Source organism: Perca fluviatilis, chromosome 2 (genome assembly GCF_010015445.1).
Source record: "Perca fluviatilis chromosome 2, GENO_Pfluv_1.0, whole genome shotgun sequence".
Taxonomy (NCBI): Eukaryota; Metazoa; Chordata; class Actinopteri; order Perciformes; family Percidae; genus Perca; species Perca fluviatilis.
This window is the reverse complement of record NC_053113.1, coordinates 27,739,436-28,805,278: the sequence shown is the minus strand read 5'-3', so window position 1 is coordinate 28,805,278 and position 1,065,843 is coordinate 27,739,436. Positions and strand designations below refer to the sequence as shown.

The window sequence follows — 1,065,843 nt, the reverse complement described above, 5'->3', positions numbered from 1 at the left end:
GGGTTCTAGAGCTTGTGTTATGAAAGAATCTTAAGATGGTTTAAAACAACCCATGATAGTGTTATAGCTTTGTATATTAAGTTGTTTTTAATTTGCCAAATATGTATCTAAAAACATATAGGCCTTGCTATTCAGTAGTGTTCCTAAGAAATGTTTGACCCCCAGCAACACCATTTTCATGTATTTCTCTGATCACGGTATCTACTATTAAAAACTTTCAGCATAACTGTTTTAGGTTTTGTGTAAGATCAGCTCTTTTCTAGGTAAATGTTGCAGCTCTGGTTTAATTGTGACTAGTTGACACCTTGCGACGGTGACTTTGTTTTTAATCCCAGTGGAATGATTTTTTCATCCTTGTGTCAAATATGAATGACTAACAAACACCTTACCAATATTCTTGAACTGTATTTTAAACCTCATGTACCACATCAACTTTTACCCATATGGAAAGATACCTTCAGCAACATTCAATTGAATACCTGAATACAAACGTGAAAAAGTAACATTTTATTAACAATTGGAAACTTCATACTAAACATTGTATTGGTATTACAATAATAAGATGGTTAAATCTCATAACCACATAGCCTGGTCTGTAAAGGTGTCATATGACCAGAATGACTTGACTTTTTAAACTAACATTTGACTGTTAAAGAGCATTTAACATGTTTACAGTAAGAGGCTTTAAAAGAAATCTCAACTAATGAGATGGTCACAAGCTAAAGCGTGTATGAACACCACATGACCAATTCTACATAATACATGCAGTATATGAAGCATGCAATTTTATATTGATGCTTTAAAAATAAAATATATAATCCTTAACATTGTCCCATTATAGCCTCTATCAATGCATCTTCTACAACAGTAACCTAATGTAAAAGATCATTAACACCCCAAGGTCAACATTGGCTATTCAACAAGGGTCTGTTCCTACCTCAAAAGTTATATCATAAAATCAAAATCATACATGTAGTGTAGAATTAAGGCAAGTAGTTAATACTTATGACAACCTGCAAAGCTATATGCCAGACTTGCTTTTAGTAACAAAGAAATAACTAAATAAATACATAGAAATTATAATTAAAATGACAACCTGAGGATTTGGAACATGGATTCCTAAACAACTACAGCCATTTGGCATTGCTAGTATCAAATGTGTTGATCCACAAGGTAATGTAAGAACGCACAATTATCATGCACTGTATAGTGCATGTGCAATATCAAACAGTAAATGTATTCAAATTAAAAGCCATCAGTTTTTGCTGCTCACAATTCTTGCATTGCCGGATTTGGATGACTTAATCAAACTTTGTTTCAGTAACAAAGTCATATTTGCAATTTTAGCACATAATAATCAGATAGTAATAAGTAAACTTTAAAGACAATGTATGTATCAGACATTGTCTGTTCAGAAGGAATAAAAATTCCAACATGACATCACAAGATACCATTAAATAGGTTTTAGGTATTTAGGTAATACGTAATAGGTATTTTAACAATAATCAGCATTATTTAAACTTTAAAGACCTGAAAGACATATAATGCAACATTTTGCAAACATGGCTAATGCAAAATAGTATAGACTGGGAAAATAATAGTGTTGAAAAACTGCCAGCCTTACTTTTAGATTATGTATGGTTGTAATTAGTTCAGACTTTAAAAAATTGGTCTAGATTAACTAGTCTGACTAGAACAATACGCTTGTTGGTCCAACATGACATTCCAGCCAATAGTCAGTTGTGGCTTGGGAACACTTGGCTGAAATGAAATGGTTGTTTACACACAACTTTCACATGGGTCATTATTTTGCAACTTACAAAAAAATCCTATAGCTGATATAGCTGACTGCATAAAGCAGTGATGAAGCACGCCACAGTTGTTGCTGCTGTTGGAATGGAATTCTTAACCTTAATTAAACAAACAAAACATGTACATGTACCCTTCTGTACAGCAAGGTTTGTGTTGTACAGCTGGATAACTTGATCTGGTGGAGATGAATATGGCTTTGGTAATGATCAGTATGACAGTTTGTTGTGGTATGTGAATGCGCGACCAAAACACACACTGTAAAACGAGAACTTGAAATTGCTCATCTTACTTTGATTTTCAATTAAACAGAACAAAAACACATAATTGCATTATAAACTTTGTTAAAGTAGTTACTTCAACTCACTGTATTAAGTTTATTGTGATAAGTTGGTCTCACTTCAAAATGTATGGTGGCGCCACTTTGAAATTGTAGTTAGACTCAAATTGAGGCCAGGTCAATTACTCTTTTCATGCTCCACGCTAAAACAGGGTTTCCTGGGCAGTTCTGCAGGGGTTTTCAGTTGCCTACCTTTTCGGCCTGCTCTATGCCTTGAACTCCGATTTCTGCGCCTGCAGTCAGGTGGTTCATTGGCTGGTCAATTCCCATGATGCAAGGCAGTAAATGGTTGTGTCAAACTTTGCTGAAAAGTTTGCAGTTTGTTCGAAATACAAATGTAACTTTATGAATTCCGTTTATTAAACGCGTGTCTGCTTAGAATGTAATGTTTTGTTGCCTGGTAATTGTCATTGTGCTGGTTTACATTTGTAACCATGAGGTAAGTGACTGTTACGTTTGATAAGAAGAGCTGGAGTTTTGCAGTGTTAGACTTAGAGCAGTAATAGGCTTCCTTCAGCCAGTATTCTGCGGTGCGTCACTTCACTAGTGGCCCTTTTATGTCAAGTGATGCAAGATCAGCAGCTTTAGATGGGCCCCTATTTTGCACGGGGGCTTTTTTAGAAGTCGAAACTTAGTTTTTACACACAAAAGTTAATTATCTGAACAAAAGATAATTAGTTGACATGACTGTTTTTTGAATTATTTAGTATGTGAAACTTAAGATTTTAAGTTTTTATATCTATGAAAGATAAATTATTTAAACAAAAAATATTAGTTGGCACAGCATATGAAAGTTAATTATTTAAACAAAACATTATTAGTTGGCACAGCATATGAAAGTTAATTATTTGAGACAAAACATTATTAGTTGACTGAACTATTTTTCAAACGTAGGAGTTTGAGTTGGCCTCAAAACTCAAAAATCTAGTGCAGTAAGTTGCCTTGAAATTTTGAGTTTTCACAACATTTTCGTTTTTACAGTGCATGAAACGATAATATAGTTTTTGTAGCAAAGCTGGGCTTCCTTCTGCACAGCTGGAGCAACTTGTCTCTGACTATTAAGGGTCATGCTGAAGTGCTTATTATACAGTATGTCCTAAGTATCTATTCCTCACACTTCCTTGCATTTCTATCCTTGAAATCCTGCATTAGTTCAAATGTGAAAGTCTTAACAGTGGCTTGTTGTTGGATAGGTTTTGTCAATCTAAACAATGTCCATTACCCAGACATTGCTTTCAAGAACTGCATTAAATTCTGAGCGAAAGTCTGGGAAGTTCTCATAGCTGTCAGCTATATGCAGAATCTTCCCACATGTGTGCCCAACTGGTCTTCTTGTGAACTCTGTCATTTCTTCAAATTCCACATAGATGCTGTCTGTAACTATGAGATCAGATCCAGTGCAGAAGCGCGGAATTTCTGAAATTTACTTTCTTCTGCTCCCTCCCGGAATCTTTTCAGATGATTTATGACTTCCTTCTGTTTTGTAGTCAAATCAACGTCAAATTTCAGCAGCTTGCAGACCTTTTTTGTGGTTGGTTGCAGGTCAGAGAACAACTTGGTCAGTGCTTCTGGACTGAGAGAGAGAGTGTTGATGGGTGATCTCCCTCCAGCAGTCAATGACAAACATGGGTTTTTGGACAAGTTCTTTGTGCGATATTTCATCAACTATTGTAGGAAGAGTCTCCCGCGTGATTCTCCTTCTACAGTCATAGCTGTCTAGAACTTCCACAAGATCATCAGAGTCAACTGCGGACAAATTACTCATCGCTTGCATCAAAACCTCCACGTTCTTGGCTGCTCACAAACTGCAGAAAATATGCTTTAAGGTCACTATACACATTGTTGAAAAGCACCTGTTCAAGAAAGGGGAGTGCAAGTTTGTTTGGCAAATATTGACAATCTTGGTAACCTTTCACAAGGATTCTGCCAATTGCCTTCCATGTTTCAGCAGGGAAGTCGTGGCGAATGAAGGGCACTTTAACTGTTGTACCAAGTGTACATCGATCATAGAATTCCTGCCAGAAGCAGCTGAGAACATCTCTTAATACCCCAGATCCACTGCCTGCTTCTTCTTTGTTGTCTGGAAGTATGCGTTTCACATTCAGTGCTTTCTTCAAAATCTCTTCATCCGAGAAAGCTGTAATCATGTCATTTAAAGTGTTAGCATGATGTATGGTGATCGTTATCACATCCTCTGGATGAGCTGGACTGGTGGGCATAGGAAAACCCTCATAGATCAATGTGTCCTCTGTGTCTTCTTCAGTGCCGTAAATGGGACCAAAGGTAATTTCAGAGTCCACAGACACATTTAAAGAAGACTGGACTCCATCAAAACCAAGCATGACCTCTCCCACTTGTAGTTCTGCTGTACTGATTTCATTGCCACTGTGTGCAGAGACAAGAATGACTTCAGATGTCGCTGGCATCATCTTCAAGATCTTTGGCTTTGTTGCAATGTAAAGCGCCAACATTGTGAGCCTTGCAGTCTCATACATAGTGCCAATGGACAGGCACGTGTCAACAGTAAGGTGGTTCTGTTTGAAGTCCCACACCTCAAACTCAAAATCTGATTCTGGTCCTTTAGGAGATATTCCATCGGGGAAAAAAGTTTCTTTCCTTCTTGAAGGATATCTTTTAATCCAGCATTAACTGCCAATTGAATTTTTCTGGTGCCACCTCCCTGCTTTGCCCTCACCTGTTTGGCTATGTGACCGCGACCATCCTATCTTTTTTCCTCTACATTTTCCGTGTTGTTTTTAGCTTCTTTGTCTGTGTTGTTCTTGTGTCAGCATGTGATATGTTTTCCTTGGTGCCTTCCTTTCTGACTTTCATTTTCTCACGAAGTTTTTCTAAAAGCCCTTGTTTTCGCTTTGAGATGGGCTTTTTACTTTTGCAGTAATTGAAGAGGGCGATTCGGTCTCCATAGGAGGGGATGTAATTTGCCAGTGTTGCATCATCCATGAGCACGATGACGTCGCTGTCAATCTGCACAGAATAACAAAGAAAAAAGACAATTATCTCCAAAGTGCACATTCCATAAATAATAAGGTTAAGCCTCATAAATCGACCCTTTTCAAATTAGGCTCTGTGTCAATCCAACTGAAACCTTTGACAACTAGACAAGATTTACCAGATCTCTCAACCATTTTAAATACAATGGTTCAAAAGCAAATTGATAGGTTCATTTATTCTAAGGAATAAAATACCTGTGCATATATTTATATAAACTTGAAATCATACAATGTCTGCCAGTAACTTTGTACACTCCTTGTCATACTCCTTTATTTGCTTAATTTAACTTCTATTTGTCCACAGCCCAGTTTAATTGGTGGATGAATTAACTTGTGATAATCCAGATGTGTGCCATACTCGTTTCTAAAGTGTTTATACCTAACGTTACAAACGAGAAATAGTTTGAGGTGTTTGTTGACTTTGCAACTCGATCGCAGTGCGGAGACCGCTTTGTTAGCTTTGGCCATTGTTTTATACAGTGTATGGATGAAGCATCATAACATCGAAAACCCTGTTAGCTGGGGACGAGTCGGCGTAGAGACCGTCGCCGAAATCTCGGCCTTATCACCAGGAACAAATCGGCACTGGCCCTCATCATGTTAACATGTTAACACGCATTTACTTGTGAAGCATAACAAATATAATGACAAACTGAAGTGAGCGTTGAATAGAACAAGCGCTAAGGCTCACAATGTTATCACTGGCTTGCTAGTGGCTATTCAGCTAGTTAGTTTTAGTCAGGCGCTAACGTTACTTTGTATGTGCATATATTAATTTAAATATATATATATATATACATATATTAACTGAAATAATCTAGCTAACGTTAGCAGCCGGTATGCAGCCTATATGTGCTCGACTGTTACAGCTGACAGCTGTTGCTCATATTAACGTTAGGTGATCGGTTTGTTTTTAGTATTCCTTCGGTGTAGCTAGACCGTTCAGGAAGCCAAATTATCACCAGGCCGTCCTACTTTACAAAACTCAGTCGTTAAAACATTAAAAACACTAAAGAACAGAGTTTCATACTAAAACAAAGTGTCTCATCAGCCGGACACTGCACGTCGAAACATGCAATTAGCTTAAAAATACTGCTAACGTTGCTAGCTAACTTCGTGTGTGCATTTCATATCCGCAGCATTTCTGTAGTCTTTACAAACACCAGGCACCAAATCAACGTATAATTCTCTTTTACTCACCTTTTGTTCTTCCAGTAATGTAATTGCTTCCATCTGGGACCCCTCGACCTACGCAAAAACTCACTTATATCCAAGTTCGACATGTTCAGTGTGTGGTTCTCCATCATGTAAAGTTACTCCCTCTCATTGGTCCCTTACAGGTACTTATACTTCTGACTTTAAAGTCAGAATTCTGACTTTAATCTCAGAATTCTGAGAACTAAAGTCAGAATTCTGAAGTTAAAGTCAGAATTCTGAGATTAAAATCAGAATTCTGAGAATAAAGTCAGAATTCTGAGAATAAAGTCAGAATTCTGAGAATAAAGTCAGAATTCTGACTTTAATCTCAGAATTCTGAGAATAAAATCAAATTCTGAGAATAAAGTCAGAATTCTGAGATTAAAGTCAGAATTCTGAGAATAAAGTCAAATTCTGACTTTAATCTCAGAATTCTGAGATTAAAGTCAGAATTCTGAGATTAAAGTCAGAATTCTGAGAATAAAGTCAGAATTCTGAGAATAAAGTCAGAACTCAAATATTTTTTTCACCAGTGGCCCTAATCCTCTTCCGTACGTCCCCACGCGTTAAACGTGATGAGATTTTTCGTCAAGGTAAAAAAGTGTCTTGTGATCAGTACACAAGTGCAGAGCAGCAGCCTTGAAATTAGCTTAGAAGATCCTCCGCCCGTTCTCCAAAGTTGACTCCGGGTTAGGGGTGGGCGATATATATCGTTTACAATAATATCGTCATTGTTGTGTTAACGATGTGCAAATTGACATTTTCGAGTATTTAAATTACTTAGAAAAAATCACTTCAAAACACGCATTGGAACGCTACACATTCACTAATGTCAACAAAGATGGCGGCGCGCTATTGTGCAGCTACTAGCTCTCCTGTCTGTGTATATTTATACAAGTACAGCCACACTGCACTAATCAGTATAGGACTACGATACAACACAAACGTTACGAGAGCCTTCCAGGCGGCTCATAACATCCCGGAGGACATAGCCAGACCGGGCGCTGCGTGGGTTGTTGTCCGCATCTAGCGCGCTGGGCTAGCTACCGGCAGCATGACAACATAACTCCGGCAAGACCAGAGGCAGAGGACTGCATTTTTGTGCAGAATGAATGGAGTACCAACCGCAGGATTGCTGTCCAGCACGGCTCACCTGACCTGGAGCCCTGTCAGTAATATACAGGCCATTTTATTTACCACGAAAACAGCACACTGCCATCTACATAGCCCCCAATGCTAACGTTAGCACAAGTTTGGCTCACTGCTTACCATAGTGAACTAACTCCAGCACGATCATCTGGAGAGGATACATATTATAGCAGGGGACTTTTACAAGGCATCCTTAAAGTCTGTACTCCCCAGCTTTTTCCAGCATGTAGATTGTGGCTACTAGAGGGAAGAACACACTAGACCATGTATACTCTAACAGCATAAAGAACTGCGCCTCTACCTCACCTGGGCCAGTCAGGTCACATCCAACTATTTCTGATCCCAGCATAAATCCCAGTCAGAAGGACTATACAGCCAAGTAGAAGGACTATCAAAACGTGGCCTGACACTACCCTATCTCATCTCCAGGACTGCTTCCAATAAGGACATGGTTGTGTGCAATATGTTACAGAACAGAGCCCTTTATTATTATGATTTAATCTTGCTTGTATGCTGCACAATTTACATTACAACAGAGGTGTAGAACTGAATGTTTACTTAGAGTTCAATGTTCCTACACTAGTTCAATTAGTATTAGTATAGTATTTGTATTTTGTCTTTAAATTGTTTTTACTTGAATACTTACATTTTAAAGAAAATAAATAAGAATTGTTTTCATTCAACATTGTGCCCATTATTATAATCAGTGATTAAGTAAGTCAGACATTTAAAAACACAATTTTAAAGGATATTGTCTAATTATAGTTATCATCAAAATCTGCAAAAATATCGAGATATTATTTTTTGTCCATATCGCCCACCCCTACTCCGGGTTTACTTTTGCAGAGCGATAGCGGAAGAAAAAAGCTGTCTGTAAAACCCAGCGTTAGAACGTTAGAGAGTACTGCTGCTATCCCTTTCTTTCTCTCTCTCTCTCTCTCTCTCTCTCTCTCTCTCTACTTCTCCCTCTCTTTCTCTCTTAGCCGAGACACACACTCGTCCCCAGCGTGCAGTTCACTGTGGCGCTGTCTCGCACAGACCACTCTCTTTCTCTGTTAAAATGAGTCGGGAAACGGACAGCAAAACCTAATTTTACTTTTAATGATAATAAACAAAGAGACATGTTCTCTGTTCATCCTATAATGGTCATAAATCGATACTAGCGTAGCCTATTTCCTTGTTTAGTGCTGCAATTAATAAAATGCAGAGGAGAAAAGAGCATCTGTCTCATGTTTGGTGGTAATTTATTTGTGCTTTAGAACGTAATTAAAGTGAAACAATAGTAAGATAAGCTTTATTTCTCTCTGTCTACTGTACAATGACAAATTCAAGTACAAAACATTTGGTCTCAACTACTGCCAGAAAACACTTAGTTATGTTGTAACCTTGGTTCTCTGAGTGAAGAGACTGTCTCTCCACCATACATATGAATAAGTAAATTTAGTGCCTGAATGATGTTGTTTGTAATGAAAGTAAGCATCACATCAGAGTCATCCTGAATCACTGATTTGCTTGCTAATTATCTGGCTGGCCAACTGATTAATTAATTGGCTCTAACTATTTTACTGACAATTGCAAAGTTAAAAAAATTTACTGTACATCAACAACTAACCTATTGGTTGACTGACTGATTGCAAAACTAATTGTTTGATTTAATAACTGACCATGGATGATTAATAAACTGACTTATGGGGTAACGTGACTGACTGATGAAGTAACTACATGACTAAATCAATGATTTATATTATACAATTACCTCTCTGTTGCTAGGAGACATTTTCTATTGGGTTGTTGTGGTCCTCAAGGTCTCCAGTGGGCAGACAGATCTCTCCTGCATGTGTGTGTATGTGTGTGATTATTGTACTGCGTGCAGTGGCGGTCGTGACTGTGTCGTGCCAGACAAAAGCCAAATTCAACATGAACTGATCGTTGACTGATCTTGACATCTTTCTTTTTCAATTTCTGTATCTCTTCCTTCAGCAGCCCATTCCTCTCTCCCTACCTCTGTTCTCATCCATTCTCCAGAATCATTTTCTCCCCTCTATGTTACATACTTGTCACTTTGCACCACACCCATCCTCCAACTCCTCATCTTCCTTTCATCATAGGACACATATTTTCAATCAGTTAGTACCAAAGAGATCTCCATGGTTCTGAGTTGTGTTGCACATTTTTTCCACATCAGCCTAAATTGCTGTGATTAAACATAAGTAATCCTGTCCACCTCTTAACTGTTTAACTGCTTGCGATGTTGTACCCCGGGGCATTTAAATTTTTAAAGCACTATGAATTTAAGAAACTGAATGTGTGAGCACGCACAGCCAGATTTTAAAAGGTCTTTACAGTAGGAATAACGCTCCTTGAAAGCTTGAAAGGGCAGAAGCTTTGTGCTCCATTATATATGTTAGTCTGCAATTCTGTTCCTCATTTTTGATTTCTTCACCTGATGTACTCTCAACTGTCTAACCCTCAATTCCCTTAATCATTTTGTCTCCATTACTACACCACTTCTCTCTTTTATCTATTCCTTCCTCTCAATTCCATTTTCAACTTTCCACCCCTCTGTTCCCTCTCTCTCCTCCTCCAGTGTACCCTCGTCATTATATTGAGAGTACTTGTTAATTATGATAATTACAGGCTGTAATGTGTTTAGTTGATAAATATATGCTCATTATTTCTGCTTGTAATTGAGATGTTTTATAAGTGGTGTCAGCAAATATGAATAAAATGGCAAAGTGCAGGGTTTTCAAAAGTAATCTGGCATCATACCACTGTTTTACATTATCTGCTATCATGTTCCATTCTACAATTTTGCAATGTAATGTTTGCCAATGGATGTTGCAGGTTGGATGTCATAAGTGTAGCCACTGCTGGGAGGCTTGATAGACGTGTCATGAAATACACATTAAGGATTATACACTTTACGAAACAGAAATGATGATAAAAAGACATTGCCAAGATGGTCTTTTTCATCATCCATCTGTGTCGGTGTCAGCCTTTCTTTGTACATGACATATAATTGAATAATGTGTCCCAAGTCAACGGGCTAAATTTTCCATTTAGATCTTGGATCAAAAAAGTTGAAGAAGTCCTCAATCTTTATGTTGTCAGCACCATTGATCAAAGCATTTGGATGACATTTTACAGCAAATGCCTGGGGTTGAAGGGGTGGAGTGGGGGTTTCAAAGAGATTTCAAATCAAGAGAATAATCTCTGCATCTGTATGCATCAATCTGCTGTCCGACCAAATTTACTTATAGCTACATCGTTTCCATCCCATGCCAGTTAATGGCATGGGATGTAGAACGATGTAGCTATAAGTAAATTTGGTCGTGGTTGCTGCACAATGGATTGCAGCACATTTTTTTTAAACAATGCTTTGATAACAAAAAAACTGAATAAATAAGCGAAAAAGCAAAAAAGGGATAGTATATTTTGGTTCTTTTGAAAAGCAGCCCATGATCAATAATCCCACAAATATCATTAAGACTTCCGACAGGGTTTCTCTGCCAGATTCAGTTTCTCTTTCTGCCTCCGTATTTCTCCGCGCTCTCATTTTGTTTGTCTTTGTCTCTTCTTCTCTCTCTATCCTGTCTTTTTCTTTCTCTTTCTGTCTGTCCCTCCTGTGGAGACCTATCGTCTCTGCTTGATTGCTCTCTTCTGATTTCCTCTCCTTGGGTGGTGTTTGCCAGGGATGGGGGGTTGCATAGGTGTTTGTGAGTCGGAGTCAAAACAAGCAAATTCCAATGATTTTGACACCTCACAAGTCTGCTGATTGTGTTTTCTACAAGTTTTTGAAATGGAAATGTGCTACTTGTTGATGCACTTAAAGGCAAGGTTGGTAACTATTTCCAATACACAGTTTGTTTACTTTATATTGTTTAGAAACGTCTTTACACCTCGACAGCAATAAATAACTTATGGGCTCTAAAAAAAGGAGCAAAAAAAGATCCATCATCGCTGCTGTAATCCTATAAAAGTGTCCACTAATCACTGCCTCGCGGTCTGCTTGGAAAGAATCAATGTGTCCTAACATTGGGGTCCTTTCTCAGCTCTGTTCTGAAGCAGCGACGCAGCGCTGCTCGTGCACATCTGTAACCCGAGGGCAGGGGGAGGTGTCAAACGGAACCCCGAGGAGATGCTATTTTCAAATCGTCCTAGCTTTTTAAACATTACTAACCCTGCCTTTTACCATCAACTGTGAGCCTGCACACAACAAGCTGCCACTCCCCGCTAAGTCAACAGACCTGGTCAGATGCTGTTGTGGTCCACAGCAACATGCTGTCTGCACGTGACATGTAGGCTGCAGCGCAAGTTTGTCTCTTGTTCTTTTGTCTGGCGTTGCCAGAGCTAACTCCACATTGCTTTGAAACAGCAGCTTGAAACAGTTGGACTTTAATTGATCATTCACTACACCCCTCTCACGAACGCCGACAGAAATTGTGCATTTAAAGAGTATGAAGTCTTTTTTTTTGTTTTTCCAAAACCAAAAACAAAGGAGCAACAGTGTTAGGAAAGGATTAAATGGTGTATTTATCTGTGTAACATAAGCAGCAATTCTCAGCATGCCTGGCTAACTAGCCCTACAACTTACAGTATTAAACGGAAATTACTTACCAAGGAGCACATCAGCATCCACATTAGTTTGTGGGATTACAGGTTACATCAAAAAACACCTCCCTAGCATATTGTTTGTCCACTGTGTGGAAGTTGGATGCTATCAGAGGTTGGGCTAACGGGTGACATTAGCAGCTGTCCTGTTATTGTATTTGGGGGAGTTACTCTCTAGCAACCACAGCCAATGTTACATGAGATAATGTTGTGTTTTCTAAACACATTGGTTAGTCCTCATCCTAAAAGCCTTGGTTAAAAACACAACAAAGTTGGCCACATATCCACCCAACAGTCCACAGTTGTTGCATTCCGCTAGGACAGTTCCTGTCATTTCAGCTGTTGATCACACATTTACTGCACTTGGCGCTCTGCTGCTCCGTCTTCTCAAACAGAGTGCCCAGAGTAGGCTCTGCTGCTCCAACAGTTTGGTGCTCTGAGTAACCGGACGGCATTTTCCAACAACGCTTCAACTTTACAAACGTCCAGTTTGTGCCAGAGTGCGCTCTGGCTCTCGAAGTGACTATTTATAAATGCATCCTCAACATCCACTTTCCATATTAAACAAACATGTTATGTATAATACATGATGAATACATGAACCTAAGCCAGGTTTATTAAAGGGTTAGATTGGATGATTTCCTTTTTAAATTAGGTTAGATTTTATTTCAGTGATTTACACATAATTATTTGACACTGGAGGGATGTTGATGTGACTAATGTTTTCTCTTTCATGAGAGCAACACAGAAATAATGAAAAGCTCCATTGGTGGGTCAACTGAAAAACATCGACCTGAGTAAGACTTAAAAAAAATGTGGGTCACCATATAGAGTACATTAAAATCTTGCTTTCCTACTCTCCCTCCTATCCTCTATGCCATGCCTCTCTCTACTGTGCTCTCTCTTACAACAGAAGTTATGAAAGTAATCTTGAAAAGAGAAATGACACATGTACAGTGATGAGTGGGGACGGGAAAGGTGCTGGGCAGGAAGGAGAGAGAGATGAAGGGAGTTGTGATCTCATTATAAAGTAATCACCAAGAAGAAAGGTCAGGTGGCTGTTACAACAGCTATAAAATACTGAAGAGACCAAGAAAGACAAGAAGGGAGAGAGACAAAAAGAGAAATACAGTGAGCGAGAGAGAGAGAGAGAGAGAGAGAGAGAGAGAGAGAGAGAGAGAGAGAGAGAGAGAGAGAGAGAAAGAGACATCAGCTATAAAACACTGACGGTAAAGGAGACCAAGAGAGACGGACAGTAAGCCAGAAGGAGAGAGTTGTAGGTGATATCAACTTTCTAATATAGCCATAAAATACTGCCAGAAGGTTACTGTCAGAAAGGAGTGATTCTGTGGCAGAGAGGAAGAAGATGGGTGGGAATGGAATGGCCTTGATGCAGTGGCATTATATCATGGCTCATTGGCTTTCAAGGGGTGATAGAATGATTATATAGGGTATTTCACACTGTTCCTTATGGTCTCCTAATGGGGTATGTAACATTGGTTGGGCTGAAAATGGCCTGGTTGATATTTTATTGGCCCTTATGCATCCCTGTGTTTTGGCCCTATTTGTAACAAGAGCTTTTCTTCCAAATATGGTATGCTCATGAATATTTAGATGAGCTGCGCGCTGATTGGTTGAGCAAATTGCCATACGCACACATCAGAGACGCAAGCTGATTGGTTGAGCGTATCGCCATACACACACATTAGAGACACACGCTGATTGGTTGAGCAAATCCCCAATACACACACATTAGAGACGCGATAGAATCTCATATTCCAGACACTGCAATGTTTCCTTACCAATTTCACTTCTGAGACTTTTTTATGCGAGAAATCAACTATATAAATCTCAAATATGTGCCGTTTTATGAATATTGATGGCTAATTGCAAATTTGGTAAGACGTATCGGACTTTAGGAGCTCCACACAGTCTGACGAGAAAGCGGCAGCCTGCTGAGCTCCATAACCCAGCACAAAGTCACCCTTTGTGGATACTGCACTACCGGGGCTCCGCGGCCGGCTGCCGGCATAACTATAGTATATTTACGGTTTGAATTTCGTCACGCCACTTACATAACATCATTCCCCAATATCTTATAAAGCTAACCGTTGTGTCCGATTTGATTTTAAGGCATTTTTATGAACGCGAGGCGTCTTTGTAGGATGAGCAGCTGCTAGCTATATGTCCCATTCAATACAATGGGGAAATATCACAGCTAGCTAGCTACACTTTCGGCATAACTAGCTATAGCTATATTTACAGTTTGAATTTCGTCATGGCATGAATATTACAGGTTCTCCAAGGTTTTACAAAGCTTAGCTAACACTTGTCCGATTTCGGATTTCAATTGAATGCATTTTTGTGAATGTCACAGTTAGGAGGAGGCTAGCTAGCTCTCATTGATGGACTCCAGTTCACCGCGGGCTCTATCAATGAGACTCGCGGACAAGAGGCGTTTATTTCCCCAATTGTTTGTTTAAATAACTCAACACACATATCCATTAGAAGATTAACGCGCCTGCGGGCTGCGGTAAGAGATTGCGAGCGTAACAAGCTCGCAGGAAGAGGGGAGGGAGAATAGCGAGCTGCAGGCCCTGGAGCTCTGTCAGGACAGCGGCGTGTAGTAGTCCAGTCACCCATAAAAGGGTAAGTTTCCGCGGGTATTGAGTACCGCGGGCCGCCGGCCGAGCTCAATCTAGCTCACAGCAGGCCGGGGTCTGTGACGGGGGACAGGCAGGGCGGCGATGTAGCAACCCAGGCAGCACCGGCTGCTTAACTCCGACACACAGTCGGACAAAATTTGCAATTAGCCATCCATTTTCGTAAAACGGCCCATATTTGAGCTTTACCTAGTGGATTTCTCGCATAAAAAAGTTTCAGAAGTGAATTTTGTAATGGAATAGAGATCTGTGTGACCTAGATTCAGAAGACTACCTGATCTCAGGTCAGTTGTGTAGATGTAAATGTTGGGGCGTGACTGTTCTCTTAATACACCCATGGGCGTGACAAAGTTACAGGTCTTGGGAGGTTGACGTCAACTTCCAGCTTTGTTGAGATAGTTTTTTTTTTTTCATAGTAAAGGGGTGTCAATAGGATTTTGAGCTTCTATGTATGTTCTATTTACCCACCGAACTGTCGTTATTCAACTATGACAGGGTAAAATCGGTTTTGCATTCTATCACCCCTTTCAGGTAAATCACCCATTTCTGGCATTTAATGCTGATATAATCCCTTATCAGATAAATGCATTGGCATTCCAACACAACAAAGGGGGAGATGATTTCTTTGATCAGTCAGGAACATTTACATTAATGTCAGATAGATGTAAAGTAACAAAAACACAACAAACTAATGGATCCATGTGAGTTCCATTTAACCCAAGTAAAACTTAAAGTGATGGTTTAGAGTAATTCACCCTAGGGTCCTTTGCACCATGACCTCGAGCCAAACACCCCCCCAGAAGCCTTTTTCACCTGGGTCGAACATTGGGAGAGTTAGCTAGAGTAGCGTTATCAGCTGAATAGCTTAGCGCAGGGGCTAACGGACCCACGTTTGTATCTCGTAAATTACCCCACTAATAATGCCCGAAATGATACCAAACGTCTACAAGTAGTACAAATAGGTTATGCTCTCATAAAACGATGGATTGGAAAGTTTGTAAGTACACCAGAAGTTTATGAACACTTGCCTGCTCTCTTCAGCTCTCTGTTGCTGCTGTTGCTACCTGCAGTTAGACGAGTGCTTAGGGCCCGTCTACAAATTACTACACCGAAAGAGTTACAACAAACATATTTATTAATTCAATGATTAAATAAGGTAATGTCTCCAAACTTACCTCAATTATTACGTGTCTCCTGCTAGTTATACTACAGCACTTACTTTAAAAAAAATATATTTTTGTTGCATCTCTTTTCGGTGTTTGTAGACGGCCCTAAGCACTCGTCTTATAGCAGCAACAACAGCAGAGAGCAGAAGCCAGCAGGCAAGTGTTATTTACGTGAACTTCTGGTGTACTTACAAACTTTCCAATCCATCGTTTTATGAGAGCATAACCTATTTGTACTACTTGTAGCGACGCTACGTCATTCCGGCATATGGGGTAATTTACGAGATACAAACGTGGGTCCGTTAGCCCCTGCGCTAAGCTATTCAGCTGATAACGCTACTCTACGCTAACGCTCCCAATGTTAGACCCTGGTGAAAAAATCTTCTGGGGGGGTGTTTGGCTCGAGGTCATGGTGCAAAGGACCCTAGGGTGAATTACTCCGAACCATCACTTTAAGATCATCTCTATTTTGATTACAGATTAGTGCGCTGCTTGACGTCATTGTGCTCAGTGGCGTAAGCCTTGGCTGGATGCTGTGTTGCAACAATCTCCTGCATCAGTATGCATCAGTCTGCAGCCTCTAATTTGAGGGATGTGCTGTACATCTCCAAAGCGCTGTGCAATTTTGCATGCTTCAGTGTGGGTGCCTTAATTAAATCTTCCAGCATCGCACAAGGCTCCAGCGAAATAAGTATGCAACCCTCCATCTTTTCTGCACACCAGACTGGTAAACTGATTCTAGTACAAATGAATAGAGAAGAGGTGTCCTCAGTTTGTTTCCTGAGCTCCATGTTTTTGCTCTGGTGCTGCAACCTACTTGGCTTTTTCATTCTTGCACACAATGCTAAAAAATGACAATGGTAATTTTGTGCGTCATCCTGTTTTCTACATTTAGTTTTAAAATGTATTATGTGTTTATGTGCTTTGGGTACTTAAACCTGAACACGACTTCAAAGACTGAGGAACCCACCAAATTACATTCATGTTTCTTCACTGTTTTTCAGGATTTATTTTTGTTGACAAAATAATGTGATTTTACTGTTAAGCAGCCAGATCGATCTGAAGTATGAACTACTCCACACTAGTCACACAGACACAGAGCAGCCTGGGAATCTGAACAAGATGAAGAGTATAAGAGCTTGGCATCAGGATAGAATCACACTCATAAACTCACCTCAAGCCTGGGAGGTGTGTGACAAAATAAAAAATCTGTGTAAGTCTAAGAAACTTGAACAGTTGAAAGCTATCCATGAAGAATTAATAAAGTTTGGGTTTATGTTGTCAGATGATATTCATGCTCCCATAATGTTAAAGGAGACTTTAATTATTTAAATTAGTTATTTAATGCACAATTAAAATGTATTGAAGGCAGAAAACACTGGAAAGAAAATGCACCACTAGCTTGACAGTCGCAGAACAAGAGCTGATTTATGAAAATTAGAATCATATAACAACTGACAAAAGTAATGATGCTGCAGCTTAATCAACAAGGTCAGGTCTGCAGCGTGGCAGTCGATTGCCGACATCAGTGCAGAAGTAAGGCTTGCAATCATCTAATCGATTTGAATTCACAGCGAGTGATTGTTGTGATGAAGGCCACAAGACACTTTATATGAGACTGTCCTCAGCAGAAAAAATACTGCATCGGTGAAATGCATAAAACAACCCCAATCTACCACAGTGTTTTCTATGCCAAGCCATAGTCAAATTTTTGGATCCGTCATGCCTTTTTACCACTGGGCAGGCTGGTGGTGGTGGGGGTGTAATGGTGTGGGGGCTGGAAGCATTCTTTAGAAATGTTGGCCCATATTTATAGGATAGGGTCAAACACAGTATTAGTATGGTGTTCCTAATAATCCTTTAGGTGAGTGTAGAGAGTCCAAAATGAAGCTCTCATAGCTTATTAGCTGTGTTGCGCCATCCACTTTTATTTAGCCCTTCTTTGTCAGATTATTAACTGCTCTGCAAAAGAGAAATGGCTTGACAGTTGTCAATGGTACAATACATATTTTGGAATAAACTGCGTAAAAATTTCGTTCTATTAATGACCAAGCTAACTAGCTTGCTACCTAACAGTTTTAGAACAACATGCTTTTCAAAGACGTGCAAATGAAATACCACAATATGACTTAATACACTTTTTGTAGCTTGCAATGCTAGCTGTTTATGTGTGGTTCTTATTAGCTTATAAGCTACTATATGAGCTTAATTTGTCACTAAGGCTTATGTTTGCTTGCATTGGTGAGCCACACATGCAGTAAGAAACTCCACACAGCCACCAGCTTTCAAGGCTACAGAGATGAGTATTTGATGCTAAAACAATAAAGATGGTGAAAATACTGTTTTACCAACGCAGGTGGAAACACTGAGCCAATCCCACAAATCACCACAGTTGCAAACTGCACAGAAGGGGGCTAACTAAACAAGAGAGGATAGGGAAAACTAAAATAAAACAAAAACACACCGTTGCTTCACTAACATTTAAACATTTAAATGTCATTGCTTTAAGGCATAAAGGATATTCAGTTTTTTTAATTGCCCACTGATTAACGGAAAATGCAGTGTCTTTCCTTCAACATGCACCCACACAATAAATACCCTCTATGTGGGTGCCCTCATTGGAACGATTTTTTGTGGGTATTTCGAAAATCAACCACAATCATATTTAAGCAACAGTTATTATTTCTATCATTTTCCATGTAGTGCTCTAAAGTCATCTCTTGCATGCACCTTCCCGTAGATTTCAAAAAGACAAAGAAAAAACCCCAAACTTGGACTTCCAAGACCTGCAGGAATCTTGCACTCACACAGTCTGATCTCCTATTCAAGCTCATATTTTCTCTGTGGCTATTTGTTGTGTAAATGTGTAAGACACAGAAATAACCAACTGTGTGCACACTGATTAATGTGTCTGTGGAAAAGACAAGCAGAATACAGACCACAGTGGACTGGTGTCGTCATTCATGTGGATACGATGGTGTTGGTCTGTATGTTTTCTGTTCTTAGATCCCCCCACAATCTCTTAAATTGTTTACATCAATTAGCTTTTATATGATGATTTACTGTAAAGGTCTACATTGCCAACAAGTAAACAGCTGGAGCACAACTGTGAATTCTTCAGGTATAAAGCTGGACAAGTGCCATGATAACTAAAGTAAATATGATGTACTACATGAATGTTTCACCAATTGTCTGCAATGATTATTTTCTAATTCTGAAAAAATAAAAAAATAATGATGTTAAATTCCATTTAGCTGCTTCTTGGCAAATGCTTGTCCAAAGCGACTCACAATACGTATTGTCAATCTCGATGGGAACAAAAGCTAGATATCATAACATTTTTTCATCAACTTTCAGCAGCCCTAAACACTTTTTTTCTCTTTATGTCTTTGTTTTTCTCTTTTGTCTCTATCCCTTTCTTTGTCTGTCCTTTTGATCTGGCCACCTCCTCTGTCGCTCTCCCTATTTTATTTTCTGTCTCTACCTCCCTCTCACGCTCTTTCTCCAGCCTTCTCTCTCTAAGGGTAATGAGATATAAATGTTTCAGGACTGTGATTGCCACTAGACCTGTCTGTCTCTTATACACAAAAACACATGCAGACACACACACACACAACACGCACACACACGCACGCACGCACGCCACGCACGCACGCACACACACACATGCTGAGAATGCAGAGAAAGAGACATGCCAAATAGAATAACACAGCCGCTGATGTATTTGTACATGCAGTATATTTCAGCAGTAGTGTTCTTCCTAAATCTAGTGGAACTAATTAACAATTAAAGGACAGTAGGGTCTGTGGGCAGAATAACAGAAGAGCCTGTGTTTGTGTGGGCTATAGTTAGAAACACGTCAAGTAAAATGTTTCACTTTACATTTGAAATTTCATACGATTGCATTTTGCATGTGCATTTTTGATGAAGGGTAACTAACATGTTAACATTAAAAGCAAACTAAAATCCTACTGTACCTGATTGAAGCTTTGAAAAACCATCACAAGAACAACTGCACTGCAGGGAATCAATAATTCATAGAATTATACATTTTAATTTGTAGATCAGTGGAATTATCAGTGACTGCAAATTATATTTTTCATGGGAATTAACGGTTTAACTGAAGTTATTAAAATATGGTAATATGTCAAGGAATATTTTTAACAGATTCTATCTCTGGCTTCATCGCTGTATTTGTTCAGAACAGAACATGCCTTCAGTTCTGCTGCCAGGGTTGAAATCATACTGGGTGCAACTTGTTTAACAATGTGTTCAAGACAAATTCATTGAGATGGAATATGAATCATGTTAAGAACAAATTATAAACATCTTGACTTCTAGCGAAGAGAGAGGCGGTTAGTGCTGACAATGGAACAGAGGCATGCCACATTAAATCATGATGTCTTTAGTTAGTGGCTCTCAAACAACATAAAAAAAAAACATTAAAAATTCACATTCATTTAAATTAAAACACAAACAATTCCATCCATCCATCCATCTTCTTCCGCTTAAACAATTCCATAAACCATTAAAGCTTTAATGCGTAACTTTTTGATATTACAGTAATGAACATCCCTTACATTCAAGCCATTGCCAAATGAGTTGCTACAAAGCTAATAAAGACTATCAGCTCCACACAACTCTCTCTATATTTCTCAGTATGGCTATGTTCAGAAGATTGTGTCGTCCAGCGACTTTCGTGCGTAGAAACTTGAGTGAAGATAATTACCTCATCATGTTTTTTTTAATCCTCCGTGTCCTCCTTGGCTACTAGCAACTGTGTGGAGAAGGGGTAAGGCGGTGCAAGATCACGGAAGTGATTGTGTAATGTTGACGTGCCGACAGTGTTGTTGTCATTACTTAGAATTCCTCATGGGGGCAACAGAAACTATGCACTATAGCTTTAAGAGCAGGTGTGCAAAGTTGCAATAAAAAAAGTGGTGTCTATTTGGTGGTAATGAAAGAGTTTTTGTAAGTTCTCTTTTTGGCCAGAGGTGATGTGAAGCAGGACAGTTGGTGGTCGATTTCAGTGTCCAGGGACAAAAAAAATCTTGACCTGTTCCACCACCTGCTCCTCCAGCTTGAGTGGTCTAGAGAGAAGGCCTGGGGGTCAGGTGCCCTGCTACACAATCATATTAATTGACATGCATATGCGCCATCCCTGATTTAGTTTGTATGCTCTTTTTTCCCCTCAAATGTTTTCCACTGATTTCCTCTTAAAGAAACTGATTATAGCTGGAAGTCAAGTCCATTCTAACTCAATTCGCCATTGTGTGCAGGCCAATAGCAACTAACAATAGTCCGATAACATTTCTAGTAGGTGTAATCAAATAATTACATCATGGATTAAAATGTTAAGCAGACAAACAATAACTTGGGAACCAATTAAACCACTCCAGCCCCACTTTGTTTTACTCACTCCACATTTTATCAACTCACTCCTTTTATTGTCTTTCCCCACAGGCTGCTCCCCTTTTCCATCTTCCTCTCCCTTTATCTGCTCTGCCTGCACCTCCACAATTAATTTACACTTCCCACCTCTCCCTCCTCTACTCTCCTTTTTTCTCCTCCTCTCTGTCTTCTGTTTCTCTCCCGTCAGCTGAAGGCAACAGCAATAGAATAGGGACGAAGAGTCTAGAAGTCTCTTCACTGTGGCTGAGCTCTGAGTACATCCATTTAGATTTTATGTAACTCCATCTCATATAGGGCCCCTTTCATACAAGCCATTTAACTCTTCCATGTCACTTTTCATCCACTTTGTCTTAATGACGTTCAGCGTTGTATATGGGATCACATTAGCAAAGTTTTTGAGTGTGGAACATTCTCATTAAAAGGGGCTGCACTGTCTTGTTACCCAAACACATTTGACAAGAATGCTTTCTAGTTATTCTGATATCCTGACATTAGTGTCTGATGTTTCAACTTGGCTTCTTTCACTGTCCAATTTTCTGTTCTCTGAGAAATGAGTCAACATGCCGCAGCTATAGCTGCAAGGGTGAGCAAATTGTCTCCATACAATGATGCATTTTATATCAGCTGTAACTTAGCATAATGTCTGACATCCATTTAGCATTAGGCTATTCTGTTTTGTATGTGCAATGTCCTGTTATAATGTGTGATGAAGAGGAGCATGAAGAAAGTTTTGTTTTTTGCCCTTACCCATCCATAAATGCATTATTTGTTGGCTTTATAATGTGCTGTAACTTGTTTGTTACCCTAAGGCTCTGTTATGCTGTGTATTAATAGTAAGCATTCTTCCATAGAAGAATAGACACTATTGATGTTAATATTTAATTTGTTATGTAAGTTTCAAAGTTATGTATTAGACTTTTCACGTGTTTTTCATGTGTGATGTATTAGCATTAGTCCAACTTTTCCCTTTGAATTGGCTATTCATGATGTGCTCTTATAGCATTCGGCCCATTGTGTCTAATATGTGATCCCCTGCTCCCATTAGCTCTATTCAATTCAGTGATGTCGCATTAGCTTGCAGCTCTATTTTGTATGCATAATTCTCCTGTTCTCACTGTTTGTCCTTTTCTTTCTAATCTCTTATGCACTGCTCATATCAGCCCTGTTCACTCAGTGTGATGTTTTGTTTGTTCTTGGCACTATTCTTCATGAGTAATATGACATTTGTATTTGGCCTATACTTCCTAACGTGTGATGTTTTGTTAGTGTTTGTCAGATTCTGTATGTGTAATATTTTCTCGAAATTTGGCTTAGTACTTTTATAATAACTGACAGTCCATTAGCAGTTGCCCATATTCCTCCTAATGGGTAGTGGTGTGCTGTGAGACATGGAACCAAAGGCTGTTTACTATGTACTGCTTGTGTGGGCTTATGTGTGACGTGTCCCGTTGGCTTGGTAATCTGATAATGGCAGCCATAATATTCTGAACTCCAGCACTGAACGACTGACATCGAGGCTACGCACATCTTCATAATTCCTTTAATGGACTCTGTGGGCTGGACAAAATCATTTCACACACACAAACACATCTGAGAAGAGACACCCACACACAGAGAGAGAAGCGATGCGCTTACACTGGATAATAGATGGTCTGCACAAAATCCTTTAAAATTTTCTTTTGCCTTCTTGTCTTGTGTCCTTGCCTATAGGTGCAAAATAACCATCACCATTCAACGTTTGATAGTAGAAAAGACTACTGACTGACTGAACAAACATCAAAAAGTTGGAACACATCCCAAACACATCAGTGTTTAAAAAAAAAAACCTTCTCTTTTTTTTTTTCCCCTTTTTTTCTTTATATTACAACGACATTGTCGGGTAGACAATTGGTGCTTTTACTAAATAATAATCATTACAGTTTTTTCTGAACGCTTAAACCCTAACCATGATTGTCACAGCACAATTTCTAAAACTATTAATACTTATAGAAAAACCACTCACTGAGTTTGCAAAACTAAAAGCACAAACACTGCTTTGCACTCAGTTTGCAATTTTGTAACCCACACTTTGCAAAACTGTAGGTACAATCCACTGCACAACACTCTTTTTGTGGAACTGTAAACACAACTCACTGCTTTACACTAATTTTCCAAATGATCAACACACTCCTAGCAAAACCATACACATGTATGGCTATTATTTACACTATTGTGCTACTGTCTGGCACACTGTCACATGTGAAAACTGTTATAGATAATTAGTTCACTTTGCAATCAGTCTAAGCACTATAAATAAGCCACAGGTGAGCTGTCCGTGTGGAGTACAATGGAGAGAGCAGGAAGAGTGAGAATTAGAGGAGGCCGAGGAAGAGGACGTGGAGGTGAAGAAGTAGGAGGAAGAGGAGGAGGAAGAGGACACGGAGGTGAAGAAGTAGGAGGAAGAGGAGGAGGAAGAGGACGCAGAGGAAGAGGAGGAGGAAGAGGATGCGGAAGTGAAGAAGTGAGAGGGAGAGGACGACAAGGACAAGGAGGTGAAGTCAGAGGAAGAGGACAAGGAGGAGCAAGAGGAGGACGAGGAGGGAGAAGAGGAAGGGTAAGAAATAGAATTACTGTTGACATCAGAGCTACAATAGTGGACCATGTAATCAACCATGGAATGACCCTGAGAGAAGCTGGCCAAAGGGTTCAGCCTAACTTGAGCCGCTACACTGTAGCAAGCATCATAAGGACATTTTGAAATGAGAATCGGTTAGTACAGTCACTTTGCACTGCCATACTCTAATGAGAAACACAACAATACCATACATGTAAAAATACTGAAATTGTTACTTTACAGAATTGCTAGACGTCCAGATGCTGGGGGCAGAGGAAGAATGTTCACTGCAGAACAAGAGACCCATATAGTCAATATGGTGATTGCTAATAATTCCATAAGACTACAACAAATACAGCAGCGCATAATTGAGGATGACACCACCTTCCAAAACATACACAATGTGAGCATTTCTGTATTATGTCATGTACTTGCCCACAACAGAGTCCGAATGAAACAAATCTACAGAGTCCCTTTTGAAAGAAACCGGGAACATGTGAAACAACTGCAATATAACTATGTGCAGGTAAGCTATAGTATCATTGGTACTGAATCTGGAAGTGCATACTGTAGTGCTGTGCATGGGCCTGATGTGCTGCATTTGTTCATCCAGAGAGTGATGGAGCTGGAGGCAGATGCCATGGGTCATGAGCTGCTTTTTGTGGATGAGGCAGGTTTTAACCTCACTAAAACAAGGAGACGTGGCAGGAACATTATTGGACACCGTGCCATCATCAATGTCCCAGGACAACATGGTGGTAACATAACTATGTGTGCAGCTATAAGTCAAAATGGTGTTGTTCACCATCATGCAACCCTAGGCCCATATAACACTGCACACATCATTATATTCCTGGACACCTTACATGACATGCTCACTAATGTTCAGAGACCAGAGCAGACCAACTAACAGTTAGTTTCTATAGGGCTGCTTTGGTCCGCAACTGGTTTACAGATCACCCACTCTTCACTGTACTCAACCTCCCCGCATACTCTCCATTCTTGAATCCAATTGAAGAGTTCTTCTCTGCCTGGCGCTGGAAGGTCTATGACTGTCATCCCCATCAACGCATAGCCCTTTTACAGGCAGTGGAGGAGGCATGTGGGGATATTGACCAGGCATCATGTCAGGGCTGGATACGGCATTCCAGAAGATATTTTACCCGGTGCCTTAGACTAGAGAACATTGCATGTGATGTAGACGAAATTTTGTGGCCAGAACCCAAAGAGACAACACAATGTAGACTTATTTCTTTTTTCTTCTCAGTGAAATTACTATTTTGTGTTTTGACTTGGAAAAAAACACTTGTGTTTGTTTTGATGTGTAAATAAACACCAATACTTGAAATTTTGATCCCTGTATGTTTACAGAACTATGACAAAAGTATGACCTCAAACTGACATAGCCTACCTTGTGCACAGAGAAAGCAAAAGCCAGATGTGTTCTTTATTCATGTCATCAGTGTGTAGTTGGCGCATTGTGTGCTTATTAATGTGATGGCTTGTGTTAACTGTTTGATACGAAAATACAATTTTTACGAAACTTTGAAGAGTTAAGCAAGGTTTATTGGCTTTTGCAAGAGAACTACAATGTTTTGCTGATTTGGTGAAAGGTTTTCTTATTTGTGTGTAGAGTTCTGCAAAAATAGCCAATAGTTACAAAAAATGTGCCTAAGCCATCAGAAAAAACTGTAATAATGTGTATATAATATAACTAAGTGGTTAAAGGCAAATAATAGAACAGTCTGGTAAGTTCAGAAAAGTACATCACTTTACTGTCTTTAAAACCGATATCAATATACTATTGATATATTGCCCAGCCCTATGTTAATGTCAGGTATAAGTGGACATAGAACGCATTGGGATCAGAAAGGTCAGGTGTAAATGCAATCTGTATAGCACGACCACATTAAGAAAAAAATCCTGCAGTGAGGATTTTCAAGTTCCGTTTCTCCAACATCTCCAACTCTGGCAGCGGCCATGGTGTCTGAAAAGTAAAACTACAGGCTACCGGTAAGCTACAGTACGCTGTATATTTAGCTAAAGACTGTTGCACGTCCTGGACCGGAACTCTTGGTGATGGAATCCTGTCGAGTGAAATACTACCACACTTCAGACTATTTAGCTTTAAGCTTTTTAACCATGTTTAAGATAGCTAATAGCTAACGGTAGGTTTACATTAGCTGCTGCCAAGTGTAGTTCTAACTAGCGTTTCAGCAGTCATGCATGAAGTGATAGTAGGTGTGCTTGTATCGGAGTAGTTTTATGAGTATGGGTACGAGCAACATTCAAAAATAGAGCATTAAGACCTGACAAACAGAACCTTGACTGGTTGGCAACACCCACTCATCTAATTCAAATGAAGTTAATCTGATGATGATTCATATACTGCAAACTTGCTCATATAATACTACTACTACTAATAATAATAATAATCATTCATAAATCATGATTTAAGCTTCTTTTGGCATTACTGATGCTCATTAATTTGTGCTCTATGATGTCTAGTGAATACATTGAAAAGAAATGTGAAACAGGGTCAGCATGATACAAAATAGGTCTATTATCTTTGTGCAAATTGGTCCAATTCAGCCGGAGTTTATCAATGAAAATTAATTGTCAATAACTTTCTTCTACTAATATCAGAACATAAATATGAAACACAAATTCGAAACTTGTTTGATGTAAATATTACAATTTCTTCTGTATAATAATTTCATCCAATTTCACAATGAATACAATAAACACACTCATTCAATAGATAAACTCGACCTTTACCTTACAACCCAGCCAACATGTACATGTGGGCCCCATATGGGTTACAAAGGGGCTGCATAGGTACCAAGTGGGCATGGGCTTGAACTGGGCAAATTGTCTGGGCCCCATATGGGATATGAGCGGACAAAGTGGGCATGGGATGGAAGTAGGCAATTTATGTGGGCCCCATGTGGGTTACCTAACATGAGCCCCACATGGAAAGCCCATGTGGGCCAACTCTAAGGGCCCCATAGGGGATATAAGTGGGCAGAGTGGGCATGGGATGGAAGTAGGCGGGGGTGTGTGGGCCCCATATGGGTTACCTAACATGAGCCCCACATGGAAAGCCCATGTGGGCCAACTCCTAAGGGCCCCATAGAGGGATATAAGTGGGCAGGGTGGGCATGGGGTGGAACTGGGTATCATTTCTTGGGCCCCATATGGTTCCTTCAACATGGGCCCACATGGGAAGCCCATGTGGGCTGACCATGTGGGCCCTGTAAGGGATAAGATTGGGCTAAGTGGGCAGTGGCTGGAAGTAGGCAAGTTATGTGGACCCCATGTGGGTTCTGTAAATGTGTCCCACATGGGAAGCCATGTGGGGTCTACTATATCCCCACAAAGGGACCTAATTGGGCAAAATCGGCATGGGGTGGAACTTAGTAATACTATTTGGGGCCCATGTTGTTCCAGTAACATGGGGCCCCACATGGTAAGCCCTATGGGGCCAACTTAGGGCCCTATAGGGGATATAAGTGGGCAGGGTGGGCATGGGGTGGAACTGGGTATCCTTTCTTAGGCCCCATATGGTTCCTTCAACATGGGCCCACATGGGAAGCCATATGGATTGACCAGTGGGCCCTGTAAGGGATAAGGATTGGGCTAAGTGGGCAGTGTCTGGAAGTAGGCAAGTTATGTTGGACCCCATGTGGGTTCTATAACATGTGCCCCACATGGGAAGCCCATGTGGGTCTACTATATGGGCCCCCACAACGGGACCTAATTGGGCAAAATCGGCATGGGGTGGAACTTGGTTTAATATTTGGGGCCCATGTTGTTCCAGTAACATGGGCCCCACATGGTAAGCCCTATGTGGGCCTACTCTATGGGCCCCACAAGGGACCCTAATTGGGAAAAGTCGGCATTGGGGTGGACCTTGGTATAATAATTTTGGGACCCATGTTGCTTTAGTAATTTTATTTTTGTATTTTCTACAGTTATGCTCACCCCCCAAATTTGCACACATTTTGTAAACATTTAAAGGGGGGGCGCGGTTCGGACCCCAAATTTTGGGTTACACACTTGGCCCCAAGATTTGACAAACCAAATTTGATGCATGTACATATTGGGGAAACATTTTCCTCTTTTTTAGAGCACAAAGGGTGTTCAAGCAGTACTGGCCAAAGGTTAGACAGCTTTCTAATGCTGTGTTTTTTTGTTTTTTTTTTTTTCTGCTGAACTCTGTTGCATTTATTGTTTGCATCTTAAAAACATCAAAATCCCAGTTAAACATTGGTGGACTATCATTTATAATCATAATTATACGTAAATACAGAAATGATGATACATGGACATGTGAAGCATTCTCAGTTCAGAATAAAACAGGGTATAAACCCTGATTAAAATCTACAGGCTATATTTTCCTTCTTAATAACTCTGTGACTGTAGACATGAAAGCAGCAGAAGTCAGGTGTGCTGTAACAAGGGGAAATGCGCCTGAATCTTTGTTGGACCGACTGAGACTGGATTGCTCTGTATTCATACAGTCAATATTACAGTCGAACTTGCAAAACAACATGACAGCATTGTCATCAGTATTATCTTGTATGCTGTGGTTGGACAGGCTTGTAAGGAGAGCTGGCTCTGTGGCTGGCACAGACCTGATCAAACTGTAGACAGATTGCTGGTGAATGGTTTGAGAATTTTAGTGCTCTCTTACCTTTAACACATCTATCACACATTGCGGGGAAAAAAAACACAAAATAAGTAAGCAGCTGCAGTTCTGTGGGCGGAATGGAATGGCCAGGCAGGTCTACAACAGCATATCCCTAAGCCACTGGATAGCCTATAGATTTTCACAGTAATAATTGTATTACCTTACTAAGAGAAGAATAAAAAAAACATATATATATATATATATATATATATATATATATATATATATATATATATATATATATATATTATATGGGAAAAAATAATATTAATAAAGTCTATTTTTTAATAAAAATGAGTTATTATTTTTCAGGGGACAATGTTTTTGTTTTAATTTTACTATGTTTCTTAAAAAAATTTATTTTTAAATCATTTTTTGTGAATTATTAATCTGTTGTTGTTTTTGTTGTTGTTGACGACATGTGCTGGCATATTCATTGCTCCACAGTTTATGAGCAGAAACATTGTTTTTGACAAAGGCAGACGCTGGCCAGGCTTTTTTTTTAAATGGAGAGTTTAGTTTATACGCATGCGTATTGCAACATAATGTAACGGTCACACTGCGCGCTTTTATTTTGAATTTCTACGGATCAGCGCCGAGAGCAGCAGAGTAGAGCAGCAGTCCGACTCCGCAGCAGCAGCAGCGTTCTTTCAACACTGGTGAGTAGCATACCTGTCTCTCTATTATGTAAAATTCTTGTTTTAGACCATCATTACTATCGAAGTATTGTGAACTAAGACACTGGGGAATTTGCAAAAATGCTTGTTTGAACTCGGCTAACGCTAATGTTGAGTGTTTTAGCTAACTTTAGCTAATGTTAGTAGTTAGGCCTAATCAACCTAATTAGTCAACATAACGTTACTGGTTTTATACAGCCCCTCTCGAAATCAAAGGCAGAATAAACAATTTCGAGGCAGTACAATTTCGAGGCAGTATTTTAAACAATTTCGAATACAAAAATGCAAGCTGAATTAGGTCAGCAGCCACATCTGGCGGCTCTTTTGTTGCCTCTGCTGCTTTTTTCCTTTTAGTTTTGTGTGAATTAGTTAAAAGACATTTGGTAATATTGTATAAAACAAGCTGTGTAAGCTAGTATTACATTACATTAATTGTTTAAACGTTTCAGCTGCATTTGTATGATTCTAGGCTGAAAATGCTGTCTTTCTCAGTGCAAACACAAGAAGGCTCCATTTTATTAATGGGATTTTGTTTGTGTACTTGCGTTGCGGGTCCGCTGTGGAGCAATGACAGTGTCTCCACAAAAGTTATGCAATCAACAGCGCTGCTGCAAATAATCCTCAAATGCAATACATTCACTTTTGTGTGTGTGTTTGATGTGCATGAAACAAAGTTGTGATTTATCAAACATATTTCTTCAAAATCGCTCATTTACTTATTCAAGTTAATATAAGATGGTGTGGTAATGGCAGTAAAATGGTCAGGAATGTTAAATTTCTCCACAAAATCGCAAAAATGTGCAAAAACATGAATTATAAAAAGTTCCTCCTGTTGACTTCTCTCAACCATTGTCTTCCTGTCACATTTAGATTTGTCCAGATCACAGTTGTTTCAAACACTGTTGGAAAGTGTGCTTCTTTGCCACGTAAGTAATTTTAATGTAATAGTTTGCCATATATGCATGATGTATCTGTTGGCAGTTCGATACCACGATTCATGTAGGTCACCTATTTTGGTTTCAAACGCGCAAATTTGCGCGAAGGAGTGATTTTCATGTCTGCATTTTACAGTTCGCACACATCTATTTTTAGTCTCAAATACATGTGAAACACCTGCACAACAAAAGCGCACATATTTTCCTCTCATTGACATCTTAATCCCTGCAGATGGAATCTCTTTAACAAATAATTTTCATTAGTTGAAGAACTTCTCCAATTTACTTACCATACACAACGTTGAAAAGACACAAGTCCTTAAACTTCTTTTTCCCGTGACGGCCAAACAGTCCAATGCCAGCTTGTTTGACATGTATTCAGAATGTATTCAGTTTTTTTTTTTTGTTATTGATTTGCATTAGCCTACAAAATAAAAAAAATTAAAATACAGTAAATTACACAAAGGCTACAACTTCAAATGTTTAGTTGACTTTTTTCGCTGAATTTTTAAATCTTTGAAGCTTATTGTCTTGGCAGTTAATGTAAGCCTTTTTTTCTCCTTTTGGCTCTCATCCATAGGTTGGCATGGTGGCAGATATAGGGGGCACAAATGTAGATGATGCAACGAGGCGAATGATGAAATACATTCTGTCAAACGAGCTGGCATTGGACTATAACATGTTTGGCCGTCACGGGAAAAATAAGTTTAAGGACTTGTGTCTTTTCAACGTTGTGTATGGTAAGTCAATTGGAGAAGTTCTTCAACTAATGAAAATCATTTGTTAAAGAGCATTCCATCTGCAGGGATTAAAGTACTCTGTCACCCCGAAAATGAGAGGAAAAAAATTACAATGTGCTTTGTTGTGCAGGTGTTTCACATGTATTTGAGACTAAAAATAGATGTGTGCGAACTGTAAAATGCAGACATGAAAATCACTCCTCGCGTTAAATTTGCCGTTTTGAAACCAAAATAGGTGACCTACATGAATCCTGTAGATTTGATGAGAAATGTTTAAGTGGTGGGGGTGGGGTGTATAAGTACTCGGCCTGGTGCCCGATTTCTGGCGATGACTATTTGAGAAAAATAAATAAATTAAAAAATTCCACATGGGATTTGTTTTGATGCGCTTGGATTTAACCATACTGTCTATGTATTTAACCAATCATCGAACTTCCACCAACCAATGAAACGAAGTTCTAGCCAATCAGATGCAAAGTAGGGCGGGTCTTTGCCGAAATGTTAACGCGGCTAAAATAAATGGAGGCCAATTTTATCATACTTGGAGCATGTAGATACCATAGAGGTAGATAGAGGCAGCTTTAGTTGAGAAAGGAGTTAAAACAAATGGCGCTGGGCATGAATAGAGGACAAGAGGAAAAGGATGTAGACGGGAAGCTGTTTAGCACTTGGTGTCTCAAACTGAGGGAGCCGGGTGCTTCTGCAGCGCATGTTTTGGACGGCAGCAGCGGTAAGACGGTGCTTGCTAGTCATTAGATGCTAGTCACAAAGCTTCGGCCCGTGCACTCTGTCATATGAGTATGTTACCGGCAACGACCGCTACCTTTTAAGACTGCGACTGCACCTTTACTGACCGACCGTGATACAAACAATACGTGTGTGCACGTTCATAGCGGAACATGATTTGTAAAAGCTATCTGAAGCCCAAACTGCCTTGACAAAGCTGTCTGTTTGGAATCAGCATGGCAGGTATTTAAACATAACGGCCTTGTCCCGACGTTTCAGTTCGCTATTGCTTGAAAAGATAAACAATGCCACGTTTTTAATAAATGTAAATAAAGCAGCTATATATCAACATGGACAAAATCTTGAATGTACTAATTCACTCTTTTGATGATGATCTGGCCGAAGTAGTAAAGTTTAGTTTTCACAATGATTCATTGTAGGATTATGATATTATTGTAATATGTAAATCTACATTGACTCTTAATTTAACATATGGTTGGAAGAAGTAAAAATGTATCCAAAACGTTTTAGTCTTTAAACATTATGACTTTTATTATTGTTTTGCCAGTCAAATTAACTTAAATGAGTGCATATTGAAATATTACACTGTTGGTTGGCAAAAAATGCATCTCAAAATGCATCAGATTGATGCTTTAAAATATGGAATATTTAAAATTTTCTTCCAGGGGAGCATGCCCCCGGAACCCCCTAGAGGGGTAATATCCTTCTCACCTTTTTCACCCCTCACCCGTTTTCATGCCTGCATAAGACTTCCAACTTTCACCTGTCTCCACTTTTGCTATGCCCACCGGCCTGTTTTCAGAAAAGTGCAGGAATACGATGTGATGTGAGTTGCGACACAGTACATGTGAGTCTCACAAGAAACGTGACACAAAAAGAGATCTATGGATGCATTCCTACTAAACCCCGAGATGACCGTTGACCACACTGCAGTGATTTCAGTCACAGAGTGGTGAAAGTAACAGTTTCTCAGATCCTTTTTAGGCTACTTAAGCAGGGTTCAAAATTAACTTTTTCTCCCACCAGCCAAATGGCGAATGAATGTTCAAATTTGACGAGCCACTCAATAGATTACCATTGTTTTTTTCGACATATGAGTGAAGCAAATCTACCAGCCACTTACATATTTTACCAGCATTTGGCTAGTAGATGGTGCTAATTTTGAACCATGTTCTTAAGTAAAAGCAGAAAAATACTGCTGTCTGAAAATACTCAATTAAGTAAACGTCCTGAATTCAAAATGTTACAAGAGTAAAAATACATTAGTATAGCAGCAAAATGTACATAAAGTAACAAAAGTAAAAGTACTCATTGTGCAGCAGTGTTATATTATTAAAGTATATTTTATTTTTTGCTTGTGTCACTAACAAACATGAGAGATTTGAATGTTCTTCATTAGTGTTGGGCCCTTTATATATACTTTGGGTAAGTTATTAACTACTGCATCATACCATTGTATCAAATGTTTTTTTAAATAATAATACACTATTTATAACGCACATTTCAAGTGCATAGAAAATCTTAAAAAAGAAAAGGAAAGAGCAGAGAATTTAAACAAAAGAATAGAATATTAAAATATATTCTTTTATGTCAAATCTTCATCTGAAAAGTAACTAAAGCTGTCAAATAAATGTAGTGGAGTAGAAAGTACAATATTTCCGTCTGAGATTTAGTGGAGTGGAAAAATAAAGTAGCATCACATAGGAATACTCAAGTAAAGTACAAGTATCTCATAATTGTCGTTAAGTAAAGTAAGTTTAAGTAAACTTAAATTTAACCTGTAGCCTAACCTGCACAGTCTATTGTGTGCTACTGAATCAACCGGAGGACAAAGCACAAATGCTACCTGCTGAGGGGCAGAATAGAAATGTTATTTTTTTAAGTTGGATAGACATTGGATAGACTATATCATAATGTTAGATTCCCTCTCAGCAGTTAGTAGATGGTTTATCTTTTATAAGTCTTAAGCTTAATAGATTGAAAACTTTACATAAAAGCAAACTGACAATAGAAAAGCTGTTCAAAATCACTCTTTTCCTTTAAAAATGCTCTTTGTCTCAAGTATTTAGATTGTGTAGGTTAAAGCCTTCTTACAACTTGAATGCTGTGTTAGAGAACAGAAGAGCTGTTGGGCTGAGCAGCCCATGAAAACCTATGGGAAGCGACCTTTACGGCAGAAAAAAAGTGTGATATGGCCTGACATTTTTTTTCTGTGAAATTATTTTTTCTTGCTTTAATCCCTGTATCTGTGTATCTTTTTTTTTGACTACGCACCAGTAAGGTATTGAGCACCTTGGCATTTTCAAATTAAAGTAAATTAGAGGAAAAATGCAAGGAATCTCTTTGTCCTGGACTGCACTATTTTGAAAACTGCTCATCTAATTTTTTTAATACTAAATAAGCTTAAATCAACATATAAATAACAACTTTTTTTACCCAAATAATGCTGGTTCTATTTGCATTTCAAATCTGAAGCCTGCATTGTACCATTGAAGCCTCGTTCATCAGTTATTGCTTTTAGTGCATTTTGGCATTTTAATGTGAAAAAATGTGCATCATTTTATTTTATGATAACGTGTACACACCTCACAAAGCTATTATATATTAATTAGTAGGGTTGGGCATCGTTTGGATTTTAACGATTCTGATTCCAATTCTTCCTTTCGATTCCGGTTCTTATCGATTCTTGATTCTGATTCTTTGAGGGGTGGAGTTGAAACGGGTCACATGCTTATTTCACAAATAAGAGGAAAGATTTATTTAGATTCAATGGTGGGTTGCAGTTTGACGGGGCTTTTTCAATGCAAAATAAAGCCACGCTAGAGCACTGCTTACTGTGCTCCATGGCTGCAACATAACAAGCGCCTGGCCGCTACGGAAACCTAAACTTGCGCATGTTAAATTTGGAACCCATGATCAGATTTGAAATTCTCAATGCCCAACCGTATTAATTATGATTATGAGGGAGTAATAAAATGTATTAAGTTCAAGTACTTCATAAATATTTTCTTGTTCTAAAAATCCATAACGATGATCCATCATATCCTTTATACTTTTGCCAATATGGCCCTGAAGTTGGCCCTTGTTTAATTGTAAATGGTGTTTAAAGAGAATATGTTTTTAATGCTAGCTCATACTGTCAACCAATTCTTTTTTACAGAGGCTCTTAAGAAGAATTCGTTGGTGAACCAGCAGGAGGCAGAGAGGGCACTGTCGAAATGGCTCATTGGGGCAAGAGACAGAGGAGGACGAAGGGCATCCAGACAGCCAGTGCCAAATTAAAAAGTACTGAGCAGTGGTGGAATATGAGTGAGTGCAGAAAATTTGTATTCAGGTACAAATACAGTTAAACTGTTAAAATATTTTCAGTTACAGACAAAACGTTGACACACTGTTACATTGTTTTTCTGGAACAATTATTTTCATTACCAATGAATCTGTTGATCATTTTGTCTGTTATCAGAAAAAATACGTAAATAAAAAGTTGAAATCAGAGAATGTGGCCATTTTTTAAATTAGAGAGAGCCTGACTCAAACTGGTTGGTGATTAATAATTTATTTCTGTGATTAACTGTTGCAGCTCTAGGTTGGATGTTTATTCAAACTGTACTCAGTACTCAATTAGAATTGTTTTAAAGCATATCCTTTTTACCCGCTGGGGCCTACCTAAAACCTGGTGTAATCCTGCCTTAAACCCATGCGGGCAATTGGCTTGGGGCCAACATGGAACCCACGGGCAATCCCACTTGCAACCCATATTTCAACCCATGCTGTACCCATGTAGGCCCCACATAGGACTTAAAGCTAGGACCAAGATGGGTCTTGTCTGTTTTGTCCAGCTGGGGCCCATCTAAAACCTGGTGTAATCCTGCCTTAAACCCACATGGGCAATTGGCTTGGGGCCAACATGGAACCCACTGACAATCCCACTTGCAACCCATATTTCAGCCCATACTGTCCCCATGTAGGCCCCCCATAGGACTTAAAGCTGGGATCAAGATGGGTCTTGTCTGTTTTGCCCAGCTGGGGCCCATCTAAAACCTGGTGTAATCCTGCCTTAAACCCACATGGGCAATTGGCTTGGGGCCAACATGGAACCCGTGGACAATCCCACTTGCAACCCATATTTCAGCCTATACTGTCCCCATGTAGGCCCCACGTAGGACTTAAAGCTAGGACCAAGATGGGTCTTGTCTGTTTTGCCCAGCTGGGGCCTATCTAAAACCTGGTGTAATCCTGCCTTAAACCCACATGGGCAATTGGCTTGGGGCCAACATGGAACCCGCGGACAATCCCACTTGCAACCCATATTTCAGCCCATACTGTCCCCATGTAGGCCCCACGTAGGACTTAAAGCTGGGACCAAGATGGGTCTTGTCTGTTTTTCTTAAACCCACATGGGCAATTGGCTTGGGGCCAACATGGAACCCGCGGACAATCCCATATGGGTGTGATCTGACAATCCCACCTGGGGCCCATGATTCTGCCCACTTTTTACCCACATGTGCCCCACATAAAAATGTTGGCTGGGAATGAGTAGAATTTAAACATTTCTGACTGTGGAACCCCTAATGGTTGTAAAAAACCAAAACGCTGGGGCAGACAGCAATACATGCTGCTACATTGTGGATTTCCCACTTGTTCTCCCAGCTATACAGAGGAGGGATATTTATAAACTTGTTATCAGATATGTCATTCTTCCAAAAACTTGTAGTCTTTGTTCTAATTACTTTCTGAATGGATGAACTGGCAAAAATACCAGGTCAGGTAGAATGCCCGATCTGCTCAAACCTGATCTTCAATGAGTTGGTTCTCTCTCTCAAAGAAGCTAAAAAAAAAAAGTCCAAAGGCCATTTTATAGTCATACGTCAAATCGACGGCGTAGCCCCGCAGACCCCCTCAGGGAGGGGAAGGGAAGGCTTAAAAAAAAAAAAACGGCTGAAAGAATCGCCACACACAGGACGCGGGTCTTCCAGGTGAAAGTCCTGTGTTTCACCCATCCGCCACCCCAACCTACCTCCTTACACAGTCCCCCATTCCTTTATACTACTCGCTATGGCGGAAATTCACTCGCAATGTAGGCAAATGGCGGCCGATTTGCGTTGATAAACACGCAAAAAAGCAATTATGCGTCTTGATAACACACCAAAAGGTACTCAAACAAATTAGCTAGCTGTGAACACAGCCATAGCACAGTTATGTATGAACTATCTATATTATTTATTATTATATTTAACACCTTTTATACATCTTTGCTCATTCCTTTACGAAACATTCTGCTTTGTTCTGTTTTGTTTTTTCGAATTTTGCTCCGTCCATTCTTACTTGTCTGTTCAGTCATTCAGTCAGTCCTACAGATCAAGGGGCTTTTACGTAATGGAGCAGAATAACAGACAAAAATGCATCCTTGCCATCAGGATGTCTTCTGTCAGTGGGTCGGAAATGGTGGGACAGAGATGGATGGCAAGAGGCATTCAGCTCAGCTGCATGCAAGCATAAAACTCTCATCACCCTCTTTTCCCCTCTTTCCCTCCTCCCTTCTTTTCTCTCACACACTTCTTCTATTTTGGCTGCATTATAGCCATGTCTGACTTAGTGCCTGCTGGGATTTGCTCAGTAAATGATTGCTGGTTGACTGATGGGAAAGTTGAAGGTTGCGATCCTGATAACTCTAGATAGACGGCAGAATTTTGCTTTCTTTAGACTGGACGGATAAAGGATACTAATAATGGGTCCACACATCCCAGTGTTTCAACTTGTCAATCCAGCCAAGGAAAGTTTTTATCTCAAACGTATCTCTTGCCACAGTCAAGTCGTTTAATGTTCAAGGTAATAAATATTAAACATTTCATCTCTTTTAGCAGATGTATCACAAAATCGCTCCAAAATAAGGTAATTTAATCAGTAAATGAAGTTATTTAATAAGCATCAATTACAGAATCCTTTCCAGAGGAGGCAGCCTAATAGACCTGTTGGCCAAAATATATCCCTCGTTTGTAATTTGCTGAGCATATATTGGTTGGCCTTCACGGTTGTTTTGCTTCATTACAGGAAAGAGCATTTATGGTGGACTTGTAAGACTTTTGGTTTCAGCCTATGTTTCCTCACAAAGATTCAGGATCTAAAGCGGGAACGTTGAAAAAGGTCATTTATAGGCTAAATGCAATCAGGCAGCGGTGATTTCTCTTTTCATGAAGTCAGACATGTTTACCTAATAAGCAAAAACCTTGATCAATTGCAACTTGCAATTTGCAAGCATTGCTTACCAAATGTTTACATGATTACTGTCAATGTTTGTGACAGTATATGTGCCACCATTTTACAATAGTCTGTTTTGTGTCTGGAATTTGATGGACACTCCATCCAGCACCTCTCCATAGGCCGCTGGGAGAACTACTGCCTTCAGGGCTGCAGCTGGATGTTACTGTCCGGGCCAGCATCTTCACTTTAATACAGATGGTAGAAATGGTGGGCTGAGATTACAGGATATGAATCAGCTTACAAAGAGTAAGATATTTGGGACGGTTTCAGGAGACACACTTTGACTTGCCAACAGAGGATTATTGGTTGTTAATCCTGGAATCTAAATGGCCACCCCTGGTGCCAAGAGACGCAAAAGGACCACACAATGAAGCAGAAGTTACACCAAGACCAAAAACGACCATAAAGTGATGCAAAATCTAATTCTAATCATAGAGAAACGTAATATTGCAATACATTTGTAGCAAATCTTGAAACTTGACCTTCCTCTCTGCTATTGTAACTACCTTCAGTATGGTTTATTAACTCGAGAGACAGATGGTGGTGTGCGGTTACCCGTAGTTATTTTCATGGTATATCTGCTTTTATCTTCCCTTTCTCTCCTCTCCTACTTCCCACACATCTCAAATTGTAAGTTATATCTCAGCATCACCTCCCTTTTTTAAGTTATCATGATGAACACACACACACACACACACACACACACACACACACACACACACACACACACACACAACACACTCTAGGCCCATTAGTCGTCTTTCTGCTAGGCATGATCCCAGCATGAAATAGGAGACAGGAACAAATAGTTTGATTGGCACCAAATGAGAACCTGATTGGTTTAGTAGCACGTTGATCAGAGCTGAAGAGCCTCTCCTACTGGGGAGCAGAGCTCCTGATAAGCATTTTGGTTTGGCTTCATCACCATATAATATATAAACGTGGTAAATCTTTTCATCTTGGTTTAATGAAAACAGAGTTCTCACACTGATTAATCACAGATTGCCAAGATATTTCTATGAAACCGCTACTCAGTAGCAAACAAGAGAAATAAACGAGGGAACTTTAAACATAACTGTGAGAGTATCATTGACCTTGACAAATCTGATGCTAGGTTGAACAGATCATCATTTTGGTCTAATACAGAATATATAGAATAGAACAGAACAGAATAGAAGTAATGGACTAAAAATTATCTGGCTACCAGTTTAGCAAAACAGCAAACATCCTTGCTCCTCAACTACCTTTTTTTAAGCTCTGAGATATTAAGTCAATGCAACACTGACACTGGGACCACAGACCCGCTGTAATGTGCAGCCTGCCAGGCTTTGTTGAGACAGCTGCAGTGATGTTAGTGCCTCCTGTGCCTTCCAGAGACAGAGCAGTGATGTGCAACTCTCTTGTGCCTGCCCTCTCTGTCCTGATCCTTGACGGTCCTATCTCTGAGAAAGTTCTTCCAATGTTCCTGTTTGATAGGAAACCTTGGTCCACTGCCTACCAAACACAAAAAGACACACCTTATTGGTGTCTCACAGATTTACAAACTGCAACCTCGCAAATAACCAAAGAGCTGAGCCAACATCTCTCCTGGACAGTGTCAACAACAATTTCCCATAATAAGCTTCAAGTCATTGTTTCAGGGCCATTGTATCGGATTGCATTACATTACATTAGACAGGTGTTCATGGCATTGTTTCCCCCACCTGTACAAACATGTTGTACTTCTTAATGGTTGTTTAAACTAGAGTAATGAAATGAGAGGGTCACAAGTATGAATTAATTAATGATTGATATTTCACCAACAGAAAATATAGGAGAACCATATAACTCAATAGAGTAAAGAGAGCAAGGTCAAACCGACTGACTTTGCATGTGTTTGTGTACTGTACATGTGAGTTTGCACATATGTATTACAGGCCTATCCATATTTTACATTGCACATGCAGCCTTGGCTCCTAATAAAAATTGTCTTGTGCTGAACTGAAAAAATGAATCAATACGATGACAAAATAGAAAGATTTTTACATCACAGCTTCAACGGGAAGAAAAAAAAAGATTTAACTGAAAAAAAGCACATACTTCATTCAACATTTTAGGGGAAGCATATTTTTGTCCATGAGCAGAAAAGAAAAAGAAAAAGTTAATAAGTCTTAACATGATTCCACATATTATTAGCAAGTATAAATCCCAAATGATGGTAGGCTTACTGGCCAATAGGTAATGTAGTCACTAAGGTAGCCATCCACAGATACAGTTCATCCCAAAGGATTGACTGTTTCACATTTGTGTTTAACATAAAACATAATTTATAAAATCAATTATTAGGCTATTTGAAGAGATTAGTATTCTATGCAAAAAGGGTATCTATAAATACTTTATGCTTCCCTAAAAGTTATTGTAGGACCAGATTAATATGCAACTTCATTTTATACAATATATGTAGTAGGGGGTACCTGATCCATCTCTCTTTCAGTTAAGGGGTCCTTGGCTTAAAAAACGTTGAAGACCCCTGATCTAATCTACCCTTTTAGAATTAACTGCACCCACGTTTCCAACATAAGTATCGCTTCCTGCATCACTGAACATATAGTCCTTTTGAATAGCTTTTAACACACCCAGCTGTGGTTTGGGCTATTGTAGCTCCTTGCAGATGTCCTTCTTTTAAAGCAGATGAAAAATATAAAAGGGGAAACTGTACACTACGTACATGGGAATGGTTCTATCATTCACATTCTGCTACACTTAGAGGGTATGGCAAATGCCAAAAAAACAATGCTGCTCTAAAAACCTTCAGAGTATTTTAGAAAAGCATGTATTTCTTGAAAAGAGCAGTGTGTTGTCAACCTTATGACAACCTCATCCACAGGCCACTTTGTTCTGACAGCATCAGTCTTTCTCACTTCCATTTACTCTGCTCCACAAAGGGCTTATGTCTGACTCTCCTAATGTCCTATTTTTATTTTACATTAAGAGGCCTGGGACTCAACTCTGTTGAGCTCTATTCAGTGAATAGAAAAAAACTGAGACCTATTGCTACTTCTATCATCCGAAGATTGATCAGCCCACAGTCATTCTTGGATTCAAAGCCACACTTCTCCTCTGCCCAAGGCATAACAGTCTATTTCAAACTGTATCACATATCCCACTGACAGCTATCCTTGCACATAATGAATCATAATCCATCATTAGTAATTGAGGCTGTTCATTTGAAATATATTTTTTCATATTAATTCTTTTCAGGTAATAGCTCTGGTAACTGGCAGCAGGTTTTGTGAAAAGTATCACTTCAGTGAAAGTACCTGGGAGGTGTGTAAAGCTGCAGTTGATAGCTTTGATGTTTAATATCAGGCACTACATACTGTTCAGCAAGTTGGCACTTTTGCTGTTTTTCTAATCTGTAAAACTGAATATTAATATATCAAGGCCCTTCATTATGATTAATTTAAGACCCCAGTCATTGTGTGCATTTTTACAGGGTCTGTAAAAGTTTTGGCATCCCTTTGGACTTTTTTATGTTATATTTTGAACTGAACACAAAATACAACTGAGGTTCATAGGAATGTAATTTGTTTTGCAGGCATTTGGTCCTGAACAAAAGTATTGGACAAGTAAAAAATCTGACCTTAAAAGCTCACCAATGCTGTTACAGTTCATCCCAAGGGGGACATGAAAGTGAGTACTAAATTTGTCTGCAATGCATCCAATAGTGGTTGTCACATTTCACCCAAAACTACTAATGTCAGCCTCATGGTGGGTTGACAAACAGTACTTGGAGACACACAGGGCCCAGGTGTGTCTAATAGCACAAAGGATGCTATACAAAGCAGTAACCCTATTTCATCCATGAAGCTCATGGATTTCTGCAAAAACACTAAAACATTTTGGTGGCAGCTTTTTTTAGTTTACCTGCCAAAGGACCATTCAAGCAAGAGGATTTTAATGGGAATGCCCCTTCAACCCATCCACAGTCTTTGCCTATAACTATGTAGTTATGGCTGATGTGCAGCAGGGTGGTGAAGATGGAGATAGATGGGTCTTAAACAAAGATAGAGAGCTTGCACATAGTGCTGCTGAGCATTCTTATGTTTATGAGGGTAATATCTATCAGGTGGAGGAAGATTGATTAGCTGTGCCTAATGAGAATAAACATGTCTACCAACTTCTCGTTTAATTGCTATTGGTTTTTGCTTCGCTGTATTCCCTTTCTTTCTTCCTCTAATTTCCTGTCAGCTTTCCCTGTCATGTTAATTTTATATTGAGGCCATGAAAGCCCTGCACTTAGGATCATACTCTTAATGTCTTTTATAAAAGGACAGACAGCTGTGTATCACAAGCTTAAATTATGCCTCTTTTTTAACAGGAAGAATGCATATATGTTTGCTTGTATTGCATACACATTGCTTTATAAGTTCTTTATTGAATGGACACAAGCATTGAGGCTTTTCTATACATGAATGTGGGCCCAATTCTGGGTTTAGATAAGAATACCACTGCATTTATTATTAGCACTTGCCAATGTGGATGCAAATAAGTAATATTTTTACATTATTCACCCTGCAGCGAGTCTCAGTGGGAGACTGAGAGTGAGTGTCGGACCGCCCACATTGCACCCAGGCTGCCAACAGCGGAGCATAAAGGTACATGCAATGATTCCCTTCCTAATCGTATAACCATTGGTTGTTAATTCTCGATATTTCCCAATACTGAACACTTTTCCTGACATTGATCATGTGCTCCAACTAATACATTTGAATGTGTGTATACATGCCATTTGTCTATCCTGTTGCATCAAGACCTGTTTCTCTAATTAAATGGCATGCCCCAACCAATTTGTTTCTGTATCTTAGGTTTGGATCTGTGTACCAAATTGCTGTTCACCCAGTTGATTCCAAATTTTGAGTTATGGGTACAGACCTCAATTATTTTGCACTATTATATCTTCAGTGTGTAATAACTCACAAATACAGAACTGCCTTTTGAAAAGGGATAGTGTTGAGGAACTGTAACCACATTATGATTTACTGTGACAATGAAGTATGGCACTGGTGCCCTGCATTACAATTATACAGTGTTACAATACAATATACATGTTATTACCTATATATTACCTATTTATGATCACACTGTTACCCCACTATTACCATCTTATTACCGGGCCGTAATTTGAAGTGCTACCAAGGGGGGATTCATTCAGGATCACTGCAATGCACATGTATCTTGCATATATGTGTGCGCGCGCAAACAATTGATCTGCTGCTTGAGTCAATTAGGTGTATTCATAGAGAATTTCTGAGTGGTTAAAGACTCACTCCAGTGTCCCATGAAATTGTTCTCCCATGAGAAAACAAAAGCTGTGAGCTCTAACTGTAGCCTGGTCCTAATCAGTTATTACCTCACCATGCAGCTTTGGTGTGCTGTGCAGTACACTGATGATGCAGAGTCATAGCAGGGCTTCTGTTGTTGGAGTTAGTGAACTGTAATCTTGGGAGAATTGGAACTATGAGACACGATTTCCTTCTTTGCCGTGTCACCTTCAATGGGACACTTACCTCAATTCTAGCTATAATGGAAGGACAGCAAAAGTGACGTGGGCCATTTTATTGCTACTGTGGAATCAGGGCCAAACCAACAATGATAATGTGAATTCTTGATTTGAATGGCATTCCCTTTTTCTTAGACCAGAAGTCTCAGTCTAATTTACAGAAAGTTATTAATAATAGGGTACTAAGTTGTGGCCAATCAATTTGAATCCCTTTCTACATTTTATTTATCATGCCTCTATGTGTGTCAAGTACAACATAAAACATTTTTTTGCCTATTTTTGGTTACATTAAATGTGCATGCTCGCTCTTTTCCCACCAGGAGCCCAATTTTTGATTGAAAGATTTTGTCCACTGTGCAGATCAAACTCAGTGACTTTGGGCTGGTAAAGAGCTAGTTTTCTGGGAAAAGCACATGTTGTACTGCCTGTGCCTGTTCTGTAATTTCCGTTCTCTCCGTGACATTGCTTGCACTGAAAACAGGATTGCACTAGAGGGTAGAGTCAACACAAATTGGATTGCACAGTTCATCTTTGGTCTACAAAAAATGGTTCTGCCTCTACATACTCAGATTATATTTTAATGCATGCAGAGATGTTGTTTTCCTCTGGCCATAGTTTTGGAAGTCGTTGTCAACAGCTGATCCATTTTGTCACTGACAGAGGCCAGCATTTCTGTCCACAGGTAAGCTACAATCACACAGCTGCTCTGATAACGGCAGTATTAGTACATCACTGCTCATGAAGCAGTTGTCTTTGTAATGCAATCAGTTGTGTATTACAAAAGTCTACTCTGCTGCTTATTTATATACTGCAGGTTTACTCTTTGTCAGCTTGTTTTTTAGTTTTAGTGTAACACATGCAGTACTTAGCTTTTTATCCATGCTCTCTGTTATTGATTTGTGTATTCTCTAAAGCTCTGGCTTGGTTGTACAGTAATTCCTACTTAAAAAGACACATTCCTGCTTAGCGGACATCCGTTTCGACTAATTTGTCTTGGCACTTTTATAGACTCCTATTAACCAGTGATTAACAGTTGGCTAGGGACTATTACTTTCTACTAATGCATCTTTTTATTGATTAATACCTTCTATATACCACGACTACTGTCGCCTGCTTTGATTGCTGTCTTCTCCTGCCACTCTACTTTATTTCTCTAGTGTGTCTTTTGTGTGTGTGTGTGTGTGTGTGTGTGTGTGTGCGTGTGTGCGTGTGTGCTTGTGCAGTGAGTCAGAATTTTTTCTTCAAACGCCCTGGGGGTCTGAACTTTCTGCCCTGTCTGTCTGAGGAGCCCACACAGAGCCCCCCCAGCCTCAGTGGAGCAGAGGGGTGGTGGTGGCGAGGGGGGGAATTCCTGTAGAGTTTTGGCACCTGCTCCACTTTATTATGTCTCTTCAAAGTTTTCATTGTTTTACAGCAATAAACAAACTCTCTCCTCTCCTCTCCTCTCGATATATGTGCATTCATTACTCGTGCTCCAGTGCAACCAGGTTAGAGCTGCTGTAGTCTATTTCTACGACGTTCCACTTCCGGGATTGCTCCAGTGCTGCCGGAAATTCCGCGATTGTGATTGGTTTAAAGAAATGCCAATAAACCAGAGCATGTTTTTCTCCCATCCAGGAATGCTGTGTGGACTAGCCAGACCCTCTTTCGCAGCGCTGTGGACGAAGGTCTGGCAAAACGAGTCTAGAGCTGCTGTACCTGAAACATCACTTTCCCTCCTCCTGTTTGACGGACCGCTTGTCTTCCCAATAGCATCTCAAATACCTCCTTCTGCACCAAGGAGTGGGTGGAGGAGCTCTCTCAGGGATGACTTTGTTGTAGACAGAGCTGCTTTAAAGAGTAATTTAACCCTACCTTTTAGCGTGTCCCCACCTCCTTTAGACATTTATCCAAAAATTAACCAAAGTGCGGTGTCTGCAATTTTGCAAGGCTCTTTGCTAGGTTAGCTTAGTAGCACAAAAGGATTCCATCCAAAGTCAGACAAAAAAATGAAGCTAACGGAGTATTCTCCAGAATTATAAATACGTTAGTTTGCACAGCTAAACATTTCAGAAGTCAGGAGGCAGCATGTTCTATCACTAACACAGTTAAAATAAGCAAGCCATTCTTCCAAAATAAGGTTGGGGGTAGATAAGAAATCTGATTACTGACCACACATCACATTGTGATGTCAACCCCGTAGTGATGCAAAATGTTAACTATGGTCCTTTCATCTTGGTGACAATTCAAAATGAAACAGCCCAAAACAAACAAGAAGGAAGCATAAAAAAATGAAATGCCCAGCAGAACTCAAGGAAAGCGCTGTCTGTAAAGTCCCAAAGAATAAATCATAGCATTGTTGTTGTTTAGTTGGAGATCTCAGTGCATTCTTCCTCTGTTCTGGGAACGTGCTGTTTATTTGGACTTCAGTATCACACTGCTGAGTCTCTCTTTAGCATGAAAAATGAGCTGTATGAAAAGCCAGTGCGTGATTAGTCACTGTGTTTTTGAAGCTGGGACAGGGAAGTCTGTGTACACCACAGCTATATGCCATGATGATTCATTTGCTGTGGGGCCATTTGGGTGTGTTACAGTACTGTAAGTTTACCTGTTGAGATGAGTTTACGTACAAAAGGCTTTTAACATTATTATTCTCTGTACATGATATTTACTAGAATGCACATATGTAAATCATACAGTATATATATATATATATATATACTTTCTGCCATGGCATGTTGGAAGTGATTAATCAATTTTCTATGGTAATGAGAAAAGAGGAAGACAGCAAACCTGATGGTAATATAGCACCGGTTCCCCTGGGACAGAAAATTGTAATAGATGAAATGGATGTGGAAGTATCTATCTCATCTTGCTCTCCTTCTCTTTTTGAGGCCCACACGGTTTAACGCTTAAGGCAGAACTCTGTATGTGTCATTCAGTGTCAAATCTGTTTATGTATGAAACAACACTACACATTTATATCTTGTCTTGAATACTCTCCTCGACAAAAAATCCCACATGTAACTGATTTAGACCCTGGAGCTTTCAGAACACTTTTGACCATTCATTAATCTTGCTATTTGCGTAAATATTAATATTTTCACATGCAAATATTAACACATACTGTGTACATGCAAGATTGTTGTTTTTGAGATTTCTCCATCATTTGATCCAACTGCTATATTGAGTCTGGCGCCTGCATTTTAACAAATGTGTCTGTATGATGTGTTTATACACAGTGGGGAATCAAGCTTCCTTAGGTTCTTAATTTAATAATACAACATTTATAACTTCACCAAACACTACAAAGTGTGCCTCAGGCAAATAATAGCAGAACACCCCCAGAGCTGGCAAGAACATGGTTTGAAAGACACATGCAGGCATAACCGGCATGCTATATTTAAATTAAAGAATGTTAAAAGAAATTAGAAGAAGAGAGACAGAGATAATATTGTAACATGACAAAATGGCAAAATAGTGATGTTCAACTACATAATCTTTAATAACCATTAAAATAGTCGAATTTGCTTTACTTTCATGTAGTTTATATGCTGTAGAGTGTATCAAGCAAATTGAATGGAATGAGGTCCTAAGTGTTTTCCTCAAACTGAAAGCAATTTAGAATGAACCCTGCAGCACAAAGTGTTTGCTTCCCTTATGCATAATATCACTTCATGTGACATTTCCAAGCAATCAATATGTGTGCTTGGCAGTTTTATGTTTTTTCCAAAAAGTGGTGTGGAATTAAGCATGGTGTTTGCAGGCTATCTAACAGCTTTCAGCTTACACTTAGACAGGAGAAACAAGGCCAAAACAAACTGACTCAAAACTATGAATACTCTGTCTGTTGGTCTGCCTCTCTGCCTGTCCTTCCATCCGTCTGTTTAAGCAGCTGGCCAGATGTTCACTATTAACAGCTCGTCCAAAGTTCGTGACGCCAGATTTCTGTGGTATCTTTAGCAGCGATGGTGTGATGATGTGTTGGAGAGGAATCCGCTTGACACTTGATTATAAAAGTTTATTACATCAAAGAATTCAGCATCAATTTACAAGCTCTGCAGAAGCTCGGAGAGCGACAGCTCAATCTCAAAATGGTCGCTCTGAAATTCTGCTGTTGAAACATAGTATATATCTCCTATGTTTTGTGTAACATAAGGTGGGGGTGTATGGTATGGACAAAGGATAACCAATGGGCTGTCTCCACATGGAATAGGGGAAACAGAGTCACCTCTGTTTTAGGGGCTCCTCTGGTTTGTTAACAATTTCCAGATGTTTCAGCAAAATGGAGTAAAGTCCATCTGAACTCTTAACAGAAACTTAAGCCAAAGGTATAAATCTTTAGATACTACCAGACCTACTGTATCAGTATGCCAAATTATGCATCCACTTATTGGTAGAACAGACAGAATTGGACAGAAACTCTATCTATCTATAATTTGGATGTGAGAGGTGTGGCTCATAACAATAATCACCCAACTCTGCAGTTCCTTTCAGCTCTACAGAGGTTTATAGCAAATTTTAGCTCATTGTTCGTGTAGCTTTACTGTTTTAGTTCACTCTCACTGCTCTCATCAGTGTAACAAAAAGCTAAAAAAAATAATAAACACTGTATGCTACCTGCCCTGCACCAAACAGAAGACAGACAGAGTTACTGTAGCAACTAGCTGGTGAATTTTTTTTGGGATAATTTAGCAGCTAAAGAGCCAGATACTGTATCTCCCTCAGGAGTTGGTGGAGACCAAAAACAGAGCTGAAAGGAGAGTTAATATTGGACTTGGATTCATAAAGGAGCCAGAAACAAGACACCACATGACTGCTAATGATTTTCAGTGTCTGCTGGATCTGTAAATGGCCAACTGTTTGCTAATGAGCTCACCATATCGACATTAAAAGATGATTTTATGTAAGCACTGTGCTTACAGCTTGTTTTTACTGCCCCCAAGGCGTCAAATGTCAGTTATGGCAGGTTAAATGTTCAAAGTTCATTCTTGCTGTTGGAAACAGCAGTTGACAAAACAATCTCCCTTTAAAGGTGCATTTTATAGCTGTTCAGCTGGAGCTTTCAACACGTTCCTAACCTAATCTTTAGCTTACTTTGATATGCTGAAATATAAGTCTGCGTTTAAGTTATTTAATACAAGATATTTTGTGGGAAATCCACTGGTAATTCATTCATTAAAGGTGCAATATGTAATATTGTATGTAATACTGGCAGCTAGCGGTTAAAATAGTTACTGCACTACCAATTCAAAATACTGGACAGTCGTTTCCCCCGCCCCCTCCTGCCCAGACTCGAAGTTCACGGGGGTTGCCAGGCTGAGACCGCAGCATTCACAACAACGTTGCTAGACGCTTTTCTCACATAGCCAGACATTACTCCACAGCCCAGCAGAGTAGCTAACGTTAGATGCTAGTCTCACATAGCCAGACATTACTCCACAGCACAGCGGAGTAGCTAACGTTATGCTGGCTATATCGACAGTCATAAAAGCCCGTGCTCACGCGGCGCCATAGATATATACACGACGCGGAGCTCTGTAACCAACTGACAGACACACTTTTTCGGCTTAAAATTACAGTATGAACCGCTAAAAACACAACAACCTCACCGTCTTCTCCACACGCCAGTCAGGCACACTTCCTCGGCTTAGAATTACAATACGAAACGCTAAAAATACCACTGCCTTGCCGACGGAACACACTTCATTGGCTTAGAATTACGGCAACAATCGCTAAACACACTGCAAACTCATAGTCCTTCTTTTTCCGCATTTACAGCCCCTTCTCTGGCCGTTAAAATAACTCACCGTTGTCGGCTCCAGCTGCTGAACTACACGTTGTAAACAGCCATGGCCCGCTTGCCTGGTCCTCCCGGTAACGTTAGTAGTTAACAGGGTTAGCATGGCGGCGTTAGCCAGGACCAGTCGGGATCACTTTACTGGCTGTTTCTCAATTGTTTTTGCGAGTAACCAACTCGGGTACTCTAGCTATATAATTCAATGCGAGTACACAAATGTTGAAATGACATAAAATGCCCGTCCCTAGTGGCTGTGATAAATTAGCCTGAAGCTATGCTTACCTGTTCAGGAGGAAATAAGCCAATTCTGCATCCTTTTGGCATCTAAGCTGTCTCCATCTTTCAAATACATCTCCAATATTTACCAGGGGGTTGTTACGTCTCTGGTCACGCAACTGTTAGAAACATGCCGTTTACTTTTTTTTTTAGGTCCGGTAGAATCTCCGTTGATCCTGTTCGTTTGTTAGCTGCTTTCATGGCTGTACTACCGTTACAGCTGTAGCGCGCTGGGTTTACGTTTTTACAGGTATATCTGGCAACCCGGCCTGGCTGTCAAACTGGGCCGTTGATAACAACCACAGACCAAAACATAAACATAAATTCCGTCACGGAATGTAAATTTCAAAAAGAAAAAATACTGACATTAGCATTGTTGTCAGAAAAGATAGTATTTCAGATTAACATGTTTCCTTAATATCTGATGAGGCATTGGTGTCATTTTTGGATTTATTACAGTACAAATATTACATATTGGACCTTTAACAAGCTTGATAACATGGCTAGCTTTTCTCTGGTTGTTGTTGCTATCGGAAAGATAACAACCATCTAATACCACATTCAGATGTGAGAAATGGACACATTGTTTTTCCAAGTGTTATAAACTCAGATGCAAAGAAATGCTTCTTTTCCCTTTTTTTCTCATTCTAACTAGTCCTTTGAACTCCCTTTATCTCTGCAGTTTTTGAGGATTATTCTACTCTGGATGAAAAAGAAAGTCATTTGTGTCCGCTCTTCCCTCCCTTATGACTCTCTCTTCCCTCCTGTCTTTCCAACCCTCCTCTAATCCCATCGCCTCTCCCTCTCCTCTGAATTGTACTGTTCTCCCTTTCTTCTCTTCTCCATTACTGTTCCATCTCATCCTCTATTTTCTCCAATCCTCACCTCCCTTCTTATCCTCTCCTTGACTCCCCTCCCTTCTCCCAATGTCCTCCTCCCTCATCTCCTCCTCTCCACTTCTCTCTCCCATCTTTACTTTGATCCTCTTGCAGTCTCTCCTATATTTCGTCTCCAGTCTTCACTCTTCCTTCACTTATCTCCCTAACTCATCCTTCACTCTCCTTATATCTCCTCTCCTGCTCCATCCTCTACTCGTGTATGCCTCCATGGCTGCTAATATGTTCAATTTTTCTATCTTGCCTCTCCTCTCATTGCACATCTTCTGCCCTCTCAACCTTTTTCTTTTCAACTTCTGTCATCTGACTCCGTCTCCAATCCCAAAGCGACATGTCTCTAAACAGAGAAGTGGAGAAACAAAATTCTGACCAAACCCGGGAATCTACCCTGCCAGTCCCTTCGGTCTGCTCATCTATTCATTTGTTTGTGTTCCCCCATACCTCCCTGTGTGTGTGGAGGGAGGTCTCACACACCCACACACGCATCCCCCCCACACACACACACACACACAGAGGCTCTGATTGTGACCTGACGGAGCGTTAAATTACAGCCTCACCAACACTGTTGCGAGGGAATTGCTGTGTGCTCTGCTTGCTGTCTCTTATCCTCTCCTCCTTTCACCGTCCCTCCTCTTTCTCCCTTCTTCTCTTCTATCTTCACAGATCTTCCTCACCACTCTGAGTCCCGTTCCTCTCTCACTTGTTGTTTTCCACTTGCTACTTTTCTGTTTGTGTTTATATCATTGCATGTCTTGTCTCTTCCGCTTTCTCCATTCACCTCTTGTCCCTCATCTGATCTGCACACCTGTCCTCTTGGGTCACTTGGCCCAGCGCCACCTTTTTTTTTCTGGTCTCCTTGTATCAATATTTTTTTTTCCTTCTTCTGGTCTCCTCTGCTGACATTGCCATTTGTTAATCTTATAGACAGTGCTGCCGTAGGGACTCCCTGCAGTTCACACCAGGTCCTCACGTTACCCCTCCCCCAAAGCTATAGCTGCTTTCTTCCTTTCCTTCCCTAATTTCCCTATGATTGCCTCTCTGCTGCATTTCAAATCACCATTCTCCTCTCTAACTCCCTCCTTTCGTCCCTCCCATCTCCTTCCTTTCTCCCTCGCAGCACTCATTACCATGTGTGTGTGTCTGTGTCAGGTTTAATCCTGTCAGTGAAAGGTCAGCAGCAGGGATTTCCCTGGGCATCACAGCTAGCAGCTTTAGCACTCTGCATCACCAGCCTTATGCTCTATATTATTAATAGCGCCAGCAGCCGTACCCCTTAATGCCACCAGCCTGCATGTTAAACAGCTAACACCTAACCCCAAGCTCAAGTCACAAAAGCCTACAGTGTAGGTTATTTAAAAGACCAGCGGCTTTAGCACTTATTGTCAACAGCCATCGGCTATAGCGTACCCTAATAGCAGCAGTCTTTTGCTGCATGGTTAAAAGGCTACCAGCTGTGGCAAGGGGGTTAAGCACTGTGCCACCATCATTTTGCTTGGAAGGCTCAGGGAGGTCAGACCGCATTTGAGTTAGCAACCGTTATGCAATGGATTATAAAAAATACAGTATGAGATCTAATATATCAACAACTGTTCAATATATAATATTTGCAATGTGAAATATCTCACATTTCTGCAATATACAGCAGAATATACTTAATACTACTTTTCACATGATGCAAAAAGTATCATCAGACATTACATGTTTCAATATAGTCTTATTATGTAATTTAAAGAAAAATGGTAATATTGTGGCATGAATTAAATTTTTTTTAAATAATGCACTGAACTCATATTATGTTTTTTTTATTATAGATGATGATATATGTTTATGCATAGTAGTGTATATGAATATTTAATAAAGAAGTTTATGTTATTAAAATAAAACAAAGACTTGTTAGTTTAATATTTGCCTTGACACTTTTTCGTGCATGCAGGGCGAGTAACAGAGCAGCTTGGTAAAACGAGCATGGAAAAAAATTCACATAGACATTCCACATGTCATTTCACATGATCTAGGCAATGTGTGTGTCTTTAACTCAACTACAACCTGCCTGTCTTATATGTCCATCTGCTCCTCTGTCTGCTGTCCCTTCTCTTTGTAGAGTTAAACTATACAAAAGCCAAAGGCAAAACAGAAACAAAATGCAGGTTTGAGAGATGAAAACAGACCCAGTCTGTCAGAAGTCTGTCAAGGCGAGTGCACCACAGGAAAAGTTTAAGTGTTTGTGTTCTGTAAATGTCAGTGTGCAATGATGGCTGTATCCTAATAGTAAGAGTAGCAAACTTGCAAATGGTACAACACAAAATGAAGCGAAACTTCATAATGATTTCCGATTTCTCTTGCACTGTTGAAGTTAATCCAATTTTAGACCTTCAGTACATTTCATTTGGTTTAGGTTAATATTTCATTTAGCCTAAACATTGGTTCAGCGACCCTAGTAACACATCTCTGGAGACACAATAAGTTTCCTGAAAGAGCATACAAGTTAAGGGTTAGATGGAAGGGCTCCGGCCACCAAGGGAACATTCGTTACTTTGATCTTCTCTTTACTACATTAGTATGGGATAAGAACTTGATGTGTCCCCGAATGGCCTCTGTCTTGTTAGCAGAGATTTGATTTAACGCTCCCTATCCAGGGAGCCTCATACAGGCCAGGCGCAGCAGTAATACATTACTGAGCAAATCAAAACAGGATTATACCATGCAAAGCAAAAGTTATCTTTGGAGATGGGGAAATTACTATTTGTAACAGCAGTGTTATTACATTATGTAATGTAAGACTAGTGTGGATACAGCTGGTAGAAAAAAAGATTCAACTTGAGATCTAGCCAAAGCAGTAGCCTTTATGCTATCGTCATTTTATGATATTGTCAGATACGTGCTATGTATAACTATTTCACCTTGTTGGACTAACTTTGACTATATTTGACATCTGCATGACTTGTTCAAGCTAAGGTAAATCCTTTCATCCCCTGAAGGCAGAATTATATTAAAACCGTGGGATGAGGTCTTATGTGTCTTTTATTTTAAGATTTACTGAGAGCTACTGCACATTTCTATTGAAACGGTCTGTTTATTCTCATACCTAAATATATGTAATTTATGTATCAGGTCAGGAAAAGTTCTAAAATCCCTCATTCAAACTAGGTGGATTGAGAGGGTGTTGCATATTACTCTGCTACAAGGGGTTGTCAGCCTCAACTAACTCTCCACTTGTCATCAGACTATTCATACATTGTTGGGTCTATGAGGCTCCACATTTGCATGTTACACCCCAGCGACACGCTCAATGTAATAAAAGGCGATGTGCTGTGTGCATACATTATTGTTGCTAAGAGAGAAGAGACACATACAGCTATCCCTGCAAGACAAACATGAACACACATCAGCATCACTCAAAAGATACTCAAATGCCCATTAGAAATTCAAAAATGGACACATATACCTTGATTATTTTTACTCTCTCATATTAAGTCTGAAGAATAAAGACAATAAGCAACTAAAAAGCACTGGAAAGAGGCTGCATGCTGGCAAAATGCCTTTTCTAACCTTTATTATTACTTTGGGAATTATGAATCTGACTTGAGATGAGCCTCCTGGCATGTTCGCCTCATTCGGCCTAACAGGGAATCAAATTCAAAGACAGAACTATTAATTATAGACTTTAAAGCTATGTAAAAGATAACAGGTAAAGGTGGCAGAGCTAAAAACAGAAAAGGGGAAGTGTGTGAAGACAAATGACATCATTTTTATGAGGTTAGTTACGTAATGGCTGTGCCATCCCCTTAAGAAACTATTTGTGCCCCATTATTGAATCTGAACAAATCAACCCAGTGGCATAAGAAGAAACACTGTGCTTGTGCTTGAATTTTACTTAATTTCTTATTTTAACTTTTGCTGTAGTTTCTTTGTTTAAATTACGAGCTTTTGGGGACATCTTAAACAACCTACCTTTGTGAAAAGTTACATACTGACCATAAGCAAGTAATAAAGTAATCTATCCTACTTGTTATAGTTAGATTTGTTTATGCATGCTGCCGTGTTTTGATGATAAAAAGCTTTTTGCCCAACAGCTATGAATTGAAATATGTATCCATATCTATGAGAAATAACCCTGATTTATGTTTGAGTGTGCATGGACAAAATCTAATTTAAATGTGATACCTAATGACATCAGGCTAATATTTTAGTTTTGGGAAGTGTTTACACACACATTTACATTAAAGTGAAGTAAAGCTGAGGAATTGCATTCATAAGAGCCTTTAGCGTGTATTTTCCCCTTAATATGAGATGAAATTGTCCACTTACTTGTGATACTTTGATTAACCCAGATAACATGTTTGTTTTTGCTAGAAGCTAGTTTGCTGCAGCTACTGGGTGTTACTGCAGATTAGCATACTGCCTGTTTGTTTTAACCTCTTTCATTTTGTTGTTCTAACACGGATAACAGCTTCCTATTATAGGAGTCCACACATAAACAAACACACAAACGCATTGGAAGGCCCACACATACTGTGTGTATGGTAAGCAGTACGCACACAGACACAAGAGTGCATGTATGCACACACGTGGCACAGAAACAATCAAAACACACACCTCTGCAGAACTCCCTTATCTTTTTCATTATTTCTCATTCGATTTGGAAAACAGCTAGGCTTGTCGGCGAATCGCTAATTATTAATGTGATTAACATGATAAACCCATCTATTTATCATGTTTGTGCTCTAGTGGGGATGTTGTGTTAAGAGGGTTTGGGCTGTGTGGATGTGTGTGGATGTCTGAGGATGAAAAAGAGGTCTTTGAATGCCTTTGCGCACCTGTGTGTACAGTATGTGCTTAAGCTTTGGCATAGTTAAGCTCACTGTCCTTCATAGTACTGCTTCATAGCTGGGGAGCTGCTATTCACTGTTTACAAGGAAGACATTAAAAGCAACTATTTATTGATGGAGGACTGAGGATTCTTTTCTCCAAGAGAAAACAATCCAAACCTAAAAAAATAATAGAGAACCATGTGTGTTTAAAATTTGAAAGTAAACCAAATAGAAACTCACATATTTGATTTCAGACTTTCTCTGTTGCTTGTGTGTGTTTAGGGCAGAGTGTGTGTCACGGTTCACCTTTCTAGCTCCTCCCTGTGGAAAGCTGTTCCAGGTGGGGAGAGGCCAGCTCTATCTGTTATGGATGGGTGAGGGTGCATAAGGTATTTATGTAAATATGACACTCTACCTGCAAAGTACCTGAAATTTAAATGCTCGGTTTAAAGGTGAACAGTTTCATGAATTGATACAGAAATTTGTGCCACTTCTTGAGGCTGGGAGTTGAGTTGAGGGCACGCAGGAACTTTCATTTTCAATAGATGTGGTATTACAGTCATTGTATACCCAGGTGTGTTTTATTCATTTCAGCATGGGACAAGAACATAATAAATTACTTTGAATGGTCTAAAACACCAGCTTTTTATTTTCTGTTGAACTAGATGACATCTTTTTTCACTAAGTACTATGCACTTGGACAAAAGAACAAAATGCCACTGTGCGTGCTAGAGGATTTAATAAAAAGTGCATGGTAACTTAGGGACTATGGGCCCTATCTTGCACTCAGCGCAATTGCCTTTATACACCGACGCATGTATCATTCCTATTTTGCACCCGACGCACAGCGGACTTTTCCCTCCACAGACGCACGTCGGTAAATTAGGGAATGTATTTGCGCTCCTGGGGGCGGTTCAGCGAAAAGAGGAGGCGTGTTCCGGCGCAAACGTTACTTTGTGCTATTCTGCAGTTTCAGAAAACAATTCCGCCACTGACCAGGAAAAACCTGGTCTAAAGTCAGTGGCGCTAGTCTAAAGTCAGTAGCGCCTTATTCAGATGCTATTTTAGGGGCGCATGCTTGGCCATAATGTAGCGTGTGCACAACGCGCATACACTTCTCTCATCTAAATGGATGCAGCAGTTCCCATTTTTGCAAACCATACATAATTACAAAGGGAAATATACTGAAAATGCGCTTCAGGTGTTTGGATAGGTCAGGAGGCACTTTAGAGTACAGTCCTCAAAAAGTCGCAGCATTCTTTGTGGCTTGTTGTGTTTTACACAACATTTCCATGAATCATGGATGTGTTGATGACATAAATGAGGAAATATTAGAGGACTTAAGGAGACGTGATGTTGAACTACGGCGGGATCTTGTCCGGGAGTAATGCGCGATGCGCTCCTGGTGGAGCGGGTGGACGGAGATGGAGTGGGGGGAAGAGGAAGGGGCACAACAGGTGCAGGTGGTGCGTTTGGAGGCCCACGCTCCATGGTTGCAGCAATCCTCTCCAGACTTGAGGAGATGCGCCCGAGTGGCCGCAGCAACATCGCCACCCGGACAAGACGGGCATTTATTACTTTGCCGCATCTCGCATCGGCAGCTCCCGCTGGCGTGCGCCAGGCAAATCCGCCGTCATAATAGCAATCCGCCATGGAACAAGCACCCTGCTCTTAAAGGGAATGTGAGATGACGCTCTGATTGGTTTATTGCACGTTACGCCCAAACCACACCTAGCTACTTCAGACCAACCCATTTTAGATTTGCGTCGGGCGCAAGAGTCATTTATCCCGCCGGTAAAATAGCAACAGTGGCCGAGATCCGCCCACAAAGCTACTTGCGTTTTGCGTTTCATACTTGCGTTTCAGATCGTTAAAATAGGGCCCTTAATGGGACAGCAATTAGAAATGTGGGAATTTAATTGAATTATTACAAATGTCACTTTATATGATTCAAAATTGCTTCCTTCACTTGACATAGTTGTCAATTATATGGCTTTACTGAAACTGAAGGACAAAGTATCAAAGATGGAACATTTTGGTTGTTAAATGGATCAAACTTATGATTTTCGAATAACTAAACAGACTTTCTTTTACCATATATGGGAATCAAGATGACAGTAAATCTCTCAAGGATAAGCGTTGAAACTGTACATGCAGCTGTACCCTGTTATTTAAGTCACATTTAAATCTGACGGGGGATGGTTTTTGCATATCATCCTTTTCTCTATCTCCTATCATTTTTTACTACTAACTAGACAACTAACTAACACAGTGTTTATGGACAGGAAAAAACAAAGAAGTGAGTTCATGAGTTACAGCACTGTTACTGCCTGGGGGGAGAGCTAAATTGAGAGAGTTAATGCCTGTTGATGTGCCTATGTTAGAAAGACATTAGATGTTTGCTTTTTTATTTTAACATCCCACTTATGGAACGTGTAGAACAGAAACTAATAATAACAGCGCCAGAAAGATTACACTGGCAATGCATCTGCAAAACAAAGTTGTTCTAACTCAGACTATAGTAGAACAGCTATTAGTTCCACGACTTATGTGCAATTAATGTTATTAACTGCTCAATTACTTACAGTTTCTTCACGATTCAACTCATACATTAATCAGGGGACCATCAAATATAAATGATATAAATAAATAGACATAAAACAGAGGGTCTTAAGACTAGACACCCAAGACTTGAAACCCTCTATTTTTTGCATACAAAAAAGTACATTTCTATTTGGCTGTAAAATGAGAATGTTTGCTCTGGCTGGTGGGCAGTGCTTGGTTTTTAGCTCGACTTGGTCACAAAATTCTTCACTTTATAGCTAAACAGTACACTAAAATATGTTTCTGAAAACAACTGAATCAAAAATAGGAAATGTAGTAACATAATTCTGATTCATATTTGATCAGTGCTGCCTAGTTTTACAGCTTGATTGTAGTTCACGTGTCATTGACACGGCGTTAGAGACTCCCTCAGCTCTGATTGGTTGTTTACCTTCAGGCGCAGAGGAAACTAGCAAATGGCATTAGGAGAATTAGGGGGAGGCAGAGGAACATGATTTTATTTACAGATTATCTGTGCAATGTGCTACTGTCAGGATATAGTGACAGTTTCAGCAAATATGACAAAAAGCTTTTTATAAAAGTTACCTGAGTTGTTTTTGAGGTCATAATTTTGTATGTTTGCCTATATGTTGTCCTGTCTCTCCTACCTATCTTTTTATACCTCTGTCTTTCTCTCTGCATCCCTCTTTGTCTCTTAGTTGCTGTATTGTTCTAAAATATATTTCCGAAAGAAACCTGTACAGGTCTCCATAAATATTCCGTCAGGAGGGTTTAGATAGCTATTTGGAAAGCCCATAAAAACAGACCCAGGGGCAGGAGTCAACAGACCCTCGTATGGTGGTGACTGCACTGCTGCTCGACCTACTCGGGAAGAACATCAATTAAACAAGATGCCCAACACTGATGTTTTTTTTATCTACACTTTGATTTATTTTATTTTTTTATTATTCTACTATTGTACCGTCATTTGTTTCTATCAATGTCTTTCTTTCAAAAGTGATAATGTTTTAAGTGTAAGACAAAAGTAATTGTGATTGTCAGCAGGGGATTCATTTTGTCTCCAATACACTGCTATGAGATTTCAAAAATGACCTCTTACGCTCTCTTTCTTTCTCTTCTTGGATAGCTGTTGTGTGCTGGTCTAAAGAAGGAGCAAAAGCCCTCAAGAACAACACTGCAGCCTGTCATGGAGCTCATGCGAGAGGCATGAGAGACACGAGAGCATCAGTGGATCAGAAGACAGCGTGTGAGAGTAAAAGGAGCCAGAGGGAAAGAGAGGAACTAAAGTTGCTCTCATTTTGAAGATTTCACAACAAAAAAGGCAACAAAAATACTCAGTTAGGGTTAGTAAAACATCAGGGATTGGCTTAAAGCTGTAGCACGTAGTTTCTGTCTCACCAATGAGGAATTCTAAGTAATGACAACAACACTGTCGTTGCATCCACATGACGCAAGCCTTCGGTGATCGTGCACCACCCCCACCCCTCCTCCACGCAGTTGCTAGAAGCCAATGTGGACACGGAGGATTAAAAAAAACATGATGAACTCTTCAGAAGAGGTAATTATCTTCACTTAAAGCAATACGCCACCGTTTGTTGAAATAGGGCTTATCACGGTCTACCCTGATTGTAGATAGGTGGGCCAACACATTTTTTGTCTCTGCAAGTAATTAGGTTGTTTTTTTGTCTTTTGTTGGCTCACTTTTACTCACAACATGCTAACCGGCAACATAGGATTCCATTCACTACGCTAAGCTAACTAGCGGCGGCGCTGCCGGTGTTGCACCAGACTAAAACGATGCATGCACAAAAAATGCGTTGGCCCTCCTATCTACAGCTAGGGGAGACTGTGATAAGCCCTATTTCAACAAACGGTGGTGTATCCCTTTAAGCTTCAGACTTAAGTCGCTGGACTTCACCATTTAGTAAACATAGCCATACTGACAAATACAGAGAGAGTTTTATTGTGCTGACAGGCTTAATTAGCTTTTGTATTAGCCATGCATTGCCAGACCTTCCTCCACGGCGCTTCAGAGGAGGGTCCGGCTAGTCCACACAGCATTCTGGGATGGGAGAAAAACGTCCTCTGGTTTATTGGCATTTCTTTAAACCAAGCACAATAGTCATGGCGGCGCTAAGCCCATGACACAATGACGGTGCCTTTGCAATATAGCCTCGGGAAGGAACTTGTTTCGGTGGAACGTGTACATTCAAAAATTGTTTTAGTCGTGCAACAGAAAACTCTGATTCTACAGATAGTCTAGCTAGCTGTCTGGACTTACCCTGCAGAGATCTGAGGAGCAGTCAACCATAGTCCTCATAAATCGACCAGAGTTTAAAATGCGTACACAAAGAAAGCGGAAGGTGTGGGACATCTGGCCTAAAATGAGGGACATTCGGCAGAAATTCTGGCCGTACCTGAACACTTCCGGAAGTGGAGCGTTGTCAAAATAGACTAACTTTGTATTAACTCATTTGGCAATGGCTTAAATATAACGGACGTCCATCAATATACATAGTTGCGCACTATAGTTTTAAAATGAGTCATGTAAAACTATTCAAATGAGGTCGTAATGTGACATCATGGAGGTCATTGCGTCCTGGACTTTTGGTTTCACACGTGACACGAACATAGTCTCCTGAGTGAAAGTCCTGTGCTCCTATACTTTGCACCTCACTTCCTCGTTTGCTCTCAAGATAATTACTACAGCCACGAGTGGTCACTGCCTAACAACAAACGTGAATGTCGGTGGTGCTTGCATAATTGACCCATATGGTCATTTTGTTGGTGAGGACGAGCTGCAACATATGGTTGACAATAAGATGACAGAGATGTGAAATGTGGAAATTCTCCCCAGTCTCATCTCAAAATACATAGTTACAGTTTTATCAAGCAAAACACCATTGGAGTGGATTCTCTGAGCAGTCAACTGTTTTCCTACTTCTCTCTCCATTTGCTTTTTATATTTCTCATTGCTTACTGTTCTGGGTAATTTTGGTATTTTTCAACCTGGACCCTATTTTCCCATGCATTGGTGTCTTAGTGACAAAAATCTTTGAAATTGGTCCAGTACTGAGCGAGAACACTGTAACCGGCATATCATATATAATGTAAATGTGCATCGTCAATTTCCGTCCACAAAAAGTTTTTGTCACTGACTGGCTTACATTGTTAATTAGTGTCTCTGTCTCAACGTTGTCCTTCTTACACAGCTGAACCGCTCCTCTTTGGGGAACCATGGTTTTCTGTATCGGCCTGTCTTAATGGCAAGGTTGTGTTCACTGAGTAGTGTTAATTTTGTCACCTATTTTTAATTTAGTCTTAGTCTTAGTCTTGTGCCAAACATTTTTGTTAGTCAAGTTGTCTCGTCATTTTAGTCTAGTTTTAGTCAAAAGAGAACTCAAGGTATCTTAGTCAAGTTTTAGTCGACTAAAAGTCTCGCCATTTTAGTCAAGTTTTAGTCAAAACATTTTAGTCTTTTTTTAAATAAATTATTTCTGATAACCATTTCAGTCAAATAGTTATAAAAATAAATAAATGATATAAAGTTATATAAATATTAAGCCTCTTCCTTATTTCACCAGTAAACGACAAAAACAACCAATGCATGGGAAAAGTATATTTTACAATAAAATAAATGCAGCACGAAACTGGCGAGGCGTATTTCAAGTGAACGCAACATATGTGTTGTTTTTCAGACAACGGCAGCTGCAGACTGTCGTACGTCTCGTGTTGGAATCCTACACAGTGAAATAGAGACAAACCTTTACACTGTTTAGCTGTCAGCATTGTAACCCTTTTATATATGTCAATGATTTTAACCGTGCTTACTCCAACTGCTAGCTAACGGTATGCTAACGTTACCTGCTGCCAGGTATAGTGTTAACTAGCGCCCCGTGCAGCGATGTTTCGGTTGCCTCTAACGTCCGTTTAGGAGCATCAGAGAGAAGCGCAGGCATTTAAGTGGCACCAAAATCTGCGTTGCTATTCAGTCTGGTAGATAGCGGTCGTTAGGGCACCTGTCGGTGCCGTAGCACCGGGTCTCGGTAACAGCTGAATATTCTATCTCATGATGAAAAAGTAGAGACGATTGTAGACGAAAATGAAGAGAGATCTTAGTTTTTATTTTATGCAAAACATTTTAGTCTCGTCTTTTTTCGTCAACAATAATGCATGTTAATTTAGTCTTAGTCAGCGTTTTTGGACATTGGCGCAGTCTCGTCATCGTCTCGTCTTAGTCATGGAAAAAAAGGTCGTTGACGAACATATTTAGTCTCGTCTCGTCTGACGAAATTAACACTATCACTGAGTCTGTAATTTGTCAAGGTAGCAACACTGTACTGTCTCTTTAGGGCCAGATTTGCATTTTGCTTTGTGCTTTTGTTTGTGTATTAGGGCTGCTGTTTTGTTTTTGTTATAATTTGGTAACTCTAATTGATTTGTTCTCAGACTGGCAGAACAGGGTTAGAAAGTAAACTAAGTGTCAGGACCAGCTGGGTGAGGGGACTCTTTTCTTTTCTCTCTCTCTCACACACACACACACACACACACACACACACACACACACACACACACACACACACACACACACACACACACACACAGGCAGCGAAGCAGATGTGGATGACGTTCTGCACCAGCGAAGCATAACAGTGTAGTTAGCCTGCTTGGCATGAAACAGAACGCTTCAGCACGGAACAGAACAGAGCACAGAAGGGCTGAGGGCTCTGTGGAGCAGCAGGGGCATCTCACATACTTGTCACGTTGTGAGTTCAAATCCAGAGTAGCACCTGTTGCTGAACATTGTTACCACTCTCTCTCTCTGTCTCTCTCGCTCACTCTCTCACGCACACCCAGTCAAATATTTACCTGACAAAACTTTGGCAGACATTCATGGTTCGCAGACGATGAATCTTATTAACTTTGGCCTTCCAGTGCAACCATTAGGCTGATATTTTTACTGTCAGTAAAGTGTCTCACCAAATGTTGGATGGGTTGTCATGAATTTGGTATGCATATGTATTAATCAAGATCATTTGGAATAATTGTGTTAATTCCTTAACTTTCCATGTAGCGCTGTACTGTGTGCCGATTGCTTGCCCTCCGGTATTGTAGTTCACAGTGAACTCCATGTTTACTTTCATACGTTGACAAGCATGCTGCGTGTGACGCATGCAGGTCACCACATTCAAAGACAGACAGACAGCCGGACAAACTCCACTCACTCGCTCACTCACTCACTCACTCACTCACTCACTCACTGATACTCGTGCCTTTGTTAGTTGAATGCTGAGCAAGTATTAGGCTCAAAGCAGTGTAACCTAACAGAGCAGTTAGAGTGGCTGTATACTCTTACTTTTTGTACTGCACATTGGCCTTGAATATGACTTATACTGTAAAATGGGTGTTAAAAATTCAAACATTTTCTGCACATTTTGTTCAGGGTAGTGGCTATTCCAGCATGAACTGGGCGAGAGGCAGGGTGTATCCTAAACAGTCTGGATGTGCCAGTCCATCTAACGCACATACACCACCACACTCACATTTGCACCTTCAGCCAAGTGGGAATTTCTGTATTCCGTTTTGTCTAACCTTGATATCTGCCTTCCTGTGCTTTACTGCGCTATGGTCTTTCATGCTGTGCTGTAGTGTATCATATCATGCTGAGCTGAAATGTGATTTTACACGTAGTGCTGCACCATACCTTTGCTGTGCTGTGCTGTCCAATGCTGTTCTCTATTTGAGAATTGAGGACGGTGGCATTGCCGCAGTGCTCAGTTTCGCATGCTTCAGTGATCGCAACTATACAATTCTTTGATGAGCAGTTTGGAGCCATGCTATAACCATTTGAGTGTCCTGGAAACTGTATAACAGCAACTCTGACTCAGTGAGCCACCCACAGCGTTGGGAATATACATTCAGTGGCAAAGTGTTGAGAAAGTTGAATAATAGCAGTTTTTAGGGAAAAGTAAGAGCTATGTCCGACTGAGCTATATTCCAGCTCTCTATAAGGATTGAAGGATAGTATATTTATACTAACGCTGTTTGACTGTTTGGTTCACATCTTCGCTTTGAGTCCCACACGGTAAGTAGTTCTAAATACATGTAGTGCAATTCATTTGAGCACTTGAGTGATAGCTGCTGCCTGAACTCCATTACTGAAAAACCCAATATGGCTAAAATACTACAACAGATTTAATTTACAATAGATTTCATAATAACTCTATTACTCTTTGATAATTTGTCCACCTCTGCATTGTCAACAAACAATACAAAAACATCTACAACAATCTATCTGTCTATATATTTGTGTATTTACTTAAATAAAACTTAAATAAAAAAGTAACTTAAATAATGTAGAAAAGTGCATGTGAGCACTTTTTCTACATTATTTAGTCCAGGCATGTTTCAATAAATGAAAGGATTTCTTTTACCTTTTTTGTCCTCCTAATGGATTTGAGGAGAACAGCAGAGTGCTGGCTCGCTTTCACTGAATCATCCCTTTCTAATTTGGGAAGCAACACATCTGCTACTAATTAACGAGACTGATTGAATCAAGGCTTTATGGGCACACACATGGGTGTGCAGACAGACGCACAAACACATACACACCCTCACTCACACGGGATAATTTCAGAAAGGAAGTACAGACTGTTTGGGAACACACACATTTTCTTTTTTAAGTTTCTGTGTCTTTGGCGGTGAATATATATGTATAGTATATTTACTCTCTTAGGGGGTCCTATACTGTATTACTTAAAGGTCCCATGACATGGTGCTCTTCGGATGCTTTTATTTAGACCTTAGTGGTCCCCTAATACTGTATCTGAAGTCTCTTTCCCAAAATTCAGCCACTAGAGCCAGTCCCACAATGAGCTTTCCTTAGTATGTGCCATTTCTGTTTCTGTAGCTACTGAGGAGGAGAGAGGGGGGGCAAGGTGGAGAGTGGGGGTGTGGCCTTGACCAACTGCCACTTTTCTCGTTTGAAAGCCATGATGTCTCTCTTTCATGGGTGGGCCAAATTCTCTGGGCGGGCAAAGCAGAGAAAGGGGAGGTAACCTTGATCCTTATGACCTCATAAGGAGCAAGATTCCAGATCGGCCCATCTGAGCTTTCATTTTCTCAAAGGCAGAGCAGGATACCCAGGGCTCGGTTTACACCTATCGCCATTTCTAGCCACTGGGGGATCATAGGCAGGCTGGGGGAACTCATAGTAATGTTAAAAAACCTCATAAAGTGAAATGTTCATGCCATGGGACCTTTAACATGACAGTATATGGTCAACCAACCCGTTCTCACTCTCAACTCGTAAAATACTGACGCTTTGTCAGTGGCTCTAAGCGTCCGATACCGATGCAAAAATCACCCAGCGTCTAAACGGTAGCGAGTAGTATGAAAGACCGAAAATCCCCGTTACGAGGTTGATTGGGGTGGTGGATGGGTCAAACAACACAGGATAATCACCCAAGAGACAGGATTCGTGTCCCGCGTGTCCCTAAAACGTACATATTGTAACTCCAACCACGATCTTTTCCTAAACATAACTGTATCGTTTTTGTGGATGCGCTGGGAGTGAGAATGTGTTGGGTCAACATGAAAAGACAATAATATAAGCTGAAATAATGACCAGAGTTGGGAATGAGAAGTTTAAAAAAAATATATGTCCTGTCAGACCTGTGATAGTCCAGTGTGTACCGCGCAACCCTGAATAGGATAAGCGGTTACAGATAATGGATGGATGGATGGATGGATGGATGGATGGATGGATGGATGGATGGATGTCTGATCCTAATTATAAATATATATATATATATACACACACACACACACACTTACCTAAAGGAATATTAGGAACACCTGTTAAATTTCACATTAATGAAATTATCTAATCAACCAATCACATGGCAACTGCTTCAATGCATTTAGGGGTGTCGTCCTGGTCTAGACCATTGCCTGAACTTCAAACTGAATGTCAGAATGGGAAAGAAAAGTGATCTAAGCAACTTTGAGCGTGGCATGGTTGTTGGTGCCAGACGGGCTGGTCTGAGTATTACGCAATCTGCTCAGTTACTGTGATTTTCACGCACAACCATTTCTAGGGTTTACTAGGAATGGTCTGAAAAAGGAAAAAATCCAGGATGCTGCAGTCCTGGGGGGCGAAAATGCCTTGTTGATGCTAGAGGTCAGACGAGAATGGGCCGAGTTATTCAAGCTGATAGAAGATCAACTTTGACTCAAATAACCACTCGTTACAACCGAGGTATGCAGCAAAGCATTTGTGAAGCCACAACACGCACAACCTTGAGGCGGATGGGCTACACCAGCAGAAGACCCCAACGGGTACCACTCATCTCCACTAAAAATAGGAACATGAGGCTACAATTTGCATGAGCACACCAAAATTGGAAAGTTGAAGACTGGAAAAATTTTGCCTGGTCTGATGAGTCTCGATATCTGTTGAGACATTCAGATGGTAGAGTCAGAATTTGGCGTAAACAGAATGAGAACATGGATCCGTCATGCCTTGTTACCACTGGGCAGGCTGGTGGTGGTGGTGGTGGTGAAATTGTGTGGGGGATCCCTTTTGCCTTCAGAACTGCCTTAATTGTTTGTGCGATTGATTCAACAAGGGGTTGGAAGTATTCTTTAGAAATGTTGGCCCATATTGATAGGATAGGGTCAAACACGGTATTAGTATGGTGTTCCTAATAATCCTTTAGGTGAGTGTATGTGTATATATATATATATATATACACATACACATACACATGTGTATATATATATATATATATATATATATATGCAGTATTGCTCATTTGCATCACTTCAAAATCTTCTAAAAAACAATATTTCATTAAGCCAAATGGCTTTGCAGGGACTTGGAAGTCTATGTGGCATAATAGAGAGAGGTTTTCGGATTAATCATCAATTACAGTTGACCTTCACATTCTACTCTGGCAGCATCATTTTATTGCTACATCTTGACTAGAATAACTTGTTTCAATTGAAAATGATGCCACTACTACTATTCCGTTACGCTGTATTTGCTCTCTCACTTCCTTAAACTCACTAGTAGTGTTTAATGAACACAAACATTTCATGCATATGGACTTAGTTTTGTTGCTGTCTTTCCGTCTGGTGTTTGCACATGTCTATGTATAATATTTCCTTATCTGTCACACACTCATACCTTCTTTCATGTTTTATATATATTTATATATATATATATATATATATATATATATATATATATATATATATATATATATATATATATATACTTATTACTTACACACAAACATAGACACAGGTTATCTGGCTGAGCACTTTACACCAATACACAAGGTCAAATCTCGAGAAACCTATGATTTTTTTTCTGAGCACTCTTTTTCTGTCTATCTATAGCGGCTGTACATGTGTTTTGCATATCTAATTCCCTAACACAGCGAACAAGTGATAAGGATGATTAGGAAGTTAATCAAAGTAAACAGAGGGCAATCTGTTGTAATGTACTATTCAAACACCATTACCTGAACTTTGAACAGAAGTTGGGGGTAAAATGTCAAACTTGAATTAAAAGTAAACCAAATGTGATAATATGCATCAGCAAAGCAAGACATGCCTTTAGAAGACTCCGACATGTATGGCTCTCTTCCCAGCTCTCTAGAAACACCAAAATCAGAATCTTCAATACAAACGTAAAATCGGTCCTTCTATATGGCTGTGAAACCTGGAAAACCACCAAATCAATCATCGATAAATGCAGATACATACTGTGGATTTGGTGGCCCAACAAGGTTTCAAATGTAGACCAGGAGCAAATCCACATTGAAATCAAATCCAGAAAGTGGGGATGGATCGGTCATACATTTAGAAAGGATCCGAGGAACATAGCAAGACAAACTCTGGACTATAATCCCCAAGGCAAGAGGAAGCCAGGGAGACCTAAAGCCAACTGGAGGCAGTCGGCACGCTTGATGAACTGACCAAGACGGGGACCTCCTGGCAAGAAGTAAAGACCTTAGCGCAGAGGAGAGTGAGGTGGAGATCCATGGTGGACGCCCTATTCTCCCAATTAACATTAACCCTTGGTCCAGTCTAGTTATCTTTCCACATTCTTTGGTATCATATGTTTTATTCCATTTTCATGAAATGTATCGACTGTGTGAACATCATGCAGGGTGAGAGTATGCTCCTGGTCATGTTTACTCAACGCCAGCCTCAAATGATCTATGCAAGATTTTTTCTTGGCAAAATACTTATGAATATGCAGTATATCTTTAAAGTGATGGTTCGGAGTAATTCACCCTAGGGTCCTTTGCACCATGACCTCGAGCCAAACACCCCCCCCCAGAAGCTTTTTTCACCTGGGTCTTACATTGGAAGAGTTAGCTAGAGTAGCGTTATCAGCTGAATAGCTTAGCGCAGGGGCTAACGGACCCACGTTTGTATCTCGTAAGTTACCCCACTAATAATGCCCGAAATGATACCAAACGTCTACAAGTAGTACAAATAGGTTATGCTCTCATAAAACGATGGATTGGAAAGTTTGTAAGTACACCAGAAGTTTATGTAAATAACACTTGCCTGCTGGCTTCTGCTCTCTGCTGTTGTTGTTGCTGCTGTAAGACGAGTGCTTAGGGCCGTCTACAAATTACAACACCGAAAAGAGATGCAACAAAAATATTTATTAATTTAACTTTTTTTTTTAAGTAAGTGCTGTAGTATAACTAGCAGGAGACAAGTAATAATTGAGGTAAGTTTGGAGACATTACCTTATTTAAAGGAATATTTCACCGCTGGAAAGCTGAATATATCTTTAAATTGGGTCACTTATGTAGTAGAAATGTGAAAACAAAATTGAAATTGGTGCCTTCTAGGCCGAGAAAAGCCAGAAAATGTGTTTTGGTCTTATATGGATAAAAAACACCAAATCCCCGTTGCTTTGAGTCCACTCCCAAGCCACGCCTACCGCTTGACAGACCGACAGAGGCATTCAACTCAACTCAAGCGTGTTTTATTGTCATTTCAACCATATACACGAAACAACGTTTCATCGTGACTCAAGTGGTGTTACACATTTAACATATATAAAAACGACATTATATAAAAACGACATACGAAACAGGCTACATTTACTACACACACTTTATAGGCTCCGTAAAGTTCAGCTAACTCATACTAGCATTAGCGCTTGGTGGGCTGTAAACACCGAGCGTAAACACAGCCGTGAATTAGTGTGTAATGTAGAATGGTCGGCATTTAACAGTCACAAACTCCACCAGCAGTTAGCAGTTAAATGGATACAAATCACCACATTTCTGCGCCACTCGGTGTTAACACAGCCCACCTCTTTTACCTGGCGACAGAGCATCTCTAGCTCGGAGGGCTAGCAGGCCTGGTAGCTGGACAGTCGGTACACTATTCAGGCAGGTTTCCACAACAACAAAACACGGCAGTCTCTGAACTCACGTTGGGAGTGTCGTTGAAGTTGGATGTAGTCCAGTTTGTGGTCTAAATGAGCGGACACTTGCAAGCAGGATCCGTAAAGTTCAGCTGACGCATACTAGCATTGGTGTAGCTAAACACAGAGTATAAACACAGCGTGGAATGTCGAATGGTCGGCATTTAACAGTCACAAGCTCCACCAGCAGTTAGCAGTAGCTAGTTGGATTTTATTTCTACACCAGTCCGTTTAACACAGCCCACCTCCACGGGCCGGCGAGAGCAGCCTGGTAGCTGGATAGTCCCGGTTCCGGTACACTGTTGTTCAGGCATGTTTCCACAACCACAAAAACACAGCAGTCACTGAACTCACATTGGGATTTTCGTTGAAGGAGGATGTAGTCCAGCTTGTTGTTTAATGAGCAGACACTTGCAAGCAGGATGGCTGGGACAGGTGGACAGCTAGTGTTAGCTTTCCACCTAGCCGATCCCCTAGCCGTAGCGGCATTAGCAACACCGCTGGTCTCCGTGCAAGCCGAAGCTCACGTAGTGTGCCGAGTATTGCGTCTGTAATAACGTTTCCTCCATATTCTCCGATCTGTACCGATGTATCCCGGTGGTAACGTCCGGTAGTTTGAATGCAGATAATTGTTGTAAATGTTTTCTGCTGAAAACCGAAAGCCTGTTTAGCGAAGATTCAAGATGGCTGACAGTCGTTTTCGTCGAATACCTCGGCCAGACTCGGCAGTCCAACCCCTGTGGGCGTGTTGAAAACATACGGAAGTAGATCCTACTACTGGCTGTAGTCCTTTGCCTCTGGCCCAAAAATCTTCCAATGACGCAAAAATCGTCATTTTACGTCATCGGAAGATTTTTTCCAGGCCCCAAATGCAGAAATCTCTCGTCTCAGGGGGACATGAGGGAGGGAGGCACGGTCATTCAGAAATACTATCGGGTTTCTACTGATACAAAGCTGAATGCTAAATCGGTGAAGTATCCCTTTAATCATTGAATTAATAAATATTTTTGTTGTAACTCTTTTCGGTGTAGTAATTTGTAGACGGCCCTAAGCACTCGTCTAACTGCAGGTAGCAGCAGCACCAGCAGCAACAGAGAGCTGAAGAGAGCAGGCAAGTGTTCATAAACTTCTGGTGTACTTACAAACTTTCCAATCCATCGTTTTATGAGAGCATAACCTATTTGTACTACTTGTAGACGTTTGGTATCATTTCGGGCATTATTAGTGGGGTAACTTACAATATACAAACGTGGGTCCATTAGCCCCTGCGCTAAGCTATTCAGCTGATAACGCTACTCTAGCTAACTCTTCCAATGTAAGACCCAGGTGAAAAAAGCTTCTTGGGGGGTGTTTGGCTCAAGGTCATGGTGCAAAGGACCCTAGGGTGAATTACTCCGAACCATCACTTTAATATATATATATAATATATATATATTATTATATATATATAATATATATATTATATATATATATATATATATATATATATATATATATATATATATATATATATATATATATATATATATATTTTATATCATACACATCCTGTTATAAGCTTAAGACACTGTTCACTTTCAAATTCTACACTGCTATTTGTAGAAGCGTGTAAAGACAATTTGTTAAGTGATATAAAAGATAACTAAAAACACTGTAGTTAGCCATTTCCCAAATCTCTATTCACAAAAATGTCTTTCAATTGTGAATTTCAATTTTGGATGATTCAGGCATGCAGTATAGGCATACATGATTACTTTACTTAGCTCTCAGAAAAATAACTTGAGGTGAGAATAGATGACTCACTCACTGGCACTGGATACAGAGACGAATAACCTGAGCTTAATGGCATTTTCTTTCTTCCAAATATAATAACACCTGCACTGGGTTGATAGCACAATGACCTACTGTATGCTGAACCTCCAGAGTCCAGGATACAGAATGAAAAAACAAAAACTTGTTTGTCTCCCTCACCTCTTCTCTTGAATGGTCTTTCTCCACCTGTCAGTCATGCTCTCTCTATTGACTTTTCCTCTCCTCCTTATCTTCTTCCCATCACTCTTCCCCAGCCTGAGCCCCCGGGAGATAGACATTCGCCAACTTTCCTGTCCTTCATTTACTGATCTCCTTCAGTCTATCTCTACATCAAAATTCCACCCCTACCCCAACACATCTCTCCCCCCCTCCTTTTTCTCAAAATCACATTCAGTATTGCCTAAGAACAGTATTGCCAAAGTGTTTTCTTCAAGATATTAAATGTAAGTATAGTCATTCTGAATATTCCACATTATACATACACTTTAATACTGTACACTTTACTATGTTATATGAACAATACTCTCATCTTTCTCTGTCAGTCTCTGCTCCATCCCTCTCTCTACTCATCAGGAGTAATGGGTGACCATGTTGTGGTGGTGTCAGGGTCCCTACCACTCTCTCCATCGCTCCATCTCCCTCTCTGCATCAGTGTGGTGATAGACAACCATGATTTGACTTTACACACATTGTCAGTCTATGTTGCTCTTTCTCCTTCTCTCTCTCTCTCTCTCTCTGTCCATCCCCTCACTAATAGATGGCCATGGTGTGGTGGATGTGTCAGGAGAGATATTCCTGTTGGCTCCATTAAACTGTAACCTTGCTACTCTGAAGCACAATGCTATAACATCTCTGTCTCTCTTTCCCTCACCCTGATTCTCTCATGGAAATAAATAGGTACTCTGGGGGCTTGTTTCACTTCGTTGTTATATCATAGATTTCTTAAAAATGTCCTTTGCTGGAAAAATATAATAACCAACCTATTTATGAGCAGTTACATCACTTTACCAATTACTAAACAGCAGAAGTAATTAGTTACAGTACTTTTACGTTACATGCCTTTTCGCCTTAAGGTGCCATCCAAACAACTCCATCCAAGATGCCATGTCTACATGCCACATTCTCTGTATTCAACATGTAATAAAAAGGAAAATGAGACATTATGATTCAATAAGCAGCAAAGCTTTGGAGGTATGGTTTGGAGGTATTTAAATAGCTAGCACGTAACTTAGCATTCCAGACTTCTGGTCTTCACATCGAAGCACCGACTCGGAACAAAACTTTAGGTTACTTAACGTAACCCCAGTTCTTTGATAACAGAGTGAGGTGTTTCACTATGGGAATCGCCTCGGCGTGACCAACTCAGGAAGCTCCAATGACACCACGTCTGTCCATGACAGACAGGTCAAACTGTGCTAGGGCCACGCCCCCTCATATAATCACAGTCGACCGGCTCCTTGCAAATCATTCCAGATAGGTTTCTTTCCGTGTCTATGCAAGGAGGGACGTGTTGGTGAAATACCTCACTCTGTTATCAAAGAACCGGGGTTACGTTAAGTAACCTAAAGTTCTTTTTCTAACTTCGTTCGGTGTTTCACTATGGGAGATATAGACCACTCCCGGATTGCCTGAGATCTCCCAAAGCCAAATAATATTGAACCGAGAGTCACACTAACCCTGGCGCCATAACCCCCAGCACAGCCTGTGCCAAGGACGGTCCGGAAACATCGAGCCTGTAAAACCTCACAAAAGTGTGAGGTGTAGCCCAGCTCGCTGCTGCACAACTTTCCTTCACTGACACACCCCTAAAAAGGGCCCATGAAGCGGCCATGCCCCTTGTGGAATGAGCTCTCAGACCCTGTGGGGCCTGTAAACCTTTACACTCGTAGGCCAACGATATGGCCTCCACAATCCAGTGGGACAGCCTCTGGCGGGACAATGGCTTACCCTTGTGGGGAGTAGCCCAGGACACGAACAGCTGATCCGCCTTTCTGAACCCAGCCGTCTGACTCACATATATGTGCAGAGCCCGGACAGGGCACAGCATGTGAAGTCTTTGCTCCACTTCTGAGGAGAAAGGAGGCGGGTGGAAGGCCAAGAGCTCCACTGAGGGACACCTGTAGGCTGACTCCACCACCTTAGGCACAAATGCTGGGTTGGGCCGCAAACAGACTTTGGAGAGCCCTGGGGCAAATTGTAGACAGGTAGGCTGAACCGACCAAGCCTGCAAGTCACTTACTCGCTTTGCAGTGGTTAAAGCCAAGAGCAAAACTGTTTTAAGAGACACAAACTTCATCCCCACTGCCTCCATAGGCTCGAACGGGTGATGAGAGAGGGCATCCAACACGACCGACAAATCCCACAGAGGAACCAGGGGCCTGGAAACTGGGAGCTTGCGGCGTGCCCCTTTCATGAAGCGACAAACCAAGGGATGTTGCCCTGCCGGCTTATCCCCAAAACCTACGTGGCAAGCTGAAACAGCAGCCAAGTACACCTTAATTGTGGAGAAAGCTTTCCCTTTATCCATCAGGTACTGCAGGAAACATAGCAGGTCCACCACAGAACACTGGTAAGGGATGGTACCCCTATGTTCGCACCACTCCTCAAAAACCCGCCACTTTCCGCTGTAAAGAGAGCGGGTGGACGCGGCTCTTGCGCTTTGAATTGTATCAATGACCCGTTCTGGCAGGCCTGATGCATTCAGGTTCCACCTCTCACGGGCCAAGCCCAGAGCACCACGCGGTCTGGGTGAGGGTGGTAGATCTCCCCGCCCGCTTGGGAGAGAAGGTCTCTGCGAATGGGGAGAGGCCATGGTTCTCCCGCCAGGAGCTGCATTATCTCTGCCACCCAATGCTTGGACGACCACCGTGGCGCTATCAGTATTAGCGACAGGCCCTGAACTCTCACCCTCGCCAGGGTGGGGGAGATCAGACTGAGGGGGGGAAATGCATAGAGCAGCACGTTTGGCCATGGGTGGGCTAGAGCATCCACACCTAGCGGTGCATTTTTGTCTGCCAGAGAGAAGAACATTGGACACTGCGTGTTTTCCTGCGAGGCGAAGAGATCTACGGCTGCCTGACCGTATCTCTGCCAGATCTGTCCCACCACCTGTGGGTGGAGAGTCCATTCCCCATACAGAGGGTTTCCCCGTGACAGGAGATCTGCACCCCTGTTTAGAACGCCTGGCACGTGTGTTGCTCGAAGAGACAGCAGTCTCCCGCTGCTCCACAAAAGCACTGTGCGGGCCAACTTGTGCAGCTGCAGAGAGCGAGTGCCGCCCTGGCGGTTGATGTACGCAACCACTGTGGAGTTGTCTGTTTTCACTAACACATGACAACCTTGGAGAAAGTGCAGAAAATGTTTCAGAGCCAGAAACACCGCCATAAGCTCCAAGACATTTATGTGAGCCTGGGCCAATCTCCGGCTCCATGTGCCATTCACTGTTCTCCCCAACAGTGTCGCTCCCCATCCTGACAGGGAAGCGTCCGTTGTCATGGTTACTCTGGATGACACCGCCCCTAGCGGGACGCCCGATGCGAGCGCCGCCGTGTCTCTCCATGAGCGGAGGGCTGCTACGCACGCTGGAGTTATTTTCACCCTCCGGTTGAGATGACGGCGTGGGCACAGATGTAAAGCTGCAACCCAACGCTGAAAATCCCTCATCATTAACAGCCCTAAATGTACCACAGACACTACTGACGCCATCAGGCCGAGCAGGCGTAGGCACAGTCTGAACGGCACGGCTTTGCTCAGCCGGAAAAGAGAAAGACACTGCCCCAGAGACGCTAATCTCCCCTCCGATAGCGTGATGCGGTAGGAGAGGGAGTTTATTTTTAGACCCAAATACTCCGTACATTGCGTGGGTTCCACTCGGCTCTTTGCCCAGTTTATGTTGAACCCCAAATCCGTGAGATGAGTTATCACCGTAGTGGAATCTCTGACTGCCTGCTCCCGGGAGTGGGAGCAGATCAGATAGTCGTCTATGTACGAAAATATTCTGATACCGCTGTTCCTTAACGGTGACAGCGCTGCCTCCACACACCTGGTGAACACCCTCGGTGCTAACGACAGCCCGAATGGGATGGCTTGGTATTCGTAGGCTCTGCCCCGATACGCAAACCTCATAAATTTTCTGTGTGCGGGATATATGGCTATGTGGAAATATGCATCTGAAAGATCTATCGTCACAAACCAATCCCCTGGGTGGATTGAACGACAGAGCACTTTGTGTGTTAACATCCTGAACGTGTATTTTCGTAGGTGTCTGTTTAACACACGGAGATCTAAAATCGGGCGAAGTGATGCGCCCCCTTTTTTTGGAATGAGGAAGTAGCGGGAGTAAAACCCCTGATGCGATTCCTCGCTCGGCACCGCCCTGATGGCCCGTTTGTTCAATAGGGATGTTATTTCGTCCTCTAGGACTTGTGCTGCATCCCCTTTCGTCACTGAAACTAACACACCGTTGAATCTGGGTGGTTTCATAGCAAACTGTAGCCTGTAACCCTGACAAACAGTGGATAAAACCCACGGGTGAACTGCGCATGCGCGCCACCGGTCTGCTTGAGCAGAGAGGGGCCCCTGGAGCCGCACTGCAGTGACGTCACCTCCCTGGGCCGGAGGGAGCGGTCTGCCCTGGGAGGAGCGTGAGCTCCCCCTGCAGGGACCTGGCAGGTGAGATCTGTTTTGTGTTTTATTTTTATTTTGTTTTGAGGGTAGCATTTCGCATTTGCCTCTTTGAACATGGTGCTTGGTGACACTGTGAACATGGTGAAAGTGCTTGGTGACACTGGAACACCTTCTGCCCCTGACTCTTCTCCTCTTGGATGAGGAGGGAGAGAAACTGAGAGGGGCCTCCTGGAGAACTGTGAAACACCAGGGGCCCTGAACCATAAACCTCGGGGCTCTGCTCTACCTCTCCAACCTTTCTCCTCTTTGTAGAAGGGGTGGAGGGAGAAGCTGGGGGGGTTAGGACGGCCGCTTTTTCTTCCCCTCACCGGGGTGGGAGTTGCGGCTCTTTGCCGCCACAGCCGCGAAGGAGTGTTTCCCCCACGGCTTGGGATTGTCCGACCGAGACTGCTGGCTAGTCTGTTGACCAGCGGCTTGTCTATGTGGCTTTGCAGCCCCTTGCTTTGCCTTCGCTGCCGCTGCGGCAAAGCCACCCCTCTGACCCTGCTGGGGCCGGGGTGTGTTTTCGGGGTAGGCAGAGGTCAAAGGCTTCACCCTCCTGTTTCCTGAGGGTGCTGGCCTCTCTCATCTTCTCCAAAGCTGGGCCAAACAGACCTTTGGTGGGGTCGTATGTTGCGTCCATAACCTCTGCTTTCTGTGTGTCACTCAGGCCCGACAGGTTCAGCCACAAGGCCCTCTCACCTGCGACTGCGAGCCCCATTACACGGCCGCAGCCCTGCACCGCACCCCGTGTGGAGCGCAGCACCAGGTCGTTGACCACACAGATTTCGTCCCAGAAGACCGGATTAGGAGCCCCTGAGTCCAGCTGACGGCCCATCTCCTCAAGGATTTCAGCCTGGTACGCAGCCAGCAGAGTCATTGCGTTTAGAGAGCACACAGACTGCGCTGCATACCTGTACATCCTCTGAAACATGGAGGCGGTGAGGCGCTCCATTTTGTTAGGCAGAGGAATGCTGTGGGAAGCTGAGAGAGAGCGGCGGTTTGGGTGGAGGTGATGAGCCACTGAAGGCTCCACCACTGGGGGTTCGGTCAGCCCCAGTGCCTCCATCCCGTGGATCTCCAGCTTAGAGCAGCCCTTAGTCGGGAGCCTATTCTTAAATGGGCTGGACCAGTACCGGCTCATTTCCTTCATGCAGGCAGGCACCGCCGGCAGAAGCTGTTTCGCAGGCGGCTGGGCAGGTGGGAGCCTCTTGCCGTCGTATAGGTCTCTCTCCGCCCCTCGGGGTCCTGAGCTGCCGGCCATTGTATTCCCAATTTGGCCGCGGCCCGCTTACAGACCTCGTACAAGCTGCTGTCCACTGGGGGAGCAGTGTCGGTTGCACTAGGAGGCCTTGACTGTGGAATGGGGAATGTGGAGTCCTCCTCCTCGTCCTCCATCCCATCCATGTCGAGGATATCAGAGATGGCATCACCCTCTGCGTCCTCGCCGCCCGGTTCCACTTCGAGGAGGTCCTCGAAAAGTGGAGGCATGGCAGAGGACTCCTCGTCCATCATGTCCGCCCAGCTAGGTGTAGCTCGCGGCTGATGGGTACTGCTTGTGGCTTTTGGGGTGGTTCCCGACAGACATGGGTCATGACTGTTGGCCACGGCCACTCTCAGCCGCCTTTCCAGTATCTTCTCCGTCATTGACGCGCAGTGGGCGCACGACTGGGGGTCAGCCAGCGCTGCCTGAGCGTGTTTAATGCTCATGCAGGCTATGCACATCGGGTGAGGGTCCCTGCCCGAGATGGATGCCCCGCATGATGCGGGGCACAGGCGGGATACAGCCTCAATAGCCTTCGGCTCCGGCCCTTTGGCGGAGGCCGCTGCTGAAGACATGGTACTGGAAAGGAAGAAGATCGGCGTAAATAAACAACCTTAGCAGGCGCGTCGTAACACCTTAGCCTGTCGACAAGATTAGCACACGGGGTTTAGCCCGAGCCAACGTTATCAGTGTACCGTTAGAGTTAGCTCATCGTAATACGTTAGCTCACTCCAGGTACCGGGTTCGGCAAACAAAGAAATGCTAACAAAAGAACCCAGGGAGGCTCGCCGTAACGCGTTAGCCAGAGGGTAAATGAGTTACACAGCCAGCTAGCGATAAACAAATACCGACTAGCCAAAGAAGAAGCAGTTCGCCTTGACGCGGACACTGCTTCAAGTGTGTAACCACAAGGTAAAACTTCTTGCGAAGTACTTACTCAGCGAATCCAGACTGGGTCGGGAACTGCGTTCGGCGACGTAGTCCTTAACGGTCCGTCTGTGAACTGTTAGCAGATAACCAACCAAGCTAGCCCAGAAGCGCTGAGGGAGCTTATAGTTTTCTTCACGGGAAGAAAGCGAGAATGATTTGCAAGGAGCTGGTCGACTGTGATTATATGAGGGGGTGTGGCCCTAGCACAGTTCGACCTGTCTGTCATGGACAGACGTGGTGTCATTGGAGCTTCCTTAGTTGGTCACGCCGAGGCGATTCCCATAGTGAAACACCGAACGAAGTTAGAAAAAGAACCCAGCTAATTCCTGAATGTAGTCTTTTCAGGGAATTGCTAGCCAACGAAGAACACACAACACAGGCGCTGGATAGGGGGGACCAAGATGTTGATTTGGTGATGAGCTAGCGAAAAAACAACCAGACTGTACCATCCATCAGCACTGTTTCTAAATAAAAAGGTGCCAATAAAAACATTCTTTGAATCACATTGAAGTGAAAAGAACATGAACATTGTGTTGGTTTAAATCTTATTCTGCCATTAAAAAAAAGATAGAAAACCTGAATTATTGTAAGACTATCTCCCCCAGACTAGGTTGAGGTGGTTCCAAGGGCTGACTGATTTATAGCGGTAATCTATGTAAAGATTTATTTTCAGAAAATAAACTGTTTTATGTTCACTTCGGTTTGAGATTTTGACCTTTTGCGCTGAGAAATGCATTGGACTAAAGGCCTCGTCTGTTCTCCTATTCAACACCTACTGGGTGATTTGTCTGTATTAACAAGAGTCACCTCTGTTTTAACTCCATTCTGCATTTAGAAATGGGAGTGTGTTGTGACATGAATAGGCTTAATATATCTCAATAAAAGATAATGAAGACACGTGTGTACTTCACCAGTAAAGTCGATGAACTAACTTCTGATCTCAATATTCACTCCTAATTCTCTCTGTGAAACAGGCTTGTAGGCTTCTTAATGAAACACTTACCTGGGGTGTTAATCAATGCCAATGAATTACTGGATTGGGCGATGGCTCATCAATCAGCTTGTGGCACTGATCTCATGATCAGCTGAATTATTGATTGACTGGTTCATTGACTGGTTGGCCAATGTTGAACTGACAAGGGCAAAGACGCTGAGGGGAGAGGACATGGTGTTGATGTGTGATTGTCACACATCAACACCCCTAGCAGACATACACACAGGCACTAAGATTATTTATTATATGATTATTAAGTGACAGGCAAAAAAGAGCTGTCAGTCCTCACATCAACTGTTTCCAAAAGCCGGATATGACAATAACAGGGACATGACACCCCTGTGAGACACCAATAACAACTGTGAAACCAAAAGGGCCAAATGCCCAGCTGTGATTTTTGGAACTAGAGTACACTAAGTGACGTAAGAGTTGACACCTCCAGAGACCAGGCAGTACACATCTTATCATATGCAACTTTTGGTCATCATAAATAATGTACAGTAAGAGTCACAGCATTATATTCTCTCCAAATGAACGTATGGTTTGGAGTAAAGCTTTGACCTTTAAAACTATGCCTTTAAGAGTTCAGTTACGCAATATGTCTGACAAAAAAAACAGTTTCATTAATAACAGGATAATTAGCCCAGTCAGGAGTTAGTCCCATTAGAACAGCATGGATCGACTGTAAATGTGTCACTAAAGACATGCTTTTACTTCATGATTTCACAGCAGTGTGCAGCCAACAATTTGTACAGAATGCCTGTGTGACTAACATTAATCATAGATTTGCTGGTGTGTTGAATGTACTGATGTGTTGACTGATTATATTTCTGTCAACTTGTAAAAAAAGATAATAAAAAAATGGCTTACCAGGCTGCCACACACACACACACACACACAAACACATATGCTCAACTTATTGTCAACTATATTGTGATGTTGATCCACAAAGAGAGCAGTCACGCAGAGAAATGATAAGAAACAAATTGTTGAGGGTTCGGGAGGGTGGCAGGCAGGGAAGAGACAGTTATTAGGGTGGCGATAACGTGTGTGTGTGTGTGTGTGTGTGTGTGTGTGTGTGTGTGTGTGTGTGTGTGTGTGTGTGTGTGTTTGTGTGTGTGGTGTGAGTGAGTGTGTTGGAGAAAGAGAGAGAGAGTGAGAGAGAATGAGAGGAGGGAGCAACATGGATGTGAGATAAGTGTGTGTGTGTGTGTGTGTGTGTGTGTGTGTGTGTGTGTGTGTGTGTGTGTGTGTGTGTGTGTGTGTGTGTGTGTGTGTGTGTGTGTGTGTGTGTGTGTGTAAGGGAACAAGAGAGATAAAGTGAGAGAGATCAGAGCATGTTGAGAAGAGCTTTTGGCTTTTCTCTCTGAGGATAAAGCTTGTTCCGGCCTTGTGCTGCTGAGTCCCTCTGCAGCACTGTCCATGGTGCTGAAGCGGCTGGAAGATCTTCCGCCTCTCTTTAGCTCCCTCCCTCTCTTACTGTTTATCTCCTCCTCAATGTCTTTATCTCTTGTGCCCTCTTATTGTCCTATTGCCTCTCTATCTCTCCCTCTCAACTTCACAGACACTTTATTGTTATGAAACACAGCATGTTGCCACGGCAATGTCAACACATTCAATATTGAAATGACAGTAGTCAAACACCACAAAGCAGCAACAAATACACAATGAATATAAAAAGGAGGTATGAAAATGAGGAAATCAAAAAACATTGGGTATAAATAGCTAATTATTTCCAACAAAATTGTCGTAATGTGGGTTTTTTTAATTGAAATTGTTTTTCTCTATGACACATAGGGCTGCAACTAAAGAAGACTGCCCTCAGCAGAAAATGTACAGCACTGATAATTTATTCAAATGCCTAAACCCATTACATGTTTACATTTCCCTCACAAGGACCTCTTCTGGCCTCTTGTAATCTCTTCTATCTGTTGTTTCCAGGAGGCAAAGGCAGAAGTACTTGTTATACCACCACACTGCCTCTTAGGGAGGAGACCAGGGTGGATGGTTGGGCTACACATGTGACTATGACATGGGAGACCAGTGTTTGTATCTTTTCCCATCAAAGTCAGTGTTGTTTTCCTTTGAACATGATGTTTCCGAACCTCAACCAAGCGGTTGTGTTAACCATGACCACGATTGATGCCTAATTGTAAGTGTCTGGCATAACTTAATCTAACCAAATATAGCAGTGCCACATTACAAATGGTCCACATGGGTTGTTTTGACAGGCAGTAACAAAGGACCTATTACCTTGTTTAGTTTGAAAGACATGATAAACTATATTTCATTATTTTCATTCATCTGTCTGTTATTTTTCAGATTAATCCAATAGTTTTTTTCATCTATGAAATATCAGATTGTCATGAAAAATGTCCATTGCCATTTCCCAGAAGCCCCAGCTGACACAAAAAACTGGAAACAAAAAATGTTGAAAATTGATGTCTTTAGATTCCTTGGTTATCAAAATTGTTGGTGATTCATTGTCTGTTGATCTACTAAGCACTTAATCAACAAATTATGTGTGCGCTAAAGGCATATTTCACTGCAGTGGCTCTCTTTTTTTACTCCCAGAATCTACTGTTATGGGGATTTAGGAATAAAAAGTACATGAGAATTGAATTAGGGGATGTAAACATCTTGCCTAACAAGTGCCTTGCAAAAGGAAGTGCCCCCTCACCTTTCCTTTGGAGCAGTGTGATCACAGCCTGTCCTCAAGTTCTGTGTTCACTGAGTCTGTAGTACATTTTCCTCCAGGGTCTATTACTCACACTGGTCTGGTAGTCTGCCAACATGTAGGCCTACTGTCTATTTAGGGATGAATGTGTTTCCAGTTAATAACTGTGTTATTTTCTTCATATTTGTCTTTTTCTTTGTTAAAATTAGTTTTTTGACAGATGCCATTAAGGGTTAGCTTGACTGAATAAAGCTGTAGGACCAGCTAGCTGATTAAACCTATGCTTTGGCTCTGTAGAGTGGTGAGAATAACAGGTGCTGTTTGCTAAAGGATTGTGAAATTTGATAGATCATGTTTGATTGTTTTTAGAAAATATTGAACATTTCTGAGGGCAGTAAAGACTTGCCGAATTTTACAATCAACACTCATCTGTCTCTTCTTATCTCTATCACCCTCTTTCCAATTATTTTGTTTTCACTTGCTCATGAACTCAGTGGCATGATTTGATTTGTATACAACTGTATTTGTATATACACCGATATCTACACAGTTCTGATAACTCAGCGGGATCCTTCAAGTCAGTGATTATTCTTCATGTGAGGATCTCAAAATGAGCAAATTTGGTTTCTCCCTGGGGACACCCACTCTAATTAAAACATTGCTACTTTGCATAGGAACCATCAGAAACAAGGCTCTGACCCATTTTCTTGTTCTGACCAATAGTAAAGGAAATGCTGCTGCAGGGTTATTACAATATATTCACACTTCACCTTCAAATGCCACCAGAAGTAACTTTTATGCATGTTGTTTCCCAAAATAAACTTCCAAAACCTCCACACCTTACATTTGTCTCTCACTCGGTCCATCTTTCTCTCTCTCTCTCTCTCTCACACACACACACACACACACATTTATATATATTTAATTAGACTGACCTTTAGCATATATAGCCCAGAGCTGTTTCTACTTAGATTCAGGTTATAGAACATGAAGCAAAACTACTTATAAGATAATTGTAGAACACTTACTTTATAATCCAGGAAATCCTGTAGAATCTGTACAGTGAGCATATTAATCTGCTTCCTGCGCCGGCTGTTTCAATCATTTCTGATGCTAGCCTTCATTACTGCAGATTAACCGTGACATCAAATGCTTCGGTTATCTGTGTCAAAGAGGACGTCAGATATTTCTGCATCTACTGTAAAGCAGCGGCCACTAAACAAAAAGGTCTATGTCAAATGGCATTTTGTCATTTTGAATGGCATAGCATCCTAACTATGAAAGTGTGTCAAAACAGGTAACATGGTTGCAAATTGGTGACATGCTGCCAGTCCATAATAATAAAGTGAAAATAATCAGCCACATATGACTCAAATAAAAACACCTTGGCTGTTATTGAGCAAACAATCTAGTGCCAGCAGCTGGTTAGCGTAGCATAAAGACAGGAAACAGGGGGAAAAACTAGCCTGGCTCTGTCCGAATGTGATGAAATCCACAACCAGCAATTGTACAGCTCCCTGTCTCATTTGTTTAATATGTTCAAAAATTGTAAAAACAACATGTTGTAGTTTGGCGGGTATGTGCCATATGAGTGGTTGGCCAAAGTAAATTCTTGGATTCTGATCTTCAGTCAACGATATAGGTTGCCGGCTGCTAGCGGTAGCTTTATATATACCTTGGTATCATTCTTCTCACCTGATTCTCACCAAGAGAGCAAATAACCGTATTTCACAAAAAAGTCAAACTATTGCTTTAAAGTGGCCATATTATGCTAATTTTCAGGTTCATAATTGTATTTTGGATCGGTTCGCAGCCGAGTGTGAAGCGGCTGGGATGAGGATCAGCACCTCTAAATCTGAGGCCATGGTTCTCAGCAGGAAACCGATGGAGTGCCTACTCCAGGTAGGGAATGAGTCCTTACCCCAAGTGAAGGAGTTTAAGTACCTTGGGGTTTTGTTTGCAAGTGAGGGGACAATGGAGCAGGAGATTGGTTGGAGAATCGGCTCAGCGGGTGCGGTATTATATTTAATTTATCGCACCGTTGTGACAAAAAGAGAGCTGAGCCAGAAGGCAAAGCTCTCGATCTACCGGTCAGTTTTCGTTCCTACCCTCACCTATGGTCATGAAGGCTGGGTCATGACCGAAAGAACGAGATCCAGGGTACAAGCGGCCAAAATGGGTTTCCTCAGGAGGGTGGCTGGCGTCTCCCTTAGAGATAGGGTGAGAAGCTCAGTCATCCGTGAGGAGCTCGGAGTAGAGCCACTGCTCCTTCGCGTCAAAAGGAGCCAGTTGCGGTGGTTCGGGCATCAGGATGCCCCCTGGGTGCCTCCCTAGGGAGGTGTTCCAGGCGCGTCCAGCTGGAAGGAGGCCTCAGGGAAGACCCAGGACTAGGTGGAGGGATTATATCTCCAACCTGGCCTGGGAACGCCTCGGGATCCCCCAGTCGGAGCTGGTTAATGTGGCTCGGGAAAGGGAAGTTTGGGGTCCCCTGCTGGAGCTGCTCCCCCCGCGACCCGACACCGGATAAGCGGACGAAGATGGATGGATAATTGTATTTTGAGGTTGTACCAGAATAGGCTTACATGGTTTAATTTTCAAAAAACATCATATTTTTGTTGTACTGCACATTGCTGCAGCTCCTCTTTTGACCCTGTGTGTTGAGCTCTCTGTTTTAGCTACAGAGTGAGGCATCACACTTCTATCCCATCTTTGTTAGGAGTCACACATGCGCAGTAGCTAGGTAAGGACTACTAGCTAGAAGCTAGCACTGCTAGCAGTTAGCCACCTCGTTCTCAATGGCAAAACACTGCTACAACATTATAAAACTACTTACATGTCCCTCGTCTGCAGAAGTCTCCTGGCTAATCTGCCTTGTACTGACCGAAGTTGGAGAAACAGCTAGCTGATGTGGTATTAGCTAAAGTGGTTAACACACACCAAATGTTTTGGCCGATGACGTAGATTTTGACCAGCTCACCCAGAGACTGAAGGCAGGATACGTTCAGAAACCCGTATCTCACTTACAACAGCATGGATGGGTTTGTATGCATGTGGAAACAGAGACACAAAATAACATCCCAAATCCCAGAAAATTTTATTTTTTTCATAATATGGGCACTTTAAAAGTAGGATGTAGCTTTCATTTCCCCCTCCAAGTTACAGCTTAACATACATTTTCAAACGAAATAGGAACAATATGTTTCGGAAATTGTGAGCATATTTACACAAAATTAATGAACTCGATATTTTTATAAGTAAAACCTGTTGGATCCCAGAACATGAAAAGCAGTGTGTGAAAAACTAATTTTCACTTTTGTGTTTTCTGTAAAACTTAAAGTCACAATAGGCTAAATAATACTCATACAAAGGAACTAGTGTAGAGGAAGCTTGCATTCCCACGGCCCTTTTGCATTCCCTGCCCCTCACTTTGAGAACCTCTGGCCGTGTCGGGGTTTGTTGTGTCTCCTGACAGACTCAAACTATATCGGCTACTCTCCCAGGCAAGCGCCCCGGCGATGGCATCACGCACAGTCGTCGCAACGTATCCATCCGTTACTACCAGCTTGTAATCCCGGAGCAGCAAATTGTCAATAGAAAGAGCAGTACACGGATACAGCGGGAAGGAGGCAGACAGGAGAGGAGCGGGTAGGCGTATCGCCTCCCGGGACAATAAAGCGCCGCACAGTGTGAAAGTAACTGCAGGAGGGGACGGAGAGGCTCACCGTGGCGGATCAGAGCGCTTTTTGAGAAGAACGTACATCAGAGATTTCAGGCTGGTTTCCTAGCGGAATTTGTCATGTTTTATTCTGACCTATAACGCCTCTATCTATAGGCAGCCATCCACCGGGCAGCACGCACTGTTGTTTGGCGCCTCTCCTTGGAGAGACCGACGCGGAGAGGAGAGGAGAGGAGAGAGAGAGAGAGGTCAAGACAAAGTCACTTCTGTGGCTGAAAAGGGGGGACGAACGTTTACCAAGCTTCTCTGATTCTGCAGTTTATGTTCTACTATTCATATAGCCTACTCTTATTGCTTAATATATTACCTTGAGGTGGATAATAACCTATCGACCAATTCAACCAGAACGGAATATTATCCTGCAGATAGGAGTGCAGATCAAATGCAAAGAGCTGTTAATGAGTGAGATATGATGTTGGTGCAGGAATGACTGCTGAATGGGGGAGCAAAGAGCATCTACAGGGGAGCTTACGGAGACCGGCTGAGTAGCCCAAGACGACGACCGCGTGCCCGGTTTCACCAAGTAGCCTACGGAGACGTTTCCTCACTCTCCCTGTTCATTGCTTTTCCTCTACTCAGAGGGACACAGGACCCTGGCGATATTAAGCCCAGCGGTTGAGTGTTTTACTTTAAATGACCGAATAACGGAATCTTAACGGAAACGCGGGGAGCTCATGTGGAGACCGAATGAATGCGCAAAGCGACGGGGAGCCGGTTTAACGGCGTTTTTTCCACACTCATAGTTCCGTCCCAGTGGATCAGCGGCGGACACCGGATTGCTGTAGGTTATCGGCTCCACCGGTCGTGTACCCGTACCGGGCTTTAAATGCAAAGTCAGCGGGAACTGAATTGAAACGCCTCGCTTGCCCCACCACCACTCCGGGAACCACGCAGCGCGACCAGCGTCGTGCGGTGCAAGACTCCAAACAAAGTGGATATTATTTCTTATTTGGTTTGAGAGATTATCTGACCAGGAGGATGTTTTTTTAAACATATGAATTGCTGAGTGGAGTTCTTCACCTGGCTTGACAAGATAACCGGAGGAGAAACCGCCACCTAACCGGAGAGGAGAGGGAGACGCGCAGGTATGGCAGTTTCTTTATACTTTTCTAATCTGTCCGATTATCGCACAATTTCTCTCTCCCTTCTCTCATCCCTCCATCACCTTCGGCTTTCTGTGTCTTTAGACGTTTTTGAGAGGTGGATTTGTAATTTTAGAAGAGCCCATTGAGTACAGAGAGAGAGAGAGAGAGAGAGAGAGAGAGAGAGAGAGAGAGAGAGAGAGAGAGAGAGAGAGAGAGAGAGAGAGAGAGAGAAAGCAGATGGGGAGATAATGGCGCTGGTGTTTCCTCATACGATTTAGAGATGGTGATATCCTTTCTCTATATTAGAGACAGGACCGGAGGGGAAAGATGCTGAGGGGGTTAGAAAGCATGGGAAGTGTGAAGAAATAGGTCTGAAACAGAGGAGGAGGTGTGATAAGGTTCGATATGAGCAGATATAACAGCATGAGTGGAGAAGGGGCAAAGAGGATTCTGCGAGTTAAGAGGAGAAGGGGTATTGAGGCAAGGGTGGATGGATACAAGAAACCCTGAAGGGGAGGAGGTGCAAGGTTGTTGACAAAAGGGAGCAGAGAGCGGCGGGGACCACAGACAGTGGGAGGGAAAAGGATGTAGGAAAGAGGGATGTGGGGAAGAGGGTGGAGGGATGGAATACAGAGAAGGAGCAGAGACAAGATGGGCCTGGTGATAGGAGAGAGGTGTTCAGGGGAAAGGGAGAGGAGAGGACATAATGGCAGGTGAGAGGGAGGACTGCTGGAAAGGTGAGTAGAGAAAATAGGAGCGGACGGGAGAAAGTAATTGAATGAAATGGATAGTGGAGCAGTGGAAAACAACCAAGAAGATATAGGAGAGGAATGAGAAAAGATAGAGAGAGCAGGTGTTGCAGCTGGCATTAAACTGATCCCTTAAGAAAGCTCTAACAGCAGCATTATGGAGGCCAAGTGTAGAACAGTGCTATGCTGTAGCCACTTTATGGTATTATCCAACGGATTGCTGCGTAATGGTCGTTGCTGCACCATGGAGACAGAGAGAGAGAAGAGGAGAAGCCACAGGAAGCAATTTAGTTTGCTGTGTCAGCTCATCAGCTCCTCTTTACCTGGTAAATTTTCCCGTCCCTAACTGCCCCATTTGCATTTTTATGGGGTTTTGAAATGTCTCTAAGCCACCGTAAAACACATGTAAACACACATGCAAGATTAAATGAGGTTTGGGGTAAGTCATTCACTGTTTTTCCTGTTTCTGTCACCAAATGTGTATACCTGTGGCTTAGCTGAAGCCTTCTTTCGATATTTCAATCTTTCCTGCCTGCAGTACATTTTGTCATATTTTCTTGCTTGTATTGACAAATCATGTTTGAATGTGGCTTGGAACACTACGCAGAGTAGAAGATTGCAGGCTGACTTTCCCTCCAACCATCATGCTCGTGTGTAATTAGTAGTTGATGTAGTCCTAGAGTAGGCTGTAATGAGCCTGGGCCTTGATTCTTTAAATCATCTCGGTTACTCACATTTCTGTCACAGTGAGCGTGCCAACATGCACACACTATTCTGGGCTATAGCTCATATTCATGTCAAGCTCTTATTTAAGATGCACTTCTCATGAATACCACTATACATGAATAAACACATTATTTTCACACCGCCATGTAAACGGAGTTTACACTGTCATTCAAAAAATAAAAATAAAATGTATAAAGTGCCTCAGGGAGACATTGCTACTGTAGGTCCAGCAATTTAATTTTTTTCCATGGCATAACATACAATTGTTTTGCTTTTTTCACATACATATGTGAAATTCACATGAAGCAACTCCAAAACAGAACACTTCAGAATCCTAAAAATAATTGGATATATCTGTGCAAAGTAATGTCTCTGAGCATTTTTGGTGATTTTGCAGCAAGATGAGACATAAAATTGGACATTTAACTGTTTAATGATCTCAAATAGCCCAATTTGCAAAGTCACAGAATCCACGACACTACTTTGAATCTTATATTTATTCATTCAGGTTGCTTTCTAGCATGAAAGCATTTTTTGGATGGTTTGGACTTTCGGACCAATTACAGGAAGTTCTGCAGAAGAGACAGGTGTTGGTGATACAACCCGTAGCTACGGATGCCTCAATGAATTGGTTTTAAGGTAAAAAGTGCATGCCAGACACCTTAAAGGAATAGTCTGCATTTTGGAAAAACACCTAATAGCATTCTTGCGGAGAAATGCTAAGAGTAACAACACTTACTTCTTGTCTGTCTTATAAATATGAAGCGACTGCTAGCGGCAGGTAAGCTAATCCCCTGCAAAACCCCAATGTGTTGTTTTTACATTTCAGTTTTTGTATGAATTAAACAAATATGACTCATTGTTAATTTGTTAAGTTTAGAGGTGGTAGGTGGATTTTGTTATATTTGGAGCTTGTCTAGTTTCCCTGTTTCCAGTCTTTACGCTAAGCAAAGCAAAGCTCACCAGCTGCTGGCCCCATTTACAGTGGGGATCCAGGATACTATGCATCCTGATAAAGTCCCCTTGGCCCAACATGGCATCATGACTTTGCGTAAATATATACGCCACTTTCATAAAGCCAAATGGCGTGTTAATTTATGCCATTTTCAGCTATCCACGTGTATGATACACGCTGGAAACAGCTGATGTAAACAGACCCACCACGTGGCCTCGCCACGTTGCGCGTTATCGCGAGAATGCGACGTACTATCGCGAGAACAACGTCACACGCCTGGCAAGAAAAAAAAAATGGTTGAGTTTAGGAAAAGAACACAGGGAAAGGCTTTAGTAACAAAACAGTGACAAAAACACGGAAAATAACGACTAAAACACACTTACGACAACAACAAATGGTTGGGTTTAGGAAAGAAACATTGGGTAAGGCTTATTAAAAACAAAAAATTAAAAACAAAAAACGGCCGAAAAATCACCACACGCAAGGCGTGAACCCGGCTCTCCCAGGTGAAAATCCTGTGTTTTACCCATCCGCCTCCTTCCTTTATACCACTTGCTATGGCGGAAATGGATTCGCAATATAGGCCAATGGCGGCCGATTTGCATTGATATACACGCAAAAATGCGATACGCCAATTCATGAGATCAGTCTGCCTTGGCCTTTGGAATTAAAATAGCCCCACATCATCACATACCCTTCACCATACCTAGAGATTGGCATGGTTTTATTTCAGTTAGCCTAACAGCTAGTTTGATTTGCATTGAGAGATGATCTTATGAAAAGTACCCCATGCCAATATCTAGGTATGGTGAAGGGTATGTGATGATGTGGGGCTATTTTAATTCCAAAGGGCAAGGGGACTTTATCAGGATGCATTGTATCCTGGATCCATGAAATAACTGGCCTTTAAAAATAAAAATCTGCCTGCCTCTATGGGAATTTAACATAGGGGTGTACTCACTTTTGTTGACAGCAGTTTAGACATTAATGGCTGTGTGTTGAGTTATTTTGAGGGGACTGCACATTTACACTGTTATACAAGCTGTAAACTTAATACTTTACATTGTAGCAAAGTGTAATTTCTTCAGTGTTGTCCCATTAAAATATATAATGAAATATTTACTAAAATGTGAGGGGTGTACTCACTTTTGTGAGATACTGTACATATTTAACGATGAGAGAGTGGTATCTCTCGTTTCATCTTACTTTCGGCAAGAAAGCCAATAAGCATGTTTCTCAAAATGTTGAACTATTCCTTTACACATCAGATGTCAGAATGGATTAAGAAAGGACAGACCTAATAGGCAGACTCATGTATACTGCACAGCCAGTTCTAAGGTGAGCGCAGGAAAGGCAGAAATTTCTTGCAAAGTCGAAGCCCAGAGACTCATTTGACCCTGATTTCGGGTATGAAAACAAGCCGGGAAAGTGGCGCTTCATGATCCCTCTGACTTATTAGGGTTTAGGCTGAAGGTTACAGAAAATGTACCAGAGGGATAACTGGGGCCAGAAAGTGTGAGAAAACTGCTGTCAAACCTTCCAATCCTTTTGAATACTGCAGTCATGTGTACTGCTGTCCTGTCACTCAGGTGCAGATTAGTAAATGGCTGGGTTCTTTTCTCCCTCCTAATCGAGTGCAGCAGTGGTGGGAGATTGACGGGAAATGGCATGTGTCAATTGAAAAGTGAGAGTTCCTTAATACTTCCCCTTCTTCTGCAAGAGCTGACAATGCATGGTACTTCATGTTTACAGGTAACTGGTTTGTGTTGAGTCAAAGAAGTGAACAGGAAGGCTTGGTTCTGAAAGGAAGGAGGCTATTTAGATAAATAAGAAGCATGGAATAAAATCAGTTTACATAATCTGGGACTGACTCTATTATTAAAATCGTATAATGGATTACACAATTATAAACCCTGAGTGGCGTAGGTCTGTGCTAATAGTGTGGTTCTTACTCATCAAAGGCCATGATTCCCCATAATGTCTGATTGGCTTGATATCCAAGCACCTTTTTAAATTAACTTTTTTTGGAGCCATGTAAATTACCTTTCGTTCTGTCATCATCAGATTGAATAATGAAGCTCGAGAGAAGTGTAAATTCTGGAGGAGTGTAAGTCTAATTGATTGATGTGTCTGTATGAGCGAGAGAGACAGAGCAGAAAAGAAGTGGAACTCACACAGAGAAGCTCAATGAGTTTTAGAGAGAGAAGGAAAATACAGTTTCATCTCTGTGGGGAAATGATTAACAGTATAGAGGTCTACAGGTACAAGTGAGGCTCACGCAGGGGTGGTTCTGACTCATGGATATTTGTACGTTTTATATTACAAAAACGTTAGGATGCACGGAGATAGGAGGATGTGGCTGCAGCAAGGGCCTAACGTTTGCAAGAAAACAAAAGATGGAGTGATGTTGAAGTAATAAAAGATGTGCAAGTAAGGACAGGCTGAAGAAAAGGAGTGAGGCTGGAGGTAGTAAGAAGAAAAAAAAACTGGACATTTCAAAGGGTGAGGGAAGAGGTAAAGTGGAAGAAGGAATCAGAAAAAAAGAACATAAGGTGAGAATATTTCGCCATGAAGCAACACGCTGTTTTATAGTTTTAATGTCCAACATGTCTTCATGATGTTCTTAACACAGCGACATGCTGTCCACTACAGTAGGGGTTTAAATGTCTACACAATTTGTGTGTGTGTGTGTGTGTGTGTGTGTGTGAGTGAGTGTGTGTCTGTGTGTGTGTGTGTGTGTGTGTGTGTGTGTGTGCATGGTAACAGATGCTGGTTCAGTGGCTCAATCCCACCTCACCAGGAAAGAGCGGGTGAGAGATACTGCTGAAAGAGAGAGAGAAAGAGAGAAAGAGAAAGAGAGAGAGAGAGAGAGAGAGAGAAAGAGAGGTGAAGAGAAGGAGGGAGGGAAGGTGCCAGGAGAAAGAGAGGAGCGAGCGGCGTGCTGAATGCCAAGCAGCATGGAATTAGAATGGCGCTGTGTTGAGCAGGCAGCCAGAGGTTTCCAAACTTCATCTCTGGGGATGACAATTTTATTTTCTTCTTCTTCCCTTTTTTTCTTCTTCAATCAGTAACAGGTTTTGCTGATTTAAGAGCCCTTTCACAACTACCTTGTTTGGTCCAGACATTTCAGTTTGATCAGAACAAAAATTGCAGGTGATCTCTGTTGGGATCAAATTGAAACATGGCCCGGTTGGTTTCTAGCATGAAAGCATTTTTTGGATGGTTTGGACTTTCGGACCAATTACAGGAAGTTTTGCAGAAGAGACAGGTGTTGGTGATACAACCCGTAGCTACGGATGCCTCAAATTTGTCAACAGTAATATGAGTATCTATTTTTATCATCCTTTGACCAATCTTTGGGTCCATACTGGTGCACAGCAGCAATTCTCTGCTTTTGTTTCTTACTACTCAAAAACCAAGAGGAATGATTAGTCTTGGTTTTATCTGATGGAGGTGCATGTGTATCGCCCTCAAAATCTGTCATTTGCATATTTACATTTTTGTAATGGGAATTGTAGGCTGAAATATGTTTAATTTGGGGGGAACATAAGGGATTCCAGTATTTTGTGTTCCCTACCGACTATTTGAAGGCTGTGGAACGGATAGCCTATATATGCCTTATCCAGTATGGGTACCTCAATCTTGGACAGCCTCAAAAGTCTGCCAATAATTATTAGCCATGACTGGTAAAAACATAAGTCCTAATCCTGCCCCTCTAAAAACTCTTCTGAAGCCACTTCAACACGTCCGGTCACATTGAATATGTGAACACTGGTACTTTCCATTAATAATGTGTGTTATGGGGCATAAAATGCTACCTTACCATCACTGCGTATATGGGATATATGGAGATTTATGGTTCTGCAGTAAGCACCTACAGCTCTTTCAATTAGTTCACAGTGTAAAACTAATCCACCAAAAAAATAGAAAAAAAATTCTAAATGTAGGAATGAGTGGCTAACCCCAGTTTAACACTATTACTATTACTGAAGACTTGCAGTTGCTTTATAATAAAAGCCTTAATTGGTACTTTTTAACTGAGAGGCTTTTACAGTGAGTGCAGCTTTTACAGTGTTTACTGGCATTAACAGCCTGCAAATGACATTGCAGTAGATTGATTTTAACATTGCATAATAAATAGATTGAAACATTCCCTTGAAAAAAATGTGTCTCTGTTATGTAAGTAAAAAAAGCATAGACACTGTAATAAATTACAATTGTCTAGATTTTACTGTTGATAACTTGGGGTTTTATATTGCTTTTAAATAAATAAATTAAGAATTTCTTTAAAACATTGGCTTTTTTTGTCATACTTTTTAATCTTGTCACATCTTTTATCAGCAACACTATAAAATACGGTACACACAAATGGGAGTAATTGCTGAGGAACGACCTGATGATTAATGAATCATTAATGAGTTGCTCCTGAACAGCTCAGATTAAAGGACTATATAGTAGATAATTAAGAGTAACTGGAGAATAAACCTTATGAATAAAATAATAAAATAACAACCTTTTTATTAATGAATCATTAGGTAATGATACGTATCTGTGCAGTTCAGGGGCTGGTTCAGGAACAGGTCATAAGAAAAGTGGTCATCATTATTCCAATTCACAAACTAGTAACCGCTCATTCATTACTAATTACTTAATCATAAGTTATTCTTTTTGTGCACTTAAAGTAAAGTGATACACCAGTATGCAGTTTAAATTTTACTTCTCGTTTTCCTCTTTTCTCTTTAGTTAAACAGCTGTTCTTTGTTTGAGCGTCTCAGTCTTTCTGTTTGTATCCATGTGTTTGTATCTAATTGTACCTCTCTCATCTGTGATTGTCTTGGTCTGGGTGACAGAGCAGACCTGACAAACGAACCTAGATAGTGAGCGGAGATAGATTGAAGAGGAGTGTCTGCTCTCTCCTCTATCTCTCCTCATCTATTACTTGTGTCTGACAGAAGCAGCGTGGCATGATGGATAGATGCCTTTCTCTATCTCTATCTACATCTCACTCTGTTCACTCAGTTTTGCTCTCACTCACTCATTTTTCTTCACTTGGTTTCTCTTAATCTTCCCGTTACTTGCTCCCTCCATATTTTTGTAATTTGTCTCTGTTCTCTTTGTGACTATCTTTTATTCTTTCTTTGTCTTTCTTTCTTCTTCCATGAGCTTTACTTTCTTTGATAGCATGTGCATGGTTAAGGTAGTTTCTGTTTTAATGGTAGTGCATAGAGATGCACAAACTCAGTTTCAAATTACTGGGGCAAAGTGATCTATCATTCTTTGTTTGTTGCCATTTATTATCTGCTGTATCTTATAGGCAAAAGTGTCTGCTATCTGTGCTCACATTCAATTCTCCACACTTAATGTTGCAGGTATAGTAGTTTGACTTTGCAATGTTAAATGAACACAAACAAGTGCAGGGCACACTTGGCCCAAAAGAAACCTAAATAAAAAATAGTAAAGCTGATGCAATTTGAAAGATATGTCAGATTAGTACCGAACTAAGAAATTACAGCCAGCACAGCAATATAGCTTTCCATAATGCTGTCTTATAATGTTTTTTTTTTGTCTTATAATGTGTTGTATTGTGTCCCAGTTAGTGATTTACATAGACAACATACATTGATCAACAGAAACAACATGTACTATAGGCCAGTGTTAACCAATGGGATCATTTTCATATGGTGTCATTGGTCAGATGTTAACATGTATAATATTCGAGGAGAGTGGTGTGCCAGTCTATCATTTTTATGAGAGCTTGGATGAGATTTGGACAGCCTCTCTTCATTTCCAGCTTTAGTAAAATACTGAAATTCATATGTTGTCTCCAGCAAATAGTATTTTATACATGTGAAATGTTATCCCAATGCAATGTGGTCGCTTCACTCACTCGATGCTTTGGAATAGATTCCAGTGTCAAGTGCAATATGTGTTTGCCACATTTTTTACACCTGCCATCCTGGAGAGCAATGGGTAATAAAAAATAAATGACTGGAAATGGATCGGGATCTAAAACCTGTTTATACTGATACACAAACAAATCCCTTCATCTGCCTCTGTATCTACATGCATATGCTCAGGACATCCCTAGTTGTTGCACACTTTACAATAGTGCTGCAGCTATCGAATATTTTAGTAATCGAGTATTCTACCGATTATTTCATCGATTAATCGGATAAGAAATACTTTTGCCTTACAGTAAACAGCAATAGCAAATATACAAAAGAGGTTTCCTTTTTTTCGAAAAAAGCAACCATTTTTACTGCATAAATTGCATACAATAACAGGGATAGATGCATCCAACCCATCCCCTTATTCATCCAACCCATCCCCTTATTCTGTTGGCAAAAGTACATTTTTGGTGGCCCAAATGTAAATCTTTTTCGCCCATTCCCCTTCTTGCCTCTGGCTCTTTGCACTGTATATGCAAAAGAGCTGTTCGCTAAGCCCAGGTAAATGGGAATGTACAAAGCTTACAGCAGGGCTATTCAACTACACTGTTCAGGGGGACACATTTTAAGAAGGCTAATACTGAGTGAGGAGAAAGAATAAAGAAAGCAGACATCACCGGCACGGCCCGGTGACGTCATTCATGTGCATATTAAGTAGCCATGAGGATTTACCGCTCCAGGGGGGAGGGGCTGGTTTGTCTCCGGCAGCAGCTAAGTTTACAGACATTTGTCAAAATTTCAAGATTAGTAGCAAACTAATAAACAGTTAGATTACAAACCGGAAGCTTTCATTTTAGCTTGTTTATAAAACATCGCTACTAGCATGCTGTAGGCTAGTTGTGTAAAACAGCGTGGTAGACGAGAGCAGCAGACGTTAGTTAGCCTACCTTGTGTCGGGTTCGTTCCGTGGAATGGATGAGTACACTGGATGTTTTCTACAGAGATGATGTAACAGTATGTTTGCAGCTTAAAATTATCCCAAACTTTCTGTCGTTTTCTCTTGCCACAGTGAGCCGTACAACGTTAGTTACATTGATTAAACGAAGCTTTGAGGCAAAGAATTTTGCATCGAGGATTTTTAGCAATCAAATTATTCGAGTTACTCGAAGAATCGTTTCAGCCCTACTTTACAACACTAACACAGTCACGTTACCTGGCAACCTTGCGGATTGTTGATGTTTGCAAGGTGAGTACAAGACAAAGCCCCACAGAAATACTGGCATTCCCGTGTTAGGTGGAACAAATTCTGTATTGCAGAATGAACAAAAAAGAAAAGGTGGCCATGGTCTAAATTGGAATTGGACTGAAATGAATGGAGTTTGCTGAAGGTTTCTTAATTTGCTGATGAAACAAAAATACTCTGTAGAAAATGCATTAGATATTGAACAAAAGCCAGAGACTATGTCGTATTAAGTTGCTGTGAGCTGTAACTTCACCACTTCTAAGCAGAAGGCAGAAGATAACGCTATCTCGGAGCTTGACCGGGCAAAGCCTCTCTGCCTCCGGGCAGCTACCTCCGTCTCACTCAGACTCACCCCTGGGTACGATTCCGCACCTGCCCGTACCCGTCTCTGACATCTTTACTGAGCGGACAGGACAACTTGACGTATGGAATGATTTAACCCCGGAGAGCAAGTTGAACCCAAGGAGCAAAAAACAACTGCTAGACTTAAAGAATCTCAACTGACTGAGGGTTTTTTCCAGCGCTTTCAGCAGTATCTCACAGTGTTCATCAGCCCCAGGCTCTTGGGGATCTGAGTTGCTTTAACAGTGTAGACTTGATTCCCCTAATCAGTGCACACTACAAACAGTATTACAAGTGAACACACAGAGCCCAGATCTTATAGAAGAAATCCTAAGCATTTAAAAACCTTCCTTTGTCTCGTGAGCTTAACGTCACAGAACATTTACTATTACGTAGGATGTGATGTACGCTCCTTAGAGCTGAGGCCAATAGCTGAGAGAATGTCTCCCTAAACTAATTTGTAGCTACACCTACTTCACAGAATTACAAGTAATAAATTGCAACCTTGTCATCGGTTTTGAAAACAGCTGCTAAAGGGACAGTCAACCCTTGGACTCGATGCAGCCCGCTCAGCAGTTCACAAAATGAGTGTTTATTAACACAGGCTAAAAGGACAGACCCCGCTGGGTTGAAATGGACCATTTGACGCACCATGAGCCTGATAGTCTGCAAAATAGTCGGGAGAAATAATTAGACTTGAGAGGGCAATCTACTGTAGATAATTACGTTCTTCAGGAAATAGCTGGTAGGTTCTTAAAGCTCAGCAATAGTTGTAGTTTCCTGCAGTGGACGGTGGGGAACCAATAATAGATTCTAATCTGGACTACCATATTACATGGCTATTTATCAATTGTTTTAGCTTTATATTCTGAATTGTCTAAACAACACTGGAGCTCTACCACTGGATATTGTTGTATTGACAGTTCTGTCATTGTATCATGTTCTTACAATTCCCTTTGAGACACTGGGGGAATTATTATGGGAGAAGTTGCACTTCTAGCTCGCTCTCAAAGGCACAGCACTCTGGTAGTGCACGGTGTACTTGTAATATGTGAACATTTTCTACACAGTGGAAAACTCCACTGCGAAAATTCTTTTAGCCAATTAAGCTTTAATCAACAGTCTCAAGCATTTTTAGGATAATGCCACAGTAAGTAAAAGAGAAAACAAAATGTTTAATTACTGATTCCCTGTGTGGATAAGATAGTGTTACTCGGTTCAATTACAGTTCAAAATCAATATTTGGACCATATTTAGTTAAAATATTAGAACACAACTGCTGGCAACCTGGGTGGAAAACTGAATAAAAAGTCCACCTCTATATCATTTTAACAACATTTTAGTTTTTTCCACAAGCAACTTTCTAGTTTTACTTCAGTTTTTGAAAAAACACTGGGGTACAGAAATACATTAGTCAGTATGGGGGGCTGGGAGCTTTTACAAAAGCAGAATATGGGTTAGATTTCTTTTGAATATGGATGTGAGGCTTGCACAGTGGAGGCTCACTCTGCAGATGCTGTTTAGCACACAGATCATAGGACATGTGCATGCAGGCGAACACACACACACACACACACACACACACACACACACACACACACACACACACACAAACACAAGTATATATTATGTTATATTCTCTCACGAACAGTTCATGCCCACATGCAAGTTTGCACTGATAGTCAAATATGCAAGGTCTACTTCACACACAAACACTTTTTTTTCTCCTACTTTACAGGCGCCTGTGAGGTTGCTGATGCATATTTGATGATGGCTTGATTGACAGTGGAGATGGCTGTGTCTGTATATTAGAGAGACCAAGCAGCAGCTCATATGGAGAAGAGCGCCTTTTGGTGTACCACAACCTACAGTATGGGTCCATTAGAAACCCATTCAAAAAGTTTCAATCTCTCTCAAAATAAAATGTTTTACAGTTGTCATTATGGTCTCAAACACATTTCATGTGTAATTAGAAGGTTAGTAGTTGCTAAGCCACCTGCTCACGGCCACAGAGGGGGCTCAGTCCCATTCCTGCTGCAATATTGTATAGTAAAATGTGAACACCACACAACAATGATTTTTTATTTGCTAGCATTCAACAGCTACTGCGGCTTTGAAAGCATGCAAATAGCCGACACTTATGGGCCACTTAGAGAGCAGAAGCAAAGTGTCAAAATTGAAAAGGGATAATTTACAGCATCAGTTTAAAGTGTTGTGTACTTTTAATCTCAATGGGCTTCTCCTGGTTAAATAAAGGAAAGGAACATAAAATAAAGCATTATTCATTATAAATGATACTACTACATATTTTATATATATATATATATATATATATATATATATATATAGTAAATTGAAGCTTCCTTTTGCGCCCCTTTGCTTTACGGAGATTTACAGTAAGTTTCAGCTTATTGTTTAGTTTTTCAGCCCTTAACTTCACTGTTTTGGTTCAATCTCATTGCTCTTACAGCATCACTTTCCACTGCAGCAGACAGCTGTTTTCAGAGAAAAAGCTCTAAAATACCACTCTACCTGCTAAGCACCAAACAGCAGACAGATACAGTTAGCGACTAGCTAGTGAACATAGCAGAGCATTTAGCAGCCAAATATTTCCCTCAGGAGTTGGTAGAGACCAAAAATAGAGCTAAAAGAGAGTGAATATTGGACTTACATTCGCCAGGTGGACACATACACTACTAGTGATGCTACTGTTGCTCCGTAACTGCTACTATACTTAAAGGTATAATATGCAGTATTTTACTAAAAAACAATGTATAGACTAATACAAAATAATTCTCTCTCAATCATCACTTATGACCCACTAGAAGTGTGTGACAGTGCCTGTATCTACAGACCCGGCCCTTTGCCTGTATTTTGTCTTTTCTTCTTATTTCTCTGTGTGCAGGACGTTTATGGGCATCAACAAAAAAAAAAAACAGCAAATAACAGCGTGCAAGGTGTGCAGCCTGTTCTCATTCCCAATACCGCCGCTTGGTCATGCCCATCAGCGTATGATACCAATGCACATTCAGAGCACAGCTCCTTGCAGTAGACGATAGAGACTAGGTGCAGGGGAAACACCCACATAAAACACAAAGTGATGTGTTGTGTGAAAGTGTAGGTATGTTTATTTGTGATTTAGAACGTAATAGCTGTGAAACAGTCAGAAAATGACATTTTATTCCTCCGATTCACGGCGTTGTTCTCGCTAACTGCGCTCCCTGTCTTTATTTACTCTCTAGATTGCTCGACCACTGCTGCTCTCTCTGGCTCATTGAGCCAGGGCCAACTTTGAACGCTGTGTTTACAAACCCCAACACACCGACAAAAGTAACAGATTATACCTTTAACGCATATAATTCACAGCCAGGAATGATGCTCATTCTTGCCAAACTGTGTATCATGCAGGTGTATTTTTCTTGGCCATATAGGCAAAACCAGCGCATCTGGGTGCTGCTTTTTTCTTCAAATCCATTGAAAACTATGAAAACTAACACTCACTGCCAAATGTGCCTTTTGTGTGACTTGCCACTTTATCTTCCAAGCTAGTAGAAAATATGTAGTGATACACATTAAAATTAATTTATATCCTTCACTACACTATACTGTTAACTTTTAACTCTAATGTATTTAAATGGAAAAAGCCGAAAGCAGATCTTGAATACAGGGACAAATTTGGTTTAGTTTCAGAAGGTACAAAAAACACATGTGAAAAGTGAAACAAAACCTGCATTTTATCATAGCATCTAATGTTATATACCCCTTGAATCTTGTTAATTGGAGATTGGACTATAAAGTACAGCCCAAACTGACCATCAGAGTAACAAAGTCAGTGTTGTCACTGCAGTCACTGTGTGCATGAAATAGAGCCTGGCTCTGAAAAAAATGATACCCAGGATCATCAACTTGTTCACTGGACCAGTAGAGGCTAGATGAGGTCAGGCATCTGGCTGGGGCCTACCACTCAGCCTGCTCTCTTTACTGATAGAACCATGAAGATGCCCCCTCTCTAGAACTGGGAGCTATTTGCCACTGATGTGCCAAGCACTCCATAAATCAGGTTATAGTGAAGCACAAATTACTCAGCAACAGCCATAGGGAAGGATTGTGAAAGCCAAGATGGCTGCCATTAAAAGCTGCAGTGTCCAAACAAACCCTGATTGGTCTGATTTGTGTGGATCTCCTTACTTTAATGTTCAGGTTTGGTGTGTGTTTAAAAGTATACTCAGTATTATTGGTGCCCACAGGACATTTATAGCTCTAGTTTAATGGCGTCCAGCATTTACTGGCTTGACACTTTGAGCGTGGAACCCACATGTGTGTGTGTGTGTGTGTGTGTGTGTGTGTGTGTGTGTGTGTGTGTGTGTGTGTGTGAGGCAGCTGTGGTCCAGCTGTTGTGCTTTGCTGCCAACTAATTGAGCTGGCAGCTGTTGCGATTAAGTTGTAGTGTGTAGTCTCCATGCCATCCTATAATCATCCTCTGAAAATACTCCAGTTTCATCGCTGACATTTATCATTGCTGTTGCATGTACTCCTTGGCAGTGCGTTTTTGTGGTTGTCATGAAGACTGCGGCGATGATGAGTCTTTGTAATGATAATTGTTGTCTCACAAATTTTGATTTAATTGGCTTTTTCCCCCAAGGAGAATGAGTAATGAACTGTGCACATTATATAACAAACAAATAGGTCACAATGTTAGAAAACAAAGTGCTGTTTAGAGAAGTCCTATCAGGCTTTGCAATGAGGCGCATGTTGCTCACGGAGTTTCATTTGCTAATATTGGACAAACAGAAAACAGTGCTGCATGCACACGAGCATAGAGACCTAGAGACAGGCACAACAGCAAAAGTGTGAGAAATGAAGATGAGCTTCTACCTGCAAAATCATGTTCCTTTTTCTATTACTTTTTCTAGTAATCCTTCTTGAAATGCAATTTTGTAGAACACACAAACTTGCAGGCTCATTCAGAAAACAGTCCTGACGTGGTTTTATGGCATGATGTTTTCAATAATATATTTTTTTCGTACCACTTGTTGTTAATATCTACCTTTCTGCCACATACATTCTAATGAATCAGTCCATGAATAGATAACATATGGCCCTCATATCACAATGAGACCTTATCAAATAGCTAATACAAAGATATATGAGGAATTATGAGGTGTGACATTATTCTCTGTGGAATTTTACATCCAGTTACATCAGTCAGTAGAGCTAAAACTTTAAGTGACCTATTGTAACATTCCCCGCATAGATTTAGGCAGTGTGATCTGAATCAATAAGTAATGACCAGCTGGACTAGAGGATGCAAATTCTGACAAATTTATGTATTTATGGCTTTCCAAAATAATTGGCTCAACAATAGTAACTGTGCTGGTATTGGCACAGCAATAGTTAGTTTGTAGTGTGTTAAGCAAAAAAAACCTGCATCACTCATCTATTCAACATCCAGTGTACATTTCATGCAAAACATGAAAATGACTTTTTGAATTTAAGAGCTGTTCCTATGACAGCATAATGTGGAAATCACACAACACAGCTTTTGGCACATTCTATCAGGTGTCTGAACTTAACTTTAACTGTCAAAGAGCTGCTCTCTGTTAGCAGCCTATTAGGACTGCATCTCACAGAAATCCAGATAATGATTTTAGTATGTGTTCACCTTGTGTAAACACCTTGCTTTTCTGCTTGCCTTTGTTGCTGAGGCCTCATCAAGACATCAAAGAATGAAGTAATGGAAAACACTGTCAGCCTTAATGAAACTGTATTTACCTCAGTGATAAAGAATTTAATGTCTGGTCCAGTGCAGTGCAACAGTACATTTTTTCTCTAGGTTTTGTTTAGTTAATGGCACTTAGAGAAGCTACACTAATAAAAAGACACACCTGTTAGTGTCATGTAGAATATGGAGAGACTGTGAGCTTTAGATTTAGAATTACATTACAGCTTTGTCAGATTCACATAGGATTAAGACTTCTGCCATGAATACAAATCACATGATATTCCCTAATAATACTTGTGTGTTTTTTTTATTTGAATACACTCTCCTTTGGCTTCAAGTTATAATCCTTAAGATTTTAGTCCTGGTCGATTTGGTTAACCAAGTTTTAATAATACACGTCCCTGATTTCAGAAATTACACACATATTAGCCACTGGAGCCGCTTTGATTGGCTAGTACATCAGAAATGCAATAAAAACTGTATACTTGTCAAAAGGAGTGAACAGGAGTACTACCGTACATAGAGCAGTGAGCAGAAGGTTTGCAGTTGAGACAGCTTTTCTAGATGTGTGTTACTAAAAAGGAGAAAATGATTGAGCCTTTCTATATTTCCTTAATGCTGGCATCAGAAATGTGTAGGAGGAAACACAAGCAGCCCAGGCTGGTATCGCTGTTGCAGCCCTGACATTACATTTTTTTAGCTATAGCTACAGTGTCTGCCCCATGACAAAGGTCAGCTAAACAAACCATGGGCAGAGGGGATTATTCATATTGGATTACTTTACTGGAAGACTAAAGAAGACCATCACCAATTTTATCGCACACAGTAATACTGAAGTCATGAAATGCACGCATGCACTGGCATTTGTTTTCCACATCACGTCCAATTTGTGCATTTGTGGTTTGCTTCAAATCCCTTGTATGTACGCTATTTAAAAGAAAACAGTGCCTCTTAGAATGCACATCTATTGAATGGCTTAAGCTGACAATGCCAGCCATGAATGGTATCATAAATAGGGTTTGAGGTGATGAAAATCAAGTATTATAACTTTTAACTGGCTTCATCTTGATTGATCTATAGGGAATAATGAAATAATTACAACAGTTTGATGAGGGGACCAGTGGTAAGCAGCACACAGAGTCAGATGTCATACTAAGACTTTAATAGTGGGAATTTTGAATCCAGAGTGAATTCTGATGAGCTCCGGACAGTTGTAAAGACTTCAGTGACTTTCTTTTTCCTAAATACTGTCATGTTTTAGTTAGTAATATGCTTTATAGTGGCTTTTCTCTGATGCCGGTCCCCAGGGTTTGAATGATCACAGGGACTCAATGTTACTTTCAAACCAAAGTTTGCATATTTTATTCTCTTCCTCTTTTATTCCGTTTCATATACACAGAAATTGGGTAATTCCAATGAGGCATTGATACACATCAGACTCCCCTTTTCTCCTCATTTCATGTCCCTTTTAGTTAATTCAACTGGGGATACATAATGGATTGAGTAAAATATATTAAAAAAAATGTTCTCCCAGCTGAAAGTTTGAGATTTTCTTTCTTTTCTTTTCTCACTGGAGTATGATTTTCTTTTTAAGGAAGGAAGATACATTTTGTATTTCCCATCTGTTCTCTAAAGTAGGACGTTCTGACGCATTTTTGCTTTCACAGGAATTCAAATTGTATTTGAACTAGTAGCAGCTCGCAGCAATGCAAAGATTCCCAATATAATAAATATCAAACTATTCAGAATTTTGATTATTTATCAGTATCAAGGGACTACCTGGTTCTTTAGGCAATAATTGTACATAGCTTTTTTAACCATATTTTACCTTCTAATTGTCTCATATTCTAATTGGAAATGCCAGTACAAGCATTTGGGATAGAGTTTTGAATCTCTCTATTTCTCTGTTTTTTGTTTTGTTTTCAAATCAAAGTGAGCTCCAAAACTTTGCTTCAGGTCCGACACAGGCAGGATCAACAGACCCGATGTGGAGTTGAGGCAAGAGGTTTATCTTCAGCACCGGGTGATGATTATTTCATTGCGGTAGAAAGATCAAGTGACATTCAGTAGACTGTCAATGGCAAGGGTATGTGTGTGTTTTGTGCACAGGCAAATGCAAGTGCAAGTGATGGTGTGCTGCTGTAAATGCTGGCACAGAGCAAATTATTTCTAATCCCTACTGTTATCATCACATATATTGTTAATTAGACTACTGTAATCTTCCAGGTATGTTGACAGTTGTTTATAATGATAATTTAGTTAATGACATAGAGTCTAGACTTTTAAGATAATGCTTTGTTTAATTGTTAATTATTTATGAAAGGAGTAATAATCTTTCATGCATTAGCTAATCGTTTATCAGCAGAGGATAATTAAATGTTAAACCTTCTAAATTGTAAATAGACAACACTAGCTAGAAGAAAAATACAAATAATTTTATTGTGTACTGTTTAGCCTTCCGGTGTTAGTCTTGCTCTGAAAGATAACAATGATCAATACTGTGATTAATACTCACTTCTATTTCCTCCCTCATGCTATCCATCTATTTGGGTGCTTATCCATGTTAATAAAAGAGATATTCTCTTCTTCCTTTAAACAAGCTGGTGCTATCCATGTACACTGTACTGCAACTTAGTGCTTTCAAGAAAATGCATGTCACATTATCAAGGCTCAGGTTTATATTAGTGTTAATTTTGTCACCTATTTTTAATTTAGTCTTAGTCTTGTGCCAAACATTTTTGTTAGTCAAGTTTTAGTCGACTAAAAGGCTCGTCATTTTAGTCTAGTTTTAGTCAAAAGAGAACTCAAGGTATCTTAGTCAAGTTTTAATCGACTAAAAGTCTCGCCATTTTAGTCAAGTTTTAGTCAAAACATTTTAGTCTTTTTTTAAATAAATTATTTCTGATAACCATTTCAGTCAAATAGTTATAAAAATAAATAAATGATATAAAGTTATATAAATATTGAGCCTCTTCTTTATTTCACCAGTAAACGACAAAAACAACCAATGCATGGGAAAAGTATATTTTACAATAAAATATATGTCCATGATTTTAACCGTGCTTACTCCAACTGCTAGCTAACGGTATGCTAACGTTACCTGCTGCCAGGTATAGCGTTAACTAGCGCCCCGTGCAGCGATGTTTCGGTTGCCTCTAACGTCCGTTTAGGAGCATCAGAGAGAAGCGCAGGCATTTAAGTGGCACCAAAATCTGCGTTGCTATTCGGTCTGGTAGATAACGGTCGTTAGGGCACCTGTCGGTGCCGTAGCACCGGGTCTCGGTAACAGCTGAATATTCTATCTCATGATGAAAAAGTAGATACGATTGTAGACGAAAATGAAGAGAGATTTTATCTTAGTTTTTATTTTATGCAAAACATTTTAGTCTCGTCTTTTTTGTCAACAATAATGCATGTTAATTTAGTCTTAGTCAGCGTTTTTGGACATTGGCGCAGTCTCGTCATCGTCTCGTCTTAGTCATGGAAAAAAAGGTCGTTGACGAACATATTTAGTCTCGTCTCGTCTGACGAAATTAACACTAGTTTATATCAGATTGTGTGTTTTTATTATCTGAGGGCATTTAGTTAGGTGGACATCTTAATAAAAAAGCCTTAACGCTTTGGAGCGGTTTGAAAAAGAAATCACTTTATAAATAAGTTGTTGTCATGAAATGTGCCAAATTTAGAAAAAAAAAGCACTAAACGTTTACCACTAAACACCAGCGCCAAAATGGATGAGATATGACTCAGGAACCTTTCCATAAATTAAATCAAGTCCTGACTAAATGAGCAGGTGAAATGTAGAAAATCTATTTCCAATTCAGGTATTGCATTTCAGCGTGAAAAGGTCTGGTTGTCTACTAATTTAGTGTTGCTGACAGTGCATTACACAGAGAATAATTTGTCATGGCACTTTGTGTTTGTGTGTGTGTGTGTGTGTGTGTGTGTGTGTGTGTGTGTGTGTGTGTGTGTGTGTGTGTGTGTGTGTGTGTGTGTGTGTGTGTGTGTGTGCGCTGATGCAAGTTACTGTAAAGGATTACTCACCCAGACTTACATACACAAGTATGTGTGTGTGTGGACTACATCAGATGTCCTGGGCGACTACAAATTTTTTCTTTTTATATTCGTCTGCTTCTCTATATGTGTTTACATTGTCAGTCTCCCTCTTTCACTTACAGACACTCATCTTCACTCACTGTCTAAGTCTCTCTGTCTGTATTTGTCTCTTGAACACATGCACATTCACAAACTTGCTCTTCTTCTTAGATGAGAGGTTACATCAATACTGGGGTTTGAAACCTTTTTTACACCTTAAAAGAAAATCAATTGTAGCAAGTGACTGGCATGTCAATGTCTGCAGCTGTGAGACGATTTTCAGGTTTCCAGAGCTGTGTAAATGTGACCGTCCCCTTGTCTTATCTGGTGTCTTGAATGGGTGTCACATATGAGGAGAAAAAAAAAAAATCATCTTTCAAGATTAGGTCAGCGGCTACTTTTGAACAGCCACAAATGTGTTATCACAGCAGTATTAATGACTGAACTCTTTGATATGAGTTCAGTTTTTTTTTACCATTTCTTAGAAAAAAATTAACCTGCACAACTTTTGTTGCTACGTAACCAATTAAATAAGAGCCTATAGCCATGCTAACCACTGTGAGATGTGCTTAGGCACAGCAATTCAGTTTTTTTTTACCATTTCTTAGAAAAAAAATTTACCTGCACAACTTTTGTTGCTACGTAACCAATTAAATAAGAGCCTATAGCCATGCTAACCACTGTGAGATGTGCTTAGGCAAAGCAATCCTTTGAGCTAAATAAAAATATCATACCGTGACAATTCTAACAAGATGATTTTTAGCTGGTATAATGTGGACCATGTTCATATTAGTTTAGTGTTTTAGCTAGCCAACGTTTGCTTATTAGCACTTAAGACAAAGTACAGCACAGGCTGACAGAATGTCATTAGTTATGCAGGTATTTGACTATAAACCAACCGACAAATAAAAATTTTGACCTGAAGATGGCACTAGATGAAAGGTCAGGGGATCACCAAAAGCATTACAATTCCTCAGGGGGGCACAAGTTTTGTACAACAATTTCATTAGAGGAGTCAGGTTTTACTAAAGTCAGTAGGCTTCATTATCTGGGGACCATGAATGTATGTACAAACTTCCATGGCAAGCCATCCAGTAGTTGTAATATTTCAGTCTGCACCAAAGTGATGGACCGACTGACAGAGCATCCCACTTGGCTAAAAAATGTAATTAAACAAGCAATGCTAGCTGGTGGCATGCAATGTAAATGTGAGCAATACAATGCCACAACATTATTCTATTTTTGTGCTGCTGGTATCGGAGTGGAATTTGCACCACTGAGAGGCTGACTTCCTATTTAATTTTAGGGATTCCATTGGGATGGCAGTGTTACTGCACTCTGTGTTGGTGGATACCGGAGGAATTTGGATATTTTAGCTATACAGTACCATCACATGAACGCTTTTATACTGTAAATGCTCCGGCCATTTCTGCTCAGGCCCAAGATGTATAATTATTTGCTCAAAGAAAATTCACTTTTTGCTGCATTTGTGTTCTGCTCTGAAACGATAATGGCTATTGTTCTTAATTTTGGCTCTCTTGGCTCTCTGACTGTTGCCAATAAGACTCAAATCCTGCATTATTTTTAGTGTTGCTCAAATTGTTTTTTGAATGTCCTTACTCAACATCAGCTTTTGTGTTGGCCCCAAACCCCCAAGCTAATTTGCTTAAATAGAACAACTTAATCAGACCTTTTCTACACAAAGTTTTATATATTTTAAATTGCCGCAGGTAAACAACAAACATGTCTCAAATTACAACTATTAGTTAGAGGAGTAGAAAGACCTGTGCAATATAAATGCAAGCAGCGTTTATGAAGCTTCACTTTTTATGACACATGGACTGCATTATAGTGAAAGGTGTTAATTAAAGCATTATTAAAGGTAGCATCTAACATGAAACCAAATCAAAAAATACTTATTTAGTTAATTATTTGTTTAATTTGTTATTAAATAATTGATTACGATGAAGTGTCTGGAACACTTTGACCAACAAGCTTGTAACTGTGGGGGGAGGGGGGGGGGTGTAGTGAAACTACACTTTTGCATGCAGTCAGGAAATTAAATTACTTGCAAATAAACTAAAACTAGAACTAATTTTGCTGGTGATAAATGTGTTGAATGTCCATAACACAAACTTCACTGCAAGCATTTATATCATATCTGTGGTGTCTCTCTGACTTAAGTTACAGCTGAAAAATGAGTCATTTCAGCTATATACATCAAGTCTGACAGGACATAATGAAAAGTGCAGGTTAAACACAGCTCACGATACTCAGAAATAATGGAACATTTTATACAAATTCAGGACAAATGCAAAGTAGGTTTATGATGTTGAAAAAATTTTCCATAAACGTGAAAAGCTTAGGTTAAGAAATTATGCTGCCACTGTTAGGTCGACAGATTGAAAAGAACAAAGAAATCTTTCTTGTCAACGTGGCCATTTAACCTTCTTGTTTAAAGTAAGGGTGACAGGAGAAAGGACAGAAAAGTTAATGGGACAGAGATGACAGAACACATTTTATGTCATTGTCTGAGAGACAAGGGATGTGTGAAGGTGAAAAAGATGCAGAGACAGCCAAATAGAGGGCGGAAAAAGATAGTTGTTCTCATTATGAGGCGTCCTTTCTTTCTTAAGAAGACACTCTGCCTTTTGTATAACTTGCTCACAGAACGCAACTGCCTAAACACCAAGGGAGTTACTATCTCATTACTCTGCACGCTTCTCTCCTGCCTCTGCACTCCTCTTTTCTCCCTCTCCCCTCTTCTCATCCCACCATCTCTTCGTCTTCCTAAGCTCCTCTCCTCCTTGGTTCCAGGTCGCCATGGTGACTCAGCTTTTCCCCGGCCAGCGACCAGAATCCCAATCAGACTCGCTGCCCTCACAAACACACATGCACGCAGAGCACCAGTGTGGCGGTGCCAGGGGCCTGATGAGAGTAATGACAGATTAACGAGTGTCTATCGGCCACAACTGACCTCTCCTTGGGCAGCTCATAAACAACTCATCTCTCTCCTCCTTCTGTCTTCTTTTTTTTTTTTTTTGCCTCGTTCCCTTGTCTTCATTTCTTTTGTCTCCTCTAGTCAATAGTAATTGTGTCTGAACAATAGGTTTGAGTGCAGCTGCTCGAAGTGATACTTTATTGGTCTAGTTCACCTTAGGCTAACCATCTACACTCTTACGACGCTATGAGGCACTTAAAATAAAAAAAATGGCTAGCAGATGCTTTACCCTGGCTGCTGGATAGTGACATATTATGCTACATTACAAATATGTGAGGTCTTTGTACGCCGCTGTGGCTCTAAAATCTTGCACCACAGTTGAGCTGTCACTGCTGATACATTGGTACTTTTTTTACTGGACACCAACACAAGGAAGGTAGGCACTATTTGTTTGAAGGTGCTCTAATTACTATCAAGTGCTCCAACCCACCAAGTGCAGCTATCACAAGTTTCACATTTTATTAATTTAGTCCACTGCTATATGCGGTAACGTTACAAAAAATGTAAGTATGAAGCTGAGAGGGAAAAATTACAGTATACTCACTACAAAAAACTGGACTACCAATTTGTACCAATTGTTTTTTTTATTTAGAAAAACCTCAGCAACCTCATATGGTGAAGCAGTGCTAACAACGCAACAGATTGGACAGCAGCTTGTGATCTCCCGCTGCAGCTGAGTGAGAGGCCAAGTGATGAAGGGCTGGCATAATATTGGCAGGCTGAGTATGTGTGTCACCTCCTGGTCTAAGGTTGATTTAGACCAAGAAAACTTTACAATTATTAATAATACATATCAATTAAAGCTGCAAGCAGCGTTGGATCGGCCTCTTCCTTGCGCGCGACGGGTTACTGGCAGACGGGCGCTCCCTTGCGAATCCGTGAGTTAATTGACATTTATTGAAATTGAGTGATTAATTTTGGCCATTTCCACGTCGTACTTTAACGAACTCCTCCTTCAAATTTGGTCTCTGCCATCTTAAGACGTTAAAGATGAATGATTGGTCTCTGCCATCTTTAACGTCTTAAGATGGCAGAGACCAAATTTGAAGGAGGAGTTCGTTAAAGTACGACGTGGAAATGGCCAAAATTGCACTAATTTCGAGCTTTCCATTCAAAATGTCGGACTTCCTGTTGGGTTTAGGGTATGCTCCATATGTGTACCACTTTTCGTTAGTCTACGTTAAACATACTGCAGGGGTTACATTTTTTAAGTTTTCTAGGGTGCGCTAGCGAGCCATTTTTGGGCACCTATTCCTGAAACCCTTAAAATACGTACATTTTCACCAGGCTTGATGCAACCACCAATTTTGATGAGTTTTTGAGTATGTTAAGCCCCTCAAAAAGGCGATTCATTTGCCAGAAGAATAATAATTCCTTCAGTTTCAATAGGGCCTTCACCGCTGTCGGTGCTCAGGCCCTAATTAGCATTTTAACGTTTATCTTAATTGATTCGACTGACATTTAAATGCCCTTTCATTTAATTCTTATTACAAGAGTCACCGCCTGGTGTGTCTGTGAATAAATAAAACCACATCACCAAACCAGCATGAACACAATAGCCAGCAAGTCAGCAATGAACCAAAGACTTCAGCAAAAGCATTTTCTTAGTGCTTTGCAATCTTTGTGATTTTTTTTGGGAAGTACCATTGGCAATTAGAGCAATTCACTACAAGAGAATCACAGGTGAGAAACACCACAACATAACAAAAGTGACACACCACAGTGACAAATCTTGTATCATCACACAAGCTATAAATTACAACACATACGTAGGCTATCTGGGCTGCTCTTGCTTGTTGAAGTTTGTTTGGTTGACTTATGTTCGGAAAAGTAGAGATTCTCAACAAAGTAAAGGGAATTGGTGGCTTCGGTACTGGGAGCGGTTAAGTAAAGACATAAGCTCTCTGCAATGACAAGGTGGTTAAATACAACCAGTAACCGCTACACTTTGTGGTAAGCCAGTGTATTAATACACATTGGACCCCAGTGTTGTAGCTTGTCACCACTTTATGTCTTTTTTTTATTTTGTGGGCATTCATCAGACAGGTGAGCTGTAGATAGGAAATGGGGAGAGAGAGGGAGAATGACATGCAGCAAAAGGCCACAGGTTGGAATTGAACCTTTGGCCGCTGCAACAAGGACTGAGCCTTTGTATATGGGGTGCACACTCTTCCAGGTGAGCTACCCAGGCACCCCAGCTTATCGCCACTGGCTGGATCAGTTATGAGTTCCGATATGGACATGGGATCAGCATGAGTCAGTTTTTTTAGCACTTATCATGCACCTTGTTAATGATTACATAATCAAACAACACAGCATGCGCAGAGTTTGCGCATGCTTTGTTGCATGCTGCTGTTGCATGCTGCTGTTCAAAAATGAGTGGAATAATTACTTCTGGCATAACCAGATATTTTATAAATACTTTAAAAACACAAAACAACTAAATGGTGATAGGTAATACATCTGATTTCATATACTGCTTTAGTAAAAATAATATTTTTTCAGGGCTCTGGCTCTCACCTGAGGCCATTGTCGACGCATATGCAGGACGCAAAAAATGATAATTACTGCTGCACTAGTATGGACATCTTGCCGTGCCAACGTTGCAATAAAGGTTGCCTAAATGCCATGTATATAAATTTGCTGTCAGCTTACTAATTGATTGCGCGTTTTGTGTAAATTTTGACTTTTATACGTTTTATTCCACTTTGTTTAAACGGCAAAGTTCACCTCGTTCACCTGTTTGGAGCTGACTGGTGAATGTGACGCTTGTATACACCGTGACTCTGTTTGTGGATCTACTGATCGCTGTGGATTACTTTTTTTCATGTCATTGGATTACAGTAAAATACTGATCTTTTTTCTTAACGTGTAACATTTTATGATGTGATTGCGCTTGGTTTCTTCGTTTGGAGAGGCATCTCAACAGACTGTAGGTCCAACACTGATTGTTCATTGTTACATGTTAGTTGAATTTAAACGTAGGGGCATTCCGCCACCGTCTGTCTATTGTGCTCCAACACAGCCGTGCCTCGATTGGATTTCATAAGGGTGAATTGTTAAATTGTTACAATGTAATTTCAAATCTGCTTTAAAAAATAAACATGTTTATTTAGCATGTTTGTTTTGTCCATATGTGCTCGTGCTGTGTTCCCCAGGTCTCAGCTGCTACAATGAGTTTTTTTTTCTGTTGCCCCCCCCTGGCTCGAATGTCAAACTCCGCCTATGCAACACAGTAAAAGAACCTCCAGAAGTAGTGTAGCAAAAAGCTTCCACTAAAAAGCTGAATATACAGTATGTGCTCTGAAATCCAAGTGATAGACTTTTTTTAAAGCATGGTCATTCATGGATTCTAAAGCCACTATTAAAAAACTCAATAATCCCGCTCTCAAAGCTAAAGAATATATTGTATATTTATTTTAAAGCTTTTAGTCAGAGAAAGGATGCATTTGGTGTCTTGCCAATGGACTTTAGTAAAAGCTTAATCTATCGACTGGTTCCTTTGATGCTTGAAGTAGGCGTGGGCATGGTTTCTTAGCAGCACAGCAGGTGTACAGCAATTTATGTAGATGAGTTTCAAATAAATAATGACTACATTTTAAATGTACAGTCACACCGTGACACAAACAAATGCGGATGAATTGGCAGTACCTCAACTGTTTTAGTTAGACGATATACACTGACGGCCTGTTTTCAAGAAATCTGAGCTACACATCTAGACGCTTGGCTTGTTATCTTTAAGTTTCTGATTTTGTTTCTGTTTGTTTTCCACACGTCTTTGGAACATGCTTTATCTTTGTGTTTGCAAGCAGTATTTCCTTAGAGGTACATATGCATATTTCTATATGTAGCAAATAGATAGGTATGCATCACATTCAAACACATTAACATACATGTACTTTTGCCAGCGAGAAAAGTGTTGGGTATTGTATTAAAAATAAAGCTTCAAGACTGTGTCGTGGAAGTTTCCTTTGCAGCAGGGGGAAGAGTTTGAGAGTTTAGTAAATTGAAACAAATAAGACAGACTGAGACTAAAACCAAGTTGGGTTTTTGTATTTTATTAAAAAAGATATATTTGCAAATAGGATCAACATGATTTCACAAAAGGCCGCAGCCCAGTGTGGAGTCAGTTTTCTCAAATGAGTGAACAGGAACACCAGGTTTATATGCATCTTCAGAGTGACAGCACATACGCACTTGGATAATTATGACGCTACAATTTTGACAGGCAATCTGATACACATGAAGACAATCAGAGGAATACAAGAGACATCTTGGAGACATCTCACCTCCTCCTCCCTGTATGACTTTCACCCCCCAAGTACATCTTAACTGGCATGGGAAAACATAGAGATAGTTTTAGGGTGACCTCGTACCTTTATCGGTTCAGGCTAACAGTGCTCACATAATGTTCCAGACTGCATGTCTCACAAAGTTAGAATATAAAGCTGCATGTGGGAAATGAGATAGACTCTTTAAGCATTTGTGAGAGAATTAAAGTACGAATTAAACATAAAAATATAAGGAATTGTGCTTAAATGTAATTTTCCCATTACAACTGTAGTATGACTCTCTTGCTGTTTGGGGTTAGCGATAAAGTTACTGCACACACATCTGCCTCAATATTTACATGAACAAAAGTCATTACATTAATGCATTTCTCCAGATGTTGAAGACACCAAAAATCTCCCAGATATTTGGCTTTTTGAGGACACAAGAATGAATCCTAATGAAATGAATGCTGGTGATTGGGGTGGCTGGGATCAGGCTAGGCTAACTTGTTGAGCATTCGGCAAGTATTGCCGTGTCATCTGGGATTTCAATGACAAAAACCCTTCACACAGGTTGAGCTGCAATTTCACTAATATAATTACAGTGGTGTTCATTCCATAACCACACCCATTGCTGGGGATAGGGAACAAACAGTAAATCATTTTAATTTGTATTGACGTATATTTGGATCATGAGAATAAAAGAGTAAGTTCTCTCCATAGCAACGCCATTCCATTTTTCATCATAAAAGCCTATTAAAAGTTATGTAATGAGTTACAAATGAGGACTTCTGCTTGTCATGTGTGATTAGAATCAGTATGTTGACTTTAAACCAGATGATGTGTTTTAATAAAGTTCTTCATGCTAACTGCAGTTTGAAAATCACCAAGGTAAATCGTGTTAAATTGATGTGCAGTGCAGTAGCCTTGAATTAGTTTACGCTTTTTACCAGACTAGAATAATAACAGTGCTTGGCTCACACAATGGAAACAATGGAATTAACTATGAAGTGCATTTAAAGGACTTTTATGCATTTAGTGCAGTTGAATACAGTATAAGCCATGGTTAAATGAAATTGCCTGGGGCAACATTAAGACACAGGGTACATTATCTGCAAGAGACGGTTAAAACCAATTAAGGGCACAGCTGCATTCAAGTTATCATCTTGGAGCGGGATGTTTATGTTTATTCTTAGCTTTAAGTTCATGCCCTAACACTGTAACACTCAACTTATAACGTACCTACTGTATGCTTTCTACATAAATACAAAATGTACATGGAGTAAATACTCCAGTGTAGGCAGTCCACAAAAGAAAAGGTGCTGGTGATGTTGAGGTGTTTCTGAGCAGGGCCTGCCAGTCACACATTACGCCTCGCTGTTCTTCCACTTGACACCGCTTTCCACCATTGTTTTTCGTCCCTGTGAGTCATGTCTCAACACTGGCTCTAGGCTACCCACAGCAACATGTGTATTCCCTAAATATCCTGAACAACCCTGAGAACCCATTTTCTGGTACAAATGGGAACTTAGGCATGCACTCACAGGGTCACAGACCGTCTGATGATGTGGCTGTGTCATTTATTCATTGTTGAATATTGCGGCTTTTAATTTTTAAATAATAAAACATTGCTTTGAGAAAGTGGAGGCTGGCACCCATGAGCAAAGTCTGACCACTGCCTCTAGCCAAGTTAAATATGTAGTGGACTACTGTTTCTAAGGGGTGTGATTGGAAAATAGATATATTTTTCACAGAGTATCCTTACCATCTGCCTATCTCTGTGAAAGGGAATATTTTCCCTGATAAACTTTGTTCCCAAGTCTGGCAATATCTTGTGTTAAAATTCTTTAATTATTTGTAATACATAGAAATGCAAATAGGTGGGATTAAAAGGAGGGCATAAAAAACACACAATGGGCCTACATGTGTTCTCTTAATGGATTTCACATGGCCAGAATCTCTAGCCACAAAATAAAAAAGATTTTTGGCACCCTGAAATGGGGGACTATGAACAAAATAGCCCATTGAATTAAAAGTAATTATCTGACACTGCATGGTTCAAACTCTAAGTAACATTTGAATAAACACAAAATAAATGTTGGGCTTATTTAGGGAACATTCATTTTGACATATTAGGTTTGCAGAAATTTGGTTTTGTCACAGTACAGGTGATAAATGTTTGATTGCAGCAAACTGATCTGAATGTGACAGAAATCCATGAGCTGTAAAGGCATTGTCAGTCCTTCAAGAGGGTTTCATACTGAGCATTTCAAACCAACGGGTCAATATTGCAGATGGACACACGTCATAGACACGGACATCAGTGCCACTGGCTGTGAGACATTGCTCTTATTGCTTCTTTCTTTCACTTTTTTCTCTCTCAGAGAAGCCATAAATAGCTGCTCTGTGTCACCATCTGACTCCACGAAGGCTGCTCACCTCTGTGTGTTAGTCAGTGTGACTGCTGTGAACTATGTCAGCCTGTTGGCTCAGACACCACATTACTGTGGCCTTTGTAAAGTAGCAATAGTGTTAAGCCAGTTCGCTGGTGGCACCAATCGTAGATGCAAGATAACCTGCTTCCACTGCTAGCAGTACAAAATCTAAACAAAACACCACAGTCCAAGCATTGTCTTGGTGCCCTGCATGAACAATGAATTGTTCATTGTACATTTATTAACCAGCTGAGAATTGCTGCTGTAGAATAAAGCTGTTTTTGCTCCATTTGCAGAAAAGGTCAGCCTGGAGCTAGATAATTTTGAGACTTACAATGTCTACAATGACGCATATAGTGACCAGAAAGCACCTTTTGAAATATTTAAATATTACCAATTAACAGCAAGGGATGGAGACTGGAAAATGCATAGCAACGCCATTCCATTTTTCATCAATAAAGCCTAGACTGGAAAATGAGCTGTAATATTAAAACGTATGATGTACAGCAACAGCTTCAATAACCCCCTATATATTCTCCTCAATCAAATCAGCACTTGTAACAGTGAGCTGTAACAAATTCTGGGATTCCATGTGTTAAAAACTAACGTAAGAAAAATAAAAATGATCAAATCTGTATCTATGCAGTATACTTTATGTGCAAAAGTGATATAATCCGTGGTATAATCACAGAGAGGCTTCATCTGGATTAGTTCTCGCTACAGAAGGACTCAGGTTAGTGTGTCAGAAAATGTGATGAACACAGGATTATTGCACGCACGCGCACACACACACACACACACACACACACACACACACAAAACAGCCATGACAGGTGGAACCGATGGAGGGATGAACTGGGCGGGGAAGGGTGGTGGGAGAAGGAGAGATTGTGCGTTAGGATTAACGCAGGCAGTCGGTACCTTTCGATTTCATTGATCCATCTATTCAACCATCCGTCCATTTATTCAGCAGCTCATCCATCCGACTATGCGGCCCATTCCCTTAACCATTTTTTTTTAAATGCAAAATTTGTCAGGTGTGCCGAGCAATTTCCATGACACTAGAGTCAATGAAACAGAATTCATGAATAGTCATATTTCATGGTCAAATCTTATTCCTTTTCCTTTTGATTGCAGTGGTGCAGAAATGATCTGCATTATAAGTATATGTTTAAAATGGCAAATACAAGATGAAAAGCACAAAGGAGGGTTATGAATTTGTCTCGCTGGCCCTCCTTCACACCACCAACTGTGTTAAAGAAAGTGAAGAGACAGAGAGGCTGTGGGCAGGAGGATGTAAAGTGAGGCAGACAGTAAGACAGCCTGAGAGAAAGAAAAGGAAGGCAGGGAGATGGAGAGAGAGGGCGGCAGGGAGAGAGACGAGACAAGAAAAGAAAAGAAGGTGGTTGGTTGCCAGCTGTTACTCCATGATGATCTCCTGTCTCGCCATGCTGTCACAGATACTCACAAACATTGACTGCTGCTGGATTACATGTCCAGTTATAATACAAGGACTGTTAGGTGACCAGAAAATGCCAGTCAAGAATAATGCACACAAACCCCTGTGTATGGGATACAACTGTCTGTGAGTCTTCACGGCTTCTCACTCTCTCCCTGCATGTGTTGTTTTGTCTCTTCTTACTTGTCTGTCTGTCTGCTTTTCTGTCTGTCACCTTTTCATTTGCTTTGTATTACTCTCTGTACTCCCCTAGATGTGTGCTCCCAAGGAAGGAGCCAGTTATGGTGAAGCTTGGAGAAAGATCTAATTTTGCCGGTTCTGCTCTATTTCTCAGTGTCTCTGTGGGGCTTTATGTTGTCCTGAGAGCCATGCAGGAAAGAAGGAACAGCCTGTATTACCCCTACAAACACAGGAGAGTGTTAGCACTTTAGGTCAAGACCCAAAATGGTTCCCAACATGAAAAGAAAAGCAATATGCTTTAATTAACCTTGTTTTCAAGGCAAGAGACTAAACTTTCTAATTGGATTCTTTGCTGAAAAACTTCTTGGCTGCCTGAGTGAGAAAGATTTTTGTCCCAAATACAATAAATGAAAAAAAAAGGAAATGTGAGAAAAACATGAGCAGTTCAGTTCCCTCTATGTGGTCAGCAGAGTTCTCACAAAAAATTAAAAAGCATCCATAGCAGCAGGGTGAAAGTTGTTTAGAAAGTATTGTGTCTGTGTGTGTGTGTGTTTGTGTGTGTGTATGTGTGTGTGTTGCACAGGGTGTGTGTGAGAGAGTACTGGAGAGTGTAGTTTAGCACTTAGTAGTTACTGCATGTTGCATGCTGCTTCTGCTTGCTACTTCTGCTTACAGCTACTGCCACCGACTAGCCCTTGTGCAAGGGGCAAAAGAGGAGCGAGGCGTAAGCTCCCTGTGGTACATAGCCTCTCCACAAGACTCTACAGTGCCTCCTCGCCACGCGGACTTGGGTCGCGCGTGGCCCCAGAGGTGTCAGGCCCCAAGTGTAACAGCCCCCACCAACCCCCAGGGTAAAGCGAACAGAAACGGGAGCACACCCTGAAAAAAAGGCACAAGTCCTCAACGGGGAACAGGAGGATGATGGCTGACCTAAGTGGAGCATCAAACGGCTGGAAGGGGATGCAGGCTAGCAGTGCTGGGTCACCGTTGTCTCCATGCTACTGATCTCACTCAGACCTGCCAGACATGGTGAGTGTGTAACCCAAATCATATGCGAAGTTATACACACAGGATTTTACAATTACAAAGATCTACATTTGATCATAAAATAACACACTCAGTAAGACTGGTAGTAAAATAGCATGGTGTGGGAAAATAACCCTACGGCAAAAACATCACTCACAAACACAACAAATATTTAAATTAAACAAAATATAGCGAAAAATACTCAACTTAATGATATACACCAAAAACTGCGTCAACAAAACAAAACACCATTTCTCTATTACAGTCACTAGACCCAACAAAGATAAGGGATAACCACTGAATACATTACTCCAAAACAGCATGCACAAATGATTATTAATATCTGAAAACTGTAATCCAGTCCTCCGACTATGGAACACCTGGTGGGTGCAAAGGCGAGAAACAGACTTGGCAGACTGACACACACTCACACTGTTGTGTGTGTGTGTGTGTAAGTGTGTGTGTGTGTTGTATCTACAGTACTCAGTACCCATTCCTGTAGCTTCAAGTAGGTAGTACCAAGTGTGTCCCCTTTGTACCTACTGAACAACCTGAGCTATGGATTCAACAAGGTGCCAGAAATGTTTTAAAATTATCCTTTTTACGCTCAGACTCCACAGTGTCAGGCTGTTCTTTAAGACTTTTTGACAGCACAATGATACTGTGGACATGCCACTTCACTTCATCGGAATGGTGTGCTATTGCCCTGCAATCAGGTGAATAGGGATGTCACAATACATCCCAGCAAATCATATCCTCACACAATGCTCTACACAAGGCTCTAAATTCATATATGTGGTGACTTGAACAACAAACCAAATGTTAGGCCATTGAGCAATGTAATGCTGTGGTTATTCATATGTGCATTGTTTGTCACCAAGGTTTGTGTTATATGGTCAAATTAAAGGGAATAAAAACTGAATAAATGAGTGGAGGACATAATGTAATGAATATAGGTGCTTCCACACAGGGCATCTGGGCTTACTGAATGTTTGATGATGTTATTCATCCGCTATGGCCTTCACAGTAAGTCGATTTCAACCCATTTGAACAACTATTGAAGATTTTGAAGGAACAGCACCATCATCAAAACAGTGAGGAATCAGTGTTCAAGGCTGACCTAACACCTTAATAAGACACGTTATTAATTAATTTCCTCACTTTTACAAATGGAAAAATGGAAACAGTAGACACATTTTCAAACATTCTGCTTTTTGTGGTATTGGAAATTTAAATCAAACAGTGAATATTGTTAATAAACATCTAGTTTTTGTAGGTCATTCCCTGCAACCACCCTAAGACATGCTAGGGATATGTCAGAACGATGCCAGGTCATACTGCTGCGTTCAAAGAACTCTCGTGGGAAAACATTTCCCTCATACAGGAAATGAGAATCAGACAGGATGGATCCATAAATCAATAGTGTCAATCAAACATTGAAGTCAGATGTTGCAATAGAAACTGGGATTCCTCAAACGGTTGTTTCTGTTGCTCTATGTCGTTTGCTTCGAAGCTTGGCAGGTTGCGCTTTTCAAGATGGCCATTATGCTTTGAGCTTTTATTCTCTCGCTGCTGGTGAGAGTGCTTTCTTAAACTGCAGTTGAACTTCCTTACGTAAACATGAATATACCATTTTAATAGAACTTTATGCACTACAGTGCATGCAAATCCCAGAGGGGTCTATTGTTGCTCTGGCACCGACAACCACACATACCTACTGTACTATTCAGTTGAACAGCGACTGAACCTTGGCCTTGTCCGCATGCTTTAAACTTATGTTTTATTTATGTATATGAGAGTCATTGTCTGGAGAAGCTAGGCACTTGTATAAATGGAAAGTTGTACTTGAAAAAGTACATACAGAGCTGAGTATGTGTGTGAGTGTGTGTTTAAGTAGGTGCAGATGGAAAAGCCTTTGGACAGAAAACCATCACCTTACACCTCGCCTAAAAAACCACGGGGACAATATGAACTGTAAGAATAAACTCCTTAAGGGGAGAATTTATTTAAACACTGTGGAGACACCTCTGAGTAGGGGGCAGAAACTTAACCACTGGTGCTGCATAATTTAGGTTTATTTTATTCAATGTTTGGTAGTGAATAAACTACTGGAGACAGCCAGACGTAAATCTCTAGGGGCCCTATTTTCATGAAACTGTGTGTATAGACAAACACAAGCTTAACATTGGCACACATTGTGATAGATAGATAGAAAGGCTGAATACATTATTAATACTACAACAGTTACAAACACACACACACACACACACACACACACACACACACACACACACACACACACACACAAGGCTGTCACAAGGCCAATTACAGGCTTGTGTCTAGCTCATCATATTGGTTTGGCCATGCATTTGAATCGAGGGGAAGTGTGAAATTTGGCAAAGACAAAAAAAATGTCATATTGCCATAGACCTACAGGCTACCACGTGGTTGCTAGGCAGCAATGATATTTCCTGCTCCTCTGAGCAGAGAGAGAGAGAGAGAGAGAGAGAGAGAGAGAGAGAGATGTTACATGTGTCTTTACTCAATGTGACGGCTGGCAGTGGATATTCAAATATCAAACCACATATCCACACACAAACCAAAATTCCCTGGTGTGTGGTGAATGGCTGCAACTGTCAGTACGTCCCACCTCAACTCACTACCCCCTCACTCCTCACACTGTCTATCTTCTCTACTTTTTCCTTCCACTTCTTCCCCTCCTGTAGGTATCTTTCCTCCTGCAGAAGTGTGTGGATGACTAATCTCATCCCCTCCATCCTTTCTCTCTGAAAGCCTCTCCAGTAGCATTATCATGGTTTTAAAAGGTTCTGGAACGACAGTTGTTACAATGAGACTGTTACAGTATGAATATGTCTTTGTGTCTGCAGAGAAACAGGTCATTTTTACCAGCCCTGGCTGTGTTAACAGCTGTACCATAGAAGCCCTCGTCTGATCTTCTTATATCTATTACAGACCTAAGGAGGCAGATAAAGACCGAGACAGTAAGACTGCCTAGACTTCTTGTCATTATGAATGAGCCTGAAGCTGCTTGTCTGCATGTTGTTTTTAGAATCAAGAGATGTTCCGCACCAGAGAAATGTGTGGTTTGGCATTCACTGTCACCGTTCAGTGTTAAGTTAAAACACACACTACAGTCCCTGACAAAAGTCTTGTCGCTTGTGTACAGATTGACCTGAAGTGCCGCTGAAATATATTTCTAATCAAGATGTTTTTACAAGAAATGGCTCATTTTAATCCCAACAGCTTTAGTAATAATGTTTCAGTGCAAAACGAAACTGTCAAAAAGTATTCTAATATTCACAGCTTGGTAAAGCCCATTGAGTAAATTTTTGCAAAGACATAAGTGTTGTCGCCTTGTCATATGAGCTTCACCTGTGACTAATAATGGATCAATTAGGTCTCAGGTGTGTATAAAAACAACCCCAGTACACTAGACCTTCACATCAACTGCAACTAGACCTCTGCAAACATGCCTAAGATTCATCCTGAGACTAAAGTTTTGATTATCAAGAGGCTGAAGACCAGATCCACTGCTGATGTGGCAGACACCTTCAATGTGTCTCAGCGTCAAGTACAGAGGATAAAAAAAACATTTGAAGACACTGGAGACGTTTTTGACAAGCCCAGGTCAGGCAGACCCTGCAAGACAACTGCTCGAGAGGACCGTTTGTTGTCTCGAAAATCCAAGGTCAGCCCATTTTCCACTGCAGCAGAGCTCCACGAGACCTGGTCACCTGAAGTCCCTGTGTCAACCAGAACAGTTTGTCGGATTCTGTCTCGAAATGGCCTCCATGGTCGAATCAGTGCCCAGAAGCCAGCACTAAACAAAAGACAATTAAAAAACCGTGTGGCATTTGCCAAGGCCCACAGCCTGCTAAAAGAATGGACGCTGGAAAAGTGGAAGAAGGTGGATTTTTCAGATGAATCTTCTGTTGAATTACACCACAGTCGCCGCAAATATTGCAGGAGACCTACTGGAGCCCGCATGGATCCGAGATTCACCCAGAAAACAGTGAAGTTTGGTGGCGGAAAAATCATGGTCTGGGGTTACATCCAGTATGGGGGTGTGCGAGAGATCTGCAGGGTGGAAGGCAACATCAATAGTCTAAAATACCAAGAAATCTTAGCTACCTCTTATATTCCCAACCATAAAAGAGGCCAAATCCTGCAGCAGGACGGTGCTCCATTGCATACTTCCATCTTCACATCAAAGTTCCTCAAGGCGAAGAAGATCAAGATGCTCCAGGACTGGCCAGCCCAGTCACCAGACATGAACATCATTGAGCATATGTGGGGTAGGATGAAAGAGGAAGCATGGAAGACGAAACCAAAGAATATTGATGAACTCTGGGAGGCATGCAAGACTGCTTTCTTTGCTATTCCTGATGACTTCATCAATAAATTATATGAATCCTTGCCAAACCGCATGGATTCAGTCCTTCAAGCTCATGGAAGTCATACAAGATATTAAATTTGGATCTCACAGCACCACTACTTAATTTGCTGACATATTTTTGTATTTGCTGTAAATTTGTTCAATTTCGGTATAGGCGACAAAACTTTTGTCTTGCCAAAATTTGACCTTTCTGTCTTGATTAAATGATAAATCTTTTTTCAGTGAAACTAATTTATTTCAGTGCATTAAACATCATTTGGGAGGGTTTTAGCTTTTTCTAACACCAATTGATTAATTAAAAGTCAGGTTAATAGCAGGTGTTTCTACAAAATAGATAAGCGACAAGACTTTTGTCAGGGACTGTATATTTAAGTAAAATTAGCTGCACGGTTTTTCTCAGTGTACTGCAAGCACACACACACACACACACACACACAAAATGCTACGTTTCACACAGTGTACTGCGCACACACACGCACGCATGCAGGCACACACACACACACACACACACACACACACAAAATGCTACGTTGCTAAGCCTACTAATGCCTTTGTTGTTGACCTTCTTCTTTGCAGACAGATTTCCATCCATCAGTGAGTTTGTTGTTGAACTCATCTGTCTGAATGGCATTCTGAGCCGTGTGCTCTATAAAGTCCTTTAGTGATGAGAAGACCGGTTCTGTTAAGTAACCAAGTTTGTCAATGACTGCCAAGCAATAGTGAATAAGTCTCAACAGACGGACCACATTACAAGTTAAATAACAAATAGTTCTCATTTTTATTTTTAAATATTAGGATCAAGATGAAAATTGATTATAAACACTAACAGGCACTTAAGGTGAGTCGAGTCTGGTCGCGGTTGAGTACAAGGGATTTTAGGACTGAACAGTCTTAGCAGCGAGCACATACAGCTACGGTTAGCCCCAAGGGAAAAACATGATTCAATCAGTCACCACCTGCACTGCTTAAAGCAAGATAAACTTTGTCACACAGTACTCTAGTGAGTGTTTAACACTGTTTAAGACTGTAATACTTTCATTTTGATTGCTGGCAGTTCATTTGGTACCATATAAAAGCAGAGTAGACGGAGGAAGGCAAGAGCCTTTGTCAGTGTCTGACTATAGAGTGCGAGTGTATGGCTATTTCCTGGAGATAGTATGTACCAGTGTAGACCCGGTACAAATCTTACTCGATGAGGAACACAAAAGATTTGTTGGTTCATTTTTTGCCAGCACTAGAGTGGTCATCTCTCAGGTTCATTACTTGCTGGATTTTTTATATTGGGCTATTTTATGAGGGGACATGCTGGCTTGAGGGCTTGAAAGGTTTTGCCACCATGGCTATGTACTTATTTCTTTGCTACGTAATAAAACTGAAGACTTATAAGCTCAGTTTTCCTATGACTACTAAAAATTATGGAGTCATGATTCTTTCAAAGGCTTTACTGCAGCAGGCTGTAAGCTCTGCTCATCTCACTGTAATTTAATGTATGGTAATGATGGCCTAAACACTGGGAGATTTCATCCAGTATGTGCTCTCCCATTCTCTCTGCCCGCCAATTCTTTCTCTCTAAGCATTTATATTGTGACATAGAGTGATTTATCTAAAAGTGTCAGCTCTCAGTACTCTCAGGCTTAGCAAGACTTAGTGGAGAGCCTATCACAAGCACACGCACACTCACACACACATACACACACAGAGACAGAGACAAAGACAGACAGATACACACACACACACACACAGGACATTTTCCAGTTTCGATAAATGAATAATACAGCTGCTATAACTGTTACACTGCAATGAACTTTCACTCCTGCCTTTTTGTGCCTCTATCCATTTAAATAGCTGAATGATGCGGCATCATCCTGATATTTTTATCTTCCTTCTGCTGGAGAACATGTTGCCTACTTTGTGTAGAGTTAGGTTTAAGTTTTTAGGTTTATGTACTTACTGTAACAGATTTTAGACAGATGAATGTGTGTTTTTGAGTGTGTGTGTGTGTGTGTGTGTGTGTGTGTGTGTGCGTGTGTGTGTGTGTGTGTGTGTGTGTGTCTTGTCTGCCTGTGCATATGTTTGTGTGTGTGTGACAGTAAAACATGGTGAGTTGTTTAACTGGCTTTAACTGTGTAGGTTTGTGTGAGCAAATTTGTGTGTGTAGGAAAAAGAGACAAGAAAGGTATGTGTGTTTGTGTGGTTCATTAATAACTTTGCCAGAGATACATGTGTCTCAAAGATGCCCGCAGACATCAAGAGATGGAAGCTGATGTTACGGAACAGAGGGGGAGAGAAAGAGACAGAAGGAGGGTGACAGTGGGTGGAGAGAGATCAGACATCCAATGTGATGCATTTGCGGTTATTAAATCTGTTTCATATACCATTGCTTTTTTATCTTTTTGTCCCTACTGAGTTTGGGGTCTAGAATGGCTTTTGGCTGCAGCTGAGTAATGTCAGCAGAGCTTCCACTGTTACATAGCCATTTGGTGTGTGTTTGTGTGCTTTGTGTGTGTGTGTGTGTGTGTGTGTGTGTGTTATTTGGTGTGCAGGGTTTTTCCTGCACAGAGGTTTTGGCCAGCACCAAATGAAAATCACCAGTGCCAAAATAATAAGAATTGAGAGAAAAAATAGTAATTCAAATCCTCTCCGAATGTGTTTAATAGCAATTTACCAAACAACTGTTAAAACAAGCAGAACATAAACTTACTTGGGAGCGCTAATTTCAGTTTCACTGTCCAGATTCAGGCTGACTTTTTTGGGTATTTTAGACCTTTGTTTTATAGGACAGCTGAAGACATGAAAAGGGAGAGAGAGGGGGAACGACAAGCAGCACAGGGCCGCAGGTCGGAGTCAAACCCATGACCTCTGCGTCAAGGAGTGAACCTCTATATATGGGCAGCAGTCTAACAGGTGAGCTACCCAGGCGCCCACTCTCCTGATGATTTTAAAAGTAGTATCTAAATATTAATATTATTTTTAACAGTTTTGTTAATTGGGGTTTAATTTACTCTAGCATATTAAGAATTTTTGTTTATCAAATTGTCAGAAATAACAGGCACATGATTGTGTAATACTTCACATTCTGTGCAATATTCTCTGTTTTAATATTCAGTGTGCAATATAGTTTGCTGCAGTTCTGCTTCTATTTATTTACTAGTACTGTTCATCACAATTCTGTTAATACAGTAATGTAAATCTTGTAGGCTGCATATCCATAGTCCTTTATAATTCTTCTTCATATTTTATAGCCTATATTTATACTTTTTACATTTATATATGTCACAAAGTGAAGCCAGGCAGCCAGAGTTTTCTTATGTTGTATAGAGTGTGGTGTTTTGGGTGTTTTATTTTGTATATAGTGTGGTGTTTTGGTTTGCCTGGCACAGAACTGAAGACTCCTCCCAGCGCACCTGAGGCAGATCTCATCAGGAGAGATGCTGGAGGAACACGGAACGCACTCCACATTTTGATAATGAATGGCTGAGACACAAGGAGGAAAGAGGAACGGATAGAGAGCGAAAAGAAACGTTGGGGACGGAGCACAGATAGATGGGCAGGACAGCGCGCCAGAGCCGGAGGACAGCTGTGGATGTTTGGAGGATCGGCGCGTTGGCGTTGTGCGAGCGCGATTTGGGCAAAAATAGAAAATCTGATTTCAACCAGTCTATAGAGAAAGGTACTACAGTCTTTACCCTTTCTGTTTGATGAACTGCTTTTCCTGTTTGGGCCAACCCGCCGATCCGCCAAACATCCACAGCTGTCCTCCGGCTCTGGCTCCGCTGTCCTGCCCGTCTATCTGTGCTCCGTCCAGCACTCCTGTAGCGTCCGCTCCTCTTTCCTCCTTATGTCTTAGCCATTCATTATCAAAATGCGCTCCCGGTGTGTTGGAGCGCGTTCCGTGTTCCTCCAGCATCTCTCCTGATGAGATCTGCCTCAGGTGCGCGCTGGGAGGAGTCTTCAGTGCCAGGCAAACCAAAACACCACAGATGAGCGGCGGGCAGGACAGCGGAGCTGGAGCCGGAGGACAGCTGTGGATGTTTGGCGGATCGGCGCGTTGGCGTTGTGGCCCCGAACGGGAAAAGCAGAGTGGACGTTGCGTGCTGCTGGCCCTCTTCCCCCCTCCCTCAAACAGAAAAGGGTAAAGACTGTAGTCCCTTTCTCTATAGACTGGTTGAAATCAGATTTTCTATTTTTGCCCAAATCGCTTTCGCCGCACACCGCCGCCGATCCTCCAAACATCCACAGCTGTCCTCCGGCTCCGGCTCCCGCTGTCCTGCCCGTCTATCTGTGCCCCGTCCCCCAACGTTTCTTTGCCCTTCTCTCGCTCGTCTTTCCTCCTTGTGTCTCAGCCATTCATAATACAAAATAAAACACCCGAAACACCACACTATATACAACATAAAAAAACTCTGGCTGCCTGGCTCCACTTTGTGACATATATACAAGTAAAAAGTATAAATATAGGCTATAAAACATGAAGAAGAATTGAATCGTGGCCACGAGATAGTTATAATTAATTTTTTTTGAGAAAGTGGGACCAGGGGGGCTCCGTATATTAGCAATAATAGAGAAGGAAAAAAAGGATATGTACCCTTATTATCCTAATCTGTTTAGCCATTCTTATTTATACGAAAAAGGTATTCCAATGTTAAGGACACAAGACCTGCGGCAATAGAAAAAAATCGGAGACCAAAATACACATAATAACAGATACAGATAAAAAAGAAAAGACAGGAGTTACTGTGTTTACAATGTACTGTATTTAAAGGCATGATGCAGCAAAATGCAGAAAACTATTTAAATGACTATATCTGCTGTGAACTCCCTAGGCCATTGTGTAGACAGGCACAGTCAGAAGACTTAATATGCGCTGAATTCCACCGTTGGCTGCTGTATTAGTGCTTACCTACTGCATACATTTGTGACAAGCACACTCTGCAATTGTGCATGTCTGTGGTACAAAGTGTGTGCGTCTGTGTTTGTGTTATTTTGATCTGTGCCTCTATCTAAGTGACCTAGAAATGCATCTGTTGCTGCACAGTGTTTTATTTAACACATTTAGCAGCGATGCCAAGGGTTTCCATGAGGAAGAAATATGTTGGGGGTGGGTATGTAGGAGAGCTTCTGGTGAAGTCTTAATCATTATTTCCCAAATTCCCCAAAGAAAATGTTTTTATAGTGCGTTCAGCTATTCATTATTTTTATGTGAATTACAGGATAATAGATTTTTGTAATTAGATAGGAGCACATTACGTTTTTTTCCCTTAAAAAAATCTGGTTCTTAATTAAATTACAGCTCTTTCGTCCTGACAACTTGATTTTGTTTTTTTGCTGGGATCTCATTGAAATTATCTGCAAGATTTTAACTGATGTAATTCACTACTGCAGAAGACATCCTCAATTTATCTTGGCAACGTTGTAGCCATCATTTATTTAAAAAAAGAATGCATTAATTTGAACTCCCATGCTACCTCAACTGCAGAATTTCTACTTTCTGTCTTAGCTCGGTCTTTCACAAACATAGACGTAGTGAATTACATTATAATGGTTTAATGGATTGTATAATGAAAAGCTGTTTATATCTTCAACGATATCTCCAAATGTGTTTAAAATGCATGTGGCATAGACTGTTATTTCCAATTACCTCTCTTCAGCTGACTGTGTGTTACACACACACACATTTAGTTTATTCTCTAAGTGAGCATGAGATGGACTGTGCGATGGGAGGTGGACCAGTGCATCAACTGCTTTTATGTGGGAGCTGTACCATATTGCTGTGATGAAAAGGGAGCTGAGGTTGGGCTGAAGCTCTTACTTTCCCAATCAATTGTATGGTGATGAGCTTTGAGTGGTGACTGATAGGATGAAATGACAAGTAAAGTGGCTGGAATAACCTGCTTTGTCAGGTGCCTGGTATCTTAGATACAAAGTAAGGACCTTGGATCTGGGATGGACTCAGAGTAGAGCTACTGTATCATACTTTTATGTTGACATGAGCCATCTGAGGTGGTCTAGTCTGATTCTGAACGACAAGAGGTCTCCTTCCTTCAGCTGTATAGGCCAATACAATGAAAAAAAAAATAAAAAAGAATGGGACATAGGACATTCTGATGTGGAATTTCAAAATGAAAGCCCTCTAAAATGTCATACATATATGACCTGTGTTCCCTTTTAAATTCTGATTAGTTTACAAAATGTTCTTGTGGTATGTTCATACGCATCAAAGGGTTAAATGAAACAGTTAGAGAAAATATGAAATTATCAAGATATATATCATATCTATTGGCATAGCCTAAACATATCAAGACATTATTTGTACGCCATATCGCCCAGCCCTAGAAAGTAGGCAGTTAGACTTATTGATAGATCAATGTCCATCCCCTCGGCTGAATTTCCAACATGTTATGCATCACAGAAACACCTTCAAGTGCGAGATAGAACGTAGTCATTGGCACTAACAGACAAACCTATCTCCAGGGTAACCAATGATAGGGTTTTTTGTTTTTCTGTGTGACTTTTTTTTTCGTAGAGCAAGCAAAGCAAGTCAGGTATGTGTTTCCTAGCTGATCATTGTAGTCTGTAGAGCAATTCATAGAGCTCTGTTATTGGTAGCAACAGGTCTGATCTTGGATCAGTGTCTAGAGCGCTTAGTCTAGCTGATCTCATCATTCAGAGTACAAACTGATTATTTTTCAGCAGCCTGTGGGGCTTAGTGGCAGCTTCAGGCATAGCTAGGCAGCAGTGGACGCAGGTGCAAGGATGTTTTGTGTGCCCATCGCCAAAACCTCCCCCACCCCACTATTCTGCCCGCCTTAGGGGTTCCCTGTGGGGTCCCACAGGATCATGTAAACAGGAACAGCTGAACTGCCCTTCCACATTTCCATGCTCTCTCAATCGTTGGTGGAAGCCGAGTGGAAAATAAGGTGCAAATCACATACTGATAGTAAGGCACGGGCAATCAGAGATTAGAGAGACAGACTTGTGAACTGCAAGGTGACCACTTCATATTCCCCGGCTTGTGGGGAAAATCATGTTGAGGAAGTTGCACCAATCAGCCTGCTGTGTGACTGCATTGAGTAGCTTGTTCCTGTAGGGTCTTAATGTAAAATGCCTTACACTGTAATGATTGTACAATTGTACCTGTCCTGTACTGCTGTCTTGTGCTCTGCACTCTTGTGTTTGCAGTTAACAGACCTCAGAAACGACTTACACTCATGTCCTGTACTCTCCAATCTCTTTTTGCTTTCTCATGCTGCTCCTTCATGCTCGTTTTTGATCGACATCTCCTCCTCCTTCACTTACACACTTGGATAAGCTTGAAAACACATCCCTCCTACCATTTCCCTTCCCACACACAATGGTGCTTCCTTTTCTTGCAGTATGTAGAGAGATACTCTGCATACACATATAAACAAAAGTTTGCAAAGTTATTGCTTGACCATGCTTTATGATAGTGCATTTGTATCAGGTATCATTATAAAGGGGCTTGTGTTCTGTGAGTGTGGAAGTTGCTGAAGCAGATCAAAAAGCTGTGTGTGTGTGTGTGTGTGTGTGTGTGTGTGTGTGTTCGCGTACAGACAGTTGATGCTGACAGGCGTTCATCCTCAAATCCATGCAAACACACACTTGGGAAAACATGAGTTTCATCAGCCTGACAGCGACTGAACCTGCTTGACCAGCAGGGGTCCTTGAAGACTTTACCCCCCCTCCGTATTTCACTCCCTCCTCTTGACGTCTTCTGTCCTGTTTTTTCATCTTCATCTTTTTCATTTCCATCAACTCTATCCTCCTAACTCTCTTCTCTTCATCTTTCTCTCCCACCAACTGATTTTTTTCTGCTCACCTGTTCTTCCTACACCTTCCTTCTCTATTCATCCCTAAATCTGCCAAAAATGACTTTTTCAACCATGGCATGTTATGTTTCCAGTTCCGCCAATGCAATACACTGCAAGTGCAACGTTGAAGTAGTCTATGCATACTGTCATATGTTAATAGCATCGCACCATGTAAACATATACGTTTGAGAATGTTAGTCACTGTTCATGGCTGTAAATTGAGATTTACTAGTGTGCATGCATTCTTGTGAATATCTATAACAGTTTATAACATTGAAACAAAGTTAAGTCGAGTTGAGAAATATTGTCAGAACTCTGAAGACAGACATGTGAAGGCGAAAAGAGAGACGGAAGCAGCAAGAGTAAACATAGATGGGACAGAGATAAAAGCAGCACTCTGGGGATGAAGCTCTCTGCTATGGTCGGTAAAGTCAACCCGCTCAACTGAGAAATGGGAAAAATAGAACGACACGGGTAGAAACGGAAATCAGACCAACAAAAGGGTGGACCCCTTTGAGAGAGAGGAACGGGAAACTCGGCCCAAGAAGAGAAATACAGAATGAGAAACAAAAAATGCATAGGCCTATATGAGAATTTGGAGTGAATGAAGCTACAAATTAAAAGCTCTTTCTGTGAACACCTAACATTGCAGTAGCACTGTGTGCTGCAGCGTACAGCACACCGGTCTCCAGTTGCTCTGTATTATCCTTACACTTGGCTCCTGAACTTTGCGTAGCCTTAACACTGCCCACCATTAATCCCTTAAAGTGCCCATATTATGAAAAAAATCACTTTTTCTTAGGCTTTTTGTGTCTCTGGTGCTTCCACACGCATAGAAACTTGGAAAAAAAACATCCATGCTGTTTTGAGTGCAATACGGGTTTCTGAATGTTTCCTCCCTTCAGTCTCCGTGTAAGCTGTTCAAAATCTGCAGGGTTTTCTATGTCACTAGCCGAAACGAGGGGGCTAAACCATGCTAGCGGTTAGTCCCCTTGTTCTCAATGGCAAAACACTGCTACAACACACACAAGTTCACCATAATCTACAAAAGAACTACTTACATGTCCCTCTTCTGTAGGTATTCCACACAAAAATGGAATTGCGCCCTCCCGGCTAATCCTGCCTTGTACTGACTGCAGTTAGAGAAACAGCTAGTTGCTAATTGTGAGCCTTACCTAACTACTGCGCATGTGCGACTGCCAACAAAGATGTTACAGCAGTGAGAGGTCTCACTCTGTAGCTAAAACAGAGACCTGAACACAGGGTGAAAAGAGGAGCTGCAGCAATGTGCAGTACAACAAAAATATGGTGTTTTTTTGAAAATTAAACCATGTTTACCTATTCTGGTACAACCTCAAAATACAATTATGAACCTGAAAAACCACTTAATACGCTGCAAAAGGCATTAAACATGAGTGCACAAAAAAATGTGTAAACATAGATTGGCTCTTAGTGCTCGTCTTGAGCACCTCATATAGATAATACTGATTAGTAGGTAATAAAAGATATACAGCACAAGGCCATTACTGGATTTATGTCCCCAAGGACCGCACAGGGGGAAGACATCTGACATCACTTCCTGTCTAGCACAGACTATAGAGGGATTATAGTCCCTGGTTATGTTTTCATGAGATAAATAAAGAGGCCTGCTCAAAAATAAACCAGCTGAGAGGGAAATTAACAGAGAAAGTGGAGAGCAGTGAGAGAAGGTAGAAACAGAGAGAGAGAGTGATTCCAGAGGGCATGTGATGAGTATTGTGCAGTTATAGCAGTAATCGATATCCAGCGGAAACTGATCAGCAAGACCAAGAGATGAGGAATTTAAATGAGGAGGTGGAAGGACAGAGGGCTGGAGGAGGGAGTGATGCTGAGGTGGATGCATCAGAGCGGATTTCTCTTCTCTCTTTGTCAGTGTTCCATTTAACTATTTCTAGTGCACTTCATATACCATTCCTCCTTTTCCTACCCTCCATTTTGACGGATACATACAGCCTGTGATTTCTTCTATCCTTCCATTCACTGAGTGGTGTAATAGCATTCATTTTGCTAACAGTGAGAAACTATATTGCATTGGTGGGTTAATGTATGCCCTCTAGCTCTGAGTTGTACAACAGAATGGTTGCGAATGGTAGACACTGAAGCTCAGTTTGTTTTTGTCCCGAGGCTGCACTCACACACTGCTCTAACTACTGTCACTAAAACTGAGAGCCATATAGATACAGCAGTGTAACACATCCTAACACATACAGCAGATACAAAACTGTGTACAAACATGTAACGCATAATAAACCCTTGCATACATACTGGGCAGATATTGTAGAAATACATATGTTTAAATAAATAAAGTAAATGTGTGTGAATATTTATCTGATGAGCAGGTGGCACCTTGTACGGCAGCCTCGGCCACAGTGTATGAATGTGTGTGAATGGTGAATGGTTCCTGTACCATGTAAAAGCGCTTTGAGTATTCGTTAAGACTAGAAAAGCGCTGTATAAATACAGTCTATTTACATTTAGTATATATCCTTGAAATTCCACTTCCGGGATTGCTCCAGTGCCGCAGGAAATTCCGCCTGATGCATGTATTGTCGCCGTTGACCGTTACCTTCTGCTTTCTTTGTGTTGAAATTTTAAACTGCAGTGAATTTATGAGGACTATGGTTAACTGCTCCTTAGATCTCTGTAGGTTAAATTGAGACAGCTAGCTAGACTATCTGTCAAATCTTTTCTCTGAGTTTTCTGGTTTAAAGAAATAAACCAAAGCACGTTTTTCTCCCTTCCCAAAATGCTGTGTGGACTAGCCAGATCCTCCTCCGCTCTGCAGCGTATGGATGGTCTGGCAAGGCAAGACTAAGCTTTGAGAGACATTTTGCAAAGTGTTTCCCATATAAAAGTATACGTGTCCTCAATGAATGCTTTTTTCACAGCTTGTGTCTCATTGTATGTGCAGTGGTCGCCATTAAGTTCCCAGTCCACCTCTTTCAGCTATCTTCCATTAGTACTGCACCGGCAAAGCACTATCCTCTTTTTCAAATATTGTAGACTAACTTCAACAGAGAAAATTGGAGCACAAACTTCTATCTTTCAAAGGCTATATCATTATATTGAGGCATTGAATGCATACTGTCTGAATGATAGAGCAGGGCTGTGAATACAGCTTTAAATATTGGACAGTCTGTTAAAACACTCACTCTGAAACTATAGTCTCTCACTCTGATGCTCAAGCATTAACCCTGAAATGGCCCATTTGCACATGATGTGTGAAAAACCTTTGCAATGTTATGAATTATACATCATATTCAAGTGCAAACAAGACTGGTTGGAGAAAACCAGCTATATCAAGCTAGGATGGCTATTAACATATATTATGTTATGTTGTACATAAAGCAGCAAAGATAGACAAACCCTCACATCATGATAAATAAACAGACACACACACCCAGGGTTTCCTTTAACCAAGGAAGTCACTCATGTTGCATGCTGAGTAGGGTCATAGAAGGGTGTGAGAGAGCAAGTGTGAGAAATGTGTGAGAGGTGCTGGTTATGTGCTCGGGAAACATGTGTGTGTGTGTGTGTGTGTGTGTGTGTGTGTGTGTGTGTGTGTGTGTGTGTGTGTGTGTGTGTGTGTGTGTGTGTGTCTGTGTGTGTGTGTGTGTGTGTGTTGAACAGCATGAGACATTCACTGCCAATGGTGCAATGCCATGAGTTTGATTACTTTGGTTCTTGCACAGCTCCTAGATGAAACAAGTGTCTGAACATCTGACATAAAAAACCCTCAGATGATCATTTTGAAGCCTTTTTTATTCATGTCATGCCCTCTTTTCTCTTTGTTCCTTTGGCTTGGAGGAATCCAAGATTAAAACAGTGTTTCTAATAACCTATTAAACTTCCATTCATTACAATTACACAACTTCTGCTTCAGAGCACATCGCTAATTAGCAGCCAAAAGAAATCCTTAACTTTAAATGTATTGATTTCTGTTTTTTTGTTTGTTTGTTTTTGCACATTGCAATTTGGTATCTTTAATAAATATGTCTACAAAGTAGGCAGGAGTGGACTTGATACATTTTAGAGACTTAAATTAGCTTCAAATTAGAGTCAACAAAATAGGTGATAGGTCATTGGAAACAAGGCATTTGTTTGTTTCGGCAGATCCATCATTGAAATGTGGCGCCGGCCATCTGAGTTAATCAAATGAAGTTGGTATCTTACAAAGTTAAAACTATTTTGGTGACAAAATTCCTTCGTTTTGTTACTGGGCAAAAGTGAAACACTGTCTGTGGAAACACAAAAAGGGGATTTAATACCTAAAAGACTAAATTGATTTAATGAACTCAACAGCTAGACAGCTGATGCCTAAACTTTTGAACATTTGATTGCATAAAATGAGGACTCTGAATTTTGTCCCCCATTACATCCATTGCAATTACATTAGAAATGGAGGAATTATTAAAGCAAGCAAAAACTGTTTCTATGTTTATATGGGCATCTGAGTTTTAAGACAGACCTGAAACATTGTAAACCTATCCTTTAATACTTAGTTTATTAGACCATTGTGAGCAAAGTTACAAATCAAAGAACAGGACTGCTTTATCGAAATATTTGATTTTGATATGGTTTTTGCTTCATTGTAATGATACTGTACTACTACTGGCTAGCTATGTTATCCAGAACGAATTCCTCATTTGATTTTCCAATGCAAATTCCTTGTGAGTTTCACTCACTGCCTTTTTATTTTGGCCATCATTCTTTGCATACTTTATCATTATTGTCACTTTTTCCAATAATTCCTTGCATTGGCTTATTAGCATCTGTCAGCACATCAGCACGCTCACCTTTTGTTGTTTGTCTCTGCAATGCAACATTTGGTACACTGAACTTTGTTGAGCTTGGGGGCAGTTGTAATATTGCTTGCAAAAAATCTTCCAGCAGCAGATTCTTTGATGAGAAATGGTGTCAAAAAGTGTTTACTTCCCTCCCTTTTTCTGTGTGTGTCTTCAGCGCTCAGATAGCTTTACTTGCATATTTTTACTTCTCTCACAGTAGGTGTAGTGGCACGGAAAAGGAGCTTAGACTCAGGTGGCAGATTGGCAATATTGCAGTAGAAGTCATGAGGGAGACTTCACTACAGCCTGACAGAGTGGTAGGGGTGGCCATAACTCAAGATTGAAATAATCTTATTGTAAAAGTAGAATAAATGTTTGTCAATAAGTAATTTTCCTTTCAATCTTTAAATATTAAACTCATATTACTTGCTGTTCTTCACTCTGAATAGCTGGGATGACCTGAGTATAAGTGATGGAGAGAAAGGAAGGCAGAGGACAGATGAGATAGAACAAGCAGGATGAGAGGGCAAAGAAAAGGAGGAGAGCCATCTTAGTATTCACACGTTCACTTCGCGACTCACTCTAAACCAGACATATGTTAGCATAATCCCACAGGATATGTCAAAGGACGATGGCAACCCTTTTGCCAGATTCTTTTTTTTGGCAGCAGATCAATTACTTGGTGAATAATATTTAAATGCACAAATTCCTGGAAGGGGAAGCTTATAGCTTGTGACCAGTGGAGCCCATTTAACGGAGGCAGAGATGGAGCCAATGATGAAACTATGTGTACGTTAGTAATCAGATAGGTACAATTAGAAGCCATTGAGACTTTTGTCTCTCCTGAAAAGCAGTTGGGTACACATAGAGCATATTACATGAATAAATTCTCCAAACATTTACAAGAGGCTGAGACATATTACATGTATGGCAGGCTGCGTGCATTACTGGGTCAGAGTGTGTGTGTGTGTGTGTGTGTGTGTGTGTGTGTGTGTGTGGGCAGTATTGTGAATATATCATGCAAAGCCCATCAATTATATAAGTAGCGATGGTGTGTGTTTTCTGAGCAGAGTGGAAGATGAAGCTACTCCAGCAAGTCTGCTTCATCTCACACATGCAGTGTGTTCACTCTCTAAACACACACACACACACACACACACACACACACACACACACACTCACACACACACAGACATAGCTGTGGAGGCTCAGCAGGAGTGCTGTCAGCCTGACTGTCTGATTAATGATTTTTCTCCCACTTCCTATCCCATCCTCCTCTCTGTCTCTCTCAGCCAGGTGTGGCCTGCGCCGACAATGTTGCTCAGAGTAAATCAGATGTTTGCCATACTCAGGTTAAAGCTGATCCTGTTAAGCTGTTTACATGCACCTTTAAAACCCGACAAATGAGTACTGCGGTGACTAAACCTGTGAACATCTGTGAATATCTGTGCACCTGTGGTGAGCCATCCACAGTCCACTAGAATGAAACCCTGTTTAACTGACTTTACCTTTTATATAAGGAAAATAAATGACATTCTCTATAATCTATAGTAAGTACTTAAGGAAAATAGGCCCCTGATACAACATCAAGAAAACAGCCCTTAAGTTTTAAATTCCTGCTTTATGTATTTACAATGTGATTTGCAAGTTACAAAACACTTTGTATATTAAATTATGAGCTGCAATAGGGTTGCTTATAATTACGAGAAGGGAGAGGGACTACGAAACCTTTTTGTTTAGAAAATATTATGCTAAATATGCATACATGATGTATGCCAATGCTAAATGTCGTCAAGTAATCACATGTTTAGTTATGTGTAATGTACTAACAGGAATGCTCACAAGAAGGGTCCTAAGCCTCTTGACATTAGCCTTCCTAATCACAGGTTTCTTGTGATTATGGTGATCTTCTTGAAATTTAAGCTGATATTGCCATAACAGTCACATTGTTGCTCTGGAAAAGAGCTACTCTAAGCTAAATTCTTCATATGTGCCTGTCATGTTTTAAACATACTCTGCACTGTACAGTGGAACCTGATGTGACAATTTAATAGTACACTGTGCCAAAGCTAAGAGATGAAGACATTTAATTTGTCCATCATAAAAATATGTACTCTCCAATTGGCAGATCTCACAAGCCTTATGTCAAATAACCTAACTCGTACTATTTAAAAGAGATTCATTTTGTATGTATGGATGTTTAACTTACCAGCCTCTAAGAGTGACAAGGAAGCCACCTATGAGCCAGAGCATAGTTGACTCAATTTCCTGTGCTAACCCTTGCAAAGCAGGCTGCTGTAGTCTCCACTGAAGGCAAGCTGCTCTAGAGATAAGTCTTAAGAAGAGCATCTACAGCCATGCTAGAAGCTCTGAGGCTGTTCGTAGGCCCAGCCGTGCTTTGAGCTAAGTGCTGACGCTTGCATGGCAATATGCTGACAATGATGTTCAGCAGGTATTAATGTAACCATGTTAACTATCTAAACTATACTCAACTCCATTTTAGCTAATGGAGGCACAAGAGGAAAGGATCACCAAAGTGATAACAATTGATCCAGACAGGGATATGAATGCCTGAACCAAATTTCTTGGCATTCTATTTAAACATTCTTGAGACATTCCACACAAAACTAAGGCATAGTTTTTTTTCTTTTTTTAAATACAAATGCTAACATTCTGCCGGCGCCGGAAGGGTAGTTAATGGGTCGCCAAAGTCATTAGAATTCATAAGCTTGGCACCATGGATATATGTACCAACGTGCATGGCAATCTATCCAATAGTTGTGAGATATGGTATTTTAGTCTGGAAGTGGTGGAACAACCGGCTGACAATGCCAGAGCCATGCCACTAGCATGGCTAAAAACTGGTAGCAAAGACATATTTAATCATAAGGCAGTTGGCACATTTGGCATCTGTTTCCAATAATGCAATTCAGTATTGATCTTGGGATTGGTTGGCCTGAGGTCAGGTGATTAGACTAAGGATCAGATTAACTTTTATCTGATCTGATTAGCCTATTGATGCTGCAGGGATCTTGTTGCTAATTGTATTACTCCTGATATGAGTGTAAGATAATGCTTTGTCTCTAAAATAAATCCTTTAGTTTAAGTTGTCGATGGGGGGCATGATTCACTGTGTTGTGACATTTGCTCAACAAACAGATGACCACCTGGTGATAAGACTTGAAGTAAAATCAAGTAAGAATAAATATAAACATTGCAGATGAAGTGTTAATCAAGAGTTAAATTATTGGCACACCTCCAAAAACATGAACAGTCATTACACTGAAATGTGCTTTTCCTGTTTTTTAATGGGTCAAGTTTCAAAGTTCTAAATGAGGAGATCAAATGTTCCCCAAAATACCCTGGGGTACTTGGCGGCTTTGACTGCAACCTACTGTTTTCAAAGCCTTTCCAATTTCTCACCATGTATCGACTTTAGTCTGGTCTCCTACAAGTCTAAATAAACAAGGTAGTCTTAACCTCTAAATAAGTCAGTTGCATTAGTTTGAGCTCTTTTTTTGTTGTTAGCACCTTAGGAAACTGACTATTTATCATTCTCATGATATTTCCTATTATGGGTTAAAATAATTATTGTGGGTCCCTGTGTGCTTGCTGATTTTAAAACAAATTCAGATTGGTTGGAGGGGCGAATAGGATCACTTCATTAGAACAGCTTGTTGCACCACAGGCCAACTGGCATCCAGTCAACACAGACACACACACACACACACACACACACACACACACACACACACACACACACACACACACACACACACACACACACACACACACACACACACACACACACACAGAGCTCTCTCTGTGTTTCTGTCTCTCATACACCTTGGCAACACTGTGTAACCACTGGTTGCAGGATGAAATTGCCACAATGATAGAGTAGAAAGGGGATGAAATAAATGAAGAGAGAGAAAATGAGTGCTTAAAAAAAAAAAATGAAGAGAGAGAAAATGAGTGCCTAAAAAAACAAGATAAATACCAAAAAGGAAACAGGAAGTGGAAGCAGTGAGAGAAAATAAGGTAAATGAGGAACAAGCTAGCAAGTTGACAGCAAAGATGTGTAAAAGGGGACGATGATGAAATACAGAAAGGGCATAGTGGTTCTGTGTGTTTGTGTGTTTCCCCTCAGGGAGCCTTGAGGATGCCACTAGAGTGCATCATGTGGGGCAACCCTCTATCTCTTTCTTCTATTTTCTGTGTCCTTATTTGTATGTATATCTTTCTCTCCCTCGACTTTAACTATACCTTAAAACAGACTCTGTTTGGTCATTACTCCCTCACCTTCTTCACTATTAACCTGTAGTTTTAGTGTTTCTTATTTTACTTGAGAAACCAGTCAGATAATGCTGCTTTGTGTTTTTACCTTGCTGAGTTGGCTCTGGCTTCACTTAACCTTGAAGTTAAAAGGTGACCGGTGGTGCTATAGTTAGCCTGTTTCCTGGTGCTGCAGCTTAACAGACCGCCATCCACCAACCACTCCACTTGCAATCACTCATACTTGAACTATTACTGCTGAAAGTGGTCACTCGACTGTCTGTGGCTGGTTGCTTGTAGAGTTGACTCAATGCACACTCATATTTCCAATGTACGATGGGTCCCTAGCATAGAATTACAGCTTGCTGTAATGTTGGCTTTGCAATTATAGTTATGAGAAGTAAAATCTGTGTGTGATTGTCATTATTATATATATATATATAGTGCCTTGTAAAGTATTCCTTGAACGTTGACCTTTGCCCAGCTCAACAAATATAAACTGAATTTTGTGAAGAATCAACACGTGGGTCCCAATTATGAAGTGAACGAAATTCATTGGCTATTTCAAACTTTTTAACAAATAAAAACTGAAAAGTGGGGCAAAATTATCAGCCCCTTTACTTTAGTGCAGCACTCTCCAGGTTCAGTGAATCTCTGAAATCCAATGTGACTAAATACTAATGATATAATAGAATCAGCTGTGTGTAATCAAGTCTCCGTATAAATGCACTGCTCTGTGATAGTCTCAGAGGTCCGTAGCCAGAGAGCATCAGAAGAACAAGGCACACAGGCAGGGCGAGATACGTTGTAGAAGTTTAAAGCGTTGATACAAAAATTTCCCAAGCTTTAAACTCCCAGGAGCACTGTGCAGCGATTATTGAAATGAAGGAGTATCAGACCACTACAAATCTATGACCGCCTCTAAACTTTCAGCTCATACATGAGAAGACTGATCAGAGATGCAGCAAGGGCCCATGATCACTTGGATACTGCAGAGATCTACAGCTGAGGTGGGAGACTCTGTCCATGGACAACATCAGTGATACTGCACAAATCTGTTTATGGAAGAGTGGCAGAAGAAGCATTTCTTAAAATATCCTAAAAGTGTAAAGTTTCCAAAGCCACCTGGGAGACACACCAAACATGTGGAGAAGTGGTGTGGTCAGATGAAACCAAATCGAACTTTTGGCAACAATGCAAACGTTATGTTTGGGTAAGCAACACAGCTCATCACCCTGAACACACCATCCCCACTGTCAAACATGGTGGTGGAGCATCATGGTTTGGGCCTGCTTTTCTTCAGCAGGGACAGGGAGATGGTTAAATTGATGGGAAGATGGATGGAGCCAAATCAGGACCATTCTGAAAACCTGATGGAGTCTGCAAAAGACCTGAGGATGGAATTTGTCTTCAACAAGACAATATCAAAACATAAAGCAAAATCTACAATGGAATGGTTCACAAATAAACATATCCAGGTGTTAGAATGCCAAGTCAAAGTCCAGACCTGAATCCAATCGAGAATCTGTGGAAAGAACTGAAAACTGCTGTTCACAAACGCTTTCCATCCAACCTCACTGAGCTCGATTTGCAAGAGATGGGCAAAATGTCAGTCTCGATGTGCAAAACTGATAGAGACATACCCAGACTTACAGTGTAATCGCAGCAAAAGGTGGCTTACAAAGTATTAACTAAGGGGGCTGAATAATTTTGCACTTCAATATTTCAGTTTTTATTTGTTTAAAAGGTTTGAAATATCCATAAATTTCTTTCCACTTCATGATTGTGTCCCACTTGTTGTTGATTCTTCACAAAAATTACAGTTTTATATCTTTATGTTTGAGGCCTGAAATGTGGCAAAGGTCGAAAAGTTCAAGGGGCCAATACTTTCAAGGCACTGTATATATATATATATATATATATATATATATATTGTGAAACAGGAGGCAGAGCCCAGTTGAATTAAAAGGCAGTGGTTGAACATTGCAGTAATACAGTAGGGAGGTATAGTGCTACAAGTGATGGGTGCTTTATGCGTTTCTTTTAAATTAAGTGAATTTTATTTTATCAATCCTTACACCAAATTTAGTCACATACCTGAACTAACCTCAAATCTCAACCAATGAGATCTTACTTGAGGAAAAAAGCTGTATAACCAAAACAGCCAACATAGTCAGATCTTTGGCAGACCTTGGTCTAATTTGAGGTAATGATAAGTAAATCAGCCGGACATATACTAATTTACTTTAATGTGTGACGGCTCTCGTTCAAACAGACTTTATTCGCACTGTCAGGCAGAAAGGAAGTGAGCTGCAACAACCATGCAGATGACAAAAAAGACAGAGATTACAACAAAAATAAGTTTGGAATCTACAGCTGTGCTTCACAAAAATGTATGCTGGTAGCTCATACACATACACAGAAACACACACATAATCATAGGTGTTTCTTGTGGGAGTGAAGCCAAATCTGGAGCGAGTCGCTGTTCTCAGTGATTTTTTCAAATGCAATTATGTCTCCATCATCCTTGTGATCAACCTTTTCTTTGAGACACAGGAGCTCAGAAAGCAGCGGCTAAAAATCAGAAAAAAAAACAGAGCCACATACCAAGAAACAGAGTGAAACAGTGTGCTGCTGTAAGGTAGAAATCAGAGGAGGAATGTATAAATACATTATGGATCATGTTACTGTGAGGTAAACTGCTGGATTCTTTGCACACCAAAGACATTATGGCTGAAGTGAATTACATCCATTATAAGTTGGCCCAAGGTCAGAAAAAGTTCAACACCCCTGGAGCTGTTGGGCTTGAGACAAAATACAAATAATGCAAAACTGCTTCATCAGATGCACTGCCTTTGTGTATGAAAATGCTAATCCCCAAACCGTATTGAGAAAAACAAAAATATTAAACTTTTCTGGGAAAAAGTGGAATCATAGCAACAAAACTAAAATTGAAATCAATATGTGGAAATGAAACTGCAGTTCTAAATGAAAATGAATTGACCTATGGTATTAATGAAAATAGGATAAGAGCAAGAAAAACTGCCATTCATTTGTGAAGGGCACAAATCAACCACTTGATATTATAAAAGAACAAAGAACACCCATTCAAAAGAACACCCTCACAATGTTGACAGAGCAGTCACTCACAAAACCACAAGACACCTGTGGTCTAAATCTGGACATTGAAACAAATCTCCACGTGCAGCATGTGTGAAGAAAATTCAGTTCATTTTTCCAAATAGGATGCTGGGCTGCAAACTCATATCAGGGAGAAGGATACACAAATATATAGATATGATAATAGCTTCAGACTGTTGAGACACTTCTCATACTGCTTTCACCCTTGTCTCCATGAATCAGTTCTCAGTTATGCTCGCTACAGGAGGATTTCTGTCTGCGCAGTCAGTGTCTCAAAGGCGGACTGTGGAAAGATTTTAAAGCAATTCATCTCTTCCTGGATTCTCGGCTGAGCCTCGAGGGGCCGTGAACAGAGCGCAGTAGGTGGCAGTCCACCATCGACCATGAAAAGCTGTTCACTTCAGACTCTCTTATTCGCTGTAACTTGTGGAACATTTTAAAGGTAACATAAGGGATGAAGCTGAAATGCTGTGAACAATTTATGGGTATGTATGAGCCGTGGTGAACTCAAGAAAACGTACAGGCAATTAAGCAGCCCAGCGCACTCGTAACAACTTTTATTATTTTATGAGAGCGGTTCACTTCCAGGAGAAGAATCTAGTGCTAAATATACTTTTTAACAGGCTTTGTTTCACTCAAGTTTCTACAGCTCTCCAGGGAACATAAGAGCTGCTTGTTATGGAAGGTTAGCGAGAGGTTTGTGCAACTGACCAACTCTTGTGCATTGATCCACTATAGTGTACAGTAAGTACATACCATAGGCTGACATATTGTACACATTATATTAAGGTGACACTAATGCCATATAAACACTAGAATTAGGCTACCTAAATCTATTTTCCCCTTTCTTTCTACCTTAAAGTGCCCATATTATGCTCATTTTCAGGTTCATAATTGTATTTTGAGGTTGTACCAGAATAGGGTACATGGTTTAATTTTCAAAAAACACCATATTTTTGTTTTACTGCACAGTGCTGCAGCTCCTCTTTTGACCCTGTGTGTTGAGCTCTCTGTTTTAGCTACAGAGTGAGGCATCACACTTCTATCCCATCTTTGTTGGGAGTCACACATGCGCAGTAGCTAGGTAAGGACTACTAGCTAGAAGCTAGCGCTGCTAGCAGTTAGCCACCTCATTCTCAATGGCAAAACTACTTACATGTCCCTCGTCTGCAGGTATTCCACGCAAAGTTGGAAGTGCGCCCTCGTTTAGAAGAAGTCTCCCGGCTAATCTGCCTTGTACTGACCGAAGTTGGAGGAACAGCTAGCTGATGTGGTATTAGCTAAAGTGGTTAGCACACACCAAATGTTTTGGCCAATGATGTAGACGGCCCTGCAGATTTTGACCAGCTCACCCAGAGACTGAAGGCAGGATACGTTCAGAAACCCGTATCTCACTCAAAACAGCATGGATGTTTTTTTTTTCCAAGTTTGTATACGTGTGGAAGCACCAGAGACACAAAATAACACCCCAAATCCCAGAAAAAGTGATTTAAAAAAAAAAAAGAAACTGAGGTTTGAAGAGATGCATCAGATAGGCCTAAGAAGCAGGGCTTTAAGTCTACTGTATGTTTAGAATAGCTTCATCATTACTGTTCTTCATTAGCTCTATAATACACTTTTTTCTTTTTTTTAAGTGGATGACATTATCCACTGCTCTAATTTGAAAATGGCTTGAGGCTTAAGAGCTTGCCTGTGCTGAATGTAATATCAGCTGGGACAAATTAAATCAAATTGTTGTCTTTATAGCGTGTATTGAATTGGAGTCTAATCAAAAACGCACAGTGGCCGCTGTCCTAAGGCCATTTCTGTCTCCAAAGCAGACATCATGTAGTAAATACTGGAGATTTTGCGGTAAATTACACTCTTTTGAGAAACTCCACCCAGCACATGTAGCAGCTTCCGAGGTGTCTCACAAGCGCTTATGTCTAAATGCTAACGCCCACAATTTTGCAGATAAATCCTCATTATGTGTGCTTATCGCAACCCTGAATGTGAGCCTTAGTGAATGCACTTCATTTTTCTACTTTGGCAAAAAAACGAGGATCTGTGTGTCATGCCAGAAAGCATTCAGTAAATTAATTAAAAGTTGAAAGGGCTATAGAAAAAGAGAGTGACAGAGAAATAGTGACAGAGACAGGATGCTATAAAAGTAGAGACATTGAAGATGGTTTGACAGAGGATTACATTTGTCTGAGAAAAAATGACAGCAATCAGGTAGCATTTGCATGAATCGTTGAAAGATCATATTATATTTCTAATGACTAGTCAACAAAACCTGATTTTATTGTCACCTAATGCAGTATTTTTGGCTATTCTGACAACCTTTGATGACAGTTCTAGTCCATGTCTTTAAATGTAAAAAATACAGAGGGTTGAGACAGAAAAAGGAGAGAGACAAACAAGCCGAGTTGACAAGGACAAAAAAGAAAGGGTGTGAAGAGAGGGAGGCTGAAAAATAAACCGGAGACGTTAGATGAGACACTGAAAGACCAAATTTGCCAGTTAAATTGCACAGTAATGAGGTGCGGGGGAAACCAAGTGTTGAGGAATGGACCACAGGATATATGGTGTGTCACAGTGACCGTGGCTCACTGCAGCAATATGTGTGTATGGAAGTTCTTTTATTAGTGAGGGTTGATTGGTTCATTTTGCAAAGTTTAGATCAGCCAGCCCCCTCATTATCACTGCACACACACACACTCACACACACACACACACACACAGCCATGGGCTGGATAAACAGATAAATGAATGACCAGTGCACAGTGGAGGAAGAGGAAGGCAATGAGGAGCAGGTGGGAGGGGGAGAGTAAGGAAACTCAGGGGAGGCAAGCAGATAGAGGGGTAGGAGAGGCAAAATTACAGGTGTGATATTGAGGGTGGAAGGGAGGACAGAAATAACAAGAAAAAAATACAAGAGAAGGCAATGAAAAAATTGAGACATGGGGAAAGGGCGAATAAAGCTTATTAAAATGAAGTTTAAATTTAGACAGTAATTGTTGGATGAATTTAGATAGATATGAACATGTGGAATGCAGAAATGAGGAGATAATGCATGGAGAAGAGAGCAGAGGAATGGAGGGCAGGCAATTTGAGGAGGCAGCGATCAAATGAGGGAAATAGAGTGAGAGGGTGACAAATGTAGAGGAGGGGAAACAGATGGAGGGAGAGTTGACCAAGTGGGGAGTGTTATATTGAGTAGAGGCGTTGACAGGATGGAGGGAGGGAGGATGGTGCAGGACTCAACATCTCAAGGTTACACTGCTGTTTATTGAAACCGAGGAGTAAAGGCACTCTACAATGTGCAATTATGGGTTGTCGTAGACAAAAGTAGAGAATTCTCAGAAACGTGGTGACCTTTTTGGTTGTCAGTCAAATAAAATCCTGGATCATACTGGGAGACGTGTCCACCAACGGCCGATTTTGAGCTTTGGTGACCAAAGATAGCCTGCATCAAAATTTGGACAGTTTTAAAGTTTGTAGCCAAATTCTTACAATGAGACTGTGGTTCTATAACCAGCCAAATAAAAAACAAAATGAAACAATATAGAATACACACTGGCCTCAACAGACAAGTTATATTTACATCAAAGTGCTTTGATTCACCACGTATTCATGGCACAATCTGACTTGCCTCAAAATTGATACCGCACAGTCACAGAGACACAGATCGTGACCAAGATTTTATTAAATTCATATTGCAGTGTGACAGGCAATGAACCTGCAAGATCGCTGTTATTGGATAGTGTGTAGGGGCCTTAAGGTGAAAGAAAGAAGGTGGAGTGAGGGAAGAAAGGGACAAACGAGCAAAAGAGGGTAGAGAGTGCAGAGATTGGGATATACTGTAATATAAAACTTGCTTATCTGGGGAAAAATTGGGAAAAATAAAAGGACCGGGGATGATGGTAAAAATAAAGATAGGGTAGAGAGTGTGAAGGAGAGAGAGGGAATTTAGAGGGGAAGAAGCAGTAGACGAAAAAGGGGTATGATATACTATATTGTCAGACGAAGAGAGGTTAGAGACACAGTGAGAGAGAGACAGGTGGTGGTGGTGTTGTGTGGGAGGTGGGGAAAATGCGATGGAGAGGTCAGCGTTAACTGCTGTGGTCTGGCTCTCTCCCTGAGACCTATCACAACCTATCAACTCACTCTGGTGGAACACACACTCACACAATGCAGTGCCTCCCCGGTGATGTGGACAGGCTAAATAGAGAGAAATAGTGGTGCTGTAAGTGGTTGGGAGATGGAGAGAGGGGGATGAAGAAATTGTTTTAGATGAGAGAAGCTGGTGCAAGATCATACCCGTGTGTGTGTGTGTGTGTGTGTGTGTATGTGTGTAATTTTGCACATGAGTACTTTGTGTACCTGTTAGAGGGGAGATGGAATCCATTTGAGAGAAAGGGTAGCGTACCATTTTGTGTATAGTCTACAACAGTTCCTCAACCGGGGTGCCCCGACATGGATGCAGCAAAGAGTGAGATATCCTGACTTTTAGTTTATACCTTGGGTCAAGCTTCAAAAACGCTGGATCGCAGTTCCCATAACACAACTCTACTCTATGAAGCTCCTCCCCAGCCACAGTAGATAATGTACAACTGTCACAGACTGAGTAGTAATCACCATGACTATCAGGCGATTTATGAAGGTAAAATTTGGGAAGTTCCCTTTTTAGTATTTTCTCTTTTGCTATGCCAAAGTATACTAGTAAACCATATTTTTCCAGATTTATTCGGACATACAAACTGACTTTAAAGGCTCTAAGAAGGGAAATGGGAGGCAGACACAAGCAAAAGAAAAAGGACATAAGGATAGAGAAGTGAGGACACCAAAGGCAGCTGTCAGTCAGCATCAGCCATGTGGCAAAGTTGGCCTGGAGGCGGGACAGAACGATTATACTCCAGACATCACCAGTCACCAGCGCACACACACACACACACACACACACACACACACACACACACACACACACACACACACACACACACACACACACACACACACACACACACACACACACACACACAGAGTCAGTGCGTTTACATACAGAACACCACCGGGTAATTTACCCAAAGCTTTGTTTGACAATTGCTTGCCGATTGAGGGTAAGTGGTGTTTAAGATTTATCTTAGAACTTAATGTTGACTGTCTTGTCTTGTGTATGTGCTGTTTAGCTGCCTGGTGTTTGCTTGTGATAGGCTCATGTCAAACAGGTGATTTAGGGATCATTTCCTTTGGATCAAGAGTAAGTTTGGCTTCTTTCCATCAGAGTGACTCACAGGCAGTCATATTGATTGATACTGAACCCCAGCAGAGAGACAGCAAATGGCGAGATACAGTTTCTATGCAGTAAAGTCTTTTTATCAGCTCTCTCCTTCCTCCTCTCTACCCTCCATTTCTTACTTCCCCTCTATTTCCTTTTCTGTATTCCTCTCTACTAGTCATTTCTTAGAACTAAATTAAAATGTCTGTTCTTTTTATTGCACAATTCAACCTGTGTTTGCAGTAGAAGCCGCATGATGGCTGACGGCCAGGTTTCATTTCATGAATTAGTCATTCCCTTTTATTATTTTTCTTTTAAATAAAATTAGAACAACTATCTCACCCTAATGCAAAATGATAATCCTGAAACCATATTATAGTTACCAATAGTATTATCTTGATTTGTAAACAAATATGTTCCCCAGAACATGCTGCCCATCAGAAATAATTAATGTGTTCTTCTGTTGTCATTTCAATTTCTTTTTTCCTTCAATGGATTTAAATCTACAGAATATACATGCTGCTGTCTCAGATTTAGAAATGCTAGAGTAAATTAAAACATCAAACAGATCAACCTAATCCTACTGCTTTGCAGAGAGGCTCTATTCAAACAATAGCACAAAAAGGAAAGCAGGATAATAAATGAAACACCCGATAAATAATAGAAGAAGGCAACAAAGAGATCTGATTGGAGGTACTGTATCAGCAAAACAGGGGTGACATTATCAGCAGGCTCATATACTGTTTGGATTTGCAATTGTTTATCAAAGATGTTATGATCTTTTTTGCCAGTTGTACAGTGTGAGGCAGATTCATAATGTAAGCATGGATGTGAACAACCCTACATGTGCAGTGCCATATTTATATCTCTTGATATGTAGGACAATTGTGTGGAGATGTATCTGTGTGGTGAGGTTATGGAATGTTGTGTTTAGACAGATTCGTCGTTTTCCTCTCTCTTAAGCTCTAATCCCTCGCACAGCTGGGGCACTATGTGTGTCTGTGTGTGTCTGTCTGTGTTTGAGAGTTGCATTTGCACGTGGATATGTGTCTTTTTCTTTGACCCTCTGTATTTCTGTGTGTGCAACCGAGAAGGTGTATTCAAACTGGTTAATATGGTCAAATGTGACTTTTCAACAGTATTTTGTCAAATGTAGTGGGCTATTTAGTGTAGAGATGATATTATTTCCAACCCTTAACACAATAAAGAAGTTATATTTTATTAAGTGATACTATAGTACATCATTGTCCCATCAACCCAATGTTTGTTAATGTATTGTACTTTGGCTTAATCTTATTCAGAGCAATAAACAAGGCTGCCAAGGCAGCATCATTGTATGAGGTTTGGGAAAACACCCAAAAATATTTTGTGTAAGTAGTTCAGACAGAGCTTGAGAGAGTCAGGGCCTAATTTACTAACACTAGCGCAGTTTGCGCTGCGTCTGTTTATGCGAGTTCGGTAATAGCGCACGCTATGCTTCCACATTTTGCGTAGTATTTATCAACCCTGACACCCATCAGGCAATCAGCATCTTTCTCCGCCCACTATACGTAAATTACGCTGTAGCAAAGGGGTACTTGTGCTATGATATGGCTGAGTGCAGACTGCGATATTCCCACTGCTGATGCTATGACTGTTTGAAATGATCCTGATGCCAATATTTGTAATGTAGCGAGGAGTTTAACAACTGCTGGAATGGGATGTGAACGCTGAGTGGGAGATTCAATTTCATCTTTGATTTCTTCCAGTAACTCTAATATTGCATGGCTGCTTGATCTGTAACGCTAAATGATGTTGTGTTCACTGACAAAGTGTGCATTGGTTACGTCCATCTTTGCGACCAATTAGCGCCTGGAAACAGGCGCAAACCGCTTGATAAATCTAGCCCTCAGTTCTTACCGGTATTTATGATACAGTCGCCAATGCATTTCTTGTATGAGAAAATAGATGAAGAAGAACACAACGTCTTCTCTTTTGAAGCCAACCATTCTGCATGTGTTGTAAAGATGGATCAATAATTGGATGGACATGTTGATGTGGGGCCACAAAACAAAATCCTGCACTTTCAAACGGGGGAGTGGTTTGTGTCCCCAAAGAAGTTAAGTGGAAAACACAAGACCTTCATCCAGGAAACAGGTGTTTGTGTCCTGGGAGTACTGCTTAAGGGGAATGGTGTTTTAACCCAAACTACAAACTTTTTTCTAATCTTAAGTAGTTGTTTCGTCGCAGCATGACAATGTCAACATTTTGTTGTCACGGACGCTGTCACGACGGTGACTGGTACCCGTCTCACAGTCGTCTTTTGTCGGCTAAACATAACTGTAACAGCTGCTGTCACATTCTAAATAAAGGTTAGTTGTTTACATTTTTCATAAAAAAAATGTAAACAATTCTGTATGCTGATAATGTTTTTGCCTCTTGTGCGCTTGTAGGTCAAGCGTTAGTGTTCTGAAGTGCACTGGGCACATAGCCTGGTCCTACCAGACTCTCGTACATTTCATCTGTCCACTCTCCATTGACAAGCGTTAACTTCCTTGAAGGCAGATACTCTGTTGAAGTTTAAAACTATTGGACATGCCCATAGCCACTCTGGTAGCCTGGCTCCGCCCTCCTACATGCTGTCTTGTAGCACCAGGCTAACAAGAGTGGAGACGACAACAACTATCGGCTTAGCATCGTTAGCGTTAGCCTTAGCTAACTCCTTCACCACTAACAGAGTGAGCTAGAAAATCTAACTCTTCCCGAACCCCGTGGGGAGGAGGGCCACAACACCATGGCCACCAACAAAACTCAGCAAAGATTGTTCTTTCTCTGGCTTTAACTTCTGTATATTCGGCAGCCTTGCCACAACGGACCGCATCTTTCTCCACCGCCATTACGGAACTCACCGAAGGTTACCGGACCTCAACGTCATTGTTCTCAGCCACTGCCTCTGTTTGCTGATTGGACCTGTTAAAATTTGATCAGAGAAAACCCAAGAATATACCGCACACCCAGACCTAGTACTGAAGGAAAATGAAAATTGAACGGAAGTACGTAGGAGGGCGGAGCCAGGCTACTGGGCACAGACAGTATATGTGAGCATGACCAAAGACACAACATCAGAGCTGGATATCAAATTTTACACTGTGTCCGGATCACTGCGTGTACACACTTCTACACAAATACATATGCTACCACAAGGTACTTACTCTCTGCCACTGCAAGGCTGTGTGTGTAGTGCTAAAAGGCTTGGCTGTCAGCCGGGAGCTTTTAGAGGTCATCACATCAACATTTAACCATACAAAGTGCTTTTTGATTGACATTTTTGCACTTCACTAATATACCTGGTAATTTCCAGTTTATTAGATTCATTAATTTTTTTGCATTTAGCAGATGCCTTGTTCACACTCTGTTTTTGACAAATGGACTCCACTGAAATCATTTTTTCAGAGGCCCGTGCATTATTTCTGCTGCTGTCATTCCTCTGTATATTGCACTTTGCTTTTATATTTATACACTGTTGCATGTATCTAATTCCTATGGTGCTGTCCTATATCCTATGTTTACCTTGCTCTACCTGCTCTCTTACTTTTTGCTTTATTCAAAAAACAAAATAAATCTAATAGGGCTATGTACCCTACTAAAACTTAAATGATCTCATCAAGGAGATTACAATTTCTAATCAAATCTAGTCTTGAAAACACTACGGTAGGTGTAATGAGGTAATTTGTTATGTTGACATTCATTCCTTGATAGAAACGCAGCTTTGATGATTTGTTTATTAAATGGACTCTATGATTAGCAAACTAGTGGTAGCCATGGTGACAGGTTTTCTTCAGAGGATGAATAACTTTCCTAGGTACAATATATTGACAATAAGGGGGTTTCGGAGCGGTTTCCAGAACAGAAGTGCTCGCCATCCAATCACAGAAAAATTTAATTCTGCAATTTTATTTGAGACTCGACGTACTCCAGTGGTAACTCAATTCACATAGACAGTATATGCAAATAACTGTAGTACTGTTGAACTTTGAAACTGAACTTGCAATTCAAAAGACACTTTTCTTTATCCATTTCTGCTCAAGGAGCTTTGTTTCTGCTAGCAATCCACAACGTTACTGCTGCATTGCTTCCTGATTTTTCAAACTACGTAGCAGCCCTGTGACCAAATCGCGCTTCAAAATTTTTTTCTAAATTCTGCACCAAATCTGTGTAACAAATGGTACCAACCCAAAAATTGCTGCAACAACTTCTGAGACATTTTTGTGGTCTTGGTTTCTTTTGATGGTTGTAGTTGTCAGAGTTTACTCATCCTGATTGTCCTTAAGTGTCCAAGGATTCAAATCAACAAGCATTGTCCCACTAAACACGTCGCCATCCCACCTTGGTTCTCTGATGCATTAATAAAATAGTTTAAATAAGTATTTTTATCTCTGTAACATCAAGACCACAGAAAAAGGAGGGTGTTCAACAGTTTGTCATTCCGCAAAGGATCTCAGGAGATTAGTCCAACATCTTTTACCTCACTCTCAATATAATTACCTCACATCAGTTACACTGATGTGTTCAGTCCCTCAAGTGGCTCCAGTAAGCAGACAGTAAGAGGGCAGAGAGTGAGTGAGAGAGAGAGAGAAAGTGATAACTGTGTGTGTGCTTCAGTATCCGTTTGTCTGTGTGTTTATGTCATGTTGGTTGGATTGCAAAGCAGAGCAGAGCAGAGCAGAGCAGATGGGGTTATAATGAGGAAACAGAATGATTCTGATAATGATGACCAAATAATTATGCTGCATCTGAAGAAGTGAGGAAGGCACGGGGAGGGCGGCAGTAGTGTGGTGGATTAAAGAGAGAGTGAAATGGATGACCGAAAGAGGAGTGCATGTACACAAAGAAAGGTTAAGAAGAGCTAGATTCAGTGTGTCATGAGGGATTGTAAGAGGAGAGGAACAGAGAAGATGGGATGAGATGAAGGTAGAACAGTGTGCTCGAAGGCCATTAAAAAAATCTTTAAATATCTTTTACTGAAATACACTATAGGTTGAAGGCCTGTAAAGGTCTTACTAAAAGTTATGTAACCACAAAAAGTGCTTCTCATTTTCATGCTGACCTATTCATTTTTAAGTAATACTTAAAGAGTATCTACACTGGAAATATTTTGGGCATGTATTGGACTTAGATGTATCCTTTATTAATGCTGGTGACTCATGACTGAGCTACTTCATTTCCTGACCGGCTGTCCGAACGCCCCGCGGCTCGCGTGAAAATAGACCTGGTGCATATCTTTAGCGGAGCGGAGAGCCACTTCACGCACGCTTGTGGGACGTGCCACAGCGCGGCTGGTGGAATATCAATCATTGACTGGCTTTGATTGGCTGTGATTGTTCGCAGGGCTTGCGACGCACCCGGAAGGCTACGTAGACACGCCTGGTGGAAAATAGGGGTAAAAGAATCATTAAAGATCCAAACCACCTAAAAGCCTTTTTCCCTGTTGAGGTTGAGAAGAAGGTACCAGATACCCACCCACCCACACCCGTTACATACAGTATGTACATACATCACAAAACCTGAAAGTGCTTTTAAAGACAAAGAAAGAGACTACATAGAAAAGAGACGAGACAGACAATAGGAGGCAGATAATATAAACATGCAATTATATTGTAAAATGGTACATCTTATGCAATAGGAACAGCATTTATGTACAGTATGTATAGAGTTTTTAATCACCAGACCCGTGTAGAAAATGCAGTACTGTCAGAAACACCTTTCCCTCTCTGAATTATTACTGGGGAGTCAAGGAAAGCACGTAGTCACACCTCTGCAGTTCAACTACTGGGCAGCTGATAGGAACTTGTGCTATTGCATCACAAATAAAGAGAAAAAAGAAGGTTAAAAGGAAAACTATAAGAGAAACAGAGAGAGTATTCCAAAAGGGGGTTCATAGGAGAGCGTAAAAGAATTCAGTAAGAATGGGAAAAGATGTAAATTGAGAAAAAAAAGTGAGGAGTTCCCTGCTCTCTTCTTCTGCAAAGAAAAAAAAAAAAGAGAAAAAGAGAACAGCAGGTCGAAAATGCAAACTCAATATCAGGTGTGTGCGTGTTTTGGGTGGGGTACGGTGTGTGTTTAACTGTGTTTGTTTCTGCCTTGTTTATTTTAATCATTCAGACCTCTGACTGCTTTTTTCACATTACTCTCTGTTTCGTCTTTTACTTCAATGTTCAAAGCTCGAGTATCGGGGAGATTGTCAGTAAAAAGCCATCACAAGCGCGCACACACAAACACACACCTCACAGATCCCCTTCTTTCTGCTATATACTCACACACACAGACAAATAAAGACACACACACACACACACACACACACACACACACACACACACACACACACATACAAAACACACACACACACACACACACACACACACACACACACACACACACACACACACACACACACACACTTTCTCCCCCCTCTATTTTGTATTCATGCACACACACACATACGCACACCCCAAGCTCACTGACAGGTCTTTTCACCACAATCTAAAATAGCTGAGTGGAGAGAACAGATGCTAAATATAGAGGCAAATTGAGCAGAATACCAACGACTTTCAAGATCATACAATACAGACGAGGAGTGTGATGGCTTACACAAGGCAATAAGGCAGTATTTAAAAAAGATAAGTTCAAGACCTTAGGTGGTAATGGGAGGCTTGAAATAAATTTAAAAGAATATTTTTTCATGCTTCATGTAATTGGGCTTTTGTTTCAGCAAAGTCTTGGAAAGGTTTAGCAATTTAATGGAAGTGAAATTATGTTAATGTCTGCTAAAACTGAATTAAATCCATAACTTAACACAATTTGAGAAACTTTTCATGTTAACTAAGATGAACAAAAAAAAACATTATTTTCTGAGCATTCAACAAATCCACAACCAGGCACCTCATGATGTCAATTATCAATGTTGCTACTTTTTGTTGTATTGTTTTTTGGGAGGCATCAGCATTTACAAGTATAACCATCTTACATAACACTGAGTTCGATAGCTTGACGTTTTTAAAATTACAAGATTCACTGGTAATTATCTTAACTTTTGGGAGAAAATGTCAACTTTAGAAAGTAATCAGTCAGTGGTCAGATTCTGTCAAGTTTTCAAGTTCTATTCTAATCCACACTTTATTTCTGTTACAGTTTTGATGCTACATTGGGTCTTGTTTCATCATTCTTTGTTTACTGTTAGTTGGTGAGCTTAAGCTGCTTTTGCACACATGTTGCTAAGTAATACTGTGCAAAATGAACCCTGTAATTTGATAGGTCATAGAATCTAAATGGACTATGTGGATTTCATCCAAAGTTCTGATCTAGTGCTGTAATATGTCTGTTTATGTTGGACTTTGGCTAATAAACACAACATTATGTGAGCAATGCTTATACATACTGTAGAGGGGCGACAGGTTGTTTCACAGTTAAAACATAAAAAATAAATGAGATACTACAGATGTCAACCAGTAATTAAAGTTTGATCTTAAAGATTTTGGAGTGGTTGGATAGCAGCTGAAATGAACATGGGCTGTGTGTGAGGAGAAAATATGTGCTCCTGATCAAAAGAGGATGGAGGAGGCAAATAACTGAAGAGCATAATTTAACAATTCAATGGGCACAAAATGTTCCCGCCATTAATTAAGTTGAGGAGATAATTAAGTAATTCAGTGTTAAAAAGTCTAAATATAAGGTAACACATTTGCATCATTACAAATTATTTTTTTCCTCCCCTAAGATTTCCCAGGTTTATGTAATAGATTACTAAAATATAGATGGGATTTTTTCTTTTTTGCCTAATAAAAATCAGCACATGCCATTTTTAGATGGAACATTAGTGGTTCATAAAATCCATTCTACAGAGATTTGCTATAATTTTATTTGCTATAATTTGAAGTATCTCATTGAAGCTAGCAGCACCTGCCACAAGGGACTTAAACATAGCTTCAGCATCAGTATATCATACCACAGAGTATCCTCTTGTGCATTACTGTTTTGATAGTAGGCTTCAAGCCCTCATAAATTGAAGGGAAACAATTGTCACTGCTGGAAATTATGTGTGTGTGTGTGTGTGTGTGTGTGTGTGTGTGTGTGTGTGTGTGTGTGTGTGTGTGTGTGTGTGTGTGTGTGTGTGTGTGTGTGTGTGTGTTTTAAGGGGAAGTGGGGATGCCTCTTGTGAAGATAATTGACATTTTTTATGTCAAAATCAGCCTGTGTGTCAGCAAAACTACAGCACTGACAGCCGGAAACCTGAACAAGCCATGCAAAAAAGAATCTGTCATTGGTGCTGCTGTCACTCACTTACGGTGGCCGAGACGGTTCAACACAAATACAATAGCCACAACACAAACACAAAAGCTTAAACACAAATACAAAAGCTACCACAAAAATACAAAAGCTACAACACAAACACAAAAGCTACAACACAAACGCAAAAGCCACAATACAAACACAAACGCTACAACACAAATACATAAGCGACAATGGAAGTGAGTGACAACGGAAGTGAGCGTGTTGTTGACAAACGGAGCTGGCGGATGAGCAGGGGTCCGTTCCAGAAAGCAGGTTTACTGAAAACTCTGAGTTTGTTAACCCTGAGATGAGGGAAACTTAGGTAACTTAACCTCAGAGTCAGTTACTATGGTAACTGAGTCTGTGAATCTAACCTGGGGCCTGTTTCACAAAAGCAGAATATATAAATCCAGGATAACTGATAAAGTGAGGCTTGACCTAGTCTAATCTGTGCATCCTGGCTTGGTGCGTTTCACGAAGGCCAAGCCAGGCTGAGGAGGAGCGACTAGGTCGAGCCAGGCTGAAGTAATTCAGATAGATGCACGTCCACGGCTTTCCTCAAAAGACCGCAAGGTCGATCACAGATTTACTGATGCCAAAATGGAGAATTGTACGCATTGTACATACTTTATACAGAGTGAGCAGCAGCTTCTTGTGGAAGTATGATGACGTGAAACACATTATTTGTATAAAAAGAAAAGAAACACGGCCGCTGTAATGAAACAGCGAGAGAAAGCGAGGCAGACGATCACGGATCCACTGAATGCGTAATTGTAGCCTAAACATATACATGAACTGACCACTGCTCTGAACTAAAACCATCATAATCATTCCATTCAAGGATTAGGCTACTAATCATTTTCACAAATTAACAGTTGTACTCTTTGCCTTAAAAGTAAGCAGAAGATAATGTTACTCAGGAAATTTACAATGAAGATCAATTTTCTACAACGCCAGAATATGATGCGTAAATATCTCTTTCACTCTGTTCCTCCCTCTCTCTCATGGGCTAAAATATAAGTTTCCTAAGTCATATTAACTTACACTGCTCGCTTTTAATGCAAAGTGTACAACTGTTCGTTTTTGCAAATGACAGTGAGTCATTCAATGGTTTCAGTTAAGAGCAGTATTTCATAAATGTATATTTTTAGACTATCATTCAGTCGGTCCGCTATTATCTGCCACGCTTTTTCTCGCGTTTCATTTTTTCATTTTTTATAGAGGCCGAGTTTCCTTCTCTACATATTATATGCCTTGCTCCCTCGTATATATGGACATAGAAAATAAAGACACTGAAGAAATTGGACTCTAAAATTTAGAAACTATGAAGATAATTAAGTGATAAATTCCATGCACACTGTAAACATGAATGGAACAGAGTATATTCATCAGTTATTTCCCCCCAAATATAAGGTCAAAAACCACTGAGGTGTCCTCTCCCTGTTGTTACATGAATGTACAGTAGCCTACATCATTAGATAGTTACTGGTCCAGTGAACTAAGACTATAATTTGGGAGGATTGTACAATTATGTTCTTAAATTGTACAATCCTCCCAAATTATATTCCCAGTTTACTGGACAACATAAATTGTGTGCTAAGAATGCCAAATACAATGCACATGGAAGTGGAACAAACATGATCCTTATTGTTAAAGAATTAAAACAAAAATTAATCAACTAAAATAATTCAAGGTGCATTGGTCAACTATAGAAATGTACAGCATTGTATGTATTGCCCTTAGTAACAGACTTCATTTAAAACACATCTGAAATTTTATCAGCCTTTTCTAATTATCTCAACAACTGCCATAATATATTCATCAAACTTCTAACAACAATATGAACAGCAGTCTTCATACAGCAATATAACAGTAACAATGACTGTCACATGAATAATTATAAATAAAAAAATAATGGTCACAACTTTAAATAATAACAGTACTTAAATAAACAATATGCACCTGTTGTATTTTAATCCAGGCTGATAATAACAATAGGGTAAAACCTCTTAAATAAATCCTGGCTGTTAGCCTGGTCAGGAGCAGGCTAGCTGTACAGAATAAATCTCCATGGTGATTTATGTGCCTTCGCTTTCGTGAAACCGAATCAAGGCTTAATTCATCCAGGATAACTGGGAAATCCCAGCTTAATCCCTTATCTTGGTTTTGTGAAACAGGCCCCAGGTCTATGGTCGGGAGCAGGTTTTCTTCAAGAAACTTGAGGTTTCTTTTCTCTCATTTCCTCATTCATTCGTTCAGTCTCTACCAGGCGCATTTTAATGCAGTTTGTTATCTGCATGAATAAAAAAAAACTTATTGTTAGGCAGATTATAAAACGTTTTTTTCTCAAACATGTCATGTCCTTTTGTCGACGATCCCGTTGATGAAAAAGCTGTATTACTTCACAGAGAGTTTACGTCAGGAGATGATATTGAGTCTCGACTATAGATGTATTTTCATTTCCACATAACCGATTTGAGAGGTATTTTTTTCACAGTCCATCAGATATGTAACTACCTTATCTGTCCTCATATCACTAACATCAGCCATCGTGGAAAGGCTTTAAAATCCCAGCAGATTCTTTGTATCGCATTACGTATTTTGCAAACGGCAGTTTTCTTTATTGGTGTGTATACGGATCATACTGTAATAGTAAAGCCAATGTATGCAGAGCTGTCAGAAAAGTGTGACTCGCTCTGAAATTTTTTTTAAATGTTTTTTGTAAATGTTTTTGTAGTGTTCCCTGGACACAAACCAGTGAGAGCCATTAAAAAGAAATAAATGATTATAAATTATAGTTCTGTTAATGATCATCGTGCTGCAGCCTCAGAATGTATATATAGTAGCTTACTTTTTCGCCCGCAGGATTGCACCCAAATGAAATTATAGGTGTAATTCAATTCCAGTTTTCACCAGTAATATTATAAGTTAACTGTGATTAAATATGAAATTAATACACTGTTAATGCATACGCATTGACTCGAGCAGCATTTTTCTCTCTCTGTTGCAGCAGCAACCGCTGTCTTGCTTTTTTAACGACATGCATGTTCAAACTCGTTTGTGCCCATGAGTATTTCTGCCGACCCGTTTGTTTGTGGTTGTTACCATGGTGAATCGTAGTATCATGGCTCCATTCATACTGCCTTTTTTTTGTGGTGGTGCACGCGCGTGAACATACTCTGAGTTGATTGAACCAACTCAAATCAGCTGTTCTGGAACCGAAAACTCAGAGTTTCCCATCTCGGGGTAAATCAACTCAGACATCAGGGTTGGACTCAGAGTTTGTTAAACCTCCTACCTGGAACGGACCCCAGGAGGAAAGTTCTTGTATGTTTGAGAAGAAAGTGAAACATGGTTCCTGGCTAATTATGATTACTGTCGCTATGTGATTGTCACAAATAAGCAATGTTGTTCAATATCTTTATATTTTCATATATATACATGTATGTATACTCTGCCATTTAGGCTACGAAGGAAAGTGTGTGTGTGTGTGTGTGTGTGTGTGTGTGTGTGTAGGGTAAGACTGAGGACATGCAACAAAACCATAGACTGTATAAATGGTAATATACAGTCTATGAACAACACCTTTTACATGGCTTTACAGTTTTTTTTCCAATTGCTAAAACACAATTGTGCAAACTAAGCTGGTTTTATCAAAAATACTTAACACAATTCACAAAACCACACACCCAAACTGCAAAATACCTCATATATCCTGCAACATGAAGCACTGCAACCAAAACTACATATAGCATTATGAAAATCAAACTGTTGCACCAAATGGCACACACTTCATTCATATTACCAGATTTTTGTCTAACCAACTACACACTGTTGGGCATAATGAAAAGCACTCTCATCTTTAGTATGCTTTGCCATAATACTAAAATAGTTCAAATTGTAGAAAATTCACATGCACAGAAATATTTGCAGATACACACACATGCTGTTAAAACATTTTACTTGTTTTATTTTTCACCAAACAAGTCAGTGCAACATATGCACAGCAGATATATTTACATTGGACTGAACAAAAATATGCACAAAAAATATGCAAAAAACAAAAAGAGGCAAGAAAAATAATTAGGCAGCATCTTCCATCTTCCACCAAAAAAAGGTGCTCAACTGTGGTCTTTTCATAGTGCTAACTTCCTGATTGAAGTGGTAACAATTAACTATTGAGGTATTTGGCCAGGTGGCACATGTATTGGCCAATTAGCTCATGTAGTGTCATTTTGAAATGGCAAACATGTGACTTTATGTCAGATTGTTGTGTCTTACGCAGAGAACCGTATTCAGTGCATTTAAAAAGTGCCATTTTGAATTGCAAAATGTGTGTAAAGCAGAACATGTGTTGAGACTTTTGGAGACTTGAGAAGAGGTTTTGCTCTGTGTGTCAGTTGAAATAATTGTGCTATGCATGTCATTTTAGTGTGTTAGCAATTGAAAAAAAAAACTGTAAATACAGTGTAAATATTCAGTCCACAGTCTGAATTCTATTTATTTACTTATTTTATTTTCCAGTAGTAAGCACGAAGCAAGGTCATTGTTAAAATTCTGGGTTTATTTCATTCAGACCAACCGTGTATGACCGTGAACATAGAACGTGTATGTGTGTATATATGACATATTACGCCCCTAACACTATAATAGGCCATATATTGAAGGTAACACAATTAGCATTCACTTTAAACATCTGTTTAACGTAACCATAACCCCCCCCACACAACACACACACATACATACACACACACACACACTTTCCAAACCAACCGTATCGAGGGAAACCAGATAGATACGGTTAAGAAGTTACAAGCACGTAACAGTGGGATATAATATTTGTGTGATTTAAACAGCTTCACAAATATAGACTTTAAACGTAGCACTCGCGTGTTAAAAGATGCTGGGCACCATTTAGATAACGTTCTAGCTGTAGCTTCGTAGCCTAAATGGCAAGGTATACATACTAGAGTGCGGATCTGGCCTCATTTTTCTGTCCGAGCCCGGCCCGCGTCCCACATAGCAGTAACCGAACCAGGCCTGAGCCCAACAGGCATTAAGATATTCATGTGTTACATTTCTCATACTAATGACAAATGTACGTTTGTTTATTAAGCAACTTTAGGAAGGCATTCGGAAATGTCAACAGATGAGTGCATCAGCACACACGGGGCAACAAGTGCACGTTAACACAGGCGCGCACCTACATAATAAGATTTTTAAATTTAAAATGTTCAATGCCTTATTGCTCTGATGTGACCGAGCCCGACCCGGGTATCCATCCTCTTATATACATATGAAAATAAAAAAGATATTGAACATTGCTTAGGGACCGTTCGGTATTTATGGAATGGGCCACCGGAGGAAAATAGGGGAGGGTCATGTCTTTTTATCCTTTGTTGGGGGGAGGGTCACCCAAAACATTTTAGTCCGTGGGGGGTCACCCAACTTTTGTATTCATAAAACTGCAAAATTTCAAAATTGGCTTGTTTGGTGCATATTTTTCCATGTAGCTCTTTGTCTCGACCCTCCTTCCCTACCAGATGGGTCTGACCCATGAGTTTGCTGTGGGGCAGGGGGAACACTGCTCCGCCTGGTGGCTGAAACGGGTAATTGCATTGTTTAAAAAATGAGTGGAATAATTACGTCTGGCATGACCAGATATTTTATAAATATCTTAAATAACACAAAACTAAATGGTGGTAGGTAATACATCTGATTTCATATACTGCTTTAGTAAAAAACATATTTCCTAGCTGACGATGGGAGCAGCAGGACGCAAAAAACGAAAATTACTGTTGCACTATGTCTGGACACCTTGCTGTTCCAAGGTTGCAATAAAGGTTGCCTAAATGCCATGTATATACATTTGATGTCAGCTTACTAATTGATTGCGGGTTTTGTGTAAATTTGGACTTTTATACGTTTATTCCACTTTGTTTAAACGGCGAAGTGGAGAGGCCTCGTTCACCTGTTTGGAGCTGGCTGGTGAATGTGATGCTTGTATAGGATTTGCTGGATACACCGTGACCCTTTTTGTGGATCTACTGATCACTGTGGATTACTTTTTTTCATGTCATTGGATTACTGCAAAATACGGATCTTTTTTCTTAACGTGTCTTAAGGTTTTATTGGTGTGATTGCGCTTGGTTTCTGCGTTTGGAGAGGCATCTCAACAGACTGTAGGTCGAAAACCAAGTGTTCACTGTTACATTTTAGTTGAATTTAAGTGTCGGGGCATTCCGCCACCGTCTGTCTATTGCACTCCAAGACAGCCGTGCCTCGATTGGATTTCATAAGGGCGAATTGTTAAATTGTTACACTGTAAATTAAAATCTGCTTTAAAAATAAACATATAGGTTTTGAATATAATGTTAAGCTTCGGCAGCTTTACCTATGTGCTAAAACATACAATGACTGAGGAAGCCTAGTGACGAGTCCATAGCAACCAGTGTTGAATTTGTTATTTCCCAGTGTCCTTTGCTGGATGGTCTCAATGTTTTATTGTTTTATTTCATGTGAATACTAGTTTACTAGAGGAGGAGTAACTTAGTATTTGAAATAATGCAGTAATGCAGGAAGTGTGCATTTAGTTTCCATGCTTATTGTGTTTCCACAACAATTTTAATGAGTAAATCTACTGAAATGGCCACCACACCATAACAGAGGAGTGTGATGTATAAGATGAGAAAGCAGAGGTTAACTCATGTATGTCATAGCTGTAAAAAGAGTGTCTGTACATCTTTGCCAAACGCAAACTAGAACGTAAGGCATCAATAAATTGTTGGGGAGGGTCATGCCTTTTTTTCAAATCATTTTGGAGGGTCATAGAAAACTCCTCCAGTGGCCCCTTAAATAAATAACGAAAAGTCCCTTATTTGTGACAATCACGTAGCAACAGTCATTATAATTAGCAAGGAACCATGTTTCACTTACTTCTCAAACATACAAGAACTTTCCTCCTCCGGCTCTGTTTGTCAACAACGCACTCACTTCCATTGTTGCTTATGTATTTGTGTTGGTATGTGTTGTGGCTTTTGCTTTTGCATTTGTGTTTGTGTTGTGGCTTTTGCGTTTGTGTTGTAGCTTTTGTGTGTGTGTTTTAGCTTTCGTGTGCGTGTTTTAGCTTTCAGTTTGTGTTGTAGCTTTTGTGTTTGTGTTGTAGCTTTTGTATTTGTGTTGAACCGTCTCGGCCACCGTACTCACTGCTCATTGAGACGAGTTGTCATGATGTGTGTGAGGAAAAATATGTAGTATCATCTTTGTTATTGTCATTAATATATTTTGGTTATCTGTGTACATTGACTAATGTGACATGCTGAGCATCTACGAAACGATCAGCTGTCCCAATATTGTGTCACATCGCTGTTTCATGTCTTAGTGATGACACAACTTTGGGCCTGTGCTGTGAGTAATGATTTACTAATAACCTGCAGCTTCTTAGCTCAGATGGCAAAAAAACACACAAAACTGAAAAGAAAACTGTGTCTGCATCCTGTTTGGTGTGTGTGCTCTTTACTAAAAAACAAAAGAACAGACTTTCAGTTTCAATTTGATAAGCACTTTGATCCACGGTGGGATGAACTGTTAATAAACTGACATAACTTTTGCAACAGCGCCCACATTTTGAGGTGCCAATGGTATTTTCAGGCTCGGCATCGAAAATTATTTCCTGACTTCTAGGTTTCTGCTTGGCATGAACATAACTTGGGTCCTGAGGTCTTACTTTAGGAAGCTTTTAGTTTAGATTTCATTAAGCTAACTAAAAAGAGATATCATATTGGGTTTAGATGCAGCGTGGAGGATTGTGGGAGGGTTGAAAGTGGGCTGTCCCCACATTAGAAGAGAGAAGGTTTAGACATTGAGCATCACGCAAGGGTTTTTCTCATTTTTGCAGTTAAGTGACAGGCTAAATCTACTGTTTGTATTTGGTATACCTGGACAGAGGAGTGTCAGCCTTTAACTATGGTGGCTGGAAGGCTTGGACATAAGTTGGACAACCTTTCTTTATAGCATACACAAAATGCTGACATTCAAGTGCAGTTTGAGGTGTGGTGCACCTAAAAAATGTCCTGAAAAAGAAACCAATCCTCTACATTTCACCCACTCTCAGACTGAAATATCTCTTCAACTATTGGATGGATTGCCATGGCATGTTTTACTCACATTCATGTTCCTGTCGGGATGTAATCACTTAGTAATATCCTGAATTTTTATCTAACACCATCATCAGGTCAAAATATAGCAAATGCTAACACGCTAAACTAAGATGGTTAACAAGGTAAACATACCTGCTAAATACTAGCATATTAAGATTCATTGTGAGCAAGTCAGCATGCTGACTGCTGTTAGCATTTAGTTCAAAACACTGATGCACCAAAGTAGCCTAACAGAGCCACCGGCATGGATGTAGACTGTTAGTAATACCACTACTGAAACTGTTGGCAGCTTTCTATTAATTCACACTCCTGTGTAACTTGCTTAGCCACAGTGCTATGTGAAGGGAAAAGTTTAATATGTTTTAATAAATCACAATGGGCTGTCTTTGACGACAGAGATGGATTGCAGCGGGTTACAATGATTAGATGTCCAGGCTTTATATAGTCAATATAGTCAGGGCTATCCATATACAATCTTGCATTAACCCTTGTCTGTTTCTCTGTTCTCTTTTTTTCAGGTCTTTAGATCCATCTCCCTGGGCCATCTTTTCTCTTTTCAGTCCATCTACCAGTCGCCACAATGCATCTTCATGCTGAGTCGTAATAAGTCACAACACACCACATAGAGGTAGGCAAGGACTCAGAAACCGCTTTTACTCTGCTTTTGTTTGCCTATATGGATTTAAAACTGTGAAAATTTAGGAATGCAAAATTGACTCTGCTGGGAACTTTTAAATTGCATCCGATATATTTATTGCCAATTCAGTTGAAGAAAATTTTAATTAACCCATTTGGGAAGTTAGGTGAGTATAGAATATTACAAAATGTTTTGAATTATAGCACTAAAATATACAGTACATTTAATATATCTCCTCACACTAACTACAAATAATATACTGTATATACAATTTCCTTCCCTTATTTGTGGAATTTAGTAGTGCATGTGTGTTAAATACATGGTATTACTTTTAAGTAATTTAACTTGTGTGAGTAAATAATTCCACATATGCATGCATCTGTGTATGTGTGAGAGTGAATGGATAAAAATGTATGCATGTGCCCACCTACCTAATGTGCCATAATATTATGAGGTTGAGTGTACTTATTCACATGCTTGAATGCAAATGTGAATGCAAATGTGTTCCCCGTGTGTGTGTGTGTGTGTGTGTATGCTGTCTCTCTGTGGCTGTGTGTGTATGTCTGAAGAGAGCAGTGCTGTGGTCCAACATGCTCTGCCTCTGTTACAGACATATTAGCAGGGCTGTGAGAGCCCAGAGGCCAGACAGGTTTGCAGGCAGGAGGGGAGCTACGCAGATCGGAGATTCTGCTATTGATAGTGGATATACGGATAGATGTAAATCAGAGAGGGATAGGCTGCTATTGTACAGCTCTCACAAATCATCAATTGTCACACTTGCCTGTTGTCTGAAATGTTATATAGTCTCATAGAAGGGCATTCAGACTTGCTGTAGAAGTGAGACCTCAGTACTACCTAATAGCACTATTACTCTATTAAGTGTTTCTTCTGTTTGCTAGATATAAGGAGGCAAACATGTACTTTGAAATGTTAGCTTACTAGTCATTCAGTTTGATCCATAGGATTTGTCATTTGAAATTGTAACTTTGAGGACATTCTGCTGTCGTATCTAGAAAGGCTGAGATTTGGTTCCTCAGCTGTCGTCTGTTATCAGCTGTTTATGAGTAAAGTACAGCAATTTGATGTCAGAAGTGTTTGACCAGGTCAGTCCAAATTTAAACCTTTATAAACCAGCTGGGTTTGACAGATTGTAGACAGTGGAGATTTTGTCAGTGAGCCTGTCAGAGCACAGCACAGCTTAACCCCGTAGACCAGTGAGAACAAAGGTCCAAAACAACAAAATATTCCATCTACTGAGACCAACATGAGCTATCAATCAATGGGAAGAGTTATAAAGCGAAAGTACAGACCTGCAATGATCCACTGTACATTTATTCATCGAGATATAAATTGAGTGGACATTGTCTCCTCCACAACTGTCCTTTGTCAGGTTGCGCACACTGCCTTTTCATTCAGATAAGCGCTGTAGGGTATATTGATATTACAAAACATAGAAAACTTCAACCCCAGATGATCTGTTACCTCTTCAGCTTCTACTGCTTTTGATTTATTTCAGGAGCACAGAAAGTTAGGAGCTTTTTTATTGGGATTTCTTTCTATTGGAAGTGTCATCAATTTGGGACTACTGGCAGCTACCCAAAAAGCGGTCATAAAGACAAGTCAGGCAATCAGTTAAAGCCGTAACACTTTTCCACACATTTTCTGGCATTGTAGGTGAGCAATTTTTCCCAATAGTATTTCCTGTTATTGTTTTATTGTTTTATATCCACCTTTTTTAATGGCTGTAGGCATTGCATTTGCACCTTTTGAAGTCCTTATTTCTTAGCGACTTGGTCACCAAAAAACATCTGCTGTATGTGGTTATTAAGGTGTTTCCGATTATAGTTATGCATATAAAGTTAACACAACTGCTGCCACAAGTTCAAACGTACTCTTAAAGAAAGATAAAGCTATTCCAAGACCATTCCTTATTTGACCTTATACTTTAAAAAAAGTGTACATGCTCCTTTACATTTTCTCAGTTTTACACAGTCACAGTCAACTAACAAATTTTGTACCATGAATAAGAGCCGTTTATTCACTAGAAGAGTCAACAATTTTCTTGTTAATATACTTTAATTGAATGCAGCACTCTAAGAGTGGTCCTTTGGGTCATAAGTTCATAACTGTAATAATTGTTTAACATGAAAGCCAGTAAGGGCCCACAGTATATAGATTAAAGTCTGTTTCTTCCAATGCTAATGTAAATCTGTCACACTGTACAAAAAAAAGACACAAACTATCTGTCCCAATGTCGTGTGTGTGGCTGTTTGTAGCTGCGCTGAGGTCAAACTGTATGTTTGCTGAACAACAGTAGTCAGAGGAGGTCCAATGATGTGTAATTCCACCACAGATGCTTTCTCCAGCCAACCTTACGTATTATCTGGCTTAAACACCATTTTAGAAGTGGCTTGAAAAATGGTTTCATTTCAGAGGTTTCAGAACAATTTGTACCGCTATCCCGTTTTCCTCTGGCTTGCAGCCTTCCCTTCCCTGTTTTATTTTCTGCCAGCACCCAGGAGAAACATATGACATGAGCAATTTATTAGAGTGAACTAAATGGCAAAAGAAAATCCAACATAGCATAACATAGCAGGGGAACAACAATAGCAACTCATCTAACACTGCTGAATTCAACTTCAGAAAAGGCCTTTCTGAAATTCAAGTTAACTTTGTCAAGAGTTTACAACGAGACATTGAGTCAGACAACGGACTTCTTATCTGCCTAATAATTTCTAAGATTATCCAAGATTTCTCCATTGAACTATCTGGTATCTGTCACAATAACAAGTTCATTTATATATCGTTATCCTCTTGTAAAATCTTCATGAATTACACATCTGAATCAAATAAAGTATGCAGCGTGCTATCTGAGAAGTTTTAGCTTATCTAAGATGAGTTATCTCGGAAATTGAAGGGGATTGATATGAGAGAATCGTATATTTGAAGTCTACATATCTAAATCTAAAGATGCACAAGTTTGCAAAGCCTAGAAAGACTGGAATAGGTCACACTGATTTGTGTGTGTGTGTGTGTGTGTGTGTGTGTGTGTGTGTGTGTGTGTGTGTGTGTGTGTGTTTTCTGCAATTGCAATGTCATTTTAAGTGCAGTATATATGTGGTCATTGTGTGTTGCCAAGTTGCAATGGTTGGAAATATGTTAGACAGAAACATCCTTCCTACATACATAGATACATGCATACACATGCAGTACATAAACACAGAGGGATGTTTATCGAAAAGTAAAGTACTTAATGTATTATTGCAAGTGTTGCTTAATTAATGTACTAAGTTGACATCTTGCCTGTGAGAAACAATGCCTATCCACTTGTCATTGCTATCTAATTTGGGATCATGCACACATGCCTCTCATTGACAAGGTGGGCTAAGTGTAGGGGCTGCAGTCAGTTGAATTTTGGACCTTTTGATCACAATGAATAGACACTGTATTTGTGTGAAAATTCTGTCTGCTAACCTGTCCATACACCCAAACATAAGAGGAGTGATTTAGTATGCATAGTCCTGTACATCAAAATTGCAACTGAACACATTTGCAGCTTAGGTCTGTTCATTCACTGTAATATCCTCTAAAACTGGAAGAGCCTGGCAATTGTGAGAGGAGAATGTAACTTCACAGTCTTCAAAAACAATAAGTAAACTTAGAGTTTGGGGCTTTTTGACTAGTTGTAGGCGGCTGTGTATTGAGAAGCAGTGAAAAAGGCATTTGATAATTTTCTGCAAGTCTGCCTAGTCAGCCTGTGCACTTTGGTAAAATGCCAAATGTGATACATTTTTCCATTCACAAAACTGTAATTTTGTTTATGAAAACATGCCAGATTCAATTTTGTTTGGAGTATGCAGCTGGTCTTACACTGCTGTCCATTCATGTGACTCTTACACCATCACTGTGTGACGTCAATTAGTCACACAGGTCAAATCTTACGAACACTGCACCAATCAGGAGAACTGATGAAGTTGTATCCGTGTACATCCTAAAAACTGCAAGATAGACTGCAAGAAGTTTAATATGTGCCTTGTTTTAGATGTGCCATGTTTGTGTGGACATGGTTTAATATGTTTTCATCAAAGTGGGGAATATAAAACATCCAATAGCATTAAGTTGCAATTGGCGTTATCATGTTTTCTACAGACATAACAGTACCAGTCTGGGTTTCAAAATGTCAACATAGAGTTGCTGTTGAATTCCCTCCCTTTCCAGTGTTAGCCATAACCCATAATGATGAGAAACTTCCAGCTCTGAACACACTGCAATGCATCAATAGATGATATTGCTCATTTATCATTGTTACTCTGTTACTTTAGGGACAAAATATACAAAAGTCATGTCTTTCAGCATTGCTAAATTCATATTATTATGCATTTAGGGGTGCCGTATATTATTATTATTATTGATCTAAAAGCAATTTTGAACTAATGCAAATATCAGAATAAGTCAAGATTAATGAGCACTCCACGAAAATCCTTGTAAAACTGATTTTACACAGCATAATCAGGATTTAATTATGGTGTTTTCCCCACCATAATTAAAAACCATGTTTGCCAGTGAATCATTTATTTATGCAGGAAGATGTGCATCTCTAGTTATTGTTTTTGCCATTTCAAGGACGTTGCTTATCTCACCTTGTTATTCACAAAGCTCCAAACCCATCTTAGTATGTTATCCAAACTCTTGATCTAGGACTAGGCAACTGGAGTTATTTTAATTTGCAAATCATAAAGCACAGTAAACACAGCAAACTAATTGTTGTGTCTCAATGCATCTTCTCTGTGCTGTCTCACCCCATTTTCAATGGTTGAATCTCAATGATCTGTTGGGAAACTTACACAAACATATTCACGAGTAAGTTTGTGGGAATGCATGAAGAAATGCATTTGTAACTGTGGGTATGTATATCTGTGCTATCTGTACACACACAAATGAAAAATGTTTGGCTATTATATTAATAAAGGCTTTGGCTATGATGTTAATCAATTTCTATCAACACTATGCTGTCGGTCTGATAATCAAAAGCACAAACTTTTAATTTTGGCAGCCTAAGAAAAATAGCTCAGAACAGAGCTGTCAAACCATTTTAATCTTCTGTCAAGAGTATTTGTGTATACCGTAAATATGTGTTTATCACTTCTTATAATAATATTGGGCTGCAGTGTCATTAGGGTATCAGGCATAAGACATGCTGGTTGCATTATATCCAGTGTTGGGGAGTAACGGAATACATGTAACGGCGTTACGTATTCAGAATACAAATTATGAGTAACTGTATTCCGTTACAGTTACAATTTAAATCGTTGGTATTTAGAATACAGTTACATTGTTGAAATCAATGGATTACATGACGATACGTCTCTGTTTCACGAGTTTATTCACTCTGACTAAATTAAGGCAACTCTATGCATTTTCCAGAAGCCCCGATATGAAATCGAAAAAATAGCATTTTCGTGATCAGTCACAATGGAGTCGGAACCGTACGACAGAGCCAGGGCAGGAATAAGTTTCTATCTTGGAAATTCAAACAGCATTTCACATTAAAGAACGAACAGGAGAATGAAATATAACTGTGCAGTGCAGCCTCTGCTTGCCAGCAACCAACCTCCTTTCAGCGTCCAAATTACTCCACCTCCAACCTGAAGAAGCATCTTAAAGTAAGCTATTTTTTAATTAGCCAAGGGTAGTCGTCTGCTGTAGTTTTACTGGTCACCTTGCTATTTTAACATTGACGTGCGACTTTACATTCTCCTACGTGCTGATTTACTAGCTCCAGAGCCGTTTAAAGACTGACTAGCCCCGTTTGACATGCTAGCTAACGTTAGCTAAAATTAGCTCGTGGTAGCAAGACTGCGGTTAGATTTTTGTAGTATGCAGTTCGGGACTACCAATACAATAATCTATCTGCTTGTTCAGGTACACATTCAGCTAGTTGGAATAAAAAGAACACACCATTATAGGCCTGTTTAGTAAGCTGGATGTGATAGCTGCATTCCTACACTTATAAAACGCAATTCAATGTGGAAGTAATCCTGAAGTAATCCAAGTATTCAGAATACGTTACTCAGATTGAGTAACGTAACGGAATACGTTACAAATTACATTTGTGGGCATGTATTCTGTATTCTGTAACGAAATACGTTTTGAAAGTATCCTTCCCAACACTGATTATATCCTCTACACATGAAAAGTGACACGTCATCATTAGCAATGTAACAATATAAAGTGCTTTGTCATCAGGAGTTTATAAAATTACAATTATAAACCCAACTGTCAAAAATCATGTCTATGTATTTTTTTTCTTTGTTGCCATAACCATGATCTTTCCCTAGCCTTGACCATAGTGTAGTTGCCACATTCAAATGTCAGATATCGTAGAAAGTGGGATTAAAAAACAACAAAAAACTTGTCATTCAACAAGGGTTTGCAGAATTGTCAAATCCTAAATTTACAGGGTTGGAAGAGGCTCGTAATCGAGAAAAAAAAATAATACAAAAATGTAAGGAAGGATTCACGGAAAAGGCAGACGTGACAGTTCCAATATGACAACTAAAAAGAGGGACATAGTTAGGTAACAGTAAAGAAACCTGGGCTTGTCCAGTGAAAAGAAATGTCTAACATATACTATTTCAAATTTACATCTTGAAGAATAGAAATGCGCAATTTCGAGACTTTTCCCCCCCGAAAAACAACCTCATCAGTCGTCTATATGATGAGCAATTATGACTAATTGCTAGGCAGCGTTGCCCTCTTGTGGCCATAGTAATTATTGGGTTGGGTACTGAAACCCGGTGCTAATATGGTTTTAAATGTATCGCTTTAGCCCCGGTATCGAAAAAAACAAAAAAAAATACCCAACCCTAATAAGGAAGTAGGTTGGGGTAGTGAATGGGTCGAACAAACTTTTATTTGAAAATAAAAGTCAAAGGCAATTTTTTATTTATTTTTTACTTCATGGAACAAACGGAACAAACAAAACTACATCATGTACTACGTCACATGTGTAACCAGAAGTTAAAATACCAAAATGTAACCCAAACCACAATCTTTCTTTAAAGTGCCCATATTATGAAAAAAACCCTTTTTCTGGGATTTGGGGTTTTCTTTTGTGTCTCTGGTGCTTCCACACACATACAAACTTTGAAAAAAATCCATCCATGCTGTTTTGAGTGAGATACGGTTTCTGAATGTGTCCTGCTTTCAGTCTCCTAGTGAGCTGTTCAAAATCGGCCTCGGACTGTGACGTCACAGTCCGAAATGAGCTGGCTAACCACAACCGTTAGCTCGTAGCGTTAGCCTGCTAATGCTAGCGTTAGCCGGCTAACGCTAACGCTAGCATGCTACGTCGTTCTCAATAGCAAAGCACTGCTACAACACACACAAGTTCACCATAATCTACAAAAGAACTACTTACATGTGCGCCCTCATTTAGAATTCTCCCAGCTAATCCTGCCTTGTAACTGACCAAAGTTGAAGAAACAGGCTTTCTTTTACTGTCTCTAGAGTTAGCTAGCTGACATGCTCTACATCTGAGCTACTGCGCATGTGCGAGTGCAATCAAAGATAGTACAGAAGAAGAAGATGAAAAGAGGTCTCACTCTGTAGCTAAAACAGAAACCAGGTGAAAAGAGGATCTGCAGCAGTGAGAGAGAGCTGTGCAGTACAACAACAATATGGTGTTTTTTGAAAATTAAACCATGTAAACCTATTCTGGTACAACCTTAAAATACAGTTATGAACCTGAAAATGAGCATAATATGGGTGCTTTAAACTTACCTACGTAGTTTTGTTGCCTGAACGTAACCAAACTGCGACCGCAACCGTTACGTTTATATATGAGGACAAAAAACTCTCTCCTCTGGGTCATATTTCCTGCCACTGCTGGGGGCGCTAATTTATGAAACAAGAGGGTAGTAATAAACGGCCTACGCCGTCGTATGGTTTGGAAGAAATTATATGGTTTTGACTTAAAGGTCCTATTACATGCTGGTTTTTGGATGCCTTTAAATAGTGGTCCCTCAGTGGTCCCCTAATAATGTATCTGAAGTCTGTTTCCCAAAATTCAGACTTGCTGCAGAATTACAGCCACTACGAGCTATTCCCACAATGAGCTTTGCCAAATCCGATTATTACAGCCCCATGCCGTCTGGCTATCCTCGTTGTTGCCCTCCCGTTTTTTAGACATGTGACCTATCTAATTCAATACATGACAATTGTCACCTGAAGTAGCCTAGCCTACTAGTGCTAAACTTTTTGTTAGGCCTACCTGTTGCTTTCGCAGACAAAAAATGGCCAAACGAAAGGTGGTCTTTGAGAACAGAGGTTTTCAAGAGAGGTGGGAAGCTGAATATATGTTCACCGATATAAAGGGCAAACCTGTCTGTCTTGTGTGCGGTGCCGATGTGGCTGTCATAAAAGAGTACAATTTAAGACGGCACTATGAAACAAGACATCAAGAGAATTACAAGGATATGAACATTTAACAGAAGCTACAGAAGGTAGTGGAGTTGAAACGAAGTCTGGTGTCACAGCAGACTATGTTTGTTAAAACACAGAGTAATGTGCTGTTAAGGCTAGTTTCACGTGGCGGAGGAGATTGCTAAAGCCGCCCAGCCCTTTACTGAGGGAGAATTTCTAAAAAACTGCATGTTAAAAGTTTGCGATGTTGTGTGCTCAGATAAAAGGTAAGCATTTTTAAATGTGAGTCTGAGCAGAAACACCGTTGCTCATTGTGTATGTGAGCTAGCCATCAGTTTACAAGAACAGCTGATGGGAAAGGGAAAAACATTCAAAGCATATTCCCTCGCTGTGGATGAGAGCAGCGACGCATCAGATACTGCCCAGCTGTCAATCTTCATCCGCGGAGCGGACTCGAGCCTATCCGTTACATAGGAACTTTTAGGATTGAAATCAATGCATGGCACCACTACTGGGAAGGATCTCTTTGAAGAGGTGTGCAAATGTGTAAATGATATGGGTCTGCCTTGGGATGAACTTGTGGGACTGATGACGGATGGGGCGCCTGCGATGTGCGGGCAAAAGAATGGATTGGTGAGCAGGATTCAGGAGAAGATGCGTGAGGTGAACAGCGCAGGTGAGCTGACAGTGTATCACTGCATCATACACCAGGAATCGTTGTGTGGAAAAGCCTTGAAAATGGATCACGTAATGAGCACTGTAACACAAGCAGTTAATTTCATCAGAGCCAAAGGGTTAAATCACCGCCAATTCAAGTCCTTTCTGGAGGAGATGGGTTCGGAATATGGTGATGTGGTCTATCACACAGAGGTGCGGTGGCTAAGCCTGGGGAGTGTGCTGAACAGTTGCTTGAGGAAATCTGTCAGTTCATGGAAAGCAAAGGGAAAGACACAGCGTTTCTGTGTGGCATTACGAGCCATCTCAATGCGCTCCACCTGCAGCTTCAGGGGCAGGATCATGTGATCACTGAAGGCATTTAAAACCAAGCTGCGCCTGTGGGAGACGCAAATGCTGCGAGAAAACTTGGGCCATTTCCCGTGCTGCCAAACTATGAAAGAGCAGGTGTCCGTGTTCCCAAGTGCACAGTTTCCTGAAAAGCTCTGCATACTTAGCGCCGACTTCACACGGCGATTTGCCGACTTTGATGCCCAAAAGAGTAGGTTTGGATGAGTTTGCAGTTGACGTGAAAAGCGCACCAACCGACCTCCAAATGGAGCTGAAAAATATGACTCTTTGGGCCCTGCGCAGTTTCCACGTTTCATCCCTGACACAATGCCCCAGCTGCGTGCTCAAGTTGCTCAAATGCTCTCTATGTTTGGTAGCACATACATATGTGAACAATTTTTCTCTGTAATGAAGTTGAACAAAACATCACACAGGAGTTGTCTCACTGATGAACACCTTCACTCAATTCTGAGGATTTCCTCAGCTCAGAGCCTGACCCCAAACATTGTGTCGGAGATTAGATGTCAAGTATCTGCTTCAGGCACCAGGGCACCAGGGGCATCGGACTGGGGGGGGAAAGGGGACTTAGTACCCAGGGCCCTCATGTGACGATAAAGATGCTAGAATGAATAGCTGTGGATGCGGGAAGGGGCCCATAGAAAATGCTTTTCTACAGGGCCCAGGATTTAGTGCTAGAGCACATCACAGTGCAGTAAACTGAGCTTTAATGTAGCATAGGTTTCCTTTTTGCACTTTTCTCTTGGTAATGCTTGGACTGTTAAATGTTTGGATTTTCATTGAAGGAAATTTGTGTTTTGTTGTTGGCCTGTGGAATTTACTCTGGAAAAGCTGCAGAAAGAAAGAGAGGCATAAGAAATTAATGGCACTGATGTTTCTTTTATTTTGACATTTGACCTGAGTTAGACTTCTTGTTTCAGATTATATATGTGTAAAACTAAGGCTAAGTTTAGGGCTATTCATGGCCTTGACCAACTGCCATGCTTCGCTCGTTTGCAAGCCATGATGTCTTCTCTGGGCGGGCAAAGCAGAGAAAGGGGAGGTAACCTTTCCCCTTATGATGTCATATAGGGAAGATTCCAGATCGGCCCATCTGAGCTTTCATTTTCTCAAAGGCAGAGCAGGATACCCAGGCTTGGTTTACACCTATCGCCATTTCTAGCCACTGGGAGACCATAGGCAGGCTAGGGGAACTCATATTAATGTTAAAAAACCTCATAAAGTGAAGTTTTCATGCCATGGGAAAAACATTATATTTCCTCTGTGTTCGGGTCAATATATATAAAAAACAAACAAACATTCCAACTCCCAGAGTGGGCAGATAAACACTAACTGAAATAGCTACAGACAAATGCACTGATCTAACTAAATAACTAGATAATTCTCTTAATGAGGCTGTACGGACTTGAGTCAAGGAAGCTTGCAGTTGGATTGGCAGATGAGCCAAATCTTTAGGTAGATCAATCAAAGTAAATTAATGTCCATCAGTCCCCACCAGCATGATTCCTGTCCATTGGCACAAATGTTGGGGAATACCCACTGCAGCCCCATATTCAGCACCCTGGACAGCGGACTGTCTGGAGTTAATAATGGATGGATGGAGGATAATGGAGGATAATGGACAAAACACCATTGTAATAAAAAGGGGGATAAGTGACTTAGGAAACAGCAGAGGTGGAAAGTAACAAAATACATTTATTCACGTTACTGTATTGAGTAGTTTTGTTGTGTATTTTATATTTTTCAAGTAGTTTTTAAAATCGGTAATTTAAAATGTACTTGATTACGTTTTGAGTGAAGCATTGTATTTCGCTACATTAAAAATCCCATCTCTTACTGAGTAAAAAAAAACAAAAAAACTTTGACTAACGAAAACTGAAAGGAAGAAAAACAAATTCGCCCGGAACCACTACAGTGATTAATGATCAGCATCTAGGCTGCCTACTAGGCACCAAGTCTTTCTGTAGGAGATTGAGAACGAGATGGAGGTGGATCAGGCGAGCGACGACGGTTCAGAGACTGTTTCAGTAGAAATGCTAGCTGAAACATCGAATTCTTTCGTGCCCAAAATGACGAAAATCCTTGGCCACATTTGAAAGATGCCAGATGTGCCTGCCGAAGGTGAATGAACTGGCAGCATTCAATAACTCAACATCTAATCTGCGGAAGCATGTTTTGGTAAGTATTTGTGCATTGGTACTTCAAACCAAGTTTTCATGACTAATAGTAAATTTCCAATTAGCAAAACAACATGTTTCGTGGCATTGCAAATTTTTGTCTAGCACTAGCAACTCGTAGGACAATGTATGTAGGACACTGGCTAAATTTATTTACATACATCTAATGTCATGTGTGACATGTGTTATGTTATTACATGTGTATACATTTGTATATATTTTTAATTAAAAACAAAATAGTTTTGTCCTATTTTCACTACATGGGAGAGATCCCCCCGCCCCGTTTTACAGTTTTATTTTAATGCAACTAAGTAACTTTTACTTAAAGTACATTTTAAATGAAGTACTTATTACTTTTACTGGAGTCATTTTTGAGATAGGTAATTTCACTTGTACTTGAGTAATATTTCATCAAAGTATTGGTACTCTTACTTGAGTACAATATTTTTGTACTTTTTCCACCTCTGCGAAACAGGAGTTGAAGGGGTTAGACTCATCTATATAGGTTGGGGCAGGAGACTGAATGAACATGACGTTTAGTTACAAAATGAATAAATACAGCTTTATTTTCAGAAACCAGGGCCTGCATTGCTATTGTATAATACACACACTAAACTGTCCTGCATGATAGCAAGAGAGTTTACCTGCTCTTTTCTCTTCCTGCTGTGTGTTTATTTTGCTGTATCACCCAGAGCCTGTCTCACACAATTCTCTCTAGGGCTGTTGGAACGAATTCTGAAAGTTGAATATAATTTGAATAGTAAAAAAATCATTACTATTCGAATGTGATTTTTTTTATAATTTTTTTTAGAAATAGGTTGTCTAACATTAGCTAAGCTCCCTCTTCTCTTGTCACGTCTGATGAACAAGGCATTCTGAGCTAACGTTACGTACAGAGTAACATTAGTACAGGGGGGAGTGAAGGGCTGCGGCTGGAAATTGGAAGATGGACAGGAAATATTTTTAACATGACTTTAAAATCGACATCCACCTAGCCAAAATGCTTATCTTATCAATAGTTAGCTCGTTCTTGTTTCCTAACTGGGTCGCGAGTTATAGGAGCTTAGCTGGGAGCTTCATGGAGACAGCTAAAGATTATGTTAGCTGCCCTACAGCTGTCAGAGTTAGCTTTGACTTCATATATTACCTTCGAACAGCTGTATTCTCAGTAACGTGACAATACGCAAGAAAGAAGTTGCTTTTTAATCACTAAAATAGTAGTGACAGCACCGTTTGGCTTAGTTATTAATGCCGTTAGCATCGTGGCTAACACTACTTAGTTTACGACAAATCGTTTCGGCTGTGCTTTCTAACATGATGTCATTGTGCTAACCGAGCAACGTTAGCCTTTACAACAGAACAGCTTCAATACACTTGTTAGATAATGTTTCATTACAGTTCTCTTTTGATTTGTGGTTGCCGCTGTGTGCATGGTGGAAAATAATGTAAAGAGCGGCGTGCCAGAAATGCAATGCGCCATGACATAGATCCCCTTCAAGGCCAGGCTGATGTTGGAAGTCCCTCTAGTGGACAGAATGTGTAACAACAACCATATGCTTATAGTGGCATTGACAACGCATAAGCCTGAGTAGTGTAGTACATATGTATAGCAGGCTGCATATGAGCATTAAATATTAAAATATTATTTGAATATTTAAAAAAATAACAAATGGAATTTGATTGGTATTATAGAGGAAGAGTGAGATCATGCTTGCCAGTCTATCCCACTAAGCTGTGACCTTCACTCAATGGCATCTCAAGGCGTGTCATGCCTTTTGCTTTTGTACATTCTCTAGGTGTGGATATACAACATGCCAGCAAATATCATGGCAAAGGTAAATAACTTAATAGATTTCCCGCCCAGAGACCCAAGATAAATAGAGAATCTAAATATTCTATTGAAGCTGAGAACCATGACAGCCATGTAATTCCCTAAGCTGCCTCTGAAAGCCATCATATTCATATTTCTTCATAGCAATAAAACCATATTACCATATGAAGGCCATAGGATAATATTATTATCAACCAGCTCACTGTGTGTGCCTTTCCAGTGGCAGGGATAAAGCACACCCCAAAGCATGAGTGCATGTGTATGTGTTTGAGAGAAAGAAAGATAGTGTGTGCATGTGTGTGTTGTATCTGTGACGGAGTGTGTGTGTGATCAGTTCCCTAAAGCGACAGCTGCACGCCGAGGTCCTGAATAGAGAAAGCTTCTCTGTGATGACTACCAAGTGGCACACACGTCTCTCCAACCTCTAATTTCTCCTCTCAGTTCTCTTACTTTCTCGTTCCTTTACCTTATCTTTTCCTTTATTCCCCTCTAGTGATCAGCTTCTTATTTCCCCATGTTCCTGTTAGCCTGTACTCTCCTACCCCTTCTCTCCTTTACTTATTTTCATCCTTAGTTCTACCTCTCTCATCCCCTTTTTTCTATATTTTTACTCCCCAATCACCATAATCACAGAATCAGAACTGATTGATTCTGCTCTCTCCAAAATGAGACATCTGTCACAGCTAAAACCTGTATAAAACTTTTGAGTAAGAGCAGGGGGCAAAAATAGTAAGGATGCCTATATTTAGTAGTGTTTCAGATTGGGAAGCGTTTGATGTCAGAACCCCATTAGCTACAGTCGTGAGTATTTGGAGAGATCTTGCTGTATAGGCAAAGTGTGTGTGTGTGTGTGTGTGTGTGAGAGAGAGAGAGAGAGAGAGAGACAGAGATAGATGTAGGGAAGCAAGAGAGAAACAATGTATTGTGTGTGTCATGGTCCCTTGGCTTGTGAGCCTCAAGGCTACAGTATCAGAAACCTGCTAATGGAGGTTCAAACTTAAAAAAGCACACATATAAAGGTGAAAACACCACATCGGACCACTGGGTTGTATTAATTGTCTTTCCCATTTCTGTGCCTTTATTATAATCTACATGCTAACATCAGCTCTTTAGAGTTCATAATTTTTCAAGGTTGCCTTGGCTGTGCTTGCTCCAGCATATCAAACAGCAGATGATCAAACAGCTTCTTGGTCTTATTCCCTTGACTGCCTTGGTTGCTATCAGAGTGCAGTCAGGTTGATACTGTTACTGTCTTTGTCACTAGTTTGCAGTTTCTCAATTCTATGATTACCTCTTTGCTACTTGTCCTTAGAAAAAGTCACTGGAATAAGAGGAAAAGTGATTGCAACCTATTTTTGGAAAATAGTAAATGAGAAAGTTTCACATTTTCGACTTGTATAAATGCCAGAAATTTGAGAAACAAAAAGTGAAAATATATTAAAAAAAGCTTGTTACACTTGGCTGAGATGGTAAAAGACTGGTGAAGATTTTTGCCTGAACTCTGAGCTTGTGGTCCCTGCTTCCGCTTCTCCTACTGCAAGCAAAGCAAGTATGTCTTGCTGCCACTCACAAAAAATGAGGAAAAGAAAATAGAGAAGGATGTCACAGGTGTACGTAACAACAGCGTTCCCAGTTTGAGTCTACAAATAGGGCCTGGTTGCATGTCATCCCCACCTCTTTCTCTCTCACCATGGTGGCTAATGAAAACAACTTTGGGTACAGGTGGATTAAAAGAGTAGCATTAAATTATTACTTAAAGAACATACAATCCATTTAGGTGGGAAGCAGCAAAGAAATGCCATGATGTAGGAGAAACACTGAACTGATTCACATTTTAATTGCCAACATTGCAGCACTTTGAAACAGCCTTTTTTACCACTTGGTTAAATTACTGTAATGCACTGTATGCGAGGGTCATTGGGTCCTCTGTCGTTCGTCTCCAGATGGTACAAAATATTGCCGCGGGTGTTTTAACTGGAACATGTGAACACATCCACATTTCCCCCATTTTCAGCCTGTTCTCATGACCCATACGTTTGACAAGCTACGAAAGGTTAAGCACTGTAATTCGTATATGATTTCGATGTTTTTGTTGTTGTTGCTGTGTGCACCACATTGGCTGCTGCTGTATAACAATGCAGCTGGCCACATTGGAAGGTGGTCAGAGTGGATGGGTGGGTGTTAAAGCACAGGACTTTCACCCAGGGAATGCATGTTCCATGGGAGTGTTATAATCCAAACCACGATCAAACTTAACTAGTCATTTCGTTGCCTAAACTTAACTTTCGTTGCCGCATAACGCTCACCGTATCTCAACCGTAATCCCCGCCAAAACGACCGGCAGCTCGCGGTGCTCTGTACCCAGCTCACAGTCACCTATTCTCAGGTAACTGAAACAACAACTACCGCTGACCTGACGGAGCACCATGCGGAGCACCACGCGGAGCACCATGCGGAGCACCGTAGCCCGCGTTCCAGAGCTCTGTAGTGGCTAAACACATCTACTAACTGCCGCTGATACAACCGAGCTGTGACGGAGGACTGTAGCCGGCGGCAGAAAGCTGTTTAGTGGCTTAAACAGCTAGCAACTGCCGTTTGGCGTAACAGAGCTCTGTAGCCGATGTCACGTGACCAGCCGGCGGTCTCCTAGCTTTCGTATGATATCATACATTGTAGTGTGCATAACTTTTCGTATGATATCATACGTTCATGAGAATGCATTGCCATTTTAGCCTCACTCCACTGGCTGCCTGTACATTTTAGAATCCACTTTAAAGTTATTTTGTCTGCTTTTAAATCCCTCAATGGTCTTGCCCCACCCTACATCTCTGATCTGCTACACCCTTATAAACCTACCCGTTCCCTCAGGTCAGCTGATCAACTGCTCCTGAGTGTGCCCAAAACTAAGCGTGAGCTCAAAGGGGACTGTGCCTTTGCTGTGGCAGCTCCTAAACTGTGGAATGATTTGCCTCTGCCCATTAGATAGGCCTATTCACTCTCTGTTTATGAATATATTCTTAAAACCCACCTCTTCTCCTTGGCCTTTGACACCTGACATTGACATTTTGATTTGATTGTTTTTGTTGTATGGCTGTTATTTTTTCTCATGTGTTATGTCTCTTAATTTGTTTTATTTGTATTTTATGCCTTGTGTGAGTTATGTATTTTATGTCTTTCATGTATTATTCTGTACAGCACTTTGGTCCACTTTGGTTGTTTTAAAGTGCTCTATAAATAAGGTTTGATTGATTGATTGATTGAACATTTAGTCACCTAAAATGTACACATTTTAATGGAAACATATCTAGCAATAAAAATTATAATAATTTACAGATTTGGTAGACCCAAAGAGACAGACAGACAGAGGGTTCGAACTAGACACAACAACGAACAAAGCTTAATATACACAGGTATAAAAATAGAATTATTGATGTGCGGAGCTGACAATTATATCATAAAGCACTGGTGAGAGTGAGATGGAGGCATGGGTTCTGTTCGAGGGACAGAAGACAGTGACGTGAAGTTACTGAATCCCTCTACTGGAGCAGAAAAATGAGAGTGATGTAACAGAGATGGCCCCAATTAGACATGGGAATGATGAGAGAAATGGGCAGAAAGAGGGACTGATAGATGTATGTGATAAATATCATGTTGGACTAAAAGGATGAGAGAAAGCAAATAAATGATCGGTATCAGACAGAAGAGACAGCAGGGACGTGTGTGTGTGTATGTGTGGGTGTGTGTGTGTGTGTGTGTGTGTGTGTGTGCGCTGTTAGCATTACATTAAAAAGGAGGCTGTGGTTGATGCACTGTGCTAGCAGCCACAATCACCAAATGATCTACTGTACTGACAGGGAGGATACAGAGAGGGACAGGGAGACAAAACACACACAAAAGGATGGCAAGTTTAAAGATTAAAAGAAACAGAATTGGAGAGAGAGTGAAACAGCAAGAAAGAGAAGTAAATAGAGAACGAAGGAGTCATGTAACAAAAGAGCCATTAGCAAATGTCTGTTTCTTTCCCGTTTAGAACTCTGTGTGTGTGTGTGTGTGTGTGTGTGTGTGTGTGTGTGTGTGTGTGTGTGTGTGTGTGTGTGTGTGTGTGTGTGTGTGTGTGTGTGTGTGTGTGTGTCTCGGATTCCAGCGGTGTATCAGTTCAACATTGGAGATTAGGGTTTGTCTGGGCAACTGAATGTATCAGCAACTGTGACTGTCTAATCAACAACATAATAACATTGACTTTGATATGACTGTGTACCACTATGAGCCACTAAACATTGCCAACACCGCCACCACCAGCATCACATGAAATCACAAATACAAATGTAACTAGAAGGGCACTCAGAGAGTGCAGACCTCAACCAAGGCATGCCCTATCTCACAATGTTAATGCAGTGTGAATTTTCCCAGTCAGGAACTCATTTTTCATATTATTCCGACACCACATGAATGCTGCACAAACGCCCTATGTCGCAATGCTAACAAAAGTAAAAAATGATTTGTGTATCTGTCCCGGGATTCGGACCGGCTACAAAAATTAATGGATTCTTTCTTGGCCCATGCGACACCCTTCCAACAAGTTTCAGGAAAATCGGGCCAGTAGTTTTTCCTAATCCTACAGACAGACAAACAAACCAACACACAAACAAACGGACAAACCAAACCGAAAATATAACCTCCTTGGTGGAGGTTTTTAACAGGAGGAATGTACCAACAGACCTGACAGCTGTCTTGAGAGTCCTTCTAATGAAAAATTAGATGATCTATGCTGTTTATTCAGATCGCTTGCCAAAGTCCTTGTGTTTCTGGCTGACAGCATAACACACTAGTGCATGTCTCCCCTCAAATTTGACTGGAAAAGACTGCCAACAAGGGGTGCATATGGCTGTGAAATTATCAACTTTTCAAAGCCAATTTTCTTTGTTTGCATTGCTTTCTGGTACGTGCGTAGTGTTTTTTCTTTGGGGGCTCCTCTTTCTTCACGTTGTCCTTCAGGCTTGCTTTGTATGTGCGCCATCATGTGCCCATAAATCTTTAACTTTATAGCATTTCTTCATTTGGGCGCCTTATGAAAAGCATTGTGCAGTCATGCTCAAGTATCTCTGCAATTTATTAAAGCAGAAGGTACGATTTAATGGGCTACCGCTCACTGCCAATTAAAAATCTGCCAAACAAATTATGTAGTAACTATTAAACCATTGTGTTATACTGTAGATATATATATTCAATCTTTTCATACCAACGCACAGCAGTGACAGAACTGTTTTAAACCCATGCGTTAGGTTGGATAAAAAGAGACTGAGTCTGTGAAAAGCGCTATATAAATTCTGTTTATTATTATTATTATTAGTATAATGCCTGCTGACCCATTCCCACCAATCTGAAAGATGGATTTACTAATGGGTCTCTGTGTTGGCCATCATGGGGCATATGTCTATACACTGGTGTATACAATGAAACAAAGTCAATGTGGTTGTTGCAAAGTCTGGAGGTTAAAAGCAGAAGGCCAGGTAAGGTTGAGTGAAAATATTTGAGAGGGCGTGATTACTTTTCTATTCTCACTTTCAAATGAAAACTGTTGAAGGTTCTATAAAACTGCAAACTCCTTATATAAATCAACTTGTGTAACACATGTGAGATCATTTCTGAATTATCAAATCCTTTTCAGAGAATAAGAAAGTATTACATTTGAATAAGGAGGTGAAGAGAGATTATACAACACTGTTTCAGAGGTTATAGCTGAGGGAGCCGCTGCCCTGGCAAGAAGAACTAGCACACACTTTTCCCATTTATTTCAAAAGGTGAACAGCACACCACATAGGCTATAAAAATACTGATCCCCACAGAGAAAGTGTCTGCTCTACCGTCCTCCTCCAAGGGAAGGTCAGGGCCAGCTACAGAACAGCACCACTGGAGCCGAGGAGGATTTGGTTTCTTGTTTGAGGACATGTTGGCAGGGCAGATCCTTGCTGGCTTAGAGGTTTGTACGCCTGTATGCCAGCTGTAGACTGGTCTAAGTGTGTGGTGTCTGAACGTGGAACAGATTGTCTATTAGAAAGATCAAAAGAGGCTTATCAAAGATTTATGGTGGGTTTCTTCAGGAGCACAGAGAATTTTAGTTTGACCTGCCTCAATGTCTGGCTGTTGACAATACAGAATGACAAAAAAAGGCCACTCATAGTACTATAAAGGCAAACAGAAGTGTCTTTATTTAATGGGTGAAAAGTATCCAAATATCTCATATAACTAGTTTGATCAAGCGTTGTCCCAACTGTCTGCACTTATGTCCAAATAGAAGTAAGAAAGAGCGCTAACTCATTTCAAACGTACTTGGAGTGGTCAATAACATGCATCTTTCAAAGATTTTTAATCATTTTAATCCGCATTTAAATTAAAATCTTTTAATTGGAGAACCAATTCTCAGCAGGAAACCGATGGAATGCCTTCTCCAGGTAGGGAATGAGTCCTTACCCCAAGTGAAGGAGTTCAAGTACCTTGGGGTTTTGTTCGTGAGTGAGGGGACAATGGAGCGGGAGATTGGTCGGAGAATTGGCGCAGCGGGTGCGGTATTACATTCCATCTATCGCACCGTTGTGACGAAAAGAGAGCTGAGCCAGAAGGCAAAGCTCTCGATCTACCGGTCAGTTTTCGTTCCTACCCTCACCTATGGTCATGAAGGCTGGGTCATGACCGAAGAAACGAGATCCAGGGTACAAGCGGCCGAAATGGGTTTCCTCAGGAGGGTGGCTGGCGTCTCCCTTAGAGATAGGGTGAGAAGCTCAGTCATCCGTGAGGAGCTTCGAGTAGAGCCGCTGCTCCTTTGCGTCGAAAGGAGCCAGTTGAGGTGGTTCGGGCATCTGGTAAGGATGCCCCCTGGGCGCCTCCCTAGGGAGGTGTTCCAGGCACGTCCAGCTGGGAGGAGGCCTCGGGGAAGACCCAGGACTAGGTGGAGGGATTATATCTCCAACCTGGCCTGGGAACGCTTCGGGATCCCCCAGTCGGAGCTGGTTAATGTTGCTCGGATAAGGGAAGTTTGGGGTCCCCTGCTGGAGCTGCTCCCCCCGCGACCCGACACCGGATATGCGGACGAAGATGGATGGATGGATGGATAATTGGAGAACCAAGTGGACAAAATACTAATTCTAACAGAGCCAGCGGTGCAGAATCTATAAAAGTACAAAACAACTGTCAAACCATGTTTGGCTAACACAACCAAACCTATTTTTGTCAAACTATTGCTCCTACTGTATTTTCAAGGTTGAGAACAAATTTCATGCTAAATAATTAGCTTGTGTTGTAAGATAAATGTGTTTGTCGGCTTTGCTTTTTTATATTTATTATTTGCCTACGGTGCAATACTAGTGAACAGGCTATTTTACTATGAACAGATTATGCAGAATAAAAGTAAGGCTTGGTTAGTGCTATACTATCATCTATTGCACTAATTCACTGCAGACAGTCACTGCTGTGGTCCTGATTTTGCTGAACTCCCCCCACATTTAACTTTAATTCCAATAATTGTTTACGATTGCTTTAAATGGCCTGCTTCTCAATTCCCACAGGTATGGTTTTTGGCATGATGAGAAAACACAAAATGCTTTCACCCATGTTGCAAGGGACTCTGGAGATAGTCTAGATGCACGTTGGGGGTTTCCCTAAATTATGTTAGTTAAAAATAGATGAATTGTTATTATGTTATTATGTTTAATCGGCCCACAAAACTTCTCCCTCTCACACTTTGGAAAAGCTGTGCAATATGTTTGTTTTTATGATAATACAAGGACACTTTAATGCAATGTGTATCTTGGACAAAAATAAACCGTGGACCACAACACTGTTACTGCACTCTTTATGCAAACCAAGCACAGTCTCTCTCTCTTTCTCTAAATCTCCCTCTCCCCCACACTCACCCTCTCTGACGGCAACACTCCAGATTCATTACTTGCGAGATCTCCAGACCAATCTTGCACTTTCGCACAGCCCCCATACACACACTATCACGACACCCCCACAACCATAACACACACACTCTCTTCTCACCTCCTCACTGTTACCATCCATGTGTCATTGGCTGTTGCTAAGTTACAGGCCCCCACCAATTTTTTTTGCGGCCAATACAAGCTATGCCTTCACCACTGGTTTTGACAGATACCCCATTCTGAAGGAGCACTTTGTTTTTGCTTTAGCTTCATATCTTTTTATTGCTGTGCCTTGCCATGGTCACCACCTGTCCATTCACTTTCTTTCACGCCTTTTAATGCTTTGACTTTTTTGATTTTTTGCTCCCAATCTCACTCCCCTTTACCTTTTTTTATCCTCCCTCAATTGAAGGACTATAACATAATGAGGTATAATTATTCAGGAAGTGAGAAACAACAGATTCGATCAGGTGTAGTCTTGCTTCAGTGACAGTTGACATACTGGTATGTGAAAACCAAAACTCTACAGAGTTGTTTCACCATTAATCACTACAGTATTATAAAGAGATTAAGCTGCAGAACGGGTTGGTACATGTATAGGTACTTATGCAAACACACACAAGCACACATGCACTCACTTAAACTAACACATAGCCAGTCTAATTCAAGCTAACTTTGAGTGTGTGTATGAGTGTGTATGCATTGTATGTTTGTGTGTGTGTGCGTGCGTGTGTGCGCGCGCACGCAGCAGATGGATGATGTTGCTTTTGAGCTCGTTAATAACCCAGTGTTCTCGCTAGGGTAGACTCACCAGAAAGGGATGGAGCTCACACAGACATATAAATGCAGCTATTCTCATGTGCATTCAAAAATGTAGACACTTAATGTACAGCAAGAAGCAAGTCCTTAAAGACACACACTTCTACGGTACATGGTAAAAACAGGAGCACATGTTCACACATCTGTACATGTATGCAATGTAAACATATGCATTTCAGCATGAACACAGCTGCAGGTGCATATTTAAAGAAGCAAATATGATGAACGTTCTGTAAGAACATGTGCACAAAACATTCATACTCTTGCACAGATACAGTAAATTATACACAGAAGACACTCTGCAGTGGTTCTGCAAGAAAGCTGACAGGGTGATCCATCTCCATTGTGAGGTGCAGTGTACTCTGGCAAAGGAGGGTGGACACAGCATAAGAAAGGGGCCAGAGACACACACCGACACACACACACGTGCAGTCATGGATGAATTCCTGGTACTGAGTGAAAAGATCACATCAGAGGGTTTTTATTTCCAATTCGAAGTTAAGGAATGATAGTGGATACAGGTAATATATCAACTAAAATCATTCACATTCCTGTACCATCCCAGTAGTGTTTGCAAGGAAAAACAACACTGCTAGGTCTAAAAATTACAGCATAATATTACAGTTTACAGGTTGTTTTGTATTCTCTGGGATCTTACACACAGTATACCATTTTTATGTAAGTACAGGTCTACTTCAGTAGACGTAAGCCTTGCTGATTGTGAGATCAAAGGTTGCCAGTTGGAGTAAAATGTATTACCAGAGGCCATTGCAGTAAATTAGATTCTTTTGAAATTCATGAAGATGTAACATCACATAGCCAGGATTTGGGTGGAGGCAATATGGGCTGCCATTGTAAAGGTAACATTCAATGGACAATTAAGGAAGAAAATGAAATGACATTTGCTTGCTCAGAGGTTACACTCATGCCTTACCTTGTTAAGCCAGAGATAGCAAACCTAGGAGGCAGGTTATCATTTAAAAAAAATGATCCCTATAATCCCATCCCTCTGGGGTATTAGCAGAGCATGTGGGTGACTTGAGACTGTTTTTCACAGGAGTAAGTTGTTTCTGGAAATGTTTAGACTTATTGAGGTAAACTCTATGAAGCAATTTAAATAAGTTCAAGCTAAGCCTATTACTGGAGTATTTCTTCATGTCTTTAAACAATCCCAAACTCATCAACTGTCCTCCATCATCTTTTCACTCCACCGAATCATTCTTCCTCACTTACTGCTTCTTTCTTCACTATTTCTTTTCTCCTTTCTACTGACTCACGTCTTCTGTCTTGTACCGTTATCTGTGATTGGTTGCTAATTGCTTCAGATGGGACTGTAATAAACCCACTTTTTTAAATGATCTTAATTTTAATTTATTAATCTGTGTCTGACCACTGCTACATTCTGCTTGCTTTAATGTGAACACTGTAAACATTGTTGCTGTCTTTTGTCTTTTCTTGTTCCATTATCCTGTAAATGCATTATGTATGCAATAAAATAAAGGAGCTTTAGCTGGATTTAGGGTATCTAATCATGTGTTGTTCTTTCTGACTTAAGAGCACAGACTTAATCAGAAGAAAGTTAACTGTATTCAATTCAATCTCTCTGCTTTTTCAAACATGGTAAACACAGTTGCTTTGCAGTCTGCTATATTTACAATGAACACATTAGTAAAGACATCCCTTTGTTTCCATTGATTGGCTATGAAATAGTGAAAAGAAATACAGTGTGAGAAAGGAGCACACGGGGCAGTCTTTAATCTTCACAGGGTTGAAATGACCTGTGAAGGAGATTTTTTTTTTCTTAGAAAATGGACGTGTTGGGTGTTTTTGCAGTATGTGTTGCTCACTACTGCTTTCTTCAGAACCTTTTAGTATTACTGAAGCAAAAATACTTGAAACTACGCCACTGTTTTCATTCCCTTCAAAGCAATGGTACCTATAACTGTGTTTGAAGTGCTTTGTGTATCTCTTGCATTTTCTTCCCATAACTAATTACGATTCTCTTGAAAAGAGTACATTCAAATCGAAGCATTTTCAAAATGCATAGCAATGTAGCATTCCAGACTGCTATAATATCTGCCCTAAACACATTGAAAAATACTCTGCCTGAGAGAAGCTGATTGATTCACAAATGCAAAGCGGAGATCATACTGTCAAGCAAAACAAAGAGACTGTCAGTGTGTGTTTGTGCCTTATTTTGTGAAAACATAAAAACATAAACATTTGTCACTGCTGTAGACATCCCCAATGTTCTGGCAGCTTTTACAGTCACTTGTAGAAAATGAATATCAATGCAGAGCTCTTCAGTGTAAATACTGAAAAATGATGTTTTACCGGTTAGTTCCTACTTAAAGAAACATTATTCCAAATTTATTGACCTCACATTTAGCACAATTATGGTGGGTGTCTGGCATTTGGTCGGCAAATGCAACATGTGGTCTGATTTACCAGCTATGTTTGACGGTGCTGTTCTGTTTTCCTCTATCCCGCAAACATAAGAGCTTTGTCAAGACTGACTCGCTCGTCATTCTTTGTGATTGTCTTCTTAATTGAAATCAAAAAGATGCATGGTTTAATATAGTTTAATGATCTCCAATTCTACGCTGATGAAGCTAAAGGGGCTGAAGTGGCACAGCCTTTCCCCAATAGTAAGTTTCCTACTGTATTTCTCAGTCAGAAGATCATGTGGGTACCAACTTGATTAAAAGTATTGCTGATTTACGGGCTATAACAAAGTTTGTCAGTACGTTTCACGTGTTTTGCTGAAATGAGTCCAAGACAAGTCAAGTTAGGGCTGGGCAGTCGACTTATCGACTTTTTAAGGTATATCAATATATTTGAATTAATGGGATATGGAATAGGACAATACCATTCATATTGAAATAGATTGATGTTGCGTTACGTACCCCCGCAAAGCCGTCCCAGTGTTTGCATCTCTCCTCTCTCACACTCTCCGCGTAACCCTCTTCCAAGACCTAGCTTAAACTGTGATTTTGTAATATTTTTCTGCAGTACACAATTCAGAATATCATGCAGTATTAGGGTGAAGACAGTCAGTCTTTAGAGATTTAGTTGGGACAGAACTATCAAGCTCTACCCTGCACTAAAGATGTCTCACAGTTAGCATTTGCGAAGCATTAGATTGCCATTCAAATCATTGCCAACAACTCTAATGGCTCAACCTAACTGGTAACAAGAGCAGACAGCTTGGATCTGTTTTCTCCTGTGTTATTAACTCTCCATAGCTGAATGAGCACGACAGTAAGTAATGGTGGGTGACTGATTGCTATCATCCTCACTGAATTACACAGAAAAACCCATACATCCATAATTGAATTGCCTCAAAAACACACATAGTCTGGATGTGTAGGAATCAAGTAAGGTTTGTGTAAATGTTTGAAATAGAACACTTAGTATACTGTAGATTTATGCTCTACACATGCAAGCAGGATGAGTGGATAAACCAAGTGAGGGATGTGTACAATTAAAATCACCATTGGTACCAATTTCTAACATAACCACATTAAAGATACAATAATCCCTGTAAAAGTGAGTGAGAAAGGGTCAGGGATGAATGATGGGGGGGGAAGCAGAAAGTGAGCATGGAGCCTGAGAAAGGACAAAGATTGAGAGTGGAAGCCTGAGAGATAGGTGAACATGAGAAATGAAATGGAGAGAAAATAAAAGCACGAGTTGTGAATGGCATGATTAGGAATGAGATTTTGGACGAGAGATGGACAGTGGTTTATAAATAAGAGTTGGCATGGACGATGCGAAGGGATTGTAGAAATGGATACTAAGAATGATGGACAGCTTGGGCATATCACATAAGGTGAAGGAGGATCAAGTGACAAATAATAACAAGGGAAATTGCTTGCAAATTACTTAAATTTTTTTGTATAACATGATGATTAAAATTAACATGATGTATTCACATGGGTATAAAAATAGGTATGATGAAGTAAATAAATAGTGAAGAGAAAACACATGCAATATGAGGAAACAACAGGTTAATAATGTGGTGTATGAAGGGGATGGGGATGGGGAAGTATGGTGGGGGGGACAATCAAGAGTAATGGGGATACATATATTGAATGACAAAGAGAAAGGTTGAGAGGCAGTAAAACAGAAAGGCTGATAAAAGAACATAAGTGTCTGTGTGTATGTAAGGCACAGCTAATAATTGTTTCTGCTCTATGTTTCACATTGTGGGAGGATGGAGAACATGAAGTATCAAATTACAGCACATCTATTTTTAGCAGTCTCATAAGATTGCATGCGTTATTGTTTTTTTTTTTTTTTTTTTTGGAAGATTTTTTTTTTTTTTTTTTTATTATAAACAGGGAAATCTAAATAAAGAGAGAAAAGTGTGGCATATTTAGAGTATTAAGGGAAGAGCAGAATGGAGGAGGAGTACTTTGCACAGGCCTCAATACAAGTTCAATGTTATTGATTAGCCTGGTAGTCAGACTGGGCAGGATAATACACTGCTGCCCACTGGTACACACACATATCACACCATGAGGTTTGAGTTGTGTCTGTAGTGTTGAAAAGTGGAAATCGTTCCATATTTAGCTGCTTGGTTAAACCAAGAAAGGTAGTATTTGATCCTCAATGACTTAGCTGACAATCTAAGCACTGCCACAGTAAATGCTTGCTTTAGGGGGAATTAGTGGAATTGTTGGGTCTTTGTAAATTATAGAGTGCGGTCTAGACCTACTCTATCTGTAAATTGTCTTGAGATAACTCTTGTTATGATTTGATGCTATAAATAAAATTGAATTGAATTTGAGTCCCTCACTGTTTTATAGCAGATGGCATAAACTGCAAAGAGTTGGCCCTTTTTATCTGTGTAATGAAATTGAAACAAAATGTATGCAAGTGAAATTCATTTGTGTTTATAAATGTGTTTATCAGAAGCCATGTTCAATTAGTGTACATTTTTGAGTCGCAGCTTCATTTCGTAGACAGTAAAGAAAATCCTGTTTAATAAAGACACACATGACAATCGATACATACATACGGTGATAGACTATTATCAAGTCTGTACTTTTGGTGTATGTAGATTGTTCTATGCAACAGGTGTTGACTGGAATGCGAGGTGATGAACTTCCACAATTGAATGGGTTCAACAAGGAAAGCAAGTGAAAGAATTCACAACGCATTATCCCTGTGATTACCTGTTCTTGCTCATTTGCATAGGATGTGTATTACAAGAAATAGAAAAGATTTTGTGATCTTAGGATGTTGAAAAAAATCTTTCATCAAAAGACTTCATCACACGACGGAACAGATTAGCAAACGTTAGCGGGCAGTTAGTTAGCTAGCTAGCTAACTAACTAGTAACACTCACCTTTGCTTTGATTATGAAGATATCCTGTTTTTCACCTCTCATACGACAGCGTTGTTAACCCATCCACTCTTGAAAAAAAGATAGCTATCTGTAGTTTTGTAGGCTTTCATTTTTTTGTGCGGTGTAAAGTGACGGATTCTCTATAAGATAGATGTAAATATCTGGTAGAGACTTTGCCAGCTTCAAAGCAATGAAAACATCAGCGGGTGCTGTGTATGGATCACAAGTTCCATATGAGTGACATATGGTCTGAATAGTTGATTGATTGTAGTATTGGAAATCTGCAAGGCTGCAATTCCCGTGACTGGCCACTGTTCAGCGCCATTATCTATCGGCGTTTCTTGCCCGCCAGGTATTCATGGTAATGACGTCACTGCAAAGTATGAATAGGGTGACCAGACGTCCCGGTTTGACCGGGACAGTCCCGATTTTTTAAATTGTTTGTCCCGAGTCCCGACAAAAGCCTGTCGGGACGCTAAAATGTCCCGGTTTACACCAGGAGCGGCTTCAGCCGATTTTGCCGGGTCTTCAGCCCCGAATATTTTGAGTTTAGCCCCGAATGTAACTTTGTCCAGTTTATTTTTCCGAGGCGAATAGAACGGGCAGCTACGTGCGGGGTCCGACCATGCTGTATTTGTTGCTATCACCTAGCAACCGTCTCTCCGTGAGGAAAGCCGGGTGAAGTTTTGGGAGGAATCCTAGCCAAATCAGTGTAATACATTGATGCCATCAACACAAAGTTTAGGAGCGCAATTCTAATGATTTAGTTTGAAGTTCCTGTGACGTGACTTTTCCAGTCTACGGTTCAGACTCAGACACACAGAGCTCTGAAGCAGACCTGTGCGTCGCTTAGTGTCCACTCTTTCTGTAAAATGCAGCGCAGCTTCAGGTTTATGGACGCGCTCAGCTGTGGGCATGCTGCGGTAGATGTGTTGCGTTTGTGCTCCGTGTATTTCTGTAGTTTCCGTTTTCCACCTCCAATGTAGAGCAGCGTTCAGTTACTTATGTAGCTAAACTATTTGTCTCATTCAGAGACCAGAGACCCAAACGGGGCTCTGTGTTTGTCAGAAGGTCTGAGCTCTGCCGTATCAACAGAGCAATCACGTAATGCACAGCTGACTATGGTGCAGGTATAGATTAGTTTCTGAAATATAGTGACTTTATTCTTGTAATAGCCTACTAACCTAACTTTATTTTTCTCAAAATGTCATGACTCATCGTCTCCTCCAAATCACAGAGAACACAGATATGCTGTATTTTGAAGGTGCACAAAGTTTTGGACATGAGCAGAAATCTTGCTCAAAACCATCTGAAATATTACAGTCCAGGGGTCTATTATAAATTAAAATGAATTAATGTATCATTGAGGTGAATAATTGGTATATGCACATTTAAGGATCAAGGTTACTTCCTCACCAAAAGACGCCAAACAGGAGGGAGGAGTAAATAATGCCTAGGCTACAGATATTTGCAGGTTGCAGTATACATTGATTCAGAAAAAGGTAGAAATATGTGCATAAAAATTCACCAGAATGCAGGAAATGATTTTTTTTTTTAATTTTCAATAAATCATTTTAATTCTTTTGGTGTTATTGGAATAAATAACACTTCAAACATAACATAAATCAACATAAATCTCACACTAAACTGAAAGAAAAAAGGCTGTTGCTGCAATTTTGTTAATTTTACAGGAAAAAACACTGTTATTATTAGATGAGGAGCCTGCGATCAAAATAATGAAGTTACTGTTCACGTTAAAAAGCGTGTGCGTGCACGAGCACTACGGTCACGTGCAAAGTTTCCCGGTTTTAGCTCCGGGAAATCTGGTCACCCTATAGAACAATCAACAAAGTACATATAAGAATGTATCCTAGTATTCAAGAATGTGGTGTAGGAATGTGTGTCTTAACATATTTTTAAATTGACTAATTGAATTATTGTTAAGGTTACATTCAATTAGATGTAGGCCTAGCTGTGTCACTATTGCCAAACTGGGAGCAAAAGAACTGTCTATTTAAGCCTTAAAGCTTTAGGGGCCGTCCACACGGAAAAGTTTTTTTGTGCAAACGCACATGTTTTGCATCGTTTGGGCCGACCGTCCAGACGAATCCTGTAAACGCACTGCTTGAAAACGCACTTTTTTGAAACCTGGTCAATTCGAAAACGGCTCTCGTTTGGCTTCGTATGGATGGTGAATACGGATACGACCCCGTATCGATGATGCCATCGCCACACTCCTCGACCTCTTACCGCACTTGTGCTAGTGCACACCGGTCACACACGAAGCTAAGCGAGCATATCCCATCTCCATGGTCAAACCAGCTCACTTCATCTAAATTATTTGTCTTTGCTCCCTGACACTTCTCTCTGCCCTGCCGGTCCTGGATTCTACACAAGATATATTGCTAACGTTATGTAGCCAACGTTAAACATTGCTAAAGTAGCTGACCGCTACAGCTGCGACGTAGCTAACGTTAGCTACTATGGTTGTTTATAAAGTGGAAGTAGACAACAACAAATCTGTCTGCTTATCAACTCCTTGAACGGATTATAGTAACTTTTACCACGGCTTATTGTAGAAAGGCTACCGCCAGAAAACCGTAGATTATCAAAAAGACATCATTCATGGATCATTGATGTTTGTTTGACTGCCGATGTTAGCTAGCAGAACTAACGTTAGCGCGCTAACGTTAGCTAGCTGCTATCTAGCGCGCTGCAATCATGTCCGATGGCAGAGAATTGATAAAATAAAAAGCAATACAACAGCACATTATACAATGTAAACAAATACACGTTTTCTTGCGGCGGCCTTTATAAAATGAGCAGTGGTGAAAGTTCTTATAGTCCATGGATGTATTAAGAGAACGTTATAATCTGGTCATGTTATGATGGGAAGTGGAAGTGACTATGCTCTTCTTCTCCGTTTTTTGGTGAATTTCTGTAGCAGAAACAGCGCTGCCTATAGGCCTGGCATATGAAGTAGCGTATTGAGTCATTTACAAATGGATTCGTTTGGACGCAACTATTCTTGAAACGAATCCAGGGAAGACGGGTAAAAAAGAGATCGTTTTGGTACGTGTGGATGTGGCCTTAGTGCGTAGATTCTGTTGCCCCCATGAGGAATTCAAAGTAATGACAACAAAACTGTTGGCGCGTCCACATGACACAAGACTTCCGTGATCGCGCACAGTCCCCAACCCTCCTCCACGCAGTAGCTAGTAGCCAAGGAGTACACGGACTCTTCAGAAGAGTTCATTATCTTCACTTGAGTTTCCGCGCGCGAAAGTCGCTGGACGCCACAATCTTCTGAACATAGCCATACTGAGAAATACAGAGTGTTTTGGGGCGCTCATAGTCTTAATTAGCTTTGTAGCAACTCATTTGGCAATGGCTTGAATGTAATGGACGTTCATCAATATCATAAAGTTACGCACTAAAGCTTTAATAGGGAGGCTTAAATTATATATTATTAACCATATTTTTTATCATTTATGAGCCACTAATAGTGTCTTGAGATAACTCTTATTATGATTTGATACTATGAATAAAACTGAATTGAATTAATAGTTGTGGATTTACTCACTTTGCTATTCATTATAAGAGTTGTGAGCCGATTCTGTTCTAACACACCATGTGATCAGAAGTCAGCATCTATGAATTGTAAATGTGACGCATCAGGTGCAACTTTTGCCACACCTGTTGGAAAGACTTAGACAGGTGTTGTTGGAAACAGATACTGAGTGAGGAAATGATGGCCCTGAGGGGGTTACAGTGGTGTAAACTAGAAAGAGAAAAATCGGTCTGACAATTTGTTATGGAACTGTGTTAAATTGTGTGTGTGTTTCCCCCGAGCCCTGAGAGTGTCATCATGCCCAGCACTGTTCATTTGCACTCCATATACTAAAAAATAGTCCAGAATACTGATATATAACAAATCAGTTTGAAGTGGATGTGTGCTTTATCATTCAGCATACAAGCTGTTGTGGATGAGAGATGCAAATGAGACTGTTACAGATAATAACCTCTACTTTTTATACTATATTACATCTTGCCAAAGTATCAAACAGGTACAGGTGAGGAAAAATCCCTCAGTCTGCCTCAGGAAAATACCAGCTCGCCATGCAGCCAAACAATGATAGAGCCCATTATGAAATGACAGTATTGTGTATTTTAGTACATCTCCTTAGCAGTGAGCAGTGCTATGAACAGCTTCTCACTCTCATCTCTCTATCCTGACTGTATTGTAATGTTTAAAAAAGGAGGATGTAAAAGATAGTATTGTGCTCAAAAGCAGTTTGGATGTGTAATCACATGTTTACGTCCATTGTGTAAGCAGAAATCACACAATTATACAGTATATACCTACACATTTATTCTGCTAGTGGTTTTGGTCTATTTTGTTGTTTTAAAGGTCCAATGTGTAGGAATCTCTCCCATCTAGCGTTGAGATCATATATCGCAATCAACTCTCTCGCACCACACAGGTCAAAATACATATTACAGCCACGGTAGCCTTCATGCTTCAAAAGGCCAGTCTCTTGCTCTTCTCAATATCCTTTTTCTTTTTCTGGGCGAAGAAGAAGACTCCTGTTCCTGAAATTTGGATTTTGAATACGTGTGGTCCTCCTTGTTTCCTTCTTCAAACTTGCCAGGGCCGGGAAGCTACAATACCCATTAGCAGCATTAGCAGCACCTGTGAGTTTATCATTTGACAGTGAAAACGCAAAAGGCGGAGCAGTATGTCCTGTATGTCCCTTACCGGCTAACGTATTTCAAGATGGCGCATGATTATGGAGTGTCTACCCCACTTCATGTGAATGCAAATGTAAAATTCCAAGCTAAAAGGAATACTTGGAATTGATGGTGGTGGTAAATATTCATGAAAAAGGACACGTTTGTGAACAGGCAACACAGATTTTGATAATAAACCACTAAACATGTTACACACTGGAACTATAAGTATGGAAAAAGTAACACTGAAATACATGCATGAGGCATAGACAGAAACTATTTCATATGTGGCTGAGTATGAAAAGACAAACTATATGCAAAGAACTACAGGACCAGACAGATTCTTTCATTACTCATCAGTTTTCTTTGCAGTAAACGTGTGGTGCATTATAGCGCATTTAAAACTTGATGTATATGACAGTTTTAGATCAACTCAGATTACCTTTTTAATGCCCCTGTATTGAGGCTGAAGTCAATATGTTTAAGAGCACTGCAAGCTGTGGGTCACCTCAGCTACAAAACTATGTTTAACAAATTATGTGTGCTGCGGTTAGCAGGCAAGCCAATCTACCAAGCTACCAACAATTGCATTTACTTTTTTTTTATTATAATAAAAAGGAAACAGAGGGCTTTACATATTTGTTTGTGCTTATATATTTGTTTTATATGTTTGTGACCAAGTTTCTCTGCAGGCAAGCGACTTTGTGCATGTTGCTTTGTCCTAAGGGAGGCTATCCACTTCAACTCATTGCGCATTTTCTTCTGCCTCCAGTTGCCCTGTTCCCAGTGGAGGATAATGGAAAGGCTGTGGTTCTCTTTGCTGTTGCTGGCAGCAGCATGCAGGGGACAGCCGTGTCCAAAACGCTGTATGTGCCAGAGTCTTTCTCCATCGCTGGCTATCCTCTGCTCCAAGACAGGCTTGCTGTTTGTTCCTGCTGCCATTGACCGGCGTACCGTGGAGCTACGGCTCCAAGAGAACTTCATTACAGGTAACATACATGCCAGTCTGTCCTGTATTCCATTTTACCATCAACGAAGGCAGGGCATTAAGACATTTTGCATGGTTCAGTCTGTTTATCCTCATCAACTATCATCTTACATGATTTGCTATAATATTGAGTAGCAGAAGCTGTAGAAGAGTGAGCAATGTCTTGACAGGAAAAACATTGTATAGCAAAGTCAGAGATCATATTTGTTGGAAATCACAATAAGCAATATTTCTCATAGGTCTTGGTATTTCTTTTTAACTTTGAAACTTTTTTGTTTTGCTGTTCACTCTAGCAAATCTCATTCATGATTCATATCCTCCTTATATCAAAGCGCTCTCTTGGATACTTTGAAACATACTTATTTTTAAGAACTGAAGTGTTGGTTTATCCTTCTTTTTTAATCTGGATTCCCATTAGCTCCCACCAAGGCAACTACCCAATCTTCCCAGGCTCAACTTAAAATAAATTCTGTTCCATAGTTCGCCAAAACAAAAGACACACAAGCTAAAAAAAAAAAAAAAGACTGCTATAACAGGGTCCAGGAAGATAATTTGATACACCATTAACAATATCACACAGCCGTAGTTATTTAAGTCACATTATTCACGTCCAAATCAATTTCAGTTTAGCACTAGCCCTTGCAAAACTAAAGATTCTGTGTCTCATTTTGGGGTATAAGAGATTCTCTATGCAGTCAACTGAGGTTCTTAATGTAATGTATTTTGCCAAAAAGTTAACAGGAATTAATTACAAACGTTTTGGTATCATGGGTTACAGGCTCTGAACTCTAGAGGCTGATTAGGTCTCTGCTTGTCAATCAAAATATAAAAGACGATGGTTTTCATATGACCAAATGTGATCATAGGAGCATGTTCATCAGAAAAGCAGACATCCTTTCATTAACCACCAATTTCTTTTTAAATGCTTATCTTGTATGTATTCTTCCTATCCATCTCAGATTTTTTTTTTTAATAAAAATATGCAGAACAAACCAGAGTCATCTTTCTGTGGTAATACAAACATTTGTCCTCAAAAATCTATGTAGTGCATATGGATTTACTGACTACCAGTTTTAATACTATATCTATTTAATATATTGGGCCACTTAAGACTCTGTTGATGGAGCGTCTCTTTGTGTTTATTCTGCTCATTCTCAGCTGTCCGAAGAAAGGACTTTGCCAACATGACCAGCCTGCTACATCTGACCCTGTCCAGAAACACCATCAGTCAAATTCTCCCTTCAGCCTTCAATGACCTGCGGCGATTGAGAGCACTCCACCTAGACTCTAATAGATTAACTATGATCAAGGTGAGACTGATGGATGGATGGCTGTATGGATAAATGATGGTAAATGGTAAATGAGTAGGCAGATGGATCATTGGACTGATAAACAGACTTGGAGGCCTTTAAGTTTGGATGGGTAGTTAATAGATACACATAATTGAACGACAGAGCTACAATGACAGAAACATATATATAATACAGTAGAGTACAGTAGATGATACAGTGTCTTTATTATGACACTACGGTGATGCTTCTTACAGAATTTTTGCTTTTTCACTGACCAGGATGACCATTTCAAAGGACTAACCAACCTTCGTCACCTGATCCTTGCCAACAACCAACTCCACTCCATATCTCCCCATGCCTTTGATGACTTCCTGTCCACGCTGGAAGATCTTGACCTCAGCTACAACAACCTTGCTCAGGCACCCTGGGACACAATTGGGCGCCTAACCAACGTCAATACCCTAAATATGGATCATAACCTCATTGAAAATGTTCCCCAAGGGGTATTCACCAACCTACACAAGCTGGCTAGGTAAATGGATGGATGAGCGGTAGGGATGCCACAGTGAGGACATTTCCTACCGGCTAATAAACTGGTGACAACACTGGTGTTACAGATTACACTGGACATTTAACAGGAAAAGATATTGTTTGATGACGCTCAATATCTGTAGAGCTCTTACTTTGATCTCTGGCCTTTATGGTCGAGATTTTGTTGCGGAGCCGACTGCAGCTGCATCACTTTCTGACTGAAAGTCAACTGTTGGAGTTAACAGTTTCCTCGTTAATGTTATCAGGTCCCCTATTAGGATTGTTTTAAAATGGAAATATTGCGAAATAGGAGGTTTTGCTTTCTGGCGTGGTCTTGTCAGGATTTTTTATTTTATTTTATTAATGTATAAAACAGGAACAGTGCACATCAATCAACACTTCAGTTTCCACATTAATCCTAATGAGCGGATAATGTGTGTACATATACATACACACATATATATATATATATATATATATATATATATATATATATATATATATATATATATATATATATATATATATGCACAGGCTGGTTTACTAGTCAACTGAATAAAATACTGTTGATCTAATGAAAAAATATGGATTTCTCTCTCTTTCCCCCTTCTCTCATCTTCTTCCTAACCCCTCTTTTCACAGACTAGACATGACATCCAACAAACTGAAGAAAATTCCCCCAGACCCGTTGTTCCTGAGAATCCCAGTTTATGCCAAGTCCAAAGGCTCCCCACTCACCTCCCTGGTGTTGAGTTTTGGTGGCAACCCCCTTCACTGTAACTGTGAACTTCTGTGGTTGAGAAGACTGACCAGAGAAGATGATCTCGAGACATGCGCCTCTCCCCCTGACCTCAGTGCCAAGTACTTCTGGACAATACCTGAAGAGGTAACATTTTGAGCTTTTCAAAAAAAGTTGCAAAAGTTGCACAACATTGAAACAAAGACAGAACTCAAATAATTTAAATAATAATAACATAATATAATGTAATGACCTTATTCTTTTTTGCCCTTTAGGAGTTTATTTGTGACCCACCAGTTCTGACCCGTAAGTCTCCTCATACAGTTTCTATGGAAGGCCAACCTGCCAGCCTGAAGTGCAAGGCGAATGGCGACCCAGAGCCTGAAGTCCACTGGATCAGCCCTGAAGGGCGACTTATATCTAATGGCTCCAGGTACTGGCATTCTTTCTTGCTTAATCTACAATGAATTACTTTTCTCCATAGGCCTATAGCTTGTTCAGTTTCTCAAAATTAAAGTCAAGGTGCTCATTTAGGTGACTTGTCCTCTGAGAGCACCGCTCCAAATTAAATTAAACCTGGCAACCCAGTTGGCAGGTGCAAGAGAGGAGCTGTTTAAATATATATATATATATATTGTACTGTTCCAACTCAGTGCTATTTGCCAATGTGCAACAGAGTCAGAACGTGTGTCTTGCATAATTTTTTGTTTTGGCTGTAGTAGTAGGGCGTATGACTAGAGTGGGGCCACCAATTAGAAGGTAGTTGTTGAGGTCACACCTTTCTCCCATTTCAATCTGGTAACATAGTTGCCATATCTGTCAAATATGTGGGTTTCTAGCTATGAGTTTGCATAAACATGTTATAAAATGATTGATAATATTTTGAAAAAATAATGCCACCTCCCTTTAATTCCTTTCTTACACACTTTTTGATTTGACACTTCTGTTTGCATCTTTAGATACTTAGATCAGAAAAGGCACATTTATGGATATGAAGCATTGTTGGATTGTTGGCAAATACCATTTGGCTAAACGCTTATACTTATGGGGATAAAGCCCACAATCAGTCAGCAACACATCCCCTCAGTCTGGCAGTCATTGCATTGATTCTGGATAGAGTCAGAGACCGGATGCTGGTCATCGAAGTTGGCAGCAGCATCAGCAAAGTACAGGTGCAACTAAATGGGTTGATAAGGAGAAGAGTGATTAGCAATGGGCTCTTGTGTGGGTCACAGAGAAGAGGGCTTACGTAATTGGGAGGTGTGGACCAGAAGGGAGTTGCCTTTTAAATTGATAGTAATGGAATAGTCGTGGGTCATTTTGCAACCAGAAGTGAATGTGCCCTGATCTTTTTTTTTCTCTTTGAAACCGATGTGAAGCTAAATGTCCAGGCCCATTTTAATATAAAGTTCTGACTATGCCAACTGTCTGAACATTTTACAGTATACGTACATTTTACATGTCAGTTAATGTACTGAAAGATTTACTGAATTCACTTCATGATATATCTCAATTTCTTTCAGAACTTTGGTTTTCCCCAACGGAAGCCTGGAGATCAATGTAACGTCCCTGAAAGATTCCGGTAACTTTACCTGCATTGCCTCTAACGCAGCAGGTGAATCCACAGGAAGGGTGGAGCTAGTCATCACGGCGATGCCCCATCTGGCCAACAGTACAAGCCGTAGCCGAGACCCATCCTCTGACCCTGCCCCATCTGACATCCTAACCTCCTCTAAGGTTGCACTGCCTAACAACGAGACCAGAGGGGCCGACCGGAGGGTCTCATTGATGGAACTGACAGGAAACTCTGCCCTCATTAGATGGAGCAGTCAGACTCCTACAACTGGAGTCAGGATGTTCCAAGTCCAATACAACAGCTCTGGGGATGACACACTGGTTTACAGGTCTGTCTATCTACACTGTCAATTTATGATCTGTCTGCCTGTGTGTTTTCATTTTCTGTCTATAGTACAGTATCAATGGTGAGTTCTATGGTTTATTTAAGGAGTATTAGTAAAAAGGATTTCTGTGCCTGTATGTGTTTGCTAGTGTGAGCGTCTGTGTGTGTGTGTGTGTGTGTGTGTGTGTGTGTGTGTGTGTGTGTGTGTGTGTGTGTGTGTGTGTGTGTGTGTGTGTGTGTGTGTGTGTGTGTGTGTAAGTTAATCAGGAGGCATCAGTCGCTGCTATGAGGATGAGAGCAGATGATAGATGATATAAGTGGAGATTAGCCAGTCATCCAGTCGTAAAAGACTAATGAACTGAAATGATAAAGACGTCTGTCGTGGAACAGAGCCATTGTCGGGTTCGCTGGGCCTGGGCCAAATGTGAAGAGTGTGGCTGTTTTAATGCTTGTTTTTCAGTTTGCTTCACTGCGGCTTTGATGTGCCTATTTTGTTGCAGCATCGTTTCATTGCTGTTAATACATGCAACACTTTTCTATATTTTGTTGGGTTTATCTTGGCAAGGACATTTTGTTGAATGTCTCTCATATTAACTGACTGGCTTGTAGTTGGTGCCTATCAAACCGCTACAACATTTTATAAAATGTTAAGGTTTCAGTGTAGAAGGAATTAATCATTTAATAGATCTTTAAAACAAATAATCATCCCAAGTCTAAATATAATGGAAATGTACACCCATAGAATTTCAATAAAGTGAAAGAGCAGTTTAAGGTATTATGGTAATTATTGTTGATAGTGGTGTGGTTGCAGCCATAGAATAATATTAATGTTATCATAGAAATTAGCCTCATTTAATGCACAACTTTCAAATGATTGCAAATTATGTTAATCATAGAACTACAGTAAGGGAATGTTAGACCTTTGTGGACCTGTGCATGAGACTCAAAGAACTTGAATGAATGGCTGGAATTGGTGTTTTTCTCACACAATGACAAATCAGCTTCCTTATGTCGTGATGTTCATTCCCATCCCAATGAAACATATTTAATGTCAGACTGTTGCAGCCCTTTAGCTGGAGAAAAAAAGAAAGAAAAAAAAATGTGTTCCAGTTAAGATTTCTTTTAAATCTTGTTGGTCATGTGGAATCTTATGCTCTCTCTGTGCGAAATCCCAAAGCACTGGCAACATTTTTGCCCAAATCTCTCGGAAAGCTTTATTAAGACGTTTATTTTCAGTTCAGGGGACTTTTCATATGTTGTGGTGTTGTCATGGCAACATGTTGGGAAAATCTTCCAGATCTTGTTATGCGTGACAGGTGGCTTTAATACTATCACAGACGAGTGCTGCTGATTATTATTAATTTATAAAAATGTTTCCACAGGTGCAAATGAAATGGCCAAATATATCACTCTGTCTTATGTGAAGCAAATACAAAATGTCCTCCCTGCCCTGCAGAATAATCTGATAACCAATTTAGCTCTGCTTGGCCATTTTTACTCTTAATCAACAGCTGAAATTGTCTGTCAGGGAAAATAATTCTTGAAAGAAGAACCTGTGATAGAATATGTCAAATCCATCCCAGTTGACAGGAAATGCAGACAGCGCCTCTTAATCTGCGAATGTCGCTATGATGTTACATGTAAGCTAAAGAGGAAACTTGTTTATTCAGACAGTTCAGCTAACTGTGGGAGACAAGCAGCTTCTTACAATTCTAAGCATGACAACCGATTTGCATAGCAACCTCCCATCTGCACCTGCCTGGTCAAGGTAGGATGCAGTTAGTAGGCACAGCAGTACGAAATGCACTCCTTACTGGTCAGGTGTAGGTGTGAGGGTAGCTGTCAATCTTACAAACCTGAACTCATCAAGCAGATTGTCTGGATACTTGAAAGCATACATTTTGTCTCTACCTATACCCAAGTAATAGTTGTTAATATATTGAATAATTATTGCTATGTTGGCAGTGGCGGAGTCCACCATTCCTGTGCTCGATTAGGATTGTCTTCCAAAAAAAAAAGAGATTTGCAGGAAAACGATGCATGCGTGTAATCCAACCCAATGTTATCTCATTTATTTCGGCATCACTGTTCACTGTTTGCTCTCTTTACAACATGGTAGAGCTGTATGAAGTTAATTTTAATGCAAATGTTAATTCCTACTGCTGCTTCACCTTAAACATGTTCAACTGGTGAAACATAGGATGGTTTTTATTGTGAAGCAGCCACACTGTGTTTGTCACAGCCGTTGGCTCTGACTTAACTGTTTATCAAAAAATGCTTCTACATGAAATGACAACGACAATGTAATTTCTTATTTTTGCAAGGGAATAATGGAACAAGAAAAAGCAACCACTTTGAGTTTTTAGATAAAGAACTGCAGAAGACAGACACCTCTGCGAGGTAAACAAATTTACTGTTCTGCTGCTGTGTAAAACGTATTGCACCACGTGGAGCATGAAATCAGATAGGGGCTGTAATCATTTTTGACTGTGTTCTTTATTAAAACAATGCAAGTTTGTTTGGTTGCGCTATAAACAGATACACCAGTTGCTCTGCTGTTGTATTTCTGACAATGGAGCTGCTTAAGGAGTGTTTGATGTAGTATTAAACCACACTTGCTGCTGTCACAGTAACCACAAGTGACACCAAATCAACTAGGACTGAAATTTTAAGCATTATAAAAAAATAAGATCTTAAAGGTGCACTATGAGTTCCTGCATGGTTTCAGCGTGATTTCATTTTTGTCTCAAATTGTAGGCATCTCTCCTTGATCCGCTAGCTGTCTGCCCCCTGAATACACTATGAAAAAGCCCGGTCTCCGGAGACAACACAGGGGTCGTAAATGTCAAACAAACTCTAGGGACACAGGCTGTGCACCAAAATACAACAAACCACTCCAGCCAATCACCGACAAGATAGTTGGGGGAGGGGGTGGGGGTTAGTGACAGTTAGTCAGTTAGTCATGACAGTTACGGAAACATGGGGGGAGGGGCGAGCTTGCTCTGTTTTGTTTGGAATTTACTAAGCGGCAGTTGGTGGTTCAGTTAACCGAAAATAGGTCACTGTGAGCTGGGTACAGAGCACCACGAGCTGTCGGTCGTTTCGGCGGAGATTACAGTTAAATTTAGGTAAGAAAAAGTGAGCATCACGCGGCGACGAAAGTTAAGTTTAGGCACTGAAACGACTAGTTAAGTTTAGGAAAAAGATCGTGGTTTGGATTAAAACACTTTCAATGAACACCCATATCCTGGGTGAAAGTCTTTTGTTTTCTCTGGGAAGCAAACTCCCTGGCTCCCTGGCTTGTAAGTCCTGCATTTAAAGGAATATTTCACCGCTGAAAAGCTGAATATATCTTTAAATTGGGTCACTTATGTAGTAGAAATGTGAAAAAAAAATTGAAATTGGTGCCTTCTAGGCCGAGAAAAGCCAGAAAATGTGTTTTGGTCTTATATGGATGAAAAACACCAAATCCCAGAATGCACCTGCTTCGTTGCTTTGAGTCCACTCACAAGCCACGCCTACCGCTTGACAGACCCGGACAGACCGACAGAGGCATTCAACTCAACTCAAGCGTGTTTTATTGTCATTTCAACCATATACACGAAACAACGTTTCATCGTGACTCAAGTGGTGTTACACATTTAACATATATAAAAACGACATACGAAACAGGCTACATTTAGTACACACACTTTATAGGCTCCGTAAAGTTCAGCTAACGCATACTAGCATTAGCGCTTGGTGGGCTGTAAACACTGAGCATAAACACAGCCGTGAATTAGTGTGTAATGTAGAATGGTCGGCATTTAACAGTCACAAACTTCACCAGCAGTTAGCAGTTAAATGGATACAAATCACCACATTTCTGCACCACTCGGTGTTAACACAGCCCACCTCTTTTACCCGGCGACAGAGCATCTCTAGCTCGGAGGGCTAGCAGGCCTGGTAGCTGGACAGTCCGGTACACTATTCAGGCATGTTTCCACAACAAAAACACAACAGTCTCTGAACTCACGTTGGGAGTGTCGTTGAAGTTGGATGTAGTCCAGTTTGTGGTCTAAATGAGCGGACACTTGCAAGCAGGATCCGTAAAGTTCAGCTAACGCATACTAGCATTGGTGTAGCTAAACACAGAGTATAAACACAGCCGTGAATTAGCGTGGAATGTCGAATGGTCGGCATTTAACAGTCACAAGCTCCACCAGCAGTTAGCAGTAGCTAGTTGGATTTTATTTCTACACCAGTCCACCTCCACGGGCCGGCGAGAGCAGCCTGGTAGCTGGATAGTCCCGGTTCCGGTACACTGTTGTTCAGGCATGTTTCCACAACAACAAAACAACAGCAGTCACTGAACGCAGTTGGGAGTTTGGTTGAAGGAGGATGTAGTCCAGCTTGTTGTTTAATGAGCAGACACTTGCAAGCAGGATGGATGGGACAGGTGGACAGCTAGCATTAGCTTTCCACCTAGCCGATGAGGATGTCCCCTAGCCGGCTAGCGGCATTGAGCGACACCGCTGGTCTCCGTGCAGGCGAAGCTCACGTAGTGTGCCGAGTATTGCGTCTGTAATAACGTTTCCTCCATATTCTCCGCTCTGTACCGATGTATCCCGGTGGTACACACGTCCGGTAGTTTGAATGCAGATAATTGTTGTAAATGTTTTCTGCTGAAAACCGTGAGGGCTGTTTTGCGGCAGATTCAAGATGGCTGACAGTCGTTTTCATTCGGAATACCTCGGCCAGACTCGGCAGTCCAACCCTGTGGGGCGTGTTGAAAACATACGGAAGTAGATCCTACTACTGGCTGTAGTCCTTTGCCTCTGAAAAATCTTCCAATGACGCAAAAATCGTCATTTTACGTCATCGGAAGATTTTTTCCAGGCCCCAAATGCAGAAATCTCTCGTCTCAGGGGGACATGAGGGAGGGAGGCACGGTCATTCAGAAATACTATCGGGTTTCTACTGATACAAAGCTGAATGCTAAATTGGTGAAGTATCCCTTTAAACGTCCACCCATCCACTCCGGCCTTGTTCTTATACAGCAGCAGTCAATGTGGTGCATACGGCAAAAACAAATAAACAACAACATGGAAATCATACTACAGTGCTTAACTTTTCGTTGCTTTTTGAACGTATGGTTCATGAGAACAGGCTGAAACACATGGATGTGTGAGCTACAATGTAGCTTATTCTAAAATACATTGCGACTGTCTGATCCATCATGCTACCCAATCCACATGTGCTTGCTTATGTTGCAGTCTAAAAATATGTCAATCTTACTGCATCACATAAGATCATGACTGAATCGTGCCTCTGATACTATGCAGGGAGTCACATGGCATCGTGAGATTAACATCCATAAGAAGGCATCTTCATTGCACCGGCTCTGTTTTGAGCAAAAGCAAAAAAAAAAAAAAGCTCTGAGTGTGTCGGTGTGCATGTGTGTACATTTCTTCTCTTCGGACTTTCTTTGGTCAATATCCATTAGGAGGGTTGAGGCACAATGCTATGAAGAGAGGAGAAATGGAGGGGTGAAGGGAGGGTGGGGGGTTGCACAAAGTGCTGAGCATCAGAGATAGCAGGAAACAGGGAAAGAGAAAACAACATGGTGCCACAGGAAGAGGCCATTTGAGCTTAACAAATTTATTTATATTGCTTTTTATTTTGGTTTTCTCGGTTACACACAAACAGGATGTCATTACTGATCTATGTCACACTAGTTGAAGCTCTATCAATGTTACCGATTGTTACTGATTAGATGGAAAGAAAAATCAAAGTGTGTATTACTTCTTCGTAATCAGAGAAAGTGGAAAGATTGTTTTGTGACACAAGCATTGATGATAGCTTCCCTTTGTCCGTTAGATAATAACATTAAAGAGGGTTTTTGTTATTATTTATCTGTATGAATTTGTCACACAGCATTTTAATCAGATCAGAATGTATTTATTTATTTATTAATTATCTGGTGTTTCAGGCACATTCTAAATTTACTGCAAAATAATTGCTACAATTCTTGATTTTCTTTCCTCTCTGGAAACATTACTCCAGCAAGGGCATCCAGATTCCAGCACCTGTGATCTACACACTGCCCTTGGTGTCCTTTTTATTTAACTTTTATTTAAGCAGGCTGCTCAATTTAGATCCATTTCCACTTGAGAAAGAGCACCAATAGTCCAGAGATTTTCAGAGGAGCTCAGAACATAGAGAAGGCTTTCTGACGCACTCTCAAACCCCCCTAACTACTTACGATCAATGCATTATAGCACAGAGCGTATGTGAGTGTGTGTTTGTGTGCATATGTGTGTATCTACTTGGTCGGCAGAGTATTAGTTAACCCTGCGTCCGAGACATGCTCCTGACTAATATAATCAATGCCTATTCAAGTGTGCATTAACGTCTAGGTCGAACCATCAGACAGTGGAACTGATAAGTGGTAAAAATTCTACAACATTGCACTGGATAATTTAATTTTGACTCAACATTTTACTACCTAGATGACTGAGATAAATCTATAACTAGTTTCTTCTCAACATGAGGCCTTTTGGTTAAGCTGCCTTTTTATCTGTTTTTATTTATTGATTATTTCTTTTATTTCACCCTTTCCCCTTTGTCCCTCTTTATCATCGTTTATCTTTCTCTGGCTAATCTCCCATTGCATTTCCCATTGCATAGTGAATGGGCCTTTTGAGAATGCGCAGTGCATGTGCTTTTTAGTCTGACTGTGTTGGCAGCTTTACATTAGGAACATAATAATTACCTGATTACAATGGATTTTTTTCCTTTTTTTCATTTTCCCTTGAAGCTTCACAACATAATGGTGATTATGTAAAGGAGAGCTGTCAAAATGTGAGCAAAGACTTAAACAAATACAAAGTCCAGTATTATATTACCAAGTAGTATTTTATTCATGTTTTGCCTGTGTGTGTGTGTGTTTTGTGTGTGTGTGTGTGTGTGTGTGTGTGTGTGTGTGTGTGTGTGTGTGTGTGTGTGTGTGTGTGTGTGTGTGTGTGTGTGCGCTTGTTCTGGCAATTTTGGATTAAACATACTGAGCTGTCATCAGTCAGAGGTCAAGAAGGATCAATAGGCATCACCAGGGATAGCCCATAGCCCAACAAGTCTGGCATTAGCTCGGCTTGCACTTTGTGGCTGAACAGCCCAATCCAGAGCTATATTTGCCTAAAACTACACTTCTCATTTCAAGGTTCTGAGGTGGTGTATAGCTTAGTGTTCACATTTAGCCATTATGTGGTCTGCATTACATTTCCCTCTCTGCCTACAGCTTTGACAACACTCCTTTTGTCAGTGAGTGAATCTCTATGTGTTGTACATATTACAAGAGACAGAATGAAATGAGCCAGTCTTCGTCACCAGTCTTGCCATTGCCATGAATGACACCTGTAACCATGGCGTTGCTTGTTACTCACAGAACCAATCAACCAAACGGGTTTATTTAATTAATTTAAGCCAAATTCTATAGCCGCACGCAGCACATCTCTTTTCCCAGTCTTTATTGACACCCCTACTGGGGGTAAAAACATTGATACTTGTATGACATTGCTATCTTATAGTTGTCAAATGCAAATATGCATGTTTTACACTGATAAACCAAACCTATAGGTCTTTCAATTTCTCGCTATATTATCAAAACTTGTGTGAGCTTCAACATTCCATTTAAGCGTGGCAACTACCTTTAGCTGCAGTGCAAATACAAAGGGCCTAAAGGCTACTGTATGCACTAGTAACTCAGGGGCAAATCAAAGGTTTGCAGAATCACAATTATAATGCAGGCTTGACCGGCTAATGCATGTGGTCTGGCTAAATATATTGCAATGTGAGCGGAATCTGACTTGGCAGTGTTGATATCTGCCAATCAGAGCATACTGTTTGATGATTAAAATTGAAGTTGAAACTTGTAACTAGGGTTGGGTATCGTTTGGATTTTTTCTGATACCATTGCTAAAACGATACTTTTAAAACAGTGCCAGTGCCTAAACGGTGCCTGAAAGGATACTTTTAAGAAAGTAACTTATTTCACCAGTAAATTCCTGTTAACAACAGAAAAACACTAGATTGGAAAAGGGTATTTTACAATAAATTTGAATGCACCACGAGGCTGGTGAGGCTAGTTTCTGCCATCAACACAAAGCACCAACACACATGCATCAGCACACGCACGCATGCACACACACACACACACACACACACACACACACACACACACACACACACACACACACACACACACACACACAAACATCCTCTGTAAATAGATATCATTTCAAAACCTACTTTTAAGCCCACGCTTTCGATTCTTCTCTAAAACACCACTTTGTCTGTCTGGATCACGCATGAGTGAGTACATTGTCAAGTGTATGTGGGATAAGATTTTTGAGTGTGTGTGCATGTTTGTGTCTGTGTTTCTGTGTGTCCAGGTTGATTCGCCTCACATTTTCCTCACCACGCAAGGGCAGACGGAGGTCAATGTAAACCTTTTTTTTTCCACACTGCAGACCACTGCCTGTGATCTCACCTCTTTTGTCTCTACAGTCTCTATGTTGTCTGTGGTATGTGGTTATTTGGATAATGGACTTACAGACACAAAACATCTGCTCAGACCAGCACACTCAGGATATAGTGACTGGAAACATGCATTAATAACAGTTAGATCACGAGGAGTAGATAGCTGCTCTCGTGACTGTTAAGCAGTTATTTACTTAAGGTCCTCTCAGAGATGCTGTGCACATTATGGAACATGAGTGCATGCAGATGCACTTTTCGTACCTTGTCATTGCATGGATGATAACAAGCTTTGACACTGATGTATTATTATTTGTCAGACTCAATCAACTGTTGTATTTGTGATTGACTATTCCTCTACCACAGCTAGGGAAAATGGGTTAAAGGATAAGTATTGTCTAGTTTTTTTTATCCTCTAGAATCAGTTCTGTTCTGAATCATTATAGCAGAAATTATAAGTGTAGAATAATGTCTGGTATACTCCCCAAAACATGCTTAGGCAGAATGGTCAATATGCTAATTATCTTGATCTCTTCTTTGTTATGTATATTTCACAACTTCACATGCTAATAGTACTAATAATACTAAACTTGCTTTAAATAAGCAGTAATTGCAATCATCTGCATCAAGCAACAGTTCTAAGGAAATCAGCTTTGTTAGAGAGGAGTTAATGTTTCTTAATATTTATTAAATGTTAGATTTTCCTTCAATGCCCAACACTCTGGGCAAAGTTTTAGCTGATCAACAAGGCTGCTGTATAAATGTTTTCTGGTTGGACGTGCACTAATATGCAAAAGAAAAGAGACACCAAAGATCAGATGAAGCTACTGTAGCTCTATTGCATGTGTAAACTGTTGTAAAACCACGCTTACAATAAAAGCTACAGTGTATGTGTGTTTTCAAGGAGTTCCCTTTGTATTACGAATGATTCAATTTACCTTATTTTTAGTTTTAATGAAGCAAACTGGTTACCTGGTAACATCTTTGACTCCTTTGTTCAGTTAAAAACAAAGTTAAAAAAAAGAATATTTTATTATTATAACAATACAAAAATAAGTGAGACTGTAATTGATCATAGTTGATCCACCATTGTATCACATTGTTAGTACAATTTGATTGCTTCACTACTTTCAGGTAAATAAGTTTTTACAACACAGGAAACAATAAAGATAAATAAAACAGCTACTGATATATAACAGTAGCTAGATTACAACCCTATTGACTGAATGTGTATTACCTACATATTTGTATTAGTGTGTAAGGATGAATCTGCATGTATGCAAATGACAAAAAAAGACAGAAAAGACAGAAGCTTGACAGGACAGAATTGCATTCTGCTGATGGTTGTACAGTTCAGTAAGAACCCACTCTACTGATATCGACAGGGACACTTTATCAATATGTATTATTCAATGTATATATATTTTTAGACAACTAGGCCTTATGGCCAAACATATTTACAGCTCAAGTAAAGGAAGTAATATCTGTCAATTTCCAACAGTTTAACTGGTAAATCAGCTCTGATTAAAAAAGCAATCACAGAAACATTGTGGTAAATCGGATATGGATGATGCGTTAATGTAGGTTAGCGCTGTTATGCACTAAATAAAACAATTTAATGAGTGAGCCCTAGACATGTGGTTTGACCTTGGAATGGGAAATAATATATTCCATGGCTCATAAAGACACGGGGGCTGATAAACCAATGTTTTTTTTCATTAGTGTGGGGCTGCTATGATGGCTGCTTACTGTACATGTTCAGACTGTATACACATGAAGAAGAATGTTTGATATATGGCATTTTAAAAGCCACTGCTGATACCAGGATCATTGCACTGAAGCTGATGATAGAGGTTATTTTGTGCTGATAATTTCACTCTTTTCAAGTCAGACATTTACACGTATCTAGTTTCTGCAATACAAAAAAAACAAAACATTTTAATCCTAGGGTTCTCCTGCTGTTACAACTGCCTTTCTAACTACTACACTTTCAGATATTATTTTTATTACAATTATTAATTGTGGACTTGCAGTGGAAAGTCTTGTAATGAACAACCAGTCCAACATTCTTTTAATTCATTAAATATTTAATTTCATCAACCAAGCTCTGTATGATATGCGTTATAGTTGATGTGTACAACACCAAAGAGAAGATATTCAGGCTCATACCAACATTACATACAACATCAGCAAACTGATAGATCTTCCCAATCACATTCTTGCATGCTTGTGTGCACATTTTCCACACCCACTGGTGGCGATGAGCAGTCCATCTGTAGGTCATTGTCATTTAATTTAATGATTCACTGCGTACGTACTAATACGCTTAAGGCTTAATGACGAATGACTGTACACACGAACATGTGCGCGCGCGCACACACACATGCACACACACGCACACACACACACACACACACACACACACACAGAGGCATTGCTGGTACCTTCTGTATTTGTGCCAATTAAATGCAGAACTAATGAGTCAGATCAGAGAGGTTAAGTTCAAAGACACTGAAGACATGGTCTCTTTAGTCACCTCTTCTTCCTTCTCTCTTGCATGGCTGCAGTCTTGTTCTCTTTCTTCTTTCTTCATGTAAGCTTCTCCTAAGTCTATTTACCGTCCCCTATTTTATATATATATATATATATATTACTCCTGAAGTCCCTATTTTTTTTTTTGCTGCCTCATTCCAACTCTCTCTCTCTCTCTGTATTCTGCTCTCTTTTTAGGGTCTTTTGCTTCCTCCTTTGTCTATTTTTTAACTTGCTGTCTTACCCTCCCAGTTTCTCCCTCCCTCCATATCTTCCTTGCTCTGCCTCCCTTTCCTCTCCTCTCCCGGATATTTGCGGAGCTCAGCAGAACGCTGTTGGCTTCCCGACCATAATCTCTGTTTCGTGTTTTGTTGCCGTTCTCATCATCATCCCAAATCAATGTTTAATTATCCTCGTCAACTATACCCCACCAAGCCAAACCAACCCAAAAAACCAAATTGGCAGTTTCCCTTCAACCCTAATAAACAGTCCAACTTTATCCCCTTCCCCCCCCCCCCCCACCCCCCCCAACTCTTCATGGATGCAGGGAAGAGTAAAAAAGACACACTGCGAGAGGACAGTGATGGGGAAAAGTAATGAATAAGAGGCAAAAATGGAGCAAAGAAAGAGGCAGTTGGTTAGAGGAGGAGACTGGGGCAGGAGGAGGAGGAGGGGGGGGCACGAGAGGATGAGGCGAAAGGAGAAGAAGGGATTTGGATGGTAAGTAGGGATAGGAGATGAGAGATGGTGGATAGATTGCATCCCACAACACTCAATGAAATATGAGTAAATAAATGTTTCATTAATGATCGAGTTTCCATCATGTGCTTGCACAAGCTTAATATTCAATCGCGGTTTATCCTTGTTTTAAGCTGCCTAGTACTGTTGAGCTCAGACATCCTGATGTGACAGCAGCTGTGCGAGGCTGTAAGATCACATCATAGTTTGTTATGTCAAATTGCAATATTCAGAAAATTGTTTCATTTATTTAGTCATTTAGTCCACACTGAAGGATTGAAGTGAGGACAACTAAGTGAGAATAACTCCAGCTGTTAACCTACAAAGTGCACGTTGTTTTTGGGACTACAAAAACACCTCAATAAAATGTTTGCACAGTACGTCTGTGTGGAGCGCCCCACTTTTTCACTTGAGTTTCCTCCCACAGTCTGAACATGCACATGCAGGTCAGCTAAATAAAAAATTATATATATATGTCTCATATGGGATTTTGTTTTGGTCAGAACCATCAGATCTACTATAGGAATATACAGGAAACACTGTCACTCAAGCTAGCTACATTAGCTTGGAAGCTCATGGTCTCATAATGGGCAAAGTGTTGATAATACACCCTTCTTCTTGTAGCAAGAACTTAAAAGAAGTAGAAGTAGTTATTATTTTAACTGGTTAATCCATCTACCTATTTTTCAGGTCGCATTCATTTGATTAATTATGAAAATAATCAAATGATTCACTTTTTATGATATAATTATATAATACATAATAATTATATCATTTGGTGATTTTTCATCATACTGTCATACATTTTGTGAAACAGATTTGCATTCTATGTGGTTAAAAGGTTTTAAAAGTCTTAAGCCCGGTCTCCGGTCTGCAGCGTTCTAAAAACTGCCAGTTCACATTAATGTGACGAAATAAGAGTGTATTATCTCCATAGCAACGACATTTTGTATTTTCGTTCTAACTTCAGACTTTTAGGCTTTTTGTAGCAGAGTATATCATTTGTTGCGTCTACATATGAATGTGGCAACAGTTATATTTCTAGTGATGAATCGGCAAAAACACGTTTAATTTCTCTGATTCACGGCTTTGCCCTAGGTGCTCCCTCTCTTCAGTCACTCTCTAGCTCGCTCGCTCAAACATACGTGCGCGCAAATTTTTTTTTTTGCCATTTCGAACAGTTAACAGTTTGTAATATAGACGTAAAATGGATTATGGATAATTTTATTGCTATATTTTGTAGCTGACTTTTCAAGCTGACTGTGCTAGTGGCTTTTGAAACAGGTGACGTCCCTTACGTTCTAAAACCAGCCTCTGCGACTTGACCAGCTGGGTCACAGGCATATATATATATACACATATATATATATATATATTTTTTATATATATATATATATATATATATATATATATATATATATATATATATATATGGGTCACAGGCACCACCGTCTGCAACGTTCTAAAACGGTTTTGTCTCGTCGCGAATCTTTGGTCTGCTTTAGGCCCTTACATTGAGTTTGCCACTTTGATATAAAAAAACAAACAGCCAAAGAACATCAAGGTAAGAATCAATAGTAAACAAGAAAAGTCTAACCAATCCCCAATCAGTAAAAGCCAATCCAATATATTGAGTGAATTGCAGTCCAATTTAGTTTAGCAGTAAGCCAGGATGAGATTAACTGAGCATTAAGCATTTCTGTCTTATTTGCAACTGCTTTGCAATTGACTCAGGGTAATGCCTGTGCATATGAAATGTACATACAGCAAGTTTTTATTATTATTATTTGGTTACTTTTTTCTCTCTTGGGGTGTTAGGTTATTGACATTGATTACTATTCACTCCCTATCGTGATTGAATTCTTATCTTGTTATCCTCCATCCACTCGGGTGCGGTAAGGGTTATAAGTGGTTATGTTTAGGATTAGGGACAGGATCCAGGGAGTTAGTGGTAAATCAATTCAGTGTCATCAATCTAAAGAGATGTTCCTAAGGAAAGATGTACGTTACTGAAGGATGAAACAATGACGCTGTAGCTGTGAAAAGTGCAGCTCTATTCACTTATACTATATTACTATATTTGCAGATTGAGAAGGACCAAGTGTTTTTAGGGGCGAATATCGTATATTTGTCTGCCGTGCAATAAATAAATATCTTTAAATATTAAAGAAAATGGAAAAAGGCAAATATCAGAAGTCACTACAACATGAAAACCCCTTTTAACCTTGCATGCCTTAATAGCTTTTTATGAATACAATCTGCAACGAAAATCATATATTTTTTTTATTTTCTATATCAAGATTCCATTATATTTTAATTTCTTAAAGTGTGATTTTTTTTGTCACTTCCACATCATGTGCAGTACATAATCAGTCAAACCTTGAAAAGTTCCCTCTCTGTACCTCCTCTGTCTGATAAAACTGCCTGTCTCCTGCTAAATAATGTTTTTTCAAATACATCAACTGTTAAGAGTAGAAACAACCCTACTATAAATAATATATGTTTTAAATATGTTTCTGTGCAAGTGAGTGTGTATGTTTGATATAAATCAAGAACAAGACAGATGAACCCTTTACGAATGTGAAACATGATAACAACAGACACAGTGATGTTGTGGATGTGTTGGATTTCATGGTAAGATCCATTATTTTCCTCCTAGTATAGACTTGAAACATAACACTCTGATTGCATGCCTTTCTCTCTCTTTTCTTCCCCCCTCCTTGTCATTCTCTTGCTTGATCCCTCCATTATTCATACCCTCGTCCTCTTAGCCCTGTCTCCAGTGTCTTCTTTTATTTCCTTCTATCTTCTAATCCAAGATTCCCTCTATAAATAAACAGACATGCCTCCACACATAAGAATACAGCAATCTGGTATTATCCTGTATTGGGTCATACTTTTTTTTAATGGTGCATGTGGTTACATAGATCTGCAGTATTGGCTGTTACGGTAGTAGGTACTGTCTGCATCAAGCCCATTTCCTCTGTTCATCTTGCAGTCTCTATCCAACTATGTCTCTTGCTTATTTAATCTGCTGACAGCATTAATATTCCATTGTTGTAAAGCTGAACCCCTTATAGATTAAGCTACATAACATATGTATACTAAAGAGTTTGATTTGTATATTTGCTGTGTATTTTACCTCACAGTATCAGAGTACAATATAATTAGCTGCAGACGTTTAATAGTCTGATCCCGAGATCCTAGGGGCTTATTTGGGATCTCACTCGGAACAAATCCGTTTTTTTCAAGACTTAATAATACTGTTTGATTTGACGGATGTGAATCTATGAATTTGAAAAATTTCTGTCCAATTAAAAATCTCTGTAAAACATTTATATAATATTGTATTGGCCATGGGTGTTAAAGCTCATATGGAGTTGCATTATTTATAATGACTCCTTTATTATACTGCCTTTTCCAGGCATTTACAAACCCAGAGAGCATGTGCCTGAATGTCCATTGCATTGGTGTAGTGATAAGTAGCAATAGTGAGAATACAAGCAAAACAAGCTATATATACTGTATATATATATATATAGCTTGGGGGGTTCTATCCAAATGTAGATCAAATTTAAACCGAGAAGGAGATCTGTATTTCAATGATTTCTCTCAAAATATAAAAAATACAAGTTCTCTTTCAAGTTGACAACACCAGGCAGTTATTTTTCATTTTCTCAACAATCAAATGTCATTCTCTCTGATCAAACTCCTTTAAAGCTGCACTAAAAATGCAGTATCGTAGGTCAGTGTAACTACATTTACATGTAATCATTTGGAAGATGATTTAGATTTTTCCAAAGCGAAGTACAGATAAGATACAATCCAAGCCACAGGAGATCAAGGAGAAGCCTATGAAAATATGTGCTCCAACACATTCACGAGTACCACAAGGTTGCAGGTGCAGGAAGTAACACATAACGCAAATTCTTTTTAGAGAAAAAGAGTCTTTAAAAAAAGTGTTAGTAAATCCTCTGAACAAGTAAAATATCGTAGTGCTGCAGGGTGTAAAACATGGGTTATTTCATCAGTGTGTGTAGCCTGTTCTCATGAACCATTTGTTCAAAAGGCCACGAATAGTAAAGCACTGTAATTCGTAAGCATTCCACGTTGTTTTTGCTGTATTCACTGCACTGACGGCCGCTGTATAAAAACATGGCTGGCCGCGTAGGGAGGAGGTCAGGGTGGATGGGTAGGCAATAACATAAAGGACTTACAAGCTGAAAACTAAAGCCTTTCACCCAGGAAATGCGTGTTCCTTCGGAGTAGCCTACTTCCTTGCTGCAATTAATACAATGCAGAGGAGGAGAAAAAAGCATCTGTCTTCAAAAAAATCATCTGTTGAGTTTGATGGTAATCTGTCTACTGTAAAATAACAAATTCAAGTACAAAACATTTGGTGTCAAGAGTCTCAATTACTGCCAGAAAACGCTTGGTTATGTTGTAACCTTGGTTCTCTGAGTGAAGAGACTCTCTCCACCATACATATGGAAAATAACTAACAGTGTAACTGTTAACTTAAATAGTGTTAAAATCTCGTTTCGTCTCGATCTCGTGAGCTGGGTGTCTCGTCCCACGCCGAAGTATCACTGAATAATTACTGTACAGTATTACAGATAACTAATCAGTTATTCATAACATCTGCACATGGAGATTAAGGTTGCCATAGGCAGTGAATTGTTTCCACCAACAGGAGCGTTTTGAGCCATTAAAGCCTACAAAACCTACCGTCTTGCTTGTGCGGAAAGGGTCTCAAATGATCCATGGCAGTGTGCAAGTCATTGTGTTGGTGATGTTGGCAAAATCATAGCCTATACATGTTATGAATTCGAATTTAGCATAATCACTGTGTATGAAAGCTAACACTAAAGACGGTGCTACATTGGAATTAGTTAAAAGCCCCCTGCATCTGACTGAGACGGCAAAGGAGACATTTTGTGTCAGTAACTTACTCCAAAGGCACCTGACCAAGCGTTGGTTTTTGACATGCTGGGAGTGAGACTGTGTTGCAGTCAGCGAACAGGGTCACAGTGAAGCGAACATGACAACTAACGTTATAGCCTAAAAGTGCAATAAAACCTTTGTGAGTAACAAGCCAATACTTAAATCAATACAACTGCTTAACAGGTATACTTGTAGAAAACACATTTTTCAACCTGCTCTTTCTCCGCTGCTGCTGTTTGCTGTTGCAGGCTTGTTGCTCGGCGGTAGAGTGATTGCCCCATAACCACAAGGGTGGGGGTTCAATCCCAGGCTCCTCAAAGTGTCCCTGAGCAAGACACTGAATTCCAATTGTTCCCCGGACGCTGCATATACTGTATATGTATAGCTGTCTACTGCTCCTAATACACTTACGATGGGTTAAATTGCAATCACATTGAATAAAATGTCACTACATTGTACTGTGTGTAGGTATGTGACAATTAAGAATAATGTTTGTTTTGTTTTGTAGACTAACTAACTAGTAAGCAAATTATTGTTAACTCAGCTGCTTAGGCTGAGACAACTAGCCTCTTTTTTGCTCTCTACCAGCGGTCCACATGGTTAAATAGAGATTATAGTGATAACTACCAAAACTGGTTGGAACTTGCAGTCTCCTCACAATATGATTTCATCAGACGTTATAACAGAATTAAAAGTTTATCTTACGAGATACTATCTCCTACGTAGGAGATAAACCTTTGGCCACAATGCCCAACATACATTTTTTTTTCACCTTTCCTTTCAGGGCTTCTGTACATTCCTGCAATTCTGATAATGAACAATTTTAATAGTCTTGCTTCTAATGTCAATGCATGACTGCCTGACATTTAGATGTCATTTTTTAGCTGTGTCCCCAAGAACATTTTCTTCTAACCAAATGACAGACAAATATAGCTTTCAGTGTAGTGTTCTTTGATCCTCGTTTAAATAAACATCTTTTAAGGATTCGCCTGATGCTCTTATTTGGACTGCCTTACAATTACTTCAAAGAGGTGCATACATTCATTTTCATTCATTATCTTTTATATCATTAAGATGCAAGGCAGAGAGGTGGAAAATAGGGCAGAGGGAAGCATGAGAAGCAAGGAGGAAAGTATGATGAGCGAAATGCAAGAAACATGGGGATGAGTTACAGGTTAGAGTTGAGGACAGATGAAAGAGGAGAGAAAAAGGTTGGTCGTTAGAAGAAGAGTGACTCAGAGAAAACAAAAGGAAAACAGTGAAGTAGTGTGGAAGGGCAAGGGGCAAGATGAAAAGAGGGAGAGAGGATGGGGAGAACGGTAAGGATGGGACAGGTTGAAAGGAGAGTGGAAGATAAAAGAAAGATGAAATAAAGGAGCAAAGGAGAGTAAGGTGGGAGGATGGAATAAGGGGAGGCTGCCTCATTGGGAGGGAGGACCCTGCCTCACTTACACACAGAAGACCTGCTGTCAGGGGTCCTGCTGAAGGGGCTTTAAGACACAACTGAATCACCGACCTACTGAACACACAGCCACCATATCTTATTCATTCAGACTGACCGAGGCAGGTGGAACAAACTCACACGCACACAAACACATACACACGCACCAAGAGTTATATTGAACCTTAGAGGACACACACCTGGACAGAGTGCAGGGAAATAATGGGAAATAATCAAAAGTGAAACAGCTGCTAAGTGTTCACTTTTTCCTCAGCACTTGAATCTCAGTGGTATCTGTATATCCTTGTCTTGTGTTTGGGTCCTATGTTTATGAGGTGATATGTGGCTTTGACCAGGATTACTGTCAGTAAAATTTAAAAAAATAAAATAGATATGGGTTTTCTCTGGGTGAAAATGAATGAAGAAGTCTGGATGTTTGTAAACAAAGGAGCTATGATGCACTTCTGGGTGACCAGTGCTATCCCAGAACTGGCTTGCTGAGCAAATGATGGGCTGTCTGGGGATCCAACAACTCTTTTGTTTTCTGTTCCTTTGGAAAAAAGTACAGTGACTTTTTGTTTTGTTTCATGGATTAGAATAAATAACTTAAGAGAGTGTAATGCCAAGTCAGGGTCTGAGCTAGCTGTCCCGATTATGGAAAAGAGACTGTCAGTCAGCTGAGTGTGATGTAGATGGAAGTAAAGTAAGTGCAGCTTTTATTTCCAAATTATCAGTCGGAGAGTGACAACATAAAAGTGCATGTAACCCTAATTAGCCGACAAATTAAAACATGATGCAGTCCTACTAGGTTACAAAGGTAAATATTTTTTGTTGTTGTAAAAATTAAATTAAAAGCAGTTGTGATTCATTATTAATTAGGAAGTGACTACTATATATATTGAAATCCGCACCATTGGGTTGGTTATGTGTGACTGTGGCATGGCAACGTCGCTCAGTCAGTCAGCAACTTTGGTCCAGACTAAAATATCTCAACAGCTTCTGGATAGATTGACATGAAATGTTGTACAGACATTCTCAAGAGGATGCATCCTACTGACTTTGGTGAACCCCCGACCTTTCATTTAGCACCACCAGAAGGTTCGCTTTTTTAGTGAAATATCTCAACACATACAGTAAGGGTAGCACGGTAACACTTTAAACTAAGATACACTGGATAAACATCACACCTGCTAAACATCAGCATATTAGCATCGTCACTGCAAGCATGTTAGCAATGTACCTCAGTGTGGAAAAAATAAATAAATTCTGTTTCAACCACACTGCACATTACCCTCTATTTTGGAAATGAACATTGAAAATGAGTGCTGTACCACATACAGTATGTTACCTCATATGTTACAAGTCATCAGTTTTGGTGTTTAGGAAAATCCTCAGCACCTCTAACAATACTCAAGCAGATGAGAACTAATGCACGACCATTAATTACAAGCTACAGATTTAGCATGATGACTCCATAAATGTTTTAGCTTCTCTTTATTTAAAGGCAGACTGTATTTTACCACATCAGCATCAGCAAAGGATTAACAGGGCGGGCGATCTTTATGTCAGAGGCTGCCCGATTTTGATTGTGTTGCTTCAAAGCTAAGCATTTTATGTGTCTCTCATGTCCTGAGCTAATGGCCTCACATGGGCACTGAGCAATCACTGTTAATTGTATTGTAATTGAGTTGGTTATACTCCACTGGGGTGTGTACACATATGACGCCATGCATGTTCATGTGTGGGATCTGTCAATTACTGAGGCTAGTAATAAGTATTCCTCTGTCACTGTCCTTCATGTCTGTCTGCTACCTTCTTCCTATGTCACACACTGTCACTTCTACTTTGTCTATAAATCTCTCTACCTCATCTCTGTTTTATGTCTGCCTCTTCGCTTTTACAAAGCAGGAAGCTACAGTAATGACCAGCTCTTAAATAATCACCACACACACAGCACACACCTCAACTCACTGTTATTGAGGAACACATGGAAAAGGTGTGAGGGCATATTATGAGGTTCATAAAAAAGGAGATGGAGCGAGCAAGGGCAGATAGGGGTGAGGATAGAGGCATTAGTCTGAGGAGAATAATCACAACCTTACTGCACCGCTTGTGCTCATAATTTACCATAGACTGTAGTCTATGTAATTTACATATGTGAATGTGTGTGTTGTATATTTCTATGTCAGCGTGTGCTGCGCACAAAGACCAGCATGCAACCAAATAACGGCCAATCTTGCTCATTGTCTGTGTACATGCATAAGTGCCTGTGCCTTGCATTTTATGTATGAGTGTGCATATAATGACAGGCGCCATATTTATTAATTATGTAAAGGCTAGTGTGTGTGTGTTTGTGTGTGTGTGTGTGTGTGTGTGTGTGTGTGTGTGTGTGTGTGTGTGTGTGTGTGTGTGTGTGTGTGTGTGTGTGTGTGTGTGTGTGCATGTGTCTTTGGTGTTGTCTGTGTGGATACATTTTGGTTTATTAGTGTTATTGCGTTTGCTGACACTGCGTTCGCATAAGCCAAGTAGATCATTTGCAAGTACTGTATGTGTGAGCGTGTAAACATGTAACTGAGCCAGCTCCCTTCAGTGCAAAACATCAGTATTAATTTAATGTTTTTTCCTGCTTGAAATATTCAGCCAGACGGACAATTGAGTCTCCCTTTCTCCTTCATGTTATTACTTCATACTCTATGTTTCTCCTCTTTAACTACTTGTCTATTCTTTCTCTGCACATCTTTGCAGTGTATCTCCGTCTTCTCTGTACTACTTTATTCATGTTTTTTTCCCTCTCATGCATAGTAACAGGAAGTTAATGCTTGTGAATTCATTCTGTTTTAATGCAAGCATTACAAATCCGGGCAGGGATGGATAATCCAAATAAGAACTTCGTATTTTCCCAGTATCAGGTTCTATGGAAAGCTTTGAAACATTACATTTTCTGTACACAGTAACAGCTAAGCAGCTAATTCAAGCCACTGTCCTAAAAACATCCAGAAATATAACATTTTTGTTCCACAGTTTATCACACCTTACAGTTTGAGGGTATCTAAATAGATTATGTATTGTATTTTAAGTGGGCCTCAGCTCAGGGACCTTACTCAGCACATTCACATTCGATTAAAACTTAATATTTTCCTGGCCAAGGACCGCAGATGTACTGTAAATTGGCTATATAGCAAACTCTGGCTCAACGGCTGTGTTGGCCCCTGTTAAACTAATTGAGAAAGCAAAATAGGAAGTTATGTTTTTCATTTAGCACCAGCAATACATTAAAACTGAAGGGTTTAGCAGGCCTGGTCTTACAGTCTTCTGCTTGAATGGATTGAACTGAAAACATGTTTTTCTTGAGCCCCTAAAACCTCCAGTGTGTATAACTTGTCATTGAACTCAAAGTCTATCCCAGCCCTTACAAGACTCTTAAGCCATTAACAAGCATCAGCCTCAGCCCCACTCTCTCCCCCTATGGCCCACTTAGATGGATGTAAAATTAGGCTTTAATCCTCCAGCTGAACTAAATACATGCTCCCCAGTGTCAACACCGCTCATTCCATAATGTTTCATTTCTCTCTCTCTCTCTCTCTCTCTCTCTCTCTCTTCTACATTTATGTTCCCGCTATTCCCCTTCTACACTTCTTCTCCTCTATGATAGATGTACTAAATTACATGGCGTCCACTGTCAACACTGGACTTTAAATGAATATAATATCCTCTCTTTTTGATTTGCCGCCCTTTGTCTCTTTCTCTCTCTCTCTCTCTCTCTGGTTGTAAGGCGATGGACAGTTTGTGGATCGATAGTTTTGATAAATGGGAGGAAATCTGGCTGTGGCTTTTGAAAATCTAAACTATTACAGCTGGTTTAGGAGCTAACTGGTATCTGTGTGTGTATGTGCAGGCATGTGCCAGACTGACTTACAGACAAGCAGAGACAAACAGGCAGTATTACTTGGTTGTTCAGCTGTGAGCTGGTTGAGATATATAAAACATATTCGCAGTGGATGTCCTGTGGTCACTGTCCAACAGTACAAAGAAGCTATTTGATTATGCTTTATTCAGATTACTGTTATCACTCTTCACATTATTTAGCATTATTGTGTCAGTGTTGCACATTTCTATCATGCATTCTATCATGCCAGCAGGCAAAATTGCCAAATTATAAAAGATGAGGGACGCAGTTGCAATTGCTTCACAAAAAATACCAGCACCTTGCCGAGTGCTAGCTTATTTGCATGCAACTCCCATTTTGTTCTTCAATCTTGTGCGTTTCAAGGTCACAAAAATAGCAACATGTCGTACCGCTGATTGTGACAGTGTGAAAAAAGGGCCTGCAAAGTGAATTGGACATGCAGAGGGAGACAGACACAGGTGGAGATGGCTAGACAGAAAAAAACACAGAGCAGTGCTTCAATGTTAGTTACAATTGTGGCATTCAATGTGTTATCTGTTATCTCACATACACAGTATCGTTTCTATATATTAAGGATATACAATTTCACTGTGGTGTTTTTTTAAACTATTGTTTTCCATCCACTGTAACACTGCAGATTGCATGGAACAAGACAGCCAACATCATGTCGTGATACGAATGGGAGAGTTTGCGCTCTCACACCGAGCCGATAATCGGCGGCGAGGTCAGTTACTCGAGTCAGTTTGGTGTCTTCTGTGCCGTCGTCTGTCCGAGGGGCCGTCATTTTGACCGACTTCACATGTATAATTGGCGGGGTGGGCACTGCCATCAGTCGGACTAAAATGACCTATCTGATTGGTAGAGTGCTAACCCGGAAATGGGAAGCAGAACGAGCGTGACTAGAGTCTCTCAAAATCTGACAAAACCTTTGTCAATCTGAAATGAAGACAGATTCAGCGACTGCATGGCCTATTTCTCGCTTAACATGTTTTCAAAAACACGTCTTGGTGAACTATTTTAGTACAATATGAGATCGTATTCTGAACAAGCCGCCATGACAGTCTGTCTTTGAATTTCCAGAGAAAACAGACCCACTTGACGTGTTCGTCCAATCATCTGCCGGTTTTCATTTCTGGGCGACAATACAGATTATGGAGATGTATTACGTCTCATCACTTTGGTGTGTTCCAAGGCACTTTTTTGACCAACTTGGGGAGACTGATCAGCCCAACTGCCTTTTCTGCCAAGGGTCGGCCGTCTGGTCGGTGTGTCTGGGCCTTAAGATCTGAGATGGAATTAGAGACGACGATTTAAAATAATGAGCTTCCAGCCTAGGAGTTTTATTACTTAGAATCAAAATAAACAAATAAAATGGCGAGAGTTAAAGCTGTAGGCTTTTGGCCAAATAGACAACCATGTTGACTTGAGCTTGGCGTAAGCTGCGCGGAAATTGTGTCAGAACATTTATTCCCATACTGAGGCAGCACTTGTTGACAAGTATTTTTATACATCCCTGGACATCAACGCTCTGCATTTAGCAGTATTTCTCTCTCTTTCAAAAACAATTTCCATACAAAGTTTATGATTTATTGTTGTTTATTTAATATAACTATGTGATTGAGTTCTTCCTGCCAGCCCAGTACTGATGGCCTTATTCATGAACGTTTCTAAAACAGCATGCAAAGTAGAAATGTTCATAATCAGTGCACATAAAAGTAATGTGACTATAACCACTTTCTGATCTAAAAAAACACAAGAGTCCAGCATTGGATTACAAAGCCTTTGAATTGAAAGTGGTTAGTCACTAAAGGTCCAAAGGGGAGTGCAGCAGGACAGCTTTTAAAGTCTGTCTCTAAATCAATCTGTAATATTGAACAGAATGTAGCATATACTGTATAATTTGTACAGCATACCCAAATGTTAGATTTTTGGAAAGTTTAATGTTTTATGTTACAGAAGTAAGGGCTCAAAAAACAAACGTAAACACTAACTTGCAGCTAGATTAAAGAAATCACAGAAGCCAATACTGTTGTGTAGACAATTGGCTTGTTATGGCGGACAGATAACAGTGATTGTGATTAATTAGTTTTAAGACGCATTATGCATATTTATGCATTAAGTGAATATTTATTGTATCAGTTTTTTATATTCTACTGTATGTGTATTGCTTTCGAAATGTTAAATAAGACCGTTAACTAAAAATAATTCATCATCCTCTTCAGCACTATGGACAGCGCTGTTGAGAAGCTCTAGTGACTGAACTTGTACTGTTTTGGGAATCATTAGTAGAACTTTAACAGCATTTGTACAAATGCTCAGAGATAACACTGGAAATGGAGCCCCGATTGTTTAAGATATTTATCTCAGTGACATTTTGCCTTTGATAATATTTTGATAATTTTTTGGCTCTAATCAGGGATGGAACTTTTGGAATGAATGCCTATGTTCCCGGAAATAGCCTGGTCTCAAATAGCTAGCTGTTAGCAAATGATGTGTATGCTCCAGTGATGCTATGGGGCGCAACTATGTCATGGCAGGTGGATTGCATAGGACCCAAGGAAGTGCAGTGTCGAGTGTGAAGGTGTTTGGATGAGCGCTTCTAGAGAAAGCTGCAATACCAGAGGGCAAACAACCGTTCCGTTCTGAACAGGCCTGTTTTGGACAGGCACTGCACTAGTTATAAACAAAATGCCTCTTGTGACTCCAGTCACCCGCTAATAGTTACCCAAAAAAATATCTTGTCAGGTTCATTGTCCCATTCAGCTCTAATTGTTTGGCCTGCTGAACATTTTGTTTGATAAATTATTTCTCTCTGCTTGTCTGTGGAATGACATATGAGACTGGGACAAAGATGAATAGAGATAAGAGAAGAGGTTCTGTTCATAATTCAGTGCAGGCAGAACGACAGATAAGCCAGAGTGCACATTATAATCCACTGCAGGTCTGTACAGACTGCTGGTAGTTTACTTTTGTGTCTCTTCAGAAATTGACTCAGTGCTTATGGAAATCGACTGACTAAAACACACATTGACAGCCGTTACATTACAGATAAATTACTGTAAATAACCAGCAACAATGCTCGCCAAGGCACCCCACATTACAGATAGATTGAACAAAGTGCTCAGAGTACAATAATAACACCAACAATCATGTGCAACCTCCACACACCCACCCAGGCTCAGCTGCTGTGCTGTTTGCTTTATACATACATTATGTATATTCACAGCTGCATTCACCTTATTGATTTTGAAATGTTACATTGTTTCTCCCAGGGTGAATGCCCCTGGACTCCCTTACTATGGTTCTGTAGCAGTCTCTGCTGCTGCTCTGAAACCCAAACAGCATCCCTGCCAGTGACTGTACATGTGGCTATAATCAAGGTTCAAGGCTGATAGAAAAATCTCCCCTTGCTGGAGCTCTCTTCAAGGGCAGTGTCGGAAAGCCATTTTCCTACTCATGCTAATGTGGCCTCTGAATCTACTGTATTGATACCAAAGCTGCTCTTTGAACTATGGACTGTGTGTGTGTGTGTGTGTGTGTGTGTGTGTGTGTGTGTGTGTGTGTGTGTGTGTTTTCGCTGGAGACAGCTGAAGGAGGGATTAGGTTTTGACTGTGCTGTGTGTGTTTAAATCCCTAACAGAGCAAGCTGACCTCAGGGCGGATGGAGAGAAATGAGTTCATCCTCAAGATACACACTCTCCTTAAAACACACACACACACACACACACACACACACACACACACACACACACACACACGCACGCACACACACACACTTCTCAGTCTCTCTCTCTCTCTCTCTCATACACACAAAAACACAGTTTGGTTGAATAATGGCCCAGTGAGTGGTGTGCCTATGGGGAAAGCTGTCAGTTTAATTGAATCCTGTATTCTCCATTCTCCCTGCCTGCTAATTGATTCTGTCAGGGTCTTCTGCTTGACAAAGAGACTGACATTTCCCCCTGCTTGGTTATGACTGCCACAGTGTGAGTGACTGTGTGTATGTTTTTTTGTCCATGCACATTATTTACTTAGAGCTACAGGGACCTGTTTGAGTGTCTAACGATGTGTTTTAAACACATAACTAATTTAGGAGGACATGACAGTCCAGATGGTTGTGTGTCTGTGTGTGTGTGTGTGTGTGTGTGTTTGTGTGTGTGTGCACGCACACGTGTGTGTTTGTATGGGCCTATGCTATGTACTCATGTTTAGATAGGCACATATCACTTTTACACATTTTGTTTATGACTGAATGGGGCTTGGAAATCATTCATTCCTCACAGATATATGAATGTAGGGTTTTATAGTGTGTCAGTATGTTAATGTTATGCAAACAAATGATTGAACACTCAACATATGATCACATCACATGGAACAATCAAACAATCTCCTAAAAGATATGAGTTGGCTCAAGCTTACTAACTGATCCAATTACTATACCACCTTCATCATACTTATTGTTGCTATGTTGGACCACTTGCAGGCGACAATATGATAACGTCTATATAGTTTAACACCACCAATCTACAAGATGAGAATACAAAAGTTAAATTCCATGCTTAGCCATGATTGGTGCATTTAAGCACCAATCACAGCTAAGCATGGACCTTCACTAAGCAGTGCTTAGGACAGGTCAGTTGCTCATTCATAATAAAGTGTTAATCTAAATGTCTTGATGAAAATGTTTAAAGCACGATAGCTCGGAGTTTTGCTTTGTAGTTCCCACCACAAGTTTTTAAAACATAGGAAAAGGACAAAAGGCCAAAGCTATCAATGAAAAAGTATTGTGACACAGTTATTTCAAAATCGTATTTTGACACAGTTACTTCAAAATCTGTTCTTGTTCTAAAAATATGTTGTTTTTTTGCTCTTTGTCTGGCTGTCTATCATTATGGCCAGGGGAGCATTTTACCAAGGTGTCAACAACACCTATATCGTTTTTATTTCATTATACGTCAGCAGTTGATGTATTGCATTCACTTCAGTCCAGACACTCCAGGCCCTCTTTGTTGCCCTTTCAAACGATGTGAGATTGGCAGTGGAGAAAACACACACACACACACACACACACACACACAAACACACACACACACACACACACACACACACACACACACAGGTTAAAGAATTGCTGCAATTTTTGTTGAGATATGTCTTCAGAAATCGATCAGTATTATTTCATTTAAGAGTTTTTTATAGGATTGAAGTAAAGACAAGGACTTCATCAACTTTGAACTTATCTTCAACCAAGGACCAGGATTATTTCTTGGCATATCAAAGCAGAGAGAGAAGGGATAATTCACTTAATTTGTGAACTGGGCATGCATGGATCCAACTTTTTCTTTCCCTCTACTGATTATGACACTAAAACTCACCGCGTACTGTTTTAAAACCAGTGCCCAGATATAAAGTCTGTAAACATCACTACGTGGAACTTCTTGTAATCATTTTTATGTAAGATAACATGAGACCATAGATTGCTGCAGTCCTAAAAAAAAAAACTGAGTTGGCTACTTGCCGTGACTGAATTAATGTAACCGATAGCAGCGAACTTGTATAATGACATTGACAAAGAAACTGTCCTATTATGGCCGATACCCGTTCCACTTCATAAGGTCAATATTGGCTCCGATAGCATTTTGAAGCACCTTTACTATTTCAGCTGTTCGAGCTTCAATATTTAAGAAGGTGCTTTTCACAGAGATTCTTGTGTGGATGGTGCTAATTCAGAACACTACTGTAGCATTTTATAGTGATGTTTGGTACAGTAAAATATAATGCTTTATAAAATTATATATATTATTACATATAATAACATATTTACTCCATGGTTTGTGCTTTCTATAGAGATATGAACACATACGGGAAATAGCAGGATGTAGGGTCAGTGAGCATCATGCATTGCAAGTTGAAGGTTAGTAAGTGACTGTTTAACAAGTAAAAAGGCACAGGTCATAGCACACATATTAAAAATAACCAACCACTTATGTTTAATTGGTAGTCAGCCAATTTGACTATCTCTCAGCCTTATTCCTGCATAGCAACTTGTCACTGTCTATTGTGTGCCTTCCTGTCTATTTGTTTTTTCAGTTTCAGTCAGGCAGACTAGCTTTCTCTGTTTGACTGTGAAACTGCGCACCTGTCTCTTTGTTCTCCTTCAGTCCATCTCCTGCATCTGTACTAGCCAGAATCCAGCCACCCCAACAGAGTACATACACACATCGAACGATAGACACAACTAATCTCACAATAATCTCTGCCCAGATTATCTCTTCCTGTTGGAATTCAAGGCAGCACAGAGGGAGAGAGGAAAAGAGAGAGAGATTAGAGTAACGGGTTCAATAACTTATCCAGTTCAGAAAGACATGTCTTATGAAACAATGGCAGCTTCAACAGTTTGACAGGTCCTCAGATTGGCTCATTGTGCTGCCTCAGAAAGAGTGTTACAGCTTGTTATAAGAAAAAGCATTATCATTTGAACAGCTGCATTTACGGAGTCATTGTATCAAACATCAGTGTGAGTGTATGGTTTAATTAGAGCTCTTGCTTCTACAACTATTTTATCAAAGCTAAGTCCCTGCTGTCACAAAAGTGTTTGAAATCATAATATTTTAAGGTATATTAAATGTACTCTGTGATTTTAATTCTGATCTTTGACAATACCAGGACAAATCAAGAGCCAAAGCTGACTGGTTATGAATAAAATCAAAAAGAGACAAAATAAGTTTAATGTTCAAATAAATTGATAAAGAAATGGGTAAAATATGAATACAATACAGGAAACTGTGGAATGCATTAATGAAGTCTAAATTAATTCTAAGGTAATTACATGTACTGTTCCCATGTCAGGATTTTCCTCGGGGCTGTGGCCTCATTTATTTTACCCTCACTATGTAAAACCATGGATATCCAATTAAAACACTTACGGATATTTCCAGATTTGTGATTGGCTGAGCTAGTTCTTCTACCAATATCCAATCAATCTGAATGTGCATATTGAGAGTGAAATAATCTAGGTCTCATCTGAGGAAGGTCTCACTTGAAGAACATGACCTGAGGTTGTAAACTTTAAATATCAACGTGTTTGTGCTAATATGTAATTTAAACACATACTACCACTGTTGTGCTACACTGTTCTCAGGTCAGGATTAAACACGCTCGGGGTCAACAGTTATAGTGTGATGTTACAAAACAGGTACACACTAAAGTACAGTATTAATATAAAAGATGACATGATGTCATGTATTTATCCCGCAAAGGCAATCCATTGTCCCCAAATGTGGGGGTAAGGTCACAATGTTAAGTCAGCGAGCATTAATGGAGTAGTTTAAAAGAGCAGTACAATATAATGTATGGGAAACTGCATTATTACAAGTATTATACAGAATGTGTGGGATAGTAAAAGTCAGAAGTTTGACACACACAAGCACAGATAGAGAAAGTCTGAATAAACTGAAAGCAGAGGTGAAGTGAAAAATGAAATAGATCTAAAATAAAAGCCTGCATGTAACTGTTTATGAGACAAGAGCAAAGTTTCTGCCATCAATTGCAAATGTATATTTAGATGGATGAAGCAAAGCGGTATTTCATCACATTCAACCCTTATGTTTATTTATCTCAATGTAATCTGTCATAATATTATTCCAAAGGTCCTTCCTGAGTATTAACTAAGTAAATTACTTTTGTGTTTTCTCATAAAGGACTGTATTTATTTTCAAACAGGGTTAAGCCATAGGTACATCCTATATAGTTGTATTATGACAACAGCTTAATTCTATATTTATCTCATCTAGTACGTCTGCTAACAAAGGGCTACGGTTTGCGCACTGCAATATACAAAATGTTTAAGCTAAATGTTAAATCTTGGCTTGTGGTTATAGACAATAGTAACACTGGGGATTACCGCTGACTTCATCTCATATAGGTTATCCTCTGCCCTCTGACTCAATAAGAGTGAAGGTCATGCATCTCTCAGTATTTAATCATGTCTCTACCAGAGATTAGTATTCATTTATTTTATCTTTAAAGGCAAAGTGTTAATAGCGAAGATTAGCTTTGTTCTAGCAGAAAACATAGTGACAGCACCTGTGCTTATTGCAGTGGTTTTAGAGCACATCGCAGACAGCTTTTGGAGATTCAATGTAACTTCAGTTGTAGAGCACTATTAAATCAACTGACCTACTTAAAAGCAGTGCTTACAAGTGTCATTTGTAGCCTGTCCCTGTCCCTCCATTGGGCTTATAAAAATGTATGTCAGCCAGCTCCAACTGCCACAAGAAAGACAGTTTCAGTCCACAATTACGCAACCACTTGTCTTCCATTCCTTATTCGCTTTGCATTGTGCATCCCACTAACAACCTGCCCTCTAAGGTCTGTTCCATCTTGAGCAGCAAGATTTCATGTTCAACCTCTGTCCACCACAGAGGGATATAATTCCCCCTAGACTTACTGCACTTGTCAGTCATATTGACTTTCCTAGTGAAGAGGGAATGATAGAGCTGTATGGGTGCTCTTAACTGTGTATTATGTGACTTATTGTAATTATCAACCACTCACTCTATGTATATCATTCTGGAAGTAAAGGGCTCACAGTGGTATTATTTGGGCAATGTGCTCATCAGTAAAATAAAGCCACTTGACCTTTCATGTGCAAAAACTGAAGACAGAAGGGGCATTTATACTCAAATTTAAAGTTTTGAATGGAATTCAGGCATAGTAGTATGATTGATATTGTATTTACCATCAGAAAGAATACATTCACCAAAGCAAAGGCCTTTTTTTGGCAGACCTGTACATGTTCAATGAACAAAGAACTCTGCTTATTGCTGTGACACTGTTAAAATGCACTGCAGCCATCTTAGTTGTGACAAGAAGGGTACTTGGAAGCATCAACCACAATCTATTACAATCTATTACTTATTCTACCATGAAACACAATGGTAGGTTGGCATCCCTACCAGGAGCCAAACAACCTCAGCTGGCAGAATTTTAACTCCGAGCCCCTCTGGACTGGCTGGCTCCTCACTGTGTCACGCATACCAAGCCCAGTCAGTGTGTGGATGAACCTTATTTTGGTTGCTTGAATCCATAATCATATTCCTTTGGTCACTACCCGAAGCTCACGGCCATGGGTGGTGGTCAAAATGAAAACTGATCGGTAAATAAACTGCCATCACAGTCCACCTGAATATATGCAGCCGCTTCATCTAACTGGCAGACCTTTTTTTGAAAGGGAACCAGAGCTCGACTCTGATACCGTCTAAAATTCAGTAGCAAAATGCTCCACTGCACACAGGAAATCTTTCTGTTAAGCAAAGGGAGGACATCATTTGCGAACAGAAATGCCATCATAATGTCACAGAACTGGACACTCTCAGACTTGATTTTCTATCCATGTCCCTTTGGTCACTGTGAAAAAAGACATAATGTCTCACCACAAAGTCAGCAATACCACATGCTCCCGGCCGACACATCTCGGAAGCCAGCAAGATAAAAAATAATCCCATTATAGTCTACACAAAAGATAATGTGAATTTGTATTCCGCGTGTTTGTAGTAAGTCACAAAAGAAAAGTGACCACACTGCACTAATCAAATTGTAATATGCTTTAAAAATGAAGAGTGAACAAATTATCATCATTCATTATCAGCCATGTATTTTGTGGTCATAGTATGCAGTTTAAATAGTATGCAATTAGTATTTGACATTTTCTGTTGCTTCTCATGAGACCACAAGTAATTATATGATAAAATGTCACTTTGGCTTGTGTTTAGTGGACAAAACATCTAAGCCTCTTAATCAGAAACAGTGAACATAGAGAATTTGATCAAGAGTCTAATGGGGATTACTCTGTGACATTTCACATAAAGAGCACAACTACAATCTGCACTAGTACAGTATCCCAGATATGATGAGGCTGTTGGAATGTCCTGTTTCCATCTTAGCAATCATAAAAATAATTTGATAGAATATAGATATATTAGGACTGTTGAAAGACAGACATTTCTGCACATTTAGCATTTGCCACCTCAACAAATTTAGGACATGCTTGAGGTTCTAGATTCCCCTATGATTATACACAATACAACAGAGCTGGGCAATATATTGATATTATATCTATATCGTGATATGAGACTAGATATCGACTTTGATTTTGGATAACATAAAATTCTAATATGCCATAAGTGTTGTCTTTTCCTGGTTTTAAAGGCTGCATTACAGGAATGTCATTTTCTGAACTTACCAGACTGTTGTAACTGTTCTATTATTTGCCTTTACCCACTTAGTCATTATATCCACATTACTTTTGATTATTTATCTAAAATCTCATTGTGTAAATATTTTGTGAAAGCACTATTAGTCAACACTACAATATCGTTGCGGTATCGATATTGAGGTATTTGGTCAAAAATATCATGATATTTGATTTTCTCCATATCAACAATAATACACAATAGTTATGGGGATAGTGTTTAAAATGTGTGTGTGATTACTGGTAAATACCTTAAAAAATCCAAGTCTAATTTAAGAAATAAATAAAGTTTGATTTAATACCCTACTTGGACATCACAGTTCTCATAATATCTGGAGATGGTGATTGCATGTACTAATGATTTAAGGATAAAAAACATTATCCAAGTTTGAGATGACAAATTAGGAAGGTTGGTTCAGGGATTCCCTTTAGACTCAGATTGAATGGATTACACGTGTGTTTCGGGAGGAGGAAGTCTGATAAGTACTGGGGGTCGGATGCATGAAGTGACTTGTATGTGAGAATGAGGATTTTGAATGTGTTGTGGATCTTGACCGGGAGCCGGTGAACGTGGATGAGAGTGGGGGTTTGAGTTGCCAGGGCTTGGTGCAGGTGAGAACCCTGGCAGCTGAGTTGTGTACACACTGGAGCCGGTCCAGGGCTTTGCTGGATACCCACGAACAGGACTCCATTGCTGTAATCCAGACCGGAGGAGATGAAGGCATGGATGAGGGTCTCTGCAACAGAGTCTGTGAGTGATGACGGGAGTCTTGAGATGTTTTTGAGATGGTAGAAAGCATATCTGGTTATGAAATTCAGTCAAAACTAGATATTATTCTCCAGTGAGTGTCCCAAGCCTGCCTCTAGTTAACTAGATTTTATGTTTAGGTTCTTCCACCATTATCTTGTTACTGCTATTTCTCTTAACGTCCTTGTTAGTGAGTGTGTGTCAGCGTTTCGCAATTATAGTGCTGAAGTCAGCAGAGGACTTCGATTGGCACTTGGCACTTGCTCCTAAGACTTGTGATCAGCTGTCTGGTTTTCGCCTGTCTTTCAAATGGGAAATCACAGAGATGTTGGCTTGTTGTTAACAACTCTGGGGAAGCGAGTGAGTGACTTATATTCTCTGTTGTGTGTCATACACTATACGTACAGATTTGTCCTTTATCCATTCAGAAAAACAAGACATTTCCCAGCAAAATTCAAATTGAGCTACACAAAAGATATTGGCACTAAAGATTTAAATATTGAAACCATCTTTAAAACTCAGTTTCCATATTGAAATCATAAGCTGGAACACACTCTAATCCACACTGGACACAAAGTCATTTGCAAAAGAAGGATTCTGTGAATAATGTTGCATTGTTTTTCATCAACCCCGACTTAATCGATAATACTCCTCTTCTGAAAAACATAAAGAAAATACTAAATTGATTTAAAAAGGGCATGTGGAGTGCAAAACAAATAAGCAGGCATCCTCCACTGTATGGATCTATAATTTGGTTTTGTTTTCATCATTCTCTGCTCTTCATAATTGATCTACCTTGATATTGGCTCACACTCTATAGGTTCAGTCCAGGGGACAGCTGGAGTTCACGCTCATCAATGCAGCTTCTTGAATTATGGCTGCAATGTACAGTAATGAATATTTGTTCTTTTGTTTCAAGGTTGCCCTGTTTCTCTGTAAAACACGTGTGATTTGTGTTTCTTCCAACTTAAAATTATATCATAATAATTGTATAAAAATTGTGCCAGAATCACATTAGCTCCTGTTATGATTTTTACTCCAGATATTCCAACTCACTCACTGAAAAAAAAAAAAAATACGAAAGCAAGGTAACATTTATCCTTGACGGCATCTCTCTCTATGTATGTATGTATGTATGTATGTATGTATGTAAACGTTATTTTACTTCAATAGAAATCCAGGGCAGAACATTCGAGATTGATGGCCTTGTAAAAACATGTTGAAGAACTAACTTGCTGTTTTGTCCATGTAGGACAGAGGACAGAAGACAGAGGGAGACAAAGCAGAAGTAGTAGGAGGTAAAGGAGAATAGTTAAAGGGTGCAAAATGGAAGAAAGTGTTTGAGTAAGCAGGATACAAACCCATATGATATATATCTTAATTATCCACAATGTAGGATACAGTATTAAAAAATAGTTATATCATATAATCATGCACAAACTGAATTTGACTCGACTTTAAGCACATTATTGGGACCATCTCTGAGGCCCTGTTTACACGATGACGCTCTCGGGTGAAAACGAAAAAATATTTTATCGGATGTGCCTTTCGTTTATACGGCGACGGCGTTTTTGGGGCTTAAAAACGCAAAAAAGTGAAACCACCCTCCAGAGTGGAAATCTTAAAAACGCTCCACCGTCGCATTACCGTCTAAAGGGTAAAAACGCAAAAGTCTGAAGACAGAGGCGTGGAGAGAGACGAGAAAAAGGCGTCTGTTGTTACGGAGTAGGCCACAGAAATTATAGGCTCCTGTTAGAATTTCAATGTAATGGCTCAATATTTAAATGATTTCAACAATGTGGATAAGGTTGTTATAGTTCGATGACCATATGTAGGCTATTCATTTGAGCCAGAGCAGGCGACAACGTTACGGATGAAGAGAGAGAGAGAGAGCGAGCGAGTGGCAGAGGTCAGCGGTCAGCAGGCAGAGGAGGGTCTGCTTCAGCCTCCTCTGCCCGCTGCCTCTCGCTCTCAAGCAGCGGCTGAAGGGCCCCGAGGCTCAGGGTATTGGTAGTGCTCCCGTGGGTGCTATGCTGTGGCTTATCACGGTCGACTGTGCCGGTCATCATCAGACAAACATGCAACTCCACCTCCTCGTCTTTCAAGACTAGCTTTTGTTGTTCGCTTCGGCATGTTTTGGTTTCGCGCTACTAAGGAGAGAAGTAGAATGAATGTTCTACGCAGGTGGGTGCCTTGGTGGTGTTGTGTGGCAGTGCCACCTAGTCACCTGGAGTGCATACTACATCGAATTTCACACACTTCTGCGTCACCATATGCACGCAGATTTCCCCTCCATAACGCTCGTCTAAACGCAGAATAAAAAGTGATAACGCAAAGCCACTTTTGCGTTTTCTCTTCAAATTGTTTCCGTGTAAACATAGCCTGAGGAAAGCTAGGTGAAATTTTGATAGAGCAAGAGGGAAGACATTGATGATTTCAACATGCTTTTCATTTATTTGGCAAAAAAGGAGAATGTGTATTGCCATCTACAGGAACTTATGTGCCTTTTTAGCACACGAAGATTGAAAATATTGCGGAATATCAATTGAAATAACTTGCATTTATCAAACTGCCAACTTCAGTGTAGCTCTTACAAAAATTGTATCCTTTAAAAGAAAAGAGAGGAACTCTTAAAGCTCCGTTTTTGAATAAGTCAGAATACGTTAAACATTAAAAGAAGTTATTTCTTTTTTGTATAGTTCTTTAAAAATAAAAAGGAAACTTGTTTTGGGGAGAATACAATTACTCCAGGCTGAGTTTTCCTAGTAACCTTACCAAAAAGGCTCAGGATGCTGCAAATGTTGGTATAATATGAAAATGGCTGGTTGATTTAAGACTAACAAATTATAATTTATTGAATGAATCAAATTTGAATGTGTCAGTGGCTTGTTGATCTTTGCATTGTTAGTTAATTTCCTATCCTGGCCTGGGACACACATTCATACGGTTTCATAAAGTACTTATTGGACTTTAACTTATCATTGCACTTAAAATAACAAGCGTAGCTGTCCTAAATTTAGGTCATCGTGTCATCTCATCTCCGGTTTTTCCTGCATCCACCGTGTGTTTGGGTGTGTGCACGCGTAAGTCACGGGGGGAACTGAGCAGCCCCGCCCGCTGCAGAGAGCTGACAGGAAACAGCAGCAGCTTTCAGCGACTGTAGACTGAAAAAACCTTTACAGCGTACATTGAGGTTAAAATGTATACAGGTTGGCAGGACGGTCTGAAATGTTTTGCATGGACTTTCGCTGTATGTTTTGTTGGTAACTGTCTATGTCCAAATCTCTTCTTTCGCGCAAAAGGGAAACACACTGTCTGAGGTCACATACGGGCATGAGGCTACATTGCGCATGCGTCGAACCGTGCGACGCACACACGCTCCGAACCAAGACAAGCAAACAGAACGGTTTGGATGTTTTTTCATGAACTGTGCCACCCCTATTGGCAATCAATCATTCTTTTTAAATGTATAGGTGTTAGACTTGAATTAGCTTTAAATCTTGTGTGATGTCAAGGAATAAGATTTTTGTTTTATAGGCAGGTGACAGTTTCTGGCTTAATAAAAGAAAGTGGACTCACACACTTCTTTATATAAATCAAATTACACCCATCTAAAATGGATGAATATAAATTATAAAGACAGAGAGGGAGAAAAATGGGAGATGTTGGGAGAAATTAAGCAGGAGAGGACTGGGAAAGATGGAAAGAGAACAGGACAGGGAGGCTTCCAAATGGAAAAAAAAAACAGAGTTAAGGGGAATAAAGGAGGGAGGAAAATTATAATATGCAGATTGTACGGAGAGAGAGAGAGAGAGAGGGACTGTGGCAAAACACAGCTAGAGTTGAAATGGAACAGATCCAGCTGCTCCGAGAAACCCTAAAAATACTGACTCAGTTCCCCAGGGGAAGATGAAGGGTGACGGCACATCTTTTAAGAGGGGGCAACAGTACCGGGCCCTCAGCTCACAAGGTCCTAAAGGGGAAGTCAACACAGAATGGTTATTTATTTGGCACTTATTATTATTATTTTCATAATTAGAGCTTGGAACATCAGATTTGAAGCTCTGAAAGTGATTTTATTAAATGTTCATGTTTTCAATAATGGATTATTTCAATAAATAATGTAAATTGGTGCTTTCACAAAATATGCACACAATGAGATTTTTGATAAATAATCATCAGTTATGTTGATATAATAACTATGTGGGTAAAGGCAAATAATGGAACAGCTAGAACAGTCTGTGTTCAGAAAATGACATCACTCTACTGTAATGCAGCCTTTAAAACCGGGAAAAGACAACACTTGTGTCATATCAGGATATTACGATATCCAAAATTGAACAAGATATCTAGCATCATATATTAATATAATATCAATATATTGCACTGCCCTATTTGAGAAATCCCGTTTTGTGATTTGAAGTTTAATGTAGGTTCACGCATCCATCCATCCATCCATCTCCACATTTTGTGTCATATTTTGCAGTTTGTCTAGCAGGATGGACAGGGTGTGTGTGCTGCAGGGACTTTGCTGTCAACCCTTTGCCCTCCTCTACTCTGTTCTGCCTGCACTGGAGGAATAATTGGCACATTAAATTATTTATAACAGCCGGGGCACATTATCATAAAAATTCATTCGACGTTTTGCTTAGATCAACAGTCAGAACTCAGGGATCCGGATGTGACTTCATGATATCTTTGTGTGTGTGTGTGTGTGTGTGTGTGTGTGTGTGTGTGTGTGTGTATGCATTTTGAGTGCCCAAGGGCTGATTGATGGACAGTATTTACAAACAAAGCGTCCTCCCGTCAGTCAACATAACTGAATGCAGACAGCGTGAAAATGTCAGGGTCATGCACAGACACAGATGTGCACGTGAGTATACATAAGCGCAGTGGGCTTGCAAATGTCAGCCGCACTGAGACTGGGCGCACACACACACACACACACACACACACAGGACTCAGCAGTGCAATGCCCCTCGTCACTCTGCTATTGTTACAAGTGCCTCCAACAAACCTGTCACTGTTTTCGCCTGAGACAAGACAATGACATGCAAATAAAGTAGAGCTGCTGGTAACAGGTATCTTAGCATCTATTAATGCCATTGGCAACAGACCGCAAGGCCTTCTTCAGCCTCGGACTGACTACACCTCTGCTGTAAAGACACTACGGCAGCTCCAAATCCAGTGTTTATGTATGTGAGTTACATCAACAACTATACCCTCAATAGTTCAGAGACAGTATCTACCTACCTACATAGTATATCCTATTATTTGGTTTGGTAGGTGTAGTTGTGAAAGAAAGTATGCAAATGCTGTTCTATTGCATTGCAGTTAGATGGTGAAAAGCGCACTTAAGTTGTGCTTTGGGGCAAATAGGAGGAATAACCTGGGGAAATGACAGCAATCTAGACAGTAATTACTAGTCTTCGATTGCAGTGATGTTGAAATCAGAAATGAAAAGCAAGAAAAAGAGAGATGATGAAAGGGGGGGTGGGGGGAGAGACATCGACAGGAACAAAAAAAATTTCTGAACCAGATCAAACCCGAAAAATATGCAGAGACGGCAACATTAACATAGCTATTCAGTATTCAGGATGATGCATGTGCTGTGACAGATTGATCTCTGTCACAGCACAGGGGGAGAATGCCTTGCTCCCCACTTCCAACTGGTCACTGTGAAATGTCATTGGGCTCTCAGTGGAGGTTAAAAATAGTCACAGTTGAATTTTGGGTGCAATTTGTATTAATGGGTATTAACACCAGAGACAACTTAGTAAATGTCATTAATATTTCAGTAATTGTAAGTCTGTTGAAGTCATTGGGTTGAAGTTGGGTTTAAATGAAATCGAGAAATACATTAAGAAAGGGAGCTGAAGAATAATGTAAACATGTATCGACCAGCATTTCAAATGGTAAACTGTGGAAACATGCACAGCGAAAAGTGTGCAAGTGATGTGATTAGTAAGGTAGAGTCACTGTAAACACCATAATCGCACATTTGGAAGTAGAAATGTATCAACGCACCAGCTAAAGGTGGGGAAGAAGCTGGCTAGGGTAAAAAATGTATATCAACAATATGAAAATTGTTAAAAACATTATAAACAAGTACGCAAGCTCAAGAGCAACCACAGAGTGTCAACATACATGAGTAACCCACTTTTCTCTTAATCACATTATTTGAAACAACTTTTATGGCATTTATATACTACTTTAGTGGATGTATTGAATTATGCGTATGTTTTGTCTAGCTCATCATATTTGTATGAAGGTATCAAACAGTGTGCTCTGTGCTATTTTAAGGGGTTACTCTTACCGATATCCAGGAGCTTTCATTGTATTGAATTCCTATAGCTGTCCTAAGAACAGTTGCATTTTCCATCTGCAGCCTGCAGTCACATAATAGAAGCGTTTACAGTTCACTTCTGTGCAATGCGTATTTCAAAGAGTATATGACTTATGTTTTTAAAAAAAACTATGCATTTTAGGAGTATTTTCTGTCAATTGTTTAGGTCATCTGTTTTGGCATCATGTGAGATGTTCTTCTGATGTTCTGAGAGATCCTTGTTAAAAAAACGAAAAATAAATGGGGGAAAAGGGGATTATTTTGAGTTATCAGCTTATGCCATCATTTTAACACATTGACCAGGCAATTGTCATGCTTGCAGTATTTTTCTGCATGTGTACATAGAGCCAGATCACATGGCGTGTGCTAATCTGTGCAATCCAAACAGTGAGATAGTTTATCTGTTTGTGTATTTGAGTCTTGCAGTTTTTTAGCTGTGTGCACGTCCATGTGTACGTGTGTGCCTGTGGGTGTGAGGATAAACCGAGGAGTGACTGTTGCTCTGTTTGTGTGGTGTGTGTGTGTGTGTGTGTGTGTGTGTGTGTGTGTGTGTGTGTGTGTGTGTGTGTGTGTGTGTGTGTGTGTGTGTGTGTGTGTGTGTGTGTTTTTTTTTTTTTTTTTGTGTCCCCCACCCCCAACCCCAACAACTCTTTTTCTTTGTTCCTTTTCCTTTCTTTTTTTTTTTTTTTATTAAAAATAATTCTATTTTTCTTTTTCTTTTTTTTTTTTTTTTTTTTTTTTTTTTTTTTTTTTTTTTTTTTTCCAAACTTAAACCATCATCCAGTATGATTGTGGTGTCAATTGGGCTTGCTGAACCATTTCTGCTTTGCCCAGCAGTCCTTGTCCTTAAAAAAAATAAAACATAAAATAAAATCATGACACACTTGCACAAGACCCAAAACTGGTTTTTATTAAATCTAATTGAAGTTGCTGCGATCATTTTGCATCTTGCCACAGTGGAAGGGGGTGAATAAGAATACTGTCCCTCGAGTGGAAGGCCCAGGTTTATTCGCCTTTGTTAGCAAACACTCCTTCATTCCACAAAGGTTGTTCTGTAACTTACACTTTTTGAATATATGCTGGGTTAAATAAAAAATAGGAAATATGCATGTAGTTATATGCATTAAATCGTTCCATTTTGTTCAGAACATGTAATCCTTTAAGTTTGACAAGGCAGATGGTGGTGGTATCACATGCCCCCCCAAGAATCCCTTCCACCTCATCCCACCCACCAACTCACTTCTCAGTTCATGTGCAGCTGCCTTTTAGCAAAGCCTTGGGGCAATAGCAGTTTCCTGGTTTGATTCCTATTAAGAACAGAGCACTTAAAGGATGTTAATGATTAACTGTTTAACCATGAACATTTTAATGGGTTCTTCCTTGGCCCATGCCACATCCTTCCACCACGTTTCATGATAATTGGGCCAGTAGTTTTTCCGTAACCCTGCTGCTGACAACACACAAAAAAAACCAACCCCAAAACATAACCTTCTTGGTGGAGGTAATCATGCATCCTTAGACATGACAAGGGATTATTCCACAGCAGTTCCCTTAAATAAAGTCACAGACTTCCCGACTCCCTTCGCATATGTTTCTGTGCCCACAGAAGGATGTAACTGTCATATTTTCTCCAATGTAGCTTAGGCATTATGAAATACAATAAAACAAATAAACTGGACAAAGAGCTCTTTAAAACAAAGTCAATATAAAGCAAATCACAACAGTGGAAAATGTCAAAAAATATAGTAAATTATTATGGAGCTCCTTCATTAGGACAAAACAACACCTTACACTACCCCGTCTGGCAAATTCACACTTTTTTAGGGGTTGGCAGTGGGATCTCATCATTTGTGATTTTTTTCATAATAAGGAATTGCACCAAAGCATGAAAGTTGTACCATTATATGCTGATTCCAACATTCAAATATACTTTCAAAAAAAGAATGGTTTTCACCTTAAACTCCTTAATTACTAACAACTGTACGGATATTCTGAAAATTGATGCACAGTTAGCATTAGAGGTTATACAGTCACGTGTTGAAAGTTGCTCCCTCTGTCTCCATGACAATGTAATGAGAATCAGTCACGACTTTCACACGTGTTTTGAGTCAGATGATTTAGTTCTAAAGGACACTGTTACACACCTCACTTTGCATTGTGACAATAACAGCTCATGTTTTCAGAAACGACAACAATTCAAGCAATAAGATACTTGTTAAAATGGAAAACAGCGTGTCAGACTGCAGATATCGGATTAGAGGCCCACGTGTGCTTTGTGGGTTTCACTGAAGGACAGATTTCCCTGAAGTTTCTACCCTAATAAACTATGATTTAGTTTGTCTCACTGCAAAGATGAGAAGAGAGACAAACAGCCACGGTATCATTTTGTTCAAACACAGTTAGACCTCCCAGTCTGTAGTATTTTGAAGTTTAATAAGGTGAACTGAGGCACTGTTTTCTATGACTACATTGGTTTTCCCTTTCAAAACCCCTTTTGAAATTGCTTAGGGAAAAGTTAGTCCAGCTCTGATCTCAAATCATGCTGTTGCCCTTCGGCAAGACATCAGGGCATTTAAGGTGTCTTGGTTCGATTCCTATTAAGAACCCAGTCCTGGGGATCCTTTCACACTAGACTTCACAGCAACACAAGGTCACACACAGAAACCTACAGAGCTATCTGCCAAGATATACTTCCTGCTGATGGTTCAATGCCATTGATGAGCTTGGCACTGAGACTAGGCCAGCCAATACCGTGCTACCCACTGGCTTCCATAAACACACACACAAACACACACCAGCCTCCCAGCGGTTCTATTTGACTCTGACTATATTGCATAGCCTGTCTGTCTCTGTGCAGAGGTAGAAATGAGGAGAGATGGGCACAGGCCAAAAGACTTACAGCACATAGGGGAAATGTGAATGAAGCAGAAGGGAAATATGATTTAGATAAAATGTAGAAATGACATATGGGTGTTTGACAATTCCACTAAGACCCCTAGAGAAAGCAAAACGACAAAGTAGGGAGAAAAAGAGAGAAAAGAGCAAAACTAAGATAAGCATAGAAAAAGCATTGCTCCTGTTTACCTGGGTGGTGGATTTCCCCCAGGAAAGCATACTGCCAAGGAAAAACTACAGTTACGGTATTTACCTCTGGAAAGACCGAGATAGAAGTTGACAATGGTAAGAATCAGGAATGCGTTTAATCAGAGAATGAAGATTTCTGAAGCTGTAGGGGATGGACCTGTGTGAGTGTTTGTCAGATCGCAGGCTTATGAATTCTAACTCTGTGGGGAAATAAGAAAGATGAGGTGGCTGTTGTGCCACAGGCGGCACCGCATGGAAATATATGATGATGGTGCATGTGTCACCGCTGCAGCTTTCATATAATAGCACACAACAGAATACAGGGAAGCAATACAAGCAGATGTAATCATTAGTCATTCTGGGAAAGAATTTTTTTGTTATGTGATCGTGTGTTGCTTGTTTGATTGGTACAGTGTGGTGGTGAATGGGCAGACATAGTTGGACGGCGCAGGTTTGTGTTGGCAGGTATTTTGGCTGTTCTAGGAGAGCAGCCCCACAGTGCAATGTCATTGAGAGCGTTGTTGCAAGATACTGTGACAGAGAAGCAGTATGGCCATTATGTTGCCAGCCAAATTATTTAACAGTCACACAATTACATCTTTAAAGAGTAACTTTAAAGATGGTAATATTGTGTTACAATCCTTTTTCCTTTTCTATGGCTGATTAAAAACTAATACATTGTCCATCTTTGCTGGTAATGATTTATTTTATGGAAGGGTAATTTCCTTAAGAACTGTGTAATTTTGGATTAAAGCCATCATAATTTTAAAAAAAAAATTTTTTTTAAAAAAAATTTTTTTTTTTAATTTTTTTTTTTTTTTTTTTTTTTTTTTTTTTTTTTTTTTTTTTTTTTTTTTTTTTTTTTTTTTTTTCAAGACTGTAGGTCATGGAAGCAATTAATGTGAATTAATTAGTATTTATCGAGTGTATCAGTTAAATGGTGTCTTTAATACAAAATTATATTTCCCAAAAACTTCTTGAAGACAATTACGAACTTTTTTCATAACTTACAGACCGATGACAAAAGTTAATAAATTGCCTGGCACTAATATTGTTTATTATGTCTTTGCTTTGGCAGGATGATTCCATCCAGCAGCAATGACTTCCTGGTTCGGGACCTCGCAGCTGGGCGCAACTACGATCTTTGTGTGCTGGCCGTGTTTGATGATGTCATCACATCACTGACTGCAACACGTCCTTTGGGCTGTCTGTCATTCACCACAGACACGGAGTTCAGCCAGTGCCAAGCATTGCACAGCCACTTCCTGGGTGGCACTATGATCATCATCATTGGAGGGATTATTGTTGCTTCTGTGCTGGTTTTTATTATCATCTTAATGATACGATACAAGGTTTACAGCCACCAAGGGGCAGGCAATGGAAAAGCAGCCATTGCGGCGACTGCGCCAAGACCGCAGAGCAACGGACAAGGAGGAGGCGGACAGGTCCAAGTCCTCCCTCACTCTGCCTCAAAAATGCCTGACAGTCAGGACGACCAAGTGCTAGCGCCGTCCAAGGCCATGTCGCCTAGCAACACTCTGAAAGACACTGTGGCATTGGTCGAGGAGGCGAGCAGTGGACGCAGCATAATGACAAGGACTGACTCCTTGGCCAATGAGGAGTTGATCTCGCCCACCAAAGCCCGCTTCTCCTCCAGGGTGGCTATTGAGATGAAAAGCAGGCCGCCATCTGTCGCCAAAGAGCCCACCTCCCCCAAGGAACTGGCAGGTAGTTAAGAGACAGATTGGGAAATAGACATAGAGGAGGCAAGCAACAGAGCAAGGAGGAATCATTTCAGAGAGGTGGAACGAAGTTGATAGAGAAAGAGCAGGGAATCACCAAGAAGGGAGGGCAAACAAAAAAACACAGTCTAACAGAAAGAGATGGAGAATGAGAAATAGATGTGCAATCAAGAGTGTAAAATTGAGTGAGATAATAACGAAGAGTGGAACAGTGAGAAACTGAGTGAGTGTGAATGAGAGAATGAATAACTGAGATGCCCTCCTCATGCACTGGGAAGATATTAAGAGAGACAGAGGGGGAAACACGAGTTCTGTCTGTAGAGCTGAAGTAGCATCTGAAGTCAAAAGTTAACTCCCTTCGGCTACGGCTGTTGACAAATCAGATCAAAATGCCATTCGCTCTGTATATTAAGGTTTTATTATTATTTATTTTTTTGGGGACAAGAAATCTTGAATTAACCTCCCTATAGTGTAGGAGAATTAACCTATTACCTCAAATCTTCCAAAATGATTTTTTTTCTGCTCTTGCCAATTGCCAAGCTTCAATTATGAGCAATGGGATATACACGGTAGGAAGGTAAATCAAAGTCTTCAAAACCATTTGTTTAAGAAACTACTGAGTTTATTTTGTTTGCTAAAGTGAGTTGTACACAAGCAGCAACTTCAAGGGCTGAAAAGAGAAGCTAATGCGGAAGTGCCTTAAACATGCATTCTATCTAGTTTTTGGCAGGGGGCGAATCCACTGGCTCGAAAAATAATTCCGATTGCATAGAAGTCTATTTGGAATGACTAATTCTCACTTGATTTATTACCTAAATAAACATTTTCATAATGAGGTTATGGTCTCAATCGCTAGTTTCAAGTCTTCTTCAATACAGTATGATGTTCATTTTGTAAATTACGGTCCCATTTATTTTAAAATAGAGATAAGAGCAGGGGATGCTTTAGAGCGTGGCTACACGCTGACCTGTCAGTCACAATAGAGGCTTAGCAATACGTATCCATGGCACTCATTAAAATAGCTGTGAACTTGTTTTTGGGTGTTGTCCATGTTTTTGTCTTAAACTTTGACCCTCTCACTTTGTTTTCACTACATCAAAGTTAACTGGAATATTTTGGCTGAATAAAAGCGAAACTCCACTGAATGACTCGCATCAGCTGGTTGAAAATCGGTGAATTTACCGCTTTACCGTTTAGTTTAGCGCAGCACCAATCAAACCATACACAACACTGGCTTAGCTGTGTCATCCTCCCCAGCTCCACCCTCTTCTGGCTACAACATACCAAGATGGTGACAGCCAAAATGCAAACTCCTGGCTTTGAAACAGCAGTCCACAACCCAAATAATGGGTGACATCACCATGATGCCAGGTCCATTATTTTTTACAGTCTATGGTTGTACGTGATGACCTTGTTGCAAGAAATGGTACTTTTTGGTCCCTTTTCTTGTGCGAAGTTAGTGAGACTGTGTCAACAGCCAAATAAATCTTAGAGGGTTGCAGTCAGAGAAGAGAGGGATTTGGTAATGGTGGTGGAGATAACCCATCGCACCCCAGCTAACATTATTGCGCTTGTATGTATGTCCTCCACTTGTGCACTACAAACCATTAGACTGTAAGCACCCTGAGAAGGCTTGTTTGCCATTAAGAATGACACAACCAGAGTGCTTAAGAGTGAAAAAGAAAAGTTACTTCAGTACAAAAGAAAGACTATTGAAGGTTGGCTGAAGTTCAATAACAGATTGGAAGAAATCCAAAACCCAAATTTCACCTTTATAAAAATGTCATCATGAGGAAGATGAACATTAGCATTCTTTTGGAAAACTGGATCAGTCTTTTGATTTATCACATCTGTGAGCCTTCCTTGGTTAAACAAAATATCGTTACATGTGAAAGACACTGTAAAGTCTCTGGAGGGGCTTATAGAAGCAACACACAACACATTAGCTTAAAAGCTCTGTAAAATATTTCATTTTTATATTTGTCTTTCTCTATAAATTACAACTGAAAAACAAAAGTTCAATTTGACACCACTGTAAGCTATTTAGGCGCTGTCTTCATAAGTTAAACTATTACTATAGTATATGTATGTTCAGACAGGTGAATGTACTCACTGTACAGATTCTGCCCCAGAGGCTGTTCTTTATATAAATCCAAGCAACTTGCTTTAGATTCAGCCGGGGCATTATCAAATCCCTCCAGGCTTAACAAAACAGAATCCGGCAGACACATATAATTTAGAAGGACTATAGTATTCATAATACACAAGGCAACTGATGCAATCACAACTATTATTAATGTATATACTGCGGTATAAGAAGCTGCAAGAAGAGAGGGCTGTGGTAGTGGAGGGAGTAATCAGCATGACCAGTAAAAGCAGAGGTATACCATAATGGCAGTAAATGGTACAACCACTCAGCAAGTACAATCAAGTTCATTCTTACAGCGTACTTACAAAAGTTATTCACAATGATTGGAAATTCTAAAATGTGGAGGAAAAAAGCCAAGAGAATATCAATAAAATGTTTTTATGATTCATTATAAAAGGAAGTCCACATCAAAAAAAGGCTGGATGACTTTGGACAGCATAGCCAAGATTAGTGATAAAACCTCTGTGACACCTAGATATACAAAACCCCAAAACTACTTTCTGAAGATGTGAGTGTAAATGACAGGCTAAAGTTGAGTGCAGTCACAACCCAATTTGCTGCACTGAATTTGGTTAATTTCCAGCTTCAGTACTAGTTGAGCTTTCAGTTTATTCACTGTCTCTCTCGTCTGCCCCTGGATCAACCTCTTATGCCAGCTTGAAAAAAGTATCAGAAAGCTGTTGGACAGTTGGTAAGAAAACAAGAGAAATGCATTAGATCATTTTTATTTCATAAGGCCCCCTTTCTCTTGATGCAAACTTTTTAAGTGACTTGCACATGCTTAAGATTGCTTGAAATGCTCAATACTGCTATGATAATAGGAATCCAGAAGAGCATGCAACTTTTCAGGTAGATTTTCCCTGTACTAAGCCCACTCCTGTGCATTTCCCCTTTACAGACAATTATCCACTCAGGAAATGGGGGTTATATTAGAATGAAAAAGAGACACCATTTCACATGAGTGGCTTAAACCGGCGAGTCGAAATACTTCATCAGCGACTGATATGTCATTCTATTGGCCTCTCTGAATGGGTTGAAATGAGGTGTCATTGAGCCTTAAATTGATAGCGGGGAGGAGACAAGAGATCTGTGCATCTTAGTTAGCAAGTTCAGAGTAAATTTTGACCTTTGTGAAATCTGCTGGATCGGTAGTCAGTCGGACATATAGCAAATTAAATTACTCACATCAAAGTCTAGAATAATTTTATGAAAGAATGGTGTTGAGTGTCATTCTAACTAATAGGCTACTGGATATGAACTGGATTAAGACTAGGTTGCGGAACAAAATCGATACAGTAGGTAGTATGCAATATTTCCCGTGGCAATACTGTATCGATGCCCAGACGCCAAGTATCAATCTTGTGTCAATGTGTTGGTCAGTTTGTCTACTTGACAATCCCATTTTGTTCAATGAACAAACAGATACATTTATTGCAATATACCGCAGAATATTACAACATGTTAAAAATTATAATATCGTATCATGACATATGTATCGTGATAACATCTTATCGTGGGGCCTCTGTTGATTTCCACACCTACTTAAGACATAGTAAAACAAGTTGTTTTCCTCACCTCTGAAGCTTTAAGGGGGCAAGTTGTTCTGAGAGGTTGATCGCCAAATTGAAGTTTCAAAGCAGAGCAGTTGAGGAGTGCTCATTAGGGCTATAACAGGCTAGAATTTTGCAAACTGGGATCAAGAATTTGCTTGAATCTTACTTGTAGCACTGAAGTGCAACCATATGCACAAACTCAAACATTTGCCCTATAGGCCTAATTAACAGCTTTAACCTCATCTCAACCTTCACTGACTGAAGTGTGTCACTCATAGGAGCTTCCGAAGAGCATCCCAGATGGCAACAAGACAGACAAACAAAGCAATTACTAGAGTTTTTATTTTGACACTTCACCCAGGAGGAAAAAGTTGCAGCTGCCCTTTGTGTTCTTTGTTTCCTCTCTTTGATTGCAGGATCATTGGCACTTTGAGGGCAACTTTCAATGAGGGATAATACTCATGTGTATGTACCAAGGCTGTTGGGGCTTCTCAGGGTGTAGCTGTGTCTGTGATGTGTTTCACTGGTTGCTGCATTGCAGAGAAAGGCAGCATTGATCTGATCAGAGCGAGAGAGAGCCGCAGTGAGTCAGAGTGCCTGAGGAACAGAACAACTGACAAATACACAGAGAGGCCTCATTAAAGGCCCACGGTTGTCAAATATGTAACCCAACATGAAAAATAGGCACATTGTGGGTGAGAGTTCTCCTTGTTTGTTTGCTTTTCATAGACTGTTTTGTTCACATTCATATGTACGAACTGAAGTAAGTAAATTTGGAATTTCGCCTCAGATAGGTTCATATATGTTTAAGCATCTTAATACGGGAGGCTCATATTGACAGGACAAAAATGATGTCTCCACAAGATAAACTATTCATTTTAAGGGGGTAAGACTTACATTTAGGCTCATTTTAGGCCTTCAATGTAAGTCAATACAATGTCCTCACAGTGACAAAGTGTGTGTGTGTGTGTGTGTGTGTGTGTGTGTGTGTGTGTGTGTGTGTGTGTGTGTGTGTATAAACTCAACTACCAAATCCCTGCAGGTCTGTACATGCATTTGTGTGTACAAGGTTTTACAGCCCTGAGCTAGTGCAAATGCCCTCACAAGGTTAGGCCAGAAAGAAAATAGTCGAGGATAACACAAAGATGTGTGTGACTCTGTGTGAAGAGTGTGTTCTCCCAATGGCCCATCCATGACCCTGTAGCCTGTCTGTCCTCCATGTATTTTAATCTATCATCACTCCTTAGAGTGTCATCCCGTATGCCCGGCCTCATTCTTCACTGCCGTCTGTCTCTCAGAATGCATCTCTCTTCTCTCTCTCTCTCTCTCTCTCTCTCTCTCTGTCCTGACATTTTTGCTTCCTCTCTTTTCCCCATTTTTATGTGCTGTTTTGCTGCATCTGTGTCAGTTTTTTTCTCTGATACTCACTGTTTCTCCCCATTTCTGTCTCTCACTCTTTTGCCTTTTCTCTTTCTCCATGTATACTCTCTCTCTCTCTCTCTCTCTCTTTGTGTCTGTCTGTTTCTTGGACGCATCCAGCAGCAGATGACAGGCGACCTCATAGTGTCGAATGGAGAGACTTTAAGATCTGAAGGTCTCTTGGCATCATAAAGAGAGCGTGCCAACACTACAAACAAAGAGTAATGACTGTCCCATAAAACTTTAGCACTCCCTGTATTTTCTCCTTATCGTCTTCATATAGTCTCTCCCTTTCTCTTACCCTGTGTCTCTACTCCACACCGGCCTGTCCCTTTTGCAGACTAACTCCTGTGTAGCATGCTGCCATCTGGGGCCTGTTTCAGGAAGGAGGTTTAACAAACTCTGAGTCTAACCCTGAACTCTGATTTGATTTACCCTGAGATGGGAAACTGAGTTTTCGGTTCCAGAACAGCTGATTATAGTTGGTTCAATCAACTCAGAGTAGGCTGACTCAGAGTTAAGCGCATGCACCACCACTATAAAAAGGTAGCATGAATGGAGCCATGATACTACGATTCACCATGGTAACTAGGGCTGGGACGGTATTGAGTTTTTCCTACTGCTGTTGAAAAGAAAGATATTCCCACGGTATAGCAGTATACCGCAAACCCACTTACGAGAAAATGTCAGGGTGCCTTAAGTGAGTGACGTCAGTGGCTGTGTGGTCGCACAACGAGAGTGAGCAGTAACCGAGAGTAGCACGAGTGCCGCTGTGAGGAAAAGAGAGAGGAAAAAGAGTTAGCAAAGTTGATGTAAAGTGAGTTAAAAGTGAACAATAAAAAAACAAGCTAGAGCTTCTCAAGACACAGAGGCTTATCTATTGTCAATACTGCCGGTAAAGTGAATGGCGTCACCACCGAAAAAACATCAGCTTAAATCTTACAACATATGTTGAAGCCATAGACTGTATAAAAAGATTGCAGCAGAGTGTTTCCATTTCAGCTCAATGTGAGAGTCTTAACTGAGTTTTGCTGTCATTTAGGGCCACAATGGTTTCTCTCATCTCCGTTGATCCATTCCACAGACAGTTCAGAAAGCCCATTAGAGCAGTTATTCTATGAGAAAGGTATGTTGAGTTTTGAAGACTTGAGAGCTAGTTTTGAGGTCCCCAGGACATATTTCTACCTTTATCTTTGCTTAAGATCAGTCCTAAAATTTTATGGAGTGCCATGGGGATACAGTCTTGAAGCACACCCAGTTATTAAATGGTTTGTTAATTTTCCTGTAAGAGGATTAGTGTCCAAAATGTATGCTAAACTGATGCAAGTATCCGTAGGAGAACTCGCAATAGTAAAGAAATGGGAGTGAAAGCTGAGCCCTGAGGGCAATGCAAGTAATTGGGAGACAGTTTGGGACATTTTCCACTGTTCCAAGAACCCAAGCCACCAGTATATCCACTTCAACATATGTCATAGGACATATTGGACTCCCCAGAAGAGATACGTCTCTAAAGTCATTGCAACTCCCCATTGCACATTCTGTCAACCTGAACAAACTTTTCTTTTTCTTTTATGCATATGGTCTTGGAGTATGAACAGGTGCATGAGTTCTGGAATAAAACATCAATAAAAATCTGATGTGATAGGATGTTGAATTCCCACTGACCTGATTGTTTTGTTACTTAATGACAACTCTAAATTATACCTTTAACATTATACCTGCTTGGGAGACTGCTCAACTGCAAACAAGAAAATTATAGCTCGACGCTGGCACCCCTCAGCCCCACACTCACTTTGTATAAAACAGTGGTTGGCGTATTTTCTAGACATAGTTATGCTTGAGCTCTCTACAGCAAGGATTAACAAAGCTAAATCATCAACTATTAACCTATGGAAAAGCGCAGCAGCACAAAAATCAGACCTAATGACCTCAGCGCCACAAGAACTAGAGGAGAGTGACTAGGCAAGGTGTGATTTCTGTTTGTTTATTTGTTTTATTTTCCTCGAGACCACAGAAGGTGAGGGGTGAGTGAGGGTTTTTGTTCTTGTTCAGTTTGTGTTTCTCTGTTCTGTATGTCAGCATATAAAAAAACAATAAAAAAGTTGATAAAAAAAAGCTCTTTTGTCAATAAAGTAAAATATAAATAAAATAGTTTGCAGACAATGCCGAGTGCAGCCCGTCTAGCAGCTGAGCAGACAGAGAGCAGAGAGGGTGACTCAGCAGTTTGCCAACTTGTTGCTCTCTCTACCAATATAAGCAGCTGTTTTAGGCTACGAACGTGCATGCAGGCTGAAATTCAACCTTGCCGTTTTATCGGGATAAAGCTATAAACAGAAGGAAACTCCGCTAGCTGCTAAGCTAATGTGCAATGGTAAACACTGCAGCTTATGGTAAACAATCAAGTTAATGTGTCTACCTCAGCTGAGAACGGTAATACATGGTAGGAAAGGCAAAGACATTTCTCCGATAAAAGATATTACACAGGTACTCTCGCATATAGGCCTAATAGTCGACACGAATGGAATGTTATTATGTGTCATGGAACCTTGTCGATCCCCAACTCGCGAAAGGTCGGATTTGCTCCATCTTTTGATGATAAGTTTTGTTTAGAATCAATGAATCGATGTCATTAGACACAACGTGCACACATGTGCAGGCCAATGTTTTTTGCAGTGATGACGGTGACGAGCTCAGACCCGCGGTAGGCGCCACGTGAATGCGGTATTGCGGTAATGCGGTAACCGTCCCAGCCCTAATGTTAACAACCACATACAGACTGGTCGGCGGAAATACTCATTTGCACATACAGCGAGTTTGAACATGTATTTCGTTAAAAAAGCTACACAGGGGTGACATTAGTGATATGAGGACGGATAAAGTTATGTAGGCTACATAACTGATAGACTGGGAAGTAGAGATGCACCAATTAAAACTTTCTAGGCAGATTCCGATTTTCATTGATTTAGGCCAGCCGATACCAATTTTAGCCGATTCCGATTTCACTTTTTCTAACCACTTTACAGCACACACAAATATTTATTCTCTATCTTTTCTTTAATAGAACATTTTGCACAGAACATAGAAATTTTAACAGATAATGGATCACTATAAAATAGAACTATATAAATTACTACTGGTGTAGGAAATTCACACACATCTAAAGTGCAATGTTAGAACCATTTCTTTCTTTTCACATCCAATATCCAACTAAAAAATTTGATTTTGGTTTTTGGTGTCGTCCCTCCACGCCCTACTTTTTCCTTGCAGGTGTTGCATATTGCAAACTTGTTATCTTCTGCACACATGTTTAAGAATTTCCAAACAGCTGACATGTTGCAAGTTTATTCACAAGGTTCCCTACATGTGGGAGAATAGAGCGGACACGTGCTTCACACCGTGAGCGGGTACGCGCGACACACGGCAGAAAAGTTGAGAGAAAGGAAAAAGAGACTGTGCTTTTGCGTCCGTGTGTGTGTGCGTGCTTCCTTGAGAACTGCAACTTTTATAACTTATGTTAGTTTTTTAGTTAAGATTTTATTTTATTAGGACAATGCACATTAATGAACATTTCTGTAAATGCGCCAGTGTTAGCCAGTCAGCTAATTTTCAAATGTAGTCCTAGTTGCATGCAAATGTTGTCAGTTAATTGTAGCATTGACCGGCATGAAATCGGTCAGACTGACCTGCCGGTTGCCGGTCATAGCCGAGCACGTGAAAACCGGCCAATTCCGGTCACCGGCCGGTCTATTGGTGCATCTCTACTGGGAAGAAAAATGATACCGCTCAAATAGGTAGGCTAGTATCTGGAAATGAAAATGCATCTATAGTCTGGGCCTCAATATCATCTCCCGGCGTATGTTTAACTCCCTGCGAAGTAATACAGATTCTTGATCAACGGGATCGTCGACAAAAGGAATGTTTTGAGAAAAAAAAAACATTTTATAGTCTGCCTAACATGGTTATTAAACCAGCCTTGTTTTTTTATTCATGCAGATAACTGTGCTAAAATGTGCCTGATACAGACTAAATGAATGAATGAGGAAATGAAAAAGAGCTGTGTCAGAGGGAGGAGACTGAGAGAAACTCAAGGATTATTGAAGAAAAACTGCTGCCGACCAGGTTAGGTTCACTGACTCCGTTACCATAGTAACAGACTCTGAGGTTAAGTTACCTCTCTTTCTGAAACGGGCTGGAGTCACCCCTCTCTCTCAGGTTTGATTAACCTCTCTGAAACAAAAAAAACAGAGTTTCCCACATCTCAGGGTTAAAGCTACATTGTTTAACAATTTTTCCCATCTAGCGGTGAAATTGTATATGACAACCAACTGAATATAACTTTCTAGCCCCCCCCATTCCAAGCGCATCCAAATTCCTACAGTGGCCGTATTATTCCAAGAAGTACGACTTCGTGAGTGAGTGTACCTTCCAGTGTAATAAGTTTTACGTTATTTTGGTACCATTTCATTGCCAACATTAGCTATCAGGTTCCCAAACATATGCAAGCTAATGTTAGTAAAGTATCAGTGCTATCGTTAGTCTGTATATTGGACGAGATTAATAGAGTAAGGCAATGTTTACAGCTTAGGAGAGAAGCAACGGAGGTTTGTGTTTTTAATATATTTCTCTGAGCAGTATGAACAATGTCAATGAAACTGAAATTAGCTCTTAGTATCTCAATCGTTTACACGCAGCTGTTTTAGCTGTAGCTAGTCTGTGTTAGAACTGCACATGACGTGAGCTGCCAGGGAAATCACGACACATATGATTACGTTTATGTTACAAGGTAGACAATCCTTTTTCATCATTGATGCGAGGAAAAGTAGCAGAGACTTCGTTCTAGCGTTATGCACAACCATGCTATAGTTAGCCAAGCAAGTAACAACTTTAAACTTTGAATTTACACAAATAGGCAGAATTACCTCTCGAGAAGAAAGCAGGTAACTTTGGTGTCACTTTTAAAATCCTTGCTCCTAATGAGCTCTTTCCATCTTCATCATCAAAAGCCACTCTAATATTAACTTTGGTCTTGTAGCTTCGCGTTGTGATTTTAATTCTCTTTGTAACTTCCTTGGTGACTCCGTTACATGTCCTAGAGAATAGGCGCAATCCTCCATTTTCAACAGACTTTCAAATCTGCCGGCAGTCGCAAGTAATCTTCTCCCCCTCCCTCCCTGGCATTCGTCACGATGCCACTGAGTGAAAAGTGCGAAAGGCAGAGGTATGTCACTCTTTGGCTAATGTATTTTAAAGATGGAGGCGCAACATGGCGGCCGTCATTCGAGCGACTCGCTCGTATGTATTCTGAATGATTCTGAATGGCAGATTCTACGCGTACGAGAATACTTTGATTAGTTGGTGGAAGTAATTACACATGAATGAGCACATATTTGTGAAAGAACTAAGGGGGTCTTGCTCAGAATCAACTCAAAAAATTACACAATGGAGCTTTAACAAACTCAGAGTTTTCACTAAACCTGCTTTCTGAAACGGGCCTTTGACCCTTCCATTTGGGGTTTCTTGTTTTCTTGTCAGGTCAGCTCACACAAATAACAAAAAAACATATTTTGTGATTTTCCTATTGTGTTTTGTGTGCTGAGGTTTTGGGATGTCTATCCTTGAGATTCCTGCCTCCATCCAAATACAATGAAGCAACATGAAATTTTATCTGTGGGGCTCACAGCATAGAAACATGATTTGAAATATTTGCTTTCTAATTAGTCGATTAATCCATAAATCAATTGACAGGAATTTAGTCTGCAGCTATTTTGATAATTAGTTAATGATGTCAGTCATTTCTTAAGCATAAATGGCAAACAATGCCTGATTCCAGCATCTCAAATGTGAATATTTGATACTTTGTCTTATAGGACAGTAAACTGCATATCTTTCGGTTGTAGACTGTTATTCAAATAAATGAATGTGCCACCTTGGGCTCTGAGAAGTGATATATGTGTAGTTATAATCAATCAGCTGATAAGAAGAAAATAATTGTTGTTCAAATAAATGAATGTGCCACCTTGGGCTCTGAGAAGTGATATATGTGTAGTTATAATCAATCAGCTGAATGAAGAATATAATTGTTGCAGTGCTGACAATGTCCCTCCCAGTTGAAATGAGTGTCTACTGAAGAAATAGTTCTTTTGAAAACTGCTGAGAGGTTCAAATGATTATCCATCCTTAAATGCAATTGCTCTATGCTATGAGCAACACAAACAATAGTTTCTGTTGACCTTTGTTTCACTGGGGAAGAGGCAGGCATCTCAAGGACAAGCATCTCAAAACCGGCATAACAAACCAATACAATGGCTATAGATACCACGAGAGAAAGTGACGTTTTTGCCAAGTGGGTGAAATGATCCTTGATTTCCTTTCTTCTTTGTTTCATTTGACCTTGACACTTTCTCCGTTTTTATCTTTCCTGGTCACTATCTTTCTATCTCTATTGATTATCTCTGGATTTCTGATTCTTGTATTTAATTTTAATTAAGTGCCTCTTATTACTATTCTTCACTTGTTTTATTTTTAATTATATATCTCCTTTTGTTTTTCTTCTCATCTAACCTAACACTTGTTTCCTCCCCCACCCCCCCTTTCCATCTTGATTCTCTTAATTGTATTCATTTCCAATAATTATTCTTTCTCACTCTCTGTCTCCCTTCTGCTGGCACATCCCTTTTCTCTAAAGCTGTTTGCACATACTGTTTCTTTTTAATCCCGTATTACGTCTCCTTTCCATGTCTGTTTTCAATTGATAACACCTTTGTCTTTGTAATTATTTTCTATTCCTTATGTTTTTCTATTTCCTCACCACTCACACTGCGTTATGGTCTCTGCGTACTACCTCCTCCTCGCTCCTCTCTCCTCTCTGTATTGCCCCATCTCCTTCATCCATCTTTGATACAAAAGGGTGATGGAGGAGAAGAGGGGAGAGGACTGGAGGATGATGGAGGAGAAGACAGTGGTGATGTGCTGTGGTTGTGATGGATGAATACAGACTGAGGCATTAAGAAGACTCTGCTTCATTTTTAAACTGCCACAATAAGCACTGGCTGTACATAAATGCAGTGAGGAAACATTTCTCCTGACAAATACAGTTAAGAAATGCTCTCTTGACAACATACACATTACAAATAACAGCTGCGGCAATATACTGCCACAGTAAGTACAGCTTCATCAATCTCCAAGCTATCGCACTTCTTTGCTTTCACTTGTCAGCAGACCTCATTTTTGCAGGCATTTGTTGTATCTCCCGACTACACAGCAGTTACACTTTTACACAGCTCTCACAAAATAAAACAAATTATAAAGGTGTTTAAATAGAGTTTTGATAAAATTTCTTAGGGGACATATGAAAGCCTTTTTGCCATGTAAGAGGTCAATCGATATTATGTCAGACACAGCATTTAAACCCAACAAAAACTTGATTAAAGAAATTGAAACATAATGAATTGTTAGCTGCGTCATTTTCATATGTTTGGCCCCATGACAAGTTTGAAGTCAGGGGGGAAACAACATGACACATTTGAACCTTTACTTCCTACACTTTCATATTGTTTCATTTTCTTTTGTCTTCCCTAAGGATGTAATATACTCACAAAGAATACAAAAGTTTTCCCTGTGAATATTAGCTTTTCTTAAACTTTTAAGTCATAGCAGAAGTTCCGAAAACAAATCAAACCGTGCCCTCAGAGAGTGTTATAAATCAGGCTTATGGGTAGGATTAAGTGTAGTTCAACTCAGGACACTGAACAACAGAAGTGAAAGACACTTAAAATTAAATTGTGCTTTACCAACACATGCTGAAGTCAGTTGTATTCTTAATTGTCTGTGCTATTAGCATTTTAATTGGTGTATTCCACATATCACAGGTGCTAAATTGTGTCTTCTAGACCTCTGCTGTTTTAAATATTTTGTTCCAAGAACCTTGGTGTCCTATCCTTTTGTCAAGACCTGTCCAACTCTGCATCCCTGTTTTAATTGTCCTTTTAGCCCCCTTGTTCTAAATATTCCCCTTTAGAACAGTACAGTCCTTACAATTATGTTATTTTCCTTCTAGCCTAATACAGTCCTTTTAATGTTCTACTTTTAAACCTTTGTCTTCTTGCTCTCCTGTTTTCTAGACCCCTGATGTTGTTGTTCTGAGTGGCAGATGTGGAGAACGTCACCACCAGGGAGAAGCTGGTGAAAACTGAAGAAAAAAGGCCCTATAGCTCCTCTCCTGTATCTCCTGTTTACTATACCCATTACTTTGTTTCCATGAGTATCACGAGGTAATAGACCTATACTGTCTGGTTTACTTTTGACTGCTAAACTTGGTTCACTGTCTGGATGTCAAGGCCCGCTGTTTGTTCGGCCGTTGACTGGCCATTTGCTGCAGGATCCAGCTGTCAGTGTGATCATCTTAAATCCCTTTTTTCATGGAAAGGCACACAGTGAATGCTGATTTTTCCACTTTGAAACATCTGTATCAGTGTGGAAGTGGATACAATGGGCGTAGATAAGTTAAAAAAGAAACTTAAAAGAGACGTGGATGTGTCACAACGTAAAAATTGACAGAAAATATGAATCACCTTGAACTCAACATTTGGAGCCGCATTAACATGCACCGACAGGTACCGAGCGTGCGGTAAAAACAGACAGAAAATCAATGGCTAAACAGTAAAGGTTGTATGCATAGATAATCACACTCAACCTGGATATACAATATGTTAGACTGCACAAACAGAGAGGGAACTAAATCACACAAAAAATGTCTGGATGGGTCTGCTTTTATGTTAACATCTCAAACAATAATGGCTCACTGTTTGTACAACTGAACAGATAGGAATCTGAACGTGACTGGCTCTCAGTGGCTCCACTCTATTAATCCATGTGGAATAATGCAATTATGTTAAACCGAACTGAACTGAGCTGATCCTGGAGCTGGTGCTGGATCTTAACCTTGACTGGACCCTGTTATTTCTCAATCAGAGATTTGTTTCTGGAAAGCACATACTATATAACAAAAACCTGAATGAAACTGGACCCAAACCTGTACCCAGTGGAGCCTGAACTGGAATTGTACATTGTAAAGGATTCAAAATGTGCACGTGACCTGTGCAGACTAAACTGGACTAGATTAGACAGGCCTGTTATCTATTGGTCTAGTCTGTGGATTCTACTGCTGGGTCCGATATCTACTGCTTTCCGCTGGATGAGACTGGTGAGGACCTTGTGGACCCCCAACAGCCTCTTTAACATCTCCCCAGGCCCACTTATACCGGTGAGTAATCTGCTGATTAGCCTTTTAACCTAACCACACAAGCAGCCAAATGTGGAGTTTTCCCACCCAAAGACCCGGTCTCCTTCATTAGTGTGACATATGGTGACCCACCAGCATTCACCTTGGCCGTTTACCAATTGTGGGTCCTGTCCCATAGTTTAAGACACACTTACATTTGCAGTGTCTCCTCCTGCAGCGAGTGCTCTGTAACCTAATGAAGGCAACGTTTTAAAGAGTGCCTTCTAATTGCTGTCAGCGAGACAATTGGAGTGCCATCTTGGTTAAACTATCTGCTTCATTACTACTCTCTACTGACAATACAGGCGGCAGGAAATGCATCCCCCCCACCCTCTCCTGTTCGCTTTTTTAGTGTCAGAGTTCCTCCTTATCTCATGCAGGTCTTTTCCCCTCTCAATCAGATGTCTCTTGTTTTTTTCCTGCCTGCTGGAGGCAGTGATCGAATACTGGTGGAGAATGTCATATGTTGGGAGGATATGGTTATAAGCTAACACCACAGCCTCAGGGATGGACTCATCCTCTACAAGGGAGGTCAACAATATCTCTTTAGTCACGGACAGAGGAACTGAATTAAACTCATACAGTCCCCAGGCTGGAGAGATTTGCTCTGTCAAAATAAAGTTACATCTTTATTAGAGGTAATCAATAGCATATTTGTTATGTAGACAAATTTCACACAACTAGCTCCCCACTGAATGGAGAATTGCCAGAGTTATAAACCTATTTAAACCTATTTAATCTCCAGGGGGAAAAAAGTAGGATATATTCCATTATACCTGAATGTGTGTGTAAACCAGAAGAGCACACCACTAGTTGAATAGTGCGCTTTACACTTTTGAATCATTCCTTGCCATGTTATGTTCCTGGTGTACAATTGCTTTTTAAAATGCTCTCTCGAAATGCCATTGAAACATTGGTCCAATCACATGCTAAACAAAGATTCATTATTCTACAAACTGCAGTGTATCTATTCAGACGTATTTACAAAAGTATATGTATTAAGCTTTTCAGACTACACATATAGTAATTACCCTTGCATATAATTACCATGAATTCTTCTCACTGTGTATCTACTGTATATTACTATATATTACTATTATAACAGCAGTTCTCTTTATCTGATTCATTGTTTGTGCACTGGTGTTAAATAACAAGGTAGATTTAATTGACTTTCTATGCCAATTATTACTTCAATTGGCAATTTAAAGTAAATTTTGGTTTGGCCAAAGATTATATATTCAGCCTGACACCAATACCACACCACCAACATGAACAAAGAGAATGTTGTTTGAATGAGAAAAAGTACTTTTAGGGTGAAAATGCCTTCCCATTTAATCTTTTCCCAAGAAAAAATAACCTATACGCCAAATAACAAAGAAGAGTCCATAGGTTGTTGTTTTATCTTTTGTGTTTGTTTGGTAATTTCATTTTGATATCTGCCATCAGTGGACTTGTACACACTATCCTATTATGCTAATAGAAAATATGAAACATTCAAAGGACAGGTAAAATAGTGAGATAACAGTGATTTATGCTGCATCTGTGTTTTGACTAGACAGCGAACCAAAGACATGTTTTATCCTGTAAGTGATGGTTAAAAGAGGTTGCAGGGACCACCAGTCATGACAGGTGTCTTCAGTTTTAATTTACATTTCAATAACAAAGAGACACACTTTCGTTGTTTGTTTAGTAACAATAGCAATGAATCACTCAATCAGTCTTTCTGGTCCTGATACACAGACACAAGTACCAGAGTGGCGTTCACTGACACATAGTTATAATCTCTTTATGTATGCGTGTATGTGTGAATATGTGTGTGTGTGTGTGTGTGTGTGTGTGCGTTTGTGTGTGTGTGTGTGTGTGTCCGACAGCATGAACAGTATGATTATTCCAGATGTCAGACACCAGAAGCTGTTTGCACAAAACATTTCCTCTCTCTTGTCCATTTCTTACATGCATGAGTGCACACACACACACACACACGCACGCACGCACGCACGCACGCACGCACGCAATTTTTCGTCTCCAAACGATAACAAAAAAAGAAAATCGAGAAAAACTATTTTTAAAAACTATAATTTTTGTAAGTAAACTTATTTTGTCTTATGTTCTGACACTCACACTTTTGCTCCTCCCCCCCGTTTGTGGTATCATGAGCGCGATCATAGACTGTAGTGCGCGAGTGAAAAATGGGGGTATCAAACTCCGTTGTCTGGGAAAAGTTGTGATTTAAAGGTCCCATGACATGGTGCTCTTTGGATGCTTTTATACAGACCTTAGTGGTCCCCTAATACTGTATCTGAAGTCTCTTTCCCGAAATTCAGCCTTGGTGCAGAATTACAGCCACTAGAGCCAGTCCCACAACGAGCTTTCCCTAGTATGTGCCATTTCTGTGTCTGTTGCAACTTTCAAAAAGTCAATGAGTAATCATTTTAAATAATCACGATTTCAATATTGGCCAAAATAATCTGGACTATTATTTTCTTCCATAATCGAGCAGCCCTAACAAACAGACAGACACAGACACACAGACACACACAGGGCTGAACGATTAATCGCATTTGCAATAATATGTAAAAATTTGATTTCCTAATCACAAAGGCTGCAATTTGGTCACGTGACTCGAGAGAGCAAAGCAGTCTGCACTCCGCAGAGAAAGCGTCAACTTGGCACACTAACGCTACGCCGTACCTTGACCTGTTGTACAATGGCCTCAGGCTCGACAGTTGTGATGAAATGTTGTGATGATGCAAACAGAAACCGCGACCTGCACGTGTGCCAGTACCCGATCCGTTCCACCTGCAAAGCGTCTCCTAAGCAAAGAGGTTGAGACGGACCACGGAGTGAAAACAATGAAAAGTACGCTCTTAGAGTCTGTCAGCACACGTTTCAGTGAGATCTATTCGGATCCTCTGCACTTCATCGCGACTGTACTTGATCCGCGTTATAAAGACCATTACTTGGATGCGGAAATAAAGCAGGGCGCACGAGAAATGATCCAGGCCGCGATGGATGCGGAGAACCCGCGTGGAGACGGAGCGCGCATGGAGCAGCGCCCAGCGCAGGAGATCAGAGCGCAGAAAAAAAGACTCGTCTCACTGCACCAGATGAGGGGCATGCACACTCGTTGTCTGATATGTTCAGTGAAATCCTGCAAGAAAGTGCCTCAAATAATAATAATAATAACAACAACAACAATAAGTAAGCTATTCTGTTCTTAGGCTACTATATACTGTATGTGACTATCAGATTGTAGCCATATTTCTGCTAGATATTTTTTTAATTAAACTTTAATATTAATTTATACAATTGCAATGCCTTGATTTTAGTAAAGTTAGTACACAGTCATAGCCATAAATGCAATGGTACTAATAATTGGCATAACTTCTTTTGGTGTTTCGGTTTTCGGTCTTGGTTTCCTCTTTTTCGGTTTTGGCCAAGAATTTTCATTTCGGTGCATCCCTAAAGAAGATGATGCGCAGCTTCAGGTATTGAGCAAAACCTGTCTTGCTAACGTTGCTACCTCACGGGGTAACACTACGAACCTGTATCGGCACTTAAAAAAAAAACAACACAAAGCCATCTACGACAGTTGCATGGCTAAAATGCCGAGCACCAGTTTGTCAAGTAAGCAAAATACCACCCGACAGGCATCACTCACCGAAATGTTTGAAAGTGTAATGTTAACTCCATATGAACTTACTTTAAAACGGAACGAGGAAATTACTCAAGCAGTAACAGAGTTTATCACCAAAGACATGATGCCCCTTAGTATGGTCACTAAGCCTGGGTTTACGGCTACACAGAGTGTCTGTTTAGCACCGGAGGAAATATAGGGACTTGCACTCGTCATCTAAACCAGCAAAAGTGGATCTGCAGGTTTTCCTAGCAAAAAAAACCTGTGAGCTACTGAGAACCATACAGTAAGTATAATAATAATAATAATAATAATAATAATAATAATAATAAAATAATAATAACTTATTTATATAGCGCTTTTAATGTGGAGATGTTTTTAAGATGAGAAAAGGTGGATTTGGTGATAGATTTGATGCAATAATGAAGTACCCTGACCGGAGCGAGAAATTGCTTACTGTGTGATCAGGATCACTATGGCTGGTAGTGCCATACTCACTGCACTTTAGTCTGCGTTGTGTGTTGCTGTTACTGACTAGAGAGAATTACGATTCATATTTAGATATTAATGTTCAGACAGTGATTACATTCAACTTTGAGTTACCTAAATATTTTCAAAGGAACAGGCAGATATTTTGTTTTGTTACTGACTGGAGATCAGTAATATATATATATATATATATATATATATATATATATATATATATATATATATATATATATATATATATATATATATACACATACACACACACACTATATTTTTATTTAACTGTCTAGTAAAGTTCAAAGAAAAAAGTGCAATCCACATGTTTACATATGTTTATTACAGTAAATAATAATGTAAATACTAGTGCTTTCAGTTAAACGCGTTAACGCAAACCCATTTTAACGGCGTCAATTTTTTTCACATGCTGTTGCAACAACTAGTAACGTTAGAAAAATTACAACACCACACCGGATCTAGCTAGACCGGAAACAAAACAACAGGCACGCCGCACATACTTGTTTGGGCTTGCGAACCGGCCAAAGAGTAGCAGGCTAACGTTACATTTTGAGTGGATGGCGAGTGCAAGACGCCAAAATGGATGCCAATTAGGGATGGGCGATATGGCCTAAAATCCATATTGCGATATACATTGCAGCCTCTTGCGATAACGATATATATTGCGATATATAAATTATAATAGAACCATTTCAGACCAGGTTACATAGACCCTAAGGAAAACCAAACTGCTAAATGTATTTTTTTTTAAAGAGAAAGAAACATAGTATGTAGTTTTGAGAACATTTATTGTTCAAAACTGTAATTATACAACATAATGTTGCAGATAAATAAAATACAAGTAAACTAGTTGCAGAGACTTTGACAAAGAAAAAGCTTAAAGTATTGGGTGTCTTCTCTTTAGTGCAAACCATTCTAAAAGGCACTACACTTAGTTAGTTTAAGTCCTTGGTTCTTAAATGCCACCCAAGATGGAGAGAACAGGACAAACTGGTGTCTGCTTAGTTAAGGAACAGACACTGTACTGGAAATACTTTCAGTATTAGGCAAAGATGCACAGATATTTTAAATAAAAACATATTTCAAACAAAGTTTCTTACCTGCAGCCTAATGTAACTCATTTGCACACACACACACACACACACACACACACAGTGTGGGCCGGTCTGATAATAGTTATACATTGCAAGTTGTTAGCGACACCATCCGGCGGCCTGGCGCCGCTGCCTGCTGGTCAAACTGTGCAGCCTCTGCTCAACCCGTACGGCAGGGGTCGTAAACGTCCCGGTACATTTTTTTGTCCCACTCCGCCGCTGCACACACGGCTGTATGTTCAGCGGGGAAGTACAACGTCTGCAAACACAGGCTGCCAAGATCCCAGTCGTCCGTTATATAGTGAATGGTCAGGCTGGTGAAAGGCTCCATGGTACAGCTCGACCACAGGTCCGTTGTAGCGGCTTAAATCCAAACCAAGTCCAAATAATGGATGTTGCACCGGTCTTTTTCACCAGCTCCTTGTTTCGCTTTTAGTCATGTTTACTCAAGATGACAATGACGCGTTGCAGCCGGTTGCAGCTTGTGGCTCTAAACTTCGCGGGTAGATTGCGTCATCAACATGATTTATCGCGATAGTGCAATATAATTAAAATCTCTATCGTAGGCCAATTTTGTATCGTTTATATTGCATATCGTCTATATCGCCCATCCCTAATGCCAATAAGATTCTGAATGGTAAGTTTACTTTTAAAAAGTTGCCAAATGGTTCCATTGACAAGACAAAAGTGATCTGTGTGTTTTGTCGTTGTGAACTGAGCTATCATCAGACCCGTCGCCAGACCTCAGTCTTAAGGGGGGCATATGAAATACATGGGAGGGCACAATTATTATTAGCGTACAGTACGTATATTTATAATAATCATATACTCTTGTTATACTATTCGCACGTAATCATCACGTTAAACATAACCAACAGCAATATGACCAGGTAGCCTATATAGCCTACAACACATTACATAGAAGCGATGTTATGACTATCCATAAAACACTTGACTATACAACATATTAGATGTAACACCAGAAGCATCTCTCAAACATTGCATTTTAAAGCAGTCAACAGAAGGATATGCATTGCTATGCATGTGCCATGAGACACACACGCACGCACGCACGCGCACGCACACACACACACACACACACACACACACACACACACACACACACACACACACACACACACACACACACACACACACGCACAGAGACTTTGAACCTACCGGTACTTTGAGTGGAGGCAGCATGTCCTCTCTTCAGTCCCTCCTGTCATTTCAAGCTGCATGCTTATTTAAGCCCTTGTCTGTAAATCTTAAACCCCTTAATGAAGAAGGTCGCGTCCGATTATACAGATGTGAATTTCCTGCAGGCCTAACAAAATGCGGAGTCCTTTTCCACCGAGTAGCTTACGCAAGCCAGTCCCTGTTCAAATACCAGCTAGAGGAAAATTATCGGGGTTTTTTTAACCAAACATTTTGACTGGATATTTCCTCAACACAACCTGTTTGGGTTTCTCCGTCACACCCCCTGATTCAACAGTTAGTTGTGGCCCAAATGCTGCCCCAGTCGCAGTTGCACTTGACCTGCAGGTCCTGCCAGGCCCAGGGTCGGGCTCCACGGAGCTACTAGCATCAGGCTCAGACTGTCGTCCAGGGGCTCCTTCTCCAACGACAACATCAGGAGGCGTCGGTGCCGTATCCAATTTGGCAGAGGAGAATGTTGGTGGGCTTTTCAACCACTTACGATATCCATGACGAACTGAAGCGAGTAAGCCGGCGAAAACTCATCCAGCTTTCAAAAATGTGCGGTAACTGTTGAGCGGCTACACTGACAAAGGCTACGTCACGTCGTAGACTAACTTTCTTTTTAGTAAGGCCGTGATAGGCTGTTGCAGTGTAGATTCCCATCAATCAAACAAAAATCACACCATTGTTTATTTATATTTTTAATGTTTTAATGATAAAGAATGCAACATTAATGCAACACAAAATTAGCAACTATGATAATATAAAATTAAAGTAATTTTTTTAAGAGGTCTGTGCCTCAAGTGGGGGGGCACAAGCATTTTTGGGGGCGGGCCCGGCCCCCTATGGCCCGCCCATAGCGACGGGTGTGGCTATCATCGCAGCACGTTCAGTCTGAAATACCACATGATGATGGCCAAGCACAAAGCTAAACCAAAGCCGGTCTACGGAAAGCCGTTCCACTCCCTATCCAGCCCCATTGTACCGGATTTGGTTGCAGTTCCATCAGAGTTCCACTGGGGGTGATCGCGGTCCAGTGCAAAATGAATGGGACTCTATGGAGCTAGACGGCTAAATTTGTCTCTTTCGCCTGATTGTCGTTGAGAAACCTCAGATTTGATTGTAGTTTTTGCAAGTTCAACATGGGTTATAGGTCGAAAGTTGAATGAACGAGTACTTATGTCCTTTTGATTTCTTACAGGGTGAGTCGTTGTTGCCCATTACACGCTAGCATTCTGCTAATGAATGCTGATTAGTCAGTGAAGGTCTGATTACAATCGGAGATCCCGCTTGACGGCATCTGAAGCAGAGCCTGAATGTCAGAGTGAATATTTCGGCGTGGTCTTTAAAACATTAGCAAACCTCTTTCTAGCATGTGTATTAACAGGGAGAGCCTTACCTGTTAGCTGTGTTGTCGATGCCTCGAGAGAAAAAAGGAAGCGACTCAGAGCTTGCCGGTAAAGCAGTATCTCTGGCCGTATATGTGTATGACGTCATTGACATTTTAAAAGGCTTTTTAGAACAAAAAAGCGACTTTAAAAAAATCTAACACCCAGCAGTGTGTATTTTCTTTGCCTCCCCTTTCGAATGCCACATTCAAATTACTAGACAAAAAATTATATCCTGAGAAAAGTGGATTTTGAGGGGTATAGCTCCATAGAGCCCCATTCATTCTGCACTGGCCTGTGAGCCATACGGAACTCTGGTGGTACTGCAACCAGTTCAGAAGCCGGAAGTAACGAGGGAGTGGAACTTCTTTCTATATTAGAAATTCTTTGGCTAAACCGAATTCTCCGCCCCCTCGTCAAAGCCAGGCGACAAAAGCACAAAGCAAGCCGATGCATAATGATAAGAGCATTAAAATGAGAAAAAAATAATGGGACAAAAAGAAATCAAGGGACATTTAGAATAGATAAAAATGTGCGATTAATTGCGAGTTAACTATGACAATGTGATTAATCGCGATTAAATATTTTAATCATTTGACAGCACTACTAAATACTACTAAGTGTGATAAAGCCACATGTTTTTATATTTCTGCAATCTGCACTGTAGTTTGTGTGATTTGTTTCTGACTTTCATATAAATGTTTACACCAGGCTTGGTCAGTGCTCAATATACTACTGTGATTGAAGTAGTTAAATAAAAGATGTCATTCATAAGTTCATGCATCACATAATTTCATTATCACATACAGTACAGGCCTGGCTTCCAGGAAAGAACAGTTTGTTTAATCTATCTAATCTTGTGTTGTTCATACTATACAATGATTTATTGCTCGTCTTTGTTGAATAATACAGAAGAAAAAGAGCTTAACAAATAATCGCATATTAACAATCACAATATCGGTGAAAAGAATCGCAATTAGATTATTTTCCAAAATCGTTCCAAAAAAAAAAAAAAAAAAACCCACACACACGCGCGAGAGAGAGAGACTACATTTGATAAATACACAAACTAAAAGCATAGTATAAAAATAGATCCCATATCAAAATAAAAATAGCTCTGTAAAGTATCATCTATCGCCCACCTTTATCCTGAGATTCTCTGGTTGCAGTTGTTGTTTTATTCATATAAAACGTTTGGATGGATCATATGCTGCATTTTTTATTTTTCGCCTGACTGACAAGCTTATCGACTGCTGGGTACGTAAATGATGGAATTAAAGGATTTTAGCCTGTAGTAATTTACAGTATCTGACAAAATAATTATGCATTTTGTTACATCAGAGGGATGAGATGGAGTGGTGGAACAGGTAGAAAGGACATGTGATTTTTGTGATCTCTATAGTTACAATCAATATGGTTGTCATGCCAGGAAAATGTATTAATTTCATACCAACTTTTTGGAAGTTTTAAATGTTAAACCCACTTGGGACTGTAAAACCTCTTCCTTGGCATCCTATTATCTATGTGTCTTGTGTGCAAAAACAATGATTATTTGTAATCATTATAAAAGACACAATGGCAGATTTTGTAATGGCCTTTCCAGACTTCACGTTATTAGCTCCATATTGGCCAGATTATATTAATTTATGTCTTTGTTCCTCTCTTGTTACAGATATGAGAGAGGCTTAACTGTGACTTCGACAAGTTCTGTGATGCCGATTTACAAGAGTGCATCACTCCAAATCAGCATTGTTTTAATATGTTGTCCTCCTGTTTGAGTGATGAGTGGAACATAAGAAAATGTATCATCATCTGTACCGTTATCTCCGGCAAAAAAATGTAGGATTTATTTCCCTTCTTTCTCTTAGTCATAAAAGTGAATAAAGCTTGCTCGATGCTCCGCAGACACCTTGATGATGATGATGATGAGTGACTGATCCATGTTGTTCCCTCCTCTTCGACACTGTTCACTGATCTTTCCCCCGACGGAACAATTCCCTCCTCCCCATATGTGGAGGAAGTGTAGTGGTCACCGAGGCACATTAAAAGCTCATTATCTTGACTGAAATATGTCCATCTTGTATGATTATGAATATGGAGATTCTTCTTCATTTGAGGGGAAACACTTGGAGAAATAGTTTGACATTTTGGGAAATGTGCTTATTCGTTTTCCTGCCGAAAGTTTGATTAGACAAATGATGCCACTTTCATATTTGTAAACTATAAGGCTACAACTAGCAGCTGGTTAGCTTAGCATACATTAACATTAGACTTGAAACAGGGGGAAACAGCTAGCCTCCACAAAAATGTAAAATCAGTAAGTTGTGGTTCTACAGCGGTTATGTGCAGAAACATTTCTTGCCAAGGCACTTAGGAAATCATTGCGAAACTAACTGTTTCCCCATGTTTAGTCTTAATGCTAAGCTAAGATAACCAGCTGCTGACTGCATTATTATTTATTTAACGGACAAATCTGAGATTGGTAGGTTTCTTCACATTTAAGAGAGATAGAGAGAGAATAACCGCATTTCACAAAATGTTGAACTATTCCTTTAAATATGTTCACTGACTGTGTGTTATATTGCTCTGCAACAGAACAGTGACATGTTGATTATTTTAAACTCTCAAACCCACATAGAATGATCTGGTAATCCCTTAACTGATTATGTGAACGAGACATACGTGTTATGTTGCACATAGGTCTCATCACTATTTTCACTTCATGTGACAGGTTCTTATCTGTGGCCATTTTTGCAGCAGCAACCATTTAGTTTATTTTCTTTAATTTGCAGAGGCTTGAACGAGACTGTAGTTGTTATTACAAACTTACTGTGGAAGAGATGCAATGTATGTGGGCTGATGGGGCCATGCTACGACTTCCATTTCAAGCAGCATGTCACATCTGGTGCCTGATGTAGCGGTGATGCAGCTAGGCATGACCATGCATAGATTGATGCATTTGTACTCAGCTGTCTGACATCTCTTTCACAGACACACACAGTTTCCAGATCTAAAAATGACCCTGGGTTGTCCGACATATCACTGCTGGATCCTGCACTTATTACACATGACTTTCCTGCTGTGAGTGAGAAGCATTCAGAGGAAGAAAAGGGGAGAGCACATGTAAGTGTGTGTGTGTGTGTGTGTGTGTGTGTGTGTGTGTGTGTGTGTGTGTGTGTGTGTGTGTGTGTGTGTGTGTGTGTGTGTACCCCAGTGTTGTCCGACCTGTGCTGATGTAAGTGTCCTACAAGAGTACGGCAAGGTGCCTGCGGTTAAGAGAAGAGAAAGAGAGCAAAGGGAGTGGAGAAAAGATAAAAGTGAGAAGGAAGCGCAAAGGGAGGACAGGAAGCGGGGAGAAAACAGAGAATGAGAGATAGATGGAAGAGGGACAGGTTCAGATGCACTGGGACCGAGGAAAAAAGGGATACAGTGAGAATATGGGGGGAAAAAGGTCAAAAATAGATTAAACAAGAGAAAGAGGAGCAGGTCTCTGTGAGATAATTCAAAATTCACGCTTGTTCAGTGTATGTTGACATGGTCTTCTGGTATGTACAGATGCTCTATCAGTGATCTTATCATGCCAGTATGGCTTCTTAAATTGCACTGTTGGGGGAAGAGCGAAATAGGGGAGAGAGGCTGAGCAAGATAAGCAGCTTTCTGAATAAGAGGAGGCAAAGGAGGATGGGAAAAGACAAGGATTAAAAAAGGAGACAACGGAGGATAGGAGATGCGAAGACGACGGCAAGAGTTAAGGAGGAGGAAGAGGAGGAGAAGAAAAGGAAAAGAGGGGAGAACAGTGCGTGGGATGTGCGGAGGATTACTCAAGTGTATATTGAGCTCTAGCTGTATTGTGCAGTGAGGTGTCTTTGGTCCCTCAGAAAGAAAACATCATAGTATGAATAATAGATGAAACATGCATACTGTACACACAATGCATGTTTATTTTTGTGAGTGTTTATTGTGTGACTCCTTTTCCCCTTTTAAACGGTTTTTGCCATGTATTATGCTAAAAAATGTGTCCCAGAGTTATTCAGTGGATGGATTCATGTGTCAGTCACACTAAAAAGATGACATTTCTGTCTGCCACCCACCCAGGAAAAACATCTGGTTAGTTGCGAATACTAAACTACTCTGAAGTGGGGTGCCCGGATAGCTCAGTTGGTAGAGCGGGCGCCCATATGTAGAGGTTTACTCCTCGACACGGCGGGCCCGGGTTCAACCCCAACCTGCGGCCCTTTGCTGCATGTCATACCCCCTCTCTCTCCCCTTTCATGTCTTCAGCTGTCCTGTAAAAATAAAGGCTGAAAATGCCCCAAAAAATAATCTTTAAACTACCCTGAAGTGGCCTAAAAAAAAAATGCTTTCTGGGCAGTGTTCAGCTCTAAAATGTGAGCACCACTGGGATTTGTTTGGCAAAAGATCCTCAGTGTTCCAGCGTCAGCTTGTGAAGGTCAGCTGCATATTCAGCGGTTTAAAATCACTGCTGTTGATTTGTGTATTCAATGAAAGTCTACAGCCTGCCACCTTTATCCCATTAAATCGATTTCAGAATGTGAATTTTAAAATAGGAACAGTGATGATTTTCACAACTCCGTGCGTGTAATATTACTTCAGTGTACCAATGCTTTTACACACATTTCAGTGTATTTGCACCATGTCTTAACAATGAAAACCATGCTAAATTATGAAACAGTACTGAATAGAGTACAACAGTCAGACACATGCATACTGCAGCGCTGAAAGTGATTTAAACTTTTGGCTCTGGAAAGCAGAATAATCGTTAAATGGCACTGAGAGCCTGTGATGCCAATGAGGGAGCAGCGATTATATTTGAAGTCATTTTAAAAATTAAACACGATAGCAACCGAAACTCGCTGACATTTAGTGATACACGGACTTGTAAAAGTGTGTGTGTGTGTGTGTGTGTGTGTGTGTGTGAGAGAAAATGAGAGAGAGAGTCAGTATAGCAGCAGACGCTGCAGAGAGCAAAGCTATAATTGGATGCTGCAGATTTACCACTCAGCAATAGTTGATGTATATGGCGTACACCAGCTTTAGCTGAATCTCATCAGCGGCACAGAACTGGAACTGTTTGATGCATGGTGCACCTTCAAGATGCAGATGCAAACAAATGAAAAAAGAAATGCAGTAGCACCATTCAGCAGGTTTCAAAATGAAACTGCAAAACAGAAAATACCTTTATCCATTTACATATAAATGGCGGCAGCTGTGTTTTCTGAATGCTAACTGCATATTTCAATGATGAAAATGTTGAAGATTGTTACCGCACTCTGTTATGTACTTCACAGCAAGAGCCCAATATACAGTGTGGCGTAGTAATAGAAAGTTTGGTACAGCAGCTGGTATTACTGCAGTGCATTATGTAGGTTTACATTAATTTAAAGGCATTTAAATGCAGTATGACATAGGCTGCACGATATGACCCAACATCAAAATCACAATTAATTGCAGATTTTACCTCGATAACAATAAATGAACGATCATTTAATTTTTTTGTGAATCGTTTTTTTGTCCTCATAGTTCATTGGCAAGGTTTATACTGTAAATAGGCTCAAATATTGAAGGTGAGTTATGTTTTCTCACCAAAGTGCTTACGTTTGTGATTTTAAAATAATTGAAGGAAACACAAAGCGGAAAATATTATGGTTATTTATTAAAAATGTATAAAATTGAAATGAAAGCACACATTGCTTGAAATGAAAATGTCTTGTGAAAAAAAAAAAGTCACATTTTCGTTTTATAAAAATTATCAAAATTATCGTCATGGGAAAAATACGTCCATAAAAGCTTCAGAATTTCGATGTCGATACAGTTTCGATTAATCGTCCAGCCCTAGTATGACATGAATTAACCTAGTTTAACTTTAATTTCAAGCATCGCCCCTCACACCAAAATGCATGCAGTGTGACACTTTTTAAATTACATCCTCGTCTTGATGTGCTTAGTTACATCTTATATTGCCTTACAAGTGACAGATGATGTAAAGTGTTAATGAAATACCCACTAAATCAACGGCAGAGCAAGCACTCACACATCTTTTGAATACAGGGACTTTGAGTAAGTACCCTTCCATTTATCTCTCTCTGCAGAAAGCCATTTCCTTCTACAGGTAGGAGAGAAAATGGGACTTGTTGTTCGATTAAAATCTTGCAGGTTTAAGGTTTTACCTTCAGAGCGGCTCTATGGCTGTTATATCGGCAGATTTACACCAAAAAAGCTGATGCAGTTTATTTGTGTTGGGGGGAGAGTGAGACGATGGTGAATTTAGAGAGAATTTGGAGATTGGAGTCATTTAGGTGTTAGAAACATAGTGCTCTGTGCGGCCTATTGGTTTATTGGCAGATTCAATGCTTTAAGAAAATAATGGCGTCAGTAGTGGCAGGCTGAATTTTAGAATTGAGGGACAATTTTTAGTTTTAATGTCAGGCTGAAAAAAACTCTGGAGTTAGTGTTTTTGTAGTTGCCAAAAGCTCAGTTTAATACATTACAGTCTTGTTTAGATAAGTTTACAGGTAAAGGTGTTGAATGTTTATTTTGCATTAGATGCTAGAATTAATATTTTTGTTAACAGGGTTCGGGGATTATTCTGTTTCTCACACAACCCAGGATTGTTTTGTCCACGTATTGTGCAGTTTGGACCAAAGACTATAAATGCATTACTATTTTATATGTTAAATAATGCATCAGTGGCTTGAAATAAAAATCATGCAGCAGAGACCTCCATATAATGCTAAATATTGCTTTAATTTTGCAATATACCCTAGGGAATGCTGTCTGAGATAAAGACATTCGCTTAGAAACCAAAGCAGTGTTATTTTATCCTCACCATGATAAGATTAGATGTCTTTTTAAATAATCATCATTGGAAGTTCAAGTAAAATTAAAGTATATGTCAGATGAAGTGGTGGTTCACATTAATCAGAGAGTACTTTCATGTCTCTTTGTCAGTACAATTCATGCACATGTTGCAGTTTATCAAGATGGGCTGGCAGTGGTTGAATCACTTGAACCAACATTAAGTGGAATTTGTAGCCTCGAGTGAGAGTGCATAACGAGTCAGTTCAAATGTCTTGCATCTCATTTTGGGTGTAAGGAGCAGGGCTGACGTGCTGCAACGTCCCGTCCTGTTACCGAAAGGTTGAAGAAGAGGGTGGGCAGTAATAAGGAACAATGGCTAATTCATTGCTTTGTCATGAATCTGTTATGAAATGGGAACAGTTTCCACTGTTGATGACCTCTCATGTAACACAAAAAATCATGTTCACCGCTGGGCCAGCTGTGACAGGCAGTGATGTCGACTGCAGAACCTCAGTAGGGGCCCATGCCAGGTCATTTAGACTCACTACACATTTAGTCCAAAAATAGCACTTTGTACTTTATTTATGAAATACACCAGTATAATTACACTGCACACTTCACGTTATCTAAAAGGAAAGGGTGCTTGTTGATTTTTGTAACATGCAAGTCGACTTTTTATAACGGTGCAAATGAGGCTGTATTTACAATGCAATGTTTACACTCATTTTAGAGTAAAATTATGCTTGCGCTTCTAGCTGCAGGGACCATGTTTTATTGCAAACCTTATTTATTGGAATATAGTATCTGTCAATCCTTTCTGAAGAGAAAATATATATGCAAAAAAGAAGTAGCAACAGTCAAATATCATTTCCTCTGCATAATCAGTGTGTTGTGTGAACAATGGGATTATTGGAATCCATTTTTTATGTGTAGTTGTGGCATTTTATGTGTTCATGTGAAGGTACTCAAATATAGACAGACTACAACCATTTTAATCGCAGTAAAGAAAAATGTCCCTTAACTGCACAGATATACAGTGGGGCAAAAAAGTATTTAGTCAGCCACCAATTGTGCAAGTTCTCCCACTTAAAAAGATGAGAGAGGCCTGTAATTTTCATCATAGGTACACTTCAACTATGAGAGACAAAATGAGAAAAAACAATCCAGAAAATCACATTGTAGGATTTTAAATTAATTTATTTGCAAATTATGGTGGAAAATAAGTATTTGGTCAATAACAAAAGTTAATCTCAATACTTTGTTATATACCCTTTGTTGGCAATGACAGAGGTCAAATGTTTTCTGTAAGTCTTCACAAGGTTTTCACACACTGTTGCTGGTATTTTGGCCCATTCCTCCATGCAGATCTCCTCTAGAGCAGTGATGTTTTGGGGCTGTCGCTGGGCAACACGGACTTTCAACTCCCTCCAAAGATTTTCTATGGGGTTGAGATCTGGAGACTACTACTCCAGGACTCCAGAGGGGGGGGCTTGACATGCTGATAACCCCCCCCTTTTCTTCCCCGGCGGTTTTTTTTTCTTTTTTCAAAACCCCCCAGCCGTTTCATCTTCAATGCCCTTGCTGATGGAAGGAGGTTTTCACTCAAAATCTCACGATACATGGCCCCATTCATTCTTTCCTTTACAAGGATCAGTCGTCCTGGTCCCTTTGCAGAAAAACAGCCCCAAAGCATGATGTTTCCACCCCCATGCTTCACAGTAGGTATGGTGTTCAGCATTCTTTCTCCTCCAAACACGACGAGTTGAGTTTTTACCAAAAAGTTCTATTTTGGTTTCATCTGACCATATGACATTCTCCCAATCCTCTTCTGGATCATCCAAATGCTCTCTAGCAAACTTCAGACAGGCCTGGACATGTCTGGCACTGCAAGATTTGAGTCCCTGGCGGCGTAGTGCGTTACTGATGGTAGCCTTTGTTACTTTGGTCCCAGCTCTCTGCAGGTCATTCACTAGGTGGGGACCGTGTGGTTCTGGGATTTTTGCTCACCGTTCTTGTGATCATTTTGACCCCACGGGGTGAGATCTTGCGTGGAGCCCCAGATCGAGGGAGATTATCAGTGGTCTTGTATGTCTTCCATTTTCTAATAATTGCTCCCACAGTTGATTTCTTCATACCAAGCTGCTTACCTATTGCAGAGTCTTCCCAGCCGTGTGGAGGTCTACAATTTTGTCCTGGTGTCCTTTGACAGCTCTTTGGTCTTGGCCATAGTGGAATTTGGAGTGTGACTGTTTGAGGTTGTGGACAGGTGTCTTTTATACTGATAACAAGTTCAAACAGGTGCCATTAATACAGGTAATGAGGGGAGGACAGAGGATCCTCTTAAAGAAGAAGATACAGGTCTGTGAGAGCCAGAAATCTTGCTTGTTTGTAGGTGACCATATACTTATTTTACCGAGGAATTTACCAATTAATTCATTAAAAATCCTACAATGTGATTTTCTGGATTTTTTTTTCTCATTTTGTCTCTCATAGTTGAAGTGTACCTATGATGAAAAGGCCTCTCTCATCTTTTTAAGTGGGAGAACTTGCACAATTGGTGGCTGACTAAATACTTTTTTGCCCCACTGTAATTTCCTTCACTTCAATATTCACAGAGGAAACTCAGTGTCTCTTAAAATGTAAATGCAACTTAAAAAAAGGGGACATCATCTTCCCTTGGAGGTAAACTTGGGAGTGTTGTATATTTGTGCTTTGGGATTCTCTGCGTATTCTCTTGGGAGGCCCAGCCTGGACTCCAGGCTCATTGGGAAACTGCCTTATGATTAAAAGCTCTATGTAATGACTCCCGCATTGTATAATATTAAGTTGTAATTTTACCGATGTTTCAGTTTACTGCAGGAAGCCAAACTTATGAGCCTTCAAAATTCTGAAATCTGAAATATGGTGTACTGGTGATAGTGCAGTGCAGTGCTAATATTGGACAGGAAGTGTTGATTTACCACCGTCAAGTACCAGGCAGCACACACTTGTTTAGTATGTAACATCATCAAAAGTGCAACAGACTGCAGACCCAAATTTGCACCTTGTGTCCAGAGAGTTGCTGTTGTGCTAAGTCATCGCGTAGAGCTTTATTGGGTCGGAGAGGAGCTGATTTGATTGAGGATTAATACTGCTTCTTGCAAATAACATTGGCATTTTGAAATGAGGCCAGCAGTGGGAGATTTTTTTCAAGTTTAACAAGGAGTTTGGTGGGTGGGCCAATCGCTTTCCATCACATTTTCCCCATTAATCTATAGTCACTTAGCAGAATGCAAATAATAATTTGTTTCTGTTTGTTTTTGGAAATCCTGTTATTTTACAGTTTTACGTGACAAGCAGAATGCAGAGATGATATAAATCAGTCAAAAGTTGAACTGAAATGTGAGATTTTCTTTTTGTCAAACACTTGATTTCACTGGATTTCAACCAAACAGGTCCAGTATCTACAGCAAAGCTCTACGAATAAGAAAGCCAGCAATTTGGTTGACTGTCCATCACTGTGTTAATCTTCCTTTTTTCAAATAGAAAACAAAATTAATGTGAGTAACTAATATGGGTTGTAGAGGTTTTCTCATCTGAGCTTCCCAGAAAGTACCGGCCTGTCATAGCCACCCCTATACATGTTCAGATGGATGAAGTGCATTTTGTGAAGTGTAATCAGCTGCTGATTTGGCCTGGTCTGATCCACAGAGATGCAACTGACAGAGAAAAGCTGTGTGGACATGTTTAGAAAAATAAATCTCACACACACACACACACACACACACAACACACACACACACACACACAGGTTTTCCCATGACACACAAAGCACAAATGTTCTCCAGACAAACATCTTTTTGCTCAAGGCTGAAAATAAAGGCGTGTTGATAAACTCTGCTTTACAATTGAAAATCTTCAGATATTTATTCTTTGCATCAAAAGATTACATCAATGTTACCTTTGTTCATGTTTGGAACTACTGTACATATCGCAGAATTCAAATCAAATTGGTCTATACCCCAACCACCTTTAGCCATGACTTACACAAGTTTTGATCAATATTTTATTTTGCAACCAACACAAACACAGTATTTGAAACATATTTAACTGTAAACAAAGTCAAATGCAAGCTAATTGCTTTCTTTCTCTTTTTGTCTTTCTTTAGCTCAGATCCAGTGATCAGGAGAAAAGCCACGTCTCAAGTCAAGAAGAAAACATGAACAGATAAGAGAAAAAAAATGAAGTAGCGGGGAATCACAGCCAAATTGTGTCAATTTCAGCCTTCATCCTCGTCAAAATCCTCATCACCGACATCACTGAATAAGCTTATAGGCCCAGAGTTCTACACTGGAAATCTAAATACTTTAATATGACGAAAAATGCTGTGTGCCCATTGATGACTGCACCACCTGCATTGTTAACATCACAGTTATAGTCATACAGGCCCTCTGCACATCTTCATTACCACATCCTCATTCTCATTCTAACCGTGGAGTGCGTTTGCGTGCACACAGCATGATGGATAACAGGTCACATCTCACCTAATGTTCTGTTACATCTTAATGTGTGACTGACCAATATCCCTTTATATCAATCATCAGAATGACCAAGGTTCTCTATACTAGCATCTCTCTCATTATTCCTATGCTTTGACATCATGCTGGTTATAGTAAATGTGACATGTGGTACATACTGTAGGTGCCATCTCGGATATGTACTGTCCATATGAGTGTGTGATTGCGCTCGCCGCCATTCCCATTCATCATTATTATCATGATGATTGTAACCTGCAGAGATGTAAGTTGGCAAAAGAGCAAATAGACAGAGAACCTCAAACCCTTCGACCCATCTCAGAAGATACGCACCCAAAAAAAAACAAAAGAAAAATGCAAGCTTTGTTTTCACTTTCTCCCCCTCTGTCCTCCCCTCACTTTTTCTTTGGGCTTTATCTTTTGTATTTGTACATAAAGCAATTTCAAATCTTATAGTTTTGTACATGTAATTTTTATGGTGTGTGGAATTTTTTCAATAAAATAAAACAAAAAATGGGCGATTGTCTCCTACACTGGCTGCATTGTTTCCATCTTCTTTCTGAAACTAGCTCCATCTTTAGTTGTGTTGTAGTTGCCAAAAAATATAAAGTTTTCAATTTTCAGTGACGATCAACATTAATCACAGTCATTTCAATAGACAGTGTAATGTCATGTTCTACCACACCGCTTGAATCAGGACTGAATTTCAACTTTAAAATGTGTTAATGTTGTTGAGGTGTAGGCTGTGGGTGAACATAAATACATGAACAAATGGATTAATGAAGAAATAATGACTGTCCAATTCAATCACCAACAACATATGTTTTAAGAATAGCACAGATAATTTTGTGACTCCTCTCTATTCCCTTCTATACTATCATATGATTGATGTGTTTTTTCACCAAATGAAAAGGTCTTATGTGCATCCTACTTTTTACTTGAGAGTGATACATATAATTAAATCTAAATATTCTAATAATAACAGGGTGCATGCCAGACTTCCACAATGTGCAATGCTAGACATTGTGGTGAGCTAATCACTGCCATATTTGAAATTCTAGTTAAAGCTGCTGTAATCAGTATGGGCCCCTTTAGGGACACCCTATGCCGCCTTACATTGAATAAAAAACAGTAACCATACAGGTAAAACATACAGGTAAAACAGTAGAAGATGAAAAGACACTAGTACAGCACACTAACTAAATTGTGGTGCTAGAGGGAATCGGACAGAGAGGATGGCTATCAGAGTGAGTAGGCCATTTTACATTAGGTATGGATCAAATGAAACCACCTGACTGCTGTTCCCCTTAGCACTACAGAGCTTCATACGGCCAGCAGTTTTATCGTTCTGGCTCACTCTCACAGCTCTCATCAGGGCCGTTTTTGGCCACAGCAGGCAGCTGTTTTCAGCGAAAAGCTCTGATAAGCCCACGGTACACTACCTGCAGAGCAAACTGCACACACAGTTAGCAACTATCTGGTGAACACAGTGGAACACATTTAGCAGCTAAGAACCAGATATTTCCCTCTGGAGTTAATGAGATCAGACGAGAGATGAAAAAAAAAAGTGAATATTGGACTTACAGGTGGACAGACACACAGCTCCATATAAATGTTGATGCTTAGTTTGGTTACTGCAGATTAAATGTTACATGTTACGTTAACGTCAAAAAAATATTAAGCAATGTACAAAAGCAAGAAAGGATGATGTGTAGCACAGATCCCCATATGAGTCTCAGTGTGTTGAGTGTGGCATTCTTTAGACATGTATACAGCGCATTCGGAATATGCATCTCAATCAGGGTTTTTACTGCAGTTTACGGCCTCTTGCCTGTTTACGGCTTATGGTCAGGTCTGTGCATTGCTATGTTTGCTGTACACAAACCAACCAGCCAACAGTTTGCAAGGCTGCGGACCCCGATAAGGAGAAACACAGCTGCTTTTAAATGTTATCACTAGCTATGTTTCCATCGACCCGTTTTTATCCGAATTAAGTGATATCGAATGAAAAATGCCTTATGGAAACAGTAAAATCCGACTGAATTTCATGAATATCGACTCAAATGAAATACGTTCGGTCTCATCGGATTTTCTCTTGATCGATACGGCTTATGCGATAAACGCTGATGGAAACGTTATTTGCCGAATAAATAATGAATTGCGATTAAGTTTTAGGTCAATTTATGGTTGCAACCCGCAATAAAACGAAGAAGAAGAAGTTTCATTTCATTTCCGCCCAGTATTTCCGCTCTGTTTGCAAAACAAAAACAGATGTAAGTGGACAAACGAGGAGACAAGATACTTTTTTAATTTAATTTACCAGAAAAATATAACAACTATTTTAGATAGCAAAAATCTAAGAAACGCCATCATTTATCAGGAGCTCGCGAAGGAAATGACCAACAGTTACGACAGGGACATTAAACGCTAAACTTGAAAAAGCTTAACGTGGTTTAATTTATCTAAACAACGATGATCATCACCAGATTTATCATGGTTATATCTTGTCATGAACACTTAAGCCTGTCAAAAAAACTAAATCGAAATCCAAACGATTATAGAAGTTATCTCACGTTAATATTTTCTTCATCAGTGGCCGTATTAATATTATTAATATGGCGAGGAAAAAGCTTAATGTGGTTTAATGTACCTAAACAATGATCAGTGATTCACCGCAATTTTTTTTCTCATATTGCTCCTCATAACCACTGAAAACTGTAAAAAACTCGAACCCAAAGTCCAATTATTATGGACATTATCTGACATTAAGCGTTTATGCCTATGGAAAAAGCTTACGTGGTTGAATGTACCTAAACAATGATCAATCATCACCAAATTTCTCTCTCATATTACCCATCATAACCACGGAAAACTGTCAAATAATCTAACCCAAAGTCCAATTATTATGGACGTTATCTGACATAAAGCGTTTCTGCTTCAGGGCAGCGGAGCAGCTGGGGGTTGACTCTCCACGGTTCTCATTGGCTTTATAAGTCCTAATGTGAAAAAGCTTAACGTGGTTTAATATACCTAAACAATGATCAATCATCACCAAATTTCTCTCTCATATTACCCATCATAACCACGGAAAACTGTCAAATAACCTAACCCAAAGTCCAATTATTATGGACGTTATCTGACACATTAACGTGAGATAACTTATAATCGTTGGATTTCGATTTAGTTTTTTTGATAGGCTTAAGTGTTCATGACAAGATATGACCACGATACATCTGGTGATGACTAATCGTTGTTTAGATACATTAAACCACGTTAAGCTTTTTCACGTTAAGCGTTTTAGAATGTCCCTTACGACAAGCCGTGGGACGTCCAAGAAGCTGGTCGAAGGAATGAAAGCAGGACGCTGTGTTCACATGGTCTAACATGTCCGCCACTGCTGGAAAACTTTGAAAAAATCTTATTTTGCACGGCTACATGTAAACGGAATTAGTGGAATATTCACTTTCATTGGCCATTCACAGCTTAGTTGGAATATCATCTTTTTCGGAATGAGGGCAAAAAACTGGATGTTATGTGCATGTAAACACAGTCAGTGATCATCACGACTTTAACCAGTTCTTACTAATGACAGATGTTTTAGCTTAATTATGAGTAAAATGAAGGCTTCCTCCACGACTGGATCTATGCATCGCATTGGTTTGGGTTTTGTGCGTTTTAAGACACTCCCATCATATACTGTGCATGGATGCATTAATGCTACACTAGCTGACAACATTACAGATATGAACTTCACGCTGAGCCCTGTTTACATTGAGCAGTAGTACCCTTTAAAGGAAGGTATTAGCTTGCAAAATGTGCATTCCTCTTGTTTCCTCCTCCCAGTCGTTAACGCTTCCTGTGAACATAACCTAAATATGTCTGCTTCCTCCCCTCCCTCCTCTCCTATTAAATCGTCATATCATTTCACTCCTCCCCTCGTCTATTCCCCTCAGCTCTTCACCTTCATTCTCTCTTCTACTAACCTCCAATCCCCTCATATCTCCATCTCTCTCTCCTCTGTTCTGCTTTTCCTCTCAACTTTAATACCCAATCTGTTCTACACAACTCCATTCTGCTCCCCCGATCTACTTCTTCCCTCAGTTCTCTACTCCTCAGTTCTTGGCAGGTGGCCAGCGCCAGATCAGCTCCCCACCATTTCTGTCTCCTCTCTCTCTTTTACTCCCATCACCACCTGTTACCTCTATTTCCTCTCCCTTCCTATGTAAGTTTTCTTTATACGCACACATGAAGCAGTAAGAATTAGAGTGGATGGGGTGTAATGAAAGGAGAAGTAAAATATATATTTCCTAACAGAAGTAGAACAAGGGAATGACTGCTCTAATACTACAGCAGCACCATCAAAGACAGAAAAAGAAATGGAAAAAAGACTAACATCAGTCATCCAATGAGCTATCAGCAGGTGCAGAAAATGTGGCACATGAGGTCTCATTTTGAGAAAGATCCTAATATTAAAATTTGGATCATGTTTCACTCTTTGAGCTCTATACCAGGCGGTAAATGTGATTATGACAGGAAATGAACGCAGCAGAGTAGAAAACAAAGTTGAACACATCCTGATGAGACATTGTTATCTTTATGAATTATTAAACGGTCACCTTGGCTTAAAAGTTTTCTTCCAAGGGGATGAATAAAACAAGAGGCATTAAGCTAACAACATCCCATCATAATCACTGTGATACTGTATTCAAAATAATCAGTTACGCGACTGAATTCCTTAATAAAGCCAACTATTTATGTCAACATACTTTGCATGGTATCAATATGAACTTACAGCATGGAGAAGTTATAGTAGTTCCAGGAAATATATTTTCATCTCATTAATATGCAAATCTAAGCAGCAAGGTGCTCCAAATTCAATCAGACCATCTTCTCTACAGGAGCAACTCTTTGTGTACGTATCACATTACCGTCATGTCCTGTCAGGTACTGTTCTCAAGTTAGTGTCGAGTAAGTAATAAAAAAAAAAAAAAAGAGTCTACACACAGACACAGATGTCAGCACGATGGTATTAAAAAGAACTACAAAGAGCAAAAAAACTTGTATCACAGCGTCCTTGTCTGTTCTTGGTGTGAATTATCGAATTATGGAATGAATATTTCGTTCTACAGCTTGTTAACTCAAAGCCTTGAAAGGCAGAAAAAAAAACCTTTTCATTTTAATTGGGTAGGAGATTAACCACAAGGCCGTAGAACTTACGCCTGATTGGACAGATAACGGAGGCTAACTTTATTAAAGAAACGTGTAGCCTTGAGTGAGAAGCCATGAAAACTCACACATGCTGCAGATACCCTCCCTAATACACTCAGATGCATATAAACACAGGTAAAGCACGTACGCACATTTACACAGAAAAGACGTCTAGGTAAACGCATAGGTTTGTGACAGAAATTCTGTTGTGAGCCTCAATTTCTCATCCTCAGAGGCTGAGCTAAGTAACTGACTTCCTCCTGGCTTGAGTGCTCTGTGTGCCATTATGACTTGTCTGACTGCTTATTGGGCGAATGAATGATTAATTTCTAAACCGTGACTAAGTGAAATCTCTTTTTCCCCAGACTTCAATTTCCTGTCTGTGAAGTTGTTTTCTGTTTCTTTTTGAAGATTGTGAAGTTTCTCCCCTCTTGGTATAGTCTCAGTGGAAAAGCTGGAAAGGAGAGAGCTGGAAGACATGCGGCCAACATCCTAAGATAGGTTTAAGCCCAGGATGTGTAGCTGAATCTCATTTGCAAGTGTTTAACGTTCCCTCCTCATACACACTCCGAGTCCACTGCTACACCCGAATGTGTTATGCCTTTGAGGACTGCCGGTGGAGACTGGCCAACTAGATTCGGGTTTCTTGCAGTTTCTTGCAATTTTAAGGTGTGAAGTGGTTTTGACTAATGGAAAATGTGAGCTATTTTAGCCAGATTTTGCCTAAATTACAAGGCGAGCAGCAAACACCATGGCTGCATGCTGAGTCTAATAATTTATATGTGTATTATATGAATCAAACACACTTTTGTTTATTATTTGCCACACACACACATATACACACATACAAATATATATACATACACATATATATACATATATACATATATACATATATATATATACATATATACATATATATATATACATATATACATATATATATATACATATATATATATACATATACATATATACATATATATATATATATACATATATATATACATATATACATATATATATATACATATACACATATATATATACATATACACATATAGTATATACATAAACATATATATACATATATATATATATACATATATACATATATATATATATATATATATATATATATATATACATATATATATATATATATATATATATATACATATATATATATATATACACATATATATACATATATAATATATTTATCTTATTTTTTATTTTATTATTATTTTTTATATATAAATTTTTATTAAATATATATTTAATTATTATATATTTATATTATAATATATATATATATATATATATATATATATATATATTTTGTTAACAAGATCACAAATGTGATTGCAATCTGTCTTGGTTTTTTCGGGGTTAGGGTTAGGCCCTGTGTGGTGGAAATACACCTGAAATGTAGCCTGGGTAAACCCTGACGAACTTCCGGCAAATTTGAGATTTGCTCTGCAAGTCAGTCTGGCGAAGAGCCCATTAAAGCCCATTTCCAATGTCCCCAAAATCGAGGCACCAATCACAACCGCTGAGGTGGGCTTTACGCGACGACGATAGCGCAGCGATGGCGAGCAGCTTTTTGTTTGGCTACCGAAGCGCAGCGTCACCCGGAACGTTGGTCTGATTGGTTGAAGGACTATCCAATGCACCCAGAGGCATGTGAGCGGCGTCCGTTGGTGACGCCCCTTTGGAAATGAACTGTCAATGAACCTTTCCCAGACCCACTCTCAGTTACAACTGAGAAGGGTCTGGTGTCAATCAGGCTACCTGAAATGCCAAGCACACCAGTGAAAGAAGAATTTGTTCTTTAGCAAGAATTAACAAGTATCAGCTAGCTATATCTTGTAACAGCTAGCAAGATAACACAAACTTATGGATGAATTGCATTTATGAAGTACATCTCTGTCTCTTCTTACTCATGCTGCTTTTTCACCAACACAGATAATTCAATGGTCCAACTGATTAAGATAAACACAACAGCTCGTGTGCCTTCTGTATGACCGTATGTGTAGACATTGCTGGAGCTGTTATTCTCAAACGGATACACTAATTTCAGTTACAAAAACAGCTACTCTAATTTCAGTGTAATTTCTGTGTAGCTTAGCTGCTCGTTATGGCAGGGGACAGACTGGACACGGCCTCACGAGGCTACTTCCACACACTACTTCACACTGTCAGTGACGTAATTACACTTGTGAAAATAATAATTTTCGCATATGCATCTTGAAGAGAAGGAGAGATTTACATCTGTTAAACATCTGGAATCTAAAATCAAATTTCAATCCATTTCAAATTTTCACTTCTAAACTGAGATGAACAAAGTTGGCTATACATTTCACTTTTCACTGATGGTTTAGCCTATTCCACTGAATGAATTACAGTAACACATTAAATTATGCTTAATAGTTTAATAGTTAATAGCTTAATCCTACTAAACTGTACAATAGCTACAGTTGAAGCATCAAAATAAAAAAAATAAAAAAGTAAATGCTTGCTGCACTGCTGCTACTTCAATTCTCCATCCACAACAGGCAATGTTTATAATATCAATCACCACTTGAGCAAGGCAACTGAATGGAATTTTAAGAGACTACCTACTTGCTAAGTAAAGGGAGTGGGGGTGATGAAAGCAATTGTTTGTAATCAGCAGAGCTCAGTATTTATAATAACGGCATCTCATGGTGTTTTTCGTTTAATCTTCTGCAGACAACCATCAGATGTGTTTTAATGAGGACAGCTCACAGTGAGAGATAACTGGAAAACTCTGCTCTCCCCTGGTTTTATATAGGTTGGATGCACACCACAAGATCTCATCAAGTTTACTTCAACTAATTAAACCCAAAGTTGCAGTCCTCTCCCAGCCCAACTTTTCCAGATGAGGAAACTGCTGTGAGAAAGCCACAAAGGACAAAACATGATGTTTGGATTGGAAAAAAAATATTTTCTGAATTTGTATGCGCAGAACTGCTTAATTGGTACTAAATCTTGTCAAAAGCATGTAGCTTTGGTCCACATTTGGCAGGAAGTAGCATGGGGGCATCTAAAGGAACAGCATGGAATCCTGTCCAACCAGTGCAACGTGCTGATCGGTGTCTGATCGGTGTAAGCCTCCCTCATTGTGCATGGACTTTACATATTACATCTGATATCCCACCTGCATGGCACAGAAGAACCTACATTATTGCTATGGAATGTGCACCATATCTGGATTGTCAGCAGCTGTTTGTAATTTATTTTGGTACATAATGATATGGTTTATGGGTGGGTATAAAGGTTTCCTCTGGGTGCTACAGTTTATCCTCACTGTCCAACACAGATTAAGTAAACAGAAGATCAAAATTGCACATATCTGAAAATGTATCAGTCTGCCTATTCTGCATGACAGCCAGGTTTGATCTTACCGATTATTATTATACCTGCAAACTCAGAAGGGCTGAAAAAGGTGACACTTATTATAAACACATCACAATAACTTATTTCACCAGTAAATTCCTGTTAAACAACAAAAACAACCACTCGATGGGAAAAGGGTATTTTACAATGACTTCGAATGCAGCACGAGGCACGTTCCTCTACCGTGAAATACAGACAAACTTTTACACTGTTTAGCTGTCAGCATTTTAACCGTGTTTACTCCAGCTGCTAGCTAACGGGAGGCTAACGTTACCCGCTGCCAAGTGTAGTGTTAACTAGCATCCCGTGCGGCGATGTTTCAGTTCCCTCTAACGTCCGTTTTCGGAGCATCAGAGAGAAGCGCAGGCATTTCAGTGGCACCTAAATAAGGCACCGAAATCTGCGTTGCAGTTCGGTCCGGTAGATAACGGCCGTTAAGGCAACAGGGCTGTATTAGCACTGGGTCTCTTAATGTCTGTATGTTTTAACACTGTCCATTTGTCCAATGTCTTCTTGTAAGGTTTTATTGCACCAATAATAATTAAAAAAGTAAAAAACACATTCAAGCCTTCCCTCCCACATCGGAGTGAGGTGTCTGCGTACGACCGAAAGGAATGGCATTGAGTGGTGTGTTGCTGTAATTTAATGGATGCAGAAAGTAGAGAAACACCCCTGACTCAGAGGCTGCCATTGGTTCTGCGGTTCCTAATGTATACAATGATTGTTCTTTGAACTCTGTTAAGAATACGTCAAGTATTTTAACTGGTTTAGAGGAGATGGACAAGAAGTTAGACATGAAGAGATGCTGATGTTTGGTTTTGGCCATAAAGGTTGTTGACAGCTTCCATGTATTGTTAATGGAGAGCAGCATACATGGGCAGAAAGAGGCCAGAACTTTGAAACTGATTTGCTGTCTAAAGCACTCCTCTGCAAGTTTTCCAGGAGAGAATCAAAACGCAGGAACAAATGACAGCTCTTTCATACATTTGGGGAATTTGGAATTTCAGTGTTATGTCAATAGCTATTGAAAATGCATTAGGATGAAAGATGAATTGATTAATTCATTTGTTTCTCACATTGCTACGTGCTACAGCTTCAACCTGGCTGCGAGCGGTGCCGGTATGAAAGACATGAAAGTATGAAAAAACATGAAAAAAAAAGGACAACGGAGAAGAGACATTGAAAGTTTCACAGCTCATTATAGCCTAGTTAGGGGACAACTTTATCAAAATGATCCCATCAATGATATAAACAATCCAGTCAGCCAATCAGAGCAGAGATTAGACTCGGTGGAGGGACTTGATTGAGATGTTACCGCCAGTGGCTGAAGTCATCTCAGATCTCAGGCCAGAGTATGTGTGTGTGTGTGTGTGTGTGTGTGTGTGTGTGTGTGTGTGTGTGTGTGTGTGTGTGTCCAATGCAGGCCATCATTTCTTATCTGCCATCACCACTCTTCCTGATCTTTCTATCTATAAATAAAGGGACTATATCTGCGGCCTGCCATCCGTATATCAATCTCAACGCTTCACTGAATGTCCCAAGATCTTTGAGGAGGAGTTCCTCATTTAAGGAATAAAATGCATTCTATTTAATATAATTTCTTTCAATAAGTTGTTAAAACGGTGTTTGAACTGAGGGTGCGGTTCATGTTTTTCAGCACACGCCTATTAACAAGAAGCATGGGCTTCAACTCAAGTGCAAAATGAGCTGAACCTTTGCTGGAGGGGAAGATTAAAAAGTTTACAAAGAGCAAAACTTGAACTTAGAATGTTGATATTGAGATATGCTGAGATTGTGCTCTTTGTATTTCTTTCTCCATTTGTTTTGACCAACTATTTATATTACAAATCTGAAGAAAGGATAAAGTTAAAATCAGTTCCCATACAGTTTTGTTGACACTGTCAGAGAGGTAATTCAACTTCAACTCTGAGTCTGTAGTGAGTGGTGCGGTAATAGACAAAACTGTAAATGAAAAGCCAAACATTGAAACTGAAGGCTAAAGTGTTGATATTGAACCCCCCAAAAAGTTATGCCTAAAAAAAAAAACTTTACTATTTTAAAGTTTTGGATGGCTTTATATAGACCTTAGTGGTCCCCTAATACTATATCTGAAGTCTCTTTCCCGAAATTCAGCCTTGGTGCAGAATTACAGCCACTAGAGCCAGCCCCACAATGACAATCCCAAGCTTTCCTTGGGATGTGCCATTTCTGTGTCTGTAGCTATTGAGGAAGAGAGAGAGGGGGGGCAAGGTGGAGGGTGAGCGTGTGGCCTTGACCAACTGCCACTTTTCTTGTTTGCAAGCCATGATGTCTCTCTCTCATGGGTGGGCCAAATTCTCTGGGTGGGCAAAGCAGAGAAAGGGGAGGTAACCTTCCAGATCGGCCCATCTGAGATTTCATTTTCTCAAAGGCAGAGCAGGATACCCAGGGCTCGGTTTACACCTATCGCCATTTCTAGCCACTGGGGGACCATAGGCAGGCTGGGGGAACATGTTACAAAACCTCATAAAAGTGAAATTTCCATGCCATGGGACCTTTAAAGCTATTGTGCGCAACTATTCTATATTAATAAATGTCCGTTACATTCAAGCCATTGCCAAATGAGTTGATACAAAGCTAATTGAGCATATTAGCTCCACAAAACTCTCTCTGTATTTCTCAGTACGGCTATGTTTACTAAATGGTTTAGTCCTGCAACATTCGGGCGCAGAAGCTCGAGTGATGTGTTTTGCGTCAACGCTGAGAAAGCACATCAGCAGTGTTTAGCTTTGGAGATGAAGAGGACATACAAATTACAAGATAATTACCTCTTCTGAAGAGTCCATGTTTTTTTTTTCCTCCGTGGCCTCCTTGATTTGATGGGATAAACGCTACTAGCAACTGCGTGCAGGAGGGGTGGGGGTGGTGAGCGATCACTGAAAGGCTTGCGTCATGTGGTTGCACCGACAGTTTTGTCATTACTTAGAATTTCTCATGGGGGCGACAGAGACTACGCACTATAGCTTTGGTTTTTAATTTACAGTTTGTATTGTTTTGTATTGTAAGGTTTTCCAAATGTTTTGCCAACAGCAAACAAACTTCTTCCCTTCAATGAGCATTCAAATGAAGTAGCATTCATGTTCAAGTATTTTAAAAATAGTTTTATTTTGTTGTTTAACATTGTCTACATGATGTTTATAACTGGGGTATTCTACTGTAAATAAGAACGAATGAGCTTCACTACAAGGATGCATCTTTTCCATTAAAAAATCTCTGAAAGTTGCATTTGGTGAAGTGTGTACTGAACAGACGCTCAGTAAACAAGGGTTATTCTCTACTCCCACGCAAATAAGCCGTTATGTGTCAGCACAGCAGAGGAGCCGACCCCACCGGGAACAGTTTTAGATAAGAACTAAACTAACTCATGCTGAATTAGTAATCAAAATAATTTCACTATTCCCAAAGCAAACTAAAAGTCCCTGAATGTTGATCTCTCACTGTGTATTATGGTAAATACAAACTGAAAGATGAGCATAAACACACTGCTGCCCTTCTTCTCTGCATTTGACTGAAAAAAACCTTAAAAGGTATTTTTTCCCCATGTGTGTGTTTCTGAAAACAGGATTCAGAGTTGAAAGCAACCCCAATTACTCCAGATCCATTTTAGTCATTTGTTTTACTTGTTCATATACTGACTTAGTGTAGCATCTTACTAAGTACACTGCAGTTATATTTACTGTGCAAATGCAAAGCTAAACATCAGCCCCATCAGGTTTAGTGATTATTTTGCAAGGCCAGAAGAGCCCACCCAAAATGAGAACTCTTTCACCATTTCGGTCCTAAACTTACTGGCTTACAGCTGTTAAAAAATTGAAAATTGCACGGCCCTCCGTATAGTGTGCACTGTACAGTGATGTGAACTGTGTGTCACGGACAACTGCATTTACTAAGCTGCATGAATAATTCCTTTGACAAGCAGCACCTTCCCCCATTATTTCCATCAGCAATGTAACTTCCCAATCGTGGACTTTCACCCATTTGTCTCGGCCTTGATTTTCTGGGCCGTTTCCCTTCTCTCTCTTTCAAGCTGACACTCAACACACAGAAGCTCCCTTGCAGCTGATTGGGGTAAAGGCAGGAAACTAGTTTTCAGTATGCAAGTTTGTTGTACGGTATTCAGGCAGACATTGTGAGGAAGCACCTACTCATACTGGTACCAAATTGAATAACATGATATAGACTTTAAAGGACTTGCCTTAAAGGATGCAAAGCTGTAGCAGAGATATGAATGGGCCTTTTCATCTATTTATAGTGGCATTTCTTTGCCTATTACAGAATTTACCCGTGATGTTGAAGCAACCTTTACTCCAGAGACATTTTAAAATTCCATCTATGATCCTTCAGTGTGCTGGGAGTTTGACTTATTTAAAGTTCAGGTTAAATCCTACTAACTGACTCACATAGATCTATTTGACAAATCTGTTGAATTATTTTATTGCCCCAAGAATGAGGGAATTTTCTGCATTGTTTACTATTCTTGTTGCAAGTCATTTTCATCTCATCTTTCATGTTTTTGGAAATACAATTTGTTGTCCTGTAAAACTCCGGAGACATTTGTACTCACTCAACCAATCCAGCTGACAACTGATCATATCACCAGTGAGTCTATTGTATTTAAAGAGAATTTGTATTTTGGCTACAGACTGTCACTTTCTTTTCATCATTTTCATGCAGCCTTTGCCTGCAGCTACCTTTGAATTCTAGAGAGACATCAGCCATATCAGTGACATTTTCCACCTGCTCCAGTCTGAGCTGTCTGGATCAGCAGCTTGAACTCATCATGTTTGTTGTGTGTGTGTGTGTGTGTGTGTGTGTGTGTGTGTGTGTGTGTGTGTGTGTGTGTGTGTGTGTGTGTGAGTGTGTGTGATCATTCAATCTCCTTTTCATTTCCTCAAAGTTCATTTAAAGTGGAACGGTCACAAATCAGCATACATTTCATCCTACAGCACATTTCTAAAGGTGCGTTCAGATTGAATACAGTGGAACGTGTTAGCCCTAACATTAAACAGGTGTCTAAAACCTTTACCAGCATTCAGTGCTTATACTGACTAGAGCCCCTGTTCCACTGGCCAAGAAACACACTAACACCCATTGTTATCTTTTTGTCTTTAGTGGGAAAGGTTACAATCGGCAATAATTCCTGGGACAAATGACTCTGCTCCATTGAAATACTTTACTAAAGTGAAAAATAAGTAGGGCTGTCAAACGATTAATTATTTTTAATCGCGATTAATCGCTGAATTTCTATAGTTAATCGTGCATAATCGCATGTTTTATCACATGATTAAAATTCTATTATTTTGCATTTCAGAACTGTCTTTAAGTACATATTAACAATGGAAAGCAATTCTTACCAGTTAATTGGGAATAAAATGAATGCAAAGAAAGTGACTTTATGAACTTGATTTTATTATTTTTATTTGTTTATTATTTATTTATTTACTGTAAACAAAAGAAAAATGTGTGAATCTAGTCACACATTTGAATCTAGAGTCAATATTAGTGTTGGGTATTGTTTGGTTTGGATACCAGTGCTAAAGTGATACTTTTAAAACGGTACTGGTGCCTTAATGGTGCCTGAACCGATCCTTTTAAGAAAGTAAAAAAAAAGAAGGGTACTAAACAACAGTTGGCAACATTAAAGAATGTCTGTTTATTGCCATATGGTCAAAATTAAATGATTTAATAATAACGTAATAACTATAACAATAACTTATTTCACTAGTAAATAGCTGTTGAACTACAAAAACAACCACCAGATGGGAAAAGGGCATTTAACAATAACTTTGAATGCACCACAAGGCTGTAGGTTACCAGTTTCATTGAACGCAGCATCTGTGTTTTTCCAACAACGGCAGCTGCAGATTGTTACATCTTGGTGTCGGAATCCTCTACAGTGAAATTCAGACGAACTTTACACCGTTTAGCTTTAGCTGTCAGCATTGTAACAGTGTTTAATCCAGCTACTAGCTAGCGGTAGGCTAACGTTAGCTGCTGTTGAGTGTAGTGTTAACTAGCGTCACGTGCAGCGATGTTTCTGTTGCCTGTAATGTCTGTTTCAGAGCAAGAAGCGCAGGCATATCAGTGGCACCGGAATGAGGCACCGAAATCCGCGTTGCTATTCCTGCAGCAGCAGGATGTGTTACGAGGAAGTATGGCAAAGGTCAAAATAGTAGCCTGTTATGCACGACGCAAAGCCAAGTGAAGTGAAAATAAATTAATAAATGGCGGCATGCGATTAATACAATTAAAAAATAACGCGTTGTGTAGGGCCTTAATTGCATCGTGATTAACGCATTAATGCTGACAGCCCTAAAAATAACATTTGGTCAATTTCTTTTCTATAGGCTATGTAGCAATATCATTCTGAGTTATTATACCTCAAACATCATTTAATTCATTATATGAACAGAATTATTGGCAAACATCATCCTACTCATCCTAAGGCTACACCCTGACACAACTGAGCTACGACTGAATGAGATGCATGAAATTATTTGGAAGAAGGGGCTTTTTAGTGATATTTTAGACCACTTTCAGACCAACTTTGGCTCTGCATTAAAAAGCGGACAGTAACAGTATAATAATCATCACCCTTGCTAAAACAGCACGCCCCCACCAAAGCAGCCTCTTGCATTGTTTTAACACAGGGCACACATGTATTCCGTCTAAACAACCGCTTAGTGAAATACATAGCCAACATCTTAGAATACTTATCATACAGTTATTGCTTGCTATTGCTGTGTTGTTAAAGGTGCAATATGTAATATTGTGTGTAATACTGGCAGCTAGCGGTTAAAATAGTTACTGCACTACCAATTCAAAATACTGGAGAGTCGTTTCCCCCGCCCCCTCCTGCCCAGACTCGAAGTTCACGGGGGTTGCCAGGCTGAGACCGCAGCATTCACAACAACGTTGCTAGACACTTTTCTCACATAGCCAGACATTACTCCACAGCACAGCGGAGTAGCTAACGGTAGATGCTGGCTATATTGACAGTCATAAAAGCCCGTGCACACGCGGAGCTCTGTAACCAACTGACAGACACACTTTTTCGGCTTAAAATTACAGTATGAACCGCTAAAAACACAACAACCTCACTGTCCTCTCCACACGCCAGTCAGGCACACTTCCTCGGCTTAGAATTACAATACGAAACGCTAAAAATACCACTACCTTACCGACGGAACACACTTCATTGGCTTAGAATTATGGCAAAAATTGCTAAACACACTGCAAACTCACAGTCCTCTCTTTCCGATTTACAGCCCCCCTCTCGTGGCTTAAAATAACTCACCGTTGTCGGCTCCAGCCGCTGCGCGAGCTACACGCTGTAAACAGCCGTGGGCTGCTTGCCTGGTTCTCCGGTAACGTTAACAGGTAGCAAGGTTAGCATGGCGGTTAGCCAGGACCAGTCGGGATCACTTTACTGGCTGTGTCTCAATTGTTTTTCGCGAGTAACCAACTCGAGTACTCTAGCTATATAATTCAATGTGAGAACACAAATGTTGAAATGACAAAAATGCCCGTCCCTAGTGGCTGTGATAAATTAGCCTGAAGCTAATGCTTACCGGTTCAGGAGAAAATAAGCCAACTCTGCGTCCTTTTGGGCTCTAAGCTGTCTCCATCTTTCAAATACATCTCCATTATTTACCAGGGGTTGTTATGTCTCTGGTCAGCACGCCTGTTAGAAACATGCTGTTTTCTTTTTTAAGGTCGGGTAGAATCTATCTCCATTGATCCTGTTTGTTTGTTTGCTGCTTTCATGGCTGTACTAACGTTACAGCTGTAGCGCGCTGGGTTTACGTTTTTACAGGTATATCTGGCAACCCGGCCTGGCTGTCAAACTGGGCCGTTGATAACAACACACAGATCAAAACATAAACATAAATTCCGTCACGGAATGTAAATTTCAAAAAAAAAAAATACTGAAATTAGCATTGTTGTCAGAAAAGATAGTATTTCAGTTTAACATGTTTCCTTAATATCTGATGAGGCATTGGTGTCATTTTTGGATTTATTACAGTACAAATATTACATATTGGACCTTTAAGTTTGGTCTTTGATCAACTTCATTGTATCAAAGATGGCTACAGGTTTCATTTTTCTTAGATCAAGCAATACCTTTATGTCAAGAGCAAAATGTGTAAAAAAAAAATAAAATAAATAATAAAAAATTTTGCTTGCCTTCATAAATCTCTCTGCAGCAGATAATCTCATGAACAAAAGACTAGCATTTACATGTTTTGTGAACAAATGCTGATCGTTTGGTATTTACAGGAAGAGTAAAAGAGAAGCGAACCTGCCGAACAAGACCTGCATGTCTGACTGAAAAACATACATGAATCATAATAATATAACTATGATATGCATATGATGAATTCACAACACGCCAAGTGGTAATGCTTGTTTCGATTCCGCAATTAGATACAGTCGATTTGTGTGTGCCATTCGTTTTATGTCAGATAAACTAGATAGTCTGATAATGCCTCAGAAAAGTAGGAAGACACAGAAAGGTAAAAAGAGAAATAGGGAGAAGGGTAGCGAGAAACAATTTCTTTTATTTGAGAAAGTTGGGGTCACAGAGTCAGTGGAGGGTTAAGTCGTTATCAGAGAGACAGAAGTGGAGAGTTGGAAAACGGAACACAAGAGGAGAAGAATATAGGGTCCACGTAATTACAGAGAGAAACATAAGTCATTGACTCTAGCTAGACTTCCAGGATACTTACCCTGATTGAATAGAAGAAAATAGAACATGAAGTTCTCGCTGATGAAGTAAACATTGCCTTGGTGATTAAAAAACTCTTCTCATACAGAGAACCAAGGCTTTACAAACAAGTGAGAGATGCGTGAAAGTATGTTAGGCAATAAACTGAGTGACTAAGTGAACAATGTAACTAAAATTCCAATACCACAAACCTTAAAGAGTCTGCAAGGACGAGATAACTATTGCTGTTAAAAACGTGTTATGCCTGTGATTACAGAGGCCTGTGAAAAATGTGAAGGTAAATTAAAAAAAAACTTGATATTGATAGAAGAGAAATACTTTGCATTCAGGAGAAGTTTTGGCGGGGTGTAGGCCTGCACGATTCGGGGAAAAATATGAATTTATTTGTAGTTTATTGCACACATGAACCATGACAAAACAAAACAAATTGGCAGTACCAAACCGATTTTTTTGTTGGCACCTATAGCACATCACCACAAGCCTGTGTGGCAATGCGAGTGGCCTATGACACTCGAGTAAACTAAAAATGTCCGACAACGCCACTTGGGATAGGCCCAAGACCTTTAAAGCACACAGATCCGTTCACCAAAATCAGGGGTCAGAGACAATAAAGTAACTTTCAAAGTATACAGTTTTATTTAGTTAAATTTTTTTTTCTTTTAAAATGGCAATATGTTCTGTTAAAAGTGAATAGATAAGTAATATTAGAAAATAATAAACAATACACAATTCAAATCAATAAACCATCATGCATAATGAGGAAACAGCAAACAAAATCGAACAAAATACGAACAAAAACCCACATGCAAGATGTACAACAGTTAATATAATATATCCAGACCACTTTTTGCACTAGTGTTCAGACCAGGGTTACTGGAATCCAGAACAGTTTTACCGGAATCCAGAACAGTTTTGCCGGAATCCACATTAGTGCCACATGCACGGCGACACGGAACAATAAAAGGCACAAAAGATGGAAAAAGTGCCCTTACCACACCGCAGCAGACTGACGACCTAGGGCAGCGGCAAAAACGTAAAGCACGCCAACCCGGACATGTCTCCACAGACACCCAGCAGGAGAAGACAAACAGAACGAGCCTCTCCCAATCAATCGGAATGAGCCCCAGGTATGCTGATCCACACTCCTGTGTGCAGGTAAGAGGGAGGGGAAAACCTCATCCGGTCACACCTGTAAACATCTTCAATGAATAAAGAAAATAAAGTACATACTGGTCATTTAAGTACAGTAGGCTACCAAAAATAGTGACATAACACATTGAACTAAATATGGTCCTTATACAGGCTCTATCTGAACTCCTTGAAAATGTCTTTACATAATTAAAACATGTCAATCAACATGCTGCAGCTACAGCTTCAGTCTCTAGAGAAATGGAGTTAGTCAATTGCCAATTTAAGTACCGTATCAAAAACAGAATGATTTCTTAGCACACTCTTTAACTGCTTGCCTTTTATAGAATTAACATTAAACTGGCCATTCAAGTAGGTTACCAAAAATAGAAGTTTAATGCACTGGGCTGAATATGGCCCTGAACATGGCTGTAAATAAGCTAATTGAAACGTCTTTCGGACCTCTTGCCTTGTACGGCTTCATCATATTGCACTTTGTGGTGTACTGGTAAAGATTTGTGGTGTTACCTTGCGGTGTTGCAACGAGGGCAAAGCATGCCTTGCAAATCACATCAGACTGGCCCTCGTCGTCTTGCTTGAGTCCAAAATACTTCCACACCACCGAATGCAAGCCTTTTATCGGAACGATACGGGTTTGAGACTGAGTGGTTGGCTGATTCTCGTCACTAGTACCTGGGTTTTCATCAATATCCATTTGGTTTATTTCCGTACTACAGTGCTCGCTCGACGAGTGAAACACGTGACTAAAAGGCGGATTGTCATTGACTGATGGTGAAGCCCTGAACTTTGTGAGAGCTGTCCTACCAAAATAAATGCAGAAAATGCCCCATTTTTAAATCAAAGTCATTTAAAAATTAAATCGTTAACAGTAGGGCTGCACAATTAATCGAATTTTAATCACGATCATGATTTTGGCTTCCCACGATCGAATTTGCGTGATCGAGCGATATTTAAAATGCGCCATTCCGTTCATAAAACAGTTTTTGCAAAGCCAATCTAGCGCTCCATAAACCACTGTTTGATCACATGTCTCCATGAGCCAATCAGAGCTGTTCCCTGCCTGCACCGCGCAGCTTAGTTTTTAGATGTAGACAGTCACAGAGGACAGAGTAACGTGAGGAATATTCCACAACAGGTAGCAGTCGGTCATCATAAACCGGTCACGATGTTTACCAGTTTACCAGTAAACGCAACGTTTTGTCCCGTCTGTGTTGTTTTTCAGACAACAGCAGTGACCAGTGCTAGTTTGTGTCTTTTAGCTCATAGCTTTAGCAGCAGACTGTTGGACGTCCCGCTGTTGGAAACCTACAGTGAAATACAGACACACTACACTGTTTAGCAGTCAGCATTTTAGCCGTGTTTAATCCAGTTACTACTGTGGCTAACGGTAGGCTAACGTCACTAGCGTGACATTCAGCGATGTTTATGTTGCCTCTAACGTGGGTTTCGGAGCAACAGAGCGCAACGCAGACATGTAAGTGGCAGTGTAATGAGCCACAGAAATCCGTGTAGCTATTTCGTCTGGTAGATACCGGGCACCATATGCGCCGTTAACGTGAACAGAAAATTGCCGTTGGCGCGTATCTTTCACGGCAAACATGCATGTGTGGAAAGCGGTCGCACAACAGCTGAAATGGCATACTCCTTCACAGTATCCTTCAATAAAGGAGGAATGTAGCACAATATGGATGTATTAGTAGGAATGTAGCACAATATGGATGTAAAAGCAGTTATAATTATATAATTATGTGACAATAAAATTTTGTTTTGGCTAAAATCAACAAATAATCGTGATAATTAATCGTGATCTCAATATTGATCAAAATAATCGTGATTATCATTTTGGCCATAATCGTGCAGCCCTAGTTAACAGGGTGAATCGAGATCGCGATTTTATAATGATTTATCGTGCAGGCCTAGGGGGGTGGGTGGTAAATTAAAATAGAAACATATAATCATTGCTTTATAATCCATTAAGCTGCTACCATGCTCTTGAATACAACCAAATGGCTGAGATTTATGAATTTATTTAACAACTTGATACAAGGAGTGCTGAATAAGAAGATATTGGCATTGCTCAGATGCCGTCAGACCAGCACAGCAACGTGGATTCCATGTGTCTCATAACTTCTGGTATATAAGCAGAAACAAAGCCTTCAGAAGGTGTTAAACATGGGAGACTGATATTTAACTTCAACTGAGAAGCTCATTTTAGAGTGAAGGAAATTCTTCAATCATAACAAGACGCGGTCTCTCTTTAACAAGTACAGTAGATTGCAATTTTCAAAATTTTTCTTTCAAACTGGTTACCAAATGGTAAAATGTGGCTTCAGGCTCTGTTGAAAATGTATGTGAAAGGACATTTATCGTCACTTTGCAAAAGGAAAATTAAATAAAGGACGTGAATAGAGTAGATAGCAGAAAGAGTAGAGATATTGTTGTTCAAGGATTGGTCAAGATACACCTATTCATCCTACTTACTGGTTGGCATAGCAACACTTTGTGGGTATGATTTGCAAAACGACAAAAATAACATGAATCACTCCCATCAGTTGACTAAGCTAAATCACAAATGGGTTTGACACCCTTTTGTACAATAAATATTACTCATTTACGTGGTTTTAATTACAGTGCAATTTACATTAAATTGTCTATAAAATGTACTTAATTAACGTTAATTATAGGAATTTGTGAAATCATCTCCTGGCTGTCACAAAGTCCTCAATTAAAAGGAGAACTCCAGGCAATTTTTACGTTAATCTTGATCGCTATACGTATGTGAAGAGGCACAAAAGTTTCAGCTAAGTGGGAGCTCTAGGCATTAGCTGTAGAGGTCGACAGATAGTGGATTTTACCGACACCGATAGCTAGGTTGGGCCGTATTTGCCGATAACCGATTAATCGATCGATAGCATTTAGAATTGATACTGGATAAAACAGTTGACAAAATACATACATTTTTTCAAAAAAAGTCCAGACCCTTTTGCCAATAATCAAAATAATAATGATAATAATAAAATTTACACCCACAGCAATGCTTCACAAGCATGTGTGATGTCTAAAACAGTTCTCCTACATATTTGGAGTCATCCAGTGCAAAAATAAACAATGAGCATTATAATTCATATAAAGGACAAACTATTTACAGTTCTTCAAAAAAGGCCCAAATGTATGCCAAATCTCAAAACAGTGACGCCATTCTTCTCTGTAGAACGGTTTAGAACTAGTCTGACGTGGTCCTACTCAGATTCTAGTCAGAATGTGAGTCTGAAACCGCTCCACTGGGCTGTGATTATGGGGCGCGTTCCAACCGAACCAGGAAAAAAATGCCTCTGCATTCATTGGATAGACCTACAACCAATCAGAGCAACGGAACTCAACGCAACTGTCAACAGAACTCAACACTGTGTATCGTTTCCATAGCAACAACTCTTTGCACAATGCATTCATTCGTTCCAACTTCCGACTTTTAGACTTTTTTGAAGCTGGATATATCATTTTTTGCGTGTAAATATAAATCTGGATAACGTTAGTGATAGTGACATGCTTGCTACAGACACATTTCTAGAGATGAATCGGCGAAAACACGTTTTATTTCAATGAGTCACGGCTTTGTTCTAACGCCGCTGGGCGCTCCCTCTCTTCACTCACTCTCTATCTCGCTCCACCATATAACGCTACCATGCTTTCGGGCAGTTGTTGATGCTCCTCCGCTGAGGATTTTAAAATGAATGCGCTGTCAATTCTACACATCTCAATTCTCCAGCGGCAGCCACTAGACGGATCGTGGACGATTTGGGTCGGACTTGCGTTTATTTTTGTCAATGTTTAACCGCTTGAGGTAAGTTAGCCTACTACTAATGTTTTGCGTCATCTCAGCCTCGAAAGCAAACAAACATACTATTGTGCTGTTCTTTCTCTACTAATGCAGAATCTATTCAACAAATTAAAAACTTTATAATGATATGACAAAATGTACTGTATACATACCTTTTTGGTGTCGATGCTTTAAACGTGCATCTGATGTCAGCCTTCTCCGCACAGCATGTGCTCTCCGTGCAGCGCGCAGTAACACGTGTCGAAAATAAACAACACGAGGCATCAGTGATTTTTTTTTTTTTATTTCGCCTCTAGAGGCCACTATTGTAATGCATGATGCCAGCAGACCCTTCTCAGCTCTCGTGTACTGTGTAATGAATGACAGCGCGCGCTTCTCAGCCGCTCCAACAACGGACGCAACCAGGAAAAACTATCGGTATGGATTAAAGTATATTATCATCCTATTGTATCTGACCTCTATATAACTTGTATTTAAGCTTTATATGACTGGTACCTAAGATTCGGCATGAGGACCTCAAATGAACTCTACTCTACTTTCAGAGGACACTTCTATAGGAAAAGGGCCACAGGAGACATCTGGAAAGCGTTATCAGTGGGGCCCCAAGTTAGAAATGTCTTTGTTGAAAAGAAGGCCAGTTGGCTTGTAGCCATTGGTCAATTATTGATCCCACCCTAAGTTATGAAGAATAGATATACCATGTGTTAACAGCAGAACCTCAGAGTGACTATTGGAGAATTGGAAAACTGTCGCTCTCCGGCTCTGCAGAGCTTGTAAATTGATGCTGAATTCTTTGATGTAAATAAACCTTTATAATCAAGAAACAGTGTCGGCGGATTCCTCACCACACAGCATTACACCATTACTATAGAATACACCACAGGATTTTTGCCGATAACGATAGTTCCACCAATCAACTATCGGTGCCTCTAATTAGTTGCAGCAGCTCCGTGTTGCTAGCACCGATTTGGCTCATTTTTTTTGCTATCGACAGTACTCCCATACGTATTGCGATCAAGATTAACGTAAAAATTGCCCGGAGTTCTCCTTTAATGTGCATGATTTAACTTGAAGTGCAAAAGGAGGGGCTCTACAAGACAAGAGCATTTAGGAATGTATTACATATTAGATTATTTAGTACCATATTCACATCTTAAAGCATATTAGTTCATTTTTACTACAAGGTAGTGAAGCTGTGTTAATCAAGGGGCATGAAGCTGACTGGCCAATACTCAAGACGTCACATCAAAGCTATTTTTATTGTGAAGTCCACGACATTAAACCTTTTCTCTCACTCCATTCTGAGAAATGCTGGCTGGCTGGCTGGAATCCCCCTAAAATAAAAACTCTACGGATCTGCACGATTCATATGGATGACATATTATGATTAAAAACGGCGAATTTCGCAGAAAGGCGACAAGTTTGCAGGTATGCCACCTACAGTACTCGATCTTTGCACCATCATACTTGGAGCAAGATAGTTTTCAAATCTGGAGGTAAAGATTTATTTTCCTGATTGTTCTCAATCCCAGGAATAGAGAATAGTGCTGCATCCTTCTTAATAAAACCGTTGTTCTTGCGGAGCTAACTTAAGGTTCAACCCAGGATTTTCTGTATCACGACGGTGGATTAGTTGTTACCGGGTTCAATCGCCGTGGTAACGTATGCTGAACACCTAACCTGGTCGGGGGCAGGTTAAGTTGGAGATCAGAGATCAACCGGTGTAAAAGCACCGCCTACTGACCAATCAATACTCGATTGATAACGGCGTCACCGTTCTTATAGATGATCAGGCGGAGCTCGGTGCGCAGAGAGAGAGAGAGAGAGGGAGAGAGGGGGAGAGGGGGAGAGATGCGATCATAAAAGTTAAAACATTTAGAGACAGACAACCCCGTTAACATTCCTCGATGGGTATTTTTATGAATTATATATATTTTAATGGGAGGGAATTACATATTGGCTATTTGTCGGTTTCTTGAGCCGTGTGTCGCCAATACGCACATCTGTTTGAATTATGTTTTTATATATTTTATTTGCTCTCACGATCGCTTACCACTGCCAGGGTTGCAACTGAAATAATAGGCTAAAGCAACAACAGTTTATGGAAAGCACAAGTGTAATTATGGTCAGATCTTGGTCCTGACAGATGAGGAAGTGATATTGATAAGCGTTGTGATTTACGCATCTACAGCGTCGCCTTTTTTTTGTTGCCAGCTTTCCTTCCTGTTTTAGGAAGCAGCGAATGTATTGCGTTTTCCCTGTAAAACCGTGTCCGTGTTCTTCATATTTATGTAGAATTATAATTTGCTCTTCTTATATAAAACATGCGGCTCTGGTAGATGTTTGCGATTGGTCGTGCTGTGCAAACACTGCCTCTTTTATGTGAACGCGCGCGCCGCTGGATTGGGAAACCCTGAGTTGATTGAACTAGTTGTTAACCACCGTCGTGACACAGCTTATGTGGGACCACGGTTGTTAGGGTTAGTGAAGCCGGGTAACTGAAAGGCCATGTTGATCTTGCTTCGTAGTACAGGCCTCTGCTCTCCTTATCTACAGTTTAATATTAGCACATTCGTTTAGAACTGCAAACAAACGTGCGTCACGGGTGTCTGGTGATATGGACCGGTTACTAAAAGTTAACAAACACACTCCGACCAATCAGAATGGATCAGTAGCTACGATATGAAATCTTTTAAAAACTCTTTGCACCATCTTCATACACATATAAACAATGTGCAGAGGAGGAACCTTGATGCTGATATAATGGTGTTAATGCCAACATCAATGATGTCCACCCACATCCCGACAGGTGGCATCCAGAGCTCAGCAGTAGCAGTGTTTTCCACATGAAGATTTCAGCTTTGGTTTTAGTAGTGAGCTGTTCATTTACTCAGAATTTAACTCAACATACCCAAGCTTAAATGGGTGTGGTTTTTACAGCATGACAGGCACTGTAAATGTGTACTCAGTTCGTAGACAAGCACTTGGTTTACGACTAGTCCTGTGCTGTGAACTCTCTGATCACTTTGCTCCTCTGCCTACACTAAAAACCCGACAGATTGGGCTGTGAGTTCATGATCGACCCATGCTGTGCAAATATTGCCCCTCAGTTCATTATGCAGCTGCTGTTGTTTCAAAGAGCAACACAACCTTTTTTTTTTTTACATAACAGACGAAACGCACTGGAGATGAAAGAGGGAATGAAATTATGGAGGAGGGGTGGAGAGGAGTTAAGGCGAAGGAGGAGGGCAGGGAGGATGGTAATCAGATGTCACCGCTGCCTTATCTGCCTGTTCAGTTCTGTGCATAGACACACACATACAGCTGGTATGTAGTGATGGAGCACATGGCTCAGGATCTGTGCCCCTTTGTTCTTCTTTTCTCTCTCCCATATATCTCTTACTTGTGTCCATGTTTCTATGTACACCCCCTTCCCTCCACCCGGATACTCTCTCTCTCCCTCTCTCCTCTTGGTCTGGCTCTCTCTCTTACCTCTTGGTCTGTCCCAAAGGGTGTGTCCTATTAACTGTAAGTAAAGAACAAGCTGTAGTGGGAGGAAATGAATGTTCTCCTATTTTTCCTCCGTTCATATAAGCGTCACTTCCCCCCTTATCTACTCCACTCCTTCTCCCCTTATTCCTTTCTTCAATCCCTCTGCCTCAACACCAGTTTCATCATCCTCTCCTCTCTCACTCCCTAGCCCTCTCAATACTCACTTGCCTCATCTTTTTTCCTTTTACCAACAAACTAGTTGTGTGTGTGTCTTTCGTGTTTTCTTGATAGACTTGGCCTAGACTTGACTTGGCCTGCATCCCTGTTTTTCCCTCACATGGCTGAACTCACTCACACACACACACACACACACACACACACACACACACACACACACACACACACACACACACACACACACACACACACACACACACACACACACACACACACACACACGGAAAAAACAAACATCCTTTTCCTCTGCTCTGGCGCTCACTACCTATCGAGTTTGTCTTTGCTTTTTATTTTCCTCTTCTCTGCCACGTGCAGATGACGGAGAAGAGAGAAAAAAACAGAGAGGAAAAACAAAAAGCGATAATTTTCAAATTGGGGTCCAGGGGTCTGTTTCAGAAAGCAGGTTTAGTGAAAACTGAGTTTGTTAACCCTGAGATGAGAGAAACCTCATCTCGGTTCCCTCTGACACAGCGCTCTTTCATTTCCTCATTCATTCATTCAGTTTATCTGCATGAATACAAAAACAGGGTTGGTTTATTAACCTTGTTAGGCAAACTATAAAAAGTTTTTTTTTTTTTTTTCTCAAAACATGGCATTTCCTTTTTATTTGTCGACGATCCCGTGATGAAGAAGCTGTATTACTTTGCAGGGAGTTAAACATATGTCGGGAGAGGATATATTGACTATAGATGCATTTTAATTTCCAGATACCAGCCTACCTATTTCAGCGGTATCGTTTTTCTTGTAGCCTACATAACCTTATCCGTCCTCATATCACTAACGTCAACCATCATGGACATGCTCTACATCCCAGCAGATTCTTTGTGTCGCATTACGTTTTTTTGCAAACGTCAACATTGGTGATGCGGAGCATATTAGTAAAGCCACTGTATAGCAAAGCGCTGTCAGAAGAATGTGACTCGCTCTGAAACGTTTTTTAAATGTTTTTGTAGTGTTCCCTGGACACAAACCAGTAAGAGCCATTAAAAAGGAGTTCCACAGTATTGCAGGTGAATGATGTAAACCCTTTGAAAAAAAGATTATGAATGGGCGGTATACTGGTTTATACCGTATACCGGTAGTAATTTCCCGTATGATATGAATTTGTCATATACCGTAATACCGGTGAATTGCCGCAGAGAGCGCTACGGCTGAGGTAATCTGCGAGTGAATTGAGAACGGGACCCCTGTTAACTGCGTACCCCTCTCACTCATGGTAGTACTTTATAACACAACAATTAATAACCAACAACTAACAGGATAAAACACCATAGCACAGAACAATTTGTGACTTAAACAATTTCTAACAATAATAACTTTACGTTTACAAATTTACACCGCCGGACAGCATGCTGGGTAACATTATAGCTGCTAGCTAGCCAGGTAGCATAACAGTTTGTTAAACTGGGAGAGGCTCCGGTCGCTACTGCACATTCAAGAACAGAGAAGAAAGTTAGAGGATGAAGAAAGACCGGAGATACACCAGAACAACGTGTGCTCAAGAGAGGAGAAGTCGGTTCTTCCGAATTTTTTTGTTTCTTAAAAATCGGACCTAATTTAGCCACTGTTGTTGCCCGTCGCTCGAACATAACTTGGTTGCGCTAACGTTACTCGGCCGTGCTAACGTTACTCGGCCGTGCTAACTTTACTCGGCGGTGCTAACATTAAATACATGTCACGTCAAGCATGCAGCAGAGCAACATTATGAAAGCAATAACAATCCACCTCCGGTCAGACCGTTGAGAAAGACTTGTTCAGAGCAAGGATTAAAACACTGGATTTAAGATGTCTTGCCTTGCTGAAATACGTCCGCCAACCTACTAACATTATTCAAACACCAAAGGAGGCTACAGCGGAGCTACGTTTAGTCGCCCACTTTTCTACAACAACCTAACCTGTGGCCAAGGTAGTGTTTACAACTATCTTACAACTATTTTGTTTTGAAAGGGAAACGATGTTAAAGTTGTTTGTATGTGTATTCATTCGATTTAAGTTTATTTTACTACTTTGCAGTTTGCACAATAAAAATACTTAAGATTCTGTAACCGTTTCATGCATTCTCCTTTATATTAACGTTATTGTAAAATGTTGTGGAGCCAAGCAAACCCTTTAGTAATCAAAGCTTTTAGCAAACATTAGAATAAGCCATTATAAACCTATATAAAGGCCCAGTCAAGCAAAAGAAAGAAAATACCATGATATACCATGAAACCGACAGAATCTTAAAAATTACTGCGATACAAATTATTGGTCATACCGCCCAGCACTAATTATGAATTATAACTCTTCTTAATGATGGTGCTGCAGCCTCAGAATGGGATTAGTAGGCCTTGTAGGCCTAGGACTTTTTCGCCTGCAGGATTGCACCTAAATTAAATACATTATAGGTTCAATACCATTTCACCAGTAATATTATATGATTAAATATGATGTTAATACACTATATTGGAACTTACACATTTACTCTAGAAGGAATTTTATCCAGTTTGTTTGTGGTTGTTACCATGGTGAATGGTAGTATCATGGCTCCATTCATGCTGCCTTTTTATAATGGTGGTGCACGCACTTAACTCTGAGTCAACCTACTCCGAGTTGATTGAACCAACTCAAATCAGCTCAGTTTCCCATCTCAGGGTAAATCAAGTTCAGGGTTCATTGCCCTGTTGCTGAAATGTGCTATACAAATAAAGCTGCGCCTTGCCTTGCCTAAGAGATCCTGCGAATGCGGATGAAGTTCAGCTGCCCGATAGATAGATACCAACCAAAGCATGGCAAATCACACACACGCATGCATTCACGCATATGTAGCCATGTATGAGTAGGAATCATGCTACGATTGTTTAAAATAGCAAAATGCTCATATCATTCCACATATATTTGCAGTGACAAATTCAATGAAAGAAATCACACAAAATGTTCCACAATTTCCTGATAAGATCATATAACTACATATTCCATTAATAAAGAAATAGAAAGAATTGTATGGAAATTGTTGATTTTGACTTTAAATATCTCTTGTTAAAATGTGTTTATTAAAAAGCTTTGTTTTTAATATGTTGTCTAAATAAAGATTTTAATATTATAATCATGGTTGTTTTGGAAGTGTATTTAAAGCAGACAGACAAATGGTAAAATTAACATAATCAGGTGGCTTGTGATTTTTTTTTTTTGTATCATGCCATTCCTGAGGCTAAACCAGTCATGCTTTAGGAAACACTTGTAGTTTTCGGTCAAACTGTTTCAAAGACTTTTCGAAAGAGTTTTGAGACCAGAAAGAGAGGTGGAGGGAGAGATCGGGACTGAATACAAATGAAGAGCAACAGATTCAGCTATTCTGTCTCTCCAGCTCTCCAGCTGGGTAGTTTGCTGGCATCCTGCCTTCACTGAATGCTCGCGACACAGATAGGATCATCCTATCATCGCACTCATTAGGAATTCAGAGACAGCAAATATTACATAAACTGCAGATTAGCTAAGCCTTAATTTCTTAATACAGCTGGGCAGTTAGCTGGCAGTTTGCCACTTCAATAAGACTAAGATTTTCCATATTATCATCACATCATTGAACTCACTTAGAATATAACAAAGGCTTACATTAGTGAAGCATCTTAATTTCAGATGCAGTGTAATAGTTTGCTGGCAGCCAGCCACTTTGAATAGGCTCTGAAATCGTGATTTAAACAGGAACAAAAGATTTTTTTTCCCCTTCATCATCAGGGCACATCTGATGTGTGGCTATCTACTAAATAGGGAGCAAGCACGATCTCATTTTTAAATGCCAAGACAAGGGTAGGAAGAGATCACACCTGTAGCGAGAAAGGTAAAACAGACACAACAGAAGCCGTAGATGACCACATAGAGGATAGAAGCATGTGGATGAGTCATAGTAACCATCTTGTTTTTGTGTGTCATGTCCTCCATCACACCTCTTCAAAGGTGCATGAGGTTAGGTCAAAAACATGTTTTATGTAGAAAATGCAAGGATTATTATGCACCATCTTGACATACGGGTACGGTTACGGTTATCCTGTCAACGATTCGATACGATTCAATATCACAATGCATCACGACACACCACCTCCTCAACTTAATTATATATTGCTACTCATAGTTTTCATCAACAACTTCAAGCAGTCAGATATATGAACTCCCATTTTTATTGTATCTGCTGTTAAAAAAAGACACTTCCTGAATGTAGTGGAGTCTTAACACAGCAGAAAACACACAAAAGGCAAAAACAAAAGCAACGACAATGGAAAATGAAATGGCAACATCAGTAGGCAAAAATCAATTATGGTCTGTCATTGTATCGATGCAGTATCATCATTATTTTAACACCCCTAATATACATACTAACCTGTGTTGGATCTCTTTGAAGAAATAACCTAATTTTCATTGATATACTGCATTTCTATTATTATATTTTTCCTCCTGAATGCATTGATTTGAAAACAGGCATAATTACATTGGCTATGGAAAATAGAGCTTAAATTTGAAACATTTATCTTATGAGGTAACAAATGAGTGTTGAAAGTTAATGACTAAAATTTGCATTTCACAACAAACTATATTTATCAACTTAATACATGGTGGCATGTTGTATTAGTCGGAATTGCACGTGTTGGCAAAGCCTATTTCATTCCACTCTGGCAGCATGGCCTGGAGTCTGTTTCCAAAACAAAGGAAATCCATGGACTGAAGATAAACTGTATTCTCCCAACCAGAAAAATCCAGGAAACATGGATAAATACTAAATTAAAGGCAGGGTTGGTTCCAATATACACTTTCTTATATATTGTTTGAAATGGTTTTAACACCCCGACAGCAATAAATAACTCATGGGCTCTGATAAGGAGCAAAAAAGATCGGTCATCGGTAGCTGCTGTAATCCTGTAAAAATGCCCACCAATCACTGCCAAAGCAACAACATTGCCTGCAAGGGTACTGACTTACTGCAAAACTAATTTTTCTTTCTTTTAACAAATACATGTGAAAATGTGACTGCATGATAAGTGCAGGTTTCAAGAGCATGTGTCTATTGACTTCCTGCCTATAGTAAAACTGCACTGAGTCCAGTCTCATGTCAGGTATTAGAGTGGGTAATCAGCTTTTTAAGTACATGCCTCCCGTCAAGCCAACTGACCCCTGGACACTGGCCTGCTGCGTTCTTCTGTTGTGCATTCAGTTCAACCTCCATTTAGTCAAAATGGTCCTTCCTTTCTTATAATAATTTGGGAAATGTTTGGGGAAATGATGTGCCATTGATGATAAGGAGTCAGGCAGCTACTTAAGTGCTGCTAAAATGCATCCCTACTGCTTCTGGGTGATTTATAATTCATGCCATGACCTTGCAAAATCAATTGAGCAAATCCAAACCCCTAACTCCAATGCTTACTGCCACTCTTTACTGTAAAACATGCATTAAGATAAATATACCAAAGATGATGCAGGAAGGAATTTCTACTCCCAGTTGTGGCTGACTAAAGTGTAGCAGAATTGAAATAAACAGATTACCGAAGTGAACTGAGAAGGGTCTTGATTGACAGGCAGCTTGTTACCAATCCAGTGGTTTCATACAGCAGCTGCTTCAGAATGCCACTGGACTCTCTCTCCCCTTTGAGGGTGAGCAATTGGAACAGTGACAGGATGTCATCACTCGCAAATCTATGACAACCAAACAAACAACAGCGCAAGTACAGCATTTTCTCCTCAGGTAGAGTGACAAACAGGAACGAAAGCCTCAATGGCTGACTTCCCATGGAAACCGCGCTCACGTGAGTCCTGCTAGATATGACAGCTAGTAGCATGGAAAATAGCATTATGGGCACTAATTTGGATCAATTTACCGTTTATCAGACCCCAGGTGAGACAAGAAGCTATCGTTAGCACATACTTGCCAAAATTTGGTTTTCAAAATCTGGGAGATTTGTGCGCGGGCATAGCGGCGTGACCGCGGGGGGGGGGGGTTTACTGTTAGTACTGTAAGTCTATGCTACCAACATTGCCATCTTGAGTTCAGCTTGCTTCACGTTTTCTGCCTCTGTCTGTTCTTTCATGAAGGATGAAATCACTGTGTGCCCTTGTGTGCCTCTTCTGCGCGATGGTGCCGCTGTGTTTTAATATGCTGGGTAATGTCATTTTCCCCACTGTGCGCTGCATTAAAATCAACATCGACACACCTTACAAAAAGTGTGGAGGTTGTCAATATGACTAGGTAAGATGCATGTAAATTGTTGCGCCCAACACTGTTGAAATTTACAACTATATTTCGATTTCTTTGCGGGAACACCACCTTCACCTACCATTTTTATCTGCTTGCTTTTGGGTCTGAACTTTCCGCAAAGCTTGCACAGAGATCAACTGCGCAACTCGGTTATAGGTTGCCAGGTTGAGGTGACAAATGGATTGAAAATTGTATATGGTGTGTGGATTGTGTGAATAGAGATCTGGCAACTGGTCAACATTAGACAAACATATTGGTCTGATTATTTATAAAGGAGTTTGGGCCATGCAAATTACAGGAGTTTCCCGGGAGAAATAAGAAACCGGGAGGGGTCCGGGAGATAGGGCTAAAAAACGGGAGAAACCCGGGAAAAACGGGAGTGTTGGCAGCTATGCGTTAGCGCACCCTGCGGTCCATCTGCCTCGTACTCTCGGCTGCAGTAGACGTATTCCTGCAACACGCTGTATTCACTTACTGTTTTCTAGGTTAGTGGGGATGCATAGCACTCAAACCAACATTAAATAAACGTAATGTTCTGTTAGCATTTTGTTTTGTTGCTAAACTGTATGTAAAACGAGCGGTGATGTTAAATCGCCTGTTTCACGTATCCTAACATGCCGTATACGTGCTGGATTTTTCCATAACGGGGTAAGCTAGCTACAGTGCCTTGCGAAAGTATTCGGCCCCCTTGAACGTTTCGACCTTTTGCCACATTTCAGGCCTCAAACATAAAGATATAAAACTGTAATTTTTTGTGAAGAATCAACAACAAGTGGGTCCCAATTATGAAGTGGAACGAAATTCATTGGTTATTTCAAACTTTTTTAACAAATAAAAAACTGAAAAAGTGGGCGTGCAAAATTATTCAGCCCCTTTACTTTCAGTGCAGCAAACTCTCTCCAGAAGTTCAGTGAGGATCTCTGAATGATCCAATGTTGACCTAAATGACTAATGATGATAAATAGAATCCAGCTGTGTGTAATCAAGTCTCCGTATAAATGCACCTGCTCTGTGATAGTCTCAGAGGTCCCTGTATAGCGCCAGAAAGCATCATGAAGAACAAGGAACACACCAGGCAGGTCCGAGATTCTGTTGTGGAGAAGTTTAAAGCCGGATTTGGATACAAAAAGATTTCCCAAGCTTTAAACATCCCAAGGAGCACTGTGCAAGCGATAATATTGAAATGGAAGGAGTGTCAGACCACTGCAAATCTACGAAGACCCGGCCATCCCTCTAAACTTTCAGCTCATACAAGGAGAAGACTGATCAGAGATGCAGCCAAGAGGCCCATGATCACTCTGGATGAACTGCAGAAATCTACAGCTGAGGTGGGAGACTCTGTCCATAGGACAACAATCAGTCGTATACTGCACAAATCTGGCCTTTATGGAAGAGTGGCAAGAAGAAAGCCATTTCTTAAAGATATCCATAAAAAGTGTCGTTTAAAGTTTGCCAAAAGCCACCTGGGAGACACACCAAACATGTGGAAGAAGGTGCTGTGGTCAGATGAAACCAAAATCGAACGTTTTGGCAACAATGCAAAACGTTATGTTTGGCGTAAAAGCAACACAGCTCATCACCTGAACACACCATCCCCACTGTCAAACATGGTGGTGGCAGCATCATGGTTTGGGCCTGCTTTTCTTCAGCAGGGACAGGGAAGATGGTTAAAATTGATGGGAAGATGGATGGAGCCAAATACAGGACCATTCTGGAAGAAAACCTGATGGAGTCTGCAAAAGACCTGAGACTGGGACGGACATTTGTCTTCCAACAAGACAATGATCCAAAACATAAAGCAAAATCTACAATGGAATGGTTCACAAATAAACATATCCAGGTGTTAGAATGGCCAAGTACAAATTCAGACCTGAATCCAATCGAGAATCTGTGGAAAGAACGAAAACTGCTGTTCAAACGCTCTCCATCCAACCTCACTGAGCTCGAGCTGTTTTGCAAGGAGGAATGGGCAAAAATGTCAGTCTCTCGATGTGCAAAACTGATAGAGACATACCCCAAGCGACTTACAGCTGTAATCGCGCAGCAAAGGTGGCGCTACAAAGTATTAACTTAAGGGGGCTGAATAATTTTGCACGCCCAATATTTCAGTTTTTTATTTGTTTAAAAGGTTTGAAATATCCAATAAATTTCGTTCCACTTCATGATTGTGTCCCACTTGTTGTTGATTCTTCACAAAAAATTACAGTTTTATATCTTTATGTTTGAGGCCTGAAATGTGGCAAAAGGTCGAAAAGTTCAAGGGGGCCAAATACTTTCGCAAGGCACTGTATTAAGCCCACTGACGGCAACGTTGTTGTTCATATTTTGCCACAGTGTTTAGTATATGTGAATCAACCTAGCCACATTTTATTTGTAATTAACACAGTGAGTGATACAGTTCAGTTGCTTCATTTTTGGCTTGTGAAGCTAAGGTTTTAATGTTTTCCTAACCTAACTTTGGCCAAGAGAAAGCAAAGGCTGAGTTTACTTCACATTAGGGCTGTCCCAAAGATTATTTTTTCTAGCGATACATTTTTCAATTAGCGATTATTTTCCCATTGCTCAATTATCAACAAATTTCAATAAGGTTCTAATCTCTATTTATTAAAATTGTTTAACACTGCACTGTTCAAGTAAAATTAATTTGTAGATTAGGTGTCCCTAGAACCCGTGTATCTAACAGTGGTTAGTTTTATTTATTTTATTTAGTGACGCGTCGACGCAAATTATTTGTGTTGACGCATTTACGTAATCAATGACGTCGACGAATCTTCCCAGCCGGTTCGTTATGTTGCTTGTAAGTTTCATACTGTGTTAAATGTGTTAAATATGGACTCACAAGGTCATGTCAAATATAAAGCCAGAAGGGATGTATAATGTGTTGTAATGACAGAGTAGGGGTCAGAGATGCACATTGCAAAATGTGTTATGTATCTGGAATTGTTTATTAGCTTTGTGTGATATCTGTCAAGCTGAATATACTCACAGTTGTAAAAAACAAATTATATTCTGGTTATATTCAAAGACTGAAATAGAACATAGCACAATATTCTGGAACACTGCACTCCAATTAGAGTGTTTACCACCTCTTGTGTGTGTGTGTGTGTGTGTGTGTGTGTGTGTGTGTATGTGTGTAAAACGGTGTATATACTTATATCAGTATAGGTGTGAAAGACAGTCTGTCCGTCTCCGATTGTATGAGTGTGTTTACAATTCCCTCAGCAGTTCTGGTCCTCTAGCCTTTAATTGATGTACAGTATGCTGTATTGGCAGCATGGTGCAGCAATCAGAATGGCACATTGACAGACGGACAGAGCAGGTCTCCAGAGGGAAGTGGGTTATTGGTTCAGCTTTTTGTCAGTCAAACTGACAAAAACAAGACAAGAACAATCCTCTTCCTCTCTTAAAGCGTAATCTATTGTATTTTCTGTGTTTTTATGATACATCGGAGAAGAAAAAGTGATGGTCATGTTTAAAATTAAAAGTTAATATTTACTGCATAGTTTAAAAAAGCAGTGAACAGGTCTATTCTGTTGTATTTCAAACATTAGAAAATACAACTGTTAACTGTTTGTTCTTACCAGTGTATCTTGATTGGGAATCAAATGAATGCAAAGAAAGTTACTTTATGAACTTGACTTTAGGATTTGTAATTGTTTATTATTTACTGTAAACAAAAGAAAAATGTGTGAATCTGTCATTATTGCACAATTCCTCCAAGAACCTACCGTATTTTCCGCACAATAAGGCACACTTAAAAGCCTTTAATTTTCTCAAAAAACGACAGTGCGCCTTATAATCCGGAGCGCCTTATATATGGATCAACCTCTCGGATCACTGCCCCGTTGACGGGACACTGCGTCGCTGTAACCTCGATAAAACTTCCACTCATTCGCGTTTTTATAACTTTAAAGCATTAAATATTCAAAATATACAGCCATGCGACACACCAATTGAAAGCTTAGCCTCTAATGATTAATTTAAGCCCACATACAAAGCATACAATGATTTATAGCAGTTACACAACTGTTACAAAGTAAACAATTTACAATAAAACAATTCAGCCATAATCTGCGCAGGTGTCGAGAGTGCATCCATATCTGATTTCGTTGTCCTTTCAGCAACAAAGTGGTATTTTGGCCAAAATTTGATTTTCATAAATCCACAAGAGTCCAAGGAAATGTAATATCCAAGCTTTATATTCCAAAACGATCTGTTCGCCTCACAATGTTGAAGTTTCTGGCCGAATCACAACGGAAAAACGCGTTTTCCATTTCCGCACTTGTCATCGCCGCTAGCTTCTCTGCCCAGTTTGCTACATGATCGATGTGGGTGTCGTCGTATTCCCTAGCTTCTAAGCTTTCGATTGGTAGCTCATATTAGCCAATCCGTTCAGGTTTGCCTCTGATATGGCCAATGGAAGCGGACAAGCCGATGATAACGTGTCAGGGACCACGTTGAGACGATCGCCATTTTCTCGGACCACTTAGATTTAAATGCTATAAGGAGGGAGTGAACAGAGTTGTCAGAACGCTTAATAAAGGTTGACTTTATCTGACGGTTTTGTTGACGTTCCCTTTAGCACAGCTCCATCTAGTGGATGCATAACGCAACCCCAGTCAAACGTTTGACTGCAGTATCTTCTATTCTATGCGCCTTATAATCCGGTGCGCCCTATATATGAAAAAAGTTCTAAAATAGGCCATTCATTGAAGGTGCGCCTTATAATCCGGTGCGCCTTATAGTGCGGAAAATACGGTAACCTGAGATGTAACACTAACAGTTTGCTTATACAGTACAAACGAAATGGTCCAAAACCAGATGCCACAACAGGACATTTGTAACCTTTACATTTTTCCAATAAGGAATGTAACAATTCTCCTGGACAGAAAAGGGGGTTGGACAATGTCCCAAATGAAAAAAACAGTCAAAAAAAACGATACAAACAACACAGTCCTAAAACCGTATGCTGATATACATAGTCGATATAGTGTGCAGTAACTCCTAAATAATTTTGATTACTCACTGACGTCCAGTGATCACCGGTTAATGAGACAGTGTTTGCACTTTGCAGCAGTTCCAGTTGGGCTGCTTTCTCCGTGGAGCACAGGCTGTGTATGCGTGAAACTACTGTCCCCCATTGACAACTTTTTAAAAGTAAACTTTCCATTCAGAATCTTATTGGCATCCATTTCGGCGTCTCGTGCTCGCCATCCACTCAAAACGTAACGTTAGCCGCAAGCCCAAATATGTGTGTGCGGCGTTTCTGTTGTTTTTAAAAGCTGAAGAGGCAGTGGATTTTAGCAACACAAATACAAAACTTTGACGGAACAAACTCACATAGGAGATTTGGAACTTACTACTAATTCTACAAAAAAGGATGGTAAGCAGTTCCTTGTATTATGATAATATGGATATCTTAGAAATGCAGGTATGACTGACAGACAACGTGAACTAGTTTTTACTGACAGCTAGTGTACCCACCTGAATCCGACCATTTCAGTAAAGCTTAGAGTAAAGCATCAACTGTATTATTTTATCTTCAAGTCCATTCTCGTTTTAGACCTGATTTTGATCGGTGCAATTAGCTCCATTCATTTTGTGGCTATTTTTCAATGCTTCCTTTAGCAATGATGGTAATAACCGTAACCTGACAGCCCAGCGAGGCAACACAATATACTGACTACGTTTACATGCACATAATATTCCAGTTTTTGCCCTTATTCTGAAAAAGACGCCAACTAAGCTGTTTACATGGCTAATGAAAGTGAATATTCCACAAATATTCCCGTTTACATGTAGCCGCGCAAAATACGATTTTTTCAAAGTTTACCATGACCTCTATCAAATTCTGAACATTGTCATATTCGGAATAATAGTGGAATATTGGTTATGGTGTGCATGTAAACGTACTCGCTGTAGTAAAACCAAAGCCCCACATCACACCATATGGTCAGTGGAGCATCACTCTCTCTGCTCTCTCATGACCAAAGTGCTGTGTGATTTGACCTGTCAGTAATGTTCAATGTTCCTTTAGAGAGAATCACTGAGGTGAATGACAGACTGTCCTCCTTTCTTCTCTGTGTCGGAAGCTATGAACTTACACAAGAGTTATAAAGTGGGCTGTGTGCTTCTGTACGTTGTGCAAGAATGTGAGTAATGTATATAGGTCAACTGTAGTTTGTGAAGCGTGGTGTGTGTGTGTGTGTGTGTGTGTGTGTGTGTGTCTGTGTGTGTGTATTTGCTTGTGAGCGTACGAGTAAATACTTACTGTATAATATACAGGCTCGTTCATACAAAATTCATCAATGTATGTTAAACATGTTTCTCTCATTCTGGTGTGTTGGTTTTGTGTGTAATGATGAGGGTCAAGTTTATGGTAAGGAGTGAAAGTCTCCTGTCCTCAAACGTGTCTGTCTGTCTGTTTGTCTGTGTGTGTGTGTGTGTGTGTGTGTGTGTGTGTGTGTGTGTGTGTGTGTGTGTAAGCAAGAGAGTTTCACGTTGTGTGTTGTGTGCCTCAGGTCTCTGCTCCTCTTTGAAGTGTGAGAGCTGTGTGCTTTTGATATGAAGGCATTTAATAAGCCCTCACTCATCCCTTCTGCATATATGTTTGTGTGTGTGTGTGTTTTGTTTTTTTTTGTGTGTGTGTGTGTGTGTGTGTGTGTGTGTGTGTGTGTGTGTGTGTGTGTGTGTGTGTGTGTGTGTGAAATCCAATCTGCCTTGCCCTCTCAATGTGAAATTGCCTATGTATGTGTGTATGTTAATTTCAAGACATTCAATCAACCCTGAGTCTTAGCACTACATACTTCAAGCATTCTCAATGGGTTTGTATGATATTGTACAAAAACCCATGCACAACAAAAATTATGGTGACCGCTAACCAGTCACATGATAGTTACGTTTAGCCAACCGGTCATGTGACAGTTAACTTCAGCACTCTTTACAGTTAAGTTTAGCCACAAAAGGAGACTGTCATGCGACGGCGTTGACAGTTAAGTTTCGTTAAGATTAGTTTGTGGTTTGTGTTAAAACACTGGTCCCCTTAGCACTTCCGGGAAACAAACTCTCCGTTTCCTGGGTGAAAGTCTTGTTTTCTCCTTAACTTCTTCTGGGAACTCCGCTCCCCCGCTTAAAAGTCCTGTGTTTTGGGACCCAACCACCAACCGGCCTCCTCCCTACGTGGGTTTGTCTTATACAGCAGCAGTGAATGTGGGGCTTACTGTAATAAATACATACAAATTACAGTTACTTTTTGTAGGTATATATAGAGATCATTTATGAGAAGAGCCTGCATACTGTCATGGTTTGTGTCTTCACATCATAACATAATTGCATGTGCTCAATCAGAAAACACAGTTACATCAAGCTAACCTCATGCTGCATATGTTGTTTTAAAGGAAACACATTTACACCAACAGTGAGGGAGAAAGAAACCTCAAATGGCTAAAAACCAGAAAGAGATAGACAGGCAGAGAGACTTCAGTACTTACAGACAGTAGAATAGTAGTATAGTGTTTAAGCAGAGACCAGCAGACAACTTGGGAGACACACTGACTGACAAACAGGCAGGCTGGCAGATAGTGAGGCGGATATGGACAGATGGATGGTAAGAAAGCAAGCAAACCTAATCCAAACAAATTGACCAATTAGACTTTTTTGGAAAACAATTAAAATTGAAATGCAAATAATGTAGCTCGTATTAAAAAGTATATATGCACACAGTTTTCCCCAGCTGATGTTTAAAACAAACATCTCAATCTTGTGCAAGAAAAAGGAAGTGTTTCATTGTTTTTTTCTTTTATTTATAATAACATAATAATAAAAATACTTTCATTTATAACTTTAGCCAGGATAGCGGCATGGATTTAAGGAAATATTTCTACAACTACTGGAAGATTGTACAGACATTCATTGTCCCCAGAGGAAGAACCCTACTGACTTTGCTGATCCCTTGACTTTTCCTCCAGCAGCAGGTTTGTGGTATAAAGTGAAATGTCTGTCTGTCTGTCTGTCTGTCTGTCTGTCTGTCTGTCTGTCTGTCTGTCTGTCTGTCTGTCTGTCTGTCTGTGTTTGGCACAATTTTGCCAATTATGTTCATGCCTAGAGATGCAAAGATTAATCAATGATTTGATTAGTTGTCAACTATTAAATTAATCGCCAACAATCGATAATTAGCATGTCATTGTTATGGAAAGAAGTTAGGATTCTATGATTCCAGCTTCTTAAATATAAATATTTTTCAAGGATCTTCACTCCTCTATGGCAGCAAACTGAATATATATGAATTGTGAACAAAAAAATGACATTTGAGGACGTCATCTTGTGCTTTGGAAAACACTGGCCACTGACATTATCGGACATTTTATAGACCAAACAACTAGTCGATTAATCGAGAAAATAATCAACAGGTTAATTAATATTATAATAATCGTTTGTTGCAACCCCAACCATGCCATTTGTTTCTATACTCATACATTGCCAATTATATCTATGATTCATAGCTATCTGCATAAAGCACTGTTAACGTTCTTGTGTACAAAACTTTCTGTATAAAAAAAAAACGTGTGCCTTGCATTGTACCACTTGTCATACATGCGTGCCAACCTGAGTTCTGGATTCTTAACTATGTTTTCCATACACACTATACTGTGCAGAGAGTGGGTTGTCTTGCATTATAATATACCACATTTCAGTGCTTTCCTTTATCTTTGCGGTTTGTGTACACCACCTAGCTAAGGCTAGTTTGGCTGTCAAATCTGTTCAGCTGCAATGCCTTTTGTCTTCTAGCCCCCTATTTCTGTCTCTGAAACCCTTCTCCATTTATCTCCCAATTAGTGTTTCTTTCATTAGAGCACTTTAGCTTACACCTTCCAAATGACTCTCCCTCTCTCTCTTCAAGCCTCTGGTTTTATCTCCATCTGGCAGTACCACTTCCAGCTTTCCTCCACCTTGTCTTTCATCTCTTCCCTGTTAGCATCCCCACTCATCTCCCACTAGATCAGCCCGAAAGCTCTCTCGCTTTTCGCTCTTACGCTTTTTTTTCCTCTTATCTCCCTTTTCTTCTCCTTCTTCTCCCCCTTTTCTCCCCTTTTTTTTCCCATTTTTTTTTTACATTTTTAAAAAAATTTAAATAAAAATAAAAAAAAAAAAAAAAAAAACAACAAAAAAAACAAAAAAAAAACAAAAAAAACAAAAAAACACCACAAAAAAAAAAAAAAAAAAACAAAAAAAAAAAAAAAACATTGATACATGATCATGACCAACACACTGGTTAAATAAATGAGTAGAACACACACACACACACACACACACACACACACACACACACACACACACACACACACACACACACACACACACACACACACACACACACACACACACACACACACACACACACACACACACACACACACACACACACACAAGCAAGCAGAACATTCTTGTATTTCTAGAGCGCGTGATATTTCCAATCGATGTTGGAAGAGCTGACTATGGAGGAATTCAGTGTTTTGCTGAAGGACATTTGAGCAGGATGGATGGTCGCTGTCACACAGGATTGAACACCGAGGTCCTGCAGCTAAAAGGACTGTTTCCCAGCTCACTACCACTCGTCTCTGCGCTGTCTGTGTGCTTCCAAGTGTGTGTCAGTGGAGTGTGGCAATGAGTGACAGCAGAGATAGTCAGAGGAAGAGGGTGTGGGACATGTAGTTCCTATGGTAATGCAACACCCTGCTATGGATACAATTACAAGCCTACCACCATGTGCTATACACAATAAATGCATGATTATTTCTGTAAAACCAGGAATTTTTTGTTCAGATTATTTTTCAAGCATTGGGAAATTTGTATGTGTGTACGTAATATAATTTTTTGCCTGTAGTCTACACTATTATAATTTCTTTGTGTTTTACTTTAGACAACTTACTAATGTGCCCGTATTTGTGTGACGAATGCGCCCACTAATTATGCCGCAACAACAAAAACACAATAAAAGTTACTTATTTTGGGCTACCTGCTAAGAAACAGGGTCTACTGTGTCTGTATTTCCAGGTGTGTGTCCCGTTGCTCACACTGTCTTCTGTTCATTAATCTCATTATTCTCTCCATCATCTTGGCTTTGTTGGCAGTTTAACAAAGGAATGGGATCAGGCTGGATTTGATTTCCTTTTAAGGATACGGAGAACAGGTTCCTCACTCAATTCGTAATTTTGCGTCACTTACCTCACTTTACCCTACTTTTCTCTCTCCCCTATACCTGTCTCCATTTATCTCTGATCATCAGTGTCTGTCTCTCCATCTTTCTCAATATTCACCCCACTCGCTTCTCTTTGTTATCAATCACTCCTTGTCCCTCTCTCCTCCTCCAAAACCGGTTTCTGCTCTTACTGATTAAAATGTGCTTTGTAAATGAAACAGAGTGTACTCATTTACTGCATTTGTATTAATCTAGTCTGGAGAATCGGAAGTGCATTTCCAGGATAATTGCCTGACATTGTGAGCCACACGTCCCTCCGGCCTCCGCTCTCTGCTCTGTGTGTTTTGCCGTTCTCAACTCTGTTCGCTTCAGGAAACAACATCAAACTTGGAGCTAGCAAACTACACACTGAAAATGGCAATTTTTTGAAGAAAAATTTGGATCGTGCAACAAGGTAGTTCTTTCAGGGAACGACTGTAAAGATTTACAAAGAATATGTTTACGGCTTTTACTCTCTAACTCTGACATTTTGGGACCGATTGGTAGGGATTGCTATGGACAAAGTACACATTGATTACAAAAATTACATTTAACCATGTATCCAGCTAATTAAAACTGTGAATGGTTTAAAGAAATGCAAACAACCCAGAGCATTAGTATTGATCTATCAAATTCATTTCATAACACCTAACCCTAACCATACTGTAAGTACATAAAACTTCATGTTCACACACATAGTAATCTCATTATACTTACCATTTGAGGGCAAACAGTGATTTATGTATGGCTTCAAAATGCACCATAAGGTAACAAGAAGTATACCACGTCAGCCTTCTCCGAGTTCCATAACAGGGACAAAAATGTTCCCTAATAACCATTTGCATTTGCTTTAATTGGTGAAACGCTGACTGTTCAAGCACATCTTACCCAAATTAATATTTCAGTTGAAAGTGGCATCTGCTTACTCTGTAGCAACTCAAGTAAACTGCAAAAGACAATAGCATACATGCTGGATATGTGTTTAATTTCAGAACTTTAGGATTCTGTTGCCATAAGCAGTTTGATTAATTTTATGTTTATTTTGTACTGTTTTTTTTGGATCCTCCAAGTGATTCTATTCGCTTTTATGTTTTAAAAGAAGCGGAAATGAAGCTGCATTATCTGACTTGTGTTACATGGATGAGATAAATGGGTAATACAAGTGTGTAGTTTATGTTTTTAATTTTCATTTGAACCTTTAAGCAACACTTGTGAGTGCAGTGCCCGTAAGCTTTCACATTTATTTATTTTTTTTATATTTGAGGCAACTTGATTCTTACCCAATGATGAGCAAGACACTAAACCCCAAGTTGGCTATAATAAATATTATAGGCTATAAGGGCCAAGAGGTGATGGGGAGTGAATTGGTTGATTCCCTCCACCACCTGAGCTACATTCATCCACTAGTGACAGCTGTCACAAAGGTTTCTTCCTCGCTTTTTTCCTATTAGTCTGTATTTTGCTCTACAACTCTCACCATCTCTTATTTTGTGTGTGTGTGTGTGTGTGTGTGTGTGTGTGTGTGTGTAGTTCCTGATGAGGTTAAGCACATGATTAATGGGTCCATCTAACAGCGTTTACACTGCACTCATCTCTACTTACCTACACACAGGAGCACACACGTACACACTCATAACAACACACACATACACACACGCGTTTGCCTCTCCTGCACCTCGTCGCCTAGGGTAACCGTATGTAAATGCTATGAAGATGACACCGAGTCAATTAGGAGACCAGAGAGCTATGACTCTGCAGAACTCTATTAGTGGAGCACTGATCAGCTCTCTGACTGTCTCTATGACTCCCTCCCTCTCTTTCCATCCTGTTATCTATCTAGGTGTGTGTGTGTGTGTGTGTGTGTGTGTGTGTGTGTGTGTGTGTGTGTGTGTGTGTGTGTGTGTGTGTGTGTGTGTGTGTGTGTGTGCAGAAATCCATTAGTAGTACACTGATCATCTTGCAGACATAGCTGTGCTTCACGGCTGACAGTCTGTCTTTTTGCATTAGCTTTATCACAACATTTCTTGAAGTTTACATAATGTTGTAAAATTTGTACAAAAACAGACAAAAACTAAATGAGTATATGAATACTAGCTTGGCACCGACAAACTGCAGTGTAGGTGTTGGTTCTCAACTCTTAACCGGGTCAATTCCTTGATTATCTGTCAAACCCCCAATGGGAAAATACATTTACTTCAAAACAGGTCTAATGAAGTGAAAGCTATAGTTAATTAGGGCTGTCAAGCGATTAAAACAATACAATTAATTACATGCTTTGTGATTAATGAATCTCAATCCAATATTTGCCTTGAGAAGCATTTCAAAATATCCAAATGGATTTTGGTAGATGAGTGAATCAATGAATAGACATTAGGCTGGACCTAGTCTCACATTGCCAGACCTTACTCCACAGCGCTGTGGAGTACACCACAGATACATCCTAAGATAGGAGAAATAAGCGCTCTGGGTTGTTTGCATTTCTTGTAAACAAATCAGTATTGTCTTGGGCGGCGCTAAGCTCCGGACAGTGTCATTGGCTCTGCAAAATGCTTTGTGGCATTCTGAGAGGCAGCACGATGCAGAGTCAATGCAGAGACGCGAAAAGACGCAAATTGAAGACGCAATTCCTAGGGGTGGGAATCACCAGAGGCCTCACGATACGATATCATCACGATACCTACGTCACGATACGATATTATTGCGATTTTAAACATATTGCAATATTCTGCGATATATTGCAATGTACTACCTTTTTTCCAACTTCAAATTTTTCCCAATTTCAAATTATGTCCCCAAAGGACAATTTTGTCAACATCTGTTTTATCTAAAAAGATACATTTCTCTGTTTGTTCATCTCACTTCAATTTTATTGCTGCAAAATGGGATTGTCAAGCAGACAAACTGACCAACACATATATCATAAAAGATCGATACTTGGCATCTGTGTATCGATACAGTATTGCCACAAAAAATATTGCGATACTATGCTGTATAGATTTTTTCCCCCACCCCTAGCAATTCCCATGAGTTGTAATATTTGAACTTGAGCGAGAAATTTGAAACACTGATTGCAGTGTTTAGATTCTCCTGATGTCATAAAGTTGTTGAAGCAGAAAGGAAGGAACACATTACTGTAGCTGTCTGTGGCACCCAGAGCTCTATAGAACCTTACTATTTGGACAGAGACCGGACGAAAAAGAAGCTATCTTTGGGGAAAGTAAGCAGGTAAGTTGGACTATCTGGTAAGTTCTGAAATTAAATGTATGTCGTCTTGCTGATGGAGCAGCTCCAATGTTAGCACAGCTCTGATCAATCCGAACTCCATTCAGAAAACAAGCATTTTAAAAGTTGTTTGCTCTTCGTCTTACGGACAGACCTGATAAAGCATGAACACCGACATGTAATGCAGTAAAGCATTTCTTGCAGTTTTATTTCTAATAAATGCATTCAGCAGTCCGTAGAACTGAAATCAGATAAGCAGAATTCAGATAAGCAGAATATTTCTACACAATTTCTTATTTTTACCCTGCTAACTCAAATTCAATGAATACAGCCAGCTGTTGATGTCGTGCTATTCCTCAGAGATCCAAAATTATCCACAAAATTCAAAAGCAAAATGCAGTTTTGCTTACGGATCAAACGTGCATTCAGAGACTTCTCTTTGACAGGAAAACCATCCTTGCTGAATTCTTTGGGGGGGGCACACACAATGGACAACTATATACTGAAATTCAAATTAAATTGTAATTTCTTTGGCACAAAAGAATTCATTTTGTTTAATGGCAAAGAAAAAAACCAAAATTATCAGTTATGAAAAAGAAAGGTGCAATGCAAAAATAATGTCCCAACCTAAGGACACATTTTATAGAAATACTGTAATAGAAATATTAGTGAAGTCTCTCACTGGTGAGGTAAATAATGAATGTACACATAAAGTAAAATGGTAATATATTGCTTTTTGTGTACATTAATCACTTAAGACTTACTACATAACACCAGATGATCAAGGCGTGGGCCAGAAAACACAAGCAGAAACAAACTCTCACAGGGTACCTTAGAGCATCCGCAGCTTCAAACTAACCACAGACAACTTTCTGCATGTCTTTGACTTCACTTTTAAACTTGGGCAGCCGACTGTAGTCTCCAACTCTAAATAGCCCTTTATCTGTCTGACCTCTTTTTCCACATTCAACTCTCACTGCAACAAATGTGTACTATCCATTTTATGAGGTGCAAGGAGCATAAATGCACAATTCCCAGTCACTGCCCAGTGTCCTTTCCCTTTCAAACTTCTAAAATTTTTCTAAAAAAATCTGATCATAAATCATGCATGACTGTACCTTCGCCAGTCACAGTCGATGAAAATGGGGAACTGAAGCACACCTGTGTCTGCTCTATTTTTCTTTCCCCTCTTTCATCGTTCCATCCTGTACTCTCTTTCAGTGTGTATTAATGAAGTTAACCAAAGTGCTTTCTTCCTTCCCAGTCTATTCTTCTATCTCGGTTCCATATGATGAGCTCTTCCTCTTTTCCTCCTCTTTCTCTCTCTCTCTCTCTCTCTGTCTGTTTTGCATCTGTGTCTAGTCATGCGGCCGACAACAAACCTGTCCTTATCGCAGATCCTTTTTGTCCCTCCTTCTCTTTTGCTCCCCCTCTTTACTTCTTTCCATCGATCCGCTCCTTTATTTTTACCCTCTATCTTCTCTTTCCCTGACTGTCGCCCCTCTGCTCATTTTCTTCCCTCTGCCTTTGTTGTGCGGTTAACAGCGAAGGCAAGCAGGTAATTGCTGCCCACCAGGTGATTCACATGGTTCACTGAGTCTCTGACTTGCCCCGGCCGAGCTCAGATACACAGACACGGCCAAGACTCACAGGCTTTCACCTGCCATCCATGGAGTGCATTCATACCAGTTAGTATATCAACAAAACAACAAAAAAAACAGGGAGCAAGGAGCATGGATCCCTCACATCAGGACATAAGTTCCTTTTACTTTTTAAGCATTGTTATGTGGGCTTGTGTAAGCGGAGTTGTCGCATTATTGTTGTTGTATGCCCATTACCTCAAGTATGAGCCAAGGATTTCTGTTCTTCCTTCACAGATAACAGAGTGTACCTTGTGTAGAAAACACCCGGTGTGTATAACATGAGAAGCCCATATCCCCCAACACACACACACACAAAATTATATTTCCCTTCAAGGTACAATCAAAATCCATAGGACGTATGCAAAATAAACGGCAAAAAAACATGTTAATTCTCTACACAAACATGGACAAACAACGTTCCAACACACAGACACATGAAGAAAAAATAAATAAATCTTGGAGCTTGCCATAACACACATCACACATGTAGCGTAAACACACACCTCAAGGAAAGTATGTTGAAAGCGAAGCCTGTGCAGCCGTGTAGGCTGCAGAACGTGTTATCGGCGTCAGACAGTTTGAGTTCCAGATAATTGAAAGGAGTTGAGGAATCTGTCTCATTCTGTCAAACCACACACAGACACACACACACACACACACACACACAAACACAGACACACATACACACACACATAGACACACACACACACTTCGAAAAACCAGCTTCAATTACTTGTCTTTGCTCTCTCATATTATACAGCTCTTTAACCATCAAAAAAGAATCCGCTGCACTAAATGCTAAACAATTGTTTAATACTTTATGAAGCGGTTATGTTATCGCCAAGAATACACAGTGATGTGATGCTGCTAGTTTAGCTTTTTTTGTCACATAGCAATAACAGTGATTAAAATAAATTGATTTCAAATGTCAAGGTGAAAACTGTATCCAGCTTTTTTCATTGTCATTTTCCGTGCTTGTTTACATCTGCTGAGATTTGTTGCCTCCGCCGTTCCCTCTGTTTCTGTCTCTTTCCTTTGCTTGCATCTCTTTCAGGAAATAAACTAAGTGTTGTCACTCAAACACTGTTCTCAAGTAACTTGCTCTTGCGTTTTCCTCTGCTGCACTTGTCTAAATTGTTGTTAGAAAAATGTGGCTGAAAAACGATTTGGGCTCAAAGTTCGAACCCTCCCTGCCTCTTGAACTACTTGAGTGCCTCTGCCAGAACATCCTCTCCTGGGTTTCACTTTCTACTTTTTGACTACCGACAACAGTTGGATCTTTGTCCCTGTACCCACTGTTTTGAGAGGAAGCAGTTGTGCTGTGAATAAATAGAGCAGCAAAAGATTTACTTAAATTACTGAGTATAATAATTAGCCAACAGTATACTTCTTCACACATCACACCTACATTTGCAAATTGGCCTTCCCAGAATCAGAGGCACAAAATTGGAGTGATGGTATTTCAGAGTGTATGTATTTTTTTTAAAGTTATTTTACAACTGCTAAGAGCTGTTCGTATAGGCTCTGCAGTGAGAAACCCTCAGTTATTCTAAAAATCACTTTAGTAAAGCCTGAAGTGGAATATTGCTTTTTATGTAACAAAGGTTACAAATTATAATGCATAAAAAGGGTCATGTTCAATTAATGTTTAATGCTTTTAATCCACTACTGCCTACCAGTTTCCTTACCATCAATCATTTCAAAACACAACCACTCAGGCAGACATCCTTTCTTGTTGTTGTTAAGCCTGGGCCGATGCGGTCAACTCTGGTGGGATACTGCCTGGACTCAAAGTGAAGGGCCAATGTCAAAGCCTTTCACTTTCAGAGCTTCAGATTTGCCCAACAAACTCAGACTTCCCCTGATGGTTTGAAATGGTCCTGTCAGTTTTCCAGTTGGCACCCATTTAGTATAACAAAGCCTATACTTCCCCCCCCCCCCCCCCCATCTGTCTTTCTCTCCATCTTCTCCTCCAGCCTTCTGAATAACTGCTCACTTTCCTTCTGTTTCTATTTCCTCATACAGTATATCTCCTTTAATATTTTCTTTCTTTCTTCCTTTAGTGTACCTGTTTCTGTCTTGATTTAGTTCATCTTAAGGCTATCCATACTGTAATTGAGATGTGACTTCTATCCTCAGTGGAGCTCAACCAAAATACAACTCGCTCCACTGCTGCTACTGCCTTAACTAAAATAAACCCATGGGAGGAGGATAAGAGACAGACTTGACTCTGGGTATATTCATATGAGTGTGTGTGTGTGTGTGTGTGTGTGTATGTGTGTATGTGTATGTGTATATATGTGTGTGTGTGTGTGTGTGTGTGTGCACGCGTACATGTCTGACAGAAGACAGCAGCTGGGCAAAGGGATGAAAATAAAAAAAATATGGAAGACATCTTCTAGACTCCCCATGGAGAGAGTAAAGCAGAGGTGGATTTGGAGAGGAATAAAAGGCAGAATAGACAGCTGGAGTTGTGTCCATCCATCTCGCATCTTAAGATGCAAACAGACAGGGGACTGAAAAAACAGGACGGTGGGATGTTAAAAATGATTCAGGGGCGTGAGAAGTTGACTGATGAAAATGGAGGCGGGTACAGAAGACTGAGAGATGGGAAGATGTCATAAATAACAGATGATAAGAAAGACAGCAGTGAGGATGCAGACAAGGTGAGAGAAGGTCAAACAACAGGCAAAATCTGCCTCGAGGCAGACTTACTAAAGTAAAATGGTCTTGGCCCTTAGGGCTTATATTTTATTAGCTTATTTTATTAGCTTATATACTTTTACAATTAAAAACTTAAATGTATTCTGTCTTCTACTGAGTCTTATGCATGCACATATCCACTTTAAAAGTTAAGAGCAGTGGTTTCCAACCAAGGATACTTGTACCTCGAGGGTATTTGAGCAGTTGCCAAAGGGTACGTGGACATATTGGGGAGCAGCTCAACTAATTAAAGAAAAAAATTAGCATTTCTGATTTGATTAAAAACAACTATCCACATATTAAGTCAGCAAATACACCTGAATAATGTACCTGAACAAAGTGATGGACAAATGGCTGAAACAATTAAGACCTCTTAATGAAAAGTTCAAATGGGTCCACTTTTCTTGAGGTCAAAGAAAATATCCACAACCCAATTATAACGGTCTTATGACAGCCAATGTCAAAACCACTATAATGTAATGTTAACACATAAAGCTAAACTGTTTCTTTAAGCTTCATAATTAGGCCTGCCATGACATATTAATAACAGATTATGTTGTTTAGGTTAATGTCAAGTTGTCATAACAAAGACATTGACAGGTTCTATTTAGCGGAGCTTAGTTTCTTTGGCATGTTAAAGCATTTTCTGTTCAGGCTGACCTTTGTCAGATGTCCCTTCATTTATACAAAAATGTCTATGAAAATAACTATTGGAGGAACATTTTTAGTTTCCACTGTCTGCTGTGTTTAATAAATTATTACAGGTCCCTAGATGTTTTCTATAGCTACGTATTTTGCACAGGAAGAGTGTCTTATTTTTAGACTTGACAAAGAACTCCACTGGTAGTCGAAAACAGTTTGGCTCACTTGCTGTTTTTACGTGCTGGAACTAATGTTGCAATGGCTGCATCTAAACCTCCCTGCTAAAGCTGTATGATACGATTGGCCTTGGGGACCAGCTTGATATTTTTCTCTGGCAGCCCCACCCAGCATTTTCAACCACTCTGACTCCACTTGTGTCATCTATGACAGCACAGGATAAATAATGCAGTGCCTCTTATAGTGCACATGCTATTGTTGCTTCTTGCAACACTTAAGGCTCTACAGGAGTGCTTAAAACACAAAAACTGAAATGATGGCCGAGATGAGAGGAGGGAGATTAGCTAACGTTAGCCAACATATTTATAAAAAAAAAAAGTCCCAATCGAATAGTAATTTCAGCATTCGAATAGTATTGATTTTTTTACTATTCAAATTATATTAGACTTTTGGTATTCGTTCCAAGAGCCCTAGTGTAAAGAGTTGAGAAGAGACTTATTTTTAGATCCGAGGAGGACTGTAGGTCAATGCAGAAGCAGATACAAAAATATTTGGCTTTTGGGCAATCGATGCTGATCCGACCCAGGCTTTTCAACTATAAAAGTCTGAAAAGCTGCTTTGATGTAGTCTATGACTTCAAGTCAGAAAAATGTTTTTTTGGATCAGAGTGCCCAATGTTACTGTTCAAAAACCAAAACTCACGGAACTCTCTCTCACCAACCTATAGTTGCAGCACAAACTGGCACAAGTGAGTGAATCTTTTACAATTGTCGATTTATTGAGTCATGTCCCTCACGTCTAAATGGGAATTGAAACATACCGCAAAAATGCAGCAATGTGTTACCACGGGTCAGCTAATGGAATAATCTGGGATCCCAGCATGACATAAATAACTGTTCTGTGAAGCAGGATAGACTGAATGTGATAACATTCCCCTTAGGGTTTCCAGCTCCTACAGATTATCTGTGGGATCTGCAAAGAATATCTGCAGTAGCTACCACTGCATGCCAGCAGCGCCTTTTGAATTTTCAGGATCTGGAAACAGCTACAGTTTGTTTTGACAAAGACAAGGTTTTGATATTACCAGGTATTACCACCAGTATTCCCAATCAATCAATTATTTTAAAGCTGTGGTAGGCACTTTAGTTTTGGCATTGTTGGGCAAAACTTCCAAAATAATCTTTCAGCATATTGTATTTCAATAGTCTGAGGAAAAAAACCTAGGCTTCTGCACCTCCTCGACTCCTCCTGTTTCCAGGCTTTAGATAATCTAGCTGTGACGGGAGAATCTCTGGTCATTTCAGAGAGAAAGAGAGTTCCTATTGGCTGCTCTGCGCATGCATTGCCCGTGCGACAGAGGGCACGATGGAGAGCTGTAGGAAGAGGTCTCACTCCACTTCAAATTCTGGCTTCATTTTTTTTATTATTATTCTACACACTGCAGCTTTATGCTATAGCAGTGTGAAACCGTAATTCTCTGCTCAGCATATGTAAGCATCTTGATACTTTGTTTTCTTGGGTTGGCTTCAAAAAGGTGGGTATAAATAGAGGATATTTGAAATGAAAATGCAAAAATCATGGAGTCTCCAATTGCTCCACAGAGTGTGCATTAATATGAATAATCTTATCCTGGCACATACAATAAATCTCTACATGTACAGTATGTTCTGAAAATATTAAATATTATTATATAAAATCATGTGGTATAGGTTACATTGGGCATTCGTTTTTTTTTCATGATCTTTTGATTTCTTGCATGAAACTATATACAATAATGATACTGCTTAAAAGGTAGGTGCTGTGAGCCAGGTAAATAATTTTTAAACATGATTGTGCATTTGTTGGTCCTTATGTGAAAGTCTTTGCAGCTTGAAGTGAAAGAAGCTATTGCTGATGAGACTAATAAATACAGCCTTTAAAGACTTTACAAATGATTGTAGTTATTGCTAAATCTAAAAATATTGGCGTAAATTGCACGGTGCAAAATCCTGCTGCTATGGACACCTATCTATGTCCCCATGCAGAGATAAGCACATGTTGAAACCAGAAATACCAAAATTAGTTTTGTCTGATTAACCTCTGTATGAATGTATGTATGTAAATACCTACAATAACAGAAAAGAGAAAAACAGTCATCCAAAAAAAAAAAAAAAGTCTAATCCTCAAAGCTTCACCATGGATTCTTGCCAGGTTTATTCATTAGGTTGTCACATTGTGATAATTTTTGGTAAATGTACAGGGAACATGCTGGCTTTAATTTGGAGGTTCTTAAAATGCTTCAACCCACGACCCACATGAACCTTTTTTGCTCTCATCCAAAGACTAAAAAGTGAGGTTAAATATAATAAGCACATTGGTACTCTTGCCATGTGTAAAAGCACCACAGGTAGGAGGCCCAAGACTGAATCATATTCAGTAATCATTTATAGGGAGCTTGCTTGAAGCAAGTATATGCTGGCAGAAGCAGGTGAAATGGCTTCCAACAGGTTACAACAAATGTGAACAACCAGGGATTGACATTAACTATTTTGCTCACCAGCCACTGTTGCAATTATTTCAATAAAGTTGACTATGGTGTGGTACAATTGAAGAGCCAGATTAACAACCCTTTTAAATGTAAATGAGTAATGAAAATCACTCTGCAGCCGGCACGCGTCTTCGGTGACGGGAAGCGCAGCGCACAGACCAACTGTCCTGCTAAATTGTCCTGCTACGCGCTCTCTCTGTACTTTACTATACAGACGCAACTGTGGCCTCGGCTTGCCATGTCACGTGCGTGCGCTGAACGGAGCTCTGGGGGATATTTTAAAGTGCCCATATTATGAAAAAAACACTTTTTCTGGGATTTGGGGTGTTCTTTTGTGTCTCTGGTGCTTCCACACACATACAAACTTTGAAAGAAATCCATCCATGCTGTTTTGAGTGAGATACGGTTTCTGAATGTGTCCTGCTTTCAGTCTCCTAGTGAGCTGTTCAAAATCGGCCTCAGACTGTGACATCACAGTCCGAAATGAGTTGGCTAACCACAACCGTTAGCTCGTAGCGTTAGCGTTAGCCGGCTAACGCTAGCATGCTACGTCGTTCTCAATAGCAAAGCACTGCTACAACACACACAAGTTCACCAATCTACAAAAGAACTACTTACATGTGCGCCCTCATTTTGAAGTCTCCCAGCTAATCCTGCCTTGTAACTGACCAAAGTTGAAGAAACAGCTTTCTTTTACTGTCTCTAGAGTTAGCTAGCTGACATGCTCTACATCTGAGCTACTGCTCATGTGCGAGTGCAATCAAAGATAGTACAGAAGAAGAACATGAAAAGAGGTCTCACTCTGTAGCTAAAACAGAAACCAGGTGAAAAGAGGCTCTGCAGCAGTGAGAGAGAGCTGTGCAGTACAACAACAATATGGTGTTTTTTGAAAATTAAACCATGTAAACCTGTTCTGGTACAACCTTAAAATACAGTTATGAACCTGAAAATGAGCATAATATGGGCGCTTTAAGGAATCGACGCGGCTTGCTGGTCTGATGCGCCCTGTGGGCCACAGCTGTATTCCCGTGTCGGGCGTCGGCACAGTACTTCAACCACCAGTGTTACAATTAGGGTTGGGTACCGAACCCGGTACTTTTACCGGTACCGACTGAATCACGTCGGAACTACCGAGTACTGGTTCACGTAAAATCAAACGGTGCCAAATTTTGGTCGCTGAGAGCGCGTAAGCGCAAGCTTATCTGTCCTCTCTGCATGTTGACAGAGAGTAGAGGTCCGACACACACACACACACACACACACACACACACACACACACACACACGAGCGCAGAGGTGCGGACGGAGTAAACTACGTCGGCTCTGCAGTTTTGTTGAAGTCACAGTGAGTCACGGCAATGCCGAAGTGTGTTTACAGTTTTTTAAAACTTCACGCAGACAGCGTTTGCTGCGATATGATATTAATGGCGAGGCGAAAGCGGTCGCGGTGCTGTTGACGTTACACTTCCTGTGAGACAAGCAAGTATAATGGTGGTTACCGTGCCCCTGGGACTGACTGACAGGCTGAGGTTTGAAGGCAAGACAACTTTATTTCTACAGCACCTTTCAGCAACAAGGCAATTCAAAGTGCATACCATGAAACATTAAAGAGCAATTAAAAACGGTCATGATGAATTCAAGAATCCAAGTTTAATAATTATTCAGTTTAATAGGTTGTAGGGACGGGTTTGGGAGGAGAGAGGGAGGGGTCGTTATTTTTATTGAATTTCTGTCCGTGTAAAATATTCTAAATAAATAACAGAATTTTCTAAGTCAATAGGATAAATACGTTTGGAATTATTTTTACAACTGAAATATTTTTTTTTGTAACAGTCAGAGGGAAAGTACCGAAAAAAGGTACCCAACCCTAGTTACAATATAAAGATATGCCACAAGTCAAAGTGGCTAGTGAGAGTCAGAGTGTTACCCGCTACTGCCAAAATCTACCCGCATTTGGGCGGGTTGGCAGGTGCTGATGTCAAGCCCTGTGAACTGATGGCAAAAAAGCATGTGGCACATTTGTCCGTGTGCTGTAACTAATGTATTTTTATGTTAATCTAAGTTATCCCTCCAATAGCTTTCATGATTATAAAAAAGCTGATGTAGTGCTATTACAACAACAGGCCTGCAGACCTGCAGTAGTTGTCTACTTGTCTCCTGTAGAGTAATAAAATGTGCATATTGCATTCACACTTTCATGAATTTCATGCACTGTCACGGTGATGCCAACACTGAAATAACATGATACTCCACAGACAACAAATCAGAGAGAGGCTAGTCTTTGATAAAATGTAGTTCACTTACTTTGAAATGAGGATGAACAGCCAATGCAGCTTTACTTGCAAATGCCTTTGGGGATTTTCACTGTCTCCAACTCTCAAACACAGACCCAGTGATGACTTGATGGCAAGATCTCTTGCCTCTGCTTTCCGGAACACATGTTTTCTTTTCTCGTCAGAAGCTGATGATGTTTTTGGCATTACTTTTGATAAAGAATAAAGAAATGATCTGTATATGTATTTGTACTTACTCTATTAGGAAGGCAATAGGCAAGAAATAAACATGAATGTTTGACCTGATGTGACGCAAGACATGAGATATAATAGTTTATTGTATCAAGATAAGTTTACTTATGTTCATATAAATGTAGTCAATGTGCCTCCAGTACCTAGCACTGCCCTCATATTTTGCAGATTTTAAAATAGACCGTTAATTTCAGCTTTAGTAAAGCATTTCATATTTTCGGTATATAATGATATACATTTGATATGGTGCTTTGAGTATATAATGCACTCTTACTTAATTAACACGGTAATGTTATCATTAGCCTGGATTAAAATGTAATTTCTATTTTACTTAATTCTGGGCTGGGAGAGTTTAACAATTCCTACCATATATATAATACATAATAATTACAGTATAACAGTTTCGGTATCAGTTATTGAGTCGCTACACTCTGCTAGGTCAGCACCATATAGTACACAAGGAAAAGACCACCATACCACCACAATAATGCATGGAATAGTGTTAAAGAGATTATGAGTAATGTAGTAATGCTGCTGGCAGCACGATCAGGCTAGGATGCTGCATTACTGTGGGGGCAGCCAGATAGTCTGAAGAGGATTACATAATATCACCAAAGGAGAAGCGACTTATGCAGGGATATGACTAATGCACTTCCCAAAAGGCAACAAGCCACTGGCTGGGAAATAAACCCTATGGACCTGTGTCCACAAATCACCTTTATTTATTTTTTTTTAGCAAGAAGTGCCCAACAGCTGCTTTGGGAGGCCACTATCGTCTCCATCTTTAACTGGAAAGTTTTTATCTTTCAGCAGCTGGCACTGAGGTGCTAGAACACATGCAGACTTGACAATGTAAGAGGACGTCATCAGTGGGAAGTATTCTTTAGCCTAAGGAGGAGAATGACACATACCCATGTAGGAGATCTTTCATCAGGCCTTCAGGGATTTGGAGATTATGAGTAACATACAAGCATAAAAACAGTGTACCAATGGCTGCTTTTTATTCACCGTAGGCCTGAAGAGCTTTGCTCTCATTTTCTCTGTGGCCTAAAGATGGATTTATCTGAAGCTTCAGGAATGGATTCACTCACAAATAATTGTGAATAAAGGCATCCGGCAGGAGATAAAAAGATTCAGAAAACTAAATTCATGCTTTGTTTTTCGTTAGGTATCTCCAATTAACACGTCTTTCATTTCAAAAATATTCTTTGTTCTCGCTCTCTCATTGAACTGCTAAATCTGATTAGGATAATACATAAAGGAAAAAGGCTCCACCCTTGCATACACTCATACTGTCATCATCAGTCTATGATATTCACTCATATTCACTGTAGTTTTATCACAAGGTGCTGTATGAAATACTGTACTGCCACTGCCTCTCTACCTAAGTTCTTTCCCTCTACTTCAGTAAACATAGAGATCTCCTGTCAGGAAAAAGGGTTTAGGGTTCATTATATTATGACCTATTGAGGCTACTTTTTTTGAAGAAATTGGTTTCTATGCTTCATCCCAAATATAAATGCTCCTTGTATAATAGTTCTGTGCATTGCGGTGGGGTACTGCTCTTTGCTTTGTAAAGGGGCTGACACAAAAACCTAACATTCAGCAGTGATGCTTTATTTACTCAAAAATGTATCCGTATCAATTCTCTCATCAGTCTACTGTAGCTGCTGGAATAATAAATATTGCATTACAAAACATTGGAGGCCTGAAAATGCAAGATACATCTTTTTCTGTCTTTACAATGACTCACAATAACACAGGAGAATTTGGGGATAGCGTGCCACTTAGGGGCAGTAGAAAATGTTACACATGACTGACAAGAGAATATATTTGTGAAACTGAGAAATGTTTGGGACTGTAAAATGTAGAACCACGCTGCAGTGTAAAATCCTGTTCTGTCATGTCATTTTGTTAGTGAATCTTTTTGTTAATCTTCATTGGACAAAGCCTCTCCTTTCTCAAATTCAAGAAAACGCAACATGACATATCACCTTTCTAAGCTGATAGAGCGAACAGTTGCTTTTTACCCAGTCCCGACGGCAGGGACGAGCATTTTGGGTCTGGGTCTGGGCCCGCCCATTGAGTCAACTGTGCCCGTCCTGGACAAGCCTTCGTCCCCGAACTCTGACTAGCTGAATGTAATGGATATAACACACACAGACACAAACACACACACAGTGTTGTTAACTTGGTGACTTTCTCGCTACACCCTTTTAGCGACTTGCTGCTCAGAGTAAACTCAGTCAGCAGCTGCGGCTCCTCTGGCAGCAGCACTGCTCTCTCCCTCTCTCTCCTCTCTGTGTAGCCAGGTCATTTTGTCAGGAGTTAACCCTGAACACTTTGAGTGGATAAAAAGCATCAAAATAGAGCTTGTCTATTATGTTTGCATTGGACTCACTCACGGAAATCAAATGCCTGCCCACGGATTTATGTCTGCCGCCGGGTTTGTTTTACCCATCCAGCATGTACAGAGCAACATTATCATTCATTTGGAGTTCTGTTCCTAGACACACAGTAATCCGTTTAGTATAGAAATATGAATTAGTGGGTCTTCAAATCAGCAGTGTGGCCTTTTTCCACTTGAATTTGCATACTGATAGGAAAGTGACACATACACTCACACACATGTGCCACACCATATCTGAATAATTTGAATCAATAACACAGTAGTCTCTCGACCAGCTGGTATTGAATCATCCAATCACTAGGGGTGGGCGATATATATCGTCTACGATAATATCGTCATTGTTGTGTTAACGATGTGCAAATTGACATTACTGAGTATTTAAATTACTTAGAAAAAAACACTTGAAAACATGCATTGGAACGCTACACATTCACTAATGTCATCAAAGATGGCGGCGCACGATTGTGCAGCGGCTACTAGCAACTCCGGCAACATCAGAGGCCGAGGACTGTGCATTTTTGTGCATAATAAATGGGGTATCAACCACAGGATCATTGCCCAGCACTGCTCACCTGACTTGGTGCCCTGTCGGTAATACACAGGCCATTTTATTTACCACGAAAACAGCACACTGCCGTCTACATAGCCCCCGATGCTAACGTTAGCACAAGTTTGGCTCACTGCCAACCAGAATGAACAAACTGCAGCGCGATCACCTGGAGGGATACTTATTATAGCAGGGGACTTAAACAAGGCGTCCTTAAAGTCTGTACTCCCTAGCATTTTCCAGCATGTAATTTGTGCTACTAGAGGGAAGAACACACTAGACCATGTATACTCTAACATCAAGAAAGCATACAGAACTGCGCCTCTCCCTCACCTGGGCCAGTCAGATCACATCCAACTACTCCTGATCCCATCATAAATCCCAGTCAGAAGGACTATCAGTACCTGGCCTGACACTGCCCTATCCCAGCTCCAGGACTGGACACGGTTGTGTGCAATATGTTACAGAACAGAGCCTGTTTATTGTTATGATTTCATCTTGCTTGTATGCTGCACAATTTACATTACAGCAGAGGTGTACAACTGAATGTGTACTCAGAGTTCAATGTTCCTACACTAGTTCAATTAGTATTAGTATTAGTATTTTGTCTTTGAATTGTTTTTACTTGAATACTTACATTTTAAAGAAAATAAATGAGAACTGTTTTCATTCAACATTGTGCCCATTATTATCATCAGTGATTAAGTAACTGACTTTTAAAAACATATTTTTAAAGGATATCGTCTAATTATCGTTATCGTCAAAAATATCGAGATATTATTTTTTGTCCATATCGCCCACCCCTACTATGGACCAGCATGCTAACCAGTGGCTCCTGACTCGAAGTCTGTCAGGAGGAAGGAGAGCACTTTGGAAAACATGCAGGCAGCCACATGTACAGATGTGCATTTGCTTGCAATTACAGAATGTACCCGTTCATAAATACACACGCTGACAAATATGGTGCCTGTAGAGTTGTGCATCACTCCCTTATAAGACGATCCGATACGTATCTAGGTACATGGGCAACGTTATGTTTCCGGGACAATATATTTTGATATGGAACGATTCAGTGTGACGCAATGTTGAATTGATTTGGTGAGATATGAATCAATATGATAGTTATTTGTTTAATGTAAACATTAATTTTCCTTAATGAAGGGGGCTGAACATATTATCTCTAATAAAGGCAGAAATCTCTATGTGTCTGTTTGTTTGCATTTTGATTATTTTGAGAACCTTTCATCCAAACGACTTCACAAGGGAGTGCAGTGTCGTATTTGGTGCAATATAGATAGACAGGCCAGACGCGTTCAGAATTAATAAACTTTTAACCTCTCAAGGATCACCGTCCCGTCAACGGGACACTTTGTGACTGGGGCGTCGCTGTAACCTCGATAAAACTTCCACTCATGAGCGTTTTTATTACTTTAAAGCATTAAATCTTTAAAATATACAGCCATGTACACAACTGTTACAAAGTAACAGAAAATAAAACAATTCAGCCGTAATCTGCGCAGCCGAGAGTGCATGCATACCTGTTTTCGTTGTCCTTTCAGCAACAAAGTGGTATATTGACCAAAACTTGATTTTCCTAAATCCCCAAGAGTCCAAGGAAATGTAATATCCTAGCTTTATATTCCAAAACGATCTCTTCGCCTCACAATGTTGAAGTTTCTGGCCAAATCACAACGGAAAAACGCGAAACAGTTTTCCATTTCCGCACTTGTTATCACCGCTAGCTTCTCTGCCCAGCTTGCTAAATGCTCGAAGTGGGCATCATCGTGTACCAACAGTATCTTCTTCTTCTTCTTCTTTGTAGTTTATTGGCGGTTGGCAAACCAACTTAAATGTGCATTACCACCACCAACTGGACTGGAGTGTGAACAAGAGATAAATGCAGAAAATAAATAAACCAAAATAAAATTTAATTAAAAAAATTTAAAAAATTTAAAAAACGAATATTCGAATTTCAAATTTTCAAATCGAATACCAACCCACCGAACGAATATTCGAATATTCGGGTCCAGCCCTAGGATTGGAAAAATTAACAGATCCACGGCCGATCCAGTTTTATTTTTTATTTTTCCTCCGTTGCAGCACCGGGACCCCTGTTAACTGCGTACCCTTATGTGTCATGGTAGTAACTTGTCTTTAGTCTCTTTCACATGGTTGAAGGAAGGTATAAGGTGGAAGGTATACAGTTTATTATTAATTCAGCAACGGTATCGGATCAGTATCGGGTATCGACAGATAGACAAAGGCCTGGCATCAGTATCGGGACTGAAAAAGTCGGATCGGTGCATCCTTACTTCAAATACATATCTATTTCGTAAAAGGGACCAGGGAATAGCAAAGCTGGGACATGCTAATAAGATAAGATGAGATAGACTTTATTAATCCCACAATGGGGAAATTTCTGTGCTTCAGCAGCTCAATTTATAATAGTATAACTTAATAAGCTAGCCACTTATATAAAGTAATAACCTCCCTGCTGCTGTAATCTTAGACACAGTCACTCAAACATAGGTCCACATTTCACAGCCATTGTGAGCACAATAATTATCATACAGTTTTGCATGAGTACACATATGAGCACAATATACTACTGCAAGCATTAGTGTAACATGGATGACAGGATCTCTATGTCGTTGGTTCAATCCCCCAAACTGACAGGATAAGGTATGAATATGTAAAGGCCGTTTTATGCTTCTGCGGAGGCTGCACACAGAGTTTTCGCCGTAGCCTTAACTTGAACTTTGTGCTGGACTAGGAAAGGAATTTCACTTTACAACGTATTTAACACATAATGCCCGGAGATCTGCTACATGCATTTACATTTCAGAGGAGTAAAAGACATTTCAGAGGACAGAACCAGAGATTCTAGAACATTTCAAGTGAAATGGATACGTTAGTTTTCCAAATGCCTGATCAAGAAACAGGAAGAGCTTTGTCTCACAGAACTCCTGCTGTGAGAAAAGGGGTGCTTCAAACGTAGGACATTCTGAAGCTACCCACTCTCTCCTCTGGAAGAGGGAGGTAGAGAGTTTACCACCCAAGCAAAGCATGTGATTTCAAAGTGTAATCATTTATTTTTCTGTTTAAATTCTGTATACACAGATGTTCATACTCCCATACATAAGATATATGTACAAAGATAGGAATGCCTTGATATTTTGTTATGTAACCTCATCCTTTTAATGTGATAATGCTGTTTATCGATTCTGCGATATAAATCGATATTTTTTTTCCCAAGAAAGTATCGATTTTTAAGCCGCGAGTATCGATACATAAGTCCCATTCAAATCCCCCATGTTTACCTTCTTATATACTGTCTATGGTATGGTGTTTACCTCCGTTCGCTTTGCAGGAAGAGTGATTTGGTCAGCCAGCCGCTAGTGTCGCTGTAGAGCAAGTTACCGTACTAACCATAGAGAGTATATACCTCTTCCTGTTTACGGAGTCAGAGCAAGAAGATTCAACAAAATGGCGGCGAATATAAATCTAGCACCTTCATGCTTAAAAGCAGATGTGTGGGAGCACTTTGGGTTTAAAAAGAAGAAGGAAAGTGACGACTTAGACAAAAGCATCGCGGTTTGCAAGCTGTGTGACACAAACGCGAAATACTCTGGAAATACCACCAACCTACGAGCCCACCTAAAACATCACCACCCGGACAAGGTAATGCTAACGGAGGACCCCAAGAAGCTGCGGCCGCATGACCCAAAACAAACCATGCTGGACATCGATGGTGGTTGTTCACACAAGTTTCCATCTGCTTCACCAAGGTCGCAGAAAATTACAGAGTCCATTGCCTACTTTATTTTGTCAGGATTTGAGACCGTGCTTTCGGCACATGGTGAACGCGATGGAGCCCCGCTATCCTATTCCAACCCGCAAACACCTCACCAAGGTTTGCATTCCCAGGCTGTACGCTCAGACAAGGGCACACATCAAAGCCTCCCTGGCCAGCGCGGAGAGAGTTGCCCTGACTTGCGACGGCTGGACCTAGCACACAACTGAAGCATATGTCAACATCACGGCCCACTTTATCAACGAAGAATGGGAGCTCGTTACGTATGTTTTACAAACCAGGGACATGCCCGAGAGCCACACCGGACACAACCTGGCAGAACATCTGAGAAAGGCCATCGCTGAGTGGGGAATCACAGAAAAGGATCCAGTAATCGTCACTGACAATGCGTCAAATATGACAATCGCAGCTGAGAAGGCAGCATTCACACTTCATGTCAAATGCTATGCTCACACACTAAATCTGGCTGCACAACGTGCCCTCAAAGTCACAGCAGTCGCACGCCTGCTGTGAAGGGTGAGACGCATTGTGAATTTCTTCAGACGGAGCACCACAGCCAACCACATGCTGAAAGAGAAACAGAGGCTTCTACGACTACCAGAGCACAAGCTGATGACGGATGTGGTTACCAGGTTAGTGTGTGGTTACTATCTGAGTAGTTTATTTTGTTTTTTATTACTAATTTGTTTTGTCATTTATGTAAAGCAGCATTCTGTGCATCCATGCTGTGAAGTTTGAAGGGTGCTATAGGTCTATAAATAAAGTATATTTCTTTTATTTAACTACAGGTGGAATAGTGCGCATGACATGACATGGAAAGATTCTTGGAGCAACAAGCGGCCATCTGCGCATCCCTGCTCTCTAGTGAAGTCAGGAAGACCGAGAAGGATCTGTGCACACTGACTGAGTCAGACGTGACAACAGCTGAAGAAGTAGTCAGCGCGCTGAAGCCCATGAAGGAGGCTACACAGTACATGTCCAAGGAGAAGACCCCCTCACTTTCAGTCGTCGCACCCCTCCAGGACACACTGATCAACAGCCTGAAACCGATTAAAGGTGAATCTGCAGTCATAAAAGAGATGAAGGCTGCCATGGCTGGGGATCTTCAGAAGAGGTACATTGACCTCAAGGCAACTCTCCATGCATGTTCAGCGATGGATCCAAGATTCAAAAGTCTTCCTTCCTGACTGAAAATGAAAGACAGGAAGTTTATGAGGGACTGATTGTACAGGCTGCAAGACTGAGCATGCAGCCATCAGAGGTAAGGCAGTGATGGTACTGCTAGGTTTAACCTATGGCCTAAGCTCATGAATTTCATTTCATGTTGACTTATTTAATTTAGTCACTTTGGAGTGTGGATGAAGAGGGGACAGCAAATGCTCGTGCTGATGATGAGGGGATGGCATCTAAAGAAGACGAAGATGCTGTAGATGAAGGAGAGCAATTCATGGAAGGAGAGAGCAGTCAAGGTCAGTATCACCCATTGTTATCCAGTGAAGCGCACTGTGTTGTCTGAACCTCTGTGTAGGAATTATGGAATGTGCTTAACTGTAAGTAATGCATTTTTATTTTATTATTGTTTATTTGAAGGTCAGCGTCCTCCACCCAGGAATCCAAGGCCGTCTTGTCCACTGGCTGCCCTTCTTGGTGAACGATACGGTGGTGGTGCAGCACGACCCAAGACAAATACCCAAGAGGACGAGGCCAAGGAGCAGATGACCCGCTACAAGGAGGCAGATCTCCTGGAAGTGGAAGAAGATCCACTGGTCTGGTGGAAGGAGCACCAGTATCAGTATCCACTCTTGTCACAACTTGCTAAAAGGTACATCTGTGTCCCTGGCACTAGTGTTTCCTCAGAGAGGGTCTTTTCCACCGCCGGAGATATCATCACTGCTCAGAGAAGTGCACTTCTCCCAGAGCACGTTGATCAGATTCTATTCCTGAACAAAAATCTGAAGACAATGTAGATCACTTGGTCTGCAGTTATGTGTAGAGGAGCCTTCAGCTGTCTGCAGACACGGAGTGCGGAAAGTGTGTGAGAACCTCCCGGACGGGTGAACTGAGACTCCGTTTCCTGCTTGTTGGTCAATGGTTAATGATCGGTTAACATTTAATTTCATTGTGCTTTCTTTTGGAAGGCTGGCTGCCAAAAATCGCCACTTAGAAGCTAATTAATTAGCCTAAGTTAAACGCTAGCTATTAGTAAACAGAAGGTAGTGGTTGGTGTCCGGTGTGTGCGCCAGTATTTGTGTGCGTGCGTGTCGGCCTCCCCCGCATTTGGCGACAGGTGAGTGTTAATTTCAGACCCTGCACACGCGGTAAAATGATTTTAAGGAGAAAGTAGGCCTATCAACAAAAATAAGTTATCTGAAATATCGGCGTGGGAAAAACAGCTTCAGAATTTCTAGAATCAGGCCATCAGTTTTCTTGTACCATTCTTGTACCATTTAGATTGATCAAGGGGTTCATGTATCAGTGTAGTCATATCTGTGATAATACAAATGGATACCGATTCCTATCGGTGAATCTTTACACACCTAGATGCTTGTGTGTTATTATTTTTGTATCCTGCCTTTTCTTCTCTCATTTACTTCTCATTTCAACATATCCTGCTGTGGTGCAGTCAGCACTATCCATCCACACAAACACACAACTGTTGCAGAATGAGTCTCCTCTCTCACTGTGTGACAGATAATAGATCAACGAGCTCTATGTCCCCCTATACACAATTCTTCTCTTAACGCAGAGCGTACACACACAAGTTAGACTCCTCCCTGCCAGTGTAGCAGTTAAAAGAGAAGCAAGACCAGACCCCCTTGTTTCTACCTGCAGCAATAGGTCATTAAGTTAACTGCAGATGGTGTGAAACATGAAAATGGAAGACAAGGTGAGACAAAAAGAGAGACTAAAGGAGAAGGAAAACAGCATGAGAAGGAAATAGGGAAAGTGGAATGAGTGAGAGATGGCGAGAAGATGGGGGAGCATCAGAACGGAAGAGAGACAAGAAACAGAGTAGACACACAGACAAGTTTGGTGGGTGGGATGTGATGAAAAATTCCCCCCATCATTAGTGAAGTCATGCCAGTCTCTGAAAACTCCCCTAAGGCCTTGAAATGGAGGGTCGAGCTAGGGTCGCGTCTTTTAACTCCACCTGGCTGCTGCTTCAATTAGTCAGCAGTACACCGAGTTTCACTTTCTCTGGCACCGATGCTGGGAACTTAAAATCCCAGAATATCTAGGAAGCCATTTATGACTGTGTAACCTTCAGTTTTCATTGCCTGGAAACATTGGTTGAACTTAACACTTTCATTCCAAAATGGTGTACAGTACAGGCCAAAAGTTTGGACACACCTTCTCATTCAATGAGTTTCCTTTATTTTCATGACTATTTACATTGTAGATTCTCACTGAAGGCATCACAACTATGAATAAACACATGGAATTATGTACTTAACAAAAAAGTGTGAAATAACTGAAAACATGTCTTATATTTTAGATTCTTCAAAGTAGCCACCCTTTGCTTTTTTTGAAAACTCTGCAAACCCTTGGTGTTCTCTCAATGAGCTTCATGAGGTAGTCACCTGAAATGGTTTTCACTTCACAGGTGTGCTTTGTCAGGGTTAATTAGTGGAATTGTTTCCCTTATTAATAAAAAAGCAAAGGGTAGCTACTTTGAAGAATCTAAAATATAAGACATGTTTTCAGTTATTTCACACTTTTTTGTTAAATACATAATTCCATATGTGTTCATCCATAGTTTTGATGCCTTCAGTGAGAATCTACAATGTAAATAGTCATGAAAATAAAAAGGAAACGCATTGAATGAGAAGGTGTGTCCAAACTTTTGGCCTGTACTGTATAATCATTTTGAAGAAATAGTTGCTGCCTGAGGCCACGTCCACACGTACCAAAATTATCTTTCACCCCGTCTTCCCTGGCATCGTTCCAAGAAAATTAGCGTCCGAACGGATCCATTTGTAAATGACTCAACACGCTACTTCATATTCCAGGCCTATAGGTGGCGCTGTTTCTGCTACAGAAATTCACCAAAAACGGAGAAGAAGAGGCGCATAAAGCTTGCGCGCTGTATACAGACAGACAATAGAAGAAGAAACCAAACACAAGCTAGCTAGCTATATGCTACCTTCGATGCTACAGTGCCGTGTCGTTGTAGGCATTAGGACGGATGCATGTTTATGTAGGTGTTGTTGTTATGAGACGTCGTCGCGAGGTAAGTGGTCGAAGGCTAGAGGTCGAAGGGTGTGGTGATGACATCATCAATACGCAAATATGCGGCTCTGCCATCCAAACAAAGCCGCGAGGGCGGCGTTTTCGAATTTTTTCACCCTGGGAAAAAAGTGTGTCTTCAGGCAGTGTGTTTACAGGATTCGTTTGGACGATCGGCCAAAACGATGCAAAACATATGTGTTTGCACCAAAAAGCTTTGGGCCGTGTGGATGGCCCTTGAGATGCACCAGCAAATATTTGTAAAAACACAAGTGTTGGCCAGTGGTAGTCTAAACAAATCTGTTCTGAGCTTCTCCAAGCTGCTGGCTGCTTAAGGTGCCCTTAAACAAGGCACTTAACCCATGTTTGCTTCAGTGGGGCTGCTCGTGGCTAACAGATCAGCCTGTGGTTGTACCCAGCCGGTCTCATGGCAGTTTGTGATATGGTCACGTTATTGAATCTATTGAGTCGTGGACAGGACACAATAATGTCGTTTTTTTCATGTGGCGATTACAAATTTTAAAGCAGTGTATTTCAATGGGAAGCATATTTCGTGATCACAGAACGATGACGGTAGCAAGTAGTATTGATAAGGCGAAAGTCCGCGCAGGGAGGTTGGTCAAACAACACAGGATTTTCACCCCGGAGACCGGGGATCACGTCCCGCGTGTGACGGTTCCTTTCACCGTTTTTCTTTTCCTAACCACAACCGTCCCGTTTCATTTCCCCGTTGTTATGTGCCCCTGCGCCCGGGGATCACGTCCTGAGAGTAGCGGCCTGTCCCGTTGTTGTGGCCGGCATGTGGCGTTTTGTTTCCCCGTTGTTGTGTGCCCCTGCGCCCGGGAATCGTGTCCCACATGTGGCGGTCCGTCCTGTTGTTGTGGCCGGCGTGTGGCGCCTCATTTCCCCGTTGTTGCGTCCCCCAGAGCAGGTTTGAAGATCGTGACCTGTACACGTTCAAAATTACCTTTGGAACCTGCCACAAAGGTTTATGATCAAGGCATAGCATTAATAAACAGATTACTATAGACCGAATGAATGAGAAAAGACTATATATCTTGTTCATCATCGCTGTTTGCTCAGCGCCGGTAAATTGTATGTACGGGGCGCAGAATTTTTATACCCCAAAGTTACTGTAAATAAACATTGTGACTGGGTCAATACAAAGAGTGTAATGTTTGATGGCCTACTGGAGTGTCATATTATCAAAAGGTCTAACAAATATTTTCTTCCCTGACAGCCATTACTTTTCATGTGTCTAAGGTTTCTGAACATAGTGTTGCATTATCACTTGTTCGTATGGTGATACCGGGGTTTACTGTTGTTTAGTTACATGCAGGTAACACCACTAGGCTACTGAAGGAACTAATTGTTCCCTCTATTTATACTGTGTTTCCAGTTGTCTTGAACTCACATAATGGACTGATGGAGGACTTACTATGGGTGAATACACAATTCTGATTGGCTGCATGTAAGACGTTTTAGAAGGGGGAAAAACTGATCAGAAAATGTAACAGAACGTTGTAGAAATGTAGTGGAGTAGAAAGTATAGATAATTGCTGCAAAATGTAACGAAGTAAAAGTCAAAAGTATGCACTATTGATTCTACATAAGTAGAGTACAGATACGTGAAAAATTTCCTTAAGTACAGTAACAAAGTATTTGTACTTCATTACATTCCACCACTGCATTTTGGCCCTATAAATAGCGCAATCAATCACCAAATAACGCAGGATTTAATCAGTTTAATTGCTGATGTAAATTGCAGTGTTCGTGTTTCTTTGCATACTATGATTTTTTTTTCAACAAATGATCAGAAATACATTACAGTACAATACTATCATTGTAAACGACTGTAGAATTAAATAAAATGCAGTAACCAATTATTTGGAGCAAACTGTCATCACTCAAATGTGCGTAAGAGTGCTCTTCAGTGTTTGTAGATTTTGTTCAGTGAATGTCAGAATCTTCGTAAAATGTGCATAAGTGGGGTTTAAGAACACATTTCTTCGTAAGAACGGTTGGTGAATGAGGCCCAATGTTTGCATTAGAACCTTATGGGATGGGAATGATTGTTCCAGATATTAGTCCTTATAAGGTAATTAATGGACTTCGGCTGAGGCAAGCGTCATCCGCACTCTGGCCTTACCGTGATGCATTCATTCCTGATAATGGACACCTCGTCTAGAATTAACCCTTACTTTATTCTAATTTTGTTTTGTACTAGAAAAAAGAAGTTCCAACAAAATTCAAAGCAAGCCCGAGTAACTTTTGAAAGAATAAATAACACAATCTTCAAAGCAAAGGAGAAGTTGAATTCATAAGTAATATATCTGTTGCTCAGTTTAATACACTCAGGGGTTTTGCTGCTCTCTTTTCTTGGTCTTGCAGGACTTTTGTAAAAAAAGAAAAGAAAAGCTTATTACAATTGGCCCTACGTTTAAACAAATAAAAGTGTTATTTTTTCCTCCATATCAGCCAGGCCTTGTACTCAGTCGGTTAGCTGATTTTCGATCCTTCTCTACATGTGATACCTTCCCACTACATTTGAGCATTCATTTAGCCATCATTATCCCGTAATTGTGGCCACAGTGGACGCTATCAGAAAAAGTTATGGTCTGGCTTTAGTTGTGAATAAATTACTTTCCTTTATCCTCTACCTTGTAAAAAACTAGAATAAACCACTGTCAAGCATGCACACACATTCACACACATACATGCACATAATACTTGTCACAATCACATACATTCATATGCATAGTACCTACACACACACACACACACACACACACACACACACACACACACCACACACACACACACACACACACTCAACAACAAAGAGTGAGAATCAAGACTAGAATGTAATTGCGACCTAAATCCTGTGATTAGGGGGACTGAAGCAGAGAGAAGCTGATCAGCTGATTTGGTTGATTAGCATGACACTGACGACTTTAATTTACTGCACAGAGTCAGACAGAGGACACAGCAGCATAAAGTTGTGTACAACAGTCTACTTTTTTTTGCAGAATAGCCTCTCCCTTACGTAGCAGTACCTTGGCAAAGCTTGAAAGAGTATGTGTTTTGTACAGTACTGTGTGTGTGTGTGTGTGTGTGTGTGTGTGTGTGTGTGTGTGTGTGTGTGTGTGTGTGTGTGTGTTTCATCATGATTCTGCCTTCTTCTAGAAATCAACTAATTACAGTATTAGGAGTGCTTTGTTCACAGACATGTATCATAAGCACATTTGGCATTTCCTCCCACACTCTGAACATTATCAAAAACTAAGCATGCCATGTATTTTTTGCAGCTTTCTAAAATAGATAACTAAACCAAAATGTATTTAGAAGCTTAAGTCAAGAACTGTCAAACGTTTCCCTCGCATGAACCCCAATTTCTGGTTGCTATGATCTTATTTTGTCCATGTTTCATCATATCCAACTGCTCAATCCAACAGCAGTTTGACAGAAGGTCAAACTATAAGGTCTAATTCTCAGAGGAGGTGCTAAACTCTCTTCGTCTCCCTGATAAGTCTCTAGGCTCTGAGTGCTGGTGCTGATGAGCCGATTTGGCTGACAATTTCATGGAGAATTGCCAGAAGCGAAGTTACCCTAATATGTGGTGTGGTAGACAAGAGAGGATGTAGTGCTGAATATGTAAGCTCTGCCTGACTGCCACTGCCTCTCCCCACAGTGCTGGTGCTGAAGGGCAGTCTTGTTCAGACCAGCACAGATCAAGCAGAGTGACTGTTTCTCCGGCAAAGTGACAGTTTCATCAGGAACTAGTGATTTTTACTCCCACCTACGCCAGTTACGTAATTTTGTGGCCTGCTTTGACATCAATTGCACCAAAATGGGTGGTCCACTAGAGAGCATCATTACAAGTCATGAACATGCCAACCCAAAGCACTATCTGCGCAAAACATGTTGGCATTGCAGGTGTAACCTGTACAGCTTCAGCCGGCAATGGTGAATATAAAGGTTTAAGGTTCTAGGTTCTTTATTGGTCATGTTCACAACAATACAGAAGTAGTCACTGGCAATGAAATTTTAGGCATCACCTCCAACAATGCTCATTAAATAACTTTAAAGGCAGGGTTGGTAATGTTGAAAAGCTAGCAAGATTTTTGAAAGTAGCATCTCCTCGGGGCTCCGTCTGACCCCTCCCCCTGCCCTCGGGGATCCGACCCACACACAGACGTACACGAGCACTGCTGCGTCGCTGCATCAGAGCGGAGGGGATATCAGGGTTTCCAGGTCTCTGCAAGTATTTTGATGAGTACAACATCATCATAGACAACAGGAATGACCCAAGTTGTAGTAAGTTGAAATGATCCTTTGGGGTAATAGACAGGCAGTTCCAGTCTAACCTGTGGTATTTACAGGCAACCTGTGTCAATCACCGCATGAGCACCAACTGCAAACAATAAGGTGACGCAACTGCAGTTTTTTTTCTTTTTTGTAGCAGTTGATTTGGTGTGTATTGTTGTGGTTTTAGATTGCAAGTCTGCAAAATGTTTTAAGAGTTTTGTTAACCATAATTTCAAATGACTACCAAAACCCAATGTGACTTCAAATTAAACACAAATGTCAAGAAAGTTTAAAAAGAAAATGTGTTTAATACAACCTAGTTTAATCAGCGTGTAATGACGGTCAGATTGCATTCTTAGTTGGAAAAGTCACTCTTTTTATAATACATGATAAGGTAGTGAGAGTGGTTCTATGCTGTACTGCCTGGAATATACGTGTGAATGTGCACTGACTGCATAATTACAAGCACCACTGTTCTACTAGGATATGCATGATAAAAGAGAGTAAGAGTCGGTAAATATTGTGGTTTATGGGAAAAGTCTGTGAATAAAGGGATTTTCCAAACTGGGGTTGAAAAAAAGGGTTAACGGTTTCATTTAAAACAGCTAATGAAGACAGAATGAGATATGGACAGGAAATCTTGGCACTTACACAAAAGTCCATAGACTACTGAAAACGACTGGTGATCAAGAAATCTAAAATTAGTACAGCTATGTAATATATGCAGCTTGTCTGTCACGAAACAAGAATATGGAAACATGTAGCAAGGCGACATTTAAGTTGCATGCATAAGTCCATCAATTATATAAACTAGACCTAAACTCAAACCACATTTTTTTTTTGCATGGCTGGTTTCCCCCACAGACATTTTACTTAATTTATGTATTTTGACTCTGACACACAACCACAAAACACTTGAGACAGACTGTTGTGCTTCAGTGAGGAGAGCGGAGTTCACAACATGCACCAGCATCTTGAGAAAAAAAGATTTGTGGGATCCACCATACTCTCCCCTTAACCCTTGATGTCATTTGGGGAAATATCTGTCAGACTATACCAGTTGTCTAGACCAGAGTTTATGCACAAATGGTTGACAACTTTTTTTCAAACATTCTCTGTACTCGACTTTTTGAAAATCAATGATTCAAGTTTAGATTTAGAAATGGATATAGATGCATACACTTACAATTACTTGACATAAACGAATCAATGTTGTGCAATAAACATGTAGAAGTGTTATGGCTGCTGGACTTTTCCTATTATACGAAATGTGTGGGTTTGATAGGGACATTAACTGATCAGTAACTCAGTGTCTGTGCTGAGATTAAATTACTAGATGACATAGGCCTACATTATGTCATTACTCTGACACACTTGGCGTACCATTTTAAATTGCTCACAAATCAAGAGCACTTTTATGGTCAGGTGACTAATAATTAAAGACATCTTTTTAAACAAGCCAAACCCATTTCATTATTACAGCATGTTGTGCATATAGCTGTTGTTTTTTGCCACCTCAACAACACCTGAAATTGTCCGGTCACCAAATGAGGTTAGGAAGTGAATCTATTCTTTGCTTGAAATATTATCCTTTACATGCCAAAAAGCAGTTTGAAACTTCAAAGAAGCTGTTATTAGTTAAATTATTTCTCTGGCAAGAAATTAATCATTTAGATTCCCAATATGTGATCAGTTTATCCAAACAACGTTTTAAATTTGGGCCAATGTTTTCAGGGCTGTTGGCTGTGTGAGACCGGCCGGTTGGCATACAAAAGCACATGCCGACAGTGTTTTTGTAATGACTCTTACTGTCAGAAGGGGGTTAAAAGCTCTAAACTTGAAAACCAGAAGAACAATACAATTGCATTCCAAACAGAAAATTAAAAATGGGTGGGGTAAGGTGAATATGAAGTATGGCAAATATGATTTTAAGGTAAAAGATGGGGTTACGAAAGCCAGTTCCATTTTGTATCACGCATTGCAAACTGAAAAAAATGACATAAAAAGATTCAATTAGGGATTCGAAAGGATTTGGATTTGATAAGCAGATTTGGAACTGGATTCAGATTTGATAAAATGCCACTGAAGCCCACCATTTTGTCTAGAATCATTATAGATACTCATAATTTCCCTCTAAATGCTTTACTCCCTATTCAGTGTTTTCCCTGCAATTATACAGCTTTTGCGCACTGCCTAAGCGTTTTTGCGCACTGCTTAAGTGTATGAATGTAAAAACAATGTGGAGAGCATCTGTATTTTATAGAGTCCATGATCTGGACGAGCCGACGCATGGGACGGGCATCCGTCCTGCCCTGTTTGTGTTCATCGGAATACAAACTCTTAATATTCTCGAGGGAATACAGCAGACAGTCTACATATTAGAAGGCCATTAGGCAGATAATGTGTAGTTTAAACATTTACCTAAAAATATGATTTTAACAGGCCTTTTTTTATTATACTATTACTATTACAACGAAATCCATGTGTACACTGCTACTGCTATGTCCTGGTTTTTCTGCTGCAGTGCTTTCAGCTGAACTGGCAGTGATCAAAGAGCACAGGGACATCGATGATACAGGGCCATAGATTACCAAGACCCTGCTTTAACGAAGTGGCTTTTGGTGAGATTTGTAGCTGATAGTAAACGAGCATAACAACACTGTTGAAGTGCAGCCTCATCATTTTGTGCGTGTAAACAAAGACTGCGTCTATGAAACCAGTGTTGTTAGTGTGGTGGTAGCATCTTATAAGAGATACATGTGCCATTATTACACAGGAGGACATTATCCGCCCCACTGGCTTCATTTTCACTGTGGTGTTATGGTGCAATTTTATGTAGCCGGTAAAAAATTTACATATGTGATCTCCTCTAGCATCAGGAAAGAAATATATAAAACACTTTTTTCCATGCCCTGGTGGTTATGAAACAGCAGAGCAGTTGTAAAACGGTGGAAAGATAGCTATAAAAACAAAAACCACAATCAGCTACAGGAAGTAATCTGCCAGGGCTCCGAAAACTGACGTCAAGGCAAGGAGAAGCGCCGTTTTTAGAGAGAGCAACCTGAGAGGGGCTTGTGCCAAGGGCTCGAAAGGAGGCTTCCCCAGAGCTCGAAGCACCAGGGCCAGATCCCATTGGGGTGTGAGATAGCGCATGGCGGGTTTCTGTCGTCTGACCCCTTTCAAAAAACACTTTATTAGGGGGTGCGCAAAAACTGTTCTCTCTCCATAGCCTTCGTGGCAGGATGAAATGGCCGCTGCGTAGGCTTCGACTGTGGACGGAGCCAAGTCGTTATCTACCAACGTTTGGAGATAAGTCAACACGAGAGGCAGGGGACACGATATAGGGTCTGTTTCCCTCTTGTGCGCTCCGGTGCAACCAGAATGACCGACAGATTCTCCTCCTGGATGCGTTCCAGGAGACGAGGGATCAGAGGGACCAGGGGAAAAGTGTATAGGAGGGTTCTGGGCCAGGGATAGTGGGAGAAAGCGTCCACGCCAAGGGGTGGATTGTCCCGTGTATTCAAGGAAAACCACAGAGCGCACTGTGTGTTTTCTCGTGAGGCGAACAGATCCACCTCCGCTTCCCCGAACCTGCTCCACAGCTTCTGAACGATAGTGGGATTCAATTTCCACTCGTTGTGAGAAGGCCCTCCCCTCGACGTTAGGTCTGCCACCCGGTTTAGTATCCCGGGGATGTAAACAGCCTTGAGGGACAGCAGATGACTGTGTGACCACAGCAGAAGGCTCCTGGCTATTTCCAATAGCCGGGCCAAGCGTACGCCGCCCTGGCGATTTATGAACGCTGCTGCTCTAACATTGTCTGTCTGTACGACAACATGCCTCCCCGCTACCACTGGGGTGAAGTGCTTTAAGACCTTCAGCACCGTGGACAGCTCCAGGCAGTTTATGTGTGGGAGGGGGGGAGGTGGCCATTCCCCTCCCACCACCTGTGATTCGCACATTCCTCCCCAGCCAGTGAGGGTTAGGATCACATAATTGTTCAGTGAAGAGTAGTAATGCCGACATGTTGATCTCTTAACACGAAAACCATGTTGACAGTCACTGAGCCAGTTGTTAGTTTCAAGGTAAGAACTTAGCTGGTTATGCAAGACTTTTTCAAGCAACTTAGACATTGCTGGAAGTATTGCTATAGGTCTATACTTACTACTTATCCACTTTGACAGTAGTATCTACCTACATTAACGATCTGTGACCACTCCCATACAGTGTTGTATAAAGTACTAGAAAGCAATACTTGAGTAAAAGTGCAAGTATCGTACTAGAAAAAGACTTTGGTAGAAGTGAAAGTTACCTTTTAGAATATTACTTAAGTAAAAGTCTTAAAGTATCTGATATATACTGTACTTAAGTATCAAAAGTAATTTTCTGATATTTAATGTACTTAAGTATCAAAAGTAAAAGTAAAAGTTTTTTTTTTTAAAAGCAAGCGGTTAGAACTTTTATTGTGGCTTTCTTATAGTAAAGCATAAAGCATATTCAGGGACTTTTCAGACACAATTCTCTTAAGTTCAAAGAACAAACAGCATATGTTTAGAGCTGACATCAATGTACAGAAACATTTCTTGCAACACGGGTGTAAGACGTTATCTTCACCACTACCCTGTTCACCGAGTTCACCACTATTGTCGGGGTGGTCGCAGGGCTCAACATTAAAAAAAATCCCCACTGGCCCCCGGGGCCAGTAGATCAGAGTTTTGCTGGCCCCTTCTAAATTTTTACTGGCCCTGAAAGAAATATCATAGGTGTGATTGGAAAAGGACAAAAAAGCAGGAAAAAAGCTAGCCATTGCCACTGGATGTTGTGCCATTAGCAGCAAAGCTAGACCAGGGGTCATCAACTACATTCAAATAAAGAAAATAAAATTATACCTAATACGTATCATCTTGTCATCTTGATATTTTCACTTTCTTACTAAATTAATGCTATATTTTTTACATTAGTAAGCAAACCCCTAAAAACATGGAAAATCCATAGCCTAATGATAACTAGATAGGCTACTTAACTAGAAAATGATCTCAGATTAGTCCTGTATGCCTAATTTGAAATAAGACGATTCTGTTGCTAAATAATACAACTGGCAACATCGTCAACAATGAAGAACGCGTCATTCACGTGCATATTAAGTAGCCACGTGTATTTGTTTTGGTCTTAAAATAGCCTACATCCATAGGTTTACCGCTCCAGCGAGAGGATGGCTCGTTTAGAAATCAGCTACGTTTACAATAGTTTCTCCAAAGTTCAAGATTGGTTGCAAATTAAGACAAACAGTTAGACTACAAACTGACATCTTTCATTTTAGCTCGTTTGTAAAGTCGCTATTTGCAGAGTAGAGCTGTGTTTGCACAGCGCGGTGGACGAGAGTGGACAGCGCAGACTGAGATATGGGTTTCTACGTGTTTCTGCCTGTAGAACAGGTACGTGGGTTATTGATAAGTATTGACTCTTTAATCATGGAGGTTTTATTGTAGGCTACCTACCTACAGTAACGAGTGTAGCGTTAGTTCATCTGCGCCATCGGCGGTAAATAATCCTCGGTAACGTTTCCAGTCAGTAGGCTACATGTGCTGCGTGAAGTAACGCACACACCAGTGACTGTGGCTGCAACCAGCCCGACATACGTTTTTACTGGCCCCGGGCCATCGGGCCATTGCTTATGCCGAGCCTGGTGGTCTACGATAACTGGAGGTCCTCCAGTAGGGGCTCATGCTTCCATGGCGGTTTGCAACAAACAAGCGCTGAAATAGAGCGCGCGGTGTGCGGAGCGTGCGTAATGCAATCTAGGAGCAGTGATTCGCCAAACGTCCCTTATTGCATTTCTTCTAGTTTTATTTTTTAGTAACGAGTAACGAAGATGCTTAGTGGAGTAAAAGTATACATTTTATCTAGGAAATGTAGTGGAGTAAAAGTGAAAGTTGACATAAATTTAAATGGCGAAGTAAAGTACAGATACGTGAAATTTCTACTTAAGTACAGTAACGAAGTATTTGTACTCCGTTACATTACAACACTGCTCCCATACCACGTTCAAGATTGTGGGGCTGCAACTAACTATTATTTCAAATATTGAGTAATCTACCGATTATTTTCTCAATTGATCAATTAATTGTTGCAGCTCTAAAACACTGAGTGTCTAATATAAAAGAAAAAATAGTCATTTTTGGCCCAAGCAATTCCATTAAATGGATCCACTGTGAATAAGCGATTTCATGAGCCAACCACAGGCTGCACCCAGCAGCTACTTTCAATTCTTCTTTGAGCTTTGATTAGCAAGTTTAAAAAGTAGTGCAGTCTCTTTTCTGTTAACCAAGGAATTTCTCCTTAATTGAGCAGTATATGTCCTGAAGGAATCTGAACAGAGTCGTCTGCGTTTCTAAAACCTCTCACTTACAATACTTGTATCCGTCTGTATCACTGCCTCAGTCAAAATTCTCTGCTCCAACTTCCACTTGTCGTAAGAAATGATAACAGCAGTTTGAATTCAGCATTTTAACATTTACTACTTCTTTGTTTCTGAATTGATTACATTTTGGATGTTTACTCATCATTGTATGGTATGGATTGGCCAGGAACCAAGCACCATAATGGATCTTTTAACCTTTGCCATTAAGTGGTATGTGAAGAAAAAGGAAGGCATTTTTTTTAATAATTCTTCAGGTACTTTAACTTCAACCTGTTGGATTGGTTGAAACAAACTATGGTGTGTTTTCTGGTTTGATTCAATTAGTTTGAGTTGGTGTGAAAGCTGCAAGTCAAACTCTAGTGCAAACTAAACAACCAAAACCTTATCATCCTGCTGTCACCATGCTTTTAAACAGTGTTGGGTGTAACAGTAATGTAACTACTTTTTCGGGTAAAAAGTAGTGAAACACACTACTACTGAAAATTCGTTAACAAAGCGTAGTAGTTGGTAGTTGACACTGCTTTCTCAGCTGCGCACTTGCGCAATAGTCACAAGCTCCACACGGTACATGACAGAGGCTGGTAGGAGAGCAGCAACCATGGCAATGGCAAGCGAGAAGCCACCGCCAACGATAACTTTTGAGGGATGGAGGTATTCCCACTACTTCAAACTCATTGAAACTAAGGGGAGGAATGTGAGTGTAAGGTCTACACTGTGTCCTGGCGAGAAACTTTTATCCACTGCCGTTAACTCAACTGCAAACCTAGGATAGGTTTGCACATAGGATCACCGCCACCGTTACAAACAACAGGTTGAATTTTGTTAAAGCTTTTAAGATGTATGCACCCCCTGAGCCTGACGAGGAGGAGGAGGATGAAGAGCAAGGTGTAGTTTTAGTTGCTTGGGACCACAGAAAGACCGTTTTCTCTTCCCCCGCATTTTAGGTGTGCTTTGCATACGCTCAATTTGATCTTGTGCAATGACATCGACAAATGGCTGTCATCCAACAGTGACTCAAAATGTGCATACAGGAGTACAACGGCGAAGTGCACTGCTCTTTGGACAAAGACAAGCCGTTCTACAGTGGCCTCTGAGATTGTCGATGAAATCTGTGGGAAAAAATGATCTTGCCTACATCAACAAGGTGGAATTTCAACCACGATGCCTTGTCCCGTATCAGTGACATCCCGGCCCAAGATTTGAATACGTTTTGTACTAGACTGGACATCAGAGCCAAGACCGAGCGTGAACATCTATTCCTAAAGGAATAGTGCAGTGTTTTGAAACCGCTGACAGTAGCACTGGATATCTTGCAAGGTGAAGATAACTGGTACTATGGTAGTCTTCTACCAACCCCGGAGACCCTGATGTCCAGGACGCTGGCACTCCAAAATGGATAGAGTGTCACACTCTACCCATGATGCAGAGTCTGCTGAGAATAAAAACCGAGAAGTTGCCGCACACAGCAGCGCCAATGAGAAGGACTTTTTTTTCTTTTGATGAGGAGGAGGAAGACGCAATGTCCTTTAGCGCAGATTCAGAGGTACATGAGGTCAGGCTCAGAGTTAGAAGTTCTCAACCGTTTCCCCCGAGTGAAAGCTGTGTTCATGAAATACAACACTGCCACACCATCCAGTGCACCGGTGGAAAGACTTTTCAGCCTGGGAGGTCTTGTGCTTACCCCCAGAAGAAACAGACTTTCAGATAAAACGTTTTGAAAGACTGCTCCTGATGAGGTATAATCACCCATTTTGTGCTGATGTGGAATAGGTTGCCTGCCACCCATGCTACAGACATAGCTCAAGCCTATGCCTAATATCCTCTTTTCTATCTGCCATCATACTGTGAAGAATGGCCAGCATATTCACTTAACATAGCCTTTTTAATAGTCATGCTTTAAGTTGTGCTTGATTTTATTTTGGCTAACATGTATTTGCCTCTAAGCTGTATTATGCCATTTTATTTAATTTACACAAGCCATCGACATCAAGCCATTTTTAAGATATTCTTTTTTCTGTTGGATTTAGATGAGGCATGTTTTATTTTGAGATATGACCCATTTTGATGTCACCATGTTGTTCCTTAGGAGCCTATTGATACTATTTTTTATAATAAAGAGCACAAAAGAAATACCGGTTATGTCCCCTGTAGTAGAACTTTATGTAGGTCTACACATTTAGGAACAGATATTGGGTCAAGCAACATAAAAGTAACGTAAAAGTAACGAGGAATGTAAAAACTTACTTTCCATAGGGGGTAACTAAGTAAAGTAACAGATTACTTGTTTAGGAAGTAACGAGTAACGAGCAAACACTACTTTTTAAAAGTAACTTCCCCAACACTGCTTTTAAATTACCTTAATCTGCAGCATAGCCAATCTGGCGTGTATTTGACTTGTACTTTAATAGAAAAACGGTGTGAAACAGACATATTACGTGTACGTTGACCACAGCAATCCCAGATCACTGCAACAATGTGCAGTGGTAAATTTGGTTAGATCAGCCCACATAGTATTCAAAGGATTCTGTCTGGGTCCTGAGGAAAAAAAAGGGATCTTTTGACAATTGTTTTCCCCCCCAAGATAACAAGCAACAGCGATTTTGTGTCCGACTCGTTTGAAGATTTAGGATCTGTGATACCATGGCAGATTGAAATTTGCCGCAGACAGATTTTTTGTGAGTTTTCTCAGTTTGCCCTGAATGCAGAAGTCCCTGGTCATAGTTTGTTTTGGCTGGAAGACAAAATTAAGAACAACACCGTCATCTCCCCTTAATCATTTTTGCTTGGAACACGAACACACACACACACACACACACACACACACACACACACACACACACACACACAACTTGTTTTTAATCCCCTTTGTAAAAATAATGAATTTTAATTCAAACAACTGTGTATGTGTGTACGTTTATGTGCAACCTATTCAGCTACAAGAACTCCTGCGGGATGTTGCTTTAGACTAAGCGGCTATTTGTTAGTCATCTTTTTAAATAAAAAGTCTAAAAACCACAAGAAGCCTCCTATATGGCATTAGGATACATGCTGCATCATGTTGCAAATTCAGTACTTGAGGTAAATGATTGAGTGTGTGTGTGTGTGTGTGTGTGTGTGTGTGTGTGTGTGTGTGTGTGTGTGTGTGTGTGTGTGTGTGTGTATTTAGTTTAGTTTAATTTTCCAATTCAGGCAAAACCAGCGATGGCTAATTTTCAAATGATTAATTGCTACAAGACTTTGCATACCGCTACTGTATGGTCAAACTGTAAAAGTTCATTATTTGGTCTCCATGGCGTCATGACAAAGCATTTGTATATTGTGAAAAGTGCAGAAATAGCAACAGGAACATCAGCCAGTATCTTTCTCAATCGTCTCAACACAGACTTCCTTGATAAGAAAACAAATCGTGTCACACAGTTAATCAATACGGGTTGCTTCGGTTCACATCAACCTCCTGGACTTTGTACATCCTAAGATCAGTGTGAATAAGTGATGAAAATATACAGCAAATGTCAAGGAATCCAGCAAAACATTTATATAACCTAGAATCATCTGTGGGAAGATGTTTTGTTTTCTCTTCTGCTCTGTTGCACTCTGAGTGTGTGTGTGTGTGTGTGTGTGTGTGTGTGTGTGTGTGTGTGTGTGTGTGTGTATGTGTGTAAATGGTTGAGTGATATTTGAAATCTGAAGATAAATAAGCTTAGTTGGACGGTCGAAAAAAATATGGAGGAAGAGAGGGGAGTCGCATAAAGGAAGAATAAAAGGAGTGAGATAGTGACGGAGGTGATGGACGGTTTGTACCGGGAGGGCAGGGTGAGTGATGGAGGGATGATGATAGGTGGGAGTATAGAGAGAAGGAAGAGGGAGGGGGGAACAACAGTGGGAAGGATGGAGGAGGAACAGTATGTCATGCATTGTTTTATTCTCATCCAGAGGCCAGTGAGAGGAGGCAGATATACCTGCTGATTATTCTGTTGTATTATCTAACACTAAAGAGAGAAATGTGTTAGATAAGAGCTGATGTTGATATACAGCAAACATTAACACTCTTCCCCTTCCTTTTCTTTCTCTTCACCTCTCAACTCATCTATCCTGATTCTTCTTCCCGTCTAGGGTTAGGAACCGAAACCCAGTTCCAAATTAGAACTGATTTCAAAATGCCAAGGTACCCGGGTACCCTTAAAAAAATCCCATGGAAAGTTTAGCTGGGGAATTTTGGAAACATTCCAATTTGGAAACTTTCATGGGAATTAATGGCAATAAACTGGATATTTTTAATATTGCTTTCCATGGAAAGTGTAGCTGAGGAATTTTGGAAACATTCCAATTTTGATTTACTATGGTTAGTTGGCTAATAAAAACTAAATGTTGGCAAGTATGTAGTAGCTTATGCTGATTACTGCGTGCGTGCATGTCATTGACAAATATAGGGAAGACATTCAACTGAAGTTGCATTAAATCAGGTTGTTTTAACCAAGATTATGCTGCAAGATGGTTTTTTTTCCCCAACTACATTTAAGTTCCCTGTTATAGACTAACAGTATTATAACAAGCAATATTAAAAATATCCAGTTTATTCCCATTAATTCCCATTTATTCCCATCGAAAGTTTCCAACTTTGAAAATTCCCGGAATTTTCCAACTACACATGGTGCTCTTTCTGGACTGGATGACTGTTGATTGTTTAGGCAGTATAGGCAAGAGTTGTGAACACGTGTCAGCTGTGCGCCATTGACCGCAGGTTTTCTACTCTGCTCCCATCGCCCCCGGCTGTTTGCTGTCAGCGCAGCCGCTGTCTTTCTCTCACTCGCACACGCTCCCTACACACACAGTCACACACATCATTCTCAACCCAGTGGTATGTTTTTTCCAAGTCGCAATGAATATTCTTTTACGTTTTAACTCATATGTTATTTATATTGACTGCCACTTCAAGCCTGCCTGTGTCCGTCTACGTGCACCGTGCTGACAGACAAAGGCAGAGTGGAGCGACGTCTAGGAGAGAAGAGCCAATGTAGTAACAATGCTTGTGAAATAATGTCCAGAAAATTATTTTAATGAAATGTTTTTCGGGCAACTGGCTGATTTTATATGGCCCGATGTATGTTGGACCCTGTGTTATTTCGGGTGTTTACAGTGCAGTAAAATTACGTACAGTAAGAATGAAAACAGATTATTATTGAGTTTAATAACAGCAACCAAATTAAACTGTATGGAATCCATTTACAGGTTCCATAAAGTGCAGCAAATATGAATTGTGTTGTGTAAAATTAATTTCTTTCCGTGAATTAAGCACGGGATCTGTTTTCACCCCGCCCCTCAAAGAATCTGAATCAGGAAAAGTTAAGAACAGGAACCGATGAGCAGAGTTGAAATCCGGTATCATTCAAATCCAAATGATACCCAACGCTATATCTCCTTCTCCTTTCTTCCTCTCCTGCTTGTCCTCTCATGACCTACCCTGTTCTCTTCTCTCCTTTACTGTTTTGCTTCCTCTCTTATCCCTTCCTCTCCTTTCTTTGCTTCCCCTTTCCTTTCATCTCCCTTCTTGCACAGTATTCTAATAGGAATATCCTGATGCTTTGCATCCAAACTGGAACAAAGAAAAAAAAACATTCTTAAAAGATGTCTGAACTGTAGCCGCCATATGTTACAAAACCAAGCTCTAACAATGCGAAGAACTGCACATGCACACGCACGCACGCACGCACGTAGCAACACACACACACACACACACACACACACGCATTGGACGGGAGAGCGGATGTAGAGATAAATAAAACTACACATGAAAAGCATCTCGCTACTACTGCATGTACGGTTCTGTCCGTGCAGGTGGATGTTCCCTTGAGACAGACAGTCTCAGACACAGCCCCAACATTTACATTCACTGAATATGTGGTGTGTATGTGTGTGGAGAAAACAAGGGGGTTATAGATTTCCATTTAAACTCTTGTTTAAATATTGATGTTGTCACACTGTACATCCCACACGTGAAGAAAGGCCGGCATTATCCCAGTACTCCCTTCCTTTCCCTCTCGCACAGAGGCAGCTCGGCTTTGGGGAAGCGGTAGCACTTCTAATTTGGTATGGTGAATATGAGGAAATGGCTGTGTTGTTGCGTGAGTGAAGGCAGGAACAGAGTGGCTTACCTGCCATGTAAGAATGAATGTTTGATGAGGCTGATTTTGTCCCTTGACACATTGATGAAATGTTTATGGGCCAAAAAGGAGGGGAGCGTGAGTGTGTATGTGCAAACGTGTTTGCATGTGTGCGACTGAATATGTGCCTACAGTAGACATAAACATGTTTGAATTCAGACATGTGGGTGCATAAGTGTGTATAAAGTAGGGTCGTGCAATGAATCGGATTTTGAGCACAATTTTGATTTCAGCTCCGAACGGTCACAAAAACAATGTAATCGAGAAAAAAACAATCATTTTGCACATTACGATTTGCAAGTAAACTCTTATTTTGTCTTGTGTTCTGAAGGGGAATTAAAAAAGTTAAAATGGGAAAAGAATTAAGGGAAATGTCACAGCACAATGTATTTAACTGTTTCATTGTTTTTTTAAGTTCAATAAATGCAACATCTGTCCAAAAGTCAACGAGTAATCATGTTAAAGTGCTCAAATTATGCTCATTTTCAGGTTCATAATTGTATTTAGAGGTTGTACCAGAATAGGTTTATGTGGTTTAATTTTCAGAAAACACCATATATTTGTTGTACTGCACATTGCTGCAGCTCCTCTTTTCACCCTGCGTGTTGAGCTCTCTGTTTTAGCTACAGAGTGAGGCATCTCTAGCTTGTCAGTTGCAGAGCATGAGGGAGTGCAATGCTAGCAGCTAGGCGAGCATTATAACGTGTGTTACAAAGTGACGCACGTTCGTCACGGAAGTAAAGGCTGGACTACAATAGAGCTGTTTGGAGCAGTTGGTGAACAGTGTTTTCTCTGGAAGATGGTAGGTCCCTTTGGGGTGGACTTTGGGCCTTTTCACTTTGTAAACCTATAACATGCACAAAAAAGATGTAACACAATAAATGAAAGGGAAAAAGCCCATAATCGAGCAGACCTAATATAAAGTGTCCACGGGTGATTTTGTGAGTCCATATATTCGTTAAGAGTCTGTACAGTATTACAGAAATAAATTATCAATCCGACATAGAAAATTGTTAATTTATTTGCTAACCCAGCCAGGAGGAAGCCAGTAGGCTATATGCAGCAAAAACAACTGAAGCAAGTGACATTTACTTATACACCCCTGATGCAGATTAAATGACAGGAAGAGTGTGTACAAGATTTGTGTGTTTCACCGAGCACACACTCACAATAGAGAACACATGACCAAGTTAGTGGCAGTGAATGCAAAACAGCACCTTCCCACTACTGTGTGTGGGTTTGAAAACCTAAAGAGCCAACAGACAAACACAATGAGTCTCCTGTTATTTCTGTGTGTGTTCTGTTGCTAAGGAAAAATATGTAAGCAGGAACTCCTGCATATATTACACAATCTGAAAAAGAGGGTACCCAGTGAAGAAAGTTAACACTGTTGGCTGCTTATGTGTTCTTTTTACTCACTATGCAATGACTTGTAAAGACCTGAGATAAACCAAAGATCATCCTATCCATAGTCTCGCTTTGCCAGACCGTCCACACGCTGCGGAGCGGAGGAGGGTCTGGCTAGTCCACACAGCATTCCGGGATGGGAGAAAAACGTGCTCTGGTTTATTGGCATTTCTTCAAAACAATCACAAATATATAATATAATAATAATAATAATAATGTAAAAATAATTGTGTGTGAGAAAATTTGACAGATAGTCTAGCTAGCTGTCTGGATTTACCCTGCAGAGATCTGAGGAGCAGTCAATCATAGTCCTCATAAATCAACCCTTGCCCTTGAGCAAGGCTTAACCCAACCCCTTAACCCAACCGCTCCAGTGGAGCTGCTCAGTGGCCAGCAGATCAGACTGTGGTTGTACTGGGCAGCTTCCAGGTACGAATGTGTAACTGTGTGATTGTGACAGGTCGTTGTTGCAAATGAGAATTTGTTCTCAATCGACTTACCTGGATAAATAAAGGTGAAAAAATGAAAAAGTGGTGGAATTTTGTGAGAATATTTGGCCGGAATTTAATAACCTAACCTGTTCATGTATGAATCTATGTGTGATGGTTGGGGTTCGGCTGGCTGTGAGTTTCTGTTTTGTTGTCTACTTGTTATTTCTGTTTTCCATTATGCTCCCCTGTCAGTCTCTCTGTTGGCCCTGCCTCTCTGTGTCTCTTTATTTCCCCCCCTCCCCTCCTGCCTGCGCCAGCCAGCTGATTACGCAGACCTGCCCGTCATCCCACCATCACTTCTCCCGCCGTACACACCTGCCAGTCATCAACGAAAATCAAGCCCAGTACTTCAACCCCGGATCTAATCACCATCTTCGCTTGATCGTTCTTTCAGCCTTACTGTCACTATCTCCATCCCTCTGTCTCCAGTCAGCTGGCCTCGTCCTCCGGTCCCGTCCTCACGGCTCCCTGCTCCACACTACCTCCGCTCCTCGCCTCCCCTCACTCCTCGGCCCCCAGCTTCCAGCATGTGCCCACATTCTGCTCCTTGGCGTCCACCTCCTCACAGCCCCTCTCCCTTACCTTTTCCCTTTACTCCCAATAAACCTTTTTGTTTAAACTGAGTTTTGCGTTTGGGTCCGTTCTGTCACTCCCCGTAACAATAGGTTTGTGTCTTTACCGATTTCAAGAATGTAGGCAGCTGCATGATGAGGGAATGTTTTATGCCAGGACTGTTTCCTTTTGGCCTAAAGGGGCCTGACACACTTTGACATACTGTACATCCCAGAGAGATAGACCCAACTAGGTTTTAGGGGAGCAGCTTTTGTTTTGGCAGCATCAATATCTTGGCATAACAATCTTGACAGCTTGAGTGAGAGACATGCATCTGGGGGAGACACAGGAACCTCAGAGTTGGGGAGGGCACTGCACTTTAACATGTGGTGTTTTAACCGTACGGTCTGCTTTAATTTCTCCTTGATCAAGATTCCATTAAATGCTTCTGTTTAAGTCATCGAAGTCTCCGGAACTTTCATGAATCCAGAAATCAAGCTGCTCCTGAGTTTTTCTATAACACAGTAAACTGTTACACATGAGACATCATCAGAAAGAATTTTAAATCAGTCAATCCATTTTTATCGTCAAAGTTTTTTTCACTTGGAAATATTTCCTTTCCCTTTTGGCTGACAAGTAGATACAGCAAAAAAAAAAAAAAAAAAAAAAAAAAAAATGAAAATGCCTGACTGTCAGTGAATCACTGCTGATATGGAACACATTTCCAGTGTGTGTGTGTGTGTGTGTGTGTGTGTGTATATATGGCTATATCTAATATACAGTATTTCTTATGTAATATATATTTTAATAGCTCGTTTGTTTCTAAGCTGCTCTGAGTGATCACAATGTCTTAAACCCAGCATCATCCCCACATGAAAGCCATCCTACCGGCAACGTTTCCATTTCTAAGCATCTACACATTTCTAAAAAGGTTTTTGAGGAGGCAGTGAACCGCGTTAAGGGTGAGCTTTAAGAGATAATATAATAGGATAGACATGCCTGTTCTGTTTGATAACCTTTTAAGCTCTTTTGATTTTTCTATTCCTATGATTCACAAATTCATTGTTCTTGTGTGTGTGTGTGTGTGTGTGTGTGTGTGTGTGTGTGTGTGTGTGTGTGTGTGTATATATATCTTGCTAGTTTCTTTGCCACGTGTCAGTTCACCTTCGAAACCGGTAACTGTTCCAGATGGAGGTATGAGACAAAAACAGAAGACTCACTGAAGCTGATGGTCAAAAACAAGACACTTTTTTTAACATAAGTGCCTTGAGTTTAATACAAACTTCATAAGACTTTATGGTTTGTATGTTGGTTGACAAGACGAGATTTTAAACAAAACTTCAATGAAATTTATTCAACTGAAAGTCACAAAATGAACAACACATTCTCACACGCAACTCGTAAAATAAGGACGTTCGGTCAGGAGCCTTTCTCGTTCTTATTTGACGTTAAAAGTCTCCTTTAGCGTCTCATGTAAACGTGCTTGGTCGCCACTATTGCCGTCCCTTTTTCGTCCCTTTTGACACGCTTGGTCGGGACGGGTGAAGCGCAACAATAACGGAATCGCGGATGTTGGGTTTAGGAGAAAAACAACGGGGAAAGGACGCCTCAAAAGCCGGGAAACTCACGCCGTAGACGGGGGAAACAAAAGAAAAACAACGGGGAAAGGACGCCTCAAAAGCCAGGAAACACACGCCGGAGACAGGGAAACAAAACGCCACATGCGGGGCGCGAACCCGAGTCTCCTGAGTGAAAGTCCGGTGTTTTACCCATCCGCCACCCCAACCACTGTCCTTACGCAGAAATTTCCCCTTACATACCACTCGCTAAATCTCATCCAACTGCGGCTCTCCCCAGTACGTTACACAAATACGCCGAAGGGTGCCTTTTTCGTCGCATCAGACGCTGAAGGACACTGCCCAAACGTACTTATTTTACGAGTTCGGAATGAGAACGGGTTGAAATGAAAAATGAGCACTGAAAGATTTAGCCACAAACTCAAATGACTGGCTTTTCTCCTGTATAACTTCAGACCTAATACTAACTGCAGTGTGAGCTTCTCATTTCTAATTGAAGCTGTGTGTGACCTTCTAACTGAACTCCTTTAGTTTCCTGAAATAAAAAATAAAAACTGTAAAAATTATTCTTTTGCAAACCATAATCAAAGTAATACTCTCTCAATAATCAAAGTGCAATCAAAGTTTTTTACACTGCTCAGCCTACGATATGATCATGTTCTTTTTCAGGAATATGAGCATGTCCATGTTCTCTATTGCAGGGGTTTTCAAACTGTTTGTGTGTGGACCACTATTTGTAATCAAGAATTTCTGTGGACCACCTCATAATGCACATAACAAAATATGTCTACACACAGTCCTACCTGAATTAATCCGCACCTCTTAATAGGCCTACTAGCACTAAAACTATAACTGGTCATTGCATCATTACCACAGGCTTGTTACAAGAAAGTTTACTGCACACAATGGCTGCCACATATTTAATGTATTTATGTACTGAAGCGCCCGAGGGCGTAATCAGGTTAATTTGAACAACAGGCTTGTTTCCATAGCAATGGAGTATTAAATATATACAGTAATAAGAACACATGGATAAACAAACCCCATAAACATTTCAGAAACGCAAGATCAAGAAACTAACTGGAAATTAAAATAATAATAGGCCTTATTCATTCCATTTATAATTTAAAACATATAAACTGCCTATAAAGGCTATGCGTGTGATGTGATCATGAAAATATTATTTGCCTCTGGCCCTATACACATTTAATAAAAACACAGTAGGCCTACTCCTGGTTAAAAAAAAAAAAAAAGGAAAAGCCATTGGAGTGTATTTGCCAGCCCTATATGAAAGTAATATCCCCCTCTGTCCCCCTCCACATCTTTCCCTTCCTCTTTTTGTCGTCTGTCTAATATAGGCCTATACTAAAAACAAACAAATAAATAAATGTTCACCTAATGAGATGGATGATGTTGCTTTGCAGACGTTAATTTCAGGTCGTCAGGTTCCAGTGATTACAGCCTCAATCTGAGATCTGGTTCAATATTAAGTCTGTTCCGGTATTTTGTCTTCAACATGACCAGGGATGAAAATCCTGATTCACAGAGGTAAGTGGTTGGAAAAGGCACAAGCCACTTCAGGGCTTTGTCGGACAGCTCGGGGTATTCTGTGGCAACTTTCAGCCAAAACGCAGGCAGTCGTCTCTCAGAAAAGTCAATTTTTAAAGCAATGTCACAGGACAGTTCAACCAGGCTGTCTTGCTCTCTGGAGGTGAGGTTTGTCAGGGTGTAGTCATCCAGAGTGGCAAACGGATTTCTTATCCAGTTCGCTGTTGTGTCGGGGGTTGGGAAATAAATCTGTAGCTGAGTTTTCAGCAGGTGCAGGTGCTGTCTGATATCATCTTGCATGGCACTTGAAAGGTACATGTCTGAGCTGTCTAAAACATCCGAAAGATTTGGAAATGAGTCATAGTTTGCCTCCTCCACGCGTCTGGCCCACATCCCCATCTTCTTGATTGCTGCTTCAACTTTGTCTTGCGTCTGAAAAAGAGTAACCGACTTCCCCTGGAGGCTCCTATTTAGTCCATTCAAGTGCTCAAAAATGTCAGACAGATATGCCAACTTGGCAAGCCAGTCTGCATCATTGAATCGGCCAGAAAGGTTGAACTTGGTGTCAAGTAGAAACGGTCTCACTCCTGATTTCCACCAACTGCAGAACGTCTGCTGATCGGCTACGCTGCGTGTCGGCTCCGTGCTCCGCCGTCCTTCAATACCCACCAGCTCTGGATTTGTTGCGCAACGGCTGCGGCCATGACTGACAGCTGAAGTCACGAGGACCCACGAGATCTCGCGAATTCACATATGATCGCGCGATATAACAGGATGTAGTTTCTATAAACAGAAACACAAAACCAACAGTTTGTTTCCATACATTATGACGTTTTCAAGGCGTGGTGCAGGGAAATAAGATCCGCCGTGAGCACGGTGTATTTTATTTTGAAAATTAACCCGATGTTTTATTTTGTTTCTGTGCACGGCTTCCTGTCCCGCACTGTCTGCCCTATGCTGAATTGTTCCTATTATCATTCCTAATTTATATGCGAATTTCCTGGTAAAATGAAGGTTAAAAAACTTTTATTTTATATTTTATTTTGCTTTTCTGCGGACCACATGCAGTATCCTCACGGACCACTAGTTTGGGAATGACTGCTCTATTGTATCGATAACTATCTCTCCACCGTTACTTATTCCATGTGTACGGTGGAGAGACAGTCTCTTCACTCCGAGAACCAAGGCTACAACCTAACCAAGCGTTTTCTGGCAGTAGTTGAGACCAGCTGTTTTGTACTTGAATATGTCATTGTACAGTAGAGATAGAGAAATAAAGTAGTGATGCACCGAAATGAAAATTCTTGGCCGAAACCGAAAACCGAAAAAAGAGGAAACCAAGACCGAAAACCGAAACCGAAACACCGAAAGAAATTAAGCCAATTATTAGTACCATTGCATTTATGGCTATGACTGTGTACTAACTTTACAAAAAAAAAAAAAAAAAAAAAAAAAAAGCCTAAGAACAGAATAGCTTACCTATTGTTATTGTTATTATTATTATTATTATTATTATTATTATTATTATTATTATTATTATTATTATTAATTGAGGCACTTTCTTACAGGATTTCACTGAACATATCAGACAACGAGGGTGCATGCCCCTCATCTGGTGCAGAGAGACAAGTCTTTTTTCGCCGCTCTGATCTCCTGCGCTGGCGCTGCTCGTCTCCGTCTCCACGCGGGTTCTCCGCGTCATCGCATCGCGCCTGGATCATTTCGCGGCGCCCTGCTTTATTTCCGCATCCAAGGTAATGGTCTTTATAACGCGGATCAAGTACAGTCGCGATGAAGTGCAGAGGATCCGAACAGATCCCACTGAAATGTGTGCTGACAGACTCTAAGAGCGTACTTTTCATTGTTTTCAATCCGCGGGTCCGTCTCAACCTCTTTGCTTAGGAGACGCTTTGCAGGTGGATCGGATACACACGTGCAGGTCGCGTTTTCTGTTTACGTCATCACAACATTTTCGGCCGTATTGTTTCGGTGATAAAAGTATTTCGGCCGAAAACCGAAAATGCCCTTTTGGGCCATTTTCGGCCGAAAATTTTCGGTGGCCGAATATTCGGTGCATCCCTAAAATAAAGCTTATTTTATGATTGATACACTACGCATGCACTGCATGTGTGTGGGTGGGTGCCCCAAAATGATCAGAAATGACATCCTGAAAGCTTTGGAAATAGAGAAGTAGAGAATGAACAAACGAGTCCAGGTGTGAAGCAGTGCAGGTATCTCTTTAAATGCAGAATCAATGCAGTGTACATTGAAAACAGCGCAGTGCTGGCACCCAGCCCCTGCAGCACCCTCCTACCTGGCTGATCCTGGCACCATTTGGACGGTTGCTCGAATGAAAACACGTCAAAATCCATCACAACAAAATTAATTAATTAATAAATAATAAAAAATACATACAATTAAAAATGTTGGCCTGAAGACAAAAAGTAGAGTAGGTCAATAAAGTGCTATGAAACAGTAAAGGTCAATGACTGGAGCAGATACCTGTGGTGTACAATGACACCTATTGTACTCTGGGAGACACACAGTGTACATGCTGCCACAAACACACAAATACTACAGACAGTCTACAGAGACCAACACAAGCAGAAATACACACTTGCAAACTTGCTGTAATACTCAGTGAGTAACACGGCACTGCCAAAAACCCACACACTTAGAATGTTTAATGCCTGTGAACAACTTCTAAACTTTTTTTATTCATAAATGGAATTTAAAATCAGTGCCCTAATTTCTCTTCCTTTTTCTTGTCCTTTTCTGGCTCACTCGCTCGCATCTCTTCTCACACTTGTAGTTGAAATGGAGATGGTGTTTTCGCAGCAATGCAGAGCAAACCTCCTTAAAATTGGCTCCCTTAATAATTCAGCATTTGAATAAAGCTGGAATTTCGAATGTCACTGTGCGTAATTGTGAGTATAAGTGAGAGTGAAAGACAGCTTGTAAAAAGAGAGAGGAAGAAAGGGGGGAAAGGCAGGTCAAGGGAAAGGAGCGGGAGAGAGTGATGTTTGAGAATAAAAGAAGAGCAGCAGAAAGAATTTGGAGAGGGGTGTAATAGGGTTTGAAAAGCTTTTTAACATTAGCACTTACAGGCTACTAAGACTGTGTGTGTGTGTGTGTGTGTGTGTGTGTGTGTGTGTGTGTGTGTGTGTGTGTGTGTGTGTGTGTGTGTGTTATACTAAATAGACCGTGTTAAATCTCTCGTTCCCCATTTTATTCTTTTGGATGGGTATATTTTAAATTTTTTAAAAGGAACACTTTGACATTTTTGGGAAATTTTCTTGCAGAATTAGATAAGATTGATACCACTTTCACGTCTGTATAATAAATATGAAGTTACAACTGCCAGACAGTTAGCATATCTTAGCCCAGGGGTTGGGTATCGTTTGGATTTTAACAATTCTGATTTCAATTCTGCTTTTTGATTCAGGTTCTTTAGGATTCTTGATTGATGATTTTTTTGATGGGCAGGGTGAAAACAGATCAGAGAAAAAAAAAAACGTTGCTCAAGGTTCCAGTCCAGAAAAAGTGCCATGTGTGGTGCTGTAACTGACAAGCAGAACCAAAATTAAATTAGTTTTACGGGTACCCGTTCTTGGAATTTTGGAATCGGTTCTAATCTGGAACCAGGTTTTCGACTCCCAATTATACTTAGCACAAAGACTAGAAACAGAAGGAAACAGCTAGCCTGGCTCTGTTTGAAGGTAACAAAATCTGCGGACCAGCATCTCTAAAGTTTGCTACAGTTAACACGTTATATTTCATTAGAGGCGTTGGTGTTTTTTTGTTTACTTTGAACATAGCCAGGCTAGCTCTTTCCAAATTGTGCCAAGTGGCCGCTGGCTTTAGCTTGATATTTATAGTACAGACATGAGAGCGGAAAATCTTGGCAAAAACTGCATGTTTTTTTTTCTAAATGTCCTCTATGTCTATTCCTTTAAAAGTCATGACTATGGAATAATGGTGTTTACCTGTTCTAACTAGTATAATTCAGGCGAACAAAGTTCCTTTTGGAGATTCAGCATGCTTGTCTTTTACTGTGCATGTGTCAATGCGTGCTTGCATTCCCACTCACACACAAACATGGGAGTTTGTGTGGAAATTATGAGACATTGCTTCATATTCAAGCTCACAGAGTGTAACAGCATACAAGCTGCCAACCCAGTGCAGCATAAGGAACTAGACAGAAAATCAGAAACACATCATTCTCCACTCCAAAAGAGCCTGCGTTTTAACGCTCACACGGACGGCACTCTGAGCTCAAGAGGCGGGTGCAGACTGTGGGTGGGCTGACTTCCACTGAATTTCAAATTGGTTTGACAAACAACAAAATAGTTGATGTGGCATTTTCAAATCTAGGGCAGTCATTTCATCACACAGAAGAAAACAAGGCAGCGAATATTAAGGCTGTAAGGAGTATATTGTGATGGGTTATGGGATGGTGGTTTCTGTGTGAGGAAGTGTCAAAAAACTGTGGGGGGGCGGGAGGAAGAAATAGCAATTTAAAGTGTCAGAAACGCTGCATATATTCGTGGCATATTTTCTACATCTCATATCCAAGTGTGGAACCATAGCTCAACCCAGTCTGCTCAGGATTTAGCTTTGTACTGGTTGATTCTGCAGCACATGGTTTCCGTAACCTTACCCTAGTTCTTCTCTGTGCCTAACCATGCCTGTACCGTAGCCATATGTGGATCTGGTAAGAATAACAATAAATAAGACTCAATGTCACAAAAGTCTGCTCTCAGGGCATCTTAAAGCAGACCACAGCTATTAATATTATTTAATAAAAATTTAGCTAATCCATCCCACTGAGCAATAGGTTGCCCTTTTCTTGGGTGGTCCTTTTTAGGTGCTCGTAGAAAGGTAGAAATTGAGGAATTGATTAATCAATACAGCAACACTTTAGACAATTTCAAAACTTGATTTTCTCCGTCAAGACATTTTGTAATTTTAACATCACGATGGTAAAACAGGGACTTTGTGTGAATGTAAAAAAAGATTGATATAAGAAAGACAATATTCTTTGTATTCACAATGAACCAGACCTCCTGTCAATCATGACTCCTTCAAGCCAGCACACCAATCACATGCTCTCTGTAGCCATAGATCATGAAATGAAACGGAAACAAAGCTGTATGGCTTAACATTGGTTTCCATTCCCTGCTTTGCATACCTCACAGTATTAACGTTTTTTATTTGAAAAACAACTTTCAGAAGTGGAAAAGCAATTATAGTGTTTGAGTTTGTGGGAAAAAAAACTATCCCAAAAAAACATCTACAGTAAAGAGAAAAGAAAGTGGCAAAGTCCAATAAATGTGTTTTCAGTTTTACAATCATGGCTTAAGCAATTTGGGTTTAGTTAATTACATTTAAAGTATGTTTTAAGTTAGATTTTGTCTGTAGTAGCAGACACTGTAAGCCAGGGTGACTGTGGAAGTGTAAGAGCATGGCTGCACTGTAAAAGGCTGTGCACAGGACACAGCACACTGCCCATCTTTAATATTGATGGACTCTTGACTCCTGGAAGTGTGAAGTGAATCAGCCACGAGGTAATATGATTACCACACTTAACCCTGAGACCTGTGACCTGTCTCACCTGGCATCTGATGATTTATTCATTCAGATGGGAAAGTGGAAGACAGAAAGGCAGATTAAATGGGGAAAGGGACAGATGGCTTAGAGAGACAAGCTGATGAACAAAAGACTGCTGTAAGCTAAATGAGATAGAGGAATTAGATAAACGGATAAACAATTACAGTTTTGACAAGTTTTGAATTCACAGGAACCATACAAAAAGACAGACCGACGGAAATCGCTAAAAAGTGTTAACTTGTGAGGCTGGATAACTGAGTCAAAATAAAATCACCTCAAATAGTCAAGGTCACAACTGAAAAGTGAATTCAAATCCATCCCTGGATGTTACTGTATGTGTAAAAGAGGACAAAAATAGGTGGAGCTTCAGTTTGTTGAAAGAATAACTTGAACTTTACTGTACATGATTGGCTAGATAATAAGATTCCTGTCTAAAAGGCCATGGCCATTATATGAGACACTCTTGCGTACTTTATACTAAACAAAGCCAGTGACAAATGATCCCCAACTGCAACTTGTTTAGGCTGCTTGTTTTCTCTGTGCAAAAAGCATGAAAACAAAATGTGTTTTGAACCATTGTTTCTTGCACATCAAAAGATCTACAGATGTATTTTACAAAAATATTATATACAGTATACTGAATTGAATAATGGATGAGGAGTCTAATAAGCAGATTAGTGAGTCAGTTACAGCTGCAGTGTTACTCGTTTCCCCTCAGAAAAGATAAAGCAGGAGAGTGCAGAGAAGAGGCAATATGATGTTAGAATATTCTTTTTCGTTGAGTGACCGTTTTTTTTTTTTGACAACTTGCATTGCTAGGCCTCGGACAATAATATCAAACAGCTTGATAACAATCTGGACGTCCCAGACGAGGTCATGAGCACAGGATGCAATTAAACAGGGGTGCCAACCCTGTCTTAGGATAGTGTGCGCCGAGGCTCCACACTGACTCTGCTGACTTCCTGATTCCAAAAAAAACCTTGCCTGGACCGAGGTTATATATATATATATATATATTAATTAGGTATGTCACGAGAACAGATACTTGAGATACACTCCAGTTCTAAAATAACAAAACACAGACGAGGCCCATTTTTTTGAAGCACCGTATGCACCGTTAGTGATGATGCCAGTGTAAGCAGCATCGGTGCTGCACCTCTTCCGGAACTGATGGGGGCAGTATACGCTTCAGAGTGTTCCAGTCAATACATTCAGAAGTAGGAGGTCACGACCAAGTGGCCAAAGTCACGCCCTTCTACTTCCGGTCCATGGGACATATCTTTCGAAAAGATATGAACGAGAGTCAACGGAGATAGATTCTAGCCAACCTAAAAAACGACATGTTCACTGCAAACTCACGGTCCTCTCTTCCTGATTTACAGCCCCCTCTTGGCTTCAAATAACTCACCATTGTCGGCTACGGCCGCTGAACAGGCTACACGTTGGAAACAGCTGTGGCCGCTTGCCTGGTCCTCCGCTAACGTTAGCAGTTAGCAGGGTTAGCATGGCGGTGTTAGTCAGGACCAGTTGGGATCACTTTACTGGCTGTGTCTCAATTGTTTTTGCTAGTAACCAAGTTGGGTACTCTAGCTATATATATTCAGTGGGAGTACACGAATGTTGAAATGACATAAAATGCCGTCCCTTGTAGCCGTGATGATAAGCCTGAAGCTAATGCTTGGCTACCTGTTCAGGAGGAAATTAGCCAACTCAGCATCCTTTTAGCCTCTAAGCGGTCTCCATCTTTCAAATACATCTCCAATATTTACCCATGGTTTGTAACGTCTCTGGTCACGCAACGGTTAGAAACATGGTTTTGTTTTTGCACAGTACCTTTTGAAAAGATGCCTGGAAGTAGGGCTGGGCGATCTGGAGAAAATCAAATATCACAATATTTTTGACCAAATACCTCGATATCGATACCGCAATGATATTGTTGTGTTGACTATTGGTGCTTTCACAAAATATTTACACAATGAGATTTTTGATAAATAATCATCAGTAATGTGGATATAATGACTAAGTGGGTAAAGGCAAATAATAGAACAGTTACAGTTACCAGAACAGTCTGGTAAGTTCAGACAATGACATAACGTTACTGTAATGCAACCTTTAAAACCATGAAAAGACAACCCTTATGCCATATTATGATATTATGATATCCAAAATCAAAGACGATATCTAGCCTATGAAGATATCGATATAATATCGATATATTGCCCAGCTCTACCTGGAAGTCTGGAATGTGTCTGGGGACACTAGTTGTTGCACTAGGACCATTAATTGCACTTTATTATGTTGTTCTATGCTCTATTGCACATGTAGTGTATGTCTTGTTATGACATTTTGATATTTTAATAAACTAGTTCATGTTTCAAGTTAAAGTACATGGAATCTTAGAAAATCCTTTTTTTTTTTTTTACCGTGGTATCAAAATGGGCCTGTTCACTAATACATAAGCTTGACAACTGCAGAGGGTGGCAGTGTAACTTTCCCTCCGTCTCTCTGTGTCCATTTGTGAATGAGTAGTCATGCTTTACTCCGTCCCTGATACAATTAACATGACCTGAAACATGTGCTGGCACAGCACTGAGTTTGCATTCTCAGCCAGAACACACCCACCTACACTACAAGAGAAGGTATGCACATGATCCTGTATGTGTAGTCGCCATGGACACCACCTGTCCTCCTCAAGTGAATAAAGAATGAGCTTTCATTTCATTTCAGTGAACCTGTAATCATTTGCTTATCACTCTCGCAACAGGGGAATTATACAAATTTAATCACACCGGTGGGTACAACTTCACCCTCTGCACACATGTGCACACAGTCACCTGGTTTCTACGGAATGGAAAAACAAAACTCAGCTTCACCACTGAGATAGATAGATATATATAGATATATAGTACAGGCCAAAAGTTTGGACACACCTTCTCATTCAATGTGTTTCTTTATTTTCATGACTATTTACATTGTAGATTCTCACTGAAGGCATCAAAACTATGAATGAACACATATGGAATTATGTACTTAACAAAAAAGTGTGAAATAACTAAAAAAATGTCTTATATTTTAGATTACTCAAAGTAGCCACCCTTTGCTTTTTTTGATAACTCTGCAAACCCTTGGTGTTCTCTCAATGAGCTTCATGAGGTAGTCACCTGAAATGGTTTTCACTTCACAGGTGTGCTTTGTCAGGGTTAATTAGTGGAATTTTTTCCCTTATTAATAAAAAAGCAAAGGGTGGCTACTTTGAAGAATCTAAAATATAAGACATGTTTTCAGTTATTTCACACTTTTTTGTTAAGTACATAATTCCATATGTGTTCATTCATAGTTTTGATGCCTTCAGTGAGAATCTACAATGTAAATAGTCATGAAAATAAAAAGGAAACGCATTGAATGTGAAGGTGTGTCTATATAGATAGATAGATAGATAGATAGATAGATAGATAGATAGATAGATAGATAGATAGATAGATAGATAGATAGATAGATAGATAGATAGATCTATCTCAGCGGTGAAGCTGAGTTTTGTTTATATAGTATGATGCATCAGAAGCTGGTATACCGTTATAGTGTATCTTAATGATTTTTCTCTACAGTGGTTTAGTCAACCTATCATTTATATATTTTGTTCTGTGATTCGAAAAACAACAGTGTACTATTACAACACTTTCTACTGTAAAGTACAAATGTTAAAGTCGTGGTATTTTCACTCTAATCTTTCATACTATACAAGCACCTAAACATTGTAAAACCACTTGTGCCTGACAAGCTCATGGCATTACAGAAAAAAAGGGCACAAACTGAAGCTTTTATTGACATGTACTTTTTATATCCATGTGGACTTCTGATCTCTTAGCTATCCTCAATCTAGTGGTAAATACCTCGGCTACAAGAAGGCTGTCCTTGTGCGGTAGAGAAATGAGCTTGCAACAGAGTCTCTCTTAGCCTCACGGCCACTTCCCTTTCAACAGTGAGACAGACCTCTTAGCTATAGGGGTAATAATGTTTGTACCAAGTGAGTATGAAACAGTGGCTTGCAAAGTACTGCAAAGAAAATTGACTTAATTTCCCACTGGTTACTCTGTAGTAGGGCTGGGAAAAAATCGATTTGATTTAAAAATCGAGTTGGTAGGTCAAATCGATTCATATTTTCAAAAAAATCGATTTTTTTGATTTTTTTTCTCCCCCTCTTCAGTATAGCGTACATACATTTTGCATTCGCCAAATCTTCCTTCAGGGTTTCCGTAGCACGCTCCCTGCGGCGCAGCCCTCTGCCCCTCCCCCGAGGGCAGCGCATGCATACACAAACAAAATGGCAGAAACAGCCGGCGAAAGAGAGCATCTCCTTCCAATGCTCTTCGACTTCAGTCGTGTGGAGTTGGTTTGGATTAACAGAAAACACCTCGATGCAAACTATGTCTTAAAGGAACACGCCGACTTATTGGGAATTTAGCTTATTCACCGTAACCCCCAGAGTAAGACAAGTCGATACATACCCTTCTCATCTCCGTGCGTGCTGTAAATCTGTCTGATGGCTCCAGCAGCATCAGCCCATAACAGAATGTGCAGGTGAATGGTTCCAGTAATCCTACTGCTCCGAATAAGTGACAAAATAAGGCCAACATGTTCCTATTTACATGTTGTGATTTGTAGATTCACAGCGTGTACAAAAAACAACGTAACATGAGACACAGCCATCTTCTAACCGTAAACAAACCGGGAACTATATTCTCAGGTGGAAGAATATAGTACTTGGGCGGAGTGATATGCTCGCAGCAAGCCTGTCTGAGAATATAGTTCCCGGTTTGTTTACTGTTAGAAGATGGCGTGTGTCATTCTTACGTTGTTTTTGCCGTAACGTCACTACAAATCACAACATGTAAATAGGAACATGTTGGCGTTCTTTGTCACTTTTGTCACAAGTCGGAGCAGTAGGCTAGTTGGAACCAGTTACCTGCAGATCTGTGCTGGGCTAAGCTAATGCTGGAGGCATCTGACAGCGTTACAGCGCACGAGATGAGAAGGGGACTTATCGACGTTGTCTTACTCTGAAATTAATAAATAATCGGCGTCGTTCTAAGGCTGTTGTTGCTGGTAGCAGTACGACAAATTTCAGCATTTAAAGCGAAGACATGCGACTGAGTGGGAGAAGTGTTGCCTTCTTCGAAAAGAAAACCACTCTAGTGGCGTTAGCGCTAGCACCCCATTTGCAAAGCAAACAACTCTTCAACAAAGCTTTTCAAACAGAGTACCGTATGAGAAGACCGGGGCGAGGTGGAAAGCCATAACGGAGGCAATTGCCCTCTACCTAGCTACGGATATGCTGCCAGTTTACTCTGTTGAGAAGAGAGGGTTTAACAACATGCTGAAAGTTTTGGACGCTCGATATACAGTACCTAGCCGCAAGTATTTCTCTGACGTTGCTCTTCCTCAGCTGTCAACAACACTCTGGCAAGAAAATACCTGGCCATTCCAGCAACTAGCGCCCCATCGGAGAGGGTCTTTAGTGTGGGTGGGGGTATTGTCACCTGTCACCCAGCTTGCCTCAAGCCTGCTGTTGTTGATAGGCTCATTTTCCTTGCAAAGTTTGTTTACAATGCAATTACATTTTTTATGGCGAATGGTGTTACTGTTTACATGTTCAATTCAACTAAGAGTTACCTCAGGATTTTTTGTTGTTTTATTAGCTCAATCCAAATAGAGTATAAATAATTTGGATGTTTAACAATCTTTGTTGCACACTGCACAGTGACATTTCAGTTAGAGAAAGGGTTTTCACTTTGCAATTTTGTTTATGTTGATGCACTTTAATTAAATACAATAAATATATATTTTTAAAATATATTTACAGTTCGCAGTTATTTTGTTTTAAATGGAAGGGGGGAAAAAATCGAATCGAAAATCTATTTTTTATAAAAAAAAAAAAAATCAGATTTTTTTAGGGAAGAAAATCGCCCAGCTCTACTCTGTAGGGTCAGATGCCATTATGATGTCTTAAATGTAGATATGTGTTTCCCACACATAGACTATTGTGTGGCGGTGCGCCTCACTATCAACACCGGCCGCTATTTAAAATACGTTCTTCTGCATTTCCTTTCCCTGCTCTCCTCTGTCTCTCTGTCACTTGTGTCTCGCTCACATACACACACACAGCTCCTCCCACCGTGCGGTGTTGGGTTATTTTAAGCCCCGAACATCACCTTCCAGGCAGCGCAGCAATGGTTATGTTTAAGGTTACGGTGAGCTGCCTGTAAGGAGACGTCGGAGGCTTAAAACAACATCGATCCCACTGTGCACACAGCGTCTGTCTCCAACTCTCCATCAAGGAGAGGAGACGGCTGGCGAAATTCACAAGTTCACAAAAGGTTGGTATCTTGTGAACACCTTTACACAATCACACATTAAAAATTGCTATAAAAATATTTTATATTATGAATACAATGTTGTCAGTGTGTTAAAGTAGGAGTCCCGACCCGACTCTTAGCAAACAAGCGATTGCGCCTGCTTTAGAAAGTTAACTAGTCGCAAGTTTGCGGTAAAATGCAGTTGGGTTGTCGAGGTCAAAACACTATATGGAGCAGCTGTGAATCAAATAAACGTATTATAAATAATGTTATGTCATTTTTTACTCTTATACTGAATGTTTGCTGCTTCAAACCAGATGAGTATTGAAAAGTATTTTCTGCGACTGAAAAAGGCACGTGTTGAGGATGAGGACCAGCCTGAACCGGAGGTATCAGTCTGAAACAGAGCTGAACAGTCCGACCAGAGTAATTAGTTATGTTATTAATTTGTTTACAATATTTTCAGGCTTCAACCAGTGAAAGGCATGTATTTGTTAGGCATTGAAGTAGGAGAGGAGGACAGCATCCAACTGCGTGTCCTCCTCACTTTTTGATGAGTTGATGATTGAGTTTTTATTCATTGTTTAACAGTAGAGGTGTCTTAAAGTCCTCTGGGACCAATTCAGGGTTTCACAACTAAACTTGACATGTCTAATGAAGTTGTTGTTCAAGAGTAGGGAATACAGACTATACTCATATACACAAACTAAATCAGGGAACCACTGGTTCAATCAAATCACTGGGATAAAGTGAAGTTTTGTCACATAGCTGAACAGAGCAATTCACAGAAAGACGCACACATAAAGTAGGCTATGTATACTACAGCTGTGACGGAATGGATTTTTTCTTGAAAGAAGCATTGTATCACCGCAGTATGGCGTTAGAGGAGGGCAAGTTATAGCGAGAATGGCAGGTGCGTTGAGTGAGTGACGTCAATGCCTATGTGGTCAAGCAAGGACACCATTTTTTTTAATCTTTAACAATAGAGCTTTCTGAACTGTCAGTGACATAAATCAAAGGCCAGGAGAGAAAGCAGCCTGACCTTAAATGACAGAAAAATGCAGTAAAGACATTGAGCTGAAATGGAAACACTGCTGCAACATATGCTGTAAGGTTTAATTAAATGTTGTTTATCCTGTTACTCTACAGTATTTAAAGAAAAAGCATAAAGTATAAAAGTATGAAGTGGTCTTTTGTCGGGATTAAGCAGAGCTGTATAGTAACAAAGTAAAACTATTCTCACTACTCTACTTAAGTACTAAAAGGCTGTATCTGTACTCTACTGGAGAATAATTTTTTTTGTCCTACTTCCACTTTTACTTGAGTACATATTTTCGATGAGTTTAATACTTTTACTCAGATTTTTTATGTGCTGCATCGTTACTCGTTACTGTTGGGAATTCCTCATGCTGCGGAGACTGTGTAGGTTACAGTGTGTGTGTCTGTGTGTGTGTGTACGTTAGTTACGTATGCTAGTTACGTAATTTACGTAAGAAATCCCCGAGATCACGTCTTGTTTCTTTTGATTACGGTTGCCCGTTCAGAAGTCAGAGACGATGTAAGTTTGTACTCTTTCTATTTAGCTATTGTTGCAGCAGAGTAATCTATTCCTGAGTTGTTTCAGTCTGCAGTGAGTACTGAATGTTAACCGTTTGACCCTGTGATGTGAAGCTGCTAGCTAGTTTATCTGTATTTTGCTAGCTTGCTAACTTTCCGCTACATTACACGTTACTAGCTAGTGTGTGATACATTTTTGGGGACTTTAATCGTTACTGTGCTGGAGAGGATGTTCCTTTTACTTGCACAGTGTGATAATTGTACATTTTATTTCAGTATTTGTTAATATTTGTTATTTTAATATATTAATATTAGTTCATTCCTTTGGCTACAGCCTTGGCTAAACATTTGACATAATATAAACAATATGATATTCAAACTTTTGCCTTGTTTTTTTTGATAACACAATACTTGTACTTTTACTTTCAGTACTTGAGTAGTACATTTTAAAATAAACTACTTGCAATACTTAAGTACAAAAATGTTGAATACTTTAGTACTTCTTCTTAAGTGTGGTGCTTAAAGAGCACTTCTACTTCTACTCAAGTCACTTTTTTGATAGAGCACTTGTACTACACAAATTGCATGTAATTACAGAAACGTGAGGATTTGTGGATTAAAACATGAAATGGACTTGCACACCTGTTTGTACAGACGTTCATGGTTCCCCAACAATATATCTTAAAGACTTTGAACCCCTGACATTTCCTAAAGCAGCTCCATGTGGTACATGTGTGTTTTTTGGTTTTAAAGATAGTTTTTTGGTCATTTTAGGCCTATATTTTCATAGTACAGCTGAAGACATGAAAGGGGAGAGGGGGGCAATAACATGCAGCAAAGTAAATATATGGGCGCACACTCTACCACGTGAACTACCCAGGCACCCTACATGTGTGGTTTTGAGTGCAATAATCCAACAACTATTGGATAGATTGCCATAAAATTTGGTTAAGAAACCTTAAACATCCCATGGCATAAAATTTCACTTTATGAGGTTTTTTTAACATTAATATGCATTCCCCCAGCCTGCCTATGGTCCCCCAGTGGCTAGAAATGGTGATAGGTGTAAACCGAGCCCTGGGTATCCTGCTGTGCCTTTGAGAAAATGAAAGCTCAGATGGGCCGATCTGGAATCTTGCTCCTTATGAGGTCATAAGGAGCAAGGTTACCTCCCCTTTCTCTGCTTTGCCCGCCCAGAGAATGTGGCCCACCCATGAGAGAGAGACATATGGCTTTCAAACGAGAAAAGTGGCAGTTGGTCAAGGCCACACCCCCACCCTCCACCTTGCCCTCCCCTCTCTCTCCTCCTCAATAGTTACAGACACAGAAATGGCACATCCTAAGGAAAGCTCATTGTGGGACTGGCTCTAGTGGCTGTAATTCTGCACGAAGGCTGAATTTCGGGAAAGAGACTTCAGATACAGTATTAGGGGACCACGAAGGTCTATATAAAAGCATCCAAAGAGCACCATGTCATAGGACCTTTAAGGCCGATTTGTATTATCTTAGGTGAATCTCTTTCATCGCGATAATCTGCAATATCACATTCCCATAACCCTGTACATTGTGTTTAGTGAATATTGGTTTAACTTGTTTGCAAGCTCATGTTTGCTAAGATAGTGAACATGGCAAACAACAGCATTTTAGCATTGTTAAATATTAGAATTAGCTCAAAGGACGTCTGTGCCCAAGCCTCACAAAAGCTGCTGGCATGGCTGTAAACTCTTAGTCTCATTACAAATCATGTGATCATGCACCGCAAGCCTTCAGCACCACCTGTATCTGCCCACACAGGTAAAGGGGTGGGAAAAATAGCAAACCTGGACACAGACCAGCTAGTGCATCACATCACAGACTTTGAGCCAACAGCTTTAAGCTTGCAGCTCACTCAAACAGATACTCGTTTCACATTGCACCAGCAGCCTTCATGACAGACAGAGTCAAAGAATGGACACACGCAGCTGGAGTATGAAGTAGCCAGAAAACCAGTCAGTCAGAATTCTCTCAGACTAGCAGCTCGTTTGATTGGACACCAGCTGCCAGATTCCTCTGCTGCTCCTGCCTTGAGGCAGACACTTTTTTTCCATGTTCCTTTTTTGCCTCTGTCCTCCACCTGGTCTTCAGAGGAAGACAGTATTTTCGCTCTGTATCCATCCGTCTGGTATGACGTAGAAACTGAGATATTTGACTCTTAATCACATGTGACCCAGAAGTGATTCCTTTTGTAGCTGCCTTAACATGTAATGTAGAGAGTTAATGGAACTTTTAAGGAGAGATGCACCGATTACAACTTTCTAGGCCGATTCCGATTTCCATTGAGTTAGGCCAGCCAATACCAATTTTAGCCGATTCCGATTTCATTAATTCTAACCACTTTACAGCACACGCAAATATTTATTCTCTATTAGTGATGCACCGAAATGAAAATTCTTGGCCGAAACCGAAAACCGAAAAAAGAGGAAACCAAGACCGAAAACCGAAACCCCGAAAGAAATTCAGCCAATTATTAGTACCATTGTTTATACACATAATATAAACAATATGATATTCAAACTTTTGACTGCTTTCTTTAATAACACAATACTTGTACTTTTACTTTCAGTACTTGAGTAGTACATTTTAAAATAAACTACTTGCAATACTTAAGTACAAAAATGTTGAATACTTTAGTACTTCTTCTTAAGTGTGGTGCTTAAAGAGCACTTCTACTTCTACTCAAGTCACTTTTTTGATAGAGCACTTGTACTACACAAATTGCATGTAATTACAGAAACGTGAGGATTTGTGGATTAAAACATGAAATGGACTGGCACACCTGTTTGTACAGACGTTCATGGTTCCCCAACAATATATCTTAAAGACTTTGAACCCCTGACATTTCCTAAAGCAGCTCCATGTGGTACATGTGTGTTTTTTGGTTTTAAAGATTATTTTTTAATCACACGCAAATATTTATTCTCTATTAGTGATGCACCGAAATGAAAATTCTTGGCCGAAACCGAAAACCGAAAAAAGAGGAAACCAAGACCGAAAACCGAAACCCCGAAAGAAATTCAGCCAATTATTAGTACCATTGCATTTATGGCTATGACTGTGTACTAACTTTACTAAAATCAAGGCATTGCAAGGCATTAATATTAAAGTTTAATTAAAAAAATATCTAGCAGAAATATGGCTACAATCTGATAGTCACATACAGTATATAGTAGCCTAAGAACAGAATAGCTTACCTATTGTTATTATTATTATTATTATTATTTGAGGCACTTTCTTGCAGGATTTCACTAAACATATCAGACAACGAGGGTGCATGCCCCTCGTCTGGTGCGGAGAGACAAGTCTTTTTTTCTGCGCTCTGATCTCCTCCTGCGCTGGGCTGCTGCTCGTGTGCGCTCCGTCTCCGTCTTCCACGCGGGTTCTCCGCATCCATCGCGGCCTGGATCATTTCTCGTGCGCCCTGCTTTATTTCCCATCCAAGTAATGGTCTTTATAATGCGGATCAAGTACAGTGCGATGAAGTGCAGAGGATCCGAATAGATCTCAGTGAAACGTGTGCTGACAGACTCTAAGAGCGTACTTTTCATTGTTTTCACTCCGTGGTCCGTCTCAACCTCTTTGCTTAGGAGACGCTTTGCAGGTGGAACGGATCGGGTACTGACACACGTGCAGGTCGCGGTTTCTGTTTGCGTCATCACAACATTTTCGGCCGTATTGTTTCGGTGATAAAAGTATTTCGGCCGAAAACCGAAAATTTCCGGCTGCCCGAATATTCGGTGCATCCCTATTCTCTATCTTTTCTTTAATAGAACATTTTGCACAGAACATAGAACATTTTTTCAACAGATAATGGATCACTATAAAATAGAACTATATAAACACTCCTGGTGTGGGAAATTCACACACATCTAAAGTGCAATGTTAGAACCATTTCCTTCTTTTCACATCCAATATCCAACAAAAAAAAAATAGATTTTGGTTTTTGGTGTCGTCTAGGGACGGGCATTCGATTACATTTTCTTAGTCGATTGTCGGGAGAATTAACGATCAACTATTGATTAATCATTCATATTTTTATATTAAAATTCATTATTTATTTATCTTTTTATAAATTCAAAATGCAATGAAAATACAAAAATACAGCGTGTTTTTCCTCGATGATATCTTAATTACAAGAAGAACAACTTGTGGCAGTTAAACTGGAGGTTATAGATATAGATTATAGATATATGCGCTGCGGTGCGGTGCTCTGATGCAGCAGAACCTGCAGATGCGAGCCGGCGTTCTTAAACAGAGACCCTTGTTTGTTCCAAAATAATAAATAAAAAGAATCATCATCAAAAACATAATAATACTTAGATCTGGCACGGACAAAGCCTAATAACAAAATAAACAGTAGGCTAACTCAGATACAACTTCTGCACCAGTCTGATTTTTGTTGAGAAAGATAAGCATGTTGACATGATCTGGGGTGAGACGCGACCGCTACCTGGTGACCGTCAGTCCAGCCGCCGAAAACACCTGCGTTGCCTGGATGCACAGGTACCTCTGCGCTAACCTGGCCAGCCCAGGGAACCTTATTCCGTTCTTCGTAGTGAGTTTCTACCAGTCTGATGATGGTACATCGTGACGGAATATGATATGCTGAATCCAATATCCATCTCAATGAACTTGCAGGTCCCTTGGGTAATTTTCTCTGCTCGTTGTGCATCTTAGCTCCTCCGTGCCAACGCCGAGGTTTATGCTAGGTTGAGACTGAGAGCAGGATGCACCGCGGCCACCACCGACATTAACCAGGGTCGGATGCACTTGGTTTAGTGGTCGGCTACATCATCTGAATCGTGGCCATATTGTACTTATACACGGCATCTCAGCGTTTGCAATGAACTAAGTCCTTTTTTTCTTTTTTCCATGATTACTTTTGAAATCAAAATGGAAACTCGCAGCCAGGTAACCCAGTATGGAGTCAAATATTGCCCCCGGGTGGTAAAATGTTTAATTGCTGCCACATTGTGAAATTCATTCCATTGCTTGAGGACTCACACTACGCAACGCAAATCAGCATTAGTTTAATCGATAACAAATTAACGTGATCAATGAAATTCTTAATAATCAATTATTGATCGTCGAGTAATCATGCCCATCCCTAGTGTCGTCCCTCCACGCCCTACTTTTTCCTTGCAGGTGTTGCATATTGCAAACTTGTTATCTTCCGCACACACGCTGAAGAATTTCAGCTGACATGTTTAGGGTTGGGTACCTTTCACATCTGAACCAATACCACTACTGATACCGGTACCTGGAATTCGGTTCCGGTACCCAACGGTTCTTTTTTTCGGTACTTTCCCTCTTATTTTACAAACAAAATATTTCAGTTGTAAAAAATTATTCCAAACCTATTTACTTAAAACATTGTTATTCATTTAGAATATTTTACACGGACAGAAATTAAACACCAACAAAAATAAAACCCCTCCCTCTCTCCTCCCAAACCCGTCCCTACAACCTATTAAATTGAATTATTATTCTACTTTTATTCTTGTATTTGTATATTAATCTATTTTCTATTGAATTCTATGTTTTATTTTCATCATGACCGTTTTTAATTGCTCTTTAATGTTTCATGTAAAGCACTTTGAATTGCCTTGTTGCTGAAAGGTGCTGTAGAAGTAAAGTTGCCTTGCCTTGCAACCTCAGCCTGTCAGTCAGTCCCCAGGGCACCATTGTGCCTGCTCGTGTCACATGTGTAGTGTCAACAGCACTGCGACCGCTTTCGGCTCGCCATTAATATTATATCGCAGCAAACGCTGTCTGTGTGAAGTTTTAAAAAACTGTAACCACACTTGAAACCACTTTATCGGCACCGCCGTGACTCACTGTGACTTCAACAAAACTGCAGAGCCGACGTAGTTTGCTCCGTCTGCACCTCTGCGCTCGTGTGTGTGTGTGTGTGTGTGTGTGTCGGACCTCTGCTCTCTGTCAACATGCAGAGAGGACAGATAAGCTTGCGCTTACTCTCAGGTACAGAAATTTGGCATGTTTTGACTTTACGTGAACCAATACTCGGTAGTACCGACGTGATTCGGTCGGTACCGGTAAATGTACCGGGTTCAGTACCCAACCCTAGACATGTTGCAGGTTAATTCACGAGGTTCCCTACATGTGCGAGAATAGCGCGGACATGTGCTTCACACCCCGAGCGGGTACGCGTGACACACAGCGGGTAAGTTGAAAGAAAGGAAAAAGAGACTGTGCTGTCGCGTCCGTGTGCACGTGCATCCTTGAGAACTGTAACTCATATAACTTATGCTGTCAGTTAATTGTAGCATTGTACGGCATGAAATCGGCATATGTCAGACTGACCTGCCGGTCGCCGGTCATGGCCGAGAACGTGACAACCGTGCTCGGTCCCCGGCCGGTCTATCAGTGCATCTGTACTTTTAAGTTTAAGGTTTGTATTCCAGTGGGAATCCAGCCTCTGATAATAGATTGCAGGAAACCTTTTCTGAACAGCCTACCTACATCGAATACTACAGCCTTAGCACAGGCCAAACAAGGCCATGATACAAGTGGTCAAGGCTAGAGGAAAACTGGGGTTTTTTTTATCTCTTTTTAACTGTTCCCAATTCATTTTTTTTTAATGAATTTCATGTTGCAAAGAGCCAGGAGTATCAGACTTGCCTATACACGTTTTATCCACAGTGATTTTGTCACAAGGTTCATCAAGAGTTTCATTTTGGAAAACCTACTTGACGTCTCTTTTAATGATCATAAGAGACAAGCATAAAGCATCTCAAGGGAGCTTTTTCACACCAAAGTGTAATATATATAAAAATGAGTGACACGTCTTGAAACTTTTTTAAGATAAATGCACCACAGACTTAGTTGTGTCCCAGAAAAGTTAGGGAGTAACAAGGCATGTGACAAGTTGAGAAGATGACAGCTTGGAGCCTACAGCGAGAACTTTCTCTGTATCGACAGCACTTTTTAAAAATCTTTCCTAAAACTCTTCTTGAACTTGTCATATCTTTCATGTTTTTCTTTTCATTGCTTTGAGGAAATCTAATTGAGGGAACTTATTAAAATTAGCAGTGAAAAGAATCCGGTATCCTTTGAATTTACAGCCAGACTTGCCAATTACAGGAGGAGCAAAAGTCTCTGAGAGGACTTTGTGAACACCAGCCCTGAAGCCTTGACCAAACAGATCAGAAGTGACTGTCCCATTGACATGACAGTGTCTGTAGTTGTACTACTTATCTTTCTTTTTTTTCTTGCTCAGCTATTAGCTAAATTAAGCCTCTTCTCAGCTCCGTGCAGCGCTCATTTGATCTGCAATCCCTCCATCTTCTCCTGTCTAGACATCCAGATGTGAAATGACTATGGTAAGTGTTTTTCCCCCTAATGTAGCCTAATGATAGAAAAGCAGAGAATAAGTATGTTATGCTTCGAACCAGTGACTAGCCCTGTCGCAATTATTACATAATCGCTAGGGGTGGGAAAAAAAAAGAAATCGATACAGCAGTATAGCTATATATTTTCTGTGGCAATACTGTATCAATACACAGACGCCAAGTATCAAGCTTTTATTATATAAATTGCACATGATGATTTAACTTTTTCATACTAGAATATATAATTTTGCAGCAATAAAATTGAATTGAGTTGAACAAACACAGAAATGTTAGCCTGACAAGCCAGACCCACATCAAGATGTTGGGTCTGGGAACTCACCATTGACAGGGCTCAATCTGAGGGGCGGGATAAATTGTTGTCTTTCAAATTCCCTCTGCACGCAATAGGATAGCGCTACAACCAGGCAGATCAACGAAGAAGGTAACGAAGCTAGTTGATAGATTAAACTTTTGCCGTATCCGGTCGGCAAAACTCCGAACACATCTTCCTTTTTTAGGAATGATTTCAGTGCCGTTCTTTGTTCTTTTCTCAAAGAAAAGCTTAACTCCAAGTATTGTGACATAAGTATGGTGATAATATCGAAACGCAGAGGTGCCAAGAACGGGTCTCTTGATTTATAGCGCAGAGTCTCCCCTACGGGTACAGCAGTGTTTGACAGCTAGGGGAAAGTTATGATGGAGTGGTTGCTTCGATGCAAAATTAACAGAAAAAGACAACTAAATTGTTAACCTCAATTATTTGTATGACACCTACCAGTGACAAAGAAGGACTATTTTAAGGCACCAGCTTTTAATGCTGAGGCATGCACAATGCTTCTTCTTGGTGAACAGTAATGGTCTCATTAAAGACCATCAATTATTGACTAGGGTTAACTACAGCATTGAAAGATATTACTAACTGACATCTTGTGCTCTCCGATCTCTCCTACCTTGTCTTTTAGCTTCCCATACTTCTCAAGCTTTTTAAAAACAGTTTGGGGAACAAATCTTCCTTTCCTTTTCCAATCTCCCGATTATCACTGCATAAAATGCACTACTAGACGTTGTGATGTGGAAATTTACTGATGATGACAAAAAGAATTTGGTCTACCAATTATATACATTAAAGTATACAAACTTCTTGTTGCATTTTCTCTTTGCCCAGAATATTACATTATTACCTGGAGAAGATAGTCATCCTTTACACATGCTGCTGTTATATTGTTATACGATAAGAAACGAGAGCTCAGCCCAGCTCAGCTAAGCTAGGGAAATTACAGGCCAATGTCAGCCTGACCTGGCATTCAGATTTGTGTGTCGGAGCTGACAAGCAGCATTTGTATCCAGTGCTGAGGTGTCCACACAGGCTTCCTGAGGCAGCTGATCATGATGCCAGTGCTTCCTTTCTCAAGCCTGTGGTCTTTTTCTTTTTTTTTGCCAGACAAACTACCATCTGTGAGCTGTAAAATACAGTTTTCCTATTTGTAAAGGATATTAATGATGTGTTCCACAGTATGTGGTTACAGAGCAGCTGGCAGAAATGTATGTGACCACAGCCCTGTTGTGCACTGAAATAAAAAGGGCCGTAACAGTCTATGTTTCACGATGCAATTAACATACCTTCTTCATTTTTGGTTTTGTTTTGCGATGACGGTAAAAAAAGAAAAAATATTATTATATTTAATATATATATTATATTTATTATATATATTATATAAACAATATATTGTGCAGCCCTATCCAGGAGGAGTGTGCTTTTGGTACATGAATATGGTCACTCACTTTCCACTATCTTTGTCCGTATCGTCATCTCAACCCCCTCCGACATCTTATTCTATTATCAACTGATGTGCAATGTGACCTTTAAAGAGAGCAGAGCTGACAGGCTATGCACTTTGATCTCAAGATATTTTATCTTGGCATCCATGTTGGCTCCGTGGAGATGTGTTCTACAGATGCAGCCCAGATGTCATAGGTCTTACAGTGGGCCACAGCTGCAGTGTCCATCTCTTTACGTAACTTGGATTCTCTTTATTGTTGCTTTTACTGCAGAGCTTTTCACAAGTTCAAAGAGTATAACAGAAAGCTAGAAAAACCAAGATCCAAGAGAAATGTCAGCTCAAAATCATACTGAAAGCAATATTTCAAAAACAAAAGATCTGCTGTAAGCAAAAGTGTTTTTTAATCACTCAGGTGGTGAAAATATTTCAGCCAGTGCAGCTCAACGTCTACTGGCTTGATCACTTTCAGTGGACAATAAAAAGTGTTTTATATATCTGCAGATTGGGGATGGATATGGAGTACCCTTAAAACTTTACAATGTGTAGTATGGGTCATCGTAAACCAGAGATCATGGAACTTGGCAACAGTTTTATTCCATCAGGTAGTGAGAGATGAAAGAGTGTCAGGTTTGAGAAGTATGGAAATTGATTTCTGAGCCCAGAGCCTCACACTGTAATGGAATCCCACAAAGTGGTAAAATATGAGTTCCTGACTAAAGAAACTTATTATTATTATTATTATTATTATTATTATTAGACGATGAGAATATGGGATTCTAAGCTTGTTATTTCCCTATTAACTGGTTATCTGTGCATTGCCGTGATGGTGCACCAGGTATCTAGTATTACTAGTTTTTGAAACCCCTTATGTGCAACATACAGTAGAAAGCAGCATTTTGCCACATTGAAACACTGAGGGCATTTTAAACCATTGCCATGTTTAAAATAAAAAACAATAAAAAAATTTTAAAAAACTGCAGAGCTGACGTAGTTTGCGCCATCTGCACCTCTGCGCGCGCGCGTGTGTGTATGTCGGACCTCTGCTCTGTGTCAACATGCAGAGAGGACAGATAAGCTTGCGCTTACTCACTCTCAGGTACCGAAATTTTGCACCGTTTGATTTTACGTGAACCAATACTCCGTAGTACCGATGTGATTCGGTCGATACCGGTAAAAGTACCGGGTTCAGTACCCAACCCTAACTGCCATTTAAATCACTCTGCTTTAAGTTCATCCTGCATCTGAAAATCATTCTCGAGAAGTTGGAAGTTGAAGCCCTGCAGTGTGGCGCTGACCGCTGACCGTCCAGTGTGCCCTGCATTCACTACTTTCATGCCCCTTAAAACAAAGAGCTATCCCCATCTAGGATTGGGCATCGAGAACCGATTCCTACTTGGAATCATTACAAAAATTACGATTCCAGTGGAATTGTTTCTTTATTGGAATCGTTTGGAGGATTTGGTTTCAAATCTGATCATGGGTTCCAAATTTAACTTGCGCAAGTTTTGGTTTCCGTAGCGGCCAGACGCTTGTTGTGTTGCAGCCATGGAGCACAGTAAGCGGCGCTCTAGTGTGGCTTTATTTTACGTTGAAAAAGCCCAGTAAAACTGCAACCCACCACTGAATCAAAATAAAACTTTCCTCTTATTTGTGAAATAAGCATGTGACCCCTTTCAGAATTGCAATTGGAATCAGAATTGTTAAAATCCAAACGATGCCCAACCCTATCCCCATCAGGACAAAGGAAATCTATCGTTGTCTGGGACGTGCTGAGTTTTAAATATGAATACAGCCATAGTTCCTTGAATAAAAATAAAGTAGAATTAAAATGCGGTTTTGTTTTTTCATGTTGTATTTCTGAAATTATATTTAAAGTTGAATTCAGTTAGATATGACTTGTTTTACATGGCATATTGCTGGCTATCTGTAAACAAAACAGTTGCCTCTTTATTCTTCTGCTGTTATGAATGCGTTCGGAACAGTTTTTATTGCATCCATCTCCAACACACCTGTTGGTTCATAGTAGAAACGGTAGAATAATTCATGAAAACGACAAGCTTTATGTCCACGTGAGGATTTTGTGGTTATGTCGCAACAGTCTGGTGCTGGGTGCACAAACATGAAAAGATGAAAATATAGAGTGACCAAAATATTATAGACTACAAGTGCACTGAGCTGTGGCAGGCAGCAGGCCTTCCGAAACAAAGAAGATTGCATTGCGCCTCTGGATGTGTATCGCCACACCCCCTACCAAGCCTCGCCTCCCACTGGGGCGCACAGCGACACCAAAATACCAAACCGGCACAGCCAAGGACCTCAATGCACCACAGGAAAATACCAGTTTGCCGATGCGACACTGCTTTCGAAAATAGATACTTCGTACTGTACAGACAGTTTTTTTAGAGGGGGATAAGTCCTCCTATCATAATGAACGATTTCCTGGTTTTATAACAGTCTGAACCACAAACTGAATAATGGCATTTTGTGCCACATTTTGTTTCTCCTAGAAGTTACACTGTGGATTAGAAACATTTACAGGCTGATCTAGTTTATAAGTACAGAAAAAAAAAAATAAGATGAAGTAAATGAAATTGCTTTTTGTATGGGTATTACTTTACTGAACTTGAAGCAGCTGTCATAAGGTGTTTTGCCATGGTATTACCACACTCCCAAGCCAAAGATGGTCACTGACAGCCCCATGATGTTCAAAGGATTTGGTAACCTTTCAAGCAGAATGGGCAAAATGATCAAAAGCAGTTTGGATACTTGACCTTTTTAACATAATATCATGCTTGTAATGTCTAATGAGGCAGTACAGGGATCAAACAAAGGGACGCAGATGAGAGCATTGCAGCTATAATTGGAGAGGTTACACTGATGGTTGTGAACTGCAGTACGCCATTCCACAGGACTTACTAGGGAGGTTAATGATTAACCGTTCACCCATTAACCGACAATGTACCGGACATCGTGGCTGCGTGACCAGTACAAGTCCACAGCTGTCTGAAATTCACAACTTATCTCTACAAAAGCTGGCTGATCTGTCCATGTTTCACACATTCACATAGATGCATAAACAGCTGCATGAACAAACAAAGACATAGACTAAATATGCACACAGTCAAAAACATAACATAGCCTTAAGATGCCAAATTACAACTTTAAATAAAAAGTGATCTGCACAATGGGATTACCAGTGAAGTGGCGTGTACACACAGACACAACTACGCTGATAAACACATGTAGGCATGCACAGTAAAATGCAAAATATGCACACACACAAAAATCCAAATGCAAAAAAACACAACTACATTAACTAACTTTCTGTGAATAAAGTAGAATTTCTGGCCCCGTTAAAACCACAGAGGCCACACTGGATTATTAAATTAAAATTAACGCAATTAAATTAGTAAACTTTAGGGTGACATTTAGACAACAGATAGATACATGACTTGCACATGCATCTTCTTAGTTTACATAACACATCAAAGCTCTGATCCAGGTAGAGATCAGTTTTGAATACTGAAAAACATAGAATAACATTCACAGATCTAAAAATGTATTTTCACATCAACACTTATCAATGCATGTATCAAATACGTGACTTACAAATGTGCATCTATGTTTGCCATACAAAACATAGCCTAAACAGCCAACAGCATTTTCGATAGATATTAAAGCTAATGATTTACTATTAAAGCACAGCTTAAAAACAAAACAAGGATGAAGAAATGATCACAAGCAACTCGCAGACCACTGCACAGGCCCATTCACAAATCACACACCATCAAACGGTGACGTATTGGCAAATATAACCCCTATGCCAGTGTTCAAAGTCCTGCCACTGTGTGTAGGCTATGCGTGCTTGCTATACACAACAGTTTGACTATCCAGACAAACAACAGAAGATAATAGAATATTCATTAAATCAGCAAACACAATGCATATAGTTAAATCCACACAGAAAGCCACCACGGGACATTTAGGAAAGAAACCAGCGAGCAAAGACACATCAGACAGTTACAGAGACAGAGGCAGTTTAACTTAAATACCTTATTTGACGTCCAAGTCCGTCCTCCTTTCTTTCATAGAGATGAATTCCATAATATCCGACTGCACTTGTTACTGTATTGGTCCTCTTGTTTGTTTGTAGACAGAAGTTGTCATATCCTTTCTCCATCCTGCTAGCTAACTTATCTTCACAATAGCACATTAGCTAACGTTAGCTAGCTACATCATCACGTTAGCAGCACTTCTCCCGGTTGCTTAATTTAAACAACTCCTATCGTTAACTTATTGTTTGTTATGAGTTCAGACAATTACTGGCTTTACAATTCACTTCAGTTTCTGTTTAACCCTGGTAGCGTGGCAGTGTGACAGCATGCAATAATTGTTTGATACTTTTTGATGAGATATGTCAACTTCACCTGCAGCCATGGATGCCGCAGGGCGCAACGCCATCGTTGACCACACAGACTGGGGTGCTGTTTCACTCATATGAAGAAAAAAAATAAAAATAAAAAAAAACTTGGCAGCAGCAACAACAAAAAGAAGTGTCTAGTAAAGAGACAATTGTTAAATATTTTCTAAATATTTTGGATAGTGAGGAAGGAGGAAGTCCTAGCTTTAAGGCAGTATCCATAACTGCAATTCGTCATGAAGTGAAGAAAATTTACCTGCAATGTTTTCTTTCAAAACTGAATGGCTGACTCCATATTCAGTAGTGATTATGAATGTGACTTAACTTTATTGTCATATAATTAACACTAATGCAGCTAAATGGATCTGTGAATTACCTAAACTGTTGTTGCTTTTGATTTATCATTTTTTCCCCACGTAGGCCTATATAATTTTACTTTATATCAAGATTGGCATTAGGTTACAAAAAAAAAAGATATGATTGAAGATCAGGGCCGGGTCTCATTTATAAACGTGGCGTACGCACAAAACGGGGCTGAAAATGAGCATACGCCACTTCCCACGCAAAGGTTTGCGTGGGAGAATGTGCGGTCCTCCACGCAAACTCTAGCCTATGCGTACGCACATTTTGGAGACAAAATAGGAATTGGCGACGCAGATGAGGTGGTGAACTGAAGTCAGACTGCAGAGAGTAATTGGGAAAGATTCCTTTTAATATTTTCTAGTAGCCTATTGATGCCTCACGCATATTTTTTCACTCCATATCCACATTACCATGAAGATGAAATCCAGCAGTGTTATTTGCGTTTGTACTGAGTGATAACTGTTCCATAAACACCTTCAACTTGAATCTTAAATAAAAAATTGTTTTTAATATTTAATCTGCGCTGTCTCACTATCTTGTCCGCTACGGAGCGCAGGAGGAGAGAATGGCCCGACTCCATGGAATACAGGATAGCATCAAATACCCTAGCATTAGATAACAGCAGAGCACAGTGTAACTAAACTGTGCATATATCATCAAATGTCAAAGACTGAAAATACAGCCGTTAAGCTCTCGCGCAATCGTTACGCTTAATTTCCTTGTATCAGTCCAAACTTTAATACTGTTTGTGACAAAACCTGCATGAAGAAAAGTGTGTTATCCTATTACACTTTAGGGACTAGAGGGATAGGCCTACCACTAGTTGATGCTGTGTTGGCAAGGTGTTAACAATCACAATAGGTTGTAAACATATAAATACTGCAGTGAACCCGTGCGTAATGCTGCATGATGGCACTGCTGGCCCTGCAGGAGGACTACGCTAATGGAAGAATCAGGAGAAAAAGAGACTTCAGGGACCATGACGATGACATATGCCGATTTAGATTTTCTAAAGCTGAGCTCTTGGATCTATGTACTGAATTGGGTCCAGTACAGAGGGCAACGCGCCGGAACCGTGCCATATCCCGGTCCAAATACAGGTCCTCGCCACTCTGGGGGCAACCGGCTGTTTCCAGAGGGAAATGGCAGACAGCTAAGTGTTTTAAAAAAATAAATATTATATATAATCTTCAACTTTCTCACTAAGGCTTGTTTGGATATAATATATAGTTCTGTTAATACGTCTGGTATATTTGCTGATTTATTTATTTGATTAGGACAATGTACATTAATCATCATTTCTGTAAATCCGCCAGTGTTAGCCAGTCGGCTAATTTTCAACTGTAGTCCTAGTTACATCGAAGTTGTCCCCAAGTGCGCGAAATGTAGTTATAGATCATGTTTCCACAACAATAGAACAGGCCGAAATTATAATCAAATTTGCAGCAATTCCTGAACGTCTGAGAAGTTTTTCCTTTTCTCTGCCAGCATGATACGGTGTAACAACTGCCAGTGTCATTAACATACTGATCAGCATTCACGAGGTGCTTTGCATTGACTATTTAGGGTTAAAAATGGGCGTGTACAGGGCGGGATAAGAGGCTGATCCACGTACGCACACTTGTAGGTAATCTCTGATTTATTAAGGGAACATTGCTTACAGGTGTGCGTACACACGGTTTTATGAATCTGACCTTTTTTTGGCGTACGCCATTTTGGGCTTTTGGGCGCACGTACACTTATAGTAAGGATCCTACGCACAGTTTTATAAATGAGACCCCAGGTCAATTTGATGTGTGTGTGTGTGTGTGTTGTGTGTGTGTGTGTGTGTGTGTGTGTGTGTGTGTGTGTGTGTGTGTGTGTGTGTGTGTGTGTGTGTGTGTGTGTGTGTGTGCGGGCGTGAGGGTCTCTGTGTTTATGGGATTCGTTTGTTGTCTTTAATCAACCTTATCGCAGCGCAGCATGTTTAATAAAACATGTAGTGGCGTGTGTTCCTGTGTGTGAATGTGTGTCAGGAGAGAGGGACTGCAGCAGAACATGGTGGCTGCTGCAAGAGAGAGGAAGAGAGAGGTACATTATAAAGACAACAAGAGAGGAAAAAGTAGGCTACAATATCAAAGACAGAGGTAATCAGACAACACTGAAATAGAGGCAAGGTTTAGTGAACATGTTATTTTAGACACATTTGTTGTGTGACAAAATACAGATCACTCACTTGCTCTGGGCACTTGTGGAGACTATAATTACAACTTGTGTAACACTATGAATTGTCCTCCTGTCTTTTTGTCCGGATAATACGTGGGAAATCCCAATCAAAGTTACGTACTGCATAACGCTAGGTAATATGTTGCTTCTGATACAATAATCAATTTTCTGTGAGAGCAGCAATCTCTGGTTCTTCATTCATCTGAATCAGCTGCTTTAGTGATGCAAAATTAGATATATTGTCAATACTGTGTAGACTCTATATGAAGTAGACAGCTGTAAATAGGCTTTGGATAGTTTAGCTTGTCATAAAAGGAAAAGCACAGGTGTTACTAATAGCATTAATGTTCTACTCAAACATCCACAATACAACAATACCAGACATCTGAAACCAAAGCAGACGGACGAAATTCAGCCATTGTTAAATTTATGATTTACACCTGTGCTTTTCCAAAACTGTTACATGTCAAAATGTCTCCTGTGAAAATGGCCTATCTTTTTTTAGGACATCCATTTCAGCCAGTACAGCCCTGTACAGAATGCAACTGTATCTTAGGATAATTCTTTTCAGTTCTTCTAGCAAAAATATTATAGTTTTGAACATTTTTTACTTTTTACTGCCAAACATTTACAAACAAGAAGTTTTATTGACAGGTGTGTAGGATCAAAAACACTCAACCTCCCACCCCCCACCAAAAAACCAATCAAAGGTACACTATTTACAACAGTTTCCAGACCTTCACCAGGTAAAATTTATTATATCTACAGGTTTTTAGGCTTCTTCTCAGTCAATACTTTTTCTAAACTTTTAAATAAATAATTATAAAAAACATCAATTCAAGTATTAATGTTTATTATATATATATATATATATATATATATATATACACATATATACATGTCACATGTATGTGCTGTCTTTCTAACATGCTTATAAAACATATTCAAAACTCATTGTACTTTAAAATATGAAGATAAAAGGTAGAAACTGCTATTCTTGGACATTGTCAGTGCAAGTCAGTGCCACCATTACTGTACAATACCTCACTCTCAGTTGTTCTCAGTCAGTGCTGTTCCACTGAGAGCATTATTCTAACTACTCTGTTATAAAATATTGTTCTCTTCTCATGATTTATTTTTATCCTTTTTACTACTTTTTATTCATTTATTCTCACACAAGGCTGTTTTGCAAAGGAGACTCAGGCCTTAGCGGAATTGTCTTGTTAAAACAAGCATACTTATAAAAAGAGAGAGAGAGAAAAAAAACATGTATTGTATGTATTCTATGCGGTTTCTGCTGCAGATTGTTTTAATTGGCTGTCCAGATCTCTTTTAAATATCACAGCCAAACACACACACAAGCACAAACACACACATCACCCTGACCCTGAAATCTGCGAATCAGCAAAGGAGCTTCATTAGAGCTGTAATGAAGAGTAATCCCACCTTGCATTGGTGTTGTGTGTGAGGCCCAAGGGGTCCATTTAGCCAGTGATATTGTTGCCTTGTGTATAGAAGAAGGCGTCATAAGCTTGTTAAGTCAGAACACACACTATAGAGCTGTAAGACGCGCAAAAACACACACAACTTCATCAGCACTTTGGACTAAAGTTGCTTAGAATAATAACGTGATCATACAAATGCACACACACGTACAAATAGGATCCTGTGACAAAATGTGCAAATTCAATAATGTGACACCAGCATCACAACACATCTCTATTATAGCTCAGGGGCTGTGTTTATGCATACAAGGAATCATTTTCTTCACTCAGTAACCTGGCTTTTAGTCAATGTGTTTACATGTTTGTTAGCATATATTCAGTAAGCTAAGCGTTGGTCTGACTTTCCTGCTGTTTTTGCCATCTATGCAAAGATTCACACAGCCCCATGGGTACATTTTGATCGTTTTGTTGAGAAAAACACACACAGCTGTGAGCAGTAGTTAATGTTACTATTGGGATCATCATTACTTCCTATATTAGAAGCAACCCGTTAATGCTCATTTAAACAGAAACAAGGAAGCTGGCAGCTGCACCTTTTCATACTTCTGTGCTGGTGGACCTTTATGTGTGGGTGTGTGACACCACAGGTGTGCTGAAATTATTTGTTCTTTCACAACAACAGTAACATTGCAGGGTCTGTTTGTGTGCTTTGGCTAATGGTGGACTGTCATGAAGTTAGCTGTGTAGATTATTCTGTTTGCATTAACTGTTATCTAAATTACATCAACCATGCATAAAAAAGACTGATAGCTAGTTAGCGTGGCTGAACTCTAACCAGTATAGAGTGATCCAAAATAGTCAGAATATGTATGCAATGCTGATGTCCCAGACTTCTAATAGCTTTAATCCCTGAGTATGCTACTCTAACTAATTGTGTTCATATTCTCGAAATTAGACCAGTGTGATCTCTTAATGACCCATGATGCTCACTCTAGCACTAGCCCTATAAGTAATTACTGTAAGATATTCACTCTGTTTCAGAGAGGTATTGCCATAAAATGTATGGTCATTTTGGATGCTGTAGTTTGAATTATAATGTGTTGTACAGAGTTATAAAGTTCCAGAAGTTTCTTATATTAAACCCATCCCATTTATATCAATAAGCAACAGAGTGTTTTATGGAAAATAGTCTTGCATTGCCAGACTTTCATCCACAGCGCTCAGGAGGAGGGTCTGGCTAGTCCACACTGCATTCCGGGATGGGAGAAAAACCTACTCTGGTTTATTGGCATTTTTTCAAAATCGTCATGGGCGGCGCTATGTGCAGGACAGAGCCACTGTGCCACTGCAAAATAGCCTCGGAAAGGAACTTGTTTTGTACGTTCAAAAGTTGTTTTAGTCGTGCAACAGAAAAATCTGCCTGAATCATTTCAGATATGTTTGTAAATAAGGGGGAACTGTCAGATATCATGTCTAGCTTTATTTTTTCCATGATGTTTCTCCCTTACAGCCCATTAAAGTAAGTCCAATGTGATGTTTTCTCTGTCTCTCTGTTGACAATTCCATTACCTGAGACAGTTGGCAACTGTCTTCGACTTGCTGCATTGGTAACATTCCCTAAAATGAATTTTACAACATATTGCCACAAATTTCCATTTCCAAAAATATACACACAGATGACGGAGACACACAGGCTGCAGTGAATCAACTCAAAAAATGAGTACATATTCAACCCAGCAAGTGTAGGTGTATTAACACTCACCTCAAGTGTGAAGACAATGGCATAAAAATAACACAAAAGTCAAATACACCTATCAACGCTGATGTTTAAAGACTCTGCAGGGGTTCTGTGAAACAACGGATGTAATAAGATCAGAGGGCTTGTTAGAAGGCTGTTAATTTGTTACTTTGAAATTTTTTTATTTTTATTTATTTCCCTATCCCATTTGTATGCATTTTCAGGACACCTGTTGGTGCAAGAAAAGGTTTTTCTACAGAAATGTGAAAGAGTGATTTATTCCTCTATGTAAGTCATGGAACTGAAACAGTTTCAACTCAGGAAATAATGTTTTACAAATAATACAACATAATAATAGTGTACAGGCAGTGCACCCCTGGGCTAAATGTTTTTTTTTTTTCATTATGGCATTAGAGTCTGATTCAAACATGACACATTTGCAAAAAGACTCATGTCCATGTGATGAAAGACATAAATTGATTTAAAAGCAACAATGCAAATGGTCGCACAAAATAATGATCACAGAGTGGAGTGTTTAATGGATTGTTCAACAACAACAACAACAGAGAGAAACAACAGAGAGCCAGGAGCACCGGGGGGGGGGAGGAAGGAAGATGTGTAACCAAGTCACAGGCCATTCAGGAAGATACAATGCTGACTTCTCAAATCACTTTCAGGCAAGAAGCGAAGAAAAAGTAAAGACACAAAAGAATCGTAATTGGCTTGATGTTTGGTTTAAGAACATGTACCAGAACACACAGATACATGATATTGATTCATATAGGATTTTAGCTGTTAAGAAATGATTATTCAGACTGGACACACAAGAGCAACAGACTGTAGTAATGTATACTGTAAACACAGATGTCATTAAAACATGTTCACCATATATAATGATCTGCAAAAAAAAATACAATTGACACACCATATTAAAAAAAAAATTACATAGCCAAATACACCAAAATGTTGGGTCACTTCTATTTGTATGATGTACACTGATGAGATTAATCAAGGTAAGTGCTATTACACTTCATGGTTTTATGCGTATCAATCAAAAAAGGAGTGTGTTTAATGTGTCAACACTGACAGATTGTGCAGGAGCAACTCAAGACTCACTCTGTTTTTACATTCAGTAAATGACAGTTCTCTGCAGCTTCACAGAACCAAATACATTTCATTTTCTCTTTGATTGTCTACTTCAACTTTTCAGTCCCCATTTTCGCGCTCCACACCCCAAGGGCTATAAGCTGATGGTGTTTGAGCTTTGAGAGAACAGAGTAAAGGAAAGGCAAAACTACAAAGAAGGAGATAGAAGACATAAACTGTGTATACTGTATGTGAGAAAATTAAAACAACGAGGGGATGAGATAAAAGTAGATGAATCAATCCATCCTCTAGTTTGTCTCATACATTTACATCCCAGTTCTGCATTGAAATTATTTATTGTTCTGAGATTTTTTTTAAATCTTCAAGAGAGATGACTAGAAAGAAAAATCAGAACCTGTTTACATGCACACAATCACAATTTTTTTTTTTTCCTGCACCCATAGTAGTATTTACAATGATACATCTGCTGCCTCCCGTATCTAGTATAGTAACCAGGTTATTTCAGAGCTTGTACTACACATTCTCTGCGATACATTAAAGAGCTTGACCTGAAACTTTGTGACAAAAAAAATGTAGAAGATACATGTCTTCCTCTGGCACAAGCAGCACAGTACTATCTTTGAAAAGTGTCTTCCTGCAAGGCTTTTCAGCGGCACACCTCTTGGGTTCTGCTGGTTTTCTGCATGAGCGAGCAAAAGTGGAAGAGAGTGCAGCAGAGAAAGGCAAGGTGAAGCTGGTCATTAACTGTGCTTTGTGTGTGTGTGTGTGTGCGTGTGTGTGTGTGTGTGTGTGTGCTTCTCTGAAAAAGATGGAAGGGAGGAGAGAAATAATTGTTGAATAGTTTTTTATAGAGCTTTCCCTGGGAGATTTGGATGCAGATTCATTAATCTAAAAGCAAGATGTATGGCCTCTCTCAGGATTTTCTGGGGGAAACAATACAGCACGGGTAAGAGAGCAGCAACACTTGACTTTCTCATCTCCATCTTTTCTCTAATTTTCTATCAATTTCTTTGTTTCTTTGATTCTTGCTCTCCATCACTCTCCCTCTCTGGTTCTCTCTCAGCCTTTTTTTCCCTGCAATAAAACACTGGATGTGAACACTTGACATGAAATAGGGTGCATAAACAATACAGTGAGCTGAATCGCTTCGACAAGTTCAGTTTTAGGTTTTTGGAGCTACTCCTTACAAAGCAATGTAATCTTTAAAATATTAATAATTAATTACATATAGTTGTAAATTATGTTATAGCATCAGTTGGTGACTTTGGGTACAATCACACTGTCTCTTTGGTCTGCACCAGACTCTCACATTTTCATATTTGATTTTTGTTGCACAAGGGTAGACAAGGGTAGGCAAACTTTGATGTCAGTTTGTGGGTTCAAAGATTATAGAATGTTTTATTCTGTGGTGTGTATACTAAGTAAAACCAAGAGAAAAAACTCAAACACACCAAATACTCCTCATGAATAAAGCTTTTATCATGTTCACTTTATAGAGGAATGAGACTCAAATTTCCATGTGGCCTCTACAGTGGGTGTACAATGTTCTTATGTTTTTTTTCCCACCCTCCAATTGAAACAAACTAAAATAGAAAATGCTCAAGAGACTAACTAAACTGTTCCAAACATAAACACTTTTTGTGTTGATTTCCAGGTGAATGCCTACACACACACACACACACACACACACACACACACACACACACACACACACACACACACACACACACACACACACACACACACACACACACACACACACACACACACACAACTTCCTCAGATTACATCAGCTTCTGGTATGCTAAATGCACACACTTCAATCAAGCATATATTGCTCAGCTTTTGCTTTTAGCTTTACTTGACCAGAAGGGTCATTTAAATTCTTTATTCACAAGAATGGCCTTGCAGACAGCTTCACATTTCTCTCCCATCAAATGTAATAGCAAATCAAAACAAACACATGGATTCCACAGCTTTATCAGCTGATGTGATATTTACCATTCCAATTGATCTCCAAAGGGAAATACTCTTTTCAGTGACTAACTACTGCAACTGGAAGGGATTCAGAGTCTTGCTGATGGATACTTCAGGAGCACTGACATTTGAATGTTGTTGCAAGGGCAGTCCTGTAAAAGAGATTTTTTTTTTGTTGTTATTTCAGTGAAGCCGTTTCCTGGGTAAAGAGAAACTCCACTGATTTTACACATGCACTTCAGTGAACTTTCATGAGTACTTCTCAGCCTGTAGAAACAGCTGTATAATGTCTTCTCGGGCTCTGGAGGGAGCCTCCTCTGGGTTTATCTGTGTTTTAAGCCTCCAAAGTGTCCTTCCAGGCAGCGCTGCACTAGGATTAGGCAATAGTTATGGTTATGGTTATGGTTAGGGTTAGGGTTAGGGTTAGGTGCCTTGAAGTCAACGGTCGCAGTGCTGCCTTGAATTCGATTAGGCAATGGTTATGGTTATGGTTATGGTTATGGTTAGTGTTAAGGTTAGGGTTAGGTGCCTTGAAGTCGGCGGTCACAGCGCTGCCTGGAAGGAAAATTCACCATCGGCTTAAAACACCATCGAGCTTTCTCTGGTGAAAAAAAATCTCCATTTGGATGTAAGATTATTACAAGAAGCCTGCATTTTATTACAAACCAGGGGATGTGGTATTTTAAAGAAGTTAGCCTTTATAAAGCAGAGGGTATAAAGAAATATGCTATTGAGATGCATTATTAGATCAAAAGACCCAAAAGCTTGACCAAATGAGAGACAAAAAAATCTGGATATCTCACTGCTTTGATGTTGATCATTCTTGTGAGTCACCAAACTTAATGGGAGTGCAAATTACTACTCCTACCCCGTTACATATACATGAAATAACAAAAGTTACAATGGTTTCTGGTAACAATCAAAACATACAAAGTCAGGTGTATTAGGACAAAATTATCCGATCATAGATGATGTTTTTATGATTTTTGAGGGTGTATTTTCAAACCTGGATTTTCAGCATTTACTGGAGGCATTAAAGCCTGAGTGCCCAAAAAAGGATGAGCAAGTGCAACCAGCTTGTTTGTTTTGTCAATGTCACTATTATGTGTACCTTTTAATGTATAGTGAATGAGTGCTGTATGAGGGCTGGTTGTCTCTGTTAAACTCATGTCACCTGCCTAGGGACTGCAGATGGAAAGTAGTAATTTTAACTCTTTCTGGCATACTTACATGGTGTTTTTATACAACAATGTTCATAAATATGCATGGTCCCTATCAAATAAACCAATCAAATAAAATGACTGTATGAAAGTCTGACACTCCTGTCAAACAAACACCTACTTCCAAACATACCTGTAAGCCCTAATATTTTCAATGAAACCTACAAAGACACACAGTGGATGCACTGTGGAACTAGCTATTGTGACCCTAATCCTACTGACTTTGATTCTCAGGAGAAAAGTTGTTTAGTTTCTTTGGAGCCAACCTCTAGTGGCCATGGCAACAATGTCAGATTAAGACACTTCACACAAATGCCCTTTTCACACTAGACGCTATTTTGACTTGTCATACAAGGAAACAAACAGGTGCTACTAATAACATTTGCAATGAATCCATTCTATTCAAGTGTCCCAGTGTGAGTAACAGTGAGCCAGCATGTACAATACTAGGACAATCATTCATTTTTTTTATTTCCGCCCATGCTTTTCCTACTCTGACATGTCAAAATGTCTTTTGTGAAAAAGGCCTATTGGGGCAAACAGTGACTTTCCCTCAGTGTATGCAAGTACATTCCAACATGAAGAGTGAAGCCACTGAAAGAAATGGCACATTACTATCTCTCATTTTCATATAGTTGGATGTAAATGTTCTCCAGTTACTGTTTGCATTGTGGCATTTAATGTGTGTCTGTTTGAGTGTGGTGTGTGTTGACTAAACACTGACTGACTGGTGACCTGCTCTTCTCAAAAACCTGCTCAATTGAAAAGACTGCACCTGCAGGTGCACCGTTGGCTTAAGCACACACACACACACACACACACACACACACACACACACACACACACACACACACACACACACACACACACACACACACACACACACACACACACACACACACAAAAGTGCAAGAGTACATGCACGATGACATGCAGACGTACACATATGCACACACCTGTGAAAAATGCTGATATGCGTGAATGCACAAGGACAAAGGACACACAGACATGTTTATACACACACACACACACACACACACACACACACACACACACACGCTCATACAGTATACACCTGTTGGAAAATAAAGAGAAGCTCTGATGTGGTGGGTTGCTCAAGGTCAAACCACGCATGTGAGTATACAAACCACACACGTTCACACTCAAATACACAGATACACACAAATTAGGCCATACAAATTTAAACTGGCACTTGGATTTAGCCGCAGGGGGTGAAGAGAGAGAGAGGAAACAATATATGAGTGAACAATAATGAGAGAAGAAGGAAAATAAATGGAGGGAGATAAAAAAAAAACAAAGGGATGAGAGAAAGACTAAGGTAATTGGATAAACGATTGAAAAGGAAAGACAAAAAAGGATAAGGGTGTGCTACAGAAAGAGTAATGAGGTTGAAATAAAGGATAGATAAAGAGTATAAGCCTTAATTTACACATTCATTAACTGTATTGATTAATTGTTGGACTTTTTCCCAGTTACTGTGGTTGATCCACAGTTTATCTTTATTATTATGACATATTGTTACAAAGATGTCAATCAGTATCCAGAATATGTTTGCAATCAGAGCCAGTATAATTTTAAAATAATCTAGATGTTTAAAAAAGGTAAAGGTTGGGACATACACACAAAAAACCCGACAGCAATGTAATTAGGAAATTATTTCTATATTCCAACACACTGTAAAATTAAAGAGTTAAAGTATTCTAGATTGTTTATTTTATTGCTTAGAATGAGTGGTTATAAAGGTTGTTGTTAAAAAATGTTGTCATCACGATTTTGTTGTTAGTTTGCTAAAAAAGGTTTTCTCTACTCTTCATATGGCTCATGCATAATGTTCAGACTTTTATTTTGGTAGTGCGGGAAAAAGCAAGGGGAAGAAAGAAAGAGACACCGTGATAGAGCAGCTGGAGTTTAGGAAACATTGGTTTTATTGTTAGTTTTTTATGCCTAACTCTTCATTTAGCAGAGAGCCAAATTACAGCAGGAGATGCCAACAGTAACAACATGCACACATGACGCACATGTGGTACGTAAATACACATATGCATTTGGCTCAGTGGAGTTTTTTATCTCCACACACACTTTCTCCCTGCTCTCTTCATTCTCACTGTATGTGCTTTCAGATATTTGTATTTCCCAGTGTGGTTCATTCAAACACAGAATCTGGGTGAGCCACTTTCCTCTGTCAGCGTCTACAGTATGTGTTTGAAGGCTGCAGTGGTTTGGTTAGTTAGGTTTCTCAGCAGAGAATAATGGTTGGCAAGAACAAGTGGCAGAGTGGGGAAAGTGGAAACATGATGAGAGACCTTAATAATTCAGCTTCTGGCATAAATTGCCGAAACTGAAAGTATTGCTAATTACTGTTGATCTAAACTTCTAGTGAACCTTCAAGTGTTATCAAATGTTTGCTGCAATAGAAGTGTCAAACATGTCAAATGCAAATATTTGCAAACTTCATTAATTCGTGGGAAGATCTTGATGATAGAGATAAATAAATGGATATAAACATAAAATTCATTTATACAAGCCAAACATTGTGTTGGTATCAGAATGAGTTATTTTCTTTTTAGCGGTATTACAGTTGTGAGTTTGAATTTTAATAAAGCACAACATAATTCTTAATTGTCCTTGGAGCTGATACTCATTTAAAATCTTATTGTTACACTGTAAAATGAACTCCACCAAGATCAGGGTTAAATAGCCTGAATCTGTTCAGTTTTGCTTGGTTTAAAAGTTCTCTAACACTGAGCAATATTAAGTGTCACAACCCTGTTTAAAATGTTTCAAATGAAATTATAAGGCCAATCATGACATGTGTTGGATTTGCAACATATGTCATGATTGGCCTAATAAAAGATCACAATTTCAACTGGTTACACTCTTGTCTTCATTGCATTCTGCTTGCAACTGAAAACAAATAGGTTTATTGGTTTTTAAAAGGTTTTTAAATTGTTGACGGAATATAATAAAGATGCTTTAAGTTGTTGAGTAAAGTGTAGTTCTTCATTCATGATGCTTCAGAGTAAATGCTTTTTGTTTAGCAAACCTAACCCTTTTACCAATAAGGTTTAACTGAAAGCAAGTGTTTAATTGGCAACTTAGGTGTTCATTCAGACTTGCTTTATGAAATTGACATAAGAAGAACTTATCAAGATAAATCTATATATGTGACATATCCCCTTGACTGGAGTAACCAATATCACCCAGTAATGATGTAACAAAGGTACAAAATATTAAAGACTGCTTCGTTTTTGTCTTATTTAAATGGAGGCAGAAATTCGGTCTTTGCATACAGTACTTACATTAACATTCCTGCAGGTGTGTGGAAAGGTAATTTCATGTTGACCCTAGATCGACTGTATGAGTCCCTACACTCACCGAGAACTGACATCAGGCTCAGCACTGCTGTAACACTTGAATTTTCTTCCCTTAGGGATCAATACCCTGTTATTGCAAGTGACAAAGGATTTCAATTCAAGTACAGTAGGCCCTACAGCTAAAATGGGGCCTTAACAGTGCAGTAGGGAGCAGCGGAGTGCAGGTGAAACAAAACAGTCGGTGCAAACAGTAGAGAGCGCCACAGAGAGGCAGGAAACCTAAATCGGTGGAGGTTGTCGCCTAAAATTAGTTATTTTAGAATTTAGGGTTCATGTCAGCTCACTGAATCTAGATTTCCCACAGAATTGACTCAGACTTTCACAACTAATTTAAGACTATGAAGGAAGCAATGAGGGGATTATTGACTAACAGGCGGAGTATACAAGTGTGATGATAGCAATACTGTGCAAAGAATGGAGCAACATTTGTGTTGAGGTTCTATAAGACAACCATTTGTCAATTTTGTTAATTTTTTCTATGTTGTAAAATTGTTGTTCCGAATATTGTTACGACAGGTCTTTCAGTGAATGTAGTTACTGCCAATAGAGTTAATACTGACATGTAACACATGAGGGGTGTGTGTTCATGATCGCTAATTTAACAGTACTGTAGACTTGTGGAGGAGTATGATAATCCTGAAAGGAGGAAGACGGAAGCGAGCACGCTACAGGCTGATGCTGGAAAGCAACACTACCGCACGGAAAATATTTTTGGATAGAAAGACCATTGATTGAAGAGACATTTTCTTGTTTCCCACAACACAACTTTTGTAAATAGACCTTTTAAAACCGGAATGACAACACCGAGAGTGGGCTGGTGCAGACCCGGGGGCAGAGAGACTGGAGCAGCGGGTGCTTGCCGTCTCGACGACGGAGACACCGAAAGCTAGCAGGCCCAGCTCCAGAACGCAAACTGAAACAGCGGCTGGGTGAGTCAGTTTAACACAACACCAACCCCTCTAGAAGTAGGAAAGATATGGACTCATCCAGGCCAGCTTTAGTCTCATTCTCTCGTTAAATGCAACATGCAGGGAGAGGAGACACTATAATAAATGTTACGAGCTAGGTTAGCCTTTGGTAGCTGTGTTCCTTTGTTCCACGAGCCCAGGTTAGTTTATCATTCTAACAATCTATTAATTTCACAGGGATCAATGAAATACAGATACTGTAGATATTCTTTTGTGTGTCCACCAAACCGATTGTGTCGTGTTTAAAACTAGAAGCCCAAATGTGCCAATTATATCTGAAATATTTTAATGGTTATGGTGCATATCACTTAATTGATAAGCATGAAAATGTGCATCAACATTTCTGAATTTTTCCACGTACATTGTCCTTTCCTCACTGCCAAAACAACCTATAAAGCTTGACAACCAATTTTTTAAAAGGAGCCATATTTAAGACCGAGATAGATGTGTGGATAGACACAAAATGTTAAGGTATGCATTAGTGATGTCAGGTGCAAAGGTCTTATAGGCTGAGGCAATGAGGAGCGATCTGATTTTATTAAGTGGGAGAAACACCTACATTATTCCACGGTAATGATCAAAAAGTGCTTGTCAGTGCTACTGGGACATAGCAGCGATACAATTGATTATAAAAACTTTATTTTATGCCTCCGTAAATGTCTATTCATGTCTCATTAAATGTCACTCTCGGCATGATGGGCTGTTATCTTCTCGAGTTATACATTTTATTTTTTTGGTCCTGTGAGGCAGATAAAGGAAAAGAAAGCAGACAGGAATAACTGAAGGACAGAACAGTGCTAGAAAAAGCCAAGTACAGTGGAGGACACGAGATGAGCAGGAGTGAGGAAGACAGAAAGGACCAAAAGACAATGAGAAAGACAACAAGAGTAAGGGGGACACTGGGGGTGGACAGGGGGAATAGATAGCCAAGGGCCTGGGGAGAGGGGAGACAGTTGGCAATGCTTTGACACAACAAAAGCCAGAAGCACACCACAGCTGGACAAAAGCCGTGCTGCCACCAGAGGGGTGAGAGGGGAAGAGAGACAACAGAGAGAGAAGGAGGAGATAGAGACATATTGATGTGTGCGTGTGAGACACCAGAGAGACTGTGTTGGGAATGTGTTGGCAGGGTGGCACACTTTCCAGAGGACAGGCAGAACATAACTGTAAGCAAGATCCAAGTTCACCAGAAGGGCAAGAAAAGAAGAGGAACCAGAGAAGAGCAACAAGGACACATTGGACAATATTTTCAGTGCACAAGATATATAGTATTTGGTAAAGTTGTAACACTGCAGTGTTCAACATGCCAATATGATACTATTTAAGGAATATTTCAACCAAAAGTGGAAAACCTTTTTTGTGGTAACACTGGTGAAATCCAAATTAAACCAGCTTCATACGATTTAAAGTGGCCAGAGCAACATGCTGTAAACACAACATTAAGATAATGTCACTTTATAAGGTTGATTTGGTAAATGTATTAGTAACAAATGCTGTGAGACATCCAGGAGAAAAAGAGCAACATTTGCATTTATTTGGAGCCATATTTTTGTCCATATGACAAATATAAGTGATATATTTTACTCTTATTTTAACTCTGTCTGGTCTCCACCAACTCCTATTTTTTACCTATATTTACCATGTGTTGCCATTAACATCTGGATAACAGCCTTAACACTTGCAAATCAGAGGGGAATGGTTTTAAGCATACATACACTGCTTCTCATTTCATCATCCAATAGCAATATTAAGACACAGAAAAGATGGGTATTTCAGTCACCCTACTCGAGCTAGACAGCATTTGAAGGAACTCAGTATCACTGTCAAAAATGTGTGAGATTTAGAGTAATTGATTGGTATCTTAATAGGCGAGGCACTCCTCTCATGTCAATATAACAAGGTCATTTTTGAATTATATTTGCTCCTGGTCTCAACCATCTTGCCTGATCCTGTAAAGTAATGTTTATTTACTGTAGCCCTCCCCGTCCCTCCTTCCACTGGTTTGTTGTGTCTTTGCAATAGCCATGTCAATAGAAATTATATAATAAAATCTAAATGAAAACATTTAAATTGCACAGGGAACTTTAGTTTAGTTAATGTGAGAAACACAAACAGGGGAGTTGTTGTGGATGGAGCTGCAAATTTGATCTTATCTCATACAAAAAGTCCAGCATTTCATCAAGAGCAAAACACTTTGGGGAATACATTTATCGTTTTTACCATTGGCTCAGGGTGAAGAGTGATGTTATTATTTGGTTTGATAAAGATAATGTCTTAGCAGAAAAGGAGAGAATGTTGCCTTAGAAGACTGACAGTGCTGTGACTGTGACTAAGACATAGAGACAGCCACTAATCAATTCACTAACTGATAAATGGTTGTGCTGCATAAATTAAATCATCATGACTATCAAGTGTGTTACGTGTGGATATATGGACTGGTATGTGTTTAGGGTTAATCTGGCGGAGGGAGAGCTCACAGGGATTTTTCCCAGGCACAGTAATTACACACGGTGACCCTGCAGGCTAATATGAATTAATGATCTCACTATTCCACCATATATCAAGATCCATTTCTTATCCAGCTTGTTGCACAGACGCAAAACTAACTGCACAAACTGCTCATTTGAAAACTGTATATGAAGTAGTCCCCTGTCGGAAGAGTGAGAATACACAGTGTGTGCGCATACCTTCAATTGCATCACTTGTTTCAGTGAAGCCACGGCTTTGTGGAAAAATATAAAAGTCTCTTTTAGTGAGTGTGGCTAAGGATGGGCCTGGCAGCAAACCGTGCATCAAAGCTGCGTGGCTGTCCATTTTGTTTTAGGCCTATATGGCTGTCTTCTTTTGTCTGTTTGTCTGCTTAGCTGGCTGACTGTGTTGGAAAAAGAGTTAAAATATTGATGCATGAGATTTAAAATTTAATGTAAAATCCATGCCGGGGCCTCCAGTTTAATAGCAGCACACCTATCTTTCTTACATTATGTTTAAATAAAGCTTCCCTTGCCCAAGCAATCATACAATGTTTATTTGAAGCACTGACATGCTTTGCTCATAATTTATGGATTATGGCGTGACACAGGGAATGCAGGGAACGCAACAATTTCAGGATTTATTGCAGTTTTTTCTTCAGGATTATTTCATGTCCTAACTGCAGAAATCACTATCACTGACATTTTATTGAAAGTACAACATTTCTTCCGGCTTTACTTCCTTTAAATATAAAAAATGACTTAAAAAAATAATAATAGTCATATCACATGGACAAAAAATCTATCTAATATTGTACTTCTCAGTTTCTCCTCTCTTTCCATATACCTTCTCTCCTCTCCATTTTGTCTACAATCTTTGTTGATAATCATCAGATGAAATGAGGTGGAGAGACAACAACTCCATTAATATCCTGTGCTCTCCTGAACATCTGCAGCGACACGTCGAAACAATAGCAGTGTCAGATGATCGTGCTGATCTGCAGGAAGACTGACGTACAGCTTACTTCCTTCTCAGTATTCTCCACTACACACCAACCACTTTGCCGACAAACAGAAGAACAAACACACACCCAAACAAGGAAATATATACAGATTGTATATATTGTGGAGGATATGTGTGTGTCACCAATTACACTGCAACAATAGCGACAAAAACATATAGAGACAGAAATATACAGATTCAATAGAGTGGAAGAACACATTCTAAGTAAAGAAGTGTTGTCAGCTACATCAAATTAAACATTTGATAGTTTGTCACGAGGGAAAAGCCTTGTTATCTTCGAAGCTGACTGAAAACAAGTGTTCAATGTGATAAATCCCAAAGCAGACACAGCTAATTATGTGTCCAGTGACTTCATCAGCACATCAAAACAAATGTTTGAGCAGAGGTTGATTCTGATGGAGCATCCTTGTTGTCATCATCAGTGATGAGGAATAAAGAACTGCTGTCTCTGGTGAATCCCACAGAAGAAATACGGAGACTCAAATCCAAGCAGAAACGGAGGCTTTAAAAAAAAAAATACATATATATATATTTATATATATTTTCTGTAATTACATCTAAAAATGAAAATCCTTCTTAATTAGAATGTGGTGTCTCCTTAAGGTGAAAAGAAAAATGAGATGATGGATGGGATGATAAAAGATGGTAGATAGGAACACAAGTGGAGACTTTAAATGTCATATTAATGTAAATGCAAGTCTTTTAGCCAAGCTAGCAGCGTAGATCGAGCGAAAACAATGTGGGCCTGTGGGTCGATAGGACTGTCTGGCCACAACTATTGATTAGATTGCCATGAAATTTGGCACAGGCATTCGTGTTATCCAGAGGTTGAATGCCAATTGACCGTGACGATCCTCTGACTGTTCCTTTAAGCTAAATTTGTGGTAAATGATAGGTAAACTCCCAACTGTTACACTAGCTCCATCAGTAGGTGAAAATGTTCAGTTATTCAATGAAATAGCTTGACATCTAGCCTACCGGACGAATTGGCGCAAGTTTTGCAAATAACACAGCGGTCTTAGAAGTTAATGCACACCTTAAACATGTAGCTGTTGATGTCTATGTAACTAGATTACTGTAAAATACTAAATATTTTATAAATATAGACTTTTTTGATTTGAGTTTTCATTTTGACCAGATGTTGATTTTTACAAATCGTGCTAAAAAGATATGTAAGTTCTTATCCACTGGCTCTGTGTGGTTAGTTTCTACCATAGCATGACACACTTGACAACAGCAGAGCACAGTGGGCTGGAATCTTTAGTAATTTGTCTAGTTTTCCATTTTCTTTATTTACAGTAGGACCTCAGAGGAAAGATCTAAAAAAAAAAAATATCATAACAATCATCAGAAGTCTTGGCGAGGAGAATTATTGAGTTAGATAGCTAAATTTGATCTTAACCCCAGTGTCGACAGCCTCCTCCTGCTAGTTCTTTTTTAAGCAAGGACAATCGCAATGGAAACCGCACTGATTATAATCACCTTAAAGTGATGGTTCGGAGTAATTTCACCCTAGGGTCCTTTGCACCATGACCTCGAGCCAACACCCCCAGAAGCTTTTTTCACCTGGGTCGAACATTGGGAGAGTTAGCGTAGAGTAGCGTTAGCCGCTGAATAGCTTAGCGCAGAGGCTAATGGATCCGAAGTGTCTCTAACATCACCCACTAATAATGCCCGAAATGATACCAAAGGTCTACACTAGTATATATAGGTTATGCACTCATAAAACGATGGATTGTAAAGTTTGTAAGTACACCAGAAGGTTATGTAAATAACACTTGCCTGCTGGCTTCTGCTCTCTGCTGTTGTTGTTGCTGCGTTAAGACAGTGCGTAGAGAAATATACAAATTACAACACCGAAAAAGAGATGCAACAAAAATATTTTTTTATTTAACTTATTTTTTAAAGTAAGTGCTGTAGTATAACTAGCAGGAGACAAGTAATAATTGAGGTAAGTTTGGAGACATTACCTTATTTAATCATTAAATTAATAAATATTTTTGTTGCATCTCTTTCGGTGTTGTAATTTGTGTATGTCCTCTAAGCACTTTTACTGCCGGTTATAACAGCAGCAGCAGCAGCAGCAGAGAGCAGAAGCCAGCAGGCAAGTGTTATTTACATAAACTTCTGGTGTACTTACAAATTTTACAATCCATCGTTTTATGAGTGGATAACCTATTTGTACTACTGTAGACGTTTGGTATCATTTCGGGCATTATTAGTGGGGTAATGTTAAGAGACACTTCGGATCCATTAGCCTCTGCGCTAAGCTATTCAGCTGATAACACTACGCTACGCTAACTCTCCCAATGTTCGACCCAGGTGAAAAAAGCTTCTGGGGGGGTGTTTGGCTCGAGATCATGGTGCAAAGGACCCTAGGGTGAAATTACTCCGAACCATCACTTTAAATACATAAAAAGCACTCCTTAATCTCAGCAGTCAACTCTGGAAAAATGGCATCGCCCACCACTCCCAAAAGATGCTGTTGATTAGGGTGCATAAATAGTAAGAAGGGGGTTGAGTTTTTTAATCCTCTGATGAAATATACTTTTTTTCTATGAAAAGTATTCCACTGTGTCCTAATGCTAGGACAGTAATGTTTATGCACCACCTTCATTTTCCTTCCAGGAATCCTCTGAGCCTTTGCAACAAAGTCATTAAATTTTGTTTGTGCTGTGCAACACATCGATCGTCAAAGATGTTTTCAGATTTTCCAGCAGCATTTGTTTACATAAACTCACAAGTGTTTATGGCCTAATTTATTTAAATTGTTTTGTATTAGTTGCATATTCCAATGCATACTTTGTAATATATATTATTTTAAGTTTAAGTTTTTCGATTGCAGTGACATTTTTTTGGTGTTTTGCATGTGACCTTGTTAAATCAGAAAACCTGCTCTTGTTTGTTTCTTGTGTCGAAATATGAGATGATGTCCTCCAAATGACCACATGTATATTGTCATTGTGCTAGCGAAATTTGTGACCTTCATATTAATCACATCAGTAATAAATACTCATAGAACATACGGTATGTACTATGAATTCAATCAAGCTTTTACTGTAGGTGGTCTTATTTTTACTTGGAGTGATCCAATATTCACCACAGTACAATACATTGTATTGTTGAATATTTGATTTTTACTGGTCAATTACAGTATACTTCTTTTACTGTTATTTACGCATCGAGAAATGTGCGCTTTTCAATAACCCTCAGAACTATTTTCAGGGGCGGAAGGAGACATCCGAAATGGCTGACAGGAATTAAAAGGCTTTATTATCATAAGGCCATTTTCAAATCAATACAGTCATTTTTAAATCAGTATTTTGTGTTAGCTGTGTAATAAGCGGCAAAGGAGCGGGTAGCAGTATTGTGAATTGAGGGTAATTCAAGACCAAGACATTTTCCCATGATGAAAACTAAGACCAAGACCAAGACCAAGACCAAGACCAAGACCAAGACCAAGACCGAGACCAAGACCAAGACCATGACGATTCCACTGATGGAAGGACTGAAAATTAAGTAAAAAGTGATGGCTTTACCAGAGCGCTCTACCGATTCATCATTGAACTCATACAACATTGTCAGACTCACAATGGACAGTTCAAACTAAAGTATGAAAATCGATGCAGCAGAACCAGAGATATCGTCTTTTTTATTCCACACATTCTTCTTCCTTGTTGTTATTACCCACAATGCAACTTGGCCACCAACAGTTTGGTCGAAGATATAGGGTTTTTACGGTGGTAGCAGCACTGGTGGTGGTGGTGGTGAAGGAGTGTGATGAATGTGAAGTGGGTTTGCATCCATCTGACACTAGAATGACAGCGGGCAGCAACGAGATAAGTGGCTCACAAAGGTCCTTGCAAAGTTTGATTGGTTTGACTGAAAGAGTGAATCCCCTCAGTCAGCTGATAGAGGTGGGAACAAGCTGACGGTATTTAGTGACAATTTGCAATAATAAGTACACTACTCTTACTTTCCAGTAATGTAATGTCAGCACTAATTTGAATACATTTACCAATGGGGCTGAGTCAGTATCACAACATCATGCTACCCTATTTCTCAAACCTCAAAACCACTGTACACTTGCATAGTTCATAGCCCCCAGTGTATGTTAGCATGCCATTCTGTGGTTGCTCTGTCAACATGTATTTAAATATACTAGTGGGGAGGTGAGAGACAGAATCACAGAAACAAGTTGCATTCCGCAACTGCACATTTATTTCTAGTGCTAGTCACAAATAAATTACCTCCTTCACCTGATTAAATTAAAACAAACATACCATTGTTTGGCCAGAGCATCACACACAAAATAATGGCCTAGTGAACACCTAATTTGCACCCAACCCAAACAAAACGTATCCAACATTTAAAAAAAATAAATCTTTTCTTGCCAGAAGGAAACCTTTCAAGTGGATTCAAAGCATCTTTTTCTAAACAGTTTTTACTGTGCTTTTGGTCCCAGGCTACTGAAACAAAATAATCATGTGAAAACCCAGGGTTGTCAACATTTGCGTTATATTTCATTTTTATAAATGGTTTGTGGTTATTTTATGCCAGTGTATAGCTTGTGGAAAATTAAAGTGTACCTTTACATTACATTTAGGATTTCATGGTATAAAAGCATTCTGCAATGTCTTTCTTTCTTGCCAAGAACACATTTTCCACCATTTCTGACTGAAGAATTCAATTGTTCACACTCTCTCTACTTAAGACAACAGCTCTCCATCTTTAGTTGGAGGTCTAAAACTCATCTCAGAACTACAGCACGTCCCGTCTCCACTGAATCGCATTCCTACTTTGACAATGATTTTAGCTTAACAAAAAAATTTTGTGTGTATTTTATAGTGCTTCTCTTCCCACATGATCATTATAGGGTCACAGGAGCATTGTCTGGGCACTGTGACTCATGTAATCTCTCTGATTTTTTCATTTTTTCCAATTTCAGCCACTTTGCCCTAACTGTAAGTTGCTGTATACAGCAGCATCAGAGCACTTTCAAAAAGTCCAATATAAGGTTATTGTCCGCCATAGCCTGCAGTCTATTTATTTTCCATTTTTAGGCCTTTATTTGATAGGACAGCTGAAGACATGAAAGGGGAGAGAGAGGGGGGGAATGACATGCAGTAAAGTGCCACATGTTGGTGTCGAACCCCAGCCCGCTGCGTCAAGGAGTAAACCTCTGTAAATGGGCAATCGCTCTACCAACTGAGCTATCCGGGCGCCCCCTGCAGGCCATTTCTATCGGCTGTTCCTAGCCTAAAACCTATAGACAATGTATCTTTGCCATCAGGGCTAAAACTCCCTGGATGCTGGCAAAGTCAGTGTTATACTGTGAATTATTCTTTATTATTATTATTATTAGTATTTTTTTTACATTTTTGCTGTGATCTTTGTCTCGTTGGTGACCTTCATGGAGGTACAGTACCTTGTTTTCGTTTTCTTACATAGTTTTCATTGCTTTTCAGTTCACTGTCATCCCAAAATAAGGGGTAAGGCTAACAAAATTTAAAACTGCCCTGATCACCCACATCAGTTTAATCTGCTCCCTTCAGGTCACCGTTTTAGGCTGCCTATGTTAAGAACTAAACGTGCCAGGGATTCTTTTATTCCTGTGGCTATTAGGAACCTGAATTCACTTGAGTGACATCTTTTGAATTTTTTATACAGTAAATGTTTATTTATTAATTTATTCCAATCATTGTTCATTATGACATATTGACCTGTGTACTGTCCAACTGGATTCTGTCTTGGTTTTGGGGAAAGGAGTGTCTCTATTGAAGGTGTTGATGTGTGTCCTGTGTTGTGTTTATAATGTTACTGATATGTGTATGTGTAGATATCCTGCTGCTCACCAAATTTCATTTTCTATGGATAAATAAAGTGGACTTGAAATAGACTTTACAGGCTGCCATTAACAAGAACATAAACAACAGGACATCGCTCTCAAAAGAGCATAGAAATCGCTCAAAAAAACTTTAATTAGTAAAAAATGGAACAAAGAATGGGAAGGGACACAATCATCAATGAGACAATCAGAAAGTACAGAGTGACTCTGATGCCAGTACAAGAGATGATGCTACAGTACAGCAGTGTCAATATCCAGGACAGCAACGCAGCACAAGTATAAAAAAGATTAAGACTTCGGTCAGCACCTAGTGTGCTTTGTGTCGTAAGGTCAGCAGTCTCATCGACTGTCAGGTGTAGGTGTCTGTAATGGTACAATTCTTTCAGTAGCTTGTGCAAATGTAGCAAATGCGTTCACTGTCCAGAATTAGCCCTGCACTGCACATTGGTAAAGTAAAAGTTTTAAGTTAAGTGAGTCTTAAAACATTGATTATTGAAATGTGCTGCAAACTGAATTCATTTCCACAGCCCTGCCACCTGTGCTTTGTTGTGTTTGTGCCGCTGCATTAAAGATTTACATCATCCAAGCTCTGTGTCAAAGGTAATTTATACATATAAGTTTTCTGTGTGAGAATCTATGGACCAAACTGGACTCCCCATCTGACCATAAATTTAACGCTGCAGCAGAACTAATTTAGCACCACAACAGCTTGGTTTGGAGGACATTTTGAAGATATGTCCTTGCCTGTGGGCAGCAGACCAGTAAAACACACAAAAAAAAACAAATTAGTTTCACTACATTACTTTATTTTTTGGGTGGCTTGTCACCATATTTGTGCTGGCTTATCATATTCAATATTTGACAGGGCAGTGAATTGTGTGAAAACAGCTGCTCAATTAAGCACACAGATACTTTAATCAGTGGTTGCTATGGTTTCCCTGGAGGTCTATGGCCCGTGTTCCATATGTTCTGTATCAGCAGCATGTGCTATCTGGATTATATGCCAATGTGTGTTTGGGAGTTTGGGTGTATGGACTTTCATGCATCCCTCTCTCTGCACACGCTCATATGTGCCAGACTGCATGTGTGGCTGGCTGTGTAATTAATCCAGAGGTTGTTAGTTTGTCCCCAGAGGGAGGAACTTGAAATGCATGATGCATCCTCTTGCCCCCATGTCTATTTAAATAAGAATGATGTGTGGATGAGTGTTTGTCAAATGCCAGTTGTACGGTCCAACGTTGCGTTATATGGCTTCTGCACAGCTCTCTAAAGGACAGCCACATTGAAAAGCTGTATACGGCAAAAATATTTACACCCACATAGACATAGTGGAATAGACATTTTGTTCTTTATGTATGCAGTAGTCTAGACCTTGAAGCCTGGGAAACAACAGTAACATACCTATGATGTAACACACCAGTATAGTGTCCTTGGTGTCCTGAGCTGTACATTGACAATGTTAAAAGTGCTGTAGGTAGGATTGCGAAGATCCAGGACTTAGCCAAAACATTTACATCGACAACTTCTCAGTCTCTCCCCCCTTTCTGCTAAAGCCCAAAACGTTCTCCTAAGCCCCGCCCCCCACAAGGGAGAATGAATGCGTGTGCATGAGCAGTGATTGATACACAGTTAGACACCCCCCCTGGCCCTGATTGATGCATCTGAACAGGGAGCTGTGAATTTTTGCAAATCGCACTTCAGGCTGTAGGTGGTAGTGATGGCCAAATGAAGCTTTGTGAACCATTTTCTCTTTTTTCTGAGCCCACTTGATGGGCAACCCGGTCTCACGCCAGGTTGTGAAATAGTCACGTTATTTAGATTTATTAATTTGTGTACAGGTCATGATTTTGACGTTTATTTCGTGTACATGCCACCCAACCAACCTTCCTGCGCGGACTTTCACCTTATCAATACTAATCGCTACTGTCATCGTCCCATTGAAATACATTGCTTTATAATTCGTAATCACCATACGATAAAAACGACATTCACGTGTCCTGTCCACGACTTAATAGATTCAATAACGTGACCATATCACTGTAGGATTCCCTTAGGGTACAGATTTGATCATTGGCAAATTATCAAAGATGTTTTATCAATATTAATAAAGTTATGAATATGGTTATTAATAACTTTATCAAATCGACAAACAATCAAAACGGGGCACCACCCTGCTAGTCAGGGACTAATAATCAAACTGTGGAACAGTCTCATTTCTGTGTAAATCCTTTCAAAAGGAAATAAAGGAAGGGGTGAATCCAAGCACGGACCTGATTGACCAGCAATTATTACAACAAGTACACAAATAATCACAAGCAACTGCTAATTAAGTATAATAAGGTTTATTAACTTCACAATTATCAGTAGCTAAACAATAATTTTTCAACAATAAACTCATATACCTTTTTATAATATCACAACCAAAAACAAAGCAAAAACAAAGCAGCATGTGTCATGGCACGCCTCTGTGTCTGTGTGTGTGTGAGTGTGTGTGAGAGAGAGGAGTGACAAAGGAGGGGGCGGTTGGAGGTAGTTCTAAACACCAAAACAACTCCAAAGATGGCTACTCCTGTGAGCTGCACAAAACTATTTAGCCTCAAGAGGGCGGTAGTGGTGCTGCGTGCGCGGAGAGGGCTGAAGAAGCCGGGGGGGGTTGCTAGGCAACGAGAACGCTTAGCCGATCTGGTAGCTAGTTCCTGTTTTAGCTCTGTACGAACGTAGGGAGATCCCGCGTGTGAAGCTACAGCGTTAGCTTGGTAATTGCGCGGCTAGCCTGTGTCGTGTGTGTGTGTGTGTGTGTGTGTGTGTTAGTAAAGGAAGAAAGAGAAGGAGAGTAAAGAAAAGAGGCACTATGATCTCAGTTATCGATAATGACCCAGTTCCCCTCAGCTACTCAGGTCTGGGCTAACGTTTAGTTAGGACAGACTGAGACTTCTGGTTTTGCTGAGGAAAACGTCACTATACCCACTCCAGTAGCTCACAGCTGATTTTCGCGATTCTATCGCAGACAGTAATTAAAACTCCTGAAAGGAGTTAGCAGATAGCAATTACGGTTTTAACCCAGCTACTTAACACGACATAAATCAACGAGTATAATGATCAATTTATACATTCACAGAACAGATTAATAATCACATATGGATCAGTACATGATTAAATCAGATCACATTAATGGCAACAAGTGGTAGCCAACCCTTTTGCTCATTAATAAACACACTACTTATCTCTGCCCAAACGTCAGCCTTTTTACGGGTGTGTTCAGTCCATTTATTTCTGTCCATAGATTCCACAGAAATGAAACAGCGCGGTCTCGGGCTCTCGTCAGAGCCACTGAGAAACTTCCTCCAAGAAAGAGGCAGCGGGGGAAAGTTTGGTCGACTTTGAGAAGAAAACGTTGTTTCCTTCTCACTGCAGTTATGAAAAACACTGGTGCGTTTTTCAAGGATCCACCGAAATAAAATCCACTTTCTCCAGAAAATGAAAGTTGAGCACAAGCGCCATGCGGTCTCCTGTTAGCAACCGGAAGGTGCAGTGAAGAACGAGGGATTTTGGATGATCAGGCTTATTTATAGATCAGGACCCCCTGCTGTGTTTATGGTCCCGCTGAACCAATCGGAAGATTCGAAAACTCTTGAAAGGGTGAAAAACTACACCGTTGTAGTCCTTTGACTTCCTGCCAGTTGTGAGGAGTTTCCCTTCTGGCTGGCACTTCCGATAGAGGTGTGAATTACCCCCGCTTTGGAGTTTACATGCAGGCCAAGATTCCTTTGTCTTGGTGACATGTTCCTTTGTCTCTGAGCATATGTGTGTCCTGTATCCAGAGGTCAGTTTAATATGAGGCCTTTTGGTTAAAATCAGATTTAACCAAGCTCTTGGTCCCCAACAGTCCCCCTTTTGCTCTGAAGAGCGGTTGGTCCCGGTCTTTGGAGCAAACCAAAGGACCATACAGTTCATGGGAGGAAAGGTTAAACTGATATCAACATAGTCCATGCCTTCCTGGAAATGAGAGGCAGTTCCCAAGTTCATAATGTTCATATGTTGGCTGAGGCTAGAGTGTTCGGGCAGACAGTAGGCTAAGGTAGCATCTGGGCAGATGACTTCTAACTGTAGCTACACAAAAATGTTCATACAAAACAAAATAGGTATAGCAATGAATTATCCCTTGTACAATCATTGTAGTTATTTCAATATGACATTATCCCAAAATATAGTGAAACAAAAACAAATGAAGGAAGATAGGAAAGGAAAGTGAAGTAGTTAGGGGTTAACAGGTTCACTCCAGAAAAGAATTGGGGTTCACCAGTGTATGTACATGTGACTGTGTGCATGTACATTTGGACTGGTGTATGTATGTTTTAATGTCAAAACAAAAACTCAATGCAGACTCTAGTCTGTATACATTCTGTCTTCTGATGCGTAGGTAAATAAAATTGAGTCCTATCTCTCATTCTTATGAGCTACATAAATTTGGAATTGCATTGCCAAGACTATACGTCAGATGTACCTGTGAAGATCGCACAATACAGTTAGTAGCAGATTTATGGGTCTACAACAAGGCTCGAGTTTGTTGACCGAAGAGATTCCTTCTCTACCGATGCTTCGCATTAAATCTCTCGCTACTAGTACCTGGTTGTGTTTCTGTGACACCTGACAGTCTAAAGCATGCACTGGGTTCTTGAGGAGCAGAATGGAACTAACAGTAAATGGTATCCTGAAAGGAATTTTACTACCGAAGCTCTGAGGTAGTTTGATTACTGTTTGAAAAGTTTAGGATGGAAGCGCATGTCAACAGAGTGAGGTGAGGCATGCAGCTATCCCTATGACTCAACTGGTTTGAGTCTTATCCTCTTGGGGGGAAAAGCTCCCTCCCCCTTTCCAGGTGCAGAAGCTGCTCTTCTCCTGGGAGTGAGGACCACATGGGGAGTTGGTCTGACTGAACGTGTGGTTCAGGAGCGGGACAGTGGTTGTCACGGCTGTGCAGTGGGGTGTTGAAAGGCATTCAAACCACATGGTGAGGCTGCACGTGACGATGAGGAGGTACTGGGTACCTCGCCCAGTTCTGGTAACTGGGCCGATAAAGTTTACCTGGAGGTGGGGCCATAAATGTATGACCCCCTTTCCCTGGAGTACAGAGAAGGCGCCTGCTCCAGCCACCTAGAGGAGAGTTTGCGGGGACTCTGAAAAAAGGCAGTGGTTTTGCTTTGCAAAAGCTGGAGGCGGGTCAGGTGGGCGCAAGTAATGGTGCAAGTCTGGCATGACTGCAAGATTCTTTGGCCAAAGTGATATGGGCACGTCTGTTGGCGTGGCGCCATAAAAGGGTGCACCTTTAACCATACAGGTGTGGCACGGTGCATCGCTGTTGTTCAGCGAGCAAAGGAAAGACCTGTGAGGGTTGGAAAAGTCAAGGCTGCCAGACTGCGGCGTGCTGTGTTTTTGTGGTGCGCAAGTAAAGTCAGAGCCAGGGTCAGGCTCTGGAAGAATCATGGCCATTTGCTCATGAATGATGGTGACTTGTCCGTCTGGGGCTGGCAGGCTGCCTGCAGGATCAAGTGGCCTCAGGGTGTCGACCTGGGCATGACTGTGTCCCCGGTGGCTGTCAGCGAGTGGGCCTGGCCTCAGGTGATTGTGACCGCTGCCCAAGTCTTCTGTGTCACTTACACAGATGAGACGAGGATGCACCAGAGTCATCCTCTGGGGTGTGATATCGACCAAAACTGGTTTTGTGATGGGTGGTTTATCAGGCAGGTGGCTGGGAATGCTATCACAAAATGCTACGCCTAATACTGGTGCACTGAGGGGAAGCATTGTTTTAACGACTTCTGCCGAAGTGTTAGAATGTGTCTGACTTACTCTGGAGACACAGTCCAGCAGGGCTAGGGTGCTCACACCCCCTTTTCCCCCTGCTGCGGTATCTGTACCGTGGGCGTTGCCCTTGTGGGCAGGGTCTCCCCAGGATGTCAAGGGAGGAGCACTCTGGGCTCCTTTAAGTTACCTCAGTGGTCTAGTTCTGCTGATGACGAATCAGTGTCAGGCCCCTTTGAGGAGTCTGACAGTTCTGCTGGATACAGACCTTGTTTTGGGGAGGGACGCGTGTTGACCGAGTCATCGGGAGCTCCCTCCCCCTTTCGTGGGGGTGGAGTCCAGGCAGAGTGTGGCTTTGAGCTACACAAAGTATCCATTGCAGTGGGTGAAGGTTTTGATCCACTTTTATCGCACAAGGTTTGGAGGTTTTCTTCCTCTTTAACGAGTGGAGAAGTTATGTTTTCTTCAGGAAGCAGAATGTTGCAATCAGAAATTAGCTGGGGTGTCTCCTTGCGGAGTGGAGCACCTGTTTCCAGCAAACGTCCCGATAGAGGCTCTTGATAACTCTCACCTATGACCAGCTCTGACGCCTCCCTACTGGAGTTCACTAGGCTGCTAGCCGTGGTCTCTGAGTAGACCGAAGTGACTGGAGGCTCCGAGGGGAGCCAAGTAGGTTCATCCAGGTCGGCTGGACCGTTGGATGGGGTACGAGGGTCAGGCTCAGGGTCAAAGGCAGCATCACGTGCTTCTTGGACGTGTGACGGTGTCAGCATACTTACCCGTTCCGTTGGGTCACACCGGTCACTCTGTCGTAGTTGGAGAGTATCATGCAGCAGAGGCTCGATCAGATAATGTCTCTGGAGCCGGGGGGGGTCGTTCAGAACATCAGGATAATCATAGTCACTCAGTTGAGGACGGCTCCTCCCCTTTGGCAGTGGGGATGGAGTCTGATCAAAGCGGGATGGCGAGCTTTGTGGCTTGCACCGTTAGTCAGTGGACGGAACTCTGATTCTACCTGTGTTCCTCTGATGTTGCAAGACCTTCCTCCCCCTTTTGGCAGGGGAGGGGTGATCTCTCCTCCGAGGTAGCGGAGATGAACAAGATCGGTCTCTCCGAGTAGGAGGGCGAGAAGAAGATGAAGAACGGTCTCTTCTCTGGGAAGAAGACAAGTGGGTTTTCGCCGAGGTGGCGGAGAGAAACTGTGTCTCTGACTGTGAGGAAACCCAGGGGGAGAAGAATAGAACGCTGTTCTTTGCTTGGCACGCCGGAGCTGTGCCGAGAGGTCCTCACGGCTCTCCTCTAACCGGGAGACCTCATCACGCCTGGCTTGGACTCTTTGTCTAAGCCAGGCTGTTTTGCGCTGCTCAGCTTCATAGCTGCCTTTCAGCAGTGCGAGCTGTGCTTGGAGGACAGCGCGTTGCCGATGGGTTCGGCTCTGATAGATAAGCACCAATTGGCCAAGCAAGCCTTGTATGCAAGCTTTTAGCATCCAGGACGGCTGTGCTATGTAAGCTACAAGTTCCTGGAGTATTTCATCGCAGGTAGTTTCATAACCATCACGGTTATTCTCTTCAGAGTCTAGGATGAGACAAGCGACCACATTCTGCAGGACTGTGTCGGTCGGCTTGTCGGAAGCTTTCGCCTCCAGCCTCTGGTACTCAAAGCGACTCATTTTACCTCTAGTAAAGAGATTGTACCAGGGCTCAATTCCTTTGTGGTGACAAAGGAAAATTAACTGTGAACAAGTTGATTCAAGGAGCAGGTGAAAGGCTTAACCTATAGTTCCTTTAGTTTTAAGTGTTGACTGCTAATTAAGCTTATTACTACCATTTACCACCAACCCAATTCTATTGAGTAGTCGCAGAGGTCCACCAGTTCAGGTGCGTAATAGCTGTTACTGTCAAAAATCTGAGTGTTAGTATCAATAACTTTAAGATCGAGTAGAGCGTGAAAATCTTGACTGCTAACGAAGCTAATTACTACCATTTACCACCAACCCGATGGTCCGTGTACTTTTTCGTTCATTCGATTTTCATTTCATAAACAGGTATTAAAAAAAAAAAACGAATGGTTATTTGATTTTCGTTTTAAAATACGACATTTGAAATTGAAATACAATGCGTTTTTTCTTTTTCATGGTCGAAATGGGATGGGAGAAATTTAAAATATGCTGTGATTTTCATTTTCTATTTTATATAACAAAAATAAAATCACTCGAAAACAGAAATGAAAAAAGGCTTGTTTTTTTATATTCAGAGACCGGATGTTGTTATTTCCAAGGCAACAGCGCCAGCCTAGCCTACCAGTGTTCAGCCCAGGCCAAAATTACTTTGGAAACCTAGCTATACTCTTGATAATGCTTGGGGGGAATTTTATTTCATAATGTCACATGTATTTATTCCCCTCTCTCCCTGCCTCCCTCTGACTCTCTGTCTCTACCCGCCGCAGACAACTTTGCCCGAAGAGAGTCGAACCAGCTGAGGAAACAGACTTTCGGTTCACGGCTGTAACGTTACCGTTACGCCACCGTTAACAATCCCAGCAAACGTTCTGTTGCTGCCGTTAAGCTTGCTGATATGGCAGAGAGTCACCAGGGGTTCGGGATCAGATCATGGGGATCAGACCTCCGGTGCTGGGTCTAATATTGTAATATTAGCTGCTGCTGCAGCTAGCAGGTAGCCACCAGCCCTGTGACCTCGGTCCTCGCGGTTCGCTCCCCGGGACTGACTCTGCAGAGCTGGCGTTACCCGCTCTATGATCAATGAGCAATGATCAAGGATTACCAAATTTCTCTCTCATATTGCTCCTCATAACCACTGAAAACTGTCAAAAATCTAACCCAGAGTACAATTATTATGGACGTTAGCTGACATTAAGGGTTTCTGCTTCATTAAGGGAATTGTAAGGAAAAAGCTTAACGTGGTTAACCATTAAGCTTTTTCCGTTAAGCGTTTTTTGATCACTGTTTATAAACAGTGATCAAAAAATCTAACCCAAAGTCGTTATGGACGTTATCTGACTGATAACTGACTGATATTTGATTGATCATTGTTTAGGTACATTAAAGTTAAGCTTTTTCACGTTAAGCGTTTTAGAATGTCCCGGCTGCAGCTGAGGGAATCTGTAGCCTATAACTTCCGTTTTTTGCCCCCCTTTACATAAATATACATATGGCTATGAAATAGATCATGAAATACAGGCTTTAGTCATAATAGTTCAATAGCCTAAATACATGTATGTTTTACTATGTATTTCGAGGGACTTTTATTTATTCCATCTATTTATATGCACGTTATATTTAAAGGAAGTTTGGTTATCTCACAGACTCAGACTAAAAGCAGCAGCAAGCCTGCCTGACATCAGTGCATCATAGCATATCACTATCTGCAAATAAAATAAAATATGAATAAATCCACGAAGCGGCAGATTCCCAGCTCAGCTAGAGCGGGTAACGCAGCTCTGCAGACGGACCAGAGTCAGTCAGCACTGGGGGGCGAACCACGGGGACCGAGGTCACAGGGCTGGTGGCTATCTGCTAGCTAGCTGCAACAGCAGCTAATATTAGAATAGACCCAGCACCGGAGGTCTGATCCCCATGATCTGATCCCAAACCGCCGGTGACTCTGCCAGATCAGCAACAGAAAGTTTGCTGGGATTGTTAACGGTGGCGTAACGGTAACGTTACAGCCGTGAACCGAAAGTCTGTTTCCTCAGCTGGTTCGATTGGGGCGAAGTTGTCTGCGGCGGGTAGAGACAGAGAGTCAGAGGGAGGCAGGGAGAGAGGGGAATAAATACATGTGGCATTATGAAATAAAATTCCCCCCAAGCATTATCAAGAGTATAGGTTTCCAAAGTAATTTTAGCCTGGGCTAAAAGCAACACTGGTAAGCTATGCTGGCACTGTTGCCTTGGAAATGACAACATCCGGTCTCTGAATATGAAAAAACAAACCTTTTTTCATTTCTATTTCCGAGTGATTTTATTTTTGTTATATGAAATAGAAAATGAAAATCACAGCATATTTTTAATTTCTCCCATCCCCTTTTGACCATGAAAAGGAAAAAAATGCCTTGTATTTCAATTTCAATTGTTGTATTTTAAAACGAAAATCAAATAACCATTCGTTTTTTTTTTTTAAGTCTGTTTATGAAATGAAAATCGAATGAACGAAAAAGTACACGGACCCCCGATTCTATCAGGTAGCCGTAGAGGCCCGGACACCTCAGTTGAGTAATAGCCGTTACTGTCAAGGAGCGTGAAAAATGTTGTTGTCTACTAACCAATGTACACACTGAAAAATTCACAGACCACAACTGAATGTATGCTTGGCAGGTTGCAGAAAAATTAATTTTCAAAAATAAAAATTTCAGAAAAATTGATTTTCAAAAAAAATATTTAAAACTGAAAAGGCATGGAAAATTATGAATAAATGTTGCACTAAAGCAGGTATTCTACGCTCGCACGGGCGTATGTGTAAATATGTTGCAGGAAAATTATAATTTTCAAAAATAAAATGTTTTTTTTCAAAAACAAATTAATATTCAAAAATTATGGATTATTATGTATAATTATTGTAACAAAGCTGGTTCTAAAAGGCTCACACGGGGCGTCAAAATGTAGGATTCCCTTAGGGTACAGATTTGATCATTGGCAAATTATCAAAGATGTTTTATCAATATTAATAAAGTTATGAATATGGTTATTAATAACTTTATCAAATCGACAAACAATCAAAACGGGGCACCACCCTGCTAGTCAGGGACCAATAATCAAACTGTGGATCAGTCTCATTTCTGTGTAAATCCTTTCAAAAGGAAATAAAGGAAGGGGTGAATCCAAGCACGGACCTGATTGACCAGCAATTATTACAACAAGTACACAAATAATCACAAGCAACTGCTAATTAAGTATAATAAGGTTTATTAACTTCACAATTATCAGTAGCTAAACAATAATTTTTCAACAATAAACTCATATACCTTTTTATAATATCACAACCAAAAACAAAGCAAAAACAAAGCAGCATGTGTCATGGACACGCGTCTGTCTGTGTGTGTGAGTGTGTGTGTGAGAGAGAGAGTGAGTGACAAAGGAGGGGGGCGGTGTCGGAGTGTAGTTCTAAACACCAAAACAACTCCAAAGATGGCTACTCCTGTGAGCTGCACAAAACTATTTAGCCTCAAGAGGGCGGTAGTGGTGCTGCGTGCGCGGAGAGGGCTGAAGAAGCCGGGGGGGTTGCTAGGCAACGAGAACGCTTAGCCGATCTGGTAGCTAGTTCCTGTTTTAGCTCTGTACGAACGTAGGGAGATCCCGCGTGTGAAGCTACAGCGTTAGCTTGGTAATTGCGCGGCTAGCCTGTGTCGTGTGTGTGTGTGTGTTAGTAAAGGAAGAAAGAGAAGGAGAGTAAAGAAAAGAGGCACTATGATCTCAGTTATCGATAATGACCCAGTTCCCCTCAGCTACTCAGGTCTGGGCTAACGTTTAGTTAGGACAGACTGAGACTTCTGGTTTTGCTGAGGAAAACGTCACTATACCCACTCCAGTAGCTCACAGCTGATTTTCGCGATTCTATCGCAGACAGTAATTAAAACTCCTGAAAGGAGTTAGCAGATAGCAATTACGGTTTTAACCCAGCTACTTAACACGACATAAATCAACGAGTATAATGATCAATTTATACATTCACAGAACAGATTAATAATCACATATGGATCAGTACATGATTAAATCAGATCACATTAATGGCAACAAGTGGTAGCCAACCCTTTTGCTCATTAATAAACACACTACTTATCTCTGCCCAGACGTCAGCCTTTTTACGGGTGTGTTCAGTCCATTTATTTCTGTCCATAGATTCCACAGAAATGAAACAGCGTGGGTCTCGGGCTCTCGTCAGAGCCACTGAGAAACTTCCCTCCAAGAAAGGCAGCGAGGGGGGGGAAAGTTTGGTCGACTTTGAGAAGAAAACGTTGTTTCCTTCTCACTGCAGTTATGAAAAACACTGGTGCGTTTTTCAAGGATCCACCGAAATAAAATCCACTTTCTCCAGAAAATGAAAGTTGAGCACAAGCGCTTGCGCGTCTCCTGTTAGCAACCGAGTTGCAAGTGAAGAACGAGGGATTTTGGATGATCAGGCTTATTTATAGATCAGGACCCCCTGCTGTGTTTATGGTCCCGCTGAACCAATCGGAAGATTCGAAACTCTTGAAAGGGTGAAAAACTACACCGTTGTAGTCCTTTGACTTCCTGCCAGTTGTGAGGAGTTTCCCTTCTGGCTGGCACTTCGCATAGAGGTGTGAATTACCCCCGCTTTGGAGTTTACATGCAGGCCAAGATTCCTTTGTCTTGGTGACATGTTCCTTTGTCTCTGAGCATATGTGTGTCCTGTATCCAGAGGTCAGTTTAATATGAGGCCTTTTGGTTAAAATCAGATTTAACCAAGCTCTTGGTCCCCAACATCACGAACTGCTGAGACCGGGCTGTGATGGGGGTCTCTCTTCAACAAAGGGTTGAAAACACACTTGAATTGCCATTTCCTTTTTCTTTGAACAGAAAGCGCCATCTAGTGAGCTCAGAAAATGAAGACAATGGTTCATGAAGCTTCATTTGACCATCACTAGGTGGTGCCACAGGAGCCAGATCCATCCATCCATCCATCGTCAACCACTTATCCCGCGCACAGGGTCGTGGGGGGGCTGGAGCCAATCCCAGCATACGTCGGGCGAAAGGCGGGGTACACCCTGGACAGGTCGCCAGTCCATCGCAGGGCCACACATAGACGAACAACCACTCACTCACACATGCACACCTACGGACAATTTAGGGACACCAATAAACCTAGCCCGCATGTCTTTGGTCGGCGGGAGGAAGCCGGAGTACCCGGAGAGAACCCACACAGACACGGGGAGAACATGCAAACTCCACACAGAAAGGCCGGGCCAACCGGGGTACGAACCCACAACCTTCTTGCTGTGAGGCGACAGTGCTAACCACCGCACCACCGTGTCCCCCAGAGGAGCCAGATTTTTTTTTTTATTACCTACTTCATGTAGTTCTACTCGAACATAGGGTCAGTTTCAGCAAATATGACAGAACGTTAGTTTTATAAGTCTTACCTACTGCACCTTTAAGCTACATCCCAATACAGGAAATGCATTCTTCCAGGGATGCAGCCCGAATATATTTCTTAGTTTCCCTCAAACTGCAAGATAAAATAAATAAATATAAAATATTAGTGTAAAACATGAGAGAGTACATGATTATTGTAGTGTACACATGAAAGACAACTGGCCAAATTAATAGAAAACACTACCATGTCAGTTACTTTTATCTGTTGTGTCACATGATTATTGGTGTGTTCAGATGGCTGGGCAAAACAACAATGGAATGTATGTCATTGATCCAGTTCAAGTGATGCAATTACCACTTAAAGCTGCAGTAGGTAAGATTGTGAAGAGCCAGGACAAATTTGAACATCGACAACTTCTCAGTCCCTCCCCCCTTTCTGCTGCAGCCCAAACCGTCTCCTAAGCCCCTCCCACACAACGGAGTTTGACAGAACTGCCTAGGCATGTCAGACAACATGTACAATAACTAAACACTAACACAACGTTAACTTTACTCACCAACAGTAAAACGATGCTAACTAGCAGGCTACCGTTAGCCATTTCAGCATCATAGCAGACCGACCACTGTGCAAACGTTACTATTATCCTCACCAACGTAGCTTTGTGGACTTTTGCCTACTAATAACCAAGTGAAAGATAAATCATTCATCGTAATTATGTTACCTGTCGAGAAGAAATGTGGCTACATCTGCATCGTTCTTCAGATCTTTAAAATCCCGCAGCTCACGCCACCTCTGAAAAGCCTCTCCAATATTCACCAGAGTTTTGGGAAACCTTTCTGCAGCTCGTGCACGGGGAGGGGGGAGGGGAGAACGCTATATATGCGTGTACGTGCCTGAGCAGTGATTGACAGGCAGATAGACACCCCTTGTGGCCCTGATTGGAGAAAATCAACCGGGAGCGGTGGAATTTTGCCAATGGCACTACAGGCTGTAGGAGGTGCCAGAGGAGCTGTTTTATTTTTATTTTACATAATTCATGTAGTTCTACTGGAGCATAGGGTCAGTTTCAGCAAATATGACAGAAAGTTAGTTTTATAAGACTTACCTACTGCATCTTTAAAGGTAAATACCTGGTAAATACTGTATGCCACTGTCACTGATATTTCCCAACAAAAAACAAGGATTGGCTGACTACACCATTTGTTGGATACTGTTTCATCTGTTTCATCCTCTAAATTCGGGCAAAAGCTTATATTTTTCTGCTACAACGGAAGAAGCATTTGGAGCGGGACAGCCTTGTTAAGCCTTTATGAGGCATTCATTCTTTTAATGTGGACTACAAAGGATGAAGCCCCTCAAATTAGGATGCAGTAATGGACGCTGGAGTTGACTGGCACAGTAAAAGAATAAACTTGTGTGAACAATCATCCTGTTGTAATAATGCAGGTCGTAGTGCACATAGCTAGGACTGGCATTACCATTAATATCAATAGTTTAAAATGGCTATTAAGTTGTGGCTTGGGGCAGATAGCAAAAGGCCTTTATAAGAGACAAAGAAAAAGCGAACAAAAGAAACATAAAGGTATGTATTTGGGCTGCAGACTGGGGTTTCCTCCAGCCGGTGGGCAAGCCAAGGGGAAGACAAGAGAGAGAAAGAGAGGCACTGTCAGAGAATTTCTTTGCGTTCTCTTAAAAATTACACTGGTTCTGATGAATCAGAATTCTTAAATTCATGCTGCATGGAGAGGTGCAGGGTGTTCTCTCCTCACTTCCAGAGTGTCTTGCCTTAAATATCATCAAGGAATATATGCTGACCTCATGACATAACGTTGATTCAGTCCGGCATTTACAACAAGCGTTTCCTGATTTCCCACAGCACACACCATGTCATGCTTGGTATCTGTGAGGAAATGAGAAAATAAGGTTGATTGAAGCATCAAGGATGTGACTCTCTCACCTCGCCTATGTTTCTTTATACTGGGCTGTGCTGATGACTGGATTACTAGTCATTGAGAAGTAGCAGGTTAAAGCTGTCTGTGGTCCTGATATATCCACTGAGAATAGAAGCAGCCCTGCGCTCACATACAATGCAGTAATGTGTAACTGGAGAATTACATACATGGCACAATGACATGAAAATGTGTGGTATGACACATTGAATAGAAAATTAACATAATGTAAAACTTAATTGAGGTACTTATTGAAATTATTTTTATACTCACTTCAGCGGAAAAGGTGAGAGTGTTGGGTGACCTAAACCACAGTGCCTCTGGAGCTGACCCAGTTCTAACTAAGTGTATTAAAAATGTGGACTGTGGAAGGTGCGGTACATGTTATATCACTAAATTTACAGAATTAAAAGCCACCACTTTCCACCACTGGCTTTCAGTCAAATTTAAACAAAGATTGTGTTCCTTCCAATACCTTCAGAGCATCTGAGATAATAGAATACTGTAGTTAAAGGACAACATTAGATCATAGTAAAGGGAGATTTTTAGATTGAAGAATCTCTTATCTGTCTATTTTAGCTCAATCAAACCACCAAGGAAGAGTTGTCAAAACAGTTCTTGCTCTCAGTTGGATTACAATGCAACACAAATGTAACTTAAAAAAACACATACAAAACAGATATCACTGGCTGTCTGGAGGGAAAATTACTTCAGTTTAAAAAATTATTGTCAGCATTAGGTGATGCTCAAAATGTGTTTAAACCATACACTTTTGAGATTTTGCTCTGACTAAAAGTGTTTGTACTTTGCATAATGTTTAATTAATATAATGTGGAAAGAAGAATGATTTAACAGGGAGGCAGATGTATTATTTGTGGAACAGGAAGAGGTGGAGCTTTGCCAGATATGGCAGATTTCATGCCGGGAGCCCTCAATCTATTTGAAGTTTATAAATATTAATGACTAATGGTTTTGTCATAAAGTTGATGTGGCCTGTGATGGATTTAATCATAAAAACATAACCACAAACTGCCAAAGTTTATAATTCACTAGGACTTTTTCTCGCTCTTTTGATTCAGTCAGATTACTACATTCACTGATAGAAAGTATAAATATGTATGTATATTGTATTATGTGTTATATGGACCTGTGTCTGCAATAAAGTTTATATATATGAAGATGTGGGCATGGAAACTGGATATATTAAATGAACATCCCTTGCGTATTTCAGTTAATATCAGTTGATTTTACGTCTATATTAGCTTTAGAAACAGTGTATATACATGAGCAAACAATCTTTGGCAAGGGCAATGTTCAACTAAAATGATCTATTAATGCCTCTATTTTAGCTTTTTGATGATAGACCTGGATATGTATTTCTGCATTCAGTTACAGGGACATTTGGCTAGATTCAGTGGGGATTGTTTTGTAGATTTTGCTGCTGTGCAGAAGTTGTTTAAACAGTCTGGAGTGTCAGAACTTAATGGGAAAAGTAGAATTGCCTTTATTAATATATGAAAGCTGTTGCTATTTTACGGCCACATTATGGTTCCATCACACAGTGTTTTTGAGGAAGCTGATATGGATTCTAGAAAGGCTGCAGTCTGCTTGTTTCACTCCGCCGTTTGCTTCGGGGGGGCCATTCGCGATAATTTTATAACATCACAATTTACTTAGCACGACAGCAACTGGCAGTGCCCCCGATAAATAGCAAACTGAAGCTTAAGTAGGTTCACTAAAAGGCAAATACCACAGAATACTGTTAAAAATTAATTAATCTGGCCTGGGGCAAAACTGTTTGTCATAATGAACAATATCTCCTATAGCAAGAAATAAGAAAGAAGATTATTCTGTTAGGCCACACCAATGTACTGTACAGCTCTACTGAGAAGTAATTTGGAAAAGTATCATCTGAGTGTGAAATCTTTTTTCTATTTCTCAGTCTTGTAATACGTTTGGTAAAAGAGGAGACCCAGATTGTACATTTTAATAATGATGATTTTAATAAGGAAAACTAACATGACCAGTAAGTTGCGACTTACACTCAACCACAAAGATGTACTGATGACCAAATGTAATACTGGTCAAGAACCAACCAAAATAGAATTGCATTGTTTTTGCACCTGACAGACCCCCTGGATCTATTACTCAAACTGGACTTCCTGGATCATATCGAGGGAAATATTCCTTGATCATCTTTGGTCATATTTTATTGTCTCACCTGTATCTTAAACAACACGCCAAATTAGTTTCCATGGGTGTGGCAGTGCTGTTCACAATCACTCAAGCAGGCAGACGAGCTTTGGCAAGGGGGGGGGGGCATCACAGATGTTGCAGTGTGTCTTTGTCCATGCATGGCAGTGTGACATGTGGTGCAGCAAAAGATGCTTTTCTCTAGCAATTTGGGTTGACAGGTGAAAACCTAACAATGAGTGGTAATGAATTATAGAGTTGATGCAGTTTAATTGTGTCTTTTTATTTATTGATGTAGACATACATAATTCAAAGATGTGTGATGTAGATTTGTGTTGTACGGTGGAAATGTGGACAAGGATGAGGATAATGTGAGGACTGGCTTGATTTAGATGTGTTAACTGGAAAAGGGATTCTGGAGAGCACAATCGATGCAGAATATGAGAGAAAAACAGGGAGGGAGAGACAGACGATAAAAGAGAGAAAAGGCTTGTAATCGCAGTGTCAGTGTCCAGTTGGACAACTTAGGTACAGTTATAAAGAATTCATAGTTGTTGGCGATGCGCGTAATTTTGAAATAATGACCTAAATGACACATTCAAGAAGAGCAATAGGGAGAGAAGAGATTGTACGCTGAAAGGGAGAGGCCTTGTAAAGAGAGAGACAAGGGGGAGCGTAATGTGTCAGCGTGTCCAAGGTCAGGCGGAGAATGAACTGCCTGAAGGGAGCTGGCAGAGCAAAGAGCACAGAGCAGGCCAAAGAGAGAGACAAGAACCGGAACAAGAAGGAGAAAGGGTGGCAGGAGGTCCTCTGAGGGGGCATACAGGAAGTGTAACGTAGGATAGAAATGAGAAGGAGATGATGAAGGAAAAGAGGAGACAAAGGGAGAAAGAGGAGAGGGATAAATAGGAAGGAAGAAGAACGGACTGCAGGGAATTGTAAGGAGAATCGACGAGGGCAAAGACAGAGAGGGTGGTGAGGAATGAAGGAAGGAAGAACGAGTAAGGACAAAAATAACAGAAGACATTAGCAAGAAACTGGAGTGGAAAGGATGAGAAAGGTTGAGAAAAGTGGAAGAAATACATGATGGAGCATAATGGAGTGGAGTAGGAGAATCGCTTGGTAAAATCTTAAATTGCTTCACCCTCCCTAGAGTATATTCTTTTCCTGCAATTGGATGACAGGGTGGAGAACGTGAGAGTGAAAGAAAAGAAATGCAGTGAAAGTATTAGAGGAGGTTCTTACAGCATATCCTGTATTACATAAACAAAGTGACACGTGTTGCTGGAGATGCTCCCACATAAACACATGCACTCTCTTTCAGTTATTGTGATTGTTTTTTTTTATCTTTTCCCCGTGCTTTCAACTCAACCTTCTCTGTTTCTCTCCCAGATTGCCTTATTCTCCCCACTACTTTATCTGCTCTTTCATTTTCATTTGGATGTTCTCCCGAAACGAGCCCTTTCTCTTCTAAATGAGGCTTTTCTTTGGCTCTCTCTGTCCCTCGATCTCTCAACGTGGCTTTTATCCTGCTGCAGAGATCCATTCATTTTATTTCTATGAAAAAACCCACACCAGGACAGTCGTCAAAGCAGATTACTCATGTACAGCACATTCTGTGAATAGCTATTTTATTTGCTTCGATTTTCTGTGTCTTATAGTGCCAACCACCCACAGGGTGAGGAACAAGCTACCACCAATTAAATGCACACACACATTTATAAAGAGGGGGATACAATGCAAACACAGAGATGTGTTATTTATTTATTTCAGCTTTATTTAACCATTTATTTAAGCAAGTTTCTTCTTCTTTCTACTTTCAAAGAAACCACGGCATAAACGATTTTACTATTTACTATTTTAGCTGTTTCTGAGCAATGACACCAGTGTGACTGGCTTAGAGCAAATGTATTAACCACCACACCCTATGATCTATATTGCACTTTAACCCGCCCTTTTGCACTTTGCACCGCTTCATCTATATTTTATTTATTTATTTTTTTAAAGATAACTTTTTGGGCATTTATTTATATAGGACAGCTGAAGACATGAAAGGGGAGAGAGAGGGGGAATGACATGCAGCAAAGGACTGGTTGAGGATTAAACCTCTATATATGGGTGCCTGCTCTACCAGGCGAGCCACCCAGGTGCCCGCAGTGCTTCATCTATGTGAACCAAAATAGCAGGTGTACCCATGATGTATTACTTTGCATTTGTAATTGCACTTGTGCGTTTAAAACAGGGCCCATAAACTCTAAACATTGTGCCAACAACGTTGGGCTGAGGTTGTCTTCCCCACTTGGGCTTCATGGAAGAGGGGCAGCAGCACACCGGGACCCCGAAACACATTGGTCAGTCGTAGACCTGGTTAAATGCCATCCCCACACATATTGCTCCAATCTCCTGACAGCTTTATATATATATATATGTCAACAGTGAGTTGGTCAACAGTGAGTTGTATTGTAAATTAAAGTTGGAAAAAAAGAAATGGTAAAACCAGCAGCCACAGTTCACTGGTTAGATACGAGCTGAAGGTAGCAGGCACCTGGGTGAGCTCAAACCCCCAACATGCCATCAAGGTAAGCAACAGTTTCAACCATCAACATTCCTGAGGGATATTCAGGATGTTGCAGCTGAAAGTGGTGGGAAACATTTACTACAACTTCCATGTAACAGCATACAGTACATCTTCATTTCAGCCAGAAATGTGCATCTAAAATAGAAGTTGGTGTGTGTGTGTGTGTGTGTGTGTGTGTGTGTGTGTGTGTGTGTGTGTGTGTGTAAGCTATTACTAGATGACTTGATAGGCGTAATGGCTCTGCCAGTGCATCAGAATGATTGAAATGGAAATAGATGGAAGCTGTCAGAGAGGTTGAAAGTCACAGAGTTGGATAAATAACTGCGGTTGTGGGAAAAACCGTGTAACTTCGTTATTCAACCTTTACTTTACCTTTCATATTTCTATTTATACATAAAATGTTTTCACATTTATATTAAAACATTTTTTAAGAAATACTTTTACAGCTGTAATTTAAAGTGTATGTGGAGTCATGACTGTGCGACATGCCTAACTTAGGGAGACAGAGTATTAATGCACACACACACACACACACACACACACACACACACACACACACACACACACACACACACACACACACACACACACACACACACACACACACACATACACGCAGCTCCATGTCCTTGACTGACTTTTGGTAATTTTGCAGCCAGCAGCACATCGCACAGCTGTATGTAACAGGGTAGATTTAGGAGGAATACATTATCAGAAGTGATGAAAACTGGTTGCAGTCAATTATTTTTAAAGCAGCACACTTTCCTGTTGTAAATAGGAGCGCAGAGTGGATCTGCCATAAAGGTTTCTGCCGGGAGGAAACTGATGTTGTTGTGTGGGAAGTGCAAACTTACCCTGACTGAGCATACAGCACCCTAACTGATATTACAGTATAGTGTCGGAGGAGTAGTCACATTTGGTGGACGTGTTGCTCTGGTCTGACACTCCACATGTCCATGACACACACTCACATGTGAATGTTAGTCATTCACACCATTGCCACAAGTCTGTATGGTCAAGGCCATATGCTTCGAACAAAGTGTGTGTCTATCAGAGTCTAAAACTCTAACTAAAAGTCTAACTTTGCGAAACATGCTATCCAACATGCCCGTTTCACGTGGTGTTTGGCCAGTAAATTGTATTCTCAATCCAGTACCCAGTAATCGGGGTAGTATTTAGATATCATTACCCATACTGATACTGATAATAGTCATACATTTCTGATACTGACAGGAAGTTTAATGTGCGTCAAGTCTTTATATCATATTAAAAGACGAAACTTAACTACTTTTGGCAAAACTAAGGTTGTGAGTAAGCTTCAAGGGACAGTTTAATGGTGTATTTTCCTGCCATTAAAAATGGTCTGTATCTAAATACATTATACATTGTACCAATTAAAGCTAACCAAGGCCACTTTTTTGTGACTTTTTAAGTCCACATAGTGTTAACAGTAAAATCATAAAGATTTTGGATCAATGTTTTACACATTTGCGAAGAAGTGGTTTGATGAGGCAGAGGTTAAAGGAAGAGTATTTCATTCAGGTAAGAGCAGCAGCATTGTTGAATGATTGGACCATTTTTTGTGGAAATATTGTAAATCACTGCAAGAATTCAGGGCTTGGTTAACTTTTGGAAGCAAGATTTAAAGCAGGTATGAGGAGCGGCAGAAAGGGCCAGAGCATGCGAGTGGAGTGGGAGGATTTTGGATGGAACGCAGAGGAAATTTTTTTTAAAAGTTGGAGCGTCAGCTTATCTCCTGCTCCCGCTCCAATTTTGCACTGGTAGCGCTCACACCAGGAGTTCAAAGCATGCCCGAGCCTGACCCAGAATGCAACTGTGTATTGTGCACCCACACTATTTTCTGTCAAAAACGGCTGTTGCAGCAAGCTCAGTTCACAAAGTAGGAAAAGGAAGCTGAGAAGTCATACAGGTGTACTTTTTATTTATTTGGAGCGAGCGGTGAGCTGTTTAAGTGAAGCTGTGTGAAATCTGAGTTGAGCACGGAGTGGAAATAGTGGAAATTCTCACCGTTCCACTCCGCTCAAATGCTCTGGAAGGGGCACAGTAAATCAGTCTCATATCTCTATATGAAGATTGGTTCTCCAATCAAAATGTCAGAAATTAAAGTATCAACACTACTATTGATGACCCAAGTTTGTGTTTGTTTTTGTCAGTATACCTAATTATCTGGAAAATGAGCTCATATGCTCATTTTCAGGTTCATAATTGTATTTCGAGGTTGTACCAGAATAGGTTTACATGGTTTAATTTTCAAAAAACACCATATTTCTGTTGTATTGCACATTGATGCAGTTCCTCTTTTCACCCTGTGTGTTGAGCTCTCTGTTTTAGCTACAGAGTGAGGCATCTCACTTCTCTTCCATCTTTGTTGGAGTCTCACATGCGCAGTAGCTAGGTAAGGACAACTAGCCAGTCAGAAACAGAGCATGAGGGCATGCCATGCTAGCAGCTAGGCGAGCATTATAATGTGTGTTACAAAGTGACACACGTTCGTCACGGAAGTAAAGGCTGGACTACAATAGAGCTGTTTGGAGCAGTTGAGAACAGAGTTTTCTGTTGGAGATGGTAACTCCCTTTGGGGTGGACTTTGGGCTTTTTCACTTTGTAAACCTACTGTATAACGTGCACACAAAAAAAGATATATAACACAATAAAGGAAAGGGAAAAACCCAAAAAGCATAATATGAGCACTTTAACATTGTATGTATGTGTGCGTAATGTATTCAACCTTGTGTGCTTTAGCATCAGAAATCATCTAAACCAGGGTCAACTTAACACACTCATGCACATTTTCTCACACTCTTTGATGAAGAGCCAGACCGCAGACAACTATAAACATTGTCCCATCAGTACTTTGCTGTTGAGATGAACGATCAGCAGGATTTAAAATGACCTGTTTTGATGCTGGAGGTTAAACAGAGCAGCAGTGTTGCATTAGTTCAGCCAGGTCTGATGAGCGGTGAAAGCAGATGTGAGGGCCAGTAGGCTTCACAATACTGGAATTTCATTTGAAGCTGCCTGCAGAAGCATATCAAGATTATTTTACAAAATAGATGTGATGGGCGAGTCCACCTTTGTGACCCTGATAATGTACCTCCAGAAAACCCCTTTTCCCCAACACTCACTCACACACACACACACACACACACACACACACACACACACACACACACACACACACACACACACACACACACACACACACACACACACACACACACACACACACACACACACACACACACACCACACACACACACACACACACACACACACACACACACACACACACACACACACACGCACACACACACACTTATGATGCTATTACCTCTTTTCAATTAGTCTCGCATTGCCAGGCCTATGTCCACAGCTGTGTGGAGATAGGCACTAAACACAGGACACAGCAACGGTGACTCTGCAAAATAGACTCAGGAAGGAACTTGTTTAGGTGGAACATTTGCACCCTGCAAAAGAAACACCACATTTTAAATTAAGTTAACTGTTCACACAGTAACATGATCTATTTAAATTAGCTGGGTACATGGTTCAACGTAATTTGCTCTTACCAGTGTATCGGGGTGTGAACTTCGTCCATAGCAATCCCCACCAATCGGTCCCAAAACGTCTAAGTTAGATAGTGAATGCAGTAAACATATTCTATGTAAATCTTTACAATTATTCCCTGAAAGAACCAAGCAGGCCTGCCCTGTTGCACGATCCAAATTTTCTTCAAATCTTGCCATTTTCAGCATGTACTTGAAGCTAGCTCGAAGTTTGTTGTTGTTTCCCTGAAACAAACAGAGTTTGACAAGGGCAACACACACAGGGCAGAAGGTGAGGGATGGATGTCAGGCGATTCTCCTGGAAATGTACTTCTATAGATCCAGACTACTTTTCAATCAATCAATCAATCAATCAATTTTTATTTGTCACATGAAATCGTTCGAGGTACAATTCCAATGAAATGTTATCCTATCAGCTCCTTAAACTTGTGCACATTCTGCTTTATGATGACATAAAGCAGAATGTGGCCGTCAGATAATCACACAGAAAAAGAGTCACCCGGTTGAATGGCACCGCCACTCCAGTAGCCTGCCAAGTCTCAGCGAAAGGACACCTCCCGACATTCCCCTGGAAACCGACACAGGCACGAAGGCACGGAGCCACCAGCTCACCGTCCAACGCCTGCACACTGGCCAGCAGGGTGCCCAGCAGAGAAGTCAGAGTCGCTGTTCAATTCCTCCATGCTTGCCTCGGTGCACCCTCTGATGAAGAGATGGAGATGGACGCAGAGATGGTCTTGCTTGTCCACATAGTCAGGATCGTAGCCTTAGGTCGTGGCTGATAGCTGAAAACCATGTTTACATTTGAAAACCTTGACCGGCCAGGCTAGCAGAGTCGGCAGGAGACTGGTGAGTTTATTTCCCTGTCCTGATGAGTGACCCGTAGTCATGAGATGGCTGTAGAGATGGTCTTGCTAGCTTGAGCTTATCTTCTCCAACTTCACCTCTGTGTTTACTCTGATGATTGGAAAAATTGACTGGCCTAGCAGAGTCAAATTGGTTAGCAGAGACGGAAGGAGATTTTCCAATGCTGATGAGGGACTCACCAGCCAATGTAAACCACATAAAGCTAATAAAGCTAAAACTAATATTATAAAATAGACAATTCAGAATACATTATGCGAAGCTGACAGGAATGTGACTGTAGACGTTCGCACCTTCTAGCTTTAACACTTTTCTAGCTGTCTTTTTCTACAGCTGTATAGTGGACGCTCTTAAGGGCTTTGACCCTAAATTGCTACATTTTGAGAAAAAACAACTCTTTAACAGGCTATTTATCAATTTCCGACCTGTAATAATACATTAGGTGGATGCTTGAATATCACCACATTAAGCAGCTCAGCTCCTCTGTGAGTTCCACACCAGAACTGACAATTTGTTCTGATTTCATTGGAGATTTCCAGTGGAGCATTTTTATTCTGTCATTTAACAGACTGTTTCATACTGATCCATGAGAGACTCAAAGTCATGTGGCATTGAATCCTCCATGTAGTGAGGCTTCCTGAAAACATCTGAAGCTAATCGCAAGAGAGAGAGTTGCTTTTTGATTTGTCGTCGTGCACAGCACAATGGTGGAAACCATTCTACCCTCCATTATGACGCATAGGAGCGTTTCATAAATTAGCGCCCCTAGCGAGGGCAGGAAATGAAACCCACAGGGGCGTTTTCCGTCCTCACATCTAAACCAGAGAACCTCACTGTTGCGCTTTTAAAGACGTTGTCAACATTGTGAAGTTTGGTTAGGTTTAGGCACCAAAGCTGCTAAGTTAAAGATATAGTGCGTAGTTTCTGTCTTCCCCATGAGGAATTTCTAAGTAATAACAACAAAACTGTTTGCGCGTCCACACGATACAAGCCTTCCGTGACCGCGCACATAATGGACTCTTCAGAAGAGGTAATTATCTTCACTCGAGTTTCTGTGCAGGAAAGTCACTGGACGTCACAATCTTCTGAACATACTGAGAACCATACTGGGAAATACAGAGAGAGTTGTGCAGAGCTGATAGTCTTAATCAGCTTTGTAGCAACTCATTTGGCAATGGCTTGAATGTAATGGACGTTCATTAATATCAAAAAGGTATGCACTAAAGCTTTAAGTTTAGAAAAAGATCCAGTTTTGGGTTAAAATCATGGATATTTGTAACGTTACTTAATTTGTTTAATTTGAAAAAAAGATTTTCTCATCTAAAACACAGCAAGAGAGCAAATTTCCCTTTAATGGCTTCAGTGCATAACCATTTCTGCCTCTATAAAATGTGATCAGCAGAGAGGAAAGTAATTGTTTGTCAGATTTGTTTAGCAGCTCCATTCACCTTAATAAAGTTTAACAGAGTGCATATTGCCAGTAGACTCTTAGAACAATACAAATTTGATTCATGTCATTGCATCCTGCACATCTTCTAGCCGTTGTCCAGTTTAATTGCATCAAGGCTCAACCAGCTGCAACTGGACACAACCCCCGGCAATGCATTACATGCCACACTGTGTTAAAGAATGGCAAAGTGTCCAAGTGTCAGCTTCACTTGTTGCCACTTTAGAGCTTTGGTGTTACAGTGTGGCATTATAGGCTAGCTGGTAATGTCCTGTGGATGCTGTATACTTAACAACATGCTGTAAAGTCTTGTAGCTAGCCTGTAAATGTAACTTACATTTCTGAGCAGCTTTTTAAAGATTGGGGATGACAGAGGGGGGAAGAAATAGAGAGAGAAAGAGAATTGGACTGGCAGAGAATCGGGAAGAAACAGACAAGGCGTAAGAGATCAGATAAAGCAGACAGTGGAGAATTGAAGTTAATTTGTTTCTTTGATGACAGTAGGACACCCAGAACCTGACTTAAAATATTAGCGAATCTGATATCTCTGCCTTTACAAAAGAGATCCACTCGTCTCTGTCGGCATCCATTTATCTCCCAATCTGTCTCCTTCAAGCCTTTTTTCCCCCAAACTCTTCATCTCAGAGATAGTTGTCTCCTAGCCACCTCTTTTTGTATCAACATACTTTTTCCTATTTCCATGTCTTTGCTTTAATCACACTTCCTCGCCTTTCTCCTTGTCTTTGTATCCATCTCTTTTATGTCCCCTTTTATTTTCAGTTTCTCCCGTACTTCCTCTGTCCTTTCCCCCTTCCCTCCTTCCTCCATTGCTCCCAATTTCATTTCCATCCCTTCTTTCCTGCTTGCCGCATCTCACTCCCTTTTTTCCCTTCTCTGAAATGTATTACTGTCATCTAGTGTTTAAAAAATGAACCACAGCAACACTTTCTTTGATAAATGGCAAGCCTGTTCCTCCTCTCTTCTCCTCTAGTTAACAAAAACAATCAACATCAGCAACAACTTCCTTCATTATAACATTAAAAGGATTTTTCAAAGCTTTTTTCTTTCTTTGCTGGGCTCTGTGAAAGTCTTGTACAAAAAGAACACACTGCGTAGGACAACCTGAATAGGAATTAATTAACATTCTGCAGGGCGTATCCAAAAAGCTTAATGACTCATTTACGTAACCTTTAAATATTACTTAACCCCCATAATATGCAGGTCTCGCTCGTTATCTCCAGTTTAAATGTTGATGAAGCATGTAAGATACCACTAAGCACTGGCCGTGATATTAACACTGTATGTGCTTCACGCCTTACATATATGCACCTGTACCAAATGATTATATTAATGAACAATGTGCAAACACTACTGAATATCAAATCATGCACAACAATTATCCATAACAAGTCCTTGATTACAACATACGTCTCACGTTTTAGCACCTCCCAGGATGTACTCTGCCATCTGCAGCTATTAACACCAAACTGTAGATGTCTACAAAGCATTACTTTATCATCTCTTTGTAGACTTATTTTGACAACCAGCCCAAACATCTCTGCTATAAAAGCTACTTAGTACAGTTGAACATGACTCAGTGTGAAAAAGGATCTCCACTGGTCAAAGACTGTAATATGAAATTCCGGGATCAAATTTAGGAAAAGCAGGAATGACGTATTGTTGTTATAACCTTAGTTCTTCAACCATGTCGCTCTCACAAGTCTCACTGTCTCATCTTGACATGAGTTTCCTACATTATTGGTGGAACGGTGGCTCAGTGGTTAGCACTGCTGCCTCATAGGCACTGCAGAGTTTGATCCCCCGTTGAGGCAGGGCCTTTCTGTGTGGAATTTGCATGTTCTTCCTGTGTTTGCGTGGGTTTCCTCCAGCAGCTCCGGTTTCCTCCCACCATAAAGGCATGCATGCTAGGTAACTAGGAGTACAGTTGAAAAGATGCCGGCTGGCTAACAAATGTTTACAGAAATGTTGATTAATGTGCATTGTCCTTATAAATAAATATATCTTAATATTAAATGATAGTAAACAGAAAGCATCCAGTAAGTGTAACGTTTGATTACTTCCTGATAGAAAAGGACTTTGTCATGTAGCAGGGTTTATTTAATTTATTTAATTGTTTATGTAGATAGGGACAGTGCATATTAATGGATGAATAGAGTTAGCACCATAGCTAATTTTCATCTATTGTCCCTAGACAGATACATAAAACAAAAACATAAAAACAGTAACAAGCATGCAACATCCTATAGTTTGAGAGGCAAGACAAAATACAACAGAACATGTAATTGGCACACATAGTGAAATGTGTGAGATGAACAAACAATACAGAATACAATACAGGATACAAAGTTTGATCTCCGGGGCAGAAAACACATCAATACCACATTAGCCTATATACAGACAGACATTGCTTGTATTTTGAAATAAAACAACATGATGGAAACCTTTAAAATTACTTCTTTTAGGGTATTTATGTGTGATTGTCATTTCCAAAACATCATTACGTCACAACACATTTTGATAGAAATCTGTTGGAAAATCCTAACTCAGACTACACAATATTAACTCTTTGTAGTGAGACATGACCAACAGGCATCAGATTATACCTAGGAAGTATATATATGATGCAATATGCAAATTCTAGTAATATCTTCTCTGAATATTGGATGGACTTACAAATACTATCTACACACCTGTTTTCTTTGTCTGAAATGGGAGAGATGGGCGTAACAGCGCAAAGCATTCTCCAGCAACAGCTCACAATCATTCTAGTTTGTTATCTGCCTCGGGCATCTCATGATGATGATGATGATGATAAGGAATGTATGAGTACTGTAACAGTACATTGAGTGCTAGCCAATTCATACTGAATGCAACTGTACATTTTGTGACACACCCAAGCGGCAACTTCCAGGCCTGAAGTGCCTTAAAACCTGCATTCTATCTAATTTCCAAGTCTGCCAATTTTCAACCAGCTCCGTGCACTGCCGTACTGTACATGCTGATGAACGGCACCAGTACCAGGAAGTCCGCATTTGCCTGCCAGTAAAACTCAGCTGGATGACAAGCTTTAGCTTTAGCTTAGCGCAGCGCCATTAAACCATTACACAGCACTGGCTTAGACACGTCATTCTCCCCAGCTCTGCCCTTTTGTCCAAATATTGTCACTTCTGGCTCCAAAAAACCAAGATGGCGATGGCCAAAAGGCAAACTCCTGGCTTCAAAATGTCAGTCTACCACCACCAATGCTATTCCATTCTTTTTATACAGTCCCTCTGTTTTGGGTGGAGAGTCATTGCCCAACATCCTGAAAACGTTTCCCAATATCTAACTGACAGGAAGCAATAACTCATGGAAACAACATGGACATAAAGCTCTGGGTGAAAGGTTTCAGATTTTGACAAACCGTTCCTCACAGGCTGCATTCGTTTGAATGATACAGCAAATAACCACTGAGATTTTCTTCAATTTAAACAATTTGACTGGCATCTCTCGTTGAAAAAAGATCATTAAAAAGTAAAGATTATTGTAAAATGTTTGTACTTTAATAGTCTTAACAACATCGACGATAGTGATAACAGTAACTATTTTAATGAACAAGCCGTTGTGTCTCGATATGCCTACTCCACGGGCTGCCTTAGCAACAGTCTGCTGAAATGGCTTTCAGTGAGTTATAAAACAGATCTTATTGTATGAACAGCAGGCCCAGATGTCTGACTGTCAGATATGTGAAGGTTAATGCTACTTTTGTTGGGTGAACCATTCATTTAGGAAGGTGATTATTGCATGCATTGACGCATGTTCTCTGAGTGACTTGGATGACAACATTTACCAATAAACTAAAATGAGGAATGCCATTTTTAAGGGCTTCATACATGTGCTTACAGAAACATCTGGATTATCTATGAGAGAAGTGTTAAGAACAGGGATATAGTTAATGAAGAAGAAGGAATTTGTCCTTGAGAAATCAGTGGAGTGAATATTCAGTGGAGGATGACAGACTATATGGAGTGACTCTGTTAATCTGACTCCAGCAGGAAGATTACTCCACCAAAGGATTTGGGACCTGGTGTGGTGATGACCAGCCCGGTGCAGCGAAATTGGAGCCAAGCAGCCTATGGTGACAGAAAACAGAGCATTGACTTGTGTGTCTAACCATTGCCCGGAGGTATGGAGCTTCAGATTCCTTCACAGCCATACAGTATGTGCCAACACAAGGGATTTTAAAGAGGTATGAGCAGCCACAGGGAGCACGGAGAGGGAGTGTAGGACAGAGCTAACATGAAGGAATTTGGGGAGATTTGAGACAAGACAAGCTGTAGTGTTTGAAATGAGTTGTGGGGGCTCAAGGAAGTGTTTCACGAGGCAGACTACAAGGACTACAAGGAAATTGACAGTGACTTGGAGCCCTTCAAAATGCCTGCAGAGGATTCATCTGTACGGTGGCCGGGAAGTGCAATGCAACATTACAAAGAATGAAACACTTTTACAAAGCTCGAGACAAATTTACATTTTGGAAAACAAATTTACATTTTGGAAAACAAATTTACATTTTGGAAAACAAAATAACATTTTGGAAAACAAATTTACATTTTGGAAAACAAATTTACATTTTGGAAAACAAATTTACATTTTGGAAAAAAAAATAACATTTTAGAAAACAAATTTACATTTTGGAAAAAAAATAACATTTTAGAAAACAAATTTACATTTTGGAAAACAAAATAACATTTTCGAAAACAAATTTACATTTTCGAAAACAAATTTACATTTTGGAAAACAAAATAACATTTTAGAAAAACAAATTTACATTTTCGAAAACAAATTTACATTTCGAAAACAAATTTACATTTTAGAAAACAAATTAACAAGATGCAAAACACTTTTACCAGTCCCGAAACAAATTTACAAATGACAGATTCTTCACGAAAGGGAATGTACCACATACCGGAAGTGATGAGGTGTTGTTGGTGAGCGCAGTCAATTTGTGTTGTTGTGAGTGGATATGGCGTGAATGAAGTTTATGGTGACTTTACGTGTGGTCGGTGTTTGGAGTTTTTATATGACGCGGGACCTGACGGGAAACATTGGAAAAACAGGGAACGTATCGACAGCCGGCGCCGGATCGGCTACAGCAGGGGGCAGCTGAGTCCGTCTGCAGCTGCAGGACCTGGAGCTCACTGCCCATTCCTGGGAGCCAAAACCGACACCACGCAGCTGGAGACCCAGGGGTCTATTGCGGCCCGCTGGAGGGAAGGGAAGCCCGGGAGAATCAGATCCAGGACTGAACGGAGCGGACTGTCACAGCCTGCTGAAGTTTAAATCACAGGTTTCCTAAAGGGAGTCTGGCGGGACTCGGACTGTGGATCTACGAAACACGAACTTAAAGTCTCGTTAAATAAATAAATACATGCAGAAATAAATGAATCATTAGTGTTTAAACTTCACTTTGAAGCAGAACCTCTTAGTTCAGAAGGGTGAAGTTTCCGTTTGTACTCATCTGTGAACTGATTATAATAAATATTCTTTGTATTAACACATTAATTAGTCTCTTTGTCTTTTGTTTAAAAAAACTAGAACATCGCATGAGATTTTGACGATTTATAGTGATTTTATTTCCGTTAGACCTTTGCCTACATTGACGCTGATGCATTAAGGACGCCCCATAGACAGTATATAAGGGAGTGCCTCCTCTGTTCCAAGAGGCGGCTCTATTGACGATTCGATCCATAACTGCCGTAGTCAAGGCGACATGTATACAACACCTCATCACTTCCGGTATGTGGTAAACCCTTCCGTGAAGAATCTGTCATTTGTAAATTTGTTTCGGGACTGGTAAAAGTGTTTTGCATCTTGTTAATTTGTTTTCTAAAATGTAAATTTGTTTTCGAAAATGTAAATTTGTTTTCTAAAATGTTATTTTGTTTTCCAAAATGTAAATTTGTTTTCTAAAATGTAAATTTGTTTTCTAAAATGTTATTTTGTTTTCCAAAATGTAAATTTGTTTTCTAAAATGTAAATTTGTTTTCGAAAATGTTATTTTGTTTTCCAAAATGTAAATTTGTTTTCTAAAATGTTATTTTGTTTTCCAAAATGTAAATTTGTTTTCTAAAATGTTATTTTGTTTTCCAAAATGTAAATTTGTTTTCGAAAATGTCATTTTGTTTTCCAAAATGTAAATTTGTTTTCTAAAATGTTATTTTGTTTTCCAAAATGTAAATTTGTTTTCTAAAATGTTATTTTGTTTTCCAAAATGTAAATTTGTTTTCTAAAATGTTATTTTGTTTTCCAAAATGTAAATTTGTTTTCCAAAATGTAAAAGTGTTTCATTCTTTGTAATGTTGCATTGCACTTCCCGGCCACCGTACATCTGGCTTGATAGATGTTGTAGAGTGTAAACCTGCAGGATGATAGGTGTAATAGCTCGACCTTTAGGAATCACACTAAAATTTTAGGCAGGCAGAGCAAAAATGTTGTTTGATCCATAACCATGATAATATATCTACTATATTGTTTCCATTGTCTGAGGAGAAGGAGAAGAAAAATATGCATATCAACATAAAATGAGCCTTCAGGACAGAAACAGCTGTTATCTACCAAACTCAAGCCTGGTTCACACGATTTTAAAATTGTCGGCCGATTTTCCAATCCTGAGAGACCCCACACACGGCGATAAAAAATCACGGGTCTAACAGTTTTGGTCGTACAGTGTGTGGTGCGCAGCACACGGCAAAATCAACACATCACACGTTATCAAAAGAAAAGGCGATGGTCAAAGAAGTGGAGACAACGCGAGCATGGACTATACTCCGCTACATCATGATATGGAGGTGATTTGTTGTTTTTTCTAATAGAAATGTCGTTACGTACTACACAGATTAATTACCGTTGAAATACACGTTCATATATTCGTTTCCATGTACTCTGGTGGACTGCAGCTGTGGATGTAGTTATGCCCATCGACTTTATTGTATGTCACAGTCCACAGGCTGCGTGCTCGTTTGTCCCCGGGGGACACCACACACAAGGAGAAATCGGGCCAAAAAAATCCAACATGTTGGATATCCCCCATTTGAGATCGGAGCGGTCCTGACGTCCTACCGAGCAGACGAGAGCAGTCTTAACACACCTCACACGGCAGGAATATCTGATCAGATTATTTTACGATAATCGGAGCATCCTTAAGATTGTCGGGAGGGGTGAATCGGGGCTAAAATCGGCCTAATTATCCTGCCGTCTGAACCAGGCTTCAGTAATGACTTCAATACAGTGTGGTGGTTACACTAGCCAACAAACTATCTGAATCATTCACTTTTCCAACAGATCCACACATTCTCAAACCTCTTTGTTTGTTCTGTCTTGATTGCATGACAACAAATCATAACCACAGTGCTGCACAGGTTCTTTATAGGTTCACAGTTTAATGTAATTTGCTTCACCAACTTTATGTCTTGGGGCTAAAGTTGTTTGTTGATTGTACAGCCGTTAATAGTGGATAACCATTGCCAGTTTTTGGTTAAGAGACAGAGCATAAATTATTACTAAATTCAGTGTATTCGGTGCTTCATTTGCAAGTGCGCTGGCTCAGCTGTTAAATTGACCTCTTTCATTAGCATGTAATAGGGTTGAACCATGCAGTTGCAGCATTGTGCCAGAGAGAGAAGCACTGTTGGCTCTAGAATTATAATTTTTCCAACAGTGAATCAACAGGGGGCCTGCATAATTTTAGAGAAGTAATCTTTTTTGAACATTACCTCTGGATGTCTCGATCAAGCCATTTCAGAGAGTGATGCTTTGCCAATTTGTGTAAGCTGACTGCATGCTAATTAAGGCTTCTGTGAGGTGTGAAATACTACAGCCGTTCTACACATTGCATTATTAATTATCTCATCCATCATATCATAATGTCCATTCTGAGTGTTGTTCTAACTTGTGAAGGACAGGTAGCAGCTGTAAACGAAGACTGGCAATATTTTGTATTTTTGTTATTATCAATAAATTCCAGGAAAAGCCCAAAACCAATAATGGGTTAGTCCGTCTCTCGATACTTTCCCACCTTCCCAAGCCTATTTGTTTCTACTGAAATCAATGTATGTCATTTTAAATGTCTTTGAAAATGAATACACACTTTCCTTTAAAAAAGGCTTCATCATTTTGTAAAACAGCTGGGCACTACAGTTTCTAGCAAATGTTACTCAAACATGAGTAAATAGTGTATGTGTTAGGGACTAATTTTAGCTGCAGATTCGGTGCTCTAGTGAGTATTTACAGCAGCAGGATGGTGTATATGGTATGACTCTAAATAAACAACAGTGCCCATGTTTATTTTAATAAAGGAACATGTCAGCCAGTGGATTGGTATGGCTCACTGATGTGTTTCAAGTGTTTCTGAACAACAATGGAGCAGCTATAAGGCACAGAGTAATAAACTATACCAGGCTTTGGCTACACAGGCCATACTTGGGTCAATTCATTGTTTTTAGTTTTTTTTACGAGATTTGTTGTCAATAAGAAAGATAGATTTATCCTTTAATATTGAATCACACTTCACCTTTCTCAAAAGAGTAGTTTTAAAGGTGTCGTTACAGTCTGCAAAACCTTGCAACAACAGAGAGCTAACAAGCCTCTGAAGTTCCTTCCTCATATCTCCAAAGTCCTGCAATAATACAAATCTCGATCTCACAGTTGAGGTATGAGGTGCACTGCTGGGACAACCAGGAGCAATGATTGCCTTCTTGTCTGTAGATTGTTTCGGTAGATTGATAGAACAAGTGAGCATTTTACACCATAGTGTGCTATTCTCTACACTTGAACACATTTTATTTCCCTACATTAGCATCTGATATTTGATCTAATGTCGATTTTTATTCTATTTAATTCAATGCAATTTGCTCCGTTTTTATTTCCCTTATTGCCTTTGAATTTAAAACGCACGCAATTTTTCACTCCCACACACATCCGCAACCATGCACTTCCCAGCTCAAGGGAGCTGGTAGCATACTATTTCAGCAGCCTACTGTTTTGTCAACGTGAGAACCTAAAATAGAGATACCCTGCTTTCCATGGAGATACACCGATGGACACATTAGCCCACACACGCACCGTCACCAACATGAGGATACTCGCACAAACACACAGACCAAAACAAACTTGAAACACAGACCTCTTAGATGTGAGTGGACACCTACCCACACACATTTGTGCACACAAAGGTGAAGTGCGTGCAGTCGGATTTACTCACATCTAGGAGCAGAATTACAAACACACAACAGAAAGCTTAGAGCTTGGATGAGATAAACATGCATTGAGATTCTGGCTGATAAAGCTGAAGATAACAGTGGAAAATGGACCAGCTCTCTAGACACACACACACACACACACACACACACACACACACACACACACACACACACACACACACACACACACACAAATAAATGCGTAAGTAGAGTGGATAATGGCATGTGGAGCGCAGATTTCAGTAAAGCATCTTAAGTAAAAAATTCCATTCCACTGACAGCCTTTTGATCATTTGAACCACTTTCACTCATAATCCAGAATAATGGTAAATTAAAATCTTCTCCCAGGCTTTCTCAAGATAACTGGCTAATTTATATGTTTCACATGTGAACAGCCATCTCAATCCAATAGCATCATCCATATTTACCAAATCAATATCTGCTTTTATCTTACTAAACAAAGAGTCATGCTGTTCACAATTAAAAGGACAGTAGAAAATAAAATGGAACTCATTTTCTATATCATTCAAACAACACACGTTTTTCCTCTTCTACATCAACATATCGTCCTGTTTCAATAGTCAACGGTAAAACACCAGATCTCAACTGAGCACATACAGATCTTTGCCTTTCAGACAAATTATATACAACATAATTCTCTGTGCCATATTCAGGTTTTATCATCATAAAAATACGCAATTTTGGCTTAGCCCATTTATCATTGGCCTATCTATACGATCTAGTATTCCTTTAACTGTATAATAATCCCACAGTTTTATACGACACATGTTTATACTAAAATCAAGCAGTGTAAGCCCTGGGAAAGGGTCGCAAAACAAATTCAGGTAATGTGTGTTGAGCGGTTCAAATTGAGCGCAAAAAATAGATTGAATTTATCAGTCACACATCAAAGGGGGTGCCAAGGGGGATCAGTATCCCATTTATGGAAACTTTCCCAATCTGTGACAGCAAAAAGTAAGCCACTATTCAGAATCAAGTGTCGGAGCCAGAACGTAAACATGAAAAAAAATTTAAGCAAAATGACATGTAGGAGTTAACAGCCACCTATGTAGTCACAACTTCTTTCTATAGGGCAATCTTGGTAAATATGTGATGAAGGTGTTCCTCTGTGCTGATGCTGGTGTATTGTAAGCCACCAATTGCACTTTTTCAATGAGCAAGGGAAGTACATTTATGGCCCATTCTTTCTTGGGCCTCCCACACACCCAGCATAGATCAGTAAAAGCCCTGAAGGAATAATTTCAAGCGGTGATGCTGGCATCATTTCAGTAGGGAGAGAGGATGGAGATGTGAGGCTTGTACAAAGTCTTGAGGTTGAGGGAGGATGGTGGTAAACAAAGCCCTAGACAGTTTCCTGAAGCACCAGTTGGGATTGTTGCTGCACTGACAGTGACTGGGAAGGACATGCCCTCATAAAACAAAATCCATGCATAATGTCTCTGTGTTGTGGATTCTATTTCGGAGGTGCCATAGGAGGCTTTTCCTGTAAAAGCAAAGAGGAGTTGACTTGGAAAACCTCTACCGTACTTTAAGTGTAATGACCTCAGACAGGAGACTGCTGGACTCAAATGCACGATTCTCAAACAATAATACGTATAACAAAAGTAGTTTAGTGGGTAGAGTTCAAATAAAACAAAACAACACTCACAAAGACCTGATATCATGAGACTGTGACACAGACTGAACAAGACGAACTGGCACAAGACAAAGGGAGACAAGGACTTTTTATACATGAGGTAGGGGAAAACAGGTGAAACCAATCAGGGGCGGGCTAGACAGTCACAATGGCGGGGGGATTCCATAGACAGGAAATGGAAAAATTGATCCCAGAGATTTCAACAGACAGAAGTGAATTAGAAGCACTTTTCCGGTGAGGGCTGAGCGTTACTGAGCCTCCAACTGAGCTTGAAGACCTAGATGTGACGTGAGCAACCTGTCTGAAAGTTGTAAGTCTTCTGGTAGCTGAGCCAAGAGAAATCTCAATCATTCCAATTCTTGCAGAGACGGAGAGAATAGGTATAAGTAAGGAGATAACATAGGCACAGGCTAATTACTGCTAACTAAAACGCTAGTTAAAGGTGCTCTAAGTGATGTGACGTGTTTTTTAGGCTACAACATTTTTTGTCACATACAGCAAACATCTCCTCACTGTCCGCTAGCTGCCTGTCCCCTGAACACACTGTAAAAAAACGCGGTCTCTGTAGACAGCCCAGGCTCCACAAACGGCAACAAAAACAAACTGCGCCAACCTGCACAACGAACCATAACAAACAGTGTTCCAGCTAATAACTGACAAGAAGGAGCTGGTTGAGTCATGAATACGCATTGTGGAAGTAGCCTACGTGCTAAAGCTGATGCAGTGAAGTAAGGTTATGACACAATCGTTAGCCTATTTTTACAAAAACGTCTACTACGGAGCCATAACGTGAGGTACAAGGTAATGGAGCCTTTTATACATTGTCATGTTTCTTTATAAATAAACAATGGACAAATAGAGTCTTTAAACGCTTCAGATATAAAGTTATTCGCTGTCAAAGTGACGTCAAAATGAATGGCAGTCAATGGAATGCTAACGGTGGGTGAGTGCTTGTTAGCATCAAAATGGCGCCATAGGAGGTACGCGTTGTGGAGAGAGGCTTACAGAGGAAGTGCACAACGAGACTAGACATGAGTGACGTAACATACTTGACGAAACATAACATGTATCAAAGTCAACTTGGGAAGCCCTACTTCCCTCTGAGATTAGAAACCCAACACTCCTTAGCAGATTGACTGCTAAATATCTAATCACCTCTCAGTGACTTGTGTAGCTCAGTAGCGATTATGAAAAAGGGTTTTTGCCCAGAAGAATAATATATTTTTTGTCTAATTAGCTAGTTGTGTTAGCTCAATTCTACCCTTTGCTCTTCATTAAAATATTTCAGATTGTCTAGCTCCATCAATTGCCAATGTGGCAGCCAGCAGCAAACCTCTTTATGAAAACATACTTTTTTTGTGTGTGTGCATATAAAATGAAATAAAAAAGAAGAAATATACAATAACATAATAAAATGACAGCTGCACATGCTTGCCACAAATTTGCAAATGAACAAATACATATTTTTTAAATATTTTAAGGAAAGAAAAAAATGTTTAAAGGCTATAAATGGAATAAAAATTCCAAGCGGTACTACAGAAAACAAGGAAGAAGATGCATAAGTATGAACATAAGTTTAACCTTGACATCACTGACAGTACTTCTTACTTTTTTTATAAAATATCTGCTTTTTGTACCATGTTCTGAAAAGTAAGTAAGTAAGTAAGTAAAGTTTCATTCTATAGCACATTTAAAAACAGCTCACGCTGACCAAAGTGCTGTACATAGCCACAGGGTGATAAAATAAAATAAAACACACTTACAGATCAGTGATTTAGGCTAAAACGACATCGAAAGACAAGCACTTAATTAAAAACATAGCAGGATAAGACAATTAAAAAAGGAAAAGGAAGAAACTGTAAGTGGCGTGGCAAGAGACAGAGAAAACAGTTCAGCAATCTTTTAATAAGATACAAGCTTATACTTAAATAACAATTGTCAGTATGAATTAATGGCTAGCTCACACTCCTTTTGTTGTACAGTACACTGCCTCTTTAGTCAGTATGTACTGTAACAGACGTAGACGCTGGGGCTAATTGGGTACAAGTGTGTCTCGTTGATCAGCTGTAATACTCAAAGCTCTCAACACTCAATCCCTGCCATCTATTTTAAAGTTTCCTGCTGTGCATCCGAACCAGTAAAGCATCTGGCTTCTCCTGATGATTTCTTTTTATTTATTTATGATTGGTTGGATTTCTAGATAAGTCTAAATTCTCCTGGGATCTCTTTTGTTAAGTGAAGTCACTCATTTAGCCGTAGATGCTTCTGGAACAAAGAGTCTGCTGCGATAGATATGCTCAAAAAGCAAAGTGATTGCTGGCAGAGCAAATGTGTTTATTTATTGCCAAGGGTATGATGATTTGTTAAGATCAGAGAGCTGAGATACAGTACTTGCACTTTGATCACATCGCGTGGATGAGAGCTGTGATTATTTCTAAGTATTTTCTTTAGAACCTAATGGTAAATTTGATGAAGGGGAACTTGTTGATTCTATTTATGCATTTGTGTTACTTCAAAGATCTGGGTTTGGACTTTCATAGCACAGTCAGAACTCAATAGAATCATTGCAGGAAGTCTAAAATGATCACAAGCTCTGGAATATTATATGCTGCCAAAGCCTCTAACCTAGCCTAAATAATACATCATGGGCTTCAGGCCTTAAACATGAGTATACAGATCAATTCTACTTTCTATTCTACTCATGTTTAATACATTTCACTGCTCTCTTTTATAGTAATTTTTAGTAAGTTGCTCCCTATTTTAATGTACAGAAAGTCATTATGTTAAATGTGAATTTTAGAATCCACCAACGACTGAGTCCCATTTCTGGTGCATGTTGGTAATTCATCAGGTTGACACCTATGCCGTGTGTGTGTGTCTGTGTGTGTGTGTGTGTGTGTGTGTGAGAGAGATCAAACCAGTTCATAACCTTTGACACCAGTCATTCCTTCTCACTTTCCCACCTACATGTTTGTGTACTCGCCCTCTGCTGCCAGCTGTCTGATAAAAAAATGGCTCTAGGATTTTTCCAGTAGGCTTCTGGATGTTCACAGAGGACACTTGTGAAATTGTGTAATGGTTCGTATGCGAATGTGTGGTGAGGTTGTTATGTAAGTGCATCTCTCACATCTGATTCATGCGTTTTCAGATCTGCATGAGTGTGTTTGTGTGTTTGTTTCGGGAAGGGCTGGTAATCTGAAAGCGGTGGAGTTGAGACACCTTTCTCTGCCCCTTAGTGTATAAACACATACCACCAACATTCAAAGTCTTGGAGAGACACTAGCAAGGCCAAGCGAGTGGGTAGAATATAAGATTGAGAAGTGCATCCACAGAGACACATGCACATAAACACCTGCAGACCCGCCTGAACAATTTCAGTTTCTCTAAGAAGGTCAGAACTCAGACGTGCATGTTGTGGCAATGATTCAGTTCCCCAATGTGGGGAAACACATTTGCCTTTTCAAACCTTTATGTGAGGGAGCTAATTGCAAATCCAAACATGAACTTTCATGCTGCCTTTGTGTCCAGTGGTGTTTGTTCAGGCACTCAGTAGCTTTTCTTCATTTTCCCCCTTCTAAATACACATTTAAATTGTTACCTATCTCAATGAGAAAGTAATAAAGAGGAGTCAGAATCACTACCCACACTCAAAACAAAATTGAGTACTGAACTGAATACTAAGGTAAAGCGATGAGATCTCTGGGTGTTGAATAGCTTGAGGATCACGATTCCTGTGATCAGTTTGTCCTGCTGGCTAAAAGGACTATTTCAAAAGTTTTTTGGAGTTTCAGAGCTTTTGGAATTTCTTGCATTCTCTGACAACACTAGGACACTGGAGATCATTTACCAGTGCTTATCATACAGTATGATACAGTATGTATGGAGTCATGACAGCATTTTTGGGATTTATAAATGAGACAAATGTATTTTTTAATCTAATCTAATCTATTTTATTAAAACCCACAGTGTATAAGGGTAGGCTCCTTTTCTACATTGCCTGGTAAAATGTCAAATGACAAAATATTGTGAGTGATATTTGTAGCCATGTTAGCGTTTTGCGTGGTGGAAGCCAGCCAGCCAGCCAGCCAGCCAGCCAGCCAGCCAGCCAGTGGACAACTTGTTAGTTGGATAACGTTAGCTTGCAAACTCCCCCCTCGCCACATTGTTCACAGAAAATGAGCCAAAGATAGTTGTCACTCATCTGTAGTGTTAATTTTGTCACCTATTTTTAATTTAGTCTTAGTCTTAGTCTTGTGCCAAACATTTTTGTTAGTCAAGTTTTAGTCGACTAAAAGTCTCGTCATTTTAGTCTAGTTTTAGTCAAAAGAGAGCTCAAGGTATCTTAGTCGAGTTTTAGTCGACTAAAAGTCTCGCCATTTTAGTCAAGTTTTAGTCAAAACATTTTAGTCTTTTTTTAAATAAATTATTTCTGATAACCATTTCAGTCAAATAGTTATAAAAATAAATAAATTATATAAAGTTATATAAATATTGAGCCTCTTCCTTATTTCACTAGTAAACAACAAAAACAACCACTGCATTGGAAAAGGATATTTTACAATAAAATAAATGCAGCACGAAACTGGCGAGGCGTATTTCAAGTGAACGCAACATATGTGTTGTTTTTCAGACAACGGCAGCTACAGACTGTCGTACGTCTCGTGTTGGAATCCTACACAGTGAAATAGAGACTAACCTTTACACCGTTTAGCTGTCAGCATTGTAGCCTAACCCTTTTATATATGTCAATGATTGTAACCGTGTTTAGCTACTCCAACTGCTAGCTAACGGTATGCTAACGTTACCTGCTGCCAAGTGTAGTGTTAACTAGCGCCCCATGCAGCGATGTTTCGGTTGACTCTAACGTCCGTTTAGGAGCATCAGAGAGAAGCGCAGGCATTTAAGTGGCACCAGAATCTGCGTTGCTATTCGGTCCGGTAGATAACGGTCGTTAGGGCACCTGTCGGTGCCGTAGCACCGGGTCTCGGTAACAGCTGAATATTCTATCTCATGATGAAAAAGTAGAGACGATTGTAGACGAAAATGAAGAGAGATTTTATCTTAGTTTTTATTTTATGCAAAACATTTTAGTCTCGTCTTTTTTCGTCAACAATAATGCATGTTAATTTAGTCTTAGTCAGCGTTTTTGGACATTGGCGCAGTCTCGTCATTGTCTCGTCTTAGTCATGGAAAAAAAGGTCGTTGACAAACATATTTAGTCTCGTCTCGTCTGACGAAATTAACACTACTCATCTGGCGATAGCAATGCGCTTTGTGTGGATGAAGCATTAAGTTAATTTGACAATTAAGCGGCTGGCTCTCTGCCTTCTAACGTTACTACTCCACTGCTCGTTTGTCCGTTACTGTAAAACTTCAGCTCCGCTAATGTTAGCATGCTAACACGCTAAACTAAGATGGTGAACATGGTAAAAATGATACCTGCTAAACATCAGCACGTTAGTATTGTACTTGTGGGCATGTTAACGTTAACATTTAGCTCAAAACACTGCTGTGCCTGAGCTTCACAACATGGCTATAAACTGTCTTGACTGACTGTCTCAGTCTTGATTAACTGTTGCACAGAACAGTGCCAAGAGATCTTCATCTCTTCAACGCTGTTAGCTACTTCAGCTTAGCCATTAGCAATGGCTACTTCCTCTCCCTCTCCTGCTCTCTCTTGCTCTGTGTGTCAAATGTTTAGCTATTCCTCTGCCTCCTTTAGTGATAACGATACATGTAATAAATGTAGTATATTCGCTACTCTGGAGGCAAGGCTTAGTGAGTTTGAGGCACGCCTCCGCACCATGGAATCAGAATCATATGCTTCCGTAGCTAGCCAGCGCCATGTAGCTCATGCGGGCCAACATACTGTAGCTTCTGCTAGCTGTACCCCGTCAGACCCCGAGCAGCCGGGCGAGTGGGTGACTGTCCGAGGGAAGCGTAGCGTTAGATCTAAACCAGGGAGGGCACATGATGACGGTCGCTCTAAACCGGAGTGTCTTCGCCTCTCCAACAGTTTCTCCCTACTCAGTGATACACCCGCTGAGAAGCCAATTCTGGTTATTGGGAGCTCTATACTGCGATATGTGAAGCCGGCGGCCCCGGCAGCTACAGCACCTACGGTCATATGTGTCCCCGGGGCTAGAGCGGGCGATATAGAAACCCATCTAATAGGGCTGCACAATTAATCGAATTTTAATCACGATCATGATTTTGGCTTCCCACGATCAAATTTGCGTGATCGAGTGATATTTAAAATGCGCCATTCCGTTCATAGAACAGTTTTTGCAAAGCCAATCTAGCGCTCCATAAACCACTGTTTGATCACATGTCTCCATGAGCCAATCAGAGCTGTTCCCTGCCTGCACCACGCAGCTTAGTTTCTAGATGTAGACAGTCACAGAGGACAGAGTAACGTGAGGAATATTCCACAACAGGTAGCAGTCGGTCATCATAAGCCGGTCACGATGTTTACCAGTTTACCAGTAAACGCAACGTTTTGTCCCGTTTGTGTTGTTTTTCAGACAACAGCAGTGACCAGTGCTAGTTTGTGTCTTTTAGCTCATAGCTTTAGCAGCAGACTGTTGGACGTCCCGCTGTTGGAAACCTACAGTGAAATACAGACACACTACACTGTTTAGCAGTCAGCATTTTAGCCGTGTTTAATCCAGTTACTACTGTGGCTAACGGTAGGCTAACGTCACTAGCGTGACATTCAGCGATGTTTATGTTGCCTCTAACGTGGGTTTCGGAGCATCAGAGCGCAACGCAGACATGTAAGTGGCAGTGTAGTGAGCCACAGAAATCCGTGTAGCTATTTCGTCTGGTAGATACCGGGCACCATATGCGGCGTTAACGTGAACAGAAAATTGCGTTGCCTGTATCTTTCACGGCAAACATGCATGTGTGGAAAGCGGTCGCACAACAGCTGAAATGGCATACTCCTTCACAGTATCCTTCAATAAAGGAGGAATGTAGCACAATATGGATGTATTAGTAGGAATGTAGCACAATATGGATGTAAAAGCAGTTATAATTATATAATTATGTGACAATAAAATTTTGTTTTGGCTAAAATCAACAAATAATCGTGATAATTAATCGTGATCTCAATATTGATCAAAATAATCGTGATTATCATTTTGGCCATAATCGTGCAGCCCTACCATCTAAAGCTCCTGGCTAAAAAGAACCGTAAATACAGTAAGATCATACTTCACGTAGGTGGTAATGGTCGTAAATTGGAGATCACTAAAATTAATGTTGAGTCACTTTGTGCATACGCAAAGACAATATCGGACTCTGTAGTTTTCTCTGGAGCCCTGCCAAACCTGACCAGCGATGAAATGTACAGCCGTACGTCATCCTTCCACCGCTGGTTGTCGGGGTGGTGCCCAGCTAACGATGTGGGCTATGTGAATAACTGGGGGGCGTTCTGGGGAAAGCCTGGTCTGATTGAGAGAGACGGCATTCATCCCACCTGGGACGGAGCCGCTCTCATATCAAAAAATCTGACCGAGTTTATCAGACATAAACCATGACAACCCAAGTTTGATATTAGTAATCAGAGGTGCAGTGCAATGCGCCCCTCTGTGCTTCCGTTGGAGCAGTCGCCCACTCATAGTCTAATAAGCACGGTGTCTGTCCCCCGGCTCAGATCGGTTAAATCAAAGGTAAACAAAAGATGCGCTATACTTAACAACCTAATTGGAATTAAAACGACTGCAACGATAGAACAAAATAGGAAAATTAGATGTGGACTATTAAATATTAGATCTCTGTCTTCTAAAGCAGTATTGGTAAACGATTTGATATCAGATAATAAAATTGATTTATTTTGTCTTACTGAAACCTGGCTGGGCCATGAAGAATATGTTAGTCTAAATGAAGCCACTCCTCCCAGTCATATTAATACTCAAATTCCTAGAGGCTCAGGCCGAGGAGGGGGAGTTGCAGCCATCTTTGACTCAAGCCTGTTAATTAATCCTAAACCTAAACTAAATTATAACTCGTTTGAGAGTCTTGTTCTTCATCTTCAACTTCCAAAATGGAAAACATTACAGCCAATTATATTTGTTGTTATTTACAGGGCTCCAGGTCCATATTCTGAATTTTTATCTGAATTCTCTGAGTTTTTATCATGTTTAGTCCTTAAATCAGACAAAGTACTTATTGTAGGTGATTTTAATATCCATGTGGACGTTGACAATGACAGCCTTAGTACTGCTTTCAACTCATTACTGGATTCAATCGGTTTCAGTCAGAGTGTGCACAAGGCGACGCACTGTTTTAACCACACCCTCGACCTTGTGCTGGCATATGGTATTGAAATTGAGGATTTAATAATATTTCCGCAGAATTCGGTATTATCCGATCATTTTTTAATTACTTTCGAATTCTTAATACCTGACCATACTAAATTAGATAAAAGCTTCTACACTAGATGCCTATCTGATAGTGCTATAGCTAAATTTAAGGAAGATATTCCAACAGCATTCGACTCTATGTCATGCCTTAACATAACAGAGGACCTTATTGTAAAGATATAGTGTTTTTCACTTTTTTTTTTATAGCTGTGTACATAACCTCAGACATCTTACCTGGACATATTGGTATCTTTGCTCTTTTACCCGTTTCTCTCAAACAGTACAGTGTAGAATTGTTTCATTCTTATTTGATGTTTGTATACAAAAAAGACTTTCTGAGCTTTCTCTGTATAAATACCATATATGAATTGCAGAGAATCGCAGAGCATAGCTCTGCGATTCTCTGCAATTCCCGGCCGCATCCTGCTGCGTCCTGCTGCATCCGCCGCATCCACCCATGCTCTGCAGCGCCACGTCACATCCTGCAACGCCCTGCTGTGATGTTCCTATGCACAGAGTAGTCAGGATCCGGTATAGGAGACTGCACTACTCAGTATGACACGATGTGCCCTGCTGTGACATGAACTTCCAAGATGACCTTCGAAGTCACTGTTCCATTATCTTTAATGTGACTATTATTTGCCACTGTTCATCACACCCCCAACCGGCCCCGTCAGACACCGCCTACCAAGAGTCTGGGTCTGCCGAGGTTTCTTCCTAAAAGGGAGTTTTTCCTTGTCACTGTCGCAATAGCCACTGCTAATGCTTGCTCTTGAGGGAATTACTGTAATTGTTGGGGTTTTGGAATTTATAGAGTGTGGTCTAGACCTACTCTATCTGTAAAGTGTCTCGAGATAACTCTTGTTATGATTTGATACTATAAATAAAATGTAATTGAATTGAATTTGTGTGAAACTTTTTTTGTAAATCAAAAATGGCAGCTGTTTGATTACAGTTATAGATTACATTTGCCAACTGAATTATGTTTCCTAATGCTCTTTAAAATCATATGAGTGAATGAGCTTATGACATACAGCCAAACTCATTAAAAAATATCTTACATTTAAATAATATCTAAATTGGGCCTCTCTGCTTGAATTGCACTGGTGCTCTAAAGGACCTGGAACTCGGGTAAGAATTGAACCATTCGTGTCCCAGTGTTTTTCCCTGGTTGCTGACTGTGTTTTTTTCATGCATTCTTGATTGTTGTGGGCTGTGTGTGTGTGTGTGTGTGTGTGTGTGTGTGTGTGTGTGTTTGGTTTCACTGACCTAACAATTACTTTACAGTAAACTGTTGTGTTGACACAAAGTGTGTATTCCTGGATATTGGCGGACATCAGGGGGTGTGAGCATACTGTAATGTCTTTTAAAAGTCTTTGATTGTGTGTGTGTGTGTGTGTGTGTGTGTGTGTGTGTGTGTGTGTGTGTGTGTGTGATCAGATACCCTGCTGCTGAACAAGGCTCCGCCACAGAGGAAATAACAGGGTTTTATTTCCCAAAATGGCCCTCAGTAATAATGATACCTTAGTCCACTGACTTACCAACTCAAGCAGAGAATAGAGCAGGACATAATGACAAACAGTATGTGAGTTGTGTAATGAGGTCACAGTTTCAGAACTGAAGCTCATTAACATGTATCACATATCTTAAAGAAATAGTTTATTCAGCTTTGTACCTACTCATGTGTAGACTAGAAGGAGTGTTGTAAATGAGGTGTAATCTTTCCAGTCTTCTTGTCATGTCATTGGCTCAGATGGCGTCAAGATGTCACTACAACTCATGTGTATTTACTGACATCATATAAGTCTGAGCTGTGAAAAATCAAAAGGAGAAAATCTTGGCCATATAATACATCTGTTTAATTTACATTTATAATCTCAGGATGTATGCAAATTAATCTCATGACACGCAGGCTAATATCACACACATAAAATTAAATAGATTACATAAAAAAACACATGGGAATGGTCAGCGAGTATTTTATTTCTATAATATAGTTTATTTTTTTACATCCAACAGCAGGGAACATGCATTTCACAGCCTAGATGTACATGTTTTTCTTGACAGTTCTGGGAATTCAAAGCCTAAACAAACACGAGATCAGACAGTGACCTTCAGCTGCAACTCAAACACATTACTACAATCCAAAGTGCACTTCAATGGAAAAATAAAAAGTTTACTCCCACTAGTTTGCAGTATAATCTTAGCTGACTGAATTTCCATCTCCTGTGCACCTTTTCTTTGTCTTGTGGTTTTTAAAACATTTAGACCTGTTTATTTCTGCGTTTTGATTTGATCTTTTTTCAATGTTATCAAGTTATCAAGTCGGTGTCTGAAATTTCCACTTATTGCAAATTTAAATACTGTTTTCGTTTTAGTGTGGTGTGTGCAATGTGACCTACATGAGCAATCCAGCAAGTGTGACTCACTCTACAGACTGTACAATCTACCAGTAAATTTGACTCAGCGTCTGTTCTTCTGACTTTAAGCAGCAGGTGGCAGCACCACATTAGAATAACAGACATTAATAGGAAAGGAAATGAAGTTTCCTGTGAGAGCAGACTCTGTTTTACAGTATACAGGATTTCTTTAAGATATGAAGGACAAACAAAGTTGACCTAAATATGCCCTGGACAGGTGATACAGTATGAAATGTAAATAAAAACTAAATAATATGATTAAACAGTTCAACGAATGCAGCTATGACAGCAGTTAACTGTTCGGAACTGTATTCCAGACCTTGTGGAAAGCAGAAAAACATTCTTGTATGGCAAAAATGTCAGTAGTTTCTGTATTTCTGCTTTAGGAGCCACCCCTACAGCAATGTGTTGTTTTTCCATGCCATTTTCTCCACATTTAGTGAGCTTGTTGTTCTGTATTTCTGCTTTGGTTCACATGACCAGGGCCTCCTCTCAAACAGGATTTGTCACAGAACGCCAACTTGGCACAGCCATGTCTGTTATGGGTGAGGGATCACCATAGTTCCAGTAGTGACATGGAGTGAACCCCACTCAGTCCAAACCATTTAAATTTTGTTTTATTAAATGAATGCACACCATCTTTAATTCAGTTTGTGTTAACTCTGACAGCTTATTGTGTGTTGGCCTTCTTGAAAGTTTACTGTCCCAGTGACATTTTCAGTCTATTAATAACAAGGCGGGCCTGCCTCAAAAAGGTCAATAACCACTTTTGTTGGCAGCTTTTAGGCACAGGTGGCGTGTTTTTAGAAATTTTGTTAAAATGGTGCTGTGGCAGTGAGAAGAATTCTGGCTGAAACAAGGGCAAAAACATTTCCTCATAGGGTACTGTATGTTATCAGCCACTGATATACTGTAAGAAGAAGCCAGAAACGTCAGTTGTAACGGTAACCTGCCTGCTGGCTTCAAAAGAGAAATCAGTTTTCACTGCATGAACAATGTTCTGGGTTGAATAGAGTCTCTAGTTTTGCTTTTAATGCTGAGCTGCGCCTCAGACAGAGAGGAAATGGAAAGGCTTTTAGAAGAGGAAGTGAGGCCCCTCTGTACGTAGGAGAGGAAGGTTCCAGTGTGGGGGGGGAGGGGGGTGGAAGAATGCTATTCAAATCAAATCAAAAGCCTGCTTGGTACATAATGTACTGTACAAGATCACACTTCGGCTGACACGCCCTCTTTTCTTGTTTTCCCTGTACCAACAAGCAAAGAAATAGTTACTCCTGTTGAGCACCTTATTGCTTAATCTTTGGCCCTGATAGTGCTGCATGTTGTTGCATTGACTCAACAAGGGATCGCTAACACCCAGGTGCTAAAGCTGACCATGCAGACATTTGTGCTTCATAAAGTTGATGGATGGACGCTGTTTTCTAGCGTTTCCTAGACTGATATCAGAGGATTGTGGTGGACAGGTCATTAACTTTATTTCACCTTCCTTGAACCATTCCTGGATACTATTTGCACTATGAAAGGAGGCTTCTTTGCTTTGGGGTTACATATTGGTCATGGATGGATGAAACAGTCCACAGGAGAGGGCAAATGACATGCAGCAAAGGGCCACAGGTCAGAATTGAACCCACGGCCGCTGCAGCAAGGACTGAGCCTCTGTACATGGGATGCACGCTCAACCATGTGACCTACTCAGCCTGGCTTAATTTTTAAGAAAAAAATTATTTTATTGGGAAATATGCTTATTTTCTTTCTTGCCGCGAGATAAGAAGACGGTTACCACTGTCTGTCTGTTGGCTAATATGAAGCTACAGGTGGCTAACTTAGCCTAGCACAAAGACTGGAAACGGGGAAACAACAGCTTACAGGTAAACAATTCTCCTACATCTCACTTATTAACAGATTGAATCTTATTCTTTTTAATTCATACAAAAACACAAGTGTAAAAATGACAAATCACGACTATTTCATGGTCACGACCTAGAAATACTCCAGCACATGACAACTGTAAAACAGCAATTTCTTGTTTGTTTGTTGTTTCCCTTCTTTCCACTCTTGTGCTGGTGCTATCTTCATATGTAGCGTACAAACATGAGAGTAGTATCGATCTTGTCATCTAACTCTGGCAAAGAAAGCCTATAGGCATATTTCCCAAAATGCCAAACCTTTCCTTCGAGGTTTGCTCTGACAATAATGCATCAGACTGCAAACCAATCCATTATTCTCCCACCACGGACCTCTACATCTGTAAGCATGGCGGAGGGGTCCACCACCATATGTGGTTTACATCACATTATGACACAACCAGGATTCTTAAAACTAGACAAACCATTTTACCTTTCCAGTCATCAACAGTCCAATGTTGCTTTCTCACTACAATCTCCCTCATTTATTTAACATGGACAGGCGAGGAGAAAACTGTGTTGTAGTTTCCTGCTATGGTTCAAGAGCAAATGTTTTGATGCTTTGCCTTGTGGTCCAACAGCTCTTCACTTTTTAACGTGCCCTCCCACGACAACCACTCGCACACATTGTTCCTGTCTGTCAGATCACTCTTTGAGCTTGGTATACAGTTTACATGCAGAGTGGAAATGGTTAATGGAAAGGAAGGGCCCACTATTTCCGCAGGGTCAGGGTCTTCATTTTATTTTGGTCCAGTGTGAATCAACCGTGGAAAACCACCTACAAGTCCCTGACACAACTCTAGAGTCACACGTGGCTGCTCCTGTCAAACCACAGGGTTTGTTAGCATTGGCAGTGTTGGGGAGTATGGGCGTATGATTAACTGTATTTCGTTACAGTTACATTTTAAATAGTTCGTATGTAGAATACAGTTACATTGTTGAAATCAATGGATTACATGACGATACTTCTCTGTTTCACGAGTTTATTCACTCTCTAAATAAATTAAGGCAACTCCACGCATTTCCCAGAAGCCCCAATATGAAAGCTATTTGCGTGATCAGTCACAATTCAGTCGGAACTGGCACAACAGAGCCAGGGCAGAATGTGTTTCTATCTTGGAAATTCAAACAGCATTTCACATTAAAGAAAGAGAAGGGAGAACGAAATATAGGCCTAACCTCTGCTTGCCACAGCAACCATCCTCCTTTCTGCGTCCAAATTACTCCACCTCCAACCTGAAGAAGCATCTTAAAGTCAGGGGTAGTTGTCTGCTGTAGTTTTATTGGTCACCTTGCTATTTTATAGTTGTATCAGGTAGCTACCTGCTTAGTTGATGTGCAACTTTACATTCTCCTATGTGCGGATTTCACTAGCCCCAGAGCCGTTGAAAGACTGACTAGCCTCGTTTGACATGCTAGCTAATGTTAGCTAAAATTAGCTCGTGGTAGCTTAGACTGCGGTTAGATTTTTATAGTATGCAGTTCGGGACTACAACTACAACAATCTATCTGCTTGTTTAGGTACATATTCAGCCAGTTGGAACAAAAGAACACAACAGAATAGACCTGTTTAGTAAGCAGGATTTGATGGCTGCATTCCTACACTTATAAAATGCAATTCAATGTGGAAGTAATCCAAGTATTCAGAATACGTTACTCAGATTGAGTAATACGTAATACGTTATTATATTTTTGGGCATGTATTCTGTATTCTGTAATGGAATACGTTTTGAAAGTATCCTTCCCAACACTAAGCATTGGTAACATAATGTCTAACTGAGGGTTATTTGGGGGATTACCTCAGGTAAATGAGCATACATGTATGTAGACGCATTCACATGTGTCTCTATGTGAATCAGTATATGTTGGAGTCTACTCTTAAACCCTATAGACTCAGTCATTTTAAATGCATCTGCTTCACTGTACAGCTGTAATCACAACACTGTGTTTGTGTGCATGTGAGAGATAACGACTGTAGTAGAGCATGGTACAGATAGATGAGTTGTGCACTCTGGTTATGTTTAGTGTCAAGCAGCTTATAATGGTATTTTCCTTTCTTTTTTATTTTCCTTCACTTTATATAAAGCATTTTTCCCTCACCTATCATGTGTTTGCTAAACAGATTGAGAACCTTGTCTTCACCTAATGCTTTCTCTCTGGAACAGTTTATTGCAAAGATGTAATATATCATCCACTCTATTGCCATGGTGAAAATAATATTTGGTAGAAAAAATGAAAAAAAAAACATCAGTTATTTATTATCACTGAAATATCCAAGCTTTCTCAAAATTACATTCCTCTTTACACAGCAGGAGATTGTTGGCGTTACAGCACAAGGATGAAGCTCCACTGAACAAATGAAAAACAGATTTCTGTGGTGTGTTTGCTTTAGGTAAAAGAACAAACGTCTTTTAACTGTTAAGGACAGAATATGTAACAAGTGCTGTCATTCACACAATGACTTCCTGTGCTTGCACTGCTTCAGTCAGTCATCACACGTGCAATGAAACGTGCAGCCAACAGATGACTGTGAATATGAGACAGATTATTCAGAGCGAAACAATGGAGGCACGCTGTGCCTGCACTCTGTTATAATTCTCACTACGCATATGACTCTATGCTTTCAGTGTGACATCTTATACCACACATAAGAAGAGCTAACAGATATCTAGAAAGTCTTGGCAACACTCAAACTTTACACTTGATTATTACATGTGTCTTTCAGTCATTCTGTCCAATAGCCAACTAACTAAATGGTCATCCAGACTGAGGGCTGCTTAAATGTTGTCAAACTGGAATTCATCAAACAGTGCAGGCCTTTTAGTGTTTAATATGCAAATGTGACTATTCTCACTTTTAACATGTCTTTGCATGTTTTTGTAGGGCTTAAAGCTTTATTATATTTGTGAAAATGCAATAAAGGTAGATTTTGTCTATGTATTGTGGTTTTGGATCTGGACCTGGTCTAATATGGTCTACATATGCAAAAAAACAGTAAAATATCCCTTTATTGCATTTTCACAAATATAATAAAGCTTTCACAAATCTGAAACTGTGTTTTTAACACTATTTAGCCTCTCTGGGATAATTTAATCCAGATTTGACAAGTCTAGGTATTGTGGTTTTGGATCTGGACCTGGTCCATGTGGTCTACATATGCAAAGAACAGTAAAAAGTCCCTTTATTGCATTCTCATAAAGACAATAAAGCTTTCACAAATCTAAAAGTGTGTTTTAGACATAATTAATAAATTATCAGTCAGAGGATCAGTCACTTAGCAATGTAATTTATCTTTCCCTGCTGAATCGGACAGTTTTAAGTTCCCCTTAAATTTCCTCCTAAATGCCGAATCGGAAGCTGCGAATCGGATGCCAACTTCAGCGTCGTCCCACACGCTGCATCTAAAGTAGTCTGCCGAAGCCTCGCGCCACTGTTTGTTTCGTTGAATGTTTGCTGGTATCAACCGTGTGTATTGCATTTAGGTGATATTTCAGACTGGAAGTACTCCGGTGATAAGAAAATTCAACTTTGCAGTGGTTACAAATAACTTTGGTTCTGTCAACTGCGCCGTTTGGAAGAACTTTAAAATGAAAATGGCCATGTAAAAGTTCTGTACCCTCTTCCATGTTTGTTGGTTTGTTTATCCGCTTTTCCTTTCCATTTCCTGTAAGCGCGGCAGCAGTCAGCACAAACTTTTACAAAATAAAAGCCTGTGAGCAAAATACTTTTAACTGCATTAATGCACGATGAAATATTTGTCGGCGTTAATTAATTAATGCGTTAACGCAATAATAACGCGTTAACTTGCCCAGCCCTAATTTAAAATGAGCTGATATTAAGTTTATATTTACACGTTTTTTGTTTTTTTTTTACAATTAAAATAGTCCAGTATAAATTGAAATAAATGAATTAAACTACTGTACTTTGTATCTCTTAATGGGTGCCTTCCTATGCAGTGCAACCTCCTCCTTACACACCAGCATATGTTTACAGGGATGTGCCCCAAAATGAATAGGGAAAAAGTTGTGGTTAGCTGAGTTGCACTTTGGCTACTTGCTAAAGACCAAGTCAGAAGGAACAACATATCATCTGTGTGTGAGCATTTTTGTTAGATTTCTGTTGACACAATAGCATATAATAATACATGTGGGTTAAAAAGACTTTGAAGACCATCTTGGCAGAGACTCCAGACTAATTGTCATGAATTGAGTTGATTCAGACATTGTCAGACATCTGTGTGACTTTTGGGATCATAAAGCACTTCGACATAGATGGATTACAACAATAACCCAGTGAACTTCACCCAATCATGAGCCTCACGCACAGATACACATTGAGCCAGTGGAGACATTCTGACGTCAGCTAAAATGTACAGCACAAACTCATTGTGTAATAAAACGCATACATACACACAAGAACAGACTGTATGTACAACAAATTCCTTGAGAGATAAAAATGCACATATACAAAATCAGCCAGGGAAATAAAACACATTTACACGATCATTTGGTTAAGGGACTAAATAAATCATACATACATAAACCCAAACACACTAACTTATGGACACTCAGACCAACACGGTGAGTCAGCTGAATTATAAAACACACAACTATGTGTGACCACATAAGCAGCAAGACTTAAAAAGAAAGTGTGACTGCATGCGTCAGTAGGGTCATGGAGAGGAAACACGTTAAAAGTCCTAATTTGTTGTTCTATATTTAGTACCCAGGGCCACGCACCACCATCTAACCTTCATTACTACATTTTCATTAAATTATAATAATGCTTAAAATAACAGCATCCAGTAAAGGCCTGACCTTTACTGAAAAAGGGAAAGAAAAGGTGGGATGAATAACAAGTGTACTAAAAGAGGTAGTTGTAACCATTTAACAATAAAAACTATGAAAATCACACACATACACTTCCCCCTATATACTATTGACAAGCTCATCAGCTTGCTCATCCAGTCCAGTGAGTCCCTTACCCTCTGTAACTGATTACCGTAACTGTAATTAGTTAAAGTTTTTGTGGAGTCATTTTTAGTCCAAAAATTGGTCCCACTTCTCCAAAAAATAAAGAAATCCCTTATCATTAATCTTATTTCTTGGTGCTTCTCACATGTTGACAGGCCATGATTGATGTCACTTATCTCCCATAACTTTTCAGGCCATTGGTTATCTCTCATTGGGATGTAGCCAGAAGTGCTACGTGCTTGATAGCTTCCCCCCCGTAGATAAGTGCAGCAACAGTTTCCGGTCCTATGTAATTCAGTTTCTTTGAAAACAAATCATTAACCTCAATGTGTCAGACTGCTAACAGGAATGTGACATAGTTTGTTTGTCCTCTGGGAGATATTTTCCTTGGACCCTTGACAAAATGCAGTTCCACAAGTAAGAATGTTTAAACACATAAAGATATAAAACAATTGCAACATAAACATTCCAAACACTACATGTAAGTGTAACCCAATCCTAAAAGTAATGGAACCATGAAAATCCATAGCTGATACATGATAACCTTTGTTTGCTATTACATTTTCAGTGTCATAGTCAATGGTTACTCGGGTTCTGACTGACCAGGATTAAAATACTATTTCCAAGATCAGTTTCTCCCTGTGACGGAGCAGGCTCACATAATGATTTATCGTTGTTAAATCAACACACACACACACATACATACACACACACACACACACACACACACACACACACACACACACACACACACACACACACACACACACACACACACACACACACACACGATTAAAGACTTTTAAAAGACATTACAGTATGCTCACACCCTATTGTCCCTTTCTCCCAATTAGCTCGATGTAATCCAATGCGCGTCTTTGTGTGTGTTTTCCTCACAGTTTCCCCCCACACAAACACACACACAAAGCGTGACCCTGACCAGCAGCTAAAAATGAACATAACCAAGAGGAAGTTAACCTTTAAACAATGCTTCTAATACAACAGTTCTGCAATTTGATTATAAGACTTTGCAGAAAAAGCACAAACACGCATACAAACACTTAAGATGAACAGAGTTATTTATATATATATATATATATATATATATATATATATATATATATATATATATATAAACAAATGACATGAGGAAGCTCTTGCTTGACAACATTTCCATAAGCAGTTGTTTCCTGAACACAGCTCTGACAGGCCAAAATGTGCTTGATGTCTGTGATGGCTGAGAGGCACAAGGCTGAACTTTTTAAGCAGTGCAATAACTAATACACAGCAGTTTTGTATTATTGGCGTACACTCACTGATACTAATGAAATACAGTCCATGTTGTTATAAGCATTCAGTGTATCACATGAAATAGAAATGTAATATGCAGTATGCATTGGCATGACTGGGCAGTTTGTGAATAAAACATCATCAAGCTTTATAAAGTACTACACATAATTAGAGCTTACATTATCACTGTACCTTCATAAATATGTCATAACAATACTGATACTAGCAATAACCAAAGTAATAACAACAGTGTTATTTAGTCAGAGTACTATGTGATTAGATAAGTTAACAAAAGTATCTATATATATATATATATATATATATATATATATATATATATATATATATATGAATATATGAGAGGTGTTCAGCTGTTTGCTCCAACAAGTCCTCCAAACCATGCGATGATGTAGGTTGTTTATTCCTACCCTCTAATATGACCCACAGGAGCGTTTTTTCACGTCCTCATATCTAAACCACAAAATGTAACGGACGTCGTTGATGTTGTGAAACAGTCGCAGTTTGGTTAAGTTTAGGCACCAATTCTATTTCACATGCACGTGACACTAGCGTGACATTTGTAAAGTTACGTTTAATATGTGACCGTATTCATGTGACAGATCTAGTCAACACAACGGGCGCAGTTTTAAACACGTAGTAAATATTGTGAAAAGGAAGTACTTAAGTTTGCAGCAACAAAAATACTTTTGGGTTTCGGGAGCGATCATGGTCATCCACCCAGAGCCTCCTCTCTACGTGGACTCTGTCGCACTTTAATGGTAGATGCTATGTAGTAACAGAACATAACTGGCATACTGTGCAAACGTCGACATACAGAGGGATTTTTTAACCCTGCTACAACGCAACATTGTAGTAAATAAATATAAGGCCAAACGCAGCAATAATGTACTTTATAATTCATTATACATTCTGTAAAGGCATTACTTCCTCGTTAAAAACTAAAGAAAAGAGCGTAAATACCACAGAAGCAATAATAATATGATAACTGGCACAAATAGTTGGTATGAAAACAGGGAACAAACTGCATGATAAATGACTAAGAATCTTCAAACCGAGCTGAACAAAATTATTTGAATCAGCAAAGTGAATTGGTGCGTAAGATTAGCCCATTTACTGTTTCCATCATGGAAAAACAGTTCTATCGCCCAGTTTACACAATATCACACTGGATCATTATGACTTAATATTACTACTAATCTGTAGTGCTCCATGTAATAAAAGCTGTCCTGTCAGCTTTTCCATCTCTGTCATGTGTCATGTGGGACTGAGTAAGGTGATGTCATCAGTGTAGAAAAGTGATTCACCATAAAGGCATGTGCACAAACAACACACTGACTACTTTATTTCCGCTTGTGACCCATTAAGGTGTTTTGATTTAAAAAAATGTGAGTGTGCTTCGTCTCTGCTCTTCTACCAGGTGTGCCAATCAGGTGAGAGTTAGCTCTGATGTGGTGACTGTTGGACACGTGTATGACGTACGCAGCAACTTTAGATCTTATCTTCTTCTCTTCTCTTTCAGGAGGAGGTGGCTTGGCTTTGCCGCTAAGAAACTAAAAGGCTCAGTAGATTTATTTCTGATCTATAACAATTTTCTCTAACGGCACTTTCATTTTGTCTAAGCCAGAGGAGCCTGCAACATTGAGTATATTTAAGTTATTAAGCGTTATGGCTTCAGCTTTGCTGCAGGCCAGGCTGAATAACAGCCTGGGACATTCCTTGTAAAAGGTTGCTAAACATGTTTACAAAAACAAGTTTGAGGTGAAAAGCTTTCACTTGAATCTGGTAGGTTGAGGGTTACATGCATAAAAGAGAATAAGTGTAGTCCAGTTGAAGTTTGGAGTTGAGTGTTTTGCTCAAGAGCTGAATATTTCCTGTTTTGTGTACTTCTCAACAAGGTTTGAGACCATCTGTATGTATATCTATTTTTTTACATATTTAATTTGCTTTGTTACTAAAGGTATTTATATTCATATTTTACTGCTGAAGTGTAACAATGCCACATATTTGACATATTTGGCCACTTTAAGGACATATTGCCTTGGTGTTTTTTAATGACGTAATCACCCACACTTCTATTGGACATATTATACATTATACATATAATATACATATGGTATTTCTATACATACAGTATTGCCAGTTAACAGCCACCTATCTAGATGGTGCTCCCTTTAAACACTGTAACTTAACTTTCGATTCACATAGATGAGAGGTTGGGTAGAGGGCAAACACCTATACGCATTGCACTCTCTCTTTAATTGTATTAAAGTGGTGTAAAATGTGTTTTTGTCTCAGAACTGACTTGTCTCTTAAAGAGTTTGGCGCAGAAGGAACGGTAAATGTAGATATATGACATTGAGCAGTAATGACAAACATACTGTATATTCATAAAAGACAAATACAGTAACTAGTACACTACGTGAGAAGATGAACACTCTTGCGTAGCAGACTCAAATCAAGAGATTGTGGTCATGAGTCACTGTTGTTAATTCTTTGATCGTACCTATCCTCATCATGTGAGCGTGTGTCACTGTGGTTTGACATACCAGAATATGCACACTCTGTCTTTGTAGCGCCACACAACAAGAAAAAGGGGGGGGGGGGTTAGAGAAATGTACCATGACAACAAACAAAGTGTGGGAAACAAAGTGTATTATCAGGGCTGGAAACTTCTCTGTAATTTCCTGGTTTCTTGTACAGACTTCAAACTGAAATTAAGTGGCTAACAACACATCTGTTCTAAGATGGCACACCACTGTTCTGATACGAAAAAGCAGAGCCCAGCACGAAATCTCAGCTCATGATGTCATAAAAGCAGCGTCTTCTATCCTGCATGACATGTACAAGCCGTCACACATCAAGCAGACTACACACACATTTACAAACAGGTAACAGTCACATGCGCTCAGTTTTACATTTTGATTGCTTTAAGCACATTTGCTTTGTAAGTACATTCTTTAATAAACTTAACACTTCCGAGTTTGGTGTCTGCACTTTTTGCTCTAACAGTATATTGCTCTGACTTTGAATGGGATAATCCACAAATTTTGCAATTTATATGGCTTTGTGCTGCAATACCATTTATTACATTATTATACACAAAACCTGTTATTTATTTATTAAAAAATACTATAAAATTAAACATCTAAAAAGCAAGAAGAGAATATAGTATATACGAATATAGTATACTGCAGTGCAGTACAGCATAGTATAATATACTATAGAACAGTATAGTATAGTTTTGTTTAGTGAAGTATAGCTTAGAATCGTATAGTATACTTTAGTATAGTACAGTATAATATAGTATAGTACAGTATAGTATATTAGTTTAGTTCAGTGAAGTATAGTTTAGTATATTGTGGTTTAATAATATAATATAGTATACTACGGTATAGCACAGTACAGTCTAGTATGGAACAGTATAGCAGCATAGTAGTTTAGTTAAGTATAGTATGGTATGGTAGCCTATTGTTATTTACAGTACAGTATAATTTAGGCAGTACGTACTCACAGTACTTTCCCCACTACTTCAAATTTTAAACACAGGATTATTTTGGTTAATCTAATGGCCATGTTTATTTACTAAAACTGTTTCAGCTGAGTGCTTCTATGCATGACCCTCAATGGGCGACACCATAATCCCTTCTGGAATATTTGTAACAATGTAAGGTAAAATAAGCTGTATTGTCATTCAAGATCACACACATGATGGGTGCAAAGCAGTTTATCAACTAAATATACAATGTGACTCAGGCATGGCCATTTAAGCTCACAGGAGAGTCATATGTTATATAAAACACTCTTGTGTGTTTATACTTTAAACACATTTAGGAGTGATTTTAGTCACGTACTGTAACAGTCTCTGCTTAACAAGAAAACGGGGTTGTATGTTTGGTAAGCAGGGCAGCTCAGTTACACAGTCTCACTCGCCCACATCACTACTTTATTCCTGTGAATCATGCAGTTCTAGGATTTGTGTGCTTATAACATCATGAGAAAGCCTTAATTCCTATCATTGCAGTTTTGGGAGTGACCTTGTGGTCACAATACTTTGTTTTCACATCATAGATTAGTGTAATGATATAGTATAGTGGTAAGTGTCCTGCCTAATCCTCATATTATTAACACTTTTCTATTTGACAATAGAATATTTCCATTTGACTCATGTATTTTTAAATATTGACATTATCAAATACATTGGCCTCCATCCATAATGATGAGCAATATATTTTTAGTGAGTGGAAACAATGAAAATAAAAATACATACATTTGCTTGGTAACACAGTTGGCAGCCTGATGGACCAAAACAACACTGTTGTAATGTATTCAAGTCGTATGTTGTTGTATGTTTTGGAGGCACACATAATGCACACTCTGTGGAAACAAATTTCGCCCTTGGAGACAATAAAATCTATCTGTTGACTGTTGAATGTCATAAAGTTTTTTTCCCTCTGTAAGAGCTGACCAGCTGAAAAAGGAGAATAGTGGAAACAAACACTGAAACAAACTCTCAAAGACAATAATTGGTGGTGATGATAAAAACTGGAGTAATGAACTGGAGTAACTTGCCCCACAGATTCCCAGTCACTTTTTGTTCAATTTCATTATGTTATACTTCCATGTTATATTGCTTTATACTACATTTAAAAAGAGAGGTACTGAACATTTTACTTGACAGCTATAGTTACTAGTTATTTACAGATTTAGATTTTACAACATAAAACCGGTGGTCAGCTCATAAATATATACTGTAAATATATATATATATATATATATATATATATATATATATATATATATAAAGATATAAAGATATATACATATATATTATGGCATGCCGTCTAGGAAATTATATATATATAAATATATTTGAAGTTTGAATACATGGAATGAACCTTGAATATATTGAATGAAAGTCTGAATATATTGACTGAAAGTCTGAATATATGGAATGAAAGTATGAATATATTGAATGAAAGTCTGAATATATGGAATGAATGTCTGAATATACGGTCAGTCTGCCTTATTCCCAGCTGCTAACAGACTTTGTCTGGATGAGAGCAGACAACAGCCCGGGGACACTGCCACAGTTAATTTTAGCCCCTAGCCAACGACTACAGCAACCCAAACCCAGGCAGCACAAAACCCAGTGCCAGGTGCCAACGATGCTAACGGCAACAGGGGAGGTCCAGGACCAGACCCCAGGCGTTTGGCCGAAATTGAGCCACCACAGTAGCCAACCAAAGCTCTCCTGCCCTGGTGATATTGTGTTTTTAGCTTGCTAATGTTAGCTTGCTTGCTTGCTAACTGGTCAGCTACCACCACAAATATAATTGTAGTAATTATGTGGGAAACACTGCGGCCATTTCATTAAAATGACATGACATGGATAAATGTTACTTAACGTAACGTGAATAAAACTTTAATACATTACTGTAACTCGTCCGTGAACGGACACATTTTCCTCTGCAATGGTCCATAAAATCAGATATGGTTGTTAAAGATTGACCTTACGCTGACAGCTCTGAGAAATAGTGCATTCCTTTAAGCTTGTCAAGCACCAGCATGAAGGGTCCCAGCTGCTGTCCTCATGCTGTGGGAGTGTGCTACCCGCATAGCATACATTCTTTACTGACTCACCAAACTTGTGTGTGTGTGTGTGTTTGTGCGTGTGTGTGTTTGTGTGTGTGTTTTCATCTCTCTACTTCTTTTAGTCTAGACCTTGTCCCTTACACACAGGCCTAGGATATGTGTGTGTGTGTGTGTGTGTGTGTGTGTGTGTGTGTTTGTTTTTGTGTTTGTGTGTGTGTTTTTTGTGTGTGTGTGTGTGTGTGTGTGTGTGTGTGTACATGTGTGTTGTCTGCCACATAAACAAGTCAATGACTCAGAGTCTATTATATAATATGGGCTCTGCCCAAACACTATTTTAACTGCCAGTCAAAACACTCAGTCCACCCTGTAGCTGTCTGTTAACAGGAAGTGCCACCTTACCAAGAGCTAAAGACCATTCTGAATCACGAGTAAGGCTGAAACGATTCCGTGAGAAACTTGAGGAACTGGATTACATATCATTGATGCAAAGCATCATTTTAATCCATATAACTATATACAGTGGCACACTATTACTGTCGCACAACATGCTTACGCTGTGGACACATGATGTGAAGAAGACCTGGTCTATAGTCTGATCCCTGAACGCCCTGACTCCCCGCCGGATAAGTAAACTTACTGCCATTACACGGTTAGACCCAACGCGGGCCACCGGCCCGCTGTGACCCCCAGAGCTGGGTCTTGCACTGGCTGAATTCGAGTTTCTACAGCAGTTAACTGAAGGTCCGTCTACGTGAATTATGACAGTTAAAAGAGCTTTGCAAATATGAATATGGGACACTTAATGTGATGAATTTAGGGTTAGGTTTAAATCTAGCGTCCGAGAAGGGTACTACGAGGGGCACGGGCACAAGGGGACCATTAATGTGGAAAATGGCATGAATTTAGGGTTAGAGTTAGGGTTAGACATGCCCACACCCCTCCACCCTACCGCTGGGAGGAGAGTGGATGGCAGCTTGGACCCTTATTTAGCCACTGTATCAACTCAAATTAAGCCAGCGCAAACCCCAGGGTCAGGGGTCTGACCCCAGACCACTCTTGCCTCCCTTCAGTTTTTATGCTCCACATCTTTGGAACAAACTCCCAGAAACCTGTAGGTCCGCTGCAACTCTCAGTTCTTTTAAATCTAAGCTAAAGACCTATCTTTTTGATGTTGCTTTTCTTTAAATAATCGATTTTATTAACTTTAATTTCTTATACTGCACTGTAACTTTTTTATTCTTATACTGCGCTATCAATTTTATTCTTGTCTTTTAATGTTTTTAATTTGTTTATTAATGTTTTTAAATTGTTTTTAATTGTCTTCTAACTGCTCTTTAATGTTTTATGTAAAGCACTTTGAATTGCCCTGTTGCTGAAATGTGCTATACAAATAAAGCTGCCTTGCCTTGCCTTGCCGACTCAGCAAAGTAATACGGCACGTAAATACACTAAATTTGTTTAGTTTTGATGGATATTATTGCAATTCAAGCAATTAAAAACGCTGACTTTTCTAAAACGGGAAATCAATTAGTTGTTCATTTTAAGAGACCTGTATTATTTTCTCTTTTGTATATTTATTGCTCTTTAATGAAACAAAATTATTTATTATCCAATTACTCAGTCAATTGATGGAATAGTAATTAGTAGAATACTCGATTACTAAAACAATCAATAATAGCTGCAGCCCTAGAATCATGTTTTTTTTTTTTTTTTTTTTTTTTTTTCAGGTTGTGTACACCTTTAAACACAGCACATATTAATTGTTTGCTTCATTGTTTTTAAGACACAAGCCAGCATGGAGATGAAAGGATTGTTTTCCCACTGTACCCACATACACAAACACACACCTGCAATGGTGCCAGCATCATTTCCTGCCACAAACATCAGGTTTCACCTGTTGATGTCATAAGACCTCGCCTTTTTCAAACTTAAGCAATATCAGGCCACACCCTAGAACTTGTCTCCAGGCTTCACACACGCACACACAGGCAGATGCCATGTTTTTTTTTCTTCACATTTGTGGTATATCAATGTAATGTAGCAGGTGGGTTTTTATCAGGCACTTCTCTAATCCATGCCGTTTTCCCCACCAACCAATCAATTCTTCTGTACACAGTTATTACATAGTGTTTGGACTCTGTATGTAGTCTATTACTCTGTGGTAACTATCTTGTAACACATCAGTGATTAACAATACTGTAGCTATTTTCCTGCCACTGTAAAAATGATGAATTTCAGGTTTTCTTTTGTTTTACTGTGTGTGTGTGTGTGTGTGTGTGTGTTGTCAGCATTTTGACTCAGTTAGCATTACACATAAGGTGTTGGCCTCTTAATGCCTTGATGAAAGACCGAAGACAGCCCAGAGAAGAGGAAGGTCCCAGAATAATTTATAAGAACAGGTTTGCTGGGTTGGGTAGTTGGTCACGTTTTACTCCCCTTTTGTCAACAAACAGTTGACATTAAACTGGCTCCTTCCTAATAAAATAACAACACCAGCATGGACAATATCGGGCTATAAAGTGTTGTAATTACTGAAACAATCTGAAACAATTGACAGTGTTAGTAAACCACGTTTAATCCCCATAAAAGCCACATAAATACTACAAGACATCATCTAATTTGTCTGTGGGCTGTAGTTAGTCAACATTTGCAGTACCATTTAGGCATTTGCATGTATCAAAGCAACCACTGCTGATCTATTATTCTGTCTGCCAAAGCTTCTCTGCAAGTGGACTGTGTTTGATGCGATTTTAATATGACTTCTTAGACCTCCTTTCTTCTTAAACGTTGGTGCACAGTTCCAGGATCCAATTCCAGGATCTGGAATGTGACATATGAACATGATCTTGTGTTTTTACCATCTATGTGAAAAAACACACACATACACATACACTGCCTTCCCATTACATCTTTACACTTTCATATTGTTTCACACACTTTACAAGAGATCCTTTCAAATGTGAGGAGTGAGTAGCAATAGAACGGTGTGTGTGTGTGTGTGTGTGTGTGTGTGGGTGTGTGTGTGTGTGTGTGTGTGTGTGTGTGTGTGTGTGTGTGTGTGTGTGTGTGTGTGTGTGTGTGTGTGTGTGTGTGTGTGTGTGTGTGTGTGTGTGTGTGTGTGTCAATAGTGGTGTAGTGGGAAATACAAAGTGTACGTGAGAGAGCGGAAGAGAGCTGAGGGACAGGACAGAGGCGTTTCAGTCTCTCTCTGTATTCTCCCTATTACGTAGCCCAATGTTAGTGACAGATTTTTCTTTTAGACCTATTCACATTCAATTTTGTTATAATACTCCTATGTAAAAAGTGTACACATATATCATATATGAGGGATTCTCTTTTAAATGTATGTGTATTATATATATTGTTGTCATCTCTTCTAGCACAAATGTGTACAAAACTAAAATCTGAAAAATCACATGTAACTACAGGCGTTCCATCTCAGCTGCGGAGTGCCTGTCCATCTGTCTCTGAGTGGCAGTTTCATAATGTGTTTCAAATCAATAAATATTCACTGTATACCTAGCAAATCATATGTTGGCAGAATTATTTTGGTTTACCACAGTGGTGTGAACCAGATATAAACATATTTAGTTGTAATTTTAATTGAAATAAACAGATAAATAGGATGCCAAAATAACTTTATCATGATGCCGACTTGTAAAAAGTCTGAATTCATGCTTTGTCATGTCTGTCTGCAAAAAGACAAAAAAAACAACTTTTAAAATGCTTGTTTTCTGAATGGAGCTTGGGTTGATCAGGGCTATGCTAACATTGTAGCTGCTCCATCAACACTCAAAATAACGTCATCTAAATTGGGCTTAAATACTGCAGCAACATTATGGTTTATACACATAGATATCTAAATAGTGTGTAACAGGCTCATTAGCAGAGGCCACACTCAAGTCAACCCTCTCACCATAAACTCACCTGGACTTTTACTTGTTATACATGTAAAATGTATGAGTGATCCTGTCTTATATAAATATAAACTAATCATTTTTATCTTGTTGGTTGATACTGGCAAGACAAATTAAAAATGTATCATAGATTTTTCATTTTTAAACCTTTATTTTAGACTCAGGGAATCATCATGGAATCACCCGGCTTAAGACCCGAGGTGATCAAGCTTTTAAGTCCTTAGCACTGAATGCTCTGCCTGCACCCTTACGTTCTGCTGTTTCTGTGGATTCTTTTAAAATTCAGATGATGTCATACCTGTGTAGACAGGCGTTTGGTTGACCGGTCTGTACTTTTTATATTATTGTGTAATACTGATTGTGTTCTCACTCTATACTGTGTTTCTTGTGTTCGCCCCTGTAAAGCACATAAAGTGACTTATGTCTGTGAAAAGCGCTTCATAAATACATTTAACTCACTCACTTACTTACTTATAGATGAGTTTAAAACTAATCCACAATAGCTATACTGTATATATATAACACAACAGGATTTAAACATTTAAGTGGTGACAAAAGCAAAACTGAGCTCAGTCGAAAGAATTTAGAAGAAAAAAAGGAATTAAATGACAAAACATAAATCTAAATGAGTGAACAACAACTAGTGTGTGGACCAGCTGTAGTGCATGTGTGAGCTCTAAAATAGAAACACTGAAAGGCCCAAATGGACAAAAATGCAAACTCCCTGTGTCAGTTTGTGCGTATGATTACAATTGTAGCCAAGACACATCTGTGAAACTCCCTCATTCTGATCTCTCCCTCTTTCTGCGTGTGTGTGTGTTTGTGTGTGTCTGTCTGTGTGTGTGTGTGTATGTGTGTGGTTTGTTCCTGTAGTGCAGCCAGGAACATACTTTTCCTTTTAAAGAAACAGTCAGAGTTAGAGAGATAGCGTAGGGCAGAATACTTCCATGGCATACAGATAGAAAGGTAGGGCCTATACAAAGGAATAATGGTTAGAGACACAGTGGTGTTATCAGATGAGTCTGGCATGCAGTCAAGCAGCAGGGAGATAAGATAGCGGCGCAACTTCAAAGAGGCAGTCTGCGAAAGATGTGTGTGATGATTGTTGAACTCCAAATATTCAAACCACGTTAATGAAACCATATGACAAGGAATCCTGAGTTGGTCATCTGGTTGGTCTGGTTCAAAAAGTCTGATATCAAAAGAAATTATTAGGAAATTTAAATTTCGATTATGCTTATCGGTTCCTAAACTTAATCGAGAATCGTTAACCTTAATTGATAAGCAGTAATCAAAATCATTAAAATCCAAACGATACCCAATCCCAGCCACATTGAAATATTAAGCTTGCGTACCTTACTCAAGTTATGTAGGTTAATGAACACTGAAACATAAACACCAATGAACAACATGGTGTATCCTAGTGTCCTGCATCATGCTTTGCTGTTGAGATTCCAGGCACCACTTTTAAGATGCTGTATCTCAGTGTTTATCGAGTGTTTCTTCTAAACACAGAAAGGAATATAACCTTTTAAAATGTACCTTTTAAATAAAATTCAGAAAAGGTCTTACATTACTTGTTGCTCCTGGATGGCTTCCTAAAGCCTTATCTTCTCTGAAATGTGCTGTGAGCCAGAGACGTCAACCTGTAATCCATCTGTAAGACTTCATCTTTGCTATCTTAAAGTTCACCTCTCTAAAACCAGAGGAACAAGGGCCATATTCTTCTTTAGCCCTGCAGCTAAGTGCCCTCTTCTGACAGGGTTAATGGATGATAAATAAAAGTGAAATACCTTGAAACAGGCATTTTGATTAAAAATTAAATAAAAAAAAACATATTGCCAAAGCATACAGAGTTAAGAAAAGTACATGCAATGAATAGGTACTGATATGCAGTATTTGAAAACAACTAATAACTGATCACAGAAATAAAGTGAGAAATACTGAGAAAGAGAAAAAGAAAGGGGGATATTCAGCACATTACAGCATGTGAAAATTATGAAGAAACATACAGCAGAAAATATTTCCTTCTGACGGTCATATACTCTCCTAGCAGCACTGCCAGAGAGATTTTATGAGAGTTTGAGTTAACTCTTCTCTCGGATGTGAATAAAAAAAGACAATACCTCTGGAGAAATTTTTGTTTAAATTTTTTTTTTAAACATTTTAGTATAAGAAAATTGACTCATGCCTTTATGTCTTCTGTTAAATTTATCATTAATTATTACCAATACAATAAAAAATCGGTATAGTGACTTGTGAAATAATAATGTTGATAATAGCTGTAGATGGTTTTAAAAATGATGCATTTCTCATTCAAGGGGGCAAATTAATCTGGATAAACTAAAATTTAGGATAGCCCTCCACGCAGTCTGCTTATTGGGCAGAAAATTACAGTTTTACTAGAAGCTGTCAGAAAAGATTTAACTATATTTATCTCTTTTTCCTTTGCTCTCTTCGTCTTCTCACAGGCAACACAAATCTCAATCCCAAGGGGCTTTTTTTATGCTGAAGTATCACATTTAAGCATTTATATGTTTCTAAAATGTAACAAGCTCTCTCTATAATGTGACAATTATGGCACTGTTGATGTATAATTTAAATTTCCTTTAAATTTTTAGGGATGTTTTTCACTTATCATCTACTTTAGGGGCAGTTTCGCCGCAGGCCCGAGCTCATTTACTGGCAGTTGCTTCAGCCTGCAGTTCAGAACATTTTGTTTCATTTTCCGACTGTGGCTTCGCGTCTATCCCTCCCCCCCTCATTCTTCTGCCTCTCTTCAACCTGGCCCCGTTTCCGTGTGAGAAGGAAGAGAGCTGGTGCTCTGGAAAAGTGGGAAGGGAAATGGAGGAGGGGATATAGACCAACGTTTTGAGAAATAGTAGAACTTCAGAGAATTTGTCTCAGCTGGAGGTGACACGCATGCTTGAAGGCAAACAAAGTAAATACCGGTAGTTGAAGTATTGAGAAAGTCAAAGAAAAGTTAGAAACTGACATGCACAGCTGTGTCTATTCTACTCTTTTATGTTCTATAAAAAGTATTGCTCAACACCGAAGAGTTTGTGATAAGAGAGAGGAAAGGTCGGGTTTTTGAAAACTCTCCCATTAGACTGTAGTTCAATGGTTTCCTGTAACTGGGAGAATGTATTTCCTGGTACAAGACAGCCAACTACAACATCCACTGTCCTTTTTAGGTTCTGGAATCAAAAACAGGCAATGTGCAATTTCCATTCAGTCAAAATCAATAGCCCTGCTTCCTGGTATATTTGTCCTTTATATAATTATAATTTATATTATCTTTATAAAGTCAGTTCTGCTTACTCTTTCAAAATGGCCTTCGACAAAGTTTAATGAATGACTTTTTATTGGACTGTAATCCAAATTCTTGTTACTACACCATATGTGATGCCCTCACTGGAAACTCGCAGTGTCACAAAGTAACTACTTTCTCAACTTTTTTTTTTCTCCCACCGGTGGACGAAATTCGTTTTTTTAAACAAGCACTAACATTTGGCCGTGTCCTTCCAGCTTTGGCAAAAGAACACCATGATTAAATAGTCCCAAAAATAAAACCCCCAAAAACATCTGCTGAGTTCTTGCAGCTTAACGTGGTGCCCGGTGGACATAGGATGAAACCTGGACGGTAGCCATGGAGCCAGCCTGCTTTATTTGTGTTGGAATCACAGCAAGATCTGCCACAGGGGTCAGTGCAGCGGGAAAACACCGCCACTCTGAGTGAGTCATAATGTGGCGCGGGCGAACATATCTCCTGACAACATACAGTGGTGACCTTGGACTAAGACAGAACCTGCAGCAAACACACACGCACACACAGAAGGGTGGGTCTCCGACTTGCTGATAAAGCATTAACTTCTGAGGTTTTTAAAGGATAGCTCAGTATTTGAAACATACAGAATTTCCCCAGACAGACTTGATGACGTCTTTTTATTACTATTATGATGTTTTGTGAATGTACTATGCACTTGGAAGGATGGAAATAGTCGAACTCTATTGTACTTGTAGGATCAAGAAGCAACTCCTCTCAAAAGTCAGGAGTAGATCTCCAGGCTTACATTACCGACTTCATCAATTTCCAAGTGTATGGAATTATAATGACTATATGAAATTTGGAAGACACATTAATGTACCTACCTTCTTTGTAAGCAGGTTTTCTCACCCAACCATCCCCCAAAACACCACAATTGAAGCCAAATAACGTCAGCTGTCTAAATTAGAACACAAAATAGTACATGTTGTGCAAAGACAGACAAAGACCAGTGTACATGCTTTAATTATGACTTGTGAGTTATTGCAAAACTGCTCCATCTTGCAACCGGACCAGATTATGTTCTCTTGCACAAGAGGTTGAATCTCATCAGCCGTTCCTCTCTCACTTTCTGTTTTGCTCTCTCTCCAACTTGATAGGTAAAGTAAGGAACTTAAAAAAAGACTTATTGCCACATGGTGCATCCACGTGCCTGGACATGTGAAGCGGAATTAGGATCATTTTTTTCTTTCAAATCCACAAAAGAATACGATTTATTTTGTGCCACAATCCTTCACCGTGAGTGTGAAGGATTGTGGCATAAAGCTGATGTGAGATTTTTTTCTAAAGTGTCTGTTTGTTCCTGAGGGGGAAAAACTTCACACTTAGAAAATTGTTTGGGATGTGGATGAGAAATGTATAACTCTGCAGAGAAAACACCCTTTAGAAATAGAAACACACACACACACATACACACACACACACACACACACACACACACACACACACACACACACACACACAACACACACACACACACACACACACACACACAATTTCACTCTGTTACATGAATCCACCACTTCTGACTCCCCTGAGGCAAAAGAACAACTTGCTAGAAAACACAAGCATGAATTGTGGCATTATCCTAAATTGCTGTTGAAGCTGTCACGATAAGAATTCAGCCCATCATTTGAATTATTACTTTTTTCTATTTGAACATCTGTCGAGTTTGGCCCACAGCAGAAATTCCTCCAAAACTACACTTCTGTACTGATAGAGGAAGCAGGACAGACATTTCCTCATTACTGATGAGCTTTGCAAACAAGATACATATTTATATATATATTTTTTTTTCTGAAACGGGTAATGCTTGATACATTCACATCACATTTGTACATTCTGTACAAGTCCTTCCTGCCAAGGACTTACAACACTGTTGAAAGCTTTCTTCAAAATGTATATTTTATTGCGTTAGAAAAAGTACATCTCAAATCCAAATTGGCTTTTTGTCAGAAGTATATATGTATAGGCCTACCCCTGTCTTTCTAAAGAGTGTGTGTGTGTGTGTGTGTGTGTGTGTGTGTGTGTGTGTGTGTTTGTGTGTGTGTGTGTGTTGTGTGTGTGTTTTTCACACTGATAACTTTTGTACTATTGCTTTTGAGTGTTTAGCTGCATTACGATGCTCCTGCCTTAGGACAAAACCTTGCAGAAACAAGTCTAACCAGTCCAGTGGCTCATGTGTGCCATAGACTACACCTTTGCTGTTTACATCTTTAACCCTCAGCTCACAGTCCAACATCCTTTAAAACAGCCATCCTCAGCGTGGAACAGTTTAAGCCAAAACTGAAGGTGACATCTGACAATGGGTCATGTAGTTTATGCTTGTGTATTCATCATTGATTTTTTTTTAAAAACAATTCTGTAATGATTTATTAATAGAGGTTATCATTAATTACAGCTGTGGCTTTACTCAGTTAAATCAGGGAAAATGAGGTGAAAGTACAGAAACAGAAGGAAAGAATATAACATACATGCATACAACCTGAGAAGAAATAAGAATCATTTTCTATCATTTTTAGTGTAATCATTTCACTTGATTTATTATGCCATTGGTTTCATAACCCTGCACTCCTCAATAACAAGAGTTGAACTTGAGAAAACAAAATTAGAAAAGAACAAAACAGAAACTTAATTGAGGTAAATGTGCAAAGTAGATGAGAAGAGACTAGGAAATAGGTTTGGTTTGAGGAAATAAGGGTCAGTACGACAATCAAGAAAGGAAAACACCAGGCGAGGATGGCCATAATGACTGTTTCATGTTTTCTTTGTTGCTCCCAAACGCTGACACATACACAAAAATTTGGGCCAGTCATCGTCTATTTTGACCTGGCAGATTACTGGTAATGTCACTCATAATTTACTCTGCATACGGACTGAAGAAAATAGAGACAGGCAATTGTTACAACATGTGGGGATTTCTCAAAGTCTCTAACACTCTGCTATAGCATACCGCCACAGGGAAAAGAGTGTATAACTTTAACATGATCTAAAGGTTCTTCATCCATTTGTCCTGGTTTGTCTTCAATCAGTTGGTAATGTAGCTGCAACACCTCCACTGATTGAAAGCAACACTGTTTACACTGTGACATAAGATACAAATCCTGCCCTCTCAGCGTTATTTGCATTTTTGATTGAGGACTAGTTCTGTCAAGTCAAACGACCCTCATAGTCACTTACATGTATGTGTTTGCACGTTTGCAGTGCATTGTGGTGTAGTGTGGGTTCAGTGCATGCTTTCCAAAGTCCACAGTCCCGCACACAGAAACACCCTTATCTGTTACATGACATGTATAAGATAAAGATGGCGACGCTGTGTACCTGCCTCTCTAAATATACTGTATGTATTTGGAAAAGGCAGGTACTTTCCCGGCCATAATGTCAACATGGGCTCCCGACCAACTTCAACCACTGACTCACTTTCTCTCCTCCCTCCTCGTGCTCATCTTCCTCCATCTTTCACTCTTCTACTGATGAATCACCTGATAAATTCAGAGGCATGAGCAGCTTAGTCTCATCCCATTTGTGTGGCAGCCATGTTAGCTCCGCAATCCTGCTCCACCGCGGTTGCTAAGTAACTGTGAAACCTGTGCCCGCTCTTGTGTGCAATGTTTGGCATGTCACCATAGCAATGTTATGGAGGGCCGGGTTAAATATTTGCAAAGTATCACTTATTAGAGGGGCAGGCTGGTCAAACTGTGTCCGTCAGGGGCTTTAGGTGAAACTGGGCCTGCAATAGAGGGATAAATGAAATAAATAAAAAAAGATACTAAAGAGGAAAGAGTCGAACAAACGATTTAGGAAGGTCATATCTTTAATATACTATTAAAAGCCATTATTATTGTCATCAGAATAACTTTTTTTTCAGCATAACGAAACCTTAGCAGCCACCATATTGTCACCTGTCACCATGAGCCATATGATGATGACTTGGCAGTTTACAGCCATCCACGGTAAGTCAGACTCCTAAAAAAAAAGTCCTGTTCTGTTTTGTTCCTTTTGGGGGGCAGAGTATAGCACTAGTTGTCTGTTTAGAAAGGAATCCTCGAGCAAAGAAAATATACCAGACCAGTTAATGCAACTCTTCCTCGGCGTTGTTATAAAAGTTGAATATTCATGATGGCAACTGTGATTCAGAAGAAAATGATTAAGTTGTTTTGGACAGTAGAACCACAACACAGTTGAACTTGCCTTTAATAATCTATAATATTGTATATTATAAATTGAAACAGCGTCTAAAAGTCGCAGAGGAGGAATTGTACTGACAACCACTGATCTAGTCTCATGATTGACTTAAATGTAAAAGCAGATGCTACATGGTAGATAAGGGTAAACACAGGCCTAGTTAATGATCCATTTACACAGCTCAGTGACATTACACAGTCACAGTATCAGTCACCATGCAAGCACACTATATCGATTTAGGGTATATTCTGTGTGACCCGTTCTGTATGAAGCTTCTTCATCTCTTTATGTTTAAAGTTTTACAGTTACTGTAAGAATCTAAATATTTTTTTTAATTTACGTTCATTTTAGCACAACAAGAGGACAACCAGGTTTCTGTCTGTAATATAAATGTTGTTTTGTTAATAGATCTCATTCCAGAGACATTAAAGAAAGCATCCGTTCAATTCAACTGGAAGACGTCACAGCAAAACAACAAATGTGTCAATTTTATGCTATGGGATAACAAGATTGTCATATTAAGGTTTATGTGACAAGAGGAAATTTGTGTTAGAAAATGAAATTGAGCACTAAGAATGTTTGCTATTACAGTTTTTTTCGATTGCTAAACGACAGTGGGCACAACTGGAGTCACATGTGCAAAACGCTCCAGTTTTAGGTTTAAAAAACTCCAGTCTGCACAGCAGCAGTTCATGTGGACCAAACTCTAGTTTGTTTTTCATTGCTTGAACACAGTTTTCAAAACTCTACACACTTATCCCATGACTTTAACCACAACGTGCATAACACTGTAGATTTACAGCACTTTGTTAAAATGCTAACACACTGCTGTCAAAACTGTTAACCACACATTCAAAACAGAATAGATTTCAGTCTGGTGCCTATCAAACACTGCTGATTGCAATTTTAGCTGAAAGCCTAAGCAGGTGTTTTGTTTTAGACTAGTGAACATATACGGTATTTATATAGAGAAAGCTCAGAAAGCCTTTTTTTGTATACAAACACCAAATAAGAATGAAACCATTATACACTGTACCGTTTGAGAGAAACGGGTAAAAGAGCAAAGATACCAATATGTCCAGGTAAGATGTCTGAGGTTATATACACAGCTATAAAAGTGAAAAACACTATATCTTTACAATAGTAAAACTGCGTTCTTACTGTTTTTCAGAAAGTAATGGAAGTGAAAGCAATAGAAACACCACATTCATTTGTATTTAGAGATGATGAAGACATCCAATGTGATGAAGAAAACTTGCCACATGATGCTGGAGAGAGGCAGGATTAGTCACACTATTCTTTGGTACTGTTACGTATGTACCTTTAGTTTTTTCCCCCCAGTAATTCCATAAATTACTAGAGACAAAATACTATAATTTCTCCTTAAATAAACTGTTGAGTAGTGTCAAGTCACTCAAATTGTTCAAACTGTAAAGATGAAAAAGTTTGTAATTTCTGTATTGGTGTTTGATGCTAGTGTTTTTACCCTCAGTGTGTTCTGAGTGAGTGTGTGTGTTATCTCAGTGAGGCTTCTGCGTAGTGTTTGGCTGCACTGAGCCTGTTTTGAGACGTGTGTGAAGAGTTGTGTTGCTTTGATTGAGTTTTGCAGGTGACGTGAACTGTTTAGCTCAGGTGACTGGTGATAGTGCAGACTGTAGTTTGAGTTCTGCACATGTGACTCCAGTTGTGCCCACTGTCGTTTAGCAATTGGAAAAAACTGTAAAGGCTCTGAAGCCGGGGATTTCCAGCTGAGGAATGGTCTACCTATACCATGCCATTCCTAAACATTTATGTAGGTTTTTATGACAAATATACACATATATAAGATTTCTCATATTACACATTTCCCCACAGTCTACTCATACTTACTCAGAGGTACACACTTTTAGAACATGTCTGAAGCAGCGTTGTGCGATCAAGTCCAAACGTGTCAGATAGCTACATGTGTGCTGGCATGTCACTTACGAAAAACTTTGGTGGAAAACCTGGCATTGAACACTCGCTCACTTAGTCACCAAGGAATAAAAAGAAGAAAAAACAAACAACAACAACAACGCAACCACCTGGAATCCACCGTCAGCAGGAATGCTCCTTTAAGCTTGTGTGTGTGTGTGTGTGTGTGTGTGTGTGTGTGTGTGTGTGTGTGTGTGTGTGTGTGTGTGTGTGTGTGTGTGTGTGTGTGTGTGTGTGTGTGTCAGTGCCCCTCCCTGTTTGAGTGACTTTCCATGCAACTGAGGCGAGAGACAGAAACAAGTAGAGTCACTGCAGCCATTTGCTCCCCCTACCTTTGTGCCAATTTACTGGCCTTCTGGTGAAAAAAGGTCTGACGAAAGTACAGGAATAATGAGAAAGACAGGGGAGAATTTTTCCACACCCTTTATCCAGCCTTATAATATTCTTTCCAAAGTTCATTATGCTGTCAGATTTATAATTAGGAAAGTTATGTATATCTCACAGTAGTTATTAATAACTGAACATGAGAGGCCTGTTTGGCTTCAGTCAGTCTGTCCATCTGTCTGCGTAAGAAGGCTGTGAGTTGTGACGATGGCGGGTGCTTCTGAAATACATAAGAAAACCTTCACAATCGAGCATCCCTATGGCATCATTTTAAGAATGACACATTTCAGTATGTTACAGTAATTTGAAAAAAAACTTAAATTATAGTTACATAAGCAAACACAACAGTGACACATTAATTCAGTAAGAAATAAGTATTTAGATGTATGAAAACTGAAGGCTTTGGTATAACTAATGACATGGGTACACACATGGGGAAACACTGACGAAAGTACAGTGAGAACAGAATGTGTTCTGGCCGTAAATTTTAGTGAAACTATGGTTGTCTTTGTTTACTTTATTTTTAACATCTTATTGCTTCACTGGTGCTTCCATTTTGTGAGACTTTACAATTTTTGTCACGTAGAGTTGTTTGACATCTGTGGATAGGTTTTACATTTTAAAATACAAAAAGAATTGACATTCTACAGAAACATGACTCATAAATTGAGTATATTAAGTAGGAAGACTACCAGCACCTATAACGTTACTTACAGTCTGAGCGGAACGGCTACTTTTACTCAGGACATTTAAGAACATTTTACTCCTAATAATTGCTTTTACTACAAGTGAAGGATTTACTTATTGTGGTAGTGTGTTATTTTTATTGATGAATTTGAATAATTTATAAACTACTTATATTTACAAATCCCTCCCTTGCTTAGAAATGGATATCAAATAAAGCCTTGCATAATTGGCCTTATAGTCACAATGGCTGGATCACATTTACAGGCCCCGAAGCAAAATTCCTTAACTACATTTCAAAAAGACAAATAACATTTTGTCAACCTTTAAATCATCATGGGATCCTAATTATGAGAATGTGTGCCTTGCTGCACAGTAAGAGAATAGTTGTGTATTTTGACCTCAGGTTGAGCCTGGTGGTTTTTCTGGTGGCACCCTTCTTCTGTTTACCGTCATCACGCAGGAGAACTAAGCAATTAATATTGCAGTAACTTTTTCTACACTTGCACAACATTTATTAGAACATTTGCACCATCATTGCCAGGACTAAATATGACTCATCTGAGTGGGTGACACTTGCAGCTGCACAGAAAATAATATAGTCTCCCAATTAGCTGATATCAGCACAACAGTCCTGAAGAAAGAAAACGGAAGCGGATCGATGCTACTGTACACCAGACAATGTATTTACTGGTCATTTATTTGAGTTTCACCACATCAGGTGATTTCTTTTCTTTAAATCTCTCTGCTTCACTCTCGCCCACATTTTCCCACCTAGCTCACTGCTAAACCACAATAATGTCTTATTATTCAATATTCATCAACCTTCTGATTTCATTAATTAATTAAATAATGAATACGCAGTGCAGGTTTGGTCAAGAGTCAGTGATACAGCTCTGCTCAGATAATAAAGCTATTATAAATTGATTAAATGTGGTACATATAAGTGAACTGATACAGTAGGCTACAAGAAAAGAGTGTGTGACATATTTATAAACTTGAAAGTCATGGTGACACTGTAATGTATGAGTCAAGGAAATAACCCTTAGTGAGTATGTATACAGTAACCTACAAAATAACATAGGAACACACACACACACACACACACACACACAGTCTTGTGAGGGGGAACAGCTGCCCCACTCCTCTGAATTCCTACAAGAAGGAAAACAAAAAGACAATGCTCACTATAGAAACCAGAAGAAAAAAAGCCACCAACAGTAATCTTCTGGTAATATGACATCTTCAGCTTTGTTTGCGAAATTAGTTTGACAAGATGAAGAAGGATTTACGCTGTGGGCCATAAAGTTAAAAGTGTGTTGAGGGTGTGAATCTTTCATTAAAAAAAGAAATGCTCAAATCAAAAAATGCTTGGTATGGTTAAATGTAAAAATCTAAATATAAAAAATTATACTATGTTTGCAAGAGTGCGAAAAGAACACAGCGTTGAGCATGAAGGATTAGGCAGACATTTACAAGTATCTGGTTTCTACAAATACCAGATGAGAGTCCAGTATTACGGTTCATTCTGTTTAGATTACTTGATCCTGGTGTTTATTTTTACTCACTTCTATCTTGTTTTCAACCAAAAGGTTTTTTCCTTAACCAATACTCTAATTGATTGTGTTCTGTTAACAGTTTGACTGTTTCAGTGCTTGCGTGAATATTGGAGCACCGTTGTAATCGCAACAGAAACCTAAGTAAATAAGGGGAAATGTAGCTGTAGGATTTCTGGTAAAGGTAAGGTACAGTGATATATTATCTCCTCTGTGGGTTAAATGCTCAGAAACTTTACATGTATGTGACCAGGGACAATATGGTTTATCCCACTTCCTCAAAACATACCATTAGTCATAGGAATGTATATGCTGTAAATGTATGCCAGTGTACGTGTTGAGGTGTTTGCTACAGAAAAACTCTGCTTTACTTGTCAATGTGGGATGAAAAGGATCAGTGTTCAGGTCTAAACAAACAGCCTTATTTGCCACTTCACATCTGGGTGCTTCAGATCTTGAAAAAAAATCTCACAGAGCAGGAATGATGTACCACTCTGCAGAAAAAAAAAACCTCTGAATGATTAAACACAGGAAATACATGTGTGTGCTATAGGCCTAGATGAAGAGCATGCATGAGAGCTAAGTAAATAAGCCACTTTGCTTTCACATGCCTACGAAACTGAAGCGTTTCACACAGCTAGCTAAAAATACACAGTTTTCTTTCTCTTTTTTTTTTGTTGTTGTTTTACTACCCGCCCTTCTCTGAGCTCACTATGAAACTTGAGGCGGAGGGAGGGTCATCCGGGAACATAGCAAGTGGAAACTCCTCCCAAAACATGGGGGAGGGGTTTCATAGCATAGTACATAAAAAGGTTCTTCAGAGAGAAGAGCTCCAACTTGACTTTAGTCTGGACAACGTATCGAACAGTCAACCGTGGATCAGAGCTGAATCTTCATCTTTTGGCCAAAGCGGTACAGCATGTCCGAAATGCTTGACAACATCTTCACGAAGGTGAGTCAAAGTTTAGGAATTTTGTTTTGGAAAAAAAATAAATAAAATGGCTTCATAAAGTTGAAGTGGGTCAGCTCTGTAACTCCTCTCCCAAAGTGTTTGTTTATTCCTGCTTTTATTCCTATTTCTGTGAATCACTGATTTGACAGTGAATTTCCTTTGAACCGAGTATAATAGCCACATAGGATTTGTTAAGTTTAAAAGAGATAATGATGGAAGGGAGACAGCGCTGGGCTGTTTGTTTCTTCAGTTCCAATCTTCCACCATCAGAATATCCAAGAGAAACAGAAAATAGCCAAAATTGCAATAATCTACATTTCATTTGTATTTTATGATTGCATGAAAATGGAAGATAAAGGTGTAATTCTGCAGATTTCTTTTTTTATAATTGCCTTCTTAATTACTTTGTTTTATCTTTTTTTCAAATGTATGTCTTTAAGAAATACAAGATCTTAAATATATACCTGGAATTAGCTATATTTTGCTGAACAAAAGACTTGAAAGAATTATTAAAAAAGATTTGTTGTAGAAAGTAGGTTTTAAGAGGAAAATGATGATGGGATATTCAACATACAGTATATTGCTCTAAAATAGCATTACGGTCTATATATTAACTATGGCAACCCTCTGTAACAGAACTTTAGGAACCTGGCCCTGGATAGGAACCTGGCCCTGGATAGGAACCTGGCCCTGGATGCCTTGGTCCCGAAACAGTCTCAACTCAAAGGCCCAGGCCAGAGTCGGCTGAACCGGTCAGCCTCCGTCTTCTCTCCCCCCTCCCCCCCTGCCTCCTCGAGCCACAGCTTGAGCACCGAGCATGTTAACAATAACGACAACAGCAGCCCTTTCTGGTCATCCAACATCTGGAGCCAGGGCCCTGTCTCCAAACCGAAACCGCTCTCCTTCAGGCCCGACCGCTCCATGAGCCTGACCGAGTCCAGCAGCAGCAGCCTGCTTTCCTCTTTTGGACAGCTCAAAAACCTGGAGGCTTTCCCCTCTGCTACTACTGTGGCTCCACCGCCTGGCTTCCCTCCCTCAGCTTCCCTCCAAGCCCAGGTTCCACAAATGGTGGCCCCTAATCGTTACAAGACTGAGCTGTGCCGTGGCTTCCAGGAGACAGGCAGCTGCAAGTATGGCAGTAAGTGCCAGTTTGCCCACGGCGAGGCAGAGCTGCGTGGACTGTTCCGCCACCCCAAGTACAAGACCGAGCCCTGCAGAACCTTCTACAACTTTGGCTACTGCCCCTATGGCTCACGCTGCCACTTCATCCATGAGGACAGAATTAGCGGAGCGCCGTTATCAACGGCCAAATTCCAGAATCAGCAGCAACCGACTCCCAGTGGTCAGAATCAACGCCACCAGCTACGCCAGTGTGTCAGCTTCGCCGGGTTCCTGGGGTCTTCACGCAGCTCACCTCCTCCATCATTCCCTTCATCCTTCAATGATCCTAACTTGGGCTTCAGCCGTGCTCCATCTGTTTCCCCACCTCCCGCTGATCTCCTCTCCCCAGTGTTTGGCGATTCCCTGCAGCGGGAGGCAGCAGCATTCCAGTTTGGCAACCATCAGACCCGTGCCAGCACCGGAGACATCCACAACATTCCTCTTATCCTGGAGCCAAAGTCCCGCTGTGTGTGTGGCCATGGAAATAACTTTAACATCAGCAGAGTCTCTGCCAGCGTGGAGGACGGCCACCAGCAGGACAGCAGCATGCTGTTTCCTGGTCCTGGAGGCCACGGAGGATTCATGAAGCCTGCTGGACTCCAGCGTTTCTCCTCTGAGGACTCCCTGGAGGACAGCTACAGCAGCAGCAGCGGAGGTTCCAGCGGAACCGAGTCTCCCACATTCGATGCAGCCACCAAGAGGCTCACTGTGTTTGAACGCCTGTCCCTGTCCGACTAAACAGATCCAAAGAGAAGGAACAGAAAATAACTGACACCGTCAACTGTGTCTGTTTATCTGGACTTTCTTCAGAACCAGAACTGATAAGGACAAGTCAACCTTTGACACAATAACACTTAAAGTTCTTAATTTAAGTTTGTAAAATGAAACTCGTCTTGGACAAACTACACATATTAAGATGATTTTATTAGCCAAATGTTATCAGACTCTATTTTTATACTTAATGTAGCCTATTAGACCTTTGTATGTGGTCTTCCATAAAAATGAACTCCTCTGCAGGTCTTGACAGTACCAGTAAATAGTCTGGTTTGTACTTACCGTAAATCTATATTGATCAAAATGGCTTATCTTTAGTGATAATCATGATCTCCAGTGCCTTGAAGATTCTCCCTGCAACATGGCTATTTACTCTCAGTGCCACAAACAGTGTGTTTGATTCAGTAGCCTTAATCAGTGAGACCTGACATGTGTCATTAATGCCATTTTATCTGTGATATGCACTTTACAGCTAACCCAAATTGGGGAAACTATCAGTCTCCCAGTAGCATTTAACCAAAGCTTCATACTTCACTCTGCTCTGTGTGTGTGTGTGTGTGTGTGTATGTGTGTGTGTGTCTGTGTGTCTGTGTGTGCCTGTAAATGTGCGTGCGTGGGTGTAAGTATGTGTGTAACCATGTCATTTTCTTGAGACCCGGGGTGCATGCATTTTTAAGTTGCAGAATGCTGGAAGATCAAAAATGTGCTACCAGAAAAATGTATGTCAGTCAGTTACGATATGAATATCTGTTTCCTGACACACTTCTGTTATCTTTGCTAGTTTGTAAATTGCACCCCATCTTTTATTGTCCCGTTTGTTTGATAACCTGTTTCAGGGACTTTAACACCGCAGTATTCCTTTTGGTTATTGGTTGCCTTGTGTTGTTTAACTTAAACTTATATATTTATTATGATATTTATTTGTGTTTAAAGAAAGAAATATGTATTTTGTACTATTTATGGAGAAATATTCAACCTCTGTGAAATACCAATGTGAGAAAAAGCAGTAAAAAAAGAGAATCTTATATTTTTAATTGCCTTAAAGGGACAAAATAAAATTCTAAAAAAAGAAATGAACGTATGCTGTTCTCTTTGACTCCAATTTGTTATTTAGTGAAAATTAGATGCTTGCTCATCTTGCTTACAGTAATTATATCTTGCATCTTCATATGAATGCCTATATAGTTTTGTAACTTACTCACCCAGTAGCTTTTAGAGATTAGAGGGGAATTTAAGGGGAAAGGATTTAGTTATAGTTAGAGGTATACTTTGCCTTCAATGTAGGATGTTATTAATAATAACATAACATTTGATTGATGTGTTGATACATTAAACAATACTGGCCCTATGTTGTAAACGGTAAATAGAAAAGGAATCATTTAAAAAAATATTTTTTCTAAAGGAACATTTTTCAGCCATGTTTTAATAAGTGGCTGAAGATCAATTATTAACTGATTTTGCCTGAAAGTAAATAATAAATAAGGACACAATCCTACATTGTCAGCCTCATACTTATAGGGCCCAGTTACCCTCCTGAGAGTTCAAAACATTTGTCGTTTTAAATATATACAAGACTTGATTTTATATTCCTATTCTGTTACATGTTACATTCACAGAAACAGAAAAAAAATAGTCTATTGCATGTGGAACTCTCTATTATGTGTTTTGTGGCATACAGTCTTCTTGTTGTGTATACAGTACAGACGACAGCATTTGGATCACCTCAAGAACACTGGCACGTATACACATTAACACACAGCTTTTCAGTCCAAAGGTAAAAGATGTGGTGCTTTGCAATGATACTCCAAATTGGTGTAAGAAAATACCTTTTGGATTTCTACAAATAGTTAAAAATACACAAATAAGATATAAAACAAAACATATATGTTTAAATAAGGTCCCACAGTACACAAAAAAGATCGGGTTCAAAACAACAATGGGTCAAGAGCAGGTAGTGTTGGTAGTTCACATGCAAATTTCATGTTTGAGAAATCTAAAACAGAATGAAAATTCCAGAGACTTCTTGATATTTTCCGATCCCACTTAGTAGTTGGGCAAGATGGACTGCAGTCAGGGAGGAGACCAATCACCAAAGGAATTGCAAAATGCCAAGGCAAAATCAGCCAATGCAGCCCAAGTTGAGGTTAAATGTCAGAGACACCAAAAGAAAGCCAGTTCTGGATAAAACATACACCTGGAGCTATGGTAGCGGGAGGAAATATTTTTGCTGTTTCTACCAGGAATTGGGCTCTCTTAACATCATCAATCCACATCCCTGTTGAACTGTATCCTTGCATCCCAGAAGTTTATCATGCACTTTTGTGATCTGGGGAAAAAAATAAAAGCAACGTTCTTACATTGGATTAAAATAGCCTACCTGGTTACCACAGACCTAGGATGACTTGGACAGACAATCCTTATCCAAGTCATCTGGCTGTAATTGAGTAAAACAATGGGGAAGAATGAGGGAAAATCCCCAAATCTAGATCACAGCTATAATCAGTGCTAAAATGACTTCCACAAAACATTGGATACATTTTATTTTCAATATTTCAAAGAAATTACTTGAAACATGTTTTCTCTAGGTCATTTCTGACATATTCTGTGTATAAATAAATTTAGCCAGTCAACAGTTAACCCATATAGAGTTCTTAAGATATGGGGTTACACATAATGTTCTCTCTTCACTGAGAATTTTCCAGCTGCTGTAATTAAGCTTTCAACCGTTTTGATTGATTGATTTGATCACCTCTGCTTCCTGAGCTGAATCACCAATGTTCAGAGCCTAACTGATAGCAACTGTTATGGACATGATTGTGTAAGGCACATTTACAAGTTAAGCAGAAGTTCACGAAAACTCCCTGTTGCAATTTCCACTTTACAGTCCCAGTGCAAACTTGTGTTGAGCAACCCGCCACCACAGCCACCACCCCGCACATAGTGCCAGAGTACTGGATTCTGTGTAGCGAGGCTGCAATCTGGAAAAAGAACAAAACATTTGTCACAGACGAAAAAAAAAAAAGGCCCTTTTAAAAAAATTGGGAGAGGAGTTTCTCAAATAATGATGAATCTGGGTGCCTGGGTAGCTCAGTTGGTAGAGTGGGCACCCATATGTAGAGGTTTACTCCTCAACACAGCGGGTCTGGGTTCAACTCCAACCTGCGTCCCTTTGCTGCATGTCATTCCATCCTCTGTCTCCCCTTTCATTTCTTCAGCTGTCCTATAAATAAAGGCCTAAAAATGCCCCCCAAAAAAGAAAACATCTTTAAATAATGACAAATGTTGCCATTTTGTTAAGGGGAGTATCTTGATTTTAATTTTAAGCAGATGATGATCTGCAACACACATTTAAAGTAATGTTGCCAGGTCTGGATGGTGCAATTTGTTGAGATAGATACAACTCCAAGTCAGTGTCTGTTCCAAAGTTCCATTGATCAGATCAATCTGGGGGGGGGGATTTCTTAAGAACTTCAGAGTCTAAGAAATGTGCATGGGAAGTTTTTATTTACAAGGCTACACTGGGGCAACTTTTTAATAACTTGTACTCTCTCCTATTCTGTAACATTAAAAACATTGGTTCAGTTGAATTAAACTTTTGTATTTTTGCCCATTGGGTCTGGTTCAATTGGGTTCCATTGGCCTCAGTCCATTTCCACACAAACTCTACTGTGGTTCGTTTGTGGTGAGAACATATGGTGGCCCAACCACAGGATCGTGTGGTGATATGTGACACTTGTATGAATTGAAAAGCTAAATAAGAAAGTTTCCACAATTTGTATGCTGTCCAAGCCCCCTACATACTGCAATTATCAAAGATCATCTGGTAACCATGGTAACATGTAAGCATGTCAAGATGTGAGTGTGGGGATTTTCCACAACATTCAACAATAGGTTTAAACAAAAGGTGTGCTGTGCTGGTGTCTTACTTTAGGAAGTTCTTCAATAAAAAAAAACAAAAAAAGATCAACATCAACCATTTCCCCTTTCATATTTTTGTGATCAATTATGTATTACTTCATAACTTAACATAAACGGATCCATTTGTAAATGACTCAACACGCTACTTGCCAGGCCTATAGGTCTCGCTGTTTCTGCTACAGAAATTCACCAAAAACGGAGGAGAGGTGGAGCATGCGCATAAAGCTTGCGCGCTGTAAACAAACAGACAGTAGAAGAAGAAACCAAACACAAGAAGAAGACAACGAAAATAGCTAGTGCAAGGAAACCAGAATCGTTTGTGTGGACCGATAGTGAATTGTTGTTATTGTTGTTATGAGACGTCGTTGCGGGATAAGAGGTCGAAGGCTAGAGGTCGAGGGGTGTGGTGAGGACATCATCGATATGCAAATATGCGGCTTCGCCGTCCAAACGAAGCCACAAGGGCAGCGTTTTCAAATCTTTTCACCCTGGGCCCAGGTTTAAAAAAAGGGCGTCTTCAGGCAGTGCGTTTACAGGATTCGTTTGGACGATCGGCCAAAACGATGCAAAACGTGTGTGTTTATACCAAAAAGTGTTTCCGTGTGGATGGCCTCTAAGAATAAAAAAACAACAAATGTTACAATTCTTTAGTATTATTGTAATTTCAACACATACTACGCACATATACAATAGCATGCCTACACCTTGTGCAGGGAAGTAATGTAAGAAATAATATATGCAGACACACATACAATGGCATACACATTGTGCATGCCAACTGTAAGTGAAAGAGAAACAATGAAGTAGGGAAATTCAGTAGTACATTAGAAAACTATAAAACAAAAATAAATACTTGACCAGAGTCTCCACCCCAAACACCCCCTAATCCCCCCACACCTTATTTATTCCAACCTATCCCATTTCCCTCATCATACTGCAGCATATGGGTTTCTGTCCTTTGTCTCCACGTGTCAATCATTGTTTATGGCAGATGAAAGCCAGTTGCCATCTCAGCTCATGATCAGTTATTTCTTTATTTGCTTTGTTTTGCTTTTGACAACCAGACAGGATAAAAAAAAAAACTCACAAGGCACAGTGGAGGATAAAAGTCAAGAAAAATACTTTCAATACTTGGTTCATGTGTGATAATAACTCAGTGTGAACACAAAATATATGAGTACTTTCAGACAACAAAACTTTTTTTCTCTTTAGTCCAAACCAAGGAACCAAACTACACCCTTTGTGGTACTTTCCCACTTTAATGTCTACCTCGTGTTTTTAGGTCTATGCTAAGTGCTATGTGGGCCTCAAATTGATAAACAGATATACACATGTATATATACAGATGTCCTGTAATCGGAAATTCTCTCTTAAAGCTCTTTTAAATTTGGCACAATTTCCATATGACTCTTGGTAAACTCCTGTATTACACCTTGTCTATGACAGGACACATTTAGCACAAACAGAAAAATAGCTGGTAAGCTTTTTATAGTCCAATTGAAACATGCTTGTAAAGCTGTATCACCATAGCTTTTCCATTTTTATTATCTTTTGTACTGCTTGAATATACTTGATTTAAAAAAAAAAATATGAGCAACACACCGGTTAAGATTTCTTTAAGTACTAGATTTTAGAAACTCAGTAAACCTCAGCTATGGCCACAATTGTGCATTGTGTCTTTGGACCAATGGCAGGATGTGTTGCTATGGCGATGGACAATGACCACAAAGTGTAAACAGCAGAGACAAAAAGAAGGGATCAGTGTGTGTGTGTGTGTGTGTGTGTGTTCACAAATATTAACTCCCCAGCCTGTTCTCACCCCAGACTGGTTAAAGTTCACCAAACTCCAAAGCTCTTACATGACGAAATACTGCTGAACAACAGATAGATTCAGGATCATTTAAAAATCCTAAATGGTTTTCTTAAACAGCACTGAATGAAGCTCAGATGAAACTCACTCATCACAGTTTAGGCTCTTAATTTTCAATTTAAAGTATTCATTTCACCATTACCTATCTTATTCAACCCCTGCAACAGGTCATTCCCTCAACTCAACAGTTCCCTGTGGAACTGTTAATAATCAACCACAAAGCTGCTCTCTTTGCCCAAGTCACCTGATCTCTCTCTCTCTCTCACACACACACACACACACACACACACACACGATAAAATCAAATCAGGGTGGAGATCTATTAAAGCAATTACATACTGTGTAGTCTAAAGGTGAGAATGAGACAGAGATCCTTATCCAAAAGAAACTTAAGCAACAGTTACAAAAGGACAAAACAAAACAGGCATCCATGCATGTCATAACTGCTAACAAACTGCAGAGTGTTTGTTCTGGAGGGACAAATTAGATCAAGGTAAGGGTAGGTAGAAGATGAGTTAACCTTTTCAAACTGAACAGGTAAGAAACAAAAACTGAGCCATAAGGGAGAGACAAGAGGGATTAAAAGGGCAAGAAAAAGCAAGTAAGAAAAAGCTGAAACTTCAGTGTGGCGCGAAAATGATTTAAGGCGGTAAAGACTATTTGTTCTTTTCACCAGGTAAAAGGAGGAGTTTCTTTCAGCAATCTGTTTTCAACTTTGCTGCTGGTCAGGCCAGTTCTGCTGGAACGTTTTACCATGAAGCGATCAGCAGCCAAGATCCAGAAACATCATACACAGTCACATTCCTACCTGCAAAATGTGTGTGTGTGTGTGTGTGTGTGTGTGTGTGTGTGTGTGTGTGTGTGTGTGTGTGTGTGTGTGTGTGTGTGTGTGTGTGTGTGTCTGTGTGTGTATTCAGTGAGGTTTCAGCCTTGCATTTTTTTTTTACAGCTCCTAAAAACTTCTCCCTCTCTTTCTGTCATAACATGCAGACTACACATTATGGTTGAGTAATCTTTCAACTCCAAACCTTCGTCAACCATTCGGAGAGTGACGGAGCATGTTATGTAACTTCTTCTTTGCTAACTAGGTCATTGGAAAGCCCTACCTGTTTTTTCTTTTTCTTGGAAAAGATAAAAACTTGGAGGTTAATGCACCTTAAAATACTTAGAAACAGATCATTTGAGCTTTGACCCAATACTCCCCCTAAAAACCCCTCTTCATTTGGGATGTTCCTGCAGTTTGGAGTTGCCTTGAAAAAGAGTGGTAGGCCAACTCTACAGCAGTATTGAACGAGACGCAAGTCAGGATCAGACAGACACCGACCGAAATATGGCAGCATTAAACTAATGACAAGCGCCGAACTGAAAGTTCTAACAGCAGTTCACGTCCGCTTTAACGCTGCATTACTGCCCTCCACTGTTCAAGATGTTATTGGTTTCCCATGATGCTTAGCGCGGTGCTGATGACTAACATCCACAGATTGAAGTTTTGAGTCACCACTATGATTCACATTCACGTGCAATCAGAAGGGGGAGGGTCAAGGCGCAAAAAGGGGAGGTGGGAACCAGCATTGGTGTGTGAAGTAGTGGCTCAAAGTAAGGCCTACATCTAACTAACTTAGAAAAGTAAGCATTTGGGAATGTCAGTTTTTAAATATGTATTGTCCTTTATTTTCTAATTAATTGGCTAACTCTAATTCGGAAAGATGTTAAGTTAAGTTAATTTCTTCTGATTATTTTAAAAATGAAATGAGAAACTTCTTCCACTAACGGCTACAGGCTCTTATGTACAAGCATAGCTCAAGCTTGGCTAGACCTTAGCTTTTTATTGTATGGTCACAGTTGTATTCATTTTAAATACCCAGTGCTGATTGCTGTTTAGAGTTTTTTTTTAAATGTTTTAATGATTCCCCCCCTAAATATCTAATTTTACACAAGGAAGCTATTACTGTAACAGGATCCATTTATCTCATCACATGTTATCAATACAGAGCAGTAACTAATACTGAGTATGACTTGACTATAAAGAGTATCATCTAACTGAATATGAGAGATGACTAAGCATCTTATCTACCTCTATGTATTCTAAGTGCATAGCTAATAGACTGAAATGGGAAGAATGCAACTTTAATGTTCAAATTGCTTTTCCGGGAAAAAAGCAGGATGTAGTATAATTCATGAGAGGCTGATATGTTGGAAACATTGGAAACATGATACATGACCTGGGTTGCATAGATTTATCTCCTTTTCCATCAATGCCCCAAAACAAACATCCCCTTATGCTGACCTACATATTTACCTACGTATTTGGCTAGAAGGGGAGGAGGGAGACCCAGAGAAATTAGAAAGAAATAGCAGCGTCAGTAAGTCTTGGCAGGGAAGGAAGGAGGAAATATTTAAGTAGTGACATCACAGCAACAGAGTGGAAGTGCTATCCTTTTATAGCCATGTTCGCGCTCTCTCTCTGCCACATTCCTCAGCTACAGAGCTCAATCAACTCCTCCTCCAGCCCTCTTCCCCCTCAACCCCCCGACTTGTGACGCAAACGCAGGGAACAGGAGGAGGAGGAAGGTGGAGAGGAGTTGGCCCCCCACCCCCCACCCCCTTACTCCTCCTCCAGGACGGCAGAAAAAAAATCCCTGAATTCCCCCCTTCTAGCCCTCCTGACCACTTCTCTTTTCCTTTCACTCCACTCTTCCTCTCTCAACTTTTACTTTCACTGGCTGGTGTGATTTGGCACAGGCAGTAGACCTGGAGGATTAACAGGAACACCTTTTATGAAGTTTCTAATGTGTCTTGAAAACCCCTGCTAATCGAAAGGCCTCAGTGGCGCTTATCACATTTTAATACTAAAATAATATCTTTCTTTAAAAAAGAAATATATATATATCGGGATACCTGTGCTGTGCGTCATACATATACAGTTATGTTGAAAAATGTACAACATTTTCACTAAGGTTAACAAAACATTGCACATACAAATGAGGAGACCCGTAAAGAAAATACTCATCCACAGGAATAGATATTACATATATTACAATCTAATTTCTGTGATTGTCCTTTTTACAGAACAAGAAGTGAATCTACATGAGTATGTACGATCTGATCTGAAAAGCAGAAACAGCACCCATGGGCAGTTGCGTAGATAATAAAAAAAAACAAGATGTATAACTTGGATGGCAGCCTTCTGTAAGCTCTGATCGTGCCAGAGTTTGAACTAATTTATTAAGACATGAAAGGTACACCAATAAACTGTATTCACACAATTCAACATTCATTGATACAATGGTTCTTTAGATGCTATTCCGTTCCCCAGGGCATGTCATCAGATTTTAGTGGCAGAAAAGAATTATTCACCGCACAACACCAATTTATGTTTTATAAACCGGGATAATATTGAGAAAAAAACTATATAAATTGCGTCATAAAGAACATTAGTAACATGGTTTTGTTTACACCCTTACATGAGTTTTTTGTGTAAATGCAAGTTAAACTTCGTCCAAGCTGCTAGAGATTACTCAATGGTCTTCCCTGCTACATTGATCGTGAATGGAGAGCAAGATTATTTTTGTCATATTCTTTGACTTAGGCTTTAACTGATGCGTTTGCTTCACGAGCGTCACTTGTTTTTTCTTTTCTGTCAAATATAAGTCCATCTTGTGCTTTACATTTCATTCTACTGTCTGAATATATTTTGCTAAACCAAATCGTGATGTGAGTGTGAATCTGAAGTGAAAGCACTCATGCTTGTTTATTGTTACCACATGATTATGAATCCCCTTGTTGTGTGCTGCCTCTGTAATGCCTCTCTCCCCACTTCAGGGGTAAAAAAACAACCCTGAGTTTGAGAACGACTTTGAGGCCCATATTACGACACATATGTGAGAAGTCTAATATATCTGATTTGTGTCCTATTGTCAGACTTTCATAAACTGTAGGCCTGGTCTGATCAGTCACATCAGGGTGTTGGGCAGGAGAAGAAAGTCCCTTTAGACAGTTTCACATCTGTTTGTCTTATTAAAGTCGATCTTTCACAACTAGCTGGCCCATACATTGTTCACTGCACACTTCCTGTTCATGCTCACACTCGGTACATGCTTCTCCTTTTAGATTTCACACTTCCTGTTTTTATGTCCTTTTCTTAATATGGTATGAAAAAGTTTAGCACTGCGTCAGTGTGTTTATTAACACCAGATGTGGGACCTGCACATGAGAATAAAAACAGCTTCAATACCAGAGGAGAGGCTTAGTTTGGTTTTAAACTCGAAAGTATGTAAATCAATTCACATTTCTACCACATATATGTGATCAAAAGGCTTAATTTGAATTATCATGATTGGCTATAGTCAATATAATGGATTTTTCACCCGAAAGTAATAGTTGTATGGATAGGCACTTACAGTGTAGAGTGTGGATTATTATACATACTAGCATAGCATACTGATACTACAGTATTTGTAAAGTTATTAGTGTATTTTGTCAATTTGAAACCAATTGTGGTAATAGTTAAAATCTTATCCCCAGGACCAAAGTCCATTAAGACAGTGTTCAGTGTTATCAAAACCAGTTTCTTATGGTCTTAACAGCTCATGATGCTCAGGCAACATTTCAAATCAGTTTAAGGAAAATAGTTAAGGTTTTGAGTAATTGTACTTTTTAGTATTTTACAAGAGTCAAAGTAGAGCATCATGGATGCCTTATTTATGTCTCAGAATTCAGTTTTAGGCTGCAGTAATTTTATACCAACATTGGCTCAAAGAACTATGTGTATTATGAATGGGGTCGCTCATCGTGACGAAACCATAGAGAATTTCTCTACAAAGCATGTCAGCATTTCATTATTTTGATTTTATTTTCCACAACTTTACTCTTTTGGTTCACTCTCACGGCTCTCATCATTGTTGTTTCCAGACGAGGCAAAAAATGGGCACTCAGACAAAGCTAGCCGTTACAAACAGCTTAGCTAACTGGGCTCGTTAAACAACAAAGACCACCACAACTAACCAACTAACCCGCTAACATTAAACGCTGTCTCCTTTTCCATGCATGTTGAGGTTAACATGAGAATTAGACTAACTAGCCTGGATGACTTCAACTCTTTCCTACTTCTAGAGGGGTTTGTGTTGTGTCAAACTGACTCACCCATGAAGTTGTCGCGTCCCAAGACGGCCTGCTGACTCGATGACCGCCGCCTTGAGTGACCTCCGCTCCGGGTGGGCGTTCCAGCGTTCTTCATCCAGACGGCCAACACACGGGGGTGCAGCTCCAGCATCTCGTTGACTCCGCAAGTCTGTGCTCCATCTTGTACTTCAGGTTTTAAAAAGTGTATGTGCAAAAGTTTGTGTTGTGGAAAAACAAGAATAGTCTTTCAGCATTTTTATCTTCAATCAGAAGCCTCTCAGTCTTTCTCTTGGTGTGATTCTCCGACAGTTTTCCATGTGGCAGCATGGCTCTCCCATAGACAGTATATAAACTGGACCAACAGATCCCGTTGCTCTGGACGGAGACCAGTGAAGGATATTAGAAGCACTTTTCCGGTGAGCGCTGAGCGTTACTGCGCAGCCTCCAACTGAGAGAGATGACGTAAATGGGATGTGAGCAACCTGTCTGAAAGTTGTAAGTCTTCTGGTAGCTGTGCCAAGAGAAATCTCAATCATTCCTAATCTTACAGAGACGGAGAGCGTAGGTATATGTAAGGAGATAACATGGACACAGGCTAATTACTGCTAACTAAAATGCTAGTTAACATTAGTAATTAAACTTGAACAGCGAATGTAAGTCGAAACTGCCTGCGAGCTTCTCCTGTACTATACGGTAATTCCTCTACTATGCGACAGTAAGTCGCTTGGTTATGACACAATAGTTAGACTAAGTCTGCTACGGAGCCATAATGTGAGGTACAAGGTAATGGAGCCTTTTATACATTGTTGTGTTTCTTTAGAAATAAACAATGGACAAAAAAAGTCTTTAAACGCTTCAGATGTAAAGTTATTCGCTGTCAAAGTGATGTCAAAATGAATGGCAGTCAGTGGAATGCTAACGTCAGGTGATCGTTTGGTAGCATCAAAATGGCGGCATAGAAGGTTCGAGTTCTGAAGCAAAGCTTACCCCCTTGGGCTCTCCAGCCAGCGATATTACGAATCCCACTATGGCCACGCCAAGACCCGCCCTTCAATAGCGTTCACACACTACTATTGGCCAGGCGTCCATGCTTACATGTACAGGTCCTATCCCCTGACCAATCCCCTAACCCTAACCTTAACCACTCGAGGTGAAATGCCTAACCCCAACCAATCGAGCTGCTTCTTCTTCTTCTTTAGGGTTTTACGGCAGTGGGCATCCCATATGTTGCATTACTGACTCCTACTGGTATTCACCGTCATTTATGTTATTCCATTACAACTTTTTAGATAAACCCGTGTTTTTCAAAAATGTAAATATATTTTTCCTCCCTTCTACGGTGACCCGACTATCAAGCACATCTTTGACCCTGATTTCCACTTCTGTTCAATCTACTGTGACCAATTATTAATTCCACTGATAATTACTAGTTCTTTTCTGTTAGCCCCACTGTTTTTCATTCCTCCTACTCTATTTTGTATTGCATGTAAGTCTCCTTTTTCCTGCATTATCAAAATATTGTTGCCACTGTTTTGGATATTTTCCCCTCCGACTTTGACAGTGTGTCATTTCTACATTTCTTTTCTTGACTGCCTCCTTTGCTAACTTATCTACTCTCTCATTTCCTAGAATTCCTGTATGTGCAGGTGTCCACATGAAGACTACATCTTTACCCTGATTGGCGAACCTTGAATTAGTAACCAATATTTCATATACCAGGTCTTGATGATTTTTGGTTGATCCTGCTTTGCTACTTGATAATGCTGACACTGAATCGCTACAGATGGATATTGAATGTGCCATCACCTCTTCCCACCCATTGTAATGTTAACAGAACTGCAAGAACTCAACATACACAAGGTACATAAACTTAAATAATATGATGTTCTCTTATTCACTCCAATCTGGTAACTTGGAATCACCAATGCTGCCCCCGTTAGCCTTTACTTCACTCTCTTCTCAATCCATCTGAATGAAACTCCCAGTATGACAATGCAGCTTGCTGGCCAGATTGCATCCAACACGTGTGTCTAGTTGAGCTTAATTGAGTCACACACCACACCTCTCATATCTGCACGTCAATCTGACCCTGACCACTTTGTGAAAGACCTATGCTAATATATAAATATAATATATAAATAGCTGATAATGGTGCATTTAGCAGCTAAAGAGTCATATAATTTTCTCAGGAGTTGGTGGAGACCAGACCAGAGTCAGAGGGAGAGTGAATATTAGACTCAAATTTATTAGGTTACCAAAAACATGTTGATTGAACGATGTTGCCAAATGTCTCCTGGATGTGTAACTAAGCAACTATTTGCTAACACATTCGCCATATCAACTTCATAAGATGATAATATGTAAATTTACTGTTTACATCCTGTTTCCGCTGCCCACAAGTTATTGTAGGTTTGATGTTGCTAAACTGACTGGCTCATCAATGTGAAAGCAAATACACCATACTGGTAGTGTTGGGCTGGTGTAAAACAATTTCAAACTGGATTGATATTTAGCCAAACACCGGACCGATATACCAAATTTTGTGTTCTAGGTTTCACACCGCAGCCGTTCCAGAGTTTAACATAATGAGACTGAATAGATGAGTGTAGCGACTCCAGTCTACATGGTGGTGGTAATGCACCTCTAAGCTGGTTTGCCAACCCCCAATAAACAAAAGGCTGTATGGGCAGAGTTAGCAACTCCTTCAGCTACACGGCTTCCAGGAAGGCTGCTCTTGTGTATCCTCGCTCCTCTGTCCTCAGGTCAAAAGTAAGAGCTTTGAGATGGCCTTCACCGAGGAGGGACAGAACAACTTCTGGTTTAGCCGAGGACCGAGGAGTCGAGGAGCTATCAAATAAGGGCCATGAGATGCAGCCTATGTCTATGTTTTTTGGCTCACGTCTTTCGTTGGCTTCCATACTGCCACATCTCGTCTCTTCCTACCCACTCTTCCGTGGCCAGACCTATCTTCATAGCGCTGTGTCAGTGCTAAAGAAAGGTTTGAAAGCATCCATTATTATCATTTTGCTAATGGGGGAAAAAATGCTCTGACTGTTTTGTATTTCTTTAAACCAATGGGCGCTAAGGCCTGGATGCAGCGACGGTGCCCTTGCAAAATAGATAGCAGAAATAGCGAAAGGGGAGGAGAATGCCGGCCCAAATAGCTGGCCAATTGCAGGCTTATACCCACAGTCTACATCCAGTGAGTCAGACGTCCCCCCAAAAAACACATGAACTTTTTAGGAAACAAATACCACGTCAGACACTAGTGGCTCCATTAGTTTGTTTATAAACAAACATAATATTATGTTAATCACGCCGCCATTTTGCTTTTAACTAAGGCAATGTGATGAACGTGACGTCGTTGGCACAGGTTGCTGATAGCCTGTAGCCTACATTTTAGTTTGTCATAAAATGACATAATGACCAATGCCAGTTCAGCCGGCTTGCATATAATCAAATCGGTTTAAGCTCGTAAACCGGGAAGCGACCGAATTCTATGTACTAGGTTAGGTCATATGTTCAGCTCGTCACACAATTCAACACTTCCCAACAGCACAGAAATAACAATGCATTTGTGAGCTTGACTGACTCTGGCTAAGTTGGAAAAACAGTACAATTCCTCAAAAGCAAATCCTTTTTGTTTTATTCATCAGATCATTACTGAAATCACTGAAAAAGGGCCTAATTTATTCAAACAGTAGTGATGTACACAAACATTATACATCATGAGAGAACATAAAAAATTGCTTTGTCCCTGGAGTTAGCTTTTTTTTTGTTCTTCTTCTCTATTTACATATTCACACGCATCATCTGTTATCTAAATAGCCGCCTATACAGCAGACAATATGGTCATTTTCTGTGACAATATTTCTATGGGTCACAGCTTTTTAGACATTGTGATTCACATCCTGATCCTCAGAACACCAAAGCCTCGATGCTGAGGGAGCAGTATTAAAGCTCAGCTGCTTCTTGTCAGTGGACGTGTTTTTTTTAGGTCCAGTGTTTTAGTTTTAGTAAGCTAAAATCAGCAGTGGGCTTGTGGCCGCCGAGCCAATTCATGACACAGCACACACATCTTAGCCTGGAGGACAATAGGCCTCTCTGTGAGGAAACATTCCCACACATATGCACATATACACACTGCTATGTTTATACAGGTGGGCAGAAAATGAAGTGGTTAGCGAGGTGTGTGTGTGTGTGTGTGTGTGTGTGTGTGTGTGTGTGTGTGTGTGTGTGTGTGTGTGTGTGTGTGTGTGTGTGTGTGTGTGTGTGTGTGTGTGTGTGTGTGTGTGTGCGTATGTGTGTGGTTAGTTTGGTTATTATAAGGAAAGGAATGGATATGGTGTATGTGTGTTTAGCCTTGGCTTCCCTCCCAGGAATACATACCAAAGTGACACCAGCAGTGCAGAGACCAGCAAAATTCCTTCTTATGAAAATAAGCATCACAGAAACGTAGAGGAGAGGAGAGGAGAGGAGAGGAGAGGAGAAGAGGAGAGAAGATATCAGCAAAGGACACTGGCTCACATGTCATAATGTGACCTAAGTGTGGAACGTCAGTCACATGACAACAACCACTGATTTGCTGATGAAGACCATGACATGTGTTTGAAAGCACAAAAAAAACTGGTAAGTACACCTTGAGTTGAGATCTATAAAGTAATATTCAGTTGGTTGTCATATACAATTTCACTGCTAGATTGGAGAAATTCTTACACAATGTAGCTTTAAACCATTTGGTTCAATCAACATCTCTCTGTTTCAATAAAATACTTCACATGTTCAGTTCTTTTTAAGGATTTTTGTATTGGACTGCACTAGATTGTGTAATTGCTGGAGACTTCTCTTACAGCAAACAGTACAATTATTACAGCGTCACACTTAATGTATTCCCACTCCCATCCACCCTGTCTCCCACAGAGATTTATCAAACAGTAACTCTCTAACATCAGAAGAAAGCAGCGGTCAAGATTTGACCGTAACGCACAAACAAAACACACTGTACAGCCGTCAACCACATGTGGTTCTGAACTGATCAAGCATATTGGAAAGTTACAAATGACAGGGTACATCTATGCATGCATACAGATTTGGGGAAGTGACTTGTTTTGGGAGGTGGTTTAACAGTACTGACGGCTGTAAAAAAAAAAAAAAAAAAAGAGGAAGCAGAGATTCTGATGACGCTGGGCAGTGTTTGACTTGCATTCCAACAAAGTATTAAGGATCACTGGTTAGCAATGGGAAGAAAAAAAAACTGATTGGGGATTTTCATGATGGTTGTTCTCAGATGTGTGCGTTCTCTCCTCTCCTATTTGTTCCCAGGAGAATATAACCGAGTCTCTGGGTATGCTTTTACCTTAACTTGGCACACACACACACACACACACACAAACATACACACAGACAGATACACACACACACACACACACACAAACACACAAACACACACACACACACACCAATTCACCATGACATAATGTTTACATTACTCTGGCTAGAGCACTCATCACCTAGAGACGCTCCCTAATAAAAACTAAATGTGAATGTTTGTGTTAGTAATTTCTGTCATCACCGTCACAAATAAAGTAATTAATTGTACATATATGTACAAGTCTTAGTCGTAAATATTAGACATTTCTTTGCCAAGCATGCTGTCATCACAAAGAGGTCTAATAAGCAACCTTTACTGCTGTGCAGCAGATCTAGCCAGTTTTGGATGACCACCTACAATAATCTTGTATTTATGAGGCTGTAACAATGGTTAACATGTACATCTGGTCATTTCCACAGGGAGACATCTTGGACAGGGAGGGATATATTTGGTCTACAGATTGAATTTCATGACAACATAAGCATTTTCAAAAGGACACTAACATCATGAAACAATTGCCATGATTCACAGGCAGTCGACAGACATGTAGGTTGGTACAAAACATGGAAACTACTGGGGGAAGTTGTCACAGGAAACAGTTGTGGCATAGACACTTCCTATCAGAAACCCTAACCTATAATTACACAAAAACATACACAGGGATGCACAATGCAGACACAGGCAAATAGCCTCTTATAAGGAAATGAAGGAAAAATACACCTAAATGCACCCATATGAGTACATCCACACACAAGAACTATTTTTATAACAAGTTCCCTGGAAACCAGTACATAAATAAAAGAAAGTGGAAGAGGTCATTTGATATGAGGCTCCAGATCCATCAATATCCCTCTGATCAAACACACTAATCAATATTATGATCTGTTGCCTGGATACAGTTGGATGAGCGCTGTGCGAGAATATACAGACTGGGAATCATCCCAGACACACTGACGCTCACATCCACACATCAGCTAATATTTTAACATCACTATTCGACTTGGGTTAAATAAAATGTTTGTTTTTCAGGTTTTTATTATACATACAAACACACACATACACACAGACTCTGTGGCCATTATGTATAAAGAATATCTTGTCACACAAGCAGAAGGTAGAAGGTAGAAATAAGTCACAGCTGACATGAATAGAGATTGTATGTTATGGGAGAAAATTAAAACGTCAAAACAAAAAATGACATTGCCCTAAAGGAGTTATAAACATACATTCCACCAGAAAATAAATGACCAAACCTGCTGCACCACTTAGGGTCAAACACTGAAAAGAACATGTGCACACAACTATGCAAACATAAACCCACTGATAACATACGTACACACAAGCTAGTTAGCCTTATAGCGGCAACACTGCATGAGCTACACACGGGCATAATGCCAAATAAATGCTAAAATATACTGTATGTGTTGAAGCATATACTTTTTTTTGATAGAAGAAATGGACATTAATACACATATTAAGACCTCTTACGCATTATGATGGAAATGGCTTGTTTACAACAAGGCTTTAAGATGAACACACATCAGTTACAGTAAATTCAAGTTGAATATTATATTCTGTACTGAGATCCTTTTAAAGAAGCAGGAAAGCAGCAGCTTCTGGGATTCAACACACTCTCAACTACACGTTTAGAGACTCTGGGCCCTATTTTAACGATCTGAAACGCAAGTATGAAACGCAAAACGCAAGTAGCTTTGTGGGCGGATCTCGGGCGCTGTTGCTATTATACCGGCGGGATAAATGACTCTTGCGCCCGACGCAAATCTAAAATGGGTTGGTCTGAAGTAGCTAGGTGTGGTTTGGGCGTAACGTGCAATAAACCAATCAGAGCGTCATCTCACATTCCCTTTAAGAGCAGGGCGCTTGTTCCATGGCGGATTGCTATTATGGGCGGTTTGCCTGGCGCGCCGCGCCGGCAGCGCTATCCGTCGAGATCGCGGCAAAGTAATAAATGCCCGTCTTGTCCGGGTGGCGATGTTGCTGCGGCCACTCGGGCGCATCTCCTCAAGTCTGGAGAGGATTGCTGCAGCAATGGAGCGTGGGCCTCCAAACGCACCACCTGCACCTGTTGTGCCCCTTCCTCTTCCCCCCACTCCATCTCCGTCCACCCGCTCCATCAGGAGCGCATCGCGCATTACTCCCGGACAAGATCCCGCCGTAGTTCAACATCACGTCTCCTTAAGTCCTCTAATATTTTCTCATTTATGTCATCAACACATCCATGATTCATGGAAATGTGTAAAACACAACAAGCCACAAAGAATGCTGCGACTTTTTGAGGACTGTACTGTAAAATGCCTCCTGATCTATCCAAACACATGAAGCGCATTTTCAGTAATATTTTCCTTTGTAATTATGTATGGTTTTCAAAAATGGGAACTGCTGTAGATGAGAGAAGTGTATGCGCGTTGTGCACACGCTACATTATGGCCAAGCATGCGTCCCTAAAATAGCATCCGAAATACGCACTGACTTTAGACTAAGCGCCACTGACTTTAGACCAGGTTTTTCCTGGTCAGTGGGCGGAATTGTTTTCTGAAACTGCAGAATAGCACAAAAGTAACGTTTGCGCCAGAACACGCCTCCTCTTTTCGCTGAACCGCCCCCGGGAGCGCAAATACATTCCCTAATTTACCGACGTGCGTCTGTGGAGGGAAAAGTCCGCTGTGCGTCGGGTGCAAAATAGGAATGATACATGCGTCGGTGTACAAAGGCAATTGCGCTGAGTGCAAGATAGGGCCCTCTGAATCATCCACAGACGTATCTGTCATTACATGTAATCTGATAAGGAACATGCACACCCATCATCTCATTATTATCACAGTTTCATCTCACCAAAATGACTAAAGGATTTGCCTGGCATGTAACAGGACTAAACATTCCTGTTCTCTTTCAGTCGTCACAAAAACTGCAAATCTGATGTCATAGGTTTTCCTAGGCTTCAGCAGCAATGACACAAAACCAATAAACCTTGGGGAATTTTACACACAAAAAATGCCTGACACTGCAGAGTAGCAGATATGATGTTCTCTCTGTGTTCCTCTTTAAACAGCATCAATAAATACATGTGTGGCAACACAGCTCCTTATGACGCTAGTTCGGCATTTGACTGCACTTCAGTATCCAAACACCTGACATCACTCTGCACTTTCTACGTTAGTGATCTTGTTCCTCTTTAAGCCTGAGGCACAAAATAAATCCCTTTCTGAGCTTTTACTTAAGCAGATTTGTACAAATTAGGTTCAATTATTTTTGACATCTCAGTTAAGTAAAGTCTCTTTTGGGCAGGATTTCTTTTTACTAAACTTGCTGTGAAAAGACCAGGACAAACTGTTCAAATGGCACTTTTTTGTCTTTCATATTTATTTCAAGGTAGAATATTTGAAATACACACAGCCCACTCACTCACTTTCTCTCTCTCTCTCTGTTTGTCTCTTTTACATTATGGGCACACACATGCATTGTTATTTTATTTGGCTTTCTTGAATTTTAAAACATACAATTAATTTAAAAAGGAACTATTACAACACTTGTTGCCTCTCTCTTGTTTTCCTCCTCTCTGCTACATTAAATGTTATTTAGCTGACACTTTTATCCAAAGCAACTTACAATTGCTACATATTTCAGAGGACACACACCTCTGGAGAAAGTCCAGGTTAAGTGTCTTGCTGAGAGACACATTGGTTGATGCATCACAGTGGAAATTGAACCTGGATCTCCCACACCAAAGGCATGCATAATATCCACTGCACCACCACGTCATCCCTCTATCCCTCACCATCTCTCTTTCTGGCTCAGCATGTTCCTGCTATTCATTTAAAACATCAAGACTTCATTTTTCCCTCTAACCAAAATGAATTTCTCATGAATTGCATACTTTGCTTAGAAAACGAGCTTGAGACGAAATTATCTTTCGTTGGAAATCCCTGATCACATTCCCTTTATATATATTTTTCCTGTTTTCTGAATAAACTACGCATTTTTAAGGCTTTGCTGTTCCTTCTTGTCACACAAAAGGCAAACAGAATCACAAAGTGATGAACCATATCTGTGTTATAGCAACAAAGATTTGGTTTGTTTTGTTTTAGGGTCATGAGGATCTCCAGGAACTGTTGTTGTGTAAGTTCCTACCAGTGTCTGTGTTAATTCACAGTTCTGGCTCCCTGCCTTGGCCTCTTTCTCTATGTGTGTCTCAACAAATTGACCAGTTTCATGTATATAGTAGTATGCAGCACATACATGAAAAAACCCATACACATATACCCATATATAGCCTGATGGTGTTTCTTATGTCTTTATACAGAAACTGAATTAGCCAAAGTAGTCTAATCCACTCAGTGAAGTCCACAAAACTAACTGTAAATGGTGCAACAGCACCCCTCGCTGGTGAATCACACATACAGAGGAATTGTAAATTGTAGTATGGTGTTTTACATAAATGTATTTGTAATGACATTCATTCAAATGCACATAATCTCTTTACATATATATGAATTACCAATAAGAATTCTAACATAAAATATAACACAGCAACTTTTCTGTGTGGCAATAAAATCATGTGGGCCTATGATCTTTGACAAGTTGGAAGTGTTACTTTAATACTTTTTAACAACCTGATGGTTAAATTACACATCTACTTAAATGTCTTTTATTAAAAACAGCTCAAATGAATCTCAAAGCACTTTGATAAAGCACTTTACAATATAATTCAAGAGTTTTGTGTACAGCAAGGATGGAAAGAGTACTTGAATATTGTACTCAAGTAAAAGTACTTAATACCTAGCTATACCTGCACCCTGAAAATATGAGACAAAATGCTGACAATTAAACAAAATGATAAAAAAATCTATGCTGTCTATAAAGTCACCAGACCCGATTGACAAAAACAGTAATTTTACCTCACAGAAAATGTTCTACCGCTGCCTCGATCAGTTAATTAGTTTGTATTATAACGTGCCTTTATTTAGCTTTAAGCAAAAGAAATAGCTTGTGCAAGCTGCTAGTGAAGGCTAACGTTACCTGCACTGCGTTTCATAGGAACCGCAATGTGACTAATGTTCATATTGGCATACTCGATGACCGTTTTATAAAAACAATAGACACAGTGGCTGGTGCAACGCCATTAAATAACTTGGCTGCAGAATAGGAGGTAGAAGAGTTAATGTTAGTTACTCCCACCCTTGGTGTGCAGAATTAACATTACCTCAGATACTGCATCATTAGCGCACAGTCGTCATTTTATGATTATATAATACATCAAAAGCAATCCTGTGAGTCATTTGGGTCCAATCCTATATAATCCGTTTTTTACAATCAGATCTCACTGTGTAGCGTGAGGACAGTACAATCAATGGTTGTGATGCTGATTTGCTGATCTTAATCCAGCAGAGGGCAGTAGAATAGAGCACATGATAACAAGCTCTCAGTCTGATCATACAGGATGTAAATATTATGTTCCAATTCATCCCAAAGATATTGAATGGGCATGAGGTCAGGACTCTGGAAAAGTTCATCTGTACCAAACTTGGAAAACTACCTCTCTAAACACCATGCTTTGTGCTTGGGAACAATGTAATGTTGAAACAGAAAATGGCCTTTCCCAAACCCTTTCCACCAAGTTGGGTGCACACTGTTGTGTAAAATATGTTGTGAAAGGCATTGGAACTTTATTTTTACAGCAACTGTCAACAAGGTAATACAAAGGTCACATAGTGTACCCCAATTGTGTCTGTATGTATGTACGTTTGCCACTTTAATCCAAAACAAATGAGTAAAAAGAACTGATCTGAACTCCCCTCCCTCACTCTCTAACACTCAGTCATTGTCTTCTCCTGTCTTTGCTACACCTTCTGCAGACATGTGTCACTGTTATCTTGTTTTAAAGCATTGTATGTCCTCATCTCTTGCTCTCCTTCTCTGGAGCTTTCTAATTGAATCCACAGGAGTGAATTCCAGTGGGCGAGTGAGGGAGGAGGTGATGTCAGAGTTCAAAGGTCAGGTTATGGCCCCTGCCCTGTGAGTAGAACCCTACTGTGCGTTTCTGGATGTGGGGGGATGGTTATCATGTCAATTCATTAGTGATGTGCTGTGCCTTTAAGTTAATGGTTCGATATGATGTCCTTTACTTCATTTGACAGACTTACGTAATAGTCTATGGTGTCCTTTCTGTGTTGGTAAGTATGCTTTTACAGAAAATATCCTTTAAAAAACAATAAAGATGGATTTCAAGAATTTACTATATTTTTTCCTACCAATGACAGTCAGTATAACTTTTTGGATTACCATAGAATAGGTGCTAAGATTGGATAGAAAGGTGGTGCCATTGATTACATCACATACTACTTACACTGAGGTTACCAACTGCTAAAAGATCACTGCCACCAGGGAAACTTTCTTCCTAAATCCCAAACTCTCTCTGTGGATCCCAAAGGCTCTCTGTAAGCACACACACACACACACACACACACACACACACACACACACACACACACACACACACACACACACACACACACACACACACACACACACAGTGTGAATGGGGAAAGGGGTACATTGTGAGTGAATGAAGGTAGTGAAGGGGGGGATGAAGAAAAGGGGAGGAAAAGAGGAGCAGATGTTCATCAGGTCCACAGACCCCTCCTCCGCTCGCCTTAATATTTCAATGGCAATAGTAGCCTTTTATCTGAAGAAGCCTGTGTGGGGCTGTAGAGGATGACTTCACTTAATCATGAGCGTTTCAATAGGCTGTGTGAGTATCTGCCATTCTCTGTTACACACACAGAAGCACCCTGCACTGTCGTCTCGGGGCAACCCCACGGTGCAATGTCACCTCTGTAAATCTCTTCTAATATCAAGCAGATGTTGAATCAGCAAATACTTTCCTAATGACTTGGCTAATTATTTCACGAAGCAAAGGAATGCATCCCATGACCCATCTTTATGCATCTGGTTGATTAATCCCAAATCTGTAGATAAACCTTGTTGTAGAGACAGTCTCACAAACCCATCTCTTTCCTCCGATTCCTAATCCCTTCCTCTTATTTCCCCTGTTTCTTCTAAATAGCCCCTAATTCTGCCCCTTCATCCCTCTCCTCACCCCCATATCCTTCCTCCTAACAAGCCCTTCTATCCCACCCATTCACTGTCCTCTATGTGTGTGTGTGTGCGTGTGTGCATGCGTGCGTGTGTGTGTGTGTATGTGTGTGTGTGTGTGTGTGTGTGTGTGTATGGGGGTAGAGTCACAGAGGGCGGGCCATTAGTTTGTTAGTTGGTTCTGCAGCTCATTGAGCTCATTGTGCTCCAAAGGCCTTCTAGCCCAGCTGGACTCAACCAAAAGCAAGAACTCTTGTTCAAATATCTCTCCTCCTTTCTCCTCCCTTCTCCCCTCCCCCTTTCCTTCAGAAAACTCCCCCGTCTCTCTCTACTCCCAGTAATCCCCAGCTCACCCAAAAGGGATTTGTTTATGGAAGTAAACTCCACTCGTGGACCAAATAGCTTGTTTACAGATAACACTTGTTTACTTAACCAAATTAACAGAAGGGTCTGCTTACCTCAAGGCACTCATGTTGTTGACATCTTGCTAATGGCTTGTTGTTCACAGTGGTGGTCTTCATCTCAGAGTAAAAAAACAAACACACAGAGCCAACCTCTTAAGACAATGAACTGATTAGGGCAGTGTCTGATTAGCACCCAAAGGTCAGTCGCAATATAATTAGGCCTAGTTCACACACTTTGAACACATTAAAATACAGGAGTGAACTTTCAACTACTGGTCAAGGATTACATCTGCTCCTCACTACCCAGCACTGTGGACCCATTACAGTTTGCCTACTGTCCTAACCGATCAATGGAAGACGCCATAGCACACATCCTCCACACCATCCTATCTCACCTGGAAAAGAAAGAAATCTATGTAAGATTGCTCTGCATTGACTACAGTTTAGCGTTTAACACCATTGTTCCCCCCAGGATAAAGAATATTTACACCAGACGCTGCAACAAAAAGGCTAAAAGAATCATTAAAAGTGCAATATGTAATACTGACAGCTAGTGTTTAAAATAGTTACTGCAGTACAAATTCAAACTACTGGAGAGAGTCGTCTCCCTCGCCCCCTCCTCCCCCGACTCGAAGTTCCCGGAGGTTGCCAGGCTGAGACCGTAGCATCCACAACAATGTTGCTAGACGCTTGTTGTCTCAAATAGCCAGACATTACTCCACAGCACAGCGGAGTAGCTAACGTTAGATGCTGCCTATATTGACAGTCATAAAAGCCGTGGAGCTCTGTACCCAACTGACAGGCACACTTTTTCGGTTTAGGATTACGGTAGGAAGCTGGTCCTCCGCTAACGTTAGCATTTAGCAGGGTTAGCATGGCGGTGTTAGCCAGGACCAGTCGGGATCACTTTACTGGCTGTGTCTCAATTTTTTTTGTGAGTAACCAACTCGGGTACTCGAGCTATATAATTCAATGTGAGTACACGAATGTTGAAATAACATAAAATACCTGTCCCTTGAAGCCGTGATAAATTAGCCTGAAGCTAATGCTTAGCTGTTCAGGAGGAAATTGGCCAACTTGGCGTCCTATTGGGCTCTAAGCTGTCTCCATCTTTCATATACATCTCCAATATTTATCCGGGGTTTGTTACGTCTCTGGGCACGCAACTGTTAGAAACATGCCGTTTTTTTGGGGTCGGGTAGAATCTATCTCCGTTGATCCTGTTCGTTTGTTTGCTGCTTTCATGGCTGTACTAACGTTACAGCTGTAGCGTGCTGGGTTTAAGTTTTTACAGGTATATCTGGCAACCCAGCCTGGCTGTCAATCTGGGCAGTTGATAACAACACACAGGCCAAAACACAAACAGAAATTCTGTCACGGAACGGAAATTTCAAAAGAAAAAAATACTGGCATTAGCATTGTTGTCAGAAAAGATAGTATTTCAACTTAGCATGTTTCCTTAATATCTGATGACGCATTGTGGTCATTTTTGGATTTATTACAGTAAATATGTTACATATTGGACCTTTAAGTGTTTCACATATAATTGATTGATTGAATGATTGACAATTGATGCCCATTTCTTTAGGAAGATGACAGCAGAGAGCAAAAGGACAGAAAAGAAGGATGACGTGCAATGAAGATCCACTGCAAGATTCAAATGTTGAATCTTATGTCTAAAAGGCACAAGTCCAATGGACACCAAGATACCTATCGTCCCTTTTAACCACAGATTTCAGTTTTATATACAAATCACAAAAGTCAAAACAAGGCTGACTGAGACAACCTTCAGGCTGTATAGAGTGGACCTATACTATTACATCATTACAATACTTGGGGGGATGAGGGTGGTGGGGTGGAAACCCAGTCTGTCAAACACACACAAGTATGTATACACACACACAAACACACACTTAATGGGGACCACTTGGCTGGACCGAAACAAAGCTTTTCGGCAGGCTTTATTCTCAGCTGAACTCGTCTTTTTAAAGGGACTCAGAGTTTTAAGCTGTGGTTTCAAGAACTTTGTTTTTTTCTCTCTTAGTGCGTGTGTGTGTGTTTGGGGGGGGGGGGGCAATTCAAAACTTGTATTTATATACAATTTTTATTTAAGATGCTTTTATTCTAACCATACATGCTTACACTCTCAGTTTAAGTTAATGCCCCAGTGAGAATCAAACCCCTATATCCGGCCACTGGAAGCACTGAATTGTACAGAACAAACTGAAAGCTGTTTCTTTCCCCTGTAGTTGCAGCCAAATGTTTGCCAACTCATCAGGCTACTGGGCATGTTGTTGTAATCCTTACAATCCCAGAGGTGTGACAACTTCACTTCTGGCAGACCTGTGTGTGTGTGTGTGTGTGTGTGTGTGTGTGTGTGTGTGTGTGTGTGTGTGTGTGTGTGTGTGTGTGTGTGTGTGTGTGTGTGTGTGTGAATAGGACTGTCAGATATCCTTATGGCTCTGCTCTGCAATGGAATTTTTCACACATCCACCTTTAGCCTACCTTTGAAATCAAAGACTTCACTCCTCCTTGTCTGTCTCATGGGGCTAGGCTGTCTCCAGTCTTTTCTACCCATGTGTTCAGTCTTTCTGTTTGCTACATGTGTTGCTTTTTTTGTCCTTGCGGTTGCCTTTTCTTGCTGGTGTTTGACTGCTTTCTAGTTTTTGTGGCTCCCTTTGTTTTATAACCTTTTTTTGTTTGTTTTAGCTACTTCCAGTGGTACAGAGTTAATAAATAATTTGGGGGAAAACATATTCTGTTGCCATTAGACGTTATTATATAAGTATCAGGATTATGGCTAAAAGTGCACATTGGAATAGGCCTAATTATTTTAATATCCAGGATGATATCAAGACAAGACAACACTTCTGGTGATATCAGTGACACAGCCTGCACTTATCAGCAAAGTGCTAGTGCAAAGCAGAGGAACATTGTCTGAGACTGGGTGAAATTGTATTCAGTTACTAACTTCATACAAACAGATTTTATGGTAAGTATTTTTCAGCAAGCTCAACAACAAAAAACTAATATTATATTCCTGTGTACAGATGTGTGACAAAGAGCATAGCTATTTGTTGGCCTGTGTTAGCTAACACGTTAATTAATTCATGCATTATTTTATTCGCTAATTGTGCAGCTGCTAAGAACACAGTATTTCAAACATTACAATGTAAAAGTCGAGAACGTATTTAAAAAAAAAGTGCCTCCAAGTATTGTAAAATGATATAACGTTACCTATTTGTTGCACTGTAATCTGATGCTAACTTTATAGCTACACTCTAAAGAGAATGATACCATAATATAGTGTTCCTACAATGAACCATGGCTCTTCTTTATAGTGAAGGAATTCAAAATAGGTTAGATAAAACTACTTTTCATCGAGCTGGGTACCCACATGCAGTTCAGGGACTGCTGGTTCTGGTGAAAACAACTTTGGACAGACTCACAGAGGCGTGGGAGTGGCTAACAGCAGTGTTAGGTTTTAAATCCACACGTGGTCTGGGTCTTGGGCTTGTTTTGCACTGCATACACATAACTGGAAACTTCTGACCAACTCATGCCAGCGAGTTGCCCACGTCTATCACTGCGGGGGCAGACAAGATCGGACGAAACTTTTGCAGCAAAATGCCATCTTTCCCCCTCAACCAGTTTGCTGACCTGGAAGAGATGATGTGCAAGGTAAACGAAAAGCGCAAAGAAAGTTGTGCGGAGCAAAAGTTGGCTATGGGGGTTAGCTAGCTAGCTAGCTACACTGCTAACTTTACGCCGTTTGCTCTTTTCATCTTTCCAAGTGTTGTTTAGCGGATGGCCTACTGTTGTCGTCTAGTATTTTACCGTGCATTGACTACCCGTGGCTTTATCGTGTTCTTGACTCTTTTATGTGATCTTAAAATTAAGCCTGTCACAAAGTGGGAGCGTTGTTGAAGTTGATAACATGGGCCCATTAAACCGTCTAACGTTATTAAATTAACTAGCTAACGTTAGCTAACTAGGTTTAATTACCACTGGTGACAGACAGGTTAACGTACAACGTGTAAACTCAGTAGCTTATTAACTGTAGACCACGCCAACAAGTTAAATCAAAACACCACCGTAGACAAACTAACGTTAACAACTTAACTTTATAACTTGTGCTCGTAACAACCGAAAGTCGCCAGTTTAAGTTGTCAAGCTGTGTTCCATAGATATATGGCTGTGTTCCTAGCATGGAGGGGTGTTTAATGCATTGGATGTAAGTATAAGCAGGTTGTAAACAAACTAATACTATTTATTTTTCTAGAAATATGAGGGATTTACTGTAACGTTACTTCATGCGCTGCATTGCAATATACATTATCTCGTCCTTGCTTATTTTCATCACAATAGAAGATGCAAGTATGTGCAGGATGCCAGGTTGAACCTTTTTGGTCGTGTTAGTGTGGATTTAAAAATAAATGCATCAGACATTGCTGACTGAAGTACCTGCACCTAACTTTGTAATGTCTGCATTGTATGACTAAAAAACCTGGAACTTAGGGGTTGACAAAAGTTCATAATGCAAAAGTAAATATTTGACATATGTTTTCATGTATAACTGTATGTGGGTACTTTGTACCCCTAATCCATGAATAAAGTTCTCCCATATGTTAATGTATTCTGCCAGACATAAAACACACATTTTCGTGAACACCGAAATCCCAATGACAAGTGTACCAGGTAGAATGCTTTCTAGACTGGGTGTACAGTTGAAAGCTGGAAAATCAGTGAACTTAATGCGTCTGTAGACAACATGTTGGATAATTAGGTAAATCTGGGAGGAAAAAACAGTATTATGCATTGGCCACGTTACTTCCATAGTGTTCAGCGTGGAACTTGAAAACAATTACGTCCTTGCAATGGTTCATCAACAGCACAAATGTTCATTTATTGTTCTGTAGTTTCTAAGGGAAACGTCAACAGGTGTCAATGAATAGAAATGTAAAATCATTGATGGACAAAGAAACATGCCACAGGGATTTTTTTTTTTTTTTTCAACGAATCGCCCAGTATTAATTGTTAAATAAATAAATGCTAAAATTGTGTTGTCTGTTCTCTTTTACAGCAGTTACTGAATCTCGACTTGAGGGAGCAAAACGGACCACTACCATCCCTCAGTCTGGCAATGACAACACCAGGGTGCATTGGTCAGCCACGGAGCAACATATCGTTTTCCCTCTCGTCTCTCTCGTGCCTTCCCACTGATCCTTCAGAGAGTGCATTTCTGACCTCCAGCCAGTGGGGGCAGCAGTCAGAAAGCCCTCTGCCCTCCCAGCTTGCTAATTCCACCCAGTGGGGAAAGTCAGGCTTCCTTGCCCAGCGCTCCATCAGCATGGTAGAGACCAGCAGCACCACAGCAACGAGTCTTGGCTGGCCCGGGACTGACATTACGCAATCCCAAAGTGACATCAGCCACACTGCACTGAACACCAGCTCCTCCTCTTCCACCTCATCAGTTTCCTCTTCCTCATCCCGCTATAAGACTGAGCTGTGTCGATCCTTCAATGAGAGTGGCTTGTGCAAGTATGGCGGCAAGTGCCAGTTTGCTCACGGGCTGGATGAGCTGCGGGATCTCAACAGACATCCAAAATACAAAACTGAGCCGTGTCGTACGTTTCACACCATCGGCTTCTGCCCCTACGGCATGCGCTGCCACTTTGTCCACAACAATGAGGAAGAAAAGAAACACTCCTTCTCTCGCTCCTCCTCGTCATCCTCTTCCTCAAGCATTCCCCAGCAGCCACCCTCCTCCTTCCGCTTGCACAGACCTCCTCTTGTCCGACAGAGCTTCAGCTTTGCTGGGTTTCCCTCTGCTCCCCAGCAAGCCCTTCAGCCTGCCCTTAATGCTCACCCTCCTCCTGCCACTGCTTCTTTCACACGCGCTCCATCGGCATCTCCTCCTTCCTGCGCTGACATTACTGACCTCCTTTCTCATGCCTTCCTGGAGATGGACACCGCCTTTGAGGCGTCCCCTGCCAACCAGTTCCAGCCTCCCATGGGCCAGGCCACTGCAGTAGACCCCCGGTCTCCATTCCTGCCTTCCCCAGACTCCGGCTGTTATCCATGTGGGCTGTCTCCGACTGCCTCCCCTTCCCTGAGGCAGAGTCCCAGTGCTACTGTGGTCTTTTCCGGACCACTGGGTGCCCGATCCCTGTCCTACACCTCTCTGTCAGACCAAGACCAGGATGGAAGCAGCTCTGCTAGCTCGCTCAGTGGCTCTGAGTCCTGCGGTGGCATTAATGAAGTCAACGGCAAACGCCTGGCGGTATTCAGTCAGCTTTCTGTTCCAGAGGATGCTACTGGGTTCTGCATTTAGGCTGCAGTGTGCCGTGGACACATACGTACGTACATACATATTTGCATACATTCAGACACAAACCTGCAGACCTGGGATACTCTGAGACACAATATATGCAGTACACACATATACACGATCAAGCACACACAGTGCTCACACACTAGAACCCTATAAATGCACACATACCCTCACACACAACCACTGGACTGACAGCTCAGATGTTCTTTGCACCTGTGTGGCATCAAAGGAAAGAAAGACTTGGTGACCGACTTAGAACGCACAGAGAGATTCACCGATTAGATTTATGTGGTTAAAATGTCACTGTCGTATGCGTAAGGGAAGCCACAGTGATGCTGTAACTGAAGTGTGTGTTGCCACCAAAACGGTACATATTAAGACAGAAGGTAAATAGTGCTAAAGCTGATTTGATGCTTTACCAAAATAGTATGTTGAGATGGAAAATTGCGACAAAGATATTGTAATCACAGTGTGATTGGCCTCAGTGTCGCCTGCTGAGTCCAACCACAGCCTTTATATATTTACCAACATCTTAAGAATGTGAGAAAGCCAAAGACGTCTTTGTAGCTCAAACGTTTTGATTATGCTGGTACAAACACACAATGTTTAGGAATTGTTGATTTTTCCATTAACTGTACACAGTATTGTGTTTTATAAGCTGTTGAAACTGTTTTTTCCTCATAACTACAGTCTGAGGTTGTGTTTAGATCACTGGGCTCGAACCTGAATGTTAAGTTTTTAAACAACTGAAGTGCCTGTTGCGTTATTTACCAGGTCATGTGTTAAAAAGGTATTTGTGGGTTTGTTAGGAGAGATGTGTGGAGGGGTGTGAGTCTTTTTATTTAGTCAAGTAAGCTAGTGTTAGTGAGTTCAGGTCTCTTTGTTGTTAAGATGACTAAAAGTGTTCTTCTGTCCCTCGTGCATTATTGACAAACTGCCACCAGTAAAATGCCTAATGACCAAATTGAACCTGCCTTACAGGAGGAGGGAGGAGGACTTAACAGAAAAGCCAGTGGGCTTATCATACTTTTACTTTTAATCATACTTTCTCAAATCACATGTTCATGACATATCGTTAACTGTATGACTTGCCAACTGGAAAAGCAGGCATGGGAATTGTCTAGGCTTTTGATATGTGAAGTGTATCAGCACAAACGGCAGTGCAGAAAATCCATCAATATGGAGAGTCCAAGATTAACCCTAAATGAGATGCCATCCCATTATTCTGCATCTTATTTTGTGTAAACTGGTATGTTCTGAACTTTGCTTGAGTTGCAAGGCACTTTGTGTAAAAGGAAAGTTTAATCGAGTCGTGAAAGTCCTGTTTTACCTCTGGCATTTATCTTAAAAAACTTTGTGGTGCTAATGTGTATTTTAGATTATCTTGAACACCGACATTCCCAGGAGTGTTTTTGTCCCCTCCCTTGTCCACAGGCAGCACTGGTGTTACATCTTTGATAAATATTCTTGTTTTTGTGACTCACCCAACCATATTTCATCTCTCCATCAGTATTAATTCTTCCTGTTATGGCTTTGTACTGTTATGAATGTGTAGCGTTCCTGATCTCATGCATGTGAACTGTGCACCCAGATCTGTTGCCTTACTTAGCGAGATCCAGCATTTTGTAGAGTTAAGGTATGTATGCGTGTTAAAGAAATGTTACTTGGCTGTTTTGTGTGTTTATGACGTAGTTGGTTAGAAGAACAGACACTGTGCTGTTACTAGTCTATTTAAAATTACCTTTTCATCAACATGTTTGAGGCCTGTTTAGTGTTAAAGGTGATAATCTTTAGTAAATTAATTTCTTTAATTTATTTTAACGTATTTATAGAGGACTTTGACTTGGTAATGCTTGTATCAAGTTTAATATATTTGGTTTCTTCTTTTTTGTACTGGAAATAAAGTTGTTTTTTTTTGATTTTTTTTTTTTAAACTGACTGTTTTGCTTAATCACCTTCTCAGGGTTACACACGATCCTCCACAGGTAAAATCTATACTGGCTTGTTTGGCACATCCGCTCAGAAACCTTGCATTGAGGTGCCGATGCTACAGTGCAGGAGTTACGAGACTTCAACTTTCTGCCTAGTTGTATGCATTATGCTGGCTGTAGTAACTTTGCAATATTGTTTACACACTTGTGATGCAAGGTGCAGGAAGGAAGCAAGCAGGAAACCAGCGAACTGTCATTTATGGTTTTCATTGTAGATCACAATCCTTCTCCCCAGTGGCACTGTACTGTTGAGGTTAACTGTGTATATATACACACACAATGTCAAAAGTAAAAGAATTAGCTTCACTCTGAAGTTGATATCTCATTAGACTGAGTGGTAAGACTTTGTGTTGACTTGTTTTCCTGGGCAGCAAGGACAATAATAAATTACATTGAGGGTTTCTAGTTTTATTAGACATAGCAATCCATAAATAGACATTTGATCATTTAGTTTCCATAACATTTTTTATTTTTTTTATTTAATCACCACACAATCTGACAGGTGATTAAAGAATGAAGCTTCATGCTGTGGAAAAATACAGTGTAGTCTTTTAGTGTGACTTTGGATTACAGTTTATCATTCAATTCATTCAAATGGCTAGCAAGGGTAATCAGAGACTAGAACAGTTCAGGTACACAACAGGTCCTCCATGTTTCCAGGTGAAATTGTGCAAGGGAGCAGGCAATGAATCACAAATCTAATCTGTTGTGCAGCCTCATTTTACAGAATGCAGACTAAAATGAGGTATTGTTGGTTACGAGATATAGCTTGGTCTCACATTCTAAAAGACACCATAGCAAAACTGGCTTCATATTTTAAGTTTGCAAAAACTGATTTAAACAAGCCTGTCGTTTCTGCCTTAAACGGTCTGCTGCAGGATGGCAAGGCGTGTGTGTGTGTGTGTGTGTGTGTGTGTGTGTGTGTGTGTGTGTGTGTGTGTGTGTGTGTGTGTGTGTGTGTAGTCATGCAATTGAGATTTCATGTGGAGATAAGAAGTCTTTTGTTTGGTGTTTAATTTGACCAATCCTGGGTTCCCACCCATGTCCCTTCCCCCTCACTGCCTCCACTGATTCCATCCTTACTCCTTCACTTTGTTCCTCTCCTTTTCTTCAGTGATGTCCCCTCTCCTCTCCACTTTCTACACTCTGAGTAGCAGCAGAGTTAATTATTTAATCTTCTGTTGCTATGGTGAGCAACACAAGTTTGCAGAAGGATCTTCATTAGCAGGTAGACCACACAACGTGGTCCTTTTTAAATCCAATGTCTTTAGAGCAAATCTATGTATTCAGATATCAGGGAAATCATGTCATACATCTAACAATTTAAACAGGGAGCAAGCCTTGAATATAAAACCAAATTGTGGCCTAAAGTACATTACAAATACATTTCATCACCATAGTATTTTTTTTCTCCACAATTCACAATGTCCCCCCCCCAAAAAAAAAAAACATAACAGAGCTATAGATGCATGGTTGACCCTCCAGGAATCTCTCTTTCATGCACACAAGAGCTATTATCTTGTCACTGTTAACATGAGATGGGCCGGCTGTCTGGGAGTGATTAGTGGCTGTGAAGGGGTTAATGGCATGTGTGTGCTTGTATGGTTTCTATGTGTGTGTGTGTGTGTGTGTGTGTGTGTTGTGTTTTTTGTGTTAAATATATTCTCACAAACTCTTCCCCTGGGGGAAAAAAAGGCAGGGACAGGATGGGTGTATTAAGGTCACTCCCGGGTCAACATATGGCCCCGAGGGACAAGGTTTGTGTTTGTGTGTGTGACACAGAGAAGCTCACTCTTACCATGCATGAGTGGAGGAAGTTGAAAGAGTAGGAAGGGAGGGAAAAAAAGCTGTGAAAAAGAAGTTGTGAGATAAAGAAGTGATGGGACAATTTGAGAGGATGAAAGTGGGCGGCATCCTGTAAGATCATACAGGATCATACAGTTTTGTTAGGATGCTGGAGGACAATGAGACCCGCCTTTTGAGGCAGTGCGAACCTATGCTTTAGTTCATTCTTCTTCAAGTATTGCATATCACAATTAAATTTGGAATAAAACAGGCGTGCAGATAAAATTAAAAAAGAAAGATATGAAAAACTGTTCAAAGCTTTCGTAAAGAATCGTTCTAAGCTAACATGACCAGTTATTTAACTAAGTAGTGCTAGCTAGCACATCAGAAGCTAGCTAGCGATTGATTTAGCTCTACGGTTTACTAATCAGCTAACTACTATGTTAATGTTAATGCTAGCTAACTCAGTTAAATGATTAGGCATGCTACGCTACTGTTAACCTAGCCAAATGCTAACTACTTCACTACTAAGAATAAATGTATAAATATGAAAAAAGTATGACTACAGCATACTTTATTGATAGAATCCTGTTAGCATTCAGGTAGCATCAACATAACTGCATTTGGTGACTTCAGTTTGTTTCTGTCTCCAGACTGAAGTGAGCATTCAGGAAACGAAACCTAACCCAGATCAAAACGTCCATTCAGGTTATGTCAGTGTTACTGAATTTTAGCAACTCATCAATTTGAGAGAATGAATGCTGGTTTTACCTGCACACCTCCTTTCTTTCTTTTAGCCCCTGAACCTCCCCCTCCTCCTCCTTTTACTCTCCTCCCTTCCTTCATTCACTGTTCCTTTGTGTGAGTGGATTGGTGACATTGTGATGCAGGGTAGAGCAGGAAGAAAAAAAAAAAAAAAAAAAAAAAAAACACAAGCAGGTGGTGAAGTGGTCACTCACCATTATGCCCTCAATTCCTCAATTTCGCAGAGCCATTCTCCAGATTCCCCCACTTTATACTGTTTGTAAGACATTTAGGTACAGAAACTTCTCACTCGCTTCATCTTTCTCTTCTTGTACACTGCTTCCACTCTGCCCCCCACCTCTAATAAACTTCTTATTTCTACCTTTCAATTCCCTCCAGCCTCCTGTAGAAGCTATTTATTCTCTCCATCTCATTTTCCACTTGCTCTCTCAAACTCACCCTCTCCTCTTCCGCCTACTTTCTACAATTCTGCCCCCTCCCAAACTTTCTCTCTAATCCCCCCTTTCTGTTTCTTTCTCTTCTCTCTAGAGAGGATTTGGGCAAAGTGTTTAATGGATGGCAATAAATGGGCAAAAGAGTGGGCTATAGTCCGGTGCTGCAGATTTATGCAGATGCCTAACTCAGTTTTCCTGTTTTCTTCTTTCACAACAGTCCTACAGTTGAATATAAGTTCTAAAATCCACACATCTTGCTGTTACCTACAATGCACTATCCTCCAATCAGCAGGGGTAGAGTGGCAGTCTACTCAGCTCATTCAAGAACTCTTGTCTTAAGGGCCTCCATATTGAAGTAAGGACTTAGGCTAACCCAGTTTGAGTGCTAACCCAAAGTTAAGAATAATAAAGGGAATGCAGTTTTGCACTTCCATGAAGTTGGGGGACTTGTATGAGATGGAATTTTAAAACGAATGATCAAAACTTATGCAGCAGAAGCTGAAGCCTCCTGACTTTTAATCCCTACGTGGGTCAAGCTCCACAAAACAGGATTCTACACTTCCGATTATGCAATCAACAGCAACTCTTATATTAGACCCTTCCTCCCTAAGTCCATGCCATGAGTTTGTATTGCTGTGTTAAAAGTCATTGCTGACCACGCTTCAGGTAGAATCATTTACCCCACTCAGAGGCTATATATACTGTCTTCCTCCCTTTGTTCCTTCTTTTCCACCACAATGTGTGCTTCCTAGAAAAAACACAGACAGAAAGAGGCAAGTGAAGAATCTAAATTGCAATCTGCCTACTGAATGCTCTGCTTTAACTGCCAATCTGCTGACTGCGTCTCATTCATGCTGACATCAATTGAGTCAACTATCCAGTGTTTCCCTACAGCAGGCTTTTTGTAAAAAAAAATCTATGGTCTGCAAGCCCAATCCAAAATAACCCTGATGACATCACCTTGGTCCTTTTCTTAGACTATAAAATGCTCCCATGAGAGCCACCAATGCCATTTTACAACTGTTTTCACAGGCCGATTAGAAATTGGTGGAGTGCCTCTTTAAGTTATTCTTTTTCTCTTCTCCCACAATGGCAACCATTTGCCAGTTGTTTTTTTTAAACAAAAATAGTTGAGTTTAAAATGACACAAAAATATATATCTGCCTGTGTATGTTATCTGCAGTGTTTAAGAACGTCTAGATTTAGTGCTTACGATAATTGCCTAAACTTTATTGTTCATGTACGGCATGAGAAGTTGTCCAGATCATTACATACACACAATTCCGCTCTGATGTTGTCATTCACGATAATAGCCATTATGTCAAATATTCAATGAAATACCAAGGCCAGGGTTTCTCCTTGTATGGTGAAATACAACTTCTATGGTGTGTATAATATAGGCAGTAATTACTGTTGTCAGAACTAAAAGCAAATATGGAAAGTAGCACCCACACAGCAGTTTTTCAGGCCCGAGCCTGAGCGAGAGACACATTGGGAGTGCATAAAATGGATAAAGTTACATGCAAAGACCTTTGTTGTGTAAAACTATTACACCGATAGCAGCAGAGTACTGGAACACAGTCAGGGATACTTCATTAGAGCAGAGACAAAAAAGTAAAAGCAGAGTGAGCACCCTAATCCATCAACTACAGCAATAATGTCCATGTGGCACCATACCAACATGTAACTAATGAAAATCCAGTGGGTTAAAATATATAAAGTGTAAAATATTGTACCAAATCTGATGATGGATTTGACAGAACCTGGGTAAACATATTGTGAACACTAACTTAGAACTCAGATTAACCACGGTTTGCTTGAAAACTGCAGTTACAGTTGAGCCTGTCGGGACACAACTTTGATTCTAAATATCTCAGAAGTGCAGTGCGCTCACATACAGTAGAACCTCTTAATACCAAGCTCATGATATGGATCAACAACATGAAAGAAATATTAATAACTTAAGTAGGGATGATGGGAAATGGAACTACTGCTGCTACTAATGCACACAGGGAATGTGTTATGCAGAGGAGTAATACAAAAGCGAGAAGGTAACATCTATTTACATAAGAACAATATAACTAAACAGTTCTCTTCAATGTGTATCTTGTTCTTTACAGTGTCATTTAGAAGTGAGAACAAGTCTTGAATTCATGCCACATTAATTTTCAATGTGAAAATAGATTTTTAAATATTTTTAATGAATAAACAATACCATGCAAAATAGAATATGCAAGGGGTATTTACACACCTTGTGTTATCACCAATACATTATATCAATAACAGATATTTGACTAATTAATGGAAGGAATTGCAATAACTGACACACTATTTAGAATTACTTCATTGTTAGAAATGATTATGTAGCACAAAACATTGTGCAAATAAATATACAAGGCACTGTACAGCCAAGTGTGTTTAACTACAGGTTGTCCCATCTTCCAGGCAAACACTGAGAGTACATCAAAAAGATAAACTACAGATTTGAGAGAACAAGGCAGAACAGACAAGGAGGCAGTGGGAAGAACTTTGCAAAATGTCAAAGTAACAAACATGAAAATAATGTCAGCTTTGTGTGTCCCTCTAGTGGCACAAAGAGGCCACAGCATCTACTGGTGAGGTGAATTTCTTTATCCCTGTACCAGTATTCATTGTCTTGTCCTTTGTTTACCAGGCCTGGTTTTTGTGGTGTTCGTGCCACAACATTATAATTCAATTTAGAGAAAATGTTAAGTTGAGAAAATGAAATAATTAGAACAACCAGAACAAACGTACAGCCTCGCAGTTTTGAACTATTTTAGGACTCATATTTGAAGAGACTTTTATTAAAAGCAGTGTCATTAACAAATGTAACCCAGAAATCCATGTGAAACGATTTCAAAACCATACAACACGTTCCAAACACCTTTGCAGCTTACTCTATATGCTGGGAAAATCTCAATACTACATAGTACACATTAATGCTGTACAAAAGGACAAAAATGTACATTTTAGTACAAAGTGAATGGTCAACCCTTAAATGTGATATTACTACATAAAAACAGAGTGATGCTCAGAAACTGTTATCACACTGATAATAAAACATAATTAGACTAACATTCCTGTACCAAGGACTTATTCTATATTTGCATTTTTGCGTTTTAATGAACTGAAATTCCAAAGATCACCAGCGTACATGAAACACCCAGCTCCTAAAGGCAATCTGCTACAAGGCAGAGCAAAGCACCAGGAACTAGTTACGTATTCTGTGTCTGCAGAGAAACAAGTGTTGAACAATGAATCCGATGTGCCAGGTGTAATTATTTTCCAAAGGCTCGCCAGCTATTATCTTGATGGCTGCTAAAAGAGATGGTATGGCAGTTGATGTCTTATCCTAAATTATTTTTTAATTTTCAATTATTTCTTAGTCAGTCCTCTCAATTTGGGCACTCGACATTGCAACACATTACAAAGAATATTAAATTACCCTGTGATTGACTATACATTCATATTGTATTCACATCACTGACAGTCAATATTTTATTTTCAAAGCTTGGCCAAGTGGGGTCAGTCAGTGCCAGGCTCCACTTGTTTCATGAAAACTAAAGTTGAGAACATCACACATTGTTTCAATCAAATGAGAAATAAACTCATGATGATGAAAATCATCAAAATGCAAAAGAAACTAAATAAATCTTGTTCTGTGTCAAAGTTCGACAAGTAAAGGGTTAGCCCTGGCTAAGCCCTCCTGTCACGGGTACCTGGTTGTCAGCAGAACCTGGCTGATCCTGTTTGAATCAGTTGTGGAAATCAGGGTGATGTTTGATTCCCTCTGTGGTTGGACTGGAACTACTATCCTCTCTTTAGGATTAAAGGAGCCCCACAGGGCCCTGTTCATCAGCTCCAGGGTAGCAGAGAGGATCAGGTTGGTCACAACTTCTGGATCACCACTTGGAACTTACCTGACATAACAAAATGAAGGGGAGATGAAAAATGTGTTTGAACCTTAAGAGAGGTACTCAAAATTTGAAAACAAATTAGTCAAGGATATATCAAGAATCTCACGTATATGTCCTGACCTACCTGACCACAACACTATTCTGACACCTTGCATGAGTAACAACAGTTTGGCTACTATCCAATGAGCCTGTTCATGTCACCTCGCTCTTTCCCACAACAAAGAGAATCATGGATTGGTATTCTGATAGTACTTACAGGATGGCATAACAGAGACCTCGGCTGTCACCACGCTGTCAAGACCAAGGTTAGACAGAGCTCCTCTCACCACGCCACACGAAAAAGCGAGGTACTGAGAGAAAACACACACAAATATACATTAGCTAAAATGAGATGGAGTCTGAGCGATAAAGCATTCGATTTGAAATATTTTTTGTGGCAATACTGTATCGCTACAGCCAGGACGCCAAGTATCAATCTTTTACTTTATAAATTACACATGAGAATTTAACTTTTTGGTACTAGATTAATACAATCAATTGCTTTTCAGTCCACTAGATGGGAAATTGAAGTGAGATGAACAAACAGACTAATGTATCTGTAGAAGGAATATAAGAGAGAGAGAGAGAGAGAGAGAGAGAGAAAGAATACTAACCTTAGGAGCCTGATCCAGGTACTGTTTTCCACTGGAGAGTTGAGTCAGTAGAGAAAACTTGTTGTCCTGCAGGACATAGGTACCCTACGGCAGAAAATAAATGCATGTAACAAACCCTTGTAACAAATAACAGATTGTAACCAACACTGAATATGCTTCTGTATATATTAATGTCCTATCATTCAGAGGGGATTTAAGTAAGCTATGACCTTAATTGAGTTTTATTGAAGATTAGGACACTCTAAGCTCTTCTTTGCCATAATGATCTTTGATATCTATTACAAACTAAGTCACATTTTCACAAAAGAGACTGAAATTTCTGTTGGCGGAAAGACTACTCTCAACTTTTATTTTACCTGATGGTTTGTTCTGAGGTTGTCAACCTGCCTCCTGAACACCTTCGTCCAGAAGTCTTTACAGACAAACTTCATTACATCCAACTCATCCTTGAAGCTGGCAGAGTCCCTGGTCAACCTAGACAGAGCAAACATCAACACAGGCAGGTAACATAAGTGAGGATGCAAGTCGTATAGCATTTACTGTTGCACTGTCTGCCTGTGTGTGTGTGTGTGTGTGTGTGTCCGTCTACCTTTCAATGAGTCCTTGTCCCACCCTGAAACCCATGCTTTCAAGGACAGAAACACAGACAGCTCTGTCCTGAAGAGAAGAAATTCAAACTGTTTACTGGCTCATTCATTTGTGTGTTAGTATGGTTACATCATGTAATATGGCCATGTTAAAGCTACACTATTATAATGTAATAGCATAATTTGGTGTTTTTCAAGGTGATTACAAACCACAGTGGAACTCAAGGCTGATATTTTTCTAACGCTATATATTAGGTGTCAGATGGTGATTGAACCATGCCTTTATGGAACACACCTTGTTGTCCATCTCTCCTTTACTGGATTGCTGCTCCTTGTAGATATGTGACACGATCTCCATATGGAGAAAGTCAAACAGAGACTCGTCTGCCATCCCTGACAAACACACAGAAGTGATTATACAGCCCAGTATAACGCTTATGTAAAACGGTTTGACTTAACCTCCGGTAGTTGTGCTTCAAAGACGAAATCAACAGTAACGCTAGCTAAATGTGAAAACCATTAACGGCGCTAGCGTTAGCTTCATAGCTAGCGCCAGATAGCTAACGTTAGTGTTGTTTGCGGTCCACTGTCCAAGCCTAGTTTTTCCTTTTGTCGGCATATGAGAGAGGATGAGGACAAAAAGCCTAACCCATGCACATGTCTATTACATATCTTTATAGTTATCTAAATAAATTAAACATAGTAAACAGTTAATGTACTGTACCTGTCAACTTTAGGCTACACGAAGTAAATACAACCCTGCTTTCTGGGTTGAACTCGATATTTCTGCCAGGGTACACCTCTAGATTCACATAGGCGGAGTTAGCGGGAGTTGTTAACCCATAAAGTGAAAAAGCACCCGGTGGTGACGGATTATGGTCCACCCCAACAAGAACAAGAAATCATACATCTAGTAATATAACATATTGTTCTCATGTGGAGGGCATCAATAAACATGTGGAGGCCTTACGTTGAAATCGGCGTACGCCGATTTAATTACAAACAGACTCTTGTATATGGAGCTGGCGTGTCTTCCAATCGCGGTATGAGACGTCAGGTGTCACGTGACATCATAGCTCAGAAAATAAGCCACTTCCTTACTGCTCATGTGATTTGTGTTTTTGTCATCCCAGTGAAGGTTTGACAATTTTGGAATTTTTGGACTGTATATTTGAGCGTTTAGCTTGTAGCTAATTTTACATTATAGATTCTCGTTGAGTTAACTTGTACTTAGCAAGGTGAAGCTGATGTCAGGAGTACTGGAACACTATTTAGCTACAGCAACAATCTAACCTTACTTTGTTTCAGTGTAGCTAACGAAGTTTTGTGTGTGTGTGTGTGTGTGTGTGTGTATTTGTGTGTGTATGTGTGTGTGTGTGTGTGTGTGTGTGTGTGTGTGTGTGTGTGTGTGTGTGTGTGTGTGTGTGTGTGTGTGTGTGTGTGTGTGTGTGTGTGTGTGTGTGTGTGTGTGTGTGTGTAGTCATGTCCAGCGGGTACCAGATAGTGGTGCAGGGCGAGGCCTCTGAGACAGACTCTGATGATGAAGTTTACATCACCTCCATGACCGCTCCCCAAACTGCTACCGTCGGAGCTAAGGTTGTCTAGCATGATGTGTGTGTTCGAGCGTGATATAGAGATAAAAGTGTGTTTTCAAAAGCATCAACTAATATCTCCACCCCTCCTGACATTAATCTACAATGTGTTTTGTCTGTGATATCTATCTTGGATAGGTTCCTGGGGAGGCGTCTGAAACAGACAGTGAGGGTGAGGAGGAGCAGGCGGGCCGAGCCTCCTCACTGAGCCAGGAGAGCGCTCAGATACTCAGGAGAGACCTGCCTCCTCTTATCGTAGTTCGAGACCATCCTGATATACAGTCGATAGTGGAAGGCAGGCCAAGTCCCACACACAGGCCGCAAGGTGAGGAATGCCATATTGCAACGTGACAATTAGAATAATAAATATCCCAATCATAATACTTATTGTGTGACAGAATTAGTCTCAATTTAGAGGTCAGTTTACTGGCTTCTCCTATTCTTCATGCATTTTAGTGTTCAGCATTTCTTGTCATATTTCAACATATTTTGTCATGTATGGCTTCGAATAAATAAGTGAACAATAAAATGGAGGTTTAGTTTTTAATTCTGTTTCCAGGTGACACCCTTTTACAACAGAAACTGCAGGAATCTAACAGCTGTCTATATTCTGATGTGGGACAGACACTACGGCAGGTTTATGGCAGTGCCAGTAGAGAGGTACGGAGATGTGTTTGACCCAGAACACTTATTGTCAAACATATGAATTAGGAATACAAAGGTCTCCCAAAATGCCCTTTATACTGCATTATTACTACAGAGACCACTGCTATATTCTATGATAAGCATCATGTAACCGCTAATTGGTTGTGTTTGTAATGCCTTCATTTGAGTTTTTTTTTTTCTCTGATTGCTTGCGTGAAAGGTCAACAGTGCAACAGCTCAGCTGAATACTTCGCAGAGCGCCATCATCAATGCCTCCCACAGCATAAGGTTAATCCTGGATGACCTGAAGGCTGTGTCCGAGAAGATTGATATCATCACCAGCTGTCAAATACTGCCTGATATTAACATCAATAATCCAAATAATTATACTGCTCCTGTACCATAAAGAAACAAATTAATATATATTTATTTAAAATATACATATCGTCATGGGTATATTTTCATTTAATATCAGAGTAGGATTCAAGATGGAAAAAATAGCATGTTAGCTTTACTTCAGTGTTTACAAACAATAGCATATGAAGAAATACATATATCTAGGATCACACACTTTATATGTATTTGTCTGGCAGGATTCTCTGTCCTTGTGTCTGGAGCTCTGGGATATTTCTGTCAAGAGATGATGTTCTGTCATCCTGTGTTTTGCAGCTGTCCTCCAGGGTTGCACTTTGACATAGAACATAGGAACATATTAACAATATCAATTTTCTTTCCTGCAGTTCTTTGTAAATATAAATATACCACAACATAATCCCTTGAACCATTGTACAATGATTTTTATAAGGCATATCCTTTTCTGTCTTTGCTGTTTTTTTTCTGGCTCCCTGTGATAGGTCAAGGATGCAGACTTGTGCAAGTTTCTCATACTATGATTCAAATGTTTGGTTCTTTTTTTTCCAGTTTGTTAAAATTGTAAAATAAATGCAACTAAATAATAAAAAATTGCTTTTGTTGGTAAACCTGAATGCTGTTAAATGTGTCAACTGCTATCAGAAAACACAAAGTGTCTCCAGAGCTGTAATTCTGCCCTGGTTCATTGATCTGGCTTTGAATGAAAGTAAATGTGGAGATAACTTAAAATGTATTGGTTATACTTTAATTTTCAGAAAACAATAGCACCTATCAGAAAACAACATACATATTACAGACACAATTAAAAAAAGAAAAGAAAGTTAGTTAACTCACAGAAATCAACAACGCATACAATTTGCCCAGTGTTGGTCAAGCATCTCACCTCATGGAAAAGGACTTCAAAGCAACACCAAAGCACTTTTCCTCTTCAGTCCCCCTACAGGTTGGAAGTGGAATTGTCCATTACCGCTGTTGTATGTCTCATTGGAACTACAGATCCGCTACCCGATCTGGCAAACTTGCATAGTATGGTTATAGCCGATAGAGGGCCGCAAACCGAATGCAAAAGTGTTGTTCACCGTGTTACGAATTGATGAACCACTGAAACGATTTTGGAAACATTATTTTAAAGGTCCCATGGCATGAAAATTTCACTTTATGAGGTTTTTTAACAATAATATGAGTTCCCCCAGCCTGCCTATGGTCCCCCAGTGGCTAGAAACGGCGATAGGTATAAACCGAGCCCTGGGTATCCTGCTCTGCCTTTGAGAAAATGAAAACTCAGATGGGCCGATCTGGAATCTGCTCCTTATGAGGTCATAAGCAGCAAGGTTACCTCCCCTTTCTCTGCTTTGCCCGCCCAGAGAATGTGGTCCACCCATGAGAAAGAGACATCATGGCTTTCAGACGAGCAAAGTGGCAGTTGGTCAAGGCCACACCCCCACCCTCCACCTTGCCCCCTCTCTCCTCCTCAATAGCTACAGACACAGAAATGGCACATACTAAGGAAAGCTCATTGTGGCACTGGCTCTAGTGGCTGTAATTCTGCACCAAGGCTGAATTTCGGGGAAGAGACTTCAGATGCAGTATTAGGGGACCACTAAGGTCTATAGAAAAGCATCCAAAGAGCACCATGTCATGTCATGGGACCTTTAAGGTGCAAAAGAATCTTTGGCGTTGCTTTTTTGAGGTAACCTAATCACAGTTACAAACCCAACTATAAAGGTTGGTTGTATCAGACTGAAAAATATAATGAATTATGATTTGGCCTGTCTATGACTAAAACACTCCTGTGTTCACAGCATCCTGTTCCTTCATTCTAGTTGTCCTTGCATCCATCCATCAAGTAGGGTGATGTTCCATTTATACACCTGTCCATTCCATCCAACAGTCAACAGCTTCACCATAAACCTATACAATCTGTGTGTAGGCACGTCAGATAGCTGTGTAGATATACACTAACACCACTACCAGCAGGTTGAGAACTGTGCCCACAATACCCGCGATGCCAAGCATGTCCTCAGGGTCCACCTTCCATCTGTCCGTTCCACCATCAGGAAGCATGCTGACAGGATCGGCCACCTGAAAGAGAGACAGAGAGAGATGCAGTGCGGTGTATGGCCAGTGTGTACAATTTACATGCACTCAAGGCAGAAATGGTTAGAGTCGTTTAAAGTGTCTTGACATGTTTGAGCCACCTGATGGCACCAGCGATAAAGACATGACAATTTACACTCACAAAACACAACGCAAAACTTTTTTTCTGTTCTGGCGTCTTCTCTGCTGAACATGTTCTATTAGCCTACATGTGCAGTTAAGTCCATATCTGCTCACCTTTAATGTCCATAATTATGTGTAATACACGTATTATGTCTAATGCAGTGGTGGAAGCCGTATGGAGATCTTTTATTTAAGTGAAAGTAGAAATACCACGGTGTAGAATCACTCTGATTTAAGTAAAAGCCATAAATTCAAAATTATACTTAAGTGACAGTACAAAATTATTAGCATCAAAATGTACTTTAAGTACCAAAAGTTAAGTACTCATTATGCAGAATGGCCCATTTTAGAATAATGTATATTATTGGATTACAATTATTGATGCATTAATGAGTACATCACTTTAATGTTGCAGCTAGTAAAGGTGTGGTTAATTTAACATCATAATAATCATAATGTATAATTATAATTTATTTGTTGATTATTTTCAGAATTAATAATCTGAATCTGTAAAGTATGTTATCAAATAAATGCAGTGGAGTAAAAAGTACAGTATTTCCCTCTAAATTAAGTAGAAGTATAGTAGTAGCAGAAAATGGAATTACTCAAGTAAAGTTCAAATTTGTACTTAAGTACAGTATGCCAGGAAATGTACTTACTTACTTTTCACCACTGTTCTAATGTCATACTCAGTATAAGTTAAATGTATTCATTTATATAAACATGATAGTGAGAGATATTCTCTAATATATATAGTTCTATGTACTATAATGATATAGTGCCAATATTGTGATGAAAAGTGTTCCAACCACCATATAGGTAGGAAGTAAAAAAAGAGAGTAATCTTTCCTTTGATGAGCTGAGTATTATTTTCTCTGAAATTTACCTCTTTGCTGTTTTTCTTTCCTCTGTCATCGCTCGGCTCCGATGGCTCCATTTCTCCCTTGTCAAACTCACTCAGTGCAGTATAAACTACTTCAGCGGTAATCCTGTTCAGTCCCAAAACAAATAGATCCAAATATTCACAGGGATGATGTCAGGCAGGACTTTGTGCAGCACCGCTCTCTGAGTTAAAGTCTTCTTTATCTTCTCTCGGGTCCCCACTGACCCACAGGTCTATAATAAATGGGAGAATAAAGGGATGCTGTTTTGTTTGTTTTGCTGTGCGGCTAATGGCACAGACTCACACAAGGCCAAGAAGCCGCCCGGCTGCCCAGACACTATTTCTGTGTCAAGTCAATATTGTTGGCTTGTAGCTGCCTCTGTGTGCGTGTTTGTGTGTGTGTGTTCAGTGTGTTATTAAGGGATTGAAGAGGCCGCGAATACGTGGTGATGTCACTAGTGCCTTCTTATTTGTGTGTATGTGTGTGTGTGTGCATTCTAATTGTTGCCGTCTCTTTTAGTTCGATGGATAAGATGTGCCACTTGGTATCTGAGGTGTGTGTGTGTGTGTGTAAACTCCCAGTAGAGACATTTGTACTTAAAACTATTAGCCACTGTCATGTCAAACTACTCTAGTTTCGTTTAGGGAATTAGTTTCCCTTTTATATTATAGTTCATTGTTCAGCTTAGGACAATTAAACCAAACACACACACGCATGCACAGTGCAGTGCTGATTCAAATCCATCATGCAGCAGAAGAGTGTTTGCCATTGTAGAACCTTCATAATAGAGATCCATTGAGGCTTCATTACAGGCAAAGCTGAGGAGCAGAGATGAAGTGTTAGTGGTGAAGCTCCCTCAGGCATTTTTCATTGAGTACACAACTACTTAGTCCATGCAAGTGATAATTTGACTTAATTAGCCTATACAATATTTATATAACATCAGTTTTAGTAGTTTTAGGTTTAGGAAAAAAAATATTCATTCAAAATTGCTGGAGCTAACATAAATTAAAAAAAGAGGGTTAAATAATAAGCCGTATTCAACAGTTAGATTAATATCCGTTGCATGTGCTGTAAGACATCTACCAAATGATGACACATTTAATGCAGATGTTAAAGAAATCCGGAAATAATTGGCTAAGAACCCAATTAAGAAAAATCCATGTAGTTGCCAGTTTATAAGCTTCACCTAGCTAAGCTATTTCAGGCTTATACAACAGTCCTGCAATAAATCATATCTCATGAAGGTTATACTGTTCATTTTTGTGTAAACTGTTTAGAAAGGTGTTGATTCAACTGTAAGATCATTTTGGAGCTTGTGATGTTGTTGAATTGTAGTGTGTTTTACTGACAGGTGTTTTTATTATGTTGTGCTCCATTTACGTATATCTATGAAGGTAGGCTAAACAACAGAAGCACCTATATAAAGCAATACAGTTCAACTGCACAAAAATCTGCATCCTCCAAAATGATCATTACGTTCATTCAACAGCTCTCTAAATCAAAGACTGTTGTATTAGACTGCATTATTTAAGCAAAAGGTATACCTAACAAACTTGCAACTGAGTGTATATACAAATATATATATATATACTGTATGTATATATATATATATATTTATATATATATGTATAATATACATATATCCCTGTTTAAGTAACAACATTGTTTCTTGACTTTCAGATTATACTCCTGCTTTGTGTTCAAATCTTAACTAAAATGTTAAAATATCATTGGAATAATAACAGTATGTATGTTCAGGGATCACCCTGGTCTTTGTCCTTCTTCCCTGACTGGAACAGAGGTAGCTGACCACAAAGGGCCATTAACCAATCGATCAGGGACTCTCATGGGATGAAGAAAACAAAAGTATAATGAGACCCCATGGGACATATGAATCTGCCATCATCATTTGAGGAACCGTCTAAAAAAGCATTTCTCACATCCTCAGATATATTATCTGTCTTTTACTGTGTGTGTGTGTGTGTGTGTTTGTGTGTGTGTGTGTGTGTGTGTGTGTGTGTGCGTGTGTGTGTCTATCCCTCAGTCAGCTGTCCTGATTGAACTCCAGGTTTTGAGGGCTGCATGAGCGATAAGTAATTTGGAAAGAGGGCAAGCACAGAAAACACATCAGGACCGAGACATCACATCAACATCCTCAATGACAAAGAAAAACAACACCATCCCAATGATGATTGTGATGATGATAGTCACATCCTCCAAACCTTCCTTTGCTTATTATAAGGTCATTTTGCTTAAACACATTAGAAAATAGAAAAATGGAAGTTGTACAACATATTGTTCTTTTTTCTCACAGGAAAATAAGTGTACTTCTGCATTTGCCAATGGCTGAGGGAAAACATTTCATTATTCAATGGCAATGAGTACATATCAATATTTAAGTCCAAAAGTTGTCACCTCATTGATTTTTTTCATGTGAAGACCCATACAGTATGTAAGCAGTGGTGTAGTCTAATGTATTGTAGTGTTTATACTGTATATGTAAATAATATATAATTATTTTTTCCTGGCTCAGAATGGGCCTTTTGAGTATCCTATGAAAAGGAAAACACAGATGACATAATCAAATATCAAAAATATAATGGAATATAAGCAGTAAGGGGGCTTTCACATCAGGGACCTAAGCCTGGATCACAAAAGTTGAGCCCAAAGCAACGAGGACAAAATAAAATAGACTACTTATATTTGTCTTAAATGTGCGGTGAAGGGAGGATACTGGCGTTAGTGTAGGCGGAGCATTTGGGCCCGGTCGCTAAGCACACACTACGCACTGTGCTCAGCGGGTCGATGAAAGATGATAAAAGTCTCTCTGCATGTTCTGCAGTGTTATTTTAGTTTACTGTCACATTACTCGACCCCGTATTTGTGAAGACAAATATCTGAAGTGAAAGTTCTGTCACAAAACTATGTTGTTGCGTATCATTGCACATTTTTAAGTGGGTACATGGAAATCCAGGAGATGTTGTAGTGGGTATAGTGCGGATACCTGCGTATCACGTAGACTACACCACTTTATATAAGCAATATCATTTCAGAATATGTGTATGAGTAAGTATATAAGTATTACTGTTGAAAATATTTGAATAGCATTCAACATTTACCAACAGGATATTGAGTCTTCATGCCTCTTGACTAGAACATTATAGATTATTTTGTTAGATCTTTATAATTCAACAAATCAGTCAACAATACTGTAACTTACTATAATCTGTTTCCTTATAAGGTTACTTATGTAATTTGAGGTAATCTTGGTAAACTAAACTGATATGTTCTTATGAGACCAGTTTCCTGATTTCTCCCAGTGGGAAAGTGATTCAGTTTAAAAGTGAACTGTGAATGACTTTGATCTTTCAGGACACTCTGCTTGTGCATTGAATAGAGACCTCGGTGCGTCTAAGGAGGTTAGAAACAATAAATGAAAGCAAATAACTATGTGACTCAGTGGGTATTTTCCTTCAAGGCTGGTTGAGCTTCTGAGGGACTTGTTACACTCAACAGGCAAGGACATTATAGCACTGTTTACATAAAGCATCTTTCCTTGTTCCAGTGCTTGAGGCTCAAAGCAAGGGATGGAGTTCATGCTTGAGCTGGCAAACTAACTAAAGTCTAAAATAGGAGCATGACAAACATTGGACCAGGGTGCTGAGAAGAGATCATAAATGTTTGCGGTACAGAGAGTGCAGAGGGTAAGGGAGAACAGGAAGAGAGGAAAGAGACTCTAGATTGTTAAATCATACTTGAGCTGTAGTCAGATCTATGCTAGACACTGTAGGCTGGTGTGGGTGAGTCTTCTATAAATGCATTTGTGTGTGTGTGTGTGTGTGTGTGTGTGTGTGTGTGTGTGTGTGTGTGTGTGTGTGTGTGTGTGTGTGTGTGTGTGTGTGTGTGTGTGTGTGTGTGTGTGTGTGTGTCTGTGGGCACAGGGGGCAGCCACCCACATTAGCCAGGTCAGTGGCTGTCTCATGGGGCACCTGAGGACGCACAGTAAATTTATTTGGCTGGCTGAACAAGGCTGCATACAACAGCACAGGTCTGCCAAAGTAGCTATGCTACTTTAAAAGAGCTCAGCTCTGTGGGTGATGACCTTGTTGTCATGCTGACAGTGCATTCAAGACAACACAGAATTAGGATGCTTCCCTCTTCCCTCTCTATTTTTCTGGGAAAAATAAACACGAGGAAAAACCTTCAGAGGACCTAGGGAACAACAGCACCAAGCACTCAAGTTGTATCCAGGTGATAACAAGTGAAAACATGAATACACAACTAGACTTCATGAAAAAAACAGAATTTGGAAGAGTTAGGCTGCTTAGCTGGATTATCTTGTCAGCTGAAACTCAAGGAATTACTTACTTTCAGGCTCCCCGATATAATTTAAGGCAAGATTCAACAGGGCAGAAGAATAAAATCCCTAGTGATACACGTATAGAAACTGGAAATATGCTCTATTAATCTAAACAAATTTCAACACATTAATCCGTGACAAATGTGTAGTGTAGATATTATGCAAGTAAATGATGATGCAAACCCCTCATTTGTTGGTAATTTAGAATTAAGAGTACAAAAACAATATGCAAAACACACCAACTGGACAAACGCCTCAAAGTCACATTGATATTTGCAGTATTTTTTTTTTTGACATGTGAAGGTGATTTTAAAATAAGAGTCTCAACAATAGATGTGTTAGATGCCTTTTCAAGTCAGACATATCCCTGGGTGGTCAGGATAATAGAACTACAGCAGAACTACAACAGATATAGGAGGAAAAGATGCAGATTAAAACAGGCACAAGAGATGTAAATGTCATGAATGTTTGACTTCTAACCTGCATTCCTAGTGCATTTGAAAAGTGTTGCGTTCTTTCACAATATTTTAGCTCAATTTTCTAACGTCAGAGGTCCAAAATAATATCAAATCAAAGCAGAGGAAGAACAGTGAAACTCTTTGAAAGTGGTGTTCTCCATTTTTATTGCCATTACTATAATAATACATTATATATATATATATATATATATATATATATATATAAACATTACATGAACGTACACCGGATCTTACAGCATTTGTTCAAAGTTAACTCTAAAGGATCGTTACAAACTGTTTCTTTATCAGCTTCATCAGAAATTGACATATTGTTCTTACACAATTCCAGAGACAATTTCTTTATTTTGATAAAATAACTGTATCACTTGCTGATAGGAGCAAACAGGATCTGTAAGCTAGTCATTCTGGACATCTCCCATTTCAAATCTACAGTTTGCCTGATTAGTACTGTAGCAGCTACTGCCCTGGAATGTTAGTCAGTAAATCAGCATGTCACACAAAACTTTGGTTAATGGCTCATTTCTCAGGCTTTCTAACACATGGCAGTTGCCTGAATCACTGGCCCTGTTTGCTTATGGAATGATTTGCATTTAAAAAAAGAAGTGAAATGTGAAACATGCATGACAGGACCTTTTCTCAGTCTTGTGCTGCATTTAACGCGGCAAATATTGTAAAACTGGAAACTGGGATGTAACAATTCAGCCTTCTCATGCAAATCAGTGTTTTTCTTTTTAGTTATTTATTATTATTTTGTCAAAATCTGAGATAAATCAATATTCTTCAGCTTTGTTGCTCTGAAATAAAATTAAAATATCTTAGGGATCATCTTGTCCACATAATTTTCTCTTGTCTAGTCTTAGACAGTCTGTGTCCAATATGTCCTCTCAGGCTAAAAATTTATTCAGCTCATGCATCATGAAAAAACACGAGAATCAGTCTTTGCTCTGGCTAAACATAACACAGTCGCTAGCTGGCTCAGACTCAGAGAATGAGAATTTTGGAATCCAGAATCAGAATGAGCGTTTGCTTGTCTTTGAACACGGCTTTCTTGTTTTCAGTGTTTTGTGTTAACAATCCGGGCCTGGGGCAGTGGTTAGGAGTCCCTGGTGTACTTTGATGCATCTGTTTTTCCTCTGGCATTGAAGACCATTTCCATAACATAATGTGTGTGCACATGTTCGCCTCCTTACCTTGTCAAATTTTAACAGAAAATACTATAAACAGGCATCAAATAAATCATAAACAATGTTTATAAGTGAGACATTTGTATTGTTAAAAAAAAAGTATAGGCTGTGTGTGTGTGTGTGTGTGTGTGTGTGTGTGTGTGTGTGTGTGTTGTATTTTGAGGAGGTGGCTGAATGTCTACTGGGACAGCAGATGGCCGGCACTCACCCTCTAGGCTTTCTCTCCTCTCATTGGCCTGCTTGGCAGTGAGTCTGTTAAAACTGGTCTCAACCGAAAACTTGAACTGCATGCAGCACACACAATAACATGTATTGTAGCCATGGAGTTAGGTCGACTCATCAAAAGCTACTGTAGACAAATCCTAGACTTTTATCTAATATCAGTCCATGCTGTTGACTGCTGACATGATGGAGGTTCCTCCCTAACCAAGGCAGAAAACTATAATAAAGACTATAAATCTGCAATGATTATGATTCTATATATATTATTATTTTGCAAATGTCATTTACTATATATACTAAAGGCTCAATACATAACATTGGTTGTATAAGATGGTTCAGTCTGCCTCATAGTTTTTAAAAATATATTTACAAAATAAATGTCTTTCAATTGTTTTATTCTTCACATATTTTAGAAAATTTACAGTTTACATAGCAGTCTAAACATAAATTCTGTAATGGTTGATAAATAATTTACTATTGCTTTATTGATGAATTTGAAAACTTTCATGAGGAATGTTAGCTGGTGTTTATTCTTTCTATTTGTTATTAATATAGTTGGTAATGTTAGTAATCATTAAATAAATGTTCATGGGATTCTCATTTTTTAGTAAGGCATATTGCATTAGTAAATGATAGTAAAGGATTTATTAAAGTGAAATGCAGACATTACTTAATACTTACTAAGTCATTTATTAAAATGTGCCTTATTAAAAAGTGAATAAACACTTTTTCTTTTATAGTTTCTGCACAGCTGTGTCTTTGACTGCTACAGTCTGACAGCACATGTCTGGCAAACTAAAGGTGGCTTACTCTGGGGTTTGGAGCACTCCCAAAATGGATTTAGCTCAACAAACTCCACAGTACACTTATTGGATGTGACAGGAAATACATTTGCCAGTCACACTGATCTCAGCGTGCTAACCGGCGGATCGCCTGATGTGTGCTGAAAGATGGTGTAAAATTAAACTCATGAAGAGAGATGCAAGTAGCAAGTGTGTGTGTGTGTGTGTGTGTGTGTGTGTGTGTGTGTGTGTGTGTGTGGACCAGTTTGAGTCTAGGTATTGAGAGTGAGAATGTATTTTGGCTGGTTCTCACTTCAAATAGTTAAGGTTTAAAGTTTTAGGGTTGAATAAAAATAATGGTTTATTACACTTTGGGTTTTATTTTTTTAGTTTAAGTACTCTGAAGAAATTGTTAAGATCTCAGAATGTGGCAAAGCTAAAACTAAGTTCAAGGGGCGGCAAACAGTAGCGGTCAGATAATCATACAGGTTGTAAACAAGCCAATGTTTTTGCCAGATTATCTTAATTTGAAGATAGAATCAAAAGTGAGTAAACCCGTAATGCTGCTAATAATCTCTCACTGCATAGTGAAATCTTGAGTGTGCATAACTACAGACAATATGGTAGGTCAAAGCTGAACCAGGAAGTTGTCAGCTAAACAGACAGCTTGGGTATTAATGTTGAAAGTTTGCCTTCATTTTCTCTTCCGAATAAGTTTGACTAACCTTGTGTATTTTGATTTGTTGGATATCTATTTTTTGTAATGCCACGAGTCCCCAGATCTCAGCAATTACTTAGGTGAGTACAATGTTAACATAATCAATAGAAATGATTATTTTTTGGGGGGATTTCCAGAATTAGTTTCAGGTTAACGTTACTGTACAGTTTTGGGATGAAGCATGTTGTGTTAAGGTTAGGGATAGGGGCTAATGCAATTTGTCGATAAGGGTCCTCAAGTGAAGAAGTACAAGTGTGTGAGATGGTAAGGTAATTAAAATATGTACCCTTTTGATATGTCCTCTTTGCTGTTTTACAACTCAACAAAGCAACTAATAGTTCTTAGTAAAAGCTAATTATTCATGCAGGAAAATTGCCGTCACTTGTTCATCCAGCATTCTGTAGCCATGACCATGGGAATACTTATCTGTACTATTCTACACTTCATAAAAATGTAACAGAACCATTTATATTTGTTGAGCTTCATACCAAACATTGTTGCTTTTGACTTTGCTTGCAAACCTGTCCAAATAAAACACTTAATGTTAAACAGATACTAAGAGCATACATACACTACGTAAGGAGGAATCTTATATGATTATCAAAATCTCAGTACTTATTCTTACAAGCCAACTTGTGAAATTGTAAAGTGAGTTGAAGTTGCTGGTTGTTCTGTTTCTGGGGTCCTTTGGTCCGGGGATTTGTCTTCACCCTCAGAACGTCTGACTGATGGTGAATGAAATTAAGTCTGTGCGTGTGTATATATATCCATGATTTTGTGGTGTGGGAAAAGACAGCAGAGACACATGCGGGTCCTCTCAGGTACTATGTCTTCTCTGGCGTTAGCTTGTTGGTGGAAAAGAGAATAACAAGGATGAAGTGTAGATTCAGGCCAGTCCTCTCTGCTCGCGTTTCAGCTGCATTCAGATTTGCTCCTCCATCAGAGGCACAGTGCTTAGACCTAAAATCATATCCAGAGTGACATGCAGCTTCATAGGAAATGTTGTAACCCAATCCCTGGGAGGTTTTTGTGCTTAAATGAGTTTTGAGACGGATGGTGAAGCCTTGTACAGAGGTTTTATATCCTCTTTTTTCAGACAATCCACACTGGTTCAACCTGATTCTTTCTTTACTGTTGCAGTCCTTTGTGTTGCACCGCAACAGGCCACTGTCTTGATTTGTGCAACATTGTCTCAGTTCCACGCTTTGCCCTCTCTGATGCAGCGCTGCACGTGGCTTACAGATCCAATCACAGATCAGAATCACACATGGCACCAGAAAATGGACCATTATCCCGCTGTACCGACCTTCCACAGAGGGATCTTTGATGGTGTGCAGAGCCGCTGCACAGACTGGAACATCAACACCATTCAGTGCCATGAGTGTTTTCACCATCAATAAACATGTAGAACTAACAGATTTACGGTAAGAAATGGCAGTCTTTACGTCAGGTATTTTGGTCAAATCATGATGTAGATAATAATATTAGAAGCTTGAGTAAACATCTCATCATGCACATATGTGAAAGAGCACTGTATCTACAAAAACACCAACTCTACTAAAACACAAATACAAAAAAAAGCAAGTTCTTCTTATTAAGAACTTATTATAAATTAGTCTGTGGCAGTCCGTGGCACTGCTTTGGCCTCTCAATTCTCTCATCACCTTCTGTTCATGTGCATGTTGCCACTATTATTGGTTATTGAATATTATTGAATATTAATAGGCACGTAAAGCTGCCTAGAATATCACATAATCCCCAAATCGGCTTTGTACCAGGTTGTATTTAGGTACAATTATATACAGTTGTGGTTGAAGAACAGTCTAAGGTACAGGGGCTGTTAGGTGTGGCAGGATAATCTAATAGCTGATACTGTGTTCAGGCAAATATATCAGATGGAGGTGTATATATAGACAAAGACGAGCAGCAGGAGGTTGAGTATGATGCCGATGACTCCCAGCACAGCCAGGAATCTCTCCTCTGGTGTGCTCAGGTGTGGACACGTTAGGTCCATGTAAATCTTTTTCAGTCCATCTACTACCTACATAAACTAGTATTTAGCAATGGGTGAGTAATACTCTGTATATTTGTATAAATGTTCTATTCAAGTAGATTTAAGGGTGCTCAGAAGTAGATAGGCCTATGGGTTCCTCCATTAATATTCACTTGGCAATGTTGGTCTCTTTTAATAGTTTTAATGGCGTACCACATCTTTCCCTATCCAATAGTTTGGTCAAGTTAACTCAAAGGTGCCTTCGTTGTCTAACCATTTAGATAAAATGAACGAGCAGTGATATCTTAAATGTCACAAAGGAGTTTGATTGTTTAAAGACACACTTTACATGTTATGTGACAAAGAGGAAGATGCAACACAGTCAAATAGGACCACCATTAGATCAACGACACTTGTCTGAGCAGTCACAGAAATGCTTTGCCCCAGTCATATGAATACAGATGCCCATTACTAGACTGGACATAGTGTCATGTGACATGAGTGGTTGTGTGGAATTGTCTTGAAGACGCAGTTTCATTAATTGGAGGAAAGTGCAGATGATCCCACCTGCAACTTCTTCCCTGTGATTGGCAGTAGTTTTTTGCTAACAGAGTAAAGCTGTGTTAAGGGATAAGCAGTGATGCAGGTGTAGATAAATATGGCTACTATCCAGCTGAACACACTGCCAAGGATCTTCACATCTTACTGCTCAATCTGAATACTCAAACCCTCTTAGGTATATAAATACTTAAAGAGGAGGAGGGTGACAGTACGGAGAAAAGTTAGGGACAGTGCCAACGTCGCTCGTTCAAATTCTTGCAGAAAACCTTAGGTGACGGAGGTGTAGATGTAGACAAATATGACCACTAAAAGATTGAGGATGGTACCAATGATGCCCAGCACGGCTAAAATTCGCTCCTCACGGTCGTTCGTGGTGTCTTCCTCTCTAGCGTGAGCGCTGCAGACATAGCGGCTGCCGGGGACCATGGTTACCATCACAGAACCCCACCCCCACAGGGCACCACGCCTGGATATGGAGACAGTGAGGGGGCAGAGGCGAGAGACAAATGGAAATAGGAGGCAGAAGAAAAAGAAACAAGTTATTGATTTGAACAGAGTAGCTAAAAATTGTCCCTCTCTTTCCCAAACACACACACACACACACACACACACACACCTTCTTTTAGTCACAAACATTTCCCTGCATGCATTTGGGTATTGCATAGTAATAAATAAAGGGTTTAAAGTCAGTGGAGAATGAAATGAGATTTTGACATTGTTCTGCTCCACGTCTGCACCAATAGTAGAAGTGTGTCTTCCATTTTTCTCATTCTTCCAGTTCTTTTTGTCCTTTTTACCCTCTTCTTGGCATGCATCTTATTTTCTTCATTATTTTCCTTCTAGTCTTTCTTTCACTTCTCCTACTGCTCTTTTCCTCACATCTCCCCTCTTCTCACTACCTGTTTCTCTTCCTTAGTCAGTGCCAGCAGCCTGTAGTGCTATCAAGTAATTGCACTCCATCACATTCACCTCAGGCTCCTTCTTCATTCACCTCTTCTCTTCCTCAAATATTTCTCCCACCATCCTCAACTTTTACCTATCACTTCTTCTCTCCCTCCTTTTCTTAACTATTAGAACTTCGATACATTTTGATCAAAAGATATCCTATGAACATCAATAAATTTAAGCTGGTGTTAGCATTCCTTATAGACTTTAGGCCCCCATTTTTCCTGCTTTTCGTTTTCTTTCCTCTGTCACTAAGAGTGTAGCCTGACAAGCCAGACCCACATCAAGATGTTGGGTCTCTCACCATTGACAGGGCTCAATCTGAGGGGCGGGATAAACGGTTGTCTTTGCAAATTCCCTCTGCACGTAATAGGATAGCGCTACAACCAGGCAGAGCAACGAAGAAGGAAGAGAAGCTAGTTGATAGATTCAACTTTAAACTTCGAACACATCTTCCTTTTTTGAGAATGATTTCAGTGCCATTCTTTGTTCTTTTGTCAAAGAAAAGTTTAACACGCGGGACAAAACGCCACGAAGCTCCATAAGCCGGGAGTCGCCCGCGAGGCGGCCCGCTGGGGACGCACCACAATAACGGGATGGCGGAGGTTGGGTTTAGGAAAAACCTTACGGGGAAAGGGCGCCTTAAACGCCGGGAGACGCGCCACAGTAACACGCGGGACAAAACGCCACACGCAGGGATGCCATCCCCGGGAAACAAAGCACCACACGCGGGACGCGATCCGCGCTCGCCCGGGTGAAAGTCCTATGTTGTTTGGATTTTCGGCTTTTTATATTACTCCCTACCATTTTCGTGCTTTGGCCACAAAATATGCTTCCCATTGAAATACATTACTTCATTACTTCACATTTTTGTGTTGTCCACCACGTAAAAACCGACAAAAACGTCTCCGTGAACACGTATCAATAGAATAACGTTGACATTTACACAAACTGCCGTGAGACCGGGCTGAGATATATATATATATATATATATATATATATATATATATATATATATATATATATATATATATATATATATATATATATTTTTATATATATATGTGTGTGTATGTATGTCTGTGCTTTTTTTGAATTATGAAGAAAGAAAGGCACTTTTTTATGGACAATATCAACCACTCAAACACAAAAAAGCTGAATTCTTAAAAGTGTATCTTTGCCTGCATCCTCTGCTCTCCACTTGTTGGAGTTCAAGTTGTTGGTGCGCTGGGAACTATTTCAACATCCAACAGCTGTTCTGGCAGCCCAGGGTGTGTGTGTGTGCGTGTGCGTGTGCGTGTGCGTGTGTGTGTGTGTGTGTGTGTGTGTGTGTGTGTAAGGACAGGGACATAGCACTATCTTTTGATGCAGCTTAGCCATTCAACGGTGTAACGTGATTATTTCCAACCCAATTAGAGGGAATGCATGACACACCTCAAACTCAGGGCCATAAAGCCCCCAGATAGAAGAGATTAAAAGAAAAAAACAAAGTAAAGGAAAGTACAATAGAGAAAATAGAAAACACCAGAAATGTTGACTACAACAGGCGGTGTTGTTGCAATGAAAGGTATGATAAATACAGTATTAAAGATAAACCAACCACTGTACACTGCAAAATCTGTGGTTATACCATCACTTCCTGGAGCTGTGGGAGAAAACGGCTGGCCACATGTTAGAGTGTATCCAGTATTCACCATTTAAAGGTCCACTTAACGTCAGTCTAAACAAGCTATATTGTGTTCTGTACTGTTGACCAAAAGCACAAGGCAGTCTAGAAAATAAGCTGTCAAATACTTTATGTGTATTGCAGCATGATCTTACATTGTACAGTTTTGTATTTGTCAGATGTGGACAATGGGCTTTTTAAGCATGTCTTTACAAGACCCATCTCTTCACCACTGCCTATCCCTAGCCCCACGCCCCTCCCCTTTTCATCTGTTTTATTATTACTACACGTTTTGATATATGATACTTTGTTGTATTCTGCTTACATTTGCAAATATTGTATTAGGGTTTAGTACTTTTTTGTAGCATTGGAATACCATAACTTTGCATGCAACAATGTGTACAAATAATGGTTTGAAAATCTCTACTCCTAATTGTGTTGTAACCTCATCTGATCTTCTGAGGGCATTTATATTTGTTACAGCATATGTGTATTTGTACATTGTAAATGTGTATACATACATATGCTTGAAAAAAGAAAACATTGACACTTGCACAATATTATGCCATTCAACTGCACTTTTCTACCATCCAGTCACAAGCTCACACATTAGACTGTGCAACTCCCCACATTCAGTTATTCCAACACTCTCTTTCTTTTATACTCTCTCTTTTCCTCCCTCCTTTCCTCCCTTCAAGAACACACATCTTAATGAACCGCAGCAGCTCAAGCATTTAGTCATTGGTATTATTTTTGAACACATCAATTCCATTTCAGCTATTCAAACCTCTACTATTCCACCACATTACTGTCACAAAAGAGCAGGAGGAATTGGATTTGATTGTCTTGGGGTCTGTAGGTGAATTGATAGCTAAATGAGCAAAATGCATGCCCTTGTTAACCTGTAACCCCCCATCCCCTATAGCAGAGATAGTACAGGGGCAGAGGGGTTGTTTAGTTGAATATGTTAGTCTAGTCCGCCTGACTCATTGATCCTTTATCTGACTGAGGTCTGTGCAAGTCAGAATCTATGGCCCCGACCATGGCTCTGAAATGTTAGTAATGTGCTGTGTTTTGATAAATCCATGGCGCTGTCCATGGTGCTGAAATAGCAGACAGAGTTGTAATTGCGACTTTTTCTGAGTGCTGACCTTCTGTCAGTTTTGTCTTCGCTAGTCGCAGGTGAACAAAACAAATTGGGTCCGTCCCCCTTGTTACAAATCACAAATTGCCTATTGCTTGCGATAACTTATAGAATAATTTTTTTACCCTTTATTAGTGAAAAAAACATTTAAACATAATTTATTATTTGTCAATTTGAAGGATTTCCCATAAATCCCGGTTAGTTGCATTGTTGTAATTAAATCTCATGTTTGCCCATTTCAATCTAAGGGGTTAGTTAAAAGTTTCTCCCTGTACAGAAAGCTTTAATTCAGAATTCAGATTTGACTATAAATAACTAATTAAAACAATAAAGCTGTGTTCCTAACTCTGAATTCCCTAATGTATTCATAAAATGTTCATGCAAACAAGGCACTATTTCAGTAAAATGTGTAATTAAAGCTGCACATGGCAAATATTATTCTAAATTAGTTTTGAACCAGACCACAAGGACACAGTGTCATACAGTAGAAGTACAGAGAGGAATTCACCAACGGCTTTCCTTCTGAATGAGCAATGCAAGGTGGTCTGCCACATGAAATTCTTGCATAATATTCATCATAATTGGTGCAGATAGCTGCTCTGCTCTCGCTGTCAAATTAATTTATATAGGGTGTGATATGAATTCTCTACGGATGGTCCAACTGCAGTGCAGTATGCATTACTCTGGGAGTCTGAGGGGTTACATTCTCTACCGGTGTAATCTCATGGAAACCTCTAGAATGGAAATAAGAGCCTGTGACATTACACACAGAAAAAAAGATTGATTTACTGAAAGAAGTCACTAATTAGGAAAATACAACTTTTGTTTCAGAAAGTTTTATTTTTGTAAATGTTAGCAGTTTTGTTTGTTCCTAAAATAGCCGACAAGCACTAATCTGTGCAGACATAACCAGGAGGTTTAATGTTCTTGAAGGACTATTTGCCCTTCATTACACATGTAGTGCTTCCTCTGAGGCTGTGTAATGTTCTCAACAAGCTTCACAAACAACATGTTTAATTTTTAAGATTTTATTAGGAAGATTTCAATGGATGGAGCTTTTTAGAGGTTAATGTGTGGTTGTAAGCACTGCTTAAGAAGCCTATTAGGGGAAGAAAGTCTGTTGAGGATGGCGTTTGATTTTATGTGACGTAGGCTCATCACCAGGAAATTGGAATTGCATTATTTCAGGAGGAAAATTATTTATTTTGGACAAAATTGCAATCTTCTACAAATAATGTGGGGATTGGTTAAATCACAGGATTGCAGATTTGTGGGACTGTTTGGAATTTGAGGGACTGATAAATTGTGTTTTCCTGTAGCCGTGATAAGACATTTGACGTAACTAAATTACAGCTCCAGTTGTGTTTACACATGCCTCCATATTTTTGAGTATGGTCTAAATAGCCAGCTGTGTGTTAGATAGATAAATAGAAAGACAGATGAGCTCAAATTTATCAAATTGACCGATTGAGGACGAGCAGAGAGACAGACAGTTAAACACTGTACAGGAGAGAGCGAAAGAGATAGACAAACAGACCAACCGAGTAATAGGCAGCCAGACAAATATGCTCACTTACATAATTTGACATAATTAGAGGCAGACCTGCCAACATGCTGCACTCTTTTGCCCCATCTCATGTTAGCATCCAAACCAGCAGCTTTGTCCCATTACACATATTAGTAAGAGTTACCGTCTAGAGAGAAGAGAACTATAGAGGTAAATAAGAGATTAAAGAATGAAAGGACACTGAAAAAGGAATGAGATTGTTGGAGATAGAGGATGGAAGAAAAGATGGATGAGGAAGTGTGTGTGTGCGTGCATGCGTGTGTGTAATTCGTGAAGTCTCAAATAGCAGCAATCTTTCCCTTTGAGATGCTAAAACGGTCTTGTTCTGATCTTTGTCTGCAACATTAGCAAAAGGTAGACTAGACTGTATCCACATCTTGTAATGTGCAGCACACGCATACACGCATACACACACACACACACACACACACACACACACACACACACACACACACACACACACACACACACACACACACACTTCATCTCAGCTGTACTCTAATTTGTACTTTTAATATCTGCATACCTGCTTCATTAATTTTGTAATCAAGGATTATTACATATTTACATTCATCATGCACATGTTCTCATCTCACGTTTTTCACCACATCCTCAAGCTTTTGCACGCACTTTTTTTCTTTTTTCTCACAAGTGAAAATAGTTTACCCACTACTGCAGGGTGAGTAGAGTAGATACAGTACTGAATGTCCTCACAGTTTTTAACTACTGACTGGCACTGACTCCAATGCTGTTAACGAGCAACTAAGTTCCATAAAGAGTTTGGTCTACTTAATCGTTTTAGGTGGCTAAATATTCACATTGGATACTAATGATTTTAGTGTCCAGGACTGTTATCTTTAATTATTGTGGAATGATTTAACATGGAATTAAAATCAGACCACTCAAACATGGTAGATTTTTTAAATACACTGTTACATATCTATGTGAAAAGATTCAATCACATAGGATTAACTCACTGCTTTATCTACCCAGAAATCATAGTCATAATCATAGCAGGGTTGGTAGTAGTTTTCATAACAGCAGATTTCATTTTGTTTCCCACAGCTACCAGCACGTCACCTGTGCCACATGGCAGGCAGCTGTTGGTTTGAATGGATGAATGTTTTATTGCTCAACCTCTTCCCAACATGTCCTCTTAGTAATATGATAATTTGTAATCTTTCATTTGCAGTATCTGAATATCTCCACTCATTTATTCATTGTCACTTGTGTGTTTATGTATGTAAGTATAGTTATAGGGTATAAAACATGTATCATTGCAGAAAGAGCTGGTCTGTGGTTTATCACCAGCACAAATGCCACCTATAAATATTTGCTTTTGTCAGGTTGTCTTTTCAACACATACACTATCTCACTTTTTACATGACCACCAGCGAGATTAATTATTTTAGATTTTTTTTATTTAGAAATAAATTGCTTTAAACAAAAGTATGCATATAACTCACACAGCATTGCACAGATGGATATCCTTCACGCTTCACCCAAACTCAGCTGTTTTTCTGCTATTTCCAAATATACCATTCATTGCAAATTAATCTGTCTTTGAGTGTCCTGGGGGCCTAGGGGTTTAAGATGCTGCCCATAAAAACGCAATATACCAAGTTTGAGTCCAGCTGTGTTGCATGTCATTTCCTTTCAGCTCAATAATAAAAGCAAAATGCCTCCAAAATACTTACAAATAAAGGTAATCTATCACACATATCTGTCTGTCTCAGCTGTCATTGGGACTCTTGACACATTAACGTAACCAAAAATGATGTCTGTCTGAAGCTGGGTTGTCTATTGAAATCATTGTAGCTAAAACCTGGGTTCTCTGATTTGAATAATTTGAGAGCCTAATGTCAAGAGTACTGGGTGTAGCATGGATGTTTGTGGGATTTTTACTTCATCTCATTGCATGCTCTCAGGGCTGGACTGGGACAAAAAATTGGCCCTGGCATTTTTGGCCCAGGCGGCCCACACCCACCGTGATTGGTCAGACACATTCCCTGCAGACAGTCCTCTTAAAATATGCGTGCATTCTATGTTGCCTAGTGTTCTGCGTTCATGTGATCGTTTTGGATCCTTCAAAGGGGTCTCAAGACTTATCTGTTGATCTTACACTTAAATAATGAATTCATTCTTAGAGTTATGATTTGTATATTTATGGTATTTTTGTTATTTTTTATTATTGATATTTTATATTGTATTGTCATTATTGTTTTTATTACTATTTTTCTGGACAAAAGTGTCTGCTAAATACAATAACCATAACCCTTCCCAAAAGCTACAATAAAACTGAGATTAGTATATGCCCTGGAAAAGAGCTAATTTAGCAATTCAAGGAACACTGATGCTTGTATCAACACTGATTTTGTAGATCACACAGACTTTTCAGCTACCCAACAGGCTCCACTAGCATTTTCAATGTAAGCTTAGCAGTTAGGTTACCAGATAGCCACTAACTTTAACGTTACAGCCAAAGTGCTTGTTATTGTTATGACGTGAGGTGCACATAACGGGCGCACACACACACACACACACACACACACACACACACACACCCTCCCTTCCTGAGAGTCGCTTCGCCTGCACGGAGACCAGCGGTGTCGCTCAATGCCGCTAGCCGGCTAGGGGACATCCTCATCAGCTAGGTGGAAAGCTAACGCTAGCTGTCCACCTGTCCCAGCCATCCTGCTTGCAAGTGTCTGCTCATTAAACAACAAGCTGGACTACATCCTCCTTCAACGAAACTCCCAACGTGAGTTCAGTGACTGCTGTGTTTTTGTTGTTGTGGAAACATGCCTGAACAACAGTGTACCGGAACCGGGACTATCCAGCTACCAGGCTGCTCTCGCCGGCCCGTGGAGGTGGGCTGTGTTAAACGGACTGGTGTAGAAATAAAATCCAACTAGCTACTGCCAACTGCTGGTGGAGCTTGTGACTGTTAAATGCCGACCATTCGACATTCCACGCTAATTCACGGCTGTGTTTATACTCTGTGTTTAGCTACACCAATGCTAGTATGCGTTAGCTGAACTTTACGGATCCTGCTTGCAAGTGTCCGCTCATTTAGACCACAAACTGGACTACATCCAACTTCAACGACACTCCCAACGTGAGTTCAGAGACTGCCGTGTTTTGTTGTTGTGGAAACATGCCTGAATAGTGTACCGGACTGTCCAGCTACCAGGCCTGCTAGCCCTCCGAGCTAGAGATGCTCTGTCGCCAGGTAAAAGAGGTGGGCTGTGTTAACCGAAGTGGCGCAGAAATGTGGTGATTTGTATCCATTTAACTGCTAACTGCTGGTGGAGTTTGTGACTGTTAAATGCCGACCATTCTACATTACACACTAATTCACGGCTGTGTTTATGCTTGGTGTTTACAGCCCACCAAGCGCTAATGCTAGTATGCGTTAGCTGAACTTTACGGAGCCTATAAAGTGTGTGTACTAAATGTAGCCTGTTTCGTATGTCGTTTTTATATAATGTCGTTTTTATATATGTTAAATGTGTAACACCACTTGAGTCACGATGAAACGTTGTTTCGTGTATATGGTTGAAATGACAATAAAACACGCTTGAGTTGAGTTGAATGCCTCTGTCGGTCTGTCAAGCGGTAGGCGTGGCTTGGGAGTGAACTCAAAGCAACGAAGCAGGTGCATTCTGGGATTTGGTGTTTTTCATCCATATAAGACCAAAACACATTTTCTGGCTTTTCTCGGCCTAGAAGGCACCAATTTCAATTTTTTTTTCACATTTCTACTACATAAGTGACCCAATTTAAAGATATATTCAGCTTTCCAGCGGTGAAATATTCCTTTAAGTTTTTTAACTCTAATCACGCTCCAAGATATTTGATAATTGGTAAGCAAGGCAAAATACTAATAATGTATGTGATGCACTGTGCCTTGACTATCCAGTAGTGGTCAGGTAACGAAGGATTTGCAGGTACTGATTGGTAGTGTTATTGACTCCACAGAAAGTCTCAATCACTGATCTTACAGCTTTTGTGGTTGCTACAATACAGATCAATGACACACACATACATATGCACAATATGAGAGCTTATGTGGGCCAAAACTGAGCTGTAAAGATCAGCTGTTTGTTGCCAAAAGACATATCGTTGCATGGTGAGCGATAAGGCAGCAGTTTACGGATTTTAATGTTATTTTATGAAGCCTACATGAAAAAACATACATGCTTTAGATACATTCAAAAACTTTCTCTTGTTTCTGTCTCTAGCTATCTCTCTTTGACGCACGCATGCACGCACACACTGAGCTGACTCACTGAGTGATGGTGTGGGAACCAGATCCCTATGACACTAAAGTGTTCCCCGGCCTCATTACGAGCTCGGCTGGCCAGTGCTGCTAGAATACGATGCCAGCGGCCATGAAGCGACTGTCACTTCTCCTCAGACACAGCCCCGCTTCTTCCAAGTTTGTACATGTGTGTTTTTATAGTGTGTATGTATGTATGAGGAAAAACTAGAGAGGGAAAGAGAGGATGAGTGTGTTTACTGTAAGACAGTGTGACACCATATATGTGCTGTATTTGTGACAGTAAGAAAAGAGTGATAGTGCGTCAGTGTGAAGGAGAAATTGTGAGGGAAAGTATGTTTGGTTCTGTTTGCTTAGCTGTAGCTAGCTGATTCTAGAAGCACAGCTAAGAAAATCTAAGTAATATAGATGACATTTTTAAAACTAAATACTTTTTTAGATAAGTGTTCAACTAGATCGATCCATGAAGCTTTGAGAGGTTATCAGCTGTAAAACTCTTGCAAAACAACAAGAAAGTCACAGCATTTCCCAATATGTGATGCATTCGCTGTTATGATATCAAGCACATTTCTCACATGACCATAGGCACCAAGCACATTCTGCCTGACAATGAATTCACAACAAATAAAACCCATCCTCCCTATCATCCAGAGGCAATAATGATTATATTAAGAGGACACGGTGCCCATATATCATCTCTGATTTCAGCATCAGACTTCACATCTCATCTCTTTTGTAGTTTTTGGTGTTGGGGAGAAAGTTAATGTTCACACATAGGATGATTTAATGACCATCAATTCATGTTGGTACATGACTACAAAGAGTTCCTTAATTAGAATGTATCAACATTTGTGCCTGTACTGTATATGAGGACTGTCGTACTGCAGAGATATATTATTCATTACTGAATGCATGGCTACAGTATAACATACCATTCCACCATACCATAAGAAATGGGAGTGAAACATCCTCTGACATTAATACTGTAGGCATCCACTATGCCACGATGAGAGATTCTCATGTGTTAATTCGACCTAATTCGTCCAGAAAATGTATCTTAAGTTGCACCAAATAATTGAGTTGACCTCTTGTTGAGCGTCTATGGTTGCACTAGCGGTAGTAGGCAAAGTCGACATTTAATTAAATACTCGTCCATGCCTGTAGGTGGTGGTAGCTAGCAGGATTAGTGATGATAAGATAGAGTTAGAGATTCAGGTAGATGCAAGTGACGATGCTAACAACAAAGATGGATAAATATTTAAAGAGGAAAAATACAGACCCTTGACGTGATACTGATCAAAGTCCTTCCAGACCTAACACTGATGAAGAGCCCATTAAAAGTGGGGATCAAAAGAAAGAAAAAACTGTGAGCTCAAGGCAATACAGTGACACTTATCTGTCTTAGAGTTTATTTCACTGGGGATCCTGCTACACCAACTCCATTGTGCTTAGTATGTGGGGAAAAACTATCCAACAGTGCCATGGTGCCATTTACGCTATTAACGAAACACCTATCACTCCAAAATAAGAACACAGAGTTGTTTGTTTGCGTAATCATACAGAGAAACTGGCGACTTTGATGAGGAAGACCACAAAGCTGTTGAAGCATGCTACCTAGTAGCTGAACATGTGGCCAAGTAAAAAAAAAAACACACTGTGGCAGAGACATTAATACTGCCGACCTGCAAAACCACAAGATGCTAGAGTGAGTATCACTATACGTCCTTATAATATTACATACTATGATAAGCTAATGTTTCATTTTGTAGCATATGGGATGCTTGTCGAAAGTGCGCTGTGGCACAAAAAAGTTCGAACAACACTGGTTTATAGGGTTGGTTCAGTTTCCATTCAGGTGCCAGGCTGAATGTCACGTGACCCTCTGTGCATCATATCATGTCAGATCACATGACCTGCATCTATAATGTGAACTATCTTAATACTCCTGAACCCTGAGTCCTATAAACTAAACTTTAAACTTGGCCAACCTACTGAGGGAATAAGATGCCCATTGTTGGATAGACAAACAATGTACATGCACTCACACATAAGCACAGACACTGACACACATGGCAGCCATGATGGGGTGCCATACATGTAATGTGTACTCACCACACATTGCACCAGGGGGGCAGCCAAAAACTCCCTTCTTTCTTGTCTTTATCCGAGCATGTTGTCAGTTTTTTCTTCTCCTCCGCCCTGTTGGTTTCTTTCACCTCTCTCTTCTCCTCCTCCTCCCCCTCCCTGTCCCCCCTCTCACCACTGCTGTTCAGGTCCAGCTCTGTCGCTGGTGGGGAGAATCCAGGCAACACACACACACACACACACACACACACACACACACACACACACACACACACACACACACACACACACACACAGCTCCGGGGGACGCTTTGAAAATACACTTAGACACAGCTGGGCTCACATACACCTCTACACCCACACAAGCATACACACAAACACAGCTGAGCTTTGTGACAGTCCTTATAGCCCTCCACACACACACATATAAAAACTCAGCTGGTATATCTGCAGCTGAATGGAGTCTGTGGCGTTGTGTCCTCCTGCGTTACTGTTGTGATGTTTTGAGGAATCTGTAATTCAGGTCAGACCGAAGGAAGTCTCTATCTTAATTTCTTGGTTAAATTAAGTTGGAGAATTGTCCTTATGTAGTTATGGAGACGAAACATGAAGTATACACTCTGCTTCCAATTAAGGATGCTGTGTGTTGATGCACATTAAAGCATTTCCACACTTACATTTCCTCAAGCCATGACAGAAATCCTCCACTGGCCAAATCTCTGTAATGAGGTCATTTTCAGAGACAGTTGGAACAGTTCCAATCAGTCCAGGACAAAATAAAAATAGGAAACATTTGTGAATGCTTCAGCAGCGTTTGGCTTCTCTCATCTGGCAGTGATGTAGCCCCAGAGTGACTGTCAAAGCATGTACAGCATGTCAATCCAAAACGGATCTGCATTCATCAGCCATAGCTGGTTCTCATAGAAAAGAAGAAATTGTTCTGGTCCTGATGTAGTCTTAGTGATCTCTCCAATGTTAATTTCCTTCTTCCTTGTTGTTCCAACACAAGATGAAGGTCCAGTTCCTCTCTCTGTAGTTATTCCACTCTCCCAGAGAACTTGCACAGCTGGCCCAAGATTTGTATGTCTTGTCTTAGTTTGTAGCAACATTTGAACTTAACCCAACTTGGCTGTCATCTGACACACTTAACAGCTTGTCTATTCCAGTGTAAAAATCCCTTAGAATTAAAAAAGCAAGTGTTTTTTCCTTCTGTTTCCCCCTCCGTGGTGCAAGGAGTGAGTTCTTTCCAGAGTGGGGTGTCCGCATCAATATTTAACAGGAAACTCTTGCTGTGTTGCTATCAGAGTTAAAGTTTCCATGCCGCGTCGTCGCTATGTTCTTCTTTTATTGGTGTGTTCTACTCTTTTTTTTTTTTTTTTTTTTTTTGCTCTTCTCTCTATCAATTTGTCAACCTTCTTGAAGCTTGTCCTGCCATATGCAAACCTCAGTAATGTCCCCTCCTTGTAGTAAGACACAGTCACTCAGGACTTTATCCCCTGTAGCTGCTCACATTTTCATTAAGCCTGTCCTTCTGTTCTTCACTGTTTTCTGTCCACTCTCCACCCTGCAGCAAACCTTCAATTAACCTTCCCTCAAATCCTCTTCAGTCGTATGAAACCTTCACTTTGTAAACTTGCCTTCGTCTCCCTCTAGCAAGCTGATTCACTTGGCCTATATCTTAGATCCTCCTGACAGTGTGGCTGCTTCGGTCTCCTCCTGTCCTTCTTCTGTGTAATGACTGCTCAATTCTGGTCAAGTCCTCTGTATTTCCCCCCTATATATCTCTCATTGTTCCTCTATCTCCCTCTACCTCTCCTCTTGCATGCCGAATACACACTATTCTAGCTGCTGTGCTCTGACTCATACTGCTCTCTCCTCCCTTTTCCTCCCAGAAGCTTGCTAGTTGTTTTTTTTTACTCCTGTCTCTAACAGCACATTAGGATCCATTCAGCAGTTCTCTTTTGTCCCAGACAACGAAATGAGACATCTGCATCTTGTTGAGACAGATGGAAGGACAGCATGATTACAGGTGGTTTCTTCTCTCCTCTTCTGAAACAGAGGTGTCTTTTCACTTGCTGTGGTCAGTGATGCAAGTTTGCTCCCATTTCCCCCCTTCTGCTGCTTCTTCAAGTACAGGTTTGTCACAGTCTAGAAAAAACAAAATGCATAAAAACTAAAGAAGTGGAAAATGTTGCCTGAAAACAAACACAACAGAGAGACTATCTGAGAGGGATAGGAAGGAGAAGGATTGGAGAAGAATGATATGTGGAGAATAAAAAGAAGAAATAGATGCCCTCAGGATCTGTTGAAGTGACAGCAGAGGAGATATGGTGAGAGAGGGAGGAGGCAGGGTTGGAGGAGGAGGATGAAGAAGAGGGGGAGAAAAAAGCTTATGTGTGTGTGGGTGGAATGAAGAGATTATTGTAAAATGGAAATGGACTGAAGCGAGAGGAGAAGCTGGAAGGAAGGAAGGAAGGAAGGAAGGAAGGAATGCATGGGTGAGTGGATGGAAGTGCATGGATGGAATGAGGGATAGATGGATACAGGGGGAGAAAGATGGACATGTGCCTGGATTTATGGATGAATGGATGAATGCTTTGACAGGTTGACTGCTCTTCTATGACATCCAGGAAAGCTGTCATGGAAAGAAAAGTAGAAAAGGGCCTCTCCCAGTCTCTAATCAGTTAATACTATTAGTATTCAAAATATATCATTTAAATGTTTCATAAATAGTTTGAAGCTATTTGATATTTTACCTGTGTGGGAATCCTGTCATGCTCTCTCAGACAATGCTCCGCTCCTCTCTCTTAATTTCTACCTCTCTCATCGATTCTCTCCGTCCCCCTGTCTGCTCCTGCAGTCTCAGTCTGTGCTATCACTAAAATGCAGCATCCCTCTTCCCTCCCTCCTTGTCTCCTCTTCCACACCCTGTCTCTCCCACTTGGCTCCCCCCTCACCCCCCTCCGCTCCAGTTCTCTCTATATTTGTCCTTCTCTGCCTCTGCCCCGTTTTCCTACTCTCTCCTTCCATCTTCTCTCCTTCTTCTTCCTCTACAACCTCATCCCACCCTCTGTTCGCTCTACCCTTCCCCTCCCTTGCCCCGCTATATTTCATCACAACCTCTCCATTTTACTCTCTCTTTCGCTGTCCTCTCACTTGCTTTTTTCACCCCTCCCTTGCTAAGAGAAGCTTCGAGAACAGAGTAGCCATGCTCTGGGAATGGAAAGCTCTCAGGACAAGAGAACACCATTCATAACCATGCCACATGAATAATACACACACAATACATTCATATTTTCTCATACAGTATGCATGCACATGTGGAAAATACACACACACTCTCCGCCTCTCTCTCTCTCTCTCTCCCCATCTGGCTGACAAAAACAACAACACATCCTGCTGAAAAATAAACATACAGTGAGGTTTTTATTATTCATGAATACCTGAGCAACATTATTAACACAGAACACACACACACACACACACACACACACACACACACACACACACACACACACACACGGCACTGAAACGCAACACACTGAAAGCATTGATAATAAAGGCAGTTTTTTGCAGTGTGAGATAACAGCTGCAAATCAATGTGAAAACTGGAACAGAGAATATATAGTACACACACACACACACACACACACACACACACACACACACACACACACACACACACACACACACACACAATGCCCATGCTGGGTAAAAACATTCTCATTTGAAATAGAAATTCTGTTTGACAAACAGCGACCGAGTCACTGAATAAATGTGTGACCAGGGAAAGAAAGAGTGTGTGTGTGTGTATGTGTGTGTGTGTGTGTGTGTGTGTCTATTCATGTGTATGTTGCCCCATATTTGTGCAACTACATGTGGGAACTACGACATGTATGTATCTCGTGTGTGTGTGTGTGTGTGTGTGTGTGTGTGTATAGCTGGTTAGAGCCGTCCTTTTGGCCTCTAGCATCACCCAGTGCCACCATCTGTCCAGCCAGCAAGATGGTGAGTGTGTGTGTGTGTGTGTGTGTGTGTGTGTGTGTATGTATGTGTGTGTGTGTGTGTGTGTGTGTGTGTGTGTGTGTGTGTGTGTGTGTGTGTGTGTGTGTGTGTGTGTGTGTGTGTGTGTGTGTGTGTGTGTGTGATGGTTAGGGTAAGGGGCTAGGGAATGCATTATGTCAATGACGGTCCCCGCAAAGACAGTGAAACAAGTGTGTGTGTAGGAGGTGTAATAAACAGCTCTTTCCAGTTGTCTTTGACATACTGCTTCCGGATACATATAAATTTAATTAAAAAAATATTTTCAAATTTTACTTTGCATTTCTATTCATGTCATTAGTCTCTAGCTGCTAATTAAACTACACAGATGTACAGCAGGGGGCATGCAGACAAATGTGGCTATGTTATTTAGGAGGCCAAGCACAGCACTGAAGGTGTATCTGTAGTCTTTATTTCTTATGCTATTTTTGTTTTCAATCTAGAATCCGGCAGCAATCAGAGACCCAAGGATGCACATTTTGGACTCAATAAAACTCTATTGCATGACCCCATCAGTCAAAGATTTATTGTCAACCTTAAACCAACCTGTATGAACAAGATCCTTTTCAGAGCCATCTGTGGCATAGCAAATATACTGTAGTAGTTCTGGGGTCCGTTCCAGGTAGAAGGTTTAACAAACTCTGAGTCTAACCCTGATGTCTGAGTTGATTTACCTTGAGATGGGAAACTCAGAGTTTTTGGTTCCAGAACAGCTGATATGAGTTGGTTCAATCAACTCGGAGTAGGTTCACTCAGGGTTACGCGCGTGCACAAAAGGCAGTATGAATGGAGCCATGATTCTACGATTCACCATGATAACAACCACAAACAAACGGGTCGGCGGAAATACTCATGCGCACAAACAGCAAGTTTGAACATGCATTTCGTTAAAAAAGCAAGACAGCGGCTATGTCAATGGGCTGATGCTGCAAAAGAGAATTTGTGTGGGAGAAAATTGCTGCTTGAGTCAATGCGTACGCATTAACAGTGTATTAATTTCATATTTAATCACAGTAAACTTATAATATTACTGGTGAAAACTGGAATTGTATTATAATTTCATTCAGGTGCAATCCTGTGGGCGAAACAGTAAACTATACTAATCCCATTCTGAGGCTGCAGCACCATGATCATTAACAGAACTATAGCTAATGTATAATCATTTATTTCTTTTTTATGGCTCTCACTGGTTTGTGTCCAGGGAACACTACATAGACGTTTAAAAAACGTTTCAGAGCGAGTCACACTTTTCTGACGCCTCTACAGTGGCTTTACTATTAGGCTACAGTATGATCCGCTACTGTTATAAAGAAAACTGCCGTTTGCAAAAACCGTAATGGACACAAAGAATCTGCTTGGTTAAAGCCTGTCCACGATGGCTGATGTGGGTGATATGAGGACAGATAAGGTATCTACATATCTAATGGACTGTGATAAAAAAAATACCTCTCAAATCGGTTATGTAGAAATGAAAATACATCTATAGTCGGGACTCAATATCCACGTAAACTCTCTGTGAATTAATACAGCTTTTTCATCAACGGGATTGTCAACAAAAGGACATGACACATTTTATAGTCTGCCTAACATAAACCAATAGGCTACGTCTTTTTATTCATGCAGATAACAAACTGCATTAAAATGCGTCCGATACAGACTGAATGAATGAATGAGGAAATGAATTCCTCTCAGAGGGAGGAGAATGAGAGAAACTCAAGTTTTTTTTCCCTGTTTCTCTCAGTCTCCTCCCTCTGAGAGGAGGAGACTGAGAGAAACTCGAGGTTTCTTGAAGAAAACCTGCTCCCGACCAGGTTAGGTTCACAGGCTCAGTTACCATAGTAACTGACTCTGAGGTTAAGTTACCTCTCTTTCTGGAACGGAAAACTCAGAGTTTCCCTCATCTCAGGGTTAACCAACTCAGAGTTTTCACTAAACCTGCTTTCTGGAACGGGCCTCAGATTAATCCCAAAAAACTGTGTATCCAATGTTTTGTGCATCATCTATATGATTAATTCTTCAACGTATGCAATATGAAGCATATTTTAGATGCAAGCAGGATGTTGATACTCCCAAGTGTTTGCTCATGACATGCAAGTGAATTTGGACAGAGATAGAGAAACTGGAAGTGAGCCATGTCTCTGCATTGCAACTGATCCAGGCTTTACTTTTCAAGAGAGTGTCTGACTATCCCAAAGGTTTTCATGTGCCACGTTTTAGCCACCACTAGGTGAAGTTGACTCCATTTAGAAGATACTGGTTCAGTTTTGGCCACCGAGTTGATAAATCTAAGCCTAATACATATCTCAAATTCCAGTTAGTTAAAAATGAAATAAATGTTGGGAATTGTCCTATTTCATCAGTCATGTAACCACTTTTAAAACCCACATACAATGTAGGACTAACACAGTCCTGACTAACAACCACTAATTTAAAGCCATATGACCTTTCAACTGAGAATGTGTGTATAATGTATATTATACCATGGTCTGGGTGAATACTCGATTCTGATTGGCTGCAGGGTGTCCATTAAAAAGTGTTATACCATGGTCTGGGTGAATACTCGATTCTGATTGGCTGCAGGGTGTCCATTAAAAAGTGATATAGGACACCTACTAAAGGAGTTCGGTGAAACGGACCGTTTACTGTTCTATATGAATGCGCTACATTAAATCAAAAAGGAAATGTGGATTTATTATTTCCAAATCTTGCAAATTTCAAGATCTTGCTAGCATAGCGTTAGCTTTCTGGCTCGTAGCTAAACTGAAGGGTTCTATCAGCTGAGCGGACTATATAAATATCTCCGGTTGCTAAGGGAGGCAAGTCGTATCTAAGGTTCTTGACAAGCGTTTGCATTGCATAAGAAACATTTTTTCTGTTTGTATTTGTTATAAGGTTTTGAAATATTCAATAAATTTCCTGTTCCACTTCATGATTGTGTCCCAACTTGTTGTTGATTCTTCACAAAAAATTACAGTTTTATATCTTTATATTTAAAGCCTGAAATGTGGCAAAAGGTCGAAAAGTTCAAGGGGGCCGAATACTTTCGCAAGGCACTATATATATATTAGGGCTGGGCAAGTTAACACATTATTATCGCGTTAACTCATTAATTAGTTAACGCCGACAATTATTTTATCGTGCATTAACGCAGTTTTTATTATTTCTTTTATTATTGTAAAAGTCTGTTGCTCACAGGCTTTTATTTTGTAAAAGTCTGTTGCTGACTGCTGCCGCACTTACAGGAACTGGAAAAGAAAAGAATATAGAGCCGAAGTCCCACCCTTCTACTTCCGGTCCATGGGACCTTAATTCGGAAAAAAATGAACGAGAGTCAATGGAGAGATAATAATTATTTTTTTATCCCTTTTGAATTGAGCCATGGATTACAAATATGATGTTCGTCATTTTAAAACATTATTTTTCAACCGAAGAAAGTCTCGGTTTATTGTTAAAGTGTTGAAGTATAAGACTGTGAAAATACGTAATTAGAAAGCCTACACGCTTCAATGTCTCATGGCTGAAGCTACGATGTCTGTGTGTATCGTACCGGGGATGTAACGTTACTCTAATGAGCAGAGGATCTTGCTTGTTCTTTTGCTTATCTGCTAAAAACACTTGACTGGATAAAACACAGCAGTTAAGATAACGTTACATGTGTTGTAGAACAGAGCTAAGCTAGCTAGCTAGCGAGCAAGCCGAGCATCAAGCTAGGTGAGGTAGATTGTGTGAGACGGGAGATGTAGTTCACTGAGTGGTTTCACACAAAACTAAGTGGTCATATGACAAACCTACGGCTAACTGAGACTTTCTTCGGTTGAAAAATTATCTTTTAAATTGACGAACATCATATTTGTAATCCATGGCTCAATTCAAATGGGATCAAAAAAAGAATTTGCTTCTCCCTGTTCACTACCGTTCATATTTGTTCTGAGTCCACCGGAAGAGGCATGACTTTGGCACTCTATTGGCGGATAAACGAACATGGAGAAGGGTACGGAACTTTTACATGGCCATTTTCATTTTAAAGTTCTTCCAGACGGTGCAGTCGACAGAACCAAAATAATTTGTAACCACTGCAAAGTTGAATTGTCTTATCGCCGGAGTACTTCCAGTCTAATATCACATAAGTGTAATACACACAGTTGATACCAGCAAATCATTCAACGAAACAAACAGTGGTGCGTCGGCAGACTATGTTAGATGCAGCGTGTGGGAGAAGTATAGATAAACAAAGGCAAGAGAAGCTAACAAATGCCATAGCGAAGTGGATAGCTACAGACTGCAGGCTGATTAGTGTTGTGGAGGACGTCGGTCTGAGAAACATTCTGAAAATCGCAACAAATGACGGCAGGTATGAGATTCCCTCAAGACGCAGCATCACAAGAAGAATACACGAGTTGTATGAAAAGGAGATATAATTATATATATATATATATATATATATATATATAACAAACAGGATAACATGAATGCTCTGGCAGTGGCAATAAGCTTTCATTTTGTATTTGCTTTGATTACATTGTTTAAGTTGAGATTTACACTAAATATTTTATTTATCTGCTACTGTATAAACAAAATGCTGATGTTAAGTGTTTGCAGAACAAATGTTATTGCACTTTCATTGGCACTTTCATATGGCAGAACATTTCAAATAAAATTGCGCTATACACTACTTTTGACTTCATTATTGGATTTTGCGTATAACAGACTTAGACTTAGACTTCTCTTTATTGATCCCTTTGGGATAACTATGTGATTAATCGTGATTAATCAGGGAAATCATGTGATTAATCGCGATTAAAACTTTTAATCTTTGCCCATATATATATTGATTGAGTGAACATTTTCAACATTTGTACAGTTCTGTCAGGAACATTTATGTCATGCGTAGCTGACCATTTGACTGTGACAAAGTTTGTAATGAAGATGTGACCAGGAAGTGGGCCATATCTCAGCAGTGCTTTCTCCAGTCATTCAAACATGCTCAGTGGTTGGACAAGTCCTCATTTTGCTTTAACCTCTGGAAATGTTGACTGAAGCAACAACAGTTCTTTTTTTTGTTAACACAAAAACACCCTGTGTGGCAAGATGAGTGACAGAGGCATAAGCAATGTAGCACTGGTAACACCCTTTGATAGCCGACTGTTCATTCTGTATGTTAGTTGACTGTCAAGAAGATTAGTCTTCACAGATGAATAAACTGTCATGACAATGTCCACTCCATCTCCATCTCATGTCCCTTGCAGTAAAACCTCCATCTCTCTAGTCTCTGTTGCAATATTCATCCATTCAGGGGCTGAACACAGAATGAAATACGTCACATCAAGTCAACATGGCTGTACTTTTCACTTGCTCCTCCTCATGCGACAGAGGATACATCTTCATCTGTGGCAGAAATTCTCCTTGACTGCTGATTCCACTATGCTTGTTCTAATCTTGCCTGTTTATTATCTACTATAGGCCTGCCTGACTAACCAGGAGTGTGTTTTAACTCCACCTCTTGTATCCAAGATCTGCCTGAAAGCATCACAATGAACAGCAATTCAGCCAACCAATGGCAGATGTGAATCTGAATTTCTGGTCAACATATTCTCTTAAATGAGTAACTGGTCTTCTACACTAGATATACCTGCAATAACAGATTTTTTGGTCACTTAAAGGAATATTTCACCATTGGAAAGATGAATATATATTTAAATTGGGTCACTTATGTAGTAGAAATGTGGAACTTTTTTAGAAATTGGTTGCTTCTCGGCCGAGAAAAGCCAGAAAATGTGTTTTTGGCTCATGTGGATGAAAGACACCAAATCCCAGAATACAGTTGCTTCACTACTTCAGAGTCTACTCCCAAGCCACGCCTACCCTTTACAGACAGACAGTGAGACGATCAACTCAACAAGTGTGTTTTATTGTCATTTCAACCATATACACGAAAAAACGTTTCACCGTGGCTCAAGTGGTGTTACACATTTAAAACATACTTTTTTGCCACAGCTGATACATTATCTGGACTTCTTTCAGCAGATTGATTGATAGCTCCAGAGGGAACAGAACTGTGTCCATGGCAACGCTCTGCTATGCATGGCAATGGTGTGTTATCCTTAGCAGCGGTCTGTTATGTAAGGGTTAATGCCCGACGAGGTGTCCATTGTCAGGTATTAATGGACGACGGCAAGGCGTGAACCGTCCGTCCGCCGAAGTCCATTAATACCTGACAATGGACACCTCGAAGGGCATTAACCCGCTTATACCATGGTCACTTGCCAAATAACACATTTTTAAAACATTAGTTCATATTTTAATTAGTTTTACAATCGAAATCTAAAGTTAATCCAAACAATAACTCCGTTTCCCTGGTTACGCCTGACGGTTTGACTAATACCTGGAACAATCATTCCCATCCATCAGGTTCTTATGCAATGCAAATGTTGTTCTCTCCACCAGGAATTAGGAAGAACCTTAGATACGACTTGCCTCCCTTAGCAACCGGAGATATTTATATAGTCCGCTCAGCTGGTAGAACCCTTCAGTTTAGCTACGAGCCAGAAAGCTAACGCTATGCTAGCAAGATCCAAAGTCAATAACATTGTGTACAGTTGGCAATCAGTAAAAATAATTTGACAGTATGTTGAACAACAAGACAAGCTAGCTATCCAGCCATGTCATTGTCCCCAAAACAATATAACGACTTTTACGGGCCAGTAGAACTTACTTCTTGCAGCCTGTGTGTTTTAGCGCCATCCTGTGGTGTTCAGAGGACGAGTTGGAAATAATAAATCCACATTTCCTTATTGATTTAATGTAGCGCATTAATTTAGAACAGTAAACAGTCAGTTTCACCGAACTCCTTTAGTAGGTGTCCTATATCACTTTTTAATGGACATCCTGCAGCCAATCAGAATCGAGTATTCACCCAGACCACGGTATAACAAGAAATAACCGACCGCATTCTACATTAGAATTCAACCAAGCCATAAAAGAAGGCTAACACATAGCTACTAGCATTAGCTCTTGGTGGGCTGTGGTATAAACATCACAAACACAGCCATACATTTGCGTGGGATGTAGCTAGAATTGTCGACATTTTACAGTCACAAACTCCACCAGCTGTTAGCAGTTAGTTGGATACAAATCACCCCATTTCTGCAACAGGCAGTCCGGGGTAACACAGCCCTCCTCCACTAGTAGTCTTACCCGGTGACCGAGCAGCAGGCTGGATTGTCCACAGCAATATTTCCACAACAACAAAAGCACAGCAGTCTCTGAACTCACGTTGGGAGTTTCGTTGAAGTTGGATGTAGTCCAGTTTGTTTAATGAGCGGACACTTGCAAGCAGTATTGGTGAATGAGATGGCTGGCTAGCGTTAGCTTTCCACCGGCACACTCGTTCAACGCTCCCCGCTGATGAGGTCGCTTTACCGGCCAGAGGCATCGAGCACCACCGCTGGTCTCCGTGCAGGCGAAGCTTGCGTAGTGTGTCAAGTATTGCGTCTGTAATAAAGTGTCCTGCATATTCTCCGATCTGTACCAATGTATTGTGGTGGTACACGTGTGTGGTAGTTTGAATGCACATAATTGTTGTTCTAAAATTTCCGTCGGGATGAACAGTTTCTTCTCCTGCTGAGAAGCTAAGCGAGGATTCAAAATGACTGACACTCGTTTTTTTCTCTGCAATCTCCGGAAAAAGCCGACAGTCCAACCCCCTTTGGGCTATGCGGAAGTGGCTCCTAATACAGGCTGTAGTCTTTTGCCTCTGGGCAAAAAACCTCAGATGACGCAAAAATCTTCATTTTGCGTCATCTGAGGCTTTTTTCCAGACCCACAATACAGAGATCTCCCCTCTCAGGGGGACATGAGGGAGGGAAGCACGGTCATTCAAAATACTACCGGGTTTCTACTGATATAAAGCTTAATGCTAAATCGGTGAAGTTTCCCTTTAAGAGCACTAGAAACAAATTGTGAACATAACATATCACCTTTTAAGTTGATATGGTAAATGTGTTAGCTACCAGTTGCTTATTTACTTATCCAGCAGATATTGAGCAACTTTTAATTCATTGATGGTTGCATTTCTGGACACCTGGCAATTGAAGCTCTACAGTTAGTGGTTGTATATTAATAAATGATAATCAGTTGTATGCACAGGTTACAAAGTGTCGTCTATAGAAGTGAAAATTATTGTTGGTAAGGGCTAGGTGGTGTGATGCTCATTTAACAGTTTTGTTCCTATGGTGTTTGAATAGGAACAATTTGTCCAGAACAGCACACCACAGACTAAAACCGGAAATCTTGCGCGATTAAACTTGACTTTAGAGTATACAAACATAGCGACAATGGAATAACTGCGCTGCCCGGGCTGGGCTTCTGCGAGAGGTCAGTGCTCATATAAAGGTTACCCGCTGATAACGCCGGTCGGGACGGTTAATGATGAGCATGGCTCTCTCCCGGAAGCGAGGTCACGATGATGAGTGTGAGCTAACCATGTTGTTAACTAATGCTCTGTTTGCACTGTTAGCGCTGATAGTGATTACCGTTTCCTCCACCCTCTCTCCCCCTTTGTGATCCACTGATCAGCTGTTTGAGCACCGGTCTCCCTTAGAACCCAGGTCCAGGTCAAACAAAACTGGACTGCGTCCTCAGCTGTTCTCAGCATTCTCCACACACAACAGGATGTCAGATCGGAAATTTTGAACAGGTTTAATATTTGAGATTTGAAATCAGTGCAGCCAGGATAGACTTCTGAGCAGATTGGGGGATGTAAGAAAACACTCTTAGCATACCTTACGCAACAGGAAATTCTGGCAAGATAATCTTGAGAATCATCAAAAAAATCTAGGCTTTGCTGACCATTGTCAGGAGGGGGGAATCAGGCCCAAAATCCGCTTGATTCTTGTGTGGTGTGTACCCTGCACAACCTTAACCCCCTTTTTTTTTGCCATAAACTTATTAATTTACTAACCTAACCATGTTGTAGTTGCCATGTGCAGATATTCTAGGAAGTGACAATTGCAAGTGTTGCTTTGGACAGTAAAACAATGTAATTGACTGTCACAAACTTGGCTCAGGGAATCTGACAAGGGAATCCACACATGGGCATAATTTATTAATCTTAAATTAACACAAAACCAACAATGAGGGGGTGGATCACAAATGTCAGCAATAAAAGCAGAAGTAGCCTTTCACAAAGGTTGCCATTACACTTGGATGGCACAACTCCACCAAGACCACAATGACCCAAACCTTCCCACCACTGCCACCCATTTTACCAGCTCCATTTCCCCCACCCAGCAACGTTGGATCCTGAGGAGCAATTTAAGGGTGAGAAAACTGCTAGTAAACGAAAAGCAAATGATTTGGCAAGTCAATAGGCAGTCACATGGTAAAACTAGTGGGACATGGCTGTTTCTGAACTCTTATGATTGATAGTTAACACAAAACTAACACAGGAGTGGGTGTTGTAGGATTCTCGTAGGGTACAGATTTGATCATTGGCAAATTATCAAAGATGTTTTATCAATATTAATAAAGTTATGAATATGGTTATTAATAACTTTATCAAATCGACAAACAATCAAAACGGGGCACCACCCTGCTAGTCAGGGACCAATAATCAAACTGTGGAACAGTCTCATTTCTGTGGTAAATCCTTTTAAAAAGGAAATAAAGGAAGGGGTGAATCCAAGCAACGGACCTGATCGACCAGCAATTATTACAACAAGTACACAAATAATCACAAGCAATTGCTAATTAAGTATAATAAGATTTATTAACTTCACAATTATCAGTAGCTAAACAATAATCCTTCAATAATAAACTCATATACCTTTTTATAATATCACAACCAAAAACAAAGCAAAAACAAAGCAGCATGTGTCATGGACACGTCTGTGTCTGTCTGTGTGTGAGTGTGTGTGAGAGAGAGAGTGAGTGACAAAGGAGGGGGCGGTGTCGGAGTGTAGTTCTAAACACCAAAACACCTCCAAAGATGGCTACTCCTGTGAGCTGCACAAAACTATTTAGCCCCAAGAGGGCGGTAGTGGTGCTGCGTGCGCGGAGAGGGCTGAAGAAGCCGGGGGGGTTGCTAGGCAACGGGCACGCTTAACCGATCTGGTAGCTAGTCCCTGTTTTAGCTCTGTACGAACGTAGGGAGATCCCACGTGTGAAGCTACAGCGTTAGCTTGGTAATTGCGCGGCTAGCCTGTGTCGTGTGTGTGTGTGTGTGTGTGTGTGTGTGTGTGTGTGTGTGTGTGTGTGTGTGTGTGTGTGTGTGTGTGTGTGTTAGTAAAGGACGAAAGAGAAGGAGAGTAAAGAAAAGAGGCACTTCTGATCTTAAGATATTGATAATGACCTAGTTCCCCTCAGCCACTGTCCTACAGACTGAGACTTTTGGTTTTGCTGAGGGAAACGTCACTATAACCACTCCAGTAGCTAGCAGCTGATTTTCGCAATTCTATCGCAGACAGTAACTAAATTCCATGAAAGGAATGAATTAGCAGGTAGCGATTACAGTTATACCCAGCTACTTAACACAACCAGAATCAAACGATATAATGATCAGTTATATATTCACAGACAGATTAATAATCACATATGGACCAGTACATGATTAAATCAGATCACATTAATGGCAACAAGTGGTAGCGAACCCTTTTGCTCATTAGTAACAAAACAAAACGCACTAGTTCTATTATCTGCCCAGAACTGTGTAAGCCTTACTGTATATGCGTTGTTTGTCAGTTAAACCGCTTGCCAGGGTTTAACGGTCCGTTTCGTCTGGAGCAAAGGACGAACGTACTCCAGGTTAGGGCTGGGCGATATGGCTGAAAACTGTATCACGATATAAGTGTTTCATATCGGTCAATATCGATAATTATTGATATTTTTTATGACCTATTTAAAATAAGGACCAGGAGAAAAATATATTAAATTTAAACATTTTTATTTTAAACTTAACCTTCCTCTGATTATAATCCCCTCAGTTATAAAAGCAGAAATGTCAACACAACCATGGAAATCACTCAAATAATTAAAATGTAAACGTCTGTAAAAAGACGTTTTAAAAAAATGTAAAAAGTCTAAAATCACAGTGAAGAAAGAATAAGTAAGAACTGCTTAATAAGGTGTAATAAAATGGTGCAAAGTGTTAAATATAAACATAGAGAAACCTGAAACCTGAGAAGAACTATTTTCTGCAGGTTTAGTGCTAGGTTGGTAACCTGGCTTCTGGACAGTGCTCAGCACGTCTGCCTCCGTTATTTCTTTGTAGCGTTTAGTAAGGCGCTGATGCAGAGTACCTCTCCATGGCGGTCTGCTACTTGTGCGGTGTAGCAGCTGCAGATGTTGGACGTTGCTGACGAATACGGCTGTGCTCCAAAGTGTGAGCGCGGCTAAGGTGGTAAAACAAGTTTGCGGTAGTGTTGGTGGGGACGACGGTCAGACTTATAAAATCCCAAAAACTGCCATACTGACTTTTCCTGTTTTATCAACAATTTCCTTGCTCGCTGCGGCACTCACTTTCCACTTATCGCTCCACGCCGCCGGTTCTGTTATTGTAGAATCCAACACGAGACAGCAATGTGGCGCAACCAAAAAGGATACTGTTACATGATTGGCTGTTAGAGTGTCACTCCCTACGTTGCTAGGTTACCAGAGAGTGAGTGCCTTTGTTCATGCAACCAAACTTGCTTTGCAACTTCTGGTTTCTTCCGAAGAAGAAAAACAAGTTATCGAATGTTTTATCGACCGCATTTTCTATTGATATTGATTACGTATCTATCGCGATACATATCGTTATCGTTTTATCGCCCAGCCCTACTCCAGGTCGACCACACAAGAAAAAGAACGTAGTCCTTTTCTTCAATCCAGGCTGATTAAGCCCGCTGCAGATGAAGGAATACTTTGACAAAGTATTCCCTCGGATCCCCTTTGTATATCAGGCCGATATAAAGTTTGTTCCAGGTCGAAACTCGACCAGCGAGATGATGCTGGTTTTCTAGTTTACTAGTCCGGACTAGAGTGCTTCCTATTGCGACGTGAGTCACGGTGGAAAAGCGAAGAAAGCACAAACGCCGAACGCTTTTATCGTTCCCCCGCCTCCTAGTGGCGGGGTGGTGCATTCAAAGACCTGACGGCCAATGGGAAAACTCCAACCTGGTCACAGGTGTGAAGCAGTTCTTTGTCTCACCACCAGTCTGCCTTGTCCCACACGTGTTAAATGCACTTTCTCCATCTTGCGAAGTGCTTCCAAGTAGCAGCCTATAGGAGTTTCGTGAAACTGGCTTTGGAATTCACATGTAGGCCAAGATCCTTTGTCCTGCCTCTTCTGTGTCTCTGCAGTCAACTCAATCGGAGCCAAATCACTGTTTAACCAGCTTCTTGGTCCCCAACAGTGTAGTAGATCAGCAATGAAAGCAGAGTTATTGATGTGTGGCATGTGGTATAGCGGTGTTGATGCAAAAAGAAAGTGATGCAGGGTGGATTTCAGCTGTAGGAAAGGAGAGAAATGGGCCATCTTTTATAGCTTATCTGGCTTTTGACATCAGATTTCATTCCAAAAAGAGTAATGTAATGATAATTCAAAGTAAAAACAAACAAACAAAAAAAACCTTTTTACATTTTACATTTTTCTATGCAAGAGATGTTCTAAAGTAGGAAGTGTGTTTATAATCTACGATGACATAATACACTGATGTCATGAGGATGTTTGTGCCCAGACTTTGAGCCATGTTTATTTGCATAAATGTTCCAACATGTCAGGCAGTGAAAAGAAACCTCATGAACAAATGTATGCACTGTAAATATTGGATAAGGTACGGAAGAGCAGAATTGACGCAGTGGTTAATCCTACTAAATACTTTAGAGATGTGGCAACTCTGGAGTTCATATTATGTGATGTGAATTGTATGCCTTACTTGTAGAGAGAGGCAGAGAGAGATTGATATACAGAATAGACAGGGTAAACAGATACTGTAGATAATGAGGAAAATACTGACACGCGCGTGTCTAGCAGCAGACAGACACATACACATAGGCAGGAAAGCAGCAGGAACCTACATATTTTTTCTTATTCCAAACTTTGCTGCGTCATTACCCTGATAAGACCTTAGCTGCTCTTTTTTCCTTAATCTCTTCAATATATTTCTTCTCTCTCCCCTTCCTCATTTCAAAAAAACCAAACCTTCTTTGGTAAAGAGTACTACTTTAAAGAACACTGCAGAGTAGCACAAGGAGAAAAGAGATGGAGAGAGTGATTAAGACAGAAATAAAGAGACAGTGTGAGAGAGGGAGAGCTAAATTAGGAACAAAAGACGGGACACCGGAGGGAAATGTATCTGTGCGCGTGCTCATGCATGTGTATGCTTGCATGTTTTTGTGTCTGTGTGCAACTTTACAAAACCCCTGTAAAACCGCAGGCTGCTTAATTCAGTTTTTCCGGTTCAGTCCCTCCCCCTCATTGCCCTCTTTCTTCCATCCCATTCTGTTTCAGAATCGTTTGGGATGTAATGAACTTAAAACAATAGCTAGCTATAACTAAAAGAAGATGTATTACTTTAAGAAATAAAAAAATGAAGTATAATTGTAAAAAAAATTGTATCAGGTAATCACATATAGGAAACAACTTTCCGTTGGTAGCCTAGAATCAAAGCATTATTTCCACCCACTGGGATATTCAAAATATCCCTTTCATTCCTGTAGCAGTAGTGTTTTACTGTAGATCAATAAGACATCCAATCCATTCCTTTCGGTTTAGATCCTGTTTGGGGATATTTCGGTAGATCCATTAGATATAATTACTTGTCAGTTTGTTTGCTGGTAAACAAAATAGTCTCTTATACCTAGTATGATTAATGGCTCCCTCTCTCCCTCTTCACTCATTTTTATACATCAGTATATGTCTCTTTATTTGTCTTCCTAATATACAATACCAATTTTGTCAGAAATGCTGTATCTCAAGCTAAAGCCAATGCTGTAATAGGAGAATCCTCCATACATACACATATACATGCAGACACTTACAGCTAGTTTACAGGAGATATGTAGAAGGATCATCATCATAACAACAACGTGTCCAAAAATTAAAAAATGCAGTGCAATGCAATTTTCATCACTGTTAATATGTTTTTTTTTCTGTCAACAGCAGACCACTAGACTGGGTAAATAATAAACTGCACAGGGTTATGGCTCCTCCTTGTGTTAATGTTTGAGACTGCGGGATGTTCTGTGGTGAAGTATTTTTTGCAGTGTAGTTTCAGTTACAGATTGTAGTGGTTGTTTATACTGAAGTTTATTAGGTGATGGACCTAGTGCCAATGAAAAAAACAGCTTAAATCATTATTATTATTTATAGTGTAAATTGTACAAACTGATTAAAACATAAAAAAAAACCTCGACAGTCTCCCCTCATATGGAGGGTCTTATGCACTGTTCTTAACATCTTCCACTGGCGATACAACTATATCCATGACTGCCCCCCTCTGCTCTTAAAGAAGCAGAAGCATTTAAAAAAACCACTCAATTTGTTTAGTGTACTGCTGAAAACAATTGTTAATAGAATAATTTTCATTTTGAATACACAATTTTAAAATGGGTTCATCTTTGATATAGCCTGAAACTGATGTCTTTGTACCGTATATTTTGATTATTTACTGGAGAAGTGGAGAGCTAAAGTAGACTGCTATCAACTGTCCCAGTTAATTTGCTTCAATGCCTCCTTACAGAATCTGACTGCCTAGAGAATCTTGCTTTTGCTTCAGTCAGTTCAGGTCAGATGTGCTGCAAGTTCTTCAGACTTCACAGCAGGACTTCCTGCTCCCATGCTCTCAGACACCACACAGTATATAGAATATAACAGACAGGGATATAAATATGCTGTACACAGACACACGTGTGGTTTACACACGTGTCCTTTATTCATTCATGCCAACCTTTCTGACTGAGCAATGTGTTGCACCTTAAATAGTAGTTTATTGGTGTGTAATGAGCTGTAAAGCATTACAGTACACAGCAAATCAGATACGCGTTTGTGGACAGCTAGTCCGGTATATGCATTTACATTTTTATTCTTTTTGACTTAAGATGTGTTATATTTTAGCAATACTCAATGACATGTGCATCACATATTTGCACAGATAAGTGTCTTGCTTTTTTTCTGTTATATAAAAAAGAGTAACTCTTTAAAGATGTGCGTGGCAATGGAGCAATGGAGTAAGTTCAGTCTTCATATCATGTAGATACAAACAGTTGGGAAACCAGATTATTATTATGTGCACAATGAGAGGTTCTATCTATAGAATTCTTTTTTGGAGGGGGCTAATTTATTCTTTCATTTGTCCAAGCAGCATGTCTCCATCGGTCTATTGATCCATCTGTTCATAAATTAATTTAATGCAAATGTAACTGACTTAAATTGGTAAATAATATTACACAAAAATTTCCCTTCATGAAAAAACTCCATAGTGTACTAAGGACAGTAGTTTTATCAAACATTATCACATTTTTTAGAAGCTATTAAGAAAGTGCTGCCTTCCACCTCGCTGAGCAGTGATTCCTTTACAGTTTAACCTGTCAGCACTGGAATCTGTTCAAGTCTGTTTTCCTTCTGTCTAAACCTTGAAAGCATAGTACATAAGGCAGGAGAAAAGCTTGAACCTTCCCATCCCCAAAACAAATTCTGTTCCAGAAAGCAAGAAGTTGCTGAAAATTTTAAAGCCTACATGGGATCTTCTCCTGTGTGTTACACTTTTTCATTTGTCTGGCTAACACATCGTGATTGAAGATTGGGAATCTGCCAATGCTGTCAATAATATTGGTGATTTTTTTCTGTTTGATCACAGTTACAAGGTGAGAAAAGTGGAACATTAAACTTTCTTCAGCCCCACAGGTTTTCCTAAGATCTGTTAGGAAACACAGTGGATGATTTTGGTAACCTGAGCCACATCATGGAAAGGACAGTTTGACAGTGAAAGTGAGTGTGTGCTTGCTGCTGGAGGAAAATCAATGGGAACCAACGTGATCCATTGTTATTCAGCACATTAGAATACATCGGTTGAGAATAATAGAGAATGGCAAGGAGGTCATTTTGCAGTAAAACATTTTTTAATATCACAGGCACTCAAAATGTGCTGTCAAATATCGTTATATAAAAGTGGAAACATTATTCATCATACAGAATGTCCAGCATTACCTTGTTATAGCTCTTTAGATTTGTTCATTTTAAAACTACATTAAAAAAAAAATTAAAAAAAGGTATCAAAATGCAAATTATAAAAAGACGCTCGAGAAAATAGATCTGCTGAAATGATACAATATACAAATATACAAATGTCTTCTTAGAACACAATGGACTATTTTAAAGGGATATCCTCTCTGTTTGCCTCATGGATATCTAAAACAGAACACACAGAAAATGATTAAAGTTTCTACAAGACTCACTCAGTCCACGTTGAGCATTTATGAATAAGTCAAACTCATTAAAAACATATGCGTTAATAATGCTTGAAGACCTCACACCACAAACATCAAATCACTTGTAGTTGCACTCATCTTACAATGATCCTTCATCAACATTCACCATCTTTACCATGAACAATACTCATGAGCGTGGCATAGTGGAATTCCTTTGAGCGTTCTTTGAAATAAGCGGTGCTTGAAGATAAACTTAAAGTGCCCATATTATGCTCATTTCAGGTTCATAATTGTATTTTGAGGTTGTACCAGAATAGGTTTACATGGTTTAATTTTCAAAAAATATATTTCTGTTGTACTGCACATTGCTGCAGCTCCTCTTTTCACCCTGTGTGTTCAGGTCTCTGTTTTAGCTACAGAGTGAGGCATCGTTCTTCTATTCCTTCTTTGTTGGGAGGCGCACATGCGCAGTAGCTAGGTAAGGATCACATCAGCTAGCTCTTTGTTTCTACAACTTCAGTTAGTACAAGGCAGGATTAGCCGGGAGACTTCTTCTAAACGAGGGCGCACTTCCAACTTTGCGTAGAATACCTGCAGAACAGGGACATGTAAGTAGTTCTTTTGTAGATTATGGTGAACTAGTGTGTGTTGTAGCCATGTTTTGCCATTGAAAACGAGCTAGCATGCTAGCGCTAGCATGCTACGGTTAGCCACCTCATCTCGGCTACTGATGTAGAAAGCCCTGCAGATTTTGAACAGCTCACCCGGAGACTGAAGGTAGAAGACATTCAGAAACCCGTATCTCACTCTAATATCTGTATCTAACTCATGGATGGATGTTTTTTTCCAAGTTTGTATGCGTGTGGAAGCACCAGAGACACAAAATAACACCCCAAATCCCAGAAAAAGTGATATTTTCATAATATGGGCACTTTAAAGCTTTAGTGTGTAACTTTTCAATATTAATGAACGTCTGTTACATTCAAGCCATTGCCAAATGAGATGCTACAATGCTAATTAAAAATGTCAGCTCCACACATCTCTCTCTGTATTTCTATGTTCAGAAGATTGTGTCGTCCGGTGACTTTCCCACGCAGAAACTTGAGTGAAGATAAATACCTCTTCTTTCATGTTTTTTTAATCCTCCGTGTCCTCCTTGGCTACTAGCAACTGCGTGGAGGAAGGGTGGGGGTAGTGCGCGATCACGGAAGGCTTGTATCATGTGGACACACTGACAGTGTTGTTGTTATTACTTAGAATTCCTCATGGGGGAGACAGAAACTACGCACTATAGCTTTAATTACTATTTAGTCACTTAACAGACAGTAGGTTAGCACAGTTGTTTTAAGGGAAGAAACTTCAATATATATAATTAGATGATCAGACAATGCAAATATGTATGTGTAAGTTCACATCTACTGAAGTACCTCATTACTTTGTTACACAGTGGTTAATAATGAGTGATATAGAGATGGATAACTACATAATGGTTTATGTGTTAATATGAACTTTCACAATTGGTGTGATTTGCTTGATCAGATTTTACAAAACAGTGGACTGAGTGAGATTAGGAGAAACTCCCATCATAGGCTCCTCTGGAATGTTTTTTTTTAATTATTATTTGGCAGAGGAAGGGAAATGACATGAAACATCAATATGCAAAATTGGAAAATGTGAAGAAAAACATTCATAGAATTGTTAGCAAACTGACATCACCACATCAATGCTTAAAAATGAGCAGTCTGTAATAACCTTTCATACCTTCTTCAAACACTATCTTCGTCACTTCTTTCTTTTCTTCCTATACTTTAACTTTTCACCCCTCCGTGCTAACCGCAGATCACCCCTACATCTTCCCCATGTGAGCAGTTGTGTTTCCCCACCCTGGATCTCTTGCACTCTAGCAGCGATCTCTCCCCGCCCTCACACTCCACATCATCCAGTAGGATCCTGACGCTGCGGTCTGCCTCCCCAAGTGCAGCCCTCTTCATCACGGCCAATGCTGTCGTGAAGCCGAGCTGTCGACACACCACAGTACCTGCTTTGCTGTTGAAAAGGTCATCGCAAACTGTCCCCCACTCACCACGGATAAAGATCTCCACTCTACCTCGATCTGACAAACCATCGGCGCTTACCAGTCGCACTGAGCCGACCCGCAGCCTTCTTCCTCTCTTGTGACCGCGACCTCTTCCTCGAACTCTCTTATATACTCGGTTACCCTCTCCTGCGCTTTCAAGCTTCTCTCCGAGCCACAGCCTCTCTTCCTGTGATTTAGGTAGCGTTGTGTTGATTGGTGGTCTCTGGGGCTTGAAGCCTGATGCCGTGGGTTTCTGGCAACAATATGGCGGCAGTGGTGTGGTCAGCGCTCCAGGAGGCTCAGGGTATCGTGCAGAGGTCAGAGCCATCTGGTGTCGTTTCAGGGATGTTGTGGATGGAGAAGGAGGATGTTGTGGTGAGGTAAAAGGTTGTGAGGTGGTAAAAGGGGCGTACTGATGGGGTCTCCCGTGTCTCCTGGTTGGAGGTGTGGTGATGATTGGGGTTTGAGCAATCCTAGAGTAGGCTGCAGTCATGACGGTTGTGAGATAACCTGATGGAGAGACAGAATCACCCTCTTTATTTGAATATATGTAGTTTAACAATGTGTTAAAGATGCTTATAAGGTAATTATGAAACTACTTCCGGCAACTGGTTAGCTTAGCTTAGCATAAAAAGAAAGAAAAGAGGGGGCTGGCTCTGTCCAAAGATAACAAAATCCACCTGCCAGTTTGTTAATGAAGATTTGGTTTCGGTGTCAGTTTTTTAATTGGCTTGGTTCTAACAGATTAAATCCAAAGTCTAAAAGCATCCATGAAGTCACTGTGTCTGGCAAAAAAAACATTTTTACACTTTGGTTTTGTACAAACAAGATATAATATGTTGATTAGTGAGCTTTAGAGGTGCTGTTAGCTGGATTTTGTTACCTTCGGACAGGCTATCTGTTTCCCCCAGTTTCCAGTCTTTATGCTAAGCTAAGCTAACCGGCTGCTGGTGGTAGCTTCATATTTATCATACAGATACAATCTTTTCATCTAAATCTCGGCAAGAAATCAAATAAGAATATTTTCTAAAATTATGAATATATCTTTAGCTAGTACACCAAATTGTTCATTTGAGAACATGTTTTACAAAGCTCAGATTTCACAAAAGCCATTTAAAGCAATGTAATCCCTGAAGACAGGCAAAGGAAAGACATAAACACAGACACACAAAGATGAATGTCCAAACTGAAGCTGATGCAGAACCATTTATTCAAAATAAATAATGCCAAAGTACCTGATTTTAATTTAAGGTACTGCAACACATAAATAAGCACCATTTATCCTGCTTTAGACTCCAGTACCAGCCAAAGAATATAATGCAAGAAATAAAGTTGCCACGTTTGCTAATTCCACTACCTGAGTTTGACACAAGCTTGTGTGAAAGGCTCACCCTCACCTTCTAAATCCGCAAAGGCAAATTTGTCCTCAATTTGCTTTCGGTCAGTAAACAGAACATGAGCAAAAGTTGAGACATTGGTACACTAATACTTTATATTAATTTTCCAACATTTACATTTCCATTTTAGCATTTAATGAGGTGAATACTACTAATCTGTTGTGCCCTCTTCAGAGACATAGCACATTTTATGTAATTTTTTTCTACTTTTCCAGTGCAAAGTGCAAAGACTGAAGCATTTAATTTAGTCATTTTTATGGATTGTAAAAAGTTTTTTTAAATAAGGCTACTTTGCCACAAAAAAACTGAATAATTTAAAATAAATACATTACTTTCTCATTTATAAATTAGACCACTGGCTATTTTACTGTATTTTTTTATTTCCTCACTTTTAAGCATCTTTTAATCATATTTCGATTTTCACCATGCAAGAAAATACTTGAGAGCTACTGTAGGTAGTTCATCTCTAACATACTGTGCGAGCTGCAATAAAAGATTACAGACTAGTTTTAAGTTCATTCTGATGCTGTAAAACTAGTATGGAGCTTTGAATAAATAATGCTATAATAGCCAGTTGTGAGCTATAATTAAGTTAATTTCTACCCTTCAGTATTTTAAACTGATATACAAACCAAAAATGAAAAACAAAGTAAAAAAAAAAAAAGCCAAATCATAGTTACATTAATCCAACTTAGCTGCCAAACTATATTATTTAATGTTTTCTATTTCTATATGATTGTTTGTAAAGGTGAGTCATTAAGTGTCCTGTAACGGGCATTTGTAGCAAGTAAGACTAATTAATTTAAAAGTGATTTGATTTGATCAAAAAGGCAAGTTATATTAATCATTGAAGGTAAATAAATTGCACAGCATTTAGTTAATTTAGCTATTAGCATGTTAAAATGTAAAGCAAAAATAAAGCGCAGAAGGTGAAACCACCTGGTTTGACACTGGTGGCCTCACCGCGCATCAAGACACATATTCGTGTGGGTTCACCGGTGGATTTAATGTTAGTCCTAACAGTTGATTTAGTGGTTATGTAAAGAGTGGGCCTAGTGGTTGGGTAATCAGTGGAGCTGGCTCGGTAAACAGGTGCACCAGTAGGCCTACCAGTGGGTGTGGTTGTGGCAGGGGTTGTTGCCATGGACATCTGGACAGGTGTTGGTACGGTTGTTGATTTTATTGTTGTTGCTGAGGTTGTTTTTATTGTTGTTGTTGCTTTTATAGTTGGTTTTGTGGGCGCTGGGGGTGTTTTTCTCATTGTTTTTCTTGTTGTCTGTAATGTTGTTTTTCTTGTTGTTGCTTTTGTTGGTGGTAGGGGCATTTTTCTTATTGTTGCTCTTGTTGGCATTGGTGGTTTTATTATTATTATAGGTGACTTTCTTCTTGGTGGTGTTTTTGTTGTTGTTGTAGTTTTTCTTGTGGTTGTTGTAGGTACAGGCGTGGTGGTTGGCTTCTTGTTGATTACAAACTCTGCAAAAAAAAGGAAGAAATAAAGACATTTGAGCAGTGTCAAAAAGCCTATCCAGAATTTGATGTCCATACCAATGCACATTGACAAGATAATCAGAATTCTAGACACGATTATCTGATGAGGTTTTGGTAGAGTAAATATGGCTAAGAGTCTAATGTTTCTATAAAGAACGACAACAAATGGGAAAACACACTGACAGTGGAACAGAAGTTAACCATCTGCTTACCTTCTTTGGGGTAGAAGTGAATCAGTTTTCCTTTTATCTTAACAGGTGAAGGCTTGACCCTGCATTTTCCTGGTGCTGCTCGCCTATGTGGTCAGGAGAGAAAAAATAAGCACACACATGCAACCTATTATATCATTTTTTTTTTGAGTTTGAAGAAATGTTAGTGTATTCTAAGATCAGCTATTCTACTTTAACTAGAGCTAGACTGGACCGCCTTGGTAGCCGAGTGGTTACAGCTTGTGTCACTTAACCGGTTTAATTACAGCTGGGGACCTTTGTTGCATGTCATACCCTTCTCTCTCTCTCTCTCTCTCTCTCTCTCTCTCTCTCTCTCTCTCTCTCTCTCTCTCTCCCTCTCTCCCCCCATTTCCTGTCTCTCCTTGGTAAATTGTTGGGGCTTATTGCTGATACATTTGTATCCACGTATATAGCAGTCAATAAGCAACAAGAAAAATCAGTTTAGTTAAGTCCAAGTCTACGTAAAGTAAGTCACAATGACCAATGTCCCCATCACTACACTCTACATTTATTGCTGCAGTGATGTGTTGTAATGCTTAGCTACCTGGAAGGGTCAATTATCTTATAGATGACTCCTGCTCTGGCTGTGGCACTCGCGGCTCCTGTGGCTAAAAAATACAGTTCACCTAGAAAGATGGACAGAGGAAAGGGAGAGAGTGAGGCAGACAGAGATAGGTGGAGAGTAAAAGACAAAGAAACAGAGGGAGGTGTAATGAAGGTGGACAGCAGGGAGAATGGAAGGAGGGAGGGGATATGTACAATGAGTATGGAAGAGACATAGAGTGGCAAAACAGAGGAGATGGAACTTTTAAACTTTAATCTTCTCTGAGGCACTTTCAGGGGAGGGAGGAGATTGTTTAAGACCAGCAGCTTGTGCACAACCCTCTCCCTGGTAAATCAGCAGTCTCTTTAATACAAACCAGATTTAAAGTCAAATCGAACCCTCTACTGGGTCCTTTTGGTGGTAATTAATCATTATTAATGATTCCACAATTTAAAAAAATTACACTTTAGGAAACACTCTTTAACCATATCATTTAACTTTACATACATGTCCCACACCTCAATGACCTCATTAATGTTTACTTTTAATAAAGCAATATACTGTATATGATACAATGACTATTTGTTTGCATGTTGGTAGGTTCTTACCTGCTTCATCCTCAGCAAAAGAGATGATGTATTTGTAGTAACTGTTGATGAGTTTGGGGAATCTGCAGGTCTGGTCTCTTCCCATGCAGATCTCATTGTACAGCCATTCACCAGAAGTAACATTCTCCTTTAGAGACATCAGACGCCTAAACAGAAACAAACCGCACATAAGTATAAATATATATAATATTTATCCCCATAAATTCTTTCATATACATGCATGTTTATGATAAATATGAAATCCAGCCTGTGCACAATAGCTCGATATGAGTGCAGATTATTGCACTCCTTATTAAAAATGTTGTGTTTTTCCAGCCACACGTACTGTAATACTTGATGTTGCATTGGCTTCACTAAAGAATTGAAGGAAAAGGTGCGGCTAAAAAATCCTCAATCAAAGGACAAAGACAGATCTATATAATGTATTTTTTTTATTAGGCTTTGTATTGTAATGATGTTGCAATTACGGCTTCTACAAATTGGATCCTGGGTCTCTGCAGTTATCGGCGAGAATTTGTCTCAAGAAAATGTCTAAAGTTTAGATTTAAAAATGACGCAGAAACACTTACCCACTCATAAAATCCCCGAAGATGTAGAGTCCATTGAGGTTGGGCATCTGACAGCCTCTGTAGATGTATCCTCCCGTCACTGATTTGCCCAACTTGTGGGGGTAGGCAAAGATAGGCAAGATGTCATCTAGACATAGACATAGAACAACACACCAGTTTATCACAATAACAAGAAGACAAAACTATAGCGACCTACTGCTGTAAATATGCGTCATATTCAGAGGCATATGAAAAGTCACTTGAGCCCACAAACTTAAACTAAATTAAAATTAGCTAAAGTTATTGTTCACAGCCTTCAACAGTGACAGTACATATCATGTAAAAAATGTAATCCTTCTCAGTAGTGTCAATTGCAAAAAGTGAATGTGAAAAAAGTGAATGACAGCAGCCCAGAAAGAGTCCTCACCTAGCGAGGAGTTGTGACAGAGTTTGCGATCGTAGCAGCTGAAGCCTTCTTTGGCCCTCCATCCATAGTTGCCTCCTTTAAACATGTATTGACAAAGTTAGTGCAACTTCTCAGGGAAAGAGCTATTGTACCATTCTTTCTAAATGGAATTGCTTCACAATCATAGAGTCTATGTTTACAAAGCAGTAAATATACTGTGAAAAACCTTTTGGACTTGCAAAATTATTGTTCGGCTGTAATTAGATGTTTATTTCATGCCCCTTTCAGGTTTCTACGTAATCGGATAGCATTCACCCTAATTGTTAGGGAGAAGACTGAGATTAAGCTATGATGTCTGACTCACTGTCTGCGTGGTCTTTGAGAGAACAGTTGTACTGTATATGACATGAGGATGATAATGACACCCATCTCATATTTCTTATGAAAATGTTAAAAGAATCTTGAACACTTAAAATTCAGTAAAATCTCTCTCTAAAGTAAAATGTTGCTTCAAACTAAAATCACCATACCTTTAACAATAAGGTCCACCTCTTCATATTTGTTCTGGCCTACGTCACCACAAAACATCCTGCCTCCGCCCCGGCCTGTAGCAGGGTCACCGCGGTCAATGGAGCAACGCCACATATTGCGAACGCCAAAGGCATAAATCTCTGCACAGAAAGAAAAAAAGACATTTACATATTGACAAAAATAGCACACATCCATTGTGAGGCTGCACACAGAAACAAAAAAGGCATATATTTCTGGAATGAAAGGTGATTTTGCATCTGCCATAGTTTATTTATTTATTGTATTTAAAAATGGCAGTGTTTACTGAGTTATGTTTTCCTCTGTAAGAGAAGGACAGTCCCACAGCAGTCACATATTATGTGTGCTCATTAGAGTCTACATTAATATTTACTATTGTGCTATTGATCTTAAATATCCCATTCATTTTAAATGTGACCAGACATAATTATTCCACAGATATGGAACGTTTTAAGAGATTTACCGGGTCGTGATTCTTTTTCTCTCAAGAATGGGTTATCTGAGGGGATGCTGTACGGGGGGCCATCGTCATTGTTGTCAACATCAAGACGCAGCACCTTGCCGAGGAGTGTTGACCTATAGTCAACAGAGTAGACCAGAGAGTGAGAACGATTTAGAGAGGCTTCAAGACTGAGGTGACTGAGTGAGTGCTCATTTTAGGCAGATATAAAAAAAGCTTGAGCTCCTTGACCTGAATCTTTTCTTTATTTTTCTTTTCAACATATGTTTCACCTTTGACCTTACACTCTCCCATCATCCTCTTTTTCTACTTCTTGCAACACACTTCATCTTCCTCTGCATTAACTTCCCTGCTATTTATTTTCTCTCTTTCCCATCTTCATTGTTCTTCATAATGTCTTCCTCTAAATCCAACTTTCCTATCATTGGTTACTTTCCCTCACATTTCTCTCTTTCCATCCATTTGAACTAAATCAGGGGACTACAGATGAAAAATAGCCATTTGGCTAATTCTGGCTTTTTTAACCATGTTTGTTCATGTGTTTTATGAAATTGCACTGTCCCCTTCTAAATAAACCAATAAATCAAATCAAATCTCTAAGTTTGTCCTTTATCCCTTTCTCCATTTTCCTTTTTCTCTTCTCCTCTCTCATTTACTGTGCACCTTTCTCCTCTCTATGCCCTGGTCGCTCTCTCCATGTAACCCTTTTCCAGTCTTTCCAATCCTTCCTTTCACTCCCTCTCCCTCACTCTCCCTGTCTCTCTCTCTTTCCTCCACATACCAGTGTGTGGCAGTCCGCAATGTGTAGTGTCAATATTAGACTTGGCAGGCGCTATCCTCCCTCATTCCCTGAACAGCTAATACGGCCTGTCAACAAAACCCCTCAGAAACAGTTAAAGGGCCAAACTATAACCGTCTGGAGAAAAGCTGTCAGCATCTCAGATAAACCTGTTTCCTAAACTGTTGTTAACCTGCTGCTGATAAAATTCATCAGAGGGCGTCCCCAGTCAGTCACAGTTCTGATCAGATTTGTAGGCTGGTTTTGAGATAAACAACACCTTGGGTATTCCTGTTTAGCTTTAACCTCTCTGAGAACTTAAAAGATTTTTTTGTTTTGTTTTATATTAATATTAATTTAACTGTTTTAAATGTTTACCATAGTCCAAGTATTTTTTAGCTCCACAATTCACAGTGTAACTCTATTATGCATGACATTCTTGGAGTAATTGTGCAATGTGTGTACTGCAAATGAGCAGTAATATTTGCACTTCCTACCTTGTTGTCCTTTGGCTGTAATTAACATTTAAGCCACTGAGAGTTGATCAAATGAAAATAGAGAATGACAGTTGTAGCTCATAGCTAAATGTAGGGCAAGCCTTCATTACTGTGGAAAAAACACACATAATAGCGTCCACATATACATTTGCACAGACACAAACACACATCCCCTTGAGATACAGCTAGCCTATCTATCCTGTACAGGTCCTTATACTATAAAGGTCATGTGGTTTGAGAGGAGAGTAATGTTTACCAACACAGTAAAATACACATAATGCCCTGCATTCCCTTTAATACAAGCTCCTTATATAAACTATATGTGCACTGCTCTTGGCATAAACACATCCTGCCACCTCTCCTTGACTTTGGCACCCATTGGCACATGCCTGCCACCAGATGCTGATGTGGTTTATTCTTTTAGTTTTAGAGAACAATTGCACATACATTATGAAGTGGAACTCTACATTCAGTCCACAATTACTTCAAGTCTATTATTGGAAACGTATGTCCCTATTCATGCACTGCTCCTGCAATAATCTTTGCTGACATGCTTACATCCAGCCCTGTTTTCAATTACACAGTCCCTTCCAAAACTCTTCAGCACTTTTAATTTCAATATAATATAGACATAATTGAGATCTTCTCCATAAACCCTCTAGAATGTATAAATATTCATTATTGCAATCCTAATTAAAGAAGTGTTCTACAGGGCATATAAAGAATATTTTTTTGTGATAATTTGTGTGCACAAATGACAAATATGTACTGTTGGAATGATAATCTGCGTTATATGAGCAGGTTCCCAGCCCAGCAAGATCCTTAGTTTATGGGAATTTCCATAAGTGGAAGATAACCTGTCTTTGAAAAGCTATAATTTAAAGTTGCAACAGAGTAACTTGAAAGTCTCCACAGCTTTGAAGTCTAGCTTCTCCATAACTTTTCATTAAACTTAACTGGAATTTAATTAGGTAGGTCTTTAGGCAGAACTGCCTGGTTTTAACCAGACTTTGGTATTTTTTAATATATGTTTATGCAGCCAACATCTCAACAACATCAAGGTGTCTGGCAAAATTTTCTATGATGAGCACCTTTATCATTTAAAATTTTAACAACCTCCAAGAGTAATCAAAAGGATGTGCTTATCTTACTTTTGTAAATATTTTTTTTTATTACACATAAGGATGAAGCTTTGCAAGGAGAATTATTTCCTTTTCCTGTGCTCACTTAGATGTGCAGCTCATTTTCAGGTTGGCTGTTGTAGATGAAAAAATATTACAACAATGACTTACGACTTGAGGAATTTAATGTGACGTGTTAGGAAATACTGTAGGCAACGTAATCAAGCACCTAAATTTGTTAAATTATTCTTACTTGTTCTGTGAGTTGCCAAACTTTCCAAATGGGTCCCCAGCTCGGCCCCCATCACCAATGAAGATGTACAGGTACCCGTCATGGCCAAATAGAAGCTGTCCTCCATTGTGATTGGATGCCGGCTCTACCACCTCAAGAATAGTCCTAAACCAAGAAGTACAAGTACCAGAACTTACAAATATCCTATTACTAACTACTACTAACAACTAGTCAATGTCTATCAACACAAATCTAAAAACACGCTCTCTCTGTGTTTCCACTTGTGTTTCTCTGACTCTGAACTTCTCTCCCCACCTCTCAGAGGAGTGGTCTAGTTGGTTGTCATCATGTGCCGACAGTGTGAACTCGCTGATACGTATCCTCTCCTCCTTCTTGACAGACACAGAGTAGTACACATAGGCTTTTCTGACTGTGGTGATCCTATGCACGGAAAAGAAGCAGAAGAAGTCATACTTTACACACCCTGTTGGCACAGTGGCCTTTTTCCTTGAGAATTATGCAAAAAATTACTGATAATGTCTCTACATCATCATGAAAGTATGAACCTTGGGTGTAGGGCTATGCAGAGGAATCCCCTCTCGTCTCCAGCCCACGGTGATGTGAGGACAGCATGGGTGAGGTTAAGGAAAGGACGGTCGATCCTAGAGCCGTTGGCCAGATACACCCATACATAACCCAGCTGCTCCGCCACAAAGAATCGATGAGTCCCATCATTTGCGTGAATCATGGCCACGGGGTTACGGAGCCCGTTGGCAACCTCCTGCAAACACAGCTCCAGACATCCTTTGGGATCCTCACTTACCAACCCCAAGTTAGCATTTAGTGCTAGGGACAGAAAAGATGATACGAGAAATGAGAAATGAAGCCAGGAGTACTGTTAATGGATCTTTTTACAAAAACAGAGCAGAGTTTTAAGGGGCTGTATTATTAAAGTGTCAGTGTGCATGAGACTTGATTAGTACAACTTCCTTTCTCCAGGTTTCTTAAGGTTAGAATTAAAAATCCATATTCAGCTAATACAACCTAATGCCAGACTCCGGACCAAAACAAGATGTATATATATCCAGGCAATCACCTAGTTTTCTAACTATGCTTCTTACATATATAATATAATATGTCTTCAAAATCATGCTTTTACCCTACAGCCAACCTAATGTGCAGATTGGTCTGCACATTAATCATAAATAGACTGTCTTGTTAGCGCAAGTTCAGGTTCTTGCCACTGGGGAATTTAGACTTTCTTTTTTCTATGACAACCTTTTTGTTTATGTTGGCTGTTTATGTAAATAGAATGAGATGAGTTGTTCCTCAACTCAACCTCACAATTAGATCAACGTGTTCATTGGTGTGTGTGTGTGTGTGTGTGTGTGTGTGTGTGTGTCTGCTGCTGAACATAAACATATGTCCCCATACCTGCATTTGTCAATACATTAGGATAGCAGTACTGTTTATCCTTCAGCTCCAGAAAGTCGCAGAACTTTCTGCGATCTTCTTCTATCGTTGCAGTCATGTTGGCAAACTGCTGCGTCCCCCCCAACTCCTCCAGGAGGAGGCTGAGCGTGTACCGACACTGCTGCCAGTAATCGGAGCAGTAATCCCCGCATATTCCAGGCAGCATCCGCATTGGAGTGTTAGCATCCTCAGCATCATACAGGTGGGCGGCGTATGGAGAACACTCCTGCAAAAGTAAAGATGATTAAACAACAAAAACATTGAAAATTCTCTTATAATTAAGGTTACAAGGAAGCCATAAAAGCAGACATTTTTGTCACTCTGTGTAGATATTTTTCAGTGTCTATACTATTAACATGTCTTTAAGCCAATGTGTTTATCTCAGAGGTAAAGTGAAGGACATGTATGGATCACATAAATATAGAATTTGTGCACTTATTCCACCGCAGCTCCTCACCGCCTCACTATTACTGGTCAGGCTTAGGTAATACACAGGCTGTCTGAGTGCAGTCTGGTATAAATGGATCCCAGGAAGGTCCAGTCAGTTATTAAGTCACAACCACACTGTCCACACCCAGATTGGTAAGCTGCAGGCACAGGCAGGCACGACAACCAAACCATTATGTGGTCGACTGGTGCTCTTTCACTCAATGCCAGATCATCTCTTAACTGATCATCACCAGGGAACAGAGCCCAAAGCACAAAAAGCACAAGATCACTCATGAAATGTTTGGCAGAATACAAATATGAACAACCAACTGACTAGATGATTAACTGATCCAAGGCTTCCGGTTGCAGTATCTGTGTTTTGTGTGCCTAATGCCCATTGATGAGTTAATTTTGAGTGAGTTTTTGGCGTTTTAGCAAAATAAAAAGTAACTGGATGCAACAAGTTTAAATACTGTAATTAAGCACACATGACAAGAACTCTAATTGACAGTCCACATTGTACCCCTCGAAAGCAAATGTGCTGTTGTCCCTAATAAGCCCAAGGACGGACAAACACACAAGAAACTAGAACCTTATTTGTACACCTACACAGGCAAACTGTGTGTGGGACACTGAATGTGTGCTTATATTATTATGTTTGTGTAGGACTCAATAACCACACCATGTAGTGTTCATGTTGCGTTTACTGAACTGCCGCCAACCTTAAATTTACGACCCTTGCCGTAAAACACTGCTGTAAGCCTTAAAGGCACAGTAACTTGTCACCTGCAGTGCATAACATAACAGAGTCCAACAGGACACAATACTGAACGTTTTACAGATATAACATATACTGTACCTGGATCTACTGCTCATAAATCATTTGCACTTTTATTTCTTTATGCATGTCAAGCTAAAAAATCCCCATTAACTATGACACATTATTAATTATGAATACAATAGAGAGATGGAAAAGGAAGAAACTTACAGTATATGCCCGTGGGTCTGAGTGTTTATGTGACTCCAGGTTTGTTATACATGTCTGTGTGTTATTCTTTTATACTCATACATTTTGAAATTATTCAGTTTGTGTCAGGTAGTCCTATTAATTTAGTTTTAAGGCGTCTTTGTAATTGCAAAATACAGACTGTACAGACCTACTGATTTCCAGATTTTTTTATTGTGCTTTATTTTATTTATTTATTTATATTATACTCATTTATAATGACCCCATACTGAATGTAATAGCATATACAATAAGTAATTTCCGCATAATATACTGTATAACAGATAGAATTCCTCCTATATTCCTGTCCACCCTCGAGATTGGATCTTTCCAACGACACAATGTTGAGCCTGCCAGAACCACAGGACTTGTGTGTATTTTCAGGTGCTTTCTTGGTGCTCCGTGTTAAGGAGGTTGTGTTCTCTGTTCGGTTTGTTGGTCTGTTGGTTTTGTTGGTCTGTCCGCAGGATTACTGAAAAACTACTGGCCCGATTTTCATGAAACTTGGTGGAAGGTTGTAGCATGGGCCAAGGAAAAAAACACTTGGGAGTGGATCCGAATCACAGGCAGATACACAAATTATTTTTCACTTTTATTAACTTGCGAAATAGAGCATGGTCTTGGTGGAGGTCTGCACTCTCGGAGTGGCCTTCTACTTTAATATATTTTAGATCTGGCATTGTTTAATCCCTACAGTTAAAGGGGTGATAGAATGATTATATAGGGTATTTCACACTTTTCCTTAAGGTCTCCTAATAGGATATGTATCATTGGTTGGGCTAAAAATTGCCCAAATGCTATTTTATGGGCCCTTAACTACCCTGTGAATATGGCCCTATTTGCAACAAGAGCTTTTCTTCCAAATATGGTGTGCTCATGAATATTTAGATGAGCTGCGTGCTGATTGGTTTGAGCGAACCACATAGAAACACATTGGAGACGAGACAGCAGGTCTCATATTTCAGACACTGCAATGTTTTGTTACTAAATTCACTTCTGAGACTTTTTTATGCGAGAAATCAACTATATTAAGCTCAAATATGGGCCGTTTTACGAAAATTGATGGCTAATTGCAAATTTGGTAAGACGTGTCGGATTTCAGGAGGTCCACACAGTCTGACGAGACAGCGGAAGCCCCGCTGCGCTCCATACCCAGGAGAAAGTCACCGTTACTGGGTTACTGGACAACCGGGGCTCGGGGCGCCGCGGAGCTGCCCGGCTGCCGGCATAACTATAATATATTTACAGTTTGAATTTCGTCACGCCACTTATATAACAGCTACCCTAAGGTCTTACACAGCTAACGCTTGTGTCCGATTTCAATTTAATGCATTTTTGTGAATAGGAGGCGTTTCGTTAGCGGCTAGTGTCCATTCAATCCTATGGGTAGCTAAAGATCGAAGGTAGCTAGCTAGCTTCACTTTCGGTTTAACTATAATATATTTACAGTTTGAATTTCGTCACACCACTTACAGAACAGCTACCATAAGGTCTTACAAAGCTAACGCTTATGTCCGATTTCAATTTAATGCATTTTTGTGAATAGGAGGGGTTTTGTTAGCTGCTAGTGTCCCTTCAATCCTATGGGTAAAGTTTGCAGCTAGCTGCAGGCCCTGGAGCTCCGTCAGGGCCTCGGCATTTGGTAGTCCAGTCACCCACAAACGGTGACTTTGCACAGGTATGGAGCGCCGCGGGCTTCCGGTCGCTCACAGCGAGCTGGGGTCTATCAAGGAGGACACACCGGGCGGTGAGGCAGCACCGGCCGCTGTCACGTTAGCCTGCTGAGCTCCTGCTGAATTGCGACACACAGTCAGACAAAATTTGCAATTAGCCATCAATTTTCATAAAACGGCCCATATTTGACCTCTACATAGTTGATTTCTTGCATAAAAAAAGTCTCAGAAGTGAATTTAGTTATTAAATAGCGGACCTCTGGAGATCTGCGTGACCTAGCTAGATTCAGAGACTAAGCTGACCTCAGATCAGTGGTGTAGCCTATGCAAATGTTGGGGCGTGACAAAGAATAGGATTTGAGGAGTTGACGTCAACTTTTAGCTTTGTTGAGATTCGCCCGTTTTCAGCAGCAGTTTCAAATTGTGAGATTTGCAGAGGAAAGAGGTGTCAATGGGATTTGGAGGTTCTGTGTCCTATTTACCCTCCAAACTGTCGTTTTTCAACTATGACAAGGTAAAATCGGTTTTGCATTCTATCACCCCTTTAAGCTAATAACTAAGTTTAGTTAATAACTATTTATATTTATGGCTTTGTTTTATTTTGTCCTCATGCAACTTCGCTACTGTTGCACCTCAATATAAACCCTAAAATGAACCAAAGCTAAAAATAAATAATAGAGAAGCTAACTGTAACTTTGTTAAAGCACATGAAAGTACATTGCTGGGCAAAGAGCCTTCCTGGGAACAGTTTAGTAGGGCAAAACAAAAGCTGTTTTCAGTCTGAACTGCTGGTTCTAGTAATGAAAGCAGTTTCTGGAGCAATGTGGAGCAGATGGAAGCCTGATTGACTGAATTCATAGTGCTTCCTACAGTTTGATGTATCTTCTTTATTGTGCAGTAGGACACTGTATAGTAAAGAAGCAAGAATCATGCCAATGTTTCATATTAAAGGTGCCCTGCCATACAAAACCGTTTTTACTTGCATTTTTTAAAATATGTTAGGTCCATATGTGTTTGTGTTATGTTGTGAATGTGAAAATGAACTGCTATCTCCTTTGTCAGCTCTAGCCACTGAAAAGAAATAAGCAGAGAAATCAGGCCAATTACAAAAGCTGGTCAGTCTGACATCATATTGCCTGAGCTCATTACTATTCATTAGCTCGCCCAGTTGGGCTGGGTAAAGGATTCTGACAGCCAGGCTCTCATTGGCTAGCTGTTAGCCAATCAGATTCAAACAGCTTAGCTTGTTGAATATTAATGAGAACTGGCAGAAATCGAGCTGAGTCTTCCTGTAGGCTTTCTATACCACGCTAGAATGGCTTGAAACAAGGTAACCAAGGCATTTTTTTCCACAAAATTTTTTACAGAGTCCATGGTAGAACTTCAGACATTACCACAAAGTAATGAAATATGTGTGGCAGGGCACCTTTAAGGTGTCTGATAGTGTTTTATTCAGGAAAATGGGAGACATCTATGTAAAGTCATCACTGGTCTATGGCTACAGTGTCTTTACTTCTCCTGTTTGACTCGCTGAAGTTGAAACACCAGCTATTGTCAGTTCTGTTTTTGGCTCCTACTATAATAGGGTAGGATAAATGCATTTAAGTAGGAACAGCTGTTCCCTAACAATGCAGCCACTTCAAACTACTATAATTTGGTGGTAAAGTTGCAGTTCAGAATAAACTGAAATTCTGTAAATACAAATTCAGTTGTCTGCCTTCCTGACTCCCCATACTGCACTGAAAGGTCTAAATGGTGTTTTTTTTTATTTTATTTTTTATTCAACAGAGTCAAGGCAAACAGATGGCTGGTAAATGTGTGAACCTGGACCCCCAGAGAGTGCGGGGTAAAAAACAAAGTGAGATGAAGAAAAAAATGAGAAGAGATGTGACTGTGCCTTAACCTTTCTACAACAAATGGTCCCGATTTAACTAAATCATAGCTCGAGTCAGTTACTGAGTGAATGCAAAGCCTCAGTAGCTGTGATTGTGGTGAGAGAAGAAAAAAAAAACATTAGATTGTCAGATGCTGCGTGTCTGTGCCTTTGAGATTGTTGTGGTCTTGAAGTGGCCTTAGGTGGGATTTGTTGTTTTTTATTTTAATTATGAAATATACTCTATACTATTAAAAGACTGTTATAACACATATACACACACACACATTTCTAATTTTCTAGTACAGTTGCACAAACTTCAACTTCAGTTTCAGTCTTGGAGTTTATTGATCTCCGTTTATAGGTTTCTTTTCCTGTTTTTCAGTTTCATCAGTGCCTCCCTCTATATTTATTTTCACTGCTTTTCTCTCTATATCTATCTATCTTGCTTTTCCTTTCCTTCTCTTCTCTCTCTGCCCCTCTCTTGCTTGAACTTGATATAATGTATCCTGTACCCCTGGCCAGAGGAGGAAATGATTGTTTGTTTGGTCAGTTGAGCTCAGGGATGATGACAATCTCCCTCCTGTCTCCCTGACACGCACGCACGCATACACACACACACACACACACACACACACACACACACACACACACACACACACTTATTATGCTTTCTATTTGTCTCTCTCACCATCTATCTGTCTCTCTCTCGCTCTTCACTGTCTCTCTGATATCAGTGCAGGAAGCTCTTGCAGCGCAGCTGTAACAGAGGGCTCAGTGTGTTGGGTTTACCCAGGATAAGTACCTTGGCAGTGGGTTGATTTGACCACCTCCAGGGCATCTCTTACCTCAAACAACACAAAGTGGGACTGAGTGGGGCTCCAAAGAAGATTTTTATTTTTTATTGAAATATTTAAAACTCAAAGAAAGAACAGCCACACCGCTCAGTGCTATAGTCCACATTTTTTGACTAACCCTTTAGTAAAAATGTTTGTTTACTTTGAAGATAATTGTTCCTGTTTAATAAATTGATAAATTGTATGCCTGCAAAATAACAGTTTAGGAGCTTGGTAACTAAAAGTAGCTATGCATGTAATGTTGTAAGGAACCCTACTCTAAACTACATATTTACATTGTTCAGGACTCTGGCTTTATCTTACTCAAATTAGACTGTTCTAAGTCGTATTTGCGCTGCAGTGCTGTCATTACACACAGTCTGCACTGCGTGGAAAGAACCACATAATTACCACAGTTATAGAAACCTAAATTTAGGAGTCAGAGGATCTGTCACTGTATTAACATAGCGTATGATGTATTAAACTGCTAGGAAGTCTTTCAGTTAGTTTTTTTCCATTATTTGACTCTGTGAAGTGCCCGTTTGTTTTGGCTTCTGGAGAATGAAGATTTTATCTGAGGTAGCCTATATGAGCCAGAAAAAAATTGTGCTGCACCTCAATTTGCACTCACCATCTGCATGAAGTTAGTGTCTTAGATGCAAAGTCAGCATCTGATTATGCAATCAGTATGTTGGACTGGCTGGCCAGTAAAGGAGAGGTGGATCTGTTTAAAATTAGCATGCTCAGAAAAGAAATGGAAACGTAGTGATACTGAAATAGAAATACAACAACATTCCCAAACATTAACAAAGGCCACAATCCCAGGGCCTCATTCACCAATATCTTCCTACGTTTTCTCTTAAATATGTTCTTTAGAAAGTCCCTGAGACATCTGATTCATGACGTGTTCTTAAACAGCAGAATTGTTCGCAGGTGTGTTCTTAGAATGATGAATCCCAATGTCTTCGTAAACTGAAAGCTTGTGCCTGTTGCTCCTATTTAGCATAGGTACCGGCCCCGTTAAGTCCCATAAAAGGGCATGAGATGACAGGGCCGTCTGTGTGCACACACAGAAAAATGTCCAAAAGACTTGGCAAAGACGATGGAGGCCTCGACTCCAAAAGAAAGAAAAACTTTAGTAATGCTGAAGTGGAGGTACTGCTGCAAGAAGTTAACAAAATATGAGACATCATATTTATTGCATACTAAGCAGCAAATAAAACCGATGCAATGTAGTTACTCATGCAGTGAACGCTGTATCCGGAGAAGGGCGCAGAACCAATGAAGTAGAAAAGAAATTGTTTGATGAAAAAATTAAGTTCAAAACATAGAAGATACTCTTGGCGTACTTAATATTGGATGGCAGGGTTCTCTGTTAACATAATTGATGTGAATTGAAGGCAAAGCAAGGCAAGTTTATTTATATAGGCCTAGAACAACTCATACACAATGGCAATTCAAAGTGCTTTACAAATGAGCAGTAGTGTGTATTTATTAACAAACAAACGTATAATTATGTGAAAATGGAGGGAAATGTTAAATTTGAAATTAGAACAGATGAAAACAGTATAGCTACTTGTTTTGCGCAAACATGTCAGCTCTATATTTTGCGTAAGAGTGCTCTTGAGTGTGTGTAGATTCTGTTCTTACCTAAGAACAAATCCCAAATAAGAAAACATTGGTGAAAGCCAGAATCTTCATGAAAACTGCATAAGTGGGGTTTAATAACACATTTGTTCTTATGAACATTTGGGGAATGAGGCCCAATGATCACAGTAACACTATATAAGACAACACAAAATAAGTATTGAACTGTTCAGTGAAGATATTTCTGATGGGGCTATCGGCATGACATTTTCATTTTGCACTGTAAGTGTTGTGAAGATGTTTTATTATATTCAGTTTGTTAAAAGTGTTTGGCTACTGCTAAGAAACTGTTACTTTTTTGTATACTTACTTGCGCATAATGGGTCCTATCTTGCACTCAGCGCAATTGCCTTTGTACACCGACGCATGTATCATTCCTATTTTGCACCGCATTTTGCATACTTTTCCCTCCACAGACGCACGTCCCAGGGGCGGTTCAGCGAAAAGAGAAGGCATGTTCAGGCGCAAATGTTCCCCAGTGCTATTTTGCAGTTTCAGAAAACAATTCCGCCACTGACCAGGAAAAACCTGGTCTAAAGTCAGTGGCGCTAGTCTAAAGTCAGTGGCGCAGTTATTCAGGTGCTATGCACAACGCGCATACACTTTGCTTCTCTCATCTACACAGACGCAGCAGTTCCCATTTTTGCAAACCATACATAATTACAAGGAAAAATATTACTGAAAATGAGCTTCAGGTGTTTGGATAGATGAGATGCACTTTACAGTACAGTCCTCAAAAAGTGTGTGTGGCTTGTTGTGTTTTACACAACATTTCCGGCGGGATTGGACACTCCGGCGGGATCTGGTCCGGGAGTGGCAATGCGCGATGCGCTCCTGGTGGAGCGGGTGGACGGAGATGGAGTGGGAGGAGGAGGAAGGGGCAAACCAGGAGCAGGTGGTGCGTTTGGAGGCCCACGCTGCATGGCTGCAGCAATCCTCTCCAGACTTGAGGAGATGCGCCCGAGAGGCTGCAGCAACATCGCCACCCGGCCAAGACGGGCATTTATTACTTTGCTGCATCCTGGACAGCTCCCGCTGGCGTGCGCCAGGCAAATCCGCCGTCACAATAGCAGTCCGCCATGGAACAATTCCACCTGCTCTTAAAGGGAATGTGAGATGACCCATTTTAGATTTGCGTCAGGCGCAAGAGTCATTTATCCCGCCGGTATAATAGCAACAGCGCCCGAGATCCGCCCACAAAAGTACTTGCTTTTCACTTTTGATACTTGCGTTTCAGATCATTAAAATAGGGCCCAATGTGTTATTCACTCATCATTGAGATTTCTATAGAATTAAGGTTATTTCAGTTTTCCCATCCACAACTTAGGGTAGAACAGAGAGATAATACGCTTGATAGGTAAGGTAAAAAAACATTCAAGTTCTTCGAAATCTTCTGATGATGTAGTTAAACCTTTAAATTGTAAATGTGGGATTACCAAAAAGGAAAAATGCAGTAAATGTGTTGTTTAATTGTGCTGCAATCTATTCAGTCATTCTGCTTCATGGTCTAGAGTCCAGGTAACTCAAGACTATGGCTGTCTCTTATGTGGGAGAAGATACTATGACAAAGTTTTCCAGGAATCTGGAAGGAATGAAGCATAGTGTACTCGTTGCGGATTTACTTGCACAAATTAGCAAATGTAAGCAAGTGAGTTTGTCAAAAATGTACTTTCAAAGTTTTCCCTTAAAGGATTTCCTCTGGATTTAGTTAGTCAGTTTATGTTCTTTATTTCAAACCAAGTTGAAAAGTTTATTGTACTGCATTATTGGGCTTGTTTAGGTTCATACAAAACACATGAACAATACTTAGGGCCCTATTTTAAACATCTAAGCTCACGGCGTGAAGCACATGGCGCAGGTGCGTCCAAATCCACTTTTGATAGTTTGACGGCGGAAAAAAGGGTCCGTGCGCCGGGCGCATGGTTCAAAAGGGTTGTACTTAGTGTCTTCATTAATTCATAGGTGTGTTTTGGGCGTAACATGCAATAAACCAATCAGAGTGTAATCTCCCATTCCCTTTCAGCCCAATCTCACGGCAGTTCGTGAAATGGTCACATAATTTAATCTATTGATTCGTGTACACGGACACGTTTATCTCCTTTTTTTTCGTCAGCACGTTTTTTTTAAAGTAATGTATTTCTATGGGAAGCATCTTTCGTGATCACAGTACGATTCATTAGGAGCGATTACAGTACGAGTAGTATGAAAGCCCGAAAATCCGCGTCGAAATCGTGTCCCCCGTGCCACGTTCCCTAAACCCAACCGTCACTTTCTTCTTTTACTAAACTCAACCATCCCGTTGTTGTCCCGCGTCCCGTTATTGTTTTCCTAAACCCAACCATCCCATTCTTCTTTTCCTAAACCCAACAGTCCCGTTGTTGTCCCGCGTGTCATGGAAACTTAAGCCCACCCACGACCTTTTCCTTAGCTTAAGGGGCCGTGTTCATTTCACGGAATTCTGTGAGATCAGGTTGTAAAAAAACATGCTGATCATCACGAAAAAAAGGAGATAAACATGTCCGTGTACACGGATCAATAGATTAAATTATGTGACCATTTCAAGAACTGCCGTGAGACTGGGTTGTCCCTTTTAAAAGCCAGGCGCATTTGTACCTCGGGACATTGCTATTATGATGGTGGATTTGCACCGTATTTTTATTTGTAATGTTTTCCATGTTTGTATGCTGCTGCGCTTTCCTGTGTCTGTGTAACAAGCACAGTGTGCATAAGCCTAAGCACATTTTACTAATTTGCTGTTAAAATGCTGCGTTATTGACTTTAGACCAGGTTTTTGTTGGTCAATAGCACGATGACTTCCCGCTGCCTCAAAATAGCAATTCACCAATAATTCACCTAAACACACCTCCCTGTAAGACCAGCACGCCCATGGGCGCAAAGATGGGCGCAGGTGCATTTGCTATTTAAACAATGCGGGATCTGGATGGGAAATTGACAACTGTGTCGGTCTTAAACTAGCAAAGACACTTGCGTCGGGCTTTGCGCTGCGCCGGGTGCAAGATAGGGCCCATAGACTGTGGTTTAGCTCTCCAAGCATGGGTAAGTGCTGTCTAACAGATGCCAACCTCACCATGTAGCCATTAAACCACATGTGTTGATTACTGTTTAGGTTCTTACTGACGAACCACACCACAGTTTTGTTTAGAGGGAGACAGAAAGTTGGATTTTCAGAGTGGTGGTTATAATGCTGCCCACTGAAATATAAATTATACTATTATTACCTGACAAAAAAACAGAGGAAAAATAAATTTAAATAAATTGCTCAATGCACACTGTGCTCATTTTTAAAGGTCCAATGTGTGGGAATTTCTCCCATCTAGCGTTGAGATCATATATCGCAATCAACTCTCTCGCGACATGCAGTTCAAAGTACGTATTACAGCTACAGTAGCCTTCACGCTTTTTTCTGATGATGCCGGTCTCTTGCTCTTTTCAATATCCTTTTACTGGGCGAAGAAGAAGACTCCTGTTCCTGAAATTTGGATTTTGAATACGTGTGGACCTCCATGTTTCCTTCTTCAAACTTGCCCGGGCCAGGAAGCTACGATACCCATTAGCAGCATTAGCAACACCTGTGAGTTTATCACGTGACAGTGAAAACGCAAATGGCGGAGCAGTATGTCCTGTATGTCCCTTACTGGCTAACGTATTTCAAGATGGCGCATGAATATGGAGCGTCTACCCCAGTTCATGCAAACGCAAATGTAAAATTTCAAGCCAATAGGAATACTTGGAATTGATGGTGGTGGTAAATATTCATGAAAAAGGACAAGTTTGTGAATGGGCAACACAGATTTTGATGATGAACAACTAAAAACATTACACACTGGACCTTTAAGACGTCTTACGGAGTAATACCTTGGACGCATAAATCAGGTTTCCGAGTTGGGACTGCAAACATCCGCAGCCAAATTTACACATTGCATGAGAGACATATTTAGGTTCACAAAATATGTGACTGTAGTCACTACTGTAGTCACTCCATAAAGTAGCTACACTAACACATAGTGGAAACGATTCATGTGAATCCCACTGTAAAAATGACTTTAGCAGGTGACATGTGTATATTTCCAGTATATTAGTATAGTTTCAGTTAAATACACAAATGCAATTAATTACAAACATTATCCCTTGAACATCTGGTTCCCAGGATAAGGAGAGCATAGCCACATAATCAAACATAATTATAATGATTCAAATAATGAAATGTTTCACTTACCTGGCAGAGGATGCTGCGTATGTACTTGGCACAGGTCACATAACCTGAATGGTCAAAATTGTCCATGATGGTGTAAAACTTGACTGATATCTCCTCATCTTTTTCCAGATCACAGCATCCAAATTTAGAATACTCCTTACAGAAGACCAGTGGCTGCCGGGGCTCAAACGGAGGCTTGTAGTCCAAACACTGGGGGTGACAGCACCCCCGTAAGGCATGGAGGAGCAACAGCAGGACCAGAAGAAGGAGGTAAGGGAGGACAGCGTGATGCAAATTACAAGTTTGTAGGGTCATGGTGTGAAAATGTCTTTCAGTTCAGTGTAGTTTGGCTCTTGACCCAATAATTCAGCAAATCAAAGCACTTTGGATTTAATATTACACTATATATGTGTGAGAAGAGTGAAGCCTTGTTGTAAGACAATGGACATGTTACTTTGCCACCGGCATCTGTCAAGCACAGGTTTGAGACTCAAAGTTAGCTTTGCTGAAAGAGTTTGGAGATTTGGATGTCCTCATGTGATGTCCCGGTCACTGCAGTTTCAGGCAACCCCGTGTGTGTGTGTGTGTGTGTGTGTGTGTGTGTGTGTGTGTGTGTGTGTGTGTGTGTGTGTGTGTGTGTGTGTGTGTGTGTGTGTGTGTGTGTGTGTGTGTGTGTATCAAACACACTGACCACCCAGCATCACACCTGCCTGCAAGTTGGCCAGAGACCTACAAAGCGCTCAGAGTCCAGGCATTATGCCTATATGGCAAGTAGGGGTCAAACTGATCCAGGTCCAGTGAATTCTTTTGATGGTGAGGAGATCTACAGTGCAGCTATCCGGGTGGTGTGTGGAGGATGGCAGAACCAATGTCCCAAGGTCCTGCTCATGTGGAGAGTTTCAGTTCCTGTCACTACAGTAGTGTCATATCTGCAAAAACATCTGTGGATCACAACACAATTTCTTGAAAGAAAGAAAGTGTCAAAATCTTCTAGTTACTGAAACTCCATTTCCATCAAAAATAAGTTATTTGCTGGATGCTCAGCAATCCTCAAAAGAAAGCAGTCCCATTGCTAAGAAGTAATCCAGCAGGGACGGAAGTTTAGACTTGCACCTTCAGCCGAAGTTAGTGCAAAATATTTACTTCCAGCTTGAAGTCACTTGAAGAGCCTCGCTGTGTTTGCCCTGGACATGTGCTCACTCGCTGCAGCCGACATGAGCCATACATACGGAGAGCAGGAGAGAGTGAGAGAGAGAGAGGTTCTTTCATTCAGAGACAGAGCCACGCTGCAGAACTTAGCTTAGTTCCCTCCCTCCTCTTTCTTTCCTCCTCCTCCTCCTCTCTTCTTTTCATTTGCTCTTTCACTCTCCTACAAAGACACAAGCATTCCTTCCCATAGCATGTGGTCTATATTGCCCTGAAGTTGCAACTTTCCAACTCTCCTCCCTCCCGGCTCTCCCCCTTTCAGCATTCCCAGACCTCCTTTCTGTCTCTGCCGTTTCCAGACTCTGTGTGTGTGTGTGTGTGTGTGTGTGTGTGTGTGTGTGTGTGTGTGTGTGTGTGTGTGTGTGTGTGTGTGTGTGTGTGTGTGTGTGTGTGTATGTGGTCAGATGAATCAGGACGTGTGCTGGAAGTAGAGACCAATGGATTCTCCAGGCACAAATCCAAATCTTTTTACTTTTCTTTAAAGAGCAGAGCTGGCCAACATTTGTATCTAATTGCATTGCTTCAAGTATTTGTAGCTGCATTATCTTCCTCTTGAATCAGCACAGAAAACCGTCTAACAAATAACTTGAAATAGTATAAGCACTTACAGTGTGTGCTCTTTGTTACGCGAATTTGGATATTGTCATTTTCTAATAACTTAAAGCGGCTTTAATCAATATTTTTGTATAAACACTGGATCACATCAGAACCAGAATCAGGTTAATTCCCAAGTAGCTTTTCACATACAAGGAATGTGTCTTGGTATTAACGGTCACAATAAGCATAGCAAGAGAAAAGGGAAAAGAAACAAATACTGTAAGTACTTGCAAGAATCTTGAATATAAATTAGAAATTTAAAATAAAACATGTAAAATATTTCTGTCAAAAAATGTAGAGAGCTATACAGTGTTTTAAAAAAGAGGACAAAAATACTGCTATGTGTGTGTGTGTGTCTGTGTGTGTGTCTGTGTCTGTGTGGGACAGTAGACATACCGCTACCATCTGTGTCTCATTTTTGCCAGCCACTTTTCAGATCATAGAGTGACTCCCATCTGGTTTTATCACTCTGCACTCACAGATAGAAACATAATCTACAGCCAGAGATTCCCTAGGTTAGAAAGATCGATGGGCATTTTATCATGTAAAGTAACTTCATGGTTCATTACAGTTCTCATAGACTTACATGACATCGTGGTAATAAATGTACACTTTCTGAAGTTGTTTTGGAATCTGATAATAGACAAATACACCAAAACCATAAGCTTTCTAGTTTACTCTTCATAGTGGATTCCCCATGTGTTATTATTAGCAGTTTCTGGTGGTTCAACACACAAATGATAACTGCAAAATGAAATTCTAAAGTTGTTAAATAAGTTAATCACATATGGAATGTCAGTATATCAATACTTAACCACAAGCTTTATGACCTAGTGAGAAGAGTATCTAAATCTTTTCGGAGCTTTATGGAGATTTACATCCGAGAGTAAATAAAGTTATGAAGCCATGAGAAGATCAGCTAAGACAAGATCAGACGTGTGCCACGTAAGAGCTGAAAAACATGCAGCAAGCAGTGTTTGTTCTTGTAAAATGTGCTAATCTGTAGAATGACTGAGTCAGTGAGTCAGTCTTTACGGGAAAACACACACACACACACACACACACACACACACACACACACACACACACACACACACACACACACACACACACACACACACACATTAACACAACTGTGCTATCAAAGCAACTGAGCACACTGAATCTCAGACCTTGTGTCTTTATCTTTGCTTTCTTCTCTTACACACTGCAAATCTTAAGGTCATTTTCTGGCAATGAGTTCACCCTAAGGGCAGTTAGTCATAACAAACACTCACATACGTACACACTTTTATTGCCATAGTACATACTTTTTTAATCTAGTTGCATTCTGTCATAACTACTCTGGGATCTAACGCCATTTGTATCATATTTGATACACGGGTTTCTGAGACCTCTACATCATCACCAAGATCAATAATTACCTGACACACCTATTGTATGCAAGCTGGCACATGTTAACTGCCCTCTTGTGGTTTCTCAGTGTAATGCATGATGTAGAGGACTACACACATATCCACCACCCAGACCTCCACTCCCACTACATTTTTATGTGCTAAGGTAAAACTAAAGTAAAAAAAACTGAGACTTAGAGAGCCAAGTTTACATCATTATTTTCCTCTGCCCTTCTCACACCATATATAGACATCTTTGTGCCTGACCAGTACAGCTATTCAATAAAAACACTGCTGTGTGTGCATGTGTAATCAGATTTCTTGTAACAGACGTTTCATCCTTTCATTATAATTAATTTAGTTGATTGCACTGTTTAAAAGTGCATTTACTAAATATATTAAATGCAAATGTCCCTCTTTTTCACAAGTCAACCAACACAAGATCATGTAAAAAAATAACCGTGATATGTTTAATTTCATTTTGTTTTTAACGCTTATCTTCTGGCTTTAAAGAATACAAAGCACTTTGGATGGTGTTTTCCAAAAATGTGGAAAACAAAGCTGTAAATTATTAATATTGGTGAACAGCTTCTGGGTAACGTCTTGTTTATCTCACAGTCTGTTAGGTCAAGTAGCCCTGCTCCACGGGCTGAGGAGTTATTCATATCAAATAATTTTACCACAACAGTCTGGTTCTTGAAACTGTTGCTTCATCCATCATTATCTTTGTTTACAATTTATTAATCTCTTCCTTCTTTCCCGGCATGGCCCCCATGCTGGATTAAATGTACTGCCAAAGAGGCTAGTGATCACTGTTTTTGGTCATTATGCAGCCAAAAGATTTCTTTAATTTGCCTTCCAGCAGATGAAGTGCCTTTCATCAACATGTGTGCTTTTATAACCTTGAGCTAACACACTGCTTTATTTCATTGGCATGTTTTCAGTGCTTTCCAGTGAGGACTTGCTATATTGGGTCACTGCGACGATTAGATTTTGAACGACATGTGATCCTCTCCTCAAGGTCAACATATCTTTTGTCTGGAGAAATGTCTCTTGGTCTCCTTCCATCTCTCAGGCTGGTCATGGTAACTGCTTATTTTCTTTTCATTTTTTTAATGCCTTTTTATTTTTATCTCCCAACATCCATTTCATCCACGTTACTGTAATTAAAAGTAAAAATCTGAAGAATGTTTGGTCCTTAACTGATGCTGTGATTAAACACAAAAAAATGGAAAAAAGTGAAAATAGAAACAAATGGTGTGCCTTTTGGAAGCACTGTTACCAGTGCTCAAACAAATAACTTGAAATAGTGTAAGCACTTACAGTGTGTGCTCTTTATTTCGCTGAATTTGGATATTGTCATTTTCTAATAACTTAAGGCAACTTTAATCAATATTTTTATATTGACACCGGATCACATCAGAACCAGAATCAGGTTTATTCCCAAGTAGCTTTTCACATACAAGCAATTTTCCTTGGTATTAACGGTCACAATAAGCATAGCAAGAGAAAAACTTGCAGTACTTATTTCTTGTGTGTGTGTGTGTGTGTGTGTGTGTGTGTGTGTGTGTGTGTGTGTGTGTGTGTGTGTGTGTGTGTGTGTGTGTGTGTGTGTGTGTGTGTGTGTAGACATACCGCTACCATCTGTGTCTCATTATTGCCAGCCACCTTTTAGATCAGAGAGTGACTCCCATCTGGCTGTCTGTCAGACACTTTATCACTCTGCACTCACAGATAGAAACATAATCTACAGCCAGACGTTCCCTAGATTAAAAAGATCGATGGGCACTTTATCATGTTATGTAACTTCATGGTTCATTACAGTTCGCATAGATTAACATGAAAAAGTGTTGATAAATGTACAAAAAAGTGTAAAAAAGTGAAAATAGAAACAAAAGGTGTGTCTTTTGGAAGCACTGTTACCTTGATGATACATTTCAATAGAAAAAAAAAGAATCATTCAGTGTTAAATAACATGGGAGATTCCTTGTGTATATATGTATGTGTGTGTGCGTGTGTGCATGAGTAAGTGTGTGTGCATGCGCATGATTTCATTCATTCATGTATTTGTTTGTATCTCTCCTCTCCCCAAAGACAGCCGTGACTGGCAGGACTACAGATGGAGTGTCTGGGATAGCCTGAAGTGCTAACAATCAAAACACACACACATACATGCACAAAGAAAACACTTGCTTATACAATGCCTTATGAAGCTCACAGAAAATCACACAAAGGAATATTTAGTCCATTAAGTGTACACAGATCTGTGTATAGTCATTAGTCTTTGCCATTCAGACAAAGAAATGGATAGAGAAAAAAATGAAAGAAGGAAACAAGAGAAATAATGAATGACAAGATGAGATGAGAAGAGGAAAAGCAGTAGGATGTGTCACAGTTTAGACATGGGGAAAAAAAGAAAGAAATGAAGTCTTCTTCAGATTCTGTCTCAGATACTATCTCAGGGCCTGAGAAACTCACTTTCCTCACCTGGCTAGTTCCCTTGGAGTGGCTCCGCTTTCTGTCTCTCTCTTTCTCTCTCTCTCTCTCTCTCTCTCTCTCTCTCTCTCTTTCTCTCTCTCTCTCTGCAGCAGCAGGTGAAGCTTCGGGTCACAACTTGTTGTTTTTCTTTTCTTCAGCTCCGGCTTTTGAAGAGCCAAAACATGTGGTTAGAGCAGGATGGTGTTGGTTGAACTGGAGCAGTTTCTCGGAGTCTTTGCAAGCTTTTTCAGCGCTTCGTCCAAACTCAATGGTTCCGTTTTGAGTTTTAAGCCCACGGGCCGCTTGCATTAGGACTAAAAGATAGGACAAAGAAATCTCCTGAGAAAAGGTGTGCCAGGGGGTCTCAGTCACAGGGTCAGGTAAACACAGACAGGATTATGCAGGGTACAAGTTAAAGAAAGGAAGAAGGAAGAAAAAGAGCACACAAGTCTAGTGTCGTCTCTTAAAAGTCTTCTTGTCCTAAACGTTTCTGACATTAATTTTCCTGACCTAATCTTTCCCTTTTTTGAAAAAAATTTCCCTAGTTTCAACACCTTAACCTCCTATAATTAAAACCTAAATATGTTTAGCTGCATATATAATTCAAACATTGCTAACATTATTATTTAGCATATAAACCATAATCAAATATTGTAAACATCAATCCATGAAAAGCAATCACATAACACATAACAAAACATCATGGCATCCTTTTACGTCCATAGATAGGCCTATATATAGCGTATAGAGTATGTGTGTGTGTATGCAGAATTTGAACAGAAAATAAATGATTACACTCTGATGAAGTTACATGCTTGCATGGGTGCTTTCCTAATGTACCATCCTTGAGAAGCACATAGAGGTGTTCTCCTTGGGATACCATTTGTTGGAGCACCCCTCATCTCTCAGCATGGGTGCTGTGACATACCTTTCCTGTTGGTTCAGCATCCTTTGATCAGGCATTTGGATATATGTATGTTATAACATACACATGTTACTTTAAATGTAAAAAGTCAGTTTCTGTGGTTCTAGATTAAAATCCTCAATTGTGTACTCTGATGCAGTTTACAGTATACTGATCTGGAATGTAAGAGCATTAGCAGATCTCAGGGCGTTAAAGGGGTCATATAGTGTAATTCCTGTCCTGGGTTTTCCACTACTGCCACGCTGGAGTCTTACCAAAGTCCAGTTCTGGATGAGTTCCAGAACTCACCAAAAGTCATGGAGTTATTCATGCTACACTATTTTCTCAGTAATATTGAAATCATACAATTAAATTCAGACATGTTCATGAAAATGCCTGTTCTTCAGTTTGACCTGCAGCATTTTAGTGTTAAGGGTGGAAATACTACTTAATCCTGCTTTAACCAAATACAGAATACATAGGTACTATTACAAATGTTTTAAGCTGTAAATGTATTTTTCATGTCTGATTAAGATGATGTAATTCTACTGTATGAGAATGGTGCAATTGTTATTATTCATACAATCAGTCTTTATAATGGAGCTGCAGTCATTATTAGTTGAAACAGGAAATCCTGTGATCATTACTAAGTCAGAAGAAGATGATTCAAGATGAAGCCACATTACCATTAATTAAGATTTAGTCAGTGTCATCAGGATGAAGTCCTGTCATTATACATTCACTGGAATATATCAAGACCAACCACTCTGAATTCATCATTTCATTCATATAAATTAGAAGACCAATTAAACAAATCAATCCCTAATAAAGTGACAATTATTAGCACCTGTTATTCAACGTTCTGCCCTTCCTCTTAATTAAGTAAAGTACCAGGAAGGCCAGTACAATTGGGTTCATTTTAGACAGTGTTGAATCCACTGAAATAAGACATTGCCTTTCAAATCACCTTTTTGAAATTATCTTTTGACGGGTGCACTTTATATGACTGAGGTTGCTGTTTGAAGGCACTCACTTAAAACCAGCCTCAATTCAATGTATAAAAATAAGAAAGCTGAGGATCTGAAGTGTTTATCGGTGTTTTAAGCCTTCAACGTCTCCATCCAGGCAGCGCTGCCTGGAAGGCACTAGGATTAGGCAATGGTTTTGGTTGGGGTTAGGGTTAAGGTTAGGGTTAGGATCCTTGAAGTCAACGGTTGCAGCGCTGCCTGGAAGGAGGCGTTGGGGGCTTTAAACACCATCTAGCATCTAAAGTACATGTCATCTAGACATCGTACATGTACATTTCTAATGCATAGCCTGCACATAAATTATGAAAATAACTTTATTTGCATGTGAGAGTTTCCATTTGGATTATAAATATAAAAATATTATAAGTAGTACAAGTAGAACTGCATGATTTTGCCATAAGTTCAATGTGACAAACATTCATAAATAAACCTGATGGGATGGACAAACATCACACATTCTTATTAATTTAATGAAGTTATATTACAGAAATCATACAGTAGAAAGGTCCACTTTTACAAAACTTCCTTTGAAGACGAGGAACTATGATTCATGGCATGATTGGAAATGTACAAAGGGAGGAATTTCTCAAATAAAACTATATAACTATACTATATATAACTAAATATATAATGGAAATCTAAAATCAAATGTAAAGCCAAACCCTAACACATAAACATATATATATTGACTAGTACAAATGACTGACAGGTATTAGTGAAGAAGGCAAACACTTTACTCCATCAATGAGGACCAGGGTGTTATTTGCTGGGGGGGGGGGGATGCGTGGGATTATATCCTTTCTGGTCTACATATCCCTGCCTCTGCCGAATTATTTTTTATCCCTGGTGGGGTCAAAATGTATCCCCACCTCAAAGTGATCAATGCTACTTCACCAATAGACCATAATATACCTAAAATAGAAGTATTTTAAACTAAATAAAGCGCTGTAACATGAACACATAGTGCCATAGAACGATAAAATCTGAGTGGCAGGTGCTGGTTGTATTTAGCCGCTACAGAGCTCTGGGACGCCGGCAACCAGCGGCAGTTTTTTAGCCGCCAATAGGTGACTGTGAGACGGCTAAAGGCACTGCCAGATGAAAGTCCTTTCAGGGGCCATGGTCATTTAATTTAGCCAGAAAAATTGAGTGTCATGCGGCGATGACAAAGGGACGAAGTTTAGGCTAGTTAAATTTAGGAAAAAAATCATGGTTGGGATTAAAACACTCATCGTGAAGTGAACTCCGCTCTCTGGCCTGAAAGCGCTGTGTTTTATGTTGACACCACATTGTTCTATTTCATTTTGGGATTAGTTTCCATTGAATATTGAAGTTTATAAATAAGTGTTTTGGCATTGCTGGCCGAGTGGCACTATATCCATGGTGGTATTGAAAGGGGGATATCATTCTTGCATGTTTTGTTTTGTTGTGCATGATAACATCCCCCCCACATCCCCCCCACCCCCTCTGCTTTTTCCACAAATCACACCCTGATAAGGACAGTGATGGGAAAGAGAGAAATCTGCTGGTAGCCATGCATGTAAGTGAGGTACACATAATGCTACAATGGTAGCATGTTAACATTTAACATTGAGCTCCTATTGTTCTGCTAGCCATACAGTGCTGCAAATGTTAACAGGCATACTCTTTCTGTTTCCTATTTGCATAGCGATCAATTTCTCATTATGTCTGCATCTGTTTTACCATCTCTGTCTGTCTAAGTGAGTGAGTGTATGCATAATAGGCCTATGTATGTGCTTTATTACATTTTAACACCTACAGAATTTAATGTATTTTTCCCTTTGAACATTTTGGCTTTAGTTGTCACAGTGAAGTCTCCATAGCTTATACCTTATCATAGGTATAATACATTATACACTTCTCAGCAAGTCATGACATTTGGAACAAACAAGTAATAGTTAATTTCATGGTTGTACTATTTAAAAAAAATTTTTCCCCTCAAAACCTTTAAAGGTTTTATCATTGTTTGAATGTCTTATCTGCACAACAATATCTTCTTTCCAGTCCCATATCGTCCAAATCGTAAACTATATAAATTCAGTCCAACTTCTTTCATTGTCTTCTCCAGAAACTACAAACTACATTCCCCAAATATCCTCATTACCGAAATCAAAAGATCTAAGCAAATATGTAACTTATTACTACCACTCTGGTACCAGATATTTGGGGAGGAAAGGTTATCTTCAAACTGTTCCTCATCATCAGGGCTGTTGAATGTGAGTGTGGTGTGGGCTTGTAGCCAAATACAACCTTAATGAGACATTTGCTTAGAGCGTTGTTGCTTTTCCTTATTTGTCTGTCTTCTCATCCGGCAAATTTCCTCATGTCACCACACTGCAGTTTTTACACATCCTCCACAGGATAGAGTCTTCATGTAAATCCATTCTGTATCATGATGTAGAACATGGTCATCCTGACACACCTGTATCGCCATGTGCACTTTTATTCATAATCCAGGAAGGTGGATCAGAATGAAGTGATGCCACAGTGTGTGTGTTTGTTATGTGGAAGACAGACCGGTCTGGTTGCTACCTCTCCAAGTCCATTCCTTCTTCTATGAAGATCGCGTTGGCTCTCAAAAAAAACACCAAAAAAAAGATTTAACTTGTCAACAGCAAATTCAGAATATTAGCTATCTGCTTTTCATGGTCTGATACGTTTTCTATTTGACAGGAAATTTCAACCCCTTATTTGTTTAAAATGTATAAAACACATAACACTATATCATATTTATAAATACTCTGCAACCAAGTCTGCATATTAGTCAACCCCAGGTACAACCCATGTGTACCACATTAATGCAGTATTAGTAAATGATGAGTTACATAAATGTCCAATGAGGGAAATGAAGAAAGAGGAAGAAAAGAGGATGACATAAGATAGATGGAGAGAAGAAAGATTGGACGAGTCAGAGGTCTGGTGAGGGCAGTGTGTTTTTTTTTTTTTTTTTTTTTTTTTTTTTTTTTTTTGTGTTTTTTTTTTTTTTTTTTTTTTTTTTTTTTTTTTTTTTTTTTTTTTTTTTTGACTTAAAGGAAGAAAGAGAACAGAGGATAAAACGTGTCATAAAAGAGAAATAGGCTACAGTGAATTCAATGATTTTTAAATAATAGAATAATAAAACCATTATAATAATAATCACATATGCTAAGGATAAATAAGGTGTACCTGGTATTCCTCAAAGGAGGCAAAGATAACAGTGAAAAATGCCACTCCTGTTTACCCATCAAACTGATCCAGGATGAATCTGTTAGACAAACTCAGATCCATGGATGTGTTCGGGTCAGACCCTGAGAGGAGATGAACTGAGAGAATCCTCTGTCAGTTCAGGTTCCTGGATCATTGAGCTCATTATACTGCCATCTTGGGTTCATATGCAGTGTGGAGGATTTTTGTTTTTTACTTACAGTCCTTTAAAGTAATGCATGGGGGGGCTATGTAAATGCAATCTCTTTATCAAGCAAGATACCTTATCCTTTAGCAACAAGGTTAACTTCTATGCATTATTGTGTATAGACTGTTTACTGTTTAAAAGATTCATTATGCAATGTCTCATTCATTTATTGCAAGAACAAAAATCTTTCCTGAGAGAGGATGATGTCATAGAAATCCTGATTTTAAGTTGAAGACACTGGGTGACTCATGTTTGCTGCAGACTGGCCCATCACTTTCAATGAGCGATGTTACAGTAATACTGCTAACAAGCTGTTTTTCGAGGAGAAAGAAAAGGTAAAACGAAATGTGTGAGCATGAAAAATACACAGCAGCTGTTCTTCCTAAAAGCAAAGGTGACCTACATCAGGTTGCTGCACCACACCAGTAACTACAGTACTTTACTTCTCACCTCTGGGTGCCTGGGTGGCTGAGTAGATGGAGCTACTGGAGTTGGTAACAGGCGCCTCGAGTTGTTATCCTTCACTTCCATGGGGCTGTGTAGGCAGTTATTGTCAGCAGTAAGATGGAGAGAATGAAAAAAACACACCTAACTGTCTGATTGGAGGGTTTTGTAGATGGCCTTGTCCATTTTAACAGATGCTCATGTTTGCATGATTTCTTCTTTGTGGGGTCCGCTGAGTCACCTCCAAAAGCTTTGGGTCGCGTAGGTAGAAACACATTGATGCTATCTAACTGGTTGATACTGTAGGTCCATGCTTCCACAAAAACTGGCCATTGATAGACAGTGAGGGAGTGAGGGCGTTGTTTGAGGTAAACTGTAGGTGGTGGATGAACACCTGAGCCTCGACTGACCAAACAAGGACCACAAACACATTGATAAATATTGTGAATATGTACTGTATGGTTGAGTTCTCGGATGTTTGTTAAAGTTTAGAAATATAGCTACCCTGTACACTTTTTACTTTTTTTGCATCTTTGATTTTTCTCTTGTCCTACTAATTTCTTACTACTTACTATTCTTTCAGTCAAACATCATCCTCGTTACACATCCTCTGTCCTCTCTCTGGTGCATTGTTTCTCCTTTCCTCGCTCACACTCGCATACAATGTCTCTTTCCATGTCCGTTGTCATAAGTGAATGTACTAATGGTGGAACTGAAAATGAGCATTTCCTGCCTCATTATCTTTCCTCTCTCTTCCACATCTTCCCTTTTCACTTTACGTGCCACTCATTGCCACTCTTCATCTCAGATGACCAATGTTACAAATTATTTCTTCCTCCGCTCCTTTAGACTCTGTCTTTGTCTCTGACGGCTGAAGTTAGCTCTATTCTGTCTGTAAAATAATTTCCTAATAAAGTTGACCATAGAGATACGATCTGCTCTGACCGCTCTTCCCCTGGGATGTCAAGCAGGGGAGGGGAAAAAGAAAAAAACATATAGGAAGCTCGAGAGGCACATTACAGCTCATTACTCTGCCGAGGACTGACGGGACAATGACGCGGCTCACACAGGCTGAGATAACGAGATGCATGTGAAAACACGTGTAGTGGAAGACACTGGCTGCGTGATTGGTTCTGACTAGACTGGGTTAAAACTACATACAGTAATGCAGGAATGTATGCTCATATGTTGTCCTCTGAGACAGCATAGTACATATAGAACGACCACTACTACTGTGTTTATTTTAACAAGTCTCAGTTTAACATATAGTACTTGATGGTCTGATGTCCCAAATATAAGAACAAAATAATTTGTCAGTACCTCTAAAACAGTTACAGTTTGGTTCAGTTTAGGCACAAAATGCCTTGGTTAAGTAGGGTTATTATTTCTTTATTAAAGTGGCTATAATTAATATTTTTGATTATGTATCACACAGCTACGTGTAAGGCATTGCTCATAATGACAAACCCACAGCAGTTCCCCTCGGCTCTTTGGAGGTACCGTCTTTAAGCTTGTTCTGGTTTTCTGGACCGCAACCATAGACTGTATAAAATACAACTTAACTGTTTTGTTAATTCTCATTTCAGTCACAGCAGGCAGCTGTTTTTTTGCCAAAAACCCACTGTACCTGCCCAGCACACTGCAGACAGACAAAGTTCCTTACAAACTAATGAAAAAGAGTGTGGTTTGTTCCTTCTGCTACATTCCAGTTTTATTAAGTGTCTTCCCATTACTTTTTGACCTCCTCTGACCTGATCTACCCTCATCTTCCTCATTCTGTATCTCCATGCCCTCTCTATGCCTTTTCTTCTCCCACCATTGCCTCTTTATGAGATTTCATCTTCTCACGAACAGAATGATTTAAAGAGAGCTGAAAGCGAGGGCACTACCGTTTTTAATGATGTATTTATCCTTATAATGGGGAAAGAGTAGCTGTGACAGAGATGCCCCTGCGCAACATTCCTTGCTTGTTAAATTTCAACAAATCACTGCTCAACCACAGCTGAGCCTTTCTAAATGGAAATGGTTTCCTGTGGGCTTTTTAAGGATGCCACAGTTTCTTCAAATGCAAGACATTGATGTCAGATGAACAGGAGTTTTTAAAATTTGCTATCAGTGTGAATGTGTGTGGTAATTTACTGTTCTCTATTTCCATGTTCTACATCAGGATGCTGACTTTGGGTCCTGGGACATAAGCTACAGCTTTAGTCTCAGTCTTTTAGCACGACATCGTAGCCATCAAGTACATATCTAAAACCTTTTTACATGCGTCTCTTTTTAAAACCAGCTTCACAAGTTGGCTAGCTAAAGCTACAGCTGAGATCTGTGGTTGTCATTTCAACCTGCAAAAACAACAGTTGTCAGCTAGAAATGAGAAGCCTGATTTTGTCTACCTTTGTCTTAAATCAAGGACCAATTTTAAAACAAATCATCAAGAAGCTATTAGATGTTTTTCATATGAACTCTGGAAAACGTCTGGAGAATTAGGTCTGGAGAGCCCTTTTCACACATGTAGCACACAACACGAGATTGTCCGTGTCAGATGCATTCTCACTTACTGTAAATACTGTTTGGTTTAGGAGAGTGGTGGCGCTTGGGTAGAATGCGCAGGAGGCAGAACATGGCGAGGATTACACCATGGTCAAGACATGACACAGATTACACAGGTTTGTAATTTGGTTATAAACAACAAGTCCGTTTCTTAAAGTTGTCTGACAATTTCGGCGTTAGCCTTTCCCAACAGAAGTTCTAACCTGCTCTATATACACATAGGCTAAATCGGATATTACATGGACTTTGTACTAGGGTGCTGGAAGGGTATAGTCTGTTTATTGCCCAATCCAACTGATTTGGACATTTGCGTTCTCACATACAGCTCCTCCGTGTAGTGTCTAGATAAGTTCAGGGTTGCAGTGCATGTGTGAAAAGGGGCTATTGACTCGTGAAGCAACAGTAAGTAAGGGGTGCAGGGCTAAGTGAACAGCCTATCCTCTTATTGGCCAGAGTATTCAGAATTAATCAACTAAATATACTGGGTGCTGGAAATGTAAGAATACAATTAATAGAATAGAAAAGAATAGTATAGACAATACAGGTTGGAGTTCAGTGCTTAAGTCGTGCATCATCAGGATGTTATACAGTAGGGCTCAAACCTCTGGCCTCTCTAACAACTAAATCCCATCACACACAGATTTAAATTACAAGCTTCAACAGTGGATCTCTCTCAGGCTTCTGATCCCACTAAGAGATCAAGCTATGATCTCGTCTAATGCTTTTGACCTCTGCTGAGCCTGGTGTAACCAGGACTGAATGGGTTTATATAACACCAGCTTGGCTTGTATAACCAGCTGACCATTGGCAAGTATACAAGAGTAGTATTATGTTAAGGCAAATGTTTTTTTTAGCCTGGAATCCAAGATGAATGAATTTAGTATTTTGCCCAATGCTCATTAAAAATGTTATTGTGTTCTCATCTTGGCTAAAATAAACATCCCTGTGACCAATTTAGAGTCTGCAACCATAAAGGGCAAACCTGAGGACATGTTTATCTGATTGTAGTTTCTCTGGTCCTGTTTACTTTCCAGAGATTAAAGCACACATATGTGTTGTATGCATTTGACTGCTGTGGGTCATATACCTGGATGGCAAAGACAACTGGCTGAATTAGGAAACCTTTTAATCTAATAGTAGTGTAGATAATAGTAAACCTAATAATTTCAGGCTATTATGATTAAAAGGTTGCTGGTTGCTGACAAGCAGAGATCTGGAAGAGGAGTGGGTTAAGTTAATGAATGAAGCTCTCCTATAGCAAGGTGTCTACTAAAACTCCAATTAATATGGCAGGGTGGTCTTTGAACTTTCTGTAGATCTGACAGCTTGATTTGGTTTATCCAAATGTGTGCTGGGTAGCTTTCTTGCTGGTCAGTCATATGAAATGTGCAAGGATGTACACACATGGTATCTGGCTGTGTGTGGTCTTGTTTGGTTGGTATCCAGTATTTTGATTAAGATCTGCTTCAGTAGTCATTGTAGAAGTCCCTTATTGTGACTATGTTGTTTTTGTTTAACCTTAATTCTTTACTTTTAACATTGTTTCATTGTAGAACTGAAGTGAAAAAGTTATACTTGTGTCTCATCAGATCATTATTTCAATTTTCAATGACAGCTTAAATAAACAAATAAATGAATAGTTTTGTGTTTCCTATTTTAACTGTATTTAATAATTTTACTCTCTTCTGTTTATGGAAAAAAATGTGAATACATTTGAATGAGGAATCTCATGCAAATTCCCTTTTTAAAACTCTTTAAAAATCTAATCTAAAAGTAAGGCTATTTTACATTATTTTTGAAGAAAAATATATTTTTAGGCTGTACAAGATTCCCCATTATCAGACAGTGGCAGTATTTTTGCTCCACTCTTCTATCTTTTCAGAAGGCACAGGCGCAAACCACAGCCACCACTACTATGTTGCCAATGGTTGCCAGCACAGCGATCCACAGCCAAATGGTGTCACTGGACACTTTCCCATCATCCTCTGCTTCTGAAGGTCGAGAGTAGCCGGCATTAAGGTTGGAGGTGGACGTCTGCAGGGACGTGTTGCCATTGTACGGTGAATCCATGAAGGCCCCACTCACAGCCGGGTAATGCTGTCAGGAGAGAGACACACAGGGAGGTTTTCAGATTAAAGTCTGCGAAGATTCAACTCAATAATTTTTGTTGGACAAAGTTTGAGGAAAGTTAACTGGGCTGAACTCAAAACTCCAATCCAGTGATTTAGATTGAACATTTCCAGATTTCAGCAATAAAGAGACAGAGAAAAATAAGAATTTTAACAAAACAGCATATTACAACACAGACTAACAGTTGTGTTTCTACTCACTGCTCAGAGTAAGACAGAAAGTTGTTTAATAAGGATTAAACACATATATTAACAACCATTAGAAGTAATGACAACAGCTGAAATGTTCTTTATCAAAATTGTTTTAAAAATTTTTTTTTTTTTTTTAAATTTTTTTTTTTTTTAAGTTTTCAATTTATAATGATGTCTAGATTCTCACTAAATAAAACACAAGTAAAAATATGACTAGCATTAGATAAAAATATCATTAATATTCATCTTTTAATTTAAAAAAAATATAGATAATTGATCAATCAGATTGAATCATCAGTTCTGATCAAGATCTTTTTTTCTACTCTTGCTGAACGCAGTGACATTTTAATTTCTAAAATATTCTTTGTCTTAAAAGGCTAAAAGTGAGATGCATTCAGCCTTAAATCAATCTTACAATGATGAGGACAGCATGGCTGAACAATAACATGTTCGGTTCAGGAGGTTGACCCCACAGCTGTGCCTGGTCTCAGGACAGCTGTGCTGTACAGTGAAGAGAAATCAGCATCTCAAAGGGATTAATTCTCAAACGGATTAAAAAAGTGAAACATATGCTGTGGAGCCACTGGCACTTCAGTTTGCATGGGGATGCAGTTTGCAGATGTCTGTCTTTTTGATATGAATTTGAAAATTAATTTCTATTTACTGTATATTTTAATTGTAAGTTTTGTATAAATAAATAAGTAATTTAATAAAGTCATTTATATTATTGTTTTATTATTATTATTATTATATTATTATTATTATTATTATATACTGAAAGAGACAGATACACACACGTAGGGGATGAAGAGAAAGGCACACAAAAAAAACAAGTGAGGCTGATAATGAATCCCAATTTTATCACAGCTGGATGTTTTTGTCCCTGGGGGGCTTCCATTGCATCTCATCACCCAGACAGGACTCCATCAGTACTCATTGAGCTATCTCTGGTAATTAATAGACTAAAATGTCCATGTCTACAGAAGAAGAAACAAGCACATTTCCTGTCTTTTTATCACACACACATTTATAGACACATACAATACAAGCTACCCCTAGCTTTAGTTGCTTGTGTTGCTGCCAACTCTTGAGTTGTGATGCCTGTGTTACAAACGTGCAGTTGGTAAACTCAGGTGTGTAAACTTAAACTACTGTAACACACAAGCTCAAAAAACACTACAAAAAAGCCAAGCACAAAGGCTGTTTCATACTCTTACATACAAACAATAGACTGAACAGCCTGATACAAACAGACAACTCAGTGGCCTTTAATAATTCAAGCTTTCATTCTGACAGCTGAAAGGTTCAAGTAAGTTTGACCCTTTAACTTATGGGTGTTTTAGCATGTAAAAGCACTATTCTGCGATTGGTAAACAGCATCACTTCCACCTCGACTGTGAAAGTTTGACAATTAACATTTAGTTGATAGTTAAAATATTTGATTTGGGGAAATAGGATGCAAATACTGTACAGAGATGGTTAAGGGTTAATTTAATGGGGATGCTGATTCTATAATAATTTTTTTTATATTAGTTGGAGGCTCAGTTCACCCAAATCATATTTTCTCACTTACTTATGGTAGTATCAGACTGTCCTTCATTGAAAAACGCCCATATGGGCCGTTTGTTTTAGCAGCAATTATGACTCATATTAATGTTTACAGCGGTGGCTCCCTCTAGTGGCGGTAGTAATTATGAAGGGAGCAAGGCAGGATGTAAAGTGACAAAGTATTAGAGCGCCATATTTGGGGTGGTGGATCACTGATGTATTATAACACCTGGATACAGCGCTGGAGGCGGAGCCCCATTCATTCCTATGAGAGTTGCTCAGTGGCGCATCATGGGAGCAAAAAATACCCAGATCTCCCCTCTGCATCCACTTTTTTTGCGCACTGCTAATATGAATAGGGATTAAATGATTTAATCGTGCAGCTCTTCTAGACTTTCCAAATGTTATCTGACTGAATGGAAGAAATTCTGATTTGTGGGGGTTGTGAAAAAAATGTATCCACTGATTTACAGACATCTCTTTCGCAATGTAAGTCTATTGCATGACTTTGCAATTCCACCTTTGGCTGCTATATTCAATTTGCATTAAAGCCTGACACACTTCCTGGAGGCCTGTGGTGGAATAAACGGAACCATGTCATGTTCTGCATCACGTGCATAACCGGAACTGAAGTAACGTAACAAATATCCATGATTTTCAGCCAAACCACAACCTTTATCTAAAATTAACTAAGTAGTTTTGGTGCATAAACATAACCAAACTGTGACTGTTTCAAAACTTCAACGACATATTTAAAACCGGGCTGTGATGTTCTGTAATTTAGATATGAGGAAGGAAAATGCTCCTGTGGGTCGAATTTCCTGCCTAATTTATAAAACATTCCTATGGGTTGTTTTATAGGAATAATCAACCTATACTGTCGTGGTTTGGAGAATTTGTTGGGTGGTATCCAGCAATGCAGATCGTTTTGATTATATTTCATTACTGGAAGATCCACATACCTCTCTGTGAACAGTGTTTCAATTCCATTGGGAAAGGTGTTAAAAATGTGGAAATTTAAAATTTCAGCAGATTATTTTTTTAACATATTGATATTTACTTGATTTATAGTAAGGATTTGCTCCTAAACACAGTTATAAAACATGTGGCAGAGCACACCTGAATAGAAAGAGAGGGTGCAAACTATATTAAAGAATATTAACATTCATTAAGCCGATTAACTGACTGCGACAGCTGAGGTCAAAGCTTTGTGAATGTAAATAGATATACATTTTCTTCAGCTCAGTTAGTCATTATTGTTGTCATTTGATTGTAATGTTTTCACAGGGGAATGGAGGTATTTAACCTAAAATAATTTCCTATACAGAGCCATTCTGAATGTGGGTTCAACGAGGAATCACTGGGGGCATGACATGAGGTTATGTGACGCCACTTGGCTGCTGATGCATGGTTAAAATGTCTGCTTGTTTTGGCCAAATCTGCTTCTTCAGTCTGTCTTTAAAGCAGATGAGGTGCACATGATTTACTGTAGAGTTTGTGGACAAGTTAGAGAGACACTTTTCCAGATATCACAACAAAACCAGCCCTCGATATATTCTACATATGCAGCAAGTAGACATAAAGACATTCCTCAAACAGTTCCAATGAGGACAAAGTCACGAACAACTAAATTACCACGGCAACTTGAATGAAAAGAGACTGGGATCAAAAAGGATGAATAACATCAAAAGTGAGTGATTCCGACATTTAGTATTGGTACAAAACTTTAACTTTTTGGGGGATACAGATGTCAATGTCAATATTAAATGTCCCAACCAATAGGTATAGATTCCAGGCCTGACATTATACAGTATATATTAAATCCCAAAAGATTTACCTTTATGCATCATTATTCATGCACAGCTGTCTCATCTCATTTTGTAAAATGCAACCACCGTTTGTGTGTGCTTGTGTGCGTGCATGCATGTGTTAATTTCTTTGCAGAGGTGAAAAAAGACCTGAGTCTAAAACGTTGCAACTGTTAATATAGGGCAGCATAATTTATGAGAAAACTTTAAAAGCTCTCACTCCAGCCACTTATATGTATATTTAATTAACTGCCTCCCAGGGTTTTTTTTTTTTGAGTGAAGGAAAGGGACTAAAGTATGCTGTTCCAATGCTAGTTTGTAAGAACTTAAAGGTCACATATTATGCTTTTCCATGTTTTCTGTCATATTTACAATGTTAGAATGTTGGATTTTTATGTTTAATGTGGCCAAAACTATTTTAGACAAATCCCTGTGAGCTGAAACATTCAGATTTCCAACTATTCTGAACAGTCCGGTTTCAACAGTTTGTTCTACTCTCAGCTAAGTGTTACACAACTCTAAGCTGGCCTTCTATGATTGGTCATCTGCTCCAAGTAGGCAGGACTGGAGTGTTTTTTTAAGCCACTGCGGTGTTAACATGGTCCCATGTAACTACATGCTAACAGCAGTAAACAATGTCACCTTGGCTGCCACTGTCGTTATATTATCCCTAATTCGGGTCACATTACTCCTGAAACATTTTCTGTTAGTAGTATTTGGTTTAAAAAACTTTATTTGACTATAAAAATTGCTGCTATATTCTATTAGTCAACTGCTAACTAAAGTAGCTACATGGCAATGGCAGTAAACAATGTCATCTTGCCTGCCAATGTTGTTAAATTCTCCCCAATTTCAGGTTGCACTACTACTGAAACATGTCCTAGGTAGTGGTTCAGAATCCTTTATCTGCGATTTTTGACGGTAGAAAGTGCTGCTTCGTTCTACTACAATCTAACGTTAGCACGCTAACTATTAAGTAGCTATATGCTAACACGACATAGCTGTAATCTCGGTCAATGCTGGTTATTTCTCCCCAAATTCTGGTCACTTTACTGCTGAGACCGGTTGTGTAATGTTTGGTTTAGAAGCCTTTATTGGTGATTTTTTACAGTACAAAGTCCTGCTATGTACTCTGCTGCAGTAGGTCCAGCTTCAACTAGTGAAACACTGAGCGGAGGCTCCGGAGTTTCCAGGAAGCGCGCTGGCCAATCAGAGCAGACTTTTTCGGGAGGAGGGATTAAAGAAACAGGTGGCCCTACAGAGTGTCTCATACAGAGGGTGAATACAGGTGCAGCAGCCTAGCCTGGTCCTACCAGACTCTCATACATTTCATTTGTACAGAGAGTCTGGTCACTCTCCATTGACAAGCATTAACTTTCTTGAAGGCGGGTACTCTGTTGAAGTTTAAAACTATTGGATCTGCCCAGAGCCACTCTGGATCTGCCATACCAATCATTAACGTTTGGTCGTGACGTATGTCATGCGCATGTGCAAAAAGAGGGTAGACCGACAACAACTATCGGCTTATATTAAGCATTAGCATCGCTAGCGTTAAGCCAACTCCTTCACCACTAACAGAGCAAGCTGGAAAATCAAACTTTTCCCGAACCCCGTGGGGAGGAGGGCCACAACATCATGGCCACCAACACAACTCAGCAAATATTGCTCTTGCTCTGGCTTTAACTTCTAGATATTCGGCAGCGTTGCCACAACGGACCAAATGGCTTCGCTTGCATCTTTCTAACGCACGTCCTCAACGTCATCATTCTCAGCCACTCCCTCTGTTCGCTGATTGGACCGCCAAATATTTGGCCAGAGAAAACCCAAGAATATACCGCAAACCCAGACGGAGTACTGATGGAAAATTAAAATTGAGCAGAAGTACGTAGGAGGGCAGAGCCAGGCTAGCAGCAGCCATGGGCAGTATGTAGTAACATTAAAGCATGTAAACATGTTCTTGTACAAACACAAAATGCAAGTATAATCCTAAAAATGCTATATAATAGTTGCCCTTTAAAGCATCTATCATATGGACACAATCACAACCTGGTGACAAAACATTTTCTAGCAAAGGTAGCAGTGAACTTGTTCACCTCCTCATTAAAAAAAGCCTTTGCCTCGAAGCTGTGTCTCATTCTGTGAGTAAAATAGCACAGAAAGGTCATCAACAAAAACAGCAGTGAACATGAGCATGTGCAAGAGTTATAACACCACACGCCTGGAAGACTAGTTTCGCATTGCCTGACCTACCTTCACGAAGCTGCGGAGTAGGGTCTGGCGAGTCCACACTGCATTCCGGGATGGGAGAAAAACGAACTCTGGTGTATTGCCATTTCTTTAAACCAATCACATTCGTCTTGGAATCGGGAAGGAACTTGTTTTGGTGAAACGTGTACGTTCAAAGGTTGAAAACTCAGATTGGACAGATAGTCTAGCTAGCTTTCTGGATTTACACTGCAGAGATTAACCATAGTCCTCATGGATCGACCAGAGTTTAAAATGCCAACACAAAGGGAGCCCAACTCAACGTATATCCGGCATAAATGAGTGAAATCCGGTGGAATTTCCGTCAGCAATCGAGCAATCCTGGAAGTGTTACGTCGTGGATATAGACTACTGGAAGACAAACTACCCAAAGATGTAAAGATATCATTGTTTTTAGAACCACACGGTCTAAAGTAAAAAAGCTAAATACCTACTGCATGCTGCAACTCTGCATGGTTAACTGAAAGTGGCAATTTAAGTGGGTTCTTGACAAGGAACATGTTGTAACCTAACCTTTTACTTTAGCCGAAATTGGGCAGATAATTGATTATATGCATGTTAGGCACACATTTTTCAACTTAAATCTTCCCATTCTGCTAAACTGACATGTGAATAACTTTTCAAACTGCAGGAAAATGGCTTCCCATCGAAAGAAGCCATATATTCGATTATTTCAGAATTTAAAAGAATAAAAGCACCAAAAGGCAAACAACTAAAGTGAAGGCTTTCAAATGTTTCTGTTTTACTCTCTAGAAAGCTACTCTATAGTAGCAGTTTTGATGCTCCAAAAAAAAGCTGCAAACATGCACTAGATGAACCTCCCCCTGGGGTGTCGGGCCTCCACTGGGGTGCTCCAAACTGTTTCAGGGGCTTTGTCAGAGGGGAGGCCCACAGTATCAGACGTTGAAATCCCATGATCTATCCTATAACAGGAATGTATTTTCTAATGTGAACAAAACATTTGTTATTGCTGAGGCTCTGACACAAAGGCATGCATACTACATGTATCTGTCTGGCTGTGGACAGAGCGGAAACATCTCACATTAAAATAACTCTCTGGAAGATACTAATTAGGCACTACAGTCAGATGTTATACCCTTTTGTCCTTGTCATACTTGTAGATGCTATAGAATATCAAATGAGTGGAGGGAAGGCTCCCAGACACACAGACATGCTTACAGTCATTGCACTAGGTATCAACACTAAGCTGTGTAGAATGTGGCAATGTGTTCATTCAGACTAAAGTTCCAGTTATAATATGTAAGAAACTGACCTCTTTACCACCGCTTCACAGTTTCTGTTTTATGTTACTTTTCTTTTGTCTGTACTTGATTGAAAGGGCTTCTGCAAACACACACACACACACACACACACACACACACACACAAACGAAAAATCCAAATAAAGTTTGTGCATCAGAACATGGAAGATGTTTAAATGCTCAAACGACATTTAATTTGTTTTACACTGCAATAGTCACCAATAATATACTTTTTAAATATATTTAAACCATATACATAGACAAAGACACGCATTGCAACAACAAAAAAGGAAAATCAAGACAATTAATAAAATCAAAACATGAAGTAAGGTGACTCCTCACATAATGGAAGGGTGCTATTTCCACAACATACCAGACAGTGTTACAGAAAACTGACACCAGCTGCAATAGTAGTTGCCAACTTACAGCCAGTCAGTTTAGAAGCCACATAGTCAAACAGAGATTTTATAAAGTTAGGAAGACACACTTACTTAACATAAAAAGAGTAAGCCGAGAAGCAGTATATAAAGTCAACGAAGTAGCCTAGATATTAATTGTGATTACAAAAGAAAAGCTGTGAGGAAAAAACACTCGTATTTTACCCCCACATGGCAACCCTGATGCTGGTGCTAAAATTAGAGATCTTTTTGCATTTGTTCATCATGAAACACTAAAGCGTCACAACATCATTACAGAAGTAGTGCTCGACTGCTGGTATCACATCAAGTCTTCAAGCTCATACAAGACTATGCACATCCTGATGTACTGTATTATAGATTCTCTGTAGGTGTAAAGAAAGTCCATCCACTACATTTAGTTTTGACTGAATCTAGTGAGTGAACAACAGCTGAAATACTGTATGTGCTTAAATGTTAGATACTGTATGTCAGAATCTGTCTTGCATCTGGAGCAGCAGGGCATCACCTCATGTTCGCAACACCAAACACAAACCTACTCAAGTTTTAAAGTAATTCAAAGTTGAAAACAATTAAGTCATTCCACCAGTTAGTTACTTCTAAAACATGCCCATTCAAATTCAGCAATAAAAAGTAATTAACTTCACCGTTTTTTCTTTTTTTATAATTACAGGTTCCCTGCTACTTCTTGTTAGAATATAAGCTTGTGTTGGGTTAGAAGAGATAGTGAAAATACCACGAAGATACAGACAAACAAGGAGCAAGAATAGAATAATAAAGCAAGAAAGAGAGTTGTACCTACTGCCGACTGTATGTGAAGAAAGAGGTCAGTTCTGATGTTTCAGTCTGTCCTGTCCTACACTCTGACTGAGGCTGAATGCATCTAAAAGAGAGAGGGGAAGCAGCGCGAGAGAGAGAGAGAGAGAGAGAGAGAGAGAGAGAGAGAGAAAGAGAGAGAGATCCCTCTCAGTGAAAGTGAGAGAGTTGAGCGCACACTGTGAGAGCATTTGTGTGAGACAGATTTAGACATCCTGCTGTGTGTGTGTGTGTGTGTGTGTGTGTGTGTGTGTGTGTGTGTGTGTGTGTGTGTGTGTGTGTGTGTGTGTGTGTGTGTGTGTGTGTGTGTGTGTGTGTGTGTGTGTGTGAGATACAGACAGAGAGAGACAGATCACACCATGGACACGTGTAGGTGTATAAAAATAAGTGTATTTTGTGCATAAGGGGGACATCCAGGAGACGCTTACATCTATGAAACAGCTGAGCTGGATGTTTGTAGCCTCACACACAATACAGCTCACTGGCTGAGTTTTCATCATTGATTTGCACCTGGTCAGATACCTACTGACCAATAAGACACACATTTTTGAATTTCTGTATTTGCCCACTTCAGACCTATAGAAATTGATTTTGCAAGATAGTTTATGATAAATCTCACAGTTGATAGTGTAGAAATGAAGCTCAGCGTAAGTTCATTCAGAAGACTTCTATGCTTTCATTCTCCACTTTCGCTTTCCTAATATGATCAGCTGATTCTGGGTGTTTACTCTTCAGTTAAACCAACCAGAATGTGCCATGATTTCCTTGAGCCAATCACATCATTACATCCCTGCTTTAAAATCTGTTCTCTCTCCTGCTGTCAGTTGTCATTTCAGGCAAATCGAGCAACCCTCCTCCACCCCATTCACCTCCAGTCATCATCATTCACAGCACCCAGGGTCCTCCACCAGAAGCCTAGCTCCCATAACATCCATTCAGATCTTCAGGCTTCCTTCACCACCACCAGTGTCTAGACTCCAACTGGGGGATATTCCTGCCTACTCATGGCCTCTCTACCCCTTATAAAAAATGGACATAGCGATAGATTCTAATCGCCAAAGACTCTGTACATTTCAACCTTGTGCATTATGCGATGAATAAACTTATTTGCACCTTTCAACGAAGTCTCTCCTGATTGAAATACCAAGTACAGCCCAGGTTTTGTTAAGTTGGTTATAAAAAGAAGAAGGAAATGATCTACTTGAAACAATGTTTTTCTCAAATGTTTTCTTCACCCAAAACAATACAATTCACCACTTCAGAATTATCTAGAAACTGATTTTGGTGGACAGTTTAGGAGAAATCAGACCATTTGCAGTGTAAAAAGATTGATTACAGCCCAGCACTGGATGCTTTTGTCCAGTGGGTTGTAAAAAGAAGGAAATTCGAAAATTGTCTATTATCTCTTCTGAAATCTACTTTAAACAATGGCTTTCTCAAACTTCTTCTTTACCGGAAACAATACCATGGTAAACAGTTGGAACGACGGGGTGACTGGGCGTATGACGTGACAGAAATCCTAAATCAGATTTGAACCAACTGCATAGTGAGCACATGGCGGTCGACTCAGCCTGTTGAGTCACCAGGATGATCAGCTTTACTGCAAATACATCTGCTACTGTGTAAGCACGCACAAAACATCAAGTTACTTAATCAAAAATGAGGCTTCCAGTGTGCATTTTACACGCATGCATACACATACATATGACATGCACCTGTGTATCTGCCTGTACCGTGTGTGTGTGTGTGTGTGTGTGTGTGTGTGTGTGTGTGTGTGTGTGTGTGTGTGCTTATTGTACACATCTCAATAGCATCTGTATGCATGTGTGAATGCATATGCACAGTTAGAGAACATGTGTTTTTATGCTTGTGTGCATCATATTCTCTGTGAAATAATGTAGAAAACATCTATCTTGACATATCATTCTGTCATAGTCATTTACAACTATTTACTGTTAAAACAAAAAACAAATATTCAAATCAAGTAATCTTAATACTACACGGTGCAGTGTGTGTGTGTTTCAGAAACTAATATTTTGATATCAGAGTGTTTTGTCTTGAAACCACATAATGTGTGTGGATTTATTTAAGACTGAATACTTGACTACTTAAACTTAAACTAAGGTTTTTCCCAGTGTAACCATGTTACCTGCTAGCTATTCTTCCTTTCCCATTATCTTCTTTACCTGTCCTTGCCTGTCTCTATATTATCTTTTTCCCCCTTTTTTGATGGGCTTTTTTTTTTTAATCTAGCCTTATTTTCAGCTCTCACCTTTCTATTTGATATTTGAGTATCATCCTAATCCAGGGACGGACTAGATACAGACAGGACATCCTGGTATAGCGTGCAGTGCTGCAGGGCTTTGGGGATTAGAGACATACATATACATCTTCAATATTCCAAATCTCTGAAAATGAGAATTTATTTTGGTGCATGATGTACAACATAGCTTTTGTGTATACTATTTGGGCATATGAGTCTGCTTCCTGTGCCCATCTGTGAGTGTGTGTCCTTTAGGGGTTGGATGGAGGAATCACGTGTAGTCTTCTTCAGTAGTGTGCGTGCGTGCGTGTGCGTGCGTGGTGCGTGCGTGCGTGCGTGCGTGCGTGCGTGCGTCGGTGAGTTAGCATTTATTTACCTGACTCTGTTCTATATACACAGGTGCATTCACTGCCTACCCTTCATTAGGTGTTTTTGCCTGTGCAAGTGAGCGTGTGTGTGTGTGTGTGTGTGTGTGTGTGTGTGTGTGTGTGTGTGTGTGTGTGTGTGTGTGTGTGTGTGTGTGTGTGTATATCCAGGAATGTGATGGTTTATAAAGTTATATAATATTCTTCTAAGAGGAGATTCAGATACTTCCTCCGGTTATCACATGCACATAAACGCACACATGCCCAATTGAATGTTTGAGCGATATAAGGTGATTTTGGGTTAAGAAAAAAACAACTCTCCCATAATTAACTAAGGATGGAAGTGGGGGAGAGAGAATGGGCCAGAACTCACTTATCATTTATGAGGCATTTGTCTCACAAGCTATTTGTTTCACAAACTATTAGTGTAGCCCGTGACATGTAGTTTGCTCCTGGGCAAAGGAAATATTTCAGCCTCGTGCACATTTTCTCAAATATGCAACTCTACATAGCAGAGGAGGATTATATTTGCATGTTATATATGAAATTTCAATTCCCAAAATTGGATTCTTTCAGGACTGAAAATGTGGTTCTCGATCTGTGTCCGCTTTTATAGAAAATCAAGTATAAAAGAAAAGAGGGGAAGGACAGAAGGAAAAAAATATATGAAAGGGTGAATAAGCAGCCCCACAGCAGCCAGCTGTTCCTCCTCTCTCTGAAACATCTGTCATAGAAGGAAAAACACAGAAAGATACGGAGAGAAAGTTAAGATGGGAAAGAAAATACAAAAGTGATGAACAAAACAAAAGAGAGGGCAAGAAAGGGTGAAGACAGACAGAGAGATACAAAAATACTGTATGAGCCACTTTGCTCGTTTGAAAGCCATGATGTCTCTCTCTTTCTCATGGGTGGGCCACATTCTCTGGGCGGGCAAAGCAGAGAAAGGGAGGTTATGACCTCATAAGGAGCAAGATTCCAGATCGGCCCATCTGAGCTTTCATTTTCTCAAAGGCAGAGCAGGATACCCAGGGCTCGGTTTACACCTATCGCCATTTCAATAGGTGGGGGGGGGGGACCATAGGCAGGCTGGGGGAACATATATTAATGTTAAAAAACCTCATAAAGTGACATTTTCATGCCATGGGACCTTTAAGACATTTGCATTATAACAAGACTAAAAGAGCCAAAGTCAACCCTGGTTGAGCCCTCAGTGTAGTACTGCGCTTTGAGACACATACTAAATTGTGTTTGTGCTGTAGCTTCGACAGTGGAAGTAAAACAATATAATTCGACAACTTCAGTTGCATGCATATGAATATTATTGAGACAGTTTCATAACAACTTTTACAATCCACACGTCATCTTGTAACAGCAAATTTTTTCATACAGTTCAGACATACTTTCTAAACTGATGACACTTTTCTCCATTGTGGATATGCTGGTGAGTCTTTAATAAGTTCCTTAATTGACTGAAACTCTTTTTTTAGGTAGGCTGATGTTGATCCGGCTGTTACTCTTCTCACCCTTATCATGAGGTCTATCTGTGTTTTTTTGAAGCAAAAACAGAGACAGAGAAAGAGACATAAGAGGAAATAAAATGGTAAATCCTATTTTATAACTATAGGGTTGTCCTCATACAAGTAAACATTGGACATGACAGAAGTTAAAAATGGTATTGGGTTTCTTTTGTCAAGTCAACTATTTTCTATGTAATGAAACCTGAAAATGCATTCTGACTCTTATTAATGTGGTAGCATATGTAATAATGGACACCAAGCAAACTGAATCAAAAAGTAGAAGAAGCTGAAAATTATTTCCATAAGTTATTTAGCCATGAGATGAAAATAAAATACTGCTGCTAGAATATGTCCAGAGGGGACCCGAGGCTGACTGAATTCATGACAAGGATAGAGGGAGCAAGAATAACAGAGAAAGGAAGACAGACAGGAAAAAAGAGAGAGTCAGTGAGAAAATAAGCATGAGAAGGCCAGAGTGTCCAGTCTGTAGGTTATAGTAAGCAAGAAAAAAAGGACATTAAAGAGAGACATAGAAGACATAGAGTAAGAGAGAGAGAGAGAGGCTTGTTTTCATGGCTGGCTGAATCTTTGCTTTGTTTTGCTGGAGGCCCAACAGACATGCATAGAACCGCATTCACTGACATCATTAACTGACCTTAATCAGCGTTCATTAGACCCTTAATGCTTTAAACACACACACACACACACACACACACTGAAAGGTGCAAATGTATATAGGCTGCACAGATGTTTAAAACAAATGTCCATATAATTGTTTTGGGAAGTCTGACTTTATGTAACTCAGGCATCCATGTGTACTAGTGGTCTAAAGCCCTATTTGCACAGGATAAGTATTACCTGGTGACCTCTAGTCATTTCTAATAATTACGGAGGTTGTCTGTGATCTATATCCCGTGCGAATTGGTCTGTAATTTTAGAGGTCCTGTGATAATATTAGTCCCATCCTTGGCGCACCTTCGGGTAGCCAACTCTCGAGGTACAGATATGTCAGTAAATTCAAGTAAAAGCAGGCTTCTCTTATCCTGTGCGTTGTCACGTGACCAGCCAGCATTTGTAATTTCATAGGAAATCATACAAGTGTTTTTTTTTTTTTTACGATATCATACGAACCCGTTAAGAATGCTTTGAGTATTCAAATCATTAAAAGTAACAATACCACATTTTCATAGGTCACTCACATGGGCACGGGATAAGATACATTACACAAGCACATACTTATTACACATGTTATGTGTTTTCTGTTGAATACAAAGTGTTTTTGTTTACAAAAAATGTCTCCTTTATTTTTTTTACAGTTTTAAAGGACAATTCCGGCGCAAAATGAACCTAGGGGTTATTAACAGATATGTACCCACTCGATTGTTCTCTGGGACATGTTTTCATGCTAATCGAATGTGTTTGTAGCTTGAAGAAGCTAGCGCGGACCGCTGATTAGCTTACAATGCTAGTATTCGGGGTACAGGGAAAGTAAAAACAGATAGCTATTTTGTACCACTAAAAAGGCCAAAATATCACCAAACTTCAACAGTAGGATAATGAGGGTCCCTACATGTTAACCGAAGCATTGAGAACTTTGTAAGTGTACAGACAGTTTATTGAAAATATAGATTATAAAGACACTCGCGTTCATGTTTACATGCGGCCGCCATCTTGAAAACCAGTCATGACTTAGCAAACTAAAATCAAAAGCAATTTGCTCAATATATCTGAAATAATTGCACTGATGTAAAACATAACTTGTCTTGTGTAGCTACTTACTCAGTGGATAACTGTCCATCTGGTCCCTCCGGTCTGGGTCGCTGTCTCCAATTTATTTTCGGGGCATGGAAAAAAGTTTCAAGTACAGCCCTGTTTATCAGAGAGGGGAAATCTTCAGACTGTACAAAACACTGCGTCTTTTGGGTGTCGCGACGCAACAGGTCCCACTCCGTGCAACACAAACATTCCTCTTCGGTGGCCATAGCTTCACAATGTCCGCAGGTACACCACCAGTTTCCCGAAGTACGAGGCTGTGTTGCGGCGTTGACTACCAGTAGCTCTCTCTCTCTCTCTCATGTAGCCCTTTCACGGAGCTCCCGCAGCTCTTCGTTCACTAAACTGTCTGTACACTAAGTTCTCAATGCTTCGGTTAACATTTAGGGACCCTCATTATACTACCGTTGAAGTTTGGTGATATTTTGAGCCTTTTTAGTGGTATAGTTAGTTAGTTAGTTATGTTTTATATCTGTGTCATGCCAAACATTTTGGCCCATCCCACATGGGATTACAAGACACCACAAATTTACTTATTTAACAAACATCTTCCTGTCGCATATACAGTACAAATCATTCGGAGAAATACATGAATACAAATAAATACATACAGTGCCTTGCGAAAGTATTCGGCCCCCTTGAACTTTTCGACCTTTTGCCACATTTCAGGCCTCAAACATAAAGATATAAAACTGTAATTTTTTGTGAAGAATCAACAACAAGTGGGTCCCAATTATGAAGTGGAATGAAATTCATTGGCTATTTCAAACTTTTTTAACAAATAAAAAACTGAAAAAGTGGGCGTGCAAAATTATTCAGCCCCTTTACTTTCAGTGCAGCAAACTCTCTCCAAAGTTCAGTGAGGATCTCTGAATGATCCAATGTTGACCTAAATGACTAATGATGATAAATAGAATCCAGCTGTGTGTAATCAAGTCTCCGTATAAATGCACCTGCTCTGTGATAGTCTCAGAGGTCCGTGTAAAGCGCAGAGAGCATCATGAAGAACAAGGAACACACCAGGCAGGTCCGAGATACTGTTGTGGAGAAGTTTAAAGTCGGATTTGAATACAAAAAGATTTCCCAAGCTTTAAACATCCCAAGGAGCACTGTGCGCGCTAATAATATTGAAATGGAAGGAGTATCAGACCACTACAAATCTACGTAAGACCCGGCCGTCCCTCTAAACTTTCAGCTCATACAATGAGGAGACTGATCAGAGATGCAGCCAAGAGGCCCATGATCACTCTGGATGAACTGCAGAGATCTACAGCTGAGGGTGGGAGACTCTGTCCATAGGACAACAATCAGTCGTATACTGCACAAATCCGGCCTTTATGGAAGAGTGGCAAGAAGAAAGCCATTTCTTAAAGATATCCATAAAAAGTGTCGTTTAAAGTTTGCCAAAAGCCACCTGGGAGACACACCAAACATGTGGAAGAAGGTGCTGTGGTCAGATGAAACCAAAATCGAACTTTTTGGCAACAATGCAAAACGTTATGTTTGGCGTAAAAAGCAACACAGCTCATCACCCTGAACACACCATCCCCACTGTCAAACATGGTGGTGGCAGCATCATGGTTTGGGCCTGCTTTTCTTCAGCAGGGACAGGGAAGATGGTTAAAATTGATGGGAAGATGGATGGAGCCAAATACAGGACCATTCTGGAAGAAAACCTGATGGAGTCTGCAAAAGATCTGAGACTGGGGCGGAAGATTTGTCTTCCAACAAGACAATGATCCAAAACATAAAGCAAAATCTACAATGGAATGGTTCACAAATAAACATATCCAGGTGTTAGAATGGCCAAGTCAAAGTCCAGACCTGAATCCAATCGAGAATCTGTGGAAAGAACTGAAAACTGCTGTTCACATACGCTCTCCATCCAACCTCACTGAGCTCTAGCTGTTTTGCAAGGAGGAATGGGCAAAAATGTCAGTCTCTCGATGTGCAAAACTGATAGAGACATACCCAAGCGACTTACAGCTGTAATCGCAGCAGCAAAGGTGGCGCTACAAAGTATTAACTTAAGGGGGCTGAATAATTTTGCACGCCAATATTTCAGTTTTTTATTTGTTTAAAAGGTTTGAAATATCCAATAAATTTCGTTCCACTTCATGATTGTGTCCCACTTGTTGTTGATTCTTCACAAAAAATTACAGTTTTATATCTTTATGTTTGAGGCCTGAAATGTGGCAAAAGGTCGAAAAGTTCAAGGGGGCCGAATACTTTCGCAAGGCACTGTATACACATACACACACACCACACACAAACAACAAATTCTCATCTACAATTCATCTCGATAAAGAGCTTTTTTCCCTTTCTCCCAAGCTTTAGCTAGATAATTGGCTAATTTATATGTGTCATATGTGAACAGCCATCTCAGTCTTTGAGCATCATCCATATTTACCAAGTCAATCTCTGCTTTTATCCTACGAAACAAAAAATCACACTGTTCACAATAAAAAGGACAATAGAAAACAAAATGGAACTCATTTTCTATATCATTCAAACAACACATGGGACAGATCCATTTTTCCTCTTCTACATTAACAATTCTGTATAAATAATTTAATAATTTAATAAAAAATTTACCTGTGCCCCAAATACTAGCATTGTAAGCTAATCAGCGGTCCGCGCTAGCTTCTTTCAAGCTACAAGCACATTCGATTAGCATGAAAACATGTCCCAGAGAGTGATCGAGTGGGTACACATCTGTTAATAACCCCTATGTTTGTTTTGCCCTTTAACCATGTAGGTTTGGGCCCAAACACAGAACAGACTGATGAGTAGGCAGCAGTTAGTGTTCAATGATTTAATCAGGAAAAGGCTTACAAAATCCCCAAAAACTGGAACACGGAAAACATAACCTTAACACAGAGGAGCATGACATGAGACATATAGTTTTACAAACTTTGAGGATGTTTCTGGGAGTTGTGTCAAATCGCATTGTAGCCTAATGCAATAATGTAATATATGAGAGAGGGATTATCCTAATCCTTGAATAAAAAAGAAAAAAATCTGCCATTACAGTGCAAACCGGAGCCCGAGAAGAGAGAGACAGATACGAACTCAGCGGTGGGACTCTCCGACGACAAATCTGGCCTGAGGGCAGGAAGTTCCCAGCACCTGGGACCCATGTGGAAGAGGGTGAGCAACAGTTTGGAAACACAGCTCACACTCCACCACTCACGTTGGCTGGTTTGGGGTTTTCTTCAGCTGGTTAAATTATATGGAAATACGTTCTACCATCTGCAAAACCTACTGGGAATGTCTTCAACAACACGCATGAGGCACAAAACATATCAGGTGTTGTGCCCAGCAAACGCTGTGACAACTTGCCTCCATCCAACACCAGTATGCTGTTCTCGTGTGCTCCCTTGGTGGGGGTTCGTCATTTTCCTTAATATTTTCAGAAAGTCAAGGGGGGAATACTTGACTGTAATACTATACTGCCAAGGTATCCTGGAAAACCTGTTGTGACCTGTTTGCTGCATTTTAAATTTAAAGCTTAAGCAACATGGTAAAATGTACTAGTCAAATATGACTGTAGTCGGATATAATAAAACGCTTCTCTAAGCAATCTCATCATACAGTAGAAGAAGACACTAATCCCTGAAGTGTAGGTTGACAATTGACTCAACATTACAAAAGTGCCGTTGATTCCAAATGCATATCTGACGTGTGAGTATGTGTCTAATCTGTCATGCCATCCACGCTGAATGAATAAAGCATTATTACTTCCATGCGTGCAGTGAGTGACTCATCTGCCTGTGTGATTAATGTGTTCAGCAGAGTCATAACCTCCGCTTATCACAACAGGTTATCTCAACTCTCTATGCTGAAAAAATAAAGGAACAGACACTGTAAAGATGCTTTCACATTTTCCATATAAAGGCACCTTATGCATAGTTAAACCCAACATAAACATCCATCCACCTTGGATGACTCTTATATTTGTACTGTAAGATTACCCAGATAGTTCATCTTTAAAGTGGACCAGACGTTTTGTCAAGCATGCAAAACCAGTGTCAAGACAGATAAATACATATTTAAAGCACTAAGTAAAGTGTGGGCATTAGCAATATCAAAACTACTTAGCACCCCTGCAATAAAACAGAAGCAGACACAGAGGGACAAGAAGCTGTTGAAGGTGGTCAGAAAATTAGTTGTAGAGCAAAATGTTGTGCAATACACGTGTTTAATATAAGATAACATAACTTAAGAGAGACTTTATTGTCACCCATCCATACAGTGCAGTACATTACATAGAGGAACCAAATTGTAAAACAAAAAGAATGAATGATGCAACATTAAGTGCTAGTGAAGCAAACATTCAGGCTATGAGGTGCAATCAACAGAAAGAAATCTAAGAAAACCTTGTGTAATTTTCTAATACAAAAACGCTTTTGGATTAACTGAAAGGAAGAGCTGCTCATGATGGATCAGATCTGCTGTCTGTGTCAATGAAATGCCCCCCCCCTGAAGTACCTGATGAACTCTTTAGCAGATGGTAATCTGACCTAACTCTCCATCAAACACACTTTGATAGACATGCCTTAATTAAGTTCTAACTAATCTGGCATTCACTCCCAGATATAAAGGAGGCTTGGGATAGAAAGAGAGAACCCAGTCGCCGACACAAGGTCAGCCACTGGTCCCTGTTTGAGCTCAGTGTCTTGCTCAAGAACATGTCATCACTGATTGAAACAGGAATACCACCTGACTGATGAATGACATGCCATGCAATTCAAACGTATTAATGGTTTCATTGATCACTCTGAGATATATTATTATTCCTCTCCTGGGCTTTAAAGGAAGCTTTTTAATTTAGTGGACTTGTTTATTACAAATGTGTTGACTTTGTACTGCTACTGCATGAAAGCATAGCTTAATAATCTGGTCCATGATGCATTCCAGTGACCCTTGAGATGCAAAAAACACTGCCATCTATTTTAACAATTCCCTGGGGGGAAATGTTTTTAAGGTGCATGGTTGTCTATAGTAAGAACATTGAGGCATTGACTGCAGAGTGTGTAGAGACAGTTAGTGTGGGGTGATTAAGGGCCACATATTGAGCACACCTGATTAACTATCAGAGAGCTTTCCATCAAACTCCTTCAGCTGGACAGGGTTCACGTTTAGTGTAGACAGGCTCAGTGACAACATTCAGGGAATTAAAGGGGAACACTGCTTAATTCAGAAACCAGTGGGACCTGGTTTCTGTGCAGGAATATTTAAATAGATATAATTGTACCCTATAATTCATAATTCAGAAGTCTAACGTGGAAAAGTTCTGAGAAGACTGCAACATTCTTTGACGTTACTTGAGTGTGTCATTGCACAGAGTTAGCTGATGTAATACCTTTGAGCAGATGGTTATCATTGGAGATTTCACATCACTTCTGCACAGCTGGACAGGGTACACTGCAGAAAATGGGTACTTTATTCTGCCCAATAGGATTGCTGCATGTGCCAGGCGATAAGACTAACCTATGTGTTATTTAACATCTCCTGATGCACCTTAGTGTCATAAAAGTACATACTAATCTAGAATACTGTCAAATAATGAACTTTTGCTCACCGGTCCAAAATCAGAAGGGAATTCTTTTTAAACTATGCAGAACTGGTGGCTCAGTACAAGCTCAGTCTCAATAACACCATCTAGTGTTCGGCTCCAACTAAATCCAGTTGAATACAAACACACGCTGTGAATATATTTCTTTTCAATTAGGTGATAGGTCACAGTAGTTAATGTTATTGGTTGGGTTTCTTTCACTGACAATTATCAAGGTATAATTCCCTAATGCTTCATGAACTCCATCCTTTGCTTCTGTCCTGCACACATGCAATGGACATTTTATTTGTTTCATGTTAGACAATAAATTCAATTAAATTATATTTTTGCTCATCTAAAGACACAGCTGTAATAAACCATTCTCCTCACCAAAAAAAGCACATATTTTATTCTGATAAGAAAGGAAAAACTCAAATCAAGTATGAGTAGTATAAGTGATTAAATGCAATAAAATTAGGACTTTCAATGTGCTCGCCTTGAAAGCTATTAAAAATATCCATAGGCTGCATAGCTCTACATCTCACAAAGGGACCTCGGTTGTAACATAAAGCTCTGCCCGCAGGCTAGTTAAAGCTCAACATTATAGGTCAGAAGAGACAGAGAGAGAGAAAAAACAGGCAGAAAATGGGACACAAATGTTACACCATCATTAAGAGCAAGAGACAGGATGAGACTGCTGCAGTGACTGACTGTGATGGGAGGAAAAAGCACCAGCAAACACAGAACATAATCACTTTATTTTTAGTATAGGCTTCATTGCAGATAGAGAATAATTACAATGTTTTTAGATTAATTTCCTTCACTTTTATGAAGAATTTCATGTTAGGAAGCAATAATCAGTCTAAGTCAGGCAAATAGTAGCCTTATGGATATCCATATCTTTAAAATGTTATTAAATTAACAGAAAAAGACAACTGGAACCAAAATTGCTCTCAGCCTCAATGCAGTACAAGTGTTTGTGGCTCATGAATGCTTCACTCTACTCAGTCAAAAGGTTGCTAAAATGACAGGAAGCCTGTGAGACTCAGTTGCTCAAATAAAGCACGAGCCCTTGCTTCTTTTGGAGAAGCTTCTGTGTCTTCTCCGTATGTGTGCACTGTCTAAAATTGTATATCTATCATGCAAATGTGTGCTTTACAAATGTACAAAAACCATTCTAATGTTCCTGTGACTAGTGTGTCCAGCTATATTTCATTCCCAAGTCATTGTCTTTGCATTCTCTGGCTGATAAAAATAGACTCTGTAGCATTTCTATCAACTACATCCAATGCATAATGTTTTATCGTATGGTCTAAGGGATTTAATGAATGTTGTGAGATTATCCTGGGTTATAAATACTTTCTCAGTAGGTAGCTAAAAACATCTGATACAGTCACAAATAATAAAAATAAAAAAATAAAACGTAGTAACAGAAGCAGTAAACATACATTGAAATGTAAGTACACAAATAAAATTAAAGCATATTAGCTGTACTTTCCTTTGCTGAGCTTGGTGGTAATTAGTACTAAAGTCCATTATATTACTCCTCCTCCTCAAAAACAAAACATTTAAGATTTTAAATGGGTAAATGTATTTCTGCTTCCTTACCTGAGCTGCCATTAGTGATAACTCCATTATCCCTGGATCAATGCTCACCAGCCTGAGTGTGTAAAAGTAAGACTGTTGATGGCAAAAAACGTAAGAAAAAAAAAAGGAAGGTCTCTGAAACTGCACTGCTGTGCTTTACTGGATGAGTGCAGTTGTGAACGTGCTACATAATGACACAATGAATGCTTTTCATGCTTCATGGAAGAGTTTATTCACTCATCACATCTCTCTCTCTCTTTCTGTATGGATGTGTATGTTGGGGGGCAGGGGTAAACTTGTGCTTGACACGTGCCAGGCAAACCCTGCAGAATTATTGATGCTGGTGTGGCTTTGGCATGTAAGCTTTTTTGACACTGCTACCCCATACAACTTCCTGCTACCACTTTCTTTTAGAGGAACTTCATAATCCTTGAATTATTCATCACCGTCTGAAAATTTCCATTAAAATTGTCTTTGTGTTTGTTTCTCCATATTTGTCTCTCTTATCCATCTCAGGCTTATAAACGGTTTAACATGTTATAGTATTAGCCATATTATGATTAATAGATCATTTTGTTTTAGAGATCAGTAACAATGCAAAGAAATTTTGTGTTGCCATGTTGTGAAAAGATAACTTTGCTGGTGTTTATCCCCCTGAAGCATGACTGTTGCTTTGACACAAGCGTTGTCGAGACAGTGCTCAAGCCATGCATAGCAACAGGAAACTACAAACCAAAGTACAATACTATCTTGCACCAACAATATCCAGGACTGTTTTCATTGTACTTTGTTGCATTTTCCTTTTATCGATACACTAACCTTTCCACCTCAACCAAGTGCAAAATCATTTTTGTGATATTTTTACATTTTTTTATGAGTTTATGTGGTGTTTCACCACACCTTTTTTATGTGCAGATTGAAAATGTGCTTTCAAACATGTGGATAGAAAGGTTCTTCATACTCAAAATGTACAAAACCAAACTGTAACGGTATATCACTTCACTGTCCGGGGGCCTGTGCGCTCTATAAAGTGCATTTTCTTGTTGGTACAAATGGTATTGGAAGATTGGAAAAAAGATAACCACTTTAGGAAGCACACAAAATGCAGTATTGCTCAGATACAGGCAGGCACACATTTACACAGCATTTTTTTTTTTTGCTTTTCTGTGCTTGAAATGAGCATGTCTGAGTTGAATTTAATTTCTAAAGACAGATTTACCCCAAGCCACGTATGTCTTTCATGTCACAACACACCAAGCTGTTATCTGTAGACCTCTTTTGTACTTTCTGGCCTTTGGAACAATTACTACCGCATGAGAAAACCCCTTACAATTGTCCCAGTTGTGGCCTTTGTGCGTGTGTTACAAGTAAGAGCGAGAAAATGACTGTACATTTACGTGCCTTATGTGAGTGTGTAGGCATGTGCATGTGAGGCAGGGCTGCTTTAGAGCAATGTGTGCTTCCTTTACGCACAGCACAGTCCATTTGGGGAGAGATGGTCATTTTCCCTGAGGGCCAGTCCAGCTGTCAGCAGAGAGAGCGGGACACAAAGTTATTTTCAACAAAAGAGAAACAAAGAGAACATTTTTTAATAGAGATACAGGTAATTGACACTGTTCTTTATTTTTCCACACATATTTATTTAACCATTACCCCTCCACAGTTTGTACATTAGTATGTTTTACTTGTGTATTTTCTCATTGGTTGGTATTTTAGAGTACTGAATACAAGAAAAATTTGCCTGCTGTGTTTCTGTGTCTACTTATTGTGTACAATTCATTACACATCCACTTTCCATCTGCCTAAAACAGCTATTTTGACATAGATAGAAAAACACTTTGATGTCATTATAGCCCAAGTCTATATCAACAACATTTAATTTCCGGGATTGTTCAGGTGCCGCCGGAAATTCCGCCGTATGTCCCTCATTTCTGCGGGATGTTCATCACCTAGGAGAGCAGCAGCTGGTCCTTCCAGATGTAATCAAGACTTGCCTTTTATGTTTAATTATCACACCTTTTTGTTCATAAACTGCTACTGTGATTAACTGAAAAGCCCTGGTAAACATCCCATTGAAGAAGCCTCAAATAAACCTAAACAATACATGGTATCAATATAATTGACAATAAATTTTGAAATGTGGGCATTATCAGTGATTTGAAAAACTTGTACTCTTTGCCTTTGTTCAGAAATGTTGAGGATGTTTAACAAGGGCTGTCAATAAAGGAATGCTTGTGGCTCTTGTCATTTGAAGGCTTACAAAGTCAAATGTATCAGTCATATTGCTTAAATAATACATTGGCTACAAATAGACAAGTGTAGCTAGGTTTTGACATGTAAACGGTGTAAGAGAAGTAAGAATTGTGGCCGGGAGTACAAGTTAAAGAGAAAGGTTAAAGGCGATGTTCTCTCTCCTCTGCACTGTAGCTGTGACATAAGCCACACAGAGCAGCCCTTAAAAATACAGAAAAATAATAAAGAAGCACTAAACTTTAACAGTTATAACACATCTGTAAAATATATCAAAAAGCTGAATAATTTTCTAATAGCTGAAGGTTTTATGAATACGGTAAAGTTTGATTGATGTCTCTAGATGAAAGTATAGTAACCTATGTTGTTGAAAGTAATAAAAACGTCATAGTTTAGTATGTCGAAATGTGTCAAAATACAGTATGTCAAAAAATGTGATAAAAAAGTCATAGTATAGTATAACGAAAAAGTGATAAAAAAGTCACAATATAAAATGTCAAATGTCAAAATAAAGTATGTCGAAAAATGTGATAAAAAAGTCATAGTATCGTATATTGAATAAAGTAATGTATAGCATGTCAAAGAAAGTGATAAAAAGTTGTGTTATAGTATGTCGTAAAATGTCAAACATAAAAAAGTATGTATAAAGTCATAGTATAGCATGTCGAAAAAAGTGATAAAACGTCATAGTATATCATGTCAAAAAAAATGATGAAAAAGTCATAATATAGTTAGAATCAGCAGTGCTAGATAAACCATCCATGGAATTGTCATTTGTTACTCATCAATTAGGGAAACCGAGGAAATAGCAGTATATTTAATATTCAGAGTTCCAACTATGCTATCACAACAACGAGGCCCATTTAATACCAATTGGCAGTGATCGTATAGTGGTTAGTACTCTGCGTTGTGGTTGCAGCAACCCTGGTTTGAATCCACGTCATGGCAGCTGGGTAAAGCTACTTTTCTGTTGTTCCTTTGAATTACTACATTGTATGCTATATTTTACATTGATAGAAACTGGACAGCTTAGACTACATGTCCTGCAAGAGGCCCCGTATTTTCAACTACAACAAAAATTTGACTGGCCTTCTATACCCTTGCCATCAAATATCCCCACTGTTTGCATACAATGGTGTGAGAACTGAGCTGCTCCCAACGCATTCTGAGTGTAGGGCTAGTGGCGCAATGGATAACGCGTCTGACTACGGATCAGAAGATTCTAGGTTCGACTCCTGGCTAGCTCGTGCTGCTCTTTAGCAATTAAATCACTTCTTCCTCATTTCCAACTTTACTACTGTACAAACTGTCAATCAAAGTAAATGTACATCCATAAAAAGCCAAACAATGAGTAATTACCTTTCAACATGTGATAAAACAGATGTAAATCCTTCAATTTCAGTCAAGCACAGCTATCAACAAGCTTTCTCTGTTGAAAAATATATTATATTGTATATTGAAAAAAGTCATAGTATGTTAAAATGAAGATTGGAGGTTGAGGGTTCAACTCAAATCAATATGCTACGCTATGGATTTCTTATGGCTTTTTATCGACATACTATACTATGACTTTTTTTCGACATACTACGCTTTGACTTTTTTCAACATATTACACCATGACGTTTACGTCTTCAGTAATGTAAACAATAAATACACCAAACCACACCATTATGATCTTCATGAATAGCTCAGTGAGATAAACTGCTATAGATAAAATTGTTTCTTTTTTCGACATGCTATACCATCACTTTTTTCAACATAGTATACTATGACCTTTTGTGATATACTAAACTATGACTTTTGTAACACTTTTTTGACATAGTATACAATTACTTTTTTTGACATAATATACTTTTTCATGACTTTTTTTGACATCAGTTATATGAACAATAATACAAAGTTGACCCACTGCATTATGAGCTTCACAGATAGCTCAGTGAGATAAGCTGATAGAGATAAGATGAAGATTGGAGGTGGGGGTTCTATGACTTTTTTCGACATACTATGACTTTTTAAATACTTTTTTGACATACTGTAATATGACTTTTTTATCACTTTTTTCGACATACTATACTATGAATTTGTATATACCTTTTGTCAGCATGCTATACAATTACTTTTTATCACACTTTTCGACATGCTATACTATGACTTGTTATCACATTTTTCAACATGCTATACTATTACTTTTGTATCACATTTTACGATATACTATACTACTTTTTGACTTTTTATCACTTTTGTATATACTATACTAGGACTTATATACTATATGACTATACTGTATCACTTTTTTCGGCATACTACACTATGACTTTTTATATACTTTTTGTCTATATGCTATACTATGATGATTTTTATCACAATTTCGAAATGCCATACTATGAATTTTTTCAACATACTATACTATGACTTTTTTATCACATTTTTCGAAATGCTATACTGACTTTTTTATCAAATTTTTCGACATGCTATACTATGACATATACATATGAATAAGAGATAAGATATGTGTGTATTGGCTGCAGTGATGTATGTGTGACTAATTCTACTAATAATATTTGTGGTACTTATTTGTGGATGTGCAATACCTGATAGGGCACTGGTGCAAACATACAGTATATACTATGTTATATTCAATATGGTATTATGCAATTGGGCATTGTGCAATACAGAAGTTATTGACCACAGCATGAGTTAACGGGAAATGTGCAATCATTATCAAAATTAAGTGCAATACGAGGGGGAGAATGTGTTGTGGGTTATCTTCTGTTCTTCTGTGTTTGTGAGGAAAGGTAGGGCGTATGGTGTGAGGTTTATTAGATGTTCATTGAAGCATTGATGAGATCATGTCTGATTATGTTTCTATGTAGGCTGGCTGTATGTTTGGTGTGTGTTTGTCACCATTTCGTTTCTCTTGAGTGCCCAGGATGAATTTCTCCTATAGGAGACAAAAAAGTTTATCTTATCTTATAAAACAATCACAGAATAACATGTCGAAAAAGTGATAATAAAGTCAGTGTATGGTCATACATACATTGTCATAGTATAGTATGTCAAAACAAGTTGAGAAAAGTGGTAAAAGTCATAGTATAGTATAGTATGCCGAAAAAAAGGGGATAAAAAGTAATATTATAGCATGTCGAGAAAAGTACTAAAAAAGTCATAGTATAGCATGTCGGAGAAAGTCATAAAAAGTCATAGTATAGTATGTCGGAGAAAGTCATAAAAAGTCATAGTATAGTATGTCAAAAATAATCCTAAAAAAGTCATAGTGTAGCTAGTATGTCAAAAACAATCATAAAAAGTCATAGTATAGTATGTCGGAGAAAGTCATAAAAAGTCATAGTATGTCAAAAATAATCATTGTATAGTATGTCGAAAGAAGTGATAAAAAGTAATAGCATAGTATGTTGAAAAAAGTCATTAAAAAGTCATAGCATGTCAAAGAAAGTCTGGAAGAACATGCAACTTCCACACAAAATGGCCCAGCCTCCAAATAAAGTACAAACAGTTATAGCATAGTATGTTGGAAAAAAAAAAACACATAAAAAGTCATAGTATAGTATGTCAAGGAATGTCTGGAAGAACATAAAAAGGGCCAGGCTGCATTGGGGATCGAACCAAGTGTCAGAGTCGGCAGTGGCTACTAGCTGGTGCTAGTTGGAGCAGTGCCAACCAATGAGCCACCATGCCAACTAATAAAGTACATTGAAAGCTGTCCTATCAAATAAAGGCCTAACATGACTAAAAAGTGAAAGTATTTTATGTCGAAAAATATGTCATAGTTTAGTATGTTGAAAACAAGTAATAAAATTACAGTTTAGTATTTCGAAAAAAATGATTTAAAAAAAGTCCTAGCATGTCGCAAAAAGTCATAGCAGCCTACTGTGTCTATAGTGTAGTAGAATATTTCCCTCTGGAATGTAGTGGAGTAGAAGTAGACTACAAAGTACACAATTAAAAATGTGTAAGTACCTAAAAATTGGACATAAGAACACTACTTGAGTAAATTTACTTAGTTACTTTACACCATTGTGAAAAGGAAAGTTTCAGATAAATGTGAGGTAGTGGTAAAGAAAACGTTGACCATGTGCTGATGAGACATACAAAGTTTAAGGTAGAAAGAGACACATTTAAGAAGAAATAGGTAGAAAGTGAAGTTACAAGGTTGTTGGAGATAAAGGACAAACCATAGACAGTATATAAGAACAAACAAGGTAAGAGAGGCTTTATCTTTACCTTGGTATCCTCACGACAGGATGGAACCCAGGACACTTCGATACAGTAGGTGGCGGTATTCACCTTTCACGTTGGTTTGTAACCCGTCTTTAAATCAAAAAAGAAGAAAGTGTTTACTTCCGTGTAAAATCTATGAATGACTCCACTCCAACTTCCTGTGCAGCTTTTGCTAACTATAGCAACTGCATCTCAGTAGAGTTGGTCAACTGACGGCTACTGCTACCATCAAGTTAGTCCAAATGGATTACACTTCAACTCAAAGTGGGTTCAGACAGCGTAAGTTACGTACGTGATTGTATCGATCAAATCCGCCTTTAGTTATTAGCTAGCTAGCTAATTAGCGAACGGCTGCATGTGTACATTTTGTACTTGCTAGCTTTCTGGAATCCAACCTAAACGGAGCCGAATGATGCTGTCACTGTTTTGAGCCGGTTGAGGCTAACGACTTAGCTAGCTACTGTTAGCTGGATAACACGTAAAAACACGGACACCAAAAGGTTAAACTTCAGTCCACCACCGTCTAACGTTTGTCACTGTGGAAGACATTAGCTAGCTAAATAGAGGGGAATAAGTAGCGAAAGCTTGTGTCTCTTTTGTGTGGTTGAAGCGTCTGATGTGCAATGACTGTGGGATGTTTTTTGGTGTTTACAGATTGTTTAATGCGAAATGAAGTGCTATATTAAGCTACATTGTTTGTGCTTTTGTAAGCTACACCTCTGTTTCCAAGCTTCAATTTGGGTTAGCTAGACTTTGGGGCTTTTTTTTTTTTTTTACTCTTCCATAAGCAGAATGTCTAAGCTAATGAGGCTAGCTAGCCAATACATTTGATTTACCGTTACCACAAGTAGTATCTGTAAACCGATATCTGTGCATCACCAAAATTTAAACAAGCCACCCCAAAGCACGCTGTTAGGACGATTCAAACACACCAATGAAACGATTATTCAGCTGTGTGCTTGAATCCTCAGTTTTCCACAGTCAGGCCGACCGGTGAGCACCACAGCAAAGACGCACTATGTTGTTTCAATACCGTTATTCAAACGGATGCATGCAGGTTTCTCAGATTTCCTGTAATTTGCTACTGTTGCATTTGCTTGCATTACTAATTTTCTACACAATTTCTGTGTAGATCTACTGCTTTGTTTGACAAACCTGTTTCTGAAACCACTCTCTCTCTCTTTTTTCATCTAGAGCCTAATATGCGTCTAAGGACTAGTTTGGTGGATGGTTCAGAAGGCAGCCAGCTGTTTGAGGATACGAGTGGAGCTGCATCTGGACCGCAGAAAGGGTTCAGGTGGGGACCAGGCTGAAGATATAGGCTGGATGTTGAACTGTTGTGAATACATATTGTGTTATTGCATTTTGTATGTTTTTTTTGTTTTTGTTTTTTTTAGCCGACACATCCATTATGTTCTTTCAGTTGATACATTTTCTTGTGTCGTTTTGGCAGTAACCAGCAGGCCGGGCCTCAAGCAGCAGCAGCAGCAGCAGCAGGATTTCCTGGCCAGTCTATCCTGTCAGACCCCATGTCTAACTTGGCCATGGCATATGGCAGCTCACTGGCGTCCCAGGGAAGGGAAATGGTAGACAAGAATGTAAGACTGAGTTAATTATACCTTAAATGATTGCTTACCAGAAAGGATGCAAAATGAATGGTGAATAATGCATGTGTGTTTGTCTGTGTGCTTGCTTGTTTCAGCTGGACAGGTTCATCCCAATTTCTAAGCTGAAATATTACTTTGCCGTGGACACAGTGTACGTGGGGAAGAAGCTGGGCCTTCTTGTATTCCCTTACATGCACGATGTAAGTCTGCTCACACCAGTTAAATAGAAGTTATTCTGTTATGTCTGCCACGTTGCATAGGTAGAGGTAATCCTGTGCATGTGAAAATATGTCGATTTTTTTAATTATTTTTTTCTCTGTCCCTGTGAGGCTTTTCTTATTCTCTGAGTTGAGACAAAATGCCTGTTGTAGTTTAAATTGATTGAAAAAGTAATTCAGACTAAACAGTACACAGGAAGCGATGCTACTATACTACATACTTTCCTCTGGAAATTTAGTCCGTAAGGATTTAGCAAGTGTGTGATCATGTGTGTGTTGTAGAACTGGGAGGTGAGCTACCAGCAGGACACTCCTGTGGCTCCACGCTTTGATGTGAACGCTCCTGATCTCTACATTCCCGCCATGGGCTTCATAACATACATCCTGGTGGCTGGACTTGCCCTCGGCACACAAAACAAGTACATGCATACATCCATGTTCTTATCAACGTGATACCAGTTTGGAAAAAAGGCGCAGCAATCTATTGTGTTAATGTTCATTTGTTTGTTTTCTTCTTCTTCTTTGTTCCATGTTGTTCTTATTCTTTATAAACAATGATCATTAACAGCTAGGTAGCAGACTTCTTTATGTCTTCCCACATAACCACATGTCAGTTTATTATGAATTCTAGTTTTTTTTCCCACCAAGGCTTAATTTTATGGATAGCTATCATACTAATGCAGACCCACAGAGCAACAACAGCAACCACAGAACACTTAAAACGTCTGTAAGCTAATAGGACAGCAACATCTTACAACGAAAACAACCTCTGGATGGATTAATTACAGTGTCGCACTCATTTAACTTCTGTGTTTTTGCAAAATAATACCGCAAGTTAAATTAGTGGATTGAAATTGTACTAAATATGGAATTGTTATATATATATATATATATATAATATATATATATATATATATATATATATAATATATATATATATATAATATATATATATATATAATATATATATAATATAATAAATATATATATATATATATATAATATAATAAATATATATATATATATATATAATATAATATAATATAATAAGACTCAAAGAGAACCTTTAAAAACAAAAACGTCATTGCAGCTTGATCAAAGGTAATGATGCACTGATGTAATGAGTTCACAGTATTTACATACAGAGAGACTGTATCATTTTGTGCACCCTTCAGGTTTTCTCCGGAGCTGCTGGGAGTTCAGGCCAGCTCAGCGTTGGTGTGGCTGATCATGGAAGTCCTGGCGGTCCTGCTGTCGCTCTACCTTGTGACCGTAAACACTGACCTCACGACCATAGACCTACTGGCTTTTTCTGGCTACAAATATGTTGGGTATGTACAGCATCTTTCTATGTTCACATTTTCATCACCAACTCACCCTCTACTGCCTCTCACCTACTCTCATCACTTGTATTTCTTGTTTATTCTTTTCCAATGGCTCATTTTCCTTTTTAAACTAGGCTCAGAACAAAACATGTCTTAAGTGTTCTTTAGTGTAACACTATAAGGCTCTGTGGATAGGACTACCTTTGACTGTGTGTGTCTTATTTCCTCAGGATGATTGTAGGGGTCGTAGCAGGCCTGCTGTTTGGGAGGCCGGCATACTATCTCTCTCTGCTGTGGTGCTGTGTTGCCATCTTTGTCTTTATGGTGAGTAGCAACTTCTACTAACTCTTGAGAGTTGAAATTATTGATCTTAATAGACAGATTTCCTATTTACAAAATCATTTCGGACAGATGACTTCTGCACAAACTTACTGTATTAATTCCTTGGCACTGCATCGAATTATATACTATATATTCTAGAAAGAATAATCCCTTCGTGGCATACTGGGTATTTTTTCTTCAACCTTGTCCTCGCCTTCCCTCACCATTGCTCTCTGCAATACTCCTGTCGCTTTATGCCCCCGTCTGCAGACACATCCCAACATCTTAAGAAATATAACAAAATAACGAAGTAAAGCCTTCCCCATACCTGTAACTGATGTCAAGCTAAGACATGAATACACACAAGACAAGCCATGCTGTAATTGCACACCCTCTCACATTTCTTCATCTCACTATTTTACTCACCCTCACGACCCCAATCTCCACCCTCGTCACACATACAGTACCTATACACACAGTGGCCACTTTATTAGGTACACCTTGGGCAATCTAATGCAATTCAGTCATAACTTTTACCTATACAAAATGTATAAGGTTAACTTTTTGGCGCCATTGTAGGAAATGTGTAGATTGATTTATGTTTATTACTGAGGTCATAGTTTTAAAGTGGTGTTGTACTGCCCTATATCCAATCAAGACATGTTTCTATTTTCTGACTATGACCTCAATGCTAAAAAGACACAATGTATTCCCACACTGTCACCAAAATCTCAACATCAGTGTGTGTGTGTGTGTGTGTGTGTGTGTGTGTGTGTGTGTGTGTGTGTGTGTGTGTGTGTGTGTGTGTGTGTGTGTGTGTGTGTGTGTGTGTGTGTGTGTGTGTGTGTGTGTGTGTGTCACAGGTCACACGAGTACATTTGTTTAATGGTTGATTAAAGAATATTTTTAACGGGTCTCTCCTCAGATCCGCACGCTGCGTCTGAAGCTGTTATCTGAGGCGGCGGCAGAGGGAAGGCTGGTGAGAGGAGCCAGAAACCAGCTGAGGATGTACCTCACCATGTCTATAGCAGCAGCACAACCCATCTTCATGTTCTGGCTCACCTACCACCTCATCAGATAAAACACACACACACTCATTTTGTAGAAGATGAACTTGGCTGTCCAAAGGCCATCGCACCCCCTTAAAAACACTCAAGAAAACACACACACACACACACACACACACACACACACACACACACACACACACACACACACACACACACACACACACACACACACACACACACACACCAAAGAAGCTGGACTTGGATGAAACACACAACAGCCATAGTAGTCTGGAAAATATCACAAGACTCCCTCCATGTATTCATGGAGCAAAACAACACATGCTACAAGACGATTAGGAGAGGAAGTGAGGCATTGCTGCCTTCTCTCTCACAGCACAGCCCCAAGTCATTAGTTTTGCCTTTTTTTTTGTGTCTTTTTTTTATGTAATGTCTTCAGAAATGTGTAGCAAGAGCAAACTGCTTCAAGTTGTTTTTCTATACTTTGTAATTATTGGTTAATTATGTTTTTAGGAATATTTATGTATGTTTTGTGTATAGAAAAATTATTATTGCAGATGTTGCTCATGTGAGTTTTCTGAGCCGACCAAGAAAGCAAACTAACCTCACACAAACCGTCCATTAAATGACGAGAAAGAAGTCAAATTCAGGTTTAAAGGTGATTTAACTGGTTTGGGTGTTTGACTAGAATGACCTTTTCCCTGGTGCTCATGTTTATTTCATGGCTGAGAGAAATATGTGTTCTGTCATCATTGGATCTGGAAACAAGGGTTATGTAACTGGTGTGTGTGAGTGTGGCTGCAGTACCACCTCTGTTTTATCTGTTTAATCTTTTTGTATGCGCTTTGATACATGTTCTTTGCTGCCTGACAACTCTTGAATAGAAATATCAACTGTGTTTAAGCCACGACATCAGGGCGTAGACCTCACAGTGAAATGAGTTGACTTTGATATCCTTTTTAAATACAAAGTAAATTATTTACTGCTTTTCATATTTAAAGTCTGATGGAATAAAGGAAGGGAAGAGATGGTCTGTTCTGTGAAAATTGTTTGTCTCTGAAATACTTGAAATATTTTAACGTTGAAAAATACTTTCTTGTGCTTCAATGTGCTTGTAAATCCTCCCATGCCTCAGCTGTTTTTTATGTAGCCAATGTTGACTCAAACCAGGGTAGGATTCACATTCACTTAAATTAATTCAGGAAACTTCAAAAATCTGGATTTTTGTTTTTTGCATTTCCCTCAGATGGAACTTTATTATTGATAAATGCTAAAACACTAACCTCCGTTAACTGAGGTGTCAATAAAACCTTCCAAATATTTTGACAAAGTGCTCATTTACATAGGATTTCTTAAATTGCAACATCTCATTACGAATAACTCATTCCTTACATACATGTAGCAGGTAATTCAAACACCTATTTCAGGATTAATCGTGAATGGATCCCATCTGACTGTCAAAGTAGGCTGTAAGCAACCTATCGAGTCAAGCCACTGAAATGATATGACGACTGATAAATAAAGTCTGACTGATGGAGCTGCTGAAGTGGAGTTGTGTTTTATGTGCTCAATTTGTTTTTCTCCGATGTGAATTTCTTTTATCATAGAAACTATTTTATTACAGGAAATTACTCATAATCAACCAGTTATGGAGGGAAAGGAGGTACAAATCTTTGAGAACTAACATTTTGTCTTTTATCCTTCCTCTGTGGAACTTATGTTTTAAGCCAAATGTTTGCACTTTTTAATTTGTGGATATTAACCACAAAATCAAGAATGGTATCTTACACATTTCACTAGGAAATTAAATAAACCAGGAAATAACCAGGCCCTGTCAGATATTAGAAGATTGTGTTTTGATAGTTGGCCTGTGGTTCACTAAAAACATTAAAGAAATATTAAAATGACTTAATTTTAAACATAAACTGCAAGCCAGTATTGAAGAGAGATACATTTATTTAGTAGGTTGTTAAGGTACAAGGAAATTTTACATTTTAATATTGCTTTTCTCGGTTTGTCACACAAACATAACATATTTACTTAAGATTTAGGCTTATATACTATGAACAGAATTAGTACTTAATGCTACAGTGTCATGAGAAAAGTGTCAAAAAAGTGAGGTCATCATATCACGTGTGGTTATCATACTAGTGTTGACCTAAGCAGTGGTGTGGCAGTCACTGAAAGCAATGGCAGTGGCCTGACAACTGCAGACTTGATATTTACTGAAGTGGAGAAAGATTCTTTTTATCCATTTAAGGGTCCTGTATGTGATGTGTTGTGTCCCGATGTATTTCTTTCCTACCTGTGCGTATTTTTGTTAGCGACTCACCAAAGCTGAATGAATGTGGAAAACTCTTTGTGACAAATAACTCTAGCAGCACAGTCTGCTTCATCAATATAAGATTTGACATGAGACCCTTGTCAAAAAAAACATTATCTAAAAATACTTCAACATTTAACATGTGCAAGTGACATCAACCGTCAACAATGGAACATAAAAAAACAAATGCATTCATTACTGTTTCTCAAACTACTAAATGGGCTGCTCTTAAGTCATTCCTTCATAATAGTACTATGGGTCCTATGTTAGAACTTACTTTATGACATGAATAGAAGAGGAAAGCATTACATTTGGCAGACTAGAGACAAAAAAAGCCCCAAACTAGATACTTCTTCATTCTGCAGCGTCTACTTCCTTCCAGAAGCCTCTGTTGTGATTAATAGCCTGAAGAAGCCTGGTTCGCATTGTCCTCTCGACTGGGTATCTCTGGTAGATGGGCAGCAATAGCAGACAATGGCAGGTGAGGGATTCTGGCAAATGGATCTCAGTGGCATCGGGCAAGACGGCGACTTTCATCTCGATGCTCTCCATACCCAGGAAGGGTACACGGTCGCAGCCTGTGAGGAACACTGCCGACAAAAACAGCATCTTAAATTGATTAATTAAGATTTTATTGAATACTAAACTACTTCTTTCCACTGTAAAGTCAAACTTGATCGATGATAACAAGCATAATTATAATACTTACGAAGGAACTTTTTCTTTTCCTCTGCCGTCAGATTCTCAAACACCTCCCAGAAGGTCACGATGGTTGGATGCTTATCATGGTAGTCTCCTTCATAAACTGTGTTCTGTTTGGAAAAATACAGTTGTGGAAAGTAAATAAGTACATTTACTCAACTACTGTAGTTAAGTACAATTTTAATGTACTTGTACTTTACTTGAATATTTCACTTTTATGCCATTTTCACTCTTTATTTTACTTACTAAATTAAGATACATACATTATAAAAAGCTTATTAAATACAGTACATTGTCAAAGATTTAACCTGTGGTTCCCAATCTTTGTGGCTTGTGACCCCATTCTTCCAACACAGATATTTTTACATTACAGTATGTTATGTTACAGTATTGCTTTAAAAAGGTAATCCATCAGCAAACTAGTCAAGACTAAGTCATTCTTTTTCATTGTTTGGCTAAAGTTAAATTGTGTACTGATGCACTTTTTGTGCAGGAACTTTAAATCTCTTCTTGTTAGTGTGTTCGGGTGATTGTGGGAAACTCTAAAATGACGTAAAAACGCTGAATTTATGAGCTATGCAGTCAAGAGACCACATTTGAAATGTGTTGCTGTTTGGTAGCTAAAGCTTTGGGTGACAAGCACTTGGACACACAAACCTATAGGAGCTATTTCAAAAAAAAAAAAAAAAGTCTTAAAAATAGTTCACAACATAACTTGACTCAAATTTCAAGTCTCTGACCATCTGAAAACATATGGTGTGCAATGGAAACCTGTCTGGAGTGATGTAACATACAGCCTAAACTGGTCTTTTCATCTTGTTTGCAGCATTTTAATACTGTATTCTTGTTTAAAATTATATATGATATAGTACAAGGTAATACAAAATTCAGAATATCTGAATTTGTTATTCATTTTAAAAAGTCTATATTTAATCTACATTTCTGACTCTCTTTTAAGATTCAAAAGTCAAAAGCTCTTGTGGTTTTCAGCAGACCTCCTTGAACACCTCCCAGTCGTAGTTTTCTTGGCCCACCGTCACTGCTTGCAACTCCTCGGGCTGGAAGAACTCCACCACGTCCATGTCACACACCTTGAAGAACCCTTTCTTGAACGCTTCGAACACTCCCTCCACTGATTTGTTGAAGGCATAGTTGACAAAGGCGTCTACAAACTCTTTTCTATGAAGAAAAATAATTTTATACAATGTACAAGTTGCTTCAACTGAGTGCTGACATTGTCCAGCAATCTTCCCTTACATCACCACTGCAAAGCTCTTTTAACAGAAATGTTCCTTTATATAATACATAGTGTATAGGGCAACTCCACACTTGAATGGCAGAAAAGTATTGTCGCACTGCCCTCTATTGGCCGACAGTTTTAACTCAACAGTATGCGCTCCCGAATTGCAAGATATCTGGGAGGATATTAGAGAAATGTAATGCATGTTTACAGGTTGTGCGACTCCAATTCTGTGCTGCTGTGAGTACTGCATGCAGACCATTACATACAGCCATTCTTGTAAATTCTGTATAAACATACTTGTTCGACGCTGTGACAAGTTTTCCAGTTTCTGTCGGATCGAGCTCAACATCCTCACCACCCCAGGTCCCCTGTAATGAATGGCAATTCCAGCAGATTGGAATATTGCAGCAACACGTGTAGGCAACAGAGTCCATGTATGTAATAACACCAGTAGGTGTTCCTACTGTTTCTGACTGGGATTTAGTAGACCTACAGTGAAAGTAGTCTCCATTCCTTCGACTTCATCAGGAGTGTAGTCCTCCAGCATGCACCGCCAAGACCTGAAGACACAGCGAATATACACAACTATCACCTCAATGTAATCTCTAAAGTGTTTCAAATCAAAACTCCCAAACAGACCATATGACTTTCTGCAGTTATGCACGTTTTAATCAAGAATTGCTGTAGATTGAAACAGCAATACAACAAAAATCGCAACAAAGATAATTTTTTAAAATCTTACTCTCCCATGACAGGTTCAAACTCCTTCATGTCATCCAGTGAGGGTTTGACTCTAAGCAGCTTCTTGAAGAGAACCAGTGGAAAGGGCATGTGCACAATGTTGTGGTTGTAGAGAGCCAGGCCACACAGAACACCAAAAAGGAAGTAAGTCCTTTCCTCCACTTTTGGCTATTTGGTTGACAACAGACATGATTAGGATTTGGTGCCATTTAATAACTGTTTCCCATGATAATTAGGTCAAATGTACAGTATATGTGTCTCTACCTTCTAAAATCTTGAAAATGTATCCTTTTTTTCTTTTATAGTAATCAGCTCACTTATATATTACATTCATACATGTTTTAAAAGTATTGTGTAGCCAATTCAATCATGTCAACGGATTTGTTTGATGTTTTAAAAAAAAGGATTAGTATATGCAAGTATTTAATACATAGTTTTCCCTTGAACTATCTGGTCTTACCCTGGGAGGGAACCAGGCCAGAGTCTTGTTCTCGTTGTACATGAACATTGAAGACTCGGGATCTAGCAGCTCATCAAACACATGCAGGAAGAAGTCCCTTTTGTTGACATCCATCACCTTCCTGTTGTCCACAAATTGCACCTAGGAAGGATAGAATTATACTGTTTTTAATAAGTGTCCTTGAACACAAACTGAATTACTATCACCTTTAATGATAAATATCCACACAGGACTTCCTGTGCTTGTAACACATGGTTTTGTTAAGGGATTTAATCAAGCAGACATTTCCAAATGTATAATTACTAATTCTCACAGCTCACATTTACACAATCCTCTAGTTGCTACAATCAGAGGCCATTTATAGTATTATAAACTTTAGTCAATAAAATTCTACATTTAACTAATCTCATTACAATAAAATAAACTTTTCTAATTAGCACTGGCATGTTTACAGGCAGTTGTGTCATGGAATATTTGTTTGTGAAATTATTTCCAATTTTACCTTAAATTGACATTTTGTTCAAGGTGTACTTAATCGATTTTACACATAAAGTGAAGTCATGAGGCAATGGACAAGATGCTATTAAGTGGCATTGTGTGAAGCTGAGGATCCGGTGTTGTTGAAGTGTACCCATACCAGGAACTAAATCTGTAAATATATTGGCCTTTGTCTGCTAGGATTTTGACATTTTTTTGTCTTCTGTGAGTCCCACAACTTTATGGCAGTGCAAAACTAAATCGCTGGAGTAGCCCTTTACTTCTTCTGGAATGAAGTAATATGAAGACAAAAGCTTCTAAATTTTACTTCAGAACACTAAATCTGGCAAAGATTTGACGGTGGTTTACCAACAGCTCCCTTTTGAAGGCGCAGTGGTCGGCTGCACCGAGCTGTCTGAAGGTGTCCTCCACCAGGTGAGTTCGTCTCAGAGTTAGCTGGAAGACCGGGGCCAGGGCAGAGTCTGTGCGATTTGGCCACAACTTATCAGGACACTCCAAAGCCAGTTGATAAGCTAGACATTCCGCTCCCTGAAAGTACAAAAACCTAATTCATTAAGAAATCTCACAGATGGATAGCAATTTTAATATAATTGTACAGTGCGTGTAGGGCTGGGTACAGAACTACGATTTGTAGACACTGACCAAATTGTCTCCATAGTATTGAGTGTCGAAAAATGCCTCGTCATTCAACGCCGAATTTCAATACCAGGTAGGAAATCTCATCAGCATCAGTGAGCCAATAATTGTACCAAGATCTAATCATGCTGGTGATTGTCTGTCTAACGTTACACATCGTGTTTTTGTGTTTTTTTGAGAGGCTTGATTCCAGTGTGTGTCACATAGGTGTAAAGGTGGTTAAAAAAAGGTTTGTACTGTAATATGTAATGTTGTAATTAATATATTTTTTTAATGGATTTTATAAAATTTGTATCGGGAAAAGAACCGGTATTGGTACCGGTATCAGCAGTGAAAAAGATACCCAGTCCTAATTACATATACAGATATATTAATTAAAATAAATGCTCAAATAAAAAATAAAAAATTGCAACCGTATTATGCAGCGTTAAAGTAGACTTTCAGTAAAACGTTTACAAATGATCTATTTTTATACATACTGTACCTTCACTATTTGAGCAAAGATGTTAAAGACGGCCACCTTCTGAACCAGAGTGAACAGGAATGGATAGCGGCAGAAAATGGCGGGTGTACTGACGTCATCCTTATCGGAAATACATATAATAATTAATGATTTACAAAACAAAGACAATCATTTTTTTTAGCAATAAACAGTCCAACCAGAAACTAAAAGTATTCAGGACAAAATGACAGATTGCTCCTCTGCACTGCAACACTGTGTATATTGTACTACATGGTTTTACCTCCATTTTAGAAAATTGCCACCAAAGAGTGACGTCCGCAACTGGCAGCACACTACTACTGATTTCCTCTACGTAAAAGGTGTTGAGTGGGACTTTGTAGGACTTTCCAGCTTTGTTTGCCTGTGAAAGAATATGCAATACAAAAAAAGTTAAACACAAAAAAGATTATTTTCTATCTCAGTAGCCACTTTTCAACTGCAGGAACTTTCCCCTGGAACTAAGAACTTTTTCAGGAACTAATTCTGTTTCACAGTGTTTCTGCAGGTCTGTATAGATATGTTTAGATAGACTTTATTGATCCCAAATTGGGAAATTTCTGTGCTACAGCAGCAATTTTATTGAATTATATTTTTTTAGATTAGTTTTTTATTTTATTTTTTAGATTAGTCCGAAAACATTATTTTACCGCCCAAAAATATCTATAATCGGGTTGTTTTTTTTGTTTTGTTTTTAAGAACAGGAATCTTCGGGTGGGGTTTGTAGGGATGACTGTTTCTGATTGGTCAAACACACAGCGCTTCTGCTACTCGTGTACCGCTTCATTTATAAAACAAGAGAGTAGTCTATTGATTTATGACTATTTTATGATGGTGGAGAACATTTCTATTTGTTTGATAACATTAAAAGTAAAGAGAGAGAGAGAGAGAGAGAGAGATCCACGGGCAAGATGAGCACAGCACTGAGCTAAGCCGGGAGAGAGAGATAGCACAGCGTTATTTTCTGATTGTTTCATGGCGGTTATGTTCTGAAACAAAGATATAACCATCAAACACTCAACAGATGATTTACTGTAGAGACAGACGCTCTTAGTTAATTTTCCTCTGCATTTCATTCATAACATCCAACATGCAGTAAATGTCGTCGCAGTGAGACAAACTTAAGGTTTAATTATTTTTTATGTTTTTAGATCAAATGGGCAGGCACACTGAACTGCAGGCTGAGTGTGTTGACCTGCATAGCTTTTTCCTACTTCAGCGGATCAATTTGCCTAATCTTAACGAGTCTTTAGACCACGGGGGGAAAAGCAGATCATGGGCTGAAGGAAGGAAAGTCCCTTGAACTTTGGGTCGATACGCATCTAGGGTTAAAATCTGTATTTATGAGCCTATTCCGAGTATAAATGATTGCCTTTCATCTTTGATCCCAAATTCAATAGATCTTACACTAAACCCACCGATGATTGAAATAAAATAAAAACAGATGTTGAACTGACTTTGTAGAGTAGCTTGAGGACTTCCAGCAGGTATTTGACTCCTGGGTTATGAGTTGCCAAGAGGCCATTTCTTAGCATGAAGGCCAGCGCCTTTCTGAACACCAAGATGTGCTTCATTAGTATGCAGGGTGTCAGGGAAGACCACCAACGTCCTACAGAACAGAAAACACACCATATATTCACTGTTGACTTATACATCATATATCAAGTGAATATTTTCTCAAGTTATTAAAGAGCAGAACTGTTTTATCTAATGATGACTGTGTATAGTTATACATATAGGTATGTGTATTGATGTGCTGTGTATATCTATGTTTTGTTTATGCTTTTGTTCCTTCTGTTAAAGCACTTTGTAAGCTGTTGTTTTTAAAGGTGCTATACAAATGAAGTTATTATTATTATTATTATTATTATAGTTGTATCCAGTACATTAAAAAAATTGTGGTTGGAATAGGTTTTAATCAGGTATTTTGCAAGGCCATATTCAATGTAATGTCTAATTGTCTAATGGTCTAATTGTGTGATAGTTATCAATAATGTACAGTACATTAAGCTCTAGGATCAGTACATGTCATGTGACAAAAAGTTTGCAGTGGTTGTTTACTTAGAGTCTTCTCATTCTGATCTGCAATGATGACAGCCAACGGCAACACCACGTTCATGACATTAGACTCCTCTTGGAGAAGGGGATAGGTCAGCAGAATCAGGAGGACCTCTGGTGATTTTAGGGCCGTTTTTGAAGCGAAAAGCAACTCAATCAGGACTTTAAGGTTTACCTGCATGGAAAACGATTTCACACAGGCAATTTTCACACAGAATGCATTTGTTTGTAAATAAATAAATCAGTGGCTACTGTACAAAATGTATGGGCGCAAAAGAGGTTGAGAGCCTGCCAGGACACGACTGAATGTTACTAGTTTTGTCATTCATTTAATTTATGTCTCAAGTAACAGAACAAATTATCTCAGTGATAAATGCATGATTTATTTTATCTTCTTTACTGATTGCTTGATCCATGGTATTGCTAGCAGCTGGTCAAACACTTGGCTAGCTGCCTCCAGGTCCACAGTTAAGGCATCTGCTTCTAATGGAGGGCCACTGTAAAGCATTAAAACAAAGTGGCGGTACCAATGTGAGTAAATGGCATCACCTCATAATCTTAACATTATAACTGATTCAGCTACTAAACAATCAAAAAAAGGACTCACTCAGCCTTTGTGAAACTTGCAACAAGACTTGAACTCGTCAGAAAGATTGAAGATATTTCTCTGTTGAATAAACAAAGAGGCAGCCTTACAGACACTGGTGTTGCTGCGTATGAGACTGATATTTCATATGTGCATTTACACAGTTACAACCATAAATACAATCATGAAAAAGGACCTCTTTGCCTCTGCGTTGCCATGTTTCATTGACAGCCATTTTTTCAGCCTTGTCTCATCAAGCCGCCCAGTTATCTGTCCTCGGTCCAGGCTCTTAAAAGACAGACATTAGATTTAACTTTAAAGCCAGCCAGATTAATGAACGTGACAAAATAATCAATTGAACTTAAAATTATTCTGAACAAGTTCGACTCTAGTGGACATTAAATCCAGGTAAACAAACTGGGTATCGTTCTGTGAAAGCCTATAAGAACAATGTTCTTTAAATAGGTGGACACGTTACCTGTGTAGGTGAAGTGTAAGTGAAGTTTGTATTCCACCCAGCTGATATTTTTAAGTCTGCTTAAACAAAAACAAAAAAACATTTACAAATGTAATTTGCTAGTTTTACACCATCTTCTACTTTCAGAGAACACAAGTCAAATCAATATATTACTCAAATGTTCATTATCTGAATATGCAACATTTCTAGGGACTGTCCAAGAATAAGGACCATCTTTAACTCAAAACTTTATCTCATAGTCTTTGGCAGCCATGTTACTGTCTAACACGCATCTCCTGGGATAATTATAAGTATAATAATAAGATAATTATAATATAATTATAAGAGAGAAATGTTAGAAAGATTAAAGACAGATCCACCCCATATGCCTCATTAAAATCTACTAAACACCACACTGCCCACACATACATACCCTTGGGTATGGCTGCTGCACCGTCAGCAGTCCATGGAAGTTGTACCAGAGTGGGAGTCTTACTGTCCTCTGGTCGTCCAGTCCCAATTTGTCCTTTGGCCCCATTGCCAAAAGCCCACAGCTGGCCAGAGGAGCACAAAACTAGAGTGTGACATCTGGGAGACAAGAAGCAATTGTAAATTTAATGAGAAACATGAACTAAATGTAATGTTAAAGTATATCATAAAGTAATAAAGTACTTAAATTAGGCATCTCAAGTTAGATATTCTCAAAGTTATTGTAAGCATGATTTTATGATGTGAAAACCAAGTAAGCCTTCCTTTAATTAAAACAATGTTTCAGTGTTTCATATAAGCACCCTCCTAGTTTTTTTACCTGCCACATGAAATCTGTGAGGCGGGTCCGTCCAGACCGTCGACCAGCCTGGGTCTCACTTCATTAGCAGAGGAGTTGTGACCCAGCTGACCGTGGCTTCCCTCTCCAAAAGTGAAAACCTTGCCATCCTAAATATCACAGCATCACACAAGATTATAAGAGGCAACCTCTTATGGCCCTGACACACCAACTCGATAACACTCAATAATCTGTCGTCCGTCAGAGGAGCTGTCGGCCTTCATTTTGGCCGACCTGACTTACTGGGTCGGAGGGCGGGCAGTCGGACTCACTCCACTAATCTGATTGGGGGAGTGCTAACCCGGAAATAACCAGCGGGATGAGTGACAAACTACTCTCAAAATCTGACGAAAATCTTTTAAACTGACCTTTGTCGATCTGAAATGAAAACAGATTCAGCAACTGCATGGCCTATTTCTCGCGTAAATTTTTTCAGAAACACGTTTCAGTGAACTATTTTCGTAAAATACGAGATCGTATTTCAAACAAGCCGCCATTACTATCGGCTGGAGAAGCCAGACCCACGTGACACGTTGTCAATTTTTGTATTACGTCTCGTGCACACGCAGAATGTACGCTCAAGACAGCGTCGCTTCGGTGTGTTCCAAGGCACTTTCTGGACCTCGGGGAGCCGACTGATCAGTCTGACTGCCTTTTCTGCCGACGGTCAGCCATCGGGTTGGTGTGTCAGGGGCTTTAGTATCTTCACAATGTGATAGTTAATGATTGGGATAAGGCAGATGATTGTTTACCTTTGTTAACACAGCAGAGTGTGCCTCTCCACAGCTTATGAAGCAGACACCCAGAGGTCTGAGGGCAGGTACCATACAGATGTTGAACCTGCCTGTTAAAGATGATATTAAATGGAAAAATGTGCTTATTTCAAAATGATGATACATATAATTAATTCATCAATTAAAAGAAATATAATCAGGATGTTGATAGGTTAATACCCCAGTTTGTATCATCATTACATTGGAGTCAGAGAAATAGTTTTCTGAAAATATAACCCACTTAACAACACTTTCCGCTCTTCTGAAATTTCTTGGGAAATGGGTTTATTTCTCTCTTTCTTTTTCTTAAAGCTGTGGTAGGCACTTTATTTTTGGTTTAGTTGGGTAAAAATCCCATAATAATCTTTCAGCATATTGTAATTCAAGTGGTCTGAGAGAAAACTAGACTTCTGCACATCCTCTTGGCTCTGTTTTCATGCTTTAGATAATCCAGCTGTGACGGGAGACTTCGGGCCAATCACACATCATTTCAGAAAGAGAGAGAGAGAGAGAGAGAGAGAGAGAGAGAGAGAGAGAGTGTGTTCCTATTGGCTGTTCTGCACATGCATTGCCCGCGCAACAGAGAGGGGAGAGGGAGAGCTGCAGGACGAGGTCTCACTCTACTTCAAATTCTGCTGTTTTTTTTGCATTCTACCCATTGCAGCTCTAATGACTGCAAATGAGCGTATTGGCAGTTTGGTTTTGAGAGTTTCTATTATTTTATTTTATTTTTTTACTTACCCATATTACACAACCTCAGTTTCACAGCGCTGTGCTGCGTCCAAAAACTCAAGAAAAAATCCCACACAATCGCAAAAGAAAAGCTTACTGTCTTGCTTTGCCTGACACACACAGACGTGTTTGTGCTGCAGGTGTAGCCAGTAGAAAGATACATTCTGCATCGCATCTGCATCCACAACGGTCCGCATATGTTACGTGTTCAATGTAGCCAAAGCAAGTATTAAAGGGGTGATAGGATGCAAAACTGATTTGACCTTGTCATAGTTGAATAACGACAGTTTAGTGGGTAAATAGGACATACATAGAACCTTTCCTCTGCAAATCTCACAATTTGAAACTGCCTCTGAAAACGGGCGAATCTCAACTAACCACCCAGTTGACATCAACTCGGTGGCTCCTCCTTATTTGGCTCTAGTCTGTATGTTTGTCACGCCCCAACATTTACATAGGCTAACCCACTGATCTGAGGTCAGCTTAGGCTTCTGAATAGGTCGCGCAGATCTCAGAAATTTTATACATTGTTCATCTGCTATTTTACCACTAAATTCACTTCTGAGACTTTTTTATGCGAGAAATAAACTACGTAGACTCAAATATGTGCCGTTTTACGAAAGTTGATGTCTAATTGCAAATTTTGTCTGACTGTGTGTCGGAGTTCAGCGGCCGGTGCTGCCTGTGTTGCTGCCTCGCTGCCCAGCCTGCCTTCCTTCACAGACCCCGGCCTGCTGTGAGGTAGATGGAGCTCCGTTAGGCTGGCAGCCAACGGCACTCCATACGCGCAAAGTCACAGTTTTTGGGGTTAATGGACTAACAAACGCTGCTGCCCTGACAGAGCTCCAGGGCCTGCAGCTCCCCTCTTCCTGCTAAATGGCCGGTGTGTGTGAGTGAGAGCGCGGTCAGCGAGCTTGTTACGCCCGCAATCTCTTACCACAGGTTCCAGTTAATCTTATAATGGATATGTGTGTTGAGTTATTTAAACAAACAATCGGGGAAATAAACGCCTCTTGTCTCAAGAGCCTGCGGCTGGATGGAGCTCTATCAATGAGAGCTAGCTAGCCTCCTCTTAGAATTCCTCTGAAATTCACAAAAATGCATTAAATTGAAATCGGACACCATTGTTAGCTTTATATGACCTTGGAGTAGCTGTAATGTAAGTGGCGTGACGAAATTCAAACTGTAAATATACTCTAGTTATGCCGGCAGCTGGAAGCCGGCCAGCTCCGCGAAGCCCCAAGCCCTAGTCCTGTAACCGAGGAAACGGTGACTTTCACTGGGTATGGAGGTTGCCGCTTTCTCGTCAGACTGTGTGGAGCTCCTAAAGTCCGACATGTCTTACCAAATTTGCAATTAGCCATCCATTTTCGTAAAACGGCCCAGCTTTATATAGTTGATTTCTCGCATAAAAAAGTCTTAGAAGTGAATTTAATAACAAAATAGCAGACAAACAATGTATAACTTTGCAGTATCTGAAATATGAGACCTGCTTTCTTGTCTCCAATGTGTTTCTATGTGATTTGCTCAAACCAATCAGCACGCAGCTCATCTAAATATTCATGAGCATACCATATTTGGAAGAAAAGCTCTTGTTCCAAATAGGGCCATATTCACAGGGTAGTTAAGGGCCCATGAAATAGCATTCGGGCAATTTTCAGCCCAACCAATGTTACATACCCTATTAGGAGACCTTAAGGAACAGTGTGAAATACCCTATATAATCATTCTATCACCCCTTTAAAATGACAGCAGCTGTTACTCTCTTCGCCTGTAGGTGGTGCAGATTGACATGTGTAGGATTGGTCTGACAACGACCAATGAGCTCCACTTGCATAGACAATATGCTGCTTTTAAAATGTGAGCAAGTGAGTTTGTGACTCAGTAGAGTATTTGTACCATTTTCATCCACCCTGTTGACTCCCAGCTGGCCAGATTTATTGGCCCCACAGCAGTACACCAGGCCTGGGAGTGTGAGGAACAGAGAGTGGGTGGATCCGGCTGAAACCTGAGTCACTGCGACGCCGGTCAGAGCGCACACCAGGACGGGTGTATGCTGCCGCGGCACTTCCTTCCCCAGACCCAACTGACCGTGACTGTTCAAACCCCACGAGAAGACATCGCCTCCTGTAAAGTGGAAAAAAAGAGTACTACATGCTTTTTCAGAAGATGATTTCAAACTTTTCTTTTTTATTCTTTAGATCTATCTAATGTAATAATCAGCAAATATTTCTTATTCAAACATATTAGTTTTCCCATATAATACAGGTGGTATGCATAGGGGTGCTTGTCCTTCTGCATTAGCTAGATCAGTGCCAAAATTGCGGAATATAAATTGACTGTTTCTTAAATATACTCTATTTGCCAGCTATTTATTTGTCAGGATGGTCTCATGGAATTAATATATCCTTATTTTCTGGAATTGTTGCAGCTGTGTCTTCTTGAAGCTCCTACTACGTTTAAGAACATTTACTTTGCACGTTATCGTGTCTGCAGGGAAGGGTAAAACTGGATTTGGCACAAATCGTTACTACGTTAAACAGAATTAAACATTACAATCTGTGAAACTAGAGTTGGCAGTGTTCCATATAAACACAAAAATATGTAATCAGTGTCTTTATTGGTTTACCTTTAGTCAGTGCCAGGGAGTGGGAGTTTCCACAAGCAACTTGAATCACTGGTATTGGCAGTGGTATCGGCACCTGACTGCATGTCAATGAAACAATAATAAGTTCAAAAACGAAATAAGCTTTGCTGACTTTCAGTGATAAGTATGCATTTCATATGTATATTCCATAGATGAACATCTTGCCTTGGTCTGTTGCACAGTAGACGTGGTAAAATGCCTCGCTGTCCGTCCTCTCCTGCCCCCCAGGAGAACACCTGTCCAGATGCACACACAGCCAGACAGTGGTCCTGACCACAAGCTATCGACACCACATCACCCAGCCCCTCCACACGACCTTACACAGGATGACAGACAAGATAATCACAAACACACACACACACAAATACAGAGGCAAACCTAAGCACAGCACAAAAACATTCAAGTAATTATTTAATGTGGTGTAAAATACCTGAGTACCTTACTCAAATAATGTACGGTTTTGACGAACTTGTACTGTACTTGAGTACTTTCATTGTATGCAGCTTTATACTTCCACTAAACTAAAAGTATTTGACAGCTATAGTTTGTAGTTAGCCTACTTTTCACATGAATATTGAACATCAAAACAAAAGATCAACACAAGCTGCATTGTTATAGATTAAACAACCCAAAACCAGTAAACCTGCTGCAACAAAATGTTACTAACATGTAAATGCATCAGTAATAATAATCAAATATGTCATATAAAAACGAGGCTATATAACAAAATACTATGCTTTTAATAGTTTAATTACATTCTAATCATCATAATGTCTTGAATGCAGGGGTATACTACAGGCTAATAGTTTACTTTTACTTAAAGTGCTCATATTATGCTCATTTTCAGGTTCATAATCATAATTGTATGTAGAGGTTGTACCAGAATAGGTTTAAAAACATCATATTTCTGTTGTACTGTAAATTGCTGAAGCTCATCTTTTTACCCTGTGTGTTAGCTACCGAGTGAGGCATCACTTCTACATGTACCACATTGACCATATATCCAAACCATGAATGCATCACTGACCTGAATGACCAACCTTCCCACCTTCACTTTAACTCAAGGCATAGTAAAGTTAACTTTCGTTGCGTTCAATGACAAGAGGGAAACGAAACTGAAACTTAGCTCGGTTAATTAGCCTGCGTAATACGTGATTCAAAGCTTTCGATGGATGCCATAAACTCATAAGGCTATCATTAAGCAAGACAAAGTTCCTCCTTAAATGAAAGTTTCTTGACAGACTCGTGTGACTGCGTTAAATTAAACGTCATGAGATAAAAACAAACAAACAAAAAAACACTTAACGTTAGGCCTACATAAAACTATGTCGACTAGCCTATTTCTTTGCCTACCTGGTGCTGTCTTCCCCTCTTTACGTTTCTTTCGTCCAAGTTGTCCCTGTGAGTTGTGTCCACATGATAAAACGCCTCCATCCCTGGTGAGGAATAAGGTGTGCTGGTCCCCGCAGCAGATGGTGGTTATAGCCCCGGGGACAGTCCAGGACGCCGGACTCAGGGCTTTCTGTGGACCGAACTGTCCACTGGAGCTCTCTCCCCAACAGTACAGCTGCACCATGTCTCCACCTGCACTCATCTGATGTGTTTACAGCATCTGCGGTGGTGGTGGCATTTTATTTCAACTGATGCTGCCTTCAAATGCTGTCGGAGGTATCAGAAGCATATCACAATGGGAAATTTGCACTTGAACCACTAATTCTGCAGACCGTTATGGCGGGTGTAGTATATTGAGTAGATGATCTAGCTAAAATGTCTAACACGATAACTAAGTTTGTAACTTTAGGTACAATTCGACATTTACTTTCGACAAAAACCAAGCAATGCACAATCGAAATACTCTAAATTACGAGGTTAAGGGAAGGCATCATGAGAGCAAAACCAAAAAAACGCTTGAAGAGTTCTCCATCTTTCAAAAGTCCCTTTCGATGTTTTAAGTTTTAAGCTGTAGGACCGAAATATATTGCTCACTCTTATGCCGTAAATTACAACCAGTAGCGTTTTTTTATGACACATGGGGGGCGGCACGAGCATTAAAAAAAAATCCTCGAAGCGATTTTCTACTGTATTATGTCATTTCACCGTGTGGGGAATTGGCAAATTGGCGCCCCTGCTTGCTGAGATAAAACAGCAAACCCCCTTTCCCCTTTGCACCGAGAAGCTGTGAAAAGGGGAGGGGGGAGCGGGGGACAGTTCACCTCTGGGTCGAACGGGTTGCTGGCTTGGTCTCCCAAATAGAACGGTCCGGACAAGGGGGGGTGATAAGGATCTATCGGAGATCTACCCCAACTTTTGGACTGCTCTCAGGATTACACTTACTCTGCCAGTCACTGTGGCTCAGGCAGAGAGGAGCTTTTCCAACCAAAAGTTGATCAAGTCATAGGCCTACCTGAGGTCAACCATGTCAGAACGGCTCACTGGCCTTTCCGTCAGTATCAATCATTCAATAGGGGAGGTCAGGTTTTAGTTTTAGTTTGTGTTTTCTGTTCTTATAGTGCAATAGTGTAATGATTAGATTCTCGTTAGTGCGTTTTCACATTTGTGTGATGAAGGATTTGTGCTATTTAGAATATTTATTCTATGTTTTATTTGCATATCATTATTAATATTTGATATTATTGTTGCTCTCTGCTCTTGTTATATTTTTTATATAGCCTATCTGATTGTATTTTTGACACATATATATACACAGTATATATATTTTATTATAACAACATAAGTGAAAGATAAATATATATTTCTCAATTGCACAAATCCTTCATTAGAACATTTGAAAAACACACTTAAGAGAATCCAGTTATTTAACTATTGCAATTAAAACAGGAAACTTAAAAATAAATATACACTATAATAAAGTAATTGTGCAAAATTATGCAATTTTGTGTGTGTGTGTGTGTGTGTGTGTGTGTGTGTGTGTTTTTTTTGGGGTGTATTTCAATGTAGAACCGCCACAACTTATCTTAATAAGTACTTAACTTAATATAGTTAATATATCTGCAATAAGATGATAATAAGTTTAGGGTGAAGTGATCAAAATGAAAAAAATCATGTAATCATTTTTACCATTTAAAGACAGTACGCTATTTTCTGTAATTTCTGGCAACGGGAAATTATTTCTTACAGTAAATGTGATATAGAAACAGAGATATAGGCTAAACAGTGTATTTATGACAAATTATTTTATTATTGCAAATAAATGTGTAAAACTTATCTCTGTGTTAACAGCACATGCAGGCTATATGGCTCAAACTGATCAGTTATAGGTTTTGCTTTCACAGAAATGAAACTCAATTGCTGGGTTGGTTTTTCTGCAGTGAGCTTATCATGATGGACTCAGAACAGCTGGAAATGAAACAGATGGTGCTGCAGCTTCCCCAGGACTGTAGAACAAATGTATAGGCCTACAGTATTTGTATTTACTTCAATATATACATACAGTATGTACACGTGTGCATACAATCACTTTGTGTGCTATCACATTGATTATACATATAAATGAATTTTAAAAGCACAGTCCAACAAGAGCTTGTATAATCATTTTAAGGCCATGTGATATTGGGGGTTGCTAGTGGTAACCAGGTGAATGCTCTGTCAAAAGGGCAGCACTTCATCTGACCATTTGACTTCTCTCTGCACCTGACCAACTCCTCCCCATTGATGGTGTCATCTAAAACTGAATACACGCCTACAGAACCGTCCTCAAAGCCCACAAACACACACTGCCGCTCACACATAACCAGGGTCAACGGATTCTTAGCCAGACGCACACTTCCTATTCTTTCCCCGTCTGCGAGTCGTAAAACACTGAGGACGGGCCTTGCGTGCAGGTAACAGGCGCAGTTTTTCTCCAGGGTGGTGGTGGGGCGGGAAATGTAGGTAGCATAGTGTCCAGTTTTATCCAAACAAGCTTTAATGACAGGACCCTCAGCCTTGAATGAGCACAGTCTGACCTGAGATAAGTCCAAGAGGTGGATGGCTTCATTATCAGTGGACAGCAGGGCGTAGCTCCCATCAGAGGACATTTGGAAGTCTTGTGGCTGACAGTGAAACCTATAAGGCAGCTGGAAGTGCCTGCACAGCGTCTCCTCTGCTAGTTTCCAGGTGTACACCGCCCCTGAGGCGGCCATCACCACCACAAAGTCTGGGTGCTCTGAAAGTGTGCGGAAAGCAACAACATGCTCCGAGCTTTCCGCGCAGGAGAAACGCTTGCTGATCAAGCCTGACCACAGACTGGCAGCTAACAGGTCTCCATGGCGACGGCCAATAAGGAAGGTGCTCTCAGGCGACACCTGGGCGTCAGACAGGTACGGGTGTATGCTGCACACAATGCTCCCGTGTGCCAGCTTCCAAACCCGAGACATCCCACGTTCAGAAATACTCACCCCAAAGTTACTGTTCGGCGTGACCAGGACGTCTGACGCTCTGCTGCCTCTCATACGCAAGATGTTCTGACCTGGCTCTGTCTGCCAAACGTATATTTCCCCTGCTGAGAGTGTTACAAGGTGGATGTTATCCGGAGAAAGACGCAGTTTTTCCACAGGACCGTCGTGTAGGAAGTTAGCATGTGGAAGTCCTGTTTCTAATCTCCATCTCCACACGGTCTCTGACCCATCAGAGGTGTAGAACCCTGTTCGTTCAACCACCACTTCTGTCACTCCACACCCCATTTTCGGAGCTGGGCCTGCAGCATCTATCATCCCAGAGTCCCATACGGTCAGGCAGCCGTCGTGAGCGACACAAACAATATCTGAGGTCATTTTGAGGAGTTTATGTGGCTGCTTGTTTATTTCTAAGGAGAGAACACAGTCCCCTGTACTGACCTTCCACACCAAGACAAGGGGACAGGTGTCTAACAATGCCAGGAACAAATGGCCATCCTTAGAGAGGACAGCTTGAGTGAAGGCCCTCCCCTGCGGAGCCAGGAACTGGTCCCACAGCTCCCAGTCACACATATCCCACAGTGCAACCTGGTGAGATTGACACACCAATAAAGTGTCAATTTCATGTGAGTAATCTACATTGAGGACGTTATTAGATTTGCCCCCAGTAAATCTTTCTGTGACAAGTCTCGGTGAGTTTCCTTTGGCTGCCACATCCCAAAGGGTTACACTCCCTGTCCTGTCAACACATGCCATTTCCCACTTCTCTTCACACAGGATCATTGATGTGACCGCATTGTGGTTTGAGTTTGAACAAGTGGCCAGGAGGCTGCCGGTGTTGGTGTCAAATATGGACACTGTCCCCTCCATCTGCCCGCAGTACATGTAAACGCCATTAGAGGAGCAAACCAAACAGGTCACGCAGCTCTGACACTGGAAATGAGTCAAGATCTCACTGGAGACGTCAAACACACTCACACAATTCTCATCTTTCCACCACATGAATAACAGTTTCTGATATGCAACAAACCCCTCAACTTTGTTTAATGTTTTTTGGCTTAACTCTGTTTTCAAAGGGTCCTTAACCTGTAGAAACATTTCTGGGCCGGTCACATCCCATAAGAAAATCTTGTTGCATTGTGTGGAAAGCAGCATGAATTGACAGCTGCTCTTCACTCCTGCAAACTTCAGCTCCTTCTGCTCACAGCTCAGTGATAGTTTGACTACATCACATGCAGAGCCTTTCCAAATCCAAGCCATGCCATCATCCATGATCTCTGCTACAATCCCACACTCTGCCCCTGCTGCTTCTCTAACAGAGACGTCCCTAGTTTTGGCAAAACACTTTAAACACTGAATGGGGGGAACAGAGGAGGGAGCAGGGCAAAGTGCTACTTCTAATCCGCTTCCTCTTTTCCTCCTCTCCTGTCTGATCTCTGTGGCATAACCTTTGAGTGCAGGAAATACCTCCAGATAAGGCAGCAGGCTCGTCTCCATCACTGAGGCCAGCTGCAGTGGGGAGCTCTGCAGTAAGCAAGCACAAGACTTCAATATGCTTGCTAGGACTGCTCTTTCTCTTGACAAATGGAAGTGGGATGACCACTCCTCACCTTCCAACATGGTTACCAAATCTTCCAGGAGTCCTGCTTGAACCATGGCCTGGTGAAACCTCAAAGACATTAACAGCCCATGCTCTAACTCCTCCCATTTGTCACTTCCTTGCAAGTGATGCGGCAATTCTAAGACCTTCCTCAAGTTCACTCGGCCAACCTCGTTGAAAGAAGAGGCGAAGACAAATGGCTGGCTGGATGGCTGCCTGTCTATGTATATTTCCATTTGGGCGGTGTCCTTATTTGGTCCAAATCTCTGCTTTACAAGAAGTGGTTTTGCAACTTCACAAGACAATCCGCCACTGAAATAGTCCGCCATCGCCGAATGAATCTCCCTCCTCACCTCATGAGTGCCTAGACACCTCTTAGCCACCACCAGCTTGAAATGCCTGCTCACCCAGAATAAAACATGTGACCCTGCAACTGTCCTCCTAATGAGAAACCTCCTCAAATCCAATAGAAGTCTCTCCACGTCGATTTGCGGGACTCTCATTTTGGAGGAAGGGCTCTCTACCCGCTGAACGTACTCAGTCAGCACCTTTTGATCTCTGGATAGCAGATCGGCGAGCTCAGCCTCGGTGAGCCCGGTCCTGGAGAGGGTGAGATAGGAGACGGCACGAGCCACGATAGAGGAGCCATGTTTCTGCTCGAGGTGATCTAGCAGCGCAGAAATGGACGAATGGACGCCATCAGGAAGAGACGACTCAGTCACATCTGAATCTGATGAGGAGAGAAAAAAAGGGGACAGAAGGTGAGAAATGTGATGTAACCAGACTGGGTTGAAGCCTGAAATGAGCACTATATATCTATCCTTAAATATCAAACAGTTGTTATTTCTGATGGCTGAAAAAGTTGAGTGACTGAAAGTGTGTTGCACTTAACTGCATATCTTCCAATCCATTTTAATGCATTGGAAAATGTCCCATGGAAATTAATGCAAATGTTAAAGGTCCCATGGCATGAAAATGTCACTTTATGAGATTTTTTTTAACATTAATATGCGTTCCCCCAGCCTGCCTATGGTCCCCCAGTGGCTAGAAATGGCGATAGGTGTAAACCGAGCCCTGGGTATCCTGCTCTGCCTTTGAGAAAATGAAAGCTCAGATGGGCCGATCTGGAATATTGCTCCTTATGAGGTCATAAGGAGCAACCTCCCCTTTCTCTGCTTTGCCCGCCCAGAGAATTTGGCCCACCCATGAGAAAGAGAGAGACATCATGGCTTGCAAGCATCGCCCCCTCTTCTCTTCAATAGCATTTAAAGCTACAGACACAGAAATGGCACATCCTAAGGCAGTGGTTCCCAACCTTTTTTCCTTATGTCTAAGAAAAGCTGAGCCCCCGAAACCAAAGTTGAGGTAACTCTCGAGATAGAGCCTTACTTTATTTTTTTGATACAGAGCAGTTATCAGGACTTTTACGTTTCTCCCTCATGTTTCATTCATAAAATAGTGATGCCGTGGCGGCAGGAAAGACGAGGATGCTAGCAGCTAGCAGCTGACCTGATGACAGCAAGGGTCCCAGGTTAAGAGGTCCCGGAGGTTTGGCCTACTAAGTAGCCTGCCTCCAATTTTAAGCAAGAACAAAAATATATAGTTTTTATACAGACTTTTGTATACATTATATATTCTAGTGTATTATCATAACATGTGCAAATATTTATTTTTTTACCTCAACCTCAAACCAGATAAAGACTTGCGCACCCCCTGTGATCTTTGCCGCCCCCCTAAGGGGTGCCCGGACCCCAGGTTGGGAACCACTGTCCTAAGGAAAGCTCATTGTGGGACTGGCTCTAGTGGCTGTAATTCTGCACAAGGCAGAATTTCGGAAAAGAGACTTCAGATACAGTATTAGGGAACCACTAAGGCCTTATATAAAAGCATCCAAAAAGCAGCATGTCATAGGACCTTTAACCATTTTTTTATACAATAAAACATGATTAACAATGTACAGTCAAAAATAAAAATGGAAACAAATCTTTCAGGACCCTTGGCCCATCCTCAAGGGACCTCAGAGTGAATCTGTCTGTCCGTTTACTGTAGTTAGTCGTACCAGAGTGCCAGAGCGAGATGTGTATGTGCAGGAGTCGAGCGTAGAGAGTCAGACAACAGGAAGTCAGGGCCTGGTTCACCAGTGCCTGTTGTCCTGATGTCACTCGCCTCCCTGAATTGTTCAGCAGTGACGCCAACATCGTCACACACTGTTTCCTGTCCACCAATCCCAGCTGAACACACACATATCCTGACTCCTTCGCCGTGCCCTCTGACACACACTGAGGTGGAACTCTTCGTGGGTTGATGGCTTGCAGGACTTGTGTCCGTTTGGAGGAGACTGTGAGGATGAGTTTGACGCTGGGAGGAAGCGGGGACGGGAGGCTCTCCACGATGTGAGGTCCAACGTTGTTTCCGACGTGATCCAGGCCATCGAGGATTAGAACCAGAGGTTGTTCGGTGGAAGGCATGAAGGAGAGGAGGGATGAGAGACGCTCTTTAAGCTTGGACAGACAAATGTTGGATGTCGGGCTACAGCTAGGATCGTCCAGCTCTCTGGGATTCTGCTCAGAGGAATATTCACTGTGATATCTACTGCCAATTTGAGAACACAGGCTCGACAACAGGTGCCTTGGGGAAGGGTCGATTGACAGGTTGCAAAAATAAGTGATCACTACAGGATCACAGTCTGGTAGCCAAGACTTTATCTGTGGAGAGAGACAGAAAGACAAAATACTTCTTCACATTGTTATCAAGACCATGTCTTACCATGTAAATGTCTTGTTGGCTTTTATTTATCCTGCTTGGAATCTAAGATTTAGAGTTACATGGGTAATTTATCTTGATAAAGCTGCCAGGAAACCAAAAAAGTATTTTTGTGCAGGGCTGCAACTAACGATTATTGTCATTATCAAGGAATTTGATGATTATTTACCTATTCATCTATTAATTGTTTGGCCTATATGTCAATTATAAAAAATGTCCCCAGGACCCAATGGCATGCATTCAAATGTTTTTTTTGTTCTCCCAAAACCCAACTACAGTACACAGAAAACCAGAAAACATTTATTTTTGAGAGGCTAGTACTACTTTAACCACTTAAACAATTAATTAATTTGATTATTAAAAACAAATACTGCAATCCTTAACTAATTGATTAATTATAATTGTTTGCATTTTCATTTGTGCTTCAAGCTAAAAAGATTGATTTAGGAATAAAAAGGACCGAAATTACAGTGAGTTTCACATTTCACTTTAGTCCACTTACCTGTTGAGCACAGTGTGCCAGCAGAACTGTCTTTCCTGTGCATGGCCCTCCTGTCACCACTAGTGGGCACTGTTGCTCGCCCTGCTCCACATAGGCTCTGACCTACAGCAAATGAAAAAGAAGCTCTAGTGATGCAGTGTTGCACTTTACATGTTTGGCTCTATGAGCATGTCACAACACAGAGAAAATAGATCAGAAAATATCCACAAAGTTACCTTGAATTGGTAAAAAAAAGTCAGCCACTAAATTGTAAAGTACTGAATGTAATTATCCATCCATCAGTGTGTGCCACACAACAAACGTCAACCTAATCCTTCACACTGCCATGTTAAAAATAAAACATTTAAATGCTGTTTTATTGTGTTTAGAAACCATCCAGAAAGACGGCTTCATCCTGACCTGTTTCTCCTCTGGCCGAATGATGTCATAAAGTCGGGACAAGACGTCACACAGCTCCTCCTGCTCCGCCTGCTCTCTGGCCAAAGCATCAGCGAGCTGAGAGCCTTCATCGCATCCTAAGATGCTCAAGCTGTCAATCAACCCCACAAGATCAGTGTACACCTGCCGGCACAGAGACTCGGCGTAGCCCCGCCTCCTAGCTATCGTGTAACCAAGCCGACGGTCACACTCTGTGGCTGTGGTGTAGACTAGAAGCTGGGAGGAAGAGACGAGACCAGGGAGGAAGTTGTCACAAAGCTCTGATAATAATTGTCCATCAGTGGGCACTGTCCCTAGGTCAGAGGTAGCAGCCTAAAAATACAGGAAAAGGGGGGAAAACAGTATTTTAATCACTTTATGTGGCACTTTTAGATACAATCTGCACATGTGTTTCATATTTAGTTATTTCTACTATACTACAAAAATGAACCTTTATTTATAAAACCTATGTCAGAGATACAGTATTTCAAACACATCTCTATGCTTCTGTTAACACAAATCACAATTATCTGTCAGGAACTAATACTAAACTTAAGTTACGTTAAACGGTTACACTTTACTTGAAGGTATCTACATAAGAGTGACATGACAGTGTCATGAACGTGTCATAAACATTATAAACATGTCATAAACATTATATAACATAAGACATGTATAAGACAACACTTCTTTTAGTAAGTGTCATTCAGTTTTTGTCATGACAAGTTAGGTTATGGTTAGGGTTAGGGGTCATGTGCCATGACTGTGTCATGACAGTGTCATGTGTTCATGACACTGTCATGTCACTCTTATGTAGATACCTGTTACCAGATATACCTTTAAGTTAAGATAAACCTTAATAAAAAAAGGGGGAAGAGAGCACTCATTTTGCAAATTCCACACGTTGATGGAGGCATGACTCATGTTATGCTTAAATCACCTTTACTTCAATCAAAATTCAGTTTGCAGAGGTGATTTATTAGCTTTAAGTTAACACGTAAACTTGCTTTGACCATTTCTGATTCATGTAAGCCCCACTTGCTCCCTTTTGTGAAAACAAAACTAAATATTTGGTTTCTAAAAGGCAAACACCCACATGTTCAGCTCTGATAACTATGTTTTCCTTTTAAAACTAAGAAAACCAGGAGAGGAAAAAAAAGAATATGAACTTGAAAATTATACTTTTGTCAAATATTGACTGATGAGGGTAAAAGTGGGGGTGTAGATCACCATTTTATTTCTATGATTATACATTTACCTCTGACTGTGACTGAAGGTGTGGCTTCATCTGTCCCTCTCGTTTTGCGGTGATGACCCTGTGGACATAAACCAGGCCACGTCTGATGATGTCATTATCGGGACTGTTGTCCAGAGCAAATCGCAGATCTGCATCGAGGGCTGGAGAGAGGCAGAAAAGCACACATCAAATTATACTTCAACAGTGAGCAACCTCCCCTCCCTCTACACACACACACACACACACACACACACACACACACACACACACACACACACACACACACACACACACACACACACACACACACACACACACACACACACACACACACACACACACATATCTCACCTGATCTGTAGTAGCTTTGGGCTCTCTCTGGGCTCATAACACCGTTGTGGACACACAGACTCACAGTGGTCTGAAGCATCTTCCTCAGCTCTTCTTGTTTAGCCTTCATCCTCATCTCCTCTTCATCCTTAACCTCTGCCTGCTGAACAACAAACAGTTAGACACCTTTAAGAAAACAGCACCACAGTCTTATATTTCTAAATGCCTTATATGGTTTATTGTGGTTATAGCTTTATTTGTGTAGGGGATTTTTCTTATTGTTCAATAACGGGGCACTAATCATAATTTGTTTTCACATTTAATTAGCAGCTGCATTTGGACAAACCCACTCCAGAGAATCGTAATCATCATAATTGAATTGGAATGAATGAAGACAATTAGATGATATATGATATTTCTGAGGTCCAGTGTGATCACCTGAGGACAGCAAGGGTGCGGAGGTCTCAGGCAGTAGGAGGGAGGGATGGTGTTTTCGTCCCTCTGATACACTCTCTCCAGCTCCTGGGTGCTGACGCCCGCCCGCTGGCTCTCCTGCAGCAGCAGCTGGTACTCTGACACCTCCACCTGAGAGGGCAGACTGGCTGTGCCATACTCATGTCCTATCAGAGCCTGCAGCACAGCCATGTGGACACAGAAGGTACAGCAGCATGGGATGCGTTGTTCAGTACTTAGTTCACACTTGTATTGGTGTTAATGGGTTTATAAAGCTCAACAGGGACTGATTAGCAACTGGGCTGGTCACTCTGTATTACTCAAACTAAGATTTAATTAAATAATCTTTAATTTTTTGAACACTATGATGCTCTAGTAGAACCTGAGCCGTGCTTTACTAATGCATACTCCTATACTAAGGATTTATTTACCAGTAAAAAAGGTCCCGCAGAGCTCTTTCTGCATTCTTTAATCAGCTGCTGTCTGGTGTTTTCATCTGGCCAACGACTGGGATCACTGGACTCAAATGGGTCTATCAACTACACACACAAATGCACGCACACACACACACACACACACACACACACACACACACACACGCACACACACACTGATGGTTAAAACAATCTAGAGGAGAGATGACTGATAATCAGTTTATGAAAAGCACACAGTGAGGTACATTAACAATTGTCCAGGTGGTGGCTCAGTAACATATGATAAACCTTCATCTCTCTCTAACTACACACACTGCTCTTTACACAAAACAACACACTACGTACAGAATCGTGTTCCAACTGCTCATCCTCTTTTTTTGTCAAATTTAATTAGGCAAAGTTGAATTGAACGCACTTCAAAAGAGATGGCCTCAGGGGAATAATGTGAAAGAATAAAGGACACACACACGCACACACACACACAAAACTGTAAGCTACCAAATAATATTCCTTTTGTATTTCATTGTTGACAGTGAGCGTTGTTACACAGAGGAGTCTTAGCGATGCTTGAATCTGTCTGTAATAGTGCTGAAACAAAGAGTCCATTGACAAGCGACTGACAGAAAATTAGTTTTCTGGTTGCAGCTTTTCAGAATAGTTTGATTCCATATTTTAAGTGGATTTAGTTTTTTGACTGTTTGTCAGACAAAACAGTAATTTTATCTCAGGACTTTCACCTCTCTGATAGCATCAGCGGTTTCCATTATATTCAACATTTTATGAACAAAACAAACAAATAAATGTAAACAATATTCAGAAATTAATTGTTGCTGAAAATGTCAAGGTTGAGATAAAGTTGGGATTATACAAACATCTACTTTTGATTCAGATATTTCATTCTTCATTAGGAAAAATTCCGATTGGAAGAATAAAGGCACCACTGGGGAAACATGACGGTAAACACAAACAACTTTATGTACCGTATGCGACTTCTGTCACAGATTTCAAATAAAGTACGTTGCATTGTTCCCTCCAGTGGACCACAGCTCAACGCTTCTCCTGGCTCTAGAAGCCATTAACAGTGTGAGTGGTTATGACATTACAATACGTGTTAAAGTGTTAAGTGGTGATGATAGGAAGAAAATGATGTAACACTTTAAGTAGAACCTTACAAGAAAAAAAGAAATACCTTTCCATGTGCAATACACATCCAATTACCATTTACGTGTTTTTCTATGGAGATTTAGAAAAGATAAACGTGTACACTCACCCTGACTTCCAGTCCCAGTGTGTGTCTACAGTGCTCTATTAATTTGGGGAACACATTCTCTCTCAGAGCTCTGCGCTCCACAACGCTATCTATATGGAGCATAAACACAAACAACATAGACATCTATTCAGAAAACAACTCAAAAAACATGACCAAAGAACGCATAAACATACATACGGTACAGGATTTGCTTTTCTACATACCCTCTGGGTTGGAGCACAGATAAAGTTTCACACAGGTTGACTTTAAAGGAGACCAGCCCATATGTTTTCCTCTGGAGCGCATGGCAAATTGCTAACAAAAAAAGGAAGAATAAGGGGGGAAAACATTTGCCCTGAACATATTCAATGACCCAAATAAAAAGTTCACAGTTGCTGCTTTGCTGCTCTGTTTCTCTTTTCCCTCCCGCTCCAGTCAGGAAACTTGCCTCGGGTGTTTAGAGAGTCTGTTATCACGATCACACCCACTTCTAGAGACTGGAACATCTACACAACACGCACACACATTCACTTACAAACATACAGTCAGTTAGACAAACTCATATTATGTAGGACAGGTGCATAAAGACACACAATGACATGCAGGAAGGCAGAAGATCACACACAAACCACGCACATCAGAAACAAAAATGAGCACAAAACAGTTTTCAATTATTTTATTAATTAACATTTGTACACAATAAATACAAACTTTGTTTTTTTTGTACAGCCAATAATAATATGCAGAAAGACTTTTGCACCTGTTCTCATTATTGTCACCATGGCAACAGTCTGTGAAGAGAGAGAGAAGGCCAGTTGTTCCACCACATCATTAATAAGAGCCGCTGTGCAGTTGCTCCAAATCGAAGGATGAAAAATAAAATAATTATATAATACATTAAAAAGAAATAAAACAGGCTCATACCAAATAATTCTGTTAAAAATGGAAAATAATCCGGGTCAAAGTGGCAACTGGCAACAAAGAGTCACACATTTTACATTTGATAGAAAGACTGATTGAGCATGTATGGTGGGAAGTTCTGTGGGACCTTGCTATGAACCACAAACTTCCAAAAAAAAAAGTTTGAAAACCATTTTAAATAAGAATGAGAGAGAGAGAGAGAGAGAGAGAGAGAGAGAGAGAGAGAGAGAGAGAGAGAGAGAGAGAGAGAGAGAGCTGATTACAGTTGCATACCAACAGGAAATGTGCTAAGATACTATCACTTTGGAGTATGATGTATAATGTTCTTAACAAAGAGAAAGCAGCACAGATTGAATACTTTCATTTTAGTTTTCTGTAATATCTGTATCTCGAGCTGTCTCACAACAGGGCTCAATTAGATTTTTTTTTTTTCCAGCTGTAAGGAGCTCCCTCTTCTGGAACAATATTGTCCATTAACACCACACTCAAAAATCAAGCAAATTTAAAATCCGTATTGACGTCTTTGATACTTTATTCTGAAATGTAAACAGTCAGTCAAATCAAACCCAGTTTCAAATAAATACGGAGGAAGGAACTGGGACACATCTTTACATCTTCAGGGTCCAACACAGATCTGATCCTCTCTCCTTTAAACAATAACACACGCAAACAGCCTGGCCCATCTCAAGACCATAAAACCACCAATCCTCAAGTCTTCATTTAAAACATCCCTTACTATGATCATGTTTTTTTGTTTTGTTTTAATAAGTTTAGGAAAACACCAAATTACATTGCCCACAATTACCTCTCTATCTCTTTGGAAGAGTGGAGAATAAAAAAATCAAATAAAATCAGTCACACTGAAATAAAGAAGATTCACCACATAATCCGAATGAAAAGAATAACTGTGATTACTGTATTAAACTGCAGTGATTCATCAGAGTCTTTTCTATCCATTCTGATGCCATGTTAAGGTACTGCTACTTTCCAAGAAAGGTACAAATAAATAAAAGTGCTACGCTGCCCTTTAGGCAAGGAGTTTTAAAGGCTTGAAGGGTATTTAAGGGGAGAAGATTTATTTACTTTGAGTAAAAAAAAACACAACATAATTGTACTTAGCTCCATATGAATGTCCTTTGCTAGTTCTGTCCATTTAGCGTGATGCATTTGTTTTATACATCTCTTTTGTTGTCTGTTTCTACCAGCGTTAATTAAAGGAAAAGCTAAGGATGATATCCAATTGGAAATGTTAAAGGTTAATTTGTTTTTTATGGAAGTTTTCTCTGCTGTATTAAAAAAAACACTCAGTTAGTGATGTGATGGAGTTTCTTGGCAAGACAACAGAGAAAAATAATACCTGTGAATGTAATGCGTTTCAACTAAACAAGGATATATGTTATGGTATCAGTGTTATAAATTAACAAAATTTACGTGAGAGATATGATCTGTAGGGATAAAAGCTATACAGTTCAATCTGTGATTAATAAAAACTCCTGACCCAAAATGATCAGTGTTGATATCATCTCAAATAAAACGTTTCTTAGTTACCACATAGTGAATACCAACAATGTCAGTGCCTTTGAAAGCACCATGCGCCTCCTCCTGAACCAATCAGTGATACAAGCACACAGAGGGTCACAGAATGAGAGAAGCTATAGCAATGTGTGCGTAATATAATGTAAATGAATGTATGTGTATATGATAGCCATCGATTCACACTGACTGCCAATGGACAGAACAGACATTAGAGAAAAGAGGGAGACGAAGAAAGTGTATGAAGAGAGGTGGAGAAAAGAGCAGAGAGGAGGATCCAGCCTCCTTTTTGCCTCTTGTCCTTTCATCCCCTCCTTCCCTCCTCTTCTTTCATCTCTCCTTTATACTGTATTTACAATGCCCTTTCAGAATAAGATGAGGATAAAACGTCTACTACATATCAGACATGGTATTCCAATCAGTTGAGTTAGTCTATATGAAACGCTGTGCATAACATTCCTATGACAACAGTAATGTACTGTACTAATACACATTGAATACGTATGATGATAAGGACTATATATGGCAAGGGAAGGGCTGGCCGGGGGGAACACTGTGTCCACACACCACCCAGTTTCTCTGTCCAAATCATGACCCGTTTGGCAAGTTTTATGATTATTTACTCTCATCAAGCTTACTTTTTATAGAGCCCTGCCACTTAAACTATTGTAAAAAGATATCAGATAAGTCAAAAACATAAATAAATTAATTCTACTCGTATTTACTATTTATCTTTCACTTGCTAATTTTATTTTTCAACTCATTTATTTTTTGGTCTTGGCACACATTTACTCATTTATCTATTCCCATATAGGACTGTGTGGCTAATGTTACGTTAGCTAGCTTACCTGAAAACACTGGTGGCTAAACACAAGCCTTTTTTTTGCTAGCTACCCAGCTGAATCTGACTTTTGGCATACGACTACACCAGCTACCGCACCTAATATATATGTTATACTGTACAGCATTCTGCCCTAGCATTAGTGTATGAACTTTTTAACAATAGCTGAAGCATTTTAGGCAGCAAGCTACTTGCTACACTACTTGGAGGAGACATTATCTTGCATTTCTCTGGTCTTTATCGAGGACTAGAGTGGAAAAAGTCTTGGACTTTATTTTGTCATCCTAAACATTTTGCAAATGTGTGATTTAATGTCTTGTTTTTCAAAACGTGAAATAAACTAAATTTAAAAGTTCCAAGCTCTAGCTAGATATCTTTGTTAGTGTTAGCTTGCGGATTAAAATGCTTTAACTACTGTTAATTTAAAGTGATGCTGATGAAGTATGCAGTACAGTATATGGATAATTAACATAACATGCACTGGCTGGTGTAGTTTTATGAGGACAGTTAGCTTCAGCTAGGTAGCTAGCTTAAAAGGCTGGTGGAGTATTTAGCTACCAGTGTTGTCAGTTGAGCAAGCTAGCCACACAGTCTTCTCCTTTGCTTAAAATATAAGCAATTTTTCTAATTCTGTTTTATGCATAAGGACAATTTGAGGAAAAACAAATGTTGCATGGGGAAAATAAGGATTAAATATAATATATATAAGTGTAATACTGTACATTTCCTTTTACAATCCTTTTTTATTAACAATATCATTTTGTATTAAGTTATATTTTTGACTTGTCCTATGACTCTTTAATTACTACAACTACAACTTGTCAGTTCCAGGGCTCCATAAGTTTTCACATTTTATTATTATTTGTTAGCAAGTGAGTGAAAAAAAAGAGTTTTTTCTCAGCAGAATGATCTTCACATAAAGAGATAAACTGCTTTACAATATCTTGAAGTACGTGTAACAAAATGAAAGAAAACTTGCCAAACCCATCATTAACTTACTTTCCCTATCACTCCCCATGTCTAAACATTCTTCCTCCTCTTCAGTGTGCTCTGGTTTGCTGCCCGATGAGGTAAAGTTTTAAGGCAAGAATGGAAGGACGGGGGAGGGCGGAGAGATGTAGGGGCAGCTACTGCTGCACTTCATTAGGAAGCTAATATGGAGATTATTCAACTGGATACTCTGTCATGACTCCCCCTCTTTGCTCTCCTCCTCAACTTGAGGATGAGAGAAGATGTGGAGAGACGTGGTACAGTTCAGTTTACTTCACATCACTTTGTTTAAGCTGATTTCAGTTCAGAGCAGTTCAGTTCCCCAGCCTGTAGGATGTGTCTGTCTTTCATCTGTTTTTATTTTTCTGTCTCTATAACCGCATGGCAGCTTGTCTGTATGTCACACCAGCGTGATCTCCACCTCCTCCGTCTTGTCGCTCTTCTCCTGCGGTCGGCGGGGGTGCTGTTTGGGTGGAGGAGGAGCAGCTCGCACCTGCAGCGGTGAAAGAAAACATAATATATTAAGTTTAAGAAAAAAGGCAAAGTGAGGAGATGGAGATGGCCTACTTTTCATAACTTGACAAACAGCTTAATGTTAATTTCCTGCTGTGGGACACAAATTGTTTATCTCCAAAAAAAATAGAAGAAGAATATTTATTCTCTAACTTTAGAGACTTTTTTAAAAATAAACAGTAGTCTGAATGGAAATCATAATTGGAATTCACAGGCAGTTTAATAAACACTTTGTGTTATATAAGGCTGCAACTAACGATGACTTCCATTCGATCTTATCGATTAATCTGTTTGGCTTATAAAATGTAAGACAACTATATAAATTATAATTTCCTAAAGCCCAAGGGGGCTTTTCGAATTGCTCTTTCTGTTTGACCAAAGATATTTAGTTTACTATCACATAAGACAAAGAACAATATTGACAGCAAAGTAAAAAAACATTACACAAAAAACACACTTCTTGAATAAGTTGTATACTAACCGGTCGTAGTTTGCCTGGGCCTCCTTCAGGGGTGAATCGCATTGGCTGAGGAAATCCTGGAGACACAGGACTCTTGCCAGAGCTTTGATCTAAAGAGAGAGAGAGAGAGAGAGAGAGAGAGAGAGAGAGAGAGAGAGAGAGAGGGAGATGGAGATTTGTACGACAGAAAAATTCACAGTAAAAAGCCACATTGACCTCTTCTGAATAAATTCAACTACACACAAATGTTTTGTGTGTGTTTTGTGTGTGTGTGTCTTACTGTGGGTGGGAAGCGGTCCCTTGTGTGACGAGGCGGGTGGTGGAGGCTTGTGCTCCCCGTTGAGTGCAGTAGAGGGTGAGCGTGGGAGAGGAGGCGGGGTGGAGTTCTCTGGGCTGGTGAAAGGGCTGATAGGAGGTTGCTCATACAGCGGGAGAGGTGGCAGAGAACATGGCAACTTCAGAGACGGAGAAATCTAGAAAAAAGGGACAGAAATAGAAAAATACATCACTGGAAATTTGCTGCTCACCTGTGATCCTACAAATAAGTTCAATACTCTGTATCACAGCACAAATGATATGAAACCGATAGTACTAAAAGGACCGTCACTTAACTGACGTAAACTCCATTAAATTACCGCAGTTTGGAATAAAGCCACAATAAATACATCCAAAACAACACCTTCTTTTTTTTTTGCTCTGATTTTGGTCTCCACCAACTCCTGAGGGAATTATCTGGCTCACTCTCTGCTATTTGCACCCAAAACTAAAGCTATGAGAGCGGTGAGAGTGAACCAAAACAGTTAAGTTGAGGCTGTTAAACCAAAACAACAAATCTAAAGATGCTTAACTCTCCATAGAGCTGAAGGGAACTGCAGAGTCGGGTGATGATTCTTTGGGGGTTTGTATGTTTGTATCTGTATGTATGTTAATGCAAAAATATTGGTTAGAGCAGCTTTGGTGGAGCACTAGGAATACTGTAACGAATACCTTACAGAAATATTGCTGGTTTACTAGTTTGACCTGCCACTACATACAACTTAACTGTGTACGTGGCAGCAACCTGGATGATTCAGATGTTTTTACCAATCTTTCCCCACATATGACTTAAAAGACGCTAAGAGTTGTTGTGGTGTATGTTATGTCTACAGGCTTTTAGGAAGGGAGAGGCTGTTTCCTTCCTGTTGCTGAACCTCTAATAGGGCAGCACTCTGTGCCACAGATAAGACTTCTTTCTGTGATTGCAGTGCAGGGTTTTTATCAGAGCGCTGCAGGAAAAATAATCTGTGCTGAGCCACTGTTTGTGAACTCTGCCCTACTGATAGATCTACTGGACAACAGCCAGGAAGAGAGAGGGAGCGGATGGAAAGTGGCACACTAGGCGACGGTATATGCTTGGTATTTCTGCACTGAGGAAAGACTGATAAGACCAAATTTCCAGCTCCCCAAGAGTGAAGCGCTGTATATCTGTGTGTTCCCCGATGGAAGTATGTCTTCATCTGCATGCATCATCATACCTGTATGTCACCCAGCCCTCCTCCACTGGGCTCCCCATTCTCAGTCAGATCTTCGACCAGCACGGAGGGGAAGACGCCCACCCGTCCGTTGATCTCCCCCTCCCAGAAGCCATCGTCCGTCTGAGTGTTGCGGCTCAACAGGCGGATCACCGCTCCCTCGGAAAAGGAGAGTTCCTCGTCCGCCTGGCCGTCATAATCATAAAGTGCACGGACATACATCACTGCGGAGAGAAAGGAAGACAAAGAGAGAGAGAGAGCAATGAAATACACAGAAGGAATAATTATACTTGGGGAAATGTAGTTCCTTGTCTGCCTGGCCCTCATTGTCATACAGAGAAAAGTACACACCGCTGGAGAGAGGGAGATTCAGAGAAGACAGAAATAATTAATAATTAGGTGACAGAGTTTTCCCATGGGCCTGGTCCAAGTATTCAGGTAGAGCTGACACCGTCGAAAGAGTGTTGGAGGAAAAAAGAAACTTGCAAAGTAAGCAGGTTACGAAAGAAGAATAAATGAGAAATAAAATAAAAAATAAATGGAAACCATCAACACCCAAAGTGTGTATGTGGATGCAACCAATAGTGATGCAGAAACAAGAGAGAGGGGGCACAAAGAGAGTTCATGTTTGTGATAAAGCTCAGCTCTCACCCATTTTATTAAAGTGGTCTGCAATTTCAACCACTGGTGTTCTCTTTATAACCAATAACTGTCTCGCTCTTGTTTCTGTTCCAGTGAGTCACAGGAATGGCAGCGGCCAAGAAATCTCATTTGATGTCTTTGTGAAAAAACAATGGCCAACATATAAATGGATGAAAAGAAAATCCGGAGGGACAAAGCTTGTGGAACCTGACCTAGAACAGTTTTTTACTGAAAAGTGGCTCATATAGCCTTTAGGTTTTGCAATTACACTTCTGTTTATTACTGCAACCACACAAATACTTTTAACTTGTTTTACCCGGAAAAGTAGACAACCCACTCTTACTTATTCTAATAGCAAACTGCTTTGCAAAATGAGTGTTGTTCACATTTAAAGTCCAGTGGAGCAGTAAAGAGAAAAATGCCTTAATCAGTGGCGCATAATAATCTCATCAGGGGAAGAAAACAATTCATTTACACTGGTACAACAGTTGTTCACTGAAACTCCTGGCATGCAGTTTAATAATAATTTTCTATCATTGGGTTTACAGTGTACTTACTGTTTGTGTCTCCATTGATGCAGCCGGAGTGCAACTCTGGCTCGGTGGAATTGGACGAGGTGTGGGATCGAGCATCGAGTGTAGCCAGAGACTGGAGCATGCTCAGCAGACTGTTGGAGGTCGGAAACTGCAGGTATTTCTCTGGGACATAGCCCACGTGACCTGTCTTATTGCGAGCCTGGAAAACACACACACGCAAACTATGAAACAATGTACAACGGTAACATGAAAACATGCATGGCAGGAGAAAATTGAGCACCAAGGACACCATGCAAGGCTGTGAAACCAAACACACAGAGCTTATGAGATAATGCTTCTGTGGTTGTAACTCTAACCCTAAGGCACATCTGTGTGACCGCAACATCTGTATATTTGTGCACCTTGACCCAGTCCTCCATGTCTCCATCCTCAATGACCTCCAACATCTCCTGTTCATCAATAGTTAACTCATCCGGCTGAGAGGCCTGCGGGAGAGGCACACCAACAGAGTTAGAGACAGAAAAAGTCGAAACATCATTAATAATTCATTTAAAAAATGCTTAAAAAAAGGTAATGGTTATTTATGGCAGATTCATCGGCATTTCACACTTCCTATATATGCAACAGTGACATTCAACTCTGCTTTGTCATAGGTTGCACCTGACTGTGTGTGAAACAGTGTTGTGGTGAGCAGGTAGCTGCAGACATTTGATAGATGTACAGGGTGTGTGTGTGTGTGTGTGTGTGTGGCCATTTAACCGCAGAGGAAAACTCTGTGTTGGTTTATACCTTGTAGGAGTACAGGACTTTGCAAGTTAGCGGGTAGTTTCGGAGGGTTCCCGAAGGACTGGAGCTGCTGTCGTCAAAAACCTCCATGTTTTCTTCACACTCTTCTCCCTCCTCACGCTCCAAATCCACTGTGCCCTTTAACACACAAAAACAGCCAGATAAAGTCAAAACCTCTGATAACTTAACAAACAGATGAATGGTGCCGAATAAAAAAAAAAGCAACATTCACCTTCAAATCTCCAGAGGGGGAAAAAAAGTATCTTGTACTCCAGATCAAATACGAACACACCCTGTCTAAATACTTTATAATACCTCTTTAAATCTTTAAAGTTTGGCTAGATAGATGCAGTTCTACGCATTATAATAAACTCACTTTTACACGACCTTCTGACTCTAACTCCTCATGTCCCGATGTGACGCCCAGCTAGGTGACTTGTTATGGCAGTATCTCTGTCTGCGTTGGCTGGTATCTACAGGTCCACCACTACACTTCACCGATTACAAGGTCTGTCCATTTAACAAAGGCTTTCACTTGTTACCTTCTCCCCTTCCTCCTGTGTGTTTGCACTCTCTCTGTGCTAGTGTCACAATTTAATCTATAGCAATGCTTACCTTTGCTTCCTGCCTGGGTTTCTCTGTCCTGCGTAATGTGGGTGCTACAGCTTTTAGAGACAGGTGAGGAGGGACTAATGTTTCATATGATGCAGCCCCTCCCCCTTTTGTCCCATGAGAATTTCACTGGCTTCTATGAAGGCCATGTGATCTAGCTGGTAGAAAGATCCATCACACACAGCAAGTTGACATGGCCATAACAACAGTGTGTGTGTGTGTGTGTGTGTGTGTGTGTGTGTGTGTGTGTTCGTGCGGGGGCGCGTGTGCTTATCCATTCCCAAGTCATTGTGTGTAGTCATCAGATTTCTGTTGACACAGTAAACTCTACACCTATGCACAGAACAAAACAGTGGCAGTGTGTTCTGTATATCTCCTGGACATATTAATCTATTCCCTTGGGAAATAATAACCTACAGGTGTAGTCCTAAGGAGTTTCCTTATAAAAATTAACACACTCTTATCAAAGCTCCATAATACTTTTGTTGCGTTACGTTACTCTATCCACTTTACTGCATTGGTTTTAAAGTACACTGCACAGCCTCAGTGGCAAGTCCATTTCATCCCTAAAGAAAAATGCCTAGCATGTACTGTATGTCAGTAATAACCCACCAAAAAATATCACCAAACATACATTTCAGTGTGTGCACAGCTATGATGCAGACCAATGAATGGACTATTTTATGATTCCTGGAGGTAATAACTGTGAAAGTGATATTGTAATGAAGGCAGTGGCTGCCTGAGGGACTTGAGGGTTCACGGCTTCCAGTATTTCATAGTCGTATTAATAAAGTTGAGTGGAATGAAGTAAGGGTCGAGGGAAGTGCCTGCTCCCTGCTCTTATTGTTTTTCTTCGCTCTCCTCTGCAAAATTATTATTCACAGTCCATCCATCCTTCCTTCTCCCTCGGACGTTCGGCCACTTTTTGACCTCTCCCAAATCAGCAAACTGCTAACACTCCCACCTGTTGCACCTTGTTATTACAATCCCTCTTTCTTCGCCGCTGAGTCTCTAAAAGCTCCAGTACACTCCCACAAAAAAAATCAACTGCAACAAACTGCTGGTCTAATGCCTGAATGCTCACTGTGCTTCCTGGTCTGTTCCTTTAATGACACCCATGTCAGATGGAGGACTTTTCAGCAAGTCTAGCCTCCAAATGATTTATCTTATAAATAGGGCGAGGGAAAATTGGCAACTTTTAAAAACAAGGACTCACACATTCACACATCGCTACATAACTACTTGCAGATAATTGAGTATTTGGAAATGTCTAAACACAGTTCTTTGTTTCGGTCACCATTTTGTCTGTGCAAACAATTCTAATTTTCTTTTTTACAGTATACTGCGGCCTTACAGTATACTCTTCTATGCTCTATGCTGTTTTTCACAATCCTCCGTCTCTCACCTCTGCATCCAATTTTACTTCAACATTATCACTCCGACTCTACTCCCTCCTCACCTCTCCCCCTCTCCCCCTCACCTCCTCATCACACCACCTTATTTTTCTCAGCTAACTCCCCCTCCTTCTTCTCTTCTCCTTCACTAATTGTCACTCCAACACTCCTTTCACTGCACGACTCCTTCCATCATTCCTTCTATCCATTTCTCTCTTCCTAGATTGCCCTCATTCCCCATACTTTCTCTCACTTTCTCACACTCTATCTCTCTGTCTTTCTCTCTGGTGTTAGCTGCGAGCTGCAATATCATGTGAGCAGAATGTCAAGTGCTTTTAATGCAGCAGACCGACTATGTTTAGTCTTGTTGACAGACACACACACAGACACACACACAGACACAGACACAGACACAGACACAGACACAGACACAGACACAGACACACAGGCGTCTCTGACACAAAGTCCCGTGTGACACTGCTAGTCACGCTTCCTAATACCTTCTTCCTAACATATACAAAAAAAAAAAAAAAAAAAAAAAAAAAAAAAAAAAAAAAAAAAAAAAAAAAAAAAAAAAAAAAAACTTGTCCACTATAACAAATAAAAAAAAAAAAAAAAAAAAAAAAAAAAAAAAAAAAAAAAAAAAAAAAAAAAAAAAAAAAAAAAAAAAAAAAAAAACCTTCTTAACTAACAAATAAATAAAATAATCCATCTTGTTAGTTAAATGCATACATAAAATACAAAAAAACATGTAGTGAGAGATTTTCTTTTTACCTTGTATACAGAGCCAGGCTAGCTGTTTACCCCTGTTTCTAGTCTTTGTGCGAAGCTAAGCAGCTCTCAGCTTTAGCTACATATTTAGCGTGCAGATATTAGTGTGGTATCAATCTTTTAATTTAACTCTCACCACGAAAGCAAATAAGTATATTTCCCATAATTTCAAACTATTTGTTTGCAGTGGAATGCTGTATAGGGTAGGAGGTGGATTCCTTTCCTGAACTGCTGATTCCCTGAGTATGTACACTTGCTCACAATTCAATGAGGTGATAAAAAAATCTGTATTCATGCCAATAAAGCTTGGGGTCATGAAATTAAAACTTCAGTGTTGCAATGGGGAAGTGGGGCATTTTAAGAGGCTGTAACTGGCGTGACAGATGATTAGGCAGCAGGGCTTATGGCAATTATCTTGCAATTTACATCATTCAGGAAGTGATTTGTCAGGAGAACTATTCTAGTTGGGTGTTTTTAACTTCTAATGAAATAATAAAGATTGAAAAGCCTTAGATTATGAGTCAGTGCCTTGGAGTTCAAAATTAATTTTTTTTTTAAATATGCTGAATAGAATACAGCATTTTTCTAGTACAAGAAGGAAAACAGTTCGGAAGGTAAATGAGTGGATGGTAGATATATGACTAACATACATTGACACATTTCAGTGGTCTAGTGGTGTTCATTTGAAGTGGGTAAAAGAGGCACCACGCATGTGACACAAATCAGCTACGAACTATGTTGTGTAGTAAAACGGTACTCTTCTACTTCTGATTTGTAGGTGTGAGATTTGCACTTTCCAGCCAAGTCAAAAACTGTTGCGACTTTGAGAATTGCTGATAAAAAAAATCATGTATGTATGTACTGTATTTATTTACAGTATGTGTTGGCATACTGGTAGTCACATTAGATGGCATTACATTCATGTTATGTCATCAGTTCTGTTGTTCATTAATTCCTCCAATGTTTTCAAATTTCATTAATAACCTTCTGTTTTTGTGAAAACAGAACAAGTTTTCTGGCTTGGCGAGAAAACACCAACATACGAGGGGAGGTGTCTCACCGACAGTGAGGGATCGTGGGAAGTGTAGTTGGCCCAACGTTCATTCTCCAGCTCCTCCATCACCTACACCATGCACAGAGAGAGCAGGGGGATTTATACACATATCATGCACACACGCGCACACGCACGCACGCACGCACACACACACACACACACACACACACACACCCTATATAAAACCTACCTGGTTCATGGCGCTCTTCAGCCAGGTATCCACAGCAACCCCCACTTGCCGCAGAAGGTCCAATCGAGCCTCAGCTTTTAACTTTATTGTCTTTAGAGAGAGGTGTTAGGTATGTTAGGAACATTAAATATATCACTGGCTTAAACAGTTTTACTTGCATTAGTCTTGAAAAACATCATGTCTCATTGGCCTAATTATAGACACTGTGACACTAACTGTGAGCCCATATCACTAAAGTTATCCTGCTGAGTAATGTTATAATGACTGATAGGAATGATGGACACAGCTATGAAAATAAGCGGTCGTACAAATAAAAAATAATTCCAATTTTAATTAGAGGTAAAAGCCTACAATGTCTCACTGGGTCAAGATTACCAGCAGGCCGCTTACACCACACAGACAGCTTCATTACTAGGACTACATTTGGTCTACAGGTTGCAAAAGTGTCACACCCCCTGCTTTATATTCAGTCGTTAATGGCAACCTCTTTCTGTTTTTAGCCATGATGCTGAAACGAAACAAATACAAGGCAATAACAATATAATGACTTCTAGCAAACATCCCTGTATACAGTTAGCACTGAGATGGGAGCCATTTCTCATATATAATTGGTTGTTAATCCATGATCTCTGGTCTGTAGTCATGATACACCTCAATGCACACAGCATTATTTTTTTAAATGATTTGAAGTCGAACCTCGTAGCAATCAAATATTCATTTTCCTTTCAGCTGTATTACATCACATGCCACACAGTTCAGTGACAGAGTGAGGATGTGAACTGGATTTGCCGTGTAGTCTCATAAATGGCAAATCATCAAAAATGGCTGCACGTCCTTTTAATGAGCTGTGAACACTGGACACTTGCTGTATTATTTCCTAATGAAACAATATAATCAGGCTATAACCACCAGTAGGAACCCCCTGAGATTTACATTGATTCTGCCTCGCCTCCTCAACTCTCTTTCATCTCTGATCCTCTCTCTTTTTTCCTGCTGTCTATCACGGTTTTCATCAATTTCCTCTCTCATTACCCACATCTTTCCTTTCTCACCGATGCTGACAGAGCAGATTGATAGCTAATAGCTCCCTCCCACAGAGACGTGCAGTCAGAAACACACTATCAAGACAGACTTCCCGGCTTTGATCAATAAAGACCTGAGCCCCTTAAGTGCCTCCATTTTTTTTCTTTCCATTAGCAGCGCCCAACAAATGCTAAAGGTTGCTGTTGGACCATAAACATAGCAGACTTAAGGGGAGAAAAGTTAAAACAATGGCCAATACATGTTCAGCCATCTGTGCAGCAGTAGTTGAAGTCAATAGAATAAGACGCCAGTGGTGTGAGTACCAATCACTGGTGGATAGACTGTACAACCTCAGACAGACACACAGTCCGGCAGCTCTAATCAATAAAACAGACAGAAAGGTAGACGGAAATATAGATGGAGAGATAGACAGGCAGCGAACTACTGCAGGAAAACTCAGCTGTGTGGCTATAACTAATATTGAGCTATTCTAAATCATGGGACCACCTTTTTTATATTACATTTTGTTTTACAATGACTCACATGGAAGCAGACATAAAATATGAATTCTGCAGAGCTCAAAAGATGACAACAGCTGAACTTGTTGAGAAAAGCAATGACACAGTGAAGATTTGAAATGACAAACTTTAAGAAGCTACATACTGAGGAAACTAACTGGTCTTTGTGTTTCTACCGAAATGATATGTGCACTGTGTTTTAATAACCAAAGATATGCTACACTTGAACATGCCCTTATGATTGTGTCTATGCTCTTATTACCAAAGGTGTGCCTAGTATATGAGTAGATACTTCCAATCAATTTATCAATCCTTATTAGTTTTGTATGCTTGTGCTGGAAAGCACAATCTTGTCTCGGTCTTGACGCATCTTCTGTCTGAAGCATTTTGATGCCACGTGTTAATGAGGCCAGATTGGCTGGTGGAGCCAGTTTGAGAACAGCCTTCAACAGCTCATTAGTATGGAGACAGCCTCTTTCCTCAACTCCTCTCACTCTCCCATCCTCTAAGAACTCCTCAGAAAGAGGAAAATAGCAGAGAAGAGATAAATTATCATCTAATATCAATGAGAGGAATTTCAGATGGAACGTCTGCTTTATTTCAAAGTATGCTACAAGAGAGGAAAGACAAAAACAAACAAGCAAGATAGTGTATATAAGATAATAGATCTATTTTTGTATTCGCCAGTAGGTAGAAAGCGTAATTGCATAGATTTGTCTGTGAGAAGAATACAATACAATAATCTGTATTGACTAAAGGTAATTCTGGATGGTCCTTAATTTTCATTTAATTATATCTATCTATCTATCTATCTATCTATCTATCTATCTATCTATCTATATATATATATATATATATATATATATATATATATATATACATACATATACACACATATATACACACACACACACTCACACACACACAAACACCTTCCTTCACAAACCCTCTGAGAATATCATGTGTATCACTTTATCCTTGATTTCCTTACATCTCTGAAGCATGTTGTTCTATTAATAAAGAAAGCTCCACTACAGTACACACAGCTAGCCTGGGGCACACTCTCATTATATATAATTTATATAAGAATATATAAAATGATATGTTCTGAAAAATATTCACTTGAATTTTAGCACAGCATGTATCACTTAATCATGCTGATTAATTTGGTTAGGGTAATAGCTATTCTAGTAATTTCAGGGAAAGACATGCACCGCCTCTAGTTCCAGTATCCAGAGTCTTTTATCAAGCACTCAGCCAGAGGCCAAGAAATCAGATGTTTGCAGAGAGCACAGAATACATAACTCTACTGTTTCTTTCAATGTTTATTGATTCCATTCAGAGAGGAGAAAAAGAGGATCCTTCTGAAGATTGAGGAGTGTACTGTAGAACACTGCAGGACAGGTTCAAAGGCATAAAGCATTTACACTGTTTTCTTTCTTTTAGTCTTTTGCTCCCTTCCCTAATTTGTACATTTAGAACAGGGGAGACATTTGAATTTTAGTCTTTTGTGACCATATTACAAGAACTTAAATTCCACCTTATGATACCATAATGATATGAACACTACTCAATCCAACATACTAATGTGTCTATTTTTTCACCATAAAGGCAACAAGCGCTCTGGCTTTTAAACATATTCTTAAAATAGCCATGGCTAATAAATAGGTCTGCAAGCCTTTAAAAGTTGTATATGAATCAAGGCGTTGATATTTAAGCTTCCTGTATCGTGTTTTCAATAAAATATCGAGGTAAAAAAAATTTATTGTGGGACAAGACAATAAATAAAACCTATAAATAAAACTGTCTCTAAACATTGTATCTTTCTCACAGATTTCCCCGCAGACTGACATGCAGTAAACGGTCACATTTAAAGCACAGACAGTGCATCGACTACAAACATTGATTTTGAAATTCAGATGCCCATCAAAGCCAGATGTTATCACAAGCAGGCAATTTATGAATCATTAGTTAATGAGGACAGGTAGTGAGGCCAGTTAAGCTATCAGTCTTTCCATTACAGACATAATGCTTCTGAAACACCAGTGAGCATTTCTCCACTGAGTACAGATGCTTCAACAATATATTTTAATTCCCAAATTCACTGTAATTATTTATACATTCTTAATATAGGCCTTGCTTCAGGTTATTGCTTATAATGGGCTGAAAAGCCCACTGCAACATGTTTGATGGGATGATGGTGACAAGATTTCATGAAAAAGGAAAGAATGAAGCAATCGCTATCCAGATAATGCTGTAATCAAACCTGTGTAATGTCTTTTGTACCGCTTTCACTCCCTTTATATTTCTGTGATAAGAGCTCTGTGCTGAAGCCATTTGTACCAAATGATCTCATAAAATATTCATTACCTTACACAAGGTAATGCTAGCCTGGAAGAGCAAAGAATAGCAGACAGACAGTGTGAGCGACAGAAGAGAGAGACAGAAACAGAGAGGAAGAGAGAGAGAGGGTTGGATAGTAAAAATGTAGTGTGGTTGCATGTTTGCACTTATAATAAGATAAAAAGACTATTACTATTATATTGTAGAAAGTGAGATCACATGCTACTTATAGTGTTGCTAAAATATTCTTGCAGTGTAAGGTCAACTTAAATACCTAGCAAAAGGTAGTATATCTATCAATAAGACCAGTACCTTTACATACCAATAATGTGCAAAACCACCTTAAGGGATAAAGAAAAGAGAAAATACAGTGAAAAGTGATCGCACGGAGAGGTAAGATCAGAAATGAAATGTTTTTTATAAACCTGACAGCAGAGGGTGCCAGATATGTAAAAGCCTGATCAGAAAGCAGTATGGAGGCAAAGAGGTAGCATTAGGGAAAGAATGAACAGTGTAGTGAAGTGAAGTAAGTGGTGAAATTGAAAAACAGAGATGAAAAGCCAAATGGAGTTGACAGATGATGCAGTGACCTCATTCATACTGTGACAGGTTGAATCTGTGAAAATCAATACATAAATGATAGATATATCTGCAAGTGGAAAGGCTGAGTGGTGTAGAAAGACAAGAGAGGGAGTGTGAACATAAGATGAGAAAGAAAAGGAGGCAGAAGAGGAGGGGAAAGAGAGGAATTGAAGAAAAAGCCAAAAGAACAATAAATCTAAGAAAAATGGGTTAGGGTTAGGTCTCTCATAGGTCAGATCTCCAGATGTAATGATATCAGACCTGTGTACTGAGATGACGTAAATGTGTGAAAGTGTGTTCAAACCTCTACAACTGAACAGATTGCAGCAAAACCAGGGGATAACTGGGCTTTGTGGATAACAAGTCGAATAACTTGAATGATTGGACATCTCCTGCGATGTGAAAGGTGTACTGATCGATCCCGGGCCATGTTTGTTGATGGTTATTGCACCCTGCTGCGTCAGCTGTTCAGATCGGCAAACTGAATGCTAACTGCCATTGTTTGAATTCAAAATATTTACCAAATAATTAGTCACTCAGCCCAAACACTGGCTAGAGGAAATATGAGTCAGAATTGAATTGTATGTTGCCACTGAAACAGAGCGCTTGATTTCGAGACTAATGCTGCATTGATGTCACGGCAGGAAGTGAGTCTACGTCGATATGCAACATTTACTACTTCTGTGTCAATCTGTACCACAAATTTTACAGTGTTTTTTTAGGGAAAAATACACACTCCCCTTTTTCCTCTTAAACACACCATTCTGGGCCCCTGGTTAGCTCACCTGATGGAGCGGGCGCCCATATATAGAGGTTTACTACTTTATTACTATATATATATATATCAAGTTTGTTTATTCAAGGTTTGTTGTAGAATAATTATTCTTTTTTTTTATTTCAGATAGAGAAGAAACATCTATATAATCATTCTTTTTTTTAAATTTCAGATAGAGAAGAAACATCTATATAATCATTCTTTTTTTTAAATTTCAGATAGAGAAGAAACATCTATATAATCATTCTTTTTTTTAAATTTCAGATAGAGAAGAAACATCTATCCATTCGTTCTCCATGGAGCACCCAGACGAAACCCATAAGAACATAGGGAAAAAATGCAAACTTAACACAGACAGGGTCCAGTTTAAATGCAAAGGGAACATTTATTCTCTCTGTTCCCAATGTGAACACATACCTCAGCTTTGCGTATGTTTTCTTTGGTGTCTTCTATCTTCAACTCCAGATCTAGTCTGCCCTGCTCGGTGGGGGGCAAGCCATGGTTCTCGCACTCCTCCAGACGCTAAAAACCCCCACACAGAAACACATAAGTTGAATGTAACAATTTGTGAATGTGTGCTAAACATATCGTTTGGTATTGTCTAAATTGGATATGTGTGACGAATGTGAGTGTGTGTCTATCTTACTCTCTTGTAATGGATGATATTCTTGTGTTCTCTGGCCACTCTGGTTGCCCATTTCCTCGCCTCCTTGTTCAGACTGTGCTCCTCCGTCGTCCCCGTCTCCGACTCCAGCTGACGACTCTAATATAGACAAACACACAAACGCACGTACATACATACATACCAGACAGGCATGGGTAAACACACACATGTACCCAGCCCAATACACACAAACACAAGCATGGCAGGGAAACACACACATACACAAGTGCACACATAAGTACACCGTCGGTGGTAACGGCACAAGGTGTGTGATATGCAGAAGCTGTTAATTGAGCTAAAGAAAGTGTGAGAGAAAGATTTCCTTCGCACATAATTAATACAGCGTGTTGCAAAGCTCTATTGTCATCATCTTGGAACAAAATTGCTGCTATTAAAACCACATGTGAAAGAGCATGAGTGTGTGATTGTGTGTTTTTGTGTGCTATCAAGTGAGAGAGCAGGAGGTGCATGTCAACAGGTCTTTAAAAATGTTTTTTTACATATAAAAGCAGCTAGGTGGGCCTTCCACATCAATTATAAAAATGTGGCAATTTTACTTCAGAAACTGAAGTATTAATGTGTCTAAGTCAACAGTTTACACACCTAGTTACTAATCAATCACTAACCAACGACACAGCCAGCATACATTTTATCATAAACATTATGGGATTCATGGGATCCTTTATGAATGCAACTTTTTTTTTTTCATATAGTTTTTTCAAAAATTAGCAATTGTCACTTCCAACTAAAACAAACTGAACCTCAGGATGTACATACAGTACATTCAGTGTCACTGATGTGTGCTCACAGACCTGAAAGGATGGGGTTCCCACAATCTGATAACAGAAGCTTGTTAGCTACACTACAGTACAGGATAATTTTAATTGCAAGTTTCCATGCACATCATATCTATTAATTATGTGCCGCTTCAGTAACAAAAAGGGCATAAATCTGGCTAAGTACAGGTGTGAAACGAAGAGTATTACATGGGAGATTTACAGCTTAATTACATTCAGGCAAGGGAGGGAGTTAAGGCAGGGAGGCAGAAAACTAGATTTGAACAGTGGCTATGAACTGACATACTGCAAAGAGAGCTAAGTAAATTGGGTCTTGATAGTTTATTAGTATAGTTTCAATAGAGTAAAAAGAGTGAATAAGCATTTCTTTCAGATGGTCCGCCAGCATTTACATGTTGTGAGGAAAATGTCAACACTGGCATGCACACTTTGAATCTTCTCCTTGTACGTTACCTTTAAGTGCTATTCTGATGCTGTTTGTTTAGATTCCTCATTCTGTATTTCAGCTTTGTAAAGCATAAAGCATGCTGGTAAGCTCCTAAAAAAGTCCGGGAGCACATTACAATGTTCTGCTGGTCAATGTGATACTATAGGGCATTACGTGACACGGTGCAGTACTGTACAAAATCTTTTTTTTTATTTGTATTTTTTATTATTATGATGTAGTGGGGACCTTTAGCAAATAAGACATATGATAATCAGATTGCATTCTAAATGTGTTAATGTGTCAATGCCAAATGTGAATTTATCAAATGAAGGTCCAAATGATAAGAGGCTAAATGATGTCTAGTCAGCCTGCCAGCTCAGGGAAATGTTACATACAGTGAACTTAAAATGGTGTGATCATACTGTACTTCAATAACAACCTCCACTGTCATAATAACAGTCATTTAGAGGACGGTATAGAACAACTGTGTTATTCTGAAACCACAGGGATGAAGGGGTGAGAATTAACTTTCAAAGTGTAGTCGTCTGTGTGACTGGGATGTACTGTATATGCTGGTAGGAAAGTTTAAAAGTCCAAACCCTGGGGCCTTGTTGTGGGAAGGCTCCCCTCACTCTAAACACTTGTTGTAAGTCTTTACCATTATATAAGGCAAAAATTACCCAAAAAAGCTCTAAACCCAATGATAGTTTTGTCACTGTAAAAAGCTACTACTGTCTTTTCTAACGCATCATTACACACGTCATAGGCTCCCATTGTTCTCTCTTGCCAGAGCTTGCAGAGACATACTGCTGTCTTGACTAATATAATACATCACGTTGTACAGCACCTGTATCACACTTCATGGTGGCTGATTTGAGTTGATTTTGGTGCGGTGGTTTGGAAAGGGTGAGCTAACACAGAATCTAACAAAGAAAATATACACACACAAACAACAAAAAGAAAAAAGAAAACAAGTACAGAGAAGGTCATTCTGCCTGAAATGACCATATTATATATAATATAGTGATATTTCAGAAGATGATGCAACAGCAACAAGGTTACAGTATTCGTTGTGTTAAGTCATGTGCTGGGACTGCATTGCTCACCAACAGATGACAGTATCAAAGCATTGTAGTGCTGTGGAGCCACTGTCATAACTGGTATTCAGTAATCCAGCAAGTCCGGCTCACTTGTTTCATTATGGAGCAACTAGACCATGCTGGGTAAAAGAAAACTTAAAGTAAAACAAGATAATGAATAAAATAATTAGCCCTCATTTTACTGTCTAATAAACAGGTTTACTGTTTACAAACAGTCAAGAATTTGCGCAGCATGGGGGTAGAAAACTCCTCCGTCTAATAGCAATGGCTTATTTTGGAACCAGATCTCAGGAAACATTGGCTTTATAAGTTTCATATACAAACTGTAAATTGGGGAAGACCGGTTTCCAGATCTATGCACCTATTACTGTTATGAACTTCAACACACTTACACGTTAGAAACACATATTCCTCAGTATGGCTGTCTGTGTGTGTGTGTGTGTGTGTGTGTGTTGTGTGTGTGTGTGTGTGTGTGTGTGTGTGTGTGTGTGTGTGTAGTTGTTTTGAGCAAATTCATTTTCTTGTTGTGGTCTTGTGAGGTTTTCTGAATAAATAAAGCTTAACTAACCATCCAAATGGCACCAATAGGGTAATGATGTGTAGATAGGGTGGGATAGGTTGGAAGAGTCATAATAATATAAGTACGAGTTCATTAGGTATCAAATAAGAAACATGTCTGGTCTGATCCACAACCAGTAATTCAGAGCATCACACATATTTGTCAGTTTTAGTCTTATTTATTACACCAGCAATGGGCATGATGTCAGAGGGGTAGTTGCAGCCATGCCTGTCTTGCCTGGTTATGCTGCAGAATGTTACAGGCATGGTGATTGTACTATGACAAACCGACATAGGGATTCTGATAACCTGTCCTTGCAATAACTTTTACAGTAATTACATGAGGGAGGAACATCCACCCTTAAAAATGTAACATGCACATGCTCATAGTCTTGTGTAAAAAGACTGTGTGTCGATACTGACTAGAGAAGTTGCTATGGCTACTGTATACTACTTTCTGTTTGGGAAGAGGGATGGGTCCACGCTGCTTACCACAAAGGATAAGATTGTAAAGTAGTTCTAGTTGACATACTGTCTTCTGCAGTCAATCAAGGTTAAGTCATGAAAGAAAGCACAGTCCACCTTAGCACTCCATACTCAAGCAGTCTAGGGCATCTTTTGAGGGAAATGGTTATGTATAGTAACCACAGTGCCATGATCACAGGTAGATAGCCCCTTATCGATTTAGAGTATGCATTACCCAATCTGTTTTCAACATTATATGTCATTTATTCATATACATTTGATATATTTATAATGTGTTTGATATGCCAGAGTGATCATTAAGTGTACTAAATGCAAAGACATGTGCCTGTCCACAAACAGCAGTCATTAGTTAGAGAGTTACTTGCTCAGCAGTCATACATACAGTACATAGAAATTCATAAATTACCAGGGTCACGCAAAATGTCAATCATAGTACCAGATGTTAGAGTTGAACTGGATTATTATGTAAAAGATTTGCCAAGGCATTGTAAAGCAATACATGAGCGTTCACAGCAATGTCATAAGGACAGATAGATAATTAAATAGACGTAGCCGATCCACGTTTTGTGTCGTGAATGAAGATGAAGAATGCTAACAACAGTTAAGACTACCTGTGCCAGGGTCATTCTCATGGCACTGACGGGCGACGGCTCAATGTCCACCAACTGCTGCACCGAGCTTAGAGTCTGGCACACACACATATACACACACACACAAGGGCAAGCATCCACACACCCAAGAGCAGCAGTGCAAGCACACAGACACACAAATACAGGGAGGGGTTAATGGAAAGAAGGTTAGGGAAAAATGTTAGCAAATGTTGAACAGGATTAGGAAGACACAGGGAAGGAATAGCACATTGTCATTGAGAGAAGTGTTACCAGTTTATGTCATAAAAGGAAAAGATCATAGAAGGAAAATTTGGCTGAACACAGTGAGAGAGAAAGTGGAAGAGGGAAAGAAGCTGAGAAACAAGAGAGCACCAAATGACTCATACACAAGAGAAAAGGATAGCTATAGTGGAATTAGGGCCAATGTCCATTGGGAGACATCTCTTTTTGTGCCAGCAATACTTAACAAGTCCCCAGAGGGGTGAGACAGCATGATTCCCACTGCTGCATTTTGATCACACAGACTTGAGATCAATTTACAACTATTTGAAATATTTTTAACATTCAGCAACCACTTCAATTAAAAAAAATAAGTTATGCGACTTATGTAAATGATGAAAAGAAGCTAGGACTACAAAGAAGAGCTCCCAGTAGACACATAACATTTGGCGTTAAAACGATTAATATTAGAACACAGAGTAGATTCATGCTTCTATCATGCTGTCACCAGACACTAGTTAACTGGACAACTCCATCCTGAATAGCTAAAATAAAAAAATCTCCAAAGGCTGGAAACAAAACCGCCAAAGAGAGAATAAGAATGATCAGAGCTTTGGCTCCCTCTGATTTCCAGCTCTCAGACCCAGATGTATTAATGGGATTCTCTCAAAATCATAAGAATAAAGGTACATGAATTCAACTGAGAGGCTGATAACCATCTGTGTGTGTGTGTGTGTGTGTGTGTGTGTGTGTGTGTGTGTGTGTGTGTGTGTGTGTGTGTGTGTGTGTGTGTGTGTGTGTGTGTGTGTGTGTGTGTGTGTGTGTGTGAGAAAGGAGGGGAGAGATAACTGCCGTGTAAACAGGTTTATATACAAACAATGCAAGTTCAACAACTACTCTAAGGCCGGCTACACACTGGTTGCGTGGCGTGAGCGTGGCGTTGTCAGTTGCGTGGCGGCTGCGTGGATTTTTCTGTCTTTGCACACCAGAAACGTGTCTGACGCGGCGCTGCTGCTAGCCTTGTCTGTACACATGTATGTTTCCCATTGACTTACTGCACTCAAGCAGTAGTATACTTCATGTTAAACATAACATAACATGAACATATAATTACATTTATATCTGCATTTATGTCAAAACCTAGAGACTTTCAAACATCAAAATGTCATTTATTAATATGTATTTGTGTCAAAATGACATATAAACATCTTTTTGTATTGTATTTTGCCTGGAAAACGCTTCCAAAAAATAGGCGTTGGTTTTATATCTAGCATGCACACGTTTTTGAGACGTGCGTGTCACGCAGGCAGTGTGCAAGCCTTAACCTGTTAACATGGGAGCCAAAATAAAAACGGACGCGCCACGCAGCACATATATGAATACTGTGGATGTGTGCGCAGCTATGTGTGTCTCACCATGTCACATTCGCTGGGCTGGAACTGAAAGTCATGTGCTTTGTGAAACACTGGGTTCTCCTGCATGAACAACTGCTGGTTGTACTCTTGTATTATCTGAGAGAAAGACAAAGGGAGAGAGTGAATAGTTTCTTGCTGTGAAAACTTGTCAATTTTGAATCCATTGTAACCTGAAACTTGTTACAGCTGCCTTTCAAGCCTACAGGGGGTGAGTATTTCACATTCATACGTAGATTTGGGGTTTTATATTTTGCCTTTCACTTTAAACGGCATCCACGCCAGGCCAAAGAAACCTTTAACCATTGAGCTCAGCTGTTCTGCCAGCTAGGCTGCTGTATTGATGGAAACAAAACGCAGAGTGGTGTTTAAGTTATAAATCCATCATTCTCCCTTTGAGAATTGTTTCAGTTTAACTTGGACTAGACTGCAAGCTTTACACAGACACACAAACAGAAGAAACAAGAACACAAAACACATTACAAAAATTCAAGGCATTTGCTTTTATTGTGTAGTGACTCAGTGTGTCATATTGTTTCTTATATACTGTGTTTTAGCATTTGTCTTTTGGTTCCCTTAGAAATGTATGGTTAGCATTCCTCAGTTTGAGTTTGTTTTTTATTAAAATGCAGTTTGTGAACAATGTTTCCAAACTCCAATCTTAGGCACAATTCTGTAATGTAATGTAAGAAGAATAGTGCCTAGTTACAACAAATGTACTCAAAATGTCAAGGTGTCCCATTCATTTCACAGAGGAAATACAATATGTCAAGAAGATGGATGGATATTCTCCATAGTATCTGTTTTGAGACCAAAAAAACACTGTATTTCTACAAGTACTAACTTACAAATGAGTACAGGAGAGCTGTGTCTCTCAACACATCTGACTCACCCTGGTAGATTTGTCCAACAGGAACTGGAAGGTGTTGTGTGTGGCTTGGGAGGCCTCTAGCTCGGTATGACTCAGCTCTACCAGGTAGTCTTTCACATGCTCATAGATCCTGCCATCCAAGGCCTAGAGGACAGAGAGAGAGAGAGAGAGAGAGAGAGAGAGAGAGAAAGACCAGAGGTTACAGTGAAGAATGGATTAATTCAATGTAATTCCATAATCCTTAATAATAAAGTAGAGAGTACTAGAGAATCAGGAGGAGACGTGATGGGTCACTGAATGTTTACTGTCACACCTCCGTGCACAATAATGCCTTATTACTCGTCATCAAAATTACAGCAGTCATTTATCCACAACTGTTTTGTATGTGGGAGCCTGGCAGTAACTGTTTTTGAGCCTTGAGGAATACTTAACCTTCATGGAAGTTGCACTAGTTTGTTTGTACTTTTGTTGTAGGCAAGTTCAAACCAGTAGTCAAACCACACAAGCGTTTAAACTTGTGTTGCCTAATTAGACCTCTTCTCAAGACTATGTGGGCGTGTACAGACTGCGATTGATTGACAGCTCCCTCTCTTTCCTGTTAGTTTTGATGCACCAGTTAGGGCAGGACATATTACCCCGTAATCATTCTCTAGTCTACATGCGGCATCTATTATGTTGCCTTATGCTGCAAAACACAGATTTTTTATGAATTTAAGAGAGTGAGACAAACAATGACAGGAAGAAAAGTAACTGAGCAGATGTTTTCATTAGACAGCTTATCATTAGAGGTGGATTCTGATGCACCGATATTAAGACATTTTAATGGAGTATGCTGTCCAAATGAACAGCCTTTCTATGGGGAGCTGGGGTAGTGCTGGCAAGCTGTAGGCCACGCTGCCAAACAGACAGATCAGACAGAAAGGAAAGAAAGAGAGACAGAGAGACTAATGGAGAGGAAGAGGATGTAAGAGGGGAAGAGTGAACATTTGAAACAGACATGAGTGTTTTGGAGGTGTGTGTGTGTGTGTGTGTGTGTGTGTGTGTGTGTGTGTGTGTGTGTGTGTGTGTGTGTGTGTGTGTGTGTGTGTGTGTGTGTGTGTGTGTTTGCGCGCGTGCCTGTGTGTGAAGTGTTCTTTGGATAGCGTTCTCGCAGCTGCAGGGGAAGGTGAAGGGGTTCAGATTCCAATTCAAAAAAACACACACACACACACACACACACACACACACACACACACACACACACACTCTCTCTCACCACATTCAGTAAACTTACAAAATATTTTTGTAATATGCACATAACACCAACAAAAGTAGCATTTGCACACACACAACACAGACTTATAAAACAATGGGAAACGGACTAGGAAATGATGTCATTAAGGGTGGGTTTTTGGCTGACTTCTTTCTAAATGTTCTCTCATCACTCTGATCATTTCCTCCTCCCCCTTTCTTCTCTTCCTCCCCTGCTTTTTTTAAATTTTTTTTTATCCATTTACGGTAGTGTTGACTTGGAGTGAGTCAGCTTCCAGAAAAAGCCCCGTCCCCATACCGTGGTCAGTGTGTATTTGGGGGTTGAATGACTGCATCAGCTTGAACAATAAGTACAGCACAGTGGACCAGCAGATGTGTCGGTGTTAGTGTGTGTCTAGCAGGGGACTTTAAAGAGTGACAGTTAGAGCATCGACTGCCAACAGCAGAGGGAGATGTGGAGCAATCTGTTCCTCTGCCGCCCTTTAACTACAACTGTCGCATTGACAAGGACAGCAGAGCTCAGTGTAAGATATATGTTATTCCTGGAGCCACAGTCAGTACTTGAAGTGCAGATCTAAACAAGGCGTTTAATTACAAGACTCCTCAACCCTCATATCTAGAAATATCATATCTATCACATTCAGTTCATTATCTACTTCTATATGGTTGGAGATTAAAGACAAAAAAAGGTATTTCACTAACGTAAAGTTACCAATCTGTAACACGTCTGAATATTAAACTTTAAAAGTATATTTCCCTATTCCAAAATGTCCTCACATGGCTGTATCCAATGAATAATGTTCACAGCAATGCAATGCACTAAGAGCAAAATGGATTTTAAAGGTTGGACATGAGTGCTATTGGAAATGGAGACCATGATGAATGGAGTAGTATGGAGTAGTAACATAGTATTTGGTTTTACAGTGATGCTACAATTACTAGAATGGTTTCTGAGTTGTACAGTATTGTGCTGTTTTTGGTTACCCATGTTGTGTGGCTGCTATTCTTACGTCTGCCATTGATGCTGCTTTCTGGGCTGTGTCCTAACATATTTCTGTGAAGCAAAAGCTGTGAAAAGAACTTGTACTTTCTTGTAATGCAAATGTTGGTCCGCCTATTAGGAGTGTTGTTATCACTGACTTTCAGGTGAAGACCTGTAAACACTCCAATAAAAAGAAAAACTGCAGAGGAGGGAGAGACAATGAGCAGATTGCGTCCCTCAAGCAATGTCCCTTATTCTCTTTGTGTGTTTGAGTGCACGCATTTGTGCATGTGCATATTTCCCCGCAGTCCTGTCCTTCTGTCACGAGGAGCTACGGATCTATTATTCAGAATGGCCTCATAGTATAGATGCTCATACACGCCTAAGGCAGAGTATGTGAGAGTGAGGGAGAAAAAGGAGACAGGGATAAGCATCTGACGATCGGATTTACACAAAATGTAAAAAGCAAATAAAGGAACAGAAAGCAAAAAAAATAGAGATAGAAGCAGAAAGAAACATCAATTTGCTTTACTTTAATTATAAATGAATAGCATATTCATTCTGAATGTATGCAACTTACTTCATGGTTTAGACTGAGAGGAAAATTAAAAGCAGCAACACAGGTGTAAAGTCAACCAGCTAAACTGACACCACAATGGTATGTCAATAATTTAGTCTAACTTCTTCCTGTGTTTTGATTCTGTGCATGTGCCAGAAAGGTCATGCAGTACCATGTTTATTACACACAAACAGCAGCTTGCTACCACTGATGAAATAAATATGAGGGGTGACAGCAAATTGGCTTCTGTGTCACATTTTATCACTTTAAGTTGCAGAACTTGCTTTACCAACAGCGGTGAGGTCATAAATTAGAAACAATCGAGTACATTACAAATATCGTGAAACCTACATCCCACAACGGTAATAAAAGAAAAATACAAACACGCTTTCAGGTTCAGAGGGATACGTGTGTCATATGAAAGTATCAGATGTGATTATGAGGCCAAAAGAATATCAAAAAACATCACTGATGCAGCAAACTTATTTGCATCCCTCCTTCGATGACCTTTCGTATTCTATCTACAAAACAGTTTTAAAAATGACAAACTACGTCAAAGCGTATTCAACATTGTGGAAAATATAATGTCATGTCTACAAATTATTGGTAAGACCAAACATCAGGGTGGCTCATTTTGCTGGATTTTTCTTTACATAAGCCCCTTTCAAATCACAAATGCGGAGAACTCTATGACTCTCTTTGAAGACTTGAAACTGTGAAATCATCACTATCTCATGTATGATTTTTTCCCCCCCTCCAACTACTTTGGTGACACTGAATTTTTTATCCCAAGTTGTGCTTTAATTTAAAGTAGCTTTCCCCTTTGAATTTGGGAACCAGGAAATATGTCTCCCTGCTCCTGGAAAATCCCTCTGGGTATTAACAGCGCTTGAGATTCTAAAGTCAGTACTTGGTGTAGTAAATGAAAATGTCATTACAGCATTACGAACTGCAATTTCAGCTGCCCAGAAATGTACAGTTTTATTAAAATGTCCACATGCATGGTAGGGACGTGGATTCTCTCTCACACCACTTCTTCCAATCTTCCAATTCTTTATATTTGTTATTATATTATTATATGTGTAAATACCTGTATGCAGTGTGGTAGATCTGTATGGTAGTAGCGGTCGTGGTGAGCGTTGGCAGCAGCTAGCGTTAGCAAGTAGTCGTTCCTGGCGTGTGTCGCCTTGGAGTTGCAGTCACTTCTCTTAGCTTTCAACTGAAATGAAAGAGAAACAGACGATATTGCAATACTGCATTACAGTAACAGAGCTTAGAGCTTAAAGCTTTAAGCGGAGTACATGCGTCTCTTTTTAAGTTCTGGGCTCATTATGGAAGCAAAGTGAAACAACCATTTTTGTTTTTGTATCATGGTTTAAAAGAGTCAGCTTGAAAGCTGTGCCTTAAAGTGCCCATATTATGAAAAAATCACTTTTTCTGGGATTTGGGGTGTTCTTTTGTGTCTCTGGTGCTTCCACACACATACAAACTTTGAAAAAAATCCATCTATGCTGTTTTGAGTGAGATACAGTTTCTGAATGTGTCCTGCCTTCAGTCTCCTAGTGAGCTGTTCAAAATCGGCTCGGACTGTGACATCACAGTCCGAAATGAGCTGGCTAACCACAACCGTTAGCTCGTTAGCATGCTAACCGTTAGCATTAGCATGCTAACGCTAATGCTAACGCTATCATGCTACGTCGTTCTCAATAGCAAAGCACTGCTACAAGACAGCACAAGTTCACCTTAATCTACAAAAGAACTACTTACATGTGTGCCCTCATTTAGAAGTCTCCCAGCTAATCCTGCCTTGTAACTGACCAAAGTTGAAGAAACAGCCTCTCTTTTACTGTCTCTAGAGTTAGCTAGCTGACATGATCTACATCTGAACTACTGAGCATGTGCGAGTGCAATCAAAGATAGTACAGAAGAAGAAGATGAAAAGAGGTCTCACTCTGTAGCTAAAACAGAAACCAGGTGAAAAGAGGATCTGCAGCAGTGAGAGAGAGCTGTGCAGTACAACAACAATATGGTGTTTTTTGAAAATTAAACCATGTAAACCTATTCCGGTACAACCTTAAAATACAGTTATGAACCTGAAAATGAGCATAATATGGGCGCTTTAAGAGGGAGTGACAGTGTGGTGTTTGTGTCTTTGTGAAGGAGCCCTCTTACCTTTACACTTGCTTTCTGTAAACTAATTCTTGACTGAAAAAGACCCAGTTTAGACCTGAAATAACAAAACAGAGCAAGCAAAGAAGTTAATCTTGGATCTAATTCAAATGAATATGAAGGTATCTACGCACAATCATAGATTTAATTAAAAAAACGATCCAGGCACTTCTACAAAATCATAACTCTGATCTCTAACCTCTGATTCAGAGCAGGCATCATATATTGACCCTCAACAGTCTGGAGCTTGACAGCAATAAATCTCAGGCTGATCCGGTCATCGTGATTTATATTGATGGTGACATCAGAAAGACGACCTGTCTCATAAAATGAGAGTGAGCCTGGGTGCTCTTGCTTTTTGTTCTACTGTGCTTATGTGCGTGAAAAGAGGCTGTATGTATTTAATTAACTCTCACACATACAGATGCAAAATGCTTTAAGAGTATGTGATGGTGTCTGTCGCTTGCCAGTTATGTGCGAGTATGTGGTTGGTTTCTACTTCTGTTGCACTGCTTTATGCAGCCAAGTGGTGTTGAAAGTATGAAGTGTGTCTTGTGTCTCCATATTCCCACCAACTTCTTCTTGTGTGTTCCTTGTGCCTGATAATGACTAATATCTCACCATTTGTCTCTACTGAAATACACACACGTACATTCACATAGAGGCACAGCAGCAATGCAGTAATTTCTGCGGCTGTGTCTTTCTACTGAGTGATAGAGAACGGAAAGAGTTGACTAGCCAAATCGATGTGGGCGCTAACCGGAGCCGAGAATTCAATGAAGTGAAAATGTCACCATACCTAGGGCTGAGAGGAAAACAACACTCAGGATCAAAAACTTTGGTACTAATTGTGGCACAAAGCTTCAAAATAAGTTTTATACTACTCAGGGAGCTATTTAGGGAGAATGACGAATAAACATTTTATAAAGATAAACAAATGACAATATATTTCAATATACCTAGAAAGCTGCAAATAAGACATTTTATACCAGATAGAGCTTCTATCTGTCCTTCAAAGGAAAGAAAATGTTTAAAATGTGTATTTTAAACATCTACTAGGGTTTTAGTTTATTGCTTGGATTCACACAAAGAAAACAGCACCCACCAATGTTGTCAATCTTCTGTTCTGTACTTATGCTTTTATGGTGTTTTGGTCCCTTTTCATCTATATTTTCTTTGTCTGACTCTCTACAGATTTGTAATTGGTTGCTTCTTTCAGCCTTCATGATGGTGTTTCTCTCTATCTCTTTCTCTCTCTGACCCTGTTTTCACCTTTCACGGCCTTAACGTCCGTCTTGAGTGATCAGATCACAAGTGGACAGCTGTAAGTACAGGTGAAAACACTCTCAGGACTCACTGAGGACGCATTGAGATTGGATCGCAAACACCGCAATTGGAGGTGGTTTGAGCCACATGTGTCCACATTCTAATAGCAGTGAGAACAGGGATGTGTCGTGTGTCCACATTAAGGACCGCCTACTCATCTGTGAGCTGAAATTCGTAGGCTAGCCTACTCATTCAAAGCATTTCTCATGTCACTGAAACCACTGAGTGAATCGTGTGTTTTGGATGTTTTTATCATATTCTGTTTTTATTCTTATTCTAGTTAGTGCGTCTGTGTTTTTTTTCCTGGATGCTGCCTGCTCCTATATCCCCGGCTGTCTCGAGCTCTCTGCAGCGCCGTTGCCTTGAAAATACCATTATTTTTAGTTCACAAAACGTCCCCGAATTCACCAATGTAGGACAAAAGGGCTACTACTAAACTTCCTGCTCTTATGTCATCTCCTTCTGTTATTGATTAGTCTCGCATTACCGGAGCTACACAGCGCTGTCTGGAGTTGACGGTGAAATGTGTGGTCAACGCAGCATTTCCTATAAGTTCTTCACAATAAAAGTCCATCGTTTTGGTATTTGAATGCTTTCATTATGAAGGAGCAAAAATCAGGAAATGTTGGGGCTTCATCAGCAGTAACGTAACGCGACTCCTATAAGCTAACATAAAACAAACGTAAAATAAAGCAGTTATAATATAAAGTAAAATTCAAACCACAGAGATTCCGTTAGAAGCTACAAACGCACTGAGAGATGAACAAACTAAGACTTTTTTTTTATTATTATTCTCACCAGCACAGGTCCTGCCACCCGTCAGTAGATCTCCTTATTCCGGCACCCTTTTGTATAGGCTACAGTCTATGGTCGGCACACAGACAGAGTGTGCGCAGCGCTTTTTCATTTTTCACTTGATTTATGTGAAAGTAACAACTGACATTATAAACATACAACCAGCCTACATGCAAACGGAAATGATGTACGTGTTTATTTGCATAGAGAGCAGGGAAGTAAAGATCTGATCCGATCATAAGTGGTCACTGAGGACGCATTTGGAGACACATTCTACAGACAGGTGAAAACACACGCACCTAGAGCTGTCCACTTGTGATCGGATCACTCAGATCGGATTTTAAAACCAGGTCAGAGCAGGCCCTCTGTCTCTCACTCACACACGCACGCACGTTCTCTTTCTGACAATAGAGAACATCTGTTAAGTCACACGTGCACAGCACCGTGGTGAGCTTACTTGGCCTCTATGTCAGCCTTCTCTCGCACAGCATGGGCAACCTGCTCACAGTCGTAGTATTTTTTCTTGGCTTTGGCCAACTCCTTCACCGACTCCTGCAGCTCTGCTTGAATGCCACTCAACTGATCTATGGTCTGTGAAGAGAAAAAGGGAAACGGAGTTGTTAGAGAAAAATCAGACCAACATGAGTCACAATACCTCAGTGTGAGTCCATTGAAGGATGTTGTCGAGAGGGACAGAGAACGAGGATTGCTATGGAAACTATGACTAACGCCCCCCGTCCATGCATCCGCTCACCTTTTTGAGTTGCTGCTCCTTATAGAGTCGAACAGTCTTAGCGGGCTCTGATACTTGACTTTTGTAGTTGTCACACACATTGAGCCTGGACTGGCTCACCTGCACTGTTCCTTCTAAGTAGGCCCTCCACACTGCATACACATTCCTAGTTGGAGAGAAAAAGCACAAAAATGCTGGATGGTTACAGTTCTACAACTTACACTTCGAAAATCATAAAGTTCTCATGCGGAGTGGCACATTTTTTTAATTCCCCATACACCACTGTATGTTTGCCTGAAAACTGTATGTGCATGCCACCTGGAAGGGGAAAATATTTGTGTGTAGAAATGTTGCAGTAGTTGCTAGAACCAACAAACATAAAACTAATACCAGTAACAACTTTATTTTTTGTTTTAATAATAAGTTGGACCCAGGCGCGTAGCCAGTAATGGGCCTGGGCGGCACTGGCCCACCCACATTACATACTGGCCCATCCAGCCAAGTTTGATTAAAATACATTTTGTTAAAAATATTAAAATGCATGGAAGAAAAGAAATCAATATTAACTTGACATATTGTTGACTTGTTGTGTGTGTTTAATGTGTCTACTGATTAAAACAAGTTATAAGAAGCCTCCGGAACGTAATCGGTTGCTATGGTTCTGACAGGCAGAGTCTCTGGGCTGCCTTCAGCCAGCTAGCTGGCGGGCTTTTCAGCCAGTGTAACGATACTGCCTCAACAATGGCTAAACAAAGTTCTTTATTGTGTTATTTAAAGGAGGAGCTTCTCTTCAAAGTGGTATGAACAGTTTTCGTGGTTGGAATACAGTGTAAACAAGGACGTGCTTTTCTGTAAAATGTGCAGACATTTCCCCAGCGGAGCTGACAGCCCATCTGCAAGAGAGGAGTTTGTTTGAGTGTGTTTTTCTTTCTTAATTCAAAAACTCCGCCACTCACAGGTAATTCATTTTCTTATTTCGTAAGAAATCGTGAACACTCATGACGCCTTCGAGGCTGCCACCTGCTCATCAGATAAACATTCACACACATTCACACCCCAATAAGAAAATGACTTATCTGTGACAGCCCAGAGTTTTTGTTTTCTTTGAAAATCGTTAGTGCCTATCACTATCTAAAAATTTTAGCAGTGCGGGCTACTTTCCATTATAATCTTTCTTAATTCCAACAATGCTCGGCTTGGTATTTTCATTCTTTGATTTTTTTTTACTGCTGATTTGGGTTGTTGCTGATTTTTGCTGCTAGCGCATTTGCTGCTTGTGAGTTGACCATGGTACTGAAGCAACAATGGCTGTGATGAATGCTTGAGGGATATGTTACATGTGCGTTTTCTGTGCTGTTTGGGTTTATGTTCAGTTGCTACTCTGTGCAATAAAATGGTTACTTGTACTGTGCACAGTAGAGCCGATGCTGCTGGTTCTGCATAAAATGGACTGGTTTTAGTCTAAGACTGAGCTTTGTTGGTTGAGCATGTTGTATAGACAGTGTTTTGCTGTTATTGCCTTTGTAATGCAGAATGTTGAAAAGGGAAATTGTTGCTGTTTTTTTCAGTTTGTCTATGTTTGTCCTTTTTTTCTACTTCTAATTTTTTTACAAGTCTCCTTTTTTGGGAAAAAGATGGCCCACTCACTTTTGTATTGGCCCACCCAAAATATAATTTCTGCCTCTGCCACTGGTTGGATCCAGTTTAGGGTTTCATATTTCAGTACCACTGTTACAGTAAATAAAGACTCATAAATGTGCTGTAGACCATATTCCAGCAGAGCACAGATTTGGCGTTCATCTTGGTGTTGCAACTGGCTGTAGGTAAGAGCAATTTAGAATGGCTGCAAAATTTGTTTTTGCTTATGGCAATCTATGCCTGCATACTTCTAAATGTCTCACACACACACACACACACACACACACACACACACACACACACACACACACACACACACACACACACACACACACACACACACACACACACACACACACACACACACACACACACACACACACACACACACACACACACACCTACCTGTAGTCTGTTCTCTGGTCATCAGGGTTGATTCCAGGCCAGTCTCTCTTAAGGTATTGGCTCGCTAACTTCTGCAGAGCCTGAAAGCACAAATGTAAAGTGAGTAAAATTAAAGGCAAAGTTCCTCCTGTTTTCTGACTAGTTTGTACTTTGTCTAAATTACAGTGTATTTGGACCATGTAAGAATGTATGTTAGAAAATAAGGGACAAGGTGGAGACAAGAACAAGACTTTAGCATGAAATTTGACAAGCAAATCAGCAATGTTGTTAGAATTAGCTTTTTCCAACTTCGTCTCCTGTCTAAAGTTAAGCCCTTCCTTAACAGGCACGATCTAGAAAAGGCGATTCATGCTTTTATTAGTTCAAGGTTGGATTACTGTAATGCTTTTTATGTTGGTCTGGATCAAACCTCCATCTCACGACTTGAACTTGTGCAAAATGCTGTTGCTCGCTTTTTAACAAATACATAGACACGTGCACACATCACTCCCGTTCTCTACACCCTACATTGGCTGCCTGTGCGTTTTATATTTTATGGTTTGTTTTCAAGGCCTTAAATGGCCTGGCCCCGGAGTATTTGTCCAAGATTTTAACCCTGCGTGAGCACAACCAGTCATTGCGGTCTTCAAATCAACTGGTTTTAGAAGTCCCAATGTCTAGGTATAAGCGGTGGGGTAATCAGGCTTTTGCAGTTGCTGCCCCGAGACTCTGGAACAAGGTAGCATACTATTACAGATCTAGCTCTTTTTAGATCCAAACTCAAAACCTATTTGTTTAGAATGGCTTTTCATACGTAGTAGTGGTGTGACAATTTCCCTCTCCTCCTCCTGTTTCTATGTAATCTTTTCTGATTTTACGGTTTTCTATGTTTCATTCTTTTTATTGTATGATATGTTGTTTTATTCTTGGTTGCTGTAAAGTGCTATATAAATAAATGTTGATTGATTGACTGAGTAGGAAGCTCTAATGAGTCAAATATTTTCTCTCAGTATACCTTGAGGTGCATTATTGCATTGATACTATGACCCGGGTGGAAAAGGAATCTGTGTTTATAATGTATCCATTTAATCCATACTGTAAATCTAACAAAAAGTATATTAGATATTTATCTATTTTAACAGATAAATGTTGCTTTCCTGCACAGTATCCCACTCTGAGTGTGAGCGGCTTTACTGTGGCTGATTTGGACTTAATTCTAGCTTGGTCGCCTCAAGTGCTGTTTTCTTTTGAACAGTCATTATATTTCTGCTTCAAGCACACAGCCAAAATCTTGGCTTTTGCTCAGTAAACACTACCACTATATAAATGGATCAGCTCTGCGTCAGCAACAGTGACTCCCCAGTCAGCTCCTGTGAGAATGAGCAGAAACCCAGTGTGCTGCAAGAAAGGGTAACCTACATCTTCTGGACTGGGTCACTGTGTCAGTAGCGACAACTCGCAGGCACTGCAGTGCAATGAGTTTGTGTGTGTAGGGGTGGGTGGGAGAGCAAATCCTCATTAATAAAACAGTTTTTAACAAAGAAAAACAACAAATACAACAACCCAATCAGGACAAACAGCTTAGAGACACACTGAGTCATTCATCCAAGGCACATTCTTCCCTTTATCTATTGCATCCATCTTCCATATACATCTGCATGTAAATCTGGTCTCTCAATTCTGTTTTCAAATCTGTCCACCAGTCAGCAACTCTCTGCTTAATGTCTCTCTCCATCCTTCACTCTACATCGCTTCAAAATTACATTTCCCACACCTCAACATTACTTTACATATATTTGTACCCTCTCTCCATTCTCCTCCCCCCTCTAATATCAATATTAATGTACTGTTGTCTTCAAATATCTCTCTCTCTCTCTCTCTCTCTCTCTCTCTCTCTTTCTCTCTCTCTCTCTCTCTCTCTCTCATATTTCATTTAATCACCTTCTATCTCTCTCTCATCTTGCCCTTTTTACCTTTCACAGATGGTGAATGAGGCCATACAAAAAACTCTACTAGTTCTTCGTTCTCTTGTTCCCTGGACCTGATATTTGGTTCCCTCTAACTGACATACAAGCTTGTGTCCTGGGGGAGACATTGGCCCAGTGACCCCTGGCACCCACCAGCTAAATCCTCTAGAGGACAGGAAGAGCCAAGTGTTTTCTAAAAAAGAGTCAGCGCCCACTGTAAGAACAACTCCCCATTACCTCAGCAGTGTTCCTGTCTGAGTAAATTGGTAGCCAGTGGAGTAAATATTTTGTAGTAGACTAAATTGAGTGTAGACGTCGGTACTACTTTGAGTCATACTCTGCCAGCGCTGCCATAAAGATGAAAGTATCTTACATGAAGAAGAGGTAACCTATTTCTAACTAACTGTGTGGTTAGCCAATGCTAGTCTCATTAATGTAATCTTTAGTTTGTGCCATAAAAACACCAGATAAAGTAGATACACACACACACACACACACACACACACACACACACACACACACACACACAAAAAACACACAAAGAAAAGTCATGGAATAGAAACTGCCCTGTCCAATTCATGCAGGGTGTGGATGGTTTTGATGGAAGACGGTGAGACTGTGGGAGTGTGTTTTTTAGAAAAAAAGATGGGATAGAGTGTGTGAAGGACGGCTGGAGAGGAACACAACATTAAAACTGCAATAGAAGTGTCCTGGATTTAATTGCCTTCCTGCTGTATAAACAGGGATCATTTGTGTGTGTGTGTGTGTGTGTTTCTGGGGGGGTTACGTAAGGACAGTGACTGAAAGCGGAGACAGCCACTGACTGTGAGCTGGCTGGCTGGCTGACAGGAGGACTGATTTGGCAGCTTGACTTCCACACCACGCTGCGCCCTATCAATTTATCAACAATACAGTGACACCAGATACTGTATCTTGGTTCAGTTGGACATCTGGGATTAGCCCTCGTTAGTGGCCCCTAGTGGACACTATGAGCATGTCCTTCAGCCAGTTGACTGTCAATTAAAAGGTGCTCTAAGCGATGTCACACTTTTTTTAGGCTACAACATTTTTTGTCAGATACAGCAAACATCTCCTCACTATCCGCGAGTTGCCGGTCCCCTGAACACACTGTAAAAAAAAAACGCGGTCTCTGTAGACAGCCCAGGCTCCACACACGCCAACAAAAACAAAGTGGTCCAACCTGGACCATACAAACATACACAAACCGTGTTCCAGTGTTCAGCCAATAACGGACATGAGGAGGAGAGAGGAGCAAGCTAGACTCCGTTTTGTTTGAAAATACTTTGAACGTCAAAAAGAAGTAACGTCACCCAGCATTGCTTAGAGCCCCTTTAAAGTTAAAAAAATTATTTCACACTTTAATATCTATCTTAAAACATGGCTCACATGCCCATATGTGCACTGAAAGTTATCGTCATTGTAAGCTGTGCATAGTCAACTCATATCTATAACAATAAACAAGGCCCCCTTTTATGAGCTTTCCAGTTTCACTATGGGCAACAGCGACCAATAACTACCTGTATTCCATTGTAAATATGGGCATGTGGGTATTGCGGACTTAAAAAAAGGTGGATCAATCCATCACTTATACGTAGGAGTAACTCAAAGGTTTAGTGCATAACTTTTTGTTATTAGTGAACGTCCGTTACATTCAAGCCATTGCCAAATGAGTTGCTACAAAGCTGATTAAGACTATCAGCTCCACACAACTCTCTCTGTATTTCTCAGTATGGCTATGTTCAGAAGATTGTGGCGTCCGGTGACTTGAGTAAAGATAATTACCTCTTCTGAAGAGTCCATCATGTTTTTTTTTTTATCCTCCCTGTCCTCCTTGCATACTAGCAACTGCGTGGAGGAGGGGTGGGGGGCGCGTGCGCGTTCACGAAAGGCTTGTATCATGTGGACATCACATAGAATTCCTCATGGGCGAGACAGAAACGACACACTATAGCTTAAAGTAAAGACCACCTCCATTTGCTGGCCTTCCTTCCTTTTTTAAAGCCAAAACACAATTTAAAAGCATCTTAGAGGACTCTATGGTTGGTACATTTTCCTTCACTGCATCTCTCTCTAGCTTCCCTTCTGACTGCCTTTCTCTGTTTTCCTCTTTCCTCTACCTTTCTATATTTCTCTCTCTATTCTCTCTCCCAGCTCCCTCCTCATCTCATCCCTCCATCCTCCTCTCTATGCTGTCACTGACAACCACCTGAACAGCATGTTACTATGGCAACTCCCTCCTTTGCCCTTCCTGTGTGGTCTGGGTTAGGTGGAACTGCTCTTGTTAGACACACATACAGTGAAACAGACACACACACACACACACACACACACACACACACACACACACACACACACACACACACACACACACACACACACACACACACACACACACACACACACACACACACACACACACACACACACACACACACACACACACACACACACACATCCTGTTTTTGTGATCAGAGTGGCATACAGGGTACCCAAACAGCAGGATATCCTGGGGAGACCAGTGTGTGAGAAGGGTTGATAGACAAAGAAAAGGTAAAAGGAACAGGAAGAGAGGCTGATTATTGTCGAATATTGTGTATTGTAAGCATGTCAGTGTGTAAGTAACGGCCTGTGATTATTTTCATCATTGTCAAATGATCTCTGTGAGTTAATTTGGGTGTTCACCGCTGCATTCTGGCCTTTTCTAAATTACAGATAAATCCATGGGAGACACTACAATTACAGGTCAAAATAAGGTGACATAATTGTTACTCATTGGGCTGAGAGGTGATTTTATTTCTTCGCAGGATGACATTGTTACTTTTAACTTACATTTTGCCACACCCATGCAGCTCATACTGTTAACTGTTCAAAAAAACGAATGATTACTTAAAAGCAAACTAAAGGGAAAACAAAGAAATGCAGAGAGCAAGAATGAAAAGTCCTAATTTCTTAATGACTTTAAGTCGCCAGTGTCTATGCTTCATTCATCCCTTCATAACTTTGATCTTTCCATTCATTTGTCACTGTTTCCCCAGCTTCACATCCTGCCAAACAACTCTGCAGACAGTCACCTTGGGACTTCTGTTTACTCTCGCTCTTCTACTCATTCATTTTCTGCTGTCTCTGGCTCAGTCACTTGCGCTCCCTCTCTATCTGCGTTCTCTCTCTGATTTCTTTGTCTGCCTTTTCAACCCCCTTACTTTCTCAACTTTCACCTAAATCAATATACTTGATTTTCTCTCCCATCTCTTCCTGTCTGCACTTCTCTGCCTCGTTTAGTGTGTGTGTGTGTGTGTGTGTGTGTGTGTGTGTGTGTGTGTGTGTGTGTGTGTGTCCGCATCTGCAGAGTAGGCTAAGGTAAAGACGAGGTATAAGTAAGAAGAGGGTGAATGGAAGAGGAGGGAGAGAGAGTGAGAGAGAATACAGACCAATGATGCTATTGTTTAAAAAGAGATTGTGTTGTGTGTGACACATTGTAAAAAGGTGTTGCGCGTGATGTATTAGCGTGATGTGCTTATGTGTGAGAGAGAACAGGAAGATAAAAGAGAAATCGTCACTTTCCTCATCGCTATCTCTCTCCTGTTCTCAGTAGGGCTGGGCATCGTTCCAAATCTTTCGATCCGGTGCCAATTTCGATACCTCAGTTATAGATGCCGGTTCCTAACGATACTTTTTTCGATACCATAGGTTTTAAAATCCATTTCAACATCAACAACAATCAGGGATGGACTGACAATCTGTGCGTTCTGGAAAAGTCGGCACAAAAAATAAGTCTATTAAAGTGATATTAACAGCCAACAGCAGGGGGTGCAAATACAATCACTTATATGCTACGTGTAAAAATAAAACTGAAGAAGAAGAGTCGGCCTACATCATTAGACGTGAGCAGAGCCATAGAGATATAATGTCTTTCTCTATCACTCTGGACATGAGTTAATTTCACATCAGCAATACTGGTAAGTGCCAGGAGCAGGAAACACTATAGGCTGCCTTTATCCCTATCTTAGCGAATTGCATAGTCAGCTCAACTTGAGCATGTGCATCATGATTATGAAAATTATCGTGCCATTTAGTGCTGTCAAACTTAATGTATTTAATAATTTCTGTTAGGTTAATTTTGAAACATTAAACGCGTTAGAAATGAATCGCGGGTTGACCGCGATTTCACATGGTTGTATATGAGAGGTTGTAGTGAGCTCACTTTTGCTATAATATTATATAATATTATAAATGGTTATTATATATGCTAAAATATTAAATAGGTTATTCAATGCTAATTCTTTAACACAAACTAACACATGTTATATACATTTATATTTGAATAGTTATAGTAATAACTAACAGTCTCAGTGTAGTTTTGGTATAGGCCTACAATATATCTAATCCCCATGTTCAGGTACAGCAAGTAGCCTACTTTATCTCTGAAAGCGTTGTGAGTAATACTCTGTACTGTTTACAAGTTTGTGTAATTTGGGGTTTCTGTAGCCAGTGACATTTCAATATTTGTATTTTAATTTCAATGCAGATGTAATGGCATTGTACATTTTTAGTTTTTATTTGAAGGCTGAGGCTTCATTAATAAACACAACCCCATCATCATTTGAGATGTTACTTGCTATGAATACCTTGTCTGATAGGCTACAGTATTGTGGCATAGTATCAGGACATCCTGGCTAGTGTCTGTCGCGCAGGGCTAGGGGCAAATGGCCGGATGATCGGCCTATTTGAGAGAAAGTCCAGGGCTGGTTTTTAGCTGCAGTCTGTCCTTGACAAAAATACATTAAACACAAAGCTTTTATTTTCCACCTTAATTGTGAATCAAAACAGTTATCAAAATTAAAAAATTCTGGTAAAACTACTCACTCAGAGTAACATTATTAAAAGTGCCTTGCCTTGCAAGTTCAGCCTGTCAGTCAGCCATCAGGGCAGAGAAACCACTGTTGTACCTGCTTGTCTAAGAGGAAGTGTAACGTCAACAGCACAGCGACCGCTTTCAGCTCGCCATTAATATCATATCAAATTAAAAATCAACTGCTGACATTAGGAGAAACTCATAAGAGGTAAAAACACGCTGTCTGCGTGAAGTGTTGAAAAACTGTAACCACACTTGAAACCACTTTATCGGCATCGCCGTGACTCACTGTGACTTCAACAAAACTGCAGACAGTTTACTCCGTCCGCACCTCTGTGTGTGTGTGTGTGTGTGTGTGTGTGTGTGTGTGTGTGTGTGTGTGTGTGTGTGTGTGTGTGTGTGTGTGTGTGTGTGTGTGTGTGTGTCGGTTGGAGCTCCGCTCTATGTCATTATGCGGAGAGGACAGATAAGCTTGCGCTTACGCGCTCATATGCTTTTGGAACCGAAATTTGGCACCGAAAGATAAATTATTATTTTTTCCGGTGCCATAAAAGTATCGACGTTCGGTACCCAGCCCTAGTTCTCAGACTTCTTTTCCCTTCTATTAACCTTGTTAAAATCAATGTAGATCAAATATTGGTGCTATATTGGATAGCCTGCATTAGAGACAAATATATAATTAATAAGTTGGCTTTCATGGATGTGTGCATCTTATGTAAGGTATGTTTCAATGTATGGAAGGAAGAGAAGGAGGTGACGAAGGAAAAAAGGCACGATGGAGAGGAAAAAATTAGAATTACAAAGAACTCTGTTTGGAGTGTGTTTTACTTTTGCAGATATACTGTGGTTAGACTATTTCAGATCTAATGTATAAACTGAACCTACAAAAAAATGCATTTTATTTAGAGGAATTAAAGACCTTGAAAAGCACCCATAATGTGAAGGCTGATTCACATGGAACAGTGCTCTCCGAGTGAGCAGAGGGACACTGACAGAGCGACAGCCACAGCAGGCTGGCCTTTTTGGGAAGTACAGTGAAGTCTGACCCCAGCCTAAAACTATTTCAGCAATGTTGATCGTGCGAGGGGAATAAAGGACAAATAGCTAACACACATGCTAACACACACACACAAAAAACATGGAGCATTTGATTGGCGGCTGGTATTTGCAGCTGACTCCTTCACAGAGGGGATGCCTGGTTTGACACAGTGAAAGGACAAAGGTTAAACAACAGCATCTTCACTTTCTTTCTCACTCTGTTGTCCTTTCTACACCACCCCTCTGGTCTTTTTCTCTATTGTGTTAAATGATCATGTCTCTTTCTTTCCCTGCATTTCTGTCTGTCCCTTACAGCTTGCGCCTCTCACTTTCTCTGTCTGTCTCTCTGTTGGACCAGCTGATTGGCTGGATTTCTGTGTGTATCGCCAAGAGGGGGCCAATGAGTGAGTGGCGTTATCGCCAGTGGTCGACTACCTGAGTGTGTAGTGAGAAACGATACATATAGGCAGACATGCCATAATAAAATGCTATTTTAATAACGAAAGAATGAGTTTGCTTATTTGTTTCCCATTCATCTATTTAAAAAACACTGGACTCAGACATTCCCACACATAAATACACACACATACATGCACACACCTAAAATTAGAAGGGGATCCATTGTCGTATAGGGTGGGTGGGGGCGTTGCTAGGCAACTTCTATTTCTAAGGTGAACAAGACAGTGCTGAGGGAGAATAGTGAGAGATAGAGAGAAAGCAAGATGGAGTAAGGGAGACACACACACACACACTTTTCCCCTCTCACTGCACATCTTTACTCTCTCTATCTCATCTTGTGTATGTACAATCTGGATATTAGGGCTTCAAAATAAGAGCTTTTGTGTGGACAGCTGCATAATATTTGTATGTTAATATGTAGTTAAGAGCTGGATCGGTTATGTATTCAAATGTTTTTCATTAAGCTACAGGAGGACTTTGCAGCTGAGAGCATTTCTCAGCATGTCTGTATGAATTTGTGTGAGTGTGCATATGAGGGGATCTTAAACTGAGCAGCATCAAAATTCAATAAAAATCTGACTTTCACACTGTTGGCGGCAGGCACTGCATGGTTTCTACGTAGACACTGTTCATCTAATGCTTAGTAAGAGGAGTATGCTGACACAGCCGTTCACTGGGAAATGTATACTATTTTAGTTTTGTGCCTCCTGACAAATTCGCAGCACACTACAGAGTGGCTATCTGAAGGGTAAAATTAATTTCATGGTAAGGAAGCAGTCCTCCCTGCACACTGTGTTTAGAAATACTAACACCTGTGCAAATGTCTTCCTCCAAGCCTGAATACTGATGATATAGCTGATACAACCCTTTAAGTTGAAACAATTTTCAGTTTCAAGGGATCAAAAGTCGGTTTCAACTCATTGAGTCGGTGCTCAATGAGATTCAATTTAATTGTCTCAAAAAGTAAAATCTTAAAATATACTAGATCAGTTAGGCTATAGACAACCAGAAAAAAAATCCTACTTTTTTTGTGCAATTTTCACTGTCTCTCACAACTTCATTGCAACAAAAATGCAAAAGACATCACAACTTTTATCGCAATTTTTTAAAAAGCTACCGCAAATTCAGGCATTTTGGGCCACAACAATCTAAAAAAAAAGGCTGCAAATTCCTGGAGGCATAACATATACTGTACGATGTGGAATTTAAGGGCAAATCACTAGTGCAACTTGTTGCGTCTGTTTACGCCAAAGGCATCAACAACAACTGATGACGTATCAGGGTCTTGAAGGGTTGTCCAATTTCATAGGAGAGGATTTCAATCACTACCCCTTGTAACTCTGTTCTGAGGAGCAAGTCAAAAAGTGAGGGGCACTCGAAAGGGGTAGAATGGTTAAAATAAGAAATGGGATTGGGCACTTTTGTTTGTTTGGGAGTGGGATTTCGGAGATTGAAATCCTGCCTGTTAAATATGTCTACTGAGACTACTCAGATCATGTAGGGCTGCTTGTTAGGTAGAATTGCAAGTGGCAAAAATACAAAGTCATAGTCACTGAAAATTGCTACATAGTCTAGTGCTGAGTGCATATAGGGCTTATTTACATGCAAAAACCCTTTGTTGTCTCCAGTTTACAAGATTCATGATAACTACGCAGCATTTCATAAATCTGAAAACAGGAAAAAAGAATGGCCAAAAGAACGAGCAAAAGAAACACTGAAACATCTGCGAATAACCAAACCAGAATATGGGAAGTGAAAGCAAATGTGGCTTGCAGCACGTATGACTTTTTATGCATACGAAGAATTAATCAAAATTTCTCATTCGCTGGTGTCATTTTTGCGAGCACCTCGCCTAAGTTGGCAGCACATACAGGATGTACTAAAAACTGTATTTTAACCCTATTTTAACTAGGTAAGCATACATTCTCATTTTGACCAGAAGAGACACAGTGACTGAACCAAAATAAAATGTATCCATCGGATACTGCTGTTAAGTTTAAATTGTAACAAATGTGCTGAACAGCCAAGTTCAACTGAAAACATTAAGCGCTTAATGCACAACTTCTGAGCCTTGTGGTCAGGCTTCAGGAGAGTTCTAAGACTGATGCACTGCTATATGTTTGATACCATTTACAAGACAGTTGCTTTAACCAACTGAGCCAGAGCACCATGTCAGTAATCAATTAAGAAACCATTTTTTTCTATTCTGCAACCTTAACATAAAGGAAATCCATTGAATTATCATAAACATATTGCTTTTAAAACAGAAATAACAAAAAAAGAAAAGTGGAGTAAGGCTTTTGTCTGGCCTATCTTGTAGGGTTTAATCCGCACGTAATGCAGTAAACAGCCAAGTTTAACTAACGCTAAGCTCTTAATGCACAACTACTGATATATATGTTTGATATATTTAAAGTTTTTAAAAATCACATTTTAAAAGGTTTCAAATGTATAATCCTAATGGGGGCTCCCGCATGTTCCTAAAAATAATACAAAAAGTATGATCCACAACATATGTTACAATTAATGCTGAACTTACATGTATAATTAATGATTGTTGTCATGTTTTTCTGGACCTAATTTCAATCTTTACCATCAAAGTATTCACATTTACACAGCATCACCGTTTGATATCAAGAAGTAGCACACAACGCATAAGTACTCTCAGTAGTTTTTGAGGGAGAGGACAACACTTCTCATGCACCTTTTCCTAATCCACAATCAGGAAGTACCGCTGAAGAAAAGGCACTGCTGGGATTTGAAACCAGGATCTCCTGTTTACTAGACAGGCGCTTTAACCAACTAAGCCACAGCGCCTAGTGGGAGATATATGGAGAGACAAATGCTCAGACCAGTGGTGGAACAGCGCTCCCTTTCAGTTACAAAAATAGAGTCAAAATTTTGTTTTTTGAAAGGTAAATGTTTTATAGCCAATTTAACATGGATATCAATCTATGGCCAGGCTTTAGGAGAGTTCTAAGACTGATGTAGTGATATTTGTTATATTCACATACCAGTCTTCAGCAAGATTCTAGCCAGTCTTACCTGTGCATAGTCCCTCTCCAGCTGTCCCTTCTTCAGACTGTAGGTCCTACAGAGAGAGAGAGACAGAAATGTGTTCAGTTGTTTGAAGGGGGTAAATAGTATATGTAGGCTAATATTAAATCAATTCAGCAGCTCACAAGTTATTGTCATTTGTAAGTTAAGACATAAACATATTAAAGACAGGAGGAAGAATATATAAATCAGATTTTCATTTTCAATGAATAGGTTCTTATCATTTTGGCCATAATCCTGCAGCCCTTCGTTCTGACCCACAAAATGCACAAACCCCTACAAATTTCCCCCTTGCCGTCTCTATATCACACAACATCCTGGCAGCAGAGACAGTGGAAGCTCTTATCACAGTCCAGGAATGTGCAGAATGGAAAACATAACATTACGTATACGATTACACAGACAGATAAATGTACTGGCACTGTTTGCTAAATGAACAAAAGTGGCATACTGGAAACGACCACACCGAGTGAACAAACATTTTACCTGTATATTATGACAGGAATTTGACTACTTATATTCATATATCATACCCATCTTTGTGTACTATATGAAAAAAGTAGAATGGTCCTCACTAGCATTAATATGTTGTATATAAATGACTCCTACTAAAACTGCCTCAGTACATTACATCTCTTCTAAAGATTAAAATTATAGTTTTCCTATGGGGACAACTCGGAAGCAACTCAGAGGAGGCAGTGCCCTTGGTGTCGTCGCGCCGCCAAAAATTGCCGCTGAGCGCTGCGCTCAAAGTTGAAATGATTTCAACTTGTTGGCGCTGACCTGTCAAGGCGCAAAACAAAGCCAGAAGCAATAATGACGTATATCTGCATGGAGCTTTTGCCTCTGTTTTACCTCTGATTATGTGCAGGCGCCTTACCACTGGACTTATAAGTTGTTTGGGACCTACAAGTATAGTCTCACATCACAAAAGCTTGCATTTCTCTCTGAATAATTAGTGTGGGTGGGAGTCAGTTTTCATATGTAAATGTAGGCAGTGTGGAAGTGGTTTCACAAACAACCTAATCATTAGCATTATCTTTTTGGTTATTCACATGCAGATGTTTAGGACTCACTAACCCACTTGGGAGCTCCCATTTCAACATTTTGTTAAGAAGGTCAAAAGGTCTTTTGTTTTTTTATTGCGAAAGTGACTTGCTCGTCAGACCTGAGATCTGTATTATGTGGGAAACATTACACATAGGATTGGGCAGACGTGTATGACTGACGTTGGCAGACACAAGCGACTCCGATCTAGATTGCTGTTTGAAATAAAGATGATGTGAGGGAACAACAATCAAGCAACAACAGGGAAGGGAAACAGTGGTGGAAGACGCAGAAAAGGAAGACAACACTTACTGTAAGTGTAGATGGCATAATTACTGCTAATTACATTTAAACAAATAGGAAAGCGCTTCTTTTCAAATGTTTCCCAAGACATCCTTTTTGTGTTAAACCTGCTGTGTACAGTCTGTTTTCTAAACAGGGGCTGCTTTAGACTTCTAGCTTTAGCTAAAAAAGAGGCATGATCAATTCTTAATGACTGAACCAGTCTTTTAAATCCTGCAAAGAAAACTGCAATATTTCCAACTGTCAATGATCTACTACAAGAGGTTGGAGCATGTGTTTAGTGTTTAACTCCACCCCCACACGTTAGTGGAAATAGGACACGGCCTTCCCTGATCTCACTGATACCTCCACCCCCAACCTTCAGTATTGAGTCTGTGGTCTAAAACACACATGCTCAGTCAGCACTGCAGGCCTCGTTGGCGCAGTAGGCAGCGCGTCAGTCTCATAATCTGAAGGTCGTGAGTTCGAGCCTCACACGGGGCAGGTCTTTTGAGATTAATTTGAAAACCACCCTTTGCGCCACGAAATAGCAGAAAGAGCACCTGGAATATGGTATGTGCCGGTTTTAACTGCTGGTGATTTCCAAATCTCCCCCCTAAAAAAAATTGTATAATGGATTAAACTGGAAAAGAATTTAGTGTTTAAATTCATAATAGTTGCATTATGAATGACAGAGAGTTTCTCTAAAAAGGAATAATTCTGTATATAATCACAACATTTATGTAACCCCTCACATCAAAATGAGCTGAACACCCTACTTTGCAACATGACACTTGATGATCACAGACGTTATGTGAAAACTGAGTGGAAACTGTCTCCTCACTCAGGGCATGAAAAGCTCTTTCTTCTTGCTGTTGGACAGATTTGTGTCCTCCGTTCCAAACTAAACTAGATCGGCAGTGACAGACGTTTTTATTCTTTATGTCAACGTGCTGCAATACAGAGCCCTGACGAACACAGCTCTGTCACGTATGGAGCTTCTTGTGTGCAACATAAATATATAGCCTACTATTTCAGAGGTTAATTATCATTAATTGATGTCTAAACATTCAACAAACACATCTTTGTAACCTTCTTTCAACTTATAGTGGACCATGTTTGAGGCATAATCACTCTCATGAGCCTCCAATGCCCACTTTTTAAACCAAAATAAAGTGATACCACCATAGAGAGAGGGGTTTACTGGCAATCCAGGCCTAGCTGTCTGAATAAATGATGACACCTCTTTAGCAAATACTGGAATAGATCAATTGTTGTAAAAATAGATGTACTAAACTTACAGCCTTATTCGGCTGGGAGTAGAGCTGGGCAACTTATCGCTATTATATCCATATGAGGCTAGATATCGTCTTAAAAGTGTGGATATCGTAATATCGCAATATGACGTGAAGTGCTGTCTTTTCCTGGTTTTAAAGGCTACATTACAGTAAAGTGATGTCATTTTCTGAACTTACTGTTCTAGCTGTTCTTTTATTTGCCTTTACCCACTTGGTCATTATATCCACATTATTGATGATTATTTATCAAAAATCTCATTGTGTAAATATTTTGTGAAAACACCAAAAGTCAACCCTACAATATCGATGTATTTGGTCAAGAAGATTGTGATATGTGATTTTCTCCATATCACCCAGTTCTATTCTCAAGTCATAGCAGTAAAGCAGCCTGTGTCCCTGAGTTGTCCCGTGTATTCTCATCCTAAGGATAAATTAAGGTCAAGCATTGTGGTTACAAATCATATGCTGCAGAGACACCAATGCTGAAGTACAATGGAACTGAGAAGTACTGCTATTCTACAAGCACCTCTAGCGAAAACTCAGGATGACTTCTGTAAACAGCACTGTGTGAAAAGGCACTGCTGGGATTTGAACCCAGGATCTCCTGTTTACTAGACAGGCGCTTTAACCAACTAAGCCACAGCGCCCTGTAAGCCCTCAATGGAGAGCACTGTTTGAATCGCTTATCAGTTGGAACAACACATTCCAAAACCCAAAGATAGCATGTTGATACTCCAGATTCCAGTGACTGCAATTGACTGCTTATGCCTGAAATCATACGAATGTTCCTGTACATAATCCTCCACTGGAGCTTTCATATTTCAGTTTTGATACAAGACTTGAGCTGACTGTAGAAAAGGCACTGCTGGGAAAGGCCTCCTGTAGTCTATGGGGAAAAAGTCCCATGTGTAAAAACTCATCACTGCCACTGACCTCTGGATTATGTTGGAACATATGTTATTAGTTACCTTATCGTTTACGTAAGAGTATGGGCGTGTGTGACATAGGGAACTATTGTATGAGATGTAATTCCCCATTGAAGGTTCAGTAGAATTGAGTTAGAAGAGAAGTAGAATTGTGCTGACTGTGGAAAAAACACTTCAAACCCATAAATACAACTATTAGCATTTCAATGAACTTGTACATTTGAGCTAAGTTCCCACTAGAAGACTTCTCCAGAAGTCTCCAGTTTGCTCTAATATTCACACTATACAACTTGCTATCTTGTGGTCTTCTTTTAACACTACCTGAGTGACCGGCAACAGGGGCTCAGACACTACTAGAACTTTCACCAGGAGGAATCCCAGAGTATAGCCTCCAAACTACGTTTTTGTGACGAAAACACAAACTGTGACCAGGGATTCTTGGATTCCCGTGAGAAATAAGCGCTCAGAGTTGTTGGTGGCTGATCTGCAGGGATAAAACAAAGAGGAAAAAGAAAGAGCAGACAGAGGCGCTTTTAATGGGGTGTTGTTGATGACACACACGTTCACAAAATAGCCTGTTTCCACACCTCTTTACTATTTACAGCCTGTTTTCTCTCTGTGCAACAACAACTTTGGTCTGTGTTGCAAATGCACCACCTACAGGAAAGTACAGGCGACCCCTCCCCCTGGTTTCCCCTTAGGCCGTGTCTTGCGCTCTCATTGGCTGTAGCTCTTGAGACGTGCGCACGCGAGTGCAGAGCAAAATCCGATTTGCTTCCGATACAGGGCTATTGTCGGGGAGCTCCAAAATCAAACGGCATTAGTGTGATCTTTTATCATGATGCATGTGTGTTGACATATTACAGTATTAAGAGACATTTGGCAAGAAAGTATTTAAGGCACTGCTGGGATTCTTCCCCAGGATCTCCTGTTTACTAGACAGGTGCTTTGACCAACTAAGCCACAGCGCCTTGTCACAGCACTGCTTGATTAAGCCATAGTACTGGACTTACAAGACGTTTGGGATCTACAACAAGAGATAGAACTTATTTCTGAGAGTAAGGTTTTTTTTTGGTTTAACCTGTAATCACGTGTTAAATCTGCCAGAGACGGCAGATAAAACTGACGCTAATTATGCGAGCTGAAATGAGGTCGGAGAAACAATGGAATATAACGTATAAATCTTTAGGGTCTGAAAAAAGTGGGCTGTGACTCAATCACTGTACTTGAACTGAAGGGATTCAATTTTAGTAGCTGCAACTGGCTGTGGCAGTGATACGAGTCTAGGAAACCAATCAATTTGAAAGTATTTAAAATTAAAGTTTCTTTCATCATCTACACACACACACACACACACACACACACACACACACACACACACACACACACACACACACACACACACACACACACACACACACACACACACACACACACACACACACACACACACACACACACACACACACACACACACACACACACACACACACCAAAACACACACATACAGTACATTATGCAAATATGAATTCTGGCTCTCTGACACCTTTATGCACAGCTCTATAAATAAGCTTTTCCTGCTTTGGTATCTTAATACTGCAGACTCAGGGTCCAAAATTAACTTTTTTGTCCACCAGCCAAATGGCTAGTGAATGTTCAAATTTTACCAGCCACTCAATAGATAACCATATTGTTTTGGCTGGTGAGTGAAGCAAATCCACCAGCCACTTGCATATTTTACCAGCATTTGGCTGGTAGATGGTGCTAATTTTGGACCCGGACTGCAGTATACTTGTGTATCAGTAAGGGCCTCTGGAACACGTGTAGACAAACACACATCCTCATCCTCACTGGGATCCTTGGACATGTCTAGGCTTCTCATGCAACCATGGTGACACTACAGCAGAGACCTCATATGTAATATATGCACACCCAATTAACAGCTAGAAATATCTCACACACACTACCCATCTTTGTGTGGTACTGTGTGTTTCTTGACACAGAATAAAAACAAACAGAGACGTCTTGAATGCTTATTTTGCTTAAAATTTTAGGTAAGTGTAAGTTAGCATATACTGTACGTCTCATAAGATGCTTGTCAGTCAGTACCTCTGTACTCCTTATGGCCCTGACACACCAACCCAATTTTCGGCCGTCGGACAGTCTGGCGAGGTCAGTGACTCGAGTCTGTTCGGTGGCCGACCTGACTTGTTGGGTCGGAAGGAGGGCAGTCGGACTCAATGACCAATCGGATTGGTGGAGTGCTAACCCGGAAATGACGAGCAAGATGAGCCTGACGAATGCCTCTCAAAATCTGACGAAAATCTTTTAAACTGACCTTAATGCCATTATGCCCGGTGGTAAAATCCGGGAGCAGCCAGACCCACATGACGCGTTTGTCCAATCAGCTGCCGGTTTTAATTTTTTGGGCAACAATACAGATTAGCGCCGCCTGCTGTTATGGAGACGTACTTTTTTGACCAACTCGGGGAGGCAGTCAGTCCGACTGGCTTTTCTGCGGACGGTCGGCCGTCGGGTTGGTGTGTCAGAGCCTTTATACTTGCTTTCCTCACTCCTTTTATTTGTTCTGCCCACAGTCTATTTCCATCTATCCTTAAAACCTCTCCATACCCTCCCTCCTCCTCCGCATTTCTTCCTGACTCTTATCACTTCCTCTTTGGCGTTCTGCACACTGGTTTCTTGCCCTCTCTTTCTCTACAATTCCTTCGGTCTTTCCTCCCTCATCTCTCTCTCTACTCTGCCTGCCCGTCATTTGTGTACGTTCGTTAAGTGTGTCGTGCATGAGTCAAAAAGCAGTGTCAGCATCAGCTGTGCATGGAGACCTCTGACACCATCACCTCTGACAGGAAATACTTAAGTGCTTAGGAGTGGACACTAAGTGTATATTGTGTGTGAAGGCAGAGAGAGAGGGAATGATCAAACGTGGGAAAAGAGCTAAGATCAATGGTTTACAGGACACAGCCTGAGATCGGCGACAACAGGATAAGCAACATGAGTCACAGACAGAGACAGAGGCGGAGGAGGTCATGTTTTCACACTGCGTGATCACCACAAGACAATAGAATGCAGTTTTTCCACTCTAAGGCCCCGTCCACACGTACCAAAACGATCTTTTTTTTACCCGTCTTCCCTGGATTCGTTTCAAGAAAAGTTGCGTCCAAACGAATCCACTTGTAAATGACTCAACGCGCTACTTCATATTCCAGGCCTATAGGCGGCGCTGTTTCTGCTACAGTAATTCACAAAAAAACGGAGAAGAAGAGCATAGTCATTTTCACTTCCTATCATAACATGACCAGATTATAACGTTCTCTTAATACATCCGTGGACTATAATCACTTTCACCACTGCTCATTTTATAAAGGCTGCCGCAAGAAAACGTGTCTTTGTTTACGTTGTATAATGTGCTGTTGGATTGCCTTTTATTTTGCATGATTGCAGCGCGCTAGTAGCGAGCTAACGTCGGCAGTCAAACAAACATCAATGATCCATGAATGACGTTGGCTACATAACGTTAGCAATATATCTTGTGTAGAATCCAGAGGGAAGGGTCAGGGAGCAGAGACACAGTATTTAGATGAAGTGAGCTGGTTTGACCACGGAGATGGGATGTGCTGGCTTAGCTTTAACGCAGTTGTGTGCGTCAGCGGCCGTGGGAGAGGGTGTAAAAGAGGGGTGTGGCGATGACATCATCGATACGGATCCGTATTCACCATCCATACGAAGCCAAACGAGAGCCGTTTTCGGATTTTTTCACCCTGAGACCAGGTTTCAAAAAAGTGCGTTTTCAGGCAGTGCGTTTGCAGGATTCGTCTGGACGGTCGGCCCAAACGATGCAAAACATGTGCGTTTGCACAAAAAAACGTTTCCGTGTGGATGGCCCCTAAGACCTAGCAGGCATTTGAACAAAAACATTCACTATTTTATTTCATTTCAGAATACAAGTTACGTTGCAAGCAACTAAATTTAAAGATTGAAGTTAACGACTATAAGTTAATTCTTGAAAGGCCTGTGTGCTAGCATTAGGGTTGCAAAATTCTGGGAATTTTCAAGGATGGAAATTTTTCATGGGAATTAACGGGAATAAAACAGGAATACATTGGATATTTTTAATATTGCTTTTTATAATACTGTTCGTCTATAACAGGGAACTTAAATGTAGTTGAAAAAAACATCTTGCAGCATAATCTTGGTTAAAACAACCTGATTTAATGCAACTTCAGTTGAATGGCCTCCCTATATTTGTCAATGACATGCACACACACATTAATCAGCATAGGCTACTACATACTTGCCAACATTTAGTTTTTAAAATAGCTAAACTTTCCATGGAAAGTTTCTGGAAAATTACTGGAAAATGTCCGCCCCTTTGCAACCCTAGCTAGCATTGAAGAATTAGAAACTTTATACAAACCCAAATCAGTTGCCATTGCTCTGACAGAGACTACAGTGAATTGAACATAGTGTTAGTTTTCTATCTATAAAAAAAAGGCAGGAATCTCTGTCCGTCCATGCACAAAAGGCTTTCTGCGACATGTGCAAAAGAACAATAAAAAAAGACGTGACCCGCAGCACCCTAAAGTACACAGAGCCCACTGTGTATTATCATTCAACCTACTTTTGTGTGACTAAACTAGGGCTGCCCCCTGAATGTGACACATTTATTATTAATAAACGGTGAGTAAAACTAAGCAAACGCACAATAAAGTTTGAAAAAGCGATCGAGGCCAAGCAATCGGCCCATTCCGAACAGGTACATTTTGAACGGGCACTGCACTAGTTATACAAATCCTGAAAATACTGCTGTGGCAGATAGGTTAGGTAACAATGGAAAAACAGACCAAGAAATATCGTATAATATTAGGGCTGTGAATCTTTTGGTATCTCATGATTTAATACCAATTCTTGGGGTCACAGCTCGATTCAAAATTGATTCTCGATTCAAAACAACTCCTGATTCAAAATTGATTCAGCACATAGGCATGCTACTTTCAGGATCTACTTTCAAGTTTCAAGTTATTTATTGTCAGATGCACAACAGTTACAGAAGCATTCCCAAAGTCATGGCCACTGAATATCTTGGGTTTCAGGCTCCCTCCAACCATGCTAATTAAAGTTGTATAAAACAAAAAATCACAAGTAAAACAAAAAACTAAATGAGAATCCATGACATAAAATAGTGCAAATTAAAATATAGGGCTAAACATAATAAAATAATAAACCTCTATTCTGGTCTGCTGTGCGTTAATAAAGGCAGGGTGGCAAATTATGGCATGAAAGCAGACAAAAGTGCGTACAAGATTATAGTCTTTATATTTGAAAAGGTTTTATCAACTCATTGCAATAATGTCAACACGCAAAGGAAAATCTAAGACAAAAGGTAACTTTAATTCATGTTAAACTATGTAAAAAAAAGTTAGATTTGATCTGCAACTGTGTATTCAAACTCAAAATGAGCACGCTCAAAGTAACATGCCATTTGCTTATGGCCAGGCAAAGCAGCCTATGAATTATTTTCATTGAAGCGGTCTCCACTCTGCTGTCACATCTCTACCTTTCTTAAACAGGTAGGATTCATTGCAGGACTGTTGTATTACATTGCATTAGATTGTTAGGATGTTCATACAGCATTTTTCTGGTATATCATTGTACCAGACAGTGATGGAGTACTCGAGTCCTGGACTCTGACTCAAACCCGACTCAAGTCACTATTCTCTGGAATTGTGACTCGACTTGGACATGGGCACTTATGACTTGGACTCAGACTTGAGAGGATTTATGAAATTAAACTAGAGCATTCATGAAATAAAACTCAGAAGTTGGATGAAGTTTCTGCCTACTTTTATGTGTAATAAATAGGTCATGAAAATGTGATATAAGACATTGATATATTCAGTCTGTAACTGTTTCAGCTGTTTCATCCTACGTAGACTCAGACTTGAGTCTGACTCGAGTTGCTCTTCTCTGGACTCGTGACTCGACTAGGACTCGATTTCAGGTAATGTGACCCGACTTGGACTTGACTCAGACTCTTCTTTGGTGACTCGGGCTTGGACTTGAACACTGGGGACTCAAGACTCGACAGTTGGTGACTCAACTACAACACTGGCACCAGATACTGTAAAAAATGCTTCGCGGGACATTTGTGTAACAGATGAGGTTATTATGTTTGATACTTATTTGAACTTCTTATTTTAATGGGACTATTTATTATCCGACTGCCTTGTACCACGGGTATTATTTAAACAGAAACATGTTTTAATGGCAAATCACAATAATTGTTTCAATCATACAGTTTAAAGTGATGGTTCGGAGTAATTCACCCTAGGGTCCTTTGCACCACGACCTCGAGCCAAACACCCCCCCAGAAGCTTTTTTCACCTTGGTCTAACATTGGGAGAGTTAGCGTAGAGTAGCGTTATCAGCTGAATAGCTTAGCGCAGGGGCTAATGGACCCACGTTTTATCTCGTAAGTTACCCCACTAATAATGCCCGAAATGATACCAATAAGTTATTGGATAACATGTTATTTACATAAACTTCTGGTGTACTTACAAACTTTCCAATCCATCGTTTTATGAGAGCATAACCTATTTGTACTACTTGTAGACGTTTGGTATCATTTCGGGCATTATTAGTGGGGTAACTTACAAGATACAAACGTGGGTCCATTAGCCCCTGCGCTAAGCTAATCAGCTGATAACGCTACTCTAGCTAACTCTCCCAATGTTCGACCCAGGTGAAAAAAGCTTCTGGGGGGGTGTTTGGCTCGAGGTCATGGTGCAAAGGACCCTAGGGTGAATTACTCCGAACCATCACTTTAATGTTACGTAAGTCACAGCCAGTGCTTCCTAAAGGCATACTACATCTTGCATCAAGCTATCTGCTTAGGATGTGACACTGGTATTTGCATCTTAAAATAAATTAAGTTTCAGTAGGTCATGGTTGAAGAAATGTCTTTGACTCATTTTGAGATAGAAAGAACCCTTCATCTCATATTGTCATCATCTTTGTCATTTCAGCCTTTCAGATACCCCTGGGTCTAGTATTAGCTGGGGTTCTCCTGTGATTTTGAATAACAGCAGAGGCTTTCTGTGCTGTCATTTTACCAAACAAAAAGGCCACCTAATTATATTAGCAGGGTGTGTGAATCAGCATTGCATTAATTTGGTTCTTTTCCCCCCAATGAGTCCTTGATTTTCTGTTTTTCTTTCTAAATTATGGAGGCATTAATGAGGACTCTGAAAGCATTTTGGTTTCAAATTGGGAGGCTCATCTAGCTACTCAGCATAGAGACCCATTATGTTTTAATGATATCTGCAGATAGTTCCTAGGATTTGGTCAATACATTTGAGAGAGATAAATATCCCATTTAAATGTGCCACCAAAAACACTAGGGCTGTGCTCGATTAAAGAAATTCTTATTCGACTAACACTCATTCAATTGTATCGACTAATCAATTAGTTGATTTAATCTGTAAATCTGAGTTTCTCCGCAAAGAGTCATGCAAAAGCACCACTTTAATTCTTGTGTTTACCAGAGATGTGCTTGTACGTTTCTTGGAAATAAGTCATTCAGCATGAAAAAAGCATAAAAACATGACTAATCGATTAAAGAAATCTAAGTTGACTAAGACCAAAACGACCGATTAGTCAACTAATCGACTAAGAGAGAGCAGCCCTACAAAACACAGACATGGGGGGTAAATTCACATATTACATGGACTGTGGCCGTGCCACAGTTCTAGTCCAGTGCAGTCCAGGCATCAGCTACAAAAACCGGCACTCTCATCCTTTGTTTTCTCACTACTGTCATCTCCATGATTGACGATGCTCTTTGTGGATTATTTATAATGCACACTCTGTCTAGACTATGGTAAATTACATGCACTTGACTTTGCAATTTGTCTCCTAGTACTCTGACAAAAAATAAAATACCGTCTTCACGGAGGGGTGAATTGTTGTAAATCTCCCCCATATTATGCCATTCATGAGAACATATTTAAAAATGCAGTGCTGCATGGCAAAGCATACAATGCCTTTTGCAAAAGGCAAAAAGGCCATCAGGAAAAAAGGCCATCACAATGTCACAATGATGGCCTTTTTGCAATTTGGTTTCATTCACTGATCTACAGATTAAACTGATATAGCACAACTGCAATACTGAAATTGTGTTACAGCTTCATTATTATGTTCTGCATAAGGAAAGGCAAGTAGGTGTCTAGAAGCTAGCTGTGTGTGTGTGTGTGTGTGTGTGTGTGTGTGTGTGTGTGTGTGTGTGTGTGTGTGTGTGTGTGTGTGTGTGTGTGTGTGTGTGTGTGTGTGTGTGTGTGTGTGTGTGTGTTGGGGCAAACATAAGGGTATGGGGGATTTAGCTGGATTGAGGACACCAAGTTGACTCCCTGAGTCCACCAACTTGTCATCATTTTCTCCTCTCTCTATCTCTTATCCTCTCTCCTAAAACTAGTCCAGCTAAAATTCAGTCCCAGAGGATTAAATACACTTCCCTTTCTTTCTTTTTGTCCCCCCCTTTTACCTGTTACAATTGGTAAACAGGCTTAATGCACTACAGCTAGCAACGTTTGTGCATGTGTGGTTGAGCGTGTATATTGATTAAAGCCAGCCTGTGGATTAATTAGGGTAAATAACCTCAGAGCAGATTTTGGGATTTAAGAGTTAACATTTACTGTAGGCTTTAGGCAGGAAAATGTGTGTCTGTCAATAGAGTATGCGCTTCATTATGTGACCACAAGTTATTTAGTTGACATGATGTTCGCAAAAGTCTAGCCAAGTGATCTACATAGTCTACAAGTTCACGTAAAATATTTCAGTGTCGTATTTGCAGTCCAGACCCATAAAAAAAAGGTGTTTTTTTTGTTTTAACAAAAAGGACAATATCCCCTAATTACAGTACTGTAAATGGCCCAGTGTTAGCCAACTGGCTAGCTTCCTACTGTAGTCTATTCACTGACTGTTTGCAGGCATCATTGCGGTTATCATGCATTCTGACCCTGGATGGGGAAAGGTCAATACTTGCTGCTCCCTGTGGAAATCACTGCTGCATTAGTCTCGCATTTTCCACACAGCATTCCAGGATGGGAGAGAAACGTGCTCTGGTTTATTTTTTTAAACCAATCACAAATCGTCTGGCGGCGCTGAGTGACGCACGGAGCCACGGTGCCGCTGCAAAATAGCTTTGGGACGGAACTTGTTTTGGTGGAACGTGTACGTTCAAGGGGGTGAACAGGTGAAAAAAGTTGTCAACAGTTAGCCTAATTTATCTCCTTTTTAGCAACAGTTTGCTTTATTTGCAATCGTTTCTTAAAAGTATAAAATGTCTTAAAATTACATTCCAGGATATAGTGTCCTTTCTCTCACAGAAAGAGTCGTTGGATCAGAATAAAATCTGTTTTACTACTGTGAGCTTTACAGATATCCCACATAGCTAATGAACAATTCCAGACATATAACACATTTTTGCAATGTGCATTGCAGATCACATTTTCACTCACTATGACCCCTACTTTGTCATTATTAATCGTATATGAACTATAACATTGCCGTCAGTGGGCTTATTTGCTAGCTAACCAACGCAATGGAAAAATATAGCACATAGACGGTACCGTAGAATAACGTTACGTGAAACAGCGATTTAACGTCACCACTCGTTTTACATACAGTTTAGCAACAAAACCAAATGCTGAGGGAACATTTCTACGTTTTCTCATGTTGGTTTTGAGCGCCATGCATCCCCACTAACCTGGAAAACGTTTTTTAAAAAGTAAGTGAATACAGCGTGTGGCTCAAATACAACATCTACTGCAGCGGGGAGTCCGAGGCAGGGGGGCCGCGCAATGTGCTAACGTGAGCTTCTTCTGTCATCTGTGGTCTGATAAACAGTAAATTCATCAAATTCAGTGCCCATAACGCGATTTTCCAATCAAATGTAGGGCATACATACACGTAGGGCTGGGCAATATGTAGAAAATCAAATATCACAATATTTTTTACCAAATATCTCGATATCGATACAGAGACAATATTGTAGTGTTGACTATTGGTGCTTTCACAAAATTAGATTTTTGATAAATAATCATCAGTAATGTGGATATAATGACTAAGTGGGTAAATGCAAATAGAACAGTTACAAGAGTCTGGTAAGTTCAGAAAATAACATCACTTTACTGTAATGCAGCCTTTAAAACCAGGAAAAGACAGTACTTATGCCATATTACGATATAACGATATCCAAAATCTAAGACGATATTTAGTCTCATATCAGGATATCGATATAATATAAATATATTGCCCAGCTCTAGCGTCACATTTCACGGGACCCGTGTGAATGCGGTTTTGATGGTAAATCGGTCGTCGAGACTTTTGTTGCGGTTTGTCACTCTACCTGAGGGGAAAATGCTGTACTCGCGCTGTTGTTTATTCACTGCCACTTTGTCTGTGTTACCGGTCTGTATTATTCTCCTGCATGTCATTCTGCTATGTTTGTACTTTTTGTTTCTCTGTAAGCATGCTGTGTCCATAACGTAGCTCCTGTTTGTGAGAAAGAATTTCCTCTTGGGGACAAAGTCTGAAGTCTATTTAGTTGACATGACCAGCCGCAATGGAGTTTCCTCGTAGACCTTTATGCCGCTGGTGAAATGGCAACAGTAATTTGAGCAAGACGAAGACATAGGCGAGGTTGAAAATATTTTTAACAAAAGAATCACACTTTGTCAGTGAACACAACATCATTTAGCGTTACAGATCAAGCAGCCATGCAATATTAGAGTTACTGGAAGAAATCAAAGATGAAATTGAATCTCCCACTCAGCGTTCACATCCCATTCCAGCAGTTGTTAAACTCCTCGCTAAATTACAAATATTGGCATCAGGATCATTTCAAACATCAGCAGTGGGAATATCGCAGTCTGCACTCAGCCATATCATAGCACAAGTACCGCTTTGCTACAGCGCAATTTACGGTATAGTGGGTGGAGAAAGACGCTGATTGCCTGATGGGTGTCAGGGTTGATAAATACTACGCAAAATGTGGAAGCATAGCGTGCGCCATTACCGAACTCGCATAAACAGACGCAGCGCAAACTGCGCTAGTGTAGTGTAAATTAGGCCCTCGGTGTCTTGGCCAAGGGTACATCGACAAAACTGATGCTTGTCGCCGCAGGTCGCTTGAGATCTCCCAATTTCAAGGTGGTCTCAATAAACACTGCAGCACCCTGCTGCTCCTGATTTTACCACCAGGAGAATGTGTCATCAGAAATAATTACAAAACATCAAAGGCTAGAGGAACGCCCGAAGAAAACACTGCAGGCTGGGTCTTTCAACCATGAGGATGACAAGGCCAATTTGAAGATCTGTACCCAGTGGCATGTAGCTCCATCCATCACTGACTAAAAGAACTAACACATTGGGGTTACATATGCTTAACTTGGCTCTCCCACAAGTGAGACCGGGGCCGTGTTCACTCTCCAAAACCCAGCAGCAACAAGGCAATCTGTTCTCAAACAGCTGGAGCTGCCCCCCAAGAGTGAAAGGGAGAGAAGGGGGAAGGGGGAGTCTCAGAGAGAGAAGAGGAAGTGTGAAATGAGAAACAAGAGAAAGGGATGGAAGCAGAGAAGCAAAGAGTATAAGACAGTCTGCTGTCATAAATGATCAATGCTTACTCAACACAGAAAAAAATGAGAGCGTGTGAAAGAACCAGGGTTTCCTCCCATTGCCAAATCCAAAAGGGAAAACTGCCAGAATCGCACACGTGATGAGTAAACAGAGCTGAGACTAAATGAAAAAAGAGAAATATGTAGACTGACAAAAAAAATGTTAGAGCAAAAGAGACAGAAACAGCATGGAGAGTATGACGGCGAGATACAAAATGAAATTTGGAAAAGAAGAAAGAGGGGAAGAAAGACAAGAGTCGGAGAGCAGGAAGAGGGCAGCAGGAAATTCCTTCGTCATTTTACCCAACCCTATGGCCTTCTCAAAAAACTGGAATATGACAACCCTCCTCCTCCTCTTTTTCTTTCTAATGCCACTCCTCCCTCACTCATTAGTTGTTTCCTTCCTTCTTTCCTTTTGTGCATGGCTGTGTCCATGTGTGCATGCCGTGCACAGCATATCGCGGTCACATGACGACTAGAATTAAAATCATCTGGCAGTTGGTGAGTGTATTCTTCAGGATTGTGTTAGCACACGCATGCGATACAGACGTGTTCATACCTCATGTCTTCCAGCAGGTCATATTCAGTCTGGTATTTAAAGTGCAGTCTTGTCATCTGCTCTGTGTGTGTGTTTTTCAGCTCCTGTGTCACTTTGACCTGGAGGAAACAAGAAGACACGTCAAGTAAAGGATTGGTCATGTATTCGTCCGTCTGCTGTGCATGGGTTATTCATGTCATAGCTCAAATTCACCTTCAGAAAACCTACAACAAATCCTTCCACATTGATCAAATCAAATCATGAGATATACAAAGTGAGACTATGGCTGTTATAGTACAGCTTAAATTGCCTTTACCTGGTCATGAAAGAGTTCAATGAACTGTGAATGCCTCTACCTGCCTAAGATTATTATACACATTAATAATTTATTGATTTTTTTTCTCAGTGACATATATCACCCACCCCTACTTGGATTAAATGTTGCATGAAATCACAAAAAGTCACACACTATTCTGACAAACGCAGTAACATAATCCAGTATGACTGTAACGAACAAATATTTCCTTTATCAATTTATTTGCTGATAATTTTTTCAATGAATTGTCAGTCTATGAAAAAATAGTGACCTTGGACTCTAACAACTCAAAGATGTATTAAAATATACAACAGCAATAAATGAATATTTGAATATGATGACTGGTCGTAGTCAGTAACATAAAATGTGTGTTTTCATCTCCCGAAGTTTACTGAATGCACAAAATATTGAGAACATCAAGTGCACTGATAAGGTGAATCAAGGTAAAAATCATCATTAGGCCTATTCTGTTGTGATTTCTTTCATTGAATCCATATCTGTCACAAAGGATCTGATGGAGATAAAGGCAGAGAAAGTCAAAGAAGGATCTGTTTTAGAGATGTAGGTTAGACTGTGGGGCAAAAGGGGCTACAACTCAAGGTTCTGAATTTGATGTTTTTGAGTGTAGTATCATATAGTCACATGAGCCAATATACACATGCACACACAAATAATGTAACCCCCACCATCTCTCTACCAATCACGTGCCATTTATCTAGAGTGTGCTCAGCTCTAGAGTCACCTGAAAGGAACACATACACACGCACTCCCAACAACGTAACAATCAGTGTCCAGGTCAGACTTTTGGAGAGGCTGAAATTGCAGGAACGTCTTTCTGTCTGTGTGTGTGTGTGTGTGTGTGTGTGTGTGTGTGTGTGTGTGTGTGTGTGTGTGTGTGTGTGTGTGTGTGTGTGTGTGTGTGTGTGTGTGTGTGTGTGTGTGTGTGTGGTTATGCGCATATGTCTTGAACAGTTAGTCCGATGGATTTCAAACTTGAAAGGTGTCGTGCTACAGGCTCTGGCGTTGTTTGGATTAGAAATGCAAAAGATATCGTTAAATATCAGTAAAATAAGCACACATTGGCTCTTGCCGCTGGTCACTCCCCCTCTCACACTGCATGCACACTGACTGAGCACTAAACCTGTTTGAGTCGTGACTCACTCAGATCTTTCACCCGACTCTTTAAATTATCTCACACACACACACACACACACACACACACACACACACACACACACACACACACACACACACACACACACACACACACACACACACTCCGGTTCTGGTGGTAAATAACTCTAACGAGCCAGGTGGGTAGCACACTGCCATGAGTCCATAACGCTAATGTCTGGTTACTCCACATTTTCATTGTGATATTTTGTGATTACATTCTGAATCTGCAACGTTCTCGGTCAGGTAAATCAGTAAGTTAGTAGTAGGGTATACAGGGGAGTTGCATTTGAAGTGGTTTGGGGACCTTCTGTAAGTCATTTTGGGGTAGGCTACAATTTGGTTTTGATGAATTCTACAAGCAGCAATACCACAGGCCAAGCAATCGGACGTTCCAAACAGGCACATTTTCAACAGGCACTGCACTAGTACTTTTAACAACCCATAACAGTATTTAGGAGCAGCAGACAGACTCCATGTGCAATAGGAAAAGATGCTAATTCTATCAACTTACACGAAAATTAATTTAGGTGTTCAGACCGGGGGCTATAACCTGCACTCATTCACACAGTCTTGTGCAAAAACAGACAGAGAGCTCACCCTTAATATGCGCACACGCGCACACACACACACACACACACACACACAGTCACTGTGATGGTCATTGTGTATTGTCGAGTACATTCCATCAGCTATTCACCAGAGTAACAGTGGGCAAATTCATGACTGTTCTAGACAAAACAATCAACATAAAACACACACACACACACACACACACACACACACACACACACACACACACACACACACACACACACACACACACACACACACACACACACACACACACACACACACACACACACACACACCTCTCTCTCTCTCTCTCTCTCTCTCTCTCTCTGTCTCTCTCTCTCTCTCCTTTCATGTGCTGTGTCTTTGAAGATAAGGGAGGGAGGGAGTGGTTCATTACATTATCAGGGCAAAGTGACTTCACTTAATTTCACCTTCTATCACTCATAGGAAACCACAGGAAGAGAGAGAGAGAGAGAGAGAGAGAGAGAGAGAGAGAGAGAGAGAGAGAGAAGGGGAACAGCAAAGGGTGGCAAGAGTATTGGGGAGACAAAATGAGAGGAAGAGTGGCAAAGGGGGTGGTTGGGCATGAGAAGAGAAGGGAGGAGAATATGAAGGGTGAGTAAGTGAGAGTAAGTAAGAAAGAAGAGAGAGAAAAGAAGATGGCGAGACTGAGAAAGAGAGACGGTCAGTAGGGGAGAGTGAGAGTGAAAAAGATGGGATATGGAGATGAGGCAAAGAGAAAGAAATATGTTTATTAAAGGTCACGTTAAAGGAAAAGAGCTCAGGTGGTGTAGCCTAGTGGAAGCTGATGCAGCAGTCTGTACCGCTTAAACCAAACATCCACACATATTTTATATTGATTCTGATGGATACATCCCACCTGTATGAGAAAGTAACAAAAATACTTAGCAGGGTTGGGCAATATGACCTAATATATATATCAAGATAAATTAACAGATTTGACATGTCCAGTGCATATGTATTTCCTTTCTCATGATAGCTCGCATCTGATATGTTTGTCCTCCTGTTTGATTACAGTATGACTAGGTAAAAATACTGGACTGTTGGCTGATGTGTTAGTTGAACTTTTGGGAATATGGCCTTCATTTTATGGAGCGATGTATTGCCTTTTAGCCTCATTAGCAGCCATCTTTAATTTAGGCCACATAAAACTAACAAATGAGAGTCAAACCAGCTCAATCTGTAAGCAGATGTGCTGAGAACAGGCAAAACACTAAAGGGGCTGCATGTGTCGCACTGGGAGAGAAATTATTAGCATCCAAGAGCCAAATACTGATACACTATGGCTGTGATGCTGTGGGCTGAGTGTATTGAGTGTGCCAGCCACATTGGCAAGGGGGTAACCGACAGTATTTTGCTAATAAATTATGTTTTATTCTTCAAATTCAATGGGAAAGACACAGCTGCAGACAAATGAGATCTTACTAAATGAATTAACCGTAATGGTAGATTTGATCACACACAGTGGAACAAGAAGGGCTGGGTACCGAATTCAACACTTTTTGTGCATCGACCGAATTGCCTGTAAAGTATCGAGTATCAAAAAATGCCTCGTCATTCAATACCCAATTTCACTACCTTCGGAATAAATCTCAGTAAGTAAATAAATCAGTAAGCCAATAAACATGCAGCATGCTTCTACCAAGATCTAATCATGTTTGTGATTGGCTGTCTAACGTTACACATGGTAGAGGCATGTACGAAAAACTCTACGTTACGCACAGAGACTGAGCTCACGTAGTAGGAGCTGGAAAATAAAAAGAGTTATGCAGTATTGTGTAATGTTGTAATTTCTCTTTGTTTTATAAAATTGGTATAATCGAAAAAAAAAAGTATAGTCTAGGAACCTGTATCGAAGTCATGGTATTGGTATCCGTACCGGTTTCCAATATTTATATACCCAGCCCTAGGTCGGAACAAGACAACCACAGTGGTCTCTGCAGCCTCAATGATAAAAGGACCTGTTCAAGTGTGTGTTTTACAGACATGATATAACATGTTCAAGGCTAGTCTGTGTGTAGAAACCCAGAGCATAAATGGCACTGGGGGAATATGTGGCAATTAAGAGAAAATTGTGCAGAGGTTCCCAGCATAGTCATTGTCTCTCATGCATTTAATTTAGGACAACTCACACACTCATAGAAAGCAAAGGACAAGCATCTTAAACACATACTCTCACACACTGGTACCAAGCTGTAGGGTTCTGTGTTTTTTTCTCAGCCCATACAGAATCAATAAGTCAGTATCAGACATGGCTCTGCAAGCATGTCTCCTCAGTGTGTGTGTGTGTGTGTGTGTGTGGCATTTGTCAGCTCAGCTTTTGATGAAAAGATGTGACCCTGGACTGATTGAAGGTCTTCCCTTAAGACAAGAAGCATCACAACGTGAAGAAACGACAGCTTTTGTTATGCTGTCTGGAGGACTATTGGCACAATTTTACGATTACGTTAGCTATATAATTCAGCAAAATAACCGGTGCTACACTAGCGTTACACTGACGTTAAATTGTGGACTAACTTACGTTATTCATTAACGTTACTGTAACGTTACTAGTTAGCTATACCGTTGTTGCCATGTGTGTGGTGCATTGTAGGGAACCTCTCATGTTAGCTCTAGCGTTTTCTAGCTCCGTTATTTGACGTTTGACGGCTCACGCTACAACGTTAACGGCTGGATAGATTCATATTAATGTCACTAGGTTACTGACTAACCTAGCTAGCAAACGCTACTGATTTTGGCTAGCAAAGGTCTTTTCTCCCCTTCAATTTTATTTAGCCTGCAGCATTAGACGCTTTTTGTATGTTTAGTAGAACACAACATCCACATCTAGCTAAGGTTACTAACGTTACACTGTTATCTGTCTGTCATTGTCTGTACAGCCCAGCTAAAACATAACGGACTCTGGAAATCACTCACCTTCCTCGGCGGTGGCTGCATTTTGGAGTATTGACATGAATGGTTTTTCCCTTGCGAGATGTATTGTAATTCCAATAGGAAATCCAAATCAGTGTGGGACTAATATTTTGTCTCCAACAAAAAATCCTCCCCTCCAGACGACAGGGAGGAAAGACGGGAGTTAAATTTGTACTCCGGCGGCCATGATTGATGATAAATCGCTAGTTTGTACAGTGCAGAAACTGAAGCTCCGAGGAGACGCTGAACACACTTGTGCTGGCTGCTGCCACTACCAGAGCACTAGTGTGTACTGTACTGTGTTGTGAAGCAAGAGAGCAGACAAGCGGAGAAGAAAAAGCAGAGGGAAGGGATGGGGGGGTATTAACGGGGAACCCCTTCAGCAACTACCTAGCTAAGCTCAACGGCTCCCCAACGTGGCGAAACACGATATAGCGTCCTGTCTGTGATAACAACACTGGGAGCGGAAATATATCCTTTTTGTTCTGCCTCCCCTCGCCTGCAGTCGACAGTAACCTCGATTAACACTTACGCAAAGGTGTTTTAAACCAAATAAGGGGACAAAAAGGATGATAACTGCAAAATGGGACTCTTTATCTACTGAGCATTAGGGGTTTTCTGAGCTGGCCGCCAGCCTGCTCAAGGAGAAAATACTGACTGACAGGTGGAGACCCTGCCTGCGTCCTGCAGACCTGCATAGCAACAAGAAACCGCAGTCGATCAAGGAAAAATCGATCACGTACAGCAGACATATAGTACAGCTGTCTTTATAGCTACAGTCTATGCTGTAGATTAGTGTTTTATATGCATACGTACATGGAAAAATAAATAAACAAACAAAAGACACATTACCAAATGTTAGACTATTGGGTTGGTAATAATAGCATAATAATTCAATACATATCGTTCGAATTCAGTGGAAATTATCTTAGCCTATTGACCCACACAAATCACTAAAATAATTATGCATTTGCAAAACTTGCTAGACTTGTATATTTGTGTACAATGGAATACCAGGGAGTAGATAGGGTAAAATGGGGTCATGGGGTTCATTGGAAGCTGGTGCTATGGTGCCAAGTGAACAATTACTCTTGGTTGCTTGTGGTTTAAAATGTGTGTGAAATGGAAATTTAAATTGTTCATACTTTTCAAGGTTAAGACACTTGTTACTGGGTGAAAAAAATGCAGTCAATGTTATTGTTGCCCAGAAAAACTTCTGCTCACATGCCACTAATGCCAAACTACAAAAGATTGTTAAGGTTGGCAACAACGTCTTACAAAACAGACAAGTGAACTGATATATGACTCCCTGGAAATATTTTTTGCTAGATAGAATAAAATGCAAAAATAATAATAATCAGCCAAGAATATTACTTTACGCCTTCTACGTGCCATGGCCAAGGTTAAGGTTAAGGGCTGTGCAATCATTAATCCACCAAGTTTCTGGAGCAGGTAAGACATTAAGTACTTTATTACTTTCTTTCCTCTCAGTATAAAACTCACACACATACACACAAAGACATGCACACACACATTCGCAGTCAGCGACACCAAACAAATCTATTACCACCCACACACATCACTGTATGCCAGTGGCACAGAAGAAAATGGCTGACAGTCATTGTTGGATTTAGGATCCTGCCAGGACACTTTTAGTTTATGATTTCTCTTGTGATTTGGCATAGGAGAATATATTTCTGGCCATACTAAGGTAAGACATCTTTCTGTCAAAACAGTCAAGTACTTCAATTAAAAGTACAAAAAACAGCATGGATGGTTAGTTTTGATACACATATTGCATATCTGAAATGTGAGAAATCACAGGTAATCTTTGATATATTTTTGTCAGTGGGGCTGTCAGGTCCACTGTATTTCTGTGGGGACACAAAGGACCATCTATTTATGTTTTTGATTACATGGCAGGAGATTTCTAATGTTCCTTGCTTGCAAAATCCTATGCTAATAGCTGTGTGTTTTTATGAAGATTTAACTGTCTATAAAAAGGCCTTTTGTCTTTGAATTGGTGGTAAAAAAAAATGTAAATAATAGCTTATTATGATAAGAATTAGTTCTAATTCTTATGCCCTATTGAAAGATAGGTTACAAAGAAAAATAATAAGTAAATGTTGATCATTATATAGGCCTATACTTATCAATGATTACATTTATTAGTCTCAATAGGGTTTACTTTCTGAGTTTACCAAAATGAAAAAAATCATCATCCCCAGGCTAAACTGACAATGCAATGTATACAAGCTACAGCTTGTCAGACAGCACACACCTCCACAGGTTTTTCCCCCACTGAAGTATCTTAAGCATTCAACCATAAGCAACACAGTGAGATATACTGTACACTGTACTTCTGCTCGTGAGAATGAAGATACATTACACAGGATGGTCAGACAGTCTTTGAAAAGCGATTCATACATTGTGAGTAATTTCATATGTTTTAGGGGGTTTGTCCCTAGGGAAGGTTTTCTTTTGTAAATGTATTTGGATGCAATATGGATGTGCTTTTTTTTACTCAATAGTAAGCTGCGTACAGTTTGGTGTGGTGTGCACACAGCAGGTCAGAGGGATTTGGAGTACAAAAGAGGCGCTCTGTCTCAAGTCTGTTATCCGTTAAATTCAACCTGCAGCTGTTTTGAAGAGAAATAAAAGGCAGTGAAGTCAGCAAAGGGTACAGAATCAGTATCAATAATGACAGAGAGGGAAGAAAAAAAGAGAGCGCTGTAGGTTAACAAATCACTCAGCCGACAAACAAGTAAGTCTGGCAGCAACTGTCTTATGTATTTGCAAGCACGTTTTTAAGGTGTTCCTTCTATGTTATTACATGACTTGTTTGGTTGGTTTGTCAGATAAACAGATTTATAGAGGTAGAAAAGAGTGGACTGAGGTTAACAATGTAACAAGCCAGTGAGCATAACGGAAAGAAAGGTTTGAACAGGGTCTCAAACAAGGTCTGGTTTGAGTTAAGAAGTTATTCCTCTGTTTCTTCCAAGGTTTTGGAAAACTTTGGCATGCAAAGTGCCAGAATGAGTGCTGTTCGTCTGCATGAGAACACAGCTGCACTTACATTTTTGCAAAAGCGTGTTACCACAAAAGTTTGTGTGATTCTGTGTCTGAATCTTTTGCAGCTCAGATATGTTAAAATATTTAGTTTTCTTTTTTTGGGGGGAGAAAGGCTAAGTATTTCAGTTCTGCTGAGACAAGATATCAAGAAGTCTAATAAAATAAACCTGTTGGGGCAAGTGGTGGAATACTACAGTAGATGTTGTTACCTGCTTGTTACTCACATATACAGCACTAATCTATTTTGCAGCCAGACTCACTATTCACTCACACTTGTTCATTTACTCTAACATAAGAAGGATTTAGGATTTAATCAGTTATGATTTGATATGGGTGCTACCATTTAAGTTTCCTCTTGTCTTTTCTCTATCCCTCACAATTATTCTTTCATTTATTCAACTACCCACTCAGAAAGAAAAAGGTGATAAAAGGATGTCATCATTAAAAGGATTTTTATCCATTGGAATGCACAATTGCTTAAAATGAGATGACTCATGTTATAAACTGGATTGTGTAAATTTGATTGCAAAATCACAATAGACCGGTCAATTATGCAGTATACTGGACTGTTCCGCTCAGGCATGCCAATGTGGATGACTTGGGGCATCCTAAAATGTGATTGTGGCTGATGTCTCATAGTCAGACTCATTTCCTGTGACTCCACACTCTCTATTTCTGTGTGTATGATAACTTCTTCATGGTTGTTCAAATGCAGCATATTCACAATCCATTGCTTTGTACTTTTCTTTTCCTCAGGTGATTTCCCAGCCGAGATGGCTACCTTTGACAACAACATGACCAACCTAACCAATGTCAGTGCCTTCTACTGTCACTTTCACGAAGGTTTTAAATATATTCTCCTTCCTGTCAGCTATACCCTGGTCTTTGTAATTGGCCTGGCACTGAACGCCACAGCGTTGTATGTGATTGTGTTCCGCACTAAGCGCTGGAAGCCCTCCACTATCTACATGTTTAACCTGACGATGTGCGACACACTCTACATCCTCACTCTGCCCTTCCTCATCTATTACTACGCAGATGAGAACGACTGGCCCTTCAGCGAACCATTCTGCAAGCTCATACGCTTCCTGTTTTATACCAATTTATACGGTACAGTGATGGCATGGCACAGACACATACAGTACAGCAAAAATAGAGTTTGATATATGATATGGTACAGTTATAGAGGTATGATATTCCACAAGGCACAATATTATACAATATAAAATATATAAAATATTTATTACTTTGGCAGGTTCCATTCTGTTCCTGTGCTGTATCAGCCTGCATCGCTTCGTTGGCATCTGCTATCCAGTCCGCTCCCTCTATTGGGTCAGCGCTCGTCGGGCCAAGCTGGTATCTGTGGCATTGTGGGCCTTTGTATTATTCTGCCAGTCACCTATTCTCTACTTTTCAAGAATTAGGTGATTTTAATTTGTTTATTTGTCTCCCTTTTCTTTTTCCCCTTCATTCCCTTCTTACCTGCTTACTGTAATATCCCTCTTCAATGTATTTAAAGTTTTTAAGTGTGGGCTATTGATTTTTCTGACACACCAACTACCTTATATTGGGGTGCCATAATGGGACACACTTAAATGAACTACCAACCTGTCAGCTAACACATTTTCCTTGTATCTTCTTTCATTCATCACTCCTATCTTTTTTTTCCATGGTTCAATGCTGAACAAGGCAGCACTACCGTTTAATATTCCTAAACAATTGTTATCTCCTTTGCCAGGGATGTGGAGGGTGAGCGGATCTGCTACGATACCACTAGCCCAGAGCTTTTTGATGACTTCCTGGTGTACAGCTCAGCTGTGTCAGTGCTAATGTTTGCCTTGCCCTTCATCGTGGTGATGGTGTGCAATGGCCTCATGGTGCGGAAGCTTCTGGCCCCTGGCTGGGGGTCTGAAGGGGCTGAGAGGGGAGGCCTGTCAGCCCAACGTTCCAAGCAGAAGTCGGTGAAGATGATCATCATTGTGCTGGCAGCATTCATGCTCTGCTTCCTGCCTTTCCACCTCAACAGGAGTCTTTACTACTCTTTAAGATACCTAAGGCAGGTCGATCCATCACAGGTGAGGACAAACACTTTCATGATAAATGTGTTATAATGACTTTAAAAGCTCAGGATGTTACATTTTTATATGTTCATCAGATCAGCTGTAAGTTGCTGGAGGCGTCCAGTGTGGCCTACAAGGTGACCCGACCTTTAGCCAGTGCCAACAGCTGTGTGGACCCCATCCTTTACTTCCTGGCTGGGCAGGATGTCCGCAGTAGCCTCACCAAGAAGAACAAGTCATCAAAATCAACAAGTGTGAGCCAACACCTGGCCACACAACTCTGATCCAATATAACTATTTTGGTAAAAATGCAGAAAGCTGTGGGGAAATGCAGTACTTATTGTCGGTCTCTTCTGGTAGATGTGCCTCCCCACACTGACACCGACCAGTAGAAGTGCATGTTCAGATTTGACTAAAGGGTATAAATAAACATCTAAATCATGTAGTGGGCATTAAAGGCTGTTAAATGATTTCTACAGATCATATTATGTTATGTTTGAAAAGCTATAATGTATGGACAGAACTAAACTATATGGAGCTCCACATCTGTGTTTGTGTTGATTGTACTGGACAACTGCTGCACCTGATGTTTGTATGTTTGTATGGGAATAAGTGGATTTTCCTGTGGATTTTCATCTTTCTTTCCACATATCGGACAAAGATGGTAAACCACACCACTCTGTTGAGACTTCTTTTGAATATGCTGGAGCAGTGCTCATGTCTCACTTTGTGTTACAAAATGTGAAGGAATGCAAAAATAGTATTAAAATAAACATTTCTATAAATGTATAAATTACATAATTGTTGTGGTGATACATTTTTATCATGTGTCTCACTGCATTTGTTTAATGTCATAATTTGTAAGATATAATTCTTGCATAATGGCTGTAGAATGAGCCTTGCTATCATTCTGTGACACATTTTCTTAGAAGAGCTGGTGTACTACGTATATGTTGTCCTTTAATGTTAGTTCACTGATTCTCTCTCTTAGTGTCTGAGCAGCTGAGCAGGGTATTTGAAACCAGAGAAGTTAGTCGTCACATCAGCCTGTTAGCTATGAGTTTGGAAAGTATTATCTGTAATTTGTAGGAAGAGTATCCTTAGTTGCGGTTTAGCTGAGACTTGGTAAATGTCATTGTCATTCGCTACACTTGATATACATAACAGCTGCCATTTTATCTAACGAACACCAACCACCACTAGAGGGCGACACTGCCTAACAAACAAGACAGGCCATGATGCTTTAGTTACTACATTGTTGACTTTTTCTATTTCACTAGATTTCCTCACAAACCTATACCTCATTCACAGACAAAAGCACACTAACACAACAAAGCCAAATGAATGTATGTCACCAAGAAGAACAGCAAAAGAGACATGTTTTTAAAATACATCTTTTTTATTTTTAAGAGTAAAAACATCACACAGAAAAATGTAATATTATAAATGCATACAAAGATGATGAGATAAATGTTTTTTTTTTAATCCTTCCAGCAACACTTCAGCTTGAAAACATGTAATAATAATGCTAATAATTGTACTGTAATAAAAACAGATCAAAAGAAAATGTGTAACTGCTGCAACCAATACATATCCAGTCCTCCAGACATGATGTTGTATTCCTCGCAATATAATAAGAAAATGATGGGATAAAAAACCTCTTATGATTATAGTACACTCTTTAAAACCCATGAGGATATAAACTGAAACCAACTGGGCTGTATGACTTTGAGGCATCTCAACCACTAATCCTCTGTAGCCACTGGTTGGTTTATTTAATTAAACCGTAAAAAAATAAAAATAATAATGCGTGTGTGTGTGTCTGTGTGTGTATTTATGTGGGAGTAGTTCCTTAAAATTATGGAGATTGTATAACTTCCGGCTATGTGTACTGTACAGTATGTGTGTGTAGGACTTTAGGTTTAAAAAGTTCATGTTTAAAACACTTATCATAAAAAAATCATATACATCATGTTGATTAAACCAGAAATTCAGCTTATATGCATGATGGTGTGACAGAGTTTACCGTTTCTTAAATGATGGTATACAAACGTCACTTATTGGTGCAGTGCAGTTGTCTTTGACCTCATACATACTGTACTGTATGCTAAAATTACAAAACCAGGTCTGTTTCTCTATACCCACCCATATTTACATATGTACATTCATTTACATGTTCTATACTACAAAAGTGACATCTACCCATCTAACTTTTTCTAGGACCCAAATGAAAATTGCAGCCTCTAACTGCCATTGGGATGCAGTGTTACAGTATTGGGGTCCCACTCTGAGAACACATTTTGGCCCCTGCTCACCTACTTGGACCTATTTTTAAAGATTGCAATTGTTATTGTTGCTGACTGTGGGGGTAGGTTTACATCACTGAGTGAATGTTTCTCAAACTCTTAAAGGTTCACTGAACTGAGTGCATCTTCGGTTGAGACTACATTCAACATCATCAAGGTCTAAAACCTCAGCTCACCTGCACATCCTATATGGGCAGAAGAGAAGCGAGATTACTAAACTTGTAAAATAAAAAATTTAAAACAACAAAATATAACATTTTGTCCTTATAATACTTTCTGTAGTGCTACCGTACTCTGTAATCAAGTGTCTTATATGACCCAAAATCATATAGGTTTTTATGTCAACCAAGCCAGATTGGCCTTGTCTTTTGGTGGGAACCTTCAAATTCTTATGCTCATAATGCACTTGATGACAGACAACTTGTATGATATTTTCTCTTTCTTTTTTTTAAAGAACATACTTGAATGAGTTTGTTTCAGGCTCACTGCTGTTTGAGTTCTGCCTTTTGTCAGTTATGTATGCCACAGTGTTTTGTCCTCATCACTGTACACAAGTAGTGTAGATGTGTCTGTCTACCTGTATTGTTTGTGTTTTTGCGCCTATGTATGTTTCACCCCTGTGTCTATATTGGGAGCACAAATATAGGGGCTGAGAACACGTTTTTTTCATGATCCAAACTTCTCTTTTTTGTTTTCTCCCTCTCGTTCTTACTAGTAGTGTCAGGTTTTGACAATCTGTTGTCACAGAGCTATACTTTCCCACATTCTCTTTGGATTTAGACAGTGAAGGAAAGCAGCTGTGATTTGAGTTGAACGTCTACGATGGTACATCTGATACATCTGCAAAGTACAATATTGTTTGTATGCAATAATAAATACAATTATATTCCTCTTATCACATGAATAAAAATAAAAGAATTATTCCAGCATGAGGTGGTTCTTGTAGTTTCTTGGTGTCAGTCCGTCGTCTAGAAACACCCTCCCTGCCAGATGTCAAGTTGTCAGTGAATGATAAGGTCATCTTCAGCGAGGTAGCGTTATCACACTCTGTCTCTTCACCTGAGAGAGTCAAAATATCAAGGAAGTGGCAGGATAAGGACATGAAGGACAGAATGGAAGATTTCCAAGTATCAGACCCGACAAATAAATGCCTTTGAGCCTTTTTTAAAGCCCACTTATCTCATTATTCCTTATTTGGGATGATTTTGAAGCATAAATATTTGCTTACTTAAGGGATTTTTTAAGACATCAGACAGGTTGTTTTGACATAGGCAGGGCCACATGATTACTGTAATAATGCAGAGTGTTGTGTGTTGTCCATGTGTATGAGCAGACAATAGGAAGCTTATTTTCTTAATAATTTTAGAGAAAATCCTCTGATAAACTGATCATACGGTGTATAATTTCATTTCCCAATGAAACAGACCACATACTTCAGTGCTGGCCCAAAGAATGTGAGCCAAAATAATGATTTTGAGCTACTTCACACCACTTTAACCCGTAAAAATGAAATAGAAAGAAATGGGTAAGGTGAGGGGTTATTAAAGCGGGCACATGTGTACAGTAGAAGGAAAAAGAGAGTGAGAGGAGGAAGCATGTGACTGTGTGTTGCAGGTTGTACCTCCTGATGCCAAATGATGAAGAGGAACAGAAGGGTTTCCCTCCAAACAGGGAGTTTCGATGCTCTTGGGATGATGTCTTGGTTTCTATGGCGACGGGCTTCTGCTCGGGGATCTGAGTGACTTGAAACCTGTCAGTCGAGCGAGAGATGTCATCACTGTTACATTCATGGCAATCATGGTATTATGGCTGCCACTAAAACACACATGCTCTTACAGGAGTGTGAAGCTGTTTGAGAGTGTGTGGGAAGCTTAATTAGTCTTTCTACTGTGTTTGATCATCTTTTCTGCTATTTTTTTAGGCTTATTTTAAATCACATAAATTCTACTCTACTGTAGATCTGAACTTGTTACATTAGAAAACAGTTTCTAGATGTTTCTAGCCTTTCTATAACTCAACTGGACTGTGGTAAAATGACTGTGAATGTGTCAGCAGCGGAAGAAGTATTCAGATGAGTCAGTAAAGTAGATGAAGTAAAAGCAGCAATACCACAGTGTAAAAAATATGCCATACAAGTAAAGGTCCTGCATTCAAAGTTTAGAAGTGATATCAGACAATTGAACATAAAGTATTAAAAGTGAAAGTACTCATTAGAGCTGAATTATTATAAAATATATGATTGTATTATCGTAACTGAATCTGAGTTGATATAACTATCCGAATGTGGCTCAAGAGAACAGTATAAACTCTTGATGAAGGTCCGGAGGGACCGAAACGTTAAGTTTTTCTAAATAAAAGGTGATGCTATAGCAAGAGCAGAGTGCGTGATTTTTTTTCCTTTGTTTTGTAGTTGATTTAAAATCTCTATCAAAGTAACTAATAATTATAACTCTCAAATAAATGTAGTAAAAAATGTCATCTTTGCCTCTAAAATGTAGTGTAGTAGAAGTAAAAAGTAACAGAAAAAGTAACAATATATTTGCATTGCAGGTGTGTCACGTATCATGTCAGTTATGCGTTGGGTATGAAATAATATAGACCTGTCTCACCTTCCCACAGACAACACTGCCAGCTCTCCCTCCTCCGCCTCCTTCACTTCATTCCCTTCCGCCTTTTCCTGCACAGTATTTGGCACAGTATTTGGTACAGCTTGTGTAATGTGGGTGTCGATAAACACCCCCCCCAGCAGGGGTCTCTTCTGCTGGTCGGTGGAGGTGTCCAGGGAGGGCAGGATGAGGGTCTGGGGGGGCTTCAGGGGATCTTTGAGTGAATCCAGGGGAGGTATGAGGACAGCGGGCCATTTTCTCTGGGCGCAGCGGGTGCAGCGGTAGCCGTGTTTGGGGGCCAGTCCGGAGAGGCCTGAGATGGTGTGGAGGTGGGACTGATGGGGGCACAGCCTGGGGAGGGAACGGAAAGTGGACAGCGGAGACAGCATTGGGAACCTGGGAGGAAGAGCAGGAGAGGATGAGGAGGGAATGAACAACTGATCAGTTACATTTTATAATTTTTTTAAGACACTTTTATTTTTTTAATAATTTTTAAATAACCCTAAAAATTCAAATATTGAGAAATTTCAAAAGGGTTGTACATAGTGTCTTCATTCATTCATTCATAGGTGTGTTTTGGGCATAACATGCAATAAACCAATCAGTGTCATCTCCCATTCCCTTAAAAGACAGGCGCGTTTGTACCTTGCCGCATTGCTATTATGATGGCAGATTTGCACCGTAATATTTTTATTTGTAATCTTTTGCATGTTTCTGTGTGTTTGTGTGTGTGTGTGTGTGTGTGTGTGTGTGCGTGTGTGTGTGTGTGTGTGTAGCAAGCATAGTGTGCGCACGCTGTGCACGAGCCTAGACGCATTTTACTAATTCGCTGTTAAAATAACAATGAAATGCTGCGTTATTGACTTTAGACCATGCAGGTTTTTGTTGGTCAGTGGCGTGATCACTTCCCGCTGCCTCAAGATAACAATACGCCAAGAATTCACCTGAACACGCCTCCCTTTAAGACCAGCACGCCCATGGGCGCAGAGATGGGCGCAGGTGCATTTGTTATTTAAACAACGTGGGCGCAGGACGGAGAAATTGACAACTGCGTCGTTTTTAAACTAGCAAAGACACTTGCGTCGGGCTTTGCGCTGCGCTGGGTGCAAGATAGGGCTCCAAAAGTTTTGTGTTGCTAACAAAGCATACAGTAATGCCGGAATGACAAGTGAATCTTTTAAGACTTAAGACTCTTAAGAAAAACTAGCCCAAACGTTACCTTCCCCTCCACCTTTGCCTAGTGTGAATGTATAAATGGAAATGAATTTAAAATTAAAATGTGAAGAGTTATCTGTTAGCAAGTCCACCCAGGCCTCTTTAGCTTTGGTCTTTCCATGGTTTGTTTGTGCAGAGAAAGGCAGAGCAAAAGAGATGAATGCAGCTGTATGTCCCAGTGTTGTAATAGCTAGTGGGTGATCTGTAGTGACCCCTGCAGAAACACACACACACACACACACACACACACACACACACACACACACACACACACACACACACACACACACACAAAGGATCTGAAAGCTTTCCAAATTTCAGTGTGCATATCATGTGTGCGTGTCAGAATGTTCTCGAATCCTAAGCTCACATGTTACAGCAGCCCATTGAGCAGCAGCACACTGCCAGAGGCCCCTGAGACCGCTCACTGTTGTCAATGTGGCATACATACTGGGGTGTAATGTATCTAATTTCCATCCATATAAAAGTGCGAGATAAGATGAACTTCTGTGGGAAAAGCTGTGTCAGTGCAGCAGCAAAGAATAGGGGGGCAATTTGGAGAATGAAGATGACTTCTCTGACTTCTGCTGCCAGTGCTGTTAAAGGAAATCACCGTGGTGTAGACTGTGGTATAAAGCAGCATATTGCTGGTTTTGTTAGATTAACTTCTGATTACTTGAGCACTTTTATCGGCCGCAGATTACAACCAAAGTTCCAACCACAAATAGACATGGTCATGTAAATTGTGTGACTTCAAGCTATGTGACAGCCAATGAGCCTAGTGACAGGCTGGATGTTTAAGCCTCATGAATCAAGAGACAGCGGATACAACTATGTCAGACACTCACTTCAGACATGCAGGACTGAATCACTGCCAAGTATCAGCCCACTCCAGAACTCCACTGAGGAATTGTATGAGATTACTTTCTTTTCCTCTTTGATAAAAAAACTAAAAATGTTAAATTGCAGGTGGCATTACATTATTATTAAAATGTGTTAGAGTTGAAAACACAACTAGTGGAGGCACGATATGGAATTATAATCCTTTAAAACACAGTTTGCATTTTTATTTGTTAGGATAAAAAAACAAAAAAAAGAAGATATTACAATGTTTTATACAAGGTGGGAGCTGGAGCCAAGTCATAATATTTCTATAAGATTCCAATTTAAAAATAATTAAAAAATATTTGCAACTTTAATAGTGGTTCTGAATCTATTGAAGGTATATACTGAGGGAGTGTGTAAGCGAGTGTGGTCTCATACTTGATTGACGAGGCTTTGCTCGTGGCCATCTGTTTGCTCTCGTACTCCAGCAGCAGTTCCTCCAGCGCAGCAGCATTTTCTGAAAGACACACACACACATTCACATGAGACTCAATCAATGATGTGACTACAGTGACAGTCAATACTATAAATCAAAATATACTCAAACTTGCCCTGTCTGCTAGAATGTGGTTTACTTAAGACCATATTAGATGTTTATAAATAACATTTATCTTTGTGCTTATTGGTGATTGATTGGAAAAATAAACTAGACCATTGTAGGATTTACATTTGGTTCTACTTTTCATTCTAAAGGGCAAGACTTTTTTAAATCTCCTTTCAAAAACAACCAATGTCTCTTTTCACTTTTCGCTGTGTTGGCATTTCTAACATTAAGGAGCGGACAGTCTGAGCTCGCAGCAGTTAAGACGTGTCTGTGACGTACTCTGATGACACTGCGTTCCCCTCTAAAGCCACATCAGATGAAATGACTCTGACCACTAGCTCCTAAGTGACGTCACTGCTGCTCAACACCCACCTTTCTTTTCAGTGATGAGGCGAACCAGAACACTGATGGTGTCTTCATTTAGGTCGTCAGATATGTAGGGACAATTGTTACCTTAAGCAAGCAAAAAAGACAAGCAGAGACAGACCGGGACAATTAGCAGACATACAGTATGTTTTATAATACTGTATATTTCATTTTAGGCTCTAGATCCTAGATTCTAGAACTAGTATATTGACATTTTAACATAATTACATACATACATATAACCATGTAGTGTAAAATTATTCTTACAGTCTAATGCATATAACACAAATACAAACAATGCCATATGCATATATCAACAAGTTTCTTAATATGTACTGAAAAATACTATGCAGCTTTTTGTAGAGAATCCTTTACCAGTTTTTGTCTGCTGCAAAAAGGATTTGGTATTTTCCATATCTGGTATTTAACATATGTAACTGAATACCTGAAAAATAGTAAGCAGACCTGACGACCTGAGTAAGGATTGCTTTGTCAAACCATATGGTAAAAAAAAAAGTGTACATTCATTATATTTTGTGTATGTATTTCAAACTGTCGAATATGAACTTTACTGTAATATATAAACTTATATTTTTGTATATTTTAATGCACAGTAAGTTCCTCATGCTTTTAAATCACTTTGACAGCAGCTACTTCACTCACAGATAGAGACAGAGTGAGCGCAGTTCACACAGTGCATGTCAGTGCTGGGATATTGTGCCCCAGTGCACGATGGGACTGATAAGGATGGATGTGGATGACTGAACAGCAAAGAATAGATATGCCTCCATGGCAACACCCCCCACCCCCCCGACCATCCCATAATAGCACAGCAAATTGAGGCAGCTGAGAGGAAAGGGATGAGGGCGCAGGGGGGTCCAGAATAGCTCATTCAGCAAATCACACTCCATTCAGCACTGTTGAATCACACAAGGCTCTGAGTGTGTGTGTGTGTGTGTGTGTGTGTGTGTGTGTGTGTGTGTGTGTGTGTGTGTGTGTGTGTGTATCAGACCCCTAATGCCAGGTGACTGTGTGTATTTAGTTGTTAAAGAGCAAAATGTGACTATGTGCGTGTCTCTCTTGCATAAGCAGTGTCAGGCTGTTGTTGGGACATAACAATAGCCGTGTCTCCACAGTGGCTGTTGCTATGCGAGGATAACGGCATCCATTTCACAGTGAGGCACTCATCCTCTTCTATTTATTCCTTCAACAGAGTCAGACCCATGTTCAGTGTTTCAGTGTCAGCCCCATTAAGTCACCAGTCAGTCACCTTGTTTTCAGATGAGTTTGAGTTTGGTCAGTTCAATGTTTGAGCTTCAGAATAAAAAAGGATAAAAAAAAAAAAAAAAAACTGTTTAAATGCAGCAGTCCTGCATGTGGAGCTAACTGAAAATGAAAACTGCAGCAGCTAAACTCTACCTTTTTACTCTTTCCTTGTGGCTGAGAAAGCTGAGTTATCACAAATTTGCAGCTTTGACTCCAGCTCACGACATTTCTTGCCCTCCGTTTCTTCCCTTCAACTTTCCTGTCACTGCGCTTTCCAACAAGTCAAACTTGTCTCTGTCTGCAGCTCTGCGTAGCCAGAGTTACCTCTGCAGTCTGATTTTAGCCCTGCCAAGCTACGCTTGCTGTATTTCCTCATGGAGATGATGGGAAAAGTGCTGGAGTAAGAACTTTACTTAACCTTAACCTTAGCCCAGGACAGACAGACAGATAGTCAGCGCACTGCAACGAGGATAGTTACATAACAACAAGAGAGGGGAAGAAGGAGAGAGATAACGTTTTCCCATGCAGCATTCACAGCTTCTACTGCCCTCTGATCATTCTTTTGTTCTTAACTGTTTTATCTGCTGTCTTTTACTTCCTTACATTACCCACTTTTTGGCGTCTTTACTAACTTTATTTTGCGTATCATCCCCTCACTTGTCCTTTATGTGTCTCACTCACACATGCAGATATAAATAGCTTATCACTGCACCACTGCATCCTCTGTGCTCAAAGCTGTGCAGGAGGAGAGAAAGGGGGGAGCTGAGAGTGAAGGAGGTGATACTGTGTGATAAAATCACCCCAGTAGCTGTTGCTTGGTTCCAATGGAAAACAAAACTACATACAGTATGTAAAATGTTAACATCGATTTACATGAAGGTTGAAATTGTGCCTTTAGATTATTCAAAGAGATGAAAAGTCAATACGCTATTGTTATCTGCATAATATCCTGAAGTGTTGATGAAAATCATTCATTTTGAATCACTCAATCATTCAGTCAGTCAGTCAGTCTCACATTAAGACATACAACTTTTAGGTTTCATACAAGGAACACTTAAATAGAACTTCATCATGGAAGACCCCGACAAGCTCTAGGAATTGACAGAGAAGATCAAAAAAATGGGATAAAAGAAATTAAAGGAAGAAGTACAAAGCAGAGAGAAACAAGGAGATACAGAGAAGGAGAGGAGAGAGGCGAAAGCAAGAGGAGACATAAACCATGAGGTTAGGACCCGATTGAATTATTAAACTGGCTGGAAAAGGAGAGAAGGATGGATAGTGTCATGTTCATATGAGAAGAGGGAGGCTGTGTGTGTGTGTGTGTGTGTGTGTGTGTGTGTGTGTGTGTGTGTGTGTGTGTGTGTGTGTGTGTGTGTGTGTGTGTGGGGGATTAGGATGAATGAACAAAGACTATAAGGACAGAGTGGGGGATGGAGGTTCGGGAAGTTTCTCTTTGGGTGCAGGGACTTCTTAAGTTTCACAACAAAGTACTCGGAGAGGGAGAGACCAAGATAACGCTGCAAACAAAAGGCAAAGACTGTTGCTCTGACCTCTGTCGGTCCTGAAATCACTTCTTTACGCAGGCTTTCTTTCAAATATATGAGCAGAGATGGGATGTTTGAGGAGTTTTTGACATTCTGCATGCATTTCATTTTTAGGCCAGATTTTCTGCTTGTGAAACAGATGTAACAATGATACTTATCATGCAATCCGATCTGCTGGCCCTGGATCACTAAATCCACTACACAGACAGAGCGGCATGTGCTTTAAAGGCTTGGTGACATAATAGGGAAGCTCTCATCTTTGAAGACACAAATTACGTTGATGGTTGTGGCTGAAATGTTAGGGAACGGAAGCTAAAAACAACCTAGGTACTCAAAGAAAAAGAGTAATATTCTCCCTGTAATCAACAACAATGAGCTAACAAACTACTGTAGGCGTCCTCAATTAGCTCACTGTATCAAGAAACATTCAAGTGTAAGTATTTGTAACTGTGTAATGAAAGAGGCAGGTTCAGCCAACCAAGGGGTGCACAGAGATAAAACCAAACCAAAATAAAGGATAACTTGATGTTTGCATCTGTGAAAAACATTGCTTACTTAAATGTTTTAATCCTAATGATGGGAAGTTATCCAAACTTAGCAGGTGTTGGGCAAACGGGTGTTCCGTGCTGACAGAAAGTCTGATCTGCTGAGGTGGCAGATCTCTGTGCTCTGACTATAGATGTATAATAATAACTGGACACCGGATCCCAAAATGGCCTTTATTCAGTTCAATGAAATTGCTCGCCTGGCGCATACGGAAAAAACGTTTCTAAGCTTCTGTGATATGTGGCCCACTGAATATGCACAGTAGTGTTTCCTCTGCGGGCCTGCCCGCGAGTTCCCACTGGGCCCATAGACTTTCCATTGTGGAGACGTCACAGCTTTTTAAAATCCCTTTTCTCGGCTCGAGGAACGTTTTTCAAATAGAAAAAGTCCATGAATAAAAAAAAATCAGCAACGAACCTTTCAGTTTGAGGAGTCCTGTCTTTCTTTTACAATGGTGGCCTATAGGAAAATATCCTTTTAGGGCCGCAGGGTAGCACAATAGTAAGGAAAATTTATATTTGAAAGACGAAACAGCCAGTTAGCCTACCTCTGTCCAATAGTACCAGCACCTCTTACGCTCACTAATGAAAACTTTGTATTTTGTTTGTTTAATTCGTACAAAAACCAAGGTGACTACCTGCATGCCTAATGAACATGATATGAAAGTGGTATTAATCTTCTAATCTAACTCTCTGCAGGAAAGCAAATAAGCATATATCCCAGTAGGCTACGAACTACTTTTTGCATGAGGCTTTGCAATGTTTGCTGAATTCAATGTACTCTCTCTGACTCACATTTGGAGTTTGTGCAACCATAAATAAGTAGAAACACCTCCTAGCAGACATAGTTTAACAAAATCTCATATGTTCTATGTGGATATGTACCAGGAACACTTCATTGTGCGTCCTGTCTCACAGTTTAAAAAAGCTGCTCCGATCAATGCTACAGCAGATGGCATACACCTCGTGACCCAAGGGTTTTACCTGCTATACAAGCTTGGAAACCACACAGGTACAGTACATCAAGTACATACAAGAAATATGGGTGTATCCCACTTTTCCCATATTTTTGCACGGCAATGTTGGTCTATACAGAAAGTATAAATGGTGTCTTCTTCACCATCCAGTTTAAACCAGTAGTTATGACTGCCACGGGTGACTTGTCACCTTACATGAACAGAAGCCTATTTGGGTCAAAGGCTGCAGTACTCCAGGACAGGACAATATACTACTCTTCACTTTTACAAAGGACGGGCATAAAGAGCACTCATTTTAATCTGAGACTGTGCAAAGCACAGAGAACAGGGTGTGGTAACTCAATACTTGTTTTATTGCTTGGTCCCTCTGTGTCTCTCTTTATTTCTCTCTCCAAGCTCTCTTTAGTTTTTCCATTTATTTATCTCAATATCTCTTTCGGTTAATACCACCCTCATCCCTCTGTCTTTCTTTCCTCTTTTGCACTCCCCCGCCTCCCCCCACTTTTACTTATCTCTGTATTTACCCAAGTCAGTTTCTCTCTGACGTCAGTAGGGCGGGAGAGTTCATGGGAATGCCCCTGCCCCCCCTTTTCAGATAGTAAATTACAAGAATAAAAATGCATGCTTGGAAAAACAAAGCATGCATGACAAGGTCAAAGTTTAATGACATAGAAAAGCCACCCATGTAGGCTTGCGTGCAGTCACATCACAGAGATACTGTACATGGACTGTGGCTGCAGACAAAGACACTGCCCTTTGGGCCTGGCTTTGCCCCGACTCCTGACAACACTTAACCACATCTTCTGCATGCGTGTGTGCTAATTCGGCATTTTTATGGGCGAACGTGACCAGAACCTGAACATAAAGGCTAGTTTCAGTAATCACGCCCCCTGCTACTTTCTATCTTTAACTCTTTTTTTCTAACTTTTTCTTCTCTTTTTTGCAATTCCTATCATTTCATCTCTCTCACCTTCTTTTTGCGGTGTGACAGTTTCTTCATCCCCTCCCTCCTTATCAGCAGTGCAGCGGTATCCCTTCTTCTTCAGGATGTTGCAGATGAGGATACCCAACAGGCCCATCACGCAGAAAATGGGCACCAAAGCAAACACGGCGTACTCTGCCGTCTTCTCCTCAGCGCTGCGCACCACTGTGCCGTTGACCGGCCCTCCTGCACCGCTGGATGGACCTTTACCCACTGTACGCACCGTTCTGACATGCAAAGATGCTGAATAAGATGAGAATAAATAGAAACAGAGGGGGGGAAATAGAGCAGGACGTAAGAGCATGGTCTTATTGCCATAAAAAAACAAACAAATGATAAATGTGAATTTAATGAGCAGCATGTGTGCAGGATCATGCTTACTTTTCACACACAGACTTTGGGTGGAAACTTCCCCTGTGGCAGTGGAGTGAAACCTGCAAATAGAAAAAGAAAGAAGAGAAAGGAATGTAATTAGAGAGATGGACAAAGACAAAAAAAATGGGAGGACCATTCTACAGTGAATGAATGAATCAGCGGTTTTAGCCTGTGGCACATTATGTCCTATGGCGCTTGATGTTGCTTGCCCATTGTTGTGAATGACGTAATGTATGTGTGTGTGTGCGTGTGTCTTCTTGTTTTCTTGAAACAGAGAAAATGACAGGCCTTAATTTAGAACAAATAAAAGTTTACGGGGTATATGTTGGAGCATATACCCCGTAATCACTTTGAATGTCAATGCTACAGTTTCATTGAACCTTGCAGAATACTAGGCCTTACCCAGGCAGGCAGTCCCCACAGACACCATCTGAGATCGCAGTGCCAGGGGTTGCAACCTTACGGCCAAGGATCTTGCAGGATGCATGTGGGCGGCAAAGTTCAGAGTCAAATGCGTCTGAAAAGGTTCTCGTCGGGCACAACTGACATTGCACTTCCTCTGTTGGACTTTGGATCTGCCCACAGGCCTGGCAAGAAAGAAAACACTTTTTAACTCAAGCAAAATAGGCTGCAAAAGAGCAAAATTAGGCATATATCTGGTGCTGTCAAAGGGTTAGAGTCTTTGTGTTAACTAGAATTATAAAAAAAAAAAGACATTTTCTTTTAACGTTCACTTAGCTACATATACTGGCCAACAAAGGTAAATACAGATAACTTAGTGACGAATGGTAGTTTTGTTGTGTTAGAAACAGCATGTGATCTACGACAACTTCATAAATACAACTTGCAACAAAAGAGAAACATAACACACCTTGACAAAAACCCCTCCTTTTGTTTAAAAAGCAATCCCATAAAAGGTTTTCCCTCATTAAACAGTGAACCAAATAACTTGGTTTATGTTGACTGTGGTGACCCTAAACAGAAATTGTAAGCTAAGACGGTAAAATTAACTCCAGATCTCTAGCCATAGGCTTTATATACTGTATACAGGTAGGTGGTGGGAATAAACTTGTCACCAGTGAATCACAAAAAATGAATTTGCTCACATACTGCAAATAAAAATGCATACATGCATTCAACATTTGGCTGTAGCTGACTACCTCACAAGGTATTTGCACTCTTTGTCCTATATTTTACAGAATAAGAAAAATGTATCTTGCTGTACATTTATAGGAAGGTAGGAAGGGGAAGATAACATGGGGTGAAAGTGTTTTGTAGTGTCTAGGGGGACAAAAGAAATACTTATAAGGTGGTCTCACCTTGGAAGGCTCCTGGCCTGCAGGGCATTGCAGACACACACATCCTTCCCCCCACCGACACTGCACTGCTGCAGTCCCACCACAGCCAAACACCTGGAACACACACACACACACACACACACACACACACACACACACACACACACACACACACACACACACACACACACACACACACACACACACACACACAAGCTCATGAGTCAGTGGAGGTTTGCTGTAAAATTGTGATGATGTTGCATGATGTGCATGCCACTCCATACAGAACACAACCTTTTTGTTGCATAAACACACAGATGCACATATTTACCGTGAGAAGGACGAGAGCTGAGCAGTAAAGGTGGTTCCTCATCTTCTTCAATGTATTCTTCTATGTTCATATGATCTAAAGGAGATAAGAGACAGGGGAGACAAGACAGGTCAGAAAAAGGGTTAATCACATTTTAAAACATGGTCAGGTTCACTTAAATATGGGTTTTTCGTGTGCGTAATATAAATCGCCTAAGTCGACACAACTGCCCTTTTTGCAAACACAACTTTTTAACCTTTTTAGTGCCAAGAAGCTTTTTCTGGTCACATATGGATAAACACACAACATATCACAAGACAACAATTGGTGACATTGCAATACTTCTGTCTCACACACACACACACACACACACACACACACACACACACACACACACACACACACACACACACACACACACACACACACACACACACACACACACACGCACAGTACATAAGCATGCCCACTCACACAAAACCACACATGCTCATGGCGAAAAACACCTGAGTCATTTTTTTGCAACTTATGGGGAGCGCAGTGACTCGAGTGACAGGCAGGTAAGGAGCAGTTGTAAATGATGTAAATAACATTTAACATGAATCAGGTTCTTTTTATGACCGGGAGTGAATGAATCAAGGCTTTACTGTAGCTATTTCTGGTTCATAGACACTTGCAATTCATTTGCCAACACATGCTGGCTTTCTCAACGCTTGGTATTAGCTGTGCCTGGGAGGAGTATTTCATGATATTTAGGTAAGTTAGAAAAACAAAGTCTTTTTATTGTTTAATGTCATCAAAACTAAGTGAAGCAGTGGAAAAATTCTTCTTTGATCTAAGTCGTGTTACAGCAACACAATATTGTCATCTCTAAAGTTAGCAATTTGCGGTCGGAAAATATTTGATGACTGCTTTTAAAATAGCATAACTTCCTACAGTGCCTATCCGTATGTACACAGATCAAGTGGTCAGCAAGGCATTTATTACTGCTCTTTACTTTTGTTTGTATATAACTTTGCAAACTAAGAATGAATGAATGAATTTCAACCTGAGGTCAATTATCAACGAGATATTCCCGGGTCCATTTATAGCATCCCGACACTTAACACTGGCTCACCTTTACATTTGAGTTTCCACTGCTTAATGTAACATGCCAAAATCATGCTGTGTCAACAAATGAAATTTTATCACATTAACCATAGGCTGTCAGAATACAGCATGTTATTTGTGGTGAAGATTTTACTTTCAAAATTATAGACATGACAAACTCACACAACATAAAATGCATTCTTAGCACTTATCACACTGCACAACTTAAGTCATCATGGACATGATCATATTCAGCCAGATATGGCAAATATGGTTTTTCTTTTTTTCTCTATACTTTTCTCCCAAGAGGAGAAAAAGTAGCGGACAGACTGGCTGGTCACAAATAGGCTTGTACAACATCCACTGACCAAAAGTGAAAACATAACAGGCATTTGGAATATGTCAAACAAAAACAAGAATGACAGAATAAGGATGAGAGGAAGGACGGAAGAAAAGATGAGAAAGTAGATGAGAAGAAATAAACTGATGGAGAAGATGGAGAAAGACATTACGGCTAAGATAGAGATTAAGAAAGAATATGAGACAGAACAAGAAAATGGGAGAGAAAGGAGAAAGACATGAGCAGCATACTTACCCCAGACTTGCAGCTGATTGACACAGTTGCTGTGGCAACTCAGCGAGGATGCTGTGTATGCAGCTACAAATGCTACAAAAGTCAGGACCAAACTCAAATCTGTCTTACAGCTGTCTAAGAACAACACAAACACTTGATAAAAGTCCTATTTAGAGCTACCTGGACAAGAAAAAAGACTACTGGATTTTATGAAAAGAAAATGATGATTAAAAATGTGGAATTATATAAAGTTCTAACTGTGAGACAGAATTAACACTAAAATGCAATTCAAGAAGTCAGAGAAGACTCAAGTCTAGTGCAACTGAATGGAGAATTCAATGTACCTGCCTGTGTCTTATACTGTCATTCTGACCACAGACACACCCCTGATATCCTTAGGACATGCCCCTTCTATCATGGCTAAAACATATATGTGTGTGTGTGTGTGTGTGTGTGTATGTATGTGTGTGTGTGTGTGTGTGTGTGTGTGTGTGTGTGTGTGTGTGTGTGTGTGTGTGTGTGGGTGTGTGTGTGTGTGTGTGTGTGTCTGTGTGTGTGTGTGAGTGAATGTGTGGGGTGAGGCCACTTAAATGCAACTCCTTACTTTTGACCACGCGGCAAAACATAATGTTTTAAACATTAGTTAGCAAGTAAATTGACTATTCTCCACTCAAACCCATTCATTCTCTTCCTGTGTGGTCAGCACACACATAATAGACACACAGCACATACACCTATACAGCATATCCCTGGTGTGTATGTGCAGTAGTTGTGTGGTGAATGCGTTAACATACACACACACACACACACACACACACACACACACACACACACACACACACACACACACATATATATATATATACACACATACATATATATTTTTTTTTACAAATTATCTGTGCATTAATTTATAGTTGCAGGTGACATACAAAGTATATCCACACACACACACACACACACACACGGAATGCCATAACATCCAGCCAGCACAAAACTGTGCCTTATACAAACAAGAAAGTAAAAAATGTAACGAGTTTATGATTTTGGTCAGTCAAGGCCCTCATGCCAATGACAGGCTACTGAAGCATAATTTCAGGGAGAAAGATAAAGCGAGGACAGAAAAACCATTGGTAAAAAAAACACATGGCTGAAGAGCCGATAGAGCTGTAAAGGAGAAGAGAGAGGGATGGAAAGAGGAGAAAGTGGCAGGGAGTTAGATTTGCTAAAACTTCAGCCTGATAGCATAATATATATATAGAAGCATTTGTTAAAATGCCATACAGACCAGAGCAAGAGGCTAATTACAAGTCATACACGTGCACATACAAATGCACATGCACCCACACACGCACAACACACAAAAAAGGGAAAAATGATCAATAAAACGACAATGATAGAGAGAGCAAAACAAAAATGGGACCTACAATTAAGTACCTCTGTTTTTGGAAAGTGTCAAGTAACAAATTGGACAGGGGTTAGAGGGGTTGAGGAATGTTGGTTTTCCACAAAGAATCTCGCTTGACCTCCAAAAGTGCAGTGACCGAAACGAGTGCACTTAAACTCCAGCAGAGCAAGGTGATGAATGCATGTAATCCAAAATCATTAGCATACAGCAGACTGACTTCACATTTGACCTGTTCGAAAAGCCCTAACCCTTGTGCACTTCTAAAAGTCATTTTTACATGCAAAGATTTCAGTTAATGAGAAATCATTCTGGAAATGTGGACCAGCAGTTTGCCAACCATTTCCCCTGCTTGCATAGGCAAAAAGCAGTAACTGTATGCAACAGCAACACATGCAGTGAAAATGTGCCTGAAATAAAATGCACGTGAAAGCATGTCCAAAAAACGTTGTTCAAAACATGCCAGCTTCCTGACCACTATTGTCATAAGTCAGCCCTTCACAGCCAAGCGTTGCAAGCCAACATCGTTTGTGTGTGATGCTTTTGCATTTCAATCCAGTTTCAACCCAACCGTTTGAGGTTTTCCGCATGAACCCACTACAGAAGTGACCGCCACACGTGGAACTTCCACTGGACCTACATGGCACACATGCACCCATCCTTCTCTTCCTTCAGTCCATCCATGGCAAAGTGCTGCTGGGACCAACAGCAATGCAGAATTCTCCATCATCTTTTAAAGGAATAGTTCCACATTTTGGGAATTACGCTTTTTCGTGAGATGAGAAGATTGCTTAGCTTAAAAACTGGAAGCAGGGGGAAAGAGCTAGATTCTTTGATTCAAACGGTAACAAAATCCACCAACTAGCACCCCTGAAGCTCAAAAATGGCCCCACACATCGTCCCCCATAAATCACCAAAAACAAAAAGAAAAGAAAATCAATAAACTCTGTTTGAAGAGCTGGTAGGTAGATTTTGATTACCTTTGGACAGAGCCAGGCTACCTGTTGCCTTGTTTCCAGTCTTAATGCTAAGCTAGGCTAACTGGTCGCTAGCTGGAATTTCATATTCAAGGGACTGACATGAGAGTTGGATCAATCTTTTCATTTAACTCTCAACAAGAAAGCAAATATGTGTTTTTTTCCAAAATGTCAAACTATTGCTTTAAGACATCTTTGACTCCTAATTCATCTGCCAAAAGTCCCTCTGTTCACCACCATTTATAACTATACTACTATACAGCATATATTTACTTTATCATCACCGTTTCTTTAAATCCTTAAATAAATGACCTAATGTGAGGCCAAATTTACCTTTACGATTACTGTAAGTTGGAGCACTAATCTTTACCTAGTGTGAGTGACGTTGAGCAATGTTATCATATTTGTGGCTTGGATGCGTTTTATAACTGAGCAGGCAATCGTAACCATATACTCTAGACTTAGACTTAGACTTAGACTTCTCTTTATTGATCCCTTTGGGATGACTCCCGCAAGGAAATTAGATTTCAAGCAGCAGATTTTAGCATCTTACAAAAACACTCTTTAAATAGAAAAAAAGATAGAAAAAATACAGTATAAGAATAACAATAAACTTTTAGCTAAATATTTTTACAAAAATAAACAAACAGTAAAACAACAATGAACTACAGATAAATAAAGATAGATATATAGATATATAGGACTGTGTATGGTATTGTGTTATTATACAGTTAATAAATAAATGACATTTAGCATAAATTAGCAGTTAAGAGCAGTTAGAGTGTCCACATTAGACCTAAAAGATCTTTCAAAACAGAAGCACTAAACAATTAGAAAAGATCAATTTAGAATCAACTTAATCCCTGTCAAGGATAGTGCAGGTCTTTGTCTGCTTGCTGTAACATTTGTGTCTTGCGTCATTGAACTCTAATACTTTTCTTCCACATGCTCTTTCTACCTCTCAGTCAATCCCATAATTGCATTTTATTGTTCGTGTTCTTTTTCATAACCCGGCTTGCTTCAAGCCTATGTCGGCCATGTGCTTTGCTTTGAAGGCTGCAGTCAGATGGATGTGTGAGTAGAAGGAGTAAAGCGAGACAGGAAGAAAGTGAGAGAAAAACGGAACCGACACAGAGAAAGAGAAGACAGAATCGTAGGAAGGCCAGGATATTAACACCTCTCAGAATATCCCAGCGTACACAACAAAGAAGCGGAAAGAGACCAACATGCACGAAATCCTTGGTCATTTTATGTGAAAACAACAAAAAGGAAAAAAAAAATTCAAAAACACCTCAAAGGAAAAAGAGAAGAGCGTGACGACTTTTTCAAAACTGTAAAACAGTAATTACCCAAAAAACCTCAGTGCTGTTGTTTGACACATTCAAATAACAAGTCACGGTAACATTAGATGACCAGTCACATTTTCTGTTTTGTTCACGGGACCTAAAAATAGCAATAATAAAGAAGTAATGGCAAAGGCATGACAAAAACATGGACATTATTCTATGCTGTGGTGGTTTTTGGGGCGAGGACCGGAGTCACAGCGAATGTGCAAAAGCTTTTTCTGGCACCTTGATGTCATGCAGCAGCTGAGCTGAGAAATCCTACTGGATGAAGCCGTGAAGGAGAAAAAGAAACCACAAAAGAGGAAACGTAAGAATGAGTGGAACACCTTGCCTTTCTGTGTGAGGTGACTGAGCGGCAAGACAGATCAAGGGTAAAGCAGGGTCAAGCTGCCATGTTACTGGCTTCCAAATGCTGAGTCGTGCGTGTAGTAGTACACATGATTCGGATTAGACATGAGATTCTGCAATGACCCTTTTTTTTTGAAAGCCACCATGTACTTTAGTGTCAAGTCTACAGGCACAAAATATGTCAGTCATGCTTACAGATCTCCCATATTCAAGCTACACCTCTGTAAACTAATTATAATGATAATACAGTAAGCAAGGAGCCATCTCTCTGAGTCAAAAGCTTATTGGTTGTGACTTGAAACAGGATTCTCGCATTAACTTCTGTAATTGAGACCTCTGGTTTGTTTTCTGTCTAGGCAGAGCAAGATGGTTTCATAAAAGTGTAGCTAAAATGCTGCACTGGGCTAGTATACATTCAAACTCTTTGGTTTAGTTGTACAGAACCGAGTGTTAATGCCTTTCTTCCCACCCTCCAGCACCTTAAATAAACATATTCCAGGTAAGCAGCTGCCTTTCTTCATCTTTCATATAAAGGCTTTTCTTTGCTTTATTCTTTTCAGCAGATCACTTGCATGTTATGCCATGTTAATTGCCATGCTCTTGTTATTATTAGCCTTTTTGGCGTTTTTTTTTTTTTTTAAAAAAACCCTTTTTTTTTTTAATTTTATTTTTAATTTTTTTTTTTTTTTTTTTTTTTAAATATTTTTTTTTTTTTTTTTTTTTTTAAAATTTTTTTTTTTTTTGGTTTTATTTTTTTTTTATTTTTTTTTTTTTTTAAAAAAAAATAATTTATTTTTTTTTAAATTTTTTTTTTTTTTTTTTTTTTTTTTTTTTTTTTTTTTTTTTTTTTTTTTTTTTTTTTTTTTTTTTTCAGCCACACTTTTACTTTGCTTTCAGAAGTTCAGTAAGCCAACCCAGATGTGTTATGTGAATGCAGCATATGAGTGGATATTTGGCATAGACTTTGGCTCTGACCTTGTCAATTACTGCAAGTTAACACTGAGCTCAATACAGCAGAGGTTGGGGAGTGACAAGAGTTACCTTTGCCGCAGGGAAACCTTGAATCTGAAGCTAGACGGATGTTGGGGTGGGAGCGGGGCTTTTAAAATTCCATGTTTAGCGGCAGTATTTGCAAACTTGCGATGCAGGCATTATGCACCGCACTGACAGCTTCTTGGTCAAACTCAACAAAGCACATTTTAATCTTTCCTGAACCTCGATCAAGTAGTTTTACTTGCCTAACCCTAACCAAAACACATTTGTAGTTGGAAATTCGCTACATCATAAAACATACTGTTGTACTCAGTGAAGTATGTCATATGTTGAATGTAGTGGCAGCAGTTGTTTGCCCAAACTGGCTTTCAGGCATTGCTTGATCAAACAGCTATAGTCAAACTTTATCAAAACTTATATAATAATCTCGCCAAAAAAACTCTTTATTATGACCAAGTTAAGCCTGCCCATAGACAAGGTCTGGTTTACAGTTTTCTGCCACACTGGAGTAAACTCAACTTACTTGCTGTGTCATGGTATTATTTGAATGCTATGATGAATAATGATGACAGTGCACATAATCCTCACCTTTTTCGAACCAACTACTGAGTTTAAATGTGTTTATCAATTGCTCTGCAGGTGTGGCGATGCATCGCCAGAGAAGGACAGAGAGGTTCAAAGGATTACTTTCTTCTCTGCAGGTTGATAAATCCTTTGTTTTAGACTCATAGCCCTTTAAAAAATAATTAAATTATCAACACATTGCTCGACACGGGGCCATTTTTCTTAATTCCTGTAGAGTCTAACCTCATGGCAAAGACATTAAACTCTTGATAAAACAGAGTAATGGTGTAGTTCGAATAATAATAAAAAAATTTAAAAAAACACTAAAGGACACTAAATTGTCCTTATGGAGCCTTAAAAATGGCTGATGAAACACTTTCAAAAGCACGTGGATTTCCCTCTCCGTCATGAAGTAAGTAGGCTTGACAAAGAAAAATCAACCGCCAATTTCCCATGCCGATAATGGCTACCTATTAAGCCCATAGGTCACGTAGCAGGTCCAGCCTTGGGGAACACCTCTTTATCTAACGGCCCATGTAGTGAAATACAATAGAAAATAACTGAGCCGGCAAAAAAAAAGGTTTAAGGTAATTACACTCTATTATCCATCAGACATTTCGTGGGCCGAGAGATAATGTGCATGTGTACGACAACGACGTGATCAGGACAACCATACCCTCTGTTTGACTTAATGGAGGTGCCCATTATCACCAAATGAAAGGCTGATTTACGACAACCCTTTCTACGTTAGTCTTTAGACAATGTCTCATTATGGGGAGCATGTCTGATAACTGGGCTGGTGTCGCCTCTTCACACGTGTCTGCGAATGCCTTTCTCCCACTGACTCTTTGTGTCCATCATTCCTCCTCTCTGTCCTTGGGTTGACGTGATGTTCAGTCGTCATGTTTTCCAGTGGAACTGTACACCGGCAGAAACCTAACGGGCCTCTCTTGTGTCTTTCAGATATCACTGAAGTCGAACGAGAGAGGTTGAATTGACCAGAGAGAGAGAGCGAGAGAGAGAGAATGGGTGAGAGGACGAACAGGCAAGAGAGACAGATGCAGTAAGGTGTTCAGCTTGTTAACAGCCAGAGTAATACCTCTGCAGCAACCGGAGATCCCACAATACAGCAGGGTGACAGTACCTAATTCACAGCCACTGTGAATACATATGCATACAAAGAAAACTCTGGTGATATGACAACATGACATCATGACTTCGCGTAAACATACACGCCCACTTTCTTAATCCAAGTGGCGTGTTATATGTACGCATTTTGAGCTATCCGCGTGTATGTCTACGCTGTATACAGCGGACGTAAACATACAGGCCACTTTCTATAAGTGGCGTGTTATCGCGTAAACATACACGCCACTTTTCTAAAGTCAAGTGGCATGTTATCTGTTGTATACAGCAGATGGGTTGGGTTTAGGAAAAGAAGAACCGGTTGGGTTTAGTAAAAGAAGAAAGCGACGGTTGACTTTAGGAAACGTGACACGCGGGACACAAAGGAAATGTGACACGCGGGACACGATCCCCGGTCTCCTCGCAAGGTAATGTAAGTCAATGGAGGCCAAACGGCGTTGATAAACACGCCAATAATGGCATACGAATTGGTGTGTCATACATACGCCTCTTCATGAGATCAGTCTGTGATACGACAGAAAAGTTTTTTTCCATACTGTATGTTTATTTAAAACAGATGCCACATCTTGTGGGAAGTCATAAATTCACTCGTGCTTTAGACTCAGACACTCAGTCCCCCCTGAAATATGTTTCCAATCCCTAAGTTTATTTTTCTATCCCCCACAAAAGTCAACTTACATAAGTGGGAGACATAAAAACCTGACTTGGTTTGCATGAATTTCACTGTCAACGGTGCTTTTTCACATCGCAAAGACTTTTTTAGTTACATTAAAACTTTGAAAGTGTTTAGGACCATTTGGTTTTTCAATAATTCTATGTCTGCCTCATTGCAAGCAAGCCAAAATTGCGCTAATTCAAAAAACTTGTTTTTACAAAAGTAGACAAGAACACTTTACTATTTTTTAACCCACCAGAAGCCAACCACAAACAAAGGCAATCAACAAAAGTAACAAAACATTGCCGGTGCAACACAGAGGTCTTCTTACTTTATAGTTTTATTTTTTAAAGTGCATAACAATGACTAACGTTTCGATGCAAGGTTACATCTTCATCAGAGTCCTTGAACAACAATCTGAGTTGCGATAATGTGTGTGAGAGTAGATGTTTTTGAGAGTCTGGTATTTTCCCTTACATCACCAGCATCATTAACTGTGAATGTAAATCAACTCCTTATGTTCACAACACCTCAAATTATTATTCACAACCCATACACACATACAGTAAAAGTCAGCACACAAACACTTGCACTATAATTAAACAATTCCCATTTCCACACACACAAACTCGCGTATGCGGTGTAACAACATGTTATCTCTATTTGTCAAACAAATACAGAGGATTTAGTTAATTCTTGTTTTAGTCATTGGGAAAATCTACTCTATTATTCAAGACGCTGAGCTCAGTTAAAGAAAACATGAATTTGGTCCCGTCTGTACAGTTTTTAAGTAACGTGCTTGCATTCCTGAGTATTGAAAAGAGCTCTTTAATGTGCGGCTAAATTGTAAGCTGTCCTATTCGCTAGTTGGAACAAGTCTTAAGTAAGTGATAAGTAAGAGACGTGCTGACTGTTTGCAGGGAGATGTAAACCTTGAAGAACGGTGTCTTAAAAGGAACATTAAGAGGGACATTTAGGGATATAAGCTTCATAAAAAGCTAACCCTGACTGTTCTCACCGTGAGATTAACAGACAATTGGCCACAGTTCATCCTAAGAATTCACTGTACCACATGTATGTTTAACATTAAAATATGATTCATAAAATCATGCCAACAATTATTGTTTTAATGTCTTAGTATGCTATGCAGTAAAAGGGTATAAAGGCTTTAGGCCGCCCACATGTTATTGTAGGCCCAGTTTAATATGCAACTTAATTTTATACAATATATGCAGTAGAGGGTCTCTGATCCATCTCTCTCAGTTAAGGGGTCCTTGGCTTAAAAAACGTTGAAGACCTCTGCTCTAGATTGATGAACAGACAGATATGAGAGTGGTACCTACTCATCAACAAGTCCTCCAAACCATATGACGATATAGGTCGTTTATTCCTACTCTCTAATACGACCCAAAAAATATCGTTTTTTTTAAGCACTGGTCAATTTTGAGATTTTGGGCTATTTGTCTACCATAGAATGTCTTCTTTCGGACGTGAGGCGAAAAAAAAGTCCAAAATACACATTTAGGTCTTTATTTTACTACACTTTAACTTTTAAATGTGCAATCTCATTGGCTGATGCCAATTTCTGACAACGTAATTCGTTCAGATTTGTCACGTGACGTGCTCTGACATTTCCATGGGAGTTCAAAATGTAGAAAGAAGTGCGTCGAAAATCATCTCAAAGAAGACGAAAACAAAAAAAATCAGCAAAGTGTTGGGGATTCTTGGCCTTCATGTCAGAGGAGAAAAACAGGTATGGAATCTCTCTCTCTCTCTCTCTCTCTCTCTCTCTCTCTCTCTCTCTCTCTCTATATGTATATATATATATATATATATATATATATATATACTACACTGTACGTATCACGATACAACACACAATATTACAATCAATTACATTTCACAACATTTACAGTTTTTGTATAATATAATTACTATACAATACTAAACAAATCTGTAATTTTGGGATCCTAAGTGGTTGTGAGTCCCTCAGGCTGTGGCAGGCAGATACATATTTAGCTGTCAGTGGAGCTGCTGTCCCCTCTACTAGGAGAACTTCCAGCTTCTTTTCTGGTGTTAACATTGGGAAGTTTTATATTTTGGGTTATTTTTTCCATGGTGTAAATCTCTTAGTGAAGAGGGAGGGGGAAGTGCATCTCTGTCTGATCCAGTTGGTGGTCACTGAGCCTGTATTTAGTCAGGATCCGTCTCTTCCTTGTATCTCTTACAGTGTGCAGATACTCAAATTACAATTTAGTCTACTTTGTTTGCTTTCTCCAATGTTCTAAATATTGATCTTTTGAATGATTCATAATTTGTTTTTTTTTCTGTTGTGTTGTTATGAACCACTGCTGATGGTTGAAGGCCTGGTTAGTTAGCTTCACCATTAGCTGACTGAGGGGACTGCACTCAAAATGTTAATGAGTGCCTCAATTCTGTTATATGGGCGCGGTGTCCAAAAAAAGTCTTTGTGGGGAAAAGTAAGCTTGAGGCAGCAGCAAATATGGCCATCTCCACCTTTAATGAAGGTGCCTCTGCCATGCTTTCTGTTATGGAGACTTTGTGGCTTCAGAGCACAGTTGTGACTGTCAATTCAATGAGAGAAACTGATATGCTCAGGATCTCGAAAGCTGAGGCCACCACAACTGCCAGTGCAAAATATAGGCGCAAGAGTCAGAGCACAGCTAAAACGGTGAAAAGGCATGAAGGGCCTACATATGAAGCAGGCATGGAAAATTAGGCTTTAGACGGTATCTAGGCCAGGGTGGCAGTTCTACATGGGACCGTTTGTGTGTGTACAGTGTTTTTACTGGAAGGCCATAAATGCTGTGTTATATGTTTTGATGTGATTTAGGTGGTTTGTATTGTTGCTAATGATTTGATAAGATGGTGTCTGTAAATAGTTGTTTCCACTAAAAAAGTATGAATTTTTACAATACAAATCTTTAACTGTTTTCTCAAAATGTTTTTTTTTTCTCCTACTCTGAGCCAGAAATCTCCACTTTAGCAGCACTTACATACACCAAACTTTCCAGTTGTATTCCTATGTATATTCTTAAGGTTTTTAAAGAGGGGTTTGTTCATATATCATTCAGAGTCTGATTTATACAACATTTTACCTAAAAACGGGGCGAAATGGATTTTTTATGGCTGTTTTTTCTGATTAATGGAGTGATAAAAAGAGATATCCAAAATCCCATCTGTAAAAAAGGTTGACTCTAATATGTCAACAAAATGAAACAAGAATTTTGAATCTAGCTTTATCCAATGTTCAGATTTCTCTTCTGTAAATATATGCAAATTAGCACATATTTAATGAGATAATACCTTATTTCCATATTTAAACATAAAAATTCTAAAAACTTGTAATACAAAAGATATTTGTCTTAATGCCAGTAATCAACTGGGGAAGTTTCATGCTGATATCTATTAGTAATTTTTTGTACTATTCACCTGGGGTGTCTCCCCTTAAAATTTGTTACATTTCTTCACTTCAAGTTACACAGTTGAACATGTTCCAGTTATAAATTGGAAAAATGGGAGTAGAGGGGGGGGGCTGGTTAGCCATTGTTACAACACATTATGTAGTATTTTGCTCGTACAAACACTGTAGCATCATGTCCACAGATAGAAGATGGACAGTGCTGTGTGTACATCTGAGTTCATGGTACACAAATAGGACAGAAGTGCTAAAAACAGTATACAGCTTTCAGTACTGTTGCTGCTCTGAGCAGCCATGTTGGATTGTGATGCCGGGGGTTGATGAAGTTCTCCCAACTCCCAGTAGCTTTTTGAGGGAGGACAGTGTTCTACTTATCCAACTCTGTGAATTTAATGCCAAACTATCATTTTAATGGACGGTTGGGTCAGTGAGTCAAAGGGGCGCAGGCCAGAGTGAACGTTGGGAATCCTAACCAGACCTCTGGGAATGTTAAACATGTTAAACAATTCCATATGTGTAGTGAGTGAACTACAATAGTTTGTAATATGAAAGCAGCTCCTCAGAACTTTCTATGAACGAGGGTGAAAGAAGCAGATAAGCAACCCTGCAGTTTGCCCCGAAAATGCAAATCCCAACAACAGACTTGCACACTTACACCCACATATATTTATGGATCTAAATATGCTGTGTCTTAAGTTGTATTTAATAACTCTATAAAAGTGCTGCTGAAGACGAGAGGTTCAATTTTGTTGGCTACATCGTCATTACTCAGCGGTTGTTTTGAAAATGGGAACGTCTGTAGCACTCCTCACATGAGGAATTGTGTGGATCCTCTCCAAAACATCACTCTCTCACACACACACACACACACACACACACACACACACACACACACACACACACACACACACACACACACACACACACACACACACACACACACACACACACACACACACACACACACACACACACACACACACACACACACACTTTGTGCCTCGTCACAAAGACAAACGACCCAAACATGCTGGTGTGTGATTTGTTCTGGCAACTAAAAGCCAGCGATTGGTTACTGGCGAGTTCAGCAGGCAGATTGCGGTTGCTTTGCAGATTTGTCTTTCCTCCCCCAGAGCTGGCCAGTGAGGTAGCAAACCTCTGCGGTCTCTTTTCCCCTTTTTTCTGAAATCTTATTTTTAAGACTGTCATTAAAGAGTACATTGGGAAGTGAGAGGCCAGATGAAGGAGGCAGAGGGGAAAGGTCATGAACTTGGGCCATTGAACTAGTTCTTAACATTTAATGGACTAAATCGACAAAGGATTGACACATTACTCAATAACGAAAATAATCGTTAGTTGCGGTATAGTAGGTATAGTACTTGAGTAAATGTACTCAGTTACTTTGCACCAATGTGTTGTATTGTTATCCTTATTATACAGTATGATTCCTGTACCTCCAAGGACCCAGCTGTCAAACTCTTAAAATTTGCTGACGACACCACTGTCATCGGGCTCATCCAGGATGGTGACGAGTCTGCATATCGGCAAGAGGTTGATAATTTGGTGCTCTGGTGCAGTCAACACAACCTAGAGCTAAACACTCTAAAGACTGTGGAGATGGTGGTGGACTTTAGGAAACACCCCACACTCCACTCCATGTGTCTTGATATTATGTCTTATTTGTATATTTGTATTTTGTATATTATGTTGATATGTGCCTATATGTATATTGTCTCTATTGTACAGTATGTTACTAATACGTGTCTATTTGTTGAATGTATAGAGAGTTAACACCTACCAATGTCAAATTCCTTGTGTATGTAAGTATACTTGGCAAATAAATCTGATTCGGATTCCGATTCATCGTTTTTGAAGTGTAATTTGGTCGTAAGCAAGGAGTAATTTATCGCAGTAGTTTTAGCGAAAGACAATTCATAATTCACAGGAAAATAGTAGCTAGGGATAAAATATGATACTCCAACATGCTTTTTGAACTTCAGGCACAAACAAACAAAGGAGCAAGAAAACATCTGGGAAACAGTTCTTTTCCACTGTCTGACTTTCAAAAGAATGAAATTAACCGACAAAAACCATCTGCAGCATGACTTGCAGTTTGCTGTAAAGTCACGAGAGTGCAGCAGATAAGCAGATAAATATGAAAAGAGACACGCCGGTCTCCTGAGGAAAACCCCCTCAGAAGGAGAAGGCATGGTGGTCGGATACTGCTGTCCATCGATTCCTGCCTTCCCATTAAAAGAAATAACTTATAACCAAGCTTGGGTGTGTATGTACATACTGTAAGAGTGTATGAGTGGTTGCATGCTCGTGCCGACGTCTTTCCAGGTATTTGTGTCCAGGTCCCCCTGTAATCATCCGATCCTCCAACAATCTGTGTACTCGGAGCACTGAGCCAGCTTGGACCGGGATCTGCGGTCGGTGCAGTAGGAGTTTCTTTGCTGACATTTGGGAGGCAGGCAGGCAGGCCGCTGTGGCACGGGGACGAGAGACTGTCTGGACGCATTCCTAACCACGCTTGTTGGACGGATGGACAGACAGATGACAGGATTGCTGGCCTAATTAAAGCAGTGTCTATGACTTTCACATGCACATGAACTCAAATGGAGTTGCAACATCTGTCTGTTAAACTACACCGATAATCCCTACATGTAAATCTGTTACCAGCTCCAAGCTGCAACATACACACTTTGAACTTCTTTTCTCTTCCCTCTCTCATCTGGTCATCTTTGCCTCTTCGCACAACGAAGAACACATTCGGTGCAAAATGTAAATGTTGGGTGGGGCAAAGTGTAAACTGGGGGTTAAATTTGGCTTAGGATAAATCCACGGCTACACACATCACCTCCTAATTAAGGCATTTCTCATTTCTGTGTGTGTGTGTGTGTGTGTGTGTGTGTGTGTGTGTGTGTGTGTGTGTGTGTGTGTGTGTGTGTGTGTGTGTGTACACGTTAATAACATATAATTACAGATGTCAGCCCCAGTGTAGTTAACTGTAACATCAGCTGAGCACTATATGATGGACAAAATGTTAAGTTTCTGTCAATGACACACATCTACAGTACACACTTATACAACACACCAAATCTTACACACTCCTTAAAATTATAATTTTTCTGTGTCTACCCAGTGCCAAATCAAACTATAGTAAGATCAATAGACTTCTGTGATTATAATGACACCCTTGTTTGAAGAAAATAGACTAAAAATGAAAAACATTTTCCGGCTGACACTTGGTCCAACAGATGACAGCTATAAACAGAAAAGTAAAAGCAGCAGGGTTCACTCAAGTTTGAGTGTGAACTTGGAAGGACTGGATTGAACCCTCTACTCTCTGCTCCCCCACACACACACAAACACACACACACACACACACACACACACACACACACACACACACACACACACAACTCCACTTTTGTGATATAATGTGATCAAATGTGTTTTGGAATAACCAAGAGAAGCCCATAGATAGATTTCCCCACACCAATCACACTGTACATATACTCGAGCTCTCTCTATACAACTGTCTTTTTAACACAAGAGAGGGTGAAAGTACTTGACAGGAAACAGGAAGTTTGTACTCTCATAAAACAAGCGATATCAAATATTGAAAATGCTTTTTACAATCTAGTTCTTTGTTCACATGTGCTGTGACAAGACTGTGCTGATGAATAAACTTTGTAAAACCTGTCAAATCCTTCTTAATATGCCTGCATCATAATATTATCAGGGACGAGCCAGTGAAGCTGTACATGGCCCTCTTCTGGTGGAAGTGTGTGCGTATACTGTAGTTGTGTGTGAGAGAAAGCCTAGCTCTTATTGATACAAGCATGCAGGAATTCAGTCTCAGACAATAACAGCCCTCAGGCAAAAATGTCCATGTCATCTTGGCTCTTGTAAGTGTGTGTATGTGCATAGGGAGCCTGTCCTCATTGCTCATTGTGCTCATTACGCAGTAGTATATCCTGCCCAAACCATGGCAGTATGGTGTGATATGTGATGGTGATAAGACACAGCTTAAAGTGTGTAAAGAGACATTGTTACAGAGAAAAGTCTGAGAGAGACACATTAATATTAATAATGTATACTAATCATTTAGCTTACACTTTTACAGTTTCTTCTTTCTGTCAATCTGTATGAAACATACTTTGGTAATATTTTGTTTTGTTTTGCATAAGTCGGCTTGAACTGAACTGACCTTGGTGTGTCTCCATATAATAAAATATTAGATGTAAGATATAAGATTCATACAGTATGAAAAAAAGTAGAACCAAGACTCGTTTCACTTCATTAAAAAGAGAGGAGGGGGGGATCATCCTACCAGTGATGTCATCACGTACCCATGACAGTGCGTCAAGCATGCTCTCACTCTGTCATTAGACAGACAGCACGAGTGGTTCTTTCTCATAGTTATTAAAAGCCGAATAGTAAAAGGTATCCAGTTGCTTATTGCAGTATAACCAGAAACATCTATCAAATGACCAAACCAGGGGCTGGTAAAGTAGAATCAAAGTCACTTTACAAACATCACAGCAAAACCCTATCAGTCTATAATAGGCTACTTTGATAAATCAAATAAGCAGTATCAAACGTTGCTCAGGCGAAGACTAATTCTTCCAGTTGAACATTTAAAATATGTACTGTCTTGATACATAAAACCCAGTTGAAACATAGGCCTACAGCAGGGACGTGTTCTGTCCAAAAGCATACAGGTATCAATATGTACGATGTGTCCCGTAGCGCAGACAAACTCGTATGAACATATATGAATATGTCATATTACCGCCGTGCGTAAAAGTGGTAATGTCGGTAGAAGAGGCTTTGCGGCGAGAAAAGCCCCACACGAGCCTGCAATGACTGAGAAAACTAAACTACCGGCTTGAGCAGCCATTAGAACCGATGATACAAGTTCAACAAAAAAAAAAAAAAAGAAAAGTTGTCGGACTTACCGGTTTGGTGAATAAAAAGAGGCTAAAATCAGTGTTCAGAGACGATCATCATCAGCTGTAGTGGACTGATTTGGCAGGTGTAGCCTAATTGTAAAAAGAATGGATGAAAACCACAAAGCCGGTAAACGAGGTTCCCCCGTCTCTCTCTCTACACACACACTAGCTCAGTGAGCTCACAATGCGTCAGAGCTGCAAGCTGAAACTCCCGTGTGTGTGTGTGTGTGTGTGTGTGTGTGTGTGTGTGTGTGTGTGTGTGTGTGTGTGTGTGTGTGTGTGTGTGTACAAGAAGACCTTATGAAAAGAAATATGAATAATATGTAGAAAATAAAAATATAATCAGATATATAAACTTTTTATAAACTCTTTTATTGCTAGTCATTTTTTCTCATTCTAGTTTTAATGTCAACAATTCCCTTTTCAAATTTTTTTTTTATTTCCCCAAAGAGTGTATGTTTAACAAAACGTACCTCTTTTGAAGGTATTTCCAAAACATCAAGGGTCTAACCATAAGGGGAAAATATTCGCCTTCTGTCACAGTCAATATTTTACCTGGTTTACTATATATATATATATATATATATATATATATATATATATATATATATATATATATATATATATATATATATATATATATATATATATATATATATATATAGTAAAACCAGGTAAAATATTGACAAAACGTACCTCTTTTGAAGGTATTTCCAAAACATCAAGGGTCTAACCATAAGGGGGAAAATATTCCGCCCTCTGCACAGTCAATATTTTACCTGGTTTACTATACACTCTTTGGGAAATAAAAAAAAAAAATTTGAAAAGGGAATTGTTGACATTAAAACTAGAATGAGAAAAATGACTAGCAATAAAAGAGTTTATAAAAAAGTTTGTATATCTGATTATATTTTAATATTTTGTCTACATTTATTCATATTTCTTTCATAAGGTCTTCTTTGTACACACACACACACACACACACACACATATAACATTTTATATAACATATTCATTGTGCTTTTCCTACTGTGACATATCAAAAGATATTCTAGTTGTACACTGAATGTTGATGTGATGTTCTGAAAAAAAAAACAATTCAATCAAAAATTAAATTAAAGTAGTTAAATGAGAGTGTCTCTGACTGGGGACAACAACTACTATCTGAGGAGTGGATCCTGTGTTTCAATCTTACAGTATGCAAGATAAAAAAAAAAAAAAAAAGAGCTTTTCCAAATACACATATATAATATACGATCTGATAGCCTACCAAGTGAATGAAGGAAATTTCCCCTGCCCCACATTCTAAGTCAGGGCGAGTCAGTGACTCACAATATTAAAGTCATTCTGCTTTCACAGCTGAATCTCTGTGCTGCTGTCTGCACTGCCTCTTTCATTCATCGCACAGATCGTCACTGTTTAATCCATCATTTGAATACTGTGTGTGGATGCAACTTGTATGTGTGTGTGTTCATGAGGGGAGAAGGGGCAACATTTGTCTTCACGTGTGTCCTGAATGACCTGCATTCATACAGTTTCCATCTATATACTGTAGGGCTATCATATCACAATGCCATTCATTGTGGGTCAGTGGGCTAAAGTAAAATGAATAGTTCAGTGACACTGAAGCATGCTGGTAAACCACAGTGGTTTACTTTGTGTTATGGTCAGAGCTGTAGGAGGCGAGGAGTGCATCATAAGATCAATTGTATTCTATTTGTTTACTACATCTATTTATCTGTTGTTACTGTAAACAACAGATAGGGTCAGAGACGAACAGGCAACAATTTGATTCAAGCTATACATTTTTGGATGTCTTACTTGGTTGTAATTTTTTATATATATATATATATATATATATATATATATATATATATATATATATATATATATATATATAAGGGTAGCCTGGGAAAACCCTGACGAACTTCCAGCAAATTTGAGATTTGCTCTGCAAGTCAGTTACAACTGAGAAGGGTCTGGTGTCAACCAGGCTAAGGGCACTCTTTATTATCTTTATTATATGGCCTGCAAAACAATTAATGACAAACCTGGTCTTCAACAGACTGCCCTGGCCTTCTTTTATGATCACTGGCCATTGTGTGAGTTCTCTCTACCTGCAGTGACACCAGTTTAATTGAGTGTTGGCAAATGTAGCGCTGTTATACAAACAATTTCAGTATTTCCATTATCGTTTCATCCACAGTTTATTTTTACCAGATTAATTGGCTATTTAGGTTAAAGGTCCCATGGCATGAAAATGTCCCTTTATGAGGTTTTTTAACATTAATATGCGTTCCCCCAGCCTGCCTATGGTCCCCCAGTGGCTAGAAATGGTGATAGGTGTAAACCGAGCCCTGGGTATCCTGCTCTGCCTTTGAGAAAATGAAAGCTCAGATGGGCCGATCTGGAATCTTGCTCCTTATGAGGTCATAAGGAGCAAAGTTACCTCCCCTTTCTCTGCTTTGCCCGCCCAGAGAATTTGGGCCACCCATGAGAGAGAGACATCATGGCTTTCAAACGAGCAAAGTGGCCGTTGGTCAAGGCCACACCCCCACCCTCCACCTTGTCTCTCCTCCTCAATAGCTACAGACACAGAAATGGCACATACTAAGGAAAGCTCATTGTGGGACTGGCTCTAGTGGCTGTAATTCTGCACCAAGGCAGAATTTCAGGAAAGAGACTTCAGATACAGTATTAGGGGACCACTAAGGTCTATATAAAAGCATCCAAAGAGCACCATGTCACGGGACCTTTAAAGTTAGCAGTATTCTGGTCATGAATGTGTTCCAGAGTATCCTGGTTATGTTAGGTGCACGTAAGCATCACACCCTGGTTCCAGAAACCCAAATATGTTGAGTTACTCAGCAGATAATCTGTAATACAAAAACAAATTTTAAGAGACCCACACTTCACCAGCTGAAGAAAGAACAGTCACAAATCGGCACCAGTGAACTGATTTAATTACAAAGAGGAACCTACAGTGACAAAACGAGTACAACTACATACAGTAACTCTGATAGACTGTAACCATGACAACTGCAACCAGATCCAGAGATAAACAGAGTTGGGACCAGGTTGTTTTTCCTTCCTGTATAGATTTCCGTAACAAGGCAAAGATACATTTCCGAGCTAATATGGCTACCAGTAAAAACATCAATGCCAAAACTCTACCTTTAAGTCACCCTGGTGGCCATCTTTCTTTTGGAAAGATCTATGACAGTTATAATTTAAACGTCACTGACAGCGCATGCCAGAGAGGAGAAGGGGGAAAAATACAAACAAAAACAAACCTTACACAAATATATAAAAATATGCCATAAGATTCATATCAACAATTGAGGACCATGTGGGTGCACTATTTACAGAAAAAGGCAATATATACCAATATTTACAACAATAAAGACTTCTTTCACATACGGGCATGAGGACGTGACTTACAAGTCTGCTGCGTATTACAGTGATGGTAGAATGAGTTTGATGTGATGGCAAAAATTAAGTGTAAATCTTCAACATGCGTCATTCTCTCAATCTGGGTCAAATTAGCATCACGTTTTTAAATCCAAGACACAGCGTGTTTGTGTGCATGCTTGTATGTCCGTAAAATGAAAAGAGTCTAAGTCAACCCACTGGGCTCAAAACCTAAAATGCACCTGCTGAAAATATAATTACTCAGTCAATCATTCTTATGAAACTACCAAGGAAACATAAAAGTATATTCTCAAGGCAAATATTTTTCTGATTTGAAAGAAAATCTACAAACTTTCTCAATGGGCTGAATTGAAAGTTACCGACTACAACCATGGTAGCGGTTTCAGCCCAGAAAACTAAGAAAATTAATTAATACACTAGAGATTCAGTGAAGTGGGGACCCACCATGGAGGGGCTGCTACCCTTTTTTGCTGCCCAACTCACAGTTTTAGAAACGATGCTCCAAAGGCGCTGGCACTCAGATGTTCCTCCCCTCAATTTCTCACAGAAAACATACTAACTCCATTTTGCAGGGAGCTCTTCATTACTCTAAAGCCAGCATAGATATACAGCATTTTCATGGGTGACTTGTCAGGTCTTGGCACAAGAACACAAATATTAATTTTGTTGTCAATCATACAGAACATAAAAAAAACACTTATATCTGCTACCTTAACTTTAGAAGACGGTAAAGGAATAATTGAACATTATGGGAAATAATGGTATTAACTTTTTTGCTCAGAGTTAGATAAGAAGATTAATCATGCCTTATCTTATTTGTTGTGAGATTACAAAAACCAAAATGTACACAAAAATGGCACGCTGTAGTCTTACACTTTTTTATATGGAATAAGTAAACAAGAGGTTTATTTTTGTACCTTTGGAACAAGCCAGTCTAGCCATTTCCCTGTTTCCAGTGTTTATGCTATGCTAAGCTAAGCTAAATGGCTTCTGGCTGTAGTTTAATATTTACCGTACAGACATGAGAGTGGTGTCAATCTTTTTCGACCGGAGTCTCAACAGGAAGCCGAATAAGCAGCTTTTCTTAAAATGTTGAATTAGTCCTATAACATCTGCTAAAATTCTAAAACTATTCTCTGCTGTATTCTTCACATGCTACCACAAGCTAACTGTAATTTTGCCTCATAGTGGGCAGAAAATCACAAACAACGTCCTTTTAAAATCTTTCAACTGATTAACGGAGCACTTGGAGGACACACACACACACACACACACACACACACACACACACACACACACACACACACACACACACACACACACACACACTTACAGAGGCAAAGAGCACTAGCTAGTTGGCAGCTCTCACAATAACCAACCAAATCCTCTTAACTGTTAGCTGATCGAACAGTTAGGAGAGCTAACCTAATACAATTGTGTTGGGAAGTAGGGAAAGCTGAGGTGAAGTGCCCAGATGGCTGGCAAAGTGCAGTGAGGTTTTCTAGGCTTGGAGGGATCAAAGACAACATCAGGCTTTACACTCAAAGCCTGAGGCTAACATGCGAGTGTGTGCACGGACAAGTCAGGGTCACTCTTCACTTCCTTCAGACATCTGCTGTAGTACAAGGGAGAGCTGACTTCTTACTGTGTGTGTGTGTGTGTGTGTGTGTGTGTGTGTGTGTGTGTGTGTGTGTGTGTGTGTGTGTGTGTGTGTTTAATGGCTTAACGTTTAGCCCTCTGAAGGCATGTGCAGGTGCTCAGCACTTGTCCTTCTGCCCTCACAAACAAACCACATGCATTTTGTTCTCCAACAATCAATACTGAAATCAGTGTTTGTGCATTAGGGTGTAACAGTACATCTTAGCGCTATATTTCCTGTGACAAAAATGCCACAATATGCACTGTGGAGCTGAAAAATAGTTAAATATTTAGTAAATCTTTGCATTCGGCACCCAAACAGGCAATAGAGTGACTGTGTTGAGGAGGATCGAGCTGCGTTCAGAGACAACTTGAGGTGAATTTTGGGATCAGTTTGCAGTCTGGGTAGCCTGGTTGACACCAGACCCTCCTCAGTTGTAACTGAGAGTGGGTCTGGGGAAGGTTCATTCACAGCCCATTTCCAAAGGACCAACAGACGCTGCTCAAAAGCCTCTGGGCGCATTGGATATTCCAACCAATGAGACCAACGATCCGGGTGACGTAGCAGTGACAGCGGTATCAACGGGTTGCTGCGCTTCGGTGGTCGTCATGTTGAATGTAAACAAAAAGCTGCTTGCCGTCGCTGCGCTATCGTCATCGTGTAAAGCCCACCTCAATGGTTGTGATTGGTGCCTTGATTTAGAAAAATTGGAAATGGGTTTGAATGAGCTCTTGGCCGGACAGACTTGCAGAGCAAATCTCAAATTTGCCGGAAGTTCGCCAGGGGTTTCCCAGGCTACAGTCTGGTTCTTTTGGCCACAAACAGCCAATAAATGAGTAGAGACAAAAATATTTCCAGACCCTCTCCTTTCTGGATTTGTTTCCCTACATTTAGGGAGTTACACAACTCCGAAACAAAAACCCTGTATTGTGCATCGTACCGAACCATGACTGAACTGCATCGTTACACCCCTGCTGTGTATGTCTGTGTGCCAGAACCAAACCATACCCATTTATCTATTCTGCTAATCAAGCCAGGGCCTCCATGTTCTTCAATTCAAAAACAAAAAGTGAAAGCTAAATCGTCTATAAATTAAGTGCTGTAAAAGAAGGCGGTAAAATCAAAACCATAAATACTGTACATAACTGTCGTTATCTGCTACCACAGCCTAGCGTCATAAAAGTCAGTAACACCAGCTCCTGATTTCTGCTCAACAAACTGAAAATTCATGGACAACGAATCTTTTCAGATCCCTTAATGCCAAAACTGTAACACATACAAGGCTTTGGCATAGTCATGTTAAGGAGGAACATCTCCAATCCAATTTTTTTTCTACTCAACTCCAACAAAAACTTAACAAAATCTGACACAAAGTGATTAGCTGTGGAAAACACACATTTATGTTTCTCACCAATGTCTTCAGTGAGTGAAGGCTGTGCATTAATGTGTGTGTGTGACTGTGTGCATGTGCCTTGCTAGATACCCTTGCCACATATTGCACTTTAATGATATTCACTCTCCCTCTACAGGAGAAAGGATTATTTCAGCAGTCTCACATCTATAAGCAATGATCGTGGAGTAGATATTATTACAACCCTACTGCCATTAGGGGGTGTGTCTAGATGACAAGAATACTCTGTCTTTTACTCCTTTAAAAGCTCACAGATGTCAACTGAACCTCTCTTCCATGCTTGAGCTCTACTGTAGTTGCAGAAATGGATGCAAATCCAGGATATCCATTAAACTACAGTCTGTGATGGTATGTTTTTGTATGTATATATATATATATATATATATATATATATATATATATATATATATATATATATATATATATATATATATATATATATATATATAGTTTCCATTCGTATATTTTGACATGACATTTGCCTCTGATCATCTGGAGGCATTGTGTCTGCAGTTCAGGCTAAGACGAAGTGATGATGGAGTAAAGGGTTGATGTCCAAGTCCAAAAAAACAGAGAAAATGTCAAAGGAAAGTACATGTGTCACTTAAATGTCTTCTTTCAACCTCCTGTGCAAGGACATTCTGCAGAGTCCAAGTCCTCTTCTGTCTTTCTCTTCACTTGAAAGTTTCATTCTCCCCTTCTCCGTCTTCTTCGGTCTCATTTAGTAATGACTTGAGTTTAAAGACACTCTTCTAGACATTATTCGCAAACAAATACACACGCACAGACACCACTCAGTGAGGTACAACGCACACCATCAGAAACATTAACACAAGAAAACTGGCTTTGAAGTGATCATATTCATTAGTAAGGCCAGGAGGGAGTTGACAGCCACATTGTGCACATAGAGACTGGTGGACTGAGCAGAAGACCAAAACAACAACACCAAAAAGTGAGGAGTCCGGTGGGGAAAAGGGCAGGAAATTGTGCGCAGTTCTCAGATAAAGGGAGGTTGGGGCGGGTTGTTCAAATCGGGTTTGATTGTCTCAGACCTTCCAAAGCAAAAGATGGTTGGTACTGTCATCCCGTCCGACTGTTTCACTGCTATTGGTCAGTCTGAAGTCCTCATAGCCGTCGCCACCGGAAATTACTAGGTGGTTGGTTTTTGAAGGGATGAGGGCAGAAGCTCGGCGACGCGAAGAGTCACGCCTTTGGAGGTTCCCATCAACTGTGCTGCCACTTTGGGATTGGTTGCCTAGAAAACAGGGAGGATAGATTATAGGTCAAGGGAAGTTACAAGTGAAGATACAACTTCAGTTCAGCAGTTACATTTTTCTTCTGCAGAAGTAGACAAGAGAGCACGTATATTTAAAAAATAAAAATAAAAAAAAAACCTGTAGAGTCAGCTGCCATAGGAGGGAAGTTCATGTCAAACCCTTCCGGTAGTTCAATTGATGTCAGAAAGCGAACGTGGCCCGTGTGTCCGTGAGCCGAGCCCATTGGCACCTGGGGAGATTTCAGTGTCCCAGCCCCGGTTCCAGAGCTCACCGCTGGGATCACCAGCGTAAGGACCACCCCTGTAGAAGAACACCATCTTAAAATGTGCTTTCTTTTTTAATCCAATACGTCATGATCAATGTAGAAATTCGCAAATTCTACCATTGCAAACATAAACACTAAATATTACGTATAGCATATGACTTTTGTAATGCTGTTTGCATGTGAATTTAAGTTTTAGCTTGTTTCTAGACCTTTGAATCGCAACCCATAGCTGATTGTATAATAAAATGAAACAAAATGGTAATTCGGTTTAATTATCGGGTTAATGTAGTTTTTGATTTCTTAGGCTAACAAGTGTGATTTTACCTGCACTGGTGCCGATCCAGAGCAGATCTTTACATGCCAGCAATGCTGTGATTCTCAGACAGGCAGCTTTGTGCTGTCTGATGATGGCATCTGCACCTGAATGGAGAGAAAGAAAAGAGAGTGGGATAGTGGAGATGGGATGGAGGTCAGGGGAGAATAAGTGGTGAGGATGAAGGAAGGAGTAAAGGTGAGAGACAGAGAGATTGAAGTGGGGATTAAAATTGAGGGAGCAGAGAAAGAAAAATAAAGAAAAAGCTCCTGCATATGAGAACTGTCCAGAATAAAATAATATACACATTTCTGTCACTCGTGTGTTTACCTGCAAGCATCTTATGCACAGCAGGTGCCACGTCCACCTCGGTGAGGCTCTCCAGGGTCTGAGCGTGGTACAGTTTGACCTGCGCACTGCCCTGCAACGCCAACCACACCCCCTGACCGTACGCCACCATGCAAGTCACGCACCGACTGCTGTCTGTGCCCACCTGGAACCAGTGCTGAGAGGGAGAGAACAATTGTCACACACACACACTCACACACTGATTGTTCCGTTTGCCTTGTGGTTTATTCACCCGTACACACATCTGTCCATATTTCTACCTACCTCTTGTACCAGTGTAGTTGTGTTGATAATAAGGACTCTGTTCTGTGAGCCACACCACAGCTTTCCTCCTACAGGAACCATTTTGGTGACAGGGCTACTGGGCGTGCCCAGAACCAATGTCTGAGAAGACTGAGAGTCCCAGAAACTACCTGCAGAGAGAGATTACGGGGGATTATACAGATATATAACAAAGAAGAAACATAAATAATTAATGGTATTAAGTGGTTTTCAACTTGAAAACTATATATATATATATATATATATATATATATATATATATATATATATATTTAACTTCCTTTTCTTGTCTTGTATGTAGAAGATTGAAAATTCAATTTATATCTTTAAATGATGTGTGTGGAAGCAAGCGGGATAACTTTTGAAACAGGCAACGGTAATGTCAGCACTCCCACCATGGGTGGAGACTAGCATGGCTAAATCAACTAAATCACATGACTAAATTAAAAGGAGCCAAAAAGCGTCCCAACTCGCTCCACATGCCCAGTTTACCTGCTTCTCTCTGATAGACGATCACCTCTCCATTGGCTAAGGACACAAACACTTTGTTGTCCAAATACCTATAAGGAAAGGAGGGATGTCAAAATGAAAAAAAAAAGGAAAATTATAATTTGTGGAGCATACAATGAATGAGATAACAATAGTAATAATACAAAGATATCCTGTTAGGTAGCAGAAACGGGAAAGCTGAGGCCGACAGGAGACAAACCTGACACAACACATTCAAACCCAGCTGCATCAAATAGCTTTCCATCCACGTTTCCTCCAACTTACTCACTCCACATTTTTTATCTTCTAACACAGCATAAATTCCACTATTATTTGAGTTTTTTTTAAAGGTAAAGTCGAGGCCAAGAAGGTAACTCACAGTACACAGAGGATGGAGGCTGAGTGTTGCATCTTCATGCTGTTCTTACGGTTACGGATGTTGTCCGAGGACTGGTACACATGGATGCTAACAGAAACAGAAGCATTATAGGAGATTAGGTGATGAAATCAGCCCACCAATAAGGGGGTAAGCTATTTCTGTGTAAAAATAAAAAAAGAAAAGTTAATTTGCGAGTAGGTTTGTTGATATGTCCATAATGGGAATGGTCCATACAAGTCTTTAAAGTCTCATAACTCCACTTTTGTTCATTCTTAAGACCGAAGGTTTATGGTGTGTGTCTGCCTGACACGAAGGTTTATGTGTGTGTGTGTGTGTGTGTGTGTGTGTGTGTGTGTGTGTGTGTGTGTGTGTGTGTGTCACACACCATCCATCCTCCGTGCCCAGCCACACAGAGCTCTGGTAGGCCTCCGGGTCGATGCTGAGCAGGTCTTCCAGGCTCGCCCTGGTGAACGAGCCCCGGGAGGAGCGGCGCATGGCGCGGCCGTCCATAGGGCTCTCTGTGTGGGCGCGACTTCCGCCGCCAACCCCCAATATTCCCGGAGCTCCGTAGGAGCTCGCCACTGGGAACTCCTGCTCCTCCTCACTGCTGGTCGTCTCTGTAGCCATGTCCTTTGAGCCTGTGCCCTCGTCATCTTAGAGTGGGAAATGAAAAAGAATGTAATAAGTGTATACAGTAAGTGTGTGTGCGACTGGAGTGTTTTTTTTATACTCACTGCCATAGCTGGATGATATGGTGGAGTGACTGGCCTGACTCTGTAGAGTGGAGGAAGGGCTGGGTGAATCCTCGTCATCCGTGTCATCACTGTCAAAAGGAACAAGCTCCGCCCCTGGTCCTGGAAACAATCAGTTGATCAGTGAAAAAATTTATACAACGGAAAACTGCAGTACGTACAGGTACAATACACGTCAACGTTATACACAATGGCTAATAGTAAATAGGATAGGACTATAGCAGCTTACAATTTACAACCCAGTTTGTTTTAAAAATAGGATCTCTTGCTGCTTCTCATGTTGTAAAACCTTTATGGACCAACCTGTAGGTCGCTCCGTCAGCTCCAGAGATGAATGAGAGATAGATATATGGAGCTGCTGCTGGGTGGGACCAGGTGCTCCGGAGGCAGTGGCCAGCCTGGGCTCTGATCCACGCTCCCTACGAGGTGAAGAATCATTTGTTAATGGTACAGAATATAAATGAAGTTAGGGATAGAGTCAATGAACCAGCCAGGTGCAACGTAAGTGAGGTTTTAATGCAATCGTGTGTGTGTGTGTGTGTGTGTGTGTGTATATACTGACCTTCCCTTGAGTCCTGGTACCGCAGCGATACATATGATTCTTGCTGAGCAGACAGCGATACAGGCCTCAACTGTTGGCTCATCTTTGATGTTCAACAGACACACCTGGGGAGAGAAAACATCACCATCGCATCAGTCAAACTACTTCACCATCAGAAAGCACATGGAATCAAAGGACCGGCTCTGTAATAAGTGAATGTTTATTGTCACCTAAAGCTTATTGGTTACTAAATTAAAGAACCATTTGCAGTATTTTCTCACACCTGGCCCACGTATCCATCGCTGTTACACACCCACACCTCACAGCCACTGTCAGGACTGCTGTGGCTGGGAGAGGCACACGAAAACTGGAAACAAACAGCAATACATTAGTGGAGAGGACTTTTGTACATCCGTAAAGAGAGCTTGTCTACCGGTATGAACGGATTTAAATGACATAAATCATGAATCTGCTGCTCTCACCTGCATTCCACTACGTGTCTTCATAATAGGAATGGCCTTCAGGAACTCTGGGTCCCACTGGTCCTTATTCATTGCTAAACACAATGACACATTGACAATTAGACCAAATAAAGAATAATAATTACAGCATTTATATTCTAATGAAATAAACACATTTTTTTGCGTAAGGAAGCTTGTGAAAATGACAAGAAAAAAATATTTAAGATGCTTAATGCAGCTGGGCATACACCACTGCATCCACATGCTGCTGCTATGACTGTCTTTGTCTACTGTACCTAACAAGCTACAGTGCAGAAAATAATATTTAGCTTTTTCACTGACCTAGCTTCTTCTTGGCATCTTCAAAGGCCTGTTCAAAGTTGGACCGAGTGTCAGGCGAGGTGAACTCGAAGATGAAGTTGCTCTCAGCGGAGGCCGTGGTGAACTCCAGCTTTGTGGGCAGGAAGGTCATGCTGAAGGCCAGAGACTGCTTCTCTGACAGCTCCCTGTGCACGGATGCCATCAGATCCTTTATCACTTCGTCAAGGGACTGAAAGAGATGGAAACAACAACAAAAAGACCAAGACCATTAGATGTTGTACCACACCACAGAACAGAACACAATAAGACAGATCGAAGTGTGTGCGTTTGTGTGTGTGTGTGTGTATATATATATACACAGTACCTGGTGTGGGAAGCTGAGGGTCTCAGACAGTTTGCTGATCTGACCCAGAGTGCTGAGATCCTCGTCTAATCGACTTATCATCTTCTGGATGGTCTCCTTGTTTGTTGCCTGAGTGGGGCCTGGTGCAGAGATTTATTTCAATTAAAGTGTTAAAGGACTGAACACTATCATAAAAAAATCATAAGGAAAAAAAACCTGATAATATCTAATTTTAATATTGATGGATCAGGCAACACACATTGAAAAAATGAAATGACAATATTGGCAGTTGCATGTGTGCGATCTATAGATGGAGCCTTACTTTTCACCACCTCCACGTCCTCCAGGGGAAGCTTCCACAGGAACTTGTATTTACTGGAAGTATCAATCACACTCGCAGCAGAGTATCTAAGAGTGAGAGAGCGAAAAGCAGAAGAAGAGACAGAAAAAAAGAAAAAGAAAAAGGTCAATACTAACACATTTTGGCAAACATTGTAGAAAGCATGGCCTGTTGTACAACACCAGGGGGCAGTGTGGTTTGGAAACTATATTATGATGGCGTGCGTGCGTGCGTGCGTGTGTGTGTGTGTGTGTGTTCTCGTTTAACTACATTTATGGGGTCCAAAAACCGGGAATACACTATACTTGTGGGGTCTGGACAGCTTTGTGGGGCCAAAATGCTGGACCCCACAACTTTAAAGGGCTGTTTGAGGATTAAGACTTGGTTATAGGGTTAGAATCAGGATACGGTTAGGGTGAGGGTAAGGGTTAAGGTTAGGCATTTAGTTGTGATGGTTAAGGTTAGGGTAACGGGCTAGGGAATGCATCATGTCAATGACGGGTCCCCACAAAGATAGTGAAATGCACTGTGTGTGTGTGTGTGTGTGTGTGTGTGTGTGTGTGTGTGTGTGTGTGTGTGTGTGTGTGTGTGTGTGTGTGTGTGTGTGTGTGTGTGTGTGTGTGTGTCACATACAGGCTCATTGAGCTGCGTCTTAGCGAGCCAGACTTCCTCTTGAGAGTGGTGCAGATGATCAGATCACTGAAGAGGAAGAGAGAACGGTCTTTCTTTCCACCAACTGTCTTCTACAGAGAGAGAGAGAGAAAGGAGAGATGAGCTCAGAAAATCTAATCTTGGGCTCTGGGACAACCATATAAAATTCAAAGTTTTAACACAATATGATACTTATAATACAGTTTGCTTAAATCATTTTTATTACTTTGACTTATTTTCCAAGACATGACACCAGTTTAGAAACTTCTAAACTAACTTCTGACTACTATGCTACAAACATTTATCAATTCACAAAGTACTTCTTACCGCCTCCATGACCATTTCCTGTCTCAAGAACTTCCTCTGGGGGTTCAGAATCTAACACACACACACACACACACACACACACACACACACACACACACACACACACACACACACACACACACACACACACACACACACACACACACACACACACACACACACACACACACACACAGAAGTTGTGATCACCTCATACCATACAAATAACTAAACTGTCGCCATTTTACTCTTTTAGAGCTGTACAAAAGCCATAAGCACTGGGAAACACTGCAAGCCTTTAGACTTCAAAATGTAAGAAGGACAAAACAAGCAACGTGATAGCATAATTGTGACCGGCACTTTTACTAGTTTCTTACATTTTATGATGAAAAAATTAATCAATTAATGAAGAAAATATTCTGCACATTAATCAACCATTAAAAACAGCCTTGAAGTTAACAGACACACTGTAGACAAAACATCAGCTGTAAACCCAACGGTCATCTCCACAGTAATAAGTATCTCACATGTTCAACTCCCTCTATGTGCGCCTCGATCTCCTGGATGACCCTGGCCTCCCTCTCCGCCTCCTCAGCGGAGCGACGGCCCTTATTGATCTTCTCAGCCAGTCGCTTGATGTCCCTCTGGGCGTCCAGTAAGTATGGGTGGTCTGGGTGATCCTCCGCGGTGTGCTTGAGCAGGTCCTTGAACAAAACAACACAAATACAAATTAATGAATCTCCCTTTATATGAGCTTCTTGTCACTAAGCACAGGGTGAGGATACTTGCAGGATACAGAAAGTACGCAGCTATATTTTGAGAGAATTCACCTTGACGAGCAGCTCATATCGAGGAATCCTCTGGACTGGTTTAATCATCAGATCACCCAGAGCCTGTTTCTCCTTGTTCTCACGCATGTTTTGCTGTTGGGGTGAAAAAAGGAGGAGGATGGAGACAGAGCAAGGATGTAAGAAGAGAGTGTGAAAGACTCCAAGTAATCCAAAGTAATAAGACGATTGGCTCTCAAATCAGGTCGGTGTTGCACTTCTTGTCTCCACCACAAGATGGCAAAGGGGTTCCACTGTAATAAGCCTGCCTGGCACAAAGCTCTTTGTAGTTGAAAACTAAGAACAGGACAAGGAACTGACTGACAGGTTTTTGTGGCGTCTGATTACATTTTTGCATCGGCAGTGGCACACAACAGCATCAAAGTGTACAACACGTGTCTACCAAAGTTAACTGAACATTTTGCTAAATATCCCTGGGTTTTTAAGTCAAATTATCTCGTTTAATTGGTTCAAACGTTGGGTTTGATGAACATTTCACTTACAATCATTTGTCCTTACTTACAGTTCCCATACCCAGAAAATGAAAAAGAAATATATATACACAAACACACACACATACACACACACATTTATAGAGAGAGAAAATCAATTTCAGTAGTATCTGGCATTGCGAAAACATTTTAGATCTTCCAGATCCCATGAGCAGAGGAAGATAAACTGCTCCTCACATTACATGATTTTAAGCCCCTATGTCAAAACACATGTTTTTTTTCTTGCATTTTGATCAAGAGTGTAACATCTTTTTTCAGAAACATACATGACTAAACACGATATTGTCAATTCATAAAACTAATCCTGAAGTCCTATAGCTGTATGCACACCCACACGCACACTCACAGTCACACTCACCTAACATTGGCAAATAGAGACAGCCCTTTTCAGGATCTAACAGGCTTAAAAGGCTCTTTCCACCAGACCAAAATGTCTAGACTGTTTCCTCCTTTTCCAAAGCAACACATAAGAGCAGCTGCACAGACAATACAGGACATCCTGTGACTCTGTCCAACACCTACCTCTAGGAACTTGTGAAACGCTGGTTTGGCCTCCTTGGCAATCCTCACAGCATCTCTGGCGTTGAGGAAGTTGTCGATGTACGCCGAATACATATTGGCTAGAGTCTCTTTGGAGAACTGAGAAGGAGGAGAAGAGAATAAATTGAAGTTACTATGTGTACACTTTTATGTGACGATGGCATGTTTAACATTGATCTGACGGAATACATGTTTTTATGAAAAGCAGGTAGAGATTGGTGCAGTTATATGCAACCTGTCATTTAAACCACAACCCTGTTTGTAAAATAAAGGGAACTGCTGTGTGACAATAGCTTTGTTTAAGTTCACCAATACCTTAAAGGAGAATATCTGAGGTGCTATAAGACCTGGAATAATTAGTTGATTGGTAGGGGGAAAAAATAACACAATAAGACAATCATTTCAGTATGTTCTTTATTTTTTATTTTTTTATTTTTTTTAAATTCTATTTCTTTTTTACTTTTTATGCATAATCAAAACGAATAATACAACTATTGTAGGATCAAACCTGTTGAAAATAACATTCTCATTTAATATCAGAAGATTTCACAAGCTTATTTACTTCACCAACACCAAAAAATATCCATTACCCATTCCAGGATGAATATTTCCCAGGTACATTCTTGCATTTGGGTAAACAACCAAGAATAACAAATGGTACAAATAAAAGAAAACGATCGGTGCATTTCTATATTGGTTCACTTTAAGCTCTTTATATGTGCTCAACAGTTAACATTTAATATAAGTTGTATTTGTCACTGTGTAACTACATCATGATAACAGCAAAAGAGAGCTGTAATCGAAGAGATTACCAAAGAAACCTTGGTGTTAGTGGCATTCAATTTGTTTTGGCTGGCGTTAGAAAAGAATAGAATAGTTCTTTCCCTCCCTAAAACATACACATAAACACAGAGATGATTCACCCTGACCTGATTTCTTTCACAACTAGAGGGCAGAGACTGTCCCTGCATTTTACATTTTATAGGTTTTAGTTGTTGAAACATGGAACTCTAATTGTTTTATTTTTTGGAATGGAATATTGGTTTGTTGTATAATCTGTTTTCATCTATACTTTTAAGGTTTTATTTTTTTTAAGTGTTTATTTCCTATGTGTTGGTTGATTTGGATGTGATGATCACTGTAAGTTCCAGGATATCATGATGAATTTAACTGTGAAAACACCACAGACAACAATGGAAATAAGTCCAGTACTTAATCACTTTAATCACTTTAATCTGATATGTTGTATTTTATAAATCTATCAGGGAGGTGTCAATAAACCAAATAAAATCCAAATTACTATCTAAATGCTAAAGTATGTGTATTTACAGGCAATGCACAGTCTGCATTGATGTTTATACAAAAAAAATCATGGACATATTTCTTTAAGGTGTGCAAAATAAATGCAAAAAAATTTTGTTAAACATATTAGCAGAGTCTAAAACTGTTAATCCATGACAATCAACTCTGCAAAATACATAGATGACATATCTGTTTAGATGACATATCTGTTTTATATCTATATCTTTTTATAAGCAAAGAGCAGAAAGTGAGGATAGAATTCTGATTATTGTATTTTACAGATTTTGCATTTACTGCTGTTTGTGAGACAAAGCTGACATTTTGCGCTAAACCATCGAGCAATGACACAGCAGATCTGCCACTTTAAAGAGCAGACAGTGGAGCAAAACGCTGCCCCGTGTGAGGCTCGAACTCACGACCTTCAGATTATGAGACTGACGCGCTGCCTACTGCGCCAACGAGGCCTGTAGCACATTGCAGCTGCTGACACTTAAAGAGCTGCAACGGAGTGAGGAGGGGGAAAGAGCGGGGGAGGGAGGCTCAGCCTGAGCAGTGTGGAGAGTCTGTGTGTGTGTGCGTCTCTCTCTCTCTCTCTCTCTCTGTCTCTCTCTCTTCTCTATATATATAGCACGGTTTAATCTGTGAATGTATTTCAGGAGGTATGAAGTGTGAGATAAGGTAACTTTAGTTTTTTGGTGCAGCAATTTTTCCTCAATCTTCTTCATCTGCTTTCAATTCAGTTAGTGGTTTCCTGCATTTCTCACATTGTGTGACAGTTTGTGTCTCCAGTGAGAGTTTGTGAAACGGTTTCATTCAAGCTGTGAGCTGCTGAGAGGGACAACAATAGCATTAACATAGCAAGAGAGTGAGGTTTTTTTTCTCCCACTAAATAAAAAACAAAAGCTGCCTGTAGTAGCCACACTGCATTCTGGTCAACTGGTCTGTCTATGAAGAAACTGTGCTCCATGTGCTTTTTTGCAGTGAATTTCTGACTATATGTAAATGGTTCGCCGAGACAAGACCTTCTTTGCTCTTTCATTCTAAAAGACAGAAACCTGACATTTAGCCCAACTCTGATGTTTTGGAACACTGTTTTTGAAAGTCTAGGTTGAGAACCGCCCTCCAGTCATGGGAAATTGTAAATGGGTCGACAAGAGGTCAATGGGAAGACAACATATTAAACCAAAGTTGCCAACTAACTGTCTCTCATTAAAAACAGCTTCCCTCCAGTCCACCCTACTGTCAATAATGCTTTTAAAGACGGTTTATTTATTCAAGCTCTGGAGTCTATAGTAAATTACATTTCATATGTCATGTCCGTACAATTTGCTTTACTGCTGCACCACAGTAGATCAGAAATCAGAATTTTTCAAAGTATAAGATAACCTCTATGCATTGGTTTCATAATAAAACTGCAACTGCATTTGAATAATTAATTTTCTTCCCCTTTAACTAAGCCTGAATTTGAAAACCAACGCTTCCCAGAGCTGATCAACGGTCTGCTATCAAACCTTACTGGATATTCTGTCCTTTTTCTTATCTTGCAAGGAGAATAAAAGCAACATACCAATACAATCGTCCCAGAGAAGTAAAGTACACTGCATCTGTCGAACAGCAGTACATGTACTTTTAGGTGGGCTGTTCATTAGTTACTGTTGATTTGAGCTTGGGGATGCTAATATAATTCACACTGTTGCATTTTAACACAAAGTTTACACAAGTTTCACACACCCCCAGCCTTTGTTTTCATGATGGATGCTATTGAGAGAAGGAAAGGAATTACTGCTACTGTCAGAGGTTAACTATCTCACACACTCACCTTACATGCCACATACACAAGCTAACAATGCTAACATATGCTGAATACATTCCTACAGCACAAAGAAGAAGAGAGTTGAAAACTCTTAAGTCAGGCACTTTCCACAGTGACCTGTTCTCTTAGCATCATGTCAACGACAAACCTGATTTCCCCAGCCAGATTTCTCCTAGAGAAAGCCGATTTTCTCTGCCACGTTTGAGGGTAAACCGCTTCCTAATTGGCTTTTTTAACGTGGGCACACGTGCATCAAGATAAAAGACTTACAGTAAGTCAGGGAAAGTAACGGCGGAGCAGCTGGATGAAAGGAGAGAGCATTACATGTTGTAATGCATCCTCAAATTCAAACTAATTCCACCCAAAGTCAGATTATGAACTAAACTTTCAAAAGAGTAAAATAGCTGGCTTCCCCTTCTGAAAATGTGACTGTGTGGTAGGGGTGAGAATCTTCACTGCTTTCACGATTTGATTAGGATTACCCTGTCAACGATTCGAATCGATATACGATGCATCACAATGCTTCACCTCAATATTATTATATATTACTACACACGGTTTTCATCGACAAATCCAAGCAGACATATATGAAATCCCCTTTCTATTGTACCTGCTCTTGAAAAAGACACTTCCTGAATGTAGCGCGGCGGAACACAACAGACAAAAGGCAGACACAAAAAAAGAAGCGAGCAGGAAATCAACAAGTAACATCAGTAGGCAATAATCGATTATGGTCGGTCACTGCATGGACGCAGAATCATCCACGTCCGCATCGCGATGCATCGATGCAATGATTCATTTCAATACTCCTACTATTTGTAAAGTTCAAACTCATAAGAATGACACATATGAATTACATATCTTAGTATTAAAGATAACAGGAGATGACACTTTATTGTCATCTCTACTCACGGATTGAATAAGGATGTTTCCGACGGTCTGCCTATCGTGCCATTGGCTGACGCAGCCGGCGACTTGCTCGAGGAAGTGCTCGTGGTGCTCCAGGATCTCCGGGATCTGGTAAAACATCTCGTCCACCAGCAGAGGGTCCACTATGGAGCCGCTGTCCTGCTGTTTGAGAGGACGCATGTAGCCCTGAGGGGGGACAAGAAAACCAGTTAGTTACAGGCCATTTCAAATCATTTAAATATGCACCAAGTTAAGATGGCTGTCAGGGCAATTTGTTTGACAAGTTTCTAGCACTGAGAACTTTGAGATGTAATTATTGTCATAGCTCCTTTTAAATTAGCTACTGTATGGTGATTATTGTAAGTGTTAATATTGGATGTTATCAAGATGTAACTGCCAGTGAATGTTGGCAGACATTTTGCTCCAGGTTTGGTAACACTTTCTATTCAGTTCTTTTCACCAAGTGGGAGATAGAACTCAGGAATCACTGATAACTCCACAAATGCAGTCTGAACAATATGATGTGAATGCACATCGGCCATGTTGGTGTAAATGCCACAGTAACAATTCAAGTAGTTATATCAAATTTGTGTCTGCATATAATTTCACACCCTTTCCTCCTTCTTTTCTCCTGATGATTACATTTTCTTTTTTTTATTTTACTCGGGCCTCAAGGTAACTCCATACACACAATAAAATGGACTTTTGTAGATTAATCAGTTTTTCAGCAGTGCGTGACACACTATGCCTCATAGACATGCACACAGCAATCCATTAAAAGCTGAGGGAAATTTAGAGATTTAATTTACTGTATAAAATGGATTCAGACCGATGTGACCCGAGAATCCAGAAGCTGTTCAGTCCAGTCAACCGTGTGTGGCTCACTGCCTGACTCCATGACACATTTGATGACTAATCCAATCTGCTGGCTAAAACTATTTGTTTTGAAGTAAGTTGGGACACAGATATGTTTTAATGCAGCAGTGATTCAGCTTCCTTTAACTAATTTATCTTAAAAATATGTTACAGTCAATAAGAGTCCAGTAACTTTATGTCACAGGGAAACATCGGGTTCTAATGGAAGCTTCCTACTTTTAATTCAGATGGAGCCACACATAGTTTGATAAAGAGGATTGTTTTTGACTTCTTTGATAAGGATGATCTCTTTATCAACAAGTGCTTATGAAAGGCGAAAGTATCTTCTCAAATGTCATTGTTATCCTAAAGATGTGACTATAATTGTCGACTGATTGGAAATTAGTCGGCTAATGAATAAACTGTGTGAGGGTAGCTCTAGATTAGTGGCCTCCAGCCCTGCTTCCACAGAGCTACTTTCTCTGCATCTTTTAGGTATCTCCCGACTCCCTACTACTGTGTAGCGTTTTAATGTAACATTATCTAAAAGTCAGTCCAATCTGGTGACAGCGATTATGTCACACATTGATTCAAGTCCAATATTTGCTCTTCTGTTAATTCCTATGAACTACAATAGGCTAAAATGTAGCATGTAGTATGACTGTGGGGGACTGGAGAGTCGGTGATAGTTACAGTGTGTGTGGGTCTGACACTACGTGCGACATCTTTCACATACATGTAGGCATTTGATCCAATGTCATTATGAAAACATTGATTAGTACAGCTCATATTAATTCTTTACGTCAGACCAGGTATTTGAGACCATCCTAAGCCACCCAAAAAAGAAACAAGGAGAAAGAGTCCGATTTCAACTTTGGGAAGTGCCGCTGTAGAGCTGTCTCAGCTGAACCACATCTGACACCCTCCTTCAGGGATCTGCACTCTCACTGCAGTCACCGTGGTAACACTTACTTTCCCTTTGTCGCCATGGAAACACAGCCCAGGATTATTCACTTTGTGGCCACACACACACACACACACACACACACACACACACACACACACACACACACACAGAAACACATGTAAAGGGAGAAGCGCAGAAAAATCAGTGTGCATGTGGGATGTGCGTGCCCAATCCCAACCACACACACACACACATTTCACACAGATGAAAGCAAGCACACACACTGTTCGCCCACACACCGCAAATGGTGACAGGTTATACAACAGGGGATGGTTGTGTGTGTGTGTGTGTGTGTGTGTGTGTGTGTGTGTGTGTGTGTGTGTGTGTGTGTGTGTGTGCATCAGACAAAGAGAGAGAGCGATGCAGCTAAGATTTGGGGTAAGGGTTAGTGATCCGTTGGACATAGAGAGGTGTAGGATGGAGGGAGAGAGAGAGAGAGAGAGAGAGAGAGAGTGAGAGAGTGTGTGTGTGTGTGTGTGTGTGTGCGGATAATAATGCTGATGACAGTGAGTTGTGATGGGGTTTGCAGATTAGCCTGACTGAATGACAATAAGTGGATTACATAACACCTTTGTTACCTACATTTGTTATTTATGTCCTCAGCCATCTGTGAATCCACCATGTTGTGTGTGTGTGTGTGTGTGTGTGTGTGTGTGTGTGTGTGTGTGTGTGTGTGTGTGTGTGTGTGTATGCGCGTGCATGTGTGATGGCAAAACATGCAAAAAGAATGTGTGTGCCTGTAAGTGAACGTTGCTATCCTATAACACCAGAAATGTAAGAAGTGTGAAATGTGTATGTTACCTGAATGAGACTGCGTAGTGACTCCACATATGACTGCTCTGTGTCCAAGAGGGTCATCATCACATGTTTCCTCATGTCCTGTGAAAACAGAAGAAGAAGGTCAATCATCACTGCATTTACAGTAGATTAATCTTCTTCACATATTCATACCGTCATTAGTTAGAGGAACATTCTACTGAAGGATACAAAATGTAGACTGCACACAGCACTCAACACACTGATATACACCTGTACCTCCATCGTAACACCTAGCCATTTAAGACAATCTTGTTGTATGCAAGCCTTAATTCTCAAACCCCTTTGTAGTGTTTTTAATCAATTATTGGTCTAATGTGCCTAATCTTCTAGGAGAAGCAAAGTAATCACTGCGTACTTTCTGACTTTTTGGTTCCTACCACTTTAGGTTCCTTCAACTGTTTGATTGAAATATCAGATCTTTAATGTCAATGACATTATAAACAAACAGACAAGACTGCAAAGATGTTGTCATTGTTGCATATTCATATGCAAGTGAATAAGCTGCTCAACACACAGTGAACAAAAAGCCCAACACATTACGGCCGAGAAGGAAAAAGAGAGAATAAAAGCGAGAGACTAAGAAAGACCGATGACGGGAAGAAGGGCAGACAAAAAACAAAAAATGTCAACATAATTTGATAATTTCTTGTACATGATATATGATCATTTACTTTTCTGCACTGTGAGATTGATCAAAATCAGAAGCGAAAACACCATACATTTCAAGGCAACAATTGAAAGGTGTGTGCTACAAAAGGTACAAATCCATCCCTCTTTTCTCTAGTTATACTGTAATGTGAATGTGTAATGTCTATCCTATGACTTGAAACAGGCTATGTGTGTGTGTGTGTGTGTGTGTGTGTGTGTGTGTGTGTGTGTGTGTGTGTGTGTGTGTGTGTGTGTGTGTGAGACAGAGAGTGAGAGGTGGGAGAATAACTAGGGGAGTATATAAGGATCATGGAACAAGTCAGACATTATCTCAAGGGTCTCAGGAGAGTCTCCCAAAATATTCCATACGCGACTTGTAAATATCAATCTGAGCCACAGGCAAAACCCTACGGTGCATATGTAACCACAATGTCTCTCACTGTCTTTTATACACACACAAACACACAGGCCACAAAAACACAGGAGGGTTTTTTTCCTTCCTCCTTTGCTCCGCTCTGCCAGCACCACTGTGCCCTATAAATAACCGTAACAATAACTTCCCAGAAAGGCCATGTTTAGTGTTTGGCATCTAAAGTGATCCCAGGGGCGCTGTGGGGTACCACCCGAGGGTGAAAGTTGGTGTGTGGATGGAGGAGTGTGTGACATTAAGAGAGAGAGAGAGAGAGAGAGAGAGAGAGAGAGAGAGAGAGAGAGAGAGAGAGAGAGAGAGAGAGAGTGTGTGTCAAAAAGTGCATCAAAGTAATTGCGAGTGGAAAACCTGCCGTCTAAAATTGGAGAAAAGCATCATGTTTTTTTTTTTTTATAGTAAACGTTAGGCTGACCAGTGACTCATCTCTTATCAAATAATTTTTCCCAAGCTCCACACCGTTTGCTCCTTCACAGAGTGAGAGATGTAGTCCAAGTCTACTCTACCCTGAGATATAAACACAATGGAGTGGAAGGAATAAATGCAGGGCTAAAGAGGGAAACACACAATACCGCAGTAATCATCCATCTATACTCCCCCAATTACCCTCCAAATAGGGACACTCATCTATTCAAAATACATCTTGGGTCAGTCCCCTGATACAGTAGCAGCAGCCCTGCCAAAGTGTCCTGAATCCCAGTTTCTCAAGTGATAGTTATCTTGATTTCTTTTTTTTTTTTTTTTAGTATTCATAATTCAGTTGCTGATCTTTCTGGGTAAATGTCACACCTACAAATCTAAATAGACTGACTTAAAACCAAGGTTTAATTATTTTGTTGTCAAGCTCTGACAGTATTGCACCAAAATTAAAGATGTGAACAGCAATAAGCTAAGAAGACATTCAATATTTTAGATGAATTAGATTTAATTTGAACTTTAATAAATGGTCTTCAATGGACTTAATAAACTCCTGGTTTGTAACAGTTGTTGCTGGGTTTTTGTAAGATTATTTATGTACCTTTTTGTTATAAATAAAGACAGTCAATGTTGTTTTACATTGTTCAATTAAAAGTTCACACTCTATCAGAAAATAATGGAAAATATACATCACAATTGAACCCCAGAGTGAAATCTTCAAACTGCTTGTTTTTCTGACCATCAGCACACACAAAAAAACCACCTCAATATACAAGTATATGAAATAGGTAAATCATTTTGTATTATTGATTAACTATTATTATAAATATGTAGCAAATATTCACAAATGTTTGGCATTTGTGTTGAGTGAGTAAAATGATAAATCATAATTATTGTCACATCATTTGCTGTCTGGGTGCTCTAAGCGATGTTGGGTAACGTTATTCTTGTTGACGTTCAAAGTATTTTCAAACAAAACGAGACTAGCTCGCCCCTCCCTCCTCCTCATCCCGTCCCCTCCCCCTCCCTTCTGTGCTTCAGCGAACTATCATATCTTACAATCAATCAATAAACCACTTGTGCCAACAGATGATAACTTGTTGAGAATAATGCTATCAAACATAAAGCACAACTGCATTGCTAGACAGCAACTACAGTAATCTCTATATATTTGAACTGCAGTGCTCTCTCAGAAATACTACAACCTGCAGTATTTATGTAGTGTACGGTATATGTAGTAAAAGCAGGATTCTCCCAGTAGCTACAACTGCAGTGATAGATGCTGTTTCAGTCAGCATCTCCTGACAGTGCTGCACGCACGCACGCACACACACACACACACACACACACACACACACACACACACACACACACACACACACACACACACACACACACACCAGCCTCTGCATGAATGTCTCATGCAAATTAAATCTCATTTACGATGATCAAACTGACGAATGAAGATGCACTCTCTTTTCTCACGACTGCTGAATCATTATTTGATGTCACCCTGACAAAAACACACAAAATTGACTGCTTTCACTATGAAACAGGCAAACAAGCACATGGGACATGGCGCACACACACACACACACACACACACACACACACACACACACACACACACACACACACACACACACACACACACACACACACACGGAGTGATTTGGACTCTCAGAGATCAGTTAATAATGATGGGAACAGGATGACGGGAATAACACGTACTGTATGTGTGTGACAATGAGGTAAATAAGAAGGAAAATGTTCCTCTGTTCTGTGCTGGTCGTCTTTATCTGATTATACACACACGCACGCACGCACGCACGCACACACGCACACACAACATGGTGCAATAATGCTAGGAATGCTAGTTCTACTTTGCTAGCAGGGTTACCATAGGAATCCCAGCTGAGAGGCTGAATGGTCACAGGAAAGGCTGGTCTCTCACAACAGCAGAGCTGAAGACAAGACACTCAGTCCAGTCTGAGTCAAGCCACAGACCAGAGAGCCCAGTCAGCGTAATAAAACAACAGTCACACACTGTGTGGTGCTATGAGGACACAGGATGAGTCACTTTTTTCCCCATCTCATTTTCCCCCTGTCCAGCTCACAAGGTAGAGGTTGGGGAGTAACGCTAGTCTAGTTATGTTATTTGATTTCATTGTTTTCACGGTTTGTTAAAATTCCAAATCAATTTTTATCAAAACCAATAAGAAAGATGGACTAAACTACAAAAGTAAGAGCCAGGTAGTAATACACTGGAATTATCTTTAAACAATCTTGAGAAAAGCAGTGGCAGGGAGTTAAGCTGACACAGGTGTGACAGAAGTTTAACGAGCCTAAGCACAGGTGTAACCAATACCATTAATGAGAGCTACATTCCACTCATGACACCTGGCCTTTTCTCATATTTATAAGAGAAACCTATTAGTCTTGTGTTGTCTTCCCGTCAACTTTTTTCGATGCCATGTTTGTTTTTGCTTTTTCCAACGTTTTAAATTGTTAAATTTTTCATCTACACATTTTCAGCGCTCATTTTCTACGTCCCATATAAAACAAAAACTGAAAACGGGTCAACATGACCCGAAGTCAACACAAGGGTTACTACGTCACTACTGCACTATCCACATATCGTTTGTGGTTGCAACGTCCGTGGTAGTTCTCGCATTGTGCAGCACATTGTGCTTCCACCTGAAATGAAATGTGCTATATAAATAAAGTTTTGCTTGCTTAACATGCTTTGACATGTATTGTATGCAGTCATGCCAATAAAGCCACTTAAATTAAAAAATACATATATTTATTACTTGACTATATCAATTAAAAAAATGCAGGCACAGAACTCACAGCCCATTGATTGTTTGCCACCACTGACAATCCAATAGAAAAACAAAAAAATAACTTAGAAACTCAGAGCCTCAGCCCTGACACCTGAAGCCTCATGAATAAAAGAGTGCGTAGGATCCACTCAAAGTGTATGTTCGCATAAAAGAAAAAGATAACGTGGCCCAAAAAATAAATCAGATTTATAAAACCGTGCGCATGCACACCTGCAGGCAATGTTTCCTTTATAAATTACAGTCCACATGGAAACAGCCGCACGTGAGTCAGCCTTATATCCCACCCTCTACACACCCACATTCAACCATAAATGGTCAATGCAAAGCACCTCATGAATGTCGATGCACAGGCACAAATAACCCTGCTGGTTTGAATGTTTACGATAAAGTGGATTGTTACATTTTAGTCTGTGTCAGCTGATAGTGTGTGTAGTTAGGCTGATGTACATGGCCAGACTGACAATGAGGGTGTGTTGGTTGATCTGATTTAATCCAGGCATTGCAGGTGTTGACAGCGGCAAACCACACGTTTCTACATGGAGAACACTACTGAAGACAAAGATGCTGAAAGACTATTCTTGTTTTCCCACAACACAACTTTTGGAAATACACCGTTTAAAACCTGAACTCTACACCACGGAGAGCAGGCTCGCAGAGTCGTGAGGCAGACAAAGGAGAGGACGCGGAGCATTTAATGCGGAACAGTGGCCACCAGACAGCAGAAAAGATCGACTCCTGCACGCCTGGCTCCAGAACGCAAATTGAAACCGCAGCTGGGTGAGTCAGTTTAACACAGCACAACCCCTCTTAGGTGGGAAAGTATACACTCATCAAGGCCAGTTTAGGTCTCCCTCTCACGTTAAATGCAACACGCAGGTAAAGGAGACAGGGGGAATAATGTTACCGGCTAGGCTAGTCTTTAGTAGCCGTGTATCTTTGTTATACGAGCCCAGGTTAGCTTAGCCTTGTAACAGGATCTAAAAGTAACTTGTAATATAAAACTGAAATTTAATGTGTGAGAGGCATCATTATACGTATAATGATGCCCGTCACATTTAATTTCTACAATCTGCAGAAATTTGGTCTCAGCTCATTTTGGATTACCTTATGAGCCTACATAATATATGCTGTTGCTTAAATATCTTTGTAATCAAGCATGAATAACTAATATTTCTCTCTCTCTCTATATCTCTATCTCTCTCTCTCTCTCTCTCTATCTCTCTCTATATATATATATATATATATATATCTCTCTCTCTCTCTCTCTCTCTCTCTCTCTCTCTCTCTCTTTTTTTTTTATATATATATATATATATATATATATATATATATATATATATATATATATAGTGCAATATTAGTTATCTAATCTATCTATCTATCTATCTAATGCAGTATCTCCTAAATTAAATATCTTTCATAAACCTAAGGAGTCACCTATTTTCAGAGCTCTTAAAATCACAGCTTCAAATTATTTGTAATCTGATAACTTTGATCTATTTAACCACCCAGATCTTAGGAATGATGTGGCCTGGAGAGCAAGAATGTGTTTTTGTAATTTAATCAGCCCAAAACAGCCCAAGCTAAGATCTGTTTAGAGAGACAGGTCTGTACATCACAGCCTGCTCATTTGAGATAGAATTCACAGAGGGGCACAAAGAGTATGCCATAATATGTTATGTATCCGGTTATTCTTTTCTATAAGACACAGTCACAATCTCAAACGTTACTCGGAAGTCAGGGTTGTAGCCTGTGGCATGGCGGTAACTGTGACAGGATAGATGATTCACAGGATTCTGCCCGTCACTTATTAACACTGGAGGAGATCTGAGAAGAAACCCTTGACTGTGTGTGGGAGAGAAAGATCTGAACAAGTGTGTACAGTGTGTGTGTGTGTGTGTGTGTGTGTGTGTGTGTGTGTGTGTGTGTGTGTGTGTGTGTGTGTGTGTGTGTGTGTGTGTGTGTGTGTGTGTGTGTGTGTGTGAGTAGTACAGCATGTTCTCATGAGTCCCTCTGCGAGCTCTGGTGTCTTGATAATGGCATGGACACAGGGGGTCCATAAAGTAAGTTATTCGTCACAACTGCAGCCAAACATTACAGCATGACCGTAAAGACAACATAAACCAGAGTCAGAGCACAGGCAGACACTATTTTAGTTTCATGTAGCCAAGGTCATGCGGTGTATCAACTATGTACTGTCTGCCTTTGCTGTGAGTGTATGTTGTTCTGTACACTCTAATATAGCACTGCTATTACTGTGTTGCAGCATACTTTTTGTTTGTATAAAACTGTACAAAACCGTTGCTGTAATTTTCCTCATGGTAGTTTGACCAGGCCACACCTTGGCGTTTGAGGGCTGCTAAATGAGAAAAACTGAACGGCATACAAGGTGTTCAATTGCAGAATGTAATGTATTCATTACAGGATAGACAACAACTTTTCATCCTGTACCTGTTTTGTACACAAAATGTAGTATCTAAAAGTGGTATTTTGTCAATGTCAATTCTTTCCAAGGGCCGCAGCTGCTTTCAATTTTGGGCCATCAAATATTTTGTAAGGTCATTTCCTTCTCTCTCTGTGACCTACGCCGCCGACAAAAAGACTGGGACACAGCTGTAAAGACTGCAGCTGTATCACTTTGAACTAAAAAAAAAAAAAAATACAAATAATGATGTAAAAATAAAAGCCTAAAACGCCCCAAAAAAATAATCTTGAAACAAGTTCCCCAAACCCCATACTGTTTGAGATCTGAGCTAAAGTGATTTCATTAAAAGCATCAGCAGCGGCAACACAGCTCTTTCCTCTCATCTCATTGCTGTCGTCACACCTCTCCACCCCTGCCGTTTTCATCCCCTCTCCCTGATGACTGTTTCCCCTGGCAACAGCCTGGCGAACGCAGCAACAGGCAGCTCGAATTCGGCCAAAGAGTATCCTCATCACCCATCTTTTCCCCTTTTCATTCACACATACACCTCTGTAAACAGATCGATTTTCACATCTTCATGTTTCTAGGTCCTGAACGTAATAGTCTCATGCGTCACTTCCTCGTCAAGCTTCTGCCTTTTGGCAGGGTTATGTCATTTTGCGTGCAGATGTGAGTGACAGCCTGTGTGTCTATGTTCTCCCTAATTGTTATTTGCATGCCACAGACTGCTGACTACTATCAAATAGTTTTCTCTCCCTTTCAGACGAGCGAACACAGACTATTGATCCACACCTCGACTCCTCCGTCATCATCACCTCTTCCATTCCCTTCCTCTCATCCTACTCTTTCCTTTCTAAAGCTCCTCACATTGGTCTCACCTCACATTCACACAATCACTTCATAAAACATCTATGTTAAGGTGTGTAATTGGTCCTCTGCTGCTGCTTCAATATTTGCCTTTATCAAACCACAAATTGAATCTATTTTTTTGTACCTATACTGCATTACATACAATCAGAATCGATTAGTTGATTCATTGATTTGTTAATTGACAAAAAAGAAAATGGCATTAATTGGCCACTATTTTATAATAATAATTATTTTATAATTTTATAATAGTAATTCATTCAAGCAAATATGGCATACATTTTGACTAATATGAATATTTGCTGGTTTTCTTACTCTTTTATGATATTAAAATATCTTTGAAGTTTTGGACAGGTTGTCAGACAAAACAAGACACAACAGAAAATGTATGACTTTCTTTTTATATATATATTTTGAGATTTGATGGATCAAAATATGAATAGAAAATAATTCAGAGATCTATCAGTTGGGGTGCTACAATTATTTGAAAAGACAGATTACCAAAAGTGTCATACTGTCAGGCCTAAGAAAGTCTTGTGTCCTTGCTATGGTGAATAGTTAGCTCTCATTTTCCACACTTCTATAATGAAATGCATCATAAGAACATGTATCGCTGCTCTTAAATAGATTTACTTGACCCTCCCACGTACAAATACACGTCAGTCCTTGGGGTGGATTAACAGGCTGGTTGTAAGGATTAGCAGAACTACAGCGGCCGCGTTATGTCTGCAGTATGTGCGAGTTTGTGCATTCACGCATGTGTGGAGGTAATCCGAAGCGTGTTTGTTGATTTTGCTGCCACTCATGCATGCATAACTCGAAGTACACGACAATCGCGCAAAAAGAAAATGCTACTAGAGAGGACTTAACATAGAATATATACATATATGAAAAAACTACCACAGACCGTGTACGCACAGATCATCAAAACACTGGACAGTGAGTGCAGATTCATAAACGAGTGCAGATGGACAGACCGTGAGACTACAAGAGTAGTAAGAGTGTTTGTGACAGTAGGTGTTGGAGCTAATCATGTAATTCACTCAGCTCTAATTCTATTGTAGAGAGAGACAGAGAGAGGAGATCTGAAGAAAGACCCATTATACAAGTAAGACAGTCATGTTAAATCAAGGAATGAGCTATGACAGTGAAGGAGATACACAGAAAAACAGAACAAAAAAGAATTCAAAGAAAGGCAGCATCTACAGCAGAAGAAGAAGAAAGAGAATGAGAACACGAGAGGAAAAAGAAGAAGGCTGGATGAAATCTAAAGCCACAAATCTCCAAGGCAAAGAAAAGAAAACACCTAGTCTACCTCTCCGTTGGGGCTTCCGGCACAAAGTCCATTCCCATTCAAATTCCTGCTGGTGTTCCCATTCTTGTTGTTTCTGAACTGGTCCACAGTATCTCTGTCCACCACTACTTCTCCACCTCCTCCCTCATCTCCTGAATTCTCTCCATTCTCATTCATTTCCTCCAGAGCGATGCTGAACTGGGCAAGGGTTCGCACCATTTGCAGCATACGGAGCGGTCCCTGTGCCCAAATGCACACTCACTTTGGCACATAGACACACAAAACTGCAGGGTTTTTATCGGTTTGTTTAATCACAGATAAAATGCAGTCTTCATGTCCACAGAATAAACGCCTAAGGGTCAAAGGGATCCCCACCTTTCCTTTTATTCACGACATAAAATAAACATCTTCCCTGCCGTTGTTTTTCTGTCCTCTCTTCTTGTGGCAAAAGACGCTTTTAAATAATTCAGTCCTTCAGAAAGCAACCTCTCTGCATGCAAATCTTTTGCTCTTCCATAAATTCAGTGTTGTGTGCCAAAGTGTCTTGGTCCTGCTCTGTTTAGGTAGACTCGGCTACGCAGCTGTCACAACGTCTGTGTCACGCAGCACACACCCACGCCGTATGTGAGAGGCAAAGGAGCATACTTCAGCATGTATGCATGGGTGTCTGATCATTTTCTGCTACATGGAGGATGTAAGCAAGATCTGAGCGTATGTCGAGGTGTGTGTGTGGACCACGGAAGAAATACAAAGTGTGTGGTGGGTGGGTGTGTGTGTGTGTCATGGCCCTCCCCTCGGGTGTGTAAAATGAGAGACAGCAGGCAAGGCAGACGCTCACAGCACTCAGCTCAGCCAGACTCAACCAATCCCTCAATAAATCATCGATTGAGGCATCTGTGGGATGAGAGAGGGGAGGATGACAGAGCTGTCCATTCATCCATCTCCCTCTTAAGTAGCTTTCAAATGATCCGTCCAAAATAACATCCTCCTTATGTCACAACAGCATCAATTCTTGCATGACAACACTGTCTTAAGTTCCTCTACTCCCACTGCAGTTAAATGCTCCATTGAGGCAATACAGACTTGAGTTGTAATGTATTTTCTATCTTTATCCGTTTCCATGCAGGCACACTGAATGGCAGCAGCCCACCGATAACCATGACAACAGTGAGCAAGTGTGTCATTTTAAAAAGCACCAAATCTGTGTTTTCCTGTTTTAGCTATTAAAACTACAAATTATGTTTAGTGACTAAGATGTATTTCCCATTGTCCAGGTTGCTACCCTTTTCCTTTTTTTTAATAATAATAATAATAATAATGTTTAATTTACTAAAACTTTAAATAATAATTTAATAATAATACTTGGTACTAAAAGTAAGGGTATCTCAGCCACTGCTGCTTTGTACGGAAGCGTATTACATTGACCATATAAAAAAAAAATGTAGACACCTTATCTTATAACATTGAGAAAATAACTCATAATTTTGAGAAAAGATCTCATAATTACGAGATCCTGATCTCGTAATTTTGAGAAAAGATTAATTAATTATGAGAGTAATGCATTTTCACAACAGAAAACAGCTAGTCTGAAGCTTTCAGACTAGCTGATGCCATGGAAGCAAATAGGCCTACGACTCACCTGTTCAGTTTAATCCGTTTTTATTTGGGTTTGAGACATTAGGAGATGCTAATGTCTTTAAGTACTATAGATGGGATTGTTACCAGGTGTAACACCTTCCAGGTGTTTAAAATTATCTCATAATTACGAGATCTGTTCTCAAAATTAAGAGTTATTTTCTCAATATTACGAGATAAGGTGTCTACATTTTTTTTCCTATGGTGAATGTTATACACTTCCGTAGCTTTGATTATTCCCATTTTTTCTTTTTCTTTTTTAAATCAGTCTCTTGCGAGTCCCTCAACTTTATGGAAGCGCAATACTATATCAATGGAATACCCCTTTAGTATTTCTTTATGTCTATCAAATATGAGCATATAATGAAACATGCCCATTAAATCTTCCCAGAGCCCAAGGTGAATCAATCTACAGTTATATTAAAACAGATAAAAGCAGCACATTGGAGAATCTGGAAATTCTGAAATTGTGGCCAGGGCCTTTACGTGAGACTAATAGATACATATCATTAATTCTAATTCACCCTGTTCATTTGATATTTTGTAGCCCTCTCTGTTTCAATGGAAAACTTTTATATTGAAAAACTGCAGTAAGGTTGAGTTGAAAAGTAGCTTAATATTGACACCAAAGTTCTATCAGTCAGAATTAATTTATTAGTAAGTGAGAACAGTATTTCTGCAAAATGAGAAACTTAACAGCAACAGAGAAATTTAGCAGTGCAGTTGAACTGATGGAAAGAATAGTGTGGAAATATATTGAGATTATGCTGAATATCCATCCCAGTCATAATGTGTAGTAGATGTACTGATATTATATCATTCTATTATTATTATTATTATATCATTATTTGAGGACTGGCATTATGTGAACATGTTCTTTTTTCGTGCTTTCATAAAGTTTTGATCAAAGTTATATTTTCATCATATGGGTTGTGCAGTTGAACTATTATCCACTGTCCTTAACATACACTATTGGCCTCAGTTTTCCAAAGAGTTTCTGTAAGCAACTGCATACCACGTAAAGTTAATTATCTAAAACATGCAGAACCACCAGTAGGGTCCTTTAACAATTCATAAAGTAAGTGCACCCACATTAACATAACGCAGCAAGCAAGTCCACACCCTTTTGTAATACACAGAAAACCACAAACACAAAAAAGAAAAATCAAGATGGGTGACCAGAGCATAAAGAGGGCAAAACAGCAATTTTGACAAAAGGGTAAAAATGATTGATTGCATGTGTAAGTGAGTGTGCACACATCGGCCGGATGGCACGCATTGCCAACGAGTTTTAATGAGTGCATAGATCTAAAATGCAGTTTTAATGAAAACGTTTCCTAAGTAGAAGACGGCACGGCATGTGGGATTGAGCTGAACTGAACTGAGAGAAGCAACAGTATCTTTAAAAATACCCTATGCCATGCAATATTTACACACATAACAAGCCTTAACTGATTTGATGTCCACCAGCTAAATACAGAGTACTTCTACTGTACATTGCAACACTTTTATAGTTTGACTAAGATATCGATAAACACGAGTTTTCCATTCGAGTTAAGCATGGTATGTGGTGGCTTTTGTCCAGCGATAAACCCGAACACACTTCAGGCTCTTTCTCTCCAACGGAGATCAGATGGTGACAACAGAAAAAGGTCACAAAAGGACATTTAAAAGGTCAAGCTCGTGGCAGGAAATTGGCCTTTAATCCTTGTTGCCATAGAAACAATAGACGAGTTTGAAGGTCTGGTGACAGAGATCAGAGATGACAATCTCTCAGGCATGTTCGAAGTTGGAACACAGAATTTTTCTCTGGGCCATACGTCTATTTTTTAAAATCTTTTCTTTAGTGACAAACCTTTAATACCAAATAAAGGCCACTTAATCCCATATAAGCAATTCAAACTAATAACTTTCTTCCGAAGTCTAATGCTTTATAGTTCTGTAAAAAATAAACCGGGAGATCTTGCCTTCTTTATATCTGCACCTCTGTTTCTTTCGTCATTTGTTTATTTATTAAAAGGTCCCATGACATGGTGCTCTTTGGATGCTTTTATATAGACCTTAGTGGTCCCCTAATACTGTATCTGAAGTCTCTTTCCCGAAATTCAGCCTTGGTGCAGAATTACAGCCACTAGAGCCAGTCCCAGAATGAGCTTTCCTTAGTATGTGCCATTTCTGTTTCTGTAGCTATTGAGGAGGAGAGAGGGGGAGGGCAAGGTGGAGGGTGGGGGTGTGGGCTTGACCAACTGCCACTTTGCTCATTTGAAAGCCATGATGTCTCTCTCTCATGGGTGGACCACATTCTCTGGGCGGGCAAAGCAGAGAAAGGGGAGGTAACCTTGCTGCTTATGACCTCATAAGGAGCAAGATTCCAGATCGGACCATCTGAGCTTTCATTTTCTCAAAGGCAGAGCAGGATACCCAGGGCTCGGTTTACACCTATCGCCATTTCTAGCCACTGGGGGACCATAGGCAGGCTGGGGGCATTCATATTAATGTTAAAAAACTTTCATGCCATGGGACCTTGAACCAACACATACTTGTTAGTAATTCATTATTGTATATAATTTTCTACTTTTTGTGGGATTCTTTGACAATAAGAAATACATTTAATATCACAGATACTTCGAAGCCACATGAGAGCACATAAGTCACAATCATAACCTGACCAGTTACATTAGCATCCACAGCATCTTGTTTCTCTAGCAACTCCAGGGTGCTCACATCCTCAGTATTTCCGGTTTAGTTTTGGACTAATGCAGTTGCTAGGTAGTGAAGAAAAAAAAGCCATAAAGTGTGTGCGTTTCTGCATGCATGCATGTACACATGCAGAAAATAATGGGCAGTGTGAGGGATGGAGTGTTCTTCCTGAATGAGTTACCAGCTCGTTATTGGCTGACCCAGATTTCTAAGTGCCTGACACACACACACACACACACACACACACACACACACACACACACACACACACACACACACACACACACACACACACACACACACACACACACACACACATCGATCCTAGGGTCCTTTTCTAGGAATTAGTGTGTATTTATTATTTTCAGTGCAGGTTGGCAGAAGCCATGACTTCTGAAACAGGGAATGAATCGAACACAACAATGATCATAAGCCAGACTCAATTTCAACACCTGACCTTTCCGTCTACAGATAAAAATAAAATAAAAGTGGCCCAATACAAACTTCTATCATCTTAAAAAAGACTAAATTAAAATGTCTACACAATATTCATGCATCACTTTCAATAGGAATAAAACACGGTAGATCACCATACATACACCATGCAAAACATGCATATGTGGCTGATCATGAGTGGGCTAAATTTGCAGTCATGGGCCAACCTCCACCCTGCCAAAAAAAAAAAAATGTGTGTGTGGTTAATTCCTGCTCAGCCACCCCAGCCTGTGTCACTGACTGTTACTAACTGCTAAATGACAGCTGTTGTGACATCTGTATCACAGCCTCTGAGCCAATATCGCCCCAACAAAAACTGAGTCAGTCTAGAGGGAGTCTATAGATAAACATGTAGGAGGACTGATGACACCTGTCAGCATACCCACTGGTCCACAGGTGTGTGTGTGTGTGTCTGTGTCAGAGAGAGACAGAAACCTTAGTAGAGGTGGACGCATGACTGCCCAAACAAATCAAAACAGATTTCTCATCACACACCTGTGCATGCATACAGCTTGTTCCATCTGTGTGTGTGTGTGTGTGTGTGTGTGTGTGTGTGTGTGTGTGTGTGTGTGTGTGTCCAGTTTTCCATCTGGCGTTTATAAAAAACAACCCTCATGAAAGTACAGATACACAGGCACTAAAAGAGAATAAATCATGACATCCTGTCATTCAGGTGTGTGCAGCAGCAGCAGATGTGTGGAGTGCTGTTAGCTCCCCGTGTCAACGCTGGATAACATGATAATGACGGATAGTTCCAGGGAAAAGAGGATTCCCACAGCTACCAAATGGGAGGTCAATATAAAGCTCTGCCTCACTTTACCCCATCTCACCCTCTTTTCATCCGTCTGTCTCTTTCTTACATTACCAGATAAATATGGTTAAATACTGTATAAATGAAAGAAATGAAACTGTGTGCTGAGAGGAACATTACTTAATGTTGTTTTTTTAATGCATGTCTTACTGTAGCTTAATCAAGGTAACAACCCCCCCCCCACACACACACACACACACACACACACACCACAAGGGGGCAGTAGTCATACAAAAAAAAATCATTAAAGATTAACAGTTTTTTTTGGTCTTCCTGCCACAGGGTCACAGTTAAACATTTCTAGATAGTGAATTAATGGATTGATTCAGAAGCTATGTAACATCAGATAAAGGGCACCTGGCATACAGTATAGGTTCATTTTGATAGGAAAATGAGAAAATATTACATAAGATACTTGGTTTCACTTATTTCCCAATTGTCTCCAGGTCAGAAGAGACAGTCATAAAGAGTTTAATGAGCAAAGTAAACAACACATGGTATCTAACAGAGCTGTGATTGTTGTCGAAACTGTAGCATGTGTGAGAGAGAGAGAGAGAGAGCACACACACACAGGTAACCAGATCTACTCCAAATACACCCTTATGGGATGGTGTGGATATTTGTGTGTGTGTGTGTGTGTGTGTGTGTGTGAGACAGAGATACGTGTACTGTGAAAGAGACTTCTGTTGAGACGCTGAGAGGAAAGGGACATCGAAAGGACCACGATAACGTGCACAGGCAGGCACAGCACGGCACACACACACACACACACACACACACACACACACACACACACACACACACACACACACACACACACACACACACACACACACACACACACACACACACACACACACACACACACGTTCTGCTCTGACACACACACGTGAAGACACCTAAGATGATCTGATATAATAGACAAAGCTAACAAAACTGATGGGGAGAAACTCCAATGCAATTACAACCCAAAGCCATGAAAGTCAAATATTGTATAAAAAAAATACATTTAAGGTATTGATTTGAAAAATATTCCTTTTCAAAACATCTATGACTGAATGAACACACAGAACTATATTTGATTAAGGAGTAGTGGAAAACTAAGTCATGCAAAGCTGTATTAAACGTCCCTTACCATAGTTTGTAACACAAGTATTGTTACGGTTCCTGCAATGATTTTCAAGGCATTGCTTTATGGCCATTTCATTTATTACACATCATCTCATCTTTTCAAGAAATCAATGTATGCATTACAACATTTGTCTTACAACGTGGAGAGTAGATCATGATGAAGAAAAATCGAGAAAGATACATCCTACTGAAGATTATGGGCATTTATCTTATTTTTAAATTTCAGGAGCATTTTATTTCATTGTTAAGGCATTTTAAAGCCTTTTACAAAATCTAAGATCTACAAACTTTAAGTAGTAACATAATATAGTAGATCTTTGTAAGTTAAAAAAAAAAAAAAAATGTGAGTTTAGTGCCCTTTTCATCTTCAAAAGGAACGTTTTCAGAATCCTCAACCAGACAGCATTACAGGGACACCAAAGGAGGAGCCTTCGATCCACTCTACATCTACATCCTTCATTTCCTGTCCCACGACAGCCTGACAAGCTAACCTCCAATCCACTTCCTGTCCAGCAACCTCTCCCACAATGCACTGGGATCCAGAGATAGCCATCAGCCACAGAGACAAGTCTTAACCCCAACACCACTCCGGAAATACCTTCTCTGTGTCTGTCTCTCCCACCCAGTTTGTCCTTTCTTCCACCCTCTGTCATCTCCTTCTCTCTCTCCCTCTGATCATTTCTAGAAATCCTCCCCTCTCTTTCACACTGCCTCCCTCACAAAATCTGAAAAACAAAAACATCTCTGTCCCATTTATTTTGAGGTGTTATTTGTAGGAGATGTACCAGTAATGTAGGGAACTTGAAGAGACTATCAGCTGGATTTCCCTGCAGGAAACTGTCTCATAAAAGATGCACACAGTGATAATATTGGCTCTTCAGCAGCGCTTGGACATGCTCTCACACACACACTCACCCCCAAGCGCAGTGATATAGTAGTTTAAGGCTGAGAGTGGGAAAAGGGGAGGACGGGGAGAGAAAAGACAAACCGGGATGAAGAAAAAATTATGGCAAAAAGCAAGAAGAGAGAAATTTAGACTGCGAGAACACTTAGACAGTTATAGTCAGCACTGTTATAACCCTACAGCTTAGCCAAGACTAAACACTGGATGGTGGATTAAGCCCATCTCATCTCTTCCCTTTCCACTTCATACTTTTAACTTTCTTTCTCCACCTTATTCCTCTTTCTCTCCATTTCCCCTCTTTATCTTGAAAGCATCAGCTTAGTTTAGTATACAAACAATACTAAGGGCCCTATTTTAACGATCTAAGCACACAGTGTGAACAAGGGGGTAAGCTTCGCTTCAGAACTCGAACCTCCTATGGCGCCATTTTGAGGCTACAAAGTTATCACCTCCCGTTATCATTCCACTGACTGCCATTCATTTTGACATCACTTTGACAGCGAATAACTTTACATCTGAAGCGTTTAAAGACTATTTGTCCATTGTTTATTTCTAAAGAAACACAACAATGTATAAAAGGCTCCATTACCTTGTACCTCACGTTATGGCTCCGTAGCAGACGTTTTTCAAAAAAATAGGCTAACGATTGTGTCATAACCACGAGACTTACGGTCACACAGTAGAGGAATTACCGTATAGTACAGGAGAAGCACACAGGCAGTTTCGACTTACGTTAGCGGTTTAGGTTTAATTACTATGTTAACTATCATTTTAGTCAGCAATAATTAGCCTGTGCCTATGTTATCTCCTTACATATACCTACACTCTCCGTCTCTGCAAGATTGGGAATGATTGAGATTTCTCTTGGCACAGCTAGAGAGTGTCATCTCCCATTCCCTTTAAAAGCCAGGCGCGTTTGTACCTTGGCGCATTGCTATTATGATGGCGGATTTGCTGAGCAGAAACTGATCTGCTCGTGTGTGAAGCGAAAGCACGCGAGCAGATCATATCATATAATAATATTTCAGTAATATAACAGGTGTCAATAAATTTCACTCAAAACCTCAATAGGGGAATTTCAGGGGGTATCTAAAATTCTTAGGACACAACATGAATGTCATGAAGAAGATGTTTTGTTATGTATACCTATGCTTTTCCTACGGTGGCGTGTCAAAATGTCTTCCGCCTACTGTTCGTACACTTAGTTTACATTGTTAGACCACCCTCCCATGAGTTGTGCTCCCAACTGTTGGGACAAAACTAAAAAAGGGAAACATTTTCTTTATCTCCACTACAGACTATACACACTATGATACCGGATACTCCCAGGATCATTTATAACTGCTCACATTAAAACAGTCACATTCCACTACATCTGCACACACACAGAACACACAGAAGCCACAGGGGGTGCTCTCAGTCATCTTTACTGTACACATTAACCACTGCTTTGTCAAAATATTCACTAACCGTGAAACACACTGAACTTTCTGACTCCTCATAAACACACTATGTCTTAGAGGCTTGATTTGATTTAAGGAAACTAATATTGATCATAACTTTTGTCCTGACTGTGGGATACAGATCAAGGTTATACCAACAAAACCAAGACAAAGAATCAATATTGAAAAACAGAAACAGGCCTTTTGGAGGCAGTTTAGGGTAAAAGACGACAGTGATTGAACTATTCAGCCCAAGTATTATCGGTTTCCCGCAAGAACCTCATATTGCTTAAATATTGATATCAGCTAGTAAATTGCACAAAGTGGTTTTACAACTCGTGGGTCAAGCCAAACCACTGAAAACACATTATGAAATGTCAAATACACATGGGGTCGCATGCAGGGCTCATTCTCTAAAACACATTTTGAAACGCAGAGTGTCTGCAGAAAACAACCAACAACAATGAAGTGTGAACAGCCAAGCAGAAAACTGCCATTTCTCATTGAGTGGTAGTGGAAGTGCTCATTTGTTTGCTTGTACTCACTTGTACTTTGCTTGACTTATTTCTTAATGGCCTTACACTCATGTGAGCCACGTTTGGACTGGGCTAATATCTATGATCTATTTGAACAGGGGCCTGTGAGCAGTGGGACATTTAGTTAATGTGTACTCATAAGTAAAGCCGGGGAGGAAAGAAAATGTTTTTAAATGGTACAGAGAGTGTGTTCTGAAAACTGGGTGTGTACATCTATTGAGAGAAAGAGAGAGACAGTTTCGGACTTGGTGGGGGTGGGCAAAGTATGAGAGCACAAAGAGCAGGATAAGAGGGCAAACTAAAACGGAAGATGATAGCATGAATAAAAAAAGAGAGCTGCCAGTGAACTTCAGGATAGCCAGAGAAAATGGAGAGAAAAAAAAGGGAGAGAACTAAAGAGACCCCGTTTCAACCCGGCCCAATTCCCTCTCGCTCTCTCCTTATATGGCAGTGTTGGGTGTGTGTGTGTGTGTGTGTGTGTGTGTGTGTGTGAGAGAGAGAGAGATACGGGCTCAGTCCCAGTGTTGCTCTCAGAGGGAGCGATTAGATCAGCAAGCGCATGATGACTAAACTCAAACTAAAGGTTTCTTGCCTCGCCATTTGTACACTGCTTTGCCAGCTTTGCCGTGTTCCACATATCCCTTTCCCATCATCGACTCTAATGCACTTTAAAATATCTATGGCATTCAATACACGCTTCATAAAAAGTATATAAGGTTCATGTTAATTGCCAGGATCTGGTTAATGTGGTAGATATTGAAGTTCATTTTACAACAAAATCTCGACAGATTTCTTGGTTTTGTATTCTCAGTCCCTTGGGCGGCAAATGATAAAACACTTTTGGTCTTGAGTCAAGAGCATTTAAGAAAACCTCAGATTTTATCTTTGAGCGGCAGTGGAAAGGGTGGGGAGAGGAGGAAGGGAGAGAACAGAAGAAGAAGAAGAAAAAAGACAAGAGCTTACATCACAGCCTGTTTATGGCTACGGCTCCTTAAAGGGGACAAAAATAACCCCTGGGATATCTGCCTAAGAATGGAAGGAATCATAAGAAGCCAGAATCCGCTCTTTTTCATTTCATCTTTCCCTCCCTCCTCGTTGCACTGGTCTGCTTCCCAGAATGCTCTGGCCTGAGCCCAAATGACAGGAATGCAGGAATCCAGGTAGCGTGTCTGCATGAACACACACACGGTAGACACAAACACACACAATGCATTCATCCACACTGTACAAGGAGGAATGTACTGTACATGTAAATATACACATATCAGTACAGACAATAAACTGTCAGTGAAATGTGTGGCCCTGTGACTTTTAGGTCCAAAAATACATTTTGAACACACTGGGATCACACAGTACACTTTTATATTTCATAAAAGGGATTAATTTTTCAGCAAAACTATACAATTAATCAATGCTCACATAACATGGATCAATCGAAAGGTCATGGCGTGGGTGCCAACGCTGAACGTAAAAATGGATCCCCCCCCCCCCCAATCGTTTTTTCCGTTGAATATTCCAATAACGTTTTATTCAAAACAAGATAAAAGGCAGCATTACTTTTACTGCAAGTTTGAACAGAAAGCAAGAAAATGAGAAATATGGCTGTGTTGCAGCAGAGTTCCGTTGTCTTTATGTTACAGCAAAGACTCAGTCAAGACTACAGTGTTAGCCAGATCAAATCTACAAGTCATCCAAATGAAAAAGACAAAATACGTTGTTTGTCCATGCCCTCACAAAAAAAATCTTCTCTCATGTTATCCTCCTCCATCTTGCTCTAATCTTGTCATTTTCCTTTCCCTCCCCATCATGTCAGTCCTATATTACATCAAGAGGCAGAGAAAGAGAGAGGGACAGAGAGGGAAAGAAGTTTGTTTTTCCGGAGAAGACAACATTCCCAGGCCTGTACCATTCCTCTTTCTATTAATAGAGCACACACACAGCCAAACCAAACACAAGCTCTTCGTTCACTATAGTTACTGTGGAAAACACAAGCCAAGTCCCATGTCTTTATGTTGTGGCCCTTAATGCAAACAAATAGTTACAATTATCTCAGGTGAGAAAGAGAGACTGATATTAAGGCACCAGACTGACATGACTTTAACATGACTGACACTGAGCCCTGTCCGTGCTCTTCTTCTAGTGCCCATTATCACGCTCATTTATTATCAGTATTAACTTGGGCCTCAAGCCTGATCTCAGATTTATCTTGCACATTTATCTTACCCAGGTCGGGCCTCTCACACTGACAGTCAACTCACATTATTTCCTAGCTCACCAGTACATTGTGAAAGAGTCAGTGTGACACCCAAAACGTCAGCCAGTCAGACAAAGCTCCTCCACGGTTAACAAACTTTCTTTTTTTTCTACCCGGACTGCAGTCTGTTAAGATAAGATGCGGTCATGTAACTCTCTGCTGGGTTAATGCTTGAAGTGTTTAGCTGCCACAGAGGTGAGACAGAGGTGAGCGATGAGCGGTCAAAAGGTCTGCTGTTGCCCCCGGAGGCTGCTCACCAACTGTTAGGAGAGTTTTTTAGAGCTCAGTACCTAAGGTGGTTGTTAGATTTATGGTGTACATTGTGCACAGCGTTTTAGGTAAGACCGTAGACAATCCCCAGGCACCGATTAGAAAGCAACCAGTGTTTATCACCTTACTTAAGAAAAATGTAAAATGTTGAGTAAAATATGGTTATTATAATAACAAATCAAGAGAGTAGCACTTTTAGAAATATTACCTGCTCAAAAATGCAAAATTGACACTAAAAAGTAATAACTGCTGTATAGTGTATCTTGTCAACATGTAATGTCGCTCTTCAAGAACTGGAAACTCTCAGATGAGGTTATAAAAATCACATCATTTCTTTAACTATTGTTACATTATGAGAGGCGAATTGCTGATGCGTGAATTACTGATGCAAGAATTACATTGATTGATAATGTAATTTATAGCTGATGATGCAAGATTATATAATCTATCCATCTATCTATCGCAGGAACGTCTGTCTGTCTGTGTGTTATGCACATATCTCTCGAACCATTAGTCCGATGGATTTCAAACTTGACAGGTGTCTTGCTACGGGCACGAAGTTAGCGCGGTGTTGAAGTTTGGATTAAAAAAAAAAAAAAAAAAAAAAAACGTTGTTTGGATAAAAAATACAAAAAAAAAAAAAAAAAAAAAAAAAAAAAAAAAAAAAATTTTTTCTCCCTCCCCTTTTGCCTCCCCCCCCCCCCCCCCCCAGACAGACAGAGAGGGGCGAAGAAAGCAGCGGAGCTTTGGCAGCTTAAATGTGAAATACACCTCATCGCGACTGTAATAAGGTTAGCGAAAAAAAAAAGCACTTCAGATTATTCCTTCACAGCGCTGTGCAATGCAGACAGCTAGGTGAGAAAGGGGAGAGAGAGGGGGAAGACATGCAGGAAATCATCACAGGTCGGATTCAAACCCTGGACCACTGCACCGAGGCATAAACCGCTAATTATATGTGCGCCTGCTCTACCCACTGAGCCAACCTGGCCACATTACTCCACATTTTCATTGTGATATTTTGTGATTACATTCTGAATCTGCAACGTTCTGTGTCAGGTAAATCAGTAAGATAGTAGTAGGGCAATACCACAGGCCAAGCAATCGGCCATTCCAAACGCACATTTTCAACGGGCACTGCACTAGTAACTCATAATAACAGATTATCTAATGACTAAAATGATGAGGAAAATGCAGTTTGGAATTACATAGTCTCGCTTTGCCAGACCCTCCTCCAAATAATTGTTACTACAGTAAGTATCTATTCACAGGTTCAGATAACACTTTACTACATGCTGAAAATCAAAATTTAGACACTTGACATGTAAAAAAAACATTATTCACAGTTAGTATTTTATCAAATTACTACAAATTCTTCTTTATCACTCTGGATCAAAGAATTGTCTTCTTGTATAGCAATGGAAAGACTGACTTAATCAAACGAAAAAAGTACATATTTTTCAGGATCTGGGACTCCTTCCTTCATTTTTTGGAACAGAATGGAATGACTCTTGAGTAATACTAATAATGTGATCTTGGGCTTTTATTTTTTTATTTTATTTTTTTTATTTATTTTTATATAATTGGTGTGAATATATACCTGTATGGCTCTCCTGTTGGGGTAGGGAGGGTGTGTTTTCTCTCTTTTTATGAAAATCCTGTATTGTACATTGTACATACAAAAGATGTTCACAAAAAAAATGACTACAAATTAGGGGTATAATAAATAATTTATTGCAGACATTGCTGGGTATGGATGATACACTGTGTGAATGCATGCATGGTTTGGTGAAATCTTTTCACCAAGAGGTGTTTATATTACGGCCTGCCATTCTTGACAGGCACACACAAGCACACACACAGACACAGACACACAGACACACACACACACACACACACACACACACACACAGACACACACACACACACACACACACACACACACACACACACACACACACACACACACACACACACACACACACACACAGAGTCCATGGAGTCTTTTATGGCTGTTCACTCTGTCAATAAGATCCAGATGTGAGCTCAGTGGGAGAGGGGATAAAAATAGAGTGAGAGAGGTGAGGGAGACAGAAAGAGAAAGACGTAGACAGGGTCAGAAAGAAAACAAGAGAGAGTCAAACATCGAAACAATGATCTCAGTGAGAAAAGTTGGGGGGTGAACATACAGTATGAGAGCAGACAGACTGATGAGGTGAACAGAAAGGTGGTGAAGAGAAAAAAAGACGTGTTTTTTGTGCTCACAGTTTTCTCACTTTCTTCTTCTCTTTAACAGAAAAAATAGACCCTGTGATGTCACCACATTCCTAAGGCAACATATACACACACACCCGTCCCACACACACGGTTGCCATGGGCAAAAAAGAATACACATAGGGGCGCAATCATCTTTCTTGAGCCCAAAAAAAAAAGAAAAAAAAAACTCCACAGCTCCATCACCGTCTATCCTAAATACAGTGTCAGTTGCTTAAAAAAAAAATGTACCCGGTCTTTTGAAGCAGCAGAGCTCCCACTGTCTTTTCTTTTTGCTTTGAGTGTGTGTCAGAGAAAAAAAAAAAAAAAAAAAAAAAAAAAAAAAAAAAAAAAAAAAAAAAAAAAAAGAGATGGCCAAAATGCCTCCCCCAAACCCACTTCCTGCCCTGCCCTCTCAATGAAGACAATTATGGTTCCTGCAAGAAGGATAACACAGAAAAAATAGCTCCTTAAAAGGCAGGATCCACGTTGTTTTCACCTCTCCACACATTTTTCGAATTATAAACCAATACTGCGTGGTTTTCAAATATAAAGAATAGGTTATTCTGTCTGCATGAAGGAGTACAGAGCTGAAGGCATTTATTATCTTGATGGCAGTTTAGCTTTATTAGAAATCAGACATAGATCACAGGCTGGCTTTCAAAGGCTAACAATATGGTTTTCTACTGAGACACAATTATGCTGCTGCAACAGCCTTTTCTTTCACATTATGATAGCATGACTTACCAGATACCTTTACTGCAATAGATCAATGTTTGAAGACATCTGGTGTCTTCAAAAGACTATAAAACTATAACGGATGATAAAGAGAGCGACATTCATTTGGACATTGGACAAAGTTAGGAAAGAAGAGAGATGGCTGTGTTCGCAGTTGGAGAAACAACCGAGCCTAGTAGAGATTTGTAGGCCAGTTTAAGAAAAAGGACGTCATCTGTCCACAAGGAGCCAGAAAAATAGCAAAAAAAATATTACCAGAAATTTGGCGTGGGTGAGACTAACACAACTATACAGGTTGTTAAATAATGTAAAAAAATAACAGCTCTTAAATCTCCATATTTCTATGACTGACATGACAAACTTTACATCAAACGGCCCTAGCAATCACTACTGCAGCTACCCATAATACCTCTCTGGGTTAGTTCGCAGATGCAATATGTCATATATTTATTGTAATAAATCCAAAAATGACCCCAATGCGTCACCAGATATTAAGGAAACATGCTAAGTTGAAATACTATCTTTTCTGACAACAATGATAATGGCAGTATTTTCTTCTTTTGAAATTTCCGTTCCGTGACAGAATTTCTGTTTGTGTTTTGGCCTGTGTGTTGTTATCAACTGCCCAGATTGACAGCCAGGCTGGGTTGCCAGATATACCTGTAAAAACTTAAACCCAGCGCGCTACAGCTGTAACGTTAGTACAGCCATGAAAGCAGCAAACAAACGAACAGGATCAACAGAGATAGATTCTACCTGACCCCCAAAAAACGGCATGTTTCTAACAGTTGCGTGACCAGAGACGTAACAAACCCCGGATAAATATTGGAGATGTATATGAAAGATGGAGACAGCTTAGAGCCCAAAAGGACGCCGATTTGGCTAATTTCCTCCTGAACAGGTAAGCATTAGCTTCAGGCTAATTTATCACGGCTACAAGGGATGGGCATTTTATGTTATTTCAACATTCGTGTACTCACATTGAATTATATAGCTAGAGTACCCGAGTTGGTTACTCACAAAAACAATTGAGACACGGCCAGTAAAGTGATCCCGACTGGCCCTGGCTAACACCACCATGCTAACCCTGCTAAATGCTAACGTTAGCGGAGGACCAGGCAAGCAGGCCACGGCTGTTTATAACGTGTAGCCTGTTCAGCGGCTGTAGCCGACAATGGGGAGTTATTTTAAGCCAAGTGGGGGCTGTAAATCAGGAAGAGAGGACTTTGAGTTTGGAGTGTGTTTAGCGATTGTTGCCATAATTCTAAGCCAATAAAGTGTGTTCAGTCGGGTGGAGAGGACGGCAAGGTAGTGTTATTTTTAGCGGTTCTCACCGAAATTCTAAGCCTAGGAAGTGTGTCTGTCCTTTGGGTGGAGAGGATGACGAGGTTGTTGTGTTTTTAGCGGTTCCTACTGTAATTCTAAGCCGAAAAAATGTGTCTGTCAGTTGGGTACAGAGCTCCACGTGAGCAGTTCGAACAAAGGAAAGTGCAAACAAATTATTTTGAAATCAAAATGATGGCTACAAGGATGCACTACTCCTTTCATGCCACAAAACATGGTTTGAAACTTCAAGGTCAGATTGTGAACTATTTTTAGGAACATGGCATCTTCTTATCGCAAGGGTTTTGTTTGCTCAGCATTCATTCACAACCTTGTAAGTTCTCAGTGAGAGTTGTAGCTGCACTGAAATGATAAATGTTCACTAACTTAATAACAAAATAATACAACAGACATGTGGCCGAGATGACGTGCAACAAAATGACAATGAATGATATAGTATGTAAAAGGTGTCAGACCCATTGGTATCCGTTGCCATTTCATTGGGTTTGGACCCTCACATTTTGTATGTTTTTTAAGCGCCCTTAATTGCAAAATTCTTGCCGTTTGTATTACACTGGAGATCAGTTACCAAGATGTAGTCCTCTTATGACAATCCTTGAGAAAATAATGCGCTTCAGTGAAGTTTAATGCAAATGCCATCTCTGTAGCACACTGTGTGAACCTGAAATAATTTCTCTCCTCCTTTCAGAATAATATATCAGAACCATACAATTGAAATGCCAACTAGTGAATTAAATGTTTGAAGGGGAGAGGGGGGGGGAAGTCAAGGCATGGCTGAAAAAAGGAGCCTATTGAGGATTGAAGAAGGACTACATTGTTTCAGGAAAGACCTGATTACCCACAATCCCCTGGCTGTCACTGGGTGATGGGAGCTTTGTGTGAGCCCTTCAAACATACCTTCGGAGAAACACACACACACACCTCCAATCTTCAGAAAAATGGCAATCATCATCATTGCCATACTGATTACTGCGGTTATATTTCGTAAGAGACAGTCGAGGGACAGCAGGTCCACACACACACACACACACACACACACACACACACACACACACACACACACACACACACACACACACACACACACACACACACACACACACACACACACACACACACACACACACACACACACACACACACACACACACACACACACACACACACACTCTAAGGTCAACATATTTCCAGGCTGACTCACAGTTTTGTGAAAACTCATCTTGGGACTAAATGTTTTACTTAAGTACAAAGGTTGGCAGTGGCCAGAGTGATCAAGCCTCTCAACGACACCTGTGAGGGGGCAGGGAAGGGAAACGGGTCACTTTTTTGGAGTTTTTGGAGTGTTGATTGTGGATTGGTATAATACATAATTTTAACAAAAGGAAACGCAGGGCTCGATTATTAAATAAACTGCTTAAATCTAAAAAGAGTAAGGCTGCTCCCTCTTAGTCGATTAGTCGACTAATCGGTCGTTTTTGGTCTTAGTCATCTTAGATTTCTTTAGTCGATTAGTCATGTTTTATGCTTTTTTTCATGCTGAATGACTTATTTCCAAGAAACGTACGAGCACATCTCTGGTAAACACAAGAATTAAAAAGGGGCTGACTTGAAGAAAAAGAGAAGAAAAATATTTGCCTTAATATCCTCTGCTAAGGCAGTCGTTAATGTTAAGTGCATTCTCAACTCAAAGTTATTAGTCTTGGAATTAAGCACAGGAAAGAAGAATAGCCAGGGAAGGCAGCGTAAACAAAAAAATAAACTGGAAATACTTAATTAAAACGGATACTTGTGAAAAGTACGTATATAGGGTGTAGTATTGCTCACCAATAAACTGCAGGTGAGGTGTAGTAAGAGTAGTGAACAAAGCTGTACAAATATTCTAACTAGTCTGGTCAAAACATCTGCAGTGATCCAAGCACGTGTCACTTTACTTTCATCTCAAAGCATCCATTTTGCCTGCATGAACACACCAATTAAGATTTCCCTGGTAGTGTAGTTTTATCTTGTTCTGCTGCTAATACTGAGTTGCCAAATGCACTACTGCTGGAAATATGCAACGCACCACTTTATGTGGCGCACCAGACAACATCAATTTAAAATAACAAATGCAAACTTCCTGTGTAGGAAAATTGCATCTACTGCATTTGTCACATATCATTACTCTAAAATGCTGAAACAGAGAATAAAAATATTTTTGTGGATTCAAGTTAAGAAATAATAAGCAGGAATACAGGCACTAAAAAGTGTTTTGTTTAAGTCTTCACTCATCTCATTGAAATCCATACTCTGCAGGGGTCAAACCAAGAAAAATATCAAAGTCACTATATGAACATTCCGCTTTTCACAAATGACCATGAGGGATAGGTAAACTTTACAGTGCCTTATATAGTGGTGTCATCTAAGTGCTGTGGATGATGTAATGGCACCATATGATAGGGGTGATGTCATTGTCAAATTAATATGATGACAGCAACTTAGAGCTAAACATTATCAGACCTAACTTAATCTCTGACTCAGCACACACACCATTAAACAACCTGCTGTTTAATTAAATCCATTTTTTGTCACAAAGTATGACACAACCTAATTGGATCCAGCTAAGCTTAGAATAACCCTTCTTGAAAAATATCAAGAAAAGATAAATGTGACTCAAACGAACCAACATGACTTAAACCGCATCCCATACAAACACAGGATCCAAACCACCTGCCTGTGAGGCTGCTTTGGCCTTAGCGGCTCCCGTCTCTCTTCTCCAATCATTCTCCTCCTCCCCCTGCGCCTTGATCCGAGATCCCAGCAGCCACTCAGGAACAACGCTCCGACATTTCCAGTTTCTCCCAATCCCATTTTGATGAGACTTTCTCAACTGACAGCTAGAGCATGATCCAAACCGGCGGACTGATGCCATAAGACAGATGAATAAGAGGGTGAGAAGAAGACAAGAACTGAAAAAGAGGAGGGAAGAAGAAGCAAAGTGTTTCTAATGTCATGTTTCTCTGGGTGACAAAAGACAAGAGAGAATAGGACTCAACAGCCCATTCAACCCACAGTTAGACCAAGACCTAAACCCTGTATGAGAGTGTGTGTGTGTGTGTGTGTGTGTGTGTGTGTGTGTGTGTGTGTGTGTGTGTGTGTGTGTGTGTGTGTGTGTGTGTGTGTGTGTGTGTGTGTGTGTGTGTGTCCGACCACGCTGTAAACTATGCTACACGCTGCACTGGTGACACAGTTGTACCATTGTGTGAGTGACTGGGGGAGACGCAGGAAACACGTCCATGACAATCACTCACGGAGAGATATGTGCATACACAAAATCATACTAGCATGTGCATAATAATGTGACTTTAGATTGTCCATTCTCTGCTTTTTGAGTGTGTCTATGACAGGGTTATGCTGATGACGGCTGTGTCCAAAATCACTCCCCCCTCCCCCCACCTTCACACATTCACAATATAACACTCAAAAGCTTTCTCTAAAATGAGCAATAAACTGAGGAATTCAGACATGTGACTAATGGGATTATGTCATAATTTTGCACCATCACTGACAGGTGTGGTGACATGAGATTTTTTGTAAATTCCATTTAAGTGTGGGAGTAAATATAGTGCCTTAAATAGGGAGTGACTTCAGACACAGGATATAGTATGTTTTCAACCTACTAGTTCCCACAGCCCAAGGTGACGTATTCAAATTACTGTTTTTAAAACCACTAAAAGTTTGTTATTATTCAAGAAGAAAAGCAAGCTTGAACCAATAAATGATTGATCCTTCATCCAAATTGTTGGATTAAACAATGTCATTAAAAAACAATTAAATCAAAAAATAGTTTAAATGCTAATAATTATTTTACATTTTGTGATATCACAGCAGTGTGCTGCAATGACTGTGAAAAGGAGACCTAAGTAAACAGCAACAGAGAGACTGAGCTGCTGGCTGGTAAGTACCCTGCTGCTTACCAGACTATTCAATTAATTGTTGATTTTGTTGGATTTTTGTTGTTGCGGTGTGTCAAGTATTTTCGTGGCATTTTAACAGTTACTTCGCCCCCCCCCCCGTTTTCTAGAACCAGCTAGTAAACCTTTGGTGATTCCACTTAGGACATGGCAGCCAACAGTGCAGCCCCGCATTGGGTGAATCATCAACAAACTGCAAACTAAAACTCTCACATTAGACATCTTTGTGGCCACGTGGATGCATGACTCAGACTGAAAACTACAGGGAAGACCAACATGACTGAGAGAAACCCTGCCAAAGATATAACTTACTGTATCTATGGCACACACGCAAACAATCTTTAACAGATGACCCAATTTTCAAACCAGCGTAAGAACCATGTGAAACCATTATTTATCATCCATTATTCATGTCAAACATAAACACAAACACACATCTTAGTATAGAAATCTGCCTGTGCAAAAGCTCTGCTAGAAAGTGCTGCTTCAGAGGAGGCTTTCCTTACATAAGCAAACTGCTCTGTAATTACACTGGGTGGATCCACACAGACTCAGAGAGTTAGAAAGTGCCAGTCTGAAGGGAGCGACTGGGACAAGAAATGAGATGATAAAGGAGGGAAAAAAAAAAGAAGATAGAAAACGACCCCAATAGCCACTCTTCACAGTTTTAAACTGTCATGCCTTTCCACTGGCGAGCTATAATGAATTCAAACATTTAAATGCAGGGAATATCCTTTAAAAAAAAAAGTTAAAAGATTTCCAAAGCATATTGCAACTGTCACCAACCAGTGCAGGGCAAGGACATCCAGAATGGTTTTCCCACAGAGTTTTATTTTCCCACTGTGAAAAACCAGATGGCTCAGAGTCTCATGTTAGTTAAAGAAACAGTTCAACACTACACACTTTTTTCAATACACTTTTTTACTGAGAGTTAGATGAGAAGAACTCTACCACTTATGTCTGTATGCTATGTATCTGGGGCCAGCAGCCAATTAGCTTAGATTTGCACAAAGAATGGAAACGGGATAAACAGTTAGCCTGACTCCTTAACAAAAGGTAACACAATCTGTCAACCAGCACCTCTAAAGCTTAAGAATTAACACGTTATTTCTTATTTGTTTAATTTGTACAGGAAACAAAAATGACATATTGACATGTACAGGCCAGTCAACCAGCTGAGACTGCAGGAGGTTACTGCACAGAACACAAATAAAAAAAAAAAAAGGCAAGCCGTTTTCCTGTTTCTTTATGCTAAGCTAAGCTAACCAGCTGCTGGCTCCAGCTTCATATTTACTGCATGGACAAGAGAGTGGTATGAGAGTTCTATAATTCAACAAGAGGTAGAGGTAATGGAAAGATAGATAGATGGATCGGCAGAGAGAAAAGAGTTTGTTGCAGGAAACAATATACTGGACTCTTTTCCGCTGGCTGCACAAATATTAACCACAAACAAGCCTATGTATACACACAATTGGCTACAGTTATCTATCAACATCACTTCAGCATCTCTTAAATTGACCGCCCTGTCAAACCAAATAGGTCTAATATTAAAAAGGCGCTGTAGGTAGGATTGTGAAGATCCAGGACTTAGCCGAAGAATTTGAACATCGACAACTTCTCAGTCCCCCCCCCCCCCCCCCTTTCTGCTAAAACCCAAAACTGTCTCCTAAGCCCCTTCCCCCACAAGGGAGAATGAATGCGCATGAGCAGTGATTGACACGCAGTTAGACCCCCCTCCCCCCCGGCCATGATTGGAGCATCTGAACAGGGAGCGGTGGATTTTTGCAAATCGCACTACAGGCTGTAGGTGGTGCCAGACGAGCCAGATTTTTTTTTTTTTTTTTTAATTACCTGCTTCATATAGTTCTACTGGAACATAGGGTCAGTTTCAGCAAATATGACAGAAAGTTAGTTTTATAAGTCTTACCTACTGCATCTTTAAATCCCCCCCCCCCAACACACACAGACACACTCACTCCTACTCAAAGGAACACAAAACATTTTTGTTGTCCCTGTCCCAAAAGCAATATTGTGTGTGAAACAGAGACCGGCAAACCAGTGTGTGTGTGTGTGTGTGTGTGTGTGTGTGTGTGTGTGTGTGTGTGTGTGTGTGTGTGTGTGTGTGTGTGTGTGTGTGTGTGTGTGTGTATAAAGACAAGATGGCTAAAGGTACAGGTCGTTCTCCCTCCAAAGTTCTCTACATAGGAACAGAAACCATAGCAAACACAAATGCTTGTCACGTTCAATCTAAGCGACCAGTAAGAGCTACATAGAATCGTTTTAAGCTCTTACAGTATTCTGCCTAAACGTCTGAACATCAGAGGCTGCCTATGTGTCATTGAAGCCACAGATATCTGCAGTGTGACCTTTTGATCTTCCGATTCATCCCACCTCCTCCTTCTCATCTGCTGAGTCATGGATACCTTCAACCAGAACAAACCACATCCACATCCTTTCATCCCTCCTTCACCTTTACTTCGCTCAGCATCCCTCACTTTTTGGACGTCACTAAACCTGGGTTGACCTTTGCATGTTAAAAAGAACCCCAAACATCCGCACTATATCCTTTTTGTGTGTGTGTGTGTGTGTGTGTGTGTGTGTGTGTGTGTGTGTGTGTGTGTGTGTGTGTGTGTGTGTGTGTGTGTGTGTGTGTGTGTGTGTGTGTGTGTGTCCTTAAACTTTACTTTTAAGTCCGCATTTATTATTATTTATTATTGGATAGCTCTTAACTACAATAGAGGTCCATTAGCAGTCCTGGAAGAAATTGTATTCAATTTGAGAGGAATGATACAGTATAGTCTAAGGAAGAGCCTGGTGTGTGATCCAGCACCCATCCTAAGGGCACAGAGATGTGCATGTCTTTTTTATTGTTTCTTTTTAACAAATGAAAATGTCTCCTGTACAGTAAAAGCTCCTTTTGATTACTGTTGTATGATGTGTTTATAATACCGAGCCTATAATCTCTCTGCACATGCCCACCCGTATGGCATCCTTTTATTTACCAAGTATTTTACCATGAGATACATGTAGTCACTGATGTACTGCCCTTATGGCCCAAAACAGTTGCTGCACTGATCTCTATGTGCTGAAACTTTTGAGTATATTCCCCTTTCGGCTACGCACCAATCAGGGATGTCACAAAGTCCCTTTGCCTTCGACAGCTCCCTGAAACACCCTGCTGTGACATTGCGGGTTTTTGGCGGTTTTGGCTACTCCAGTGCATTTGTGGTGTTGGCGCAGGGGTTATGACGCATGCCTTTGGTGTGGGAGACCCGGGTTCAATTCCCACTGCGATAAATCAACCAATGTGTCCCTGAGCAAGACACTTAACCCCTAGTTGCTCCAGAGGCGTGCGACCTCTGACAAATATAGCAATTGTAAGTCGCTTTGGATAAAAGCGTCAGCTAAATGACATGTAATGTAATTTGTGATTCAATGTTGACTGACCCTTAACAAATCCAAAGATTTATGATGATAGCTCACTTTAAAGCCCATCATCTCTGCTAAAGTGAGGTATTAATCCCCCTTTTTCCCCTCTAGTGTGTTCCCAATAACGAGTCAAACAATAAGTTGATTCTGATGAGGTTGTGTTTGTTTAACTGAGAACGCCTAAGAGCATCCATATTCTAATAAGCCTGTTTTGGCCTCTCAATTATTCAAACATGTGAGCCAAGAGCAAACCAGCTGACCGCTTGAGTATCTCTACCTTTACTGCTTCTCAACAGCACAATCGCATCTGGGCAGGAGTGGGGAATGCAACAGGGGAGTGAAAGAAAAAAGGCTGGGCAGAGGGAAAGTATTTGATTCCATGTGGGTGGCCTGATAAAACAAAGTCAGTCATAAATCTGAAGCTATAAACACTGTGCTTTTAGACCTAATCCATGCAGAGCAAAGCACAAACCAATCTGTCTGTCTTCTTTCTTTCTCTCCGGGTTTCTATTTCCTACCATCTTTCTCCCATTGGCCCTCCAGCTAGCATCCTCTTTAAACATGTACTGGCCTCATCAATAGGATAAAAAGGTAATGCATGACTTTTGAGAAATTATTTTATATGAGTTACTTTCTAAGACAGAAGAAAGAGTGTGGCACATAAACAGCTGCCCTTTGTTTATTTCAAGGAAATGCAAAAAGTACATATAAACACCTATTACTATGGCCAATAATTGGTAGGCTACTGAATGAGAAACGAGATTCTTAGGCCACGTCCACACGTACCAAAACGATCTTTTTTTTTTACCCGTCTTCCCTGGATTCGTTTTGAAGAATAGTTGCGTCCCAACGAATCCATTTGTAAATGACTCAACACGCTACTTCCTATTCCAAGCCTATACGCAGCGCTGTTTCTGCTACAGAAATTCACCAAAAAAACGGAGAAGAAGAGCATCGTCACTTCCACTTCCCATCATAACATGGCTAGCTAGACTAACGCTCTCTTAATACATCCATGGACTATAATAACTTTCACCACTGCTCATTTTATAAAGGCCGCCGCAAGAAAACGTGTCTTTGTTTACATTGTATAATGTGCTGTTGGATTGCTTTTTATTTTGCAATTCTGTCTGCCATCGGACATGATTAGCGCGCTAACGTTAGCTCTGCTAGCTAACATCGGCAGTCAAACAAACATCAATGATCCATGAATGATGTCTTTTTGATAATCTACGGTTTTCTGGCGGTAGCCTTTCTACAAAAAAACGTGGTAAAAGTTACTATAATCTGTTCAAGGAGTTGATAAGCAGACAGATTAGCTAGCTAGTTGATAAATTGTCTACTTCCACTTTATAAACAACCATAGCAGCTAACGTTAGCTACTTCGCAGCTGTAGCGGTCAGCTACTTTAGAGAGGTTTAACGTTGGCTACATAACGTTGGCAATCTTGTGTAGAATCCAGGACCGGCAGGGCAGAGGGAAGTGTCAGGGAGCAGAGACAAAGTATTTAGATGAAGTGAGCTGGTTTGACCATGGAGATGGGATATGCTCGCTTAGCCTCACCACAGTTGTGTGTGACCGGCGTGCAATAGGAGGTCGAGGGGTGTGGCGATGACATCATCGATACGGGGTCATATTCACCATCCATACGAAGCCAAACGAGAGACGTTTTCGAATTTTTTGACCCTGAGACCAGGTTTAAAAAAAGTGCGTTTTCAGGCAGTGCGTTTACAGGATTCGTCTGGACAGTCGGCCCAGACGAATCCTTTTTTGTGCGTTTGCACACAAAAAACATTTCCGTGTGGACGGCCCCTTAGACTTGTTAAAAGGTGCTGTAGGTAGGATTGTGAAGATCCAGGACGTAGCCAAAAAATTTGAACATCGACAACTTCTCAGTCCCCCTTTCTGCTAAAGCCCAAACGGTCTCCTAAGCCCCTCCCCCCACGAGGGAGAATGAACGTGTGTGCATGAGCAGTGATTGACACGCAGTTAGACACCCCCTTGGCCCTGATTGGTGCATCTGAACAGGGAGTGGTGGATGTTTGCAAATCGCACTACAGGCTGTAGGTGGTGGCTGATTTTTTTAATTTTTTTTATTTATTTATTTATTTATTTTAATTACCTGCTTCATATAGTTCTACTGGAACCTAGGGTCAGTTTCAGCAAATATGACAGAAAGTTAGTTTTATAAGTCTTACCTACTGCACCTTTAACTTATTTTAATGTGGATAGAAATATTGTATTGTTGCTCATTTTAGACGGTTTTATTTTGCTGCTTGACAATGTTTAACACTGATGCATTTGGGAAGTTTGGCTTGTTAAATCAAAGGGCAGGGTTTTAGAGAAAGATGCATATTATATTAAAATAAGGTCACTATTGCGTGACACAAAAATCCTTGTGACTGAAGGGAAGATGGGTCGCATTACTGCTGCCCGCTAAGGTGAAAACTACAGAAACAACACACACACACACACTCTATCAATCAATGTCTCTCTATGTAATATTTTGAAACAATATTCTCATATAACTCATATACAGATGACTTCGTCAAAGTTTTTCCGTGTAAATTTATGTTAACAAGCTAATTTCTTTCCCAAATCTGCCCCATATGGGGACCCAAACATTTGAGAACACAACATGCACTTTAAAAGTTATAGCATGTTGTTCTAGTGAAGCAAAAAAGGTAAACATGAGTCTAAATGTATGCCATATGGTTTTGAATACTTTAGTAAATCACAACATTATTGAAGATGGCCATCGCGATATTGATTTTGAACATACCTCTGTTTCAATTGAAAACTAGCCTTGTTCTATTGTTATCTCCCATTACCTCTCCTCCCCTCACTCCCCTCCCACCATCACCATTTCATTCTTCAGCTCTCTCAGTTCTATTTTGATCCTGTGGCTTTTTTTTGCCAGCAAGCATTTCCTTCCAACTCTTTTTTTTTTCCCCCTCCATCTGTCCTTCTCTCTCCCTCTACCTGACATTTGGCTCGGCAGCCTGCCTCACACTAAGACAAACGTTATGACCTCACTTCACTGAAATGTTACAGAGACACAGAGAGAGACAGCAAAAAGCAGAATAAGATAACATGGAGGAGGAATGCTAGAGAATTAATATTAAAAAAGACAATAGGAGATGGGGTATGAGCTATAAAATGCTACATACTGATATAGTATTTCAGACTTACAGACTATAGACTTTGACTGACCCAACATGTGCAGGATGCATAACAAAGGAGAAAAAGTGAAAATGGGACAAAGGTATAGTGAAGGAGGGTAGATCAAAAACACAGACAAAGATCAAATAATTTTGTTGTCAGAAAGCGGGCACTGTGCTGTGGGTGAAACAAGCCACACTCCAGTCTCCAGAAAAGGGAGAAAAAAAAAATACTTCTTCTATCCCTCTCTCTTTTCCTTCTATCCCTCTCCTTTCTTTCTTTCATTCAACTTGTCTGTGCCCCATTTTAGCTTGGCACAGTTGTTTTTAAATTCACCATAGCTGCAGGTCAATGCTCTAAACACTGCATGTTGGCAAAACTCTGGGCTCCAGCCGTTTGAACAAGCCATTGATATATTCCAGACAAACAATATGCACATGCACACACACATGCACAGAAAGAAGGAAGAGAAAACCAGTTTATAATACACACGCAACACAATGCAGTGTGCATATACACACACACACGCCAGCCGGTAATTCTGGACATCATCAAACACTTCAGTAACCACAACAACTTCCTATTTTCCTAAACCCATTTCCTGCCTGGTAAGGTCACTCGCCAATTACTGCTACTGTCACTACGGCAACGAGGAAGGACAATGGGCCAAGGGAGTAAAACAATCAAAAACTAATGACGACGAAGGCAATAGACGGAAACAATATCAATGGGCAGCAAAGCAGCTTTCTGAGAGAACATCAAAGTCAAGTAGCGAAAGGCAAAACTAAATGTTATTTTTGTGTTGTTTTTTTTGCAAATAAAAACATGGTTCACATTACTGAAACATACACAGGGACAAATCACAAGTAACTACAGGCAACATTTACTCATCATGACGTAATGAAAGCAAAGCCCTGGATGATATGTCTGCAACCTTCTGTCCTGAGCTCAGACAGGATGGTAATCCCAATGTTGTTTTTACTTTCTCCACACCTACTGTATTCAGAGTCACACCCATGACTGTAAATTAACTAAAGACCTCCAGGAGAGATTTTTTATATATATATATATATATATAAAAAATCTCTCCCATCTACCTACCTACCTACGTGTGTGTGTGTGTGTGTGTGTGTGTGTGTGTGTGTGTGTGTGTGTGTGTGTGTGTGTGTGTGTGTGTGTGTTATGAGTGAAGGTAGCGGTGTATGGCAATGCATGACACAGACATAGAAACATACATAGACAGTAGGGGTGGAAATCACCAGAGGCCTCATGATACGATATTATGCGATTTTAAACATATTGCAATATTCACCGATATATTGCAATGTATTACTTTTTTTCCAACTTCAAATTTTTTCCAGTTTCAAATGATGTCCCCAAAGGAAAATGTTGTCAACATCGGTTTTATCGAAAAAGATACATTTCTCCGTTTGTTCATCTCACTTCAATTTTATTGCTGCAAAATGGGATTGTCAAGCAGACAGACTGACCAACACATCGATACTCGATCGATATCGATGGCGTCTGTGTATCGATACAGTATTGCCACAAAAAATATCACAATACTATAATGTATCGATTTTTTCCCCCCACCCCTAATAGACAGACACATCTAATTCCCACAATACACTGTTACACAAGTTAAACCTCATTAGTGGCTAGTTAACAAACCTGTGCATTTATCTGTATTTAGGTTTTTACATTAGTTTACGTTTATCGGACAAAAATACTTGCATACTGCAAGTTTACCATACAATTCTTATTCTAGACAGTGGTGGTTTAAAAACATGAATTTGTCGTCAATGTATTCTTCTGTATAATCATGGTATTGATGTAGTTCACGTTTATTGGACAAAATGACTTGCATACTGTAAGTTTATACTTGTTATTCTACACAGTGGTGGTTTAAACAATGAATTTATGGTAAATTTATTGTTTTGTATAATCCTCACGATATTGCCAGAAGTCTTTCATTGTTTAGACACTACTGAGTAAATGCAGCATCACAGACACATCACGCACTGTGTTTGTGTCAGCTGTTTATAACAGCCCTCTCTATGACTCTGGCAGAGAGACAATCATATTGGATGAAACCAATAGAGAAAACAGACACGCGCAGTGGGCCTTGAAAGCCTTAAAGCCCTTAGTCTGAGATTTGTTTAATCAAACTAATAACATCCTCTGATGTTTGTTTAACACTGCTCAGCCTTTAATGGCTTCTGTATTGTAGTACTGCTCCCAAATGCACTCTGAAATGTATCATATTGGTCCGGAATCACAGTACTTCATAAAAGACCAGGCACACACATTCACCTTTGCGTGTAGCTATGAAACCATAAGAATGAGCCAACCGTACAGGACATTATGGGCTGTTTAAAGACAACTGGTTTTACCTCAAATCCCATCTAGCTTTCATTGTTACACAAAAACAAAATCAGTTGCACCGTATTATAAGCATCGGAAAAGGCCAACTACAAATAATTTACACCCCCTTTCTCTCTCAGTCGAATACAAACCAAATTTCAAACCATGAATCATCAGAACTCAGACACCATGCAACAAGAGAACATGGAGCACACCAGCCTTGCACTTGCACACACTCACACATGGCATTGAAAATGGTAAAAATTGTGGACTCACCACTTTGGGCTTGGTCCTCTGTGGAGTAGCTGTGGGTGCAGAGTCCTCTGTGCTCTTCTTCTCTGGTCCAGCTTCTGTAATTCCACTGGCGCTGGTCTCGCTGGGCCCCTCGCATGCCGACACTGAACCTTCTGCTTCATCCCTGGCCACTGGTAGAGGCCCCGGGCCCTCAGCAGTACTCAGTTCCAGAATATATTTCTGGGTCACATGCTCCAGAGATGGAGCCTCGTCTCCCGGGGGCTTACTTGAGGTCGAAGGCTCTGCAGTGGGTCGGACAGCAAGGCAGTCCACTTCCTTCAGCGGCTGGAGTTGTGGAGGTGGGGAGATGGGGATAAAGGTGGCGGGTTCGCTTGCGTGGCGGACGTGCTTGGGTTTGGTTTTGGGTTTGGATTGCAGTGGGGGAAGGGGAGGGGTGAGGTCGGTTTGGATGCTGTGATCCTCCTGCTCCTCTGAACCCAGTTCTGGGGGCTCAAATGGGTCCTCATGAGGGAAAAACTGAGCCAGCCTGTTTGGACGCTTCCTGGTCGGCCGACGGATCAGTCTAGGGGACAGAACCTCAGCCAGCTTAAAGTTAAACTTCTGCACCTCTGTCTCTTCTCCACTTTGGTCTATTAAATCATCATCATCATCTTCAGCATCATGGTTATCAGAGTGGGTTGTGCATTCTGACTGGGAACGAGCTTTCTTGATGTTTGACTGTGTCGGCGACGAGTGCTTAGGCTTCACTTCTGGCTCCCACAGTTCCTCTCTCTGCTCGTTTAGGATCGGCTCACTGCTGGAAGGTGGAATCGGACCAGGTTGATCGAGCTCACTGATTGGATGAGTACTGCCAATCTGACCTTTGAATTCAGGGTCATTCTGGGAAAGAAAAGGGGCATCGCTACGGCGGCTGGGGTCACTGAAGGACTTCTTCTTGGGGGCTTTGCCATTGCCATGGTCATCGGTCATCAGTCTGTCCATTGCACCTGGCTCAGCTACGATGCTCCTGATAACCCCACTGTAGTCACGAACGGCATCATCCCGGAGCCCGCCATCACTGCAAACTGACAAGTCACTGGCCACACTGCCCTTGTATTCTGACAGGACGGCCACATCAGAGGTCTCTGGAGCACCTCCCCCTCCTTTGACAGATAGGGATCCTAACAGGTTGCTGTCTACGGAGGAAAAATTGTTATTCCCTTCTTCTGCCACAGAACAGCGCCGCTGAGGCATGGGGTCACTGAGCGAACGGTAGACTGTGGACTCCCCATTTCCAACAGCTGCTACTGCTGACTCTGCATTACTGCCATTACTGGAATCGGAGCCTGTGTTGTTATTACCAGAAGGGGAGAACTTGCGCCTTCGACGGACAGAACTTGGTGTCGCAGGGGCTTCAAGTCTCCCTCCTCCTGCGGTGCCTGCTGACCTCAGCAACACAGCGCTGTTGGTGTTGATCTCTTCACTGCTAGTGTTGACATTGTTGATACCAGCAGTGCTGCTCAGCTCCATGATAATACTGTCACTCTCAGCCATACGGGCATGACGAGGCAAGGAGGGAGGTACGCCGACTTCATTCAGATGATTTGTACAATTCAGGCTGTTCTCCGTCATCTCTTCCTTCTCCTTCTTAAACCCCTCTGCCTCGTGGAGAGCCGATTGATTCCATGCGGTGACAGGCTGCCCTAGCACATCCCTAGCAATTTGTGAACCCAAATTAACCCCTGCTGACCCCAGGAATGACCTCTCAGAGGGGTCACTGGGGCTCGTCTCTGGCTCGGTTACGATCCCTTCATCTGTTAAACTAGACTCATGGCCAGAAAGTTCATCCACCGAGCGGTCGTAGAACATGCTTTCCTCCGAGTCGCCCTTCAGTAAGCCTCTCTTCGTCTCTCTGCTCTGTCTCTTTGCCTTCTCCCTGTACTCTGTGCCCCTGCTGTTTAGCTTCTCCAACTGCATACTTTGTCCATCCCTCTCGCTCCTCTCCCTCTCCCTGTTCTCGCTCTCCCTCTCATGTTTATCCCTGTCTTTTGTGTTCTTAAACTCAGCCTCTTGATCTCTCCTTGCCTGATCCTGAATGCTCACTCCTGCGTTCTCCTTCTCCTCATTTGTTTTATTGAGCTGGAAACATTCATCCTCCAAATCATTATCAGTTCTCCTTACATCTACGTCATCATCTTCTCTAGTACTCATCTGGCAGATATCTCGAATGACCTGCCTGGCTTCCTGCACATACCTCTCCTGCAATGGAGTTGGCATCCCTTCCTCATCCTCATCATCAAATCCATAATCCCTCATTCTTTGCCCTCTCCTAACCCTCAAATCACCCCCATCACTCTCTATTTCCCTATCTGACACCGACACTCTCCCTCTATCCCCCTCTCCATCCAAGTCAAGCTGCTGCTCAGAGGAGCTCCTCTTCGTGGCGCCACCGGTCAAGTAACACCTCACTGCTGTCGTGGGTTTGTCTGAATAAGTGAAGGATTTTGCACGCCGCAGGGTGGCGGTCAGGTCTTTCAGCGATGGGCGACGACCAGAAGGTAGCAGGGTACCACCATGAGCCCGTGAGCCCATCCTGTACACCGGTGTCCCCTCCATGACCCCGGATTTGTCTCCATTAGTTTTCCGCACTTTAAGCTCGGACAGGTCAGATTTAAGAAAGCTTAAGAGGGACATAGTGTCTGAGGTGATATCAGGGTTGGACATGGATATTTGTTTTTTATCTTTATCATCCACCCCACCTGTGGTCCTCCTTAATGCCGTGGTCTCACCACCCCCAACTCCTGCAGATACCCTGCCTTCTCTGGCAAGTACACTAGATAAGGGGGTGACTGTGGGCACAATCTTGGGGCGCACCCACACAGGGGTATGGGAGAAGTTATCCCCATGGCCAAAACTTGGAGAGCGGTACATGGTAAAATTCCCATGGTAAGTTTTACTCAGCATGGACGAGGATGCAGTTCTGCTAGCGTTGCCTCCTGCTCCGCTTGGGTTATATAAGACATTTGCTGCACGGTTGGCGCAGCCAGCCTGCACCTCCTCCTTAAGCGTCTCAGTGCTGGAGTACCGACTGTTGCAACGCGAACCACCAGGACTGGAAACAAATGGGGGGATGTTGATCTTTGACACTCGTGATACACCGGTAAGTGTTGTGGATGTCACAGGTGAGGAGATGCGCTCCCACTGCTGCACCCTGGCTCTGTTACTGTGACTGCTGGGTGCTCTTGCCGAGTGGCTCCGAGATACTGTTCCTACAAATTCTCCTCCTGTGTTCTGCTGGGGGTGCCTCTCTATGTGCTCCATTGTCAAGGCCGTGTCGCTGTCGCTGTCTTCTGATTCGCCATCATGATCGTCGTAATCATCATAATCATCATGGCCTGTTGCAAGAGCAGCTCCACTGACTTTCTTCTTCTTTCTCAGCGAGCGGCGGCGCACTGCCTCACGACTGTGCAGACCTAAAGAACCAGGGCTGTCCTCCTCACTGCCTGAAGACCTGCCAATGCCTTTAGCACCCCACCAGCCATGTTTACTGCGGGATAAATAGCTACCTCCTCGCTCAGTGGCGCCCTTTTCTCCTGCTCTATAGGAGATGGAAGGAGCAGGGCAAGAAGGAACAATCCAACTGCCTCCTCCACCTCCTCTTCTTCTCCTGGTCTGCACCTCCTCTTCGTCTCCAGAGCTAAACCTCCAGTGGCAGCTTAGGGGAGAGGCAACTCTTGCTAGGGCTCTTAGCTCGGTGGAGGGAGCTACAGTCGAGGAGGAGGAGGAGGTAATGGCTTTATCTGGAGCTGGAGCAGAGGAGAGGGAGGAGGTGGGGGCTGGCGCTCTAGAGGAGCTATGTGAGGAATGTAAACTATCCCTGGGCAGCCCGACCCCCTGTCTATCCCTTCTCTCCCTCACTGTCGGCCGCTGAAGAGAGGAGGAGCAGGAGGACGTGTCCAAGCTCTCCGATCGACTCCAAGACGAAGTAGCAGGGGGTTGAAGGTCAGGGCTGGGGTCAGATGTCAACCCTGTTGTCCTAAGGGTCTTGTGGGCAGCCTCTGCCTCAGTGCTGGGACTATGAGATCTGAATGGAGATGGGTTAATCCCCTGGTAGTGACTACCCCCAGTGCAACGGAGACCGCTACTGCCGCTGCTTTGAAAAGGGTCTCTGCCAGAAACGTGTTTGTTATCAGAACTTTGTGATTCTAAGTCTGCCTCCTCATCATCATTTGAGTACTGCTGGTGGTCAGTTTTGGAATAACAGTCCATACCGTAACAAGCAGTGCTTTCTTTCCTTTGTGCTCCAACAATGCATTTGCCATGCAAAGACAGGCTACCGGCTTCATTAGCAGAGCTGCAAGGCGAGACCTTGTCACTTAAATCCGAAAGAGGAGCACTTTTACTGGGGCTGAACTCGTGCAGATGTCCTCTGACGGCTGCTTTTAAATTCTCACAAGAGTCAGTCTTGTGCTGCTGTGTAGCTTGGCCTTGTATCTCATCAAAAAGTTGCCTAATTTTTGTGACACTGGGCCACTTTTCAGAGTGCAGGGGAATAAAGTCACTGTGGTGTGTAGAGAGATAACTTCTGTGAGATTTACAAGGTGGGGGAGCCCCTCTATTAGCAACATCCTCTTCCTCATCCGTAGTCAAAGTCTTTCTGGGATCAGGGCGACATGCATTGATTTGTGAATAATCTCTCTTACCAGAGTTGCTGTCGGTTGATAAACGTGTAAAAATCCGCTGCCTGCTTTTCTTCTCCGATTCAGAGCCTGACACGGAGTCTGTCGGTGACTCTGCCGTCGTTGTATCACTATCCTGGAAATATCCACCGCCACTGTCCTCGTGAGAAGATTTACGAGACGGAGACCCGTCTCTCCTGGAGCCCTTGGCCCGGGGAAGAGTGTTGCTCCCCCGCGTCACTGCTGTGCCGTCCCCCGGTGAGGCTCGGCGCGTCCCGGCAGAGCCGCTGCTGCTAAACTTCTCAGTGAGCTGTCGGATGGATGGAGAAATAGAGGAGAGAGGAGTGGAGGAGGCTCTCTTTGGATCTGCGGTCGGGAGACCGGCGGCAGTGGTAGTAGTGGCAGAGATTTTGGAAACTTTTCTTGACACACTGACATTACGCGTCGCAAAGGGCCGTTCTGCTTTGCTGGGCTCCGGGGGGAGGGCGACGCCAGCTGCCTCCAACTCCTCTGATTTGTGTTGTTGGCATTCACTCCTGCTGGCGCTCCAGGACCCCAACTTTTTAAAAGAGACGCTACGATACACAGCCGCGTTCTTCCTCTCTCTTTCTGCCATTGTTCATGTCTTTTGTTTGATTTCACACACACATTTTTAACTCCACGGATATTAGCCTATAGATCCAGTCACCTTTTGGAGTTGTAGTCCATTCCACCCCCAGAAGCCTAACGGCATGAACCCCCCCCCCCCCAAAAAAAAGAAATCACTCTTAAAAAAACCGCAATTGTTGGCAAAGTTTCAAACTGCACCGTAACGAGGTTAATCAAGTAATAAACCTTTCAGTGAGTACGTGGGTGAGTGCTGCTCTTTTATCAAAACTTACATGTTGTCGATTCCCGAAACCGCATCCGTGCAAAGAGGAAAAGCGCTATAACTTTTTTTTTTTTTTTGGGCCATAACTTTCCCAACCTGTTCACAAACACAACTTTTCCATTGTAAATCCCTTACTACTTCTAAACCTTAGCCCATGGCCAGGTTAGCACGCGTACACGGGCCCGACGCATCATCCACTGTTAATTCCCCAAACTGTTTGTGGATTCCTTTATTTTGGCATGATTTGCTTTTCCGTGACTTATATTGTTTTTTGCATGTTAATGCCTGGGATAGGGCAGAGGGGATGGGCGGGACTTTGAGTATAGGGGCTGTCATAGCCCCCTCGGGGATTGAAAGGAAAAGGCTTTTTTCTTTTTTGATGGGAGAAGGCAGATACTGTGGACAAACTAGTGTAATTATAGCCCTTTCCCTTACGAAAAGGACAGTAGCACTGTCAGGAGTTTTAGACAGGAAAAAACACATTTTTAGAGCAACATTTAAGGACCTGCAGCCTTTCTGTAAATATCCCTAGGAACTTATCACTATTAAACACACTGTTCATTGCTAAAATACATAAACTCTATATATACTCTGTATTTCTGTCGTTAGAGGTGAAGGCTCACGGAGGAAGCCAGAGAATGTAACACTTTGATTTAACAACACCATAACTGCATATTCAGCCAATAGCTCAATACCACAGTGTGTTATGATGGTGTTGGTGAATTAGTGTCAAAGAAAAACAGAGAAAAAATGTTTTCACTCATGCACAATAACCCCTCTGTGGTGCTTCCCATGTGGCTGTCTGCTTAACAGGTCCTTTTGTTCCAGAGAGGAATTCTGTGTTCCGTTCCCTCAGAAGATGAGTATAGCTGCTGACTGCAGCGCCCTCCACAGTCTGACCTGTTAAATGTCAGGTCACTGTGGTGGTAGATGATGGCCTTTTGCTAAACTCCTTACACAAATGGAACACATTAAACATATAGAACTGCGTCAAAGTAATTCCCCTACTTATTCAGTTTGGAAGCTCCGATTCAAGAGTTTTGGGATATGCATTCTGCCCGATAAATTCCATGGAAATCTGTAACACAGGCTGCCAGGTGAAATTGTGTTAGTGGAGTGCAAAAGTTCACGTTGTGTTGTGAAAAAGATGATCACAATGTACATTCATCAGAAAATTACTTTTCACTGAACGAAGAAGGTAGCAGAAGAGATTCATGATAGGCTGTGTGAGTTTTATTTTAATGGTTGTTTTCAGTTACGTTTTGACAACATCCAAAACATTTACACAAGAAAGCCACGCAAGGGCGCTGCGTAAAAAAGAAAAGGAAAACACATACATGTTACTTTGTCATCAACATAATTATTTATGTTACAAAATTAAAATTCTATTCCTGATATTACGCTGTGGTGCAATATTTTATTTAAAAAAAATAAGAACTCTTCTAAATAATACTGATTGACACAAATATGTTGGCACAGTGCATACTTCTTAAGCGCTCTAAACTGATCACACACACACACACACACACACACTTCAGACAGATGTGGCAAAAAATAATTAGACATTGCAAATATTCAACCAAACAGACATATAAACAACAAAACATGTGCATTCACTTTGTGCTGAAGCCTGGAGCCCAACATACAGTATATTACAGTACTACCTTAATCACTATGCATGCTGAACACACACAAATTAACATTAAGTTTAAGTTAAGTTTAAAAAAAACAACATTTTTAAGCACATGACCTCATATTGTGGTCAAAATGCTCCCTGCATTTAAAATGCATGAACATTACCTTCACAGTGGCGTCAGAGCAATTGAAAGCTTGATGGTAAATTAAATGTTTAAAAAAATCGGAATAACAGATTACTTTAGTTGAGGTGGAATTTCCAGCTTACAAACTCATGCTTTGTAAGTTGAGACAGTGGTACCCCGAGTCTCACTCAGGTCAGTGTCCAACATATCCTTTCCAGGCAGAGGGGTACTTCAACTGTGTCTCCATGGAAGGAGGGGGACGTAGCAGCTGTATGACAACACAGTGCTGCTCACCCTGCCAAGGCCATAGAGAAAGTAAACACATAACACATTTTGTCTGCGCTGAGATATTTGGGTGTCCAAAATAGCTTTGTTTACTTTGAAGGTTCAGCCAAACTTAACGCCTCCAGCATGAGTTTAATGGGAGAAAAACGTGCTCTGGTTTATTGGCACGTCATTAAACCAGTCACAATCGTCGTAGGCGGAGCCACGGAGCCTCTGCAAAAGAGCCTCGGGAAGGAACTTGTTTTGGTGGAACATGTGTACATTCAAAGGTTGTTTTAGTCGTGCAACAGAAAACTCAGATTCGACAGATAGTCTAGCTAGCTGTCTGGATTTACCCTTCAGAGATCTGGGGAACATAATCCTATTAAATCGACATTACTCTTTAAAAGTAGAGCGCATTGTCATAAATGTCTCTATTCCCTATTATTCACTATTTGTTCTGTCAAAACACCTAATTTCCAGCAGCAGAATTGACTTCTTTGATCAGTAACCACAGGGTTGAGCCTTAATGTAGACCCTGCCCTGAAGTCCTCTAAGCATCTAATGCATCTGATAACCATTCTTAAACGTATTAACAGTAGCACATACATTTGAATGGATTTTCTTTGTTCACTCGAGAATTTAAAGAACATGTGGAGAAAACTAAAGACTGATGGCCTATTTTAGTGTGGTACAAGCTGGATATTTAGGTTTTGTTGGCATCAGTTTATCTCTGATTGTAGGGAACAGCAGAAATATTTATATAAAAGTGCGTATACAAATGCAATTTCAACATGCAGTCATAAACATTTATAATCGCTTTGAGAATTTCACATGGCTTTGTGCCATATTTGATTTTATCGCAAAGAATAAATGTATTGATCTTTCCACCTCCACATCACACATATCTCACCATCTTTTACCTTTAGTTCTATATAAACGGCAGAGGCCTGCTAAAGTAGAAGAAACTCCTCATTATTTTGTCATGTTAGCATATTATCATTACATCTATATAGATTAAACTGCAGTTCACAGTGTGAAACCAAAATTATTATTTACAAAAAATAATAAAAAAGTTTCTCCTTTACTACCCAGTTCACAGCAGAGACTGAAAGTAAACATTTCACAGATAACGGCGACAATGCAGGATGTGAATGCCCTTGTCTGCTGACGGTATAGTACATGTACAGCACTCCTCAGCCACAATAATAATGAAATAAAGACAAGATGTATTCTGGAATCTCAATGAGAAGTGTCCCAAATGCCTGAATTCCCCAGAGAAACTGAGAACATTTCCTCCTAGTTTTCTCAGTCTATGTTTACCTTTCACATGACAAGATTACAACCTTCATTTTGCATTTCAGAAGTCTTCTTGATATGCCAGTACCTCTAAATTTAAATTTAAAGACCCTCTTAGGAAGGTATGGTTCTTTGTTGCAGTGAGTACGAGGTAAAAGCTTAAAGGACTTAACATTAGAACGTGCGTGAGGAAACTCGGCAGCCAATACACTTTGCAGCCTCCTAGGATCCACCAGTGGCAAAGCAACAAGGCTTTAATATAACACTGTTGCAGAACATTGTTTGGCTCACACACTGGTGCCCTTGTCCCTGAGGGTGGTGACTTTGCGCATAAACCTTCTGGTGCTCCGGCGGTAGCGTGGCTGGGTGAAGTAGAACAGAATCGGGTCCAGAAAGCTGTTCATGCTGGCAAACGGCCTGGTGCTTTTATAGATGATTGAGAACAAGTTTCTGGTCTCACAGGGTGCATCAGGCAGAGTACGCACCACCAGGTACATGGTCTTGGTGAGGTGAAACGGCAGGAAGCTTATGCAGAACACCACCGCCACCACAATAATCATCCGTACCGCCTTGTCCCGTTTCTCCCCAGTCGTCATGGAGACACCCTCGTAGGAGAATGGGCGGCAGAGGATCTGGGCCATCCGACAGTAGCACACCATAACCCCAATGAAAGGCAACAAGAAGCCGAGGCAGGTCAGACCTATGCCGTAAGGATAATAGTCCACTGAATTCTGTGGTGTACTTAAATCATAACACACCGTGTTGTTTCGCTGGACTCCTGTCGCAGCAAAGTGAAATGTTGGCGCGCACAGGGCCACCACGACCAGCCACACCCCTCCACAGATATACCACGTCAACCTGCGACCACCTTGCTTGTGCCACATCGCCATAGGATGGCAAATGCCCACGTAGCGCTGCACACTGATGCAGGTGAGGAAGAGGATGCTGCCATGCAGATTACTAAAACCAGGAAAACAGGAAAAAGGAAATACTGTTGAGTCAAATCTCATTAGGCTGGCTTCTTCTGTACTGTGTTGTGAGAAAGACCAAAAGTGTTCTTATTTAACTGGAAAGTTACAAAAAAGTCAAAATAAATATCGAATGCTTTTAACACACAGTTGTATACATCTATAGAGATAATTAGCCAGTATTCAGTCAAATATCTCACCTGTAGAACTGAAACCTGACCAATTTACAGGCAAACTCCCCAAAGGGCCAGTAGTCATGACTGCCGTAGTTGTAGATGAGCAAGGGAAGGGACATCACATATAGAAAGTCGGCGATGGCCAAGTTGAGCATATATATGTTGTTTTTGGACAGATTGGGCCGAGTCCTCCATATCTTTAGTATGACAGCAGAATTGAGAGGAAGGCCGAGCAAGAAGACAAAAGTGTACACAGCGGGGAGTAAAATACGCTTAAAGTCTTCCTTATAGGTGCAGCGAGGGCCGCCCAACCCACTGGTGTTGCTGACGCCAGCGAGGAAGCCATCTTCTGCGTATGGCTCTGTAGGCCATGCGTTGGTAGAGAAGAAGTCCAAAGGGAAGGTTTTCGAGATGAGAGTGTCAGTCGAGAAGGAGTTGACAGAATGTGGCATCTTCGCATCCTGGAGGAGACACAGCGAGAGTCATGAGGGGGTTGTTTACTTTGACAATGATGTCAATATTTTAACTGACAAAAAAAACAAAACAAGAGTGATTATGTGTATATGCACAAACAAATGTGATATTGGCAGAGTTAAATTACATAACAGGAGAAATTCCCACTCAAAATAAAATGTGTGTGGATGTTAAAGCACACACCGTACAAAGCACACACTAACCCTAAAACAAATTTAAAAAAAGGATAAGTTATATTTTTTGTTGTTTATTTAACATTGACATTAAGTTATATTTTTATATGTTTATATAAAAATGGACAATACAGATCAACATTGTTACATTGGAGGAAGTAATGCAGCACACGTGTAATGTATACAGGGCATTTAGCTGAAGCAAGATGCTGTTCGTGGTTGGGCTTTTAAATTCCAGTCAAATCAAATCATAAAGCCAACAAATAGGTAAACCAGATGTAGCATGAACTTGACACACTGTGTGTATGTGTGTATCTATGTATTTTACATGCTTGTGTATGCATTCAAAATATGTATTTTTTTAGTTTTTCCGTGCCTGTGTGATGACTGTATTCAGACAGTACACAGACAGAGAGAGAAAGTCTCCACCAGAGGGCACAAGAGATTACTGTTTGTTTGATTTATGCCATCAACGTCTGCAGCGTCACAGGAAAGCAGTCGCCTTGAGCCCCGTCAACACTGGACTTTTCCTACAATAATTATTTTACTGAAATGAAAGTACATTAAGCAGTAGCAATCAAATGTAGTTAAAGTAGTACTCATTTTAAAGATTTTTTTTTTATCTACCCAGACCTCTTAAAGTTATTCTATATACTATATCTAACTACAGAAGGTCTAACGGAAGGAATATCTGTCTGTGTGTGAGTGTGTATGTTCACCTTCCGGATTTCTGTCATTCGAATATCTAGAGAACCGTTCATCTTGTGTACTTGACAGCTTTGCGGGTGCATTGCTTGGTACCCAAAAGAGCTGGGCGATATGGAGAAAATCAAATATCACAATATTTTTGACCAAATACCTCAATATCGATATTGCGGCGATATTGTAGGGTTGACAATTGGTGCTCGCAAAATATCTACACAATGAGATTTTTGATAAATAATCATCCTATACTTGCACACCTGTCAAATTTGGTGAAGGTTGGACACGTGACACATTCAATATTAATAAACTGTGAATAACAATTAGCGAGTGCACAGTAAAGGTTGGGGGGGAGAAACATGTAAAAATCCAAGCGACTGCTGTGTGCAGCAGCGGGGGCGGGGGTTCGGGGCTTCACGGCTCAAGTATGTCTTCTGCAGCAGGACAAAATGCCTATTTGGAAATGAATCCCTCCACTAAGTGTATTTCACCGTGTGTGTGTTTCTGATGGAAACATGCTGGATATATTAACGTCATAACTGAACTCTTCTTCACTTCCCTCCATGAGCACGAGCGGATATCCTACAGGAACATCCTCACTCAAATTGTGTAAGTTTACTAACTTATAACACTAATAACGTTACCACCAGCAAAATAACTCCCCTAATTAGATCTATGTTTTAACGTTACTTCATAACCGTCAAGCAACTAAAAGCCTGTTAGGAAATGAATACCTCTGCGGCAGTGTTAATTACGTCACACCGGTGCTCGTTGTTACAACGTGGTCACTATGTAAATAGTAGGAGTACTAGTAGTGCTAAATTACTAGATAATACTGCCAAATAAATAAATTATGGCCTAGCCAACCAGTCCATTAGATTATAATAATTGAATCCTTGTATCGCTTTAGAACTGTGGAAGCCGGAAAGCTGCAAGTTTTGAAATGAAAACCACTGCAGACTGTCTGGTGGTCTCCCACTCACAACTCACACTGTCTGGAAGAGGCTGTTATACTCAGAGATTAATCAACTTATCTTAATTACTGCTCCCACCACCAACATCAATCATATCCATTTCCTTCATGGCAGCATGTGGGCGAGTTAGTGAATGTCTTAAGCCACTTCCTCTAAAGCCTCGTCAGACTGTGACTCACTGCATTTCGCAACTAGCTATGTGTGTGTTAGCGTACATGGGCAGTGTTTTGCTAAACTGCTTAAAACTGTATTTGTGTGTTTAAAAAAAAAAAGTGTGAGTCTTTAAGAAGTTGTTTTAAGTTAACTGCCATGTGTAGGTGACGGTTTGTTTTGAGCAACAGTGACGCATGATTTCATAATTCCTGGAAAAGTAATTTGAAGGAGAGGAGGAGGGAGTAAAGTGCCAGCAGACCCTACAACACTGAACCAATGAGCAGGCACAGAGGAGTAACAAAGGTCTGCACTGCAGTCGGCTTTATTCGCTGATGACTCATTGACAGTGTAATTCAGATTTTTTTGATTTGTCGACTAGCCCGTCTCAAGAAAGGCCTTGAGACCAATTTCTCAGCTATCTTAAAGCCCAGTGACGTCACTCCAATCACTAAGCTTTCTGAAAACACTGCACTTTAGAAAGTGATGTCTGATTAACTCCGTAAATCACACTGTCAATCCCCTCGGTTGGACTGAAGGTGCCTTTTATGGTTAGAGATGTTCCGATACTGCCTAAAACGCTGGTATCGGTTACCACGTAATAAAGCCCTAAAGAAAATCTACGTTAAAGTAGTTTATTTATGTTCTTTTTCCATTATAACTGACTGTCAAACTGGATAATAAAAGAAAGTTCCTGTGCATTCATTGTTTGTATTTGTTCATGTTTAACCTGAGCCAGACAGACATCAAAGATAGAAATAATATCACATCCATGCAGGTAGTATACAATTGTTAAAACATAATAAAATATATGACACACTGGTATCGGATCGGTACTCGGTATCGGCCAATACGCAAGTTCAGGTATCAGAATCGGTATCGGGAAGCAAAAAATGGTATCGGGCCATCTCACTTATGGTCAGCGCTTGTGTTTAGGCCTGCCTTTAGTCAGCCTAACCTCCAGGGATAAGGTTTATATATAATGAACACTTTTTGTCTGACTTTGATATTAAAACTGCAATCCATACTGTAACTTTTCACATGGGCAGCCAAGGTGATGGTGCCTCCTTTGTCACTTTGTGGTTGTTGGAATTCATAATGTTGGCAATGCATATGCAGTTAGTGTCAAAAAGTGAGCAACAACATGAAACCAAACGTGTTATTTACTTAAAAAAAACTAAACAGGTCACTGGCAGGTCTCCTTTGTGTAGTATTACACTATAACGTTTCCTACAATACAGAGGAGGGGAAAAAAGAGAGAAAACAAACTCATTCTGGATACTACAAGCCCTAGCAAGCAAATCATTGATCTACAAAGCAAAGCAGGAATAACAGATGAGATCTGCCAACTGAAACACGCACAGCTCTGATTCCCATATTGAATATCTGCCCCTCATTAGGACTGCCACTGTGGTGCAGATCATCATATATCACTGGAGGAAGATATTGTTCACAAGAATTAATGAACTGTTCAGTGTCAATTTCTTTTTAAATTAATAAGGGAAAACAGTCAAACAGAAATGTAAACCCCTTCCTGAGATATCTTATCTGTTCAAAACGTGTTATAAAAGCATGCAATTAAAAACTTTGTTCAGATTGATATGAATGAGTGCAGTTGATGAGCCGTATTTGATCACTGGCTTTTATGATTAATCCCTAATGGGGTTTAAACAGTGTAGTTCGTAATTGTTCGGCCGATAGTCGAACCACAGATTGAAGAGGAACAATGCGGATTCCGTCCTGGTCGTGGAACAACCTATGATGGCATCATAGGTCCGTGACCTTCAGCACTCACTGGATCGGAAGTGTGAAGCGGCTGGAATGAGGGTCAGCACCTCTAAATCTGAGGCCATAGTTCTCAGCAGGAAACCGATGGAGTGCCTACTCCAGGTAGGGAATGAGTTCTTACCCCCACTACCTTGGGGTCTTATTGGCGAGTGGAACGCCTAGGGATTCCCCAGTCAGAGCTGGTTAATGTGGCACAGGAAAGGGAAGTTTGGGGTCCCCTGAGGGAGCTGTTGCCCCCCCGACCCGACCCCGGATAAGCGGATGATGATGGATGGATGGATGGATGGATGGATGGATGGGATAAAATAGAAATATTCACTGGACAAAAACAGATATACACCCCAGATTAACCTTTCACTTTCAATAAGAGAAATGTATTACGTTGTGTGGCTTTAATGATGACTCTGTATATGTCTGTGGTCCTGAAATACAGGCTGTGTAAGTATGTGTGTTTGATATGGTCATGTTTCCAACTCTAGAGCCAAACCGTAATTACAGGCCTCTTAAGTTCTAGGCCGACCAGGCTCCTCTCCTTACCCTGTCTCTCTTAATTATGCTGTTATAGTTTTAGACTGCCGGGGGACTTCCTTTGACACACTGAGCTTCTCTCTCCTCTCTCTTTCCATCTGTGTGCTTCCATGTTTCAGAAATGCTTGTTACTAACCTAGCTCTGGGGAGCTTATTCCCTGGAGTCTTCCTTGGACTAGGGTGGCACCAAAGTCATGGTTGCAGCCTGTCGCCGTGGTCCTGCTGCGCGCCCTGCTATGCCCTTTTACACCTGCTACGCTCTGCAGTGCCCTGCTACGTCCTGCTGCGTCCTACTACGCCCTGCAGTGTTCTGCTAAGTCCTGTGACGCCCTGCAGTGCTCTGCTACCCCCTGCTACGCCCTGCAGTGCTCTGCTACATCCTGTGACGCCCTGCAGTGCTCTGCTACATCCTGTGACGCCCTGCAGTGCTCTGCTACGTCCTGTGACGCCCTGCTATACCCTGCAGTGCCCTGCTATGCCATGAACTACTACAACTACTATTTCTAGTCACTGATCCATTATCTTTATTGTGACTATTATTGCCACTGTTCATCACACCCCAAACCGGCACCGTCAGACACCGCCTACCAAGAGCCTGGGTCTGTCCGAGGTTTCTTCGCGAGGAGTTTGCTCTTGCACGTGTCGCACTGAATGCTTGCTCTTGGGGAATTACTGGAATTCTTGGGTCTTTGGGAATTATAGAGTGTGGTCTAGACCTACTCTATCTGTAAAGTATCTTGAGATGACTCTTGTTATGAATTGATACTACAAATAAAAATTGAATTGAAAAATTGAATTAAGTAGTCATATTTGCACTGTGTGTGTGTGCGTGTGTGTGTGTGTGTGTGTGTGTGTGTGTGTGTGTGTGTGTGTGTGTGTGTGTGTGTGTGTGTGCCTGTGTGTGTCTCTGATCTGATGGCTTCTGGTGAAGTGATTGCTCACAGCTACTCTCCAGGCCGTATCCATTTCCTAATCGCCATTGATCTTAGTTTAATAGCAGTATAATAGATACACACATTAAAGCACAACAGTAAACATAGACAGACAGACCCACACCACACCACAAACCCACAGGGGGAAAAATGGTATGTCTATTGATGTATAAGTATAAAGAAATATTGCTCTTCTAAAAATAAGGCAAAGAATATTAAATGACACAAAGGATCACAAGTGTAGAGGTTCTCGTTTTTGGCGAGATTCCCTAAACATCAAAATGAAAGTTGTGTGAAACAAAGTCATTTCAAGCCACATGTTTACTCCATCGCGACGATAACAGCAAATACTAATTAAAAACATTGCTCACCAACCTTTGCAGGAATTCATTTGACTAGGTCATTATGGGTGTGAAGGAGTCGTCTACTTTTGCTCTATGAACCAGTGCGGCTTTTTCTGACCACATAGTTGTAGTGTTTTGGGTAGGTTTCCTGAAACTGTGGGAAAACAGACATGCTCTGTAACAAGACATCTGAAAGCTGTTACAGTTACACCCCCTTTAGAAGAAAATCATGTGATGTTGTGGTAATTATAATGCAATAGTTTTTATTCTCAGTTTAGAATAAATCCATTTCATATATACACACACACACACACACACACACACACACACACACACACACACACACACATATATACATACATATATATATATATATATATATATATATATATATATATATATATATATATATATATATATAACTATGAATGAACACATGGAATTATGTACTTAACAAAAAAGGGTGAAATAACTGAAAACGTGTCTTATATTTTAGATTCCTCAAAGTAGCCACCCTTTGCTTTTTTGATAGCGCTGCAAACCCTTGGTGTTCTCTCAATGAGCTTCATGAGGTAGTCACCTGAAATGGTTTTCACTTCACATGTGTGCCTTGTCAGGGTTAATTAGTGGAATTTTTCCCCTTATTAATGGGGTTGGGACTTAAACTGTTTCTTGGATAAAGTGGAGCTCTTGTAGTGGCCAACAATTGCCACTTGTCTGAGAAAGAAAATTGCTGTAAATGCTCAAACATGGTGTACAGTACTTCTGTAAATATTACGATGAGCAGATCAAAGATCACCTACACTGCCTGACAATAAATATAGCCATTCATTAAGTAATGTGGTCAAAGGTAACACCGTTCTTCCATGCTGCATTTACTGGTACATCTGATCATCTGTAAAAATCAGCTTATCCTTAAAAGCATTGTACTGTATTCGTCCATGGCTGAAAAGCTTGTTGGAGAATGCGGGCATCGATCCCGCTACCTCTCGCATGCTAAGCGAGCGCTCTACCATTTGAGCTAATTCCCCTGCACATTATACAGAGCCACCCAATGACATTTAATATAGCAGTACACACCCCCAGTCCTGCCCACACAAGTAATGTTACCAGTCAGCGACAGTGACGCTGCCTCAGTCTACACTCTCTATTTCTCTCTCCCCCTCTTTTACACATGCTTTGACAAGAGAGACAGGTTGCTGCATACTCTGCCCTCAGGCCTGCCAAAAGCTAAGAGCTGAAGGTTACGTAAGATTATTTATAAACCACGATTTCAAGAATGTGACTGCAACTCAGGACAAATATAGGAGATTAACATATCAAACATAACCGTGACAGGGGTTGTATATCAAATACCACGCATAAAGTTTGAATGATTATTCAGCATGTGGATTTGGTACCGTCAGGACTTTTGAACCCTGGTTAAGGTAATATGAGTCAAAAGAGTATTTCAACATTCAAACAACAAGCCCTGATTAATGCACTAAACGCGATATTTCCAGCACTAAACAACAGACGGACACAGCTAGTAACTAGCAGCTGAACATAGAAGAATAACTTTATTGTCATTATGCAAGCACAAAGAAATTGCTATTGTGTCAGGTTCAAATTGTGCACTGTATTAAGGACTCTACACATATTTACAAAGAATAAAATAAGGCGCAAATGAGATAAGTGAAAACAAATATCAGCGCTAAAAAGTACAGAATCTAAGCAATATAAGGCAAAAAATAAAGGCAATTAGAGCTCGGCAATATGGATAAAATAAAATATCAAAAAAATGTTGACCAAATACCTTAATATCGATATTGCGGTGATATTGTAGGGTTGACAATTGGTGGTTTCACAAAATATTAACACAATGAGATTTTTGATAGATAAGCAACGTGCATATAATGACTAAGCAGGTAAAGGCAAATAATAGAACAGCTACAACAGTCTGGTAACTTCAGAAAATGACATCACTTTACTGTAATGCAGGCTTTTCAAACCAGGAAAAGACAACGCTTGTGTCATATTATGACAAAGACATAATATGTGTGCATGTACAAAACATACATGCACACATCAGCACAGTTACATAGTCTCTGATATGATCATAACCACTACAGTGCTCAATTACCTATTTTTGAGGGGGGAATAAACTTCAATATTTCGCCGTGAAAGCATGAACTGTCCTCTAGAGGACATCCACCAGACCAGCGGGCGCCTGTGGATTGTTGTCGGCAGGCGAGGGAGGCGGGAAGGAAGTAGAAGGATGCCCGCTCGGGGCTGCTAGCCTGGCTAAGGAAACTACCACACAATTCGCCACTGCAGAGACTCATATTCACCAACGACAGCACACAAAATGGATATATATGCTACAAATACACATGGAACTGCGTAGTGATTATTACCGAGCCTGGCTGACGAACACTCACCTCATCCCAGACGGCAGCTAGCAGCTAAGAGGGTAGGTGAATTTAAACAATGGCTAAGTTGCTAAACGCATCTTGTTGTCATGTAAGGGCCCTGTTCATGTTGCACAGGCATTTTAATTGCATTTTGTGTCTGTTAAGAGGCACAAAGACACTCTTTATCTTATGCCCCCATAACTGCCGTTTTAGCTGAGTGGGAGCTCTCGGCATTAGCTGCAGCAGCTCCGTGTTGCTAGCACCGATTTGGCTTGTTTTTTTGCTATCGACAGTACTCATATACATATAGCGATCAAGATTAACGTAAAAATTGCCCGGAGTTCTCCTTTAATTAGGAAAAAACACCTATCATCTTGGCTGATACGTTGCAGGCTAATACGAGTCGTTCAATCGTGAGGACAGGCACTGTGGCCAGTACACGGGAGACATTTGAAACCAATCAGCTGCACCATAAATAGACACATGGGTGATCAGGAAGGCTGGTGTTCAACACGCACACACACACACACACACACACACACACACACACACAGGAGCATAAAAGTACTGCTTGTAGCAGATGACCCAACTGCAATCAGTCAATGGTCCTCATAAACAACTATCAAACTCTCCTCAGAGAGCACTGGCTGTCTCTCAAATAAGAAGCAAACAACCCAAACATTTCAACTAAACCTCCCCTTTTGTGGTCTTCTCTGAAACATTTTGCATTTCCATTGATTTCCACAGAAGAAGTTTTAGGTACAAATATGGACAATATTTGCATGGCTAGAATGGCTTTTGCAGGAATCTCCTTCTGGCAGACCCACACCAATAGCCAGTTACTTCTATTCCATTGAAAACGTACGGATGGACAGGAGCGTCTAAAGTAAAATGGATCACACACACACAAGGCAATACACAGCGCTCCGCTGTTAAAAATTTGTCATAACTTGTAGACCAAAACGTGTTGATGCTTGTTGCTGTAAGGATTTGGACAGAGGATTTCATTAGGCGTGTAAAGACTGAGACAGCAGTTCAGGCTGGCCTTGTGACTCTTATCAAGGCGTTGCCCAACACTGGGGGGGGAGTGAATGCAGCTCTGATGAAACAATAAAACAATAGGGCATCTGGCACTGCAACCTTCTAGGATCCTTCTAGCACTTCATTCAGCCTGACACGGTGTTCAGGTTAGCTATTTTCTGGTCCGGGTGGTGGGGAGATTGGGGGCAATTTGTTTTGCTTTGCTCCAACACAGTGGTTCTCAACCTTTTTGGGACCAGCGCCCCTTATCCATTATCCAGGTCCCTTACCGCCCCCCCAATCAAATAAGATGTAGGTAATTGCCCTGAATATTAATCATTAGGTCCTATTTTTGTTATGATAATTATTATTTTTGTTATTAGCCCTATTATTTGTTGTTACTATTGTTATCAAAAATCATCAAAAAATCATATCATTGAATGAAAAATGTTCGACAGCTTTGTTCATAGACTTATTAAAGATAAATGATTTGAACGTTTAATATAGTCTATAAAGTTCACAACAAGACTGAATCATAACGCTGCAGTACCGAGTTTATATAACATGATACTCTGACGTTCCCATGAAGGCAGCACGGAGCTGCACCACACAAAGCCTAAAGAAACCCTAAAGAGAAGAAGAGTTAGGATCCACCGTCTTGTCCAGTCGCAGTGGCGTAAACTGGCAGGTTTTAATGTTGCAGACCACTGGTTTTTGCAAGTAGTTTAAAGTGTAAACTCGTATTGTTGTGAACCTTTGGTGTAAACTCGCCTTAAAACAAATGCCTCCCAAAGGCACCTCAACACCCCCTTTCCACAACATTGCTTCCAGTGCCCCCCCCCCCGTCATCCTCTGAACGCCCCCTGGGGGGCTGTACCACCCCCGTTGAGAAACACTGCTCTAACAGCGCAATAGCTAGCTAATAATGTATCCATTCTGCTGAAATAATTTTCAGTCAACACAGAGGTAATTTTGTTAGCCTGGTTCCACATTTCTGAATCGCCATTCACATCTCAGATTTGTTCGGAGAAGCAAACGACCAATCAGAGTTTAGTAGGCAGGATTAAGATGGAGGATGTCATCTTCCTGCATAGATAGCTAGCATCCCAACTACTTTAATGAAAAAATGTGACAGAATAATGGCGATAAGAGCGGATGAGATCAACCACAGCTGTAGGCTACAACTTGTAAGCGACTTACCAACATTTTTTTATTGCATCTGTGGCTTCTTAAAAAACAACCCCTATGTTGTACATGCCAATGTTACAACTGTACGTACAAGTTAAGTTGAATTAATCTATATTAACGAAATTGCTTTAGGCTAATCTGTTGTGGGAGAACAACTTCCCTACTCTTAATGTCTCCAACAAAGCTCTGACCTAGGGCTGGGACGGTATGGATTGTTTCCTACCACGGTATTGCGGTAGACGACAACCCCCTTACGAGAGTAGCGTAAGTTAGAGCGAGAATGGCAGGGTGCCTTAAGTGAGTGACGTCAGTGCCCGTGTGGGTGTGTTGGCGCAAGGAGAGCGAGCGGTAACGGAGAGTAGCGTATGAGTGCCGCTGTGAGGAAACGAGAGAGGAAAAAGAGTTAGCAAAGTTGATGTAAAGTGAGTTAAAAGTGAACAATAAAACAACAAGTTAGCTAAAGCTTCTCAAGACACGGTGGCTTTATCTATTGTCAATACTGCCAGTAAAGTGAATGGCGTCACCACCGAAAAAACACTGGCTTAAACCTTACAACATATGTTGAAGCCATAGACTGTATAAAAAGATTGCAGCCCAGTGTTTCCATTTCAGCTCAATGTGAGAGTCTTAACTGAGTTTTGCTGTCATTTAGGGCCACAATGGTTTCTCTCATCTCTGTTGATCCATTCCACAGACAGTTCAGAAAGCTCTTAGGTCAATAAAGTAAAATATAAATAAAATAGTTTGCTGACAATGCCGAGTGCAGCCCGTCTAGCAGCTGAGCAGACGGAGAGCAGAGAGGCCGACTAAGCAGTTTGCTAACTTGTTGCTCTCTCTACCAATAAAAGCCACTCTGTTTTAGGCTACGAAACGTGCATACAGGCTGAAATTCAACCGTGCCGTTTTATCGGGATGAAGCTATAAACAGAAGGAAATGCCGCTAGCTGCTAAGCTAATGTGCAATGGTAAACACTGCAGCTTGTTAATTCATGTGTCTACCTCAGCTGAGAACGGAGAAATGTCTTTGCCTTTCCTTAATACATGGTAGGAAAGGCAAAGACATTTCTCCGATACAAGACATTACACAGGTACTCTCGCATATAGGCCTAATAGTCAACGCGAATGGAATGTTATTATGTGTCATGGAACATTGCGCTCCCCAACTTGCGAAAGGTCGGATTTGCTCCATCTTTTGATGATTAAGTTTTGTTTAGAAAACCTTGAATCCGTGTAAGACACAATGTCATCAGACACAGTCCATGTCATTAGAATCAATGAATCCACGTCGTTAGACACAACTCGCACACATGTGCAGGCCAATGTTTTTTTTTGCAGTGATGACCCGCGGTAGGCGTCACGTGACCGCGGTATTGCGGTAATGCGGTAACTGTCCCAGCCCTACTCTGACCATGTAAATTGTTTCTGTTTTGCCATCAATAAGCACAACATCAAGTGTATTTGAATCGCTGAACGATTTAGGAGATGTCCAATAGTCTGACCGAAATCACTGGTAAGAAAGAAACACACACACACACACACACACACACACACCAATGTCCAGTCTAATTTCATGTCTCTCATTTCTGTCCTTGACACTGCTGATAATAAGGTCTTGTTGATAATGCACAAATATTTTCAACTTGTGTTGCTGCCCAGGCACTTGTTTTTGCTCTTGGATGGTAATCATTATTGGTTCCTTTTAATGTTGATAGATAAACATGTTTTTCCAAACATAGGCTGCTGCAAGCTGTAACAGCTTGATGCACACCTCTGGTGAGACAAAAAGCTTACCAGAGTGGCAAGTAGCAGTTAGCCGGTGCCCTGTGGTGACTGTTGTCATGGGTTTGTGGTGTAGAAGGAATGTGAATGCAGCTCTGGTAAAAGCAGAGTCAGTAAAGCATAAAGTACAGGAGACAGGACAAAAAGAAAAGAAATGTCTTTACTGACTGATTCCCCAATGCATTTCTGACAATCATGGATAATTATACAGTGTCTTTTTTTAACATAAACTCTGGTCTTTCTAAATGCTACTCAGACCGAAGAAGTCAGATTTTATCTTGGCTAATTTGTATTAAATTGACAAATTTAAGTAGACATTTTACATTACATGTTAGCTCACACTTTTTATCCAAAGTGACTTACAATTGCTATATATATATATATATATATATATATATATATATATATATATATATATATATATATATCAGAGGTCACATGCCTCTGGAGAAACTAGGGGTGAAGTGTCTTGCTCAGGAACACATTGGTTGATGTATCGCAGTGGGAATCGAACCCAGCTCTCCCCCACCAAAGGTATGTGTCATATCCACTGCACCATCACCGCCCCCATTTGGCTGGCATGTATTGGATGGCTGCCATATATACTTAGGGAGATAATACTGCACACTTAACTTTGTCCTATAAACAACATTGGCTGTTTTCCCTCTCTCTACCCCTCTATCATCTCTCTATCTCTGTCTGTGTGTCTCTAAACCAGTGTTATATTAGTCTCTTCCCAGTCAGACAAACAAAATACCTCCAGAAGCCTGACCATTGCCTGGCAGAAAGGAATCTTTACTAAAAATCACAATCACCATGCCAAAGCTTCATGGCGAGTGTGCCAGGTCTTCACACAAGACGGCCCATCTAAATGATTCCTGGTTATTACGTCTGTGATGTGACAACTTGTTTTGACTGGAATTCAAAACTTTTTTCCCTTGCTGCTAAAGAAAGTATTGAGAAAACAGTGTGACGTATAAAAATGTGCTTTATGAGTTTATTGCAAAACTCTTTCATCTGTATTTTTCCACTGGTGTCATCAACAGCAGAGATGATGTAACGACTGAAGAGACGAAATTATGTGCAACTGAAACAAATATCCAAATAACCAGACTGATCTCATAAAGTGGCGTACGTATGACACGCCAATTCGTATGCCATTTTGACGTGTTATCAAGACGCATAATCGCTTTTTAGCGTGTTTATCAAGGCCGTTCGGCCACCATTGACCTACATTACGTGTGAATTTTCGCCATAGCGAGTAGTATGAAGAGACGTAAGTCCACAGAGGGAGGTTGGTTGGGATAACGCATGGGTAAAACACAGGACTTACACCCAGGAGAGCTGGGATCATGTGGTGTTTTTCAGCTGTTTTTTTTATTATTATTAATTTTTTTTTTAAGAGTTCCCCAATGTTTCTTTCCTAAACCCAACCTTTTTATTTTTATTTTTTATTTTTACACACGTGACGTTTATCTCGCAATAGTACAGCGACGCCACGTGGTGTGTATGTTTACATCCGCTGTATACAGCAAAGACATACACGCGCTCAAAATGCGTACAGATAACATGCCACTTGGCTTTAGGAAAGTGGCGTGTATGTTTACGCAAAGTCATGATGCCATGTTGAAATAACAGGAAAATTGGAAATGTAATATTTCAAGCAATAATGCAACAGAATTGACCAATTTCCCACTTCTCAATTATGAGGATTTGCTGTTTTTTTGTTGGTCTTATGTGACAGTAAACTGCACATTTAGAGGTTTTAGACTGCTGATCGAACAATTCACGACATTTGAAGACATCACTTTTGCCTCTGGAAACTGGGATGGCTAGTTTTTCATCCCTTTGATCATCCCTAATTCAATGTAACATAAAAAGTCTAAAACATATTTGTCAAGTCAAGATTTGTGAATATTAACAAACTTCTGCAAACAAGACATTATTTTAATTTTCCTATCAAAAATTAATGTTCTTCTCAAACTGAGAAAAAAAAATGATAACCAAATTCATGGGAAGAGTGGAAGTTTCCCAGCATGATTTTATGGTTTGTTTTGGTTTGAGACTTTGGGCTCAATAATTACAATTATCTTTTGGCTTAATTTTCATTGTGATGCCTCTGCAAAACCTCACACTATCTGTTCTGCAAGTTTCGCATAGATGCTGTCACAAATATTTACACCTGGAATAGTATGTGCACAGTAAAAAAAAAATTAAAATACTGACGCAAACCACAACATGTCTTGTTTACTATTTGACCAAATACCTCGATAACGATATTGCGGCGATATTCTAGGGTTGAGAATTGGGGCTTTAACAAAATATGTTCACACTTAGATTTTAGATGAATAATCATCAGTAATGTGGACATAATGTCTAAGTGGGGAAAAGGCAAATAATGGAACAGCTAGTCTGGAGTCTGCAGTCTGGTAAATTCAGAAAAGTACATAACTTTGCTGTAATGCAGCCTTTAAAACCAGGAAAAGACACCACGAGGATATCCAAAATCTAAGACGATATCTAATCTCATATCACGATATCGATATAATATCGATATACTGCCCAGCCCTATTGGGTTGTTTCTTTAATTTCCCAGATTTAGAGTGTTGTGTGGATTAAAAACACCGTGGAGAAAACAGGGAAGGAATGCAACGAATCTGATTTACAGCAAATACAAGAGACAAATCTTCCTCCACCATAAGAGAAACTTTACATTTGCTGGGTTTTTGGGACATTTCATTGATTTATTTCAGTACCTAATTGTCTTTAGTGTATCTGGTTCATTCCGTTCAGTGTAAGTTTCCAAAACATTACCTGGCTGTAGTAGGCTTATACTTAAATAATAGATGAGTCAGATGTCACCACAAAACTATAAAACTATTAAAAAAAAAAAAAAGACAGGTATAAGCCCCAATGGGAATATGAAGTTGTCATTTGTTTGATTCAAATGCCTTAGCTTGATATTTTTCGTTTCTAAGTGAGAAAAGGGACTATAAACTGTAAACAAATACAACTTACCCTGAATGACAGCAACAACAACAACAAAAATGAAGTGGCAACATCAACAAGTTGGCGACTCCATGGTAGCATGCAAGACTCGTCCTGCTTCTTTCCTCTCCCCTGCAACAAGACAAGTTCAGCGTGGAGGGAAAAACGTCGCGGAAACAATAAAAATAATAACTATGAAGCTGTTTTTATTCAACAAACACCGAGTAAAAGTGTGGTTTAAACTCACCGCTTCTCTGTCTCCGGACCTGCCTGCTGTGACTTCGGTTGCGCAGCGCACACACTTCACACACCGTTGCCACTCTTGTGGCTACTGCTGCTGTTGCTGCTGCTGCTGCTGCTGCACGACGGCGCGCGCTACACAGGGGCCACGCATGCGCAACGAGTCTCCCACATAACCAGGGCAAAGGGAATGATTCAGAATGAATGTCTATGAGCTTTTATTTTATGCAGTTATTTTTTAACCTGCTTAGGCAATACTTTTTAAAACAGTCACCACTTGTTTTTTGATGATTGCTGGCAGGTGTACTAGAAATAGCTTATCTCAACAGTTTGATCACTGTTCTAAATCAAGGCGCTTGGAATAGTAAACTGCAAGTAATATTAGCAACAATGTATGCCTCATGCCAGTTAAGTCAATGTTGAAATCGAGAGTTAAAATGACACATATTATAACACACTTCAAAAAGTGAATGAATACTTTGAATAGTTTTTCCCCTTTGGAAAGTGGCCATTGTATAAGCAGGGTAATAGCTAGGATTCAATTAATACTGAGGTCATGAGCATTGACATTAAACATTGACAGCTTTTGGCAAAACATCACTGAGTAACAGCTGGCTTTCATGTATCACTGTGTCTCATCTCGTTGGGATTTTATGAGACTTTTATTGTGCTGCTCTTATTTGATTTGGGAACATTGCGGTTTCCTGCTCAGCCTCCGGTTCCAATCAGAGTGTATCTGATAAGAAGTAGCCACAACAGAGACATACAAATGTGGCAGCACAACTCACCTGCTATAATAGCCTCCAATAAACATCACAAAGCACTAATAATTCATTGATTACTAATTGATGTCAGTGACACCCCTAAAGAGTTTTTTTTTAAACAAATAGGTGTACATGGAAACTGTTGTGGCTGCTGCCCAGTGTGCCTTTTGTGCCTTCAGATTTGCAGTAGCCTACTTAATGAATGTTTTTGAAAAATAACTTCATATGTGTGGCGTGTTTTAGATATTTCAATTTTGAGTACCCATGTTAAAGCAGTGGTGAAGTACAGAATATACAGATAAGAAACAGCAGGCCAACCAGTGTATTTATGAAGTAATGGTTGTGCTTTGGATCCCATCTGGTGATTACAGTTAGAGACCTGAGGTCTGAAAGATACCACTGTTGTCCAATGTCTGTGTTTTCAAACTACATTAAATATTGTGGTTAATTATGTTCTCATGCTTTTGTCTTCAGTGTTGTGGCCATTGAGTCACAGCCACATGGCCTCACTCTTACTCCCAATGACTCTGCCCTTCATAGTCTAATCATCTATTTTTAACTGACTTAATATCAGATGTTACTAAAAGGAGGATAACTGTCTGTTCTCATGTTGTTATTGAGCCACTCCCCGCTGTATTTAATTTATATCTTAATGATTGTGAATGATTGATTTGAACAGACTCCATGCGCTGTAGCTGTCAAATCCAAAACCTGGAGTATAAGCGGCAAACCTTCCATAACAGAGAAAGAAGTGAAAGAAAACCAACTGTTAATGTGGATTGAATCAAGTGTTGTTATAGTATATTATATATTATCTATCTATCTATAAATTGCAGAAACGTCTGTCTGTCTGTCTGCATATCTCTCAAACCGTTAGTCCAATGGATTTCAAACTTGACAGGTGGCTTGCTACGGGTACGAGTAAGTTTGCCATTGTTTGGATTACAAATGCAAAAGATATCGTTAACTATATATTGGTAAAAGAAGAACACATTGGCTTTTGCCGCTGGCCACTCCCCCTCTCACACTGCATAGCGCAGTACCAGAGACAGAGAGGGGCGAAGAAAGCAGCGGAGCTTTGGCAACTAAAATGTGAAATACACCTCAGACCCACAAAAATTTACAATGTAGCACTACTTTGGACTGTCTTTGACTTTGAATAAACAAACAATTCCCGAATTTAAGGACATAAAGTTTCAGAATCCCACACATGCAAAACTACCAGACACTGTTTTTGAGTCACATCATTGTCCGTGTTTGGGGGCATGTTTGGTGGGAAGGTAACCTGCACGCCACACGCAGATGACTGCAGAACGAGGGGGGTTACCGCCTTTGACTCTTTCCCTGCTTCCAACGTTAGCTTCATGATTGCTGGATATACCAAACTAACTTTTCTTCACTTTCCTGGAGCACGGGTGGATAGCTGAAAGGAACATTGCGACTGTTGTGTGGAATAAGGTTGGCGAAAAAAAAAAAAGGCGCTACGCTTTTCCGTGTCTTTTTTTTCTGCTGACACTCAACAAAAAGCCATTTGCCAACACTAAATATCAAACAAAAGTCAGACACTATATAGTATTAAGTTGCTGTAAGCTGTAGCCTACATTCACCACTTCTAAACAGAGGCAGAACATAACGTAATCTCGGAGATTATTGCTTCACAGCGCTGTGCAATGCGAGAAAATCTCAGAGTTGAACCGTACGGTGGCCCTGAGAGGCCACAGCACGCAACAATAAGACCGTTACATGTGGAACAGAACGGACTCAAACGCAGAGCTCACGACAAAAGGTTTATTAATGATAAGGGGAAAGGAAAGGGGAAGTGGGTAGGCAGACGCCGGGAATGGGGGGGCAGCTGCGGGGAAGCTAGAGGAACTGGAGGGTGGAGATATCCAGGGGAGCTGTGACCGGGGAGCCGCGGGAGAGACACTGGGGCTGGGGACTCAGGGGAGCGCGGGGAAGCCGTAGCCGAGGAGCCGAGGGAGCGAGGAGAGGCTGGAGCAGGGTGCCGAGGGAGGGGGTCCGTGTGGTGGAGCCAGCTGACTGGAGAAGATGGAGATGGTGACGGGGAAAGAGAGAGACACAACAGGTAAGTGAGCGTTCAGATAACAAACACACAAAAAAACCAACAACAACGAGGGTCTCACAGAGTTGTAGCTTTGTGTTTCACCAGCGTGACTGGAGCAACGATCAAGCGGAGATGGTCTGTTGAGCCGGGGTAGAAATACTGGTCTTGATTGTAGATGGGAGGCAGGTGTGTGCAGCGGGAGGCGGTGATAATGGGATGGTAACCAGGTGCGCTCAATCAGCTGGCAGCAGCGGTGGGAGGGGGAGAGCAGAGTAGGCAGAGAGGCAGGCAAACAGGAAAACACAGGAGAGGAGAAAACCAACCGAGAAACAAACTAGAGAATAGTAAACAAAACAGAAAACTCACAGCCAGCCGACCCTAACCATCACAAAGACAACACATACAAATAAACCACAGCACGCAACAATAAGACAACACATGCAAATAGCCCACACCACAACAGAAGTGTTTCCAGGGGACACTTTTAAGTGATGCACACGTGCTTCAACCATCGGCTTTCCAGTACATAGACAAACCAACAACAGGACAATTTTCGCCATTTTATTCATCACTAAATTCACTTCTGAATATGTTTTAGGCGAGAAATGAACTCTTTAGATTTTAGAACCGCGATCAGCTTCGTGGGAAATTAAGAATCAATGACACCAACATAACCAATCACACTATGACAGACGCTCCACACAGCAACAACTGCAATGTTTAATTTTAAATGAATGTAGCCTACTGGTAGTCTGGCACATGTAGGGTGCTCAGTATTTTATTATTATGTATCGGCGTGTGTGTGTGTGTGTGTGTGTGTGTGACGGCCGGACAGCGAGGTTGTTAAGCCTGCAAGCACTTGTGGAGTTTAACTCCGAAAATGCAGGTTCCCGTTAATCTTAAAATGGACATGTGTTGTGATATTTAAACAAATAATCCATCAACGGCGAAATGAAAGCTTCTTATTTACGAGACCGGTCTGAGAAACCTCCAGCTTAGAGCAGGGTCTCTGAGCAGGACTGAGCGACGAGCTAGCGGCCCCGGCAGGCTCGAGCTGGCTGATGCGTCACTTTATGGAGCCACTCAATTCCGAAAACTTTTAAACAAATTGTCAATTTGGCAACGATTTTTGCAAGACTGCCTATATTCGAAATCTAAAGAGTTCATTTCTCGCCTAAAACGTATTCAGAAGTGAATTTAGTGATGAATAAAATGGCGAAAATTGTTAAAATTGTCCTGTTGTTGGTCTGTCTATGTACCGGAAAGCCAATGGTTGAGGCATGTGTGCATCACTTAAAAGTGTCCCCTGGAAACACTTCCGTTGTGGTGTGGGTTATTTGCATGTGTTGTCTTATTAGTGCGTGCTGTGGTTTATTTGCACGTGTTGTCTTATTGTTGCGTGCTGTGGCCTCCGTAGAACCGGGCAGACACAGCACTTATAGGCTACTGCTAACTACTAACATTACCGTCGCCAAAATACCCACACAAATCAAATCCCCAATTCACTGTTAACTGTCAAGCCACTAAACCTGTATGGAAATTAACACCTCTGCTGAAATTCGTTAACGATCATATGACACGAGACAACACCATGTCTCTCTCTCTCTCTCTCTCTTTGCGCACACACACACACACACACACACACACACAAACAGTCCAGTTCTGGTGGTGATTAACGCTGATATGTTCTGTTTAGCTCTCATAACGGGCCAGGTGGGTAGCACACTGCCATGAGTCCATAACGCTAATGTCTGGTTACTCCACATTTTCATTGTGATATTTTGTGATTACATTCTGAATCTGCAACGTTCTCGGGTCAGGTAAATCAGTAAGTTAGTAGTAGGGTATACAGGGGAGTTGCATTTGAAGTGGTTTGGGGTCCTTCTGTAAGTCATTTTGGGGTACAATTTGGTTTTGATGAAATCTACAAGCAGCAATACCACAGGCCAAGCAATCGGCCCGTTCCAAACAGGCACATTTTCAACGGGCACTGCACTAGTATTATATTACGTGTGATTAACGAAGCCAAAAAACAAGTCCAAGTTTAGAGTGTGTGCTCGTGTGAGAGATGAAAGTATCTATTGAGCCATGAGTTTCAATTCAAGCGAAGTGTATTGTTCACAGGAATTAGCTGGGAAAGAAAGAGAAACAGGATGACTCATTATCTGTTAGTTGCTTGTACAGAAAACACAAAATTGGTTATTTTGCAACATCTGCATATAGGAATTTGTTTTATCGTGTATGATTTTAAGGCCAACTGTAACAAACACAAAGCATGTAAGAACAGTGAAAGATGACAACGGAGACAAATCTATCAATCTATCTACTGTCTTTCTGCCAATTACAGAGAAAATGAATTATGAAAGTGGATCCAACCTCTTTGTTTCTGAATGAGCTCGTTTATCATGTTCAAACAGAGACATGTGCAGACAGGGAAGTTAATGTTCCTTCAGTAACAAGTTGCTCAAAGCTTAATCAGCAAATTTTGTAACATCTGTGGAGCATCGAAAGACCCTATTTGATCTAAACGTGTCATTTCAGTCCACCCTTCTTTTCGGTTCTGCAATAGCACAGCTCCAAATGCTCGACAGTAACAAATGCGTCCTCGTGAAGGGGAAACTGTGGGAATGCACAAGTAAAAGGGTTAAATCTGGACCTAATTAAACAAAATTTGTATTTAGAATTTGATTTTGCTCACCATTGGGATGGTCTTGATGGCTGCAGAGTAATAGTTTCACTGTCAACAACCCAAAGCTGAACCAAATAGTCCTTGTATGTGTTTATGTTTCCCACAAAAGACTTCCTGGCAAATACAGTATTCTGATTACCCTGACATACATGTACACCACTTGAACTAAAGTCTTCATTTCAAACTTGTGCATGAGTGGCTGTTTTCACACGCTATTATCCTGTAAATGCCATCAGAGATGAAACGTCTTCACAACCTGCATCTGGTTTTTCCAGACTGTCAATCACTGTCACTTGAACTTAAAATCCCTGAAACTACTGTCTACTGTCAGACCTAATTGTGTGTGATTATGTGTCCATGCAAAGTATGCCCAGCACTGTCTGAGAGAGGCCTCTCCTACAGGATGTTATGATTTGCCTGTTGTCTGCTTAAAGAGCTGTGTGTATTTTGTTTGTGTCAGCTGAATATTAATATTAATATTAATATGCACTGACAGCTTAAACATGTATACATCCTACAGCACCCAGTCTAGTTTTTAACTATTAAAGATTAACCACAGTATATTAAATGGGAAACCTGGAGGGAAAAGACACAAACATAATTTGAAGATAGTGTCAAAACCTTTCAGTTCTTAATAAATATCAGGTGTGAATTTGCAGAATGTTGTATTCCTTCCTTCCTATTATCAGAGATAGGAAGCGAAAGCCTGAGCAGGTGGCACCGCTGTGTGGAAATAGGCTGTATGATGGGGAAACAGCATACTGAGTGTACTTACACAATTAAAACAACACATTTCTGCTATTTATTAAAGATCACATGCTCTCCTATTGTGAAATAAAGAGTGTATACTGTGATCTGACGCTGTTGACATAATAGCACGATGAATGTTTCTACACAAATACCAACTAAAAAAAAAAAAGACGCTGTGATTGAACGAAAGCTTAGTAGACTGGAAAACAAAATGCAGAGACAAAGCTGCAGATTCCCAGATGCAGAATAAGTTAAACATGATGCCGTGAGGCCATGTGTTGCTGCATGAACTGGCCTGCAGGATCCCAGTGGATGAATGAAATCATTAGTTACTCAATTATGAACCTCTGTGGTCACTGTCATTAACACTCTCCTCAACTTCATCTGGCAATTAAAAACAACGAAATGCTCAGATTTGTTTGTTTTTTAAACAGTTTATTCACTACTTTTGTATGTACTGCATTTTATGTATATTAGCCCCTTTTAATATTTGCTTTTACTCATGAATATGCTTTTATCTGAAAATCCTTTGACTTTAAAGTTATTGCTGTACAGTGGATTTGAACACTTCATACCATATTAGTCACTTGTTCAGCAGAAGTTAATACTGTATAGTCTTGGCATTGATTAGAGCTCTGATAAGCCCGCGTGGAACTGGAAGGAATAAACAAGATATGACTACATAACAGGGAAAGGGCAGTGCACACGTATCATGTGATGTCAGTTATCTGAATGGAAAATACTTCTTGAAACATCCACAAAAGGTTTAATATATTTATGACATTGACAGCATTTGTCTTATTACTGTCAAAACAGACTGAATCTTCTAATCCGCATCGTAAGCAGCAAGCGCTATTGCCAGTGATAAAGACATGAGACTGTGTGTGTGTGTGTGTGTGTGTGTTTTGGTGGGGCATTGTACATTTGAGAGGTGTGTGTCAGTGTTTGTTCAGTAGTGCTTTATCTGTGTGACTGGTGGTTATTGCACAACCCGGTTTGGATGTCTGCTGATGGATGTAGGGAGAAGTGAAAGAGTGAGTGATCTTTGCTGTCAGTCTTTTTCAGCCACTGAGGAAATAATGCTTTCAGGTTCTTCTATTTGAACACAGACTCAACTTTCACAAAAAGTATCACAAACTTTCAGTCAGTGTCGGTGTCCTCACAGCAACCTGTTCCACAAAGAAAAGAAAAGACTGCAACGTTGATATTTCATTAAAGGGAGAATACGCTCTAAAACAGGATTACACTGATACAATTGTTTTGGAACTTTAAGGCAATATTGTGGTGGGCCTATGCCATGCTTTACCTGGTCGCTTGTTCTTGCTCTCCTGCAGGTTAGATGGAACAGTTCACTTACCTGGCCAACACCTCCAGCCACTATAAAAGTCATTACCTCAGCCCCCTTTAGATACTCTCTCCATTGACACTAAAGTAGCCTAATTTCTTTGTCACGTTTTTATCTTTACACATATAATCTTGAATGTGTCTTGTGGAGTTTTCTTGTAAACACGTTTACATTCAGTGCTTTTTACCAAAACACAAAGCTAGTATTCTCATAACATAAAATAAATAAATAAAAAAAATATATATATATATATACATATAAAAAAGTCAATTCTAGACCTTGAAAACAGTTGACAAAGAAATCTCACAACAAATTATACACTAATCACCATCTATGAAGCCACACCAGCTTTTTTTCCATCACTACAGACTTTGTCTTTCTGGATACCTATACAAATACAATTTAAGTTCACAAATCAAAAGTGAGCCTTACATTTTTGAACTAATATGTGTGAATCCAATTAAAGGGCAACAATTCCCTTTGATGCTTGATTTGTGACTCACGCAGAGATATGCATAATGCTTGACCTACAAAGAGTCACGCCCCTTTAATAAGGTAGGAGTTCTGTGTTAAAGGAGAATTCCGGCCAATTTTTACGTTAATCTTGATCCCTATACAGACACAATACGCAATTAAAATGTCTGCACATCATGAAAAGGGCCCTTACGTGACAACAAGATGCATTTTCAACTCAGAAATTTTTTTAATTCACCTTTTAACACAGTTCCATGTGTATTTGTACCTCATCCATTTTATGTGTTTATCGATCTGTTGTTGGCGAATAGGATGCTTGGCAGGTAAAACTACCACACAAATCGACACTGCCAAGCCTCCTACTCACCAACACCACCAGATCGATCACACACAAAATGGTTGAGGTAAAAATACACACGGAACTGCTGCGTCATATTTTGTCTGAACACACTTACAACGGATGGCAGCTAGCAGCTAAGAGGGCAAGCTAGCTACCAGCAGAATCGAGACAGGGTAGGTGAATTTAAAAAAATGTCTGAGTTGAAAACGCATCTTGTTGTCACTTAAGGGCCCTGTTCATGATGCGCAGACAATTTAATTGCATTTTATGTCTGTTAAGAGGCACAAACGCACTCTAAAACTTGCCCTGACAACTGCCGTTTTAGCTAAGTGGAAGCTTGTACATGTAGCTGCAGCTACTCTGTGTTGACCGCACCGATTTCGGGTCGTTTTTTTTTCAAATGAAAGTACACGCATATTTTTAGCGATCAAGATTAACGTAAAAATTGGCCGGAATTCTCAAGGGGGTAAGCTTTGCTTCAGAACTCGAACCTCCTATGGCGCCATTTTGATGCTACAAAGCGATCACCTCCCGTTATCATTCCACTGACTGCCATTCATTTTGACGTCACTTTGACAGCGAATAACTTTACATCTGAATCGTTTAAAGACTAATTGTCCATTGTTTATTTCTAAAGAAACACGACAATGTATAAAAGGTTCCATTACCTTGCATCTCACGTTATGGCTCCGTAGCAGACGTTTTTGTAAAAATAGGCTAACGATTGTGTCATAACCAAGCGACTTACTGTCGCATAGTAGAGGAATTACCGTATAGTACCGGAGAAGCTCGCAGGCAGTTTCGAATTACATGAGCTGTTTAGGTTTAATTACTAATGTTAACTATCATTTTAGTTAGCAATAATTAGCCTGTGCCTATGTTATCTCCTTACATATAGCCTACCTATGCCCTCAGTCTCTGCAAGATTGGGAATGATTGAGATTTCTCTTGGCACAGCTACCAGAAGACTTACAACTTTCAGACAGGTTGCTCGCCTCACATTTACGTCATCTCTCTCAGTTGGAGGCTGCGCAGTAACGCTCAGCGCTCACCGGAAAAGTGCTTCTAATATCCTTCACTGGTCTCCGTCCAGAGCAACGGGATCTGTTGGTCCAGTTTATATACTGCCTATGGGAATTCTTTAAGGTGAGGCTCCGAATAAAAAAAGTCACACAAAGCAATCTTCCTTTTATAGGAAAATTTTAATAGTTATTCAATGTTCTACATTTTACAGTAAATATACAATTACAAACTTGGCTTAGTTATAGTACTAGATCACTAACTGATCTTTAAAAAAAAAAAAAAAAAACTCAAAAAAAAAAAAAACTCAAAAAAAAAGAAACCTAAAAAAACAAATTAAAAACAGATTTACACTTCATATCACAAGCCTGACGCTGGTCCTTCACTCTGGACCAAATAGCTAACATACAGTTCACTTCTCTCAACGCTGAACAGACGTTGGGCTTCAGTTTTAAACACAACCTTACGGTAACAGATATACCATAGCATGTGCAAACTGGGTACCAAACTAAAACTTCCAAAGATGGGGTTGTTCCTAATACTCAATCCATTGAGGGAGGGAAGGGGGGGGGGGTAATACAAGTATGCTTTTTTTTGGAAGACAAGGAATTTCCACTTTTTGCATCACATTTAGTGTCAAATTAAACTAAGATATTGTTGAAAAATTGAAATTAAAAAGCTGCAGCAGAACATCAAAGACATGTAAGAGCCTACTATTCACTGGGATAGTAGTGTTTTAATTTATACTTGTGGAAAAAAACTAAAACAAACTAAGACTTAGCAACTGCAAGGCAAAAAAAGACAAGGGAAGATGGAAGGAGTGTTGTGAATAGTTCTGGTTGCATTTTCACTGTAAAGTGAAGAAGCGTAGTATTAAAATTTACTGGATTAAAAGCTAAAAAGAACTGAGTAATCCTCATTAAAGTTACCACCATTCAACGTTTGGAAATGTCACCGAGGACAATACGATGGGAGGAAAATAAACCCATGATTAAGACAACTTTGCATTTCCCCCCACTGAACACATCAAAGTGTTCAAATGTCCATTTTCCCTTAAGTGCAAATCGAAATAAATGAGAGGCAAGGAATGGAGTGAAATGAGGAAGCAGTTTCACCACCCTGACAAAACCAACCTGCTCTGTGGGAGCACTTTAACTTCAACTACCCCAAATGTTCTGTGGGTCTGCCTCTCTACTGAGCCTCCACACACAAAAAAAAAAGGAATTAGTTTTTTTTAAGAGCATTGGTCCATTAAAAAAACTCTTAACACTCCACTCAAAATAATCAACTCCTCCTATAAGAACAAATAAAGCCTTATTTTGTGTCTGAAATGGCATTTTTGAAAAGGTCTGAAAAAACGACATTCCATTTGGAAAAGACAAAAATATCTCAGTGCTTAGAAGGTGACATCCAATTGTGATTCTCGAATGTAAATGACACCTATAAATCCTTAATTTATCATTCTGGTACAAAGCCTTGACCATGAGACACTGGCGACATCTAGTGTTTAAAAAGGCTCAGTGGAGATTTCACAAAGAAATGGAGTATCGCTGTTAGTGACACCAATTTAATGACTATGATATAGTTCATCATGACTGCTACTGCGACAGGGTGGTGAGGGTTGCAAAGGTCAGACCGAAAGCACATAGAGACCAAAAGGAGACATGAGAGGGAGCAGAACATGTGATCCGACATCATTTTGCATCCCTGAATGTGATAAAAAAAAAAACTGAATATTTGAATGGTTGGAGGGATGCAAAATGGCCTCTGAAGTGAAAATAGGATAAACACAGAGGATAGAGTAAGAAAGATAAAAGTGAGACAGGCAAAATGCATTAACAACAATGTGAGGAACAGGACAGCAATAGGAAAACACAGATTCACAGGAAGCTAGACATAACAAGGACTTTCACCAGTTACTTAGGAGAAGAAACTAATAGTTTACTTAACTGTTGGTGAAATATGGCACAGAACAAAGGGCGTGGAGGCTGAGGGTTTTCATTCATCATTCAATACATCTTTGCACCCACAGAACAGAAACGGACAGCGAAGATGGCCCCCAAAAGCATCATGGCAACAATTTTTCAGTCAACCAAAGGAAGAAAAAAAAGCTGCTATCCATTTGCATTCTGTCATTAATCCTCTGCTTCCTCAAGGTCTGTGAATTCAGACAATTCAATTGTGGGATTTGGTGATGTGAATTTCCACAAGTTTGTTGACAGACCTTGTTCCCCTCGTCAGTAAACAGACACGTAGAGATGCAGAAAAGGTAAAGAAAATATATATATTAAAAGCACAAACAGTAGCTGCCACACTGATGCAACCATGCTTAGCTAGAAATACATTACTGTACCACTTGCTGTATAAATATACTGCATTTTTTTTTTTTAACTTAGATATCCAATGCTATAGTGAAATACACCTGAATATTATGCATACCCATTATGCTCAATTGACCAGAGGGAAAGAAGAAAAAGAAAAAAAAACAAAAACATAAGACTTTATTGAGAAATACTGACAGAAGTAGTGGTTGGTTAAATAAATCCTAATGACGAGTCACAATACTGCTGTCGCAAGAAAACCCACTTTCTGGATTCTTTTCAGTTGTACTGGCTTGAGTTAAAACGTACAAGATCTTTGCGTGGTGGGAACAATATATGACCCATAAACATCCACTTATCTTGTAAAATACAAGGGCCGTTTCAAAAATAAGGCTCAAAGATCGACGGTTTTCATCCGACAGCGGTATTATGCAATATTTTCTTGAGAATTAACCTACTAGTGTACAAACATCTGGACTAAGAATACCTCAAACACTCAACCTTATTGTTTTATTTTTTAATTACAATATAATTTTTTTCATCTTGCACTAACAAGATAGGTACCTGTTACTTAGCATTAAATTATAATTTTTTTGTCTTATGTTCTGCAATATTTCCACAGTTATTCAATACTAAATTTTTGATATGTTCCTACTTCTCTTCTTAGCAGTAACTGCAATAATTATTGAATGGAGGCTGCATACAGAGCCTTTAGAGATTACAATAAGCTTCTTTTTTTAAATCAATTCAAAACACTCAGAAAATAATTACTGTATGTTAACAGTTTGAGGCGTTCCCGCTTATTTTATTGCAATATCAAACCACTTCATCTACATACCCGCGAAGTAAATGATTTTTGTTATACAAATCTGTACTCTACAGATCATGAACTTGTAATTTGAGTCTTTTTTGTGTGTACATCCTGAAAAATACCACACGCCTCACTTAAATATTAAACCCCACCACCACCACTACTCGGTATGTTTGTAGTGTTAGATTAAAATGGGTCATCATACTGCCTTTGCACATGAAGGTCTCTACATGTATAAGCATAAAAGGCAACAGAAAATGAATAGCTGTATAGGGTCCATGTCTCATTGGCTCAAATATTATCCTCATCTGATGACTATCAAGGTTATGCATGGACTTAAAAAAATTGACTATTATGTTTTGTGTTTTAAATGCAGTCAGTTAAAGCAGATGTGTAAATTTCCAGAAAAAAAAAATAATGATTGGATTTATCATGACAAATGGATTTTTCATAAAAAAATGACTTAAAGTCTGAAAAGCCAACTGGACTGAACCAGTTTACAACTAAGTGACCGCATCATCATGGCTCTGCACTCTTGCTAAAATGTCTTAATATTGTTCAACTGTTGGAGCCACAAACCCTAAAACCAGCACTTTTTTTTTTACTACAGTGCTCTTGCAATTCATATGGTAATACCGACAAAGTTCAAATTTTGACCCAAATTCAGAGCATAACAAATCATCCCTATGACATAGACCAGGTGTATACACACTACAGCCCTCTGATTTGCCATCATTTCTTCCTAAATGTGGTGCACAACCACCCATGTCACTGGTTTGGTCTTTTCAGCACTCACAGAACTGTGAAATGGACTAGTGGATTGAAACCTATCCATTCATCAGCACATGTATTTGACTGGTCCACTATTAACTGTATACTCGAGAGCGTGGGTTTCTATTTGTTGAGTGTTTGGTTATAAAGTCCTCGCCTGAAAGGATGGAGGAGGAGGTGATGTAATCACAGTGAGGAATCAATGTACAATACATGTAGTGCAAAAATAGCAGTGTTTGGGTGGCCTCTTGCAGGTGACATGTCCCAAACTCAAATGTCTTGTACCTTGAAATGAAATAACCCGACTGTGAATATGTGAGCTCCTCCTCCTTCCTTAAAGTCTGCTCTCTCCATCCAGTCCTGCTCTCCTCTCTTTGCGCCAACACAATCCCTTTAAACTCCTTCTCTGCTGTCTGCCATGCACACCCCTAGAAACCCACGTCACGTACGTGTGTGTGTGTGTGTGTGTGTGTGTGTGTGATCAGTAACAACATAACTGGAGGTATTGTATAGTAAGTGCCACTAAGTGATCATGTGTTTTTTTTCTGACACAACGCAGGAGCCCCTGTGTGTGTGTGTGTGTGTGTGTACACACCCATGCTGTTGACATGGTTATTATAAAGATTCTTACAGGTTAAGGTTCCGATAGTGTCATAACATACTAGCCTGCATAGTATGTAGCATGTAGTAGGTGAAGTTTTCTTAGTGTGTGCTATGCTAATGTGGACACAGTGAGCAGCAGCATGGGTAATGGTCGGTAAGTGATCTGCCTATAGCACTCACGGACACGTAAACGGCAGGGATGATGGACTGACTACTGCCCGACAGACAGCTAGGCGCTGGAAGACGACTGAGATTAAACTGAAAATGAAACAAGGCGGGAACAAAAATGATAGAGAAGGGAAGAACAAAAGAGAGGAAAAAATAAAAATAAAAAAAAGTAATTCAGATGTGTAAAAGTAAGAATATCAAAAAAATTAAATAACCAGAAAACTAAAATGTTTATTATGTTAAAACCCTGTGCTGATATCTAGTTGTTAGAAATGTGGCAGCTTAAGTCTTCGTAGTGACTGATGGAGATGATAATGAGTGCACTTCTGAGAATAAGTGCCCAATATTTTCCAACCAACTGAGCAGCAGCAGGAAGGACCACACACACCAGCACAACACAGAAACAGGAGCAACTGACACCCGTGATTGGTCAAGAGTCCTTCTGGAGTTCCAATGACAGACACATCAACAGAAAATGAGGAGATCAAATAAAAAAAATAAAATAGCCATACAAAATAAGGTAATGACTGGTTGGCAAATGAACAGAGAAAAATAAAAGCAGCTTTTGTAAAAACGTTAGAGAATGTCGCATACTAACAATAACAATAATAGTAAAGTGGCTGTTGCACTTTAGTTTTGTTCTTGCAGACAGGTGTTGAGTTCCCATGGTTACCAGTGGGAGCCCGTGTAAGATTTGAGAAGTTGCATACGATGGTGGACTCCAGATCTGGTGGGGGAGAAGAGCAGAAGCACACCTTGGTGATTGATTTAAGGCCGACTCAGACCTCTGAGGAAAAGAGGGGTTAGGAAATATGGGTCACACTTTGTAATCTGATTGATCTCATGAAGTGGCGTATGTATGACACGCCAATTCGTATGCCATTTTGACGTGTTATCAAGACACATAATCGCTTTTTAGCGTGTTTATCAACGCCGTTTGGCCGCCACTGACCTACATTACGCGTGAATTTTCGCTCTAGCGAGTAGTATGAAAGGACGCAAGTCCGCGGAGGGACGTTGGTTGGAGTGGCGGATGGGTAAAACACAGGACTTACACCCAGGAGAGCCGGGGCGCGTCCCACGTGTGGCTTTTGTTTTTGTTTTTTAAACGTTTATTGTTTTCCTAAGCGTGCGACGTTGGTCAGTCGCGTTTTTGTCGTTTTTTTTTTTCACTAAAGCCTTTTCCCAATGTTCTTTTCCTAAACCCAACTTTTTTTTTTTTTATTTTTTTTTTTTTTATAAACACGCGTGTGACGTTCTCGCGATAGTACGGCACGTTCGCACGATAACACGCCATGCGCGACGCCACGTGATGTGTCTGTATACAGCGTAGACATACACGCAGATAGCTCAAAATGCGTACAGATAACACGCCATTTGGCTTCAGGAAAGTGCTGTGTATGTTTACGCAAAGTAATGATGCCATGTTGTTTTAATAACCATCACTCATGAATGGGAAATTGATAGATAATTAAACTTAAGTTATTTTACAGTTAGACAATGAAATGATAATTCATGTTTACTAATGATTAGTAATGCTATGTTTTATGTTCTTTAACTTATTGTTGCACACATATATTACACGTGTTAATGATTACCAAATGATTTGTAAACCTTTAAGAAATAGTTTGAAAAGTTGTCAGTTTGTAAATAGTTTGCAAACATTATTTGGATGCTATTATAAAGTTGCAACAGAGGTTATAATAGGATTGTTAATGCTTAATAAATACTTTGTAAAGCATCCATTAACAATTTAGGTAGCTATCATCAGTGCACAAGTGATCCGCTTTTATAGATCACCCAAAATGCTTTATCTACAACTTACTAATCATTAACTAGATATAATAGCATTCAAATAATTATTATAGATGATTTACAAAACAAGTATTAACTATCTGAATTCATAAATGTTATATTACACTGAACTAATGATAAAATAGCATACATTATAGCATTAATAACAATGAGTAAACAGTATTAATCATCATTTCATTGTTGATAGTAAAATAACTATAAACTAATTCAGTTAATTAACTAATTGGGTGAATTAACTAGCAATTTTCCACTATTCATTTTGTTTATTAGGTTTTACCAAAATGCGAGGCAGCATAGTTGTTCAAGTCAGTGAGACAACAGACAAAAGGACAACAAAACGAAGAGGAGGAGGGATGTGGTGAGGAGAAGGCAAACAGCAGACACTCACATGATGGGTGGGCTCTACCAGTGAGGTGGTACGTAGCTGTACCCAGGTGTCCCTTGGGCCCTGTAGGTTGGCACAGTAACTGGGTGTCCTCCAATCTGGGCGTGCTGGGGCGTTGTCAGCAGGGTCCCTACAGGAAGTAAACACCACCACCATTGATGAGCTTCAGCCATTTTTGAATCCATCTGCTGAACAGCTATGAAGGCTTGGTTTGTTGCTGCAGTTGTGGTCATTGTCAGAATCAGAATCAAAATGAGCTTTAATGACCAAGTAAGGATTAACACATACAAGGAATTTGACTCTGGCTTTTGTTGCTCTCAGCGTTCATACACAGAAATAGACATACGGCTAAAAGCTAGGACAACAAAGCTTAACAGGGTATATATATATAAATATATGACTAAAGATATAAGTATGTATATAAAAAAAGTGTATACAAAAGATAGTACATACACATGCATATCCACATAAATATGCATTCACATACGTACATACACACATGTAGATAGATATATTTTGCCTGGTTTTTCCACTATGTTACTTTCTTAATCAATCAGTTCTTAGTCTACAAATTGTCAAATGGCAAAAACTGCCCAACAGAAGTTACCAGAGCCAATGATTGTGGCTGAAAATGCAGTGATGTTGATAGGTTTTCAGTCCACGGGAGTATAATCTTTTTTTACCATCCTCCTGGAACCGTCCCGAAATACAATTAAGCCGTCCTGAAATGATTGTGGACTGTCCCAAATTAAAAATCTTTGTTTCAGTCACACCACAAAGAAGGACTCTTGCAAAGGGGGGAAAATGGATGAAATAAAAACTTCTTTCAGGGAGCAGAAAACGTTTACGTGTGGTAGATTTAATGGTCCTCTCTGTCAAATATAAATGTCCCACTCCTAGTCACTTAAAATAAACCTAAATCTCATGTACCGTCTTAGCTAACAATAGCTTGACAATACTAAAACACATTAATACGCAGTTTGTAATGCATTCCCATGAGTGATGAGTTTAAAAAGCTACCTCAACCACTAAAGGCTGAAGGAAATGCAAGGGGAGAGCAATAATTCACATTTCCCTGCAACCTTAAGGAAAGGATATTGAAGAATCTCTTTTCATTGTTCAATGGTCTTAAAAGTCAGATGGTCAGTTTACCCCCCGATGGCTCAACTTACTATCAAACTCATATTTTCAGGCCCCTTTGGCAAAGATGCATTCTTACAATTTCATTTGACAGGAGACATTCTGAAATAGATATGCAAGACAGTAAATGGGAAAAAGTATTTTGGGACATGTTCAGGTTAAAAAAAAAGGGGTAGAGAAGAGAAGAGTTTGAGGAAGTCTATACGGTTAGCAGTGGAGTAGACCGACACGCTGTGTGTGACCTGAGAAGTTCTATAAAAGCTTACCTTTGCCTACTGTGGTCTTCTGTACAGCGGAGCAACAGAAGAGCAGTATACAAGAGCTATGGGACAGTAATTACCTGAAGTGATACCGTAAAGTACAGTGATGCAAATATAGTTCCTGTCGGTAACTAACATGCTGCACGCAATGGTGGGAGGATTTCAGACTGGACTCTGCAGCACACCAACACGGTGCTCTGTTCAGACTGAAGCTGCAGGTCCGAGACAGGGAGCGTCTTGCGTGCACGTTTTGTTGCCTCTTAGGGACCTTTTTGTGTGTGTGTTCATTATTATTACATGTCATTTGGCGGACGCTTTTATCCAAAGAGACTTATTGCACGCCCCTGGAGCAACTAAGTGTCTTGCTCACATTGGTTGATGTATTGCAGTGGGAATCGAACCCGGGTCTCCCACACCAAAGGCATGTGTCATATCCACTGCGCCATCACCACCCATTGTATTATGATAGATGGTAGACTGTCACATGCAGATCTAATGAGTCGGAGTTTTGACTTTGAACTCTATGAAGGCAATTAGCCAACTGTGTGTGTGTGTGTGTGTGTGTGTGTGTGTGTGTGTGTGTGTGTGTGTGTGTGTGTGTGTGTGTGTGTGTGTGTGTGTGTGTGTGTGTGTCGTCAAGGATATTCAATAAGAACTGTGTGCAGGTTTATTTTGAGGTTTATTTTGTCTATTTCTATGATTCAATGGATGTGATCACAATTTAGCATTGTCAGGAAAAAAATAAGGACACATGGCTGGACAAATGGCTGGTGAGTTTACTGCGTCCTTTCGGATTTTAATGCGTCAGAGACGCAAGCCGCGTACCTAGCAACATCACTGAAAAGGTCTTTTTTTGTCTGACCAACAGCCCAAAAACCACACATTCACTTTACTATCATTGAAGATGAAGAAATCCATCAAATATTCACATTTGAGATGCTCAACCCAGAGACTTTTTTTGTTGCCATTTCTGCTTTGAAACTACAATTAAATTGATGATCAGAATTGTTGCCATTTAAATGTCTGTCAACGATTCAATTAATTGTCCAATTTATATCCTGCTGTTTTAGGGTATACAGACCTGACCCAGCCAAGTACATACAATCTATCAGTAAGCCAAAACAAAAAGGAAACACTTCCACACACATTCAGAGAGCAACATAAAAAAAAACATGACTATCTTCAGCATAAATAAATGACTTAAATGCAGATTACAGTCAAGAGAGAACAGAGACGCCAGCAAGTCATCTCTGAAAAATGAAATAAATAAACATTTTGGAGTTAGTGGTTCTGGTCTTACCTGCACTCATGGCCATGGTTGTCCCAGCTACCATCCCCATGGCAGCCATGCCGTTGTTGCGAGGAGCAGGGACAGGGACAGGGGCAGGGTAGAGGGCTGTGGAGGGGATGCTGTTAGGCTGCACCACGGTGGTGTGATGAATCACATGTGGCTGAGCCGCATACACTGGCTGGGTATAGTATGCTCCCTGTCAGGATGAACACTAATATTAACATTCCCACAAACAACACATCACTTCAATTCTTTCTTCAGTCATCGCATCCACATAAAACATAAACTGAAAATCCAAATGGCATTAATCGGGGCCGATTGAGAGAATCGGAATAGTCCGATGCCTGCGCTTCACAGGCAGATTAACAAAAAAGGTCTTCAGCCACATCTGCAGGCAGCCTAGTCAGTGTGGCTGCGGCAGAACGAAGTTAGCGTTTCTCCTCGTTTCAATGTTGCTGTTCTACGAGCAGACGTCAGCGTCACGGTAGGAAGCCTCCAAACAGCTAAACTAGCTTACAGGGTTTTGGAAAAAGGCCCTACTACTGTTCTACTCCTGAAGGGTAGAACATTCATCAGATTTGTCATTTGGGATGGTTGTGGGACAGTAAGCAAGTGTAACTGTGAAGCCTTTTAGGGGCCGCCCACATGACGAAAACGACGTTCGATTGCATTTTCGAAACTATGCGAAACGTTATAGCCTACACCTAAACACTGACTAAAACAGAGACAATGCAGTTAATAACCGTGTTGAATAAATGTTCATTAAGTTTAGCAATTGTGTGTCTCATTTGTTATTAGTAAATTGTTGCACTTAATTAGATGCAAAAAAACAAACAAAAAAAACAGGATATCGGCTATATATATATATATATATATATATATATATATATATATATATATATATATATATATATATATATATATTATATATATATATATGCCAGAATTATGTAATTTTAGGGGCAAGGCCACTTGGCCTGCAGCGGGGCAATTTTGTTTTAGGGCACAGAGGCCACATGCCAGGGCATCAAGGCTGTAAGTTAAAAAACTTGATTTCACTAAAACAGACAAATCCATTTCTAAAAGCATTAATGCCCTTTTTATTAAACAGTGCAACACTTTTAAAGAAATAAAAACACTTTTTTTCTATCAAAAAATAATTTATTCGTACTTCATATTATTAGAGAAGGTTTAGTATCACATACCATCACAACCATTGTAGCCTCAGGGCACTAAAATGACCAAGTAATATTGAAAAACAAAACAAAACTGATTAATCAGAGTCATCATTTGATGATGGGGAATCGGGGGGGTTATTGATAGAGACTTTTATAAAACACGTTTCAAGGATACGAGTATATATGGCTTATATACTTACATCACATCTAGCATATAATGTGTGAGAACATATATGTAGTTTATATATTTTGCCTATATAAGATTTATGTATGAGATTGTTCCATATAGAGAAATAGTCAATAACATGAATTAATAACATTAATAACACTTATAACAATAACATTCTGAATTAAACATTGTTTTTCCAGAGCTGATGATGGAAGTAGCAAATGAGTGAGCCATCTCGCTGCCTCCTTATCTCTGTTGAGAGTTGCACATACGCAGCACTAATCGAGTAGAGACTGTCACTCTTTCAAATACCGCAAGAAACTTCAAAACAAGAGCTCTTTCACGCGTGCATATTTATTGTCACGCCACACGACAAATAAGGCTGAGCCATTTTATCGATTCTGCGATATAAATCAATATTTTTTCCCCAAGAAAGTACCGATTTTTAAGCCGTGAGTATCGATATATAAGTCCCATTCAAATCCCCCGTGTTTACCCCCGTTCGCGTTGCAGGAAGAGCGATTTGGTCAGCCAGCTGCTAGTGTCGCTGTAGAGCAGCCAACGTCAAAGCTTTTAGTCTGGCCCGCACAATAATCATGAATTCACAAAATGTAAAGAGGAAAACATGTGTTCTGTTATTTATCATTTCAAACATTTAGAGCAAAAACCCAGCCCCCTGTATTTACATCTCTATTCATATGCCGGGATTCTGTACAGCAATGCCCGAGCTCCACACACACAGCTGAGCCGAGCTGTGTGTGCGTTAAAGGTTAAAAACACGCAGCACCTGACTGGGAACGATACAGAGTTACCAACGGCCGCTGGGGCAGATGAACTCACCCTGGTCTCTTTTCTATAAATAGGCTACAATTAAACCTTCGTGAGTAGAAAGTCAATACTTATCAATGCACTCACCTGTGTAGACCGGCATAAACATGTAGAAAGCGATATTTCAATCTGCTCAGTCCACCGCGCTGTTTTACGCAAACACAGCTCTACTCTGCAAATAGCGAATTTTTACAAACAAGCTAAAACAAAAGCTTTTTAGTCTAACTGTTTATCTTAGGTTGCCGGGAATCTGGAAATTTTGACAAATTCTTGTAAACCTCACTGTTGGCTGAACAAACCAAACTGGAGCTACTTAATATGCACGTGAATGACGCGATCGTTATGTTCGAGTGATGATGATGCTGGTTGTATTATTTTGCAAAAACATCGTTTCATTGCAAATGAGGCATAAATGACGAGTGCATAGCCTGCTTATCGGTCCATTCATCATTAAAGCTGGGCTTTTGGCTTTTCCACGTCAACTTTTTGCTTCAGCCTCTTTGACTGTGACATGTTTACCTGACAACAGCCTCTCTTTCTGCAAGCATTTTCCACCAATCAGGATGCTGCATACTACAATAATTTTTCCATAATCACAGACTTTAACCATCACTCCTCAGTGAACTGCCTCCTAGTCTGAGATCTTTTTCTAGTTAAAGAGCCAGTTATCATTATGGAGTTTCCATGTTTTTTAGGAGTTTGCTCACACTAATACATGTAAAAAAAAAAAAAATTCGAACAAGAATAGGCGTATTAGGTATAAATTAATTTTATTTTCTTTATTTGAAAGTCCGGCCACTAGAGTGCTTAGAAAGATTCTGAAAAAAATGTAGTTGATGATCCCTGCTGTAGACTCTCTGTCCAGTCAGAGACATATTGTGTAATTGATGTTTTCAGTTTAATTAATTAAATCCAAGTAAATGGAACACTCACAAGATCACTCTGTCCCCTTTAAATCTTTCAGAAAATGATGTGTATCGAATTATATCGAATCGTATCGAATCGTATCGTTGGCTGAATATTGTGATATATATCGTATCGTGAGCTGAATATCGTGTATCGTATCGTGAGATTAGTGTATCGCTACAGCCCTAACGACAAATCAAGTACATGTACGAACATTCCGTTGCCAGGGCGGACTTGACAGAAGCGGGCAGTCAGTGAGGAAAAAAAAAATTAAAATAAACATGGCCACTGTAAAATTCCTGCCCTGATATCGTGTAATCAACTAACCAGATACAATGTGCGTATATTTACCAAAGTGACTGAGTTAAATGGCACTGCCAACTGACTGGTGTAACAACAAATCTGATCACCATTTCTCAGTTGCAGAGTACAGAGTGGGTCTAAGGTAAAGTTGTTAATCATTCAGTATCCTTACCTGTGCGTATAGGTTCTGCTGAGGGTAGGCACTGCGAATGGGGTACATGGCTGTTGGGTATGGGGTAGGGGTGGGGGTGTAGGGAGGGGGCGCTCCATTTGACTGAGTGGGGGGCACTTTGTACGGGGTGCCTGCTGAAGTATATCCTAAACACGGTCAAAAAGAGGGGAGACAGAAAGAAGGATTTAGAAACACATTACACTAGAGCAACCTACTTAATACGTTTCTGACAATCAAGCGTCTGTGATAATTCTGTGGGTTCGTCACTACAATCGACCCGTCTCACACACAAGTAGTCATGTGATCTATTGTCAACAAAACAATTTAATTATAGCAGCAAGTTACTACAATTCACCATGTTACCACCATTCGGAAAAGGCAATTCTGAACTGAACATCAGTTGGACAAAAGATATAATCAGAATACTCTAATTCAGGGTCTAAGTCAGTCCTTAGATACGGTCAAAGGAAGATGTGAGTCAGCAGTACTGTGTTTTATGAATAATTCTACTCTTTAAACAATAAATATACTGTATAAAAACCCTGAACATCAGGGTTGAATATGATCTGAAGAGTAAGCTGCTTTTCCTTGTCTTAATTTATAGTAAAACTGAATATTTTGGGGTTTGGGACTGTCAGTTTGGGACATACACAAAACAATACTGTATGTTGTATTATAAAACCAAAAGGATGATAATCATTAGTTGCATCCCCCATCCACCAGATGGGGGACTAGTGCTGTCTAGTAATGTGACTTGAGTCTCAAAACGACACAGCCAAGGGTTGTGTGTCTTAAAAGCCTAAATTAGCCTTAGTCTTACCGTGCTCTTTGAAAATAGCATTCTACAGAAAGCAGTTCTGTAGTCAATGTATAGAGTATAATCACCTTTTTAATGGAGCATACACAGTCAAGCAACCTACCAACTAAGTGGCACAAACCACCATTTAACTGACACTACACCAAAAGGGTTGAAAGGCACGAGGTCTACTGAAGTACAGTGGAGGCACTTGATTCAAACCACTGCATTAATGTCCGCTGTCAGCTGGGCTCGGCTCTGTGGGGTGCAGTACCTCTGAGCCGCCGCTCGGAGGAGCCTGAAGGTCAAACATGCTACTAGCTAGTTGCTGCTGCGGAGCTTATGAAAGCGCTTCTCTCACACAAGGACAAGGGAACAAAGAGATGCTGGAGCTGCTGCTGTGTGTGTGTGTGTGTGTGTGTGTGTGTGTGTTCTCACACACATGCATGCAGGGCATTAGAGGACAATGGTGTGTGACAATTACACAAAAGCCTCGCTGATAGAAAGCAGTTTGTCTATTCAATGGTCTTGAGAAATAAAGACATTGTTCAAGACACGTTTCTAATCCAAGCATAGCTAGCTTGTCTGGAGGTTGATGTTTGTCTGGGACACGACATCTAAAAAGACTTTAATTTCACCATACATTAAGCACTGCAGAATTCATAGAAAGAAATTTGCAGTGAAACAGTACCACTGCTGATTTAAAACAGAAAAACACCATATTTAGGTTCTTTTGTTGGAACAAAGCTGGGTGAGCTTTGCCAAAGCATACCTGATATTTTGTTAGACTTCCAAAAGACAAAACCAAACTGGGGGGAGGGGACGAGAGGAAAGAGGCTTCAAAAGCAGCACAGATGAAATCTACAAACCCATCCTGCCTTGGTAAGATACTTAAAATTCAGGAGAAAAGGAAACAATTTAAGTAGCTATTTTCTCCCCTATTCAGAAAATTACATCTATTATCGATTGATAGTAATTATGACTTTCAAAATGTTTTTATTTAGGTGATAATCTACCTATTGCTTAACATAATACCAGATACTCAAAGGACTTCATTGTCCTTTCCCTATTACCAATTTACCATCCCATCCATTTGTCTGGAACCACCTAAATATCATCTTTAAAGTCACAGACTTCATTGCTCGTCTTCAAGACCCTATTGTAAAAATATCTTATTGACTTATTGATTGCAAAGTAACATTTTATTTCACATTAACCTTTTAGTTATTTCAAGGTTTTCGGTTTTTTTTGTCTCCCTGACTTATGTATCTGATGTTGTTAATTAAACTTGACAGTTTCTGAGTTTGACATTGTATGAGCCTCTCCCTTTCTCCTTTGCAAATACTACCTATACATTTTTTATATAATGAATTAACAAGTCTGCTAATGAAACCCAACTGGGACTATGATATTTGAGACTACTTGAGATAAGAATTTGTCGTTTTGTGCGTTCAAATCTCAATTAAAAACTTTGATACCTGCCTCAAGCAAATTCATATAAAAGCAAGTAACTGTAGTCAAAAAATAAGTCTTCCTATAAAAAGCTTTTAGAAGACACTACAGCTAAGGAGACAGGAAGCAATGTATCTGCGGCCCCTTAAACCTACTACAAGCAGGTGAACTAAGTTTTTACATGTGACACCTTATAAAAAAGAAGAAAAAAAAAATCATAATGATATAGCTTTCACCCCCAATAATTCAATTATTAATTGCCAAAATGTTATTTGTCAGTGGAAGTCACTACTAAATAGAGGTTAGACCCATTTCATTTCATACACAAGCTTTGATCTCATCTTTGACAACTCCAGTGAGATTGTTTTTTAGTCTGGGTTTCTAGGCCGAAAGGTTCAAGACCCTCGTCCCACTAAACAATCTATATCTATGCAGACACACCATATCTGGAAAGCAGCGAGACAACTGTTATTCCCATCTGCTGTGGGGACCAGACGTTGAGCCCCAGCAGAGCACGTATCTGCTGCTATAAGGCCACTGGCAGCTGTTACCGGCTAGCTTCCCACTCCTTCACCATTAATGCCCTTTAGGTTGCACTTACTCCATCCTGCCTTCACATTATTGCAACCTGTGTGGAGCACTAAACAACCTTGTTTGCTCAAAGTATACTGAGATGTAACACATTTTAAAACATTAATAATTGTGGCATTACATCAATTTTTGATTCGACAAAATGTTAATCACAAATAACTCAATTACTAAAAGTGTGGGGAAACGATTTGCTTTAGGTTGCGTATGCATAATCAACATAAGTTCAGTGCAGCAGTGTAGAGCAGCAGCAGTAATAGATAAGACTTTAAATTAAAATTCCATCCGTGTGTAATTTATTAAAAAACGTGTTTTCCCAGCCTTAACCTAAACACTGACTAACTTTCATTTCATACCAAAACCTTACTCAACTTCTTCTTAGAGTGTGAACTGAATACCATGCTTACTCGTCAGCAATATTTAATATTAATAATAATAAACTGTTAAGATATCCCTCATTGCCAACAGTTTTTAGTTCCATTTATTTTTGATTTACTTCCCTAACAGTACTCTCGAATCAGAGGATGGCTGCATTATTGTTGTTTACCTCATGAAATGGGATGTTTAATTCTCAAAAGGGAGACACACAATAATGCTCTTGGCCTTTTTTGGCTCCGTTTGTTCATACTGTACAATTATTTCCTTATGTTTCAACTTGTTATAATTTTGCTCTGTAGTTTTGACATTTTTCTATTTTGTATTGTGAAAATAAAGAAAAAATATAGGCAATATTATCATATCTACTCCACAAAGGGCAATCATTAAAACACATATCCTTGCAGTTTAATATTTGTTTAAAACGTGATAATGACATAAAAATCATCTGCATGTACCAGTGCGTCTGTGCGACATCCCTCAACATTACATTTCAATGGATCCCCTACACTCACTGCCATCTTTGTGGTGGGATTTTACACCCTACTAATTAACTCCAAAAAATATGAGGTGAACTGAAAGCAATTCCTCCCGAGAGATTACCTTGTTAAATATAAACAAAGTCATCAACTGGTGTGTGTGTGTTTGTTAGGGCTCACCTGGTGGATACCCAGGACTGCCCGTTTGATAGAGGTTGGGTGTATAGGTGGGAGCCGTGGCAGTATACCCTCCTGGATAGCCTGCAAGACATCACAGACAAAATATCAGAAACCATAGCTTAACAAACAGAGAGGGACACACACACACAGGTAGGGCAGTTATTTGGTTTGGAGCAGGATGTGCACAGATGGCGCTCATTAAAAAACTGTCTGCACCAATAACGCAGTCGGCTGAATGCGTCTTACATACAGACGAGACACACCTGCCAATATGGTGGGGGACCACACACACACACACACACACACACACACACACCACCCACACCCCCACACACCACACACACACACACACACACACACACACACACACACACACACACACACACACACACACACACACACACACACACACACACACACACGAGCAAGGAAGGAGGAAGAGAGGAGCGAACTAGGAGAGTTAAGAGACGGCATGTCAGTGAGCGAAGTGCGGCTCATTGCTTGCTATTATTGGCAGTCAATCTCACAGGCTCTGTTCTGTAGCCTTGAGCCTTTACTATATCTAGCTGCTGTAGGTTGGGCCAGTCGTAACATGTTTAATACATGTCAGCATAAATCTACGATGCAGCAGAGTCTGAAGGTTGTGATGGTTAACTTATCTGTACTCCGTTTAGTCTAATATGCTTTTATTATAGATTATGCCGGCAAATTTGACAACCAAATAAAAACTAAATAAATGTGGCTTTTTGACAAAACCCAACAGCATTACAGGTATGGCAATTCACAAAATCCCAAGTTAAAATCAATGTGTTATTACCAACATTTGTTTAATTATAGCCTTCCGTTGCATTATTCCGGGTGTCGTCTGCTGGTCACAATGAGTGTGTAGCTCAGACATTATCGGGGCTCATTTTCCTATATTTAGAAGAGGTCATTTACTATCAGTCAGATTTTTTCATGTTTCCCTTTATTAGATAGTGACCGTGAATAGACAAGAAAGGTGGGAGAGAGATGGGGGATGACACGCAGCAGGTCAGACCCGAACCCGGGCCGCCGCAAAGGACTCAGCCTACATGGGGCGCACGCTCTCACTGGGTGAGAGAGGTTGCCCCCTATCAGTCAGATATGAACATAGGAAATCAACTTTCATGGACTGTTTTATCATTTAAATGAGTGTGTTGAGTGTTTCTGCATCAATGGACACACGAGACGGGCTGCTTACTAACTGACACTCATGTGGAAAGAAATTAAGTCTATGCCAGGAAATATTCCCAAAAAACATGGTCACGGGTGTGTCTTCTTCACATGCAAATGTAAACTAAACATGAGTGGAAGCCCATAACTGTAAGCTACACCAGTGCTCTCATTTTACCGCATATAATATACTGAAATGTGCGTGCAACTTGATGGTGAATACATAATCTAAACATTCACATTGTAAGCCGCATTACGGTGTTACTGTACAGTCTGATGGTGCAGCACTACATATTCATTATCTATTCTCTGGTAGTTTGTGTAGTAGTGTTGTGTAGGGAAGTTAGTTTCTGGATGCATGCAACAGAAACAAAAACAACAATAAGTAAACTTCGCTAGACTAAAGCCTGGTTCACACGGGACGATTTTAAAATTGTCGGCCGATTTTCCAATCCTGAGAGACCCCACACACGGCGATAAAAAAATCACGGGTCTAACAGTTTTGGTCGTACAGTGTGTGGTGCGCAGCACACGGCAAAATCAACACATCACACACGAACCGATTTGACTGCCGAACATTCCCAGATCAGACGATGGTCAAAAGGCGATTGTCAAAGAAGTGGAGACAACGCGAGCATGGACTATACTCCGCTACATCATGATATGGAGGTGAGTTGTTGTTTTTTCTCATAGAAATGTCGTTATGTACTACACAGATTAATTACCGTTGAAATACACATTCATATATTCGTTTCCATGTACTCTGGTGGACTGCAGCTGTGGATGTAGTTATGCCCATCGACTTTATTATATGCCACAGTCCACAGGCTGCGTGCTCGTTTGTCCCCGGGGGACACCACACACAAGGAGAAATCGGGCCAAAAAAATCCAACATGTTGGATATCCCCCATTTGAGATCGGAGCGGTCCCGACGTCCTTCCGAGAAGTCGAGAGCAGTCTTAACGCACCACACTAGGGCTGCAAAATTAATCAAATTTTAATCACGATCATGATTTTGGCTTCCCACGATCAAATTTGCGTGATTGAGCGATATTTAAAATGCGTCATTCCCTTCATAGAACAGTTTTTGCAAAGCCAATCTAGCGCTCCATAAACCACTGTCTGATCACATGTCTCCATGAGCCAATCAGAGCTGTTCCCTGCCTGCACCACGCAGCTTAGTTTCTAGATGTAGACAGTCACAGAGGACAGAGTAACGTGAGGAAAATTCCACAACAGGTAGCAGTCGGTCATCATAAGCCGGTCACAATGTTTACCAGTTTACCAGTAAACGCAACGTTTTGTCCCGTCTGTGTTGTTTTTCAGACAACAGCAGTGACCGGTGCTAGTTTGTGTCTTTTAGCTCATAGCTTTAGCAGCAGACTGTTGGACGTCCCGCTGTTGGAATCCTACAGTGAAATACAGACACACTACACTGTTTAGCAGTCACCATTTTAGCTGTGTTTAATCCAGTTACTACTGTGGCTAACGGTAGGCTAACGTTACCTGCTGTGTAACGTGTTATTAGTGTTTACTAGCGTGACATGCAGTGATGTTTATGTTGCCTCTAACGTGGGTTTCGGAGCATCAGAGCGCAACGCAGACATGTAAGTGGCAGTGTAGTGAGCCACAGAAATCCGCGTAGCTATTTCGTCCGGTAGATACCAGGCACTACATGCGCCGTTAACGTGAACAGAAAATTGCGTTGCCTGTATCTTTCACGGCAAACATGCATGTGTGGAAAGCGGTTGCACAACACCTGAAATGGCATACTCCTTCACAGTATCCTTCAATAAAGGAGGAATGTAGCACAATATGGATGTATTAGTAGGAATGTAGCACAATATGGATGTAAAAGCAGTTATAATTATGTGACAATAAAATTTGTTTTGGCTAAAATCAACAAATAATCGTGATAATTAATCGTGATCTCAATATTGATCAAAATAATCGTGATTATCATTTTGGCCATAATCGTGCAGCCCTACACCACACACGGCAGGAATATCTGATCAGATTATTTTACGATAATCGGAGCATCCTTAAGATTGTCGGGAGGGGTTAATCGGGGCTAAAATCGGCCTAATTATCCTGCCGTCTGAACCAGGCTTAACACTAACCAATTTATAAAACTGAACAACGTTTAGGAGCATCAAGAGGCCATTAGCAGAACGGGCACTCTGCAGCAATGTTGTGTGTCACATGCTTATGGTGGTATAGAGGATGATAACGCTCTCTGTGTGTGTGTGTGTGTGTGTGTGTGTGTGTGTGTGTGTGTGTGTGTGTGTGTGTGTGTGTGTTTTACCTGTAAAGGCCATGTTTTTAGGGTTTCCATATGGGGTGCCAGGCTGAACGGGGCTGTAGACTGGATTCATAGCTGAAGCTAACCTGTTCTTACTGAGAAAGAGAGAAAAGGAAAGTGTGGAGGAGAGGGCAGGGGGATAAGAGAAGCCAGAAGAAAAATGGAGAAATAAGTAAGCCGTGTAAATTGGAAAGAAGACGGTTACGTTTATCAAGCACACACACACACACACACAAATCCCAAACTCAGACTTTTAAGGCGACATCTGACAGCCGAAGGATTTTGCCAGCATGCAACAAAGAAAAAAAAACTCAAGCCCCCTGAATCCTCACCCTCAAGTAGGCTCAACGTAAGAATGTATTTAAAAACAGACTTTTGGAATAAATAAGGCACAGGTACTGACAGAAAAGCACAAGTACGCATGAATCCACTGAAAATAATGGTTTGGTTTTCTTGAGTGGCATTAAATACAGCTAGCCAAATAATGCACATCTTCCTTAGTTTCACTACTGCACCAAACAAGGCAGGGCGAGCTCTACCAGCATGGTTTCCACTACAGGATTGAACGAAGAGTGGCCACTAAACATTCCAGGTGCCGGAAATGGTTGGGGTGAAGGTGACCAATAACAGAGCCATAAATATATACACACACACACACATCTCCCATAAGCACCTCTGGTCTCAATGTAGATGAGAAGACCTCAAGTGCTCCAACTTTCCACTTACCTTGTCACGGAGAATATGGGCATGGGATATTGTTTACATGTGTGTGTGTGTGTGTGTGTGTGTGTGTGTGTAAGTGCGTGTGCATGCGTGCCCCGTACCTCTTGTGCGTGTCTGGTTGATACATGAAACTGAATTTGTCTGTGGGATGCCCGCTCGCCATTCTTGCTGTATGCAAATGAGGAAGGAGTGGAAGTGGATATGCAAATCTGAAATTAAAACAGCGAGAGGTCATGATTACAACGAACACAGGAAAAGGAGAAAAAAAAAAAGCAAATAAAAAAAAAAAAGCAAAAAAGCAAGCACCAGTGCAACAGCAAATGGTTAGTGACCGCAGCAGGGGAGACAGTGATTTACAGCATTTGAGTAAGTGATTGTGGTGACTGCTGTGTTTTTAGCCACCAATATATGCATTAATGTGCTAAACACAAAACAGTGTATAAACCAACGTATACGTACATATTGTATTAATTGGACTGTGTTTGCTTCCATTTTTAAATCTCTTATACCATCAGTTTATGTGCATACAAAACAAGCCTTTTCTAGCAGTACTGGCTGATAAAACAGCCTTGAGGTAATATTGTATTAATTCCTGTGTATGTAAAGCCTAGGCTATATGATGCGTGCATGTCCAAGAGAAAGTGAGACATGAGTGTGTGTGTGGTGTGTGCGTGCACGTGTATATGTGATGTGCTGTACACAACATCCAATACAAGCAGCAAAGCAAACATTAAGACAGCCAAATGAAAAAGCACAACACACCCAATGAGCGGGCAAGTGACAGAGAACAAAATACAGTACAAATAGGTCAAGTCTTGCACCGAGCCATGAATACGCATGATCAAGTGAGCATGAGCCAGAACCACAAGAGCACTGCACAAACACAGAGCGGAACAGCTGAAGGAATAAAGAAAGAAAGGGAAGGTGTGTGAGCTGTGTTTGTGTGTTGATTTGCACTTCCGTTTCTGAAAGAGATGGGAGCCGGTATGTTACGGCAGTGATCAGGCTGGTTCTGTCTGGTTTTCAGTGGGGCTCTGTCGTGTGCTATGTATAAGACTGCGTGAAATTTGTTGTGGCACTCTATCAGCACACAGCACATCAACCATTCACCATGTACAGACTATCAAAACTCATTTGTCCAATTCTGCTTCCTGTAGATTTGTGAATTGGATTGTACAGAAGACGTACTTAAATCTAACCGATCCATCCTGGGCTTGTGCTTCATGGCCAGTTAACAAATCCTATAGGCGATTATAGCTTCACCGTCATAATTCCTGGACGTACACTGTAGCGTAGTGATGCCAAACAGCACCAAGTGACACTTCAAATTAGGCAAAGAAGAATTTCAGCGCTCCATCCAAAAACACTGACGTCAAAACGCCCAGAGACACCGAAACTGAATGCAAGCACAAACACGTGGGTGCAGTTGCTTTTGAGTCATTTTGCAGATGAATTTCTTAAAAACACACATATGCACGTCTTAAAAATAGTCAAAAACCAAGAACCTGTGTGAGTTTGTAGGTGTGTAAAAACAACAAGAGTGGTGATAGGTCAACTCTGGTTCATTACCCAAATTCATATTTCATAACAAAAGCATGTGCCAATTCATTATCATATTGCTGAAGACATCACATAGTACATTCCTCATTCGTCTACTGTATCTCTTACAATTTAAATCCTTCCTCTGGGTCAACTCTGCCTTCTACTTTTTATTCCTTTCTGCCGTTCTTGGTTTAATTTATCATTAGATTTCTCTACCTCACTTAAATCAATCTCTTCACCCAAACATTTAATTATTAACATAAGATTCAAGCAAAAAGCAAAGATTATTGCAACTGTGCCACACTGCAACCGAGTTGATCTACAATGATCTGCACAAGGAGCAGTATAATACAATAAGAATCAGCAGCTCTGTGAGGCTGTACTTGGGGACAGCGGTGCTTTGAGCTAAATGCTAACATAATGCTAAGATGCTCACAATGACAATGCTAACAATGCCATGTTTATCAGGTATCGGTTTACCATCCTAGTTTTTGTGTGGAAGCGTGCTAACATTTTCCATTTGGAACTAAACATAGTACATGTCTGATGGGAATGTCACCAGCATGCAGGTATTTGTTCATTAATCAAAGTGCTGGACAAATCAGAATTTGGAACAATGGTGGTCCAAGATGAGAAGTTGGTACAGTTCATCCTGAGCGGGGCATTAATGTCTGTGCCAAATGTCATGGCAATCCATCCCAAAGATGTCGAGACAATTCACTCAAAACCACAAATGTTAACCCATAAAATGTAATGGCACTCTATCTAGCCTAATTGTTACGATTACCTTTAGAGCTATTTCAGTGTGGCGGACCGACGGACTGATTGCCATCCCTAAAGCCAATACTAAGCCTGTGAGCATGGCTTTATGATAGTTTTTTTTCCCTCCCCCAATTTCAAGCACCATCATGGTCACAATTTAGGTGAAGACATCATATGGCCATTAGCCAACTTAGTGGCCTCTCATCTTGACAGACGATTATCAAACAAAATCATAAAAATCAATGTTATAGCAAACCACGTAAGAGCTTTAATTTAAAAATATTTCCTCAATCTGGTGGTTATTCACGTGAGCCAATTGTGCATGTAAATGTGTAGTGAGGAAAGAAAGCCCATTAACACGTGGACAGGTGGCTAAGCCAACCCCAAGGTCTAGTGCTGCAAAAACAACACAACCCCAATTACAGCTGTGGCTGAATAGAGTATAGAAAGATGCATTTGTTCATCTGGTTCAGCCTGAGAACCAGAATGTGTAGGCAAAGGTGATGAAAAGTGAATGGGTGAAAACTAGAGGGGCACCACAATGCGTCTAATGAAGGTGTGTGTGAGGAACAGAGGACGGCAGAGATGCATGTGATGAGTAGGAGTGCCTGACCACAGCTCCCTTTGTTTTCAGGAGAAGAGGGTGATTGGCCCTTCAGGCTCTCTATTCCTAAATAAAAGCCTCTTCCTAGCCAGAAGACCTTCTGTTCAACAGCACACTATGATTGTAAAATACCATTCTCCCGAGGACAGATTCACCATAAAAGAGACAGTACATTTATTTGTAGGTCAGCGTAAAGGGGCAGAGACGTGTAGGCCTACACATCGCCATGGTTTATGCATTTTTGGGGCTTAAGGCATAGCCTACTTCATAAAGAAAAGAACCGCAAAAATGACAATGACAATGAAAATATCAATAACACATCCCTTTTTGATTATAGAGAGACCCCAGCAAACAGCAACAAGGGTTTGGGCTGTGTGTTCACAATGAAGTGTAAGCTCTTAATGATTTTGTCGTGCAACACTTGTTACGGTTAGAAGGGAACAATCTGCCATTTTGGGATATATATATATATATATATATATATATATATATATATATATATATATATATATATATATATATATTTCACAATCCTAATTTACCAGAACCATTCAAATGTCTCATCTGTTATTTTTGACAACACTCCAAAACCCAAAAGATGTTCAATGTACGCTCATTTGAAAGAAAAGGAGTAAATCCATACAATTGAAAAGCTGGAACTGGAAAAAATTGTCATGTATTTGCAAAATCTAAATTACTAGATAATCACAATAGTTGCCCATTACTTTTCTGTCAATCAACTAATCAGTTAATCTTCAAGTGAAAAAAAATTAAAAATGGCAATCACAAGTCCAAAATAATGTTATTAAATATTCGTAAAGTGCCAGAAAGTGTTAAGTATTTTTTTTGTACGCAAATGACATAAAATGATGAAACTATTATCAAAATAATTATCAGATGAAGACGAGTTAGAAATTATTCATTCAAAACACTGAGAAGAAAAACAATGTTTTTTGCTAGGACACATTTTAAAATTGCTGTCGTGCAGGGAACAAGCTTTTAAATAGCCCAAATTATTAAAAAGGTAGTGCTTGTTCCCCCTCTGGTTCCCACACCAAGTGACAGATTATTAGAAAGACCTTCCAGCCCCATGGTTTAACCAGAGTTATTTTTCAGGACTTTGTTAAGCTTAAACTCTATTAGTGGAACTTCATTTGGGGTGAACTCGCAAGCTATAGCCTCAAGGCCTACATAGAAAAAACACAGCTCGCAACAAAGCTGGGTGCATTTGTGGGTGTCCATCTTAAACTGTTCTGTGTGAGCTCAGTAATGTGACAGTCAGGTAGTGCTTTGTTTCCAATCTGCAAAGATCATAACCCAGATATTTAATTTGTGTATGTAAGTAAATAAAAAAAAAGAAAAAGATATATATATATATATATATATAAATATAAATATAAATATGTTGGTTTCACTCCAGAAGAGGCAATAATGGACACACACTCACTCACTCCTGGAGAACATGTAAAATACAACCCCCACAGACTATCCTCCCACACAATACCTCACCAGGCATCTACTCTTTAAAGCAACAAATCAAAACCGGTGGGCGTCATAACACTTCAGCACAGGAGAGAATAGCTTCTTTTATTTAATCCTCAAGAAGGCAGCTTTTCACTTGGGTCATATGAAAAGGAAACCAAAATAAAAATATGAAAATAACAACCAAAGACGATACATTTGCTGAGTGTAATGCAATGTAAAGTAAAAGTATTATATCATTGGTATTTAAAATACTTACCTAGATAATGAGTCACACATTTAATCTATTTAAAGGCAGCTCTTTTCCTATTAGTTGATTTTTTATTCTATAGCATATTACTTTAGCACGGCTCACTGTACTGTAAAGCTGAAACCATGAGCCCATTCACAGTAATCAGTAATGGTTATTCGTTTGAGACCCCTTTTAAAGCAAAAATGCCCCAAAACGTTTGCAGATGCCATGGGAACGTAATCATCTAAATTTTATTGACCAAACAAAAATCACAACTTGTTTTCAAATGTGAAGTTTTTCTCTTTGACACTAAATATTTATAGAAACAAAAAATAGTGTGCTCATGTAGGTTGACAGGCCCTTTAACACAACACCAATCTTACTACAGCAGGATATCTAACAAAACACAGACCTAAGGGACAGAGAAACTAATAGTGCCCGCTATCACAATCAGAACTGACATCCATAATCAAGCCCGAGACCAAATCCGTCTTACAATAGTGCTCAAAGGCAGTGTGATGGAATCAGAAATCCCCCTGCTATCCACACAATCAGATCTGCCCTGCAGCAGCGAGCTCCAAACAGCCCTAGGCTATTTTAGATCTAGGACAGCACTATACACTTTGGGACAGCATCTCCCCTTTTCTCTGTGCTGGCTTCCTCCGCTATTCTCTTTTCCAAAATCATCTAAGTTACAAACCTCATGGGTCTGCATCCCTGGATTATGTGACGATATTGTGCCGGCCCACTGAAAATGGAAATGTTCCACTGAATTATATACCCTTCAACATTATCTATTTGTGGAGATTTGATTTCTACCCCCCTCCTTGGTTACCAACACACACTGAAGAGCTACATTATAGTTAATAGTATGGAAAGTGTTCTAAGGTGTTGACACTGAGGTCAAGATTTGTATGCGTTGCCATGATACAGTTTGCATTTAAATGCAAGATTCCATATGCAGAAAAAAAATAAAAATAAAATCTAATCTCAGTTTAAGGTAAGGACCAAAGACGGTGGTGACAAAGAGTCCTTATTTAAGGTGGTAATTAGAGGCTTCTAACTCTTTAAAAACACAACATCAAGCAATTTGACTTTTAATGAGCTCTTCTCACAGCATCTAGGGAATTATAACATCAATAGTAGGCCTGAATGATACTGGAAACAACTACAGCCAATGCTAGTGTAACACTCCGTTACACCAGACAACAAAATTGCTGAATGGAGAGAAAAGTTATAGCCGACAGATATCAATACCACATACCATACCACACTACCACGAGCCCATGTAAAATTTGTCACTTGAGGAGAGCCAAAAAAATAAATCATGCAAAAGCGTTCATCATTGCCAACCAAGTTAACTTTTTGGGGGCACTTGAAGGCATGGCAATAATATTTATAAAGCGTGTGGGTGAAATAAATCTTACATTTAACACCTTCGGACGGAGCCGTGAGCCACCTTTACCCCAGGATTTTCCAAGCCGACCTGAGCCGGTCATGGCAAACTGCTATGGGAGAAAAGCGGGGAGACGCCTTACCCGTCGTGTTGAAACCCCCAGTAGACTGTGTTGACTGTCATCCGTTGAATTTGTGTACAAATATTTTCGGTTTATTATGAAACTGTTGCGGGCTGCATCTGACCATGTTGTCTATTATTGTTGTGACTATGTATATGTCTGAAACAGCCCTAATAAAAAGGCTCTGGTGCATCAATGGCTGCCTGTTGCAGTATCTGCACACTTACTGAATGCATAAAGCTTAAAAGGTGATATTGATTACTTGCAGTTGCAAATGCCACATTAAGATGGGAGAGCAAATAATGAGCTGGCCTTTAATTGATAGTACAGTTGTAGACAGGAAGGGCGGAGAGGGGAAAGACATGCAGCAAAGGGCCACAGGTTGGAATCAAACCCTAAACCCCCAATTTTAAAACACGGACACATGCATGCACGGACACAAATTCACAAGCATGAAAACACACAAGAGAACAAACCGCTTTATGAGTCATTATAAACAATACCTTCAGGCAATATTAACAGCAGACAGGCATTATTGTCTGTGGTGGGATTTCACAAACACAGGGAGAAAAGAAAAAGGCCATAATGTTGTCTCTTTGCACAAAAGCACCATTATTAATGAGATGGGGATTTTGAGAGTTGGTGATCAATGCCAATCACTCAGATATTTCAAGCTTTCTAAAACATATAGAGCCAAACTAGGTCTTGTGTGAAAAATACCTATTCAAATCGTATCCCATGTGTATCTCAATTAGATACAGCAGTGCTCTGGGTGTAGAGTCAAAACAAATAAATCCATGCTAATACACACGAAACATAAGTACCGTGCCGTCTTGCAGTGGCAGCATTTGATACAAGACAAGCTGACAGATGCTTTTGGTGATTTTCTCTCATTCATATACGGTTCATAATATTGGATTTCCAAAACAAATCCCAAAATATCCCAAAAAGTCCCAGAATGTGAACGTATGTAAAATTGCTTCCTGCAAGACAAAGGCCCAGGTTTCAGTCTGCTCTACGCTTTGTGTGTTTTTCTTAACATTCTGGACAAGATGTTATTCACTCGTCGCAGATATCCATATACGGACGCCCGAACGGGGACTCAGCTCCATGTTCAGCTGGCCCCAGCACAGGAGCAGAATGTAGTCGATTCTATACAAGTTGCTACCTCATTGTGTTAAGTTTGACTGGTCTGACATAACTAATGTTTACAGTCCGGATAACACTTGAGAATAGTTAATACAGTAATCATTATATACTATTACTTTGATTGCTTACTAACTTGACTAATGTTTCACATCTTCTACGGTTACTGTTACTAGGGATCAACAGATGTTTTTTTCCCCAGGGCCTATACCCATTATTAGTGATCAAGGAGGCCAATAACCGATACTAACTGTTATGCATTTGCCAACATAAGCATGTTAAATGAAATGCCGCAAAAGAAAACCGTGCACATTCTCCTTTTGTATCAAGCAGCAAAAAGTTGTAGCATGACGAGTTCAATTGCCTGACTTGACATTGCACTCCCTACGATGGGACTTTTGCACATGCGCATATCACTATGTCAATGTTGAAACAATATATTGTGAAGCCCTAGTTTGAACTACACTGCAGACTGGATTCTCTACTCAGTGATAAACAGCGATGTCTGAACGGGTCCAACATGAGTTGAATGCCCATCAGCAGTGTTGCCAACTATTTTGATGAATGAAAGTAGCTAGCACTAGTTCCAAGTCACCAGATGATGCCATCGCGCATATTTTGCATAAAGCTTAGTGGATGTGTAAGCTGACTGACAGGGTAATTATAAAGGAAGAAAGCATTTGCATGCAACTGGCAGTTGCCAATATATTTGCGCAGGTGTGTGTGGTCAGGACTGGCATTGGGAAATTGACATTTTATAGACTAAATGATTAATCAATTAATAAAAGGAAAAAAATAATTAGATGTATACGTAACGGATATAAATCGGTAGAGTCACAGTTTTAGTAATGAACATGAATGATGAGGAGGGTGAATCTGGAAGCTGCCATCTGGAAGCATCTTGTTTACTGATCTCTGATGAGCAACTTATTAAGTGGTTCAAACCACACGGGACAAAGTGGTAGAAAGACAACAGTCAGTTATAGAACCATTCACTCTTGTAACGTTAAGTGACTCCAGCTTTCTATAGCCTGACAGTTTTACAGCCCCCTATTCATACACATGAGACTGCGCTCAACGCATGCCCCCCCCCCTTTCCTTTTCCCTAGCCTGGCAGACAGGGGTCACCTTAGATTGAAGATAAAATTGAACTAGCCAATACAAAACTGACACTAACTGATATGTATCCCAATTAAGATCATGTTTTAATCCTCTGCAAAAATATAGATTAATTTAAAATGACACCAATATACTGTAATTTTTTATGTGGATTTGTCAAGGATGACCATTGCCCTTGCATTTAATATGGCTTCATCAGGGGAATGCAATTCTGCCAGCTGCTGCTTAATTTCACTAGGGTCTATTAAAAGATTCTTGTGCACAGCCTTTACCATAACCTAATTAAAAAATGTAAAACAAATCACATCACTGAATGCCTAATATACATGGAGCAGTGAGCTTCTTCCTGTCTCTGCAGGGTGCTATTTGAACTGTACACAGATAAAACTGTGTTGCTCTGGTGCGGGCCAAGAACAGTAGCATCTCAGAAATCCCTTTAGACAGATAAGGCTTCTTGAATTAAATGGGATTAGTAGTCAATGACTAAAGCAGGTAATCTCCCCCCCAACCAAAAAAAAGAAAAAAGATGATCGCAAAGAGGATTCATTTCACTGATAAGAATAGTCATAAGAGAGAAGAAGCAAAATGTGCCTTTAGCATTTTGTGTAATCCTGTCTCTTTTGAACTATGTGAGGCTCTGTTGAGTTTGTGTCGTCAGTGAGTACAGTGATTCCCTGTTGCATCTCTACTCGCACTGAACTAGTTGATGAATCAATTAGTTGACTGAAAGTCTATGTCTAGACTGATTTTCTCCAATTATTGTCATTGTAAAATAAAATCTTTTGTTTTCGTTTGGGAGAGTTGGTCAAACAAAAGCCATTTGAAGAGGTCTTTATTTGATAAATTGTAATGGACATTCTGTAAAATGAACAATACTTGTTTAATCCGAAACTGGTCAGCAACCAATCAACACAGAATATAACCATTGGTTGCTGCCAAGATAAATACGTATAAAAAATTTAAAAAAAAGCATTATAAAACACCTATTCTAACAATAGCTGGTGTCTTCATGTAACCAAAATTGAACATCAAGAGGAAACATGTTTATTATGAACCTACGTGGTGTGCATAGGCTTAGTGAAGATGTAACGTTAACATATAAATCAAGTGTGCAAATATTTTCATTATGCAGAATAGAAGGTACACTTTAATTTATACACACTTTTAAAAACACACTACAGATGCAACACAAAACTCCGATAAAAAACAAATCAGTTCCACTCCAAAATACGATGTTTTGTTTAGAATTGTGGCTGTAGCCTGGAGGATACAGTCTAGCATGCAGGCGTTTGTATTTACCACCAAATAATAGATTAATATGTAGATATATCCATCAGAGTATGTACTGGCAGAACACCGCATTCCTGAGATAGCAAGCAACGCCAAAACAGCCATGGTTGGACAAAAATGGTCACACTCAAACAAGCTTAAGACACCATTTTGAAAAATCCACCGATTTCTAGATAACAACTCCGAGATGCCATCTTGCCAATTATCACCAGATTAGCTACCGTTAGCATGACAATTCCACCATTCCGAAGCACTCCATGCAGGAATCTATGCGGGTCACATAATACTAACGTTAGCTTAGCTTGTCTGCTAACCTGAAAAGGCAACCGCTAACCCGTAGCATCCCTCGACACACGCTGTTCAAATTGCTAATTAGCGAGCAAACGGCAATAAAATATACTCACAAAAGATCAGACCGCACCGCAACCGCAACCGCTACTTTAACCGCCTGAACTCAAACCAATAACACGAACACCCGTACCGATACGAGAACTAGTAGAAGTTTGATTCTGTTGTTAAAGCTAGCTGGTTTAGCTTAGCCCGCTAACGTTAGTTCCCCCCACTGTAGCCACCACGGAGGACAATCGAAGGGATACAGAGGGAAAAAAACGAACAACTAGCAAGTCGACACATGGACATTCCTGTCCTCCTTAATAAACATCGGACGAGACTTACCAAAGCCACTCGGTAGAACAAAAAAAAGATTCCCCGTGTGCGTACGTGATCTCTCCCGTGGGTCTGTTGTGCCTCAGGTCGGTGCGGACTGGCTCTGCTACAGCAACGTTTTGTCGGACCAGTGGCGCAGAGAAGACAGCTTTCACCCGAAGAGACGGCCACCGTGTGGGGGATGGGGATGCACTGCCGGGAGGGAGAGAGGAAGGGAGGGATGCAGGGATGTAAGGAGAGAGGAGGGGGTCCGACCCACCGATAACATAATAGTGGAGCGGCTTTGATACTAGACAAATAATAGATAAGATAATAAAGACAGATGGATCGATATAGTTCTGACTTATAACCAAAAGAAAAACGGCAAATGAGTGACAGAATATCCCTAGTTTCTGTTGTTCATTTCACTGATTATTACTGGTCCTACTCTCAATCACTCAATAATGAAGCATTCGATTGTAAGGCTTAAGTGCGACTTTTAAAAGATATCCTACTAATAGATAGCCTACATAATATATATTTTAGATGAAGGAATATGTTTTAATTGAGACATGCATAATAACACTGTTACTTAAGTAACAGTGTTATTATGCATGTCAAAGAATTCTTTGTTCTGTTCTGTGGGTTCGCTCGCATTTTATCGATTGAGTTCTTGGTTTTTGTGTTGCTGAGAAATTACATCAGTATGCCGTTGCATTATTACCAGGAGTGGCCTAAACACGCGCTGTAGTAGCTATATTGTACGTTTACAAAAGCCTGCAGATATATATATATATATATATATATATATATATATATATATATATATATATATATATATATATATATATATATATATATATATATATATATATATATATGTGTGTGTGTGTGTGTGTGTGTGTGTGTGTGTGTGTGTAATCAACATTTTCAGGCAGGAAAGTGTGTTATTTGGTCAGGAGCAGCACTGTGGTGGTTGAACGGTACTGCAGAATGGCTGGAAGTTCACGTTTACCAATAATTCAGAGACTTTTGCTAGCCACAAATCTTGCTTCACAGCAAGGCGACGCCATCCAGTGGTGATGAGTTGCATTACACCACAGTGACTCAATTTTAAGAACATACACTGGGTCCCTGCCTGCCTTTTTGCACATATTGTAGCCTACAGTTTTAGCTTGAATGCAATTTATTTGATCTATTTATTAAATATATATTCTTAATAATAAAGCCTTTCTTGTGCTGTGATGTGCATTTATCCCCTACCACTAATAAGAAAAATGTGTCGTTTTTTAAATTAGGTATAATATGGGAATGGTTGCTGCATTTAGTTTAATATATTGCAGAGCCCATTGCAGTTACAATTGGTAAAGGAAATACGTTATAAATAAGCATCGCCTTATCTGCAGACTCAGAGCATAGCCTACAAAACAAACCGCTCCAGCGAGCGACACAGACAAAGGATGTGACAGGCTGACAGCCTATTCCCGTCTGTAGTATTTGTGAACCCTATCTATCTGCAACTAATAACAGTTTTAAACCTCAAACTAGTAGGCTGTTCTAGGCCTTTAGACGCGAAATGAGCACACTCTCACCGAGTTTTTAGCCAAGACCAAGCGTCCAATCAGAGAGAACTACAGTTCCCAGCTGCCATTGCCCATTCCTCTACCGCAAACAAAGAGCCGAATACATTCACATACAACTCCAGGGCTTTTATAAAAGAGACACACAACTCAAACAAAACAGCGCACTTTCACGAAAAATGATGTTACCGACAAGTATAATTGCAAAAAAAGAAAAAGCTGTCCGAGTCATCGCGTGATTTCACGCTTCCGGAAGTTGGAATGGCATGAGAAAGAGAGAGCTGTCCTAGGTGCTGACACGGTAGGTAGTGCGTGCCCTGCTTCAGAATTACATACGATACCTGTAGGCTATATTTCACATATACTTCTATCATTTATAAATGACTTTTAACAGCGATACATTATTTAAGGTAGTGTGTGTATCTGCATTTTGAACTGAATAATTGTGACAATACTAAATGTGCAAGACACAGATCTTTCTTAAACTGTTCTCAGAAATAATGCGTTCCTCTTTCTTATCTCTACTCACCTCTCTCTGTGTCTCTTACACACACACACACACACACACACACACATATTCAGACTTAGACTCACTACTCACTATATTCTGTGAAAATGCATTATGACCTATATGATTATTTTCTTTTTTATTGTCAGAATTTGAGAAGATGGATGAACCCCAAGAGTCATCGTCCTGTATCACCAATGCTCACAACTCCAGCAAAAGCCCCCCCAGTAGTACACCTGGCAGTACTCCACAATTCAACGGCGTCCCAGAGTACCGGACCCTGCTGCAGGTGCCGGAGTCCCACGGACTCCAGCTGCTGGGGGTGCTTAGATCATTCAGGGAGCAAGGCTTGCTGTTTGACTTCATCATTAAGGTCCAAGATCACAGTTTTCCCTGCCATCGTTGTGTCCTTGCAGCATGCAGTGATTTCTTCAGGTATTCCATCTATCTATCTATCTATCTAATCTATCTATCTATCTATCTATCTATCTATCTATCTATCTATCTATCTATCTATCTATCTATCTATCTGTCATCTGTCTGTCTGTCTGTCTGTCTGTCTGTCTGTCTGTCTGCCTGTCTGTTAATATAGTAACTGCTCTGTGTTTAGGGCCATGTTTGAGGTGGATATGCGAGAGTGTGGTGATGGTTCAGTGACTTTGGGTAACCAGTGTCCGGTGGCAGTGGGTTCTTTCCTGGACTTTGCCTATTCTGGAGAGACACTCATCACTGATGGCAATGTAGACATGTTGTTTCAGCTTGCCTCTTTTCTGCAGGTAGAAATACAAACACTCTTTATTTTTCATTTTTCTTAAACATACAGTACATCTGGGCGCCTTGGTAGCTCACCTGGTTGAGCGTGCGCCCCATATACTAAGGGTCAGTCCTTACTGCAGTGGCCCGGGTTCAAGTCAGACCCGCGGCCCTTTGCTGCATGTCATCCCCCCTTTGTCTTCAGCTTTCCTATCAAATAAAGCCCAAAAATAATCTTAAGTTTGCCAAGTTTGTGCCATAACCAGCGCCTCCTTGTCAGGCTTAGGGTGTTACTAAACAAAAAGTTCACAATTTGACATGTCACAGTTGTAGAAGCACAGGTGTAAATAATACAATTATTGATGGCTGAATTTATTATGCATTTTGGAGCGTCTATTAGCATTGGAAAACTGACAACTTTATTAATATTATTTTATAACTTATTGGTACATGAACTTTGGTGACCTCATGTAATTCCCAGCATAGCTCCACCCAACTTCAACCCAAACAGAGGTCTAATCAAGCAAGCAAAAACACTTGTGTGGGTGTTACAGGGCCTTCATTCAATTAGATTAACACTAACAGATCAACAGTTATTAAAGAAACAGTTCTTTAATAAGATACTTTTTTTATATGTATTGTATGTGTCCTCAGGTGTCAGTCTTGTCCCAAGCGTGCAGCAACTTCCTGATTGGAACCATGGATCTTTTAATTGTCTGTCCCTCCTCTCCCTCGCTGAGGCCTACGGCTCGGCCTCTCTCCTGCAAAGAGCCAACGAGTTTGTGGTTCAAAACTTCTCTGACCTTTCCAAAACCCAGGACTTTCTGGATATGCAGGTGCTGCTTAACAAGGGCTGGATAAGGAAGTTATTTAATCAGAGAAGCTGAGGTTTATATAAGGATGAATGTAGCGTATTTGTTAATAAAGCCATACGTTCCTTTAATTAGTTTACACCTTGATTATATATTATGAATGTAGTCTGCATTCTGTCTGCCTGAGCAATGACTTTAACCAGTTTTCGCTCATTCGCAGTAATTAAAACGGCAACTCATAATCATATTTCATAGCCAGTAAACTGTAACTCTTGATCCAACTCTTGGTGATTTATCTAATGTTAAAGAAGGGAGGTTGAGAAAAATGACAGCATCCATTTTAAATGGCCTTTAAAAAAAATATAGTGACATTTGTCAATATGTTTCAGCTGTCTTAGCCTCTCTTAAATCTTCCACATGCAGAGAAAAAAAAGGTTATGATTTAGATATAAGATATAGCATTTTTTATTTAATGAAAGGATTTAAAATGATTTCATTAGGTTTTTAAATGAGAGCCGTGGATAAAAATGGGGCCTCTTTTATGTCAAATGTCTGGCTTAAACACAGTAATAGCACAGTAAAGAATACTGTCCTAACTTATCTTATTTGTAAACACAGGGCATAACATTGTTCCCATAATTACACTTAAGAAATCATAAAGTCTGGCCCTGAAAGCCTTGGGTGGGACCTTTCTTAGTAATAATAGCGTAAAAAGTGATTTTGATTTGATTAGTATTTAATATTTCAATTGCTTCTTATAGGTGAATGTGTTGGAGTCATGCCTGAGGTCTGACGCTCTAAACGTGCCTAGTGAGGAGGCGGTGGTGATGTCTCTTCTTAGATGGACACGCCATGATCTTTCGCGAAGACAAAAACTGTTGCCAGGCTTGTTATCTCTAACCAGACTCCACCATCTTCCTGCAACTGTAATAAAGGTATGAACACACTGCATGTGCAGGATTTTGGATTTTATATGTAATTGTCTCATCCTCCTGTGTCACCCCTCACCTTCTCTGTCAGACTCTGCGTGACTCAGACTCTCTCCTCTGCAATGGTGAGTCCTGTCTTGCCTTGCTGTCAGAGGCTCAGAGCAGGCAGGATCAGTACAACGGCCTGCTCTCCGATGCCAGGCCAGCCACCACGCAAAGCTACATCTACATCCACAAGACGGAGGAGAACGGAGAGATCCGCCACACCTTCTGCTACTGTCTGGAAACAGACCGGTGGAAAGAACTGGGAACAGGGCATGGAGAGGTGACAGCTACTATGCCAAACCCACCGGGATCATACATTACCAGCTTTGCTGAGAAGGTACGTTTTAGGAGTCCTGCAGCTGTTTAGAGCAGTGGTTCCCAAACTGTTTGCGTTGTGTCCCTTCACAATTAAGCAAGCTCAACTTGTGACCCCTTATTACAAGTTATAGCCTTGGTGTGGGCATAGCTTATGAGCAGTTCAACCATAAAGTAAGTGGGTGGGGGTGGTTTGGAATTAATAATGCAACTAGACATTTTTATTATGGTTTCATTACATTACATTACATGTCATTTAGCTGACGCTTTTATCCAAAGTGACTTTCAATTAAGTGCTTTCAACCTTGAAGGTGCAAACTCCAGACAACAAGTAGTAAGTGCAAGTACATTAGCTTTAAATAAGCATGCTCTCCGTTATAGCTTACAAAAGTTCCTGATCTTCTCGTCTTTCCACTGGATCTAAGATATTTGTGACAGGTGGTTGCCGGGGGAACTGTTGCCGGGCAATACGTCTCCATGTGGCCGAGCCGTTCCATTACGCCACGGACGAGGTTTGGTGCTTCTGTCCTGTTACCCTAACCTGCACGCCTGCACCTGCCATGCTGAAGCCCAGAACCACACACACAGCTGTAACTTGCCTGGACCGAGTGTATGTCATTGGAGGACGGACCACAGGATCCAGAGGGGAAGCTCCCAGTCTGCTGGAGGTAACAGTGTCTCTTTAATGTACGATTGGGACCATATTGTTGGTTCAGATGTTCTTTCATCACTAGATTATTAAGTGTGGATGTTTATGTGCAGTTCAGTCATTCTTTTCTATCATATATTCTAGGTAGAGTATTATAACCCTCTGACCCAGACCTGGAGCTCCGTCAGCCCGCTGCCAACTGCCATCTTCTACCCTGAGGCCAGTGTTTGTGGCAGTGTTATCTATACATTGGGGTCAGAGGTGGAGATCACAGACTCCTTTAACCCCTCACTGGACTGCTTCTTCTGCTATGACGCCCAGCAGGACCAGTGGAGCCGCCTGGTGGCAGAGTTTGGCCAGTTCTTCCACGCTACACTGGTCAAGGCGGTGTCAGTTAACAATACACTGCACCTCTGTGACCTGTCCACTTACAAGGTGAGCCATCAGGGCACTGATGAACGAATGAGTTGCCAGTCATTAAACAGGCTTATGCAGTTTTACAAGCAGGACTGTTTACATAGTGAAAAACAGACTTCAAAGTGTGACTTTTTTCCCTATCCAGGTCTACAGTTTTTGTCCAGAGACCTGTGTGTGGAAGGGTGAAGGGTCATTTGAGTGTGCTGGGTTCAATGCCGGAGCAGTGGGTATGAGAGACAGAATCTACATCCTGGGTGGAGACTATTCACCGGACGAGATCACTGATGAAGTTCAGGTAGGATAACCTTTACATTCAGAGAAGCTGCCCTAATTTGACTTTTATTGATGGTGTTCTAAGTCATGGTTTCATGAGCTAAGGGTGAAGGCCACTTGATATCTAAAAGATATGCCAGTATGTCTCTATGTGTGTACTGCATGTGTACAGTATGTTATGAGTATATTACTACTATAAATGTATCACCATTACACAATGAGGAGGAATGTATGTGAGAGAGGGGATGAATGTAGGAGCCCAGGAGACGGTAGAGATGGGAGATGTATACACAGGATGGAATAAGAGAGGGGATAAAAGGAGGGATGATCAGATAAATAGTGAAAGGAAAGAGGTTAGGGAGAGTGGGTTGAGATAACATACAAACAGGAGAGGATGGGTTAGCCAGAGGTGTGGCCCTGCTCCAAAATCTTCATTTAAAGTTAATGTATTGCTGAAGATGTGATCATTTATACCCTTTGTTTTTTTTGGGGCAGAGGGTATTCCTCCTCTAAGATCTGTTTTCTTGGGACTTGTACAGGTGTACCACAGTGGGAGGAGTCAATGGGAGGAAGTGGCTCCCATGCCCAGAGCGCTCACTGAGTTCCACTGCCAGCTCATCAGTTTCAACAGATACAAAGATCCGTGGGGTGACACAGCATGATACACAGCAGACACACGCTCATCAACACATGTGAGTGGTTATACATGTGTGTGTTAACTTACATATATCATTGATGTATGCAACTACCCACAAGTCCTTAACTTCGTATGTGGGAAGCACCTGCTGTCATTTGTTGTGTCAATCAAAATGCGGTCTCTCCCATGGAGGAACCCTATTGAGAAGAAGACTATTTTAGAAATCCTATTTTAGTAGCTGAATATTTTTTCTGCTTCGTATGTTTTAAAAGGAGAATTTTCCCCAAAGAGAAGAACTCTCAGTATCTGTACATTAATCAGCTCTTCTACAGCTCACATATAGAAAAAGGAGACTTTGTTATGTAACACTTTGAAGCTCCATTGACACAGCCTTCAGGAGGGACTCGCCCGAATTTTGCACCAAGCCCCACGCTGCGTTCCTGCTGCGCCGCGGTTTTGTTCCGTCCTCCGCCACGTGCCATACCACACTGCGTCTGAGAAGCAGAGCGTCTTGCCTGCCCGACTCGCGGATTGTATTGTATGTATTGTCTCTAGTATTCAAAAGAACAATCACGTGTTTATTAAGCTAGTATCTGCCTTCCACTCCAGGCACTCCTCTAATCAAACTCCATGCCTTCTCTTTTCTGCCGTTGGATCTGTGATGTCCATTGTTGTAGTCAAGACCACCTAAACCGAGATCAAGTCAATACCAAGACCAGAGTGTATCGAGACCGAGACAAGACCAAGACTTTGGGGGGTTGAGACCGAGACTAGACCAAGACCAATGCAGGGCAAGACCGAGTCAAGACCAAGACCAGACAACTGAAACATACAGTATAGTACACAACTAGTTAAAATGTATAGATAGCTATGCTTCCTTAGTGCAGATACAAATTTTAGGTGGTCCCAGCTGTGTCGGTTAGCATTACATTGCAGAATTTACACACTGCTGTGTTTTTCTTTTAGATGTTGTCTTGTGAAAAAAAAATCTTATAAATAAAATGTTATTCCCGACGAATTGGCTGACATCTCCCAGACAGCCAAAGCTTCTTCTCCTGTCACCTACAGTACATTTACTTTGCAAGTTCGTGTTAAAGTTCCCTTGGCCTTTGGAATTAAAATAGCCCCACATCATCACATGCCCTTCACCATACCTAGAGATTGGCATGGGGTACTTTCCATAAAATCATCTCTCAATGCAAATCAAACCAGCTATTAGGCTAACCGACATAAAACCATGCCTAATAGCTGGTTTGATTTGCATTGAGAGATGATTTTATGGAAAGTACCCCATGCCAATCTCTAGGTATGGTGAAGGGTATGTGATGATGTGGGGCTATTTTAATTCCAAAGGCCAAGGGAACTTTATCAGGATGCATAGTATCCTGGATCCATGAAATAACTGGCCTTTAAAAATAAAAATCTGCCTGCCTCTATGGGAATTTAACATAGGGTGTACTCACTTTTGTTGCCAGTGGTTTAGACATTAATGGTTAGTGAGTTATTTTGAGGGGACAGCACATTTACACTGTTATACAAGCTGTACACTTAATACTTTACATTGTATCAAAGTGTAATTTCTTCAGTGTTGTCCCATTAAAAGATATAATGAAATATTTGCTAAAATGTGAGGGCTGTACTCACTTTTGTGATATACTGTATGTTTTTACACCTCCAAGATGAATCTCTCGTTGTCCGTGGTGTTGTAGAGGAGACGTATATAATATTGGGGGGGGGGACTTTTGGTAAATTGACTGGATGCTCTTGCTGTTTAACTTCCTGCTCGGCTGTCCAAACTCCCCTGCGGCTCGCCTGAAAATTGACCTGCCGTGTATCTTTAGGCCGGCTGCACACTGGATGCGTGGCGTGAGCGTGCCAGCTGCGTGGCGTGTCCGTTTTTATTTTGGCTCCCATGTTAACAGGTTAGAGCTTGCACATTGTCTGCGTGACACGCAAGCGTGTTGGAATCGTTTCCATGCAAAATAGAATACGAAAAGATGTTTATATGTCATTTTGACATGAATACATTTAATAAATGCAAAATAGAATACGAAAAGATGTTTATATGTCATTTTGACATGAATACATTTAATAAATGACATTTAGAAAGTTTGAAAGTCTCTAGGTTTTGACATAAATGCAGATATAAAAAAAATTCACTCACGCCTCTGGGACATGCCGCTTTACGGGTGGTGGAATGTCAAGCGTTGACTTGAATGGCGGCGATTGCTCGCTTCCAGAACGGAGCGCAGACGTGCCCGGTGGATTATAGGGGTTTTATGTGTCCTCAGTTTTGCATCCTGAACGCATCAAATTATTTTGTTCTGGTAACATTACACAACACACCTGACCTCATAAGACCTTTTCAGCACACATTATTTTGTAATATTTTTAGGTAAGGGTCCTATAAGTGGGTCTGTCATGTGGGACGTGATAGAGACCTGCTCATATATATTACACTATTTATAACTCAATTAAAATAATTTCATGGCAATACTGTCTAAATTATCTGGGTGAATCTTCCTAAACATCTTGCCTTTATTCTGTTTCAGACTGCCATGCATGCCCTGTTTCTCCTCTCATGATATATAATTCTACATGTGATCAATACACAGATCACCTGATAATCTTCAGTAACTGCTTGTTTGATGAGACTTATGTAACCATAGAGAAATACTCTGTTGCTTCAAAGAATACAATAACTTAACAATAAGAAAAACATGGTCTTCATGGTGTAAGTCATGAATGCATACAGTACTTTTGTGTTTTAAAACAGAAAAATAATCCAAAAAATGAAAGACTGTTTAATGTCAAGAAGTAAACATAAACATGTTTCATTATTTGTGTTGATGTCTTATTCTTTGAGTAGATACAGTCTCTACATTTGACACATGCATCACTAAGTAAATGTATCAAATGGTTCAATGTATCAAAGGTACACAGTGACAGGTATAAACTACTGTTAGTGACATTGCAGTGTGTTTTTATTGCTGTCACAAAAACTAGAGCCTAAAACTCCTGTTTATTTATTTTTTTACACCCTCCCATCTTGACTGTGACTTCCCATTTGGCTCTTGCCAAAGATTCAAGGCCACATAAAAAAAAAACATCAGAATACAAATACTGATCCAAGACTAGTTTGTCATTGACAATCTGCCCTGTCTGCAGCAATCACATGGCAATCAAATACAAACTAGAGTTCTGGACCAAACCAGTGCTCATCGAATAAAAGAATGAAAAGATGTAAACACTGTGTCTGAACAAGAATCAATCAGCAGCAAAGTCCTACAGTAACCATGCTGGCTTCCCTCCACACACATATCTCTCCATGTCCTCTGCCTCTCATTCATCTCCTCTCTTGTTGCGCCATGGTTCAGTCCTGGTAAACTTTCACCAGGAGCCACATCAGCAGAACAGTGATTAAGACGATCATGAAGTTGAGGAACAGCTCCTTCGCCGAGCGGTCCATGGTGGTATCACACCAGAGGAGAGGAAGACGAAGGAAAGGAGACAAGGACGAAGGATGCAGATGTGTTGGATGTATTTTAAAGAGGTGTGGCTGGTCCTGGACCTGAGAGCTGTAGAGAGAATATGAGCAATGAAAGAAATAACACAGGTATGACCAAGGCAAATAAGATGGTATTTAGGCGTATGTATGTGTGTGTGTGTGTGTGTGTGTGTGTGTGTGTGTGTGTGTGTGTGTGTGTGTGTGTGTGTGTGTGTGTGTGTGTGCGTGTATGTGTGTGTGTGTTCAGTGGCACGTGCTGTTTGCATGTGTGCATGTTTGTTGCCTGTGTTATACATTAGATGGATGGATCAGCAACTTCTCAGGCGGGTCGTTACATGTGTTCACAGATCAGTCACTCATCAGGGAGAGGTGCTAGAATAACCCCTCATATACATACATGGAACACAACGCAACCCACAAAGCATACTTAATAACACACTAACAACACACACATGACCAGCTTCAAAGTACTGCAGTGAAAAATGTATTCACATGAAAGATCACCTTTCCAAAGTCCCTTTACACTCAGATGTCAATTACAGAATTTTTCAAAAAGGTTTTGGATTATTAGCCGACATTATTCTTCCAACTATGACAACCTTATTCAGAATGATAACCCCAAATCAGATATATTCAGTGAGCTGTTACCTTTCTATGAACAAGAAGAAGAGGAAGCAGATGTTCTTATGTGTTCCAGTAGTACTTGACCTCTGATAACTTCTTACTAGTCTTCTGGAAACTTCTCTATTGTGGCACTTCTTCTCTGCAGCATCTATTAGCAGCTGACCTTCCTGCTGTTGTCCAGCTCTCTGTGGTCGCCAGGGGCAGGGCCCGCTCCTAAAGTAGCCATCCAAAGCGGACCGCCCATGTTTCACATACAGACAGACTGATGTCACACACCAACTAAACAACCAATAGAGTGTGTTATTTTCCACAATCTCATCCACTGGTTTGTCCCCCATCTATACCCATACAGTCTCTCTCTCTCTCTCTCTCTCTCTCTCTCTCTCTCTCTCTCTCTCTCTCTCTCTCTCACACACACACACACACACACACACACAACAGAGGAGGGATTTAGGGTTATTTATAAAACATTATTGCAGATACTAGGTGGATTACAGTTGTTCCAAACACAATACTCACATCTTCTGATGGATATAGGAAACTGTAACAGTATCACTCAGTATCTGGGTATGAGCTATGCACAGGGGGAAAGAAGAATAACAGAGCGACCTCTCCAAAATGCAACATTGGAGACATGTAGGTTTAAATCCAACTGATGCCACAATTCATCATGCTGTCTTCCCTGTCATAGAGAAACTTTCCCAAAAAAGGAAGGTTAATTCCTCCCATAGTTAATCAGTATGATGGTATAAACAGTCCTTTCTGCCACTGCACTTAAGTTACTTTAAATATTCTTTGTGGCTGCTGGAAATACCACGACAGCCAGGAAAGACAATAAGAGGATGTGTAGGCCATGTGGCAGTGTTGCATGTAGAGGCTGGCACCCTTGCTAAATCGGTTTATTTTAACTGATGGATAGACAGACACAGGCAGCCGGGCTAAATCAGATTCTGCTCCCCTGAGTGAAGTGCAGACAGGCTGATAGGCAGTGAGGCACCAATATGTATATTCACCGCTGGGAAAAGTAGGTTATGTTTTTTATAGCTCTATATTATAGAATGTCTCCTGACCAAATTTTATATCAAACTTGGACCAACAAATCCCCATGTGAATACTTGATTGATACCTCTCTATGTATGTATGGTAAAAATGGAGTTACAGCCATCTGGTTAGCTTAGCTTAGCATAAAGACTGGAAACAGGGGTAAGGGATTCCATGCAAAGTTAGCAAAATCCATCTACCAGCACCTTGTTTATTTTTATTTTTAAATCTGTACAAAAAGTGTAAAAATTATGCTGTGGTTTCACGGGGGTTTAATGGACAATTATTTTGGACCGGAGTAGTTACCCTTATATTTTGTGTCTCCACCATGAGTTTGCCAGACTTCCGGAGGTCACTGCTCCCAGCCATATTCCTGCACATATCACACCTGTAAAACCACATCTTTGTTTTTTTACTGTCATGGCCACAGGTGCCATTGATTGGTTGTCATTCTCTAGAGGGTGGGCCTTGAGGGTCAGAGAAGAGTAAAAAGAGAGGAGGGTGGTGTGCTATGGAGAGCCTTCCTGTTGAGACCGTGATGGACAATGACTGAGAACCCTCATCCATTTAGTGTTTTTGTTTAGTTTCTGTCATTCTATCTCTTAACCTAAATTAACTGAAACTGACTCTGTGCTGCCAGTACAACCTGTGTTGGGACAGTACAGATTTAACAACTAAGATATAATGCGTTCATTAGTAAGCTTTAGAGGTACTGGAAGGCAGGTGTTGCTACCTTTTTGGACAGATCTAGGCTAGCTGCTTCCGGTGTTAAGCTAAGCTGTTTACCGTGCAGTTATGCACGGTAAACACCAGAAAGCAAACAAGTGTATTTGCCAAAACGTGACTATAGAGCATTCTTTTCTCTCTCTTGTGGTTGTGTATATGCATTGTACTCTTACATTATTCCTCTGTTATGTTATGCTGGCACTAAGAAAGGGATTTTGACAGTTCACCACAGTGAACCTCTCAGCTCATCTCACACTTGACAGCTGCTTAAAACGGTGTTATCTCTGAACTAATGTTAAACCCCCTTGACACACACCTTCTCACAGACGGGTCATAGCAGGACTGTGTATGAGCTCGGCTCCCTTGAACCTTTCCATCACAGGATTCCAAGGTCATTCCCAGAGGATTTAACAGATCAAAACGGCTGCCATTTTATCTCTCTGCTGCCCTGCCAGCATTGGACCAATAGCTATTTGAACCAGGGATTCCCATTGTCACATAGATCTAGCACTGGGGTGATTGAATAAAGTGGGGCGAGGTGTGCAGGCATCTCTGTGCGGGGTGGACCACAGCCCACTGTGACAGCTGTGTGTGTGTGTGTTTAAGATAGAAAAGCGGGGCAGGGTTACCCTCTAAATCAGTGGAGAGACAGAGGGGTGTCAACAAGGCCTCAGAGACACCATTCCACACATTCTGGGGTGCTATGTTTGTGTGTGTGTGTGTGCGTGTGTGTGTGTGTGTGTGTATGTGTGTGTGTGTGTGCATGTGCGTGCATGCGTGTATGTGTGAGTGTAGGCTATGTGCATACATGTGCATGCAATAGGACTGCAATACTGTTTATAATCTAGTTTGGTGACTATTTCATGCTTGCCAGCTGTGAATGTTATGGCAAAAATAAAAAAAATAAAGTTGACAAATCAAACCATCAATAATATCAATAGTATCTCTCTACAGCAACCAATGTATGCCAGGAGTCAATTAGTTTATTAGCATAAAGATGGAAAGTAAGAGGAAAACAGCTAGCCTTAAGGTCAATAATTGATAATTGATATATTGTTTGTTTAATTCTTACAAAAACCAAACTGTGACAATGACAATTTGAGGTTTTGCTTCCAGTCTTTATGCTAAGCTAATCGCCTGCTGGCTAAAGCTTCATATCTAGTGTACGGACACAAGAGTGATATCAATCCTAAACACAAGATTAATTCAATTTATTAATCTTATTAACAATCTTAATAGGCAGGCAACACTTTGCCTTTACACTCAATATGAAGCTAGAGCCAGGAGGAGATTGGTTTAGCTCAGCATAAAGACTGGAAGAAGGGGGAAACCGCTAGCCTGGCTCTGTCCAAATGTACCAGTGCCTCTAAAACTCTCTAATGAAATATTAATATTTTGTTTAATCCGTATAAAAAACAAACATTGGGTTCTGCCTCCAGTCTTTTTGCTAAACTAAGCTAAACGGCTGCTGGCTATAGCTTCATATTTTGTGTACAGACATTAGTGGCATCAATCTTCTCATCTAACTCTCGGAAAGAGGGCAACTAAACATATTTTCTAAGATGTCGAACTATATAATGTCTAAGCTCGAAAGCTGGCATTTCCATACAGTTGTTAACAAGTCATGAATTACACGAATGCACGCACGCATGCACGCATGCACACACGCACGCACACAACACACACACACACACACACACACACACACATGACTCCCCATTAATATTTTGGCTTGTTGTAATATTATGTTTGAACATCAGATCTGCTGCCAACTAACTTCTGTCCGTCTTATATTCTTTTTAGTTACCAATTAATCAATGAATAGACTGATCTTTTACATTCTTCAGTGCTACAGCATGATGTGTCTTCTCTTTTTTCTTTTACATTTTAAATGTTGTGGTTACACATCATCTTTAAATTGGCCCTCATGAGCAAAAATATTTCAGTCTCGGAAAAAGAGGTCATAAATGAACCAGCTGATATATGTCCTTTTACCTGTTTTCATCACCTTAGTTTTTTATGATTCACATTTTCTCCAAGAACAGACAGATATGTGCTTGCATAATTCCCCAGAGATCAGAATCACTATTTTAGAAGGATCTAGTTTCTTTTTCTGCCCATGCAGTCTCCAGCTAATTAGAATACAAAGATGCCAGCAACAGGAGTTTGGCCTCTGGCTCCTGGCCCTGAATATCAAAGGGTGATGGCATGCCTCAGGGTACACAAGTGGTTCCACTCTAGTTCTCACCATTACACTGTTTTTTTCAGAGCTTGGCTGAGGGATGAGGTGAAACTGCCCTTGAACACAAATATCTTCATAATCTCCATGTTCATAACCTGAAAGTGATTTTTCCACTTTGTAGAACATTGACCCTCATTGTTCACAAGTTCATGAATGGCTGACCAACTCTGAAATATATAGTTAAATTTAGACTTATAAGATAAGATTGAAAGTTTGTCTGGAAACAGTAGTCGAGTAACAAATCTCACTACAAGGTCCAGCTTTTGATCATGACACGATCTTCATTAGCATTAGGATCATTCATCAGCTACTAAGTGGACTTTGTGGTAAGATTGTATTCTCAACTGCTGTTTCCAATGTCAAAAATGAACGTTGAACCTCATCTTTTAAGCCAGATTGCATGAGAAGTCCTTAAAATGCTCAGAAGGAAATGGAAAATGGAAGTTTTCAAGTACAAGTAGGCTAACTGCTCCATGTGCTGGGGAAGATTGTGTGTTTGGAAGCTTCAGATCAGCTACTAAATGGAGCTGGCAGTGAGATTGTTTTTTCAACTATTTACAGACATTACATTTAAGACATTTAGGAAGTCAGATTGACTGGATTGCAACAAAATTGTGCGTCAGACATAGACAGAAAATACCGATTAAAATGGAAGCAGAATAGATTCCTGCCTTTTAAATTAACCCATCTTGCCCTGTTATTGTGTACACTGGATACAAATGTTAAGTGTTGCTAAGAAAATAGGTGGCAAAGTTTTATCCCTGGCAGGTACTGTCCCTGATTAATTCCCTAACAAATGTACCTGACTCATGTCTCTGGCTAACCAACGCTCATTAAAGAGTTTTTATTTATTAGACTTGTTTTGTTGTTATGATGCCGGAGAGGGCAGCCATGGTCTCCTGTCTGACCAGCTGTTGTTTTGTAGCCTAAACTGAGCGTGCTGTTAAGACGACGAAGGGTTCCCACTGGCCAGCAGCTCAGCCTAGGACTGTAATTACTGAGATGGCTGAGGACAGGTGAGGGCTTCATTACACAACACACCCATGTATAATCGCACACAATGACGCACAGATTTTTCATGCTCCCAAACACATACAAAGACCACATCCAGTCCATGCATGCTGGAACACACTCACACCCAAAGGAGCTGTTGTCATGAATCTGGCTGTAGAGGAATACATACACAGGATCTGAGCTAATAGACTCAATTGAGGGAGGAAGCAGACAGAGAGCAGCAACCTGGGCAGAAAAAAACAATAGACAGAATAGATCAATTACAGTTTAGCAAAATGCCTAAATGTGATCAGCATCTGCCCTGATGTGTAGGGTAATGTGTTTTGTTATAAAGGATGCATAAGAAGTATGCCATTTATTAGGCCATTGTGATACTCTTTTATTGTAATAATACAAGAGTATCCTCAGTTGCTAGAATTTGAGTGCAGTCTGATGATGGATAAATAAAACGGATGAAAATGGAATGGCAAACAGTCTCCTCGGGATAGTTATCCTATATAGGCCTACTTAGATTTGTATCCCTTAGTATCAAGTAAGCAGGGCCTATAGAATGATCCCTAGAGCATTTTTGTCTGTCTTTTGTTGGGAGATTAGGAAGGCATGCAGCATGGATTTGCCATCAGGGTTTAGGTCCTATATAATGGAGCTGCTGGGCAAAACAATGAATGTCAGTAAGGCTTGGATACCAAAGATGGGTAGCTGAGAAGAGAAAAGATAAGGAAAACTTAAACAATGTATCATCGACTAGACACTATAGATACATACCGCAACAGAACAATATGTCCCTGCTGGCTAGGGAATAAAGAGCAGTATTACCCGGGAAGTACAAACACCAAACAATATTACAATTAGGGGTGGAAATCACCAGAGGCCTTACGATACGATATCATCACGATACTTATGTCACGATACGATATTATTGCGATTTCAAACATATTGCATATTGCAATATATTGCAATTCATTACCTTTTTTCCAACTTCAAATTTTTCCCAATTTCAAATAATGTCCCCAAAAGGAAACTTTGTCATCATCTGTTTTATCTAAAAAGATACATTTCTCTGTTTGTTCATCTCACTTAAATTGTATTGCTGCATAATTAGACTGTCAAGCAGACAAACTGACCAACACATAGAATAAAATATCGATACTTGGCGTCTGTGTATCGATACAGTATTGCCACAGAAAATATTGCGATACTGTGCTGTATCGATTTTTTCCCCCACCCCTAATTACAATCTTACGAAAGACACACTAATGAATAACAAGGATAGTTACTTATATTTATGGCCTGCAAACACATTACAAAATGGTACACACGACCAGTGGAAAATAGAGAATGAAACTACAATTGAACAGACCTTTTTTATCGAAACAAATCAATGCTGCACAGGTATAATTGCTGCACATTGTACTACTAACTCATGCAAAACAGCCACCGTTAATGTTATTAGTTCCTCTTGTGTTTTTTCTTATTTGTCAAGTCAAAATATGTGCTCTTAAAAGGGTTTCAAGGGAGCCCCAAAAAGGAGAAACTGTGCTGTTGCCGCTCTCCTGAGAAGAGAATCGTCGGGAACATGTGTTTGGTGCTTGTAGCACCCGGACAAAATAAAATGACGTACCATGGATGCTAGTGTGAGAAACAACGTGAAAGCCGTCAGGAGGAGTAAGGAGGACAAGAAAGTTCTTCGTAAACAGTTAAAAGCCAGTCACACTTTGCTGAAACATGAAGGCATTAGTACAGCACCGCAGCCTACCAAGGTAACAGAAAATAAACATTTATAAACAGGAAGTGGCAGCTGGCAGGCAGCGAAGAGAGCTAGCCAATGTAGCTTTTTCTAGCTTACTTCTTCTAAAATGTACTGATTTACGGCTATTAGACGCAATACATACAACTCAAAGTTGATTTTCAGCGCATGGCTCAGGCTTTAGGTGACTTGTTATTTGCTGTCTTACAACTGGGATCGATTTTCTAACCTAAAATGATGACACAATGCGTCTCCCAACACAAGTCTTAATCAGTTCATAAGGCTCAGTTATATTTGCACAATGAATACTTTGGTATATTGTATCCTACGTCTTTGACACTTTAAATATAATAACAGAATATGGACGTCACAAGAAGATAGTAAATGAAGAACTCAGAAGTGAACTGTAAAGTGTGTACGTGTATCTTGGACTGCAGGGCGTTATTATTAGGAAATAACAGTCTGGTTACAACACAGTTTATGTTTAGTTGTCTTTTCAACTGTGAAAAATAAAGTTAACATGAAATAATGTGTCTTTTGGACCAGAGTAGGAAACCAACAAAACATAAAAGCAGACAAAGACAAAAAATATAAGACATTGTGTTGGTTGACTAAGGTGTTTGTTGAGTGTTGACTGTGAGGTGTTCAGTAGACTGACAGCCTGGGGGAAGAAGATATTCATTCATTTAATACAGTTATTTCTTAAACAGTGATCAGCCTGTCTTGGATGCCATTTTTCCAATTGTTTTGTTGTTAAACTGGTCTGTATAAAATCAATCAATAAGAACCTCTGTCTCTTCCTCAGAGTTTGGTGGTGGCTAATGGTGGCCTGGGGAACGGCGTTAGTCGAGAGGAGCTGTCTGCAGCGCTGAATGAGATGGGAGAGCTGGAGACACTAATCATGCATCCTCACAAGCCCTATGCTTTTGTCACATACAGGTACTGTGTGGACAATACTACTATCACACCAGAAAGTTATTTTAAGCCGTTCATTTTGGTTTAAAACTCACTTGCTTATTGACATTCTGTTTGCAGATCTGAAGAGAGCGCTCGGAAAGCCCACATCCACCTCAATGGGAAAAAGCTTCAATGTGGAGAGAACAGTGTAACACTCTACCTAAGTTATGTTGACTCAGGTACCTAAACCTTGGCCTTAAACATTGACACCCTCAGATGCAAGCATAAGTTACTGTAAGATCTGCTATAGTCGTTTGAAGCATTGTTTACCGTACATTTTAACAGTAAGTTGGATAACTAAAGCCATTTGATGTGTGCTTAATGCTCTGAAATCATGTCTGATAAGAAACATCTTTTTTGTAGCCAGTAGTGCGATCCTTACTGTATGTTCTGTTTTGCAGTAACCTGTGAAAATGAGGGATCTGTTCCTTTGCCAGAGGGATTAGTCTTGGTGGAGAATTTTGTGTCTCTGGAGGATGAGGCTCTGCTGCTAGCTGCCATTGACTGGTCGTCTACTAATGAGGATGTCACTGGTGAGGGGCTGCATAATGTGCTTTATCTGTTTGTGTCTGGCTTAAGTTGTTAAGTAGTTACCCAGGAACTTGATCATAAACCTAAGTCTTTAACATTGAGCCTAACATCACTGTTACCATTAGTAAGAATAGAGCAGTCTTGATTGGTAAAAAAAAAGTTTTTTGTTTTCCAGGCAGTGATGCGTCTTTCAAATCACGCATTTACAGTTAAATTTAAGAATTTAAGTAAATACACACATTAGATTATAGTCTTAATGAATCATGAATAATTTATCGTTTTAATGTACAAAACTATTTGTAGAAATACAAGAAATTGAACCTCTTTGCTAACCTGATGTGCTAACTTCATTATTATGCCCTTTAGCTCAAAAAGCTCTGAAGCATCGAAGAGTCAAACATTATGGCTTTGAATTTCGCTACGACAACAACAATGTGGATAAGGACAAGCCATTAGCTGCAGGTAAAAAAAGTTTAATGGGTCATACAGATTTTGCCAATATTTTGCCTATTTATTTATTTTTTTACATAGAAAATACAGTACGATATCTCCATATTACTATATTTCACCCACAACTCATGTATTGATAAGTGTGCCATAAGATAATACATTGTGTGTGTGTGTGTGTGTGTGTGTGTGTGTGTGTGTGTGTGTGTGTTTGTGTTTGTGTTTGTGTTTGTGTCCAGGTATTCCTCAGGAGTGTCTACCAGTTCTGGAGCAGTGTGTAAAGAACAAACACATTGATATCATGCCAGACCAGTTGACTGTCAACCAGTATGAGTCTGGACAGGGTGAGTTATTCCAGTCGTGGCTCTAATGACTCACCTGTATCTTATCACAAACTTGGATAAGTTTCCCAGGTTATCATCAAGGCTTTGTAAACATGACTGACAACATGTGGAGTAAGTGGCCACTAGTAAAAAAAACTGAACATATGCAATGTTATTTAAAAAAAGAAATAGTTTATACCCATGAGTAAATCCCAAAAATATCAATGTTTTTACCTCGGAGCGGTTCAGGAATTTAATATTTGGTGGATTAACTAATTCTCTGCGTGATTAGTCAATACCTAATGAAAAACATTTTATCTGGTAAGCTGCAGGGATTTAAAAGAGACATGTCGTGTCCAGGGGGCCTTGCAGAGAGCTGTGGGAACCACAGACAGATACGAATACAGATATTTTTAATTAATGTGGTGCAGTTTATTTATTGCAGAGGCTGCGGCTACACTGTATGTGGAGATGACGTCCAGTAAAAGATCGAGAAACTGAAAGTAGACTTATTGGGTATCCAGACCCTGTGGTTATTTAAACCACTCAGTTGAATGTTCTAACAAAATATAGGCACGCATTAAGATTGTATCGACTTATACCACAAGGTGCCAGCAAAACCTTTCCAACATGCATCGATAAGGACTGATGAAAGTCTTTGAGTTGTTTGTTAATACATTTACAGTACTGGCAAACCTTTCAGGGCTGAAATATAATAAGAAATAAGATAAGTAATAGTTATTAATTATGCATATTTTTCATGCTCAAGCACATGAAGTCAAATGTATTATTAAAGGTCCTATGACATGCTGATTTTTGGATGCTTTTACATAGACCTTAGTGGTCCCCTAATACTGGATCTGACGTCTCTTTCCTGAAATTCAGCCTTGGTGCAGAATTACAGCCACTAGAGCCAGTCCCACAATGAGCTTTCCTTAGTATGTGCCATTTCTGTGTCTGTAGCTATTGAGGAGGAGAGAGGGGGGGCAAGGTGGAGGGTGGGGGTATGGCCTTGACCAACTGCCACTTTGCTCGTTTGAAAGCCATGATGTCTCTCTCTCATGGGTGGGCCACATTCTCTGGGTGGGCAAAGCAGAGAAAGGGGAGGTAACCTTGCTCCTTAAGATCTCATTAGGAGCAAGATTCCAGATCGGCCCATCTGAGCTTTCATTTTCTCCAAGGCAGAGCAGGATACCCAGGGCTCGGTTTAAACCTATCACCATTTCTAGCCACTGGGGGACCATAGAGAGGCTGGGGGAACGCATATTTAACCTCATAAAGGGAAACTTTCATGCCATGGGACCTTTTTAAATGTCAGAATGATTTCAGTGTCACACATCATTAAAGGTACAATGGTGTCCATCAGAAACCCAACACACAAGTTAAAACTAAACACTTTCATATTTAAAGAACCTTGATGCATTTTGACTGGCCCAAACTATTTTAATTCTACATGTATGTTTTATAATATTTTCAGGCATTCCTCCTCACGTGGACACTCACTCTGCCTTTGAGGACACCATTCTGTCACTAAGCCTGGGGGCAAAGGTAAGTGTTTTCTACAACCTCCTCCATTCTGTCCCGATAAATACTCACCACAGCATCCATCAATAATTCTAACGAAAGTTACACATTTAAAGATGAAAAGTGTTGGTCCGAAGAAAAGCCCTTTCTTTGTCGGGTTTCGATCAATGAAATGAACCTTCACTTCACTGACCTGTGTGATTCATCCGTCTCAGATGAATCACAACTGGTAGAGATGAGTGCGTGCAACAGTATGTTTGTTTGGGGTTTGGTGTCCTTGCAACTTACTGGGAACATTTAATCACCTTGCTAGCTACATCTATTTTCTTTTCTCTCTCCCTGACACACTTATACTGTCATAATCTCATTCTGGCCTTCAGTTGATACAGTATGTAGTCAGTGACTGTTTTAGAGTTGTCGCCCTGGTGGTGAGACATTAATGAACAGTAGAGATACAGATTTTCCTTCTTAAAAAAAGTGGGTTTTGCTTTGTCCTTGACTACTCCAGGTGTGACTAGATGCTGTCACCTGGTACTAGGATGCTGGTTTCGTCTCTGCAGGGTGACTGCTGTGGATGAACACCCATCTGTCACTGCTTGTCTAAAAAGCAGGGGCTGTATTAGCAATCAGCTGTCATCTGTCACACAGACTGACAGACAGCAGTTTTTGTGTAGTGCAAAACATGTGTTCTTTGTCAGAGCTCTTCAGGGACGATTTTGAGCTACAAAAAGTGTACAGGAGCCATATTATATCAGGTGCTTAGAGAAAAAGGCACACGCAATATCAATATGAAGATCTATTGATCACAAGTATGTTTAAACATTATGTCCTCATAATGTAAACCTTTTTTTTACGCAAACTCATTTATTCAAATATAAAGTTAACAAGAATATGCACACAAAAAAAACTCTGGTACACATGCTTAACCCAATGTAGTGGGGAATTTGACTCACAGTATCATTCTCACTGTGGTTCTGTTAGTTTTTTGTTAATCAGTTGATCAGCTGCGATCCGATTCATCCGACTATCAGAACATTTCACTTTTAGCCTGCCACCTGATACGATTAATCTTGAATTATTTATTTTAAAGATAAAGAGTTACTAAACTGACTCAGGCATCACTGATTGACACATGTAGACTCTGCAGTTTCATATATTTGCAGGTTTATTGAGCTTGTTTGTGTTTGCAGAGAGAGAGAGAATAAATAACTGTGTGTGTGTGTGTGTTGTGTGTTGTGTTAATGATGAATAGTCCTGTAGTAAAGCATAGCTGGCAGCATCACCATTGATTTTAGTCACATTCCACCGGTTTCATTGATTAACCAATACTCCACAGTTGGGAACAGCACAGTCCTGCCTGTTGTGTGAGTTGTGGTTTGAGGCGAAGATTAGATAATATGCTGGTGTTGCATGTACATTGCAAACCTATCTCTCTCTCTCTTTCTCTCTCTCACTCAGTCACTCACTCACTCACTCACTCACATAAAATCCAATTTTCCTTCTGTCAGAAGTTGGAGGGATGCAGTTTGAAATTGTGTAGAAGTAATTTCCCAGCAGAGCTCATGCTGCAGCTCATCCCTGTAAGCAGGGGCGGATCTAGAAAAATATTTATGGGGTGGCGAGAGGGGGGCAGGAAGTTTTGAGGAGTGGCAACATATGTCAGACGTATATTTACTGAATTTAATAAGTTATCACAGTTTGATGAGAAATAGTATGTACACACTACAAAAGGGCACAGGATGCCATTTACAAACTCATACAGACAAACTTCATCTCATGCAATCAGTGTCCTGCATTTGAGGTTTCATTTGAAACAGTTCAAATTAGGAATAAGTGACCGTACAATGTGATCTCACTTAATAGGAGATAGCAGTATGCAGGCAGCATTTGTACAAAATTAGGAACTGTCATTGATTAGTTCTAACCATCAGACTGTTAACACACACTAACATTTTAGCCTGGGAGAGTATTTTTTAGGTTCATTTGTTTATTTTTTGTTTTATTTATATGTTTTTTTTTTATTTTTTATATTTAATCTGAGCAATAGATCTAAAATACATTTGATACAAAATATAAAACCTCATCTCCCCATCTCATCACACTTTCACACTGACAACTTTCCCTAATTATTCATATTTAAGGAAAAAAGGGGGAGTTCTCTGCGCTTCTGCAGACCACAACAATCCGGTGCAACCAAGGCAGGACACAACAGAATAAATAGCAAAAAATTGCCGGTGCAACACGGATGTCTTCTACTTGATGTTACATCTTCATCAGAGTCCTGACTCTGATGAAGATGTAACTATGCATTGAAACGTTAGTCACTGTTATGCACCTTAAGAAATAAAATCATCAAGTAGAAGACATCCGTGTTGCACCGGCAATTTTTTGCTATTTATTCATATTTAAGCTTTGTCATTTGTTGTTCTTATTCATATCTAGTATACTATGCATCAACAGTTTCCATACCGTGTGACTGACTTGACTGGAGATGGTTGGTGATGGCCCAGGCACTCTGCTTTCCCTTTCTCTGTCTGAGCCCTGCACGTTCTCTTGTCTCTCGCTTTCTCCCTCCTCATCTTGGTGATGCTCTCTGTGGTCTTCTCCCACTTCCTCCTGGCCCTGGTCGCCTTGGCCTTGTATTCTGTCTCTGTCACGTTTCTGTTGCCATTTTCTCTCTCCTTCCACCTCTTTTCTCTCTCCTTCCACCTCATCTTCTCCCGTCTACCTTGCTAACTTGTTCATTTTCTATTTCTCTCGCCTTTCTCTTTGGAGACAAAAACTGAATATGCTACCTTTCCTTCAAAGCAATAATGTTTTCCTTAACAGACGTTGAATCAATATTAGCTTTTGTAGCCTACTTTACACAGAACAAACGTCAGACCCTAAGTAACATTGTATAGTTGGCGAAATAACGTTCTTCAACCTGATTTTTATTATCTCAAAATCAGCATCACAACTATGCTAGCACTGTGCTTTCATTATAATTTCATTTCTTGATAGATGTTAATCCGTTTTGACCTCTTTCCTCCTGTGTCTCCATTCATCGCGACTCCTGGCTGCCTCGCTTCGCGCCACTCAGTTTTCCAAACAAAACAGGCTCTCTCCGCTCTGGCGTCATCTTATGCTGCATTCACTGTAGTCGGACATTGGAGACGCACGCTCGTAAATTGTCAAATTGGCCATAACTTTTACCGTAATTCGTTGCTGCCAACTGGGGTGGCAGCAGGGGTGGCAAGGCTTTCCTTTAGGGTGGCATTTGCCACCCTATGCCACCCCGGTAGATCCGCCCCTGCCTGTAAGGAAACATCCGGATCAAACACCAACGCTGGGGTGGAGAAGCTTCTGTTCGTTGTTTGTGAGAGAGCAAGCAGTGTGTGTTTTATTTTTTTTCCCTCTGGGTGTCGTCATTCAAAACTCTTGACTAAAAGGAAAAAAGGTGGGTGCCTGGGTAGCTTACCTGGTAGAGCGCACGCCCATATAAAGACGCTTAGTCCTCGACGCAGTGGCCACAGGTTCAACTCCGACCTCTGGCCCTTTGCTGCACGTCATCCCCTCTCTCTCCCCCTTCAAGTCTCTAAGCTGTCCTGTCAGAAATAAAGGCATAAAATGCCCAAAAAATCTTAAGAAAAAAGGTTTCATGTTTGTAAGATGTTTTTTTTTTATTTTTTATTGATTGATGTTACAGTTCTTTGGTAGTGTAATACTAGTTTGTTTTCATAAGAAAACATTTGGCAGCAAAACCAGCATTCGTTCAATAACACTGCATTTACAATATCTATGAACACTCAATATGATACATAACTACTGGATTGTTGATACCATTTGTCATAAAGTTAAACAGCTGTACAACAACATGGCCTGATTGGTCTCTTAAGTGATCAAAACTGAATTAAAACCAATAATTAAATCCGGCAATATCCTTTTGGAGAATAAAAGTAAATAAGACTGAGAATTTGAAGATGCATTTTTTGGTACTCGGAAGATACGGACACAATTGGTAGTATAAAGTATTGAGGTTTGATACTGATTATCAGCAATTACATGGCTGTAGCAGCTACAGAATAATACGGAGGGATGCATGGAACGGTATATGTTTGTGCGTGAAAGAGTGAGTGAGTGATTACCTCAGTGTTCATATCATTTTCCTATTTTAAATGCAGACGGTGATGGAGTTCCGTCATCCCGATGGTCGTATAGTTGCTGTGGTGTTGCCAGGACGCAGCCTCCTGGTGATGAAGGGAGAGAGCAGATACCTCTGGACACATGGGTGAGCTCAACTGTGTCAGATGAATCGGTCTCCCCCCCGCTAGGAGTCCGTTTATCTCGACGTGAACTTTAGGTCTATTAATGGAGGAGTGACAGCCAGGTCTCTTCTTCTATTCCGTTGAAGGGTCGCACAAAAAAACTGATTTTATGATGTCTCTCTGGGTTACAATACAGTCTGTCTGTGGACCTTTTACCACATTTGAATCACTTTTTTTTAAAACCAGTGACAGGCTCAAGTTTGGGTCATATCCACATCTTCTGGTGTTCACATAAAGCACACCAACTTCACAGATTAGCTGCTATCAGTTTGTTTAACATAGTCAACCACTACTACAACTGTCTCTTATCTTCTCTCAGGATAACTCCTCGAAAGTTTGACATGGTGCCAGTCTGCGACCCACAATCCCCTGCTCATACGCCTGACCTCGGGACTCACAGCAATCTCACTTTGAACAAGAGGGGCACCCGCACTTCTTTCACTTTCCGCAAGATTAGACATGAACCCTGCCGATGTGGTGAGAATCTTGCAAGGTCATAATAAAGCACACAGTATGTTTTAAGACTGGGTATCGCCAGTGATTTCTCTAATCGATTCGATTCCGATTCACCAGGTCCAGATTCGATTACATTTCCTACAGCCAGTGAGTAGAGTGACCATGTTGAAGAACATTTTTGTAAAACCGCTCTTCAACCGGCTGGGTAACACTGGCACATTTACAGAAATGTTGATTAATGTGCATTGTCCTAAATCTTAATCTTAACTATAACATGGTAAACGATGAAAAAGCCCTCTCTCTGACAAATGAATAAAAAAAAAAAATGAAGACTTCTGGTCTTTACAGTTAAAGGAACACGCCGACTTATTGGGACTTTAGCTTATTCACCATATCCCCCCAGTTAGATAAGTCCATACATACCCTTCTCATCTCGGTGCGTGTCGTAACTCTGTCGGACGCTCCCACCGCTAGTCTAGCTTAGCACAGATCCTGGAGGTAACCGGCTCCATCTAGCCTACTGCTCCCAATAAGTGACAAAATAACACTAACATTTTCCTGTTTACATGTTGTGATTTGTATAGTCACAGTGTGTACAAATAACAAGGTCACATGAGACACAGCCATCTTCTAACCGTATACAAACTGGGAACTATATTCTCAGAAGGCGAAGCACTGCTACTTCTGCTACTTGGGCGGAGTGATTTGCTCGCAGTAACAACGGTGCTTTTCAGGTGTTGCGCTAATCACACTGCCCAAGTAGCAGTGCTTGAAAGCCCTGTGTGTGTCATGTGATGCCCTTATACATCCATGGCGAAAAGGCAAACATTAAAAGATTGATTTTGGAATTGTACTAATCGATATGAGATCACTCAAACGAAGATTTTAATCAAAGAATCAATTATTTTGACCCAGCCCTAGTGTGTTTGATAACTGAAGCCAAAATTTAGGGAAAAAACTCTTCAAAACCCTCCTGTTTATCACCACCTGTTAATTATATACAGTCTGATGGACACATTTATCTTACTATTCAACCCCTTCTTTCCTCTCTCTCTCTCTCTCTATCTCTCTCTCTCCCTCCCTCCCTCTCCCTTTAGCCTTCCCCTCTGCCTGTGATAGTCAGGTAGCTCCCTCAGCACCCTCTCCGCCGTCTCCTCCCTCACTACCCTGTTGCCATGCCGACGCAGCCCTTCTGGAGGAGGAGTATGTGCACCGGGTGTACGACGCCATCGCCTCCCACTTCAGTGGCACTCGCCACTCCCCCTGGCCTCGTGTTTGCCACTTCCTGTCATCGCTCCCACCTGGCAGCGTGCTGGCCGATGTGGGCTGTGGAAATGGCAAATACCTGGGTGTCAACCTGGACGTGATTGCAGTGAGTGTCATCATGTGTTACAATAATGTCTGTAATTCTGTGATACTTCCGTGATCCCTGTGGAGACATTTCCTTTTCCATTCTGTTTTTATTGCTACTGCTTCTTAGATTATCCCCACTGTAAAATCCCACACAGTCATTTATGTACAGAAACATGTCATAACTGCAGAATGAGGTAGAACTCCTCTGCTGCTACTTCACAGGAGGACAAGGTGGCAGAGGCCTTTTTTTTTCTTTTTTTCTTTTTTTTACTAGTTTGATGGAGATGACATCAAGGCTATAAGGCTAGTCTTTGTTGTAAACCACACTTTAATGCAAAAGTTGAAACATATTTTGGTAAGGCTTTCGAAAAACCCTTATTTGGTTTCTTTCCGAGGGTTAGATGAGAAGACTGATACGACTCCCAAGAGAAAAAAAATACACCCATCAGAACTTTTTAAGATGTCACTAGTATACTGTGTATCTTCTTTATGTAATTCATACACCGACAAAAACATAACACAACAATTTATGGTTTTAAGGAGAGTTTGAGCCTGCTGGAACTATTTAAACATGATAGGAGAGTAAATAAGTCTGCTTTATAGGTGTTGGTAGGTGCATTTTCTCTATTTGGAGAGAGGCAGGCTACCGGTTTTCTCTTTTTTCTTTAATGGCCCTGACACACCAACCCGATAAACTGCCGTCGCACAGTCTGGCGAGGTCAGTGACTTGAGTCTGTTTGGTGTGTTCGTGCCGTCGTCCGTTGGAGGAGCCATCGGCCTTCATTTTGGCTGACCTGACTTGCTGGGTCGGAGGGCAGCAGTCGGACTCACTCCACCAATCGCTAACCCGGAAATAACCAGCGGGATGAGTGACAAACTACTCTCAAAATCTGACGAAAATCTTTTAAACTGACCTTGTCGATCTGAAATGAAGACAACTGCATGGCCTATTTCTCGCTTAAAATGTTTTCAGAAACCCGTTTCAGTGAACTATTTTCGTAAAAAAAAGGGGGTCGTATTTCGAACAAGCCGCCATTACTATCGGCTGGAGAAGCCAGACCCACGTGACGCATTGTCATTTCCGGTTTTCATTTTTTTGTATTACGTCCCGCACATGCGCAGAACGTACGCTCAAGACGGCGTCGCTTCAGTGTGTTCAAAGGCACTTTCTGGACCTCGGGGAGCCGACTGATCAGTCTGACTTCCTTTTCTGCCGACGGTCAGCTGTCGGGTTGGTGTGTCAGGGGCTTAAAGGGATACGCCACCGTTTGTTGAAATAGGGCTTATCACGGTCTCCCCTAGCTGTAGATAGGTGGGCCAATGCATTTTTTGTGCATGCATTGTTTTAGTCCGGTGCAACACCGGCAGCGCCGCTGCTAGTTAGCTTAGCGTAGTGAATGGAATCCCATGTTGCCGGTTAGCATGTTGTGAGTAAAAGTGAGCCAACAAAAGACAAAAAAAACAACCTAATTACTTGCACTGACACAAAAAATGCATTGGCCCACCTATCTACAGCTAGGGGAGAGCGTGATAAGCCGGTGGCGTATTCCTTTAAGTCTTTATGCTAAGCAAGGCTAAACTTTAACTTCAACTCCCACTCTAGTGCTTTACTTAAAATGTAGACATGAAATTTATATTTAAATGTATCCTCTCACACTTAGAAAGAAGGCATATATGTGAACAATTCCTTTAAATAAAGTCTCTATTGCAAGATATGGATCTGAAAAAAAATATTTTCAACGGTTTGCGTCATTACACTTTCCTTGGACAAGAAGCTGCTGTTAACTTATTTACCATATGGTTAATGCTTTGGTTCTACAGCAAGTCATGTTCACATGAAGGGAAATATCTGTAATCACTTTTTAAGTTGTGTAAACATCATGTCTCATCTAAAATGAGCTAAATAATACACAGTCTAGGGATGATATCCTCAGTGCTGAGGCCCGTGTTCTTGCTCTGATGTTTGCTGGTTGTCATTGTTTGTATTAGCTCAGTTTCCATGGCAATATCCTAAATGTTCTGTTTACGTATGCACACTGGGATACTCATGTTTGGGATTTGGAGGTGCGTGTAAGCAGCTTATCCTGACTCCGACTGTAACCGTGATGAATCATTACTGACATGAATCTTGCCATTTTTCTCTCTTAAATTTGTTTCATTCCCTCTGCATTTTCCTTTTGTTCTCTCCCGTTGCAGATTAACACTGCTAACCTTCCCGGTTTCAATTCAAATGAAAAAGGTCGACCTTTGTGTGTTTGCATTTTTAGTAACAGATTGAGTGTGCGTGTAGTATTTCTCACTATCTCTTATCACCTCTGTCTCTTTTGGGACGAGGTCACAAGAAGCTTGCTTGAATTTCTCTGTGAGACAAAATGTGTTAAGAATGATTATTACTGTCATCCAATCCCCTCCCTCCTTTCTCCTCTTCCTTTTACTTTTCTTTCCAACTTCCTTAATTTATACTTTTATCCACTTACTGCATTTCTCTGTTTTTCTTTCATTCTCTGTATGTAATCCATATGTCTTTTGCTCATTTTCCTTGTTTATTCATTTGCCATTCTGTCTCTGGACTTTTTCTCATCTCACAAAAAATAAATGCATCCTTACATTCAACTGAAAATAAGACACACCGCACATGTTCTTGTTTGGACCTTGTACTGTTCTACTGTACCTTGTGCTCCTGTTTGTGAATAATTTTGTATGTCCATGTGTGTGTTTGTTTCTTTTCAGGTTGGTTGTGACCGTAGCGTTGCTCTTGTCCAAATCTGTGCAGAGAGGGGTTTCCAGGCGTTTGTATCCGATGCTCTCAGTGTCCCTCTGCGAACAGCCTCCTGTGATGCCTGCATCTCTATAGCTGTCATACACCACTTCTCCACACAGGTACACACTGGTGTACATTTCTATGAAAAAAACAAAACAATATAGCTACGTTTCTGAAAGATGAACCCACATAAAAAAAAACAAGCACATCATTAAATTGTTCATCACTTGACCTCATAATGTATTTTTTTTTAGACTGCAGGAACCACTGGAATCTTTTTAGGGTCTCAGGAACTTTACTACAGGAAGCTTTTTCAAGTTTTAGCTCCTTGGACATGGATCCAAATTTGGGACAAATCCCTCTGCTCTCAAAGTTGTACTTTATTATGGTTCAGGAACTGTTGGGATGGAGCGTGTGGCACTGAATGTCACTGATTTGTATTTGGTGACACTGAAATTGTCATTGTTGTATTATTCTTAAGATGGGAAATTATTATTATTATTATTATTATTATTATTATTATAAATAAAAATGTATTAGTATTATGCCTTAAATCAAGCAATTGTTTATAATCCTTTATTAGAGTGCTTTGCCTAGCCACCACATGCCTTGTGATGCTGTAGAAAAAGCAAACACAAATTAAAGCTAATTTCTGGTCCCTGTGTTAGTTTATGAGTTAATTGGGTTACTTAGCAGTATGTGATAGAAATGGTCAAATAAATAGTTTGTGTGTTGTAGGAGCGTCGGCTGGCAGCAGTGAAGGAGCTAGTGAGACTTCTGAAGCCCGGAGGTCGAGCGCTCATCTACGTTTGGGCTTTTGAACAAGAGTACAACCAGCAGAGGTCCAAGTACCTCAAAGACCAGAACAAAGAGCATCCTGAGAACCCCAGCGCCACTGAAAACACACCAGAAGACAGCCAGGAACCTCACGAGAATTTGAGTATCCATAGCAGCAGACGTTCAGAAGACAACTACAGGCCTGTAGAAAACATGCAAGATGTGACTGATGGCAAACTTAGTGTGCACACCAACCGCACAGCATTTAACACGCAGGACCTTTTGGTTCCCTGGCATCTGAAAGAGGGGAAAAAACGAGTCGAGGAAAAATCAGGAGAAGGTGGGAAGAAGGATAGAAGGAAAGAGATGTCCAAAAAGACTTCAGGTAACACTTGCTCAGCCTGTAGTTTGAGTTCCATAGCCAAATTAGACAGTAACCCTGATCCCAGTCCAGGCTTTGACTCCAACATGTCTTCTGGATCACATCTTGACACCAGTGATGTCTCTAAACCCAGTCCAAGTTGCGACACCAGTCAGACCTCCAGTTCTACTCTAAAGTTGGAGTCGGAGAGCTGCCCGGCGCCCGTTTATCACCGCTATTACCACGTGTTCCAGCAGGGGGAGCTGGAACAGCTGTGTGGTCAGGAGGCTGGAGTCCATGTGCAGAGCAGCTACCATGACCAGGGAAACTGGTGTGTTATATTAGAGAAGGACTTGGGGAGATGAACTGACACACTCACAATTTATAATAATTTAGCTACAAATACACATTTGAACAAGAGAGTTAATGCAATCTAACCAAATATTAAATTAAAGGGTCCTTTATTTGTTTAAATGCAGAAAAGTGAACAGACAAGTGTCATGAAATAAATGTAATAACTTCACAAATTGCCTGCCTTTGTTGTGCTTTAACTTCTTGCATGGTTCCCAGTGTTGACATTTACATGACCTCAACAGTCCTGTAGTCCACTTTTGCTGAAAATGAATGCAGCTAACTGAAACAAACCTGAAGGTAGTTTGAGGGGGAGGTTGTTTTTTTTTTAAAGATTCTTTTGGGGCATTTCAGCCTTTAATGGAAAGAACAGATGGCTATGAAAGGGGAGAGAGAAGGGGATGACATGCAGGAAATGGTCTCAAGTCAGACTTCAACCCTGGACTTCCTGCATTGAGGTATACACCTCTATATATGTGCGCCTGCTCTACCAACTGAGCTAACCCAGCCACAGTTTAAGTACGGTTGTTGAAAAGCACAGGTTGTAAACATACTCTGGTTCTGTGTAACCCAATGGTACAACCAAGGCTCTTCAACATTCTCCAGAGTGCGTGCACTGTACAGTGGGTTGCCAACTGTAATCTTTGTCTCACCACTTTGACCTCTGTGTCTGCTCTGAATTGACTGAGCTGTAACTAAGCTGTAAACAGCGTGTGCCTGACCTTTTCAAGTTAAAGGGCCAATGTTTAACCCAAGGCACTTCAGGCTGTGGGGGGGATTTGTTCACATTAAAGAAGCAGAACTATATCATTTGTTTTCTTTTTTTAAAAACGTGTCTGACAGTGATAGATTCTTGTCCAATCCATGTAATAATGCAGTACTTCATCATAGGTTTTACATCACAGTCCTTGTAAATGCATTTTGCATAAGAATAGACAGACATAGTATATGTATGTTTCCTGAAAAGAAAAGGGAATACAGATTTAAAGTTTAAACAGTTCTTTTATGGAATTTTATCAGTGCCTTTTGCTTGTCACGGACATTTCTTTTGCCAGCCTTGAATCATACAGTCAGTAAGTACAATTTTTAATTTAAACATTTTTGTTGGCAGAATTTGTTCTTTGATGTTAAATTGGGATTAAATGTAACTGAAATAAGTTGTTGTATTGTTGCTAGTTGATTTAGTGTTGGATCAACTGATGATCAATCAATACTGTATTTCAATTTAGATCTGGTTTAATGGAACACTAAAGTATGACTTCAGTCTATCTTTCTTACACTTGCACACATCCTATTAACAAGACACATTTTACCAGATGGCTGTAAAGACATTGGTAGGTTAATGTAGTGATTGTGGTGAAGTGTGGTGCGGTTATTTGTTGTGGCCCCTCTGTGGCAGGTTGATAAATGTTCAGCAGCTCCCGGTAAATTTCTCTTGTGGCTCCTCAGTCCTCCGGGGCCCACACAAACAAACACATTGTGGGACTGAGATGAGAGATGAAACGGCTTTTATTGACAGTGGTTTATTTATTAAGGTGAAACAGGTTTGCTCACAGTATGGCAAGGATTATGATATTAAATTGAATGTAAAAAATGTCATGGTTGTAAGAAGTAAAGAGGACAGGAGGTTCATTTTCCCAGTTTTCCAATTGTGTGATACTCCTTTCATATCATGTATGGAAATTAAATATCTTGGTCATTTTATAACTGATGATTTAAACGATGACGGAGACATATACAGACAGTGCTGTAAGCTGTATGCTCAGGCCAACATATTGCTTCGCAAGTATGTGTTCTGCAACTGTAAAATGTAATTTAGAGCGTTCTGTACTCCAATGTATACAGCTCATCTCTGGTGGAGCTACAGGAAAAGTAGTCTGGACAGACTCTATTTGGCATATAATGATGCAATGAGGCTGCTGCTTCCAGTCCTCAGATTGCATACTGCCAGCCAATTGTTTGTAAATGCTGGTGTTTCTACATGTGAGGCACTATTGAGGCAATTCATGTAGGCCTATACATTAATATGTTGTTTGGATGAGTGAGAAAATGCATCATTGAGGCTCTAACATTCCTAGAAAGAGCTGCTTTTGATTCTCATCTACAGTAAACTCAGAAAACACTGGCATGACACCTTGCACACAAATTCTTAAAATGACAGATGTATTGTATTTTGCATGTATGTTTATTTTTATATATTTATTTTATATATTTCTTGCTATGGACCTACTTGTGAGTATGAAATAAAGATATGTTATTATTATTGCATATCTGTCTCACTGTGAAGATCTTCCATTACTCTTTCTGAGAGTCTTCTCTGTTAAATGAGTTTTTGTGGAGTTCTAATTGAGAATAAAGGGCGTTTTGTGTTCTACAAATTACAATGTCCTCTGAGGCTAATTTGTGATTTTGGGCTATAATAAAAAAAGACTTGACACAGATAGGTGTCATGTTTCCATATCCTAATAGCCATATAAGTATAGGCCATATTACCAAAAACATTTTACCTGGTAATGTCTCACATCACAAGGGGCCACAATTTATTAATAATAATCTGTATAATTCTATGGTGCTGTCTTTCTCATGAATGTGAAGTTTGCACATAGAGTTTGCACTGCAAGTACCACAAACTAACGGTTGACGTAAACTGCAGCGCTTTACGACACTTAACACAAACATTGACGACAGTGTCATGGCGGCGCACGGACTCAGTTTTGAGAGTTCGAGCAACATCGAAGAAAGAAAGAATAGTAAACGACATGCAAGGCAAGAGGCGATAGAAAAGGTATGAACTATTAGCTTTGTAGCGAACAACCCTATAATTAATCTGAAGGTTAGCTTCATTGGCGTCAGTTTAAATCATAACGTTAGCTGTTTAGTCTGAATGAAAGCTAACAAGCTAAGCAGGCTAGCAGCTGGTTAACGAATGAGCTCAGCGGAATTTGTCCTTAACCGTGATATAAATTGGTATATTTGAGCCTTTTCCATCTCTCGGTAAGCTATCAGTACCTGTGTGTCTTCACATTAACCTGCCTTCTTGTGTCTGGACAGGCGGATACTGGTAAATTGCAGGCAGGAAATTACAGGACAAACACTGCTGGGGCTGATAGGAGACCTGCGGCTGTGTTTTGTAGATGTTTTATGTCCTGTTCGCAGCGTAGAGATTAGGGCCGTCTCGTTGCTGTAATCACATATGTACACAGCTGTTTGTTGTGCGTCATCTTTTTTGCTGTGCAGCTGTGTTTGCATGATACACAGAGCAGTTTATGGCAGGCAAATTATGCATCCTGTAGATGAGAACTATAGGTTTTAATGACATTATCTGCACAGTGAAGCTGGGTCTAATTTATTTAGCTGTATTTGAAGAGGAATTGGCTCATCATGGCATCAGTGTCACTGCCATTGCAGCCAGAAGATATATTTGTGCATCTTAAAAGTCGTTAGATGCTTAAATATTTGCATATCATAACCCTTAACAGCAGTATCATGGCAATGCAAAGGCTGTGCAGTTCCTTTAGTAATGAGGAAAAGGTCTCTGTTTTGGGACTTTATACATCAGTAATATCAATAATTTCAGCCCAAAGAATCTGCTTAGATAGACATGTCTGGAAATACAGATGTTAGTGTACCCTTACTTTGATCTGTTGTACTTATTTTCCTTTTGAATAATCCCTCATATTTCCATTGTGTCATTCAGGCCAAGCAGCAGTATGAGAAGGACGAGAGGAGGAAGGAGCTGAAGAGGCAGAGAGGGGAGGATACTTGGATGCTCCCTGAGATCAACCAGAGACTGCAGGAGATAGAGGACGTAAGATACAAAGTGGTTGCACTGCTTAATCACTGTTTTGCTGTAGATTGTTATTGCATGCCAAGTCACAACTGTGCTGTACCTTAAAACAATAGTGACTATGTTGCCGGTCTGCAACATTATACAGTGGCTCTACATCATGACAACATTGTGTGATTGTATCAAACATTTATGTTCGCTTTCACTGCCATTATGATTTATATTGAAGTAGTTATTCAGAGGAGAAACAGGAAGATATTGATGATATTGATGGTGATGTCAACAGCTATGATGTCTTCTGGTGTAGACAATCATACTTTTGTAAAATAACAATAACGGGACTGATGAAAAAAACAAAAACATAATTCATGGAATCTACAGGAGGGCTCTGTAAAGAGCAAGAAGAAGAAAGAGAAGAAATCCAAAAAGAAAAAGGAGAAAAAGAAGAAGGCCAAGAAGGAGAAAAAGACAGCAGAAGATGGCTCTAATGACAGCTCAGAGGTAAGTTTCAAGACATTGATAAAACAAAATCTTTATTATACAGGGATGGCGGTTTTTTAAAATTCAGCTTTGGGCCTCTTCTTCTATTGTCTATTGAGTATGTCTATTATTTTATTTCTTCATTTTCCATACTTTTAGTTCTGATATGATAATGTCTTGTACCTCTTTGTTTTTAAGGTATGTTGTATGTCATGTCTGTGTCTTTTGAATGGACCTTGAGTCTGGAATAAAAAAGTTGATGATGATGATGATCTTCACCATCGTTTTCTCTCCCTCTCTCTATGTGTCAGGGCTCAGGGGATGAGTGGGTTGAGGCTCACACTCAGACACAAGCTACTAAAGCGTGGCAGGTTCCTGATGCGTCCAAGCCTTCAGAGAGCAACCGCAGCCCAGCACAGAATATCGAGGTAACTTCCTTACCCGGTCTCAAGTATACTGAATGTTTTATTTTCATTAAAGATGTTTCAAGTAAAAATAGTGAAGTCCCTTTTCCACAATGGAGATGAATAAAGAATCTAAATAGAGCATAAAGTGTCTTGAGGTAGTACTGTATCTAGAGTTATGAAGAAGTTTTGGACATAAAGACACACATCATTTGCTTCATCTGCTTTAGTTCCAAACTTACTCACTCATGGCACTATCCACTCAATCTGTTTATCTTTCTTTTTCTTTGTTTAACCACCCACACTGCCTGCGTCTTTCCCATAGAGAGACGAATGGATGACCTTTGACTTTCTGGCAATGAGAACCACGTCCACATCAGAGAAGAGGGCCGAGAAAGAACGACTGAAAGAGGAAGAGAGGGCAAAGGCTGAGGCCATTGAACAGGTGTTGTGTTGTGTGTGTGTGTGTGTGTGTGTGTGTGTGTGTGTGTGTGTGTGTGTGTGTGTGTGTGTGTGTGTGTGTGTGTGTGTGTGTGTGTTTGTGTGTTTGTGTGTGTGTGTGTTTGTGTGTGTGTACGTGTGTACACATATTGTTGTCTGCATGGTGGTTTTGTCTGGATTCTTTTTTTGTGCCCCTGTTGTGCTATTGGCAGTATACATCAATGATTGAAGTGTATGTGTGTTTGTGGATCCTTCAGGCTGGTTTGCACAAATTGGAGCTAAACCCGTACTGGAAAGATGGAGGAACTGGTCTGCCCCCAGAGAAGATGGCTGGCCCTGCAGCAAAGAAAGGTAATAACATAACGGTAGATCAGTTGACTCTATTAAGGCATTAAATAGCAGAACATTTTCCAGCTATGTAAAATATACTATAAACATCTTTTGGTCTCAGCACCTCCAGAATATTTGTTTCTTTCCAGATTTTATTTATTGTTTTTTTTCCAAGCACAGAAATCCATTGAAGAGGAGGAAGAGCTATGATAAAACCTTGCCTCAGTAGATCAGAATTGCCTCACTATTCCCCTCTAGTGAAGGAAAAAATAATATAAAAAAACAGGGTTCATCCCGTCCCCTACAATTACACACTGCTCACACTCCTATGTTTGCTTTTAGCACTATAGCACTATAACATTCTTCAGTTTTTCTCCTCATCCCTGACCACAATCCACAATTCTCTCAAATTCCTGTCCTGTCCCCCTCCAAAGTTCCATTTTGTTGTGAGAAAAGATATATAATAGTAATCTTTTTGTTGGTCTACCCAAAACTGTCCGCTTCAAAAAAGATTTGTGTGATCTTACAGTCACAGTCCTGCTTAAAATGAGATGTAGGTCTGTCACAGGGGAGTTTCTGTAAGTTTGGGATGCACAGCTTTACCCATTTCCCATGGGAAGCAAAGGAATTAGTTGGAGTAGAGATGACTAGAACACATTTACGTGTGCAGAAAAGTCAACATAGAGGTTTGACAGAAGAATAAGAGGACAGATGGAGCAAGATCTTCTTAATCAGGGATTTGGGGAAGGAGAGGGCTAGAGAGACAGACAGACAGTATGCTGTGTTAAGCTGACAAGCAAATGTAGCTATGTGTGCATGGGTCTCTTATCTCTACACAGGAAGTACAGTTCCCTTTAGAATTGGCCTGGCCTCTCTGTGGTTAGCTTTATTTTAACAGCAAGACAAAGGACACACACACACACACACACACTTTGAAAAAGTGATAATGTGCAGCTTGAAGTGGTGCAATCAGAGCAAAGCAATTCAAAAGCCAGCTCTGTGTTGATGACGGTATGACTTTTATCATCACTGGTCACTGCTAACCTGTCGCCCTGGCAGGTGTAAAATGTTCTATTTGTGTATAGTTCATGAATTTTATACAAGCAGTTAACTGCCCAGGACTTTCCTGTATCCTGTAACAAGCTCCAGCACAAAGCACAGTCGCTCATCTATTTCTCTCTTTTTTTCATGAAATGAAGCTGCCTTCAAGTGCAGTCGAGATCATAAAAATGATCTGACGGAAAACAATAATTGTGAAATATAAAGTCTACTTGTGCTACATTGGGGGTTAAAAGAACACAACAGGATGTTACACAAATGGGCCATTTAAGATGACACTTCTGCTGCTGCACAACCCTGCAGTGATTTGCCTGATCACTTGCTTTGGTCTGAACGCGCCCTTACTCGTCTAGTTTCTTTCCTGGATCTGCCTTCCCTCTCTCTTATTCATCAGATCATATGATTCAGCCTTTTTCTTGGGATCTTTTTCAGCTTCTTACACCAAGCAACATTAACTCATGTTCTTTCCCAATTCCTTAAAGGTGCTGTAGGTAGGATTGTGAAGATCCAGGATTTAGCCAAAGAATTTGAACATCGACAACTTCTCAGTCCCTCCCCCCCCTTTCTGCTACAGCCCAAACGGTCTCCTAAGCCCCTCCCCCCACGAGGGAGAATGAACGTGTGTGCATAAGCAGTGATTGACACGCAGTTCCCCCCCCCCAGCCCTGATTGGTGCATCTGAACAGGAAGCTGTGGATTTCTGGCAAATCACACTACAGGCTGTAGGTGGTGCCAGAGGAGCCGGATTTTTTTTTAAATTGCCTGCTTAATGTAGTTCTACTGGAACATAGGGTCAGTTTCAGCAAATATGACAGAAAGTTAGTTTTATAAGTCTTACCTACTGCACCTTTTAATTAACATTTTTTGCAACACACCAGTCTGGTTATTTGATTTAAATTTTCAGATGACGTCAGGAACTGGTGGTGCTGTATTTTATTTCCTTAAACTAAGAAGATTTCAAGTGGCTTAATCTGTGACTTTTTTTTTTTTTTTTTTTTTTTTTTTTCTTCGACTCCTTTTTTTCTTCATTTCTTCATATCCCTCTTTTGATTACTTTTACTCACCATCTCGGTTTTAATACATACCCATACAGTAAAGTCACTAGTGAAGTGACATTGAATTAACATTAGTTGAAATTGCTAAAAAAAAAATATATAGACAAATGACAATATGGAAGATATGACTTAATCCCTGGAGGCTCAGAAGTAGCTAAATTGGCACAAACAAGTTATGTTTTTGTATGTGCGTCTTTGTAAAGGTAACTCTGTAACTATTATTCTCACCTTGTTCCCAGGAGGCCCAGTCGTGAATGATGCAGGTCTGGGCTGGCTGAGGAAGAGCTACCAAAGAATGCAGGAGCAGGCAGAAAGGCAGCAGCGCAGCCTCAATGATGTGGTGGCCGAGAGATACGGAGTGAGAGCTGAAGGCACACTGGCAGCACTCACATACTAGCGTGCACAATTTAGCAGGCACATACAGTTACGCGAAAAAGCCAACGAATAGATAATATTCTGTTTATTGTAAATTGAGTTTTGGACATAAAAATATTGATTGATAGTTACTCTGACTTGTATGTAACTAAATGCACTCAGAAGTAAAGTACACACACACACACAGACACAAGCAAAGCAGAGACATCTTCCTATATATTGTCTTTTTACCTTATCCTTTATAATATATGTTTGTATATGTGCAATTATGTAGTGATGAAAACAGGTAAATGTCCAGAACAAACAGGACGAGAGGCTGACGGCTCAAAATATAAACTGTATATAGTTTATTCACAAAATCTGCATGATCAAAAAACACTAAAAGGAGGAGGACAATAGCGCCAGCCTACAGCTACAAGGCTGTTTAAGTACAAGCTTTCAGTTGACATAATGTTAATTCTGGCAGTTAGCATGGACATTATACAAAAACAGCTGAGTAGATAGTGAAATTTGAGGAACCGCCTTAACAGATTTAAGTAAACAATAACTTCTGTATTTTTTCTGACCCGAGACTTTTTTTTCATCCCATACAGGTGATTGATTTGTGTTTATCTGATGTTAGTATATTGTTTATCAACTTTACAATAGTATCTAGTAGGTAAATAACACTATGTTGTTATTACCACATTTCATTTTTGCAATAGCTAATGCTATGTGCATAGTCATAACATCAATTTGTTTGATGAACTGGCTTTAAGGCTAAAAAAGGAAGCCAGCAAAGCCAAAAAAAGTTTTTTTGGCTTAACTGAGAGGACTCCTTTTAAACTACACTGCAAGCATCTTTAGAGTAGACTACACCAGAGGGCAAGCGACAAAACCCTCTAAACATGTCATAGTAACCTGCTGGAAATTATGAAACAATAATTAAATCTACAGGGTGCTGCTATCAGTTAGATATATCTGTTTTTTTAGTCTCTGAACATTTTCCAAATGACCTTAATGTGTTAAGAGCCGAACTGCAAAACCAAAGAAAGTGTTTCATGTATTTTAATATGTCTTGTATTTGTCCTTTTACAGTCAATGGAAGAATTTCAGCAAAAACTTGCAGATGCTGAGAAAGCTGTGTACGGACAGAGCAGAGGAGGAGAAGGAGACAGAACAGCGAGAGGCGGGTGGAGGAGAGGAGAGGATGAGGCCAGAGAGCGATGGAGGAGAAAAGATGGAGATGGAGCAGAGAGAGATCGATGGAGAAGAAATGAGAGGGAAAGAGATTCATCACCCACAGACAGAGAGAGATACCATGCTGGGAGAGGAGAGGATCGAGAAAGGGGAGGATATCGAGGCAGAGAGGAAGACAGAGGTCGAGACGGAGACAGGTCTAGAGAGAAGGATAGAGAGAGGGACAGAGACGGAGACAGGTTTAGAGAGAGGGACAGAGACGGTGATAGAGACAGAGAGAAAGATAGAGGACGAGACAGAGAGAGAGATCGAGGCGGTGACAGAGAAAGAGATAATGAAAGAGACCGAGATGGGGACAGAGACCGAGAGAGAGATAGGGATAGTGAGAGAATAAGAGAAAGTGCTGCATCATCATCTGGGCAGAACTGGAGTCAACGTTCTCCCTCTCTTGGGTCACTTAAAAGTCGCTTCCTCAAACCCTCAGAGGATGACAGTGGTGAAGGTGGGTTGATGTCAAGGCCTTTTGTAGTAGATGTGTGAGTCAAGTTTTGCGCACGTGGGTTTAACCTTGTGCTCTTTTTCTTTTAACTTTTTTGAAAAGGGAATAACCGACTAATCTGCTCAATTTCTGTAGCAAATCAGGAAACAAAAAATAACTCAACTTAAACTAACATGCCAAGCGCCTATGAAGCCTAAACACGCTTTGCAATTTCTTACCTATGCACCTCCAGAGCGCCGTCCTCCTCCAGCACGGCCATCCAAAGGATTCCTGAAACCAAGCTCTGACGATGAAGACTCTGGTCCAAGTAATACCAGCATGCCATCCTGGAAGAAGAGCAGCAATCCAGCCCGTGAATCTGCCAGCTTTGAAAAACCACAACAGGAGAAAGATCCTGGGAAAACTGTGACTGCTATTCAAGATGTTCTGCGTGGCGATAAAGCCGCTGCGACGACATCAAGGTTTGAAGCTCTTTGTTTGGTTGCCTTGAAAACATATTTTGCTATATGATGTCGAAATGTATTAATTGAATATTCCAGTTGTATGTGTGTTTGGTCGGACTTTATGAATCATCTTAATGGAATGGGAATACATTCTTTACTATTGTGTAAGTACCAATAAAGCAAATTTATTCATCACATTTCCTTTTGGCAGCTTGTGTAGATGTTGGGTTATAAGTTTGATTAGTAATGAGGTCACGAACGCGCACACAGACAAGACAAAACTACAGTTGGAACTTCAAGCCAAAAGTGACATCAGTGCATAAAAGCATCCGTCAGTGTTCGGTCATGTTAATGCATTCACATTCTTACCTCACCAGAGACTTTCTCACAGTAATCCCTTCTATAAAACTGTGTCTTTACATATGTACTTGATAAGTTTCAAAGGGCCTGCAAAAACTGTTAAAGTCCTTATCTGCTTTTGAACATTAGTCTTGACATTCCCAGAAAAACTCCCTATGCCTCTGAACTCTGTAACTCATGTTATCTGTACTATTCTGTCTTAATAGCTATCTTGTCTTCAAAGCACTATGCTTAGTAACAGATATTAAGACACACATAAGCTCCTAACATGATCCTTTGTCTTTAGTCTACACAGTTTCTATTACTTTCTCAAATGACTCCTGCAGAATCATTTTCTCAGTGTTGTTGTCTCTGTTAATTCCTCATGGTCTTTCTTGTAATTGCATTTCTGTCTCTCTTATCTTCCTCTGCATTTCATGTTCTTTAACTTATGCTATATATGCAACATACAGTGTGTGAATATTCTGTCTCACTTAAAGGGACACTGAACTGCGACAACAATTAGTGGCACAGAAGCCCTTGTAAACTGCGTCAAATAATTGCAACATATATGTTTTCCTACTTTCATTGCGGTCCAACATATAGCGCCATTGTAGGCCATATGTCGGAGCTTCACTGCTTTGTAAAGCCACCTTAGTTGTTCTGTGTTGTGCCTCATTAGGCTAAGTTGTTTGGGTAAACCAGCACCCAGAACCCCTGCTGCATGAAATGAGTCTGCAGCGTGGCAGCGGAATGAAATGAGGCTATGAGAAGTGTAATAGCCTAGAATGATGCTTCCCAGGCTGCAGTTCAGATCCTTCTAGGCAAGGCTGTAATGATCTCTGAGGGGGGGGGGGGACGACTCAAATGAATCATAACAGATAAACAGTGTGAGAGCTCACAAGAAAACAACTAAGTGGTTAAATTTAAAACTTCACAGATACGTTTCCCATTAGAGGGGTTTAGACTATTATTAGGGTGGAATAATGAAGTCATTAAATCCTGTTGTGTGGGGGAAATCTGGAGGACAAGAGAACAAGTGCTGAACAAGAGGACACTATATGACAGGGTGTTTGTGTATCGCTAGTATTATGATGTGGTTGTGAAACGTCATGAACCAAATGGACAGATACGTGAAATTGAAAAGGTTTTCTTGTTAAGATTGTACTTTCGTTCTGCCATAAATTGGTTGCATAATGTGGTTGGAATGAGGAAATGTTTGGTATTCTTCGCTACTTAAATTTCCCTTTTCTATCTTTTGGTTTTGGTCTGCCCTTCAAACTCTCCTCTTCATGTTTTACCTAGGAGTGAGAGTGACAGTGAGGAAGAAGAGGAGGAGGAGCTTCCACTGCTGTCAGAGGAGGAGATGAACAAACTTGGAGCCAAACTGGTGAAAGCAGAGATTATGGGTAACACGGTGAGTTGGTTATCATTATGTTACCGTTTGTCACTGTATCGGGCTGAGTATGAGACAACTCTGATTATAAAACGACCCGGCCTTTTCCAACACCTGCTTTAGGAAAAATAATTTTTTTAAGATGACAAACAATTTATTAGCCTCATCCTGTTGGGAAGAGGTCCCTGAGATACTATTAGTCCAAGGATAAAATAGTCTGAAGCCTTTCTCTCATAAAAATTAAACCTAAATTACTTACATAGGCATAACATAACATAAATCCCACATTTGTGCAGCTTGTTTATCAGTCATATACTCACACACACTCCTGTCATATTTTTGCTGTGTTCGGAGTAATATTCACCAGCTTGTTTTCACTCATCAAGAATTTATTTCCATCTTACACAAGTCGTCAGAATCTCCTGTAGGTTAAAGGTGCTCGAACTGATGTCACGCGTTTTTTAGGCTGCAACATTTTTTTTGTCACATACAGCAAAGATCTCCTCACTATCCGCGAGCTGCCGGTCTCCTGAACACACTGTTAAAAATAAAAAAAATAAAATGCGGTCTCTGTAGACAGCCCAGGCTCCACAAACGCCAACAAAAAGAAACTTCGCCAACCTACACCACCAAACATAACCAACAGTGTTCCAGCCAATAACCGACAAGAAGGATTTGGGGGTGTGGGTTGGGGGGGTTAGTGCGCATGCACATGAAGGGGGATGTGGGGAGTGGAGGAGAGAGAAGTGTGTAGAGTGAAGTTAGCTAGCCTCCGTTTTGTTTGACAATACTTCAAACGTCAACAAGAAGTGACGTCACCCAACTTCGCTTACAGCACCTTTAAACTGGACTAAATACTTTTAGGAATAGGGTTGGGTACCGAAACTCGGTGCCAATAGGGAACCGGTGCCGACGTAAACGGTAGTAACGAGACCGAATAAGAACGAAAGTTTCGGTGCCTCATTTCGGTGCTTGACTTTACACTACACCTGACAGCATGTAACGTTAGCCTACCTTTAGCTAGCAGCTGGATTAAACACCGGTAAAATGCTGACAGCTAACGTTAAACAGTGTAAAGTGTGACTGTATTTCACTGTGGAGGACTTCAACAGCGGGATGTAACAGTCTCGCTCTGGACGGCAGCAGCCGCTGCTGTTGTCGCAATTCATAGATATACAGTAGTAGTACTAGTAGTACTATGTTTATATGGTCGGAATTAAACAACTCCAGACGGTGCGTTCACTTCGCAGCTGCCGTTGTCGGAATTAAACAACACAGACGGTGCGTTCACTTGCAGCGCCTTGCCGGAATTAAACAACACAGACGGTGCGTTCACTCGCAGCTGCCGTTGTCGGAATTAAACAACACAGACGGTGCGTTCACTTAAAACAGGTTGCCTCGTGGTGCATTCACAGTAATTGTAAAATACCCTTTCCCATCTGGGGTTCAACAGCAATTTACTGGTGAAATAATATATAGTTATTACATTATTATTAAATCTTTAATTTTGACCATGGCCTTAGCAATAAACAAGTCACTGACTGTTGTTTACTACCCTTATTTTTTTTCTTCTTTTTTTTTTTTTTAAACTTTATTGAAAAGTACCGGTTTAGGCACCGGCACCGTTTTAAAAGTATCGATTTAGCACCGGAATCGAAAAAAAACCAAACGATACCCAACCCTATTTAGGAATGACTAACTCCGCAACATTAAGGCAACCCATAATCCAACACTGTCTTGATTAAATGTTATGTACTGTATGGACCGGTACTTTCTATTCCTCAAATATAACACGACCACAAGTTTTTCATGCACATTATCCCAAAAGCAATATTGTCCTTTTTTTTTTACATTCTTACACTTTATGTACTCATCACGTTTTGGCATTTAAAGATACTAATCACATAGAGTTTACACTGCATTTATATAACTCCAACATAAAAACAAAAATGAATATACTTATTTGTCAATTGAAAAACTGTTGATTGAGCTTTTACTCATTGTGATGTCTATATATGATTTACTTTTTCTCAGCACACTTGCTTTGACTCTTTGTGTAGATTTACAGCACATCAGGGATCCTTTCATTTATAGCGCTCATTGATCTGTGCACTCAACTCCCCCTTTGCCTGTCTTCATGTGTCAATTCTAAGTATGCTATTGGGATCTCTAATGGAGAGCTGTCTGTTACCACGCACGCACGCACGCACGCCACGCACGCACGCACGCACGCACACACACACACCCCCTTTTAAACCCTGTTACTAAGTGTTATCAACCAACCTGACATCCAGAATCTCCCTACATGATAAAGCAATCAAACGGATATTCCCAAACGTGTGTGTGTGTGTGTGTGTGTGTGTGTGTGTGTGTGTGTGTGTGTGTGTTGTGTGTGTGTGTGTGTGTGTGTGTGTGTGTGTGTGTGTTAAATTCCTTTAACAGTTGTGCACTTGCCTTTTATGTCTTGTACATAAAGGTATATATCTCTCATGGCAGTATGGCTTAAGAGGTTCTGCTTGCTTAGGACAAATGTTTTTTTTTCTCTCAGTCCTCTGTAGTTTCAGAGTTCAGCCTCAAAACGCTGTTTATCTGGCGATTGTCACACACACTTGAATTCAGAAAAGCGGCAGCTATATATTGAAATGTGGCCTTTAAAACATTTACAGATGACAATTTGTATTTACATATCTGCCAACATACATGCCCATATGATATGTATATGATAATTCAATGACCGCTGCTAATATAAGCCTTCCAATGTATTTGTCAGGCTCTACTTTTATAGGCTTTATGTACATGTTGAAATTAGAAAAATAAATTACTTCATTCTTATATTTCCTTTCCACATTGCGTGTTACCGAAAAACCTGTATACAGCAATATTGACTTATTTTGTGTGTGTGTGTGTGTTTTTTCTTCAGGCCATGGTCGAGAAGCTGAAATCCCAGCTGGACGCAGCACACAAGGCCAAAGAGAGCCACATCGCACGAAAGAAGCTACTAGAAACAGCCAAGTTAAAGCAGGTCTGTAAATGCGATATTTACATCTTACACATTCAGTTCCTCCCCCCCAAAAAGGAAACTGTGATTGGAGTTTTAAAAAGATGGTATAAACGATTCCTTTTCTCTCTTTTTTTCTTCTCTCCTCTTTTTATCGATCCATTTGCTATCTAAATACTTTGTTTCATGAGAGCAGTTTCCCCTGTGCTGATATCTATACAGCGCTAAATTACCCAACACACACAAACTCTGATACACATGTGTAATCTCATAAATTCCCAGATGCAGACATCTTCTAATTGGAGATATATATATATATATATATATATATACTCTCAAATCATGCACAGATGTAAACATGCACACAGTAATACATAGATACAGAGAGTCACACACAGCCCTTAACCTGACACACACAAACAGACTGACTCTTTCTCTGTCAGATGTATCTGTTTCTTTTTCCTCTTCCATAGTCTAAATGCTAATCCAAACACTCAGGGCTATATCTTTTCTAAACTTCACACACCCACACACACACAGCAGGTTGCGGCAGAATCCATCGCTCTCACTGTGCAGGGAAGAGAAGTGCCCCACACTAACACACACACACACAAACCCACACACATGGTCTTCAGATGAAACTAAACTTTCAGCTGTTACGTCTGACTGCTTTTAAAAGGAATTTGTTTGTTTTGAAATCTCTTCGCTGCTCAGCTCTTACGTCTTGCTGCCTGTATGGAATCGGCTCCTGCTTGGCATTTTAGCAGACCCTAATGGGAAACAAATGTCTTTCAGCATGCACAACACTCTCCTACCAGGGGTCATTCAGAGTGCGCCCCCCCGTGTTTATGTGTGTGAGAGAACGAGAAAAAAGACGGATTGAGAGGGAAACAGTAGAGATTAGATACATTTATTAAATACAGGCAATTAACAGAGAGCAATGGAAGTGCTCTGACACCTCCGCACTGCTTTATCTCCTCTCTTTGGCATACACACTCTTTCTGTAAATGCAGAAATAAATAGAGGCCTATTTCCGACATGAGCAGACTCCAGACAACTTTATAAACACATGGAAAGCAGGCTGTGATTATTTATGTAACCTGTATATTATCATTTGGAAGTTACGCCAGATTTATCCCCACTAAGGCTGTCCTGTCCAAATTAGAAGACTAGCGTAAAATCCTCAGCAACGTTTAAAAAAAAAAAAGAGTCATAATTCTTCCATTTTAGTGCACTCATCAGCTGAGAGAGCACTCACACTCAGATGTGAGTGATAGTGATGTTAATCCTTCCAATCCGTGTTGTTATAGAAGACTTTTGGTTTGTCTTCACTATTTAGTGTTTTGACTTTTGCTGCCTGTCTGGCTCATATTTTCACTGCGCGTGTTCGAGCCTTGAAAGGCCTAACTGTGTCGACCGGAGAGAGGAAATATTCTCCTCCATCATTTTGTTTTTGACAGTCCAGTTTCATTTTCTTGTGACTGCCTCCCATCCTCTCTGCTACTCCCACCTTGTTCTTGTTTTTTGGCTGTCCGTCACTACCTGTCACGTCAAACTTCAGTCCTTGTGCAACTCAGACTTCAGCTTCTCATAACAAGCAAACTTTTTGATCTTTGAAAAACGCTGACCTGTGTTGAGAGCTAAATTGGCACTGAAGCAGCAGGTTTATGAGCTCATTCTACCTCTGAAGGTTTTGAACAGAAGTCAGGTCTTGTAACATTTTGTCAAAGGTTCTCTAAGAAAAATGCACCAAACTGTCATGTACAATTGCTGTCTATAACTCTTCAAACATGTTTGTCTTCACAGAGGAACAACTTTAATCTAATTCAACTAGGTGATCACAGAAAGTTTGAATATATTTAGACAATTGTTGGAATGAATGTTTACATCCTGTGAAATGATTATGACAGATTAAACCCAGCCCATTCAAAACTAACGACATTTCTTTGAAATGAGTTACTTAATCTGTCCTGACAACCCCTCGTTTCTCCTCTTACTCCCTGACACACATCTGCCGCCATGAATCTAACACATATCCATATTGCCAAATGCGTATTGTTAAATTGCATTAAGTTGCATTCTCTAAAATACACAAATGAGACTGGCAAGTCAGTTAAATTGGTAAATGTTACACAACAAATTAAAACGCTTCTTTTTTAGGTATTGCATGTCAATTGGAATCACAATTTTCATTTTGATTCAACTTGTAGCTTTAGGCCTCTCCATGATGGGATTAAAGCTTGTGCTTAATACAGGCATCCATGTTAAATATTATCAGCAAACGTAGCATGTATGACCTGGAATTGGATGCAGACATTACATCATTGATCATTAGTATTGAGGGATTATCCTTTTCTTCACTTGAGTATCTGTTAAATGCCCAAAGGTGCATGCATAAAACATTTCAACTCTTCGGGAATACTGTTAGTCTTTTGCATTGTTATACAAAAGCCCAAATGACCTGGTTGTGTTTTATTTATTTTTTAGGTCACAGGTCACTCTGGTGAGGACCAGGAAATCCTGCTGTTCAGAACGGACCAATCAGGTCGCGCCTGGCCAGTCAGTGCCCCCTCTGGACCCCAGGAGCCCCACGGAGGACGACGGAAGAAGAAAGCGGTAAAGAGAGAGGGATGACTGGTGGAAAGAAAGTAGAAAAACAAATGACAGGACAGCAGGGAGGGACTACAAAGGAATTAAAATATATACTGCTGTGAAAAATAAATCTTGAACTGCATGAAAAAGCCACTCCTTAGGGCAAAAACAGAGATGATCCTGCACACTGTTGCACCTAGAAGACAGAGGTATTGAGAAAAGGCGACGCAAATGAGAGGTTTGTGTCCTGCTATTTGTTCCGTGTCGTTTGGTATTCATCAGAGTGTGTAATGAAAGCAGGAACTCCACCTGCCTCTGAGTAGAGACGTGAAATGTAAACAAAGCTTTCCAGTTGACTCTCTGTTTATGGTTATTATGAATTTTTAAAGTGGCCCAATCTCCTTTACTGTCTGTCTCCCTCATGATCAGTCTCTCGCTCTGTCCAGTTCTGTCTGTCAGAGTTCGTCTTTCCAGGTTGTCATCTTCTTCTACCTCTCTTCTCTCCACTGTCCTTTTGTCTCTCACGTTCTCATTCCCCCTTTCAAGGATGTGATTTGAATAGATTTTAGGATTGTGTCTTTTTTTTCTTCTTGTTTTACCACTTTCTCTCCTTGTCTCTTTTTTTCACATTATTCTCCCTTTCCCTCTGTCTTCAGATTGAGACCCATGTTGACGGGGAGCGTGTGCGCTACTTCCAGGATGATGACAATGTGGGTCTGAAGGAGATGGTGAGGAGGGAGAAGATGAGCTCTGCACAGGATCAGAACGCCCTCTACTCTCGCATGGCTGCCAAGGTAAGAAAACGTTCTTCATTCAGTCGTATAAAAAACGATTCATAGAGCCGCTGGAGGTCAAAAACACCAGGTTACCTTTTAAAGGTCCCATATAATGCTCATTTTCAGGTTCATACTTGTATGTTGGGTTTCTACTAGGGCTGGGCGATATGGACCAAAAGTCATATCCCGATATATTTTGGCTGAATATCGATATACGATATATATCCCGATATTTTTTTCCGCGAATTGAGAGCAAATGTTCAGTCAAAGCCCAAATCAAATATGACATGTCACAAGTAGTTTCATAGAAACAGTTGCAAAATCAAATAAATAATAAACCGGTTTCTTCACCTGGTTCATGATTAAATGCTCAGCTGTTCAAATAACAATAAAATGTAAACCTAAATACTGTATAACAGGAGTAACTTTTTTGAAATCAAAGCTCCATAGGCTATTTGTGATTCGTTCCAAAGGTCAATTAAGCTTTTGATATTAATATAATCTACTTTGTTAAAAATGTAATGCCTCATGCCTGTAAGCCTAGGTTATAGTCCCATTCTTCCACTTGATACTGCTTCCACTTAAGTAAACTAAAAGATGAACTATCGACTACAAAACAAAGAAACTAATTAATGTGTTAATACAAAGAATATTTATTATGATCGGTTCACAGATCTGAGTCCAAACGGAAACTTCACCCTTCTGAACTAAGAGTTTCTGCTTCAAGGTGAAGTTTAAACAGACTGAAATGTCCAGGCTCATTCCTCCACTATTTATTTCTGTATGTATTTATGCGTTACATGTAATTTTAACGGGGCTGAGCTCCAGATCCTGCAGCCGCAGCCGTTCGCTGCCCCGCTGTAGCTTCTTTCAGTCGCGCCGCCGGCAAACTTAGTGGAACTTTCCGCCCGATATCGACATACAGTTTGTCCTGGACTACGTGTAAGATCCTACCGATCACCACTCTGTCTTTGGCTGGTCCGATCTGGATCAGCGGGGACCGGCAGCGGGGTAAGGGCTGTGTTTTTGCCCGCGGGAAGAAACGCTGCGGCCCGACGGGGCTCTCCGCCTCCCCTGCCGCGGAGCTCAGATTGCTGGTCGGCGGCATATATAATCATAAAACACATTGTCACCTGTTAAATGTTATCCATTGCGGTTTGTTCTTTTCATTTCCTCTATCGAACATAATTAAGCAGTACAAAAGTCCGGCATCTTTAGCGTTGATCTGAATGCTTTGGCCCCTGTTCCAAGATGGCGGCGGGTTTTGACGTATGTTTAGAACCTCACGGCGACATATCTATGGGAGCAAGGATCACATTTGAACTATATCGATATATGCGATATGGTCTAATTCCATATCTCATTTAAAAATATATCGATATATTTGTTTATATCGATATATCGCCCAGCCCTAGTTTCTACTACTTTACATGCTTCAATGTTCAAAAAACAATTTATTTTTCTAATACTGTCTGTCTGAATATATATCTTTACTCACCCTCTGTCTGAAACTTTCTGTTTTAGCGCCTGTCTCTTTAAGCCCCCCTCCTGAAAAAGCCCAGTCTGCTCTGATTGTTCAGCGTTTACAGGTCTTCTGCATCTGCGCTCTCCGAGTCTCTGCACCACCATTGCAGCCGGGGAATGACTATAACGCCACTGTAGCTGCACTTTCTACCTATATATGTTATAGTTGTGACATAACAACCGTACGGAAGTCTTAACGGCTCGTTTAAAGGCAGTTTCTGAATACTGGCTGTGTGCATTTCTCTGTGGATTGAGTAACAGTATTTATATAGCACTTCAACCTGCTTTATAATAAAAAATGACATGAAAATCTCACTTTTTATAATATGGGACAAGTTATTCCCCAGCTTGGCAACATACATTTTTAACCTAAGAGCTGGTGTTATCACAATATTGCTACTTTAAACTGCAATTATGGAGTCAGAGACTGTGTGCTCATAACACATAACTGAAATCAAACATAATCAAAGCAGCCGAATGCATTTGTTTGATCATTTAAAATGCAGGTTTGCTATCATTTGAACCTCAAAGCACACCTGGATTTGCTCTATAGCACAGTGGAGAACCATTGCCCTGGCCCTGGTGGGTTTGCATATTGTCACTGAGTCAAGGCTGCTGTTTTTACCCTTTCGTTTCTGCTATTGGTCCCTTTTCTTCTCTGTTGTGCTTTCTCTGACCTTTCAGATTGGACTCTACATCAGAGTTAATCAGAGAATCGCGTGCACTCGACATAGTGGCAGCTTTCTGAACTCATGAAGCGAAAAGAAACATTTTATTTGCTTTATTTGGGCTGGAAATAATAAATCAATGCGGGACAGAACTGTTTGTACCCGAAGTTTGCAAAAGTTCGGCGGATCAAGTTGGCTTGCACTCTGGCTTTTGTCAGTTGTTGCAGTCACTCCTGCCTAATATGGACACAAGTGTATCCACATCACAATTTATATAAGAAATCATCCTTACTCACTTGGTTTTAGAGGTATTTTGTAGTAATTTTATGAAGCCTATTTTATAAACTGTTAACTTATACATTTTTAATAAAGCACTACTTAGATCAAGTGGCAGATGCAATAGAGGGAGATTGATCTGGGACTTGTTGGTGTAGTAGAAAAAAAAAAAGTTTTGATACAGAATTTGTCAGAACAAAACAGAACTCTTATTCACTGCAGTGGGTAGCTATTTATTTAGAATAATTTGTGGAGTGATTGTACTCTGTCTGCAACATATTGCATGTTTTGAATTCAACCCGCTGTTTCAGAGCCACTGCTTTCTGAGGTGTGCATGATTATTTTTGACTCTCATAAGAGCCCCTGATAATTCCTACCTATAGTTAGGGATGGATTCTGTTCCATTTTCGTTCCGGCTACAGGTCAGCAGAATACTCGTTAAGCTCAGGTGATAATGAATCTCTTATCAAGCCCTTCATCTCTCCTCCTTCCTGTTTTATTAGCAAAGAGCAATGGAGAACATGCAGGTTCTCATTTTGAGCGGACTCGCGGCAGCAGATTAGATCAGCTGCGCCTGAAAACTTGATAAAAACAACCTAATGTTGCTCCCCTAATATATACTAAAGGTTTCCTGGTTTGATTAAATTTTATAAATCAATCACCCATCCCCACCGTAGTGATATAAGCTAGATGAAGGCAGACATAGAAATATGACATGGTAAAAGTACAGATCTACTAATGTGCTGTATGTTTGTGTGTTTATGTGAGGGATCATCTAGATTCATTTGGTCATGCTCTTAGGAAGAGGGAAAGGACATACGCTTAGGATTTGTTCTGTCAGATTGCTATGCATTTGGTTCTGTGTCGTTATGCATTTTTTTTTTTCATCCACTACTACTCTTAGATCTACTTGTCTCTCTTTCTGCGACACTCTCTCTCCTCCACTGCGTGCTTGAAATAGCATAGACGAACAAGACGTACAGCCGCAGATGGGCACTGGCAGGTTGTGGTGCATGTGTCAGTCTATCAGCCGTTTTACAGACTGTACTTTTCTGTGAGCCGAGACACATTTTCCTTCTTTCCTCTTCTTGTTTACTTCTTCTCGAGTTGCTATGGCAATAAAAAAACACACACACACACACACACACACACACACACACACACAATCACTTAGCCTTACTCATATATTCATTACACATGCATGTGTACAGTATATACACACATGCTCTGCACATACAAAGAGTGACACTAAAAATACATCTACTGTTACCATGGCAGAGCTTCTATAAATTCCAGTTGTATCCATTGGTCAGAGACAAAGTCTGTTAGCAGACTAGCATTGTCTGGAGATTTAATGTAGTGTGTTTTTTAATAAAACATGAGCAGTGTGCCAGACATATGTCCATCCCTTCCACACTCCTGCTACATGCTGAATTCACAATCTATAATTTAAATTGCATCATGAATGTGTTTATCATTAGCGGAGACAAAATCACCAGCAGTGAACCTGAAGGCCGATTTATTTCTACCAACTGTGTATTTAATCTACGTGTGTGATAGTATGTGTGTGTTTTAAGAAAATAAACCCGTCTCTTGGACAAATGCAGCATATGCTGCTGCGCACTTAGCTGCAGTCTTTGCGCACACACACACCACACACACACACACACACACACACACACACACACACACGCATTCCCTCCCACACTGTCAGTAACTAATCCAATTTTCACTCACACACTCACTCCTACACAACGAGTCATGCACACACACTTCAGCCATGCTTGCCTCTCGCTCTCTCACATGCACACAGATTCCAACCTGTTGCCCGGTCGCCATGGTGACAAGACTCCGACATAGAAACACCAGAGTCAATACTCGCAATCCTGCATCACACTGTTAACACACACCAGAGACCAACTTACATACAGGGCAGTTCAGACACACACACACACACACACACACACACACACACACACACACACACAATATGGCATGGAAACGGCACAGACGGTAATATTGCGTCAGCACCTACATACACCAATTAGTAGCTACCAGCCAGTTTCTAAGAACAGTCGATATCTCTACAGTAGGGTTTCCATGACTTTCTTTCCTGTTTTAATACGTGTCAGTGCAGAAAAGTTAGTGTTAAGCCTGAAATAAAAAGTGAAAGCTACATTTATTCTTCTTATCAATAAAAAATATCCCGACTGTATTTAAATACAACACATATATACTTTAGCGTGCCCCCTCATCATTTTCTTTGAAGAAAATACACCAGATTTCGCCAAGAATGATCACACTCCTGTTAAACTCTTCTCACCATTTATCTCTTCTCCCCTGCGTCTCCACCTGTTCTCCCTCTTCTCCTCTCCCTGTCCTCCATTGTGCCCGTCGTCTCCATCACCACCATTTCTGCTCCACTCGACTTTCCAGATGATGGGGAAGACAGACGGTGACAACTACACACTGGATGACATGTTTGTGTCCGGTGCAGCGCAGCGGGAGGGCGAGGGGAGGGAGGAGGAGCGGATGAGGAGCAGAGCCATTGGGGAGAATAGGAGGCTGGCTGCCTCCATGGAGAAATGCCAGCGGTGCTTCAGCAGCCAAGAGCTCCAGAAGCACCTCATAGTGGCAATAGGGAGCAAGGTAAGGGATCCTGAATGCATGAGGTTTTGGGACATGGGAATTTGTGCTGAAATCATTAGTCGCCTGATGGATGAGTCAGTCAACAATTTTGACAATCAAAGTAATTTATCATACAAAAATGCAAATCATTCACTGGTTGTTTGCCAATTAATGTTCTATCAGTCAACAAATAGATTAATAGACTTGCAGCTCTCAATTGAAAAACTTTAGGTTTCAGACTGTTGGTCAGAAAAAAACCTATAGATCAATTGATGCATTTCTAAATTTTGTGTACTGCATGTGTTTGCCATCTTGTGTCCAGGTGTACCTGAGCCTGCCTGCGGGAGTGTCGATGACAGAGGGCCACTGTCACATCTGTCCTCTCCAGCATCACTGCTCTGCCACCGGATTGGATGAGGATGTCTGGTCAGAAATGCAGGTGCTCAAAGGCTAAAGTGACAAATTCCAACTTGTATGACTGTCGTTTTACAGCAGTGGTAGATATACTCCGAACCATTCATTTTCAATTCTTACTTCAAACAAGAATGATTAAAATTCAATCAAGTCCATTTCTGTGCTGCTTTGCTGTCCTCAGCTGTTCCGGCGTACTTTGGTGCGAATGTTTGAGTCCCAAGAGCTGGACTGTGTGTTCATGGAAACACACATGAACCCACGCAAAAGACATCACCTGGTCCTGGAGTGTATCCCACTACCGCAAGAACTGGGTGATATGGCACCCATATACTTTAAGGTGTGTGCGTGTGCGTCTGCGTGCTCATCATTCTGATTAAGTTCATTTTGCCAAGTTTTACACAGGGAAAGCAGTATTGTAGGGACTTGTTGCAGTAGTGTGGTAATACACCAGTTTCTGTGTGTCTTCAGAAAGCTATCATGGAGTGTGATGAGGAATGGGCCATGAACAAGAAGGTCGTCGACCTCTCTTCGAAAGACATCCGCCATGCTGTATGCCCACCCCTTTGTCCGTCTTTTACTCCTGTCTGTCATTTTTACAATATTTCTGGTTTGTCTGGTTCTTCTACCCTCCCATCCTCGTTAATTGTTGTTTGTTTATTGCATCGTAGGTTCCTAGAGGTCTGCCCTACTTTGCTGTAGACTTTGGACTCCAGGGAGGTTTTGCTCATGTCATTGAAAATGAACAGAAGTTCCCCCATTACTTCGGCAAGGTAGTGTGTGCATTAAGGCTGTTATACTGTGTACTTGGTACATCAATATGTGTTCCTCTCTTTTTAGCCAGTTGGAAGTCACACTGTCATTTAGTTCCAGGATTTTCATAAAACTTTACTGTGGGTCACAGTTAGAAATGGGTTGATACAGATGCATTAATGACAAATGTGTCAAATGCAGTCATACATTTTGCCTACAGCTATGTCATGCAAATATTGCTTCAAATGAACATTGTAATGATTTGTAATCCTTATTTGATTATTCTGCCATAACAAATTAATTCCAGTTAATTTTACAGCAATATTTCGATGTAACCAAATCCCTCTTCACCATCACAGGAAGTGGTAGGAGGCATGATGGACTTGGAGCCGCGACGTTGGAGAAAGTCAATTAGAGAGAATTTTGATGACCAGAGGAAAAAGGTCCTACAGTTTGCCCAGTGGTGGAAACCATACGACTGCACAAAGACTGAGGGCTAGCTGGACACACTCACAGAAAGGTGTACACTTTGCCGACGAGTGAAGATCTACACACACACACACACACACACACACACACACACACACACACACACACACACACACACACACACACACACTCACTGTATATGCAGAAATATATAGAGGCCTATTTCCGACATGAGGAGACTCCAGACAACTTTATAAACACACGGAAAGCAGGCTGTGATTATTTATGTAACCTGTATATTATCATTTGGAAGTTACGCCAGATTCATCCCCACTAAGGCTGTCCTGTCCAAATTAGAAGACTGGGGTAAAATCCTCTGCAATGTTTAAAAAAAAAAAGAAGTCATAATTCTTCCATTTTGGTGCACTCATCAGCTGAGAGAGCACTCACACTCAGATGTGAGCGAGAGTGATGTTAATCCTTCCAATCCGTGTTGTTATAGAAGACTTTTGGTTTGTCTGGAAAACCATACGACTGCACCAAGACTGAGGGCTAGCTGGACACACTCACAGAAAGGTGTACACTTTGCCGACGAGCGAAGATCACACACACACACACACACACACACACACACACACACACACACACACACACACACACACACTTTTGTACCTACCAATTCTGAATTTGATGTAAAATTCCTATTAGAAGTTATGTGAGAACATTTTTACTCAAAATAAAAAAATACGAAAAAATGACCTTGAGTCATGTATTTGTTATTTTTATGTTACATAACCATGCCAGAAATAGTGTCTTATCACCATTTCTTTTATGTTTAAAAGGCCCTCGAGACCTGACCGCTAGTTTTTGAAGGTATTTTAGTATCCAATAAGACTCGGGGATGTTTTTGTGTTTTGTTTTTTTATTTTTTTAACAAACATGGACAGTATATTGTGGCTTTATTGCTAGATTCTCCCACTTCCTGCCACATATACAGCTAGGTTGGTGGATTGTGGAACATCTATGAAGCAGGTCTTGCGGCCATGACCTAAATTGGAGCCGTGTCTGTGTGTCCTATCCTTTTTTTTCACATTCGCTGAATTTGTATAAATCACAAAAGATGAAGCTTTTTGCTTTTTATTGCAGTACTTGTATATGTGGTCACGGGCAAAAAAGGCTTCAGGATTTTCTCACTCTTGCAAGCTCTCCAGTCTGACAGTTAATGAAGCGAGCATTCTGCTTAATGCATGAATCCCTCTTATCCGAAACCTAAAGGAGACACTATGTGGGAGAGTCAGAATAGATACGCGAGATCAGGGATGATTCTGTAGTCAGTCATTTCTTAATATGCTATATGTAGGATATTTGTCTATAATAATTTGTGGTACATTTCAAACCCCTATGCTCATCTCTCTCTCTACAATACAATTTCATATGTTTCTGCCCCCTGTGATTCAAATATATATGGGGAAGTATTTCTCACTTCCATAGAAGGAAAAAGGGCCCTGTTTTTCAATCCAATGGAGTGAAATGTTGTAGTCGTAGTCTCGGAACAATTTTAACACCAGGGCCCTTCAAATTTATGATAGGATTGTTCACATACTCCTCAATTTGAACTAATTTCACTAATGGTACGTGTTGAGAGCAGGGAGATTGTCCTTTTCTTGCAGGAACCAGACTCCAGTCCCTGTCAGCAACGACATTGAGGCATGGAGGAAAGTTAATTTTCCTAGGAAGAGTTGTGTATTATTAGTATTATTAGTGTTATTATTATGACATCAACTTGGTAGGGCCTGTTTCTTTGTATAGATCAGCACGCCATGGCGACCATTGTGTCTCTGCTGCTAGGCAGTCAATGGACTGTGGATTATTTGTTTATATGTGCATCAGAGGGCCAGTTCCATCGTAAGTCAACAGTAATTGTTTGTCAGATACCTCTGTTGCCCACCACTTGAATATGATGTAACTGATGAAAATAAATCCCACCATCAAAATGTGTATTCAAAGGTCCGATCATAAAGTGATAATTTTCAGCAATTTATTCCTGAAATTCATTCTACAACATGCAATTTACTACTCTTTAACCCGATTTGTACCTTTTGAAACCATCCCTTGGGACGGTACAGCAGGTTATTTATATTAGGCAAGTGACAGAGAGGCCCAGGTTCATGGTTAATAGCAACAGAGTGGCGTGGAGTGATATATGGTTATGGCCAATTAGATTGGCTGGGGGCAGATTTATGACCTGAGACAGACATTTTCTCTCCCTGTCTCTGCTGCACACATACAAACACATGTCCTTCCTAGAGTTATTTTGCAACCCCACACCATGCTGTTTCATCCTCTGTAGCTTTTCATTCACTCATTTGCTTCTTCCTTTTCTTTACAATTCTTTCACATTCTCTTTTATATTTCAGTGTCATTCCACGTCACAAGTAGGCAGGAGACATATATTTGAAATAAAGATGAGGCAATAACACTATGTCTTCTGTGTGCCACAGTTGAAATTGACCTGCTTGCTAATGCTAACACACACACACACACACCACTTAGAATAACTAATATATCTAAAAGTTCTAGTGTGTGGTACACAGCATTCAAATATTCAAGTTGTGTGAGTCTGTGTGTCATTGCGGGCAATGCATGGATGTCCGATTGTGTTTTATGTTTGAGTGTGTCTGTATCTCTGGGGAAAACCTGGTTTTGACTTACTGGTGTGTGTCACCGGGCTCAACCTCTTATCTTCCTACATTCCACAACTACACATTTTTTCAGATTTTGCAGACTCTGCTCATCATTGTGTTGGCTCCTGGATGGTTTTGCCTATATGTGTTTTTTTCTCCTGTGTTGTCCAGGGCAATCCATGCTTTTGGACTGCTTGCAAATATGCAGGGTTGTACCTGAGATGACACTGTAATTCTGTCTGCAAAACATTTAGTTATTTCTTCCTCTTCTCATGTAGTCTTATTCACTGCAATACTGTCAATGTATTGCTTAATATTTTCAAACTTACAGCTTAGTGTTGCTTTGCATTGAAATGACTCTGATTTAATAATTCAACCATCCAGGGCAAAATAAAATTCCTCAACCTTTACATTGCTTATTTGCATTTAAATTTTTGTATCATGTCATACCATATAATATCATAAAATAAAGGTTGGAAATGTACAAAAAAAAAGTGTATTTCTGCAGAAAGGGTATATGGACAATTCTTAATTACTGACTACCATCATTTGGAAATATTACTCATCGTATCTATTATAACATAAACACAATCATATGGAAGAGCGCATGACGGTAACCGTAATACATCCAATGATTTCATCAATCCAGTTCATTTATATGGAGCAATGCCACTGAGACTCAGGGTTGGAGTGCTCCATACTTAATTTCCATAGTAATGTTATTAAAATGTGATGTCATCCATGTTAGATGTACCAATTGAATGAGATTACCATGATACCCCACGAGTTGCCCTTTCTATTTATTCTAATTCCACGACTGCACAGTTACTGAGCTGTTGCCCTGTCTGCACTCAGCTATAGATGACTGCCTGCTCGTGGGCCTATGTTCTCTGGAACAGTATTTTATTTCATTTCGGTGTTGGCTTTATTAAATGCCCACATTATTACTGATGGATGGCAGACTGATTGCTAAGAGCAAGCGACCAGATAAGGAAAGAGAAAGAGAGGTGGAGACTGTGTGTGTGTGTGTGTGTGTAGTGTGCGTGTAGTGTGTTCGAGAGAGAAGGAGCAAAATTATATGCAATGTATTGGGGTCATGCTGCTCCAGAAAGTCAAATGAATTAGTAGGCACCTCCAGGAAATTACACTGTGGTGTGTGTGAGTGCATCATGTCTGTTTCAGTCTCTCTCTCTGTCTCTGTCTTCTCTCTCTCTCTCTCTCTCTCTCTCTCTCTCTCTCTCTGCGTGTCCCTTGGGGGCCCTCAAATGAACAGACATGCTCTGCCAATCAAGGCCAAGGTCATGGCTGTGATTAGACAGACACGAGCTTCATTCTGTTTCTCTGATGGGAGGCAACAAGCGTGTGCCACTGCTGCCAGCTCCATTATCTGCCTGTAGAGCCATATTTGTCCTTGCATACCCATGTTGAACACATTTGGCACATTGCCATGAACTTGGTTTACTGGCCATGACTGTTTGATTACAATCAGATGTTGCTGAATTGTCATTTTCAGTTAGTTAATTGAGAAACAATCATCTGTTTGTTGGCTGCCAAGATGTCAACATGATAGGAAACTGTAAATGACACTATTTAGAAATAAATAGGAATAATGACCCAACTTTTTTTTTAAAGTTTTTTGGGGGCATTTCAGCCTTTAATGGAAAGAACAGATAGATATGAAAGGGGGAAGACATGCAGGAAATGGTATCAGGTCAGACTCAAACCCTGGAACCTTCTGCGTCGAGGCATACACCTCCATATATGTGCGGCTGCTCTACCAACTGAGCTAACCCGGCTGCATAATCCAACATTTTACCAAAAAAAACTATAGCCTATAATCTAGTTTGTTTTATTTTAATTACACCTGATATATCCCCCATATACATGGCTGGATTCATGTTTTAGTTGGCCCTAGAGCAAATATTTGCTGTTGGGCCCCTATTGACTCCCCTTCACCCTCACCTGCTACCTGTATGCATTATAAATTACCATTAAGTGCAGTGCACACAGCAGACTACACATCGCAGCTAGTTTATGTGCAGATACTAAGAGACCAAGTGCTCATGTGCTGGAATCATGTTTTTGACAAAAAAATCCCTACTGAAGGCCAACTTGGCTTTTTCTTTGAGCTCTTAACCCCTGGGATGAGGACTACCATAAGGACATTTCTTCAGTATTGTGTCTGGGCAAAAATATTACAATTAATAAAAAATATCCTATATAAAAGGGATTCAGTATAAAATAGCCTGTATAAAAGGGATTCAGTATTTCTCCACCTGACAGTGTAGACACTTTTAAATTTCAGCCATCCATCAAAGGAAGATTGACAAAAAAATATAATTGTTTGGCTAAAAAATGAAATACAATTATAGATGTATGCTCAGCTATCCATCTATCCATCCATCCATCCATCCATCCATCCATCCATCCATCCATCCATCCATCCATCCATCCATCCATCCATCCATCCATCCATCCATCCATCCATCCATCCATCCATCCATCCATCTTCTGATTGGCTGTGGTTTATGTCCAACTAAAACGCAGAACAGCCGGCTGATGCGTTGGTACTTCACAGCTCGAGCTTGGCAGATCGCTCTGATCTACTCAGAACATCGCCGTGCTGCTGTCGGCTGCCCGCGCGCGCTCACTCTCTCCGTTTTTTCCCTTCTCGCGCAGACGCGCACCTCCACTCCAGCCACCACTTTGCCCGCACTCCGATCTACGACAAAAGAGACAAGACAAAACAAAAGCCAAGAGGAGTGGTGAAGGAATACATGTGAAAGATGGAGTAATGACGAGAGGACGATTAGTTGGCAGACAGACAAGGAGAACCGCTGTCGCAGAGGACAAGGAGGAGGAGAAGGGACGGAGGAGAGAGGGAAGCAGTCACATCTGCCGTGACTTTGGGGGTTTCTCTCCGGCAAAGTGGGGGAGAAAAGGGGAGACGCCACATTCTTCAGAAGCCAAAGAATGTGTCAGAAGAAAGATTAACATGTCTCGGAATTACTGTGGTGGACCACATGTCGATTTCGGCGACCTTTTGTCGTTTTGCAATTTCGTCAGTTATGGTAACGTCTGCTTTAACATAGTTGCCTCGCGAGCCAACGCTCCATTGTATATAACTGCTTAAAAAAAAAATCTATTTTTATATTTTTTATTTGAAGCATTCTTTGGAGCGTTTGGCCTCCAAGTGAAATTTGTTTTGGAGGTAACATTAAAGAAAAACGTTTTTTTTAGGGACAAGACCCCCACCTCCTCCACCCCCTTACATAAATGTTTGCGTGCCTTTAGTGCTCTCGTTCTCGGTCGACCCCCCCCCCCCTCTCCCTCTCCCTCTCCCTCTGAATAGGTTGCTGAGTCCCACACGCAGACAGACGCATCTCATATGCTCACATAGACACAGACAGACCTGGGCATTATCTCACGCGCATGCAAACCCACTTTTCATATGCATACATATTTATACAGACAGACCTTACCCCCCTTACCCCCACTATCTGATGACTCCCCGGCGTAGAGGTGGACGTGGTACGGAACCGACTGTAGCATCATCATCACCCTCAGCACTACCACTGTCATCACCATTCTTCTCCTCCTCTTCCTCACTACCACCATGTCCTCGTCGTCGCGCAAGATCTCCTCCGAGTCGTTCAGCAGCTCGGTGGGCTCGGACTGCGGGCTCGAAAGCCCTGGGGGAGACGGAGGGGACGGCGGTTTGGAGCCGGCGGAGGAGAGCCGAGGCTGCCCCTTCTCCTCCTTCCACTCCTCCCACAGATCGGTGCTCTGGAACGGCCGCAGCCCCGCCGAGAGGTCGGCGTGCCCGGCGGGCGAGGAGCAGCAAGGACCCAGTGGACCCCACAAGAGGGTCACCAGGAGGAGACGGGTGAACCTGGACTCACTGGGGGAGAGCCTGAGGCGACTGACCTCACCCACGGTAGGCCTCCAGCTCAGTCTGAAGAGCTTTACTGTGCCATGTAACATCATTAACCTATTCCCAAGTTGTAGTGCCATATATTTATAAAGGCATCGTGTCGCCTATAACTACCGTACTTTAATATTCAGGGTCCTATGAATACTATCCTAACATACCAATATAGGTTTTCCATTTATTCTAAAATGTATTAAATTGTATTTAGTTTGTTTATCATTTTGTGTACAATTAGAGCTGGGCATTATTGACCAAATCAATGATTGCTGATCTTCAGAAGAAACTCAGACACACATTTTTTTTTGGAGAAAAAGTCATTATTTTGACCACACAGCCTGAGGCATTTATTCCATCACACACAGCTGTCTCCAAAGTCGAAGAGAAACACAGCCATTAAGACCAGGAAAAGACAACCTTTAAGCTATTCCACCATGTATGATTGTGCCAAATCCCAGAGGATGTCTTTTCTCATATCATGATGTGACGTGTGCTGTCTATGAAAAAAGCCTCTTTTCATCTTTCACTTCTGATAGCCTGAATCATCTGGCAGATTATATAATAAATATGTTGTTGTGAGAGAGTGAGAGAGAGAGAGAGAGAGAGAGAGAGAGATGCCCATGCTCTGTCTGTGTAGCCTATACGTAATGATGTGACAAGTGTTTATGTGTGTCTCAGTTGTATTACAGGCTGTAATGTAATAAAGCAGCTTTTAAAACTAAGCGCAATTGTGATGGATGTCGCATGATTTGGGCATTTGCTGTAGCATAGTCCTTGTGACGGTACATCAGTTTGGGATGGGATTGCGTATAGTACAAACTGAAAAATGTGAATCTGCCTCAGGAAATGTTGCACTTTGGTGGCTTCAAATTAGAAAATCCAAGTAAAAAGGTGATGTAATGTAATTTGACTGACAGAGCAAACAAATGTTTTCGAACTCTGACATTGTTTGACTGCTTTATAGTACATAGATGCCAAAGGTGTGACAGAGACTAAATACTTAATTTTACCTAGTTTTGTCCAAACTTCTTTCTGGCCAGTGCAGAGATTTCCTGCCAATATTCGCAGACACCATATTATTATTATTATTATTATTATTATTATTATTATTATTATTATTATTATTATTATTATTATTATTATTATTATTATTATTATTATGTCTTTATCTTTTACAAAAGAAACTCAGAAAAATCAGCAATATCAAGAAAAAAAGGGAAGTAGCCTACAAACAGTGACATTCATAGGCCGACACTTGCAATGTTACAGGAGTTTTGGCTGTATTTAAAACTGACAAATTCTCTGGTAAATACAAAATTAAATCTTTCTACATCTGTTATCAAGTTGTTATGGTTAACATTTTAACTAACTGCTTACTTACTCAGCTAACAAAAACAGTGCAACATGATAATCTCAATGTAATCTTCTCTCTGACCACCTGTAGAATGTATAAGCAATTTTACAGATGTTTTACTTCATGTTTGGTGTGTCTACTCCTGAGAAAAAAATATCTCTCATAGGCTTGCCTAACGTTCAACATTCTTCACCGGTCACTTGTAAACGCGCGGTGTCATGTTGGGCATGTAGAATATCCTACACCAGAGTCAGCTGTGACAGGCTGGTCCTGGTTTAATATGAGGTGGCACTGTTTTATTGAGATAGTGCTGCAAAGTATGATGTTGATTCTCAGTGGTACCAGCAGTACTAGCAAACAGTTCTTCATTAGTGTAAGCCATTTAATTCAATGTTGATATAAAATATATTGCCTAATGCACTTCTAATGTGTATCTTAGTTTTGATTTCACAGTAGTTTTTAAGAGGTAAAGAGTATTTTGGGGCATTGCTTGCTTGACTGACTGTGTCTCAACCATGGTTTTTGCCCCTTGCGATCTAACTTAAACCCCACCAAGGGTGACTTCCCTTTGACTAGATTCGTTTTTTCTGGCTCCAGTAATAGCAAAAATGGCACTAATTGGTAAAACACAAGTGAAGGCTTGATCAACACTATGTCCATGTATTTCAGTAGTCTTGTTCAAAGAAAAGCAACAGCTACATATATGGTCTATGAGATTAAATGAAAAAAAGCCATACAACTGAAGTGATCCACAGTCAACAATGCTCCTTCACAACAACAGTCACATGTTGTTTGAGTCTAAATAGTCCACATTGTATCATGGCCAGAGTTAGAGGATGGATAGGTAAATTGTTTAATAAAATATAGAAAGATAAACAGTTTTGTGCTTGTCTCATTGCTTCTAACCAAGGAGTTTTGAGCTCACATGGCTCCCAGGTTTATTTATGTTGGTTCCCCACATAATAAGAGCACTGCTGTGTTTTCATCTGACTAGAGATTGTGGGAATAGGTTTCTCCAAAATGCAAACAGCTCAGACCCTATGGTCCCATTCCTGGGAGAAATACTGTAGATGTTGCAGAGAAGTCGTTATAGGAGAGCAGTGATTGTGAGCCTTTTTTGTTGCCCAGACACAAACTCGCACAATAATGAAATTCAACAGCGAAGCAAAAAATCGGAAGTTGGTGTATATTGGAGAGGACCACTGAGAGCCAACTTCAGCTTTGAGCTGTAGCTGTTACTGACCCTTATCTTTAATAGATCTGTGAAAAAATTGGGGACAGGGAACACTTAAAGATAGGTTTGTATAACACTAAATATTGATATGTATGTGTCTGTCTGTTTGTCTAGTGATGATGCCATAAAAGGAAAATATTGCTTAGTAAGTAGGAACATACACTAGCAAATTAGCTAATAGACACACATACATACACTCACTCACTCACTCACTCACTCACTCACTCACTCACTCACTCACTCACTCACTCACATATAACACAGTTTATTATCTTTTGTGTTCTTACACACACACACACACACACACACACACACACACACACACACACACACACACACACACAGTGGCTGTGTGCAGTGACAGTGGCTGTTGTTGACTGCAATGGACCGTGACAGAGAGAACAGAGCAAGCTCTCTGTGGTTGTCTTCACACTGACCCAGAAGCAACAGCACACACGCATATATATATGTGTGCAAACATTCATTTTCTGTCTCCCTCCCTCTCTCAGTTTTGTGTATACACATGGAAGGTAGCTATTAGCTTAGTGACCCATGACTCGCTGATCAAAAGGCCGGAGTGTTGGCCACAAATATGAAAAGTGTGAGACAAGTGTGTGAGTGTGCTAATGTGTGTCTTCTGGTAAATCCAAATCCTGAATCTGTGGTCACAGTTTGATCATTATGCTGTATATGTACACATACTGGCTATTTTCATGTACATTTCTCTCCTACACGATATTCCTATTGAAATTGGCTTTTTACTGGGATCGGCCTGTCTCTATTGTTTGTATACTTTCCATGAATGGGGCTAGTTTCTTAAAATTGAGAAAGAAAGTGTTGATCTATAACCATCCAGTGATTTCATCCCTACCAGAGAAGACTATTCATTCATAACTCCATTGGACATTTTCTATTCTCAAAAAAATCTTGAAAACAACATACCAGTATAGATTTTGGAAAGTGTCATGAACAAAACACTATAACTAAATCAATCAATATAACCCCGTAGGCGATTTGAGGGGGGATGCAATCCCCCTTCTGTTAGAAAAATTACCAAAATGCATGCCCCTTGTTAAGCTGCCATACTCCCTTCCCATCCCCTATAGCAGAGATAGTACAGGGGCAGAGGGGTTGTTTAGTTGAATATGTTAGTCTAGTCTGCCTGAGTTATTGATCCTTTATCTGACTGAGGTTCGTGCAAGTTAGAATCTATGGCCCCGACCACGGCTCTGAAATATCAGTAGCCTAAAATGTACGGTATACTAGCCGCATCCAAGGTGGCGCGCACCATCCTGACGCCAAAATTGAGGTTGCGCACGGTTCAATTGGCCGCACCGCTGTTCAGGAAAAGACTGCAACTAGTGTTGCGAGCACCAGCGCGGGTATAAATAGTCACGCCGATCCCATGACGCCACATTTGTGCACGCCAGCTGGGCTGCGTCTAGTATATAAGAGCCTTAACGGTGCTGTGTTTTGATAAATCCATGGTGCTGTCCATGGTGCTGAAATAGCAGACAGATTTGTAATTGCAACTTTTTCTCTTTTTTGTCTTGGATCTATAATATTCTTTAAACTATACAGCTAGGGAACCTCCTATTAAGAAGTCACCTAATGAATATAACAAAAATGTATGTAAAACATTTTGTTTGTCTGCACAAAGTAGTGCATAATATATATGTCCCCCTCACCACAATGTGATCTGTATTACACCATCAGTGCTGATAGAGAAAAAACATTTTGTGATTAACAAGTTTTGTAATAACTCTAAATGCTTGTTTGTTTATAAATCAAATTGATCTGCTATGAAACTTTAAAGATCTGTATTTGGTTAGCATTTTCGAATTTATAGATGTACGTGACCATTGGGCTTGTGAGTAACCAAGGCTCAAGGTTGTCATCAATGTACCAAAAGGCTTATAATTGCATGTTAAAAAAATACATAATTGTCTCCCCAAGTGGCCAGAAATAACTTAAGTATTTAAACTGGAATTATGCTCCGAAGTCACACACAAATGTCTGTGTGAACCAACGCAGAGAGAGGTGTTATGTATAGTAACACAATACAAATCTCAACAATGCTTTGTGCGGACCTGTTCGTCAAGCAAACCCCTGCAAAGCATAATTCCAGCTTTATAGTGACAAATAGCACACCGAAATGTTTGCATCTTTGTTGAAGTACATCAAATTATTTTGTCTACACATTTGTTCAAAGCAATTTAAAGTAAGTGCATTCATCCTTTGTAGGAAATAATAGCTAGATATACTGTAAAATAGTTTGGATAGTCACATTCATTGCTGACCTATGCTCAGAGACAGCGTCAAAAATCCTGCTACAAAGCAGATTGCAACAGAATTGTTTTTTTTGTACCTGCTTTATTACTTGCCTCCTCCCTGAGGCCTGATGCGTCTCATGCTGGGATTCATCTGACTGGGTCTCATCTGGTGTATTAGTTTCTATTTTCTTAAGTTGTAGTGGCAGCTTTCCAACTGTGCTGAAGCACCAGTGCTCACTGCTCTGTAACCATAGACCACACCAGTTCATGCTAATGGAAATTTGAAGGAAAAAGATGCAATACAATGAAGGGAAGGAATCAATCACACAGACATACTTGAAAAGGCAGGTTCACATACAGTAGAGAAGAGTATGACTGAACCTCACTGGGAAAGAAAGCAATGCAGAGCAACAGAGCAAGAGGAATGGAGGGAGTATTGGTGAGTTACTGCTCCCCTCCCAAGGTAAAGAAACAGAGCAAACAAAAGAGACAGAGTGGTTTGGATAATGACCACAGGGAACTAAAGAAAGAGAAGGAGGAGAGGAGAGTGTGTCTTAAAGGAGACAGAGTTTGAGACCTTCAACCTGAAATTTAGTTAGACATTTTCATTTTAATGGAACATTTAGTTTTTGTAATCTTCTCTTACATGCCATTTATTCAGTCTAGAAACAATCATCATTGCCATGAGTACATCATGATATTTTAAAATATTTATTCAGTTACATGAACACATTTATTTGTATTACCATCATTCTTTTTTACCCCAGTTTTACTCCCAGTTTATGTTGTTGAACCAGGCGATCTACTAGCTGTTAGATTGTGTGTGTGACTGAGTGAGATTAATGTGTGATGGGGTATTGATTTGTGTGTACAATAAACATGCCAGCGATTGCAACAATGCAGACTAATGATGATGTGTGTGTACAGTATGTTTGCACATGTGTGCATGTGTGGCTGATAACAGTTAGGGCCTTGTTTGTTTGGTCATGTTGTAGGAATATTGTGTGCACACCCTGTAATGTGCATGTTCTGTGGTAAATAAGTAGCTGAATCAAGGACTCAGTAAGAGGAGATTGCCATGAGAAAACACAATTTCTGTTCTACACGTGCACACAAATATGTAAATGGGGATTAGAGAGGTGACAGGAAGTTTTTCCTCACAAATAGACTGAAAATATGGCCCACTGCATGTATTTCTTTTAGCTACCAGTGCCTATCTTACTAAGTTGACATATGGCTCACAGCACTGAGAAGAGATGCTCCAAACATTTGTAATACCAATTGGTTAGCTACAATATATGCACACACACACAAAATCACTCCTGTATCTGTCCGGAGTGGGAAGAATGACCTCTCCAGCTGGCACACTGTGTTCTAGTATTGTCACAGCCTTGCATTTAAAGCCTTATCCCAGATAATCACATTGGACCCGCCTCCTCAAGCTTAGGCTGTCAGTAACGCAAAATACGCCAGTCATACAGACAATCAAGGAGTGCATTATGGTGTTCTGGAAATATATTATTGTTGCCTATTTTTGTTGTTGTTGCCAGAACAGAAGGAAGCAAAGATTAAATACAAAATACAAAAGATTTGTTGATGGGGTAAATTATTTTTTTTTCACAAACATTGGTCTTATCCATTAGTAGAACTTCTCTATATGACCTCACAAATATAAAATGTAATTGATGACAATAAAAGCAATATCATCTAGTTAGTGTTCCACTTTATTTTTCATAAGAAGTCTGTAGGCTTACATACTTGTCAGAGTAGGAAAAGCACAGGTGTTACTAATAACTTAAAATAAAAATAAATTAAAGCTGCTGTAGGTAAGATTGTGAAGATCCAGGACTTTGCCAACAAATTTGAACATCGACAACTTCTCAGTCCCTCCCCCCTTTCTGCTGAAGTCCAAACCGTCTCCTAAGCCCCTCCCACACAATGGAGTTTGCCAGAACTGCATGTCAGACAACATTTTCAATAACTAAAACACTAACACAATGTTAACTTTACTCACCAACAGTAAAACGATGCTAACTAGCAGGCTACCGTTAGCCATTTCAGCATCATATCAGACCGACCACTGTGCAAACGTTACTATTATCCTCACCAAGGTAGCTTTGTGGACTTTTGACTACTAATAACCAAGCGAAAGATAAATCATTCATGGTAATTATGTTACCTGTCGAGAAGAAATGTGGCTACATCTGCATCGTTCTTCAGATCTTTAAAATCCCGGAGCTCACGCCACCTCTGAAAAGCCACTTCACCACTGGAGTTTTGGGAAACTTTTCTGCAGCTCGTGCGCGAGGGAAGGGGGAGGGGAGAACGCTCTTATATGCGTGTGCGTGCCTGAGCAGTGATTGAGAGGCAGATAGACCCCCCCCCCCCTGTGGCCCTAATTGGAGAAAATCAACCGGGAGCGGTGGAATTTTGCCAATTGCACTACAGGCTGTAGGTGGTGCCAGAGGAGCTGGATTTTTTTTATATTAAATAATTCATGTAGTACTACTGGATCATAGGGTCAGTTTAAGCAAATATGACAGAAAGTTACTTTTATAAGACTCACCTACTGCATCTTTAACAGTGGTTCTTGTGTCACAGTGAGCCAGCATGCACAATTCCAGGATCCTGAATTAATAATGTATTAATTTAATTAATTAATTAATTTTTATAATTAATTTGATTATTTACACCTGTGCCTTTTCTGCTTTTGATATGTCAAAAATTTCTTACGTGAAAAAGGCCTATACAATATGAATGTGTCTTGGCTGCAAATAACACTTCAGATGATACATTGGTAGGGTTTATGGTCTGCTCAGAAGGTCCAGATGTGCTTGAAGTCTGGGCACAACTGTGTGTCATGCTCTCCCAGGCCATTACAGCAATAACCATGCATCCATAACCATGATTTACTTAAAAAGTGTCCTTATCTATGCTTTAAACACTGATATAATGTGAGCTATTTACAAAACCAAGAAAGGAAGCCATCAATTTATGTGTAATATATTTCAATCATTTTATTTGGAATTACTGAGTGGTATTGTCACTTGAATTCATGCAAAAATGCAAATAAATTACACACACACACACACACACACACACACACACACACACACACACACACACACACACACACACACACACACACACACACACACACACACACACACACATACACACACACAGAATGTCTAATATTTTCAATTCTTCTTGCAGACTCAAACTGTTCAGGAGGCTCTACAGCGAACTCTACAATTCTACAGACAACAAGAGATCAGGTAAGACTGTCTTTATCGCTTGCTGTCGGTCTGTCTTGCTGGTCCTCTTTAATCAATCTCTGCCACTCACTTGCTGTCTACCTGCTGTCTTGTCTTAGTGTCCCTATTACAAATTTTCTCCCATTTACCTCTATTTTTCACACTTGTTTGTCTGTCTGTCTGTTTAGTCTGTCTGTTTAGTCTCTGTGAGCCTCTCACTGTCTCTGCTACCTCTCATTCTCCCTGCCTCTCTGTCTTTTTTGGTCACACAGACCCAAAGAGAGACAGACAGACACACATATATAGACACAGTCCTTCACCTCGTGTCTCTTCCTGTCTCTCATTGTCCCTCCCTGTCAAAACAGTCAAACTCGGTAGAGAGGATTCAGCCAGGCACAACATGTACTAACATTGTCCATGAAGCACACACTGAATACAAATATAGACACCGGATTGGGACCTCTCTGGATTTTTCTTTTTTTCTCGTGTCCACTCCCCTTCACACACCTTGGCCTTACTTTTTGTTACTCATTTTTTCTCTGCTTGATTAATGGAACTGATTCTTGATCATTTTTATACCACTGGTTTAATGTGTGATTTAGTGACTTTGGACTAAATGATTATAAGCATTCCCAGAAGTTATACTTTATACAGAGTCTGTGTGTTTAAGGCATGTGTGAACATGAACATTTTATCATGTGAATATCTTGGCCAATAATTTTGAATCCAAAAGAGCAACCTGAAAGCAAATAATATTCCATCTATTTGACAGTACATGTAGTAGTGGCACAAAGGTTAGAAATTGAGCTTGTGACCAGAGGGTCTCTAGTGGAATTCCCAAACTGAAGTTGAAAGAGCATCACTTTTTACAACCACTGTGGAAGTGATATTCGGGACAATTCCTGCCTTTCTGTTGTCCAGCTGCTTCAGTAAATCTGCTGAGTGACCAACATATATTAATCTACACATTCTAATTAATGTGTGAGGTCAACCATATCACAAACATGTATACAGCAGTGTTGGGAAAGTTCACTTTCTACATGAACTAGTTCTAAGTTCAGTTCACAAATTTTAAAATGAACTAGTTCAATTCATATTTCATACTTCAAAATTTTGAACTAAGTTCACAGTTCCAAAAATGAACTAGTTCATAGTTCTTTTTTTTGACTGAAGTGCAGATTTTCTTTTTGAAAGCCGGCGGGCAAAGATTGCACAGAAATGTAAGATTTTTCCCATCCTCACCGACCTTGTCATAAAACTTGTTTAAATGATCATACGACGCCTCCTTGCTGCTGTCGCCACCATGCTGCTTTTTGTTTCGATGACGCATGCGGCGGTGCGACATTGGTGACTGGTGTTGCCAGATTGGGTGTTTTTTACGTTACATATTAAGGCCTGTTTACGGTGTGATTTAGCCAGGTTTTTGCCTGGAAGGCTCTATAGAAATCTGGCACCCTATCGAACAAAAGTTAAACTGAGAGAAATGTGCCGTTCTCAGACACCAGAATTAATGAGTCCACAGTAACGTTCATCAGGCAGTAATACAGTACGTTCAGTTCACGTTCGCCCAAAATATGAACGAGTTCATTAATTATCGTTCAATGAACGCGTTCAGGCACAACACTGGTATACAGTATACTCTCACCTGACCTTAATGGTATCTATCCATGCATACAGTGTCTCTAAGATTGTTGCCACCACTTCAACAAAATGCAATTTAATGGAATTTTGTTACAAGAGCCTACTGCACTGGAAATAGCTTTAGAAAATGTCAGCAGCAATTCCAGGAAAAAAAAACATTCAGAAAATACTTTTTTTTAAGGATCTACTTTCTCATGAATAAATTATCCTAAAGAACTAGTGACCAGTTTGTAGTGAAGTATTTTACAGTCTGATGGCTTTTGCCACAATAACACACAAAAAGTTGTCCATTGTACATCTTAAGAGGATGAGATGGAGGTTAATTAGCTTATTTGCACCAAATTGGCTTATTAGCTCTTCTTATTTTCTGATCTCATGGCTAATCGTGGCTTACCCTGAGTGTGTTTGGTTTGTCTCTTTGACAGGTGTCAGGAAGTTGGCAGTGAGGAGAGGCGAAGAGAGAAGAGAGAGGAGAAGTGCCCATTTCTAGAAAATTCTGGTTCAGAAGAAGATGTCCTACAAATCCTACAGTACATGGCCACCATACTGGGTAAGTATGTGAAGTAAAGTAAGATGTGTTTGTATTATTGTGTGCTTGACCGCAAAACTTTATCAACACATTCTCACTCACATCGCGTAAAATAGGGACGCTTGGTCAGATGCCTTTGGAGTTATTGACGCTAAAAGTCTCCTTTAGCAGCATATATAAACGTGCTTTATATAAACGTGCTTTATCTAAACGCGCTTGGTCGGTACGTATTTTGATAAAATGGCTGCCATGTGTCTTTGAGCTGGTGAAGTGAATTTTCTGAGACACAGTGAGGTTTTTACTAGGTGTGGCATTTTAGTTACTACGGTAACTGCGGCCACTGTGCCTACGCACTTGCATTGCACTCCTAGCCACGAAAGTAACCAAATATCCTCTGCTGTGTCAATATTTCAAGTGTGGCTCAATTTCAGTTGGAATAGGCTATATTATCTGTCTATTATTGCTAATTTGAAGGTGTTTTTAACAACATTTTTGAATTGTGTCTTAAGAATCTGTGTCACTTCTTGCATTGCATTCTTAGCAGTTTTCTTTCCACAAGTTTGTATAGTTGTGCCTTTTTAAGTCATTATTAATGCTTTCCAAATTTTGTTTATTTACTTTTTCAGGTTTTGTTGTATTTTGTGGTGTCAGGTTTTAATTATATTAAATGTCAGTTTTCATTTTGCTATAATCCCTTAATCCTATTTTATTTAGATTATTCAGTTAGTAGGCATGTAACATGATTATTTTATCTTATTAATATTCATTATTTTAGCAAGGCTTTAATGTTTGATTACATTGAACCACTTCTGTGGTTGATATGCTTAAAATTATTTTTGCTGAATTTAAATCTTGGTCAAAACATATCATGGAGCAGAGTTAACATGTTATAACAAGTTCACAGGTTTTGTGTAAAAGACAGCTGTAACAGAAAAATATTATACATTGTACAATTATGCAGTGTTCAGGTGCATATTTCTGCATTTTGAAATAATACTGAACTACAGTGTACCAAGATGCAAGTCTAATTCATCCTTAATGACATGTCTTCTCAATCATATTGCTAATATTTATATGTAGGTTTTTTTGTGTGGTATTTGATTGAGTCCATGATGTTGATAATTTGTGTGTATCCTCAATAGAGTGCTATTCTGCATCGCTGACATTGGTGTTTTGTATCCTCTCTCTCTCAGGAGTACCTTTCTGTGAGTTGCGAGAGCATTTCGGAGAGGAGTTCTTTGGCCTCTGCTTTGAAGAAAATGAACGAGTGCTTCGAGCTGTAGGCGGCAACCTCCAGGACTTCTTCAATGGCTTTGATGCCATTTTAGAACACATTCGCACTTCCACGGGACGCCGTGCCTCATCTGAGAGCCCCTCTTTCCAGTGCAAGGATCTCTATGAGGAGGAGAAAGGGAGAAGAAAATTGGACAAAGTTGGAGAGCAAGAAGATGGAAGAGGGAAGGTGTTGCTTCTTCACTGTTTCAACCCTGCCCCTGTTGTTGGATTGGTCATGCCAGGGTTGATCAGAGCTGTTGCCAGGCGGATCTTTCATTTAGAAGTTGAGGTGGAAGAAGTACCACCGCTAACTCCCTTATTGCCCAATAAAGACACCAAACACACAGACGGTGACTCCACAACCCCCATCCCGACTGCGTCCCCCACCGTCTTACCCTCCTCATCCCCGTCTCCTCCCTCTCCTTTCCCAACCTCTGTTCCCACAGTTTGCTTGTCCTTCCAAATCCAGGAGATATGCCCTTCTTCCCTCTCCTCCCTCCCAAATGCTGCCTCTGTGAGCACTAAACGTCCCCTCCTCTCACTCTCCACCAACCCCAGTGATCTGTGCATTGGCCTGGCCACGTTTTGCCGTGCCTTTCCATTTCACCTTGTCCTGGGGCCTCGCATGGAGCTACTGCAGCTTGGAGAAGGATTGAGGAGACAGGCTCGCATTGAGCTTCATCGGAGCCTCTCATTCAAGGACTGTTTTGAAATTGTCTCACCCAAGATGGAGCCCTCGTTCCAGGGCATACTGCTGAGGCTTGCATCCCCATTTACCATCCGTACCAGGCCTGATATCTCACAATCTGGCACCAAGGAGAAGGTAAAGATATCATACATAACAGAGTACACTGCTCAAACCCTACTTTTCACCACATATTATAGAGAATTGTTTCAGTTTTAGTAACTGCTTGGTAAACTGAAATCTAGTTTCAAATTTTAAATGATCAGGCTCCTGGTATGCTATCTTTTATCAACAAATCCCCTGAAGAGACCAAAACCAGCAATACATTTATTCTAGAAACAAGTATCGTCTGTGTAGCCACAGACAGACATAGCTTAATTGTTTAATTGCATGGAGCTCCATAAATTCCATTTTTGATTACTGGAGAATAGCGCCATGTCAGGCAGATGGTTCAATGTTTAACTACACTGGCTATGTTCATTGTAATTAAGTATATCACCAAATTATGTGATGTGATGGTCATTTATGTGTTTATTTATTTTAAATTTTTGGACAATAAAAGTCTACAGGCATAGATACTTACCACTGGTATCAGACTTTGGTAGGACCGTTGGGTGTCTTTTCAGGGAATTGTTGGTAGTAATAAAAAGATAATGTATCACCATCCATACCCTCTGAGTCATAAACATGTAATTTACAGTGCTACAGTAAGCTTCATGATAAAATCCACTCATTTTATGGTTTATAACTGCACTCTTGTTTATATGTGATGTACTCACTCTATGTCCTGTAGTGTTGACGAACTGACCGAAGAGCTGGTTGATTAACCCGACTCGTGTCACTGAACCGGGAGAATCGAGTGCCATACGTCAATGAACCGACTCACTCCTGTTTTTTTCTTTTACTTCATTCATGCCGTTGGCCGTTGTGTGTAGCTGGTATTCTTCTGTTACTGTGTGTGTAGTAATCTAGCTCATTAGCGCCTCCACTGGACTGGAGTGGTGGTGGTAGAATCAATCAGGAAAATAGCTACCTAGACCGCGCACCAGGCTACTGAACGAGACCAATGTAACCGTGCAACCAGCCGGCCCGCTCAAGTCTAATGTAACCGTGCAACCGGCCGGCCGCTCGAGTCTAATGTAATTAAGCGGTGTCTTGGTTCTCGGTAAGTTTGAGTTATTAACCAAGCCTTGTTTCTGGTGCATCTTAGATGATTGTGTTCATGGCAATTCACACATTATCGATGGGGAAGTACAGTACATCACATGCAAATACACGTCATGTTATTTTGGTAGTTATGTTAAGTTAAATGTTAGAGAAGTGAATGTTGCTACGTGGTAGGTAGGCTAGGCTGTCACGAGGAGACCGTGCACCAGGCTACTGAACGAGACCGTAAAGACCGTAACCGAGGGTACTGCATGAGTCTATATTCAAACGGGTGTCTAGGTTCTCGGCAAGTTTGAGTTATCAACCGATCCCAGAAGCCTTTATTTCTAGTGCATCTTAGATGATTGTGTTCATACAAATTCATAGACATGCATTATCGATGGATATCACATACAAATGCACGTCATGTTATCTTAGTAGTTATGTTAAGTTAAATGTTTGTTACGTGATAGGTAGGCTGTCACCAGAAGACCGTGCACCAGGCTACTGAATAAGACCGTAACTGTGCCTAATGCATGATTCTATGTAATCAAACGGGTGTCTAGGTTCTCAGCAAGTTTGAGTTATCAACCGATAGCAGAAGCTATGAAAATTCTCGCTCATTTTAGAATGGAAATTCATATGCTACATTACCAAGGGGAAAGTATTATATCACATAGCCTACAAATACACGTAATGTTATATTGATAGTTATGTTAAGTTAAATGTTAGAAGTGAATGTTGCTACATGGTAGTTAGACTGTCATGAGAAGACCGCCCACCAGGCTACCGAATGTAACGGTGGCCAGTGTGTGAGTCTAGTGTCGGTTAGTATGAGTGTGTAAATAGTATGTCGAGACCGAATGTAACCGCAACCGCTCGAGTCTACCGCGGTGTCTTGGTTCCTGGCGGGGGAACGCGATCACCATGATTTGCTCTAGTTCTTAGTCGTATAGGGACGGTAGCACTGTTGTTGCCTTATATTTTAGTTTGGCTCTACCATCTTAAAGGAGAAGAAGTAAAGAGAAATCAGACGGTTGATGGCACTCTGTCTATACAGAATGCCATCCCACCTCATGTTGCACCACACCCGCAAGCCTGCAATGTTTCTGCATGGCACGGATGAGGTTTGAATTGGTTCCAATTTGCCAGAAACAATTAATCAATCTCAGTTGTATGCTAGATGCAGTTCTTTATTGATTGGATGGTCTCTGCAGGCTGCCAGTGTCATCACCAAACAACCTGATGCTAAATAGAACTGACAGAGGAGATGGATTAGTCCAGCCACAGTGTTGTGGTGTATGTGTCTGTATGTTTGTGTATGGGTGGATAAGAGTAGCACGCTCAAAAATAGGAGTATATTTGTTTTGAAAAGTACTGGGGCATAGTGGGCCCCAATGAAAGCCAATGTGTACCCTTTGACCCATCACAAAGGAAATGTATAAACTATTTTCTAAAAGTTTTTGGTTATAAATTTGTACCAATTAATCACATACTGTTTGGGCATTTCTAAGCATACCTGCTCTTTTTTCTCATGTAGGCAAAGCAACACTTTGAGCAAAAAGGTGTCTGAATATAAATGGTATAAGAATTACATGGTATGGAGATAAATCATTATCCCTTTACTGAGTTACTTTAATTGTCCTAACTTTAAACATCTGTGCCAGTTCATAAAGTGGTGCAAAAATGGCTTACCGAATAGAGAGATGGAAAATGATATTGTTTTATTTATCATACAGAGTGACAAGATGTGAATAAACAGCACCACAGATCTGCAGCCAAAGACAAATGGTGCAGTTAAAAGTCCTGTCATGTCATCTTTTCCTGTCATAGCGCTATTTGTACTGAGCTTTGCCCTGGAACATAAATAGAGCCCACAAACAGCTAGCACACTCACCCGGCACACAAACCTCTTAAAATACATTTCTAAACAACCCTGATACAGTTTTGCAAATTATGCTACAAGATGCAAGATGGTTGGGGTGTTCTGCAGCTTCATTTGAATTTATGCCATGTCACGTCAATGCCGTAAAGAATGTCTTATGTTCAGGATTACAGAGGGCAATACAGTACATCTTGTCAAAAATCTTGTATTTAAACGTGTTGTAAGGCCTGGGTGTAAGGACTACTGCTTAACTTTTATTTTGGGTTGATTAATCTGCTGATTATTTTCTTGATTATTCGACTAATCATTTTGTCTATGAAAAGTCCGAAAATAGTGAAAAATTCTAATTTCCAATTTCCCACAGCCCAAGATGATGTCTTCACATGTGTTGTTTTATACGATTAACAGTCCAAAACCCAAAGATATTAAGTTTATTATTATGCATGACAAAGAAAAGCACAATATTCTCACATTTGAGAAACTGGAACCAGCAAATGTTTGGCATTTTTGCTTGAAAAATTACCGAAACGTTTATTGGATTTGATCAAAATAGTTGCTAATTCATGTTCTGTCAAACAACTAATGAATCAATCGACTAATTGTTGAAGCTCTCCTTTTATCATATTTTTTTAAAATTACATTATCCACGTTTGATAATATAATTAGAAGTAGTAGTCAGTATGTCACAACTTCAACATTTTGGTTTGAGTGAACACAGCAAAAGTGAATCATTCAGATGGGCTCTCATCAAGGCTGTTTTCACTGCAGTGTGAAGGCTCAGATATCGTTTCAGCTTTGTGTACACAGAGCTCTAATTGGGGGCAAAATAAACCAATCCCGAAGTTTAGTGCATTAATCTCAACAGATGACAACCAAACACAACTACGTAGGTTCACAGATCCTTTATACATGGAATTCACATAATAACGCACTACAATGCTTACAGTGCCTCAAGAGTAGCTGTAGGTTTCCCCTCTTCACAGACAGGCCTTAAGGACCAGTACAATACATCTCCTCTCTAGCTGTCATCTACTCTCTGTCATTGTCTCTCATGAATTCATTATCATTATCTTCCCTTCTCTGCTGCTTACCAACTTCTATTTTTTTCTCACAATGCTTTCTTGTTTTGCCTCTCACATATTCCCATTTTCATTTTCTCCGTCTTATGCATTCAGACAGTAAATTAATTTAAAAAGGGTTTATAGCTGTCAAAAATGGAAAAGCGACAACAGTTGCACAAGAATACTTTCTCTTTCCTGAGTCTTCCCCTTTCTCCTATCTCCACAATTAGAGCTCTCTTAAGACCTTATTCTGCTTTTTCTGGTGAGTTACTGGTCGTACAGATCGGGTCACTTACAAATATGTATTCTACTGTAACTGCTAGTAAGCTTTTACAGATGATGATGGGACAGTATCTCAGTTTCTGTAGGTTGTTCGGGGATCAGAGGAAATGCAGTTAAAATTTTAGAGTCTGTGAATCCATAGTGAAGCTGAAGCATGTAGCTGCCTTTTCTATTCCCTTTTGTGTGTGTGTCACCGGTAATCACTGCCGAAGTTAAGTTAGACACTGAACTCCAAGCTCCAAATACCATCAACTATTTGAAAGATTTGTGTTGCAGTATGTGTTTGTGGAGCAGGGTGGGCGGACATTGTTTTCTTGATTTTTGCCAAATGAATCTTGTGTCACCTGGGCAGAGAAGCAGAACAAAGGGAGAGAGAAAGAGAAGGATGGGCTGACATTTTCAATAGAAAGGGCAGCGAGAGAGGGCCACAGGCCAAGGTAAAGAGGCCACAAAAGAGCACTCCCTTGTGCTGCACTCTGTGTGTGTGTGTGTGTGTGTATTTGCGTGGCCTGTAGTGGATTTTCAGTTAGAGTTCTTTCCTCTCATCGCCCAGGGACGTGGACTGTGCAAGAGACATCCAAAGACGTACTGAAAAGGTCAAATCGCATCTCCCTCTGTCTCTCCGCTTGGTGAGCTGTGGTCAGCACACAGGGGAGTGGACACAGGTTGAACAGTCAGAAGCTCTCCTCTAACCAGTGCATCATCTGTTTCGTAATGTTTCCTTACACCACAGTCTCCTCCTTCATATGAATCCTCCTTTCCTAGTCTTGCTATCTCCGTCAAACAGAAGAGGAGCAGGTTTTGACACACACATTAGCCTGTTGTTACACTGACTAGACTAGATTTGATGTTGTTTTTCAACGCACAGCATGTTTTAGCATAATGCTTCAGAGTTTAGTTTAGAGTAAATGCATGCAAAAGTAGTTTCATCATGGCATGCTTAAGTGCTGAGTTGTTTGAACAAACTGTTACGAAGGCTAAGCTAACCCGCGCTCGTTGAATAACTAAACACAGTTAACCTAGCCAGTACCATTAATCCCCCTGTCTCACTTTCCCTAAGTGTTGCATTTAATGTGAGAATGAGACTAAACTGGTCTGGATGAGTGTATATCTTTACTACTTCTAGACGTCTTTGTGCTGTGTTACTGACTCACCTCAGACTCTGCATGGCTTGTGGTTGCAAGATGGTTGCCTCGGGGACCACTCCGGTGCGTCGGCTGCGCTCCATCGGCGCCCTTGCCTGGCCAGCCCCACTCTTCCTTGTTGTTGGAGTTCAGGCTTTTAAAAGGTGTATTTACAAAAGTTTGGGTTGTGGGATACAAGAATGTTTTTCAGTGTCTTTGCCTTCAGTAGGGTTCTTTGTGGTCTACAGCCATTCGCTCGAGGCTCCTTTTCGACTACCTCCAGCCGGCTGCAGTCTTCTCCAAATGGCATTCCCAGACACACCAGTGAATCTGGGTTATATCAGCACACTAACATGCCCCCATCATGTCACGTGTCAGTATTTTCCCTATCAGCTCTCTACTCAAAAGATACTAAACTGATCTGATAACACAACAAAACCCAGAATCACTTTCAATGTATTGTAGGATGTAGATTTACTTTGATGCCGATATTTTCTTTTTACTTAAAAATAACAGGAAGAATAAGACAGAGAATCCATGAATCACAACACCTGCCTACACAGTAGTGATGCCAATGCTGTAAACATCCAAAACCTCCCAGACTCTTTGGGTCATGTCAACATTCTTGTTAGGATGAGTCAGTGCTTTTTCTATGGTCCTGTAAGTCTAAGTAAACAATATGTGTAGAGCTGGACCCTAAACCAGCAGTTGTATAAGCAACAGCTGATTTTTAGCAGTTGTTGACAAAATGGCATGTTTTAAATATTCATACACAAACCCTGCTCTTTGCTATGACATTTGTACCCAATGTAATAGGCTAGTTAAAAAGGGGAGATTGAGGACCAGAAACATTTGGGAAGGCATAGGAGTATTTGCTTGAGGAACCATCAATATGTTTGCCATGTCATACTTGTTATTTAAAAAAAGCTTCTATGGCAAGCCATTTTAACATTTCATAGCTAGACTGGATATTTTTTGCAGATATCCGTAATTCAACTCTTCCTAGTCAAAAAGAACAATTCAGATAAGCACAATGACATTCTTCCTATCTACAATTGTCATTTCAGATATCCACTCATTCTTACTAGTACAAATTGCGTCACGTTTCCCATTTATGTGTATGGGGCTTTCAATTTCAGATATCCACAACGTCATTCTTCCTATCCAGAATGAACATTCCAGATATCTGCAATAGAATTATTACTAGGAAGAACTCCCATTACATATATCTACAATACAATTGTAGTTAAAACTCTAATGTCAGATATCCAAAATGAAACAAACATTCCAGATATCTATATTGTAATTTTGACCATCCAAAATACTGACTAGTAAAAATGTCATTACAGATATCAACAATTCATATTATGGCTAGTAAAACTGCTATTTCAGATATTTACAAAAACTGCTTGCCATATGCTTCTTTATTGCTATTGTAGGGGTTGCTGAATGAGGTTTGTTTGTTTGTGCATATCTGCACCTGCGTGTCTGAGTACAAAGACAGTCTTGACCTTAGCACCACCTTTGATCTGTTTCTAGATAAATCACTGCCACGATGGTTTGTTTGTTCAGGGGAGAGTGCTTTGAAAATCACTGCCCTCTTTGTCTCGGTCTACTCTTAATAAATTTACAAAACAGGCTGAATGAAAATAAAAAGGAGGAAAAAGAGCCATAGAGACAACGAGAAAACACAAGTAATAAACATGACAAAGATATTTTTAGTTTGATTGTGGAAACAAATATAAAGAATAGAATGTCTGTAGAATGCACTTTTCCTTTTTTAATCTACTCTCTCAGATTTACCACTTCAGTTGGATTTAAAGGGATCATGCGGAGAAAAAAAACAACGAAATTCCTTTCTACCATGTCACAAAAGTCCTCTTGAGTTATGCCTACTTCAACAACATTGCATTTACAAAGATGATCAGTGTGCACTGTCCCTGTGAGATGTCCACTACTAATGGACATAGCTCTCCATGGTCTGTTAGATGTTAGGGAGTTTGATTACAGTAATCACAAAACAGGAATGTATAGTCCGTGCGCCATCCATTATCAGTAGCCTAATAACTCTGTCATTTCTCCATTTTGGCATTTCCCAAATTATTCCAACAATTGGCTCAAGAGTTAGGCTACAATATATGTTTAGGCTAGTTAAGATGCTACTCGTCTAACTTTCATTTTTGGGGACTGGAGACTTATTTCTGGAGGATCTTTACTAACAGTACATGTGAACATGAAGCAGGATGAATAGTATTGACTCATGTAGATGAGTCTCTTAGCTTTGCTTAGCATCAAGCTTTTTTCTTTGAAAACACAAGCACAGTGCTGAGCATTTCCAGCGACCTTTAAATTCCCTTGAGTTTTCCAACTGCCCACTGGACAGCGTAGAGCCAAGAAAGTGTGTGTTTGGTGGTTACAAGCCCATGCTGCTGCAGTCCCACTTGGCTAGAGCGCCTCAGTACCGTGCCTGCTAGAGCACAGTCAGCTTTGCAGCGACACTCTGCCGCTGAATGTGCATCCTGTAGCACCTGTGGCTAGCATTGTTCCCATTACTGTTGACATACTGAAATATATGCATCAAAGCTGTATGATGCTATTTCCGCTTCACATAAAGTGGACTGGATTTTCTTACATTAACTGGATTTTTAAAAGGGTCTGTTTTTCATGTAGATCCAATTTTCTATTTGGTGCAGATAGATTATGTCACTGTATTCTAACTAAAGGGTTTCATTTAAATGTGCCCAGTTGCATTTAAACATTGTCAGTTTTTATTTTATTTCCATTACTTGCATAGATACTGCAATAGGATACCTGCAATAGTATGTATAAAGTACATTTGTTTTTAATATATATATTATAAAGCATCGACTGACGTTCATCTAAAACAACAAGGTACAAGCACATCCCGTGCAAATGTGTGTTTTGTTTTTGTAATGTAGTGTTTTTCTAGCTGTGTGTTAGTGTGTGCGTTTGTTTGACTGTCAGAGTGGGACGTAAGAGTACAGCACAATATAGCCAGGGTCTGACAAGATAAGAGCATTGTGTGTGTGTGTGTGTGTGTCTGTGCGTGTGCATGCATGTGCGTGTGCATATGTGTGTGTGTGTGTGAGAGAGAGAGAGAGAGAGAGAGAGATAGAGATAGAGAGAGTGGGATGAGAGAGGCTGACTCATTGACTCTTTGCTGTTCACTGCTTGTTCATGCAAATAAGAGTGTGTTGACATGCCAGAGTCTGCTCACAAAGGACAATCCATTAGCTATCCGTTCCACCTCCTGCTATATCCTTCTGTCCATCTTTCTCACTCGTACCTCAAGTCCAGTCTGGTCATTCTCCTTGTGTCTCTCTCCTGTCTCCCTCTCCCATTCTCTTTTGGCCTCTATTTCCACCTCTTGCCCTTTCAGCTGTTTTTTCTCCTTTCCCCTTCCTTCTCTACTTTTCAACTACCTTCAGCTCTTTGTTGCCTATGGCGATAGCAATCTGAATCCGTACATTTAGATGACATTTAGAATGTAGAATGTGAACATCACAGTGTGTGCTGCTCAGGCCTTTGCGATTATAAGGCATAACAACATTTACATAAACTTGTGCAGTATAATACAAACCTCCATCACGCATGAACACAAAATACACAAATATGCACACAGAGTGACTAGGAGTCAGGTGGCAGAAAGGAAATTCTCAATGGCAAGTTACAAAGCTTTGGGACAGCAATCAATACTAGTTTGGTTTGATCTGAATAATATTTTTATTGGTTCTCAATTTTAGGTGAAAAAATACTTGCCATATTAAAAAGCATGTCAGAACAAGCTGTTCTTCAAAGAACAATCTGTATAAAAAAAGTTTGGCATTTGATTCTGATGAATTTGATGATTTTAACCAGGCTACCCAAAACATTAACATTATAAGGTTTTTTCATGGTTTCAGCTCTGTAAAATCCGAGTTACCGGTGCAGAACTACCTTGAAAAAATGTTATCTCCGTGTGGCGACAATGCAGTGACCTTGGACAAGGGCTCAGTGTAAATGTGGAACAACCTGCTACAAAGAAGAATCGCTACTACATACTGAATAGGACACAACGTACTGGTCTTTTCTTACAGTTTGCTGGCTTTTATCTGCTTTAATAATAATACATTTTACATGCCTTCTCTGCTTTCTGCCTCCCTAAAGTTCAATTGTGCCTTCTTGTTGTACTCTTGCTTCTTTGTGACTGTTTTTATTGCGTTAGTCATTGTGCTTTCATTTGTTTTTCTTTCCTTCTATCCTTCTATCTAGAAATAGCTGCTATTATTCCTCATAGTTTTTTCTTTTTTGTTTAGCCTTCCCACCTTATTTCCTCTGTCTCCCATCTCTCCTCACCTTCCCCCTCTTTCTGTGTTGCTTTTTTTCCTAACCACCAGAGCCAAACACGGCATCTACAGATGTTTTGTTTGGTTTACAGTTTTCAGCGGTGATCCAGAAAGAAACTGAATTTAGGGGACTGTTTTTCTGCTTGGGGTGGAGATGTGTTAACATTATGAGTTTTATTTATATAATCTGCAGAAAAATCTATGGAATTTTGCATCTGCACATTCTGTCTGGTCCTGCTAACCACTATGTTCATTTTGCCCTTCCTTTCTCCTTCGTTCACTCACCTCCTCTATCTCTGTTCTGTGATGACAAAGATGCAGGCAGAAGGAGAGGAGAGTGCTGAGTTAAACAGAGACGCACAACTAGGCCAACACAAGTGCCTCCAGGGATGTGTGTATGTGTGTGTGTTCATGTATGTTTGGATCTGTGCATCAGTGTGTGTGAGAGTTTACAGCAGAGTAAGACAGAAAACAAGAGTGACAGAGAAACATAGACAGACACTGAGAGTAAGGTGGTGAGACCCTGGTATAATTATACCTACTGGACATGATTAAAAAAGCAACAACAGTTGTTAGATGGAAATTCCAACCTTCATTGTGTAACAGGAAAACAAAATAGCACAACAGTAAAACAACTGTGAAAATGAATGGCAATCTTGAGGCCCTGGACGATGGCATGATGAAGTTGCTGGTCCTGATGCTGACTTAGTCTAGACTTCATGTGACTTAGCTTGAACTTGGGGGCTTTTTAAGGTTACCTAAATAGGCATTGTTCCAGCTGGTGCTTGTGAAGTAAAAGTGCACCTTGCCATTTTTCATATGAATGGCAAGTTGCAAGGCCCAGTTGCATAATCTGCATTGCTAGTCATATTGCTTGTAGCAAATTGGCTTGTAACAAATTATTAACCTGTAACTAGCAGTCTCATTCCACAAAATGTCGCATTTATTTTTCCATCAGATAAACACACTAAAGGAACAAAATTTATTTTAAAACCAATCTTTTTTTCGCGTAATTTTCTCCTTTGTAATTCACATTGACTTACAGGACAACAGGAATGTTATTTTTGCAGTTTTTGCCATCATGATTATCATTAGTAATAACATTATACTCATCAAAATAATTGCTGAGATCTCTGGAAGTGGTGAAAAGGTGAAATGATTGCCCTGTTTTACTACTGTAGCAATGTTGCTGTATTCCTAATGCTCAGGAATTACCTTGGGTTAATTGCTTTCAGAAATTATGACCAAAACTATTCAAACTATATCAAATTATGCTTTAATGTGGGAAATCTATTTGTAATTTGAGCTTTTGAGTTGGTGTACTCATATGAGTGTTTCTTTAACTCACACCATGAATGCAGCTGTACTGGTGTGGCAGCGTGTGCAGATGTTATGCATATGGTAGGCAAACGTGTGTTTGTGTGTGTGTGTGTATGTGTGTGTGTGTGTGTGTGTGTGTGTGTGTGTGTGTGTGTGTGTGTGTGTGTGTGTGTGTTCGTGTTCTGAGTCAGTCAATCAGTAGTTCATACTAACTAGATCACAATTTTCCAAGTTTGGATGGGTGTTTGACTTTATATATATGTATGTATGCCAGTATTTTTGAGAAACAGACAATCAGAAGCACTATGTCTCTCTCTCTCCCTCTCTCTCTCTCTCTGTGTATGTGTGGATGTAGACTGCATGTATTATGCAGACCTAGGAGAGCCTTGTGCTATAAATAAAACAGGGCTGCAGTGTGCTCACTGGCGGAATAATCTATCTGACACTATGGAGAAAGAGAGAGAGAAAAGTAATTGAAGAGACAGAGTAGAGCAAAGAGAGAGAGAGAGAGAGAGGTAAGAATAAAAGACAGGTGAAGATGGAGAGAAAGAGAAACTAAAGAAAAGGAAGGAAGGAGCAGGGGCAAGGACTAGCAGGAATATATAACAGGAGAAAGAGAAATCGTGCCCAGGAAAGAAAGAGAAGCGTGGCTTATCCACAGGGCTTCTAGATGCAGTTAACACTGTGTAAGAGTCATATTTAAAAGGGCAGCATGTCTTTCCCGGAGGTGTCAAAAGTATTCACATTCATTACTCAAGTAGAAGTATAGATACTAGGGTTTAAAAAGACTTCTGTAGAAGTTGAAGTATCAACTCAAACTTTTTACTCAAGTAAAAGTGGTTTCAAAACTACTTAAAGTATAAAAGCAAAAGTAATGTTAGGGAAAAAATGCCATTAACGACAAAATCTCCACAGGGGCTTATAGTGCATTACCCCACCTCCACAAAAAAACTAAACTAAACTTTCTAAAGGCCATAATGACTATAATGTTATATTAAAACCTGTTTCAGCTGCATTTATGCCCATTGAAAATGAACACATTTTAGTATAACGCAAATACATTAAAGAACCATATTTGTGTACTACTGAGCATTAACATGTTTCATGGAGAGGAAGATATGATGACTAGTTGCCTATAAGTATTTTAATTAGCTTGTGGTACTTCGGTGCGCAGAGCTTGCAGCGCATTCAAAAGGAGTTGTTTTATCATCCAACCATTTCGAAAAATTCTTCCAGGTACGGCCAGAGATGTAGAAGGATTGGCTGGTCTTTCTGGCTACCAACCTCCTTGCTGGTGCTTGGTTGGGACATTTCGCTTGAGTTCTCTTGAGTCTCTGCCACGGACATCTTTGTACTAGGCTACATGCGTCTGCTATTTCCTTGCTGGAGTGTGACGATTTGTGTCATGTGCAGGTGCGATGGATCGCGCACAAACCAATAGGGTGTCGGGATGGTATACTGTATGTTTATAATTCTCATCCAACCACAATCAAATTCACTCTATCCGGATGGCGAGATGTATCTGGATAGGTTTTTTTTTTTTTTTAACGATGACAAGCCGGAATGAAAACAAGCCAAACTGAAATAGGAGTAACGAGGCTATTTTTTTAAATGTAAGGAGTAGAAAGTACAGATATTTGTGTGAAAATGTAAGGAGTAGAAGTAAAAAGTCTGCTGTAAAATAATTACTCCAGTATAGATACCCAAAATTTCTACTTAAGTAAGGTAGCAAAGTATTTGTACTTCGTTACTTGACACCTCTGGTCTTTCCTCGACATCTCCTTGGGAAATCATGCCGTTTCGATCTCTCTCTTTTACATTATATCTGCAAGAAATAAGAGGAAGTCTGTTTTGTATGTATTCCTCACACCTGTGTTAAGGACATTCAGCAGAATCTGCACATAGTTGTCATCATGTTTAATTGCTTGTGAGCAAAATGTCAAGTAGCTAGTGAAACCAATTCTTATTCATATTTTGCAAACACTGTTGTGTTTGTATGTTTGGGGTTGCTGTCCTGCTGCAGAATAAATTTGGGGCCAATCATACGCCTCCCTGATGGTATTGCATGATGGATAAGTATCTGCCTGTATTTCTCAGCATTGAGGACACCATTAATCCTGACCAAATCTCCAACTCCATTTGCAGAAATGCAGCCCCAAACTTGCAAAGAACCTCCACCATGCTTCACTGTTGCCTGGAGACACTCATTATTGTACAGCACTACAGCCCTTCAGCGAACAACCTGCCTTCTGCTACAGCCAAATATTTCAAATTTTGACTCATCAGTCCAGAGCACCTGCTGCCATTTTTCTGCACCCCAGTTCCTATGTTGTCATGCATAGTTGAGTCGCTTGGCCTTGTTTCAATGTCGGAGGTATGGCTTTTTGGCTGCAACTCTTCCATGAAGACCAATTCTGGCCAGACTTCTCCGGACAGTAGATGGGTGTACCTGGGTCCCACTGGTTTCTGCCAGTTCTGAGCTGATTGCACTGCTGGACATCTTCCGATTTCGAAGGGAAATAAGCTTGATGTGTTTTTCATCTGCTGCACTAAGTTTCCTTGGCCGACCACTGCGTCTACAATCCTCAGCGTTCTCTGCAAATGTACTTATAAGAATTGATGCTGGTTTGAAGGCAAAGGGTAGTAACAGCAAATATTGAAGTGATTTTGATGTTTTTTTGGTCGCTCACTTTGCATTTTGTAAATTGATAAAAATAAACAATCATTATTTATATTTTTGAAAGCATTCTTAGTTTACAGCATTTTCTTCACACCTGCCTAAGACTTTTACCCTTATATATCGACATTTATGTAGAGAGACATTATAGAAGAGGCAGTTGTGAATCACACAGTGAATCATTATTTGTCTGTTAATGTTCTTTGTTGGAGCACATTGGTTTGAGAAAAGCAAGTATCAGGTGGACATGACATCCATACAAGAAGCTAATAACAAACATACTGTCTAAATCTTACAATCTATCTTCCATCCCCCCTCAACTTTGTGAATACCTATGAAAAACTTAAACTTGACAAAAGGCCTTACTTTCTTAATTCACATTTTCTTTTCCATTTGATTGCTCTGCCTGCCAGGTCATGGAGTTAAAGGGTCAGATGATCCATGTGCCCGAGTCCTGCTCCCTAATGTTTCTGGGCTCGCCACGTGTTGATAAATTGGAGGAGCTGATGGGCAGGGGCCTTTACCTGTCAGATATCCCCATTCATGATGCCACACGGGATGTTATCCTGGTGGGGGAGCAGGCCAAAGCCCAGGATGGCCTGAAGAAGAGAATGGACAAACTTAAGGTAAAATGGTTTATTGGATGTGGGTATATTCCTATTTACAGTGAATGAAAACTGAGGAAAGTTTATCAGACCAGTTTGCCATGGAGAAAAATCACGCTCATCAGTAGCCAGTCAGATGTTTTGCTTCTTTGTGGCTTCTTGTTGGAAGACAATTACATGAACTTAACATATTCCACCTGCTGGAATATGTTTAAGCTGTTTAAATTTACAGTACGCTGATCATAGGCACTAGCTTGTGTTATAGCATAAAGTTTAAGGGGCTTTAATTACCACTAAGCCTTACCATCTACTAAGAGGCCACACCATACACTAAATGCGGTTTCCAACAACAGGAAAGGATGCAGGCCTTACTTGAACCCCAGTTCACCTGTACCTGCTTTTGCCATGTGGTTGGGGGCCAGCCCCGCATCTCATTCTTGTTATGCCAACCGTGCACTGAGCTAGGCATTGGTTAAGTTACTTAAGGTTAACAATAGAGCAAAACGAAACTAAACCAAAATACTTTAAGGATGAGGCTTATCATTTATCATTAATTTTCCATTTCGTTCTCAACAAAAAAGGTTATGCTATTAGCAACACGCCGTTCTTCTTTCTTCCTTATCTACTCTCTCTATGGAGCCTGCCCTCTGATGGGCTCTTATTAGGTAGGCCATCTTGACCATTGGCAATCAATCAAAATGACAACCTGTGACCATGATTACAAGTTAAAATACACACGCATTTACAGTATGTTTCCTCTGTCTCCTCCATCATGTTAGTTGCCAGACAACTCACTGAAGGGAAAATGTTAAATCCAATGTATTGGCTTCACTGACTGATTCATGGCTGGAAGAACGTGGCTCCTGGGACTTGCTCTTATAATTTTCTCTTTCAAAGTACCCTTGAGCAAGTCACTGGGTCTTGACCCAATCCTATGCATCTGCTCACTGCAACACTCTCTCACTGCAACTGCTCCCCCAGGCCACTGTTATAAATAGCTATATCTTAGTTGACTTGCTTGCTTGAACAATGGTATAGCACTACATCAGACAGATTTGGCATTAAGAAGCTCGCCCACAGACACACAATTATGCATATGCAGATTCAAACAATCCAAAAAAAAATTTAATTAATACACAAATTAATTTACGTGCACCAGCGGTTTTAATTTGATGCAGTACTCCCACATCTAGTCATCGTTGTCATCAGTGCCTTCATCAAAGCAAAGCACACAGAACAAAACCTCCTAATCTCCTTCCCTTCTCTCCTCTCCCAGGCCACATTAGAGCGGACTCACCAGGCTCTGGAGGAAGAAAAGAGGAGAACAGTTGATCTCCTTTATTCCATATTTCCAGGTGATGTGGCACAGAAACTGTGGCAGGGTCAGCCAGTGCCCGCTCGCAAATTTGATGATGTGACCATGCTGTTCTCAGACATTGTGGGTTTTACTGCTGTGTGTGCCCAGTGTACACCTATGCAAGTCATCTCTATGCTGAATGAGCTTTACACACGCTTCGACTACCAGTGTGGCATTCTGGATGTTTATAAGGTCAGTAGACAGAAAGATAAACACATCCTATTTATGTGATGTAATAATACCTGTTGGGGGACTGAATATATTTGTGTGTGTGTGTGTGTGTGTGTGTGTGTGTGTGTGTGTGTGTGTGTGTGTGTGTGTGTGTGTGTGTGTGTGTGTGTGTGTACTCGACATGTGTATGCGCTATCATGAATAGGTGTGCTTGTGTTGTGGAAAAAGTAACTGATTAATGGCCAGTCTGTGGGAGCTTAACAAAGATGTGTCAATATTGCCCATCTGACAGGGTGATTTGGGCCTAGTTACAGTCTCAACTGCCATCTTTCCCTCTTTTTATCCTTACTTCTATCATCAGATCAGTATCTCTTTATGTTTTTAACTCTTTCCACCATTGCTTCTCTCCATCATAATCATTGTCATAATCTTTCCTCATAAAACATGCTTTTCCTCTGTGTTATCTCTCAGAAAAGTCATGTATCAGATGCCTGGAGAAAGGGAAGATACAGAGAGGAAGGCAGACAGACTGAGTTTATGTAAGAGGGTCTATGTGTATAGCAGTTGAAGAGTGAGTGTGTATATGTAAAAGAGAAAGCAGGAACAGGAGGAGATTGAGGTACGCATATGTTGCCATTGTCATGGTTACTGTCGAAATGATTTAGCTGGTGACAGGCCTAAATGAGAGCAATTTGTCTGCTAGTTTTTTCCCCTTCCTCTTTCTCCTCTTGTGCCATCAATTCTTTTTCTTTATAAAGACTGTGTCAACTGTCATGACACCTAACTCACTCCTTCAACTGGAAATATGGCAATACATCGCTGAAAGTTGCACTACTTGTTTGCTTTATTAAATCAATCAATCAATCAAAATTTATTTATATAGTACTTTACAAAAACCAGCAAGTATCCAAAGTGCTTAACATCAGAAACACATGTCATACAATAGAAAGAATGAACATAGAAAACAGTAAAATCAGAAAAGGTTACACAGAAACAAAAGAATGAAATTGTCATACCACTGCTACGTATTAAAGGCCAGACGGAACAGATACGTTTTGAGTTTGGACCTAAAATGCCTAAATGCCTAATTTGACTCTAGGAAGACTTGCTATTACTGCAAATGTCTGGCATAGTAAGCCCAAACATGGACTAGGAATGACTTGACTTCATGGCTTAAATCTTATCTTATCTGTGTATACAGCAGTTGTTAAGCTCATTCACCTTTTACTATCATACATTAAGAGATAACCTTTTCAGAATTAAACTTCCCTTAGTGTATACAAACAAGGATTTGCAAAGCTGTATCAAAATTCAGGCAGAATTTTCAATATTTTTGCCCTGTCAACTGTATTTCAACAAAGATGTTTGAAAGGAAAAAATAATAAATACAAGAAAATCTCTTTCGGTGGCAACAGATATAGTTGGGTAAGTTGCCAAAATGAATTGCTTACTGTATGTAGGAAACACTGCCTAAAAGATCAAGTGGGATGGTATCTCTATGGCAATACAAACAAGCCACAGATAATTTGTCATGAATTTCGGCTGTTAACAATAGCACCGGATTGATCCAAGCATCTTTACACACCAACCCATTAACATTTCACACCCATCGAAGCAGGTCTCTGGTGGCTGATGTTGGACAGTGATGTCATGTGGCTGTTAGCCCGGCGGTTAGCTGGGTGGCTGCACATATACAGTACATGAGCATATACTCACAGCCACACTTATTCATTTCAGTTTCTGCCCCTCCTCCATTTCTCATACAGATTGAGACAATAGGCGATGCCTACTGTGTGGCAGGAGGACTTCACAAGAAGGTTGATAGTCATGCAAAGCCAATTGCACACATGGCTCTGAAGATGATGGAACTTTCCGAGGAAGTGCTGACACCTGATGGGAAACCTATCAAGGTGAGTTTTTTTGGAACACCGCTCAGCTGCTCATTATATTTACTATTCTGGCTTTTTCACATGTTCATGGTTTGCTTCCCTTTTAGTTTTTTTCCCCCAGTCCTTCCTTTCCCCATAATGACACTGCTGTAACACATATGAGAATATGTGACTTCATTAATTGTTAGCAGCGATCTGTATTTTTGTTTGATTTGTCTGTCCATGCAGTTCCTCTTTTGCTACATTCATAACTTTATTGCTTTGTGCCATTTTATATTTAGTTTGTTTTATTTTACATATTTAAATGTATCATCATCCCTTTGGAGGCTGGGTGCATTAAACCCGAGTCGACAATGTTCAAAGTTTCCATTGCTGAAGCTGCGGCGAGGAGCTGTGGTCTTAGGGTCTTAGGTGCCTCAAGGGGCGGTAACCCACGAACACCGTGGTGGACACCGGTGGTCAGGGAAGCCGTCCAACTGAAGAAGGAGTCTTTCCGGGATATGTTATCCCAGAGGACTCCGGAGGCAGTTGCAGGGTACCGAAGGGCTGCAGCCTCTGCCGTGAAAGAGAAAAGACATGGAGAAGGACTTTCGGTCGGCACCAAGGTGCTTCTGGAAAACTGTTCGCCACCTCAGGAGGGGGAAGTGGGGAACCATCCAAGCTGTGTATAGTAAGGATGGCACTCTGTTGACCTCAACTGAAGAGGTAATAGGGCGGTGGAAGGAGCACTTTGAGGAACTCCTGAATCCGACTAATACACTTAGAGGCAGAGCTGGAGGATGATGGGGGATCGTTGTCGATTTCCCGGGCAGAAGTCACTGATGTAGTCTAGCAACTCCACAGTGGCAAAGCCCCTGGGATTGATGAGATCCGTCCAGAAATGCTCAAGGCTCTGGGTGTGGAGGGGCTGTCCTGGTTGACACGCCTCTTCAACATTGTGTGGAAGTCTGGGACAGTGCCAAAGGAGTGGAAGACCGGGGTGGTGGTTCCCCTTTTTAAAAAGGGGGACCTGAGGGTGTGTGCCAATTACAGGTGTATCACACTTCTCAGCCTCCCTGGTAAAGTCTACTCCAAGGTGCTGGAAAGGAGGGTTCGGCCGATAGTCGAACCTCAGATTGAAGAGGAACAATGCGGATTCCGTCCTGGTCGTGGAACAACGGACCAGCTCTTCACTCTCGCAAGGATCCTGGAGGGAGCCTGGGAGTATGCCCAACCGGTCTACATGTGTTTTGTGGATCTGGAAAAGGCGTATGACTGGGTCCCCCGGGAGATACTGTGAGGGGTGCTGCGGGAGTATGGGGTGAGGGGGTCTCTTCTCAGGCCCATCCAATCTCTGTACGACCAAAGTGAGAGCTGTGTCCTGGTTCTCGGCAGTAAGTCGGACTCATTTCAGGTGAGGGTTGGCCTCCGCCATGGCTGCGCTTTGTCATATGTCATTTGTAATATTTATGGACAGGATATCAAGGCGTAGTCAGGGTGGGGAGCGGTTGCAGTTCGGTGGGCTGGGGATCTCATCGCTGCTCTTTGCAGATGATGTGGTCCTGATGGCATCATCGGCCTGTGACCTTCAGCACTCACTAGATTGGTTCGCAGCCGAGTGTGAAGCAGTTGGGATGAGGATCAGCACCTCTAAATCTGAGGCCATGGTTCTCAGTAGGAAACCGATGGAGTGCCTACTCCAGGTAGGGAATGAGTCCTTACCCCAAGTGAAGGAGTACTCGGGGTTTTGTTCGCGAGTGAGGGGATAATGGAGCGGGAGATTGGTCGGAGAATCGGCTCAGCGGGTGCGGGCACATTCAATTTATCGCACCGTTGTGACGAAAAGAGAGCTGAGCCAGAAGGCAAAGCTCTCGATCTACCGGTCAGTTTTCGTTCCTACCCTCACCTATGGTCATGAAGGCTGGGTCATGACCGAAAGAACGAGATCCAGGGTACAAGCGGCCGAAATGGGTTTCCTCAGGAGGGTGGCTGGCGTCTTCCTTAGAGATAGGGTGAGAAGCTCAGTCATCAGTGAGGAGCTCGGAGTAGATCCACTGCTCCTTCGTGTTGAAAGGAGCCAGTTGAGGTGGTTCGGGCATCTGGTAAGGATGCCCCCTGGGTGCCTCCCTAGGGAGGTGTTCCAGGCACGTCCAGCTGGGAGGAGGCCTCGGGGAAGACCCAGGACTAGGTGGAGGGATTATATCTCCAACCAGGCCTGGGAACGCCTTGGGATCCCCCAGTCGGAGCTGGTTAATGTGGCTCGGGAAAGGGAAGTTTGGGGTCCCCTGCTGGAGCTGCTCCCCCCACGACCCGACACCAGATAAGCGGATGAAGATGGATGGATGGATGGATAAATGTATCATCAGCCATACATATGTTTATCAGCCATACATTCTCTTTTTGGTGCAGAACTCTGTCTCCAAAATGTACTTAAATGAGCTGTATTGCTTGTCTGAGTGATTTCTGTATGTTTTCCATACTGTATGTGAGTCTGGGCCTGAGTGTGTGCATGAACATTTTCTGCGACTAGTTTTTTTTGTCACAAATCAGCACCTGATTGTTAATTGGGCTATTTATCTTTACTTTTCATAACTTTTTTCTCCCTAACATTGTAGCGTCCCTAATAACCATGAAGCATACATACAATCACCTACTAAGCTGAATCACACAGATCCTGACACATTGTATGATGTAGCGCCACTGCTCATTTTCCCTGAAGCTTTAAAAGCCTAATATTATATTTATGTAGAAAAATGTAACAACTTCTTCTGATGCCTCCATGTTAAAACACTTTAGGACCCCTGTAGTTCATGTGCACCATTCACTGAGCTGTCAATGCACTGTGACAATGCATTTTAAGAGATTAACAGTGGCTTGTAACATTTTTATAAGCAATCTTGTACTGAGAGAAATGCATAATTTTAAGCAACATGTCCAACTGATGAATACAATTCTGACCATGTTATTAAGATCTACTATGCATTGCCAAAAGATTTACTTTTTAAAAATTTTTTTAGAAGTAAGTGAATTAGCCAGTATTGCCATTACCACTTCCTGCTGAGGACAGTTTTCTTTAATCTTTGCCTTTAGACAGTAGTGTGATATTGCAGTTGAAAGATTGTGCGTCTGTGTGCCTGTATCTGTTTCTGCCTGTATCTAAATGTATCTAAATCATTTTGCTGGTTCTGAATATATTTGTGTTGGTATTTCCACATTATTGACTATTTCAAAATGAAAGGTATTGTAAGTATAAATAGCAAAGCATTGTGCATCTTTGGATTGCAACCTCTGAGTGCTTGGTTAGTGTTTAAGGAATGTGACTTATTAATACGTTGACAATTCCCAAATAGAGATATTCAAAGCCTTTTGGAACAATAACAATGATATTTCTGTGCAGTGTGTATTTCAGTGAACTGCCACGCACTGTGATACCGCATTAAACGTTAATTGGCAATTGTCATCTCAGTGTCTTGCATGACAAAATCCCCAAAACTCTCAGAACTATAATCAATCCATTAATTTTATTCTTTTTTTATTAGTTATTTGTATTTTTAATACACAAAGATAACATTCCCTGTAGTTTTAAGGGAGTAAGGTAGGACAATAAAGACAGAAAGAGAGAATATGCAACAGAAAATAGTTATTAATCTTTGAAGCTAATGGTTCAGAGGAGTTTGTTTTCATGAAATGAGGCAAGAGACATAGGAGTGTACTACGAAGCAAGTTCGACAAAGCCTGAAGAGATAACAGGTACCACGACGGCGGTTATCAACTTGCTCTGTTAACCCATGCCCTTTTCTTCAGGCTCTGTGCGTGTTCCCATAAAAGGGATGTAAAGAGCACGATTAGACTCTTCTACTGCACTATATGGCCTGATTGCATGCCTCCTACTTCCACCTATGAAGAATATGACAAATAGTTTACAGCAAAAAGGCTAAAGATAATAAGAACTTTCTAAATGTTTTGTATACTGATAATGAATGAAAGAAAAAAGAACAGAAATAACTGACTTGTTACTATCGGAGCTTAGCAAATTTTTCCAACCCATGTGTCCATCACTAGTGTATTTTTCCACATTCACACTTTAATTTTCATTCTGATTTGCAGTGAAATGCTGCACTATGTGTGCCTCTCTAGTGGCTGTGGATGTTTCTTAATGTAGATGCCTTTGTGTTTACAATTGGAGATGATTAGTGCCTATGTGTGCTGTGTGGGTGTACGCATGTGATGTTTTGTTCTATTTATGTACAATATGCTTCTGAGTGTAGTGTGTGTGTGTGTGTGTGTGTTTAGTTATTCAACTAGTCTGCATCAATGACAGTAAATTTCCAGGATAGTTGCCTCCAGATGTTCCACCAGATGTCCCTCGCCTTCAGTTCTCTGTGTTGCCGTTCTCAAACTCCGTTCCCTTGGGGAAACAACAGCAAACTGCCAGCTACCAAGCTACACGCTGAAAATTTTGAAGAAAATTTGGATCATGCAACAAGGAATAATATTTTAACGGCATTTACTGTCTAACTAGGACATTTTGGGACCTATTGGCGGGAATTGCTATGAACAAAATACACACAGTGATACACTAGTAAGAGCAAATTACTCTTAACTATGTATCCAGCTAATTTAAATAGCTCACGTTACTGTATTGTGTGAAAAATTAACTTCAGTTAATATTATATGTGGCATTTTATTTTGCGGAGTGCAAATGTTTCACCAAAACAAGTTCCTTCATGAGACATTTTGCATAGCCACTGTCGCAGAGCTTAGGCCCGCCCAAGATGATTGTGATTGGTTTAAAGAAATGCAAACAACCCAGAGCATTTTTTTCTTGTATTCTGGAATGTATCTGTGGTAGAGGCAGACGTTACTCCACAATGCTGTGGAGATAGGTCAATGTGAGACTAGTTTTCAACCGTCTAAATTTTGTTACTCTTGTCTGTCTCTCTCTGTCGCTCTCTGGTCTTCTCTCTGCATCACACATTTCTCTATTTAATATTTTTTTCAATATGTGCTATGATTCGTTGACACAACCTAATAAAGGTTGCTTGATTGACATTTCTTTCAAATGGGTTACCATTTTCTTCAGTTTATGCTAGGTCTTTCTCATAAAATTGCTTTATTTTACCCTATCCCTGAACAGTATAATAAGTTCAAGGCTTGCTTTTTACCCTCATGGTTTAATTTAGTTTTGCATGTTGGCTATGGGACATTTAAAACATTATTATTATTATTATTATTATTATTATTATTATTATTATTATTATTATTATATATTATGTTTGAGGAAAAGCATGTGTCAATGTATGCAGGAAAAATAAGTTTTAAAGGTGTATGCTTTTCATCACATAGCTGCAGCTGTTGCTGTTGCTGTGAGTGATCCAGGGTTATATACAATGCTCAGAATTATTGATAAGACAAGATTAACATGACATCCATGCCATGTGTCCATGTGGAACTGTATTCAACATTATTTCATGTACTAATGGAGTTAGAGAAAGGCAAGCTGCTCTTTTGCAGAATAAAAGATGAATATATTAAGTAAGGAGGGAAGGAAAGAGGCTGAGGGAATTGAGTTTAAACCTCTCATGTTAATTCATTGGAATGAAAAGGGAACACAGGCTATGATTTATTTATGTCTATCCTCAGTCCAGTCTCTGTCAAGGTCAACCATTACCCTTAGGCTGCATTTGGTAGCTTTGCGGGCCTGTGTGCTAACTTGCAATGTCATAAATATGAGCTAAAGTCAGTACCTACAGTAAGTTGCATTTTCTTTCTGGTTTGGAACAGGTCATCAGTGAAACAACCCACAAATGAAACATAGCAATGGAGAAAGACATTTAGAACAATGTTATTGTTGTCATGCTCTGTCTTTCATTTTACTGTATTCATCATATTACATGATAATGCTGATGATATTGTATATGTTTCTTTCTTGTGAACAACTCTCCTGACTATTTTCTTCTGTTAGAGTAATATTTGCTTAAAATCATCTCCATCTCCAATATTTACGCATGTTTAACAAGTCTCTGATCATGCAACTGTTTAGAAAAGAATGAACGTTTTTTTTCAGATGTTAGGTCGGGAATGTATAAAATTTCAAAGGAGAGCATACTGGCTTTAGCATTGTTGTCAGAGAAGAAAGTATTTCAACGTAGCATTTTTCCTTAATATGTGATGACATATCATGGTCATTTTATGATTTAATACAGCAAATATATCATGTATTTCTCTTTTTTTTTTTTTAAGTGTGACATCCCTCAATAAGAGGAAGGTTAACTAGTTTGTTGCAACTTTATTTGTCACCTGAACACAGGCTACTGTGGGCCGCAGCCAACGCCAAAAAAACCCAGAATTCCCTGTGAACTCTATACTAACCGCTCGCTAGCCAACTACAGGTGTATTATCTCATGCGGCTCACTCTCATAGGTAGCTGACCCGCAGACAGGCTTCACAGCATCTCAACTGACTTTCACTCAACATTACTAATTTGGCTGGACTAATGTCTCTGAACAGTGACACTCTTAACATTTAAACATTTCATTAACAATTAAACACGCTCCGTTAGGTTTCGGGCTGACTGCCACAGCCATGGTAGGTAATACTGTAAGTGTTGAGACAATGACTAACATAACATCGACAATAAGAAAAGTATAGAATAGCGGTAGCCTTATCCTTGTAACATTGCAACTACAGTTAAAATTATTGAACTTATTTTTATCTGTTTTAGAGAAGACAGCAGAATTATTATTTTTTTTTGCCATTTGGTTTAAAAGTTGTTTAAAAATACACATAGAGAATGACACTGATTGGAACAAAACGTGTAGCTAAAGGAACAGCTAAGACAGATAGCTTCTGAATAACAGACAGGACACTGTTCTATGTACTGCTGTGCTCCTAACATTGTCCATTTGTCTCAAAATAGAAAGCCCTTGCCAAGCATTTTTGGCCCTCTCTCTTGCTCTTCCTCTTTCTCTCTCTGTCTTTCCTCTTCCCCTCTTTGTCATTCCCTCACGCTCTCCTCTGCAGCCTCTTTCTAACTAATTCTTTTCATTTTCCTCTTTAAATTATTACTTTCATTTCCTCTCAGTTTTTATTCTTATTCTGCTTTTCTATATTTTGCGCTCTCTGTTATGTTCTCCTCTTTCTTATCCCTCATCACTTCATGTTGGTGTAAATGAGAATTATAGAGATATTCAACACTTCAGCGTGATAAATGCTGTTCAGTGAGTGCACTCAACTCCAGCCAATGTTGCACTGTTATGCAAACTAGCATGAGAGCTGTGAGGGAGAACTGAGAGAAAATGTTTAGTGAGAGAGAAATGGAGAGAGTGATCCAGGGACACAGAGAACAATATACAGGAGGAGTGAGATGTCAAGAGAGAAACACATATAAAATAAAAAAAACGTTGTAAGTTGTTTTCATCTGTATTACGGTTTGAATTTCAGGCCTATAGCATGAACCGTTTGCATATGGGTGGATCGGTGAGTGCTTGTGGATATTAGGGATGTAGTGATATCTTGTCAATGCTAATACATACCTAACAACAGCAGTATCTGAATATTTCAAATTCAGATTGTTTTAGCACCAGTGTGTGTGTGTGTGTGTGTGTGTGTGTGTGTGTGTGTGTGTGTGTGTGTGTGTGTGTGTGTGTGTGTGTGTGTGTGTGTGTGTGCGTTTGTGTGTGTGTGTGTGTGTTATGGTTTGTTTATAGCAGCTAAAGTACACTGAGTTGCCAGTTTATTAGGTTAACTTATCTTAAACTAATTCAGTCTAATGTTAACAGTCTTGCAATCATGAAGGTTATAATGTTAAATTTTCCACTTCACGCCAACGAGGATAATACGGTGGCCCTGAAGTGCAAATCACGACAGCAAATAGGAAAACACTTCAACAAATCATATAACACAACGGCAAATAGGAAAACAAAATGGCAAATAGGGAAACAAAATGGCAAATAGGAAAACACAACAGCAAATTCTATTCAATTCAATTCAATTCAATTTTATTTATAGTATCAAATCATAACAAGAGTTATCTCGAGAAACTTTACAGATAGAGTAGGTCTAGACCACACTCTATAAATTCCAAAACCCTAACAATTACAGTAATTCCCTCAAGAGCAAGCATTAGCAGTGGCTATTGCGACAGTGACAAGGAAAAACTCCCTTTTAGGAAGAAACCTCGGCAGACCCAGACTCTTGGTAGGCGGTGTCTGACGGGGCCGGTTGGGGGTGTGATGAACAGTAGCAAATAATAGTCACATTAAAGATAATGGAACAGTGACTTTGAAGGTCATCGTGGAAGTTCATGTCATAGCAGGGCACATCGTGTCATACTGAGTAGTGCAGTCTCCTATACCGGATCCTGACTACTGTGCGTATGAACATCACAGCAGGGCGTTGCGGGATGTAACGTGGCGCTGCAGAGCATGGGTGGATGCGGCGGACGCAGCAGGACGCAGCAGGACGCAGCAGGACGCAGCAGGACGCAGCAGGACGCGGCCGGGAATTTGCAGAGAATCGCAGAGCTATGCTCTTTCCCGGCCAGAAGAAACATAAGGACTCCGGGGAGTAAACTCCCCAGAGCTAGGTTAGTAACAAGCATTTCTGGGACAGGATGCATACAAAAGGAAACAAGTGAAAACAGAGATGAGAGCGCAGCTCAGTCTGTCATAGGAAGGAAGGAACTTCCCCAGCAGTCTAGAATTATAATAGCATAACTAAGAGAGGCAGGTTAAAGAGAGGTGCCTGGTCGGGCTAGAACTCTCCCCAACCGGATCGGGCTGTACTGGCCTGCCTCCAGATAGGAAAACATTTCAACAAATCACAAAACACAACGGCATTAACTTCTACCAGAAAAGATTATTAACTATCTAGCAGAGGACGGACCCTCCTGATTGGACAGACACACTGTCTTTTAACAGGAAGGAGAGGTGAAAAAACACGGAAAAGCGCCTTACTGTCTATGCTTTTAACAGACGGACTAGCCGTTTCTCATTTCAAAACACTGGACGAAATGGATGTGGAACTGTGAACAGTTTTTTTGTTAAGATGAAGAAGGTGAATCAGCGTCTGCTTGCAGGAGGAGAATATTCTGTCAGGAACTTTGCCTACAACGTGCGAAGGTAGGTAACGTTACTGACACTGATAGGCTTTAATGTAAGCAACAGTCGTTTTCTCTTATTTATCCTGTCAATAAATTAAAAGCTCGTGGGAGTTAATGTTTGTAGTAGTCATAACACTTACTGATAAGGAGAATTTCATTAATTAATCGTAATTACATTAAGCTTACAGTAGCTAACCATTTACATTAGCTTGTAGTTTACTGCATGATTGTAACATTAGCTCATTGTCCAGTAGCTTCTAGCTTTCAGAAAAATGCGTTGCAAAATATGATCAGCAACTACAAGGTAAACGCTACCAGCTAATGAGCTACCACAGGCAGTATGATATGCAGTAAACTGCAAGTGAGAAAGGGTAAATAGTACTGTAAACACACAAGCTACAAGGCTACAACCAACATATGAAAAGTCAAACAACAATTGTAAACACCCACTAACACAGTAAAGGTAGGTGTAAGTGTGTTAAATGGTCAACAGTTGTCAGTTAAGACCATGATGAAGAAACTACACAGTTACATGAAGTACCTTTATGTTACAGTATGCTTAAATATACTTGTGATACAATTTTAATGTTACCAGGACAGGTTGGATAACTACTGTCCTAACCCAAAGCTTTCTCCTTCTGTCTGCAGATAACTACTGGCCTAACCTAAAGGTTGGATAACTACTGGACTAACCTAAAGCTTTCTCCTTCTGTGTGTAGTCTTGAAGCAACACCATCATTGGCAGCTGAGTCTGATTGCCGCTTCATGTTGAATATACTTGTGTACAGTATATAGTAATGTTTGAATAAATGTTATAATAAAGATACACATTTCGTTAATGTCTATTTAGAGCTTGTATAACGAGTTATTAAAACAGGTAGCATCTGAGCATCATAATTTGATGGAAAAATAAAAATTGAAAAACTTTTAGTTTATATTATATACACACCCAAAAACTTAAAGACACAGACAAACCAGTTAATTTAATGCATTTATTTTTTGAATGGCAATCTCTAATATAGCAAATAATCTATTCAACATCTCTCTTTGGCCTCTGTCTCCCTGCTTTTCTTTTGCTTTCCCTCTCCTCCTCAGCTCTCCCTTCTGGTGGTGCTAGTGCAGCCTCCGTTTGTTCCACTGATTAGCTTACAATGCTTGTATTCAGGGCACAGGGAAAGTAAAAATAAATCGCTATTTTGTACCACTAAAAAGGCTCAAAATACTAACAAACTTCAACTGTAGCATAATGAGGGTCCCTAAATGTTAACCAAAGCATTGAGAACTTTGTAAGTGTACAGACAGTTTATTGAACGAAGAGCTGCGGGAGCTCCGTGAAAGGGCTACGAGAGAGAGAGAGAGAGAGAGAGAGAGAGCTACCGGCAGTAGTAGCTAGTAGCTAAGTACAGCCCTGTTTATCAGAGAGGGGAAATCTTCAGACTGTACAAAACACTGCGTCTCTTGGGTGTTGCAACGCAACAGGTCCCACTTCGTGCAACACAGACATTCCTGTTCGGTGGCCATAGCTTCACAATGTCCGCAGGTACACCACCAGTTTCCGAAAGATACGAGGCTGTGTTGTGGCATTGACTACCGGTAGCTCTGGCTCTGCGTAGCCCTTTCACGCAGGCTCTACAAGCCGCTTTTCGTTCAATAAACTATTCTGTTCACTTAAAAGTTCTCAATCTTAAAAAAAACAATGCTTGGTCAGACCAGTTTGATTTTTTGATATTTTGAGCTTATTAGTGGTACAAAATAGTAACCATTTACTTTCCCTGCCTGCCCAATATAGCACACTGCGCTACAACTGATAAACACAAACATTTCTAAATCTCTGCTAATGTTACGCATATACAGTAACGTCTTATAAAAAGAGATGAAAATGCCACCGGACATTAGCTAAACTTTACGAACACAAATGGCATAAAAGACAGCAACCCAGCTAGCTAACAGCCTAATGTTAAATGATAGGTTCAGTTAGCTCGGGGTGTATCTACCTAATTATAATAGCAATTTGTACCAGCTTTAAAGCGTTAAGCTTTACATTGATGTAACACATTACTGGTGATAACAAATATACGGCAAACACTAAATATACTTACATTTAAATGATAATTGTGCCATCAGTGATGCTGCTCCAACTCCTGCTTAGGTCCGCCATTGTTTTCTTACAACAATGGCATTTTCGCTATGAGCAGCATCCACAGCACAAAGACGCGTGCATAGGATTGTGGGTGATTTGGGAGCGCGCAAGACAGACAGTGCGTCTGTCCAATCAGGAGGGTCCGTCCTTTCCTAGATAGGCCCTACCTTTTCCGGTAGAAGTTAATGCCGTTGTGTTTTATGATTTGTTGAAGTGTTTTCCTATTTGCGGTTTTGTTTTCCTATTTGCCGTTGTGTTTTCCTACTTGCCATTTTGTTTTATGATTTGCTGTTGCATTTTTTTATTTGCTGTTGTGATTTGCACTTCAGGGCCACCGTAGAATAGGCTAAATAACAATAACACCTTTCTGTATAATGCATACACTTGAGCAACACCACAAACTACATCCTCCAAAATGATCATAATGTTGAATCAACACCTCTCTACATATTATAATCTTCATGAATGTTGGATTAATTGCAGGACTGTTGTTTTTGACTGGTTTAGTTTTAGCTAGATGTACCTAATACACAACTGAATGTATATGAAACAACATTGACTCTATAACAACTCCATCTCTATCTCCATCGCTGTATTCTTCTAACAGCTTGGCCAGAAGCTACAATGTGATTGGTCGTCTGCGCCATTTGCTCATTGGCTCACTGGCTCACTCAGGGGCCATGTGCTGTGGATGCTGACTCATAGCGAAAAGGAGGGGAAGAGTGTTTGATTGTTACTGTGTCTGTGTTTTGAGACTAAGAAATAAAGAGGAGAGTGGGCGCAGGATGCAGATTTGTTTGTGTGTCTGTGAGCGGTTGTCTGTTGTAGACAGACAGACAAGTGCATGGCCATCTGTAAGCAGTATAGCTGAAAAATAGGTCACACTAGTCCACCTACCAGCCCTTTCTCTCTCGTTTTCTGTCTCACATTCTTTAATTCTCCTCCTGTTCTGACAAGGTTCTGCCATCTAATCTCTCTCTCTCTCTCTCTCTCTCTCTCTCTCTCTCTCTCTCGCTCTCCATTGTCTTTCTTTCTGTCTTTCTGTCTGCATGTGCTCTTTCTACCTCACTACCCCCATTGCCTGTTGTTGCCATGACTACCTCGAAGTGTGCTGGCATGCACACAGTGGCGTTTGATACCTAGGTGATGAGATGCCCAAGTAGATCATTAGAAATCTACTGGGTTCCACTGGCCTGTGTGTGTGTGTGTGTGTGTGTGTGTGTGTGTGTGTGTGTGTGTGTGTGTGTGTGTGTGTGTGTGTGTGTGTGTGTGTGTGTGTGTGTGTGTGTGTGTGTGTGTTTGATGACTTGTTCCCAAATGGAGGAAATCAATAGTTGATTGAGTGGCCATGAACTGGTATGGTCAAATTGGATTGATGGCCAGATAGCTTTCACTCTGCCTCCAGCCATTTAAAGATTCATACTTCAGCCAGATTATAATAAGAGCACCATGTTGCTCCCCTACATCTGTTACGAAGAGAAGATGGAGGCAGTTATTTATTTGATTAATTTTCTTCTCACACTCTTGATATTTTAAGATTTTCATCAAATCTGCTGCCTGCCACAGGATATCAGATTAGATAATAACAGCTATACTAATATGGAAGTTTTGCTACAGTACATTGCAATTTATTTCCATTCAGCGGATCAATGCGCACACAGCAGTTCTGGTTCAAAACAACATGGCCTTTGTGCTGCTGCAGGATAGGTGGCACATAAATGAATGGGATCAGATCAGCAGGGAGATCTTTAATTTATGAACCAGGTATGTTACAAGTTAGCCATTTTAGATGCCAGGTGCCAATGTGTTTCCTCTTAGTCTTACAGATCTTCAAAGCCAGACATGACATCAGTCACAGTGAGATCAGACTAGGACTGCATATAACAAGCAGAATCAGGGAATGGGACATGAGCTGAAAATACAAGGAATTTTAACTAATGATCCTACTGAAATTTCTTCCACATTTAACAAATACTTTATTGATTCAGTGCAGAGTTTGACACATATTTCATGCCAAGTACATGTGAGTTGTCAAGGAATGTACATGACACACAATTTAAACTGTTTGTCCTTTAAAACCCCTGCTGGTTTTGTTGTTGTTCTAATCCCTCTCCCCTTCTACCTATTTTTTTTTTTCTTCTCTGTGATCTTTTCCCACCACCTACTTTCTCCATTTCTCTCTTAGCTAAGGATCGGTATCCACACAGGTTCGGTGCTGGCAGGTGTTGTTGGGGTCAAAATGCCACGCTATTGCCTGTTTGGGAACAATGTGACACTGGCCAGCAAGTTTGAATCGGGGAGCCATCCTAGGTGTATCAATGTTAGCCCCACAACTTACCAGTAAGTAATACCGCACATACACAAACATAAACATGATCTTGTTTTTAGCCGTGTTGCCACGACAATACTTGTTTTTCAATGGTACTTCAAGAAAGCTCCTCTCTCCTTCTCAACAGGTTGCTGAAAGATGACCGCTCTTTCTCATTTGTCCCTCGCTCACGACTGGAGCTCCCAGAGAATTTTCCTAAAGAGATCACAGGGACGTGTTACTTCCTGGAGGCGGGGACATCTCACAGCCATGCCTCATTGACCAGCTCTCGCTCTGCTCCCCCGGCCTCTATGAGGAAAGTCTCCTACAGCATTGGGACCATGTTTCTAAGAGAAACAAGTTTGTAGGTCCTATACAAAGACTATCCAGATATCCATTATGTGAGGGGCTGGATTTGAACCCGTGGAACAAGAGGGAAACAGATCATACAGATCTTTGGATATGCAAATGCATTCTGTGAAAACTTGGATTCAGACCTGTGGGATGGCCTATATGAATGAAACTTAAAAAAATGCTCTCATTATAGGTGTAAAAGAACAACATGCCCTCAATTACCCTAAGCAAGGAAGACATGGTTCAAAAGACTTGAAAAACTGCAACTGTGCGAGTCTCACATGGACCCTTCCCCAAGGAAGTGTACTGATGGGGTCAATTAGCAGAGAAACCTTAATATAAAACGTAGTGATCTAGCTGGATTCCTCAGCTCTATACCTGGTTTCTAGTTCTCTCCAGTGGTCTTCTCTCCCAAATGTTACCCTGACGTGGGGTTAGAGGCAACAATGCTTGGAGAAAACCTGGAGAAAGACCAGCAATTCAAAGCAATTGAATTGCGCTAACAGAACAAATCCACATTCCGTTGCAAAAGTGGATGCAAAGGAATTACGTTGTATGAACTTTTAGAAGATAGCAACATTGTCGTAAATGTTTGCTGTGCATCATGGCGTCTTGTAGACCACGACTGCAGAAATATACAACTCCCCTTCCAACTGTCCCCTACTCATGTCAGGCTTAACCAAACATACTTCTAACAGCTGATGCTCGTTACATCCATCAGACAACCTAGGACCAGTTGGTCGGTGCGGACACAAGCAAGGAGATACAGTAGGTTTGAAAAGGGGTGAATAAAGGAAAAATGCCAAAAACGCTAGTACTTTAGCCTTTTCTGCTTCTAACCCACAGTAAACTATAACCAAGGACAATCCAGCCATTATATTGCAGGTAATATGTTTAGGACTGAAAATTATTCCCAGCTCAGTGCCTTTTTGCTGCTCAAATCAGGACAAATACAAGATGGGTTCATTTTAAATATTTGAAAAGACGAAAACACAAGGGGCACTTAATTTATCTTGTGTTTCTACTTGTTTTAAAACATTTTTATGACATGTCTGTCATTAGCTACACTAGAGAGTGACATATTTGAATGAGGAAATGAGACGTGCCAAAGTTTATTAGCAGAATTTGGACCCATGGTGTTGCAAGTCATGACAGGCGCCTTATCCCACCGAACCACCAGAAGTCCCGACTAGTCGTGTCTTTCATTTTGAGACGGTCATGAGTGGCAGGCAAGATCAATCAATCGCTTCTCAAATAGTTCAAATATGTTAAATTCTATTCATCTGTTTTTTTGTCCAGATCAATCAATAATACACACAATATAGTACTAATAATATAGTACTTTACTAACTTGTACACATAGTCACAGTATGCATGCTTGACACAGTTCACATTTACATACATAATATTTTGTAATTGCATTGTTTTGTTACCATGTGGATATACAATTATACACTAGCCCCATGCAAAAGTAACTCCCAGGATTCAAATTCAACTTACTCAGTGGAAATCTCAGGCCGTCCAAACACTTCAGCGTAGCTCAGTAACCCAGACATGGGAAAATAAAGAGAATCTTCATAAACTGTCATCATAAAGTGGGAGATGAAGTTGAAATGACTTGGATAGTCTTTGAATATATTTCAAACCTTGACAAATTTGGACAATAACTTAATGTAACTCATGTTACATTGCTGCCATTTCTCTTTTTGGTTGTCAACATCACATAGATCTGTCACCAGTGAAGTACAAATCATACATCAAGTTTATATCAGTTTAAATAGCTGGCTGTTGGCCCAGAGAGAAAAAAACAACTTTTTGTAGGAGGCGAAATATTATTATTTGTTATGTTTATAATTAAATGAAGTACACAGAGATTTGTCAGCATCGCATTCTAATTTGAATTTATTATATTAGTGATGATAAAGAAAAGTTCTGAAATAATCTAGGTTGTTTAGATTTGAATAAGTGGTACTCCCTGCGCGTGCTTACCTTCTAGGTGTAAAGAAGGTTTTTTCCTCAATTGTACAATGTGGCTTGAGTTAATAACTAAACTAAGAATACATTTTAGACAATGGAAAACTCCAGCACAGGTTTTAATTCACTTTTCACTGGAAAGGAAATAGCATGTTGCAATTTTACATCTTGCCAAATGACATAGTGGTTGCTGAATCTCTAAAAGATCAAATAAAATGTGCCAATTAAATCCTGAGACACCACCAAACACAGGCTAATCTTGCTAAAATAAAGGATTCAGTTCCTGCTGTCTGCTGTGTACGTGGAGTTGTGAAAGGGCAGGCCGAGCACATTTTGACAACACTTTGTCAACTCGCTGGCCTTAGGTGGGGAATGAACAGGAACATATGCTGGCTATAATATGTAAAACACAGCATTTAAGAAAACATCAGAAGGGTAATTTACTTGGGACAAAAAAACTAATGCCCATCTGGCCAAAACTTTCACCCACTAAAGGGCATTGTGCCCTCAAAAATGACATTAACTCTATAACAAAGCAATGTGCTATACATTAAAAAAGGATGGGAGGTGGGGGAAATGGATAAGTCAAAAAGATTTCCTTTTGACCTGCCAGTGTTTGGATCAGAGTTTACAAGTGCTTGAAAACGTTGGTAATAGGTCATTATTGTCATAAATAATAAAAAAATAAAAAATAATAACGACTGACATCAGAGGCCTGAAATCAGTATTATCAGAACGCTTGAAACGCCTACCCATTTACAGCATGTTCTGTAAAGGTCCTGATACATTTTGGCAATGAAAATAGAAATATATTAACAAAAAATAACTATTACAAAAAAAATTTTTATTAAAATAGGCTACTAGGCATTATATAATAAATAATGAACAAGACAACAATACCACCTATAGATAAATCTAATCAATCAAAGACTTGAGAACATAGTTTTTAGCATACAAATATCAGGAATTGTAACACGATAAAAACATGTGTATTAACTCAGAATTAGGTGCCATTGTTTAGTGGGTCAAGTGGCAAGTCAAAATGTAAATTATTATTATTTGTTTTTTCTAAACCTGTTAGAAAGCAGCATAATGTTGTTTACATTTTGTTGCTTTGTGGTAACAAAGCCAAAACACTTCCTGAGACCAAAAGGTCTTCTTTACAATTCATGTTTTCTGTGAGAACCAGAGTCTTACAGTACCTGGGACATACATCCTATATATGTACACATCAGTGGTTCAAAGGATTTGCCCTTTTCTCTTTATAGTAATGTTGACATGCCTGCCTAACAAAAGTCCAATAAGTTCAATATAATTGCCAAATAAACAGTAGCAATGTGATGTTACTCTTGGAAGAATATGTATGGCAACACAGCCTCATAGGGTACAATATCCACAGTAAGAATACACTCCAGTCCAGGAACCAAGTAGATATAATTAGATACATATAATTTGATGAGGAAGTGTCAATTAATGATGGTCAATTATGACTACAGTACAATGCTAATGATGATAGACATGGTTGTTAGTTTATAGCTGACTAGCTGCTATTGCAATCCCAGAGTACTGTGTTGGACCCTACATAAAAGTATGCAGGTGCAAGATGTTAAAGCCACAATGGGGAAAGATCTGTGCATGGACACTACTATCACATTATATCCAGTGATAAAAAAAACCAACTGAATTTCCTTAGAGTCCTTGTAAGGTTAGTGTATTTGACAGTTGTGTCATTGAGCCTGGGGTAATTTTTCCCAAGGACAGGCTTTCACATATAGAGACGCATAAGCACTCTCTCTACAATGCCTACATGCATTAATGTTTACTTAATAAATATATTGTAGCACAAATGTAGTGCAGGTGTCATTTACATTTAACTTCAGCAGCGCCTGAATTCTACATCTAGGTTAAATTAAGGACATTACACTAGCGTTACACCCACGCAACTTATGTCTAACGCTCATGTCTCCAAGTCTGTAAATTTCTCAGCATAATATTAAAGGTTTGGTCCGACCTTACATGTCTTGCTGTTGTGATGCCGAGGGGCTGCAGGCACTGGTTCTCCACAGTGTTGTCACTAACGGACCATTATACTGCAGTGCATACTGTAGGTCACTAACTCATACACAGGCATACATCACAGTTACAGTTTTAATTCAACTGAGCTGTACTGCACAAGCTTTGTCTAACAATGAACATGAATAAATGTCATGAGTCTGAGGTAAATGTGGGATGGTCAAGTCAAAGTCAAATACATCCATAACTCCAGCAACTGTTGTGTGTCTGCTTGCCTGTGTATGTCAAACAATATAAGAACATATTGAGTTTGCAAATGTACAAACATAATAATTTGTTAATAAAGGTATTTTGTACCTGTAACAAATCTGTACAATTTAGATCTATTTAATATATAAAACTGAAAAATGGAAATTGTAATAAAATTATATAGCAGATTTGTTGTGGTATAATTTCTAAAATGATTTGACATTATCACAATTTTCACTGCTTTGTTGTCCGTTTTCTATTTCAGATACTTTATGTCAGTATATGTGCCATCTAAAGCTAGGCTGGTTTTCACAACATGCCAGTGTCCCACAAAACCTCCCCACCCTAAAGTAGTGTTTTTTTTTCGATGACACTATTTTATTCATTTCATTCTACATCACATGTTGAATGGTTTTCTTAAATGATGGATTTTTTAAAACATTTTCTTCAACTGACTGAGCATGACACTGTCCTTTTTATTGAAGAATAAAATTGCTTAACATATGTTTTTTGCAGGACATTGTTGTAAACTGTCTTGTTGCCAAGATCAACTTCATCCCCACTGACTTGCAGTACAACAGGTCTAAGCTAATGGGAAACTGGTCCCTATTTGTTGTAACATTAGCAAACATGGTGGATGCTTGTCATTTCATGTCCAGGGTCCATAAAAAAAAACAGCACTCCTAAAGGATGCACATTATTCCACCGAACTCCAATCTATAAACCTTCAACCACATGAGAATAGTAGCTTCCATGACATTTGTTCACCAGCTCAGTTCAAAACTAATAAAACACGTGACGGTTAACAATTCTGGTCAGTGTTTTTTACTGTGATGTCATGTTGTAAACATGCAGTACAGAGTTGACCCTGGACATGAACTCTGTTTAACCCTGTTGTTAGAATCAGGTGTGTATGTGGAAGGCCTGTAAAGCTGTTAGTTTCTGACTGACATTAAGGGCACATATTCTGTCTTATATTATGTAAATAAATAAAAACACCAAGTATCTTTAATAAGGAAGAAAGTCTGTGGCTTCAGTGAGTTGTATGTTATGTGGTGGCCTGCTGCCCACCGGCGTGAAACCATCCTGTTGGCTTTACCAAGTCTTGTCATTCACTTCTGACCTCTCTTATTCTTGATGGATACAACATGTACATATACATTAAACTCTAGACACTGGAACTGGTACTTTATTTTAAATAGAAAAACAATGAGCTGGAAGTCATATAAAGATCTGTAAAGCTGAGAGGAGCTACAGAGTTAGGAGAAAATTCTTTGTAGGTTTCATCATTATGTAGCGTGACCCCTTTCACATTATCATGTTATTGTAAAATCGTGAGTCAAATAAGCTGATTTCCTGAAAGCAAGGCGACATCATGTTATATCGAGCATAGCCCCACCCATCCTCCACCTGACTAGTGGTCTAATCAGGCTGGTCAATTGAAACCACTTGTGTGGCTGTGCATGGCCTTTAAAGGTGCTGTAGGTAGGATTGTGAAGATCCAGGACTTAGCCAAAGAATTTGAACATCGACAATTCTAAGTCCCTCCCCCCCTTTCTTATAAAGCCCTAACGGTCTCCTAAGCCCGTCCCCCCACAAGGGAGAATGAATGCGTGTGCATGAGCAGTGATTGACACACAGTCATAGTACTCACTTGTCAAGGTGTAACGTTTAAACAGAAATGCACTAATGTATGTGTAAAAGAGAAACCAATCTGACTGTTAAAGGAGGCTTTCAAACTGTGTTGATCATTTTCTGACTGCTTGCAAAACATTCAATGACAACTTCAATTATGTAGTTCATTTTCCTCCCATGGATTCTAATACTTCACCCTCTTCTCTGTTCAGTTTTATATTCTCCTCTAACCCTCCAGCATCCCATCTGTCCTTCCTCCCTTTATCTTTTACCCCTCCCACCCTTTTTATGCAAATACATCCCCATTACACTAATTGACTCTGGGAGGTTTGAATATTTCACATGGACCATCTTCACTGCACAGACGAGCGAGTATGGGCTGTGGCATAACATCGCACAAGCTATTGTGCTAATGGAAATCACACACATACACACACACAAACTGAATGAGTGAACAAAGATCATTTTAATTTACACACCGTGTTTGTCATATTAGCCAAATGAAGTAAGTCCGAGTTATAGGGTGCTGACAGTTTTACAGTCTGACAGGGAGTTATGAGGGTGGTGTGGGGGTTAAGGTGTTTGTATTGTATGTGTGTGTTGGACCACTCTGCATCAGAATTAATTATGCAGCCAATATTCATAGACGCATGTAGAGGAGATGCTCCCTGATCTGTGTGTGTGTGTGTGTGTGTGTGTGTGTGTGTGTGTGTGTGTGTGTATGTGTAGAGTCTGTATTGAAGAACGTTGATTGTGGTTTGGAATGTTTTTCTTTCAGCTTGACCTCAGGATAATGTCTCCTGTGAGAGAATTAATACTATTATTTTTAATTGGCCTTTATATCTCAAACCCAACTCTAGGTCTACTTGCTTTTCCACTGCTTTCAACTGCATTACATAGTCAGTGGAAGGAGTTTGTACAGTTGTCATGGAATACCTGCTGATACAATTATGGTTTAATCTATAGCAGGTTTAAGACTTCTCGTCTGTGTTGGCTTGGTTAAAAGATCCAGAAAATCTTGTACTGTAAGCAGACCTTTAAAGTGTAATACTCTTTAAAGACCAAAGAAATTTTTTTTAAATTTAAAAACAGAATGTGACTCAGTCTTTATCAACCTTCATCAGATTAATATGTATCTGTATCTACATGTAAACGTGCATACTGTGAAGAAGGATTGACCTTCATCTTCCTCGTGGGTCTTTTTAGTTAATAAACTGTCAGACACTCTCGCTAACAGGGCGTGTCCACTCACACCCACTGGAACACCCTGCCAGCCTCCCTGTGTGTGTGTGTGTGTGTGTGTGTGTGTGTGTGTGTTTGTGTGTGTCTGTGCATTAGTTCAGTCAAGGGGCGTGATCCTCAATAATGAATTACTGCTGCCTTCTCACTTGTTTTCTTCTTTCATCTGTTCTCTCCCTCTATCTTTCTCTCGTCCATCACTTACTACATTCCTCCCTCTGGCTTTTTCACATCACTCTCTCTTGCTCTTCCTTCCAAGCCAAGTCCCTGTCCAATCAGCTTGCTCGTAAATGTATCTGTTGTTCAACTATCTTTTTTTCACCCTTTCAGCTGAATGCCAGTAAGACATTTTGACATTTTATGAATTCAGAACATGGCTCATGTGTTGATTAATATCTCTTTCTTTGCTTCTGCAAAAATCCGCATTAAAGCACTGCTGTTCTGCAACAGATTTGATGATACAGTTTTCACTATAATTTTGCTGAAGTTTGAAGGGTGACATTATTTAAACCCACATCATTTTATTTTTAATTCTAGTGGAGATCCTAAAGTTTCCAAACATATGAAATATGTCCAGCTGAACTTTGGGGTAAAAAAATAAATCATTGGGTCTTGTGTTTGAATATTGTAAAGTTGTATTGTAAACATAATAAAGCTGCAATTACTAGTTGGAACAAGCTGTGAAAGAAATGACAGACAAACTGAAACCTCACACAACTTTATCCCAAACAAACAATAATCCACATGTCCTGCATTGCTCTGATATTTTCCACCAGGGTCACCAGAGTGGAAAAGAGATGAGCAGGATTGGGGATTAGTGTTGATCCATGCAAATTAAAAGATCATAGTGGCAACCTCACAAGGCTGTGTGAGTAGGAAGCTGTTCATTTTTACTCTGCCGTATGCATTTGTGTGGACATTTGGCTTTGGGTAATCCTCACAGGATGAACAAATTGTGAAATGAATGTATATTTTTCATATAATCCTCTGCGGTCACCCGTATGTTAACTCCTGGTTAAACTCAGAGATCTGTTTATGATATCCTTGGGACAGTGTTTTTTACCTATGGAATAATGACTGCCATATGCTGTACAGAGCATATGACATCTTACAGAACCCATAGATATTAAATTGTCATTTTTACACTTTACAGATTTAACAAAATAGATAACATGTTAAGTAGTGAGCTTTTAAAGTGCATGCTGGTAGGTGGATTTTGTTACCTTTGCATGTAGCCATGCTAGCTGTTTCCCCCTTTTTTGCAGTCTTTGTGTTAAGCTAAGCTAAGCTAACTGGCTGCTTTACATTAGCTTCAGATTTACAGTAATGTACAGACATGAGAGTGGTATGTTTCTTGTCATCTAACTGCAAGAAAGCGAATAAGCATTTTTCCCAAAATGTAGAACTATTCCTTTAATATTACATATAAAATGTACATTTCTAATGTCAGTTTGGATTCCTGATATTTCCAAAACTGCTGTTTTGATACAGCTGGAACAAGAGTAATACACAATGTCCTCATTTAACACTTTTGGAGACCAATTGTGTGTGTGTGTGTGTGTGTGTGTGTGTGTGTGTGTGTGTGTGTGTGTGTGTGTGTGTGAGTGTGAGTGTGTGTGTGTGTGTGTGTGTGTGTGTGTGTGTGTGTGTGTGCATGTGCGTGTGCGTGTGATTAAAGGATACGCTCTCAGTACCCTCCTACTTCCTGGAACATCCTGTAACTTCATTACCATGCTCTCATTAGATACTCATTTAGACCAATTAGATTCCTCTGTAATCTAATCATTCCGTATATGTTATGAGATAAATCCATAATTACTGCAAACATTCAGCTAATTAGAACTAGGACGCACCGTCTGCTGTCTGTTTGTGTCCTTGAACATTGTAAGGGATTTACACTGTTCAAGTGAGGATTTTAGACAGTCCTCACCTCTTCACTGAGCTGGTTTGTGTTATAATTTGGAGACATTAGAGACATATTGGAGATATTAGTAGCATATTGTATTTCATTGTTGTTCTGTTGTCCATCCATGTGGATGTGTATGGCCTCCCAAAGAATAACCAGCTCCTGTAAAGTGGGAGTTATGGACGGAGAGACAACGCGGTCGCCTTGACCTGATACTAACTCAGGTTGTGTGGTGTTCTGGGTTACTTTAACTTGGCTTATGACTCAGGAAGCCAGTATATGTGTTCTCATTTCATTCAAGTCTATGTTTGTGTGTGTGTGTGTGTGTGTGTGTGTGTGTGTGTGTGTGTGTGTGTGTGTGTGTGTGTGTGTGTGTGTGTGTGTGTGTGTGTGTGTGTGGACGAGTGTGTTTCCTGTTAATGTTTGACATTTTTGTCTTCATTTGATAGCAGACAGGAAAGTCTAACCTCCTTAACAAGAGCAGAAGAGGAAGACAGAAGTGATCATGAGGAGCAGTAATAACATTTGGGTTTTTGGCCGATGCCTAAGGAGCGTGAGAGAGCGTAAATTCATTTTGGTGAAGTTTAAGAGATGAGTGGAAATGGACAAAGGTAGGAGGAAAGGCAAATCGTAATGAATAGGTTGACAAAACAAAGGTGGGGAGAGATATGAAGAAAAATGAAGAGAATGAGAGGAACAAAAAACACACACATACATAAATCTAAAAAGCTTGTCAAATTTCAACAATACATTGCCACAGTTGCACTAGTTGTTGTTGTTGGAATGAAATAAAAACACAAAAATGATCTTGGAGAGTATTACTCATCAGTTTAAGACAAATCACAGAGGCAACTATAAATTATACATAGACCACAGTAGGAATTAATCAAGAAATGAATATGTATTTATACGTTTCCCTTTAAATGTAATTGAGAATACAGTTTTGTTGTAAGGGAATGTAATTGTTAGGACACAGGGCTAGATCACACTACTAGTTGTGAAGTTTGGCTGCTTTTCCTGCATCACAACAAGCTTTGGCAGTCATGCACTAAAGATATTTTCCAAAAAGTGCCAAAATTAGATCTCTTTAGAATTCAAATTCTCTTCCAGCAAGCCTAATTTATTTATTACTTAGACAACAGAGTAATGTGATAGTCCTGGATATTAATTTTCTGTCTCCTAGATTTCACAGTTTGATTGCAGCATAAATTTACCACATAAGAAAAATAACACAAGATTCATAAATCATAAGTAGATTAAAGTGAATTGGAATGTTGTCCATATTTTACTCACTTTGCACTCTTTTTCCCTTCCTCTCTTCTGCTTCTTATGAAAATCAAAAGGTGCATGCATATACACTCTGCATTAACACATACATAAACACATGCTATACTGTAGGTAGTGTGATGGTAATGGACATTAATGCTTGTGCTCCCACAAGCATGCACATAGTTTAAATACAGTCTAACAGTCAACATTCCCCCAGCCTGTTGGACATTTGACCTTTTGTCTTCTGTTCCTCAGCTGCAACAACAATCCTCACTGTGTTTGTGTATGAGAATAAATGTGTACGTGTGTGCGAAGAATCCTGGGGATGGGAATTTATTGGTGTTTTGATCATTTTTCAACCTTTAGTGGTCAGAACAAGGAAGAGGAAGATGTGTTTGTGTCTGTGTGTTTGTTGGCTAAAGGCTTCTTATGCAACTGATGTTATTCATGTTTTCAAGACCTTTGACCTGGAAGACAGACAAGCAGTGATGCGGTTTGTGCGGTCTGATGTGGATAAATATCAATATCACACTGAACAGCATAACCAGGAAAAATGCATGGCGAAGGCCTTGCTCAAGGGCAGCATTGTGGTAGCTGCAAAGAGATGAAAGTATTTTTGTCTTTAATTAGCATAAATGACTGATGTAGAGCATTTGTTATTGTCAGAAGTTACTGTCGGTTTTGCTGCAGGCTTGGCTGACCTGCTGAAGGTTACAAGCTCCTATTGTTTAGTAAAAAAAAACATTAAAGATCCATCACTATAAATGAAGTGTGTCTGATATGCTGATTACTCCAGAGATGACTTACAATATTACAAGGGTAATAAGTACACACCCTTGTAATATTGAGATTACTGTAAGATGCTGGTGAATTATATTGTTTTTCTAATGTGGATTGGATGATGGGCTATATGGGTTGTCAGTCTCCAGTTAGAGTGCATGTACTGTATGTGCATGTGTACAGCATGTACGCGGCTACTAGGACATGTTTACATGCTTTAATGTTCAAAAAGAACATTTTTCTTATACTGTCTGTCTGAATAAACCTGTATTCACCCTCTGTCTGAAATGCTCTGTTTTATTGCCTGTCTCTTTCTCCTGAAAAAGCCCAGTCTGCTCTGATTGGTCAGCGCTTCCAGGTCTTCTGCATCTGTGCTCTCAGGGTCTCTGCACCATCATTGCAGCCACGGAATGACTTTAACGGCACTATAGCAGCACTTTATACCTATATATGTTATAGTTGTGACATCAAAACTGTACAGAAGTCCTAAGGGCTCGTTTGAAGGCACAGTTTATGAATATGGGCTGTGTGTATTTCTCTGTGGATTAAGTGTTTTGATAGCTATTCTTGCATGACCAGGATCTCCACATCACCAGTTTGAGAGTCTCTATTTTATCTTACTTTCATCTTTTCTGTATTTTGTTCTCCTTGTCTTACTTTTATTTCCTTTTGTTTCTTAGCCTCCATTTAACCTCATGCTGCTTCCTTCTTTTTATTGTTCCTTCCGTTTCTCTCCAAGGAAACCGGAGTAATTCTCTTGTTGCCCTATCCCACCCCCTCTTCTCCATCATGCCTTTGTGGCTGTTGCTGGAGTTCTGCCTGCAGCACTAGATTACATTTTGTGCAGATGGCTGGGAACACATACACATACACACACACACACACACACACACACACACACTGGTTTGCATTAATACAGTTGGCTGGATGTAGGTGCCCCAGTTACATGTGGAAAATAGGGCACAACGGTGGTTGTGATACAGTTGTGTTAATGTGTTTCTTAAGGCAACTTGTTCTGCACATATAGGATATGGGTGAGCATATGTAATATCCCGGAAACTGGTGTGTGTGTGTGTGTGTGTGTGTGTGTGTGTTGTGTGCGTGCGTGCGTGTGCATACATCCAGAGATAAGAAGTTAAGTAAAAATTAATATTTTGTAAATTCTCACTGCTTGAAGGTTCTGATTTATGGTTAGATATTGGGTTTAGGATTAAGATAAGCATTAGGATTTAGTTTTAGTTTGGCATAATGCACAATTCAACCAGTCAGCAGATTGCCTGAATCTCTCTGCTGTGTTGAGCGGAATGGCAGTCCTTCCAGAAAAATTCGGAGTTTTTTTGTGATTGTTGCGGGCAAAAATCCTTGATTATGCGGCACGTTTTCTTTAAAAATGCAATGGAAAATCCATTTTCGTCTGCTTATCCGGTGTCGGGTCGCAGGAGGAGCAGCTCCAGCAGGGGACCCCAAACTTCCCTTTCCCGAGCCACATTAACCAGCTCCAACTGGGGGATCCCGAGGCGTTCCCAGGCCAGGTTGGAGATATAATCCCTCCACCTAGTCCTGGGTCGTCCCCCAAGGCCTCCTCCCAGCTGGACGTGCCTGGAACACCTCCTTAGGGAGGCGCCCAGGGGGCATCCTTACCAGATGCCCGAACCACCTCAAGTGGCTCCTTTCGATGCCAAGGAGCAGCGGCTCTACACAGATCATCTTATTTAATTATTCTGTGATGTAAACATAATTTGTGTACCTTACATGTTGAATGTACAATTCCATAAAGATGAAGAACATTTTTAGTAGGAATAAAATGTTGAGTTTCCTGTTTGCATGAACTCTAGACCTTACAGATTTGGTGGTTTATGACATTTTTATGACACTTTTATGTAATACTAAACTATAACGTTATAATGACATTTTCAACATCATACTATGACTTTTATTTATGACATTTTGACATACTATACTATCACTTTTAAAAAAAAAATTGTCGACTATGACTTTTTTTTCAACATACTATATTATGATTTTTTATACATACTATACTATGACTTGTTTATCACTTTTTTTACATACTATACCATGACTTTTTTGACATACTATACTATGACTTTTTTCACATACTGTACTATACTATCACTTTTTTTCGACATGCTATACTGACTTTTTTTGACATACTATACTATCACTTTTTTTACATACTATACCATGACTTTTTTGACATACTATACTATTACTTTTTTCACATACTGTACTATACTATCACTTTTTTTCGACATGCTATACTGACTTTTTTTGACATACTATACTATCACTTTTTTATCACTTTTTTCGAAATGCTATACTATCACTTTTTTCGACGTACTACACTCACCTAAAGGATTATTAGGAACACCCTACTAATACCGTGTTTGACCCCCTTTCGCCTTCAGAACTGCCTTAATTCTTTGTGGCATTGATTCAACAAGGTGCTGGAAGCATTCTTTAGAAATGTTGGCCCATATTGATAGGATAGCATCTTGCAGTTGATGTAGATTTGTGGGATGCAAATTACAGGGTACGAGGCTCCCGTTCCACTACATCCCAAAGATGTTCTGTTGGCTGTGGGGGCCATTTTAGTACAGTGAACTCATTAACATGTTCAAGAAACCAATTTGAAATGATTCAAGCTTTGTGACATGGTGCATTATCCTACTGGAAGTAGCTATCAGAGGATGGGTACATGGTGGTCATAAAGGGATGGACATGGACAGAAACAATGCTCAGGTAGGCTGTGGCATTTAAACGATGCCCAATTGGTACTAAGGGGCCTAAAGTGTGCCAAGAAAACATCCCCCACACCATAACACCACCACCACCAGCCTGCACAGTGGTAACAAGGCATGAATTCTGACTCTACCATCTGAATGTCTCAACAGAAATCGAGACTCATCAGACCAGACAACATTTTTACAGTCTTCAACTGTCCAATTTTGGTGTGCTCGTGCAAATTGTAGCCTCATTTTCCTATTTTTAGTGGAGATGAATGGTACCCGTTGGGGTCTTCTGCTGGTGTAGCCCATCTGCCTCAAGGTTGTGCGTTTTGTGGCTTCACAAATGCTTTGCTGCATACCTCGGTTGTAACAGTTATTTGAGTCAAAGTTGATCTTCTATCAGCTGGAGTCGGTCCATTCTCCTCTGACCTCTAGCATCAACAAGGCATTTTGGCCCCCCAGGACTGCAGCATCCTGGATATTTTTACTTTTTCAGACCATTCTTTGTAAACCCTAGAAATGTTTGTGCGTGAAAATCCCAGTAACTGAGCAGATTGTGAAATACTCAAACCAGCCCGTCTGGCACCAACAACCATGCTACGCTCAAAGTTGCTTAGATCACCTTTCTTTCCCATTCTGACATTCAGTTTGGCGTTCAGGAGATTGTCTAGGCCTGGACCACACCCCTAAATGCATTGAAGCAGCTGCCATGTGATTGGTTGATTAGATAATCGCATTAATGAGAAATCTTACATGTGTTCCTAATAATCTTTAAGGTGAGTGTGTATACTAAGACTTGTTTATCACTTTTTTTGACATACTATACTATGACCTTTTTATAAAATTTTTTTACATACTATACCATGACTTTATGAGGTTTAAGGAGGTTGTGGTGATGATGGCACAGTGGCTATAACACATGCCTTTGGTGTGGGAGACTTGGGTTTGAATCGATACGAAATGCTGTATTTTCCGGACTATAAGTCACACTTTTTTTCCTACTTCGGCTGGTCCTGCGACTTATAGTCAGGTGCGACTTATATATCAAAATATATATAATTTAACATGTTTTTAAATGTTAATTCATACTGAAAACATTATCGTCTACAGCCGCCAGAGGGCGCTCTAGGCTTGTGACAACTACAATGCTACTCCTAAAGACAACTGAGAAAGAAAAGAGATAACAAACTGCAGGTAGTAAAATATGCAGCCGAAAACGGTAATCGAGCAGCAGAAAGAAAGTTTGAAATGAGGGAGAAACTTGTGAGGGACTGGCGAAAAGGTTACTCTTACTGCAATGAAGAAATCAAAGAAAGCTAATCGGCTAATCGCGGGCTGAAAGCAAGATGGCCAGAGCTGGAGGAACGAGTCGGGAGGGGCTTGTCAACGGTGCAGTTACGTCTCCATGCCTTTTAATACATCCATGCTCCACGCCCTGGTAGTTGTTCTGTGTGCTATTGTATAATTCAATAACTGTTAATGTGTTACGTTAACAAACCGGACACCTACCGTATTCAGCCTGTTGTTCTGTGTGCTATTGTTTCGTTGACAGATGAAAAAAAAAGAAATTCTAAATAAATGCGACTTATATGTTTTTTTCCTCTTCATGACGCATTTTTTGACGGATGCGACTTATACTCCGGAGCGACTTATAGTCCAGAAAATACAGTACTATATTATGAGATTTTTTCGACATACTATACTATGACTTTTTATGACTTTTTTTTACATTCTATACAATGACTTTTTTCTATACTATGACTTTTTTATAATTTTTTTCTAAATACTATACTATGCTTTTTTCGACATACTATAATATGACTTTTTTCAAACATACTATACTGTGACTTTTTATGACTTTTTTCAAAGTACTATACTATGACTTTTTACTCAATTTTTAAGACATATTATACTAAGACTTTTTTTGACATATTATACTAAGACTTTTCTTCGACATACTATACTGTGACTATTTTATGCATTTTTTCAACTATGACTCGTTCCAACTTTCTTTTACAAAGACATTTTTATGACTTTTTTCAACATACTATACTATGACATTTTTATGCATTTTTTCTACATACTATATACTATGACTTTTTTCTCACTTTTTTCTGAAATATATACCATGAGGTTTTAATTACTTTTTTTCGACATACTATACTATGACTTTTTATCATTTTCTTTACATACTATGACTTTTTATGACTTTTTTTGACATTCTATACTATGACTTTTTTCTATACTATGACTTTTTTATCCTTTTCTAAATACTATACCATGCTTTTTTCGACATACTATACTGTGACTTTTTTCGACATAATATACCATGACTTTTTACTCACTTTTTTCGACATATTATACTTAGACTTTTTTCGACATACTATACTAAGACTTTTTTATTACTTTTTTCGACATACTATACTAAGACTTTTTTATTACTTTTTTCAACATACTATACTATGACTTTTTTATTACTTTTTTCAACATACTATACTATGCCCTTTTAAAAACTTTTTTCAACATACTATACTATGACTTTTTAATGACTTTTTTGACATACTATACTATGACTTTTTAATGACTTTTTTGACATACTTTACTTGACTTTTTTATTACTTTTTTCAACATACTATACTATGACATTCTTATGCATTTTTTCTACATACTATACAAAGACTTTTTTATTACTTTTTTCAACATACTATACAATGACTTTTTTTTCGACATACTATACTATGACTTTTTAATGACTTTTTTGACATACTATACTTGACTTTTTTTCAACATACTATACAATGTCTTTGTTCGAGTTAGGGGGGCTTTAGCTCAGTCTGTAGAAAGGTGGGTTGGGCATCAGCGGGCCACTGGCTCAATTCCACGTATGGACCAAAGTACAGAAAGTAGACTGATAGGCACTGCCAAGGTAGTCTTGAGGAAGGCACAAAACCCCTTTTTTATGCATTTTTTCTACATACTATATACTATGACTTTTTTCTCACTTTTTTCTGAAATATATACCATGAGGTTTTAATTACTTTTTTTCGACATACTATACTATGACTTTTTATAATTTTTTTTTTACATACTATGACTTTCTTTTTTTGACATTCTATACTATGACTTTTTTCTATACTATGACTTTTTTATCCTTTTCTAAATACTATACCATGCTTTTTTCGACATACTATACTGTGACTTTTTTCGACATAATATACTATGACTTTTTACTCACTTTTTTCGACATATTATACTAAGACTTTTTTATTACTTTTTTCAACATACTATACTATGACCTTTTAATAACTTTTTTCGACATACTATACTATGACTTTTTAATTACTTTTTTGACATACTATACTTGACTTTTTTATTACTTTTTTCAACATACTATACTATGACATTCTTATGCATTTTTTCTACATACTATACAAAGACTTTTTTATTACTTTTTTCAACATACTATACAATGACTTTTTTTCGACATACTATACTATGACTTTTTAATGACTTTTTTGACATACTATACTTGACTTTTTTATTACTTTTTTCAACATACTATACTATGACATTCTTATGCATTTTTTCTACATACTATACAAAGACTTTTTTATTACTTTTTTCAACATACTATACTATAACTTTTTTCAATATACTATACTATGACTTTTTTATCACTTTTTTTCAACATACTATACAATGTCTTTGTTCAAGTTAGGGGGGCTTTACCTCAGTCTGTAGGAAGGTGGGTTGGGCATCAGCGGGCCACTGGTTCAACTCCACGTATGGACCAAAGTACAGAAAGTAGACTGATAGGCACTGCCAAGGTAGTCTTGAGGAAGACACAAAACCCCTTTTTTTTGACATACTATGACTTTTCTTAACATGCTATACTATGACTTTTCCGACATACTATACTATGATTTTTTTTATCACTTTTTTCTGACATATTATACAATGACTTTTTTCAACATACTATACTATGACTTTTTTATGACTTTTTTTTCGAAATGCTATACTATGAGGTTTTAATGACTTTTTTCTCGAAATACTATACTAAGAATTTTTTATGACTTTTTTGACATGACTTTTTTCTATACTATGACTTTTCTGACATACTATACTATGACTTTTTTATCACTTTTTTCTTTGATACAATGACTTTTTTCAATATACTATACTATGACTTTTTTATGACTTTTTTTTCGAAATGCTATACTATGAGGTTTTAATGACTTTTTTCTCGACTTTTTTGACATTGTAAACTATGACTTTTTTTCTATACTATGACTTTTTTATCACTTTTTTCTAAATACTAAGGCTACTATGGTTTTTTCGACATACTATACTATGACTTTTTACTAACTTTTTTCGACTTACTATACAATGACTTTATTATGACTTTTTCAACATACTATACTATGACTTTTTTCGACATACTATATGATGCCTTTTTTTTCAACATACTATACTATGACTTTTTTTCAACATATTATACTATGAACTTTTTCGACATACTACACTATGACTTTTTTTCGACATACTATACTATGACTTCTTTAAGACTTTTTCAATATACGATACTATGACTTTTTTTTCGACATACTATACTTTGACTTCTTTATGACTTTTTCGGTATACTATAATATGACTTTTTTATGAAATTTTTTCGCCATGCTATACTATGACTTTCTTATGTATTTTTTCGACTGACTATACTATGACTTTTTTTGTCTTCAGTAATGTGAACAATGATTTCAACGCCGGACAAGACATACATTTTGAGCTTCACAAATAACTCAGTGAGATAAGCTGCAAGAGATAAAATGAAGATTGGAGGTTGAGGGTTCACTCTTCAGCATACCATGACTTTTTATTAATCTTTTTGACATACTACGCTTTGACTTTTTTCAACATACGATACTATGACTTTTAATTGACTTTTTTTGCCATACTATACTATGACTTTTTGGTCGACATACTATACTATGACTTCTTTATGACTTTATTTTCAACCTAAACAATTACTTTTTTTTTTACATACGATACTACGGGTTCATGCAGCTGAATAGTGAAGGATACAGTAATTATATGGTATGTGCACAAACACTCTGGGTTACCAATAATCCATGCTGCACCTACTTAATATTATTAATAGAATTAACTGATTGACTGGTGTCAGCCTGGAAGGTGTATATGATTTGGCAGTGAGCACATACAATTAACACAGTGTTTTGGAGAACAAATCTGTATTAAACACATCCATCCATCCATCCCGAGGCGTTCCCAGGCCAGGCTGGAGATATAATCCCTCCACCTAGTTCTGGGTCTTCCCCCAAGGCCTCCTCCCAGCTGGACGTGCCTGGAACACCTCCCTAGGGAGGCGCCCAGGGGGCATCCTTACCAGATGCCCGAACCACCTCAACTGGCTCCTTTCGACGCCAAGGAGCAGCGGCTCTACACAGATCATCTTATTTAATTATTCTGTGATGTAAACATAATTTGTGTACTTTACATGTTGAATGTACAATTCCATAAAGATGAAGAAAATTTTTAGTAGAAATAAAATGTTGCGTCTCCTGTTTGCATGAACTCAAGACCTTACAGATTTGGTGGTTTTTAACATTTTTATTACACTTTTATGTAATACTAAACTATAACATTTAAAGACATTTTCAACATCATACTATGATATACATATACTACTATCACTTTAAAAAATGACCAAAATGACCAAAAATGTTGTCGACATGCTATACTATGACTTTTTTTCGACATACTATACTACAGGGCCGGATTGGGACTCATTTTCAGCCCTGGATTTGCATGCCTTAGACCGGCCCACTTTACTTCACGAATGACTATATTAAAAAAGAATGTAATCAAAACCTTAGTATGCAATAGCGCCCTGTTCTCTACATCCTTGTAATTCGGTGTATTTTGTAAAATATCACCAAGTGTTGCTTCACAATGTAGATTTATTAGAAAAGTTAACATTTTAACAACAATCCAATGATGTTGAACAATATCAGAATCTGTTTCTGTGCAAATAAGTAATAACAGATTAAAAAAAGAACAAGATACATTGTATTGCACTTTCTAATGACACCATAATCTATTTTTCCTTTGAATATTAAATATAACTTTCATAATGGGCCAAGTAATATTTGGGCATAACAAGTGATTATATTGTAGCTAATCTGACCATGTTTGCTTGTTAACACACTGTGATACAACAGCTTACAGTAGATGTGCCATCCACACTGACAGCAGTTATCCCTAATGCACACTACTGGCTCTGCTTCTGACACTAAATCACATTTTATAAATTGTCAGAATTCTCAGCACAAATCTCTCCTTTTTACAAAGCTTTCTGATCAAGTCAAGTCAGTGTCATTATGGTAGTGATGAATCATCTGGCATCATTAATTATACCAGGACATTTTTCATATAGAGCAGGTCAACACCACACTCTTATTAATTCTTATAATATTCAGTCAATGATCAACCCTACCTGCCCAAACTGGAGTTCTGGGCTCATATAGCTGCTGCTTGGTAACCTTACTGGCTCTTCATTGTCATGGTTAGCAGCAAACTGGACTAGTAGCTGCTGCTGCTGCGGAGCTACAAGAACAAGTTTGATTCATAAACATAAACGCTGGTTTGCAGGCACTTCTCCTAACTAACTCAGCTTACCCATCTCAACGTCTTCATTTGGCGTTTTGCTAAAAATAGAAAAAGTTCATCTGTTCGCGTCACTTTCTAGAGCTCTCCTTTTTAAATTGACGTCTTTTCAGTGCCGTTTTGCGCTTTCTATTACCCGTTTAAAACAGATTATTTTTGCTCGCGGTGGCATCCTCCAACAAGCACCAGTGACTTGTGTATGCTGACGTATTTTTTTAGCAAGGTGCTGCCGTCGGAGGACTCTGAACATAAATAGGTCATCATTAACCAGGCTGCACTCTGCGAGAGGGCTGCATGAATGAAGAGAACGGTGGGCTGCAAGAACAAATAAATACTGTAAATACAAAAAGTGGGCTGTGAGTGCAGGCAGCATAGGGACAGCATCCATTCAACTATGATTTAAACCCAGTGCCATACCTGAACACCGGCCCTCACAACCAAACAACCAGACCGGCCCACCGGGAATTCTCCCGGTGCTCCCGATTAGCCAATCCGGGCCTGCTATACTATGACTTTTTTCACATACTATACTATGACTGTTTTCACATACTATACTATGACTGTTTTATCACTTTTTTTCGACATATTATACTATGACTTTTTTCGACATACTATACTATGACTTGTTTATCACTTTTTTGACATACTATACCATGACTTTTTGGTCGACATACTATACTATGACTTTTTGGTCGACATACTATACTATGACTTTTTTTCACATACTATACTATGACTTTTTTCGACATACTATACTATGACTTGTTTATCACTTTTTTGACATACTATACCATGACTTTTTGGTCGACATACTATACTATGACTTTTTTATCACTTTTTAGCAATACTATACTATGACTTCTTTATGACTTTTTTTTCAACCTAAACTATTACCTTTTTTTTTTACATACGAAACTACGGGTTCATGCAGCTGAATAGTGAAGGATACAGTAATTACATGGTATGTGCACAAACACTCTGGGTTACCAATAATCCATGCTGCACCTACAATAGACTTAATATTATTAATAGAATTAACTGATTGACTGGTGTCAGCCTGGAAGGTGTATATGATTTGGCAGTGAGCACATACAATTAACACAGTGTTTTGGAGAACAAATCTGTATTAAACACATCCATCCATCCATCCCGAGGTGTTCCCAGGCCAGGTTGGAGATATAATCCCTCCACCTAGTCCTGGGTCGTCCCCCGAGGCCTCCTCCCAGCTGGACGTGCCTGGAACACCTCCTTAGGGAGGCGCCCAGGGGGCATCCTTACCAGATGCCCGAACCACCTCAACTGGCTCCTTTCGACGCCAAGGAGCAGCGGCTCTACACAGATCATCTTATTTAATTATTCTGTGATGTAAACATAATTTGCGTACTTTACATGTTGAATGTACAATTCCATAAAGATGAAGAAAATGTTTAGTAGAAATAAAATGTTGTGTTTCCTGTTTGCATGAACTCAAGACATTACAGATTTGGTGGTTTATAACATTTTTATTACACTTTTATGTAATACTAAACTATAACATTTAAAGACATTTTCAACATCATACTATGATATACATATACTACTATCACTTTTTTTTTAAAATGTTGTCGACATGCTATACTATGACTTTTTTCCACATACCATACTATGACTTTTTTCACAAAGTGTACTATACCATCACTTTTTTATCACTTTTTTTCAACATGCTGTACTGACTTTTTTTGACATACTATACTATAACTTTTTTATCACTTTTTTCAAAATGCTATACTATGACTTTTTCTGACATACTATATACTAAGACTTGTTTATAATTTTTTTTGACATACTATACTATGACTTTTTTTATAATTTTTTTTGCATACTATACCATGACTTGATGAGGTTTAAGGAGGTTGTGGTGGTGATGGCACAGTGGCTATAACACATGCCTTTGGTGTGGGAGACCCGGGTTTGATTCAATACGAAATACTATATTATGAGATTTTAATGACTTCTTTTCGACATACTATACTATGACTTTTTTATATTTTTTTTCTAAATACTATACTATGCTTTATTCGACATACTATACTATGACTTTTTTCAAACATACTATACTGTGACTTTTTATGACTTTTTTCGACGTACTATACTATGACTTTTTACTCACTTTTTAAGACATATTATACTAAGACTTTTTTCGACATACTATACTAAGATTTTTTCAGGACTTTTTTTCGACATAGTATACTATGATTTATTTAGGACTTTTTTCAACATACTATACTATGACCTTTTAATGACTTTTTTCGACATACTATGACTTTTTAGACATACCCTACTTTGACTTTTTTGTGACTTTTTTCGACATACTATACTGTGACTTTTTTATGCATTTTTTCAACTATGACTTTTTTCGACTTTCTTTTACGAAGACTTTTTTAAGACTTTTTTCAACATACTATACTATGACATTTTTATGCATTTTTTCGACATACTATACTATGACTTTTTTTTCCGACATTCTATACGATTAGTTTTTTCACTTTTTTCCGAAATACTATACTATGCTTTTTTGGACTTACTATACTATGACTTTTTTCTCACTTTTTTCCGAAATACTATACATACATACTATACATAAATACTATAATACTAGACATACTATACTGTGACTTTTAAATTGACTTTTTTCAACATACTATACTGTGACTTTTTAATGACTTTTTTGACATACTATACTTTGACTTTTTTGTGACTTTTTTCGACATACTATGACTTTTTACTCACTTTTTTCGACATATTATACTAAGACTTTTTTCGACATACTATACCAGTGGTTCCCAACCTGGGGTCCGGGCACCCCCAGCGGGGGCGGCAAAGATCACAGGGGGGCGCAAGTCTTTATCTGGTTTGAGGTTGAGGTAAAAAAAAATATTTGCACATGTTAAACCAATTATGATAATACACTAGAATATATAATGTATACAAAAGTCTATGAAAACTATATTTTTTGTTGTATCCTCGTTTTTCCTGCCGCCACAGCATCACTATTTTATGAATGAAACATGGCGGAGAAATGTAACAGTGCTGATAACTCCTCTGTATCAAAAAAGAAAGTAAGGCTCTATCTTGAGAGTTACCTCAACTTCGGTTTCGAGGGGGGGGCTCAGCTTTTCTTAGACATGAGTGGGGGGGGCGCCAAGGAAAAAAGGTTGGGAACCACTGTATTATACTATGACTTTTTTCAACATACTATACAATGTCTTTGTTCCAGTTAGGGGGGCTTTAGCTCAGTCTGTAGGAAGGTGGGTTGGGCATTGGAGAGCCACTGGTTCAATTCCATCTATGGACCAAAGTACAGAAAGTAGACTGATAGTTGGAGAAATTCCAGTTCTCCTCCTGGGAACTACCAAGGTAATCTTGAGGAAGGCACAGAACCCCATAAAAATTTTTTTTTACATACTATGACTTTTTTTAACATGCTATACTATTACTTTTTTATCACTTTTTTTCTGACATATTAAACAATGACTTTTTCTCGACATACTATACAATGACTTTTAACTCACTTTTTTCGACATATTATACTAAGACTTTTTTCGACATATTATACTATGACCTTTTAATGACTTTTTTCGACATACTATACTATGACTTTTTCGACATACTATACTATGACTTTTTACTCACTTTTTTCGACATACTATACTAAGACTTTTTCATGACTTTTTTCAACATACTATACTATGACTTTTTAATGACTTTTTAAACATACTATACTTGACTTTTTTATGACTTTTTTCCGGTTTCGGGACCCAACCCTAGTTGTAACTCTGTCTGACGGCCCCACCGGTAGCTTAGCCTATCACAGATCCTGAAGGTAATCGGTTCCAACTAGTCTATTGCTCCAAATAAGTGACAAAATAATGCCAACATTATCCTATTTACATGTTGTGATTTGTATAGTCACAGCGTGTACAAATAACAAGGTCACATGAGACATAGCCATCTTCTAACCGTATATAAACTGGGAACTATATTCTCAGAAAGGCGAAGCAGTGCTACTTCTGCTACTTGGGCGGAGTGATATGCCTGCAGCACCTGAGAAGCCCCGAGCAGAGAGTATTAGTATTAGTATATCGGAAAAAAAGTCATAGTGTAGTACGTCTTATGACTAGTATGACTTTTTTGTGCCTTTTTTTCGACATACTATACTATCACTTTTTTATCACTTTTTTTCGGACATACTATACTATGACTTTTGTATCACTTTTTACGAAATACTATACTATGACTTTCTTTTCAATATACTAATCTATGCCTTCTTCCATATACTATGACTTTTTTTCGACATACTATACTAAACTATGACTTTTTCGACATACCATAGGCACTGCCAAGGTGCTCTTGAGCAAGGCACCTAACCCCATTTTACTTTTTTCAACATACTATACTATGACTTTTTTTTGACATGCTATACTATGACTTTTTTATGACTTTTTTCAACATATTTTACTATGACTTTATTTCGAGATAATATACTATGATGTTTTTCGACATATCAATGTAGACTTTTTAAACTTTTTTCGACATACTATACGTTAGACACACTCATTTGAAACGGGATAACAAAAGCCTAACATTAGCCTTTTAACATATAAAAACTATATATATATATAAAAAAAATATTTATATTTATATTTTTATAAAATGCCAGTCAAAGTTGGATAATCCCAAATTGAAATTTGTAAATCAGCAAATTGAAATTCGTAAATTGAAGTTTGCATATGTTGAAGTTCACAAGTTGAGGTTTGCAAGTTGAAGTTTGTAAATTCGCAAGTTGAAGTTCAGAAATTCGCAAGTTGAAATTGACGTGAAATGACGCATGCATGATAACAAATGTACACATTAATTCAACCCAAACATTTCTGTGTGGGGTACCTGAGGCGGGGATCAGACTCCTGAAGTCCAAATTTACTAACTTTTCAACATACTTTATTATAACTTTTTTGATACTTTACTGAATTTTACGACATACTATCCTATATAATGAAGTTTTTCTCCATACTATACTATCACTTTTTTTCGACATACTATAGTATGACTTTTATATACTATACTATGACTTTTTTTTTTTAAATACTATACTATGACATTTTTATTACGTACTATGCTATGACATTTTTAGGACTTTTTGTGACATACTGTACTATAACAGCTATATCTATAGCTATATCAGCCTTATTTTACTTGTTTTGTACTTTATACTATAACGTTTAATGACCTATTTGTAAAAAGTTTCCTTGTCACTATTTAAATATCTGTAAAACCCACAGACAGATGTAAAGGGTGACCAATACCATTGATTTATGAAGAGAAATTAAAATGATGAAATACACTCACCTAAAGGATTATTAGGAACACCCTACTAATACCATGTTTGACCCCCTTTCGCCTTCACAACTGCCTTAATTCTTTGTGGCATTGATTCAACAAGGTGCTGGAAGCATTCTTTAGAAATGTTGGCCCATATTGATAGGAGAGCATCTTGCAGTTGATGGAGATTTGTGGGATGCATATCCAGGGCACGAAGCTCTAATTCCACCACATCCCAAAGATGTTCTATTGGGTTGAGATCTGGTGACTGTGGGGGCCACATTAGTACAGTGAACTCATTGACATGTTCAAGAAACCAATTTGAAATGATTCAAGCTTTGTGACATGGTGCATTATCCTGCTGGAAGTAGCCATCACAGGATGGGTACGTGGTGGTCATAAAGGGATGGACATGGTCAGAAACAATGCTCAGGTAGGCTGTGGCATTTAAACGATGCCCAATTGGTACTAAGGGGCCTAAAGTGTGCCACTAACATTCCCCACACCATTACACCACCACCACCAGCCTGCACAATGGTAACAAGGCATGACGGATCCATGTTCTCTTTCTTTTTACGCCAAATTCTGACTCTACCATCTGAATGCCTCAACAGAAATCGAGACTCATCAGACGGAAACAATTTTGGTGTGCGTGTGCAAATTGTAGCCTAATTTCCCTATTTTTAGTGGAGATGAGTGGTACCCGGTGGGGTCTTCTGCTGGTGTAGCCCATCCGCCTCAAGGTTGTGCGTTTTGTGGCTTCACAAATGCTTTGCTGCATACCTCGGTTGTAAAGAGTGGTTATTTGAGTCAAAGTTGATCTTCTGTCAGGTGGAATCAGTCGGCACATTCTCCTCTGACCTCTAGCATCAACAAGGCATTTTCGCCCACAGGACTGCTGCATACTGGATGTTTTTCCTTTTTCAGACCATTCTTTGTAATCCCTAGAAATGGTTGTGCATGAAAATCCCAGTAACTGAGCAGATTGTGAAATACTCAAACCAGCCCGTCTGGTACCAACCAGACCATGCCACGCTCAAAATTGCTTAGATCACCTTTCTTTCCCATTTTGACATTCAGTTTGGAGTTCAGGAGATTGTCTAGACCTGGACCACACCCCTAAATGCATTGAAGCAGCTGCCATGTGATTGGTTGATTAGATAATTTAATTAACGTGAAATTTAACAGGTGTTCCTAATAATCCTTTAGGTGAGTGTATGTAGATACAAGTTTTCTACCAAACAGTGACGACATAGTCCCTTTTTTAAAAGTTCAGTTCATTGGTCAAATACTGGCTATACAATGTTGTCAAATTCTTGGCCTCCTATTTTTCCAAATCCTTTGATAACATAAAGGATCAATATATAGTACCCTAATTATAAAGAGTCCAAGTGTATTGTGTTTATAGCTCTCGCTCTCTCTTATTGATATTATTCTTTGTAATAAACCTTGCATTGGGTTAGTCAGTAAATAAGTTATCTTGTATTATGTTACATTGATACAGTGGTCCAAGAACTTATCACAAACTAAGACTGTTTACTTGCGCTTATAATCTTATAATCGATGTATGATAAATGTAAGCTAAAGTGTGACGCTAATGTAAGGTGATAACGGTGAGGTCTTAAAATCTATGGAAGAGGTCTTTAGAAAGAAGATATTAAAGTTATTAAATTTAACTAGGATTTTTGCGTATACCCTGTTATTGTAAGTTTTTCCCCCATAGCCCTTGTCATAACCAATTTCAGAGCAGTGTTTGACCAATGTGGCTGCGGTAAAAATGGTATCAGAAGAAAGAAAAACACATCAATCAGTCAGCAGATTAGTTTATGGACATTATATACTAAGCTGAAGGCTGACTCTGTTTAACAGAGCCTGTCCTCAAAATATTAAATGATAACAAAGGTGACACTGAGCCAAAAAGTACAGATTAAGGAAAACAACACAACTTGACTGCTGATAAGCACAGCAAAGATGTATAACATTGCAAAAAGGGATTTTGGTAAACCCTAAATATCAGATAAGAAAGAATGTTGCAACATCATCCCTATCAACCACACAACAATGTCTTTATGAGCAAATACTTCAAATACTGTATGCAACACAGATTCATCAACAATGTGAGATTCTGCATGATTACCCTGAGAGGAAAGGAATGGTTAAACGTAGTACCTTTACACTATCCTCTAATTCCCTATAAACCTGAACCCCACTTTAACACATACAAGACTCAGCACAAGAGCTCACACAAATACCCAATTATTTAAGCATGCAGCAGACAGTCACAATGGATGCATCTGTAATCAGATCAAGTGTAAACATGTGCTAATGTTTCTTTTTGGGTTGTGTAGGTATTACGTATCTGCCCTGTGTGCAAGTGTGTGTTTTGATTGTGTCTAATTCAGCGTAACTTTCTAATCACACATTGGGCTGCACAGAGCATGTTTCAAAACAGGAGAAAAATAAATAGCGATAATCTTTTTTGACTAAAGACACATATACACAAACATAAAAAAACAATCAATTAGGAAAAACTGGTCTGGTGGCAAAAGTTAAACATTATAGAGCACTGAAAAATAAAACTCCAAAGCGTTTGACAATTATAACTAATTTTAGTGGCACATGGAATCCAGGCTTCTTCAGCAGTCGCAGTGACACTGTTTATCTGAGCAAACATGAACCTCAAAGGTTGGACTGAAAAAGGAAAGCTTCACTCAGGGCAACATCAACCTCCTCTTTGCTGTCTCCAAGCTGCCAGCTACATCAAAGTAGAATCCCACTCCCAAAGAATCAAGTATCCATGAGATAAAGAAGAAGAAGAAAAAAAACAGCCGGCCAGACAGACATAACAAAGTCTGTTCTTTGATGCCAGAGTAAATCATTTTAGGCTTCATCTTAAAACTTGCTCTTAAACTTTAGTGGTTCAGGAATGTTTTAAACCTGACGACCCGTTATATTTACCTATCTCCCTCTCCTAAACAAGAGTTAGAAATCAAAGTCAGTTCAATATATTAGGAAATGTGCTTATTCGCTTTCTGGCAGAAAGCTAGATGAGAAGATCAAAACCATCCATTAATGATACAACCAGCAACAGGTTGTACAATCTTAGCTTAGCATACGAAAACATGGAGAAACAGCTAACCTGGCCCTGTCTAAAGAAACAAAATCCACCTTTCAGCACCCCTAAAGCTCACTAATTAACACATTATACTGTATTGTCCTTTATTCCGTTAAAAATAATGAAATTTAAAAATAAAGGTAACTGGTGCGCAGACTTGTTATCTTTGGCTGAGCTAGGCTAGCTCTTTCTCCATTTTCTAGTCTTTATGCTTAGCTAATTACAGCCTTTTAATTAATGGGGATATACACTCACCTAAAGGATTATTAGGAACACCCTACTAATACCGTGTTTCACCACCGTTCGCCTTCAGAACTGCCTTAATTCTTCGTGGCATTGATTCAACAAGGTACTGGAAGCATTCTTTAGAAATGTTGGCCCATATTGATAGGATAGCATCTTGCAGTTGATGGAGATTTGTGGGATGCACATCCAGGGCACGAAGCTCCCGTTCCACCACATCCCAAAGATGTTCTGTTGGGTTGAGATCTGGTGACTGTGGGGGCCACTTTAGTACAGTGAACCCATTGTCATGTTCAAAAAACCAATTTGAAATGTTTTGAGCTTTGTGACATGGTGCTTTATCCTGCTGGAAGTAGCCATCAGAGGAGTGGTACATGGTGGTCATAAAAGGATGGACATGGTCAGAAACAAAGCTCAGGTAGGCTGTGGCATTTGAACGATGCCCAGTTAGTACTAAGGGGCCTAAAATTCCCCACACCATTACACCAACACCACCAGCCTGCACAGTGGTAACAAGGCATGACAGATCCATGTTCTCATTCTGTTTACGCCAAATTCTGCCTCTACCATCTGAATTTCTCAACAGAAATCGAGACTCAACTTTTTTACAGTCTATGACTGTCCACTTTTGGTGAGCTTGTTCAAATTCTAGCCTTATATTCCTATTTTTAGTGGAGATGAGTGGTACCCGGTGGGCCCATCCGCCTCAAGCCTGCATACCTCGGTTGTAACGAGTGGTTATTTGAGTCAAAGTTGATCTTCTATCAGCTGGAATCAGTCAGCCCATTCTCCTCTGACCTCTAGCATCAACAAGGCATTTTTGCCCAGAGGACTGCCACATCCTGGATGTTTTTCCTTTTTCAGACCATTCTTTGTAAACCCTAGAAATGGTTGTGCGTGAAAATCCCAGTAACTGAGCAGATTGTGAAATACTCAAACCAGCCCATCTGGCACCAACAACCATGCCATGCTCAAAATTGCTTAGATCACCTTTCTTTCCCATTCTGACATTCAGTTTGGAGTGATTCTCTAGACCCTGACCACACCCCTAAATGCATTGAAGCAGCTGCCGTGTGATTGGTTGATTAGATAATTGCATTAACGAGAAATCTTACAGGTGTTCCTTAATCCTTTAGGTGAGAATATGGATACCACTCTCATATAAGCATGAGAAAACATTTGAATATGTAAGGTTACCTGCTGAGCACACTGCTAGTCAGGCTTTTTTACTTTAGCTGTCCTTCCTACAGTACATAATTTTTAAACCCTAAACAAGCAATATCGCCACTGTTTCACCAAATCTCTGACAGTCCCTTGTATGACTGAAAGTAGAGGACGGTCTTAATTTGAGTGTCTGTACTCCCCATCAAATATCGCTTGCACAGTGCTCCTTGGGATGTAAACTTGAAATCTTTTGTACAAACCGCTAAACTTCTCCACAAACCGCGGGCTGCCATGATCTCTCTCCCCCTCTGAACTATCACAAGCAGGTGCATTTAAGAGATTACACACACTGGAAAAATTGTTGTCAACATTATCATAGTCTCACTGAACTCTGGAGAGTTACGAAGAAGGGGCTGAATATTTCACCATTTTTATTTTTAAAAGTTTGAAATAGAATGAATTTGTCCACTCATAATTGGGACCCACTTGTTGTTGATTCTTTACAAAAAATTACAGTTTATATCTATGTTTGAGGCCTGAAATGTGGCAAAAGGTCGAAACGTTCAAGGGGGCCGAATACTTTCGCAAGGCACTGTAAGCAGGGGCTTAAGAAACATTTATGCAACTCTCAAACTGAATCTAATTTTAAAAGTGTGGCAGTGATAGTCCAAATGTGGCACACAATGTCCTCCTCCTCCTCCTCCTCTGACTTCTCCTCTAAAAAAAGAAACTCTGCTCATATCCTTAACAGCAGGCTGAGCTGGGTCTCATCTCTTTCCTCGGGGTAAATTCTCCATCTGATGCCCAAAACACTCTTGTCTCTATCCCGCATTAAAAAAAGAAAAAAAAAGAAGTTTCCTCTGTGACACACCAGTAAACATGAAGCAACTAAAATGGCCTCTCTCTGAGGTAAGCCTGTGTGACTCCAGTCTGACCCCACTGCCTCCTCTCTCATCCTTCACTGCTGCAAAGAACACAAGATTTAAGATGGTGAGGAAGCAAACTAATTCACTCCAGCTGGAGGCAATGACTGCATGTGTGGGTTTTCAAGCACTATTTCTTTCACTCACAGCATACACATGTATGCACATGCTGTACTAAATCCACTTAAATGACAACACTTACTCTGCGACATAGTCTATATTTGTCTCTTACATACAAACACAAACAAAGGAACTCTATGGAGTCATTTACACAGCAGGTGACTACAGCATTACTTCCCATAATTACACAAAGCACAATCAATGCTAAGAAAATAAAAAAATAAAACTATTAGAAAGAAGGTGGAAGAAATTAAGAAAGAGGGATACCTGGCATGAAGATGAGCAGCAGGTGTACAGGTCGTGGTGTCAGATAGCAGGCCCATACTATCTCACCATGTCCATGTCACACAGCCCCGTCAGGGTCATGTGTGCAAGGTCATGGCAGTTCAGACAATTGTATATATGTCTGTCAGAAATCTAATAGCCAATAATGTCCTTTTCCTGACATTTTTCTCAAACAATTAGGGTAACAAGACAAATGCTCTGCAGCAGCCACTTTGTGTGTTTATGTATCGGTTTACCTCCGGGGTGAGACGGGGAGGCGGAGTGTGTAATGTCACAAACATGGCGCATACCCAACTGCACATACACCACTTGACCTCTAACTTGTCATTTCCATCTATGTGCAGGGGAGAAGGCGTATGATTATATGTTGCAATTAAAGTAATGTGATGCTGAAAGAAGGGTTAAACTTGCTGAATGACACTAGATCTATGAGCTGTCCTCAAGAGAGAGGGAGGAGAGCAGAAATGCAGCAGAAATGAACTGCAAAGAAAAAAAGAGATAACACGATGGTCGACTAAATGTCCCCAATTAAAATAGATGCGCTACCAGAAGGAGAGACAAGATAGAGAAAAGGAAAGAAAGGAAAGTTTAAAAATAGAGGAAGTGTAGAAAGACGCACACACGCATGGTTACAAAAATAGTCTTTCCTTTGTCACATTGCAAATTAATGCTAAATCCTATATACAAGATATTAAATATAATATATTGTGTATATTGTATATATATTGTGGTATAATACTACAACAATAATGGGATTTTGAATTGATTTGCAAACTGTGATCCACTGTAATGCTTCAGATTATGAAAAAAACCACGTGTGTGTATGTATGCATGTATGTATGTATGTATGTATGTATGTATGTATGTATGTATGTATATATATATATATGACACATTATATAAACCTTGTATAACAGATTTATTTCAATCAATTTGTTGTTTGAGGGTTTACAAAGATCAATAACGAGGAGCTCAATATAGAATCTTGAACAATGAGTATCCTAAAATTACACAGGAAGTTAGTACAATTTACAGGATATCAATCTACTCATCAACATTAAATGTTTGTGTTTACTGCACAGTATGTTTGCATGTGCGTATCAGGCATGTCAAAATTTTGTTTTCATCTGAACTGAGGATCTAAAGATAGAAGGTGTCAAATGCTGTATGGATTCTGAAGTCCTCCGAGACAAACGTGACCTTTGGTTTTATAAATAAACTTGACTGGATGTGTTGAATGAGAAAGCAGCTTCAGTCTCAGTGTTCTTTTTTTGGCACTTATGAAAGGTGTGTGTGTGTGTGTGTGTGTGTGTGTGTGTGGCGAGTGAGACAGGTGGTTATTTGGATGTGTGCGTTTCTCTTTGTCTCTGTGGAGCTTCAGCCTTCATGTTGAAGCTCTCCCAGCAGGAAGGGTCTTCCGCCGTCAGAGGTGAGGCCGAGGCGATGAGGTCACTGAACGAAAGCAGCGTAAATGAGGTGGGAGGAGGAAGAGATGAACAAAGAGGCTGAAATGAAGTGAGAAGAGAGTCTATAATTACTGAAATAGAGTAGAGTGTCCAATAATGCTGCAACTAACAAGTTCATTTCATTTTTTAAAAAGGGACTGTTCACTAGGGGTGGGAATCACCAGAGGCTTCACGATACGATATCATCACGATACTTATGTCACGATACAATATTATTGCGATTTTAAAGATATTGCAATATTCTGCGATATATTGCAATTTATTACCTTTTTCCAACTTCAAATTTTTCCCAATTTCAAATTATGTCCCCAAAAGAAAACTTTCTCAACATCTGTTTTATCTAAAAAGATACATTTCTCGGTTTGTTCATCTCTCTTCAATTTTATTGCTGCAAAATGGGATTGTCAAGCAGGCAAACTGACCAACACATATATCATAAAAGATCGATACTTGGCGTCTGTGTATCGATACAGTATTGCCACGGAATACTATGCTGTATCGATTTTTCCCCCCACCCCTACGGTTCACCCCATTGAGAGAAAATGGCAAATGTTGTAGATCCTACTTATTGGAGAAGATTAAACCTAAAAATGTTTGGCATAGAAGTTGTTGTCGATAACTGTCTATACATCACCTGATTGATTCACTGTCAAATTGGCTTTTAGCTCAGATTGAGATTTTAGATTATTATTCATGCTAACCAATACTTTAAATGAGAATTCGCTACAAGCCTTCATTCTGTGTTTTTGCACATAAGGGACGCTTAAATTCATGTATGCTGTTTAAAGTCTGTACGGAAGTCTGGCTTTAAAGGGTAACACAACAACACCTGACAATCTATTTTTTCTGATCTCCAGTGTTTTGATTTGCTGCAGTGATTTACAGGTGTACTCCAGAATGTGCAGAAAGCAGTGAAACTCTACCTTTCAGCCTGGTGTTAAATTACAAAAACAACACACACACACACACACACACACACACACACACACACACACACACACACACACACACACACACACACACACACACACACACACACACACACACACACACACACACACACACACACTTACTGCGGTGCCTGCTCTGTCTGCTGGACCGAGTGCTACAGCAATATGATGGTCAGCATCCAGCAAGCTCTCCTGCAAAAAAACACACACTCATCAGCACATGGACATATATAGCCTGCATATCCTACTAAATAAAAAACCTTTACACTCATTCAAATTCAGAGCAAATACAAAAAAAAACTCTATAAAATAGGGCAAAATTATATGACATATGACATAATGCAAATGTGCAACCTTATCAGACGTTCATACAGACAGTCACCCTGCATGCATCCACATCTATTAAATATGTGCATGTAAAAATCTGTTTCCAGGATTCCAGTAGAGCGAGCAAAGGTTCAGTCAAATAACCGCTGCATTTACTAGACACATGTCGCTTCCCCAAGCAATAACGGTGCCTATGATAACAGGAAAATGTTGAGCATGTATGATTAATATGTGCGGCAAAGTCAGATTCATATCCAGTTTTCTAGCCATGCTTACATGGATCTATGCAGATTTTCGTTCTCAAGGTTGGCCTCCTTACTTTAACATAACTATTTTATCATTGTCATTGCATCCTATATTCACATTTTAAAAGAACATACATTTTTCAGTCCACAAACCCACTACAGTATATATCCATCATGTTGAGGTTTATTTATCCTAAAAACATCCTTTCAAGGGTTTTTTTGGTTCTATAACTTCTACTCCAAATGCAACTGCCTTTGTAGCTGACAAAATACGTTGGTAAACAATATGTCATTTCTGGCCCCTTCTCCTCTTTCTGCTTTGGTAACATGAAGTTCAGTTGCGTACGCCAACTCTGTCTCTGGCTAAAAGCCTACTGTAATACTATCAACATCATTTTCATGGACAACTTTTCTTGATTTCTTAATGGAGCGGAGCTTTTAAAACAAGACTGCATTCAGCCAAACCACAGAGGGTCCACTCTGCTGTCTATGAACATTAGACAGCAGAGTTAATAGCCGTCTTAAACATATCAAGCCTTCTATGTCTGTCCCTGCTAATACTTCTCCTTGCACTCTGAAACTTGCACTGCTTAATGTTAGATCTTTAGCCAAAATGACTTTCATTGAC

The 1,065,843-nt window shown here is 40.1% G+C and overlaps 23 protein-coding genes, 5 long non-coding RNA genes and 6 other non-coding genes across 54 annotated transcripts in view; 15 read left to right on the top strand and 19 right to left on the bottom strand.

The window, feature by feature from the left end:
* The first annotated feature begins 29,247 nt into the window (after positions 1–29,247).
* Positions 29,248–35,145, top strand: LOC120550084. The gene is made up of 4 exons (XR_005637567.1): positions 29,248–29,303; positions 30,192–30,247; positions 30,837–30,996; positions 34,904–35,145. It is a non-coding gene; the product is annotated as an uncharacterized LOC120550084 (long non-coding RNA).
* Positions 35,146–72,815: 37,670 nt separating this feature from the next.
* Positions 72,816–74,832, bottom strand: LOC120551505. Its single transcript, XM_039788985.1, has one exon. It carries the CDS (start codon positions 74,706–74,708, stop codon positions 72,816–72,818), a length of 1,893 nt encoding a protein of 630 aa, XP_039644919.1. The 5' UTR covers positions 74,709–74,832.
* Positions 74,833–85,148: 10,316 nt separating this feature from the next.
* Positions 85,149–281,508, top strand: zgc:172282 (leucine-rich repeat and fibronectin type III domain-containing protein 1-like protein). Of its 6 annotated transcripts, XM_039785624.1 has the most exons (13): positions 85,149–86,500; positions 165,325–165,434; positions 198,493–198,709; positions 199,867–200,018; positions 200,279–200,532; positions 201,174–201,417; positions 201,546–201,703; positions 202,794–203,174; positions 246,755–247,404; positions 252,660–252,760; positions 260,660–261,801; positions 272,634–272,765; positions 280,609–281,508. In XM_039785624.1, exons 3-10 carry the CDS (start codon positions 198,517–198,519, stop codon positions 252,710–252,712), a joined length of 2,085 nt encoding a protein of 694 aa, XP_039641558.1. In that variant the 5' UTR covers positions 85,149–86,500; positions 165,325–165,434; positions 198,493–198,516; the 3' UTR covers positions 252,713–252,760; positions 260,660–261,801; positions 272,634–272,765; positions 280,609–281,508. The 6 variants fall into 6 exon arrangements, with proteins under 6 accessions (XP_039641558.1, XP_039641567.1, XP_039641531.1 ...); XM_039785633.1 differs by lacking the exon at positions 272,634–272,765 and having other exon boundaries at positions 252,663–252,760; XM_039785597.1 differs by lacking the exon at positions 272,634–272,765.
* Positions 281,509–344,899: 63,391 nt separating this feature from the next.
* Positions 344,900–367,374, top strand: LOC120551494. Its single transcript, XM_039788966.1, has 4 exons — positions 344,900–345,016; positions 345,098–345,224; positions 345,346–345,577; positions 367,200–367,374. The coding sequence occupies exons 1-4, from the start codon at positions 344,900–344,902 to the stop codon at positions 367,372–367,374; spliced, it is 651 nt and encodes a 216-aa protein (XP_039644900.1).
* Positions 367,375–499,101: 131,727 nt separating this feature from the next.
* Positions 499,102–502,244, top strand: zgc:162730 (uncharacterized protein LOC564559 homolog). The gene is made up of 2 exons (XM_039783378.1): positions 499,102–499,236; positions 499,873–502,244. The coding sequence occupies exons 1-2, from the start codon at positions 499,204–499,206 to the stop codon at positions 501,133–501,135; spliced, it is 1,296 nt and encodes a 431-aa protein (XP_039639312.1). The 5' UTR covers positions 499,102–499,203; the 3' UTR covers positions 501,136–502,244.
* A 26,215-nt stretch (positions 502,245–528,459) lies between these two features.
* zgc:114130 (uncharacterized protein LOC570332 homolog) lies at positions 528,460–533,601 on the top strand. The gene is made up of 2 exons (XM_039787392.1): positions 528,460–528,649; positions 530,052–533,601. The coding sequence occupies exons 1-2, from the start codon at positions 528,596–528,598 to the stop codon at positions 531,300–531,302; spliced, it is 1,305 nt and encodes a 434-aa protein (XP_039643326.1). The 5' UTR covers positions 528,460–528,595; the 3' UTR covers positions 531,303–533,601.
* A 4,856-nt stretch (positions 533,602–538,457) lies between these two features.
* trappc6bl (trafficking protein particle complex subunit 6B, like) lies at positions 538,458–542,442 on the bottom strand. The gene is made up of 7 exons (XM_039786540.1): positions 542,180–542,442; positions 541,751–541,848; positions 541,458–541,525; positions 541,225–541,342; positions 540,869–540,952; positions 540,472–540,565; positions 538,458–540,218 (listed from the first exon to the last, which is right to left on the bottom strand). Exons 2-7 carry the CDS (start codon positions 541,844–541,846, stop codon positions 540,187–540,189), a joined length of 492 nt encoding a protein of 163 aa, XP_039642474.1. The 5' UTR covers positions 541,847–541,848; positions 542,180–542,442; the 3' UTR covers positions 538,458–540,186.
* A 45-nt stretch (positions 542,443–542,487) lies between these two features.
* On the top strand, positions 542,488–544,678 carry bloc1s3 (biogenesis of lysosomal organelles complex-1, subunit 3). Its single transcript, XM_039786528.1, has 5 exons — positions 542,488–542,593; positions 542,936–543,051; positions 543,186–543,372; positions 543,607–543,707; positions 543,913–544,678. The coding sequence occupies exons 2-5, from the start codon at positions 542,938–542,940 to the stop codon at positions 544,096–544,098; spliced, it is 588 nt and encodes a 195-aa protein (XP_039642462.1). The 5' UTR covers positions 542,488–542,593; positions 542,936–542,937; the 3' UTR covers positions 544,099–544,678.
* Positions 544,679–553,345: 8,667 nt separating this feature from the next.
* On the bottom strand, positions 553,346–572,077 carry LOC120549222. The gene is made up of 3 exons (XR_005637355.1): positions 571,916–572,077; positions 569,187–571,307; positions 553,346–557,936 (listed from the first exon to the last, which is right to left on the bottom strand). It is a non-coding gene; the product is annotated as an uncharacterized LOC120549222 (long non-coding RNA).
* On the top strand, positions 554,871–639,257 carry LOC120549228. 4 transcript variants are annotated; one of them, XR_005637359.1, is made up of 5 exons: positions 554,871–554,996; positions 556,140–556,340; positions 613,822–613,962; positions 617,834–617,974; positions 618,988–620,105. It is a non-coding gene; the product is annotated as an uncharacterized LOC120549228 (long non-coding RNA). The 4 variants fall into 4 exon arrangements; XR_005637357.1 differs by having other exon boundaries at positions 618,984–620,105; XR_005637360.1 differs by lacking the exons at positions 617,834–617,974; positions 618,988–620,105 and adding an exon at positions 638,965–639,257.
* Positions 591,045–615,095, bottom strand: si:ch211-136a13.1 (HHIP-like protein 1). Its single transcript, XM_039785927.1, has 14 exons — positions 613,714–615,095; positions 601,974–602,238; positions 601,106–601,385; positions 600,855–600,980; positions 600,561–600,704; positions 597,915–598,027; positions 597,433–597,573; positions 596,924–596,998; positions 596,518–596,644; positions 595,949–596,094; positions 595,341–595,422; positions 594,779–594,861; positions 594,189–594,551; positions 591,045–592,191 (listed from the first exon to the last, which is right to left on the bottom strand). Exons 1-14 carry the CDS (start codon positions 614,005–614,007, stop codon positions 591,434–591,436), a joined length of 2,997 nt encoding a protein of 998 aa, XP_039641861.1. The 5' UTR covers positions 614,008–615,095; the 3' UTR covers positions 591,045–591,433.
* LOC120549216 lies at positions 629,697–651,314 on the bottom strand. Its single transcript, XR_005637353.1, has 3 exons — positions 651,224–651,314; positions 638,127–638,207; positions 629,697–629,802 (listed from the first exon to the last, which is right to left on the bottom strand). It is a non-coding gene; the product is annotated as an uncharacterized LOC120549216 (long non-coding RNA).
* A 3,312-nt stretch (positions 651,315–654,626) lies between these two features.
* On the top strand, positions 654,627–654,699 carry trnar-acg. The gene has a single exon. It is a non-coding gene; the product is annotated as a tRNA-Arg (tRNA).
* Positions 654,700–657,827: 3,128 nt separating this feature from the next.
* Positions 657,828–663,736, top strand: yif1b (Yip1 interacting factor homolog B (S. cerevisiae)). 3 transcript variants are annotated; one of them, XM_039785915.1, is made up of 8 exons: positions 657,828–657,955; positions 658,886–658,988; positions 659,145–659,289; positions 659,394–659,498; positions 659,799–659,935; positions 660,692–660,847; positions 661,072–661,165; positions 662,088–663,736. In XM_039785915.1, the coding sequence occupies exons 1-8, from the start codon at positions 657,934–657,936 to the stop codon at positions 662,241–662,243; spliced, it is 918 nt and encodes a 305-aa protein (XP_039641849.1). In that variant the 5' UTR covers positions 657,828–657,933; the 3' UTR covers positions 662,244–663,736. The 3 variants fall into 3 exon arrangements, with proteins under 3 accessions (XP_039641849.1, XP_039641844.1, XP_039641836.1); XM_039785910.1 differs by having other exon boundaries at positions 657,828–657,970; XM_039785902.1 differs by having other exon boundaries at positions 657,828–657,979.
* An 895-nt stretch (positions 663,737–664,631) lies between these two features.
* LOC120549186 (probable E3 ubiquitin-protein ligase HERC6) lies at positions 664,632–679,008 on the bottom strand. The gene is made up of 23 exons (XM_039785899.1): positions 678,725–679,008; positions 677,537–677,687; positions 677,354–677,430; positions 676,624–676,851; positions 673,972–674,063; positions 673,202–673,329; positions 672,827–672,981; positions 672,415–672,470; positions 672,133–672,224; positions 671,958–672,017; positions 671,751–671,847; positions 671,354–671,525; positions 670,750–670,901; positions 669,537–669,656; positions 669,278–669,376; positions 668,506–668,685; positions 667,660–667,800; positions 667,201–667,367; positions 666,952–667,018; positions 666,756–666,826; positions 666,211–666,394; positions 665,223–665,325; positions 664,632–665,103 (listed from the first exon to the last, which is right to left on the bottom strand). The coding sequence occupies exons 1-23, from the start codon at positions 678,963–678,965 to the stop codon at positions 664,868–664,870; spliced, it is 3,069 nt and encodes a 1,022-aa protein (XP_039641833.1). The 5' UTR covers positions 678,966–679,008; the 3' UTR covers positions 664,632–664,867.
* A 1,538-nt stretch (positions 679,009–680,546) lies between these two features.
* On the bottom strand, positions 680,547–692,050 carry LOC120572726 (NACHT and WD repeat domain-containing protein 2). 2 transcript variants are annotated; one of them, XM_039822120.1, is made up of 10 exons: positions 690,975–692,050; positions 690,772–690,860; positions 689,499–689,606; positions 689,053–689,244; positions 688,636–688,777; positions 688,306–688,445; positions 687,030–687,380; positions 686,631–686,732; positions 685,425–686,070; positions 680,547–684,095 (listed from the first exon to the last, which is right to left on the bottom strand). In XM_039822120.1, the coding sequence occupies exons 1-10, from the start codon at positions 691,054–691,056 to the stop codon at positions 680,926–680,928; spliced, it is 5,022 nt and encodes a 1,673-aa protein (XP_039678054.1). In that variant the 5' UTR covers positions 691,057–692,050; the 3' UTR covers positions 680,547–680,925. The 2 variants fall into 2 exon arrangements, with proteins under 2 accessions (XP_039678054.1, XP_039678062.1); XM_039822128.1 differs by having other exon boundaries at positions 688,636–688,774.
* Positions 692,051–692,185: 135 nt separating this feature from the next.
* Positions 692,186–758,303, bottom strand: LOC120572738 (F-BAR and double SH3 domains protein 2-like). 3 transcript variants are annotated; one of them, XM_039822140.1, is made up of 22 exons: positions 757,906–758,303; positions 752,925–753,022; positions 737,110–737,155; positions 725,749–725,828; positions 723,727–723,871; positions 723,430–723,563; positions 720,855–720,909; positions 719,773–719,901; positions 715,912–716,034; positions 715,023–715,118; positions 713,389–713,463; positions 709,392–709,508; positions 709,163–709,267; positions 703,505–703,594; positions 703,321–703,383; positions 699,487–699,621; positions 699,099–699,182; positions 698,719–698,896; positions 697,523–697,743; positions 696,289–696,481; positions 696,030–696,118; positions 692,186–695,528 (listed from the first exon to the last, which is right to left on the bottom strand). In XM_039822140.1, the coding sequence occupies exons 1-22, from the start codon at positions 757,924–757,926 to the stop codon at positions 695,436–695,438; spliced, it is 2,370 nt and encodes a 789-aa protein (XP_039678074.1). In that variant the 5' UTR covers positions 757,927–758,303; the 3' UTR covers positions 692,186–695,435. The 3 variants fall into 3 exon arrangements, with proteins under 3 accessions (XP_039678074.1, XP_039678081.1, XP_039678090.1); XM_039822147.1 differs by lacking the exon at positions 703,321–703,383; XM_039822156.1 differs by lacking the exon at positions 713,389–713,463 and having other exon boundaries at positions 757,906–758,301.
* trnat-agu lies at positions 736,808–736,881 on the bottom strand. Its single transcript has one exon. It is a non-coding gene; the product is annotated as a tRNA-Thr (tRNA).
* Positions 738,882–738,954, top strand: trnam-cau. Its single transcript has one exon. It is a non-coding gene; the product is annotated as a tRNA-Met (tRNA).
* trnat-agu lies at positions 740,322–740,395 on the bottom strand. The gene has a single exon. It is a non-coding gene; the product is annotated as a tRNA-Thr (tRNA).
* Positions 758,304–759,193: 890 nt separating the features above from the next.
* p2ry2.1 (purinergic receptor P2Y2, tandem duplicate 1) lies at positions 759,194–763,830 on the top strand. 3 transcript variants are annotated; one of them, XM_039822189.1, is made up of 5 exons: positions 759,194–759,613; positions 761,731–762,084; positions 762,230–762,398; positions 762,713–763,049; positions 763,130–763,830. In XM_039822189.1, exons 2-5 carry the CDS (start codon positions 761,748–761,750, stop codon positions 763,316–763,318), a joined length of 1,032 nt encoding a protein of 343 aa, XP_039678123.1. In that variant the 5' UTR covers positions 759,194–759,613; positions 761,731–761,747; the 3' UTR covers positions 763,319–763,830. The 3 variants fall into 3 exon arrangements, with proteins under 3 accessions (XP_039678123.1, XP_039678113.1, XP_039678130.1); XM_039822179.1 differs by lacking the exon at positions 759,194–759,613 and adding an exon at positions 760,209–760,332; XM_039822196.1 differs by lacking the exon at positions 759,194–759,613 and adding an exon at positions 760,382–760,666.
* Positions 763,831–764,511: 681 nt separating this feature from the next.
* On the bottom strand, positions 764,512–795,937 carry relt (RELT TNF receptor). Its single transcript, XM_039822169.1, has 11 exons — positions 795,760–795,937; positions 778,275–778,349; positions 777,965–778,057; positions 777,048–777,232; positions 776,652–776,704; positions 776,259–776,513; positions 770,963–771,043; positions 770,425–770,503; positions 767,950–768,342; positions 766,962–767,090; positions 764,512–766,399 (listed from the first exon to the last, which is right to left on the bottom strand). Exons 2-11 carry the CDS (start codon positions 778,314–778,316, stop codon positions 766,396–766,398), a joined length of 1,314 nt encoding a protein of 437 aa, XP_039678103.1. The 5' UTR covers positions 778,317–778,349; positions 795,760–795,937; the 3' UTR covers positions 764,512–766,395.
* A 6,165-nt stretch (positions 795,938–802,102) lies between these two features.
* Positions 802,103–861,715, bottom strand: LOC120572720 (rho guanine nucleotide exchange factor 17-like). Its single transcript, XM_039822108.1, has 24 exons — positions 856,463–861,715; positions 817,830–817,907; positions 815,210–815,392; positions 811,165–811,281; positions 810,134–810,226; positions 809,831–810,007; positions 809,325–809,375; positions 808,980–809,089; positions 808,329–808,414; positions 808,028–808,146; positions 807,685–807,892; positions 807,364–807,437; positions 807,165–807,248; positions 806,903–807,006; positions 806,644–806,759; positions 806,323–806,442; positions 805,974–806,241; positions 805,589–805,675; positions 805,213–805,280; positions 804,703–804,851; positions 804,421–804,595; positions 804,102–804,197; positions 803,630–803,812; positions 802,103–803,490 (listed from the first exon to the last, which is right to left on the bottom strand). Exons 1-24 carry the CDS (start codon positions 861,713–861,715, stop codon positions 803,282–803,284), a joined length of 8,208 nt encoding a protein of 2,735 aa, XP_039678042.1. The 3' UTR covers positions 802,103–803,281.
* trnam-cau lies at positions 812,876–812,948 on the bottom strand. Its single transcript has one exon. It is a non-coding gene; the product is annotated as a tRNA-Met (tRNA).
* A 1,473-nt stretch (positions 861,716–863,188) lies between the features above and the next one.
* Positions 863,189–882,223, bottom strand: LOC120572711 (P2Y purinoceptor 3). Of its 2 annotated transcripts, XM_039822085.1 has the most exons (4): positions 882,118–882,223; positions 881,901–882,002; positions 866,462–866,898; positions 863,189–866,253 (listed from the first exon to the last, which is right to left on the bottom strand). In XM_039822085.1, exons 2-4 carry the CDS (start codon positions 881,970–881,972, stop codon positions 865,581–865,583), a joined length of 1,182 nt encoding a protein of 393 aa, XP_039678019.1. In that variant the 5' UTR covers positions 881,973–882,002; positions 882,118–882,223; the 3' UTR covers positions 863,189–865,580. The 2 variants fall into 2 exon arrangements, with proteins under 2 accessions (XP_039678019.1, XP_039678028.1); XM_039822094.1 differs by lacking the exons at positions 881,901–882,002; positions 882,118–882,223 and adding an exon at positions 872,534–872,779.
* Positions 873,461–873,533, bottom strand: trnaa-agc. The gene has a single exon. It is a non-coding gene; the product is annotated as a tRNA-Ala (tRNA).
* A 2,425-nt stretch (positions 882,224–884,648) lies between the features above and the next one.
* On the bottom strand, positions 884,649–885,487 carry LOC120572709. Its single transcript, XR_005641477.1, has 2 exons — positions 885,019–885,487; positions 884,649–884,914 (listed from the first exon to the last, which is right to left on the bottom strand). It is a non-coding gene; the product is annotated as an uncharacterized LOC120572709 (long non-coding RNA).
* Positions 885,488–893,822: 8,335 nt separating this feature from the next.
* fam168a (family with sequence similarity 168 member A) lies at positions 893,823–923,346 on the bottom strand. Of its 4 annotated transcripts, none has more exons than XM_039822035.1 (9): positions 923,137–923,346; positions 912,869–912,976; positions 912,048–912,139; positions 908,549–908,629; positions 904,679–904,824; positions 902,328–902,354; positions 901,132–901,318; positions 898,435–898,561; positions 893,823–896,958 (listed from the first exon to the last, which is right to left on the bottom strand). In XM_039822035.1, the coding sequence occupies exons 2-8, from the start codon at positions 912,928–912,930 to the stop codon at positions 898,449–898,451; spliced, it is 708 nt and encodes a 235-aa protein (XP_039677969.1). In that variant the 5' UTR covers positions 912,931–912,976; positions 923,137–923,346; the 3' UTR covers positions 893,823–896,958; positions 898,435–898,448. The 4 variants fall into 4 exon arrangements, with proteins under 4 accessions (XP_039677969.1, XP_039677977.1, XP_039677989.1 ...); XM_039822043.1 differs by lacking the exon at positions 923,137–923,346 and adding an exon at positions 922,866–922,888; XM_039822055.1 differs by lacking the exon at positions 912,869–912,976.
* A 1,118-nt stretch (positions 923,347–924,464) lies between these two features.
* kbtbd3 (kelch repeat and BTB (POZ) domain containing 3) lies at positions 924,465–932,864 on the top strand. Its single transcript, XM_039822022.1, is given in 12 exon segments — positions 924,465–924,987; positions 925,344–925,629; positions 925,805–925,970; positions 926,602–926,653; positions 926,656–926,783; positions 927,521–927,694; positions 927,780–928,070; positions 928,474–928,716; positions 928,842–929,132; positions 929,260–929,409; positions 929,927–930,079; positions 932,577–932,864. Coding segments are annotated over 10 exon segments (1,893 nt in total). The 5' UTR covers positions 924,465–924,987; positions 925,344–925,354; the 3' UTR covers positions 930,050–930,079; positions 932,577–932,864.
* On the bottom strand, positions 932,816–934,408 carry LOC120572701 (sarcolipin). The gene is made up of 2 exons (XM_039822062.1): positions 934,181–934,408; positions 932,816–933,602 (listed from the first exon to the last, which is right to left on the bottom strand). Exon 2 carries the CDS (start codon positions 933,491–933,493, stop codon positions 933,398–933,400), a length of 96 nt encoding a protein of 31 aa, XP_039677996.1. The 5' UTR covers positions 933,494–933,602; positions 934,181–934,408; the 3' UTR covers positions 932,816–933,397.
* Positions 934,409–940,755: 6,347 nt separating this feature from the next.
* On the top strand, positions 940,756–955,255 carry alkbh8 (alkB homolog 8, tRNA methyltransferase). Its single transcript, XM_039822007.1, has 12 exons — positions 940,756–940,939; positions 941,732–941,865; positions 941,962–942,062; positions 942,285–942,416; positions 942,781–942,876; positions 943,101–943,205; positions 944,662–944,732; positions 948,872–948,978; positions 949,335–949,492; positions 950,569–950,843; positions 953,555–953,704; positions 954,324–955,255. The coding sequence occupies exons 1-12, from the start codon at positions 940,802–940,804 to the stop codon at positions 955,086–955,088; spliced, it is 2,232 nt and encodes a 743-aa protein (XP_039677941.1). The 5' UTR covers positions 940,756–940,801; the 3' UTR covers positions 955,089–955,255.
* Positions 955,256–957,730: 2,475 nt separating this feature from the next.
* cwf19l2 (CWF19 like cell cycle control factor 2) lies at positions 957,731–980,674 on the top strand. Of its 2 annotated transcripts, XM_039787706.1 has the most exons (20): positions 957,731–957,859; positions 958,772–958,882; positions 959,243–959,362; positions 959,653–959,769; positions 960,071–960,190; positions 960,444–960,537; positions 962,870–962,988; positions 964,083–964,686; positions 964,916–965,144; positions 966,771–966,882; positions 969,782–969,883; positions 972,347–972,475; positions 973,108–973,245; positions 978,132–978,344; positions 978,646–978,762; positions 978,919–979,074; positions 979,206–979,286; positions 979,406–979,507; positions 979,847–979,981; positions 980,467–980,674. In XM_039787706.1, the coding sequence occupies exons 1-20, from the start codon at positions 957,767–957,769 to the stop codon at positions 980,470–980,472; spliced, it is 2,898 nt and encodes a 965-aa protein (XP_039643640.1). In that variant the 5' UTR covers positions 957,731–957,766; the 3' UTR covers positions 980,473–980,674. The 2 variants fall into 2 exon arrangements, with proteins under 2 accessions (XP_039643640.1, XP_039643631.1); XM_039787697.1 differs by having other exon boundaries at positions 979,847–980,674.
* Positions 980,675–985,165: 4,491 nt separating this feature from the next.
* On the top strand, positions 985,166–1,033,311 carry gucy1a2 (guanylate cyclase 1, soluble, alpha 2). Its single transcript, XM_039781709.1, has 9 exons — positions 985,166–986,537; positions 994,606–994,667; positions 996,713–996,837; positions 998,010–998,914; positions 1,013,031–1,013,243; positions 1,014,499–1,014,771; positions 1,016,517–1,016,660; positions 1,030,047–1,030,201; positions 1,030,318–1,033,311. Exons 1-9 carry the CDS (start codon positions 986,217–986,219, stop codon positions 1,030,535–1,030,537), a joined length of 2,418 nt encoding a protein of 805 aa, XP_039637643.1. The 5' UTR covers positions 985,166–986,216; the 3' UTR covers positions 1,030,538–1,033,311.
* A 29,816-nt stretch (positions 1,033,312–1,063,127) lies between these two features.
* The window catches only part of aasdhppt (aminoadipate-semialdehyde dehydrogenase-phosphopantetheinyl transferase), a 9,958-nt gene continuing 7,242 nt past the window's right edge, over positions 1,063,128–1,065,843 (bottom strand). The window contains 2 exon segments of the mRNA XM_039786311.1: positions 1,063,128–1,063,732; positions 1,064,767–1,064,835. Of these exon segments, the coding sequence (XP_039642245.1) occupies positions 1,063,565–1,063,732; positions 1,064,767–1,064,835 (237 nt within the window). The 3' untranslated portion in view covers positions 1,063,128–1,063,564.

Bases quoted from the DNA above. Each gene is read 5' to 3' on its own strand.
- LOC120551505 (XM_039788985.1), bottom strand. From the start codon at position 74,708: ATGGAGAGACACGGCGGCGCTCGCATCGGGCGTCCCGCTAGGGGCGGT.
- zgc:172282 (XM_039785597.1), top strand. From the start codon at position 198,517: ATGGAAAGGCTGTGGTTCTCTTTGCTGTTGCTGGCAGCAGCATGCAGG. The intron at 201,418-201,545 runs GTAACATTTTGA...TTTGCCCTTTAG, and splicing joins TCTGGACAATACCTGAAGAG to GAGTTTATTTGTGACCCACC. The intron at 201,704-202,793 runs GTACTGGCATTC...AATTTCTTTCAG, and splicing joins CTTATATCTAATGGCTCCAG to AACTTTGGTTTTCCCCAACG.
- LOC120551494 (XM_039788966.1), top strand. From the start codon at position 344,900: ATGTTCAGCGATGGATCCAAGATTCAAAAGTCTTCCTTCCTGACTGAA. The intron at 345,017-345,097 runs GTAAGGCAGTGA...TATTTAATTTAG, and splicing joins TGAGCATGCAGCCATCAGAG to TCACTTTGGAGTGTGGATGA. The intron at 345,578-367,199 runs GTACATCTGTGT...CTCTGTCTCCAG, and splicing joins TTGTCACAACTTGCTAAAAG to TCAGCTGGCCTCGTCCTCCG.
- zgc:162730 (XM_039783378.1), top strand. From the start codon at position 499,204: ATGTCCGAAATGCTTGACAACATCTTCACGAAG. The intron at 499,237-499,872 runs GTGAGTCAAAGT...CCTCTGTAACAG, and splicing joins TTGACAACATCTTCACGAAG to AACTTTAGGAACCTGGCCCT.
- zgc:114130 (XM_039787392.1), top strand. From the start codon at position 528,596: ATGCCATCTTTCCCCCTCAACCAGTTTGCTGACCTGGAAGAGATGATG. The intron at 528,650-530,051 runs GTAAACGAAAAG...TCTCTTTTACAG, and splicing joins TGGAAGAGATGATGTGCAAG to CAGTTACTGAATCTCGACTT.
- trappc6bl (XM_039786540.1), bottom strand. From the start codon at position 541,846: ATGGCAGACGAGTCTCTGTTTGACTTTCTCCATATGGAGATCGTGTCA. The intron at 541,526-541,750 runs GTGTGTTCCATA...TCTTCTCTTCAG, and splicing joins AAGGAGAGATGGACAACAAG to GACAGAGCTGTCTGTGTTTC. The intron at 540,953-541,224 runs GTAAAATAAAAG...TTTCTGCCGTAG, and splicing joins ACCTCAGAACAAACCATCAG to GGTACCTATGTCCTGCAGGA.
- bloc1s3 (XM_039786528.1), top strand. From the start codon at position 542,938: ATGTCCAGCGGGTACCAGATAGTGGTGCAGGGCGAGGCCTCTGAGACA. The intron at 543,052-543,185 runs GTTGTCTAGCAT...TATCTTGGATAG, and splicing joins CTGCTACCGTCGGAGCTAAG to GTTCCTGGGGAGGCGTCTGA. The intron at 543,373-543,606 runs GTGAGGAATGCC...TTCTGTTTCCAG, and splicing joins TCCCACACACAGGCCGCAAG to GTGACACCCTTTTACAACAG.
- si:ch211-136a13.1 (XM_039785927.1), bottom strand. From the start codon at position 614,007: ATGACCCTACAAACTTGTAATTTGCATCACGCTGTCCTCCCTTACCTC. The intron at 598,028-600,560 runs GTAAGAATAATT...TGTTGACTATAG, and splicing joins TTTGGCAACTCACAGAACAA to GTCAACACTCCTCGGCAAGG. The intron at 595,423-595,948 runs GTAAGAACCTAC...CCATCTTTCTAG, and splicing joins TTTTGCTGAGGATGAAGCAG to GTGAACTGTATTTTTTAGCC.
- yif1b (XM_039785902.1), top strand. From the start codon at position 657,934: ATGGATTACACTTCAACTCAAAGTGGGTTCAGACAGCGTAAGTTAC. The intron at 657,980-658,885 runs GTACGTGATTGT...TTTTTCATCTAG, and splicing joins GTTCAGACAGCGTAAGTTAC to AGCCTAATATGCGTCTAAGG. The intron at 661,166-662,087 runs GTGAGTAGCAAC...GTCTCTCCTCAG, and splicing joins TTGCCATCTTTGTCTTTATG to ATCCGCACGCTGCGTCTGAA.
- LOC120549186 (XM_039785899.1), bottom strand. From the start codon at position 678,965: ATGAGTGCAGGTGGAGACATGGTGCAGCTGTACTGTTGGGGAGAGAGC. The intron at 676,852-677,353 runs GTAAACCAATAA...TCCACTTTACAG, and splicing joins CTCCCTGGCACTGACTAAAG to GAGGCGATGTCTTCTCGTGG. The intron at 667,019-667,200 runs GTAAGATTTTAA...CTGTGTCTTCAG, and splicing joins TTTGAACCTGTCATGGGAGA to GTCTTGGCGGTGCATGCTGG.
- LOC120572726 (XM_039822120.1), bottom strand. From the start codon at position 691,056: ATGCGCTCCAGAGGAAAACATATGGGCTGGTCTCCTTTAAAGTCAACC. The intron at 688,446-688,635 runs GTGAGATATGTG...GCCTCTCTCCAG, and splicing joins CCAAAGCTACTACAGATCAG to CCCTCGATGCAGATCTGCGA. The intron at 686,071-686,630 runs GTAAGTGGACTA...CTCTCTCCACAG, and splicing joins TGGCACACTGTGCTCAACAG to ATAAAGTCTTGGCTACCAGA.
- LOC120572738 (XM_039822140.1), bottom strand. From the start codon at position 757,926: ATGCAGCCACCGCCGAGGAAG. The intron at 719,902-720,854 runs GTAAGAGGGCTC...CTTTCATTTCAG, and splicing joins TACAGAAAGCAAGTGTAAAG to TTGAAAGCTAAGAGAAGTGA. The intron at 699,183-699,486 runs GTATAAACCAAC...CCTCTCCCGCAG, and splicing joins AAGTCCTGTACTCCTACAAG to GCCTCTCAGCCGGATGAGTT.
- p2ry2.1 (XM_039822189.1), top strand. From the start codon at position 761,748: ATGGCTACCTTTGACAACAACATGACCAACCTAACCAATGTCAGTGCC. The intron at 762,085-762,229 runs GTACAGTGATGG...TTACTTTGGCAG, and splicing joins GTTTTATACCAATTTATACG to GTTCCATTCTGTTCCTGTGC. The intron at 763,050-763,129 runs GTGAGGACAAAC...TATGTTCATCAG, and splicing joins GGCAGGTCGATCCATCACAG to ATCAGCTGTAAGTTGCTGGA.
- relt (XM_039822169.1), bottom strand. From the start codon at position 778,316: ATGAGGAACCACCTTTACTGCTCAGCTCTCGTCCTTCTCACG. The intron at 768,343-770,424 runs GTATGAGACCAC...TCTTCCTCCCAG, and splicing joins AGCAAAGCCTCGTCAATCAA to GTTCCCAATGCTGTCTCCGC. The intron at 767,091-767,949 runs GTGAGACAGGTC...CTCGACTGACAG, and splicing joins GCAGTGTTGTCTGTGGGAAG to GTTTCAAGTCACTCAGATCC.
- LOC120572720 (XM_039822108.1), bottom strand. From the start codon at position 861,715: ATGGCAGAAAGAGAGAGGAAGAACGCGGCTGTGTATCGTAGCGTCTCT. The intron at 811,282-815,209 runs GTGAGTAGAGAT...CCTCCTTCTCAG, and splicing joins GAAACATCCTTATTCAATCC to TTCTCCAAAGAGACTCTAGC. The intron at 810,008-810,133 runs GTGAATTCTCTC...GTTTTGTTCAAG, and splicing joins GATATGAGCTGCTCGTCAAG to GACCTGCTCAAGCACACCGC.
- LOC120572711 (XM_039822085.1), bottom strand. From the start codon at position 881,972: ATGCTACCATGGAGTCGCCAACTTGTTGATGTTGCCACTTCATTTTTG. The intron at 866,899-881,900 runs GTAAGTTGTATT...TGTCTCCTCCAG, and splicing joins TGTTGTTGCTGTCATTCAGG to GATGCGAAGATGCCACATTC. The intron at 866,254-866,461 runs GTGAGATATTTG...TCCTGGTTTTAG, and splicing joins GTCAGGTTTCAGTTCTACAG to TAATCTGCATGGCAGCATCC.
- fam168a (XM_039822035.1), bottom strand. From the start codon at position 912,930: ATGGCGAGCGGGCATCCCACAGACAAATTCAGTTTCATGTATCAACCA. The intron at 908,630-912,047 runs GTAAAACACACA...GATGTCTTGCAG, and splicing joins TAAAAACATGGCCTTTACAG to GCTATCCAGGAGGGTATACT. The intron at 901,319-902,327 runs GTATGTGATACT...TCATCCTGACAG, and splicing joins AGGCTACAATGGTTGTGATG to GGAGCATACTATACCCAGCC.
- LOC120572701 (XM_039822062.1), bottom strand. From the start codon at position 933,493: ATGGACCGCTCGGCGAAGGAGCTGTTCCTCAACTTCATGATCGTCTTA.
- alkbh8 (XM_039822007.1), top strand. From the start codon at position 940,802: ATGGATGCTAGTGTGAGAAACAACGTGAAAGCCGTCAGGAGGAGTAAG. The intron at 940,940-941,731 runs GTAACAGAAAAT...TCTCTTCCTCAG, and splicing joins CAGCACCGCAGCCTACCAAG to AGTTTGGTGGTGGCTAATGG. The intron at 942,417-942,780 runs GTGAGGGGCTGC...TATGCCCTTTAG, and splicing joins TACTAATGAGGATGTCACTG to CTCAAAAAGCTCTGAAGCAT.
- cwf19l2 (XM_039787706.1), top strand. From the start codon at position 957,767: ATGGCGGCGCACGGACTCAGTTTTGAGAGTTCGAGCAACATCGAAGAA. The intron at 957,860-958,771 runs GTATGAACTATT...TGTGTCATTCAG, and splicing joins GGCAAGAGGCGATAGAAAAG to GCCAAGCAGCAGTATGAGAA. The intron at 979,287-979,405 runs GTATGCCCACCC...ATTGCATCGTAG, and splicing joins CGAAAGACATCCGCCATGCT to GTTCCTAGAGGTCTGCCCTA.
- gucy1a2 (XM_039781709.1), top strand. From the start codon at position 986,217: ATGTCCTCGTCGTCGCGCAAGATCTCCTCCGAGTCGTTCAGCAGCTCG. The intron at 986,538-994,605 runs GTAGGCCTCCAG...TTCTTCTTGCAG, and splicing joins GGCGACTGACCTCACCCACG to ACTCAAACTGTTCAGGAGGC. The intron at 1,016,661-1,030,046 runs GTGAGTTTTTTT...TTTCTCTCTTAG, and splicing joins CTGATGGGAAACCTATCAAG to CTAAGGATCGGTATCCACAC.